At 45.0% G+C, this 1153433-nt stretch overlaps 8 protein-coding genes, 2 non-coding genes and 5 pseudogenes across 64 annotated transcripts; 5 read left to right on the forward strand and 10 right to left on the reverse strand.

Annotated features, from left to right (window-relative positions):
* The first annotated feature begins 174271 nt into the window (after positions 1-174271).
* PDHA1 (pyruvate dehydrogenase E1 subunit alpha 1) lies at positions 174272-190430 on the forward strand. Its single transcript, XM_002719941.5, has 11 exons — positions 174272-174464; positions 181828-181887; positions 182440-182613; positions 183149-183275; positions 184223-184314; positions 184988-185080; positions 185597-185752; positions 185921-185992; positions 187073-187140; positions 187896-188004; positions 188286-190430. Exons 1-11 carry the CDS (start codon positions 174408-174410, stop codon positions 188448-188450), a joined length of 1173 nt encoding a protein of 390 aa, XP_002719987.1. The 5' UTR covers positions 174272-174407; the 3' UTR covers positions 188451-190430.
* MAP3K15 (mitogen-activated protein kinase kinase kinase 15) lies at positions 189073-308405 on the reverse strand. 2 transcript variants are annotated; one of them, XM_051826988.2, is made up of 29 exons: positions 307841-308404; positions 282704-282843; positions 280072-280095; positions 260487-260680; positions 256611-256779; positions 254555-254661; positions 237618-237788; positions 232699-232811; positions 232320-232479; positions 229421-229571; positions 227752-227859; positions 224647-224696; positions 222670-222765; positions 214121-214208; positions 210986-211119; positions 208422-208549; positions 207093-207223; positions 206781-206886; positions 198866-199023; positions 196252-196426; positions 195699-195867; positions 195312-195465; positions 194338-194523; positions 194041-194146; positions 193225-193438; positions 190953-191065; positions 190245-190339; positions 190091-190167; positions 189073-189219 (listed from the first exon to the last, which is right to left on the reverse strand). In XM_051826988.2, the coding sequence occupies exons 1-29, from the start codon at positions 308184-308186 to the stop codon at positions 189138-189140; spliced, it is 3945 nt and encodes a 1314-aa protein (XP_051682948.1). In that variant the 5' UTR covers positions 308187-308404; the 3' UTR covers positions 189073-189137. The 2 variants fall into 2 exon arrangements, with proteins under 2 accessions (XP_051682948.1, XP_069922502.1); XM_070066401.1 differs by lacking the exon at positions 189073-189219 and having other exon boundaries at positions 189937-191065; positions 198779-199023; positions 307841-308405.
* Positions 219752-220101, reverse strand: LOC108178675 (transcription factor BTF3 homolog 4 pseudogene; annotated as a pseudogene).
* A 14685-nt stretch (positions 308406-323090) lies between the features above and the next one.
* On the reverse strand, positions 323091-705242 carry SH3KBP1 (SH3 domain containing kinase binding protein 1). 14 transcript variants are annotated; one of them, XM_070067160.1, is made up of 20 exons: positions 704914-705188; positions 654845-655002; positions 561954-562077; positions 509456-509559; positions 496387-496516; positions 495814-495870; positions 487999-488073; positions 484192-484397; positions 438991-439066; positions 424379-424473; positions 400810-400917; positions 392504-392555; positions 388697-388777; positions 385013-385172; positions 365230-365315; positions 336554-336663; positions 332541-332669; positions 328667-328935; positions 325085-325148; positions 323091-324129 (listed from the first exon to the last, which is right to left on the reverse strand). In XM_070067160.1, exons 1-20 carry the CDS (start codon positions 704915-704917, stop codon positions 324088-324090), a joined length of 2130 nt encoding a protein of 709 aa, XP_069923261.1. In that variant the 5' UTR covers positions 704918-705188; the 3' UTR covers positions 323091-324087. The 14 variants fall into 14 exon arrangements, with proteins under 14 accessions (XP_069923261.1, XP_069923263.1, XP_069923262.1 ...); XM_070067162.1 differs by having other exon boundaries at positions 654871-655002; positions 704914-705053; XM_070067161.1 differs by lacking the exon at positions 495814-495870.
* Positions 705243-712944: 7702 nt separating this feature from the next.
* Positions 712945-715376, forward strand: LOC100358124 (SNW domain-containing protein 1-like; annotated as a pseudogene).
* A 13472-nt stretch (positions 715377-728848) lies between these two features.
* Positions 728849-730943, reverse strand: LOC103351814 (beta-1,3-galactosyltransferase 6). The gene is given in 6 exon segments (XM_051827697.1): positions 728849-729030; positions 729033-729239; positions 729242-729265; positions 729268-729350; positions 729352-729681; positions 730924-730943. Coding segments are annotated over 6 exon segments (846 nt in total).
* Positions 730944-731529: 586 nt separating this feature from the next.
* On the reverse strand, positions 731530-823730 carry BCLAF3 (BCLAF1 and THRAP3 family member 3). 18 transcript variants are annotated; one of them, XM_070067178.1, is made up of 14 exons: positions 823572-823730; positions 820004-820176; positions 803210-803276; positions 795952-796524; positions 795326-795619; positions 786372-786487; positions 784733-784847; positions 782767-782830; positions 781220-781335; positions 771946-772060; positions 769978-770070; positions 745962-746116; positions 733298-733325; positions 731530-732571 (listed from the first exon to the last, which is right to left on the reverse strand). In XM_070067178.1, the coding sequence occupies exons 3-13, from the start codon at positions 803248-803250 to the stop codon at positions 733304-733306; spliced, it is 1704 nt and encodes a 567-aa protein (XP_069923279.1). In that variant the 5' UTR covers positions 803251-803276; positions 820004-820176; positions 823572-823730; the 3' UTR covers positions 731530-732571; positions 733298-733303. The 18 variants fall into 18 exon arrangements, with proteins under 18 accessions (XP_069923279.1, XP_069923277.1, XP_008270649.1 ...); XM_070067176.1 differs by having other exon boundaries at positions 786372-786547; XM_008272427.4 differs by lacking the exon at positions 733298-733325 and adding an exon at positions 794960-795013.
* Positions 823731-832920: 9190 nt separating this feature from the next.
* Positions 832921-968969, reverse strand: MAP7D2 (MAP7 domain containing 2). Of its 10 annotated transcripts, none has more exons than XM_008272429.4 (18): positions 968723-968968; positions 897024-897101; positions 895438-895601; positions 881739-881850; positions 880843-880941; positions 878769-878879; positions 876832-876954; positions 874187-874338; positions 871604-871731; positions 852337-852704; positions 851569-851701; positions 844628-844847; positions 843595-843699; positions 842156-842212; positions 841313-841391; positions 840626-840812; positions 837532-837807; positions 832921-834453 (listed from the first exon to the last, which is right to left on the reverse strand). In XM_008272429.4, the coding sequence occupies exons 1-17, from the start codon at positions 968847-968849 to the stop codon at positions 837558-837560; spliced, it is 2493 nt and encodes an 830-aa protein (XP_008270651.1). In that variant the 5' UTR covers positions 968850-968968; the 3' UTR covers positions 832921-834453; positions 837532-837557. The 10 variants fall into 10 exon arrangements, with proteins under 10 accessions (XP_008270651.1, XP_069923280.1, XP_069923281.1 ...); XM_070067179.1 differs by lacking the exon at positions 968723-968968 and adding an exon at positions 961438-961685; XM_070067180.1 differs by lacking the exon at positions 837532-837807 and having other exon boundaries at positions 968723-968969.
* On the forward strand, positions 926666-926769 carry LOC127485006 (U6 spliceosomal RNA). The gene has a single exon (XR_007912215.1). It is a non-coding gene; the product is annotated as a U6 spliceosomal RNA (small nuclear RNA).
* Positions 968970-976798: 7829 nt separating the features above from the next.
* On the reverse strand, positions 976799-999226 carry EIF1AX (eukaryotic translation initiation factor 1A X-linked). Of its 6 annotated transcripts, XR_011385630.1 has the most exons (9): positions 998915-999226; positions 994673-994756; positions 991191-991294; positions 990005-990055; positions 986946-987027; positions 982995-983086; positions 980159-980434; positions 978536-978602; positions 976799-977534 (listed from the first exon to the last, which is right to left on the reverse strand). XR_011385630.1 is itself a non-coding variant. In XM_070067186.1 (7 exons), exons 1-7 carry the CDS (start codon positions 998928-998930, stop codon positions 980429-980431), a joined length of 435 nt encoding a protein of 144 aa, XP_069923287.1. In that variant the 5' UTR covers positions 998931-999226; the 3' UTR covers positions 976799-980428. The 6 variants fall into 6 exon arrangements, 2 of the variants coding, with proteins under 2 accessions (XP_069923287.1, XP_069923288.1); XR_011385631.1 differs by lacking the exon at positions 978536-978602; XR_011385629.1 differs by having other exon boundaries at positions 976799-978602.
* Positions 999227-1005472: 6246 nt separating this feature from the next.
* On the forward strand, positions 1005473-1005570 carry LOC127485021 (U6 spliceosomal RNA; annotated as a pseudogene).
* Positions 1005571-1009553: 3983 nt separating this feature from the next.
* RPS6KA3 (ribosomal protein S6 kinase A3) lies at positions 1009554-1121645 on the reverse strand. Of its 10 annotated transcripts, none has more exons than XM_070067183.1 (24): positions 1121535-1121645; positions 1095828-1095921; positions 1094863-1094963; positions 1088673-1088729; positions 1062409-1062525; positions 1053262-1053343; positions 1043200-1043280; positions 1042342-1042421; positions 1041643-1041749; positions 1038723-1038760; positions 1038390-1038532; positions 1037719-1037789; positions 1032138-1032226; positions 1031896-1031960; positions 1031719-1031821; positions 1031193-1031317; positions 1028216-1028341; positions 1024501-1024590; positions 1021884-1022042; positions 1021052-1021213; positions 1019488-1019564; positions 1018411-1018528; positions 1015620-1015760; positions 1009554-1015106 (listed from the first exon to the last, which is right to left on the reverse strand). In XM_070067183.1, the coding sequence occupies exons 4-24, from the start codon at positions 1088712-1088714 to the stop codon at positions 1014984-1014986; spliced, it is 2139 nt and encodes a 712-aa protein (XP_069923284.1). In that variant the 5' UTR covers positions 1088715-1088729; positions 1094863-1094963; positions 1095828-1095921; positions 1121535-1121645; the 3' UTR covers positions 1009554-1014983. The 10 variants fall into 10 exon arrangements, with proteins under 10 accessions (XP_069923284.1, XP_069923283.1, XP_008270658.1 ...); XM_070067182.1 differs by having other exon boundaries at positions 1094863-1094899; positions 1121535-1121586; XM_008272436.4 differs by lacking the exon at positions 1121535-1121645 and adding an exon at positions 1121101-1121516.
* Positions 1046033-1046139, reverse strand: LOC127485107 (U6 spliceosomal RNA). Its single transcript, XR_007912281.2, has one exon. It is a non-coding gene; the product is annotated as a U6 spliceosomal RNA (small nuclear RNA).
* LOC138847681 (protein lin-28 homolog A pseudogene) lies at positions 1057254-1057846 on the forward strand (annotated as a pseudogene).
* Positions 1121646-1141273: 19628 nt separating the features above from the next.
* On the reverse strand, positions 1141274-1141696 carry LOC100338435 (large ribosomal subunit protein uL29-like; annotated as a pseudogene).
* Between the last annotated feature and the right edge of the window lie 11737 nt (positions 1141697-1153433).

The following is a 1153433-nucleotide window of genomic DNA, read 5'->3' on the forward strand; positions in this document are numbered from 1 at the left end:
CATGTGGGTGCAGGGGCCCAAGGACTTGCGCCATCTTCCACTGCCTTCCCAGGTGCATCAGCAGGGAGCTGGATTGGGAGTAGGGCAGCCAGGACTTGAACCATGTGGGACGCCGGTGCTGCAGGTACCCACTTAACTCTACACCACCAGCCCCACATAAGGAATATTAAAACTAAGTGGCAAAGGAAAGACAATCCTAACTTAGGTGGTTATGTTACTGTCATTGTAGACAGTTCATGCACTTAAAGCACCATGAAAAGACAATTGAACATCTGTTCAGAAAAAAGTTACATTTAATACATGAAGAAAACCTTACCTATTCCTAATAATTGTGCCTCAAGTTCCTTTTCTTTCATCCAACAATGTTTATATAAGTTGTATAGGCCATTAGTATTTGAGAAAATCATTATTTTAATATCAAAGAAGAGGTCTTAGTAAAAAGTATGATTCTGTTAAAGACTGATTTATTCACTTATTTGAAAGGCAGAGTGACTGACACTCCAATATGTCATGACAGTGTCACAGGTGGTGGCTTAACCTGCCGCAATACAATGCCAGCCCGAAATATGGTTCCTAATGTTTACATAGCTTTTTTAAAAAGCAAAAATATCTTGTTATAATAGTACCTTGTCTAAAAGTACTAACCTGATCCTTAAAAATTTAGTAATAAAAATCATGGGGAAAATCCCTTGGCTTTGTTTATCTGTGGGAGTGATTAACCTACATTAAAAAAATAAAGATTTATTTATTTATTTGAAATTCAGAGTTATACAGAAAGAAGGAGAGTCAGAGAGAGAGAGAGAGAGGTCTTTCATCCACTGGTTCACTCCCCAATTGGCTGCAATGGCCAGAACTGAGCTGATCCAAAGCCAGGAGCCAGGAGCTTCCTCCAGGTCTTCCCCACATGAGTGCAGGGGCCCAAGGACTTGGGCCATCCTCCACTGCTTTCCCAAGCCACAGCAGAGAGCTGGATTGGAAGTGGAGCAGCTGAGACTTGAACCAGTACCTATATGGGATGCCGGCGCTGCAGGCAGCAGCTTTACCCACTATGCCACAGCACCGGCCCCAAACCTCACATTTTTATAACCAGTACTTGGAATCAAAGGTATTCAGGACCTCTGTATACACTTGATTTTGTAGACAAATCTTGGTGTGTATAAAAAAAATAAAGATTCTTAGGTTTGGCCGGCACCGTGGCTCCTTTGGCTAATCTTCTGCCTGTGGCGCCGGCACCCCAGGTTCTAGTCCCAGTCGGGGCACCAGGTACTAGTCCCAGTTGCTCCTCTTTCATTCCAGCTCTCTGCTGTGGCCCGGGAGGGCAGTGGAGGATGGCCCAAGTGCTTGGGCCCTGCACCCATGGGAGACCAGGAGGAAGCACCTGGCTCCTGCCTTCGGATCAGTGTAGCTCAGGCCGTAGCTGCCATTAGGGGAGTGAACCAACGGAAGGAAGACTTTTCTCTCTGTCTGTCTCTCTCTGTCTATAACTCTACCTGTCAAAAAAAAAAAGATTCTTAGGTCTTGAACCCAGAAGTTCTGATTCAGTAAGGCTGAGGTTTGTCTGGCTATCTGCATTTTGACCAACAGCTCTAGGTTTTTGAGGTCTGTGGCAATGCCACCCAGCCACTGCCCAACCCCTGCACTCACAATGCTGTTAATCTCCTTCAATGAAGACCTTTGGGGGTGTGAACAGGAAGACGATTTGATATGTTGAAACATATTCAGAATTATTGTCAATTATGATAGTTTTTTATTGTTAAGTGCCTTTGATCTTTTCACTAGAATCCTCTTGCAACTGGGGAATATATAATTCTCCTAACCACTTGACATGACAGCTTCACTGGTGTCTTAACTGCCAGGCTAAACACCTGTCCCCAAATTTACCTTTTAATTTCATGTTTCCGCCCACATTCTGAAGACCCTCCTATGGTGATCATTCCATGAATTTCTCTTACCTTCCTGCACTTTCTATCACAGGTAATAGCAACATTAAAAAACCAATCTCACTCCTTTATGAAGGGCTTTACAGTTCAAAGCACTTTTATGTAAATTCCTTCATCAATAGGAAAATGTCCAATTACTAATTGCGCACTGAGTCCTGTTCAGATCTGAGATTGAATCATAGCCCATGAGATTTGAAGTGGTAATTCTCTGCCTTGGAAAGTATTGTGCTTTAGAAACCACAGGAAGACTGAAAATAGACTGGAATATTCTGAGGTTATAGGTGTGAGAGAAACTGCTCCAGGTCAAAACCAGTTGGGCCAGTGTTTGGAGATTTTCTTGACCAAAGCAGACAGATGCCATAGAAACTAGTCAGGACCCCACCCTGCTCCCCGCACTGGAAGAAACAACCACTCAGAAGGGCTGCCGCTATTGTCACGCAGAGGACAGAGTGGTTTTCAGCTCTGGCTGTGCTTTAGAATCACTTCTGGAGATTAAGAGAAAGAAACTTCTGGGCCCTCCGGCCAAGCACACTGAATCAGAATGGCTAGGTGTGTGGCCGAGGAGTTGGGGCAATTTTGAAATCTCCCCAGGAGGATTCCAATACACAGTCAGGGCTGAGTCCCATGAAACTTGGAGACACAGGCAGTGTGGCAGGCACTGCAACATGTCCATGCAAAGTGGAATTAAAAGATAGGACTGTTTGGGTGCAGTACAGTTTTGAAATCCACACACAGCTTTGTCATAATACCATGAAAATACCAGGTGTATGCATTTCCCCATGAACTTTTTAATGAACGAAACTACATGGATTTCAAACTTTTCTTGCACCAAAATAAACATTTTAATTCCATTTCCCATCAATTTTTTAAGTCCCCTCAAGTTGGCTGACATTTAACGTTCAAGACCAATTGCCCTTGATGACCCACACCTGGAAATGGCATGTGGTTCGGCTTGGTGTCTTTGAACTTCTGCCCTGTGCCTCTCCTGCCGCCATTCCTTCTCTACTGCTTCCCTTTCTTCCATTGGCTGTTTCCTCACTGCCACCCATGTGGGAGACCCAGCTGGAGTTCCCGGCTCCCGGCTCCCGGCTCCAGTCTGGCCCAGCCCTGGCTGTCGGTGACATTCCGGGAGTGAATCAGCAGATGAGAGTTCTGTCTGAAATCCATACAGATGTCAATTCCTACAGCAGTGTTTGCCAAGAGCTAGACTGTGAATCAGGTTTGTAAGGAGTTCAATAGAACGGAAGTCCTACAGTAGGCTGACACGTCACTGGCTTCACTAGCTAAAGAAAGACCGTCTTTCACAGTGTTTCTGCACATGGTTCACACCTCCCTATTAATGCCATGGAGTACTGATTGGATTTTTAATTTCTGCTTTAATTTGCACATGCACATCTCCAAGAATTAGCTGTGATTTACAGAGCCAGGGAGCCTGCTCGCAGACTTGCCCCTGAGCTGCAGAGACCCCTGGTGGCACTTACCTGATCACCTTCTCTGGTTGTATGGGGAACGTTCCATTTCTTTTATGGCAAGCTACACAACTTCCTTACCAGAAAAGCAGCACTTAATTTAAAACCACCTGAAGAAAAATAACATCTAACATCTATGGAATACTTCCTAGGTGCCAGGCACTGTTCTCAGTGTTCTGTGTGCACTTACTGACAGAGGGAGATGGTTATTATCCCCACTTTACAGGTGAAAAAACTGAGGCACAGAGAAGTTAAGGTGCCCCAGGTCACATGCTTATTAAAAGATAAAGCTGGAAGCAGAACTCAGTGTAGTTCCAGAATCTAGACTTTTAGCCAAAAGAATACACCACACCCCTGTGTAGGTAGGGCCCTCGTTGAGGTACATTTTACGAGAGGATGTGGAGTAACTGGAACTCTTATCCTTGCTGATAGAGGTGTGAACTGATACAGCTACAGATTGTTAGCAATCCCTTCTCACGCTGAACAGAAGCCTGCTCTATGGTGTAGTCATTCCTAGCTATTTCCCCACCAAAAACATACACTCGTGTTGACGAAGAGACATGAGCTTGAATGTTTTGACAGCACTATTCCTACGAGCACCTAACTGGAAATTACCCACGTGTTCACCCACAGTAAAACGAGTGAAGACATTCAGGTCTATTTCTGCTACTCTGTAGCAACAAGAATGAGCAAGGTGAGGCAGCCCAGAGCCAAACACAAAGCTAGCTGCGAGAAGGCAGGAAATGAAGAGCCCGTGCAGTATGTTTCTGACTTACACAGGGGGGATTCAAAACGTTCGTGACATAAAGGAATTGAAAATACGGGGGGGGGGGGGGGGAGATGTTTGGCTCAGCGGTTAAGAGGCCACGGGGGACAGTCACATCCCATAGCAGAGTGCCTGGGTTTGCTTCCCAGCTCTGTCTCTGGCACCAGCTCCCTGCTAATGTGCACCTTGGGGGCCAGTCGGTGATGGCTCCAGCAGTTGGGCCCTGCCATCCATGTGGGAGACCCAGCTGGAGTTCCCGGCTCCCAGCTTCAGTCTGGGCCAGCCTGGGCCATAGGTGACATTCCGGGAGTGAACCAGCCACATGGGAGTTCTGTGTGTCTGTCTGTCTGCCTTTCAAATAAGTAAGTACATTTTTAAAGATACACTGTGAATTTTCCGTGATCCTTTTTCAGTACAAAGACGGGCAAAAAGCAGTCTCTGTGAGGGGCCTGGCTACTGGCTACCCCTGGGAGTTGTGACTCAAAGGAGCACTGGGGGCAGGGACTTCTGGGTGTGGCTAAAGTCCTGTCTCTTTGGGTACTAGCCACACCGTGCTTAGGTTTTTTTGTTTTTGTTTGTTTTTGACAGGCAGAGTGGACAGTGAGAGAGAGACAGAGAGAAAGGTCTTCCTTTTCCATTGGTCCACCCCCCCAAATGGTTGCTATGGCTGGTGTGCCGCGCCATTCCAAAGCCAGGAGCCAGGTGCTTCTCCTGGTCTCCCAAGCACTTGGGCCATCCTCCACTGCACTCCCGGGCCACAGCAGAGAGCTGGACTGGAAGAGGAGCAACCGGGACAGAATCTGGCGCCTCAACTGGGACTAGAACCCGGGGTGCTGGTGCCGCAGGTGCAGGATTAGCCTAGTGAGCCATGGCGCCAGCCCCTGCTTAGTTTTTGAAAACTGAGTGAGTCTGTGTGTTTCGGTCAGACGCACTTTCTGAGTGTCTACTGCACATCAGTGGAAAGTTGGAAAGGTTACTGTCTGTGATCAAATATTACCCAGATGAGAAGATCCTGGTCAATACCTTCAGATACACTCTGCCTCTTTGAGGGAAACCGCCATTGCAGGCAACACAAGTGTCTTCGCTGATTTCCCACGTGGCACAATCGCCAAGCTGGTGGGTTCCTAGCAAGCACAAAGGAGCAGCTTGGCCAGGTGCACCCGGGCGCCCCGGGCGGGGTGACTCATGCGAGGGGTGTGACAGTGCCATCGTGGGAGGCTTCAGAACACAGCATCCTGGCCCCGGGGCTTTCGCCTCTTCTGGGCCGCCCACGGGCAAGGGTGTGGAGAACAGGGAAGAGCAGGAGATGGGTTTCTTTTGTACAAATCTTCAAGGGTGACTGCGCATGGCAACCCGCTGCAGGGCGGCCCCTGTCAGGAAGGAGTCCATGGAGGTGGGGGTAGCGGATTCCCGGACAGTTCCCACCACTCCCGCACCTGCGCAATCAACCAATCGCCTGCCCGCTGCTTCCGGAGGGGCACAGCCCAAGGCACAAGGCCCCACTTGAGAGAGAGGCCTTCCTCAATGGTCACCAAGCAATGCTTTGCTAAGAAGCACGCCTCAAACACTTTGTTTACCCTGGATGCCTTCAGCCCAGGCCTCTCAAGTAAGCCCCATGGATAGGGAAGAGCTCTTGAATACAGATAAAAACAACTAGAATCCAACAGCACAACATTCACCTCCGTATTCGGGAAACAATGGCTCCCTTCCTTGCCCCGGCCGGTGAACCAGCAGTTGCTTTCAGATACACGAAGACCATGTCGTCAAAACCTCGGTCTGCTCTCTCTTCCTCTGTGCACAGCACAGAACTGTGGTGATTAAATATAACTTTGGCAAGTACTTTTCTTAGAATTCTCCTGATTATTCTCAAAGGGCAAATCGCATTAAAAGCACCTAGGATGACTTAACTACTGGATTCACTCGTTACTCCTTTTTTTTAAGATTGATTTATTTATTTGAAAGTCAGAGTTACAGAGAGAGAGAAGGAGAGGCAGAGAGAAAGGTCTTCCTTCCGTTGGTTCACTCCCCAGATGGCCGCAGTGGCCGGAGCTGTGCTGCTCCGAAGCCAAGAGCCAGGAGCTTCTTCCTGGTCTCCCATGCAGGTGCAGGGGCCCAAGGACTTGAGCCATTCTCCACTGCTTTCCCAGGCCACAACAGAGAGCTGGATCGGAAGAGGAGTAGCTGGGACTAGAACCCAGCGCCCATATGGGATGCCAGCGCCGCAGGCGGAGGATTAACCTACTGCAACATGGCACCGGCCCCTAATCTGGAACTTTGATAGTGAGACTCTCTGTCCCAGTACCCTGTGCCGCAGGCTCAATCTCATACCTCAGGGCTAAAGCTGAAGGATCTGCTCCCTCTCATGGAGGTTGGGAGGCTGCTTTTACACAAGAAGATTCTAGAAAGGAGCATGTGCTCAGCCTGCTTGGCCCCCGAAGCCTGTTTCTGTGAAGCAGTCATTAAATATGGTAGAGCAAGGCGCGCTGAGCAACTTGACATGGCATGTTCTGTCTCAGCGCAGAGCAGGGTGGAGGATCAGAAGCAGTCTTTGCGGCAGCGGGGTTGGGGGTGTGGCAAAGAAACAGCAGTTCTGGGACCAGCTATGTCCTACAGTGCAGCAACGGAGGCAGCAGCTGTGCCCCCTCCTTGGAGGATTTCGACCCTGAAGAAATGCCAACAGAACGTCCACTGCCCCTGCCAACGTCTTCATGGCTCCCGGGACTCCGAGGAGCCTGGCATGAGCTAGCGAAGGGAGCGAGCGAGTATGGAAACAGCTGCTCGTATGAGGGTTCCTACACAGTCTGACCATCACTCCCAGGCTCAAACACCCTTGGGTCCTGAAAACAGCTTTCAGGCTTGCTTGCCCTCGAAGCCCACAGCTGCAAATGCTGCTACCTGGTGTTTCAGGGATGCGTCCGTGGTGGGTGGATTTTCCCTGCCGCCATAGACTGTCCCAGCCTCCGTGGTCTACTGGCCCCCTTGCCGCAGCTGTCCTGTGGATACCCACTCGTGAGGTTCCGCTGCCTGCAGTGTCTCCGCCGCCCCCGCTCCCCCCGCCCCGCCTTTCTACACTTGGGCGAATCCCCCCACCGAGCTTGCGATCTGGCTTCCCCGGGGACTGCGTCAGCGGACACAAGGGGTCTGTTCACTTGTGCTGTCACCAGATGATCAGCCTCAAGCAGGAGCTACTCAGAAGAAAGCTTTATTTGCTTGTGACAGCGAAAGGGCACCGTGGAAGGCAGAGTTCCCTACAGAAACTGCCTCCCTGAGAAGCACTTTGGCAGGGCTGTTACAGCCAGGGTTAGGGGAGTGGGAGGGTCCTTCCTGCTCAGGCGACGTGCGTCCGCCTACACCGTACGTTCAACAACCTGCCTCGCGGCCGGTGCTGAAGGGCCTCATCTTCTACTGAAGCTTGCCTCTTCTCCAGCCTCTCTAGCGGCTGGCTTTCAGCCACCTCCCACCTCCCACCAAGGTGCGGGCCGTGAAGCCTTGCCTCGGGCTCCTGTAGACTAGTGAAGAGGCTTTCTTAGCCCTCCTTTGCTATTCCTGCAACCTGCAAAGTGCTCTCCCAGCCTCTGCACACGTTTCTCTATCTGGAACATTCTTCCCTCAGGCATACGTGTAGCTGACTCCCTCACCCACTTTGGGTCATTGTTCAAATATTGTGTTCTCATTGAGCCCTTCCTTGCTTTCCTGTTTAAAATTGCGCGGCACATACACACACACACACACACACACACTCATACTCCCATGTGTTTTTCTCTGTATCCCCATATTTAATCTTCATTTATCACTTTCTAAGTGATACATAGCTAGTTAATTGATAAGCTGCACGAGGGCAGGGCCATTTAATGAGTATTTGTGAGACAGGTGGACAAATGCATGGATGGATAGACAGACAGATGGATGAGTGGAAGGATGAAGCAGAGGGTGAAAAGCTGACCCTCCTCATGGCTAAGGACCCCGGTAAACATGGTTCAGAGAGGGGGGCTCCCAGTGTGATAGAAACAGCGTATGACCTTGGGCAAGGAGGATCATTTACATTTGACCTAGGCTTTAAAGCTCACTGCTAACTCATCCTTTCTCCTTAGATCCTGAAAATCATTCTGTGGGGTGGGGGAGTCTTAGCTTTGTTTCCTAGAAGGAACCGAGGCAGCATCTGGGCAAACACACAATGACAGTGCAGCATCAGAGGCTTCTCCAGGAACTCTGGGACTGTAAGTGCAGGTGGACACCCCATACCAGGAAAGTGTTCTAGGGAAACCATTTCCACAGTAGTTTTGCAAAAATAGTATCAGGCATCACAGTATCATGGTGACATTAATTAAATCAATGTCAAGGAAATAAGTGGAAGATTGATAAACTCGAGAGCGTTGTTTACAAGGCAGGAAATGAATGTATTCTGTCTGAACAGTAGTTCAAATGCATTCTATGTGATGCAATGCTGTATTTCACAGACGGGTTCTCTGTCAAGTTCATGGCCTTTGAAAGTGGAGCAATCGAGTACCAAGTGCAGAGAAGAGTCAGCCAGTTGGTAAACAACATTGGGCTTATTTTATTCAACAATTGACTTATCACAGATTTGATCAATGCTTTTAAGATGTCTTTGATGGTGACAAAGAAGATGGTGGTGTGTGAGAACCTGCTAGGGGTTGTGGATATATTCACATGGGTAGCCCGAAGGAAAAGCAGCAACCACCAGGGTCCTGGTGTCACCCTTCGCCCAGAATACTGGACTTGGAAACTGGCGGATATGCCTGAGCCTTTGTGTTGTCAAATCTTTCAACAAAAGGCCTGTAGGAAGGGTTACTTGGGGTCTAGAATATTCTGGACAAAGAGCACTCAAGACATTTCTTCCCTTGACTCATGCCAGGTTCATGAGGAATGAGTTTAAAACCAAAAGCAAGAATTTGGGATGTGCAGACTTAACATTTTGCTGTGAACGATACAGACCTTACCTGTTTATACTCCATTAGGCAGGCAGAGAGAGCTGTATGCAGAAGCTGAGGATCAAGAAAATGGAGCTGTCTTTGAACTTTACTTCTGGCTGCTAGCTGAGGAGCCAGGGGCTTTAAGAAAATCTGGTTCGTGTCCTCCCGGGAGGCTTCTTTCGGGAACGGGTAGCGTCATGGGTGTCTGACCAGTGCAGTGACACAAGGCCCTGCACTTGAAGAGGCCCTGTCTGGGTCAAGGCTCTATTATTGCTATATGGAAACTCTTAATAACTGTCTCTTGAATTTGTGTTTTTTAAGTGACATTCACATGAGACAACGGAGCCTGGAGGGGTTGGAGTCTGGCCCATCTTGGCTCCATCTCCCCCAGTGGAATCTAGGCTACCCCTTCTCCCCCACCACTGGAGCCCTAGCACTGCCCAACCACCTCCTCTCTGGCTTCTAGTCACTGCCACCACTTACCAGGGGCAGTGTCCAGGTAGCATTGAGGGGAGAGGGTCGCGTGGTGTGGAGCAGGTGGAATGGGGAACTGGTGGGGGCAATAGGGAAAACCCACCTTCTACCTGGCATAGGTGCCAGGAATGCCAGGGTGGGTGATCAAGGTTGGGCATGTGCCCCACAGAATCTCCAGTGGGGCACAGCCACAACCATCCCTGCCCTGGGCTGGTAGCACCATAGTGGACTCTGGGGGCTACTTGGTAGGTATGAGCCTCTGGTCCAGCTCTAAGTCTGGAGTGGAAACTGCTGTCCTTTGGGAGTTGGCCATTGGTTGAGGCAGTGGGCCACAGGAAGTGGGGACTGACTCCTCCTCTGCAGCTGGAGCACTGCACATGGCCCCAGTGGCTGCCGGGAGAGAGAACTAGTGGGTGGCAGACCACGTGTGCCACATCACCAAACGGGGCCCTCCGGTGCCTGTGAGGGTTTAGCGTAATGCTACGTAGGAATCTGAAAACACCAAGACAGAGAGGGAGAGCAACGGAGAGGGAGCATTTGCTATTTCAGTACGTTTAGCAGCACTTTTTTCCCTGACGTTTGAACAAAGGACCCTCCATTTTCGTTTTGCACTAGGCTCCGCAAGTTACGTAGCCAGCCGGGGCTGGAGAAGCTCTTTTCCATACTGACAATTAAAGCAAAGGGAGCTATGTCCACCATCTGCCAACAGGCTGGCCCAGAGAGTGAGGCAGCTCCCACCCATCTGGATCTAAACCCACGAGCCTACAGTGATCTCTCTCATCCCATCCCTCTTGTATATTTTCCTCCTGTGTCCTGTTGGCTGTGAACCTGCGTGTTGTTGCCTGGGAGCGAGGATTTGGATTTGGACTTGCTGCTGGCCCTGACCTAAGAACTTGAAATTCGAAATCTCTCCTTGTCATGTTTCAACCATCTGAGGCCTTCTCCAGCTCCCTTTGGCCCTCCCGCCCCCAGTGTGTGCACGCCTCGCCTCGCCTCGCTTGCCTGCCTGCCTTCCAGTGAGACAGGAACACGCTCACTGAGCTGCGTGCATAGCCAGCACTTTCTCATTTCAGATGCTTTAGGCCCACAGGTGGCTGCCTGCCTGCAGGACAGAGACGTTCCTGAGACTCCCCCGAATAGCTACGCTTGGAGTAGCATTTGATGGGGGCCCAAGGGCAGGGCAGTATGTTTCTAAGGTCAATTACTGCCTTTCTTTTTCCTTCAAGTGTTAAAATAAAAGCCTAGTAATTCATCTAATAACTAATCAAAATACACATTTCAATGAACAAGCGTGATGAGCTCACGCAATGGGAGAAAACGCGAGTTGTCTGCTTTGAGACACAGAAGCGTTTCCCGTTCTGAATTTAAAAAAAAAAAAAAAAAAAAAAAACAACAATAAACTCCAAGTGAACTCCAGTTTCAGCATTCATGAGCAGCTCAGCAAAGAACCGTTGGTTATCTCAGCTGTGCTGAACATTTTCTTCGGCTACTCCCAGCCACGGCTGAGCTCATCAGTTTTGGAAGGCATCCTAGTATGTCTCATTAGGCTGTTTGAAGCTGTTGATGTCAGAACACATCACTCTGACTTTTTCGTCGATAAGTAATGGATTAGAAGTCCACTCTAACAGCGTTAGAATCTACAGCCCAGGAAGAAGTTGGTCTTGGCCGCTTGCCTAGTCGCATCTGATGCCATCCAATGCTGCCAACGTCTGGCCATCAGCACACATTATGAGGGAGACAACAAAAACCCACTGAAAATACAACTGGAGTGCTTGCTAAGCCTAGGGGCATCCATTAGTGGACTCTCATTTTTAGCGAAATGGAAGTTTGTTATTTAGAATTTTTGTTTTGAATTATTAATTTATGTAGAAATAGGAAATGCTTGTTTTTAAGCCCGATCAGCTTTTGTCCACAAAGGTCACTCTGCCTATTTTACAATAAGGGAAGGCTAGTTGTCCAGAAGAGAATTGACTAGCTCTTTAGTACCTTGTAAGGTTGCAAATCGTGGGCCATGTCAAGTGAGTTTGGTTTAGTTAAGTGTGCATTTAAACTCTTTCTATGCTCCTCCCATAAGGTTGTGAAAAGGTCATAAACCCCGGAGCCGGGCGCCATTGGACATTCATGGCCCTTAGCACAGATCTTTATTTCTCTAACAGTAGTCGCTTCCCTGTCCTTACTGCTTCCTATGAGCTAGGAATCACGTTCAATGCTTTCTATAAGTCATTTTCATCTTTACAGTTATCTTGTGAGCTAAATATCACTGACCCCATTTTACAGATTGGCATACTGTCTTTTTTTTTTGACAGGCAGAGTTAGACAGTGAGAGAGAGAGAGAGACAGAGAGCAAGGTCTTCCTTTCCGTTGGTTCACCCCCTTAATGGCCGCTATGGCCGGCGCACTGCGCCTGGCGCATCGCGCTGATCTGAAGCCAGGAGCCAGGTGCTTCTCCTGGTCTCCCATGGGGTGCAGGGCCCAAGCACTTGGGCCATCCTCCACTGCACTCCCGGGCCATAGCAGAGAGCTGGACTGGAAGAGGGGCAACCGGGACAGAATTCGGCACCCCAACCGAGACTAGAACGCTGTGTGCCGGCGCCGCAAGTCGGAGGATTAGCCAAGTGAGCCACAGTGCTGGCTGGCATACTGTCTTTTAATGGGGTTATATGACCTACTCAGAGTCTCATAGCCCTTAAGGAACAGAGAGAAGGCTTTACTACATCTGCAGACTCCTAAATCCAGGCTCTGGGGTTTGAAGAGAAAAGAAAAGGGCCATAAAAAATGATTGCACCATCTCTCTCAAATGATAAAACTTAGACAAGTCCTCCATAGGACTTAAGCCTTCTGCAGTATTTCTAAGCCCTGCAGAATCTACTTCATTTATTAGAATTCACACAAATACATACACAGATACACTTTATACACACACACACACACACACACACACACACCAGACATTGGCCATTCACACCAGGGCAGCCCACAGACACCCTTATTCTAGGGGTACTTTGTGGGCAGAGTTGGATTAAAAGGTAGGCCAACTGGATACATGCTCTGAGCACATAAGGGCAGTAACATCTCCAATGGAAGTCAGGAATATGGTACAATTTAACTCAAATATCCATATGTGACTACTTATATAACCATCAAAACCCAAATTGGTCCCACTCCACTCAAGCAGATAGCAATGAAAAGCATTACGTGGTGCCAACTCTGCTCCCCACTAAGTAACTGCTACGTTCATGTTGACAGCTATTATCTGAAGCACATCGAATGATTAGTCCGGTTGAGCACCAACATGGCCACACCCTTTTGTGCTCTGGGACCCTGCCTTGGCAGTAGACTCCAGAGAACCACAGTCTCAAGACTATGCCTCGTCTTCCACTTCAAGCACACTGCTCTCACATGTGGTCCAATGCATGAAGTCTGGTGTTTGGCTCTGCGGGTAGACTTGCCCTCTGATGCGGTGTGCAATTGGGGAGCAGATCTTGATTGCTTTATTCAGTATCTGTCATCTCTTCCAGATGTGAACTCCTTGTCCTTCACTATCTCGACACCCAACATGGTGCCCAACATGTAGAAGGTGGAAAATAGCTATTTGTTGAATAAATGAATGCAGCTACCTGGCACCTAATAGGTGCCCAGAAGTGTTCATAGGCTTTTATGCATATAAAACTCATGCAACTTAGTTTTCAAAATTTGCCTCCCCTCTTTCCCCCCGTTATCTTTCTCTTGTCTGTTGCACAATGTCTGATAATACTCAAATGCATGCTGATTGCATAAGACACCAATTCTTTTCATTGTTGGTCACATTTCTGACTCTCCATCTTTGTATTAGAAGCAATGTGAGGAGCCACGTGCGTTCACTAGCGCAGAGTATAGGGCCTATATTAAAAAATTCTGACATCTCAAATGAACTACATCATGACCAAATCATTTCAATTTGATTTTTTCCTTGAAAATCTCTGCTTCTGCTAAGTTTTATGTTCCTTTATTTTTCCTTTTATTGAACTCTATTTTGACAATGTCCTTTGTTTTAGGTCAGGCTTACTTTGAAAAATAAGGAGCATTTTCAAACGCACTTCAAAAGCCAATTGTACAGACCATGGGACTCCAGTAGATGCTGTGTTTGCTTCCATTTTCTTTTCATGGTCATTATATTCAACTTCTAGGCTCCATTTATCTGAAAAAAAATATATTGTTAGAGAAATTTGTCTGTTGGCAACACACACTCTGCTTTATCACGGGTAAGGTATATTCAAAATGTGTCACAAATGTAGCACTCTAGGTGGGTGACTCAATGAAAAGCCAATTTGCTTCTCTTGCCACATGTTTTGCTAGAATACTCAAACACTTTTATTCAGCTGAAGGCAGGTGCTCCATTATCACCCCCAAAGTCTGATTTATGACAGAATATGAAGTTGTTGAGTTATTTTATAGTCACTATCTTGAGACATTGGAAGGAAGGTAAAAATTTGAAGTCAAAGGGGGCTGGTGTTGTAGTGTAGCTGGTAAAGCCACCTCCTGCAGCGCCGCCAGCATCCCATATGGATGCCAGTTCCAACCTAGCTCCCTGCTAATGCGCTTGGGAAAACAGCAGATGGTGGCCCAAGTCCTTGGGCCCCTGCACCCGTATGGGAGACCTGGAAGAAGATCCTGGCTCTTGGCTTTGGCCTGGCCCAGCCCTGGCTGTTGCAGGAGTGAACCAGGAGATGAAAGATTTTTTTCTCTTTCTCTTTCTCTTTCTCTTTCTCTTTCTCTTTCTCTTTCTCTTTCTCTTTCTCTTTCTCTTTCTCTTTCTCTTTCTCTTTCTCTTTCTTTCTCTCTCTCTCTCTCTCTCTCTTTCTCTCTTTCTCTCTCTCTTTCTTTCTCTCTCTCTCTCTCTCTCTCTCTCTTTCTTTCTCTGTTTTTCAAATAAATACAATCTGAAGTCAAGGGCTTTGTTTTTGCAAGATTTGCTGGGACCTACCTTTGCTCTTTGTCTGTAGGAAGAACATGTTGAAAGGGTAGTAACACCTTTTCAGGCCAGGAGCCATTTAGTTTTTGGAAAGACCAGAGTATACTAAAAACAGCAACAACAAAACAAAGCCAAAAAAACCCATGATGAATATTCCAGCTATCTATTGCTGCATACCAAACTACCCTCAAATGTACGAGTTTAACACAATCGTTTTATTTTCTTCATCAATTTGTGATGTGTTTAGTGCAGGCTCGGCTGAAGAGTTCTCACTGGGGTCTGTCATGACTGCAATGAAATGTGCTCTATGCCTATAGGTAACAGACTCTCGGCTGGGCTGGACGTCCACAGCGGCTCACTCGCATGTCTGGCAGTTGATGCTGGCTGTCAGCTTTTTACCTACAGAGCAGGTGGGGCTGTCCACCTCCACCTGGCCTCTCTAAGGGGTTTCGGCTTCTCACAGCCCAGTGGCTGGATTCCAAGAGGGAAGCACCCAGACAGCAAGTGTTCAAAGAGAACTCAGCAGAAGCTGCCAAGTGTTTTCTGACAAGGCCTTGCAAGTCGCACAGCATCACTTCCACCATATTTTCTCCCTGGGAGACAGCAAGTGATGGCCCAAGTGATTGGGTCCATGCCACCCATGTGGGAGACCTGAATTGTCTTCCCAGCTCTCTACTTTGGCCTGGCTCATCTCTGGCAATTGTAGGCATTTAGGGAGTGATTCAGCAGTTGGAAACTGTTTGTGTCTCTCTGCCCCTCAAACAAATAAACGTTTAAAAATCCACTGAATATTTAGTACATGTTACAAAAGCAAAGCTACCTTGAACTAATACAGCCTAGGTTAACTCTTCCTCTCCACCACTCACAAAGACAACCTATCCCCACTGGTAATGACTCTGGTTATACACGGTCACTCTCTAGGGCTGGGAAGAGATATGGAGAGAAGAGGTGCAGAAGAACCCTTAGGGAAGATAGGTGTATGGTTCTAAAGCCCCCCACAGTCCAGCTCCCACACCCTCTCATCACGGCCTCCTTCCCAGATAACATGTTCCCTACTCACTGTGGAGGGACAAGCCACTGCATTTAGGGGGTCAGAGCAGGACCACCCCATGATCAGAGGTGTGCGACTAGCAGAGCGAGTCTGGCAGTGGGACTCACTGTGCATATGTTGATGGCACAGGAGCAGGCCCGTGGAGTGGTGGGTGGAAGCAGGGCAGCAGGGTAGGCGTATCTGGTGGCACTGCCAGTGACAGGGATGTGGGCAGAGCTACAACGCCAGGTCTCAGGGCTCAGGTGCAGTGAAGATCAGGAGGACACGGGTGGACTGACTGCACGGGGGGGTTGAGGAGAGAGGGGAGCTTCAGGGACTGGGAAAGACCTAGTAAAATAAACCCAACCACGGGAGTCCGTCTTGTTCAGTGTGTTGGTTATATCGTATACAGAAAGGATTTCAAACAGATTTTACAAGTCATTTGTCTGGAAGGAAGGCAACAGCCTCTCCAACAGCTGAAGGAGTCTATTCAGTCTTTTCCACTACAAAGCTGACCCTCCATCACAATCCCTCCAGGGGGTCTCCATGAATAGGACCCAAGGTCAGCCACAGGGCTCTCATCTGATCCCTGAGGGGCACTCCCACACTCCATGAAGTTTCAAGCCTACCCAACACTGGAGGCCCTTCCTTACCCAGCCCCCAGAGCAACTGACCAGCCCTTCTGTCGTGTTCTAAATGCTCAGTGCATCGCTTGGGCCATCTAGGTATGAGTGAGGCACCATTTCTCTGAACCTCCGCGGGAAACACCTCCCACAGCTCCCAGGTGGCCCTCCAGAGGGCTCCCTCACAAGGTCAAAAGTGAAGGTCATGGTCCTTGCATCCGGAAGCATGCTGGACTGCTCTTGATGACCTGATTGCGGTTGAGGGCCCCAGAGTCCCAGGAAGAGAACTGGAACTCTTCTCCTGCACCTTCTGTCTATGGCATTTCCTTCTGCTCGCTCTGGTGTCTGGTGTCTATGGTATTGACACTTCTGCTGAAAGTGAAGGAGGAAAAGTTCCATTCCAACCAACTGCTAGATCTATTACCCTGACATATTAAAATTAGGGAAAAAGTAATGCTTACCGGTGGGTGTTTGGCCCAGCAGTTAAAACACTACTTAGGATGCCCACATCCCGTCCTGGAGTGCCTGGGTTTGAGCTTCAGCTCCACTCTTGATTTCAGCTTCCCACTAATGTGTGACCGGGGAGGCAGTAGGTGATGGCTCAAATGGTGAAGTCCCTGCCACCCACGTGGGAGACATGGATGGAGTTTCCAGCTCCTGGCTTTTGCATGACCTAGGGGCGTTGACATTTGGGAGGAATGAACCAGCAGATGGGAATTCTGCCTGTCTCTAAGATGAATTTTAAAAGAATTTATTTTTTTAACGAAAACATATTTCTTGTATTAAAAAAAAAAAAACCACCTCAGCCTCTGGTCCATCCAGTCCAGTGGTATTTAAGATTCTTGCTTCTGCAACTCAATCCCATCAATCTGCTGACAGTGCGATTTTCCTCCAGTCTTCAGCCATGTTTCAGCTGGAGGTTGCTTTCCATCATGCAACGGATACACTCATTTCCAAACCATCCCTGGGATTGGTAGAGCAAAGCGCAGTGACTTAGATTGTTTAACTTCTTGCTCCAGCCAAGTTAATCTCAATGGAAGAGGGATTCATGGGGAGCCAAGTTCTGAGGGACAAAAGTGGTTTTGAGGTAGCCTGCACAAATCCCCTCTGGGGCCAGGACTGCCTTGTGCAGATTCATCGACCAGAGGAGTGTTTAATATGAACTGTGCTGTGTCCATGACGCTCACGCTTAATGAGGCATTTCCATGACCACGGGAAGACTGCTCATCTCCAACTATTTCTTTATCAGTGGTTTTAAAACATTGCGCTTTTCACAAGAGAACATGTATTCCTTTGATAATCAGAACACATTCACTGCATATGTGTATGTTTACATGCAACACACATGGAACAGAAGATTCAAGTGGTCTTTATAGTGCTATACATAAAGATGATGCTAAATTACATGCGTCATTTAAATTTTTCTATCAGTGCATTTAAAAAGTGAAAAGAAACAGATAAACTTAATTTAATAATGCATTTTATTTAACCAGATATATCCCAAATATCTTTAACATGTAACCAGTATAAAAGTGATGAGTGAAATAGTTGACAATGTTTTTTCCATAATAAATCTTTGAAATCTTGCGGTAACTTTACATTTACAGCACACCTAGGTTCACATTAGCCATCTCAAGTGCTTCGGAGCCTCAACAATGATCCATAATGAATAATAATAGATGAATATTTGAGATCTTATTACGCCTTATTTATTGAACATGGATTTGTTCTTTTGTGTTTCATCAAAATCCTGGGAAAATGCAAAACTTTGCAGAAAAAAAGGATTTGTCATCCTATGAAAGTTGTGTTTATACGTGAAACCTCTCATTCCAGTTGACGATTTGTTAAATCCCAAAGCTCTGTCGAGAAGACAAGAAGCGGCATCTCAAAGGCACGCGCAGCCCTCACGGGAGAAGGGATGAGTTCCCACGTCGTCGGCAGTATGGAGGCCGCTCTCTCCACTGTTTATTGGCACTTAGCTCGTGAGGCAGCACCTTCAAATCAATAGCGCCTTTCTATTTTTAATGTGCTTCTGCCATTAACATGATCTTAGGTCCATTCTTCTTGCTCAGCTGTGTGCAGGGAGGGACCTGAGTGTGTGTTTGAGAGTTTTCCCCCCACAGGAGCAGATGGTACTTCATTTGGAATGTGTTATGTCACACTGAGATGTAAAGGTTGGCAGCAGAACTCGTTTTTAGACCCAAGGGAGGTAGTTGTTGGGCCCGCTGAATGAAAAGTTAAGCTTGAGTCGTGTGTATGTGTGTGATTAAAAAAAAAAAAAACCTTAACGTTAAAGTTCTCATCTTAGCCATATTTCAGCATCCAGTTCAGTAATGTTACACATAGTCCCATCGTTGTGCAAACTTACGTGATGTGTGCTTTTTAACACGTTTTAGAGAAACAGGGAACCTCTTGCCCTGTGCAGACAGGTGCAAAGCCCCAAAATTGTTGGCTCTGGAGCTTAGAATCAGGTCATGGGCCAGTGAAGAACCAGGGAGGCATTAACTGCACCTGACAGCCTGGGGAATGGAGGCACAGGCTCATCATCCTGAAGTCACAGGATGAATTGTTTGGTTTCCAAGTTACTGCTTAAGTTCCAGGACACTCTATGCAAGGGTCAGGGTGGTCACCTGGGCCCCTACTCGTTCTCATGTGACACCAGCAGCTTGCACCCTCTCGCTTTTAGCCATCAGTAGATGTAAGACCCCTTGATGGTGAGGAAGCCAGACTACACATATCTAGTTTCAAAACCTCAGATCAGGGGCCAGCCCTGTGGTGTAGCGGGTGGGGCCGCCACCTGCAGTGCCGGCATCCCATATAGGCACTGGTTCTAGTTCCAGCTGCTTCACTTCCAATCTAGCTCTCTGCTAATGTGCCTGGGAAAGCAGTAGAGGATGGCCCAAGTCCTTGGGCCCCTGCACCCACGTGGGAGACCCGGAAGAAGCTCCTGGCTCCTGGCTTCAGATCAGTGCAGCTCCAGCCATTGTGGCCATCTGGGGAGTGAAACATCAGATGAAAGACTTCTCTCTCTGCCTCTCTGTAACTCTGCTTTTCAAATAAATAAATAAATAAATATTAAAAAAAACCCTCAGATCTTTCAGTTACATCAAATGTTAATGCTACCAGTTAAATAATGTCAGATTGTAACTTCTGAAAAGTGATTTTTATTGCTAGAAAACTTTACTTGGCCAGCAAAGCCATTGCTGTTGCTCTTTTTGACATTCTAATGATCAAAGGGTGCACATTAAACTGTATGCATTTTAGACCTCAGCTGGTCACCTCAATTTAGAATCTCATGACGTTGTTCCTTAGCTTTCTAGAGATATTTTTTTTTAACTTTTATTTAATGAATATAAATTTCCAAAGTACGGCTTATGGATTACAATGCCTTCCCCCCCATAACGTCCCTCCCACCCGCAAACCTCCCCTTTCCCACTCCCTCTCTCCTTCCATTCACATCAAGATTCATTTTCGATTCTCTTTATATACAGAAGATCAGTTTAGCATACATTAAGAAAAGATTTCAACAGTTTGCTCCCACACAGAAACATAAAGTGAAAAATAATACATGATTTTTTAAATGATGATGCAATTAGATCAGACCTATTGTCATGTTTAATCCCAGTGAGAGTCAAGTTGGGAATTGATAATTTCTTTTTTTTTTTCTTTTTAAAAAACTTTTATTTAATAAATATAAATTTCCAAAGTACAGCTTACGGATTACAATTGCTTTTACCTCCCATAACTTCCCTCCCACCTGCAACCCTCCCATCTCCCACTCCCTCTCCCATTTCACTTGCATCAAGATTCATTTTCAATTATCTTTAACACCATAAGGTCTTTTTTTTTCTGTTATTATTTTTTTTAAACTTTTATTTAATGCATATAATTTTCCAAAGTACGACTTATGGATTACAATGGCTTCCCCCCCATACCGTCCCTCCCACCCACAACCCTCCCCTTTCCCACTCCCTCTCCCCTTCCATTCACATCATGATTCATTTTCGATTCTCTTTATATACAGAAGATCAGCTTAGTATACATTAAGTATGGATTTCAACAGTTTGCTCCCACACAGAAACATAAAGTGAAAAATAATACATGATTTTTTTTTAAAATGATGATGAAATCAGAGCAGACCTATTGTCATGTTTAATCCCAGTGAGAGTCAAGTTGGGAATTGATAATTTCTTTTTTTTTTTTTTTTTTTTTTACAGAGGATCAGTTTAGTATGCATTAAGTAAGGATTTCAACAGTTTGCACCCCCATAGAAACACAAAGTGAAATATATTGTTTGAGTACTCGTTATAGCATTAAATCTCAATGTACAGCACATTAAGGATAGAGATCCTACATGAGGAGTAAGTGCACAGTGACTCCTGTTGTTGACTTTACCAATTGACACTCCTGTCTATGGCATCAGTAATCTCCCTATGCTCCAGTCATGAGTTTCCAAGGCTATGGAAGCCCTCTGAGTTCTCCGACTCTTATCTTGTTTAGACAAGGTCATAGTCAAAGTGGAGGTTCTCTCCTCCCTTCAGAGAAAGGTACCTCCTTCTTTGATGACCTGTTCTTTCCACTGAGATCTCACTCACAGAGATCTTTTGCCAGAGTGTCTTGGCTTTCCATGCCTGAAATACTCTCATGAGCTTTTCAGCCAGCTCCGAATGCCTTTAGGGCTGATTCTGAGGCCAGAGTGCTATTTAGGACATCTGCCATTCTATTAGTCTGCTGAGTATCTCACTTCCCATGTTGGATCACTCTCCCCTTTATTTATTCTATCGGTTAGCGTTAGCAGGTACTAGACTTGTCTATGTGTTCCCTTTGACTCCCAGTCCCTTCACCATGACCAACTGTGAACTGAAACTGATCACCTGGAACAGTGAGATGGCATTGGTACATGCCACCTCGATGGGATTGAATTGGAATCCCCTGGTATGCTTCCAACTCCACCACTTGGGGCAAGTCAGCCTGAGCATGTCCCAAATTATACATCTCTTCCCTCTCCCATTCCCACCACCATGTTCAACAGGGATCACATTTCAGTTAATTTTCAACACTTAAGAATAACTGTGCATCAATTACAGATCTAAACCAGTCATATTAAGTAGAACAGATAAAAAAAAACTACTAAGAGGGATAATGTATTAAGTTGTTCATTAACAGTCAGGGCTATGCTGATCAAGCCACCATTTCCCATAGTGTCCACCTCACTCCAACAGGTTTCCCTCTTGGTGTTCAGTCAGTCGTCACCGATCAGGGAGAACATATGGTATTTGTCCCTTTGGGACTGGCTTATTTCACTCAGCATGATGTGTTCCAGATTCCTCCATTTTGTTGCAAATGACTGGATTTCGTTGTTTCTTACTGCGGTATAGTATTCTAAAGAGTACATATCCCATAATTTCTTTATCCAGTCTATCGTTGATGGGCATTTAGGTTGGTTCCAGGTCTTAGCTATTGTGAATTGAGCTGCAATAAACATTAGGGTGCAGACCGCTTTTTTGTTTGCCAATTTAAATTCCTTTGGGTAAATTCCAAGGAGTGGGATGGCTGGGTCGAACGGTAGGGTTATCTTCAGGTTTCTGAGGAATCTCCAGACTGACTTCCATAGTGGCTTGACCAGCTTGCATTCCCACCAACAGTGGGTTAGTGTCCCTTTTTCCCCACATCCTCGCCAGCATCTGTTGTTGGTAGATTTCTGCATGTGAGCCATTCTAACCGGGGTGAGGTGAAACCTCATTGTGGTTTTGATTTGCATTTCCCTGATTGCTAATGACCTTGAACATTTTTTCATGTGCCTGTTGGCCATTTGGATTTCCTCTTTTGAAAAATGTCTATTGAGGTCCTTGGCCCATCTCTTAAGTGGGTTGTTGGTTTTGTTTTTGTGGAGTTTCTTGATCTCTTTGTAGATTCTGGTTATTAACCCTTTATCTGTTGCATAGTTTGCAAATATTTTTTCCCATTCTGTCGGTTGTCTCTTCACTCTCCTGACTGTTTCTTTTGCAGCACAGAAACTTCTCAATTTGATGCAATCCCAATAGTTGATTTTGGCTTTGACTGCCTGTGCCTCCCGGGTCTTTTCCAGAAATTCTTTGCCTGTGCCAATATCTTGAAGGGTTTCTCCAATGTTCTCTAGTAACTTGATGGTGTCAGGTCGTAGATTTAGGTCTTTAATCCATGTTGAGTGGATTTTTGTGTAAGGTGTAAGGTAGGGGTCTTGCTTCATGCTTCTGCACGTGGAAATCCAGTTTTCCCAGCACCATTTATTGAATAGACTGTCCTTGCTCCAGGAATTAGTTTTAGATCCTTGATCAAATATAAGTTGGCTGTAGATGTTTGGGTTGATTTCTGGTGTTTCAATTCTGTTCCATTGGTCTATCCATCTGTTTCTGTACCAGTACCATGCTGTTTTAATTACAACTGCCCTGTAGTATGTCCTGAAATCTGGTATTGTGATGCCTCCGGCTTTGTTTTTGTTGTACAAGATTGCTTTAGCTATTCGAGGTCTCTTGTGCCTCCATATAAATTTCAGCACCATTTTTTCCAGATCTGAGAAGAAGGTCTTCGGTATCTTGATTGGTATTGCATTGAATCTGTAAATTGCTTTTGGGAGAATGGACATTTTGATGATATTGATTCTTCCAATCCATGAGCATGGAAGATTTTTCCATTTCTTGGTATCCTCTTCTATTTCTTTCTTTAAGGTTTTGTAATTTTCATCGTAGAGATCTTTAACGTCTTTGGTTAAGTTTATTCCAAGGTATTTGATTGTTTTTGTAGCTATTGTGAATGGGATTGATCTTAGAAGTTCTTCCTCAGCCATGGCATTGTCTGTGTATACAAAGGCTGTTGATTTTTGTGCATTGATTTTATACCCTGCTACTTTTCCAAACTCTTCTATGAGTTCCAATAGTCTCTTAGTAGAGTTCTTTGGGTCCCCTAAATACAGAATCATGTCATCTGCAAAGAGGGATAGTTTGAGTTCTTCCTTCCCAATTTGTATCCCTTTAATTACTTTTTCTTGCCTAATAGCTCTGGCTAGAACTTCCAGAACTATATTGAATAGCAGTGGTGAGAGTGGGCATCCCTGTCTGGTTCCAGATTTCAGTGGAAATGCTTCCAACTTTTCCCCATTCAATAGGATGTTGGCTGTGGGTTTTTCATAGATTGCTTTGATTGTATTGAGGAATGTTCCTTCCAAACCCAGTTTGCTTAGAGTTTTCATCATGAACGGGTGTTGTATTTTATCAAATGCTTTCTCGGCATCTATTGAGATAATCATATGGTTTTTCTTCTGCAGTCTGTTAATGTGGTGTATCACATTGATTGTCTTGCGCACATTAAACCATCCCTGCATACCAGGGATAAATCCCACTTGGTCTGGGTGGATGATCTTTCTGATGTGTTGTTGCATTCTATTGGCGAGAATTTTATTGAGGATTTTTGCATCTATGTTCATCAGGGATATTGGTCTGTAATTCTCTTTCAATGCTGCATCTTTCTCTGGCTTAGGAATGAAGGTGATGCTGGCTTCATAGAAAGAATTTGGGAGGATTCCCTCTTCTTCGATTGTTCTGAATAGTTTGAGAAGAATTGGAGTTAGTTCTTCTTTAAACGTCTGGTAGAATTCAGCAGTGAATCCATCTGGTCCTGGGCTTTTCTTTGTTGGGAGGGCCTTTATTACTGTTTCAATTTCTGTCTCAGTTATGGGTCTGTTTAGGTTTTCGATGTCTTCCTGGTTCAATTTAGGCAGGTTGCATGTGTCCAGGAATCTATCCATTTCTGATAGGTTTCCCTGTTTGCTGGCATACAAGTCCTTGTAGTAATTTCTGATGATTCTTTTTATTTCTGTGGTGTCTGTTGTTACATTTCCTTTTTCATCTCTGATTTTATTGATTTGGGTCTTTTCTCTTCTTTTTTTAGTTAGTTGGGCCAATGGGGTGTCAATTTTGTTTATTTTTTCAAAAAACCAGCTCTTCGTTTGGCTGATTTTTTGTAATGTTTTTCTTGATTCAATCCTGTTGATTTCTTCTCTGATTTTAATGATTTCTCTTCTCCTACTAGATTTGGGTCTGATTTGCTGTAGGTTTTCTAGATCCTTGAGGTGAATTGAAAGCTCATCTATTTGGTGTCTTTCCAATTTCTTGATGTAGGCACCTATTGATATAAACTTTCCTCTTAACACTGCTTTTGCTGTGTCCCATAAGTTTTGGTATGTTGTGCTGTTATCCTCATTTACTTCCAGAAAGTTTTTGATTTCTCTTTTGATTTCTTCTATGACCCATTGTTCATTCAGGAGCATGTTGTTCAATCTCCATGTGTTTGCGTATGCTCTAGGGATTCCTGAGTTACTAATTTCCAACTTCACTCCTTTATGGTCTGAGAAGCTGCATGGTATGATTCTAATTCTTTTGAATTTGCTCAGACTTGCTTTATGGCCTAGTATGTGGTCAATCCTAGAGAAGCTTCCATGTACTGCTGAGAAGAATGTAAAATCTTTAGCTGTAGGATTGAAAGTTCTGTATATATCTGTTAGATCCATTTGGGCTATAGTGTCGTTTAAATCTACTGTATCCTTGTTGATCTTCTGACCGGATGATCTGTCTATTTCTGAGAGTGGAGTATTGAAGTCCCCCAGTACTACTGTATTGGGGTCTAAGTCTCCCTTTAAGTCCGTTAATAAATCTTTTAGATAAACTGGTGCCCTGTAGTTAGGTGCATATACATTGATAATTGTTATATCTTCCTGTTGAATTGATCCCTTAATCATGATATAGTGTCCCTCTTTGTCTCTCTTAACAGTTTTTGTGGTAAAGTTTATGTTGTCCGATATTAAGATGGCTACGCCCGCTCTTTTTTCATTTCTGTTGGCATGGTATATCTTTTTCCAGCCTTTCACTTTCAGTCTGTATGGATCTTTGTTGGAAAGATGTGTTTCTTGTAAGCAGCATATAGATGGGTTTTGTTCCTTAACCCAATCAGCCAATCGGTGTCTTTTAACTGGACAGTTCAGGCCATTCACATTCAAAGTGACTAATGATAAGTGGTAACTTTGCCCTGCCATTTGCCAAAGATAAGTTCTAATATATGCTTTGAATTCCCTGTGATCTTTTGCTGTGAGGTTTCCTTCCTTTACCTTCTTTCATATTGATGACCGTGTTTCTGTGTTTCTGTGTGTAACACATCTTTAAGCATCTTTTGCAGGGCTGGACGAGTGGCAACAAATTCTTTCAATTTCTGTTTGCAATGAAAAGTCTTTATTTCACCTTCATTCACAAATGATAGCTTTGCAAGATATAATATTCTGGGCTGGCAGTTGTTCTCTCTTAGTACCTGGGCTATATCTCGCCATTCCCTCCTAGCTTTTAGAGTTTCTGATGAGAAGTCAGCTGTGAGTCTGATTGGAGATCCTCTGAGAGTAATCTGACGTTTCTCTCTTGCACATTTTAGGATCTTTTCTTTATGTTTCACTGTGGAGAGTTTAATTACAACGTGTCGTGGTGAGGATCTCTTTTGGTCGTGTTTATTAGGGGTTCTGTGGGCTTCCTGTACTAGGATTTCTCTGTCCTTCTCCAAACCTGGGAAATTTTCTGCTAATATCTCACTAAAAAGGCCTTCTAATCCTTTCTCCCTCTCCATGCCTTCAGGAACTCCTAGAACCCGAATGTTGGGTTTTTTAATAGTATCCTGAAGATTCCCGACAATATGTTTCAGATTTCTAATTTCCTCTTCTTTTCTTTGGTCTGACTGTATCCTTTCCTGTTCTCTGTCTTCTAAGTCCGATATTCTCTCTTCTGCTTCACCCATTCTGTCTGTAAGGCTCTCTATTGTGTTTTTCATTTGATCTATTGAATTCTTCACTTCAGTCACTATCACAGTTTCCTGTTGTACTAGTTGTTTCGTTTCATTTTGATTCCTCCTTAATATTTCATTTTCATGAGAGAGATTTTCTATCTTGTCCATTAAGGATTTGTGTAGTTCCAGAATTTGTTTTTGAGAACTTCTTAATGTTCTTATCAATTTTTTGAGATCTGCTTCTTGCATTTCTTCTATCTCATCATCTTCATAATCTTGAATTGGGGTGTCTTTTTCATTTGAGGGCGTAGAGATATTTTAATCACCTGTTTATTTGAAAAAGATTAAACCTAAGAGGAAAGTTGCTGGAGTAGCAGGAGGAGCTCCTGAATGACCCGTACCTAGAGCTCCTAAATTGTTGACATTTGCTCACCTTTGCTTTCTCTCTCCCTCTGCCTCTCTCTCTCTCTCTCTCTTTCTCTCCCTAGAGATGTGTTTTTAAAAATTGAAACAAAAGCCAGTTATTATCAAATAAGCCATTTTCAAGAGAGCAATTTAGTGGCATTTAGTACATTCACAACAGTGCGGAATTACCACTCCATCTAGCTCCAACACATTTTCATTCTCCCAAAATAAAACCTTGTATCAATTAAGCCATCATTTCCCATTTGGTGTCCTCCCAGTCCCTGGCGACCAGCCATCTACTTGCTGTGTCCATGGGTTTGCCGATTCTAGACATTTCATACAGATGGGATCATTCGGTATGCGACCTTTTGTCTGTGGCTTCTTAGCATAATGTTCACGAGGGTCACTCACACGGTGGCATGTATCAGTGCTTTACCCAGAGATGATCTGAATCGTGGCTGTAAACGAAGTACGCGAGGGCATTCCATCCCCTTGGCTCCTCTGCTCCCACTTCACCTCACAAACAGGCTGGGAAGCAGCGCAGAGGCTCTGAACTTCCCCTCTGGGGAAAGGGTGGGTATTTATTCATGTGTATGTGTGTTCACATGCCTTAAGCTCGTTTTTTTTTATCCTCTTTTTTTTAATTTTTTATCTTTTATTTAATGAATATAAATTTCCAAAGTACGACTCATGGGTTACAATGGCTTCCCCCCCCATACCGTCCCTCCCACCCACAACCCTCCCCTTTCCCACTCACTCTCCCCTTCCATTCACATCAAGATTCATTTTCGATTATCTTAATATACAGAAGATCAGCTTAGTATACCTTAAGTAAGGATTTCAACAGTTTGCTCCCACACAGAAACATAAAGTGAAAAATAATAGATGATTTTTTTTAAATGATGATGAAATCAGATCAGACCTATTGTCATGTTTAATCCCAGTGAGAGTCAAGTTGGGAATTGATAATTTATTTTTTTTTTTTCGTTTAATATTTTAAATGGGCATAAAGAAGAAAACACCCAAGGATAACGTACTAAATAGCTGCATTACCCTGGATGCATCTCTTCATCTCCCTCACCCTCCACTTTCTCATCTGCAGAATGATCACACTAGATCCAACCCCCCAAACCTCTCGTCGTGAAAATTGTCTGGGTTGATTCCCCAGATGATCCAGCTTCCACTTTTCTGAAATCTATTATTCCAAAGAGCTACTTTCCCTGTGTGGTTTATTAGAGCAAAATTGATATCGATGAACCCCTGGGTGTGTGACCCTGGAGATTACAAATTGTAGCTTGGATGAGTTTATGACTCAATTGGAGTTGAGATAGATGAGCATGTGACAACATAGCCAGAGCACAAATCTTATTAGGAGAGATGAAATAGTCAACAATGAGCCAGGCATCGACCCTGTTGGGAACCTGATAAAAATGCCAACAAGAAATCTCAGCCTGTCCCCATTCGTCCTGCCTCAATGCCCTCTTTGACTTGACCTGTCTCTGGGGGTCAAATGGCCACAGCATGCTTCTGGAGAGCAAGTGGCACTTTCAGATGAAAGGATAATCTGCACACGAGGCAGGGCATTCTCTCCTGAATTTACTTTCAGTGCCGTATTTATTTTTATCTGTTCCTAGTTTGTGCTGTGAAACTTTAAACACTCGGAAAAATTGAGAGCATGTTTTGTTGAACACCCCTGTACCTACTTCCTAGATTCTACCATCAAGTTGTTTTCTTATACTTGCTCTATCACACATAAGGGTACTTCAGAAAGTTTATGGAAATGAAATTAAAAGATAAGTATATTTCTGGTGGCAAAGAAAGGGAAATAACATGCATAACTTTGTTCATAATAAATATTTTATATGAACTTTTTGAAGATGCCCTCTTATGATAAAGGAAAGTTGCAAGCCTAGTTCTTTCACAAATATATAGGTGCAAAAATCCTTAACAAAGTCTAGCAATAGATAAGCATAACAAAAATGACCAAGTTGAGCTTCCCTTAGAATTCAGGGTTTCATTGATTAGAAAACCAATGACAGCAATTCTCAGAGTACCAACGTAAATGAGAAGTAGTGTATACGGTAACCTCTTATTGAAGCAGGAAAACATTTGTGAAAGACATTATCCTTTAATCATAAAAATTCTTAGCAAGATAAGAATAGAAGGATATTTCCTTCACTTAATATAGAGTATCTACAAGAAATACCCAGCAAATATCATAATTAATAGTGAAGCACTGAAAATACTCCCTTTTCAGATCCAAAACAGAGTGTCTGCTTTCAGCATGTCTTTTCAACACCACACTGCATGTCCTAACCAATATAGTAAGGAAAGAGAAAGGAACCAAAGAGACTTTCTGTTCATAGACAATGTCAGGACCTTCACAGAACAAATACAACAAATTGAACTGAGCAGTTTTGCTGTATAAAAATCACCAACATGCACAAAGAAATTCCATTTTGACACAATAGTAATTGGCAGAAAATATAAAAGACAACGATTATAGTTCTCACACATACCATATTATGAGCACAGCACATATGTCAGACTTTTATGAGAAAGTTAAACATTTTGCATTGTAAATAAGATTGGGAAATTAGATAATTGAGGAGAAACAGCATGTTTATGGAGAAGCAAATTCAATCTTGTAAACACATTGATCTATAGGTCAATGCAATTCCAACAAAAATCCCAACCAAAAGGTGTTTTTTAGAAACTTGAAAAGCTGACAAAAATATTTGTTGATAATTAGAGAAGAATAGCCAAGGCACCCTAATGAAAAAAACTAAAAGGAGGAATTGGTTTTATCATTCTCAGGAACTATTCGGAGTAGTAATTAAGACAGTGGAGAAAAAGAAATGAGTCTAGAAAGCAAATCTCTGTGCAGGAAGAACTACTCCAAGGACCTCTGTGTCTGCCCAGTACTGTCACATGGGCAAGAGATAGCATTTGGGGGCCATTTAATACTTTTGGATATATTTTTAAAAGCAGTTAGCATATTTGAATACAACTTGTATTCCTTTAATTGGGTGCCCTGGGAAATTTTGATAAGCCAAGAATAACATCACTATTTCAGTTAAGACCTTTATGTCCCTGTTGGAAACCAGCCAGCTTTGGAGTACTTTGGCTCTAATCACCAATTGCCTGACTTATGTACGACAGGTTGAATAATGCTTATTCAAATTGCTTGGGATGAGAATTGTTTAGTGTCATGGAGTTTGGCAGGATTTTGGAATATTTGCACAGAGACAATGAGATCTTGGTGGGGGGACCCCAAGTCTAAACACAAAATTCATTTCTGCTTTCATATATACCTTAGACACACAACTGGAAGATAATGTTACACAATTAATAATTTTGTGCATGACTGCAGCAGGTGTTATGGTGTAGCAGGTTAAGCTGCTGCTTGGGATGTCCACATCCTATATCGGTTGCCAGTTTGAGTCCAGGCTCCTCTACTTACAATCCAGCTTCCTTCTGATACATCTTGGGGTCCAGCATTGTGGTGCAGCAGGTAAATCCACCACCTGTGATGTCGGCATCCTATCCCATTTGGGTACTTGTTCATGTCCTGGCTGCTCCACTTTTGATCTAGCTCCCTACTAATGGCCTGGGAAAAGCAATAGAAAGTGGCCCAAGTACTTGGACCCCTGCCACTCATTTGGGAGACCCTGATGAAGCGGCTGGCTCCTGGTCTGGCCTGGCCCAGCCCCAGCCACTGCAGCCATCTAGGGAGTGAACCAGCAGATGGAAGATTTGTCTGTCTCTTCCTCTCCAACTCATACTTTTATAACTGACTTTCAATTAAATAAATAATCTTCTCTTTTACAAGTAGATCTTTGGAGGCAGCAGATGATGATTTAAGTGCTTGAGCCCCTGCCACCCATGTGGGAGACCTGGGTGGAGTTCTGGGCTTCTGGCTTCAGCCTGACTCAGTGTGGATGATTGTAGACATGTAGGGGTTGAACCAGCACATGTACAATCTCTAGCTTTCTCTCTCTCTCTCTCTCTCTCTCTCTCTCTCTCTCTTTGTGTGTGTGTGTTTGTGTGTGTGTGTATGAGTGTGTGAATCTCTTTCTGTTGCTCTACCTTTCAAGTAGATGAAAATAAATCCACATGTTGCAGCATTTTTGATTTCTGAGTTTTGGATGAGGGATGCTCAACCTGTGTTGCTATTGGATATTATGGTTTTATTTTCTTAAACCAGTAAGAGATTATTGCCTTTGTACTCAATAACGCTTTATATTACCTATAGATTTACTACTTTATTTGTTCATTTTCTCTTCTACATCTCTGATCATCCATTGGGGATTTTTTTATTCAAAGTACATTCTGTACAAGGTCTCTTTTTTAAAGATTTACTTTTATTTGAAGGGCAGAGTTACAGAGATAGAGGTCTTCCATCTGCTGGGTCATTCCCCCAGATGGCTGCAATGGGCTGGGACAGGTCGGAGCCAGGAGCCAGGAGCTTCTTCCAGGTCTCCCATGTGGGTGCAGGGGCCCCAGTACTTGGGCCATCCTCTGGATGCTTTCTCCAGGCACATTAGCAGGGAGTGACATCAGAAGTGGAACAACTGGTACCCATATGGGATGCCGGCAGCGCAGGCTGGGGCTTTAACCCATTGTGCCAGACCCTATACGAGGTCTTTTATGGAGAACTCTGTTGGTGTCAAATTCCCAACAGTTGGAAATTATTTTTTTTAACTTTTATTTAATGAATATAAATTTCCAAAGTACAGAATATGGATTACAATGGCTTCCCCCCCATAACGTCCCTCCAACCCGCAACCCTCCCCTTATCCACTCCCTCTCCCCTTCCATTCACATCAAGATTCATTTTCAATTCTCTTTATATACAGAAGATCAGTTTAGCGTACATTAAGTAAAGATTTGAACAGTTTGCTCCCACACAGAAACATAAAGTGAAAAATACTGTTTGAGTACTAGTTATAGCATTAAATCTCAGTGTACAGCACACTAAGGACAAAGATCCTACATGAGGAGTAAGTGCACAGTGACTCCTGTTGTTGACTTAACAAATTGACACTCTTGTTTATGGCATCAGTAATCACCCTAGGCTCTTGTCATGAGCTGCCAAGGCTATGGAAGCCCCCTGAGTTCACTGACTCTGATCATTTTTAGACAAGGCCATGGTCAAAGTGGAAGTTCTCTCCTCCCTTCAGAGAAAGGTACCTCCTTTGATGACCCATTCTTTCCACTGGGATCTCACTCACGGAGATCTATCATTTAGGTTTTTTTTTCCCCCAGAGTGTCTTGGCTTTCCATGCCTGAAATACTCTCATGGGCATTTCAGCCGGATCCGCATGCCTTAAGGGCTGACTATGAGGCCAGAGTGCTGTTAGGACATTTGCCATTCTATGGGTCTGCTGTGTATCTCACTTCCCATGTTGGATCATTCTCTCCCTTTTTTATTCTATCAGCTAGTATTTGCAGACACTATTCTTGTTTATGTGATCCCTTTGGTTCTTAGTCCTATCATTACGATCAATTGTGAAATTATTTTGCCTGCACTCTTTTTACTGGGACGGGGATAAGGGGAGGTGGTAGTTCTATTAGCCACAGTTTTAAAAATTCATGGGAATTCAGATGCAACAAAGTGAGGAATACGTATGATTCTGATGACTACATCCTCCAGGAACAAAGTTCCAGTAAGCAGAGCGAGTCCCTCCGGGCCGAGAGCCCCTTTCTTCTCCCTCAGCACACGCACGCATCAGGTGGGGAGGAGAAGCCACATTACTCCTCTGGTCCCGCCGCAACAAGCCAGAGGGCTCCGGTAGTGAGAACACGATGGCGCCATGCAGACTTGGGCCACCAGGTCAGCCAGGATCAGGAAGACCCTGGACATCAGCTGGTAGGAAGTAGAAAGGGAGTTTGCTATAGAGCCTTGCTGGCCTTCAGCATGGCGGGACTTTGTCTCTCTCATTCACCTGCTAAGGGGCCCTGAGCCAGTGCTGACAAGAGCTACCAGGGGAAGCCTAGAGAGGGGAGACGCCATTTTCCTAATCCCCCAGGGCTGGCCACTTCGTTTGGCAATTTATGCTGCTGCTACTGCTGTTGCTGCTGCCACCTAGCTTCACCCAGCTATCAACGTCCCCTTGGCTGGAAGAAAGCTGCTTCCTGCAGAGGCAGTAGGTCGGCCGTGACCATGGGAAGTAAGCAGCTGCCTCTTTCTAGTCTCTTCTCTCCGACTGACCTCAATTCTCAAGAATCAACCTACAGTCATGTCCAAGCCCAGACCAGGTCGGTAGCAGAGTTTTGCAAAGTAAAGTGGAGAAAAGGGAGGCCTACCCAGAGTGAGCCTATACCAGTGTGTCTGTTCTTGTTTGGTCAGTGGGCTCTTACTGAGAGCTGTGAGTCTGCCTAAAGCTGCAAGATTTGTTTGGCTTCACTAAAAGATTTCCAAGTGGAGATGAACCCCAATATTGTCTGGGGCGAGTGTTAAACTGAGAGATTGTGGGACCGGTGCTGCGGCGTAGGGGGTAAAGCTGCCGCCTGCAGTGCCAGCATCACATATTGACACCGGTTCAAGGCCTGGCTGCTCCACTTCTAATCCAGCTCCCTGCTATGGCCTGGGAAAGCAATGGAAGGCAGCCCAAGTGCTTGGGCCTCTGCAACCACATGGGGGATCTGGAAGAAGCTCCTGGCTCCTGGCTTTGGATTGGCTCAGCTCCAGCTATTGCGGCCATTTGGGGAATGAACCAGCAGATAAAAACTTTCTCTTCCTCTCTCTCCCTCTCTCTGTAACTGTTTCAAATAAATAAAATAAAGTTTTGTTTAAAAAAAGGATTGTGCCAACTTTAATACATACTGAATTCTTACCCTGGGGTAGTGTTAGCCAACCAAAATTCATGCCAGCCACACATGTGATCTTAAAGTTTCTAGTTAGCACTTTAAGAAAAAAGAGAAACAGGTGAAACTAATTTTAATGGTGTATTTTACAGTATTTTAAATAACATTTGGATCAGAGCTTTTATGTAAACAGACTTGACAATTAATTCTGGCAATCTACTTATTAGGGCCTGCTTCCTGGGCCACAGTTCTTTCCAGCTGGTAGTCCACGTCAACAATGCAGTGTGCTTCTATGTCTGCCCAGGCAAGGGATGGCCATTCTGAGACTCTCCAAGGGGTCAGCAAACTCTTCCTCCTGCTTGGGAACATTTCTCTGCCACACTCCCCTGCTGTGAACGTGGCCTTTTGATCCTCCCAGCCATCAGCACGGATGGAAATGCCGCCATGTCCTTTGCCTCTGCCCTTAGCCACAAGGCCACCCATCACTCTGGCAGCAGGATTCCTGGGCGCTCGGTGCAAAGCGCAGCTGGGCAAGATTGTCCACACACAAATCGGCCTCTACTTGGACTTGGAAAGCACGTCAGCTGGAGAAACGCGGCGAGGCCGCCGTGCCTTTGAGTTTGGTCTGGCAAACATGGAGGAGACCTTTCAAGTGTTTGCGGTTGGTATTATTTCATGAGTTTTGAACCGAGCGAGTATTTTCAGGAAAAGGCGATTGTCATGTTCTGATTCGCCTACACGGAGCTGAGGGAAATGTGGGTATTGTCCTGGGCAGGGCGGAGCAGGTGGTTGGTGAAAGTCGAAAATCGCCAGTAGCGTGTTCAGAAGGAAGCAACGTCCCTCTGCAGAGCGAGGGGCTTAGAGCAAACGCAACTTTCTCCTCTCCCCTCAGACAGCGGTGCTTCTTGGCTCAGTAAAATGGGGGTCCGGCCTGCGTTAAGTGGTCATTGAAGACAGCCTCTAGAGAGACTGGAAGTCAAGAACAGCACACGCAGGCGGGGAGAGCGGAGTGGGGCAGCCCCGAGCCTGTGCCTTGGGCATTGGGTGATTGTGGGGAGCAACTCGGACTAGACTAAGTTACTGGAATTAAGACTTATTCTATGCATCTGCTCTCCCACAATATGGCGCTGGGAGAGGAGTAAACAGCTTCTACACAGCTGCCTCCAGTTCGACCAGTAACCTGCAGGAGCTGATCCTGCTCCTGATTGGAGGAGAGCAGCGTACTCGGCGTGTGGGTAGCAGAGTTGGGATTGGTGGAAGAGGACTATAAAGGAGGAGAGAGACAACATGCATGAGGAACATCTATCTGAAGGAACACCTGTGCAGCCCCTGAGAGAGCCGGCCGGCGGTGTGCCGCTCCCCCGCGGAAGTGGGGAATGTGGCAGGGGGAACCGCCCTTCCACGGAGGTGGAAGGGACGGTAGCCAACCCGGGAAGAACCAGCAGCAAACCCGGGGAGGGCCGAGCAGACAAAAGAACAGCGCAGGGTCCTGTGTCGTTCCTCCACGAAGAGGGGGAGCGACATAATGGTGCCGTGACTCGGATATGAAGCTTAGGCAGGGTTTAGTGTCGTTCCTCCGCGAAGAAGAGGAGCGACAGGTGATAAACAGCAGGGACGCCCTGCGGAGCTTGTTAGACCGTGCGAATTCTGGGGCCAGACCCCACACCTGGGGAACGAGACCTGCGGGGTGGGGGTGTGGCCACCGTGGTTTCGCCAGCCCTCAGGTGGTTCCGAGCAGTAAGGTATGGCCCTGTAGCTTTTTGACAGTTCTCAACCAATGGTACACGAGGCTTGGAAGTTTTCCCACAAGTGTGGCATTACCGCTGGGGAGGGCTTTGCCTTGCTACTCACAGCGTGGTCTGCGCACATCACCCAGAGCCCACCAGAGGCCCCACCATAGACCCACGGATCCACATCTGCATTTTGTCAGGCTCCTCGGGTGAGTCACATAAGCATTGAGGTCTCGGAAGTGCTCCTAGAGCAGAAGCTAAGAGACATAGATCGGGGTCTCTTATGGATGGGACCGTGTCTCCCCAGAATTTGTGTGCTGAAACCCTAGCCCCCAAATCCCTCAGAACGTGACAGTACAAGGGTATTGAAGAAGTTCGTGAAAAACGGAATGAAAGATAGTTTATTTTGGAACTGGAGTTGTGAAACCCATGCAGAAGCTTTGTTTCATAACACGCATTTTCCATGAACTTTGAGAAGCCCATTTGGAGCGGGAGATGGGGTCTTTAAAGAGGTAACTAAGGTTGGATGAGGTCACATGGGTGGCCCTGCGCTGACGTGGCTGAGCGCCTTATAAAACGCCAAAGGCAGCCCGGGAACGCAGAGCGAGGGCTCCCACTGCACCAAGCCTGTCCGCACCTCCATCTCAAGTTTCCGGCCTCCAGAACTATAAGAAAAATCGCTTTCTGTTGTTGAAGCCCCCTCGCCACTACAGTTTTGCCGTCGTAGCCCTAGCAGACTAATACAGAAGCTCTGCTAGAAGCTAAGCACCAGGAGGTTTTGTATAATGAACCCAGGGGCATGTTCCCAGAAGACCTCTTGGGAGGGAGTGATCACGGGGAGGACACCTTTTTAAAGATCAACACGGAGTGCCAAGGCATAGCCTTTTTGGCAATAAGGCCTCTAAGAACGCTGGCTGAAATTTCCGGCACTTTCTTGCCCCTCCGTTAGCCCTCGCAGCACACCTTGCTGTGTAACTAGTGTTCTTTGCAATGCCAGAGAAGATTCTGCATTCTCAGAAAGTGTTTTCACATTGCGGGGTCAAGGCCTCACAACCTTCTCACCAAGTGCTAGGTTATCGGCAATGACATGGAGGTAGAAAGCGCACACGGGACACAGAAGCAGAGATGATTAAGTCACAACGGAAGCCCACCAAGTTTAAATGTGCCCTTGATAGAAAGCTGCGAAAAGGGCCCCTAACTACAGGTGTAGCAAACCTGTGAAATGCTAGCCCATTACTGCAATGGAATACTATGCAGCTGTGACAAAGAATGAGGCTAGTCTGTCTTAGATGGAATAACCTACTAGGCAAAAGAGAGAGGAAAGTGTGCTTTTTGTGAAAAAAGGGAGAATATGTGAACTTGCAAATCCTTGTATAGGAATAGGATATTTCTGGAAAGATAAACAAGAGTTTACATGGTCTAAGACAGCAGGGAGAATTACTTTTCATTGTATACCCTGTGATCTCTTTGTGTGTTCATCTATGTACATACTGTTTTTAATGTAAAATTGACGTGTGTTAAAATAAGAACTTGGTGGGTTAGTCGAGAGCTTGTAGGACAACTCAGTGCTTAGGGCAGGCATTTGGCACAGTGGTTGAGACACCACTTGGGATGCCCACACCCCATATCAGAGCGCCTGTATTCCGGTGTCCTGTTGATGTGCACCCTGGGAGACAGTGGTGATGGCTCAAGTAATTGGGCCCCTGCCACCCACATGGGAGACTCAGAAGGAGTTATTGGCTCCTGTTTTTGGCCTGGCCTAACTCTGGCTGTTGTAAACATTTAGGGAGTGAACCATGAGATGGGAGATGTGTCTGTGCATTTCAAAAAAGCAAATAAAGTTTCTTAAAAGAAATTCGTATTTTGGGGGAAAAAAAGTGCTCAAGTCCTCTCTGGAACAAAATGAAAGACATTTTTCTGTCCCCCAGCTTATTCTCTAGGGTACCTTGTCTGCTTTGTAACCTCCTGCCCCAAAAACCATAATTGGTGACATCTGACTACTATACCTTGTTAGCAATTGTCTCATAGTCTTCCGTTGAGTCGGTCATTATCAATATTCATAAAATGTCTGCAGAAACTGGCGGCTCTGTGACTGGAATCTTTGGAAAGAAATGTAAAAAGAATGCTTCACCTGCCCACCAGCCCAGCACCCCCCACCCGCACCCCCAGCCTGAGAAAGGATCCTGTTCCTGTTTTCCCTCTCCGTGAAATTGACAGAGACGAGCATTTCTCTATTGGATGAGAAGCAGCAAATGTCCATGAGAGTTCAAACTGCGCATTCTTGGCAGCCACAACCCTCAGGAACACAGGGCCCTAGGGTTGGAAGTAAGCAGCAATGACAAACACCTCTGAGCACCTGAAGGAGCTGCAAGGACAGCGTCCCCAAGCCCTGTGCTCATGCCCTGGACTTTGTCTCTCAAACCAGTAGTCCTTAAACTTGAGCTCACATCCGAATCGCCTGGAGAGCTTCGGACACCGCAGGTCGCTGTGCCCCAGTCTGAGTTTCCAACCTGGTAGGTATGGGGCGGAGGCCCAAGACTGTTCCTTGCTACCAAGTTCCCAGGTGAGGCTGCTGGTCCTGGCCCAGGCACCACACTTAGAATCCAGGGGCTCAAAGAAATAAGCCTGAAGCACTTGGCTCCACTTAGAACTTGATTCTTTACAATGTATCTCTTCTGAAAATCTTTACCATAGAAATTGCACCTGCTCATTAGAGGAAATTTGGCTTAAAAATGAAAAGTAGAAGGAAAAAAATCGGCCATAATGCCAACATCTAGCCTCAACCACGCCTGAGATTTTATTGGTTCTCTAATTCCCAGTAAGTCTAGTCATCCAAGTCCCCAGGCCTCTGCAGTTTGGAGACTGCCACCTAGGTTGTCAGTAGAGTTAGAAGGGCAGGTTAAAATGTGCTTGCAAATCAGGGAAATGCAAATCAAAACCACAATGAGGTTTCACCTCACCCCGGTTAGAATGGCTCACATGCAGAAATCTACCAACAACAGATGCTGGCGAGGATATGGGGAAAAAGGGACACTAACCCACTGTTGGTGGGAATGCAAACTGGTCAAGCCACTATGGAAGTCAGTCTGGAGATTCCTCAGAAACCTGAATATAACCCTACCATTCGACCCAGCCATCCCACTCCTTGGGATTTACCCAAAGGAGTTTAAATTGGCAAACAAAAAAAGCGGTCTGCACCCTAATGTTTATCGCAGCACAATTCACAATAGCGAAGACCTGGAACCAACCTACATGCCCATCAACGGTAGACTGGATAAAGAAATTATAGGATATGTATTCTTTAGAATACTATACCGCAGTAAGAAACAACGAAATCCAGTCATTTGCAACAAAATGGAGGAATCTGGAACACATCATGCTGAGTGAAGTAAGCCAGTCACGAAGGGACAAATACCATATGTTCTCCCTGATCGGTGACAACTGACTGAACACCAAAAAGGAAACCTCCTGAAGTGAAATGGACACTATGAGAAACGGTGACTTGATCAGCATAGCCCTGACTGTTAATGAACAACTTAATACATTATCCCTCTTAGTATTTTTTTTGTCTGTTCTACTTAATATGACCGGTTTAATTCTGTAATTATCACACAGTTATTCTTAAGTGTTGAAAATTAACTGAAATGTGATCCCTGTTAAACATAAGAGTGGGAATAAAAGAGGGAAGAGATGTATAATTTGGGACATGCTCAAGCTGACTTGCCCCAAATGGTAGAGTTAGAAACATACCAGGGGATTCCAATTCAATCCCATCAAGGTGGCATGTACCAATGCCATCTCACTAGTCCAAGTGATCAATTTCAGTTCACAATTGATCATAATGAAAGGACTAAGAGTCAAGGGGAGCACATAAACAAGTCTAGTACCTGCTAACACTAACCGATAGAATAAATAAAGGGGAGAGTGATCCAACATGGGAAGCGAGATACTCAGCAGACTCATAGAATGGCGGATGTCCTAAACAGCACTCTGGCCTCAGAATCAGCCCTTAAGGCATTCCCATCTGGCTGAAAAGCCCATGAGAGTATTTCAGGCATGGAAAGCCAAGACACTCTGGCAAAAAGATCTCTGTGAGATCCCAGTGAAAAGAACAGGTCTTCAAAGAAGGAGGTACCTTTCTCTGAAGGGAGGAGAGAACCTCCACTTTGACTATGACCTTGTCTAAACAAGATAAGAGTCGGAGAACTCAGAGGGCTTCCATAGCCTTGGAAACTCATGACTGGAGCATAGGGAGATTACTGATGCCATAGACAGGAGTGTCAATTTGTAAAGTCAACAACAGGAGTCACTGTGCACTTACTCCTCATGTAGGATCTCTGTCCTTAATGTGCTCTACATTGAGACTTAATGCTATAACGAGTACTCAAACAATATATTTCACTTTGTGTTTCTATGGGGGTGCAAACTGTTGAAATCTTTTTTTTTAAACTTTTATTTAATGAATATAAATTTCCAAAGTACAGCTTATGGATTACAATGGCTTCCCCCCTATAATGTCCCTCCCACCCGCAACCCTCCCCTCTCCCACTCCCTCTCCCCTTCCATTCACATCAAGATTCATTTTTGATTCTCTTTATATACAGAAGATCAGTTTAGCATACATTAAGTAAAGATTTCAACAGTTTGCTCCCACACAGAAACATAAAGTGAAAAATAATAGATGATTTTTTAAATGATGATGAAATCAGATCAGACCTATTGTCATGTTTAATCCCAGTGAGAGTCAAGTTGGGAATTGATGATTTCTTCTTTTTTTTTTTAACAGAAGATCAGTTTAGTATACATTAAGTAAAGATTTCAACAGTTTGCACCCCCATAGAAACACAAAGTGAAATATATTGTTTGAGTACTCGTTATAGCATTAAATCTCAATGTACAGCACATTAAGGATAGAGATCCTACATGAGGAGTAAGTGCACAGTGACTCCTGTTGTTGACTTTACAAATTGACACTCCTGTCTATGGCATCAGTAATCTCCCTATGCTCCAGTCATGAGTTTCCAAGGCTATGGAAGCCCTCTGAGTTCTCCGACTCTTATCTTGTTTAGACAAGGTCATAGTCAAAGTGGAGGTTCTCTCCTCCCTTCAGAGAAAGGTACCTCTTTCTTTGAAGACCTGTTCTTTCCACTGGGATCTCACTCACAGAGATCTTTCATTTAATTTAGGTGTTTTGTTTTTGTTTTTGTTTTTGTTTTAGTTTTTTTTTGCCAGAGTGTCTTGGCTTTCCATGCCTGAAATACTCTCATGGGCTTTTCAGCCAGATCCGAATGCCTTTAGGGCTGATTCTGAGGCCAGAGTGCTGTTTAGGACATCCGCCATTCTATGAGTCTGCTGAGTATCTCGCTTCCCATGTTGGATCACTCTCCCCTTTATTTATTCTATCGGTTAGTGTTAGCAGGTACTAGACTTGTTTATGTGCTCCCCTTGACTCTTAGTCCTTTCATTATGATCAATTGTGAACTGAAATTGATCACTTGGACTAGTGAGATGGCATTGGTACATGCCACCTTGATGGGATTGAATTGGAATCCCCTGGTATGTTTCTAACTCTACCATTTGGGGCAAGTCAGCTTGAGCATGTCCCAAATTATACATCTCTTCCCTCTTTTATTCCCACTCTTATGTTTAACAGGGATCACATTTCAGTTAATTTTCAACACTTAAGAATAACTGTGTGATAATTACAGAATTAAACCGGTCATATTAAGTAGAACAGACAAAAAAAATACTAAGAGGGATAATGTATTAAGTTGTTCATTAACAGTCAGGGCTATGCTGATCAAGTCACCGTTTCTCATAGTGTCCATTTCACTTCAGGAGGTTTCCTTTTTGGTGTTCAGTCAGTTGTCACCGATCAGGGAGAACATATGGTATTTGTCCCTTCGTGACTGGCTTACTTCACTCAGCATGATGTGTTCCAGATTCCTCCATTTTGTTGCAAATGACTGGATTTCGTTGTTTCTTACTGCGGTATAGTATTCTAAAGAATACATATCCTATAATTTCTTTATCCAGTCTACCATTGATGGGCATGTAGGTTGGTTCCAGGTCTTCGCTATTGTGAATTGTGCTGCAATAAACATTAGGGTGCAGACCGCTTTTTTATTTGCCAATTTAAATTCCTTTGGGTAAATCCCAAGGAGTGGGATGGCTGGGTCGAATGGTAGGGTTATATTCAGGTTTCTGAGGAATCTCCAGACTGACTTCCATAGTGGCTTGACCAGTTTGCATTCCCACCAACAGTGGGTTAGTGTCCCTTTTTCCCCATATCCTCGCCAGCATCTGTTCTTGGTAGATTTCTGCATGTGAGCCATTCTAACCGGGGTGAGGTGCACCTCATTGTGGTTTTGATTTGCATTTCCCTGATTGCTAGTGACCTTGAACATTTTTTCATGTGCCTGTTGGCCATTTGGATTTCCTCTTTTGAAAAATGTCTATTGAGGTCCTTGGCCCATCTCTTAAGTGGGTTGTTTGTTTTGTTTTTGTGGAGTTTCTTGATCTCTTTGTAGATTCTGGTTATTAACCCTTTATCTGTTGCATAGTTTGCAAATATTTTTCCCATTCTGTCAGTTGTCTCTTCACTCTCCTGACTGTTTCTTTTGCAGTACAGAAACTTCTCAATTTGATGCAATCCCAATAGTTGATTTTGGCTTTGACTGCCTGTGCCTCCCGGGTCTTTTCCAGAAATTCTTTGCCTGTGCCAATATCTTGAAGGGTTTCTCCAATATTCTCTAATAACTTGATGGTGTCAGGTCGTAGATTTAGGTCTTTAACCCATGTTGAGTGGATTTTTGTGTAAGTTGTAAGGTAGGGGTCTTGCTTCATGCTTCTGCACGTGGAAATCCAGTTTTCCCAGCACCATTTATTGAATAGACTGTCCTTGCTCCAGGGATTGGTTTTGGATCCTTGATCAAATATAAGTTGGCTGTAGATGTTTGGGTTGATTTCTGGTGTTTCAATTCTGTTCCATTGGTCTATCCATCTGTTTCTGTACCAGTACCATGCTGTTTTGATTACAACTGCCCTGTAGTATGTCCTGAAATCTGGTATTGTTATGTTCCAGCTTTGTTTTTGTTGTACAAGATTGCTTTAGCTATTCGAGGTCTCTTGTGCCTCCATATAAATTTCAGCACCATTTTTTCCAGATCTGAGAAGAAGGTCTTTGGTATCTTGATTGGTATTGCATTGAATCTATAAATTGCTTTTGGGAGAATGGACATTTTGATGATATTGATTCTTCCAATCCATGAGCATGGAAGATTTTTCCATTTTTTGGTATCCTCTTCTATTTCTTTCTTTAAGATTTTGTAATTTTCATCGTAGAGATCTTTAACGTCCTTGGTTAAGTTTATTCCAAGGTATTTGATTGTTTTTGTAGCTATTGTGAATGGGATTGATCTTAGAAGTTCTTCCTCAGCCATGGCATTGTCTGTGTATACAAAGGCTGTTGATTTTTGTGCATTGATTTTATACCCTGCTACTTTTCCAAACTCTTCTATGAGTTCCAATAGTCTCTTAGTAGAGTTCTTTGGGTCCCCTAAATAAAGAATCATATCATCTGCAAAGAGGGATAGTTTGAGTTCTTCCTTCCCAATTTGTATCCCTTTAATTTCTTTTTCTTGCCTAATAGCTCTGGCTAGAACTTCCAGAACTATATTGAATAGCAGTGGTGAGAGTGGGCATCCCTGCCTGGTGCCAGATCTCAGTGGAAATGCTTCCAACTTTTCCCCATTCAATAGGATGTTGGCTGTGGGTTTTTCATAGATTGCTTTGATTGTATTGAGGAATGTTCCTTCCAAACCCAGTTTGCTTAGAGTTTTCATCATGAAAGGGTGTTGTATTTTATCAAATGCTTTCTCGGCATCTATTGAGATAATCATATGGTTTTTCTTCTGCAGTCTGTTAATGTGGTGTATCACATTGATTGTTTTGCACACATTAAACCATCCCTGCATACCAGGGATAAATCCCACTTGGTCTGGGTGGATGATCTTTCTGATGTGTTGTTGCATTCTATTGGAGAGAATTTTATTGAGGATTTTTGCATCTATGTTCATCAGGGATATTGGTCTGTAATTCTCTTTCAATGCTGCATCTTTTTCCGGCTTAGGAATTAAGGTGATGCTAGCTTCATAAAAAGAATTTGGGAGGATTCCCTCTTTTTCGATTGTTCTGAATAGTTTGAGAAGAATTGGAGTCAGTTCTTCTTTAAATGTCTGGTAGAATTCAGCAGTGAATCCATCTGGTCCTGGGCTTTTCTTTGTTGGGAGGGCCTTTATTACTGTTTCAATTTCTGTCTCAGTTATGGGTCTGTTTAGGTGTTCGATGTCTTCCTGGTTCAATTTAGGTAGGTTGCATGTGTCCAGGAATCTATCCATTTCTGATAGGTTTCCCTGTTTGCTGGCATACAAGTCCTTGTAGTAATTTCTGATGATTCTTTTTATTTCTGTGGTGTCTGTTGTTACGTTTCCTTTTTCATCTCTGATTTTATTGATTTGGGTCTTTTCTTTTTTTAGTTAGTTGGGCCAATGGGGTGTCAATTTTGTTTATTTTTTCAAAAAACCAGCTCCTCGTTTGGCTGATTTTTTGTAATGTTTTTTTGGATTCAATCCTGTTGATTTCTTCTCTGTTTTTAATTATTTCTCTTCTCCTACTAGATTTGGGTCTGGTTTGCTGTAGGTTTTCTAGATCCTTGAGGTGAATTGAAAGCTCATCTATTTGGTACCTTTCCAATTTCTTGATGTAGGCACCTATTGATATAAACTTTCCTCTTAACACTGCTTTTGCTGCGTCCCATAAGTTTTGGTATGTTGTGCTGTTATCCTCATTTACTTCCAGAAAATTTTTGATTTCTCTTTTAATTTCTTCTATGACCCATTGTTCATTCAGGAGCATGTTGTTCAATCTCCATGTGTTTGTGTATGCTCTAGGGATTCCTGAGTTGCTGATTTCCAACTTCATTCCTTTATGGTCTGAGAAGCTGCATGGTATGATTCTAATTCTTTTGAATTTGCTGAGACTTGCTTTATGGCCTAGTATGTGGTCAATCCTAGAGAAGGTTCCATGTACTGCTGAGAAGAATGTAAAATCTTTAGCTGTAGGATTGAAAGTTCTGTATATATCTGTTAGATCCATTTGGGCTATAGTGTCGTTTAAATCTACTGTATCCTTGTTGATCTTCTGTCCTGTTGATCTGTCTATTTCTGAGAGTGGAGTGTTGAAGTCCCCCAGTACTATTGTATTGGGGTCTAAGTCTCCCTTTAAGTCCGTTAACAAATCTTTTAGATAAACCGGTGCCCTGTAGTTAGGTGCATATACATTGATAATTGTTATATCTTCTTGTTGTATTGATCCCTTAATCATTATATAGTGTCCTTCTTTGTCACTCTTAACAGTTTTTGTTGTAAAGTTTATGTTGTCCAATATTAAGATGGCTACACCCGCTCTTTTTTCATTTCTGTTGGCATGGTATATCTTTTTCCAGCCTTTCACTTTCAGTCTGTATGGATCTTTGTTGGAAAGATGTGTTTCTTGTAAGCAGCAAATATATGGGTTTTGTTCCTTAACCCAATCAGCCAATCGGTGTCTTTTAACTGGACAGTTCAGGCCATTCACGTTCAATGTGACTAATGATAAGTGGTAACTTTGCCCTGCCATTTGCCAAAGATAAGTTCTAATATATGCTTTGAATTTTCTGTGATCTTTTGCTGTGAGGTTTCCTTCCTTTACCTTCTTTCATATTGATGACCGTGTTTCTGTGTTTCTGTGTGTAACACATCTTTAAGCATCTGTTGCAGGGCTGGACGAGTGGCAACAAATTCTTTCAATTTCTGTTTGCTATGAAAAGTCTTTATTTCACCTTCATTCACAAATGATAGCTTTGCAGGATATAATATTCTGGGCTGGCAGTTGTTCTCTCTTAGTACCTGGGCTATATCTCGCCATTCCCTCCTAGCTTGTATGGTTTCTGATGAGAAGTCAGCTGTGAGTCTGATTGGAGATCCTCTGAGAGTAATTTGACATTTCTCTCTTGCACATTTTAGGATCTTTTCTTTATGTTTCACTGTGGAGAGTTTAATTACAACGTGTCGTGGTGAGGATCTCTTTTGGTCGTGTTTATTAGGGGTTCTGTGAGCTTCCTGTACTAGGATTTCTCTGTCCTCCAAACCTGGGAAATTTTCTGCTAATATCTCACTAAAAAGGCCTTCTAATCCTTTCTCCCTCTCCATGCCTTCAGGAACTCCTAGAACCCGAATGTTGGGTTTTTTAATAGTATCCTGAAGATTCCTGACAATATGTTTTAGATTTCTAATTTCCTTTTCTTTTCTTTGGTCTGACTGTATCCTTTCCTGTTCTCTGTCTTCTAAGTCCGATATTCTCTCTTCTGCTTCACCCATTCTGTCTGTAAGGCTCTCTATTGTGTTTTTCATTTGATCTATTAAATTCTTCACTTCATTATGATTTCTCGTCACTATCACAGTTTCCTGTTGTACTAGTTGTTTTGTTTCATTTTGATTCCTCCTTAATATTTCATTTTCACGAGAGAGATTTTCTATCTTGTCCATTAAGGATTTCTGTAGTTCAAGAATTTGTTTTTGAGAACTTCTTAATGTTCTTATCAATTTTTTGAGATCTGCTTCTTGCATTTCTTCTATCTCATCATCTTCATAATCTTGAATTGGGGTGTCTTTTTCATTTGGGGGTGTCATGGTGACTTCCTTGTTTCTATTATCTCGGTTTTTGTGTTTGTTATTTGGCATATTGGAGATATTTGGTTTCTTCACTGTGGTGCTTTTTCTTGTTATACTATGACTCTAGATTAAGTGGACTGTCTGTTTTTTATGGAGCCTTAGAGGCTTGAGATGGGTGTGGCCTGAGAGCTCTGTTTGGTGTACCAAAGGTGACACTCCCAGGTTAGGCGTGGTAGATCTCTCTCTCTCTCTTTCTTTTTTTGATTCAAAAGGGAAGTAATTCCACACAGCTGAAGGAAGTCGGAGGTAGTTAGCAGGCAAATGATATACCCACAGGAGCCAGAGATCAGAAGCTCTTTCCCAAGGACCACACAGGGAATCTGTTCGGCCCTCAGAGTGGGCTCAGATTCTCCTTCAGTCTCCCACTGGGTTGCCAAAGTTACGGAGTTGTAGCGTCTCTGGAGAGTACTCACGTGAATTCCGTGAGTTCTCTCCCCCACCGTCTCTGTTTTCACAGTCTCAGTTCAGTAGCACCACAAATTTACTAGGTCCTAATCTCCTGTTAATTCGCCCTGCCCAGAGTCAGGTTTTTCTGCTAGGCTCAGGGCCGGTGCAGACCTGAGGTCGCTCTGCTTATGACGTATGTCCAAGATGGCGCCTGCTCTTTGTCTTGCTCGCCCTTGAGAGGTGAGCGGAGAGAGAAAAACCCGTGTCCGTACCAGTCACCTTTTTCTCTCTCTCTCTCTCTCTCTTCCAGTTAGCCTGGTGAACTTTCCCCCCCGGGGGTCGTTCCCTCTAGTCTCCTCTCTCCGCTTGCCTGCCAGTGTCTCGGGCTATTGAGGTTCGGCTCACCTCACGTTCCAGCGCTGGTGTGTTGAGTCTGCCGCTGGTGTCCCGAACTGTGGGCTCCCACGCGCTCCACGCAGGTCCACTGTGAATCACGCGTTCCAGAAGAGTTTATTCTGCTGTTTCCTCCCCTACTCTTCCTTGAACCTGCAGTATCTCCACTTTTATTAAACTGTCTCTCTCCGGACTATCAGTGTGCTCCCTTCCTATTCCGCCATCTTGCGCTGTCTCAAAATCTTTACTTAATGCATACTAAACTGATCTTCTGTAAAAAAAAAAAATTATCAATTCCCAACTTGACTCTCACTGGGATTAAACATGACAATAGGTCTGATCTGATTTCATCATCATTTTAAAAATCATTTATTATTTTTCACTTTATGTTTCTGTGTGGGAGCAAACTGTTGAAATCCTTACTTAATGTATACTAAGCTGATCTTCTGTATATTAAGATAATTGAAAATGAATCTTGATGTGAATGGAAGGGGAGAGGGAGTGGGAAAGGGGAGGGTTGTGGGTGGGAGGGATGGTATGGGGGGGAAGCCATTGTAATCCATGAGTCGTACTTTGGAAATTTATATTCATTAAATAAAAGTTAAAAAAAATGTGCTTGCAAATGGTCTTACTAAGTGGCAGCTGAGGGTGAAAGCAGGAAGGAGAAAATGTGGGTGAACACGGCATGAGTTCACCATGGGACAAGACCAAGCCTCTTCTGCACCTTGACCCCATCATTTGCACAGTGCATTGTGGGAGCTCTGTAGAGGGGCAGCCATCTCATCTAATAAGTATGGCGGGGAAGAATGAGACCCTTCGCAAAGAAGGGACCTGAGTCCCAGATGCATCAGGCGAAGGAAGAGGGAAGGGTATCCCGAGTCCGGGGCAGCAGGAGCAAAGGCCTGGAGACTTCCTGGAGCCTCTGCAGAGCTGGACTTTATCAGCGCATCCGCAGTGGGGTAGGGAAGATGGGAGGGGTAGTTAGCGTTGGCAGCCATGTGGTACAGGGCATCTTCTGATTTCTGCCCACGCTTGGACTTCATCCTGCCAACAATGGGAAGCCACCAGATGATTTGCAGGCAGCAATGACGTGAGGTCAGTTTGAAGTAGATCATTGGTGAGTGTGAGGGGGGCTGAAGTGGCTTTTCTGGTGCTCCAGGCCTCCAGAAGTGGCAGCGGGGATGGGGACAAACAGGAGGGAGGGGCGATCAGGAACTGTCCAGCTGGCAAAATCGGCGGGGGTGGGGGCTGCTGGCTGGCTGGCTTCCCGGGGGAGCTGGGGCTTGAGGGCTGCGTGGCTGGCTGTGCCTCTGTGCCTGGAGCAGGAATGGGAGCCAAGGCTGCAGCTGGGCAAGACGACACACCCAAGCTCGTTCATGGCGAGTTGGAGGTTACAGGCAACACCTTACGGGATGAAATCCTTTTCCATATTCTCCACTGAAGATAACCAGTGTATGTCACACTTGAGAATGATGTTCATTTTATCATTTTTTTAAAAATGCAGATTTGGTCACATGAAGGAACTAGTTTCTATTCTCCAGAAAATGATGGCCTGTGATTTTGTTCCCTCCCCAAGTGGGATCAGTGAAGAATGGCTGGGATGTCAAATTGCCCCCATGTGATGGGCGTGACATCAGGCAGGCTGCTTGTCCACGGAGCATTTGCAAGTCCTTAAGGCTTTGTCTCTGTTTTCGGCATCTGATTTGCCGCGACACTGTTTTGGTGCCCCTCTGGCCTCAGCTCAGCTTTTCAGAGACTTGCCCGGGGCAGAGATGAATGCGGTCATCTTCCTAGAACACAAGTACGTTTCCTAGAAAAAGAGCAGCGGGGAACACCATGACCAGGATTGCCTCATGCTCTCGGGACCGTGTACTCACCGCTCCGGTCACTTGAGACACGAAACCAAAACCCGGATCCAGAAAGCAAAGAGAGCCAGAGGAATGTCACTGCTCAGGGCTGCCTTGAAGCTTACCACAAAGACGGTGGTGAAAAAAAAATGGGGCTCACAAATGCAGTTGTAGAAAGTCCAAGTGAGCTTGTTAGCAGCCTCACTGGTGCTTCTCCCAGCGATCATCTCTGGTGAGGCGCAGAATCCATCTACCTGTTAAAGGCTTCCCTTCAAGTGGGCCTCGCTCCTGGAGGCATCCTGGAATCACTCGGGGAGCTTTAAGAACAGTGCTGGGACTCGCCTGTGGCAGTCTGGTGCTGTGGGGTATAGCCTGCGCAGCGGGATACATAGATACATATTTTTGTCTCCCCTGATGATGTTCATGTGTGGCCAGAGTGAGCAATGCATTTGAGCCACACTACTGAGGCTTCTCCCAGTAGAAAGTTTAAATGTCTACTTGGCGAAAAGTCCAAAACTGAATTCACAAGATCTGCAAATACTCGAGTTAGGGCAAAAGGAAGAAAAAGATGCTTCCATGCTCTTACCAGATTCATGGCTCTGTTGAGCCCACTAAGCAGCCAGTTGGCCCACTGGCAGTCCCGCGAAGCCCAGTGTGGACGTTCGGAGATGTGCACCGACCTGGTGTAAATTCGCCCATGAGCTGAGCCGAAATGGAACTTTCACAGGTCAGATGCCGTATTGGCACTCGGTACCTGTTTCAGTGTGTATTGACAACTTGCTGGTGCTTAGCACCATTCTCGATGCTTTACGTTGGCAATTTTGTTACTCCCCCACACAATCCCAGCTCACAGAGCGGCGCTTGCAGGCAAAGAGGGGGTCATTAAGTTAGCCAAGTAGAACTGGGATTTGAACCCAGAGCCCTGGAGCCTACACTTTTAACCCCTACACTACCTAGCCTCTCCCTTCGCTGCCAAGACCCTAAGGAGAGGAGGAGAGGTGGTAACTTTAATGCCTCCATCCTGGGGGTTCCAGCAGACACTGTGGGCATGCCAGGGAGATGTGGAGGAGCTGGACTCCCCAGGACCCCACAGGCATGTAAGGAAAGGTAAAGCAAGGACACACGGAATGCCACCAAGAAGCAGAGCAGGAGAAGTGTCACGAGACGCACAAGTGAGCATGGGTGAGGGCTCGAAGCAGGAGGCCTTTCTTGGTCAGGCAAAGCTCCTTGGAAAAGGCAGCCTTAGAGAATTCCTTGGAACCTAGCATGGGGGAGAGGTGTGATGGCAGCCAAAGGACCGGAGGACGAAGGCTGGGCTGTTGCTGCCCTTGCCCCACCCTACCTGTGCCCCTTCTGACAGCCCTATTGACAGCTGCAGCTAAGCATGGAGAAAGTCTTTTTCTTTCTTGTTTTAAAGATTTATTTGTCTGAAAGAGCGACAAAGAGCTTCCATACACTAGTTCTCTTCCCCCAGAGGCCTACAACAGCCAGGGTTGGGCCAGAACAAAGGCAGGAAGCACAGACTCCACCCAGGCCTCCCACGTGGGTGCAGGGGCCCAAGTACTTGGCCGTCCTCTGCTGCTTTCCCAGGCCATTAGCAGGGAGCTGGATCAGAAGTGGAGCAGCCAGGACTTGAACAGGCGCCCATATGGGATGCAGGTGTCAAGAATGGTAGCTTAACCCCCTGTGCCACAATGGCAGCCCCTGAGAGGCCTCTTGTTACCTGTTGTTGGAAGATTGGGGCATGTTATTCCTTTGGAGAATTTTGAATCTTAAGGAAGAATAAAGGGAAAATAGGAGGGACTTCAAAAAGTTGGTGGGAAATGGAATTAAAATTAAAAAGTAAGCTTATGATGCCCCAAAATCTCTGCATAGTATCTTCATAATGTGCATTTCTCTAAACTTTTTGAGGATCCCTCTTAAGTTTGAATCATATTATGAGTATGACAATAGTCACATTTCCAAGTACCAGGTTGCTCACCCCATATCCCAATAGAAGGAACTGGGTGGGCCACAGTTCTCTTGATCCTTATAACCCACTCTAAACCAAAGGACTAGATGGGCCATCTCTAACTTCTTTCCTTTCCTTGGGGCTCACTGTTTGAGTTGCCACAACAGTTGCCTATTAACTAACTGCCATCCTTCCTCTAGCTACCCACCCACCCATCAATTCCACATATATGTGACAACCACTGTGCTAAAAACTGTCCATGTCTGTCTGTGCCCCTCAGCAGAACAAGTCTAGTTCTATCCCGATGTGTTGGGTCAGATGATTATTCCCAATTCTTCACTTTTTTCTTTCTGTGACTTTATAGTACCTCTCAGTAGAATAGAAAAAGTATATTTCCGTCCCCATTGACTTTTTTTGATCAATGAAGTGCTAGCGTATGTGACACAAGTAAAGGGTTTCAGAGTTCTAAATGCTTTGCTTGCGCCCTTGAGCTGCTGCCACCTGTTAGGAGATGAACATACCCTGAATAGCTGCTGCTCCCCGGATGAAGAGGTAATGGGAATAGATGTGCCCCAGGCTGCCATCCAGATGCAAAATCATAGCCAACCCACAGACCCCTGACCAAGAAAAATAGCTGAAAAAGGAATGGACTCTAGGGAATTGGGAGGTTCTTGTTATACAGCATTTTTTAGTAATAGCTGACTGATATACCCAAATAAGGACTAGACCAACCAAGCAGAAGGGGCCCTCCACATACCTCCCCATACCATTTTTGTAAACTATGAAAATTCTAAACTTTTTGGTGCACACGTCCCAGCCCCAGGGTGGTCTGCTCTGCTCTGCTTTTCACTTTGAGAGCTGCAGCCAACTGGAAAAGCTGTGGCGAGCAACATCGCCACTGGATGGCCAACTCCTTTTGGACATCAGCTACTTGCTGACTGCCAGGAGCATCTCTTCGTCGTGTAGGGAGGAAATGGCCTTACCAAAGTTCAGTTAACACACACACAGACACACGAAGAAAGACAAAGTTCATTTAACACAAAGACCAAAGGACAATAGAATAATTAGAAGTCTTATTGAATGGTACTATTGCTGATGCAGAATCAAAGTTTTCTAACTTCATAAAATCAGGGAACCTTTGAAGGGCTTTGAGTAGAACACTGATATGACGGAACAGTGGCGTGTGGCTGAGACACTCAGCAAAGGGGCTAAAGAAAGTGGGCTTCGCAGTCAGACCCAATCACCTGCCCGGTATTTACCATTTACCGGCTGGGTGATTTGGGAAATGCTACAAAATGCTCCTGAGTTCCAGTTTCATCTACAGACCAGGAATAACATGCAAGGGTTAAATAAGCAGTGTGCATAAACACCTAATAGTGTCTGGCACACTGATAATAATTATTATCAGTGAGAGGGAGGCAGAATTCATTCTGTGTCTCATTTTTGCGAGTCAGGAGGAGGTAAACGGGTTCTAAGTTCTGAGAAAGTACGTCTCGTCCCGACAAGACCCCAGGAAGTGTTTGAGAAGCTTGAGGCGTCTTCACGGTTGGCAGAGAATTGATCCATCTATAAGAAGACACGTGGGCTTCCATTCGGCCTTTTTCTCTAATCCCTCCATAGAAGGGAGTCCACGTCAGAAGGGCCTCTGTGTCCAAGTCTCAAGTAAACAAAAATGATCAATAAAAGAAGTCTTCAAAAAGTTAATGAAAAATGTGTATTATACATGGAGCTGAACTTTTTTTGCACCAAACACTTACTGCATTTCCATTTTCTCGTGAGCTCTTTCAAGTACCCTTGTTTGTATATCCGATTCTGGTATCGAAGGCCTGCCTGAAAGACAATCACAGCTCTCCATCCCTTCAATAGACTGGTTCCCTTGCAACCCCCTCCTCCCGCCCCTCTGCCAATACCCAGTAACAGCTCCTCTTCCTTTGGTGAGTTCAATAAACCGCCCTTATGATGGATTCAAGTTTATTTACTTTGGACTGACACTGTGGCATAGTGGGCTAAGCCTCTGCCTGTGGCACTGACATCCCATATGGGCACTGGTTCATGTCCAGGCTTCTGTACTTCTGATCCAGCTCTCTGCTGTGGCCTGGGAAAGCAGCAAAAGATGTCCCAAGTGCTTGGACCCCTGCACCCGTGTGGGAGACCTGGAAGAAGCTCCTGGCTTCAGATTGGTCCAGCTCCAGGCATTGAGGCCATTTGGGGAGTGAACTAGTGGATGGAAGACCTCTCTCCCTCTCTGTCTGTAACTCCACCTCTCACATAAAAATCTTTTCTTTAAAAAAGTTTACTTGCTTTAAGGCTGTAATTTATTGTATGTAGAAGCAGGTTTCCATTGTTCAGCTGACACACTTTGTTATCTGCAGGAGTTGTTGCAGTACCAGGGGTTGGGATGGCCTAAGTGATGACTCTTGCCATTGAAATGGGAACATTTATTTTACTTAATAACTTCTCACTTAACAGCAGGGCACTTGGGGAAAACGTGAAGTGGGGTGTATTTCAGTTGTGGTGTTGGAATTCAACACGTGTTCCGAGAGTGAATGGTGGAGGAAAGGCCCAGGAGGAAGGCGTTTCAAGATGGAGAAAGAAGGCTACTCCCTAAGGAGGGGCACACATAGACTGTTCCTTCTTCTCTTCCCGCTTCTGCAGTTCAGCCTCTCAGAGGCTGCCCAGAAGGCATCCGCTCATTTGGTCCTTTTAAATCCCAGGGTATGGGATCTAGAAATCGGCAGTCTTTGATTTCCGTAGTTGCTTTAAAAACATTAAAACGATTAATCCACCTGTAAGCCACACCATGCTACTTTCCCTCATGGACCAGACCAGTCCTCAAGAACTGGATTATGTGGTTGGAGGCCTATGTGAAAATGTGGGTGTTTCTTGGGAAAGATCCCTTCCAATGGGTTCCTTTTGCATTATCATTTTGGCACTAATTAGTTCCCTGAGTGGTGGGCTCTCCTCTGACCCACTGTCTGGAGGGTGAAGCTTAGCCTGGAAAAGTGTGTGAGGGTGAAAAGGTAGAAGAGACCATTTATAGGTACTGGATTCTTGGGCCTGCGGAAGGAGTCCATGGGCGGCCACCACAAGAGAAAAAGGTGCCAAAAATGAATGATCTCATTAGTTTCACTGGAGTTGGCCTTTATTGTTGCATTGAATGTTGTTTAGAATGTGTTATCCCTTGGCTGGAGATTAAACACAGGATTATAAAGAATTTTTCATTGCAGTAATGTTTGTCGTGATGTAATTTGAATTCTTTTTTAATAAGCAAGCACGGCCCTTATAAATTCGAAGTCCAATGCTGGCTCTTGCCTGTGGCAGACCCTGTTGGCTGTCGACTCAGCAGCCATGTCATCTCCTTTGTCTGGCATGAATAGAACCCTGCTTTTTGCTCAGATATTGTATACTGGGTATTTCAAGACACTCACCAGTCCCACAGGATGAATCTTGAGTAATTAAAGGCAATCAGATTAATTCTTCTTGCTGATGATTTGGGAAAGAATGATTTGACAGAGTTCTGGCCAATGGACATAAAGGAAAATCTTCCAGAAAATGGTTTTCTTTACTCAGAGAGGCATAGGGAAAAGCTAGTTTTTGTGCCCTTGTCTATGGCTGGGTGAAGGAATGATAGTGGGACCTGCTGCAGCCATTTCACAACCTTGGGGGTACAAGCATGTGGACCAATGCCACATGCTGACGATGGCAGAGCAGAAAGAAACGGGGTTCTTAATGATGCCATTGGACTTTGTATTGAACTTACCCTAGAACTCCCTTCCTCTGAACTTTTTACATGAGGGGATAAAGGGTCTTGCTGCTTAAGTCTACAATATGATTTCCTACAGCATGGGCATGCCTGGGAGCTAGTAAGAAATGCAGAATCTCAGCCTGCCCTAGGGCTATGAAGTCAGAATCTGAATTTTATCAAGAGTGTAGAAAGCACTGCTTAAAGCTGTTTCTGATTTAGATGGTGTTGGCAGCTAGAAAGCAAACTGATAGCCTGTCTTACAAATTGATGGCAAAGATCCTGTTTTCGTATCACTACCAAGAAAAGGATGCAAGGAAAAACAATAGTGTCTCTATTTATGCAATTCTTCAGAAAAGTTCTCTCTCTAAACTGTTCTATTTCCAAATCGAGAGGAAACAACTCAGAATCACTTAATACAGGCTCTTTTCTCCTACTCTTCAGAGTGTAGTAAAATGGTTCTTAAGCTCACTGAAAATGCAGGCTACACATCTACCTCTTGAGTCGACAAGCCTAGCTAAACAAAGACACAAGGGGCAAGAAATGGAAAGAGAAAAAAGGCACCAATAAAACAAGACCTCAAAAGTGTTGACTTGGTTTAGATGAATGAGACATCTCAAATTTCCTCATAAATGAGCTACTCAAGAGTAATTATGATGCCTGTCCAGATTGCAAACATGTTAATAACACAAAATGAAAATAATTCTGCACCATAAGAAAAAACAAGATACTCTCACGGTATTGCTATTCCTGAAAAAACTGCTCGAGTTTCTTTTTTTATATATAGAAAGCTTTTATTTAATAAATATAAGTCTCAAAAATACAACTTTTGGATTATAGCTTCCCCCCATAACCACCCTCCCACTTGCAAAACATCCCGTCTCCTACTCCCTCTCCCATCCCATTCTTCATTGAGATTCATTTTTAATTATCTTTATATACAGAAGATCAACTCTATACTAAGTACAGATTTCAACAGTTTGCACCCACACAAACACACAAAGTGCAAAGTACTATTTGAAGACTAGTTTTACTGTTAATTCTCATATTACAACACATTAAGGACAGAGGTCCTACATGGGGAGCAAGTGCACAGTAACTCCTGTTGATTTAACAATTGACACTCTTATTTATGATGTCAGTAATCACCCAAGGCTCTTGTCATGAGATGCCAAGGCTATGGAAGCCTCTTGAGTCCACAAACTCCGACCTTATTTAGACAAGGCCATAATCAAAGTGGAAGTTCTCTCCTCCCTTCAGAGAAAGGTACCTCCTTCTTTGATGGCCTCTTCTTTCTGCCAGGATCTCACTCACAGAGATCTTTCATTTAGGTCATTTTTTGACACAGTGTCTTGGCTTTCCATGCCCGAGATACTCTCATGGGCTCTTCAGCCAGATCCAAATGCCTTAAGGGCTGATTCTGAGGCCAGGGTGCTGTATAGGGCATTTGTCATTCTATGAGTCTGCTGTGTATCCCGCTTCCTGTGTTGCATTGTTCTCTCCTTTTTAATTCTATCAAGTATTATTAGCAGACAATTGTCTTATTTATGTGATCCCTTTGACACTTAATCCTGTCTTTATGATCAGTTATGAACTTAAACTGATCACTTTAACTAGTAAGATGGCATTGGTACCTGCCAACTTAATGGGATTTGGAGTCCCTTGGCAAGTTTCTAGCTTTATCCTTAGGGATAAGTCCGAGAGAGCATGGGCCAAACTGTACATCTCCTCTCTCTCTTATTTCCACTCTTATTTTTAATAGGGATCGATTTTCAATTGGATTTAAATACCTAAGAATAATTCTGTGTTAATTAAAGAGTTCAACCATGGGGTCTGGCGCTGTGGCCTAGTGGGTAAAGCTGCTATCTGCAGTGCCAGCATCCCTTATGGGTGCCAGTTCGAGTCCTGGCTGCTCCACTTCTGATCCATCTCTCTGCTATGGCCTGGGAAAGCAGTAGAATATGGCCCAAGTCCTTGGGCCCTGCATCCACATGGGAGACCCAGAAGAAACTCCTGGCTCCTGGCTTTGGATTGGCACAGCTCCAGCCACTGTGGTCATCTGGAGAGTGAACCAGCAGATGGAAGACCTCTCTCTCTCTCTCTCTCTCTCTCTGCCTCTGCCTCTGCCTCTCTGTAATTCTGCCTTTCAAATAAATAAATAAATCTTTTAAAAAAGAGTTCAACCAATGTTATTCAGTAGAAAAAGAAAATACTAAAAAGAATAAATCTGTTCCTTGACAGGACAAGGGCTGATCAAGTCATTGCTTCTCATAGTGTCAGTTTCACTTCTACAGGTTTCCTTTTAGGTGCTCAGTTGTCACCAATCAGGGAGAACATATGATATTTGTCCCTTTGAGACTGGCTTACTTCATTCAGCATGATGTTTTCCAGATTCCTCCATTTTGTTGCTGTGTAGTATTCCACAGAGTACATATCCCATAATTTTTTTATCTAGTCTTCTGTTGAAGGGCATTTAGGGTGATTCCAGGTTTTAGCTATTGTGAATTGAGCTGCAATTAGCATGGAGGTACAGATAACTCTTTTATTTGCCAATTTAATTTCCCTTGGGTAAATTCCAAGGAGTGGGATGGCTGGGTCGTGTGGTAGGGCTATATTCAGATTTTTGAGGTATCTCCAAACTGTCTTCCATAGTGGCTTTACCAGTTTGCATTCCCACCAACAGTGGATTAGTGTGCCTTTTCCACCACACCCTGGCCAGCATCTGTTGTTTGTTGATTTCTGTATGAAAGCCATTCTAACCAGGGTGAGGTGAAACCTCACTGTGGTTTTGATTTGCATTTCCCTGATCGCTAGTGATCCTGAACATTTTTTCGTGTGTCTGTTGGCCGTTTGGATTTCCTCTTTTGAAAAATGTCTGTTTAGGTCCTTGGACCATCTCTTAAGTGGGTTGTTTGTTTCGTTGTGGAGTTTCTTGATCTCTTTGTAGATTCTGGTTATTAATCCTTTATCAGTTGTATAACTTGCAAATATTTTCTCCCATTCTGTTGGTTGCCTCTTCACTTTCCTGTTTCTTTTGCAGTACAGAAACTTCTCAATTTGATGTAATCCCATTTGTTAATTTTGGCTTTGGCTGTCTGTGCCTCTGGGGTCTGTTCCAAGAAGTCTTTGCCTGTGCCTATATCTTGCAGAGTTTTTCCAATGTTCTCTAATAATTTGATGGTGTCAGTTCATAGATTTAGATATTTAATCCATGTGGAGTGGTTTTTTGTGTAAGGTGTAAGGTAGGGGTCTTGCTTCATACTTCTGCATGTGGAAATCAAGTTTTCTCAGACCATTTGTTGAATAGACCGTCCTTGCTCCAGGAATTGGTTTTTGCTCTTTGATCAAACATAAGTTGGTTGTAGATGTTTGGATTGATTTCTGGTGTTTCTATTCTGTTCCACTGGTCTATCCATCTGTTTCTGTACCAGTACCATGCTGTTTTGATTATAAATGCCCTGTAGTATATCTTGAAATCTGGTATTGTGATGCCTCTGGCTCTGTTTTTGTTGTATAAGACTGCTTTAGCTATTCAAGGTCTCCTGTACCTCCATATGAATTTCAGCAGCATTTTTTCCAGATCTGAGAAGAATGTCTTTGGTATTTTGATTGGTATCTGTAAATTGCTTTTGGAAGAATGGACATTTTGATACTATTGATTCTTCCAACTCATGAACATGGAAGATTTTTCCATTTTTCTGTATCTTCTATTTCTTTCTTTAAAGTTTTGCAGTTCTCATCATACAGATCTTTGATATCCTTGGTTAAGTTTATTCCAGGTGATTGATTTTTTTGTAGCTATTGAGAATGGGATTGATCTTAGAAGTTCTCTCTCAGCCGTGGCATTGCCTGTGTATACAAAGGCTGTTGATTTTTGTGCATTGATTTTATATCCTGCTACTTTACCAACTCTTCTATGAGTTCCAATAGTCTCTTAGTGGAGTTCTTTGGATCCCCTAAATAAAGAATCATATCATTTGCAAACAGGGATAGTTTGACTTCTTCCTTCCCAATTTGTATCCCATTGATTTCTTTTTCTTGCCTGATGGCTCTGGCTAAAACTTCCAGTACTATATTGAATAGCAATGGTGAGAATGGGCATCCCTGACTAGTACTATATCTCAATGGGAATGCTTCCAACTTTTCCCCATTCAATAGGATGCTGGCCATGGGTTTGTCCTAAATTGCCTTGATTGTGTTGAGGAATGTTCCTTCTATACCCAATTTGCCTGGAGTTTTCATCATGAAAGGGTGTTGTATTTTATCAAATGCTTTCTCTGCATCTATTGAGATAATCATATGGGTTTTCTTCTGCAGTTTGTTAATGTGGTGTATCACATTAATTGATTTGTGAATGTTGAACCATCCCTGCATACCAGAGATAAACCCCACTTGGTCTGGGTAGATGATCTTTCTGATGTGTTGTTGGATTCTATTGGCCAGAATTTTATTTGAGGATTTTTGTGTCTATGTTCACCGGGGAAACTGGTCTGTAATTCTCTTTCTCTGCTGCATCGTTTTCAGGTTTAGGAATTAAGGTGATGCTGGCTTCATAGAAAGAATTTGGTAGGATTCCCTCTCTTTAAATTGTTTTTGAATAGCTTGAGTAAATTGGAGTTAGTTCTTCTTTAAATGCCTGGTAGAATTCAGCAGTGAATCCATCTGGTCCTGGGCTTTTCTTTGTTGGGAGGGCCTTTATTACTGATTCAATTTCTGACTTGGTTATGGGTCTGTTTAGGTTTTCTATGTATTCATGGTTCAATTTAGGTAGGTTGTATGTGTCCAGGAATCTATTCATTTCTGATAGATTTCCCAGTCTGTTGGCATACAACTCTTTGTAGTAATTTCTGATGACTCTTTTTCTGTGAAGTCTATTGTTACAATCCTCTTTTAATCTCTAATTTTATTCATTTGGGTATTTCTCTCCCTCTCTCTCTCTTTTTTTTTTTTTTGGTAAGTTGTTCTAATGTTGTGTCAATTTTGTTTATATTTTCAAAAAACCAGCTGTTCATTTTACTGATCTTTTTTTATTGTGTTTTTGGTTTCAATTTTGTTGATTTCTTCTCTAATTTTAATTATTTCTTTTCTCCTACTAGTTTTGGGTTGGTTTGCTGTAGTTTTTCTATATCCTTGAGTTGCATTGATAGCTCATTTATTTGGTGCCTTTCCAATTTCTTGATGTAGGCACCTGTTGCTATAAACTTTCCTCTTAACACTGCTTTTGCTGTATCCCATAAATTTTGATATGTTGTATTGCCATCTTCATTTGCTTCCAGAAAGTTTTTGATTTCTCTTTTGATTTCTTCTATGAACCACTGTTTATTCAGGAGCTTGTTGTTCAGTCTCCATGTGTTTGCATATGCTCTAGGGATTCCTGAGTTGCTAATTTCCAACTTCATTCTATTGTGGTCCAAGAAAATGCATGGTATGATTTTGATTTTTTCAATTTTCTGAGACTTTCTTTATGGCCTAGTATGTGAGAATGATGTGTATTCTGCAACTATAGGATGAAATGTTCTGTAGATATCTGTTAAGTCTATTTGGTATATAGCATTGATTAAATTTGCTGTTTCCTTGTTGATTTTCTGTCTGGTTGACCTGTCCTGTTGCTGAAAGTAGAGTATTGAAGTCCCCCAGTACTATTGTGTTGGAGTCTAAGTCTCTCTTTAAATCCCTTGACATATCTCTTAAATAGCCTGATGCCCTGTAATTACGTGCATATATGTTTATAATAGTTACATCTTCCTGTTGAATTGATCCCTTAATCATTATATAGTGCCCCCTTTGTCTCTCTTAGCAGTTTTTGTGTTAGTCTATTTTGTCTGATATTAAGATGGCTTCGCCAGCTCTTTTTTGGTTTCTGTTGGCATGGAATATCTTTTTCCAACCTTTCACGTTCAGTCTGCATGCACCTTTGTTGGAAAAATGTGTTTTTTGTAAGCAGCAAATAGATGGGTTTTGTTTTTTAATCCATTCAGCCTGTCTGTGTCTTTTAACTGGAAATTTGAAGCCATTTACATTCTTCTATTGATAAGTCGTTACTTTGCCCTGCCATATTTCCAAAGATATTTCTAATATATAGTTTGAACTTCCTGTGATATTTTACTGAGAGATTTTCTTCCTTTACCTTCTTTCATATTGATGACTGTGTTTCTGTGTGTAACACATCTTTAAGCATCTTTTGCAGGGCTGGACGAGTGGTGACAAGTTCTTTGTTATGAAAGGTCTTTATTTTGCCTTCATTCACAAATGAGAGCTTTGCAGGGTATACTATTCTGGGATGACAGTTTTTTTCTCTTAGGACTTGAGCTATATCTCGCCATTCTCTCATAACCTGCAGGGTTTCTTACAAGAAGTCTGCTGTGAGTCTAAATGGAGATTCTCCAAAAGAAATCTGGTGTTTCTCTCTTGCACATTTTAGAATCTTTTTTTTTATATCTGACTGTGGTGAGTTTGATTACAATGTGTCATGGTGAGGATCTTTTCTGGTCATGTCTTTTGGGAGTTCTGTGTGCTTCCTTTACTTGGATGTCTCCTCCTTTCTCCAAACCCAGGAAATTTTCTGCTAGTATCTCACTAAAAAGGCCTTCTAATTCTTTCTCTCTCTCCATGCCTTCAGGAACTCCTAGAACCTGAATATTGGGTTTTTTAAATAGTATCCTGTAGATTCCCAGCAATGTTTTTTAGATTTCTAATTTTTTCTTCTTGTCTTTAGTTTGACTGTATACTTTCCTGTGTTCTGTCTTTTAAGTCCAATATTCTCTCTTCTGTGCCACTGATTCTGTTTTTAAGGCTTTCCACTGTATTTTTATTTGTTCTATTAAATTCTTTATTTCATTTTGAGTTCTCTTCAATATCTCAATTTCATGTTCTATTGAATTCTTCATTTCATTTTGATTCCTCCTTAAGATTTCAATTTCACATTAGAGATTTTCTTTCATGTCCTGCATGGATTTCAGTAGTTCATGTGTTTGCTTTTGATTACTTCTATGCAATCTTACCAATTTTTTGAGTTCCATTTCTTGCATTTCTTCTATCTGATCATCTTCATAATCTTGTATTGAAGTTTTGTGTTCTTTTGGAAGCATCATGTTCCTTATTCTTCTTTCTTGGATTGGTGTGTTTGTTGCTTGGCATTTTTGGAGATACTCATTGGTTTCTTTTTTTCCCCACTGTGGTGATTTTTTTCATTGTACTATGACTCTGTAGATAAGTGGACTGTCCACTTTCAGTGAATCTCTAGAGGCTTGCAGTGGGTGTGGCCAGTGAGCTCTGTTCAGTTCTTCAGGGTTAAGGGAGTACCTAAGGTGACACACCCAGGTTTGGTGTGGTAAGTTTCCCTTTTTATCTGAAGGGAAGTGATTCTGCTCAGCTGAGCTCTTCTCCTCAATGGAGACCAGTGCCTGAGCGCTAGCCCCAGTGGGTATGATATTCATCTGCTCTGTCCCAAGGACCATGCAAAGGATCTATGCAGTCCTCAGCGTAAGCTCAGATTCCCCTGCAATGTCTCTCACCGGGTAGCCAAGGCCACGGAGCTTGTGGCATCTCCCACCGAGACTACTCACATCTCAGCCACACCGTGAGTTCTCCCACACACCCTCAGGTTTTTTTTCTTCCACAGTCCCAGTTCAGAAGCTTCACACAGTCACAAGCTCCTAGCCCCCTGTTAGTTCTCCCCACCAGAGTTAGGAGTCTCAGCTCTGCTGATTGCCCAGTGCAGACACGAGCTGGTGCAACTGTTACGTATGTCCAAAATGGCACCTGCTCTGTTGGCTTGTACACCTTTATAACGTGAGTGGAGAGAGAAAATCGTGTCTGCCATCTCTTTTATTTTTTCCCTTTTCTCTCCTCTAGTTAGGCTGGTGCACTTTCCCCTACGGGGTTCAAGCCTCATTCCCTCTAGGCTCTTCCTGCCGCTTTTTCGCCAGTGTCTCAGGCTGCTGCAGTCTCGTCTCACCTCACTTTCCAGTGCTGGTGTGGTGGCTCTCAGCTGCTGGAATCCCGAGCCGTGGGTGCACATGCACTCCATGTTGGTCCACCATGTCCCTCTAATTTCAGTAGAGTTTCCTCTGCTGTTTTTTTTCCTAACTCTTCCCTGAGACTACACTATGTCCATGTTTTTTAAAACTATCTTCTCCTAGGCTAGAGCAATAAGCCCCCTCCCTATTCCACCACCTTGGAACTGCCTCAAGTTTCTTGACTTTGCCCAAATGAGGTGATGTCCCAAGTCGTTCTGGGTTTATCATGAGTTGAAGCAACTGTTTCAATAAAAGAGGCTGCTACGTGTGATTACTTAATAGCCCATCAGTGGACTTTTGACAAAACCTAATTTCAACAAGCAAAAAATTCTGCAGCATTTTTCACTGTTTTCATTGTCTTTTAACAACAAGCTGTTGAGAAATCATTTAGGTTGGTGCTTATGAAAACAGGATTATTTTATCACCCCAGCCTCTATTTCTGAAATTGTATTCATTATATTTAGGAAGTAAACAGCTTAGGGAAAATTATGCTGTGGGTTTAAAGGCTAAATCAATGTATCATTTAGTGATAATCTTTTTCATTTAATAAACATTGAGTCCCCAGGTTCATAAGTCCAATGGGCATTTTAGCCTATAGAATCACTATATCTGCACTATAGAATCCTGGAAGAAGAGTAGAGCTACATTAATCTACAGTATTCCTAAAAGCAATCACAAAGGGGCCAGTGCTGTGGCGTAGCAGGTAAAGCTGCCACCTGCAGTGCCAGCATCCCATATGGGTGCCGGTTCGAGTCCTGGTTGCTCCACTTACCACCAGCTCTCTGCTATGGCCTGGGAATGCAATGGAAGATGGCCCAATTCTTTGGACCGCTGCACCCACGTGGGAGACCCAGAAGAAGCTCCTGGCTTCAGATCAGTGCAGCTCTGGCTGTTGCAGCCATCTGGGGAGTGATGGAAGACCAGTGGATGGAAGCCCTCTCTCTCTGCCTCTGCCTCTGCCTCTCTGTAATCCTGCCTTTCAAATAAAATAAATCTTTAAAAAAATCACATGGCAAGATATAAACTGAGACAGGTTCCAGAAGAGAAAATGTGTCACTTCAAAACCTTGTTTGGGTCAGTTTGTGTGTCTATGGAAAAAAATAGCCCAAGTGGATGAGAAATGACTCCCAAATAGGTGTACATTTCCCATTGACGAACTAAAGACAATCTGTCCCCTACAAGTCACTTGGAAATTCATGGCTTTATTTGTCCTTTTGTCTCCATGATGTCTTCATTCCAGCTGCCTGCTTTGCTTTCTTCATTAGCATCACCAACAGATGGCAATGTGCCAAGAGAAGGAAAAAGTGGGGCCGCATCTTGGCGCAGCCTTAAGGGTTGACTGAAAGAATGGCCTCGGGCGAGGAGGTGACACTTGCGCACTGCACGTGGAGCTTGCGATCTGTTTCCTTTCAGACTCCATTCTCATGGGAAAACAGCTCCATTCCTCCTGCCACTGGCAGCTTTAATCCTTAGAAGCCAGACGAAGAGGAGGCTGGAAAGTTTCACACGGGCTTGTCAGATACTTGTGTCCACTGCATACCTGCTGTGAGACCCCTGAGGCGCTGTGGGGGATGCAGGTGTTCTGGGCTTGGTTCCTTACCTTTAACAAAACCTTGGGCTCTACGTGGGGAATGAGAATGGTACTGCACTTTTTTTCCCTCCCTCCTCAGATTTTACAGTTTGGAGGAAGCTTTTGGGTCATCACATTTACTTGTGCCCCTTCTACAGTTCAACTCTTTGGGTCTGAGCTTTATTAAGCGGCTTGCTCGAGGTCCCCCAACCGATTGGTGATGGAAATAATATCCTGGGCCTTTTGTTTCTAAGAGCAGTGCTCCCTCCCTGTTCCTCAGTGCCCCTCCTTGAAATACATTGTGCAAAAAGCAAACTCTTGGCTGCCTACCAAGAGTTGCCTCACTGACGGCTCTCGGTCACCTCTGCTGGTCCTCTTTCAGTGCTCCGTACTGCGAGTGTCGGCAGACGCCAGGCCTCTACCCCAGACCCCGTCTCCATCTCCTGCAGTGCACGGCTCGCACTCTCGTCTGTGTCCAATGCACCTCCCTCTTCACTCCCACTCTACAGCTCCCTCTGTCTGCCCAGCATCTCCATTCGCGTGCCTAAGAAGCACCTCAAACTTAACATGCCCCGAGCTAACTTTGCTCATCCCTCTCCAAGCTACTCTTCACAGAACCTGCCCCCACTCAGTAAATGGCCACTCCGTTCTTCTAATTTTTCCCTCACAGAGTCTTGGGCTGGAAGAACAGAGACGTGACCATCTAGGCTAGTGTGGCGAGGATCTGGTACAGTCACTCAGAGAGCTGCAGTCCTTGTGTTGCTGACGCTTTGTAGGACGCTTTGCAGTCTAGACAGCTGACAGAAAAGGGGCAGAGGATGTGGAGGGGGCACGAGCAGTGTCTGAAAGGCTGGTCTGGGAAGAAGCACAGGGCACTGCCACTCACATCTCGGTAATGAGACCTTAGCTACTTGACCGCGCCTAAGGGAGGTTGGGAAACATGGTCTAGCTAAGCATCTATTTTTCCATGGAAAAGGGGGGAAATGGATTTTTTTAATGGACAACTATCAGCCTTTACTACTTTTAGTCCTTCTCCCTTTTAGAATTGGAGCTCCACGAGGAGCGGGGTTTTTGTTGCTCTTTCTCATTTTTGTATTCTGAGCACCCACGACAGTGCCTGGCACGTTAGAAGTGATGAATATATATTTGTTGAATAATGAAAGCATGGTGGCTCTGCAGGCTCTCCTCCTGGGGTTAACGGCGGCAAACCTCTCTCCCTCAGACAACTTTGCACTGACTCATCTCGCTACGTCACCCAAGAGCTTACTAGAATACTCCACTTGGAAAGAAGGCTTAGTCTTCTCGTTTATTGCCTCTCAATAAAAAAAAACAGTTGAAAGTTCTGTATCATTTAGTCCCTTCAACCTTGAAGGAAGAACATCCTCTTGGCATGGGGTGCTGTGGCCCCCGGGGGGGGGTGTCCTAGAATTCTGTCCCGTAGTGATTCAGGATGGCAGGGGTCAGGTTGGTTGGGTTTTTGTTGTTGTTGTTGTTTATCAACAAAGGGCTCTTGGTTGAAATCCTTTTCTGTTCCGTGCTTCCTAAGAAGCTTGTTTTAGAACTAAAGCTCCCTGCCCCTAAATACGGGGGATATTTGCTCTGCTAACTCATGAGAATTGGAAGGATCCAAAGAGGCCAGACAGTGGCTCTAGAAAGCCTCTGACTGTGTTGGAACTGGAGTTCTTGTCTCTCACCTGGCAGACAGAGGCATTCCTCAGTTCTGTCCTCTCTCAGGTAGTGCACACTTCAAAATACAGCTTTGCAAGACTTACAGAGTGGGCTGGTGCCATGGCTCAATAGGCTAATCCTCCGCCTGCGGCGCCGGCACACCGGGTTCTAGTCCCGGTCAGGGCGCCGGATTCTGTCCCAGTTGCTCCTCTTCCAGGCCAGCTCTCTGCTGTGGCCCGGGGAGGCAGTGGAGGATGGCCCAAGTGCTTGGGCCCTGCACCCCATGGGAGACAAGGAGAAGCACCTGGCTCCTGCCATCGGATCAGCGCAGTGCGCCGGCCGCGGCAGCCATTGGAGGGTGAACCGATGGCAAAGGAAGACCTTCCTCTCTGTCTCTCTCACTATCCACTCTGCCTGTCAAAAAAAAAAAAAATACTTACGGAGTGACCTGAAGCTCCTTGTAACTAGCATATAGGACCATTCATATTTCACCAGAAGCTTCCTAGTGCAAATAGATGCCTGTGATGTCAGGGTTAGCTGTGCCCGTCTCCAGCGGGGAAGAGTGCAAATAACAAGGAGGCTTGGGAACAGGAAAAAAATGTTTCCTTCCTCAGGAGAAAAGAAAAAGCCCAATACCATTTTCAGCTTACTCTAAGCAGTGGAATGAGATGTGAGGCTGTGAATTGTATTAATATTCTTAATGGGTGTTGGTGATTAATTCAAAACCCAAAAAATTAAGCTCCAACACTGGCTAAAGTCATTTGAAATAAATAATAGTGAGGTGTTCAAGATCTTTATTTTTTTTTTTTTTTTGCTCTTCACACCTCAAAGTGCAAAGATTAAAACTCCAAGCTAAGTAATTTTTATAAATATAGCCAAAATTGTGGCATTATCCAACTTACTGTTCAGAGAACATGTTGCTAAGTCACAATATGTTAATAATCTGGGGTGTAGGATCCATTTTGGGAAGAAGACCAATTGCTGCGAACCCACGTTTGCTTTCAGTAATTATCCTGAGATCCTTATCTAAGGTTCTGAAGCCTTTTTGGGAAGAGGGGGTGGTTAGATCATTTAGCACATAATAAATGCCTCAAAACTCTGGAAGATACATTTTAAGCTTGCCAAGTGGAATTGTGGTGGAGGTACTAAACAAAAATACTTTAGAGGAAAGCAGCAGTGCATACATGGAAAGACATTGACAGCAAGGTGTTGAAAAGATGGGGGAAATTGCACACACCCTCAGTAGACTTGTCATCTGTGCTTCATGTTGCGTTCTATCCATTTCCAGATGATTATCTGTTGGCCTGTTTTACTTTATATGGGATCACCTAATATCACCTATTATTTTAACTCATCTATTTATTTATTTGAAAGGCAGAGTTAGAGGGAGAGATTGAGAGCTCTTCCATCCACTGGTTCACTCCCCCAAATGGCTACAATTGGCCTGGGCTGAGCAGGCCAAAGCCAGGAGCTTCATCCGGGTCTCCCACATGGGTGCGGGGGCCCAAGCACTTGGGCCATCTTCTTCTCCTTTCTCAGGTGCATTAGCAGAGCGCTGAATCAGAAGTGGAGCCGCTGGGACTCGAACCAGGGGCTACACAGGATGCTGGTGCTACAGATGGTGGCTTAAGCTGTACCACGATGCCGGCCCCCATTTTAACTCATTTTTCAGATTTTTACGTTGTTTTCTTTTTTTTTCCAGGCAGAGTTAGACAGTGAGAGAGAGAAAGGTCTTCCTTCCATTGGTTCACCCCCCAAGTGGCCACTACGGCTGGCACGCTGCGCCAATCCGAAGCCAGGAGCCAGGCGCCCGGCGTCCCCTCCTGGTCTCCCATGCGGGTGCAGGGCCCAAACACTTGGGCCATCCTCCACTGCCTTCCTGGGCCACAGCAGAGAGCTGGACTGGAAGAGGAGCAACCGGGACAGACTCTGGTGCCCCAACTGGGACTAGAACCCGAGGTACCGGTGCCACAGGTGGAGGATTAGCCTAGTGAGCCGCGGCGCCGGCCAACATTGGTTTCTTGTCTAGTTAGGAATTTAAGATTAGAAGAAAAGCTTCTATATTATTTCTCCCTTATTTTCTGCTCTGAAAGCCCAGTTATCATTTCTGAGTTTGCTTTGCACACTGGAGGTTAGGTTTTGGGTGGTGAGTGCTGTATGTTAGCCATCTGTGGAAAATCAAAGTTCCCAATTTCCAAGGGACACCTGAGAGTTGGACCCTGGAGGAAAAAGCATTACGAAGCGTCCCGTAGGTTAATGGTTGCTGCGAGTGAGGGATGATGGGTGGGGAGGCGGTGGTTACTCAAGGGTGCCAGGTTTCTTTTGGAGGGATGAAAATGTTCTAAGATTAAATTGTGGCGATTGCACAACTGTGACTCTATGAAAAACCACTGTGCACTCCAAACGGGTGAATGGTAAGGTACATGAAGTATCTCAGGAGAACTTGTCACGAAAGGCGCGAAAATGGCTTAAAGCTTTGAGTGGCACGCACCCCCCAGTCCCCCTAATTATTCCCCCAACTCACAGGCAGGTGGCTTTCCTGGCTCTCTGACCACCTCCAGCCTGGCCCCTAAAAGCCAGACGATGGTCAGCATCCTCTAGGCTGACCAGGATGGAAGGAACGCGCTCTCTTCAGCAAGAGACTTAAAATCAAAAAGAAAATTCTGAGCGTTACTGCTCCCATTCGTGACGAGTTTGCTGAAATGGCCACACACAGTTTTCAAACGCTGAAGGCAAACTGTCAGTCTCCTCAGAAACAGGAGTGCCGAAGTCTCACCTTACACACTGTTCATGTCTGCTTGAGCAAGTGACCATGTGTCGTGTTTCTTTAGGGATGGACTGGTCAAAACGTTGAAAATGCTTTACAAGAGAAGCTAGTATATGAGGGGTGAGCAATTCCATGAAGGTTCCATAAGACATTCTGGAAATGAAGAAAGTCAAGGAGGAAACAAAAGGGCCCCTCACTGTGATCTGCATGAAGCTTAGAGGAGGGTGCGATTGTCTCCTCCCCGACACACACCTGCTTTGCCCTTGGGGATCCTAAATCCAATAATAAGCCTGGTTAGCTTGGGGGTGGCATGCGTTTGGGGTGGTGTGAATACATATTGGCTCCACATTTATCACTTGCATTGTAGCCTGCCTCAGGGAGAGAATAAAAATCATAAACCACTCAAAATGTTTGAGGGCAAGATAACTTTTTGAAACTATTTTCTTGAACACTCACTGGACATTTGATGAAGAATTAGTGTGAAATGTTTTTAGGAAGTGAAACAAGTATGATATTTTTTGAAAGCGTCCTTATCTTTTTGACAGATGTACTGGAATATTTTGGGGTGAAACAATGTGGTACTTGGGATTTGCTTCAAAAATGTTTAGGTGAGGAGGAAGTAGGTGGGTGTAGAGAATGAAACTAGACTGGCCACGGGTAGTTAATTGTTGAATCAAGTGAACTACATCATTATGTACTATTCTGTCTATAAATACTTTTAGTTTCCCATAGTAGAAAAGTTTAAACATTTTAAGAACACAGATTTTTAAAAACACTCAGAACAAAAGTCTGGGCCCATGACCAAAGATACTAAAAAGGGCCATAGTATAGATGGAATTGTCTCAAACAATATTCTACAATGTTCTCAATGTTGGCAGTGTCTCAAGCCATATTCTATTAGTTCCAATAAAAGACCTATTGCCACAGCTAAACGCAAAGGTTACTCTGTAATCAAGTTCCAGTGGAATCACAGTCACCCATTTCCAAAGGGAATTGACCCAAACTGGAAATGGCCCCCTGAGGCTAACTGGGAGAAGCTGACTGACAGAATAGGGCAGAGCTGGCCTGGCTTCCTCTTAGTACATACTGCCAATCCCAGGGGTTCCCCAGTTGAGAGCAGGAAGGGGGAAGTAAAGAAAAGAATGGAAAAGCAATCTTTTTATAAAGCTGGAAGTTACTGTGAATTTGTGTTTTTTTGCGGGGGAGGAATAAAAATTAAAACTAAATTCTTCCTTATGTGAATACCGTAAGTTTTTATTGCTGAACTTCACACTCGGGCAACTTGGCCTTCTGTGGTATGATACACGTTGGAATTCCAACTAGCATGCAACACACTGGGGCCTTCTGTTAACCAGAATTTTGCTACCTCTCTGTTCAAGAGAAAATTTAGGCTAAGAACCAAAAAAAGACTGACTTTTCTCAAAGCAATGGTGTCCATTGTTACAGTGAATTTGATCGATAGTTACAGCTTTGACTGTATTTATAACTAGAACATGGATCAGAGGTCAGCGTGCTGTTTATGTAAAGGCCCAGGCAGTTGGTGTTTCCAGTAGTCTCAGCTGCAGCTCCTCGATTCTGCGATTATGACAGGCAGCAATGGACAGCATATGAACAACATGTTCATATGTGGATAGCTACGGACAACATATGAACAACATACGATCATATGTAGACAGCTATGGACAACATATGAACAAATGGTCATGGCTACATCCCAAACACAGGTGACAGGCCAGATTTGCAGGCCATTGTCTGCTGATATGAGATGATGACCTTTATCAATAATATTCCTCTCCCATCCCTTTTGTAACAAATTACCACAAATTTAGTGGCTTGACACAATGACCTTGGAAGTCAGAAATCTGAACGGGGTATTTCTGGGTTAAAATTGAGGTGTCGGGAGGACTGTTTTTTCCAGGGGTTCCAGGGTAGAATGCTTGTCCTTGCCTCTTCCAGTTTCTCTGGGTTGCCAGCTTTCCTCAGCTCATAGCCCCTTCCTCCATCTTCAAAGCTGGCAGTGGCTGTCTGGGTCCCTCTCACATCATCTCTCTGATCTCTTCTGACCTTCTCTCTTCTACTTTTAAGGGCCTTTGGGATGATGGGAACACCTGCATGACCCAGGACGTTCTCCCCATCTTAAAGTGAACTGATTGGCACCCTTAAGCCTGCCATGCCATGGAACTTAGAATATTCACAGCTGCCAGGGATTACAAGGAACAGAACATAGACATCTTTGAGAGAGGCATTATGCTGGCTCCCATGGGGCCTAATAGAAAATAACCCATTCCCTCAAACTCTGACTAGTTTTTGCTTATTCTTGGCAGTTGGCTCATGTCATTGGCATTGATGAGGGCACATTAGCGGCCGAAGAATAGCGTTTCCGGTTGGCAAAGCATGATGGTTCACCTACTGTGATCTAGTGACTACTAATCAGTGTATGTCATGCATGACACATGGGAGACACAGCAGGGAGCACAGTGGAGAATGTGAGTCACATCTTGCTCCTTCACTTAGCAGATTTGGAATCAATTTTGTCAAGTACAATTTATTTACTTATTTGAAAGGTGAAGTGGCAGAGGAAAAGATGGAGATCTCCCCCAACCTCTGGTTCACTCCCCAAATACAGCTGGGCCAGGCTGAAGCCAAGAACGTGGAACTCCATCCAGGTTTCCTAGATGAATGGCAGGAGTCAGGTACCTGAGCCCCCTTCCGCTGCCTTCCCAGGTGCATAAGCAGGGAGCTGGATCAGAAACAGAGCAGCAGGGACTTGAACTGGCACTCCAATTTGGGATGCCAGTGTCACAAGCTGCTACTTAATCTGCTGCACCACAACTCCAGCCCCAGATTAAATTATTTTCATTTTTTTAAGATTTATTTATTTATTTGAAAGGCAGAGTTGGTGGGGGAGAGGTCTTCCACCCACTGGTTCACTCCCCAAATGGCTGCAATGGCCAGAGCTGGGCTGATCCTAAGCCTAGAGCCAGGAGCTTCTCCCAGGTCTCCCACACAAATGCAGGGGCCCAAGGACATGGACCATCTTCCACTGCATTCCCAGGCCACAGCAGACAGCTGGATCAGAAGTGGAGCAGCTGGGTCTCGAACTGGTGCCCATATGGGATGCAGGCACTGCGGGTGGTGGCTTTATCTGCTATGCCATAGTGCTGGCCCCAGAATTGATTATTTTCTTTGTGGTATAAGTCTCCTTTGTGTATCAAATGGGAATAACAGCACCTGCCTTGCAGGGTGTTAACATATCAAATGAGATAACAAATGTGAAGCAACTAACCTTATGCCAAGCCTGTCACAAATGCTCCTTCTGCAGAACTGTGGGATTCTTAGAGTTCGTTCATGTCCCTTTCAACGCAACCACATGGAGAAAGCATGTGATGGCCTAATTTCCCTTCAAGGACAATTTTGGGTCTACTCCTACTATCACATTATACTTGGATTCTAATTTTGAAATCCAGCACCATGTTTTGATGACTCTAAAATAGCCCTGTATGTAAGCACGTTCTGGGGATGATAATATCTCACAATATTTACTCTCAAATTATTCTGGCAGACTATTCACTGGGGACACTGCTGAGGGCTTGCCAAGGACAGCACTTATCATGTTAAAAATAGATGTCAGAAAGCCAGTCAATAAATGCAATTGATTTTGTAGTCTTAAGATATAGTATTAAATTGCTTTCACCAGGGTATGCAATAAAGCTTGTTCAAATATAAAAGCAGAAGTTTTTTTTTGTTTTGCAATCCAATCATCAGATGTTTTTAATAAGCAAATTTTCAAATATTTGGTGCATCATACATGTCCTTCTGGCAGTAAAGTATTCTTAAATATCTTCCTGTCAGTTCTTAATTATTTGTTTTAGTCTTTCACAGAACTTGATAGAAGGGCAAAAACCAGTTGCCTCAGGGCACCAAAGAAAAGCCAGTGGCAAACTAGAGATAGCAATTCTAAGTCCAATTTTGGTGCTCCAACCACTAACCTATAATGGTACTTGAAAATGAGTGCAGAGAAATGGAGTTAAGAGATGTTTGTTTTGATGCAAAAAAAATTTTTTTTTTGAAATTGATGCATTGAGTTTTCATAATACACATCTTCTTACCAAAGACGCTTCCAACTCAGAGCATTAAGCGAAAATAACCAGTTCCCTCTAGAGCACTTCCATGCTCTGCGGAGGAGCATCGCCATCTGACGTGTGAGTCATTTTGCTGTGCTCCATCTGAATATCTCATTGCGAAGCCCTCCCCTCTCCCGCAGGTGCACACCCACGCTGTGTGAACAGAGGTGAGAATGGCCTTCTCAACTACACACTGATTTGCACATTCAGATGGTTTTCCATGGCAGTTCATATAGAAAGGAATTGTTTTCTTTGAAGAAAATTATTCCAACTAGTAATAGCTTTCTCTTCCCCCATCCCTAGGGCTTCCCATGTTTTTTGAATTCTCGACTTCAGAGTAAATCCTTAAAGTGAGGCTGACTCATGTGCCCCATGATTAACAGTAACTTCTTTTCCTTTCTTCCCTCAGACCCTTTCCACGATGTGAATATTTCCTGCAGTGGCCAGCCAAGAATTCCTCCGCCAGGCAAACCAAGTGCAAGATGACCACTTTTTTTAGTAAGTGAAAGGTCTTTTAAAGCAGCTTCCATGTCTCCAGTGAACTTGGAGTTAGATGTGTTGACTACTTCTTCAAACTATATTTAGGTTGGCATCATTATTAGATTTGGTGATTTGCTTACCAAACGGGCTTACAAAATTTAAGAGAAGGTATGTCCACGAAATGGATCTAATTTTTCCAGTTTCCAAATTTAAGCCCTTGGAAAAACTGGCCACAGGCCTAAAAGATGCAATTTCAATACTATGAATGTTGAAAAATTTGTTCCTTTTCCATACTAACCTCTGTTGTTTCATAACAATCTTGTGGTTTCTTTTGTTGACACGTGTTTGGAAATATGTAACTCTTAAAAATCACCCATGTTTTAAAAATGGCAATACCCACTGGTAGTAAGAACAAAAAATGACCTTTCTGGTAGGAAGCAAGATAATAGCCTTTCTGTTATTTGGCAATAGTCTTTCAAAAGCCTTAAAGATATGGATCATGTGTAATATAGAAATACCATTTCTTGAAACTTATTCTAATAAAACCACCAGCAAGGCCAGGAAAATGTATACTTTTGTACAAAGAGATTTATCAAAGCATTGTTTAGTGTCAAAAAACTAAAAGCAACCCAACTAAAAATACAGAATTGAGTTAATACATTACAACATACATCCATATTATGGAGTGTAGCTAGCCATTAAAAATTATATTTTAGTGGGTGGACCTAGAGATTATAATGGTGAGTGAAATAAGCAGGCACAGAAAGAAATACCCCATGATCTCACCCATATGTGGAGTCTAAGAAAGCTGAGCTTGTGGGACCTGAGGGTGGAGTGGTGGTTATCAGAGGCAAGCGAGGGGCTATGGGAGAGGCTGGTTAGCAGGTACAGAGACAGCTAGGTAGGGGGAGTAAGTGCTGGTATACTGTCACCTGGAAGGGTGACTGTAGGTAACAACACTGTAACAGATAAACGAAAACAACTAGAAGACAGGCTTTTGAGTGTTCTCGTCACATAAATGATAACTGTTGAAGATGATGGAGAACCTAAATATCCCGAGTTGATGATTATACAACCTAAACTTCTGGCAAGACCTCACATGGTAGGTCATAACTGTGTACAATTATTAGCTGCCAGTTTAAAAATAAATTTAAAATTGTGTTTTGAAAGAATTTGGCAAAAAAAAGATTTCAGATATAGTATTGAGTTAAATTACAGCATGCCCAGTGTGACTCCAATATGTATGTAACTTAACAGGTAATGTGTGGGTATAGAAGGGCAAGGGAAAGGAAGTAGAACATATCCCCAGTATACCAAACACAGTGATAGGGATTTGCTCTGGCAGTTTCTATACTGTCTCCGCCCTGCCATGAAGACGGATAACTTTTCAAGATCCTGAAACACATTGGTGTTTTTGTTTCAGAAATGGGCTTCCAGAAGAAACAATCTTTGTTTCCGATCTTGTTTCTTTTGTGGGCTATTTATCGTCCTAAGTATGAGGGTACCTAAAAAAAGTCTGTGGAAAAATAGAATTAAAAGATATGTTTATTTTGGTACAAGATTTTTTTGAAATCCATGCATATTTTTTTCATATTCATAATATATATTTCCATGAACTTTAAAAAATATGCTTTTAAAAATTATTTTTCATCTTATCGGAAAGGTAGTGACAAAGGACACTCAGATGGGGGAGAGATTCTTCATGTGCTGGTTCATTCCCCAAATGTCTACCATAGCCAGCTCTGGGCCAGGCTGACCCCAGGAGCTCGGAGCCCAGTGCCGGTCTCCCCTGTGGCTGGCAGGGCCCCAAGCGCCTGAGTCCTCATTTGTGCCTCCCAGGACACACGTTAGTAGGAAGTTGGGTCAGAAGCACAGTAGCTGGGACCTGAATGAGGCATTCTGCTGGGGGCTTCCCTGCTGCACCAAATGCCTGCTGCTCCATGAGCTTCGTGAACACTTGGTGTATTTACCGAGCGTCTCTTGCCAGGTGCCAGGTGTTGCAGCTGCTTTGGAGATGGGGGGCGGTGGCAGCCAAGGTTTAGGGGAGAGGACTGAAGGGACAGGGCTGAGGACGGCCCGTGATGTGGAGGTGGATGCTGATCTGCAGGACAGGAAGAACAGGGCCGGATTGTCAGCCCAGATCGGCGGTTGTGTTGTGACAGCTACTGCCAGGGACGGCTTTCTGGCACGTGGTCAGCCGCTTTGGTGTGGGGTAATGGAGGCATCAGGGTGGTGGGAGGAGAGCCCACTCACCAGGCTGGAGCTGGCCATTGGCCCAGAGGTGGGCTCCTATCATGGGATGATAGGTGAAGATATGGAGGATCCAGCCCCTTGGTCTTGGGCGCAGGCAGAAGCCCAGGTACCAGAACCAGGATATAACATTGAGGCTAAAGGAGCAGCAGTTGGTGACTTAAGGCTGTGTCCCAGAGACCTAAGCTATACTTGACCTCCCCTGCCAGGACAATGGACCCTAGTTGTGAGAAAACCTAGCAGGACAAAGCGTGTGAGCCCCGGAGTGGAGCCAGGGAATTCTGTTAGAGCGGTGCCTGCTGCAGTTTGTCATCAACCAGGCAAGTTAAAGGACGTCCTCTGTGTGACCAAAACAGAAGGCCCTTGGCAATGCGATAGTAACCATGCCTAACCAAGTCCCCTTCCGGTGTCCTTCCTAAAGTGTCCGCACACATCACTGCGTCTTCACGATGTCAACAATTGGCTGAAAGTAAAAGGTCAGTTCTTCTATAAGCATTTTATCTTTGTCTTGCCAAATAAAGGAGAAATCTGTATAGTTTGTAAATTCTAGTATTGCTACGCCAAGGACTCTCATTAAAAAAAAACTCTTAAGCAGAATTGTAACTCATGAGTTTCAGTGACAATGCTATACTATACAAAAGATTCTAGATACCCTGTTAATAATAGAGAATCTTTGGTATTTAAATATTTTGCTGGAATAAAAGGTTGACTTTTATGGTATTTCTTTGCTTCAGATCTAAAACCCCATGATGATAGCTCACATTTGAATTGGTTTCCCCCCCTCCCAATGTACAATTTCTACTCCACGAGGCCTTGTTTCCATGGCTTGTAGCTAGAGCAGTAATTGTCAGCCTTGGCATCCCAGCAGGTTCGCTTGGGAGCGTTTGAGTCCCGAGCCCATGCAGCTGATACGTGAATCAAAATCTCTGGACTGGGACCCGGCATCAGGTGATTTAAATGTGTGCTCAAGGTTGAAACCACTGAGCTAAAGTAGTTAATTTCTGTGCAAAGCAGGAAATGCTTCGGAGTGAAAGGTGACACTATTACTGACTTCTCTGGGGGCCACAGAGTAAGCCAGTTAAGTCCCAGCTGTGCTAGGACCTTTGGTCACTCCAATTTTGGCTGTCAACTAATGTCACTCTATCCCTTAACATTAACAAAGCCTCATGGGAAAGCTCCACACTCCTTGAAAGAGCTCGGTGTTTCTCAAGCCCTTGGGAAACTTTAATTTCTAACTTCACTTGAATTATTCTCTTCTCAATCTCTTGGGGCTTTTTTCCACATCTCCACTCTGAGTGATCCAAGCAGGAGACTCAGGCCTTTCTCCTGGTTCTCCACCACACCCCCCACAATGAATTCCCTGAGATACCTGGGTGTAGCCAGATCTAGCCACAGGAGATCATTTAAAATGCAATACTACATTTTCTTGGCCCTGAACAGTCCCTCGGTGGCCATTTCTGCTGCCAGGGACTCAAGTCTCTATCGTATTTCCTGATTCTTTGTCTTTTCTCCCCTCTGTGTTCTCCCTATACTCCAGAATTAAAAAAAAAAGATTTATTTATTTATTTGAAAGCGTTAGGGAGTGAGAGAGAGAGGTCTTCCAACCACTAGTTCACTCCCCAATTGGCTGCAACAGCTGGACCTGTGCCGATCCGAAGCCAGGAGCTTCTTCCAGGTCTCCCACATGGGTGCAGAGGCCCAAGGACTTGGGCCATCTTCTACTACTTTCCCAGGCCACAGCAGAGAGCTGGATTGTAAGTGGAGCAGCCGGGACTTGAACCGGCGCCCATATGGGATGCCGGCACTGCAGGAGGCGGCTTTACCTGCTACACCGCTGTGCTAGCCCCTCCAGAATTCTTGTTCCTTCCTCATGTAGGGCAGTCATCATTAGCGCTACCTCCAAACCTATGGCCTCAAGGCATCCCTGTCCTGCCAAAGCAGCTTATCATAAAGTCTTTCTCAAACACAGACCATTCCTTCTTTTAGAGAAACTCGAACAACCTAGAAAGCTTGATTATTTTTTGCCCACCCCACCGCACATAGCAAATTTTGACAAAAGGATATCAAGTCTAAGAATCCACTAGCATGGCTAAAATTCAAACAATTGATAATGCTAAGTGTTGACAAGACTATAGAATAGTTGGAACTCACATTGATGCTCAGTGGGAGTATAGAAAAACACAACCATTTTTGGAAAACTGTTCTACAGTTTCAATAAAGTTTAACACACATTGAAAGGAACGGCCGAGAGCCAAGAGCTGCCATAAGAATGGCCTTAATAAAACAGTCCTGGGAAATGGGGAGTAAACTAAGTTCACAGAGAAGGCAGATAGCTACTACCCAGAGATAAGGGCTACTACCCAGAGATAAGGGCGACAGAACATCCTGGTATGCACCTAAGCCCCGTCCCCTGTGCTTGTTCAAGCTTAACAAAGAAACCGCGAGGCACGTAGGGCATGTAGCCACCCCTTTCTGCTCTTCAAGGACCCCCTCCCCATATCCAAGCTTAGACACGTAGGGCACGTAGCCCCGGTTTCTGTTCTCTCCTCCTCCTCGACGACCTCCTCCCCTTGTAGTTGCCCAATAAACTTACGCCACCCTATGGTATGTTAATTTTGTGGTTTTGCCCTTTAAAAACTGTGTAAAATGATTGTTCGGGGCTCCTCTCTGCCTCCGCTGCTTGCAGCAGCAAGAAGAGGGCCCATTTGCGCAAATGAAATAAAACTGCCTCCTGCCTTTTGCATCGTCTGGTCTGGAGTCTGTGTTTCTGGGGTCGTCACAAAAGGACACCGCTTTTGGGGTCCTACAACATTATCTTGTGACTACTAGATATTTACTCAAGAGAAACAAAAACATCTCCACAGAAAGACTTGTACAAGAATGATCACAGCAGCCTTATTCATACTATCCCCAAACCAGAAAAAGTCACACAGATACCAACAAGAGAATGGATTAAAAAGAAATTCACCTTGCGGCGCCGGCACACTGGGTTCTAGTCCCGGTTGGGGCGCCGGATTCTGTCCCGGTTGCCCCTCTTCCAGGCCAGCTCTCTGCTATGGCCAGGGAGTGCAGTGGAGGATGGCCCAGGTGCTTGGGCCCTGCACCCCATGGGAGACCAGGAAAAGCACCTGGATCCTGGCTCCTGCCATCGGATCAGCGCGGTGCGCCGGCTGCAGCAGCGGCCATTGGAGGGTGAACCAATGGCAAAGGAAGACCTTTCTCTCTCTGTCTCTCTCTCTCACTGTCCACTCTGCCTGTCAAAAAAAAAAAAAGAAATTGACATATATCCGTACAATGAAATAATGCTAACATCTGTAACATACATGAATCTTATATTCTGCTGATTGAAAAAAATGTACACAAGTAATATAATATTAGTTACATGAAATCCTAGAGTAGACAAAACTAATCTATGGTGATGTGAGAAAGTGAGTTGAGAGAAATACTAGGTGGTGGTTGCTGGGGTGAATACAGTTGAAAACACTCATCTAACTGCAGAAGCAGTTAGATGTATTTTATTATATGTAAATTACAGTAGCAGAAGCAATGCATTTTATTATATGTAAATTACAGTAGTCTTCCCCCTTCTCTGCAGTTTCACCTTCTGCATTTTCAGTTACCTATGCTCCACTATGGGCCAAAAATGAGTGGAAATTTCCAGAAATAAACAATTCCCAAATTTTAAGTTGCCATTCTGAGTAATGTGATGAAATCTCACTCTTCTGTTCTGTCTTACCTGGGATGTGAATTGCCCCTTTGTCCAGCTTATCCACTCTGCACCATGGCGGTGGAGAGAAAGAGACCACATTCACCTAAGTTTTATTACAGTATATTGTTATAATGTTCCATTTTATTATGTTATTGCTGTTTGTCTCTTACTGTACCTAATTTATAAATTAAACTTTAGCACATGTATGTATAGGGAAGAATTGTAGTATGTATAGGGTTTGGTATCATCTATGACTTCAACTCCTGGGGGTCTTAGAATATAACATCTGCATGTAAGGGAGGACTTCTATATATTTCATATTTTAATCATAAAAAAGTCACCCAAATATAACCTGCTAGGACACATTTAGTTTAGACCTTAAGTGAGTCCTTTATATCCATAGGGAGAAAAGTAAAAGTGAGTATTTGAGTCTGCCACGTATCAGACTGTGTGTGAGACACTTAACATAGAAGAATCAGACTTCCCCATGAAATACCAGGTACTCTGAAGAGCCAAAAGCAATTCTGTAACATTTCTTATCAGGCCCTTGCAAGGGCAAGTATTTCAGGCATTTTAATGGCAGATGGAACTTTTAAGGAATTTTCATTTCTAGGTGGACTAATGGTTTTGCCAATGGTTACCTTGAAAATTATGGTAATACCCATCCAATTTAATGCTACAATAAAGAAAGTATTTCCACATAAATGCATGATGAATTTGTGTCAACAAGATTCTATTTGCCAGTTGAATGGCTTAAATTGGGATTGAAATGCTCAATTTACATATGACAATGATAAGTGTTCCACCAACTCAAAAGCATACCAAGCAAAATAATAAATTATCCTTTGAACAACAGAAAGTCTTTTAATAGAATTTTATTTCAAGAATAAAACAATCCAGGAAAATTCCAGATGTTCATTTTATGAAGCCAAAATGAAGAAGAGAACAAGGATAATCTACAAAACAGAAGTTGCTATTTGAAGGGGAAAAATGAAGTGGTCAGGAAGGAAAAAAAATGGACTTGGGTTTTCTTCTGAGATAAACAGAGGATGAAAGGCTCACGAGGAGTGGAATCTGTTATCTCTGCACTCCTTGGCTGTGCAGACATGACCCTTGGCACTTTCATTTCGGTCAACAAGATACTCGGGATTTCAAGGAGTTCACTTTTACGGTCTTTCCATATTTATATGAAATCTTTTGGAAAGAAATGAGTTCTTTACTTTCAATTGCCAATACTTCTCCTTTATCCATAAAATAAAGTCTAAACTTGTTCATTTGCACTCTCCACTTGGCTGCTTAGGAGCCATGTGGTCTACTCATTAGCTTCATGTGCTTGGCAGGTCTCTCAGTATTCCTTAACATCAAGTTTCCTATCTATAAAATGAGAATACTAGTACCTACCGCTACTTTACTGTTTTAGTACTCTGAGTATTAAATGAGGTGGCTAATGGGCCTGCACATCATATATGATAACTATTAGTTCCCTACCAGGTTGCAGGCTCACTTCTTCCTTGAATTTTCCTTAATCTTCTCCTTCCTTCAGATCCCAACTCAACTTCTACATCTTAAACTCTTGTCAAACCACCCCTTGACCACTCGATTGGCCTTTAATACCGTACTGCTAACTTTTTACTAGAATATCTTGTCTTCTCAGTCGTTTTGTAAATTTCACAGAGGAAAGAAATGTATTTGTATTTATTGCACATCAGCCACAGTGTAGGTCCATAGTTTCAATTCTACCAAGACTAGTATTCATAGGAAGGAGGAATTCCCAACATTGCTCAGTGCCAGAGCCAGTTACATAGGTGTGCAACCTGTGCAGTCACACAGGTTCCCATGTTTAGAAGGGCCTCAAGCTGGGTCTGATGCTTGGCTGTCACTGCCTTGGAATTCTTTTAGACATTTTTTTAAAGATTTATTTATTTATTTGAAAGTCAGGGTTACACAGAGAAGGAGAGGCAGAGAGAGAGAGGTCTTCCATCCACTGGTTCACTCCCCAATTGGCTGCAACAGACAGAGCTGTGCCCATCCGAAGCCAGGAGCCAGGAGCTTCTTCTGGGTCTCCCACGCAGGTGCAGGGACCCAAGGACTTGGGCCATCTTCTACTGCTTTCGCAGGTCATAGCAGAGAGCTGGATCGGAAGTGGAGCAGCCAGGACTTGAACCCATATGGTGCCCATATGGGATGCCGGCACTGCAAGCAGTGGCTTTACCCGCTATGCCACAGTGCTGGCCCCAGAATTCTTAATAATTTATAAACTGAAGCCTAGCATCTTACTTTGCACTGGATCCTGTAATTATGTAGCCAGAGCTGTCTGGCCGACTCCATGGTTTGAGGAGACCAAGTTCAAAGTGCAGGGTAACCAAGGGAGATAGAATGGAGTCCCAAAAAAGAGAAAGCTACATGGGTAGCGGATTCTCTTCAAATCCTAAGTGTTTCTTCTATGTGCCTATGTGTAAAGAAACTGCCCACGACCAAAGACAAGACTGTCAGAAGGGAAAAGCAGAAGCAGCTCCAGAGTCACTGTATTAATATTAGACGAAAGTGGTTTCAAAGTAAAGAATTCTGGACTGAATGGAGATGAAAACATACCAAGGTTTGTGGAATGCAGATAAGGAAGTTCTTGAAGAGAAATTTATGGTGCTAAATGCTTATTAGAAAATAATTTTCTTGAAAATTAAGATTGTACCTTGAGAACTATCATGAAGAGCAGAAACTAATGAACAGAAAAAGGGACAGTGAATGAAACTAAAAGTTATTTTTAAAAACATCAGTAGCTAGATTGATCAGGAAAAATGGATATACAAATGGTTAGAACCAGGAATAATAGAGGGGAAATCCCTACAGAACATTCAATAGTTATGAAGTGAATAATTTTCCCCCAGAAACCTTATATTTAAGGAATACAAACTTCATGTATTTCACAAATACAACTTTAAGAATACAGTGATTCTTCACACTGTACCTGCCCTCCCACCCACACTCCTACCCCTCTTCCTCCTCCCTCTCCTAGTCCCATTCTTAGTTTTTACTAAGGTCTATTTTCAATTAACTTTACACACGTGTGATTAACTATACTAAGTAAGGAGTTCAACAAATTGTATGAAAAAAAAACTGTTCAACAGTCGAGACAAGGGCTGTTCAAATTCATTGCATCTCGAGGAAGTGAGTATTAAAACCAACTTTATGACAATAAGTTGGACAAGTAAAGGTGTAATCAGAACATTCCTTAAAAGACTAAACTACTGGGGCTGGTGCTGGCATCCCACATGGGCACCATGCCCCAGGTCCTCCACTTCTGATCCAGCTCCCTGCTAGCAGCCTGGGAAAACAGCAGAAGATGGCCCAAGTACTCAGTCCCCTGCCACCCACATAGGAGACCTGGATGAAGCTCCTTCCTGACCCAGCGCCCGCCATTGCAGCCATCTGGGGAGAGAACCAGTGGATGGAAGATTGACCATTCTCTTTCTTCTCTCCTCCTCTCTGTAACTCTGATTTTCAAATAAATAAATAAATCTTTAAAAAACTACCAAAGCTCACTTAAGAAGGAGACAGCTTGAGTTTCCCTATGTCTATTAAAGAAATTAAATTTGTAATTAAAACTCTTCTCTAAAGAAAGCTCCAGATACAGATGGCATTAATCAAAGGAGAATTATATACAAGAGACTTCAGAAAATGGAGAGGGGACGTTTTCTAACTTATTCTTTAAGGCCAGCATTTCCCTGATAGCCAACTCAGACAAAATCATTACAAAACAGAAAATAATAGACTGATATTCCATATAAATGTAGACATCAAACTGACAGTTTGACCAAGTTGGAGCCAACAGTGTGTCAAAAAGATAATTCAGCATGACTGAGCGAGATTTGTACTGAGAAAGCAATGCTGGTCTAACATTTGAAACGCAATCATGCTGGTGCCACAGCTCACTAGGCTAATCCTCCGCCTGCGGTGCCGGCACCCTGGGTTCTAGTCCCGGTCGGGGTGCCGGATTCTGTCCCGGTTGCCCCTCTTCCAGTCCAGCTCTCTGCTGTGGCCCGGGAGTGCAGTGGAGGATGGCCCAAGTCCTTCGGCCCTGCACCCACATGGGAGACCAGGAGAAGCACCTGGGTCCTGGCTTTGGATCAGCATGGCTCGCCGGCCGCAGCGGCCATTGGGGGGTGAACCAATGGTAAAGGAAGACCTTTCTCTCTCTCTCTCTCTCTCTCTCACTGTCCACTCTGCCTGTCAAAAAAAGGCAATCATTTTTGATTCACCATATTAACCATCTCACATGCAAAAGGAGAAAAAGCTTTTCACAAAATTCATCATGCATTCATGATAAATAGCTTTTTCATAACATGTAGATTTCATGAGGCCAGTGCCGCAGCTCAATAGGCTAATCCTCCACCTAGCGGCGCCGGCACACCAGGTTCTGTCCCGGTTGCCCCTCTTCCAGGCCAGCTCTCTGCTGTGGCCAGGGAGTGCAGTGGAGGATGGCCCAAGTGCTTGGGCCCTGCACCCACATGGGAGACCAGGAGAAGCTCCTGGCTTCGGATCAGCGTGGTGCGCCGGCCGCAGCGCGCCAGCCATGGCGGCCATTGGAGGGTGAACCAACGGCAAAGGAAGACCGTTCTCTCTGTCTCTCTCTCTCACTGTCCACTCTGCCTGTCAAAAAAAAAATGTAGATTTCATGAACTTTTTGAAGACCCTTCATATATTTTTAGAAAAATGGAACACATAGAGTCCAGAAATGGAGTCATTTTACACCATCAATGGAGTTTCCCAAAAGGCACCAAAGCAACTAAATCAGGAAGGCATGATCTTTTCACAAATAGCACAGAAACAATAGCCATACGCACCAAAAAAATCTCTTGACTTTTACCTCATACCATATCCAAAATTTTTTAAAAAGCTAAAGTTATGTTCTCTAAGAGAAAACATAGGATAATCTTAAGCAAACACTTGCTTTGAAGATTTATTTATTTATTTGAAAGAGTTACAGAGTGGTAGAGGCATATATATATATAAAGAGAGAGACAGAGAGGTCTTGCATCCGCTGGTTCACTCCTCAGATGGCTACAATGGCCGGAGCTGTGCTGATCCAAAGCCAGGAGCCAGGAGTTTCTTCTGAGTTTCCCATGTGGGTGCAGGGATCCAAGGACTTGGGCCATCTTCTACTACTTTCCCAGGCCACAGCAGAGAGCTGGATGGAAGTGGAGCAGCCGGGACTCAAACTGACATCCGGCACTGCAGGCAGCAGCTTTACCCACTATGCCACAGCACCGGGCCCAGACAAACACTTCTTAATAGGCCAATGAAAACACAACATTTATTGAGTAATTGTGCTTAAGCAAAATGAAAAGCTGCACTTTCAGAGACACAGCCACCAACACGAAAAGGCAAGCCACAGAACAGGACACAATACATGTGAAACATATCTGACAAATACCATGGACATGTGTGTTTCAGAAGATTTGTGGGAAAATGGAATTAAGCTTATTTTGGTGCAACAGAAGACTTTTCTTCACATTGTCTTTTTCTTTTTTTTTTTTAACCTATCTCAAAAATGGGCAAAATGGGCTGGCAGTGTGGCATAGCCAGTAAAGTCGCCATCTGCATTTCTGGCATCCTATATGGGCACTGGTTTGAGTCCTGGCTGCTCCACTTCCAATCCAGCTCTCTGCTATGGCCTGGGAAAGCAGTAAAAGATGGCCCAAGTGCTTGGGCCCTATGTGGGAGACCCAGAAGAAGCTCCTGGCTCCAGGCTTAGGATCAGCCCAGCTCTGGTTGTTGAGGCCATTTGGGGAGTGAACCAGAAGATGGAGGACCCCCCCGCCAACTCTGCCTTTCAAATAAATAAATAAATCTTTTAAAAAAAATGAACAAAAGAGCTGAACAGGCACTTCCCAAGAGAAAATACAAATACCCAGTAAAGACACAAAAGAGTGCTCAATTTCATTGATCATCAGAGAAACCCAAATGACACCCAAAAGGAAATAGTATACACCCATAATACTGGCAATGTCCCCTTCACAAAGACAGAGTAAGATGAACCTTGTAACTTCTGGTAGGCGTGTAAAATGCCACAACCATTTTGAAAACAGTTTGGCAGTTTCTCATAGAGTTGACAATTTACATCTCTTGCAGGTTGTAAGCAAACCATTCAGAGACTCGCCCACATGTGCGTTAAAACAAGTACTAGAACAGCCGCATACTTACAATAGTTCCAGTCTGGAAAACAAGCCCAACTTCCATCACCAACAAAATAACGCGTCAATGTATCAGTACTGTGCAGTGATGGAGGCAAAGTAACCAGAGCAGCACACGCCGACACAATCACTCACACACGGCAGGATCTTGTGTTCTTACGGAATACATGTGCTCTTTCCTTTTCATGAAGGTTGCATGTAATAGAGGGTCTTGAAGAGATCATAGCAATGCACATTAAGGAAATACTGTGTGGGGCCATTCTAGTCCCGGCTGCTCCACTTCTGATCCAGCTCTCTGCTATGGCCTGGTAAAGTAGTAGAAGATGGCCCAAGTCCTTGGGCCCCTGCACCCATGTGGGAGATCCAGAAGAGCATCCTGGCTCCTGGCTTCGGATCGGCACAGTGCTGGCCATTGTAGCCATCTGGGGAGTGAATCAGTGGATGGAAGACCTCTCTCTCTCTTTCCTCTCTGTAACTCTGTCTTTCAAATAAATAAATAAATCTTTAAAATAAAAGAGTGTTGGCTGGCGCTGCGGCTCACTTGGCTAATCCTCCACCTGCGGCACCGGGACCCCGGGTTCTAGTCCCGGTTGGGGCACTGGATTCTGTCCTGGTTGCTCCTCTTCCAGTCCAGCTCTCTCCTGTGGCCCGGGGGTGCAGTGGAGGATGGCCCAAGTGCTTGGGCTCCTGCACCCGCATGGGAGACCAGGATGAAGCACCTGGCTCCTGGCTTCAGATCGGCGCAGTGCGCCAGCTGCAGCGGCCATTTCGGGGGTGAACCAATGGAAAAAGGAAGACCTTTCTCTCTCTCTCTCTCTCTCCCCCTCACTGTCTAACTCTGCCTGTCAATAAAAATAAAAAAATAAATAAGAGTGCCACACTAATTTTAAAAAAGAAAATACTGTATAGGGATTGCAGAATTTTGGAACCAAATAGAAATTATGTTTTAATTCCATTTTTTCCAGAAACTCTTTGAAGTGCCCTCATAGATGATAACACTGAGAAAGTGATTGTGATAAAAGTGTGTGGTGGAGAAAAGAAATGGATTGATGAGATGCTTTGTTTTGTTTCTAACTTGAGTGATGTTTAGACAGGTGTGCTGTGTAATAATTCATTATTCTTCCTAATTCCATGTTATACACATTTTTGCAAAAGCTATTTCACAATCTCAAAGGAAAAAACCCCACTACAGTAACAACAGAATGTACTAAGTATGGCCAGCGCCACGGCTCACTAGGCTAATCCTCCGCCTTGCGGCACCGGCACACCAGGTTCTAGTCCCAGTCGGGGTGCCGGATTCTGTCCCGGTTGCCCCTCTTCCAGGCCAGCTCTCTGCTATGGCCAGAGAGTGCAGTGGAGGATGGCCCAAGTGCTTGGGCCCTGCACCCCACGGGAGACCAGGAGAAGTACCTGGCTCCTGCCATCGGATCAGCGCAGTGCACCGGCCGTGGTGGCCATTGGAGGGTGAACCAACGGCAAAAGGAAGACATTTCTCTCTGTCTCTCTCTCTCTCTCTCACTGTCCACTCTGCCTGTCAAAAATAATAATAATAAAAAAATTATACTGGGCTGCCACTTTTTGCCTATCAGATTGGGAGAAATCCACTTTGCACCCTGTTCATGAGGCTATGGGAAGCAAATATCCTCATTCATTACAGATAAGTATTTAATCTGTATCACTCCCCTGGAGGGCAATTTGATAACATTGATAAAATCCCAAGTGCATACTACCACTTGACCTAGCACTTTCATTTTGGGGAGCACTTCACCTGCAGTATACCTGTCCGTGTGTAAAATGAGGTATGCACTGCATTATCCCTGGTTCGCAAGAGCAAGTAAGTAGAAAGCACCTAAGTGCCTGTCAGTTGGGGCCTGATACATCATTTGCAATACAGCTGTGCGAGGGGACCCAGGCAGCTAGGGAGGCTCTGTATGCACTGATCCTGAAACATCGTTTGCATGCATGTAGCCGCTGTGGGGGTGGGGGTACAAAATAGATGCGAGATGAGAGTGGGAAGGGACACTGCCACTGTGCAGCCTTTATGTATATTTATTTAAAATATCAGAGGCAACTAGATGTAATGCCTATTCACAAAGTTGAATTTTAATAAGAAAAACATGTCTATATGAAAAAGCTGACCGGGAGAAATAGCGGGCCTCTCCCACACAATTCCATACTGCGCTCTCAGTCAGTCTGAGGCTTGATTCTACGCCTTCTTCACATTTGGAGCGGCACATTGCTCAGACTCACCCTTGGTCTCACGCCATCCTGGGCACCTGCTGTTCTTCATGCCTGCGCTCCTGACCCCAGGCACGTCCAGTGCTCAGGGATTAGTAATAGCCTTTGGGACAGCATAGTGAATGTCCTGATTGAGGTCTTTTCTAGTCCTAGAGTTGTTAAACCGCAGAGGGCCCACTGTTCTGAATAAAGTTGCAAACTCTCCAGGGTGAAGTCAAGGACACCCCTCGCTCCTCAGGGGTGAGAGAAGCCAAGCGCTTTGCACCTTCTTTAGCATGAAGCTGTATCCAGGCACTGGGCATGGGACGAGCATGAAGCTGAGCCCTATGCTTTTGAGACAGGAGAGGAGATGCAGGTTCTTCCTAAAGCCAAGGAAGTGAGTGAGGGAAACCAGAGAATGGGAGGTCAAGGTTAAATATCTGCAAAAAGGAGACACTGACATGGCATAGTTTCTCGTTTGGTGTCATTTTTCCTAGCAGGTTTGGAAACCCCACTTGGCCCCACTGAAATAGGAGGAGGACTGGGGAGGTGTGGCCCAGCACGATGGCCAGGCAGGAGGAGGGAGGGCCGGCCCTCTGGTCCCTGAGAAGTGCAGAAGACAGGTCCCACACATGTGCACAGGCCCCAGAGTCAGGAACGTAGGAGGGAGATGAGAACAAGGCGTGTTGGTTGCTAGGAACTGTGAGTCATGGAGGTCAAGGGGTGCCTCCAGGCAAGCAGTGGCGAGGAGTCAGGGCAAGGTAGCTGAGGACATGGGCGTGCCTTGGGGACCTCCACCCTACACCAGAGGGCAAGAAAGAGGAAGGACAGGTGTTGAGAGAGCAGAGCATGCCTTCACACGCACGTACACTCGCACTCCAGATCCTGCCCAGAACCGCAAGTCTGCTGGGGGTTCGCACTATAGGGAAGACAAGCACCCTTTCACTCTTAAATGAACAGCACCAAGTCTGACTAAATAAAATGGGTACCAATTAAAGTCACTGAAAAGTTCCAGAACCCAACTGAGGTAGCTCTCAGAGCCCCCGATACTCTGTGGCAAGCAGGAAATCAACAGTCCGAGGAAGGAGTTACTTGGAAACCAATTTCATTTTTATATCCCATTAAAGTTGAGACTACTCTCTAAAGTTTTGCAATTCTGAGACATATCAAGGGATATTAGAGATGTGTCTGCATTTCCTAGTTAGTAAAACTGGAAGTTTCGTTATTCTTTAATTGAATGATACATCGCCAACGGTTAAAGGACTTCCCTGAGCAGTCAGTGGGAAGTTTATTTACTGATAAATCTTAGTGCCTGAGTATTATGATTCATGAATCAATTCCACTGACATTTCCTAGCTTGGAAAATTCTATGAACTGCTCTAAGAGATTTCGCAATCGCCATCTCTTTTAATTCTATTGTATGCCACACATCAGGCAACTTTCTTGTGTGTAGTTTTCATTTCAAGATCACATCCAAATGTCATCTTTTAAAAAATATTTTCAGTGACAATCAGAATCAAAGTTAAGTTAAAATTCAACCATGTGAGATATTATAAAGGCAAATGCCAATCAAAGTTATATTTAAATGGACCAATAATTTTTATAGATGACATTGGCAATGTCAATCACATTGCAGCTTGCTTCTCTGTCTAAAGACTGACAAATTTTCTTTAATGTGTATTGAAATTTGAGAATTGTGGCTGGCGCGGAGGCTCATAGGCTAATCCTCTGCCTGTGGCGCCGGCACACTAGGTTCTAGTCCTGGTCGGGGCGCTGGATTCTGTCCCGGTTGCCCCTCTTCCAGGCCAGCTCTCTGCTGTGGCCCGGGAGGGCAGTGGAGGATGGCCCAAGTGCTTGGGCCCTGCACCCACATAGGGAGACCAGGAGAAGCACCTGGCTCCTGGCTTCAGATCAGTGTGGTGTGCCAGCTGCAGCGCTGGCCGCAGCGGCCATTGGGGGGTGAACCAATGGAAAAGGAAGACCTTTCTCTCTGTCTCTCTGTCTCTCTCACTGTCCACTCTGCCTGTCAAAAAAAAGAAATTAGAGAATTGTTAAAATATTTTCAGGGGCTGCCATTTTGGTGCAGCAGGTTAAGCTGCACTTGGGATGACTGCGTTCCATATCAGAGTGCCTGTTCAAGTCCCAGCTACTCCACTTGCAATCTGGATCCTTGCTAATGCACCTGATAAGCAGTGGGTGCTGGCTCAGTGCTTGAGTTCTGCCACCAGGTGGAGACTGAGATGGCGTTCTAAGCTCCTGGCTTTAGCCTAGTTCTGGCTGTTGAAGCCATAGGGGGAATGAACCAGCAGATGGAAGATTCTCTCTCTCTCTCCCTCTCTCTCTCTCTCTTTCTCTCTCTCTGTGTGTGTGTGTGTGTGTGTGTTTCAAATAAGTAAATCTTTAAAAAAATATATCTGTTATGAAGAAAATAAGTTCAAAACATATTAAAGCAAATTTCTATAAATTTAATCAATACCTCTGTGATATAGCTTAGGGGATAGGTAGTAAATTTCATTTGTGGGTGAATTGACTAAATAATATCAGGATTGTGTTTAACTGCACATAACGTGATTATAGTGATTTATCCAAATAGGCTTATATTACTCATCTGAATCATCCAGAGGTTGATGGTATGACCTGCAGCTAGCATCCTGGGCTGCTTCCACTTTGAACCCCACCACTTTATGGTGCGGTTTTCCATGTTCCATTACCCAGTGAATGCATGTTCGCTACTCTCCCACCTTAGGGCTCCATTCAGCCAGAAAGCATCAGCAGGACAGGCAAGTAGGAGTTGCATCCATGTCAGAGTTAGTTCCTATGTCGTCATTTTTAAAAAGATTATATAATCCAGAATTCTGGTGTAACCCCTGTGATTTTTCTGGATCACTGTGAATTAGACTCAGCTCCATAGGGGTATTTTTTTCCAATCAAGTTATCTTCTCATATCTACCACAGAAATGGATGACAAGACAAATCTCATTGTTTACTGTCTTAGAAGAATCTTTCCCTAAAGGTTTCTGCTGGAGCTAATTAATAATCGTCCGTGGCAGAGAGTCTTAGCTGGACACCATTGTCATTATGTCTACCTCATTAGAGGGTCAAGGGCACAGGACTGTGTCCTGCAGTTCTTCAAGTAAAGGTGTCAGACTTTAGCATGGTGTGTATCACATCAACCTAGTTCAGCTTTTTGAACCCCTCAAGGTCATCATTCAAGAAAATGCTCTCATATCTGACTTACAATGGCTGGACCAAGATGGCTGGTTGAACCCAATTGCCAGCCTCCCCCTTCCACCTTCAGAGCTGTTAAAATGCCAGAAAAGATATACAAAGGGACTTCAGCCTATAGAAAATGGAATTAGAAAGTAAGTTTATTTTGGTGCAAAAAAAAAACCTGAAATCTATGCGTAGTTTTTATTATAACACATATATTCCATGAATTTTTTTGCAGATCCCACATATACATGAATTTCAAAACTTTTTATTTTAATTACATTTCCCAGGAACTTCTTGAAGTACCCTGTATACCCACAATTTGAAAATAATTAATGCATGTCAGTGCTAGAAATTAGGAATATTTGAAAGACTTAGGGGGAAAGGGATTGGACAGTAGAGAACAAGAATGAATTAGATATTTTAGAGACAAAGCTGATCATTGATATTTTAGTTATTCATAAGAAGTTTGGATAGAGGAAATAAAGCATTCCAAGCACTATGTTCTGCGCAGTAAGTGCATTCCAAGCGAGTAGTTTCAAAACCATAGAAGACAGCTCTTGAGAGAGAAAATAAATCGTACAGTCGCTACCCAAGAGTCAGATGTGGAAGGACTTTGGCAGTTCTGAAAGAATGAGACAAGTGTGACCGATGTACTAGCCCAGCGTAAAGAAGCCTGCCACTTATATATGACCTGAGTGACTTCGTCGCAGGGAAAAACACCAGGAGAGTCTGTGCAATGCAAACAAGGCTCAGGTGCTGACAAATGCCGAAGCTGTATTGGAAGCCTGGACAGAGCCGCTCAACTTTCTCATCCAGTGGCCAGCCCCTAGGCTTTGCAAGTCCTAGCTAGAAATATGAGAAACAGAATTTCTCCTGGTGTTTTGAAGTTTGTCTGCCAAAATCACTTTGTGATTTTGTACTTAAAAAAAAAAGTTTGAATCTTATTTTGAAAAACAAATTAATATGCAAGAAAATGATTTACAATAATTTAGTACATTGACTATCTGCCCATAATATTAGACATGATTATAATAAAACTCCATTAAAGTATAGAATCTAGAAGAGAAATGTGGAATGGTCAGGATTCAAAGTGATCTGGTTTCTTAGTAAAGAACAATAAGGCATTTAGGTAAGAAACAACAGTTCCTTTGAGTTACAAATTAACTCAATATTAGCTTGTGCTTTTATTGTATTTAATATTTCATCACAGTGGGAAGTCTACTAGGCTTGGGACAAGACATTGGGTGTCCCTTCTAGATCTGTGTGGCTTTGGACAAGTCACTTAACGTTTCTCTGCGTCCATTTCCTCATCTGTACTGGAGGGGGTGCTAGACTATCATAGTCTTGAAGGTTTCTTCTCTAAAATATCCTGGCTTCCTTTCTTCCTCTCCACCCAACAGAGGCCTCCTTTTGATTTCCATACCTCCTTCCTCTCTCCCAGACTTGTGGGCCACTCTTTCTGCCTCAACTTCCCCCACTGTCCAGGGGTATTCCCTGTGAGATCTGCCCACCTAAGGCAACAATGCCTGTTCCTTAGGGACGCCAGTGAAATCTTCCTGCCATGTGTCGTGTTTCCTCAGAGCCATTCTACTTGAGGACACTCCTCCCTTAACAACAGTCCTTTGACTGATAGAACGATGCCAAAGACTTGAGCTCCTGTGACCCAGCCAGGTTAGGGGCAAGATCAAGTTCTCCTGCCTTTGCCATGCTGCTGGAGGCAGCGCTGTGAGGACTGGGGCTTGTGCACTTGCTTCTAAGGCGGGCCCGTTTGCAAGGGCGGGTACTGGTGAGTTGAGAGACTTGAGCAAGCATTGCTCACATTGCTTTGAATAGAAGCAAAGGGGGAACCTTTTCCCAATAGGCCTAAAAAGCAGTCTATCCAGCCATTTCACATGTTACTTTACATTTTTAGAAACTAGGTAGAGTATATGTAATTGCACATGTATACTTAATTACCTGTTATGTATACACAAAATGTATACATCTGTACTTATCCCCAAAGTAACTAAGCACAAAAGAAGTTTCTTCTTGATTTTTGCCTATGGGAGTCACACCCCAAACCCTTGTGTGTGTGTGTTGGATTCCCTGCCCCAGCTTCCTTCTCCCCACTGTGGCTGTGAAGGGAGTTTGGTGGGCAGTGGGGGCACCAAGACAGTAAAAGTTACTTCCTAATCCCAGGTATCAGCCCGCTTCCCAGTTCTCCTGAGTCAGGGGCTGTGTTAATCCTTGAACCTTGCATGCCCCAGTACTCCTCCCTGCATAAGACCTGGACAGAGTCACAAAGTGCATGCGTGACCGTCCCAAGCTCTCCTGAAGCCAAAAGCTTCTCCCTCCAAAAACCAGGTTACCCGGAGCATCTCTCTGTTGACTGGATTGATGTGACTGTAGCTCTCCAAAACCCAAAATTAGTGTGTATTTATACACACACACACACGTGTGTGTGTGTGTGTGTGTGTGTGTTTATTCCTGCAGGCTAAGTGATTCCATCTTTTCTTTTTATACATATTGCAATGAGAAATGTTTCCAGCAGATAGCCTAACCCTTGATGTTTCATTTTAACCAAAACATTATCTCTCACCTTCCAGTATCTTGGCCCACAGAAACACTGAGTCTGAAAGAAACCAAAGGCAAGGAAATTCTGCGTCGTCTCCCTTGGTGCTCCGCCTCCCCACCCCCACCCTCATGTCTAGACATTGCGGCAGGCTTCACAGTTACCACCCTTTTTTTCCACATTTCATTAATAATTGTACAAGTCAAACAATAGCTAATCTGGCAATTATGTGCAAGTTAAAACACTGGAACATGTTCCCCTGCCTTGCCTGCCAAATCACACTAAAATTTGGATCAATGAGAGTGCTGAAAGATTTCTCAGAAGTTTGTCCTGCCTTTGTCCTGCGTTTTGGGCAGACTTCTCCAAGGGACCAGAGTTGTTGGAAAAGCAAATCTGCGACAACAGCATGGAGTCTGCCTCCTTGCGTTGCTGCTTCTCACAGTTAGCTGAAATCCAGCGTTTGGGGGTGGGGAGAGGGAGAGGGAGAGGGGAGTGAGATGGAGTGTACCCACACCCTGAGATAATTGCATCAGGGTGGAAGAATGAGCACCACACCCCAGGCGGTCAGATTTCTGGGCTCACTTAATCATGCTCTGTACACCTGTGCTCTGAGGCCAGTGCAGCTGCAGAGACAAATGCTGTTAGGACTACGTGGCCAATATGCCTGCTCCCCCTTAGACTGAGCTGCTTCCAAAGGTCCAAGCTTAGCTTGCAAGATTTTTAAAAAGTGAAGTAAAGCAAAGCAAAAGCAAATGGGTCTGTAGTGTGCTCTTCCAGAGTCAGTCCCAGAGCCCAAACTTCTCTTCCAATGCTGCTTCCAGCCTCCCACTGCCCACAGGACACCCCAGTTCTCCGTGGCTTTGGTGTACTTCAGAGTTCCCAAGTACAGATGAGCCATATCAATAAGTTTCCAGTAGTCTTCAAAAGCAACTTCAGAATTCACATTCACTCCCTAAAAATAGTGCCAGCTCTGCCCACACCTCTTCTTCTGGGGTCCCTTGCTTCTGGTATTCCCAGTAGATGTTATTTTTTTTTTATTTGACAAGTATAGTTATAGAAAGTGAGAGAGAGAGAGAGAGAAAGGTCTTCCTTCCATTGGTTCACTCCCCAAATGGCCACCATGGCTGGCGCTGCACCGATCCAAAGCCAGGAGCCAGGTGCCTCCTCCTGGTCTCCCATGGGGTGCAGGGCCCAAGCACTTGGACCATCCTCCACTGCACTCCCGGGCCACAGCAGAGAGCTGGACTGGAAGAGGGGCAACCAGAACGAGAACCGGCGCCCATATGGGGTGCTGGCACCGCAGGTGGAGGGTTAACCAAGTGAGCCATGGCGCCAGCCCCCCAGTAGACATTATTAAGAGGTGAGCACGTCGATCATGCCTTCAACACAGATTTCCATGGAAATCCAGAAGAAACAGGAAGGAAGCTGACTGAAGGTCTACTTTAGGTCTGTTGTCTGATTTTTTGTAAAAATTTGATCAAAAGATTATACTAGATTGTCTCTAAAGCTAATTCAGTCCTGAAATGCTTCAATTCCTTGCTTACATATTTGTATGGGATGTGGATCTGGACTGGGAGCAGGATGTAATATACCAATGCTGTACTAGGTTCCAATTGCAGGAGACAAACCTGGCTGCTGAACTCTTTGGGTTCAAAAGACGTGGATGGTTTCTGGGTCCCTCCAGAGATTTCATCTATCTCCTGGCTACAGGCAGAGATCCCGCGATTGAGTCTGAGATTGCCACTGATTGTGGGGAGCAACTGAGACTAGACTAAGTTACTGGAATTAAGACTTATTCTATGCACCTGCTCTCCCACAATATGGTGCTGAGAGAGAGAGAGCAAACAACCTCTACACAGCTGCCTCGTCAGTTTGACAAGCTGCAGGAGCTGATCCTGCTCCTGATTGGAGGAGAGCAGCGTGCTCGGCGTGTGGGTAGCAGAGTTGGGATTGGTGGAAGAGGACTATAAAGGAGGAGAAAGACAACATGCACCAGGAACATCTGAAGGAACACCTGAGCAGCCCCCGAGAGAGCTGGCCGGCGGTGTGCCGCTCCTCCGCAGAAGCGGGGAAAGTGGCAGGGGGTGCCGCCCCTTCACGGAGGTGGAAGGGTCGGCAGCCAACCTGGGAAGGACCAGCAGCAAACCCGGGAAGGGCCGAGCAGACAAAAGAACAGTGCAGGGTCCAGTGTCGTTCCTCCGTGAATGGGGGAGCAACACTGATGAGCCCAGCCCTACCTTGGAAATCTCCAGAAGGGCCCAAATATCCATTCTCTCTAGGGTGCTTAAATAAAGAACATGGGGTTAACCTGGGGCCTCTGGAAGCAGTTAGCAGCAGACTCTCCTTCGCTCATGGGAATCCACCTCACTCTACATTCATCTAGCTGATAATGAAGTAGGTTTGCCTTCATGAGCCTGTATCCCCTTTTGAAGCCCATCCCCTCCATCTTCTTTCCCTTCCTTCCTTTTAGGTGCTGAATATGCTCATGTGACCCCCAAGGGGTCCAGCTAGATGAATTCTGATGCCTCCCAGCTACCACCACCTCTCACTTGTATCCTGAAGCAACCTATGTTCTTGAACTCCTACAATCCACTTTCTACTCAAAAATGAAAATCTCATCAAGTTGTAGTCTTGCCTGATACCCTCCTATGCTTAGGTTTCCATTATCACTGCATTGAACATCGCATGTCTCCCCATCGTGTGCACGTGATTGAAGATGTCGCCAGCTTTGTCTCCTGCTGCTTCCTCGTGTACGTGTCAATACTCTTCATAGAATTTTTTTTTCACTTCCTTAATCGCACCATGCCTTCCAGTCGGCAAACCTGCTATTCACTCTCCTGGAATACTCTTTTCTTCCCTTTTGGTCCAGACCATCTTTGGCAAGGTGGCAACCCTCATCTTTCTAGTCCCCAAAACCTATCCAATCATGCTAGAATGATTTATTTTCTCTTAGAGCCACTTGTGCTTTCTCAGTCCCACCTCCTTGTCACTGCTTGGTTGGTTGCCTATCTCCCCCTCTACAGAGAAAGTTCCCTGGATGTAGGAACTGTGTTTCAGTGGCTACCACTCTAAACACCTGGATACTTTTTACTGTCATGCTTAGTAGATTTAACGGAAACTCATCCTTGCCCTTGGTTTGGTGTATCTTGAAAAGTGATGATAATAGCTAGTATTTACACTTTAGGATTGACAACAATACCTCCTTTGGCATATCATCTTGAGAGGTGGGCAGGGGAACTCTGCCTCAACATACCAAGATCCCAAGGCTCAGGGCAAAAGTGCCTAGCATTGTTGTTCTCTTCACAGCTATTTCTTCCTATCACACAATAGGAAAGGCCCCGTGTTAGTTGCTAATGATAGGAAGATGAAGAACACATGATCTGTTTTCTTTGATTTCATGATCTTTGTACTTGAAGATCTCAAAGTCTAGAAAGGAACAGCTCTCAAGTGTGAGAAGTCTATGATGAAGGCAGGAAAAAATCTTGTGGAAGCAAAGAAGAAAAGCTCCTGACTCAATGTGGGGAAGCTGGAGAGGGCATCATTGCAAGTCCTCTTGTCTTCCTGCAAGCTCCTGCTTTGAGAACTTCCCTGCTATCTCACTGTCTTCATTTCTCTCTCCTTTTCTGCAGTCCCGTCACCCCTACATGGACACTTATTTTTTAATATCAAATTCCTTGGACCTGAGAAAATCTCTGAAACTCAAGCAAAGTGGAAGTCAGGCCCACCATTTGTCTGACAAATATAGGCTATGGCACCTCCTGAGAGAGAACTTCATCCCAGATGCAAAAAGCTTGACCCAATGGGAGACCTTAGTCATCAGTCAAGAGGAGCAATTCTGAGTATGGCATGCTGTGTGTCATCCAGGTCTTCTCTCTACATCCCCAATGGAAAGTTGCAGTGTGTGAGCTATAGGGCTATAAATGGAAACCAGAAGAATCATTTAACTAAGAACCTTTCAGGGATTCAGAGATAGGCTACATGCCTTGGAAGCCCTCTAGCAGAGAGAAACACAAAGGCAGAGTACACAGCTCTGGTACTCTGGGGGTCCCTTGGAAGTGGCACCCAGCAAAGTCTTCAGTGCCACAGCATAAAGACATGCACCCAGTGGGACAGGATGGCTCTCTGGAGTAGTGCTTGCCAAATTGTGGGGCGTGATGCATTAGTGGGTCATCAAATTAATTCAATGGCTCATGACCAGCAGTTTTTTAATAGACTAGAAAAGGCTAAGAAAAATCAGAGCCCCTTATAAATACTAAGTTTTATATAATCAAATATATAATGGGCCTCAAAAAATTCATAGAAAAATGAAACTAAAAGATAATGTATATTTTCCATGGAATCTTGGAAGCTCCATATATATATATATATATATATAGCTAACTATGTGCATGAGTATACATCCATATATACTGGATAATTATGTAAAATATATCCCTTCAGACCAGTGTTGAGGCATAGCAAGTAATGCCACTGTCTGCAATGCCAGCATCCCATATGGGCACTGGTTCATGTCCCAGCTGCTCTACTTCCGATCCAGCTCCCTGTTAATTGCCTGGGGAAAGCAGCAGAAGATGACCCAAGTGCTTGGGCCCCTGCACCCATGTGGGAGACCCAGAAGAAGCTTCTGGCTCCTGGTTTTGGCCTGGCTCAGGCAGGCCATTGCAGCCATCTTAAGAGTGAACCAGTAGATGTAGCCATCCCCCTCCCCATCAGCAAGTGTGCTTTGGATGTAAGTAACACTAGCATGGGCTTCAGGCTCAGTACATAGGGCTCCAACCTTACTTCCCTGCAATTTGTCCAAAATAGTGCCGACTTCTTCCTCAAGCTGGAGGGGGAAATGGCTACAGAGTTCTTAAAGCAATCATTCATGGTCAAGGGAGAGAGAACCACCATGACTGGTGTAAGCTAACTATACATGGGTTTGAATGAATGTTGGCGTGTCCATTGCCGTAACCACAGCAGAAGAGATGGATGTCAGAGAAGCCAGGAGAAAGTCAAGTGGCTAGCAAAGTCAGACACTGCATTGAGGTGAGTGACAGTGCATACCTTACACATCGTAGCATAAGTCTTTGTAATAAAACATATGGTGTATAACCATGATGAATTAGCCTTCTACCACTGGAACAAAAGTATATATCAGCTCAAAATTGTAGTAGGTCACTGAAAGAGATCAAGAAGCAAAGAGAATCATAGTGGAAAGAGGAAGAGGAAAAAAGAAGGGAAGGTCAAGAGTAAGAAGAAACAAAAAGACTTTTCCCCAAACCCAGGAGCCAAGAGCTTTTTCGGGCTCTCCTGTGAGGGTGCAGGAGCCCAAGGACTTGATCCATCTTCTGCTGCTTTCCCAGGCACGTTATCAGGGAGCTGGATGGGAAATGGAGCAGCCAGGACTCAAACCGGTGCCCTGAGAGGATGCAGGCATTGCAGGCAGCAGGTTTACCCCACCACCACCACCACCACCACCACAGTGCCAGCCCTTCAAGTTGCCTTTAACATCACAGAAGACATCCCATCACCATAGAATATAAAGTTACAACAAACCAACCGGAGAAGACATCCCATCACCGAGAAAATACAGTTATAATAAATCAAAATACAGTTACAATAAATCAACTAGAGAAGCCGTATTTCAGTGATTCAGGTTTAAGAGCAACTATAACTTGTGATTTATGGTAAATTTAAAGAACTTCAGTGTCTTGTTTTACTTGGTGTTGTCAAGGCAGCCCAATAGCCTTGAAAATTTTGGCAAAGCAATTCTTGGCCAATGGAGAAGCCATCTCAGAGGCCTCCGTTGGCCACTACATGCTACACAGATCAGATCCTTGATGCTATTCTCAGAACTGATTTTCCAACAGATGCTAAGTCAATGAAAACACATTGAGAATTGTAAGATAATTTCTTTTCCATCTGTTTTCACCTGTACTCAACTGAGAATACCAGATCATAGCCCAGTCAATATATGACAGAGGCCAAGGGCTACTCCACCCATATTGTATAAGTGCCTATGGTGCCAATTTCAGCATTGTAGCTGTAAATAACAAGACCCCAGAGTCATGGGGAGTGAGCTCATTCTCCACCATACATCTCAAGCCTAAAGTCTAGTGCAGTGTTATGCATGTTGCTGAGCTTACCAAAGCTCGTGTGGCCCAGCTTCATTTCCTAAGGCTCTTCTGTCCATTCTCCCCTCCCTTCTCCATCTGGGAATTGTATAAACTCTTTCCCAGGAACAAAAATCTAAGAACCATGGATGAGAAGGTTTGGTATGAAGTGGGGGAACCACATCATCTCTCTTGGCATGGTCTGGAAGTTTCATTTTTGTGTTACTCAGTGGGAAATTTAACAGCAAAACATACTGGAGATGTCAGTTGAAAATGCTCCTTCAATCTGTCAACAGCTTCCCATAGCCTTTGAAATAAATATCAAATTCCTAGCATGGCTTTGAGACCTATTAGGGTCTGCCAGGCCCTCAGTCCTCTCCCATACCGCCTCGTTCCCTCTGCCTGGAGTCCTCTTCACCATACACCCTGTCTTCACCTAGTAATCCTCAAGAGCTCAACTCAAATGCCACTTCCTCAACCTTCCTGCCCTTCCTGGATGAGGTTAGACTCTGCTCTTAGCCTTCCTATATCTCCGCTAGCTCCTGGAGGCATTGACTCAATTACACAGTTAGTTCTTTCGAAGTACCATGGGTGAGACACCCACGCCTATCTTGTTCACTCTCCCCCACACCCAGCCCAGTGCCTGACACTGAGTAGCTCGGTGAGGATCTTGCCAAAGCAATGACTGCATGAGCAAATGGCCATTCCTTATCTCCATCTCAGCTAAAGCAAGGTAACTCTAAATTCTGATCTGTTAAATACTGAAATAGTACAAAAGAGTTTTTTTCTGATGCTAAACTCCATGCTATTTCCTCCCCTTTTGTTCACTTTTAAGTAACCATTTTACCCATTTAAAGTGTATAATTTCGTGATTGTTAGTATATCGACAGTTGTGCAACCACCCCCACGATCAAATTTAGAACATTTTCATCACCCCAAAATGAAACCACATTTTCCGTTCATAGTCACTCCCCATTTTCTTCCAACTCTAGGCAACTATTAATCTTCCTTTTTCTTGGTTTGCCTACTTTTGATATTTAATATAAATAGAATATAATATATGGCCTTTTGTGACTATCCTATTCTCTTACTATAATGTTTCAAGATTATAGTATGTATCAGTACCTTTTTTTTTTAATATTCTACTCCATGGGTATACTTTGCTTTATCAGTTGATAGATATTTGAGTCATTGGTTAATAGCTATTATGAATAATGCAGCTCTTATTCCTACATTGACATACAAGATTCTGGGTGGACTTACAGTTCTATTTCTCATGGTATACACATAGGAATGGAATTTTAAGGTTGTTTGGTAACTCTATGAGGGAACTTCAACAAGTTCATGGAAAATGGAATTGAAAGATAAACTTCTTTTGGTGCAAAAATTTTGAAATCTGCAGAGGTTTCTCCGTAAAACACATTTTCTATGAATTTTTTGAAAACCCTTTGTGGCCAGCGCTGCGGCTCACTAGGCTAATCCTCCGCCTGCGGCGCCGGCACACTGGGTTCCAGTCCTGGTCAGGGCGCCGGATTCTGTCCCGGTTGCTCCTCTTCCAGTCCAACTCTCTGCTGTGGCCCGGGAGTGCAGTGGAGGATGGCCCAAGTGCTTGGGCCCTTGCACCCGCATGGGAGACCAGGAGAAGCACCTGGCTCCTGGCTTCGGATTGTCGTGGTGCGCTGGCTGCAGCGGCCATTGGGGGGGTGAACCAATGGTAAAGGAAGACCTTTCTCTCTCTCTCTCTCTCTCTCTCTCACTGTCCACTCTGCCTGTCAAAAAAAAAAAAAAACCCTTTGTAATGTGTAACTTTTTGAGGTACTGTCAAACTGGTTTCCAAAGCAGATAGACAGCTTTTACAGTTTTACCAGAATTGTAGGAGGGATGTGACTTGTCACCTCCTCACCAACACTTGTTATTATCTGACTTCTTTTTTTTTTTAAACTTTTATTTAATGAATATAAATTTCCAAAGTACAACTTATGGATTACAATGGCTTCCCCCCCATAACGTCCCTCCCACCCACAACCCTCCCCTTTCCCACTCCCTCTCCCCTTCCATTCACATCAAGATTCACTTTCGATTATCTTAATATACAGAAGATCAGCTTAGTATACATTAAGTATGGATTTCAACAGTTTGCTCCCACACAGAAACATAAAGTGAAAAATAATAGATGATTTTTTTTAAATGATGATGAAATCAGAGCAGACCTATTGTCATGTTTAATCCCAGTGAGAGTCAAGTTGGGAATTGATAATTTCTTTTTTTTTTTAACAGAAGATCAGTTTAGTATGCATTAAGTAAGGATTTCAACAGTTTGCACCCCCATAGAAACACAAAGTGAAATATATTGTTTGAGTACTCGTTATAGCATTAAATCACAATGTACAGCACATTAAGGATAGAGATCCTACATGAGGAGTAAGTGTACAGTGACTCCTGTTGTTGACTTTACAAATTGACACTCCTGTCTATGGCATCAGTAATCTCCCTATGCTCCAGTCATGAGTTTCCAAGGCTATGGAAGCCCTCTGAGTTCTCCGACTCTTATCTTGTTTAGACAAGGTCATAGTCAAAGTGGAGGTTCTCTCCTCCCTTCAGAGAAAGGTACCTCCTTCTTTGAAGACCTGTTCTTTCCACTGGGATCTCACTCACAGAGATCTTTTGCCTATTATCTGACTTCTTTATTACTGCCACCCTAGTGAGTATAGAGCAGGAGTTCCTTGTGATTTGCATTTGCATGCCCAAAGTTAATGGTGTGGAAGAGCTTTTCATGTGTTTATTGGCCATTGTACATCTTCTTTGGACAAATGTCTATTCAGATTATTTGCTCATTTTCTAATTCAGCTGAGTTTTTTATACATTCTAGATATAAATCTCTTATCAGATATATTACTTTCAAAAATTTCTTTCATTCTGTGAGTGTCCTTGCATTACCTTTATGTCACTTTGAAGCACGAGTCTTTCATTTTGATGGAATCAGATGTACTTACTTTGTCTTTTGTTGTCTGTACTTTGGTGTCATAGCTAAGAAAACATTGCCTAATCCAAGAATGTAAATATTTGTTTTTGCCTTTCTTATAAGAGTTTTACATTTTTGTCCTTGATCAGTTTTGAGTTACTTTACATATATGGTGTGAGCAAGAGTTCCACCTTCCTTCTTTTGCAAGTGAGGATCTAGTTGTCTATTACTATTTGCTGAAAAAATTCTTCCTCATTAAATTTTTATCATCCTTGTCCAAAATCATTTATTTGCAAATATGAATGATTTATGATTTATTTCTGTATTCTCAACTTTATTCCATCTGTCTGTATGTCTATCCATAAACCAGTACCACACTATCTTGAATGCTGCAACTTTGAAGTAAGTTTTGAAAGTAGGATATGTGACCCCTCCAAATTTGTTCTTTTCTGTTCCAGCTCTTCTGGGTCACTTGAATTTCCATGCGTATTTTAGGGTCACCTTCTCTATTTTTGCTGGAATTTTGACAGATTATAGCAAATCTGTAGATCAGTTTGGGAACTGTTGCCATCTTAACACTATCAATTCTTCTGGCTCATGAACGTGGAATGTCTTTTCACTTATTTAAGCCTTTTATTTCAACAATGTTTGATGGTTTTCAGAGTGTATGTTTTGCACTCCTTTTGTTAAATTTATTCCTAAGTGGTTTTTTTTATACTATTATAAATGGAACTGTTTTCTTAATTTCATTCTTGGATTATTCATTACAAGTGTATAGGAATAAAATTGAGGTTCTTCCTTTAAAATTTATTTTATTTGTTTGAAAGAGTTACAGAGAGAGGTAGAGACAGAGAGAGAGGTCTTCCATCTGCTGGTTCACTCCCCAGATGGCCACAATGGCTGGAGCTGAGCCAATCCAATGCCAGGAGCCAGGACTTCTTCCAGATCTCCCATGTGGGTACAAGGGCCCAAATACTTGGGCTGTCTTCTGATGCCTTCCAAGGCACATTAGCAAGTAGCTGGATCAGGAGTGGAGCAGCCGGGACTTGAACTGGTGCCCGTATGGGGATGCCAGCACTGCAGGCTAGGGCTTTAACCTGCTGCACCACAGCATCGACCCCTAAAACTGAGTTTTGTATCTTGATTTTGTACCCTCCCACCTTGCTCTTCAAACAATTTAAAAGTATCACAATTTGGAACCTGAAATATCAGTTCTGTTTATAAAGAGGAAAATCCAATTAATCGTATCTGGTTGAAATCTCACTGTTGTTCAATGTTCCTCTTTATTTAGAGAGGCCTTGTTTTAGAGGAATTTAATAAATTACTGTATTTAAAGTACAACTTGGATGAATATAAAGTATATAGGCCACATGGTATTTTGCTAGGAACTCTGAAGATATTGCTCCATTCCCCTCTGGGCTAGATAATGGCCATAAAGAAGGAGTAAACAACAGGAGTCACTGTGCACTTACTCCTCATGTAGGATCTCTGTCCTTAATGTGCTGTACATTGAGATTTAATGCTATAACGAGTACTCAAACAGTATATTTCACTTTGTGTTTCTATGGGGGTGCAAACTGTTGAAAGCTTTACTTAATGTATACTAAACTGATCTTCTGTTAAAAAAAAAAAAAAAAAAGAAGAGGGCCGGCGCCGTGGCTCAATAGGCTAATCCTCCACCTTGCGGCGCCGGCACACCGGGTTCTAGTCCCGGTCGGGGCGCCGGATTCTGTCCCGGTTGCCCCTCTTCCAGGCCAGCTCTCTGCTGTGGCCAGGGAGTGCAGTGGAGGATGGCCCAAGTGCTTGGGCCCTGCACCCTATGGGAGACCAGGAAAAGCACCTGGATCCTGGCTCCTGCCATCGGATCAGCGCGGTGCGCCGGCTGCAGCGGCAGCCATTGGAGGGTGAACCAACGGCAAAGGAAGACCTTTCTCTCTCTGTCTCTCTCTCTCACGGTCCACTCTGCCTGTCAAAAAATAAAAATAAAAAAATAAAAAAAAAGAAGAAATTATCAATTCCCAACTTGACTCTCACTGGGATTAAACATGACAATAGGTCTGATCTGATTTCATCATCATTTAAAAAATCATCTATTATTTTTCACTTTATGTTTCTGTGTGGGAGCAAACTGTTGAAATCTTTACTTAATATATGCTAAACTGATCTTCTGTATATAAAGAAAATTGAAAATGAATCCTCATGTGAATGGAAGGGGAGAGGGAGTGGGAAAGGGGAGGGTTGTGGGTGGGAGGGACGTTATGGGGGGGAAGCCATTGTAATCCATAAGCCGTACTTTGGAAATTTATATTCATTAAATAAAAGTTAAAAAAAAAAAGAAAGTAAAGAATTCAGTATATGATGGTATTTCATTTTTGTATGCATAGCAAAATGTATGTTTATCATAATGTACATCTTTATTATTTCATCCTTCTGATTTTATGTCTTAAGAGATTTTTAAATTAATATATTTGCTTGATACACTTGATTTACACTTTACAGAGCAAATAAAGTTAAAAATCAAGTAAAAAAATAAAAGAAAAGAAGGAGTAAACCAGCCTGCTTTGCGTTTTTTGTTGTCTTGTTTCTTTCTGTCTAGATGCTTGATTAAAATTCAATGGCTTAATAATTGTCTTTTTCCTAGAAGAGAATGATGTCCTTTATATTCAATCTCTGGAAATGTAATATTGACAGTACTCTACCATGCATATTTCAGGCTCGTCAATTCACTCAATAATGTTCATTATACAAGTTTTCCCTGTAATGAGGGACCTTCTCTAAGCTCACATAGCACATTAACTTGTCATGTTCTTAATGCCCTTTATTATGAATCAGTTCCCCAGCATTTATCTCTTATGATATTGACGTTTTAAAAGAACACAGAGCTTTTGTATTGGTCTTTAATAAAATGTACCTTAGGTTCCAGTTTTACATTCCCAGCCAGAATACTAGAGAACTGTTGTGTCTTTCTGAGGGTTTCATGTTCATCTGATGTCCATTTGCCCCTCATTTATGATATGAAGTCTGATCGCCTAGTGGAGCTGTTAGCCAGTGCTGTTTAGCTACTCACATTCTAAAACTTTAACGCTGTCCTCATTCCTCTATTCTAACTGTGCAGCCTCCAGCTTTTTCTCAGTAATTTGATATTCCACTCTGCACCCATTTTCTTGCTGTATCTAATTAATTTATTTAACCTCTCATAGGATTTTTCTGGTCCTCAATTTGTTTCCTTAACTCTGACACCCCCCTTTTTGGCTCCATTTGTAATTTTTGTTATTTTAGCATTCCATGTTTTTCTTGTCTTACTTTTATTTTCTCATTCTTACTGTTGGCAGCTGCCTGGAATTTGTTTCTCCTGACATGGTGTGGATGCATTCTTGACCCTCTCCTAAACTCCCTAAAACTTATTTATGTTTATTCTAGATCTCCCATTTGAGTCTAAATGAGGTGTTCTATATGGTTTTCTCTACCCTGATGATATGGTGGGGTAGAGGCAGTGAATTCAACTGGAGTTGCGTGTCCCCCTTTGTGAGGGACATGGACTCTCATTCCAGAATTTCATCCATGCCCTGTATTAGGAGTTCAGACCTCATATTTAGGGACATAGCCTGTTCCCTAACGAGTTTTTAGTTTTGGAAATTATGCTTCCAATTTTATTTATTTGAAAGGCCAAGACTGACAGAGATCTCTGTCTTCCATCCACTGGATCACTCTCCAAATGTCTGCTACAGCTGGGGTTGGACCATTCCAGAGCTAGGAGCTCAGAACTCAACCCCAGTCTCCCATAGGGGTGGCAAGATCCCAACCGTTGGAGCTATAACTTACTGCCATCCAGGCTACACGTGAGCAGGAAGCTGGACTCAGCAGTGGAGCCAAGACTCAAACCCTGGTATTCTGATATGAGATGCAGACTCCATAAGCTTTGTCTTGGCTATTGTGCCAAACACCTTCCTTGTGCCCCCAGTTTTATATGAATCATAGTAAGTGGCACACTCTGGAGGTTTTATTTTTCTACCTCTGATAAGATGCTCTGGATCTTCTTTGAGTTTTCCAAGGTTTTCTTACTTTCCTTATCCATTCTCTTCTCTTTAAATTGAATCACTGGTGGCCGGCGCCATGGCTCACTAGGCTAATCCTCCACCTGCAGTGTCGGCACACCGGGTTCTAGTCCTGGTCGGGGCGCCGGATTCTGTCCCGGTTGCCCCTCTTCCAGGCCAGCTCTCTGCTGTGGCCCGGGAGTGCAGTGGAGGATGGCCCAAGTGCTTGGGCCCTGCACCCGCATGGGAGACCTGGAGAAGCACCTGGCTCCTGGCTTCGGATTGTCGTGGTGCGCTGCCTGCAGCGGCCACTGGGGGGTGAACCAACGGCAAAAGGAAGACCTTTCTCTCTGTCTCTCTCTCTCACTGTCCACTCTGCCTGTCAAAAAAAAAAATTGAGTCACTGGTGACAATATGAATCTTGGTCAGCTCACTCTTTTTCTCCCCCAACATGACTTCGGGTGACTGTATATGGAGGTGGGGTGAGGTTAAGAGCAGTGATATGGTGGGAGATGGTGAAGAAATAAAACTCCAGAATGTATAGTGTATACCAAAGCCCATAGAATAACTACTCCTCCCATAGCCGGTTTCAGGCTGCCAACATGGCCTTACTAAATGTGGACCTACAACACACATCATGATATAGTGTTTCCACCCAAGAGGTCATGCCTATTTTCTTCCAGGGTTTCTGTTGGTAAATTTCCAGTTTCTTGTAATTCCTTTTGGTTTGTATTAAGGGAAAGAAATTGTGTGGTTGTTTTCTTCCTGCCATCTTTAGCCCAAGATCCCACTCCTTATCTCAAGGTATTTTTTTAATTCTTTTTAGACTCACGTACTATTTAGAATTGAGAATAAGGTAATGTCACCTAAGAAAGTATTCGTAAGTCACTTTCTTTCTTTTTTTTTTTTTTAAAAGACCTATTTATTTATTTGAGAGGCAGAGTTATGGAAAGAAGGAGAGATAGAGAAGTCTTCCATCTTCTGGTTCACTCCCCAGATGGCCGCAATGGCCAGAGCTGGGTGGATGCGAAGCCAGGAGCCAGGAGCTTCTTCTGGGTCTCCCATATGGGTGCAAGGGCCCAAGCAATTAAGCCATCTTCTACTGCCTTCCTAGGCCATAAGAAGAGAGCTGGATTGGAAGAGGAGAAGCCAGGATACAAACCAGCACCCATATGGGATGCTGGTGCCACAGGCAAAGGCTTAACCTACTACACCACAGTGTCAGTCCCTTGTGAGTCATTTTCTAAGTAGTACAAATACTAACCTGAATTGGAAAAATAGTGAAACATTCTACTTGAGGAAAGTTAACACAGAAACTATTGCAGAACTAAGTAATGATTTCAAATAGACAATAGTCAAGGATAATGATGGAGACAATTTACCTTGAGGAAAGACCGAATGATGTTCCAACACATAGCAGATAGCCAGACTCTCATACTTTACTTTGAAAAGAAACGTTGAAGGGTCAGGCTTAGTAATGTTATCAATCCCAGATTCTTGGGCTCACTTGCAAATAGAAATTGACAAAAGGCCACTGTGTAACCCAGACAGGTTGGGGCTCATGCTCAAACCCAAGGGAGACAGCAGAGCAGAACCTGTATGGGTTGGGCAGGTGCGGCCATTCCCCATGAGCACTTGGCACCTCACTCTGTTCCTGGCCTGGAGTTCCGGCTGGTCCCCCTCAACACAGGACACTTCAGTTTGCACCAGGCTCTGTATTCTGTGCAAGCACTGTCAGGCTTTGTACACACATGTCCAAAAAGGCAGTGATGCTCACTAGTGCCACCCCAACAAGGCCACATTTTATCAGTCACATTGGGCTAGTCTGCGCATGCATGCAGGTTGAGGCCATCCCTAACAGGACAGTCTTTTGTGGCTGGAGTCTGGATGCTCCTGGCTCCTGAGTGATGTGGAGCTGGAGAGGGATTCATGGTCAGGTCAGGTGGTGGATACAGGGCAGGGCAGGAGGCGCTTGATTTAGTGAGTCCTGTTTCCATCCTGTCTCAGTGAGAAGTGTCTCCGTGTACCCAAGAGCGTGTGAGCTGCTCAAATATGTGTATAATTTATTTCATGTATGTTACATATAGAGAATTTTCTGAAAAAAAATCTTTTGGAAACTAAGAATTTTTTAAAATATTTATTTATTTATTTATTTGAAAGACAGAGTTACAGAGAGGCAGAGGCAGAGAGAGAGAGAGAGAGGTCTTCCATCCACTGGCTCACTCCCCAGTTGGCCACAACAGCCAGAACTGGGTGGATCCGAAGCCAGAAGCTTCTTCCAGGTCTCCCACGTGGGTGCAGGGGTCCAAAGACTTAGGCCATCCTCCATTGCTTTCCCAGGCCATAGCAGAGAGCTAGATCAGAAGTGGAGCAGCTGGGACTCGAACCAGTGCCCATATGGGATGCCGGCACTGCAGGTGGTGGCTTTACCTGCTATGCCACAGCGCCAGCCCCAAGAATGTTGTTAAAGGATTGCTTACTAAATGATTCCTTATGGAGTCCAATTGTAGATTCCAATCAACATTTCCAATAATGCAATTGTTCTCCGCCCTGGCTGGATGTTAAAATCACCTGGGAGCTTTTAAAAGCACAGCAGTGCCAGGACCCTGCTCCAAAAAATGCTGATTGAACTGGCCCAGGATTGGGGCTTTGCCATTAGTATTTTTGAAAGCTCCCTAGGTGATTCTAATGTGCAGCCAGGGATGCAAACCCCTGTTACATTACAACATTTAGCATTTGATTAATCCTCCAGAGAGTCTCCTGAAGTAAATATATTAGTCCCTTAAGGTGGGAATGAATAGGCAAATCTGTGAAGTTCCTAGAGAAATATAAAGCAAAACAAGATAATATCTTTTTTGACTGGGCCTCCAAATGTTAGGATTTTTTTAAGGGGGCTGGCACTGTGGCGTAGTGGGCTAAGCCTCCATCTGTGGTGCTAGCATCCCATATGGGTGCTGGTTTGTGTCCCGGCTGCTCCTCTTCTGATCCAGCTCTCTGCTAATGGCCTGGGAAGCCAGTGGAAGATGGCCCAAGTGCTTGGGCCCCTGCACTTATATGGGAGACCCGGAGGAAACTCCTGGCTCCTGGCTTTGGATCAGCCGAGCTCTGGCCATCGCGGCCATCTGAGCAGATGGAAGATCTCTCTGTCTCTCTCTCTCTCTCTCTCTGTAACACTGTCTCTCAAATAAATAAATAAATCTTTAAAAAAAATTTTTTAAGAAACCTATGCCATGATTTATGGAGCAAAAGCTTCCTAAATGTAATCATAGCTTGAAACTGCATACTACAACGGTGAGCTTTCAGTGTTTCTTTCGGAAGTTCAGGATTGCCCAAGGTCTGGACATCAGCATGTCTGGTTATTCAGCAGGTCAAATGGGACCCTGTGAGCATGCACCTTCTACAGTAAAATCCTATGGATGTGTTCTAGTTAAGATGAGAGTCAAAATGTACCCTTTCTGAGAAAGCATAGATTAAAATCATCAGCAAGATCGTAAGGGGAGATCTCTGAAATATTTAAACAAGGGAACTTCTCCCAAGGGCTCAATTACAAAGGAATTAAGGGGCTTATGGATGTTGTAATCGTCTACTCCCTGAAACAGGATCCCTCAAGATCGCTTCTACTTTCCAAATGTGATTTAATTATTAAATATATTCAAAAGAATACTGATGTATTTCTATATCAATCCACACTCTTTTGGCTGCAAATAACATATCTAATTGTACTACGGTTAAGGAGAAGGCAATTTATTTGAGTGAGATGACTGAAAAGTCCAGAGACAGACTTCAGGCAAAGGAGGATCTAGGCATTCAAACGACGTCATCAGAAAATGAGCTTGTTCTTTCCAGCTCTCTTCTAGTTTTCCTGTAAGTAGACGCATCCCCAGGCAGACTTGTCGCCTCATGCAGCAAGGTGGCTGCCGGGAACTCCAGCTTTTCATACCCTTATGCAGCAACTACAGCAGAATATGCCTCCATCTCAAGAGCTCCAACAAAACCTGTGGAGTTGAGTCTTACCGGCTCAGACTGGCCCATATCCAGTGGGGTGCAGTACTCTGATTGGCCACGCTGGTGTCACATGCCCACCCCTGCAACTAGGATAGAGTCAGGTGCACCAGAATTATGTGATGGAGGGAGGGGGAGAGTGTGGTTACCCAAAAACAGGTTGCTATCAGAAGATCTGAGAAGATGCTAAGCCAAGAAAAGCAGCTTCACCACAACTTAAGAATGTAATTAATTAATTAAATTTAAATTAACCCCCTCCCCCCCCGCCTATCTTTCCTCCAATTTCCCATTTAGCCATAAGCAGTGAGGCCTTATGATATCTTAGCAATTATTTTGTTTCTCAGACTTCTTACATATAGCCCTACATCCCTTTGGGATTGTGAATAAGCATCTTCTAATAAGAGTTAGGTACTTAATAATAATACATGCTCAAGAAGTTAAGCTATATCAGACTGTTACTGTTCATCTGCCCCCAAGCAGTACTAAAATGGATTTGGTGTAAGAAACACAAGTTATTAAATAATAGAGTAACATAGCTCAAGACACTGCCCTCCAAACACTCTTTAGCCATAAGACAAAATGCCTTAGGTCCAAGTTTCCCTTGAACCCAAAGCAGATGTCTTGAGATTATTTTCAAACTAGGAGCAGGGACCCTGTGACTGCATGAGAATGTACAACCTCCGAAGCACCATCAGCGTCCACAGTTCCAAAGGGGACGGTTGAAGCAAGTTAGCAGCCAGTATTGAAAGAGTTCCCCGTTTGTATTTTGTTAGTCCTGGTTGTCATGGTAACCAACAGGCGCTCCATAAAGCCTGAAGCCAGCAGACATGTAATGGAATACATTCCTCCGAGTGAGTCAAAGCCTTGTTGAAAAAGGAAGCAATCACACTGTTATGGAAATAAATTATAAACTCCTATGAACTGCTTGGGCTTGAAATAAGCAACTTGTTGGGAGTCACATTTCTCCCTCCTCCCACATATTTTTGATGAGAAGTAACTTGACCACACTTTGTTTCTAACTAGGCTGTCCATCAGAGCTTCGAGAAGGGGCAGGGTGATGGGTGGCCCGCTTGCCCACCTCCCGAGGTTTCAGTAAGGACCAGATGAGAAAGTATGTGTGAGGGAGCTGTGAAAACCACACTGAGCGACACGAATGGCAAGTGCTGTTGATTCTGAGCCCTTAACATTCAGCAATGGAAGTTCCAGATCTGACTTGAACCCGCCCCTGAGCCTTGAGAGACTACTTCCTATGACACACATACTAATATTTTGTTCAGCCTAAAAATCCAAGTGAGGAAACTTCTGCTGGTCTCCTGGGGCATCCTACTCCACTGCACAGCCAGGCAGTTTATGCTAGTAGAATACACAGTATTTCATTGCTTGGACATGGGAGTCAAACAGATGTGGGTTCAAATCCTAGCTCTGCCGCTTTGTAGTCATGGAAACTTGGGGATGTTGCTTAAAAGTCTTTGCATTTCAGATCCTCACTTACAACGTAGAGATGAAGGTCTCTACTTCACAGAGTTGTGAGGAAAATTGCATACAGTCATGTTAAGAAAAGCACTCGGGGCCGGCATTGTGGCATAGCAGATTAAGCCGACGGCCTACAACACCGGCATCCCATATAGGTGCTGGTTCAAGTCCGACTGTTCCAGCTCCCTGCTTAATGCATCTGGAAAAGCAGTGGAAGATGGCCCAAGTGTTTGGGCCCTTGCACCCACATGGAAGACTGAATGAAGCTCCTGGCTCCTGGCTTCAGCCTGGCCTATAATGGTTGTTACAGCCATTTGAGGAGTAAACCACCAGATGAAAGATCTTTCTCTCTCTCTCTCTCTCTCTCTTTTTCTCTCTCTCTCTCTCTCTTTCTCTCTCTCTCTCTCTCTCTCTCCTTCTCGCACTGTAAGTCTTTCAAATAAATAAAATCTTTTAAGAAAAGGAAAAGAAGGCCGGCGCTGCAGCTCACTAGGCTAATCCTCCGCCTTGCGGCACCGGCACACCAGGTTCTAGTCCCGGTCGGGGCGCCGGATTCTGTCCCGGTTGCCCCTCTTCCAGTCCAGCTCTCTGCTGTGGCCTGGGAGTGCAGTGGAGGATGGCCCAAGTGCTTGGGCCCTGCACCCGCATGGGAGACCAGGAGGAGGCACCTGGCTTCTGGCTTCAGATTGGTGCAGTGCACTGGCCGTAGCGGCCATTTGGGGAGTGAACCAACAGAGGGAAAACCTTTCTCTCTGTCTTTCTCTCTCACTGTCTAACTCTGCCTGTCAAAAAAAGAAGAAGAAGAAGAAGAAGAAGAAGAAGAAGAAGAAGAAGAAGAAGAAGAAAAGGAAAAGAAGAAGAGCACCTAGCAGTCTCTGGCACACAGTAACGAACAACTATTAGGTAGCATTTTCATTAGCTTTATTTTCTTTCAAGCATGGCCGTCTTTCCTTTCTTGCTAATCCTTGTTGGAATTGTTTCTACCATATTGGATTTCTTTCTCATCTTGTTTTGCTCTTGTGCTTTTGAATACTTCTACGGGGTGTCAGGATGGCCAAGCGGCCTAAGGCGCCAGACTCTAATACTACCAGAATCCCCTCTAGGTGTCGCCATCTCACTGATAAGGATAAACCATTGATTGGTTTACCCTAAAAACATAGATTCCATGACAAAGTCGGCATTTTCAGTTACTTGTCATCCAGTATTATTACCGCCACTGTGTTCCCAGGGAAGCTTATAGGCTCAGAAATGATACCAATCATAAAATGCCCACAGGAGAGCCCACATCTGGTGGGTTAGAGAGTAGTGGGGGTAGGCTGTGACAGCCACAGACTCCCAAAACCCCCCACCTGCCAGGGACCAGGACTAGGCTGGGGTGAGCCGCCAAAGCCGAGTTGCACAATGTTGGCAGCAAGCTTCCTCCACTACTGATTCATTGCTTGGAGAACCTGGTCAAGTTCATGCAGCTTGGGCCGATCTGAGCTCTTCATCATTTTAGCATTATCTGAGCAGACCGGCTTCTGCTTCTAGGAGCATTCCTTTAGAGGGGGGATTTCTTTCAACACACTCTCCTGGCCTCCCTCACACCCTTGATTTGGTGAGGCCCTTGAATCACTGGACCCGTGTTGGGAGCTGCAGATACGCCTAGGGTCAGTTTTTCCAAGAACTGGAGCTCTCCCCTTGGATAATTAATTTGGAAAGTCTGGCATTTCCTTCTACCTGGCTGCACTGGTTTTCCCGATCTTCTTGGAGGCTGACATTAACGCAGGTTCTCTATCTCCATCCTTCCCGCAGTTTCCTGTATTCTTTTCCAGCATCTTCGTGAATTTGAATCCCAGGCTGATTCTTCTTCGCCATAAAAAGTTTTCAAATCCCTCACTAGCTCTCTGATGGCCCCCGAGCCTGCGTGTCCATGCCACGTCAGTGACAGCCGTGCTAAGTCATACTCTCTTGGCCTCCCTCACTAGCAAACCTCTGTAGCTGCTGGGGGTGGGAGGTACGGTAGTCAGTTCCCAGAGCAGATTTTTTCCTCCTTACTCAAGGACACCTTGAGGATCCACCGTTCAAGCCAGAACTGTTGGGGGCAGACATTGGATGCCTTTATGTCTGGTGAAAGCCTTCGCAAACAACTCTCATCTCTCTCACGGTTGCTAATAGTTGAGTTGCTAATTAGCCCTCTCTTGCTTTGGTCCGCATTCTGAACCTAAGACCACTTCTTACTTCTTTGGGGTTGGGCATCTCTTTCGTTAGAACCGCAATCTGAAGGGAAAAAGCTTTTGATTAGAGAGGCAATTTTGAAAAAGACTTCATGTGCTCTCCCAAACTATTTCATTCCATCCGACCAACTAGCCTGGTTTCTATTTTGAAAAACATCGATTGCACACTGCAATAAACTTGCCATTTTCAAAGTGCCACAGATTCCAAGGCAATAATATTTAGTGAGTGATTTATAGTGACATCAGTAAACCAGGGGTACCTAATGGTTGGAGTGTGGTTTTTCACTTGTGGAGTTCCGAACATTATTTAACACCCGTTTCTTCACTAATGGAGCTGTAACCTCACACAGGGAAGGCTTTCTCAACTCTGCACTGCTGACATCTGGACCAGAGACTTCTTTGTTGGGGGCTGGGTGGGGGCAGTCTGTGAATTGCAGGATGGGTAGCTGCGTCCCAGTCCTCACCCACTAGGTGCCAGGAGAGTTTTCTCAGTCCAGCTGTGACAGCCAGAAATGTCTCCAGCCCTTGCCAAGGGCCTCCTGGGGGACCCGGCTGCCCCTGCTTGGGACGCACTGATTTACAGGACCTGGTGAAACGATCTTTCCCTTGCTTGTTTTTCTGGGCTATGAAAATTTCAGAGGCCAATGAAAAATAGGAACACATGACATCCCAGAAGGCACTATTTTGACTCTATTATTATAAAATATGTCACTTTCCTTACTTGAAGTTTGGAGAAAAACAATTAAATTTCCAAATATAGCTCCGATATATAAACATTGGTCCCTGGCACTTGTCACCTCTCTGTTGATGGCTCAACGAGAACAGGGCTTTTCATGAGGGTTTCCAAGAGTCTGCCGGGGCCCTCGCTGGCCTAATTCGCCGAGGGCCAGGCTAAAACTACGCAGCAGCAAAGTGACTAACGCACAGGCCTATTAGCTGAAACAGTCAGCGAGGGGAAAAGCAGTGTCACATTGCCTGTGTACTGCTTTCTCTTTTAAAGCATCCTATGCAGTCGTCTAATGAGTGGCCGCATCCAAGTTGGTTTGACAGCCGGCCGGCCTGGTCTCCGCTGTCCAGCGCTCGCGACCCGGCTCATCAGGATTTCCAGAGACCCTGAAGTAGAACAGTGGCATCCCAGGTGTTCTCTGTGCTCCTAACTGCTCCTCTACCCCGCTCTCTCCTTTTTCTTCTCCTTCCTGCCTTAGGCTTTCTTGCTATTCTGAAAGGGGGGCTGAGAAGAGATTCTGGGTGCAGTCGCCTGGAGAGCTTCTTACTCCATCCCGGCCAGCCAACCAGGACACTCCCTCACCCCAACAACCCCCCCCCCCCCAGAGGCCCGGCTGGAAACAAATGGCATATTCAACTAGGACTGCCGGAGGGGAGTTCAGTGAAGGGCTGATGTCGGGAGGTGTTGTCGGAGTTGAGGGAAATCCCAGAGGAGACCGTGGTTGTGCAGAAGGAAAGGCCGGGGGTCTGGTGTCATCACTAAGCAGAGTGGTCATCAGGACCCAGAAGGGTAGCTGTGGGGGCTGCCATCTTGTAGGAGCTGGTCCTTGTGCCACACAAGCCAGCAAGCTGGGTTAACACAGCACGGAGGGCACTGAGGAGACAGTCCGTGCCCTCACTGCCCCCTCTCCTCCCATCCTGTGCCCTCCCCTCCAGCTTCCAGCCCGACCAGAGGAGAGAGGGCAGGAGAGCGCGGTGAGCCAGCCCATGTGGGGCGGCCTTCTTGGCTACAGCGCACCGTAAGGGAGGATGGAGGATGGATCTGGGGTGCCGACAGGAGCTATGCAGCCCACACTGCAATTCCAAGGAGTGTCAGAGGCCCTCGGCGTGGGCGAGAACGAATCCCGTGAGAACTCTCCCCTGGCAGTCGCTCCACGCTCCCTGCCGTTGAGACCAGCTGTCTTAAAGCACGACGGACTTTATCAAAGCTCTCTGATGCCCTGAGGAGGGTTCCGCCCCTGAACCACTCAGAAGCAGAGCCTCCTCCTGCGACCGCCACTGCATTCTGTGCCTTTGCCGCTAACCCACCGTTCTTCCGATTTCCCGGGGAAGCCATTTGGCAGTCTGGTCTCTCCAGACTTTGGTGTTCATGGCTAGCTCAACTCGTGTAACCGTACTGTACAGAGTGCACTCGGGGCAGAATACGGGTGCCCTAGGCCCATGAGACCCCAGCCCAGTGACTTTCACTGACTCTTGGAAGTGCTCCAAAGTGCTCACATTCGAGTCACAATTTATGTGTCCCATGACAGTCAATCTTCATGTATCATTATGTGACGATCATACGCTGGCTTGGCTAGAAGGGTCTGCTTGTAAACGGGGACGAGCTTCTCATAGACTAAAGATTGCTGTTAGCGTTTTACAGCATGATTGGTTACAGACAGCTTCAGAGGCATGGCAGACTATAAAGAAGGCTACTGAGGAAGATTATTCCTCGGACTAACTAAGGAAGGTATGGATAAAGAACAAAAGATTGCTCAAGGATGTTCCCGATGGCGAAGATAAAAACATACTTTACGTTGACATCATCTGGGTCCAAATGGCCTGCTGGATGTGATGAATAGCTCTGTCTGGATACTTCTGAGACAGGTCTCAGAAGGTGTTTCTCTTAAATGCTTTGCAGGCTTTTTAAGGGAAATCTGTTCTCAAAACCAAGCCCTTTTTTTTCCAGTTTTATTGAAGTATAATTGACAAATGACAAGCATTTCACTTCATACATGATGTCAACACTATGAAGCAGGATACTCCACAAAGTTCATGGGGAAATGGAATTAAAAGATAAGCTTACTTTGGTGCAAAATATCTTGAAGCTCTTGGATTTTTTTTTATAATACACACTTCCCATGAACATTTTGCAGACTCCTTCATTTTCCTAGGGTATTTCTAGAACAGTCCTCAGGGCAAGGTAGGCTGGGCAATACTCAGAGTTGGAGCTGGGTGGAAGTCAAGCAAGGATTCGCTTGTTTCACTGTCCCAACCTGCTTCTTAGAAAAGTGTGGGCATCATTCACACTTGAACAAACCTGGTGTAGGCTTCTGGGGTTTCTTGTTGGTTGGGTTGTTGGTTTGGGGGTGTGGTGTTACTTGGCTTTTTTCTGACAAACACATAAAGTCACGCTGCCTTCTAGAAAAGCTACCGTCTAGAATTCGTACCACTACAAAAATGTGAAACCCTGGAGAACAGAAAAATTCCATTTTGTCTACCCGCCAAACTTGGGATAGTGTCTCTCAAAGCTATTTAAAATAGCAAGGACGATGTGGTTTCTGGTCAACAAGTAGGAATTTTCCAGGATCTGGTTAATAAGCTCATTTAAATATAATAATCTTGAATAAGAAAATAAGTAAACCTTCCAAAGAGAAAGGATGTGGGAAACTACTGTTTATATAATCAGAGCACAATAGAGAATACCACTTGGGAGGAGGTTGTATGAATTACTCTCCAGTTTATGTTTAAATTAACAAAGGTACTTATTTTGTGATGGATACACTTAGATAAGTCCTTAGGGTCCATTGATAAGCAAAGCATCTATTTCATAAGCACATTTGGACTCTGCAACTATTATATATGTAGAGCAAGAAGCCAAGTTTAGCCAATTTCAGTGACTTGAAAGAATTCAAATGAACAAATAGTTAGCTTTTATTACTGAAGGGCAAACAGAAATAATTCCTGAATATTGTAATCGTCTCTATCCTTACTGTTAAACCTGTAACTATTGCATTTGTATTTATGTACATGTTTGATATACACAGACACATATAAAATGGCAAAGCTCTTGTTTTGGTTTGAGACAATGAAAAACGTGCCCTGAAAAAGACTGGAATTCCCTGTCACACCTGATGTTGACCCAGGGCAGAATCTGCTGGGAATTCCTCATTTGTTGCAGGCCTGGTGGCCAGGGCTGAGAGAACAAAGCCATTCACGTATGTGTGAGACCAATTTTCTATGTAGGTGGAGCAGACGTTTATTATTTCCACAAACGTTCAGTGAGCTTCCATCACATGCTGAGTCCTGTACTAGACGGCAGGAAGGCATTGTCAGCACACCTGGCAATGTCCCCATTCCAAGAAATAAATAAATGGGCAGTGCCATTCTGGAGGATGAGTGCCATGACAAGAAAACACAGCAAGATAGAAGCGTAGGAAATAGCTAGTGGGTGACTGTTTTAACAGAATGGTCAAGGAAGGCTTCTCTGAGGAGGTAGTGTTTGGAGAAATATAGAATCAGTGGGAGAGCAAGTCCACAGAGGATCTGGAGAGTATTCCCAGCAGAGGGAATGGCAAGTTCAAAGGCCCTGAGGTAAGAATAACCTTGATGTAGTCAAAAGAAGACCAATGTAGCTGATCTGGAGTGAGCAAAATGTGAGATCTGAGACAGAGTCTGGATCATGCCAGGTTTCATAGACATGAGAAGGCATTGGGGTTTTGTTCTAAGTGAGATAAAATACTATTTGAGGATTTTAGGTAAAGGAAGGATATGATTCAACATGAACAGATCATTCTGGTCACTGTATGGAGAACAGATGATGAGGGGACAAGGACTAAGGCAGAGACAATACAAACAGTCTAGACAAGAAATGATGATGGCAGAATACAAGGTGAAATTTGAAGCAGATTGAGAAGACCCTCTTGTCCTAAAATATCTGCCCCACAACCTGCCAATCAATCTAGAAATTTCACCATTACAGATGAATTTCCTTAGGTTAAATGTGCTATTTTTTAAAAAGATTTGTTTATTTATTATTTGAAAGGCAGAGTTACAGAGAGGCAGAGGCTTCCATCTGCTGGTTCACTCCCCAGATGGCTGCAACAGCTGGAGCTACACCAATCCAAAGCCAGGAGCTTCCTCTGGGTCTCCCATGTGCATGTGGGGGCCCAAGGACTTGGGCCATCTTGCACTGCTTTCCCAGGCCGTAGCAGAAAGCTGGATTGGAAATGGAGCAGCCAGGACTCGAACTGGTGCCCATATGGGATGCCAGCACTGCAGGAGGTGGCTTTACCCGCTATGCCACAATGCCGGCCCCTAAATGTGCTATTTTTCAGGCATTCCTAGAAGTTGTAGACACATAACATCAATTCACCAGCTGCATAGTACCAACAAGATTGCCAGGTCATTTTCCCCTGGAGAAGACTACAGTGGGCAGTGTGGTAGGCATTACCAGCCTCGGCAGAAAGGACAAAAATGGAAGAAATGTAGTCAGTAGAAAGCGCTGATAGTAGTATGCACCGGAGAAGTATCTGTGGGGATGGAGAACCTTTCCCCTTGTCATTGTCTTACCCAGAGCTGACCCTGTGTGTTCAGTGGGCCCCCAGGTGGTCCACAGCCATGAACACTGAGGACCAAAATGAAAACCTGGTAAACACACGTGCGGGCCACTGGGCCAGGGAGGCAGATGATCAGCCAGCAGGACTCCCTGTGGCCATGTGAGTCCTACAGAACTGAAAGTGATAAGGTCTCTGCCTTCCAGAAGGGCTCTGAGGTCAAGGGACACAGGTATTCATGGGAGGGCATCTGAGCCTGTGACCATGACCATCTTAAGGTCACGTTGCTGTCTGCCACCCATAACTCTGGAAGACAGGCCTGCAGGAGGGGTGAGGGAGCTTGTAGACATGGACTCGGGGCTGGGATAGCCCAGTTCTGAGGGATCTGGTGGAGAAGAAGAGCAACACCCCCGGTCATTCGTATTCACTGCACACACAGAAGGACTCTGACTGTCTCACGGTTAGTACTGATTTTGTCCTGCCCATGCAGGAGTAGGGTTTGGGGCCAGGCCTTCCCCACCAATGGACCCTGGCAGTAAATGCCAGCTGCCTTGGGTTGAGTAGACGCCCCCTCCGCAGCTCCAAGTCAGGAATATGGTTTGCAAAGTCTTGTGTGAATGCTCCTAAGAGGGTAGGAAGTTAATCCAACACGGTGTTTAGAGGCGGGGCCTGGTGGGAGGCCCTGGGGTCATTGTGGATGTGCCCAGAAGGTAGTTTTCCCCAAAGGGTTGTTACCAGTCTGTTTTCTGGCTCACCATGCGATCCCACCTTCCTCGTATACACTCTGCCATTACCATCACCCAGTACCAGCCAGTGGTACTGCCCGATCTTGGACTTAAACCACAAAACTGCAAGCTAAGTAAATCTTTTCTACTTATAGTTAGTTGCCTCTGGAAGCTTGTTGTAGTAATGAAAACCTGACTCACACGCCTGCCCTATCCTGCTGTGAGCATTCAGATGGACTCACTCACTGATCCCTAGTACAGTGGCAGAGGAGGCATCAGTGGTCCTGTTTGCCAAGGAAGTCCCAGATGGCAAACTTGCCCAAGGTCCCACACCTACAGCCCAAACTCAGGCTTCCTCATGCCAAATACGGGCCTTCGTTATCATCTCAGCTCACAGTATAAAGGCTAGAAAAGAGCGAATAGTGCATTAACTTGAGAAGAGGAAATTACGTCATCCCCTTAGACAGGACAGTCAGTCGAAGGAAGCACTTGCGCACTGAGCTCGGTTCCTGAAAATGTCGGCTGCTGAAGATGGAATTATTTCCTGTCTGGAACATCGTAGACATCCAATCAGATGATCAGGATGAGTTTTGGGGAATTTTAATTCCCCATCCACCCTTTGCTCTCCCCACATCCCACCATTCTCTGGTCATACGTGCACGTGTGTGCACAGGTTGCTGTGTAATTACACACCAATCAGGGGCCGATCATGAACACATATTTAGTTTTCTTAAAAAGCTAAAAGTTTGCTGAACCCCTCTTGTGTAGACAGAAGGGGCCTGAGGGCTGTGGGGAACCGATGTTTCCTGGAACCTCATAGAGGTTGGGGCACAGTGTAAGACAGTATAATTACTGAACTTTGTGAGAGATTAATCTTGCCTGAGAAATGGACATAATAGTGCCTCCCTCATAAGAGTGGTGTGGGGATTACAGGAGAATGTACCTTTTATACTGGTGCATAATATGTACTCCAAAATATATGGGAGCCAGCACTGTGGCATAGCGGGTAAAGCGGGTAAAAACGCCACCTGCGACACCAGCATCCCGTATGGGCACCAGTTCAAGTCCTGGCTACTCCTCTTCTGATCCAGCTTCCTGCTTATGGCCTGGAAAATCAGTCTAGGATGGCCCAAGTGCTTGGGCCCCTGCACCCACTTGGGAGACCCAGAAGAAGATCCTGGCTTCACAACAGTCATTGCCACGATTTGAGAAGTGAACTAGGGGATGGAAGATTCTCCTTCCATCTCCATCTCTCTCTGTAACTCTGCCTTTCAAATAAAATTATATATATATATATATATATATACACACACACACACACACACATATATCTGCATTCCTAGAAGAGTAAAATAATAAGTACCTTTCTGAATAACCATATCCAGCAAATGGCATTAGAGGTATACAAAGTATGGGCTGATTGAAATTCTCACTAAGGTGTGAAGGGTTGGCATTGGAGCACACCCCTAGAAGGTGTGGAAAGGAATAGTGGAAGGCTAAGGTTCTGAGGCAGGGATGCTACTGAGGAGGGGGAGGGCATAAAATGGGAGGCTGGGTGCCCTAAAGGGCTCAACCCAGCTCACGACTGGAGTGCTTGGTTCAGTCTTGTGCCTGCCTTCTGCCCCCAAATCACCAGACTTGAAATGGAGGCCCTAAGCTTGTCAGAGTTTTCCTTGTTTTGCACCTGCTGTCCCAACTGGCCCAGACAAGCTCTGCTGTGGACTGTAGTAGTTCGTCTCCCGTCCTCATTTCCATGGGTTACTTTGCTCTCTCGAGGATCCTGCAAGCTAACCTCAGTACAGGTCATGTATCTCTTATCCAAAATACTCAGGGCCCGTGTGCTCTCGATTGCAGAGTCTTTGAGAGTTTGGAATATTTGCAAAGGCCTTACTGGTTGAGCTCCCAGGCGAGGCCAAGGCTGCTGGCACACACACCACACCTTGCTTAGTGAGGACTTTGAAGACTCAGAACTGGACAGTGCCAGGCGTACTAATCCCAAAATTTGAGCTCTGAAACACTGCAAATCTGCAACTTTTTGAACACCATGTCAGCACTGGTGTTGAATTTCAGATTTGGAGGTTGGGGATTAGGGTTGCTCAACCTATGTGAGAATAATTCCCAACGTTTGTGGAAAATGGAATAAAAAGAGGATTTTTGGTGCAAAACCAATTTGCAATCCCTGCCTAGCTTTTTTCATAATAAGCATTTTCCATGAGCTCCTTGAAGAGTGCTCATTTACATGCCAATGTCTGCATGGCCTTGCATCTTTTGAACGCGATGGGACGTAGAGAGGCTGTTCTGAACACAGAGCACTGGCTCGCTCTTCAGTAGGCACTGCTTCTATCATCTGGTCCTGTGCCCTGGAGACCCCAGCTTCTGTGGCTGCAAGGGGGACCCTGAAATTCACCCTGCAAATACTCCTGAACCTGAAATTGCTGCCTGTCATGCTTTCACAGGCACATGGTTCTGCCACTGCAGGTCTGGGCCCAAGCATCTACCCCACACTGTGCGCAGCCAGGACCTAGAGGACGTGGAACCACCCCTGCGTGGACCTGCTGTTAGGACACCTGGGGCCAGGTCTAGATGATGACAGTGGCCAGCTGTGTGACCTTGGGTAAGGCACGTAGGCTACTTCTTCATCTCCAACATTACACGTGTTAGACGGGACTTCTTCCGTGCCCTGGTGAGGACTCAGAATAAAGTAATAAAACTATTTTATTGATGCAATACATCATGGGTGAAAAAAATGCGAGGTTAGACCACAGTGTGTATGTACCAAAGAGTCTACCTGAATATAGATACAGAGAAATGTCTGGAAATACAGTCTCCAAGAGTTTACAAGTGGTCTACGATATGGGATTTGGGAAAGTTTTGTGTTTGTATTTCTTCAAGTTTTTCCATTTTTTTCCAATGAACAAATATGAATGTTGTGGCTGGCGGTGGGGGGGGAGCTATATATATTGGTTAAATTCAAATAATCCCACTGGTTGAAGTATGGATATCATTCTTTTGGCTGGGTCACATGGTAGTGTTCACGAAATGAAGCATGGACCTGGTTGCTGTTGTCAGAACCAAAGGGAATGGCATCCAAGAGGTCAGTGGGGCCATCTACGAAATTCCATTTCTGTGGTTCCTCTGAGGAGACCCTGAGGCCAAAGTCCCAGCTGGGCCTAGGGTGTCACTGGCTTGCTCTCATTGGCCTTGCCAAGTTTTGAATCACTTGCTAACATTCTCTAGTCGTGAGCTTTGCTATTCAAATCTAGGTTTCCAGGAACTGGGAGCTGAGCAGTCCTTGCCCCTCCCCCCTTTGGGTGGGACAAGCAAGTTGCAGTGAGTCCCAGTGACTACCAGAAGGTGTCAATGGTGGTGGTCTTCATAACAGCCGCAAACTGGAAACAGCACAAGTGTCCATCAGCAGTAAAATGAGCAAGTAAATATTTTGAAATAAGCACACCAAAACACTATACAGCAATCAAGAAAATAACAAACTGTCCCCATACGCAATAATATGGATCTCACCAAGAGTGTTGAGAAAAGCAAGACAGAAACAAAAAGTACAGCCTGTTTGCACTTGCATGAAGTTCAAGAACAGGCGAACGAGTGTAGGCCAGTCTGTCAGAGTAGCAGCTCCTCTGAGGGGGAGGGTGGGCGTGACTGAGCAGGCGCATGATGCAAACATTCTGGATTCTGATTTGGGTGGAAGTGTCATCGGTGTAGACCCATGACATGCAAGCTGGGCCCTTAAGAGCTGCATGTTTTACTCTTTTCACACTTTACAAAAATAGAATCACACATTCTTACAGCTGTCAGAGACCTTTGCAATTGCACAAAATAATCGTCTTCGGTCTGAGGAGTGTGAAGGCACCTGGCGCTCTGAGGCGACTTTTGTGAGGGTGTCGGTCACGCTGTGATGTCGACCAGGGTTAGCTGCCTGCGCCTCCTCCCTTCCCATCTCTCCGGGGAAGCAGCGTTTTGCAGTGAAGCCTTCGGAAACCAGCTGAGCTGGAGGAGGGGAGGGGGAGACACTGCTGCACCTGCGCACAGTGTTTGCTCTTCACAAAGGACGAAATGACTCCTGTGATGCCTGCAAGGGCCTTGGGAGATGGGCAGGGACATGCGTTGGTCTCCATCGCCGGGGTAAGGGAGGGGTCTGGAGCTCTGAGAGGTTGAGAGGTCATTTAAACTGTGCACTTGCAACTCCTGACCTAGTGCTTTCCTGGTAGTGTCCGTGAGTGCAGATTTCAACACAATTCAAGGCAGCAATGTGTCCTCGATTGCACCCTGGCAGGAAAAAGATGGCCACAGGTGGTATTATTGAAATGATTGGCAGAATTGCAATTCAGGCTCTCTGTAGAGAACAAAGTTGTATCTGCCGCTGATGAATTTGTTTATTTTGTTTATTTTTTTAAAGATTCATTTATTTATTTGAAAATCAAAGTTGCACAGAGAGAAGGAGAGGCAGAGAGAAAGACAGAGAAAGAGGTCTTTCACCCACTGGTTCACTCCCCAATTGGCCACAAGGGCCATCGCTGTGCCCATCCGAAGCCAGGAACCAGGAGCTTCTTCTGGGTCTCCCACGTGGGTATAGGGGCCCAAAGACTTGGGCCGTCTTCTACCACTTTCCCAGCCCATAGCAGAGAGCTGGATCAGAAGTGGAGCAGCCAGGACTCGAACTGGTGTCCATATGGGATGCTGGCACTGCAGGCAGCGGCTTTACCCACTACCCCATAGCACTGGCCCCATGGTAAATTTATTTTTTAAAAATATATTTATTTGAAAGGGTACTAGAGAGACAGATTGTCCATCTACTAGTTTGCTCCCCCAAATGCCCACAACTTCCAGGACTGGGCCAGGCCAAAGCCAGCAGCCCAGAACCGGATCCAAGTCTCCCATGTGGGTGTCGGGGACCCAATTACTTGAGCCATCGCGTGTTGCTCCCAGGATGCACATTTGCAGGAAGCTGGAATCAGGAGCAGAGCTGGGACTCAAACCCAGGCACTCCAGTCTGGGATGCAGGCATCCAAGCAGTATCTTATCCATTGCCGCAAATATCTGCCACTGCCACTGCCGCTGCCACTGGTGAATTTCTTGACCTTGATAATTATGTTGTGATTTCATATGGCAGTGCCCTTGTTCGTAAGAAATGCTTAATGCAATATTCAGAGTGAAACACGTCCTGTCTACAGCTTTTCCTCAAATGGTTCATTTATAGGTAGGTACAGAGAGGGAGGGAGGGAGAGAGAAAACGTGACAAAATGTTAACAATACATGAATCCAGGTGAATGCCATACAAGTCGTTGTTGTATTATTGTTGCAACCTTCCTGTGGACATTAAATTTTTCTAAACAAGTCTAAAAACTAGAAGAAAAAAAGATGAGCCCACTGTTGTGGTGCAGCAGGTTAAGCTGCCAGTTGCAACATTCGCATCCTGGGGCCGGCATTGGGGCACAGCTGGCAAAGCCACTACCTGTGACACCAGCATTCCATATGGGCACCAGTTCAACTCCTGGCTGCTCTCCTTCTAATCCAGCTCTCTGCTAATGCACCTGGAAAAGCAGTAGAAGATAGCACAAGTGCATGAGTCCCAACACCCACATGGGAGACCCAGAAGAAGCCCCTGGCTTAGGTTTGGCCCAGTGCCAGCCATTACAGCCATTTGGGGAGTGAACCACCAGATAAAGACCTCTCTCTCTATCTGTCCCTCGCCCCCCCACCCCATAATTCTGCCTTTCTTTTTTTAAAAAAATATTCCATTTATTTATTTGACAGGTAGAGTTATAGACAGAGAGAAAGGTCTTCCTTCTGTTGGTTCACTCCCCAAATGGCTGCAACAGCCGGAGCTGCACCAATCCGAAGCCAGGAGCTTCTTCCTAGTCTCCCATGTGGGTGCAGGGAACCAAGCACTTGGGCCATCCTCCACTGCCCTCCTGGGCCACAGCAGAGCTGGATCGGAAGAGGAGCAACCGGGACTAGAACCGGCACCCAACTCTGCCTCTCAAATAAATTAAATAAAATAAATTTTTTAAAAATCCACATCGCATATCAGAGTGTTGGTTCTTGAGTCTGGGCTACTCTGCTTCTGACCCAACTCCTTGCTAATACATCTGGGGTAGCAGTGGATGGCCAAGTGCTTGGGCCACAGTCACCCACGTGGGAGACCAGGATGGAGTTTGTGGCTCCTGGCTTTGAGCTGGCCCAGAACTTGGCTGTTGTGGCCATTAGGGGGTAAACCAGTAGACCTTCTTTGATTTTGTTAAGATAGTCTAGGGAATTTAATTTAGGAGGGCTTACTCTGCTGGGAGCAGTTGTAATTCTGATGGTATACAACAGAATGGTCTATCATGGGCCCTAAGGGAAGGGAAGAATTTGCAGCCTCATGTTCACTGCTGCCCTGTCAATGCCCCCAGGAAGGTGGCAAACTGGAGGGCATAGCCGTATGGTTCACTAAGGGACGCTAGGTCGCAGTGACAGGGCCTCCAGCATTGCCAGAGGCCCATAACCCAAAGGTATCTTGAAAGCACCAGAACTGCTGGGCTTGAAAGGGAGCAAGGGCCCTGCCCAGTATCGGCAAGTAGTTGATGACCAAACAACAATCAAACTATGGGGTGAAGATTCAGTGGTTTCCAGTTCCCTTCCGCTAATGCAACATAGGTGCCCATGGCTGACTTGACACTGAATCATAAAACTTGGTTTTATGTACAAATGTGTGGGCTGAGTCATTCCCATTACATTGAGCAGCTTGTTTTATAAGAATGTTAAGTTAAGCACTCGATACTGATTATCTCATGTTGTCCTCAAAACAACCCTATGACTTAGGTAAAATAATCAGTCCCCTTGCTACAAATGGAGAAGTGGGGAACTGGAAGCCTAGAACTTGAAATCCCACAGCTAGTAGCTGCTGGAGCCAAGATTTGAACCATGGCTCCATAGTCTAGGCGTCCCGCCCCTCTACCAGGCTTGTGGGTGGCTGCTCACCTGTCCCCAAGGCCAGCCCCCCTGCCCGCTCTCACTTCGAGCTCTAAGCCTGCAGAACAAGGCTTGTGACTTAGAAAAGGAAGGTGCCACTCCCTGGTTTCACAGAAACGTAAGCAGCCTGTCCTCGCCGAGCAGAGTGCAGGAACCTCATCTCTTTCAATAGACAGCCAACCTTTCCACACTGCAGATGACTAAAGATGAGCTGATTGTGCCCAGGAGGGAGTGACTGCACCACCACATGTCCTGGCTGGGGATGCTCTGCTCTCCTGCAGAGGGCAAGCTGCTTCCAAACGACACTGGTGTTCTCTGTTCCCCCGGAGACATGTGACTGAGTCGGCTGAGCCTGCCAGACTCACACACTGCACCCCATCCAGGGACTGGAGAGAGCTGCTCCTGCACTCAGGGCAATTTGTGAGGCATAATTCGTTGCAGATTCCTTCTGGAGCTACTTACGCTCCTTGACGTCTCAGATGCATGGCCAGCCTGGAGCTGTCCTTGCCAGGGAGGAGCCTTCCATCTCCAGCAGGAGAGGAGGTTCAGGGGACAGAAACCAGGGCATCATTCAGAGGGAGCGTGGCTTTCCCAAGACTTGGTGGGGCAGGCTCACAAGCATGAATGGGGCTTTGGGGAGCCTACCCTTTTAGCAGATCCAAACCACACAGATCACTGAGACCCGTGGAAAATAATGTCTCGCTTGGCAGCTGACTAAATGTTAGCATTAGTCTCCGTTTTGGCTGCACAGTTGGGAAATGATGAGAAGAGTCTTTTCTCTTGGAAGAGGGGGCCATGTGGGCAGCAAAGATCATACCCCTAACCCAAAAGGAAGAGTCTCCCAAGATGGCACCCTGCTGCCCAGCACAATAACCTTTCTGAGAAGTATCGCAGGCTGCAGTTCTGCTACTGTAGTGTTTCCAGCTATGTTTATCGTCTCTTATCATCAACTCACAAGATGACTATGGATACAGCTACTTATAAATTTGATTCCTCCCCAAATCCTAGGATAGCAGAATCCTATAGTAAATCTATTGTTTGTGGGGCTGGCGCCGTGGCGCACTAGGTTAATCCTCTGCCTGTGGCGCTGGCATCCCATATGGGCGCCGGTTCTAATCCCAGTTGCTCCTCTTCCAGTCCAGCTCTCTGCTGTGGCCTGGGAAAACAGTGGGAGATGGTCCAAGTGCTTGGGCCCTGCACCCGCATGGGAGACCAGGAAGAAGCACCAGGCTCCTGGCTTTGGATTGGCGCAGTGCCGGCCGTAGCGGCCATTTGGGGGGTGAACCAACAGAAGGAAGACCTTTCTCTCTCTTTCTCTCTTTCTCTCTCTCTCTCTCTCTCTCACTCTCTCACTGTCTGTAACTCTACCTGTCAAATAAATAAATAAAATCCTTTAAGAAATCTATTATTTGTTAAAATATAACCCACTTTACAGACAATTGACCAAGGTAATATAGACCCAAATGATTTTCATTTTAACCAAGTTCAAATCCAAGTTAAAAGCAGAGGACTTAAACAACATGGATGAATCACATAGATATTACAGGGAATGAAAGGAGCCAAATAAGAAAGAGCATACACTGCAAATAGATTCTTCCATTTATATGAAGTTCAGGAACAGGCAGAACTAATCTGTGGCAAACGAAATTGGAGCAATGTTTATTTCTGGGAGGGTGGTACTCAATGGAAAAGGTGTGAGGGAGTCTTTGGGGATGTTGGAAAGTTCTATTTCTTGATTTTGGTGCTGGTTCCTTGGGTGTAGATGTAGGTAAACATTTATTGAGCAGTACTCTTAGGATTTGTTTAAATCACCTCCTGAAGAAGAGACACAATTTTAACAGAAATATTTTTAAAAAATTTAAGCAGTATTGGGAATGTAAAGCACCAAACCGAGTCTTTATTTAGATAGGTGTGAGCAAACACCTTTATAACAGCTGCCATAATTCTGTTTACCTACACTTATTCTGCACACGGCCATCATAGTGTTGCCCTTAAAAAGAAAACAGTGACAAAAATCCGAAGAAGGTTCCTGAAACCATAAAAAGTTTGCTTTAATAGTTCCAAGGTCTACAGACTGGCAACACTTGGTACAGGATGTTATGTTGGCTTGAATGTAGTCTCTGATTGTTTTGATAGATTAATTTTATTCAACCCACCTTTAATTACCTGCATGGCGATGACTTTGGTCTAATTCTAAATAATTCAGATGATCCATGGAACACCATACATTGCTGGGAATTAAAAGCCGAGTTAAAGGCATTTCTCCTTGAAAAGATATTTAGATGGAAAATAACCATGACAAAATAGATGAACTTGAAACACAATAGGGAACCTTGAAGCTGAGAGGTGAGATAACTAAGCCAGGGCTGCCATGTGTGAGCAAACGACTGGGAGCTTAGGCCTCCTGCTTCCCCATTGTTCCACAATTTCTGCAACCTCTCAAATCCTATTTTAAAATTAAAATGGATATGTGCATTAAAAATGGATATGTGCATTAAAAAGGTCTGCTCTGGTGTAATAGAATTAAACATTAACAAGAAAAGGATGCACCGCCCCTCCAAAAATGTTTCTTATCTGGAAGTAAAAACACATTTCTCACTTATTCCTGGGTTAAAGTAGAACTCAGAGTGGAAAGAGAAGAGAAATTTGACATGGCAAACTCTGGGATGTGCCCAAGGTGATGACAGACTAAACTGTAATACCAAAAACAACAACAGCAACAACAACAAAAACACATAAAGAAACTCCAAGCAAGAAAATGAAACTAAGCCTGAAGAAAAGCACAAGGAAGGAGAGAAGGATCCGTTTGGACATAATAAAGGAAGAAACAAACTGAAAATCAGTAAAGCCCCAAATGGGGTCTTTGGACATCCGATATATCTAATCCAGAAAAGAGGATAAGCAATATTGACGTAAAACAGAGACAATTACAGTCAATTTAAAAACAAGTAAAATGGATACTTTCTCAGGAAAATGGAGTCACCAAAATTAGCTCCTAAGGGGTAGAAAATCTGAGGAAACACAGCTATATACCAGTCAGCTCCTTAGTGCCTGCACCTCGGCTGCCTGTGGCCCTGGCAACCCCTTGCTTTACCACTGCAGAGCTATGGACAAGAATTAAAAGATAGTAAATGAGTTATTCCTCAAAGAGGACTAAATGGCTTCACAGACAACTTTAATCAAGTTTTGAAGAAAGAAGTAAATCCAATGTTACATCAACTGTTCTAGAACACAGAAAGCTAAACTTTAGCGAAAACCCGTTGTCCAAACTAGACCAATACAGGGAAAGAAAAAGAATACTATGAACCAGCCACTTGTGGACATAAATACAAAATTGTAAAATATCAGAAGCCAAAACCCAAGAGTAAGAATACTCAAATAAATAAGTAGAGTGTATCCAAGGAACGCAACGATGCTTAAAAATAAGAAAATATGTTAATGTGATTCACAATATATTAGTAGGAATAAATGCATCTTTGTAGTTGCCTAAAATAGTTGATAAAATTTAACCCCCAAACATGACATTTCTAAAAACTTAGAAAATCATGAATAGAATAAAATGGCCTTAAGTGGGTTAGGAAAACATAACCTTCAGCCAGCACCAACCTCAGTGGAGAAACATTACTAGTATTCTCATTTTATCTTTTATGACACTTTGGGTTGCATATAAGGCAATTAATTAATCCATCAGGTTTGTGTGTTTGGGTTCTCCAGAAAACCAGAACTAATTGGATATGTGTGTGTGTGCATGTAGATATATATGAGAGAAAATAGATTTTTTAAAAATTTATTTATTTGAAAGTCAGAGTTACACAGAGAAAGGAAAGGCAGAGAGAGAGAGAGAGAGAGAGAGAGAGAGAGAGAGGAGGTCTTCCATCCGCTGATTCACTCCCCAAATGGCTGCAAAGGCCAGAGCTGCGCCAATCCGATGCCAGGAGCCAGGAGCTTCTTCTGGGTCTCCCACATGGGTGCAGGGGCCCAAGGACTTGGGCCGTCTTCTACTGCTTTCCTAGGCCACAGCAGAGAGCTGGATCAGAAAAGGAGCAGCCAGGACTAGAACCAGCACCCATATGGGATGCCGGCGCTTCAGGCCAGGGCATTAACCCACTGAGCCACAGTGCCGGCACCAAAATAGAGAGATTTTAAGATTTATTAAAATCACTGGGGACGCTGGCAAGTCCAATACCTGTAGGGCAGGCCAGCAGCCAGGAGACCCAGGCAAGAGCTGCTGTTCTACTCCAAGTCCAAAGGTGTCTGCTCTTACTCAGGGCGGGAAGCAGGGGTTAGGGTTTTGCTCTCTTCAGGCCTTCCACTGACCGTAGGAGACCCACCCATACTATGGAAGGCCAGCTGCTTTACTCAGAACCTGCTGATTGAAATGTAAATTTCATCGTAAAACACCCTCACAGAAACATCTGGAATGCACTTTGAGTTAATACCTAAGCAGAGGTCCAGACAAGTTTACACATAAAATTAACCATCACAAGTCCATCCCTGGTGAACTTGGCACCCATACACTTCTCCTGAAATCTTTTTTATTTATTTATTATTTATTTTTTCCCAAAGAAACCATTTATTTAGTGAGTACAAATTTCATAAGTACAACTTTAGAAATATAATGATTCTTCCCATCATACCCGCCTTCCCACTACCACTCCCACCCCACATCCTCCTCCCTCTCCCATTCCCAGTCTCATTTTTAATGCAAAAAAAAAACTGTTCCTCAACTGTCAACACAAGGGCTATTCAAGTCATTGCTTCTCAAAGTGTCAATTTCACTTCTACAGATTTCCTTTTAGGCGCTCAGTTAGTTGGCACAGATCATAGAGAACATATGGTATTTGTCCCTTTGGGACTGGCTTATTTCACTCAGTATGATGTTTTCCAGATTCATCCATTTTTTTTTTTTTGCAAATGACTAGATTTTTTTTACTGCTGTGTAGTATTCCATAGAGTACATATTCCATAATTTCTTTATCCAGTCTTCAGTTGACAGGCATTTAGTTTGATTGCATGTCATAGCTATTGCAAATTGAACAGCAATTAACATGGCCATGCAGGTAACTCTTTTTATTTGCTGATTTCATTCCCCTTGGGTAAATTCCCAGGAGTAGGATGGCTGGATCATATGGTAGGTCTATATTCAGATTTCTGAGGCATCTCCAAACTGATTTCCATAGTGGTTTTACCTGTTTACATTCCCACCAGCAGTGGATTAGGGTACCTTTTTCCCCACATCCTCATCAGAATTCGTTGTTTGTTAATTTCTATATGAAAGCCTTTCTAACTGGAGTGAGGTGAAACTTCATTGTGGTTTTGATTTGTATTTCCCTGATGGTTAGTGATCTTGAGAATTTTTTCATGTGTCTTGGCCATTTGGATTTCCTCTTTTGAAAAATGTCTGTTTAAGTCCTTAGCCCATTTCTTAACTGGATTGTTTGTTTTGTTGTGGAGTTTCTTGATCTCTTCATATATTCTGGTTATTAATCCTTTATCAGTTGCATTGTTTACAAATAGTTTCTTACATTCTGTTGGTTGCCTCTTCAGTTTCCTATTTCTTTTACTGTACAGAAGCTTCTCAACTTGATGTAATTCCATTTGTTGATTTTGGCTTTGACTGCCTGTGCCTCTGGGGTCTTTTCCAAGAACTCTTTCCCTATGCCAATATCTTGCATTTCCCATTGTTTTTGTATCTTTTTCTATTTCATTAATGTTTTGTGATTCTCATTGTAGAGATCTTTGATACCCTTGGTTAAATTTATTCCAAGGTATTTGATTTTTTTTGTAGCTATTGTGAATGGGATTGATCTTAGAAGTTCTTTTTTGGGCCAGCGCCGTGGCTCACTAGGCTAATCCTCCACCTTGTGGCGCCGGCACACCAGATTCTAGTCCCAGTCGGGGCGCCGGATTCTGTCCCGGTTGCCCCTCTTCCAGGCCAGCTCTCTGCTATGGCCCGGGAGTGCAGTGGAGGATGGCCCAAGTGCTTGGGCCCTGCACCCGCATGGGAGGCCAGGAGAAGCACCTGGCTCCTGCCATCAGATCAGCACGGTGCGCTGGCCACAGTGCACCAGCTGCGGCGGCCATTGGAGGGTGAACCAACGGCAAAAGGAAGACCTTTCTCTGTCTCTCTCTCCCTCTCACTGTCCACTCTGCCTGTAATAAATAAAAAAAATTAAAAAAAGTTCTTTTTCAGCTGCAGTATTGTCTGTATATACAAAGGCTGTTGATTTTTGTGTATTGATTTTATATCCTGCTACTTTACCAAACTCTTCTATGAGTTCCAGTAGTCTTTGGTGGAGTCTTTTGGATCCCCTATATATAGAATCATGCCATCTGCAAATAGGAATAGTTTGACTTCCTCTTTCCCAATTTGAATCCCTTTGATTTCTTTTTCTTGCCTAATGGCTCTGGCTAAAACTTCCAGTACTATACTGAATAGCAGTGGTGAGAGTGGGCATCCCTGTCTGGTACCAGATCTCAGTGTGAATGCTTCCAACTTTTCCCCATTCAATAGGATGCTGGCTGTAGGTTTGTCATAAATAGCCTTGATTGTGTTGATGAATGTTCCTTCTATACCCAGTTTGCTTAGAGTTTTCATCATGAACGGGTATTGTATTTTATCAAATGCTTTCTCTGCATCTGTTGAGATAATAAGATGGTTTTTGTTCTTCAATTTGTTAATGTGGTGTACCACATTGATTTTGTGAATGTTGAACCATCCCTGCATACAAGGGATAAATTGCACTTGGTCTGAGCGTATGATCTTTCTGATGTGTTGTTGGATTCGATAGGCCAGAATTTTGTTGAGGGTTTTTTGCATCTATGTTCATCAGGGAAATTGGTCTGTAGTTCTCTTTCTATGTTGTATCTTTTTCAGGTTTAGGAGTTAAGGTGAGACTGGCTTCATAGAAAGAATTTGGGAGGATTCCCTCCCTTTCAATTACTTTGAATAACTTGAGAAGAAGTGGAGTTAGTTCTTCTTTAAATGTCTGGTAGGATTCAGCAGTGAATCTATCTGGTCCTGGGCTTTTCTTTGTTGGAAATGCCTTTATTACCGATTCAGCTTCCATCTTGGTAATGAGTCTCTTTAGGTTTTCTATGTATTCATGGCTCAATTTAGGTAGGTTGCATGTGTCCAGGAATCTATCCATTTCTTCTAGGTGTCCCAGTTTGTAGGCATACAGATCTCAGTAGTAATTTCTGATGATTTTTTTTATTTCTGTGATGTAGGTTATTACATTTCCTTTTTCATCTCTAATTTTATTGATTTGGGTCTTCTCTCTCCTTTTTTTTTTTTTTTTGGTTATTTGTGCCAATGGTGTGTCAATTCTATTTATATTTTCAAAAAACCAGCTCTTCATTTTGCTGATCTTTTGCATTTTTTTGTTTCAGTTTTGCTGATTTCTTCTCTAATTTTAATTATTTCTTTTCTCCTAGTTTTGGGTTTGTTTTGCTGTAGTTTTTCTAGATCCTTGAGATGCATTGATAGCTCATTTGGTGCCTTTCCAATTTCTTGATGTAAGCACCATTTGCTATAAACTTTCCTCTTAACATTGATTTTGCTGTATTCCATTAAGTTTTGATATGTTGTATTGTCATCTTCATTTGTTTCCAGAAATTTTTGATTTCTCTTTTGATTTCTTTTATGACCCATTGTTCATTCAGGAGCATATTGTTCAGTCTCCGTGTGTTTGCATATGCTCTAGGGAGTCCTGAGTTGCTGATTTCCAGCTTCATTTTGTTGTGGTCTGAGAAGATGCATGGTATGATTTCAATTTTTTTGAATTTGCTAAGATTTGTTTTATGGCCTAGTATGTGTTCAATCCTAGAGAAGGTTCCATGCACAGGTGAGAATGATGTATATTCTGCAACTGTAGGATTAAAAGCTCTGTAGATATCTGTTAGGTCCATTTGGTCTATAGTGTCAATTAACTCTGTTGTTTCCTTGCTGATTTTCTGTCTGGTTGACCTGTCCATTGCTGAAAATGGGGTACTGAAATCCCCCATTACTATTGTATTCAAGTCTATGTCTCCCTTTAGATCCCTTAACATTCCTTTTAAATAGCCAGGTGTGCTGTAATTAGGTGCATACATGTTTATAATAGTGACATCTTCCTATTGAATTGATCTGTTAATCATTACATAGTGTCTTCTTTGTCTCTTTTAACAGTTTTTGTGGTTTTTTTTTTTTTTTTTTTTTTGGACAGGCAGAGCGGACAGTGAGAGAGAGACAGAGAGAAAGGTCTTCCTTTTGCCGTTGGTTCACCCTCCAATGGCCGCCACGGCTGGCGTGCTGTGGCCAGCGCACCACGCTGATCCGATGGCAGGAGCCAGGTGCTTCTCCTGGTCTCCCATGGGGTGCAGGGCCCAAGCACTTGGGCCATCCTCCACTGCACTCCCGGGCCATAGCAGAGAGCTGGCCTGGAAGAGGGGCAACCGGGAAAGAATCCGGCACCCCGACTGGGACTAGAACCTGGTGTGCCGGTGCCGCAAGGTGGAGGATTAGCCTAGTGAGCCGCGGCGCTGGCCAGTTTTTGTGTTAAAGTCTATCTTGTCTGATGTTAGGATGGCTACACCAGTTCTTTTTTGATATCTATTAGCATGGAATATATATTTTTCATCCTTTCACCTTTGGTCTGTGTGTGTCTTTGTTGGTGAGATGTGTTTGTTGTAGGCAGCAAAAAGATGGGCTTTGTTTTTTAATCCATTTAGATATCTGTGTCTTTTAACTGGAGAGTTAAGGCCATTTACATTCAAGGTGACTCTTGATAAGTAATGACTTTGCCCTGCAATTTTTCCATAAATATTCCTATTTTTTTACTTTGGATTTCCTTTGTACTTTTACTGGGAGCTATCCTTCCTTTACTTTCTTCCATAGTGATGACCATGTTTCTGTGTTTTTGCATGCAGCACATCCTTATGCATCTTCTGCAGTGCTGGACGAGTGGTGACAAATTCTTTGAGTTTCTGTTTGTCATGGAGGTCTTTATTTTACCTTTGTTCATAAATGAAAGCTTTGCAGTGTATAATACTCGGGGTTGACATTTTTTTTTCTCTTAAGGCTTGGGCTATATCTTGCCATTCTCTCCTAGCCTATAGAGTTTCTGATGAGAAGTCCACTGTGAGTCTTATTGGAGAGACTCTGAAAGTAATCTGGCATTTTCTCATGCACATTTTAGAATCTTTTTATGTTTTACTGTGGAGAATTTGATTACAATGTGTCATGGTGAAAATCTTTTCTGGTCAGTCTATTAGGAGTTCTATGTGCTTTCTGTACTTGGATGCCTCTTTCTTTCTCCAAATTGGGCAAACTTTCTATAATTATTTCACTAAAAAGGCTTTCTAATCCGTTCTCTCTTTCCATGCCTTCAGGAACTCCTATAACCAATATGTTGGGTCGTTTGATAGTATCCTGTAGATTCCCAACAGTGTTTTTAATTTTCTAATTTCTTCTTGTTGTGTTTGGTCTGACTATATAATTTCCTGTGCTTTGTCTTCTAAATTAGATATTCTTTATTCTGCTCACCGATTCTGTTAAGGCTTTTCACTGTATTTTTCATTTGTTCTATTGAATTCTTCATTTCCAAGATTTCATTTTGCTTTATCTTTAAGATCTCAATTTCATGGGAGAAATTTTCTTTCATGCCATGTATGAATTTTATTAGTTTGTGCATTTGCTTCTGATTACTTCTAAGCAGTCTTACGATCAATTTTTTGAACTCCATTTCAGGCATTTCTTCAATTTTACCATCTTCATAATCTAGTATTGAGGTGTTGTGTTCTTTTAGGAGCGTCATGTTGTTTTCTTTGTTATTGTTTCTTGGATTGGTACATTGGTTATTCGGCATTTGTGTGGATACTCTTTGGTTTCTTTGATTTTTCGCTGTGGCAGCTTTTATCTGTGGACTATGATTGGATTAGTAGAGTGTCTGCCTTCAGGGGATACCTAGAGGCATGTGGTAGGTGTGGCCAGGGATCTCTGTTCAGTGCTCCAGGGTGAAGGGCATGTCTGAGGTGGCACACCCAGATTTGGCTTGGTAAATCTTTTTTTTTTTTTTATCAGAGGGGAGGTTTCTTTTCTATTGGCACAGACTGAGCTGAGCTCCTCTCCTCAAGGGAGACCAGTGCCTGGGCACTAGCCCCAGTGAGTATATTATTCGTCTGCCATCCCACAAGGACCACACAATGGATCTGTGCAGTCCTTAGTATAAGCTCAGATTCCCCAGAAATGTCACCTACCAGGTAACCAGGGAGCTCTGATGGCGTGGACCTTCCACCATGACTGCCCAAAGTCCCAGCCACACCGTGAGTCCTCCTGCACAGCCTCAGTGGTTTCACAAAATTCCCATAGTCAGGAGCACCCAGCCCCCTGTCTATTCTCCCCATCAGACTCAGGAGTCTGCTTGGCTGGTTGCTGGGCGCAGACACAAGCTGGTGCAGCTGTTACACATGTCCAAAATGGTGCCTGCTCTCTGTCAGCTTGTTACAGGATGTTTTTGCAGGATGATTGGGGAGAGAGAAAACGTGCTCCCCCTTTGTTTTTTTTCTCCTCTAGTTTGGCAGGTACGCTATCCCCCACGGGGCTCCAAGCCAGATTCCCTCTAGGCTCTTCCTGCAGCTTTTTTGCCAGTGGCTTAGGCTGCTGCAATCTGGTCTCACCTTGCTCTCCAACACTGGTGTAGAGGCTCTCAGCTGCTGGGGTCTTAGGTTGTACACGTCTCTGCCCTCCACGTAGGTCTACTGTGTTACTCCAACTTACGTAGAGTTTCCTCTGCTGTTTTCTCCAGAACTCTTCCCTGAGACTGCACTCTTTCCACTTTTTTTAAACTACCTTCTAGACTCGAGCAGCAAGCTCCCTCCCTACCCCACCATCTTAATCCCAAATCATATTTAATCTCCAAATAACAAGGAGATACAATCAACCTGTGTACAACTGAAAACCAATTCATTCTTTCCTCAGAATAAGAGGTAAAGTCTGACATTTATTTACTTTTTCCATAATATTCTATAACTTAAATACTATGATATAAAGTTAGTAATATGTATGTACCATGGTATAAAATCAATATATCTTATGTTATAGGATAAGGAGATAAGAGAAGGAATAAAGCAAAGATATTTTATATATGTACACTCTTCTGAATGAAATTATTTGAAGGTTTTTTTCCTCCTTCTTCCCATTCACTGCCAGCAGCCCAGACAGAAGGTACAAGTAGGGATCCACCTGCTTGGGTTCCTTTGGAACGTCCTTGCCATCACAAGCCAGGCTGTATGTGAGATTTCACTGACACAACCATAATGTGAAAGTTGATGAGTTTTTAGGACTTACAAATCCTCAAGCTAGGGGCAGACAGAAGTAAGGTCTTCTGGGGTGGGCTGTCCTCTTGTGGGTTACTCTGTATTGAGTATTTCAAACAGCTCCAACAGCAAGGACATTTGAGCAGTTTGGCATGAAGTTGAGGTTGAAACAGGGCTCTGCAGAAGGGCTTCTTACCCATCTTGGTCAGTCTAGGCCAGGCCTAGACAGCAATCATTGATTTCTCCTTCATTCCCAAGATACACTCATACACACACACACACACACACACACATTCTCCCTCTCTCTCTCTCTCTCTCTCTCTCAACAAAATAAGGAAGAAAAACTCATGACAATGACAGGTCTGGTTTCTTTACCTGTTCACGTAGTTTGTAACTAAGGTCCTACTACCTACTTCATGTCCCCTTCACTTTAAGAATTCTTTGTACAACAGTGCCTGTATTAGTCAGATCTTAATTACTGCAACCAAATACCTGAGAAAGGGTAACTTTATGCAGAGACAGAGTTTATTTAGCTCACTGTTTTAGAAGTTCAATTCCAAGATTGGGTGGCTCCATTGCTTTAGTGCCTGGTAAGGATGGGAGATGGCAATGGCAGAGCCCATGTGGAGAAAGGATCACATGGTGAGCCAGGAAGAACTAAGAACCCTTTCATGAGAGCTGCCTTCTGAGGAGACCTGCAGAACTTCTGCTGGGCTCCACTTTCTAAAGGTTCTGCTACTTCCCAATAACACCATGCAAGGAATCAAGCCTATAGCTAAACCTGGGCCTTTGGTGTCCAAAGGTTAGAATTGGAAAAAAAGAGAGATGTCTTCCTCCCATCTTCTCTTAAATGTCAGGATACATTTCCTAGAAGTCCCTAGAGAGTTCCCTCACATCTCATTAGACAAAACCACACCATATGACCACTGCTAAATCAGTCAGTGGGAAGAAGAATGGAATTATCATGATTGGCTGAAATTAATATCCTTCTTGGAATACAAACAAAGAAGAAATACAAAACGGCTGAAGCAAGAGGCAACCAATAGTATTTGTCATACACAGTCAATAACTGTCCACCAATAACCAATTATCTCAGATAAGGTATTAGAAAAACATAAGCCAAGAAAAAGAAAAGAAATAAAAATGGAAGTGCAAAGAGCATGCAGGAGGTCTTCAAAAAAGTTCACTGAGAATGCGTGATAGGAAAACCCTTTGCATGTGTTTCAAATTTTTTTGCCATAAGCTTCTTTTTTAAATGTTTATTCATTTTTAAATTTATTTGAAAAGCAGAACAACAGGTAGAAAGACCTTCCCTGTGCTGGTTCATTCCCCAAATGCTCAAAATAGCTGGGACTGAGCCAGCTGAAGCCAGGAGCCAAGTACTCCATGTGAATCTCCTCCATAGGTGGCAGGGACCCAAGAACTTGAGCCATCAACTGATGCCTCCCAGGTGCTTTAGCAGGAAGCTGGATTGGAAGTGGAGGCACTCTGATAGAGGATGCAGGGATCCCACGCAGTAGTTTCACTCACTGTACTTCTTGAAGTACCCATGTACAACCCAAGAAGTTGGCCCAGGGGCCCATGTTTGAAACCATTGTGTTAAACCAGCTCCTGAAACAAAAATATACAGGAGTAACCATGAAAATCTTCTAAAGAACAATGAAGGAATATCTTCCCCTACCAGAGACAAGAACTTGCTGTATAGCAGTTGAAAAATCCAGTGTATGAGAACTGGCTGCCAGAAAGAGAAGATGCTATGAGATAGAAGATTTATTGTGGGGATTTATCCACAGAAGTGTGGCCTTGAGCAGCTGTAAGACAATGGATCTCCACACCCCCAGTCACTATTAAGGGGTTTATGATTTTTTTTAAAGATGTATTTATTTATTTGAAATTCAGTTAGAGAGAGAGACAGAAAGATTGATCTTCCATCTGCTGATTCAGTCCCCAGATGGCTGCAACAACCAGGGCTGGCCAGGCATAAGTCAGGAGCCAAGAGTTTCTTCCGGGTCTTCCACATGGGTGACCCGGGCCCAGACACTTGGACCATCTTCTGCTGCTTTCCCAGGCGCATCAGCAGGGAACTGAATGGGAAGTGGAGCAGCTGGGACTCAAACCAGTGTTCATATGGCATATACGCATTGTAGATGGTGCTTAACCTGCTGCTATACACTGGCCCCAAGGGGTTTACATGTTAAGCTAGACAAAGGCAACCCAGGGTAGATTATGTGCACCTGGCCTTTCTCAAGAAACATTAACATTCTAGGCCTTAGATAAGGGACATTCTAGAGTCCGGCCCAGCAAAACAAGCCCCGCTGATGATCTTATGACTTTGTTTACCCTAGGTTGGTGCTTGGGATGACTATCAGGGTTACCTAGCTGGCAAGGTGGTGGTTACATCCAAACTGGTTTCTGTCATGTCAAGCTGAGTCCCTACAATAGCTATGATAATTAGAAATAGTACAGTGTTGACATCAAAAATGATAGAATAGAAAAGAATACAAACCCCCTAATAAATAGACCCAAGTATATTTAGAGATTAAGTAGATAAAATCAGTGGTAGTTCAAATCAGAGGGGAAAGCATAGCTTTCAATGAATAGTGATAAGATAACTGGCTATCCATTTGGGGAGCTTTCAATGAATAGCGCTAAGATAACTGGCTATCCATTTGGGGAGAGCAGTTAAGAGAAATTTCTGCACCATTCCATTCGAGCAAACACATGTGGGGTCCAGCATTGTAGTGCAGCCAGTTAAGCTGCTGCTTGCAACACTGGAATTCTGTATTAGAGTGCTGTGTTGAGTCCTGACTGCTCTGCTCCCACACCCGCTTCCTGCTAATGTATCTGGGAAAGCAGTGGAGGGTGACCCATACTTGGGCTGTGCCACCTGCAGTGGACACCCACATGGAGTTCCTGGCTCCTGGTTTTAGATTGGCCTAGCCTTGGATGTTTTGGGAATTTTGGGAGTGAACCAGTGGATGAAAGATTTCTCTCATTCTCCTGCTCTCTCTCTCTTTGCCCCTCCCTCCATCCCTATCAGTCACTCTGTCTTTCAAATAAATAAATATTTTTTAACTTTTATTTAATGAATATAAATTTCCAAAGTACGGCTTATGGATTACAATGGCTTCCCCCCCATAATGTCCCTCCCACCCGCAACCCTCCCCTCTCCCACTCCCTCTCCCCTTCCATTCACATCAAGATTCATTTTTGATTCTCTTTATATACAGAAGATCAGTTTAGCATACATTAAGTAAAGATTTCAACAGTTTGCTCCCACACAGAAACATAAAGTGAAAAATAATAGATGATTTTTTAAATGGTGAAGAAATCAGATCAGACCTATTGTCATGTTTAATCCCAGTGAAAGTCAAGTTGGGAATTGATAATTTCTTCTTCTTCTTTTTTTTTTTTTTTACAGAAGATCAGTTTAGTATACATTAAGTAAAGCTTTCAACAGTTTGCACCCCCATAGAAACACAAAGTGAAATATACTGTTTGAGTACTCATTATAGCATTAAGTCTCAATGTACAGCACATTAAGGACAGAGATCCTACATGAGAGTAAGTGCACAGTGACTCCTGTTGTTAACTTTACAAATTGACACTCTTGTTTATGGCCTCAGTAATCTCCCCATGTTCCAGTCATGGGTTTCCAAGGCTATGGAAGCCCTCTGAGTTCTCCGACTCTTATCTTGTTTAGACAAGGTCATAGTCAAAGTGGAGGTTCTCTCCTCCCTTCAGAGAAAGGTACCTCCTTCTTTGAAGACCTGTTCTTTCCACTGGGATCTCACTCACAGAGATCTTTCATTTAGGTTTTTGTTTTTTGTTTTGTTGTTGTGTTTGTGGGTTTTGTTTTTGTTTTTGTTTTTGTTTTTTTGCCAGAGTGTCTTGGCTTTCCATGCCTGAAATACTCTCATGGGCTTTTCAGCCAGATCAGAATGCCTTTAGGGCTGATTCTGAGGCCAGAGTGCTGTTTAGGACATCCACCATTCTATGAGTCTGCTGAGTATCTCGCTTCCCATGTTGGATCACTCTCCCCTTTATTTATTCTATCGGTTAGTATTAGCAGGTACTAGACTTGTTTATGTGCTCCCTTTGACTCTTAGTCCTTTCATTATGATCAATTGTGAACTGAAATTGATCTCTTGGACTGGTGAGATGGCATTGGTACATGTCACCTTGATGGGATTGAATTGGAGTCCCCTGGTATGTTTCTAACTCTACCATTTGGGGCAAGTCAGCTTGAGCATGTCCCAAATTGTACATCTCTTCCCTCTCTTATTCCCACTCTTATGTTTAACAGGGATCACATTTCAGTTAAATTTCAACACTTAAGAATAACTGTGTATTAATTACAGAATTAAACCAGTCATATTAAGTAGAACAGACCAAAAAAACTACTAAGAGAGATAATGTATTAAGTTGTTCATTAACAGGGCTATGCTAATCAAGTCACCATTTCTCATAGTGTCCATTTCACTTCAAGAGGTTTCCTTTTTGGTGTTCAGTCAGTTGTCACCAATCAGGGAGAACATATGGTATTTGTCCCTTTGGGACTGGCTTACTTCCCTCAGCATGATGTGTTCCAGATTCCTCCATTGTGTTGCAAATGACTGGATTTCGTTGTTTCTTACTGCGGTATAGTATTCTAAAGAATACATATCCCATAATTTCTTTATCCAGTCTACCGTTGATGGGCATTTAGGTTGGTTCCAGGTCTTGGCTATTGTGAATTGTGCTGCAATAAACATTAGGGTGCAGACCGCTTTTTTGTTTGCCAATTTAAATTCCTTTGGGTAAATCCCAAGGAGTGGGATGGCTGGGTCGAACGGTAGGGTTATATTCAGGTTTCTGAGGAATCTCCAGACTGACTTCCATAGTGGCTTGACCAGTTTGCATTCCCACCAACAGTGGGTTAGTGTTCCTTTTTCCCCACATCCTCGCCAGCATCTGTTGTTGGTAGATTTCTGTATGTGAGCCATTCTAACCGGGGTGAGGTGAAACCTCATTGTGGTTTTGATTTGCATTTCCTGATTGCTAGTGACCTTGAACATTTTTTCATGTGCCTGTTGTCCATTTGGATTTCCTCTTTTGAAAAATGTCTATTGAGGTCCTTGGCCCATCTCTTAAGTGGGTTGTTGGTTTTGTTTTTGTGGAGTTTCTTGATCTCTTTGTAGATTCTGGTTATTAACCCTTTATCTGTTGCATAGTTTGCAAATATTTTTTCCCATTCTGTCGGTTGTCTCTTCACTCTCCTGACTGTTTCTTTTGCAGTACAGAAACTTCTCAATTTGATGCAATCCCAATAGTTGATTTTGGCTTCGACTGCCTGTGCCTCCCAGGTCTTTTCCAGAAATTCTTTACCTGTGCCAATATCTTGAAGGGTTTCTCCAATGTTCTCTAATAACTTGATGGTGTCAGGTCGTAGATTTATGTCTTTAATCCACGTAGAGTGGATTTTTGTGTAAGGTTTAAGGTAGGGGTCTTGCTTCATGCTTCTGCATGTGGAAATCCAGTTTTCTCAGCACCATTTATTGAATAGACTGTCCTTGCTCCAGGAATTGGTTTTAGATCCTTGATCAAATATAAGTTGGCTGTAGATGTTTGGGTTGATTTCTGGTGTTTCAATTCTGTTCCATTGGTCTATCCATCTGTTTCTGTACCAGTACCATGCTGTTTTGATTACAACTGCCCTGTAGTATGTCCTGAAATCTGGTATTGTGATGCCTCCGGCTTTGTTTTTGTTGTACAAGATTGCTTTAGCTATTCGAGGTCTCTTGTGCCTCCATATGAATTTCAGCATCATTTTTTCTAGATCTGAGAAGAATGTCTTTGGTATCTTGATTGGGATTGCATTGAATCTATAAATTGCTTTTGGGAGAATGGACATTTTGATGATGTTGATTCTTCCAATCCATGAGCATGGAAGATTTTTCCATTTTTTGGTATCCTCTTCTATTTCTTTCTTTAAGATTTTGTAATTCTCATCGTAGAGATCTTTAACGTCCTTGGTTAAGTTTCTTCCAAGGTATTTGATTGTTTTTGTAGCTATCGTGAATGGAATTGATCTTAGCAGTTCTTTCTCAGCCATGGCATTGCTTGTGTATACAAAGGCTGTTGATTTTTGTGCACTGATTTTATATCCTGCCACTTTGCCAAACTCCTCTATGAGTTCCAATAGTCTCTTAGTAGAGTTCTTTGGATCCCCTAAGTAAAGAATCATATCGTCTGCAAAGAGGGATAGTTTGACTTCTTCCTTCTCAATTTGTATTCCTTTAATTTCTTTTTCTTGTCTGATGGCTCTGGCTAAAACTTCCAGAACTATGTTAAATAGCAGTGGTGAGAGTGGGCATCCCTGCCTGGTGCCAGATCTCAGTGGAAATGCTTCCAACTTTTCCCCATTCAATAGGATGCTGGCTGTGGGCTTTTCATAAATTGCTTTGATTATATTGAGGAATGTTCCTTCTATACCCAATTTGCTTAGAGTTTTCATCATGAAATGGTGTTGAATCTTATCGAATGCTTTCTCTGCATCTATTGAGATAATCATATGGTTTTTCTTCTGCAGTCTGTTAATGTGGTGAATCACATTGATTGATTTGCGAATGTTGAACCATCCCTGCATACCAGGGATAAATCCCACTTGGTCTGGGTGGATGATTTTCCTGATGTGTTGTTGTATTCTATTGGCGAGAATTTTATTGAGGATTTTTGCGTCTATGTTCATCAGGGATATTGGTCTATAATTTTCTTTCAGTGCTGCATCTTTCTCTGGCTTAGGGATTAAGGTGATGCTGGCTTCATAGAAAGAATTTGGGAGGATTCCATCTTTTTCGATTGTTCTGAATAGTTTGAGAAGAAATGGAATCAGTTCTTCTTTAAATGTCTGGTAGAATTCAGCAGTGAATCCATCTGGTCCTGGGCTTTTCTTTGTTGGGAGGGCCTTTATTACAGTTTCAATTTCTGCTTCAGTTATGGGTCTATTTAGGTTTTCTATGTCTTCATGGTTCAATTTAGGTAGATTGCATGTGTCCAGGAATCTATCCATTTCTGATAGGTTTCCCTGTTTGCTGGCATACAAGTCCTTGTAGTAATTTCTGATGATTCTTTTTATTTCTGTGGTGTCTGTTGTTATGTTTCCTTTTTCATCTCTGATTTTATTGATTTGGGTCTTTTCTCTTCTTTTTTTAGTTAGTTGGGCCAATGGGGTGTCAATTTTGTTTATTTTTTCAAAAAACCAGCTCTTCGCTTGGCTGATTTTTTGTAATGTTTTTTTTGGATGCAATCCTGTTAATGTCTTCTCTGATTTTAATTATTTCTCTTCTCCTACTAGATTTGGGTCTGGTTTGCTGCAAATTTTCTAGGTCCTTGAGATGCGCTGAAAGCTCATTTATTTGGTGCCTTTCCAATTTCTTGATATAGGCCCCTATTGCTATAAACTTGCCTCTCAATACTGCTTTTGCCATATCCCATAAGTTTTGATATGTTGTGTTGTTATCCTCATTTACTTCCAGAAAGTTTTTGATTTCTCTTTTGATTTCTTGAATGACCCAATGTTCATTCAGGAGCATGTTGTTCAGTCTCCATGTGTTTGCATACTTTCTGGGGTTTCCTGAGTTGCTAATTTCCAGCTTCATTCCGCTGTGGTCTGAGAAGCTGCATGGTATGATTCTAATTCTTTTAAATTTGCTGAGACTTGCTTTATGACCTAGTATGTGATCAATCCTAGAGAAGGTTCCATGCACTGCTGAGAAGAATGTAAAGTCTTTAGATGTAGGATTGAAAGTTCTGTAGATATCTGTTAGATCCATTTGGGCAATAGTGTCGATTAAATCTGCTGTTTCCTTGTTGATCTTCTGTCTGGATGATCTATCTATTTCTGAGAGTGGAGTATTGAAGTCCCCCAGTACTATTGTATTGGAATCTAAATCTCCCTTTAAGTCCCTTAACATATCTTTTAAATAGACCGGTGCCCTGTAATTAGGTGCATATACATTTATAATAGTTACATCTTCCTGTTGAATTGATCCCTTAATCATTATATAGTGCCCCTCTTTGTCTCTCTTAACAGTTTTTGTATTAAAGTTTATTTTTTCTGATATTAATATGGCTACACCTGCTTTTTTTTGGTTTCTGTTGGCATGGAATATCTTTTTCCAACCTTTCACTTTCAGTCTGCATGCATCTTTGTTAGAGAGATGTGTTTCTTGTAGGCAACAAATAGTTGGGTGTTGTTCCTTAAGCCAGTCAGGCAGTCTGTGTCTTTTACCTGGACAGTTCAGGCCATTCACGTTTAATGTGACTATTGATACATAGTGACTTTGCCCTGCCATTTTCCCGGAGATATTTTCTAGTATATGCTTTGAGCTTCCCATGCTCTTTTACTGGTAGGTGTTCTTCCTTTCCCTTCTTTCATATTGATGGCCGTGTTGCTGTGTTTCTGAGTGTAGCACATCTTTAAGTATCTTTTGCAGGGCCGCACGAGTGGCCACAAAGTCTTTCAATTTTTGTTTACTATGAAAGGTCTTTATTTCACCTTCATTCACAAATGAGAGCTTGGCAGGATATAATATTCTGGGCTGGCAATTTTTCTCTCTTAGCACCTGTGCTATGTCTCGCCATTCCCTCCTAGCCTGTAGTGTTTCTGATGAGAAGTCTGCGGTGAGTCTGATTGGAGATCCTCTGAGAGTAATCTGACGTTTCTCTCTTGCACATTTTAGGATCTTTTCTTTATGTTTCACTGTGGTGAGTTTAATTACAACGTGTCTTGGTGAGGATCTCTTTTGGTCATGTTTACTGGGGGTTCTATGAGCTTCCTGTACTAGGATGTCTCTGTCCTTCTCCAGACCCGGAAAGTTCTCTGCTAATATCTCACTAAAAAGGCCTTCTAATCCTTTCTCTCTCTCCATGCCTTCAGGAACTCCTAGAACCCGAATGTTGGTTTTTTTAATAGTATCCTGTAGATTCCCGACAATATTTTTTAGATTTCTAATTTCCTCTTCTTTTCTTTGGTTTGACTGTATCCTTTCCTGTTCTCTGTCTTCTAAGTCCGATATTCTCTCTTCTGCTTCATCCATTCTGTTTTTAAGGCTCTCTAATGTGTTTGTCATTTGATCTATTGAGCTCTTCATTTCATTTTGATTTCTCTTCACTATCACACTTTCCTGTTCTACTAGTTTCTGCGTTTCATTTTGATTCTTCCTTAAAATTTCATTTTCACGAGAGAGATTTTCTATCTTGTCCATTAAGGATTTCTGTAGTTCAAGGATTTGCTTTTGAAAACTTCTAAATGTTCTTATCATAAATTTTTTGAAATCTGTATCTTGCATTTCTTCTATCTCATCATCTTCATAATCTTGGCTTGGGGTGTTTTGTTTATTTGGAGGTGTCATAGTGTCATCGTTGATCTTGTTCCCTCGATTTCTGTGTTTCAAATAAATAAATATTTTTTAAACTACAAACATATGGGACAGCATTGTGGCCTAGCAGATAAAGTGCTGCCTGCAGTGCCGGCATCCCTTATGGGCACCAGGTCAAGTCCTGGCTGCTCCACTTCTGATCCAGCTCCCTGCTAATGGCCTGGGAAAGCAGTGGAAGATGGCTCAAGTGCTTGGGCCCCTGTGCCCATGTGGGAGACCCAGAAGCAGCTCTTGGCTCCTAGCTTTGGATTGGCCCAGCTCTAGCCATTGTGGCAATTTGGGGAGTGAATCAGCAGATGGAAAATCTCTCTCTGTCTACCTCTCTCCCACAGTGGAGAGGCCATTAGGAACTGCTAGAGTTTGAATGTGTCAATAGTGAGACCTTTGGGAAGTGATTAGATTGGATTAAGTGGCTGTGGTAGAGCCTGCATGATAGGATCATGATAGCTTTCTAAAGAGAGAACACGTAGACATAGACAAGTGTTTTTTCTGTCTCTTCTGCTTTCTGACTTGCTATGTGATCTTCCTCTGCCTTTGTCAGATGCCACCAGGGCTGCTCAATCTTGGACTGTGCACCTGCAAAACCATGAGCTGAAATGACCCATCTTCCTTCATAACTGGCTGGTGCCAGGTATCTAGTTACAATCATGAAGAGCTGACTCGCGTAGGAATACCTGGGAGTACCCAAGCTTATCAGGGTGTGGAAATCCTGTCCACTCCCCCTGCCCTGTGATGTCGTGGGAGGAAAGCATGTATATTTCTTAAAGTGGAGCATAATAAGCCAAGTCCACTCTTATTTTTCTAATGCTAACCATGTCCTGTAGCACAATTTGCATGAGCTGCAATACCAGGTTTCATCAAAAACTGCTGTTCTTGGGGATGGAAGACAGGAACGAGAGAGGAAGGCTGGAGGGAAAGAAGTCCTATCCTTTTATACAAGACCCTTTCCTGGTAGCTAACACCCTTGGAGAAAAACAGGCTCTCACCCAAAGGCCATCGCTAGGTTTTTCAAAGTAAGGGCTCCTGATGTTTCACAACTGCAGTTCCCCCACATGATTAGCAAGCAGTCTCCCACGCCCACTGCTCTGGCATCCAGGCGCTGCATTCGGCACATCAGTTGGAGTGGAGTTGTCTTAGAGATCACAAGGATGAGGAGGTGGAGAAAACCCAACCTTCAAGAAGGGAAAAGGGGAGCAAGACAGAAGTCTTTGCCTAATGTCATTTCAAGTTTTTGAAAATAGATGCCAAGTTGAATACGTGAGTCTTAAATGTGTGACATAATTGTATCAGTCATGGTCCTGGCTGGAAATAGATGGAACATGCAAACTGGGTGAGTTGAGACAAGTTGAACAAAGGGCTGTTCTGTGACAGATTGCACAAGTATTTCAGGATTCCACAGAGAGGAGCAGGGGGATGACACTGACCCCGCTGGGCTCCCTTCTCTTGCTGGTGTCACCCACTGGCTGGACCCAGCAATTAGCTAGAGAACAAGGAGGGTGGTTGATGTGGCCCATGCAGATCAGCCCTCTGAGCCTCAGAAGACGATGGGGACAGTGGGCAGTGGGCTTTAGGGAGTGGAAGCAGACGGTTCTCAGGTCTGCAGCCCAAATGAAGCCAACCTCTGCAACCTGCCCTTGCTTCATTTGCTACCCATTTCCTGACATTTGACAGCCCTATTTTAGCATCCGTACACATGGCCATCCGGTCCGGTCTTTCATGTGGATGGATGGTGTCTGTCTACACCTAAGTTATCTGCTTAATTAACCATAAGCCAGTGTAGCCTCCAAGCAAAAGTGACATTGGAGCCACGGTATGAACAATGATGGGGGGAGACATCTCTATGCAGAAGGAAACAGCAAGTTCAAAGCTTAGAACCCACAGGCTTTGGGAATGTTTGAGTAACCATGGCAGCCAAGGCGCAGAGGTGCAAGGTTCACTACTTGTCAGCAGGCAGATGATGCAGTCCATGAGCCCTCAGGGAAGCACGAGGAGTCCTTGGGTTCCCTGGACCGCTTCCTCATTTGCAAAGTGGGAAGCGTGGCTTGGGTGAAGCCTCAGCTCCCCTTCCTGCTCTAAAGAGGCACAACTCTTCCACCTAGAGGGGGAAAAGCTGCAAGGACCGTGAGCTCATCTGAAACACACCGAGTGGGCATCTTCTGTGTGCTCACTACAGGGCCCATGTGGCCCACATTGCATACCCACAGGAACACCCCTGAACTCACCATGCCCATGACTGTGGCCGGCTTCTTCTGGCAGGCCCCTGACTTAACCCAGTCAAGGGACTTTGTCCCGCAGCCAGTTAGGAAGGTCAATAGCAGGCAGTTACCCGAGGAGCAGGGACGAATGGAGGGTCAAGGCCAGCTCCCTCTCCCCTCAGGTGGGATGACTCCGCCTCTGTGCTCTACACACTTCCCATTTTGCCCCAGAGGGGTGGAGCCCCCATTGGCCACTGAGGTAACCTGCTCCTCCTGCTCCTCCTGCTCCTCATGGTATCTGGGCTCCATCCCCTTTCCTCTCTCACTTGCCTGTTCCCTGACTGGTGCTTCTCCCAAATAATTTGCCCTCAAATCTTACTCTCCTGCTGCAGGAGCCCTAGGACAGCAACTGCAGCATCCCATGAGGTTAGCTGGGTTAGCTGTTCTTTCTTTTTTAAGATTTATTTATTTATTTGAAAGGTTGAGTTACAGAGAGGGAGAGGCAGAGAGAAAGAGTGACAGAGATCTTCTATCCTCTGGTTCACTCCCCAAATAGCTACAACAGCCAGGGCTGGGTCAGATTGAAGCCAGGAGCTTTATCCGGGTCTCCCACATGGGTGCAGGGGCCCAAGCACTTGGGCCATCTTCTGCTGCTTTTCCAAGTGCATTAGCAGAGAAGTGGATGGGAAGTGGAGCAGCAGGAACTCAACCCGGCGCCCACATGGGATGTTAGCACTGCAGGTGGCGGCTTTAGCCACTAGGCCACAGCACCGGCCCCACAGTTAGCTGTTTCTGCAAAGAGACGTTAAAGCCTTGACAGATAACTTTTGGCACAGGAGTTTGACTTCTAGGATAATGAGGACACTTCAAAAATTCATGGAAAAATGCAATTAAAAGATAAGTTTATTTTAGTACAAAGAATTTCAATCCATGCACATTTTCTTCATAATGTACATTTTCCTTGAACTTTTGGGAGATCCCTTATATGGATGGATTTAAAAGCTTTTTCAACAAATAAACTTATCTTTTAATCCTACTTTCCACAAACTCTTTGAAAATATTCATAGTTGTACCAAAACTTAGTGCAAATTGTTCATGTTTCGTCAAAGCATTAAGAATAATGGAATTAGGAAAATATCAATATCCTCTGAAAGGGAAATGATTATACGAATAATGGTATGTCCATACACCAAAATATCATGTAGCTATGAAAGATTACGTTTTACGAGAATATTTAAGGGCATGGACATAGTTCAGGGTCACAACTAAGTAAGAATTACAAAGCAGTATTTCCAGTACATATCATTTTGTTATTAATAACATATTTGTGTTTTTTAAAAAATTGCAAAACTAAAACACCCAAAGACTAACAATTGCATACAGTTTTTCTTCTCTGAGTTTATCTGTTCCTTTTATTTTCTTTCTTTTTTTTAAAGATTATTTATTTGAAAGGCAAAGTTACAGAGAAGCAGAGGCAAAAAAAAAGAGAGGTCTTTCATCCACTGGTTCACTCCTCAGATGGCCGCAACAATCAGCTGGGTGGATCAGGAGCCAGGAGCTTCTTCCAGGCTCCCACGCGGGTGCAGGGGCCCAAGCACTTGGGACATCCTCTACTGCTTTCCCAGGCCACAGCAGAGAGCTGGATCGGAAGTGGAGCAGACGGATCTTGAACCAGCATCCATATGGGATGCCGGCGCTTCAGGTGGCAACTTTAGCTGCTATGCCACAGTGCTGGCCCCTGTGCCTTTTATTTTCTAAAAAGAGCGCATCTTATTTTTAAGGTGATGCAGTCTTTGTTTTCATAGCATGAGGTCATGTTTCTCAACCTTAGCACTATTGCCATCTTGGCCTGTGTCAGTCTCCGTCCTGTATGCCCCCAGCCTACTCACTGGATGCCGGTACTCATAGCATCCTACACACTGCTGCACACCTCACAGGAATCAGAATTCCTCGCAGTTAGGAACTGTGGGTCTCAGAGAACCTGAAATCATAAAATGTATCAGTTAATGACCACTAAGTAAAGTATGAGTGAACAAAATTTGCTTCAGATTATGTGTGGTTTTTTTTATCTTGAAGAAACCTATGTGATGTCAACATTTTTTTTATTTCTAAAAAAATATATTTGAGAGAGAGACAGAGAGAGGCGTGATACCTCTCATCTGCCAGTTCACTCCCCAAAGACCCACAACAGCCAGGGCTGAGCTGAAGCTGGCAGCTAGGAACTCAATCCTACCTTCCATATAAGTAGCAGGAAGTGAAGTACTTGAGCCATGACCTCTGCCTCCCAGGTTCTCTATTAGCAGGGAGCTGGGGTCCAGAGCAAGAACTGGAACTTGACCCCAGATACTCAGACGTGGGATGTGGACATCCCAAGTGGTAGCTCAACCATTATGCCAAATGCCTGCCCCTCATGGCGACATTTACGCCGAAGCAATATTTATTCTAGAAGATCAGGCCGCTTCCTCCCTGTGTGAAAGAACAGCGGATAAGAGGTTCCAAGATGCAAAGGCAACATTTCCCCTTTCAAAATCATCTACGACGTTTCTAAGGGTTTAGGGCTTCAAAAGCTGCCAGCAGGCCGGTTTCTTGGGACATTCGTTTTGCATGTGTCCTCACAGCGGATGATGGAACAGGAGATAACCACAACTCCTGGAATGTTTGATATCAACGATGTGCTAAGCACTGTAACTTCTAGTGATTAATCTGTAAGTAGATGCGACAGACACAAGGTTCTCTGAGAACTTTGACATACAAGGTTAGCCTGAGTGGAGAACATTGCATCAGTACCTACTTATTGAACACCTGCTGTGCATTTAGCATGGTCTTAGACTTTAGGAATATGCAGATGAACAACACACTTAAGATATCTACTCTTGGGACCAGTGTTGGGCTGCAGTAGGTCAAGCTGCCACTTGCAATGCCCACATCCTGTATGGGAGCACTGGTTCAAGTCCCAGCTGCTCCACTTCTGATCCACCTCCCTGCTAATGCACCTGGGATAGCAGCAGAAGATGGCCCAGGTAGTTGGGCCCCTTGCACCCATGTAGGAGACCAATAAGAAGCTCCTGGCTTTGGACCAGCCCAGCTGGAGCTGTTGTAGTATTTGAGGAGTGAGCCAACAAATCAAAGATCTCTCACTCTCGCTCTCGCTCTCTCTCTTCCTCTTCTCCCCCTCCCTCATCTCTCTGTTTTACAAATAAATTTAAAAATTTTTAATGTCTACTAGCCATTGTAGTGAGGGGCGCCTGACAAACACAGACACATATGTGTATGTAGGGTAATTCCATGGGGCAGCTAAGTAGGGTCATGTGGAAGGGAGTTGCTAGTGGCCAGGAGAGGCTGCCTTTAGCTGTTGAGAATACAGAGAAAGGGGCATCTCTGGCAAGAGCTGGCTGGACTGGAGCAAACAGAAGACAAGCGAAGAGGGGGCAGTGAGGGCTCCATCAGCTCTTACCTTAATAGACCTTGGTAAGACATTTGGGTTTTACTCTGTGAAAGCGCCGGAAGGTGTTGGGCAGGGGAGGATCTGTTTTTTGCTGTTGGGAGACCCTTGACTGCCGTGTGGGGACTGGATCAGAGTAGAACAAGAGTGGAGCGGGCAGACAGGCTCCTTGACCTTGGCAGAAGTGCAGGTGCCAGAGGAGCAGTGGTGGCTCCACTAGGCAGGGGAGGTGGGGCTGCTAACAGGAACGGTCCCATTTGCAAGAAGATTGTACAACCCGGTGCGAAGCATGCATGGGCCTTGCAGTGTGGGTCACATGAGCCAGCTGTGGGTGAGGAGAGGCGAGAGTGGTGAGCACTTGGACTTGGCAGAGCTCTAGAGGCTGCCTCAAGTGAAAACTCCAGGGAGAAGCAGTGACTAATGACAGAGACTAAGAATGCCGGGGACACTAGGGACGTCCAATTTTCTTTTTAAATAGGCTAACAGTCAGGAAGTAGGGCATTTTATAGCTTCGGGGGGCATCAAAGCCAAATGACCCTAGGACTTCCCACTGTGTAGACAGTGCAGCCCGCAGGCTGGGGAGTTACCCAGATGCTTTCTTTAAGAATCCCTAAGTAGCTGATGACTGAAACCCATTGGAAATTTCTTTGTCAGTTCCGATTTGAGTGCAGGATGGATTCCCTTTCCCAAAGCAAAACATGAGGCGAGTGCTGGACCCTGGGCCTGAAGCTGATATGTAACCCTGAACTTCAGGGTAGTCAAGGGGAGAGGCTGGTTGAATAGACTTTCTGATTTAGAGACAGCTCTGTGCCTGTGGGGCACAGATTTTGATGGGGGAGGGCACAGGATTCTGGTTCCAGGGAATTTTTTTAAGATTTTTTTTTTTTTAATTTAAGAGTTATAGAGAGAGGTAGAGAGAGACAGAAGTCTTCCATCTGCTGGCTCACTCCCCAGATGGCCAGAATGGGGCTGATCTGAAGCCAGGAGCTTCTTTGGGGTCATCCAAGTGGGTGCAGGAACCCAAGCACTTGGGCCATCTTCCACTGCTTTCCCAGGTGCATTAGCAGAGAGCTGGAATGAAAGAGGAACAATTGGAACTCAAACCAGCAGCCATATGGGATGCTGCAGGCCAGGCCTTTAATCCGCTGCCCCCAGGGTGTCTTAAGAAGGAGAAGGCAGCTGAGTAGGATCAGAAAGAGAGCCTGGGTTGGGGCTGGGGTGGTGGGGTGGGCGGTGGGGGGAGGGAGTGGAAAAGAAAGCAAGCTTGGCTTCTTCCGTGTTTCCTAAGTGAACTCTGGACTGCAAATCACAAGGCCTTGATTCCCTTCCTCCATGGCTGCTGGCTCCACCCAGCCCTGGGCAGAGCTAGGAGCTCACTGCTGGGATGAATCCTCAGGGGATCCTAAGGACAGCTTGCGGGGGGGGGGGGGGGGGGCCTAGGTGATCAATCCATTTAATTCAAACAAGTTCCAAAACAACGAAGTTGCTGAAATACTGGCTGTTGAAACAATCAAACCTAGTTTTCTTCCTGAATTCCTTCTTTTTAAATGAACTTTGCTGTTTTTCTTGTCTTTCAATTCACTAACATCTTTAATTCCATCTCAATCACATTCCCCTATACATTTCGCCCTGTCTATCCAACTGCAGGAAGAGGAAACCTTGGCATTCGAATTCAAAGCCCCCAGGTTTTTATTCTGTTCTTATTTTCTTCCCTTCATTCATCTGATATTCAGTGACCTCACAGATTTTAATTCATTCATTTTAAAAATTTATTTAACAAATATTAATTGAATTCCTATATATTTAGCTACTGTAGTAGAAGCTGGGGAGGTTGAAAAATCCCAAGATCTGCTAGTGGTTAGAAGAATATACAAAAAATTCATTAAATGCAAATAAGCACTATAATTACAGCATCAAAGCATTGGAAAGACACTAAATTTTAATTTACACTTTAGCTTGTTAACTAAATACATTCTGTAATGTTACCACCATATATTTTTTTGACAGGCACCACCATATATTTTTTAATAATATTGTTTTGGGAACAGTGCTATGGCGTAGCTGGTAAAACTACCGCTCCCAGTGCCAGCATCCCATATGGGTGCCGGTTTGAGTCCCGGCTGCTCCTCTTCCAATCCAGCTCTCTGCTATGGTCTGGGAAAGCAGTGGAAGATGGCCCGAGTCCTTGGGCCCCTGCACCTGCATGGGAGACCCAGAAGTTCCTGGCTCCTGGCTTTGGACCACCCCAGGTCTGGGTGTTGTGGCCATCTGGGGAGTGAACCAGCAGATGGAACACTGATCTCTCTCTCTGCCTCTGTGTAACTTTGCTTTTCAAATAAATTAATCTTATTTTTATTTTTATTTTTTTGACAGGCAGAGTAGACAGTGAGAGAGAGAGAGACAGAGAAAGGTCTTCCTTTTTCCATTGGTTCACCCCCCAATGGCTGCTGTGGCCAGCACACTGCGGCCAGCGCACCGCACTGATCCGAAGCCAGGAGCCAGGTGCTTCTCCTGGTCTCCCATGGGGTGCAGGGCCCAAGGACTTGGACCATCCTCCACTGCACTCCCGGGCCACAGCAGAGAGCTGGCCTAGAAGAGGAGTGACCGGGACAGAATCCGGCGCCCCGACCGGGACTAGAACCCCGTATGCCGGTGCCGCAGGTGGAGGATTAGCCTATTGAGCTACGGCGCTGGCCCAAATAAATTAATCTTAAATAATATAGTTTCTACTTAAATTCCATAGAAATATGGTAAATTTTTTCATTTCTTATATTAGAGTGCCATCCTTTGGAAGTTTTTTATAACCGCCTCAATGACTTTTTCTATCGTTTGTGTTGGTCTGTCATCCTGTGGATGCTTTCTGTAATCGCAGCCACAATGTTTCTATTTTTTGTGTCAGACTTTTCACACCTGATGTTTTTTGAGCAAGGACCACTTTTATTTGCTTGTGTTATACTGCCATCATGAGGAATTTTATGTAATTATACATCTGGGTTCTTGTCTATTTCTCGTATTGGGCTGAATTCTGTGATTTCTCATGTAATTTCAGAATAGGTTTTTTTTTTAAGTTATGCTGCAGATGTTTTCCCTATCAAACATGTTAAAGTATAGTTTTTGTGTACAAATACACATTTTACTTAGAGCTGTAGTTACAATGACACCCAATGGAATTTGTCTGCAATTGCGTATCAGATAAATTTTTCCTATTACTCAGGTTAGAGTACCACCCAGAATGACGTTCATATAATTGCAGTCAATGTTTTTCCTAGAACTCAGACAAGAATGCCACCCAGTGGGCTTTACCTGTAATTACATATCACATATGATTTTCCCACTGCTCAGACTAGAACGCCACTGGGTGGAGTTATGTAATTATAAGGCAAATATGTTTTTCCTACTGCAGATGCTCCTCAACACACAATGGATAATATTCTGATAAACCCATTATAGTTGAAAGCATCCTAAATTGAAAGTGTTTAAATCTTAAAAAAAAAAAAAAAAACAAAGGGGGGGTGGGGGGGTGCCAGTGCTGTGGCAAAGCAGGTAAAGCCACCGCCTGTGGTGCTGGCATCCCATATGGGGAGCCTGTCCTAGTTCTGGCTCCACTTCCCATCCGGGTCTCTACTATGGCCTGGAAAGCAGTGGAAGATGGCCCAAGTCCGTGGGCCCCTGCACCTGCGTGCGAGACCCAGAAAAGGCTTCTGGCTCCTGGCTTCAGATCGGTGCAGCTCTGGCCATTGCAGTCATCTGGGGAGTGAACCAGCGGATGGAAGACTTCTCTCTCTCTCTCTCTCTCTCTCTCTCTTTCTTTCTCTCTGCCTCTCTGCCTCTCCTTCTATCTCTGTGTAATTCTGACTTTCAAATAAATAGATAAATCTTTAAAAAAGAAAGAAAGAAAAGTGAGGGGCTAGCACTGTGGTGTAGTGGGTAAAGCCTTTGCCTGCAGTGCCAGCATCCCATATGGGCACTGGTTCAAGTCCCAGCTGCTCTACTTAAAATAAAAATAAAGTGCATTTAATAAACATAACCTATTGAACAACATAGCTTAACAATACAGTATACTGTGGAGTATTCCTTGGCTTACCCTTGTGATTGTGTAGTTGGCTGGGGCCAAGACTTGCTGACACTGCCCAGCATCAGAAGAAAGTAACCTATTACATAGTGCTAGGCTAGGAAAAGATCAAATATTTTAAATTGACACGTGGCTTCTACTAGATGCCTGTTGCCTTTGCACCATCAAGTCAGTGACCACCTGTACTCATGTTAGAATGCCACATGGTGGAATTTTTGTGCAATTGTAGAATAGTTTTTTTAAAAGATTTATTTATTTACTTGAAAGGCGGAGTTACGCAGAGGCAGAGAGAGAGAGAGAAAGGTCTTCCATCCGCTAGTTTACTCCCTAGATGGCCGCAACAGCTGGAGCTGAGTTGATCCAAAACCAGGAGCCAGGAGCTTCCTCTGGGTCTCCCATGCGGGTGCAGGGGCCCAAGGACTTGGGCCATCTTCCACTGCTTTCCCAGGCCATAGCAGAGAGCTGGATCAGAAGTGGAGCAGCTGGAACTCAAACCAGTGTCCATATGGGATGCCGGCACTGCAGACAGTGGCTTTACCCTCTATGCCACAGCGCTGGCCCCAGAACAGATATTTTTAAAAAGTTCTCATGTTAGAGTACCACCTGCTGGGATTATCCATCAGCTGCAAAAAAAAAAAAAAAAGTGTTTTTCTATTATTAGGATGTCAGCTGGTGGACTTGTCCTTTTTTATTAAGTATACCAATGGCCCTCAAACTTGGTATCCAAATTGCTGGGAGATGAATTTTTTCAGATTTATTTTTATTTTTCTTTTTATTTTATTTTATTTTTATTAGAGAGAGAGAGAGAGGTCTTCCATCTGCTGATTTATTCCCAAAATGGCCACAATTGCCAGGGCTGGGCCAGACCGAAGCCAGAAGCTTCTTCTGGGTCTCCCACATGAGTACAGGGACTCAAGTACTTGGGCCATCCTCTGCTGATTTCTAAGCACATTAGCAGGAAGCTGAATTGGAAGTGGAGCAGCTGGGACTGGAACCACCATCCACACGGGCAGAGGCTTTACCCACTATACCACAGCGCTGACACCAGGGGGAGTTTTTTTTTAAAAAAAGTAAAATTGCATGTTGTCATTCCCAGACTTTCTCATTTAGGAAGTCTGGGCTGGGGTCTGGGAATTTGCTTTTCATCAAGTGTTCCAATTTATGTAGATGCTTCTTGTCTAAGACAGGATTTTGAGAACCAGTATGTGCTCCTTAAGTTTTAGTTTGACGCAGAACTGAGTACTGTTCCTGTATAGTTTCTACAGCTGTTTGATTTTTGAAGCACTGAAAAGATTCTTGAAACCTTTGCGTCCTAGAGTCTTTCCATAGAATTTAAGATACCGATTGATTGAATCAATCTGTAGCTTTTTGGCACCAGTTTTTGCAAAATGATCCAAGTCTCTACAAGGTATTGTTTAGTCTTTGTTTTTCCCCCTCCAAATCCTAAGACAGGTACTCCCAAAATGTCTGGTGGAAGAATGGATGAATTTGGCCCTTCAATATTATCAGTTTGGGGGAGGGGTACAAGTGACACTGACAAACTGCATTTTAATACGACCTGCAGGTGGCGCTCAAGTTGAATTTTCCTGGGTTTGAGAAAGGCGCAGGTAGACCGGGGTGTGACATGACCCATTATCTTTATTTTGTTTTCTCAGTATGAACAGATATATTCATCTGGCATTCTCTCCCTTAGCTCCCTGCTTTGCTTCCACCTCCCCTGCTTGGCACCCATACAGCAAGAGACTAGACCTGGTCAAAGGCATCTCCACACACAGAAATGACCACAGTTCCCTTTCAGGGATAGCACCTGGGTGGCCTTGGTGGAATCCAGGTGGCAACAGATGGGAAAGATGGTCAAGGGCAACTTAAGGAGTTTTGTGCTCTGAGCCTTCGTTAAAAAGGTCATTTCCTTACCCAATGTTGGAGCCAACAAACTGAAAGGGAGCCTTAGTTGCCTGAATGAAAGCTCAAGTGCACCAGCAGAGGTCACTAGTGAGCTGAAAGAACCCTGCACAGTCCTCCCCACACGCCCCCTTCTATACAATCCTGAAGTGAAACCTGCAGATAATGTAAGCTACCTACACACTTCACTTTTAGATTTTTTAAAAGCTGTAACTTAAAAGTAATTTGTTATAAACTAATATGTGCATTTGAATATGACTACACTAGAGCTACAAATGAAGTAATGGGTGGCTTGTGCCTAAACATAGAATCACCGTGACTGGAACAGCTGCGAGTGTAGACTGGGTTGAGTTGTGAAATCAGTGAGTCAGAGCCCACCAGCAGCAGTGCTGTTGGCAATAGGGTTTTCATGTGATGCTGAACAGCTCTTGAAAAAGCCTGGAACAAGGCAAATTACTGACGTCGCCTCTCCCCCCATTTGCTTAGTAAGTACCTTTATAATCCTGGTGAATGCACGGGGTCTGGGCTCTGATAGTGACGTACAGGTTTGAGATGCAGGTGTCTCACATCCTTGAATATCCAAGGGAATATCTTTTAGTCTTGTGAGAAATAGGAATGGTGGCAACAAGAATGAGAACCCTAAAATGCTTGCGTAGTGTTGGACCCAGCCATTGTACCTCTAGGAATGAATCACTCCTCAAGCATGGTTTATCACTGCAAAAATGGAAAACCACCTTTTTTGTTTGTTTCTTTTTTAAATAATTATTTGTTTATTTGAAAGGCAGAGTTACAGAGAGAACAAAGAAGAGGCAGAGAGAGAGAGAAGTCTTCCATCTGCTGGTTCACTCCCCAGATGGCTGCAACGATTATGGCTGGGCCAGACTGAAGCCAGGAGCCTGGCACTTCATTTGGGTCTCCCACATGAGTGCAGGGTCCCAAGCACTTGGGTCATCCTCTACTGCTTTCCCAGGCCATAGCAGAGAGCTGGATCGGAAGTAGAGCAGGTGGGACTCGAACCAGTGCTCATATGGGATGATGGCATCGTATGTAGTAGCTTTACCTGCTATACCACAATGCCAACCCCTGGAAAACTATCTTATCATCCAGTACCACAGGATTGGTAGAATGAATTAGAACTACAATGAAAAATTAGAACTTAAAAAAATCCAGTTGTTAAAAATATTTAGTCACCTATTTTGCAACATAGGTACATTTTGATCGCAATTCTATTTTTAAAAATACATAAATGGATAGGAAAGGGCTGGAAGGCATTCTTTTGACTCATTTTTTTAAGATTTATTTTATTTTATTTGAAAGACAGAGGGGGGGATCTTCCATCCGCTGGTTCACTCCCCAGATGGCCACAACAGTCGGAGCTGCGCTGATCCAAAGCCAGGAGCCAGGAGCTTCTTCTGGGTCTCCCATGGGGGTACAGGGGCCCAAGGACTTGGGCCATCTTCCACTGCTTTCCCAGGCCATAGCAGAGAGCTGGATCAGAAGAGGAGCAGCTGGGACTCGAACCAGCACCCATATGGGATGCTGACGCTTCAGGCCAGGGCTTTAACCCACTGCGCCACAGCACCGGCCCTTGACTCATTATTAATGAAGGACTATGTGTGCTGTAGGACTATAAAATATTTTTTGTTTTCAGGGCCAGCAGTGCCGGCATCCCATATGGGCACTGGTTCGAGTCCCGGCTGCTCCACTTCTGATCCAGCTCTCTGCTATGGCCTGGAAAAGCAATAGAAGATGGCCCAAGTCTTTGGGCCCCTACACCTGCGTGGGAGACACAGAAGCTCCTGGCTCGTGGCTCTGGATCAGCGCAGCTCCAGCCATTGTGGTCATCTGGGGAGTGAACCAGTGGATGGAAGACCTCTCTCTCTCCCTGCCTCTCCTTCTCTCTCTATGTAACTCTTTCAAGTAAATACATAAATCTTTTAAAAATAATTTTTATTTTCTAATATTGGTTTACCTTTCATTTCAGATTTTCCATAATGAACGTGTTTCTTTTATAATGAGATGATGACAAAATTTTTTTAAAACTTTTCATTTGACAGATAGAGTTAGACAGTGAGAGAGAGAGACAGAGAGAAAGGTCTTCTTTTTTCTGTTGGTTCACCCCTCAAATGGCCACTACGGCCGGCGCTATGCCGATCCAAAGCCAGGATCCAGGTGCTTCTCCTGGTCTCCCATGGGGTGCAAGGCCCAAGCACTTGGGCCATCCTCCACTGCCCTCCCAGGCCACAGCAGAGAGCTGGACTGGAAGAGGAGTGGAAGAGGAGCAACCAGGACTAGATCCCAGCGCCCATATGGGATGCTGGTGCTGCAGGTGGGAGATTAGCCAAGTGAGCCATGGCGCCGGCCCCCAGACAAAATATTTTATAAAGAGATTCTAATCCCAGCTTTTTGGTGAAATCAGTATTTTGTCCCTATCTTATATTTGGTAAATCTTGATTTTTGTCTCTTTACTATCGGCAAGGTTTAGTGATGGCTGAACCAGGAAGGCAGACAGTGGACAAGGCCTAGTGAATTTCATGAGCAGAGAACTTGGCTTAAAAGGAAGATTGAAGCCGTAGCAATGATTGCAAAGGCCACTGAGCATGCCCACGCGTCCGCATCTGTCCTTGACATAGTCTGCCTGTGGTCAGCGCGCACTTCAACCAACAGGGCCGTGTGCTTCCGTTTATCGGAGAGTAGTTACCCCTCCGATCTGCCGCCTGCCCAGCTGATTCCTTCTCGAAGCACACCCACAAAAGAGATGTTTCTCAACTTTGCGTTACTAGCGAGAGCCCCAAGGTACCAAGAAGTTCAGCAATCTGCATGTTTATATGTGTCACAGAATTCTCCTGTAGCGCTCATGGAGGGCTGGGCACCGTTCTAAGTGCTTGGCAAACAGTAACCCACACGAGCGGCACCACGGCCCCCGGGAACTCAAAGTGGTCAGCAGGCTCAGCGGAGAGATGAGCAAAACAAAGCACAGGGAGATCGGGCAGCTCGCCCAGGGTCACACAGCCAGCCATGACTGAGCTGGGATCAGAGACCAGGCCATCGGGCCCCGGAGTGCATACGCTGTGCTGCCTCTCACAGGCCACTTCTCTGGTTTCCGAAGGCTGCTTCTGCCTGGGGATGAGCCACAGAAAATGATCGATGGTCACTCAAGGCCAGGGCGGTCCACTATGGCCTGCGTGATGGGAGTTCAGGGCCAGCCCCAAAAGGATGTATGTTGTGATGCCATCGTGGTCTGTGTGAAAGCCAGCCCAGTAGTGCGGCCCACAGGGGTCTGTCCCTGCCCTTGGCAGGGCCCGCACATGCCATGACAGGCAGCCCAGGGCTGATCAGGAGTAGCAGTAACTGCCCAAAGCAAAACCGTGGGGGGGGGGGGGTAGATTAAGTGGTGGGACCTTTGGAGGCGATTGTCATGAGCAGAATTCCTGACCTTATAAAAGAGGTTGAAGGTGAGGATGCAGCACCTTGATCTTGGGCTCCTCAGAATGGTACGAAAGATATGCCAGCTCTTTATAAATTCCCCAGGCTTCCAGGTATTTGGGACAGATCCTTAGCTTTCCTGACCACCTGTAGCACTTAGTTACAATAGCAATGCGTTACTTACATGCACACATGTCATATGCATAATTTCCCTGTGTAATGCCTGGGCTCACCTCCCTCTACACACCAAGGGACCAGCTGCACAGCCACCACACACTGAAACCTGCAGCCCCAGAGCCTGCTTCCTGAGGCAATTCCATACGGGCTCATGCTGTCCAATGAATGAACGAGTGAATGATAATCCTTGTTTGCAGTAGCCTCACGTAAACCAGTCTTTCTGTAGCCAGTAGGTATTCATAAAGATGAGAGCTCTTAAAAAGGCAAACAAAAAAAACTATGATTGATCAATATACTTTTAATGCTTGTTTCTTTTCATTTTTTAAAGATTTATTTATTTTGAAAGGCAAAGCCATGGCGGGGGTGGGTGGGTGGGTAGGTTATCTTCCACCTGCGGGTTCACTCCCGGGGCTGGGCCAGACTGAAGTCAGGAGCCTAGAACTCCATCTGGGCCTTCCACATGGGTGACAGGGGCCCAGGTCCTTGGACCATCTTTTGCTGCTTTCTCATGTGCATTAGTGGGGAGCTAGATCAGAAGTAGACCAACCAGGGCTCAAACTGGCACCCACATGGAATGCTGGCCTCGCAATGCCTGCTCCCTAACACTTGTTTCGTTTGAGTCAGGATCCAATCAAGATACCCTTGTTCCATGTGGTTGCGACATCTCTTCAGTCTCTTTTAATGTACAACAGTTCCCCCTTCTTCTTCTTTTCAAATCTTGCCATCTGTTTACTAAAAATAGATTCTACATCATCTACCCAGGAATACTTCCCCCGTGTTTGATTGCAAAGATCGCCTCCTTGCAAGCTGGTAGGAAGCAGAGATGTTTGATTAGATTCTGGTTTGCTTTAGGGGCGAGAACATCTGGTGGGAGGTGAAGCTGCCATGTGACAAGGCACAAAGCCCCTGCGTAAGTCAGGTGTCCTCAGTGTGACCCTACATTACAAAGTCCCCCAACGGCGGGGCCCATGATCTCCTTGGGCCTTGCAAGAGAGGAATATTAAAAGTCCATGATTCCTTTGTTACTTGCTACTCGGAACTGCTGAATAAAGAATGACCCTTATCAACTATTTGTTTACCTTGGAATTCTGTACACAAAAGCAGAATAAATCTTCTCCCTTCTCTTTATCAGCTACTGTTAGGCTGGTTTTTTTCTTCCAGGTCTTTCCAGTGGAATTAGGATATATACTATGCTTTGAATAAGATACAGCTCCAGAATGCATGCATTTAATCCTCAAAGTCCTAAATTAATGAAACTGATGAGGTGGAGTCCCCACAATCAACTCACGGTGGCTTTATAAGGAGAGACACGAACAGACACTCCCTCTTGCTCTGAGATGCTCTGTATCACCTCCGGAATGTCAGCAAGGATACCTAGCCAATGAGGATGCTCCATCTTATACTGTAAACCTCCAGAACCATGAGCCAAAATACACCTGCTTCCTTCATAGGTAGTTTCTGTCACATATTTTGTTTTAGAGATGAAAAGCTGACTGATACAGCATATATATACATGATTATATATGTGTGTGTATAGATATATATGTATAAATAATATTCTTATGCATATAATGTATCTAGATGTATATGTATATATGTATATATATGAGTTTATACTGATATTTCTAATTCAAATTCAGAACCACTAGACACTGACTTCTTAGATTTATATTTGTGTCTATATTTTAGTGAAAATCTTGAATCCTAATGACATTAACATAATTACACATTTATTGTGTGTGTGTGTGTGTGTGTGTGGTCTCAATAATAACACTAGCAACTGAAAACAATTTAAGATTCTTTTTTGCGCTCTTTTTGTCCTTAGGATAAATAGTCACATTTCGCATTCCTGTGGTGTTAACAAGAGGCCCTCCTCTGTAGCATCCTTGCCAACAGCTCGATGTACAGTTAAATTGGTTTGTTTCATTTCATTTCCACTTTCATTTCATTGTGTTTGATGCTTATGTAAATCATTTACATGGTTCCAAAGTCAAAGTGGCCCCTAGCCATAATCCCTCCCCAAGTGTGGGCCTCAGACATCAAGGACATTCACAAATGTTTGTTGACTTCCACCACTTTTGTCTGTGATTGCTCAAGTCTAATTCATCCCAGAATGGGTGGTTCCCACCAGGAAACCAAAGGCACGTTAAGGACCATGATCTGCCTTGAAGTTCAGCTTGACTGTGTACTTTCAGGGTATTCATTGACTGTGTACTCAAGGTATTCATTGAGGTATAACAAAGAAAAGGTCAAAAGGCCTATTTCAGGAACTCACTCTAACCCCCTTGTTTCTCTGAGAAGCTGATCAGGACCTGGAGTTAGGGTGGGGCAGGAGAGGGAGAAGGAAGAACCTTTTGTCTCCGATTTCACCCAAGATGAAGGAACAGAGTTACAGAGAGGCAGAGAGAGAGAGAGAGAGAGAGAGAGAGAAAGAGAAAAAGAGAAAGAGAGAAAGAAAAGAAAGAGAGAAAGAGAAATCTTCCATCCACTGCTTCACTCCCCAAATAGCCGCAACTGCTGGAGTTGCACCGATCCAAAGCCAGGACCCAGGAGGATCTTCTAGGTCTCCCACGTGGGTGCAGGGGCCCAAGGACTTGGTCCAACTTCTACTGCTTTCCCAGGCCACAGCAGAGAGCTGGATCGGAAGAGGAGTAGCAGGGTCTCAAACTCTGGGATGCCAGCACTGCAGACCGTAGCTTTACCTGCCATGCCACAGTGCCAGTCCCAGAGTCCTCCTTTTTTTTTTTTTTTTTTTTTTTTTTTTGACAGGTGGAGTTAGAGGCAGAGAGAAAGGTCTTCCTTCCGTTGGTTTACCCCCCAAATGGCTGCTACGGCCGGCATGCTGTGCCGATCCGAAGCCAGGAGCCAGGTGCTTCCTCCTGGTCTCCCGTGGGGTGCAGGGCCCAAGCACTTGGGCCATCCTCCACTGCCTTCCCAGGCCACAGCAGAGAGCTGGACTGGAATAGGAACAACCGGGGCAGAATCTGGCGTCCCAACCAGGACTAGAACCCCGGGGTGCCGGCGCCGCAGGCAGAGGATTAGCCTAGTGAGCCATGGCGCCGGCCTGTGAGTCCTCCTTTCTTAAAGACTCTCTTTTTCTCAGGTCTCAGCCTTTGGCAATCCTTCATCCATGTCCCTGACCTCCCTTCTGGAAGCAAGAGTCCTTCATGAATGTTCTAGTACACACATTACCATAGCGCATAGTTAATGGCTATTAATTACAACCCTAACCTGCCACCACCTGATACAACATCCTGAAGCATCCTTTGCCTTTAACATTGCTTTGAAGTTTCCTATGAAAAAAGTGCAAACAAATTATCAAGAGGTGGATTAGGTAGTTTCTCCACTGCAAAGTTGCTATTTTAACCTCTGGAATGAGTAAGAATCTCTTCAGGAAACTGTGAAAAGATGCAAAGGTCCTGTTCTACAACCTACCTACCCACTCATTTAAACCTTTTTTTTTTTTTTAAGATTAACTTATTTATTTGAAAGGCAGAGTTACAGAGAGGCAGAGAGAGAGAGGTCTTCCATCCATTGGTTCACTCTCCAGATGGCTTCAACGGTCAGAGCTGTGCCGATCTGAAGCCAGGAGCCAGGAGCTTCTTCCAGGTCTCCCACATGGGTGCAGGGGCCCAAGGACTTGGACCATCTTCTACTGCTTTCCCAGGCCATAGCAGAGAGCTGGACTGAAGTGGAGCAGCTGAGTCTCAAATGGGCGCCCATATGGGATGCCGGCACTGCAGGCAGCAGCTTTACCCACTATGCCATAGTGCCGGTCCCCATTTGAGCCTCTTGATAACTCTTGCCTGCAGCAGTGACTGTGGTCTCTGCCAAATGGTGATTTTCTTTTTCTGTTCCCATCATTCTTGCTACATTAATTCATTGCCATTCAGCTGCAAGGAAAAGTTGTTCCTTCTTCCCCATTTTCTTACTCAAGTATATAATTAAATCCATGTGGGTCTGTGACTTTAAATTCTATGGGTTCTAATCCACTGCCATCATTATTTATCGTTCAGATATCAGGGGAAGTAGATCAGGTGTTTGGTGTAGCACTTAAGATGCTGCTTGAGACAAACACATCCTATATCAGAATGTCTGGGTTCAAGTTCTGGGTCCACTTCTGATTCCAGCTTCTTTTTTATTTTTTTTAAATTTTTTTGACAGGCAGAGTTAGTGAGAGAGAGAGAGAGAAAGAGCGAAAGGTCTTCCTTTTTCCGTTGGTTCACCCACCCAAGCGGCCGCCACGGCCAGCGCATTGTGGCCGGCGTGCTGCGCCGATCCGAAGCCAGGAGCCAGGTGCTTCTCCTGGTCTCCCATGCAGGTGCAGGGCCCAAGGACTTGGGCCATCCTCCACTGCCCTCCCGGGCCACAGCAGAGAGCTGGACTGGAAGAGGAGCAACTGGGACAGAACCGGCACCCCAACTGGTACCAGAACCTGGAGTGCCGGCACCACAGGCAGAGGATTAGCCTAGTGAGCCGCAGTGCCAGCCCAGCTTCTTGTTAATATGCACCATAGGAGGAAGCAGGTCGTCATGGCTCAAGTTTTTGGGTCCCCACCACTGATGTGAGATAGCTGGATTGAGTTTCAGGCTCCTGGCTTTGGCCTGGCCCAACCCCAGCTGTTGTGGGCATTTAGGAAACAAACTCATGGATGGGAGACCCCCCCCCCAATTTCAAATAAAGAAATAACAAGGGGCTGGCTCTGTGGCATAGTAGGTAAAGCTGCTGCCTTCAAGGCTGGCATCCCATATGGGCACCAGGTCGAGTCCCAGCTGCTCCACTTCTGATCCAGCTCTCTGCTATGGCCTAGGAGATCAGTGGAAGATGGCCCAAGTCTTTGGGCCCCTGCTCCCCTGTAGGACACTCGGAAGAAGCTCCTGGCTTCAGATCAGCCCAGTTTTGGCCATTGTGGCCATTTAGGGAGTGAACTTGAGGATGGAAGACCTCTCTCTCTCTCTCTGCCTCTGCCTCTCTGTAACTCTGCCTTTCAAATAAATAAATAGATCTTTAAAATCCAAAAGAAATAGCAACTGTAGCAACAGGGATTGGAGGAGTGAGAGAGAAGGGGCACACAGAAGGCTAAGGGAGACAGGAATATCAGCCTCAGAAGCAGGCAGCACCCCAGGGCTGGGCCAGAGTGCTCCAAGCTCTCCAGGGCTAAGAGGTCCATCTTGCAGATGGTGTGGCATGCTGGATGACACAGTGAGTCTCTGAGCTGCCATATCTAGGTTAACTATTCACTAGGGAAAGGGGACAAGTCAGCCAAAGTATACAAGAGCAACAGTCAGACCTTTCTGCCCTCTCTCCTCCCTGTCACTTTGACCATGTAGGCCACGTACTGAGACATGATGGCATCCAAAAAGACAAAAGCCACGTGTTTTCTCTGATCTGTGGTAGTTAATAGAGAGTACAAAAAGTTGGCTGTATGTAAGTGAAATTGCCACCTTTTGATTTGAGTAGTGTTTATAGCTCTTGTCTGTATTCCTGTTGAATGGTGGTCTTGTTTACTTTTTTTTAACTTTTATTTAATGAATATAAATTTCCAAAGTACAGCTTATGCATTACAATGGCTTCCCTCCCATAACATCCCTCCCACCCGCAACCCTCCCCTTTCCCTCTCCCTCTCCCCTTCCATTCACATCAAGATTCATTTTTTAATGAAAAAATACTTTTTATTTATTGAACTCTTTATTTAGTGGAGCAGTAAGCCTTTAACGATAAAGTAAATTTTTTTTTTGTTTTTTGTTTTTTTTTGACAGGCAGAGTGGACAGTGAGAGAGAGAGACAGAGAGAAAGGTCTTCCTTTGCCGTTGGTTCACCCTCCAATGGCCGCCGCGGCCAGCGCGCTGCGGCCGGCGCACCGCGCTGATCCGATGGCAGGAGCCAGGAGCCAGGTGCTTCTCCTGGTCTCCCATGGGGTGCAGGGCCCAAGCACCTGGGCCATCCTCCACTGCACTCCCTGGCCACAGCAGAGGGCTGGCCTGGAAGAGGGGCAACCGGGACAGAATCCGGCGCCCCGACCGGGACTAGAACCCGGTGTCCCGGCGCCGCTAGGCGGAGGATTAGCCTAGTGAGCCGCGGCGCCGGCTACGATAAAGTAAATTTAAGATATGTTATCTCAAAAAGATATGCTATCTCTTTTTAGAGGGAGAGAGGGAGGAAGGTAGATATCATTATATTCTTAGAATTGAATCTATGAACTACATTATATCTGTTCTTTTTATATTAATAAAATGTAAATTTAAAAGTTTAAAAATTGAACGTATTTTTTAAAAAAGGAAATATGATAGCATCCTTCATCCTGAGTTACCAAGTGACCTTATGGAAAGAGTCTCTGGCCCATCCCTGCTGGACACAAAACATGAGCGGAAAAGCAAACTCTGTCATGTGAATCCTCTGTTCATTTGAGGTTAATGTGTTTCTACAACACAAGCCAGTCATTCATTCTACTATAAAGCTCCAAAAAATTATCTACATATTTCCCTTCATTGTTCTTATAAAGTCATAAGTCTTTATAGTGGTGACACAGAAATGTGGGATTCTGCTTCAAGTAGGCACCAAAAGATGGTGGCAGAGGCTAACAACACCCTGGACAATCTGGTATCTGAAGCCACAAAGGTTTATTATAATCAACACCAGGTGATAGATAAGAAAAAGGAGAAGAGACATTATGAGATGACGGCAGCTCCATGATGCATCCTTGTAAGAAGCCAAAGAGAGGAAGGAGAAAAACTGGTATGTTTGCACTGTTAGGAACCAGGGTACTTCAAAAAAGAATGTCCCCAGAGGAGACACTAACCTCCAGGACCCTGCCCCATATGTAAAGGGGATCACTGGAAAAAAGAAGTTGTCCCTAGGCCCCAGGGGGACTGGGGCCAACGACTATGACCAGTGAAGATCCCCAGGGCATAGTCTATGGGCTCCCATCATTCCAGTATAACTTGAGGAGCCCCAGGTGACACTTACAGCAGGGGGCCAACCGGTAAACTTCCTGATCGATACAGAAGTCCATTTTTCTGCCATTCCCTTCTCCCCTGGACCTAGGTCTTATAATAAGGTGGCCATCTAGGGAGGTTCTGGGCAACCCATAGAGATTTCTCTCAACCTGCTGCTTGTTTTTGGGAAGACCTGATCCACTATTAGGCCAAGACATCCTTTCCGAGACTCATGTACAGCTCCTATTACCACCAGGAGTCACAGGGTGTTTTCCCCTCCTCCAGCTAATGGTAGGCTCTCAGGTGTGGGCAAATGGGAAAGCTATGGGACAGGCAAAAGCAGCAACTCCTGTAAAAGTCAAACTTAAAGATCCTGCCCAATATTCTCTCCAAAAGAGGCTTAGAGCCTATCATTAGGAGCCTCCTTGAACGGGGAATACTTAAGGAATGTGTCAGCCCCTACAATTCACCCATCATGGGCATCAAAAAGGAGACAGATAAATGGAGAATGATAGAATACCTGATGATCATTAATGAGGCAGTGGTCCCATTCCATCCAGTAGTTCCCAATCCTTATACCCTCCCAACTCAGAGACTGAAACTTCCATCTTCAATTCTGTACTGGACCCTAAAGACGCCTTCCTATACATACCGCTAGACCCAAAGAGCCAGCCTCTTTTTGCTTTTGAAAATCTATAGACAGTTCACCCCCAAGGGCTCAGGGCTAGCCCTCACCTTTTTTGGCCTGACCCTCCCCAAATATTTCATGGACTGGAATGATATTCGAATCTCCTTACTACAATATGTAGATGACCAGACAATTTGCAAGCCCACCCAAGACATAGTCTGTGAAGGGACTGAATCATTATTGGATTTTCTAGGCTGAAGAGGATATAAAGTAACTAGAGAAAAGACCCAGATTTGTCAATCCCAGGTCAAGTATCTGGGCTTGATAATTTCAAAAGGACAAAGAGCTGTAAGCAGAGAACAAATACAACCCATTCAGCACTTTCCTCGACCCCAGACTTTAGAACAACTAAATGCCTTCCTAAGATTGACTGGGTTTTACAGAATTTGGATCCCAGGATACAAGGAAAAGGCAAGGCCTGTATACTGGCTCCTTAGGGAAACCAAATAGGCAGGAACCCGCCTTCCTCTCAAGGGAACCTGAGGGCAATATTGCATTTGCATCCTTAAAACAGACACTACTAGATGCCCCAACTTTGGGACTCCCCACCCAGGCGAGGTATACTCTCTTTCTCACTGAGCATAATGGAATAGTCCTGGATGTCCTCACTCAGTCTTTGGGACCATCCCCCCAAACCATTGCATATTTAAGCAAGGAATTGGACACAATGGCCAGAGGATGGCCAGCTTGCCTACAGTAGTGGCAGCTTTGGGGATTCTGGTGCCCGGGGCCATTTAAATAACACAAAGAATGCCTTTAATGATCAAATCCCTATTGGTAAACTCACAAGTATATCGTGAGTTTCAGATGTCTGCATTACTAAATATCAGGCTGTTTTACTCAAAGGGCCTGATATCATCAAAAGACTTGTCAGGGGCTAAACCCAGCCACTTGCCTGCCCGAGAAAACAAATAAAAATACACACGATTGTACAGAATTTCTGCTCCAAGGATGTCAGTTGAGAGAGGGCCCCTTCATTCCTGTCGTAACTTCTCCACTCCTCCTGTATGCTTCTTGCCCCTGCTTGTTTAATTGACTGGTACAACTTGTCTCCAACAGGACAGGTGCTCTTAAGAGGCAGCTGGTCGTTCAGCTGGAAACACAGATGTCCTGAGGACTTCTACCGAGGCCCACTTGGTCAGCAGACCCAAGGGGACCAGCCAACTTCCCTCTTTCACCCCTGGACAGCACGAAGCGGCTAGAGCAGCCATCGACCCTTATAAGCAGTGGCAGCTGGGTGGTCCTCTCAGAGCGGGCAGATGTATGGAAAGAGGGCAGCTGAGGCAGGGTTAGAAGAAAAAGAGCAGACCTTGGGCAAATTGTGGGAAATTCCATCCCTCCAGGGAATCGGATTAGAGACCCCCTGCTGTGCTCTTGGACAAAGGCAGGGGAGCCCATCCAAACAGGACTCCTATTGCATGCACTAGGTGAAGGGCCCCTATGTCAGATAAGGAGAGAGGGAGAAGGAAATAACATAAAAGAGACCATCCCCCAGCTCTGGGGGCCCTCATCCAAGTGGGGTGCTTTTGTTGCTTATCACTGATACACTCGCTTCCACTTTTGCTCTCTCTTTCAGACTTTTTATTTCTGTACTGAGTAACCAGTCCAAGACAGGTGAAGCCGTTCCCCAACCAGGACACGGACAAGACATGGTAACAGGGGCCCTTCTAACGTCACTCCTGTTATTCCCTTATCTTGTTTAATTTTTGTCATACCATTTATTGCCTGCATTATATGCCCCTGTAATATATACTTATGTGCACTTATTAACCCCCTACTAGACTGTAAGCTCTGTGGGACTGGGGACTCTATTCCTTGCTCTTTCCCCCCTCCCTGTGCCTACTCCAATGCCTGACTCAGAATTGGTGTCTAACAAATAGGTGTTGAAGGAATGCAAGAATGAATGCATGTGTATGCATAGAGCCGACAGGGCTCCTGGACGCACACAACCAATGTCAGCTCTATGCAGATGACTCCCAAATTTATATTTCTAGCTTGTGTCCTAGACTTACAACTGCCACTTGCTGGGGGACAACTTCGGGGAGCTGTCCCACCACTGCCTGCAGGCCAGCAGGTCCACAAACGGTCAGGCCGGCTTCTCTAAACTGGCCATCTGGCCTCGCACTCTTCTCATTCTCCTTTCTCCAGCTTCCACATTCTGGCAGCAGCAGCATCTGCGGAGGCCACGCTGGGCAGCCTGCTTCACTGCCATCCCGTCCCTCTCAGCCTTTAGGGAGCGCTCATCGCGTGGCAACCTGGTCATGGAAGTACAAGTGTGAAGACGTACCAAGTCCTCTACACTGTTGCTGTCCACCCAATTTTCTGGTCTCCCTCCTGCACATTAGAGGAAGTGATATGTGTTACTTCTGGCAGAAGCTTTTTTTTTAAAAACAAACAAACAAACAAACAAATATGTCTTACGGGTTAGATCATTCTTTTTTTTTTTTTTTAAGAAAGATTTGAAAGGTGTGAGTGACAGAGGAGGAGGGGAGGCCTTCTATCTGCTGGTTAGTAAATGGCTGCAACAGCCAGGGCTGGGCCAGGCTGAAGGCAGGAGCCCAACACATCATCCTGGTACTCGGGCCATCCTCTGCTCCTCTGCTGCTTTCCTAGGTGCATTACCAGGGAGTTGGATTGGAAGCAGAGCAGTTGGGACTTCAGCTGGTGGTTATATGGGATGCTGGCATCGCAGGCATTGGCTTAGCCCACTCCACCACTACGCTGATCTCAGGCAGAAGCTCTGAGAGCCATTCGAAGTGACAGCTTTTCCCTTCACCGTGAGACAAGCTAAGTTCCAGACAGAGGTTGCTCCATCACTCAAGGTTCCAGAGAAATGACATGGAGTGCAGTCCCAGCCAAGCTGTGGAAGTTGTGGTATGAACAAGCTAAGTCACTTCATGTTTTTTTTTTTTTTTTTTTTTTTTTGACATGCAGAGTGGACAGTGAGAGAGAGAGACAGAGAGAAAGGTCTTCCTTTTACTGTTGGTTCACCCTCCAATGGCCGCCGCGGCCGGTGCACTGCGCTGATCCGAAGGCAGGAGCCAGGTGCTTCTCCTGGTCTCCCATGAGGTGCAGGGCCCAAGCACTTGGGCCATCCTCCACTGCACTCCCTGGCCACAGCAGAGAGCTGGCCTGGAAGAGGGGCAACCGGGACAGAATCCGGCGCTCCGACCGGGACTAGAACCGGGTGTGCCGGCACCGCAAGGCGGAGGATTAGCCTAGTGAGGCGCAGCGCTGGCCAGTCACTTGATGTTCTTAAAGAGACTAAAATTTGGGGTTGAGTGTTACAGCAACATAACCTAGCTCACTCTAAATCAGTCCAGTTTCTTCCTAACTCCTTGAGTCATTCCTCGCAAGTCACAGTCTAAGCCCCTCATCATTGTGACCGCCATCCTCTGGATGCCACTCATTTTTGTCATTATCCTTCTTTAAATGGAGCCAATTCAGAACCCAGAACCTTAGGTGCAATTCCAGCAGGGCCCAGCAGGATGGGTTTCTGAGCCCTGACTCCTCTCTACAGAGCCCAGTTGCTTTGGAGTCTGTTTCTCTGTGTCCTTTTATCTTTGGCTGTGTCCTGCTGTTAACTCTCTTTGAGCTTCTGAATCAGTAAGTAGAGCCAAAAGGTTTTTCCCACTGACTCCTCAGTATTTAGTTGGGGAATCAGCAGCATTTTACAACTGTTATGTGATCCTTTACCTATTTGTTTTTCTTTGAAAAGCAGAGCGCACCCTGCTAGGCAGCAGGTGACGGCTCCGCTCTAGTAGTTGGATCCCTGCCAACCACGTGGGAGACCAGATTGTATTACGTGATCTTTTAAAGCCAAGTTAGTGGCAGAATCACTTACAAAGACTGTACCGTCTATCTTTCGGCCCCGGCTAGGCTGCTAATCTTCATCATCTCGTGTGCAGAGCCAAGGCTGCAGTTACAGCACCAGCAGGACCAGCCACACGTCAGGACCAGCCTGAAGGCTACCACCGTCGTCTGCGCAGAATCCAACCAGAAGGCTGGAGGCGGGGACCCACTCTCCCACGCAGGCGCCTTCAGATAGTCGACCCCTCCCTCTCCCGCCGCATGGTGACGCGAGGAAGCCGCAACTCCGCCCCCCATGGCGCCGACACACAATGGGTGGTCGCAGGCCTTTCAAGTGGGCGGAACACAGCCTGGGAGCCGTCCTGGTTGGCCCGCGGCCCGGCGCGGCGCATGACGTCATTCCGACGCCACGTCGCGTTGCGTTTAAGGCGTGGCTTCTGCTGGGGCGCCTGAAGGAGACTTGGGGTCGGCTTAGCAGTTCCCCTTGGGCAGTTTGGGAGTCGCCGTTGTTGCAGCTTCTTTGCGCTCCATGAGGAAGATGCTGGCCGCTGTCTCCCGCGTGTTGTCTGGCGCTGCCCAGAAGCCGGTGAGGCGGCCCGAGCCAGCGGCCTGGACGGATCGGGATGGAGCGCGAACGGGACCGAGGCGGTGCCGGAGGAGGCCGAAGGGCGGGCCGGGCCTCGGGGCTCGCAGTTAGACGCGCTGCTTGGATTGGGCGCTGAGTAAAAGATGCGGCGGGGAGCCGGGGGAGCTGCGGGCTTTTGCTTTTGCCTCCACGCCGTGCATTCTGCGTCTAGTCTCGGGGGGGAACGGCGCTGGGCGGCCGACTGGGGAGGGGGGGCAACCCCTGCCGGGTCCGCGTGGAGATCGGTCACGACTCTCCGGCTCTCCCCGAGCCCAGCTCCGCGCGGAGCGATTAGGTGTGCTCGAAAAGTGCCCGTTGGTTGCAGGGTATGGAGGGGGTGCCTTAAGCTTGTAAGAGTCTTCACTTGACCCCACTCATTTCAGTTCTCCCTAACTTAATGTTTGTCTTGGCTGAGAGGTCCTTTAGTGGGTGTTAGTAAAGAGCGTGGAATCCGGAAACGAACTGGCTGGAATTCAAACAGCAGTCCTGTGAGCTTGGGCAAGTTTTGAACGCCCCCCCCCCACCTTCCACCCCGCCCAGTGTCCTTATCTCTAAAATGTATATGAGGGTACCTACCTCGTGGGGTTGTCTGAGGATTCTACGAGTGACGCGTGCGTAAACGTTTCCGACTAGCACCTGGCACATAGTGGGTACTCTGTGTTGACCGCCCAGTTTGGTGTACGTTTGTGGGTGTCTGAGGGTTTAGACGTGGTCACGCTCCCCAGGAACCCACTTCCTCTCCGGCTTAACTTTTCTTGGCAGTGGAAAGCGGTCCAGCGGAACCCACAGGAAACTGCTCTCCCCCCTTAAGTGCGGGGGGGGGGGGACGTACACACATCCCCTTAGGGTAAAGGTGGCTAAAGGAAATCGCACTTAAGCTATTTGCAGCCCCAGTTTTCAGATGCGCCTTTCACCTGAGCTGCTAGCATTTTGACCTCTGGGCACAGTGAGATGGGGTTACTTGGTATAACTGCAGAGCCAAGCTTTGACTTGTAATTCCGGTTCTAGTAATTCTCCCAGGACTCGATGCAGCTGTGCCTAGTCTGGGCAGAGGTTGTCAAAAGGTAGCGGCTGAACCCCTCTAGGAATCCCATTTACTAAGATTTACAGGAGAATTTGATTGATCAGAACTGTATTGACCTTGGAATTGTACTGGGATTGACCTGATGGCGAAGCACAAGGGGCATTCCTTTTTTCTGCCCACACGCAGGCTCCAGCCACCATTTCTTGAGCTCGCAGTATGTGCTAGGCACTAGTAGATACCTCCCAGCTTTATCTCGTTGAATCCCCTAGCATTGGTTTTTAGTGGAAAAACAGCAGTAGAAACGTGTTTGCAGCATTGTGCAGTGCTTTAGTTATCTGCAGAAGTTAAGTGGCCTTTCCTTTCTGCTGTGAGATTGGATAGACTAGAAGTGCAAAAGCAGTAGAAACTTTGTTATTGAAGCTTCGCACTTAGTGGAAAGAAACAGTTTCCCAGGAACTTCAAAGTTAAACTTGGGAGGTGTCAAGAATTTGAATTGCGATTGGAAACTAATAGATAAAAAGTTTCCACTGTCAAACCTTGCTAGCAGAGTTTCTGCCTTTTCTCTAAGTCATCCCTTTTGGTGATACCGGTTTGTAGATGTACCAGTACTTAGGGGCTCAGAAACACCCTTAAATCGTTATTATTAGGCACTCAGGTTTATTCTTTTCCCCTACCTTCCAGTAGGAAAAAAAATTGAGTTCCAGCAGTCAGGTCACCCTAAAGTACCCAGGCAGCTTCCCACTTGGTGCAAACTCTACAGATAGTTTTCTGTGTGACTATACGTGTCACGTGCTAGTCAACTAGGAGGCATTTCTGAAACTTCTGAAGATGGTAAGGACCAGATGTTTCACCTTTATCTTTTTAAAGGATGGAGTAATAAACCAATGTGTCAGGGTTTACACATTTTATTTGAAAGGCAGAGATGGACTGAGAGAGATCTTCTGTTTGCTCATTCAATATCTGCAATGGCTGGAGCTGAGCCAGCGGGAGCGGGAGCCAGAATCTTAGTGTAGGTCTCCCATGTGGTTGGCAGGAACCCAACTATTTGAGCCATGACTGCTGCTTCCCAGAGTACATGTAGCAGGAAGCTGGACTTGGGAGTGGAGCTGGGTCTTGAACCCGGGTACAGTGGGATTCAGGTGTCCCAACCAGCATCCTAACTGCTATGCTAAATGGCCAACCCCTGAGAATAACTATATTTTGTGATTTTTTTCATACTTATGGATGTCTTTTTATTTAAATATAAAAAACAAAATAATCAAGGTTTTTACTTTCATATATATGTAAAAATATTTTTTGCAAATAAGCCTTTCAAAAATCCTGATAATAATCAACTGCGACTAACCTAAATTAGGCAAATTGGGTACTAGAGTTGCACCATCTGTGTGATACTCAGAGAGGGAGGGGATGGAGAAAGGTCAAGTGGTTCGTTTGATTGATGGTTGTGACACTTTATCCACATTGTGCCCTATCTTGCCTTCCAGAACTCTGTTTTTTCCCCTTTTCATTTTTTTTTTCTTTTCTCCTCTTAAAACCAGGGATGTATGGTGATTTATCTCAGGCTTGTCGATTATCATTGTATCATGACATGTTTGGCAGGAAACTTTGAATGAATTACAAGCTTGTGATTTATTTTTGAATTAAATTGATAGTTTTAAAAATTCTTATAGAAGACTGAATTGCATTTAAAATCATAATCTTTGTCTTAGTGTTTTTATTTGTTGCGACTTCTTTTTTTTAAAGAGGTTTATTTGAAAGGCAGAGAGAGAGAGAGAGAAAGAGAAAGAACTGCTAGTCATTGAGTCTCTCCTCAAATGGCCACAACAGCCAGGGCTGGGCTGAGCTGAAACCAGAGCTGGGAACTCCATCCAGGTCTCCCATGTGGGTAGCAGGTTTCCTGAGCACTTGGGCCATCTTCCGTTGCCTTCCCAGGTTTATTAGCAGGGTGCTGGATCAGCCAGGACTCAAACTGGCATTCTGAAACAAGTGTCAGCCTGACACTGCCACAGCACTGGCCTCAATGACGTGAGATACTTTTTTTTTTTTTTTTTAAGATTTATTTATTAATTTGAAAGAGTTGAGGAGAGAGAATCTTCTATCTGCTGGTTCACTCCCCAGATGGCTTCAACGGCTGGGGCTGGACCAGGCTGAAGCCAGGAGCCAGGACCTTCTTCCAGGTCTCCCACTTGGGTTGTGGGGCCCAGGCACTTAGGCCATCTTCCACTGCTTTCCCCAGGTCATTAGCAGGGAGCTGGATCAAAAGTGAAGCAGCCGGCACATGAACTGGTGCCCATATGGGATGCCAGCATCATAGTGGCGGCTTAGCCCACTACACAACAAGACTGGCACCCTTGGAGATCTTTACTCCTAGTATTCTTTTGGCTTTTTAAATAATAGGTAAGATTTCTATTTGCCATTGGTGGAATCTGGAATTTTTGAAATGTTTTTCCCCTTGTTTTTCACTTGAATGCTTCTAATGTATTTAGGAACTCAAGTTTTTATTTGGGGGCCGGCACTGTGGCGTAGTGGGTAAAACCACCGCCTGCAGTGCCGGCATCCCATATGGGCGCTGCTTCAAGTCCCAGCTGCTCCACTTCCAATCCAGCTCTCTGCTGTGGCCTGGGAAAGCAGTGGAAGATGGCCCGAGTCCTTGGGCCCCTGCACCCGTGAGGGAGACCCAGAAGCTGCTCCTGGCTTCAGATGGACTCAGCTCTGGCCATTGTGGCCATTTGAGGAGTGAACCAACTGATGTACGATCTCTCGCTCTCTTTCTCTGCCTCTATGTAACTGCTTTTCAAATAAATAAATTTTTAAAAAGTTTTTATATGCCGAAATATGAATGGCTCATGGTCTCAAAGTTTGACAGCTCTCCAGAGAAAATCAATGGTAACCTTTTCAGCAATCTCAGTTAAAAGTTACAGTACTTGTGCTTCTGATAGGACTTTTAGCTTTCTTAACTTTGCTCCTTCTTCCCGCTGTATCAGTGGTTCTTAGTTTTTTGAGGTTCATAATAATGCAACAAGCAGAGAAAGGAAGTAGCTGTCAATCAGAACCTTGGCCCTTCCTGCACTCCGGTATAAGCACTTCATTCTTCATTCTTCATTGTTTTTACTTTAGAATTGAGAAGTTGTTTAGCTTTTTCTTTGTTATTATTTCCTGCCTGGTTTGGTCCCTACATTTAAATGCTTCCAAAGACTGCAGTTTCTGCAGTTGTATCTAGAAACTTATTTCACAGTATTTCTGGTCCCTCAAATAATTTGTTAGCCGCCAAAAATAACATCATTTCATGATTGCCAAACATAACCTTTTGTTTGCTACCTCACCCCGTCACCTTTACTTATTCTGAGACACATTAATGGACTTCCTCTAACTTAATTGAAGCATTGATTCCTGGTACTTTTCCCCTTTGGCTGTGTCATTGCCTGTTGGTTCTATCAGATAATGGTACAGTAGTCCTCTCTTATTTATGATTTCTCTTTCCTTGGTTTGAATTGCCAATGGTTCAAAAGTGATGGAAAATTCCAGAAATAATAAATTGTATGCCATTCTGAGTCGCATGGCGAAATTTTGTGCTGTCCAGATTGAGGTATGAGTGGCATATCCACACTCTATGTGTGACCTGCCTGTTAGTCATTTACTTGCTGTCTCAATCATCAGATGGAGGGTCTCAACATTCCAGGGCTTGGACCAGTATATAGGGTTGGGTTCTATTCTGTGGTTTCAGTTGTCCACTGAGGGTAAGGGGACATGACTTTATGCGTGTGTTGATGGGTGAAGAAATGAGTAGGTGTTGGCTTTCTGCCTATTGGCTTGGACACTTAACAAGTCAATGTTAATTAACTCTTCTCACCAAAATAAAGTCTAGTGCTAAAAGCAGGCTGGTAAGGCAATACACTGGTTCACATAGAACCTGTTTTTATGGGATCTGATGAATGCACGTCAAGTATCTATGAAGAGAAATCACGCTGGTTTACATAGTAGTTTGTGAACACGTAGCAGAAAGTGGATGGAATGCTACTACAGTAATGCTAATGGGTTAAGTTTTTGTGGTCTAACCTGAGCCTTAGCCACTATCACATAGAATGCTTTTGCTGTGCGTGGGTGTATTCAGTTGTAAGAGTGAAAGGGAGGGGCCTGCACTGTGGTGCAGCGGGTAAACCCACCACCTGCAGCGCCAGCATCCCATATGGGCACCAGATGGAGTCTCAGCTGCTCCACTTCCGATCCAGCTCTCTGCTATGGCCTGAGAAAGCCATAGAAGATGGCCCAAGTCCTTGGGCCCCTGCACCCAAGTGGGAGACCTGGAGGAAGCTCCTGGCTTAAGATCAGCCCAGCTCTGGCTGTTGCAGCCATCTGGGGAGTGAACCAGCAGGCCTGCCGCTCTCCCTCTTTGTCTTTCCCTCTCTCTCTCTGTAACTCTGCCCTCAAATACATACATTAAAAAAATGTGTCGTAAAAATTAAAAGAAAAATAAGGAAGGAAGAGGGAGAGTGGGACTGAAGATAGGGTGGGAAGTATCAATATGCTCTTAAAACTATATATATGTGTGTATGTGTGTGTATGTGTGTATGTATGAGGGCCCCGCGCTGTGGCGTAGCAGGTAAAGCCTCCACCTGCAGAGTGCCAGCATCCATATGGGCACCGGTTTGAGTCCTGTCTACTCTATTTCCCATCCAGCTCTCTGCTCTGACCTGGGAAAGCAGTGGAAGATGGCCCAGGTCCTTGGGTGCCTGTACCCATGTGGGAGACCCGGAAGAAGCTCCTGGCTTTGGATAGGCACAGCTCCGGCCATCTGGGGAGTGAACCAGCAGGCCTGTCCCCCACCCCCCACCTCTCTATAACTCTGCCTTTCAAATAAATCTTAAAACAAAAAAAGTAAAAGGGAATCATTTCCCTGAGCTTTTATCAATTAGTTTAAAACATTTTTGCTTACAGATCTATGTCATAGAAAAGTAAACTTTGCTCAGAGTGGGAATAAGACAGAGTGAACCCCTACCCACTGGTTCTCTCGACACATGCCTACGGCAGCTGGAACTAGGCCAGGCCAGGCCAGGAGTCGGGAACTCAGTTGAGGTCTCTGGTATGGGTGGGAAGAATCCCAGCCACAGGAGCTGTCACCCGCTGCTTGCTCCCAGGGGTATGTTAGGAAGCTGGAATCGAAAGCAGACCTGGGAATGGAACCCTGGCACCTGGATGTGTGATGCAGGCTCCCAAGCAGCAGCTTAACCCACTAGGCTCTGCAATAGGGATTAAATCATAGTTTAAGTTGAAGTATGATAGAGTAAACTCTTAGCTTGTTCAAATGAACAGTATCCAGTTATGATTTAAGAATAGCATAAATCAGCCGGCGCCGCGGCTCAATAGGCTAATCCTCCGCCTAGCGGCACTGGCACCCCGGGTTCTAGTCCCAGGCGGGTTCTAGTCCCAGTCGGGGCGCCGGATTCTGTCCCGGTTGCCCCTCTTCCAGGCCAGCTCTCTGCTGTGGCCAGGGAGTGCAGTGGAGGATGGCCCAGGTGCTTGGGCCCTGCACCCCCAGGATAAGTACCTGGCTCCTGCCATTGGATCAGCACGGTGCGCCGGCCACAGCACGCTGGCCGTGGCGGCCATTGGAGGGTGAATCAACGGCAAAGGAAGACCTTTCTCTCTCACTGTCCACTCTGCCTGTCCCCCCCCCAAAAAAAAAGCATACATCTCAGATTATCTAGGCTCTTCAGTATAGCCATTAATTTCATTATGTTCTCATAATTTCTTTTTAAAACACACATATTTATTTGAATCTTCCATTTGCTGGTTCACTCCCCCAGATGCCCATAACAGCCGGGACTGGACCAGGAACTCCATCCAGTGGTTGGCAGGGGCCAAGTACTTGGGCCATCTTCTGCTTTCCCAGGCACATTACGGGGAAGCTGGATTGGAAACAGAGTAGCTGGGACTCACACCACATTCCTATGTGGGATGCCAGTGTTGCAAGCAGACACTTAATCTCATGTGCCACAACACCAGCCTGTCTCATGAATTCTTGGAAAACAAAGTGGTAAAGTGAACAGGTTTGGTTTTTGCCACCTTTCTTTCTGCCTTCAGATAGCGGTGGGATTGTGCTTTATTGGCCAGAGTGTGGCTTCATTTTGGAAGGTGAGGAAGATGACCAACATCGTGAACAGAATGGAAGAGAGAGAAGCCCATGAATATGCTGGGGTTTATTAAAGTTCCATGAGTACATCATCACTGAGTAGTAATTCTGACTATCCAAGATGGCTGACAAAACATAATGATGTGTTTGTGTGTTTTCTTTCTTTCAAGGCAAGCAGAGTGCTGGTGGCATCCCGTAATTTTGCAAATGATGCTACCTTCGAAATTAAGGTGAGAGGTGCTTTTACGTTGTGTTCAGAATTTTTCAAAAGGTACACACTGATGTCCAGTTTTTATAACTTTTATATTTAGAATAGACCTTTTGATACTCTTCATTTTCTACCAGATGTTTCATAAGTTAGAGTTGTTTACCAAAAGTTAAGAGTTTGTTATTCTTGGCATGTTGCTGATATGGGTGAGGCCGGGGGGGGGGGGGTTAAAAGGAAGAAAAACTTACTCCAAAGTTTAGAGTGAAACACTTGAACATGAACATTCCTAAATGTTCCTTTGAAAGCTTCACCCCATAGCTCAGTTGACTTCTAGGGGTTTTCAGTGAAAGTCTACTAAGAACAACTTCCCTCCCCCTGAAGCCCTATCCATCCCCTTGCACAGAGAGGCGTACAGAGCGAAGGAATCAGGAGCAGTAAGGAAGCATTTCTGATGCGCTCCTTGGCGGTCTCCCGCGTTTGATAGCACTAGCGATGGAGTGAGGTCTCAGAATGAGTCAGCAGCGTTAGCTACGTGGTAACCCGAGGATGACTGCCTGCCTTAACTCTGTTTCAGAAATGTGACCTTCACCGGCTGGAAGAGGGCCCTCCTGTCACGACAGTGCTCACCAGGGAGGATGGGCTCAAGTATTACAGGATGATGCAGACTGTGCGCCGAATGGAGTTAAAGGCAGATCAGCTGTATAAGCAGAAGATTATTCGTGGTTTCTGTCACTTGTGTGATGGTCAGGTGAGTGTAGGTTTGTACTAAAACTGTCTCATTTAGGTAGGTAAGTATGATTCTCGTTTGTTGATGTTACCTTGTCGTATGTGTTAAGTACCTGAGGTTCATATTTTTAGAATAAAATTAGAATGCCAACACCTTTTATTCATTTATAACATTGCTAATTTCCTGTACCTGTTCTTAGAATTTTACTGTTTTAAAATTTTCGGACATTTCAATTCCTGTATTGTACTCACTTTTGAAAGGGTTATTTGGTTTTGTTTTGGTAGGTTTAGGCCAAGGGTTACAAAATCAGGTGCATGTCGACATCACTTCCAGGTTGTTGTTTTTTTTTTAAATCGCTGTGCAGGCTAAAGGAAATTGCACGTCTGGCTGCCAGTTTACAGCTGCTTGTTGAGCCTTCCATGCCACTGTGGTGTTGGATGAAAAATAGCCACTTTGTGGTATCAATGCCAAGTTCTAGCATACATGTTTCATATCAGTCTGGGAAACCTCTTTATCCAGAATCAGAGCCTCACGTTCTTTTCCTCCTTTAACGCAGGAAGCTTGCTGTGTGGGCCTGGAGGCCGGCATAAATCCCACGGACCACCTCATCACAGCCTATCGGGCTCACGGCTTTACCTTCACTCGGGGCCTTTCTGTCCGCGAGATTCTCGCAGAGCTCACAGGTTTGCTCTCGATTCACAGAAAGGGGACGGGAGCGGGTTCAGTGTTCAAACGTCTGCCCTTAAGATGCTAGCTGTTAGGAGCGAGTTTAGAAACACTCCTTTCTCAGGTGCTACTCTGGTACCTCTGTTGTGCCTTGGAGTGCACTGACCGTTCTGGGAAGTCCTTCAGCTTCTCGGGGAAAAGTTCCAGAGGTTAGTGCTGTGACGGCAGAACACGTGTAGTCACTCAAGCATGCCAGCAGATATCTAGCAACAATGGGCTTGAACCCAGCGTGATGTGCAGTGTAGTCTCGGCATCTTCCCAACACTCCCTCTTTGTCCCTCACAACTCTTGAATTGTTAAGTTTACCAGTGCAGAAGTCAGTAGATGCTTGTCACCCTGAAAAAAAGTCCAGGACACCAGACTAGCATGGAAAGGTGGTTAAGTGATTAGAGATCAGGAAAGATGGAGAGCTTCCTTCTAATGGATATGGAGAGGGGCCGGCGCTGTGGCGTAGCAGGTAAAGCCGCCACCGCCTGCAGTGCCGGCATCCCGTATGGGCGCTGGTTTGAGTCCCGGCTGCTCCACTTCCGATCCAGCTCTCTGCTGTGGCCCGGGAAAGCAATAGAACATGGCCCAAGTCCTTGGGCCCCTGCACCCATGTAGGAGACATGGAAGAAGCTCCTGGCTTTGGACTGGCGCAGCTCCAGCTGTTGCAGCCAGTTGGGAAGTGAACCAGCGGATGGAAGACCTCTCTCTCTCTACCTCTCCTTCTAACTCTTTCAAATAAACAAATCTTTAAAAAAAAGATTTTAAAAATAAAGGCTATGGAGACAAGGGGGAACACATTTGCCAAGAGAGACAGGTACCCAGATAGCTGAATTGGTGTCTGAGTTCTAACGATTGGGACTCGGAGTGAGAACTTGGGGTGTGGCTTGCTTCATGCAGGTGCGTACTGTGATTGCAGGGCGAAGAGGAGGTTGTGCGAAGGGGAAAGGAGGATCGATGCACATGTATGCCAAGAACTTCTACGGGGGCAATGGCATCGTCGGCGCTCAGGTAGAGGAACAATTCCCTTGAGGCTTTCTGTACTTTGGGGGTTGGTTTGCTTTTAAATATTCGTTGCTTCATACCCTACTGTTGGAGCAATTAATCAGTAGATTTGGAAGGTAGTTTAAATAATTTCCTTTTGGAATTTAGGTTTAATAAGAAAGCAAGAAGCCCCAGCAGTGGATATTTATGTCTCAGTACATCGCTTCATAGCATCAACTTTGCCCTACCTCTCCCTGCTGCTAGGCAGTGCTCACATTTGTGTCAAAGTAGAAGAGGCAGGTGGTCAGGAGCCCAGAGGCCTGGTGGTAACCCAAGGCCAGCACCTGTCTTCGGAGAGTCTAGTTAGTCATCAGTGAATGAGGAAGAACTAGCAACAATAAGATTATATCTAGATTGTTTGCTTTACTTTGAAATACATTGCTATTAGAAAGTGATTTAAAAAAAAAAAAAAACCTAGGTTTGTGGTTTTTTTTGACTCCCTAGGAATTAGTCATATCTTTGGAGACTGTAGTATTTATTCACTCACTTAATGGGCTTGTTGGAAGAATTGGGAGTGAGGAGAGCTGGTAGTGGTGGGGTAATTTCTGTCTCAGAATCTGGGCAGGAGTTAAAATTCCGAGCATTCGCATCTCCCCTCATGGATTTCTGTGGTCCCTTTCTTGGTTGTCCTTGACGTTAGGTGCCCCTGGGAGCCGGGATTGCCCTGGCCTGTAAGTATAACGGAAAAGATGAGGTCTGTTTGACTTTGTATGGTGATGGCGCTGCTAATCAGGTGAGTTACCTACGAAGTGTCAGATATTCATAGTTGAGTTGATATATCAAGTAGTAGTGTGTGCTTATTATTTAAAACAGCAAATTGTTGTTGTTTTAAACATTTCTAATTCATTGCAAACCAATACTGTACTAGTCAGGCTCTTTCTCTGGGAGACCGGGCCTGAGCACACATGTATAGTTTCTGGCTTCTGCCCCCGTCCAAGAATTTGCCATTTCATGGCTCTAGATGCTGTGTCTCAGACACTGGGTCTGACCTGATTGACGATAACTCTGTGCCCTCGGGGCGGGGGGGGAGGGGGCTGCTCATGGTGGCCAGGGTATGATGTCTGCTGCCTCTCTCCCGACACACATGCCCCTGTCCCTCACTGCTCAAAGTTTGCCTGTGGCAGATGAGGCTTTGCATGTTATGAAAGTTTTCTAGAAATGTCAAATCGGCAGCTGTTACAGAATGGATAATGAAGTCTAGAGAAATAAGCAAAATGAAACCGTCTCAACTTGTTGTAAATATTTCCAGGGTCAGATATTCGAAGCTTACAATATGGCAGCTTTGTGGAAATTACCTTGCATTTTCATCTGTGAGAATAACCGCTACGGAATGGGAACATCGGTTGAGAGAGCCGCAGCCAGCACCGATTACTACAAGAGAGGCGACTTTATTCCTGGACTGAGGGTAGGGGCATGTACTGCCAGGGCCATACCCTCTCGGCTAGATGCCTGGGCGTGCGCTTGGCAATCTTAAGAAAATGAAACTCTTCAGTTTTCCTGTGTGTGAACAGGTCGTGTCAAAACAAACTCGTTCTGTCCAGTTGTGTTCATGCTGTGCCCTTTTGCTGAACAGGTAGATGGAATGGATATCCTGTGTGTCCGAGAGGCAACAAGGTTTGCAGCTGCCTACTGTAGATCCGGGAAGGTAAGATTCTCTTCTTAGGGCCCGGGACTAATGCATTCTGATGACATTCTCATTCATGAAAGAAGGCTTCACGTTTGTCCAGTGTTGCTAACTGGGGGTAGCTGCTATTGAGGTGCAGAGAGAAGCAGAGTCCGTTTGGGTGACAGGGCCCCTCTAGGAGTATCCCGGTCTTCCTCAGCATTCGTGATGTGCCTCTTGCCCACCTCCAGGTGAGCAGGCTGGAGAGCTCCACACTGCCCAGCACAGAACTTGGGTGATACACAGGGACGTAATAGCATGGTTCCGTACAAACTGAATGGTACGGTTCAGGTACAGAAGCCTAGTCTTCCGTTTCACCAGTGAGACTGGCCTGCAGAGAGCTTTCGCTGCCAGCGCTGGTCAGTCATCATTCGCCCTACATTGGGGTTCCATGGCACAGAATGCATGCCTGAGGTTCTCTCTCATGCGAATCGAGTAATGTCAGCCACGAGATGAGAAAGGGAACAAGCAGGACGCCAGGTTGGCTGTGACGGGCCGTGTGTCCACAGCAGGAGCCTAAGGCTGAGAAGCAGGCCCTATGTGCTGGGCCTTGCTGCCACCTCCCAATTGCTGTAAAGAATGTGTGGGTTGAAACGCGGTTGGTGGCTTACCGTAGGTGTTGACTTTCCCAACACAACCAAGGCCTGATCGTGGAAGTAGGGAAGGGTCTGGAAACCCCCTGAGCACCAGCCCAACCCCACCATTGTTTCAAAATGGCTACAGGAAGACACTGAGGCGCAGGACTACTGTATTAAGAGCCAGGATTAAACCTAAGCACTTGGACTCAGAGCCCATTCCTCCGCCCCTTGGAGTTTAGAGCTTTTGGGATGTGGACTAGCACAGCATGAGCAGGCCCCCTCCCCACAGCACATCATGGGCCTAGGTAGTCCTGGTGGCAGAGTACTTGACGTTTCTACTGAACGTGAGCATACAGGCACTAGAAATGGGAAGAGGGCAAAAATCAGTCTCCTGGCAACTCGCAACTCAGATGCTGGAAAGACCTCTGCGTGGGACCCGGGACTGTTGGCAAGCTGTTCTAACTGCCTCTGGGTTCTGTTGTAGGGCCCCATCCTGATGGAGCTGCAGACTTACCGTTACCATGGACACAGTATGAGCGATCCCGGAGTCAGGTATGCTCATGGGAATCGGAGTGGGCTTTGCTGCTACTCCATGAAAAAGTGAACTCTATCAGCATTTGCTTTTAAAGCCAACCAACAGTTTGCTTCGTTCATCACGGAGGTCTGTTGGCAGCCAGTACAGTCTGAAAGCAGTGCTGCCTACGAAACTACTCCCAACATCATGTTCTGGATGCTCCTGGGATAGGGTGATGCAAGGCGAGCGAGCACAGGGGTGTTCCTGTGTTGACATAGGTCAAGAACCTAGGTGACACTGGGAAGGTCTGAGTTACACTTGTCACCTGGATTCTGCTACAGTTGAAGAAAGGGCCTTACTTTCGAGTGTGTCAGTGAAGTGGAGGAGGGCTCTACGACCACATCTCCAAGTGCGAAGTATGCTGGCCCTGCGCCTTAGCAGTGGAAAAGCGGGCCTGTGACTGTCAGCACTCACGGCCCCTATCGGCTTGTGTATAGCCTTCCATGCAGCTCAGATGCTAGCATGCTGGAGAAGCCGTGGGAGTTGCAGTGTAGGGTTTCCTGTAAGAGATACAAGCAGCTCTTAAAGAAGGTCAGGCGCTGCGCCTGCATCCTGAAAGTAAAATGCTGCCATCCCCTTGGTGACAGTTCACAGAGGTGTGCAAGTAAGTCCCTCTCCATGAACTGTTGGAAGTCTGCTCGTAGGTCCTGAGGTGCCCTTCGTTCAGAGTTACTCTGTATGTCACTTCTCCGCCAGACCGAGTCTCACCTGCCACTGCGTTTCCTTTCCCCAGTTACCGCACCCGAGAAGAGATTCAAGAAGTGAGAAGTAAGAGTGACCCCATCATGCTTCTCAAGGATAGGATGGTGAACAGCAACCTTGCCAGTGTTGAAGAATTAAAGGTACAGTCACTGCCTTATTTAAAAGGTGGGCTCGCCATTCCTCCCTTTCCCCTCAGACAAACTCCCACCTGACCGTGGCAACTCTAAGTCCAAAGTGTGACGTTATGGGACATAGCTTTTCCTGGGTAGGGAGTGCTCACCGGTCACAAGGTGGCCTCCCTAAGAGCAGAGGGTTTCTATGTTTCCTAAAACTGTAGTATGCGTATAATGGTGACGTCGGGACTCCACTTGGCCCCTAAGCTGCTGTGCAAACCCCTCTTGTACTGCAATCTCACCTTTAGGAAATCGACGTGGAAGTGAGGAAGGAGATTGAGGACGCTGCCCAGTTTGCCACGGCGGACCCGGAGCCACCGCTGGAGGAACTCGGCCACCACATCTACAGCAGCAACCCTCCTTTTGAAGTTCGCGGTGCCAATCAGTGGATCAAGTTTAAGTCAGTCAGTTAACGAGAGACCAAGCAACCGCACAGAACCCCGTTCCCAGTGAGACTAAAGGGCATGTAGGTGAAAGGAAAGGGAGAGTACTTGCATGCAGTTTATACATTGATGTGAAGATAGGGCAGTATAGAGATTAACCTTTCCCTAAATTTTAGCTTTGTACTTGGAACAGCACCTCCTTGTACGCTACCATTTGAAGGGTAAGAGCTCCTTGCCTGCCCTGAGGGGCCGGTGCTGCGTTCCCCACGTGACCCAGCCTCTTCACCATGACTCTCCCTAAGGAGAGTATTACAGCTGGCAGGAAGACAATTCTTTATAATTATTTCAAAAGCCAAGTGATGAATTTTATTAATAGTTATGGACGTATTACCCTCGTTACTACATAAAATCCAGAGCAGCCCTTCTCCCAGCCTCTTGTGTCCTTGGCAACAAGTGCTGTAGTGTGGAGGGAGCCCTCTCCCACCCCTGGAGGCCAGTTTGTATTTCTCTCTCTGAAAGCTGTCAAAACTAAGGTGCATCGTTCTCCTAATCTTAAAAACAGGTTTATGCAACAACATTTGAGGACAGTTTTTACACAGCCAGGGTTAATTGAACAAGAGCATTTATGTGTAAACGGAACAAAATTGTGGGGACATTCACAGTCACTTTAACGACAACGATGCATGGAGGGGATTTGCTCACTCTGTCGCCGTCAGCCTACTTGCTGGCCGCCGAGGACTGCTGGGGCTGTCTTCTGTACTGGGAGACGGCATTCCAGAGCCTGCAGAGCAGCCCGCCCCTAGGAAGGCAATGGGAGAGGCAGGCAGTGAGAGGCGGAAGTGTCTTCAAACAGTTTGTGGAAAAACAATGTGGGTCGGGCTCATGCAGATGCCGGCTTAGAGGCTTGCAGTTCCTGCAGATGCCGGCTTAGAGGCTTGCAGTTCCTGGCTGCCCAGCCCCAGCTGTTGTGGGCATCTGACAAGCCAATTACTGCCTTTCAAGGTTTTAAGTGCTAAAGGAAAAGTTGCAAGAGCTACACCTCATTCATACCATGTATTTTCCATACATGTGGCTTTCAAGTTTTTTGTATTTTTTTTTTTTTAAGATGGCAGAGCACGGCTCACTCTCCAAGTGCCTGCAGTAGCTGGGGCAGGGCTGGTCGGGGCAGGGGCAGGGGCCCAAGCACGTAAGTTGGCATCTGCTGCGTCATCAGGAAGCTGACTTGCACTCCCCTGTGGATGTCCACATCACCAAGAAGTAGCTTAACCTGCTGCGGGCCAGGGCTGGCCCTTATACCATTAATTCCGTTTTCCACAAACTCTTTGACAAATATTCTCTGCATGTTTGCAGGTGGCCCCCGGCGGCAGGAGGAAGTGGTGCAGAGGGAGATAGCATGCTGGCACCTCAGCAAGGGGGTGGGTGGCAGGAGGCTGAACTGTGTACCTTCCTGCTTCAGACTTTGCCCCTCAGGTTCAGCCACAGCTTGACAAGCCTGGCAAAATGCCTGACTCGGGGGGGGGGGGGGGGGGAGGTGGAGAAGCTCGTCTTCGGACCAAGCTACAGCAAAGGGAATTAATGTAGACAGTTATCAGCACGCTTTCTGCTACGCCCAGGTATGTTCACACGGAGAAGGTAACGGGTTCTCGCACAGAGCGCTCTGAGGCTCTTACCGTAGGCGCAGATAGCTGAGATCCTCGTTGGTGACATCCTGCGGCACGGCGGAAAGTGTGTAGCCCTCTTCCACAATCTGAAACAGAGGCGTGGGCGGTAAGGCAGAGGTGCGCGGCGGCCCCGCAGCAGCAGGCGCTTGCGAGCCGAACGTACCTTGGCGATGGCATCTGCATCCTGCAGGTGCAGCCAGCCCAGGAGCTCCTGATCTGCTCTCTGCCCAGGGGAGGGCCCGGGGCGCTCGGTATTACCTGTAAGGATTCGGAATGCGTTGCACATGAATGTCTCGTCACAAAACTCCCAAAGCAGCAAGCCAGATGTAATAAACTCTGCCAGACTGCAGACGTGGTGTCAGAAGATGCTTCGCCGCTCGGGGCCACCGGCCCCATCTCATGCTTACTCCCTGGTTTTAAAATGCCCTTTCTCTGGATTCTTAGGTTTGAGCGTGAAGATTTTCTGTCTCCTATCAGACCTTAGGCATTCCACAGTCCAAGGAAGTAGCTACAACTTAAGTGGCGGGAAAGGCCATATTTGCGGAGGTATAAGTGATTTCAGATAAACAGTCATGTAACCTCCAGAGGTATGAGAACAGATTTCTATCACCCTCTTACCCTCAAATGTTCTCACGTGTCCTGTCCAATCAGTCCCCTCCCCTAGCCGCGCTGATTGGGTTTTTGTCCCTGTAGCTTTTGCCTTTCCCAGATTACTGTAAAACTGGAATCACAGGATCCAGCCTGTTGAATTTGCCTCTGACTGCACATGCAGTGTTGGGTAGTGTTCCGGAATATAATGTAAAGCTCTAGTTTAACAGAAATACGCCATCCCAAACAGCAGCTACATTTATAACTGTGGGAAGTGACTCACCCGTAGACTTGAATTGTAACTGAAGGTGATACAGCTCTTGAGTTTTCTGTTGAAGAGTCTGCCGTAGAAAATTCTGGTACTCTCTCTCTTTCTGAACCAAGTGTTCCAAAAGTCTGGTTTAAGAAAAAAAAAAAAAAAAAAAGCCATGGCCCAGAGAGCCTAACATTTCCCTGAAGTCCAGTTTTGTTGAAAATTAAATTTGAACAACACCCGGGAAGCCATTGTGTTTCCTCAGGGTTCTGTGACCAAGTGCCACGCTGGCCACAAAGCCTCCCTTCGTGTCTCTTCCCAGGGCCCAAAACCTAGCTTTACAGTGGACTTGCATTTCTGTGTCCCTCCCCAGCACACTCTCGGGCTGCAATCCTCACAGGCATGGTGAGCTGGGGGCGGGGAGTGAGATCCGTTGCCTTGGAGAGCTGCTCAGCGAGGAGCTGGCCTGGAGGCAGGGGCCAGACACCCAAAGTGCCAGCACCTCGGCCTCCAGGCTCCAGGAGGGGACACACGTTCCTGCGCCTTGCTCGCCATGCCATCGCCGGCATTTTGTTACTGGCAGCCTGGGTGGATTAAGACAGCTTTGTCTCGGGCTTGTGAGGCAGAAGCTACCTGGACAGTCGCGAGGCGAGGCGAGGCGAGTCTGTGGAGTCCTCCCCCTATGCCACAGCTGCTGAAAGCAGACAGGCTAAGACTCAGAGCTAGACCGAGGGCAGCGCTGCCGCGCAGGGGCCGAGCCCTCTTGCGCAAGACCCCGCGCTGTGCTGAGCACTTGGCCTTAAGTCCTTCAGGCTTCACAGCACTCCAGGAAAGCAGCGCCAGGCACAGGGTAGTTAGACGTGTGCCCAGAGCCACCCTGAGAGCAGGACCGCCTTGTGACACCCACTCTTGCCCATTGTCTCCTGGCGACGAGAGGGGCAGAACTTCCCTCCCTGCCCCCCAAGCCACCTCCAGGCAGGCATGGGGTGGGGCAGGCTGGAGCCCTGGCTAGCCTTCTTGGCTCGTGTGCTACAGACACAGGGTTTGCCTCTAAGTACACGCTCCCGTTCTCTGATGTAGAACCCCAGAAGTAAGCTTGAAATGATGGACGGGCCCTGAGAAGTCACTGACATTATGTAAAAGGAGAAAAGCCAGCTGCTGCTGGGGAGGGGGAGGTGACCGCGTGCCTGCGCCTTCCTCAAGCAGGCCTCTTCACACCAGTGGAGACCATGCAAGCTCATACCTGCGCCTGCCTGGTAGACAGGGCCCCCAGCACTGTCACCGGGACAGACCAGTTACCTCCAGGCCCGTCACTGCCCAGCGGCCACGCAGCCGCTGCTTAGCCACTCCCTAACCTGGGACTGGAAGAGAGCAGTGCAGCTAGGAACTGCAGAGAAAGGACCTCTGAACCCATGTATGCCGTCGTATGAATCTTACCGGGGAAACAATTTTAAAGAAATGCTAACTACTGCTATCAATTTGTCACATTTGACAAATTCAAGATTTTGCTACCCCCAGCATTAAGACTACAGCGCTTTTAAAACAGAAATGAATGGATCTGCTGAAGATGACACTTCAGGATTCATGGGGGCACATACAGCTTCTCAGCTACAGTGTGTGGCCCCGACACCTCATCTCCCCCGCTAAACGTCAGTCGGCGAGTATCACCCATGACCATACGGCAGCGAAGAGGCACTGCAGCCAAGTCCCAACTGGCGTGCTCCAGCTGTGGCTTGCACTGCTTAAGAAGCCACTAGCCAGAATCCTATTGTGTTAGGCATGTGCTGAGTGCCCGCCACGTCCCAGGAGGTAAGACACAAGCGAGCACCAGGGTCCCCCTGGTGGGGAAGGCAGCCCCACTGACTGCTGCCTGCATGCTCGAGGATGAAGGCCAACTCCCTCGGGGTCAGGCTGCTGGGTACACAGCTGCCATCTACATCTGTGCTACCTGGCCCCTGAACCCTGTTCCTTCTGTGGGGGCAGAGGACAGCCAGCCACTGCTGAGCCTGCTGGGCCATACGCCGGGCCAGGGGCCCTGTCTTGGCGAAGGGATGGAAAGAAAGGGCAATACTTCTGCCCTTTAGTAGGCCTTTGTGGCCTGGGGCAGGCACCTTAGCACACTGAGCCCTCAGTCATGGGGCACCCACTCTTCGAGGCTGGCAGTGGAAGCTGCAAATGCGCCCTGGCCCCGGTCACTGATGGGCCAGTTGGCTTCCGGCGGGGAGTGGGGCGCAGCCCTGAAAAGCCACGTGGCCTCAGTTCCGATCTCCGGCCTACCCACGTTCCAGACAGAAACCCTCACCTGTTGGTCTCCTGCCTGAGCGTGTCCAGCTGGAGGTTCAGGCGCTGGTGGACCTGGTTCTCCTGGGTCTCCTGGGCAGGTGCCGAGCCGTGTCTGCCCCCTCCAGCTGCACCGTTCACATCAGGACGTGCCAGGGGGCAGGCGCCTTCCATCCCATCCATGTCCTTGTCTAGCCCTTCTGTCTCGGAGGCTGGCTCAAAGTGGGCTCGGAGCTCTGGGAAGTCACAGAAGTAACTGGTCATCACAGTAACACTGCAAGACGGGGCTCGGGCCCGCCAACTCAGCTGCTGCGAGGTGGGCCTGGCCCACGCAACACCAGCAGGAGGCCGCAGAGGCCAGAGGAGTTAACGGTTCTCTGCAGAAGAAAGATGATCGCCCCCATTTACAGATGAAGGAAGTTAGCCAAGGATAGCTTCATAAAGGCACAACCAGGCCCCACCCAAGGCCATGAGCAGGAGAGCACTGAGGGCCTGGGCAGCCGACAGCGTGCCTTCAGAAGCATGGAGGCAACCAGCCTGGGTCTCAGAGTGTGGGAGCCAAGGGGAGCGGGAGGCCTGCAGGGTCCCTGCCCGTGGCCCCCGTGCACTCTGGCTTAGACCACGAGTTTAGGTGGTGGGCACTCGCCTGCCTTATGCGCCAAGGCCACGTTCTTACCACGTCATCTGAGCCCCAGCAGGGGTCTCAGCCAGCATGCCCTTAATTGCAGAGCAGTGTAAAGCCGTAATGAGGAAGACAGAGCGACAGCCTGGGACGCAGAGGGGCCTTGGGCTCTGCTCCACAGCCCGCAGCAGACTCTGCCCTGAGCACAACTCTTACCCGGGATGAGAATGGTGACTGCGGCCTGCACGGCCCGGCGAACGATGTTGTCCATTGCAAACATCCAGTGGGGCCGAATTAAGTGGTTCCTCAAAATTTTATTTACCTGAAAAATCACAGAAATCCAGATGTCCACTCTGTTGCACATGAGCAATACCGAGCTCTTACTGCTTTTACTCTGCTGCCCTGACAGGACCCGCAAGGCAGGCTGGGAGCGCTAGGCCTCAGCAGGCCTCTTGGCACTGAAGAAATGCCTCACGCTCTCTAGGGTCATGGTGGGGGGAGGGGGGCACTTACTGCGTCCTGGAATCCGAACAGCACCAGGTGAATCTGACTGATGGATGAGCTGTCGAAGTCCAGGTCCACCTTCAGCTTGGAAATCGTGGACGCCATCACCCTGTGTTCAGGCGACTGGATGAAGTCCCTCAGGATCGCGATGATTTGCTTGATGTGGCCGACGGAGAGGTGCAGCTGTTCTGAACTCTGGATGGGTGGGGACACACACACACACAATTTTCGTGGAGTCAGAGAAAGGCCCAGGAAAGTTGAGGCCTACTGTGGGGAGCTGGAGTGCTCCTTTGCTAAGGGGCTCTGCAGTCTCCAGGCGAGAAAGGGCCTCTGGCCCCGCAGTGTCCCACCCCAGCTTCCCCGTGAGGGGCTTCAGCGCTCGCCACTAAGCCCTCTGGCAGCGGCTCCACCTCCCTGCTTCACTGTCCCACCAGGCCTTGTCAGATGGCCTGGCTCACAGTGGCCCGCCAGCCTCTCCCCCTCCAAGACCTTGTCCGTGCCAAGGAAGGATGGGTGGCTCAGGGTGCCAGGCCTGTGTCCTAGTTCAACTCCACCGTTTCCATGCACAACCATCCTCTCAGCTTCCGAGGGCACCTCTAGTGTGTCCTGGAGCTGGGCTCAAAACCCATGGAAATGTGGGAGACGCCCCCCCCACCCCCACCCCGGGAGCCCCACTGGCATCCTGGGCTTTCTGCTGTTCAGCTTTCTGTCCACCAGGGGGCAGCATCACCCCCCCATGCCAGAAAAAGCACCGCAGTGTTCTGCAAATTCACGTTTCAGCAGAGTTGTTTACCCCCGCCCCTTTGCATTTCCTTTTGTTTTGCTGGGGAAGGGAGGGACACTGGGAAACCCTTAGGGTGCTTGTTGTACCTATGCCAATGTTCTGCAGCGGCAGGAGCCCTAGTTCCCATTTGGACCTCTTCGGTGACCTGCACAGGGGCAGAGTGGGTGACACCAGCAGGTGCCATCCCCTGGGTCTGTACCTGGGCCACGCACTCCTGCAGGTTGGAAGCCACCTGGTTCTGCTCCTCCCAAAGAATTTTGTACAGAATGGCCCGGCGCTCGCTGTCCTCACGCAGCAGGAAGCAGCCTGGGTCCCTGTCCTCAGGGGACGAGGCGGCACTCTCATCTGGAACACTGCGACAGACACATGTGACAAACCCGCTGTACCCCATTAGGCGGCCGTGGGGGAGGGGCTGAGAGGGCAATGCCACGCTGCAGACGGTGCTCAAGACCGTGAACGTGCAGGAGGGAGGCCGCTGAGCAGAGAGCACCTCCCGCCACGCAAGGAAGCCAAGGCTCTTGGTAGCTGAGGAAGGCCAGCTCCCCCACGGGCCCACAGTACAGGGACACGGGGCAGCGGGCCGTACCTGAGCAGGCGGCCCAGCTGCTGCTTGGGCACCTTAGACTTCTCAAAGAACGCGTTGGACTGGGCATTGGAGTCAGGCGACGCGGAGCTGCGCTCGCTGCTGCTGCTGCTGTTGCCCACCGGCTCGCCGGGGCAGGGCAGGGCCAGGACGGAGGCGCCCCAGGAGGGGTCTGTGTGGGAGGAGCCGCAAGAGGGGAGGCTCAGACAGTGGCGGGCAGGCTGGCCCCTCCCCCCACACAACTGCTTCTGACCCCAAGAAGAGACATCAGGGGAAAAGGGACCAGCGGCTTCCTTCGCGGAGGCCACTCCTGTCGCTGGGCTGCAGGTGACACTCCCAGCACACCCTTTAGTCGAGGTCCCTGGCAGCCCAAGCTGATGACGCCAGGCACGTGGGGAAGACACAGCCCCCAGCCCAGCGCCTCCCGCCCCCTCCCTGTCAGCCTGACAGCGCCCACTGAGAGGCTCTCCGGTGGTCAGACTTCGAGCAGAACCCTCCGTGCACTGCCCACCACGTCCCCAGGCACGGGTCCGGGCGCCCGCAGCCGGGGCCTCACCTGAGGCCCTGCAGGCCCTGCGGCTCCTCTTGCCCTGATGCAGGAAGCCCTCCCGGAGCAGGTCAGCGGCTGTGACCCGCTTGCGGGGGTTGGGCTCAAAACAGGACAAGATGAAGCTCCTGGCTTCTATCGAGAGCCCTTCTGGGATCTCGGGGTGGATCTTAAACATCCCCACCTGGAAGGGAAGAGGCGAGGACTGTGTGAGCGAGGCTGCAGCAGCTCCTACAGCGCCCCTCCTAGGAGGCGCTGGCTGGCGATGCGGTCCCAGCAGCCCCCTGGGACACCGGCTCCGTGCTCATGTCCCTTCGTCATGGCAGGTTCCCGCTCCTCCCAGCCCCAGGTGCGGCTGAGCCCCACCGCAGGCCCCTCTGACTCCGACTGCAGCCGCAAGCGAGGCCTTGAAAGGAGCTGCTCCTGCTACACCTCTTGGAGCCCTGGGGCACCCCTCCCCCCTCCCGGGAGGCAGCCCAAAAGCAATGACCACGGAGAGGCCACAGCTGGGTGCCACCATGTGCGCGGGGCCCAGGCGAGAGCAGCAGAACTGTGAGAAATAATAGGGCATTGCTTTATGCCCCTCAAGTTTGGGGGTGCTTTGCTCCCCAGCAGGAGATGGGACCTGGGCCGCAGCTTGGGGCAGGAGATCCTCTAGGGTTCAGGTCCCCAGGAGATGGCCCTCTGCGCATTCACAGCCCAGGCCCTCCAGCTTCGGTTCCGAACCTCGGACAAAGCCTCAAAGCTAGAACTCAGACAGGGAGCGCGGCCTCCCCAGCCAGACCCGTGCACCCTGCCCTGTGGGGTGCGGCTGGCTGACAACTTCCGCTCCAGCTCCAGCCCTGGGGCCTGCAGGGGACACCTCCCATGACACGGGAGTATGCTTCCATGCCAACTCTCGCATAACCCTGCAGCCGAACTCTTCCCTTTGAGGTGTCCCTCCAGTCTGCCTAGAAGCTGTCTCCTTCAAGTCCTCAGCCTCGCCACGCTTTCCAAGGGGCCGCTGCTGTGGTGCAACAGGTTAAACCCTGGCCTGCAATGGCAGCATCCCATATGGGCACCGGTTCGAGTCCCGGCTGCTCCACTTCCGATCCAGCTCTCTGCTCTGGCCTGGGAAAGCAGCGGAAGATGGCCCAAGTCCTTGGGCCCCTGCATCCATGTGGAAGACCCGGAAGAAGCTCCTGGCTCCTGGCTTCAGCCTGGCCCAGCCCTGGCTATTGAGGCTATTTGGAGAGTGAACCAGATGATGGAATATGTCTGTCTGCCACTCTGCCTTGCAAATAAATAAATGAATCTCTTTAAAAAGTCAATGCTGGTCTTTAGTCCAGGGCCGGTGGTGGGTGCCTAGAGTAAAATCTTCCAGCCTGGAGCTTTGGGCTCCTGTGGGGATCCCCTCTGTCAAGACCCTCGCGGACTTGAGGTCTTGCCATGGAGCTGCCTGAGCAGAAGCGTTTCAAAGGGGCTGCACTCACCCCAGCAGGCCAAGAGGGCACCCCCACCCGTGAGCTCTTCCTGCCCCAGAGGCAGGAAAGCCCAGCCACGCTGCAGGCTATGCGGCTGCGGGGCGCGGGAATTCGCCTTCTCTCCGGCTGCGGCCCTGCTGGGACCCTCACTGTGCACCAGCAGTGGCCACTGGCCTTTTGTGACCCCACTCTCTCAGGACAAACCAAAATGCTCTAGAGTAGCTGCGTTTAGGAACGGGCTCAGGGCTAGACCCCTTTGAAAGGAAGTCACACTTGACCTTGGACCCACAGGGCTGTGGTGGCGGCAGCTTTCCTGTGGGGGCACAAGCCAAGCAGGCTCCTTCCCAAGGTCTCAGCTGCCCAGTGGTAGAGCCCCAGCCCCGCACCGCACTGCCTGTTCGCTCTGGGAGGGTTGTTCAAAGGGTAAAGGGTAAAGGGTAAAGGGTCCGTGCTTCACCTGATACTCAAAGTCCTACGTGTCCCTTGAAGTCCCAGACTTTGCACTAGTGTCACTCACTCACTAGTGTCACTCAGTGTCAGGACAAACACAAAGGAAAACTAGCACCCTTAATTCGCGCTGCTGAACACAGAGGACGTAGAGCCCCGACTTTCGAGAACTCGCCATTGTACACTCCCTGACTTCTGAGACATAAATCTTTGTACCAGCTGAGGGCGCTCACAAGGACCTGGGAACTCTTCCTTTGATACGTGACCAACAAGCAACACGGCGCCCCCATCTCCCACTTCTACCGGTGGGTGCCTCACGCCTAACTTCCTCCTGCCCTGAGAGAGGTGAAAGGCTTATTTTCCCCTTTGGATAAAGCCAATGAGCGACTACAAACGCCCACCCAAATTCCCAGGCTACCTCGGGACGGATGGTGCTGCTGTGTCCCGTACCTTGAGGGCTAGTTACTGCTTATCTGGGTTAGTGTGCGTGTGTGTCGTAGCAGCCTGGCCTTACTAAAGGGGGAGCTTCCCTTCCGTCTCCGCGCTCCTAGCAGACGGCCCGTGAGGTGCCTCCCGTCCAGCTTGAATGGTCACACAACAACAAAACCGCATCCCTTCTCTCCTACCTCAAGAGCTTCCGGCATTGACAGCAGACGTTGCTTTTGATTACACTTCCCCAGTGCCAGCAACCTCAGGGACCCAACGTGGCTTACTTTGAACATTGCTGCCTGCGGCTCGCCGAGCTCATGGAACGGAGGCCGGCTGGTGGCCATCTCAATGATGGTGCAGCCCAGGGACCAGATATCAGCTGGGGCGCCATACCCACGAAGCCCCTGGTCAATAATCTCGGGCGCCATGTACTGCAGAGTGCCTGTTGGGAAAAGAAGGCAGGCTGTGACGTCAGCACCGCACCACTTGCAAACCATGCACGCACAGCACTGGCAAATAATACTGCTGTCTCCTTTTAAATCATTAACGGGGGAGAGGGAGAGAGTGGGAGAGAGAGAGGTCTTTAATCCACTGTTTCCCCTCCCAAATGCCTGCAACAGCAAGAGCCAGGCTGAGGCCAGGGGCCCAGAATTCAGCTGGGCCTCCATGTGGGTGACAGGGACCCAAGTGCTAGACCAACCGTCTGCCGCCTTCCCAGGATGCACGTTAGCGGGAAGGTGGATCGGAAGTGGAGAAGCCAAGACCCGAACCAGGCCCTGACACAGGATGTGGGCATCCCAAAGCAGCAACTGAACCGCCACACTTAAGGCCTGCCCCACACCACTCCTGGCCCCGAGACATGCAACATGCCTCGCCTGAACACCAGTCGCATTGAGAGAGGACGGCTTAGCCCCTCGCAGCACGTGTGGGCTTCATTCAATGTGACGAGCACAGGCAGGTTGAGTACTGCTTAGCCAATCGGCTTGGGTTATAGGTTTGAGAGTTTTCCAGACCTGGGAATACTCGCATGGCGTGTGCTGGTGCAGCATCCCTCATCTCAAAATGAGCGATGCCCCACAGTCATCAACTTTTTGATCACCTTCACGATGCTCACAAAGTTTCAGATTCTGGAGTATCTCGGATTTCCGTTTTCCCCCATGAGGGACGCTCAGTTACCACTGCACACCAGATACAGGGAAACTGGCACGTGGGAAGCTCCGAGTGCCACCCGGAGCTGCCTCGTAGAGGAGACGGGTAGAAGGGCGGTGGTGAGAGCCGCAGTGATGGTAACGTGTGGTACATCTGTGCCACAGGCAGACAGGGAGGGCTGCAAGAACACAGCTGGACAAGGCACTAGACCCTGGCTGCTCTGAGTCAGGGAGCCCCATGGCTGAGTCAGTTTGGATCTCTGAGAAGCAGATGCCAAAACCAGATCAGGTGTCTAAGAGGTTTATGGAGAAGAAGGCCAATGAAGGATGACGGGGCAGGGCGAGCTCCCAGGGTGCGATGCTCAGCTAACCCCTGCGGCGGGGGAGGCGAGACTTGGGTACGAAGGATCTCAGATGGCAGAGCAGCTCTGAGACAGCTTAGGCCAAGCCACTAGGGATTCTCTGGCCATTGGCTCTAATACCTCTGCCAAGCTCAGTCATGGGCAGTGAGAAAGGAATTGTAAAACCAGGTAAGACAGAGGCTCACTAAAAGTCATCAGCCTGGTGAAACCTGAGATATGAGCCCCTAGCCACCTAAGTTGCCCAGTCGCTAGGTGTTGGTTAATCCCTGCCAACTAGCTGATACCATTTGAATGGTAAACAACTCAAGCAAAACATAGGTTTCTGCTTCTCATGTTTTCTCCTGGAACGTATGACACGAAGCAGTAGCCAAAGAGCAGCCTGTGCTACTCCTATTAACCAACGTAATCGTAACAAGCGATTTGTGGACACCCCCCGTTATTTTTTTGTGGTTTACATATCTGAATGACTTGGACGCCATCTTGGCGCACCTATTCCGGGCAATGACAACGTGTCTGCCCAGGTGGCCATCCTTACTTTGGCTCAAATAAACTGCTTTCGTTCACACATTCAGTGGACCTCATTCGCTCTTTAGGTGGACAGCAGGGAGCAACATGGGAAAGAGAGGACTTTGCCATGACCATGATCCAAAGGGGTGGCAGCCAGAGCTGTCAGTGAGTTCAAGGTCAAAGAAGTTGACCAAGGGATGAAAGGACGTCCAAGCAAGGACAAGAGCTTGAGCAAAGGCACATGAGTGTGAAATACAGTGGGAGTTCAGGGAACAGCAAGTGCTGTCTGATACAGGGCAGGGCGCAGGAAGAATTAAGGAGTCAGTGGCAGAGGTACAGCTTGAACGGTGAGCTGTGTGCTCAGAAGGCTCTGATTCTTCGACTTGCTCCTGTGTGACATGAGCTACTAGAAGCTACCACAGGGAAGGTGAGGACCAGCAGGAAGTTTTAGTCAATGCAAAGGGCTCAAAGGGTGACAAAATAAAAACAAACAAAACCAAGTTTGAAAAAGCTACCTACTATATCTTCCTCTTTAAGTTCAATGTCTTATGAGCTTTTCTCCTTCCCATGAGTGTTTTAAAGAGTTTAGGACAGCTGTGAGCAGTAGTATGTTGGGCAAAGATGAAAATGCTTTACTCTGAGTCTGATACAGTAGCCACCCGCCACACACACCTGTCGGGCCCTTGACATGTGGCTAGTGAGACTGAGGGAATGAATTTCCAGTTATTTTACTTTTCAATTTTACTTAATCCCAACTAAATCATATAAACCGAGATGTGTCCCGGGCGCATCCATGGGCACAGCAGAGCCACAGGTCAGAAATGCAGACCTGAGGTTGGCTGCAGAGTTGGACAAGGAGGAGGAAGCTCACCGCAGCTGAGGAACTGTTAGGAAACCCCCGAGCCCTGGCACAGGAACTTCCGGCGACACCGTAGCCCCTCCAGGCTCCCGCCACTGTGAATGGCAGAGGGGGAGGCCTTGGCCAGGAATGTGCCTTAACCCAATCCAGAGCGCGTGAAGAAAGAAAGCTGGGACGCTGTCCTCTTCCTCAAGCTACCGTCCCCCAACCCTGCTCCGCCATGCTGAGTCTGGGACTCTGCACACATTTCTGCTTTGCCTGCAGCTAGGAGGCGCTCGAGAGGGATCTTGGAAGGACGCGAGAGGAGGGGCGTATGTCCCTCTCCGTGGGCTCCCCGCTCCTATGAGCGAGCTTGTCTGTGGATCTGCAGTCGGTCCCTGACTGCAGCTTCTGTCGCCCCATGCTCCCACAACCAGTCTCATCTCGCCTTTCAGAGGCCCTTGCTTCGGCCCGCTGACACTCCCTCTTCAAAATTCTGGCCTCCCGTTTGCAACCCCACGGCCAAGGAGTGGAGGATTCTTGCCAATTCCTCCGGGCCTCCTCTCTACCTCTTGGGTTTTCACTCCCCAGTAAACACTTGTTTCTATTAAATTCTCACTGTGGAAGTAACTGGAGCGACTTCAGTTTTTCCTGCTTGCATCCCAAGTAACACAATCACTACACAGTAGAAAACAGCACTAACACCAAACAGCAGCAGCTAGTTGATCTGGGTCAAATAACTGTCCGCCTCAGTACAGCTGTTTTGTAAGTAGAATCCATTCAGTCTGCTTAATTCTAAGTCTGCAAGTTTCCTTTATATGGAGCCACAGTGAACAGTGTTGTTTCTAAAGCCAAAGATTTGGCAACGACAGCCATGTCGGAGATGTCCTGCTATCTGAGAAATTACCTCCTAAACTGGCAGCTTCACACACCAGCCAGGATCTCATGGGTTCTAAGGGCCATGACCTGGGCTGGCTCCCGCACAGTGTCTCCAGTACGGCTGAGGTCAAGACGTCAGCTGGGGATGCAGCCGTCTGCAAGCCCGTCGGCGGCTGCAGGATCGGTTCCCAGGCTTGCTCCCCCGCCCCTGGCTGGGGTCCGGATGAGGCTTACGGTTTTCCACCACGTGGAATCCTCCACAGAGTTGCTCAAGACACAGCTTCACCCAGAACAAGTGATCACACGCTGTCACTTCCACTTCATTCCACTGATGGGAAGCGAGTCACCAAGTCCTGCCCACATTCAGTGAGGGTATGACTAGCAGGAGAGAGGGATCACTGGGGACCACCTGGGAGACTGCCAGCCAGAGCACGTGACTTCCGGTCACCACCTGATGACTTCCAAGGTGTCCAGCTGCAGCGCCGGCCATCTCACTCTCACGGCTCCGCTGTGCACTCACTCTCAGTTTACACAGGAGAAAAGCGAGCTTCAGAGACGCTCAAGGCCTTGCCTTAGCTCACGTTCAGGTGCAGAACTGCACACCACGACATCACTCAGCTCTGTTATGCAGTAACTGGAGCAGAAATCTGCTGAAGACAAAGCCGCCTCAGTACGAGCAGCTCGTGCAAGGATCTCTAGTGTAGTTTCCTTTTTTTTTTTTAATATAATTTATATGACAGAGTTAGACAGTGAGAGAGACAGAGAGAAAGGTCTTCCTTCCATTGGTTCACCCCCCAAATGGCCACTACGGCCGGCACTGTGCCCATCCGAAGCCAGGAGCCAGGTGCTTCTCCTGGTCTCCCATGTGGGTGCAGGGCCCAAGGACTTGGGCCATCCTCCACTGCACTCCTGGGCCACAGCAGAGAGCTGGCCTGGAAGAGGGGCAACTGGAACTAGAAGCCCGTGCCCATATGGGATGCCGGCGCCGCAGGCGGAGGATTAACCAAGTGAGCCACAGCGCCGGCCCCTATTGTAGTTTCTTTCTGGGTAACTGGAAGGCATCCAGCAGCAATGGAAAGCTGGGTGCTCCATTTTCCTCACAGGTAAGCATCCACTCACAGCAAACGGTCAACAGAGGCATACGAACCCACTCAACTACTGCAACTCATCAAGGGGACGGCGCCAGGCAGTGTGCGTGAGGTACCGCACATCAGCTCTACAGCAGAACACACTCTAAGGAGAGAAGCAAGGCGGCAGGCACTGTGCGACGTCTGGAGCGCGCAGCAATCCCGCAAAGCTGGCTTGCCTTCCGTCTGGCTCTGCTAGGGCCCTCACACCCTCCCTAAACGCCACTTCCGCCAAGGTGCGCTCCACCACCAGTCACCAGCCAGCCAGAGCCGTGCTGCAGAGTCCACAACAAGGTGACCGAGAGACTCACCCAGCACCAACCTGGCTTCCTGGGGACGCAAAAACTCCACCGGGGCCTGCTAGACAATTTCCCGAGCAGGACTTGCAAATTACCAGCCAAGAAAACACACGCCATGGAGCCATACTTTCTGACTGGGGCTCCAAGCTATGATCTGGATACTGGGCCAAGGCGGGGGGGGGGGGGGGGGCGGGGTCGGGGGGACAGGCACCACACAGTAACCATTTTCAGTGGGTGTCTCAGAGAGCTGGTACAGCCCGCAGGCCCCGTGGCCGGGACTCCTGCTCAAAGACCAGATTCCCTCAGCAGCAAGGGCTGGAGGGTGGATATAACGTGAGGGTGGTACGCCACCTGGCATGCCATGAAGCAGCCAAGCGCGGTGAGCAGAGGCCAACAGATGCGCTACCTGCTCTTGGACCCTCAGTCTCCAAAACTGTGAGCCCCATCAACCTCTTTCGTTTTTAAAGTAACCAGATGCAGGCATTCTCTTAGAGTAATGGAAAATCAACTAAGACAAGCTTTTACGATGATCTGAGTCCAGCAGACTCACTCAAAGGCTCCTTCCAGCTCCAACGGCCTGTGACATCTGAGTGCAACTTGGTAGTTATTTTAGTTAATTAGTTCACAACCAGCCAGGTACCAGTCAGACACTTCATTGATGCTAGCTAACTGATCCTCATAAAAACCCTATTAGGCAGATGCTATGAGCATTTCTATTTGGTTTGTGAAGAAACTGAGGCACTCCAGGTCCAGAAGCACGCCCAAGGACACACAGTTAGCAAGCAGCAGAGGCAGAATGTGAATCAAGGATCCTGCTAGCCCTAGGCCAGGACGGAGTTACTGTTCTGAGCTGTACTCCCGGGTATCCGCCCAAGAGGGATCAAAACGCAAGTCCATGCAAAGAGGTGTGCGCGAATGTTCACATCATTCGCAGTAGTGCCAAAGTGGAACCAATGCAAATGCCCCTTGTCTGGGGAGTGGGTAAACAAACCGCCCATCCTTACAAGGGAATACTACTCGGCCATAAGAGGAACCAAGCACTCCTAAATGCCACAGCGGGGAGAAGGCTTGGGGGAAGCAGCTAGCTGCAGAGACAAGCACCTGTGTGAAATCCCCAGCCAGGCAGACCCGCGCACAGACAGCAGACCAGCGGCCGCCTGGGGCTGGGGAGGAACAGAGACTGGCTCCGAAGAGGCACAAGGGTCTCTCGGGGGTGATACACACATCCCAATGTTGGGATTGTGGCAACAGCTGCACAACTCATTTTCCAAACGTCACAGAACTGTACACTTCAAACGGGTGTTTTTAGGAGATATAAATGACACAATACAGTTGTTAACAACAAGGAGGAAGCTGCCCCGGCTCTTAGGGCTGTGCTCCTGTTGCAGTCGGTTACACCCATGGTAAAACCACTGCGGAGGCATGCAAGAAGAGAGGGGTCCCCGCTGAGGCGCTGCCTGCAGCCTCTGGTGCTCCTCCCAGGCCCAGGTGGCCTCTTCCCGGCGGGGTGGGGCACACTTACAGGGAGAGCCTCGTCATATACACCCAACCCAGAGCCCTGCACCGTCCAGCTCAGATTTCTCTACAGAACTGCTCTATTTTGTAAAGAGTAATTACATGCACGAGAATTTCCAAACCAAAATGAGACCCCTTCTTTATCATCCCCCAAACACCCCTGCATTATTTTGCAATGCAAAATTCATGCCTCCTCAAGCCAATTACTCGGGAAGTGTGATCTGCAATAATGAATTATACATGTGTTTTGTGTGTTTTTTTTCCCCTCCTCAGGGATGCTAATTTCTGAGATAAATTGTTGGGGGTTTCATGTCTTGAAATAACTTTGTCAAATCGGAGCCCCTCTTGCTACTAATGTGTTGCCAAGCTAATTGGTGGCTTCCAAAGAGGAGGATCTAAGTATTCTTCAATTAGGACAGTACAATGCTAAAATAAGAAAGAAGTACCAATTCGGCATGCATATTCACATGCATATATCTATCTACATAGGCCAGAAACAATGAGAGACAATTCAATACTCATTCTTTAGGATCTTCCAAGAGAGCTCCTGGTGTAATGACTTCCACTTGGAGACGCAGGCACCTCCCCTTGTATTACCAACTGAGAAGTCAGTCTTGAAGGGGAATGTGTGTCCACTGGGGTGCCCGGTGGCTGACACACCACACCGCTCTTGCTGAAGAGAAGTCTTTCAAAGTTGAGACATTAGCCACCAAAAAGGAGGTCCCGGCTGTGTAGGCTGGTGCCCCGTGACTGGGGCTGCAAAGGCATCGGTCTCTCACAGCCTAACGCAGCGCTATCATCTTGTAAGCGCTGTTTCACAATTCCATCCAGCAAGGCCTCGGTGATCTTTACGTGCCTCCCCAGGGGCCCACAAACCCCTTCTTGTTCAAGATCAGCACTTCTGGGCAAGGATCAAAGGTTTTGCCACCGTCGCTTTGCAGTAGGAATTTCAAAAAGTGACAGGCAGCTCCTGAGCATCCTCCTACCTATTACTGGCCTTGTACATGTAAGGCCAGCTGGTGATGAAGACTGCTCTGTGACTCGCCTCCCTCTCAACACTTGAAGCGTTCCATCACGGACCCGTGGCACAGCGCCACATCGCAGCGCTAAGTGCCACAATCCGCTACGGTAGCAGCTATTTTTATGTCAGACCAGTAAAACGTCCTAATCCATAGTCTGGGGACCACTGCTGTTCAGAATCAGCCCTTATGTGCACCACGTGCTATTGACTGTAGGGAGAAGCGGCCGTCTGGCTGATGGGCTGGCCACCCTCAGGAAGTCTCGGCAGAGCACTGTAGCTGCCTCCAACCTTGAGATACAAAAGCATAAGGCAAGCTTGCTGCCACGAAAGGCTGGCGCAGCGCATCCCTATGGCAAAGGAGGGGGTACCATGCTGTCCGCTTCGAGCGTGAGCTGGCCACTCTGTGCTGAAAAGGCGCCAGGAAGTAACTGCTGAGCGACCACAGCGTGTGCAGAAAGCCTCACTGCACACGGTGGCCCCATGCCAAACTCTGTCCCACTTACCTGCAAACGTCTCTGTGCACGGATTCACTCCTGCAAGACGTTTCGAGGTTCCAAAATCAGTTATCTTCACCACTCCACTGTATGTGTTCACCAGAACGTTATCGCCCTTTAGGAAAACACACCAAATGCAGAGAGACAGATTTAGACAAGCCAAGTAGGACCTCTGGAAACTGTCACGCGACTCTGGGGATACTAGACCTTGGGGACCGTCACACTCAATCATGCCCCTCTGGAAGTCACTAACACCATGCTCACAGCGCCCAGGATCTGTTAGGAACAAAAGGAAACCTCCTTGGCTTAGAGAGTGGGTACCTTTATGTCTCTGTGCACTATCTGGTTTTCGTGCAGATACTTCAGGCCTTCCAGGATCTGCTTGGTGTAAAACTTGATAGTGGGCTCCTTCATTGGCCCCCATTTAGATCTCAGGAGAGCAGAAAGGCTTCCTGGAAACAGACACACCAGAGAGCTCATGAGGAGGACAAAGGTTCACGGGTCAGGGCTTAGAGAACTACAGCGGGCTGACGTTTCCAACCTAACGGAAGCATGTACACGGACATCATTCTCTCTGGCTACGTGCAATGTGTTTCCTCCGATGCTGTAGCCACAGGCAGTGAATGCAGCGCCGTGAGTCAACACGTGCGCCCAACCAGAGGCGCGAGGCGAGAAGCAGCCCTCTGATCGCTTTGGGTTTAGCTCTGTGCAGCCACCCGAGTCAGAAGAAGAGGTGCACCATTGCTGTGTGACACTTGGGTCCCACAACACCCGCTGGCTGTGCAACCAGCTTAGCCATTATGCTTGGGTCAAGGTCATGTTTTGTGTCCAGAGAGAGGGGCCCTGGAAAGGGGCAGAGACTAGGACTGGAGGAGGCTGGGCTTCTGTCAGATTGCTAATGGGTGTTTTCACAGTCATATTCAAATATTATTGAAAACATTTTATGAATTTTATTATGATTTCAAGTGAGCACTTCCTGAGCTCTTATTCTGTACCAGGCCTTGGTCATACATTATCTCATTTAAGCCAGCCAACATCCCACTGAGATTGGGCTATTATTCCCATACTTATAACTCCAAATATTACAGTAATTCTCACTAATCCAATCCTACAATTCATCTGTCAGCCAGAAAACCGGGGGCATAGTGAATGAAACTAGGCTGCCCAAGGCCTCACAGTTTGTAGACAGAGAGGTTCCAGTTCAAACCAGACCACCTGGCGCCACAAGTGAGAAACTGTTACCTCCTCTATTTGGGGATCTTGCGCCTACGGCACGGGTGTCTTATTTCATTATCAATACGTTATTTTGTGAGGTCATTTTGAAGACCTGCAAGCCTCTCTAAGCCAGCTTTCAGCTCCAAGACCATGAAAGGCCCCAAGGCCCGAGTCTCCAGTTTATTCCTCTCCTGGTCTCCGACACTCAGCACACCAGACCGCGGTGGACACCCAATGATTACCCACCAGCTGAATAAGCAAGCCAAAGGCTGTGCGTGTGACATCCGCAAAGTTTGCCTCCAACTCTTCTAAGAAACAAACGCTCCCTCATGTCTGAAAGGTCTGTTGTTTTTTCACGTGGCAAGACGATTCACGTCCACATGAGGTTCTCATGGGAGATTTTCAGAATGGGAGACCAGAAGAGGGACTACTCACCTCCAGGCACCTGCTCCATAAATATCTTAATGTAGCCGCCTTCCGACACAGATCCCAGGTACTGCACGATATTGCGATGCTTGAGGTATCTGTGCAGGGCGATCTCCTCGTGCAGAGGCTGCGAGTACCTGGTGGGGAAAACGGGGCTGGTTCACCTGCCGCATGCCAGGTGCCTGACACCTGCACTACCCCTTGCTAGTAACTGCCCTGCTGCTGGCCACCCCCTCTTTCTGGAAACATTTTTTTTCCTTTTGCTTTCATGCTTTCAGTACAATAGGAGCTGCTGGGGGCCAGAGTTTCTCAGGCACCCCGTACAGTGCCTTCTGGGCAGCACACAGTCACACTTTGTGCGAGATGTATCAGTGAAAGATTTCACTGTTGAGCGACCATCACAGGGTGTACTTGCCCAGACTCGGGTGGCTGCGACATCACTGGGTGATACAATCTGTCAGGCTCACTGTCTTCTGCGCAGCCCATCTCCAACACACGACTTACTCAATGACCACTACTCTTGCCATAAACACTGCTGCGGCCTAAACCCTCCCGTCAATTTTCACTCCTGTCAACACTCCCTCGCACGCAGGGTGGGGTTCCGGAACATGCTGTCCTCAGCTGCCTTCTATCTTTATTAGATTCATCATAGATCATGACGGGAGCACCTAGGAGGCCACTCAGCCCCAGCGTCTGGCCTTTTCAATCTACTTCCCCACCCCGGGCCACTGTATCACCTCTTTTTAAAATACACACTTCACTACATCACTTCCTCACACAGACGCACATACAGACCAGATGGTTTACCACGGCACACAAGGACTCTCAAGGCCACATTGGACTACACCTGGCCTTGTTTTGGCCTCATCTCAAGAGCCCTCCACTAGCCACACAGCGCCTACGAGTCACGTCACATGATCCGGTGCTCTGAACATCCTTTGTGCTCTAAGAGCGCTGGGCTTCCACAAGCATTGGCCTCCTTTTCCGTGAAATGAACTCCTATTCACCCCTCAAAGACCTCATCAAAGAGGGTTTCTTTTTGCAAACTCAGCACAGCTCACCCAGGGAAAGTCATTCATCTCTCGGGTGCATTCCACTCATACTCTGTGTGCCCATCTGGCATGGCACTTGTCACTTTGATTCACAGGCAATGGATCTGCCCCCTGGGATACGGACTGTGGTCCAGTTACTCTGCAGTTCCCAGTGTGAGTCCAGAATCCGGGGAGAGGATGCCCAGGCATTACAAGCTCAGCCTGTAAACGCTGACAATTGGACAAAACGGTCCGGAAGGTCCTTCACCTCTAACATCGTGGGAACTACTATGGACAATGAACAGCTGGGACAGCTTCTGCTACCGAATGAAGCAGCAGCTCCCCGACCCCTGAAACCCACGTAACTGCCACACCTGAGCCATCCTGAGGATAAGAGACAGAGTACAGGATGAGGAACTCCAGTGCTCGGAGTGCTGGCCTCGCTCCTACGTGTCCTTGGGAAAATCAGTGAATATTCCTGGGCCTTGGCGTTTCTTATTCGTGAAATGCAGAAAGAGGACTAGCTCCTATCAGGCCTCACCTCATCATTCACATATCATAACACGCTCCGCTGAAGATCAACAGATCAATGAACAAAGAACCTCACAGACTGCAGAAACCCCCTGTAACCCACCCCTAACTCCCGAGTGAGCACCAAGATGGAGGGCCACGTGCACATTTCCATCAGCACCCAGCACTCGAGGCCACAGCATAGCCTTATTTCTGACACCATGGCCATGACCGCGTACGTGTTTCTCTACAGAAACACTCGGCAGTCAAGAGTGCAATGCTCTTGTCTCGAAACGGGTGGGGAGGCGGCTAGCATTGTGGCGTGGTGGGTCAGGCATGCTGGCATCCCACGTTGGAGCACTGGTTCGAGCCCCAGCTGCTCCACTTCTGATCCAGGTATTGCAGCCCTTTGGTGGAGTGAACCTCTTTCTCTGTCTCTCCCTCCCTTGTTACTCTGTCAAATAAGTACAAAGCTTAAAAAAAAGAGCTGGGCAGTACATTCATAAAGAAGTAAATATTTCATAAGACTAGGAAATACTAAAGGATTTGATTAGCTGTACTGACAGTAGAAAAATAGCCCAAAAGGCATGGGTGAGGTTGAAGGGCAAATTACAAAAAAAGGCTGTATATTGCAAAAATTTCAAGTTTTCACCTAAAAAAAAGTGATTTTTTCCTGTAATGATGCATCCAAATAAATCAAATCCATTTTAAACAGTCAAATTTAAGTTATTGCAAATACCTATTTTCAAACAAATGTAAAAACTTCACAGCTAGTGCAGGCAGAAATACAACCGCAGCTTTCTTTTAAAATTTGGCCCTCAGCAAGGTGCATGACTCCGTGGGAAGCTGCTCTGCTTCCTCAATGTATTTGAAAGGCACAGGAAAGCAAGCAGAGGAGGGACGCGTGTGGCGTGTGGCAATGCCACAGAGCTGTCAGCTGGAAAACCTCTGCACTCCAGCAGTGGCGATGGCACGGGCGGCCCCGAGTTGGCATCTGCAGAGCGTGCGAGGCAGAAGGCCCGCCCTACTTGCCTGCAGTCTCTCTCCGGGATCTCCTTGATGGCTATTCCTACTTGATTGCTCAGATCTCGGCCGGCGTACACAATCCCGTACGTGCCTTTCCCCAGGACGACTTTCTCACCGTTGGCATCAAGCTCATACTCGTACTAAAGGAGGAGAAACAACAAGACAACAAGTACACAATGCAGGGTGCAGGAGCCCCCTAGAAGGCCCAACGTCACCAAGCAATCTTAAGGAATTCAAAGTAACAGCCGAGGGCTAGACGAGTCACGGTTCTCCAGTGCCATCCTTTTCATTCAATTACAGAGTATGGCTCACCTGTAACTTAGCTGGCTCAACTCTTCCCTTCCACTTTAATGCTGCAGTGGAAATCTGCTTCTAAGCACATTAAGCACTCCGAATACACGTGGTCCTGCATGACCCCTTAACAACGTGTCAGAAACAAACCTTTTCCAATAGTCCCGAGAAGAACTGTAGCTAAGGGGCAGGCTTTAGGCCTCGTGGTACCCCACTGAGAATGCTTGGGTTTAACTCCTGCCGCTGGCTCCTGACTCCAGATCCCTGGTAAGGAACACAGGGGAGGTAGCAGCGATGGCTCTGCCACCCACACAGGAGACTCAGATGGACTTCCCAGCTCCTGGCTGCAGCCTGGCCCAGCCCTGTGTTACCGTGAACCAGTGGGTGGAAGATCATGATCGATCTTCATCTCTCGCTCTCTGTCACTCTGCCATTCAAATAAAGAAATCAAGCAATCTCAAAAAAAAAAATGTCACACACAGCTGCATTCAAGTTGATTCTTACTGATGACTAAAACAAACATGGCTCTGGTCAGACCAACACTGAGAGCAGAAAACCAGCAATGATTTATTTCTGGCATTCTGCGTGCTTCACCAGGGTCTACTTACAGAAGTGCAGCTTATACACAGAACAGTTGGAGAGAGACAGAGACGCAGAGGAAGACGGGGGGGGGGGGGGTGTGCACGCATGCGCACACACATCTGTTCGCATCTACTTGTATGGATACTGACAACATTTAAGATTACCAAAAGCTCTCCTTCACTGACATCACTGGAAATCAGCCTGCTGCATAAAAGACGTCTATCTCCCACCTTTCTCTGTCTCCCTCATCTGTTGCCTTCATTTCTACCATTAACTTGGGTTCTAAGCTAAGGATTCTGGTACCTAATTCACTTATTAAAACGAATCTTTGAGATATATATGTATATATATATATATATATATATATTGACAGGCAGAGTGGACAGTGAGAGAGACAGAGAAAGGTCTTCCTTTTCCATTGTTTCACCCCCCCCCCCCAATGGCTGCTGTGGCCAGCGCACCACGCTGATCCGAAGGCAGAAGCCAGGTGCTTCTCCTGGTCTCCCATGGGGTGCAGGGCCCAAGCACTTGGGCCATCCTCCACTGCACTCCCTGGCCACAGCAGAGAGCTGGCCTGGAAGAGGAGCAACCGGGACAGAACCGGCGCCCTGACCGGGACTAGAACCTGGGGTGCCGGCGCCGCAGGTGGAGGATTAGCCTATTGAGCCGTGGCGCCAGCCTGATATTTTTTCTAAAAGAAACCTCCAGCAACTCCTTTGCATCTAACTTGAAACTATGGCAACATCTTATTAAATTGTAATCACTGGGAAAACCTGAATTGGTGGCAAATTACAATGTAAGATCCAAGCATGTGTACAAGGGTGCAGGACCTATGGACAGCAATTGTGCTGTCCAAAAGAGATTATGATGATCCTGTTTTCTTAAACATGATTTCAAGACTGTTAAATGTAATACACTTTATGCAGGAGTGGGTGTTTGGTGCAGTGATTAAGACGTCCCTTGGGATGCCTGTACCCCATAACAGAGTGCCTGGGTTCAGGTCCCGGCTACACTTCCAATGCCAGCTTCCTGTTAACACACACCCTGGGAGGCAGAAGATGGCATGAGTCCTTGGGTCTCTGTCACCCACATGTGGAACTCAGATGGACTTCCTGGCTCCTGGCTTTGGATTGGCCCAGCCCTGGAAATTCAAGATATTTTGGAAATGAACCAGGCAAGGGGAGATCTACACTTGTCTTTGTCTCTCTCTGCCTTTCAAATAAATAAGTCACTTAAAAAAAATACTTTCTCCTGGGGATTAGTGCTGTGCCAGAGTGGGTAAAGCCACTGCCTGCAGTGCTGGCATCCCATATGAGAGTTGGTTCGAGTCCTGGTTGCTTCACTTCCCATCTAGATCTGGGAAAGTAGTAGAAGATGGCTCAAGTTCTTGGGCTCCCGTACCCACGTGGGAGACCCGGAAGAAGATCCTGGCTTTGGATAGTCCTAACTCCAACCCTCATGCCATTTGGGGAGTGAAGCAGCAGATGGAAGACTTTCTCTCTTTTTCTCTCTCTCTGCCTCTGTCTCCTTCTAACTCTGCCTTTCAAATAAATAAATAAATCTTTAAAAATACTATATCCAAATAAATATAATGAAAGTAATCTTGGGCATAAATGAAAAAGGTTGCTTCTAGGTGGCAAACTATTTCTTACAGCCTCAAATATTATTAGCTTAAAAAGAACTTTTTCAGAGGTTGTCCACAAAAGGAAATTTTAGTCTAGTCCATGTCCCAATTTTCTTAAATGTTCTGAGTGGATCCCAGAGGTTTTTCTATGGAGACATATTAAATGTAATCTCTGAGAACAATCAATAGTGATGGTTGGCCGATTCACAAATGAATATTTTAATATATACTCAATTGAGGATTTTTCTGGGGAAGGTGGGACCTTTTCTTTATTCACTAAAGACATAATAAAGGAGCTAGTGTCGTGGTACAGCAGGTTAAGCCACTGGCTACGATGCTGGGATCCCATATGGGCACTGCTTCGAGTCCCAGCTGCTTCACATCTGATCCAGCTCCCTATTAATGTCCTGGGAAGGCACTGGAAGACGGCCCAACAGCTTGGGTCTGTGCCACCCACGGAGTTCCATGTTTTGGTCTGGCTCAGCCCTGGCTACTATGGCCATTTGAGGAGTGAACCAGCAGATGGAAGATCTCTGTTTCTCCCCCTCTCTGCAATTCTGCTGTTCAGAAAAAAAAAAAAATACACCTTTTAAAGAAAGACACAGTAAAAACTTCTTTCATGTCGTAGGTCTTGCATGACTCACCTCTAAGGTATCTCCATCAACTCCTCTCTCCAGCTCCACTGTGCTGCCTAGTGCACTGGTTAGCATCTCTTTGACCAAAGAGCAGAACCTGCAACAGCAAATATCACAAAGACAACGTGCATTAGGGTCCTTCTTGTTATGTACCTTTACTGTATGCTTATGACATTAAACCGTGATTTAGTAAAGCCAAACTCTTCTAAGCCATGGCCAAACAATGCACTCCTTGATGGGACCTGGTCCTTTAATGGTTCCCCAATCTAGTCCAAATATGCAGGATGCTTGAATCCACCCCCACCTGCTGGAGCACCTGAAGCAACAAAGAACTCAGCACCACCCAAAGGCAGCAATTCTTTAGAGAACACAATGAAAAATGTTTCCTTTTTTCTTCAATTAAAGACTGCTTCTCCATCCACACGTTGCTTAGAATGAACTTGTCTACATATCAGCTATTAGAAATGCACACAGTTTTATCCCATCCCTGTAAGCATCTTCACTTCTTGTTTCTTGTTTTCCTGGACCTCATTTGTGAATTACTCTACTAACAGGTGATTCTTCAAATATGTCCCCAGATTACACTTCAAGTCTGGCCCTGAGACCAGTGTTCCAGGGTTGATAATATTAGTGCTAAGGATAGTGGGACCATCACCTCTTAAGCTGGACACAGTTTAGTTCTTACTGAGATTTAGGCTCTTGTATATGTGGGGCGAGAGAGGAAGGTGGAGGTGACAGGGAAATAAGTAAGGTGGCCACATCTTTCTCACACAGATCAAGCTTAATATCACCTATTACCCATAAATCTTTGTGACCCATAAATCTGCTAAGCTACACAGGCCACTTTCTAGAATTGTGTAGTCATTTATTTGCATCTAAGTGATCAAGACTCACTAGAAAACTTGTATTCAGAATTCTCTTTTAAGACAGCAGGAAGGGGGCTGGCGTTGTGGCATAGCAGGTAAAGCTGCTGCCCATAGTACCGGCATCCCATATGGACACCAGTTCAAGTCCCTGCTGCTCCACTTCCGATCCAGCTCTCTGCTATGGCCTGGGAAAGCAGTAGAAGATGGCCCAAGTCCTTGGGACCCTGCACCCACGTGGGAGACCTGGAAGAAGCTCCTGGCTTTGGACCAGAACAGCTCCAGCTGTTGCAGCCAATTGTGAACCAGTGGATGGAAGATGTCTGTCTCTCTCTCTACCTCTACCTCTACCTCTCCTTCTCTCTCTCTCTGCAACTCCGACTTTCAAATAAATAAATCTAAAAACCAAGACAGCAGGAAGGAATACTGTACTCTTCAGGATAATTTTCACAAACCATTAAAATGCTTTCTCTAACTCCTATCACCTTTGCTTCTTCTCATCTTTGAAAGCTACCAAGCCCAAATGGTTAGGCTTCTTAGGAAATACATGATATATGCTCTCCAGAGTAACTAAAATATAAAAAATGATATAAATCATTGGTAAGAACACAGAGCAACTAGTGGGAGTGGAAATTGACATGATCACTTCGGAAAACTATTGGCAGTACCAACTAAAGCTGAATAGAAATCCACCCTATCTTCAGCAATCCACTTAGACACTCAACAGAAATCAATATATATGTTCAAAAAAAGACATGCCTGAGATTGTTCAGAGCAGTTTTATCTATCATAGCCCCAAACTGGAAACAATGCAAATGCTAATGATTCAGACAAAAAGTTGTATTACATTCACTCAATGGAACACTACATGGAAATAAAAAGGATGAACTGATATGTACCTCATGCCTTCATCTCATGGATATTATTTTAAAGGAAAGAGAAGAGAAGCAAAGGAGCACAAGCCATACGATTCTATTTACTTTAAGGTCAACGACAGAAATCACAAGAGTTATCTGGCAGGAGTCCCAAAGGACCACTTTCGGGGTCACAAACACAGGTGATCATATGCGTACATATTTATCTAGCTGTATATTAAGTGCACAGGTATGCTATACCTCAATCTACATATTAAAACAGATCCCCAAAAAGGCACTGTGTACTGAATGAAGGTCCTAAAGAAAATCTTTGTAGTAAGAGGATGTTTTGCCCAAAAGTTGGCAGCATTTTTCTGACTCTAAGTTGAAGAATGTTAAAGAGTTCCCTCATCTGACACCGAGTCTGAGCTCCAGATACAAGGGTACATTAAAAAGTTCATGGAAGATAGATTTAAAAGTTAATTTTGGAAGCAAAAATTTCTGAAAGCCAAGGATTTGAGAGGTTTTCAAAAAGTTCATGGAAATGTGCATTATGAAAAAACTAGGCATGAATTTCAAAACATTTACACCAAAATAAACTTAGCTTTTAATTCCATTTTCCATGTACTTTTGGAAGTACCCTCAAATGTTGTGATGACTGAAATACACGGAATTAAATTTCTGTGAATTGCATGATACACTCAAAAGTAGGAATAAAATGAACACCTGTAACTCAAAAAATAATTTATGAAAAACCTACTGCTGACATCACATTTAATGATAACAGACTGGCTGCTTTCCTCTTAAGATTAGGAATGAAATAAGGCTGTTGACTCTCACCTTTTATATTCCAGATTATACTAGCCAGGATAATTAGGCGAGGAAAAGAAATAAAGGCATCTAGGTTGAGCAGTAAGAACTCAAACTTTATCTACAATGACAAAATCTTATGTACAGAAAATCTGAATGAATTCTTAACTGTTGGAATTAATAAATGAGTTCAGCGAGGTTGCAGCCTACAAAATCAATATACAAAAAGAGATGTATTTCTACAGTTTAGCAATGAATAATCCAAAAGGGAAATTAAGAAAACAATTCCATTTACAATAGACTTAAGAGAATAAACTGGGTATAGATTTAACAAAAGAAGCGCATGACTCATACTGAAAATACATAACACTTCAAAGACGTTAAAAAGGCAACCTAAGGGGCTGGCGCGGTGGTGATGCAGGTAAAGCCACCACCTATGCCACCAGCATCCCACGTGAGCACCAGTTTGTGTCCTGGCTGCTTCACTTCCAATCCAGCTCCCTACTAATGCGCCTGGGAAAAGCACTGGAAGCCCAGGTGCCTGGGCCTCTGCCACCCACATGGGAGACCCAGATGAAGCTCTTGGCTTCAGCCTGTGGCCACTTGGGGAGTGAATGAATGGACAGAAGATCTTTCATCTCTCTGTGTAATTCTTTCAAATAACTAGCTAACTAGCTAGCTAAGACAGACAGACAAAGACATAAAGAAACAACGAAAGAGAAAACCTAAAGGCACACTGTGTTCATGGACTGGAGATAACATGGTTAACATGGCTATGCTTTCCAAATTAATCTACATACCCAGTATACCTCGGACCAAAATCCTACTTGCCTTCATCTGAAGAAATTAACAGGCTGATACTGACTTTTTAAACAAAGTTTTTTTAAATTTATTTGCAAGCCAGAATGACAGATGGAGTGGAAGAGACAGAAGGATATCTTCCATGCACTGGACTGGTCTCCCACACGGATGGTAAGGGCCTGGATCCTCACTGCCTTCCCGCGTACATTAGGATCAGAGGAGAGCAGCTGAACTCGAATCAGAGTTCCAACGTGGGATGCTGGCATCACAGGCAGCAGCTTAACCTGCTGCACCAAAACACCAGCCCTGCTGATACTGAAATTCACGCAGAGATGTGAGCATCCACGATAAGCAAAACAATCTTGAAAAACAAGACCAGGAACAGTCTGGCCTAGCTTGTGTCCCACGTCAGAGTGCTTGGGTTTGACTGCCACCTCGGGCTCTTGACTTCAGCTTCCGGCCAACGCAGACCCTGGGAGGCAGTGGTGATGGCAGCATTACCTATATCGCATGTTCAGCTTCTGGCACCAGGAGGACCCACACTGCCCGATACTACAACTAATTATAAAGCTACAGTAATTGCCAAAGTCTTGTATGTGCATGGCAGACAAACAGATCAATGGAATAGAACTGACAGTCCAGAAATGAACTCTTCATCGTTAACTGATTCTCTAAAAGAGTGCTGAGACTGGCCAATGGGGAAAGAATAGTCTTTTTTTTTTTAAGAGACACATAAGAGGAAACATTCTCCTCTTTTGTACTGTCATTTCATTAGTATTATTTTGTTTCGTTAAGTCTATATATCATATAAAAGGTGTTTGGATGAAAAAACCCAAGCACTTGGCCTTCATGTCTATAGACCTCTCAGTAAGTTACTAATCTTGCACTTCAGATATCACGTTAAGATATCTAGCTTGAAACAAAAGTTGGCATGCTAAAAGGTTATGCTGTAGTTTGTTGGTGGGCCAGACAATGACAGATTTTCTAAATCTTACCCTTAAATACTGGTGTTAACAAATGCAGATATAGTAAAATGCAACCTTTTATCAGATAGCTAGAGGAAACTTGAGCGAGTGAATGCAACTTACCTCTAAGTCCTTTGCAAGGAGGTGAAAAAATAAATGCTGTGTTCTATCAGTGCTCCCCACACAGCATTATTCTAAGCATGCAGGCTGGTGTTGTGAGCAGCTACAATAGTAAGATCCAACTCAGAGGCAGGTTGAAGGCCAAGAGCAGGGGAGTGGTTAAGAATTTCTCCAGGGACCAGTACCACTTCATAGGAGTGCCCATTTGGTGCTGGGGGATGAGTCTATGGCCTATTTTCTCCTGACTTAAAAGGACAGTCCCAATTTCAACCTTGCTGAAAAAGCGGCATTTTTACACCTGCTCTTAGGAACAGCCAGGACACGAGATAAGGCTGGCATAACATTACTTAGCAAGCACATGCTAGTGATTCCAGTTTGAAAACTACCAAACTGTAAAATCCAAGAGAAATGAAAGCTGAAGATGGAGCCGTTGTTTCTCAAGTTGAGGGAACAAAATCTTACAGAAGGTCTTAGGCACTCACTTAACTCTATATGGAGAGCACCCTTAAGCTAGGTGAAAGATGAGCAAGACACTACCATAGAGTTAACCAGGCCATTTGAAGATTAAAAGGAGAGGAAAAAAGACATTAAGGAAGAAAGCTAGTACAAGAAATTTTTCTGACTAGGTAAGTGAATCTAAGGCAACCATACCAAAGATATGCTACCTGTTACGCTAGCATGAAGCTGGTAGCGAAATATCTCAAGACATTTTAAACCCAAAGATGTATATAAAAATATGACAGTTACACAAACAAGTTAAAACCAAACCTCCCAAATCTCTTCAGATCTGAAATCCAAGATACTTTCATTAATTCTGTGCATTCATTATTGGGGGGAAATGGGGGGGGCAAATGTAAAGATTCGTTTTATTTCTACTAGGGGAAGAAGGTAGATAAATAGAACTATTTTCCAAACTGCTCTCTACTATACACAAACATGGCCACATGCATACATACACCAAAAACATCCCAACAACAACAAAATCAAACCCAAAACACCCTTAAACTCCACCAGTACTTCATATTTTGACCAAAAGAAAATATCCTGGGAGGAAATGCAAAATGCAAAATCCAATGACCGAACAATGCTGAACATTATTGATATACAAAATATTTATATTACTGACCTACTAACAGGTGACATTCTCTGTGTCTGTAAAACTTTGGAACCATATAGCTGATCTGTTAAACCTAGTCTATGCTAGCTTTCAAAAACCAAAAAATGAATTTAGTTAGCTTCATTCTTTGATGCTTCATCAAAATTAGCTACAAGATCTGGAACATCATCATCTTCCTCATCCCTGTCTTCTGGTTTCGGTGCTTTGCCATCCAACACTTGCCGCGGGAACTGTTCAGCTGACTTCCTAAGGCTTGTTAAGCTGTCAGCACCAAGCTGACTTAAAATTCCGGGAAGCATTTCTGTGACCGGCTTGGCTTCTGCATGACCAGTAATTGTAAAGGTGTTAGCTGAGAGGGAAGCTTGGACTTTGGGATTGTTGAAATGAGTAACTGTCCCATCATCTTTAATCATGGCCACCTCTTCAACCCCAGGTACAGTATTCACAGCCAGTGTTTTGAGAGCACTCTGATCTCTGAAGCTTTTTGTCATCAGCTGTAGCTGTTCTATGCACTACCTTCTTCTTTCTGTGAGCTGTACCCTGAAGCAAGGAGAGTGCTTGAACACCAGCACATGGCAAGAGCCAACAATAGTTTTTTTAACAAATGGTGCCAGGACAACCATGAAACCACATGGAAAAGAATGAAACTAGACCCCGTACATCACACCACCTGAAAAATTAGTTCCCAGTGGATCAGAGGTCTAAATATAAGTGTTAAAACTATAAAGGCCACTAAAGACAACAGAAAAAACCACAGAGCATCTTGTGTTAGGTAAAGCCTACTTAGTGCTACAGTTTAAACATAACTTGACTCCCCAACTCATGCAGGCAGTTCCAGTCCAAAGTCACGGACTGATGGTACTAACAGGGTGGAGGCTTGATCCAATTATGGTATACGGGAGGTGGCCCTAGCAGGAAGTCCTCAGGTCCTTAGTGGGGAATCTCACTAGAGGGCTGGTTATTTAAGCCTGGGCCAGGCCCAGCTGTTCTCTCTCTGCTTCCTGGCCTGCCACGTGGTCCTCCCCCTTTTCATGTGCTCCAACACTGTCATCGTCCAGCTTTATCAGATGGTTGAACTGATAGAGTCCACCTGATCCTGGACTGCAAACCTCCAAAACCATAAGCTGAAAGCAACCTCTCTTTCCTTTGAAAGTAGCATGTCTTCAGTATTTAGTCATACTAACAAAAAGCTAATAGAGATATCAACCAAAAGTACAAATAAAATAAAAAAAAACATAAAATGAACTTCATGAAAATTAAGAACTTTTGTACCGCAGGTGGTACCATCAGCAGAATAAAGACAGCCCACAACATGGGAGAAGGTCTTCGCAAATCACCTCTGATAAGAGACTTCATAAAGAACTCTTAAAGCTCAATAATAAACAGACAGATGACCCAATTGAAAACAGGCAAATTTTGCACAGAGCTGACAAACGCCACTCTCACCCAGTGACCCAAGTTAACATCACCAGCAATGACACAATGGTGTTGTGTGTCCCTGGATATGAGGCATGGGAAAGGACACAATATCACTTCTGTGGCATGCCTGCCCCAAATACCTAGCACGAGTGTAATCATGAGGAAACAGCAAACAAACCTCAACTGAAGGGCTGCACAACCTGTACTGTTCAAAACTATTAAGTCGAGAAAGACTGAAGGTGAACCCATCCAGACTTCAGCAGACTACACAGACACCACAACTAACTGCAGCATGAAATTCTGGACTGGATCACGGACCAGAGGAAACAAAATCTTTTGTTTTGCTATAAAGGGCACTGGTTAGACAATAAGTGACATTTGGATAAGGTTTCTGGGTTATAGTATCATATCAACTTTAATTTGCTGAATAGATTACAATAATTGCATAAGTAAAGGTCCCTGTTTTTAAGCAATATGCTGAAGTATTTAGAGGTGACGGAGCATTATACCTATAGCTGACTCTTAAACAGTTCAGAAAAATAACCACATGCATATGGAGAGAACGTAACATAAATGCAGCAGAGTTAATGCTGGGGAATTCTGGGTGAAACACATCGATATTTTAGTGCTGTTTTTGAAGCTTCCCTGTAGCTCAGGATATTTTGCAAAATAAAAAGTTTAACATTTTAACTAGGCAAAGGATTTCAATAGATATTGCTCTCAAGAAAATACATAAATGGGCAACAAGCATATGAAAAGAAGCTCAGTATCATTAGCAACTAGGGAAATCTAAGTCCAGGCCACAGTGAGATTCTGTCTCTCAGCTAGTAGATAATAGTAATGTCAGCAAGGACGTGGGGAAATTGGAATCCTTATGCACTGCCAACAGAAACCTAAGATGAGAAAACAGTATGGAAGTTCATCAAAAGGTTAGACGGTTATCATAAGACCCAATAATTTGTCTTCAGGAGAAATGAAAACATGTGACCTCACAAAAACTTGCACATCAATGTTTATAGAAACAAAATTCATAATAGCTAAAAAGCAGAAAAAAACCCAATGCTGATCAACTGATGAACACATAAGTAAAATGTGGTTTATCCATACTCAGCCATAAAAAGGAATGAAGTACTGATATATGCTACAACACAGATGAACCTTGACAATACCACATTATGTAGAAGTCAGATACTACAGACCACGTGCTATACGATTCCATTTACATGAAATGCTCAGAATAGGCAAATTCAGAAAGACAGAAAGTAGATTCTAGTCACTAGGGCTAGATTTCACTGGGGGGTAAAGACAGAGGGAAACGGTGAGTGACCGCTAATGGATACTGGTTCTACGTGGTGGGGGTTGATGAAAATATTCCAAGATCAGAGTGGTGATGGCTGCAAGACCCGGTGGATATACCACAAATCACTGACGTGTACACCGTAACTCCTTGAATTGCAGGGCAAGTGAACTATATAGTTCAAGAAAGCCATGGAAATCATTTTCCATAGGTTAGCATTTCCAGACAGTAAATACATACTTTTCACAACAAAGGCCCTTTAAAAGTGATTCACCACAATCAGACTGCAAATACCTGAACCAGCTGACTCACCTGCCACACTGCTCTTCAGTGGAGAAGTAGATTTGGAAGTCATCAGAATTGTCATAGACGTAAAGAAAACAACAGCGTTCATCAAACTTGGATAGGCTGCAAAGTCACAAAACAGAAGAATGCTTACATGTAAGTGATGCTGCCAATTTTAAACTCCTGAGAAAACCTCCTGATATATTCTCTTCAATTTTACAAACTTCAGAAAGATTCACTATAATGTTTTAAGAAATACCCATAAACCTTGCCTTTCATTTATCAATGAAATTTCAGTGCCAGGGACATTTATCTTGCTTCTGTTTGAGTTTGTATTTTTCAACTGACTTCAATATGCATCCAGAACTTACCATACATATCCAATGCTATGGAAAACACACGGGCGACAGAAGAGAGAATAAAATATGCTCTCTGCCTTCAAGGAGTTTTTAGGATCTCACCAAAAAGGCAAATAGATATTTGTAAAATAATTTGTTATGGCAGCAGAGGAACTTCCAGACTTGGAAAATACCAGGGCACTGTATTTGTGCCCATACAAGGGAAACAGGAATGAGTACTGTATTTTTGGCTCAAAATGCTATCTGGTGCACCTCCACCCAATATCTGGACCTGACTCTGGAACTCGTCCAATGAGCAATATTTAGCTTGCTTGGCCCTATCCAGCGACAGAAAATCACCACACTCCATCTGCTGACAGGTTGCACTATGACAAAGTTTTTGACCGATGCTGGGCTAAAGCCTCAGCAATGGCCCTCATCCCACTGGGTGAAGAATTCTCTGGAGAATCAGGCACAACCAGCCCTGTGAATAGATGAAGGCCCCTTTCCTGGCCCCTCCTAAGCCACCTCTTGCTGAGACAAAAACCTTCTGAGATCATTCTTCACGTTATGGATTACATGACCAATGCGGAGTTGACACAGCAATAGTGCAGCATGAGTCAAAAGAATCCCAGCTAGGTTAGACACAGGAAGTCTCAAGAATCAATCTGTAAAGGAACTGTCAGTTAGCTGGAGAGCCCCAGGAATGTTTAAAGATGCTCTTCTGGTCACTTAAGTCCCAGGGTCTGAGTCAAACGGGCCCTTTATAAATCTTCGTGAATGGTTCAAATCCTTTGAACTAGCTTGCATTTTCTGGTCAATACTATCTAAATGAACTACTCGGCACTTAAATTGTTTCCCTCCCTTTAAAGTGATATAAACATTATTCTAACTTAAACACTGTGTCCAGGACAGGTTCACACTCTGGGAGGTGAATGGGGATTTATTCATTCAGTAGCCTTGATTTGATGAAAACAGGGAAGAATCTGAGACCCAGAGAAGCTAAGTGAATTTTCCAGTGTCACAGAGCAAAGAAGGATTAGAACTCACATTCTGCCCCACAGCCTTGCACCCATCCTTGGATGTGCCGGCAGGGTGATGAGAGTGGCTGAGGCGAGTGAGTCCAGCTATGGGAAGCAACATGGCCTGGGCCAAAATGCACACCAGCCCTGATCCAAAGACAGCAAATGCCACCCCTCCCCTGGGAGTACACACCTCCCTCCCTACTTCCCTAATAACAGCCTGGCTCCATCACTCTGCCCAGAAGACTCCACCCACGTGTCATTACCAAATAACTCCTGCTTTCGGCAATCAGGGTCCCTGAGCACTTGAACATCTTTGGCTCACAGAAGAGAATGCTTTCTCTTTCTGCAGATGCAGCCTAGTTTGTTTAAAGTTTAAGACCAGAGAGTTGTTTGTTTGTTTGTTTTTGCCTGCTGGATACAAGAAAAGCTACTGCTGTTATATAACAAGCTGAGACGCTCTTACTAGCTGCGCATGATGAACCAGCTCAGGTAGGACAACGAAGGAGAAAACAACCCAGTTTGGATTCCATGCAAAGTAAGCGCAGTGCATATTCTGAGCAGACGGGAACATTCACACGCATACAACATTGTCATCATTATTTATATCAAAACAATCATTACGGTTTCTTTTATGTTCTTACCTTATTCCCTTAATGGAAGAGGCTGTAAAATGCCATTCATGGATTTGTTTCTGCAAGTATCAAAGACAGAGGTAAGGAGCTTGATTTTTCCCAAGCAGAGGAACACTTTCAATTTCATTCCATGGTCAACTGTTTCTGCTATTTTTCTTTCAGCACTGATTTGGAGATCAGAGAGATCTACTTGGCGTAACTTGCAACACCAGAAATATTTTCTAATGTATTGTAAACATTCGGCTGTGTTTTTTTAAAGACTTATTTGAAAGGCAGAGTTACAGAGAGGCAGAAGCGGGGGGGGGGGGTCTTCCATCTGCTGGTTCACTCCCCAAATGGCCATAATGGCTGTAGCTGGGCCAATTCAAAGCCAGGAGCCAGGAGCTTCTTCTGGGTCTCCCACGTGGGTACAGGGGCCCAAGCACTTGGGCCATCTTTCACTGCTTTCGTAGGCCATAGCAGAGAGCTGGATCAGAAGAGGAGCAGCCAGGACTTGAACCTGTGCCCATATGGGATGCCAACACTCCAGGCAGTGGCTTTACTGGCTACACCACAGTGCTGGCCCCATTCCTTTGTATTTCTAAACTAGTTAAGAACAGATTATCTAAATTTGCGACACCAGCATCCCATATGGGTACCAATTCAAGTCTTGGCTGCTCCACTTCTGATCCAGCTCCCTGCTGGTGGCCTAGGTGAGTAGTGGAAGATGGCTGAAGTCCTTGGCCCCCTGCACCCACATGGGAGACCTGGAAGAAGCTCCTGGCTCCTGGCTTTGGTGTGGCCCAGACCTGGCCATTGTGGCTATTTGGGGAGTGAACCAGTGGATAGAAGATCTGTCTCTCCTCATCTCTCTAAAACTCTGCCTTTCAAATAATTAAATAAATAAAAATAAATATATATATATAAATATATAAATGAATGAATGAATGAATGAATGAATATAAATAAATAAATAAATCTTAAAGAAAGAAAATCCACAGGTAAATCCATTTGGTTGGCCTGAGGAACGTCAGGAACAACGCAGGCAAGAGAAAGGTGAGACGCGAGTGATTTCTCAAAACAAACCCTTCCTACAGCCAGCATCCGCATCACGAGACCGAGGCCTCCTGCTCCGCGCAGCCTCCTGCAATTGGATCGGCGTGCCAGACACAGCCTGCGCCGGCTCGGCAACGCTGAGTTTGCTCCTTTCTTCCTAATTCCTTTTTTGGTGACCTGATATAGGTTGCTTGAAACTGGCCTTGTGGAATAGTCACAGCATTAAGATAAGCAAACACTACAAATCTGTCAACAGGGATTAGCCCACACTACACATGAGCCTCCCCTTTACCCAAGAAGTGCTCAGCATGTGCCAGCATTCCCCCTGCTCTTTACTTCTACAACGGTTCTCAATCACTGGCTAACAAACCGGAACTCAATCTTACTATATGGTGACATCACAGGAAGTATGTATGTGAACCTGTCTGTTCTCTTCCCACACTCCACCCGCAGCCCACCAGGAAAGAATGCAGCACTATGCAGAAAAACGTCATGCCATTCTAGGCCGATGTGCTTGCTTCCCAAATCTGCCCAATTTCAAAATTGTCGATGAAGGCAAATACAAAGAAATCTTCTCAAAGCAAAAGGTAATGTAGATTTTTTGCAGATGTCTCCTCTGAAAGCTACCAGCCCTTGTGCAGAAACATTTCATCGGTCAAGGGAAGTGCACTTGCTGCGTGCACAGCTCCTTTCCATTTCTTATTATAGACTGTACACAAAGGAAAACATTTCCACCTGGTGAGATACGTGGTTACTCCAAAAAGTTCGTGAAAAATGGAATGGGAAGGTATCTTCATTTAGGTACAAAAATTTTTGAAAGGCATGCAGTATTTTCATAATATGCATCTGCCACAGATTTTCTGAGGAGCCCTTGTAGGCATGGATTTCAAAACCTGTCTGCACCAACATCACCTTATCATTTAATTCCATTTTCCACGAACTTCTGAAGTGCCTTTATGTACCACTCCACTGGCAATTTCCATCAAGGGCCAGCAAGCACTTTAGAATTCAGAGGAGGCAGGCAGTTTGTAGAATTCCATGAGATCAAAACCATTTTGCATTAACAGTATAAAGAGTCACTTTGATATTATTTTTTTTTTGCAACTACTTGTCAACATAAGATATTGTGTACCTACATCGATACAATAGCAGAACCACAGATCAAGGTTTTGCGAATCTTCTTATATCACAGTGGCAGCCATGACACAAATAAGCAAGGTTAGGGTCTACCACAACAACAGGGCAATTCACAGAACTGACACCTGACTGTGGCTCAAAGGTGACATCCAGCAAAGTCTGCCAATGTTGTTTCTCGTCCTGCCCTTTGCTATCCTTCTGCATTCGCTATTTATATACTTCAGGGATAGGGTCACAAACCAAATAAGCAAATTAAAGAAAAGATGTGTGCATTTTTCAAAGATAGATCTGTATGCATTCCATGCATGTACTTGGCAATAGCCTGACTTTTTCTCTTCTGCACTCAAATATTTAATGTACACAGTGCAAGTAGAACAAAACCGCAAGCCCATCCCAGCACTAACCGCTGTTGACTCAATTGTCAATGGTAAGACGGTTGCCCTAATGTTAAATATTGGACAAGGTCACTATTCAACACTTAAGATATCGTGACTGTGTCTTTTTTTTTTATTTTTGACAGGCAGAGTGGACAGTGAGAGAGACAGACAGAGAGAAAGGTCTTCCTTTGCCGTTGGTTCACCCTCCAATGACCGTCGCGGCTGGTGCATCATGCTGATCTGAAGCCAGGAGCCAGGTGCTTCTCCTGGTCTCCCATGGGGTGCAGGGCCCAAGCACCTGGGCCATCCTCCACTGCACTCCCTGGCCACAGTAGAGAGCTGGCCTGGAAGAGGGGCAACCGGGACAGAATCCGGTGCCCCGACCGGGACTAGAACCTGGGGTGCCGGCGCCACAGGCGGAGGATTAGCCTAGTGAGCTGCGGTGCCGGCCTGTCACTGCACTTTCTCATATACCCCATCATTCAGAACTTAAGTGAGAATGTTGGCCTGTTTTTGTTTTCTTTTAAATTCAATCAAATCGTTGATGAAGCCACTCTTCCCTTACCATCTCCGTGGGTGACACGTGCCACAGAGAAACCGTCCTCTCCTCAGCTTCACTGTTGATGGAAACATACGAGGGCTGGTAGATTTTGGTTGGCTCAATCACCAGAACCTAAAATGAGAACAGATTCCTGTGTGACGCACTGGAATCTGAAACACAGATGGACCCTGCATGGGGAGGAAGCGGGAAGTGTTTGCAGTCAACACTCACTCGCTGAGGCCTCCAAAAAGTCCCTCAAGATGGAATGACAAGGGAAGTTGACTTTGACACAAGCATTTTGAAATCTATGCATACATCTTTCATAGTACACATTTGCATGAGCGTTCAAACCCTCCACATGCATGAATTTCAAAACTTCTTCCATCAAAACACACTTATCTTTTCATTTCATTTTCCAGCAGCTTCTAGAAGTCCCCTGGTGTGTGCCAAGGGCTGCGCCAGGAGCCAGGTCCAGCAGCACACACAGCTCCCTGCTGGCTGCACAGGGCAGACAGAGCAACACGCACGGCTGTGCGACCTAACGTCACACAGTGCTCTGGAGTAAATAAGGCACAAGTGGGCTGCGAGAGCAGGATGGGGCACTTCTCCGGACAGGGTGGCCCACAAAGGCCTGTGTGAGGAGGCGACAGAGAAGAAAGGGAGAGGTCACAGTTATTGAGATCAATGAGCGAGTAGACCAGAGGGTTGGCAGGTACAAGTCTATAAAGACACAAGGAAGAGATGAAAAGCGAGCAACATTTCATCAATAAAGTGTCATTTCGTTGAGAGAGGAGGGGGAGGCAGGGGAGGAGGGGGAGGCAGGGGAGGCTGGGGAGGCAGGGGAGGCTGGGGAAGGGGGGAGGTGCAGAGGTAAAGAGGGGGGATGAACCTCCACCACAAGTAAAGCAGCACGGTTACCATGGCTACACCTGGCTGGAGATTATGCTTGTGTCCATTCCCTTATTTGTGTGTACCTTGCAGTAGGCTTCAAATATTTAATAAGTGAAAGAACACTTTAAAATGTATTACCCAGGAACAAAACAGTAATCGCATTCACCGCAAACCAAGTCAACCTTCTGTTAGATGTGTAATGAAATTCTTGAGAACTGCACGTTCACACAATCTCACTGCATGAATATCAACCACAATCAGTCGAAGCCCAATTTCCAGGACACTGAGGTATGTCTCTTAGGACTCTTTATCAAATGGGCATACAACTGAAACAGAAACCTCTGCACTTTAGCTTTTTCAATGAAGTTTGACATATTAGTTAGCAGCACTGGAGGCAGCCAAACCTTCACAGGAAATAGCTCTGCACTCTAAGTGTTCACGGTGAGGACTACCTTTATCCCACAGCAGGGTTCTCTCCTGCGGCACTAGGGCGTGGAGGACATGTAGGGGCTGTCCTGTGCACTCCAAGTGGCTGAGCAGCATCTCTGGTCAGTGCTGACTAGATGCCAGTCTTGCCCCCAAATGCCTCCAGACACTGCTCAGCGTCCCTTGAGGACGCAGTCACAGGGGTATGGCCAACACCTTTCAGTCAGTCCATCTATCACTTCCCAATTCCACACGGGACTGACGGCTACTCTTGTATTTTAAGTCATATTGCAGCTTTCTTCCTTTCAAGGTACTTGATGATCAGATACCATCAACACCTTTGGGATCATAAAGTAGTGAAATTAGCATATCTTACTGGAAATCTGAGTCCAACAGAAACGTCGTTTGTTGCCTGAAAAATGATCTCTAACCAGAAGTTAAGCCGCTCAGATCGGGGTGAATGTTGAAAAATGGGTTTCCTGAAGCGCTGAATGAGGAACAAGTTCTGAACCAATGATCGTAGGTACCTGGCAAAGTCACAAACACCGAGAAATTAGACTCCCAAACAAACTGAATGCAATCCTACTTGCTATAAAAAACTTCCTAATTCTGTCACAAGTGCTTCACAAACCTAATTCCACAGTCACATAACCAATTAATAGAATCCACATAGTAAGCAAAAGAACTCAGTCAAACAAAATCGTACAGCACAGCTTTTTACGCACATTGGGCTGAAAGAAGAGACTGGAAAGCATCTAACAAGAGGAAGTAGCTTGACATTCCAAGCAATTAAAAACCATAAAATTTATAACTCATCTTTAAAATTAAACTTTGAGGTAATTTTATATTTATGTTGAATTATCAGAAATAACATACATAGAATCCATCTATGTTCTCCATCCTGTTTCCCCCCAAGGTAACATCTTGCAAAACTGGAGTACAACATCACAACAAGGTTGTTGACATACACACAGTCAAGACAGAGAACATTTCCATCACCACAAGGACCCCATATGGCACCCTGCTAGTCACACCTACTTCTCTCCAGTTTCCACTTCCCCTTTAGCCATGGCAATCACTAATCGGAAACTCATTTTCATTTTTTAAAAATCTCAGAACATGGCCAGGTAGATTTTGATGAACTCTTCACTCTAAGTGCATCTTTGCTGTCTGCAGGTAAATTGAACTCTTTGAAACATAGACACCAGGCAGTAGTGGTCATGTCCTCCCTGGTACCGAATGAGGATGGGTCCTCTGAAAGCATTATAGTATTTGCTTTGAGTCTGGGAAGCACTGCCGTGCTTGGGTACTCAAGCCTGGGCTGTCCAACTCTACACATTCAAAGAAAGGTCTGGCCGGGGCCTGCCTAATGGGAGATCACCTCTAAGCCCTTGGGATACCCGGCCTACTAAGAGTGCCTTTGTTTACCTCGGGCCTTGGGCTACGTATCCTTTATTAGACATGATGGGGGCTTTGGGTGATGCTGTGTCACTTTGACTTCTGAAGAGGCTGGAAACTGAGGCACTAAGACCAGCTATATGAGCACTCCAGGCCTACAAGATCCACTCCCAGTTAAAATCCTGAACAGCAAGGCTCAGTAACCTTCCCTGGCTGCCAATACCTCGTGCATGTTGTCCTACATCATTGCTGGGAGAGCTACACATTGTCCATATGACTCCACTGTGAGAGACCAACTGGAGGCTCGGGGATTCCCCGGACTCCGCCCTATGCGCCTCTTGCTTTTGTTGGTTTTAATCTCTATGCTTTCATTGTAATAAACCATAACAACAGATATAATAGCTTTTATGAACTCTGAGTTCTTCAAGCAAGTCATGAACTCAAGAGTGGTCTTAGGGACCCTCCACAACAGATTACACATCCCAAGTCAGCCTGGTTGCTGATACAATGCGAATACATCCGACCTTGAGGTCTCCTCTCCCTGGCTCAGATGCACCAGTGACACTTTAAGATGAGCACTCCACTAACAGTCACTCCACGAGACCTGGAGGCCCAACCTGGCTCAGGGTTCTCTCGGCTTCAGAGAACTTTCAAAAGAATGATATGGGTTGGGGGCCAAATTTAAACTCCATCACACTAGGAAGAAATGAGGTCAAACTAGGTATAGGTGAAGAGATTCCTACTCCTGGGAATCCAGACTGGCCCACTGAACTGGGGCAGATGAGCACAGATCATTAAAAGTAACTTTCAAAAAATCATACAAGTAATCCATGTGCATTTGTGAAAAATAAAAAAGAGATAAGGAAAAACACAGAATAAAAACTTCTTATAAAACTATCTTCCTGAGATAACCATTATCAATATTTTGGAGACAATTCCTCATTCATTATTGATTCATTATACAAATATCTATCTACAAGTATCTATTATGAGACTATAGCCATCACAATTCTAATGGAGCTTCATTTCATGTCTATGGGGAAGTCAGACCCTGTCCACCCCTCCCAGACGGTTCCCTGTGAGTTACATACTAAACATTCTTAGTTAAAATGAGATCATATAGACTACTGGTTCTCAAAGTGTGGCACAGCAGCTGCAGTTACTCATTTGTAAATGCCAATTCTCAGGTTCTCCTCCAAACTCAGGGAGCCGGAATTGCTAAGGGCAGGCTCTGCAATCTGCATTGCAATCAACACAGCTGACTCCGATGCATGATAAAGCCTCAGAACCACTGATACAGAAAAGCAGATCCTGTAATTGGCTTTTCTTAGTCCACAAACCAGGGACACACTTCCATGTCTTCAAATAATTCCTGTTCTTTGCACACTGAAATGGTTGTATAATGAGCTAACCTAGGGCTGCAGCTATCCCACCATTTCATTGCCATGTTGTATTATTGGTTTTTAGTTACAGTTTTCATTTGTGAGAAGTGCACCTTTCCTGGTGTGTGTGTGTGTGTGTGTGTCTGTCTGTCTGTCTGTCAGCTCTACTGTATGTTTTCTCACAAATGTATAATGTGTTCTGGTACCAAGGACTGTTTTGCTCTTGATGACCTAGACAACCTGAAGAAACAGGATTACAAATCTAATGTCAGGGATATAGCAAGCAGAGGTGTATTCTGTGTGTGCAAGTATCTGTCCTTCCCTTCAATTAAAACCAAGTGAGCCCTCAGAGCTCTTACGTCTGCCTTAACTTGGCCTTAATGAAGAAATCAGAGAAATTATTGTCATTTGCATTTCTGACTTTTCTTCTGGGGGAGGCATTTCAGAGCAAGGTCAGATGAGATGAGTGATGACAAACACACACATCCAACTCACCAGACTGGAGGCTTCATTCGGAACAACCGCTCAGCTGCCTGGATGGCCTTGTTGACATCAGTGGCCAACATGCTGACAGTGAAGAACTGACCCACATCCCAGTAATTGCTCATTTTCTCCAAACTCCCTTTTCTTCCCAACAAACTGTTCAGCCTGACACCTAAAGAAGTTGAATTTTAGATAAAGTCATGAAAAATCTTCCTACTTTGTCATATCATGCAAACCTTTAGAGAGGACAAGCAGGCATTTATTTCAGCTGCTATCTCAGAAACTATCTGATTATTCCTTTTGAAATACAATCTTAGTTATTTGAGTATAATCTTTACTGCTAACCTTGTATAACCAAAGCATCACCATCTACAAGAATAAATAGGGTTACCTATTTTCCGTAGTTCCATGGAAGTTTCAAATTTTTGGCCAGCAACCAACAGCAACACTGCAAGGTTAATTCCAGAATAAAGAGATGACTGGAGTTCAAATCCTTTGCGATACCTGTAATTACAGAACCATCAAATTACTATTATATCACCTTATATTAGAATAAAAAATGTGGGGGCCGGCGTTGAAGCTTAGCAGTGCCAGCACCCCAAGTGGGCACCGGTTCAAGTCCCGGCTGCTCCACTCCCAATCCAGCTCTCTGCTGCGGCACGGGAATGCAGTGGAGGATAGCCCAAGTCCTTGGGCCCCTGCACCCGCATGGGAGACCTGGAAGAAGCTCCTGGCTCCTGGCTTCAGATCAACACAGCTCTGGCCGTTGTGGCCATTTGGGGAGTGAACCAGTGGATGGAAGACCTCTCTCTCTCTCTCTCTCAACCAAATAAATCTTCAAAAAATAATAAAAATAGGCCGGCGCCACGGCTCACTAGGCTAATCCTCTGCCTGCGGCACCAGCACCCCAGGTTCTAGTCCCGGTTGGGGCGCTGGATTCTGTCCTGGTTGCTCCTCTTCCAGTCCAGCTCTCTGCTGTGGCCCAGGAGTACAGTGGAGGATGGCCCAAGTCCTTGGGCCCTGCACCCGCATGGGAGACCAGGAGAAACACCTGGCTCCTGGCTTCAGATCAGCGTGATGCGCCGGCCGCGGCGGCCATTGGAGGGTGAACCAACGGAAGGAAGACCTTTCTCTCTGTCTCTAACTCTGCCTGTTAAACAAAAAAAAAAAATACAAAATATGCACATAGTGTCACAAACCAATCTACTCATGAAAACCCTTACTACTCTATTTTCCAGGATTCTTCCCCTCATCTTGAAAATCTTTCTTAAAATTTCATAATAGCAACAGAGTAATTTTCACTAAGTGAGTTCTAAGTTTTCTTCATAAAGTTTATATTTTTCTTAGGAAAGCCAAAATGATCTCATAAAATAGGGAAATATATTCAAGCATAGAAAAGAAACTTAAAATATCTAATCCTATCCCCTAAAGGCAATCATAATTTGATGTTCAAACTTCATTCTAAAAAGTTAGACAAGTTTTATAGTGTTTTCTATTACATAGAAGTGGCATTAACCATAGGCTATTTCTCTACAAGTCATTTGTTTGCTGACATCACAACTCAGAATCATTTTCTCACAGCTGAAGTAGTAATGCTAGAACCCGGCATCCCAAACAGCTGCAAGAACAGTGAGGAAGAGGCAGGGAACTGCTCCAGCAGGATAAGGAGGAAGATACAAAACGGGAACACTGCTTTTACACCAAGAGGCTGACAGTGCCATTTTCACTCCCCACTTTTTTCTTTTTTATACATTTTCTTTCCAAAAATAATTACATTTCTTTCTCTTCCTTAAGGAGGACTATGAGGAGGACCACACTTCCCTCAACAAAACGCCCCACCTCTGCACTTGAAGGGCTTGGGTCAGATGACCTCCAAAGTTTTACCCGGAGCCAACACACCCTTCTCAGAAGACTAAGAAATGTGATCCGTGTGTCACGAGAGCAGTGATCTGGAATGGGGACCCTGCCACAGAAGATGGCAGGAGCAGACGGGATCTGCGGAGTGGCTAAGCAACTTCAGTTTAGTTGGACACACACCAGGTAGTGAGAAAAGGGACTAGAGGTGGGTGGTTCTGAGAAAACTTTTCAAGCACCGAGAACGGCGATCTCAGAGTGTAAAGTTATATTTACGTGGAACAGGGAGTTGTGGTGGGCTTCTGAGCTTTAGGGGAGGATGCGCTGAAGAGATACCAAGCAGGGAGCCCACCTGGCCAAAAAAATTAAACTTGGCAATGACTGGGGGTGCTGGTGATGGGAAAGGATTGTCAAGGAGTGAGGGATGAAACGGGAACTGATCGTCTGGGGAGGAGAGAGAGTGATGGGAAGCGAACATTAACTAAAAGTGTAAACCTTTTGTTAAAAAAAAGTGATAGTCAGATGGCAGTATCGGAAGCTACACCCTGTGAAGAAGAAACATGTTGAGTCTTAAATGTCATCTCCATCCTGAGGTGGAACTGATGGGCAAAGAGGGGGCGATGTGGACCCAGCTGAGGCTAATGTTGGGGTGGCAATCTCCAGCTAAGGGTCCCAAGGTTTGGTGGCTGGGAGGATTGTCAGAGACGTGTATGTGGGAATGGAGAGAAGGCAAAGACAGAGCCTTCCGCACGCACGGAAAGAGAAGAGGGTGTAAGGAAGCAGCTGGAATGAAATGAGCGCAGAGCAGCAATGCCGAGGTTCTTACGATGGAAATGGGTGATGTGAGCTGTTGGTTCCCCCTTCAAAATAAATCCAGACTACAACCATTCATCATTTTCATCACCACCACCCTGGTTCAAGCCATCATCAGCTCCCCCTGAAATATACTGGCCTTCTACGCCCACAGGTTCCACATCTTCAGATTCAACCAAGCATGGATGGAAAATATATTTTTTTGACAAGCAGAGAGACAAAGAGTGAGTTCCTATATGCTGGTTCACTCCCCCAGTGCCTACAAAGGCTGGGAGTGGGTCAGGCTAAAGACTGGAGCCAGCAGCTCAATCGAGGCCTCTTACGTGGGTGGCAGGAACTCAATTACTTGAGCCAATACCAGTGCCTCCCAGTGTGTGCATTAGCAGGAAGCTAGAGTCAGGAATCGAATCCAGGCACTCCAAGGTGAGATACAGGCACACGAAACTTGTATTTTGACCACTAGACCAAACACTGGCCCCGCGGGTTGAAAATATTTTTAAAGATAATTGCGTTTGTACTGAACACATACAGATATTTTCTTATCATTATTTCCTAAAGAATACAGTATAACACGTATTTATATAGAATTTACATTGTATTAGGTATTTTAAATAATCTAAAGGTGATTTAAAGTAAATGGGAGAGCACTGTGGCATAGCGGCTAAAGCTGCTGCCTGCAGTTCCAGGATCCCATATGGGTGCTGGTTTGAGTCCCAGCTGCTCCACTTCCAATCTGGCTCTCTGCTATGGCCTGGGAAAGCAGTAGAAGATGGCCCAAGTGCTTGGGCCCCTGCACCCACGTGGGAGACCCAGAGGAGGCTCCTCTTTCTCTGCCTCTCCTTCTCTAACTCTTTCAAGTAAAATAAGTAAATCTTAAAAAAAAAAAGTTAATGGGAAGACTGCATACATTATATGTAAATGCTGTGTCATTTTATACAAGGGATTTGAGCATCCATGGATTTTGGTGTTCACAGTGAGTCCTGGAATCGATCCCCTATGAATATCAAGGGATAACTCTTGTACTGCAAATGGCCAACTGTTCCCCGCTACTGCCCTTGCCCCTCAGGTGGATTGTTTCATGACCATGAATTCCATCCATCCCAATACGAAAGCCTATGGGCAGTGCACTTTGCCATTACTCCCACCTCTGCATATGGCAGAAGTAACCTCGTGGGAGTTTATGAGCCTAAGCCTAAGCATTCACTTAGAATGGAGCTTACCAATCAGAGAGCTGGTCTACCAGGATTAGAACATGGTGGAAAACTGAGGGGTGCCCCAACAGCCAAACCAGCTGCCATACGTGTGGGAGACCATTGTAGATTTTCCATCCCTGCCTGATCCTCGCCTGCTTTAAGAGTGAGCCCAAGAGGGACCGGCACTGTGGTGTAGTGGGTAAAGCTGCTGCCTGCAGTGCCGGAATCCCCTATTGACACTGGTTCGAGTTCCGGCTGCTCCACTTCTGATCTGGCTTCCTGCGAATGTGCCTGGGAAAGCAGCGAAAGATGGCCTAAGTGCTTGGGTCCCTGCCACCACGTGGAAGACCTAGAATAAGCTCCTGGCTTTGGATCAACCCAGCTCCATTTGTGGAGCCCATTTGGGGAGTGAACCAGCAATGGAAGACCTCTCTCTCACACTCTCTCTCTGCCTCTGCATAACTCTGCCTTTCAAATAAATAAATAAATCTTTTTTCTTTTACAAAAAGAGTGAGCCCAGGTAAAGCAACAGAGGGATAGCCTGGCAAACCCACAGAAGCATGCACAATCCTCTCTCGCTGTGTGAAGGCACTACCTTTTGGCATTGTTATGCAGCAAGCGATAGCTGGTATACCTACTCTTCTTCGCACAGCAGTGAGCGTATTCCTCTCATATCCCGTCACTCCTCTGCTCAGACCCTTCCAGGGCTACTCCTTTGCACTCAGAGTAGAAGGGTCTTTTCCCCTTCTCTGGCTTCATGGTGCTTGCCCCTCTACTTACTCTTCTCCACCAGCACATCCAGCCTTTCTCTTCCACAGGGCCCTTGCTCTTACCATCCCTCTGCCTGAACTCATTCTCAGTAGTGAGCTGCAAGGCTCACTCCCTCAATGACCTGCACGTCATAAGTGACCTTCACCGTCCACCTGTTCAAAGTTGGAGACTGCCCTCCCCACCTTCCTTTTTCCCCTCCCTGCTTAACATCTGCCCTAGCCCTCACCAGCTGCTGCCATCCCATCTCCCTTACTTTAGTGGTCTGGCTTCCCTTGCCGGCAATGCTAGATACCTGAGGGCAGGGATTCAGGCCTGTCATATCTATGCCACCACAGGAAGCCCTCAGTACACACGTGTGGAATCAAAGAATAAATGAACATCATGCACGGCTGGCAGTCAAGCAGAGTCTGGAAGGGTGGCTGACAAGGAGCATGCTGAGCCTCCTCCTTGCTCCATAAACAAGTGAACTCAATGGGAAGAGTGTGATCCGAAGGAGCAGGCTTTTCTACTGATTTTCTCCCAGAAAAGGGAATCCAGAAGCTCCCAGAACACGCTTACTGCCTATGTGCTTTGCACTGCCAGTAGACAGGCACCCACATACACACAAGGAAAAGATCTGGGTCCTTGTAATTCTGGCCTTTAGCAGGAGGTGTGCGCTCTGGACAGACTAAAGGTTTACCACTCAATGGCGCAGTCTCGGCTGCTTAAATCCCTGCAGTCCGAATCCAGGAAGATGTCCTTGTAGATCCTCCCACACAAGCAGAACATGTCGGGTGCTGGGCAGTCACAGCTCTGTAGAACCTGCAGCATCACCTGAAGAGCCCTCGCGCGGTCACCTGGGTCATTTCTCCTGCGAAAGACACATCGGGACAGCGTGAACGTCGGAGCCTACATAGAGGAGTGCGTGCACGTTCGTTCTGCTGACTGACCGAGTCCAGTGTTGCTGGCCTTCAGCAGAAAAACTATTCTCGATATTTCATTTTCCAGGTTCCAATGTAACAGCTGCTGAAGCTGCACACCAGTCTCATACAACTACACTCACTCTCTAAACGACCCCACCTTTGACAAATAAATCATAAGGAAAAAAATCAGACAAGAGCAAAAAAATAATAAGCTTTAAGAGTCATATCAGCCAAGGCGTGGCATTGTGGCACAGCAGGTTAAGCCTCCACCTGCGATGCTGGCATCCTATGAGTGCTGGTTCTGGTCCTGGCTGCTCCACTTCCCATCCAGCTCGCTGCTAATGTGCCTGGAAAAGCAGGAAAGCAGTGGAGAACAGCCCAAGTGATTGGGCCCCTGCCAACCCATGTGGGAAAACTGGATAGAGTTCCAGGTTCCCGGCTTCAATCTGGCACAGTGCCAGCTGTTGCAGCCATTTTGGGAGTGAACCAGTGGATGGACGATATCTCTCTCTCTGTCTCTCTCTCTGTAACTCTGCCTTTCAAAAAATAAACATTTTCTTTAAAAAGTCATGTCACCCAAATGCAAATGTATATACTTTGTCTGGATTATGACTCAAGCAAACCCCCTGGAAACAATTTCAAACAACGGCAAAGATTTGAGCATTATGTACATAGACAAAAGCCTGAGAGGACAAATATTAAAGCATCCAGAAAATCAACACTGGGATTTACACAAGGAGTCTTCAAAAAGTTCATGGAAAATTCACGTTATGAAAAAATTATGCGTGGACTTAAAAAATTTTCTGCACCAAAATAAACATTTTTAATTACATTTCCACAAGCTTTTTGAAGCACTCTTGTACAAGGTAGTCACGTGTATATTTTATTGATAACTACTCTAATAAATACATAAAGAGATTATTCTTAATTTCTGAATCATTTTTACAAGGTGCCCTTTTACACTTTCTTTCCTGGGGACACATTCATGTATCTCAAAAGAAAGATTAGTACTGGGGTCAGTGCTGTGGTGCAGTGGGTTAAAGCCCTGGCTTGAAGCACCGGCATCTCATATGGGCATCGGTTCTAGTCCCGGCTGCTCTTCTTCCAATATAGCTCTCTGCTATGACCTGGGAAAGCAGTAGAGGATGACCCAAGTGCATGAGCCCCTTTACCCACGTGGGAGACCCCGAAGAAGCTCCTGGCTCCTGGCTTCAGATTGGCGCAGCTCTGGCCATTGTGGCCATCTGGGGAGTGAACCAGCAGATTGAAGACCTCTGTCTCTACCTCTCTCTGTAACTGTCTTTCAAATAAACAAAATAAATCTTAAAAAAAAAAAAAAGACTGATTAGTACTTGAAACAGCCTTTTTTTTTTTTTAAAAAAAAAGATGTATTTATTCATTTGAAAGTCCGAGTTACAGAGAAAAAGGGAGAGACAGAGAGAGAGGAGATTTTCCATCTGCTGGTTCACTCCCCAAACGGCCACAATGGCCAGGGCAGGGCCAGACCAAAACCAAGAGCTTCTTGTGGGTCCCCCACATGGGTGCAGGGGCCCAAGGACTTGAGCCATCTTCCACTGCTTTCCCAGGCCATAGCAGAGAGCTGGATCAGAAAAGGAGCAGCCGGGACTCAAACTGGTACCCATATGGGATGCCAGCACTGCAGGTGGAGGCTTAACCCGCTGCATCACAGTGCCAGCCCTGCTAAAACAGCCTTTCTTGACTGGAGTTCTACGATGGAATTAAGCCTGCCAGAACATTATTTGATTATTTCAGTGAGGACTTTCTCAATTCTCCCAAGGATGGTCCACGGATAACCCCATTCTAGAGGGATGACAGGGATTCATTCATTCATACAGTGGATACTGTGAGGCATTCGGCTCACTCTGTTAAGGAACTCAGCCTGGGCTGAGAAGAGATCACCTAGATGCTTAGCGATCTTCTGCAAGCCTGCAAAAAGCAAGCCTCTAATTTGACTCGGAGTTTTTTCCATTTTCTACTTTTGTCCTATTCCAGTATTTTTGATCTTTCCTCCTCCATACAGAATCCAATTTAGCCAGTTTACAAACTGGATTTTTTTTTTATACCTCAACCCACCCAGGACACCTTTTAATCTTTAAAAGCCAACAGACACCAATATAACTCAAATTTACTAAAGCATTTAAATAATTCCTAATGTCTACAGAGAGAAGTAAAAAAGACTAAGACTTTAATGAAGTACAAAATTTATATACCCATTATTAGCCAACCTCTGAGGTGTGAAATATTCAAGAGTCTGAAAAGAATGTACTTAAATGCTGAATTACTGGTGTGATTTCAAATTGGCTTCTCTGTGGGTCATTTTTTGGGGACCAGTCACATTAAGATTTCTCTTAAAATTGCTTCATTAACTTTAAACTTACCCTCTTTTCTCAAAACAAAAGGCCTTTTGAGTATAACCGAACAAAAATCAAGCATTTGAAAAAAATGAAAAAGCAAAGAGATTTTCAGCTTAACAGCCTCTTAAAGACAGGTGTTACATCGCTAATCCCTTTAGTGGTTACTAATCAGCTTTCTGATCTGCTTATCATTTTCAGATCCCAAGGCATCCAACCACAGGCCTACAGATAAAAGCTTCCATGTTTAATCAGCCAGTAACATCTGTTTCTGGCAATAAGACTATTTCATAATAAAGAGGAGGAAAACTGTGACAGTGGGTCTCAACACTGGCTGTATGTTAGAATCATCTGGGAGCTTTAAAACCCTGGGGTCTAGGCTGCACAGCAGACCAGTTAAATGCCGATCTCTGCAGGTAAGACCACGACCTCCGTGCTGCTTATCCCGCGCATTCCAATTCAGTGGGTCTGCATCACTTGCTAAATCCATGATGCATTCTCAGCCCTAGTCCTATACACATGCATTTGACCTGTGTGTGCACTCCCTCCTCCTGGGACTATCTTCCTCAGTTGATCTGCAGGACATCATGCTTGCCTGATTTTCCTACCTGTCTTTCTGGTTCCTAGCCATCTCTCTGACCTCTTAGCACCAGAGTGTCCTTCAGCACAACCCTCGGTCTTTTTCCTCGAGACTAGTAACTATGCTAGATCCTTTGGTGATATCATCCAACGCCATCATTTTTCAAATCATCTATATTCTCATGACACCCACATCTTTATCTTCAGTACAGGCCTCCCTAGCTGTCTACTTCGCATCTAATTTAACATAGCAAAAAAAAAATCAAAAACAAATTCCTGATCTTCCCATTAAATCTGTTCTTAGCAGATAGCCTTCCCCTCTTGCTTCATAACCAATCCTGTTATTTAGACCAAAATCTTGGAAATCACACTTGATTCTTCTAACACCCCTTATTCAATCTGCAGATGCTGGTGGATTTCAAACCATTTCCAAAGCTGGCCTGTTCCTCATGACTCCTACTGTTACCCTGCTGATCCAAACCAGCACCATTTGTTGCTTCTACCCTTAATGCCCCCTAGAAACTATTCGCCACTCAGAAGTCAGAGTGATGCTGTTACAAAGGAACTCAGATCATGGCATTCTTCTACTCAAAACTCTCCAGTGGCTCCCATCTTTGAACACACACTGATCATTTCAATGGTCCACAAGGCTCTACAAGATCTGGCTTCTAGTTCTCTAACCATTCACCACACCGCCAACCCATTATCTCCTCTGCTCAAGCTATACAAACCTCTTAGCTATTTTAAAAAACATTTATTTATTTGAAAGAGAGCGAGAGAATCTTCCATCTGCTGGTTCACTCCCCGAATGGCTACAACAACCAGGGTGGGGCTGAGCTTCTTCTGGATCTCCCATGCGGGTACAAGGGCCCAAGCATCTGGGCTGCTCTCCGCTGCTTTCCCAGGCACAGTAGCAGGGAGCTAGATCATAAGTATAGTAGTCAGGACTTGAACCGGTGCCCATATGGGATGCCGGCACTGTAGATAATGGCTTAACCTGCTACACCACAGCAATGGTGCCTCTTTGCCGTTCCGCATGCTGATCTCCCGGTCTGGATTGTTGTCCCATCCACTGACACAGCTCCTTTGCCTCTTTCCAGTACTTTCCCCACATCACTGTCAAGTGAAGTCTTCTCTGAGCACCAAACTTAAAATGACAACCTTCCCATCCCACTGGTCCTATTACCATAACCTAGTCTAATCACTTTGCTTATTTCATGTTGTCTCCCTTCCATTTCAGAATGTAAGCTCCAACAGGGCAGAGTTTTTCTTGCCAAGTCTATTTACTGCGGTGTTCCACGGCACAGGACTGGATCTGGCACGTGGCGGGTGCTCTATGGCTGTGTGGTGAATGAATGCCCAACTGAGCAGGACCACAGGGCAGACACCAAACTGACCTGACAAGTCATTTTTGGAATATAAGTGCTATCAGAGAATACAGTTCAGAGGCACAATTGTTTTAAATGTCTCCATTTTTTTTCAAGCAAAAAAGTAAACATTATTTACACAACCAAATGCACAGAATAAAAATAAAACACAGGGGCCGGCACTGTGGCATAGTTGGTAAAGCCACTGCCTGCAGTGCTGGCATCCCAAATGGGTGCCAGTTTGAGTCTTGACTGCTCCACTTCCAGTCCAGCTCTCTGCTGTGGCCTGGGAAAGCAGTAGAAGATGGGCCAGGTCCTTGGGCCCCTGAACCCGCATGGGAGACCTGGGAGAAGCTCCTGGCTCCTGGCTTCGGATCAGCTCAGCTCCAGCCACTGTGGTCAATTGGAGACTGAATCAGCAAATGGAAGACTCTCTCTCTGCCTCACCTTCTCTTTCTGTAATTCTACCTTTCAAATAAATAAATAAATAAATCTTTTAAAAAAAATACAACACTGGACTGAGAATCATACCAAGCTAGGTTCTGGTTATTGTCACACTACTCCTCTCAATCCTGGGCTAGTCACTTAGGCCTTTGTCACTTGGGCCCTGGCAGTCAAAATGTGGAAAGCACCCAAGTTTCCATCAACTGATGGATCGGTAAAAGTGCAGTCTATCCATACAGTGGCGTGTCATTCAGCAGTAACAGGGGATGAAGTACTGATGCACGCTATAACATGGATAAATGTTTACAACACTACATCAAGTGAAAAAAGCCATATGCAAGAGAACACACATCACAGGAGCTCCTGATATAGAATGTCCCAAATGGGCACCACCACAGAAACAAAAAAAGACTCGTGGCTTCCTAGGGCTAGAGAGTGAGGTGAGGGAAAAGGGAGGAACTACTAACGTATGGTCAAAACATACTAGTAGTTGGTTACTGATGGAGAGGGGACTACAAACTGGGAAGGAGGTGGTTGGTAAGGTACATTTTTTGGGGAGAAGAGGCAATGAAAATGTTCTAAATTTATTGTATTCATGATCATGAATACACTAAGAACCATGGAATTGTACATTTTTAAAAACTTTTATTTATTTGAAAGTCAGAATTACAGAGAGAGGAGAGACAGAGATCTCCCACCCACTGGTTTACTCCCCAAATGGCAGCAACAGCCAGGGCTGGGCCAAGCCAAAGCCAGGAGCTTCTTCTGGGTCTCCCACATGGGTAGCAGGAGCCCAAGCACTTGGGCCATCTTCTGCTGCTTTCCCAAGCAATTAGCAGGAAGCTGGATCGGAAGTGAAATGGCCAAGACTCGAACCACGGTCTATATGGGCTGCTGGCATCACAGATGGCAGTTTTACCTACCACGCCAAAGTGCTGGCCTGACTTGTACACTTTTGAGTCGACTGTATGGTACAGGAATTAGATCTCGATAAAGCTGTGACAAAGCACACAAACCTCCCATTGAATCTCACCATGCTCTCCCTTTTCAGATCGTGGATCTGAGGATTCGAGAGAGGGCACAGACCCAAGACAGAAACAGTCTGGGTCACCAAGCAAACACCTGAGGAAGAGACTGCCCAAGCAGGAGACACTCACATTGGGCTGTTGCCCGAGTGTGAAGAAACTTCCGTGGAGGGAAGCTGACACTGTGGGGGCTGTTACAGCATCACCCACCATGACTCATGCGCAAGTCAACGACACTAAGAGGAATGCCTTTCCTCGGTTGGGGAGACCCCCTCCGCCGACCCTGTGTCGCATCCCGTGCTCTGTGCACCTTCAGGATCCCACACGAGGAAGACTGCCATCACCACTGACCCTGATCTAGTCTCAGCAGCCCTCCATTGTTAGCAACTCCCCACTGGGGCCATGGCGTGCTCCAGCCATCACGTTTGCATACCACACTTAGATTTTCCTTTCTACATACAATGAGTATGTATGCCTGAGATACTGCTAGGCATAGGCTTACCTATCAATAGGAAAATACAATAGATTCTCCTTCTACTGCCAAGCCCTTAACTGGCAGCACCCAGACACTCATGATATGGATCTCTTCCACCTCTAGACTGAGGCCCCTCTGCAACCAGAAGCATTCCTGACAGTAGATTATCCAGTCATTTGTGAACCCATTCAGTAAGTACTTACTGAGCAACCGCCATGTAGGTGGCCTAGTGTTCTAAGCCTATGGTATGTAACAGCCTATAAACATCACAGCGCCTGCCTCCGAGACTTGAGGCTTACAGTCTAGTGAGAGGGACGCTGGGTATTAGGCAAGTCAACACAGAAACGTGAGCTCTGAAGGAAAACAGCAGGTGGAAGAAGAAGGAGTACCAGGGCTACAGTTCCTCGACTCGGTCTTCTGGGCGACACCCACCTCTCTCGGAACGGTCCATGCCAAGCAGACCTGGGAGCATCAGAGTCAGTCGGGTAAGGAAGGAGATGAGAACAGCCTGCTGCTCCAGACTGAGGGCAAGTAAGGGCAGCTAGAGAACACTGCCCCGGGAGGGGCAGGACAGCAGGGGAGTGCTGGCTACCCGACCCGACTCCCAGGCACCTTTCTTCCCAAGCGCAGGTCTCAGAGTAGGCGCTTCCCATTGCTTACGTAAGAGCCGCGGTGCACATTTAGTCACACACACACTCAAACACGGCTATTCTGAAGTTGAAGGGAAACACCAGCAAAGTACTCTGGATAATGCGAAGAGCCTACTTTGATTTGGTGGCCCTGGTGTGTCTTCAGGAATTTTTCCAGGGAAACGGGAAAAGCTTTCTCCCTGTTTCTCCTGCTCCATGTCCCCATCTCAAGGGCAACGGTGACAAGAATGAACACATGTAAAGTTTCTCAATATACAGTCTAAGGCACAAGAGACCAAATCTACAAGAAACTCTCAAGGAATGTTTCCTAAATGGAACTGTGGCTTGCTCTCATTTTTTTCAACATCTTCAGGCAGAGGGTGAGAAGAAAACTCTTCCAGGTTTTGTGTCTCCTGGACTACCAGTTTGGTCTTCTACATTCAATATGGCAAATGGGACTTCAGAATTCATGTAACGGAATGTCTACATGCTATTTATTCAGAGTGCCAAGTGGAGGCCTTGATAGCAACCCACACTAATCAGGACTCTCTACAGGAATGGATAATAACTAATAGTTTACTCTGTGTGACAAAAGGTGTTACAAGTGAATTCTTGGCCCTTTTGTCTTCAACTGATACACTGGATCTCAACTTTATGTTGAGAAATAACTTAAACCACCACAAAGCATTTTTTTCCAAAAAAAGGAATATGTATGATAAAAACAAACTATTCTTAAATCTCACTGATGGAAATTTTTTTAAAAAATTGTATTTTATTTGAAAGGCAGAGTTATGGGGAGAGGAAGGCAAAGATCTTGCATACACTGGTTCACTCCCAAAATGGCTGCAACAGCCAGATCCGGGCCAATCCGAAGCCAGTAGCTTCTTCCAGGCCTCCTACGCAGCTGCAGGGGCCCAAGCACTTGGGCCATCCTCTGCTGCTTTCCCAGGCACATTAGCAGGGAGCTGGATCAGAAGTGGAGCAGCTGGGACTGAAAACAGCACCCATATGGGATGCCAGCACTACAGGCAGAAGCTTTACCCACTATGCCACGGGGCTGGCCCCTTTGATGGTAAATTTGATGTCAGGTAGGGAAACAATTCTCCTCAAAACTCCTTTCATAATTATATTTAAGTTTTATTACTGTCAACTCCTTCAGTATTCTGTTTTCTTAAGCTGACAGAAAAGTTGGCCATAGCATAGTTTCTGGTTCATTATCATTAAAGTAACTGGGATTCTTTTTTTGGAGGAGGTGGGAGGAAGGGCCCTTAATACTTATTAAGCATTTTATACATGCCAGGCATTATGCAATTTTTTTTTTACTTATGATATTCTTATTTAATCCTTAAAACCACTCATTAATTCTCACTACCCTTATTTGTTTCATAGCATTCTGGTCCATTTTTTTTTTATATAAAACAGCAGAGTGGTTTTGAAACATTTCTCAAACCATTGCAAAGTTAAACACTTCCTGGAAAATTCATGGTCAGTTATGAGCTATGGGTAACTTCTGGATTAAATTACAAGTGGTTTCTCTTGCCTACTTTGAACAACCACAATTCCTGCAGATTCTAATTAAGGAGTGTAAACGGGGATTAAATGGCGAAGGGACCCATCCTTTATGAACTGCCTTCTAGTATCCAGGGCTGTGCAGTCCCATCTGCAAATGGCTGCCCTATTTAATCCTCACCATCCCTGTTTACAGATGGGAAACCTCAGGGTGAAGTTTAATTATCATGTCAACATTGGATTGCTTATCCGATAAGTGAATCAAATGTCAAAAATATGTGCTGTTTCCACATCTCATAATGCTTCCCTATAAAGCAATGGTCTCAATCGACAGACCAGTTCATGTTAGGAGTATGCCTAGTAATACAGATTGAGCATCCCTAATCCAAAAATCTGAAATCTGAAATGTTTCCAAATCCCAAATTTTTAGAGCATCACATCTGTGCTCAATAGGTTTTAGATTCTGGAACATTTTAGATTTCAGATTAGGAATGTTCAATTGGAAGTCTATACAAATATTCCAAAATCCAAAAACTCTGGATTCTGAAACTCTGGCCCCAAGCATTTTGGAGAAGGCATACTCAATCTGTACTCACTACATGGTAGATGTTCGCATCCCATTTTATAAATGAGAAAGCTAATGCTTTGGGAGGTTAAATGGCTTGACTAAAACCATAACACTTAAATTCAAGTGCTGGAATTCAAACTCCAATCTGTCTTCAAAACCCACAGGAATAATATTAGATTTCCTATGAGCCTTATAAGCTGGCTCCTAAGGCAATTCCAAAGGAAATTCCCCACTGACACAGTAATATTCTGCATAATGACAGCACTATCAAAATAACTGCAGTGCCTTGCAGTGTAATGAGTCTGAAGAAAGTTCACTTATCTAAGTTCAAGTGTGTGTAACACATACACACGTGTGATTATAGTTTAATTACCCATTAACTTCATTTACCCCTCATGAGCTCTCTCCTTTCTGCACGGCCCTTCCATCCACACATAAATAAGCCAGTGAGCAAGAGGAGGAGGACAAGCAGGAGGGGACTGAGGACAGAAGGCGACAGGAAAGGAAGACAATGTATGGAGCGAAGAGGACAGAAACAAGTGGTCAGACCTTCTGGTAAGTATTTTTTCCAAAAGGTAACAGGTACTATTGGCAAAACCACTGCTCAGAAGCTAAGGATATGGTTCATTTCTCAGAAAAAAAATGCAACTGGAGTTGGTATAAAAATACACATCATGGCAATGATGTCATAGATATGACTTTGAAAGGACAGGCAACAAAGCAAAACCAGACAAATAGGACTACATCAAACTCAGACATTTCTGTGCATCAAAGGACATAATCATGGTGAAAAGACAACCTATGGAATAGGAGAAAATATTTATAAATCATGAATCTTATCAGGGGCTAATACCTAAAATATATAAAGAATTTTTTAAACTCAATGACAAAAAGAGAAAATCAAATAATGGTATTTTAAAATGGGCAGAGGGGGCCAGCACTCTGGTATAGCAAGTAAAGCCGCCACTATCCATAAGACATCAATTCGAGTCCCGGCTGCTCCACTTCCAATCCAGCTCCCTGCTAACGTGCCTGGGAAAGCAGTAGAAGATGGCCCAAGTGCTTGGGCACCTGCACCCACCTGGAAGACCTGGAGGAAGCTCTTGACTCCTGGCTTTGGATCGGCACAGCTCCGGCCATTGTGGTAATTTGTGGCGTGAATCAGTGGATGGAAAAATCTAACTCTGCCTTTCAAATAAATAAACAAACCTTTTTTTCAAAATGGCAGAGGACTGACATGAATCTTTCTCCAAGGATGATACACAAATAGCCAATAAGCAAATGAAAAGATGTTCAACATCACTAATCATCAGGAAAATGGAAACTACAATGAGATGCGAACTCATGCTCACTAGGCTGGCTGTAACAAAAATAAAAATAAAATAAAGGAAGAAAGGAAGTGTAGGTGAGGATTTAAGACATCATACACTACTGGTAAGAATGTAAAATGGTGGGGTCGGTGCTGCGGCATAGCAAGTAAAGCCGCAGTGCTGGTATCCCCTATGGGTGCTGGTTCAAGACCTGGCTGCTCCACTTCTGATCCAGCTCTCTGCTACAGCCTCAGAAAGCAGTAGAAGATGGCCCAAGTCCTTGGGCCCCTGCATCCACGTGGGAGACCCAGAAGCAGCTCCTGGCTCCAGATTGGCTCAGCTCTGGCCGTTGCGGCCATTAGGGTCATCTTTCTCTGCCTCTGCCTCTTGGTAACTCTACCTTTGAAATGAATAAATCAATCTTTAAAAAAAAAATGTAAAACGGTGCTGCCACTATGGAAAATACAGAACATTTTTTTTTGTTTATTTGATTTGACAGAGTTAGACATGAGAGACAGAGAGAAAGGTCTTCCTTCCGTTGGTTCAACCCCTAAATGTCCACCACGGCCGAAGCTGCGCCGATCCAAATCCAGGAGCCAGGTGCTTCCTCCTGGTCTCCCATGGGGTGCAGGGCCCAAGCACTTGGGCCATCCTCCACTGCCTTCCTGGGCCACAGCAGAGAGCTGGACTGGAAGAGCAACTGAGACAGAATCCGGCGCCCCAGTCGGTACTAGAACCCGGTGTGCTGGTGCCACAGGCAGAGGATTAGCCTAGTGAGCCACAGCGCCAAACCCAGAAAATTCCTGAAAGACTAAAACTAGAACTACCATATGACCTATTGATTATACTTCTGGGTATATACTCAAAAGATTTCTAAGTAGGACCTTGAAGTAATACTTGCACACCCATGTTCACAGCAGCACTATTCACCATAGCCAAGAGCGGGAAGCAACATGTCCATCCAAGGATGAATAAATAAAGTGCAGCATACACACACACAGGAATATTATTCAGCCTTGAAAAGGAAGAAAATCATGATACTACATGGATGGACTTTAAAGACAAAACAAGGCAGTCACAAAAACACAACTGCTGTATAATTCCACTTAAATGGGACAGCTAAAGTAGTCAAACTCACAGAGGCAGGAAGTAGAAGGGTGGTTGCTAGGGGCTAGAACGGGCGACAGAGGGTTGGTTATTGGGTACAAGGAAAGCACATATTATCAAAGTAACCTCAATATTCAGCAACCATCCAACACCCTCTTCACATATGGCAAATCAGGACAGATAAAGGGATGGCCCAACAATTTCAAGTGAAGCCCCATGGCTTGTTTTGGTTGTTCCTCAGGCAAACAAAATGTAAGCTAAAGCTTGCTAGGTCGACTTTACTTGATTATTCCATGGTATTATTAACTTCAGCTTTATGTCTCACCCTGTAGCAAAATGTGGGCATTGAGGTCCAAGCCTCTTGCTGACCTGCTGCTGTATTTTACACTCTCGCCTTCCTTTCTTCACCACCTCTAAACTGAAGCGTCTGCACTGTAGGATTCCTTCTGAGCGGGCGGATCTGGCTTCTCTTCACTACTGGGAAAACCACAACAAATATTTACCCTTCTTCGTGCAACAAACTTTTAAAAAGGTACCTGGAGACAGCATGCTATCAGAGCGGAAAGATGTCAGTATTTTTCTAATTCTGACAAGCAGGTAATAAGGAATGGATATTAGGTTTGCATAGTAATGAAGACAGCAAAATTCAACTGTGGACACAAACGGAAGAGCCAAAAGGAGGCTGCAGGCTACGATGACGGGGGAGCCCACAGCACCCTCCTGGGGACATGTGGCCCTCCCTCGACTTGAGCACTGACCTGGCTCAAGTGACTGCTTTGGGTCCTGGAACCAGCTTCCATCCCCACCGGCATGAGCTGGGTTTGGTCACACCCATCTAATATCCCCATACACATTCCTAAGGTCCAAGTATCTTCTCTCTATTGCTCCCCTTATTTATGGAACGACAACACCAGACATTCCAACAAATGTGGCACGTGTCCAGTTTCCCCTTCACCTGCTGAGGAATCCAATAAAGTCAATTTTGCTGGGCATGGGTCCTGACCCAAAGACACAGGAAGCAGAAGATGAGTGCCTTGTCTTTTTATTTTGTGACAGGACACGTTCAGGTTCTCACCTGGGCCTTCGATTCCGACAGTTTTCGTCTGAACCAGATTTCTCCTCACTAGCTAGATGCCTGGTGAAAATATCCTGACTGCATCAGGGTATGTAGAAAAAAGTCCTGCTGTAAAAGCAGCAGCAAATAAAAATCTTTCATAAAGCAGTCCAGAGCCACCGAGAGGCAAGCACTTCAACTACTCAGCGGAAACCAAGTAGCTTTGAATGGGTTCCCAAATGCAGCGAAGTGGAAGATCATCAGGAGAAGCCCCACTGGTTGAACCAAACTTTTGTACAAACAGGGAGCCCTGCCATTGAAGGTCAAATATCATTCATCATCGCCAACCTTTAATAATAAATTTAGGTCATAATTTGCTCCACTTCCTAACAGCGAAACATCAACTGTAATGCACGAAAAAGTCATTGTTTGTCCATCACTGATTTTCCCTTTATAGGTACAAGGTAACCCCATGAACTTCCTCAACGTTACACATCATGACAAATCCCATGAGGGCGCTTTTTAAAAGGTCATGGAGGGGCCAGTGCTGTGATGTAGCAAGTTAAGCACCTCTTGCGATGCCGGCATCCCATACACCGGGTGCTGGCTCGAGCCCCAGCTGCTCCACTTCCAATCCAGCCGCCTGCTGATGTGCTTGGGAAAGCAGTGGAGGATGGCCTAAGTGCTTGGGCCCCTGCATTCACATGGGAGACCCGCAAGAAGCTCCTGGCTTCAGCCTGGCCCAGACCTGGCTGCTGTGGCCATTTGGGGAATGAACTACCAGATGGAAGATCTCCCTCCCTCCCTCCCTGTGTCCCTATATCTACTTTTCAAATAAATAAAACAAACCTTTAAAAAAAAAAAAAGGTCATGGAAAACAGAATTAAAGCTTCATTTGGGTGCAAAAAATTTTGAAATCCATGAACACAAAGGGTCTTCTAACAGTTTATGGAAAATGGTTATTATGAAAAAATTAAACATGGCTTTCAAAATTTTTGTACCAAAATAAACTGATATCTTAATTCCATTTTCATGAAACTTTCTGAAGTCCCCCTGAACCGTAATGATGCTGACAGCTGGCTAAGATGAACCTAAAGCAAAAATAAGAAACTATATCAGATTGTGGACACAAACAAAGCAAAGACTGCAATCCTATGTGTTGCAGACGAGGTTTTTGGCACTGAGGACCCTGTCCGGCCTGTGATGCAGAGCCACTGTCTTGCAGGAGACACTCAGATTTGGAGGCAAAGAGCTAGTAAGAGACGCACAATCTCAGCCCTTCAGCTTCCAACTGGATCACCTCATCCTGCCATGCCCACTGCTCTTCGATACCAAATTTCCATACCAACCCTGTGTGACTCTGTCATTCCTTTGAGAAAGGCTGTAACCCACTGTTTCCTTCTCTGACCACAACCACCTCTACCCAGAAAAAAAGTCGTGGTGATGTGTGACTAACATAGCCCTCTGATTTAGCAAACCATTTTTTTATAGCACTTACAGTGTTGGTGGGCATTCTCCCAAGAACCTTATAGTGGTGATGTGCTCAATCTTCACAAATCAAGCATCAATCAAGTATAGGTCAAATTTACTAAAAACAGAGCCCACCATGCTAGTGGATCAAAGTTCCAAGACTTTTTTTCAGGCTTAGCGAAGACTGCCCTACACCCATGAACATGCTCTCCACCTGGGGATGGTCAGTTTCAAGGGCACCGGGGAGACAGTAGCAGATTTTTCTAGAGACCCTAAAGCCTCCTCCCAGAAGGAATCAAAATCTCATTATTTACTAGTGTCTACCACATGCATAGGACATATATCCTAAAGAAATGTGCCCATATATGTGTACAAAAACACGCACGAAAATGCTTGTAGCATCACTGTCCCTACTATTTCCAAACTAGAAGTAATGTAAAGGTCCATCATCAGTTAAATAAATAAAGTGTGGCATCCCCACGCGATGGAATGATCTAGAGCAGTGAGAATGAACGATCTACTGACACATACAACAGCCGAGATGAATATGATGAACACCACGCTGAAGGAAAGAAGCCAGACGCAAAACTAACCTGCAGAGGAAGAAGTTGCACCAGTGGTTGCCTACGGAAGGGTAAAGACTGCCTGCACAGGGACACAAGGGGACTACTGGGGTGACGGAAAGGTTCTCTCTGGATGGAGGTGTTATTTGCAGATGTACATTTCTTTATCCAATGGTTCATTTCACCAACTACAAATCTGACCTCAATTTAGAAGAGAGTCTGTAATATGAGACCCCAAAGCCACGGGCTCCTGTTTTGCTGCTTTTCTGCAGATGCTGCTGGTGGCTGCTCAACCCTCTGTGGCCTAACACACCTGCTAAAGCAAAGCAGAGCCTCTGAAGCTGGGAAATGAGACTTCGGAGTCCTCTAACTCAGCACACCCTCCACCTTCGCTTTATTCATTCCCTGAGGAAGACGCTGGCCACAGAAGCTTGACAAGCAGGTGCCAGAACTCTCTGGCTCTCGGGCCATTTGAATATGCTTCCAGAGTGGCCTGCTGGATGAGTCAACATGACAAATGCCTGCATCAGGCAGTCGCCAGACCCCACAGGGAGTGTCTCCGGACCTGGTTCTCATGAATCTCACCCCATGTAGCTCCTCTTCCTACACGTTATCAATGGACAAAAGGAGACAGCAGCACTAAAACAGTGAGGCAACTGGGATTTGCTAAGGTTTAATGTGGCAAACTCCTAGTTATCCTCCATTTCCATAGTAGCCAAGCTTGAATGGGCACATGGCTACCCAGCTACGGACTGTATGGACTGCATGTCCCAGATCCCCTTGTCAGGTAACTGAGTTCTCACCAGCGGAATGTGAGTTGAGGAAGCATGTGTAGTGGTTGGCATTGTGGTGCAGCAGGTGAAGCCAGCATCCCCAATGCTGACATTCCATATGGGCACCGGTTCGTGTCCTGGCTGCTCTACTCGGAATCCAGCTCCCTGCTAAAGGCTTTATAAAAGCAGCGAAGATGGTCCAAGTGTTTGGGCCCCTGCAACCCTCGCAGGAGACCCAGAAGAAGCTCCTGGCTTCGGCCTGACCCATCCCTGGCCATTGCAGCCATCAGGGGAGTTGAACCAGCAGATCCAAGATCGATCTGTCTTGACCTTGATCTCTTTCACTCTCAATCTTTCAAATAAATAAATAAATAGATCTTTTAATGAAGCATGTGTAAATTCTACTTGCTTTAAAAGAAAACACTTGTCTTGGTCTTCCTCTGTTCTTTCTCTTTTCCACATAGCTTCAGCTATGCAGATGAAGACAACACTCTAGAGCTACAAAACGGCTGCTTCCTAAGCCCCTGCACAACTAACTCCTGGAGACAACACTCTAGAGCTACAAAACGGCTGCTTCCTAAGCCCCTGCACAACTAACTCCTGGAGTAGTGCTGTACCACTAGGTTGGTCCACTCACCTCTAGACTGTTATGTGAAAGACAAGTTCTAATCTTATATAAATCATCGCATTTGGGGTCTCTTTGTTTTAGCATCTTAGCCATAATATCTCTAGCACTTAAGCTCTGATACCTGTGGTCTCCAGACAGCACTTTCCAAGTTTCAGACATTCCGTCCAGCCCAGAAATTTCAAACTGCAAATTCGTATGATACTAGTACATAAAGACAACACCCTCATTCCCAATCACACAATGCTAATCCTGTTGCTTAACACTAGTGCCCCACCATCTACGAGATGCTACCAAGTCCTTATTCCATATACCAGGGTCCTTTTGATACATGGTCCCATCCGCCACGCTTCGCCTCATCACCTGCATCTGCTTCATCACGTTTCGTGTTCTAGCGGAACTGGACGTTCCTTGAATGCACCTTACATGTGCACAACTCTATACTCAGACCCCGGTGTGGCCAAAGGCAATGCTTTTTTTTTTACCATTCTCCACTCTCTCTTGCACATGAGGTAATTTTTCACTAATTTTTACAACGTAACAGACAAGATCCCAGAGAAGCTTCTGCAAAACCCTCTGAAAGAAATTATTCCCTCTCTTTACTATACTTTCATAGCACTTTGGACAAATCTTCATTAAGCAATTTATCGTATTTGGATTTACTTAAGCATCTGATTTCACAGCTAGAATACACATCCCATAGACAAGTGAGGACAAAAACCATGTTTTGCTCTTCTTCACCATTGACCACAAGAGCTGATGCATACTTGACTGTTTAACAGAAGGATCCAGAATTCAACAGGCGGCATGTTTCAAAACCCTATACATCCATGATCATTCTTACCTATTCAGTGCAAATGCATAGTGGAATTTAATATTATGCTGATCAGCTAGATCACATGTAGGCAGCATCTCCAGTGTTTCTACCAGCTTCACCATTGCATCATAGTCCTGTTGGCAAGAGGTTCCAAGGTGAGAAGGAGAGGCAGCACAGCTCTTCGCAAAGTTTTCAGGGCAGTTATGAGCACGCCAGCCTCAGCATGTAAAGACAGAGGCCTTTCTTCACACAGGGCACTTAGTGAAGTGACTTGTGGCCTTCAAAAGAACAGAGCAAAGAGCAGAAAACAAGATGGACGAGAGCGAGGACAGAGAAAGAATCAAAGGGCACAAGAAACATCCCAGCCCTTATTTTGCCAGAATCAATCAAATTAACCTCAACTAGGATTTCTCAACCCTGACTCTGACATTTTTAAAAAATTTATTTAGTTGAAAGGCAGACGCCTCCCAAAGGCCCCCAGTAAATGCCCCCAATATCCAGGGCAGAGCCCGAGTGAAACCAGAAGGCAGGAATTACATCTGGGTCTCCTCCACAGGTGGCAGGGACTCAAGTCCTTGAGTGACCATGTCCTGCCTTCAGGCACATTAGCAGGAAGCTGGGGCTTCAATCAGGCACTGAGATGGGGTACAGCTGTCCCAAGCAGCAGACTAACCTGCAGCACCACAACACATTTGTGAGCCAAATAATTCTTTGTTGTGCAGTTGTCCCATGCAGTGCAGGAGAGTTAGCAGCATTCCTGGCCTTGATCCACTGAAAGCCAGTTAGTACCCTTCCCCCTCACTCAATTTTGACAACCAGTTTGCCAACTGGGACATTGTCAAATGTCCCTGGATTGAGAACCACCACTCTAAACTTTGCATAATTACCCCGGGAATAACTGCTACTGTGCTTGTCTTAGCTGGGTAGCCTCTTAACAGCACTTCCCATGATCATTTCAGCAAGCTTAGAATAATTCGTACTGGCCAACTTGCTGCCAGGCAGCCACCATCAACAGAGGAGGGCTTCCTGCTCAAAGCCTGTGACTGTCTTGTGGCTCTGCCCCTCGCTGCTGCTGCCCCAGCCAAGGGGAAGCCGCATATTCCAGAAATCTCCTGGCTCACCTTTGAACCTAAGAGTCCCACCGATGGAAGGTTATGAAAAGAAGGAATGCAAGAAGGCAAAGACAGAGGGAAGCCAGCAGCTCAAGGGAAGAAAGACTTCAAGAAAGGCCATTTCTGTCCTCTTGTTCCAGAGACATGACTTAACCATTGTCATCTCAAACAACATCTGCTACTAAAGTCAGTTAGATACATACATTTGTCACTAGTGGCCTGAGTTCCTGAGTGGCCGACTCTGCTCTTGGTCCAGGTCACAAATGGATGCCTCCATCATTCAGATTTAAAGACCTATAGCCAACAACCTTCAACATGACTTTGTAGAATTTTACAAGTAAGGTACATCATCCTGTGTTCCTCCAAAGGGAAGGGAGGAAAGGCATTCTTAGCAATGGTGCAACAGCATTAAACTGCAGGGAGGAAATGCTGGATTTCCTTATTGGAACCACATCCCACAAGGACTCTTGTCCAAGAACTCTCCAGTAGCTTCTGCTATGTGTGTCATAAACATCTGCATTGCTCGGGTCGTCGGTGTGCCTCTGATACTCCTGGTCACTAATGAGTGAACTTGGGCAAGTTACTCAACTAGTGTGTGCCTCAGTTTCCTCATTAGTAAAAAAGGAGATAATCAAAGTATACATATCCCCTAGAACTGTTGAGAGGAGTAAGTGAGTCAGGATCAGCAAAGAGCTTAGAACAAGCCTAGCATAAAACACATATAAACCAAATTTTCAGATCCTTATTCCAAAGAGGCCTGCAGATCAGATCTCTTAGAGGGGTCATGCGAGCCCTGATAGGAAAAAATCTTCTCCAAGATTTCCATTGCAATAGATAAGGCAGATGACCTACAAGCTGGCCAATTTGTCTATAACACAGCCACCTCACCCTACACCTGGTGTAAGAGTGCTTCCTACGAGGAGTTCCCTGTGCCAAGGAAGAGCTCAGCCCATGCGAGGCGTGCTTCATACCTGGATGTCACGGTAGGACAGGAGGAGATTCATGATGATGTCTGAGGTCAGCACCTCGGCGTTATCCATGCGGAGCTTGATACGAGTCAGCTCCTTCGCCAGCTCCTCACCCTGATACTTCTTTCTGGCTTTCCGGATGTCATTTAACAAGGCCTCTTTATAATATGTACTAGAGAGGGAAACACAAAAACTTCCAGTCACATCTCCGTACATCTAGGACTCTTCTTCACATGCTCAAACACGGCCCTCACGGACATGACGTAGGCAAGCACACGACATAGGCAAGACCCAGACCTAAGCCTTCTTGCACCACTAAGCACCTTCAACTTGTTATCCACAGTTCGCAGAAACTAACTGGAAAACAAATGAAACTCAGTTCATTACCACCTTGAAAATATTCTCAAAGTTGACCACACTTATATTCAGGGAACTCACAGGACTTGCCACCCAACCTAATCCCACTTACTCCAGGATTTCCAAACATATAGAGGGCAAAAAGGTACAGTAATTGCATATTCATTTTTTTCTACTAAGAGCAGATGATCACAAAGACAAACAGAACTCTAGAAGCCATGAAACATAGATGAGAACATCTTTAAAATGAATGTCTCTATCAGGTGTCCCCAGTGAGCAGTCACGAAGCTTTCCACCGTTGAGGGGAGAGCTGGAAAGCAGTGCCTTGGAGCCATCCAGGAAGGGACAGAGAGGCCAAGCCTGGAAAGCTTACAACCACCTCACCTTTCACCCCTTTGCTCTCTTTGTCCTATTCCACTGCCAGGATATTTTTCCTAACATAAAACTTCCTTCATGTGGGCATCGAGAAAACAACAAGGATGTATTAAAAACACTTCACGCAGTTTAAATGCACACTGGAATGTCACCATAGCCTCTCAAAGAGCCAGTGCTACTATCTGGTAATTGGTTTAAAATCTTGAAAAATGATCTAATTTGGAGCATAAAAGCCAACTTAGAATGGTTTCCAAATACATTTTTAATAGAAATGGCGCACTGCCAAGTAGTAATACTGTCAACTCATTAGAACTCAAGTCTTTAACTGTAGGAATAAAATTAGGCTATTCATTTAAAAAGAGTGTAAGCAAAATTAAGTGATAGTCTCCAGAGAATGAAAAAAAAAAACACATGGGATAGAATAACAAATGGCACTTAATTTCAATAATAATACTATGCCAAATTAATGTACATCCAGTAGACAACATTCATAATATGACATTCATGAATTTGACCTTCATGGTCCAACACTCATAATACGAACTCAATTAACATTTAAAGAATGAAATGATGTCCCAAAGAAAATGTTCTGATATAAAAATAGCTGCATATTTCTTTAATTTTTTTGGTTTCCTTAGTTGTCAACTGCTATCATCATCAATGATGCACGAATTAGTACATTCTGTCTCTGGGGGCCGGTGCTGTGGTGTGGTGGGTAAAGCCATGGCCTGCAGTGCCAGCAACCCATATGGGCGCCAGTTTGCGTCCTGGCTGCTCCACTTTTGACTGAGCTCTCTGCTATGGTATGGGAAAGCAGAATAAGATGGCTCAAGTCCTTGGGCCCCTGACCCCACGTGGGAGACCCAGAAGAAGCTCCTGGCATCTGATTGGCCTAGCTCCACCTGTTGCGGCCATTTGGGGAGTGAACCAACAGATGGTTTGTTCACTGCCTCTGCCTCTCTTTAACTCTTCCTTTCAAATAAATAAATTCTTTAAAAAAATTCTGTCTTAATTGAATTAGTTATTAGGTGACAGCCACTGCCTCTTTGGTAGAATATAAAGGCATCAGAGCTATTACAGTGTTATTAGTTTATCCTGACAAGTTCAAAAGTTATACTTTAGTCTCATTTTCAAGAGTAATTCTGGGTTCTAGCACTGTGGCACAGCAGGTTAATGCCCTGGCCTGAAGCGCCGGCATCCGATATGGGTACCAGTTCGAGTCCTGGCTGCTCCAATTGCATTCCAGGATTCTTTTATAGCCTAGGATAGCAGTAGAAGATGGCCCAGGTCCTTGGGCCCCTGTACCCACATGGGAGAATCTGGAACAAACTCCTGATTCCTGGCTTTGGATCACCTCAGCTCTGTCTGGCCATTGTGGTCATTTGGGGAATGAAACAGTGGATGGAAGACCTCTCTCTCTCTCTCTCTCTGGCTTTACCTCACTCTGTAACTGTCTTTCGAATAAAATAAATCTTTTTTTTAAAAAAAGAGTAATTCTGAAAAATAGCTTTAATAAACTAAGAAACCTACTAAGAATAGTGGTTTTACAATAAATAAAACATTGACTTGAGTATGGCTTGGGGACATCAGATGTGTAATAAACACACAGCCTCTGATAACCAGGGTAGATGTTGTTAATCAGTGTGAACTTGGAAATGGTTTCAGCACAGCACTCAAAATAGACTTTATAAACCTATCCGAGTTTGCACTTGAGCTAAGCAGCTTACCAGCCTTCCCTGTTAGAGATAACTTAAACCAAAAGCACCATTTACCCTGTCACTAACCAATGCCAGCCACCTGCCAAGTTCATGGGGTAGAATCACCCAATATATCTTTCAAGCTCTCTGAAATTAAACCAAAACAAAAAAGATGCTTTCCAACTGATACATACATACAGGCGCTAAGTGAGAAAGAAACCAGAATCCATTTCTTGCAAAGACCTGGTTCATCTGGCAGAATCGAGCTACCTGACCTCCTCGCCACACCTGGAATTAGGCATTGGGAGAGCTCTCTGCCTAAATTTCACTAGAACATTTGTTTTACACTAAGACAATAGTTAAGAGGCTTTCCAGGAATGCGCCACCAATATCCCCCATTTGCTTTCCATGTTGCCATGTGGTCATGTGTGCAGCTGCCTTTGCCCACTACAGTCTGGAGAAGAAAGTCTGCATCCAGAGTGTAGGTGATGGGATAAACAAGGAGAACAGATTACTAGCAAGTGTGCGCCTCATAACCAATGCCGCACTGGTAACCCCCACAGTTCAGGGCGCTGTGAGCTGAGCCACAGTGTGACGTGAGGTCCCTTACGTTGCATTACAGTCAGTTTTGCCAGTGCTTTGGATTTTCATTTGTTTTGGAAGGCCACGTTGTTCTCCTTGTGACACAACTGACAGGAATAAACCCTTTCAATTGGCTGCAAGCAGAGAAACAGGATCCTTTGGTTAAAAATAGCTTTTTACTTTTAACTTCCAGAATAAGGCCATCTGAAGGTACGGTCTCTTGAGAATGAAGGCTGAGGGGTGAGCCCACGTGGTCAAGGCCAGAGAGCTAGGAATCACCTAAGCCAGGATTCAACTGCAAACCTCTGGGTGAGAACTGCACAGCATCTCTGATGTCCATCTAAAGGGAGCATGTCACAGGACATCCTAAGGTCAGGAGGGCAGTGGCTTGCCTCAGCACATACAGGCTCTTAAAGCGTAAGAACTTAAAGTCAGAATGACCTCACTGCGGCATTAGAAAAACCCACACAACTGGGGGAGTGCAAAGTCATGTTCACAAATGGTCCTGAAATACAGAATCTCAGAGGTGAAAGAGAGCATTAGAAATAAATCACTGGCTTGACCGCCTTATTTTCTAGATGAGAAAACAGCCACAGAGAGTCACGCGTCAAGTTCACGCAGTGGGTAAAGGACAGCCCGCCCCAACCCTGAACTCCTAACTCCAGTTCTACTCTGTTGGCTTCATCTCAGCGGCCCTTCTTACCAGGGCATTCAGGGCCAATAATGGATTGCAAGATGATTTTCAAATGATTGGCTGCAGTGCCCCATTCTCTGAGCACTCTGGTCATGTCAAAGGATACCACCTCCTTGAAACTGAAGGGACATTTTGGCAAGGCTCTTAGGGTTGTTGGTGGCTGATGAGAATTACCATGAGGTCACATGGATGTCTCTGAGGAGGCCAATGAACTTGTCCACCAGGGGCACGCACAGTGGGCCCAGGATGGCGTCCCAGTTCGGAGCCATGAACTCTGAAGCTCGCCGCTGGGCGTCACTCTCACAGCAATAGTAATCAGCGCATGGTGTAATGATGTACGGGATGAAGTAGTAATTTCCACTGGATGCCTAGAAAAAAGAAACAAAACCATTTCAGAAGGTAATTGATGCGGAAGCCCAGCCGTGGCTCTGGGCAGGTGGCACAGGCAAGGAGAAAAATGGCTGAACATGAACAACTTCTGAAATAAGACTACAGATCTATTAGGCCCCAAACAAGAAACCACTCAATTTTAAAACTACACCACCCAGATATATGACAAAAACTGGTTTCAAATGCTGAACTGATCTGAATGTGTCTCCAAATTCCATTGGCAGAAAAATTAGAGTTTCAAGTCTCAGAAATTGTATTACTGTACTACATACACCTCGAACCAGAAGGAACTGGCATTCACCGATGACCAAGGATTGCAACGTGGCACATCCTTTTTCTTTCAGCAAAATTGAAGAGGGCATATTATTTGATAATTTAACTATAGGTAAACTACTGTAAACTTTGTTGGATAAAAATTCTGTTTCAAGAAACATTAATAAATACAACTAGCCTCAAATCTTCAGAAAAATAATTGGTTGAAATTTTTTGTATCATCAAATAATTCTTATGTAGGAGTTTTTTCTTCTATGGAATAACTACAGCCTGAATTACGACCCTTGTAAAACAAACATTTCCTTTTGAGAACATTATATCAGTGCTTAATTTTCAGCACATTTGGAGTATTAAAGTTTGTTTAAAAAATATTCTTACATTGACATTCCTGTATCACAGAAAATCTTTTGTCTAAACTGTCACAAAAATAACTGGCTTAAAAATTCATACTTCTAAATTCCTATCTCTGCATTAAGTTTTAAAGGACTTATACAATGCCAAAAAAATTTATCTGACTTCTTCCATTCAATGAACAAATGCAGTTATCTACGTATTCTGACATAACACAGATACAGCCTTGAAAAGCACATTTTCGGCCGGCACCGCAGCTCACTAGGCTAATCCTCCAACTGCGGTGCTGGCACCCCGGGTTCTAGTTCTGGATGGGGCGCCGGATTCTGTCCTGGTTGCCCCTCTTCCAGGCCAGCTCTCTGCTGTGGCCCGGGAGGGCAGTGGAGGATGGCCCAAGTGCTTGGGCCCTGCACCCCATGGGAGACCAGGAAAAGCACCTGGCTCCTGGCTCCTGCCATCGGATCAGCGCGGTGCACCGGCCGCAGCAGCCGTTGGAGGGTGAACCAACAGCAAAGGAAGACCTTTGTCTGTCTCTCTCACTGCCCACTCTGTCAAAAAAAAAAAAAAAGAAGAAAAGAAGCACATTTTCTCCAACAGTGAGATGTCAAACAAGGTGATAAGGTTTCTTCTAAACCAACAAGAAATGAATTAACTAGAGAGAAAACTGTCAGAATATCACAATCTCAGATCAGAAAGGTGGCCTGAGAAAACTTACATGGTAGAACTAGTTTCAAATACACCTATGAACATATAATCCATTTTTTAAAGAAATTTTCCTATTGACAAAGATTTTTCCTATACAAAAACAGGTGGCATTCTAATTTCTATCTTAAAATATAAATAACTGCCTCAAACTGATTTGCATCTACAGGGATGTATGTCCCTGACAGGGATGATGTCCCTGTCAGGACAAGTCTTGGAGCCTGCAATATTTTGATAAGGCCATCTCGTAAAACATATTTTACACCAGATCAGCAAACCTGGTCCATAAAGGGCCAGATGGTCAATAATCTCAGCTTTGCAGGTCACATGGTCTCTGTTGCAGTACTCCACGCTGCTGTTGTAGCAGGAAAGCAGCCATAGACAACATGTAAACACATGAGCACGACTGTAGACCAATAAAACTTTACTTATACGCACGAATTTGAATTTCCTATTTTCATGGTATTCTTAAGTCATCTTCTTTTGATATTTTCCAATCATTTAATAATGTAAAAAGCATTCTTAGCCCATAGCCTACACAAGAACAAGTCTTGTCTTAGACTAAGCTTCCTGATACTTTCTCATCCCTAAAACTGAGGTTTTCTGCAAAGACTTAGCCTGCTGTAAAAGCTGGAGAGTATACTCGTGGGCACCAGCTATTGGCATTAAACCCCTTAAAACACAAGTATCAGGGTTACAAAAAGAAGGGCAAAAATTGAGGTAGTTGGGAAGTAGGGAAAATGACTCCGATCTGCTTCTTCAAAATCACTAGGAATTGCCTATACTCCCGAAGACTCTCTCTACCCTGTAATCAAACTCTCCAAAGAGGATGGACAGGTGCAGCAGTTAGGACGTTGCTTGAGACATCTACCTTCCATATCAGGGTGCCTGGGTTTGAGTCCTGACTCTGGCCTTAACCCCAGCTTCCTATAACACATATCCTGAGAGGCACTAGGTGGTAGCCCCGGTGGTTGAGTTACTGCCGCCCATGTGGGGGACCCAGAATGAGTTCCTGGCCCTGGCTGTTGCAGCCATTTGGGGGGACAAACAATGGATGGAAGATCTCTGTCACTACCTTTTTGCCTTTCTACTAAAAAATTTTTTTCAACCAATTACATAGAAAACTAAGGCTTGGTAAGTTAAAGACAATTTGTTTCTGGTTTATGCCAAGAAAGTCATGCTGCTAAAGCAAATTAAATGCCATTTACACATTCAGACATTAAATTGCTTTTTCTTTAATCTGCAATTGGTTATCCTCCATGGCAAAAGTCTTCCAATGTCAGCCTGAGGAGAAAACAGCTATATCGTTCAGTGAGGTTTAGAAGATAAAACATCCTTGAAGAAGGGTAGTTTATTAGTTTCTGAGAGTTATAGCAGGACTAGAGGTGTAAAGAGCTCCTAAGATCCTGCCCCTGGTAAAACAACCATAACGAGTGGAAGTTATTTTTAAAAATCCATTTGAAGTTTCTATAAATTACCCTAAGGGCATACAACAAATGGATAAAATCTACTTAATCTTGGTAAGAACAGTACGATCTCATAGCATTTAAGCCATGTCATGCTCCTCACTCACCACCAGCCTGGAGTGACGGAAGTTCTCTGCTGGGTGACTGTGGCCAAGAAGACAGGCTCTCTCTTGCCCTAAGTCTGGGGGGCAGTTTCTCCCTAACACAAAGCCAGCAGCATTCTCATCCAGCCCAACCCAGTGTTGTAGAAAATACTCCAGGTTGGCCAGCGCTGTGGCATGGTGGGTAAAAGCCACTGCCTGCACTGCCAGCATCCCATATGGGTGCAGGTTCAAGTCCCGGCTGCTCCTCTTCCAATCCAGCTTTTTGCTATGGCCTGGGAAAGCAGTAGAAGATGGCCCAAGTCCTTGGGCCCCTGCACCCATGTGGGAGACCCGGAAGAAGCTCCAGGCTCCTGGCTTCAGATTGGCACAGCTCCAGCCATTGTGGCCATCTGGGGAGTGAACCAGCAGATGGAAGACCTCTCTCTCTCTGCCTCTAACTCTGCCTTTCAAATAAATAAATAAATCTTTAAAAATATACTCCAGGCAAATGTGGTCAACAGAAGCAAGGTTCCTTTCTCCACTTACAGGGCAGAAGCTAAGCCAAGAATATAGGGTCCTGACTGTCCTCGCCCCTACTCACTCATAGGGTGAAGGTTCCCCGCCCAGAGAGGTAAGCTGAGAAGAGCAGGGGCCGTCTCTTCTCTCCAGCACCTGACTCATGGAGCTGGATGTCACGTCCAGAGAAGCGGGCTGCTGTCTCCAGCACCAGCTCCACAGCAGTGGAGCAGAGCTTGGCTCAGGGGAGCGGCAGGCTATAAGAACAGAGCACTCCACAGCTCTCTGTAAGGGGACTGACGACACGTGGAACACAGCAGAGCCAAGGTCAAGCCTGTGGATGTCATTAAAAAAAAAAACCCACGGAGATTCTGGTGGCAGGCAACTAAGGGAAGGCTCATAGCTCCATGATAGCAGTAAAGTGAAAGGTAGGCCAGCCTGAAGGTTAACAAAGAGACATTGAAGAGCAGCCTTTCTGGGGTCAGAGGCAGCCTCAATGACTAGACCTAAAAATTATTCGTGCAAAGCGCCCAACTTTAGTTATACCAAATTGTGGAACAATTTATACCTCGAGGCATCATAAAAAAATAGAGCAATCAGGTAACAAGTGAACCTAACGTATAAGTGGAATGCCAAAACAGGAAGATCAGTCAGAAGCTTAATGTGGAGCTCAGGTAAGAGATAGACAATGAGAGCCTAGCTGTAGCCAATGAAATTTGGATGAAGATAGAGGGATCAAAATAGCTATGCACGTGTCCAGTGTAATACCGTCTGAAGAGTGGAATCATAGGTAGCACTACAGAGAAATAGGCTCCACTGAACTATTCCAGCCAAATCATGGAATAAATCAGTAAATGACAAAAACAATATGCCCCAGAGGCAGAAGGAGATTAATATCCAGAGTTGTACAATATATTATCTAAAATGCCCAATTTTAACAACAACAACAACAAACACAGGACAGAGAAATCCATGTTAAAAAAAACCCAGCAGGTAACAGTAATTTCCTTTGAAGGGACCCAGATATGGAAGCTGCCAGCTATTAAAATATATTAAGAGGATAGATGGAAAGCATACTTAAATAAGACAACAGACAACATCACTGAAGAGAATTTTTTTTTCCAAAAAAGAAATCAAATGGGAGGACTGGTATTGAAAAGTGCAATAACCAAAAGGAAAAATCCACTGAAGGTGCTGAATAGGAGATTGGAGTGTCCAAAGAAAGAATCAGCAGACTTGAAGACAGATTAAAAGAGATTATGTACTCTCTAGAAAAAAAAAAAAAGAAACATTAGTAGGGTCATAAAGAAGCATGGGACACTATCAAGTATGTCAACATATACAACATCTAACAGGGATCCCAGGAGAAAAGATAAAGGAGTAGAAAAATCCTCCAAGAAATACTTGCTGAAAACTTCCCAAATTAATGACAAACATTAAATCTACATAATCAAGGAGCTAATGAACTTCATGTAAGCAAGAGGCAAACAGCTCTACAGCCAGACACATCTTACTCAAAATATTGACAGAAAAGAAAATCTTGGAAGTGGCAAAAGAAAATGTCTTGTCCTGTCTAAGAGAACTACAGTCAGGGTAACAGCAGACTCTTCATCAGAAACGATGAAAGCCGTGCGGAATGGTATAGTCAAAGTGCTCAAAGAAAAAAAAATCAACCAAGAATCTAATATCCACCCAAACTATCTTACAAAAATGGTGAAATGGACATTTTCAGATAAACAAAAAATGAGATAAAGTGGTGCTTGCAGATTCATCTTAACAAAAATACTAAAGATTTCTTCAGGTTGAAAGTAACACCAGACAAGAACTCTAATGTACATAATGAAAACAATAATCAAGTTGGCTATGTAGGCAATTATAAATAATCACAAATTTCTTCTCCTGACTTAAAAAAAGCAACTGTAGGCCGGCGCCGCGGCTCACTAGGCTAATCCTCCGCCTAGCGGCGCCGGCACACCGGGTTCTAGTCCCAGTTGGGGCGCCGGATTCTGTCCCGGTTGCCCCTCTTCCAGGCCAGCCCTCTGCTGTGGCCAGGGAGTGCAGTGGAGGATGGCCCAGGTGCTTGGGCCCTGCACCCCATGGGAGACCAGGAAAAGCACCTGGCTCCTGGCTCCTGCCATCGGATCAGCACGGTGCGCCGGCTGCAGCGCGCCGGCCGCGGCGGCCATTGGAGGGTGAACCAACGGCAAAGGAAGACCTTTCTCTCTGTCTCTCTCTCACTGTCCACTCTGCCTGTCAAAAAAAAAAAAAAAAGCAACTGTAGAAAATGATGCATATAACCATATTTGGGGCTTGTAACAGAGGCGTAATATATTAGACAATTTAAGAATGATCCAAGTTGAGAGTGGGCTTTTGGCCTAATGATTAAGATGCCCACATATTGTATCAGAGTACCTGGGTTAGATATGCACACTTTTGTATGCAGCTGCAATGCCTCAAGCGATTGGGACACTTGGACTCAGTTCCCAGTTGCTGGCTTTGGCCACGCTGATGTGGGCATTTGGGGCGTGAACCAGTGGATGGGGGAGTGCTTGCGCTCTTGCTCAGTCATTCATTCTCATTCTCTTTCTCTCTCTCCTTCTCAAAACAATTGTTAAGACATGATACAGGGGCCGGCGCTGTGGCTCACTGGGTTAATGCCCTGGCCTGAAGTGCCGGCATCCCATATGGGCACTGTCTCTAGTCCTGGCTGCTCCTCTTCCGATCCAGCTCTCTGCTATGGCCTGGGAAAGCAGTAGAAGATGGCCCAAGTCCTTGGGCTCCTGCACCCACGTGGGAGACCCAGAAGAACCTCCTGGCTCCTGGCTTCAGATTGGCGCAGCTCCGGCTGTTGCAGCCATCTGGGGAGTGAACCAGTGGATGGAAGACCTCTCTCTCTCTACCTCTCTCTGTAACTCTGTCAAATAAATAAATCTTTAAAAAAATTAAAAAAAAAGACACGATACAGGAGGGAACAAAGCTGTGTTGTAATAAGGAAATGACACCACATGGTAACTGGAATCAACAGGCACAAAAAGGTTAATATAACTGTATATATATTTATAGTTATTCACACACTAACATGCACGCACTCTTCTCAATTTCTTCAAAAATCACTTCTAACAAAAATGTTTCAAACCTCACAAGTAAATAATCCTGAGGTTCTCTAAAACATAAATCAGAAGCACACAAATGTATTTGTGCAGCATTGCTTTATGTCTGAGAATTGGTTCCCAAAAAAGGTCTTTTCAAATCTTGTTTACAAGACTTAGCAAATCTGATCTTCCCAAATAACAACAGTTCCCTAGGAGCAATCTTTGCCCCAGTCCTGCTCAAACCCGAAACAATGAGGTAAAAATGGGGTTGTGACAAGCATACGATACATGCTGTCACGAGCGCTGGGTCAAGAAGGCAGAGCTGGAGCAGCAGAGGAGTGAAGGCTTCCCTACAGCCGGAAGAGCCGCTCTGCAGAGCCAGTGTTCGGCTACTGTAGGAGGGAAACGAGGAGAGAGAGAGAACACGCACAGGCTCTCGTACCGGCCGAGCAAGTTTAATGAACAGCCCTGAGCACACAGCAGGAATCAGGGGACTTGGGAAGGTAAGAACACTTTCTTTGAGCAAACCTTTCAGAAAGTGGATCAAAGTTTAAGAAATCTGACAGAAAGAAATTGGGACTAATGACTACATTTTAGACAGCAATTCGTAAACTTTTAAATGAAAGCAGAGGCTCTTGAGCGCAGCACTTTTGTCCTTACAAAGAGGTAGAATAGGCCCAAACATCTTCAAATGATGGAACACATTCAGAGTTCCATTGGTGGAGAGACCAGAAATTAACAACAACAAACAGTGATTAGCATAACACATGTTCAATAGTGAACTAAGATCAGCTATTTCTAAGTGCAACATTTATAAATGGAAACACATCAGAAATCCAGCTCATTAAAACAAATTGAACAAAAACAGCTTAGTTTCCTACATAAAGAGGCATCTGAAGCAGTATGCTGGCCACATTTATATGTAAACCCTTAAGCACTCTCAAAATATTTCCAAAAAGGTGATTCTGAGATACTAAGCGAGGTCAAGGAGCAGAGAAAAAGCCACAAGTCTCCGACATGGTAGAGGCAGGATGTGAAGGTCACAGGTCTTCCAGTTTCTAGTTCCTAAACTAACAATCCAAGTTTACCGGAACTACTACCATCTACACAGGGCACCACTTGCTGCATATCATCACTAGGTAAGAACAGGTGTTCTTACAAGGACTCCTTACGGAAGTTTAATCACACAGTCTTAAATGCCATAATTTTAAATGCTTCCTAATGTACCACTTGGTAAATATATACTATACTTAACTATTCTCTTAATGACTTTGTTTGGAAGTTCTTTCATATGGCAAGCACTAGCGAGATGAACATCTTCACACTGGCACCTCTGCTCTGTGATTTTTCCCTAAGGACAGCGTCCCAGGAGTGAAATGACTAAAGCAAGCTTAAGGTTCTTGTTATGTTTTTCCAAACTGCTGTTTCCTAAAAGGATAGAACAACTTCAGTGTCCCCAGCAGTCAGGGAGGGCACGCGAGTTCCACCATCCAGTCAGTGGAAATGGACAGTGTTTTCTTTTCCACATTTGTGAAGTGCAGGTGAAGAAGAAAATACCTCATGAGTATTGAAACACCAAGCTGGCATCACCCCAACTCAAGTGTAGCAATGTGGCAAAGAACTCAGAGGGCCGAGCACTGATCCTAGTCCCACCCCACCCTAGATGGATGACCCTGGTCAATGTATTTATCTATCCAAACATCAGTTTTCTCATATTCAAAATGGAGACAATTACTAGTGCCAATCTCATCAAATGACAGAGGCTTAAATATGGCCGTTTTTGTAAAGGGCTTTGCACACATGGAAATCCAATAAATACCAGCTATGTGCAGTAGTTCTCAACTAGAGTAGGGACTTCCGAACCTGGAGTCCATTCATTCTTGTGGGTCTGTGAACCTGAATGAGGAAAAAATTGCATCTTTGTCATCATTTATCTTCAACTGAAACTAAACACTTCCTTCGGTTAGGAATGTAGGTAACACACCCTAGCAATATTAGCCAGATTTGAGACTCAGTCACTAGAAGTCACGGCATTTTTCATATCACAATACAAGTCCCTGAAGATACTTCAAAATAACTTTTATGCCCATCACTACTCTAGAGTTGTGACAGTTTTTGGACCTGCTGTTTAATCCTACTTCAGATGCTGGTAAAGAAGCACAAAGGTTACTATACATAACTTATAAAAGCATTTTTGATAACTGTATTTTAATACAATTAGCCTTCTTTGTGATCCTGTATTTCAGAATTTTAAAATATTTGGAGCAGACTGACAAAGGGATCCTGCGCTCTCCGTAAAAGGCTCGGGACCCTTCACAGATGTGTCACACCGCCCACCTTAGCTGCAGCCCTAAAATGTCAGCATAACCGCCGCAGGCTGCGCACTACAGGGTACTTCCAAAGGTTTAGAAAATGTAATTAAAAATATTTTAGCACAAAAAGATTTCAAAACCCACAGTACATTTTTTAAAATCATACTCACTTTCCACAACCTTTCTGAAGACTGACTTAGCGTAGTTTTCCATGTGTGACACTAACAGGCGCCTGGACACTCCAGGACAGCAGAGTGGACTGGGACCTCAACTCGATTGCCCACCAGTTTCTTTTTATTTATTTATTTATTTTTTAACTTTTAATGAATATAAATTTCCAAAGTACAGCTTATGGATTACAATGGCTTCCCCCCCCATAACTTCCCTCCCACCCGCAACCCTCCCCTTTCCAGCTTCCTCTCCCATTCCATTCACATCAAGAATCATTTTCAATTATCTTTATATACAGAAGATCAGTTTGGCATATATTAAGTAAAGATTTCAACAGTTTGCACCCACACAGAAACACAAAGTGAACAATACTGTCTGAGTATTAAATCGCATTAAATCACAATGTACAGCACATTAAGGACAGAGATCCTACATGAGGAGTAAGTGCACAGTGACTCCCGTTGTTGACTTAACAAATTGACACTCTTGTTTATGGCATCAGTAATAACCCTAGGCTCTTGTCATGAGTTGCCAAGGCTATGGAAGCCTTTTGAGTTCACTGACTCTGATCATACTTAGACAAGGTCGTAGTCAGAGTGGAAGTTCTCTCCTCCCTTCAGAGAAAGGTACCTCCTTCTTTGATGACCTGTTCTTTCCACTGGGATCTCACTCACAGAGATCTTTCATTTAGGTCATTTTTTTTTCCCTCAGAGTGTCTTGGCTTTCCATGCCTGAAATACTCTCATGGGCTTTTCAGCCAGATCCGCATGCCTTAAGGGCTGATTCTGAGGCCAGAGTGCTGTTTAGGACATCTGCCATTCTAGATTGCCCACCAGTTTCAATCATGGCTACTAACCAAGGACACCTAGGATTTGCTCCTTAGCTTGCTCCTCCTCCAGTACCCCATGCCAAATGGCCAAAGGTCCAATGTGACCAGGACAGAAACTCAAGGCAAGGGCCCTCATGGCACCAGCACTCTTTTGATTAGCAGGTGGCAAAGCTGGTCAATCACAGCACCAGTAAATAAATTCTTTGCAGCAGGTATAGCATGTACGAGTTCATCCCAGCCGACTTCAGAATAAGAGTTTCAGCTTGACCTTCTTCCAGAGAACATTTCATTTTTAATGATACAAACATTTAATCAGTCAATAAATGGCCAAGTCAGAAGGAGAAAGGCATCAAAAGCAGATGGAAGGCAGTTTAATCCCACCCAAAATGAACTGATTACTGAGCATTCACAGAAGAATGCACATTGTGACTGCTGGCAGAATGTGGTACTTTTGGAGCTTGTGTCTTATAATGCCAATGGGTTATGTATTCTTAATAAAACAGAACCTGAAAAAGCACAAATTCTTCCCCAGCAAATTTAGCGAGCAAATAAACATGGAGCAATAATTTTAAAAAATTATTTAATTGGGCACATGCTCAATCCGAGAGTTAGAAATGTGCCAGGGGATTCCAATTCAATCCCATCAAGGTGGCATGTACCAATGCCATCTCACTAGTCCAAATGATCAATTTCAGTTCACAACTGACCATAATGATAGGATTAAGAGTCAAAGGGATCACATAAACAAGACTAGTATCTGATAATACTGACAGAATTAAAAAGGAGAGAACAATCCAACATGGGAAGCAAGATACACAGCTGACTCATAGAATGGCAGATGTCCTAAACAGCACTCTGGCCTCAGAATCAGCCCTTAAGGCGTTCGTATCCAGCTAAAAAGCCCATGAGAATATTTCAGGCACAGAAAGCCAAGACATAGTGGGGAAAAAAATGACCTAAATGAAAGATCTCTGTGAGTGAGATCCCAGTGGAAAGAACAGGGCATCAAAGGAGGAGATACCTTTCTCTGAAGGGAGGAGAGAACTTCCACTTTGACTATGGCCTTGTCTAAATATGATCCAAGTTGGCTAACTCAAGAGGCTTCCATAGCCTTGGCAGCTCATGACAAGAGCCTCGGGTGATTACTGACATCATAAATAAGAGTCAATTGTTAAATCAACAACGGGAGTCACTGTGCACTTACTCCCCATGTTGGATCTCTGTCCTTAATGTGTTGTACTATGTGAATTAACGGCATAACTAGTACTCAAATAGTACTTTATACTTTGTGTTTCTGTGTGGGTGCAAACTGTTGAAATCTTTACTTAGTATATACTAAATTGACCTTCTTCTGTGTATAAAGGTAATTGAAAATGAATCTTGATGTGAATGGGATGGGAGAGGGAGTGGGAGATGGGATGGTTGTGGGTGGGTGAGAAGTTATGGGGGTAAAAAGCCGCTATAATTCAGAAGTTGTACTTTGGAAATTTAAATTTATTAAATAAAAGTTAAAAATTATTTAATTGGACATGACAAAGTCAATTTATTAAGGAAGAAAAATCAAGCTGACTTAAGTAAAAAAAATGATTGCTGGGCTGATGTTTCATCGATGTAATCTTTTTTGTAGACAGAATTTTTTAAATCAGCACACAAGCCATGTCCAGGAATACGCAGGTGGTTAGATCAATGCAAATAGCACTCTACATTGCTATGTTTCTATATTTACCTTGTCACAAGAGGAACAAATAGAAGCTGTACAATGATCTCAACAGGATAATCAGGCAAATGTGCCACTGAAAGGTAAACAAAAATACTCCTGCTGGAAACATGCCACGTAGTTAAAATAGCGGACTAAGCTATGGTGAGAGTTGATCTACTTTGTTTAAACAACTGAATGGCCATCACAAAGTCACAGAAGCATTTCAGAGCTGGCATGGGTCTCAGAAGTCACCTCATTAATCATCTCATTTTCTAGAAGAGGAAACTGAGAACCAGCAGGGCTTACCAACTGACTCACAGGTGACCAGAGAGCCCAACAAATTTCAAGCCTTTCCTAGAGTTCTTGCCACTGAGTCATTTCAGCTTAATTCTGAAATATCCTTAAATAAAAAAATGAGGGCAAAAGATCCAATACAAACATATGGCTGAACGGTGAATTTCATGATGGGTAAATTGTGTCTGAATTTAGAGAAAATAGTAGATTGTCATAAATACAAAAAGACGTTATCAAATGGCAGGCAGAATTCAACATGGATCATTTGGTTTTGACACTGATCCTGAAACATATGGCATCACTCCTATGACAGTCAAGAGACACAACAAAAAGTTTAGTGCTTTACACCTCTAGAGTACTGCAGTTTATGGAGAAAATACAGAAGCAAGACCACAGGCATGTAGGGAAAAAAGACAAGTTCAAATCTGAGGTAGAAATAATAGAAAACCAAATACTTGAAGGGCGCAGATTTCCACGATCCATAGTTTGTATGTAAAATCAAACTCTCCTCTCCATCTACTATAGCCTTCTTGTTTGAAATTGAGACTTGGCTAATGAAGGTGGTGGAAATTTGGAGTTTGAATTCAGAAAACCAGAGGATATGGAAAAGAGAAAGGAAACCTAATTGTCCTTTAACCTAAAGATTCCCTAAACAGTCGACATCATGTCTGACAATTTTAGATCCTAAGCCTAGCAAACTAAAGACACGAGGAAGGCAAGCGGCAGGGAAAAATTCTGTTATCTTGAACTCAAGGCCTAAACATGCTCAGAAGCCGGGGAGAAGACTTCTAGTACTGCAAACAACGCCCCCAAAATTGCCAGTATCTGTTTCTCAAAGGATTTCCAAATTATTTGGGTTATAATCATTTTAATGGAAACGAGTTTCACTGACTTTAAAGAAAAAAACTATAGTTTAGAGGTCAAGAAGCTAAGATTGACTTTTTTTTAATAAACTACTTTTAAGGGTATATTTATTTTCAAGTCAGAGTTAGAGGAGAGGCAGAGACAGACAGGGGGGTCTTCCATCTGATGGTTCACTCCCTAAATGGCCACAATGGCTGGAACTGTGCTGATCCGAAGCCAGGAGCCAGGAGCTTCTTCCAGGTCTCCCATGAGGGTGCAGGGCCCAAGGACTTGGGCCATCTTCTACTGCTTTCCCAGGCCACAGCAGAGAGCTGGATCAGAAGAGGAGTAGCCAGGGCTAGAACCGGTGCCCAAATGGGATGCCGGCGCTTCAGGCCAGGGCATTAACCCATTGCGCCACAGCGCTGGCCCCTAAAATTAACTTTTTATTAACCTTTTTAGTAAGCTTTTTTTTTTTAAGTGCCCCTAGCTTAGAAGTTTAACTCTTTCTTTTATTGTAAGGAGTGAAGTGTGATTTCAGGGCACAACTAATGAAAATAAGCACTGGTATACGAGTAACGATTCCTCTGCAAGTTCTGCGTGGAACACCTCATTTCCTTCCAGTAATTCTCCTGGGTGACGGAGAACGTACTTATCTCCCTGTGTCCTCTGACAAGCCTACACACAGCTTCCAAGTGATCAGCCACAAATTCAACAGGAAAAGGTTATTTTTGTGCTTATCAGCCTTGCAGATTATATATATATATATATATAATATATATATATATATATATAATCTCCGAACTGAAAAGTATTTCTGAAATCAAACTGTCATAATGCGGAAGACACTCAGGTATGCTACCCCCTTCAAAGAAGGATGTGCTTGCTGCCTTGCTGGGACCTCTCTAGCCAGCAGTTGCAGAGACCACATCCAAGAGACCCCTTCCAACGATCTGTGGATCCAGGAGTACCAAAGCCTGGCCAGCTCATCTCAACTCAGAAAGGCCATGCCAGCTTCAAACCTCCCCACTGCATAAGCCAAGGCTGCCCCCAACTCCTTTTCCCCCTTTTCCCAATCCTGCTTCATCTCATCCCTTTCCCCCGGTGTTGATCCCAAGGTTATTCCTTAATGAACCTCCTGTAGCCTAACCTCATGGTCTACTTCCAAGGGAAATCAGCCTGTAAGATAGGCCCTAAGTTTGACAGTATGATTAATCTTGCAAAGGAAAATTAAATTAAGTCACAGAAGACCTATGGACTAAATACAGTAGTGACAAACCATCAGGAAGTTCCAAGTTTTAATATGTAGATAAAGTAGCCTTCAGGTTGGTTTTATTTTCACCCTTCTTGCTTTCAAAAAGATTCAGCCTTGTTTGTCATCATATAAGCATGGTTTCTCAAGTTATAGAATGCTGGTTATCTTTATCATCTCTAAAGCAGCAGGAAATAGCATAAGAAGTAAAACACATGGGGCCTGGCACTGTGACACAGTACATAAAGTTGCTGCCTACAACGCAGCCATTCCATACGGGTGCTAGTTCAGCTGCTCCACTTCTGATCCAACTCCATGCAAATGGCCAGGGAAAAGCAGAAGATGGCCCAGGTGTTTGGGCTCCTGCCACCCATGTTGGGAGACCCAGATGAAGCTCTTGGCTTCAGCCTGGCCCAGCCCTGATGACCATTTGGGGAGAGAACCAGCAGATGAAGGATCTCTGTCTTTGTCTCTTTCAAAAAAATAAAGGCTAAAAAAAGAAATAAAATGGATGCAAATAAGTTATTTTTATGAAACTTTGATAAAAACAATTATACTTTTACCTCAAATATTAAAGTATGAAATAAAATATAATTGTTTAGAGATTTTGTGAAAGGTATTTAAAAAAATCAATTCTGAAAAGGAAATTTTAAAAATCTATTTATAAATTATCCAAAAGAATCAGATACCTTGGGATAAATTTCACCAACAGGCGAAAGATTTATCCACTGAAAACTACAAAACATTGCTAAGAAATACTTAAAGATGAACATTAATAAGCCAAAAGACATCCCACTTTCATGGATTGGAAGGTTTAGTATTATTAAAATGTCAACAGCACTAATGTCATCTACAGACTCTTCCATAATCTCTATCAATAGTCCAATGGACTTTTTGGCAGAAATGGTAAAAGTGATCCTCAAAGTCACATGGACTTTAAGGGGCTCCAAATGGCCACAACAATGTTGAAAAAGAACAAAAAACGCAAAATTTGGAGTCAACCAAGGTACCCATCATCAGACTAATGGATAAAGAAAATGTGGTATATATACACAATTGAATATTATTCAGCTATAAAAAATAAAATGGTACCCACATGTGAGAATGTGGAAAAAGCTCTTGGCTTCAGCCTGGCCCAGTCCTGGCCATTGTGCCCATCTGTGGAATGAACCAATGCATGCAAAATCTCTGTAACTCTGCCTTTCAAATAAATATTAAAAAAAAAAAACCAGATATCTCACTTCATACTCACTAGAATGGTTATGATGAAAAGACAACACCAAACATTGGTGAGGACATAAAATGGTATAGCCATACTTGCAGCAAAATGGATTTAACTGGAGGACATCGTGTCGAGTGAAATAAGCTAAACCCAGAAAGACATACCACATATTCTCCCTTGTATGTGAGAGCTAAAACTTAAAAAAATAGAAAAAAAGAAATGTCTGTGTATATCAGTATTGCTGCAAATAGTTTTATGAAATTTTTATACATTTGTGAAACCAACAGTTAAGAATGTTAAACTACTATAGATTTAATGATCTGTGATTACTTTAAAACTTAATGTGTACGAGTGAAATGGTCTTTTCCATCCAATTATTGTTTATAGCTATTGTCTATATTCCCACTAAACTAGTGCTGACTTTTTTTAAAAGATTTTATATATTTGAAAGTTAGGGCCGCTGCCGTGGCTCACTAGGCTAATCCTCCGCCTGCGGCACCGGTACCCCAGGTTCTAGTCCCGGTTGGGGCACCGGATTCTGTGCCAGTTGCTCCTCTTCCAGTCCAGCTCTCTGCTATGGCCTGGGAAGGCAGTGGAAGACAGCCCAAGTGCTTGGGCCCCTGCACCCATGTGGGAGACCTGGAAGAAACTCCTGGCTTCAGGATTCAGATTGGTATAGCTCCGGCCATTGCGGTTATCTGGGAACTGAATCAGCAAATGGAGGACCTCTCTGCCTCTCTAACCCTGCTTTTCAAGCCAAAAAAAAAAAAAACTCTTAAAAAAAACAACACTATGTTACTAGCATAAGTGTTGATGTATAGACCAATGGAAGATAACAGAGAATTCAGGAATAAACAGTTGATTTTGACAAGGGTGACAAGATCATTCAATGGGGGAAAAGACAGTCTGCAAGAAATGGCACTAGGACAACTGGATACCTACACACAAAAGAATAAAGTTTAAACTCCTACCTCACACCACACACACAATTAAGTTAAAAATGGATCATGGTGGCCGGCACCACAGCTCACTAGGCTAATCCTCTGCCTGCGGTGCCAACACCCCAGGTTCTAGTCCAAGTTGGGGCACCAGATTCTGTCCCGGTTGCTCCTCTTCCAGTCCAGCTCTCTGCTGTGGCCTGGGAAGGCAGTGGAGGATGACTCAAGTCCTTGGGCCCTGCACCCGCATGGGAGACCAGGAGGATGCACCTGGCTCCTGGCCTCGGATCCGCACAGTACGCTGGCCGTGGCAGCCATTTTGGGGGGTGAACCAACGGAAGGAAGACCTTTCTCTCTCTGTTTCTCTCTAACTGCCTGCCAAAAAAAAAAACAAATGGGCCATGGACCTAAATGTAAGAGCTCAAAGTATAAAACTTTTAAAAGGGCTAATATTTTATAATCTTAGGTTAGGCTAAGAGTTCTTGGTTACATTACCAAAAACATGACTGATTAAAGAAACAGTTGATAAGGGCCTTACTTTCAGAACACACAATGAAAGCACAACCCAATTTAAAATGGGCAAAATATTTATACTGACATTTCACCAAAGATTAAAACATGAAAAGACATTCAAAATCCTGAGCCACTAGGAAAGTACAAATTAAGGGGCTGGCATTGTGGCATAGTGGGTAAAGCCACCGCCTGCAGTGCCGGCAATCCCATATGGCCACCAGTTTGAGTCCTGGCTGCTCCTCTTCTGATCCAGCTCCCTGCTATGCCCTGGGAAAGCAGTAGAAGATGGCCCAAGTCCTTGGGTCCCTGCACCTGCATGGGAGACCCGCAAGAAGCTCCTGGCTTCAGACTGGCACAGCTCCGGCCGTTGCGGCCATTTGAGCAGTGAAACAGCAGATGGAAGCTCTCTGTCTCTCCCCATCTCTCTCTTTGTAACTCTTTCAAATAAATAAATAAATCTTTAAAAAAAAATCTAAAGGCATCTTGGTATTCACCAATTAATTCAAATAATCTGGTTCTATGTTCCGTGTGTGCGACGTAATGTGTGCCCCTGACTCACAGGACTTCAGGATTTATTGACCGGAGACTGCATTTTGTGTGTTTTTGAAATATCTTTCTAAAACGATCACAAACCCACAATTCCATCAGGTTTGCCCTCTGGGGGTCATACAGTCCAGGCCTGATTCCAATATTACCCCATCCACTTAGAGGAGACAATTGAGCAAATTCTCCTGAAAAGTCACCCAATGCACTCTGACATTCCATTTTAATGTTTAATCACCATTAGTTCCAATATGTCCATTCTGCTGATCCAAGCCATTTTTCTATTTGCCCTACTTCCATCCCATCTGGAGCGGAAAATCTGTCTCCCTACCTTCAGAAAGAGGGCAACATTTGAAGATGACCACTAACCATCAAAGCTTAGTTTGCTTCAGTCTTTCCACTTCGGTGTTATTTTCTACCGTTCAAGTTGCTCTGGGTCCGTTTATTCTTCTGAATGCTCTAGATTTTCACACCTTGCTAGGCTTGACAACCAATACTGGGCTTAAAATTCCAACGTAATGTGAAAAACAGCAGAGACACTAACCCTTGAGAATAAATGTATTCCTTAGGAAAAATGAACAACAAAGAAACAAAGCTCCAAGGTATGCCTAGAATTACTAAGAATGTTAAGGAATTGTTGGATGGTTAGGAGGAGGAAGAATGTACCAGAAGGGAGCATCTACAGAATTGTAACAGAATGACACTGAGTCTCCTGGAAGATAAGAACATTTCCAAATGCCAATCCACCCAACAGACAGGAAACAAAATGACTTGTCTCCCCGTTCCTTGCCCTAACCTAACTCCTATTATTGTAAAGAATAGCATATGCTACATTTAATCCAAGTTATCTCTTTTTGCTTACACAACAAATATGGACTCACAGATGCTGAGTGCTAAAGGTATATAAACCTAACAACGGAGGGCAACGTTTCCCATTTTGCTGACGCGACCAGAATGCTGTGGCCTGTACAGGGAACAACTGCGTGGCGTTACTCGGAGACGGAGCTGCACCCACGACCTGTGCCTGCTGGGCCTCAGGCCCAGTCTTCTTCCATCGCTACCTCGTTTCTCCAGGAGAGAGGGCATCAAAAAACACTTAGAAACCACAGCGAAGACTTCCGTGGTGGACAGCATCAGCACATAAGTGGGAAGAAACACAGTCATGTTGTCCCATTTCTTTTCTGAGAGGAAACCCAAATTACCCGCATGCCTTATTTTACAGATCAGCTGGTAAAACCCATACCCTAAAGATAATCACATACGCCACATCCCTTGCTTTGTTTCCAGGACTGTATCTGCTGGCTGAGGCAAGAGGGTAAGCCTTCTGCCTCCACTGGGAAGGGAGCTCTGTGGGGATCCCAGCAAAGCCTGGGCTGGCAGCTCTGGGGTGGGGCTTTCTTGTAAAGGGGTAAAATCATGCAAAACCCCTGCCCCCTACAGAGAGTGCCCTGGGGTGAGCATCCCTTTTAGGCCCCTTTCTCCCTCTCCCACTACAAACTCCAGCTGGAATAGGAAGAGAGGCCGGAGGCCCTTTCTTTCCAGAAGAGTCAGCAGGAACAGGACTGAGGTCCAAAGAAAGGGCCTGTTCTGAGTTTAGGTTGTAGTTTATTTTTTTCCTTTCTTTTTCATTAGGTACTGGTTTCTCAAACCAGAATGCCATAGATCTAGGATGATGGGCAGCTTGGGGGTGCGTTCAAAGGTACAGGTGAACCTCAGCACAATTTCGGAGGACATGATCTTACCCGAATGTTTTCACGGTGGTAATTTTATTATACCATTCAAAACAACATGGCGATAAAACTTTGTAACCACAGGAACTTTCAGGCCAAATCAAGAGACTTCAGCACATAAACCCGACAGAAGGAAGTGGAATTCTGTCTCACGTCCTTGCAGCTTGTAACAGCAACTTCATATCAGACACCTCTATTATTTGGAGTGCAAGTTCCCATGTCTGCATTGCTGGGAAAACTGGAGGGGAAGTATGGGAGATATTGGCTCCAGCAAAAAGATCCAAACTCAAGGACACCCAGATGGCTCTGGGTTCAGTGGCCTCGTGAATACTGAAGAACATCCATTTGGCAGACCTGGCTTTCTGTCCCACACATCCTGCCTGGCTGAGAAGGGCCTGTGCTAGCTGGCAAGGTGAGGCAGGGGGTTTCCAGCTCCTCCTCCTTTGGAACACAAATCACCTTGCCACCTGTGTGACTGTCAGGCAAGCATCTCACAAATTTACATAGACAAGGCTAAAAGTTTGAAAATGTAATACTTACTGTGTTTTTTTGAGCTACCATGTCCTGAAAAAAAAAAAAGAGGAATATAGCCTTTTTCCAAACAGTAAATTTCCATAAACATTAGCCAGAATTCTCCTGTGCCACCCAGTACTCACCTTAGGTCAAGAATTCATCCTATGAAGCCTCCCCAACCCCTCAAAAAAGTTTCCAATAGAATGAACCTGAGAATCGTCAAATTTATATTTCAAGGAAAATTTCTTATCATTCAATAGCTTTGGAACTATTGGGGACATTTCTGCTTATAAGGATTTTCCCATAGCTATGACAACGCTTTTTGCAGAAATACATTCTGAGCTTCAAGTCAGGGGGTGTGGAATGCCCCGTTTTTCACCTTCACAGAGAAGAATGTCAGACAGCAAGGAACTGCCTGGGAATCACTGTGCTATCCTTATCTAAAACCATTCCCTGAATTCATCGATGCAAAGGCTGAGGGCCACACCACTGTCAGCCTTCCTACAGAAAGCGTGTTGCTGGCAGGTTTCCTGAAACCCCGTTATAACTATGTAGGAAAGTTCAAGTTCCAAGACAATTTTTAGGAGGCTGTCATTTATTGTTAAAGTCAGAGTCAATGACAATTCTAACCAGTTAACTTAGCAGGATGGTTTTGCTGCCCTTGACTGTGTCATTTCTGCATGGAAAACCAACACCTCTGGAGAAAAGAAAACAGTCAAACATTCTCCTCCACAAAACATGTTTTATACAGAGAGGCTTCAAAAAGTTTGTGGAAAACAGGATTAAAAGATAATCTGGTACAAAAAAGTCTGAAATCCATACATAGTTTTTTCATAATACACATTCTGCACAAACTGTTTGAAGAGCCCTCATACATTCCGAGATTTCTATTTTCTGATAACAGGGGCAGACTGCTTCTTCTGGTGTTAGATATAATTATCTATTTCCATTTTAGGAAATATTTTCCCATATTGTTAGAAATTCAAACTTATCTAGGTTGGTAGGCCTTTCCAGAGGACTTCTCCAAGGCAGAGTTGGGGGATGGGAGGAAAGGTACTGGACTGGAAAATCCATTCATTGGAGAAAAAAGTACTGAATTAGGAAAATACATTCAATTGGAAAAAGGTACATTCACTTGGAAAAACACTGGGAAAATTTCATAGTCTCCTCAAAATATAGGCTAAAAATCTATAATTTCATGTTTTCTAAATTCTAAATCTCTCTAAACATAACTATGAGGCAAAAATCTGTCAGAGAAAAAAATTGATATAAAATATCTGAAGCAATTTATAGTGGCTTACAACCTTTAATTATATATATAATAGAAATTATTCTAGCAAGTATACAAAACAGTTCCTTCTTTCATTGCTATATGAATGACTTCTTAAAATACAGTATTTTACTATAATCACAGAGTACACATTTATGGAAAGTGCATGTGATGTTCAGGCTACACATCTGAGGCAGGTATTATTTCTATCAGGAAATAATCTCAAACCATTACACAACTCAGAAAAATCTGATTAATATTAAACTTGAAAAGCAAGCAAAAAATGTCCAACTTTGGCATAAAATTGTCCTTTTATATACTAGTGGTTTTTAAAACTGAGGATGTCGGACATTTAGATGTGATGTCTGTGAAGGCCAACTCTCCCAGTCACTGCCTCTTACCCCTTGTTGCACATTTGGGAAATTAATAAAATTCCATGTCTAGGCCTTAACCCTAGAGATTGTGGCCTACTTGGCCTGGTACTGCGAGATGCACAGTCAAGTTTGAGAAGCACAGTTGTAAACTAATCTCTTATTCCTAAAATCATCTAACATAGGCTAGGATCTTCTGAGCAACACTAAGATCTCCAACAATATTAAGAAAGCTGAGCTGAGGCACCCGCGTGGTGGCCTGGTGGGTAAAGCTGCCACCTGGAGTGCTGGCATCCCATACAGGGATTGGTTCATGTCCGGGCTGTTCTACTTCCAAACCAGCTCCCTGCTAATGGCCTGGGGAAAGTAGCGGAGGATGGCCCAAGTGTTGCGGCCTCTGTCACTCACGTCGGAGACCCTGATGAAGCTCCTGGCTTGGGCCTGGCCCAGACTTGGCAGCCATCTGGGGAGCAAACAGCAGACCAAAGATTTCTCTTTCTGTAACTCTTCGAAAGTAAGTAAATAAATAAATCTTAAAAAAAAAAGATTAATTGAATTTTACAATAACTCCCATTGGACATTAACACTTTACAAATAAAAGCATTTTAAAGTAGTATGGTATGCAAAATTGCTTATACCAACTATCAAGAATACATTTCAGAAATTCTCAGTAATTACTGAGTTACATAGGAAACGCAAGCTTTCGGTTTGGCTTTGCCTTCAGGCTGAGGGAAAACAACACGTTAAAAGCTGATTTTGTTGATATTAAAGTTTCCTGCCCATTTTGGTAACTGTTACTCAGGACACTGTTCACTGTAAACCGCTCAACAGTCTTCCTCCTATGGAGTCCACGTTGAGAACTGATCTTTCTAATGTGTGGGTTTGGATTCAATTGTCCACAAAGGGACTCAGAGTGGTAGGTTTGCCTCTCCAACTTCCCATGATAGTCACATTCAGCTCCTCCTAGAACTGTGCTTTCCCCAAGTGAAGCATTCAGAAGGTGAACAATCCTCTTTACCTTCAGCGACAGGGCAGTATCGGCGTCAATGTCATGGTACAGGATCACGTTATTGGCCATGTCAAAGCTTTCGCGGACTCCAAGGTGGTAGAAGAGGGAAGGCTGTCTGGTGACATCACTCATGTCCACGAAGGCTACATCTGCAATGAACAAGGAGAGGAGTGGGTGCTGGAGATCATCTGTCTACTTAATCGACTTCCTCACAAATCAGCGGGGAGCCACAGCAATTTCTATCTCTACCACAAGCCTTTTACGTTGAGTAGGAAAGAGAAATGATTTGATTAAAATTAGCCCATGAACGGTAGAAGAAAAGCAGTTAGAATTTAAAAAACAATTTTAAAAAATCCCTATTTTTTTAAAGTACTAGGAATATAACCTCACTTAGAACTTGCTGATGGGATGGGGCCAGCCTGAAGCACCGGCATCCCATATGGGCACCAGTCTGAGACCCAGCTGCTCCACTTCTGATCCAGCTCTCTGCTATGGCCTGGGAAAGCAGTAGAAGATGGCTCAAGTCCTTGGGCCCCTGCACCTACGTGGGAGACCCGGAGGAAGTTCCTGGCTCCTGGCTTTGGATCAGCGCAACTCCAGCTGCCAAAGCAGCCCCAAGTCCCGCTGGCTCTGTGAGACCTGAGGCCAAGCGTTACCAAACCCTGGGGTGGGCCTTTTACCCTCCTATGCATGGATTGCCTGTTATATGCTAGGCATCTTTCTGGGTACCAGGAAATAAGTATCAGTGGTTTAAACATCGCTTACCTCAAAAAAAAAAAAAAAAACACACACACACACACAACATGTTGCAGATAACTGGAAATTTTTTTTTTTCTGGACAGGCAGAGTGGATAGTGAGAGAGAGAGACAGAGAGAAAGGTCTTCCTTTGCCGTTGGTTCACCCTCCAATGGCCGCTGCGGCCGGCGCACCGCGCTGATCCGATGGCAGGAGTCAGGTACTTATCCTGGTCTCCCATGGGGTACAGGGCCCAAGTACCTGGGCCATCCTCCACTGCACTCCCTGGCCACAGCAGAGAGCTGGCCTGGAAGAGGGGCAACCGGGACAGAATCCGGTGCCCCGACCGGGACTAGAACCCGGTGTGCCAGCGCCGCAAGGTGGAGGATTAGCCTAGTGAGCCACGGCGCCGGCAGATAACTGGAAATTTTAAAGTGTTAGAATTACTGTGAGGAGGGCTCAGGTGAAGGAAACACAGCAGCTGGGGCATGCTTCTAGAGAGGACCTAACCACACTCAGGCAGAGGCCTGGGGGAATCAATGTTTGCTGTGACCAGAGCATCTTTAAGAATTAGGCAGGCACATCAAGGGCAAAGCAGTGAGCCAGGAGGAGAGGAAAGAGTGCCCTAAGCAAGGGATGTTAGGCCACTGTAAACAATTTCAGAAGGGCCAGAAAGTTCCAGGAGATGAATCTAGAGGGTTAGTAGGTGTAGATGGTAAAGGTGTTTCAAGGCCAATGAGAAATCTATGGTAGATTCTTAAACTTTTTATTATAGAAACCTATAAATGTACATAAAAGCAGACAGAATAGTCTAACAAAACCTTCCTCCTCCCTCAACTCAATCATCAACTCATGGCTTGCCTTGTCTCATCTTTACTGCCACCTATGCTACCTGTTTCAGATTACTTTGAAGTAAATCCCAGATACCATATCATTTTATCCCCAAATAATTCAGGATGTATCTCTCAAAAGTAAAAACTCCAAGGGAAAAATAACCACATTATCAAGGTCTTATCTAAAAGTCTTCTTAAAGAATCAGGAGAGGTTTAAACGGAAGACTATCGTATTCACATTCACCCTAGAGAACTGCTGCTAATGAGAGGACAAATACATATGCCCAAGACACCCTTCACAGCACAGCCTGGTCACCTGATCTCGAAGGGACAAGTACTGCTGAGGAGATTTGGCACTGCCTACATGGTTGCTCTCTGGACTCTGACTTACTCAAAGATTATGATCTCAAAAAATAATATTGTTGGAAAAAAAACCAGGCCGGCGCCACGGCTCACTAGGCTAATCCTCCGCCTAGCGGCGCCGGCACACCGGGTTCTAGTCCCGGTCAGGGCGCCGGATTCTGTCCCGGTTGCCCCTCTTCCAGGCCAGCCCTCTGCTGTGGTCAGGGAGTGCAGTGGAGGATGGCCCAGGTGCTTGGGCCCTGCACCCCATGGGAGACCAGGAAAAGCACCTGGCTCCTGGCTCCTGCCATTGGATCAGCGTGGTGCGCCGGCCGCGGCGGCCATTGGAGGGTGAACCAACGGCAAAGGAAGACCTTTCTCTCTGTCTCTCTCTCTCACTGTCCACTCTGCCTGTCAAAAAAAAAAAAAAAAAAAAAAAGAAAAGGAAAAGGAAAAAAAACCACTTTCAAAAATTAAATGCTTTGGGAGCAGCACTGTGGCATAGCAGGTAAAGCCACAGCCTGCAGTGCTGGCATCTCATATGGGTGCCAGTTTGAGGCTTAGGTACTCCACTTCCAATCCAGTTCTCTGCTAATGCACCTGGGCAAGCAGAGGATGACCCAAGTACTTGGGCCCCTGCACCCACAAAGGATACCCAGAAAAACTCCTAGCTTCAGCCTGACCCAGCTCTAGCCATTACAGACACCGATGGAAGTTCTCTCTCATTCTACAACTCTGCCTTTCAAACAAATAAATCTTTTTTTTTTAAAGTAAATGCTTCATAAGGACACTACTGGAAAGTGACAACAGAAATACTAACTCCAAGGCAATGACAGACAACAGCCCCCAATCAGTCAGACCCCTTTTTTAAGGATTTATTTATCTGAAAGTCAGCAACACAGAGGGGGGGGGAAGAGAAGAGACAGAGCGAGCGAGTGAGCTATCTTCCATCTGCTGGTTCACTCTAGATGACTACAACAGCCAGGTTATGCCAGGCCAAAGCCAAGGAGCCAGGAGCTTCTTCCACGTCCCCCACATGGGTGCAGGGACTCAAGCACTTGGGCCACTTTCATTGTTTTCCCAGGTGCATTGGCAGGGAGGGAACTGGATTGGAAGTGGAGCAGCCAGGACAGGAAGCAGTGCCTGTATGGGATGTCAGCATTGCAGGGAGCAGCTTTACGTGCAATGGCAAAGCTGAAAATGGTCAGACCATTTTCATCAGCAGCCTGGGATCTGGTCAAGTAGCTTGTTACCAAATAGATTAACTTTCAACCTGGAGACACGAGTGCCTTCCTTCCTAGGCCTCCTCTACATTGTGTGCTGGGTTCTGCACAGCGGCCTCACACCTCTGCAACAAGCCTTGCTGTGGCACCACTGAGGACTGGAATAGAGACACTTCCATGTCAATTACAACAGGACAGATTAAAACTGCTACTCAAAAAAAAAAAAATTATTCTGGGGGCCAGCGCTACGGTGCAGCGGGTTAACGCCCTGGCCTGAAGTGCCGGCATCCCATATGGGCACCGGTTCTAGTCCCGGCTGCTCCTCTTCCGATCCAGCTCTCTGCTATGGCCTGGGAAAGCAGTAGAAGATGGCCCAAGTCCTTGGGCCCCTGTGCCCATGTGGGGGACCCGGGAGAAGCTCCTGGCTCCTGGCTTTGGATCGGTACAACTCCGGCCATTGCGGCCATCTGGGGAGTGAACCAGCGGATGGAAGATCTCTTTCTGTCTCTACCTCTCTCTGTAACTCTTTCAAATAAATAAAAAAATAAATCTTAAAAAAATTTGAGTAAGCCATGTTCAATAGTTGAAATTTTTGCCTAACATTCATCGCTCAGGCCAGTGGATTAGGTTCACCTTGTGAATTTATACCAAAACAATATTCAACTGGTTCACTTTTTTAGAACCTCTGAGACACTTAGTATCAGATTTATAGATAAATATTGTGATATAACCTCAGACTAGAATTTTTATTATATATGAAGATCAAGTCTTTTTCTCTCCTGAAGAGACCACCAAGTCCCTAAAGGCTTTGATCATCACATGCTCTGCCATGTACACAATACCTCCCCAGACCTCTCAGTTGAATTTCAGATCCATCCAGGGAGGCAGGCAGGGCAACTACTGGCTTCCCCTGGCAGGTGAGGAAATGAAGCCCCAAGATGGTAACAGAGTCATCCAAGGTCACGGTTTGAACTCAGCTTTGGTGACCCCCAAGTCCTGCATTCTCCAGTGCCCAGATGAGGATTACTGCATTCATAACTCACTTTCTGAAACTCAGCCCTTTGGGAGCAAAACAATTTATGTATCAGCCTGCATCTCAGATAACAAGAGATAAAATTCAGATTTTCACTCCCAGTTGCACCCTGTGCTCCTAACAACCATGACCTTCTCGTTCCTTCTGATGCAAAGCAGCCTCAGGGGAAAAGCCTCTGTACAGTGTCAATCGTCTTGCCTGATCACGAGGCAAGCACACCTCCGCGCCACCCATCTCATTTTAACAAGCCACTGCTCCAGTTAAAATCGACACTTGGCAACAAAATGTCCCAACACCCCTCAAACAAAAATCAACCACAGGGACCTCAAACCATGCTAAGTTGAAATAAAGCAGATGAATAATATACAGGAGTTCAAAACATTAAAAACTTTTGAGGGGCAGGCACTTGGCCTAGTGGTCAACAGGCTACTTGGGATACCTGCATCCCATATCAGAGTGCCTGGGGTCAAGTCCCAGCTCTGAGAAAAGAATCAAAAATAAACAAAAGAGCACACACACAAAATAAAATAAATAAGATCCGGCTCCACTCCCGATTCGAGCTTCCTGCTAATGCAGACCCCAGGAGGCAGCAGGTACTGGCTCAAGTACTTGGGTCCCTGCTACCCACGTGGAAAACCCCAATTAACTTGAATCTAGCCCAGCCTGGGATGTTGCAGGCATTTAAGGAGTGAACTAGCAGATGAGAGATATCTGTTTCTCCTTTGCTGTCTCTGAATTTCCACCTTCCAAATAAATAAAATAAATGAAAATTAAATCTTTTGAACAATATCTTAAACATTATTTTTGTTAAATACTTTATAGGTAATAAGTAAAACTGTGGTTTAAAATAAGCATCTGATTTTTTAAGCAAAGCATTAGTCAATCAAATTATTTGATGGTGAATGATTTATCATACAGTAATTCTGTGATCATAGCAGCTCATGCCAGTCTTTCAATATATTAAAGGTTATTTGTAAGCCCACCTTCTTTGCAGCATGAAAAATAAGGTTGTTTTTGGATTAGGAGTTTGGCACAGAAGAACTGTCATTGCTTGGGATGTCCACAGCCCATATCACTGTGCTTGGTTCAAGTCCCAGTTCCTCCACTTCCAATCCAGCTTCCTGCTAATGGGCATCCTGAGAGGCAGTAAATGACAGCTCCACTACCTGGGCTCCTGCCACCATGAGGGACTTGGATGGGCGTGCCCAATCCTGGCTGTGGCTGGAGAATGAACCAGTAGATGGAACATCTCTTTGTCTCTCTGACTTTCAAATAAAAAGTAAAATTTTTAAAGTTTTAAAAAGGAATGAACAAGGCTGGTTTTGTCTAAATGAAGAATTGGATTTTAGAACACATTTCCTGCCAATGACAGTTCTTAAAAATTCAGTTGGATTTACAACACTGGCCATCTGAAAGCTACCAGGAAAAAGCCAACAACCCAGATTTACTGCAGAGAAAGCACATCTATTAACTCCTACCATAACTTAGATCTTGCTTCTTCCATTGCTGCTCATTCCCAACCCAACTCAGCTCAGGTCAGTGGGAACAACATAGTGAAGCATCATTTAAATCCTATTTTCCTATCTAGTCAAACAAGGAGCCAACCTCCCAATTCAGTGCCACCAACTAGCAAGCTGGATGGCAGCAAGTTACTTGGGTATCAAGTTTTAACTAGGAGGAAGGAAAAGAAAGGGTAGAGACACTGGGAAAGTATCTGCTCTCCTATCCTTTGCTAACCAGTACCTTTTTAAAGGATGATCAAAATTAAATTGTTTTTATAACTATAGAAGAATGATTGCGATGTGTCTACCTCCAGTTTTTTCTAAAACAAACATGCATATAAAAAATATAAAAGCAAATGGTATTTACCCACTGAGGCGAATGGATTCACTTGGCTTAATTTTAGGCTACCCACAGTGAAATGTTTATAATACCCAGTATAGCATGACTGCAGCCACTTTATCTTCTGTAAACACACGTTGCTCTTCCTGCTAACAACGCAGAAAAAGATGTGCAGAGCTACACTGAAAGCCAGGCTGCAGGCATCAGTATCGGTGTCATCACCCATGCTGCTCCAAGGCACAGGTCCCACCTGGGCTCCTTGGCAGCCTCTGAACATACCACTCCCATCTTTTCACTCCCATCACCTGAAGATTCCTCTTCAGTGTCCTCTGACTGTCTTACAAGAACCACTATAACGTGATTCTCTCCAGGAAGGTTTTTCGAGACATGTCTTCGAAGCCTTTTCTGATCAAAACATTTAGTAGGATACGTTGGAGGCTAGTGAAGCACCTTTACATTATCAATGATATCTATTTCCTTTCGTTCCATTTATGCCACCTCTGTCTTCCACCTCGACAGTCACATAGGGCATCTTTATTGCTAGAACTGTCTGGTACAATATGGCTCACATTCAAGATATTCTGGTCACTACTGCTACATGACAGACACCTCACAACTTCATGGCATAAGTTTGGGCTTTGGTTCCAAGTAAAACGGAGCACTTTACCTTGTCTCTCCCTCAATGCAGCCACACAACCCAGACAGAATGGAAGGCACAGCTATTGCAGGGATGTAAGAAGTAGGAATGATAGCAAACAGATGGGGAAAGAAGATCGGATTTCAAAATACAGGTTGAGGAGCCCTTTTAGAAAATGCTTGGGACTAGAATGGTCTCAGACTTCAAATTATTTTGGATTCTGGAATATTTGCATATGCATAATGAGGCATCTTAGGGCTGAGACCCAAGTCTAAACATGCAAATTACTCATGTTTCATATATACCTTATATACATAGTCAGAAGTACTGTTATATAATGATTTTAATAATTTTGTGCACGAAACACAGCTTTATAGCATGAAATTTTCCATCTGTTGTATCATGTTGGTGCTCAAAAAGTTTCGGATTTGGGAGAATTTCAGATTTTGAATTTTCAGATTAGGGATGGTGAGCCTGAGCCACTAAGCCAGCACTGAGTCTCCCATTTTTTCTCCAGTGTCTCCCAGCCTGAACTAAAAGCAGCGTAAGCGCTGGGTATGGATACAGAGCACAGGAGAAGCCCTCTACTTTAAGTAGAGTGGGGGCAAGTCTCCTGATGGCTTTTCTGTTCTTATTCCCCAGGGCCTCTGCAATCCCACAGTGATGACCACAGATACAGTCAGTGACAGCACAGACCACAGGTGTCCAGAGGACTCAGAGAAGGGAACCCCCTTCTCCAACTGGAGGAGCCGGGAGGATGGCGCAACCCTCCATTGCTTTCCTTTCTCTTAACTCTTGGCTTCGGCCATGGGCACAGTTGTTTTATTTCACTTTGCTTCACGTGTCCCACAAGTCCCAGACCAAATATGAGCACCCCAGGGAACCAGAAAAGTACAAAGGAGATTGTAGAGGGAAGAACTTGTGAAATCCATGCCCCCAAATTGTTTATGAACTCCTGAGCTCCCCTAGCCCTACCTGAAGCTGTGAAACCATGGATCTGATACAATACAGCAGACCAGAGACTTTGAGGACAGAAACTGCAGCCCAGGGCCCACACTGGCCACTGGTAAGACATTCACAGGACTGTTCTCAATACCACCAAAAGGCTTTGAAAGAACCACCACTAACACAACTGCAAGAGAACTCAGCAGTAGCAAAGCAAAAACAGACAGCCGGTATCCACACAACGAAGCACCAACCAACCAGGAAAAAAAAAAAATGTCGAAGAGTCTCATATACTGAGTAGGAAAGACATCAAGGCCAAACTGTAAATGGGAAAGGCCAGGTACAGAACAGTGTATCTGATCTGGAATCTTTTAAGATAGAGAGACTAAAAATGTATATTCATACATGCCCATATTTAAATAAAGCAAGAACAGGTACACTTTTCTGTAAAAGGCCAGATAATAAATATCTCCACCTTTGCAGGCCACACAATTTCTGGCAATGTAGCCTGAAAGTAGCCATATATTAACAAGTATGGGTGGGTTCTCTTAATTTTTATTAGTAGAAAAAGAATAGATTTCGAATGTTTCATAAGGTACAATTCTTTTTTAAATTTTTACTAATTTAAAGAGAACAGATTTCAGGTATTTCATAGCCAAAAGATAACCATACTTCCCTCCTTCCATCTCCCTTTCTTTCTTTTTCACTTTTTACATTTTTGCAAAACCAATTTCAATCCACTTTATATCACAGGCTTAATGCAACACTAACCATAATATTCAACAAGTAAAAAGTAGAAAGACAACAGTTCCACAGGACAATTGACAAGAGCTAAAAACAATAATCAAATCACAAGATGTCCATTTCAATCCTATACTTCTTTTGGTAGTCTATATTAATTACCACATATCACAGAAAACATTCATCTTTTGGGGACTGGCTTATTTCACTAAGAATAATGATTTCTAATTGCATTCATTTTGTTGCAAAAGATAGGATTTCATTCTTTTTTATGGCTGAGTACTCTTCCATAGTATATATACACCATGTTGTCTTTATTCAGTCATCAACTGATGGACATCTGGATTGATTCCACATCTTAGCTACTGTGAATTGGATTTGTTCTAATAGAACTTCATTTATAAAACTTTATTTATAAAATACAGGCAGCTGGGCTACAGACTGTAGCTTGCTGGCCCCCGGCATAAAGAAACGTCATAAGGATAAGAAATTAAGAAGGCACAGGCATTTGGCTCAGTAGCCAAGACACTGCTTGGGACACCCATATCCCAAATCAGAGTGCCTGGGGTTCAAGTACTGGCTTTGCTCCCAGTTCAGCTTCTTGCCAACACACACCCTGTGAGGCAGCAAGTGACGGCTCAAGTGGTTCAGGCCTGCCACCCACGTGGCAGACCTGGATTGTATTCTAGGCTCCTGGCTTTGCCCTGCTCATCTCAGGCAGCTGAGGAGTGATTCCTTAAAATCTGTCATTCAAAATAAGAAAATTTTAGGAGCCAGCACCATGACATAGTGGTAAAGCTGCTGCCTGCAACCCGTACAGGTGCAGGTTCAAGTTCCAGATGCTCCATTTTTGATCCACTGATATGGTAAAGCCTAGACAGATAATTTTCAGTTGATGAGCTGGAAGCCGCACCTCCTTCACTGCTTTGTCCTGTTCATCTACCTGTCAATCAGGGGACCCCTCCCCAGGAAGGACTTCCCCTTACCTGGGACATGGGGACGGTACCATGTAAACACTTCCATTTTTTCCAAGCGCATAAAAAGGTAGGAACAACGGAAGCATGTTCTTCCCTCCACGTGGACTCAGGACAAGCAGAGCACGGTATGATAATTCCCTTTCTTTGGCCCCATTCTCCTTAAATAAAGCCCAATGGGCTTGTGTATTTTTCTCACTTTGCAAATAAAGTTTAGCATGCTATTTGGGTCTGTATTTAGAATTCTTCTCTACGTAAAAGGCAAGAACCTGGAAAATGAATTGAGGTCCTAAACCTAGCCCGTAACATAGCTCGCTGCTGATGCGTCTCAGAAAGCAGCAGTAGATGGCCAAGTCCTTGGGCCCCTGCAACCACGTGGAAGACCTGCAAGAAGCTCCTGGCTTTGGATCGGTGCAGCCCTGGTCATTGCGACCATTTGGGGAGTAAACCAGCGGATAGAAGACCTCTCTCTCTCTCTCTCTGTGTGTGTCTCCCTCTTTCAAATAAAATAAACAAATCTTAAAAATTTAAAAAGATTTTTTAAAAGAAACTAAGAAAAACGTAAAGAAAACAGTATGGATGGAATAAAAGAAAAATATAAACTGAACTTTGTCAAAATTAAACTTTTGTGCTGGGGTCAGCACTGTGGCGTAGTAGGTTGAGCCTTTGCCTGCAACACAGGCATCCCACATGGACACCAGTTAACTTGCTGGCTGCTCCACTTCTGATCCAGCTCTCTGCTGTGGCCTGGCAAAGCAGTGCAAGATGGCCCAAGTCCTTGGGCCCCTGCACCTGTGTGGGAGACCAGAAAAAGCTCCTGACTTTAGACTGACCCAGCTCCGTGGGCCACTGCAGCCAACTGGGGAGTGAACCAGCAGATGGAAGACCTCTCTCTTTCTGACTCTGCCTCTCAAATAAATAAAATCTTTTTAAAAATTTCAGAAAGTCTTTTGTGTTTTGAAGGACAGCATCAACAAAGTGAAAAGATAACCCACACACTGCAAATATCTGCAAACCACAGTCTGACAAGTTCTAATAAGACAATAACCCAGTGTACAAAACTGTCCAGGGATATTAAGTGTTTCTCCAAAGATGTACAAATGTCCAATAATCACATGACAAGATCAACACCCTTAGTCACCAGGGAAACGGAAATGAAAGCCACTATGGATGGCTATAATAAAACAAAGATGAACAAGCGCAACTATTGACAAGGATATGGAGAGATTTGAATTTTCACACACTCCTGGGTAGGCACATAAAATGGGGCAGCTGCTTTCAAAGACAGTTTGGAAAACCTCAAGAAGGTTAACAGAAGATGGAAACAACCCAAGTGCCTGTCCAGAGCTGAATGGCTAGTCCAGATGGAGCACATACACACAGTGGAGTGTCACTCAGCCTTAAAAGGGAAATTCTGACACATGCTAGAACATGGATGAACCTTAAAGACATGCCAGATGAAAAACCAAGTCACAGAAGGCAAATAGTGTATGATTGCACTTGTACCTAGCATGGTCCAATCCGTAGAGACAGAAAGTGGCAATGGTGGTTGCCATGGATCTGGAAGAGGAGGAAATGGCAAGTTTTTGTTTAATGGTCACAGAGATTTGGTATTGAAAGGTTCGAAGACTTCTGGAGGGGCTGGCGCTGGGGTGCAGCGGGTTAAAGCCCTGGCATGAGGCGCCAGCATCCCATATGGGCACCGGTTCTAGTCCCGGTTGCTCCTCTTCCAATCCAGCTCTCTGCTATGGCCTGGGAAGGCAGTGGAGGATGGCCCAAGTGCTTGGGCCCTGCACCCACATGGGAGACCATGAGAAGCACCTGGCTCCTGGCTTCGGGTTGGTGCAGCTACAGCCATCACGGTCATTGGGGAAATGGGCCAGTGGATGGAAGACCTCTCTGTCTACCTCTCTTCTATAACTGTCTTTCAAATAAATAAAATAAATCTTAAAAAATTAAAAAAAGATTTCTGGAGAACAGAATTAAGTGTATTCACATTCACAACAATGTCAATATACTTAAGACTGCTGAACTATACACTTAGAAATGGTTAAGATGGTAAATTTAATGTTGCACTATTTTTTTAAAAGATTGATTTTATTTATTTGAAAGACAGAGTTACAGAGAGGTAGAGACAGAGAAGTCTTCCATCTGCTGGTTTACTCCCCAGATGGCCACAACATCCGGAGCTATGTTGATCCAAAGCCAGGATCCGGGAGCCTCCTCCTGGCCTCCCACATGGGTACAGGGGCCCAAGGACTTGGGCCATGTTCTACTGCTTTCCCAGGTCACAGCAGAGAGCTGGATCAGAAGAGGAGCAGCCGGGACTAGAACCAGAGCCCATATGGGATGCCGGCGCTTCAGGCCAGGGCCTTAACCCACTGTGCCACAGCACCAGCCCCTGTTGCACTATTTTTTAAAAGATTGATTTATTTGAAAGTCAGAGTTAGAAAGAGGCAGACGGAGGTGGAGGAGAGAGAAAGTCTTTCAGCCGCTAGTTCACTCCCCAGATGGCCTCAACAGCCAGAGCTAGGCCAGGCCGAAGCCAAGAGCTTCCTCCAGGTCTGCCACACAAGTCAGGGGCCTGACCCCTTGAGCCATCTTCCACTGCTTTCCCAGGTCCATTAGCGGGGAGCCAGATTGGAAATGGAACGAATGGGACCCAAACCAGCACCCCTATCAGATGCCAGCATTGCAGGTGGTGGCTTTTTTACCTCCTATGCCACGATGTTGTACTGTTTTTACAATAAAAAATATTTTAATAAGGGTTAAACATAGGGTTGCCACATGACCCAGAAATTCCACTTCAAGGTACATACTCAGGAGAAACACATTCACACAGAAACCTGAAGCATTATTCACCATAGTCTAAAAATGAAGACAACCCAAGAGGTGAATGGTTAAGTAAAACTGTGGTCTGTCCACACAGTGGAATATTATCTAGTAATAAACAAGGAATGAAGTACAGATTCACGCTATAATATGGATAAACCTTAAGATAGAGTAAGTGAAAGAAGCCAGACCCCAAAGGCCACCACCCACACGAAAAAGTCAATCTAGGTTGCCTGGGCAGGTGGCTGGAGTGCGGAATGAATGCTAATAGGTACAAGGGTCTTTTAGGGGTCTAATAAAAAGGACCTGAAATTAGCTAATGGTGACAGCTACACAACTCTGTATATACTGGAAACCATGAACTGTACATTTTAAATGAGCGAACTATCTCAATATAGCTGTTAAAGAAGAAAAACAAGTATTACAATATTCACAGCAGAAGCAGTATTCATGATGGTCTCAGACTAGAAGTGGCTCAAATGTTCATTAATAGAACACAAACTGTGGTATATTCTTACAGTGAAATACCATATAGAAATGACCACGTATTATAGTCACATCATAGAGGAATCTCAAACACAATGGTGAGAAGGAGCCAGACACAAGGTGCAGACCGTATTATTGCACTTATAAAAGTACACAAATAGGCAAAACGAGCCCATGAGAAACGCGCAGTTCTTACTCTAAGCCATGGGTGGAATTAGAAAATGTGGGTGATCACGCACTGGGAGGCTGAGGTTATCCGTGGGGGCAAAAGGGAAAGGTACAGGGAAACTGACATTTCTTGAGCACCTATTAAGTTCAAGGCTCCAAGTCCTAATCTCTACGAGTTTAATTTTAATTTTTAATTAGTTTTTAATAGATCCAATGTGCTTTGTAGATACAATTCTTTTTTTTTTTTTTTTGACAGGCAGAGTGGACAGTGAGAGAGAGAGACAGAGAGAGAAAGGTCTTCCTTTGCCGTTGGATCACCCTCCAATGGCCGCCGCTGCAGCCGGCGCACCGCGCTGATCCGATGGCAGGAGCCAGGATCCAGGTGCTTTTCCTAGTCTCCCACGGGGTGCAGGGCCCAAGCACCTGGGCCATCCTCCACTGCACTCCCTGGCCATAGCAGAGAGCTGGCCTGGAAGAGGGCCAACCGGGACAGAATCCGGCGCCCCAACCGGGACTAGAACCCGGTGTGCCGGCGCTGCAAGGTGGAGGATTAGCCTGTTGAGCCACGGCGCCGGCTTGTAGATACAATTCTAAGAACATAATGATACCCCTTCCTTTCTCCCTTCATCCCTCCCCCTCAAATTTTTCTTAATGAGGCGCAAAGATATTAAGTTATCCAGGGTCACAGAACCAGTAAATACAGTGGTATCAATTCAAATTCGGATCCTGAAAGCCGGGTCCCTTTCTCCTGTACCACTTGTAGGAGTATTGCCAGGGCCGGGACACAGTGAGAGGACGCCTGTCGGGAGGGCTGCGTCACAGGTTTGTGTCGGAAGTTTCTGCTCTTCACCTCAAGGGCAACCATGCTTCCTGCACTTTGCTGGTCGAGGAGGTGCGAAGGAGGCAGCTGTGGTCCTGCCGTCCAGACTCCACGGCTGGAATGTTCAACCTTGGCGGGGACTGTCAGCCTATACGTTCGCCGCAAACAATTTCTGTTTACCAAGAGCCACCTCTGTCAAACTCAATTTGCCATGCATCACACATATAAACATAAAGTTAAAATCATAAAGCTTTTAGAATGGGGTAGGGAACCTTTCCTCTGCCAAGGGTCATTCTGGGTATTTACAGCATCATTTGTAGCCCATACACAATTAGCAACTCAACAATTAGCCTGCTGTACATTTATCCAATTTTGAGTCCCACCTACAGTTGCTTTGGCAGGGCCAGACCAAATGATTCTGTGGGCCTTATTTAGCCCAGGGCCAGGTGTTGCCCAGCCCTGTTTTAGAAGAACACATAGGTAAGTACCTGCACGGTTGCAACCTAGGTTCCTTAAGGAAGATACAACAGGCAACCAAGGAAGAGTAATATGCTAAATGAGACTTCAACAAAATCAAATAAAACAAAGTTGTGCTCATCAAAAGGCACCACTAAGTAGATCACCAGGAAAGGCACAGTCTGGGAGCAAATGTTCACAAAAAATACTTCTGACAAAGCACTTAAATCCAGAAGATGTAAAGAACCCTCAAAATTCAATAACCAGATGGCAAACAACACAATTAGATGGGTAAACAGCTTGAACACCTCACAAAGGAAGATACACGCATGTCTAAAATTACATGGAAAGGTGCTCAGCATCATTAACACGTACAAGAGGCCAGAATTGAAAAGACAGATAATGTAAAGTGTTGGAGAGGATGTGACGCCACTAAAACTTCCACGTACTGGTGTTGTGGATATAAAATGGTACAACCACTTTTAGAAAAAGGGTTCAAAGTTTCTTACATAAACGATATCCATGTGTGTGTGTATACATACATACACACACACACACACACACACACACACACAGCTCCTTGATCGAGCCATTCCACTCCTAGCTATTTATCCAAGAGAAATAAAGACACTGGGCTACAAAGACTTAGAAGCAAATGTTCATAGAAGTCTAATCTGTCATAGCCACAAACTGGAAACAACCCAAATATCCATCAACAGGAGAGTGGCTAATCCAACTGTGGTATAGTCTTCCACTGCAATAGTAGTGGGCATTAAAAAATGCACTACTGAGGCATGCAACAGTATGGACGAATCTCAAACCTTCATGCTGAGCAAATGAAGCCAGACATTAAACAGTACACACTACATGAGTTCATATATACAAAACACTAGAAAAGGCAGATCAATCTACAGCATGGTGACAGCCTACCAGCCACTGCGCACGATCAAGAATCGGGGTGAAGGGTAGAATGAATAGGAGGGGGCATACGGCGCCGCGGCTCACTAGGCTAATCCTCCGCCTAGCGGCGCTGGCACACCGGGTTCTAGTCCCGGTCGGGGCGCCGGATTCTGTCCCGGTTGCCCCTCTTCCAGGCCAGCCCTCTGCTGTGGCCAGGGAGTGCAGTGGAGGATGGCCCAGGTGCTTGGGCCCTGCACCCCATGGGAGACCAGGAAAAGCACCTGGCTCCTGGCTCCTGCCATCGGATCAGCGCGGTGCGCCGGCCGCAGCGCGCCGGCCGCGGCGGCCATTGGAGGGTGAACCAACGGCAAAGGAAGACCTTTCTCTCTGTCTCTCTCTCTCACTGTCCACTCTGCCTGTCAAAAAAAAAAAAAAAAAAAAAAAAAAGAGGGGGCATAAAGCAATTTTCCGGGAAGAGGGCAACTTTCTACACTGAAGCAGTCCTTCCGGTTGCACACATGTAGGCATTTTTCAAAGCAGTACAGCTGAGATCTGTGCACTTCAATGCATACCCATTTTACACAAAAACATTTCAAAAGCCTAACAACACTAATAGTAAAGTACGGGGTAGGGAATCCGTAATGGTAAAGAGGAGATAAGAATGGTAGAATGTTAATAATTGCTGGAGCTGGGTAACATACATGCTTGAAATTTTCCATAATAAAAAAACTTAAGAGGCAAAAAAAGTCATCTACTTGGAATGCTCCTCCTCCTTTCTACCTGTTCTTTCCCTCCCTTCCCACTCTGTGTGCAGTTCTGCAGACCCTAACTCCTGAATGTGTTCTACCTCTGGCCAAGGCCCACCACTCACCCTCACTCTGTTCTGCAAGCACCACCGCCCCCAAGCCCCAATAACCAATAGGCTTTTCTGTCCAAGCCCTAGCCCACCCAATAGCTCAAAACCTACGCAAGGCATTGGGAAACATGGATTTCCCAGTTAAGTGTGAAGTCAGAAGACAAGCTTATTTTAATGCCAAAAATTTTTAAATCCATGCATATAAGAGGTCTTCAAGAAGTTCATGAGAAATGCACATTATGAAAAAACTACGCATGTATTTCAAAATTTTTTGCACCAAAATAGACTTACCTTTAAATTTTACTTGCACAACTTTTACGTTCCTTCATGGAAGATTTTTTCTTTAAAGTTTATTGCTCATGTTTCAAAATTATGTTTTTAAGTTGATGTCTGGAAAACGAACATTTTGCCTTACAGACAAGAAATACACAGCCAGGAAGGTAGAACAGCCCATAATATCTACCTTATCTAAAACTCACTCAAGGCAAACAGCAACACCTCAGTTGAATGCTACAGGTGCAATGCTCCTTTTTATCAAAGCTAAACCACATGACTAAGAATTGAGGAAAGTTTCAGGCTCACTGCTGAGCGAGTGGCAGTAGCAGCAGCATCGAAAGTAGTAGGCACAAGAAAGGGCACCCCCACAGGCAAACCAGCAGCCAGGTGCAGGTCCAGCTGAAGTCTGGCCAGGGGCTCACATGGTCCGGTTCCTGGGAATGAGCTCATTGAAGCCTGGGCTTGGACACTAGGCCATGCTTCCTGGCAGGCAGGGAGATAAGGAGATGGCTTCTGAGTTATGACCCCATTTTGTTTACAATAAAATCATATAGTAGTCCCCACTTGTCCAAGTTCAGTTACCTGCAGCCAACCAGCGCCTGAAAATCTGACATAGAAAATTCTAGAAATAAGCAATTCATATGTTTTAAATCACTTTCATTACTGTACAATGTTCTAATTGTGCTGTTTTACTATTGCTGTTAATATCTCACTGTACCTAATTTATAAATTAAAGGGCCAGTGCTGTAGCGCAGGTTAATCCTCCACCTGCGGCACCAGCATCCCATATGTGTGCCAGTTCTAGTCCTGGCTTCTGTACTTCTGATCCAGCTCTCTGCTATGGCCTGGGAAAGCAGTAGATTATGGCCCAAGTCCTTGGGCCTCTGCATGCACGTGGGAGACCCGGAAGAAGATCCTGGCTCCTGGCTTCAGATCAGCTCAGCTCCAGCAGTTGCAGCCATTTGGGGAGTGAACCAGGGGATGGAAGACCCCCCCTCCTGCAAACTCTACCTCTCAAAAAAATAAAATCTTAAAAAGAAAATTAAAAAATAAATTAAGCTTTATAATAAATATGTAGGTACAGTACAGGGAAAGACGGTGTATATATAGGGCTTGGCATTACCTGCGGTTTCAGGTATCCCAGAACATCCTGGAACGTATTTCTGCAGAAAAGGGAGACTACTCTATTAATATTACAGAAAATGTGCATTACAGAAAACTTGGACAAAAACAACATTCCTAGTGCACAACTGAAATCACTGTTTCCATTCCAGCATGTCCAGCACGAGTACTTCTAGTTTCTTCCATCAGATACGCACCACAGAGGAGAGAGGGTCACACCCACAAATATGTCATGAAGTACCTGGCTTGTGTCTTTTTTTGAAGATTGATTTATTATTTGAAAGGCAGAGTCACAGAGAGGCAGAGGCAGAGAGAGAGAGAGAGAGAGAGAGAGAGAGAGAGAGGTCTTCTACCCACTGTTTTACTCCCCAGATGGCTGCAGCTGGGCCAATCTGAAGCGAGGAGCTTCTTCCGGGTCTCCCACATGGATACAGGGGCCCAAGGACTTGGGCCTTCTTCTACTGCTTTCCCAGGCCATAGCAGAGAACCGGATTGGAAGTGGAGCATCTGGGACTCAAACTAGAACCCATATGGGATGCCGGCACTGCAGGCAGTGGCTTTACCCGCTACGCCACAGCGCCGGCCCCCTGGCTTGTGCCTTAAGAAGCGTCTTCGGCCTGGCCACCATTTCTAATATGGCGACCTCAGGAAATGACATCCTGGATTTCTCTCAAAGGCACAACAGGGCAAGCCAGGTGTCATGTGTGCCCAGTGACAGTTTTGAAGAGGCGCTGCGTAGACAGTCTTTGCAATGACACGGCAGCATAGAAAACAGTCTCTGGCTCCCTGCTATTGAAGAGCTTGCTGTTTGGCAGAGAATCAATTGTCACATCAATAATTACTTAATTGCCATGGTGCTACCTGCTAGAAAGAAAACCTCAGCATGCAAAAGCCAGCAGGGAAGAGGACAAGAACATGGGAAGGCTCCTTGAAGAACTCAGATGTGAAGGCTGAATAGGTTGAATCTTAACTACTATGGCACACACCGGTGACCCCACATATCCTAGTTTTGCAATAAGCCCAATATTACTGTTGGATGAAAACTAACAGAATCAACAGAGTATCACTCAATACAAAATGAAAATGCTGGGGGTGGCACTATGGCACAGCATCCCATATGGGTGCCAGTTCAAGTCCTGACCACTCCTCTTCCCATCCAGCTCTCTGCTGTAGCCTGGGAAAGCAGTGGAAGATGGCCCAAGTGCTTGGGCCCCTGCACCCATGTGGGAGACCCGGGAGAAGATCCTGGCTCCGCATTGGCCCAGCTCTGGCCACTGTGGCCATTTGGAGAGTAAAGCAGCTGATGGAAGATCTCTCTCTCTAACTATGCCTCTCAAGTAAATAAATAAATCTTTAAAAAAAATGAAAACATTGGGGCTGGCATTGTGGTACAGCAGGTTAAGCCATCACCTGCAATGCCAGCACCCTATATGGGCCCCAGTTTGAGTCCCAGCTGCTCCACTTCTGATCCAGCTCCCTGCTAATGCACCTGGGAAAATAGCAGAGGATGGCCCAAAGACTTGGGCACATGCCATCCATGTGGGAGACCCAGAGAAAGCTCCCGACTCCTAGCTTTGGCCTGGCCTTTGTGGCCATTTGGGAAATAAACCAGCAGATGGAAGATCTCTTTCTAATTCTTTCAAATAAATAAATAAATCTTAAGAAAAAAAGAAAATATTACCCAGCCTCCAAAACCAGTCAATCATGAAAGAAGAGAAAATGTCCCCTTGTTCCATTGCTGGTATTAGCCCAAAGGCCCACGTATCTCCTTTCTATCTTCTTAGCCAACAGCAGCACAGTGTGGGGCATGTGACGAACAATGATGACCCACATGAACCATGCATGCCCTCTCCCTTGGTTTGGCATGCCTTAGCAAATATTCTAGAAGTCAGAATAAATTTTCATAAAATAAGTTATAATTTCTTCTCAACGTAACAAGCAACCCCCAAATCTCAGTAATACAATATAAGCTTCTTCCTTCCTCAGGCAACATTCAAACTGATGTTCCTGCTCCAAGAGCTATCCTCCAAGGACGACCTGAGCATTCAGACACCTTCCATCTTGTGCCCCCACCGCTGTCTACACGGAACCCTCACGGTCATCCTGGAGGCCATCGAAAGAGATGAGAGAATACGAGGAAGCCTATCAGACATGCCAACACCTGGGCCCAGAAAGTGACAGACACCACTTCTACTCACATCACGTTGGCCAGTAGTTGTCCATGTCACCTCGGCGCAAAGGGTGCTGGAAAATGTAGTCCCTGCTTCCCAGCAACAAGAGCAGAAGTCTTGGCTCATCGCTCAGCTAACTCTGCCCCATTTTGTTTAATTTGTTTTTAGTTTTACTAAATGAATTTATTAATACATTGGATTCTCAGAGTCGCAGCAAATGCATTATAATCACTACCACACAATCTTTTCTCCTGCACTTGGGGGATATGCGAGCCAACCGGAGAAGAGCTGTCCATCAGGCTAGAGCAAAGCCAAATGAGCACTATGGGCACAGAAGTTCTATTCTCAGTCTTTGCGTCAGTGTTCAGGAAATGACAGGATTTTCTGGGGTAAGAGGCACTGGAAATATAACTGAAGAAAAAGATTAAATGCAGGGCTCCTGGGCCCAGAAAAGTAACATATAAAGTGAAGCTCAGAGGAGAGCGGTCAGACAAAGCCAGACCTAACAGGTACGGGAAGATCACTTGGGCCTCCGGCATTTATGGACAGGGCTTGATCAAAAGGGCTGTTCTTGACATTAGAGCAGTTAATAGCTAACTAAAGAAGGCTGCAATTTAGCATCGAGGTGGAGGCACTCGCTCAGATTGGTGATTAACTAACCACCAAACTAACTGGCGAGTAAACCTGCATCCATAATGCAGTATACTTCCAGGAGATAAATGCACTGTATTCTACCAGTCCAGAGCTCCCCGGGAAGTTTGCTGCTATAGTAAGTGTATTCAGTTATAACATCCTGGGAAAATCAAGCTCAAGTTGAAAGGTTTTTTGAAAGCACGAGATGAAGTCACACAGGTCTCCTTGCTGCAGGATGTCTCATTTTGAATGTGTTTTCAGAACCAGAACCTGAGGACCTCCGGGAGAGAGACACAGCACCCAGCTGAGAAGAGCAGAGAAGGCTGCTCAGGTAAATGCAGCGCGCACACACAGCCCACCAGCTGAAGTCCGGAGTGGGAATTCTGTGGACAGAGACAGGCAAGGAACCAAAGGAGCAGAGGCTCATCCACCCGGCAGATTTTCTGGTACGTTTCTGCTCTCCAACGACAAGGGTACTTCAAGAAGCCCACAGCAGACACAATTAAAAGTTTATTTGGGTGCAAACTTCTTTGAAATTCACGCATTCTAATTTCCTAGTACACACCTGTCAAGCACGCTGAGGATGCCTCATAGTGGAAGGTAACTGGGTGACTGAGCCGTACTTGCTGAGCTGCTAACCCTGGGGACTTCTTGCCTCCAGGTTTTGCAGACAGGTGACAGATGCTTAAAACCAAAAACCCAATCTGGTCTTGCTATGGATTAAGGGCACACAAACGCAGCCACTGGCCCCTGCCAGAAACAACTGCGATCCTTCTCCGAAAATTCAACACAATAATCAATGACCCAGCAATTCTACCTTTAGGCACACACCCAAAACAAGCGCTCATACACACATGAATGGACAAACAAAATGTGCTATATACACGTGCGGTAGAATAGTACTTAGCCCTAAAAAGTGGCTAAGTTTGACACAGGCTACAACACAGCAGAAACACGAAGCTAAGTGAAGTAAGCTAGACACAAAACGACAAACGCTGGGGGCCAGCACTGTAGCATAGTGGGTAAAGCCACCACCTGCAGTGCTGGCATCTCAAATGGCTACTGGTTTGAGACCTGGCTGTGCCACTTCTGATCCAGCTCTCTTCTATGGCCTGGGAAAGCAGTCCAAGATGGCCCAAGTGCTTGGGCCCCTGCACCCACGTGGGGACCCAGAAGAAGCTCCTGGCTTTGGATCAGCATAGCTCTGGCCATTGCGGCCATCTGAGGACTGAATCAGCTTCTGCCTCTCTGTAACTTTCAAATTAATAAAAATAAATCTTTCAAAAAATTAACATTAAAATCAAAATAAGACAAACACCACATGATTCCACTTAAATAAAATATCTATAATAGGGGCTGGTGTCGTGGCATAGTAGGCTAAGCCGCTGCCTACGATACCGGCATCCCATATGGGCACTGGTTGGTGTCCTGGCTGCTCCACTTCTGTTCCAGCTCCCCGCTAATGGCCTGAGAAAGCAGAGAGTGCTTGGGCCCCTGCAACCCACTTGGTAGACCTAAAAGAAGCTGCTGGCTTCAGTCTGGCCCAGCCCTGGCCGTTGTGGCCAGCTGGGGAGTGAACCAGCAGATGCAAGACCTAACTCTGACTTTCATATAAATAAATAAATCGTAGGTGTGTTTGTGTGTCCACACACACACACACACATGAATGACAAGCACATTCATATATAAGGTGGAATGGTAGTAATGACCTAAGGCTGCATTAAAAAGAAAATGAGGTTATCGATTAATGGGTACAGAGTTTGAGATGACAAAACCCAAATGCATGAAGAGGTCAGGCCCAGAGAATTGTTAAGTCCGTGGAAACACTGTGCATAATACCACAGTGGTGGGTACCAGTCACTACGCATTTGTCCGAATACCAACATACAACAGCAAGGGTGAACCCTACTGTGAACTCAGAGCTTCAGGCAAGTGTGACACGTCGGTGTGTGCAAGGCCATCAAGTGTAAGAACCTGCCACTCCCGTGGGGAATGTGGGTAGCACCAGAGGATGCAGGTGGAGGCAGGGAGCCTGTGCAAAATCTCTACTTTCCTGCAAAGCTAAAACTGCTCTAAATTTTTTTAAAAGATTTTTTTATTAGGCAGAATTAGAGGGAGGCGGAGGCGGAGGCAGAGACGTCCACTCCCCAGATGGCTGTAACAGCCAGAGCTGCGCTGATACGAAGCCAGGAGCTTCGTCCGGGTCTCCCACACAGGTGCAAGTTCTACCTTCTGCCACTTTCCCAGGCCACGGCAGAGCGCTGGATCAGAAGTGGAGCAGCCAGGACAGGAACTAGCATCCATAAGGGATGCCGGCACTGCAGGCGGCGGCTCTACCCGCTATGCCACAGCACTGGCCCCTAAAATATTTTTTAAGTTCTAGAAATAGATAAGGGTGATGGCTGCCTAACAGTGTGAATGTATTTAACATCATGAAATGCACACTTTAGAATGGTCAAAATGGTATAATTTGTTTTGTATATTACAATTTTTTTAAAATCAATAGTATGTGTCATACTCGCATGACCTACTGGTGACACAGACTCTCAGATTCAGGGCAAAGATACGGAGCTTTTTCCTTGCTGGAGGAGCTCCGTATCTTTGCTGTCTCAGACAGGAGTCACTGTGCCTACTGAGCACTGCAACTGTGGCTAGCACAGCTAAGAACTGTTGTATTTTATTGCATTTAAACTAATTTAAATGTCAACAGCCCCATGTGCCTAGTGGCTCCCAAACTGGACGCCATGGCTTCCGAACGTAGACAAACAAGTTCAACAGACAGATTTGGATCTTTTCGGGGGAGACGCCATAAGCTGTGAGTCGCAGAGACCAGGAACGGGAGTGCACAGCTGTGTACCCATAGACCCAGTTACTGGAGGTACAGGTATTCTTTTCAAACCTAGCAGAAACATGTAATTTTTAAAGAATTATTTGAAAGGCAGAGTTAGAGAGAGGCAGAAACAGACAAAGAGAGGTCTTCCATCCACTGGTTCACTCCCTAGTTGGCCTCAACAGTTGGAGCTGCACTGATCTGAAGCCAGGAGCCAGGAGCTTCTTCCAGGTCTCCCATGTGGGTGCAGGGGCCCAAGGACTTGGGCCATCTCGGACTGCTTTCCCAGGCCATAGCAGGGAGCTGGATTGGAAGTAGAACAGCTGAGACTCGAACCGGCACCCATATTGGACATCAGCACTGCAGGCAGCAGATTTACCCATGATGCCACAGTGGCAGCTCCAGAAACGTAATTATAATGATGTATGAAGAAATGACTTATTGGGGCCGGCGCTGTGGCACAGCAGGTTAAAGTCTGTCCTGCAGTGCCAGCATCCTATATGAGCACTGGTTCTAGTCCCGGCTGCTCCTCTCCTGATCCAGCTCTCTGCTATGACCTGGGAAGGCAGTGGAGGATGGCCCAAGACCTTGGGCCCCTGCATGCATGGGAGACCCGGAAGAAGCTCCTGGCTTTGGATTGGCACAGCCCTGGTCGTTGCGGCCATTTGGGGAGTGAACCAGCGGCTCAAAGACCTTTCTAACTCTGCCTTTCAAATAAATAAAAAAATCTTAGAAAAGAAAGAAATGACTTATTCAAAACCAGGCCAAGGTTAACCAGAGAGGTGCACAATGCAGCTGACCTTTCAAGGCAGTCAGAACCCAGAGCAAGCAAAGGCGACGGGCAGTTTGTGTAGCTCTGGAAGCGAGAGCCCGAGATTTGACAACTGAGGCAGACTCACTCCACCCATGTGCAGCCGCACACACACCTGGAAAAGCAAAGCCGCTTTTTCCAGAGTTGGCACTGGCTGGCAGGAGGACCAAGCTGTGCCTAACAGCAAAAGGGACACTTCACTGCTCAGGGAAGAGTGTGTTCCGAGCCCAGCGCAGGCGCAAAATGAATGCAAGCCGAGAAAGCAGAGTGGTTCTAGCAACTTCTCTAGCGGGGTGTAGTGCCCAGGAGTATATTCAGCATGGTGAGAAATGTCCAGTGTTCGCAGCGGGTCCAGCTGCCAGTTGTTTAAACAAGCCTGTTAACCCCTCCTCCTCCAGCTGGGGAGGACTGGCTTTGGGGAAAAAAAATCCCGACCCACGCTGCCCAGGGAACAAACCTCATGGGCTGACTTTGAAATTAACTTCCCGCTTCCCTTCCCACGTGCTGTTAGGGTGCAGGTAGGCACTGCTGCTTCCCCAAGGACCCCCCAGGCTAACATTTAGCGCTTATAAATGTCACCCTAGCACCAAACTCTCGTCGTCAGCAGCGGCACGGCCATGCAAACAGTCAAGCACCCATGAATCCCACACCTAGAGAAAACGTGGCAAGCCCGAGCAGCGGTGGGAACGCCGGGCTCTGCAGGTACCCTTGCTATGGGGAGCTGGGAGAGCCAGGCCCCCCGCAGCAAGGCAGCCATTAGCCCTGAGCGCGTGGGAAGGGGGGCTCACGTGCATCTGCCAGGTGGCGGGAGGCCACCCTACCCGCAGTGTGTGCGGGGGGTAGGAATTCTAGTATGCACAAAAGAACGCCAGGGCTTTCCTAAGCGCCAACAAGTCCGCCCACTCCTAAGATGGGCCCTCCCACCTCGTGCTGTCGAGGAGTCACCCGCGAAGCAGCCACCCCGCAGCCTCGGATGCTGGGGGTCCTGGGGCTGGAGGCCGCCGGGCTGCGCTCAGTTGTTCGCCGCCTGTTTATTTCCATAGGTTTCAGAGGCAAAGAATCCCGCTCATTCGCTCCGTGCGCACCCCCCCCCCCCCCGCTCCGCGACCGCTAACAGGGCTGGGGGCCAGTCTGCGCGCTCAGTTTTAAAAGCTGCCGCAGCCTGCCTTGGGACCCAGGAGACAGAAAGTTGGAGAACTTGGGGGTTGGGGGGGAGAGCGGGGCTAGGTGGCGTCTAGGCTAGCGGATATTTCTTGGATTCCCCGAAAACCTCTAGGAGAAAAACAAACGGGGTCTAAAAGCCAGCGACCTCTATTATCTGTAAAAGGTTACAATGCTCTACCTGCCCCCAAATGCAGGGGGTATGAGGGTGGGGAGGGGGCTACAGGAGAGACGCGGGAAGAGACGAGGGGGAGGTGCTGGTGGCACGCGCGCGAAGCGGGGGCGGGAGTGGAGGGGCAAGGGAACGCTTGCTCTTACCTGCGTCGTAGAAGGCGTCCAGCAAGGCGGTCTCCCCAAAGTCCAGTCCTCCGAAGGGCACGAAGGTGAGGCGCGCGCCCTCAGCCTCGCAGGCTCGCAGCAGGCACTGGTACGCCCCAACTTCGGGGCTGGCGGCCGCGCCGCCCTGGGCGCCCTCACTGCGCACGTATACTGCCCGCAGAGCCCGCCGCAGCCCGCCCTCGCCGCCGCTACCCGCCGCAGCACCGTCCACCGCCCCGTCGGGCGCCGCCAGCCCCACAGCACCCTCGCCCCAAGCCGCCGGCACGCACTGTAGGGTCTCACCCGCCGCACCGACGGGGGCAACGCCGCCGCCGCCGATCTCCATGTTACCGCCCGGCGTACCCTGCCTTAGGCGCACCTGGGCGCCAGCGGCTGGCAGCTGCAAAGCTGGGGCGCCGCGCAACCCCGACGCCTGTTTTCAGGACGCGGGAACGGAGTTTGGTGGCCCCGAAGCGTGCAGGGAACGAGCCGAACCCCTCGGCTGCCGACGGAAGCTCAGCCGCCGCTCCCTCGAGCGCCCTTTCAAGGCCCACGAGAAGGAGGCGGGGACGTCAGGGCGGGGACGGAGAGCGCCGCGGGGGCGGGCGGCGGGGCAGGAGCGCGGACGGCGCCCCCTGCCGCCTCCCCGGGCAGCTCCCACACCTCCGGGGCCGCCGCTTCGAATTTCGGGTAGTTGTTTTTCACTGGTTTGTTTCTTTGTCGCCTCTGCAGCCTAACCGTCATTACGCGCCCCCCACCTTTTTTTTTTTCCTTAAAAATATTTGAAGCTTTCCAGCAGGATAAAAACCGTTTCAAAGCCCGGATTGAATGTAAATATGCAATTCCAAGCTAAATGCATAACTTGAACTCAGCGTGGGGATGCGCGCCCTTCATTTTGTGCTGCCAAGCGCATTGCCCCCTGGAGCCCCGTCCGTCCGGGAGGCCTGCTTTTCTTGACTTTCACCGTGACCTTGACAAAGCACCCAGTTGCACCCGCAGCAAACCTTGTTTACTCGGCAAGAAATACCGCGTGGCCAAAGGGTTCATGGCGCTGGCTCTAATGCACCTCGCCATTTTGGCTCTTCTAGGCAACAGTCATTGTATTCAGGGGCAAGGGTTTAGCGTAGCAGTTAAGATGCCCTCGGCCCACACTTGACCACGCTTGTCTCATACCTGCCTCTGCCTCTGCCTCTGCCTCTGCCTCCGACTCCAGCTTCCTGCTACTGCAGACCTCGAGAGGCAGCACTGATGGCTCAAGTCATTGCGTTCTTGCCTCTCGTGTGGGAGGCCTGGGCTGTGGGTTCTTAGCTCCTGACTTCTGCCTGATCCAGCTGCAGGCATTTTGGGGATTTAGGGAGTGAACCAACAGATAGGAGCACGCTCTCCCTCCCTCCCAGGGTGGGCCATATCGCGGAGCTGGAAGCAGGAGCAAAGCTGGAATTCAGGGGCCTGTGCTGTGGCGTAGTACTTTAAGCCTCCATCGAGCACACCACCATCCCATTTGGATGCTGGTTCGAGTCCCAGCTGCTCCTCTTCCGAGCCAGCTCCCTGCTATGGCCTGGGAAAGCAGTGTATAGCCTAATTGCTTGGGTCCCTGCACCCATGTGGGAGACCCGGAAGAAGCTCCTGGCTTTCGATCAGCTCAGCCCCCCTTGTAGATGGAAGGCCTTTCCCTTTCTCTCTCTCTCTCTGTAACTCTACCTCTCAAATAAATAAAATATTTAAAAGAAGCAAAGCTCAGACTCAAACCCAGGCACTCAGATATGCTATGCCGGCATCCCAGGTGGCATCTGAACTGCTAGGCCAAATGTCCACTTGAAAAGAGAATGAATTGGACCCGTGGCAGGTTTGGGGGATTTTCCTTCACTGGTAACAATTTTATGGAGCTACGATCCACATAACCCACCTATCTAGAGTGTATAGCTTTAGCATAGTCACAGACTTGTGCAGCCATCACTACAACCAATTTTAAAATATTTTCATGATCCCCCCCAAAAAGAAAACCAGTACCCCATTATAAATCACTCTCCCCATACATCTCCAGCCCCAGACATTTGCCTGTTCTGGATAGTTCATATACATGGAAACATACAATACGTGTGCACCACTTTTCATTTGCCTCAGGAATATAGCCGGGAGCAGGAGTTCTGGGTCACATGGCACCTCCGTGCTTAAGCTTTGGAGAACCCGTCACTGTTTTCCAACGGGGCTGCCACGTTGTACATCCCCCCAGCAGTGTATGAGGCTTCCAGCTGCTTCACGTTCTGGGCAGCACTCGCCATGGTTTGCCTTTTTGATGACGGCCATCCCAGTGGGTACGAAGCAATGGCTCACCGTGCTTTTGACTTGCCTTCCCCAGTGGCTACTGATGTTGAGCATCTTGCCACGTGTTCAACTTCTCTGGAGCCAGATCCGCTTGGATCGTTTGGCTACTTGGAACTGGGCATTTGTCTTTTTCTTCTTGAGCTGTGGGCGTTCTCTGGAGTTTGTGGCTCCTAGTCCCTTGTCAGGGATGTGATTTGTTAATGTTTCCTCCCACGCGGGACGGTGCCCTTCCCCCTTCCCGATGCTGTCCCGTGCAGCACAGCACGAACCATTCGGTCACGGGCAACTTCTCTTCACACCTCAGCAATGACACAGCCTGCCCGTTCACCCCCCTAAAAGAACAAACTGCCTGGATCAGCCCTGGGAAGAAACCAAGAACTTTGCAAGGGCATCAGTGTGAGAATGGGCTCAGAGGAGAGCTGTGAGAACACCCAGGCCAGAGTTGGAGAAGAGGAAAGCTTGGGAAAACTCAGCACCTCTGGTCTAAGACATTTTTATTTTTTTTCCCCGTATAGTGCTCTAAAAGGACATGTGTCCTTGGTAACCTTGCAATGCATCATAATAGTCGTTTTCCTAATGCGCCTGCTCATCTGTAACTATTCCAGTGACTGGTGCAGCCTTCAGAAGGGCAGAAATGCCCACTGGAAAATGTCTCGCCAGTGTCTTGCTGTTGTCCCGAATTCCTCTCAGCTCCCAATGGAGCCCTGCTGATGGAGCGAGACAGCCAGGAGTTGTTCCTTCCGGCTGGGACCATGTTTTCCCCTGAACACGAGCCGTGCTGAGTAGACTCCAGCATTCACCTGACTACTGGGCCAAAGCTGGCACACAGAGTTCACCTTCTCATTGTTCCCAGCAATTAGCACACCCGAAGCCTGTCCCAACACCGTCCCGCAGTGGCCTTGCTACTCCCCTAGCTGCGCTGAGGAGAAAATAGCAAAATGCTAGATTAGTCTTCTCAGTTCAGTGGAACAACTGTTCCGCTCTGACCCTTGCTTAAGCACGTGTCCTGCAAAGCCCTCTGCCCTCAAGCACAGGTGGCATAGAACGTCCTGCCATAGGCTGTTGACCCACTCGCTATCCGTGGCTTCCACATCTGTGGGCTTCACCGTAGCTGGAAACTATTTTGGGGCAAAAAATTTGTCTCTATTAAACACGTAGACATTTTTCCTTGTCATTATTCCCTAAAAATTATGGCATAACAACTACATAGATAGCATTTACATTACAATTAGGTATTGTGAATGATGGCGAGATGATTAACGTATACTGGAGGAAGTGGGTAGGTTACGTAGGTACAAATAGTATGCCGCCTGCGTGATGAGGGGCAGGGTACTGAGCAGTGACTGTGTTCAAGAGAAAGCTTATCTGTGTGTTTCCACCTATGGCTCCTGGTTGAATTCCTCTTCCACACCGTGGCTTCACTTGCCCTGTGAGGCCACGCCTCTCTTTTCCCCGTGACCTAACTTCCAGCCTAATCTCCACGCTGATGAGTGTCTTTTCCAGGAGCCCCTGGTTGTTGCTGCTTTAGAGTTGACTGTTTGGTTTTGAGATGGCTGTGGTTTGGAGAAATCATACGGAGAGATCTAGCGTACCCCTGGCCCAGTTCCCGCTGGGGTAACATCTGGCTGATCTCAGCACACCATCACCGCCAGGCCGTGGACACTGACACAGCCTTGATACTGCCCATCGCCACACCCGCCTCTCCCCTCGTCCGCCATGGCTAACTGCTGCCAACCGCCAGCCTGTTCTATAATTTTGTCATTTCAAGAATGTTATATAAATGCCATCATACGGTATGCAGCTTTGGGGGATTCCTTACTCACTCAGCACAATCCCCCAGCCATAGCCTGTGTCAGGAGGTGCATTCCATGTATGACTGAGTACCATTCGATGATCTGGGTGTACCACGGTCCCTTTAGCCATTTGCCATTTGCAGACCATCTGGATTGTTTGCAGTTTGAGGCAGTTCTGAATCAAGCTGCTGTTGACTTTCATGCGCATGTTCATGTGTAAATATGAGTTTTCATTTCTCTGGGAGAAATGTCCAGCAGGAGGAAGTCTGGGTCATATGATACTTACATATTTCATGTGTAAAGAAACTGCTGAGTTGTTTTCCGAAATGGCTATGCCATTGTACACCCTTGGCTGCAGTATTGGCATGATCCAGTTTTCACACACCATCACCAGCATTTGGTGTTGTCACCTTTTTTCTTTTAGCCATTCTAATAGATGAGTTATGATATTTCATGATAGTTTTGATTTGCATTTTCCCAGTGGCTAATGATGTTGAACGCCTTTTTCACGTGCTGATTTGCATTCTGTATATCTTCTTTGGTAAATGTCTGTTCATATCTTGTGCCCTTTTCCTAATTGAGTTCTTTTCACTGTCGAGTTTTGAGTGTTCTTTATATTCTAGACACTAGTCCTTTGATGGGGGTGTAGTTTACAAACCTTTAAAAAAAGAGAGATTTATTTGTTTACTTGAAAGACAGAGAGAGAGAGAGAGAGAGAGAGAGAGAGAGAGAGAGAGAGAGAATGAATTTTCCATCTGCTGGTTCACTGCCCAAATGGCCACAACAGCCCGGGCTAGGCTGGGCTGGGCTGGGCTGGGCCAGGCTAAAGCCAAGAGCTTGGAACTCCACCTGGGTCTCCTACATGCATGAGTGGCAGGGGCCCAAGCACTTGGGCCATCTTCCACTGCTTTTCCCAGGCACATTAGCAGGGAGCTGGCCTGGAAGTGGAGCAGCTGGGACATGAACCCGTGCCCATATGGGATGCCGGTGTCACAGGTGGCAGCTTAATCATCTGTTAACTGGGGCTGCAATGGCAGCCCCAGTTTACATTTTTTATCAAAGTCTGTAGCTTGTCTTTTCGTCCTCTTAACAAAGCATACAGAACCAAATGTTTTTATCTAGATGAGGTACAGTTTATAAATTTTTCCATTGCTGGTTTGTACTTTTGGTTCCAAATGAAAGAACTCTACTTCACCTGAATATTTTCTTTCTCTTTTTCCTAAAAAGTTTTGTAGTTTCACATTTTACATCGAAATGCATGATGCATTTTGAGTTAATTTTTGTATAAGATGTGAGGTTAACTTGGAGGTTCATTCTGTTCTCTATCTATAGATGTTCAATTGCTCCAGCACGGTTTGATGACAAGGCTAGTCTTTGTTGAACTGCTTCTGTCCCTTTGTCAAAAATCAGTTGTGCACATGTACGGGTCTATTTCTAGGTTCTGTATCCCATTACACTGAGCTCTGTCTGTCCCTCTGCCAAACCAATTGTCTTCATTACTGAAGCTATACAGTAGCCCTTACTATCAGGTAGAATAATTCCTCGTTTCTCTTTTCTGAGATTGCTTTAGGAGCCTGGTGTCCTGGTGCAGCAGGTTAAGCTGCCTGGGATGCAAGTTCAAGTCCTGGCTGCACCACTTCCAATCCAGCTCCCTGCTAATGCACCTGGGAAATCAGCAGAAGATGGCCCTTGGGCACCTGCCACCCAACGTGGGAGAGCAGGATGGAGCTCCTAAGCTCCTGGCTTCAGCCTGGCCAAGCCCCCACTTTTGTGGCCATTGGGGAGTGAACCAGCAGATGGAAACTCTGTCTCTCCCTCTCTCTGTAACAATGCCTTTCAAATAACTAATAAAACTTTTTAAAAAATATTGCTTTAGCTGTGTTAGGATCTGTGATTCTACATATACATTTTGGAGTAGGCTTGTGTATGTCTATAAAAAAAAAACCACTAAGATTTTGATAGGAATTATATAAAACCTGTAGATCAATTTGTGGAATATTGTATTGAAACTTCCAAACTATGTGCATATGCCTCTCCATTTACTATTATTTGATTTCTTTCATTAGAATATTCTCTTTTTTAGCATCTACATCCTGTACATGTTTTGTTTATTGTGGGGAGCAACTGGGAGCAACTCGGACTAGACTAAGTTACTGGAATTAAGACTTATTCTATGCATCTGCTTTCCCACAATATGGCGCTGAGAAGGGAGTAGCAACTTCTGTGCAGCTGCCTCTCGCTAGCTTGGGTGATGACCTGCAGGAGCTGGACCTGCTCCTGATTGGAGGAGAGCAGCGTACTCAGCGTGTGGGTAGCAGAGTTGGGATTGGTGGAAGAGGACTATAAAGGAGGAGAGAGACAACATGCACCAGGAACATCTAAGGGAACACCTGTGCAGCCCCCGAGAGCTGGCCGGCGGTGTGCCGCTCCCCCGCGGAAGTGGGGAATGTGGCAGGGGGAACCGCCCTTCCACGGAGGTGGAAGGGTCGGTAGCCAACCCGGGAAGAACCAGCAGCAAACCCGGGGAGGGCCGAGCAGACGAAAGAACAACGCAGGGTCCTGTGTCGTTCCTCCACGAAGACGGGGAGCGACAGTTTATACCAGATTATTTAGTTTTCTTTAAGGTGACTGTAAATGGTATGGTGTTTTAATGTCAGCCTCCACATGTTTAGTGTCAGTACACAGAAATATGACTTCTTGTGTGTTGAATTTGTAAAAGGCAACCTTGCTGAGCTCACTTATTTTTTTTTTAAATCTATTTATTTATTTGAAAGGCAGAGTTACAGAGAGGCAGAGGCAGAGAGAGAGAGAGGTCTTCCATCTGCCGGTTCACTCCCCAGATGGCCACAACGGCTGGAGCCGGGAGCTTCTTCCAGGTCTCCCACCCAGTGCAGCGGCTCAAGCAGTTAGGCCATCTTCCACCACTTTCCGAGGCCATAGCAGAGAGCTGGATGGGAAGTGGAGCAGTCAGGACTCAAACCAGCACCCATATGGGATGCCAGCACTGCAAACAGTGGCCTTACCCACTATGCCACAGTGCCAGCCCCTGAACTCACTTATTAGTTCAGGATGTTTGCTTTTGTTTTCTTGGGATTTTCTATGTAGAAAGATCATGGGATCTGCAAATAGGGTCGGGACAGCTTTATTTCTTCTTGATAATGTTTACACCTTTTTTTTTTTTTTAATTTTTGACAGGCAGAGTAGACAGTGAGAGAGAGAGACAGAGAGAGAAAGGTCTTCCTTCGCCGTTGGTTCACCCTCCAATGGCCGCCGCTGCAGCCGGCGCACCGCGCTGATCCGATGGCAGGAGCCAGGATCCAGGTGCTTTTCCTGGTCTCCCATGGGGTGCAGGGCCCAAGCACCTGGGCCATCCTCCACTGCACTCCCTGGCCACAGCAGAGAGCTGGCCTGGAAGAGGGGCAACCGGGACAGAATCCGGCGCCCCGACCGGGACTAGAACCCGGTGTGCCGGCGCCGCAAGGTGGAGGATTAGCCTATTGAGCCACGGCGCCGGCTGTTTACACCTTTTGAACTAGAACTTGCAGTACAATGTTGAAAAAGAGCAGAGAGAGTGGCCATTCTTGCCGTAGTCCCAATCTTGGGAAGCATTTAGCTCTTCTGCCGTAAGCATGAAGTTGGCTTCCTGTACGTGTTACTGATCAATTTAACGAAGTTTTCCTCTATTCCTAGTGTGCTGAGAGTTTTTACTGTACATGGATGTTGGACTTTTTTTCAAATGCTTCTGATTTATCAGTTGATATGATTGACGTGGTGGATTACACTGATTCTCAAATGTTGAACCAGCTTTACATACTTGGAGTAAGTCCCACTGAGTTGTGGTGTGTAATCCTTTCTATGCACCACTGAATTTAATCTGCTACTAGTTTACTGAGGATTTCTGCATCTCGGTTCGTGAGGACTATTGATCTGTAGTTTTGTTTTCGTTGTTACACTGTGCTTGCCGTGCTAGGATATCAGAGTAATGCCACACTCAGAAAATGGCCTGCAAGTACGCTCTCCTCTTCTGTTTTCTAGAAGAGATCATGTTACTTCTTAAGTGTTTGGTAGAACTCTCCACTGAACTTGGAAATTTCTATTTCTGGTCCTTTTAATGACAAATTCAATTCTTTCAAATGGTAATAGGACTCTCCAGATTGTCTATTTTATCCTGGTTGAGAGTGTGGATAGTTTATGGTCTTTAAGAAATTGGTCCATTTCTTCAAAGATGTTGAATTTGTGATCATAAAGTCATTCATATTTATTAACCTTTCAATGGTTGCAAGAACAGCAGTAATATCCTGTTTCATTCTTGATTTGGTGATTTGTACCTTCTTTTTGTCATTTTTTTTTGACAGGTAGAGTTATAGACAGTGAGAGAGAGAGAGACAGAGACAGAGACAGAGAGAGAAAGGTCTTCCTTCCGTTGGCTCACCCCCGAAACGGCCGCCACAGCCAGCGCACTGCACCGATCCAAAGCCAGGAGCCAGGTGCTTCCTCCCGGTCTCCCATGTGGGTACAGGGGCCCAAGCACTTGGGCCATCTTCTACTGCTTTCCCAGGCCACAGCAGAGAGCTGGACTGGAAGAGGAGCAACCGGGACTAGAACCTGGCCCCCATATGGGATGCTGGCACTGCAGATGGGGGATTAACCAAGTGAGCCACAGCGCCGGCCCCCTGTCAGTTTTTCTATTTATCCAAGATAATAGAAATATTCAAGTATACTGATATTCACTTCTTTTACTTTTATTCTAACCATTTCTCAGAGTTTCCATCTCTGCCGAAATTACCCATCTGATATTGTATAATATCTTTTTCTGAAAGAGCCTGTAACATAATAATAATTATTTTGAGTTCCCTCCTGGAGAGGGGCAGGCCTTTAACCTATGGAAAGTCACTGGTTAAGATGCCCACATTCCACATCAGAGTTTCTGGCTTCAATACCTAGCTCTGACTCCTGACTCTAGCTTCCTGCTCATGTGCACCCTGGGAGACAGCAGGTGATGGCTCTAGAAACTAGGTTCCTGCCACCACCTGGGAGACTGAGTTCCCAGCTCCTGGCTTCAGCCCTGGCCCAGCTCTACCTGCTGCAGGCATTTGGAGAGTGAACCAGCAGATAGGAATTTTCTCTCTCTCTCCTTAACTAATGTAAAAAAAAATTCCCACCGAATACTTCCATAGCTGTGCCATATCTAAATCGGATTCTGATCATTGCTTTATCTTTTTTAGACTGCTTTTTCTTGCCTTTGGCATGTCGTATATTTTTTTGTTGCAAGCTGGATATTTTACATAGGGTAGCAGATACTGAGATAAATAAGCCCTTACTGTGAGACTTTTTATGTTAATCCAGCCAAGAGCTAGGCTGTGCTAAGGTTTCTTTTCCCATGCACACCAGAAACTTCAAATTCCTCTAGTGATCAATTCTTGTTTCTGCCCCTTGCCCTCTGGCTTTGGAGTGTCCGTTTGTGCTGCTTTCCAGAGAGAGTGTGTCTTTTGAAGTTTCCGGAAGTTTGCTGTCATGTTGATGGGGGCAGGAGTGGTGGGTGGGTGGATGAGGCTTCTTCAGTATTCTAAGCTTGTCTTTGGAGTGCAGTGGGCTTGTGTCTTAGGGGTGTAGCCTTCACGGGTGTCTCTCCTCCAAGGATAGAGCTCCCCTCACCCCATTTCCTTCAGACTTCAAACTCTCCTCCCTGGAGACTCATCTTTTTCTTGAAGGTATGAAGGGGGACTAGCACTAAGTGTACTTCACTTCACCCTGTTGCTATTTTACCACTTCCCTCAGACCATGACCTTCTACACATTAACTCTTAAAAAAGATTTATTTGAAAGGCAGAGGCAGAGAGAGAGAAGAAGGAGGTCGGTCGGTTTTCCATCCGCTGGTTCACTCTCACCAGCTATGGAAATGGCCATTTGCTCTGTTAGCTTGGTGGCAGACCATGTGAACTTGCTCCTCAGGGCTATGGTGACACAAGCAGCACTCTGCTTGGGGGCCAGGTGTTGGCTGAGACTTAAGTACGTGCCAAGCCCCTCCAAAGGCTTTTAAGTTTCCTTTGCCACGGATCTTCCCTAACACTGTAGTTTTGTGCTTGAGTTTGACTAAAGATAAAACCAGACCGCTCAAATTTACAGAATAGATTCCACTTGGCATCAGTGACAGCTGTGAATACATCTATGCAATCAGAGGTCTCAAATGATGACTATATATCTGTCAATATTTTGATTTTGGGGGGAAAATCACTAGCCTCATAGTGGTTTCATTCTAAGGAGGAGAGACAGAAACCAGACAGATAAGCATGAGAGAGAGAGAGAGAGAGAGAGAGAGAATGAGAATGAATGGAGCAGGGTGTTGATACAGGGTGTCTGGTGGAGGATTAGGATGAAGGTTACTCTTTTATTTAGGTGATTCGGGAAGGCCTCTCTGGCGAGGTGACATCTGCACAGTGACCAGACAGGACGAAGAGATGCAGCCCTGATCTCCTGAGGTTTCGGTGCTACAACTTTAAGGAAAGATGGGTGGTCACCTTTTGTGTGCTAGTGTTCATTCAACTCTGCTTATAACTGTTTTCACTAAAAATCTCATGTAATTTATACTCATGTTCCACTTCTAGGAATTATCTTAAGGACAAATCAGGACTATGCACAGGTTTATGGCTGAAGTTATTTTAATTTTACTTATTAATTTGAAAGGCAGAGTTAGAGGCAGAGGCAGAGGCAGAGGCAGAGCAGATAGAGGTCTTCCATCCGCTGGTTCACTCCCCAGATGGCCAAAATGGCCGGAGCTGAGCTGATCTGAAGCCAGGAGCCTGGAGCTTCTTCTGGGCCTCCCACATGCATGCAGGGGCCCAAGGACTTAGGCCATCTTCCACTGCTTTCCCAGGCCATAGCAGAGAGCTGGATTGGAAGTGGAGCAGCTGGGACTCAAACCAGCGCACATAAGGGATGCTGGCACTGCAGGCGTCGGCTTTACCCACTATGCCACAGTGCCAGCCCTTATGGCCAAAGATATTAATGACAACATTATGTATAGCAGACAAACATGGTAAGTAGTAGAAAATACCCTTCCTTCTTAACCTTCAAGGCCGCATTGGGCAACTCTGCTGTGTAACTGCTAAGCCCTGTGGATTTCTCAGATGGAGGAAGGCCTGTTTACTTGTCTACTTCCCTGCACTTGACTCTGAGCTCCCTGAGGGCAGGGCCTACGTGGCACTCACCTATCAGGACATCTGGCACTTTAGCAGCACTAAAGATGTGTCTGATCAAAGACTGGTTGCATGCTTTTTGGCGTATCTATGGATGGAATGTTATGCAGCCAGTACAAATCATGGCTTTAAAAAAATTAACAGAGAAATGATAATATTAAGTATAAACAACAGACTACAAAACTATACACAGCAGAGCTGGTGCTGTGGTGCAGAGGATTAAAGCTGCGGCCTGCAGTGCTGGCATCCCATATGGGTGCTGGTTCTGGTCCCGGCTGTTCCACTTCTGATCCAGCTCTCTGCTATGGCCTGGGAAAGCAGTAGAAGTTGGTCCAAGTGCTTGGGCCCAAGTGCTGCACCCACATGGGAAACCTGGAAGCAGCTCCTGGCTCCTGCTTTGGATCAGTGCAGCTCCAGTTGTTGTGGCCAACTGGGGAATGAACAGTGGATGGGAAACCTCTCTGTCTCTACCTCTCTCTGTAACTCTTTCAAATAGACAAAAAAAATCTATCTATCTATTACACACACATATACATAAAACCACCACTATGGGAGACCAAAGGAAAGGACAGTTTCTGAATGAGATTAGGATCATTTCTTCCTTCTCCTTCTCTTCATAAGTTTTATTTTCTACTTTGGGCATGATTGGCTTCATAATCAGTAAAAGTGAGTTATTTAAAAATACTCAAAGGGACTCGTTCCATATTGGAGCACAGAGTTACCACTCTGATCCTGGCAACCTCTTGAGAAGATGCAAGATTCAGACGTGTCCTCAGGTGTGGGTTTTCGATCGCCGTGGAAGCTGTCACCCTCAGCACCTCCCGCAAGATTCTCCGCACTAGATGTGTTGCTGTAAAAGTAGGTGGCTTCTACCCCCAAGCCCGGAGCTCCCTCTGAGACTTCTTCCTCTGTCCATCGACTTCCTCCAAGGAGACTACCACGACTGAGAATAAACATTTCCCTAGCGCCTCCTGGGAACCCAGGCAGGAAATGGGTGAGCATTTCATGCATGTGGCTGATCCCTAAGCATTCGATGGCACAGGCTTCGGTCTCAGATTCTTCAGTCTCTTGCATTGACTCTAAGAAATACTGGCTGGAAAAGAAATCCACCCCATTTTTCGTAAGCTACCTGTTTTTCTTGGGGGAACCACCTTAGAAATATTATTCATTCCTTCACGGTTCTTTTTTGGTTTCAGGATGGCTTTCTCAGCTGGGCTCACTTAAAAATTGGTATATAAACCATTTAAAAAATTGTGGTAAAAACTATAATGAATTTTTGCATTTCCAGGGAGCTTCCCCATCAAAGAGCTCAAAGCTTGCCAATAAACCTTAGATTTCTCAAGAACCAGTGCTACTGCACAAGGAAGGGTGGGCACGGGGAAGCATTCCGAACTCACATGACATTGTTCTATCTACCCAAGTTCATTTACCATGTTTTAAGACAACGGCCTCACAAAGCTAATTCACCAGGAGTCCAGCTGTTCCTGCATTCAGTGTTTTTCTCCTTTTCTTCAGAAAATTCTAGCTACAACTTACCAGATCATCCTTTTCTATTGTTTGGTTGAATTAGCTAATCACCTATTGCTCCAACAAGAAAAAAGGAGTAGTCCATTTTACTGTGAAGTCCAAGTTTACAAGCCTGAGCCCACGCTGCCTTTTGCAGGAAGCGGCTGCCCCCACAGCCACTTCAATCTGGGATGAAGTCAGAAGGCAGGGAGTGAAATCCCTTCCTGGGGACCTGCACCTTCTTCACGGGTTCTCCTGGACTTCGGGGGTCACCTCGGTCCCACATGTTGGGAACCAAGCATCAGTGACCCCAGGAATGTCAGGAAAGGTGCATCCCCCAAAGGGTCCTGACCTGCCTTGTCAGTCCACCACACAGACATGGCTAGTTTGGAGAACAGCATCTTCTTCCCTGGCCTTTGGTCCCAAGTGCTCGGCCTTCCTTCTGTCAGACACAGTCAGCCGTGCTGAACACCCATCACCCACGCGTGCGGTGCCTTGTTGCGTTTCTCATTTGTACACATCCAAAAGCAAAAGCTTTCCCCTAAGCCCTCTTGGTACGCAAACATCTTGACATTAATTTGTGCTAAAATGACTCGAGGACTAAAATCTAATCTAAGTCCAGAAAGGGGACTGTGATGACCTCAGCTAATAAAATACAAAAGCCTCTGGGGGGCCTGGGATTATTGTTAGTATTGTATATGGACCATCGCAACTATGCGCAAAACAGACACCCTACAGTTTTCCTACCAAGGAGCTGCTTATGAAAGGAAATAAAAGAAAAACCCAATTAGCACAGGCGCACAGGTGATGCTAGACACAGGCTGTTCCTCGTGCTGCCTCGAGGAAGAACAACCGTGCTGTACACAATTATTCGGATAATGATAATTTAATGAGTTTTTCCACTAAAAAAAGAATTTATACCTGACTAGAATTCTCTGCTTAGATATGAATGTAAAATTGAACAATTAAAAAATGGAATTCACAGGCACAGACTTTAATGGATTGTCTTCTACAGACATTTCTATAAGAGTGCAAAATTGTATAAAATGGAAAAAATGGTTTATATTCCAAGAAATCATTCCTCGTGGACCATGACAACTTTGAACAAAAATATTTTCACAAAATTTCAATTTAATCATCTTCTTTACAAGCACAACACTTAAGACTTTTCTCAATACAATTTTAGAAAGTGAAGCAAAAAAATAATCTCCATAGATGCCTGGTCGAGTCCATGCTGAATGCAAAAGGATTTTATTTTTTTCAAAAGTGATACTTCCAAGCTTTTCAATATTCTTCATGGGTCCATTTTGTAAAGAGTAAAGATGGCGGCCGTTTGGGCAATGGCTCATCCAATTCCATGATGCAGAATCCTCTTGCTGGTTAGCCCAAGGCGCAGTAATGAAGCTGGGCATGCCAACTTCTTCTAGAACTGCTCCTCCCTCTCTCCTTGTACTGAGGAAGCCGGCGGCTCTAAGAGGGGAAGACCTCAGCCCTCAACATTCCACGTTGCCAGTGCCCCATGAGGGTAGTCCAGCCTGTCACTTTAATTAACAACCTACTCTGTATACACATTATATAAAACTATATCCTTAGGGATTTTCATGGTGAATAAATAAGAAATCCAAGCACTGATGTATCTCATCCTCGTTTTCATATTAGGCGGCAGGAAATCTGTGAAATCACAGAAATGCTTCCAACACTCAGGGGGTACAGAATGTCTGACGCTGCCCTGGGGAACTTGACACTCACGGCCCTTAGCTCACTGAGACCAGGGCAAGATGTGCAGACACAGGAGTGAAGGGTGTGAGGTTTCTTTCTTCCCTTAACACTGTGCCCAGCCAGGAAGACTCGGGCCCGAGGGCTCTGTAAATACTCGAAGGGCAGCCATGAGTATGTAGGCAAAAGGAAGGCATGGGAAGGAGACGGGAGAAGAAAGACATGCATTTGTAAAACTTCCAATGATCAGTAACATGTGAGGGACTATTTTTTTTTTTGCATCACTCCTTCAGTGTTATTAACTGGCATTCTTTGAGGTTGCGCAAACCTATTCATGTTTAGTAGTTCCACTATAAAAACTCACATCTTCAGGGGCCACTAAGGGACCGCCCAGTCCACCCCATTCCCTGAGCAATCCTGCAAGGGTGGGAAACCAGTTCCACAGTCTAAGGCTGAAATGTTCCTGTGCAGCGGAGATAAAGCAGACAAGCAAACATCGGTTTCCTGGGGAAGGAAAAAGCAATTCCATAAAAGCAAGAGAGCGCCGATGCCTATGCTTTCAACAAGACCCTCCTCCGATTCTCCTGGCCTTGAGGAAGGGGATACAAGTGAGCAAGGCAAATGAGTTCTGTGAGTACGGTTTAAACAGTCACACACACATGCGCACACACGCGGATAACCCCGTGCAGGAAATAATACAACTTTCCCCCCCTTGTTTTCATTTGCATTTTGCTTTTATTTATTTTTGCTTTAATAATGCATATTCTGTTCACACAAAAGGTGCAAAGGACAGGAAGCAAGGGTCCAACTTGGCTGATGAAAAAAAAAATCAAGCAGAGAGGACATTTCTAGTTTCATGAGCAACCTAAAACTAGGAGAAACTGCAAAGTCACGGCCGGCTCCACAGAGCATTCCCAGCCTCACAGCTGTCTCTTCGCACCTTTGGCCAGAGCGAGAGAAGCTCTGAAGACAGCGGCCTCTAGTGGACTTGGGTGAGTGGCCATTTTTATTTACTTATTTCTTTTTTTTCTTTTTTTTTTTTTTCTTTTTAAATCATGGTAGCTGCATCACAAAAGCTCCAATCAAGAGGGTGGTAGAAAGAAGGCACAGATCATTGCAAATACCAGATTTTCTCTTTCTCTGTCAATATCACATCGTCTAGAAGCTCCCATTTCTCTTAGGGTGGTGGGGTTTGCTGGCAGGGGGAGGGGGACAGCTGGGGTCTACAATTGCATATGTAATAGAATGCTAAAAGGGCACACAAAGCGAGGCCGCTCGCTCCTGCCTGTGTGTGGTACACACACTAAGGGGGTCTGTGACAAAACACAATTTTAAAAAATCATAAAATTATAAAGCTTGTAAACGAATAATCTGAAATTACATTTTATTAATGGAAAATATCATCAAAATAGTACCACTATGGACTAAACTGCCTGAGTTTTCGTGTCACATGAGATCTCCAAGTAGAAAAGCCTGTAGCACAACTTGTTCTGCTTAAGTCACAACCAGTGCCAGAGCCAGGACTACGCCAGCGAAGATTCTCCTCTTGGGTGGGATTTGTGTTGTGCTGTCAGGATTTCTGTGCTCATCTTTCGAACAGGGACATGTTGAGGCAAACCTTTGATCTTTTGGCACAAGATTATTTTGGCTGGGGCAGAAAATTTGAGTCTTCGACTCAGGATGAATAATGTGACATCTCACTTATCAAGTATTCATTTTGATTGAAGAGCTTTCTTTATGTCATTCACTTCCATCTGTAAAGGGGAAGAAAGAACCGAACAATTCTTCATGAATTGGCTGGTTTCACAGAAGCTTGAGAGGTAATCAAGCTGGTTGACTGAAAGAAAGTAATCAACCTGACGATCTGAAACGTGAAATGAGCGAAATGATGTCTGAATGCAGAGTCCACGACAATGCTAGAAATGGCATGAACCCGGACAACAGATGCACCACCACGGCGCACCAGGGAACGGCGCACGCTTCAATTCCCGGGCTGCCCAGATGGGAAGTTTGTCAGAAGCAGCAGTAACTGCAGTTCCCTAGCCAGAGGGCGGCGTGGGCGCGCCTGCCATGCTGGACTGTTTGCTAGTTCTGGAGGGCAGGCAGGGCGGCCTGAGGGCGCATCTGTGCGTACCCTGCAGTGGTGCCAGACACTCAGCCGCCCTTTCAGGAAGCAGCAAGGTGGCCACCGGCTGGAGCAGGGCGGCAGGTCAACCTCTGCCCGTGTGCAACACCCCTATGCGCCCTGCTACCTGGCCATGGCAGACTTGGGTCAGAGACGCCAGAGGCAGACAGAGCTCAGATGCCCTGGCAGCACGCGCACAGCCGGCAGGGAGAAATAAAGACACGAAGAGCAAGTGCCGAGGGTGCACAGCCGTGGTCCCTGGATGGAGCCCGCACCATAGTGCCACGCCCTCCGGCAGCTCCCACTCATGAGCCCTCCTGGAAACTGCGGAGGCGTTTGAGATAACATGCCGCAGGGAAACTCAACGAGGGGAGCGCTGAGTGCTGTTCCCTTCCCCAAGACCTCCTGGAGCCCAGGGAAGGACGTGTGGTGAAGCCCACACACTAGTGAGCAAGGAGCCACCGGAAGTCTCCCTGGACCTGCACAGAAGCAACCGTCCTCTGCTTTGCACACTGAAGCCTGACTCTGCCCCTGCCCTCAACTGAGCCCCGGCCTCACGGGCAGCAGCGCCCCGAAGGACCCACCTCCAACCGAAGCCGGATTTTCTTCTCTTCGTCCAGCTCCGACAATAACTGCTTAATCTCTCGTCTGAAACACAAACAGGAAGGAAAGTCAGCAAAAGCCCGGGCTTCTCCGATGAGACATCAAAGACTTCTCAGTGCTACAAAATCCATCGGACCCTTTGACAAAGAAAGTGTGGACAAGACATTGTATTCGGTTTGCATCCTTGAACACTTCACACTTGTTTCCGACAGGCAGGCCTGCCACTACTTGGAACCCCCCGTCCCCCGCCATGTGAAGCCATCACACGGTAGGTCTGGAAATGACCTCTGAGATCCTTCGGTCCAAACCTCTCCATCAAGGAGAAGATGGGGGGACTACGGCCCAAGGAGTGCATTCCAGGTAACCAGGCAAACAGTCTGTCACCTGCCCTCTATTCCTTTATGACAAAATCACTGGTCTGTAAGGCTACTTCGAATAGTTTTTACTGCAGACATTTTTATCATGCCCTCTGTACTTCCTTTGTTTTCAACAGACTTTTAAAAATAGTTATTTATTTGACAAGAGAGAGAAGAGAGAGAGAATATGAGAACAAATGAATGAGTATCTTCCATTTACTGGCTCACTCCACAAATGCCTCCAACAGCTGGGACGGGGCCGGGCCAAAGCCAGAAGCCAGAAACTCTATCCAGGTCTCCCACGTGGGTGGCAGGAGCCCAAGTACTTGAGCCAACACCTGCTACCTCCCAGGATGCACATCAGTAGGAAGCTGGAATCAGAAGCAGAGCTAGGACTTGAACCCAGGCACTTCAATATGCGATAGAGGATGCCGTATCCCAAGTGTACCAAACTCCTGTCCCTCAACAGAATTGCAAATTAATAAATGATTATTGGAGGTTTTTTTTTTTTTTGGCCAGTTCTCACAAAGCCCTATGAATAGTAAGACCTGAAAACTTGGAGGTACAGTAACTGAACTAACCATATGGCAATCATGTCTTAGAGGGAGCAGACATGAGTTAGAATCCACAGCCTCATGCCTCTTCCAACATCCAATAATGAAGTAGAACAAAACTCATCATCTCTCAGAGCCAGGGCTTGACAGGGCACCACAACCATCCAAATACTGGGCAGAGAGCTGTATTCCAACACTCCATTTTACCTTTCCATTTGCAAACTGGGGTGCAAATTGCTTTTAAAAGACTGTGGAAATTGCATAGTGACTGCGGTAGAAGCAATACTGCATTTGCTCACTTCGTACGAGCACCATGAATATCCCTATGCTTGGGACACTGTCCCAGCACTGCTGTCAGCACATTGGGTTATCTGGCATTAACCAGTGTTTGATTCATTACTGTATTTATCCCAGCATACATGATGCAGGCGTATCTCAGTGCACTTAGGGTTTAGAAAAGAAGTAGACGGTGAGATCTCGGAGCCAGTGCTGTGGCGTAGCAGGTAAGGCCACTGCCTGCAGTGCCGGCATCCCATATGGGCGCCGGTTCGAGTCTCGGCCGCTCCAATCCAGCTCTCTGTTATGTCCTGGGAAAGCAGTAGAAGATGGCCCAAGTCCTTGGGACTCTGCACCCACATGAGAGACCCAGAAGAAGCTCGAGGCTCCTGGCTTTGGGTCTGCTCAGCTCCTGCCGTTGCAGCCATCTGGGGAGTGAACCAGTGGATGGAAGACCTCTCCCTCTCCCCTCTCCTCTCTCATAGAAACTATGACTTTCAAATGAATAAACAAATCTTTAAAAAAAAAATGAAGGTAAGATCTCAAGCCAGTGGCACAACCCCAGGGAGACTACGGCAGGTAAAGCCTCGAGCAGTCCAGGCAGGGACAGGTAGCTGGGGAAGGATGGCCAAAGAAAGTCTGTAAAAATGAGTGTAAGACTGCGAGAAGGAAGGGTGATGGGGAAAAGCCAGGGCAGAAGCAGCGAAGTGGCAATCAGCCACTTGGAAGTGAGGAGAGTTGTCAGAGACTTGACTTGAAGGCTGAAAGGAAAGTGCCACCAAGAGTAGACGTAGGACACTGGCAGGGGAGGTCACTGACTCTGGGCATGAGGGCCAGGCTGAGGAAGGAAGAGGGGCCACCATGCAATGTTGATTCAGGATGTGAGATGGGGAAGGACAACCGCGGACAACCGCTGACAGCTGGCGGAGAAACACAGGGTGCAGCAACCCCCAAGCCCAGGTGGCTCTGTGCTCAGAGGCAGGCTCAGGCCATCCTGGAAGTGTAGGCAGGCTCCAGACCCCTCCCAGAAGCTTCAAAGGCTCAAAGCCCTGGACCTAGGCCAGTCTGATTCAGCAATGTTTATGGAGATGATTCAGCAAAGTTTATGTAGATGGCTGAGCACCAGCGATCTGAGATCTCCTGGGGCGATGGGGTCACTGCCTAGGCAAGGACACATGTGGACATGGTTGGATCTTTGGGTACCCAGACATGTGTCCTACAGAATCAGATGGGACAGGGCAGCCTAAGGAGGTGGGGCAGGCTGATTGGATCCAGGAGCCCCTGTAAAGTATCTTCCTGTCAGTTCTGTACATTTAGCTGATGAGTCTCTTCCAGGCAGGTGTAAGTCTAAGAGGCCCCAATTTCATCTGACACACCACCCAGCCCAAGTGGAACAGAACGTGCTTGGAGCCACGTTGCTCAAAGTGAGTACCATGGAACATGTGTCCTGGGAGGCTCTAGCAAGAGCTTGTTCTATGATAGAGCATGTTTGGGAAACACCACATATGCTAGCTTCTCCATCCCTCAATGTACAGTGAGGGTTCTGAGAAGTTCTTCAGGGAAGAAATTAGCTTAACCCAATTATCCCCAAGAGTGTGTGACCACAGAACACTTTGGGGTCCTCCAGTCCTGAACGGGGAGGCAGGTGACAGGGCTCCTGCCAGCCCCAGACGCCCTCCTGAGGGTACAACCGTAGGGCTCCCGCTACATCTCCCACCACTGCGCTGGATACCTCCTGATCCAAGATGGCCAGCTGCCCGGGGTACACTCACCTCCATGCACCCATGAATCCGCCCGTGGTCAGGCCACTCTTGGGAAACCCCAATCATCTTTCCACATCCTACTCAAGCAATCTTTTCTTGAGATGCCTCCCCTGTTTCCCAACTGACCCCTAAACTCAGAGCCTGTTTCCTTGGGGAAGTGCCTCTTACTTCTGCCAGCTCTGTCACTGCCACCAGCATCCCTGGTGATGCTGAGCGCCAAATGAAGAACTTAGGGTTGCTGATGTCAGAGGCAAAGCTGGCTGTTGGCCTTGTTTACAAAGTAGCCCACACACATACTGTTTTTAACGGGGGGATTTTAAGAATCTTCCTTTCCAGCAGCCCGCTGAGAGTGGCAGTCCTTGCAAGTGACTCATCCCTGCACGTCCCGTGGCCAACCTGTGACCTTCCTGCACATGGTAGGCCCACAGTAACGCGCAGCATAATTCAAGTACACATGCAGCCCCCTGGGGTCCACAAGCCCTCCCAGCACCGCTGCCTCCAGCAGCAGGGCGGCCGGTTCGCGTCCTGGGGCAGGCTGGCCAGGCTTTGAGAAGCAGGCCTTGCCGGTGGGAGAGCCACAGTGGAGGGAGCTCCCGGGGTCCCTGGGTACTCACTTCTGCTGGTCCTTCATGGTCTCAATGATGCTCCTCAGCTCGCGGACCTGTGTCCTCAGCTCCTCCACGGCGGCCTGGCCGCTGCCCGCGGGCTCCATCTTTGGTTTTCCTTCCATGCCGAACAGAGATGGGGAGTTGGCTCTGTGTCCAGCTGTTCCCAAAGAGGACGACAGGGCAGAGGGTGCCGCCGAGGACAGAGGGGCTGGCCCTCCACCTCCTGCTGCCATGGTCCCTGGCTTGGGCGGCAGGGACGCTTTGCTGTCGGACACCTGTGATGATGGAAGGTGGGGAGGACTCAGGGCCGGGGCTGGGGAGCTGTGCCTCTGGTCCTGGGCAGTTCAGCCGTCTGCCAGCAGCCCCGGCCCCTCAGCCCACACAGTCCACTTGCTCGGTCCTTCATCCACAGGTCACCAAGGGCTTACTTGGTGTAGCCTTCTCCAGGCTTTAAATCTGACCTTGCTTTGAGACAGATTCTAACTGGCTCCACAGATACCTTGAGATGTCCACTGCTGGCCAGTTGTCAGACTGTGAAGCGAGCAAGACATTGGCCTGGCCCTCAGTGGGCCACAGACAGACAGACAGACAGACAAAGCAGCACACTGCAGCTGAGGGGAAGGTTGCCCAAGAAGGAGGGCAGCACAGAGCAGGCCGGAAGTACATCAGAGGGGCCAACCATGCCAGAGAGAAGGCAGCGGGAAGGAGGAGCCCACAGCCCCACCCTGGAGGAAGAAGCCGTAGGACGCAGGACAAGGGGTAGCTATTCAGCTTGACGACAAGGTCAGAGAGGACAGGAGCAAGCTAGGGAGGGAGAGGATGGCTGGGGCGGTGGGAGGCTGAGAAAGACCACTCGCCGGCCGTGGAAGGGCCTGAGGGCTGGCAGGTCTGGCTTGGCAAAGAACTCCCTGGAGAGTCTCACGCAATGGAAGCTAGGAATGGGGAGGGCTTGACCTGGGTGACATGCCAGAGGCAGGTGCATCCAACAAAGAGTCCGGGACAGGGTTTGTTCCCGGCTCCGGGGTGGGGAGTGGGCATAGCAGATGGAGTCCCTGCCCTGGGGGAGCAGACATTCCCCAGACCAGAGGGATGTCTGTGTTCCCAGGCAGGCTGGGGGGGGGGTCTAGTTCAAGGGCTGCGGGTGGGGCTGGAGGAACAAGGGGTGGAGGTTGCCCATTCTGTGGGAGTGAGAGCAGGTGCAAGGCCCAGATGATTTCAGTTTTAGATGCGCTGAACTTGAGGAGCCCAAAGGATGGCAGAGGGGGCATGCTCAGTGGACAGAGCCGGCGACTGAAAGAGGAAGTAGAAGCCGTGAGGTGGACAAGACAGAAGGAAAAGAGGCCCAAAGTCGGGACCTGCAGGGGAGAAGGAAGGGAGAGCCTTTGGTGACTGGAAGACACTGACGAGAGAGGGGACAGGGCCTTGGATCAGGAAAGTCCCAGACGGACAAAAATGGCTGGGCAAGGAGGCCAGCGGTGCTGCCAAGAAAGCTGGGGGAAGCCCATTCGGTGGCCCACGGGAGACAGGAAGCTGACTGTGGTAGGTCAGTGCCCACACAGGAGGGGGTGGCGCGACCTGCAAGCTGAGGATGCGCTCAGCAGAAACCGAGGAAGGAAAATCGTGGCGAGCTCGTGCAGAAGCCTCAGGGGGAGACAGCACGAAAGAAGGGGTTGGGACGCTTCCAGTGATGGGTGACACCTGCAGTTGCACAGTATCTGGAGCGGATGAGCTGCTGGAGGGCCAGGTGGAAGACAGAGGGGACAGCCGGGGGCGGCCTGATGGGGAGAAGCATCCTATGAAGGGCACCCATTCGGCCAGGAGAGGGCGCACCAGCAAGGGAAGGTGAGTCGGTGGGCAGGTGGGCAGGTGAGGAGGAAGCAATGCACGATAGCATAGGATGTCAGGAGGTGAGGGCTCAGTGACAGGGCAGCAGTTGAGGCTGGTGATGAAGCTTGGCAACGCAGCCACGGGACTCCCTCCAGCAGCAGGCGCCCAGCCGGCCACCCCAGGGCAGGCGCCAAGAAGGGGCTTGGCTGGCACCACGAGGAGGTAGACTCTGGATTCAGGCTGCGCTAGAGCCTGGGCAGAGTGAGCCAGAAGCAGATGGGCCCTCATTCCCTGCCTCCCTGCTCGCCTTTTCTCTGCCAAGTTGCCATTGAGGAAAAGTGCTCTCTGCTGCCAGGGAGAGCCATCCGCCAGCCCGTGCTTTCTTGTCAGCAGGAGTTCTAGTAAGAGGCAAGAGGAACTGACATTCCTGGAGCACGGATCGCACGCTGGAGGTCGGCGAGACAGTTCAAGCCGAGATGGGCTGGCAGGAGCAGTTTGAGAGTGAGGCTTCCGGAGGCGGCCGAGTAACCCCCCGCGTCTCACAGCCCATCCCTGGGGAGCTGGACTGCGCCCTCACTACCGACAGGTGCCCTCATGCCTGAGCACCGCGGCTCGGCAGCCAGAGTGTGAAGATCTGCGCTCTCCTCTGCTTCTTTTCTTGGCTCCTTACCTACTCCCGGGCTCACACCTCTTCCTGCTTCCCTTCCTGCAGCCTTTCACACCTCCTGTGACCCACCAAGCCCTTACAATGACTCACTGCCAGACGCTCTTGTGTTAAAGCTTCTCCCGGCCCGTCTCAGCTAACAAGTACTTTTGGAGCCCTTAGAGAGCACAGGCCACCACACTCCTGATCAAATTAGTTCAAGTGTAATTTCTAGAAGCAGAGAACACAACATAACAGCTCCCGAGAACCGCAGTCAGCTAATGCGATGGAACTGTGCAAATCAGAAATGCGAAACGCCACTGTCCACCAGTAGATGTCACTGTGGAGACACCCTAGGGAGGTGAGCAAGCAGCAAACTGCAGATACCTATGATCACCAGAAAAAACTGGTCTAAATCCAATTCCGCAAACGAAATCTTTTGGCAAATGAAGAATACTTAAGTTTTATGGATAATTGGAATTCGTCTGTTTTATAGGATCAGGCTATGCTTATTTTGTCAGATTTTGAAGAAATTCTACACATGTAGATGTTTAAGTCTGCAAAGAGGAAAGTCCCCCCGTATCCCTTGATTTCTTTGGGCTACTTCCTGCTTCAAGTGATGATACGTTTCTGCATTTGGAAGAAAACCAGTTGCTCGTGTTCTGAGACCAGAACTGCACCTGACTGAGATTTCTCAGTGTGAGAAGATAGGATTTCCAAGTCTTCGTTCATAGGCATTGAAAGAACAGAACCTGTACAGGGTACTCTTTCAAAGTTACATGTAGTAGCTTCATGGTGTTTTATATTCCACAAAATCAATGACTTCAAATAGCTATCCTGTCGCCTGGGCATGTGGTGAAAGTGAAATATTTTTAGACTATAAATTAATTCTAAAACAGGAACTCAAGTCAGCTTTTCTTTCAGGGACCACATTCGTTATTTATATTTGTAATGGTCCAATGCTACTCTGTGACCAGCTCTGAATGTAAAAGACAAGATCTGTGGGCAGAGGGCACGGCATGTAATGCTTTTGCCCTCGGACACCTTGAGGCTTTTGAACTGGTTTTGACCATGGTGGTGTTTGTGTGTGGGGACATCTGTGCCACTGTGTGTGTGTGTGTGTGTGTGTGTGAGAGAGAGAGAGAGAGAGAGAGAGAGAGAGAGAGAGAGAATGAAGAGGAGATCTGTCCACAAGAGAAAATATGGAAAGACCCGACTGAACATGCGCCTCTGGGGTTCTGCCCCACTCTGTACTCTGCGAAGCCTCAGGGGTTCTGAGGGCCACAGGAATCACTACCACTAAGGAATGGTACACACCCGTGCTGTCTGCGCGTCCCTGTGTGATGTATCACCCCTCGTTAGTGCAAGCACGGAAGGGCAGGGACCCCCTTGCCCTGGCTGGTCACTCACTTGGGATATGGCAACAGTCTTGGAAGTTTTCTTTGACGCATCCACTCCTCTGTGTGCAAGTGAAATGTGTTCCTCTTTATCTTCTTCGGGACTTGGGGAGTCGAAGATATCAGGGCTTGAAAGGGAGGACTGGATAAAGCCAAAAGAAAATGACGTCGTCAGAATTACACCTCAGCTGACACCGCGTTCGTTAACATGGCGCCGTATGCTTTTAAAAGGCCTGAGCGCTTCTGCGTTGTTGCCTTGATATAACCCCGTGCGGCAGGGCAGCAAGCGTGCTAGTAGCGGTGCGCGCGAGGGAAAGGCCCACAGCTCGTCCGCGGCAGCACTCGGATGAGAAGCAAGGCTTCCCAAACCAGGCATCTCTCCACTGGCACCAAACCACTCTATGCACATAAGCGTCCACCATCCACCCTTTCCTGCTCGCTCCCTCCTCTACCGTGTGCGCAGGCTTAATGGTGACGTGCCACACACGGTCCCTCGTCCTCGCGGGGCTGACGGCGAATGGGAAGAACACACAGGTCAACAGGAGGCTGCCTTTCCTCCATTCCCTGCTCTTCCTTGGCTCTCTCCCACAATCACTGACTCTGCTGCACGCTGCTGCGCCCTGAAGGATGTGTTGGCGAGGCAACCATTTCCAGGGGCAAGGGACCCCCAGGCATTTCCGCAGCCTGGGGGCACAGCCCTGCCCGCTGGCACAACAGTTCTTACCTACTTGGGTTACTACTGCTCAATCTCTGCCCTCAACACTGCTGACAGTCAACGCTCATTCTGGAGTCTGTATCTGCTGAAGCATGCTTGCAGAATGGGGAATCTTTGGGGTGCATTATGGGTACAAGACGTCTGGCCTTTCTTCCTTACTATGACGGTCACAAAGCTGGCTGGCTGGGACCAATGCACTGGAATTCATTTGGTCATAAATGATTACTGCATTGGATGGAATCTCCATATTTTAGAACAATGTTAATGAAAATAAGCAAGGAATCTTTTTAAATGAAAGAATGTTCCAGAGAAATCTTGGGGTGAGCTCAGGCATCCTCATCTCAATGCCTTTTACCCCGGTGGTAGAAAATAGTCCTACTGAGAATCACCACCTGGTATCATTAGAGAAAAATCAGGCATAATATGACTTACTTCAGTTTAGCTACTAAGATAGAAGCCTATTACATTCCAGAGAATTTTTAAGCAAAATTTCCAATGTAGGAGGAGTTATTTGTTAATCTTTATTTAATCTGAAAATCCAATTACCTGGAATAACTGTCCCCCACTCCCACCCGCAAGTGTTCTTATTGATCTAGGCATTAACTGCTTAACCACCATGGAACGCCCGGATCCTTTCATCATTCTGAGATTGTATTCGAAAAGCCAGTTTCTTCCTTACAACCCATGGTTCTGAGCTGCCAGTCACAGCTTGCTCTTTGAAACTTGTAAGCATAAATAGCTTCAACTGGGGTGAGAGGTCCCCAGTTGGGAGATCATGGCTGGTGCCATTTCCTTCATCATCACCCCCCCCCCCCCCCCGGCCTTTGAGGAGTATGGCCATATCCACTAATCCCAGCTTGCTATGAAAAAGCCAAGGTGCTAACTAGAAGAAGAGGAAATCGGAATTCACTGCTCACGTCTAGATGGGGAGGGGTGGGCACGAAGGGAAAGAGTACAGGGATGATCCTTCTTGAAGACAAATGGGTCCTGTTGTTTTCCGCCTGCAGATAAAACTGCTTTCTGCAAAATGCCAAGCTGCGAGTCACGGTGCCAGCAGCTTCCTGTGGGCAGTGACTGCTAAGAGTGACTTCTTTTTCCCAGCCGTAGCCTTCAGATCTGGCTCAGCGCTGAGCCCATGGGAGACAGATGTCTATAAATGTGACGGTACTTCACAAAGTTCGTGGAATACAAAATTCAAAGAAATTTACCTTGATGCAAAACATTCCTGAGAACTTTGCATAGTTTTTTCATGATATGTGTTTTCCATGAACCTTTTGAAGTCCTCTTGTATTTGCTGAACAAATGAATGACAATGTAGTCTACAAGCCGAGTGAAGATGATACGCCTTTACCTGGTCCCCAAAATACAAACCAAGTCCCAGACAGGGGATGAATGGACCAAAGGTGGGGTGGAGACTGTCATCTGACTCTCTCTGTATTTAATTCTGGAACCACAAGGGAAGAATTTGGAAGGAAAACAAATGAAGGATTTATAGAGATGAAGTAAGACTGAAAATTGAAATAAACAGGTAAGAAGAAGCAATTAGATAGGTTGTATGTACATGAGGCATATTGGGGTGGATGTGGAGAGGTATGAGGCGAAAGAAAAAAGAGGGCATTGACACAGAACTCTATTTAAGAGTGAAAAAGTTAAGTCACTTCTTAAACTCTTTGTCCCAAAAAGGTGCCAATACAGAGATGGGTTTATTTCATACAAATGAGACATATAGGATGACTCCAATCATATTTCCAGAATCGGTAGCTACAAAAGAGGAGGTTGAAATGGAATTCCATTCTCTTCCTTGTAAATGATGATAACCTAGGTGGGATCAGCAATGAGGGGAAAATAGAAAGTATCCTGGGAAACCTAGAAAGATGAATTCCTTGGTGTATCTAGGTGGGGATTATAAGGCCTCAGAGGAGAAGGACAAAGCAATGCAATACACAGAGATAGATAAATATACAGATACCTCAAAAAGTTCATAGAAAATCAAGTTTGACTTATTTTGGTGCAAAAATGTTGGAAATTCCTGCATAATTTTCCATAATGCAAATTTTCCACTAACTTTTGAAGACCCCTTGTATGAATGGATTTCAAATTGTTTTTAGACCAAAATTAATTTCTTCTAATTGCATTTGTCTATGAACTTTCTGAAGTACCCTCACAGACATACAGATTCTCTCACATGTGAATGCATGTATGTGCTTGCGTGTGTGTGAGCATACACACACACACACACATTCCTGGTGGAAGACAAACTTGACCTCTGTAGAGGGGAAGTTTACAACCTGTGACGAAAGCATCCATCGCTTTTTGACCCACTTTCAGAAACTTTCCACCTAAGTGAATAATTTTGGAGCAGTCCCAAGATTTTTCTACAGTGACACTCACTTGAGTGCTGATTATGATGAAGAACTGGGAACAACATAAATACCTCAAAACGGTCCACTGGCTGGATAAACTCCCATCCTCTGGGGTTAAGACCAGTAGGTGGCCATTAAATACAGCATTAAGGAAGAGCTGCTAATGACTAGAGAAAGGAGCATAGTATGGGGGAGCAGGGGTGGGGAGAGCAATTTGCAAAACAATGTATTCTATAGGTGAGCTCAATTTTTGAAGAAATTATTTTATGAATACAAAAATGTTTTTAAAGTTAAAGATGCATAGCAAGAGGTCAAGAATTCTTTGCTTTGGAGAGGAACAGTATAGGCCAGTGTGTTTTGTTGTGCAAATCTGGTACGATCAATGTGTAACAGGTTTGCAATAAGAAGTGATCCAAAAGGATCCACACAAGAAACTTCTGTGGCCTATGACAGGTGTTCTGCTTGGTCTGTCCTATATAGACCTCCCAGAAGGTCTGCGTGGGGTTCTGCGGGGCGGAGGTGTGGACAATGGAGCTTGGGGAGGTGAAGACTCAGCCACTGCCTGGTGCTGTACTGGTGGCAGGTCTTTAGTCAAGGGTTGTTTTGCTTAGAAACCAACCAGCCTCGTTCTCCTTTCCCCACCATGACACATGCTCCCCTCCCCCCAACCAGCTTCATTTCAGGTTGAAGCAAGAATCATTCTGGAAGGGGAGCAAAAGAAGAGGGGAATAGGGAGTAGCCACCCTGGTGGCAGAAACACACTGAGTAAACAGACATAAACACGCTTGGTTCAAGCAGGTTCGCAGATCACTAGTGCCTGGCACGTAGTGCACGGCCTCCCCTCGTGGGGAGCCCTCCGGTCAGCTACTTGCGGAAGCATCCTCAGCCAGCCCGAGTCCTCCGTCTTCTTTCCTGCTTGTCATCTGCAGAGAAGGAGGAGCCACTTACAGATGTGAGAGACTGGGACGGAGGCCGCCTCCCCGTCGCTTTTGGTCTGCTTGTGGTTGGGTGGCTGAGTTTCTCAGTCGATGACACCACGGAGTCAAAACCTTCTAGGTCTAAAACGAAAGTAAAACAGAGACTTTTAAGGGCAAAAACAAGAGTGAGCAAAGGTTCTCAGAGTACGGCACAAGGCCCCCCATTTCCTTAGTAATTGTCCTTCCCACGTGGCTCGCGCCTCACCTTTCACAAAGGCTGTTTGCATTCAGAGGTCACTCAATAAACGTATTTGATCTGAATGAGTAGCCATTTCCTCCTCAGTTTAAGGCGCTAGCATGGAAGAGAAACATGACTTTTCTTTTTCCCTTCAATAGCTATATCCATAAATCTTTAAAAAGCTACAGAAAGAGGATTAAAGGAAGACTCCTCTTTCTTCCACAAACCCAAGGCCATTCTAGTAGATAAAACATCCTTGTGGTCTCCACAGCAAACCCTGTGATCACCAGGTCCAAGAGCCTCGGGCAAGTGCATGCTGCGCCTTGATTTCCGAAGACAGGAGGGAGGGCAGGCGCTCCCCCGGCTGGGCCACGACAGTCTGGCCATCAGCTTTCACCCTGACGGCAGACAGTGAACTCCCCCAGGAGGAGACAAAGCCTGCACTTCTGCAGAGAACTCGTGGAGCCCGCCCCACTCTGCCTTCAGAGGCGTTACTCGGTGGAGACATTGGCCTCTGCAGCTGTCAGTCTGTTCATCCATTCCCTGCACTGCTACTGCCTATGTGGTGCCACGCAGGGTGCGGTCCTGAGGCTACACCAGCAAGCACAGCAGACGTGGGCCCTGCCCTCAGAGCGCTTACATCCCAGTGCAACACGGACTCAGACCAACACAGACTCATTCAGCCACTTCGTCACTGCACCTGCCGTGTGTGGGGAGGAAGGCCTCTGCAGTTACCTTGCCACCTTCTTCAACGATCAGGCTGGTGGCCAGCCGGTTCTCCGAGATCGGAGGACTGACAAACCAAGTGTGCGTGTGAGAGACGTGCTGAAGGGAATGGCTAGCACGAAGGGGCTGGTCCTGCTCGTGGCTGGGGCAATGCCATTTATCCCAACAGCACAGCAGCCACTGCCTTCCCAAACCATTCCCCGCTCTTTCTTCTAACGGGGGCCCGGTTTTGTTTCAGGATAAAGTGCTCAGTCCCTAACCTGAACTATGTTTGCCTGGGACTGGTCTAAAGGTGGCTGTGGAACCCAGTTTGAGTTTCTGACAAATAAAGGGAAGTCTACTGAGAGCCTCTGGGAAAGAGACTGCGTCTCTGGCTGGAGAGAGGCGGGGAGAGGAGAAGGTATTTCGTGTCACTGTCTCTCTCGTTTCCTGCCTGGGGTGCTACTGTGTGAGGATAGGATACCGGGAGCTGTGGCAGCCAAGTTAGGGCCAGGAGGGGAGGCCTGGCCAACGTTTTGGAGACCCTGAGACTAGCAGAGAAGAAAAATTAAAAGTGCCTCAGTGCCCGGCGACTGTGCTGAGGCACCTGCCCAAACCTCTGATGACCTAGCGCTCAGGCGGTGCGCCACAGGAAATTAACAAACTCCTCTTATTTGAGCATGTTTTAGTCAGATACTCATTATTTGTAGATGAAAATATCCTAACAGCCATAATTGCAAATCTGCTGGCTCAGGCCAGAGAAGTTAACACGGAAATGATGTGAGGTTTCCTCCCCTCACTTTGGGCGAGAACGCCTTTGCTGATGGTTCTAAGTGGGCTGGTGGTGTGAACGCTTTATTCTGTGAATGCACAGACGAGCAAACTATGTCCTTTAGTGGAAAATGCAAAACCAAGCACAAATCACTGGTCGGGGAAGCCAGTAACTTACACCTGGGATTCTATTAAGTGACATTATTCTAGCCCTTGGTGAATGAATAATTACTCAATTAGCTCCTCTTATCAGGGCAAAGCAGGTGTAATCAAAGGTTAACCATCTGCAGAGATGGCTGGGAAAAATATCAGTGGTGCTGTTCGGCCAACAAGAAGCTGATCAGCGTCCAGCACCTCCGTGAGGCTCCTAAGGGCCCCCCTCTCCAGGCACCTCAGCAGGGTGCTGAGAAGGCCCTGGGCGAGGCAGCCCAGAGATGTCCTCTGCCGGGTCACACTTCTCCAGAGCTGGCTCACTGGACTGACCCCTCTCAGAATCTTTGCTAACTCCCCATGACACATTTGGGCTGAGACAAAATGCTATCATCTAGCATCCTCCCCTCCCCCGTTAACTCTACATGTTCAATGCATGTTTTTTTAAAAGTCCATGAAACTGGGGCCGCCATGTGTGGTGTGATGGGTACAGCCACCGCCTGCTACTTCAACATCCAATATGGGCACTGGTTTGAGTCCCAGCTAATCCACTTTTTTTTGACAGGCAGAGTGGACAGTGAGAGAGAGAGAGACAGAGAGAAAGGTCTTCCTTTGCCGTTGGTTCACCCTCCAGTAGCCGCTGCGGCTGGTGCACCGCGCTGATCTGAAGCCAGGAGCCAGGTGCTTCTCCTGGTCTCCCATGGGGTACAGGGCCCAAGCATTTGGGCCATCCTCTCCACTGCACTCCCGGGCCACAGCAGAGAGCTGGCCTGGAAGAGGGGTAACCGGGACAGAATCCGGTGCCCTGACCAGGACTAGAACCTGGTGTGCCGGCGCCACAGGCGGAGGATTAGCCTATTGAGCCCAGGCGCCGGCCCCAGCTAGTCCACTTCTGATCCAGCTCCCTGCTACCGGCCTGGGAAAGCAGTAGATGGCGGCCCAACTACTTGGGCCCCTGCACCCATGTGGGAGACCTGGAAGAAGCTCCTGGCTCCTGGCTTCGGACCAGCCAAGCTCCGGATGTTGCAGTCATTTGGGGAGTGAACCAGTGGATGGCAGACCTCTCTCTCTTTCTGTAACACTGACTTCCAAATTAATAGATAAATCCTTTAAAAAATAAAAGTCCATGAAATTGTAACAACAAAAGAAACCCAACTGTAAATTGTCATCTTCCCACATCCGGACAACCACCATTGGTATTTTAGTATATTTTCCTGTAGGCTTTTTTTCTATCAATAGACAGCATAACTCATGTTATATGCAATAGTGCACTTTGCTTATTTCACTTAATTTTAGATGCCATGTCTCTGAAAACTCTTCACAAATCTTGATTGTTGGAGAATCCTCTATGACCATGTAGCCCGTGACTTATTTAATCAGCCCCCTAGTGTTGGAGAATTCATTTCCAAATCGTTCCCCCTCCTATGTTTTGCTCTTGTACTCCTTGTGCACACCCCTCTAGACAATGAGTTTAGCAGGTTACCCACACAGACCCCCGGCCCCTCTGGGAGAAGGGAATGAGGGTGAGGGCAGGAAGGCCTCCTGGAGGGGGTGGGGATGGCTAGGGACAGAAGACATGAAACTGAGGAGCCGAATCTGAGCAGGAAGCCAGGAAACGAGATAGAAGAGCAGCCGTTCAAAGTTCCAAGCAACAGGTCACTGCCAAGTGCCTTGGCGGGGAGCTACCAGGGACTAAGCGGGGCAATCTATGTCATGGCTGTGTCCAGGAAATGGAAACAAGCTCTGGAGGCAAAAGCTGAGCAGGACGAAGTCATTAAAGAACAACTACAGGCTAATGACCTCTGCCTTTCTTCTTTGGCTGCATGGTGCACTCAGCTGGACAATTAAAACACAAAGCCAAAATTGCAGCCCTGGACCCCAGCCCAGGGACTGGCTTGCTTGGCCTGGGGTGCGTGGGTAGGAGCCAGTCTCCCCAGGTGATACGAATGTGGCAGCAAAGTCTGGGAAGCATGTTCCAATAGAGGTCAGGGAGAGGGATAACCAGGGATGTGGCCAAGTGGAGGAGCGGCCACCAGGTGAATGGCAGGGTGTTCCCAGTGCTGGGGGACAACCCAGGTTTGGAGCATTTGATGAAACTGGTGGCCAAAGGCTCCGATGATCAATGGTGGGTCAGACACTGCCGCTGCAGCGAGGAAGGTGGCCCGAGAAGTGACCTGGTGCATACAGTGGACTGGGGAATGTGGCATGGCAGGGGCGTGAGGGGAGCAAGGGCAGCGGTGACACAGCTTCACACGCCCACTTGGCATGGACTAAATGCACTGGTGTGCAGGGATGGCCAACTCCACGTAAGGAAACTGCTGCCAGGCTGTGGGGAGGACTCCACCTTCACTCCACCCTGCTGGGACCAGTGACACAGTTAATTAAGTGCACCTGGGAGACCCGGGGTGGCCAGGCATGAGGCAGCGGTCCGCGATGTACTCCACTGTCAGGTGGCCTCACCTAGGTTGTGAGTCCCAGGAGGCCAGGAGCTCATCTGGGCATTGTCTGTCTTTCTTTTTTTGGATTTTTTAAAAAAAGATATATTCTTATTTGAAAGGCAGAGTTGAGAGAGAGAGATGGAGATGGAGAAGGAGAGACAGAGACAGACAGAGAGGTATCTTCCTTCCATCTGCTGGTTCACTCCCCAGATGGCCACAACAGCCAGAGCTGGGCCGATCCACCAAAGCCAGGAGCTTCTTCTGGGTCTCCCACGTGGATGCAGGGGCCCAAGGACTTGGGCCATCTTCTACTGCTTTCCCAGGCCACAGCAGAGAGCTGGATTGGAAGTGGAGCAGCGGAGACTTGAACTGGCACCCGTATGGGATGCCGGCACTGCAGGCTAGGGCTTTAACCCACTGCACCACAGTGCTGTGGGCATTTTCAAAGCCTAGCACATGCCCAGGAAAAACACGCTCCATAGTCTATCAGTGAAGAGACAAGCAAACAATGAACACACAATCTCAAGGTAAAAAAGCCTCTTCTTCCAGGAGCACAGCTTAGAGACGTGGCTCTTCACATGACTGTGGGGTGTGGGGTGTGGGGTGTGGGGTGTGGGGTGAGGAGAGGCTGGTGGGAGACAGCTTTGGTGCAGAAGGCAGCGTTGTCCACAGTGGCTGCATCAATCGCCTGGCTGACCCACTTTGTTGTATGGGCTGAGGCTTACGCTGAAACAAACTACGCACGCTGAAGCACGTGGCAAATGTTTGTGTCACTTAAGGCTAACAGCAGGGGCGGAGTGCCTCACGGGGAGCCACTCTTCCCCCGTTCCTGCCCGTGTCAGCGGACTTTCTGTAGTTGTCGCTTGCGAAGTGCACTTTCACTGAAAACGGCAGCCAAACCAAACTGCCATAAAGAAACAGATGGACGAGGCGTGAGGTCCCTGCGCCCAACGGCAAACTGCAACACGCTTCTGCTCTCTGACCGGGGAGGGAAGGCACATGGCGGCGCTGTCATATCACTTCTCCATGGCACAGAGCGTGCTCCTCACGACTGTGGCCATGGTGGCCATGATGAACGCAGAATTGCCGTGACTAACCCGGTGTGGTGCGAAGAAAATGTCCCAATTTTCATGGTGGTTTTGAAATGAATCAAGCTGAAACTTGATATGCGCTTTCTCAGCCTGGCTGGGATTTTTTCCTCTTAATAGAAAAAAGGTTTTGCTGCCCACAAGCCAGTCCGAAAATCACTGGGCTGGCAAATGCTGGAGTATTCTTAAAAAGTTAGTTTCCTAAGGATGAGAGGCGCTTGGCTGTGGTGACATCTGCAAGACAAAGCCTCTATGGACACACGGGGAGAATTCCCATCCAACCAGCAGGATGGAGCTGGCTTGGAAGGGGCCTTGGACTCTTCGTGGCACATGGCATCTCCCATTTTCCATGCACTTCAGTCACACCCTATTTATTTCAACTAGAAAATGTAGCCTCATTTTCCACGGATGAGAGGAATGGTACCAGTGACCATGGGCAACCTAAAACACATGCACTGAAAACGGGAGAAACAGTCAACCGCCTGGGACGGGCCAGCTGTCACCAACGGAACCGGCGGGGAGCTCTACGATGGCCCTGCTTATTCATGGGCGCTTCCTACCGCAGACCCCAGACAGAACCCTCGGATGGAAGTCTGTGACAGGCGAAGGCCGGCAACCACCCCTCCTTCTCCACGCAGGGGAGATCAGGTCGTGGCAGCTTGCCTAGAACCACTGTGCTAGGTTTCTCAAATCAACCCCTCCTCCCCATGCTGCCACCAGAGATGTGCAAAGTGCTGACCTCAGTAAGTCACTTCAGGGTCAGGGCTGTCTCTCCCCACACCCCCCACTAACTCCTTTGAAGCCATGGAGGCTTGGTACACACCTGGACCCCTTCCAAGAACTGCGCTGCACCCTAAAGCCTGGGTTGGGTGCCACTCCACTCAGCCATCACTCTGATCTCAGAATTCAGCACCCTGTGCTGACACCACTTGTTGACTTAGCTGTTCCATCCACCAGCCGTGGAAGGTCTATGGCTTTTCTCAGGCCTAACATCAGTCCTGCCTTGCAGTGAGTGTTCAATAAATGATTATCAAACAAAAGAACAATCTTTCTGGGTTTCACTTTTTCCACCAGGAGAGAGGGGGGGAGGGGGGGAGAGGGGGAGAGGGGGAGAGGGGGAGAGGGGGAGGGGGGGAAGGGAGGAGGGGGGAGAGGGGGAGGGAAATATTATTTGAGCCAAGAGCTTCCAAGGGTTATCGTGTATGAAAACCCTATCAAATCGCGCAAGTCAGAAGTTTGTTTTCAGATGCTGTTAATGGAGTTGTGGGACTTGGGAACAGGGATCTAAAGGCAAAGCTAGGCACCCCCTCTCTTTAAGGTTTAAGATGCGAGCAGCTGAACTCCTTGGGCTGCAGCACCTTCTCTGTAGATGGAGAAGCACCGCAAGTCCAGGTAGACAGAGGGGCACATCGGACCCTCACAGCAGTCATTTGTCTGGCATGGAAAATGTGTGCAGATCACACTGACGGGCCCATTAGCAGGGGTCAAATGAACGCCCGTGCTAGCCGAGTCACCAAGCGACAAGCAAGCAAGGGAAGTAAGCAGTCACAATGCGGAAGGCCGGCGCAGACTGGGGCTGGGTTTGCAGTTAGAACGCAGGGGTGCAGCTGCCGAGGGTAAGCAAGTTTTAAATTACTGTTTTCAGCTCTGGGGGCCAGCTACCCCACTACTGCCCCCCCCACATGCACGCATACACGTATTTCATCCTCACTGATGTTCATGTTGAGAGAACACTACACTATTCCACAAAGGGAGAGTGTGTGTGGGGGGGGTAGGGGTTAAGAAAGCTGCTCAAGGCCACTACTAAAAAATTACAGGGCCCACATAACAACTCCCATCCGTGGCGTTCCTGCCCCTGCAGAACAGCAGACAGAAAGGAGGGATACTTGCCTCACGTCTCATTCACCGGATTGTGACAAGGGAATTCCCAAAACTGTTTCCACAGCAAGAACAAGATACCAGGGACTGTAATTTTCTTTTGTGAAGGAACCGCTCTGTAGCAAGTTTTTTTCCCCCCCTACTTTATTCAAATGTGCTGGAAGTCTCCAGCAAGAAATGCAAGGTGTTATGCAATTAAGAAAGAATGTTTGGTTATTCAGTATAAAGTAAATTCTGCAAAAAAAAAAGAGGGAAATATACTTTATGCACTCATTTAGTGAATCATACAATTATTGAGTATCTACTGCATACCAGGTCTAGCCATAATTTTGAGAAGGAAAATACAATCACTCTATATCAGTGCTGTCCAATAGAACTGGCTGTGATGATGGAAGTCTTAGCTTCATGTGACTACTGAGCACATGAAATAAGGGTAAGTGCAACTATTTAAATTACATTTAAATAGTCACACATGGCTAATAACAATGATGCTCTAGGAGGGAACTTCGGACTAGGGTTGTGCCACAGCAGGTTAAACCACCACCTGCAACGCTGGCATCCCATAGGAGCTCTGGTTTGAGTCCTGGCTGCTCCACTTCCAATCCAGATCTCTGCTAATGCTTCTGGGAAAGTAGCAGATGATGGCCCAATTATTTGGGACTGTGCTACCCACATGGGAGACCTGGATGGAGTTCCAGGCTCCTAGCTTTGGCCTGACCCAACACTGGCCATTGCAGCCATTTGGGGCATGAACTTGCAAGGAGAAGATCTCTATCTCTCATATTCATCCATTCATTCATTCACTCTCTCTCTCTCTCTCTATGCTTTTCAAATAAATAAATAATCTTTAAAAATAGTCCATGGAAAAATGGAATTGAAAGACATATTTATTTTGGTGCAAAAGAACTTTGAGATCTAGGACAGGCATTCAGGCGAGCAACAAAGGTGCTTCATCCCATGTCAGAGTGCCTGAGTTTGACAGACAGCCCTGACTCCTGATTTCTGCTTCCTGCTAGTGTAGACCATGGAAGACCGCACTGATGGCCCAAGTGACTGGAGACCCAGATTCAGTTCCTAGCTCCCAGCTTCCACTGGGCCCAGCTCTGGCCATTGACAGCATTTGGAGAATGAACCAGCAAATGGGAGCAACTTCTCATTCTTTTGTTCTAGCTCTTTCCTCTCTTCCAAATAAATTAAAATTTAATGAGAAAAAGACTGTCAAAACTCATGCCTGGGGCTGGCGCCGTGGCTCACTTGGTTAATCCTCCACCTGCGGCGCCAGCATCCCATATGGGCGCCGGGTTCTAGTCCTGGCTGCTCCTCTTCCAGTCTAGCTCTCTGCTGTGGCCCGGGAGGGCTGTGGAGGATGGCCCAAGTGCTTGGGCCCCTGCACTTGCATGGGAGACCAGGAGGAAGCACCTGGCTCCTGGCTTCAGATCAGCGCAGTGCCAGCTGTGGTGGCCATTTGGGGGGTGAACCAATGGAAGGAAGATCTTTGTCTCTCTCACTGTCTAGCTCTATCTGTCAAAAAAAAAAAAAAAAAAACTCATGCCTATGAGAAGTCTTCAAAAGGTTCACAGAAAATGCATATTATGAACTATGCATGCATGGATTTCAAATCTTTTGCACCACAGTAAATTTGTCTCAATTCCATTTTTCTAGTAACTTTTTGATGTAGTCGCATACGTCATGACCCTGCATCTTCTCATTTCCTCTCGGACCATTCCTTCTGTGCACAGGTACTGAGCATGCAGTATGAGTCATGTCCTGTGCTCAACACAGGGGCAACAGGAGTGAAAAAACAGCCAGGGTCCCCGCTCACGCAGGGTTCAGAAGCCACTGAGAGAGACACACTTTTCTGTGCATAATTACAGAGTCTGTAAGTTACTGTGGAAGAAAGGTAAAAGATGAAATAGCAATGACAGCATAGGGCCTCATTTAGATCTAAGCAGTCAGGGAAGAGGGCAGTTCTCACTGAAGTCTAGCCTTGAGGAGAGGGGAGGGGGCACAAGTAATGTTAAGTGTGGGAAAGTGGCTTTCCACATTTGCATTCCTTTAAAATTTGTTCACTTCAAGTCCAAATTTGCTATGCAAGATGATGCAATAACTAATGCATTTCTCCATCAATAGTAGTTACCCTATTGTTCACAGTAATGTAAACGCACACATCCTTTTTTTAATGGCACTGATCACTATCACAAAATGTAAATGTGTAATGTATCAATGCCCTTTGTATAAATTAATCTAATTAACGAGAATTAATACCATTCCTAGAACAGAAATATTCACCTAAGTGTAAAATGATCAATCTCTGAGCCTAGTGATCTTCAGATTGTTTTGCCAGAGTACTTCCTAAAATAGTTTTGGAAACCCACATATATCCTCTCAGATAACATCTAAAATTCTTCAGATAACATCTAAAATTTTATGTAACATTTAGTCACAAAGGACGTATTTTCTGCTGGATTCTTAATACTGATACTGTAAAATATACATTATTTTCATAAATATATTTATATACACACACTCTATATATAGGTGGATATCACAGCAATTTAACAATCATCATTCATTGAAAAATATTGTAAGATCTTTTTTTTTTTTTTTTTACAGGCAGAGTTAGGCAGTGAGAGAGAGAGAGAGAAAGGTCTTCCTTCCGTTGGTTCACCTCCCAAATGGCCGCCATGGCTGGCTGCGCTGATCTGAAGCCAGGAGCCAGGTGCTTCCTCCTGGTCTCCCATGTAGATGCAGGGCCCAAGCACTTGGGCCATCCTCCACTGCCCTCCCGGGCCACAGCAGAGAGCTGGACTGGAAGAGGAGCAACCAAGACAGAACTGGCACCCCAACTGGGATTAGAACCTGGGGTGACGGCGCCGCAGGCGGAGGATTAGCCTAGTGAGCCACAGCACTGGCCTGTAAGATCTTAACCATTGGAAATTTGATAACATTGCTTTTCCTCCATGAGTTCGTATTTTCATCATTCACTCCTGAACTTTAGCCTAATATCATATTTCAAGTCTTTTGTTAATTCTTTATCATTTCCTGATACAAAAATATGCATAGTAATTTAAATTTATGATTATTTTTATAAAATAATAAGGCTCTAAGTGTAAAAATCATTTTTTTCTGATTGGCTAACATGAAAATTATTACTAGCATACAGATGATTAAAACATGTACACATACACATCACATATTTCGATGAATAATTTCAAGCAGGAAAGAGTAGAATTTTTTTTTTGACAGGCAGAGTTAGACAGTGAGAGAGAGAGAGACAGAGAGAAAGGTCTTCCTTCCGTTGGTTCACCTCCCAAATGGCTGCTATGGCTGGCGCGCTGTGCCAATCCAAAGCCAGGAGCCAGGTGCCTCCTCCTGGTCTCCCATGTGGGTGCAGGGCCCAAGCACTTGGGCCATCCTCCACTGCCTTCCTGGGTCACAGCAGAGAGCTGGACTGGAAGAGGAGCAGCCGGGACAGAACCGGCACCCCAACTGGGACTAGAACCCGGGGTGCCGGCGCCGCAGGTGAGGATTAGCCAAGTGAGCCGCAGCACCAGCCAAGAGTAGAATTTTATTAGGTATTTTGCCCAAATACTTCATGTGGGTGTGGATGATAATTATTTAATTCAGAATGAGATGGTTCATAATGCCATTTAGTAATATCTACTGCAAAATGTAAAAGCGTGATATATTAACATTCTAGAGAAATTTAACTAGTTAATTAATTAGAATACCATTCCTAGAATAGAAATGTTTGGTACTGACTCTATTCCCAGTTTTCATTTTAGAGATATAAATGCCAAGAAACTCTGTTCACATAAATATTATTAGATGAGAATGGAAAGAATTTTTTTTTTTATCACAATGCCACTCTATGCTCTGAACTCTTTGCAAATTATAAACCAGAAATCAGACTGGTTGGGCATCATCAAGAACTACTTTCAACAATCTATCAACAACTTAGTAGATACCTCTTTGAATTTTGTTGGAAGCAAAGAATTAGAAACAAACAGATTTATAAATAGAATTTGCAACCTGGTACTTGGAGAGCAAAGATTCAAATCCAAGTGTACCATGATTTCTCTAACACACCCCACTCCTTCCTGGGGAATGCTGGAGAACTACCTTGTCACTACATGATTTGCTCTAGAAACTCAAAATAGGATGGCAAATATCCTGTGCACTAACATTTCTCTTTAAGAATTTAGGCTTTGAATATATCAAAAATTTCAAGATGAATCTCAAAATACATTTTGTATATGAATGAAGCTGTTGTTTTTAACCAGGCAGTACTGCATGCTTTTAAGTTATGTGCAATTAACATAACTGATTCTGTTTTAATTGTAATTTGTTAACTCCTGTACATATCATTAAAATAAATTTGAAATTGAAAAAAATTTTTAAAAAATAAAAAAGAATTTGGGCTTTGAATAACATAACTTTTTAAAAGGTAAATGAGGGATTCCAAAATGGCAGAATAGGGAGGGAGCTTAGTGCTCTAGTCTAGAGGAAGATACTTTAAAAAAGTGGAGAGAGTACAATCTCAGAGAAGAGTTAGGGAGAAAACTGCAGGGGGCTGGGCGCTCATGACTGTAGGAGCCTTGTGTCCTGGGATGGACTGTGAAAACACTGTGGCTCCGAGGGAGGGCACGGGGTGTGGGCCTCTGAGCAGTCACTGTGGACGGATCTACATGCTCAGGTCTCCCTGATTTCTTGGTAAGAGTCATTGCTGTACAATCCATGCTTACAATGAGCACTACACAGATCTTTTGTGTGGTTCTTACGGCAGCAGGAATGAATACTGCACCCACTGGGGCTAGTACCCGAGCACTGGTCTCCTTGGAGGAGAGGAGGTGAGCATGAGATTACACCACCAGGGCTGATCAAACCTCCGCTGGAAAAAAAGACTTACCACACCCATCTTGGGTGTCATTTTGGACACTCCCATCACCCTGGAGCACTGAACAGAGCTCCCAGGCCACACCCAGCATACACTTATGGGTATTCACCCAAAGACTAGACACTCAACTAAGTCACAGAGGTATAATCCAAAGATAAAAGCCATCACAGGAGAAAAAAAAAGTACCTCTATAAACGCCAAAAAGTAAATGCAGAAATTGAAAAAACAAGAGGGGCCGCTGCTGTGGTTCAGCAGGTTAAAGCCCTGTCCTGAAGCGCCGACACCCCATATGGGTGCTGGTTTGAGTCTCAGCTGCTGCTCTTCCAATCCAGCTCTCTGCTGTGGCCTGGAAAAGCAGTGGAAGATGGCCCAAGTCCTTGGGCCCCTGTACCCATGTGGGAGACCCAGAAGAAGCTCCTGGCTCCTGGCTTCAGATTGACACAGCTCTTGCCATTGCGACCATCTGGGGAGTGAACCAGCAGATGGAAGACCTCTTTCTCTGTCTCTACCTCTTTCTGTAACTCTTTCAAATAAATAAAATATAAAAACAAAAAAACACACAAAAAACAAGAATAAGAAAGATAACATGATGTCCCCAAAGGAACACAACACTTCAATACTAGAATGAGAAGATGAAGAGATTGAAGAAGTGCTGGAAATAGAATTCAAAAAATTGATCATAGGATTACTTAGAAGCAATCAGAAGCAAATTCACAAAATAAATCCACACATCACATGAAAATATTTTCCCACTAAGCTGAAATTTTAAAGAAAATCAAAATAAAATATTGTAAATGAAGAATTCAATAGATCAAATAAAAAGTGTGGTGGAAGGCCTTAACAACAGACTCAGTGAGTCAGAAAGAAGAATATCTGAGTTAGAAGACAAATCTCTGGAAATTTTACAGTCAGACCAAAGGAAAAAAAAGAAGAAATTAGAAAACTGAAAAACAGTGTTGGCAATTTATGGGATACTATCAAGCGACCCAACATATGGGTCTTAGCAGTTTCTGAAAGTGTGGAAAGAGAGAATGGAATAGAAGGCAATTTTACTGACATAATTAGAGAAAACTTCCCCAATTTGGAGAAAGAAAGGGATGTCCAAGTACAGGAAGCACATAGAATTTCTATTCCTAACAGACATGACCAGAAAAGATCTTCATCAGGAAACATTGTAGTCACTCTTCACAGTAAAATATAAAGAAAAGATTCTAAAATGTGCATAAGAGAAATGCCAGATTATTTTCAGAGTATTTCCAATTAGACTCATAGCTGACTTTTAAGATTTATTTATTTATTTGAAAGCCAGAATTAGAGAGAGGTGGGGGGAGGGGGAGGGAGGGAGGGAGGGAGGGAGGGAGGGGTAGAGAGGTAGAGAGGTAGAGAGAGGTAGAGAGGTACATTTACTCCCCAAGTGTCCACAACAGCTGGAGCTGGGCCAATCCAAAGCTAGGAGCCTGGAGTCTGGAGCCTCCTCTGGGTCTCCCATGGGGGTACAGGGGCCTAAGGAGTTGTGCCATCTTTGACTGATTTCCCAGGCTATAGCAGAGAGCTGGATCGGAAGTGGAGCAGCTGGGACTTGAGCCAGCGACCATATGGGATGCCAACACTGCAGGCGGTGGCTTTACCTGCTATGCCACAGCACCAGACCCCACAGCAGGTTTCTCATCAGAATCCCTACAGGCTAGGAGGGAATGGCAAGATATATTCCAAGTCTTAGGAGGACAAAACTGTCAACCTAGAATACTGCACCCTGCAAATCTCTCATTTATGAATGAAAGTGAAATAAACACCTTCCAAAACAAAGATAGATTGAAAGAACTTGTCACCACTTGTCCAGCCTTACAAAAGATGCTTAAGGATGTGCTACACAGAAACATGGTCAGCACTATGAAAGAACATGAAGATGGAAAACCTCCCAGTAAAAGTACAAAGGAAATCCAAAGTAAACAATAAGACTATTTATGGAAAAATGCAGGGCCAGGTCATTACTTATCAATAATCACTTTGAATGTAAATGGCCTCAACTCTCCAGTTAGATACAGATTGGCTGAATGGATTCAAAAGCAAAACCCATCTATTTGCCGCCTACAAGAAATATATTTCACCAACAAAGATAAACACAGATTCAAAGTGGAAGGATGGAAAAGAAATTCTATGCTAACAGAAACCAAGAGAGCTGCTGTAGCCATCCTAATATCAGACAAAATAGAGTTCAACACAAAAGCTGTTAAAAGAGACAAAGAAGGGCACTATGTAATGATTAAGGGATCAATTCAACAGGAAGATGTGACTATAGTAATCATATATGCACCTAATTACAGAAAACCTGGCTATTTAAAAGAAATGTTAATGGACCTAAAGGGAGTCATAGACTCCCATACAATAGTACTGGGGGACTCCAATAACCCACTTTTCAACAGTGGACAGATCAGACAGAAAATCAGCAAGGAAACAGAGTTAACTGACAGTACAGACCAAATGGACTTAAGAGATATCTACAGAACTTTTCATCCTACAGATGCAGAATATAAATTACCACCAATACATGAAACTTTCTCTAGGATAGGCCACATGGTAGACCATAATGCAAGTCAAAGAAAATTCAAAAAAATGAAATCATACCATGCATCATTTCTGACCACAATGGAATGAAGCTGGAAATCAACAACTCAATCTCTAGAACATATGCAAATCCATGGAGAATGAACAACATGCTCCTGAAAGAACAGTGGCTCACAGGAGAAATCAAAACATTTTTGGAAACAAATGAAGATGACAATACAACATATCAAAATTTATAGGATACAGCAAAAGCAATGTTCAGAGGAAAGTTTATAGCAATTGGCACCTACATCAAGAAACTGGAAAGGCACCAAGTAAATAATTTATCAATGAATCTCAAGGACATAGAAAAACAATAGCAAACCAAACCGAAATTAGTAGGAGAAAATAAATAATTAAATTTAGAGAAGAAATAAAATTGAAACCAAAAAACAACAAAAGATCAGCAAAACGAAGAGCTGGTTTTCTGAAAAAAATAAGCTACATTGACACACTATTGGCCCAACTAACCAAAAAACAAGAGAAAACCCCCCAATCAATAAAATTAAAAAGAAAATATAATAATAGCTACCACAGAAATAAAAAGAATCATCAGAAATTACTACAAAGAGTTGTATGCCAACAAATTGGGAAATCTATCAGAAATGGATAGATTCCTGGACACATGCAACCTACCTAAATTGAACCACGAAGACACAGAAAACCGAAACAGACCCATAATCAAGACAGAAATGGAATCAGTAATAAAGGCCTTCCCAACAAAGAAAAGCCCAGGACCAGACAGCTTCACTGCTGAATCCTACCAGACATTTAAAGAAGAACTAACTCCAATTCTTTTCAAGCTATTCAAAATAATTGAAAGGGAGGGAATCCTCCCAAACTCCTTCTATCACTTTAATCCCTAAACCTGAAAAAGACAACACAGAAAGGGAACTACAGACCAATTTCCCTGATAAACATAGACACAAAAATTCTCAATACTAGCCAATCGAATCCAACAACCTATTAGAAAGATCATCTACCCAGACCAAATGGGATTTATCCCTGGTTTGCAGGGATGGTTCAACATTTGTAAATCAATCGATGTAATACATCACATTAACAAATTGATAAAAAAATATGATTACCTCAACAGATGCATAGAAAGCATTTGATAAAGTACAACATCCTTTCATGATGAACATGTTAAGCAAACTGGGTATAGAAGGAACATTCCTCAACACAATCAAGGCAATTTATGACACACCCATGGCCAGCATCCTATTGAATGAGGAAAAGTTGGAAGCATGCCCACTGAGATCTGGAAACACAAAGATGCCCATTTTCACCATTGCTATTCAATAGAGTCCTAAAAATTTTAGCCAGCGCCATTAGGCAAGAAAAAGAAATCAAAGGAATACAGACTGGGAAGGAGGAAGTCAGACTATCCCTATTTGCAGATGACATGATTCTATATATAGGGCATCCAAAAGATTCCTCTAAGAGACTACTGGAACTCATTAAAGAGTTTGGTAAAATGGCAGGATATAAAATCAACACACAAAAATCAGTAACGTTTGTGTACACAGACAATGCCATGGCTAAGAAAGAAATTCTAAGATCAATCCCATTCACAATAGCTCCAAAAAAAATCAAATACTTTGGAACAGATTTAACCAATATTATCAAAGATCTCTACAATGAGAATTACAAAACATTAAATAAATAAATTTAAGAAGTGGAAAAATCTTCCATGTTCATGCATTGGAAGAATCAATATCATCAACATGTCCATACTACCAAAAGCAATTTACATATTAAACGTGATCCCAATTAAAATACCAAGGACCTTCTTCTCAGGCATAGAAAAACAATGCTGAAATTCATATGGAACACAGGAGACCCCGAATGGCTAAAGTAATTTTACACAACAAATACAAAACTGGAGGCATCACAATCCAGATTTCAAGACATACTACAGGGCAGTTATAACCAAATAAGCCTGGTACTAGTACAAAAACAGATGGATAGACCAATGGAACAGAATAGAAACACCAGAAATCAATCCATGCATCTACAACCAACTTATCTTTGAAAACGGAGCTAAAATCAATCCCTGGAGCAAGGACAGTCTCTTCAACAAATGGTTCTGGGACAACTGGATCTCCACATGCAGAAGTATGAAGCAAGACCCCTACCCCTACCTTACACCTTATACAAAAATCAACTTAAAATGGATCAAAGACCTAAATCTATGACCTGACACCAGCAAATTATTAGAAAACACTGCAGAGAAACCCTGCAATTACATTGGCATAGGAAAGAGTTTTTGGAATAAACCCCAGAGGCACAGGCAATCAAAGCCAAAATTGAGAAGCTGGTGCTATGGCGTGGCGGGTAGGGCTGCCTGCGGTGCTGGCATCCCATGTGGGCACTGGTTCGCGTCCTGGCTGCTCCACTTCCAATCCAGCTCTCTGCTATGACCTGGGAAGGTAGCAGAAGATGGCCCAAGTCCTTGGGCCCGTGCACCCACATGGAAGACCCGGAGGAAGCTCCAGGCTCCTGGTTTCTATGGGCCCAGTTCCAGCCATTGCAGACATTTGGGGAGTGAACCAATGGATGGAAGATCTCTCTCTCTCTCTTTCTTTCTCTCTGTAACTCTTTCAAATATATAAATAAATCATATATATATATATATATATATATAAACATGATTTTTAAAAGAAGCCAAAATTGACAAATGGGATCCCATCAAATTGATAAGCTTATGTTTTGCAAAAAAAAAAAAAAAAAAAAAAAACACACACACACACTCAGGAAAGTGAAGAGGCAACTGACACAACAGGAGAAATTATTTGCAAACTATGAAACTTATAAAGGATTAATATCCAGAATATATAAAGAGCTCAAGAAACTAAACAACAGCAAAAACAAACAATGGGCATTTTTCAAAAAAGGAAATCTAAATGGGCAACAGACTCATGAAAAAATGCTCAGGATCACTAGCCATCAGGGAAATGCAAATCAAAACCACAATGAGGTTTCAGCTCACTCCAGTTATAGTAGTTTTCATACAGAAATCAACAAACAACAAATGCTGGTCAGGATGTAGGGAAAAAGGTACCCCAATCCACTGTTGGTGGGAATGTAAACTAGTGCAGCCACTGTGGAAGATACTATGGAGATACCTCAAAAATCTGAATAAAGACCTACCATATGACCCAGCCATCCCACTCCTGAGAATTTACCCAAGGAAAATGAAATCAGCAAATAAAAGAGTTATTTGCACCCCCATATTTATTGAAGCTCAATTCACAATAGCTAAGATATGGAATCAACCCAAATGTCCATCAACTGAAGACTGGATAAAGAAATTATGGGATATGTACACCGTGGAATACTACACAGCAGTAAAAAAAATCCGAATTCTTGTCATTTTCAACAAAATGGATGCAACTGGAAAACATTATACTTAGTGAAATTAACCAGTCCCAATAGGACAAATACCATATGTTCTCCCTGATCTGTGGTAACTAATAGAGCGCCTAAACAGTAATCTATAGAAGTGAAATTGATACTTTGGGATCCGATGATTTTGTACAGCCCTCGTCTCTACTATTGAGGAACAGGTTTTTCTTTTTCCCCATACTATTTGTTGAACTCTTCTCTTAGTGTAGAGTTAATCTTACATGTATAAAGTTAATTGAAAATAGGTCTTAGTAAAAAATAGGAATGGAGATAGGAGAGGGAGGAGGAATAAGGATGTTTAGTACGGGTAGGGTGGGAAGAATTACTATGCTCCTAAAGTTGTGTTTATGAAAGACATGGTTTCTGGGAATAAAAAAAATAGAAAAGGTAAACAAACAATTTTTAAAACTGTATAAAAATTATGTTCACAACCCTTTAACAATAAGTAAAACTTTGATATGGCCAGCAAGTCTTTTATAAGCAGAAAGTAAGGAGGAGAGAAGTCAAAGAAATCCTTGATTATGCCTTAGAAAGAGCCAAATTTTCCAGTCCAGGTGAAAGGAACAGAAGTAAGAAAACTGAGGTAAAGAGACAAATAAAAGGATAAGCTACTTAATTTCAAGAGGATTCAGAGATTAGGAGGAACAGGAGGGCCCCAAAATGCTAGAAGGTGCTGGCAGGCTCCCATCTACCAAAGTGAACGTTAGCAGGAAGCTGGAACTGGAAAGTGGAGCTGGGACTTGAACACAGCTGGGACTTGAACTCTGATATGAGATGGGAGCATCCCAAGCAGGGTCTTAACCACTGTGCCCAACACCTGCACCTGTTTTATTAAAAATTCTTTTATTTTTATTTATTTGAGAGGCAGAGAGAGAGAAAGAGAAAGAGAGAGAGAGATCTTCCATCCTTTGGTTCACTCCCCAAATGCCCACAACAGCTGGAGCAGGGCCAGGCCAGAGCCAGGAGCCCAGAGCTCAGTCTGGGACTCCCACATAGTTGGCAGTGACCCAGATACTTGAGCCATCACGGCTGCTTCTCAGGGTATCCATTAGCAGGAAGCTGGAATTGGAAATAGAATCAAGATAGTATCTCAGTCATGCCAATAAGAGATATGGATGTTCTAGCTGGTGTCTTAACCATTATGCCAAATGCCTACCCCAACTTCTTTTTAAAAGAATTAGAAGCAGAGCCGGCGCTGTGGCATAGCTGCTGCCTACGATGTCTGTATCCTATATGGGTGCCCGTTTGACACCTGGCTGCTCTACTTCTGATCCAACTCTCTGCTAATGCACCTGGGAAAGCAGCAGAGATGACCCAAGTCCTTAGGTTCCTGCAACCATGTGGGAGACCTGGAAGATGCTCCTGGCTCCTGGCTCCTGGCTCCAGTCTGGCCCAACCCCAGACATTGCAGCCATTTGGTGAGTGAACCAGCAGATGGAAGATCTCTCTGTCTCTACCTCTGTGTGTGTGTGTGTGTGTGTGTGTATGCCTGTTTGTCCTCTCTCTGTAACTCTGCCTTTCAAATAAATAAAATTTTTTAAAAAATTAGTCTGCCGTTCCCAGGAGTACTCATATGAACTTGAGGGAGAGATGATACAGACCTGGAGAGGTGCAGGGAATGTCACTATAGGTTACTGCCAAGATCAGTAAAGAGGCTTCTTGTGGCTCTAAATCAGGACATGCTGTTAACCTCCACTGCCTTATCCTTAGCTTGTCACCACCAGATCCAGTTACCTTTAATGGGGTCCACTACCCTCACTCCCCAACTGCTAAGTACTTTTCTCATTTCATGAACCAAAGTTAGCAGGCTGCTAACCTTGGCCAAGGTTTCCAGGCCATGCCTCCACAAGAGTCCATGGCTGGAGAGGGATTTTGATAATCCACTTAATAAAGTGATAAAAATAAAACAGTGCACAATATAAGAAAGCACCATTTGTGCATCAGGCTTTCAACAAGACAAGGGGTTGTGTGAGCATGATTCTCCGGCAGATGGTAGGCATATCCCTCTGGATATTCCCAAGTAAAACAGAAGTTAGTATTAGGCTCTGCCAGTCTGTGAGGCCACAGCCAGCGGGCAGAGGGAGCAGGACATCCCAAGCCAATTAAACACCACGTGCATTCTCAGAGTTGAAGGTCTCCTGCTTCCTTCTTGCCCCTACATTCACTTGCAGCTGTTGAGTACACTGCATGCAGCAAAGGTAACTATATCGGTCTCCCTTTTTCAAAATTCTTTTTATTTGAGAGATGGAGAGAACAAGCAGGAGACACACAGAGCTCCCATCTGCTGCTTCACTCCCCAAATCCCTGTAACAGCCAAGGCTGAACCAGGCTGAAGCTGGGAGCCAGGAATTCGTTCCAGGTCTTCTCATGGGTGGCAGGGACCCAACGACTTGAGTCATCACCTGTTGCTTCCCAGGATACACGTTAGGAGGAAGCAGGAATTGGGAGCAGAGCCAGGACTCAAACCCAAGTATGCTAATGTGGGATGCAGACACCTTAATCAGAGTCTTAACCACCAGGCCACGTGTCCAACCCAGTACCAAACAGGTCTCTGCTGAACACAGACTACTTTGAATCCAGTGGGTACACCTCCAGATTCGTATTCTCAAGGCTGAAAATATGCTTGGCCGGTAGTAAAACTAGAGGCACTGAAGCCACTGGGCTGAATGAAGAACGGGTACTGTCCATAGAGAGGCAGGTGACTAAAACACCAAGGGAGGATACTGCAGCTCGGCACACAGGCGAGTATTTGCGGCTGACTGCAGGTCCCCATGGCTGCCAGCACTGTGACCTTCTCCAGGCCAAGAGCCACCCGAACCAATGCTCTCCACACTCCAAGTGTCCAGGCAGCCCTCCCCAGTCATTTTCCTTGTTACAGGCTAATGAGCATAGGTGGCTTGGGTAGGATGACACCGATCCACCCAGCACTATTTGCTCTCTCTTTTGGAATAGCACATACCACCAACTACATCACTGCAGTGAAGTGACGCAACATCTGTCACTACCTCCCCCCATGTCTCTATAATCTTCATGAGGCTCTTCAAACCAGCCTTTCCCCGTTTATCGTGGACAGGATGGAGTAAGGCCATCACGGAATCCCTCAGCACTAAGCAGAAACTCAGCCACCGCACTGGGCCGCCCAGGTCAGGATTGCCCTGCAGAGGGCGCACAGACAGAGGGTCCCGGGAGGAGCACTGTCTCTCAGGTGAGGTGTGCAAGTGGAGAGGCTTGGTCTACATTCAGGATGAGACGTCCCCTGTGGGGCTGGGAGGTGCCTGTGGAATTGAGCGCAGGCAGCCAGCCTGACCTGGCTGTCTCGGCAGCGCACCTATCCCGTGAGCCCTGAGAGACCGGGAACCAGGTGAGGTCTAAGGTGCTGCAGGGAGAGGGCCAGGCAGAGCAGCTCTTCTGTGTTAACAGTCTCCAAAACTGTGAGGAGGAAACCGAAACTGCCCCCAAGTTCACAACGAATCAACCAGAAGTGCCACTCGCTTCTGTCCCCTTGTATAAAGCGTTGGACCCTCTTCCCTTCCGGCTTCACGCGGGAAAATACTCCAGAGAGAAACTGAAGTCCGACCACGAGCAGAGTCCCTGAATAGGGGCCAGAGCCACAGCCACCCCGACACGCGCACCCCACGCTGTCATACACGGACTGACACTGACACCTCGGCAATGGCAGCCACGTTCCTGATCCCAAAGGCCCTGTCTGAAGGTCATGGGTAAGGAGAGTGTGTCTGTGAGAGCGAGCAGTGGCTCTCGGATGAAGGTTGTCAAGTCCGAGCAACTAACCCCGAGGGGGCTGGGAGGTGTTCAGCCAGCGGCCTATCTGGAACACTCCAAATGTCACTCAGGCAGTTCCTTACAGCAGGCGGACACACTATCTGTTGTCATATTAAACCTGAGAAATTGCTTAACGACCTGAAAGTTGCAAACACCAATAACTGACTTTCTCACGCCAAAAGAGGATGTTTACAAAAATTATATATATTGTTGACCATGATTATACATAGAGGGCAGAAAAAGCAAGAGCCCAAGGACTGAAGTCTTCCTCCAAAATCTGTCCAAGAAACCCCTAGAAATGATTTCTGATAGTTCAAGATAAAAGTTACAAAACAAGAATTTAGTCACTTATCTATAGAGATTTGATGTCATAGTAACAAAAATTTTGTGTCAATGGCAGTATTGCTTCATACGTGTCCTGTAGAGAGAACACAGATTCGGCATTGATCAAATTTTGTGTTTGCTGTCTTTTTATTTAACTCAATTAAACACCAGGTTTTAATTCTCTAATCCCCAGTACAACACTTTTCTTTTGTGAAAAATCAGACAGATTGTATTGTTTTTTCTCTAGGGCAAGTAACTTACTATGAAGCCTGAGGACAATCTCTATTCTCAAAGGTCATGGCCGTGTTCTTGGTTGATGTTTCAAATTAATTGCTTTGAATTTATTTGCTATACGTACGAAGCTACTGGTTTCCCAAAGCTCTGAAATGATTCTCCAGTTCAGCTTTGCAGATTCGCGGGAAGTTAGGCCGCTGCAGGGACACAAGGCTGTGCTTGGAGGGGATGCCCATCCTCAGCCCAGCTGCTCCCAATTGACTTCCCACTGGCATCTCGACACACACCAGCTTTCTGGACCCTCAGTGCTGCTGACATTTGGGGCTGAGTCACTCTGTTGTCTGTGAGGGCTGTGCTTGGCCTTGCAGGGTGGTTAGTGGTATCGCTGGCCTCCACCCCCACACCCACAATGTAACAGCCAAAAATACCTCGAGACAGCACCAAACGTCACTAGGGAGAGCGGCTGAGTGCCAATGATGTAGAGCAACCTCATGCACTGACAAGTCTGGGCTCCAGGGTCGGAGAGACCTGGAGGCAATGCCACCTGAGGTTCTTACCAGCCAGTTGACCTCGCCCGAGTTACCCAGCTTGCTTTATTCCCTGTTCCTCTGTTACAAACATGAGCCATTCCACCTTCCTCACAGGGCTGTTGATGAGTAGGCACCCAGTGAACATTAGTTCCTTCTTTCCTTCTTCTTGTTCCTATAGCTATTATTTTGACACTAGAGCCTCGGAAGCTGGGAGAAGGGAGATTAAGAGTTCTCCACTGTATTAGAGGAACGACTCAAATACTAGGATATTACACAGGCAGTTACATTCCTCCGAAGTAACTACCTGCAAATTGTACCTTAAGGAGGAATCAAAATTATAAAGGCATGTTTCAAACCCAAATACGCTTAGAAGACCTTCAAGCCTTTCAAATACTTTGGGATTATTCTATTACCACTGCTGTAACCAGCTAAGCATCAATGTCCAAGCAGGCCTCCATTTAAGAAAACAGCATCAAACAGTCCACATATTTCAAACGCTAAGGGTTACTTATTTGCATTATAAAATGATTCCCCTTTCAGAGAGCTTGAACACATTGAAAACGTGATTCTATTTGTAAGGAACTGGTTTACACACAACTGAAGATCACTAATACAGTGGTTATTATTCTAAACCCAAGCAACTGTTTTACAAAGTGGGGCCAAGGGGCACTTCTCACCTGACACACAGAGGATAGTGCATGCTTATCGTTTTTAACACTGGCACTCAGAGTGAACGTTAGGAAAATTTCAATTAGCACATTTCCTCATTTTTAACAGCAACACTGATGTGTAAATTCTACATCAGAAACTTCACTGATGTTTCAGTGCACAACTTGGCCATTTTGATAAACACGCAGAGTTGTGCAACCATCACCACAGTCTAGTCTCAGAACTTCTGCAGAACTCCTAATGGACTGGCCATTGACAGCATTCTGAGGCCATAGGCATCTCCCGGTCCAAAGGAGCCACAGGCCCCGAGTACCCATAAGACATTGAGGATGGGTAGAAGTCAGTCTTCCAAACCCTCCTGGGTCCCAAGCCTGATGACCTGGCCCTCAAATTGACTCCAGTGGAAGGTGTGCTTTGTCAAGTTTTGAGCTTGTGTGGGTCAAGTTCAAAGGACACTCTGCCAAGTGAGGAGAGGGGCCGTGTCTGCATACAGATACACAGACAGGAAGTCCAAGGAGATCTGGTGAGAACGGAATAAACATCAGCTCAAACACAGATGCCAAGCAACTGAGGAGGAATGACATGGGCTCTCTCTGAATCACTTAGGTGAAGCCAGGTGCTTGGTTCACAGGTGTCTTCCTAGCTAGGGGCTGGTTGCTCAGTGAGAAAGGCATTGACAATCTCTCGGCAGTATGAAGTGGAACAATAAATCCTGCCACACGATGGGAACTACAATATATGGCATCATAAAAGTAAATGTTATAGCACTTGACTTTGCGGCCTATAATCTCCCATTCAATCGGAACAGAGATTCTTCCGTCACCAAGAGCAAACTGGACGATTTAATTTTCATTTCTATTCATGCACAGGCCTGTGTTGGAGCTCTTCCATATTTTCTATTATGTTACTTGAAATATGGTCGCATAGTTTGATACAAACAATATCTCAAACTGACATCAACAATTTGGGTTTGGACCAATTGATTTTATTCTAAATTATCTCTGGCTGACAGATGCTGGTAGCTGCCCACACGAGATCTGAAAAAGCCATGTTCTCTAATTTAATATTATAATAATTTTAAATTATAGCTTTATTAAGAGGAAACACAGATTTATTTATAGCGGACACGGATGGCTTCTAATGGCTTGCAGGGCTGCGTTCCGCTTCCCACTGCAGCCCACGTTCGGATAGCTTCAATTGTTTGACTCACTAACAAAACGTTCTGGTACAAAAAAAAGTCCTCCTCCTTCATTCAGAGCCATGAAGAAATGGTACAGAAGCAGCCCTCAAGAGACAACCCCCTATGCAGTGTCCTTTTCTTCTTGTCCAATCCACCTCCAAAGGGCATTCCTGCCTGCCTTTGAAACTAAAGACGTTCCACTTCAAATCCCTTCTCTCTTGGCTCCTGGGATGCGACAAGATCCTGCTGCTTGGCCCTTAAATGTGGACTTGGTGGCGGTTTGGTCTTCAGCCCTGGGCTCTTTCCCTTTCCTCATGGAAGGACTTGATCTTCTGGGCCCAACCACCGCATCTAACCAAGCAGCATTACTCATATGTATGTATGTATATACGTACGTATGTATGTATGTATGTATGTATGTATTTTTGGCATCCCACTAAATACTTTGACATACTTCTGGAAGACAAAGGGAGAATGTTGACAGAGATGGTAGCACTCTTGACAGATAAGGAAGCTGCAGCTCAGAGTGTCCGTGTCAAATTCGGAAGGCCACCCAGCCAGGAAGCAGCACAGTTAGCACCCAAACCCAGGGCTGCAGACGCCAGGCCTGCCTTCTCTCTCCCGTGGCCGGGAAGCTCCTCGTCTCTGCCGCCAACCCCTGCTGTCTCTCTCCTCAGCCTCCACCCACGACTCACTCGGCGACGTCCGGCCAAGCCTCAAAGTCAACATGCTCAGCTAAATTTGACACCTTTTCCCCCAAACCAGCTCTTGCTTCTGACGTGTTCATTTCTACCCACGTCATTCCCCCCACCAAGTCACCTGAGCCTAAAACCTCAGGACTAACGGACCGTTCTCCTCCTCGCTGCTCCCAAATCCAATCTGTCCCTAAGGCCCAGCGAACAGTCTCCTGCAGGGCTGCCGCCGCAGCCAGCCCCTCCTACCCACTCCTTTGGTGAGCAGCTCAAATACTCCTGGACACTCAGCTTTCCTTCACCTGATCGCTCCCATAGAATGTCACCAGTTATCCGCATTCTGAGACACGATCACGTGACTTCAGTGTCCCCCACCAATGGCTCCCACGGCTTACAGAATTCAGTTTACAAATCCATCCCTCTCAAGCAATCTGCTCTCTGGGTCGCTTTCCAGGTTGCCCTCACCCTTTCCAGCACACCCTTTACTGCAGCCAGGATGCTCCTCACACAGTTCCCAACACTCCCCAGGAGATCTCCCTGCCCACTGCCACCCCCCACCTCAGCCAACTTCCAGCGACACATGTGAGAGGGCTTCAAAAAGTCCACGGAAAAACATGGATTATGAAAAAAACTGCATGGATGTACAAAAGTTTTGGACTCAGACTTATCTGTTAATTCTACTTTTTCTTGAACTTTCGGAAGTACCCCTGTGAGTCTGTCCCTCTTCATGGAGCCTGTCCCAACACCCTGGGCCCCAGGGAACACCCTCACCTCTGATCCGCGTGACAGCACTTTCTGCCACTCAGCTGCCACTGATCCAGACCTTCAGCGATATCTCACTTTCCATGTGCTGGCTCAGGGCCCCAAGCAGATCCAAAGCCTCTGCAAGGCAGGGCCTGTGTGCGAGAGCTTAGGTATCCATGCAGCCTGGCACTTGAGTAGTAGCTCTTCAAGTGCCTACTAAGTTGAGTATATGACCACCAATCACTATTTCTTGCAATGCAAATGATATATACATTAAAATATTAACTGGAGGAGTTACAGCCTCCTGGGAAGAATGTCTTCTTAGCAAAATGAGAGTGCACCAAGCCTCAGCATCATCTTTCTAGGCCTTCAAATACAAACAAACTGGTGTTGCGTTTCCACACTATGAAAAGCTTCTATACACTAACCCCTCCTCACCCACAAACAACCCAACATTTCCAAATTAGCTTGTCAGGGTGTGAACCATATATTTTGGTGATAGCCAATTTGCACATCTTTAAACTCAAAGAGAGCAAGGTCAAAGGCCAGTGCTCACATACGTTCTGGAGGTGGGAGAACACTTCCCTTCTTGTGTCAGTCCTCCCACCATGGCCTTCACTAATATTGTGTCATCCAATTACCTTGGCTTGAAAAAAAGAGAGAGCGAGCGAGCGCGCTCAACTTCTAAGCCAGGGCTGCAGAACGACAACTTCATCAGGCTCATTCTCATGATCCCTTTTCATTCGCAGCTGATCACTGCTCTGCTCTTCCCTGCCCTTGAACCAGATCAAAAGCTACAGCAGGCTAGAGTTTCTGTTAGCATCGCATCAGCCCAAGCCATCAGGCTGTGCTTCCTGACTGGGCTGCTCAAAGGCTGGATGAGGATGTGAACCAGCTTCCTGGAAACAGCGCAAGTCCTTTTGGCATTTATAGCCTCAATGGCACATCCTATCCCCTAGCCTCATTGAGATGAGACCAGATACTGCAGCTCAGCAGTTGCAGACATGCGAATCTATTAGTGGGTTTGGGAAAAAAAATAGCACCCAAACGGCCAAATAATGCCAGGAGGGGAAAATGCTCATGTCAGGTGCTCTAGTGCTCTTATAAGGCTTGCCAACTGTCAGACATCTGCTTCTAAATTGAGTGGCCAACACAGATGATGCTGGAAATCTATCTGCCATGTCAAATCAATCCCTGGTAGCAGTTGCCAGAGGTTAGGGAAAGGGGTGAGCAGGAGGGAGGTGGATATGGTTATAAAAGAGCAACACAAGGGATCCTGTTGGTGAAGGCAGTGTTCTGCATCCGGACTGTAGTGGTAGAGACACAAATCTAAACGTGAGATACAATTTCAGAATTAAACAGACATGTGCACAAGTATGAACAAAACTGGAGAAATCTGAGTAAGACTGGTGAATCTCAATGTCAGTATCCTGGCTGTGACACTATACCAGAGTCCTGTGTGATGTTACCACTGAGGGGGAAGGGGGAAAGGGTACACAGACCACTCTGCATTATTTCTTACAACTTACGTGAATCTACAAAGACCTCAAAATAACACGCTTAATTACAACCAGGCCAGTGCAAATGGAGCCTTCTACAATATACAGAATATGAGAGAACACTAGCTTATAACCCCAATAGGTACAAAGGAAAGACATAAACCTTCAACAAGAAGATTTAGTCCCTGAACGTGAACTTCCAAGAGGGGCCATCACCCAGGTCTGACTGCCATGGCCTCACCCTCACCCACGCACACCCTCAAAAGGACCTCTGACTTCTACTTACCCAGGGAGATTTTAGCCCCTCTCCCAGTTAACACATGGTGGTATCTTGACCTTGGAAAATCTCACTTATGTTGTGAACACCTACCATACCAAGTCTGTCTGTCTGCCTCTCTCACTCAGTAAATCTTTCAAATAAATAAATAAATAAATCTTAAAAAAAAAAAAAAACAAAAACCTCCAAGTCAAAACAGTCAGTGCTGCATCTCCAATGAACCCTGCCATTCCACATTTGTACCCATTCACCTTTTTACACTAACTACATTAAATCACCGGAGGAAAAAGAAAGAACCTAAGTGCGAAGGCCCTCCTTTCACAAAAGGCTTATGTACTCATCATTTCTTTTCACTACACCGTGCAAGGAATTTCTTCTGAGATCAGGGAAGGGAGAAAATCCCCAACATCCTGTTGCAACGTGGGCGCCACCATCACCTCCCCTCTTTACAAAAGCGCAACACCTGCAGCAGAGCAGGGGCCAACAGCCTGCACTGTACGGCTTGCACGAGCTCTCGCCGTGCTCCCTGAAGGGGCGAAGCAGGGCTCTGCAGTCCTCCTCTAGCCCTGCCAAGAGAAGCCCAAACGCCACCCTTACTCACCAATATCATTGCTGCGGTCTGAGAGCTCCTTGTCCAGGATGCCGGAGAGCGCACTGCCCACCAGATCAATCTTTGCACCGTCACCCCTACATGAAAACACAAATCCAAACATTTAAGAATCGGTGTGTGTCCTTGTCATCCTGTCAGCCTTCTGGCTGCACACACGTTAAGGAGCGTGCTGGAAGTGGTGGGGGTGGCACTGTCGCCTGTGTAGGAGCCAGAGGGAATCAGGAACTGTCCAGCCACACAGGCCGTGGTATAAACTGGCCAGGAGACCGGAGGGGCCCTTTCTCCCAGACACATTTTCAAAGATGGCTATTTTAATAACAACTGTTCACCAATGCACCTCTAGCCACAAAGCCTCTCGCTGGGTACACAGGGTGCGACGTAGGGCTTGCTCCCGCCCCATGGCCAAATAAGCACTGGCAGACTGGGAGCTTCCCTTTTAAGGCACAAGGAATTTAGCCAATGCTGCCTGTCAAAGGTCAGCTACTTTTAACCTTGAGAAAAAGGTTTTCTGGCCTGGAGCTGGGGCATCAGCCAGGCTGTTGACAGGCACAAGGTGTCAAGTTGAGATCTGGCAGCCTGAAAGCTGGCACGGGGGCACAGACCTGTAAAATTAGACAGCTCCTGGGTGGGTGCCCCCGTGCCCATCAGGACACGAGTGACTTCCCTCAGAATCCGGGCTAGGAGCAGCCCTCTGAGATGGGAACAGGGCTCGTGCCTCCTGTGCACGAACAACTGTTTCCTCCCAACTACTCCAAAGGCTGCGATGGCAGCAAATGGGAAAGGATCCTTGCCCATAAAATGGGAGGGAGAAGCTGAGCAGTTGTTCCCAGCAAAGCAACAGAAATAGTCCATCTCCCAGCTCCTGAAGGTCACCGTGGCTTCAAGCTGATCTACATGAGTGACAGATTCACTCAACAAGCACTTGTCAAATAAGCACTGTGCTGGGGGTACTGAGAGGGCCAAGCGAGGGGGCAGCGACTCTGGGCTAAACAAGACAGACAGACAACCACAAGTCCACATGGCACAGGCTATGTAAGACATACTGTATCAGAGGCCTGTGGGAAGAAAGACAGGGTCAGTGCAGGCGATCTGCATGATGGAGGGAGGGGACACACAGAGGAGGTGACCATAGAGGCAGGTCTTGGAGGAAAAGGGAGAGAGGACACATCTGTAAGGGCATGACAGAACAAGGACTCAAGTGTAGATGAGGGTGCCTGTGTGGCAAAGGGTCTAACGACCCCACTGAGAGACAGGAGGAGAAAGGCTGGCAAGGTTGATGTGGGTTAGACCATGCTGGGCCAGGCTCAGGGCTCAGTTTGTCCTGGATGCAATGAGGGTGGCGGTGATGGTGTAGGGAAGTTACAGCAGGAGACCAACAAACCTAGAGGTCAGGATGGGGTGTGAGTGACAATGAATGAGAAGTGTATGGGTTATATGCAAATACTGCACCATTTAATATAAGGGACTCTGTCCAGCATGTTTGGATTTTGGCAAGTGTAATCTCTTGAATGGAATATTCTAGAAATTCTGAATTAGTAGGAAAGCATTTTCATTTTTAATAAAAGTCTTCCTTTCCTCAGAGGTAAAGGAGTCGATTCTTGAAGACCTTTGTGGATTGCCATTTGGTAGCCTCAGAGCCTGAAAGTTTTGGTGCTGTCATTCTCCAGACTAATAGACTGGACTCAAGTCAGCCTCACCACCAGACAGTCCTGTCGTTTTGGGGACACACCAAAGACCAGAAGTTACAAGAACATGTGTCCTCTCCTGGGAGGGAGGCCACGGAAGCAGTGAGCTACACTCTGTGAGCCTTTGGTTTTTTCATTTTTGGTCGGGGTAAGATGGTTTGAGCCAACACCCCGGTATGCAGCTGGGGAGTCAATCCGAAGGGCTGTTGGTGGGGGAGGGGTTTTGCTCACGAGCTAATCGTGCATAAGTCAGAACCAGCTGGCTGAACACGTGGTTTAGCTGTGCATTTCACTAACTGCCAACCTCATGGTTCTTGTTTCCCTCTTTGATTTGACAGCTGGAAGCTTCCAGTCAAACACGAGCCTGCATGGGGGCCCTACAGAGGACTCTGTCGTGTGTTACTGTGATCATCTACCCTTGGCTTCTACTACTTTTCTACCCTTATTTTCCATTTTGTCACACTCAACTACTTTATATTCTTTTATATATACTTTATTTTCTTTTTTCAATTTTTAAAGTTATTTGATTTCTAATTGACAAATAATTGCATAGATCTGTGGGTTACTATGTGGTGTTTTGAGACATGTACACATCGGGAAATAACTAAACCAGGCTCATTGGCCTGTCAGCTCAAATGATTTTTCACTTCTTTGTGGTAAGAATACTTCTGAGATCTTCTCTGCTTTTTTAAAAGGCATGCTGCTATTAACTGTAGCCACCTGCCGTGCAACACAGGACCAGAACCCATTCTGTGCACCTGACACTTCGGGCCCTTTGCCCATGCAGCCCCATCCCAGATCCCAGCCTCTGGGAAGCACCAGTCTTCTCTCTACTTCTAGGACTTGAGTCATTCCAACTGCACACGTGACACCGTGCAGCACTTGCCCTCCTGACGGCTTTATTTCACTTAGCATGATGCGGATTTTTGAAAGTTACAACAACTGCTTTGTGGGACGCGCTGGTCAAATGAAGAACTGTCAAAGAACAGGGTATACAAGCATGTCAACTGCATTTACACTGTTCGTCTGCTGTGACCAGTCCTAGGAGTCTGTGTTAGAAACAGGCTGCAATGCCCATCAGGGTTGTGTGCCCTGATGCCCTTATCAGTGCTATTTGTAGTATTAGTAATGAAGAGAAGCTAAAAACAACTGCAATCTCTTGTGAACATGGGATAAAATGACGACTATCTGATGGACTTTTATATCACCATGAAAATGTTGTTGATAAATGGTCTGTTCTAACAAGAATGAGTGCTTGTGTTACACAGTTAAGCGAAAAAGGCAGGTTAAAACAACACCTGCAGCAATGCCATAGATCCATGTGACCTCCTGATGTAACAGGCACAGTTTTTTTTTTTTTTTTAAAGACTGGAAGGATTTGTATTTCCAGTGGTAATTCCCGGGTGGTCTGACACGTGACTCCGACCACTCAGCTCAGCACACAGTATACGGCAGGGCTTCAAAACACACCTGTGGAATTCATGAACATTTGCCACATTCTCTGCATAGAGCTATGCGAGCTTCAGTACGTTCACACCTTGTAAAACTGACATAAACCGAACCATAGTGTACACAGGAAAAAAGAGAAGAAGGAACAGGCCCAAAATGCTAATAGTGGTTGTCTCCGGGACAACACGACAGACTACAGATGCAGTTTTCCTGCCTTTTAAAGTTGACTTTTAAGCCAGTCTCAAAATGACAAATATGTTTTCTCTGCTTGGTGGTAACTAATATAGAGTACTTAAAAAAAAAAAAGTAACATATCTGCGTGAAATTGACACCTGAAATATGATTGTTGTTTGCAGCCCTTGTCTATACTCCGGAGGAACAGTGGTCATTCTACTAACTACTGGTTGAATTCTTTATTTAGTGGAGGATTAAGCCTGTGATCATAAAACAAATTCAAAATATGTCATCAGAAAAACTAAAAAGAAAAATAAGAAAGGAAGGAGAAGGGAGGGTGGGAGCGAGAAAGGGAGGGAGGGAGGGAGGGAAGTATCATTATGTTCTTATGACTATAAATATGAGGGGCTGGTGTTGTGGGGTAGCAGCTAAAGCTGCTGCCTACAAGGCCGGTATCCCACAGTGGGTGCCAGTTTGTGTCCTGGCTGCTCCCCTTCCAATTCAGCTCCCTGCTGATGGCCTGGGAAAGCAGCGGAAGATGGCCAAGTACTTGGGCCCCGTACCCATGTGGGAGAGCCAGATGAAGCTCCTGGCTCCTGGCTCAGACCCTGCTGTTGTGGCCATCTAGGGAGTGAACCAGCAGATGGCAGATCTCTCTCTCTTTCTATCTCTTCCGTTCTATAACTCTGACTTTCAGATAAACAATAGATCTTTTAAAAACTGCATATAGGAAATACATAAACTGTTTCCTTTATATAACTAAATTTTAAAAATTAAAAAAATGATTAGAGACACAATTCAGGCAGCTCACGCTCACACTTTCTCTCCAGGAGTATCATGGTCTGTCATGGAGGTACATGGCGATTGCCCAGCCCCTGTCCCACAAACTCTCCCCCGAGAATCACCCTGACCACGGGTATCTCGTGCAATCATTTCACTTGGAAGTCCGCTTGGGTGGGGGAGTCAGGCATCCTAGACTTTGACGTCCCAGTGAGGTGTACTCTATCTAAGCCGGCTGCTCCCCACCTGTGTGACCTTGGCCAAGTCACTTCACCTCTGTGGAACTGGAGTGCTTCATCAACAAGATGCTGGGTAGGCTAGCTTGACTAGGAGCACCTCTTAGGGGGCCTTGCACAGCTTTCATTCTGTGACTTCAACAGCTGACAAATGGTGGAGCCCAGGATGGCATTGGGGTACAGCGGGCCCAGTGAGATGTGGGCAAATTCTAGGATGTTCCTTTGCTTCCCAATTTTCCTGACTGGTAAAATCTGAAATGCCATTCCTTCCCACTCTAATTCAGCCAATGTGGCTCCCCCTTGAGCACTCAGAGAGCCACCTGTCTTCTCGGTGCCTGTGGCCAATGCTCATCACAGCATTTCACACTCACATGGACCTAGTGATCTTCTCCACTCTCTCTTCAGGGGAGCTTTGTCATGTTTTCCCTTCCAGTGCAATGCCTGACACATGTAGAATTACCAAAGAAAAAGTTTTCCTTCAACTCAGTGGGTCAGCAAACACTGAGACTTTTCTGGGTCTTACACACCTTAGGAAACAGCCACTTGGTACAGTCTGTTCTCAATCCCATGTCTAAGCTCTTGTTTTAGTCCATCTGGGCTGCCTTAACAAAATCCCACAAACCGAGTGGTTCATAAACAAGAGTCTTGGAGGCCGGAAGTGCAAGCTCAAGGCACTGGCAGGGTCAGTGTGGGGTGAAGGTCTGTTTTGTGGTCCACAGATGAACCTTCTCATTGCCTTTCCCCATGATGGAAGGGCTGGTCTCTTTTATAAGGGCACTCATCATTATGAAAGGGCACCACTCACCTCCCAAAGGCCCTGCCTCTTAATCCATCACCTTGGGAGTGAGGACTACAACATGAGGGGTCTTTAAAACATTCGTGGAAAATGTGTGCTACAAAAAAAAAACACTATGCAGGGATTTCAAAATGTTCATTTTCCATGAATTTGTAAGTCTCTCATCTGAATGTGGGCGTGACCTAAACATTCATTCTCACGGCATCTTCATTCTTAAAGCACTTCTTACACTTCAGTAATGGGTCAACAATTTTGAAATGAAAACCGAATTCTTACCGATCCTCAAGTACACATATGTCTGTTATGGACTGAATTGGGTCATCTCGCCCAGAATTTTTACGTTGAAACCCTAGTGCCCCCAGTACTCTAGAATGCGACTATACTTGATGAGGCCATTGGGTGGACCGTAATCCAATCTGGTATCCTTCTAAGAAGAAATTTGGATAGTCAGAAACACCAGGGATGTGAACACACAGAGGGAAGAGCGTGTGAGGGAGAGTGTGTGGGCCAGGGGCCGGGCAATCGCCATGTACCTCCTCTCCAGATTCTAAAGCACCGGCCACATTTTGGCGGGAAGGAGCCCTGATCCCTCAGGCCAAGAGCCAGATATAGGCTTCAGCTGAAATGATCTATCCAAGGCCAGAAGCCAGTCTATTTTGAAAACAAGGTAGGTGTAGTTTAAAAAAGGTTCCGATCCTTCCAAGGAGGGAAGCTGCAGCTGGTGTTTTGACAGTGCTCAGACTGTGGGTGTGCAGGCATTTTACAATGTCTATTTGTAAGTGCCTTTCACTGTATTTATAGTCTCTTCCAACAATGCTAATGAATTTCAGTTCTGAACAATCCCCGAGTTTCTGCAGTTCTCCAAAGCACGTGTCTGAAGTCGCTGATGACCAATGAGGATGCAGTCGCCCATGCTTCCCATTCTCCCCGACACGAGAGTTTGATTTCAGCGGAAAAGATGCTATTGATCCCCAAGAAAGAGATAAAGGCCCATACTTTTGTAATTTACCAGCTCTTGTGAGTGTTTTTGTCTGCTGAGTCTCTCTGCTCTCAGCTGTTCCATAAAAGAACACAGGGGTAGGCAGGCAACACACAATACCATATACCCAAAGACATCAGAGCAACGTTGCCCTGGCTCATTTCCGACTTTTAAATCAAAATCATGCCATTCTCGTGTGTTTTTCTGAACAGTTTTCATTATGGACCCCACGTGTGATTTGCATAGGCAACCCCTTGCTTTCCTGGACAGGGGGTCTAAATCACAGAAAGGGGACCAAGCCAAGCAGAAGCAGAACTTACACTCCGATAGCAGCAACAGCAGTCGCTAACTGCTACGGAACAGCTAGGGCTCAGGCACTGGAATACACACCTCTCATCAGTGAGTCTTCTATCCTCACAACCACTCCGTCAAGGTATATGCTGTGCCGGAGCACCCTTCAGGGAGGGTCTGTCGCCCCTGGCGCTCGGAGTGCTGTTAGCAAGCAGCCTCTGGTCTCAGCCACAGACCCCCTCCTCGGCTAGGACACACCCTTTCCAGGGTGCCCCCACATGCCATGGTATAAAGGTTCCAGCCATCTCAGCCCACATGGACAACTCGGATGGGCCATCTTGGTTCCAAAGGTCCCCAGGAATCTCGTCAAGGTTTCTTGAGCCTGTATCACAACCTGACGTCTCCCTCCATACAGTTCAGCTTCCTCCTCCCTTCCATGGGTATCGAACCCTAAAACAGGTCTTCATACTACACGCAGGCTCAGAGTGCTTCCTGGAGAATCCCACCTATGACAGATTTCTTCTGATTGTACAGATGAGGAAATTGGGGCTTGGTGTGATTAAGTCACTTGCCAATAAAAGGCAGCAAGAGTAGTAAAGTAGTAGGGTCCAGATTGGAGCCTACTAATTCCAGAACCCAAGTTCTCGACTACTTCTCAAAGCTGCTTATTCAGCCTTATGGTCGTGCAGGCTGGGGATCTGGCCATGGGGACAGCAAGTCATACAGGATGCCAGGTAGCCAGTGTCACCCTGCCAGATCTGGCTCCATGCCAGATGGGCAAATTGCCTTTGCTCCCTAAGCCAAAAAGCATTACTAATAAACAATAATCACAAAACCATCCTATCTGGAGGGGCTTGCTTGGATCTGACATGAGATGGGGCTCGTGCACAGTTGAGGACATGGAATAGGCACCATGTGCATACCTTGAGAACATGAGCCTGGCCAATGCCATGGCCCCATTTAGCCCAAGTTGGGACAGTTAAGCCAAGGCGTGGCATGGAAAAGGTGTGGAAGTACAGAGGAAGCCAAGGCAAGTGAGCAAACAAGCACATAAATAAGCAGCACTAGTGGCAGGAACGGAAAAGTCGCCACAAAGCACACACAGATCTCGGACGTGAGCGGACGCGAAGAGGAGGGAAAGCCCTGGATTCCTACTGGACCAGAGACTCCGAGCTGTGTGGTGACTTTGTGGCTGTGCCCCCTCTTCTCTCAAATACTGCAGATGCTTGGGCTTCAACTGCCTGGAAACTGTTACAGAGGCAAAGGAAAAACGAGGGAATGAAAGGGAAGGCGAAGAAACAGAAAAGCTCCACGGTTGGCGTGTGGGAAACCCCCCAGGCACATGCTCTGCATCCCATTTTTCACCTTTCAGTCCACTTGGGAGCTGTCAGCTCATAAGGAGGACGGCAGGTGTCGAGTGTGCAGACCACACAGAAGCCACCTGAACTGCCCTGGCTTCTTCCTGTCTCCAACCCCGCAACTCTGCCACCCCCTGCAGAACCCTAGGTCTCCTTGCTCGCCTGCACAGACCCTGCGCACTCTCATCCTGGAGGAGGCGGGGGCTAACACAAGCGAGCACTCCCCCCTGCTCTGCTGAGCTCATCTCTGACTAGTCAAGCCGGGCAGAGACTGCACAGTTGAAGCTTTTGTTCTATTACAGACAAGGGGCCCTGTGCTCCAAAGGTGAAAGTGATGTGCCCAAGAGCATGCAGCAGATTGGTGGCAGAGCTGGAACCAGATGGGAGGTTCCTGCTGTCCCGTGCAGCCTCTTCCCACCACGCTGGGTGGGTGGGGTAGGGGGGCGGCGCAATACTCACAGTGAGCGGCCACATGCACTCCTTTCCAATCAACTACCACCCGAGGACTCAGCCTGTCTGTGAAGACAGCAGATGTCCAACTAGTTAGTGGCTGCCCCAGGATGCCTGTCACTGCCCTTGCAGCTGGGATCCTTCCAGCAGGAAAGGACAAAGTGGGAGCAGCAGTAACCCACAGCCTCCTTCGCCCCTCAGATGGAGGGCAGGAGGAGCCTCTCTCCCTTTTCCCAGAAAACTACCCAAAGGCCTCACTGCTATCTGTGGAGTCCCCAGCTACCCACCTGGTGGCCAGAACCGTCCCAGGCATCACAGGCACTTTTGGAGCGCAAGAGTGGTCCTGTTTACATGCAACACAACCCAAGCGAGGCCAGGGGCACAACAGGCAGGATGAGAGCGGTTTCCTGGCAGCTCTCCTCCCGTGTCGCGCGGCCTCGTCCAGATGAACACAAACAAGCTTCACTATTTATAGATGGTGAAGACACGCTGGAAGGTGATAGGACAGTGCTTACTGACTTCCCCTCCAAATTTCTCTTCTTTGTGCAGACCAGCAAATGCACCTGCAAGCACGCTCTCTCCAGAGCCCGTCCAGGGCATGACAAGTGCCGCAAACCCCTAAGGCAAAAGGGCGAGGACTTCCGCAGACCTCAGCTGCAAGGCCCCAGCTTGGTATCTCAAAGAGGCGCAAGGGGCTTTAAAGATGCTGAGCCCAACACCTGGACGGTAGGAGGGAGGAGGGAGAACTTGCCATCATGAGACTCTGTGACAAGTCTGTGCAGAGCCACTTGGAGAAAGAGGTATTCAAATAGCCCATGGAAAGAGCAGGATCAAAACCGATTAGTACTCTGCCTGTGCGAGGCATTAATCCTTCCTGGGGTTGCCCTGCCCAATTCTGGCCATCAGCAGCAGGAAAAATCAATGTGACTCAGTCTGGGCTAAGGCTACATCCCATCACTACTGTTGGTTCTTGCCACCACAAACAAAACTCATTCTTCCATAGGTGGGAAGAAACAGAGACAGAAAACTATACCTGTAAATGCAATGAGGGCAGTGAGCACAGACAAGGTGCTTCCCCTGTATGTCCTGGGATTGCTCCTTAATCTACTGCCCTCCCTCTCTTTCCCGCCCTCCGTGCTCCTGACTCTGTGGCTGCTTCAGGGGGCTGCTCATGCTGTCACCCCTAGAGGCCGCTCCACGTGCCATCTGAGGATGTCCACAGGTCCACTCCCTCAGTGATCCCGATCACACTGGGGTCGCTCACTGGACATTTTCTAGGGAGGCGAAAAGGCACACACAGATGTGCCAAGTGCCTCTAAAGTGCTTTCTGCAGAGGAGAAAAGTGAGACTAGAGAGATGAGCGCCTTGCCCAGGGCCACGGACTGCATAAGGGGAGGGGTGGCGTGTCCAGTCTGGTGAGCCCAGCTCCACAGCCCAGGCAAGGAGTGAGCAGGCCTGGGATCTCCAGCAAAGGAATCATGCATGCGCACATGCACGCACACAGCAAGAAAGAGGTGGGAAGGGAGAACCTTTCTCCTAACTGAATCGTATCTCGTATCCATTTCCCATCTTTTGCCTCACCTAGGGCAAAAGACGCTTGGCTATCTGCTCGTTCTCTCTTCAACTCACCCCAAATCTGTCTCCTGCCTCTAATGATTCCACAAAAACTATTAAACCGGGATATCAAGGGCCAACTAGTGACCAGAGCCTGGGCCCCCGATCACCAGCAGGAAGAGCAGCAGCACTGGGAGCCTGTGAGAAATGGCAACTCTCAGCCTTAAGCTGGACCTAGTGAATGAGAAACTCGGGGGAGCAGCATTTGGCTTTTACCAGGCCCCTCAAGTGAGTGGGATGCACACCCAGGTGTGAGACTCGCCGACCAGAACGCCCTTCTTCTAACTTCCACACCGTCACACTCCTCCCACCCTAGTGCTTTCTGCACCTCTAAACCGCAATTTCCCCACACTTGTCTCTACCACCTCCTCGCTTCTAACTTACAGGAGGGACTATAGCCATCCTCTGCTTGTAACTACCATCCATGAGCCTACCTCCGGCATTTCTATTCAAGCCCTCTTGTAGCAATTCTCCAAAGACATGTCTTTACCCTGACTTGCAGAAACCAAGGGCAATGTTCAAAAATCACACACACCACCACTAGGAATCCTGAAAAGAACTTGAGACCATCTGAGTAACCTCAACTCAAAATGGTGGCCCAATCACACAAGTGCCGTTTTACCTGGCGACTCAGGGAACACTTGGGTGCACCCACTAGCTTTCTCTTCCTCCGTTTTGATCAACTGACTAAGCAGTTTATACCTAGTAAGAAGAAAGAGGTCTCTTTAAATGCTTTCTTTTAGCGGATTTGGGTGCTGGATATGTCAGACTGATGAGTAGCTGGAAGCTTCTTTCACGCTAAGTTATAACCCCAGGGGCTTAAAGCAGCCAAGATGTCTTGGTCAATCTAAAGAGAAAATTAACTGCAGATGGTATGCTGTTTTCCAGAGAGGTGTCTGTCCCTCCCCAAGCACTTAGCTGGCAGTTGGCATGAGATGTTCACATTACCTTTGCCTCCGGCTAGAAAGCCTCAGAGCTCCCCACGCACCTACTTCCAGGTGTGGGTCTGAAGTCCAGTTTCAGCATCACCACACACGAGAGAAAAGGCCACTGCCACACACACTCCTGCTCACCCCACGTTCCGCTTCTCTCTGTGCTGCCCCCAGTGCTAACCCTAACCCTAACCCCACGTTCTGCTTCTCTCTGCACTGTCCCCAGTGCTCCACCGTGTGTTTGACATTTAAAACAAGGGGTCGTCCTCCAGAGGCACAGGTCTGGGAAGTCACTATGTGTCCCCCATCCTGGTGGCTACCACCCAACTGTCCATCTTCTAGGATCACTCCTCCAACATGTTTCCACATCCAAAGCCAACTGAAAGTGCTCTCTGGGAAATCTGGGACACAGTCCCCAACTCCCTCATATCTGGAACCTCCTCATGCAATGGCCCTCACACTGTCAGCCACACACAGCCAGCCAAACTGAAGGCTGCTAATTCTGCTCTGCCCAACACAAGATGGAGTCAGCAGGTTCTGTCTGGAGTCTGACCATTGCAACGTCAAGGTCATGTCTCCCACTAACTTTAAAAAGCTCCCTTCTCCTTTGAGGCTCATACCTCCTGCTACCACACTGCTGAGCCCTTCTTAGCATGCTGTCATCAACTCTCAGAACACATGGGTTGCATCTGGGAAAACAGTGGCTCATAGAACCCATCTTCCCCACCCTAGCTCTGGCCATCTTCCCAAGCCTATGACAACCACATAGGTGATTCACTCACAGCACACCTTCAGCCTGATCCTTTCAACCCTTATGATCTTCATTCATTCATCAGTCACCTGCCCACCTGAATAGGCTCATATTCAGAACAGCCCGTCTCTACGGTGGTAGGCACCAGCCTCCACTTCTAATCGCCATCCCCTGGACTTCCATCCGGCTGCCAACTTCTCCCACTCTGTCCCGGCTCACCCCACTTCCTCCTGTGCTTTCCTTCCCCTCCACCCCAGATCATCTGTCTGTCACACTCGGCCCTGGACATCAGCCCCTCCTGTCCCCTGCTCTGCTAGTCACCTGCCCCTCCAACTAGGAGCTTCTGAGCTAGAACAGACACTGTGAAAGCAAAGGTCCTGCTCCGGCTTCCTTGTTTGTTGGGGAAGAGAAAGAAAAGCAACTATGCCTTAGGGCATGGGAGTTGGGGAAGAGTAGCAGCCTGTGCAGGTCTAGCCAGCTGGCTTCCACTGCTCTCCCTGTTGGATTTCTTTTCTTCTGAGGGCACACACCTGCTCTGCCCCTCAGGTTTCTGGCTTACTGCCGCCCACTGCATGAAATCACCAGAGTTGAGGGCAGCCTGTTTCTCTCCAGAATTTCCTGGGATTTTTTTCCCCCTTTTGTCCCCTTCTCCCAAGTCAGTCATAGGACCTCTTGTCATAGAGGTATCTGAACTCACTTTTAGCAAATTGATAATGCAATTATTAAACATACAACAGCATTTAATCTTGTGTCTGTGGATGTCTATATACAAACATACCAAAGGGTTTATGTATAGGCAATCATTTGAAATATGAGGGGACTTTCAGAAGTTCATGGAAAATGCATATTATAAAAGAACCATGAATGGGATTCAAGTTTTATTCTACACCAAAATAAACTTTTTTTTTTCCCACAGGCAGAGTTGACAGTCAGAGAGAGAGACAGAGAGAAAGGTCTTCCTTTGCCGTTGGTTCACCCTCCAATGGCCTCCACGGCTGGTGCACTGCGCTGATCCAAAGCCAGGAGCCAGGTGCTTCTCCTGGTCTCGATGTGGGTGCAGGGCCCAAGCACTTGGGCCATCCTCCACTGCACTCCCGGGCCACAGCAGAGAGCTGGCCTGGGAGAGGGGCAACCAGGACAGAATCTGGCGCCCCGACCGGGACTAGAACCCGGTGTGCCCGTGCCACAGGCAGAGGATTAGCCTACTGAGCCACGGCGCCGGCCCCAAAATACTTATTTTTAAACTCCATTTTCCATGAACTTTTAGAAGTACCCTCATATTTTCATGTGAAAATATCAAGACAAGTGAGTACGTGTTATACTTTTGAGCCTCTATCTGCTCAAGTGTAAAAATCAGAGTGGACAGAATGTTCTCTGCACCAAAAATCCCTTAGTTACGTGGTAAACTGTACAAGGTGAGCAGATCCTGTCTTTGTACACCATGAAACAATAACCAAGGCACCTCCAAAGCACAGACCGAACCAGAGGCGACACTTGTGGCCTAGGTAAATCTCCTTTCATCACTCAAGTTTATTTTCCAATTTGTAAAATAGCTAATGCTATTTATAAAATTTTAAAATTTATTTGAAAGGCAGGCACGCACACATACAGACACACAAAAACACAGAGAGAAAGATAAAGAGAAAAGAGAGAGAGAGAAGAGAGAGATACAGACACAGAGAGACTGTGCATCTACTGGTTCACTCCCCAAATGCCTGCAACAGCCAGGGCTGATCCAGGTTGAGGCCAGGAGCCCAGAACTCAGAATGGGTCTCCTACGTGGGCAGGAGGGAAACAAGTACTTGAGCCAACTCACTTGTTGCCCTCCAAGGGTGCACATTAGCAGGAAGCTGGAACTGGAAGTGGAGCTGGGACTTGAACCAGGCACTCCAATATGGGATCCAAGCATCCCAAATGGTGTCTTGATCACTATACCAAACACCTACCCCTCATCACTGAATTTTTAAATTTTAAATCAATTCTGGTATTCAAATTTTTTAAGTATTTTTCCCTGTTAAAACTCCATAGTAACTTTTTAGAAATTGGAAGAGCATTTTTCTCAATACTTGAGTATGTGTGTTCACGTCTGAGGAGGGGAGCAATCAGTGTAAGGTGCTTACTGTATGCTTCCACTCCCTCTGATGGAACACAGACTACTTGCTGGTGTCATTCTGGTTTTCCTATATATACTTCCTGAAAACCACATCAAATAAAAATTATAGAAGCCATTGTTTTAGACTACTGGGCCCCAAGAGACTCGATGAAAAAATCAAAATGGAGTCACCCAAGCTAAAGTTCCATGTCATCAAACTCAAACTCAGTTATTACCTGATCTTGCAGAAATCATGAGAGTTAACAGCCTGGCAAGTTTCAATCAGCAGGATAATGGAATCCAAACTGCTTTAATCCTTAGACAGTAAAAATAACCTGATAGTAACCAGTTATTTTCCAATCGTTCTGTATCCCTGTCTCCAACTTAAAACAAAAATAACTTTGAAGTGACTAATCTGCTTCTTGTTCTTTGCTTCTGTTTTTTTCAGCCCTTCAGGGCCTATAAAACCAACCTCTTCTGTTCAGCCCATCAAAGCACTCATTACATTTTATAGAATGAAATATTGTCTTTTTCTAGAATTGAAAATAAAGTCAGGGGCTGGCACCGTGGCACAGTAGGTTAAGCCTCTGCCTGTGGTGCTGGCATGCCAAATGGGCACAGGTTCAAGCCTTGGCTCCTCTACTTCCAATCCAGCTCCCTGCTGATGGCCCAGGAAAGCAGCAGAGGATGGCCCAAGTCCTTGGGCCCCTGCTTCCTTGTGGGAGACCCAGGGGAAGCTCCTGGCTCAGCCCAGCTCCTGCCGTTGTGGCCACCTGGGGAGTGAACCAGTGGATAGACTGTCTCAGTCTCTGTCTCTCCTTCTGTCTCTGTAACTCTACCTTTCACACTTGATTTTAGCCAAAAGGTGGAGAAGCAATTGAAACTCTACCTTTCAAATAAAAGAAATAAATCTTTAAAAAAGAAGAAGAAAATAAAGCCAAACAAAATAATTAAACTAGGGGCAGGCATTTAAGCTAGCAGTTAAGATGCCTAGAGCCTACGTCAGAGTACCTGGATGGGCTCCCTGCCTGGCTCATGAGTCCAGCTTCCTGATAACACACACCCTGAAGGGCAGCAGGGATGACGCCAGGGCTTGGTCCCTGTAACCCATGTGGGAGACTCAGGCTGCCAGTTCCCAGGTTCAGCTCAGCCAAGGCCTGGCCACTTTGAACATTCAAGGAGAAAACCAGTAGATGGGAGTATGCCATATGTATGTGTGTGTGTGTGTGTGTGTGTGTGTGTGTGTTCAAATAAATGAATTTTAAATTTTAAAAAGATCATTAACATAAATGGCTGTAGTTTTGTCCCTGGACAACTGTGGACTGAACACCTGAGCCCCACCAGTACTAAGATCCAGAATAGTACTTTGCACACAGTAGTCCATCAATATATTTTCATTACGTGAATCTATCTAAAAAAGACATCTTTATACTAAATGTTATATACATGCTTGCTTTCTTTTTTAAAGATTTACTTATTTATGGGGCCAGCACTGTGGCATAGCCGGTAAAGCCGCCGCCTGCAGTGCCGGCAGCCCTTATGGGTGCCGGTTTGAGTCCCAGCTGCTCCACTTCCGATCCAGCTCTCTACTATGACTTGGGAAAGCAGCAAAGAATAGTGCAAGTGCTTGGGCCCCTGCACCCACGTGGGAGACCCAGAAGAAGCTCCTGGCTTTGGATCGGTGCAGCTCCGGCCATTGTGGCCATCTGGAGAGTGGGGAGTGAACCAGCGGATGGAAGATCTCTCTTTCTCTCTCTGCGTCTCCTCTCTCTCTGTAACTCTGACTTTCAAATAAATAAAGTAAATCTTTAAAAAGAGATTCAATTTATTTGAAAGGTAGAGTTACAGAGGGGAGAAAGAGCGAGAGACCTTTTATTTACTGGTTCACTCCCCAAATGGCTTCAACAGCCAGGGTTGTGCCAGGCAGAACCCAGAAGCCAGGAGCTTCTCTTGGGTCTCCCCTGTGGGTGCAGGGACCCAAGCACTCGCGCTATCCTTTGCTGCTTTCCCAGGTTCATTAGCACAGAACTGATCGGAAGTGGAGCAGCTGGGACTCAAACTGGCGCACATATGGGATGCACACACTGCAGGCTATGTCCTAATCTGCTGAGCCAGAGCAATGCCAGTCCTCTTTCAAGACAAAGAAAGCAGTCTCTTCTGAAAGGCATGTTTGGCAGCACGCGGTCTGGCCGGGGAGAGGCAGTGCGAGCCTGGCCACTGCAGCTGGAACTCCAGTGCTTAGTTCCCAGCAAGAGCTGCAAATAATGACCATGGGTCCACTTTTTCAACCATCCGTCCATCTGTCCATCCATCTAGTCAGGTAAACACAGGTGAAGATTTGGGTTCACACAGCACACAGAACCGTCTCTCCTGAGGATCACTGACACAAAGCTGTGGCATTCAGGTTGACATCCTTACCTCAACCAGTCTGCTGGAAGAAAATTAGTTCATAGGCCAATACACAGGTGGGCAGCACACCGTCACTGCCTGGCAGAAATACATAAAGCGCATTATGTATTGGGTACCAATAAGCCTTTCTTGGACTTCTAGGAGGGGCTGCACGTGGAAACATGGCACACTAGGTGACAGAATGTAAGACACACATGCTAGCGAGCTTGTACAGAGGCTGGGAGGGATGACGGGAGAGGCAAAATTGAACAAAATGTGAGCACTGGCACCTCCCCCCCTTGTAAGGAACCACGGCATCCAACAAGTGTTTGTTAAATGAGCCACTACCATATGCTCAACACTGCAAGGCATGTGGAGATGACAAAACACATTCCTGATCTGCTTTAAATCTGGTAAAGGAGTCCGGGGGTGTGCGCATCCCAAGTGGCACAGCATGGGGCCCAGCACTAGGCTAAACAGGGGGTGTCAGGCACTGGGGGAGAGAGCAGCCTGAGCGACGAGGGAAGGCTTCCAAGGGAGGCCAGGCTGACGGGGCTCGCAAGGAGGGGACATGGAAAGGCTCCAGGGAAGCAGGGCTGGGCCTCATGAGCACCTTGGGAGAATCTGGAGCAGTGGGTCTCATGACGTCAACACCAGCAGAGCGACGGCACCTTGGAGCGCGTGAGAAATGCCGATTCCTAGGCCTACCCAGACCCACTGCGCCAGCAACTGTGCACGCGAGCCCAGTGATTTCTTTTACAGATTTTTAAAAAGCTTTATTTGAAAGGCAGAGTGACAGACAGAAAGGGAGACATACACTTTCACAAAAAGAGAGAGACAGAGAGAGAGAGAATATGAATCTTCTATTCTCCGCAAATGGCTGTGGCTGGGCCAGGCTGAAATCAGGAGCCAGGAACTCCATCCAGGTCTCCCACATGGGTGGCAGGGGCCCAAATACTTGGGCATCATCCGCTGCTTGCCCAGGCACATCAGAAGGCAGCTGGATTGCTTAGCAGCCGGGACTTGAACCAGTGCTCCCAGTTGGGATACCAGTATTGCAAGGGTCAGGTGAACCCACTGTGCCACTGCACCAGGCCTGCTAGTGATGTCTGGAATGAGGTCTGCAGATGACTGGGGGAAATCAAGCTGGAGAAGCACTGAGGTAGACGCAGGCACAGCCTTCCCTTAAACTGAACAGCCATCCTGGGGCTCTCCCCCTCCTTTCTGCAAACCAGTGCCTTAGGGGCTGGCTCCCCTCTCCACGCTGCTCAGACGATCCTCACACAATTAGGAAGTTACATTTCCCACTGGGTTCTGCACAGAGCCCTCCTGTGCACCTTCCTTGGTGCCTGACCTTCTCACTGACATTTGGATATTGACAGAACTACAGGCAGACAAGAGGCAAGCGGAGGCAGGAGGCAAACAGGACCTCTGTGAGTTTAAAGTTCCACCGTGATGACATGTTTCTCCCAGGCTGGCAAAAGGGCACCTATCCCATCACCAGAGGGCTGAGAGCCACTAGAGAAGGCGAGGAGCGTTCAGAATTCCACCTGTCTTCCTAGGAGATCTCAAGAAAGAGCAGGAATATTTTGGAAACTGTTGCTGAGTTTGTGAAGATGCTGGCAGCCCCTAGAACACTAAGCGAGTCTGGCAGTGTGGCTTCGGCTCTTTCTGCAGCACAAAGCATGGTGCAACCTTTGCTGCTTCCCGTCTTCTCCGTGTCCGGATAACGCAGTCTGGGCGGAAGCACTTGGGTTTACATATCGTTTCCCTTCTGATGTGCTAGCTTCTCAGCTGACCGCGCCAAGAGAGGCGCTCTCACTCTGGTCCTCAGGGCTGTCAAGGGTCCCCATCATGCATGCGTGCTAAGAGTCTTCTACAAGCAGTCACTAAAGAGTGTGTGACATGTAAGAGCCTGAGCAACCCAACAGGGAGTCATTCATTCCCCCAGTGCCTCTGTATGGAGGCAACTGTCAGATTGGACCTTGGCAGGTACCTGTAGAAAGACATGAGTCAACTAGCTGCTACTCAAATGGGCTTACACACACCGAGATGCCCACAACTGAGTCCTTCTGGGCAGCTGGCCTCCCATATATGGGCACGTGTGCAGCCACCACTGCCTGCCGAGATCCTGATCGCCCTCAACCACGCACATCATGACTCGCTTCTGTATTCTATGGGGGGGGGGGGTTGTTGTTGACAAGAAAAGGCAAAGAGCCACATTAGGCTACAGGTGAACATTGAGAACACCATGCTAAACCAATCAAAAAGGACAAACCCTACATGATTCCACTTATACGTGTCTGAGGTGTGTAGTGAAGTCCAGTTCACGGAGCTGGAAATCAGAAGGGTGGCCGCCAGGGGCTGTGGGGGCGGGAGGAGGGAATGGGGAGGTGTTTAATGGGTATGGAGCTGCAGCTTTACAAGATGAACAGAGTGCTAGCAATGTTTGCACAACAGCGTGAGGGTATGCTTAATGCCATCAAACAAAGGCACTTACAATGGTTAAGATGACAAATACTGTGTGGCATGTATCCTAACACAAGGAAAAAAATTGTTCTGAAGTGAATGACTGCCTATCTTACTCCAGCGTAGCTAGTTCAATAGGCAACAATGAGAGAGATAATGAAAATAACATGGATTTCTAGGATGGGGCTTCATCTTCGGGAACACTTAGGTACTGTCCACTACAGTCCTCAATTTACAAATGGTGAAAGGGAGGTGACAGGGATGAGGACTTGCCAAGGCTTGCCCTCCTCCTATGAGGTGGGCTGAGAATGGAACTCACAGGTCACTCTGACTCCATTCAAGAGCCTGGAAGCCCCACGCGACTCTCAGCGTGGAAACTCAGCTTACAGCAACAAAGCAAGTGACCGTGCGGACAGGGACATGTCTGGACATCTCCAGGTCACTGACTTGCCGCAACATATTATACCAACACGTACAGCACGTATATGTAATGGCAGAAAGTTCTGGCAACGAATTTGTGGAGAAAACTCCATGCTTCCCCGCTCTGCACACTATAAGGATACTTCAAAAAATTCATGGAAATGAGACTAAAACAAGTTTCTTTATTGCAAAAAATATTATCATCAATACATATGAGGGTCTTCAAAGATTTCATGGGAAATGCATATTATGAAAAAACTACCCAAAAGTTTTGTTATTTGTACTATGTATCTTTTGTATTTCATTGCCCCACAAACTTTCTGAAGTACCCTCATATGTGCAGCGAGCTAGCCAGAGAATAAATTTTTGCTTTGCCAGGCACACCCCCAAACATGCGCCTACTGAAAGCTTGTCCCTAGCAGCTTTGAGGGTCTGTGAGCTCAGAGAAAACCTCTGCCACGTGGGCTCCTGGGCTCCACCTTGGACTGTACCGTGAAAAGCAAGGAGCTTGGGGTACGGAAGGAGAACTCAGAGAGCAGCAGTAGGCTCTGGGAATGTAACTGCAAGTGAGATGCCCACCCCGAGGCCAGCGGGAGATCCAGGGAGTGAAGGTGGATGTGCTACCTGCATTTCCAGTCTGCAGAGTAGCCAGCCTCGCGCTAAAGCAGCCCAGAGAAAAGCCCTGTGCGTGAGCAGGGCCTAGATGCTGCAACTCTGACCCTCACCTGCCGATCTGTACCCCCAACCTTGTTCTCACTTCTGCCCTGGACAGAAGTGGCTGGTACCTCTAGACAGCTTTGCTGGAGGACAATTCCCTCCCCACCCTCCTCCTGAGGTCTGGGCACTGGATCCTGTCCCGTGTCCCCTGACCACAGCATTCCCGCCCCCGGTCCCAAGAGCCGGGCAGTACCTGGTGTGTGTCAGTGGGCCCACTGGTCGCTCGGGCCTTCTCGGGGGCAGTGCGCCAGGTCTGCTCAGAGAATTGGTCTTAGGTGGCCGAGGCTTTTTTGGTGGGATGGCAGGAACGGAGGGCTTCTGTAAGTCCAGTTTTTGCTCCCTCTCTGGTCTGTCTTTAAATCATTGTTGAACAACGCATAAAGAAAACAGACAGATCTAGTGTAAGTGACCATGCTTAGATACGGATCGCTTATTTCTTGCTTGAAAAAAACATGATGTCACTCCTGAAGGTGAAATAGAAGGTAAAGAGTATTACTTACTCTTCGTCAAGTTAGAAAGAGCCCTATGGAGCCGTGGCTCACTGTTTCCTTCTTTCCACACCTTTCCTCCCTTTGTTCCTCTGCAAACTCCTATTCATCCATCAAAGCCTGGCAGAGACATGGCACCATGGCGTTCTCTTCTCAAGAGCTGGACCAAGCTCAAAGGCAAACAGGCTCCAAGCCTGGTCATGTCCCTCTGATCCTGTGTGGTACTGGTGCACAAAAGTGCTCAGTAGATGGCTGATAGGTTTAGTAAATGGCCCAGAGGACCCACTGGGTATGGGGAGGAAAAGGGGCTGACACCTCTGAATGGTCTCTGAAAAGGGCCATGAGCCAATAAAAGGAGGAGTGTCTCAGGGAGCAATTAGTTCTGAAATCTTGTGCAGTCTGAACTGCGAAGGCAACCTGGGAATTCACAGGTGCAGTCCTCTCTTGGCAGCTTCAGGGGACTGGTTCCAGGACTCCCTGAGGACACCCACATCCATGGGCAGCCGAGTCCCTTGTATAAAAATGGCACAGTATTTACATCTAACCTACACATATGCTCCCTTATCTCTAGACGGCTTCTAATATCTAACACAGCTTAAATACTATGCCGGCAGGAGTTATGCTCTATTGTTTAGAGAATAATGACAAAAAGAAGTCTATCCATGTTCAGTACAAGTGCAATTTTTTCCCCAAGTATTTTCAATTTGTACTTGGCTCAACCCATGGATGTGGAACCCGCATGGGAAATTCCCATTATCTTTTCATCTCATTTTCCACAAGCCATTTGAAGCCCCTCATTTTAGGTTTCAAGGCTTTTTTGGAGTCAGAGCTCTCAGAATGAAACTGAAGCCAGGCCTCTTGGTCAAACTGTGCAGTGCTCAGCGACAGCTTCAAGTTCTGTTCCCAAATGGCCTTGTCCCACGCATACTATGGAAAGTTCACATCCACATTCTTCTTCGTAAAGACAGAACTTCAGAGAGCTGCCCACTGAAGTGCAAGCAGGTTCTCTTTGCTTACTTGCAAGATGGGACTCAGAACATCTTTTACTTGCAAGCACAAACTCATGTTGTTTGGATGCTCAGGCTGATTGGCACAAGCTTCAAAAACCCATTAGAGGGGCAGATGGTTGACAGAGTGGTTAAGACATGACTTGGAACACCCCCATCCCATCGGAGTGCCTGGGTGTGAGTTCTGGCTCTGCTTCCAATTCCAGCTTCCTGCTAATGCACGCCCCATGGGGCAGCAGGCGACAGCTCAAGTGCCTGGGTCTCTGCCACTCACACAGGAGACCTGGACTGAGTTCTGTGCTCCTGGCTTCAGTCTGCCTCAGCTCTGGTTGCTGCAGGCATTTCGGGAGTGAACCAGCAGATGAATGATCCATCTATCTCTCTCTCTCTCTCGGTATCTCTCTCTCCCCCACCCCTACCCCGAGTCTATTTCTCGGTCTTTCAGATGCATAAAAATAAATACTATTTAAATAATTAAATACTTTCAAAAAGATCCATCAGGTGTTGGGCAAGTATCACTGCATGCAACACCACAATGCTTCTGTGGGAGAAGCACACCCCAGCCAGGAATGCTGGGAATTCACTTTCTGGCACCCAGGGCCCAGAGGAGGAAGGGCTGAGCTAAAATACAAAGAAGAGATTTGTCATGCTGGCAGCAAGACATGGATAAACACTCCATCCTGGAGCCTGCAGAATGAATGTGTATGCGTGTGTGTGTGTGTGTGTGTGCGTGCACGTGCACTGCATGCACACTGACCTAAGAGGGAGGCAAAGTCTCAGGGCCAGGCTGGTTCCCTGGCTGACCATGGCAAAGCACAACAGCTCATGGAGAGGGAAGAACCAAAGGGGTGTGGCTACTTCCTAGCACAAGCCAAGTGCATGTTAGTCAGTATGGAAGCGTTTTCCTCACACAGCTCGCTGTCACCCAGAAACCAGCTACATGTCCTCCATGAGGACAGGGGATGATGCATGGCTACTTCACAACACACTTCCATCCAGGAGTTATTCACACGGTGTACATGCAATGGCTACTTTGTTCACTGAGCTGTGGCGCAGACCTGGCCTTCACAATGAAGTCCTGTAACTCAAGTTCCAACTGCTCACTAAGAATAAAAGAAGCACAATTTAAGAGCTCACAATCGGGGCCGGTGCTGTGGCGTAGCAGGTAAAGCTGCCACCTGCAGCGCCGGCATCCCACATGGGTGCCGGTTCGAGTCCTGGCTGCTGCACTTCCCATCCAGCTCTGTGCTGTGGCCTGGGAAAACAGTGGAAGATGGCCCAGGTTCTTGGGCCCCTGAACCCACGTTTGGGGCCCAGAGGAAGCTCCTGGCTCCTGGCTCCTGGCTCCATATTCACATAGCTCTGGCTGTTGCAGCCATCTGGGGAGTGAACCAGCAGATGGAATCTTTCTCTTTCTTTCTCTCTCTCTCTCTGTCTCTCTCTGTCTCTCTCTGCCTCTGTGTAACTCTGCCTTTCAAATAAATAAATAAATCTAAAAAAAAAAAAAAAGAGAGTTCACAATGTTGGCAAAAAGTCTGGCTGGCTGATAAAAAATTAAATTTCACAATACGACCTCATGAGGCCGCCAAGGAGCAGCTCCAAATAATTACGTTCATTAATTCAGCATCTCTCTTGTGACTTCAAAATAACTGCTTTTTAAAATGGAATTGCCTCAGTCTCCTGTTCATAATAATAGTAGAGCACTTTCCCCACAGAAATGTCTCACCAATCAACTCTTAGACGCCTCCCCAGCAAGCAGATTTCTTCTGGAGAGACACTCAGAAGGGCAGGAGTCACACACGTCTGCAAACCTGGCTGCCTGAGACCTCTTAAGCTACTTTCCTGCTGACCTGAGATGTGATCACCTTCAGGGGATTCTGGGCACTGAGTTGTTTCCCCCGTGTTTGCCCTGCCGACCCTCACCTCCCATGCCTCGCTAACACTCCTAAGCAAGGACATGTATCTCTAACATCGCTATCCAGAGGCGCAGGTCATGCAGTGACCCAGGGAGAGAACTGATCATGGGGATGGGAATGTCACTAAGCCACCTCCGTCCACCAAGAGTGAAGGGGCAGCCTGGGGTGCTGGGCCTCAGGCAACACACAGTTGACATCCGCAACTTCAGGGAGCATGGATGGTGGAAAGCCCCAATGCGGTGAGTGGGCTGGCCACCTTTCATTTAATGAGAAATTCCAGCCCTAGAGAGTGCCACGGAACCCTCTCCGATTTCCTTGGAAAGGAGCTATTCAGAAACAGTCAAAACAAAACCAGAATCACCATGTTCCACAGAAAAGGCAAATTCTACGGGTTATCAGGATTAGGCCTGTGACACACAGCTTCGTCTCTTGTCCCAAAAGTGCCAATGAAGAATTGATTTCATACCTTTTTCTTCTGTTCTGTTTGGAAGTGTTTCTGGTCTTTCAGGAGGTATCTTTTTAATTTCATGTTTTCTCTCGGTGGTACCTAGAAGGAGAAGGACAACAGTATCAAAAAATGTTTTCTCTATTCATTTATTAGACACACCAGCATTTAAGTATTTATCAGGTATAGAAAAGTCAACAGTTTGTTTGTTCATGAGTTACTTGGCAAACATGACTGAACAGAGAGGAGTTTCTGGCCTATGTCACTATGTTTGCCTGCCTGTAATCCTAATTTATCAGACTATTAATAACTTCTGGTTTTAAACTTGACTTGCTTTGGCATCAAAATAGTCACAAGGTATCACTGGGTGGGGATGGAGAATGTGCATAAATAAATAAGTCAATTCTCAAAACATATAAATAGGGGGTCACTAGATATCATGCTCTACAAATAAAGATGACTTGGTGACTTGGATCCCATCTTGTAGCAGTTTTAAAACATGGTCTGGAATGGCTTAACATCCTCCTATTAAGAGATGAGGTCAAGATTCCCCCATCTGGAAGGTGGGCAGGCCTTGGGCTGCTTTGACCAGTGGCCAGTGTGATGCCATGGCATTTCTGAGGTAAGTCATAAAAGGCTTGCATAGCTTAGACTTTATTTGCTGGAACACTCAAGTTCCATTTAAGAAGTCAACCAGCTTGGAGAGGCCACATGTAGATAGTCTAGTATACAGCCCCAGCTGAGCCCAGCCTCCCAGCCACCCTTGCCAAGGAAAGCCAGGCATGTGGATCAAACAGCTATCTTGGAAATGGAGCCTGCAGCCTATCCAGTGTTCCCAGCCAAAGTCCCAGACATGATGGAACAGAGACAAGCCATCCTGGACGTGTTCTGCTCATATCCTTGAACCACAGAATCTGTGAGCATAAGAAGACTGTTTTTTTTTTTTTTTTTTTTTGACAGGCAGAGTGGATAGTGAGAGAGCGAGACAGAGAGAAAGGTCTTCCTTTGCCGTTGGTTCACCCTCCAATGGCCTCCACGGCTGGTGCACTGCGCTGATCCGAAAGCAGGAGCCAGGTGCTTCTGGTCTCCCATGCGGTGCAGGGCCCAAGCACTTGGGCCATCCTCCACTGAACTCCCTGGCCACAGCAGAGAGCTGGACTGGAAGAGGGGCAACCGGGACTAGAACCTGGCGTGCTGGCGCCACAAGGCGGAGGATTAGCCTATTGAGCCGCAGCGCCAGCCAGACTGTTTTATGCCACGAAATCTGGGGTGGTTTGCTAATGAGTACTGGAGCATGACCTTCAGCTGACGGATGTGCAGAGAAGGTAGACGGGTTCTCCCTAAATCCTTTCTGTTGACATCTGAATCCCTTCAGAATGACATCTTTTCAAGGGTTCCGCTTAGCATTTCCTCTTTACCCACCTGGTCTGCAGCAGCTGCCTCCCCTGGAGTCCTCATCACTGCCAATGTCCTCAGGCATGTAAGAGCGCTTGGAAAATATTAAAGCACAAGCCAAGCCAAAGTGTTCCTCTTACGGGTGGACCTGGTTGAGTGCTTGACAAACTTCACATGGCCAGCCCCCAAGGTGGGTGCCTGCTACCAAAATCCCAACTACACAAGCTCAGAGGCTACAATAACTTAAAAAAATCTACTGAACACAAAATTTACTTTAATCTCCTTAACAACTGACTACTAACCAAACGCTGTGTCTGATAGCTACCAAGTCCATATTTGATTTTCTGGTCAAATAATCAAGCACAAGGAAAGCTGATGATGGGGAAAATATCAAAGCCTACCTTCCTATCACAAAGCCACTCCCAAGATCGTTCTTCAGGGTAAATGAGCAGTAGCAGTAATCTATGAAGATGAAATGTCACCTTGTTTTGCCCCACAGGGATCCACAATCTCAGTAAAATTGTTTGAGAATAAAAGTGTGCCTAACATGCTACAATGTGGTCTCCTAATGAGAATGAACAAGTTCAGTATCATTTCTAGAGACACAGCAAGAACTGATAATCCTACTCAAGAATCTGAGACTGCGTATGTTCTAGGCTGCCCAAGCCTTGGACTAATCTGTTACCAGGGCCTGTAGGGCAAACGGTCTTCAGAGAAGAGGAAATGAACAGCTTGCTTTAATTCCAGCACAATGAAATATTTATAGGACCAGAACCACTAGGTGGCAAAGTGAAACTGCTCAAGGCAAGCAAGGCTGGGGGCGGAGCGGGAGATGTAATTAACATCCCATTTCAGGGCTCAATCTCTGCCTTTCTCAAGTATGCTAAACGGAATGGGAAAGGAATTGGGGGCCAATTGATTTTTCCCTCAACTTGGCAGGCCAAAAGAACTTTAACTTGCTTTTTTAAAAAAAAGATTTATCCATTCATTTTCAAAGTGAGAGAGAGAGAGAGAGAGAGAGAGAGGGAGGGAGGGTGGGTGGGTGCTGGTTCACTTCCCACATGGTAGCAATGGCCAGCACTGGGCCAGGCTGAAGCCAAGAGCTTCATCTGGGTCTCCCACGTGGGTGCAGGGGCCCAGACACTTGGGCCATTTTCTGCTGCTTTTCCCAGGCAATTAGCAGGGAGCTGGATTGGAAGTGCAGCAGCCGGGACAGGAACCAGTGCCCACATGAGGTGGCGGCGTCAGCAGCTACCCACAATGCCAACCTCAGAACTTTAAATTTCTTAATAAATCTATGAACAAAGCAATCTGGAAATTTATCCACATTTCAAATCTACAGAAATATCACTGTGAATGTGTAGAACTAAAAATATACGTACTCTGTTTTAATTTTTTTAAATGCCACTTAACCAGCTATTCACAGAGGAATTTCACCCCCCTACACATAATTCATTTTAACAATTAGAAAGAGGAATGCAGCCGGTGCCATGGCTCACTTGGCTAATCTTCTGCCTGCGGCACCAGCACACCGGGTTCTAGTCCCAGTTGGGGTGCCGGATTCTGTCCCAGTTGCCCCTCTTCCAGGCCAGCTCTCTGCTGTGGCCCGGGAGTGCAGTGGAGGATGGCCCAAGTGCTTGGGCCCTGCACCCGCATGGGAGACCAGGAGGAAGCACCTGGCTCCGGATCGGGGAGGGAGGGAAGGAGGGAGGGAGGGAGGGAGGGAGGAAAGGAAAGGAAGGAAAGGAAAAGAAAGGAAAAGAAAGAGGAATGCTGCTGGAAATGTGAGTTGTCAGCTTTCAGTATGAGAAGCCAGTGTGCAACGAGTTACCACGTGTCTAACAACACCCATTTTTTCCTATGTTATTCAACTTTAATACCTGAACTGCATAGAGCAAGTAACCTGGACTCTTTCCAGACATAAAAAGGCATCCTGAAGAGGAGTATTTATCACTAGAAAAACAGCTTTCTGTTGGGGTTAACTGAAGCAGGCACCAATTTTGGTTAACCACATGGGAGAGACATGGAAAATTGAGCAACGCTGTACACACACTGCGACACGACACTCCGTGGGAAGCCATCCTGCCCAGGCAGACCCTCGACCAGGCACAGGCGGAGCAGGACAGGCAGAGCCTTCTAGCCTCAAAAGCACTTCATTGAAACAAAACCCAACTGCTTGACTGGAAAGTTCTTTCTGACCATTCTCTTTGGGGGCCTAGATTTTTGCTCCAGATCGGAGACAGACTGGAATGACAGGTTTATTTCTTCAGGAAAAACAGCTGGATATTGAAAAGGTGCCTACTGAGACCAAATTCCCAATTTGGCAATGTGTGGCGTTTGAATCTAGGAATGTTGAACTCTCCCAAGGACAGTTTGAATGCGAGTGAAAAGAAAGATGCACGTTTGACTTGATGGAACAGAAAGGTACCTTACCTGCCCCTGCTTTGATGACAGGAGCGGATGGAGGCGGTGGCTTCTTGGGTCTCTGAAAAATTAATCAAAATTATACCACATGAGATTGTTGGCAAGCCTGGCCTCTTACAAAAGGACCAAAGACACCATTTCTATGTGCACTCTGGACAATTTAGAGATGCCCCCCCCCCTCCAAACTGAGCAATTCTCTCTCTCCAGGGATGTCAGTCTTTGGTACCTTCAGACAAACCTAAAATAAATTCAGTCAGCAAAACAAAATTCGGATCGACAAATGCAACGCCATTTCCCCCTTTCTAAATTTGCAACAGCCTTCTGGAAAAGTGTGGCTCAGCAAAAATGGCCTGAAACCAGCCAGCACAATGGTCCACCCACGCTGAAACCGCATTTGCAATTAAGATTTAATCTGCTCAATAACCAAGGGATTCGAAGAGAGTCGCTGTGAAGATTCAAAATCAGATCTGCTCTGCAGGAGGGGCCTCCAACAAAAGGCAGGCAGAGGGCACGCTCCGGCCAGGTCCAGGTCGGGTGTCAAGTCTTCTGCCCCTTTCTAAGGCTGAGGCGGCCGGGTCATAGGCAAGCCCCCTCCCCCCCCCCCCCCATGTTGTACTCTGTCAACTGGAAGGGAGGTTTTTCTGCACATCAGCTGCTATTTTTCTCTCTCACACTGTCACTCTGTAGGTGACAGAAGCAGCAATGCGATCAATGGCATTCATCCTGGGACTGGTTCCAGGGACGTCACCTAGGATGGACTGCAGGAGGGAGATGGTCAGGCTGGACTTGGCGAATGATTCAGTGGCCAGGGAATGCAGCCAGGACTCCGTTCTTAGACAGCCATGCTAAGGGCACGGGGTGGGGGTGGGGGAGCAAAGGCAAGGGGTGAACTCTCTCAATGTCAAGACTGTTAAGAAAGGGTGGCAATGGAGTGGGTTACAGCCTATGAGTTATGTTGGCCATCACAGTCTTGTGATTTTCAAAAGTCCCACAGGGTTTCTTCTGTTCTTTGGAAACCTACTGTTACCTACTTGTTAGCGAAAACCTGTTTTTTACCACAAGGACCAATAAAAAAAAGTGCCCGTCATGGGTTAACCTGCCAATGCCTGATATAGCACTGGGGGCCTGGGGAGAAATGGTTTTAAGTAAAAACCTAGAGACTACGAGACCCATAAAGGAACTTTCTCAGAGAGCATCAGAGCACGCAGGCTCCAGATTCAATGATATTTTAGTCCCGCTCTTCATGAGCTGCATGACTCAAGTTGCTGTGAGTTAGCAGCACAGCACGGTAGGCAGGAGGGGAGCGTCTGGAATCTGACTGTCTCTACTAATGCTGGCGCTTTCCAACACTAGCCATGGACGCTTGGCAGGCAGCCTCGCCCAGCTGGACCTCCTCATCTCCAAGCGCTCATTAGTAGCCCCTCCCTCCTAGGAGGAGGTGGTGCACAAGCAAGAGTCAGAAAGCACTGACTTGTTTACCCCTTGTGACAAAACTATGAGGTAGTGATACTAGTAAGCCCATTTTACAGACGAAATAATTGAGACTTCAGAAGATGAAGTCATTTCCCAACATCTCCAGGCTATTATGTGAGACAGAAGCGTGGGCTAGGAGCCAAGCTCAGGGCTGTCTGACCCACATACATGCTCTCAACCACCATAAAGGGTCCATTCTGCCAAACAATTTCACAAGACAAACCATCATATGGCCATTAAATTAAAACACACGCAATGAGCTTGCAGAAGCACAGAGAACTGAATTATGTTAGGTACAGGCCCTCCACTGGGTGGATCTGCTTCCGGCTTATGTTCTTACGCTGTGCCTTCCCTTTCTGCCAGCCCCTTTGACTATTTTCCTTTTTGGTCCTCTCTTCTCTTTGTGTAAATTAGACTGGGGACAGATGTATGTTTACCTAATGAAGTTACCATTGAAACTCTGCCAATTAACCTTCCTCTAAGCTCAGGAGCACAAAACTGCCAACACCCTGTGGCCCAATTCTTCTTAGCCAAGCCCCAACAATACCTACCCCTGGACAGCTTCCTCACTCTCTTATTGCTCTGAAAATTTCTGTAACCAATTTCACATGAGGCCATTACCCCCAGCGACCTTGCCTCAAACCAAATTGGAAAAAGACAAGTAAAAGTAGTCATATTTTCCAAGATGACTGGGCAAAGAAAGATAATCTAAGTGTTGTGTCACATTTGGCATGTAGCAGACACATGACATGTGACAGGGCAGAGCGGTGGGGTGGGGCGGAGGGGAGGAGGGGAAATGTTGCGCTCACAGACAGTGTATGAGAAGTGTGGTCACGGCAAGTGTGTGTGTGAAGGTGGCAACGCAGCAGGCAGAGGTGTGAGTCTGTGTTGAGGCCTCGCTTTGAAAGGAAGGAACAGTTTGAGAGCTTCCGTCTTGCATCTAACCAGGCTTGACCAGCGCTGGCCAGGTGCCTCCTTTGCTTGTTAGCAGAGTAGGCTTACAGGCTCATTGTTTCTCTCTGGTTCCATCAGACCTCGCCCTCCCGCCTCCTTGGACGAGGAGAGATGCCACATCTCCAAACAGGATATCTTTTAAGGTAGCTGAAAACAAAAATTATGGTCAAAGTTCCAGGCCGTTCTAGACTGCCCCCTAAAGGATCACTAGGGCACTGCACAGGGGCCCTAAAACACATGAGCGCATTCTGTCGCTTGTCTTTGAGATGCCCAGTTGTGGCTGGCTAACGGAGATGGCACTGGGCATCTGCCAGTTTAAGCAGTAGCTCAAGGTTTCCTGTGGGGTTTAACAGCAATGAGACACTAACCAGCTCCTATACCGGCACAGGTAGAAACATTCTTTCAATTCAGGCAAGTATTTTGAATTTTGAATTTTGAATTTTTAGAGGCACTTGCTCGATTCATTCTGTTTAGCCCTACCTTCCTGGTGAAAGTAAAACACTCTAAACTCAGGTGACTTCAGCCTGCTCCATTTTCGGTAAACGCTAAAAAAAAAATTGGTGCATGTTAAAGCTATAAGTGATGAGTCACAGGGCTCCCCCTTTACACCTGTGCAAACCGAGGCCCACGGGGGCTGTGTCAACAGCTAGCTGGCAGCAAGAGGGGGCTTAGACCTCACGTCTCTTGATGTCCAGACTGCAGGAATTCATTCTGAAAGTGCCGACATGACAATGTCAATGGCAGAATCAGTGATCCAATGTTTCCTGATCTCTGGGAGAGTCGAATGCCTTCTGTGGCCATCAAGTGTACAGGGCACACAGGCCTTAATGCACCCAGATCCATCTGCCTGTTTGTTGACTTGCTGGCTCAGACCGAGATGAAAACCCATGCTTCAAAGGACAGATTGGCGAGATTGGATTTTTAGCATTATGCTACCAGAAAGCAAAGAGATCTGAGGGCTCCAGAGGAGACAGCTGGAAGGTAAGCTTTGTACCTGCTGAAGGATTTCCGAACTCGCTCAGCTCCTTCGTTTGGCAGGACTGGCCCGTCCCAAGCCAAAGAGCTCATCAGCTGGCCTACGTGTTGCCCCTGGCAGGAATCGTGACGTGCCATTTTGCCTCTTAAGCCAGTCTGTGCTTTCTGAGTTCTGGCCCCAGAGATGTGAGCTGCTGCAAATAGCCAGAGGAGTGTACCCTGAGGGCTCAGCACCCTTCAGGGGCTGTCTTGGTCCATTTTCTGTTGCTATAACGGACATGCGAGATGGGGAAATTTATAAAGAAAAAGGTTTCTTCTTCCTTCTTTTGGAAACCCAAGAGAGTGGGCTACTATCTTCCTGGCTTCTGGCGAAGGCCCCTTGCTGCCTCAACTCATGGTGGGAAGTGGAAAGACAACCGGGTACACGCAAAAGGAACCAGTGTGTGAGAGACTGAGGGGAGGGGCCAGGAAGGAATCCACTCCTGTGGCACAATCCCAAGACAACTCACCCAGTGTGTCCAGTAATCCGCTCTGGAGGGCAGAGCCCCCATGACCCTGAATCCCTCTTACAGTCATACCACCTCTCAACACTGCTCGGCTAGGGATGCAGCTACAAGATGGGTTTTGGTGGGGACAGACCATATTCAAACCATGGCAGGGGGCCTTTGTTGGACAAGGATGGTTAAGATCTTAGAAACAAACTGCAGCTGGATTTTGACTGACTTTGGATCTTGGGAAGCTCCGCAAGTATCAGAAGTGTCCGCGTGTGAAGCTGAAGAGGGGACGTAAGTACACACTTCCTGACCAGGACACCCCCTCAACAGATCTAGAAACACATCAGGAGGCCAATGCTCTGACTTTCCCATAAGTGCCTGGAGGAGCAGCCATCTCTGTGCAGGGTGTAGCCGGCGCTATGCTCTGGGTGATAACCACGTCTGTAACTGCACCTCGGAGCCCTCCAGAGTGCCCACGACTGCCTGCCCTGCCACGCGCACAGAGATCCCAGGGAGCCACTGTGCAACTTGCCCCTTGGGGGGACTCTCTCGAGTTTCCTCCACTAGCCTCCAGCCAGTGGCCTACATGCATGGGCCCCCCTCTTGGCTGGGCCCATCCAGAATGATGGCGTACTGGGTGGTCAGCCAGGTTTTGGCATTCGGCTCCTCGGCTCACTCCTTCACTCCATCAACCCTACCCTGGAAATGATGACTTAATTGTATGTCCAACCCAAAGTCCAGATGGAAGGACCTAGGCCCCCGTTGTCTGGAAAGGGGGCCCTGACAAGATCCCAGCTTCCCCCTCCACCCTGCATTCTTCTTCCTCTTTCACACCAGTATAAGAGACAGCAGCAAACAGGAGAGGAAGAGAAGGAAGGAAGGAAAACAGACTTTATCAACCAGGTTGCTATGTGAGTTAAGGTAAGGGACGTCCTAAGAACTTGGTCAAGAGAAAATAGAGTTATAGCAGCAAAATTCACACACGGTGGGCCAGCCACTGTGGGAATGAAGCAAGTGACTTCCTCTTCTGTGCAAGTTTCGAACCTGGAAAGCTTCTGCTTTCAAGGGGCAGGTTGGCACACAACTCTAATCGAGAATGTAGGAAACTGCACAGATACTATCCCCATGTGTCTGGAGATGGACGTGAACAGGAAGGGTCTGGTCAGTCAGGAAAATGGAGAAGAAAGACCAAGCTGAGGCCAACAGAGATGCTCTCGCAAGCAGTGTGTGGGCTTCACTGAATTCAGCATATGGCGCTCTTGGCAAAGCTTTCTCTCCGGTGTGTGACGTGGCCTCCAGCAATACCTGCCAGATCTTTGGTCAGGACAACAGATTCCTCTCATTTAGATTCCTTGCCTTCCCAGATAAACGGAGCTTCTGGTGGAATCTGGCTTCTAGGGACTCGGGCCCACAGGGGCAAAGGCCCAGGGAAGGCACGTGCTGCCTTCCAGTCTGGCTGACACCTCAGTTCTTGTTGCGATTCTAAGCTGGCAGCCTCTTACCCACACAAATTTGCAAGTTGGCAAAGGCGAGCCTGCAACCCAGTCACAGGGCCACTTTGGCGGGCAGGTTTCGGAGTCTCTCCAGCCATGAAGGGACCTTCCACTGTGGAGCACGGCCGGGGAAAGTGCTAGGGGAGCCCTGGCAACACCCTCATCCTTGACAAGGCAAGGAGCCCTCCAGTCCACACACGCCAGAGCAGGGGCACCACTGCGGTCATCTGGACTCTCTCCTAAAAGAACCAGAGCCTGAGACTTTCCTAAACTACGATTTTTCAGAAGAACCACTCTCCATGGTTTCCTTTTGAAACGAGAAGTTGCAGGCCGGCGCTGCGGCTCACTATGCTAATCTTCCGCCTTGCGGCACCGGCACACCGGGTTCTAGTCCCGGTGCCGGATTCTGTCCCGGTTGCCCCTCTTCCAGGCCAGCTCTCTGCTGTGGCCAGGGAGTGCAGTGGAGGATGGCCCAAGTCCTTGGGCCTGCACCCCATGGGAGACCAGGAGAAGCACCTGGCTCCTGCCATCGGATCAGCGTGGTGCGCCGGCTGCAGCACGCCAGCCGCAGCGGCCATTGGAGGGTGAACCAACGGCAAAGGAAGACCTTTCTCTGTCTCTCTCTCTCACTGTCCACTCTACGTGTCAAAAAGAAAAAAAAAAAGAAATGAGAAGCTACAGGTGCTGCTCTTGGGAGTCCAAGCTTCCTGCTGTGCTGTGGTGACAACCACAGAGTCCACACACTGTTGCATTCGAGCCCTCTGAATATTTCTACTTCATTCTGCTATTCCGTTTTACTGTCAGGGCTCAAAATAAGCAGCCAGCCCTGGAATCGAGGCTCTCCCTTTCACCGCTTACACAACTTCTCTAAAAGATGCACCAAGGATCCAGGAGCGCTCTCCTGCAATACCCTGGGGTGAAGCTCCAAGGCATTTGTCACCTGGGTGACGCTCTGGGAAAGAAAGACCACCAGGAATTCCAAAAGGCCTAGTGGTGAGCAGCCGGATCCACACGCCAGCAGAAAACACGGCAGCCTCATCAGAATGCTCCCGTGCTGCCTACAGAGTCAGAGGCCTTGCCGTTGAAACCCGCTGCTTGCCGCTGTCTCCCCTAATCGGCGCAGGCCGCCCTCTTCTCTGGGTGAGCGATGTAGCCCCTGTCGCTGGCAAGACAAGAAGACATCTGCTGAAACTGGTGGCACAATGCTTCAGACTCTGCCATTCACCAAGTGCCTCCGTGTTAATGATTCTAATCAGCCTTACAATGTCAACTCAGCAAATGGCAGCCCCAAGCCCAGTCACGTTGTCACCAGCTCTCCAGCACCCTGGTGCAGCAGAACCAGGGCCAAGCGGGCCGGCTGGGACTCTAGGCCACGGGGATGCAAAGGGATCTTATACTTTGAATTTGCTCAAAGCTGAATGTCACATTACACAATCATTCCGCAGCTCTAGGTATTACCTTGTCTGACAGGTACACTATTGTTTCCCTCAAAACTGGGTTTTCTGCTCCCTGGGGACAGAGCCAAAAGACCCATCAGACATGGGGGCTGCCTGCCTGGGGCTGAAGGGATGTCCATGGGGCCCCAAGGAGTGTGCGTGCCCCAACAGCAACCCAGGCCGAGTCTGCTTATCACAGACAACCTCGCTCTAGCAGTGGAAGTGCTTCCCTGAATACCTTACGTAACACGGAGTTTCTAGAAGGGCATCCATGGAGTCTCTTTTGCCTGAGTGCCTTTACTGCCCCACTAAAATCTGCCCAGGGAACTAGCAGGCAAGATGCCACAAGGGGGCAAGCGCAGGCTTCACCCACAGCTTAAATGCATGATCCCGATTTTACTTTAGCCTTCAAAACCATACTGCCTATGACCACAAAAATACTTAACTACGTGAGGCAATGCAGATGTTAATTAGCTAGATTTAGTCATACCGTATACATAATGTACACATGCAAACAGATCACCGGAGAATCTTGTGAAAACGCAGACTCAGATGCACCAAGTCTGGGATGGGGTCTAACAAACCCCTGGCCGATGTTAATGCTACATCAAGGATCTAGAAAACATTTAGAAGCAAAATCCAGATTCTTTACAATCCAAACTCAGATTCTAAGAGAGAATCCTTCAATTGAACAACACAAAAAAGAAAGCTATTAAGAAGCCTAAAAAGTGTGTTCTTGGGCTTCAAACCAATCTAAAAGTCTACAGGGCACAACCTCAGCAAGTGCCAGAATCATCAAGCTTCTTAAAGAACCATTTACCTAAATAGTGCACACTCCATTAAATGCTAGGTTAGCATCCTTGGCAAGCCATCCACTAGCAGTGTAGCTATCCATCCCACACATCCTTGGTTATGTGGCAAGGCCGGGCTCAGCGTGGTCCAGTAATGGAGCCCCCAAGGGCATAAAGAGGGCCCAGGCATGGAAAGGTAGGCAGAAGTCATGCACAGGGCTGAATCAAGAGCCCTGAGGTGGATAACAGGATGGGTGAGACCAAATCACTACCCCCTCATACCATAAAGTTCTTGCACATTCCTGGCTATGTCACCACCCCCAAGGACCGGGCTATGCGGGACACAGGCAGTTCGCTTACCAGATGGAGCACTTCGGGGTCTCACAGTTTATCTGAGCTCTCAAAGCTGCCACATACTAAACAGAGTACCTCACACACATCACCTGGTTCATACACACAACAATCCTAGAGTAAGGATCACTGTTGCCAACTGACAGATGAGTCCTACAATGAACTTGTGTAGGGCACAGGGCAGCCAGGGGCTCAGAACTGGGCCCACAGAAAATACAAGTGCCAACGTCCTAAGCATGACCCCAGATTTCCCCTATCCCGCATCCCAAGTCCCATCATGGGAGCGTGACTATGACAGCGTGAGTGGGGTGGGGGTGGGGCATGGAGATGAAAGCCCTAGAGACTTACATTCCCTTCCTTGTCAAAGTCCGGTGGAAGCAGTTTCACAAAGTTATCAGGGAACACTCCGCGTCTGCCGTTGAGCTCTCCTTCCCACCAGCCTACGTCGATGCAGTCCTAGGAACCAGAGAGCAGAGAGTGAGAAATGGGGGCAAGCAACCTCCAGCGGGGTCTGCCATCACCCTTCCAGGCAACGGAGGCCCCTCCCTCAAAGCTGATGTCAGTGTGACTATGGTTACTCAGTGAGCACAGACCCCGAAGTCAGAGAGACCAAAAGTGCTAGAGCTGCCAATAGGGACTCAAAACCTAACGCTGCGAGGCCGGCACTGTGGTGTAGCGGATTAAAGCCCCAGCCTGAAGTGCCGGCATCCCATATGAGTGCCGGTTCGAGTCCCAGCTGCTCCTCTTCCCACCCTCTCTGCTGTGGCCTGGGAAAGCAGTGGAAGATGGCCCAGGTGCTTGGGCCCCTGCACCCACGTGGGAGACCCAGAGGTAGCTCCTGGCTCCTGGCTTCAGATCAGCACAGCTCTGGCCACTGCAATCATTTGGGGAGTGAACCAGAGGATGGAAGACCTCTCTCTCTGTCTCTACCTCTCTCTGTAACTCTGTCTTTCAAATAAATAAAATAAATCTTAAAAAAAAAAAAAAACGGTGCTTTCAGAGGCCCTGATGCAATCAGGTCATCACCCCCCCCCCCCTTTAAGGATGAGACACTACCTATTTTATTCATTTTTATTTTACTGAAATAATATCATTTCATTAATTGTAACGGTGGCTGAGAAAATATCACATGCACAAATAGCTTCTTTGATCGTCTGCCACAAAGCTTGTGAAAATGAAAAAGGCTTCACGACAGGCAGCCAAGCGGAAGAGGAAGCCCACGTCACAGCAGCAAGCTCGTCAGCACGCCCTTCTCCTTCCCCCTCCCCCCTCCCCCCTCCCACGTTGAGGGCCAAGCTATCCCCATGAAAAGCCCTTCCTCCACCTGCCAGAGCGCCACATTGGCTTATTCACTGAATAAACCCATTCATTCTTCCAGATGCAACCTGCTTCCCTCTGAATAATTTCTACTCTGTCCATTCATTCGTCAATCCTGTCCAGGGAGAGGGAACAAGCAGGAGCCTGGCCTTCTCCAAGCTTCCATCCTGAGCCTACATGGCCCCATGTTCTAGTGGACACTCAACCTCCAGCCAAAAAACCACTTCTAATTTTTCCCATTTTCAGTTGACTGGAAGTCCAACTCCTTCCAACAGATCTCACATCTCTTCTCTAGGTCCAATGCTACTTCCACCCCTGATCCAGGACTTTCCCGGCCTGCTGGAAACCTCCCCATTTGAGTATCACTTCCCTGCCCAATGCATGTACAGTATACCTACTGGTGTCAAATATGGGATGTTGAGGAAAAGCCCCATCTTCAGATTTGTAGTCAACAACTTCCAGCTGACACCCACTTTTCAGATCACAGCTGAAGCAAGGAGGTGGTCAAGCAAGAGAGGAGGTGACACTGAGGGCCCATGGAGAGATCTCAGGGTCCTCAACAATACTTGATGGGGTTGGTGAAATGTTCAGGACAGCTCAAGCATTACGTGTGAGCTGGCCTAGGGCTCGCATATGGCTCCTCAAGGGCCATGAAGTGTGGCTCACTGGACCTTGCCACACCAGACTTTCTAGCGAGGTGAGGAGCACAGACTTGCTTGCTGCTAGACTTCCAGCCCTTTGCACAGTGCGCCACATGATACTCCCATGACGACTCTTGAACCCTGAGTTCTGTCATCTCCTGCAGCCCAATACTTAGATTACTACGGGGCAAGATGGCTTCTCTCTAGCTGAACTTCTGGGGATTTTAAATAAGTCAGCATAGGGGCCACCTCAGGTGGGAAATAAATGATCACCACCTTCTACTCCTCCAGGTGTATCTGTTACAAGGATACAATGACCCCTTAGAAGCGAATGCAGTTTTTAGACTTTGTTCCTTAGTGGTAGATTATAAATTCTAGTGTCAACCAAAACCAAACAAAGAAACTTAGAGAATCAAGTTCAGATTTATGCAGGAAAAAAAGATCTCCAACATGAGAAAGCTTATTTTTCTGGGAAAATGCCAATGAGAAGTTCAGGTCAATAGTCTGGTCCTGCCTGTGTCTCAGCATCCCCTAGACAACCTAGCATTAGTCCCCAAAGAAGGGAATTTCAAACACGGAAGGTAATGGCAGGATTTATTGGCTTCTGAGGTTCTTGTGACCCCAAGGTGTTATAAATTCCATCAATAACACCAGAAGAACTTCATATGAAGGCAGGAGATAGAATTTTTTCACCTCTTCCATCTTTAAAAATTTAAAGAAAAGTCTTTCCATCCAGAAGGTTCTGCTTCCAAAGAGAGTTCTAGCACCTTTAAAAAATTTTTTAATTTTTATTGTTAAAGATTTATTCTATTTATTTGAAAGACAAAATGACAGAGAGAGAGGGAGAGGGAAAGAGAGAGAACAGAACGGTCTTCCATCTACTGGTTCACTTCCCAAATGGCCACAATGGCCAGAACTGAGTGGATCCAAAGCCAGGAACTTCTTCTGGGTCTCCCACGTGGGTGCAGGGACCCCAGGACTTGGGCCATCCTCTGCTACTTTCCCAGGTGCATTAGCAGGAAGCTGGATCAGAAGTAGAGCAGCTGAGACTCGAACCAGTGCCCATATGGGATGGCGGCACTGCAGGCTGGGGCTTTAACCCACTGCACCACAGCGCCAGCCCCTCGGACACCTTTTTGTCTCTTCTTGTTTGATATATCTTTCTCATCTTCAAAACCTAACTTCAAACTCACCTTTAGGAAAGGTGACTCTAATGAATGCTTTATGTTTTCTCTAACACGCGATACTGTGCTAATTGGCACTTTAATATATTCAATCCAACAAAAGTCTATTAAATGCAGAATATATGTTAAGTTCTATAAGCATTAAACACGTGGAGAACATGGTCCCTACCTCCAGGGAGCTTAGAAATGCACATGAAAGACACAATATTATACTAAGTCCTTCTGGATAACAGGTATCAAATAAGTGCTCAAGGAGAAGTGATGCACTAACAGCTTTTCAGATAATCATAAATCTTTTCATGTATGCAGGGTTTGCTTATGTGAGGACTGGGCTTCCCTCCACCTGCACTTCAGTTCATGGGGCACAAAACTATAGCTCTAAAAGACACTCAACTATGTATAGTGCTGTGTTTCTTTCTAAATGGTGCAAATCCACGCTCCTCCTTAATCTCACCTACACACACACACACACACACACCCCCAACTCAAGAACCTTTCTGCTTCATATGTGAGAAAAACAATAAAGAAAATTTTAATAAGCAAAAACCTATCCAAAATAACTTGAGAACTTATGCACGCCTACAGAGGAAAACAGTGCATAATAACATTAAATCTATCATATCTCCCATTGGTGATGGCTTGGATGGCTCATCTACCCTCTGCTCCTAAGGAAAACACCAACAGCGCTAATCATTGTGTAATTCGAAGCAAGTGAGGGAAAGCACAAAGGGAGAACACAACGTATCTAATTGTTCTCATCAGTGAAAGAATACACACAATGCCCATGGACGAGATCCACACTGTCAAAAACGAAAACTGCCAGTGTGATGAGACTAATGAGATAGGCTAAAAAGGAGCCTGCTGCAGGACCAAACATGGGCACAGGGTCAGGACGCCTGCAGTGGGAGAGAGATTTACAGAGAACCAAGGCATTTTTTCCCCCAGCAACAGAAGCTAATTTAAGGGAAACTGGAATAATTTTGACAGCAAAATGTGAAGTGAAAATAAGTCCTCTTCAACAAAGCAGACAAAAGAGCTAGGCTTCTGATGGCAGTGATGAGAGAACATTATTTGTAGAAGGGCTCTGCTTGCAAAAGTGTAAAATAATAGCAAATTCAATTTATTTATTGAGGACCTAAAATGCACAGGATAGGAGAGCAATCCAGGGGGAAAAAGAAAAACATCATGCCCTCATGGGGCTCTCAAGCTCAGAGCCCAGTGGGAGAGGCAGAGGCAGTGAATCAAGATGGCAAAGGAACACAGGGAGGCGGGCGAGGCTGGACTGAAAACAAATGGGACCAAGAGGAGCAGGACAGCCTGGAAGGGGAGAATCAGAGCATGAACCCAGGCAAAGAGAAAGGTCAAGGGCTGGAGCGCAGAGTGTGAAGGGAGAGAAGAAGGGGAGCAGGAAGCTATAAAAAGAACATTCAGGACAGTGCCGCGGCTCACTAGGCTAATCCTCCGCCTATGGCGCCGGCACACCGGGTTCTAGTCCTGGTCGGGACACCGGATTCTGTCCTGGTTGCCCCTCTTCCAGACCAGCTCTCTGCTGTGGCCCAGGAGTGCAGTGGAGGATGGCCCAAGTACTTGGGCCCTGCACCCCATGGGAGACCAGGAGAAGCACCTGGCTCCTGCCTTTGGATCAGCGCGGTGCGCCGGCCGCAGTGTGCTGGCTGCGGCGGCCACTGGAGGGTGAACCAACGGCAAAGGAAGACCTTTCTCTCTGTCTCTCTCTCACTGTCCACTCTGCCTGTAAAAAAAAAAAAAAAAAAAAAAAAAAGAGAACATTCAAGAACTGGAGCTTGGGGGTAGGCATTTGGCTTAATGGTTAAGATGCTGCTTGGGATGCCCACATCCCATATCAGAGTATCTGGATTCAAGTCGTGCTAATGTGTACTGGGGGAGAAAGCAGGTGACAGCTCAAGTTCTTTGTCCCTGCCCCTCAACCTAGACTGAGTTTCCCAGCTCCTGGCTTTGGCCTGGCCCAGCCCCAGCTGCTGTGGGCATCTGGGGAGTGAACCAGAAGATAGGAGATTTCCTTCACTCTTTCTCCTTCTCTTTCCCTCTCACATAAACATCAATGTTAAAAAGAAGAATCGGAGCTTAGAACAAAGGCCTTCAAGCAATGTCTATCCAACAATGTTGTGAAGCATGAAGGCAAGATGGCACCTGTACATGACAGGGCAGAACGGAGGGGCAAGTGATCAGTGATTGGCGAGGCCAGAATGTCATCAGAGAGAAAGCACATGTCCCCAAGGAGGACAGAACGAGCTGAGTGAAGGCAGGACTATGAGGTAATCACTGACTGATGCTGAAAAACATAATTTTGCACAAAATACTATAATTTATTTCAAAGTTGGACAGTATTAATAATTACACTACTATAGGCATGACATGAGACACCAGTCACTCTAGTGGATTTTCAGATTCCAATAAGCATGAGAAAGGGCAGGTGAAGGGAGGACCTCTGAATGCAATGGGAGGTGGCAACACATTAAAGAGACTCTGTAGATGGAAGCTTCTGGAAAAACGATGCTTAGCAATAAGCTCTATTGGCATGAGAGCAGGGGATAAGTGACCTGGACCCTTATCAAGGGCACAGAAAGGTATTTTACTTCTGACACAGACCGACCACTCCTCCATCATCAACTCCTTAAAATGCCCCAAGTGGTTTCCCTGTCTCATCACCAGGCAGGTATTACAGTGAAATAGGCTACTTCTCCTTATCAAATGCAAAGGCTACCAGTAATAATGGAGAACCTTCTGGGTCACAGGGTAGCCTCAGCTTATTTGGTTGGCCATGCTTCAGAGGAGCGTAGGGAGAGAAAGCAGAGTGCCAGTGGGTGCTAGACGGAGTTCAGATTCCTGAAACACGTAAAAACCTCTGCAAGATATAGAATGGCACACCATCACTTGTGACTGTCAGCACTCGGATAATACGGACTAGCCACAGGGTCCTTGAAGGGTAATATGGGCAGGAATGCATCTTAATAGGCTCCCACACATTTGTCACGTGGCCCAGCTCCATTTCCGGGTGCAGATGAGCCACTCCCAGTCCCTGCTGCCTTAGGAGAAATCGTCTGGCAGTGGCTCTCATGCCTGGAGGGGGCCCAGAGGAGGGAGGCCAAGGCCCTGGGTGTGTCGGAGCAGGAGGTCTTGCCCAGATGTCAACATCAGCCTTCAATCTTGCCAGCATGGCCCCGGGTAACCTGGCCCAAGCGCTCAGGCCCTCCGCACAGCTATCACGCCAGGCACTAGCTGAGGGCAACTCCCCGACAGACGGCCTGTGGGCACAGAGAGTGCCACGTGAGCCAGGAGTCAGCAGGGAGACCTAGCGTGTCTACCTCTAGTCTGGACACTTCTGCTCCTTAGAGACCAGCTTGCCACCTGGCATGTTCATTGGTTAAAAGGAGGAGCCACAATCTCCCCTCGGGTTGTTCTGTCAGTAGTGGGAAGCAGTATGTCAGACGAGTGGCCCTCACTCCCAGCAGCATCTTGAGCATTCCCTGGACAGTTTTTAGAAATTCTGATGCCTGGACCAGCCCCCACACCAACAAAATCACAATGTTGGTGGGTACATATAGGAAGTGCTTTTAAAAAGTCCCCAGGTCACTCCAAGGTGCAGGCTGATAAATAAGTGATTTAGATCAGTGCTTCTTGGAAAAAAAAAAACTTTATACATATACATATATCTAATTTTAATGTGCATTCTTCTCACACAGGAATCTTGTAAAGGTGCCATTTCTTACTCAATAGGTCTGGGACAGATCTGAAATTCAGCATTTCTGCTTCCCATGTGGTGCCAATGCCGCTACTCTGTGTGAGGCCCACACTTTGGAGTAGCAAGGGTCTTGGAAATAGTAAACTCCTGGAAAAGGGGGAGCTTGCCTTCAGACCTGTGTAGCCATGCAACACCTAGTACAGTCCCTGACACACATCAGTTCTGAAATGATGGCTGAATGGATGAATGGCTCAATCTTCCCACAGGCTGTTATTCTACTTCTCTCAATTTTCAAGTATCGCAAATGTGCTCAAGAGGCAGACATTTGGCACAGAAGTTAAGATACCACTTGGGATGCCCACATCCCATATTCGAGTGTCTGGTTTGAGTCCCAGCCCTGCATCTAATTCTAGCTTCCTGATAGCATGCATGCTGGGAAGCAGGTGACGGCTCAAGAACTTGGGTCCCTGTCACCCACGTGGGAGACCTGGATGGAGTTCTTGGCTCCTGGCTTTGGCTTGGCCCAGCCCTCACTATTGCAGGCATTTGGGGAGTCAACCAGTAGATGGCAGATCTCTCTTTCTCTGTCTCTCTGCCTTTCAAACACAATGAAAATAAATTTTTTAAAGAAGTGAGGTCCAGTTGAACAAGGAGATGGCAGGTCTAGATGAGCTATACAAAGCGAGCTTCATCTACATGATCAGGCTTACCTGATGACCTGGAATGAACTTATTATTTGCCAGTAATTATGATAAAAACTTTTGAAGTATTCCCAAAATGTAGGCCATGTTCTCCCAGATTTACAAATGTCCTCTCCAAGTTCAAACACGAATATGTAGCTTAGAAATGGTATTTCAAACCAAAAAAATTAAAAGATAAACCTGAGTCCACCACTGGGTCCAAATGAAATAGAAGCGCATTCTGTTCAGTCACATCTCCTGGTAGTCAGCTGTTCCCGTGCGCCCTGGTACCAATTCCCGAGAAGTTATCCAGCGTGGCTGCTTTCATAAACACCTCTGACGACTGAGATATCACTTAGGGAGAAAGTGAGTGTTGTGCAATTTCTTTGTGGCTGTCAAGTGAGCCTCAAAGTGCCCCCAAGGGGGCCTCACACCCTCAGCATCTACCAGCAGTATGGAAAGCTCCGTTTAACATCTCTTAATGAATGCCTTCTGCATGGAACCTCAGGAGGGTGTGGGGGTGCTGCGCAAAGGCTCCACAGAAGCCAACCCCAGGAGCACCAAGCTCTGGCTCGGTTTGTTAACACCTCCCCAAGAGATGCAATTATTCTGGGATTTCTGCTCAGAATTTCCAACGTCTCCCTAAGTCAGTTACTAAGCAGGCTCATCTACATCACAGCTGATGAGGTAAGAGAAGAAAAAGAGAACTCCACTCAGTGTATGAAGAAAGGCCTGGCAAGACCACAGTTAACGTGGGAAGCCCAAGGGAAAAGTCCTGGAGACAAGACTATGCAAGAAGATGTCATATTCCAAACACCAACATCCCAGGGGCTTAAGCAAGTCACTCACTCTTCTGTGATACTAGGTAAGTCATGACTTAGAGTTCACTTCCTTGTAAAAAAACAATTCTGGCTTCTTATTGGCCAACAACATACAGCCTAATTAAGAAGCTTTCCTGCCCATATTACCCCTGAAGGACCCTGTGACTAGTCCATATTATCAGAGTTCTGATCTCTTTCATTCATATATTGTATGACCAGTATAAAAAATGCCATGGTAACATGCAAAATACAAACAAACAATTCAATGAGCACACAGTCCCTCTCGGTCACACCCATGTGAACTGAAGCACGTGTTGATGCCCGACAATCAGACTCAGGGAAGCTCCTCCATCTTTTATAAGCTACCCACACTACACCTCACATTTTCTTCCTTCTTAATCATCTGTGATTATGTGCTCTCAACAACTGTGACTGCTATGTTGTTGACACTAGACTTTGCCATCTTCCTTAGAAGATTGCTGAATTTTGTTATGGTGGGCCATCACTTGCAGATCAGCTTGACCTGTCAAGGTTTGTTAAAGTTTTAGACTTTGTTGAGGGTGAGTGCAAAGTAGCACTACTATGGCTGGCGTTTCTTGGTTCTCAATTGGACGTCGGGGTGTTCAGCACTCCTGGTTTGTCTATTCTGCTTAGCCAGCACTCCAATATATCCCATCACTGGTGTTCTCTGGGATATCCACTCAGCTCACAGTCCCCATCCCAAGTCCTTTTTTTTTTGTTTTTTTTTGACAGGCAGAGTGGACAGTGACAGAGAGAGAGACAAAGGTCTTCCTTTTGCCGTTGGTTCACCCTCCAATGGCCACTGCGGCCGGCGCACCGCGCTGACCTGATGGCAGGAGCCAGGTGCTTCTCCTGGTCTCCCATGGGGTGCAGGGCCCAAGCACTTGGGCCATCCTCCACTGCCTTCCCTGGCCACAGCAGAGAGCTGGCCTGGAAGAGGGGCAACCGGGACAGAATCCGGCGCCCCGACCGGGACTAGAACCCGGTGTGCCGGCGCCGCAAGGCGGAGGATTAGCCTAGTGAGCCATGGTGCTGGCCACCAAGTCCTTATTTTCTGCCAGACCCAGTGGAGTACTGCCTTGGGAAGTTCAGTTTAGTATTTGGCCAAAGACTCAATGGATTCCTGTACAGATGACTGGAACTCCTTGCTCATGCAGCTCACTCCTCTGCAGTTCCCTGCCCTGAAAACTGTGCCACATTAGCAGCCCTGGATGACGATTTCTGCTTCCTCCATCCACTGAGTCCACTGCTCTTTGTCTGGGCTCAATTGCTCTGTGCTGCAATTTAGAAAGCACCCCCCAGGCCAGGCAGGGTTGATGTGACACCCACTTTAGTGCTGCCTTTCTCTCCAGGATCCCACCCTGCTTCAGGTATTATCTAGCTTTAAAGCAGCTGCTTCAGGGGGTTAGCATTGTGGCTTAGGAGCTGAAGCCGCTGCCTGCAGTGCCGGCATCCCATATGGGCGCCGGTTCAAGACCTGGCTGCTTCACTTCCGATCCAGCTCTCTGCTATGGCCTGGGAAAGCAATAGAAGATGGCCCAAGTCCTTGGGCCCCTGCACCTGCACGGGAGAATTGGACGAAGCTCCTGGCTTTGGATCGGCACAGCTCGGGCCTCTGCGGCCATCTGGGGAGTGAACCATCGGGTGGAAGACCTCTCTCTCTCTCTCTCTCTCTCTCTACCTCTGTGTCTAACTCGGCTTTTCAAATAAACAAATTTTTAAAAGCAGCTGCTTCATATATTTTGTCCAATTTTTACAGTTGGCTAGGGCAGGAGGGTAAGTGTAGTACCATTTACTCCATTACAGCTGCAACCAGAAGTTACACATGCCCTTTAAAAAAGACTGTTTCTTTAAATACAACCAATTTATTTTCTTCTAGGTATCACAGAACTGGAAGGTCTATCTTTAAAAGTCTGAGCTATTTCAAGGTCTAATTCCCAAATGAATTCCTAGACAAAGAGTGTCTGAAATGAAGATACATACAAGGGTTTTTAATTATCCTGGAGTTTTCTTTGCTAGTCATATGTACCTTTCTCTAATAAGGAAGGTGAAATATTCCCCAGGGTAAAGGAGAGCCGCTGTGAAACAGCTTTATATAGGAAGGTAAATAATGCATTCACTGTCATCCAATTTTTATTTCACATAATGGCACACGTAGAAAATGACAATATTTCCATGACAGCCTGCTGGGGGCCAAAGGTTACTGGAGGTCATGAGCCCAGAAGGGGCTTTCAACAGACGGAAGCCCTTTCCATGCTCCCAAGAGAGTGGAGGGGGAAATCGCTCTCCTGTCCCTGAAGCCCACTCGCAGCACAGGGGTTAGGAAACACTACGGAAGCAACCTTTGAGTCCAGATGTCACTGAGAAATGAGGGGAAAAAACTTAAACCAATTCCCAGTCCTCAGAAACTGGGCAGAGCTTCCACAAGCAGTAGGAGTCACGCAGGCAGGCATCGGGGGGCTCCATGAGATTTTCATGGAAGACAACCAAGGGCAGAAGCTCTAAGGGCCCTGTGCTCGCGGCCTGTTTCTCTCTTTTAAAAAGCTGCTCCTCTCTGGAGCCTCTTCAGAGCAGAGGAGCCAGCAGATGCTGCCACGCTGGCCCACCTCCAGGGTCACTCACCATTTTTATATTGGTGACTGGGGGATGTGGCTGCACGCTTTGTACACAACACACGCACCAGATTTGCTTACGGCTTCCAGCATTGCACTTGCAGCATACGCAATCTTTAGCTTTTTTCAGAAAATACGTACGTTTTAGCCTGTTTTCTAAGAGCGGAGTGAAAGACTTTCTACTTGCACAAATGCACTTCAAATATCAGTAATCATGTGAAAACAAGATGCTTAGATAGCGAGGGCCCTTCGCCTGTCCTTGTAATCCGGCTCTAAACGTGACAAAAGACATTCAGTGCATTTGCGAACACATGAGCAAGTTACACACAAAATACAAATCATTTTTTCTGCCCATTTGAATTATCAAGTGTGCGAATTTATAAAACATGTTTGCACAGAAATTCCTCCTTTGTATTTGTTCAGTCATTTACATTAAGATAACTACTTAATGTTAAATATTTTTAATCGATGTTTTAAATTGACTCATGAAAATTGCGCATATTTATGAGTACCATGTGATGTTTCCATACATGTATAGACTGTGCAATGCTCAAATCAGGGTATGCATATCTCTCTCCTCTGTGGTGAAGGCTGTGTGGAGATCTATTCAAGAGGCAGAGTGAAGAAGGGAGAGGCGAGTGGCGGGAAGGAGGAGAGACAGAAAACAAGAGAGAGAATGAGTGCGAGTTCGTTAGTTACTCAGTTCCCAACTACTGACTCATTCTCCACATCCTTCTAAGGGACAGGACTGGGCCAGGCCTAAGCTAGGAACTCAACCGAGGTCTTCCACAGGGGTGGCACGAACCCAACTACCTGAGCCATCACTGCCCCCTCCCGCCATCAGTAGGAAGCTCGAGTCAGGAGGCAGTGCCACAAATGGAACCCAGGCACTGCACTGTGGCTAGGCCAGAGGTCCACCCAACGGTAAACCGTAAAAGCTGCTTCTAATGGCAGCTTCAGCTCATCCAGAGGACATGGCTAAAGAGATAGCTCACTTTTCAAGGACATGGATCCTACCGCCAAGGTTTGATTTTCATTTATGTTTACAGCACTATATTGACTCTGTATCCACAAACAGGCTTTTTCTTCCATTAGGATAGTAGACATGATAGAAAACCATTTTTCTTCATTGATAAAGACAGTGGCATTTAAAGAGCATCTTTCGTTATGTTGAAAGACTTTGTTAGCCCTTCCACCACCTCCAAGAGATACAAAGGCGGCCAAAAAGGGGTAGGAGGTGGTTGTCTTCATTTCACAGATAAGGACTGGTAAGAACAAGAGGCGAACAGCACTGCCACGACCATTCTGAAGGTCAACATCCATGCCAGCTGTGGCAGCTACTAGTAAATTCCTCCAGTCTTAGCTTCCACCTCCATTCTTCACCAGACAAATACACATTTCCTTTAAGATGTTTTTCCACTAAAACACTTATTTCTTAGCACAAAAATTTCTGGAGCTTGTTTTTTTTAATTTCTACTCAATCAATTTAGCTTGTAGTCCTGTGCAATTCGTAAAAAGAAGAAAAAAACCATTCTGCTATCAAATCCAGGATTTCGGGCTGCTCAGCTGAGCCCAGGTCAGACGGCTACATGCTTCTGCACCTTGGGGGAAAGGGGCATCGGGGCTGAGAGTATCCAACAGAGGAGATCCATGGCCTTACATTACGAAGATATTTCTGGGAAGACTCAGAACAGAACTCAAGTCCTTGAAACTGATGATGTATCAGACAACTACTATTGGAACACTGGGGCTCAGACGGCCTGATGGGAACAACCCATGAGCCAACAGTGGTCTCTTCACAGTGTCCTTGTAGAACAACCCATGAACCAACAGCGGTCTCTTCACAGTGTCCTTGTAGAACAAGAGGTCTCAATTTGGCTACAGTCCAATTTAGCATTTTTATGAAATGCACTTTTGGCACATGTCTAACAACTCTTATTTTCATAAATAACTTTTTCATGTTTTATATTGTACATGTAGAGTTTTAGTCCATTTTGAGTTAACTCTTGCATAACATGTTAGGTTTAATTTGGGGTTTGTTTTTTTCTTTTGCTCATGGATGTCCAATGATGCTAATAGTATTTCTAGAAAAAATAATCCTTGCCCTCTTAAATTGTCTTGGTACCTTGGTTGAAAATTACTTGGTGGGGGTGGGGGGCAGCAGTGTGCACTAAGCAGGTAAAGCCACTGCCTGCAGTGCCCACATCCCATATGGATGCCAGCTGGAGTCCCGGCTGCTCCACTTCCAGTCCAGCTCTCTGCTGTGGCCTGGGAAAGCAGTGGAAGATGCCCAAGTCTTTGGGACCCTACACCCATGTGGGAGACCTGGAGGAAGTTCTAGGCTCCTGGCTTTGGATCAGCACAGCTCTGGCCATTGTGGCCATCTGGGGAGTGAACCAGCAGATGGAAGATTTCTCTCTCTCTCTCTCTGCCTCTCTTCCTCTCTGTAACCCTGCCTTTCCAATAAATAAATAAATCTTTTAAAGAAGAAAACTGGTTGGGGCCGGCTCTGTGGCATAGCAGGTAAAGCTACTGCCTGCAGTGCCAGCATCCAATAGGGGTGCCAATTTGAGTCCTGCTGCTCCACTTTTGATTCAGCTCTCTACTGTGCCCTGGGAAAGCAGTAGAAGATGGCCCAAGTGCTTGGACCCTGCACCCATGTGGGAGACCTGGAAGAAGCTCCTGACTCCTGGCTTTGGAGGAGCACAAACAGCACAGCTCCGGCCATTGCAGCCGTTTGGGGAGTGAACCAGTGGATGGAAGACCTCTCTTTCTCTCTCTGCCTCTGCCTCTCTGTAACTCTGCCTTTCAAATAAATAAATAAATATATCTTTAAAAAAAGAAAAGAAAACTAATTGGTTGGATATTTATGAGTTTATCTCCCCATCTTCTATTTTCGGGGGCCAGCAAACTGCAGCCCACAGGCCTAATCTCATCTGCTACCTATTTCTCGACAGCCCACAGGCTCCAAATACTTTTTACAAAAAATCAAAAGAATATTTCAAGGAATGTGGAGACGACTCACACATATTTAAGCCTAAGAGTCCATCAACAAAGGTTGACTGGCCCTCAGCCACACCTACTCATGGATATCTGTAGCCACCTGGCCTCTACAATGGCAGAGGTGAGTCGCTATAACGGAGAACTGCATGGCCCCCGAAGCCAAACATGTATCCTCCAGGCCTTTCCAGAAGCAGGTTTCTGAGCCCTGATCTAGGATCTGAGAAGCCTTACATGCATCCATGCAGAACCTCAGGGCCTCTCTGAATGCCACTAAAAAAATACAGGAAGGACAGAGCTTTAAATAGAACCTCTGAACTGAAAGCCCTGAGGAAGGCAGCAAAGGAATGCATTTAATAGCCGCCTCCCCTTTCCCACCAGCACTAAAATATGGAAGTCTTTAGTAAAAACCATTCTAAAAAGGATCAATTTTATCACAGCACACCAGCTCAGTAGAAAACGAAGAACTTCTAAGTCGAAAAGGTATTTATTTTAATGACTTCTCTCTTAAATGCCTCCATGAGTCATAAACTAAGAAAAAAATATCGTAACTTGAAAGATGACAGGTTAATGTCATGAATATAAGGCACATTTTTCAAAATCAATTGGGAAATGATGTTATAAAATGTTCAACTTTGGTAATCTTGTTTTCAAAATGCATTATTAGCAGAGATTAAATCCTAGCAGCAGAGACTGAAAAGAATGGGGATCTCCAGCGAGGGCAAGGATAGGGAAATACATTCTCATACATCTCTGTGGGGAGACCAGACTGGTACAATCTTCCCCGACACCAGGTACACACCCTCACAGGGCCCTGCTGCAGCATTACAGCTGGTCAATATCATCAGGAAATAGTAACAACGTTAGCACTTACATAGCACTTACTGGGAGTCAGGCTTTCTAACTGCCTTAGCCACTGTCTTAGTCTGTTTTGTGCTGCTGCAACAGAATGCCTGCGAGTTGGTAATTCAAATGGAACAGAGGTTTGTTCCTTACAGCTCTGGGGGCAGGGAAGCTCATGGATGATGGACTTGCATCTACTGAGGGTCTTACTGCTGTGTCATTCATTCCACGAGGAAAGCAGAAGGGCAAGCAGCATGAGAGGGGAAGGTGGCCAAACTCACCCCTTTATCAGGAACCTACTCCCACAGTAACAGTCTCACTGATGACACTGATCCATTCATGGGAGCAGAGTCCTCAGGACCTAATCGCCCCTTACAGGCCCAGCCTCTCACCACTGTTGCACTGGGGAATGTGCTTCTAATGTATGAACTTAGAGGGAAACATTCAAACCACAGCACCTACTTTAACTGATGGAATCTTCACAACACCAAGAGGCAGCTACTTTTATCACCCATTTCACAGATGTACATCTGCCCAAGGTTATGGAGGTACTAAAAAGTAGCAGAGATAATCACATACATAAGAATGTAGGAAGAAAATGAAGACTCCAAAGGGTCTTCAAAAAGTTCCTGTGGGAGCAGGCAGCCTAGCGGTGAGCATGCCTGTGGCCCCACATCAGCGTGGCTGGGCTCCACTCCCTGCTCTGGCTCCCAACTTGTTTCCTGCCAGTGCATATCCTGGGAGGCGGCAGTGATGTCTGAAATAACCGGGATCTTGCCTCCCATGTGGGAAACCTTCACTGTGTTCCTGACTCCTAGCTTGGGCCTTGACCAACAGCCCCGGCTGTTCCGAGCATTTGAGGGAGTAAACAAGCAGATGGGAGCTGCTTTCTCTGTCTTCTCTTCTCTCCGTCTCTTTCTCTGCCGCTAAAATAAGGAAATAATGGAAAATGCGAATTATGAAAAACTATGCATGCATGACACAAATTTTTGGACAAAAATAAATTTATCTTTTAGTTACATTTTTCCATGAACTTTTTAAAGTCCCCTCAATATATGCAGCATGGCCTAGAAATAGAGAAAAACTGGAAACAAGCTAAATATAAAGGGGATTGCGGTATTCCCTCTACATATTGGGATGCTAAGGATCATTGAACTATGTTGTCAAAGATAAATATATTTTGGACAAATGTTACAAAATAGTGTGCATGATTCTACTTTAAAAAAAAAAAAGGGGGTACGGGGCCGGCGCTGTGGCATAGCGGGTAAAGCTGCCACCTGCATCGCCGGCATCCCATATGGGCGCCGGTTCAAGTCCCGGCTGCTCCACTTCTGATTCAGCTCTCTGCTGTGGCCTGGGAAAGCAGTGGAAGATGGCCCAAGTCCTTGGGGCCCTGCACCCACATGGGAGACCCGAAAGAAGCTCCTGGCTCCGAATCAGCACAGCTTGGGCCATTGCAGCCATCTGGGGAGGGCACCAGTGGATGGAAGACCTCTCTCTGTCTCTCTCTCTCTCTGCCTCTCCTTCTCTCTCTGTGTAACTCTGACTTTCAAATCAATAAATAAATCTTTTTTAAAAAAGGGTAATTATGTGCATGTATGGGGAAAGTACAGGAGAATAATTGCTACAATAATAAGAGAGGTATGTGAAGGCAGTGACACCATGGGTAATTTTTACTTTTCTTTGTATTTACCTGATTTGTTCTCATTTTCTTTACTCTATGAATATTACTTACAACTGCAATAAATCACCTTCATCCTAAGACACATTAACATAAGTAATGAAGAGGAATTTCCGGGAAAGTACTGACCTTAAATACAGAATAGGTCAATGTACCAAAACGAACACTCAGCTACCAGGCACTGGTTTTTTTTCTTCCCCCAGCACTACCACAGTACCATAATTTAACTGTTATGCTTCCAAAGCACTTTCAGCCACAGCATCTCACTTACTCCTCACACCACCGCTCTCAGAATCATACCGACCGAAAGGTTGGAAACAGAAAATTAAAAAGGAGGTTTCTCTAATTCCTCGACACGTTTACAGATTTTTCTGTGTGTTGCAGAAAAACAGCTTCCCAAGAGGGCGTTGCAAGGATTACTGATATCCTGCCGCGTAAGCACAGCACTCTGGAGGGATACAAACACAGGGTCCATTTAGCATTTAGGCAGTCTGCCATAATTTGTGGAGGCACATGAACCTGCGAATTCGTATGCAAAGTCATCTGTCCAGGATGCAAAAAAGAAATCCTTAATGATGACCATTAAGATTCAGAGGTGGATTTGTTTTGACTATCTACTGGTAAACTACAAAAAAAATTCTGCCATCCCATGCTCAATGTTGACTGTTCTACTTTTTTTATATAAGATTTATTTTATTCATTTGAAAGAAAGAGTTACACATAGAGAGGTAGAGCCAGAGAGAGAGAGAGAGAGAGAGGTCTTGCATCCGCTGGTTCACTCCCCAGATGGCCACATTGGCCAGGTCTGGGCAGGCCTAAGCCAGGAGCTTCTTCCGGGTCCCCCATGCAGGTGCAGGGGCCCAAAGAGTTGGACCATCTTCTACAGCTTTCCCAGGCCATAGCAGAGAGCTGGATCGGAAATGGAGCAGCCGGGACTCAAACTAGCGCCCATGTGGGATGCCAGTGCTGCAGGTCGGGGCTTTGCCCCACAGCGCCAGTCCCACCATTCTAACTTAAAGCTGTGTGTGTGACAGTAACCAGATCGGGGAGGAAGAGTTTCGATCAAGTGCACTTAGGGTGTCATGATTCATCTCATCCGTCTCAATGTTCTTGCTGCTTTTAAGAGGAAGACAAACAGCAGCATACCATATTCTTTGGGGTTTCTAATGCGTGAGAAGGCGATCTATCATGACTTCTGTCTTGAATAAAGACTCATGCAATCCAAGAAGACAGGCCGCACTGCAAGAAATACATTCTAAGGCATAAATGACTCATTTGCTGAACACTGACATTTTTCAAATGTGTGTAAACCCAGATGATCCCAGACCTATACTTAACTTCTTCATTCACTCATAAAACATGTCCTTCTAATGGGACTGTCAGCATGTCATCATCTTCAGGGTGACACCTGCTAATTTGCTCCTCACCCCTGGAACCATGTTTAGTCCCAGCATTTTAGCTCTGCTAAAAGCTTCAGCGGTTCAAAGAGAAGGGTCAAGGCCAGCCGTCTATTTAGCTGATTGGCTTTCTTACACCAAGCAAGGATCTTTCTCTTGAGATTTCTAAAGCCATTTCTCTCTGCAAAGGCAACCTTACTTCCTGAGGGGTGGGAAGCAAGGAAGCCTGAAGACATTTTTTCTCATGAATAAATGTTTCAACAAATTAATGAATTAATGGCAGGGAGGCAGGAAGGGGAAATAAACATTAGGACAAACAAAGGAACATACAATCATCGAATGACTCAGGGAGGAGCTCATGACTCCTGGCCTTTTTTTTCTAGTTAACAGTGAGCCGAATGCCAAGTGGCACCAAGGCCCAGAAGACAAGAGGAAAGCAAAACACACCGGGCTCGGGAAGAGAGCGGACGGTAGCGGCAGCAGGAGAGGGCACGGGGTACAAAAAAGCACTCGTGCCAGCCCTGAGCTGAGCGCAGTATTTCCTCTGCTATCATTTCATTTCTGTAGAGGTGCTAACGGAATGTGCACGTCACGGATGCTGTAGAAACCACAGCAGTGACGCCCTAACTCTAACGGATCTGAAACATGGACTCCATACTGCATCAAAAACAAATGGATGGGGCGCTGTTCTTCTGTCAAGTAACAATGATCACGTCACTGACTTGGAAAGGGAGCTGCACGGGCACCTGCCCTAGGTACGCAGAAAAGACAGGTGACTCTCGACAATTTGACGACAGTCACTTCTAGGGGTGATGGAGCCCTGCCGGCCCCAAGTCTGACAGACCCGTGGGAAACACAGGCTCCGCCCGCAGTCAGTACCCTGCCCAGCCTTCAAGTCCTGAGAGCATTCAACAAGGAGTCGAGAGATGCCTCTGCCATGGCTCTGCTGCTCACTCGCTAGGACTCCCCTGGGAAGCCGTGTCAGCCTCTTGGCCTCTGTTCCTCCTCTGTGATCTGCAGAGGACACTCACAGTCCCAGGAAAACTCCCAGAGCTCCCGTGAGCACGAGGCAAGATGCTGAGCTCCGCAGAGACCCATGAGGAAAAAGCAAAGGTGCCTGGGGCACTGCACTCTGGCTGCTAGCAAGCCGGGACCCTGCAGTGGCGAGCCATGGTCCTGCAGGGACACTGAGCTACTAAGTAGGCTGAACGTTCAAGTCCTGTGGGAAAGGGGGCAAGACAACATGTTGAGACAGAGAGGAAAAGAAGCTGGGGAAGTTCATGTTCAGTCCTAACTCCACCCCCGCAGCAGGTCTAGCTCCCAATACCCAGGCTCCCTAGGAAAAGGCTCAATTCCTGGTCCGTCTGTTTGACTGGGGTGTTGAGTTTTGGTCCGTTTCTAATTCATCGTGGTATCTCCAGCACCTAGCATAGTTCCTGGCACATCATAAGTATTTGTCAACGAATGAACACTGAGAGGGGGAGAGCACAGGGTACAAACTACAACTGCGGCCGATCACGTCGTGATGATCCTCAGTCCGAGGAGTGTCTACACGACTGCAGCCGAGGGCGCCGCAAACAGCCTTCTCTGAGGCTCTGGGTGCCCTCCTTCTCAGGTGCTCCACTGGCTTCCTGGCACGAACGTCAATGGCATCTTGTATCCTCGTCAGCCCCCGCCTCCACCTCTACACTCCATTTCAGCCAATAATATCACCTACCTAGGTGTTTATCTTAATGTTGTAACAATGAAGAAATGGGGGTTTTGCTCGCTTTGCAGGTCAAAGACACAGCTACGCAGGGAAGTCCCTTAATAGGAAACATCCGAATATTCTTGTTTATAAGAAGGCCACGTAAGAAAGCTTTCAGGTTAGAGGGGCTGTGAGAAAAGGGCTGCTGCCCTGAGGCAGGAGGCTGCTGGCCAAGAGCAGGCACAGGGCCTTTCTCCCCAGCTGGGCCCCTTCTGCCCCAAGTGGCAACAGCCACAGCCAGCTCCACCCTCTCATGGCGGCTACCCTCACAGCTGGGCCGTGCCCTGGATCCCACCAAGCTGCCCTCTGTTCTTCTCCAGGGAGCTGCCCCACTTGGAAACCAGACCCAGAGGCTTCGGCAGCTTCTCAAACACGCTCTGAGCACAAATCAGGAAGGTAGGGCTGGGGGCGGCAGGAACACAGACGCAGGAGCTATTTTGGAGGGACTGGAAATAAAAGCTAAACACAGGTGTGTTCTGCACCAAGTGGAAATGTTCCAAAATCTGCAAGAATTCTTTATAAATAAACGAAAAACAAACCACTCGGGTTGCCACATCTCATCCTAGTTTCCAGGGACACACGCATAAATAGTTCAGGTCTTGGCACATTATTTCAGTATCTGCAGAGGGCTTATAGACACCCACTAAAGGTGTCTGACTCATTTTCTAGAAAGCCACACGAGCTGACAATCTCGAGCTAAAAATGAGGGCAACGCCTGCCCTGTAACTCCTGCCACAGCACAGAAGGGCAGGGCAGAGGGAAACCACCCGAACTGACTGAGTAGGCGGAACTCGGGGTCTATGAGAATCTCCCAGCAAATGCAATTGAACTCAGTCACTAGCATTTCCGGTCTCTCACCCTAACTCGTACATCCAGTAACCAAAATGCACATTATTCAAATCATGGCGGAAATACTTGTTTTATAATAGCAATAGCACACGGTCATCTAAAGGAACTTCTAGCTGATTCCTTAACTTAGAGAAAGAGGCAGGAATTGTCTATAATACCAACCCTAACCCTAACCCTGCTCTGACTTCACTTCTCCCCCTTTCAGCAGGGAAATCACACATGGCATGCTTTCTTGCCAAGTTCTTGCTAAAATCTCACCCGCTGTGAATCTGTAACCAAGTCAGGGACATTTTTCACCATTTTTACCTACTTAAGGACATGGCGCGGCAGCCATAGCAGAAAACTGGGCCCAGACACAAGAGCCCTCCCATTCCCATTTGTGAGGTCCACAGAAGAGCAGCCGAACTGAGGTGACAGCTCCTAGGACTGCAGGTTTCACTGGCAGACCCCTCCTCGCAAGAGATGTTACAACAACCATGGAGTCTTAGTAAATCCTCACCAAGCAGAAACAGCTGGTTTTTTTGGCTGAGGAAACTGAAGCACAGAGGGGTTGAGACACATGTCCAAAGACACACAGCCAAGAGCAATGGAGATGGGACTCAAACCCTGGTTTCCCCAAGCTGGTAGCCTGCATGGCACTTGTCATCTCAATATGTTGCTTCCAACAAACTGGAATGCTAGGCAGGGTTGACAGGTATTTTATGGGAACAAAAGTAACACTGTGTACAGGTACAGGACAGCAAAAGGCCTGATTTCCCAGCAGATCATATAAAATAATAAAAGGCAGGCAACAGAGCACAGGAGATTGTTTTAATCAACAAGCTCAAAATGGGCCCAGACAGCATGGGCTAAAGCTGGCTGTCTTATCAGTTCTCAGAAACAATCAAGAGGGGATGCTGGGCAGTAGGAACACAGTCAGGACCAGATCAGTGAGGACGCACAAGGAGGAAGGGGACACACAGGAGGTTCCTGTAGAACAGCCACAAAGACCAAGGTCACGGGCAGAGGCCAGACCGCTTGGGTGTACCAGGAGTACCAGGAGCCTCTATCTGGATTTCACAGAAAGGAAAGGCAAGATGCTAAAGGCTTTGGCTGGCACAAGGGGGTTACTGGACGACAGTGTTATTATGGATGACAGAAAGAAGGGGCTGGGGTGCTGGGGATGAGGCCAGTACTGGGGTGGGAGGCAGACTGGAGCAGAGGAAAGCGACCCCTCCGCCTTCACCAGTCTAGGACTCTCCTCTAGACCGGACGCCGTGATGGATGGTGGAGAAAAGATGATGGCGAGGGCCTGGCCCTGCTCATCTACCCGGGCAGGTACAGGAGGACTCAAACCTGGGTTCTACTCGTGTAGACAGGAAGTGACAGGAACACCAAAGGACAGAATCCTAAGGCTAAGGGTGGGGGCAGTGTGAAAACGCTGCAAGAATTCAAGGTCCAGGGGGCAGGGTGAGTGTGCGAGCCAGATCAAGGGATCAAGTGCCCAGGGAAGATGATGACGTCACATTCTGCAAATGTAAATGTTGGTAAGCTGCTTCCCAGTTTGCAAACTGCTTCTAAAGACATTAATCCGTGAAGCCAGGGAAATGGGATGCAGCCCTCCAGGCCACTCATAAAAGTGGGTGGGTTCCTGCCTCATCCGCCTGTTCATTTCCCTCTACTGTGAGGATGAGACCAGGAGCTACTCCTTTCGGAAGCTCTTTAGACAAATTAGGGTTTGTTATCAGATTGGACAAGTCAGGCTGGGTTAGGCACCAGGTCCTCAGATGAAGGTGTTCCCGTCTCAATACGCACTCGAAGGGCAAGGACTGCGGTATTGCTTATTGACAGAGACAGATGTGTTCATATAAGAGACCATCCACGGCTTCCTTTCTTTTCTCAAACCTTGTTAAATGTTATCCACACGTCAGGTTTTCAACTGAAAAATCCTGTCCCTCCTCCAAAACCGAACCAGAACAAAAGCAGGACAGGAAGTCCCCCCGCTAGGAAGCGTGGAAGCTATTTCATTCTCTGGCTGCTCCGGCATGACAGGGAAAATGTTACTAAAATCTAGTGGCTTACTCATCACTAACGCATTTGTATTGTGCTTCACACCCATGTAACAACTTCCTATTGTGTGAGTTTGGTTACAGGTCTGATTAAAAGTAGGAAAAGCACTGTCATACGAAAGCCGTCCACAGAAAGCCCAGAGGAGAGGTGGTGCGAGAGGGCGGAACTGCTCGGCCTCGCCACCTGCAGAACGCAAGGCCACAGGCAGCAGCATCGTCCCCCACCCCCACATGCCCTCCTGCTACATTCCACACCTGCAGAGCTACACTGATGGACGTGACAGGAGGGGACTTTACAGGTACAAGACGGACAAGTTCTCGGGTGATTTGCAGAATGGCATAATTAGCACCACTTTCATATACAGAGCGCACAAGAGGATCAGCTCTTTCCCATAAAAAACCTGACCTCTGGCAAGCTACTTGACCTCTGGGTCACTGGTTCTCTGGCATCTTTGGATTGGGCTCTTAAAATGCACACTCTCTAAAGTCACTTCTTAGCAGTAACCACCTCAGTTATAAAGGTCAATCCTCCTGATCACTCTGTAGACCAACCTGGGAGTGGAGTTAGGGAAAGGCAACAACAAGGTTCCCCCTCTCGGTCATGGCCAAACGCAGTGGCAGCCTGGCTCTATCCCTGATCCGAAAACCACACTCTCTTTCTCCCTTTCCCGAATCTTCCACACTGCCAAGGCTTTCCAGCTGTGCAAGAGCTCAGGCAGCCATGAGGGTCTCCCAAGTCACACCCGTGCCCTGCCACACACCTAGATGCAAGAATAAAACCACCTTCCACATCCTAGAGACTGTCCAGCTTCTTATGCTACTCCAACAGCATAAAAATCCCATACTTCAGCAAAAAGGCCATAAATCCTAGGAATCTTTCTACTCCTCACTTGGTGAGTACCAGCGCATGAAAGCAGAAACAGTATGTGGTCAAAACCCTGTGAGACTGCATCACTTCCCACTGATTTTAGAGCTTGTGAGGTGTTCATAGGGCTCTGGCTATGAGGATAATAAAGTCATCATCATCCAACCTTTTGGCCCTTCCTTGAGTCCCACATGACACAGCTTTACAGCCCCAGTGCTGTGGAGGGCAGGAAGTCCAGCCAACCAGGCTGCTGTCTGGGTTATTCCTTCCCGAACAGACTTTACTGCAGAGCCATGCAGATCTATAGCTGGCTCCATGGCAAAAAGAAATCCATTAGGTTTCACCCGCACACGTGGGGCTTGGTGTGCAAAAAGGAAAGTCAAGATTCTTCCTCACTAGTTCAGAACCATGAAAACCACACATGTCAAGGACTAAAGCAAAAGCTGGTAGCAGTGCAGAGTTTAGAAGGCAGGAGAGAACCTTTGATTACCTTGTTGATGAGCGTGACTATATCCCCTTCTTTGATTGTCAATTCATCATCATTCTGCGCCTCATATGGAAATATTACTTTGCAGTAATCCTTGGCTGTAAGAAGAAAACAAAATACAACCTTGAAAACACTTTATCTAATGAGATGACCCAGGAGAAGATGTTCTCTATTGCATTAACTTCAGGGAACAGCATGCTTAAGAGGCAGGATATTATTACTGAATAAATACAGGGTCATCTTCACATTGCTCATTTTTCAATGTGTGTTGATTCTCTTAAATTTTTTTCCCATCTTATTTGAAAGGCAGAAAGACAGAGACAGAGAAACAGACTGAGAGATCTTCCATCCATTGATTCATTCCCCCAACTGCCCACAACATCCAAGGCTGGGCCAGGCAAGAGCCAAGAGCTGGAATACAATCCAGGTCTCCCACGTGGGTGGCAGGGACCCAAGTCCTTGAACCAACACCTGCTACCTCTCGGAATGTGAATTAGCAGGAAGCTGGATCAGAAGCAGAGGAACCAGGACTTGAACCAAGCACTCTTAATATGGGATGCGAGTGTCCCAAGCAGCAACTCGGCCACTGCACCAAACATCTACCTCTCTGCATTTTTCCCTCTCACAAACCATGTGACATCATGAAATGCCTTAGCTGCCTTTCGCTTTTAAAACAAAAAGTTTTCCTTGGTCTCAGGAAAAATAGATATGTATGATTTTATATACACTTCAGGTACATGCATAAACAGACATAATCTACACAGAGTAAAAAGCTTAAATTTTTAAAAAATATTCATTTATTTGAAAGGCAGAGTTGGAGAGAGGCATAGGCAGAGTGGGGGGGGGAGGGGAGAGTGGAGAGGGGAAGGAGAGAGGGGAGAGGGGTGTGCTGGTTCATCTGCTAGTTCAGTCCCCAAATGGTCACAAAGGCCAGAGTTGCGCCAATCAGAATCCAGGAGCCAGAAGCCAGGGACCTCCTCTGGGTGTTCCACATGGGTGCAGGGGCCCAAGGACATGGGCCATCTTCCACTACTTTCTCAGGCCATAGCAGAGAGCTGGACTGGAAGAGGAGCAGCCAGGACTCGAACCAGTGCCCATATGGGATGCTGACACTGCATGGCCCCAAAAAGCTTAAATTTTATACCTCTGCCTTGTTCCACATGTTACTAAATTAGAAACAGGATATTCATACATGTTACAAAGTGAAAATGGCACATAAAACAATGAAAAGTTATGCTATTAGTCTATCTGAAGAGACAGATCGCAATGTATTTCTATGCAAACATATGTCGGCCAAATAGCCAAGCAGCACCGACTGAATGTTCTTCACACACATGTATGTGAGGGGTTGACTTGTGCAATTATGTCCCATGGCCTCTCTAGGGGAACCTGCCTAATCAGAGATGGACCCATTTACCAGCAAGGAGATACACCAGCCCTCACCAAAAAGAAAAATATGCAAGCCACTGAAAATCAATTTAAGGATGTCCTGAATTAGATGCTTTTGAAAGTCTGGTGTTTAATTAATTCTGTTAAACCAAGAGCACCAGTTAAGAAGACAGTGGAAACATTTGTCAGATGTTTGGGAAGTGACGACTTAGAAAACTGGGCTTTGGTGACTCAGGATAGAAGGTGGTAAGAAAAATTCAAGAAAATTAGCATGCACTGGGACAGGCATTTATTATTCTGCATCAAAGTTGACAAACCTAATGGCTTTAAATGGCCTTAGATATTTCCCAAGGATTAGGCCAGTTCCAACAGACAGATCATAGCCTAGAGTTATATACACAAGTATCAATTATATTGTCCCTAGAAGACTTCTTGTCACTGAAATGTGTTTACTTTGGTGAAAAGCACATCAATCAAAGGGAGTGATATATAAAACAAAGGCAATTAAAAATTCCTAATACAGATAAAGTGTGGTCTCGGGGCGAGATAAGAGGAGGAGAGGGTGATTCACTTGCCTCTGTGCAAATGCTCTGCTCTTGTGTCCCATGGCTTGAAGGTATCAGTCACAACCCCCAAACTAGTGTGTGAAATCCTTCATCTCAGGTTGCCCTGGGCCTCTGATGGCTTCTGCTCATTAACTTCTGTGGGGTACTAGTTCTAAATCCCATCAATATCATATTCCTAAACTCACAGTTATCAGCATTTCATCTCTCTTTTTTAAAAAAAAAGATTTATTTTATTTATTTGAAAGAGTTACAGAGAGAGGTAGAGACAGAGAGAGAGGTCTTCCATCCTCTGGTTCACTCCCCAGATGGCTGCAACACCTGGAGCTGTGCCGATCCGAAGCCAGGAACCAGGAGATTCTTATGGGTCTCCCACGTGGGTGCAGGGGCCATCTTCTACTGCTTTCCCAGGCCATAGCAGAGAGTTGGATCGGAGGAGGAGCAGCCGGGACTAGAACCGGTGCCCATATGGGATGCCGGCGCTTCAGGCCAAGGTGGTAACCTGCTATGCCACAGCATCGGCTCCCATCTCTTTTCAATTAATAGCAGCACACCTCCCCAGATCTGGTCAAATGTTCTAAAGGGATGGGGGCGGGGGGGGTGCTAAGCATCTTTTGATTGGATAATGACAATTCCTGGCTAATTTTCCTACTGAGTGTGCTAGTGAAATATGGCTATTCAAACTCAAAACTTAAACCAATACAGTGTCACGGAAGAATTATCCTGCAGAAACAACCCATGTTTTTTTTTTTCTTTTTTTTTATTTAATAAATATGAATTTACAAAGTGCAACTTTTGTATTGTTGTGGCTTCCCCCCCCCCCCAACCTCCCTCCCTCCCGCGGCCCTTCCCCTCCCACTCCCTCTCCCATCCCGCCCTTCATCGAGTTTCATTTTCAATTACCTTCATATACTGAAGATCAACTTAGTATACACTAAGCAAGGATTTCAACAGGCTGCCCTCACACAACCGCACAAGGTATAGGATATTGTTCGACTAGTAGTGTTGTTTTTAAGTTTCATAGTAGAACACATTAAGGACAGAGATCTTACATGGGGAGCATGTACCCAGTGACTCCCGTTGTTGATTTAACAATTGGCACTCTTATTTATGATGTCAGCAATCACCCAAGGATCTTGCCATGAGCTGTCTAGGCTATGGAAGCCCCTTGAGTTCACCGACTCTGACCTTGTTTAGTCAAGGCCGTATCACAGTGGAGGTTCCTTCCTCCCTTCGGAGAAAGGCACCTCCCTCCTTGATGGTCTGTTCCTTCTGCTGGGGTCTTGTTCACCAGGATCTTTCATTTAGGTTGTTTTTCCTACCATGTCATGGCTTTCCATGCCTGTGAGACTCTCATGGGCCTTTTAGCCAGAACCAAATGCCCCAAGGACAACCCAAGCTTTAAAAACTAATTATATGGATGGAAATCATGGAGGTATCAGATGGTCACGGACAACAAAAAGAAGTTTCTCAACACTACTAGTCGAACAATACCCTATTACCTTGTGTGGTTGTGTGAGTGCAGCCTGTTGAAATCCTTGCTTAGTATATACTAAGTTGATCTTCAGTATATGAAGGTACTTGAAAATGAAACTCGATGAAGGGCGGGATGGGAGAGGGAGTGGGAGAGGGGAGGGCCACGGGAGGGAGGGAGGTTTGGGGGGGGCACAACAATACACAAGTTGCACTTTGTAAATTCACATTTATTAAATAAAAAAAACTATATAACAAAACAAACAAAAAGAACTTAATACTTTACCCTTTTAGTATTTTTTATGTGCTACTTAAAACTATTGGTTGAACTCTGTAATTAATACACAATTACTCTCAGGTGTTTAATTAATGCTATAACTAGTACTCAAATAGTATTTTACCCTTTGTGTTTCTGTGTGGGTGCAAACTGTTGAAATCTTTACTTAATATATGCTAAATTGATCTTCTGTATATAAAGATAATTGAAAATTAACCTTGATGTGAATGGAAGGGGAGAGGGAGTGAGAGAGGGGAGTGTTGTGGGTGGGAGGGAAGTTATGGGGGGGGGAGCTATTGTAATCCATAAGCTGTACTTTGGAAATTTATGTTCATTAAATAAAATAAAATATAAAGAAAAAAAAGTTTCTGTCCGAACACGTTAATAAGGCATGGTAAACTGTGTTCGGCTGATTTCTCAGCAGCCACTCCCTCCCTGTCCACTTCCTACTTCACAGAATCCCAAGTTGTTCAGGAACAGCAGATCCTCACACAGCCCTGTGGATGAGTGCAACAAATCCAGGCCAGTAATATCAATCTCACTCTCCACTCTTGGTGACTGGTTTGGGAATAAGGATGTGACCTATTATCAGCCAAAGAGATGTGACAAAAAATCTGCTTGTGCGGGAACTGTTCTAGTAGGTTCCCTGGTTTAACAAGAGAGACACAGGGCCAGCGCTGTGGTGTAGTGGGCTAAGCATGCACCTGCGGTGCCAGAATCCCAAATCGGCACTGGTTTGAGTCCCAGCTACTCCACTTCCGATCCAGCTCTCTGCTAAGACCTGGGAAAGTGGCAGAAGATGGCTCAAGTGTTTGGGTCCCTGCACCCACAAAGGAGACCCAGAGGAAGCTCCTGGCTCCAGATCAGCCCAGCTTGGGCTGTTGAGACCAGCTGGGGAGTGAACCAGCAGATCGAAGACTTCTCTGCCTGTTTCTCTCTGTAACTTTACCTCTCAAAAAAATGAATAAAATCTTTAAAAAAAAAAAAAAAACTGAGAGAGACAGACAGACAGACTTGACAAAAACACCTGACCTGGCTTTTCTGCTCTTACCATTGTTTCATCTTTGTTGGAAGAAAATCACAGAGAATTTGACCCTGAGCCGAGACACTGCTGAGATGTGTGTCAAACGACCCAGCTTCTGGGGGCTTCTCTCTGACTCTCTTACCATACGACTTAATAAACTGTGGACCACCACTTGGCGGTCAAGCAGGCATCCGTTACTCAAAGCAGAAGGCATCCCGACAGGTAGGGATCCGGGAGAAGAGAAAGGTAATGTCCAGTTCCCTCTGAGGGGAAACTTGCTGCAACATGCCCTCCACCTTAGAAAAGGCTCTTCCTATGTCACTTGTCATTCCCTTTCCCCCAAATTCTTCCCTCGCTCCTTCAGGGCCTGGCTCACAGTAAGAGGGTCAGTAAATGACTATGGGATGCAATGTAACTTGCAACCAACACAGTGAGAAAACACCACCAAGAAAGTCCGGTATGCCTTCCAAATATTCCATGGGCTTATGTTGCTTTATGCTTATAGTTTCCTGTAAGCTAAGGAGCGCAGGTGTCTCTTGCCTTCTTAAAGCAGTGTTAATGAGTATAATTTATATACCATAAAATGCATGACTGATGAGTTTTAATAAATTTATACAGCTGTGTGACTACTGTCATAATCTGGTTTTAAATTCTACCATGCGGGGCTGGTGCTGTGGCTTAGTTGGTCAAGCCACTGCCTGCAGTGCCAGCATCACATATGGGCACTGATTAAGGTCCTGGCTTCCCCACTTCTGATCCAGCTCTCTGCTATGGCCTGAGAAAGCAGTAGAAGATGGCCCAAGTCCTTGGGCCCCTGCATCCTTGTGGGAGACCCAGAAGAAGCTCCTGGCTCCTGACTTCAGTTTGGCCCAGCTCCAGCCGTTGTGGCCATTTAGGGAGTGAAGCAACAGATGGAAGACTTCTTCCTCTCTCTGCCTCTGCCTCTCTGTAACTCTGCCTTTCAAGTAAATAAATAAATCTTAAAAAAAAAAAAAGATTCTACCATGCAGCTACACTGTGTGCATGTGAGGTATCAGACACAGCACTACATGGAAAGCAGCACTTTCAGGTAAAAGGAGGAGGAGCCAGCGCCGGGATCTACTGTCTCTGAGCACTGGGCGCTGCGACAGTGCATCTCGCCCTCTCTGCAGCTCCACGACCTGGCACACAGACTCCTGGAAAGTGCAGGCACATGTCTGGGACCACAGGAGGAGGAGGGGATTCTGAGATGCAAGTCAGGACACTAGACACTGTCTTTGGCCCCAGCTGGGCTTTTCCAAGCCCAGGACCTGGGCAATCACATTGCGGCTCTGGACAACCTCAGTGCCCTCAGGTGTAAAAGCTGCATTAACTGGGCACCAGGCTTGTGGCTCGGCGGGTAAAGCTGCCCATTGTGACATCAGCATCCCATACGGGAAACAGTTTGTGTCCCAGCTGCTCCACTTCCAATCCAGCTCTCTGCTAATGTGCCTGGGAAAACAACAGAAGACGGTCCAGGTGTTTGTGCCACTGCTACCCACATGGGAGACCCAGATGAAACTCCTGGCTTCAGCCTGACTCAGCCCTGGCCATTGTGGCCATCTGGGGAATGAACCAGTGGATGGAAGATCTCGAACTCTCTGTTTCTCCCTCTGTAATTCTTTTAAAAAGTAAGTAAATCTTTTTAAAAATATTTTTTGAACCACTATCATGAAAAAGATATTGTCAGCTCTTGTGCTTGTGATATGCCAAGAAGGCCAACCACCCCTCCCTACCTTGCAGGGACAAGCTAATGCCTGGATAAAGTAAAGGCAAGAAGAACGGCAAGAAAAAGACATGCACACTCATAAGCAGAGCTGACTGCAACCAAATGTTGGGTTGTTGGAAAGAAAGGCAAGATTACATTCAGGAGAGACTTCACAGAAGAGGAACCATTTTATATGTCTTAAAAGGGTGTAATTCCAAAACCTTTTTTGGGTGTGGGAAGATTATAATTTTTAAATGCGTAGCTGACAGACATGGAGAGGAGGGGAATGAAATTAATGTTTGAGGGAAGGCGTTTTTCATCTAGTCATCAGATTTAATTAGTCTGAGATAAAAAAGGAATGAATATATGCACAAACATAAATAAAGGCACAATTTATTCAGTGACTAAGTTAATTGTGATTCTATTTTTTCTTTAAAAAGATCAAAAAATACAAATGAATTAGCATAAAACTAAAATCCTAAATCTTGAGAGTTTTTTTAATCTTGTCTTTTAAGAATCTGAGAAAGACCAGTAACTCTTTCTAGAAAACAAAACACACACACACACACACACACACACATTCAACAGTGCAGAGAAAATATGCACAACATCAGCAGGTTCTAGGAGACTGAAGCCATTCCCTAGTTCCACAATCAGAAGCCCCTGTGCTAATTACTTATTGCTTTTTGCATTTTAAGAAACATACTCTCCTAAAATCACCAAGTAGCTCAGTTATGATTCAAACTCCTAAAAACCATTATTTTCATCTCTAAACGTTGAGAAATTCACATGATATTAAAAGCAGACTGTTAAAGAATTGAACTCACATGCCTACATCACATGACTCCCTTCAGCTGGTTTTATAATCTATTCAACAAAAAACAAAACAATTTAAACAAGCAAAAAAAAAATCTTCAGCTTAAAAAATAATAGCAGAACAAAAAGAATAAACCTATCGGCAAGCTGAGTACATACATGCAAGGAAAAAACATTCAACACAGGAGCTCAACAGTGTGGCAGGAAGCCTTCCCGAGTTGTCAGCAGTCCTGAAAAGTGTCAAATCACACCTAGACCGAGAATGCTCTCTTTTCTAAAAAATTACTTATTTACTTAGGGCCGGCACCATGGCACACGGGTCCAGCTGCCTTCTGCACTGCTAGCCTTCCACATGGATGCCGGTTCGAGTCCCGGTTGCTCAACTTCTGATCCAGCTCCCTAGTAAGGTGTCTGGGAAAGCAGTAGAAGATGGCCCAAGTGTTTGGGCCCTTGTACCTGTGTGGGAGACCCAGAAGAGGCTCCTGGCTTTAGATCAGCCCAGCCCTGCCCCAGCCGTTGTAGCCATTTGGGCAATGATGATGGAAGATCTCTCTTTGTCTATTTCTCCTTCTCTCTCTCTTTGACTCTGCCTTTCAAATAAATAAATAATTAAAAAAATTATTCCTCTGGGTCTCCCATGTGTGAGGGCACAAACCTGCACCTGTATGGGATCCCAGTATCGCAGGAGGCGGTTTAGCCCACTGTGCCACAATGCTGGCCCCTAGAATTTTCTTTTCCTTTGAGACACTATAACAGAAGTTTCAAGCTCAGATATACTTACTTTCACCAACATCCCAAACAGAAATTCTTTGATTCCAGTAAAAAGTGACATCCGAGACTCTAGTGGTTTATAATCCCTTACTCAGGACCTCTGGGGGATTTTTTCAGGTTTGAGAAAGAAAATATACTACACATACCATACAATATGCAACATCCCCAGCTGAGGTCTGGGGCTGCACTCAACCACTAAAACTCTGCAGCAAATGGATGACTAGTCACCCCAAGAAGGATAAGGACTACAAACAGGCACATGTTAGTTCAGAGGGAGTTTTAGCACTCAGGGAGTAATAAAAACCTTTTAGTTTTCAGAGTGTTTTGGATTGTGGAATTGCATATGAGGGTGTGGACTTCTATCACACTCTAGGTAGACGAATAAGGTAAATACGACCAGTATTTTTTAAAAAAGATTTATTTTATTTATTTGAAAGACAGAGTTACAGAGAGAGGTAGAGACAGAGAGGTCTTCTTCCATCCACTGGTTCATTCCCCAGTTGGCTGCAATGGCTGGAGCTGCGCTGATCCAAAGCCAGGAGCCAGGAGCTTCTTCTGGGTCTCCCATGTGGATGCAGGGACCCAAGGACTTGAGCCATCTTCTACTGCTTTCCCAGGCCATAGCAGAGAGCTGGATCAGAAGTACAGAAGCCGGGACTAGAACTGGTGCCCATATGGAATACCAGCGCTTCAGGCCAAGGCTTTAACCCGCTGTGCCACAGCGCCAGCCCCAAGACCAGTATTTGATTCTAAAGGAGCTTAGAATCAACTAGAGGAAATAAATCATGCATATGCAGTTTTTTACCAGCAACAGCAAGAACAGGAGGAGGCCGATGCATTCAGTTTAAAGCACAAGAGTATTAGAAATGGGGGAGGGGCCGGCGCTGTGGCCTAGTGGGTAAAGCCATAGCCTGCAGCGCCCGCATCCCATATGGGCACCGATTCCAGTCTTGGCTGCTCCACTTCCAATCCAGCTCTCTGCTATGGCCTGGGAAAGCAGTGGAAGATGGCCCAAATCCTTGGACCCCTGCACCTGTGTGGGAGACCCTGAAGAAGCTCCTGGCTCCTGACTTCAGATGGGCACAGCCCCGGCCGTTGAGGTCAGTTGGGAAGTGAACCAGCGGATGGAAGACCTCTCTCTCTCTCTCTCCCCCTCTCCTCCTCTCTCTGTGTCACTCTTTCAAGTAAATAAATAAATCTTAAAAAAAAAAAAAAAAAAAAAGAAATGGGGGAATAACTTCCCCAACAGGAGACTCGAGATCCTGTCTTTTTTTTTTCCCTCAAACCTTTTATTTAAGGAATACAAACTTCATACATTTCGTAAGTACAACTTTAGGAACATGGTGATTCTTCCCACCATACCAGCCCTCCCACCCACTCTCCCACCCCTCTTCCTCCCTCTCCTATTCCCATTCTTATTTTTTTACTAAGATCTATTTTCAACTGACTTTATACACATATGGTTAACTGTATGTTAAGTAAGGAGTTCAACAAACAGTATGAAAACTGTCCTTAGAGGATGACAACTTCGTACATTGTTCAAGGACACTGCTCTGAGGTGTAGGACTGGGGTGTAGTCCCAAATCACTCCTGATGACAGGAATTATGTGGGGCACCTGTTCCTTGTGTATCTTCAGAGACCCCTTCCCTGTGGATTTGAACTTCCAGTCTGAGGTGGGACCCAGAGTCCTACCTACTGATTCACACCATCAAGGACACTACAAAGCCTCAGTCTAGGTCAGTGGGTCTCATGGTTGAGTGGGTTATCAGCCCCAGGTGGAGGGTATGCAAAAACACACGGGTGGGCCCAGCTCCAGGGTTTTGTAGGGGAGGGGTTGGCCTGGGGATTTGCATTTCTAACAAGTTCCCAGGTGTACCCACTGTAGTTGTTTCTGGAAACACTGTGAACACACCAGTCTAGTGATGGGATTGTGAAAGGTTTAGTGCTAGGAAGAGCAGAGCCACATGGCAGTGATGCCAGGACGGGTATGCCACAGGCTAGCGTTAGATGAGACCTCCAGTTCTGGCTGAGATGTGAGGAGCTAGGGCAAGTGGGGATGGTGAAATACATACTAAGCTCATCATTTATTCAGTAAGTAGTCATTGCATATCCACTGAGCACCAGGCAGGTGGGATGCAGCCATGCCCTTGTGCAGCTTACCACAGGCTACACCAGCTGTCTGAAACTGGGCCTCCATGGTTTGAATGTGTTCCCCCAAGGTTGGGTGTTGAAACTTAATCCTCAATAAAACAGTGTGGGAGGTGGTGCCTAATGAGAGGCATTTGGGTCATGAGAACCTCACCCCTCATGAATGGCCTGGCCCAGCTCCAGTTGTTGTGGGCATATGAGGAGTGAAACAGCAGATAGAAGATATCTCTCTCTCTCTCCCCCCCCCTCCCTCTTCCCCTTCCCTCCCCTCCCCTCCCTAATTCTGCCTTTCAAATAAAATAAATAAAATTCTTAAAAAAGACAGGGACAGAGAGATATAAAAGTTCTCCCGAGCACACACTGCAGCTATGAAGTGCCATGGCAACCTCTTTGATTATTGCTTTTTCTTTATAAAAAAAAGATTTACTCATTTAATTTGAAAGGCAGAACAACACACAGAGAGGAGCAGAGAGAGAGAGAGAGAGAGAGAGAGATCGATCTTCCATCTGCTGGTTCACCCCCTAGATGACTTCAACAGTAGGTCTGAGCAAAGCTGAATCCAGGAACTCCATCCTGGTCTCTCACATTGGTGGCAAGGGCCCAAATACTGGGCCGTCCTCTACTGCCTTCCCAGGTACGTTGGCAGGGAGCTGGATCCAAAGTAGAGCAGCTGGGACTTGAATCAGCACTCAGATATGGGCCGCTGGTGTCACAAACAGTGACTTCATCCCCTGCACCACAACACTGGTCCCAGATTGCCTTTTCATCCCCTGAGAAAATCTGTCTTCTAAAACCACAGGCAATCTGAAACTCTGCTCTTAGAAAATTATGTCAGTAAAAATGAACTGTTCCAGCCTCGCTCAAAGAAACTCCATCACTGTGAACCATGGCAGTAGCCTTGATTCCCAGCCCAAACCTCACACAAGGGGTTTCCAGACTGCAGCATCGTACATCTTTCTTAACTTGGTAGCCACCAAAGAAATAGGAACTGTTATCTTGCAGCCCAGATCGAACACCGAGCCCTTGCCACAGAGCCCTGCTTTGGGCCTATCAAAACACCACATCATTTACATTTTGCTAAATTCTACCCCTCATCAAAATCTGTTAACTATCTTGTTTTTCTTCTGTTTCCTGTAACATCCACAGCTCACTTGGTGTGCTGTCTCCCTTACTGCAAGAAGCCAATTAACTTGACTTTGTCAGCCTACAAATTTGTCCCTGGTGGTCTTAGGCTGCCTGGCCTACAGTAGTGACTCCAGAGAATAAAGTGTTCAACTGCACGAAACATTGACAAACACTGCTGGCCTCTCAGAAACCTGAAGACCCCGAAATGGGGTATTAGGTGAACGAATGCATCCTCTTCTTCCTGCTGGCTGACTGCTTAGGAGCGAGGGATCCAAGGCTGTGAGCTTTTAAAAGACGGACCAAGGCTGGCACCGTGGCTCACTAGACTAATCCTCCGCCTGTGGCGCCGGCACCCCAGGTTCTAGTCCCGGTCAGGGCACTGGATTCTGTCCCGGTTGCTCCTCTTCCAGTCCAGCTCTCTGCTATGGCCCGGGAGTGCACTGGAGGATGGCCCAAGTGCTTGGGCCCTGCACCTGCATGGGAGACCAGGAGGAAGCACCTGGCTCCTGGCTTTGGATCGGCGCAGTGCACCAGCTGTAGCAGCCATTTGGGGGGCTGAACCAATGGAAGGAAGACCTTTCTCTCTCTCTCTCTACCTCTGCGTGTCCAAAAAAAAAAAAAAAAAGAAAAAAAAAGATGGACCAAGCTAAAGCCCAGTACATCAAAAGTCATTTCCAGCTTTCTGCTTGCTGCACTATCATTTATCATGAGTCTAGGGCACTTTTCTAGGCTGTGTGGTGGGGATTTCAAATAGAAGACAGAGCCTAGCCCCAGAGGATCCAACAACCCAATGACAGCAACGAGGCTCCATGTGCGACCGTCACAGAGCACAGTGTGATGGAGAAGGTGGCACGAGGGCCTTATTGTGAAAGCAGGTGCAGCTCAGTGAGGAAAACACAGCCTTTGGGCTGCGGTCAGAATGTACTCGGAAGCCTCATCTGCCCCTGTGCAAACTCTATCAAGGTGTTTTCTTTCCCAAATCTGCCTGTTCAGCAGACTTTCTGAATCTATAAGACTAAGCCATCTCCTCAGAAAGATGTTAAACGGCGCTTTCTTCTGGCTATTTTTCTATCCCAAGCAAGCTACAAATCTGCATCAATTGTAGTAAGAAAGAGGGAAACTCCAGATGTGGTAAGCTGGAGCACCTCAGGGCACTTCATTAGGAATATTTAGACAGTTTTCCCCTTGTTATGAAAATTATGGCAATCTGTTCCCCCGCGTGAGTTTCCAATGAAATTCAGTACATGAAAGCGGTCTTTTTGGAGGGGCTGGAGAATGTGGTTGTTTTAATAAATCCTGATCAGCTGAGCTTCACTTTCACTCAGGAAAACCAATGCCCACCCCCCACCCCCCACGCCTTCCAATCATCCTGACTTACTCCTGATGTGGCCGGGTGTTATAGCCAAGGGGATGCTCATGCAGAAGGAGCCGCCCTCTACTGTTGGGCCATTTGCCTCATGGCTTTGTCTTCTGGCCAGCTCTCTGTGCCCTCCACCCGAACACAGGGAGTGCATCCCAGTCCAGGAGCAGGGCTGTGGTGGATGGAGATGTCACTACATGGAAATCGGGGGTGAACAATTACCCCCGACTCTGCTCCTGATGATGGCAGCCAGAAAATGTGTGAGGTGAGAGTGAACAATAGAAATCGGTGCCCTGGAGTCTATGAAAAATGCCTGTTGGTAAACAGCCCTCAAGGCTTCCCTGACAGTAATTCCCCTTCTCGCCTGGCCACCTAGTTACAGGCAAATTCACATCTACACCAACGCCAGCTTCTCATGTTCCCACAGAGTTGTCCGCACCCTTCCTTTTGTCTCCCTAGCCTGCTTCCCTGTAGTTTGCAAAGTTCCTATACAAGGAGTCCTAAAGCTCTTAGAACTGAATCCGACAACGAAGCTGCTGAGAGGAACCCCAGGGCTTTCTCTAGTACAATCTCTTGACTTGCAGACAATGAGGGAGACCAGAGAAACCAAAATGTCTGCCCAAGGTCACAGGGCTAACTAATAACAGAACTGGTCCTCATGACTTGCAACTAAATGCTCCGCCCAACCCTGGTCAAATCACTTTTCGTCAGGAACCCATCCCCTCACCATGATGCTTATAGGACTGAACGAGGTATGGGTTAGAGCCAGACTTTGCTTAGAGCTGTGCCCTTTCTTGGCCCCAGGAAGCCCATCTTAGCCCCCAGAATTATGCAAAAACCATGTTGTCCAATGAAGTCACCACCAGGCACACGTGGCTATGGAGCACTGGAAATGTGGCTACTCTGCATTGCGTATGACATATGTATAAATATACACAGGAGTGTGAAGACTTTTCATGAGGACACAAGCAAGTATCTCATTTAATAATCTTATATAGATTACATGTTGAATCATAATATCTGGATATAATGAGCTAAAATACATTAAAATGAAGTTCAACTCTTTCTTTTTTAAATGTGGTTTCTAGAAAACGGAACACTACTCAAGTTGCTCAAATGACATTTCTGTTGGCAAGCACTGTTCTGAAACCCTGATAGCCATCTCCATCCACTCAATCCTTCCTAAAGGACTTGAGTCTCCTGCATGCACACATTATAGAGGTTCAAGCACAGATGTGTTGAGGAGGCCAGTGAGAAGTCAAGGGTGGCTAGTGCTGGCTGAGTGCTTAGGTATCTCTGACTTGAAGGTCCATGGATCCCTAAAGAACTTAGATTCTCTAGAATCTTTCTGCTACCCAAACTACCCCAAGTTACTCTCTAAATATGGATAAGGCCTAGCTCTGTATCAAATGGGCAGGATATATGGTATGTGTGTGTATACATATATACACACATATACATATATATATGTATATATACAATGTGTGTGTGTGTGTGTGTGTGTGTGTGTGTAAATATATATATAGGCTCAGTTACTAGGACACGTTGGCTTCTATCTGCCTATCCACCTGCCCATCTTTCTATCCTTCTGACACTCCAACTTTTTATCCCTTCTATCTATCTATCTATACACACATATATATATACAAATATGTGTATATATACATATATATAAACACACATATATGTGTATATATGTATATGTATGTGTGTGTGTATACACGCAAATAGGAAGAAATAATTGGAAAGAACCATTCTACATAAAAAAATTGAGAATTCTATATCTAAGTTGGCCCATCCTAATGGTAAGGATATAATGAAATATTTGTGTGCATTTTTATGATATGTTTGAAAAAGCTGTCAAGATTATAGAAAAGCATTTCAGTGACTGGAAAACCCTTAACTGTTTTCCTCTGTAAAATGGATCAATCAGGAAACTCACTCTTTGTCCTGCTGTCCATTTCAGTTTTCGAGGAGTCTGGAGTTGCTGCAGTTGGAGGTAACTTCTTCCCGATAGTCTGGTGAGGAGAAAAGATAATTTTACTTATCAGGATGATTCTCTCCATGAAGCAAAGGACTAAAATCAAGATCGTAACAATGAAAATGCTCAAAATTGGTTCTAAAAGCCACCTACTGCTCTGGGTATTGGATGCTGCCCTTTAATGGATGTGGCCTTTAATGACAAACGAGGGGACACTCAATAACAAGAGCTTTTTCCTTATAGGCACTCAGTACCTTTCATTCTCATTCCTCCTTGATGCTCATTCAAAGGCTATTCTTAGATGAGAAAACCATTTTATTTCCTTCAATTTATGAGAAGCTGATGAAGTCTATGGAGGTACAACACCTGGCTCAACGGAGCCACTTAAAAGTAACTGCAGAGTGGAAGATGGAAGTGAGAGGGAAGGGTCAAGGGCAGGAAGGGACGAAAGGTTGGAGTGTCAGAAGGATGGGCAGGTGGACAGGCAGATAGAAGCCAAGGTGTCCATGGTAACTGGGCCTGTGATCCCCTCCTCCCTGAACCACCAAATCTAAGATTCCACCTCACGGGGTGTGAGCAAATGCCCTCATATCCCCAAGGACAGGTCTGCCTGCCCCTGTGAAATGAACACAGTTCTCTTTCCACAAGTCTCTTAAACAATCCTCCAGGGCTTTGAAAAAGTCCAATGCTCAAGACGCGACGTGCCTATTAACTAGTTGAAAATAGATTATGAATTTTTTAACTTGAAGTGAATTTTTTAACTTGAAGTGAATTTTATCTTCCATCATTTATGGACTGTCCACAAAGAAGACTGGATATTGTCTCTGCCTCAAGGTACTCCTGAAAACAAAGGCAACTCAGCAGCTCTAAAGCAAAATAAACAAACACATGAGCCAGCCCAATGGTTCCAAAGGTTCCATCTGCCCCCACTGTTCTCTTCTGTCACCACACACGTGGGACTGTGATAGACGCTGGAGGAAAATGTCTAATGACACCAAGCCAAGATCCATCACAACCAAGTAGCCAGGTAAATTAACTTCCTCGACAAGCAAGGGTTTTTAGCCACTGGGAAAGCAAGCATCTCTGCCTCTTGAGCACACGAAGAGGAACAAACTGCGTGATTCCAACACCAGCATGGCAGGGGGTGGTGCTTGGCCTAGCAGTTAAGCTGTCCATGTCCCACATCAGAATGCCTGGGTTTGAGTCTCAGCTGCACTCCCAACTCCAGCTTACGGCGCAGGCAGCAGTGATGACCCAAATGGCTGGGCCCCTGACAGCCATGTGGGAGACGTGCATTGAATTGCCTGCTCCCAGCTTTGGCCTGGCCCTGGTCCAGAACCAGCGTTTACGGACATCTGAGGAATGAACCAGCAGATGGGAGAACTCTTCCTTGGTTAGTTTGTGTGTGTGTGTCTCTCTCTGCCTCTCAGATTAAAAAAAAAAGTCAAAGTGTTAGTTTTGTTTAAATAAAATGGATTGTCCACAGTTTTTAATTTGAGAAAATTCTTCATGGTTCAAACGTTGAAACTAACATTAAATAGGAATAAATCACAGAAAGAGGATCAGATAAATCAAATCTTCAGCCTGTCATGAATCTTTAAAAACATTTGTGACAGAAAGCCTTTACATTTTACACAGTGACATTTTTATTTAGTGCTGTAGGGCTTTCTATATTGGATAAAAAATGAAACCCCAATTAATATGCCACCCCTCAGCTGCTGCTACAAGTACTCAAACTAATAATATTTTATGATCCCAGGGAAACATCAGAGGGAAAAAGCTCGCTGTCGTTCTGCCATAAGGTCAAACGATGAACAACTCATCTTAGGAGAATCTTGAAAAACGAGGCCTCGACAGTAAAAATGGAAGCTCTCGAAACATCGCTCCGCGCATGTGTCTGCTCACACTTCCAGCAGCACCCCCGACAAGCTCTTTCTCTTTCCCTTTTGGGGACCAGAGTAAGGTATCACCAGTGAGAACACAGTAGCAAGAAGAAAACAACCAACCAGGAGCTGGGCTATCCCTGACAGTGGAAGGAGCAAATCAGGAAATGCAATAGGAAATACTATTCCCAGTCCTGACTTGGCTTGCTTTCCTGGAGGAGGAAAAAACAACAACAACAACAAAAAACCAAAAAACCACGAGCCCTAGAGTGGTTTACAGAGACCTTTACAGAGACCTTTGCAGGCCGTGTCTTCTTACAACTTCCCCTTCTTTGGGGAAGTACTGCTCTTCCCCTCTGAGGTCCTGGGCTACCAGAACACCCAAGCAAACAGACATCAAGAAAGACAAGCAGTTCAGTACACTTATTTCAGTATACAAAGACATGAAAACACAAAGCTTACTCTGCTTTTTTCTCCTCACTACTTCTGAAAACACAGCACACTGGCGTCTTTGAAGGTCCCAGCGACAGGAGTGATGCTGAAGCTGATCTTTTGCTGGGATTACTGGACTTTAAAACCTCCCCTCTCCTTCGCAGGCCATCATTCAAACTCTAGAGCAGGGCAGGTCCTTCCCCTTTCAGAGTGGTCTCGCAGGTGTTCTAAGGATGGGAACTGTCCTCTCTCTATATATAGGACCTAGGCCCAGAGAAGTGTGGGCCTAGACCAGGGGCACCTGAGAACCTGTTAGTAAAACAGATTCCCAGGCCCCACCCCAGACTGTCTCAATCAGAAACTCTGGGGATGGTGCCCAGCAGTCTCGGTGGGGACACACCCTCCATGGAATTCTGATGCATGCTCAAGTTTAGAAACCACCAACTTAGATGTAGGAGAGATTCCATTAGTATTAGTCAAATGGCTTTTCCTAGGTTCAAAACTCAGGGGTGTATTCTCACATCTACACAAATTATAAAATACTATGTCCACTCTTCTTCCTCTCTTCTCTCTCCTTTTCCACCAAATGCCTCCTATTGTCTCTACTCTCACTGGCATAAGAACTTGACATTGCTACTAATCAAGCCATTTAAGAGAGGATCTTAAGTTTAGTAGAGCAGACAATGGGACAAAATCACTGAGAATAAAACAGGAGAGTACAGTTGGTGAGCCCCTTTAGCAAAGGAGACTTGCAGGAGGGCGGGGGTGGACAGACTGAAGAAGGGGGGAGAGGGAAGGGAGGAAGGAGGGTGCGAGGCTTGTAGTGGCTACGGAAGAGCATACAGGCTCTCTACGTGTGGTTTCCTCAGCACAACACTGACTTTCTCGCCCTCCTAGGTGCCGTGAGGAAGGTGGCTTATCCAGGACAAGCACGAGCCCGGCATTCGGGCTGAGTGGACACTGCTCAGGAGCCGGCCCATCTGCCCCGAGAGACCTGCAAGCAAGCCCCTTGCACCACATGCCTAGAGAAGGCAGTCTCAGGTTCTGCTCCCTGGCTCGGCTCCGTGTTTCCTCCTCCCTCCTTGCGGTAGCTGGACGTGTCACAGTCTACGTGTATGCTAGTCTTGTCTGCTTGACCGGAACTCAGAAACGGTCTGAGAGTGGATGTGCACACGGCGGGGCGTCTGGAGCGGAAAGCTATGCCGCAGGACTACTGCTGGGGCTCTTCCCCAGCACGCCCTAATCACCGGGCTGGGGCCGACTTCTGTCTTTCTTACATCCCGCCCTCTAACTTAAAATCTAGCTTTTCAGGCTGGCGCCGCGGCTCACTAGCCTAATCCTCCACCCTGCGGCGCCGGCACACCGGGTTCTAGTTCCAGTCAGGGCGCCGGATTCTGTCCTGGTTGCCCCTCTTCCAGGCCAGCTCTCTGCTGTGGCCAGGGAGTGCAGTGGAGGATGGCCCAAGTGCTTGGGCCCTGCACCCCATGGGAGACCAGAAGAAGTACCTGGCTCCTGCCATCGAATCAGCACGGTGCCCCGGCCGCAGCGCGCTGGCCGCACCGGCCATTGGAGGGTGAACCAACGGCAAAGGAAGACCTTTCTCTCTGTTTCTCTCTCTCACTGTCCACTCTGCCTGTCAAAAAATAAAATAAAAAAAAAACTACCTTTTCAAAATAACTGATCCAAAAATCCCATTTCTTTGAACATGTAATGACAAGTCACTCTCCCTTTACCTTCCTGTCGAAAGTACTAAATAAACTTTCGGAGGAAGGGGTTTGTACAGTGAGAGTACTGCTGATACTGCTAGTTCTACAATATCCAGCAATACAGCCCAGGACAGATAAACACCATACGATTTTAGTGAGATCAGGAGCAAGTAACTTTTTCCCTTTTTTGTGCCCAAATGAAGGAACTAATGCCTGCACTCACTGGATTCAAGGCCAGGGGAATCCAGTTTCTGAATGACTGTTTCCTAATATATCTGTTTCTCTTTGTGACTACAGAATGTGAGACCAGGATCCTGCACAAATTAATTGCATAAAAGCATTCCTCCGACCTTATTCTACTGGAGATGCAAACTCTTTAGAGTGGAAAAAGAAAAAAAAAAAGCAGTTCCTAATTATGGGACAACGTTAAGGAGAAGGAAGCTTAAGGCCCATCTCTGAAAGTCTCCTCTCCCAGAATACCACACAGAACTCTCGCATCACAATGGCAACCAGGGCCAGTGGGTAGCAGGAGAAGGGAGAGAGAACCCTGCACTCTATCAGCAGGCAAAGCCCCCTGTCTGTGGACCAGGCTTTCTAGCAGCTCTTCTATGACAGAATGATGGGCTGAAAAGCTACACATAAGCTATTACTCAAGTGCTCATACGATGCCAAACACAAGAGATGACTTCAAACAGCTGGCAAAAGCCAAGAACAAGGCTGGCTTTTTGATGGTATGCCTTTTACAATCCTCATATCTGACAGTCCTCCTTCCCTGTCAGTTCACCACAGATTTCTTAAGTGCCCATTCAACATGACGTAGGAAACCAGATAAAAAGACAGGAGGAAGCTGAACATCACTGTGAACACTGAAACAGCAATTTGTGGCAATGGTTCCCAAGAGCGTTGTGTTGATGGGTGTCCCACCTCTGCTCATAGGACACAGAGACGCACCTACAAGATACAGAGATGAGAGGAGGGATGCAGCATGACCTACATATGGCCAGATCTGAAACTGCCATTTTCATTTCCTACCCTAAGGTAGAAACACCCCCCACACCTCCCCCCAAAAAATGGCTTGTAAGACTCAGTAGAAACATTTTATATTTGGGAGCCAGAGTTGTGGCATAAAGGGTTAAGTTGCTGCTTGCGACATGGGCATCACATATCAAAGTGCCAGTCAGACAACTGGCTGCTCTGCTCCCAGTCTAGCTTCCTGCTAATTCACCTTAGAAGGCAATGGAAGATGGCCTAAGGACATGGGCCCTTGCCATCCATGTTGGAGACCAGGATGGAGTTCTGGCTCCCAGCTTTAGTCTGGGCCAACCAGTTACAGCCTTTTGGGAAATGGAAGAGCTCTCTGTCAGCCTGCCTCTCCCTCCCTTGCTCCCTCCCTCTCTCTCATTGCTCTGCATTTCAAATAAACAAACCTTTAAAGTCATTTATTGCTGCATGCCCCCTTCATGAATCCCTATGACTGATCGCAATGTAAAAAGTCTTCTTGGTTCTCAGCAGGGAGTGGCAGGAGCAGAGCAAAAGGCCTGCGGGCCAGCTCATAGCAGAGTCAGCACAGAACGAGGACAAAGACGTGTCCTTACAATGAAGCGCCTTGTATGCAAGCACTGGAAGGCTTTTCTATTCACGGGGACATTTACATTAGCAACTATCAATTTGCCTGCATTTGGTGGGCCCAGCTCAAACTCTCTGAGAACAACACAAGGTGTGCCAGAGTAAGACAACCCTAAATTCTAAAAACAAAACATATGGCACAATAAAATAAACTACTTGATGTGTAGCTCCATTCCAGGAGCAGAGTCGACTTTCACAACACCTCCCAGGTCACCATGGCAGTTCCCACTTCTCCAAAGGGACATGCCTCATAGCCCAACTTTAAAATTTTTTTAAGTTTTCATTCTTAATTTATACATAATAATGTATATATTTATAGGCTGGCGCCGCGGCTCACTAGGCTAATCCTCCGCCTTGCGGTGCTGGCACGCCAGGTTCTAGTCCCGGTCGGGGCGCCGGATTCTGTCCCGGTTGCCCCTCTTCCGGGCCAGCTCTCTGCTGTGGCCTGGGAGTGCAGTGGAGGATGGCCCAGGTGCTTGGGCCCTGCACCCCATGGGAGACCAGGAAAAGCACCTGGCTCCTGCCTTCGGATCAGCGCGGTGTGCCGGCCATGGTGGCCATTGGAGGAGGGTGAACCAACAGCAAAGGAAGACCTTTCTCTCTGTCTCTCTCACTCACTGTCCACTCTGCCTGTCAAAAAAATAAATAAATTGCATATATTTATGGTGTACAGCATGATCTTTTTTTTTTTTTTTTGACAGGCAGAGTGGACAGTGAGAGAGAGAGAGACAGAGAGAAAGGTCTTCCTTTGCCGTTGGTTCACCCTCCAATGGCTGCTGTGGCCAGTGTGCTGAGGTCTGCGCACCACGCTGATCCGATGGCAGGAGCCAGGTGCTTCTCCTGGTCTTCAATGCGGGTGCAGAGCCCAAGCACTTAGGCCATCCTCCACCGCACTCCCGGGCCACAGCAGAGAGCTGGCCTGCAAGAGGGCAACCGGGACAGAATCCGGCGCCCCGACAGGGACTAGAACCTGGTGTGCCAGCACCGTAGGCAGAGGATTAGCCTAGTGAGCCGCGGCGCCAGCCAACGTGATGTTTCAATACATGTAATACACTGCACAGTGTTCAAGTTGGGATAACCAGCATATTCATCACCTCACACAGATGTCATTTCTTTGTGATAACATTACAGATCCTCTTCTAGCTACTTTGCAATACACATTATTTTGTATAGTCACTCTACTGCAGAACAGATCAGAATTTGGTCTTCCTCTCCAAGTGTAACTTCATACCCATTGACCAAACTCTCCTTGCTCCTCTCCCTGTATTCCCTCCCCAGCCTCTGGTACCCATTGTTCTACTATCTTATCTAAAAAAGTCAATCTCATAGGAATTTCACATATGACTGAGAACATGCAGTATTTCTCTTTCTGTGTCTGGCCTACTTTATAATGTTCTCTGGTTTAGCATGTTGTTGTAAATGACACGATTTCATTTTTTCATGGCTGCATAGTATTTCACTGGGTATATATACTACATTTTCTTTATCTATGCATCCATCAATGGACTCTAAGGTTGATTCTACATCTTAGCTATTGTGAACAGTTCTGTAACTAAACAGACATGCAGGTATTTCTTAGACATACTGAGTGTCTTTCTTTTGGATATACACCAGTAGTGGGATTTCTGGATCGTATGATAATTTTAGTTTTAATTTTTTCAGGAATTAGGTTATTTCCCATAATGGCTGCACTAATTTACATATGTACAAATGGTATACAAAAATTCCCCTTTCTCCACATCCTTGCCAATATTTATTGTTTTTTTTTTTTGTTCTTTTTAATAATAGTTACTCTAACTAGGGTGAGGTGACATCTCAATATCATTTCCATTTGCATTTCCAAATAAACATGCGAATTTAAGATCTCAAAACCATGAACCTACCAGCAGAAAATCTAAGAGAAACCTTTAATGACATTCGACCAGGCAAGACTTTTTTTGGATAAGACCTCAAAGGCACAGAAACAAAAGCAAAAATAGAAAAACGGGATTATATCAAACTCAGAAGGTTCTGCACGGCAAAGGGAATAAAGAATGAAGAGACAACCTACAGAATGTGAGAAATTGTTTGCAAACTACACACCTGAGAAGGAGCTTACATATCTTGAAAATATAAAGAGCTCAGAAAACTCAAAAGGAAAAAAACAAAACCAAAAAACCTTGATTAAAAATGGGCAGAAGGCCAGAATAAATACTTCTCAAAGGAAGACATACATATGGCTAAAAATTATTTGGAAAAATGTTCATCACTAGTCACTAGAGAAATGCAAATCAAATTCACAGCCCATTTTTAATCTTGGCTACAAGGAAAAATAACATTCAAAAAGTAATTTTCTAGGGGCTAGTGTAATGGCATAGCAGCTAAAGCCACTGCCTGCAACACTGGCATCCCATATGGGTGCGCCAGTTCATGTCTTCGCTGTTCCACTTCTGAGCCAGCTTCTTGCTAAGTGCTTGGGACCCTGCTATCCGTGTAGGAGACTTGGAAGAAGTTCCTGGCTCATGTCTTTCTTCAGCTTGGCCCAGCCCTGGCTGTTGTGGCCAACTAGGGAGTGAATCAGTGAAAACATCTCTGTCTCTCCCTCTTGCTCTGCAACTCTTTCAAATAAATACAAGAATCCTTAAAAGATTAATTTTCTAATTATGAAATTTGGTATAAGTCTTAAGAGTTAGTCACATGATACTCACATTTCCTTCGTTGTGCTGAAAAGTCCGAGAGAATTTACACTGTATTAACCCCCTTTCCTTTTCACAGTTCAAGACCTTGCCAGATTCACAGCTGCTTTGAAGCGTCTGTCACGTCTATCACACTTGGCGGTTTAGCTACCATTCTCACTGCTTCTCTTCAGAAATAGAGCCCTCCTTGAGAACAAAACCCAGATGTTCATTATTCTCTTACCTGCACAAAGAGGTCGGCAAGCGGCTGTTGAATGGAGCAGGGAGTCTGGGGACTCCATCCATTCGCCCTTAGTCCCAGTATTAGCATCTACCTCACGGTCAAAGGAGAGGAGATGTCCTCCATGTCTCCTGCAGCCCTAGCCTCTCAGTCACTCTCACATATCAGCTCTTTCCAGCCTGCTCACTGGTAACAGGGCACTGTCCAGGATGTCTTCCAAGCTACTGCGGTCCTCGTCTCTTCTCCTCTTGTTCTCACACACAGCCCCCGGGCCCGTATTCATCAGAAAGAAGAATCTAATCCTAGCAGGTTTCTGCCAGAAACCTCTTTGTCTATGACCTCCAAATATTCTTATCAGCTTACTCCCTCACAGTCTCTCAAGTTCCTGTGTATTATGATCAAAAGATCCTCACTTAGATAGGTCATTATCACCTAGATGTGTGTGTGTGTGTATATATATATATATATATATACACACACACACTCTCTCTCTCTCTGTCATGAAATCAATTTCCAAAGTACGCACTTCTACAATGTTTTACCTACTAACCAACCAATCACCAAAACATCTAATTCCATAATTTGGTAAATTTGAGAAACGATGACTACTTGGTCTAATCAATGCACTGTGGCTCTGAGAAGTCCTGTAATTAGTTTCACTTTTTCCAGAACTTAATCTCAATGTATTCCAAGCTTAGGTGACCAGAGAATTTCTACTTCTTGTGACACCCATTAACACATCACAAGAATGAGTAGTCAGTGAAACAGCTGGGTGCTCATCACCACCCTCCCTTCCTCTCCATCTCACCACTTGGAACTCACCGCTGGTCACCCTCTGTATCTTCCCATCTAAGCCATCATCAAGGCCCTGCTTTCAGACTCATCTCTTTCTCTTTGACCTCACTCTGGAGCCTCATTACCTTCACAGGGATTATTTCAGTAGTTTTCTATCCTCAGATTCCACCTACCTCATTTGATCTCCCCTAAATCTCAACTTTTAATTACTCTCCATCAACACCCAATATCGTACCCATGCCAAAGCACCCAGAATATACTGCTTCTTGTTCATGTAAATCCCCAAAGTCCGGAAGAAATCTGAAGGTTCACTTCTAATTGCTTTCTGTATCTCCAACTACCCACATCTTCCACTTGAGCTCCTCAGACTAATTAGCAAACTTTCTCTGAATACAAAATACATGATTCATCTAATATTCTTCCATCAAGTCCTTCCACGGTTTACTCTTTCAGTCTGTACATCTCTCATTTCACTTACCATATAATACGGAGTCTGTTTTATGTCTGGGTCACACACACACACACACACACACACACACACACACACACACGAACACTTGGGTGTATTGGTAGCATTTGAGCCAAATTCCATCATTTACTGTGCACTTTAACTTCTGCCAAGATCTGATCATTTGGTTCATTTGTTGGCTTTGTGAACACAAGAGATCATGTCCTAAAAAACTGGAGAGAACCATGCCGCACAGTCACAGGAGGGATAAGATTGGCTCTTTGTTAAAGCAAAAGAAAAATTTTCAATGTTAAGTGGGAGCTTCCGTTTGTGCCAGGGCAATTCAGTGTTGACGACAGAATCAAAATCTACTTAAGTGCTCAAGGCGTGGACAGTATACATGCAGATGATATTAAAACTCACAGATAGCCAGCCAGTGCCGCAGCTCACTAGGCTAATCCTCCACCTGCGGCGCCTGCACCCTGGGTTCTAGTCCCGGTTGGGGCACCGGTTCTGCCCCAGTTGCTCCTCTTCCAGTCCAGCTCTCTGCTGTGGCCCGGGAGGGCAGTGGAGGATGGCCCAAGTGCTTGGGCTCCTGCACCCGCATGGGAGACCGGGAGGAAGCACTCGGCTCCTGGCTTCGGATCGGCTCAGCGCCGGCCTTGGCGGCCATTAGGGGAGTAAACCAAAGGAAGGAAGACCTTTTTCTCTGTCCCTCTCTCTGTCTAACTCTGCCTGTCAAAAAAAAAAAAAAAAAAAACTCATAGATGGGAGTCTTTCAAACGCCGGAGAGTACATAAACATACTGTATATATTCTACCCCATTTCTGAGAGAAGAGACTACATGCAGTTTTGCTGTAGGATCGATCATCTTATTCCTAGAGGATAAACACGCCACAGTAAATTTTCACGTCATATATTACTTGGGCAAAACACAACTTGCCATTATATTTTGAGACCATTTTTCACTGTTGTGACAGATGATAAAAGGAAAGCACAAACATTCCTTCTACCAGAGGATTCCTTTCTTATGCTCTGATTAACAATGCCCTTCTTTTTAGATGCATTTGAAGCATTTACAAAGAGTTACGGAAGGGAGAGAAAAAGATGGTACAGCAGCACTGAGTACTGTGAAGCTGGTTGGGGTTTGGTCATCGGCTGCTTCAGCAACGGAGCCTGCCGTACACACACGGCCCAAGTCCTAATTTTCCTAGGAGGGAGTTCTATGAACGCAATAAACATACAAAGATCCTTCCCAGATCTAAAAAATATTTTTATTTACTCAATCATGACACAATAAAGGTTACTCCCCTTACCTGGGGATGGCACCTCCTCCACAAATATTTTTGAGTCCCATCTCAGCTTTAAGATGCAACAGCAGTCCAGCTGGCTAAAGATGGCACCTTGCAGTGGTGTTTTTAATTGACAAGCATCCCACACTTTTCATATTGTACAGGTACTTGCTTTCTGTGTACCCCTACAATGAAGGTTTGCTCACTCATTCATTCGGCAATCTTTTCTGGAACCAGCATGAACCTCAATCGAGGCTGGATGCTGCACGTACAAAGATGAACTAGGCAGAGTCCTGGATCGTTAGTGAGCTCAAAACGTAGCAGCAAAGGCAAGCTCATTAACAAAACATCACAGGGCAAAGGAACAAACACTACAATAAAGGTGTGCACAGAAGAGGGAAAAAAGGAGCCCTGAGCACCCGGCATGAAGAAACAAACCTCACGGCAGCCATGAGGCTTGAATCAGTCGGAAGGATGAGTAGCCATCTGCCAAGCAGAGAATGGTAGAAAGGGACTTCCAGCCGAAGAAAAGCGGGAAGCAAGGCAAGATGTGTGCGGGGAATGGGAAGGGCACCCTCCCAGCACAGGATGGGGACTCACAGACAGCAAAGGGTTTGCAGTGGCTGGGTGGCAGATGGGGGTGGGGAAGGAAGCCAGTAAAGTAAGTTAAGGGCAATGTTATAGTTTGTGTTTTACCTTAAAGGCACATGGCTGCCATGCAATGTAAACATAGGTGCGGCATGATCAAACTTGTGACTTTAAGACCAAGGACCTGGTGGTATCAGGAGGAATGAAGAAGAAAGGACAGGAGAGTGCTATCGTTTGAATAGGGCTTGGCCCCTCTAAGTCTCTTGCTGAAATCTGACAGCCACTGTGACCGTGTTGTGTGGTGACACCTTTAGGGGGTGGGTAGGTAGTTAAGAGAGATTAATGCCATTCTCAGGGGACTGGGTCAGTTCTCACAGGAGAGAGTGCTCACTCTTGCAGGACTGAATTAATTTTGGTGAGAATGGGTTGTTATAAGGCAAGTCCAAGTCCACTCTCCTTTGCATGGGCTTGCTTGTGCCATGTTATGTCATAGGATGAGACTCTCATCAAAAGCCAAACAGTTGCTGGCACCATACTCACAGATTCCCCAGCCTCCAGAATCATGAGCCAAAATAAGTTTCTATTCTTTATAAATCACCTGGTCTTGAGTATTCTGTTACAGTAACAGAAAACAGAGTGAGAAGAAGGTTGACACAATAATCTAATCTGAAACTAAGGATGAAGAAAGAAGTTTGAGGAAATATTTAACTGCCTATGCACCCAAAGTTCATAATCACCACAAGGATAGATTGGTGATTGTCAAGTGCTTTGAATACGATTGCAAAATTCCCACTCTGTTATGCCTGCCACATAATTACTGAGTGTCAAGCAAGTGGCAACAACAATAATAAGTTCAGACTCTGATTAGAAAATCAAAGATACAGGGACTCAAGGAAATACTATGGAGACTCTAACTTAATGGAAAGAGTCAGAGTGAACAAGTGTCTCAGCACCCTGGTGCTGGTGTGGAAACATTTAGCGGAAGATTCACAGACCTGTGATCATTTTAAATGGTTAGCTTCCTGTTAACACACCAACCAAACTATGATGTGAAAAGCACAATGTGTTTTCAAAACAGACACAAGAGAAGCTCCTGACACATGAGAGAAAGCATCTTTCTAACCTGACAAATGTAAAGTGAACACTTCAGTTGCATGTGTCTCCAAACACTGTGTGAACTAAAGACAAAAATGAGAAGAAATGGCCAGGGACACTTTTCTGTCCTCAGAGTAGGGAAGGGAAATCAAAGCGTCTCAATCAGGAAACAGGTAATACTCACTAAGAACAATGCTTCTTTTTCAAATAAAACTGCTACTTACAAGGCTACTTACATAGGACACAATGAAATATTATTCAGCCTTAAAAGGAAAAATTCTGACACAGGCTACCACATGGCTGAACCTGGAAGACATTATGGTGAGTGACACAAGCCAGTCACAGAAAGACAAATACTAAAAGACTTCATTTACATGCAGTACCTAGAGTAGCCACATTCACATAAACAGATGAGAGAAGCACAGTCATCAGGGGTTGGGGGCTAGGAAGGAACTGGAAGTCAGTGTTTAGTGGGTCCAGAGTTTCAGATTTACAAATATGAAGAGTTCTAGAAGTGTGTGGTGGTGATGGCTGCATAACAATGTGAATAGATTTAACGCCACTCAACTGTGCACTCAAGAATGGGTATGATGGTAGATTTAATGCTACGTTAGAGCATGTTACTCCTTCTCTACGTCCCTCTTTCTGACTAGGAATGTTGACTAGCATGGAAAAAACCTGCTCATGAAGTTCTGATATCCCAATACTTGACATTCAACCACAGAATCATCAGAGAGGTGGAGAATATCTAACGAGGTGAGTCAAAGAAACCCACCTTTCCCCAGAAGCTTCCCATCTCGGAGCTACCTGCTGGGTCTACACAGGTATTGTTTGAAACACTCCTTCTAATGCCACAAAAGATCATCTATTGGGGTTGGTGCTGCGGTGTAGTGCGTAAAGCCACCGCCTGCAATGCCGGCATCCCGTATGGGTGCTGGTTTGTAGCCCTGCTGCTCCATTTCAAATCCAGTTCCCTGTTAACGTGTCTGGGAAAGCAGCAGAAGATGACCCAAGTTTTAGGCCCCCTGCTACTCCCACGGGAGGCCTGGAAGAAGCTCCTGGCTTCAGATTGATGTAGCTCTAGCCATTGCAGCCGTTTGGAAAGAGAACCATCAGATGAAAGATCTCTGTCTCTCCCCTCTCTCTGTAAACTCTGCCTCTCAAATAAATACCTTTTTTTAGGGGAAAAAAAAAGCTAGTTTATTCCATAAAGATGATCTCTATATCTGGCTGACACAAAATAGGTTTGGCTTTAATACTGCAGAACTCATTTTCTACTTTCATCATCTGCTCCACAGATTCACAAAAAATGACAGTTATCCTTTTTCGAATCATCTGGACAGCCTTAATTTATGGGAAAAGGGCGGGGAAAATTGTATCACAAGTTACTTAGGAAGGCTCAATGATATTATTTTTATAACCTGCTTTTATTAGAAAGAATGAGTTCAGGCCACATACTGATTCTAAAAGAGGAGTTTCTGAAATACAGCTGGAGGCCAGGGAGACATTTGGTACACCTTCTAGACATACAGCAGAATTCTTAGATGACCCAAAGGTATTTCAAGAATAGAGATCCCCAATGAGAGATGAGATTAAGCACAGGACACTCCACTTACTAGATAGTAAGACACACTTATAAGAGGTAAAATCATAATGTGTGCCTTCCATGAAAATATCCTCGATGCCAACGGCTAGAATTCTCTCTCATCACCCTTATGTTCCTACCGAACTTGCTTTGGATTTTTAGAACAGCACCCACTGCTCTCTACCTTGGATTTCTGGCTACTGACCTGTGTGTCCGTTATATCTACTAGAATGGAAGCACTGGAGGCAATGGCTGTGCTTGGTTATCTTTGTATCCTTCCAAGTCCTGAAATACTGGAAGTGCTAAATATGTGGAATTCACTTCAGTCAAAAATAAACTCAACAGCCATTCAAAAATATTGAGATTTATGGAGGAAGTACTACAGACAATGCACAGTCTAGGTGCTGGGATGTGACAATGGAACAAATAAACCCATCCAGCCTTTTAGCATGTAACAGTAAGGGTGAGTTAATATTAAAGAGGAATCTTCGGGGCCAGTACTGTAGCATAGAGGGTAAAGCTGCTGCCTGCAGTATCAACCTCCCATGTGGGTGCCATTTCTAGTCCCGGCTGCTCCTCTTCCAATCCAGCTCTCTGCTATGGCCTGGGAAAGCAGTGGAAGATGGCCCAGGTCCTTGGGCACCTGCACCCACATGGGAGACCCTGAAGAAGCTCCTGGCTCCTGGCTTCGGATCAGCACAGCTCTAGCCATTGCAGCCAATTGGGGAGTGAACCAGTGGATGGAAGACCTCTCTCTCTCTCTCTCCCTCTCTCCCTCTCTCTCTCCTTCTCTATCAAAAAAATAAATCTTTAAAAAAATAAACAGGAACTTTCTTTAAGAATACAGACTTGCCAGCTGTATGATCCTGGACAAGTTATGTAACCTACCTATACCTTAGTTTACTCTTTTGAAATGGGGATGATAATATGTACTTCATAAATTTTCTAGGATGAAATGGAAAAAAAAGTATATATAAAGTGCTTAGCTATTGTTATTGAATTTTACTGAACAACAGATTGATCATCATAATGTTTCTTTATGAAATCTAGTTAAAAGAATGAGTGTTTCAACCACAGCCACTTCCTGAAACAGCAGGTTAACTGTTTCACCCCCCTGCCTGGGGACTGCAGAGCACCAAGCAACTTACAAGACAGTCACACCGGGCCTGGAGGAGAAATGAGAAGCGAAGAAAAAGCACCAGCCTCCAGCATACAGTCGCCACCAGGGAGGAAAAGCAGACAGAACAATGACGACAGGAGAAATGAGGAAGGCAGGAGCCAACACCCACAGAGCTTCCAGGTCAACAGAGCTTTGGTGAAGGTGGCGCCAACAGTGAGTGGCTAGAAGACCATCCCAGGAGCCCCTCAAGCAAAGGCCTATGCCAACTGCTTCTGGCTGCATCCAAACTGTTATCTACTGTTAACGATGGAAAAACAACAAGGCATGTGTCCGGAGAAAACAGCCTGTTGTCAGAGAACAGAAAGTCTTTTATAGAGAATTTTGATACTCAGGAGCAAACACACCACCATAGAAAATTACCCCAAGCCATCTTTTACAAAGCTTGGCATCCATTCAACAATGGATGAAGAAACCCTAAACATCGAGGCCAAACAGATACTCCTCCCAAGGCAATTTTAGAAACAGGGGCCAAATGAGACCATCAACTCCTGTGATACAGATTTCTCAAGCCACTAGTGGAATTCACTGACAGATACTGCGACGTGAAAAGCTGAATTCACAGTCCTCTACCTGAAAGTGTCCAGGCCTCCTGCCAAAGGCTGCTCTTAAAGGCTTCATTCAAGATCAGCGAGCAAGGGAGGACTGGAATCCTGTTTAGCTCCTATACTGAGTACATTAAATTCAAAAAGCCTTGTGGAATGCCTACCACTGAAGCAGCCCACAGGCCAAAAATGCTTTTCTACATTATTTTTATTTTCGTGTTGTCAAGAAAGTGTTGTGTTCTCAGCTATGAAATGGAAGCTTTAAACATAATGTTGATGGAAACCAATGCAACCACCAAATTCCAGTTCTCCCCAAGCTTCTCTGTTTCTAGAGCCTTAAAACTGAACATTGCACAGTCTTTGAAAGACATGTTTACAGAAAGGTTGTAATGGCATGGGAAATTTTATATAATGTTAAGTCAAAAAGATACAGAATTATGCATGTGGAAAAATAATTATATGTGCAGTATGATCTCAACCAGTTAAAAATGTATGGCAAAAGGACTGAAAGTAAACATTAAAAACAAAATGTTAACAGTGGTTGCTCCAGGGTGATTCAATTATTGATGCTTTTTTTTAAACCTTCCACTGTTTCAGCAAACCAGCTATTTTTATAATCAGAAAAAATTAAGTTTTAAGAAAATAAGGCGCATTGATGTAGCCAAAAATGACAGCCTACCTCTTCACATTACTGATGTCTTTCTAGAAGGTCCGATTTGATTTGCAACACCTGCTAACTAGAAATCACATGTAGCTTTCATCTATGTGTCATTATATTTCTTTTTCCAAGTCATCAGTAAGAATATTAAGAACATCAGATGTAAAATGAATCATGTGGGTAATTGGCAAGACATCGTCCATATAGAACGTTCTCTGCCATTTGTCACCACCTTCTACTTATACTCATCATCAGTTCATACTGCCAATGACTAAGCAGATGATGTAAAGTCATTTCCAATAAACACTGCTGCAAGAAAGTATTAAGGCATTTTGTCAAATGTTTCCAAAGTCAAAAACATATTCACTGCTCTTCTAATTAAGTGCATGAATTCCTCATTCATACATCTGAGAGAGACAAAAAAAAATGACAACTTCACTTTGTAGTTCTTCATGTATGATCAGTATATACAGGTTTCTCGTTTCCAGTTCCAGTATTTCAAAAAATATTAATTTAAAGGTGAGATTCATTTGCATAGAGTCCTTACTTTATTTTTTTTTTTTAAGATTTTATTTGAGAGGTAGAGTTACAGACAGTGACAGGGAGAGACAGAGAGAAAGGTCTTCCTTCCATCGGTTCACTCCCCAAATGGCCGCAAAGGCCAGAGCTGCACTGATCCAAAGCCAGGAGCCAGGAGCTTCTTCCGATTCTCCCACGTGGGTGCAGGGGCCCAAGGACTTGGGCCATCTTCCACTGCTTTCCCAGGCCATAGCAGAGAGCTGGATTGGAAGTGGAGCAGCTGGGACTAGAACTGGTGCTCACATGGGATGCCAGCGCCACAGGAGGAGGATTAACCTACTGCACCACAGAGCCGGCCCCAAGTCCTTACTTTAACTGTTCCCAGTTTTCCAAAAGTTCTTGAGTTCTTCACAAGCAAAAACTCAGATTGAACTATTACCCTTTCTCAAATGGGAATAAAAACACGTGTGATGAAAACCAAGCTCCCCAAATTTCAGGTTCCATTTTTTTCCCTGCTACTCAGAATTATTTACTGAAGTGAATCATAATTTTTAAATTATCCAGATTTCACAAATATTTTCAGTTCACAGATATTTGGTAAGCATCGCCTCTTGGTGTGAACATACTTTGATTTTGCTAACTTTTAAAAAAATCAAGACTGACTTCTTAAAAAGTGATTCAAGGTCGAATTGAGGACAGGTTGAGTATATGTACTCCCCCTCAACCCGAGTATATACACTTTTGAAGAGGAACCTTTTTGTAGAATAATTTCCGGTCTGTGCTCAGTTGTCATTCATATTCACTCATTCTTTCATTCATTTTAACTTCAGTTTAATAGCAAGTCTCCAGAGGAAGAAAGCCCTCTTAAGGCTGTGTAGTGTCTTTACAATGCCTGTATCTTAGGCATCTCAGATCCTTACCATATGATCAAATGGCAAGTCTTTCATTACTCATTTCGCATGCTCTAATTTTCCTGTACTAAAATATTTTCCCATTCTCCTCTCCTTTCTCTGTAACATATACAAAGACATCAAACCACACAAAATACAGAGTATAAAAACCCTCATTTTAAAAACAAAACATGAAATCACCTGTGTTAATCATGTGCATTCTTAAACGCCACTGTTTATGGTTATATGTTAGCTTTTGAAAGGTACAGTTTGGTGTTTTAGACCGAGTAGGGAAGACAGTGTGCACAGTTGTTTTTTTTTTTTAAATCTCCAATTGATACATTTTCAGTCCTGAGAAATTCCTTGTCTGTTCCTATCACAATAGAGAACGTTCATTTCAATGCTCTCCACTTGTAAATGCCCGAAGAGAGTAGCAATTCTTCTTTGTGCTTCCCACAAAGACTTGCTACAGGCTCTGCATTGGGAGAACAATACAGAATCACAGAAGATGGTGACAGGGGAAGACAAAGACCAGGAATGGTACTTCTGAAATTGATAACCCATTCTCTGCTCTTGAGTTATTATAGTTCATCTGTTGCAGACAGATGGGTTTTGGATGGTTATCTACTCAAGTTTACAGGAAAGATTTCCACATCCTCTCACCCACAGGTCAAAGAATCAATCAGCCCTTGGTACTGACTACTTTTCCTTTATTCCCAATCTTACAACCACATCTCAAGTTAAACAGGCCTCCCTTTCTTCAACTGTCAGTGGGGCCAGAGAAAAGTCAATGGTTAAACCTCCCATAATTCTTCACTTCCTCATGGACTGTCCAGCTGTCTCTGTGTACTGCGATGACCATCATTTTTACACAACTCCTGATTTCTAGTATCTTGACCATCATCATTCATATGCCTCTTAGGATATTCCCGTCTCTTTCTAGCCATTCAATTTCTTTTTTTTTTTAACTTTTATTTAATGAATATAGATTTCCAAAGTACAGCTTATGGATTACATTGGCTTCCTCCCCCCCCCCAATGACTTCCCTCCCACCCGCAACCCTCCCCTTTCCTGCTCTCTCTCCCCTTCCATTCTTATCAAGATTCATTTTCAATTTTCTTTATATACAGAAGATCAGTTTAATATACATTAAGTAAAGATTTCAACAGTTTGCACGCACATAGAAACACAAAGTGAAATATATTGTTTGAGTACTCGTTATAGCATTAAATCTCAATGTACAGCACATTAAGGACAGAGATCCTACATGAGGAGTAAGTGCACAGTGACTCCTGTTGTTGACTTTACCAATTGACACTCCTGTCTATGGCATCAGTAATCTCCCTATGCACCAGTCATGAGTTTCCAAGGCCTAGCCATTCAATTTCATGACAAGATGTACAACTCACAACAGAATACACATTTCCTCTAGAGTGGGACTACACACAAACACTGCTCTGTGGCCCACAGAGCGAGTTCTATTACTTGGAAATTCAGAGGTCCCTCCCTGACCCACCCATACCTCTTCTGGCCTTTCATTCATTTTCTGAAGGCCAATCTTCATCTCTGATCCGAGACCACTTCTCCCCTTTCCTGCCTAGTCATCTATGACTGAAGGCCAGATAGATCTGGAGATGTTTGAACTCCTGGGCACTAACCACAAACGTTATACCGAAACATCAGCAGTCTCATAAAGCTTCACGGGAAGACATGGTAAGATTGCCCACTAACTGCGTTCTGCTCCTCTCGTTGTTGCACAAGGGGAATAGGATATGTACTGCTTAGGCAGATGACTTCCATGTGTGGGCATGGACTTTGCAGGTGCCCATTCTTTCAGCCTCTTCTGAACCCAAACCAACAATATTTGTATTCCTATTGCTTGAGAAAAAATCCTAAATCACGAATCAGTCTACTGTCTCTGTTTCTTACAATGTCTGAATGTGAAGGGGACTTTGGGACTGGAAGCAAAAGCAATCAAATAGACAATCAGACATACAGGACCCAGGCGTCTATCCCTCCCCCATTCAGTACTAGACAGAGTACCGAGAGGACAGATGGGCATTGCTCACATGACCACTTCACTTCTTATCAGCTTTGTTAATAGTCTAGGGCAGGTACCCAAGAAGTTTCAGAGAAGCTGCTTCTGGTGGAGAGAGAAAATGAGCGACCCAACTAAGAAGTCACAATAAAAAGAACACACTGAGCAGATGCGACCCAAACAAATGGACAAACATATTAAAATCACTGGTGGGTAAAAATGCTTAGCAATGAAAGAAAAAGGAAAATGAGGCCGTAAATTCATCTTTACCACTTTTAGCTTCCTCATCTTAAAAGAGTAACACAGAAATACAACTTCTAAGAGCTACAGACCTTGGGCCTGGCACTGTGGCATAGTAGATAAAGCTGCCGCCTGCAGTGCTGGCATCCCATATGGGCACCAGTTTGAGTCCCAGCTGCTCCACTTCCGATCCAGCTCTCTGCAATGGCCTGGGAAAGCAGTGGAAGATGGCCCTAGTCCTTGGGCCCCTGCACCTCCGTGGCAGATCCAGAAGAAGCTCCTGGCTCCTGGCTTCAGATTGGTGCAGCTCCGGCCGTTGCGGCCAACTGGGGAGTGAACCAGCAGATGGAAGACCTCTCTCTCTCTGCCTCTCCTTTTCTCTCTGTGTAACTCTTTCAAATAAATAAATAAATCTTTAAAAAAGAGAGAGAATGATACAGACCTCAATTTTCTGCCTTCACTTTTCCAAACCCTGCCTATCTGATTCCTAAGAGTTCAAGGATAGGTTTAATTGAGGGGCCATTTGCAAGTGATAAGCTATATGTGAATTTGTGATGGCCTTTTGATGAAAAAGTTCCTTTCAAGGTAATTCCAGCAAACTTTTAATTTGTGAACTGTTCATTTTACAGCTCCAGATAAGAGAGAAAAATCCCTATTAGAAGCATAAGTGGAGCTTATTGTATTTCTGCTTTCACTTGTTTCTAGATCATTTATAGTATAGATATTGTTGGCCTCCAACATTACGGGTCTGAGTTGGGAGTAAGATTGCCCCTGAGCACTCTTTTTTTTTTTTTTAAAGATTCATTTATTTATTTGAAAGGCAGAGTTACAGCGAGGCAGAGGCAGAGGCAGAGGCAGAGAGAGAGAGAGAGAGAGAGAGAGAGGTCTTCCATCTGATGGTTCACTCCCCAATTGGCCACAATGGCTGGAGCTGCATCGATCTGAAGCCAGGAGCTTCTTCTGGGTCTCCCACATGGGTGCAGGACTTGGGCCATCATCCACTGCTTTCCCAGGCCATAGCAGAGAGCTGGATTGGAAGTGGAGCAGCTAGGATTCGAACCGGCGCCCATATGGGATGCTGGCACAGCAAGCAGCGGCTTTACCTGCTACACCACAGTGTCGGCCCCTCAAGTACTCTGAACTGGCCTCCAATGTCACAGATCAGTACAAACCAAATTGCTGACTGATCTCTGTGATCTATACTTTAAGTGTAAGAAAAGACAGCACCATGCTGGGAAGCTGGATAGTTTATTTTAAAGTTGCCACTTTTCATACAACGTTAAAACTCATTCCACTCCACTGAAACTCAATGGGCTAGAATATTATTTTATAACTAGTAATAAGATCAGAGAAAAAAAAAACAAGTACAAAAGCATGGTAATTTTAGTGGTCACTCAGAAAACTTCAAAACATTAAATTTCATGAACCAAGTGCATCTAAAAACTCCAGGATACAAGATTATGCAAAAATTATTAATATCAGTAAAGAAGAAAAGATGGCCATAATACTTAGACACACTTCAGTCTGCCCCACTGAAGAATAGCAAGTAAATCCAATAGATGACTCAGCAAAGAATTTATCAAGGGAAGGACTTCATTTCCTACCCTCAAGGAATTCTAGAATAGAAGACAGGAGAGAAAATCAATCATAAAACTAGCTTCCCCCACTATGTAAGACAAATGAAGTGCTATCACTTAGAATTCATAATAGCCCAAAGCAGAAATTCATCTTTTCTCAAGAGAACCCCTTTGAGTCCACCCTTCATAAAACCTCTGACTGCAGATTTAAATCACTGGGTGGGGCTATGTGAGAAGCAGCAGTCATTCTCACCGTGAAACGTCCGAAGTCAACCAACCACCTGGAGCCTCTACTCATTTCCTATCTAGGGCCATGGGAACAGCGGGATTGAGCTCCTCCTAGCAAATCACAATCACTTGGGATTGTGCAATTGATCCGCTAGTTAATGGGGATGCCCAGACAAAGACCCTTCCCACAGTTTTAAGATGAGAAGAAGAATATCCCTCCCTCAAGTGATAAGCAACATGAACGCACTAATTCCAACCTCAGTGAGTTACCACATAACACACATCAGGATAGCTATTACCCAAAAAAACAGAAAACAGCAAGTGTTGGTGAGGATGCATCAAAATTGGAGCCCTTGTGCACTGCGGCTGGGCATACAAAATGGCTCAGACCTGGTAGAAACCAGTATAGTGTTGAAAAAAAAGGAGAATTAGAATTACCCATAGGCTCTAGCAACCCCACTTCTGGGGATACACACACAGTCATGAAAAGCAAGGGCTCAATCAGGTGTTGCTGTCAGTGTTCACTGCAGCATTATTCACAAGAGCTAGAAGGTGGAAACAGCAAGCATCTATCAACAGGTGAATAAACTAAATGTGGCACATAGGCAGGAATGCTATTCAGCTTCAGAAAGAGAGGAAAGTAAGACCCATGCTACAACATGAAAGAACCTTGACGACATTATGCTAAGCACGATAAGCCACTCACAAGAGGCCAAATAGTATAAGGTTCCTCATATATGAAGTACCTCGTCAAACTCAGAGGTAGAATAGAGAATGGCAGTAGCCAGGGCCTTGGGGAAGGATTATAAGGGGAGTCACTATTTGATGGGTTTGGAGCTTCAGTTTTGCGTGATCAAAACGTTCCAGATATGGACAGTGATGATGGTTACACAATTATGTGACTGTACTTAATGCTAACGAACTGTACATTTAAAAATCGCTAAGATGGTAAATTTGATGCTATGGATATTTTACTACAATTAGAAAAAAAAAACAAGGCTACGTTTCTACAAGAGTACATAGATGGTATTTCTGGGGGATTTCCACTAGGAAGTAAAGCCAAGTATATAGGATTAACAAAGTCTTTTGTTCTGTTGGAATTTTTTCTTTTACCATATACTTGGATTATTTTCATTCAAAACAAAACCAGTCAGAATTAAGTCAGCCTTTAGCCTGAAAATTCCTCTTTTAAAAATTCAGCCTAAGAATCTAATCAGAAAAGACACAATGATACACATACAAGAACACTGTTTTTAATATTAAAAATGTGGACACACCCTAAGTACTTATCAGGTAGCAACTGGTGTTGCATCTCTATGATAGCTGGAGACTAAAGATACCACGTGGCTATGAGACAGAAAAAGGGGCCCATAACATGCTACGATTTAAAAACAGGCACCATTTAACAGGATTCCATTACTGTACGAACAGGGTGTGCTACATGCATTTTCAGGCTCAGAAAAAAAAATCTGGAAGAATTCGTAGAAAATATTATTGTGACTGTTCCTGGATAATGAGATCGGGACAATTTCCATTTCTCTCTTCATATTCTTTATGAGTTTTTATTGCTAATAATTATTGCACACTTTTTTTTTCTTTTTGGCATGAGAGAAGTAACAGTGCTATTTCCCTGATGACAAAACAAACGCAGGATTCAGGAGCACTCACCAGTGTAACAAAAGGCCCCCCAGTGGCTACCTCCCTCCCCCATGTCTAGGCCCCCACCTGAGAGGGCCCAGAAGCTGCCGGGACTGTACTGCACATACTTTCACTCACTTTCCCAGGGAAGAGTCAGCATCTTGATTTTGCATGCAAATACCTAATTTTGATTTCTGCTCATTAGAACTCCAAATGGTGACATCCAATAAGAACTGCGTATTTCAGATGTGGTTCCCTAGGAAAATCCTCTCAAGCCACTACAGATCAACATATTTCTGTTCTAGCCTATGTGTGTCTGTACTCCTCTCCTGGCAGAGGTCTTCAAAATGTTTATGAAAAAAATGAAAAGAGCTTATTCTGTTACACAATTTTTTTGAAATCCATGTAGATTTTTTTTCCCATAATAGGCGTTTTACGTGAACTTCAGTGTACATGGATTCCAATTATTTTTTTGGACCAAAATTTAGTTATCTTTTAATCCCATTTTCCATAAATGTTTTAAAGTCCCTTCATACATCTGCCTCGGTCATCCTTCTAGACAAGTAAGAAATGCTGTTTAAAAACCTTTCAAGTAATTCTCGTATTTGTAAAAGAAGTAAAATGCTACATTTCCTTTCTATAATTTTGAAAATATTATAGGTTAAAGCCAACTGAAAATGACATAAAGGGATATATTTTACAAATCTCATCAACTCTTCCCTTCAAAGTTGTTTTCCACAACAGAGAAGGGTATGGAAAACACATGACACATTGTAAGCCATACTTATCCTGTGCTTCATTGAGGGAATTTTCTTTTGTGTTTGGAAAATGACAGACTTCTGCTTTTAAATAGACAAGTAGGAACAACTCACAGAGAGAAACAAGACCACCTACTACTAGCAAACTTCCAGAAAATCAAATCATTTCATGTCTTTATTTTATTCTATATATGAAAATATCAATATAAATGTTCAGTATTACAAAATCAGCCAAATATCTTTACCTCTATAACCAAAAAAGTTCACCGGCTCAGCAGTCAGCAGTCAGCCCTCACAGCTTTTCCATTCCCAAGGAGAACTCCGGATGTCTGTGTCCCCTAGGAGGGAAATGTCCCACAGCTGGCTTGTTCTGCCTGGACACAGTCCTCTCTCCTAAACTAACCTGAAAAGCAAGCTGGATTTGTTTATGGCACAAACATCTGTAATTGCTAAACAGCTCCATGACACGGTGTCACAGTTACTGCTTGTGCACACTGCCCATCTAAATTACTCTCTGCACTACGAACACATGAAAACCTAGGACACAGAGAAATTGGAAACATCTGTAAAGATTAATGGCCAACTTGACCAAAGCCGGGGGTGGGGGATTCCAACAGCCCAATAGCTGCAGTGCAACATTTCACTTTAGAAAATCATCCTTACACTTGATGGGTTCCTCCTTCACATAGCCAGAGCTCCCCTCTACGTGTGACCCTTAGCTGGCACACACGTCATCTTAACCCACCCATGCAAACCCAGTACAAGTCCCTACTAGCAAATGGCACAGAGAAGACACAAGTGAAGCGGACTGATTAAATCTTGAAAAGCAAGAAAAGAAGTACCTCTTCTCCCATCATGCAGTCTCCTCTCTTCAGTTTGAAAAGGTCCCAAAACTCCCCGGGAATCCTCCCACTTCCTTCAACAGCCAAAGGCACGGAGCCTGAGGACCCAGCCTAACCCTGAGTCATACTTGGGACCAAATGAGGAACGGAGAGAACAAAGCTCACATTTGTTTATGGCTCAGGAAGCCGAGGCCGGTTCATGCCTTGGGTGGCTTCGCGAGAAGTCCTCCCTCGCCTACGTGGTTGTGGCTGCCGGAATCCAGGCGGCCCCCTAGGCACACAGGTGTGACCATTCGGACAAGCAGCACACTGAGGAAATGGTTAGCTGGCAGCGCCCAGTGAGCACTTCTGTTCCAAAACACCAGAGAGCAAAGAAAAAGCCCACTATCTTTCGACAGATCATATGACTGGGGAGTGAGGGCTACTCAGAATACGGTCTGTATATGAAATAGCAATTGTGAAAACGCCTGCATTTTAAATAAAATTAGCTGTACGGCACAAAAATTACTCATAAAACACACACACACACACAAATAAGGAAAAACAGCCGTGGCTTCATGGGAACGCTTCCCCTAGGAAAATTACAGCAAGACTGTAGCCCCGGCATCACTGCTGTCCTCACAGACGGCAGTGAAGTGCTTACTTAAGAATTTTGCTTTTTCCCCCCAAATGAGATATCACTTTAATTATTACTTCAATGAATTCAGAGCCCAGTGCTTAAGAGTTCAAAATGCTAAAGCCAGAGGATCTGAGATCAGTATCCTAGTTGGGCCATTTCCAGCTGTGGGATCTAGAGCAACTTATTTAACCTTTGTCCACCTCAGTTTCTTAATCAGAAGAAAAAAAAATGAGGATAATGGCACCAACCCACACTGCTGCAGAGAAGATTAAATAACATCTGTGACGTGGGTATCATATTAGCCACTCTTACACTATTAAAAGTCAGGACTTGTGGCCAGTGTCATGGCGTAAAGGGTAAAGCCACAGCCTGCGGGGCTGGCACCCCATATGGGCACTGGTTCGATTCCCAGCTGCTCCACTTCCGATCCAGCTCTCTGCTGTGGCCTGGGAAAGCAGTGGAAGATGGGCCAAGTCCTTGGCCCCTGCACCCACACAGGAGACCCGGATGAAGCTCCTGGCTCCTGACCGGTTCAGCTCTGGCCGTTGTGGCCATTTGGGCAGTGAACCAGTGCATCAAAGACTTCTCTCTCTTTCTGCCTCTGCCTCTTACTGCAACTCTTTTAAATAAAATAAATCTTAAAAAAAGGTCAGGATTTGAAAATCAGGATGCCAGGGGAACAATATCCTATCTTACCACATTTCTCATATACTGAGACTGTGATAACCTGTTTCAGTTAATTACTACGGTTAATATTTAAATTTTTTAATTAAGGTAACTTAAAAATCACTTATTCAGCACGGGGTCCAACTCTGGAGGGAGCTTTGAAGATGTTGTCTCAGTCTTCAAGATATTTACAATCTGCTAGGGTAAATAAAATACATCTGTTGATATGATCACACACAAAAAACAAATGTGGAAGCTGTCACAAGATGGTGAAGAAAAACGTGTCATCAATGCTATAGAATTAGTATTCTGAATTCAGACAATGCTTTTTCAAAACCACCTTGTAAAAACATAATTAGGTTTTGGGAAAATATACAAACCTATGCAGAGGGATGCCAAATGATTTATTTGGCTACTACTTCCTCAAGGTCAAATGTAACTTCCTACTCCATAAGGGTGGAGTGCATAGAATGACCTCTTTCCAGAGTCAAGAGAAAACACACACCAGCTGTGCAGTGAAGAAACCTCAGGCTATCTCAGCCAGGGGGACACCAACAATGACAGGCCTTCTTCACAGTATTTACCTCGACATGTGATGAGAACACATCTGGTTTTCTTGCTAAAAACTTAGCACTTAAGTCTAATCATGAGAATGACTTCAGACAAATGCCTGTTTATGGGCATTCTACAAAACTCAAAATGGCCAAGGCCATCAAAAACAAGTCAAGTTGGGGTGGGCATTTGGCACAGCACTTAAGACACCACTTGGGATGGCCACATCCCATTTGAAGAGCCTGGGTTCCAGGCCCAGCACTACCTCTGATTCCAGCTTCCTGCTAATGCACACCCAGGGAGGCAGCAGATGATGGCCCAAGTACTTGGGACCCTGCCACCCAACTAGGAGACCCAGATGGAGTTCAAAGTTCTTGGATCTGGCTTGGCATTGCCCTGGTTGTTCCAGGTATCTCTCTCTCTCTCTCTTCCACTCCCTCCCTCCATGTGTGTGTGTGTGTGTGTGTGTCTGTCTGTCTTAGCTGCTCTGGGTCCCAAATAAAGCAAACATAAATAAAATTTAAAAGAAAAGTCTGAGATCCAAGAAGGACAAAAGGAGGCAGGAAACTAAACGCTGTGAAGGATCTTAGATGGGATCCTGGAACAGAAAAAGGACACTGGCAAAAACTAAGGAAATGTGAGTAAAGTGTGGATGTTATTTAATGACAATATGGTGATATTGGTTCATTAATTTTGATGACTGTACCATATTAATATACGATGTCAACAATAGAGCAAACCAGGCATGAGGTATGTAGAAATTCTATCATCGTTACAACTTTTCTATAAATCTAGAACTACCCTAAAACAAAAATTTAATTACAAACTAGAAAGATAAAAACTGCAGAATGTATATGTAAACAAATAAATGTGAATGTGTGATTTATAGGTATATGTGATTATGTCCAAGTTTGTCTGTATGCAAATGCATCTAACAGTACCCTCTCAAATTAATTTTTAAGAACTGTCTTGGGGGGCCAGTGCTGTGGTGCAGCAGGTTAAAGCCCTGGCCTGAAGCACCAGCATCCCATATGGGCACCAGTTCAAGTCCTGGCTGCTCCACTTCCAATCCAGCTCTCTGCTATGGCCTGGGAAAGCAGTAGAAGATGGCCCAAGTGCTTGGGCCCCTACACCCATGTGGGAGACCGAGAGGAAGCACCTGGCTCCTGGCTTCAGCGCAGCAACGGCCGTTGCGGCCATCTGGGGAGTGGGGAGTGAACCAGTGGATAGAAGACCTCTCTCTATCTCTGCCTCTCCTTCACTCTCTGTGTAACTCTGGCTTTCAAATAAATAAAATAAATCTTAAAAAAAAAAAATTGTCTCGGAAGCTGGCGCTGTAGCATAGTAGGCTAAGTCTCCACCTGCAATGCTGGCATCCCATATGGATGACAGTTCGAGTCCTGGCTGCTCCTCTTCTGACCCAGCTCTCTGCTATGGCCTGGGAAAGCAGTGGAAGATGGCCCAAGTCCTTGGGCCCCTGCACCCATGTGGGAGACCCAGAAGAAGCTCCTGGCTCCTGGCTTTGGATCAGCACAGCTCTGGCCATTGTGGCCATCTGGGGAGTGAACCAGTGGATGGAAGACCTCTGTCTCTCCCTCCATCTGTTACTTAATCTCTCAAATACGTAAAATCTTAAAAAGAAAAGGAACTGTCTGTATATCTTTGGACTATCTAACAACAAAGATAATAGAATGCTGACTCCTAGGTTTTTCATTCCCCAAACACACAAATTTTCTTGGAAAGGAAACTTGGCTCTTCTTTCATTTCTGCTGCCAACAAAGGCAACAGCGGAGGCCCAGCTTAAAGAGTATGCATGAGGTGGGCCCATCTGCCCCTTTCCAAGAGCTACTAGAAGTTCCTGGTGCCTCGCCAATTAGTCATCAAGCACGAAGCCCTGGGGCTGGCATCTCTCCCAGCCACTTCCTCTCCTATCTCCATTCCATGTTCCTTGGAATCGCCTTAGTCACCTCCCTCAAGTGCAAATCTGCTTCTTCAGCAGTTCACTAGCCCACCAAGAAGTTCCGCTTGTAAGTAGTCCGCTGAGTCCTGCCCACCTTCACCACTGCCAACACACTCTCCCCCGCTTCCACAGAGATATGCTCTCTCCTTGTCCATACACAACACTACCCGGACCAGGAAGCCCCACTGTCCATTAATATTGCCCCAATAAAGCTTTTCTTGAAAAGATCTCCAGGATACCCCAGCCTTGCCTTCTCAACCTCCAGAAAGATCAGTAGCTCCCTCTCTATACACACTGCTGCTTTGTCATTACTGTCTCTTGGTTATAATGACTTTTCTACATGCCCATTTCTCTCTGCTGTAGAAACAATCCAAAGCATTAAAGGAGAGGCAGGCCTGTATAGGACAGCTGCTGCAAGGTATGAGTTGGGGGAGATGTTAACTCTTCCAATTAACTACACCAGACCCAGCCTATCCCAAATAAATTTCCAGGTAAAAATTTGTTTTCATTATACAAATACAGTATGCAGACATGCCATCTCGTCAATCCCTTTCCAAATAGATAATCACCTTTATGTCATTTATACAGAAATCCTAGAGCTATCACTGCTCATCTATGACATTCAATAAAGCCTCAGTGAATGAATGAATGAATGAATGAGCTAATTAAGGAACAAATGGAAGAGTGAATCTGTAGACCACAAACACATCCCAAACCGATGATTCTTCCTTTACAATTCTACTGAGATCAGGACAAAACACTATCTTCATTCATCCAGTTCACAAATATTTATTGAAGGCCAACTACAGCTTAACAACTATTATAAATACAATGGTGACTAACACAGACAAGATCTCAAATTATGGCACTTCTTTCTAGTGGCTGACATTTAAGACTCAGTAATGGGAAACAAACAGCTACTACAGCAATAGCAAAATTCAATTGTACTCTCAGAATGTGAAATTCTCCATAATGAAACATTGAACTGAATCTGGAAATGGAAGTGCCATATTTAGGTCCTCTTTCTGTTCCAACAACAAGGACAGCAATAAAAACAACTACCTGCTTTGGTGTGAACACGTGTCCCTGGAAGTCAGGGGTTTGGCCTCCAAGTCTTAGTTAATGGTTCTAAAAGGGGGTTCAGAAGTAGGGCCTTTGAGAAGTGATGGGATGGGATTAAGACATTAGGGTGGAGGCCCCATGATTAAACCCAATGGCTGTATAAGAGAAAAGCATCCCTGCCTTTGCCTATGGGAAGCTCTGCACCACCTTGGGACAATACTAGCAGTAACTCCACCACTAGAAACCAAAGCAATGGGGACACAGAATCTTGGACTGTGAACCTTCAGAACTGCGAGCTGAAATAAAACTTTCTCCTTATAAAGGTCAGTGCATCAGCTATTTCATTCAAGTAATTAAAAACTGCCAGATACACTAGCATTAACCAAGTGATTATCATATGCCAGGCACTTTTCTATCTCTTACATGTTATTTTATCCTCATAATAACTCAGTGTGGCAGACTTTATTATTATTCTAATTTTATCGATTAGGAATTTAAAACATAGTCAAGTAACTTATCCCACCTAGAGGTAGCACTGGGATTTGAACCTGGGCTGTCTGGCCTGCATTTCTTGATAACCCCTATACTAGTAAAAACACAATTTTAACAACTTCCAGTAACATGATTTTTGGCAGCAATCTAGTTGCAATTAAGTATTCCTTAGAAAATATACTGGGTTATTTTACATACATTTAAAGATCTATATATAGGTTGGTGTAATGGTACATGAGGTTTTCAGCCACAGTTTGCAAAACAGCATAGGCATTGCACACTGGAGTGATAATTCGAATCCTGGCTGCTCTGCTTCCAATCTAGCTCCTTGCCAGTGTGTTTAGTAAGGCAGAAGATGGCCCATGTGCGAGACTAAGATGGAGCTTCTGGTTCCTATAGCCATCTGGGGACTGAGCCAGAGGATGGAACATCTTCCTTCCTCCTCCCCTCACCTTGTCTTGGGCAACAGGGAGGGAGACACAGTGAGAGATTTTCCATCTACTGGTTCACTCCACAAAGGACCACAACAACCAGGTCTGGGCCAGGCTGAAGCTAGGAGCCACAGAGTCTATACTGGTCCCCGCATGGGTGGCAGGGGTCCAAGTACTTGGGACAGCTTCTGCTGCCTAAATTTGCACATTAGCAGGGAGCCAGATAGGAAGTGGAGCAGCCAGGAATCACAGGCAGCAGCTAAACTCACTATACCACAATGCTGACCCCAAGGCTATTATATATTTTATGGGGAACCAGAGGTAGATAGGAGGTTGAAGCTTCCAAATATGAAATAAGAAGATGGGGGTCAATGCTGTGGCATAGTGGGTAAAGCCGTGGCCTGAAGTGCCAGCATCCCATAACAACATCAGTTTGAGTCCTTGGTGCTCCACTTCCAATACAGCTCTCTGCTATGGCCTGGGAAAGTAGTGGAAGACGGTCCAAGTCCTTGGCCCCTGCACCCGTGTGGGAGACCTGGAGGAGACTCCTGGCTTCTGATCGGCGCAGCTCTGGCCATTGCAGCCAACTGGGGAGTGAACCAGCGGATAGAAGACCTCTCTCTCTCTGCCTCTCCTCCTCTCTAAGTCTGACTTCCAAATAAATAAATAAATCTTTTTAAAAAAGAAGGTGGAAATGTTAATCACTGTGATTGCTACAAAGTGTATAAATATCTTGAAAGACCACAGTGTACCCCATAAATATGCATAACTACTGCCTGGTAATACAAGAAGTATGGGAACTTCTTGTGGAATCTTATAAACATGAACTAAAAGGACTGACAACAAGAAAATACACTAGGGTGAGCATTTTAGAAAGTATGAGGATACTTCAAAATCTTTGTGGGAGCAGGTATTTGGCCTAGGGGTTAAGACCTCACTTGGGATACCTGTATCCCATATTGGAATACCTGGGTTCTGTTCCTGAGACTAGCTTTCTGCTCATATGCTACCATAGGAAGTAGCAGGTGATGTCTCCAGTGGTTGGGTCCCTGCTACTCACGTGGAAGACCCAGACTGAGTTCCCTGCTCCCGGCTTCAGCTCTGCACACCCTGGCCAATGCAGACATTTGGGGAGTAGACCACCAAATGGGAGCTTGCACTCTCTCTCCATCTTTCCCCTGACTCACCCTTTCTACACTACAAATAATTAAGTTTACAGAAATATAATTTTAAGTTCATTTCAGTGGAAAAGTTTTTGAAATTTATGCATTGTATTTTTCCTAATACATGTTTTCCATGAACTTTTCGAAGAGCCTCTGGTATGCATGGATTTCAAAAGTTTTGCATAATAAACTTACCTTTTAATCGCATTTTCTAAGAATTTTGAAGTACCTTTGTATGTATTAAACACATAGAAAATACATATAGAATAGTAAACAGCACCCATTGTGTCAATGAGCAATCCTATAATACTGTCACTATTTGTGTTTACCTTTCCTAACAACCTCTGACTTTCACTAGAATGTTCTCTGGAGTGAAACAAATGAAAATCTGGGGGCTGGTGCTCTGCCGTACCGGGTTGGGCTGATGACTGCCATGCCAGCATCCCATTTGGGTGCAGGCTCGACTCCCAGCTGCTCTACTTCCCATCCAGCTCTCTGCTGTGGCCTGGGAAAGCAGAAGATGGCCCAAGTTGTTGGACCCCTGCATCCGTGTAGAAGACCTGGAGGAAGCTCCTGGCTCCTGGCTTTGATTGTCTAGCTCTGGCCATTGTGGCCACTTGGAGAGTGAAGCAGGGCATTGAAGTTCGTTCGTTCTCTCTCTCTCTCTCTCTCTCTCTCGGCTTCTCTGTAACTCTGACTTGCAAATAAATAAATAAATCTAAAAATAAAGAAGAAAACTCCAAACATTTCATTCAGCACAGGCAACCAGTGGGCATCTTTTGTTTTTAAATATTTATTTGAACGAGTTACACAGAGAAGAGAAGGAGAGGCGCAGAGAGAGAGAGAGAGAGAGAGAGAGAGAGAGGTCTTCCATCCACTGGTTCACTCCCCAGTTGGCCAAAATGGCCAGAGCTGGGCCAATCCGAAGCCGGAAGCCAGGAGCTTCTTCCTGTCTCCCATGCGGGTGCAGGGGCCTAAGGACTTGGGCCATCTTCCACTGCTTTCCCAGGCCATAGCAGACAGCTGGATCAGAAGTGAAGCAGCCAGGACTTGAACTGATGCCCATATGGGATACCGGTACTGCAGGTTGTCCTTTACCCGCTATGCCACAGCACCAGCCCACAGTGAGCATCTTTCACTATCTGCTCATGAAAAAGAACAGATTTACCAACAGCTCAAAAGGTGCACAAAGTTCTACCTTTTACCCAAAGTGAGGTACATCCATTATTGTAAGGGAGTCAGATAATCACAATAAGGTTTTGACCCAGTGTGCGTCACTGGCCCAAGTATATATGATTCGCTTCTGGAAATCCCCAGAGTTTATTTCCACTCTTCAAAGAATGGGTAACATAGCTGTCTGCGTTTTAAGGAACAAAGAAATTTTTGTACATTTATTGATTTATTGATTCTCAGACTTTTGGCTAAGACTAAGTGTAGATGTCCACGTTTTAATGTAACATAATTATATAGCCTAATGATTTTTCACTAGAACGAATAAGACTACCTGAGATATGTATCAAAGTATTAACATTCTCTTACTGAAATTTGGCTTAAAAATGATTACTATCTCATTTATATACAATTTTAATTCTAATACTCTAAGAAATAAAAGCTACACTACTGTTACCATAATATAGGCATTAAGTTGGGTGACTGTCATTCTACAAATAGATTCCAGATGATGAGAGTTGGAAGAGATCTTTCAAGCAAAAGAGAAAAAGTCACTAACGGAAATCAGCCAAGACAAGACCATGGCAAAGGAGCTTCTTGAAGTATTTCTTTTTAGGAAATCCAGTAAGCAACAAACTTGGCAAACCATGAAGTTTCAAGATATCCTTTCTGATCAGGCAAAGAAGACTGCTTTTCCCAAGAGTTAACGGAATCAAGACCATTAGTGCCTAGAGAGCCTGGGTCTGGAATAGGCTGGCACCGAAAAGCTAGCATTATTCTGTATAATGTCGAGTCAGGTTAGGGCTCAGAACTGAACTGAGTATTGTAATTTACCTACCTGTGTGTAACATCTGACACGCCTTTCCCTAAATTAGTGGTTCAGCGTCACCATCTGAGTGACTCATAAGAAGGGAAGGAGCCTGGAAATAAGAAGGCCAGGCTGGAGTCTCTGAAAAGTGGCCTGATAAGGAAATTTCCCCTCAGTTCCAGGTGAGAGACACGGGTACCAGTTGTATTCATGAGAATATGCCCCATCCTGAGCTGCTTTGTTGCTTATCTATCTTCAGACTCCAGACTAATGACTCCCAACACTAATGCTACTAATGCTCTCTTCCTATCACTAGACTTCTTTATCCACCTGTCTGTTGATACCTCCACTTGATATTACTTTTTTAATATTTTTTTTATTTGAGAGAATCACAGACAGTGAGAGGGACAGAGAGAAAGGTCCTTCCTCCGTTGGTTCACTCCCCAAATGGCTGCAACGGCAGGAACCATATTGATCCGAAGCCAGGAGCCAGGTGATTCTTTTAGTCTCCCACATGGGTGTAGGAGCCCAAGGACTTGGGCCATCCTTCACTGCTTTCCCAGGCCACAACAGAGAGCTGGAATGGAAGAGGAGCAGCCAGGACTAGAACAGGTGCCCATATGGGATGCTGGTGCCACAAGCAGTGGATCAACCCACTGCGCCATGGCGCTGGCCCCTCCACTTGATATTCCTACTAGTACCCCAAAATCCAGGTAGTCTAACCAATGACCTTCCTCCCTAAGTATCTTCCTCCTCCCATGTTTTCTCTTTTTAAACTTTATGTAAAGTATAAAAGTACTTCCCATTCCTTCTCCTCCTTTAGTATTTTCCTTATAATTTTTTTTTTGACAGGCAGAGTGGACAGTGAGAGAGAGAGACAGAGAGAAAGGTCTTCCTTTGCCGTTGGTTCACCCTCCAATGGCCGCTGTGGCTGGCACGCTGCAGCCGGCGCACCACGCTGATCCGATGGCAGGAGCCAGGTGCTTCTCCTGGTCTCCCATGTGGGTGCAGGGCCCAAGCACTTGGGCCATCCTCCACTGCACTCCCGGGCCATAGCAGAGAGCTGGCCTGGAAGAGGGGCAACCGGGACAGAATCCGGCGCCCCGACCGGGACTAGAACCCGGTGTTCCGGCGCCGCAAGGCAGAGGATTAGCCTAGTGAGCCGCGGAGTGGGCCAATATTTTCCTTATAATTTTAATGACGACATATTTCTCAATTTCTTTATAAACACAAGCTTAACCTTCCACCAAATAAAGATTTCAGCAAGTAGTAAGTAGAAAAACCACTGTTCTGTAAGAGTATAGACAAGGGCTATGAACAACTGTGAAACTTTAAAATGTCAATTTTGCTCATATACATTACATTTTTTTGCACTTTGTATATTAGTTACCACAATCAAGGACAAAATAGGATATTTGTCTTCTTGTGACTGGCTAATTTGACTAAGCATACTGGTCTCCAGTTGCATCCATTCTGTGGCAAAAGAAAGGATTCCGTTCTTTTTATGGCCGAGTAGTAGTCCATCCATGGTCTATATACATAATTTCTTTATCCAAGTATCAGCTGACACATGTCTGGGTACTCCATATCTTAGCTATTGTGAGTTGAGCTGTTATAAACATGAGGGAACAGGTAACACTTTCATATGCTGATTTCATTTCTTTTGGGTAAATTCCCTTGAATAGAATGGCAGAGTCATATGGTAGATCTATTTTGAGATTTCTGAGGACTCTCCATACCACCTTCCATAACAATTGCACTAGTTTACATTCCCACCACCAGTGTATTAAGATATCTTTTCCTCCCACATTCTCACCAGCATTTGTTATTTTTTGATTCTTGGATGATAGCCATTCAACCTGGGGTGAGATAAAACCCCACTGTGGCTTTTATTTGCATTTCCCTGACGGCCAGTGATCCTGAGGATCTTTTCATGTCTCTGAAGCCAGACATAGTGATTGCCCAAAGACTCGGCTATACCCCATGCCCTGTCTCACAGCCATAGAATTCCCACAGTCATAATGTGCAGGGCTCCTACAGTCCCAGGGAGCAGGGGATCCGCTCTCGGCACTGTGAGCCCCCCACATCCACAGAGAGCGCCATAGCATTTCCAGAGCCAGCTGCCTGCCTGATACAAGTTGGTTGGTCCTCCACCTTAACAAGTCAAGTCTGGATACCTCGATAGAGTGAAGGGAGCTGAGAGCTTCACAGGTCTAAGTGGGCACCCTGCCCCCGATCAATCCACCAGGACAAACTCAAAGTCAGTGGGGACTGCAGATTTATCTCTCCAATAAAACCCCTGATCCACCTGAGGGCTGCAGCAGCCTCTACTCACCTTATGAAGATGGCACTTCCGGCCAGCACCACGGCTCACTTGGCTAATCCTCCACCTGCGGCGCTGGCACACTGGGTTCTAGTCCCGGTTTGGGGGGCTGGATTCTGTCCTGGTTGCCCCTCTTCCAGGCCAGCTCTCTGCTGTGGCCCGGGAAGGCAGTGGAGGATGGCCCAAGTGCTTGGGCCCTGCACTCCATGGGAGACCAGGAGGAAGCCCCTGGGCTCCTGGCTTCGGATGGGCGCAGCGCTGGCCACAGCACGCCAGTCGTGGCAGCCATTTGGGGGGTGAACCAACGGAAGGAAGACCTTTCTCTCTGTCTCTTTCTCTCTCACTGTCTAACTCTGCCTGTAAAAAAAAAAAAAAAGATGGCACTTCCTCCCTGCTCTTTGCTGGGCACTCTGGTGGGGGTTGCAGAGGAAAGCAATGTACTCTCCCTTCATGGGGTTAGGTGGGCACCCTGCCCCCGTTAGCATCCAGGCAGCCAGACTCGAAGTCAGTGGGGTTCATGGGGTCCTCCCTCAGGTAACATCACCAGTGTCATGAGCTGCCGCAGGTTCTCACCGTGCTCCAAGAAGACGGCATCCCCTCCAACCACCGGCTGAGGAGCAGGGACAGTTGCCCCTCCTCCAGCTGCTCAAGTCAGTTGCCCAAGGCACCATCTTGAAATCTCCTTTATCCTCCACATACTATCAAACTTCCTGATCCCACCTTCAAAACATTTCGTCAAGTCCATTCCTTTCTCTCTGTGATAATTCAGTCCTTGAGACAGAGCATCTCTTACCGTAATGCTTCCTTCCGTGTAAAGGCAGTTCAATTGTTCACCCTCCAAACTCAACTGGACACTCTTGGCACTCTCTGCCCTTTCTTCACTCTCCCCTTGGATGGTGAAATGACTTATCTGATTGGTGAACTTGGGGCTTGCTCCACTCAGGCCTTTTTCCCTTTCTTGCAGCTGCCTTCCTTGCTGTTCCTCAAGGGAACCTGGGCCTAAGCTAGTCCAATGTTGCTGAGACTAGGTAGATAAATCTAAGTTTGGGGGTCAGCTGATGGGCCCATCTGGCTTTCACACTCATCTATAGCCTCCAACTTTGCCTTCTTCAGTAATAACACTGCAACATAATATGATGCACAATTGATGACTTTTCACAAAGTGAAATAAGAGCTACATAAGTAGAGGTGTGTAACACGTTCATGGGAAAGGATCAATTCTTACCAAATCCATATAGTCAATGCAGTCGCAAACAAAATCCCAAGAGATTTTTGCTTTTGTAATTTGCTTTGTTGTTTTATTCCAGTGTTCTTGAAGAGAAGTAAAGATCAAGGCAATACAGAATGGGCACAAGGACAAAAAGATCATCAGAACTGGAGTCCAGAAAGAGATCCACACACACAGGGCCTCGTAAGTTATGAAAAAGGTGATACGGCCGGGAGTTGGCGCTGTAGCGTAGCAGGTGCAAAACGACAGCCTGCGGTGCTGGCATCCCATATTGGTGCCGGTTCAAGTAACAGCTGCTCCACTTCTCATCCAGCTCTCTATTATAGCCTGGGAGGCAGTGGAGGATGACCCAAGTCCTTGGGCCCCTGCAACCACGTGGGAGACCCGGAAGAAGCTCCTGGCTCCTGGCTTCAGATTGGCACAGCTCCGGCTGTTGCAGCCATTTGGGGAGTGAACTGGTGGATGAAGGTCTTTCTCTCTTTCTGCCTCTCCTCTCTGTAACTCTACCTTTCAATTAAGTAAATAAATATTTAAAAAAACAAAGGTGATAGGGCTGTGCAGTGCAGCAAGGATCACCCTTTGAATAACAGTGCTGGGCTGAGTAACTATACTGAAAAACATTAGCAAAAATAATATTCTGGGGGCCAGCACTGTGGCATAGCAGGTAAAGCCACAGCCTGCAGTGCCGGCATCCCATATGGGGGCTAGTTTCGAGACCCGGCTGCTCCACTTCTGATCCGGCTCTCTGCTGTGGCCTGGGAAAACAGTAGAGGATGGCCCAAGTCTTTGGGTCTCTGCACCTGCATGGGGGACCCGGAGGAGGCTCCTGGCTTCAGATCAGCGCAGCTCTGGCCATTGCAGCCAAGTTGGGGAGTGAACCAGCAGATGGAAGACTTCTCTTCCTGTTTCTCCTTCTCTCTTTCAAATAAATAAATAAATCTTATATAAAAATAATATCCTGATTTTCCATTCACAAACTCTTCTTATTAATAAGCTGATTTAGAACCTAGGTTTTGGAATGGGGAGTTATTTATCAGAAGTAATCCATGTCATTGTCACTTCTCTTCTGAATTTTATTCTACTATTTTCTGTAATACACTCCTCACACTGCCCTTAAAATGCTTTTTCTAAACAACCTATCTGATCATGTCACTCTCTGGCTTAAAACCCTGTGCTTCTTCCCCACTGCCCTCAGGATCAAGTCTGGACTGCTTAACAAGTCTCGAATGATCTGGTTCCTGCTTCTTTCCCCATCCTCATCTTTCCCCACTTCCAGCAGGAGCCTCTAAACACCATCAGGGCTTCTTCCCGACTTCGGGGCACTGGCCCATGTTGCTTTTCCCACTTTGGTGACTGTGTTCCTGTGCTTGACAAACGCTTCCTGGACCCCTGATTCAGAGCCTGAACACCACACACGAACCTACACATTCCCGCTTCCCTAACAATTCATCATTTCCTGGTATATCTGAGGGCTCCTTCAGCATGGCACTGTCATTCCCGAGTGGTCACGTCACTTCCCATTTACTTTTCTGCAGCTCTCTGAGGGCAGGCATCTGATCTTTCTTACCATTGTATCCCCACAGCCAAGCGTAGAGTGAGCTCTCGAGAAGCACTGGCTGAGCTGAGTCACATTCAGTTTCTCAGGCATTCTCAGTGACCCATGAGGTAAGAAAGGGAAAGAAGACTCACGTAGCAGATGGCCCGACTCAGGCCAACTCTGCCCAGGTCTCTCAGCCAGGACAGTGGTACCACACCCCTTCAATATTCTGATCTCTAACTTGGTTCATCTTCAGTCACAGAGAGGAATGCATTCCAAAATGTTCATGGAGAAATGGAATTAAAAGGTAAGTTTATTTTAGCATGAAACTTTTTTTGAAGTTCATGCAGTTATTTTTTATAATATGTATTTTCCAAGAGCTTTTTAAAAATCCCTCATATTTTCCAATATTTTGAAGTAACATATACTTACATCCGAACTTAGCTTAAATGATATATTCTTCTCTAAGTTTCCTTTTTCTTTAATGATTTAGCAAGGGAAATTTGCAACATATGCAAAAATGGGAGTATAATGAACCTGCACACATACATCACTCAGTTTCATTTTTATAAAGATGTATTTATTTATTTGAAAGGAGAGTTAGAGAGAGAAGAGAGACAAAGAGAGAGATCTTCTATCTGCTGGTTCACTCCTGAAATGGCCACACTGGCCAAAGCTAAGCCAGGAGCCAGGATCTTCTTCCGGGTCTCCCCCATGGGTGCTTTCCCAGGAGCATTAGCAGAGAGCTGGATCAGAGCAGAGCAGCTGGGACTCCAACTGGTGCCCATATGGGATGCTGGCACTGCAGAGAGCAACTTAACATGCTGCACCGCAGCGCCAGCTCCATACATCACTCCATTTCAACAGCTGTCAACCCCTGACCAATCCTGTCTCCCTAATGTCCCACCCACTTTTTTTACCTTCAGGGCTACTTGAAGCAAATTCGAGACAATATATCATGTCCTCCATAAATATGTCAATTAAATGCTACTTACATAAGTCATTCAGAGGAGTACCTATTTGGTAGTACTTTTTTTTTAAAGATCTATTTTTCTTAGCTGATAGGCAGAGTTACTACTGTCCCAGGCAATCAGCAGGGAGCTGGATCAGAAGTAGAGCAGCCAGGACTCAAACTGGTGTCCATATGGGATGCCAGCACCACGGGTGGAGGTTTAAGCTACTATACCACAATGCCAGCACCCTCCCCCCTTTCTTAAAGATTTATTTATTTATTTGAAAGGGAGAGTTACAGACAGAAAGAGGTAGAGACAGAGAGAAAGGTCTTCCATCTGCTGGTTTACTCCCAAATGGCCGCAATAGCAGGAGCTGGGCCAATTCGAAGACAGGAGCTTCTCCTGGGTCTCCCATGTGGATGCAGTGGCCCAAGCACTTGGGCCATCTTCCACTGCTTTCTCAGGCCATCAGCTGAGAGCCGGATCAGAAGAGGGGCGGCCAGGACACGAAATGGCATCCATACGGGATGCCAGCACTGAGGGCGGAGGCTTAGCCTACTATGCCACAGCACTGGCCATTTGGTAGTGTTACAAAGATTTAAAAGTGGGGTCCTTCCTTATAGCTCAGGAAGAGAAGCAAGAATGCTTATCTCTATTTCTTTATGCACAGTGGTAGAGGAATGTTACATACTTTCCCTTCTGGTATCTAATCTATTCGTAGTCTCTGGATAGGGGGATATGGACTGAAACAGGTAAGATTAGCACAGAATTTTCTACTGACTGAGAAAAAGGAATCTCAACACCTCACAACCTTGAACAGAGACCCTAATATGATGCATGTGGCTGCTAATGATTGTCAGATTCCTTCTTTCCTCTTATCAATGTTATTAAGCCAGCCATGTCAGGCAGCCAACTGTCCCCGCCTGAGCAGGAGGCCAGCTGGGGCCTCAACTGCCAGATGCTGCCACATAAGATCCAATTGGTGTTTCTGCAAAACCAAAACAGCAAGCTCCACTCTCAAAGGAAACTTTCTTCCTTACAAATAAATCTTGGGCACAAAACTGTCTCAAAAAGTGATGAGAACCAGGTTGTACACTAACAAAATAATATCACACTCATCAGCTCTTGTTGCCAGGTTGCACAATACTATAATGGATCCATAAATCTATGCAGCTATCCATGGCGCCAACAACAGGGGACGGGGTAGTTCCAAATCGTCTGAGACGTTGTAAAAATTGTCTGCGGACAATAAAGCAGGCTGGCAAGTTTATGCTGTCCCTAGAGGCTTCCCAGTGAAAAGTGGGTTAAGGCAGCTCCCAGCACATGGTTTTATTCTGCAAACAAACCAGGAATCAGGACGCACATGCACTTATGCATGCGTCATGTACTTGATGAAGTTAACATTTCGTGACACTGAGGCCTGTGTGATAAACCTTCTGTTTTACAAAGGCATGCTGAGTACAAGATGGCCCAAGTCCTTGGGCCCCTGCACCCACGTGGGAGACCTGGAAGAAGCTCCTGGCTCCTGGCTTCGGATCAGCACAGCTCCAGCCATTGCGGCCATGTGGGGAGTGAATCAGCAGATGGAAGCCCTCGCTCGCTCTCTGCCTCTCCTCTCTGTAACTCTGCCTTTCAAATAAATAATCTTTTTCAAAAAAATAAAATAGGGCCAGCGCCGTGGCTCACTAGGCTAATCCTCTGCCTGTGGCACCAGCACACCAGGTTCTAGTCCCAGTTGGGGCACTGGATTCTATCCTCGTTGCTCCTCTGCCAGTCCAGTTCTCTGCTGTGGCCCGGGAGTGCAGTAGAGGATGGTCTAGGTCCTTGGGCCCTGCACCCGCATGGGAGACCAGGAGGAAGCACCTGGCTCCTGGCTTCGGATCGGCACAGTGCGCCAGCTCTAGCAGCCATTTGGGGGGTGAACCAACGGAAAAGGAAGACCTTTCTCTCTGTCTCTCTCTCTCTCTCTCTCACTGTCCAAAAAATAAAATAAAATAAAAATATAAACAGACGTGCTGAACTCTATTTCCAACTACACATGGTCACATGAGCCAACCTAGCCTCCTCATTCTACAGATGTGTGCAATCTCTAAAAGGCTGTGTTAATATGGGTTTCAAAAGTCATGCGACAAATATTTTCTGAGCCATACTTTGCTCTAAGCACATAGTATACATCAGTGAACAAAATACATGTTAAAATAAGAGTGTCAATTGTTAAATCAACAGCAGGAGTCACTGTGCACTTGCTCCTCATGTAGGACCTCTGTCCTTAATGTGTTGTACTATGCGAGTTAACAGTAAAACTAATCTTCAAACTAAAAAAAGAAAAAAAAGAAAAAAAGAAATCAATACTAGATTAGAATGCAGGACATGCTACGGGAAACAAAATACATAGTGCCCGGAAGTAGAACAGAGTGAGGTTGGAGCCAATGCCGGAGCGGGCGAGGGGGTCAGCCAAGTGGGCAGGTAGAAGCAGAGTGGCCCTGACAAGGGAACCCTTGTGGCAAACATCTCCAGTGGTCATATGGGTGGCATGTTTGAGGAAAAGCACCAAGGGAGGGAGTCCCAGAGTAATGGGGGCCGGGTCACCTGGGCAGCAACAGGACTTTCACTGTCGTCCTTAGGGGAGCCTTGGCAGAGTGGCATGATCAGTTTTCAGAGGCTCGCCCTGGCTTTGCTGAGACTAGAGTGTAGGGAGAAGCAAAGAGGCAGGAAGCTCTATCAGGAATCAATGGAGCTGATGAGAGGCAGGTGGATGCTAGACATACTTGGGAGGCAGCACTCAAGGGGTTTCCCAGGGGCTCTGTCCTGAGCAAAGGGAAAAGGGTAGCACCACCTTCAACTGAGATGGGGAAAGCTAGGGGGACGGAGGGGGACGACGATGGTTCGGGGTTTGGACAAAGTGATTTGCATTTAAGATCTCCAAGAAGAGATACTGAAGTAGGCAGCTGGAGACTTGCCTCTGGGATTCAAGGAAGAAGTGTGCTCAGACAGAAACCTGGCAGTATAATATTTGATGCTGACATTCCTATTAATAATAACTCAATTGCTGGGGCTGGCATTGTGGCACAGTGGGTGAAGTCGCTGCCCACTACACTGGCATCCCACACCAGAGCACCAGTTACACTGCAAGCTGCTCTGCTCCTGATCCAGCTCCCTGCTAACGCACCTGGGGAGGCAGCAGGAGATGGCCCAGGTGCTTGGGCCCCGCACCCGTGTGGGAGACCTGGATGGAGTTTCCTGGCTCCTGCTTCAGCCTGACCCAGACCAAGGTGTTGCAGCCTTTGGGGACGGAAGCAGATGGAAGATCAGTGTCTGTGTCTGCGTCTGTCTCTCTCCCTTTTCAAATAAATCTTTACAAACTGAATTATTATTCGCAGCTAAAACAAATGAACACAGAAAGTGTTCATCTACACAAAGAGGAAAAAGATGAAGAATCAGAAAACAAAGAAAGAAAGAAATTATTTGCTTATTGAGTCAACAGTCATGTTCATTGCAACCGCTGGAATAAAATGAAGGAAAACCATATCCACAGTCCCTTCCCAAACTGGGGCTGATCTCTAAACATTTCCAGGAATCTGAATGTAGCCACGTGAAATAGAAGTGAGCTCACAAGCTAGTCCAGTAACCAGATAATCTTCCAATCCTGAGAAATAGCATACATTGATTACTGAAAGCAACAATGCTGGCTCAGAGAAGTTTCAACAAAAGCAGTGTTTAAGTGACTCAGTGTTTAATTTCTAGTTCTCTGCCCTTTTCTGCCTTATTCATCTCTACGGGGATTAAGCATTCAAAAAGCTGCCCTTTCAGGATTTGTTTCTGCTGTGTGCTAACACTGGGCAACGCTGCTGGGGTGGGGGTGGAAGGTCTGCAGCGGCAGAAGATGATGCCAGCTCTAGAATTTCATCTCACCCAACAATGCAAGCACATAAAAGCCACTGATCACCTACATCAGAGATGTTGCCAATATGCCATCCCCCAAACCTGCTGGCACAGAAGTCCAAGCAAAAATGGCACCAGCAAATCCAATTAATGAACATTCCTTAAGCACAGCACGAGTGTTACCTTACTGTAATTTGGAAAATTCCACAGTACTTATCAACTCCTAAGCAAGGCTATGATATTAGAAGTGTACCACAGTAGACGTCACTGGCAGCCACAGGTACCAGGGCCCTGAGTGTGTTGCCGTGGCAACCGCGTACTCAGCAGCAACAAGCTGGCTGCCTCTTGCCAGAGGCAGAAGGAAACAGCCAGCCTCCTGATGGGAGCAACCCAGGGAGCCACAACACAGGCCTCTCCATCAGTCACACAGGCGGGAGACTGCCTTGCAGCAGGCTGGGATTGTCTCCACCCCAGCCTTAGAGGGAAAACTCTGCTGCAGCAGCCAAGTCAACGCACCCGAGCATGAAGCACGAGAGAAACGTACAAGGAGGAGAGAGAGACTGGCGACTGTCTGAAGGGTGCCAGGGTCACGTGTTTAGCTGGCTCCAAAGGATGGAGAAGCACTGGCCATTTGAAAAGCCATCAGAGAAACAGTCCCTGGGGAAGAGAGCAGGACATCAGGGACCAGGCGACCATTCCCACGCAGAGGGAAGGCCTCAAAAGGGGGGAGAGGACCAGCAGCTGGCACATGAGGACACCAAAACCCTCAAGAGGCATCACCGGCTTCTCACACCGACACCCACCATGTACTTTCAGATATTCCACATTAGGGTGAAATAAAACAGGAACTGTCAAACATACCTTTTCCACTGGCAGGAAGTCGTTTTCTACTTCAATTGACCTTGGTCTTAGTTTGATTGGCTTGTCTTTGAAAATATCTCCAAAGCCCACTCCCTTAACTTTCTTGGGTTGGATGGCTGCAGTTGCTACCGTCCCATTGGCACCTTCCGATTTGGTACTGCTCGAGTCACCCCCATCACTCTCGGAGCCTGTCGTTTCCCTTAAACCTGTCAAGAGGGGGGAGGGGGGAGAAAGAGCTCAGAAATCAGCCAGAGCCCTAAACGACTCCATTAGCAGTCAGCGGTCACCTGTAAAAGTGTCACCGCACACAGGATAACTCGTACTGGACGTGTGTATTCGTCGTCTTGAGTATGCTGAGGATGGCTTGTCCTGAGATTTTTGTTGTTTTTTTTTTTTTCCAATCCCCCTACCCTCAGCCTTTAATTTTCAGTAGAGAATCAAACACAACTTTCCAGATACTTAATTCCAAAGCAGACCTCTTCCTACATGTGAAATTTCAGCCCTCTTCAGCCGGGCCTGCTCGCGATCCAAACTTGTTTTGTTGTAGCCTGGGCAACAGCCACCCTAGCACCCATCCCCGCCTCCCCACCCCGGAGGTACCGCACACTGTACCTCCAATCTCTCTGACTCATGTCAATTAGCAATTAGCAATGAAAGGAGCATTTCCTAAAGGGAAACTGTAAAGCTAAAAGCCATTTAAACAAATTAGCAATTAAAGAAACCACACAAAATTTTGACTGCCAAGGAATTAAATCTCTTTGGATGGCTTCACAAGAAATAACTGCATGCAGACACGTGTTTCTAGGAAAGCATTAAACCACACTTGACATGAAGCCGATTTCACCAGCAAGGTGATGGCGTTTGTTAGAGGGAAAGGCAGCCGCCCTCCCAGAGGCCAGAACGCCCCATGCTCTTTGTCTCTCCTTTAACACTATGGCCTTCCCCAAGCTGAATCCCATTCCTCAGAATGCTGGAGACATGACACTCTTCCTCTGACTGCTTGTGACATATGTGGGAAGGCACAAAACAGTTATCAGCAAGACAACAGGGACACATCACCTCCCCAGATTCTTTTCTCGCCCAGGCTCTGCCCACAATCAGGATCCTGAAAGGAAGAGCCTATTAGTACCAAGTTAATGCCTGGGGATACACGCACCCTTTGGTGGTCAGTGTATTAATTAGGCCATCAAAGGTTAGGATTCAAAGGAGAGCTTATGGAATATCAAACTGTGTCCCTAAACCTGTCGCTAAAAGCCTCTAGATGATAGGATAGCTCCTGTATGATGTCTCCTGATCATACAGATGCCCTTGGGATGAACATGTGCCATCAAATTCTGTTCTCTATTAGGCAATCAGGTATTATCTTCCCACAGGTGAGGTGGCCTCCTACTCTCAAAGAATGATATACCAAACACATTACAAAATGTTGGAGTCAAACAAATAGGAAGTCTCAGTGCAGGAAGAGACTGTTCAATGAAAACACAAAATACAGACAAGGTCATTATAAATTGCTAACAAATTTCAAAGTCAAATCCTGAAAAACAATGGTTTTGCTTGTTGTTGTTGCTGTTTTTCATAAAATGGTATTTTTGAGCCAAAACAGTGGGGGAGGAGGAAGACCCTTGGTACACATTTTCATTAACTAACGAGCAGCATTCGTGAGCAAGAACAGAGGACAGCACAATGAGGAACAGCCCACAACAAGGGGGTTGGCTGCAATTCACAAGTCAGGATTTGAGTGTGCAAACACGGAGAGCTCCCCCAGGAATAGCTAGCCATCCGTGGGTTTATCTGTTCATTGTTTCTGGTGATATCGTTGCTGAAGATAGCATTTTGGAGTCTAAATATTGTGTCATTTCTCCTTTAACAAGTTCATTTTGCTGTGTGGATTCTTTCTACGTAATAAATGGCCTGTATATTCTTTTTCTGGTTTGGGAAGAGTCATTTGAGGGCGAAAGAAAGAAAAGGTTAGTGGAAAGAAACCATCAGCTCTCCCTCCCCCATCCCCACCCCACCAGCAGCAGCACCACCACCAGACAGCAGCAGGGCAAATGGATTAGCTCTCCAAGGGCGGAATCTGCGGGGTTCTTCTATCATTAACATTAGCCAGAACCACAGGGTTTTCCACCACTGCCATCCTCATTTCCCGGAGCTCTGGTTCTAGGGATTTGCTGCCTTCTGGACTTATCTTAATAATGTGTTAATCACGTGAGGGAAGTACCCCACATTAGGCAGGGAGAGGCTGCATAGTCATCCAACCATACAAGCATGACCTGGGAAGAAAACACACAGCAGCTTTTTCTTCCAGAAATTCTGTAGTCTGGTTCTAGCACTTGTAAGTATGTAAGTTAAATATTTAAATTACCTGCATTGGTGAAATGGCTCAAAATGTAGTTTTTATATTATAACTCAAAATATAGTTCCTGTTTTTTGGAGGGAAAGAAAGGGGCCTTCATTTTCTTGTCTCTGTGGTGTCGTATATTTTAGTTATCGGTACCCATTATGCACATTATGCTATAAAACATACCCACATCCTGTTCACAATGCCAGGTGACACTCTCAGGCAGTGCAACCCAGCCTGCGAACTGCGGCCTGGGGCCAGTTCACCGAGGGCTGATTACCAGTGTGCAGTGAGCCAAGTGCAAAAAGTGCGCAGATTTGGAAACACCTTTAGCATTTTAGCAGCGTGCACTGGCCTGACCTCTGGACGTGTGACCAGGGGACCTGCCTAGGTTAACAGGGTACAAGAGCCATCCAGGAGCTGGCAAACTCCCGCAGTGAGGCGTGGGCAGCCAGAACACCACATGCGAAGTCATGTCCTATGCAGGAGGACCATGCATCTGTCTAAGGCAGACTAGAAAGAAAATAAAGGTGAACAGGGACCGTAGGAGAAGCACAGCTCTGCTGTTCGTGTCAGAAGCCTCTGTTTCATCACATCCACTGCACTACATATGTGCACGTGCAGACGTGTATATGCACTCTAAGGTGGATGCTTTCCTTCTAGCTGAGCAAAACACAGCCTCCTTGAATTTGTTTCCACCACTCCCATAACTGTCCGTTTTCGTGTAATTTACCCTACTCTGCTTCAATGGATCTCTTCAGATCCATGAGGCGTCTTTTTCTGTCTATAATTTCATATACACATATAGAATGTACCATGTGGCCAGAACTGTTCTAAGGCCATTATGAGATCAATGCATTCATCTCATTCATTTCCTTCCCCTCAACTTTTGGCAGCCTAATTTCACAAACACAATAGGCTGGCTACACACTGGTCCTGTCCAGAGAAGTCTGTTGTGTGGTGATTAGCTGCACAAGCAAAGCAAAACTCCATTTCTGGCATGGACTTTCATGCCAAAATCTTATTTTGTTGGATCGCACAATGACAAAATGGTTTACTGATTTCCAATGACCACTCCAAAAAAGCAATAACCATGAGAGGTTGATGTTTCTATGGGAAGCCATCTCATACCACCCCAGAAGCCCAGAGATACTGGCACAAATACATATGCCATAACAAATGCCACTGCTCCCTTCTCTGCACGCATGGTCATGCACGCATGTCACACATGATAGAGGCACAAAGCAAACAAGAAAGCACAAGGGGCCAACGCTGGGAAGGCTCCTGTAGCACACACCAAGGAGATGGCTCTTATCTTGGGCAAAATAAGTCCATGTCCTTGGATCAGAAATTCACAAAGACACTTGGCATAAGCGCGAGCAGCTCAGGATAGGACAGCTGCATCAAAAAACACAAGTCCCCAGATCTTATCTTTACAATTGCCTCCTGCTGTTAAGGTCACTCACTGTAATAGCGTCTGTGGCCCTCCGTCTTTCCCGGCGCAGCTCGGTACAGAATTGTCCCTTCAAAGGTAGTCTTTCCTGACAGTGAATGAGAGAAGAGAAGGGGAGAGAAAAACAGAAGGGGAAGGGGAGCAAATGATGGCAAAAGAAGGAAGAGGAAGAGTCTTTAACTGAACTTGCCTTCAGTGAGCCCACTGCAAGAGCTTCACCCACAAAATTCATCAGACACCATTAGGCAGGATTTAAGACCGTCACAGAATGAGCCCGAAGTCCCCATGCAGACAAGATGGCACTGAGCACCCAGAAGAGGGGCGGCCTCTGCAACTGGGCATGTAGGTTATGCCCAGTTCAAACCTGGAAAGCATTTCAATGTTGTAACTCAAGAAAATGAAAACCTCAATTAACTAAGGGGAATCCAATATGCTGGATTCCTTAATTAACTCAACTCTACAAGACAGTCTTCTCTTTGGAGGATCTGACCTGAGCATGATACAGATTCAGGCCCATTGTCCTTTATCTTCTATCCCTAGTGCTCTATATGATAAAAATTGATATTCACGCCTTCAAGATTCTAAATAAGACACAGAATTCTCTGCCACAAATTGATCAGCCTCAGCATATTTATGCAAGTAAATGTACTGGTATATTATAGGGGAAGTTTTACCAATCAGGTTTGCAACCAACAGTGGCATCCCCATCAATGGAAAGGGTTTTCGGCTTAGTACTAAGGGCACCAGAAAACCCTGTTTACTAAAACATCTTAATTGAGGTTGTGCCTTATCAGTCAGGAGACTGCTTCTGAGCATGAGGACATAGGACTCACCCCAGTAGGAAATGTCAAATTATCTTTTTTATTCTTTTTACAAGTAGAGGTTATCAATAACAGGAGACTGAACACACGGCTAAAGCCCAAATGTCTCTTAAGTACACAGAATACACACATATTGCCCAGTTTCAGTGTGCTCACACCCACCCACCCACCCACCAGTAGACACTCACACACATACATACAAAGGCTGTACAGAGAGTATCAACAGTGGGTGAAATGATCTGTTAAAGGCAAACTCAATTAATACATGCATACTTGAAATTATCTAAGAAATCAGTTCAATTATGGCTTGTGAATTCAATACTCAAACTGAAGACCAGTAATAGAGCTTCATAATAGGGCTGAGAGATGAAAACAGGTGGTCTCTATTTATAGAGAAGCAGAGAGGGAAAGTGAGGGGAGAGAGCAACTTGTCTCACTTTTTAGAAACACTCCACGTGAAAATGGGAAACTCAAAAGGAACCATAATGATAGCTTCTGGGCCTTATCACTCCTAATAGATGAAGGAAATGGGGAATGATCAGACCAAAAACTGGAGCAGCATCAGCTATTTCCAATTTCTGTAACATGATGGTGGTATACCCTTATTTTAAAATCTGGCCTCTTCAACAGGTATGCTCCATCCAATTAAAGCAAAACCTGAGGCACTCAAATCACTGGCTAGCTATGTCAGAACAACCCAGAGAAGTATCAAAGTATATCAAATGTTCTTGTTAAATTTGCAGCTTTTGAGGACTTTGATATCAAAAGCAGAGCAAGTACCAGCAACCAGTTTTTATTTGAACAAATTTTTACTCTGCTTCATCTTAATCATTAAGTAAATATCACTCCTGAGGTACACAGCCATTTTGTGAGTGAGAATAACAGTATTCATGTGAGTGTTAGAAAAAAATAAGGGGGCCGGGAAAAACATAATTCTTTCAATAATGTTCCTCCAAATACAACAGAACTTTCATGTGTTCTTCCCTAGAGTCCAGTGTAAGAATCACTGAGGTAGACCGTGATCCTGAAGCCTGGGAATGGTCAGGCCTTCTGTAAAGTGTCCCCATCCGCTGGTTGCATGGCAATCTGAGATGCAGCGTGTTCTGGGGCACATGAGGACCCCCAGGCACTCTAACTGAAGAGCCCAAGAGATGAGCCACTGGAAAGGTCACAAGTATGACTGACGTTGAGCTGACAGGAAGAGGGAGCCTACTGTCACCGTTAGCAGTGTTGGAAGGCAGCAAACATTCTTCAAAGAAGAACTTTTAAATTTGAACACAAAATCACATATTTATGAAAGCATCTCGATTTGTCTGAAAGTCTGTTTCATCAATTTGCTAACTGCTCTTGGCTGCTAATAGAACATCAAGCACAAACATCATCGACTCTCACAAAGGAAAAGGTCGGGTGAGGCCACAGAGCAGAATTAGTCAGCCTGGTTTCTTTTTACGTGTGACGAGCACTGAGTCACGTGATGCTTACAGTTCATGAAACACTATTTCTGCACCATATGACGGCTTTGTCATGTGTTTTCAAAAGCCACCTTCTTCTTTGTCTAAGCTTCACAAGTCACTGAAAGTATCAGAACCTAAACTTTTAAAATAAGGAATTGGGAAAATAAGAAATTCAATTCAAACTGAAAACCCAGAGTTACAGAAAGATAATGCAAACTTTTTCCTTCTGAAGACCGAGGAAATAGCTGAAAATGTTTCTAGAGCTACAGGATTTTTTGTAAGAAAGAATATTTCTATTTTTACAGCAATTATTAAAGCTGAATATCAGAAGCATGTTAAAAATATAAAAGATACATTTCTGTCTTCAACGTGTGGCAAAATATTATGAAACTGAACAATAGTCATATCTGGATTTCTTCGCCACTAAGTGCAAACAAATTTCATGGAGTCAGGACATTCTGTTATTATAATATTTGATAACTGTACTCATTCACATTAGTCAATAGTAGCATTGCAAAATTGTATCTGAAAAAGTAATTAATTAATCATGATCATGACCTGTGATAACGAGAAATAAGCTCAAGTGGACTCAGATTGGAAGTTTGTCAGCAGCTCTACGAAAAGGTGACTTGTTTGCATAACTGAGGCTAACAACAGAGTGTGCCAGGAAGGACTATATGTCATCCTGACCTTAGCACGCTTGAGCCAGGTCACACCTGGGACTTCATTGCACTGGGATGTAGTCTTCTCATCTGATACCAGGCTAAATGATCACTAAATTCCTTTCCATTCCCAACAGCTGAGATTCTGACTACACTATTAACATAACCACTCGGACATTTTGTTTTTTAAAAAGCTAATTTACTAAACACATTTTGTTTTGCCTATTTTTTTTTTTTACTTTTGATCTGCTACACAAGAATTAATTTCATTCTTTGAAAAAAATTTCTGGTTGGCACCACTTTACATATCCTAATGAGTGATTAGATCTGGGTGATCATCAATGGCTGTTAACACTCAAAATGAAAGATGGCCAGACAGACGAGCCTCCAGATGGAGCAGCCGTCACCACCCAGGAAGCACGTCTGCAAAAAGGGCACAGACATGGCCACGCTGAACCTAATCAAGTTCCTACATGACAGGGCAGAGATGCAATCAGCCAAAGCCAGACTGTGGGATACTAACGGACAAAGGAGCTCAGCTTCTTCAGCAAAACACTGCCAATACAAAAAGGAAATATGAAGAAGACACCTAAAGGGACTTGAGACGTATCAACCAATCAGAATGTCTGGACCTTATTTGGATCCATATTCAAATTAACAAATTACATAAAAAAAGATCACTATTGGGGAAAGTGAACGCTGACCATATGCTTAATTATTTTAAGGAATTATTTAATTTTTGTGTGCATATGAGTTAATGACATTTTTAGGTCATTCTTTTATGGATAGATAATATTTATGGGTGAAATTATATAAATCTAGGGTTTGCTTCAATACATCAGAAGGGCATATGGGGCTATAATTTTAATCAAACTGGCCATAGATTGATAATTGCTGAAACTGGGTGATGAGTGTATGGGGGTTCATTATATCAGTGTGACTTTTGTATGTGTTAAAAATGTTCTTTAACAGAATGTTCATAAAAATGTTTTAAAAAACTATAAAGTTTCATAAGTTCTATAAATAGTAAACACGCTTTAAAATTCCAATATGTTGCTAAATGCTTCTGCTACCTCATAACTATGAATTTTCTTCTCTGCAATAAAACGTTTAAATAAAAATATCAGCCAATACAATTGTTGTAACTCTTTCCTTGATAGACTAGATTGCTCTGAACAAATACCTAAGGTTTAGAGATTTTCATAAGCAAACATCATATGTAGAAACATATCAGATTATGAAGAAAGCAAGTCCAAGCAATTTTCACCTGTCATTCAAAGATAAAAATGCTTCCTTGGAGTAATAGAGAACTCATCAAGCATTTATTAAAATCCTCCCATTTGCCAAGCAGTCATGGCACACTTCTTTATAAATATAAAGCCAATGGTATTTCTATCACGGCTGTCCATTGGTACAGAAAACTCAGTAACTACCTTACATACTTTCTAAAAGTAGAAATGTGAAGAGCACAACATCAAATAAACATGTACACATACAGAGAGATGTGTGTGTGTCTATCAGAAGCAAAGACATATCAAAGACTCATGGTACAAAAGGCTCTCCTCATACGTACCAGGATAGAGATTTTATCAGTACTGAAAAAAAAACTAACCATAACATCTGATAGCATTTATGAAGACTTTTATGTGATACCATTATTGTCTCTAAAAGTTTAAAATATTGCATAACATTAGAAATTTATCTTAATCCCAGAGTCATATATTAATTAAGCAACTTTTGTGGAAAAATGTAATTTATGAAGAGTATTAAGTGGGCAAGAAGACCTTGACAAAGTATATTTGAGCTCATAACAGTAACAAACTAGATGTCTTTTTGTGTACTGATTTTTTGTCAGTTTGATGAAAAAAGTAAACATGTATTTACTGTAAATTGCACACAATATTATCACTGGAGGAAACTGAAGGAAGGGAACACAGGATCTCCCTCTACAGTTCTGACTGTTTACTTTTGCAATTTCCTGTGAATCTGTAATTATTTCAAAACAAAACTTTTTTTAAGTAAAGCGCATTGAAATTGCTAACAGCACTCTGTAGGGGTAGAGAATAAGCTCATTCATGCTAAAACCAAAGATTTTACAGTGACAAATCCTACCAATCTACATGATTTCTACGTGCGACCTGATCTGCTTAAACAAATTCTAACACAGCCACATGCACGCAGAGGCAAATCCGGAATGTAAATGGTGAGCTTCCTGGTGCTAGGGGCCCTGTCTGATTTGTCTCTGTGCATCTTCAGTGCCTTGGACAGTGTCCTAGGAACAGCAGGGCTCGACAGCTACGGAATCACTGGTGACTAGGAGGAGGGAAGAAAGAAGGGTGGGTGCACATAGACAGAGAAGTGCCCACTTTTCCTTAGCTGTACACACATCCTTGTTAGGAGACCATGCCTCTCTGGGGACCTCAAAACCCCTGCAATAATGGAAAAATCCCCGGTACAGTGCTGTTATCCTAGTTACCAGGTACAATACTATTCCAATGTACAGAAGCAGACACCAGGGCAGCTACAATTCTAATGAGGATTTGGGGAGCAACAGTAACTTCTGCCATGCTGGGATCAAGGATATCTTTTTCCCCTAGTTGCTAGGGACACTACTGCGCTCTCCTGGTCCTGAAATGGAAGGTTTTTTAAGCGAATGGGTGCTGAGCAGTGGGGTGTCTCTAGAAGAGAAATTTGCGTGCAGGGGAAGGAAGGCTAATGGTTGGGAAGATTGTTCCACTGAGCCTCCCAACCTTCCTGCACTAGCAATTCCAGCACCATACGCTCTGAGCTGATGGGTCAGGCAGGAGCAACTGGCCCTACTACCAGCCAGAGGACACAGTTCATTTCAGCAGGTCCAAAAACAAAAGAGCTATGACTTCTCTGACCGTCCAGCTCTGGGAGCATAGCTAAGATGGAAGGACATCAAGAAGTCAAGGCTCTCCCAAAGAGATGGCCCAATACCTCCCCAGATCGCACTGTGTACATCAGCAGATTCCAAAGTCATTTCCAAGGGCAGAAGTGACACTTCCTTGAACACATTTTTATTATTTTTTTTGACAGGCAGAGTTAGACAGTGAGAAAGAGAGAGAGACAGAGAGAAAGGTCTTCCCTCCGTTGGTTCACCCCCCAAATGGCTGCTACTGCCGGCGCGTTTCGCCGATCCGAAGCCAGGAGCCAGGTGCTTCCTCCTGGTCTCCCATGCGGATACAGGGCCCAAGCGCTTGGGCCATCCTCTACTGCACTCCCAGGCCACAGCAGAGAGCTGGACTGGAAGAGGAGCAACCGGGACAGAATCCAGCGCCCCGACCGGGACTAGAACCCGGGGTACCAGCACCACAGGTGGAGGATTAGCCTAGTGAGCCATGGTGCTGGCCCCTTGAACACATTATTAACCACTGAGAAAACAGCCTCAAAGCAACTGATACTATTTATGTCCCCATAGTTTTATCTTGATTAAGGAGAGTTATCGGGATAGGCATTTGTGGCATAGTGGGTAAAGTCACCACCAGCAATGCTGGCATCCCATATGGGCACCAATTTGAGTTCTGGCAGCACTACTTCTGACCCAGCTCCCTGCTAATGGCCCAGAAAAGCAGCGGAGAATGGCCTGAGTACTTGGGCCCCTGCACCCGTGTGGGAGACCTGAATGAAGCTCCTGGCCAGCCTTGATTGTTGCAGCCATCTGGGGAGTGAACCAGAAGACAGACAGCACTCTCTGTAACTCTGACTTCCAAAATAAATAATCTTTTTTGTTTAAGGGAAAAAAAGGAGAACTATCATTTATCCAGGGCCTTCTATGGGCAAAGCAGTTTATATACCTTATTGCTATTAGAACTTTGTAATGCATTTCCTCATGGAAATAAAGTTGTAATGGCCCAATTTGGCCCTCCTTCCAAATAAGCCTATTTAATCCATAGCATCCCTGAGGTACAGTGTTGTTACCACAGGAGCTAGTTACCAGACACAATACTATTCTAATGTACAGAGAAGACACCAGAACAGTGCAATTCTAATACGGATTTGGGGATAGTAACTCCTGCCATTCCGGGATCAACAATACCTTCTCACCTCCAGGTCACACTCATTAGCTGGTCTTTGTCACCAGAGAATCCCCAGGCTTCAGGCCAAGGAAAGTAGCAAGAGCTCAATTGCTCCAAAATACCCTCTAGTCCTGCCTACCATACACCTTAGGATAGAATGGGGTTCAAGGGTAGGAGAGTCTCAGGCTTTGGCAGCGAAAGGAAGGGGTACTGCTGAAGCCACTGAGCCAATCAACCAGCGCTACTATTTTTACAGCAGGTCATAATGACCCCGGGCTGCTGAGACCATCACGTGAAAGCAGGTGCCTGCGCACTTCCCTGGAAATGGCTTTACCTACCAATCAGGTATTTGACGATAGCTACAAGTTAAATACAAAGGGACATGAAAAAGTCTCTGGCGAAGCTGAATTAAAAGTTAGGTTTATTTGGTGCAAAAAGTATTGTGAAATCCATGCATACCTTTTTCCATGAGCTTTTGAAAGACCCCTCACATGCATGGATTATATTTTTCTCCACCAAATAAGTGTACCTTTTCATTCAATTCTGCCAAGAACTTTTCAAAGTACTCTCAGAAGAGAGACACAAGCTAACATGAGACCATTACCAGAGTCAAATTTTTCCAAATGGAACAGGAAGACGTTTAAGAATGATTTTTGCCAGGACAAAGCTGTCTTCCCCTCTTTAGAAAGGAAAGTCTGCAAGCCCAGGCAATGCTGCACCATTGAGACACAGTCGAGCCTCTTGTAACATTCACGCCCATGACCCTGGCTCAAGACGGCACAAGAGATACACAGACGCCCACGTGGGAAGTTGGGTTAGTGACTGGGAGAACAAAGCTTCCCGGTCCTGACCTTTTGCTCCGTGAGCTGGAAAGGGCAGCAGAGAAGCTGGAGGGAGACCTTCAGGCCCTGGAGAAAGAAAGACCTGAAGTTCGTTCTCACCATTGCAGAAGGATACTCATGCTCACCCAAGGTGGGGCCTGGCTCTCAGCTGTCTTGTCATACTTGTCAGGAAATTGGCATGCACTTATCTTCATAGCACCTCTTGCCACCAAATTTCTTTTTTGGTCATTTTTCTCCAAGTTCCTCAGGGAATGCTGACAATCTGATTTGGTTCATTTTAAAAATTAATTATGAACTTCGAGGAGGCAACACTTTAGAAGTATATGGAGATACAGCAATGTGGGCCACCCATGAGACAGTATCAGCATAGCATGGAGGCTGGCAGTCACCTATCCAGTCACATACAGAGAGTACACACAACTTACTAAACTGCAGTGGAGTAAGGTAGTATCACCAAGAAAACACTCGCAAGTTTTGGTCACCACCTCTGTCTCAGCATGGGATACAGAGCAGAAAGGAAGCTGCTGCAGAGCCCGCCCAAGCCCCGGTTCCTTCCCTGCTCAGTGGGATGGACTTCCTTACTTGACTTGGACAGTTGCTCATCCTGGGAGATGCCAAGCTCATCCGACTCGCCCGACAGCTCCTTGATGAAGTTGGAAGGAAACATTCCAGTCTTCCCATTGAGAACACCTTCCCACCATCCTTCTTCCACCTGCACAGAGGTAAAGAGAGTAACAGAGAGGCAGGTTCAGGTTAGACAACAGACTGGTTTGTCTCCCTTAGCTTTGGTACAGTGTGCAGAGTCCCCAGAGGGAGAGCAGACAGACCTAAAGCTTAAAAGTTAACAAGGATGGGAGGGTGAGGGTGGGCATTTGCCCTAATGGTTAAGACACTAGGTTATGATGTCTATGGATAACACTGGAGTGCCTGCGTTTGAAACCTGATCCCAGCTTCCCACTGCTGCATATCATGGGAGGTAGCAGGTGATGGCTCAAGTAACTGGGTTCCTGTCACCCATGTGGGAGACCTGGATTGAGGTCACTGCTCCTGGATTTGGGCCAGCACCGTTATCTGCAGACATTTGGAGGAATGTATCAGAAGACGAGAGTATGTTCTCTCTCAGGTAAATACACACACACACACTCTTTAAAAAGTCAACATGGAAAGACAAAAGAGCTCACACAGTCTCAAGATTCAGAATGTGGAGTGAAGGAAGGAGGCTAATGTGGGGTGCATAAATACAAATGAGAAAAAAATTAACACTTTATTTTTATTACAAACTCAAGTGAAATTTGGCATTTTCTTTGCTTATGAATGTAGATAACACACCAATGCTAGAAAGACCTGTGATTCATCATTGAACAAATCACGGATATTGTTATTTCATAGCATAAACAATATGGGTAACTCAAACTATCATTTGTACTTGTCACTTCTTTGAAATGGTGATAGTTACTATACCTACTGGGAGACCTTTGTTATTTAATGTATTAATAAGCGAATGCAAAGGTTAGTAAGAAAAATTTGCTTTTGAAATAGTTTGATAGCTACTTCAAATACAAATGGTTCTCTTTGTAATCCTGGTTTGTTTTCTTTTAGGTATTTGAAACCTATATTTAAAAACTGAAAACAGTTTCCTCAGACTATCGAAATGAACCAGACAGTCTAACACAAATAGTTAAGAATCCCTGGGGGCCGGCGCCGCGGCTCACTAGGCTAATCCTCCGCCTTGCGGCGCCAGCACACCGGGTTCTAGTCCCGGTCAGGGCGCCGGATTCTGTCCCGGTTGCCCCTCTTCCAGGCCAGCTCTCTGCTGTGGCCAGGGAGTGCAGTGGAGGATGGCCCAAGTGCTTGGGCCCTGCACTTGCATGGGAGACCAGGAGGAAGCACCTGGCTCCTGGCTTCGGGTTGGCGCAGCATGCCGGCCGCAATGCGCCGGCTGTAGTGGCCACTTGGGGGGGGGGGGTGAACCAACAGAAGGAAGACCTTTCTCTCTGTCTCTTTCTAACTCTGCCTGTCAAAAAAAAAAAAAAAAAAAAAAAAAAAGGATTCCCTGGGCTCAGAACTCAATCAGGAGGAAGGACAGCTTGCAGGTTTCTAGATTACCCTAGGATGATCCGGAAAGGAGTGGATGCATTAGGGAAGGCAATGAGACTGTAGTCATCTGAGCAGAGAGTGAAGGCTAGATCCAGGTGGACAGTGAGCATGGACAAGGCAGCTTCCGATTGGAGGCCCTGTGACGTATGAGCTGGCCTTGAGTGAGCAATTAGATTTTGTGATAGAATCATTGCAAAACAGCTCAAGTCACAACAGTCAGCTGGCATCTTTGAGGAAAATAAGAGCATTTTGAGAATGACCAAGTATGAAGTTACCAGAACACTGTGGTAAGCTACAAAGAGACCTGGAACCTATGCAACTTTTGGCCATATGCATGTAGTACCAATCCAAATCAATAAACACAACTTGATTCAAAGAAAACAGAAAACTAATCAAGGATCCAGTTGAAATCTTATCCTGAGACTTGGCAGTTGTGTGACCTTACTCAAATCCTCCCCACACACACTCACAAGATAAACTATGCTTTATAAGGAGCATAGTTAACACACTTCACAGCTGTCATGAGTTTAGGCAGGCCCTTAATCCATGTTAGAAGTCTAAACACTATGGTTCCACACTGTGGCCTGGGGATACAGAAGTGCACAGGATATGTGAGACTTACACATCCCTCAAGAAGGTGACATTCCATCAAGGCAGGAAGGAATGACTCAAAACTAGCAATGGCAGGTAAATAGATGAGAAAATGCCTCAGCTTAGCACACATCAAGCCTCTTACACAAAATCCAGTCAGTATCTTGGATGCTAGAGGAAGGCTTTGAGAGGAAAAAAAAATCAAAATTTAGGGTAGATCTTTAAAATTAGAAATGACAGCTATAATTAGAAGAGAGACATCCCAGAATGGGGACCCCCAGAATGATGCTCCCAGCCTTTGTAAGGGAAGTCATGAGATAGAGACTTGCAGAGTGACGACATTTGCGTGGTCACAAAATCTTCAGGAAAGAATTCAGACAACAGCATCCGTGCATGACTGTCCGAACAGGCATCCAATCCCAACTCCTGGCATTTAACAGCATTTCCGTTGAAATCATTCCATGTTTCTATGCCAACTCAACTGATAGGCATTACCCTTTGCAGGGGCTTTTTATAGTATTAAGATGGTTAGGAAGATTGTGCCATGAGCCTGAATATCAACAGTCACAGACTTTGTAGCGTCGGGTCTTTTGTGCTAGCTCTGAATAAGGACGCATTAAATGACCCTCTTCCTCCCAGGAATCCCAGGGCAGGAGCGGAAATCCAAGGGCTTAAACCACAAATGAGCAATCTCTGGCATAAGCCCGACAGCGCGGGGCAGCTGGGCCAACTCCATTGCATTCAGCTGGAAGACCTCTGAGCTGTTCCCGGGCTCGGTGATAAGTGGCTCCAGCCCAAGATTCCTGAGGGATGCGCTCCTGATGTGTAGGATGCGTAGGCTGCCTGCTGGGAAAACTGGACTATCTTTGCCACACCACACCCGCGGCTGCCTGGATTTCTGTCACAGCACAGTGTGCGAGGCGCGGCCTATGGGAAAAGAGCAGAGGTCTGTCATTAGCCGTGTGGGCGGTGCCGAGACATACAGGCGAGCCACCGCTCAGTGCCTGGGGGTCCCATTTCCCACACAGGGCACCGCGGGCATCAGGCTCTTTCCTCTGAGAGCAGGAGCCCTTTGTGGGGCGAGGGGTCAGCCCTCAGCTCCAGGACTGCTGAGAGCTGTGCAGTACTACCTCTTCCTACAGCCTGCCGCTGTGGTCTCATGGCCCAGGCTGGAGATACAAGAAAAATAACCCTCTCTCTCTCCAACAATTTCTAGATCAGCTTCCTGCCTAAAGAGGAGGACACTAAAGCCCTGGGTCATGACATTGACTCATTCAAGAGTCAAATCCAGTGCCTCACACACTGAATGAATGGGGCAATCACCGGGGCAAAGCCTCACAAAAGGACTTTTTTTCTGTGAGAAACAAAATGGGACCAAGAGATGCTGCCAATGTTGGCCGCCATTCTTAATCTGGTTTTTCCACACCCAGGCCTGTGCATTCCTCCAATTCCACCAATACTGAGTGAGCGCCTACCCTGTACCAAGCCAGGACCTCAGGTCACGTTCCCTGGTGAGCAAAACACACAGAGATCCCACCCTCAAGCCGCTTCCACCACACGAGAGGAACACACGGAGCCTGCGCAGCCCCTGCTTGGAAACCACGCTTGCTGGTGCGTCTGTGCTTAGACAAGGAAACGTGGCCCTCTGTACTAAAGTAGGGATTAAGGTTAACACCAAGGGTTTATCATTTCTGCTCCAAGTACAGCTATTTTTTTTTAATTTATTTGACAGATAGAATTAGACAGTGACAGACAGAGAGAGAGGTCTTTCTTCCTCTGGTTCACCCCCCAAATGGCCACCACAGCCGGTGCTATGCCGATACAAAGCCAGGAGCCAGGTGCTTCTCCTGGTCTCCCATGCGGGTGCAGGGCCCAAGGACTTGGGCCATCCTCCACTGCCTTCCCGGGCCACAGCAGAGAGCTGGCCTGGAAGAGGGGCAGCTGGGACTAGAACCCGGTGCCCATATGGGATGCCAGCGCTGCAGGCAGAGGATTAACCAAGTGAGCCACAGCACCGGCCCCTCGAAGTAAGGGGGCATCTGCTCACCTTCTCCCAGCTCCCCTCATCACCTGCACACGCATGTGTGCACACACACACACACACACACACACTCTAACAGTCTCTGCAGGCTTTGGCTCTAGGTTGAGACCAAATTCTGCCTGTGTCCCATCATAACCAACCCAGCCAGTTCTGGAACCCACTGCTGTGCTCCAAAGCCACCTGTGACCCAGAGCCAGAGGTGGGCACTTATACTTGAAAGTGTCTGAGAAAGAGTAAAACCATTTAAACAGTTTGTCTCCGAGTGCCCTGCAATTTTCATGTCTTTACAATCAACAGCATCGAAGTGGGGTCAGAATCCAAGTAGGCAGCTTCTAAATTTTAGCCCTGTGGGTGGTCAGAGAGAACAGGTGACTCAACACTCCCACTCCTACTCCCACTCCCACCCCCACAGAATTTTGCAAACATTACCTGCATTTGTAAAGCATGAAGGCAAATGGCAGGAATGAAAAGAACATCCCCCTGAAGGGTGGCAGAGAGGGACCACACCCGCTACAGCCTTCTCATCCAGTGAACCTTTTGTTAGCCAAACCCCAGTTAACAGCACACTGGAGGGCAGGGTGTGAAGGAAGTAAGTGGGAAGGAGAGGTACACGGGCACACAGAGCCAACATCCATTTCAAGAGCAGTGGTACCGCTCTTCGCATCGAAGAAAATCAACATGTAAGGAGGAAAGGCCTACACCTGACCATCCCAAAATTTTCTTCTTTTCTTTATTCCCCAGAAACAAATAAGAATTTCAATACTGAGAAACATACCTTTCCTATGTGTGAAAGGTAGGGAAAGAGATTTTGAAATTTAAAACTCTAGAAAAATACTGAGTTTGTAAAAAGTGCTTTATAAACTGAGGTATAATTCACATAAATGCACAGATCAATTTTAACAAATGCCCATCGTGACCCACACATCTGTCTGCACACAGAGTATTTCCATCACTCTAGAAAGTTCCTTTGTGCCCCTTTCCATTCAACCCCACCCCAAGCACCTTCAATCACTTTTGCCTTTTCTAGAACATCATATAAATATGCTAAGACATGGTTTAACTTTTTGACTACTGCTGTAAAAATATACATTGTTTCTGGCAAATATCTTTTTCTGTCAGTAGAGTTAGTGGAAAAAAATGTATTTTAAGGCGGCCACTTCCTGAAGGCACAAACACTTATATTATTTTCCATCCTGGCTGTTTTAAATAACTATTTCTGTTGACTAAAGGATATGGAAAGCTGGCTATGCCAAACATCAAGAAGCATTATTTAAATCCTAAACGCCTGAGCCAATAGTTTCTCCCAATTCTGGTGTAATTAACTGTATAATTACCTCTTTCTGGCTGGGCCAGAATACTCCATACACACTGGGAAGCTGATTTTTATTCCCTCCCCTTCAGTATGCTGAGAACAATACCGTTGTGTATGAGAGGGGACTTTCATAAGAAATGTAGAGTGACTGAAAGGATAATGACTTAAGAAAGCATATACAATCTGTGTTCAGGACTTGGGGAAGCTCTGCCCGCGGATATAGTGCAACCCTCATGACTTCCGTCAAGGCTGACAGGGTTTGTGGTAGGGCTTCTAGAGACATCCTTCAGCACTGCTTCAGAGTCCTGTCCATCAGAACAGCCACAAGCTAGCCTACAGGTCCCCATTTGCTTAAAGGACTCTATGCTAAGCCCTTACTACCATTCCAACTTGAAAACACAAAGTGGGGGCCAGCGCTGTGGCGCAGTGGGTTACCGCCCTGGCCTGAAGCACAGGCATCCCATATGGGCGCCGGTTCTAATACCAGCTGCTCCACTTCCCATCTAGCTCTCTGCTATGGCCTGGGAGAGCAGTAAGAAAATGGCCCAAGTCCTTGGGCCCCTGCACCCACGTGGGAGACCTGGAAGAAGCTTCTGGCTCCTGCCTTTGGATTAGCGCAGCTCCAGCTGTTGTGGCCATCTGGGGAGTGAACCAGCGGATGGAAGACCTCTCTCTCTGTCTCTCTGCCTCTGCCTCTCTGTAATTCTGCCTTTCAAATAAATAAATCAATCTTAAGTGGGGTGGGGCACTAGTGGGAGATGAGAGCTTGTCCCAAAAGGGATTAAGGTCTTTCTCATGGGACCATGGAGAGTTCACACAAGATGAATAGCATAAAACCTGAACCCGGCCCCACCCGGCCTCTCTCTGCCTCTGTCTTGCCATGGGATCACTTCTTCCCATGTGTGTTCCTGCCACCACTATTCACCATGAGATGTAGCCAGAGGGAAGCAGGGCTCCTTCAAGAGCCTGTACCATGCTGTTTGAACTTTCAGCCTCCAAAACTACGAGCCCAAGAAATCTCTGTGGTAAAGGAGCCCGTCTCAAGCATGCTGTTACAGCAACGGGGGCGGCCCTTTACAAGCTCAGTGTGGGCAGCAGTGCAGCTTATATTTCAACTTCATTTCATTGGCTCCGCTAGTTCTGCCTCTGGTACTCCATACCTGTCCCAGTGCTCACAGGTTGCGCCCTGCTTCAGAGCAAGGCTGTTCCAACACTCTGTCCTGCTCCCTCCAGGCTAGCCCAGTCCCTTAGATCACACACACTGTGCTTGCTGAAACATTAGTCCAAATACTGCTCACCTTCCATGTGTCCAACTCAAGCTTCCCGTTCTCCAGGAGGCAGCTTCTTCACCTTCCGTGAGCACGACTGTTTCTGAATTCCTCCCTCACACGCCATTCTGGGAACATCTTAGCTACCTTCTGTAGCTGCGCCCATCTCACCTTCCTAACTAGGCTGCGTACGTCTCGGGGCAGGGAGCCTGTTCGTTCAGTCCATCTCCAAATCTCCATAAACACTTTCCTTCAACACTGAAATACTGCCCACACAAGTACCACATGGATTGTGAACACATGTAAACCTCCAAGTATGTTACTTTTATATGGCTGCACCCTGTTTTGTATACTGATGATGGAAATCTAATCACTTTCTCTTCTACACATGGCTTCTGTCTACTTAGTATGAATGCCTGACCACCTCTGGGCATTAGGAAATCAGAGGGGTCTGCTCCAAAGTTATTTGGAGAAATAATTATGCAACAGTTTAAGCTCTCTGGATTATCAAATCCCAAGAAAGAGTTTTTAAATTAATGCTATCTTTTCTTGAAAAGAGATATAAAACCATCTAAAACAAGGTGGTATCTTAAGAAGCAAGAATTTAGGTATGCTTTGGACCTATTAACCAAACACTTTTAAATGAACTTCATGGGCAAACATGAAATATGGATGAACTGCCCATCCACCCCAAAAAGGTTGCCTGATTGAGTGAAGGCTTTGAAGAATTTCAAGGACATATTTAAAACTAGCTGAGTGAATCAAATGTCCTTCTGGGAGCACACGAAGGAAGATGAGGGGTTTTGAAAGCACAAGCTATCATCTTTGTAAATCACAAAGCCAAGTTTGGCTTTAGGTGAGCCCCTGTAGGCCTTGGTCTCTAGCCTGACCAGGGACCACTGAGAAATAATGCAAAACCTAACCATAAAGAACACAGAAAAGCAGGCAGCTCTGCACAGCCCTGGGGTTACTCAGAAAGGCTGGTTAAGACCAAGCTCATCCACCACAAAAGGAAAAGAGGCTTCTTTGCCAGGCTCTAGACATTACAGACCGAAAACCAAAATGATTTCAATGCACTTTTTCAAAAATAGGCCAAAAAGTCATTTTTGCAACTCCAAAGGCCTTTGAATGCTGCTTCTCAAGGTACCTTTGTGCCTAGACCTTTTCTGTTCTTGCTGTGATTAGAACTCTGCATTTCTCTGTCCTCTCCACACTGGACAAAAATGACCGAACCGTGTATTTGCCATATTTCTTTAAAAAGAATCCATCTAGGAATGCACAGCCTTTGGGTTGGCAGCGATGGCAATACCACCACTCTCCAGCCAGAAGGCAGAAGCAGTGGCTCGTGCCTTCCTGAACAGCCTTCACTTCGCCCACTCTTGGACTGCCCTATGCTTGCTCTCCCGCTCTAAGCTGCGCTCCACAGGCTCAGGCTCAGGCCCAGGGCTCCTGACTCCGGCCAGAGCAGCAAGCTGATCTCTGTGCTAGGGCCACAGTTGTTTCTACCCAAACCTACCAAAGCCCGTTATTCCTACTGGTGGCACACACTTGGTTAAACAGTGCAAAAATATACAGTTGGGAAAGAAACATAGTGGTAAGAGATAAACAGTAAAGATTTGAAGTTAAGAACACCTGCTATCAAATTAGGTGTGGACAAGTCAACTACCAAAGCTGGGGCAGTGACTATAGAATTTTAGGGTTATGTACTCCAGCTGTTTCACTTATATTCCGATAAATACACTTTGAAGAAAGCAATGGGAATCATTGAGGATGCACTACAGATGGAACTCAAAGCAGCACACCTATATTTAACGAAAAGGTCTTGGCCCTCTGTCACCAGGCTGAGTTGACAAATGACAACTGAATACAAAAATCAGATATAAATGTAGATGGACTCTTTTTTAAGATTCCATACCTGATTCTACAGTTTCAAGAAAGTAAGAAGATCTCCCTCTGTCTCTCCTCTCCAACACTGCCTTTCAAATAAATCAATAAATCTCGAAAATATATGTATGGGGACAGTGCTGTGGCACAGTAGGTAAAGCTGCCAACTGCAGTGCCAGCATCCTATATGGGCGCTGGTTTGAGTCCCGGCTGCTCTACTTCCCAGCCAGCTCTCTGCTGCGGCCTGGGAAAGCAGTAGAAGATGGCCTAAGTCCTTGGGACCTTGCATCCATGTGGGAGACCCAAAGGAAGTTCCTGGCTCCTGGCTTCAGATCAGCGCAGCTCTGGCAGTTGCGGCCATCTGGGGAGTGAACCAGAGGATGGAAGACGTCTCTCTGCGTCTCCTTCTCTCTGTAACTCTGACTTTCAAATAAAAATAAAATAAAAATCTTTTTAAAAAGAAAAAAATATATATGTATGGAAAGAAAAAGAAGCCCTTTCCAGTGACTTTAAAAAAAAGGAAAAATGAAAAGAATACTGATGATGTAGGTGGTAGCTAAGGCTACCTGTCCTGTCACCGAGGTGAGGACAGGCACATGCTGCCATCACTGTCCTCCTTTACTAAGCTATGATGGTGTCTCTGCAGCCCACAGGCAGGTGAAAGTGAACAATCTCTCTTGGAGATGTATCGACCATCTTCCTTTTATTGACTTGTATTTCTTCTTAAAGCATTAGTATATGGAAAACGCATCTTCTACAATAGAATCATTTCCAATTCTTGTTCCCTCTTCATTCTTTTATGACATGCATATAAATATATTTTACATGATTGTACCCTAGTGTGTGCAATTTTGTGTTCTGATCTGTTCATTTATTTTGCAAAGCACTGTGTTCATATTTCCCTTTGTTCATTTACTTATTCAGCAAACATTTATAAAATGCTCACATTGGGTTTCAGGCACTATTCCAGGTGGAGTGAATATAAAGATAGATAAAAACGAGGTCCCAGCCATTGAAAAGCTCTCAGCTTACTGGAATATAACAGATAATTACAATGCGAGGTATCATAATAAATCCATATTTAAAGACCCCTGTATTTACCATCTTAATAGCTTCATAATCGTCTAGCTGGGTAACATCTGAACAATTTAATACCCTTCCTTGATTATTTTTCATTATAATAAACACTGCTACAACTGATATGTTCAACAGTTTTTCTTTTGTTAATCATTTTCTGTGGATAGATTCTTTAGGAATGAGGTCACTGCATCAGTATTGTTCAGATCTTTAGAGCTCTTGATAAACCTGCTTAAATAGCTTCATGTAAGGGTCATACGCATATATAATTTCATCAGCACTTCCAAGCTTTGTGAACAGTCTTACCACTAAGTAGTTTCTCAGGTTTTTTCATAAGTCTTGATTTTTATGTCTTTAATTAATGCAGGATGGAACATTTTCTCATTGTTAAGATATCTTTCATCTTGTGGGATTTGTGTTTATCATTATTATAGCAGCTTCTTAATATTTTTACGTTACATATTTTTTTGTCATAATTGATTACAAATTTCCCTAGTTGTCAATCTCTTTCTTTAGCTAGAGAGTTAAATTACTGAAAGTTTCAATTTTTTTTTAAATTAGTCACATCTTTTTATATTTTTCCTCTGGAATTTCTCCCATAGTTACGACCTTTTTTTGTTTGTTTTTATAAATTTATTTATTTATTTGAAAGACAGAGTTACAGAGAGGAAGAGGCAGGGAGAGAGAGAGGGAATCTGCTGGTTCACTCCCCAATTGGTCACAATGGCCGGAACTAGGCTGATCTGAAGCCAGGAGCCAGGAGCTTCTTCCGGGTCTCCCACATGGGTGCAGGGGCCCAAGGACTTGGGCCACCTTCTACTGCTTTCCCAGGTTGGGAAAGAAACATAGTGGTAAGAGATAGCAGAGAGGTAGCAGAGAGCTGGATGGGAAGTGGAGCAGCTGGGACTCAAACAGGGACCCATATGGGAAGGGCCTTAACCTGCTGCACTATAGCACTGGCCCCCCATAGTTAGAATCTTAAGAAACCACTCTGCCAGCCATGCATTTAACATTCATTCAGCCTTCAATTTATGTCTCCTTTGCACCTTGCTTCACAGCAGGGATAAAAAAGTATGACTGACATATTAATACAAATTATCCCAAACTTGGAAATAGGTTAGGCATATCCTCCCAGCACCACACTGGGAAGCCCATTAACTGCTTCCCCAGGGACAGGTGCCTTTGTTTGGCACACTACTACTTTTAAGGCAAGTTAACATCTCCATTAGTGAGGATGTTAACCGGTAGAAAATACAAAGCAATGCAAATGACTGTCAGCTGGCAATGAAAAATACATTTCAACCTGCAGAGATGCAAATGATTCGCCACCTAGAAAAGATAACTCAAGGGTTACCATTCTATTGTCCTGCGGCCACTACAGAGTTTAGCATCTAACTTAGCAACCTGGATCAGGTGTATTTTCTTTTGGTCAAAAATACTTGGCTCTTTCACAGCTCTCTGAGTTGGCCTGACCATTTTCCAGATTCCCTCATTAATGAGTTAAACAAAACTCTGACACATGCTCCTGGTAGGTTTGTGTAAGAGCCAGGAAATTCAGCTTCTAGCAGCAGCCCTGCCAATTCCACCCCAACAATAGCTCACTTAAAGTCCTCCTCAGCTTCTAGGTTTGTTTCCTGCAAATCCTGCCGTTCTGTAAGGTCAAATGGTATTCAGGAAACGAACGCACTCAGGAAACTGCATTTCTGTGTGCCGACACAAGCTGAGCATCCCTATTCGTAAACCCTTTGAGCACTGACGTCATACCCTGAAAGTTTTGGACTTTGGAGCATTTTTTCAGATTTCAGATTAGGGAGATTCAACCAGTGAAGTCTCGGGAAACATTTCAAAATCTGACCAACTCTGAAATCTGTAACGCTTCTGGTCCCAAGCATTTCAGATAAGGGACATTCAACCTGTCCAAGTGCTGTATCAGAACAAATGAGGAGGAACTGGTGTTGGGCCACAGCAGGTTAAGCCGCTGCCTCTGATGCCAGCATTACATAGCAGTGCCAGTTCAAGTCCCGGCTGCTCCACTTCTGATTCAGCTCCCTGCTAACACGCCTGGGAAAGCAAGGGAAGATGGCCTGACTGCTTGGGCCTCTGCACCCACGTGTAAGATCCGGATGGAGTCCCAGGCTCCTGGTTCAGCCTGGCCCAGCCTCAGCTATTGCAGCCATTTGTGGAATGCACCAGTGGATAGAAGGTCTGCCTCTCCGTCTCTGTCTCTCCCTCTATCTCTCCGTCACTCTGCCTTTCAAGTAAATAAATAAATTATTTTTTTTAAATGAGTGAATGATGAGGTTCTTAAATCTAAGGTCTGGGATCCCCCAGGCCTTTTAGGGAGTGGAACCTGAAAAGCTCACCCCAGTATCTGAAGGGGCATTTCTCTAGCAGGTCTGGCTCTGCACAGCCAGGACCAAAGAGGGCGAGGCAGTGTGGTGCAGAGGAAAGAGTGGGGATCCCAATGAGATGTGCCTCTCTTTACCCCCTCAGCCTGCCTCTGTTACGGTCTTTAATATTTTCTCTTTTTTTAAGATGTATTATTTATTTACTTGAGAGGCAGTTACAGATATAGGGAGGGAGAGACAGAGAAAGGTTTTCCATCTGCTGGTTCACTCCCCAAATGGCCACAAATGCCGGAGCTGGGCCTATCCAGAGTCAGGAGCCAGGAGCTTTTTCTTGGTCTCCCATGTGGGTGCAGGGGCCCAAGCACTTGGGCCATCCTCTACTGCTTTCCTAGGCCATTAACAGAGAGCTGGATCGGAAGTGGAGCAGCCGGGACACAAACTGGTACCCATATGGGATGCCGGCACTGCAGGCGGATGCTTAACCTACTACACTACAGTGCCAGCCCTTGCTAGGGTCTCGAGCCTCTCTCCTCATCGCCACGACTAGGTGCTGAAGACGAGTCAGTGGGCTAATGTGTAAAGACCTTGTCACGTCTGCCACATACTTAGACTTGCTCTTTTAATACATGTCACTTCTTTTCCTTCCATCTATATCCACAGTGTCCCCCACAATAAACACGGAATCCATACTCGAGAGATGGATCCGGATCAGCCTGGACACCCAGAGTCTTCCAGTCATTAAAGAAGAGACAGTTGGCGGCACTCGGCTGGAATGCCAGAGCTACTCAGCAGGCCGTGTTAGAAAGACAAGGGTTCCAAATGACGGCCTCACATCTGACCCCAACCGGCTTGGAGACATTCCTCTGTGGGAACTCATTTCCTCAGAAAGGAGATTCAACTAGATGATCCATAAGGTCTCCTGGAGTTCAAACAGCCTGCGCATGTGCAGAGAGGGCTCCTGGGCGGTGGAGGTGGGTGGGGGGCTCTGCCAGCCCACAGGAGGCCACGGTGTAGCAGCCAGCAGCACGCTTACCTCTCCTACCACCTCTATGATGTCTCCGACTTTCAGCTCAAGCTCATCATCATTCTGCGGCAGGTAGCTGAACGCCACCTGACACCGGCGTCTCCGTCGCTCGCCTGGATGGGGAAAGCAAAAATATTTAGATACAGCTCTTCTCCCAAAATTAGATTTTATAAGAGAGGCTTCCTAGGCATGCAGGCAAATTAAGCTGACTGGTCTCAAAGATGCTCTCTGGGACATGGCTAGAGGCACGGCAGCCCTGGTCTCTTAGAAAAGGCAGTAGAAAGCAGAGCAATGCTTCTTGGTCTTTTAAAAGCTGCTGGGTCAGAAAGGCATGGACATGAGAAACCGATCCACTGGCGCAGAAGGCAGAAACCCCACCCTGAAGCACTGGAGCACAGTGTTGCCTTAAACGGTTTTCCATGGATGGGGCTTTAGATTTGCTGCTGCTGATTTTTTAATGAAAGCTGATGTGATGTGGTAGAGAAAAAAGAATGGTCTGCTTCTAATGCTAGCAAGGCACTGGGGAATTCTTCCCAAATGTGCAAAGGAAAAGATAAAGTATCCTGGCCTTTTTCTTACTAATCATCACCCTTTCAACGTGCTCAAACTCTGGCCTGATAAGCAAAGGCCAATTCAATTTCAGCCTGCTCTTGATAACATTTCAAATGCACCCAAGGGGGTTGACAAATCTACTTCTGTCCTCTTCCTTGTCTGCAGGGGATCCATGAATAGGATCCCTGGCTGCTTACACACAACCAAGCCAGGCAAATCAACATGGCAGCCAGGATCACACTTCACTCGACCAGAGGACACTCAAAAGCTACAGCATCTCACTCACCCAGTGTGGGCCACATGGAACCCCCTGGCTGACAGCTGATTCAAGTTCAGATGCAACTGTCCACGGAACATTCACACCACAATTGTGCATTGTGGGGAGGATAAGCATTCTGCGGGATGGAGACCGCAGAAGGTATGTATATCAGGGAGACAGAGACCTGCAGCGACGCTGGCCCAAGCCGAGAAGAGGAGGATAGGATCCAGGAAGTAAAACCGTACTGCTCAGAAGTCTGCTGCCCACGGCTGACTGTCTCACACCACTCCTTCATGTCACCACATAGCCCAGAAACCAAAGGCATGGAGGACTTCAAAGAAACCCATTTGCAAATGTTAGATTTATTTCTGGATCCTGCCTATGGGGATCCTTTCTCTTTTCTAATCTTTTCCCTGAGAAAGAAGTGCCTGCGGCGCAGGTGACATCGCACAAAGGGGAAGGTCTCCACGCTGCATCTGATGTACCCCCTGATCGATATATTTCAAAGCCAATGGCCTGGTTCCCCCTGTTCTGTTTTGCTTTGCCTCTGTCTCACTAAGGAAGAACACAGGTAAACACAGGGAAGAGGGCAGTTCAGAATCAATATGCCTTCTCATCACACCTTTGGCGACACACACACTCTCCACTCCTGTGTGCAAAGTCACAAGCCACCAGCTCTTGACAAGAACAACTGCAGAGCTCTCAGGCCACCGCCAAGTGAGCACCAAGGCACTGACAGCAGGCTCAGTAGTATGATCCGACCCCCAACCCCTCTCCCGCCTGCCCCAGGAGAGCCTGGCTCTCCCTGGAAAGAGGGCCCACTGCGACTTGCTTCCAGAAGGCAGCGGTCAGGAGGAGAGAGAATTCCAGAGTGAAGAACACCATCACGTTCCATGGCTTCTGACATGACAGAAAGCAAACCACGTACCCGGTGCCGTAAAGGATACAGATTTCTCCTTCTAGCAAACAAAGTCTAGGTGACAAGGTGATCTTAGCACCTGTCTTCTCTCCCCTGTGATTCCGCTGACCCTATATATACCCCGTAAGCAGGGCTGTGGAACGTCGGGCCCACAGGCCACGTAAGGCCTGCAAATCATTCCGCCAGGCACTGCCAGGCAACCACAGACGAGACTCCAAATTCAATAAATCTACAGCAAGCTAGTTTTTAAGTTCACCATTTTGTATGGCCCACAAATGATGTTATAAATATCCATACAGTCCTTGGCAGAAAAGAAGGTTCCCCACCCCTGCTGTGATGAAGTTCTATAAATCTTGAGGAGCTTTCATTTTCTAGGTGTTAGGCTAAAAGTAAGCTCTGCAGACACAAATGTGAACATGAAACAAGTAAAATGACAGATGTCTGAAGACCGAGACCAACAACCAACCAAGTCACCCAAGTCCTGACCAAGCTAACTTAAACCACACATCTGAAGGTTTGGTGTTAACTGGCGCCGTAAGACTTAGTTATATGTAGGTTCATATCTTCAAAAAGGAGTAGGGAACCCGACACTGTGCAAGTGATATTCTTAGATAAGATAAACCCAATAGATTGGGGACCTGGAACAGAATAATCGCTCCTCTCTAACCAAATCTCTGCCCTGGTCTTCCATAAAGGCCTTCCTGGTGTCAGAAAGAACAATCCATCCACTGCTATCTCTGCCAGGCTAGGGAGTACTTTTTAAATGCCTCTAAGATGATTTCTCAAGGGGCAAGCATTGTGGCGCAATGCGTTCAGACGCCAGGTGGGATGCTCTCATTCCAGGGGTGCCTGGGTTCAAGTTTCCGTTCTGCTTCCGATTCCAGCTTCCTGCTAAAGCTCCTGGAAGGCGGCAGATGATAGCCCAAGTAGTTGGAGTCATGCCACCCGCGCGGGAGACCCAAATAGAGTTCCTGGCTCCCGGCTTCAGCCTGGCCCAGGCTTGGCTGCTGTAGCAAGTTGTGGAGTAAACCCATAGATGGAAGACCTCTCCTTCTCCCTCTTTAGCACTGACTTCAAATAAATAAAACTTCAGCCAGAAGAGCCAGAACAAGCAAGCATTTCGCCAATGAGGAAACCCAAGCTCTGTGACTAGTAAGTGGCAGTATTTCCCTGGTCTCAGTATTTCCTTGGGCTCACTCTCCAGTGTGGGATGAAACAAGTCAGTTTGCCTCTTGTTCCCAATTCTTCTCAATGTGTACTTAACTAGTTCGTGCAACACCACGTACCATCAAGTTAGGTCTGTGCCATGGCTCTCTCATTACGAACAGCTCCCAGCCTCTGGCATTGTAGCTTCTCTAGGCCTCACCTCTGGCTTATCACTGACTTGAACTTGTTTGCCTCTTCTACCCGATGTACCACCCAGTTCAAGGGGGATGCTGGGGCCGGTGCCGCAGCTCACTAGGCTAATCCTCTGCCTGCGGCGCCCGCACCCCGGGTTCTAGCCCTGGTTGGGGCGCTGGTTCTAGTCCCAGTTGCTCCTCTTCCAGTCCAGCTCTCTGCTGTGGCCCGGGAGGGCAGTGGAGGATGGCCCAAGTGCTTGGGCCCTGCACCCCATGGGAGACTAGGAGGAAGCACCTGGCTCCTGGCTTCGGATCGGTGCAGTGTGCCAGCCATAGCGGCCATTTGGGCGGGTGAACCAACAGAAGGAAGACCTTTCTCTGTCTCTAATTCTGCCTGTCAAAAAAAAAAAAAAGGTTGGGGGGATGCTGGAAGCTAGGAGAAACTGCTTTTCAGTTACATACATCCATCTTAAACTGAAAGAAGTTTAAAGATGGCATTTGTGATATTTTTCCTCTCTTGGCATTTTACTGATGTTTACTAGTGAGCTTTGCAGCTTCCTCAAAGAGGCAGGTGGATGACAATTCCATCTCCTTTCAATAGCAGGCATAAACTGGAAGGAAAAAAATAGGAATTGCCTACACCTGGGGTTTAGAATTCCTTGGAGCTACTACCTTTATATGCCCAGATGAACTGGGCATGGAGCTCTTGATGTGAACTCCAGTTTTAATGCATTTTGTTGGGATTCTTTTTATATGGAATAAATTGAATCTTGAAAATTTTTCTTTACAAAATTAAATACATTTGCTGATATATAAGTCTATGCTAGAACTTAGAAACAGGAGAGATACATGTTTTTCCTCATTTATGACAATGCGAATGCCCCTGTCTTGTGTCACTGTGTGTGTTTTCCAGGCAGGATCACTTAACTCCTAACACAAAACTGAAAAAAGTATGAGGCACAAGTTTTATCCACATAAAAATGTGTATGTACACATTGTTTACCGAAAAATTAGGACTAAAGTAGACTTCTCAAGGCATGCTTGATGTGTCTCTACTGTATAGCTACATGGTATGCTGCCATGAACTACACATGCTTAAGCACATGTTCATTGTGGATACATAGGCACTCACATAAAGCAAGGCAGCTACACCCTCAACTCTCACAGCCACCTCCCACTTATGACCCGCTCTGCCTAATGAAGTAGCAGCTAACATTTATTGAGTACTTACTATGTACCCAAAACTACTCCGCACTTCACATGTATCACCCCCATTTAATGCTCACCTTGAACATCCAGGGAAAATCAACGATCCCCTTTTTTATAGACAAGCAGATGAAGGGGGCACACAGAATCAAGGGTTTTGCCAGAGATCGGATAACTAGTAAGCCCAGGCCCAAGATTTTAATACAGCACTAGAGATGCTGCCTCCCCATCTGGTTCTTCCTAGGAAGAATTCTCAGGCTGAGGTCTTCTGTAGAAAGGACTCAATGGGCTAACATAGTACATGGTTCAAAGGTGAAACCAGGAAACGAGAACCACAGATCAAGCCTGTTTTAAGCCTCAGTTTCAAGGAAAGAAAGCTGGCTAGATTGGGGAGGCAATGTGACACATGTACCTCCTCTGAAAAGGAAACAGCAGAAACTGAAAGGGATGCCATGAACCAGTCCTAGCAACAAGACACATCGATATTTCAGAGCCTTCAACCTTGGCTCTTACAGCATGAGAAACCTGAACTGGCCAATTTCTTCAATCACCACAAAAAATACAACAGGTAGTATAGGGGATGGAAAAAGTCTTTGGGTCAACTGAAAACCTGAAACACTCACAGTCTGTTCACTTTTCTTTATACTCCACATCCTCTATGAGAATTTAAAACTATAAGGGTTTAAATCTTGTGATCTTTTCAAGGAACAAATTAATCAAATGAATCCTTACCACATCCCTAGGGAACATGGCATTATCCCGAAATCATACTGCATACAACATCCTTTCATGATAAACATGTTAAGCAAATTGGGTTATAGAAGGAATATTCCTCAACACAATCAAGGCAATTTAGGACAGACTCATGGCCAGCATCCTATTGAATGGGGAGAAGTTGGAAGCATTCCCACTGAGATCTGGTACCAGACAAGGATGCCCACTCATACCCTTGCTATTCAATACAGTCCTGAAAGTTTTAGCCAGAGCCATTAGGCAAGAAAAAGAAATCAAAGGGATACAAATTGGGAAGGAAGAACTCAAACTATCCCTGTTTTCAGATGACATAATTCTATATATAGGGCATCCAAAAGACTCTACTAAGAGACTACTGGAACTCATAGAAGAGTTTGGTAAAGTAGCAGGATATAAAATCAACACACAAAAATCAGCAGCCTTTGTATACACAGACACTGCCATGGCTGAGAAAGAACTTCTAAGATCAATCCCATTCACAATAGCTACCAAAAAAAAATACCTTGGAATAAATTTAACCAAGGATGTGAAAGATCTCTATGATGAAAATTATAAAACATTAAAGAAAGAAATAGAAGATACAAAAAAGGAAAAAAATCTTCATATCCCCAATATCATCAAAATGTCCATACTACTGAAAGCAATTTTCAGATTCACTGTGATAGCTATCAAAATAACAAGGATATTCTTCTCAGATATAGAAAATATGATGCTGAAATTCATATGGAAACACAGGAGACCCCGAATAGCTAAAGCAATCTTATACAACAGAAACAAAGCCAGAGGCATTACAATACCGGATTTCAAGATATACTACAAGGCAGCTATAATCAAAACAGCTTGGTACTGGTATGAAAATAGATGGGCAGACCAATGGAACAGAATAGAAACGCCAGAAATCAATCCAAGCAACTACAAGAAACTTCTCTTTGACAAAGGAGCTAAAACCAATCCCTGGAGCAAGGACAGTCTCTTCAACAACTGGTGCTGGGAAAATTGGATTTCCACATGTAGAAGTATGAAGCAGGACCCCTACCTTGCACCTTACGCAAAAATCCACTCAACATATATTAAAGAGCAAAATCTACAACCTGATACATCAAATTATTAAAGAATATTGGGGAAACCCTGCAAGACACTTGCATAGGTAAAGAGTTCTTGGGAAAGCCCCCAGAGGCATAGGCAATCAAAACCAAAATTGACAAATGAGGTTACATCATACATTTTCCACATTACAAAACAAACACTCAGCAAAGTGAAGAGGCAACTGACAGAATGGAAGAAATTATTTACAAACTATGTAACTGATAAAGGATGAATAACCAGAATATATAAAGAGCTCAAGAAACTTGACAAAAACAAAACAAACAACCCAGTAAAGAAAAGGGCAAAGGACTTAAACAGCCATTTTTCAAAAGAAGAAATCCAAATGGCCAACACACTCATGAAAAAATGCTCAGGATCAGGGGCTGGCACTGTGGCGCAGTGAGTTAATGCTCTAGCCTGAAGCGCTGGCATCCCCTATGGGTGCCGGTTCAAGACCCAGCTGCTCCACTTCTGATCCAGCTCTCTGCTATGGCCTGGGAAAGCAGAAGATGGCCCAAGTCCTTGATCCCCTGCACCCACGTGGGAGACCTGGAAGAAGCTCCTGGCTTCGGATTGGCACAGCTCCGACCATTGCAGCCAATTGGGGAGTGAACCAATGGATGGAAGACCTCTCTCTCTCTCTGCCTCTCCTCTGTGTAACCCTGACTTTCAAATAAATAAATATTTTAAAAAATGCTCAGGATCACTAGCTGTCAGGGAAATGCAAATCAAAAACCACAATGAGGTTTCACCTCACTCCCGTTAGAATGCCTTTCATAGAGAAATCAACTAACAACAGACGCTAGAGAGGATGTGAGGGAAAGGGTACCCTAATCCACTGTTGGCAGGAATGTAAACTGGTGCAGCCACTGTGAAAGTATGTGGACAGCATGGAGATACCTCAGAAATCTGAATATAGACCTACCATATGACCCAGCCATCCACTCCTGAGAATTTATCCAAGGGAAATGAAATCAGCAAATAAAAGAATTATCTGCACCTCCATGTTTACTGCAGCTCAATTCACAATAGCTAAGATGTGGAATCAACTCCAATGTCCATCAACTGAAGACTGGATAAAGATATTATGGGATATGTACACCATGGACTACTACACAATGGTTTAAAAAAATGAAATCCATTCATTTGCAACAAAATAGATGAAACTGGAAAATATCATACTTAGTGAAATAAGCCAGTCCCAAAAGGACAAATACCATATGTCCTTGCCGATCTGTGATCACTAATAGAGCAACTAAAAGGAAATCTGTAGAAGTGAAATTGACAATTTGAGAAGCAATGACTGAACAGCTCTCAGCCCTTGTCTCGACTATTGAGGAACATAGTTCTCTTTTTTTTTTTTTTTAAGTAAACTGTTAGTTGAACTCTACTTAACATAGAGTTAATCATATGTGTATGAAATTAATTGAAAATAGATCTCAGTAAAAAAAAAATAAGAATGGGAATAGGAGAGGGAGGAGGAAGAGGAATGAGAGTGGGTGGGAGGGCGGGTAGGGTGAGAAGAATCACTGTGTTCCTACAGTTATAATTATGAAATGTACGAAGTTTGTATTCCTTAAATAAAAGGTTTCTGGGGGAAGAAAAACATAATAAAACAGCATCCCCATTCCAAAAAAAAAAAAAAAAAACTAATGGCATTATCCCAAAATCATATTTCAAGAGAAAAGCCACTGATAAAAGCCAAAGAGGAAAATCAGAATTCCCAGTGTCCAGTGTTACTTCTGGTATTTTCTCCTGGGATAACCTGGAGAGCAACTATGCCAGAATACTGAAGTACTGGCCCAATGCTCTGAACGCGCTCTCTGGGGCTGAGTGGGGGCGGGGACCCTACACTGAAACCTGTCTCCCCGCAGGGCAATGTTCATGAAAAGTCTTCACCTCAGGAACGGATCAGCACCACCAACTCCAGGTGATAGAAGAACGCCTTGTGGGAGTGAGAGGTCTCCTCTTGGAGAGAGCAGGTCGCATTCCTGGCAGCAGAATGAAGTCTCCTGGGGAACGTTTATAAAACAACTGATGCCTTCTGCAATGGCAGTCCCCAAGGAACTCAGTCCGCATAGAAAAATGGCTCCTTCCAGGGCTGGGGCAAATAAGGTGAGAGTAAAATACCTTGTGCCAAAATTCATTAAGTACACTAACCCTTCACAGGGTAATGTCAAAAGGACACAAGAACCAGTTTGACAGGGCTGCCACTGGCCAAATTTGGGACACTAATAGCACACACTATATTATAATGTATATTCATTCCAAAAAAAATTCATGATTCCTTCCTGATATGTTCAAGAAGGAAATAGATGGATGAAATTAGATAGACAGTTAAGCGATGAGAAGTGAATGCTTTCTTTTACAAAAGAATTGTAAGGAATAAATACAGAAATGATGGAAATACACAATTACCATTTTAGAACCATCACAGGGATAGCTGATTCCAGCAAAGATCAATTGTTGCTAAAATTACAAGGTGAAAGCTTAATGGGGACTAGGGTACTTGCAGAATCTCAATGCACCTTCCCACAGATGATGATTAATTACAGGACATACTACAGGGCAGTTGTTATCAAAAGAGCATGGTACTGGTACAGGAACAGATGGATAGACCAATGGAACAGAACAGAAATAACAGAAATCAATCCAAACATATACAGCCAACTTATATTTGATCAAGAGTCTAAAACCAATTCCTGGAGTAAGGACAGTCTATTCAACACATTGTGCTGGGAAAACTGGATTTCCATGTGCAGAAGCATGAAACAAGACCCCTACCTTACACGTTACACAAAAATTCACTCAACATGGATTAAGGATCTAAATCTATGACCCGACACCATCAAATTATTAGAGAACATTGGAGAAACCCTGCAAGATATAGGCACAGGCAAAGACTTCTTGGAAAAGACCCCAGAAGCACAGGCAGTCAAAGCCAATATTAACAATCGGGATTACATCAAATTGAGAAGTTTCTGTACCGCAAAAGAAACAGTCAGGAGTAGGCCGGCGCCGCGGCTCACTAGGCTAATCCTCCGCCTAGCGGCGCCGGCACCCCGGGTTCTAGTCCCGGTTGGGGTGCCAGATTCTGTCCCGGTTGCCCCTCTTCCAGGCCAGCTCTCTGCTGTGGCCCGGGAGTGCAGTGGAGGATGGCCCAAGTGCTTGGGCCCTGCACCCCATGGGAGACCAGGATAAGCACCTGGCTCCTGGCTCCTGGTTCCTGCCATCGGATCAGCGCGGTGCGCCAGCCGCAGCGCGCCGGCCGCAGCGCGCCGGCCGCAGTGGCCATTGGAGGGTGAACCAACGGCAAAGGAAGACCTTTCTCTCTGTCTCTCTCTCTCACTGTCCACTCTGCCTGTAAAAAAAAAAAAAGTCAGGAGAGTGAAGAGGCAACCGACAGAATGGGAAAAAATATTTGCAAAGTATGCAACAGATAAAGGGTTGATAACCAGAATCTACAAAGAGATCAAGAAACTCCACAACATCAAAACAAGCAACCCACTTAACAGATGGGCCAAGGACCTCAATAGACATTTTTCAAAAGAGGAAATCCAAATGGCCAACAGGCACAATAAAAAATGTTCAGGATCACTAGCCATCAGGGAAATGCAAATCAAAACCACAACAAGATTTCACCTCACCCCAGTTAGAATGGCTCACATTCAGAATTCTACCAACAATAGATGCTGGCGAGGATGTGGGGGAAAAGGGACACTAACTCACTGTTGGTGGGAATGCAAACTGGTAAAGCCACTATGGAAGTCAGTCTGGAGATTCCTCAGAAACCTGAATATAGCCCTACCATACAACCCAGCCATCTTACTCCCTGGAATTTACCCAAAGGAAATTAAATTGGCAAATAAAAGAGCTGTCTGCACCTTAATGTTTATTGCAGCTCACTTCACAATACTAAGACATGGAATCAACCTAAATGCCCATCAACAGAAGACTGGATAAAGAAACTATGGGATATGTACTCTATAGAATACTATACAGCAGTAAAAAAAAAATGAAATCCGGTCATTTGAAACCAAATGGAGGAACCTGGAAAACATCATGCTGAGTGAAATGAGCCAGTCCCAAAAGGACAAATATCATATGTTCTCCCTGATCAGTGACAACTGAGTACCTAAAAGGAAACCTGTTGAAGTGAAATGGACACTATGAGAAACAATGTCTTGATCAGCCCGTGTCCTGACTATAGAGGAACAACTTACTTTTTATTCCTTTTAGTCTGTCCTTAATGTGTTGTACTATGCAAATTAATGGTTAAAGTACTACCCAAACAACACTCTATACTTTCTGTGTCTTTGTGGGTGCAGTCTCTTGAAATCTTTACTTAGTATATACTAAGTTGATCTTCTGTATATAAAGATAATTGAAAATGAATCGTGATGAAGAATGGGATGGGAGAGGGAGTGGGAGACGGGATGGTTGTGGGTGGGAGGGAGGTTTTTTTGGGAAAAGCCACTATAATTCAAAATTTGGAAATTTATACTTATTAAATAAAAGTTTTTATAAAAAATGGAAAATGGTTCCCTTAGAATGGACAAAACTGGCAGACCACAGCTTTACCCAAGTGATCAGAGTTCATTCTGTCAGTCATGGGACAGAAAAGGACTGAACATCACCTCCAGAATGCAAGAGGTCTCCAGAAAATTCATGCAAAATGACTATTAGGAAAACTACACAGGGATTCTCAATTTTTTCACAGCAAAGTAAACATGTTTTAATTCCATTTTCCACGAATGTTTTGATCCCTTTACACCTGCCACAACCATTTACCTAAATCTAAGCATGAGGAAACAATCATGCAAATCCAAAATGAGGGACTTAACCTGTTTTTTCTTTTTTTTTTTTTTGTCAATATCAGAAAAAATTTTAAAGACATTTATTTGAAAGGCAGAGTTCCAGAGAGAGAGGGAGAGACAGAAGGAGAGAAAGAGAGAGAGGTCTTCCATCTGTTGGTTCACTCCCCAAATGATCACAACAGCTGGGGCTGGGCCAGGTAGAAGCCAGGAGTCAGGAGCTTCATCCTGGTCTCCCATATGGGTACAGGGGCCCAAGGACCTGAGCCCCCTTCCGCTGCTTTCCCAGGCATACCAGCAGGGAGCTGGATCAGAAGCAGAGCAGCTGAGACTCGAACCAGCACCCACATGGGATGCTAGCACTGCAGACTGCAGCTTAACCTAGTACACCACAATGCCGGCCCCACAAAAATTTTTTTAAAAAAAGCTAGAGAACTGTTGTAGAATTTAAGAGTAAGATATATGACAATCAAATCCAATACATAATCTTTAATTGGACTCTGGAATTTTTAAAGGCTCTAAAGGACATCATTGGGAAATATAAATATGGGCTAATACTAACTAACAACATTATATTAATGTTACATTTCCTGAGTATGTTAACTCTATTGCAGTTACGCAGCACAATGTCCTCCTTATTAGGAGCCACAATTGAAGTATGTAGAGATGATGTGTCCTGACATTTGTAACCTACTGTCAACTTAAAAAAAAGACTGTGTGCAGAGACAAAAAGCAAATGTGGCAAAATGCTACACTTAGTGTTCATTGCAGTAGCAGTATAATTTTTCTGCACATTTGAAAATTTTCTGAAAAAAAAATGTAAGGGGATGAAGGAGGAACTATCAATGCCTGGGCCCCACCACTAGAGATTCTGATATCACTGATCGAGGGTGCAGCGTGGGCATCTGGATTTGAAAAGCTCCTCGAGTGATCCCAACAAGCAGTGAAGGTCAAGAGACATCTAGACAGATCTGTTTTCCCAAGAACAGCATGGGGCCAAAAATAAATGGGTCTGTTCCAAGACCATATAATTTTAGGTCCTACATTTAGTACCTTTTCCCACAAGGGAGAGAAGTGAGACGTCTAAATAGTTGACAATTATGATCGTAATATATAAGCCAGGTGACTGCTGCTGTGCTGGGGTTTTATTTCGCAGCCCTGGGAACAGCTGCACCAAGCAGTTCTGAGCTCTGATAATGTGTTCCTGGGGGTGGGCAAGAGAGTGGAGAAGACAGAAGTCTGCTATGATTCACAAGCAAATGCCGCTGGGGAGGAGGGGGTGCAGCAACTTCCCGTGTTGCTGAGCTGGTTCAAGTTGTTATTCTTGAGCTAGAAACATCAGTGTATGCAAGAGGCCAGGCTTCCTATCTCAGGATGGAAATACCATACAAACTGAACTTACCAATGGAGAAAAGCAGCACATTTTACCTGGGACTACCCAGCCGACTCTAGGTGTAAGGGAAGAGAAGGTGTGACCTTGTATTGTACCCTTCCCTGGAAATGTTTCTCTCAACATCTTGTTTCAAACCAATGCAACTTTAAGGAAGAGGAAAAAACTTCAGAAGCCAATGGTATTTAAAAACAAACAAACAAAACTAACAAATAACACCAGGCCAGACCACTTGGGTTTTTCCTTCCAAATCCCTGTTGACAGTTGCTCGACTGTTGAGGTGGAAATGCACAGTATTTAACAGCGCGGTGTGGTCCCTGGAGATGAGCTTCCTTGATTCTCACAGGGACGTGCATAATCAACAACTTTGCATGGCAGAAAGAAGACAGGAAATCCATTTGCCTGCTACTTCAAAGGCAGAGTTCATCTGAAAAGCTGTTACACTCATAGCTATATCAGGGCTCATTTTCTCCCAAGTCTCACCAGAATACAGTGGAATAATGTAGAATCAGGAAGGAACCATTTATTGGGCCTTCTGAGCCATGAGGGATCGTCAAGGAGAGAAGTAAACTCAAAAGTCACATAAGGGAAATCAACTTTGTCTTGTTGAGGATGCGGGAAAGGAATATCAAGGGCATGACACATGCCAGGACCTGCGCTTGGCTCGTTCTGGGCCTTCGCTCAAGACCTCATGTCAACCCTGTGGGTTTTAGAGCACTGGCCCCACCTTCATGGATGAGCACAGAATGCTCGGGAAACCTGTCCAAGGCACATGGATTAAACAAGTTGTGATCTTCAGTCTGCTTCTTCTACTGACATAAGACAGTACCAGAAAGGCAGACTGGGAATGAGTATCCAGGGGACTCAAGATGCAAACAAAGCATGAGGACTTTATTTAATGGGCAGAGAGAAACCAGAGGTTTCTGAATAGGCAAATATGGAACCAGATATGAAGATGACCTAGGGAAAAATACCAGGTGTCAGGGTACACAGAATGATGTGGTAGGAGGTGCCTGGAAGCTCCTTCTGCCCAAGACAGATAACAAAAGACAGCAAAAGCCTGAAAAACACAGCAGGAAGAATCACATAGTCAGTGAAAGAGAGACCAATACACAGACAGGAACCCAGACACACTCAGTACCATGTTCAGTGGATGTGCCTGTTGCCTCTTTTGGAGCCAATGGCTCCTCTTCATTGTCCTTGATCCTCTATCTAGCTCAGTGTCTGTTCAAGTAGACACTCAATGCATTTTTGACAAATGTATGGATGAGAACTAATGAATACCTATCACACATCCAGTCTGTAGGTCATGGTTTTAGGAATATAAACTCCCATCAGAAGGGCACTGGAAAAGGAAAGGAAGGGTGGAGGGAAATCAGAGGTAATGCCTCAACCTGGTGTTAACAGTGTTCCTACTGATTAAAAGTCAATGCCATACTGAATTGTTGATGCTATAGGGATGGAAAGACAGTGAACCCTGTAGGGTTGTCCATGTGATGAAGGTGTCTCATTTTCCATCTGTAATATATGCTGAGATATCTGTAACTTTAAACCACACTGATACATTCCTAACTGCTTTCCTCTTGCAAACTTAGTTCACTGGCAATTACACATACTAAATGGTAGAGCAGGCCTATATATGACCAAAACATTATGTGCATTGTATATATATTGTATATATATATATGTATATTGTATATATTTTTTGACAGGCAGAGTTAGACAGTGAGAGAGAGGGAGAGAGTTATAGACAGTGAGAGAGAGACAGAGAGAAAGATCTTCCTTCCGTTGGTTCACTCCCCTAATGGCCACTACGGCCAGCACTGCACTGATCCGAAGCCAGGAGCCAGGTACTTCCTCCCGGTCTCCCATGGGGGTGCAGGGGCCCAAGCACTTGGGCCATCCTCCACTGCCCTTCCGGGCCACAGCAGAGAGCTGGACTGGAAGAGGAGCAACCGGGACTAGTACCCAGGGTGCCAGCGCCGCAGGCAGAGGATTAGTGTACATTGGATTCTATGTTTGGTCTTCTTAAAAGACAGAAAAGCTTTGTTTTCAATAGGCAAACATATGTAGAATAAGGTTCAGGGAGTGGGCTGGCACTGTGGTGTAGCAGGTAAAGCTACCACCTGCAGTGCTGGAATCCCATATGGGCACAAGTTCACGTCCTGGCTGCTCCACTTCCAATCCAGCTCCCTGCACCTGAGAAAGCAGTGGAAGATGGTCCAAGTGCTTGGGCCCCTGCACCCAGGCCAGAGACCTGCAAGAAGCTCCTGTCTCCTGCCTTCAGATCAGCCCAGCTCTGGTCATTGTGGCCATTTGGGGAGTGAACCTGCGGATGGAAGATATCGATATCGATATTGATCTCTCTCTCTCCCTCCCTCCCTCCCTTTCAAATAAATAAATCTTTTAAAAATAAGAAGGTTCAGGGAAGCATTGCTTCTGATAGAAAATGCATATATGCACAGAAATCTATATATGAAACACGCTGAATGCTCACTAAGAAGGGAAGGGGTACATGAATGGCGTTACATCCAAGTAGCCATTAAATACATCAAGCAGCTCCAGCTATAGTAATGTGAAAAGATGTCCATAACACATTAAAAGATCAAATCACCTAATATGGGTAACATGATCCCAATTTTATATATGCACACACATTCCCTAACTGGAAATACCATTGACTATTTTACTATTTTACTTGGTGATTAGGAAATTTATTCCTAATCACCAAGAACTGAGCGCAGAGTATGCACTCAACAAATGTTTATTAATAAATGAACCCATTCAATATTCAACTAATATGAGAGCCTAACACAATTAAATGAACCAGAGAAAGAATGAGTGTGCACACAAACACACTGTGTAAGCACGGAGAACGGAGGGCGGAGCCAAGATGGCAGAATAGTGAGGGCGCGCACCCATAGTCCGGGAAAAGATAGTTTAATAAAAGTGGAGTTATTGTAGCCTCAGGAAAAGGCTCAGGGAAAAATTGCAGAGGAAACTCTTCCGGATCTAGTGGATGTGACATGGAGGACCTACGGGGAGAGCAAGGTCGCCCACCGCGTGGAAGCCCAGCCGCAGAGTCTGTGCGCCAGCACTGGAAGGGGAGGCGAGACAAAAACCTCAGTAACCCGAGACATTGGTGGGGAAAGGCAGAAAGAGCCTGCAGAGAACGAGGCCTGAAACCCCACTGGGGAAAGTTCACCAGGCTGGCTGGAGGAGAGAAAAAAATCGAATAAATAAGGGGAACTGGCACGGACATTAGCCTCTCTCTCCACTCACCTTACAAAGCTGAGCAAGACAAAGAGCAGGCGCCATTTTACATATGTAAAGCGGCGCCTGCCATTAGCCAAGCAGAAAAACCTGACTCTGGTGGGGAGAAATAACAGGAGGTTAGGACCTAGTGAAAGTGTGGAGCTAATGAATTGAGACTGTGAAAATGGGGGGGGGGGAGAACTCACAGAGTACACAAACTCGGTAACCTTGGCAACCCGGTGAGAGACTGCTGAGAAATTTAAGACCACACTGAGGGCTGCATAAACTCTTTGTGTGGCCCCAGGGGTAGAGCAGAAGAATACTCACAGGGGCCAGATTTCATACATCAACTACCCTCAATTCCACTCAGCTGTGTGGAATTACTTCCCAACTGAATCAGAGAGAGAGAGAGAGAGAGAGAACGAACAATCTGGGTGAGTCACCTTTGGCACACCCTTAACCCTGAAGAACCAAACAGAGCTCTCTGGCCACACCCATCACAGCCTCTAAGGATCCATCAAAAGCAGAGTCCACTTGATCTAGAGTTATAGTATAATGAGAAAAAGCACCACAGTGAAGAAACCAAAGAATATCTCCACAATGTCAAAGAAATGCAGAAACCGAGGTAACAACAAGGAAGACACTATGATGCCCCCAAATGAAAAAGACACCCCAATTCAAGATTATGAAGATGATAAGATAGAAGAAATGCAAGAAGCAGAACTCAAAAAATTGATAAGAACATTAAGAAGTTCTCAAAAACAAATTCTTGAACTACAGAAATCCTTAATGGACAAGATAGAAAATCTCTCTCGCGAAAATGAAATATTGAGGAATCAAAATGAAATGCAACAACTAGTAGAACATGAAACTGTGATAGTGATGAGAAATCATAATGAAATGAAGAATTCAATAGATCAAATGACAAACACATTAGAGAGCCTTAAAAACAGAAGGGGTGAAGCAGAAGAGAGAATATCGGACTTAGAAGACAGAGAACAGGTGTGGGGAGCAACTGAGACTAGACTAAGTTACTGGAATTAAGACTTATTCTATGCATCTGATCTCCCACAATATGGCACTTAGAGAGACCAAACAACTTCTACGTAGCTGCCTCATCAGTTTGATAAGCTGCAGGAGCTGATCCTGCTCCTGATTGGAGGAGAGCAGCGTGCTCGGTGTGTGGGCAGCAGAGTTGGGATTGGTGGAAGAGGACTATAAAGGAGGAGAGAGACAACATGCACCAGGAACATCTGAGGGAAAACATCTGAGGAACATCTGAGCAACCCCTGAGAGAGCCGGCTGGCGGGGTGCCGCTCCTCCGCGGAAGCGGGGAAAGTGGTGGGGGAGTGGGGGAATGGGGGGGTGGGGGGGTGCCGCCCCTCCGCAGAGGCGGGGGGCCGTCAGCTAACCCGGGATGGCGTCGTTCCTCCGCGAGTGAGGGAATGAACGGCAGCTAACCCGGGAAGGGCCGAGCAGAAAGAACAGCGCAGGTTCCGGTATTGTTCCTCCGCAAATGGGGGAGCGACAAACAGAAAAGGATACAGTCAAATCAAAGAAAAGAAGAGGAAATTAGAAATCTAAAAAATATCGTTAGGAAACTATTAAAAAAACCAACATTCGGGTTCTAAGAATTCCTGAAGGCATGCAGAGGGAGAAAGGATTAGAAGGCCTTTTTAGTGAGATACTAGCAGAAAATTTCTCAGGTTTGGAGAAGGACAGAGACATCCTAGTACAGGAAGCTCATAAAACCCCTAATAAACATGACCAAAAGAGATCCTCACCACGACACATTGTAATTAAACTCACCACAGTGAAACATAAAGAAAAGATTCTAAAATGTGCAAGAGAGAAACGTCAGATTACTCTGAGGATCTCCAATTAGACTCACAGCTGACTTCTCATCAGAAACCCTACAAGCTAGGAGAGAATGGTGAGATACAGCCCAGGTACTAAGAGAAAAAAAACTGTCAGCCCAGAATATTATATCCTGCAAAGCTCTCATTTGTGAATGAAGGTGAAATAAAGACCTTTCACAGCAAACAGAAATTTAAAGAATTTGTTGCCACTCGTCCAGCCCTGCAAAAGATGCTTGAAGATGTGTTACACACAGAAACACGGTCATCAATATGAAAGAAGGTAAAGGAAGGAAACCTCACAGCAAAAGATCACAGGGAATTCAAAGCATATATTAGAAAATATCTTTGGCAAATGGCAGGGCAAAGTTACCACTTATCAAAGTCACATTGAACATTAATGGCCTGAACTGTCCAGTTAAAAGACACTGATTGGCTGACTGGCTTAAGGAACAAAACCCATCTATTTGCTGCTTACAAGAAACACATCTTTCCAGCAAAGATGCATACAGACTGAAAGTGAAAGGCTGGAAAAAGATATACCATGCCAACAGAAATGAAAAAAGAGCGGGCGTAGCCATCTTAATATCGGACAACATAAACTTTACCACAAAAACCGTTAAGAGAGACAAAGAGGGGCACTACATAATGATTAAGGGATCAATTCAACAGGAAGATATAACAATTATCAATGTATATGCACCTAACTACAGGGCACCTGTTTATTTAAAAGATTTGTTAAGGGACTTAAAGGGAGACTTAGACCACAACACAATACTACTGGGGAACTTCAATACTCCACTCCCAGAAATAGACAGATCAACAGGACAGAAGATCAACAAGGAGACAGTAGATTTAAACGACACTATAGCCCAAATGGATCTAACAGATATCTACAGAACTTTTCATCCTACACAGAAAGCATTTACATTCTTCTCAGCAGTACATGGAACCTTCTCTAGGATTGACCACATACTAGGCCATAAAGCAAGTCTCAGCAAATTCAAAAGAATTAGAATCATACCATGCAGCTTCTCAGACCATAAAGGAATGAAGTTGGAAATTAGCAAATCAGGGATCCCTAGAGCATATGCAAACACATGAAGATTGAACAACATGCGCCTGAATGAACAATGGGTCATAGAAGAAATCAAAAGAGAAATCAAAAATTTTCTGGAAGTAAATGAGGATAACAGCACAACATGCCAAAACTTATGGGATACAGCAAAAGCAGTGTTAAGAGGAAAGTTTATATCAATAGGTGCCTACATCAAGAAATTGGAAAGGCACCAAATAGATGAGCTTTCAATTCACCTCAAAAGGATCTAGAAAATCTGCAGCAAACCAGACCCAAATCTAGTAGGAGAAGAGAAATAATTAAAATGAGAGAAGAAATCAACAAGATTGAATCCAAAAAAGCATTACAAAAAATCAGCCAAACAAGGAGCTGGTTTTTTGAAAAAATAAACAAAATTGACACACCATTGGCCCAACTAACTAAAAAAAGAAAAGACCCAAATCAATGAAATCAGAGATGAAAAAGGAAATGTAACAACAGACACCACAGAAATAAAAAGAATCATCAGAAATTACTACAAGGACTTGTATGCCAGCAAGCAGGGAAACCTATCAGAAATGGATAGATTCCTGGACACATGCAATCTACCTAAATTGAACCAGGAAGACATAGAAAACCTAAACAGACCCATAACTGAGACAGAAATTGAAACAGTAATAAAGGCCCTCCAAACAAAGAAAAGTCCAGGACCAGATGGATTCACTGCTGAATTCTACCAGACATTTAAAGAAGAACTAACTCCAATTCTTCTCCAACTATTCAGAACAATTGAAAAAGAGGGAATCCTCCCAAATTCTTTCTATGAAGCCAGCATCACCTTAATTCCTAAGCCGGAAAAAGATGCAGCGTTGAAAGAGAATTACAGACCAATATCCCTGATGAACATAGATGCAAAAATCCTCAATAAAATTCTGGCCAATAGAATGCAACACCACATCAGAAAGATCATCCACCCAGACCAAGTGGGATTTATCCCTGGCATGCAGGGATGGTTCAATGTTCGCAAAACAATCAATGTGATACACCACATCAACAGACTGCAGAAGAAAAACCATATGATTATCTCAATAGACGCAGAGAAAGCATTTGATAAAATACAACACCCGTTCATGATGAAAACTCTAAGCAAACTGGATATGGAAGGAATATTCCTCAATACAATCAAAGCAATTTATGAAAAACCCACGGCCAACATCCTATTGAAAGGGGAAAAGTTGGAAGCATTTCCACTGAGATCTGGTACCAGACAGGGATGCCCACTCTCACCACTGCTATTCAATATAGTTCTCGAAGTTTTAGCCAGAGCTATTAGGCAAGAAAAAGAAATTAAAGGGATACAAATTGGGAAGGAAGAACTCAAACTATCCCTCTTTGCAGATGATATGATTCTTTATTTAGGGGACCCAAAGAACTCTACTAAGAGACTATTGGAACTCATAGAAGAGTTTGGCAAAGTAGCAGGATAGAAAATCAATACACAAAAATCAACAGCCTTTGTATACATAGGCAATGCCATGGCTGAGGAAGAACTTCTAAGATCAATCCCATTCACAATAGCCATAAAAACAATCAAATACCTTGGAATAAACTTAACCAAGGACGTTAAAGATCTCTACGATGAAAATTACAAAACCTTAAAGAAAGAAATAGAAGAGGATACCAAAAAATGGAAAAATCTTCCATGCTCATGGATTGGAAGAATCAATATCATCAAAATGTCCATTCTCCCAAAAGCAATTTATACATTCAATGCAATACCAATCAAGATACCGAAGACCTTCTTCTCAGATCTGGAAAAAATTATGCAGAAATTCATATGCAGGCACAGGAGACCTCGAATAGCTAAAGCAATCTTGTACAACAAAAACAAAGCCGGAGGCATCACAATACCAGATTTCAGGACATACTACAGGGCAGTTGTTATCAAAACAGCATGGTACTGGTACAGAAACAGATGGATAGACCAATGGAACAGAACAGAAATAACAGAAATCAATCCAAACATATACAGCCAACTTATATTTGATCAAGGATCCAAAACCAATCCCTGGAGTAAGGACAGTCTATTCAATAAATGGTGCTGGGAAAACTGGATTTTCACGTGCAGAATCATGAAGCAAGACCCCTACCTTTCACCTTACACAAAAATTCACTCAACATGGATTAAGGATCTCAATCTATGACCTGACACCATCAAATTATTAGAGAACATTGGAGAAACCCTGCAAGATATAGGCACAGGCAAAGACTTCTTGGAAAAGACCCCAGAAGCACAGGCAGTCAAAGCCAATATTAACAATCGGGATTACATCAAATTGAGAAGTTTCTGTACTGCAAAAGAAACAGGAGAGTGAAGAGGCAACCGACAGAATGGGAAAAAATATTTGCAAAGTATGCAACAGATAAAGGGTTAATAACCAGAATCTACAAAGAAATCAAGAAACTCCACAACATCAAAACAAGCAACCCACTTAACAGATGGGCCAAGGACCTCAATAGACATTTTTCAAAAGAGGAAATCCAAATGGCCAACAGACACATGAAAAAATGTTCAGGATCACTAGCCATCAGGGAAATGCAAATCAAAACCACAACAAGATTTCACCTCACCCCAGTTAGAATGGCTCACATTCAGAATTCTACCAACAATAGATGCTGGCAAGGATGTGGGGAAAAGGGGACACTAACTCACTGTTGGTGGGAATGCAAACTGGTAAAGCCACTATGGAAGTCAGTCTGGAGATTCCTCAGAAACCTGAATATAGCCCTACCATTCAACCCAGCCATACCACTCCTTGGAATTTACCAAAAGGAAATTAAATTGGCAAATAAAAGAGCTGTCTGCACCTTAATGTTTATTGCAGCTCACTTCACAATACTAAGACCTGGAACCAACCCAAATGCCCATCAACAGTAGACTGGATAAAGAAATTATAGGACATGTACTCTATAGAATACTATACATCAATAGAAAACAATGAAACCTGGTCATTTGCAACAAGATGGAGGAATCTGGAAAACATTATGCTGAGTGAATTAAGCCAGTCCCAAAGGGACAAATATCATATGCTCTCTCTGGTCAGCGACAACTAATTGAGCACCAAAGGGGAAACCTGTTGAAGTGAAATGGACACTATGAGAAACAGTGACTTGATCAGCTCTTGTCCTGACTGTTGATGTACAGTGTAATACTTTATCCATTTTAGTGGTTTTTTTTTTTTTGTTCTAGCACTATTGGTTGAACTCTGTAATTAACACATAATTATTCTTAGGTGTTTAAATTGTAACTGAAAAATGATCCCTGTTAAATTTAAGAGTGGGAATAAGAGCGGGAGGAGATGTACAATTTGGGACATGCTCAATCGGACTTGCCCCAAGTGGTGGAGTTAGAAACGTGCCAGGGGATTCCAATACAATCCCATCAAGGTGGCATGCACCAGTGTCATCCCACTAGTCCAAGTGATCAATTTCAGTTCACAATTGATCACACTGATAGGTCTAAGAGTCAAAGGGATCACACAAACAAGACTAGTGTCTGCTAATACTAACTGATAGAATCAAAAAGGGAGAGAACGATCCAACATGGGAAGCGGGATACACAGCAGACTCATAGAATGGCAGATATCCTAAACAGCACTCTGGCCTCAGAATCAGCCCTTAAGGCATTCGGATCTGACTGAAGAGCCCATGAGAGTATTTTAGGCATGGAAAGCCAAGACACTCTGGGGGGGAAAAAAAAAAAACACCACCTAAATGAAAGATCTCTGGGAGTGAGATCCCAGTGGAAAGAACAGGGCCATCAAAGAAGGAGGTACCTTTCTCTGAAGGGAGGAGAGACCTTCCACTTTGACTATGACCCTGTTGGAATAAGATCGAAGTTGGCGAACCCAAAAGGCTTCCATAGCCTTGGCACCTCATGACTAGAGCCTAGGGAGATTACTGACGCCATAAACAAGAGTGTCAAATTGTTAAGTCAACAACAGGAGTCACTGTGTATTTACTTCTCATGTGGGTTCTGTCCTTAATGTGTTGTCCAATGTGAAGTAATGCTATCACTAGTACTGAAACAGTATTTTTACACTTTGTGTTTCTGTGTGGGTGCAAACTGATGAAATCTTTACTTTATATTGAATCGATCTTCTGTATATAAAGATAATTGAAAATGAATTTTGATGTGAATGGAATGGGAGAGGTAGTGGGAGATGGGAGGGGTACGAGTGGGAGGGAAATTATGGGGGGGGAGCCAATGTAATCCATAAACTGTACTTTGGAAATTTATATTTACTAAATAAAAAAAAAAGCATGGAGAATGGTACAGACACCTACATTCCAAAGTCACCATGGTGCTTATGGGGAGGTGGACTGGGGGAAGCACAAAGAGACTCATTTAAATGCTTCTGCACATCAATTTGTTTTCACAAAGAGCACATAACACACTGTAATAGTTTTTTTTTAAAACTTCACAGCTGCCTATTAAACTAATTATCTTGCATTATGAAACAAGTCCTCATGATTATGCCTGGATGATAGTAATGGTAAAGCTAATTCTATTCCACAAGTAATACCAGTTCCATCAGCCAGGAAGGTGCTTTTCACAGGCTGAATGCCACGGGGGCTCTGACCTCCTAATGACAAGTGGCTGGGGTTAGTCCATGTCAACAGCAGAAATCTGAGCCCAGAGAAAGGGCTCCATACCTGTGGCCCACGATAGTCATTTTCCTGATCAGACACTGTTCCAGAACCCCGAGGAAGCCACAACATCTCACAAGGCAGCAATCTGAGTTTATTCTCCCCGGCCTGACTTCCTGAGCCCACACAGCCCAGGTGGGCATCTTTTTTCAGAGGGAGCAGCCCCATGTCTGTCTGTTCAGCTTGCTTGCTCACTTGCTTACTCACTCTTAGGAGTATACCCACACAGTCACACACACACAGAGCCACGGGGGCCCCTTGTCTAGCACTTCTCTTGCCCCACTGTATCTCCATTATTTCCGGATGCCCACTTGTGTTCATCTCTGCACCTTCAAACCTGGCACCTATCAGTTGTTCCATGCACAACTTTTGCAACAAACCCAGCTCATTTACCAACACCCACACGGGACTCAGCACAGTTATGATGAAGCCATTACTTTATAAGCACACACTCAATCAACAGGTGGGGCCAAGTGCTACAAATCTACAAAAAGACGCAAGTCCCTGAGCCCATTCCTCCTCAGACCTAGAAACTTCTAGATCTAATTCTTGCTGTTTAAAGAAGCCACTGGAAACAGTCTGCAAGTTGGTCAATTAACATGTAACCAAAACACCAAGTTCCTACTGCCAGCACAGTACGGAAAGGGGTCGTCCTTTCTCATTTAGTATGCCAAATTGCTCTAAAGAGCAGCAGCATGTGGATATTTTTAACATTAACACTGTCGTCTGCTATTTGTGTACAAGCCACATCTGTAACTTTGGTGCCATATGCATGAAGAGCTCAATATCCTACACCCTGACCACCTTACAAAAATGGCACGTGAATTAGCCATCTGAAGGGACGCATGAGCCCTGATTTCACTAATCGTGGATACTTGCTCCACACTGAAAGCATTAAAACACATTAAGGGAACCTTAATCTCAACACTGAAGAGACACAGCACCCAGTGGGCCTGGCAGCACAACCACTGTGGAGTGCTTTGCCTTGGTTTCCCCAGGGATAAAATCAGAATACTTGGGACAGGCCTACTTTACAGGAGACTCACTTCCACTGGACTTCCTCCCTTTCTTCCAGTTGGCTTCATGTTCCTGATTCTGTTAAAAAGCAGCACTGTTAATTATTTATACTAGCTCACCCAATTTTCTTTTTGCCGGGCCTTCCCTGCTCAGAGTGAGATAAAAGAATCACACTGGAAAACACCATCAGTGACGCTGCCACGCATCCTCTGCTCTTCCCTTTGCTTGGGTTGGTCCCAGCCATTGGTTTGGGCCTGCGGCAAGCCCCTAGATCCAAACGATCTAACCCACAGCAGGTGATAGAGGTGACAAGTTGCCAAGGTGTCCCTGGCCTGACTTCCCCAGGCCAGGTAGCTAGCTCTCTAGGGGACAGAGTCTGGGTTTTCCAAGGAGAAAATCCAATACATAAAGCACATTGCTCTTCCCTGCTTTAGCAAGGCTGAGTGGCGAAATGCCCAAAAGAACACAACATATTTATAGAGTTTTGTTTGATCTACTTTTATATGCTCCATGCAGAGTCATTCAAGTGAAATGAGAATACAGAATTTCAAAGGAAAAATTGAAGATTCTAAATATAAGTTATTTGTTGAGCATAAACAAGATTTCTCCCTTCTAGCCAACATACTCCCTCTAACACAGCTATTTTTAAAGGCATCCTCAAACTTCGCTGCTGACAAATGGATATATCAGACCCCTAACTTTAAGAGTTAAGGGGGAAGTGAGAAGGGAGGGAACAGGATGAGGAGGTGAGGAAAATGAGAGGAGAGAATGAGAGGGAGTAGGGAAAGCAGGTGCGGAGGGAAGGAGGAAGGAGAGAGGGTGAGGAAAGGAACACAGACATTTTAGGGACTGTTACAGGGACCTAGAAAACCCTAAAGACCATCATTTGGAGTCCCTCTCTCTTGCCTACTCTTAAAGAACTCTTGGGAAAATATACCGACCATAAAGAAATCTAGAGTTTCCCAGTTTTTAACATCAGTTCCAAAAAATGGCCACTGCACTAGGAGATTCACAGAATGACCGAAAATTCCACATTTCTTCTTTTGGGGGAAAGAGAAATCTCAGTTACAGTCACTCAAAATAGTTTTTAATTTTGACTCATTTCTAACATGGTTTCCCTTTTTATCTGCATCAGAATAGATAGGGGGGAAGCATAGGTATTTATAAACTTTCCTGATAGAAATGGGAATTTATATCCCCAGAATCCATTCTTCAAGATCTAAAAGGTTAAACCTCTTAAGCACAGGTCCTTAACTGTGGTCTGTGTATAGAATTTAAGAAATGTTTTCAAATGAGCTGGGAAGAAAAATACATCATTATTTTTACAATCCTCTATCTAAAGGCCTTTATTTCCACTATGAATATAGGCAGCAAACCACACTGGCAGCACATTAGCTGCACCTGTGAATTTTATTTATTGCTCATTATATGGCTAGATATTTTCATTTCACAGTTGCAGCTATCTTGAAATATTATTTACCATACTTACTTCAAAATGCTGATCCCTTCCAGACCCAACTATTTAATGCATAAAGAATACGTGCGATTTGTGTTTTTGCAACACTTTGATAACTGTATTTCAGTGTAATTGGTCTCCTTTGTAATCCAGTGAATTCTATTTTATTCACTTATGAACATGACTCTGAAAAAGGGTCTGCAGGCTTCACCAGACTGGGAAACAGGTTCCACAGCAATTTAAAAACAGTTAAGAACCCCTATTCTCTGCTTTTAAGACTACGGTTTCCAAGGAAACCCAAAGGTGCCAGAGGAAACCACACACACACACACACACACACACACACACTTTGGAAAGTTTGTGGAAAAATGGAATTAGGTACATTTGTTTGGGTGCAAAACCAGTGGAAATCGATGATAAAAGGGTCTTCAAAAAGTTTACTACTATGTTCCTAAATCTGTATACATGAAATATACGAAACTTGTGTAACTTAGATAAAATTTCTTTAAAAGTTCACAACTATGCATATGAGAAAAACTATGAATGGATTTTAATTGTCTTTGCACAAAAATAAACTGAGCTTTTAATTCCATTTGTCATAAACTTTGTGAAGCCCCTGGTAAAGAATAAAACAGTGAAAGAACATTCGCATTCTGTTCACTGGAGCCTTTCCTGGACGGCAGAGCCGCCCACCCCAACAAGAGAGCCACGCTGGGCAACTCACAGGCCCGGACGGCCGCGTGGCACAGTGTTCAGGAGGCTGCTCGCCAGGTGCCCTCTTATTATTCGGGTCAGTGGCTGGCGAAAGCCTGGCTCTGGCAGCTGCAGCCTTGGCTCAGCTGTGCTCAAGCTCAGCTCGTGCTCACGCTCCCTCCCCTTCCAGGCAGGCCAGCACAGCTCATCTGCACGCTGACACCTGACAGGGACTCATCACCACCTCTTCCAACTTAACTCTACCTTTCTCTTCCTTTTCTAGCTACTGAGATTCTCGAAAACACTGCAAGTTTCCACTACTCCCTGCCCTGGAATACAGAGGTCAGCAGGGCATTCATGTACTCCCAAGGCTCCATACACACCACTTGCTCCCCCCTCTGCTCATGGGCACTGTCACTTGTGTTTGTAGTCCCAGTACCCTGTTCCACCAAGAGACAGAAGTTTCCGCCAGTGGTTCGAACTGTGCCAGATATGCCTGGTGAGTCTGTCTGGCTTCAGCTGAGGTCCCATCTTTGTAGTACCACTACAGGAGGAAAGACCCTAATGTCAGCCCGCTGAGACCAGAGGCATCTGACCAATTACTAATGAGGGAGCCTGGGTCTAGAAGCAGGCCAAACGGGCTCCATCCTATAGCTCCCTCCCAGCACGCACACACTAAACAAATCTGGATGGAAGGCCCTTGTAAGAAATATTTATCAACGATGACAAGATCTAGGTTTCCAGGACAAGATCTAGGTCTCAACAAAAAGAAGCCAGAAAAGGCTCCATTAAGACTGTCCCCAGCATTCACAGTAACCAATGTATAAATACCACCTTTGTACCTTGGAGATAACATGATAAAGACATACAAATACCCCTAGACTGCAAGACCTCCTTGGGTTGGTATCTCTGGCTCTGTCTCCGTCTCTCTCTCTATCTCTACCAGCCCCTGCAATCATACTGCTCAGCTTCTCTTTTTCTTACATAATTAAAACTGCACTTTGGGGCCGGCGCTGTGGCGCAGCAGGTTAAAGCCCTGGCCTGAAGTGCCAGCATCCCATATGGGCGCCGGTTCTGGTCCCTGCTGCTCCTCTTCCAACCCAGCTCTCTGCTATGGCTGGGAAAGCAGTAGAGGATGGCCCAAGTCCTTGGGCACCTGCACCCGTGTGGGAGACCCGGGGGAAGCTCCTGGCTTCGGATCGGCACAGCTCAGGCTGTTGCAGCCATCTGGGGAGTGAACCAGCGGATGGAAGACCTCTCTCTCTGGCTCTACCTCTCTCTGTAACTCTTTCAAATAAATAAAATAAATCTTAAAAAAAAAACTGCCTTCTTCCACTCTCAGCGCTGTGTCCAGTCTCGTAAACTGTCATCGACACCAGGACACGAACTCAGACTCATCTCACTAGGTTTCCGTAACACCACAACCCTCCCCAGTAAAAATCTAAAAACCAGCCGGCGCCGCGGCTCACTAGGCTAATCCTCCACCTTGCGGCGCCGGCACACCGGGTTCTAGTCCCGGTCGGGGCGCCGGATTCTGTCCCGGTTGCCCCTCTTCCAGGCCAGCTCTCTGCTGTGGCCAGGGAGTGCAGTGGAGGATGGCCCAAGTGCTTGGACCCTGCACCCCATGGGAGACCAGGAGAAGCACCTGGCTCCTGCCATCGGATCAGCGCAGTGCGCCAGCCGCGGCGGCCATTGGAGGGTGAACCAACGGCAAAGAAGACCTTTCTCTCTGTCTCTCTCTCTCTCTGACTGTCCACTCTGCCTGTCAAAAAAAAAAGAAAAAAAAAATCTAAAAACCAAGAAAACAGCAATCCCACTTTCAGGAAGTCAGACTCCAGAAAACTCACATGAAACATACAAAGAGAAACACATGCACCATCCTCACTGCTGCAGTATCCAGAATATGAAAAAGCTAAGTGTCCTTCAACTGCGGGACTGGCCAGTGAAGCCAGCGATACGCAGAGACGTACATGTACATACAAGGTACTAAAGACTAGTGTAACTCGGAGGAAACTGAGACAGCAATATTTCCAAAAGTCTCTTCAATCTCCTTAAAAAATTGCAAAATAGCATAAACAGAACGATCCCATCTGTTTCTAAAATACCCATATGCATGTATCACTATGTGCTTGGATTAGGTCGTACATGTGAAAATGGCACTTTAGGAGTGGAATATCTACAACTGTTTATATCTACAACTCCTAAAATACACACACACACACACACACACACACAAACAATAACCAAGAACTGAGGGCTGTCTGAAGCATCTGCCTGGGGGGAGGAATTTGATGATGCTCTTTATACTGTAACTTTCCTTTATCAATTTTTTTTTACACTAAACACATATAATGAGTCTAACTAAGAAAAACGTAGGTTGAGTTTAAAAGAAAACGTACAAATCAAAGAGTAAGAGCCATGAGGTCTAACTACAATAGCAAAGAGCTGCCTTACTGAGCAGGTGATTCTGCAGTAATCAGAACAACAAAACCAACTAGAACCGTGGGCTTCCCAGAGAGACTGCAAACGGTTTTGTTGCCAAGGTCCCTCTGGAGGAGAGTCTCCGAGCTCAGGACAGGTTTCCAAGCAAATAAGCTGTGCAGATAAAAGAACCGGGTTATCTGCAAGTGAAGGTCTTCAAGCAGACTTTTTTTTTTTTTTACAAGCAGATTAAGAAGGTACATATTATCTATTTGTCTCAAGCAAATACTTTTCTCATTTATCTAAACAAATCCTACTTTCCTTTTAAGTACTAGAAAGGTGCAAAAGTACATTAAAAAATTAAATGGGGGGGGCGGGGTTAAGCAGCTGCTTGGGATGCCCAAATGCCTTATCTGAGTGCCTGGGAGCAAGTCCTGCCTCGGCTTCCAGTACAGCTTCCTGCTACTGAGCACCACTGGAGCCAGCAGATGATGGCTCACGTACTCGGTTCTGTGCCACCCTCACAGGAGACCCAGATGGAGTTCCTGATTCCCAGCTTCGGCCTGGCTCAGCCCTGGTTGTAGAAGGCACCTTGTGGAGTCAGTCAGCGGATGGAAGACCAATCTCTCTCTGCATTTCAAATAAATAAACTTTGGAAAGCAACCCAATGAGGACAGGGGTTCGACACAGTGGTTAAGTCAGCACTTGGGACACACGCTCCACTTTGGATCCAACTTCCATTACTGTGCACCCTGTGAGGCAGCAGTGATGGCCCAAATAGTTGAGTTCATACTACCCACATGGGGGACTCGGATTGAGAGCCCAGCTCCAGCTTCAGCCTGACCCAGCACTGGCTACAGTGAGCACGTACTGGAGACTGAACCAGTGGATGGAAATCTCTCCATTCATCTTTCTGTCTTTCCAATAAAATGAAAAAAAAAATGGTATCTCATTATTCATCTTCCCCACTGATTGGTGCCTTTAGTCCTCCCCTCAGAGAGATAGAACTAATTGTCATGAGAAGTGCAAATTTAGAAATTACACATCTAGAAGACTTGAGGGAAAAAATGAATGTAGATTCATCTGTGGAATAGGGAAAAGAGCAGAGAGAAATAGAGAAAGTAGAAAAAAGTAAATGCACACTAACTTCCCCAACAATACTAATTTTCGCCAGCACTTAAATAATTTTTTCAGCACTTAAATGTCTTTACCTTGATGGGCTTGATTATAAAGTTGTATCTATATTACACATGCATCAATCTCCTTGCACAAGCTGAACCTTCCTGGAGGGCAGAAATTGAGTTTTTCTACTGGTCTACAGCAGGGGTCAGCAAACTGTTTCTGTAAAGGACCGGAGACTAAATATCTGAGGCTCTGAAGACCATTTGGTCTCTGTGGCAGCCCTCAACACTGCTGCTATAGTGCCAAAGCAGCCGCCGTCAACACAAAAACAAGCGGGTATGGCTGTGTGCCCATGAACGCTTCTTTACAAAAGCAGGCGATGGGCCATGGTTTGTAGATCTCTAAAGGAAGTACTAATGGTCCAAATCAGAGATCAGGGTAATTTTTTAAATCTGCTTTAATTTCAGAGGCAGAGAGAGTGAGAGAACAAGCATGCGCTCCCCTCTACCTACTGGTTTACTCCCCCAAAATGCCCACAACAGCCACAATCATAATCAGGAGCCGAGAACTCCATCCAGGTCTCCCACGTGGCTGGCAGAAACCCATGTACTTGAGCCATCACTCCTGCCTGTCTTGGCAGGAGAGTGGGATCAGGGGTGGAGCCAGGAATTGAACCCAGGCACGCTGAAGTGGGACATGGGCATCTCCACCTGTATCTTAAATGCTAAGACAAACACCTGCCATGACAACTGTTTTAAACAAGAAAGAACAGGAGATGTTGCTAAGGTTGAATCATCAGTTTGGAAGCAACCTTCTCTCAGATGCTTTCGAGGCACAATTAGGTACTTGTAGCACCACCACTACTGTGAGATGGCACGGCACCCAGTGAATAACATTTTCACCCTGCCCACACTGTCCAGGAACATTCTCAAATCCTAGACTCTTTAGAGCAGAAACTCAGCTGGCCCCCTTGTAGATTACAACAGCCTAGGTCAAAGGCCAGCCCAAAGCTGGCTTTATTTTTAAGATTTATTTATTTGAGGCCAGCACCATGGCTCACTTGGCTAATCCTCTGCTTGCAGCGCTGGCATCCCGGGTTCTAGTCCCGGTTGGGGCGCAGGTACTAGTCCTGGTTGCTCCTCTTCCAGTCCAGCTCTCTGCTGTGGCCCGAGAAGGCAGCGGAGGATGGCCAAGGTGCTTGGGTCCCTGCACTCGCATGGGAGACCGGGAGGAGGCACCCGGCTCCTGGCTTCAGATCGGCACAGTGCCAGCTGTGGTGGCCACTGGGGGAGTGAACCAATGGAAGGAAGACCTTTCTCTTTGTCTCTGTCTATAACGCACTCTCTGTCTCTCTCTCTCTCTCTCAGAGACTCAGTCTAACTCTGCTTGTCAAAAAAAAGATTTATTTATTTGAAAGGCAGAGTAACAAAGAGACAAGAAGAGAGAGAGAAAGAGAGGGCGAAGGTGAGAGGGCGAAGGTGAGAGGGCGAAGGTGAGAGGGCAAGGGGACAGAGAGGGCGAAGGTGAGAGGGGAAGGGCGAGGAGGGCGAGAGAGGGAGGGAGAGAACCCACCCACTGGTTCACTCCACAAATGGCCAAGGCTAGGCCATGGCAAAGTCCAGAGCCTAGAACTCCATCCTACTCTCCTACATGGGTGCAGGGGCCCAAGCACTTGGACCATCTTCTGCTGCTTTACTAGGTGCATTAGCAGGGAGCTGGATTGGAAGTGGAGGTGGAATCCCATCCCAGGCATTCCGATATGCGTTGTAGGCATTCCAAGTGGCAGTTGAAGCCACTATGCTGCAAGGCCTGCTCCAAAGGGAGGCATCCGAAAGTCCTGTGCCAAAGGATATGGAGATGGTGAGAGGTAAAGGTTTATGGCCTCCTGCAGCCAGTACACTAGTACGCCTCAGCTCTTCAACAGAGTGCAGCAGCAAAGACAGCTATGCAGTCCTCTAAGCAACCCTGAGAACTGGGTAGCAGCCTCACTCTGCAGCTGGAACCACGGGGGTTCAGAGAGGTGATGTATTAGTGGGTGGTGTAGTTGAGATTTGAACCCGGGTCTGTCAGGCCCCTTCCTTCATATTGCCTCTGCCTGACCCCTCGCAGCACTTTGGGTTACTGCCTCTTTCTGGAAACATTCTGATTTCCTTTTTGTGCCTCTCACTATCTTTGCCCCCACCAACTCTGCTCTACCACTCTGTTGTATTTTGTTGACTCCTCTTCTCCAGCTATTGCTATTGTCCACTTGATCCTGGGCTCAGTCAATGTCATGAGGTCCCCACACCCACACCCAGTCTCTAGGCTGGCCACCGCCTATGCTTCCCTCACCCCTCACTTCCACACCCAGACACTCTGTGCCTGGTTACTGGTCTCTCAGCTGCAAGGCTCAGACACCCGGTTCAGCCTGGCTTTAGTCGTGAGGAAATACCTATCTGATACAACAAGAAGTGCAGACAGGGCAGGCTCCTTGGGCCCCAGATTTCTTCTTTTTAAAGATGTATTTACTTGGCCGGCGCCGCGGCTCAATAGGCTAATCCTCCGCCTTGTGGCGCCGGCACACCGGGTTCTAGTCCCGGTCGGAGCGCCAGATTCTGTCCCGGTTGCCCCTCTTCCAGGCCAGCTCTCTGCTATGGCCAGGGAGTGCAGTGGAGGATGGCCCAAGTGCTTGGGCCCTGCACCCCATGGGAGACCAGGAGAAGCACCTGGCTCCTGCCATCGGATCAGCGCGATGCGCCGGCCACAGCGCACCAGCCACGACGGCCATTGGAGGGTGAACCAACGGCAAAGGAAGACCTTTCTCTCTGTCTCTCTCTCTCTCACTGTCCACTCTGCCTGTCAAAAAAAAAAAAAGATGTATTTACTTGGAGAAGACAGAGACAGGTTGATTGATTGATTGATCTTCCATCTGCTTGTTCACTCCCCAAAGGGCCGCAACAGCTATGGCTGGGCCAGGCCAAGGGCAGGAATCAGAACTCCATCAGCCATGTGGTAGCAGAGGCTCAAGTGCTTGGACCATCTTCCGTTGATTTCACAGGCAAGCGGATCACCAGTGCAGCAGCCAGCACTTGAACCAGCACCCCCATGTTGTAAGCTGGGGTCACGAGTCGGGTTTATCCTGCTGCACCGCACACCATCCCCTCCCCGCCTCCGCTGGTTTCTTCTCCTATCCTGCCTCACCCTGCATGCCATGGCCAGCAGGTGCAGTAACAATGGCCTGCCCAGTTTATGGCCTGTGGGAAATGGTAGGAAGTTCTCTTGATTTTGATACCACCATTGGCCCTCACTGTTCCACCCTGGCTTAGAACTGCTGCCCATTCCTGAGTCAGCTCCTGGTGGGACTTGTCATAGGTCTAGTGGTCTGTGGTAGAGTGTCGCTCCCCCATTCACGGAGGAACGACACTGGACCCTGCGCTGTTCTTTTGTCTGCTCGGCCCTTCCCGGGTTTGCTGCTGGTTCTTCCCGGGTTGGCTGGCAACCCCTCCACCTCCGTGGAGGGGCGGTTCCCCCTGCCACTTTCCCCACTTCCGCGGGGGAGCGGCACACCGCTGGCCGGCTCTCTCGGGGGCTGCTCAGATGTTATCCGGATGTTCCCAGTGCATGCTGACTCTCTCCTCCTTTATAGTCCTCTTCCACCAATCCCAACTCTGCTACCCACACGCCGAGCACGCTGCTCTCCTCCAATCAGGAGCAGGATTAGCTCCTGCAGCTTGTCAAACTGATGAGGCAGCTGCGTAGAGGTTGTTTGGTCTCTTTCTCTCAGCGCCATATTGTGGGAGAGCAGATGCATAGAATAAGTCTTAATTCCAGTAACTTAGTCTAGTCCGAGTTGCTCCCCACAGTAGAGCAGCTGATGGGAGGCATGTCCCAGCAGCCATCTGGAGAGTGAACCAATGGATGGAAGACTTCTCTCTCTCTGCCTCTCTGTAACTCTGCCTTTCAAATAAAATAAATCTTTAAAAAAATTATAAAATTTCTTAGCAGTAGATAGAAGGGTGTTTGGTAATTGTCATATTATTCTTGATCTTTTTTGTGGTACAATGCATAAAACAAACAATCTACCATTTTAATGAAATTTGAATGTACAATTCATGGGCAGTACAGTCATTCACATTACTGTTTAACCATCACTATTGTCCACCTCCACAAGCTGCTTCATCTTCCCAAACAGAAATTCTGTACTCATTAAGCAATAATTTCCCCTTAAGGTGGGAATCACCATTCCACTTTCTATCTCCACGGATTTGGCTATCTGGTACCTCATGTGTAAGTGAAATCACACAGTGTTTGTTCTTTTTGTGACTGGCTTGTTTCACTTAGCCTACCGTCCACAAGATTCACCCATGATATAGCATGTGTCAGAATTTCCTTCTTTTTTAAGACTGAATAATATTCTACTCTGTGTAAAAGAAGACTTCAAAAAGTTTATGTAAAATTAACCAAAAGTATTTTGGTGCCAAAACAATCTGAATCTTACACAGTTTTTTTTCCTCCAATATACATTTTCTATGAACTTGTTGAAAATCCCTCATATATATCTCATTTTGTTTAGCCATTCACTTTTTTTTTTGACAGGCAGAGTGGACAGTGAGAGAGACAGAGACAGAGAGAAAGGTTTCCTTTTGCTGTTGGTTCACTCTCCAATGGCTGCCACAGCTGGCGCGCTGCGGCCGGCGCACCACGCTGATCTCATGGCAGGAGCCAGGTGCTTCTCCTGGTCTCCCATGGGGTGCAGGGCCCAAGCACTTGGGCCATCCTCCACTGCACTCCCTGGCCACAGCAGAGAGCTGGCCTGGAAGAGGGGCAACCGGGACAGAATCCGGCGCCCCAACCGCGACTAGAACCTGGTGTGCCGGCACCACGAGGTGGAGGATTAGCCTAGTGAGCCACGGCACCGGCCTCACTCTTGATGGCTACCTGAGTTGCTTCCATCTTTTGGCTCATACCGCTCTAAACATGGGTATCCAAGCATCTGTTCAAGTCCCTTCGTGATCCTTTCTTGTGTGCTTTTAATAAAGAACTCGCTTTGAAATATTAAACATACTCAAAGAAACACAGCACTTAGCTAGCCATCTTCCGCCATCATTCTAACAAGGGTAGGGGAAAGGGACTGGTACCTAGAGTTTGTAATTCAACCCAACTCGCCATGACTGATGGTATCCCATACCCACTGAAGTAAACATGGAGATGGTAAGGGGAAAGCCTTTGGAGGAGGTAGTATTCTGAGGCACGTGGTGCTGAATGCAAAAGGAACACACATCTCATCGCCCGCCCAACCCCTGCAACCGGCGGAGGAAAGACTGCCAGAAACCACTGCAGCTGTGGAGTGGGCGAGAGTGGGCGGCTTACCGAAGACAGAAACACTGTTTTCACCTCGTTATTCAACAAAATCACCCTGGGGCTTTCTCAGCAAAGAACCAGAATCCTCTAAAGCTCTCCAGAAGCCTCTGCCAGGGCATGTGGGAACCCGGTTCGCTCAACAAATGTCTGTCAGCTGTTGGAGTCAGCATGGACTGCAGACAGCACGCAGAGGGGACCTCAATATTCCTTCCTGGGCAGCATGGGAAGGATTTTCAGAGAGGACATCCTTATGCTTTCCAAGATCTTGAAAAGCTTAAGTTCCAAAATGAGGGTACACAGGTTAAAGTGCTTGGACAACGACAGATAAACAGTACCCTGATCCGAAGAACGAGTTATAGTCGAACGAAGCCAGGAACAAAATCTTTCGAAATGGGGCCACACGTTAAAAGATACCGGAAACTTCTCAACCAACCTTTCAACTTGCAGATGAAGAAACAAATGCTTAAAAAGGTTAAACGACCCTCCCAAGATCGCCAACAGCTGAGAGAGCTGAGAATCAGATGATGTCTCACATGTCCTCAAATGGTCTCCGAATCATTCTGGACAGAAGTATGAGGGAGAAAAAGGAACGCAACCAGGGCTACAGCCTAGTCAAGGCTCGCTGGCCACCCCTAGGCCTACTTGCCTGCAGCCACGCAATCATAGGGCTGGATTACATCTATGTGGTTTTCCTTGTTTGGTTTGGTTTCAGTACAAATCTGACACTCATCGGCTCTAATAAATGATCATTTTCCATTTGCCACTTCAACCTGGGCTTTTGGTAGAATGAGTTCATACATCAATGTGAATAATCAATACAGTTCATAATTTATGAAGATGTGGAGGGACCAAGAGATTGATCCTACGGAACCTACCCAACTGCCTCTCTTCCTTCTTGCCACCTAGGCTTGGTCATTTTTAAATTAACACCTCCACTGGAAAGGATCAGCAGGGAGTGGGAAGAGTGAAACAGCATGCTACACAAGCCTTTCTCAGAGAAGGCTTATAGCGAAAGTACACAAGTGTTTCTGTGGATTTCAGTGGTCCTTGTTAGTCCCACCAAGTCTGGCAAATGTAAATAAGAGCTTGTGACACACACTTACACACTGGTACATAGACACACACCCCAGGGACTCACTCCAGGATGCATGGAGCTCAGAAGGTAGGGTTTAAGGGAGAGAGGGATGGAGAGGGAGCCAGAGGAAGAGAGAAGGAACAGAAAGAATAGGGAGGGAGAAGAGGGAGAGGGGAGGGAGGTAGAAAGGGGTCTCAAACATTAATGTGAATCACACATGGTTCTGTAAAAAAAAAAAAAAAAGGCAGAACAACAGGGCCAGAGCTCAGGAGGGAGAGAATGAGGTTGTTTGAAGTCCAAGTGTATGTATGGGACAGATACAGAATTTCCATTCCTAGCTTAGCTTGGTTTTCCTATCCCTGTCCACACAGGGTCAGAAACATTAGTAACTGGGTCGTGGTCTTTTTTTCTTTGTACATAACTTCAAGCATCTTATCTTGTAATGCTTTCATCAAAAGTAAATTACAAAGGAAGCTAATTTCTTCAAAAGAAACTCAAACTACTCCTAGTGATATTATCAAAGAGTTGCTTTAAAGCCTTTTACAAGTCAAACATAAAACAACTGGTATCCTTTTTTTCCTAAAGAACAGTTTTTTAAAATAACTAATAACAGCATGCTGTGCTCATTTGTTTGCTTTAATCTGTCAAATAATGCGGCCCAGAAAAGAGGTACAAGAATGAAGGGGAAAACTTAATGGCTTAACGTTCTGGAAATCTGATTGTCCTCTGTAAGGAATGCTGGCTTATGGGGGCCCTAGGGAGGAAGGAAAGGGCCAGAGAAGGAAAAGCAGCAAGAAGAGACTAAGTGGGGAGGGGCAAACAGAGACTTGGGGCCATCCCCACAGGGCTTGTCACCTCCCAGAATCTTCTACAAGCCAACTGCATATGGCTATGCAGCTGGGTTTGCCTTACACTGAAATCTTAAATCAATACTAATCGCTGCTAATTCATGATACTGGGTTCCTGACAGACAAAACTGACACACATCCCGTAATCCAACTGTCCTGTTTGATGACTATTTTAGTTTGCCCTCTCCAGCCCTGGAGAAGGCATGATAAGCAACCAAGTACCAGACAGGCTAGAGCAGATGTTTGGCAGAACAGCTAATTGCTGCTTAGGATGCCTACATCCCATATCTGAGTGCCTGGTTCAAGACCCAACTCCTCCACTTCTGATCCAGCTTCCTGCTAATGTGCACCTTGGGAGGCAACAAATAATGTCTCAAGTACTTGCGTCCTTGCCACCCATGTGGGAGACCCAGATGGAGTTCCTGGCTCCTGGCTTCAGACTGGCCCAGCCCTGGCTGTTGCAGCCATTTGGGGAGTGAACCAGCAGATGGAAGATTTTTCTTTCTGTCTGTCTCCCCAACTCCCCATCACTCTGCTTTTCAAATAAAATGAAAATCAATAAATAAAAGTGATATATACATATACATAATAAATAAATAAATAAAACTGAATATATAAATCAGAGAGGCAGACACCCAAAAAGGAAGAAAAAGCTAAGCCTGGCTCACAGACTCCAACAAAAAGGGAAGAGTACACACACTGTTGTATATAAAATAAACTGAACTCTATACACTTTCATTAGGCAACCCCAGGGAAGAGTTATAAAATCAAATACAGATTAAAATTATCTCATTAAATAGAAGCATTCCCTGCCCTGGACACATTCTCTTACTTTGATCTCATGCTACACAACTTAAAAAAAAAAAAAAAAAGTAGTGGCCTCCTCTTCCAGCCAGTTACCCTTCTAACTGAACTTCACCTCCCATTTCACTACTCAAGACCAAGATCAAGTTTCTTCCTTTGGAACTGCAATTTACCTTCTTTCTCCCTACTAAATGCCCATTTGCAGGCCCAGAGCTAGATTCAGTACTTATTCTCATGTTCCACCTTCAAAACCAAACACTGACTAGGCCTCTTGTCTCCCTCAGCACTCAGCAACCAAAGACAACTCCTCTACATCACAGAATTCCAACAGCTTCTCTTTAAACATCTGATTTAACAAGCTTCTCCTCCCCTTGGTAGTTTTCCTTTTGGTAACTGTTTGTCAAATGAGTTCCGACGTGTGAGTACAAGCACATATTGCCATTCAACAATGAAAGTTGGCTCCAAGACAGTTAAGATGTGGCTTCTTCCTTTAAAGAGCTTATACCCCAGTAAAGAAAATCAAAATCCAGGGCTGGCACTGTGGCGTAGTGGGTAAAGCTGCCATCTACAGCACTGCCATTCCACATGGGTGCTGGTTTGAGTCCTGGCTGCTCCACTTCTGACCCAGCTCCCTGCTAATGCGCCTGGGAAAGCAGAGGAAAGTGGCCAAAGTCCTCGGGCTCGTGCCCCCATGCAGAAGACCTGGAGGAAGCTCCTGGCTCTGACCTGGCCCAGCCCCAGCTGTTGCGGCCATTTGGGGAGTGAACCAGGGGATGGAAGATGTCTCTCCCTGTCTCCCCTTTCTCTCGCTCTAACTCTCCCTTTCAAAAGTATAAGTCTTTTTAAAAAATAAAAATAAAATGTCATTTGTTCAAATATAGCATTTTATAATTTCCACTCATCTTCTTTCTAAAAGCTAACAGATAAGTACTAATAATTTTCTTAATATCAAAGGGGAACTTTTTTTAATTAACAAGAGTATTCCACAAAAGGCTATTAAAAGAGGAAGTATTTAAAAGTTTAAGTTTTCTATGTATCAACAACAGCAACATCCCATAACCCACAATAGCCAGGGCTGGACAATGCCAAAGCCAGGAGCCTGGAGTTCAATCCAGGTCTCCTTGCAGGTAGCAGGGACCCAAGTACATGAGGCATCATCTGCTGTCTCCCAGGAAGCTGGACTGGAAGGAGAGTAGCCAAAACCTGAAGCAGGCACTCCGACATGCAATGTGAGTGTCCCAAGCAGTGACTCAAGCACACGGCCACCTTGCCAAAACACTTAGTAAAATCAAGAATAACAGGAAAGACGAAAGCCCTACCTATGTAATAACATGCATTATAAAGCCAGTCAGTTAACTATACTGATGCAAGAATGGTGAGGTAAGTTAAGGGTGCAAAGTTCAAAGTCCAGAAAAGAGTGTCTCTCGCCCTCTCTTCATATGTATATGTATGTGTATGTGTATGTGTGTGTGTGTGTGTGTGTGTGTGTGTGTGTGTGGGTATACTGACTTATTCAATAAATGGCTCTGGAAAAGTAACTACTTCAAAATAAACATGAATGGGGCTGGCGCTGTGGCACAGCAGGTTAAAGCCCTGGCCTGAAGCGCCAGTATCCCATATGGGCACTGGTTCTAGTTCCTCTTCCGATCCAGCTCTCTGCTATGGCCTGGGATAGCAGTAGAAGATGGCCCAAGTCCTTGGGCCCCTGAACCCACGTGGGAGACCTGGAAGAGGCTCCTGGCTTCAGATCGGTGCAGCTCATGCTGTTGCAGCCATCTGGGGAGTGAACCAACAGATGGAAGACTTCTCTGTCTCTACCTCTCTGTAGCTGTCTTTCAAATAAATAAAATAAAAAAACAAAATGAACATGAATTTGCATACTAACCTCATCCTACACATCAAAATTCCACATAGACTAGAGTTTTGAGGCAAAAAAAAGAAATCACTATAAAAGCAAATAAAATTAAGTGAGAATTTATTTAGACAAATTATAAAATGCATCAATATACTAATCAACATGAAAAGGCACTATTTCTGTTCATTAAAACCAATCAGAAACAAAATGAAAACCGATCAAACTGGCAAGTAAAATTTGCCATGAACAAAGGAATAATACCCTAATCAGTAAAAAAAAATAAATCTCAATATAAAAAGCAAAGATAAAGACAAAAATGTTCAAGCACTCTATTAATCAGAGAAATTCGAGCTTCAAACACTAAGAAGCACTCTTCCCCTATCTGTTGGTAGTGTGAAATGGTGCAAGCTTTCAGAAAATCAATTTGATAATGATGAATCAAAGTCCCATAAAATACATACATGTTTTTGCCCAGTAATTCCCCATCTAAGAATCTTTCCTACAGAAATCATCAGAGCTGCAGATAAAGGTTTATGAGCAAAAATAGCCAAAGCAGAGCTACTGACAATGGCAAGAAAAATTGGAAACATAAATGGATTCTTTCCTCCCCACAGAGGCTCTCTCTATGAAGCACAGAATTTAGAATGCAAGAGGCTGGGCTTTTGATTGACAGGAAATCGCATTTTTTCCCTCAAGAAATGAACAATAGGATGCCACAGTCAGTTCTCTACCCTTCTCAAATCGATTATCTAATATTTAGGTCAGCCCTAGCAAAGTAGTGTCATTTTGATCCCTCCAACTCACTATCTCCTAGGCAACTGATTGAATAAAGTAAAATATAAAGCTTCACTGAGAAATATATAATTTTGAAGACTTCAATAAATGGAATGGCACATCTTGTCCCTCAGCTATGGGGGGGGGGGTTAGCAGCAGGGGACATCAACAAGAAAGCCTAAGACAGACACAGCCAGGAATACATTTTAATACCAATTTTTGTGGCATTCTTTTTTTTCACATGACTTTGAGATATAATTTGCATACCATAAAATTAATTCATTTTAAGTGTATAACTAAACAGTTTTTATATATTCACAGAATTGTACAACCATCACAACAACCTAATTTGGGAACATTTCCATCACCCCAAAATGAAACCTCATGCCCATTAGCAGTGACTCCCCATTCCCGGCCCCAGCTCTAGGCAGACACTAAACTACTTTCTCTCTCTCTCTAGGGATCTGCTTATTCTGGACATTCACCTGAATGGAATTATATCATCTGTGGTCTTTTGTGTTTGGCTTCTTCCACTTAGGGTAATTTTTTCAAGATTCACACGAGTTGTAGGACGTACTTCTTTCCTCTTTACGGCCCAATAATACTCCAACGTGTGCACAGACTATGTTCTGCCCACCCATTCACCAGCTGATGACATTTGGGTTGTTTCTACTTCCGGCTATTGTAAATAATGCTCTTGTGAACATTCGTGTATAATTCATGCGTGGCCGTATGTTCTCATTTCTCTTAGGTGCACAATGCTGGGTCACATGGAGAGTGTATACTTTAAACATCTGAGAAACTGCCAGCCTGTTTTCCAAAGTGGCTGCACCATTTTACATTCCCATCAGCAGCAGATGAGTTGTTCATAGTGTTCCCTTATAAGCCTTTAATTTAAGATCAACAGTGATGTCCCCTTCATTAATTCCTCACACAGGAATTGCAATTGTCTCTTTTTCTTGATCACTGTAGCTAAAGTTCATCAATGCTGTTGATCATCTCAAAGAATCAACATACGGTTTCGTTGGTTTTCTAAAAAAATTTTATTATTCCTGAAGCAGAGAGGCAGAAACAAAGAGAATTCACATCTGCCAGTTCACTCCCCAGATGCCCACAGTAGCCAGAGCTGGGCCAGGCTGAAGCCAGGAGCTGCCTCACATGGGTGGCAAGAACTTAACTATTTGAGCCAGCAGCGCTGCCTCCTAGGGCATGCATTAACAGGAAGCCAGAATCAGGAGCAGGATACCAAACCCAGGCACCCTCTAACAGGATGTGGGTGTCTTAACCAGCATCCTCATCGCCAGGCCAAACACCCACCATTGATTTTGTGCATTTCTTTCTACTATTGGTTTCATGTATTTCCACTTTTTTCTTTCTGCATGGAGTTTAGTTTGCTCTTTTCTACTTTAAGGTAGAAAATGGGGTTATTATTTTGAGATTTCTCTACTTTTGAATATAGGCATTTGCAGCTGTAATTTCATTCTAAGCACTGCTTTAGCTGCCTGCAGTACATTTTTGTATGTCATGTTTCCATTTTCATTCATTTCCAAGTATTTCATAATTTCCTCTGTGAATTTTTCTTTGATCCATTGGCCATTTATACAGGGGTCGGGAATCTTTATTCTGCCAAGGACCAATTGGATACTGCTAACATCATTCATGGGTCATACAAAATGATCAACTTAAAAATTAGCCTGCTGTAGATTTACTGAAATTCGAGTCCTGCCTGAGGTTGCCTTGGCAGGGCCAGACCACGCGATGTTGTGGGCCGGCCATTCCCCACCCCAGATCTAAGAGGATGTCATTTAATTTCCATATTTGTGAATCCCTCCCCCCATTTCCTTTTGTTGTGAATTTCTCATTTAATTCTGCTGTAGTTGGAGAGGACCTTTGCAGGATTTTAATCCTTTCAGGTTTACGGAGGACTTCGATGGCCTAGCATATGAGCCACCCCGGAAAATGCCCCGTGTGCATCTGGTCACTGGTTGCTTCACAGAAATAACATTTCATTATTTTGCATAAACCTCTCATTTCTTCCTCCAGTTCCGGCTCTTCACTAGCAGCTTGCCACTTTTAAAACCGACTACCACGCTAGCCGGGGAGGGACTTCTCTATTTCCCTCCATTGCCACTCCCTTCCCCACAGACCACTCTGCTCAATTTTGTCCCCCAAGTGCCCTGAGGGAATTAACAAGAGTAGTCTCCTTGTCTCATGGACAGACGGAGGGACAGGCAAATTGGAAAGCAGAGGGACGATGCAAACTGTGTAAAGCCCACAGAAACTGTGACCGTCCAGCAAGAGTGCCGTCTGCAGCCTCCCCAGTACCCAGCCCCCACCAAACAGGCTGCCACTGAGCGTACTCCGTCTCCAGAGCAACACCAAGGGAACAGGCAGTCTAGTCCTCCTTCCACAGGCACAGGCAGAGCCAGGGCAAGCTCCTGGCGGGAATAATGAGGGCCGCGCACCTGGCACTGCAGCTGGGCCTACTGCTGGCCTGACCTGGGAGTTAGGCGGGTGGGCCATGAAACATCCTGTTTGCCAACTCTAGTCCCAAGGCTCCAAAATCACAAAATGCCAAGAGTCCAAAGACTAAGCTGAGGCTGCACGTGGCATCAGGGGGACCAGGCTATGATGAGAGCGCAACAGATAAAACTGGAAGAACACGGTCTCTTTTGCAGAGCTTACTGCAAGCGACTACAGCTGCTGCGCCCGTACAATGCACCACACGCAACTGGCACTTCATCAGCAACTACCTCGAATGAATTGGCTTTCATTCATCTGCCAGTTCCCTACGAAAAGGGCATTCCTCCAGATTCCAGGAATGTCATTTGGGGTCCTGCTATGCTTGGAGTATGATTTGTCCCCCTGAACTCATGTAGGGATTTAGTCCTCAAAGTTGCACATTACCGGTATTAAGAGGTGGAAACTTAATCGGACTAAGCTTTTTCGAAGCAGGGCTCCCCGTGACAAGTGATTAGATGAAGGCATTAAGGTGGAGACCCCGTGACTGAATCTGGGTAGCTTTATAAGGAAGGGAAATCAACCCCATAGACAGAGGCACACACGCACTCCCAATCTATCCAAGGTAGCCAAGGGGCTCTCGTCAAAGCCTTCAGTGTCAGCCAAAAGAAATTTCTTTTCTTTATAAAGTAGCCCATCTCAGGTATTTCATTATAGTTGTGAAAAACTGACTCAGCCAGGTGCCCTGGGGAAAAGGCTGCAAGTCCTCCTGACTGGTCTGTCGGCGAGCTGGTCCCTGCCTCATGGACTCTTAGCTGTGGCGAGAATTCTCCCAAGAGGCAGGCTGTGCAGTTTGTGCTCACGGTCCCACACGTGGATGCATTACCTGAACTCCAAATGGCAGCCTCTCTCAACAGTAAAGGAAGAGACTAAACAGCATCAAGGAGGCAATGGGGCACCCACCACTGCAATCATAAGTTCAATCCTGATCCAAGTCCAAGGTAGACCAGAACAATCTGGCCTCACCAGTCACTTTATCAGGCCCCTCAGCCCACATTTTTATGCCAAAGCCTGGTCCAGGGAGACACTCTTAGATACAAGGGCCCAAGAAATGACCAAGGGAGGAAGTTCTCTCTTAGCCAGGCACTTGAAAAACTACTGGGTGGGGGAGGCAGCATTGCGATACAGTGAATTAAGCTGCTGCTTATGATGCTGGTTCCCTCATGGAAGTGCAAGTTCAAGTCCTGGCTGCTCTGCTCCCTATCCAGTTCCCTGGTAATGTGCCTGAGAAGGAAGCAAAAGCACAAGTGCTTGGGCCCCTGCCACCCATGTGGGCAACCTACATGGAATTCCAGGTTCCTGGCTTTCAGCCTGGCCCAGCCTTGGCTGCTGTAGTCATTTGGGGAGTGAACCAGCTTATGAAAGGAGCTTGCGGCTGGCGCCGCGGCTCACTAGGCTAATCCTCCGCCTAGCGGCGCCGGCACCCCGGGTTCTAGTCCCGGTCGGGGCGCCGGATTCTGTCCCGGTTGCCCCTCTTCCAGGCCAGCTCTCTGCTGTGGCCCGGGAGTGCAGTGGAGGATGGCCCAAGTGCTTGGGCCCTGCACCCCATGGGAGACCAGGAAAAGCACCTGGATCCTGGCTCCTGCCATCGGATCAGCGCGGTGCGCCGGCTGCAGCGGCGGCCATTGGAGGGTGAACCAACGGCAAAGGAAGACCTTTCTCTCTCTGTCTCTCTCTCTCACTGTCCACTCTGCCTGTCAAAAAAAAAAAAAGGAGCTTGCTCACTCTCTCTGTCAGGCTCTGCCTTTCAAATAAATGATTTTTTTTTTGAAAAACAAACAAAAAACTACCAAAAAGACCAAATTTCAAGTTTCAGGTTCAGGCACTGATCTCTTAGCACTCACAAGAAGTGCTATCATTTTTCTTAGTGCCTACACCACCATCTCCACTCACTCAGCTCAAGATTCCCCACACGAGATAGAATCTCAAGATTATCTGAAAGTTGCTTTGAGCTCCCTGTTCTGCAACTGACAGCCCAGCATGTCCCAAAGCGGAGTCCAAGCAAGCAGTCCATAAAATGGGGCTCCACGATCAAAGAGAACCAGGTCACCTTCCACGGCACTGAGAGCATGCAAGATGCCAACATGTGCCTGTCCATCTCCACGAGGCTGGAATTCTACCAGAGATGCAACTGCTCTCCTCCTCTGTCTCCCTCTCTTGTGCCAAACACTTGACAGGGCTATAATTCCACACAGTGCGCATCCGGCAATGTTGGCCCGGTTTCTATGAGGACAGGCCTCATTTGTTGTGAAGTCTCCTCTCTAATAGATGGAAGTAGACACTAGCACTCCCTTGTATAACATACCTTATACAGACAAAGCCGGGCACACTGCGGTCAAACTCAGGCCTTGTGAAACTAAGCACTGCATATAATGGTGCCACACACGTGGGCCCAGAGCTATCCTCAGAGCCTGGCGTAGCATGGAGTACGCAACTCCAGCAGCCTGCACCATGTGCACTGTCAGCCCCTCTGCAACAGAAGCAGACTTCGGTCTACCCCGATCACACAGCCTCTTACAGCTTCATCCAGCTACACAGAAAACAAAATAGGCCTTCAAACCCACAAGTGCCATGCCTCTCTGCACAGCATCTACAACTTCAAGTATTTTCTTGGAAATAAAGTTATAAATGGTGACTAAGTCTCCAGATTAAGGCACAGAATAGCTAATATAAGGTGTATGTGCAATCTCATCAACTAACAAAAATGCTGAGATTTAAGACAAGACACATTTATTTATCAAAAACACGTATGTTCAAGTGAGGACAGCCCAGACCCAGGCAAGAAGGGGCTGCCTGCCTCGGAGAGTTTGCAAACAATAATAAAGCCAACAAAGTTGGCTGGCTTTGTCCTTTCCCCACCTGCTGGCAACTGAAGACAACATCACTAATAAAATAGTGCTCCACTGAAGAAACACACGTTCAATAAGAAGTGAAGAACATACTAAGGGTACTTGAAGCTATCACGGAGGACACTTTGGCTTACGTACAAGGATTTCAGTGTAAATCTGTTCTGTGTCCAAATTCATATCTATACCTACAGTCATGGCTACAGAAGCTCTTCTCTTTAAATGCTTATCAACAATAATCCTGCTCTGTGTAGTATCAAGATACAACAAGGATCTATGAATTCAATAAGCAAATCTTAGACCAGAAAGGAAAGAGGCTAAGGACAATAGGTGTGTGGTGTGACAAACTGTGCATCTGAGATGGCATCGCATGAATTGTGCAGTCAGAGGAACCAAAGGCATCTTGGAATACGATTCTCCCAAGGACAAAGGAGGTAGGCAGAAGGAGGAGTTTCCTATGAGAGCCACTAGGTGGAGCCACCACCACAAACCCACTCCGTTGATGGTCCTCTGGGTAGACTTGGATTGACAACCAGCAGCAGGGAGGCGGGAGCCTAAATCCATGACTCCAGTGTTGATGTCCTGGAACCAGGACAGAGAGACTAAAAAGGTGATGAATGTAACAAAAGAAAAATTCTAAAAAGCCATTTTGCCATTGACGCACAAAAAAGAAAGGATGAAGAATGTACGATAGCAACGTCGTTCCACAGAGCTTCTTTCTACCCATTTCACCACAGCCACTCCTAGGCTCAACAGGAAGTACTAGTCAAATCAGAACAAGAGCAAGGGCAACACCTACTCTAACGCCTATCACTGGTTCTAACACAGGCTTCCAGGTGCACTCACTAAAGCTGCAGCCAGGGATCAGCTAGCTTAAAAGAAGATCTCTTCAATGGCTCTTTACGATCAAGCTTTTGAGAATGAAGGCCCACCTACTGGGCAAAAAAACTCCAGATGCATGTTCAGATACACTCACACACATATTTCTGCTATTACTGAACGACTATAGATCACATCCATCCCCTTTCACTTTATTTTTACTTTCCCTGGGAGAGATCAGCTCAGATGAGAGCCAAGAGCTTCCACACGGCATCCATGCCTTCTGTTAGCTCACACCCTTCCACCAGTCCAAACAGTCAGTTCCTTAGGTCACATCGACAGGTGGTTTGGAAACCCAAAGAAAAGTCTGACCCAACATGCCACATTTCCAGGTTTGAGGTGGGGGAAGGCAAGAGTCACATTTGCTACTCCAATAGGCAATCTTAAAGAAAAAAAAGCCCATTTCAAACAAATCCCCAGATCTCACATCCCCCTTCAATGCCAACCCACTGGAAAACTGAAGCAGTTTGCATATTCTGTATTAATGACACTTTTCTCCCATCCTTTGTTGTCAGTTTCATTTCCAACAAAGAGCCCACAGACTCTCCAGATCCATGCCACTCAGATCCATGGCCTTGGAAGCATGATGGGCATTTCATGCCAACAGGTGCATATTTCACACCCATATTTGCACGTGCAAGTACACACTCACACCCTCATGAACCAGTCTAACAGATACCTTGGGAATACTACTCCAGGTTGCCACATAAAAGCTAAAAAAAAAAATGAAAGCTGGGCAAAAATGATTCCCTTTCCAGGAAAGGGGGCAAGTGAGGGAGGGCACTCGGTCACAGGTGTTTGGAGACTGAAGTGAGAAGTGATCAAACAGGATAAAGATCAACAATCAGTAAACTTCTGACAGCTACAGGCAGCAGACCAAAATGGAGAGCCCTTCCGTGTGGCAAACATGAGGCCCAGATTAATGGGAAGGGCATGGGTGTCTCCCCCATCTGTATACCAATGAATTCCGAAGAACTTCTATGCTATCTTTTAAAGCAACAGTGTGTCACCAGGGGCAGAGCAGCCGTTGGTCCCTCTGTTAAGGAAACATTTTGAATCAAACCAGCCGGAAGGACCAAACACACCAGAAACGAACCCACAGAGCAAAGTTCACAAAGTCATACCCACATACCAATTCAGAGGGCAGCCCCCCTCCCCAGCTCCACTGGACTCTCATGTTAGACAGAAGATCTCACCTCATAGCATCAGAGCTAGCCCTGTTACAAATAACATCGTTTGAAACATAGGATCTTTCCACATTAATCTCTGGAAAGGGCAGTAAAATGCAAATGCATAACAAACCTTAAATTATGATGGTAAAAGCAGTTTATCTGTCAGGAGGCAGATGCCAAAGTAGCAGAGCGACTTAAAAAGATGATTATAAAACACATTTTATATCAGGAGAGCATAATAATAATAATAATAGCAAAGAATAAGTGTGCAAAATACAAGAGACTTACCAAACACTGAATTCATGATAAACTGGAAATAGAAACAAGGACATATAAAGCCAACCAGAAACCCACGGAGTGGCTTCACATTCAGAATGACAGAAGTAAATAAGAGACATACCCCAATTTTGCCATCAAAAAGAAATGTACAGCACTTTTTCAACAGTCCCCATGTGATACAACAGACGGAACGGCTTGTAGGCAGGACTGGCTGGTGTTTTCCTAGTCTTTCCATCTTTCCCAGCATCAACAGAACCAGGCATGCAGCAGGCATGCAGTAAACAGGTGCTACTGAATGTTCGTTTGTTTCCACCACCAAGTGAAGTAGGAGCAACATCCTAAATTACAGGCATCAGGAGGGGTTCAGAGAGAGGCAGAGCCGCATCTTCCCCAAGTGTTCTGCTAACCATGCAAACTAGAGCCCTGAAATAGAACCCAGTCCTCAGGCAGGCCCGTAAGGGACCGATTACAGCCTGGATACTTAACCAATCCCATGGATAAAGTTAGTTGGGAAATCTTCCTAAAGACTAAATCAAGTAATTTTTTATTCTAACTCAAATAGAAAATAATATTTCTTTTCATTGTTTGCTTTTTTCTTTTTTTAAAAAAAAGTTTATTTCTTTATTTGAAAGTCAGAGTTACAGAGAAGGAGAGGCAGAGACAGAGAGAGAGGTCATCTATCTGCTGGCTCGTGCCCCAAATGGCTGCAATAGCCAGAGCTGCAGCCAGGAGCCAGGAGCTTCTTTCAGATCTCCCATGTGGGTGCAGGGCCCAAGTACTTGGGCCATCCTCTACGGCTTTCCCAGGCACATTAGCAGGGAGCTGGACCAGAAAGTGGAGCAGCTGTGATTCAAATTGGTGCCCATATGGGATGCTGGCCCCTATAAACTACACCACAGCACCAGCCCAGAAAATATTATTAAATGATATTAATTTAATTTAAATATTAAAATGGGCAAAATCCACTCCTCACTTTCAAATATATATTATGGTCTTTCCTATTAACTATTTAAAATTCTATTTTATTCAATTTCGCTTCCAAGTGCAGAGTTTGAATACTTTTCCAAAAAATTCCTGAATATATCAACATTCCAATTCAGGCATGTCTATCATTCTCCTATATGGTTTTAATGAGAGAAGACACAAAAGAATAAATCATTCACAGAATAAAACAGCTAATTCTTTTCTGTCCAGTTCATGAGAATGACATTTCCAAGGAAAGTTTTCACATTTTCGGATGGCAATTCATCAATATTTTGGAGTCTTGGATAACTTTAGGATATCTAACATCCATGCTACAAATTCAAATGAAAAATGATTTCTCATCCCTCAGGAAAGGTTTGTTTCAAACAGGAAGCTCCTTCACTGTGACCAGAGTTAAAACCCTAAAGTTCCAATGGCTGGAAAACGCAGCTGATGGCTACCAGGCCAGCTGGGAGGATAGGATCTGGATCTGGATCTGCGCTCTCTCTCTCTCTCTCTCTGTCACATACTTTTCTCAAATGAAAAGCCCATGAAGTCATGCCACTATTCCTAAATCAATTCTGTAGTCATTTGCAAAGGTTAAGGCTGAAAACTCAAACTAATCAGTCCTCAAACTAATGTTTCCGCAGTTCCAGCCTTCCGTTTAGTCTATAAACAGCTTGTTTCAAATCTGAGGTATCTTCTGACTTCATGCAGGTGCCTGAGAAGGGTGAGGTTATCCCACACTGGGAGGGACTACAATCTTTTTGCCTAGCTGCAAAGTGAGGTATGTCACAAAATGAAAAAAAAAAAAAAAAAACAGCTGGACACAACTGGATAAACTTCTTCAGCTAGGTCTATCTCAAGTTCAGGACCCAGTGAAGTGGTTCGATTTCAGACTCAGAAATAGACTTCAATGTTTCTTTATTAAACCAATTCCAAGCCTGTATCACATTATAAGGCCCGAATACAGAAAATAGGCATCTCATCTTTGATCAAGTTGAAGGAAACCAACAGAGGTTAATTCTATTAAATTCTCCCAGGGCCCAAGGCTGTACCACAAGGTGGACTCATATACTCTAAGGAAGATCCCACGTTAGCAAATTAAAACAGGCTCTTAATAAATCCTGAAAGCAACTGTCCTCCCCAGCAGCCATAACAACACTAAAAGCCAAAACATCCGGAAGGTTTCTAGGGATAAAGCTGCACGCAAACAAACGCGAGTGGGAGACTCGGGTCGTTCATCATAACCCATGAGACTAAAACTGAGTTGGACGGAAGTGTTTACAAGTAAGCAGAATCATCCCACAGATTTAGCCTCTGATCCTTGTTTCAGAGGGAAAACACTGTTTTTTCATTGATTTTGGGTGGGAAAAAAATGTAGCTTTTGAGCTCAGTACAATGAACTATTTATCTGGCCTGACAAGGCCAATCAATCTGTCCCCACCCGCTGTTTATTGTAAGGCATAGCAGAATACCGTTAGTCTCAGCGGGCGGGGGAGGGCCCAAGGCAGCCCCTGGTCCTGGTATACAATGCTCCCCTTGAGCTGGAAGCTTCTGTTTGGCCCAGGTGACGCAGGAGGTCAGTGTGAAGCCTGGGACAGAATGAAGATGGCTTGTCGCGTGCTTCCTATTTACCGACCGCCTCCACGCACTCAGCCCTCACAAGTACTGGTACATTCGGAATACCAGACGCCTAGCCTTAAATGGTGGGTAGAGATCAGGTGGATGGGCCAAGGGGAAAGGCTTAAAAAAGGAATGCGAGGCAGTAAGCCATCCCTTTTCACTCCATTTCTTTGGTGAACGAGCAAATCCATGGGGGCACTCAAAAGGCCAAGTGTTCAGTGGTAAAGCCACAATGACCTGAGAAGCCCTCTTCCTTTGCTGATTCAAAGTCCTCAGGGAATTGTCCTGAACTCATCCCCATAATTACCTTCACTCCTTACCTTAATTAATTCCTTCTCTCCTTCAATTAATGAATTATCTGAAATCTCTTCCTGACTTTCCAAAAAGGGGGCTGGCAGGAGAGGTCACCACGTGCGTCGCTGCCAGACCCCGGCGAGCTGCAGAGGACCGGGAGGGCTCCAAGCACCCATGGCTGGGAAACACAGAAAGCTCCCACGTCCAATGCCTGCGGGCCTCCCGAGTCCGCGAATTCATTTGCACGAATGCAGGAGGCACTTTTGGGGGAAAGTGTAGCTTTACAGCCAAGTATGCTGAATTCTTAAAATGGGAAGTCCCGTGCTTTGGTGGGATGGAAAGAAAATCCGATCGCTGCTAACCAATACGGGCCTCCAGCCAATAATGCATCTGAGTAATTCGAAAAAGGAAATGCAAGCCGGGACAGCTGGAGGGGGAAAGGGCGAGACAGGAAGGCAGACAGACACAAAGCTAATGCTTCCAGTGATGATCAATGGGCAGTTTATTGGACAAATTCTTACACTGTCTAAATTTTATGAGAGATAAGCTGTTCTTCCCCATGGTTATGCAAATTGCCTCCTCTCCTCCTGTTAACAGAACCCTTTGCTACTACACTTCCTGCTCCTGCTTTCCACAGGCCCGGATTTCTCTTTAAGGAAGACATAAGCCTCTGAAAAGCCAACAGCAGTGGGACACTAACAGAGGCTGGCACGATGCAATCCCAGGGCAGGAAAAGCCGAGCGAGGGTCTCTCTGCAGTCTCGCCAACTCTGACACATCACTTCAACCCACAGTAATCACCCAAGGGAGGGCTGGGGGGAAAACAAACTCCCCCAACCTGACAACCTAAAAATTTGCCTTGAGGTCTCCGCAGAGGGAAAACAAGGCCATTAAAGGTCTCCTGGCTAGCCAGATGTGTCCACACGCTCTGCCTAGTAAACCACTGAGGGCGGGGCTGTGCTAAGGACAAAGACTCTGATCAAATTCCCTTCAATTAAAAATAGAGTGCGCGCAGGCGCGCACAGCTCAGGCCTGCTTTGTAGCACTCTAAATTCACCTCTCATCCATCAAAAGAAAGCAAACGCTAAAGTCCTAGAGAAACCATCATTTAGAAATTTAGTACACTTTCCTGGCATCAAAAAAAGTTTTATTATAGTTACTAGACCCATACAGTCACTTGCTCTGTGTGTGTCCAAAATGTATACCAAAAACCGAAAGTGCAAACCGTATTCAATTTTTCAGCAATGCAAAATTCAACAGAGTGCACCTAGAAGTTTCCAGGTTTCGTTTGCGTCTGAAAAAGGGATCCCTTCCTCGTTTTCCGTACCTCTCTTATTAGTTCTTAAAATGGTTTCAGAAGACAGCAAAGAGTTTCCACTGGACACTTCCTGCATGGGCTTTTCCGGAGCTTTGCTGGAGAGAGGGTCTTTCTTCATGTCTTTCTTTATTTCCTGTGAGGACAGATAAAAGGAAAACTGATTGTAGTTTGAAATTTCAGGATGCTTCCTTGACTGTCTTAAGTTTCAGTTTTCTAGAAATGAACCATAATGTTAACTTATTAGAACAGGAGGTCTTAAAAGCACCATTTCCTATATTTCTGTAGGATTTTTTCCTTACATTTATTAAAGAAGCACTTGATACTAGTTAAAAGAATGATGTTCAGGATGGTGAGACCACCTTATCTGACTTATGGCCATCACACGTGACCATAAAGTCAATTAGTGACACAGAAAAGCCACCATGCAGCTCTAAGGCACAGCCTGTCACACTATTTTTTTCTTTATTTTTAATTTATTTATTTATATATTTGAAAGCCACAGATAGAGAAGGAGAGAGAGGTCTTCCATCTACCGGTTCACTCCCCAAATGGCTGCAACGGTTGAGGGTGGTCCAGGCCAAAGCCAGGAGCTTCTTCCGGGCCTCCCACATGGGTGGCAGGGGCCCAGGGACTTGGGCCATCTTCTGCCGCTTTCCCAGGTACATTAGCAGGGAGCTGCATCGAAAGTGGAGCAGCCCGTATGGGAGGCTGGCACTGCAGGTAGCAGCTGCATCTACACCACAGCGCCAGCCCCCGTCCTACTTTCCTAACAATGATAAGCTTTGGTCAAGCAGATTCGCCTCTTAAAAAAGCCTTCTGATTTCTATTCTTCAACAGGGATCTAGGAAAGTATATTCCTCAATCCCCAAACTCACCATTACACTAAATGCAAAAGAAGAGGATTTAAATTCAGTTAGTCATCAAGTTCCTCTGGTTTTTGAACTCTTTGACAGGCTAAAAGACTCTCATTCTAGGTTAGGGCTCAGTAAACTATAGCCCACACTCGTTTTCGTAAATAAATTTCCATTAGAACCCCGTGACTGTGTGTTAAGGTATTTTAGGCAGCTGCTCTGATATTACAGGGGCAGGGCTGAGCCGCTGCGATGGAGACCAAAGCCTAAAATATCTGGCCCTTCAGAGAAAGTTCGCTGAGCTCTGCTCTAGGTGGACTCTTACCAAAGTTTAAGATTTGGCTTTTTAAAGCCTGATGGCTGGTATAATGTCTTCAGATTACCTTAGTAATTTTCATAGTGCTTTTCCCAAGCATTTACAGCCAAAAAGTGATAGTTAACTCACAAAGTACAGACCTATCCACAGGAAATCTTTCTAAAGCAGCAAGGTGGTTTCTCACTTGTCTGAACCCATGATCAACACCCACTCAGGGAAAAGTGAAAGCTTAGGCACCAGACCTGAAGCATGGCTGGACGGCAGGGAGGACCCGGGAATGAGGGATGTGTTCTATAGAAAGAATGAAGGGTGAGAAATGAGAACGGGCTCTCTGTGGAATACACGTGAAGGTGGCAAGTTTGATAGGGAGCCATGATTAGGCTTGGGCAGAGCGCGCAAGGAAACAGCAGAAGCTTCCACTGCCACTCCCCCACAGCTTGACACCAAGGGTGGGCTGGTTTGCCAGCACAGGTTCCCCAACTGCTAGCTCTGCTCGCTTCAGCAGCCTCACCCACTCCTCCTCCTCCCCCCTCACCAGGGCCCCACCGGAAACCAGAAACTGGAGCTTTGCTGTGTGAAGAGTTTCAGCTGGCATCTCAGAAGGCTAACCAGGCAAAGCTCAGCCCCAAGCCAACAGTGGTACCTCCGCACGCCACACAATGCCATGTGCGTGTGTGAACACGGACACCCGGACCAGCAGCCCCAGCAACCGCTGCAACAGCAGGCGCCGGGGGTTCCTGTAACTTCACAGGCAGACGGCATCAGGGGACAATCTGCAAACACCACCCGCCTGAGCCACACGACAGGGTGCTTTCTTGGTGATGGCTGTCAGCCTGCTATGGTTCTACAAGTAAAGACAACACGCCACCAAGCACACTCATTTCCCCAACGGCTGCTCCTTTGGGGGAAAAACCACTGCCAAAACCTCATTTTCCGTTGCAGTGCACATGTGACTGTGCACACATACAACCTCCAAGTCTGCCACGGAAGGATTCAGAGAATGCAGTGGGCTAGGAGTGACACGGCCAGCATTTGCTTAGCACTAACCGCTAATGGCACAGGCTGGGACAGGGTGAGGGAGGTGGGGCAAACGTTCTAAGGCTGGGGTGGCCACTGGCAAAGGCCTCTGAAGGCACCTTTCTCAAGAGCAGTCTTCCCCTTCCCCCACCCCCCGGAGGCTTCAGAGCAGCAAAGCACCGCGGCTGGCTGGGAAGGACGCGTCCAATCAGGAGCAGGTGCTGAAGGGCTGAGAATCCAGCACCAGAAAAAGGCTGCTCCATAGACCCCATATTCCGTGGTTCCCCCAATGACTGCTATCATTTTAAGATTTGTTTATTTATTTGAAAGAATGATAGAATCTTCTATCTACTGGTTCACTCCCCAAATGGCCCCAATGGTTTGGGATGGACTAGGCTGAAACCAGTAGCCTGGAACTCGATTTGGGCCCTCTGCATGGGTGGCAAGGGCCCATGTACTTGGGTCATCTTCAGCTGCCTTCCCAAGCCCATTAGCAGGAAGTTGGACCAGAAGCAGAGCAGCCACGACTCGAACCAGCGTTCTGATACGGGATACTGGCTTTGCAAGTGGTGGCATCACAAGTGGCAGCTTAATTCTCTGCCACAACACAGACCTCACATCCAAAAACTGTTTACATTTGCCAGTTACAGAAGTAGAATAAAAAGCCATTTTCTTAAGTTGTTTCCAAGGTGGAAGCAAGGAGGAGACACAACTTAAAACATGTCCTGTATTCTTTTTTCAGAGACACGAATCAGACACATGGACATGGCAATGAATTCTGCAGGCTCCCTAGCTGGGCAACTCCCAGGCTGAATGCAGTTCCACCCAAAAGCAACACCTTTCCACCCACCTGTACCTTCTCCCAGGGGAGGGGCCATCTTGTTTGACACCCTGTCATTCACCCACTTACCCACACTGGAAAATTCAGCATCAACCCCCCTACAAATGAGTCACCGAGTCTCGCTATATCTACTTCCTCAATCTCTGTTTTTTCTCTATTTCTCCTATATAGGCTTGAAAACGAACACCAAGCAACGGACGTAAATACACGTTTCTCCAAAGAAAATATACAAATGGTCAAGATGATGCTCAGCATCACTAACCATGAAGGAAATGCAAATCAAAACTACAATGATATATCCCTCACATCCACTAGGTGTCCAGAGTAAAAAGATGGAAAACAACAAGTGCTGGGGCTGGCGTGCTGGTGTAGCTGGTACAGCCACCACCTGCAGTGCCGGCATCCCATATGGGTGCCAGTTCAAGTCCTGGCTGCTCTACTTCTGATCCAGCTCTCTGCTATGGCCTGGGAAAGCAGTAGAAGATAGCCCAAGTCCTTGGGCCTCTGCACCCATGTGGGAGACCCAGAAGAAGCTCCTGGCTCCTGGCTTTGGTTCAGTCCAGCTCTAGCAGTTGCAGCCATGTGGGGAGTGAACCAGTGGATGGAAGACCTCTCTCTCTGCCTCTGCCTCTCTGTAACTCTGCCTTTCAAATAAAATCAATCTTCAAAAAAAGAAAACAACAAGTATAGACAAAGATGTGGAGAAACTGGAACCCTTATATATTGTTCATGGAAGTGTAAACTGGTACTATGACTACGGAAACCAGTCTAGAAGTTTCTCAAAATATTAAATGTAGAATTACCATATAAACCAGAAATTTCACTCCTAGGGACAAACTCAAAAGAGCTGAAAGCAAGGACACAAATAGGTATGTGGTTTACTGCAGCATTACTCACAATAACCCAAAGTTGGAAGCAGCCCAAGTGTCTATCAACCGATAAACGGATAAACAAGACGTGGTATACCCGCACAATGGAATATTATTCAACCTTAAGAAGAAAGTTCCAATCCATGCTAAAATATGGTTGAACAAAGAAAAATATTATACTAAGTGAAATAAGCCCAACAAAAAAGGAAAATATATGGTTTCAATTATATGAATTGTCTGATATAGGCAAATTCATAGATACAGAAAGTGGACTAGAGGTTACCTGTGAGCAGAGAAAGAAGGAATAGAGAGCTACTGTTTAACGATTCCAAGGTTTTTGTTTGGGGTGATGAAAGAGTTTTGGAAATATACTGGTGACAGTTATACAATACTGTGAACAGTTAAAATGACGAATTTTGGGGGGTGTCGCTGTGGCACAGCAGGTTAAACCACCACCTGAAGCACCACACAGGATGCCTGTTCGAGTCCCGGCTGCTCCACCTCTGATCCAGCTCCCTGCTAATTAATGGCCTGGGAAAGCAGAAGATGGCCCAAGTCCTTGGGCCCCTGCATCCACGTGGGAGACCTGGAAGAAGCTCCTGGCTCCTGGCTTCCGATCAGCGCAGCTCTGGGCGTTGCAGCCAACTGGGGAGTGAACCAGCGGATGGAAGACCTCTCTCACTGTCTCTCCCTCTCTGTCTGTAACGCTGCCTCTCAGATAAGTAAGTCTTTTTTTTTAAAATGATAAATTTTATGTGATATATTTTCACCACAACAAAAAGGGGAGGAATTACATGAATAGCGGCTAATATCTGAGTACTTACCACAGGCCACACTCTGCTCTAAGAGTGCAACTTCTAACCTGCACAACAGTCCTGTTCACAGGTACACAAGCCAAGACACAGAGAGAGAAGGAAATAACCAGGAACTAGAGCTGAAACCCAACCTATGCTCACAGCTCACTCATCTCTTAACCACTCTTCCCGAGTCATGCCTGCATTATACTAATGTCTCCCTGGCCTTCGGTGTCTCTGATTCCAGTTCAACCTCCACATTGTCACAAGAGACACTCCTAAAGCAAATGTCTGCTCTTGCACTCCCCTACTGAAATCTCCAATTGCTTCCAAAAGACCACAGGCCAACCTCTTTCATTCAAAAACTTTTCAAGTTGCACATCATGCCACAGATCCCTGGTACTTGCTTCTAGCTAAACATATCTGACCCCATGTTGCCAATTATCATGCAAATATAAGCTGTTGAGGATACACTTCTTGGACAACAGAGAATTCTGATGTCATGGACTCTTATCAGTAAGCTCTAAAGATAGGTGATGATGCTAACAATGATACAAGCTTCCACTATCAGTGGCTTATATAAATTAGTATGCTTCAGTAGATAGTCTTTCACTAGGTCCTTACAATAATACTGTCAGAAAAAAAATGATCATGCCAGACATAGTTCTACACATAGTTAGAATAGACAGAGAGAGGACACAAGACCAGACAGAGGCCACAAAGCTGGTAAGAGGCAGAGTTGGCCCAGAGAAGAAATTCTGGACCTTCTAGATAGCATTCTCTGATACCTCACCTCCCAAGAACCAGTGTCATGGTTATAGATGGGAGGAAGATGCAGACCCATTCTGTCTGTACCTCCAGTGGGAACCTTAGCCTAAAGAATGCAATGTGCTTTACCCATAAGCCCAAGAGTACTGAAGCCCAGATCTGTGAAGTCCACACAAAAGAGCTCCTTCCACACAGGAAGGTGCTGCACACGGCACCAGAGCCTCTCCTACCTGTCTACAGCTGCCTGCAAACACGCACCTGGAGCTCTCCGCAGTTCTGATACAGGTCTTGAGACTCTGGATATCCAGGGGTTGGGTATTCTAGGCCCCATCCTCAATCTCAGCTTCCCGAGCACCTGGCCCAGGTTTTTAACCACATACTAAGAACCTGGGCCCTGCTATCCGCAGTGGTAGATGGGACATTGTGGACCATGGAAATGCACATGGATGCCCCCATGTACACGTATCAATCAGGAATGATTTTAGTTGCCTGACAGGACACGCTCGACAAGCTATCAGCAAACCTCTCTAGAAGACAAAGGAAATTTAGCTTCTCATTATATCAAATCTGATGCCTTAACAATGGAAACTCGGCATGTACAAGCAACCTGAGGCCATCAATAAGAATCGATGCTTCAATGACTTGAGCCATGTCACAAGGACTTCCTCAGAAGAGAACTTCTCACACCATTGCTCATTCTAAAAGGTACTACACTGAGCAAAGCCCAAGATGGCTCACCCACATCCAGAAACTCAAAAGCCTCAATAATGCCAGTCTAGCAAACTCCTCCATGATACACTTAGTGGCCTGCAAACAGCAGCATTTCTGGGCAATCACTCGATGTACACGCAGCTGGGAACTAACCCAACAGAGTTTGCTCTCTGACAGCTGAACTGTCTGGATGCAGCCGGCTGCTGACCCAAGTCACCCAAGTCTTTTCTGCTCTCACTCTCCATCCATTATATACTACACATACAGGTGCTGGTGTTGGGTTGACTCTGAACTTCCACAAATCACCTGGTCCATCTCAAACCAAACTACCATACAGTAAAACACCAACTAAAGTCCACTTGAAGGTGGAGGGGCATCCTCCACCTTTTCATCCTTTATGTCTTCTACCAACCATAATGGTAGAAGGCACGGGCTTTGCAATAAATGGAGAGAAAGATGCTATGAGTCAGCTTAAAAAAAAGACGTAGTCCTGACATTACTATTAGGTGTACGCTCTTTGGGTAATACATAAAGTCTCTAACAGTCCTCTTCTCGACTGTAAAAGATGCCTAATGCCAAATGTGCCATCACAGAGGTGTCTTCATGATCAAACAGCAAACTGGAGAGCAACTGACTATTTACTGTCATTATTAAAGAGCATATGCCACACAAAGAGAACCACACATAACGACATAGATGAACCTCACCATCATAATGTTAGGTGAAAGAAGCCAGACACAAAAGATTACTTACTGTGCGATTTCCTTTGTGTGAAGTTCAACAACAGGCAGAGCTAATCTCTGATGAGAGACCTCAGAATAACAGTTACCCTTGGGCAAGTACTGATGGAGAGTGATAAGAGAGAGCCTGCTGCGAGGATCACAATATTCTGTAACTTGGTTTGGGTGTTGGTTACACAGGTGTACACCTACCAAAAACTTCCATGAACTGTACTTCTAAGAACTCTGCACTTTACTGTATACTAATTTAACAGAAATGAACAACACATGTACTTAAGCCAGAAGACTGATACTTTTCAGTAACAATGTGTTATATTTTGTCCTAGAAGGTCAAAAGCATGAAAAACCAGTACTTGAGTATGTTAATGTTCATCTCAGGTAGTGAAAACCTCCCTGGGATGAACATGTAGGGGATGGGCAGTCACAACGTGCAGGATGCAGGCTATGAACTTGGTGAGCCAAGGGGCACCTCATCTCATTTATACAAGCTAAATGGACCACCTCCTGCCTCGGCATCCTTGCTCTTCCCCTCCACTGCTCTCCTCCTGTTCTTTCCTCTTGCCACCAGGAATACAGGACAAAGGGCAGACTAGTGCCACAGACACCAGGGGGAGCTCAGTGCCACCTTGATCAGCCAGGAATATTGGTCCTGGCACATCCCTCTGCATTAAGGGCATTGAATGAGGCTGCCCAGGGTCCCCTCGGCACAGGGTAGAAGCAGGCAGGCCAAGCAGACATCCTTCATAAGCCTCCCCTAAACCCTGGTCTAAATGTTTCTGAGGGAAGGCTTCCTTTTGAGTCACACATGGCTTTGGGGTCCCAGTTGTGTCTTCTTGGAAAACCATTTTTGCAAAATGACCACTGGCAGGAAAAAGGAAATCACTAAAAACAAACCCCTATACCAAATCTCCTGATCAAGAGTCACAAATGGATACAGAATCGTAGAAGGAGCACATGGCTCTCCGACCCACATGATACCTCCTTACGTCCACCCCAACAGGCAAAAAGCAAGCCTGAGGAGCAGTCTCTGGGGGCAGAGACTGTTCTTTCCCAACATTTGGCTCCCTTCACAAAAGGCCAGTCTGTCTCAGAACAGCTGAGGGGACATAAAGTATTCTGAGGGCCATGGCAAAGTACAAGGGCAACTTCAGCTGCATCTGGAAGGTTCTGATATATATTTCAGAAATATATATATATATATGTCTGAAAGAAAATATTCATGCTGTCAAACCACAAAACACACCAACTTCATGAACAAGAACTGTAAAAGGGGATTTTTTATGTACACACACACAGTAAAGATGGCAAAATATAAGGGGAGTTGATAAAGCAGGTTGGTGGGACCACAGAATTTGTTATATGCTTGAAATATCTACAAGTTCCCCTAAAAATTACATTGTTAAACCATGTTGGTGTCTGACACCACACAGGCTTTCTTACATTTTACAAAACACGCTGCCACATAGAAAAGTACTCTGAAGTATAATCATAAAGATACCGATAACATTTTCAGCCCAGTGCTAATAAGGACATTTTAATAACAGGACACCTGTTGCGATGCTTCTGTGTTGATCATCCAGTACATATTGGAAATATCACTTATTTGCAGGAGTATCTCCCAAGAATCTCTGATAACATGAGCAGGAAAATAACAAGAGCAGGAAAACAAGAGCAAGGAGCTCTCGATCTACAGGATGGCAATGAACACTGCCAAGAGTACAGCCAATGCTAGATACTGGACAGAGATGGGAACAGCTGGCCATGCACCTGTAAGAGATAAGCTTGCCTGCTTGACATACGCCATTACCTGTGGGATAGTCTGTGTCCTTATGTTTGTCCACGCCCCATACACATCTAGGTGATTACCATTGGATCAGAGAGGGTCAATCACAACCAGTTGTTTGGGCATGCCTTTAGTGGGCCCTTGATAAATATTTATCAAGTGAGTGACCAATTTAATAGAGGCAAGGCGACTAGCTACAGATGGGGGAGGAGTATTTTCAATTCAGTCCAAAACAGCGACAACATGGAGATTTGTGTCATTCCTGCAAGGATACAGTGAGGAGTCACTGGGTCCTCAGCTGTCAGAAGTCACAACAAAATGGTAACCAGGGCTGCCTCGGAGAAGGGAGCCACGGGGCTGACGGGCAGGGGCAGCATATGTTTTGTCCCTTTTAACTGACGTCATAATGAAAATGTTCACTATTTCACAATCATCAACTACTGACTACACACTGCCCCCAAAATAAGAGTTTGCCTGGGTCTTGTCCACTGCTTGTTCAGTGTAGTAGTGCTCACGCTGACCAGGGACATACACGGAGTTCTACAGAAAGCACTCCTTCCAGTCTATACACTTCATCTAGCAGGGAAGACAGGAAAGCAAGCGTTCGCAGCAGACAGTCAGCAATTGTCTTTTCTAATTCTATGATCTACAACTCAGATTCTTGAGATGTAAATATAACTAATGGCATGATATCAAGAAAAATAAAACGCATACAAACACGTAGTTTTAAATGTTATTTACAGTTGTGTTGTAGGTAAAACCCAGTTTTCTTTGATGCCCAGAGTGAAAGTAGTAATAACAGCTAAGTAGGTTGGATTTGGTTAATTATGCTCTCAAAGATGAATTACACAATGGCAAATTGAGTTCCCTAAGGGAAGGGTACTTTCCCCACTTTCCCCAGCCTCTTCCGGACAAACTGTAAAGTACTTCTGCTAACATCATACCTACTCCACAAAGCCGTGCCTCCCAAACACAGGAACTGCTGGATTGCATGTGAAGTAAAGCTTGTTCTTGGGGGACATATTTTTTAGAGGAGGAAGTGACAGCCAAGGTCCAACAGCCACTTGTGCTGTCTTTGTAACGGCTTTGCTGGTGCTTCGGAGCATGCACCTGTGGCCCTTTCTGGGAATCCCTGTCACAGCACCCTCACTGAGCTACACTGGGAGTGTGACCGCAGGCACTCAGCGAGGCTCTCCAGGTAGGCAGGAAGTCTCCTTCATCCTTCATCCTTCATCCCCAGGCCCTCAATGAACGGGAGCCATTACCACTGGTGCAAGCATTCTCTTAACAGATACCTGGGTACCTACTGCATGGCAGACATAAGCAAAAGCACCGTGCACATCTAACTCAGTGTCTGCCTCCGGTCACATTTGCTTCTAAGACTAAGAATCTAATGAGAAAAAAAAGTTAAATGCACTAGGATCTTCCAAACCAGAATAAACTGGATATGATCTCCATTCCCCTAAGTCTTCTAACAAATATAGGCTCCAACTGTAACTATGAAGAGTGTACCAGGAGCATGGTCCTGCTGTAATGGTTCACATGGAATAACACACTGAGTGCTCACAGCCACACTAAGACGGGGCCGTCACTGTCTCTCTTTGACAGATGGGGAAAGTGGGCCTTAAGAGGGGACAAGCACACAGGCAAGAAGTGGCTGGCTAAGGGCTGGCCCAGGCAGTGCTGCACAGAATCCCCATTCCTAGCAGCTGCCCTACATGGTCCATGCAACCAGTGTGCTCCCTAAGGCTGCTCCGCTCTTGCTCCACAAACTTTTATTGCAAAGAGGGACGACAAGGAAAACAATTCTAGCATCAACTTTCAGTAGTGACCAATGTGAGAGCCAATGATTTGAAAGCCACTCCCCAGTAAAGAAATTCTTGAAATTTTACCAACAAGAAAGCACCTGTTTACTGGCTGCGGAAAGAATGTTTGCATTCATTTCTATCCCAGATAACGCCATTGTCACAAAGAAACTGTTCCAAGCCCACGACGAAACAATGTCATTGCATGCTCATTTCCTGATTAAAGCTTTTAGACAGCTGGGCATTTTCATTTCTCAGAGCTGTAGGGAGCAATGCAAATTTCCACACAGCGACTCCAAGATCATTAATCTAAGAAAATCATGTGCCAACAGAATCCTGGGTTTTATATTGTTTCAGTAGAGCAGAGGAGGGGCAGGTTAATCTAATTACCCTGTGTGGAGTCACCTGACTGCAGTTAACAAAAAAGATCAAACACTAAACTGTACAATCAGCAGCAAACTCATTCTGTAATGAGGCATTTCACATCACAAAATGAGTGGGAAGGGGGAATTCGTACATTGCTTGAAACCAAATACTGTAGCAATAAAAATAATCATACTGAGCTTAAGGAATGATAGGCAGAGCATTGTAACAATCACAAGGAGCTCAGAGCAGAACTGTAAATCTGTCTCTCCCTCTCCTTACACACACACACACACACACACACACACACAGACATCTGCGTGCACACACGGATGTGCTCAGTCCAGAAGATGGGAAGACACTTCTAGCAAAAGATGGCTAACTAGAACTGAAGGTGTCACAGCCAGCACTACGGAGTAGTACACTAAGCCTTGGCCTGCGGTGCCAGCATGCCATATGGGCGCCAGTTCTAGTCCCAGCTGCTCCTCTTCCAATCCAGCTCTCTGCTGTGGGCTGGGAAAGCAGTGGAAGATGGTCCAAGTGCTTGGGCCCCTGTACCAGCGTGGGAGACCCAGAAGCAGCTCCTGGCTCCAGGCTTCAGATCAGCTCAGCTCCAGCCATTGCAGCCATTTGGGGAGTGAACCAGCAGAATGAAGACCTTTCTGTCTGTCAGCCATGACCACGCACTTGGCAGTTACCACTCTGCACCTGCTACTGTTATTTCTCATTCCAGTAACACACAGCCAGGTTTGCAAAGGCAACAGCCTGGCCCAAGCGGCTGCTGCTTCAGTTCACTTTCTGGCTCTGATACTGCTGAGGGAGTAACTCTTGGTATCTCAGTTTTGTTAGCTGTAAAATGGGATACTTAAGATATTTGGAAGATCCAATGAGATCTTGTGACTGAAGGCACAGCATCTGAGTCCCAGAATTCTCAGGCTCCACTGGCGCAAGGGAAACTTCACCTGGCAGCAGCCATGGGCCAGGAGCTGAGAGGTGGCTGAGCGTCAAAACAAACACTTCTCAGTACACAACTCCTCGTGCGTTCTTGCAGAAGTTTCCCAAGAAATTTACTTCCAAGCACTCTCTGAGAATACTACTGCAGGGTGTATTCCCCCCAAAGAAGGGAACAAAGCAAGAAAGAGAAGGATATGGGATCCAGGACCCAGGGTAATGAGTATGAGACAGGTGATGGGAGAGTAAGCAGTTCAGAATAGAGCAGGAGGTCACTAGGCTCTGGAACACTTAAGGGGAGTTGGGGGGAAGATGGGAGAAGAGGGAGGGTGAAGGGAGGGGGAGAGAATATTAAGAGGTATTTCACAGCATTGCTTAGTGCACAGTATGAGAAGATTTGGATGTCCTAGAATAACTCAACACATGAGAGAGAACTGCCAGTATTACCTCTAGTGAAAACAAAAACTCACAGGAGGAAATTAATTTAGTATATTCTTCCCTTAGTAGCAGATATCAATACTGCTATACTAATGAAAATATCAAGTATAGACAAAACCAAAACTTGAGATATGAGCCTACTGACAAGATGAGTATGGGGGTAAGTAAGCTAAACATAATTCCCGTCACACTAACAGATAATGTCTAGAAATGGCAAAGCAAGAGAGAAGCGGCTGAGTACTCTGATAAGTACAGCAGCAAATACTACAAAGCAACAGCTAGAAAAGAGCGAGTCCTTCCAGCAGACAGACAAGGGCTCGGGGAAGTAGACAAGGGACTGCTGAGTGTACATCATCTTAGCACTGATTAACTGTCAAAATCATGCATGTGTGCACTACAGATATCAGATTAGTCAACAAATTAACGATTTTAAAGGTATACACGCTCATTCAAAAAAACTCATAGTGAAAGAGGGTATACAGCAAAAGGGAAAGGTGAAACTCCATTCCTGCTCCCGTGGCAGCCATTGGTGAAGTGTGTGCATCCCCGCTTGTTTCTAACACAAATGGATCCATAGAGTGTGTGGCGCTGTCCATCCTGCTTCCTTCCCTTTGGAGATGGACCGTGGACATCTTCTCCAGTGCTCAGAGCTCCGTCCTCCTTGCTCACTGCTGCACAGACTCTCACCGGAAGACGGACCGGGGTCAGCACAGACGTCGGCTGTACAGGAAAGCGGGCTTCAGAGCATGGACGTCTGACCAATCAGAACCACCAAATTCAAGGGTGCTAAGCCAAACCGAGGGCGAGGGAACATGTGGAAAGGGGAAAATGGAAAATCAGAGCACAAATACCCGCCGCAGCAACGCATGGCCACTGTCTCTGCCCTCCACTCCCCCAGATGAAGATGTGGTCTTATCGAAGGGCAGTCTGGTTTAGGATGGGGGGGCTTGCAAACTATATCATAGAGGGAAACATGGCATTGTTGTTGCCAGCTCTTCAGAAACGCTGATGGGAGAAGACGTGTGGCTGTCAAAATCTCTGCCCCCTAGGCATGAGGACTGGTTTATGAGCTACACCTCACACTCCCCCCCCCCCATCTACTGCGGCCCTGAAGCCTTCCGCTTTCCGAGTGTCCGTGCCCTTGACTGGTTCAATGGATAACTTACTTCAGTCTTGTGATGGACGCAGTTCTCGGCCCACCAAACCACAACCTAAGTGAAACGAGCCAGTTGTCTCAGGTCTTGTGTAATCACAAGCACTATTCCTAGTCTCTCTGTGTCTGTAACTTCACACGTTTCCACAGTGTAATTGAGAGACAAATTTCTGAAAGCAAAATTTCTGGATGAACCACTTGATGTGCCCTTACTTTTAACAGAGAATGAAAATCTGGCCTCCAAAAAAACGTCCCAGTCACACGCTCACCAACAGCATGAAAGAGTGCTGATTTCTCTGTATTGGTTATCTTTAAGCATTTTCACTTCTGCTGATTGGATAACAGAAAATGTTACTGACATTTTTTCAAACTGGCAAAAATAGGGCCAGTCGCTTTTTCCCACGCCTGCCACCACCCACGTCTTTCCTTATCTCCTACAGAACATGCCACCTTTCTCCCTTTCATTTCCTAAGAGCTCTCTGTATAGAAAACAATTATCCCTTAGTCTGTCTTCTATGTCACAAACTCCTTTCCTGTTTGTCATCTATTTTGTCTATCAATTATATTTTTCCACACAGAAGTTTCTAATCTTTACATAGTGAAATCCACTGGGCTTTCACCTTAGGTCTTCTTAGATTAGGGCTTCTCCACTCAAAGCTAATTTGAACAGAACGAAATATCCTCTTTCCCCTACGAATTGTATGGCAAATGTCCTAAAGGTTAGTGGAAGGCCTCTGACTCTGTGACCGCCCCTGCACCTTCCCCAGAGAAGAAAGAAACATGTAGAAGCCCAATTCAGAATAATTCATTATGTGAATTACGAAGCCTTCATTTTAGGCGCCTGGTTTCCACAGCTTAGGTTTGGCAATGAGGAACTATTTCAGAGTGGGAAATTGCCCAGTGACAACAGCCAAAACAGCAATGTCTTCATTTGTGCTTAGAAATATATACCTTTATTTAGCTTAACCAATTAAATAGAAACAATGGAATAAACAGGTTAATAGGTCACCACTGACTTTGGTCATTTCTTCTCAAAATAGACTGCCTGCCTTCTACTACAAACAGGACTCACATGTGCCCCCACGCTGAGGCCTGGCTGAGTTCCATAAGCACACCTGCCCTCACCTTCTCGCGGGACTTAGCAACCAAGAGCCAAAGGCCTCCTATGTGACACTGACACCTCAAAGACGCTCTCTTGCCGCAGCCCCGCAGGGGCTCACCAACCAGCAAAGTTGAATGGGCAAAGGGGAGCGGGCACACGGGCCAGCTCCTAGCAGCAGCTCTGATCACCTGGTGACCTCCCAGAAGGTACTACCCTCTCCGAAATGAGTAGTCCTGGAAGTAGTTCCCTAGCACTGCTGTCATCAACTTCCAAACCCCGGGTGACGTAAAATATCACAAAGGTAGTATGTCACAGCTTTGGAGGTCCAAAGTCCTAAACTTGCCTCAATGAGCTGACATGGAAGTGTTAGGGGCTTCAGGGAAGAAGGCCTGCTTGCTGTTTCCCGCCTCGGAGGAATCACCTGCCCCTTGCTGCATCTTCAAGCCAGCATCACAGCGTCCGCAAAGTTCGCTCTCTCAGGCTCACTTTCTCGGACATCTGCGCCCATCGTCATGAACTGTGATCTCCCCAAATGTTTATTTCTCACAAACACACATAGCTCACCATGTACCATCTTGATCATGTTTAAGAGTACGCGTCAGTGGAATTAAGTACATTCACACTGCCCTGCAGCTGCTCTCCGTAACTTCAACTCACAAACCCAAACTGTGCCCATTACACAACTCCCCACTTGCCCCTCCACCCAGTCCAGGGAAATCACCATTCTACTTTCTGTTGCTGTGAATTTGACTGCTCTAGGTACCTCATGTAAGTGAAATCATACACTATTTACCCTTTTGTGATGGGCTTATTTCACTTTTCATGAAGTCTTTTTTTACGATTTATTTAATTATTTGAAAGGTAGAGTTATTGAGGCAGAGGCAGAGGGAGAGAGAGAGGTCTTCCATACACTGGCTCACTCCCCAGATGGCCACCACAGCCAGAGCTGGGCCGATCCGAAGCCAGGAGCCAGGAGCTTCTTCCAGGTCTCCTACACAGGTGCAGGGGCCCAAGGACTTGGGCCATCCTCTACTGCTTTCCTGGGCCATAGCAGAGTGCTGGATGGGAAGTGGAGCAGCCAAGGCTTGAACCAGCACCCATATGGGATGCTGACATTGCAGGCGGTGGCTTTACCCGCTACACCACAGCACCAGCCCCTGCATAACATCTTAAAGGTCCATGCACATCACAGATTTCAGAATTTCCTTCTTTTTTAAGGCATAGTAATTTGAGTTGCTGCCACGTTTGGGCCATCATGAATAACACTGCCATACCTGTGAGTGCATAATTTGGTTTTGAGACCCTGCTTTCAATTCTCTTGGATGTATACCCAGAAGTGCTACTGTTGGATCACATGACAATATTATTAATTTTTTGATGAAGCGCCATACTGTTTTCTGTGGTGGCTGCACCCCACCAATAGCACACAACAGTTTCAATCTTTCCCCATCCACACCAACACTTACTTTCCTTTTTTTTAAACTAGTATCCATCTTAATGGGTGTGGATACATATCTCACCATGGTTTTGATTGGCTTTTCCCTAGTGGTTAGTACTGTTGAGCATCTTTCCATATCTTGTTGTCCATCTGTATATCTTTTGTACAAGAAATGGCTATTCAAGTCTTTTGCCCATTTGTAATCAGGTTTCTTTTTGCTGCTGCTGAGTTGTGCCAGTTCTTATGTATGTTAATTTTAACTCCCTTCACACATCTGATCTTCTCCCATTTCACAGGCTGCCTTATCGATTGTGTCCCTTGATGTACAGAAGTTTTTACCTTTGATGTAGTTCAATCTACCTGTTTTTACTTTTATTGCATGTGTGCCTCCCTCTTATAAGGACCCTTGTACTTATAACCTCCCTATCTTAAGATCTTTAACTTGGGGCAGGCGCTGTGGTGTAGTGGGTAAAGCTGCCGCCTGCAGTGCCAGCATCCCATATGGGCGCTGGTTCAAGTTCCAGCTGCTCCACTTCTGATCTAGCTGCTATGGCCTGGGAAAGCAGTAGAAGATGGCCCAGGTCCTTGGGCCCCTGCACTCGCGTGGGAGACCTGGAAAAAGCTCCTGGCTCCCGGTTTCAGATCAGTGAAGCTCTGGCCATTGCGGTCATCTGAGTAGTGAACCAGCAGATTAAAGACCTGCCCCCCCATCTGTCTGTCTCTCTCTCTGCCTCTAACTCTGCCTTTCAAATTAATAAATAAATCTTTTAAAAAAAAGATCCTTTGAAATGTGATCCCTGTTGAACATGGTGGTGGGAATGGGAGAGGGAAGAGATATATAATTTGGGACATGCTCAGGCTGACTTGCCCCAAGTGGTGGAGTTGGAAGCATACCAGGGGATTCCAATTCAATCCCATCGTGGTGGAATGTACCAATGCCATCTCACTGTTCCAGGTGATCAGTTTCAGTTCACAGTTGGTCATGGTGGAGGGACTGGGAGTCAAAGGGAGCACATAGACAAGTCTAGTACCTGCTAACGCTAACCGATGGAGTAAATAAAGGGGAGAGTGATCCAACATGGGAAGTGAGATACTCAGCAGACTCATAGAATGGCAGATGTCCTAAATAGCACTCTGGCCTCAGAATCAGCCCTAAAGGCATTCGGAGCTGGCTGAAAAGCTCATGAGAGTATTTCAGGCATGGAAAGCCAAGACACTCTGGCAAAAGATCTCTGCGAGTGAGATCCCAGTGGAAAGAACAGGTCATCAAAGAAGGAGGTACCTTTCTCTGAAGGGAGGAGAGAACCTCCACTTTGACTATGACCTTGTCTAAACAAGATAAGAATCGGAGAACTCAGAGGGCTTCCATAGCCTTGGAAACTCATGACTGGAGCATAGGGAGATTACTGATGCCATAGACAGGAGTGTCAATTGGTAAAGTCAACAACAGGAGTCACTGTGCACTTACTCCTCATGTAGGATCTCTATCCTTAATGTGCTGTACATTGAGATTTAATGCTATAACGAGTACTCAAACAATATATTTCACTTTGTGTTTCTATGGGGGTGCAAACTGTTGAAATCCTTACTTAATGCATACTAAACTGATCCTCTGTAAAAAAAAGAAAAAAAAAAAGAAATTATCAATTCCCAACTTGACTCTCACTGGGATTAAACATGACAATAGGTCTGCTCTGATTTCATCATCATTTTAAAAAAAATCATCTATTATTTTTCACTTTATGTTTCTGTGTGGGAGCAAACTGTTGAAATCCATACTTGATGTATACTAAGCTGATCTTCTGTATATTAAGATAATCAAAAATGAATCTTGATGTGAATGGAAGGGGAGAGGGAGTGGGAAAGGGGAGGGTTGTGGGTGGGAGGGACGGTATGGGGGGGAAGCCATTGTAATCCATAAGTCGTACTTTGGAAATTTATATGCATTAAATAAAAGTTTAAAAAAAAAAAGATCCTTAACCACATGTGCAAATTTGCTTTTGCCCTATATGTAACATTCACAAACGTACTAGGGATTTGGACATGGACATCTTCAGGAGACTGTCCTTCAGCCTACCAGTCTTCACATTGAAAATGAAAAGAATGGTAGTATCTAACTCAAGGAGGCATGACAACAAAATAATATAGAAATTAAGCTTAAACTACTACCTGCAATAAATGTTAGCAATTATCATAACGTAACACGGAGTTTACAAGGAAGGTTCAAGTGTGACTAAAGAACAGAAGCTGGGGCCATTCATTTTGCCTTGGGTAAATTACAAATGTCTTCCCAAAATGGACAGCAGAGCAACTTGCTCATAAGAAATGAGTAGAGGGTTGGCACTGTTGTGTAGCAAATTAAGCCACTGCCTGCACCATAGGCATCCCCTATCAGCACAGGTTACAGTCCCAGCTGTTCCACTTCTGATCCAGCTCCCTGCTAGTGGAAGATGGTCCAAGTACTTGAGCCCCTGCCACCCACGTGGGAGACCCGGATGGAGTCCCAGGCTCTGGCTGCTGCAGCCATTTGGGGAATGAATCAGTGGATGGCAGATATTCTCTCTCTCTGCCTTTCAAATAGAGAGTCTTTTTAGAAAATGAGGAAGATTTGGAGAGCCTGAGAAGAAGGCCAGAAGCGAAATTCCCATTTTTTCCACATTCCGACACTGGCATGAACATCTCAGAAATTTCATTTCTTTCCCCAAGAAGCCACATCTGCTTTCAGACAGGAGCTGCGGGGTGATTTTTTTATTTATAAGGAAACATGCTCAGCTGCGTTTCTGAGTATCCCTTTAATAAACAATTCACAAACTTTCCCACAAACTATTTTTAGAGTAGAAAGAGATTTTTAAAAGAGAAGAAGCAACAGTTCATATTTATAAAATTTTTCCTCAAAGCTTAAATATAGATCTAAAAGTTTACTGCCAGCCCTGCCTCGCCCTCATCACTCAGCACCAGACAGAAAGACACAGCACGCTTCTAGGACTCTGGGCGTTTTAAAGCTAGCCTCTGCTGATCTCTCCTCCCTGTAATGTTCACAGTAAATAGCAGCAAAAGGAAATACACACTATCAATGCTATTCTCATTTCTACTTCCAGACATGCTGGGAAGCTGCAATAATTAACTGCCTGAGATACAGAGCAATTTCTCCACTTGCCCTTGTCCTCTAATGATCAGCCTTCTCCCTGTCCCCACAGCAGCAGAACTATGGTGGGTTTTGGGTTTTGTATGTTTTTTGTTTGCTTGTTTGTTCCGTTTTTGACTTGGAAGTTAATTTGCTCTGAATCCAGAACCAACTATGGAGCCTGACATGCTCCACGCAGAGTGGTTTTAGGTCACACAGAGGAGACGTGCCAATGATAATGTATCCTATCGGTATCAATCTTCCCATCGGCTGCAATTGAACACACAACACACACCGGCTGCAATTTGTGAGGGATTTGCCCAGCCAAAACCACACATGAACAGCATCACAGGATTTATTACCCTCCTCAGCTGTCTGCTTGTTCCATGTCCATTTAGGCCAATCAACTATAACCACCCTGGCTGAGCGGTAAGAGGCCTCCTTCAAAAGGTTAAACACAGAAAAAGCATGCGGGTGACAGTCTGAAGGCTCCGTGCCATGTTGAAGGGAGGAAAGCACACCGCAACATCTGGGCTTCAACCAAAATTGACAGCATCATTGCATAAGCACATCTCACCTTGTAAATGAAACAGTTGAATTCAGTACATGTTGGTACATGCTGTCCACAACTTCAATATCCACTTAGGATGAGCTAAAATCCACCTAACATAACTGACTCAGCCTGACAATGGTACGTACCATAGGCATTCCTGGAATCACCAAACAATCTCAGCTGGCATTTATCTTCTTTTGCTTTTAAAGAGTGATTTATTTGAAAGGCAGAGCCCCAGAGAGGTGGGGAAGGGGTCTTCCATCCATTGGTTCATTCCCCAGACATCCATAACATCCAGAGCTGTGCTGATCCGAAGCCAGGAGCTCCTGCTGGGTCTCCCATGGGGTGCAGGGCCCAAGCACTTGGGCCATCCTCCACTGCTTTCCCGGGCCACAGCAGAGAGCTGGGTCGGAAGTGGAATATCCGGGACTAGAACCAGTGCCCATATGGGATGCCGGCACTGCAAGTGGTGGTTTTACCCACTATGCCTCAGTGCCAGCCCCCCTGGCATTTATCTTGATGGTCAAACAATAAGGGCAAAGAACTGTGTTTTCCTTGACAGAAAATACCTAGATATGAACTACTCATCTGTGGTGGGGCAGCCAATTTGGCACAGTGGCTTAAGTTGCTGCCTGAGATGCCCACATCCCAATTCAGGGTGCTTGGCTCAAGGCTCAGCTACTCTACTTCTGACCAAGCTCCCTGCTAACATGCCTCCTGGGAGGCAGCAGGTGATAGCTCAAGTACTTGGCTCCCTGACACCCACATGGGAGACCTAGATAGAGTTCCAGGCTGTTGACTATGGCCTGGCCCAGCCCCTGGCATTTGGAAAGTGAACCAGCAAATACAAAAGTTCTCCTTTGCTCTCTTTACCTTTCAAATAAAATGAAAAAATATTAAGTATTTAATTGTGGTGTCTAGGTTGAGAAGAAACAGAATATGCTGAGTTTAACATGAAGTAGGTGTTCCCAATAGGAAGATTAAAATGAAGTACATTTTTTTATGAGAATGACCCCCCAAATCTGCATTTTTGTATCAGAAATTCCATGTTCTAATTTATGGGTCGACATATGATTTAGTTATTTATTACATCTACAAAAGTCTAGATGTGGCTATTGGAGACATTCAGGTTGAAAAGACACAGAACTTCACATTTTAAAACTTGTTTTCCTGTCTCCCCAGGTTCAGCATGTGTGTAAGAGGGTACTTTAAAAAGTTCTCGGAGGGGCCAACACTGTGGTACACAGAGTTTAAGCTGCTGCTTGCGAAGCAAGCATCCCATATCAGAGCACTCGTTCAAGTCCTGGCTATGCCACTTCTGACCCAGCTTCCTGCTAACATTCCTAGGAAGGCTTCCCAAGAAGGCGCAAGTACTTGGGCCCTGCCACCCATGTGGGAGACCACGATGGAGACCTGATTTCTGGTTTCTGCCTGCCCTGGACCTGCCTATTGCAGTCATTTGGGGAGTGAACTGAAGATAGAAGATCTCTGTCTCTGTCTCTCCCTCCTCCTCTGTCACTCCACCTTTCAAATAAACAAACATTTTTAAAGGAAATTCACGAAATTAAAAGGGGTTTTGAGGTTGGCTTTTTTTTTTTTTTTGAAGATTTATATATTGGGGCTGGCACTGTGGCATAGTTGGCTGTGGGGAGCAACCCGGACTGGACTGAGTTACTGGAATTAAGACTTATTCTATGCATCTGCTCTCCCACAATATGGCGCTGGGAGAGGAGAAAACAGCTTCTACGCAGCTGCCTCTTGCCAACTTGAGTGATGACCTCCAGGAGCTGATCCTGCTCCTGACTGGAGGAGAGCAGCGTACTCGGCGTGTGGGCAGCCGAGTTGGGATTGGTGGAAGAGGACTATAAAGGAGGAGAGAGACAACATGCACGAGGAACATCTAAGGGGAACATCTATCTGAAGGAACACCTGTGCAGCCCCCGAGAGAGCCGGCCGGCGGTGTGCCGCTCCCCTGCGGAAGTGGGGAAGGTGGCCAGGGGGAACCGCCCTTCCACGGAGGTGGAGGGATGGCAGCCAACCCAAGAAGAACCAGCAGCAAACCCGGGGAGGGCCGAGCAGACGAAAGAACAACGCAGAATCCTGTGTCGTTCCTCCACGAAGACGGGGAGCGACAGTTGGCTAAGCCTCCACCTGCAGTGCCAGCATCCCATATGGATGCTAGTTCTAGTCCCAGCTGCTCCTCTTCCGATCCAGCTCTCTGCTATCGCCTGGGAAAGCAGTAGAAGATGGCCCAAGTCCTTGGGCCCCTGCACCCATGTCAGAGACAGGGAAGAAGCTCCAGGCTCCTGGCTTCAGTCTGGCCCAGCTCTGGCTGCCGTAGCCATTTGGGGAGTGAACCAGAGATGGAAGATCTCACTCTCTCTCTCGCTCTCTCTCTCTAACTGCCTTTGAAAGAAATACAATATAAATATTTTTTAAAAGTTTAATTTGGTGCAAAAATTTTTAAATTCATGCCTACCTTTTTTGATAATGCTCATTTTATAAGCACAGATACCCCAAAGTTACAGTGCTCCATGTAAAGCTGACTTTATGTGTCACATAAAATGCCCCAAGTGCACATGGAGTATTTCATGTGTTTCTCTAGTAGGTGATGCTTAATATGCTATGTGATTGTAATAAGCCACAAAATTGAACTCACACATGCTAGTTTGAGTACTAGGGTAATCAAGATAAATAAAATCTTTAGAAAGTTCTCCAACATAAATGCAGCCACTGATTTTAACAATGGTTTTTTTCTCTAATCAATATTATGGAGTACCTCCGAATGGCAGACAAGCCACCCAATATCACATAATCATAAAATCTGGGTCAAAGTCCAAATTTTATTCTTTCCAGGTTTTTATGTTGAACTCTGACTATGAGAATCCTCCTCTCCCTGTGTGTCATCAGCACATTCTTTAAAGCATCATCTAAAAGGTATACTCACAGTATAGACCAAGCACGGTATAGACCATGCTGGGAGTCGTGGGCCAATATCTAAATCTAAACATGGGCAAAGGTTATGAACAGATAATTCATCAAAGAAGAACTCCATACACGGCCAATGGATGAAAATAAACTCACTTGTACCCAGGGATGTGAATATCAAACAAGGAGGTACACTGCAGGACATACTGAATATGTAAGCTTGATTCTACCAAGAGAATGGGGGATTGAACCTTCTCCTGTGTTACTGTAAGAGTTTGAGCCAGCACATTTTGGGAAAGACCAACTGCCAATATGGATTTTAAGTTAAAAACAAGAAACATCACTCATACTCTGAAAAACACAGTGACTCCACTTCCAGGCACCCAGCTAGGAAAGTACTACAGCTGTGGTGAAAGGAGGCCTTAAAGGATGGCCACAATTTGGTCTTTCCAAGACAAGGCGAGCAATCTAAGATATTAGCAACTGGGCCTGGGGCACAGACTCGGCCCAGTGGTTAAGCTACCAGTTAGGATGCCTATGTCCCATGACTGGAGTGCCACAATGGTCAGGCGCCCCCGAGGATACAGAGCCGCTGGCCTCGGTCTGTGCCATTGCCAAGGCTCTCCACTCCTCCCTCAATGGTGCAGCTCAGCTTGTAGCTCTTTTACAATGAGGAAAGGTGGCTGCAGCTTTCAAAAGCCTGAAGATTACCAATGTGGTAGAAAATTAGGCCACATTGTGTTAAGCTTAAAAATGGGTTACAATTTTATCTGTGTATTTAACTCCAATTAAAACTATACAAATATTTGCCTGTAAAACACCACCTGGAGTATGCTCCGATTTTTTGTAAAACAACAATCCTATATCCATCCTTAAGATAAATGGCTGGCTAGAAAGTACATTCTCAACCATGGTCACCTCTAGGAGCCGTAGGTTGACAGATTATTTTCAGTTTTAGTTCCTGTCTTCATTTTACACTTTTTAAATATGTACATGATTTAATAAATAAAAATTTAAGGAAATTCACAACTTTGGTTAAATTGGAACAGGGAAAATTGGAAAAATATCTTAGGAAAGTCATTTAAATGACTGTTGATGACAGGGTCCTTTTTTAAAAAGTTATTGCTGGGGCTGACATTATGGTATATAGAGAGGGTAAAGCTACCACCTGTGATGCCAGCATCCCATACAGGCACCAGTTCGAGCCCCAGCTACTCCATTTCCAGCCAAGCTCCCTGCTAATGGCCTGGGAAAGTAGCAGATGATGGGCCTCTGTCACCCACATGGGAGACCTGGAAGAAGCTCCTGGCTTCTGGCTTCGGCCTGGCCCAGCCCTGGCCATTGCAGCCATCTGGGGAGTGACCCAGTGGATGGAAGATCTCACCTACTCTAACTATGCCTTTCAAATAAATAAATAAGTCTTTACAAAAGTAAAATAACAGTTATTGCTGGCAGTAAGAGTCCCCTTCAGCTTCCGGGACTCCTGTTGGGAGAAACCCATTGTGAGCAGGGAGTGTGAACAGCAGAAAAAGGAGTTAACAGTCTCCTGAAACAGCTTTGGGAAGCGTTGCAACCCTCACAGTAGAACCAAGGTAAAAAAGAAAAGGACTGAGATCAGAGGAAAGTTAGCAATCACGAAATAACGGCCCAACAGCCCAGGGCTAGTTTTGAAAAATTCAAGGGGAAAATCTAGACCTAAGACGACTGTTTCCCCAGCTTCCTGAGTCACCACCCATGCTCCCGTTTCCTCCCTTGTACAACTCTGAACGTGAACATGAGAATGGGAGCTGAGATACTATCTCCCAGCGGGGCCAGGACGGGGCAGGGTTCTGCACAAGAGAATGTCCAAGGAAACATTCAGAATTCTGGGACTATCCCATGGAAATGGCGGGAGAGGGAAGCCTTGCAAAATGAGAAGCACGCGGGTCATGGATCGGGGAAAAGGGTGGGGTGGAGGATGTAAGCCCCAAATGAAACTCTGTTCCAAAAACTGCCAGCCATCTCCTCCTCCACATCTTCCCCACCCTCATGGCAGGTGGCTTATGAGGAAGCCTGTTCTGTGTGGGGGCTTTGAGGAACACCTGTTCTTGGCTGGTGTACCTTTTTACAGCTCATCAGAAAACAGATGTGGCATCAGCCCAGCCCAGCCCAGCCCAGCCCACTCTGCCTGCCTGCCAGACACTCCAGAGGCAGCCTGTTCAGAGACAGCCGCAGCCTCACACAGACAGACACGCGGACAGAAATACAGGTGGGCGCAGACACGTGGACAGCAGAGACACACCTAAGCAGGGAGCCTCGAGTTGCCAAGGCCCCCAGAGGCGCAGGCAGCCGTAACAGCTGTGTTTCAGGGCTCTTCCTCCCTCCAGCTCTGCAGGCCATCACTCATCTAGTGGCTCCTTTGTCCTAGATCACAACCTGCTCTTAGGAATTGTACCTCATTTCAAATTATTCAAACTGAGCAGAAAGGTATTTTTTTTTTATTTTCTATGACTGCAAAGCCAAAGGCCTCATGTGCATATCCCAGTCATCTGCATTTGCTTGTCTTTTACCTGCTGCTTTCACAATGTCAGGTCTATATTTGAACTCAAATGCAAATTTTATCAAGCAATTCAGTCTCAGTCTCTAGCTCTCCTGTAAAAATGATAAAGCTCATTTTCTGGATAACTGTGAGCAGCCAGGACCTGGACTGGCATGTCCTCGCCAGGTCCGGGATGATGGCCCCTCCGTGTGTAGGGCATGTGGCTCTGGGGAACCATCCTGCCACACAGCGCTACCCTTCCACAGAAACGGGAAGTCACAGCTGCTCAGCAGCCTCCACCCGTGTTTCAGGACTTGACAAAGAGCTCACCAAAGTCAGTCCGGTCCCGCCAGCTCCAAAACCCTCCTCATCATCCCACCAGGGTCTTGACGCTGGTTTTACCTTCATAAAAAAAATTTCTAGTCCAAATGAAAGTTTGTGATGTCCTACTCTGTAGTATGTGTTTCTTACTTTTTATAAACAATCATCTGAGCAGAGTAAAAATCAATCTTTGCATATACACATTCAGTAATCTTCAGCAATGCTAACTTGCTTCTCCTTTAAGAACCTTGAGGCCGGCGCCACGGCTCACTAGGCTAATCCTCTGCCTGTGGCGCCGGCACACCGGGTTCTAGTCCCGGTCGGGGCGCCGGATTCTGTCCCAGTTGCCCTGCTGTGGCCAGGGAGTGCAGTGGAGGATGGCCCAGGTGCTTGGGCCCTGCACCCCATGGGAGACCAGGAGAAGCACCTGGCTCCTGCCATCGGATCAGCGCGGTGCGCCGGCCGCAGCACGCCAGCCACAGTGGTGAACCAACGGCAAAGGAAGACCTTTCTCTCTGTCTCTCTCTCTTACTGTCCACTCTGCCTGTCCAAAAAAAAAAAAAAAAGAAGAGAGAGAGAGAGAAAAATGAACCCTCACCTTTCGCATTTTAAAGACTAAGTTCTCAAATGATAGAGAAGTCCAAAAAGGTTTAACCAGAAAAGGAAGCAATAATCGCAGCAGCCACCCTACTTCACCAGTAGCTGCCCCCCAAAACCAGGCCAGACCTGCTACAAGATCACGCGCACGGACGCAAGGCTCCTGAGGGGGACACATGGGGAGAAAACAAGCTGCGGCCCAACAGCAGCTCCCCCTTCGCTCTCGCCAAAAGCCTCCGAGAGGCTCCCAGTGTCACACAGAATTTTCACAAAGAATCTGTCACCGGCGCCCGGCGCACAGGCTGTGGAAATTCCATCTGTGGTCTGACACTAGGGGATTTCATCAGACTCAAGGGCAGAGGCTGCTCAACCTGACGTGAGGCAAATGTCTCCACGGTCTTCACGAACACGCCGCAAAAATTCTGAAATCACACTCAACACCACCACCCGCTCCCTTCCTGTCAGCCTCACGCTCTAAAACACACCAACAAAGCTGAGGACATCACACAACTAGAGAAGTGTTCCTTTTCTCTCACCATTACTTAGCTTCGAAACAAATCTAAATATCGGATGAGCTTGATTTTCTTCCAATTAACTGCTCTGATGTAGCCTATCAGCTTTTTCTGGCAAGTTTTACCTCATGTTCTCATCTATTGATTTACACATCATGCCTCGTTCAATGTTCCTCATGAAATATTAGCACTACATCTTAAAGCAACATGCTTGCTTACCCTAAATCATTCATTACCGAAGACCAACATTATCTTTAAACGGAAGAATTAGCCATATTAGTCCAGTGTCAACTCTAGTCCATTAATAAACCACACAAATTAGTCCTTGGTCTATTCAGAACACCTGGGCCCTGGATGGCGCCATTCAGTATCAGAGACACCACGCTTTCTCTGCTGCATGTCTACTCATCTTTCTCAGAGACTCGCCCCCACTCACGCCTCTCAACGACCCAAAGGCCCTGAAGAGCTGGCTCGAATGGCCTTGAAGAAAGCCACCTCCTCAGCGATGGCCAGGGAAGCACCTCGGCAGCTGTGCTTCCACTCTAACAGCCATAACATCCAGAGATTTGCAGCTACCTCGCTAGGCTCTATCACTGGCCCTCAGGGATATGTCCTAAGTCCACTTGCAGTTGCTGCTGCCTAATTTACCCTCTGCAAGCTGGCAAGCATGAGACCGTGTCCTCATGCCACGCTGTCGACAGGGCACACGAACGCTATCTAGCACAAACGTGACTAGCCCACAAGATGATACAAGGTGCCGAGAATCCATTCCCCCCAAAAAAGAGTTCATGTGCTTCTGTTAGCTTACAGGAAATGAAGACCTCAGAGGAAACTTTCCTCAAAATGATCGAAGGCCAGAACTCCAAACAGAACCTACACTTAGAGGCGTCCATGCACTGAGCCATCACCACGCAGCGCCGTCTGACGGCAGTCTGCCACAGAAATGGTTTATGGTCCGGGACTATGATTCTTGCTCAAGCAGCCCAGTAGAGCCTATGAGAAGATGCTTGGGGGAGGGGGAGATAAAAGTGGGAGGAAAACACTGCATCATGGATGCAACTCCATGTAGCAAACTCTTCCAAAGAGCTAGGATGGCTGATGAGGGCTCCACGAGACAGGGGTGGCCCTGGGCTGGCAGACAGAAGTGAGTCTGAATCAAGCTCGACAGCTTGGCTCTGTAAGCCACTTCCTCTCTCAGTATTCACAGGCATCCTTGTCAGCCTGAATGTGCTAATGTCCCTCTGATTTGCACCAAACCATCAACTGCCTGACACCAAATCTGGACTGAAACCGCACATGGCCACCACCAAGACTAGAAAGAGCCACTGAGAGATGAGTGAACGGGAAGAAGTGGAATCAAGATTCCCTTGACCTCCCCTAACTCCCTCCAGCTACCACCAGTTGTCCTAAAGCCTTGGGGGATAAAAGAAAAAGCTAAGCCGTTGAGCATCCAGAAGACAATACAACTTCAAGAAACACGGCCCACTCTCCATTTCACTACGGATGGACTGCAGCTTCCGCCAGCAACTGTGCAGCCAGGCAGGTCAGGCAGGGGCAGAGCCGGGGGCCACTGGGGCCCTTCCAGGAAAAGCTGTCCTGTCCCATAGAGAAGAGGCAGTCAATAGAAAGACAAGCGGCTGGAAGGTTATAATAACATTCGGTGCAGCCATGTGCACACAGCAGGCCAAGGCCCCAGAGTGTGTACGCCTGCTGGTTTTCTGGATGCCTTCTCATAAGCCCGAAGGACCTGGGGCTCAGTTCTTACTCCTCGAGTTCCCTATTTCCTTAATGTTCTTTATATGAAGGGTCTTCCAACAGTCCATCAAACGTGCTTATTATGGGGAGAAAAACCAAACAAACTGTGCATGGTGGGAGACCCAGAAGAAGCTCCTGGCTCCTGGCTTTGGATCAGCTCAGCTCCGGCCATTATGGCCATTGGGGAATGAACCATCTGATGGAAGACCTCTCTCTCTGCTTCTCCCTCTCACTGTCTGTAACTCTACTTCTCAAATAAAATCTTTTTTAAAAAAGCCCTGTGTGTGGATTTCAAACATGGATTTGTGTACCAAAATTAATCTTTTAATCTCATTTTCCCCCAAACTTTCTGAAGTGCTCTCATACCCTGAAGGGCCTATTTGAAGCCTCCTCCATTAGTTCAGCCAGCAATGACACAGCAAGCACACGCCACAGTCAGGCGCTGCACCTACAGCTCTACCCAACACTCTTGGCTCCAAGAGTCTCAAACACACCAGGCATTTGGCGCCGTGCCTCGCTCACATGACCTCGAGCAGAATGGTGACTACAGAGGCCTAAGTCGGTGGGAACATTGTCCCTGCTGCGAAGATGGCCCGCAGCTGTTCTCAGCTAACATAGCCTTTCAATAAACTAAGTGTGACCAAGAAAACGTATACTTTACAAAGGAGTGAGCTTTAAGTCTTGGGGCAGTGGTTGCCTCTCCCTGCATCTAGATAACATTCTGTATGGAATGTAACCTACACCCCCTCCCCTTTAATCAACAATCAAATCTGTAAGTTATCACCAGGTTTTCTTCTATTTCCACTGTTTAAACTTTTTTTTATTTTATTTATTTGAAAGGTAAAGTTACAGAGAGAGAGGTGCAAGAGGAGAGAAATAGAGAGATCTTCCATCCACTGGCTCACTCCCCAAATGGCTGTAACACCCAGGGCTGGGCCAGGCTGAAGCCCGGAGCCAGGAGCTTCTTTTGGTTCTCCAACATGAGTGGCAGGGACCCAAGGACGTGGGTCATCTATCGCTGCTTTCCCAGGCACATTAGCAAGGAGCTTCATCAGAAGTGGACCAGCCAGGATGCCAACAAGAGTCCATATGGGATGCTGGTACTGTAGGAGACACCACGGTGCCAGCCTCCAACTGTTCACACCTGAGACAAGTTAAATACTGACCCTATGAGAAATGTATAAAACCTGCAGCCAAACTCCGGCTTGCAGGTCAGCAAACTTAGGCAAATGACCAGTTGTTTCCAGGTTTAAATCTTCAGTCTGACTAGATGAATAACCTTCAACTTGGATTTTCCAACCAGACTCTGATTATCTCAGTTGACACCTACTTGCAAGTGACTGCAGGACAAGGGCATTGAGGGACGCCACAGCAGAGTTTCCAAGGTGAGCTTCCAAACCGACAGCAGCGTCACTGAGGAACCTGTCAGAAATGAAGAGGCTCTGACCCCAACCGGGAGGCTGTGCAGTGGGGCCCAGCAGTGCGCACTGTGAAGAGCCCTCCCACAGGCTGTAATGCCCCCTCTGGTGCCGTCGCTGTGCACGGGAAGGAGGAAGGCTGCACGCCCAGTGGCTTCCAGGAGGTCCCGATACACCCCCAAGCAGCTGGCTGCATCTGAACCCAGGCCGCCCTGGATGAGTCGGTAAGCAGAGCCAGCAATTGTCTCAGAACCTGCTTCTCCCTCCCCTACTCCTCCCCAGGAACAAAGATTCTTTTCTGGAAATACTGCTGCCGTGCAAAGCTCAGGGAACAGAGCAGTGTACAGAGTGGACCAGGAAAATCCAGGCTTGTCCTCTGGGACACACTCAGTTTCTCCCTTGCCAGTCTCATGAGTCCAGCAATGGGGCAGATTCAAGGAGGACAGGCAAGTCCCAGTCACCTCATGTCCTTCCCAAGGCCCTAGGAACTGAAGAGGCCAGTCAATACCCAGAGACTACAGTCTTGGGGCCGGCGCTGTGGTGTAGCCGGTAAAGCTGCAGCCTGCAATGCCAGCATCCCTATGGGTGCTGGTTCGAGTCCTGGCTGCTCCACTTCTGATCCAGCTCTCTGCTATGGCCTGGGAAAACAGTAGAAGATGGCCCAAGTCCTTGGGCCCCTGCACCCACGTGGGAGACCAGGAGGAAACTCCTGGCTTCAAATCGGTGTTGCAGCCATTTGGGGAGCGAATCAGTGGATGGAGGACCTTGCTCTTCTCTGCCTCTCTAACTCTTTCAAGTAAAATAAAATAAATCTTATAAAAAATAGCTGAGAGACAGACAGACTACAGTCTTTGGGGAAAGTGGGAAAACGGAATGAGAAGCCTAGTTAGGGTGGTCTGAGGACTGCGCCCTACTTCCACAACTGCGAACTCCCACCTCTGAGAAAGAGTGAGCTACAGACTGTGTAAGCAGCAGGGGCACCCCGGAGTGGCATGCCGGGCTGCTTGCAAGGACAGAACTGACTAGCGAGTGGAGCCTGGAGTTTAGCGAGGACAGGATTACAACAGATGGCTAAGGCCCCTTTGTACCCCACTGCCGGTTAGTACAACTCATAATGCACTTTGGGGCACCATTTTCATCCATTCATGTGTTCATTCATGTAGCTCAAAATGAAACCAGTGCTCAAGAAGACAGAGGTGAACGGTAGCAAGACGCTCTAACATCACAGATTGGGGCCAGGATTTCCCATTATCTGCTCGGCTATGCATCTACTTCCTAGGAAACTAATGCTCTAAGTGACTACTACACTGATCACTATTCATATGCCCTTTTGAAAATTTAACAGTATATCTACAATTATTGCCTTAGACTACATTCCTAGAAATGGAATGTTACTGGCACAGTGGATATAAAACTATGCACATCTATGTGCACAGCTATGTGATGATCACAGTTTTATTTTCAAGGGTAAAAAAGATGGGAAACCCAATGCCTGCCATGAAGTGACTGGTTAATAGATTGTGGTATATTCTTGCAATGGGATTTAAAATGCTCTCAGAAGAGATTTAATGATTTTTGGGAAATGCTCATAATATATTAAGTGGACAAAGGGTCAATACAGCAGATATAATGTACCAGTGTATCTATAAGTCTACTATGCTTAAGAATCCACTGGGAATCTTGTTAGAATGCAGATTCTGACTTATGAGACAGAGGGCAGGCCCTGAGAGTCCGCATTTCTAGCAAGTCCCAGGAGATGGAATTATATTTGTCTGTATTCTACAATTAGAAATGTATGTTTAAGCTCTAAATAAAGCTTTATATGAAACATCCAGAAAAGGCAGATTTAGAGAGACAGACAGTAGGCAGTGGGGCTGTGAGTGGGAATGAGAACTAACTATAAATGGGCAGAAAGGATCTTATTGGGAGATAAAAATGTTCTGAAGCATCTTACGGTGATGGTTACGTAACTGGGTGATTTTATTAAAAGTCATTGAGTAATATATTCGAAATGAGTGATCTTCCATCCACTGGTTCACTCCCCCAGATGGCTGTAATGGCAGGGCTGGGCCAAGCAGAAGGCAGGAGCTTCACCTGGGTCTCCCACATGGGTGGCAGGGCGCCAAACACTTGGCCCATGTTCTGCTTCTTTTCCCAGGCCATTAGCAGGGGGCTGAATTGGAAGAGGAGCAGCCAGGACACGAATCAGCACTCATATGGGATGCCAGCATCACAGGCGGTGGCTTTACCCACTGTGCCACAATGCCAGCCCTGGAAGTTAGTATTTAATTAATACTTAGATTCAATATGGGTAAAAGAAAAAGCTTTGGAGAAAGATGGTGATGAAGGTAGCATAACAATATGAATATATTAGTAACAGAATTGTAGACTTTTATTACTTGTTTTCACCTTCTGTATATTTCACCACAAAAAATGCTAAGAATTAAATAATAAAATATAAACATTTGGTGTTTTAAAGTATTAGTAATGAGGGGATTTCATTCCTGCTGCTTCCTTTTCAAGGCCCCACCCCAGTTTGGCACTCCCACTGTAGTGTGGGTTGAATGGAGACCCCAAAAAGATACGTTAACATCCTAACTCCCAAAATCTGTGAATGTGATCTTAATTGGAAAAGAGATCTTTGTAGATATAACCACGAATTTTGAAATGGGCCAGCCTTGTGCTGCAGCAGTTAAGCCACCACCTGTGACATTGGCATCCCACATGAGCATCATTTGGAGTCCCAGCTGCTCCACTTCCAATACTGCTTCCTGTAAATGCACCAGAGAGAGCAGCAGAGGACAGCCCAAGCGCTTAGGCCCTGGATGGAGTTCAAGGCTCCTGGCTTTGGCCTGGCCCAGTCCCAGCCATTGCAGCCACTTGGGGAGTAAACCAGTATATGGAACATCCATTTCTCTTTCTCTCACTCTCATTCTGCCTTTCAAATAAATAAATACATCTTTTAAAAAGACACATTTTGAGATGAAGAGATCATTCTAGATTATCTGGGTGGTCCCTAAATCCAAGGACATACAGAGGAGTAGGAGAAGCCAATGTGAAGGCAGAGGCAGGGACTACAGTGATGTGGCCAGAAGTCAAGGAAGCCAAGAGAAGCCAGGAGTTTCCCGAAGCCCGGGGCAGCAAGTTTAATGATTCCCACAGGAATCACCAAAGGACACCTTGGTTTCAGACTTCCATCTCCAGAACTTTGAGAATAATTTATGTCATCTTTAGCCACTCCGTATGTCGTGCTTTGCCACAGTAGCCCCAAGAAACGAATGTGTTTACCAGGGAGGTCTCCGGGGATGAACCCAACAGGAGCTCCACTCAAATCCCCGGCCACCACACAGGACAAACTGACAGGTGAGCCAGCATGCTGGCAGCGAAGGAGAGGAACAGAAGCCTCTTACACGCATACATGGAAAAGAGAGAGCACGCAGCATGTTTGCCAAGACTGGATCCTTCTGGAAACACCTCACAATATCCCAAGGAATATCAACCAATCGAAAGAACCTCTGGAAGAATGCCTTTCCCAGAACAGCTGCTGTCTGCCATTATCTTGTCACCACTCTGACAGCTCCCGATGTCGAGGGAGCCTCCACCACTACCTGAGGCTCTTTTCAGACAGCTCTTGACTCCCTTTGTAATCACTTTCAGCAACACAACGTGCAGCTTACTAACACCCTCCAACAGCTGCCGGCACATTTCTGCAGTTCAAACGACCACTAAGGCCCACTCAGCCTTTTTCTCATTGAAGATTCCACTTTTTTAAAAGGATTCTTTTTTTTTCTTCAAAAGGCATTTAGTAAGACTGCAGAGTGGAAGAGCCCAGAGATTAGAACAACTCTCTCAAAATGGAGGATGAAACCAGATCAACATATTTCAAATGTCTATTCTTGTTCATTAAATTCAAGCCTCAGGGGGAAAAAAAGCCACATCAAAAAAAATTCACCTAATTTCACAGATTTTAACCACTTCTAAGGCTGGACATATGTAACTGAAATAAGCTGCATCCCAATCCAGAACTCTCTGTTCCAAGTACATCATGCAATCCATTCACTGCTTCCAATTTTCCAGGGGTTACTTCCAAGACATCAGGGAATGCAAGTTTCCAAAAGAAAACAAAAATCCTTGTTGGCATTCAAAGACCAATAGAATTACTAAATCCTTCTACTGGAAAATCCAGGCCAGTATGTTCCCCAAACAGGCTTACAAAGAACCCATATCAATTATTTGATGGCCATCTGGTTGCTAACAAGAGACTTTGGAAACCAGGCTTAAAATAAAAATGTGCAAACTCGCACAAAGTTCAAAAAAATCAACAAGATACACTACTCAGATCACATTTCCTCCATACTTTCTTTCCAGCACTTTTGTGTGTGTGAATTCTAGAATCTTCACCTTCCTCCGTTGTTTACTGCTTTCATTCCTTTGCATGGTAAGATGATCACGAAGACTTCATCTGTGATTCTTTGTAAAGATGATGATGTCAAGAGATTTATTTTCTATCCATGTCTATATAGGAAATACGGGATACAATTACACTGAACTTAAAATAACTTTTTAGATGGTGGCTTTTTTGTTATTCAAAGAATGCTACTGCTTCACAAAGAAGAAGTCTCAAATCCAAAATTTTATTTTTAACAAACACTATATCCTGAGATGTTTCGCTATGGAGGTGACCGCCTCTGTGGTATCATTTGACAGGCACTGAAAACAGCTATCCAAAAAGCTCTGCATCACTCCCCAGTCTTCCAGGAAGTCTGACATTTTCAACATGAGATTGAATAACGGACCCAAACAATGTCAACCAAAATGAACTTTAGAATCCACCTGGTTCAGCTTCCTAATTACACAGATAGTTATATGCCTTGCACAAAGTCAAACTCCTTCAACAAACACTACCAAGTCCTCACCCAGCACCAAGCATGGGGACAGGGACTACTGAGCAAAGGAAGAAAGCACTCAGCCCCCGGTCCTTAGTGCTGTCAATTCATAATCTAGTATGGTGAGAAGCAAAATTTAATGTGGGAGCTTCGTGAGGAAAAAAAATGAGGGCTGGCGCTGTGGTGTAGTGGGTAAAACCACTGCCTGCAGTGCCAGCATCCCATATGGGCACCGGTTCGAGACCCGACTGTTCCCCACTTCCGATCCAGTTCTCTGCTATGGCCTGGGAAGGCAGTAGAAGATGGCCCAAGTCCTTGGGCCCTTGCACCCACGTGGGAGATCCGGAAGAAGCTCCTAGCTCCTGGCTTCAGATCAACGCAGCTCCAGACTTTGTGGCCAACTGGAGAGTGAACCAGTGGATGGAAGACCTCTCTCTCTCTGCCTCTCCTTCTCTCTCTGTGTAACTCTGACTTTCAAGTAAAGTAAATACATCTTTTAAAAAAAACTCCTTGGTCATGAGAACAAAAAGGAAGGTTTGCTGATCTTTGCAAATCAGTGTATTCATTATCAAAATTCTCAGGTGGCTCTTAGAATTATTCTCTTAACCAGAGGATCAAAGTGTACTGGTGCTTTCTGATATACTATGGCATGAAATTACTATGAGTCACCAAGTCGGGGGGTGGGGGGGGGGCAAAAAATAAAACTAGGTCAAGTGTCCACTGACAGTAGAATGGATAAACAAAATGCGTATATCCTTACAGTAGAATACAGTAGAATAGAAGGTAATCTGTCCCATGCTACAATACAGATGAACCTTGGGGATTATGCTATGTGAAATGAGCCATGCACAAAAAGACAATACTGGCTCATTTCACTTACATGAGACACCTAAAGTAGTCATTCATAGAGACAGGAAGTCCGAGGGTGGTTGCCAGGAGCTGGTGATGGGGTTTAATTGGCTACAGAGTTTCCGTTTTGCAAGATGACAAAGTTCCACAGATGGATGGTAGGACACTGTGAACTACTCAATGCTACTGAACTGCACACACAACAGTGCTTAAGACGGTAAACTTTGTTAGGTGTATTTTACCACAGGTTTTACAATTTTAAATAAAGTCAAACGAGTTTAATGAAATGAGCCAAAGTCCTTTAAAGAAAGCTTTTCCTGCCTCGAGCACCCAGCTTACTCTGCATGTGCGAGACCACGGTGGGGTCCAGGAGGTCGCAGTAACAATTCTAAGTAACAAGCACAAAGGCACTGCCTTCAGAATAACCAGGCGCAGGGGGACAGCAAGGAGCGGGGAGAACCCATGAGACCAGCTGGGCAGCAGATGACAATGGGTACACAAAGCGGGTCCTTAGACCACTCCCTCCAGTTAGCATATGCTTCAGACGTTTCTGTTAGTGACAAAGCCGCTCAAGCGAATTGGAGACATCCAGAGAAGCTGATGGGATCTTCCTTCATCATGCCTAGCAAGGCAAGTCGATTTAAGGGCAGCAGCAGTGTGGCCAAATACCACCGTCACTACACCTTTCCTTTTAAAGGTTTCAATAGGATGCATTTATATCATTCAAATCTCACTCATATTCATTCATTCATTCATTCATTCATATTCTTTCTCTCTCTCTCATTCCCTCAGTTTACCATTCCCAAGTAATTATCACTACCACCCCTGGGTTACTAGTGTCTTGGACATCTTCTAATTTCTTTAAGCACACTGTTCCTGCACCTGGCTTTTCTCACTTAACAATATGTTTGGGAAGTCTTGTCATTCTTTTTTCTGGCTATAGAGTTTTTCATTGTATGGAAGTACTAAAACTTAGGTATCTCAAGGTGATGGATATTTGCGATGTTTCCAATACTATCCTACTGCAGATCATATCATACGTACCTTATTACCAAATTCAACTTTATTAAAATAAGATTGCTCAATATATACCGGGACTATTACACAACTTAACAACATTATGTTCTGGAGGGCAGTATTGTGGTTCGGTGGGTCACGTCACTGTTTACAAAGTTGGCATTATATATAAGAGTGTGAGTTTATGTCCCGGCTACGCTGCTTCCATTCCAGCTCCTGTCTTCAACCTGGCCAGTCCTGGCTGCTGCAGCCATCTGGGGAATGAGCCACTAGATGGAAGATCCTCTCTGTCTCTCCCTGTTTTCTTTGTTGCTCTACCTTTCAAATCAATAAAGAAATGCTTTTTAAGAAACTATTAAGTTCATATTATCTTGAGCTGGTATTTTCCCTCCTCTTCCAGGAGCTCTTAACTCACAGCACAGCCCAATCTAAACTAAGCTCTTCCACAGAGTTCGTCTTGGTCATTACGGCCCACTTGTTAATGATGGCACTTGTTAATTTCTATGCTATCCATAGCTTCACATGTATTGCTGCATAGCTTTCAACTGTTTGATGTAAATTATCTGGTCCTGGAGGCAACAACTACGGTAGCGCCCCTGTATTCTGCACAGCACCTTGCAGTTTCCGCCAGGAGACTGTGCTTAATAAACACCAACCCATCAACGAGCAATGGCAGATGCTCCCTTCCTCGGGACTCCTGGGTTTTCAGTGGCTAAGAGGTCTCTCAGAGAAGGGCTTGAGCCAGTTTCGCTCTGTGAATTACCATAAAATCACCATCAAATTGTGATTCACTGCAAAGAAAAATCTAAATCCAACAAACTGAATCCTCCTGGCACGCTCCACACACAGAACGGGAAACATCGTGGCATTCGGAAGGTGCCCGACATCGCAATTCACAGGCACAAGATGATATTTAAATAGCATCTGTGGCGGGGACACAGCCAACACCGAAAAGAAAGTTCCAAAGAACACTGCTGAGACACGGAGAGGCGCTGTCACACTCCTAAGGCGAAATTACGCTCTGCATAATTCTCAATCACATTTTAATTTTACTCCGCAATCTACTTCATTCATTCAGTCAATCTACATTGAAGGTGGCCAGGGAAGGCCTCTTGGGGAAGTGACTTCTGAGCTGAAACCTGCCCGACAAGCAGCAACAGCAGACCAAGCGGGGAACTTCTCCTGGGGAGCTGCTGGCCACAGGCAGGGGCGTGCAGACGGGCGTGCAGAAGTCTCACTGCAACTGCTGCTAGGGGTTGAACTGTACCCTTCCAAGAGATCTGCAGGCCCCAGTCCCAAGCACTGGTGACTGTGACCTTTTAGGAAAAGTAAGGCCTTTGCAGATGATCGAGTTAAAATGAGGTTGTTTGAGGCGGCCCTATATCCAGCATGACTGGCGAGGAAATCTGGACACACACACACGTGGAGAATGCCACGTGAAGACAAAGAGATGGGGGAATAAGTATCCACAAGGCAAAGGACGCCAGAGAAATATAGAAGCTAGAAGAAGCATGGAACAGAGACAATAAATTTATAGCACTTTAGCGGTCCAGTCTATGGTACTCCTGTTGCAGCACCTCAAGCAAACGAATGCAATGGGTATCAGGTAGGGAAGAAATCCTACCACAAAAGAGCCACCAGCAATTCATGTTAGCAGCAGAATCCTTGTCCTAAATAAAATGGTACCCAGAACCCCAGTATGTTAATAGATTAAAAGAATAAAAAAGGCTTCTCAAAAGAAAATATTTCACTTTCTTGCTAAACCTGTAAATGTTGTGCAAGTCTATCTGAAAAGGACTTACAAAGGGGAGAGGGGAGAGCCAGCTGAGTCTCCACCTGCAGTGCCAGCATCCATATGGGCGCCGGTTCGTGTCCCAGCTGCTCTTCTTCTGATCCAGCTCTCTGCTGTGGCCTGGGAAAGCAGCGGAACAAGGCCGGAGTCCTTGGGTCCCTGCACCCATGTGGGAGACCCGGAAGAAGCTCCTGACTCCTGGCTTCGGATCAGCACAGCTCCAGCGGTTGTGGCCATTTGGGGAGTGAACCATTGGATGGAAGACTTCTCTCTGCCTCTCCAGTAAATAAATTTTAGAAAAATGGGAGCGAGGGGGGAGACTCACATCAAGCTGGGGCCAGAAAACCTGCTTGAAGGAGGGGAGCAGTGTTTTCTATCACTACACTAGTCAGTGATCTTGGCGACTACCACCACTACCTGCAACAAGCCAGGTAGTACGTCCACTCTCCACTTCAACAATGAGAGGCACATGTTTAGTCCTCTTTAGGGAAGCAAAATCAGAGGGATCGCATGGCTAACAGCCCCTGTATCAGTCAGGCTGTCCTGAGCGACTCGAACAGAAAGTCATGACCTCACAGTTCTGGAGGACAGAAGGCCAAGGTCAAGGTGTTGGCAGACTTGCTTGCTTTCGAGGCCTCTCACCTTTCGAGGCCTCTCACCCCAGACAGTGGTGTCAGCAGGGTTCAGATGTGAGGGGACAGGAGTTCAGCCTGTGGCCAAACCTAGACACACTCCAGCTTCCACCCTGCAAGGCGGGCTCCCCAGTGCATCTGATAGAACCATCTAGAACACTGGAAAAGGCGCTGCCCCAAGAGTGAGCGTATGGCTCACTGACACACGAGAGATGCCCTGAGATCTTTCCTCTCTGTATCTCAGCCTCAGGGGCTCACCCTGGGGCAGCTCAAAAAAAATCCTGGCCACAAATACCGCAGACATTTCTAGTGGCCATCAGAAAGCCCCCTGGGTTCTCAGCAAACACAGGCCTCTCACACTGCTACCCAGGTTCTGACAGCTGCTGCACACCCCCGGGGTTCACGGACCCATCTTCAAACACCTGCCATCGCCACACCTTCAAATGCCAAATCATTCAAAGACGCACCTGGCCGTGTCCTTCCCCAGGGAGCACAGCAGCATTCTGAAGAGTGAAGCACCAGACTTGCCTGCACAGCGGCCAACCAACGGGCAATGCCCAGGGTTAGCCACTTGTTACCAAACACACGGACTCTGAAAAATATGGTGAATCTGGAAGCGAGAAGCCAATCCAAACACTTTATGTGCCCAACAGCATTCCAGGATGATAAGGACTAGAAACGGAGTGTTCGTTAAAATTTGATCAGGAAGACAAACCTGACCAAAAATAAAACAATTTAAAAAATCTCGAGGGGCCAGCACTGTGGCGCAGTGGGTTAACGCCCTGGCCTGAAGCGCTGGCATCCCATATGGGCACTGGTTCAAGACCCAGCTGCTCCACTTCCAATCCAGCTCTCTGCTGTGGCCTGGGAAAGCAGTAGAGGACGGCCCAAGTCCTTGGGCCCCTGCACCTGTGTGGGAGACCCAGAAGAAGCTCCTGGCTCCTGATCGGCACAGCTCTGGCCATTGTGGCCAACTAGGGAGTGAACCATCGGATGGAAGACCTCCCTCTCTCTCTCTGCCTCTCCTCTCTCTGTGTAACTCTGACTTTCAAATAAACAAATAAATCTTTTTTAAAAAATCTCAAATTCATTACCAATTATAACTATTTTCTTAGGGGCAGTGTAGGTAGGGGCCACTGTTGTAGCACAGCAGGTTATACGCATCCCTTACTGGAGCGCTCCAGCTTCCTGCAAATGAGCCTGGGAAAACAGTGCATGATGGCCCAAGTACTTGGGCTCCTGGCATCCATGTGGGGAGACCCGGATGCAGTTCCTGACTTTCACCTTTGGGCCTGACCCTGCCCTGGCTGTTGCAGCATTTGGGGAGTGAATGACTGATGGAATATCTCTTCCTCTCTCTCCCTGACACTCTGCCTTTAATTTAAATACATACATACATACACACACACACATACACACACACAAGTAACAGTGTAAAAATGTGAACATGGGGTGGAAAAAGATGGGTAATGAAAAAACATCAAAAAAGATTTTATGGAAGAGGAGGAAATGGTTACAGCATGATTATCACATTATATTTAATATATTACATTTACATCCTACATTCGGTACATTGTACCAAATACCAAACGGCACACTCTTCTAATTCAGAGACCCAGTGAAGGTAAATACTGCAAGTCCTTCAGTAATCAGGGCCCATGTCTAACCACCTCAATTCTAATGGAGAGAGATCATCAAATACTACCAGAAAGTCAGGGCAGGCATTTAGCCTAGCTGTTAAGTCGCTGGTTAAGATTCCTGTGCCCACATCACAGTATCTGGTTTTAATGCTTGGCTCCACTACTTGCATCAGCTTCCTACTAATGCACACCCTGGGAGCCAAAAGGTTATAGCTCAAGTGATTGAGCTCCTGCCACCCACGTGAAGACCTGGTCTGAGTTTCCTTCTCCCTCCTGACCTCATCTTCAACCAGGGGTCATTACAGGCATTTGCTCTCTCTCTTGCTCTCACACTGTCCACCTCTCAAAAATAGTTCCAAAATGTAAAACTTAAAAATAATCTATGACCTAATGTCTGAGTACTGTCCCAACTTCATATACGTACTTCTTACTCCATGGTTAAACAAAGTAAAAGTCAGTTTCAGGCCAATCCGAGAAGAAAACCAATAAATAGATATGCCCTGAGCACCCCCAAGGCCAACAACCATTTGCTAGAATCGAAAAAGTAAGGAGAACACAGTCTCTTGCTAATCGGTTATGGTGGATGAGGTTCTATCTTTGTGTTGCTAATTGATTACTTAACAGTTTATGTCAGGCAGGAAATAAAAATGCCTAATGGAAACAAGCCAAGCTGTATATTGTTGGTGGAGGACAATTTAGCACTATCTATCAAAATTATAAGGGCACAGACTTTTAACTCAACAACTTCACTGGCAGACATGTATTTTATGGGCAGATTCACGTAAAAGAGGGTGATTGGTTACAGAAGAAAATGCTTATAACACCCCTAAATAGGGCACCATTAAACAGAATAAGGTGCAGATACAGAAAGTCAGGGCGCAGGGGACTCCAAAAAGTCCATGGAAAATGGAATTTAAAGATAAGCTCATTTGGTTGCAAAATTTTTTGAAATCCATGCCTTCTTTTTCCATAATACACATTTCCATGACTTTTTTTTTTTTTTTTTGACAGACTGGACAGTGAGAGAGAGAGAGAGAAAGAGAAAGAGAGAGAAAGAGAAAGAGAGAGAAAGAGAAAGAGAAAGAGAAAGAGAAAAAGAGAAAGAGAGAGAGAAAGAGAGAGAGAAAGAGAGAGAGAGAGAGAGAAAGATAGATCTTCCTTTGCCTTTGGTTCACCCTCCAATGGCCGCCGCGCTGCGGCCGGCGCATTGTGCTGATCTGAAGCCAGGAGCCAGGTGCTTCTCCTGGTCTCCCATGGGGTGCAGGGCCCAAGCACTTGGGCCATCCTCCACTGCACTCCCGGGCCACAGCAGAGAGCTGGCCTGGAAGAGGGGCAACCGGGACAGAATCCGGCGCCCCAACCGGGACTAGAACCCGGGGTGCCGGCGCCGCTAGGCGGAGGATTAGCCTGTTGAGCCGCAGCGCCGGCCTCCATGACCTTTTTAAGACCCCTTGAACAACACATGAAGAAAGTTAACTGGCTCACACCTTGCATATTGTTGCTCAGTTTGTGAGTTTAATTTTAAATTTTAATACCTGTGTATGCATTTAAAAGTTTTACAGAAGGAAAGAAAAAAGCGGGAGGTAGAGTTTTAGGCTCTTCTGTGCCATCTGAATCTTTCTTTTCATCGGTTTGTAATTTTATCATTTGAAACATGTCTGAAAAAAATCCATGAGCAAAGAGGATTCATGAGAACACAGCCTTAAATTTCTCCCAGTAGCACACAAAATCTTCAAGGAAGTTTGCAGTCCTCACAAGGCTGACCCCTCCTCAGGAAATAGCCTGCTTCGGCTGAGAGAGGGATTCACAAACAAGGCACGAAACCTACATGGTTTCTTGTTAGTCATCATTTAATCAGAAAACCAAAGAACTTTCCACACTCCATTCTGCAAGCCTTGTGCGTAATCAAATTTATATCAATGCATTTTCCATAATTTTAAGGGGCAAAGGTACGTTAACATAATCAAAATACAATCCAAGACATTATGAATTAGATATCTGCTCGGTGCATGCTAAAATTATACTGATTATAATTTCCATCAGGGAAAAAAAAGCTGTGAAGGGCTTAGATACACACACTCATAATTTTATATGTAATAGCAAGAACAGAATTGGAAATACGCAAACTACACATACACAAACAGGAGACTAAGTTACCCAGCAATCATATAATGAAGTAACATGTAGCCATTAAAATCTTTGAAGTTCAGGCCAGTATTGTGGCATAGAGGGTAAAGCTGCAGCCTGAGACAGTGGCATCCCATGAGCCCCAGTTCGTGTCCCAGCTGCTCCACTTCTGATCCAGTTCCCTGCTAATGCACCTGGGAAAGCAGCAGAAGAGGGTCCAAGTGCCTGGGCAGCTGCTGCCCGTATGGGAGACCTGGATGAAGCTCCTGGCTCCTGGCTCAGCACTGGCCACTGTGGCCACCTGGGGAGCAGATGCAAGGTATCGCTTGCTCTCTCTGCACCTATTTCTTTTTGTTAAGATTTATTTATTTGAAAGTTAGAGTTACACAGAAAGAGAAGGAGAGGTGGGGGGAGGGGATGGTCTTCCATCCGCTGATTCACTCCCCAGATGGTCACAACGGCCGGAGCCACACTGATCTGAAGCCAGAAGCTGGGAGTTTCTTACAGGTCTCCCACATGGGTGCAGGGGCCCAAGGACTTGAGCCATCCTTCACTGTCTCCCCAGGCCATAGCAGAGAGCTGGATAGGAAGTGGGGCAGCTGGGATTGGAACCGGCGCCCACATGGGATGCCAGCACTGCAGACGGTAGTTTTACCTACTATGCCACAACGCTGGCCCCAGCACCTATGACTTTCAAAACAAATAAACTGGGGCCAGTGCTGTGTCGCAGCGGGTTAACACCCTGGCCTGAAGCACAGGCATCCCATATGGGTGCCAGTTCGAGACCCAGTTGTTCCACTTCCAATCCAGCTCTTTGCTATGGCCTGGGAAAGCGGTAGAACATGGCCCAAGTCCTTGGGCCCCTGCACCCACGTGGGAGACCCAGAAGAAGCTCCTGGCTCCTGGCTTCAGATCAGTGCAGCTCCAACCATTGTGGCCAACTAGGGAGAGAACCATCGGATGGAGGACCTCTCTCTATCTCTCTCTCTCTCTCTCTCTCTCTCTCTCTCTGCCTCTCCTCTGTGTAACTCTTTCAAATAAATAAATAAATCTTTAAAAAACAGTATTTTAAAAAAATTTTAAAGAAATCTTTGTAGTTCTATATCATGGATATGGAAAGGTATCTGCAGCACATTTAAACTTAAAACAGTGAATTATGGTGTGCACATTTGACACAGCAGTGGAAACACTGCTTGGGAAGCCTGCATCCCAAACCATAGGGCCTGGGTTTGAGTCCTGGCTCTGCTTCCAATGCAGCTTCCTGCTAATGCACACTCTGGGAGGCAGAAGATACTTGCTCAAGTACTTGGCTCCCTGTTACCCATAAGGGAGACCCCGATGGAGTTTCAGGCTCCTGGCTTCAGCCTGGCTGTTGCAGACATTTGAAGAGTGAGCCAGCAGGTGGAAGATCTCTATCTGTCTCTTGTCTCTCCACCTTTCAATTAAATAAACATAATTTTTAGAAAGCAAGTTATAATAGCTTTTTGGCATGGACCTACTTGGAAAATTATATAAATAAGTATATACTTATACATGAGTGTTGGAAAAGGTTAGAAGGAGATAAAGTAAAATGCAAAATCTCTGGGTAATAGCATTACAGGAAATTCTGTGTGCGTGTGTGTATTTTAGCTGATCTATATTTTAACTTTTCCATAAAAACATTTTTAATTGTGTGATTTTTAACTTAAAGTGCTGGCTGCCTTCTCTTTGCTTGGCAGATCCAATGCTCTCCCACAGAAGAGAATTCAACATGAAACATGTTGCTTGCTCTCTGTCTCTCTCTTCTGCCCTTTTGCTGGTCTTTTAATGGTTTTCCTGATACTTTGGATGCTAGAGGGCGGGAAGGTGACATGTCTAACATTGTCGAGATTGACTTTCCTGTTTTTAAATGTGGCGATTATGTGAAACCAATGGCTCCGAACATCGGGCAAATATGCCCTCAGAGGACATCTGGCAATGTCTGGAGACACTGTTCATCATCAGAACTTGTGTTGCTGGCATCTAGCGGGTAAAGACCAGGGATGCCACAAACTGTTCCACCAGGTACAGGACAGCCCCACAATAGACATAACTGGCTGACGGTGCCAAGGCTGAAAGGCTCTGTGTCGGACTAATGAGTCTCCATGTGGCTCGCTAATCCTCCATGAAGAGCGCCCTCTCATGGCCATTTAAGAACACTCATCCCAGAGGCACTTCAGGCAGAGGCAGAAAGGGAACAAGCAGAGTGTGAGTCTAGCCGGGATCTACCCCTCTTCTAGCTGTGTGACCTCAGGCAGGTGACTGCTCATCCTCCTCCACAAACTGGAAATCCCAGGGCCCACCTCCCAAGGTGTACAGAGAGCTTCAAGACAATCATGCAGTTTGTCAGCTATCAATCATCATGCATATGTAATTGGTCTCACCATTCTAAAATACTAATTGGCCAGCTTTACCAATGGAAACACATTTAGAGTTTCAACAGGTCTGTGCTTAGCACATTCCCACTGCCCTGAGTCACACGCTACCTACTTCAGATGCCAACTTGGCAGTGAATTTTTTTACTAAATACTGAAACTGAAAAAACAGAAAAGCACTTCTTTTATAGATCTCCCTTGGCCTACACTGTGAGGCAGCAGAACTCGGTGATCAAATGACAAGACCTGGAACCAACACTCATAGGAAAGAATCCCAGCTCTGCCACTTACTAGCTGGCTGATGGTGGAAAGTGACATGGCCTCTCTGTGTCTCGGTTTCTCCATCTGTCTATCCCAACCAGAAGGTTTCAGAGTGAAATATTTTTTTTCAATGTTTGAGATACAGAGATCTCATATCCACTAGTTCACTCCCCAAATGCCCACCACAGCCAGGGCTGGGCCAGGACAAAGTCAGGAGTCAGGAACTCAATCCACATCTCTCACATGGGGAGCAGGGACCCCAATACTTGAGTCATCACCTGCTGTCTCCCAAGGTGTGCATTAGCAGGAAGCTGGAATTGGGAAGAGCCAGGACTTGAACCTAAAACTTTGGACATGGGATTCACACATTCCAAGCAGCATGTGAAGCACTGCACCGAACACCTGCCCCAGCGCTGTCAGGACGGATGGTAGAACAGGCATACGCAGAATTGTGGCCAGGCAAACAGGACCTAGATCACGCTCAAGAATGGCGACACCCATCTTCACAGGCCTCTTGTCACTACTCAATCAGATAAATGAGGCAAAGCACACAGTACAGACTCATTAGATGGCACCTGTATTTTTGTCTTTTCTCCTTCCGTTCACCCAGCAGGTCCTTAGCACTCAGGCATGCCGCTGGTGCTGAGAGAGTAAGAGTAATTCAGGGACAGCTCCCCCCCCCCACCCCCCGCAGCCCTGTTCCGCCTCTTGCTCCACACAGTGTGTCTGCTCGGTTCCCAAGACTTTTCTCACACCTACGCAGTCATGACACATGCAGGATTACACACAAACCCCCAATCAGGATCACAGGTCAGGAGTGCTCAGGAAACTCACACCAAAGTCTCCTTTACAAAAATGAACAATGAATACAAGCTTATCTAATCAGCAAACACAAAGGGATTTATTTTCCCAAAGTCCCGGATTCACGATAGCTAGTGCAGCCTGACTAAATGCTACTTACAAAGGAATCTCAAGTGGCCGGTGCTGAGGCCCAGCTGGTAAAGCCTCTGCCTGCAGCGCCAGCATCCCATGTGAGCACCAGTTTGTGTCCTGGCTGCTCCACCTCTGATCCAGCTCCCTGCTAATGCACCTGGGAAAGTAGTGGAGGATGGCCCAAGTGCTTGCGCTCCTGCCACCCACATGGGAGACTCAGAAGAAGCTCCTAGATCCTGGCTTCGACCTGTCCCAGCCCTGGCTGTTGAGGCCATTTGGGGAGTGAACCAGATGATGGAAGATCTCACTCTGTTTCTCCCCACCTCCCTGTAACTTTGCCTTTCAAATACATAAAATCTTAAAAAAGAAAAAAAAAAGAATTTCAAGAGGGCACTAATAAAACATAACAGCACTCTGTGATAAGCACATTACAGTATTAGCTCCTCCTCATTTCTACACACATCTCATTACAACAAATTATATGCACTGTGTCCCTTGAGATAGACTTACAGAACCTATACACTATGAAATGCAAGACAACCCAGCTTGCTCTTCTACTAAGATGCAATGTATCTTTGCCAAGAAGAAGGCAGTTTAATTCAGCATGCTTAAACAATTTTCTCTAAGAATCAATACTCACCATGAGAGGTAGATGCTCCTTATTTTACATAGATGTTCATTAACCTCTAGGAGCTTGGGACTCTACCACAAATTCCTCTCCCCCCCCCCCAATTCTCCCTCCCTCTCATTCCAGGAATGTTGGCCTCAATGACTATGATCATAAATCCTCACACCCAGACGTTTCCATAGCAAACTGGTGGGGCCTTGCCCTTTCTGCCTCCTCCTCGTTCACACTGTACCAGGCACATCCTCAGTCAGGCCTCTGTGCCAATTTCTGACAACCATGAGGGAGGCTGCATTCCACTCCTTCAGCAGTTGTTCTGCCTAAAACTCCAGCCAGGCGCCAATGCCGCAAACGCAAAAGACGGACCTGCAAAACCAGAGAGCCTACCCAGCAAGATGAACGTGCAGCACTGAGCGCACACAGGCAGACTCCCAGCTTCTGCTGTAATCCACGCCACTGTCTGGACTCACACAAGCAGGGGTCAACAGCACGAGGTTGAGCTGGAGCTGGTTACGTGCACATGGTCAGTTTGCAAAAATCCAAGAAGCTGTACTCTTACTACATTTTTTTAGGAAAAAATATTTTAGGGTCACTTACACCACGTTAACATCTATAGAAAGTAAGCGTGATGTACACATTACCTATACTAGTGTTGTTGAAATTGTTTTAGATTGGGTTGCCACCACTCAGCGGGCCACATAATCCATCTAGAAGGTCCTGACCAGCATTATTAGAGGGCGTCGCAAAAACGTAAAGACAACTACCATTTCAGGAAACTTATTTTAGTCAAATGTATGTGTATATGTGTGTGCATGTGGACCAGGCTGCCAGATCTGTTTTTTAGACGACAGAGTATGGGTTTTTTGTTTTGTTTTGTTTTTGTTTTTTTTTTTTAAAGTCTCAGGGGCGGCACCGCGGCTTACTAGGCTAATCCTCCGCCTGTGGCGCCGGCACCCCGGGTTCTAGTCCAAGTCAGGGTGCCGGATTCTGTCCCGGTTGCTCCTCTTCCAGTCCAGCTCTCTGCTGTGGCCCGGGAGGGCAGTGAAGGATGGCCCAAGTGCTTGGGCCCTGCACCCGCATGGGAGACCAGGAGGAAGCACCTGGGTCCTGGCTTCGGATCGGTGCAGCGTGCCGGCTGTAGCGGCCATTCGGGGGGTGAACGAACGAACGGAAAAGGAAGACCTTTCTCTCTCTCCCTCTAACTCTGCCTGTCAAAAAAAAGAAAGTCTCAGAAACACTTCACACCAGGAAGTAATTTGAGAGTCAGACAGATGTGGATTCTGATCTTTGCAGGTTACAACCCATGAGCTTATGAACAAGTCCCCTATCTTCCGCGAGCCTTCATTTTGCAATCCGTAAAATGGGAGTCATATCTATCATCCTCTCCCCAGAACCGGGGGAGTCGGTGAGCTGGAGAGCAGTCCTGCACGGAGTGCCATTTAAACACTGTCTGCAGCCCCGCTGCCACTGACAAGGCACCCTGGCCTAGCTTCTTTACCTGCAGGAAGGGACTTCCAAAGAAAGGCACGGAGAAGGGCAGTGCTGGGGGAGCGGCCGCATGCGCCTGCTGAGGTGCCAGGACACACCTCTAAGGCTTGAGAGCTGCCAGCAGGGCAGGGAAAGCTGCTACCCCAGCACACTTGGTGATAAATCATCCAGCTTTGGATTCCGACCAGAGGGAAAACCACTTTCCAAGATAATAGGGTTTTTCCCATTATTCTTGGCAGGCTGTGGAGAAAGGCAGAGGGGGAAGCAGGCCTCGGTAGAGAAATAAAGCATTTGTTTTAAAGGGATCACTTGGAAGACAGGTGGTTTTCATTTTGAGAACAAAAATGATGCTTCAAACAGTTAGATGGTGACTCCGGATTGCAGCCAGGGCTTGCCAAGACAGAGAAACAGAACCCTGGGGTGTGGAGCGCTCCCAGAGTGACCGAGCACGGACACACGCAGATGGGGCAGAGGGGCTGGCCCAGAGGAGACGCAGCTGTCCTTATCAGCTTGTGGTCCCAAGCTACTTCAAAGCTGTTTGCTGTATCCATTATCCAAAGTGACTGTTTAGTCCAGAAATATTTGTTGAGCAACTATTACACATCCAGGACTGGGTCAGGGGCTGGGGATACAGTGAGATTCAGACAACACCGCTGCCCTCCCAGAGCTGAAATCCTAATGGGGAAGCCAGTAAGTGGCAAGTCAGTCTACGAGGCAACAAAACCGTCACAGGCTGTGATGGAAGTCCTCTGCAAGAAAGAAATAGGATACGGTGATGGGAAGGCACAAAGGCAACTTAAGAGGAGGAGTGTCCTAAAGTAACATGGCCTAGGACAGTGGCCAGAGTAGCACCTGAAAGATGGCAAAGATCCAGCCAAGTAAGGAGAAAAGGAAAGGCCGTTCCTGACAGCGACAACTTCAAGTGCCTGGTCCGGAGGCAGGAAAGCACTTGGCAGAGAGCAGGCGGGGGGAGCAGTCTGGAGTGTCAGAGTATGAGCTTAGTGAGAAGGTGACCCTGACGAGGCTGACAAAAGAGGGAAAAGCCAGACCTTAGAAGGCCCAGCCAGCCATGGGAAAAAAAGTGGATTTCAATGAAGACTAACAGAGAACTTCTGAAGGTTGGTTCACTGTACACTGCAATGCGTTACTTTCATCTTGGTTAAGATAAAAGGTACACTTAGACCATCATCTGCCAAAGCGATCCGATTATATGACGTCTCTGGAACCAAGGACTAAAGCTAACATTGTGTAAGAGCCTGCCAATACACAATTATCAAGGAGTTTTGCTAGCTAAAGGCAAATGATGTTAGCCTAAATATGAGATGAAATACAAGGAATTCAGCGGGGGAAATGAGTGGTACAAGTTGTGACTGGCAAGGGAACACTATCATTAGCAATTAACTCACAGCCAGCAAACATAAAGCAGAGAGTAAAGTTAATTAACAAGGCAGGCGCTAAACACGCAACACACACACACACACACACACACTGATAGTGTGCCTCCACTCATGAATGGGTTAATGAGAGCGCCCACTTCCACAACTGCTTCTGAGTCAGAAATCTGCTGAGCTGGAGAGCAGTTTTCATCAAGCTTGGTCTTTTCTTCTCCCTCTCGCTCACACCACCTGAGTGCAGCACTTCCTAACTCAGAAGTTCAAGGTTGAACCAGAGACGGCTCTTCTGAATTTGCACTCTCGCTTAAGAACCCACAACACGGCCCTTGACTCAGGTCCCTGGGCCCCACCATCTTCAACTTTGAAAGACATCAACTTGAGCCACTCACACCCTCTCTCCAGGACCTTATGGTTTTTTTTTTTTAGGGGGGTGGTCACCTGGCCAGGACTCAGAGGGGTACTGTGTGTACGGACTTCAGCAAGGCTAGCAGGTTGACCTCAAAATCAAAGTTAGGTCACCAACAAGCCCTGAAACAAGCCGGGACAGCAACAAAGGAAACGTCTCAGAGAGCCCAGCACCCTGCCCGCATTTGCAGCAGAGTGTACCATGGGAGAAGGAGGTAGGGAGAGTGACCAAACGCCAAGCGCTTTCACAGTCACTACTTCAAACAAGCCAGCAGTGCTAGTGCTATGCAGGGCTAGGATCGAGACTGTTGAGATGGGGAAAACAGACGTGCCGAGATGGTTCTCTCCAGTGGCCCAACAGTCCAGTTAGCCAAGTGGGGAGTGGGGACTGGGGCCTCCCCCGACACTGGCATTGGCACCTAGCGACAGGACAGACAGATCCCAAACTGCCTCCCGGCTCCTTCTCATCTCCCCCTCCCTTCCTTTCTTCCGCGCACAGCAAAGCTGGATCCCACACCTGGCTTCAGCCCAGCCTGCCAAAGATGCCAGCGGCCTCAGAAGCATCCATTACCTGTCCTCAACCCACGGGGATCTCTCCCGGCTGCACGGGGCTGTCCCTGAGCAACATCCCCTGGAGAAAACTCACAGCTGACTCAGGCAGTTTGAGAAGGAAACAGACCAAACCAGAGGACGGCGGGCTGTTCCAACTCCGCATAGACACCACGGCAAAAGGAACTCAGCCCAAAAAAGCCACTTCTGTTGCAGAGGAGGACTTGGGGAAGGCCATTTCCTGCTGCCACCAACAAGAAAACTGAGACCCAGGTCCAAGGGGGAACTGGTGCTGGCGACCGGCTGGGAAGAATGGAGCTGGAAACAAACTCTCCATCACGTCTCCCTCCTGGCCTATGAAGTAGGCAGGCGACAGGCCACCAACGGTGCAGACAGAGAAACAACCCAAACACACGTAGGGCCTACTTACGATCTCAGACACTTCTACGGCACTCGGGGCTTGGGCTGCTGGAAGTTCCATTCTGCCGAGTATGAAATGGTGATTTCTGGCCGTGTCCGAGCTCTGGGCAGAAGTGAGCTCTGTGCTCGCCGAGAACTGCAAGCCTCTCTGATTCACTTGGCAGCAGAATTATTCTAAGCATCCTGTCCCATACCCAAGCCGCCTGCCCCTCCCACTACACATTCACACTGCTGGGGTGGTTTCTTACTCCGAATTCTTTGCACTTCTTTCTGTCACCAATCAACCGAAACTCATTTTTCAAAATTAATCCAACCTCTAGCACTTCAGAGTGTGGAACCTCTATGACCAAAGAGGAGGAAGAGCCACCTAATTAGGAAAGAGTTATAATTAACATCCGAGAGAGGAGAGTTGGAGAACCACAGTTGCAGCAACAGCAAAATGGAGATTATTTGAGACAGCTGAAACACTCCACCCAGCCTCCCGAAGGGGACCCGCACGGGAAACAAAGGGCATATGGTGTTTGCCTGCTTCGACATCCGTCCTCTCACCATGAAGGGCTGCCCCAGCAAAGGCTCATTACTGACATGTGGCCAAACTGCGCCCTGAAATAGCCTCTCACACGCAGCTCGGAATCTAGCAGATTCCTTTGCAAAACAGAGAACTACCTTGATTTTTTTATTACATATAACGCAGGATTTAGTCAAGTCCAAACAACTGGCACAGTGCCTATTTGGCTTAGGTAAAGCGTGAATTATATTTGAAACAGTCGATTTCTGGTCATTTCAAGTTCATACAGTAACCTGAATACTGACATTAAGAGGATTTTACTCTGTCCCAAACAGAGATTCCAGGGGCTACCTTAATATCTAGATAAGAATGATTTTCTACTTGCTACTAGTCCATATATTTAAACATTTTTATCCTAATGCAAACAGGTTTTTATTTTTATTTGAAAGGCCGACAGAGAATCTTCCAGATGGCCGCCATGGTTGGGGCTGGGCCAGGCAGGGGCCTGGAACTCCTTGAGGGTCTTGTGGGTGGCAGCTGCTGCTTTCCCAAATACATTAGCAGGGAGCTGGATCAGAAGCGGAGCAGCTGGGACTCGAATTGGTACTGCGATACGCGATACCAGCATCCCAGGCAGTGGCTTAACCCACTGCACCACAACACCAACCCCCAGGTTTTTCTAATGTGACTTAAGTAATTTGTTGTCCACCCATGTTAGCATTACCACCATCGCCAATACTGCCCCCAGTTTTAACCTTTCCAAAGATAAACTTTGAAGTACTCCTGACGCAACTATGAGAAACTCCTAATGTGGCAAGATCTGAATCGATAACACTTCTCAAAGACAGAAATCTACAGTCAGCTTCAAAAGTCGCTCCCCAGCCTGGTGAGACCGCTGATCACATCCATTACCACTCAGCCAGCTGGAGCTGGGATTGGGCAACTGGTTCAAAGGCAGTGGATCACTCTGCCTGTGTTTTTTTTTTTTTTTTTTTTTTTTTTTTTTTTTTTGACAGGTAGAGTGGACAGTGAGAGAGAGACAGAGAGAAAGGTCTTCCTTTTGCCGTTGGTTCACCCTCCAATGGCCGCCACGGCCGGCGCGCTGCGGCCGGCACACCGCGCTGATCCGATGGCAGGAGCCAGGAGCCAGGTGCTTTTCCTGGTCTCCCATGGGGTGCAGGGCCCAAGCACCTGGGCCATCCTCCACTGCACTCCCTGGCCACAGCAGAGAGCTGGCCTGGAAGAGGGGCAACCGGGACAGAATCCGGCGCCCCAACCGGGACTAGAACCCGGTGTGCCGGCGCCGCTAGGCGGAGGATTAGCCTAGTGAGCCGCGGCGCCGGCCTCTGCCTGTGTTTAACACAGGAAAGGCTCACAAGCGAAAGGCGAGGCTGGTTAACATCCTACGGGAAGCACTGGTGGTTGCCTCCAACAGGAGAACACGAGTTTCTGAGGTCACATCAGGCAGCTGATGACACTGGCCCTGGGGTCCACCCTGCCTCTAGCCTCCCACTTATGTGAGATAACAAACACCTGTGTCTGAGACGGTCCCAGACAGGTAAAGCCTGCCGACGGGGAGGGGCCGAGCAGAGACTGAGGAGCCAAGAGCAAGACTTTGTAATTTGGCAAAGAGACTCCTTAAAGTAAATAATACACTCACAGAAAACCCCTTACTGTTACAGAGAAAGGAGGAATTACAAAGATGTGTGGTTGCCTGGAGCTAGCTGCCAAAGTGGGCACGAGGTTTCTCTGGGAGTGAGGGAAATGTTTGCGAATCAGATCGTGGTGATGGCTACACCATTCTGGAAATATATGAAAAACCAGTGAGGGGGGCCCTTGACAAGTTTTAAAACTGTCTTCAAAGCTGCGTGGGAGCGGGCGCTCATCCGGGCAAGTCTCAGTTGAAGAAACTGTCATTGAGGTGGGAAGTGTGAGAGCCAAGGGCAAGTTCCAAGTGCCCTCGCTCACCCACACCCACTTTCCCAGTGACTTCAGATGCACTGAGGGACACAGCCTGCTCCAGGGGCGCCCACGACATGCAAGTGGCACCTGCAAGAAATCCGTCATCCGGAACATGCTTCGTGCTGCGCTGGGCTCTGCTCGAACCCTCCCTGATGTGGAAGCTCCCGAGGCCAATACACAATGTGTTTCTCACTGGCTAGGCTCAGAAAAGGAGAGGGAGTGTTCCAACTTTTGGTTTTCGAGGGGTTTCCCTAATTTTTCAACCTCTGACAAGGTGTGGGGGGGTGACAGGAAGAGCCACAGAGGCAACACCAGGCAACACATGATTCTGAAGAGAGACTGCAAACTGACAGAGGAGAAGAGGGCTGCCACGATCAGTGTCCCCCAGCTAGGGGACCCCCTTGCTGGGGGAGTTTGTGACCGAAAAAGAAAGTCCTACTGTGGAAGGAGAGGCAGCAGCCGCCCCATCTGTACTTCCTCCCAACAAGATCATCACCGACCCCCGTTCTGCCAGCTTCTCCTGCCTCTCCCCCCGCCCCCAAACCTGGGAGCTGAGGGGAGGGCTGAAGTTACACTTGCAATACTCAGGACAGTAATTTCAACTCCTACCTCATAATCATGACTTCTCTTTTCCATATTTGGGGCCCGGCTTCCCCGGACGCACTCGGCCGAGCCTTCACAGACATGATCTAATGCCAGGCAGGTCAGCAAGCTAATCATTAAGCACTTCTTCCTCCACGCTCTTGGAGTTAAGCTGGTCTGCATGCACTCTTAAGAAACCGGTCGATCCCCTCCCAAGGAGGGGTGGCTCTTAACACTGCTCCTTTAGTTTGGGCCGAGGAAGCAGCTCTGAGCATGTCAGAAAGCCTGGCTTTCTTTAAACACTCGGTCTGATTCTTCCAGTGAAGTTTTCAAAGCTGTCCTTACTCCCCCTCACCCCCACCTCCACCTCCGAATAAACAAAGCTGGCCAGAGTTACCACTAAATCATTCGGTAGCTTTTTTTTTTTTTTTTAATCTTTCTCACATACCTGCCGGCCTCACCCCCAGAGACTCCAATTCAATAAGCCTGGTGTGTCCCTGGGAATCTGTGTTGCTTAAACTCCCCCAGCTGGTTTCAGGGATCCACACAGCCTCAAGACATGGCTAGGTCTGAAGGTGAGAGAGCCATGCTACTCAAAGCACAGTCACCTGGGAGCTTCTAGAACTGCTGAACCTCAGCTGCCCCAGACCCACCTGCGCCAAGCCAGCCCCGCCCCAAGCAGAACCTGCGTTTCAACAGGAGAAGCCTGGGCTACACCCTCAGCTGCTTCAGAATCTTCCAGGTTTCCTGTTCCTTTGCTTATCTCCCCTTCACAAATGGGAGGAGGAGGGCTGAAAAAGTTAGCACCGAAGTTCACATTCCAAAATCGTTTCGGGGATCTTTGATGAACAACAGGCTTAAATCCTGCTCTCTCCCTCACCACGCTCCCAGAAAATATGACTCTTCAGAGAAAACGTAAAGGGAGTCAAAAACTAGACACAGCCTGTTTTTTAAATTAAAGCAATACATTTTTCCATTTGTGCTGGCAGCATCAACACGTGCATTACTGCGCATGTTTAAAGCTACCAGTCACATGCAGCTCCTCACTGGTCAAGGCGGCAGAACCTGCACAATCTTTTAGTACTGCCAGGATAAATAATTCTTGGAACTAATGAGAACTACTAATTGCATCCATTCGTAAAAATCAATATACTTGAAGAAACGTTTTAAAAATTCATATGCTGATTTCCCTTCTTCAAATAACATCACAAGGCATTCACAGGAAGTTGTGGTTTCAATTGAGACGTGGCTGCATATTAAAAAAAAAAAAAGAAAAGAAAAGAAACTCACAGCACCAGACCAGATCACAGAGTTCAGCCACGATTCCCAACAGGTGCTCAAGACCTGACAGATTGGGATACCCCCTCATGCCCATCACTACCTGGCTTGGGGGTTTTAACACAGCCAAGGCCACCCAGACAGTGCTGTCCCACAGTACAAACAGGGGACAAAGGGACACAGACTGTGGAGTTAAGCCACAGCTCTAGTCTAGATCTGGCGTGTACAGTCTGTGCTCCCTGGAGCAAGTTACTCCTCTGGGCTATGGGAAGCAGTGTGTGAAAGCTGGTTGTTTTACTCACCTAGTGCACAGTTCCACAAATGGTACAGAGAACACAACTTTGCACATAGCAGGTGTGGGGAGCAACTCGGACTAGACTAAGTTACTGGAGTTAAGACTTATTCTATGCATCTGCTCTCCCACAATATGGCGCTGAGAAGGGAGAAACAGCTTCTACACAGCTGCCTCCAGTTCAACCAATAAACTGTAGGACCTACTCCTGATTGGAGGAGAGCAGCGTACTCAGCGTGTGGGCAGCAGAGTTGGGATTGGTGGAAGAGGACTATAAAGGAGGAGAGAGACAACATGCACCAGGAACATCTAAGGGAACACCTGTGCAGCCCCTGAGAGAGCCGGCTGGCGGTGTGCCGCTCCCCCGCGGAAGTGGGGAAAGTGGCAGGGGGAACCGCCCTTCCACGGAGGTGGAAGGGACGGCAGCCAACCCGGGAAGAACCAGCAGCAAACCCGGGGAGGGCCGAGCAGACAAAAGAACAGCGCAGGGTCCTGTGTCGTTCCTCCATGAAGAGGGGGAGCGACAGTAGGTGTTCAATTTGTATTTCTGTTGAAGAACACTCTGCCCAGATTGTACACGGGTATTTCAAAAAGTTCATGAAAATCGAATTAAAAGATGTTTGTTTTGATAGTTTTTCTTTTTTTTTTTTTTTTTTTTTTAACTTTTATTTAATGAATATAAATTTCCAAAGTACAGCTTATGGATTACAATGGCTTGCCCCCCATAACGTCCCTCCCACCCGCAACCCTCCCCTTTCCCCTTCCGTTCACATCAAGATTCATTTTCGATTCTCTTTATATACAGAAGATCAGTTTAGCATACATTAAGTAAAGATTTCAACAGTTTGCTCCCACACAGAAACATAAAGTGAAAAATACTATTTGAGTACTAGTTATAGCATTAAATCTCAATGTACAGCCCACTAAGGACAAAGATCCTACATGAGGAGTAAGTACACAGTGACTCCTGTTGTTGACTTAACAAATTGACACTCTTGTTTATGGCATCAGTAATCACCCTAGGCTCTTGTCATGAGTTTCCAAGGCTATGGAAGCCCCCTGAGTTCACTGACTCTGATAATATTTAGACAAGGCCATGGTCAAAGTGGAAGTTCTCTCCTCCCTTCAGAGAAAGGTACCTCCTTCTTTGATGACCCGTTCTTTCCACTGGGATCTCACTCGTGGAGATCTTTCATTTTTTTTTTCCCCAGAGTGTCTTGGCTTTCCATGCCTGAAATACTCTCATGGGCTTTTCAGCTGGATCCGCATGCCTTAAGGGCTGATTCTGAGGCCAGAGTGCTGTTTAGGACATCTGCCATTCTATGGGTCTGCTGTGTATCTCACTTCCCATGTTGGATCATTCTCTCCCTTTTTGATTCTATCAGCTAGTATTTGCAGACACTATTCTTGTTTATGTGATCCCTTTGGTTCTTAGTCCTATCATTATGATCAATTGTGCACATAAATTGATCACTGGGACTAGTGAGATGGCATTGGTACATGCCACCTTGATGGGATTGAATTGGAATCCCCTGGTATGTTTCTAACTCTACCGTTTGAGGTAAGTCAGCTTGAGCATGTCCCGAATTGCACATCTCTTCTAATGAAGAACTGGATTAAGGATTCCTCTGGGTTGCCTTTAGAAATCTCTCTTTTTTTTAAATAATAGGTAAAATCCAACAATTTTATGTAGTACAAGCAAGTGGTATTTATCCCACGTAAGCAAGGCTGTCAGCATTTTAAAAAATCAATAAATTGGACATACTACACAAACTGCAAATATGTTAAATGGTTACATCAACTTTTGTAAAAGATATTTGGCATAAAAAAACTGAGCAAACAAGAAACAGAAGAGAAATTCCTCATCTAGATAAAGAATATCTACCAAAACCAACTTTAATAGTGAAATTGGACAGTTTTCCCTTAAGTTGGGGAAAGGGGGAAGTGTCTTTTTCTCACCACTACTTTTCAATATTATGGTGGAATTACTAGACAGTGCAGTAACACAAAGAAAGGATACAAAATGCATACATATTGGGAAGGAAGACATAAAACTGCTAGCAAATGTCATTATTGCATGTATAGAAAATTCAAAAGTACATCATAAGTACCCCTGGAACAATGTTAGTGTAGCAAAGTGGCGAATTACATGTACAATTTAATTGTTGTTCCATGTATGGGTAAGAGCTAGGATTTGAAATTTAAAAACAAAATTAAGCATCATTTAAAATTGCATCAGGTTAAAAAGCAAATCCCAATCGGTGTCTTTTAACTGGACAGTTCAGGCCATTAACGTTCAATGTGACTAATGAAAAGTGGTAACTTTGCCCTGCCATTTGCCAAAGATAAGTTCTAATATATGCTTTGAATTCCCTGTGATCTTTTGCTGTGAGGTTTCCTTCCTTTATCTTCTTTCATACTGATGACCGTGTTTCTGTGTTTCTGTGTGTAACACATCTTTAAGCATCTGTTGCAGGGCTGGACGAGTGGCGACAAATTCTTTCAATTTCTGTTTGTTATGAAACGTCTTTATTTCACCTTCATTCACAAATGAGAGCTTTGCAGGATATAATATTCTGGGCTGGCAGTTTTTCTCTCTTAGTACCTGGGCTATATCTCGCCATTCCCTTCTAGCTTGTAGAGTTTCTGATGAGAAGTCAGCAGTGAGTCTGATTGGCGATCCTCTGAAAGTAATCTGACGTTTCTCTCTTGCACATTTTAGGATCTTTTCTTTATGTTTCACTGTGGAGAGTTTAATTACAACGTGTCGTGGTGAGGATCTCTTTTGGTCGTGTTTATTAGGGGTTCTGTGAGCTTCCTGTACTAGGATTTCTCTGTCCTTCTCCAAACCTGGGAAATTTTCTGCTAATATCTCACTAAAAAGGCCTTCTAATCCTTTCTCCCTCTCCATGCCTTCAGGAACTCCTAGAACCCGAATGTTGGTTTTTTTAATAGTATCCTGAAGATTCCTGACAATATGTTTTAGATTTCTAATTTCCTCTTCTTTTCTTTGATCTGACTGTATCCTTTCCTGTTCTCTCTCTTCTAAGTCCGATATTCTCTCTTCTGCTTCACCCATTCTGTTTGTAAGGCTCTCTATTGTGTTTTTCATTTGATCTATTGAATTCTTCACTTCAGTCACTATCACAGTTTCCTGTTGTACTAATTGTTTCATTTCATTTTGATTCCTCCTTAATATTTCATTTTCACGAGAGAGATTTTCTATCTTGTCCATTAAGGCTTTATGTAGTTCAAGAATTTGTTTTTGAGAACTTCTTAATGTTCTTATCAATTTTTTGAGATCTGCTTCTTGCATTTCTTCTATGTCATCATCTTCATAATCTTGAATTGGGGTGTCTTTTTCATTTGAGGGCGTCATGGTGACTTCATTGTTTTTATTACCTCGGTTTTTGCATTTGTTATTTGGCATATTGGAGATATTTGGTTTCTTCACTGTGGTGCTTTTTCTTGTTATACTATGACTCTAGATTAAGTGGACTATCTGTTTTTGATGGAGCCTTAGGGCTTGAGATGGGTGTGGCCTGGGAGCTCTGTTTGGTGTCCCAAAGGTGACACTCCCAGGTTAGGAGTGGTAAATCTCTCTTTCTCTCTCTTTCTTTTTTTGATTCAAAAGGGAAGTAATTCCGCACAGCTGAACGAAGTTGGAGGTAGTTAGCAGGCAAATGATATACCCACAGGAGCCAGAGATTGGAAGCTCTTTCCCAAGGACCACACAGGGAATCTGTTTGGCCCTCAGAGTGGGTTCAAATTCTCCTTCAGTCTCCCACTGGGTTGCCAAAGTTACGGAATTGTAGCGTCTCTGGAGAGTACTCAGGTGAATTCCGTGAGTTCTCTCCCCCACCGTCTCTTTTTTCACAGTCTCAGTTCAGTAGCACCACAAATTTACTAAGTCCTAATCTCCTGTTAATTCGCCCCGCCCAGAGTCAGGGTTTTCTGCTAGGCTCAGGGCCGGTGCAGACCTGAGGTCGCTCTGCTTATGACGTATGTCCAAGATGGTGCCTGCTCTTTGTCTTGCTCGCCCTTGAGAGGTGAGCAGAGAGAGAGAAACCCGTGTCCGTACCAGTCACCTTTTTTTTTTTTCTCTCTCTCTCTCTCTCTTCCAGTTAGCCTGGTGAACTTTTCCCCCCCGGGGGTCGTTCCCTCTAGTCTCCTCTCTCTGCTTGCCTGCTGGTGTCTCGGGCTATTGAGGTTCGGCTCACCTTGCGTTCCAGCGCTGGTGTGTTGAGTCTGCCGCTGGTGTCCCGAACTGTGGGCTCCCACGCTCTCCACACAGGTCCGCTGTGAATCACGCGTTCTGGAAGAGTTTCTTCTGCTGTTTCCTCCCCTACTCTTCCTTGAACCTGCAGTATCTCCACTTTTATTAAACTATCTCTCCCCGGACTATCAGTGTGCTCCCTTCCTATTCCGCCATCTTGCCTCTCCCCTTGATAGTTTTTCATAACACACACTTTTCATAAGGTTGTTGATCCCTCATAACATGGATTTTTGTACCAAAATAAAATCATTTTTTAATTCCATTTTCCACAAACTCTTTGAAGTACTCTCATATTTCCTTTAACAAATATATCATTACCAAATACCAGCAACCTTTTGGTGTGGCAAGAAAGGTGCCCGCATGAAAAGTTTTTTCTTTCCCAGTGGGAAAAGCAAAAATCAGTGGAAATATTGTCCTCCTCATCCAGTGTAATGTTTGCCCTTTCCAGTTGTGTACTTTATGTGGTCTGTTTATATTATGCCTCATTTGTTGTCAAAGAATAAGCATTATTATAGGCAAAGTATGAAAAACATTTAAGTAGGTGAAGAAATTAATTCTGCTAAACAATAGACTGGTGCCAGTTACTCAACAGTTACTGAGATCGCAAAAACTGGTTTCCAGAAGGTTCTGAGTAGGGAAGTGCCAGACAACATTGCCATCACAGTATTAATACTATATAGTATGGGGCCGGCGTTGTGGCACAGCAGGTTAACGCCCTGGCCTGAAGCGCCGGCATCCCATATGGGCGCCAGTTCAAGACCCGGCTGCTCCACTTCCGATCCAGCTCTCTGCTGTGACCTAGGAAAGGGGAGACCCAGAAGAAGCTCCTGGCTCCTGGCTTCAGATCGGCCCAACTCCGGCCATTGTGGCCAACTGGGGAGTGAACCAGCGGATTGGAGGACCCCTCTCTCTCTCTCTCTCTCTCTTTGCCTCTCCTCTCTCTGTGTAACTCTGACTTTCAAATAAATAAATAAATCTTTAAAAAAAAAACAGAACTATTTCAAGAAAATCATGGAATGTCCTTGGTATTCTTAAAAAAAAAATACAGTAACATTTCTAATAAGACAGCAGAGGGAATTTTAAACTACCCATTTTCATCTGTTTTTAAACACCCATGACAAATGAACAAGTGAAAGATTGTTCAACTTTATTTATTAACTCCATTTCCCTAGGCAGTTTTACCAGCTAATGATTCAACATAAACAATTACCATAAGAATTCAATAATGGGTCAGCGTTGTGGCATACCAGGTAAAGCTGCCACCTGTGACACCAGCATCCCATATGGGCACCAGTTCATGTCCCGGCCACTCGACTTCCAGTGCAGCTTCCTGCTAATGGCCTGGGAAGGCAGGGAAAGATGGCCCAAATACCTAGGCCTCTGCCACCCATGGGGAGACCCAGAAGAAGCTCCTGGCTTTAGCCTGGCCCAGCCCTAGCCCTTGTGGCCATGTGGGAGTGAAAATCTCTCTCTCTCTCTCTCTCTCTCTCTCTTTTTTTTCTCTCTCTCTCTCATTCTCTCTATGTCTTTAGCTCTCTGTAACTTTCAAATTAATAAATAAATCTTTTTACAAAATAATTCAATAACTATATTTGGTTTACAGGGTTTTTTTTTTCTATCAGAGGCTCCTACTTAAGAATCTCCATCTTTGGGGCAGGTACTTGATACAGCAGTTAAGATGCTGCTTAGGATGCCTGCATTCCATATTGTGGAATGCTCAGTTCAACTACCGACTCCTCCACTTTTGATTCCAGCTTTTTGGTAATGCACACCCTTGGAAACAGCAGGTGGTGGCTCAATTACTTGGGTCCTGCCACTGGTGTGGGAGACCCAGATGGAGTTCCTGGCTCCTGGCTTCGTCCAGGCCCAGCCCTGGCTGTTGTGGGTATTTGGGGAGTGAACCAGTGGATGCAAGATCTCTCTCTCTCTCTCTCTCTCTCTCTGTGTGTATTTCTGCCTTTCACATACATTAAATAAATGAATAAATATTTTAAAAATAATAATACCCATCCTTCCAGTTAGTGTTTACAGCATGATCATGGGAAGTGAGGCTATTAGAGTTCAAGTATCAGGTTGACTCTTTTTAAAAACAATGTTTGATCATTTATTTTTCATCTACTTGAAAGGCAGAGCTAGAGAGAGGTCTTCCATCCACTGGTTCACTCCCCAAATGTCCAAAACAGCCAGGGCTGGGCCAGGCCAAAGCCAGGAGTCAGGAGCTCCTTCTGAATCTCCCACATGGGTGCAGGGGCCCAAGCACATGAGCCATCATCCGCTGCTTCCTAGGATACTTTCGCAGAAAGGTAGACTGGAAACAGAGTAGTCAGGAGATGAACAGGCAATCTGACATGGCAGGTGGTGTCCCAAGCTGCAGCTTAACCCCCTGTGCCACAATGCCTGGCCCCAGGTTGAGCCTTAAGAGATCCGTGGTCTCCACCAAGGAAGCCAACATCGCAGGGCTTCAGTTTCCCCATGTCTAATGTAGGAATAATCAGTACTTGGGGCAGGGGGGTGGGGGTACAGATAGCTGAGTCAGCGTTCGTCGTCGCTGACAGTCATGAAGAGGACCAACACAGATGGCCTGTTTATGGCTGTAAGGTCCCGACGTGGCTACAAAGAAGGTATAATAGACTCCATTTGCCCCCAAGATGGGGGGTGAGAGGAATAATTCCTACATGTGTTTAAAGGGGGAGAATTATGTAAGTAGGAGAAAACCCACCCACCACATCCTCCCTAGGTTAGCCACAACAGTGACACAGCTGCGAAAAGTTGCTCTTGTCAGCAATGTGCCATTGGCGCTTTCACCTTCCAAAGCACTAATAAACTGAGAGGATGCAATCTTGTTCGCCCATCAGGGCCTTTGCAATCGCTGTTCTCGGTTTCGCTGGCCCTTAGTAATGGCAGGAGCCTCTTCATCACTCACATATGAGCCCCAACTTCACCTCCACTGAGAGGTCTTCCTGGATGTCTCCAGCTGAGACAGCCCACACACTCCACCAGTCACGCTATCCTTTTCCTCTTGAGCATGTCTTCATTGTATGTTTCTCTATCTATAATTAACTTTTTGCTTGTCTGTAGTTATGTTCTCAGTCCTCTGTTAGAATGGAAGCTCTGCAAGAGCTCAGATCTTGTTAAGCCCATTCCAAAAATGGCACCTAAAATGGCAGCTTGCACATAAAGGGCACTCAGCAGACAGAGCTCTGTAATATATGCATGTGTGGTTTGATAGCCCCAACAGCTACACCATGGCTGGGTCTTGTTCCGATGACTACTTTGTCTCTTCAGATTGTTTTATTAAGTACTCATCTTCTGGCATGCCTGGTAATTTTTGGTTGAAAGGCAGACATTTTGTATAGGTTAGGTAAGTGAGCCCTAGTGTAGAGATTTATATCACTCTAGTCAGGAATTGCACTATGTTGAGGTTTGTTGTTCCTATGCACCTCAGAAACTTCAAGTTCTGTAGTGACCTTTTTTGGTCCCCTCTTTGGGCTTTGACACTTTGCTCTGCTGGTCCCCAAAGGTGCAGTCCACTGCTGTTATTCCTGGAGGCTTGTCGGCACACTGGGGTTAGGGAGGACGGCGCTCTAATATTCTAAGCCTCAGTCTCTGCAGTGCACAGTGGGCTCCTCTCAGGGGTACAGCTTTCACAGGTATTTCTGCCCCTCCTCCAGTGCTAGTGCTCCCCGCACCCCTTCCCCAGCGGCAGTGGGCATGACTAGTGTTCTTAGTCTACAGACTTGAAGCTCTGCTCCCTGAAGATGAGGATTTTTTTTAGGTGAGCTGAGAGGCTGGAGCTGGAAGGAGTTCCCTTCACCTTGCTGCACTACTACCTCACCTATGCCCTTAGACTATGGCCTTCCCCTGCAGAATAAGCCTTGTGCTCCTTAAACAAGGATCTGAGTCGGTTTCTCAGTGGCTCCTGAGGCAGCACTATGAGTTTTCTCTGAATTATTCGGGATCCTCCCTGTGAGAGCCAGGTGGAGCTCTGGGCATAAAAGCCTGCAAAAGGGTAGGACTGGTCCCCCAGTGCCAACATGCACAGGTGCAACCCCAGAAGAGCATCACACTCTTATGCCAGTCAACACTCCAGCAATGGGTCAGATTTTCAAACCTAATCTGCCTACCTAGTTTTATGGTGCCTAGTGGCTTCTGCACCTGTAAGCAAATGCTCCAGTCTTGTCCTGTGTCTGAGAAGTTGCCTATTTTTTTCCCAGATTTTAAAATGGCCACTTGTTCTTCATATTTGGTTCTTTGTTAATTTCCAGTCTGTCCAGATTTTTTCTTGTGTGTGTGGGAGGCACAGCGTTGCAGCTCTCTACATCTCTGAGCAGAATCCAGAAGTCTACTGAATTCTTTCTGAAGGATCAGAAGTAAGTATGACTAAAAGGTAACATTTGAAAAACTAGGTGGTGGGTAGCTAGATGGTGGTTTTATTCTCTCGTTCTTCTCTACTTTAATAGTTCAGTGACATTTCAAATCATTAAACCAAGGCGGAGGTGGCCATAGTGGAAAACAGTACTATAATATAAATAGACTGAAGTATGTATACAGCACTTAGTTCTTGTTCAAGAATTTACAGACATCACCTGAATTTTAAAAACAACCAGAATTTTTGGCAATACTTCCAAAACTGTTTGGAAAAAAATATAAACCATTGAATTTCAATGTCAAAGAGAAGGAAGAAACTGAAAGAGAAAGATGAACGTCCTAAGAGAGAACATCCTAAAAAGAGAATGTCCTAAACGTTTATTTTCACATGTACATGTTATAAACCAAAGCATATGAAAATATTACACACAAATTGCTCACTGTCCTTCAAACTACTTCAAACAAAATTGCTCACTATCCTTCATCATGGATAGCCATGGAAATGGAAAGCTACTAATGTGCATGCCTGCATAGCACAGGTCGGCCAGCAAGCACCAGACTGTGGACCATCCGCACACCTAACCTGTCACTCTTCCTCTTCCCCACATGCACGACTCAAGAGAATGGGTAATCGTATATAAATGAAGGCAGCACCAGCTTGGGAAAAACCACGTCCTGTAAAGAGCTTTCCCTTTTTGACTTAAATAATTCAGTATCTTAGATAATAGCAAATAGATTATATGCTTTTCCAAAATGAACCTCTTAATAACTCCAATTTCAGCTTAGTAAATTCAGTTAAACCAGATAAATATTTAACATGCTCCTTCTTTGTCCATAAGACCATTCCCCAGCCATGGTGGGAAGAGATGGATGGACATGAATCACCTTCCCAACCCCTGCCGTCAGACACAGCGACAGGTTACAGGACTGGGAGAAACCTAAGTAACATGCAGTCCAGGAAGCACAAACACGTACCACCTTTGCAAGAATTTTCACTAGCAAAGAGAGTAACTTTTAATTATTTTTATACTTTAATATTCACTTTCACATTCCAAATAAAAGGGAAAAAGCATCAAGTGTTTTGCTAAAGTGAATCCTCCCTTGGCCTTCATTATAATGAGTGAAGACAGGCCTAAATTTGTCTCTAATGAGACTAAAATAGGCTGAATCCATCAATGATGAATCTGTGGCTTTAATTATTGTGCGTGTCCCTGTGAGATGCACCCCAGGTAGAATTACAATTGGGCTGACCACAAAGCTGCTGGCGGAGGCGCTTCGCCCGCCTGCGCACCATGCTTGTCAACTGCGCTGCAACATTACAAGAGCTGTTTACAAAGCAGCCACCTCTCTGCATTGCCACAGGCCTGAAATGAGGTTTCCGATCCAGCTTGAAGGCTGTGGTTTGTGTGCTGCTTAAAGTTGGCAACATTCTCGACTTGATTGTCACTTTAAAATATCTGTTAATGGAATGCATTCAAATTCAAGCTTTAAAATAAAAGGATGAGTTCAGTTGAATAAAAAAAATGAGAGGCTAAAAGGAGTAAGGTATATGGATTGTTAACCAGCACTGACAGCAGAAGCTCACACTCTAATTGCATGGATTATTTGCACCAAATAGATGAGCTGTCGTGTGATACTTTCAACCAAATAACAGAGCAGTCCCTGGAAAAATATCAATAAGCACAAAGTGATTTCTCAGTGTTTCAAATCACACATACGTGATGTGCTCCATATTCATTGTGTCAAAGTTCATATTCCATGCCACCAAAGCCTGATGTCATAATCACACAGTTAACACAGCCTAGTCTGCTTTTTTATAGAACGTCGGCAATTATTCCACTTTCAAGACTGGGGGAGGAAAATGCCAGAGAGAGAGGTTCACAAGTCTGTAGCAGAGAACAAACCGCTAAAGATGGACTTGCGACTATACACCAGGCTGTAAAGCCGCAATCACAGAGGCACAGCAACAAACCTGATCCTCCTCCAACTGGTGCCCATGAAAGTCCCACTGTTAGCATGTGACTCCAGGCTTAGCAGTTGTAACTTGATGACGTTGACAGTTTTAAACAGCTGTAATGTATCCTTGGCTCATGATCTGTCAGTCTATTGATTTGGGATGTTGTTTCTTTACTGTGAATCGTACCTGGTCAGAAAGCACAGCCTCTGTGGACTTAGCCTCCAGCAGCTGGCAAGACACGGCAGACAAGGAGACCCTGGCCAAACCTGCACAGCCTTACTAAGGACATGATTACCTTGGAACACCTCATCCATTCCAACAGTATTCAGGAAAATCAGGACTAGGAGGTACATCCAATGAATATTTTAAATGCAATTTTAATTTACATTTTCTTCCATGATATGCCAAAACAGTCCCGCTTTGGTTTTTCTGGTACTAGCAACCTGAACTCGCCATTTCAGATCTTGACCATGGCCTCAGCTGCGGGCCACACAGCTGAACTGTAGGATAGGCACAACGGGAACTAGAAGGAACTTCGCAGCCTTTGTTAGTAACCAATGAGTTATGCAGCCTCCTTAAAAGTAAAAGCAGTGGTAAGAGGGCGAGTTCACAAGGCCGCCCCACCCACTCCGCTGCTCCCCCCTCGCCTCCATCTGGGACCACCTGCCTCTAGAAACCCAGGGCAGGATGTGGTTGCATTTGGAAAACTTCCTGGCTTACAAACTTCTTTGTTATTCACCCAGACGCCCAGACACATGATATCATCTTTGTTGCTCTTCGTGAGAAAAACCTGGTGGTCCCAGAGGAAGTATGGCAATAAGTGAACCACTCATTCCTTTGTGACAAGCAAAGCAGGCAGCTAAGAGCAAACGCAGGACTTCCTGCACCTCATTCTCACAAAATGTGTGTGTGTGTGTGTGTTGCATATGTAGCGCCTATTATGACTATATATCAAAAAGACATTCAAAGGCGACAGTGTTCCGTGCAGTGGGTGAGGCCACCATTTGCCAGGCTGGCATCCATATCAGACAGCTGGTTCAAGTGCCAGCTGCTCTGCTCCCAATACAGCTGGGAAAGCGATGGAAGATGGCCCAGGTACTTGGGCTGCTGTACCCACATGGGAGGCCCGGAAGAGGATCCTGGCTCCTGGCTTTGGATCAGCGCAGCTCTGGCCATTGAGCCACCTGGGGAGTGAACCAGCAGATGGAAGACCTCCCTCTCTCTCCCTCTCTGTCTCTCTCTCTCTCTCTGCCTCTCCTTCTCTCTCTCTCTCTCTGTAACTCCGCCTTTCAAATAAATAAATAAATCTTTAAAGGAAGGAAGGAAGGAAGGAAGGAAGGAAGGAAGGAAGGAAGGAAGGAAGGAAGGGAGGAAATGCGCTGTCACTACTCTGCGCACCATGTTGTGCATGAGGTCTGCAGTCTGCACCCTCTGACCACCATCTCCCCTCTGCTTCCACGGAGCCCCCTCTGTGCAGGAGCTCCTTGGCGGGTGGGCGAGCTGGCACTGACCGCCGCACAGCCTGAGGCGCTGCCTGCCCTGCTGCCCTGGCCTTGCATCTTCCATGGTGTCATCTCCCCAGTTACAAACAAGCCTCCTGTACTCCTCACCCTCCCACAGCGTCCACATCCCAGAGCACCCTACTGACAAACACCACCTACCATCTACATGCTCACATTTTCCAGTAGCTCTGAGGGATTTAATGCCAATATTTATTTAAAGATTTATTTACTTGAAAGGCAGAGTTATGGAGAGAGAGAAAAAGAGAGAGAGAATCTTCCATCTGCTCTTTCACTCCCCAAATGGCCAATGGCCAGGGCTGGGCCAGGTTTGAAGCCAGAAGCCAGGAGCCAGAAGGTTCTTCCAGGTTTCCCATGTGGGTGCAGGGATCCAAGTATTTGGGCCATCTTCTACTGCTTTCCCAGGCCATTAGCACGGAGCTGGATCGGGAGTGGAGCAGCAGGGAGTTGAACAGGCACTTATATGGGATGCCCGTGCTACAGGTGACAGCTTTACTTGCTACACTACAACACCGGCCACTCAACGTCAATGTTAACAGCTAGTATGTGTTGACTGATTAATGTGTGCCAAACACTAAGATGCTCTACACACATCATCTCACACGCAGGGTAACAGCAGCTATCCCAGCACCGGCTGTAAACTGCTGTGTCAGAGATGGTTCTGGGTGGTCTTGGTCCCAGCTCACTACTGACGGGCGTGTGATGCAGCAAGTAACGTGCAAATGCCTGTCTCCAGCCTGGACCCAGCCCCCAAACTCCAGACCAACACCCTGAACACTCTTTCCAGCACTCAGCACAAAAGACCCTTACTGCCATGACCCCTGCACCCCCTCCACACACACACACCCCAAATCAGCAGCAAGTTCCGTTGGCTCTACTTACAGAAATACCATCAATCTGAGCGCTTCTCCCCACTCCCATGCCATCTCTGGTCTCCCTTGCATTCCTACAATGACCTCCATACTGCTCTCAGCACTTCCACCTGTGCCCCAGCGGTCTGTTCCCAACAGGGCCACCTGAGGGAACCTATTAACACACCTCTGATCACTTCACTCCTTGGCAGGAACTCCCCCAATCCAGTGACTTCCCATCTGGCTCAGAGTCACAAGTCCTCACAGTGGCCCTCCCTTACCTGGAGCTCCATGACCTCTCACCCCATCCCCTGCTGCTCTCCCTGTGGGTCTCTCCCCTCCAGTGACCCACCTGTCTTTTTGCTATTTCTCCAATGCACCATGGACTTTCCCTCCTCAGGGCCTTTGCACAGCTGTTCCCTCTGCCCACAAGGCTCTCTCTGCACCCTATTTGCCCTTTAGTTAACATATGTGTCCATTTACCACCCCCTTCTCTCCTCCACTCTTCCTTTCACCTCTGCTTCTATCATTGACCTCGTGAAGTCTCCAAGCCAACCACAGGCCAAATGGCAATGCCTCCTGGGGCCTACTCAGCAGCACGTGGAGCTCCCCTAAGTCCCAGCAGCGACCATCACAACACAATGATAGGATCTGACTGCCCTTAAGAGATGACTGCAACACCCATGACCCACGACACGCTGGAGAACCGTAATGGATGGGAAACTGAGGTTTTCAATTTAATGGAAAAGAACAAGAGTCAGGAATTCTAAAACATACTAATGCTGAAACTCACGACCAGACGTACATATGAGTCTGGGAGGCAGCCTGGGCACAGGGAGTTTAGGGAGTTCTCTGGAGGGTGGGTCTTGTGATGCAGCAGCTTAAGCCACCACTTGGGACGCCCACATCCCACATCAGAGTGCTGGGATTCTATTCCTGCCTCTGCTTCCAATCCCAGCTTCCCGCTAACACACACGATGCTAACGCACATGCTCAAGTCCTTGGGCCCCTGCCTCCCATGTGAGACCAAGATGCAGCTGCTGGCTTTGGGCTGGCCCAGCCCTGGCTGTTGTGGCCATCTGGGAAGTGAAACAACAGATGGAACATCTCTTTCTCTCTCTGCATTTCACATAAATGGAAAAAGAAAATTTGAAGTTCCTTGTACGATACTCATGTGCAACCAATGTGGAGACCCACTAGCATTCCTTTTCTTAAAAATTTTATTTTTCAGGCCGGCACTGCAGCTCACTAGGCTAACCCTCCACCTGCAGCGCCTGCACCCCGGGTTCTAGTCCCGGTCGGGGCGCCAGATTCTGTCCCGGTTGCCCCTCTTCCAGGCCAGCTCTCTGCTATGGCCCGGGAGTGCAGTGGAGGATGGCCCAAGTGCTTGGGCCCTGCACCCCATGGGAGACCAGGAGAAGCACCTGGCTCCTGCCTTCAGATCAGCGCGGTTTGCTGGCCACAGCGCGACAACCACGGCGGCCATTGGAGGGTGAACCAACGGGCAAAGGAAGACCTTTCTCTCTGTCTCTCTCTCTCACACTGTCCACTCTGCCTGTCAAAAAAAAAAAAATAGTGCACAAGGTCTCATGAACTCTTCAACTAGCTTCCCCCAGTGATGGCATCTTATATGACCGCATCCTAATATCAAAAACAAAGAAGTTGAAATGGGTATAATAGTGTTAATTAGAATACAGACACTTCCAATTTTCCATGCACTGATTTCTCTCTGTGTGTGCGTGCGTGTGTGTGTGTGTGTGTGTGTGTGTGACTATGTAATTCCATCCAATGTACGGCTATCTGTAACGACCATGATAATCGCTACACAGAACTGTCCTACCCAGGAAGGAACTCCCTCACGCTAACTCTAGTGTGGGGGTATGTATATAAAGGGGTAGCATGAGGAGTTCCATCACAGAGACGGGACAGTTCTGTATATTGATTATCACGGTGGTTGCACAATTCTATACCACCCTCCCCCGACCCGCTCACTGCCCCTCGGCACCAGTAATCTGTTATCCAGTGCTACAGCTTTGTCATTTTGAAAATGTCATATAAATGGAATCACAGAGTATGTAACATTTGAGACTGGCTGTATTCACAAAGCATGGTGGCCTTGCGATCCACCCAAGTTGTTGCACACATCAACAGTTCATTCCTTTTAGTGCTAAGGAGTATTATATAGGCTGGATGGGCAAGACTTTGTTCAACCATTCACCTGTGGAAGGATATTCAGTTATCGTCCTGGCCTTGGTCCTGATTCTTGAGGTGGGAGCTTAGTGTACCGATTTGAGACCTCTTCGGCGTTATGATGCAAACATTCAGCGCTGTAAATCTACCCCTGCAGCACTACTTCAGCAGTGTCGCACCAATTTTAACACGTTTAATTCTCGTTTTCACTTACTTCAATTTATTTTAATATTTCCTTAGAGACTTCCTCTTTGACCCATAGATTATTTAGAAGTATGTTGATTTCTACGTGTTTGGAATTTTCCTGTTATCTTTTTGTTACTGAATTCTAGCTTGGTTACATTATGATCAGAGACCATGCTCTGTATGATTTTAATTCCTTTAAACACACCAAGTTAGTTTTATGACTCAGGATATGGTCTAAGTTGGTGAATGTTTCATGGGTACTTTAAAAGAATGTGTCTTGTGATGTTTTGGAGTGAATTGCTCTATAAACACCAGTTAGAACCTCTTGATTGATGTTCTTCAGTCCTTCCATAGCATTGTCGGTCTTTGCTTAGTACTTCTGCCAGATGCTGAGAAAGTATAACTGTGGGTCTGTCTATCTTTCAGGTCTAGCATTTGTGTTCATGTACAGATGTCCTTCAAATTATAATGAGGTTATGTCCTGATGAAACTCATCGTAAGTTGAAAATATCATAAGTAAAAAATGCACCTAATCTAACAAACATCATAGCTTAGCAACACAGTCTACTGTATGGTATTTTTTTTAATTTTACTTTTTAAATATCTGCATCTCTTATCTGCATTTTTTAGAAGATTTATTTATTTGAAACTCGGGGTGGGGGTTGGAGAGACAGAGTGAAATCTTCCATGCACTGGTTCACTTCCCAAATGGCCACAACAGCCAGAGCTTGGCTGGTTCGAAGCCAGGAGCTTCTTGTGGTTGGTGGGTACAGGGACTCAAGGACTTGGGCCATCTTCTGCTGTTTTCCCAGGTATATTAGCAGGGAGCTGGATTGGAAGTGTAGCAGCTGGGACTCAAACTGGTACCCAAATGGGATGCAGAGCTGCAGGCAGTGGCTTCACCTACTATGTCACAGCACTGGCCTCAGGGTACTGGTTTTCTACCCTGGTGATCATGAGGCTGACCGGAGCTGCAGCTTGCTGCCATCACCTGCCATCACAAGAGAATACTATACCATGTACTGCCAGCCCAGGAAAAGATCAAAATTCAAAACTTGAAATATAGTTGCTCCTGAATGCCCACTGCTTTTCCTCCATGATAAAATTTTTTAAAAAATCCTAAATTGAAACATCTTAAGTATGGGACCTTCTAGGTTTTGATGCTCTGTTGTTGGATGCACACAAATTTGAGAATGCTTTGTCTTCTTGGTGGAATAACATTTTAATTACTGCATAATCTCCTTCTTTGTCCTTGGTCATTTTCTTTGCTCTGTTGTCTCCTCTGTTATTATATACAGCTATTCCTGTTTTTCTAAAGTTAATGCTTGCAGGGTACAGCTTTTTCAACCCTTTTATTTTTCAATGTATCTATATGAACATATTTGAAGTGAGTTTCCTATGGACGACAGAGTTAGTCACAATTTTAATTTATTCCGTTTTCTTAATTGGTGTGTTTAGGCCACTGAAAGTAATTCCTGGCATGTTAAGACTTAAGCTCGCCATGGTGGTGTTTTCTGTTCATTCACTGTTATTCCTGTTTGTTCTTCCTGTCTTCTGGAGGGCTACTTGTACATTTTTAGAATTCCATGTTGACTTATCTATAGTCTTTTTAGTACATCTCTTTGTATAGGGTTGTAGTGGGTTTAGTTTTTTGGTTATTTACAGTATACATATTTAAGTTATTACAGACTACCGGTATCATGATTTTTCCCATTTCAAATGAAATGTGGAAGTGTTACTTCCATTTAGTTTCCTTTATAACCCCCCATACTGCTTAAATATAATTTTCATGTATATTATCTCTACATATATTGAACACTATACTAAATAAATAAGTTTTGCTTCAGCCATCAAACAGGGTTTTAAAAACTAATGAGCTGGGCCAGCGCCATGGCTCATTTGGTTGGTCCTCTGCCTGCAGTGCCGTCATCCCATGTGGGTGCCAGGTTCTGGTCCCGGTTGCTCCTCTTCCAGTCTGGCTCTCTACTGTGGCCCAGGAAGGCAGTGGAGGATGGCCCAAGTGCTTGGGCCCTGCACCCGCATGGGAGACCGGGAGGGGGAGCCTGGCTCCTGGCTTCGGATCGGCGCAGCGCCAGTCTTGGCAGCCATTTGGGGGGTGGACCAACGGAGGTAAGACCTTTCTCTCCGTCCTTCTCTCTAACTCTACCTGTCAAATAAAAAAAAAAAAAAAAACTAATGAGGAAGGGGCCAGCGCTGTGGACTCAGCTCCCTGCTGATGCACTTGGGACAGAAAGATAGCAGCAGAAGATGGACCAAGTACCTGGACCTCTGCCACCCATGTGGGAGACCTGAATGGAGTTTCTGGCTCCTGCCTTTGGCCTGCCTAGCCCCTGCTGTTGCAGACATTTGGGGAGTGAACCAGTGGATGGAAAATATCTCTCTTGCACTCTCTCTCTCTCTCTCTGCATTTCAAATAAATACACAATTTTTCAAAAACAAAAATAATTAAACTAATAGAGGTCGTTCTGTGTCGTAGCACGTAAGACCACTGCCTGTGATGCTGGCTTCCCATATGGGTACCAGTTCAAGTGCTGGCTGCTTCACTTCCGATCCAGCTCCCTGCTAAAGGCAGATCCATGTCTTCGGGCTCCTGCACCCTTGTGGGAAACCCAGAAGAAGCTCCTGGCTCCTGGCTTCAGCCTGGCCCAGCCCCAGTCATTGTGACCATTTGGGGAAAGAACCAGTGGATGGAAGGCCTGTCTCTCTCTTTCTACCTCTGCCTTTCAAATAAATAAAATGGATCTTAAAAAAAAAATGAAGAGAAAGAGAGCCTGTGAAACATAGCCCTATTTTTCTCCTGTGGCTGGCTGACATAGAGTCCTACACACTTGTCCAGCACCACTCATTGGAAGAAGCTGCTGTGGATGCCAGCTACGGTTTTTCTCCCTTCCTCAACAGTGTAAACGCTACTCCCGTCCTTTTTTATCCCATCCACTGTTCTTTCTTTTCTGATGTTCCAAATCTCCTGTTACCATTTTCTTGATATCCAGAGAACTTTGTTTAGCCATTACTTAAGGGTAGGTTTACTGCTAATAAATTCTCTCCATTTTACTTCACTTGAGAATGCTTTCATTTTCTCTTCATTCCTGAAGGATACTTTTACCAGAGGCAGAATCTGGAGCTGACTGTCTGGACTCCAGGATTTCATATGAGAACTCTACTGTCATTCAAATCATTCTGCCCCTATAGCTAATGTGTCATTTCTCTCTTGCTGTGTTTTCTTTGTCTTCAGTTTTTAGAAGTGTGTATGATATGTCTTGATACAGATTTCTTTAAATTCATCCAGTTGGGTTTTACTCAGGTTCTTGATTCTAAAGCATTATGCCTTTTACCAAATTGGGGAAGGGGGGCAGCCCTTATTTTTATGAATACTTTTTATTCCCACACTCTTCTCTTGTCCTTCTGGAATCCAATAACACAAAGGTTAGATCTTACGTTACTGTCCCATAGGTCTCTGAGGATCTATGCACTTTATCTCCCAGACGACTTTCTACCTGTTGTTCAGATGGCATAAATTTTATCAATCCATTTTCAACTTCACTGATTCTTTCCCTTGTCACCTCCAATATATTACTGAGCTCATCCAGTGAGCTTTTTGATTTGGTCACTACAGTAACAAAATTTTTCTTCAGTTGCACAACTTCCAGTTATTAATATCTTCTATTTATTTACTGAAATTTTCTAATTCTTCTTTTGTTTCAAGAGTATCTGTAATTGCTTAATAAAGCATTTGTATGATGGATATTTTTAAAATCAGATTAATTCTAACATCTGAGTTTTGTCAGTGTTGGTATCTGTTGATTGCTTTTCCTCATTCAAGTTGTGATAGGTTCTTCTTATGATAACTGGTTTTTTGTTTTGTTTTGTTTTCTGTACCCCGGGTATTTGTGCTACCGTGTTACAAGATTCTGGATTCCACTTAAATTGTAGTAGGGCAGTCACCTTATTCCTAGGAAACATGCTGGTTCTGATGATCCCAATGACAGTTCAGTTTCCAGAGCCCTTACAGTGCTATTCTGGTCTGCTTCACTTGTGTTACTCAGAGATCACTCTGAAAACCTGGGTAGTATTCCGCAGGGAAGTTTCCATTCTTAAACCTTTTAGCATGTTCATTCTAGTCAGATTCATGTGTGGGTGAGTCCAGAGTTTGACCAGCACTTCTAGGCAGTTTAATGAATCCCTTTCTCTGGCTCCCTGCTCCCCAAGGTCTCCCCCAGTCTAATGAGGAGGGTGAGAGGGACCGGCCTACCACTGCCAAGCAGGGACAGAGTGGGGAACACCAGAGTCCCCATTCAGTCTCCACTGACAACACAGCAGCAGATGCGAGGACAACTGCCTGGGGCAGCTGGGCACCACTGAGTGGGCTACAGAAGTCCAATTGCCCCCCGCAGTCTCCACGGAGAGCCTGCCGGCGGGGAAGGAGCCCCACCACAAGCCATTTGCCATCTCTATTTTGAGCCCTACACTTAATGATTGAAACAACACCCATTTAGTATTTCACAGTTTTCTAAGTCAGAAGTCCTAGTAGGCTCAACTGGGTTCTTTGCTTACTCGGGTCCTCACAAGGCCAATACAGAGATCTCAACCAGGCTGGACTTTGATGTGGAGGTCAGGGACAATAATCCACTTCCAAGCTCACTAGGGTTATTGCGAGAATCCAGGTCCTTGTGGCTGTAAGTCTGCACTCTCCATTTCTTGCCTGTCTACCAGCAAGGCCAGCTCTCTGCTTCCATAGACGCTTCATAGTCCTTCTCACGTACCCCTCCGTCTTCAAAGCAGCAAGTTCCTTGCAAGCTTTGGATCTCTCTGACTTCCTCTTTTGAAAGAGAAAGTCCTCTGCTCATAATGGCTCCGGCAGTAAAGCAGGGCTGCCAGGTTAACCTCCACGTTTTAATGTCAACCGTAACACAATCACTGGAGTGATGGCCCATCACATGCACAGCTTGTGGGGATTTGGGAACAGAATTTTGAAGACTGTGCCTAGAAATTCTGCACATCTCATTACCACTGGTATGGGGCAAGGTGGAGTTAATTATTTAGTTCAGAGGTTCTGCAATTAGAATGTATTAATTCTTATGGACTCAAATTGAGCACTGTTTACATACTACTATGTTCTTTCTGTACTTGTAGTAACCATTTTTTTTAATAATTTTCGGCATGAATATTCTTCCTTACACAAAGTGACTTTAAAAAGTTCACAGAAGGGGCTGGTGCTGTGGCGTAGCAGATAAAGCCACCGCCTGCAGCACGAGCATCCCATATGGGCGCTGGTTCAAGACCTGGCTGCTCCACTTCCCATCTAGCTCTCTGCTATGGCCTGGGAAAGCAGTAGAAGGTGGCCCAAGTGTTCAGGCCCCTGCACCCACCCAAGAGACCTAGAGGAAGCTCCTGGCTCCTGGTTTCAGACTGGCACAGCTCAGGCCATTGCAGCCATCTGGGCAGTGAACCAGCATTTGGAAGACCTTTCTCTCTCTGCCTCTCCTTCTCTCTCTGTGTAACTCTGACTTTCAAATAAATAAATAAATATTAAAAAACAGTTCATGGAAAACAGAATTAAGAGATACATTTATTTTTAAGAAAAATTATTTATTTTAGAGGCAAGAGTTACAGACAGAGAGAGGGAGAGACAGAGCAAGGGGTCTCCCATCCATTGGTTCACTCTTCAAATGGCCACAATGGCCAGAGTTGGGCCGATCCGAAGCCAGAGGCCAGGAGCCAGGAGCTTCTTCCAGGTCTCCCACATGGGTGCAGGGGCCCAATCACTTGAGCCAGCTTCCACTGCTTTCCCAGGCCAACAGCAGGAAGCTGGATCAGAAGTGGAGCAGCTGGGACTTGAACAGGTGCCCATATGGGATGCTAGCACCGCAGGTGGAAGCTTAACCTACTATACCACAGCACCGGCCCCAAGAGATACATTTATCGTGGTGCCAGAAAATTGAGATTCATGCATAGTTTTTTTCATAATATGCATTTTCCACAAACATTTGATAGACTCCTGGTATAATTTACTTATATAGCTACTTTATTTATAAAACGACTTTAGAAATAACATCTTCAAATCTAGGTCACAGACTAGCAATCCATGTTCTTGAGAAAAGTATTAGATGTAAATGATGATGCTGCCCTGCCAGTGCCATTGTACAAAACGGATACCCAAACTGTATCGGGCAGCAGCATTGCCTGAACTTCAAAAAATGTTCTGTGGCTCTTAGCCCAACTCTTGCCCCCACCCCTAAATTCTGCAAGGCACCTGGAGCAGAGGCAGGCTGGAGAACCACTGGCTTGAAGTTCCCCTGGGGAAGCCCCACACTTTACAAGTTTAAATATCGAGAAACATCGTAGGTGGCTTAGATTTTTGATCTACCAGAAAGCCCGGAGTTAAAACATATAACCACAAAGCCCCTTTCTAAACAGGAGTCATTAAGAAAATAAGATCCCATTATGCATAATCACCACAATCAACTCAGTCAGGGGTCAAAACGCACTAAAGTCACAACTCCCCGAGTCCCAACCCTCACCCACCCCACCCCCACCCCCACGTCCTGCACTGCAACAGTTACAAAGCCTGAGGAATCTGCAAAATGATGTGAACTCCTACTGGTAACGCACTTGTCCTTAACTACTCCAGACCCTGCAAGGAGTGCTGTTTCTCACAACAGTGTCCAACAGGCTTCAGTTGTTAATTTTAGGATTTTTATTTTCCTGAAAGAAAAAATCCCACGGATGGGGAACAATTGGATTGTCTCCCATCTGGATTATCTACCACCAACAGGAAAGTCAGGCTGAATGAACACCACACAATGACAAGCTGGCTTACAAATTAGCAGAAATGAAGTATTTCCCCTCATTGTCTGTCTTCAGATAACATAGGAAAAACAGCACAGTCCAGGCAAAGGTTCTTCTTTTGACTTGAAATAACTGACTTCTGCAGATGATTCTTGAAAATTCAGAAAATACGTTATCCTGATGGCAGAGTCAGGGAAGGCCCAGCTTGGCAGGCAGTGATGGCGAGGGGCCACATCCCGCCAGGATCATTCAGACAAGCACAAGTGCTGCTGGCCTGAGCTCACGCTCCAGAGCCAGCAGCCTGCGCTCCGTGCTCTCTCTGCTCCTCTCTAGCCTGTGTGCCTTTTAACGTGACCCCTTCTGAAAAACCGATCTGCTAAGAACAGTGCAGAAGCCATTGAGTGCCATGAGGACCGAATGCGATAAAACACGCAACAGGACTGCTGCCTTCCTGCCTGGCATACAGTGACTGCTCAACAAATTTTGGTCATTTTTAATTTTTTTGCTTTAATTATGTATGTATGTATGTATGTATTTTATTTGAGAGAGAGAGCGAGAAAGAAAGACAGAAGTCTTTCATCTACTAGTTCACTCCCCAAATGCCTGCAAATACTAAGGGTCAGCCAGATCAAAGCCAGGAGCTAGGCATTCAATCCAGGTTTTGCACGTGGATAGAAGGAATCCCAGTACGTGAGCCATCACCACCACCTCCCAGGGAGGGCACCAACAGGAAGCTACAATGGAAGCAAATCACGGACCTGTAACCAGGTATTCTGCTATGGGATATGGGTGTCCCAAGTGGTTACTTAAGCACTGTACCAAATTCCTGCCTCCAAGTTCGCTCATTGTATACAGACAGACACAGGCGGATCATACACACATGCCAGGCAGCAGGCAAGCATTACATAGAATACGGCATTATTCCATCAAGCAACCAAGCAATCGGGGCTCAAAAGCCAACTGCAGGTTCAGTTGGCACAATCTTTTTTATCTTAATTAATATTATAAAAACAAGGGCCAGCGCAGTGGGTTAAACCACTGTCTGCAGTGCGGGCAACTCATATGGGTCCTGGTTCGAGTCCCAGCTGCTCCACTTCCAATCTGGCTCCTTGCTGATACACCTGGGAAAGCAGTACAGGATAACCCAGTGCTTAGATCCCTGCACCCACACGGGAGATCCAGAAGAAGCTCCTCGCTCTTGGTTTTGGCTGGCTCAGCCCCAGCACTGTGGCCACTTGGAGAGTGAACCAGCAGATGGAAGATCTGTCACTCCTCTATCCCTCTGTAACTCTTTCAAATAAATAAATAAGTACAAAAAAGTGCAGATTTCATAGATACAATTCTAAGATAACCATACTTCCCTCTTTCTCCATCTCACTCTCTCAAGTCCCCTCCTTCCTTCCTTCCTTTCTTTTTTTTAGTTTTTGCAAAAAAAAATTTCAATTTACTTTATAATCACAGGCTTAATGAAACATTAACAATAATGTTCATCAAGTAAAAAGTAGAAAGACCACTGTTCCACAGGAGTATAAACAAGGGCTAAAGACAATATTGAAATCATAATATATCCATTTCATTCTTATACATTTTTGTATTCTATTTTAGCTACCACATATCAGAGAAAACATGATATTTGTCTTTTTGGGACTGGCTTATTTCACATTCTTTTTTTTTTTTTTTTTTTTTTTGACAGGCAGAGTTAGACAGTGAGAGAGAGACAGAGAGAAAGGTCTTCCTTTTTCCGTTGGTTCACCCCCCAAGTGGCCTCTACGGCCAGTATGTTGTGGCCAGTGCGCTGTGCCAATCTGAAGCCAGGAGCCAGGTGCTTCCTCCTGGTCTCCCATGCGGGTGCAGGGCCCAAGGACCTGGGCCATCCTCCACTGCACTCCCTGGCCACAGCAGAGAGCTGGACTGGAAGAGGAACAACCGGCACAGAATCCAGCACCCCAACCAGGACTAGAATCCAGGGTGCCGGTGCCACAGGCAGAGGATTAGCCTAGTGAGCCGTGGCGCCAGCCATTTCACATTCTTTTTTAGGGCTAAGTAGTATTTTATAGTGTATATGTATCACATTTTCTTTCTCCAATCATCAGTTGATGGACATCTGGATTGATTCCATATTTTAGCTATTGTGAATTGAGCTGCTATAAACATAGAGGCACAGATAAGCCTTTTATATAGTAATTTCATTTCATTTGAGTATATTCCAAGGTCTGGAATGGCTGGGTTCTATGAAAGGTCTATTTTAGATTTCTGAGGAATCTCCATATTGTCTTCTATAATGGTTCTAAGTTTACATTCCCACCAACAGTGGATTTTCTCCACATAATTCACACATCTACAGCCAACTAATCTTTGAAAAATGAGCTAAAATCAATCCCTGGAGGAAGGACAGTCTCTTCAACAAATGGTGCTGGGAAAATGGGATCTCCACATGCATGAAACAAGTATGAAACAAGACCCCTACCTTACACCTTATACAAAAATCAATTCACAATAGATAAAGGATCTGCATCTATGACCTGGTATCATCAAGAAAACATCAGGGAAACTCTGTAAGACATTGGCATTGGCAAAGACTTCTTAGAAAAGACCCTAGAAGCACAGGCAATGAAAGCAAAAATACGCAAATGGGATTACATCAAGCTAACAAGCTTCTACACTTCAAAGGAAACACTCAACAAAGTGAGAAGGCAACTGACAGAATAGGGGAAAATATCTGCAAACTATACAACTGATAAGGCATTAATATACAGGATCTACAAAGAGCTCAACAAACTCAACAACAACTAAACAAACAATCCAGTTAAGAAATGGGCAAAGGACATGAACAGGCATTTTTCAAAGGCTGAAATACAAAATGGCCAACAGATACGTGAAAAAATGCTCAGGATCGCTAGGCATCAGAGAAATGCAAATAAAAAACACAATGAGGTTTCACCTCACCCCGGTTAAAATGGCTATCATTCAGCTAGTATCCCTGCAGAACCTTCTCACATGGCATTTTAATCAGGAACATCTTTGTAGAACATCTTGGCAGAACAAGGTCTAACACATGTTCTCCAGAGACAGATTGACCCAAGGCCAGGTCACAAGAGCTAAAACTGTCATCCTGTGGGATAAGTCACATTTGTGACCACAAAATGTTCCATTATATGTCTCTCATTTATGCTTACATCCTCTGAGGCCTGGCACATAGCACACACAACAATAGATGTCTACTCCCTAAGTACAATAGATCTTCACAAACTCAAGATATCACAACTAAGTGTTGTGAGCAAGGAGCAGCTCTGCATATTATAAAACACATCTGGAGAGGCAGGTTTTTGACACTGTGGTTAAGATGCTACAAAGGGGGCCAGAACTGTGGCATAGTGGGTAAAGCCGCCATCTGCAGTGCTGACATCCCATATGGGAGCTGGTTCAAGTCCCAGCTGCTCCACTTCCGATCTGGCTCTCTGCCATGACCTGGGAAAGCAGAAGATGGCCCAAGTCCTTGGGCCCCTGCACCCACATGAGAGACTTGGAAGAAGCTCCTGGCTCCTGATCAGTGCAGCTCTGGCCATTGTGGCCAGTTGGGCAGTAAACCAGCGGATGGAAGACCTCTCTTTCTCTGTCTCCCTCCCTCCCTCCCTCCCTCCCTCCCTCCCTCCCTCTCCTTCTCTCTCTGTGTAACTGTGACTTTCAAATAAATAAATAAATGGTTTTTTTTAAAAAGAAAGATGCTATTTAGGACACTGGCATCCCATGTAAGAGTACCTGGGTTTTAGACCTGGCTTGACTCCTGAGTCCACCTTCTTACTAATGAGCACCCTGGGAGGCAGCAGGTGATGGCGCAAGTAGTTGGATCCCTGCCACTCACATGGGACACTTGAATTGAGTTTGGGAATGAACTAGCAATGGGAGATTTGTCTCTGTCTCTCTGCTTCTCAAATACACTTAAAAAAAAAAAAAGACCTGGAAAAATTCCTGCTACCCTTTAAGAGAGACAAGTATCTCAAAAACAATTATCCATATAATTGACAACATTAATGACCCTTGAATGAAAGTTGAAACAAGAGATCCATGTCAGGGTCTTTGAATAAAGAACAACAAACTGGAATTCTCCATGTTATGTCCCTGGTTCAGATAGATCGCTGATTCCATCATAAATCACGAAAAGCAAAACACTGGCCTTCTGCCTCACTGATTAAAACAAAACAAACAAACATTTAAAAAGGCACTCCGCAGCCACTTTACATAGATACAAAACAAGGCTCTGACTAGGCCAGAGAGATGGAAAACTGCTAGCAAATGGAAGCTGAGGCACAGGGAAGAAAGCAAGCTGAAAGTTGTTCCACTCAGCATACGTGTGGCACACAAGCTACAAGTAAACACGCTCAGCCTTCCACAGTGGGACCTGCAGTAAAAGTGTGCAAAGTGTGTTTCTACCAAACACATACAAAAACAGGCAGAGAAAACAGCTCACTTCCTCAACACAGCATCAGATAAATTTCCAAGATCAACAGCGTATTCTTTTAACCCCTACCGCAGCTTCCTGCTCTCTACGTGTCTCTTTGCGAGCTACGAAACGTCCTGGGCTCTGCTGCACCTTATCTGACATCCTCTCCCAAAGCAGACTGGCACAGGCACACCGGCCCAAGTGCCAGCCTCAAGGCTTTTTCTTTTTAAAATGCATTTGGCTGGCCATGAGAAAATTATGTATGTGCGCATTCCTGGCAGGAGAACCTAGAAAAAGGCTGCTTATCAGTCTTGTGCGTCACTAAAGCACACTGGGAACTCGATCTGAAGGTAAGGTTTTAAAAGGAAGACAGTGATAATTACATCCAAAAGATTAAATAAAATCCTATGAGAAAGTCTGCATCTCCCTGTTACAGTTTATGTGGCATTCTGAGATCCCAGAGGGCAGCCATTTTTAGATTTATTTATTTCTTTATTTGAAAGAGTGAAAGAGAGGGAGCGACAGAGAAAGATACAGACCTTCCATCCACTGATTCACTCCCCAGATGCCCACAACAGCTGGGACTGCGCCAGGCCAAAGCCAAGAGCCAAGAACTCTATCTGGGTCTCCCATGTGGGCACAGGGAGTCCACTACTTGGACCACCATCGTTGCCTTCCCAGAGGCATTAGCAGGAAGCTGGATCAGAAGCAGAGCAGTGAGGATTTGAACCAGGTGCTCCAATATGGGATGTAAGCATCTCGAGTGGCAACTTAGCCCACTGTGCCACAATGCCCACCCCAATTTTTTTTAATAAGTGACTAGGAATATTCATCCTGTTTCATATTACTGTACCCCCACATCATGATTTATGAAGATCTGTCCTGAAAAAACATCCAAAACTTGGAAATCAGGCAAAAAAAGACGGTCAGGTGACTGACCTAACATTAAAAAAAGTGATCTGCCTCTCTGGAAATGTGACTTGATTTTACTAACACTTGATTAGGACATTTCACAACCCTGTACAGTTGAGGGTAACATATGGGAAAATGGTAGGGAGTGCTGCTTTCCTTTTTTCTTTTCTGGTAGAGATGCTAAACCCAAAGAGTAAGATTTTATTGTCTACTAAGACATGAACCAGTTTTGGCTGTAGCTTAGCAATCCTATTTGAACATTCCCCTTTTCACTGACTTTTTCATCAATTTATCATAACCTCACCAAATCAGTTTTGTTATTCTGCTAGTTCTCCCATTAAATGAGTTCAACAAAACTTAGACCCATGTTCTCTACATGTTTTGAACAATGTGAGAACTAGCCTTGGCTCATTTCTGTATTCCCAAGTGGAATCCCCACTGGGATACTAAGCTCTGTTTCAGGATTCTTTACCAGTGGGACTTAACACGGCAGCTACACTAAGACAAACTGTATGAGATTAGCTCGCTCAGCCAAAGTGGCACAAAGGAGGATCCAGGCACAAGTGGGATACCTCCCCTCTTCCAACAGAGGCCCAGGCTTTCAACAGAGAACAACCTACTCACTGAATGTGAAGAAGGGTGCAATTCCACCCTTCTGGTACATATGCAACATTCATGGAAAACAGAATGAAAATGAATTTATTTTCAGGTGAAAATTCTGAAATGCATGCATAGTTTCTCCAGAAAACACAATTTCCACGAACTTCTGAAGACCTCTCATATATACAAGAGAAATGAGTGCTTGTGTTTATAAGAAGACACACAAGAAGGCTCAGAGCCTTTAGTCACAAAAATCCCCAAACTGTGAACAACCCAAATGTCCATCCAGAATGAGTAATAAATTATACTCAATTACAATGGGATACTGTACAGCAAAAACAAAGTTCTGATACACGAACAGCGCTCCTGCTGTGCAGAACAGCCATATATAGGGGCTGGTGGTGTAGCACAGCAGGTTAAGCAGCCACCTGCAATGCTGGCATCCCATAGCAGAGTGCCAGTTCAGTTCCCAGTTGCTCTGCTTCTAATCCAGCTCTCTGCTAACACACTTGGCAGAGCATCAGATGATGGTCCAAGTACTAGAGCCCATGCCACCAACATGGGAGACGTGGGTGGAATTCTTGGCTCCAGGCCTGACCATTGGGGAGTCAACCAGCAGATGCAAGATCTCATTCTCTCTCTTTCTCCCTCCCTCTATAACGCTGCCTTTCAAATTAAAAAAAAAAAAAAACTTAACAACAACAACAAAAAAGAGGAGCCTGCTGTGGAGCAGCAGTTAAGTCACCCCTGCTGTGCCAGTGTCCCATATGGGTGCCAGTTCAAGTCCTAGCTGCTCCACTTCTGATCCAGCTCCTTGCTAATGGCCTGGGAAAGCAGCACTTCAAAGATGGCCCAAGTGCTTGGACCCCTGTATCCACATAGGAAACCTGGAAGAAGCTCCTGGTTCCTGGCTTCAAGCCTAGCCCAGCTCTGGCCATTGTGGCCATTTGGGGAGTGAATCAGTAGATGGAAGACCGTTCTCTTGTTCCCTCCCCCATAACCTTGCCTTTCAAATAAATAAATAAATTTTTTTTGACAGGCAGAGTGGACAGTGAGAGAGAGAGAAAGGCCTTCCTTTGCAGTTGGTTCACCCTCCAATGGCCGCCGCGGCCGGTGCGCTGTGGCCGGCGCACTGCACTGATCCAAAGCCAGGAGCCAGGTGCTTCTCCTGGTCTCCCATGTGAGTGCAGGGCCCAAGTACTTGCGCCATCCTCCACTGCACTCCCGGGCCACAGCAGAGAGCTGGCCTGGAAGAGGGGCAACCGGGACAGAATCCGGCGCCCCAACCGGGACTAGAACCTGGTGTGCCAGCGCCGCAGGCAGAGGATTAGCCTAGTGAGCCGCGGCACCGGCCTAAATAAATCTTCTTTAAAAATAAATAGAAGAAGAAGAAGCCATATGGGGCCAGCACTGTGGCATAGTGGGTTAAGCCTCTGCCTGTGGCACTGGCATCCCATATGGGCACAGGTTCATGTCCCCACAGCTCCTCTTCCAATCCAGCTCCCTGCAAATGTGCCTAGGAAAGCAGCAAAAGATGTCCCGAGTGTTTGGGCCCCTGCATGTGTGGGAGACCCAGAAGAAGCTCCTGGCTCCTGGCTTTGGATCGGCGCAGCTCCAGCCATTGCGGCAAACTGGGGAGTGAACTAGCAGATGGAGGACCTCTCTCTCTCTTTCTCTCTGCCTCTCTCCTCTCCTCTCTCTCCCCCAAGGCTGGCAAGGCACAGGTTTCTGCTTCCCAATGGCATGGCCTGGCGTGCAGACTCAGGGGGACAGCCAGGAATTTTCTCTTGAGGCACCGAGAAGGTACAGAGCTGAAGGTGGATACCAAATCCCAACACTTTGGGTGAACACACTCAAACCAGACACTGAGCAAGGATCTGATAAACAAATCAAGAAAACGCTTAAGGGGACAGGTGTTCGGTCCAGTGGTTGACACAGTTAGGATACCTGCATCCCTCATCAGAGTGCCTGAATCTGATACATGCGTCTGGCTCCTGATTTCAGCTTTCTGCTAACATAGACCCTGGCAGGTGGCAGGTGATGGACCAGACAGCTGAGTCCCCAGCACCCATGTGAGAGATCTGCCCTGAGTTCCTGGCTCCCAGCTTCAGCCCCGCACACTTCGTCACTGTAGTCATTTGGGGAACGAACCAACAGATGCACGCACATTCCCCCTCACACTCTGTCTCTAAGTAATTTTTTTAAAGGCTTAAAGTATTGTGGTAGGTATTAAGGTAGGTATTGTGGCACAGCAGATTAAGCCACCCCTTGGGACGTTCACATTCCAAATCAGGGTGCCTGTTCAAGTCCCAGCACCTCAGTTTGCAATCCAGTCTCCTGCTAATGCGTCCTGGGTGGCAACAGATGATGGCTCAAGTGCTTGGGCACCTGCTACCTGTATGGGAGACCTGGATGGAGTTCTAAGCTCTTGGCTTCAGCCTGGCCCAGCTCTGGCTACTCCAGGCTTTTAGAGAGTGAACCAGTGGGCAGAAGACATGTTTCTCGCTCTCTCTCCCTCTGTCATGCTTCCTTTCAAGTAGACGAAAATAAATATTTTTAATTGCTTAAGGTAGGCTCTCTGACAGTGGTAATATCGACATAGAGGCACACAAATAAATATGGGATTCCACAAGGTTACCCAATTCATTCTGGGGACAAATTATTCTTAAGCTAAATAGAACATATGTGAAAAGCCATTTCAAAACTGCAAACCTATGCAATAATTATTATTATTACCTAAAGACACATTTTCAGCTTTTAGAATTCTCTACATGAGTTTTGGTTATTGTTAAATTTCACTGGATCCACCTACCACTGAACGTTCCATAATAGGCCTACAACATTTCCAGTAAGGGAAGACCTGAAAATAGAGTGGGCCATCTGACAGAACTGAAATTTCTCTTTCTGCCAAATGTGCCAGCCACAAGCAGTGCAGCCCCAAGCACACCTGCCCTCGGTGGAACAGGCACCTCCCAAGAGCACGACTCCCTCCTCAACCTGGTAATATGGCAACCGATTAAGAGCAAATAAGTGGGGCCCAGGGGAGAGGCCGGATTCCCTCACCAGTAACAAGGACGGTGGCACCCGCACCAGGTGGCCGGCCACTGTGCTAAATGACTGCCAGCGCCAGCGCCGTCTCATTCAATTCTCAAGGCAGCCTGATGAGGAAGTCCAGGCTTCTCAAAAGGAAGCAGACGACCCCGCTGAATGAGGGGCATCCGAGACAGGATCCAGAGAGAATTCCAAAAGGTGGCCGAGGGATACAGAAAGCTCGAGGCAGTTTCTAGTCCAGGACTGAAAACCAGAGAACCCCCAGACCTGACTGGCGGAGGGGAGGGAAGGGGAGGGGAAGGGAGGGGAGGGGAGGGGAGGGGAGGGGGAAGGACTGGATAGAAACAGCCATTGTCTGCCAAGGCACACAGGCAGACCCAGGCAACCCCCTAGCCCTGGATCCAGCTCACTCTAGCCCATCTCTTGCCAGGGCTCCCTTCGAATCAAAGCAAAGGAAAGGCACCAGGCAGTAGCCCACGCTGTGGCCAGCAATGGCCTAGCCCTAGGCTGGGCAGTCCTCCTGGTGTTCTGCACCACATCACTCAGGTCACAGGAGAGGGGTCCTTTGTGGCTCTGAGTGAGAGGGAGGGTCAGCTTCGGCAGCCCTGGGGAAGATTCCTACCTGGGTTTCTGTACCCTGATTCACTCCTGCCCTCCACGAATGCATGCAGCACCCCAGCCAGTCTTAAGCCCCGGAACCAAGTCCATAGGTTTTCTAAGTACCTTCCACAGCGATACTCTGATCCCATGCATTTGTGGTTTGTAATAAGAGGGCACTAGGCCCACAGGACACAGTAAAGACTTTCAAAATAGGCTTACACGCAAAGCTGGAGCCAATGCTGCCCTCCCTTCTGACTCCTCCCCACAGTCCTCCTCTCCTTCCCGTAGTCCTCTCCTCAAGATTCTCCTCTTCCCTTGGCCCTTCCCTCCCCAACTTCCCACAATTCTCCTCTTCCCACAGTCCTTTCCTACTTATGATTCTCCTTTCCCATGATCCTCCTCTCTTTCCTACATGCCTTTTCAGCCTCCCACAATCCTTATCTTTTTCCTACAGTCCTCGTCTACTTCCCACCATTCTCTTTTCTAAGGTACTTCTCTCATTCATACAGCCCTCCTCTCTGTCCCACAGTCCTCTCTGCCCACAGTCCTTCTCAACTTCCCACAGTCATCCTCTTCTCCCCAAGCTCCTTATATCCTTCCCACAGTTGTCTTCTCCTTCCCATGATCCTTCTCTCCTTCCTTTAGTCCTTCCCAACCTCCCACAATCCTTCTCTCCTTACCCAGGTCTTTCTATCCTTCCCACAGTACTCCTTTCCTTCCCACTATCCTCCTCTCCTTGGTCCTCACTCACCTTCCCACCATTCTCCTCTCCTTCCCACAATCCCCTTCTCCTTACCAAAATCTTTCTCTCCTTCCCATAATCCTCCACTTCTCCTTCCCTTAGTACTTCTTTCCCTCCTATAGTCCTTCTCAATTTCCTACAATCCACCTCTCTGGTCCTCCTCTCCTTCCCACTATCCTCTTCTCTTCAAGGTCCTTCTATCTGTGCCACATCTTCTTCCACTATTCCTTCTCTCCTTCTTACAGTCCTCAGCTTCCCACAATCCCCCACACCTCAGTCCTCTTCTCCTTCCCACCATTCTCCTCTCCTTACCAAGATCCTTCTAGCCTTCCTACAATCCCCCCTTCCCACCTCCTCCTCAACTTCCCACAATCCTCATCTCCTTGGTCCTCCCCTCCTTCCCACAATACTCCTCTCCTTCCCACAACCCTCCTGTCTTTACCAAGGTCCTCCTAATATTCCCACATTCCTTCTCTCCTTCCTACAGTCAGTCTCAGATTCCCGCAATTCATGTCTCCTTGGTCCTCCTCTCCTTCCACTATGACCAACTTCCCACAATTCTCTCCCAAAGGTCCTATCATTCCCAGAGTCCTCTTTTTCTTCCCATTGTCCTGTTCCTTTCCTCCTTGCTATACTCCTTCTTAAGTTCCCATAATCCTCCTCTCAGTACTTCTCTCCATCCCAGCATTCTCTTCTCCCTCCTACAATCCCCTTCCCCTTACCAATGTCTTTCTCTCCTTCCCATAATTCTCCTCTCCTCCCCAAGGACCTCCTAAACTTCCAAAAATCCTCTTCTCCTTCCCACAGTCCTCTCTTCTTCCTAAAACCCATTTCAACTTCCCACAATGCTCCTCTTATTGTTCTTCTCCTCTTTCCCTAATCCTCTTCTCCTCCCCATGGTGCTCCTAACCTTCTCACAGCTCTCTTCTCCTTTCCACTGCCCTTTGTTCCTTCCTACTATCCTTCTCAACTTCCCACAATCCACCTCTCCTTGGTCCTCTTCTCCTTCCCAAAATCCTCCTCTCCTCACCAAGGTCTTTGTTTTTTTGTTTTGAAAAATAAATATTATTTGTTTATTTGAAAGGCAGAGTTACAGAGATAAAGGTGAGTCAGAGAGAGAAATATTCCATCCACTGGCTCATTCTCCAAATGGCTGCAATGGCTGGAGTGGTTCCAGGCTAAAGCTATGAGCCTGGAACTCCATCAAAGTCTCCCAGGTGGGTTGTAGAGGCCCAAGCACCTAGGCCATTATTCACTGTTTTCCAAGCACATTATTAGCAGGAATCTGGATCTGAAGTAGAGCAGTCGAGACTTGAACCAGTGCCCAAGTATGATACAGGTATCACAGATGGTAGCTTAACCCATGCCACCACACCAGCCCCTACCAATGTTTTTCTATCCTTTCCACAATCCTCTCTTTCCTACCACACTTCTCAACTTCCCACAATCCTCCTTTCCTTGGTCTGCCTCTCCTTCCCATCATTCTCCTCTCTGTCCCACAGTCCTCCTCTCCTTACCAATCTTTCCTTCCCCATGATTCTCTTCTCCTCCTAAAGCTCCTCCTATCTTTCCCATAGTCCTCTTTTCCTTCCCATGATCCTCACCTCCCTCCTACATTCCTTCTCAACTTCCCACAACCTGTCCTTGGTTTTCCTCTCCTTTCCACAGTCTTCCTATCTTTATAAAGCTCTTTCTATCCTTCCCACAATCCTCCTCTCCTTCCTGTTATCCTTCCCAGCTACCCACAATTCTGCTCCCTTCCCACAGTCTTTTTCAAAGCCCTCCTCCATTTCCCACCATTCTCCTATCCTCCCCCATAGTCCTATTTTATTAAACAAAGTCCTTCTATCATTCCCACAATTCTCTCTTGCCCAAGGCCCTATCCTTCCCACAGTTCACTTCTCCTTCCCATGGTCCTTCTCTCCTTCCTACAGTTCTTAACCACGTCCCACAATCCTCCTCTCTTTGTTCCTCCTTTTCATTCCACCATTTTCTTCTTCCCACAATCCTCCTTTCCTTACCCTTCCCACAGTACTCATCTCCTTTCACCATCTGTCTCAGCTTCCCACAGTCCTTCTCTCCTTGGTCCTCTTCTCCTTCCTACAATCCTCTTCTCTTCCTTGAGGTCTATCCTTCCCACAGTCCTCTTCTCCTCCCCATGGTCCTTCTCTCCTAACTACAGTCTATTTCAACTTCCCACAACCCTCCCCTCCTTCCCACCATTCCCCACTCCTCTCCCAAATCCTCCTCTGCTTCCCAAGGTCCTTCTTTCTTTCCTGTAGTCTTTCTCAGCTTTGGCCAATCCTCCCCTCTTTCCTAGAGTCCTTCTTTCCTTCCCATGATTCTACTCTCCTCACAGTTCTCTTCATCCTTCTTTCCCTCCCAGTCTCTCAACTTCCCTCAGTCCTCCTCTTTTCCACAATCCTTCTCAAATTGCACAATCCTCCTCTTCTTCCCATAGTCCTACACTCCTACCCACAGTTCTCCTCTTCTCCCCATGGTCCTCCACACCTTCCCCCAGTCCTTTTCAACTTCCCACAATTCTCTCCATTCCACAAACCTCCTCTCCTTCCCAGCCCAAATCCTCCTCTGCTTTCCAAGGTCCTTCTCTCATTCTCACAGTCCTTCTCAAGTCCCCACAATCCTCCTCTCCTTACCCCAGCCCTTCTGAACTTCCCACAACCCTCCTCTCCTTCCCACAATCCTTTTCAACTTTGCACAATCCACTGCTTCGCACAGTACTTCCCACCTTCCCATGATTCTCCTCTTCTCCCCAGTTCCCTCCTCCCCATTGTCCTTGTCTCTTTCCTATAGTCCTCCTCTCCTTCCCCTACTCATCCTCCTTTCCTTCCCAGCATTCTCTACTCCTCCCCAAAATCCTCCTCTGCTTCCTAAGGTTCTTCTTCCCTTCCCACACTCCTTCTCAAATCCCCACAATCCTCCTCTCCCTACACCAGTCTTTCTGAACTTCCCAAAGCCTCTGCTCCTTCCCACAATCCTTTTCAACCTTGCACAACCCACTGACTCCCACAGTACTTCTCACCTCCTCATGTTTCTCCCCTTCTCCCTGTTGTCCTTGTCTCTTTCTCACAGTCCTCTTCTCCTTCCCTCATTCTCTCCTTCCCAGGTCCTTCTATCTTCCCACATCCTTCTCTCCTTCTCACGATTCTTCTCTCCTCTCCACAGTTCTCTGTTCTTCCCCCATGGTCCTTTGCTTTCCTTGCCGCAATTCTCTTCTTTCCACAGTGCTCAATTTCCCCCGATCCTCCTCTCCTTCCCGTGACCCTCCTCTCCCTCCCACAATCCTCCCTGCTTTCTAGAGTCCTCCTTCTCTCTTTCTCATACTCTTCCTTCATCCCTACTCCAACCACTGCCCCTTGAATCTCAAAAAACCTCCTTCCACACTAGAATTTGGTTCAACTTTATGGACGGTCCTTTCCCAGAACTGGGGGCTTTGTTTGGAAAGGCAAAAGAACTAACTCCTGCTTACACATCAACAGAGGCAATCTGTGGGGGTCCCAATGTAATGCTTTCCTACTCTTAAAATGGGTCACAGCTGCTGGACTCAAGTGCAGTGGGGGCGGGGTGTTTATCTAAATACAGAAAGCAATGTTTATCAGCACATTACCAATAAAACTGTCCCCAGTTTCCAGTACATTAAAGAGAAAAGGAAAGAGGAAATGTTAGCAGAATCGCCCTGAGGCAAAATCCTGAGGAAACATTCAACCAGGTTCCTCGGAAGGAAGTAGACAGCCCAGAGGCTGAACGCGCACAGCACTTCCCATGTTTTTCACCAATGATACCTTGTCAACAAACCCTCACACCCAGGTCTTGGGGCTTCTTTGGGGAGACCACCTTCTTTGGGGAGGCTACAGCTCCCCATACTATCTACCCCTGTAGCCAAAGCATACTCCTCTGTGTAGGATCTGGTATCAGAGCGACTACAGCGGACGGCCTGCAGCCTTCTCCACACAGTTCTTCCTAACCAGAAAACCTGGCCTCTGCTGGGGCATGTCTACGGTACAGACTTTTAAACCTAGTTAGCATTTCTCATGAGGAACGGCCACCAGGTGATCTCTTCTTTCCCCAACGATTCAAACTATTACTTACAACCATGGGAGGTAGCATTCACTAACACGACTGAGAAACTTTTTCTGTAATCAACCTCTAGATGACTTCTGCAAAGGGTATAATTTTCCAAGTCCTACTGAAGGCTCACATTGAGTGTTTCATGGGCATCGGAAGGCCAAAGGAAAATAACACTGCTCCCAACAGAAAGACACATGAATACGAAAGTGGTTAAAAGTATAATTTCCATTCTGCCTGGAGTTTGACTGCCACGTCACATAAGTGATCAAAACTGAGTTCCACCTCCATTTCCTATGGCATGGGAAAAGGTAAAATTTTTTTGAACTCAAAACAAGTAAACCAGTATATAAATCAAACAATTTTACCAGTTGTAGATTTTTCCAGCGATACAGTTTGTACAGAGATCACTCTGGGCTTTAAAAAAACCATTTCAGAACAGCAACCCCAGACAGCAAGGGCAAAGCTACACATGCTCTTGAAATCACACGGAGGATCAAGCCTTCAATGCATCCCTTAGGAGAGTGCCAGGGATTCATCCTGCAGCACCCCCACAGCCTTTGCTCAGCAGAGCCCACACAGGAGACAGGAAAAGGGTTTAGCTTTGTACTCACTCTTACAAAGTTGTCAGGGAACAAACCTCTCCTGCCGTTGATCTGTCCTTCCCACCAGCCTCCATCCTCCTTCCTGATGTTGGTGATGACCTCACCCACGCTGATCGTCAGCTCATCGTCGTGCTGGGCCTGGTAGTCAAACTCCACTATGGCCTCCACTGAAAGGGACAGGGAAGAAAGAACTTAGCTCAGGCGTTAGAGACGTCTGGGGCCCAGCACCCCTGGAAAGACAATAAAATCATATTAAAGGGACTTCCCTTCTATGAATATTCAAAGTAACAGGGCCACATAGAGCAATCTGATTTTGGTTAACCTGAAGCCCAGAGCACAGGAACCACGAAGTGCTGGTCTGTGGTCAGAAAATAGGTAGGGTGGCCAACCCGTGTCAGGACCAGCAGGGGCTTCAGAGGGGAAGCTGCACAACGACAGCCAGCTAAGAACACTGGCTCCACCCAAAGGGAGCCCAGCATCATGCCACCGCAGTCGGAGACTGCAGACAACACACGTGAGTTTGGCTTTTGGGTTTCCTCCTCGCGCACCAGTACTAACTGTGCTGCTAACCTCTCTGGGTCTCAGCTGTGCAAAACATGGGCGGTAATAGCCACCCTACTCTCAACAGTAGCACGTGGAAAGATGGCTGCTATGGAGGGCCTAGCTGGTCAAACAGGGTCTCTGGCCACGTTCGTCAGAGCCCGCAGTGCGCCGTCCTCGGAGGAGTCCCAGGCGGCGGCGATGTGAAGGTAAATGGCTTTCCTGATCGATGGTGATCTCTCATACTAGGTAATAAAAGGAGGCCACAGGGGAGGAAGACAGGTCTTTTTGTTGACAAAGTGCCAATGCAAATTAGCCGCGCTAACCCATCCAGCAATTAGTTAACTAATCCATTAATCGACCGTGCAATTCATTTAGACTTTGGGCTCCTCCCCATACCCACCTCAATACGAACCAATTTCATGACCTTTTTCCTTTTCCACTTGCAGCTCCACACGAATAATGAATGAGTGACAAATGAATACAAGAATAGCAAAAATTAAATGAAACCCCAAGTGGTAAATTAGCAACTTAGAAATTACAGTAACATAATGGAAGAGGAAAAGTTAAATGATCTCCATAAAGAATTCACTTATTAAAATTAACTCAAATGGATTACAGATCCAAATATAAGAGCTAAAACTGTCAAACTTTTATAAGAAAGCATAGGAGGAAAATCTCAGTGACCTTGGCTTTAGCAAAGATTTCTTGGATAGCAGACAACGTAGCTCTAACACGCTCTATAGCAAAGTATGGTAACCACAGTCTATGATTATGAATTACGCATTCAAAATAACTAGAGGGGCGGGTGTTGTGGCGCCGGAGACGAAGCCACCATTTGGGACACCGACATCCCACATCAGAGTGCCAGTTCAAGTCCTGGCTACTTAGCATTTCCTGCTCCTGGGAGGCAACAGGTAACAGCTTAAGTGCTTGGGCCCCCTGCCACCCACATGTGAGATCTGCATGGAGTTCCTGGCCCCAGGCTTTGCTTCTGCATCTAGGGAGTGGCCCAGCAGATGGAAGACCGCTGTGACTCTTCCCTTCAAATAAAATAAATAAATCTTTTTAAAAAAAATAAGTAGAAGAGAAGGTTCCTAACACATACAAATGATAATATTTGAGGAAACAGGAATGCTAATTACTCTAATTTGATCATTACACATTATATGCATGTATTGAATTATAATATTATATCCCATAAATAAGTACAAATATTATGTCAACTCATTTTTTAATTAAATTAAAATTAGAGTGTATGAAATTGAATTTCACAGCTCTAATAATTTTGTGTACATCTACAAAAAAGTGAGGCTAACAGGGTAAGCAAGTCCCACCACATGGGCTTTGCATATCCATTAGGGACAAAGCCTCAAGATACTTCCGGTTCAGAAGAGCTGTCTGTGCGCACTGGGACACTCGTCCTGTGCACTCACAACGCCAGCTGCCCCAGATGCTGCACCAGCAACTCCAAGCGGAGCTTCCTTCCTGAGACCCTTCTGTTCATTCTGAAATCAGTCAACTGCCGCACTGTCCCAGGTCTGCCCAGAGTGCAGAGGGAGGCGGGAGAGCACAAACGAGGCCAGCTCTCCTCTCTCCCCCTGGTTCCTGGAAGCACGCAGCACAAACCCTCGCCCTCTTCAGCGCTGCTCTGTCTCCTAACAGCAAAGGTGGGGCGAACCAGGCTGCTGGAAGAAATGCTTTCCTCGCGCCACCTAGATTTCCACCTGTTGCTGCTTTGCAAGAGGAACGGAGGGCACTGTAACCACTGCTCCGGCACCAGACACTTTTCCCTACAGCATCTCATTTAATCCTCACGCTAGAGGATGCCCATGTCCCCACTGACAGAACCCAAAACTCAGCAAGGGCATTCTGCTGCTTTTTTGCACTTGTGTGGTCCACCACGGGATGCAGCCACTTCAGGAATCTGAAGATGAAACGAGAATGCACATTCGATTTATATTAATTTTAAAAAGAGAAAATCCAACTTCCCTACTATCTCATGTATAGGATGACATTGGCTCCTTCATTTAGACTGAGGTGCAGGGAGCAGCCTGAGGGCCAGTGGGACCTGAGAGTACTGGATGAGGAGCCCCAGGGCAATAAGCAGCAGCTCTCACCAGCATGGGGCGCCCTGCAGTGGTGTGTCACCTCTGGGCAAGGCCTCTGTATGAATACAAAACCTTTTAACTAAAATCACCCTCATTAAATGGATTAGAGGTTTGAAAAGACTGGTGTAAACAAAGTTAGGGGTTATAAACAACACAGCACCAAGGCCCTGTTAAAAAAAGAAATGGCAGAGCTGCCACCTCAGCTCCCTGCGAGTTCTTTGCTAGCCACGTGGGGAGGGGAACACAAGATAAACCAACCAGATCTTGGGGGGCAGAGGGGGGCCCACAACCCTCAATTCCCAAGACAATTTGTAATCTGGATTTACTTCTACCCTTGACATGAGTGTCCGATTTCAGAAGCACAGAAGCCAACAGATTAGCAAGGTAACCTAACTATGTGCCTGGATCAAGAAGGGAATGTCTTTGTCCTCCATCAGTGTCTAGAGCTATACGCACGCTGCCTTGTATTTTCCAAAAGTTCTCTACGCCTGACAATTAGTGTTTAGGAGCTTCTTGTGGATTTTCTCAATTTCAAATTAGAATAGCCACACACACACACACACACACACACTGAACATCCCTAATTGAGAAATCACAAATTCAAAATGCTCCAAAACCCAAAACTTTCTGCTTTCTAGGCACCAACATGATGCACAAGTGGGAAATTTCATACATGAAACTCTGCTTCACGCAGTTATATAAATGACATAAATCACCTTGAGGCTATTGCTCAAGCCGATTATGATACATAAATGAGTTTCATGTTTAGACTTGGGTCCCCATCCCCAAGAGACATCATTATACATATGCAAATATTCCCAAATCTGAAAGAATGTGAAACCCAAAACACTTCTGATCTCACATACTGCAGATAAGGGATAATTCAACCTTTACACACGTATGTATATATGTGTATGTATACACATAACAAATTTTTAAAAATACAGAGACATTTATAGTAAATTATGTTTTAATGATAGCGATCCTGTCTTAAGAAAAGGCTTAGGCTCCTAAGGCCAATGCCATTAGCACCTGCGATGAAAGCTCACAGCCATCCTGCAGGAGACCATCCAAGGGTGCTGGGTGGAGCTGTGGGAGGCAGCAGAGCCCAGCACTGCCATCAGGGGAGTGCTAGGTTTCTAAGGAGGGGTGCAGTCAAGGCACGCATCTCACTGCTGAACTTAAACCCTGTGTATTTCAGGGACTCAGAAGCTGGCCAACTCGTGGAACACAGCCTTCTTCCTTCTTTCCCAGAAAGCACGGTGCATTTTCTGTGTCTCTACTTGAATTTCCCTAGGTATACCTGGAAGAGGACAAAAGGAATTCACTTCAAAGGCAGGGTTACGGAGAAGTAAACTGCCTGCAATGTGCCGGCATTCAGGCATTCCGCTTCCCCTCTGATACCTCACGAGGAACCCCAGGACCTGCCTTAACTGATACCTGCTCCCGAGAGAGGCTGGGACGAGCGATTGGGGACGCAAACAGGAGTAAACCATAACGGCATAAGCTTTGAGTCTTCTTCCCAATATCCTATCTGGTTGGTCTTTCTTGATATACCGTTTCTTTAAACTCCAAGTTTAGAGAAAAATTCAACCCCTTCTCCAACCTCAAGCAACCTCAGTGCGCCAGTGAGGAGTCAGACAAGTCAACAGCAGTCAGGGTGGTCCCAGTAGAAATCAGGGTAAAGTGCCTGCCCTGCCTCCTTAGGAATCTCCAATCTTCCCCTGAGAATAGCAAGGGAGTGGGGACTCCACCCTTCTGAGCTCCCAGTCTATAGTAAAACAAACTAGGTGTCCCACTCTTCCGATGGCTCAGACAGGGTAAAAAGACTGCAAATCAGCTCTTTTAATGGGTTTTGTCCTTGCTTTGTAACTAAATGTCAACCTGATTGTCAAGGTTTTTTCTCTAAAATTGTGTTTAAAAACCCCACTACCACCAGCCCCTTCGGATTCTGCCTCTCTTGGAGCCCCCTCCAGGCCACTCTAACTGGAGGTCTCTGACTCGAATAAGTCTTGTGTAGATGCTTTTAAATGCTTTCTCTCTGCCTTACCCCGTCAGAAATTCTCCTTCCATGTGAGACAACGACCCGAGGTAATGACATGTTCTCTGTCACTGTTTCACCCGTAACACGCCCTCCCAGCTTTCTGGACCCTGAAAGCCTGCTTCTCAGCTCCTCCAGGCCCTAGGCCTCGCTGGTCCTGCCCGCGAAGGCCATCCCACATAGTGGTGGCTGCATGTTTCCTCCCAGAAGGCCTTGTGGTGAGGTGAGTGGCGGTGAGGTCTGGATCACCGTTAGTTCAGTGGTGAGCATCCATGAGGCACGGCCAGTACCCAACAGCTCATCCTGCATTTTATAATGGCAGACAGCACTCTGCCCAACAAAGGTGCTACCAAAATGCCACGTGTCAATCACATTTCTGCAAATTGAGTCATATTCTTCAGTGCACTAAGGGAGCTTGCTATTTAAAATACCCTGTGGTTCATTCTTTTGTAACATGAATAGTCACTTCCTGATTTACCTTTCCTGTCAAGATGAATTTTTTACATATCAGGTTTCTCTAAGAGGAAGAAGCCTGCCTATGGCTTTGTCAAGGGTTCATAAAGCATGAGCACACGTCTCCTCCACCTCCTCTAAGGGCCCTTTCCTGCGTCCTCCCGAAGCCTCTGAAACGTTCCAGACTCCGCTGTCCCAAACAGTGTCACTAGCCAGGCCTGAATACTGCGTACTGCGCTTGAAGTGTGGCTGGCTGAATGGAGAGGAGCTGTACAACATACACCAAGATGCAAAGACTCATTCAGGAAAAGGGAATGTCAGTTGCCCCATCAATAATTTTCAAGCTGACTGCATGCTAAAATGATACTTTGCATGTCTTGGGTTAAAATAAATGTATTATTCGCATTAGTTTCACCTGTTTCACTATTTACTACTGTGGCTACTAGAACATGTAAAATCACATACACGTTGTGGGTTATATTTCCATTAGGCAGCAATGGTTTAGGAGGATTCTTGGCCAAGAGGCGACGAAGACTTCAGAGTGCACAAACCAGCCAAAACAGTCACAAGAGCCCCGGAGGAAGGCTGCGGCTCCTGCAGCCATTTCCCTGCCTTTGGGACGTTTCAGGTAGCTGCAATGAGGACAGAACCTAACCTAAGACTTCTGGAAGATGGTACCCTTTGGAAAGCTACCTCTGGGCATGAACACAAAATGAAAACATTAAGCTAAGTAAAAGATATCAGAGGTGTAACAGGACAACAGTAAACAAAATCTCATACATAAAGGCCCCATAAGTTACAAAACTCAATACTGTCTCCCAACCCGAAAAAGAGCACCCGCCAGCCGTGTGCTCTGCCTCCACAAGTCGGCCTCATCTACAGTGCTGCTGGTTAACCCCGCTTACAAAGATACAGCCGGGAGAGACAAGAGATGTGCTGAGAGTTGCAAAACATTTCAACCTCCCCTAACTCACCTTCAAACTTGCAGAAGTGTCTCCTTCCAGAAGAAAAGGGGAGACGCGTGCTTTGTGAGCTTTGTGGCTGTCACGTGGCTAAGCCATCAGCCAAACAGCTTTCTCAAGGCTAACGGGGGCGGGGGAGGCATTTCCAAGGTGGCCTCTGGGATTCAGCCTACTCCCCCCCCCCCGCCCCTTGGAGCGCTGTCCTTCCTCTGCCAGGCGCTACCCAGTTTCATCTTGGCTTACGCCAACTGGGCCCCAAGTTCCAAGTGGGAAAAGCCTTTGTCTGCCGCAGCACTCTCCCCCTCCCTCGCCTAGTATCTTCTTTGGCTCAATAAATACTGGAATAAAGCAGAAAGCATGAAGGAGACAGAAAGCTCGCCTTTCTTCACTGTAGACACATACACATGGCGTCGCCACGATCCCAGTGCAGTCTTCAGTGTAATCATGGGGAGTTCGAGACGGCCTGTGCTTCTCACTTACACACTTATTTTGTTGCGTGAATTCTGAAAAGTGGATTTTTTTATTTTAATCTTATACTTCAGTCCACTGATTGAAGACGGCACAGAAAATCATAAGCAATTTTTCACTAGAAAAACTTGCACCAAAAAGGATCGTGATTGCTGATCGTCAGTGATGGAAGGAGCAGCAGAGATCTTCTAAAGTTTGCACGTGAGGAACTAGGGCCTGGAAGCTTCCACAACTGAGGCTTAGAGACGCTGAGAGCTAAACACGGGCAGCATCAACACTCTAGAGTCCACTCTCCCAAACAACAGACCACAAGAGAGAAAGGAAGTTCTAAAGCAAAAACCACAGAAAACAGACCAGCGACATACAGACTTTCATGCCACTGGTGGAGGTGTCTTTTCCTCTTCTTCCACATATAGCCTTGTTTGTAGAATACCCAGAGAAAGTCACACCAACTGGACTGTGTAAGAAATCTAGGTTCAGAGAGTAGGCATTTAGCCTAACAGCTAAGATACCCCCACCCCATATCAGCATACCTGGGTTCGAGTCGGCTCCCTTCTGATTCCAGCTTCTTGCTAATGCAGACCCCAGCATGGCTCAACCGGCTGGGTCCCTGACACCCATCTGGGAGATCTGGATGGTACACCAGCTCCCAGCTTCAGTCCTGGCCCAGTATGGGCCTTTGTGGGCATTTGGGGGAATGAACCAGAAGATAGGAGTGTGTTCTCTATCTCCTTCTCCTTCTTCTTCTCCCTCTCCCTCTCTCTCTCCCTCCCTCCTTCCCTCTTTGCCTTCTCAAATAAATGAAAAGAAATTTTAAAAGAACCTATGTTCAAATATAAAGAGGCAGAAAATAGATCAATGGTTACCTGGGGAAAATGGGTACGAGGGATCTTTTTAGGGATGATGGAAATTTACTTTTAAAGGATTAAATTTAGGGCAGACATTTGGCTCAGCAGTTAAGTTGTCACTTGGGACACCGATATCCCCTATCAGAGTACCTGCGTTTGAGTCCTGCCTCTGCTTCCAATCCAGCTTCCTGCTAATGTGCACCCTGGGAGGCAGCAGGTGATGGGTCCCTGCAACCTACACAGGAGACCCGGCTTGGATTCCAGGCTCTAGGCTTCAGAATGGCCAAGCCCTGCAACTGGGGCTTTTGGGAAGCAGACCAGCAGACGGGAGCTATCTGTCTCTCTCTGCCTTTCAAATGAAATGAAAATAAATAAAAATGGGACTTGAGCCATGGCGTGGCAGGCTAAGCCTCCGCCTGTAGCACCAGCACCCCATATGGGCACCGGTTTGTGTCCCGGCTGCTCCTCTTCCAATCCAGCTCTCTGCTAATGTACCTGGGAAAGCAGCAGAAGATGGCCCAAGTGTTTGGGCCCCTCACCCATGTGGGAGACCCAGAAGAAGCTCCTGGCTTTGGATCCACCCGGCTCCAGCTGTTGCAGCCACTGGGGGGAGGGGGTAGTGAACCAGCAGATGAAGACCTTTAGACCTTTTTCTCTGTTTCTGTCTCTCTGTCTTTCTCTCTCTCTCTCTCCATAACTCTGCCTCTGAAATAATAAATCTTTTTTAAAAATAAGAAAATAAATAAGAATTTTTAAAAGATTTTATTTATTTATTTGAGAGGCAGAGTTACAGACAGAGAGAGACAGAGACAGAGAGAAAGGTGCTCTATCCACTGGTTCACTCCCCAAATGGCCCCAATGGCCAGGGCTGGGCCCATCTGAAGCCAGGAGCCAGGAGCTTCTTCCAGGTTTCCTACACAGGTGCAGGGGCCCAAGCACTTGGGCCATCTTCTACTGCTTTCCCAGGTGCATTAGCAGAGAGCTGGATGGGAAGAGGAGCAGCCAGGACACGAACGGGCACCCATATGGGGTGCCAGTGCCGCAGGCAGAGGCTTAGCCTACCACACCACAGCATCGACCCCAATAAAAAGTATTAAAAAGCATTAAATTATACACTGAAAATAGGTGAAATTTTATCCCTCAATATAGCTTTTTAAAAATAAAAATTAACTCTGCTTGATGTATATTTAGGAATTTATGATTGTAGATATATTCACTCATCCAAGTGGCTGGCTGACTGTGCTTGTGCCCCAGGGAGAGAGTACTTGCCCAGTTAAGGACGAAGTACTTGGAGGAACCTCCCCTCCCTCATGAAGCACAGTTTAATGACAGTATCTGTCAACGCGCCAGCCAAGGGATGGGCACAGGACTCACCCGTGACTCAGAGCAATGGGACAATGGCTGGAGATGACTGGAGCACATCTCCCAGCGGGGCCCTCAGCAGAGAAGAGATGCCTGGGGCTGCCCGCTTGCCATCTTTCTCAGGTTAGATCCTCCAGGCTCTCCTTCTGCCCCATAAACCATCCCAAGGCCTTCCAAGAAATCCTTTTCCTACCTTAGCTAAAAGAGAGTTTAATTCTGTTAGGGGTACTCCAATACACTCACACATCAATGTTTTTGAAATACATAGTCTTCCCCATGTGAGTCCAAGTTCTAACCAGCCAGCGCTTTCTCATTAGCATCAGGGTTGAGGGTCTTGGGCCTGAACTTCCCAAGTCAAGGCCACAGGTGCCGTAGGAATCTGTCAGCACAGTGCAGCTGACCCACATACCAGCTTTGCTTGCCTTCACAAACACACCGCTGAGAGGCACCAAACCAACGAGCATGCCATTCCCAGGGCCCGGGTCTCTTAGACACTGAACATCATGAGTGTCCCCAACGAAGACACGCTGGGAACTCAGACCCTAACAACAAACAGCCACTGGGCCTGACACCCCCCCCAAGCAACAGGCACCACCATGGCTGGTGCATGAGTTCCTACAGGGTTCAGCAATGTCTGCAGCCGGCCCAGGAGCACCCCAAAACCCTGGCCGTCAGCAGGGAAAAGGGGGGGAAGATCAATCAAGACAGAAGAGGAAAACAACCAGGCAAGCGTGTGGGAGGAACAAGAGGCCCATCATGGCTGCCTCAACAGCACCAAGAGCCCTCTCATCACTCAGTGCTTTGAGGGACAGCGCAAGGAGCCCTGGCCTCCCAGACTAACCCTCTTTCTTGTCACCTTTATCTAAACATCTTTACAGAAGACTAGAGGCCCAGGGCAGCTACACGATGGTTGCAACTGGTGTGTCACAAGGATGAAGCCGCTCTGTGAATGACAGTCACTCATCTTCAGGCAGCAAGGGCTCCCCTACTCATGCCCCCCATCCGCCCTCTGCAATGTGAGCCCTTCAAGGGCATAGCTGAGTATCCCTTCCTCTTCATTTGGTGTCTGTCACAGAGCAGGCACTCAGTAAGTGCTGGCGGGGGCCGGCGCTGTGGCGTAGTGGGCTAAGCCTCAACCTGCAGTGCCGGCATCTCATATGGGTGCTGGTTTGAGTTCCAGCTGCTCCACTTCCAATGCAGCTCTCTGCTAATGCACCTGGGGAAGCAGTAGAAGATGGCCCAGGTCCTTGGACTCCTGTATCCATGTGGGAGACCCGGAGGAAGCTCCAAGCCCCTGGCTTCGGATCAGCACAGCTCCAGCAGTTGGCCAATTGGGGGAGTGAACCAGAGGATGGAAGATCTCTCTCTCTCTCTCTCTCTCTTTCTCTGCCTCGCCTTCTCTTTGTGTATAACTCTTTCAAATAAATAATTAAATCTTTAAAAAAAATAAGTGCTGGTGATCAGGTGCCAGACGACACCAGGAATGCCCCCAAGAAAGTGCTGACCCCAAACCATCCCTTCTCATTCAGCACAAAGAACTGCAGGTCCAAGTACAAGCCTCCTTGTTTGACCTGAAGGCTCAAGAAAAGCCAACGGTCAATATGAGCAGCTGACCCCAGTTTGGCTCATGTTTGGCTCAAGTTTGGCCCAGTGATCCAAGCATCTCAGGTACTACTGTGGTCAGCTTTGAGTCCATGCCCAACTCTGCAGGGACCACTGCCCTGGAAAAAGGAAGAAGGACATTTGATCAATCAAAATCACAACACAGTACAGGCCGGGCCAGGCAAACAGTCACGAAGCCTAGGGGCCTGGGGTCTCTCCCAGCCTGCACTCGGAAGCCTCAGCCTCACCAGGGCCTGGCCTGTAGTAAACGCCCAGGAGCACAGGAACAATGGCTCAGGAAACATTTCCTGACTCACATTAACCCTTGCGGACCTAGCACATGGCTCTGTTAAAAACTGGTGTTAGGTAGGATAGGAATAACTTGGCCAGAAAGACCACCCCAGCCAGAGAGAAAGGGGCTTTTAAGTGAGAAAGCCCAGAAAGTACAGAGATGAAGTTTCAGGTTATAAAAGAACTAATGAAGACTAGCGACAACTGGTGAGCATGAGGTGATGGCTCCACGCAGCCAGCATGGAGGAGAAAATAAACAACATCCTAGAGAACCAACCAACACAAAGTCACTTTAGTCAGAACAGTTTTGGCACTTCAAGAAAACATAAGTTCTTTTTACTCCAGCAGAAGAGAGAATGCACATGAACGCTGCTTTCTGCAAGTATCAGACAGTTTCAAGGAACCCAACGGCTCCGGAATGAAAGATCTTCCTGCCTTTATGATGCTGGCCTGGTTCCCAGACACAAAGGAGACCGAGTGCTGATTAGAAAGTGACCCCTCCCCCATCTTCTTGGTGAGAATATCCCAAAGGTTTTGGTACAACCTGAATACATAAACTTTATTATTTTTTGGAAGTTTTCTTTTTCTTTTTTTTTCTTTTTTTTTAACTTTTATTTAATGAATATAAATTTCCAAAGTACAGCTTATGGATTACAATGGCTTCCCCCCCATAACGTCCCTCCCACCCACAACCCTCCCCTCTCCCACTCCCTCTCCCCTTCCATTCACATCAAGATTCATTTTTGATTCTCTTTATATACAGAAGATCAGATAAACTTTATTTTAAAAAGCAGAAACCGGGGCTAGCACTGTGGTGTAATGGCCTGCAATGCCAGTATCGCATATGGGTGGTGGACTCAAGTCCTGGCTGTTCCACTTCTGATCCAGCTCCCACAGCAGAGAATAGCCCGCATCCTTGGGCCCCTGCACCCACATGGGAAACTCACATAAATCTCCTGGCTCCTGGCTTCAGCCTGGCCCAGCCCCAGCCCCTGTGGCCATTTGGGGAGTGAACCAGCAGATGGCAAATCTCTCTCTCTCTCTCTTTCAAATAAATAAATAAAACTTTTTTTAAAAAAAGCATAAATCATCAAGTATCTACTTACATATTCATTGAATTATGTGCAAAATCAAATCAAACCATTGCTTTCGAAATCAAAATCCAACCATTGCTTTCCCCTTCTAACACCTCCTCGTTTCATGGAAGTTTATTTAACAACCTGCATGGATACGGTATCTAAAGGGTCTGCTTAAACTATTTGATTCAAAGTAATCCATAGAGCCTTATAGCACAGGAAACGTTGTAAGGACTGCAACGGAATACAGCTCTTTTCTTGAGTACAGTGTGGAAGGAATGAGGAACTGGCTTCATATGTGGACATGCACACTCCAGTGTCGAAAAGCCGAATCAGCTGGAAGGGGCAGGTCAGAAGGACACCACGGTGACACTCAGAGCCATCCCACAGAAAACTGTGGTCAGGTCAGCACGGTAGGGGGTAGGGGCAAGCCTGAGTCACTGCACAGCCTTTGTGTCAACAAGAAAGGTGTTGTCTGGTGAGAACATAGACCTGAGATGAGACAAAAGCACAGTGAACCTTCACTGCCTTCCCTGGACAGAGTTAACAATGTTCTTCAGCCCCGCCCCACCGCCACCTTGCACCCCAGCACAGGGACCCTGCTACTACCAGCCCCTGGAAGGCAGAAGAGAAGTGTAAAACTGAAACTTGTGGGCCTCCCAAAAAAGGTCACATTGCTCAATGCATCTTCCTCCCTCAAGTGCTTAGCTGAGTGTTTGGCTCCATCAGGTACTCACGAAAGGCTTCTGCTAAGTGGGGGGGAAATTCAAGGATGAATTTGCCCAGAAGACAAGATCTCAGACAAATTGGGCTATGAGCAGAAGATAACAGCAAAGCAAGGGCTCTTCAAAGCAGTGCAGAATTGCAAACTGTGATAAGCTCTAACTACTTTGAGCTCCCTGCATCTAATCTGGAGCTAAAATCTAGCATATTTGCAACACCATAACTGCAGGTTATCTTCCGGAAGGGTGCAAGGGATGGCTTCATTGTTAAGTTTCACCAGTCCCGTTACACAGTGAGTCTATCAATACAGTAAGAACCAACCCTTGATAAGCCAAAGTGGTCAGCATTTTTTTTAAATATTTGGACAATTTTAACTAAATATTGTTAGTCAAATATCTACTTCAACAGTGTTTTTTTTTTAATGTATTTATTTATTTGAAAAGCAGAGTTACAGAAAGGTAGAGGCAGAGGCAGAGAGAGAAACGTCTTCCATCTGTTGGTCCACTCCCCAAATGGCCACAATGGCCGGAGCTGAGCCAATCCAAAGCCAGGAGCCGGGAGCTTCTTCCAGGTCTCCCGCATGGGTACAGGGGCCCAAGGACTTGGGTCATCTTCTACTGCTTTCCCAGGCCATAGCAGAGAGCTGGATCAGAAGAGGAGCAGCCAAGACTCGAACAGGCACCCATACGGGATGCCGGCACTGCAGGCGGCAGCTTTACCCACTAAGCCACAGCACCGGCCCCAAGAGTGCTTTCTTTATCAACTACAATTATTAATACTTTATTACTGTATCAGGAAATCACTTAGCACAAATCCACATAGAGTAGCACAAAACAGAAATGAAGTTAAACTCCAACATTTGCCCCTCCCTTTGAAGGTTACAATTTAGACAAGTTAAAGTGAGACAAACAGTAAGACCTAAATAAACTGGATTGAGGTTTAAATTTTTTGAAATGTTTACCAAAATCGAAACACAAGTAAATAAAAATAAGTGAATGAATAAAACTAAAAGGATCAACAGTCCTACACCAAAAGACTTCTACTCTAGAAGCCTGAGCCAAGATGAGCAATGTGTAGCTTTTTTTTTTCATAAATAATTATATTTAGCACCCAAATACCTTTCCTCACTAAAAAGAAGCCAGGTAGCCTGGGAGAAATGGCTGTTTCCAGGTCAGGAACATGAAAGGTAACAAGCCTGGAAGATCTTGTCATAGCAAGGAAGCTATCAGAGACCAGGGGACTGTCAAAAGAACTCAGACTGAGAGGCAGACGTTGCACTACAGTAGGTTAAGCTGCCACTTGGAACACTACATTCCACATCAGAACACCTGGGTTTGAGTCCCAATTCTGCTCCTGGTTCAGGCTTCCTCCTAAAGCACAAACCAGGGAAGGCAGCAACTGAAGGCTCAAACACTTGGGTCCCTAGGACCCACGTGGGAGACCCACACTGAGCTCCCAGCTCCTGGCTTCTCCTCGGGCCAGGCCTGCATGTTGTGAGCATTTGGGGGGTGAACCAGTGAATGGAAGAGAGATCTTCCCGCCCCTGCTAACCACCTTTCAATAAATAAATCTTTAAAAAAATAAAACTGAGAAGGGAACTTAAAGAGGCTCCCACTGCCCCCAAATGGGACCATATGAGTAGAAGCGATAATAAATGCAAAGAGGGCTGGTATCTCATATGTTATGTGATATCTGTCTCAGAGTGATGTTTTTAAAAAATCATCAGTCAGGGGCCAGCGCTGTGGTACAGCGGGTTCATCCTCCGCCTGTGGTGCTGGCATCCCATATGGCTGCCGGTTCGAGTCCTGGCAGCTCCTCTTCCTATCCAGCTCCCTGCTGTGGCCTGGGAAAGCAGCAGAAGATGGCCCAAGTGCTTTGGCCCCTGCAACCCACATGGGAGACCTGGAAGAAGTTCCTGGCTCCTGGCTTCGGATCAGCACAGCTCCAGCCGTTGTGGCCATCTGGGAAGTGAACCAGCAGATGGAAGACCTCTCTCTCTGTTTCGACCTCTCTCTGTAACTCTGTCTTTCATATAAACAAAATAAATCTTTAAAAAAAATCATCAGTCAGCTTTGGAAGATGCTACGGAGCCAAGTCACTGTTTTGAAAACTGGCAAATAAAAATAAAGAATCAAACATTTGTCCAATCTTTCCTATACGAATTCAAGACAAAGAGTTTAAAAGAGAAATCTCCCTTTGCAGGAGTAATCAGCTAATAAATGAAGGAGGCATGAAAAAATTAGACAACCAACATTTTGCAAGCTCTAATGTAGTCAAGAATCTGGGCGACTGTCACCAATGGCTGCGGACATTACAAAGAGAGGCAGGGTGGGCTTCTGGCACAGTAGTGGTTTGGGTCCTGGCTCTACTCCCAATTCCAGCTTCCTGCTAACACGCACCCTAAGAGGCAACAGCTGATGGCTCTAGTATCTGGGTCCCTGCCACCAAAAGGGGAGACCCAGATGGAGCCCCCAGCTCCAGGCTTTGGCTGCACCCAGTCCTGGCTATTGTGGGCATTTGGGGAGTGGTCCAGCAGATGAGAGATGTCTCTCTTCCTGTCATTCTCTGTATCTATGTTTCTCTGCATTGCTTTTTATTTTTTAAAGATTTATTTATTTATTTATTTATTTATTTATTTATTTGAAAGGCAGCAGTACAGAGAGAGAAGGAGACGGAGAGAGCGAGAGTGATTCCATCCGATGGTTCACTCCCCAAATGGCTGCAACGGCCAGGGCTGGGCCAAGGCTGAAGCCAGGAGCCAGGAGCTTCTTCTGGGTCTTGCACATGGGTGCAGGGGCCCAAGCACTTGGGCCATCTTCCGCTGCTTCCTAGATGCATTAGCAGGGAGCTGGATCACAAATGGAACAGCCGGGACATGAACCAGAGCCCATATGGGATGACGGCATCACACACTATGCCACAACTCCAGCTCCTCTGCCTTTCAAGTAAATAAAATAAAATGAGAGAGCCAACTGGGGCCGGCGCTGTGGCACAAAGGGTTAAAGCTCAGGCCTGCAGCACTGGCATCCCATAGGGGCTCCAGTTCAAATCCCGGTTGCTCCACTTCCAATCCAGCTCCCTCCTAATGCACCTGGGAAGGCAGCAGGAGACAGCCCAAATGCTTGGGCCCTGTACCCACCTGGCTTTGTATCAGCTCAGCTCCGGCCATTGAGACCATTTGGGGAGTGAACCAGCAAATGGAAGACCTCTCTCCTCTCTCTCTGTCTCTCTCTGTCTTTCAAATAAATAAAATAAATCTTAAAAAAAAAAGAGAGAGAGAGAGGCAACCAGGCATCGTGAGCCTCAGTCATTAATATGTATCACCACCAGTGAAACAGTCCTGCCAACAAAAGGACATGGTGGGAAGCTAGATTTTAAAAAAACTCAAAGATAATCAACCAGTTAAGAAGTATAAACCTTCCAAAGCCGCAAACTCTTTCTTAAATATTTTAACTAAACATAAAAATTGGAGATTTGAAGTAGGTGTCTAACGATAAGGAAACACTGGTAGTTGTTATGGCTGTAAAAAATGCAGAGTCCTTATCTTTATAGAAGGCAGCATGCCTTCCAGCACTTCCGGAGTGCTGGACCGCTCTAAAGGTGCAAGTAGGAGGGTCATGTTCTACACCAACCGAAAAGATAAAGAGAAAAGTCTTAATGCTGGCGTAACCCTAGCTGGTGCAACAGCTATTTCGCAAGTGCTTCAGCTACCCATGTTGTGCTCGGAGGTGTGCTTGAAAAGGAAGTTGGTGTTTTTGGAAGGCAATGAGATATTTAAAGTGTACGTGCGTTTCAATACCTGACTTATTATTATGGGCACTACATACCTATAAGTACTTTAAAATAAAGAACTGACCAAAAAGAATCTTCCTTTTCAGTGCTATAATATATTCTCTGTAATTATAAAATATAAAATAACATCCAGTAACCAAAATTGTGACTATCTCCCAAGCAAGAGATGCATTATAGGAAACAGCCTGAGCAACTTCTCACTAGGTCTTAAACTAGGTTTACGGTGGAGGTTACACAATGCTTAAGCCCAATTCCGTTTTAAGAATCTACTTTAAGGGGTGGGTATTTGGTGCAGTGGTTGAGCCATCACTTGGGACACCCACATTCCATGTCAGAGTGCATGGGTTCAAAGTGCTGGCTCTTCCAATCCAGCTTCCTGCTAATGAGTGCACTGGGAAGCAGAAAGGTGGTACCTCAAGCACTTGGGTCCCTGCCACCCAAATGGGGGACTCCGATTAAGTTGCAGCCCCCTGGCTTTAGCTCGGCCCAGTCCTAGAGCTGCAAGCATTTGGGGAGTAAACCAGTGGGTGGAAGATTTTTCTGTCTATCTCTGTCTCTCTGCCTTTCAAATAAAAATGAAAATGATCACTCTTAGCTGCTTAAAAAATAGAATGAGCACCCAGAACAATCAAGTGTGTTCTGTCCCACAGGTCTATGAGGTGGACCCTGCTCCAGACCACTTCTTGTACACAATCTGAATCTGGGTTTCTTGAGATGTATCTTGTACACAGTACGCTGTGCCTTTGGTTGTTTGGGTGTAAAAGTGAGATCATGATCATGGTTCGTAACGGAGTCCTGCAGAAGGCATGCTGAAACATGGCTGTGATGGGAGAGAACGCCTGGCTGGCCCTCAGCACTCCCTCTGAAAACTGGCCCCCTCCTTTGGCTGTGGCAGGTATCAGCAGGCAACCTGCCTGATACTCCCTGCACCCTCAACACTCAGCAGCACCCCTGACCTCCCCTCACCCCCACTGACTGATGGGAAGCCGCACTGTACTCACCCGTACGGAGTAATTTGAGAAGCGCCAGTATATCCAACCTAGAATCACGGCAGGACCTCCTCCTGTCTCCCACTCCCACCCCATGGTGCACAGGAGAATGGGGCGAGCCTGAAGATGGTCCCCCAGGTGCCCTGATGCACCTCTAGCACTCTCCTCACCACCTTTTCAGAAAGAAGAACACAAGTCTGCTTCTGAACAAAAGGGGGTGGGGAACTGCAGACCATTTCAGAGGCACCTTCCGAAGCTATCAGCCTCCAGTGTGCGACAGGACCACCAATGGTGCTGTGACGTAGTGGGTAAAGCCACCACCTGCAGTGCCAGCATTCCACAGGGGCACCAGTTCGAGTCCCGGCTGCTCCACTTCCAATCCAGCTCTCTGCTGTGGCCTGGGAAAGCACTGGAGGATGGCCCAAGTCCTTGGGCCCCTGCACTCATGTGGGAGACCAGGAAGAAGCTCCTGGCTTCGGATCAGCACAGCTCCAGCCGTTATGGCCATCTGGGGAGTGAACCAGTGGTGGAAGACCTCTCTCTGCCTCTGCCTCTATGTAACTCTGCCTTTCAGGTAAATAAATAAATAAGTCTTTAAAGAAAAGAAGATACATCCTCATATCTAGGTGCCTTTATCCTCATGGTATTGTTTAACTGTGATACTCACTCTGTGGCTGACTCTGCTTTCCAAGATGGCTATGACCTCTCCCGTTACTTGTGCTCCGAAAGAAAGCGACCCCGCCATCACCAGGAGAAATCAATCTCGCTCCACAGGCCTCTGACCCTAGGTAGGCGTGTGACCATTTTGGCCAATCAAGTGCAGAACGATGATGCTGTGTGACTTCTGAGGCTCTAGAGCAGTTTCCAACTCCGCTTCCGGAGTACCCCAAGACGGCCATGCCATGGAGCAGCCAAGTCATCTAAGTGGCTATGAGGACTGGCACCTCGAGCTCCCAAGCCATCCCAGCCTGGTCCACTGCACGGGTGACTGAGCCTTGAGATGACCCCAGCCCCCAGCCATCAAGCCGCCCTCATCTTCCCGCCTCTCCAGCTGGGCTCCCGGACACTGTGTAGTTGAGACAAGTTGCCCGCACCATGCCTGGACCCACAAATCTGTGAGCCTAATAAAAAGGCTCTTTGAAGTTGTAGATTTTGGAGTCATTTGCCATACAGCAACAGTAAATGAAACACACCCTGAGAGGTACCTACTACTGTTCCCAGATTTACTAACCCAGGCACTGACAAAACCACATCTAGTCATCATATACTAACTTGTAAAAACTTTTATTGTTGTAGGCTATGAGTTAGTAAAGTTTTTCTCAAAGATACAGCTGGCACATGTCTTGGGCTTTGTAGGCCATGTGTTCTACTCCAACTACTCAAGCCTGCTGCTATAATGATACAGCAGCCATGGTCAATAAACTTTACAAATGAGCATGGCTATGTTCCAATAAAATTTTATTTACAAAAATAACCAGGTGGCCAGAATTAGCCTATGGGCCATGGTTTGTCAACTCTTGTCTTAGACTGTCATTTTGTCTCCTTTATTATGTCTTACATTCTATGTCTTGTCACCTCGAAACAGATTTTAATCCCTTAAAAGAAGGCATCAGAGATGGGCACTTGGTACAGTGGTTAAGATACCACTTGGAACACCCATATCCCGTAACAGAGGGCCTGGGTTCCAGTCCCAGCTCCACTTCCACTTCCAGCTTCCTGCTAATGTGTACACTGGGAAGCAGCATGTGATGGATCAGTACCTGCAGCCCTGACTCCCACGAGGAGACGTGGATTGAGTTTTTTTTAATTTATTTTTATTTTTTGACAGGCAGAGTGGACAGTGAAAGAGAGACAGAGAGAAAGGTCTTCCTTTGCCATTGGTTCACCCTCCAATGGCTGCCGCGGCCGGCACACCACGCTGATCCGAAGGCAGGAGCCAGGTGCTTCTCCTGGTCTCCCATGGGGTGCAGGGCCCAAGCACTTGGGCCATCCTCCACTGCACTCCCTGGCCACAGCAGAGAGCTGGCCTGGAAGAGGCAACCGGGACAGAATCCGGCACCCCGACCAGGACTAGAACCCGGTGTGCCGGCACCACAAGGCAGAGGATTAGCCTAGTGAGCCACGGCACCGGCCTGGATTGAGTTTTGAGATCCTGGCTCCGGCCTGGCACAGCCCCAAATGGGCTATGAAGCAGCAGACAGAAATTCTGTCTCTGTCTTTCTGCATTTCAGATAAGTTTTTTAAATAAATAAACAAAAGCTGAGAAGGGACCAGGTATTACGTATTTTCATTCACTCTTAACCTGTGACAGTGTTATGCATACAAGAAATACATGCACTTTCTGAATACCCATTTGCCTATACTTGAATGCTGTGCTACATGTCACACTGAGTTCCTTGGCATGTAAGTGGGCACACTGATGGCTATAAACATTAACTAGCACGAACTTGATTGAAACGTGTCATAAAGCTTTTTAAATTTTTAAGATTTACTTACTTATTTGAAAAATGGAGTGACTGAGAGACATAGAAGGAGAGGGAGAGATGGGGGAAGGAGAGACCTTCCATCCACTGGTTCACTTCCCAAATGGTGGCAACAGCCAGGTCTGGGCCAGGCCAAAGCCAGGAGCTAGGAACTCCATTTGGGTCTCCCACATGGGTGGCAGGGACCCAGGTACTCGAGCCCCCTTCTCTTGTCTTCCCAGATGTGTTTGGAGGGAGCTAAATGGAAGCAGAGCAGCTGGGACCCAAATCGGTACCCCCAATATATGATGTTGGCACTACCGGCAGTGGCTTAACCTGCTGTGCCCACTGGCAGCCCCTTTTAATTTTTCTAGTCTGCTCTTTGGCTAGATTATTTTTCTTCTAATAGAGTCCACAGATGGCCTAACACGTTCATTCCACCAGCTACTTAACAGCCCAGCACATTCCACAAGCTGCTCTCAGCAGTGGAAGGGACGCAGGCTTGCTGCCTGCAGAAGCGCCTGCTGGGGCGGCAGGGACAGAGAGGTTTGCACAGGTAAGAGGGGAGCTTTGGGGGGAAAGCAGAGGAAATCTACCAGTGCTCTTCCCCACACAGGCAGACGTGCCGCAATTACCTGTAACCAGAATAAAATTAACTTCCAAGTGGGTTAGTGCCAGTTCCTGTCATATGCTTCTAGCTCGCTTCTAAATCAACAACTACAACAGAGGGAAGCATTTTCTGAAGAGTTGTGAAAATACAACAAACTACACTGTCTCCTGCCCCACAAAATACCCTGCTTTTGACATGTTATTAGAGTAGATCTCGGAGAAGGAGCCAAGCCATAACGCCGGGTTCCTTCCGAGTTAGAGGCTAAACTTTCTTCTAGTCAGTAGCGAACTTGACTGCCAAGGAAGTCCCCACCTAACTTCTGTCACCTCAAATGAAGGCGAGAGCAGCTCAGCGCGGGTCCACGTTCCGAGTCATCCTTGCACCTGCTTAAACCTTCCGATGGCTGAAAAGGCACACTGTTCCCCCTGCCCTGCCAGCGTCCCCTCCCCAGAGGCGAGGGCTCCTAACTCTGCACCTGCTCGCAGGCATCGGACCTTCTCCCTCTCGGGGATTCTTCCCTGCTTTCTCTGCAAGGCACTGACTCTCCTCGCCTCCCCAACCCCTGCGCACGCACACACGCACACGGACCACCCTCCCCCACTCCTAGTATGCTTGTATCATACTTTTGGTTGGATCAGTGTTGAATGTTGTTACGGATGGAATGGTCTCCCCCCACATTCATATGTCCTAACCCCCAGTACCTTGGGATGTCACCTTATCTGGAAATAGATCATTACAGATGCAATTAGTTAGGATGAGATCTTGGCTGGGGGAGGGGGTTTGGGGGTGGTAATCCAATATGACTGATGTCCTTTCTATGAAGGAAAAACTGTATGAAAAGACAAAGGGGAAAGACGGCCATGTCCAAGCAGAGGAGACAGGCCTGATACAGAACCTTTCTCGCAGCTCTCAGCAGAAAACAAGCCGGGCAACACCTTGGTCTCAGACTTCGAGCCTCCAGCACGGGGAGACAGTATTCTCTGTCGTTTAAGCTTCTTGTCGGGCAGCCCCAGCAAAGGAATGCAAGGGCTTCCAGCTTAGGACTACACAAACACTACTGAAAGCCTTGCCACAGGGTACAGGAAGATGATGCTCCCCTTCTCTTGCAAATTTCTTTGCCCCTGGAGCTAATACTACTCTCTTTGCTGTCATGCCTTTGATTACCAAAAAGTTCATTTAAAACTAGATGCAACTCCAAACCCATATTCCTTTATCCAAATGGCCTCTCAAGAGGTCTACAAGCGGAAGCTGGTGCTGTGGCATAACAGGTAAAAGCGCTGCCAGCAACACTGGCATCCCACATGGGTGCCAGTTTGAGCCCCAGCCACTCCACTTCCAATCCAGCTCCCTGCTAAAGTGCCTAAGAAAGCAGCTGGTAGCTGGGGCCAGTGCTGTGGTCGCCATATGGTCACTGGTTCTAGTCCCAGCTGCTCCTCTTCTGGTCCAGCTCTCTGCTATGGCCTGGGAAAGCAGCAGAAGATGGCCCAAGTCCTTGGGCCCCTGCACCCACTTGGGAGACCTAGAGGAAGCCCCTGGCTCCTGGTTTCAGATCAGCCTAGTTCCTGCCATTGTGGCCATTTGGGGAGTGAACGACCAGGGCTGGGCTGGAGGGGGAGCCAAAAGGTTCTTCCAGGTCTCCCATGTGGGTGCAGGTGCCCAAGGACTTGGGCCATTCTCCACTGCTTTCCCAGGAGCATTAACAGGGGGCTGAATGAGAAGTGTGGAGCACCCAGGACTCAAACAGGTGCCCATATGGGACACTGGCACTGTAGGCCTTTGGATTAACCCACTGCTCCACAGCACCAGCCCATCAATAATTTCTTATACAGTTCATCATCACATTCTACACAGATTTGTGGCAGCTCCCAATAATTCATACAGCAAAAAAAAAAAAAAAAAAAACCTGTATAAATAATTAGGATGAAGAGGAAAAATACAGCTAGAAGATGAAGAACTAGGGAAAGGCAAGGCTTCAGTACATACAGTAAATATGCCTACCACTTCCTAATCAAGCCAACTTGGTTTTGAGTCTGCTGTCTAGCAAAACAAAAAGCAAAATATGATCAACTGCATGGCTTACGTTCTCCTTCTCCCTAGAAGGAGCCAACACTTGAATAGAGAACTCACACTGGCAGAAAGAAGTCTGCGTATGTAACTTTGTGTAGGCCACTACACAAGGAGTGTTTTCAAGCCAAGAGCAACTCAGGTCACAAGATGCATTTATTTTCTTTTACTTGAGAGGCAGAGAGAGAGACAGACAAAGCAAGTTCCCCTCAACTGCTTCATTCCCTAAACGCCCGCAATAGCCAGAGCATGGGCCTGAGGCCTGAGCTACAAGTCAAGAACTCAATCCCAGTCTCCCACATGGGTGCTAGGAACCAAATCGTTACTGCTTCCTAGGGTCTTCATTAGCAGAAAGCTGGAATCAGGAGCTGGAGCCAAGACTGAAACCCAGGCACTCTGCCATAAGACATGAATGTCTTAACCGCTAGGCCAAACACCTGCTCTGTGGATAGACGACATTTCCAGAAGATGAGACCTCCCTCACTCTATCTCTCAAATACATTTTTTAAAACTGTGAGGGATAATAAACATGTTTAAAAGTGTGATCTATTCATACAACAGAATATGATTCAGCCTTAAAAAGAAATAAAGTATTGATACAAACTGTAATGTAGATGAACCTCGAAAACTATGTCAAAGAAGCCAAATACACAAGAAATATCATCCAGTTGGTTCTACTTCCTTGAGGTACCTAGAACAGGTAAAATAGAGATAGAAAGTATTTGGGGGTGACCGGGAGCCGGCGGTCTCCCCAGTGACTAGGGAGGGACAGTGAATATTTAATGGGCACAGAATTTTTGTTTGAGGTGATAAAAAATTCTGGAAATAGAGTAGTGGCACAGCCTTGTGAATGTACTTGATGCCACTGATTGTACACTTAAAAGGGTTAAAGCAGTGCATTTTATAATACAAATATTTTACCACAATTTTAAAAAGCATAACTTCAGGCCAACGATCAGAAAAGCCTTTCTGAGATACATTTAGCAAAACAACTGATCAATAACTACTCTTCAGAAGAGTCAAGGTCATAAAGACAAAGAAAGATTGGGGAACCGGTACCGATGGCAGGAGGTCAGGACAAAAAGGTAAACGCAATGCGGGATGCAGGACAGGATCCTGGAACAAAAAGCAAGGACCTGAGTGGGAAAGCCAATAAAATTAACTAGGACCTTGAGTATATTAATAGTGCCATGCCAACATCGATTTTCTACGTGGAGAAATAGCACTACATTACCTAAGACGGGAAGCTGGGCAATGGATATAAGGAAACTCTCCATACCATTTCTCTTCTTTTCCATAAATATAAAATTTGTTTCAAAATAAGAAGGTTAAACTTTTTTAAAAGATTTATTTTATTTATTTGAAAGGCAGAGTTAGAGACAGAGGTATTGAGAGAGAGAGAGAGAGAGAGAGAGAGAGTTCTTCCATCCACTGGTTCACTCCCCAGATGGCCGCAACAGCCAGAGCTGCACCGATCCAAAGCCAGGAGCCAGGAGCCTCTTCTGGGTCTCCCACGTGGGTGCAGGGGCCCAAGGACTTGGGGCATCTTCTGCTGCTTTCCCAGGCCATAGCAGAGAGCTGGATGGGAAGAGGAGCAGCCGGGACTAGAAACGGCACCCATATGGGATGCTGGCACTTAAGGCCAGAGCTTTAACTCACTAAGTCACAGCGCCGGCCACGGAAGTTTAAACTTTTTAAAAACATGCTAAAGGAGGGGCAGGCAACGTAACATATAAATATTTTTTTAAGATCTATTTATTCATTTTAAAGGCAGAATTACAGAGAGGCAGAGGCAGAGAGAGAGAGAGAGAGGTCTTCCATCCGCTGGTTCACTCCCCAATTGGCTGCAATGGTCAGAGCTGTGATGATCCAAAGCTAGGAGCTTCTTCTGGGTCTCCCACGTGGGTGCAGGGGTCCAAGCACTTGGGCCATCTTCTACTGCTTTCCCAGGCCATAGCAGAGAGCTCAATCAGAAGAGGAGCAGCTGGGACTCAAACCAGTGCCCATATGGGATGCCGGCACTGCAGGTGGCAGCTTTACTGGCTATACCACAGTGCCAATCCCATTGTAATATATAGGTATATATTAGTTACCTTTCATCCTTAACCTAAATGTGGAGGGTTCACCATGGAAATACTCAAATCAGAAATACACAGTCCAGGAGTGGGAGGTCAGCATTTGAAAGACTAATCAGAGTCCATCGCCAGTGGAGTTGGTTAATTAGCATCATGGAACCGAACAATGGCTCCCTGCTCTAAAGATGGGGTGCAGTGTGTTGCCATCTCAACTGTCCCAAGAACCACATCAAAGAATCCAGAAACACCACGGTGTCCCTTCAGCGAGGGGACCTAGGACGCTGTCAAGGCCCACAGATGACTGCGAAAGGAGGCTCTTGTCCCCTTGCTGGGCTAGCTGAATCCTGCAACTAAAATGCCACCGCACGTGCCTTGAATGCCTGCGTCTCCTAGGGACGTGGCCAGAGAGCGTGAGCTGTGCCCCCGGCTTACCGGACAGACCACAGGGCGCTCCCCCCCGCCCCCCGCTTGCTGACAAGGCTCTGAACGAGCGGCTGCAATGGGGCTGCGACTTGCTCCTGGCCTCGGGACTGTGCAAAAGGACCACAAGGCTCCCGCCCACTATTTCTCAAAATAACTCGACAATTGTTCAAAGCCCAAACTGGTCAGTTCACAACACATTCTCCCTCAGGGTTCCTCAGACTCTATCTATGGCTTGGGAGCGGTGGCCGGACCAGGCTGCATTCCCCAGAGCTGAGCCCTCAAGGGACAAGGTCGCCAGCTGGGCTGCTGCTCTCTCCAGAGAACGTCATTGGGGCAGTGACGAGCCCCCTGGGACAGCAAGAGGCCAGAGCGAACCTCTCAGACCTATGGTGAGAGTGAGCGGACTGTCTAAAAGGACAGCAAACAATTTCATTCAGCTGTGCCTTTAAATCGACTGAACGGTGGACTCCATCACAGAACACATACACGAAAAGCTCCCGCTTCGCTTTTCTTCGGGGCCAGATGTAATCAACCTCATCTGCTATTTTCTTTCTCCCGAGGGGCAGACCCGTCTGTCACTTCCTGCCCTCATCCCCCTGCTTCCTCATTCCTCGCTCACTGGCTGGCCCAGCTGCGACCAGTCATCCTGACCGTCCTCGGCATGTCAAGGCCACCGTCGGTCCAGCAGCCTGGGCGTAGCCTCGGTAAGACTCCCAGCTGGGGTCCTCAGACTCCAGGCAGCCCCGCAGGGAAACAAGGGATCTCACGAACTCCACGGTCCACTGGCTTGAGAGACACTTCCTTCTGCACGGCTCGGACTCGGCAAAGAGGGAAGCCGTCTGCGACGCAGAGCCATTGCCCAGGCCCAGCCGACATGGAGGTCTAGAAAAACAAACTCCCCGGCAGGGCAGACACACCAGTGCCCCCCTCAAAGATGCCCACATTCCAATCCCAGAAACCGGACCCCACTAGTCAGCTGACCTGAGAAGAGAAAGAGGAGCCTGGATTACCAGGGCGGGGGGAGAGGGGGCAGTGGAGCCAGCCGCTGGAGTGTTGCCAAGTGCCAAGAGCCGGGAGCAGGAGGGAAGGTCAGAGGTAGGAGATGTGTGAAGGACTTGACCTGCACTGGAGATGGAGGAAGGGGAGGAAGGGGCCCTGAGCCAAAGGATGTGGGCGGCCTCCAGCAGCTGAAGCAGGCAAGGCAGCGAGCTTCTCCCCACGAAGGCCCGCAGCCCTGCTGACACCCTGATTTTAGCCCCGTGAGACGGGACCCACAGAACTGTAAGGCAATAAACTTGTGTTACCACGAACTTTGTGGGGATTTGTTAGGGCAGCAGCGTAAACCTATACACCTGGTCATCAAGCACCATAATAGCTTGCTCTGCGCCTAATGAATAAGCAATTCCTAGTTAAGTAAACCCATCTATGCAAAGTGCACCGCACTTTCAAGTTGCCTCCCCTGCAGGCCGAGTTCCATGCCACTCACGGCTACTGGACCCCATTCCCTTAGCGCCTCCGTCCATAGAAACCTGTGCCCAAGGACAGACAGCACATGTGGTTTTATGTCACAGGGCAAGTTCTAAATAGAACACTTTGCCTGTGCCATTTTTATGAGGTATCTGCTTGACACAGATCTTTAAAAAGAAAACCCACTCAGAGTTATTTCTGTAACTGAAGGTGGGCAAGAATGGGGATAGTAAAATGAGATTATTACTTATGAAATGAGCAATGGAAGATGAGCCTGTTCTCACTTATCACTGACTGTATCAACCTGCAGCTAAATATGGTGACGGTGGTTTCCATTCCAGACCACCCAAAGCCCACAGTGGGTCTGAGCCTCACTGCTCTTATTCAATGATCCCAAAGGCTTTTTATTCCAGTCTGTTCTTCTGGGTACTTCTCTGGCCAGGGCCGTAAATTCTCAAGAGAACCAGAAGCCACTCCTTTCTTGTGTTTTTCATAAAGCCACACAGAGAATCCTCTTCAATAGATGGGCTGGCAGTAGAGAAAGGGAACCACTTTGAGATCAGCATCCATATTCAACAGCTTCGGCTTCTGCTTCCAACCAGCTGGGGGTGAAGGTGGAAACCCTAACAGGGTCCAGCTCGCACAGGTCTCGGCAGTGATTCCTATTGCCTGGGCAAGGAAGCAGTTAGGGCTAACCAAAGTCAACCTAAAACACAAGGCAATGATTCCCAATGTCAGAACAGCAGGGCCGTTTAAGCTCTGTTTTTTAGCAAATCTCGGTTGCCTGTGGAGGAGCATACAGTTCCTACAATTCTCGAAGCACGAGAGCATTAAAATATTGAACTGTCTGTGCTAAGTGCACTGGATACCAAACGAGCGTACGCACATGGACCAAAGCAGACAGCCAACACCCCGGTCGGCCCAGTGGCTTCCAAAGGGTGGAACCCACCACAGTGCTGCAATCTCTTTGCCGATACTAAGCCAGGTGATGCCGATTCATAATACCGTAGACTTTCTGGTTTTCACAAGAGGGCATTTTCTAGAGGACTGCTCCCTAGGGAGAAAGGAAAGCGCCCTGGAGCAAAACACTGAGGACTGGCTGAGGCTGAAGTGGAGAGTACAACACGAGGGAAAAAGAAGAGAAACACCCAACATGGCAGGGGGAGGGGGGAGGGGGGAATACTTCCCTCTGGGTCCTGCATCGAGCATCTGCTCTGCACCACGCAGGGTGCTCGGATGCTCGGACGTGCTTCGTTACGTACTCAGGAGGAAGTGTGGCAAGCCTGAAAGCTGACCACAACTCAGAAAGAGACAGTTGAAGACTTCTTCCGTGCTGGAGCCGTGGCAGGGACACTTCGGAGGAGACGCTGGCACAAGCTCACCGGCCAGCTGCCCTGGCCACAGAGCCACAGAGCACTCGTTCACACGGGGCCTATCGGGTCTTCTCTTGGCACACTCAACACAAAAGAAATTCCTGTTAATGACCACTCAAGGGCCACAGGAAGATTCTCTCACGTACAGAAGAGCCCACGCACTAACGCTGTCACGCCGCCCAAAGTTTCCTATGGACAGCATCGCTAATCATTTTACCCATTTCTTTAGCTCTTTTTTTTTTTTAGATTTAATTAATTTATTTGGGAGGCAGAGTCACAGACAGAGGGAGGGAAAGACAGAGAGAGAGGTCTTCCACCCGGTGGTTCACTCACTAGATGGCTGCAATGGCCGGAGCCGTGCCAATCCAAAGCCAGGAGCCAGGAGCTTCCTCCGGGTCTTCCATGTGGGTGCAGAGGCCCAAGGACTTGAGCCATCTTCCACTGCTCTCCCAGGCCATAGCAGAGAGCTGGATGGGAAGAGCAGCAGCTGGGACCAGAAGGGGTGCCACATGCAATGCCAGCAACGCAGGCAGAGTTTCAGCCCACTACGCCACAGCGCAGGCCCCCCTTTAGATCTTTCAAGAGAGAAATATGTCCAGGGGCTGACGTGGTGGCACAGTGGGTTAATCCTCCACCTGTAGCGCCAGCATCCCATACGGGTGCCGGTTCTAGTACCAGCTGTTCCACGTCCAACTCAGCTCTCTGCTGTGGCCTGGGAAAGCAGTAGAGGATGGCCCAAGTCCTTGGACCCCTGCACTCATGTGGAAGACCGGGAAGAAGCTCCTGGCTCCTGGCTTCAGATTGGCCCAGCTCCAGCCATTGTGGCCATTTGGGGAGTGAACAAATGAAAGGAAGACCTTTCTCTCTATCTCTCCCTCTGTCTATAACTCTACCTCTCAAATAAATAAATAAAATCTTAAAAAAGAGAGAGAGAGAAGTACATCCAAAACATGACAGGGCCAATGGCAGGGAAGACTTCAGGCAGGTTTCTCACATGGTCCGGACCATAGCCAACGTGCACTGGAACAAGACAAGTGAGTGAGGGATACCAGCAGGGCCCGCTTGGCCTGAGCGTGGGGGAACTCACGTTCATGGAGTGTGATCTGTGGGCCCTTGCGGTCCCTGCTGGGGCTTTCAGAATCCACACAGACCTCCTCCTCAAGCAGTGACCCTCCCCTGTGCTTCATCGGGCATGGGGGTGAGGGATTGGAAGGGAGGGTGCAAAGGGAAGAAGGAATGATGTCTGGATGGATGCAACAAATGGGATTGCCTTGTATTTTCCAGCAGAGCAAGTAGAGCAAAGCAAACTAAGATGTCTTGCAATCCCCCTTCAAAAATAACTAACTCATCCCCGATTGGTGGTTTCCTCCTGTTTATAAGCCCCAGGAAAGTGAAATGGAAACTGCTGCATGCATGAATTATTTTAGTCAAGAGTGCTGTTCTCTTCCACCTCCTAAGCAAGAATTCATCAGTTCCAGGCTGAGAGCCAAGATTTCAAGACAGGGCTAGGACAATGCAGAGGGAAGAGACTAGGTAGGGACTTGACTGAGCCCACGGAGGCCATGGGAAGGTGCCCAGGAGAGGGTTGGCAATGAACTGATGAGTTCTGCTGCTGCTGCCCCTATGGACTCCTAGGTCATCACCAAAGAAAGTGTTTCCCACTTCACATGCCAAAGTCAGCACACAGAAATTTGACAAAGTATCACAAGGAAGCAACCGATAGTAGAAAAAAGTCATATTTCTAAATCCAGCTGTCTAAAGGAGTCCAACCTGTAATTACCACAAGGGCCCAGCGCCAATAACACCACCCTGAGCACTGCGGCCTCAACATCTGAATCAATGGGGGGAGTGATGCAGACATTCAGTCCATAGCACTCACACCTCAAAACCTCTCCCGCCACCCCCGACACAAAACAGAAGGCCAAAAGGGCTTCGGAAAGGCGAGTCCGCTTAGTTCACCTACTGTGTGCACGAAACCCAAGATATGGGTGTATCGCACAAGGGGTTCTGGCCGCAGCATGACAGTGTGGGCTTTTGCTATTCTTGTGTATCTGTGCACTATGTGCCCCTACTACATGACAGGATCTGAATGTAGACCATGTCATTTAATCCCAGCAATGCTAGCGGCTCCAGGAGCTCCCATGAGGAAACTTCGAGCAAAACAGGTTGGACACTCCCTTCACCAAAAGAATGGTTATGAACTCATCACTCCCGAAAGAGGATGTGGACTCAGAAATATAGTTTGTTTTTGCGTGTATTAAGGCATTTGAACCATGAGATTCACAAAGTACCAGAAAACAAAGTCCTGTCTTCAGCAAGTTCGCTAGCTCTGACAACCCAATATTCTTAAAACACACCCACAACCATGAGGCTGGCAAAAATGCAGTCATATGATACAGAAGAAACTGATAGTTATCTCCAGTAGCGTTATCTCCTTCCTCTTTTTAGAAATAGAACCCTTCCTTCCTCAGCAGCCCCCCCAGTGACAGACTAATGCCCCCGCCAAACATGACCAAGGCCCAATTCTCGGAACCTTGTGAAGATTCTGCCTGCCACGGCAAAAGGGGCTACAGATGGGATTAAGGCAAGAATGCGGAGATGGGGGAAAGCCCTGGGTGAGCCAGGTGGGCCCAGTGTAATCAAGGGTTCTTTAAATACTGGAAGAGGGAAGCAGACGAGCCAGAAAAGGCAACGTGATAGAGGAAGCAGAGGACAGTGACGCAATGAAGGGGCCATGGGCCAAGGCAGGCAGGCGGCCTCTAGAAGCTGAAAAGGCACTCAGCGCCGCCAAGCCACTGTGCACGTCTATAAACTAATGGATGTGTGTTCCAAGCCATGAAGCCTGTAGTAACTTGCCACGGCAAGAATAGGAAACCACGCCCCAGGTCTTGTTGAACACGTGACTGCCTAGCTGCAGAAGACATTTCCCCAGCCTTGCCTGCAGTGAAGGGCGAGTCTGTAGCTGAGTTCTTGCCATGGGTGTGGGTGGAAGTGACGTAAGCAGTTTCCAGGTCACATCCTTAACAAGGGGAAGCTGCTTGGCCTCCACTTCCTCCCATGAAACTAGAAGGTGGACTTGGGGCTGTGAACCAGCTGCAACCATGCCAACGAGAGGGACCCTGATGCCTGACAACCTTACAGAACAAAGCAACTGGCCCACCGTGAACAGTCCAGTGGTGAGCAGGCAGGAGCCTGGGAGGCAGAGACAGGTGTGCCCCTCGGGGTCTCTGTGACAGGAGTTCAGCCTCTGCCCCAGTGCATCTGGGATATCAAACATGGGCGGGAACAGGGAGCAACAGAAATGTTTACACTCTGGGAACACACATCTGGAAAATTCATTAGGCAGGCACTTCTCACGCTGAATATTCAGACACTCTCTCCTTACACCAAAGTGTTAGCATCTTCATTCATGAATTTGTTCGTTCATTCACTTGCTGGGAACATATGCTGGTATAACCACTTCGGAAATTCAGCAACTTAAAACCCTGCAAAACCACTCTTTGCTATACATATTTACTAGAATGGAAATAGGAGGCCATTTATAATAACAAAAAACTGGGAGCACCAGAAAAGTCCATCAGCAGGAGAAAGGACAAAGACACGGTGCCATATTCGGATGATGGAATACCACCAGGTTGGGACAGTAAGTAAACTGCCAAATTTGAGACGACAAGGAAGTCACGAGTCTCTGTTTAGCTTCAATCCCAATTTTTAAAACTGAAAACAAGCAAGATCAGACAATATGTTTTTAAGAGGCAGATACAGAAACGATAACATTTTTTCTTTAAAAATAATAAATATTGAAGCCAGCGTTATGGCAATAGCAGGTTAAGCCACTGCCTGAGACGCCAGCATCCCATATGGGTGCCAGTTCATGCCCCGGCTGCTCCACTTCCAATCCAGCTTCCTGCTGACAGCCTGGGAAAAGCAGCCGAAGATGGCCCAAGTGTCTGAGCCCTACCACCCATGTGGGAGACCTGGAAGAAGCTCCCAGCTTTGGCTTAGCCCAGCCCTGGCCACTGTGGCCATCTGAGAAGTGAACCAGAGGATGGAAGATTCTCTCTCTCTCTCTCTCTCTCTCCCTTCTCCCCCTTTCAAATAAATAAATCTTTATAAAAAATAAGAGAAAGATGATTTTTAAAAGACTTATGGATTCCTCTAGGAGAGGGAGACAGGGGATACAGATGGGGTGCACCATGTTTGAGGTCTTATAGCAAGGGCTGGAGTCACAGCTGTACATTTGGTAAGGATGCCCGATGCTGTGCACATGACAGCAAATATCATATCAGCTTTGAGAACTCTCTTAACACCCAGCACCACATAAAAAGGCCCCCGACAAAACTATGTGAGGCAAGGTTCACAGAGTGGTGGGCTGAAGAAAGAAAAGAGATGGAAGAACCAAGTGATCACAAAAGACTATACCTCAAAGCAAGTGTTGGCCCAGGGGCTGAAGTAGGCGCTTGAGACGCCCACATCCCATATCAGAGTGCCTGGTTTGAGTCCTGGCTCCTCCGCTTTCCTTTTTTGTTTTTTAAGATTTATTTATGAAAGAGTTACACAGAGAGAGGAGAGGCGCGCGATGGGGGGGGGGGGGGGGGGAGGTGTTCTATTTGCTGGTTCACTGCCCAACTGGCCGCAATGGCCAGAGCTATGCCGATCTGAAGTCAGGAGCATGGCGCTTCCTCCAGGTTCCCCACATGGGTGCAGGGGCCCAAGCACTTGGGCCATCCTCCACTGCTTTCCCAGGCCACAGCAGAGAGCTGGATCGGAAGTGGAGCAGCCAGGACTGAACCGGCACCGGCTTTACCCGCTATTCCACAGTGCCGGCCCCTCCTCTGCTTTCTGATTGAGCATTCCCGCTCAGGTGTATTTTGGGAGGCAGCAGATGATGGCTCAAGTACTTGGGCCCCTGCCATCCACGGGGGAGACCTGAACAGAGTTCCTGGCTCCTGGCTTTAGCCTGGCCCAGCCCTGGTTGTTGTGGGCATCTAGGAAGTGAACCAGCGGATGGAAGATTTTTCTCTGTCCTCTTCTTCATCTCTGCCTCTCTGCCCTTCAGATACAAAATGAAAAGAACTAAATAAAAACTGTAAAAAAAAAAAGACTACAGAACAACAAGCAGTGTGTGCCCTGCAGCATAACCCGATGGTGACTGCATCTGCAAAGCACATCATACTGTCTCCTATTAGTGTTGATCTGAACCTTAATGAGTCAATTTATACTTAATTTGTGAATTCATTTCAGGTTTGTACTTGCAAATCCGCTAAAAGCAAAAGTACCTCATATCTAGTTAAATGCCTGTATTTTCCAAGTAGCATTATTACTTAAAAGTTTGAGGCAATTAAAAAAGAATGACACGCTGACACATGCTGCAATATGAATGAGCTTTGATGACAGTATGCTCAAAGAAATAAGCCAGTCACAAAAGGAGAAACAGTGCATGATTTCACCTATGGAAGGCACCCAGAGTCGTCAGATTCTCCGAGGCAGAAACAGAATGGTGGTTGCCAGGACTCGGCAGGGAGCGCAGCACGGGAGGAGGAAAAGGACCTGTAGCTGGACGGCGGTGCCGGTGCACACCAACGGTAATGCCGCTGCAACGCGCACTGAAAAGCGGCCACAGGGGGTGGCTGTTTGGCGCAGCAGTTAAGAAGCTGCTTGGAATGCCCATATCCCGCATAATGGTCTCTGGGTGTGGCTTCCAGCTCCACTGGCAACTACAGCTTCCTACTACTGGGGATCCTGGGAGGCACACACGATGGCTCAGCACTTGGGGCCCCTGCAACTTGAATTTCAGGCTCTTGGCTTCAGCCTGGCCCAGCCCTAACTACTGCAGGCATATGAAAAGTCAATCAGTGGATGGATGATTCATTCCTCCTCTCTCTCCCTCTCTCTAATATAAAAAATTAAATTAAAAATTGTAAATGCTTAAAATGGTAAATTTCATATTACATATATTTTAATCACAATAAAAATAAATTAAGTTAGTAGACATCAAAAAGTGTCAGGCAGAACAGTTTCTTGGGCAATGTCTCCCTTGCAAGGGGAACTTCAGCATTACTCACTGGAAACCTGTGCTCTATTTTGTCTCTCCCTAAACCGCCAGCGAGGAGCTTCAGAGCCAGCCCAGACACGGGTATAGCGCAGCAAGCGAGCTTCCAACACGTGATGCGTGTTCCTAAAATGAGTGCCTTTCTTTCCGCCTCAATAGAACTTGTTCACACACACACCCCTGGGTTTCTCCGCATATTCCACTGTGTGCTTCATGAAATGACCACATCACTGCCTGCTCTCAGTTAGGGAAACCAAAGTCAAGTAAAATGCTTCACTGAGTAAAACTTGAGACATCTGTGAATTACTCTGGTTATCAGATCTTACACTTAGCAGGCACTCAATAGACACTTGCAGAATTGAACTGAATTGGATCCCAATCAGCAGGATTGAATCAACTGTTTTGTTTGCCCTACAAATTTGATTCAGGTTATGTCCATAGTATGAACATGTAACAATGGGAGAAAGTCCATGATACACATAAGGGGTCTTCAAAAGATTCATGAAAAATGCAAATGAGAAAAAACTATGCCTGGTTTCAAATTTTGATTTGTATCAAAGTAAACTTCATTTTAAATTCTATTTTCATGAATTTTTTGAAGTCCCTTTGTATTAACTACCACTGCCTTCTATAGGGCATCATAAACATTCAACTAGGCTTTTTTGCCGAGTACGTGAGCTGACAGTAGGCAAGCCCCTGGTGGCTGAAGAGTAAACACACACAGTGTCCACTGAGGAAAGTGCTACTCCCTAAAGGCAAGGCTTCAAGACGCTTCGTTCAGCCTGCATCCTGGGGGTTTTGCCACCGGTACCTACTAATGCCTTTGAAACGATGAGGGGACTTCCAAAAGCTCATGAAAAAAAAATGGGGGACCAGTGCTGTGGCGCAGCGGGTTAAAGCCCTGTCCTGAAGCACCAGCATCCCATATGGGCACTGGTTCTAGTCCCAGCTGCTCCTCTTCCAATCCAGCTCTCTGCTATGGCCTGAGAAAGCAGTAGAAGATGGCCCAAGTCCTTGGGCCCCTGCACCCACGTGGGAAACCTGGAAGAAGCTCCTGGCTCCTGGCTTCGGATCGGCTCAGCTCCAGCCGTTGTGGCCATCCGGGGAGTGAACCAGCGGATGGAAGATCTCTCTCTCTTTACCTCTCTCTGTAACTCTATCTTTCAAATAAATAGAATAAATCTTAAAAAAAAAATGGAATGAAAAGGTAAGTTTATTTTGATGCAAAAAAAACTTGAAACACATGCATAGTTTCTTCATAACATGCATTTTTCTGTGAGCTTTCTGAAGGTGCTTTGTATAAACATATTGTTTAGGGAGTGTATGTGGACACAAAACCACAAGATTACTATGGCCATGACCTTTCCCTTGTCAGTACAGGACTTGGCCCCATATCTCAGCCAAATAGGAAGTCACTTCAGGACACACAGTTGTCCTTATGGTTCCGGGAAAGCAAATTCCTTTAAATGGCAGCCAGGTGGTGAGAGAAGGGGACATGAAGGAAGGAGGAAACAAGCAAACTCCCAAGGGCTTCACCTTCGCTGTGCGCCCCTCCCTCACACCAGAACTTGAGACCAGCGACTGTCAGCCAAAATGGTGCAATGGAATAGGGCCACACTGGCTGCTCAACACAAAAGGCCCCCATACAGTTCGCTTTAGAGGTGTGCAATGGGTTCGCTCTCTCTCTCTCTTTCTGTTACACCCCCCCCTCTCTTACACACACACACGCACGTGCACATGCAAAGCACATACAGAGGGAACGAGAAGCCACATGAACTAAACTTGAACTAAAACTGAAAGCACCACTCAGCTCTTTACTGAGACGCCCGCCTGGTCTGTCAGGTGAACTCTCTTCATTATTTCTCTTCAATAAACTCTGCTAGCATGCTTACCAGTTAAAACAAACAAACAAAAACAAAAACCCAGAAAGCAAGTACAAGGGGGCAAGCCCCTGCCAGTGTACACTAGACTTCTGTCCTCCTCTCTCATCACCCTGGGCCATTCCAGTCATCTGGGATCTGTGGAAACAATGAATGGATCTAAAACACCACACCCTACCTACAACTTGATTTCCTTACGGGACAGAGAAGAAATACTCGTATGTCTACCACACCCTTACTTTTTTTTTTTTTAAGATTTATTTATTTATTTGAAAGTCAGAGTTACACAGAGAGAGAAGGAGACAGACACACACACACACACACACACACACAAAGAGAGAGAGAGAGGCCTTCCATCCACTGGTTCACTCCCCAATTGGCCACAATGGCCAGAGATGTGCCAATCCAAAGCCAGGAGCCAGGAGCTTCTTCCAGGTTTCCCACGTGGGTGCAGGGGCCCAAGGACTTGGACCATCTTCCACTGCTTTCCCAGGCCACGGCAGAGAGCGCGATCAGAAGTGGAGCAGCCGCAACTTGAACTCGCACCCATATGGGATGCTGACACTGCAGGCGGTGGCTTTACCCACTATGCCACAGCGCTGGAGCCCACCTTTACTTTTAAGATTATGGAAGCAGCCTAACCACACACATGGCAGAAATGGTTCCATAAAGCCAGAGGTGTGAACTCAAATATTCCCCTACAAAAATCTACCGGCTTTAGAGATAACCATGAAGTTGGAGGAGGGGGTGAGGGAAGCACATACAATTACACATGTTTGTTTACCTACATCCACAAGTTTACTATGGAAAGCCTACAAAGAAACATACTCAAACATACTGAGAGTGGTTGTATGAAGGTACTGTACGGCTGCTCAATTTCATTCTCTTGTTCCTGAAGGGACCGGGGCCTGCTGTGGGCTGGGGAGGGTCCCCTGGTGCCACTGCCCTCTGTCCCAGCCTCTTCCCGCCCTCTGGGACAGAGGAGCCCTGTCAACAGGGGCACAGGGTACAGATCCCTGCCCAGCAGCCTCCTCTTCCCCGGCGGCACCTCACAGGCCCTCGCGGTGTCCTCGCGCGGCCCTCGCGCGGCCATCTTGGCCTTCAGCGGGCTGTGCACTGAGCAAAGCAGCAGGGAGGGGATGACAGCGGAAAATGTGAGACAGGGGCGGCGCTCCGTGAGAGGGGCTTAAAGGAAGAAATGGGGGGTGTGTGTGAGCTGAGGGAGGAGGGGCTGAGGACCAATGAGGGGTTCAGAGGGAGCAGCTGGGGCAGGGGAAGCAAAGAGGAGAGAGAGACAAAAAGGGAGGGAGGACTGGGGTGACAAGATACAGAAGAGGAACTAGAGGTGGAGGGGGATGGGGGATGGGGGCTGGGGGCGGGGAACAGAAGAGACTGGGGTAGTGCAGGGGGAGGTGTGGGGGGAAGAGGGGAAGAGGGAGAAGTGTGGAAGAGGAGGAGGTGGAGGAAGGGTGTGGGTCAATGAGAGAGGAGGGGTGGACAGCATGGCTTTGAGATGAGGGAGGGGCTGCTAGGGAGGGAAAACTTAGGGAGGGGGGAAGAGAAGTTGTGGGGAAGGGGTGGGAGGGAAGAGAGGGCGCAGGGCATGGGGGTGTAAGTGTGAGGGACAGAGGAGGGGAGAGGGTAAGAGGGAAGGATGGTGGGGGGAGTGTGGGACTGAGGATGGGGAAGGAGGTTGTGGGAGTGGGGGGTGGGGGGGCGGGGCAAGGGCAGGAAGGGGAGAAAAGGAAGGGGGAGAGAGGCAGACAGCCCGGCAACATTAGAGGGGGAGCCCCGGGCCTTCCCAGAGCCAGCGTCCCAGCCGCCAGGCCGGGCTGTTTGTCACAACGCCTTCATCTCTTCCTCTACTTCAAAAGCCACAGGTTCCCTAAAAGAGCTAGACACATCAAGCTGTACCCTTCCCTCACGGCATGCTGTCATCACAGAGCCCGAGGACCCTGAAGGTGGCACTTGACAGGCCACTGCCTCAGTGACCCAACTGAGGGTCTCCAAGGGCAAAAGTGACCCCTGTCTCGGAAGCAGAGAAGGAACCCCGGGGTGGCAGCAGCTCATAGCACTGCCCTCCACGAGGGACACCTCGGGGTCATTCCTGCTGGCAGCTTCCAAGCACCCCTAAACACGTGTACACAAAGGCTGCAACTGAGCACCGCCCTGCCCCTGGGTGTGGGCCCGGAGCCACCACCTGGGTATGGGGTCATGGGCCTGGAATCTCACGAAGGGGAAGTTGGGATGTGCCAACTGCGTGGCGTGTGCAGGCAAACAGCTGCATAGGAAGAAGACGGGGATAGGGCAAGGAGGCACGCTAGGCTCTGGCCCATCCCTGCCTCCAATCCCTCCCGTGGGCGCCCTTCGGTTGCCCTGGTGGACCCAAGATAAACAGCCCCTTTCCAGCTCGTGGGCACTGCTTGGCTTCCTTCTCCTGCAGACGAGAGTGTGAGAAGCCAGTTCCTAACGCAGCTAAGAACTGAGGCTTACACGGACAAAGTTTCTATCAGCCAAGGGCCCAGATCACGGAGACTCAGGATACACTGGAAGTCTCCCAGAGATCCCTTCCAGAACCACCTGTCCCTCCAGCACGGGGGGGGGGGGGGGGGGTGTCCCAGGCAGAGAGTTCCAGTACACGTCAGCAGGCACAGTCCAGCAGACAGAAGCTCCCCCATCGTCAACCAACGCCGGCGTGGAGAAGGGGAGAAGGGGAACGACAACTAGCTGCAGGCCTCCATACGAAATCTCTCCGAACAAAAACTGGACAAGCACCTGTGGGGAAGGGCCCTGCATGGCCAGGGCAGTGGGGGCCAGGAGGCTTTCTGAACTCTCTGTCACTGCTGAACTTAGAGTCACATGGACAGATAACCTAGTCCCAAAATTCAACTTTCAAAACAAATTGAAAAATTCCTCAGGCTGGCAGCTATAGTTGCCTTGCCAAGCCAACAGCTTCCTGCTTTCAAATCCTGTCTTTAATTGGTGACACCCGCCCACCCCCCCCCGTTCCCCCTCCTACCCACCCCAAAGCCAATTATTTTCCTTTCATTTGTTTTCTGACAGTCAAAGGTAACAATTAAGCCAAAAATCACCAGCAATTAACAGACACTTTGCCCAAGCTGCCTTAGGTAGCACCAATGAGCTCATGGACAGACTAATCTTTGGGTTGACACCTCTGTTCTCCCTCTTAACAGTTCACTGAGAACAGAGGGGCAGAGAGAAATCACTGGATATGTGGTTAAAAGCTGTCCCACTTAGCTCAGGTTGTGCGGGAGGTTTTGGGTTGCTGGTCTGTTCTAATGATCAAAATAGGAGAAAGGCAAAGCCCACTTACCAAGCGCTCCATGTCAAAGGAATTTCATGCAGAAGCTAGCACGTAAAACCATCAAGGAGCGGCAGCTTCCAGAGCAGTCCAGTGAGGAAAACAAGAGAGCCAAGGAGAAGCTGGCTAAGGGGAGGGGAGAACAAAGTAAGGGAGGCCTCTCCAGTCTTCATTCCAATCAAGGGTCGAGCCCCTCCACCTAGCTCCAGGCATGAAAATAAGAACCAGTTGGAATAATTAGACAGGATGCTAAGCTAATTAAAGACTTTTCACACAGGGAGGTGGCATGTGATGGCTAAAACTGGTGCAGCCCCAGAGGAACAGACCTAGAACTTGGCCCCAAGTCTCCCAAGTCTAGAACAGTCCAGAAAAAAAACCACAAGAGCTGGTGTTTGCATACCAACTAGTAAGAAGGTGAAGTTTAAGGAGATAGCAATTTAAACTGTCTATACATACTGTACTTTGGCGCTTAGGGACTTGAATTTGTTATGCAAAATAAGTAATTAATGAGCTTTGAGCTATTTATGGTACTTAATCCAAGCCAGGAAGAAACAGAGATAGGAACTAGATCGCACTTTTTACCTCGTCATTCTGTCCCTCGCTTTGGGATAGACCCCCCCCTATGGTGCCCCCACCCCTTCTCTGGCCACTAGAAGGGAGTAAGTGAGCCTTTTCGGGGCTTTTCTTGCCAACTGAATGCAGTTCAGCTATGACAACTATCACAGGATTTTTCTTCTCAGTGCTTTTTCTTTATAAGGTTAAATACAAACAAGTTTATCGCTGAGCTAAGATCCACAAGCTGCAATTTTCTTTAAGTATCTTCTAATGAAAATTACAGAATGGACCATAAGATATCTCCCTATAAAATAACAACCAAGTTGAAAACCAAGTGCTCATAATCAATCAGGTTGCCAGTGTACCTTTGCCAGCAGAGCAACGTAAGGGACAAACATGAACCGCCATCAATCCTGTGTGTGAATTCAAGAAATCTGTTTGGCATTGCAGTATTGTCTCCCACGATTCAGTCTTTTTAAAATGAAATTTAGTTGAAAGGCAGAGTTACACAGAGTGGGGGAGAGACAGAGAGAGAAAGAGATCTTCTTTCCATTGGTTCACTCCCTAAAAGACCTCAACAGCAGCAGCAGCTGGGCCAGGCTGAAGCCAGGAGCCACGAACTCCATCCTGGTCTCCCAGGTGGCTAAGCAGAGGCCCAAATACTTGAGTCAGCATCTGCTGCCTACCCAAGCGCATTAGCAGGGAGCTGGATTGGAAGCAGAGCTGCCCCACAACACGGGCCTCTCAAACATTCTTAATGAGTTTCAGTCATTGCCAAGGAAGTCACCCAAGCAACTAACTCTGGGATGTTCTGGGATGTAAGAGGAAATGCAAAATTCCCCCACAGGGCAGAAGGTGTTTGAAGAGGGAAAGCAAAAACGAAGGGGCTCCCAAAGGAAACACGGACGAAAAACATCTTTGAAAAACAGCAAAGCCACTCTCCCTCCTTTCCTATAGCCCTTTGTACACTCTATTGGGACTCCTGTGCTTCCCCAGTGTTGTCCAAATAACCTGGCATGTCCAAGACCCCCCAGGAGACAGGGACCCTTATCTTCAGGTTAGAGACTTACCAGGGAGGGGTGATAAGAATAGTCTGAGGGGCCGGCGCCGTGGCGCAATGCGTTAATCCTCTGCCTGCGTTGTTGGCATCCCATGTGGGTGCCAGTTCTAGTCCCCGCTGCTCCACTTCTGATCCAGCTTTCTGTTGTGGCCTGGGAGGGCAGTGGAAGATGGCCCAAGTCCTTGGGCCCCTGCACCCACGTGGGAGACCGGGAGGGGGCGCCTGGCTCCTGGCTTCGGATCGGCCCAGCTCGGGCCCTTGCGGCCATTTGGAGAGTGAGTCAGCAGAGGGAAGATCTTTCTCTCCCTCTCACTGTCTGTAACTCCAACTCTCAAATAAAGTTAAAAAAAAAAAAAAAAAGAATGGTTTGGACCTAGAAAGTGCTGATGGCTGCAAACCATTATGAATATACTCAGTATCACTGACTTGTACACTTAAAAATGGCTAAAATGGAAAATTATATATATACTTAATGTATAAATGGCTAAAATGGAAAATTTTACATATGTATATACTTCATACATAATTTTTAAAAGTATTAATGTAATCTATCAAAGTCATTGACTTGCACACTTTAAATGGGCGTACTGTATGGTATGTAAATTGTAGCTCAAATCAGTTGCTAAAAAATCTTCCTAGGAAAAGAGCCTGTGGCACCAGCCTCACGGGGGAGCGGGAACTTGGCTCCCAAGCACCTTCACAGGTTGGGCAGGGCTGGTTTTCCACACAAAAAGGCGGTCACTCTGCCTCTCAGAGTCTGTGTCACCTCTGAGGGCATGGGCCATGGCTGCCAAAGACCCTTCCCTCACTCGATTCCAGAGACCGACATGTGAGTGGCAGAAGGATCCAGACAGAAATACATCCCCCTAGAAGGCAAAACATTAGGGGAGACGAGCAATGCGAGAAGCAAGTTTGAACAAGGTTAGGCCTCAAAGGCCTCACCTTTCCCCAGGTGAACGACTCGGGTCCTGGCACAAAGAGAAGGGACAGTTGTGTAAAGACACTTTAGATGCAACCGAACAGTGAAAGAGTCCTGCTCTCCAGTGACTGCTACGTTCATTCATAAAATGAAGACTGTGGCTACAGAAGGAAACCTCGTGCTCCAGATAAAGTCAGACAGTGCAGGAAGGAGACGGGGCTTCAGCCAAGTGAGCTAACTCACAAGCCCCCGAGGAGCCCTCGGAGCAGGCCTCTCAGCCCCCGCGGGGCTGACATTCGGGGCCAGGTTACTGCTGTGGGCGCGGTCCTGTGTACTGCCGGGTATTTAGCAGTGTCCCCAGCCTCTGCCCACTACGTGCCAACAGACTGAGCCACCGGGACAAGCCCAAAAGGCCTTCAGACATCATCAAAGGCCTTCCTGGGAGAAGAACTGCCCCTGACTGAGACCAGCGCGGGGGAGAATTTTCTGTCTTGAAGCTTGCAGTTGTCTGTGGAGCCCCTGGGACTAAGGGCCACCACGAGCTGCTGGCAAACAGAGCTGCTAAGCACACTCTGCCCAGGCCAGGGGGCCTTAGGAAACCGCACACACACTCCGGGCAGCCCATGGCCTCACAGAATCACAAGTAGTAAGTGCACTTGGGTGAAAGGGTCAGTGAGTAAACTCATTTGTTTACATGCACCACCCCGACTTAGCTTCGAGACTTCTTTCTCCCCTAATTAAAGCCCTCCCTTTCCTGCGCATTTCTCTCACTGAATAAAACACTTAAAAATTAAAAAAAAAAAAAAACCATATGGCACCCACTGTTCGCCAGGAAAAAGGTCAGGCCAATGGAGTCGAGGCGATCCGGTCAGAGGTGCACATACTTCATACGAGACGAACTGGTGCTGGGACAGCAACCTTTGGAGCAGGCTTCAAAAGATGACATCTCTATCCTAATCCAGGAACCTATGACGACGTCCCCTTATGTAGCAAAAGGGACTTGGCAGGTGTGATCAAGCTTAGGCTCCGCAGGAGAGGAGGGTTGTCCAGGTTCTCCAGGTGGGACCAATACAACACAACAGGCACCAGCGTCAGGGTTAGCCAGAAGGAAATGTGAGGACAGATGCAGAGGCCGCAGCGATGCGGTCGTGAGCCAAGGAAGCCCAAGCAGATTCTAGAAGCAGGACAAGGAGAGGAGGTGGATGCCTCTAGAAGGGACACGGCCCTGCTGACATCTTGACACCAATGCAGTAAAGCCCACTTTGAACTTGTGACCTCCACAACTGGACAAAGACACATCTATGTTGTTTGCAGCCCTTGGCTTTGCAGGGAGCTCCTACAGCCGCAATGCAGACAGAAGACGATGGCACCTGTCCCCCTTAGAGAGAGGCGGGGGTCGCAGGCTCAGAGGCCTGCACAAGCGAAGGTTTTGCTAAGGCATTCAGACTGTGCAGCATTTGCAGAAAGCCACACAGTGGTAATTCCAGAAATATCTGGGGCTTGACTGCAGGTTGAAAGGGGCTGAGAGAGGGGGAAAAGCAGCAGCAAGGCAAACGGCAGAGCAACCACGGAAGCAGCAGCCAAGATGGTGACACCCTCAGCAAACTTGGCCGTCAGAGAAGCAGGACAGCCTTCGTGCAGGAGGACCCTGCGCTGAGTGTGCCACACACCCCGTTCGAGGTGTCTGAGGCATGTGCAGGGGAAGTGAGTCGGGAGGTTACGAAGGAAAATCAGCTCAACCAATGGCAATTTCAGGCTTTGCATGTGCTGGGCACAGGGACACAACAATCACACGACTGAAGTCCCCTCTCTCGCTGCATGGATAGGGCCTCAGCTCAAGACAGAGACCAAGACTGCGGCCAGATCCTCAGAGGGGCCACGGGAGTCAGCCAAGTGGTAGAGATCACTCAGGGCACACTTTAAACATCAACAGGCCCAGGAATACCAGTGTCCCAGAGGCAGATAGAGGGAGAACTAGCAACGGAGAGAGGAGCAGTAGCAGAAATTGGAAGTAAATAGGGTGGCCGAGAAGCCAAGAAAAGCCCACAGTCTGCACAGTCTCAAAGCCACAGCTACGTCAAAGACGCCTGTCTGAGATGGGTGACCGCAGCAGGAACAGTGCCAGAGGCCAGCAGTCCCAGCAAGTGTAAGTGGAGAGGAAAGAGAAGAGGATAAATAAGGGCAAGGTCTAACTTCCAGGTAGTATCCCAGTCCTCTTTCTGTTGCAATAACAAAATACCTGAGACACGGTAATTCCTAAAGAATACAAGTTTAGGGCCGGTGCTATGGCGCAGCAGGTTAATGCCTTGGCCTGAGGCGCGGCATCCCATATGGGCGCCGGTTCTGGTCCTGGCTGCTCCTCTTCTGATCCAGCTCTGTGCTGTGGCCTGGGATAGCCATGGAGGATGGCCCAAGTCCTTGGGCCCCTGCACCCACGTGGGAGACCCAGAAGAAGCTCCTGGCTCCTGGCTCCTGGCTTCGGATTGGCGCAGCTCCTTCTGTTGTGGCCAGTTGGGGAGTGAACCAGCAGATGGAAGACCTCTCTCTCTCTGCTGCTCCTCTCACTGTGTGTAATTCTGATTTTCAAATAAATAAATCTTAAAAAAAAATACAAGTTTACTTGGCTCATGGTTCTGGGGTCTGGAGAGTCCAAGAACATAGTGCTGGCATCCAGTGAGGGCTTCTTATTGCATCGCAACAGGCTGGAAGGCACTGCATGGGGAGCCAGCAAGCATGCAAGCCTGGCTCTCTCTTGCTCTTCTCAGAAAGCCACTGACTAATGTCATTGTGGGGCCCCCTGCTCACGACCTCATATTATACTAATAAGCTCCCAAAGACCTGGGGTTAAGTTTCCCACACATGAGCTTTGGGGAGGACTCATTCAAACCACAGCAGGTGCCTTTATTAAGAAACTTCTAAAATCTAAATTTAAAACCAAAAATGCAATCTTTCCAAGGAGACACTTGGTTACCCAGAAGAAACTAGGGAAAGACCTGTCCACTACGGGGCAGTGTATAGACACAATGATGAATCCCTCCCACCAGATGGCCACACCCTAATGCCTAGAACCTGCTGACATGTAGGTTCCCTGGCAAAGGGGCACTGATTGCAAATGGGCTAACCTCGAGACGCAGAGCTTATCCTGATCCCCGGCGACCCAATATCATCACAAGAGTCCTTCTATGCAGAAGGGTGGGGCGGAGAAGTCAGCGTCAGGGTGCTGTGATGCGACAGAGACCTCGCCAGCCATTGCTGGCCTTCAAGGCTGAGGAAGAGGCCACAGCAATGCGAGCAGCCTTGGGAGCCAGGCGAGCCGAGGAAAGGGATTCTCTCCTGGAGCCCCCAGGAGGAATGCAGCCGTGTCAATACCTTCATTTTTAGCCCAGTGACAGATAATACACATGCACCAAGTTTGTGATAGTCTGTTAGAGCAGCAATCAGAAATGAATATGAGTACCAGGTCAAAAATCATGAAAATATCAGAAATCCTAGAAACGCTAACAACATATTTTCAAAGTCCTTTCTTTTTAGGGGCCGCACTGTGGTGCAGCAGATTAAGATTGAGTCCTGGCTGCTCCACTTCCAATCCAGCTCCCTGCTAATGCACCTGGGCAAGCAGCACAAGATGGCCCAAGTCCTTGGGCCTCTGCACCCACGTGGGAGACCAGGAAGAAGCTCCTGGCTCCTGGCTTCAGCCTGGCCCACCCTGGCCATTGTGGCCATTTGCAGAGTGAACCAGTGGTTGGAAGATTTTTCTATATATCTCTCCTTCTCTGCAACTTTACCTTTCAAATAAGTAAATAAATCTTTTTCGTTAAAGTCCTTTCTAAAGAAGATGGAGAGAAAAGGATGGTGACAAGGGCTGCAGTTAGGTAAAGGTCCAGGTTACTAACACGGAGCCGGGCTGATTCATGTCATCAAGGCCCAGGTGTTGGAGGTGTGGCTTGAAATAGATTCAAGAAAGAAGCAACACTGGAGCGTCTGAACTCCATGGGGGGTTTGTTTAGAACTAGGCAGGTACTTTGCTCCTCCTCTAAGGTCCTGTGTCACTTCTGACAGCATCCTGGTTCGTGCTCTGAATGCCTCGTGCACATGTGCACCCCCGGTTTTCACCTGTAAAGGAAGGACCTTACAGCAGAACCACACCACGGAGGGCTCATTAATATGCAGATTGCTGCCCCCCTCCCACACAGCTCCTGACTGAGGAGCTCTGCTGGGAGGGGCTGGAGAACGCGTATCCCTAAAGGACCACGTTGTGCATCACTGTATCAGAGGCAGGCTCTCCTTCTCTAACTCCGTAAGGGTTCAAGGACTGACTACCTTCTGCCTGACTTCTTGGTTCTCAGCAGCTTGCTCCGTGGTACTCTGTACCTCACCTCCTGGTGGAGCATTTTAGTTGTCGTTTTGTGTATTGTTGAACAACAGTCAGAAACTAGGACTGACTCACATTAAGGAAGTTGCCCCAGAATATACCTAGAAAGCCATTCTCGTCTCCACCACCTTCTGCTCCCTGCCCCCTCTCATCACTTAATTCAGAGAAAGAGAAAAGCAGCCCCGCCCCCCAGGAGCTGGCCGGGCACTCACAGCTGGGCCTGGGTGCCCCGTTGAACAGAAACAACTGCCCAGGGTGTCCACATCAGGAGCGGCCAGCCTGTGCCCAGGATGGCACAACACACAAACAAGACCTCTCCGTAATCCTGGCTGATCGTGGGCAAAGCATGAACCATGTCTAAACCACTTATGTGGCCACACCTGCCCCAGTCCTGGCTGGCGCGAGTGACAGTTGCTTCTTTACCAGCCGCGGCTTCAGCCTGGCTGTGATTGCCTGCCTGGAGAGGGCATCTGTCAACACCCCCAAGCGCAGAATCATCCCCGGCCTCCCATCACGAGCATCGCCCAGTTTCCATAAACGCTCCCCAGCACTCCCCACCTAGGGGCAAAGCCTCCAGGTCAGCCTCCAGGTCAGCCTCACTCCCACGGTATCGCTGAGAGGCCCCTCGGTTACCAAGGTGTGCATTCTGCCTGACGCAAGGAGAAGCAAAGCGGGCTCGTTCTATCTGGGTGTGCTCCTGGGGGTGGGTGGCTGGAGGGCAGTGCTGGCTCACACTCAACCCTCAGATCTGTGCAAGCACAACCTCCTCAAAGGCGCCGTCCTTCCCACACCAGCCTAAGTCAGATTTCCTTCGCTACTCTTAAAAAAAAAAAAACAGACTTATTTTACTTATTTGAAAGGCAGAGTTACAGAGAAAGACAGGGAGAGAGCTTCCATCTGCTGGGTCACTCCCCAAATGGTCACAACTGCCAGGGCAGGGCCAGGCCAAAGCCAGGAGCTTCATCCAGGTCTCCCACTTGGGTGGCAGGGGTCCAAGCACTTGGGCCATCTTCTGCTACTTTCCCAGGCGCATTAGCAGGGAGCTGGATGGGAAGCGGAGCAGCCAGGACTCAAACCAGTGCCCATATGGGATGCTGGCATTGCAGGCGATAGCTTAACCTGCTGTGCCACAGCACTGGCCCCCTTCTCTACTCTTCTTTCACAAGCTCCATCCAGGCCTTCAGTTACATGCCAGTGTGCCAGGAGCACTACATTCAGGTGGCCCTCCACCAGCCCGGGAAGCCCACGCTGGCAGGCCTATGTGTGCTGGGCACCTGTTCCTATTACAGTGCCTGGCAGAAAGCAGAGGGTCAATAAACACTGGGTGAATGGGTAAATGGACAAATGCTGACCACTGTATGGGACACACTTTAAAACAATGACAAACACAAGAGTCGATGAGAGAATGTCAGTAATGCAAAAAGAACTGAAGGGGTAAGAGAAGCAACCACCAGGATCTGGGCAGCCAGGACAACAGGGGAGTTTTGCTCATGCCAAGATGGACATGAGGGGTAAAGGTCACGCACAGTGAAATGGGAGCCTTTTCTTCCTTTACCAACTCAAGACTTGTTTGTGGAAGCCAACAGGTTACATTCATTTTACCTCTGGTCGGGCACAAAGCATTCTACCACCCATCCATTTCGTTGCTAAAAACCATCCCAACTTTGGTGTTACTCAGGAATTCTTTAAGCAGACGTCATTTGCTAGGCTTGCAAATCCCTCACTACTCAGATTCGGGTCATCTGTGCACTTGTAATTATAAGAGGCTTTCCCCGTGTCTGGTACCGTAGGCATCTCCCAGCAAGTTCACAGGACGCGTTCTGGTGGGCTTTCCTAAAATGCCACTTAAACCAGCCCACTTCAGTTCAGGGTTAGAGATTTGATACTTTTCAGTTTTTGTTCAAATCAAAGATTATATGACACAGTTTTATTGTGTTATTCCGTCAGCAGAAAAACCATTACCAGGCCAGGTAAGAATATAAATGTATCAAATTGATACACTGGATAAACCTGAAAACAGAGCAGAGAGAAAGGAGGCATGCCTCTATGTGTGCACATAGAACCCTGGTGCTGTCGGGAGACACAGAAGCACCTGTTAAATACCTGTACTATTCACAAAGAATGCTAAAGATGCCCACAGAAAGAGCAGCTGATATTCGGCCACAAACACCCTCAATCTCACCCTGAACAACACAGTGAAGCAGACATTCATTTTAATCTTATCACCTCTAGGTATTAACTCCTGAAATTCACAAAAATCAGTTTCTGCCTCCCCACCCCCCCCCCACTACCACTGGTTACAATAAAAATGATTAAGCCCCAAAGACAATGAACCATAGACGTACTCTCTAATTTTCTTAGGTGACTCTGAAAATGCAAATAGTTCAGGCCTGTATGATAAACAGGTCTGTTTCTCATCCAGCAGGGACTCAATGCCCCCCTCGCACTGAGCTATATAAAGCAGAATTCAGCACGCACCCTTCTTCCCACCTTCTGGCCATGGGAGAAGACATTTGCATCAAACCTCCTCTCTGTGTCCCACCCTCTCAGTGACCCACCCAACATAAGAGGTGAGTAAACAGCAATCTTGGTCACCCCCGGGGAAATCAATCCATGCCAAAAATGACCTGCGTGCTTTCAAAAAGTACCTTTGTCAAGGAACTGTACCACTTCACCAGGGGCCAAAGCAACACAAGGGCTGGCGAACTTGCTTTGTCTTCCACCAAGTAGGAGGTGTTGGTGGCCCTCACTCATTCAGTAAGTATTTGTCTGGGGCCTGCTCAGTGCCAGGCACCAAAGAAAACAGTGCCGAGCAAAACGGTGCAGCGCAGCACTGTCCCTGTGGTCAGTGAGTGTACAGGCGGGGGAGGAAAATGTTAACCATGTTAGACTGCTAGGGAAAAAGGAGAAGCTGCCAGATGAGACAGGGCAGAGGAACGAACTTAGACTGCGGGTGGCACGGAGATGAGAGGAGGGCACAGTGGAAAAAGTGACATTGAAGGCGAGAGGCCATCAGATCACCAGCACTCCGGAAAACCATTTTGACAAATGACCACCAACGAGACTTCAACTTTGCCTGTCAACAGCTGACGGGGTTAAGCCTCCCCTTTTGCAGGCTTCTGTCTTCCTGAGCATCCTATGACCACTCGCCTACCACTGACTTTCCATGCACACAAATCCTACTACTGTAACTGAACCCACAAAGGTCTCACTTTATTGGGATCTGTTATAATCTGCAGCCTTCCTATGCTTGGCCTAGAAACACCCGAAAATAATCTGCAGGGGGCATGACAAACGGTACACCAAACATGTAACAGCCCAGCTGATCACAAGTCCTCCACCCAATAGAGTGTTGGATCCTCTGGTCAGATGGGTGCTGGTTCCAGTACTCCGGAGTCCACAGCAAGTGGGCACCCAGGGGGGCCTACGTTTAGCTGCCTACTTGGAAGTGATGTTTCCCCAGGGAATCAAGGACTGGCCCACCATTTCCAGTTCCCGGATCCTGCAGACTTAGAGGAGGGGGCGGGAAGTGGCCTTTGAGCATCCCGGAGCTGAGAGCTGGCCAGGCTGAAGGAAAGCAGGCAGAGACGGGGTCAGGGCAGGAGGAAAGGGGTCCCCAAAGGAGCAGCGCCAGGCGGGATACTGGGGCGTTTCCCGCCCCACCCCCCCTCCGATCCCCGTCAGCCCCCAGCAAAAGAGACCCAGCCGCCACCCCCACCCCGCGACACCGGAGCCCCAGAGGTTCCGGCTCCCCACCCCACCCCCTGCAGGGCCAGGCGGGCACCGGGAGCCCCGCGCAGGGCCGGAGCCCACTAGGTCTGGGTACCTGCGTCCGCAACGCAGAGGAGGACGCGCTTGGGTGAGAAAATGGCCAAGACAAAACTCTCCCCGCCCACCCGAAAAGCCAACCACACCCCCTGCATCCCTAAGCCCGAGCCGCCCGGGAGCTGCCCCCGCGATCCTCCGCCCAGGGCCCCGCGGGCTCCTGTCGGCGCGCGCACGGGCTCGTCAGGGACACGGGCGCAAGTGGGAGAGAGTGGGAGTGCGCTAGTCAGGCGAGGGCACCCACCGCGGCGTCACCCGCCCGGGCCCTGTCCCCGGGGCGCCCTCCCTGGCTCCACGGTCCCGGGATGGGCGCGCCGCCCCCGATCGAGGTGGGCGCCCGGCGCAGGCAGCCCCTACTCACCCATTGGCGTCGAACCGGGCCGGGCCGCCGAGGCAGCGTGAAAGTTGGCGGAGGCGAGCGTGGGGATCGGGGCGCCGGGGTCGGGGCGCAGAGATCGGAGCGCGAGGGTCGGGACGCGGCGGCGGCTGGGCCGGCTTCTTCCTCGGTGGCGGCAGTGGCGGCGGTGGCGGCGGCGGTGGCGGCGGCTCAGCGCCGCCCGCTGCTGCCTCTGCTGCTGTTGCCGCTGCTGCCCCGGGGCGACTCCTGCTGCTGCTGCTGCTGCATCGCGGCCCGCTGCGCCCGGCTGCGCCGGGTTTCCTGCTCCCCGCGAGTGGAAATTGCGAAAAAAAAAAAAAGCGCCGCCCAGCCCAGCGCCCGGCAGCCGCGGCCGCGCCGCCCGCTCTCCCCTCCTCCTCTCGTCACCGCTGCCGCGATGCTCTCCTGCGGCTCCGCCTGCCCAGGACGCGCGGCCGGGGGCGGGGCGGGGCCGCAGTGGGGCGGGGCCGCAGTGGGGCGGGGCGCGAGCCGCGCCGGGGCTGGCGCCGGGGGCGTCCCTGCGGCTGAGGCTCCGGAGGGACCCGGCTCCGCGCGGTCGCCCCCTTACCCGCGGCGGTTCGGCTCACGCCCCGGGAAATGCCGCGAGACTCCTCGAGACCGAAGGAGACTGGGGGTCCGTGGGGGAGGGGGCGTCGGAGTTGAGGGGCACGTGGAAAAGCCGTAGGGGCCGGCCCGGGAGGGGCTGCGAGAGCTCGAGGACGGGCTGGGGGAGGGGAACCTTGGACCCGTGAGGGGCGGAACACCTGCTGAGAGCGTTCGCAGGTTCCTGGCAATCCCGGCTAAGGCCTCACAGTGAGAGGGATGGAGAAAGGGCCCCTTGGTGCAGCGTGGGAACCGCGGCCGGCCGGGTGCGAGTTCCGCACGTAGGAGGCGGAGGCCGCACGCGGGGCAAGACTAGAGGAGGACGCGGCGGGACCCTCGCAAAGACCTTCCTGACCCCGCACCTGGGCCAGGTGGCCTTCGTTGGCTTAATAATGTTACCAGCCCTGACACAAGGGCTGCCGCCCACCAACTCCCCCCGCCCCCCCCCCCCATGCACACACAGGCGTCCGTGTGCCATGCTGACGCCCAGGCCTGGACAGCTGGCCCTCGAGCGGGCGCTAAAATGAAAACGGAATGCGTGGGAATACCTGGGCAACTCAGAAGCTCCAGTCCCCACCACATCTTGCGCCATCGATCCACTGCCTGGCTGCCGCCACATTCATAGACTGGCCACTGTTTCCTTTTCGCTTTCCACCATCTGGTGGTGGGAAGAGATAGTGAAATAGACGGGAGGCTCCCAGTCAAAGACAATCGAGAAAGAGCAATGGCCCCTAAAAATGGAGGAGGCTGAGGGTTAGTGAACCCAAATGTGACGAATAAAAGCTGACCCTACCAGATAAGGGGCTGTCCCCGCACCTCACCTATGATGATCATAGGCAGCTCTTGTAAACTGGCCACATTCTTGGATTTCTGTAGAAAGATGTTTTGAAAACTTTCATTAGATTTTTTTTTTAAGATTTTTATTTATTTGAGAGGCAGAGTTACAGAGAGAGGTAGAGAGAGAGAGAGAGAGAGGTCTTCCATCCGCTGGTTCACTCCTCAGATGGCCGTAAGACCAGGACTGTGCCAGGCCAAAGAGGAGCTAGGAGCTTCTTCCGGGTCTCCCAGGTGTGTACAGAAGCCCAAGCACTTGGGCCATCTTCCACTGCTTTCCCAGGCCGTAGCAGAGAGCTGGATCAGAAGTGGAGCAGCCGGAACTCCAATTGGTGCCCGTATGGGATGCCAGTGCCACAGGCAGAGGCTTAACCTACTATGCCACAGCACCGGCCCCTTTCGTTAGCTTTGGGGAAAAAAAAAAAACTCGGCCGGCGCCGCGGCTCACTAGGCTAATCCTCCGCCTAGCGGCGCCGGCACCCCGGGTTCTAGTCCCGGTCGGGGCGCCGGATTCTGTCCCGGTTGCCCCTCTTCCAGGCCAGCCCTCTGCTGTGGCCAGGGAGTGCAGTGGAGGATGGCCCAGGTGCTTGGGCCCTGCACCCCATGGGAGACCAGGAAAAGCACCTGGCTCCTGGCTCCTGCCATCGGATCAGCGCGGTGCGCCGGCCGCAGCGCGCCGGCCGCGGCGGCCATTGGAGGGTGAACCAACGGCAAAGGAAGACCTTTCTCTCTGTCTCTCTCTCTCACTGTCCACTCTGCCTGTCAAAAAAAAAAAAAAAAAAAAAGAAAAAAAAAACTCAAAGTTAAGATCTTACCAACAAAAGATCATCATCTTTATTTTTTTTTAACTTTTATTTAATGAATATAAATTTCCAAAGTACGATTTATGGATTACAATGGCTTCCCCCCCATACCGTCCCTCCCACCCGCAACCCTCCCCTTTCCCACTCCCTCTCCCCTTCCATTCACATCAAGATTCATTTTCAATTATCTTAATATACAGAATATCAGCTTAGTATACATTAAGTAAGGATTTCAACAGTTTGCTCCCACACAGAAACATAAAGTGAAAAATAATAGATGATTTTTTTTAAATGATGATGAAATCAGATCAGACCTATTGTCATGTTTAATCCCAGTGAGAGTCAAGTTGGGAGTTGATAATTTCTTTTTTCTTTTTTTCTTTTTTTTTACAGAGGATCAGTTTAGTATACATTAAGTAAAGATTTCAACAGTTTGCACCCCCATAGAAACACAAAGTGAAATATATTGTTTGAGTACTCGTTATAGCATTAAATCTCAATGCACAGCACATTAAGGACAGAGATCCTACATGAGGAGTAAGTGCACAGTGACTCCTGTTGTTGACTTTACCAATTGACACTCCTGTCTATGGCATCAGTAATCTCCCTATGCTCCAGTCATGAGTTTCCAAGGCTATGGAAGCCCTCTGAGTTCTCCGATTCTTATCTTGTTTAGACAAGGTCATAGTCAAAGTGGAGGTTCTCTCCTCCCTTCAGAGAAAGGTACCTCCTTCTTTGAAGACCTGTTCTTTCCACAGGGATCTCACTCACAGAGATCTTTTGCCAGAGTGTCTTGGCTTTCCATGCCTGAAATACTCTCATGGGCTTTTCAGCCAGATCCAAATGCCTTTAGGGCTGATTCTGAGGCCAGAGTGCTATTTAGGACATCTGCCATTCTATGAGTCTGCTGAGTATCTCACTTCCCATGTTGGATCACTCTCCCCTTTATTTATTCTATCGGTTAGTGTTAGCAGGTACTAGACTTGTTTATGTGCTCTCTTTGACTCTTAGTCCTTTCATTATGATCAATTGTGAACTGAAATTGAAGATCATCATCTTTAAATACCGTTCATGTGTGTCGGAGCAATCTAAACAAGAGGCTAATAGAGAGACAGGAGGCCTATCCACACAGCTGCGGGAATAGGGTAACATCAAAATCAGGCTCAGGAAGGGCCTAAAGAACATGGAGATTAAGAATCTGAACTGCTGGGGTCCGTGCTGTGGTGCAGAGGGCTAAGTCGTGGCCTGCAGCACCGGCATGAGCGCTCCGCTTCCCATCCAGCGGCCTGCTGAGGCTCCTGGGAAAGCAGGGGAGGATGGCCCAAGCTCTGACCCAGCTCCCCGCTAATGCACGCCCTGGGAAGCGGCTGTGACGGCTCAGGTACCTGGGCCCCTGCCACCACCTTGGAGGCATGCAGTGAACCCCACTCCCAGGTTCAGCCGCTAACCCCTGCGGGCATGTGAACAGTGAGCCAGTGGATGAGAGCTCACTATTTGCCTCACTCTTGGTCTCTTTGCCTCTCAAATAAATACATATATATTTCGAAAAAGAATCCAAGTGTTGAAGGCAGGGATGAATAGTGAATTACGCCTGCAGCAGGCACGCAGGCGCCTCACTTGTTACACGTCTTAGCAGAGCCTGGTCTCTCCAGGGCAAGGAAGCCCTATGCTATATTCTAAGAGTTGACAGACACTGAAACTCACAGAGCCTGGCTACACCCAGAACTGGCCTGGGCCCATGCAATTCCGGATGTGATACTCTGCTCCAGCTGGCTTCACTAGGTCATCCTGACCCTCTTACAAAGAGACCCAGACCCCAGAAAGGGACTGAGTGCGCCTTGGGGTGCTGAGGAGTCTTGGCCAGCTGCCGCATGCATCCTGAGAAGGATGAGTTGAATGTCGTTGATAACACCCACTGTGGCTGGGGTTACCTGGACACCACGGAGCCCTAGACACCTAAACCAGCAGTCTAGTGGCTGAACGCTGTAGGGCTACAGAAACTGAACAAAACCCAGCCACGTGTGTCTTAGCCATCTCGCTGTCCTACATGGGGAAGACAGTCTTCTCCACACATCGTTTTTCCAGCTTCACAGGGCTGTATTCAGATCGCTTGAAGCTTAAAGTCTCATTTTGAGCCTGGTCTGTTTCAGGGCGTACGTTTTTCTTGTTGAACTGGAGTGCTGTGTCCCTCCTCCCTGCATGTTGGAATTTGCCATTTTGCCACAAAAGACAGACTGATGGCAAGAGTGGACATTTTGGAAAATTCCTCAGCTCTGTGCTCATTGTAATGCCTTAGCTAAATGAAGTCATGTCGATTGTATTCAAAACACTATAGATCTTTATCATTTTCAGTTTCCCTGAGTTATGAATGAACAGCACAGTTTTTCACTTGGTGTTTAGTTCTTCTGAATTGTTTCTATTGTCCTTTCATTTTTCCTTTGAGAAACTTTTGCTGACCAGCACAAGGGAAGTTAATATCAAGACGGCAGTCCACCTGCTGACAAGAATAGATGAGTAAGTCCTCATCCCGCCTCCCTCTTACATGTATATTTTTAACAGAAGAGTTAATGCAGTAGTTCAAATTACGTCAATTTATTTCATGACTATTTCTAAAGAAATACAATGGTTTAAGGGCAGTTCAAGAAGTGTGCGGGAAACAGTTTTTAGTTCCATCTTTCCATGAACTTTTTGAAGTCCCCTCATGTTCAGCTCCACATTTTTGTCCCATTCTTATCAGGAAGATCCTGCATTGGAGGAGTGGGCAGGAACTGAGCTGTCACACTCAGAAAGATTTCACAGGACTGAAAGACACCACTGTATTCCTCAGTGGGAGAGGCATTTTGAAAAAACTTGATGGCGGCTAAGCCTCTGCCTCTCTGGCATTTAAGGCTGTCACACCTGCTCTCTCTGAGAACTCGGACTTGACATCTATAATTTGCATGTAATGAATGATACTTGGCTTTGATAACCTTTGATATCATCTTTACATTAATATAAATTACACGCTGAGTGCTTTGCCAAAGATAGTCATTATATGGTGCTTCTGATGAGCTTTCCCAGAGAAATGTAAAAATCTCACAGTGATAGACAGACACACTCAACACACACAATTGGCACAGTAACAGGGCACAGGGGCCAACCTGAATGGGCTCCTGAAGACCAAAACTGGAATAGACCAAGCAACAGAGTAAATGACCAGGTGTGTGTGAGGGGGAGAAATAAATAAATAGGGGCCAGTGCTGTGGTGCAGCGGGTTAAAGCCCCAGTGTGCAGTGCCAGCATCCCATATGGGCGCCGGTTTGAGTCCCAGCTGCTCCACTTCTGATCCAGCTCTCTGCTGTGGCCTGGGAAAGCAGAAGATGGCCCGAGTCCTGGGGCCCCTGCACTGGTGTGGAAGACCCAGAAGAAACTCCTGGTTCCTGGCTTCAGATGGGCACAGCTCCAGCCATTGCAGCCAATCCGGAGTAAACCAGTGGATGGAAGACCTCTCTCTCTCTCTCTCTCTCTCTCTCTGCCTCTCCTCTCTCTGTGTGACTCTGACTTTCAAATAAATAAATAAAGCTTTAAACATAAATAAATAAATAACAGTATGGATTACAACCCAAAGAATAAAATTAGTATGTTTGAGGCCACATGGATATAACTAAATAAGGAAATAACTTGAGCGAGTGGACAAATCTTCCTCCCAGAGGAATTCTAATTACTACCTGTAGAAGAAATGAGGAAAAGTCCCACAGGAAGAGCTGATGTGGGCGCAATCCAACTACAATTCCCAAATCAACACGTGGAAGTTTAGGGAGAATCCGGATTTTGCCGGGTTTCTGGGTATTTCTCACAAAATAAATACGCCTTCATATTTAAAGTGAGGAAAAAGAGTAACTTCACAGTGGAGAACCCTGGCAGCCGGCATTTCTAGCAAGGTCAAGGCCGCGTGTGGATGGTTTTGAGGCGGGCTTTTCCATTTCTCCTTTGTATGGGGGACGCTGCTTTCAGGGTCACTTATTCCTGCATGGAAGTCACAGAAATCACACCTTGTGCTGCTCTACTGGCCTGACTTGACAAGCTCCTTTGGAACGCCTCCCCCCGCCCCCTTGTCCTTTCCAATAAATCCAAGAGACCTGGACTTACTTGCTCTACAGAGGTGCAGAAGCTTACCAGATCACCGAAGTCGATCACGTCTAGAACAGCTATAAAGCCACGGTCTTCTTTAGAAGGGCTGTAGGAAAGGCTTGCTTTGTAAAGCAAAACCAAAGGCACAACTAGAAGGTGAGATGTGATCTTCTGGTGTGGCTGAAAAGCTAGAATAGGCTGTTCTTGTTTAAAATGCCAAAGAATGCCTGAGTCAGCTTCGAAGCTGACTTGTATCTAAAACGCACAGAAAGAGCCCGCCGCGGTACACAGTCAGCTGAGCCCACTGCTGCAACCCTTCCCACCACACTAAGAAAAGAGTAAAGTAGGAGAGCAGTCTCAGGAGATCAACAAGAAATACGGTTTCTCCTGGTTTCTCCCCACCCTGCTGGCCCCTCCCCCCCGCCAGACTGCAAAAAGTCATGTGTATGGAAGGGCATTTTTCACAACTGAAAAAGCTAACTAAACGATGATTTTAAAATGTTCCCAAAGCACTAGACATTAAGATCACATGTGTGAAATAAGCATCATGATAAATGTCAACATTAGGTGGAAGAACTGGTGTGTACCATAGGAATACTCCAAGAACAGGGCAGTTTTGTCAAACGGGAGCTGGCTAACAGCAGATCCCGGGCTCAGGGGCCCCATCGCAGTGTGAGTTGCACTGGAGTGGGGTCTCCAGGCTTTGCAGGCATTTGCCAGCATTGCAGACGGTGGAAGGAAGCGCAAGGGCAAATCAGAGTCTGGGGAACAGAGCGTGTTTTCAGGGCAGCCTGTGTGGAAGGGGCAGCAGGGCGGCCAGGTATCCCGTCCTGGGAGGTCTCCGCAGTGGCCAAGTGTGAACGGGAGCTGCGGGCACTGGGCAGGAGCACAGGCTGCAGAGAGAGCGAGCGCCTGAGGGAAGACAGCTGTTCAGCTGTGTTCTGAGGAAGCAGGACTAGAGAGGAGAGCGCTCGCAGTTGCAGGTCAAGGATGGCTTGGGATATTAAAGGCAGGAAACAGGATGGCCATGGCAGTGACAAAGAAAAGAGGTTGTATTCTGGAGCCATTTTTGAAGTACATTTGCTGGGATCTGGTGAGGCCGTGGATATGGGGAGGGTAAGGAGCAGAGATGGGAAATTCGAAAGAACTGTGTGGAACAGATCCTGGAAGGCTGGGTGGACAGAGACAGCAACCAAGTGGGGCAGGACTTTTTCTTAAGGATAGGAGTGTGGATTTCAAATCTGAATCTTGTTAAGAGTGACCACAAAAGACAATGCAGTACTAATTTAGGCTACAGCACAGAAGACTCTCGCAAATGCGGTGCCAAACGGTGGATGAAAAGGTTCTGAAGATGGATCGTGTTAATGGTTGCACACGCTGTGACTGTACTTTAAAAAAGAGACTGATTTATTTGGAAGGCAGAGTGACAGAGAGACAGAGAGCAAGTTTTCCTGTTCACAATGGCTGGGGCTGGGCCAGGCCAAAGCCAGGAGCCAGGAACTCTGTCCAAGTGTCCCAAGGCCATCCTCTGCTGCCTCCCGAGCATGGTAGCCAAAAGCTGCACCGAAGTGCAGAGTAGCCAAGGTTTAGATGGGCACTCCGACACGCGATGCCGGCATTGCAAGCACTGGTTAACCTCGCACCGTAACGCCTGCGCTGTGGACGCATGGATGCACTCGGGGCCACTGGGCAGCACGAGTCCACTGCAATGGCGAAGCAGAAGAACGCAGTGCTCAGCAGCTTTTTACCTGCACCTGCTCAGCTCGCTCAGGCCCAGCTTGAGGCTGAAGAAAAGGCAGGGTCCCACAGACAGCGGCAGACCTTCGTGGCCTCATCTCGAAGAGAACCTTCCTCACACAGACCCCAGAAAGCCTGGGTACCTCGGCTGCAAGAGGATTCTGGAGATGGAGGTGCCTTTCCAGAGGTCCACGTGGCTCAGTACATACGGGACGCAAGAAAAAATATGTCAAATGCACTGGCCGTTCCGGTAGCTCCCGAGGGAAAAATTAAATATGATGTAATTGCTGGACAAGAACAGTCAAGACAAGGACATTTATAGCAAATATTATGACCTGGTTCCAAAGGAGCAGATGATCCAGACCTGCAAAGACCTGATGAAGACGCTATTAAAGAGATAACAGAGGGGCCAGTGCTGTGGCACAGTGGTGCAGCAGGTTAACGCCCTGGTCTGAAGGGCCAGCATCCCATATGGGCACCGGTTCAAGACCCGGCTGCTCCACTTCCAATCCAGCTCTCTGCTATGGCTTGGGAAAGTAGTAGAAGATGGCCCAAGTCCTTGGTTCCCTGCACCCGTGTGGGAGACCCAGAAGAAGCTCCTGGCTCCTGGCTCCTGGCTTTGGATCGGTGCAGTTCCAGCCATTGTGGCCGATTGGGGAGTGAACCAGTGGTTGGAAGATCCCCCTTTCTCTCTCTGCCTCTCCTCTCTCTGCGTAACTCTGACTTTCAAATAAATAAAATAAATATTTTAAAAAAAAGAGAGAGATAACAGAAAAGCCAAGAGTGGCCTTGGACAATCTGTGTCGCAGAAGGTTGCTGCAGCTATGCCAGTTTGAGCGGTTGGTAAACTGGGCCCTGCTCAGTACACACTGATACACACCATCTCAACGAGCTGTGGCTTTCAACTCTGGAGCTACACAGAGGGTGACTCGGATGGTAGAAATGCACAAAGATCCAATGCAGCCTCCAAAGTTCAAGATTAGTAAGAAGGGGCCGGCGCTGTGGCATAGCAGCTAAAGCCGCTGCCTGCAGTGCTGGCATTCCATAAGGGCGCTGGTTTGAGACCCGGCTGCTCCACTTCCAATCCAGCTCCCTGATGATGGCCTGGGAAAGCAGTAGAGGATGGCTTAAATGCTTGGGTCCCTGCACCCGTGTGGGAGACCCAGAGGAAGCTCCAGGCTCCTGGCTTCGAATCAGCCCAGCTCCGGGCATCATGGCCATTTGGGGAGTAAACCAGTGGATGGAAGACCTCTCTCTCTGCCTTTGCCTCTCAAATAAATAAATAAAGCTTTTTTAAAAAACATTAACAAAAAGAGTCCCTGGGAACCACCTTCTCCTGCTCCTGTCAGTGCAGCCTCCCAGCCACAAGATGACTGGAAAGGACCGAGAAGACCGGAAGGTTCCTCTTTGTATTTCCAACTGGAAAATCGCAAAGGGCTGTACAAGTGCATGAGACAAACGGCTGATGGGAGAGGGTTGCAGACAGCACAGCTGAGGCCCTGATTGCTGCTCGCAAGGCTTCTGAAGCCGTGAGGACGCACACCCGGGAGACAGCAAGATGCCTCAAGCAGAAAAGGAGACACATGAGATAAAACGGAGATGGCCCAAAAGGCTGGAGAGGAGAGCTGGGGTCACAACCCATGTGGAAAAAGAGGAGCGGGAGGCACGTGAGGGGGCGAAATCCAGCACGCCAGGCGAAAGGAGAGGCAGCAGGAGCGGAATCCTTCCAGGGCAGCTCCTGAGAAGAGGCCCAAGCTACAGAGGCATCAGTGAAGTCGCTGCTCTCGCCGGGCCCAGTCCTCGGACTTCGTGAAGTTCGGTACTGCCAAAGGCTCTCCGAGCAGTCCAAGGGTGCGGACAGTGGCTCTGCAGGTGGAGAGACGAAATGTACAGCGTTCATGATCAAGCAGGAGAAGCGGTAAAGATGTGGCCCAGAGTATTTAGAGGCCCAGGAAAACTCTGGACAAGGACATGTATGGTGCTGACCAGGAAGCCAGAACAACGACCAACAGACTTGTTCTCCAACAAGGAGGTTTCTGGTCCAGCCCACAGGCCGAGAGCCCAGAAAGGAACAGTTCAGTTCGAGGAAGATCTTTTTGGTTTAGACAAGTTTTTGGAAGAAGCCAAACAGCAAGGTGACTCCAGAAGACCTTCAGATAGCAGCCGCCCAAGGAGCAGGAACACGAAGGCAAGGAGAGGAGACAGGCGAACATCATCCGTAACCCTGATGACACAAGTCCTGGGGGGCACTTGGTAAATGGTCAGCATAAAACCCAACTGGCGGGCCAGACCCCAGGGCTACTTTTTACTACAAGAGATAAAGCGGGGATTGAAAATTCTACTTCGAATTGGATTTTTTAAAGAGTGGGTTCTGTTTGTGCATCTCCCACCTGTTGGCACTTACAGAACATACTGGCCTACACACAAGACTCAAGCCACTTCCTTTTGTGTGATGGGAGTGGATTGGGGTTAGTATTTGTATAGGAACAACCGCTTGGGAATAAAATTACCCCAACCACAGTGAGCTCACATGCTGGAACTGTCCTGCAAATGCATGTTGCCCCTATTGTGTTCTTTTATCTTAGAGCGGGCAAAGTAAGATCTTGCTTAGTGCAACCATTCGTTTCAAATAGAAGCGTTTCAACAAGAAACAAAGGCAAAACGCTAAGTTTCATGTTATGCATATTTCTCCGCACAGGAAGAGTGAGTGCATTTGTGATTGGTGGGTTCTACGGGGCTGGGTGTGGGTGATCTCTGTTTGGCCTCCTCCAATTATAACCCCACACTGCTCCACAAACAGGAAGTCAGCATTGCAATAACCACTACCCCATCCCCCTCCATGTCACCACCTCAGGGTTCAGAGAAACCAGGACCCGTGGCCTGAGCTGAGGGTGAGAAGCCACAGCCCTCCCCAGGTCGCAAAGCCCCCAACACAGCCCAGCAGCCCCAGACAGGTTCTCAAGCGCCAGGGGCCATGGGACTTCATTGGGAAGTCTCCGAGCCAGGCGCTCACTTAATAAGATCTGGCACAACCCTGTTCTAGTGCGACTTCTTATTAAATAGAGTCGGTCAAATCAAGTTCCTCTCCTCCAAATAATTACAGGCCAGCCAGAGGCGAAAGTGGCAAGGCGGGGAGGCTCATCCTCCCTGTTTGGCCTGCCAGTCCCTGCCTCGTGAGGTCTCCATTCCCTGCTGGTTTTCGCTCCTCTACCGCACAGGCTCACCCAGCGTGCACACGGGGACTGTTGCGTGCACGCACAGGGTCCGCCCCAGCCCCAGCCCTTCCCGATGAGGAGCTCTGTGTTGTCCCCAGGCCTCCCGGTGAGCGTGATCCGGCTGGAGCTCAGAGCCAACGTGACCGCCCGGGCCATCTGAGGAACTGGTTGGTTCTTGGCGATGAAAATGGGCTCAAAGGCGCTACCAGTGACACACATCCTGAGCCGCTCAAACTGACTTGACGTGTTGTGAAACATATGTGTGTCATTCTCATAAGGGACGCAATTACCTGGTCGGTATTTTTTTTTTCAAAAACCGAAACATGAACAATTATGTGCAGAAGATGAAAATCTTCCGTGATCTCACCATGACTGACCATTGCAGACAGAACTGATGATGGCGGCGAACGCCTGATGCGTTATCCCTCCAGGGGTTTAAAGACGGCCGGGCAATACTCACATATACGATGAGCCTCGGGCTCGCGCCTCCTTCAGTGCGTGCTGGAGGACGCTGTGAACCTCAGGGAGGGGCGCTCTGCTCTTTGGAGGACTCTCAAGACACCTGTCCCTCGCCTCACACATCTGCTTGTGAAATACTGACCCTGCCTGAAAGGGAACCTTCTCAGAGGCTGTGTTTCGTAACCTTCTGGGAAGCACTGACAATTCCCCGTGGAAGGGCTTGAGCAAGTCCCTGGTAGTCTTTAATGAGCCTGAGAAGCCTGCAGGGAGAGCAGCGCCCTCCCCGCCCTCCGGCCTGGCCTGCGGTCAGAAGTCCCGTACTGCTTACCCACACACTGTCTGCCTCGCCTTCAGTCTGACCAGGGTCCTCCGGCCATTCCCTTCCCAGAGAACGTCCCAACCAAGAGGGGACACTTCGCTACGGTTCGTAATTACGCGTCCTGAAGAGTGTATCATACATGCTTCAGTCTCTCGGCAGTGGAAACAAGCCGAGTAGCCAATCAGTCTTTGCTCCGCACCTAAATAAAGGCTTAAAGGGTCAACCTGACAGAAAATTGTGAGACCTTTAAGAGGGTTGTGGGAAAAATTAAAAAAGATGAGCTGGTGTGGATGCAAAGAGATCTGAAACCCATGCGCACAACCCTTTGCAGGACGTTCATGGAAACGCACAATACGAGAAACTATAGGTGGCTTTCTGAAGTCCTTGCACCAAAATCAACTGACCTTTTAATTCCATTCTCCAGGAAGTTCCGTAGTGCTCTTGTATAGGGTGGTGTGGGTCTCCCAGGCAGCGAGGATAATCCTGAAATAACAACCGCTGCCACGTACGGAGGGTCGGGGGCTCTGACACCCTTTCACCCTCTCGTAAATCCCCGCCGCGGTCCGAGGATGCGCCACAGTTACTCGCCCCACTCCGCAGGTGAGGAGACTCGCGTTCAGAGACGCCGAATGCCATGCCCTGTCAGCCCCTCACCCGGGGACAGCAGACCCAGTCAGCCGCGCCAGACTCCATAAAACACGAGACGACAGTCCGAAACTGAACAAGGCATTCTCTTTTTTTCATGATTTAGAATTCCTATTCAGAGGTCTTTCCATAACATTTCAGTGGATACCTAACTGATGTTCTACTTTGTATGAAATCTAGATACATATAAAATGCTCAGGGCGCAAGACTACGCGATAAAACACAGACTACACACGTAAACAACCCCTACACTGACAGTTGCAGATTAACTGAGAAAGGACACTGACACTTTGCAAGCAAATACTCCAAAAGGTCATCTCGGAGCCATGTGGAAATAGCTGACTTTTTCCCTGCTGTGTTCCAAGCCAGCAGAGTCTTGGGGCGTAGGCAGTAGCCTGAGCATGATCAATCTAGGCTTTCCCTGGTACTGGCTGGCCTGTAGCCGTGGGTGATTTCATAACCCGTCTGGCCTCAGCTCCCTTATCTGTAAAACGGGAGAATAGCACCTACCTCATAGGGTTGTCATGTGGCCGGAAGGGGCTTAATGGGCTGACGCCTGCAAAATGCTGAGGATAATGTCTGGCCCTGATTCAGATTTTCTTTAATGAGCACAATTTTAATAATGGGAAAAGCTGCTTTTAGAGAGTGTTATACCTTTACTATTTTATATTTTTCCTATTTGAATATCTTAGAATAAGCAAAGACTATAATTGAACAAATAAACATTTAAAAGTCTTTGCATGACTTTAAAGCAAGCATTAAATTTAACAATTTGAGCAAAGTTCTAAAAAGCCCACACCTCCAGGCAATTACCTAGCACGCTTACAACTTGTCTTTATCATCTCGGCCTTCCGAATCCTGGTGAAAGATAGCACAGGCACAGAAAAGCAATCCTCCTGCAAGAACAAGGAGAACGGGAAAGCAGACATCAACAGACTTGGCACTTCAGGGCTCTGCTGGGGTGCAGACAGCAGCCAGGCAGGGATGACAGGCTTGGCAGGAAGCTATCCCATTGGGGTGTGCAGCAGCTCCAGGAAGGGCGCCCCTTAGCGGAGCACAATCCAGGCGAGGCGCAAAGCTGAGATCAGGACAGCGCCACCACCTGTGCGCGGAGCGGCTGCCGCTCGAGTCCTTTTCCTGATGCCACTCCGCCACGGTGACTCTCCAGGGAGGAAACAGGAACCTCGTCCTCTGCAGGCATTAAACCCGAGGGCATCCAGTTCCTGGCACCCTCGACACCAAGCCTGGCCCACCTGCCCCTGCCTACCTGCCCTGCCACAAGCGTGGGATGAGAGCCACTTTCTCCAGAAAACTGCAAAGGGGCTTAGAGGAAAGACTGCCAGATGTGGGTATGGGAGAAACTCAACCAAACTCTGGCTCGCTGGAGGCGGTAGAAACCAGGCACGTGGGCAGATGAGACTGGCACTGGCTTCCAAGTAAGCTTTTGGAATAGCCCACTTCACCACTGAAAACTGGGAAAATCCGTAGGAGCTTCTCAGAGACTCGGGAATTGCTACAGCTTCCATGCCAACACTGGAGCCTCAGGCCAAGGTCGTCAGAGTCAAACTCTCTGACCTTTTTGGCAGTGGCCTGACCTCCAGCCTTACCACCTCCTCCAACTCTTTCAATCCCCATGTCAAGCCCTAAATCTGTATTTAGCCTTTTAGACCTGACATGCCCAGAGTGCCTTCTGATTTCCTGACTGAACCTAAATGGATACAGCTTGTGCTGTTGGCTTCTGTTCCCATCCTTGGTCATCCTCCAGCCTCCTCTGGAGACAGTGGAAGTATGGATGGCTTTGTGTCAAGTTCATTTGCGCATGGTGGGCAGAGAGAGAAGCCATGGCATGCTCCCTGCACTCACTCCCTGCTGAGTCACAGATCGGCTGTGTCCTACTGAAGACCATGGCTCCTGTCAACATTCCACATGCGGACTCTTACCGAGTTCCCTACACTACTCCCTCAGGCCTTGCTTGTAGGTGCCTCCATATTCATTATCAACAAAGATCCCCAGACAGCTGAGGAATACGTCCAACGTAAAGGAAAAAACAAACAGAAAATAAACTAAGAAAAAAAAGTATATAGGGGACAAAAGGAGTTCAACATCAAAAACCAAAATACTGGAAGATTTACTGAGTGCTAAGAGAAGTGACTGCACCCGAGAAACAAAGACAGGATCTGAATGAGGATGAAAGGAAGAGAGAAAGAGAGGAAGGCGAGGGGGGAAGAGGCGGAGACGTTGTTATAATCACAGGATGGGAAAGAGATCTTGGAAACTGGAACACTGAAAAAAAGGGATGTCATATAAAATCAAGGACATCTCTCAGGAAATAGAATAAAAAGACAATGAGACGGAAAACAAGAGAGAAAGGATAGGAAACAGAGACAGTCCCAGAAGGTCCACCCAATTTAGGGTCAGTCCAAGAAAAAAAAAAAAGTAAAGAAAGAAATGGAAGGATTGCAATTTTCAAATAAATAATGTAAGAATATGCCACTTAGTGAAGGAAACTGTCTCTACATGGAAAGGGCCCACCAAGAGTCCAGGACTACGAATGAAAAAAGGCACACGGCAAGACACAGGATCATGGAACTCAGAACACCAGCGTAAATCCCAACACCTTCCACAGAGGAAAAGCAAGCTGCAGGATGGCACAGCCGGTTAAAGCCACCACTTAGGAGGCTTCCTTACCATACTAGAGTGCCTGGGATCGAGTGTCGCTTCTGCTTCCCATCCAGCTTCCTGCCCACGTGCCTGGGAGGCAACAGAGGGTTCAAGTGCGTGGATTCCTGCCATCCATGTGGGAGACCCAGATGGAATTCTGGGCTCCTGGCTCTGGCCTGGCCCAGCCCCAGCTGTTGTGGGTATTTGGGGAGTGAACAGTGAATGGAAGATCTCTATCTCCCTGTGACTCTGTCACTCTGCCTTTCAAATAAATACTTTTTTTTAAGATTTGAAAGGTAGAGTGACAGAGAGACAGACAGACAGAGAGGTCTTCCATCCACTGGTTCACTCCCCAAATGGCTGCAATAGCCACGGCTGGGCTAGGCTGAAGCCAGGAGACTGAACTCCATCTGGGTCTCCAAGTGGGTACAGGGGCCCAAGGACTTAGGCCATCTTCCGCTGCTATTCCAGGCCCGTTACCAAGGAGCTGGACTGAAGTGAGGAGGCAGGGACTTGAGCCACGGCTCATATGGGATGCCAGTGTTATAGGCAACCGCTTAACTCACTGTACCACAACGCTGGCCCCAATATATACATCTTTTAAAAAAAAATGATGTGCATGTACTAACTCATGGAACATGTGATTATATTAGGTCACACACAGAAAAAGGGAATTAAGATTGCATATGGAATTAAGGTTGCTAATTAGCTAACCTTGGGATGGGGGAGATTATCGTGGATTATCCAAGAGGCCCAGTGAAATCACAAAGGCCCTTGAATATGGAACAGGGAAGAGGAGAACATCAGGGAGATGATTCAGCACAAGCAAGACTTGACCTGTCACTGCTGGTTTCGTGATGGAAGGTGGCCACCAGCCAGATTGAGGGAAACCTCTTGACTCTGGAAAAGGCAAGGGAATAGGTTCTCTCCTAGAGCTTCCAGAAAGAATGCAGCCCTGCCAACACCTTGATTTTAGCCCAATGAGACCCCTCTGGACCTCTGGCCTTGCTGTAGCAGCAACAGGAAACTAATATAGAGGAGCTGAATGAGTGCCTTTACAACCAGGCAAACAGGAAAAGTCAAGGCACTTATTAATATTCGGAAAAACGGTAAAAGAAAATCTACCTGTAATTCATGTGGTTCAGTAAATAAAACAAAATACAATACTGTATGTATGTGTTGGTATAATGTAAAACAGTTCATATTGATCAAACAAATGAAGAAAATAAATTGGGAGACTTGGGGGTTGGGAGCTGAGAGGAATAATAGAAGGTAGCAAAGTCTTTTTCTAGTACAAGAGGAACTCACAGATAGTGCCAAGGCTTCACAAGCCAAGACGTAGCAGCGCAGGCATATCACTTGGATACAGGGTGGTCGGTCTAGGAGTTGAAAGTGCTCCTCCTGGCGAGCGGAGCTAGTGCAGGGGACTGCTTTGCAGGCCGGTGAGTCTTCCCTAGGACAGCTGTTTAATCTCTGTTGTCTATCAGTTTCCTCTTGCTGCCATAATAAATTAGCACACACCGAGTGGCTTAAAATGACATAAACATATTCTCTTGTAATTGTGGAAGGCAGAAGTCCAAACGGGGTCTCCCTGAGCTGAAACGAAGGTGCTGGCTCTAGGGGAGAATGCTTTGTAACCCTTCCCAGCTTCTAGAAACCAGCGGCGGTGTGCACTGCGGCTTGTGGCCTCTTCCAGCAGCGACTGCATCACTGGATGCGCTGCTTCCGTCACCGCCTCTCTCCTGTGACTCTCTAGTGTCCTCAATCCCTTCACTAGGACTCCCATGAGGACGCTGAACCCCCCCCCCCACCAGGTATTCCAGGGCAATCTCCCCATGGCGAGCTCTTAATCACACCTGGAAAATCCCTGTTGCCATCTAAGATTCCAGGGATTAGGATGTGGGTATCTGTGGGGGAGGGGGCAGGGGTGAGCAGTAGTCTGCTTACTCCAATGTGTTTATGTTACTTAAAAAAATATTTTTAAAAAACACTACTCTTTGACCTATAAGCTCTAGCTCTAGGAATTAATTCTAATAGAAGTCATGTGAACAAAAATCTATGTTCTTAGAAACTGTTTGTGAAGCTGAAAAATATTAAGCATTATATGTTTATGATTTTTTAAAAAGTTGAAGGGATACTCACAAAAAGACTACTGTGTAGCAATTAAATATTCTGCTTTAGAGCTTTTAGATGAAGAGAAAAATAGATATTTACTTTGTTAAGTGACAAAAGCAAATTACAAGAGGGTCAGCTACGTATTCCATTTTTGTTAAACAAGTATAGAACATGGAGAAAAATAAGCAGTTCTCATACGTATGTGTACATTATATACGTCACGTGCACGTGTACAGACAAGAGGTCTTCAATAAAGCTCATGAAAAACGCGTATTGTGAAAAGGCTCTGCTCAGATTTCAAAAGCTTCTGCATGAAAATATGCTAATCTTTTAATTCTGTTTTGCGCAAACTTTTTGAAGTGCCCACATATATATTGTACATATAGGCAGACAGCAACAGGCACAAAGCGGAAGACTGTGTGTGAGAGAGTGCGTGTGCAGGTGTGCGTGTATCTCAGTGCCAGAGCCCACACGGATTGACACCAAACTGTTACGTGCGGTTACCACAGAGCAGGAGCACAGGTAATTTGAATGTTTGAAGGTTTTTCTTTATTCTTTCCCAAACTTGACTTTTTTTTTTTTTGACAGGCAGAATTAGACAGTGAGAGAGAGAGAGAGACAGAGAGAAAGGTCTTCCTTCCCTTGGTTCACCCCTCAAATGGCCGCCATGGCCAGCACTGCGCCAATCCGAAGCCAGGAGCCAGGTGCTTCTCCTGGTCTCCCATGGGGTGCAGGGCCCAAGCACTTGGGCCATCCTCCACTGCACTTCCGGGCCACAGCAGAGAGCTGGCCTGGAAGAGGGGCAACCGGGACAAAATCGGGCGCCCTGACCAGGACTAGAACCCGGGGTGCCAGCGCCATAGGCAGAGGACTAGCCTAGTGAGCTGCGGCGCCGGCCTCTTTCCTAAGCTTTCTAGGATTTTTCCCCATCAAGCAAGTATTACTCTTACTATCAGGAAAAAAAGTGACTTCTGTTTTGCAGAAATAAATAACTTTCAAACACGGGCATCTGAAACCCTAGAGCGTGAGTGCACCAGCAGCTGTCAGCAAAGATCACACATGGAGCAATTGGCACAGCTAAGCCAAGGCGTCGGCTCCCTTTATTAACGCTCTCTAAAACAGGCTTTAGCTAGGCATGGTCTACAAGTGGCCTGAAGTCCATACTATGAGCCTGCGTACCTTGTAAGTTCTCTTTAGGTTCCTGTTTTGTCCTAAGGTCTATGAGGCAGGACATCTCGGGCGCCGCCTGTCATCCGGTTTCTGGGCAGCATTTGAAAGGCAGCTCAGTTCCCTTCATTGCCCATTAGGTGGGGCAAGAAAGCTTTGGAAGAGTCCCTACCGGCTAAACCTGAGGAGGAAGGGACCAAATCCCAGGTAAAGCGGTTAGACTGGCTCCGAAGGCATCCTGATCCACTCAGGTGGGGTGTGTGCTAACATTCTTCTGCCGTGAAAACTCTTTCCAGAGAATTTTCTAGAGAATACCCAGTTGAGAGTGTATAAAATGTGTTTCAATACCTGACAATCACACTTCTAATTAGGCTCTTTTTTCTAACATTTTAAAGTTAAATCTGGTTGAAATGCAAATTGAAACTAGACAGAGAACGTTTCATGGCTCGGACTGGCAAAATTCCAAAGCTTGTCAACACGTCCTGCGGGACAGGCCGTGGGCTAATTAGCACACTCAGACACTGCCGGTAGAAATGCAAACCGGTACAAGTCCCGGGGAACAGAATCAGCGAGAACAAGCCATACCCCAGGGAACGGCGGGCCGTTTGGCCTAGCAGTGAATGTGGCCGCACGCATACCAGCTCCAGTTCCCGAGTCCAGCTTGCCTACTAGAGCACACCCCCGGGGCGGCAGTGATGGGGCCAGTAGGTGGGTTCCAGGCACCACGTCGGAGACCGGCAGAGCGTTTGGGCTGGCCCCATGGTCACTGCAGCTGTCTGGGGGAGTGAGCCAGTGGGTGGAGGGAATCTCTCTCTCTGCCTCTCAAACAACAGAAAACCAGTATAAGTACACGTGTGAGTCAAAGTCGAATTGAAACAGGGATTTCACCCTTCAGCTCAGCAATTTCATGTCCTGGAATTTAAAGGTTCTCCTCCAGCAGTATGAAAAGAAATATGCACAGATGATTGACTGCGGTATTGCTTTGTTTTTTTTTTTTTTTTTTTTTTTTTTTTTTTTTTTTTGACAGGCAGAGTGGACAGTGAGAGAGAGAGAGACAGAGAGAAAGGTCTTCCTTTGCCGTTGGTTCACCCTCCAATGGCCGCCGCGGCCGGCGCACCGCGCTGATCCGATGGCAGGAGCCAGGAGCCAGGTGCTTTTCCTGGTCTCCCATGGGGTGCAGGGCCCAAGAACCTGGGCCATCCTCCACTGCACTCCCTGGCCACAGCAGAGGGCTGGCCTGGAAGAGGGGCAACCGGGACAGAATCCGGCGCCCCGACCGGGACTAGAACCCGGTGTGCCGGCGCCGCTAGGCGGAGGATTAGCCTAGTGAGCCGCGGCGCCGGCCCTGCGGTATTGCTTTGTAATCACAAAATTTCAGAAATACCTAAGCGTCCAAAGGAAGAGCACGGGTGAAGAGGCCAGGACGCAGCTACACGGTGGAGGACGGGGCGGCAGTGAAGACGACGAGGTCGGCTTCACAACCCACGTGGAGCAGCTTCCAGAGTTCAAGTGAAAGCAGCAAAGTACAGAAGGGGATGCTGAGGACACTTCCTTCGGTGTGAGGAAAGGGCTAAAGGAGAGCCGTCCATGTCGTTACGAGGGAAACAGGGAGGACAAGCAGCGGCGTCTTCCCTACCAGCAGCGGGAAGGAATCATGTTCAAGTGATACACTTAGAGAGTATACTTCTCTAAGTATAGCCTTCTGCGTCGCTGTGATTTGTGAAAGTATACTAATGTCCCACACACCCAAAAGTCAATCAACAAGGATGGGGGCGGAGCTAAAACGGAAAGCAAAATTTAAAAATCTCAACGATTGGCAATGAACAGCGTAATCACATGGCAAGCAGGCCACAATGTGGGAGACTGATTTAAACATTTTATTTATTTTATTTATTTTTTTACAGGCAGAGTTAGACAGTGAGAGAGAGACAGAGAGAAAGGTCTTCCTTTTTCCATTGGTTCACTCCCCAAATGGCCGCTACGGCCGGCGCTTTGCACTGATCCGAAGCCAGGAGCCAGGTGCTTCCTCCTGGTCTCCTATGCAGGTGCAGGGCCTAAGCACTTGGGCCATCCTCCACTGCCTTCCTGGGCCACAGCAGAGAGCTGGACTGGAAAGAGGGGCAGCCAGGACTAGAACCTGGCACCCATATGGGATGCCGGCGCCTCAGGCGGAGATTAACCAAGTGAGCCACGGCACCGGCCCCTAAACAATTTATTTTTTAAAAAAGGATTTATTTATTTGAAAAGCAGAGTTACAGAGATGGAGAGACAGAAACACAGAGACAGAGAGAGGTCTTCCATCTGCTGGTTCACTCCCCAAATGGCCACAACAACCGGGGCTTCTTGTGTTTCTTCTGGTAAAGACAGATGGGTAGGGGCGGCGCCATGGTGTAGCAGTTAAAGCTGCTGCCTGCGGTGCCAGCATCCCATACGGGCACTGGCTTGAGTCCCAGCTGCTCCACTTCCAGTCCAGCTCCCTGCTAATGCTCCTGGGAAAGCAGTGCGAGATGGCCCATGTCTTTGGGCCCATGCACCTACATTGGAGACCCAGAGGCAGCTCCTGGCTCCTAGCTTCGGATTGGCCCAGCTCCAGCCATCAGGGCCATTTTGGGGATGAACCAGCAGATGGAAGATTTCTCTGGCACTCCCTCTCTCTCTCTGTAACTCTGCCTTTCAAGTAAATAAATAAACCTTAAAAAAGGGGGGGGGGCAGATATAACAGACACCAGAACAGCTAGGGGATACGGAAGGAACCAAAATGAGCACAAAATAGTGAAGGGCTGAGAATAAAGAAGTCAGAGCGCAGACAGCCGGGTACTGCCTGGGAAGAGGTCTGGAGAGGTATGCACAGAGCTTCAGGACAGAGATCTGATGGAAGGGAGGAAGAAAATGATTCAACAATGGAGGGCTACTGGGAGCTCAGTACCAGGAATAAAAGACCGATGACTGGACCCATCATTGATACCTCTCAGAATTATCTGAGAAGAAGAAAAACCCTAAATCTTTCAGGGCTTAAAAGACAGTTCACATCTGTATACATGAATGTGAACAAAGGCGATGAAGAAATGCTTTAAATGAGCAGTTGTTTCCGAGCTCTTCTAGATGGTTCATGTAAGTAGAATCACACAATATGTGTCCATTTGTGTCTGAGTTATTTCACTTAGCATAACGTCACGATTCAGAACATCGTTCCTTTTTTGTTTGTTGTGTTGCAAAGATTTGTTTATTTGGAAGGCAGTATTACGGGAGGTGGGGTGGGGTGGGGGGAGATCTTCCATCTGCTGCTTCACTCTCTACATGGCCACATCAGCCAGGCTGAGGCTGGAGGTCAGGAATGCCATTCCAGTCTTCCACGTGGGTGGCAGGGACCCAAGTTCTTGTGCCATCATCCACTGCCTTCCCAAGCGCACTAGCAGGGTGCTGGAACGGCAACAGCACAGCCAGGACTCAAACCACTGCTCTGATACGGGAGCCGGCATCGCAAGTGGCAGCTTAACCTGCAGCACCACGACGCTGGCCCCCATGTCCTGTTTTCTTGGTCAGTGCTTTAGGATCCTCGACACAAAGTGTCCACTCTCCTAGGTCTACACAGGTTGCACATGGGCAATTCTTGCGTGTTTCAGCCGAACCCTAAAGCTTCATGAAGGTTAACGCCATCAGGCCAGGGCCAGGCCCCAGGGATCTTCCTTTATAAACTGGAAGTTAAAATTTTCTCCCTTGAATAATCAGTGAATGCATGGACTTCACAACACTTCCACCTGCGGGCTCTCGGGCCATGTTTTCCAAAGCAGAGACCCAGCAGTGCAAACCCTGGTTCTAATCCGGGCTCTGCCCTGGGTCCTTGGCAAATGTCAGCCTTCCCCTCACCTGAAAGGGGAGGCACACACACCAACCCCGCCCCACACCCCGAGTCTGGGACCTGCCGCCGCCATGGGGGTCACCTCAGGGATCTTGTCCCTGGCTGCAAGGTGGCCCATCAGAAATCTCACTGATGTCCTCGCTGGAACTGTCCCACCTCAAGCCACCCATCCCATCCCTACCTCCTGAAGGCAGGAGAAACCCTCTTCCGGTCCAAGACTTTGAGTTCTGGATGTTCCTTTAAACAAAAATAGTCCAAACCTGCTCCTAAGCCCGCAGCCTGAGCACTCAAAAGAATGGCCACGAAAAGGCAGACCAGAGCTCGGACCCCCTTCCCATTGCTGGTGGCCCCGATACAAAGCGTTTCCCAGGCAGGGCGCCTGCAGACCCCAGGGGAGAAGCTGCAGGCAGAGATGGGCCCGTGGCCATGCACTGGGCCTGCAGGCGCCCTGCTCTGCTTTTGCAGTGGCCAGTGTTGAGTCTTCACATAAAATGGAGGCAAACAGGAAAACCTCCAGCTCATGAGGACGTTAGATTTGCGCGTGCTGAGTGGTGCCGGCTGCAAGCCTATTTCCTCAAGACAGAATCTGGTCAACACTTGCCAGGGTTCAGATTCCTGGAACGTGGACCCAGAGTCTACAGAGCAGGGAAGCACTGCCCAGGCACAGAGACCGTGGCCACACCTGCAAACCCACAGGGGAACCAGTTTAAAAATTCCTCCACATTTAAACACAAACACTCGCTCAGCTGCGGCAGTGATGATCAAGTTGCGCAAACCAACCCACACATTCCAAGTTCTGGTATTAAAAGGCTTTTCTTAGATAATCTGAAAAATACTGAAACCTACACGCTCCATCCTAAGGTCTCAGCTACACCAACTCACATTTATAAATAAGTCACAGGGAAACACTGAATTGTGTTTACCAGGAATTCAGACCACAAAAGCTCACTAACGTGAAGTTCCATCTTAGGCAAACGACGCTGACCAGATCCACTCAACATGGCAACCTCTCCGAATAAAGCCACGTGATCTCGGGCAGCATCGGGTCTGACAGGCCTGTCTGCCCGCGATGCCCGCTCTCCCGCCGGTGTCGACCTGGGTGTCTGGGGGTGGGGGTGGCGGGCATGAGCCACCAATGGGGCACTTCCGTTCCGCCCTCAAGCCCAAGGCCAGGCTAGGCTGGCGCTGGCTGAGATGCGGGGGTATGGTGCATTGCACCGGCACTCCCTCTCATCCCCCAAACCCAGGCAAGAGGTTCTTAAGTGACAGCAAAGGTTCGAGCCGCACACTGCGTTGTCCCTAAAGCGCAGCCGGTCGGTCACTGGAGAAGCCAGATCCCCTACCCCTACCCCACCCCCGAAGGGCTGGGCTCAACCGGGGCGCCACCCCCCGGCTAGGGAATCTCCTCCCTGCACAGGGAGCACTGCAAGGGTGGCGCAGACCCATAGTAGACGTGGGAGAGGCGCAGCCGCACCTCCTAGTGGCGCCGGCGGCCCCCGCGCGCCAGCGTTTGGTGCTTCTCCAGCCTGTTGGCCACGCTTTGCCTGTGCGTCACTAGGTAGCGCGACTTGTACTCGGATCGTGTTCGCGTGGTACGTCCACGGGCGCCAGCCACGCGCCCTGAGACCAATCATCGCTGTGCCGGGCGATTAGCTACATGCAGCGGAGGCGCAGGTAGCGCACCAGGTCGGCCGAGAGCACGTAACCACCTCTCAGCGCGTAGGGCACGAAGCAGTCGCAGAGCCTCCAGAGGCCCCCGGGTTTGACGCGGCCATGGCCGGAGTAAAGCCCCAGTAAAGGCGGCGGCGGTGCGCAGCTCGGCCAGGCGCGCAGAGCCGTCACTCGCCTCGAGCACGAATTCGTCTAGGCAGGGCAGCATGGCAGCACCTTGGCGGCGCGGGCAGCAACGACACGTCCCCGTGCTCCGCCTGCTGCCACTCCAGCGCGCGCAGCTCTTCGGCGCCCAGTCGGCGTGCGTCCACGGCGAAGTCCTTGCTCACGCTCACGCCGACGCCCAGCGCCGCGCGACGCCGCCGAGCGCGCCGAGGCGGCTTCCTGGAGCACTGCCCATCATTTTCTTTTAAAGGCTGAGTTATATTCCATTGTGTGGGTATACCATGTTTTGTCGATCCGTCCTCTGTTGATGGACATTGAGTTATTTTCACCCTTTGGGTATCGTAAACAGTGCTGCAATGAACATTGCCAAACAAGTGGCTGAGTCCCTGTCTTCAGTTCTTTTGGGTAGAAACCCAGCGGACTTGACCATTTTCTGTTCATTTTTGTGCTTTCCATATCCCCTAGATATTCTGGTATTCAGTTACATCTTTTCTCTCTTCCCTTGGTGCTCTCTCATCACCTTATCCCCCACTGAGGGCTTCTCTAAATACCTATGGGGTGGTCCACAGAGACCCAATATACATAAATTCAACTATCAAAAAAAGAGCTCAGAAACAAAACTAATGAAAAATACAAAAATATTAATATACACTACAAATTTATGAGCAGTGGGATACTGGATGAATTTTTATCCCTTTTACATAGTATTCTATGTACTTTCTTAAAGAACAAAATTTTAACAAATTGAATTCCAAAGATTAGCAATTCATGAACCAGGCAACGTCTAATCTACAAAATAGAAAAGAGCTCCAATGAAATAAACAGAGTGGGCAGAAAAAGCAAACAGAGAAAGCAGGAAAAAAGAATAAATAGTGGATTGGTCATTTCAAGGTTACTTTATAGTGATGTCAGCAAAATCTCATAATAAAATAAATACATATTTAAAAACAACAACAAACAACAGGAAAGAAATGGGACAAGAGAATAATGTTAAACCAGGAAGAACAACTTTTCTCCCAACCTGAGCACTCTCTGTCACAATTCTTTGTTCTTGTGAATGTCTTCTCCCTAACAGTTTATAGGGTTCCTCCAAGCAGGGACTATGTCTAACTATCACTGTCTTCCCAGTGCCACTGAAGGCCTAGCACTCAGGGGAGGAAAGGCAGGAGGCAAGCGACTTAGCAAAAAACTTCTTAATTCTTATGTATTCGCTTCCAGAATTCAAATTCTTCCAATCAGTATCAAATGCTGTGAATAGCCTTTTGTTCAAGTTCCTTATGAAAATTAGACACCTCATTCCTAGTAAACATATTCACTACTAATTCATTCATTTTCCAACTAGTATTTAATGAGTTCCTACTAAATGTTAAGAAGGACGCTGGGTTCTAGGGCTACTACAGTGAACAAGACAGACATGGTCCTTGTCATTATTTTGTATTCCAAACTATAAAGCGAGTCTTTAGATCTTATACATGCAATGTTTTCCAAATAAGTTTTGTGGTTAACATGCTCTGCATTTTGAGACAATGCCAGAAGTGTATCCAAAATATGCCTAAATAGGGCATCAGGTGTGGAATGAATAATATTAAATCAACCAAAGATTTGTAGAATCAATGCCAATTACCAAATTACATTGTAGGCTTAATGTCCATTTTCCCTATTACTGTTAGTCCCATAAAGTCAGGGTCTATGTATTTTGTCCTGTTGTTCACTGCTGTAATTTTAGAAAAATGGTGTGCCGTATACAGTTGTCAAAAGAATGTTTAAGTATTCAAGGTTCACAATTGCCCCCTAGAATATGGGAATGAATGAAATTATTTTATAATTCAAGGCAGATTTTACAAGTACTTAACACAATATAAAGTTACCACACTATCCTGCACATGCATTTCTTTCTCACCATAAGTGTGATATTATGTTGGGAAAACCTAACCCATAGAGACAGTATATAGCACAAGACAGGCCATCTGCCTGAACTTATTACCTAATTAGCAATGGAACAAGTACTCTTGCCCTACCTTCCACTTAAGGAAGAAGTTGCCCAATTTTTAAAGATGTGTAAAAAAAATTAAATATAAGATTTTTCATAATCCAGTTAGGAAAAGGTAAGTTCTCACTGACCTCCATATTTCTATTTAGAACGTTCCATTGGAATAGTGTTTAAACATCTAAAAGTTTACCCAAGGCCATAAGTCTGGCACAAAATTAAAATAGTGTTTTCACAAACTGCCAAGTAACTTGAAGCAGAAAGAGTAAGAATATTTTATTTTATTACAAATAAACATTTCACAAAGATTAATTGGAAATGTGTACATGCTATTAAGCAGAACAGAGAACAATGAACAAATAAGGTACCGGGATCTACAAAGTTCCTTTAAAATCCCATCCATTTTCTCTTACACATAGGAATGCAACACATATCAGCTGAACTGGAAGCACTATCAGAAGTGCTTGCCAAACGTGTGTAATGCTGTAGTAGTAAAGTACAGTTTTCCAATATGAGATTGTGTCTGTCAGATTTTTAAAAAGCCTTTAAAAATATGATATGCACAAGCTTGCCCTGAGGGAAAAACAAGAGGGAATACAGATTACAAAAGCTTTGTATGTTTCCCACAATACCAATTTGAAATTGGAAAAGAGTAAATAGTTGTGGAAAAAACTGAATGAGCGTAATACTAAAAACTCAGTGCACTCACAATGACCTGATGGAAAATTTGAAGCACCTTTTCTCTAGCCTTCTTATATCATAATATGAACTATATGAATTATATAGGCCTTGATATTCAGAAATTTAAGAAAAGTTCAAGTTTTAAGTCAAACTGTCATCAGAAAAAGAAAAATCCAGTATAAAATTTGCTACTATAAGGCCACTGTTTATAGTTCTTTCATGTACAGCGCTATACATTTCAGATACTTTTGTTTTTGTTTTTATTACATAAGTAAAACTTTTAACATACAAATGTCAGGATATAACTTGGTTAAGTTCTCAGTGAAACCATGCTTAGAGAAAAATGCATCAACAAACTGCCCTTGGAGTGACTTTTTTTGAGGCTTTTTGCAAAAGAAACTGTAGTTAATAAAAATTTTAAATTGACTCCTGTAATTTAACAGCAAACGTTAGGTTGTAAAAAAGTTGCAGCATTCCACTACCAAAAATAAAGTTATTTTCTCCAGAAAGTTACAGTATTAGTGCTGTACTGCCAATTTTAACTCCTCCTGTAGTATCGTTTCCATTTGTAACAATTCCAGGCTAGACTTCTGTAGCAACATCTGCATGTCTCTATGGAGAGAAAACAAGAGAAACACAGACTTCAAAGGAGGGGTCAATTATAACAGCGAGTTACAGTTTTGTTCACACTGCAACTTCCAAAATAGTTTAATTTATTTAGTACTATTTGCAATTCCAGATCCCCACAAAGGTATGTGGAAACCCCAAAACACACAGTAAGAACGGACATATCAAAGCAGAAACCAAATGATAAGTCAGTAGGACAAAGAAAACATGTGGCACTGAATAACACTGGTATTAGTAAATTCATGACAATTTGGGTGTTTCAGAGGGGCATCCTCATCATAAAATCAAGACTTAAACCTTAGCCTCTCAAGTACAGAGCCTGATGCAGTGTAGCACACGCACAAGTTCAAGTGAGTACTTCATCTTCTCCATCAATGGTATCTCTAATTCTAAAGTGATATGAACCTTCCAATTAGACTGATAACTGCAGAGAGAGTTATTAGGGGTAGAGGAAGTTTTGTAGATTTTGGAGAGTTACCTACAACATAAAGGTGTAACCCTTCAATAAACCCAAGAAAAGGAATTAACAACAGGACTATGATTAAAGGGTAAGGAATGTGGATTCTATATTGTGATACTATGCAAAATAGCAAATTATCAACCACAAACTGGACATAAGAGCATGCAACTAAGAAAAGGGCAAAAATGGTAGGATGTCATGTTTTTCAAGGACATTACAAAATAGACATTTATTAATATACATATGCTTACCTTTTACTAGGATCTTACATTGTTAAAACTGAAAGAAATGTAAAAGTTGATTTATTTTTCAGTATTTATATTTGTATGGATACCTTTAATTCCAAGCAAAAATAGTGCTAATAGAAAATTCTTATTTTCTTTCATTTTTGGCTAATAAAGTGGTCAAAATACATGCATGTGTATTTTTGTCAACATCACTTTTTAAATACAAGGTACTTCAAAGAGTTCATGAAATGGAATTAAAAGGGGTCTACTGGGAATGGCACTGTGGCATAGCGGGTAAAGCCACCACCTGCAGTGCTGGCACCCCATATGAACTCTGGTTCAAGTCCCGGCTGCTCCTCTTCCAATCCAGCTCTCTGCTGTGGCCTGGGAAAGCAGTAGAAGATGGCCCAAGTGCTTGGGCCCCTGCACCTGTGTGGGAGACCTGGAAGAAGCTCCTGGCTCCTGGCTTCAGATAGGCTCATCTCCGGCTGTTGCTGCCAATTGGGGAGTGAACCAGCGGATGGAGGACCTCTCTCTCTCACTCTCTCTGACTTTCCTTCTCTCTGTGTGTAACTCTTTCAAGTAAATAAATAAATATTTTTTTAAAAAGGGGATTTACTTTGGTGTAAGAATTTTTGAAATGCATACATTTTTTGTAATATGCATTCTCTATGAACTTTGTGAGGACCCCACACAGAGGCAGATTTCATTGCACCTTATTTCTTTACTCATTATACAATATAAAAACCGTAAACCTACCTTCAAATAAAATATGTTACTTACTAACAACTGTGGGGAGCAACTCGGACTAGACTGTTACTGGAATTAAGACTTATTCTATGCATCTGCTCTCCCACAATATGGCGCTGGGAGAGGAGGAAACAGCTTCTACACAGCTGCCTCTCGCCAACTTGAGTGGTGACCTGCGGGAGCTGATCCTGCTCCTGATTGGAGGAGAGCAGCATACTCGGCGTGTGGGTAGCAGAGTTGGGATTGGTGGAAGAGGACTATAAAGGAGGAGAGAGACAACATGCACCAGGAACATCTATCCGAATAACACCTGAGCAGCCCCCGAGAGAGCCGGCCGGCGGTGTGCTGCTCCCCCGTGGAAGTGGGGAAAGTGGCAGGGGGAACCGCCCTTCCACGGAGGTGGAAGGGTCGGTAGCCAACCCGGGAAGAACCAGCAGCAAACCCGGGGAGGGCCGAGCAGACAAAAGAACAGCGCAGGGTCCTGTGTCGTTCCTCCACGAAGACAGGGAGCGACATAATGGTGCCGTGACTCAGATATGAAGCCTAGGCAGGGTCTAGTGTCGTTCCTCCGCGAAGAGGGGGAGCGACAAACAACTTTAAAAGAAACTTCTTAAAATAACCCTAAAAAGTTTTCAACTGAAATGCTTACAAAAATGATCACTTATTTGAGTTACATTTACCTTTGACATAGCCTCTTCCATACCCTCTCTCACACTGATGGCCCCACCCTTCCTATCTGAAAGCCTATTTGAAGCAGAATGGTTAACTAGATTAGATATCTGAGCACTCCTATTGTCTAGGTTTTCATAACTTCACATCTGGGTCACTGCAAATGTCCCCTCATTGGTCTTCCTGTCTCTCATCTGTCTTCCCCAGAATCCTGCCTGCCCAATGATAATCAAGTGACCATTCCAAAGCACCACTCTTTGCTTCTCAGTCTAGGAAGATGTCTTATTGCTACCACATCAAATCCTAAATACTCAGATTTCAAGGCCCTAATTTTCACACCTCGGGTACCCCCAACCCTATAGCCTACTAGCAAACATGGATCTTAGGCTTTAGTCCTTTCTTTCTACATCTTGTTCTCTATGCCTCAGCTTACAAACTACAAACACTGTGAAGAAAGTTTCAATAAAAATACTTAACAGGGGCTGGTGCTGTGGCACTGCGGGTTAAGCCGCTGCCTGTGACACACAGGCATTCCATATTAGTGCTGGTTCCAGTCCTGTCTGACTCATTTCTGATCCAGCTCCCTGCTAATGTACCTGGGAAAGCAGCAGAAGATGGCCTAAATACTTGGGCCCCGGCTACCCACGTGGGATATCTAAATGGAGGTACAGCCTCCTGGCCTAGCCCCGGCCACTGCAGCCATGTAAGAAATGAACCAGAGGATGGAAGATCGCTCTGTCATTCCCTCTCTTTCTGTAACTCCTCCTTTCAAATAAATAAAACAATTTTTTTTTCTAAAAAGCACTTGGCATACATCCCCTGACCATTCCTACCATATTTATCTTCTGCTCCACTTCTCCTATCACCTCTGAAACCAAGAGTATATGGTTGTGCAGGAGAGGGTTAACACAGCATGTCTGACTGCTGTACTTGAGGATCCTGCTTACAAGGTTGGCCCTAGGCTGCTATCTGGGAACTTACACTTCAGGAGGGTTCTCACCATTAAGTGACGAGTGCTTAAACTGCTGTGTAAGTAACATGGTTTATGCTGAATACCTGATTTCCTTCTGGAAGTCTAGAATTTGGATATGTGCTTGGCAGGGAGTGACTACATGACCAGCTCCCAGTGAAAGCTCTGGACACTGAGTCTCTAGTAAGCTTCCCAGGCTGGCAACATTTCTCATGTGTTGTCACAACTCCATACTGGAGGAATGAAGCACATTCTATGTGACTGCATTGGGAAAATACACTTAAAAAAATGTCTACCTAGTTTTCTCGGGGCTTTGCCCCATGTGTTTTCACCTTTTAATGATCGTGACTATGCTGAGTCCTCCTTGTGAACCGTCAACCTGGGGATGCCTACCACCATGATTTTTGTTCATTAAGCTTTTGGATTATATGCACTGATGGATGTGTGTGTGTACGAGGAGAGAGGGAGAGAGGGAGAGGGGGAGAGGGGGAGAGGGGGAGAGGGGGAGAGAGGGAGAGAGAGAGAGAGAGAGAGAGAGGGAGAGAGAGAAACAGATTATATTCAATTCCATCCAATAAGTATTTTCTAAAGACTACATGACTAAGAAGGCATCCTGTACCCTAAAGAAGTTGATAATCTATTTGCGGAAACAGGAAGGTAAACAGTAATATTCAGAGAGCAAATGAAACAAGATATAAAGGAGGGGCTTTGGTAAGGCTTTACAGTGGATGTTACAAATAAAGTAGAACAGAATGAGATGGTTATTTGTCTTAGAAGTTAAGACACTGTTTGGAATGCCCACATCTTGTATCAGACTGCCTGGGATTGAGTCCTAGTTCAGCTCTCGATTCTATCTTCCTGCTAATGTGCACCCTAAGAGGCAGCAGGTGGTGACTCAAGTAGTTGGGTCCCTGCCACCGATGCAGGAGATCTGGATTGAATTTCCAGCTCCTGGCTTTAATGCAGCCCTGCCGGGGCTGCAGGCATTTGCAGAGTGAACCAACAGATAAGAGCCTTCTCTCTGTCTCTCAAATGAATAAAAAAACTTTAAAAGAATGAGGATCAGACAGCAGGAACAATGGTATAAATGGGTGAAAACATTTGTTATGCTCCAAAAAGCAGAAGATCCACAGAGAAATGTCTCTGGAAAAGTAGCTGAGGGCTACTTCCAGCCAGCAAGTTTGGTCTCTTTTTTTGGTAGGCAATAGAACAGGCGAAAAGTGTCTGTGAAAGAGCAGTGGGAAACAATCTGTGTTTCAGGAAAATGAACTATGCTAGTGGTGAAGAGACCGAAGAAGCAAATCACAGGAGGGAAGCAGGGCAGCTCCAATGCTTCCAAAACCAGACCAGGAATACTTAAGGAGAATATAATAAAGGTGCCATTTTGAATCAGCAGGGAAAGGACAAATTCTTTAATAAACAATGTTAGAGAAACTGACCATCCATTGGGAAAAAATTGGATCCTCACCACATAGTATAATATAAAAACCAATTCTAAATGGATTAAATATTTGTGTTAAAAATTAATCATAAAACCGGCCGGCGCCGCGGCTCACTAGGCTAATCCTCCGCCTAGCGGCACCAGCACACCGGGTTCTAGTCCCGGTTGGGGAGTTGGATTCTGTCCCGGTTGCCCCTCTTTCAGGCCAGCTCTCTGCTGTGCCCAGGGAGTGCAGTGGAGGATGGCCCAGGTACTTGGGCCCTGCACCTGCATGGGAGACCAGGATAAGTACCTGGCTCCTGCCATCGGATCAGCGCGGTGCGCCGGCCGCAGTGCGCTGGCCGTGATGGCCATTGGAGGATGAACCAACGGCAAAGGAAGACCTTTCTCTGTCTCTCTCTCTCTCACTTTCCACTCTGCCTGTCAAAAAAATTTAAAAAAAAAATTAATCATAAAACCATTTAAGGGAAATACAGCAAAGAATTTTTAGAAGCATAAGCATGATATGAAATCTAGAAGCCATATGGGATAAACTTCACAGATTCATGAACATCTGACAGTTCCATTATAAAAAAAAGCCAGCATAAACAGTTGATAACATAAAACAAGCACCAGGAAAATGCACAGCAGGTTAATACTCTCAGAAGATTAAGACCTCTTATAAATCAGTAAGAAAAAGTGCTCTATCCCACCAGAAACACTGGCAGAGTATGGAAATAAGGAAATTGAGGGAGAAATACAAATGGCCACTGGACACAGAAAAAAGAAGCTTATGCCACTAATAATCAAAGAAAGACAGATGAGAGCTACTTTCTGCTGTAAGATTGACAACTGATAACAACTGTAGTGTAGTATTGACTGTGGTGGAGGCAAACAACCTCTTTCACGTACTGCTGGTCAGAGTATAAATGAGTAAAAGAGGCAGTTATGAGGTACCAAAATATCAATGTGATAAATGAAAACCTTAAGCTATCTTGAAGTTATCAACAAAGGCTTGGTTAAGTAAGTCAGCAATCATTTGGGTACACATAACCTTAGCAGCATAAGAACACTTTCAAGGAATATGTGAGTACAGGTAGTTTTAGGGAATTAATTTTCAGGTCTGCAAATTCACAATGTTCACTTTCCGAAACTGTCCTGCCTGCACAATTGGTTAAGGCTGGTTCCCCATCTCCTACCTTACACAAGAAAGACACTCCTTTTCATCCTAAATCTTACTATTTTGTATCAAAGGAGCTATTTGTCAAGAAAGTGATCCAACCCTAACAAATAATACATAGCACACTTCCGCAAGTCAGATAGTTTGTATTTCTTTGCCAGTGTTTAATAAAACTGAGGGTGGGAAAAAATGAGCTGCCTGTATCAAAATACTTCTTGATGACAGACCATTAAGTCATTTTTTGAGTCTATAATTCAGAGGGTACAGTATTGAATGGCATTGCTATAACAGAAGTCTTTTGATTACCATCTATGTAATCATATAAAGTTTCTTTGCATTTACATATTCAAAAAGAAAAAATAGAATAGAAACTTGAACACTGTATTATACTACTAGCAACGAATCATATTTACACATGAAAACATGAAAAGAAGGAAGGCGGGGCTGGTGCTGAGGAGCAGCAGGTGAAGATGCTACTTGTGACACTTGGCTCTCATATTAGAATGCCAGTTGTTACCTTGGTTACTCTGCTTCTGATCCAGCTCCCTGTTATGTGCCTGGGAAGGCAGTGGAAGATGGCTTAAGTACTTGGGCTCCTGTCACTCATGTGGATGACCAGGATGGAGTTCCTGGCTCCTGGCTTCAGCCTGGCCCAACCTTGGCTGTTGTGGCCATATGGGGAGTGTATGTGAGAAAAAATATACGAAGAGCACTGACATAAGTAAGAGAGCCATAGAACTGAATAACATGCAGCCATTAAAATGAATTCAATGAAGTACTGAATGAGTGACACATGTAAGACTTGGAATGGTTGAAGTTGAAAGGATAACTGGAAGGATTCATATGACAAGTTTCTAGCTTCGTTTGGCTAGCTGTGAGAGCTGAGGACCATGAAGGGAAACAAATGATCTGGGGAAGAGAGCATATGTGATATGATTTTTAATAGCCTTACTGAGCTATAATCCATATAGCATATACTTAACTCACTTAAAGTATACAATTCAGTCACTTCTTAGTGTATTCACAGAGTTGTGTTAACATCAATCACATTAGAACATTTTTTTCACCCTCAAAAGAAAACCCATCTCATTAGCAATAACCCCACAAGCTCCCTCCTGATTTTCCTCCAACCCCTTATTCCTGGTGATCACTAATCTACTTTTCATTTCTATTGTTTTGCTTATTCCGTGCATTTTGTGTAAATGGAATCATATGATGGTGGTCTTTTGTGTCTGGCTCTGTCACTTAGTATATCGTCTTAAGGGTCATCCATGCTGCAGCACGTTCCAGTACAAGTTTGATTTTAAACATGCTGAACTTGAGGTGCATTAAGGGTATCCATATGAGGGTGTTTAGGAGACAGCTGAAAATCTGCAGGTATAGAGGGTAGTTAGCACTAAAGATATCAACAGAGCTGATGGCTGAAATCCTGGAAAGAAGTGAGGACAATAACACAAGTGGGAGGAATAAGAGAATAATGAATATCAAATTAGGAAATGCTTACTTTTAAAGAATGCATGGGGGCCGGCACTGTGGTATAGCAGGTAAAGCTGCCACCTGCAGTGCCAGCATCCCATATGGGTGCCAATTCAAGTCCTGGTTGCTCCATTTCCGATCTAGCTCTCTGCTATGGCCTGGCAAAGCAGTAGAGGATGGGCCCCTGCACTCATGTGGGAGATCCGGAAGAAGCTCCTGGCTCCTGGCTTTGGATCAGTGCAGCTCCAGCTATTGTGGCCATTTAGGGAGTGAACCACCAGATGGAAGACCTCTCTCTCTCTCTCTACCTCTGCCTCTCTCTCTATCTCTGCCTTTCAAATAAATAAATAAATATATTTTTTTAAAGATCCTATAAGAACGCATGAAGAAAGAGAAATCACCAAATAAGAGTGGGAAGTCAGAGACTGGAGGTAAAACTGAAGGTTTCGGATCACAAATGCTCGATGGCCATAAGGCCCTCAGGCAACACATCTTTTGGACAGAAGGTGGATTATAGATTTGTGTTGACTCATCTGATTTTTGTTCCTGTTCTACCTTTGTGCTTCATAACTGTCAAGGTTTCTTTCAACTGCCAAAGCACCAAGTCCCAGCCTGACTTCCTTCTTGCATTTTCTTTCTGTCCTGGGCTTTCTTCCCTTCCTATCCCTAGGAAGAGCTCTTGTATATACCTAGCTTACAGGCACCTGAGAACTGCTAGGGAATCTATGGTGCTAAGGAAGTCTGCCTTCCTGACCAAATATGCAATTGTGACAGTTTTTCAGATGGCTTCACAAATTCTTACTGGGTGTTTTGTCCCACTGTGGCATATAATCAGACTCAAGATTTTCTGAAAACTTTCTGGGATGAGCAGAAGATATTTAACAGGGGCTACTTCAGAATGCTAGTGAATAAAAGATGAGCCTTATCCCAAGGGGTAAAAGACTTCCCACTCTCTCATCATCCAACTCACGGAATCTAAGAGAAAGGAAACCCAATAAAAGGGATGTGGGGTGCCAAAACTGGATTACTTCAAGCATGTGATGAATGAGGAAGAATTTCAGTTCTACAGTCTGATACTACTGCTTAAGACTCTCACTCTTTTGTAGGCAACTGGGGAGCCAATGCAGTTCCAGATGGTGGCACAGATGAAGACCCCGAGACCTCCAAGCCATGAATGATCAGCTCAGGGATTTCAATGTGACAGGGGAGTAAGCAGTCCAGACATGAGCAATCTAATCTTCCCGGTGGACTTTAAGGCATATGGGAATCAGTAGGTTCATATAAAATTTCAGCTTCAAGAAGGGTGCAGGGCACCAAAATTCATTAACTAATCATGATCCTTAATTAATCTAGGTGGTAGGCTAATAATTGCCAAAAGAATGAATGCCCTAGCAGGGTTTAAGCCAAAGCAGTGCGAAGATGTTACCCAGACTGAGGTATCTCTCCAAGGCAGGATCTTCAAAGTTACCCCTCATGCTGAAGCTTGGAATGAAAAGTGATATAAATGGTGCTTCATATGCAGTAACCCTATTTAAGCAAAAATATCCCTCATTAAGGGAAAGCAGAAGCAATGTTGGAAGAAACCAAAGATTTTAAGGCCTTCACTCTTTAGAGTACGAAGGCTGAGATAAAATGGACAAATATGTCCAAGCCATTGACTTATACATACGGAATGGAGTTTCCAATTAACACAATACTACAGGGACAGCTTAAAAGCCAAGTTAGCCTTAAGTACTGCAGTTCAGACCTTGGCAGAAACAAAGAAGCTACAATGCCTCATTCCTTTCCCTAAGGTTAGGAGAGTGGAGCCCGGCTGTTAAGAAGGTGCTAACACTAGGGTATATGATTTATGCCATACTCATAGGGTTGGGCTTTGTTCAAACACAAATCTATACTTGTTTGTTTGTTTGTTTGTTTTTGTGTGTGTGTGTGTGTGTGTTTGACAGGCAGAGTGGACAGTGAGAGAGACAGAGAGAAAGGTCTTCCTTTTGCCGTGGTTCACCCTCCAATGGCCGCCACGGCCAGTACACTGCGGCTGGCGTACCGCGCTGATCTGATGGCAGGAGCCAGGTGCTTATCCTGGTCTCCCATGGGGTGCAGGGCCCAAGCACTTGGGCCATCCTCCACTGCACACCCGGGCTACAGCAGAGAGCTGGCCTGGAAGAGGGGCAACCGGGACAGAATCTGGCGCCCTGACCGGGACTAGAACCCGGTGTGCCGGTGCCGCAAGGCGGAGGATTAGCCTAGTGAGCCGCAGCGCTGGCCTCAAACACAAATCTATACTTGTAAAAAGCTTGCCTATGGTTCATTTGCAGGCACAAACAGTAGCCAGGCTAGAAAAGCTCAGGTTAAAGGAGCTATAGTGCAGATACAGGAAGTAGCATCCAGAAGGGTAGCCTAAGAAAGTACCAGGCAGTGGGAGAGTAGCAGACACTGCCTTTTTTTTAACCCAGTGCATAGAGATCACTTCTAATGCATTCAGATGGCAGTGACAGGCAACAGGAAGGTGGTGCTGTGACCTGCTCTGTATTCTAACCATAATGGCTGCATTTTAGATGATAGACACAGCCTCAGCCTAAAGCCTGGAGACCCACAGCAGGTTAATTTAGGACACACTTCCTATGTCCTTTGATGAAGATCTGATGTCTGATATCTGTGTGCTACGAAATAGGGCTGCTGGGCTATGTAAGAATGGGGTGGCCAGGCAGAAATTGTGCAAAATGGGGCAAAGACAAGAATAATGAAATGGAGCAAGTTCACTGAGCATAGAGAAGCTGCAGGCTGATGCAGACACTCAGGTAAGTACTCAGAGGCCTCAAAGCATCTAAAAGATAGAAGGAAAATGGACAGAAATGAAGCTGAAATGCACAATTTAACACAGAGCTAACAGAAGAGAAACAGATACCATTACCAGAACCTCAAATCCTCGCTTACTCAGAGAAGGACTGCCTCAGCTTTTCTCCTGAAGTGGAAATCAACGCCTCACTTCCCTGAGAACAGCTGGGCTGTCCTCCTATGACTGCAAACAAGTGGTGAGATCTACTGCCAAGAAACTGGCCAAACCTTGACATTCCTGGACAGCAGGGAGGTGTACATGAGGGGAAAATGACTCCAACTCACTCATGTTTTCAAAAGAGAGATGGCTTTTCTAAAACCATGAGTGCCATGCACAGTGAAATTAGAATTTCTTCTAAGGTACTCAGTTAAAACTAGTGGCTGAGAGAGGTTACATAGATTTTATATTTAACTCCCTAAAATCTAAAAAACAATCAGTTGTCAATATCATTGTACTAATTCATCTTTTGAAAAATGTTAAGTTTACTAAAACAACTAAGTGAGTTCAGTGCAAAGGCTTCACAAGCATGAGCATTTAAAGAAATATTTATATATACATTTATATATACAATCATAGTTGGGCTATTTGATAGCAACACTATATATATATATATACACACATACATATGTGTATATATATATACATATATATGTCTGAAGAAAATAGCCTAAAATTATGAAAAAAGAGTTCAGAAATCGCAAACATGTATCATCTGATATAATGCCACTTTTCTCATCTAACAAAGAATTATTGTGTAGAATTTCATTTTACGTCATTTTTTTTTTTGACAGGCAGAGTAGACAGTGAGAGAGAGAGAGACAGAGAGAAAGGTCTTCCTTCGCCGTTGGTTCACCCTCCAATTGACGCCACAGCCGGAGCGCTGTGGCCAGCGCACCGCGCTGATCCAATGACAGGAGCCAGGTGCTTCTCCTGGTCTCCCATGGGGTGCAGGGCCCAAGCACTTGGGCCATCCTCCACTACACTCCCTGGCCACAGCACAGAGCTGGCCTGGAAGAGGGGCAACTGGGACAGAATCCGACTCCCCGACCGGGACTAGAACCCGGTGTGCCGGTGCCGCAAGGCGGAGGATTAGCCTAGTGAGCTGCGGCACTGGCAATTTTACGTCATTTTTAAAAATATTTATTTATCTGAAAGGCAGTTACAGAGAGGCAGAGGCAGAGAGAGAGGGAGAGACATCTTCCATCCGCTGGTTCACTCCCCAGATGGCCACAACAGCCAGAGCTGGGCCAATCTGAAACCAGGAGCCAAGAGCTTTTTCTAGGTCTCCCACTGGGCACAGGAGCCCATGGACTTGGACCATCTTCCATTGCTTTCCCAGGCCATAGCAGAGAGCTGGATTGGAAGAGAAGCATCTGCGACTTAAACTGGTGCCCATATGGGATGTTGGCACTGTAGGCAGCAGCTTTACCCACTATACCACAGTGCCAGCCCCTTAAGTTATTCTTATGTTGCATTTTCAAACACTAATATGATTCATTTAAATAAATCAACTCATAACTAAGAGTATGCAATGCAAACTATCACGCAAAGAGATTTTTGTTAACATGAAGAGTTAGCATAATGGAATAAACCTCAGTGTCCATCAGGAAATGAATGGCTGGGGTCGTCATTGCGGCATAGTAGGTAAAGCTGCTGCCTGCAATGCTGGCATCCCATATGGGCACCAGTTCGAGTCCTGGTTGCTCCACTTGCAATCCAGCTCCCTGCTAATGTACCTGGGAAAATAGCAGAAGATGGCCCAAGAACTTGGGCCCCTGCCACATACGTGGGAGACCTGTAAGAAGCTTCAGGCTCCTGGCTTTGGCATGGCCCAGCCTGGGCCATTGTGGCCACTTGGGGAGTGAACCAGCAGATGGAAGATTTTTTTTTCCCTCTCTCTCCTTCTCTCTGTAAACTCTGACTTTCAAATACATTAACAAATCTTTTTTAAAAAATAAATGGATGGCTAAAGAAAATATACAATGGAATACTGTTCAAGACTTAGAAAGGAAAGAAATCCTGTCATTTATAATAACATGGATGAACTTGGAGAACATTATGTCAAGTGAAATAAGCTAGGCTTATTCTAGCCTTCTAAAAAGACAAATATCACATGATATCACCTGTATGTGGAATCCTAAAAAGTAAAGCTGACAGAAGCACAGTGTAAAATGGTGGTTACCACAGGCTTGTAAGGATTAGGGAGATGTTGGTCAAAGGATACAAAATTCCATTTAGACAGGAAGTAGTTCAAGAAATCTATTGTACATCATGGTGACTATGATTAATAACCACATATTTGAAAATTGCTAACATATTATTTAAGAATTTATTTATTTGAAAGGCATTATGACGGGGAGGGGGAGAGACAGACGGACAGAGAGAGAGAGAGAGAGAGAGAGAGAACATGAGATCTTTCATACAATGGTTTACTTCCAAGATTTATGTGGCAGCCAGGGCTGGGCCAGGCTGCAGCCAAGAACCAGGAAGTCTGTCCAGGTCTCCCATGTGAGAGAGCCTTCATCTGCTGCTTCCAAGGCACATTAGCAGGGAGCTGGATTGGAAAAGGAGTAATTGAGACTTGAATACTCCGACATGGGATGTGGATGTCACAAATGGCAGCTGAACATGCTGTGAAATAATGCACACAACTGCTAAGAGAGTTTAAGTATTCTTACCACACACACACAAAATGAGAAGCATGTGAGGTAATGCATGCTAAATAGCTTGATTTAGCCATCCTCTAATGTATACATATGTCAAAACATCATGTTGAAACCACAAATATATATAATTTTTACTTGTCAATTAAAAAGATCAGTTTTAAAAAAGATTTAATGTATAGTGGTGAAAACTACTACAGTTTTGTGAATGGAATTAAATCCACTGAACTATACATTTTTAAATGGTTAAAATGGCAAATTTTATGTTACACATACTTCATCACAATAAAAATATATTAATGGGGGGCAGTGCTGTGGTATAGTAGGCTAGGCCTCCGCCTGTGGTGCTGGCATCTCATATGGGCACCAGTTCAAGTCCTGGCTGCTCTACTTCCAATTCAGCTCTCTGCTTATGGCTTGGGAAAGCAGTGCTTGAGCCCCTGTACCCATGTGGAAGATTCAGAAGAAGCTCCTGGCTCCTGGCTCCTGGCTCGTGGCTTTTGATCAGCATAGCTCTGGCTGTTGTGGCCATCTGAGTGAACCAGCATATGGAAGACCTTTTTCTCTCTCTCTCCCTCTCCCTATCTGTAATTCTGCCTCTCATATAAATAAATAAATCTTTTAAAAATCAAAATTAAATGAAAAACAATTTACCTAACAAACACAGATAATTTAGGAGTTCAAAAGTCATTGAACACTTTTAAATGATCATAATCCAACTAACCTTTTTTTTGCCAGGAATCTTTCTCTGAATTTATTAGTGATAAATCCCCTTGGACCAGTAAAGCGTAAACGCTGATATTTAGCCTGAATGCACAAGCTCTTCTGTACCAGGCCTGATGTATTCTGGGGCTGCAATCTGCCACGCCAAAAGCTGCGCTGTAAAGGAAAAAAGAATTAAGGAATACTCCAGTTTCCAAGTCTCCTTTATTAGTATAGTACATGGAGAAATGTTTGGTTCTCAGAGCTACCCTTGATTACAAATATTAAAAGGGAACAGATTAATGATGGTAATAATGTATGTTCCCCTTAGACTAGTTTTCTAGTTTACTATATAGGCTAATACATGTATATTTAAAAAAATTTATTTTACATAAAGCCAATTTTAAAAAACTGTCAAGTTAAAAGAATTTGAAATTGGGGCTGGTGCTGTTGCATAGATCTCTCTCTGACTCTCCCTCTCTGTAACTCTGGCTTTTTTTTTTTTAAGATTTATTTATTTGCTCGAAAGAGTTACACAGAGAGAGAAGGAGAGGCAGAGAGAGAGAGGGAGAGAGATGGAGAGAGAGGGAGAGAGAGAGAGAGAGAGAGGGAGAGAGAGAGAGAGAGAGGTCTTCCATCCGCTGGTTTACTCCCCAAATGGCCATAAAGGCCAGGGCTTGGCCAGGCTGAAGCCAGGAGCCAGGAATTTCCTCTGGGTCTCCCACATGGGTGCAGGGGCCCAAGGACTTGGGCCATCTTCCACTGCTCTCCCAGGCCATAGCAGAGAGCCGGATCGGAAGTGGAGCAGCTGGGTCTCAAACCAGCGCCCATATGGGATGCCAGCAGTGCAGGCGGCAGCTTTACCCGCTATGCCACAGAGCCGGCCCCATGCTTTTCAAATAAATAAATGAATCATTTAAAAAAATAAAAAATAGAATAATCTAAAACAGAAAGGAGACGTGGTCCAAAGATCATAGATGGAGTCCATCTCTGGCTTACTAAGTCTTACAACCTGGGCTATATGCTAACTCACTGGAAAAGGCTGCATCAAGCTCCTGACCACAACATGGATTTCTCCCTAAAATCATTCCACTAAAGTCTCCTGCAGAAAACAAGCAGGAAGGCATACAACGACTCTAGACAAAAGCAAACTTTCAACAAGGAAAAGTTCAGCATAAACTGAATATTGGGATATCTAATTCCAACAAGTCATGAAACAATATGGTAAACAAGGAAAGACTTTTGTGACCCAACACACACTCTCAGGCATAGTTAACTGTAAAACTGTTCATTTAACAAAATCCATGCCTAATCCCACATCCAAGGTAAAGACGAAACAGACCCAGCCTTCTTCCTTCAGGGGATGACAATTTAGAAGAGATGCCAGTCCGAGCACAAAACTGATATTTAACAGGGATAACTCCATCTGTTAATTTGTTTTCATCTTCCTAATTTCTCAAGCAAATGTTCTGACTAAAAAGAAAAATATAGGGGCTGGCTGTGTGACACAGCAGGTTAGGCCGCCGCCACCTGTGACACTGGCATCCTATATGGGCTTCGGTTCCAGTCCTGGCTGCCCAAACCAGCTCCCTGCTAATGCGTCTGGGAAGGCAGTGGAAGATGGCTTAAGTGTTTGGATCTCTGCCACCTGTGGGAGACCTGGATGAAGTTCCTGGCTCCTGGCTTTGGCCTGGCCCAGCCCCGGCCATTGTGGCAATTTGGGAGTGAAACAGCAGATGGAAGATCCCCCACCTTCACCTTTGTAACTGTGCCTTTCAAATAAACAAACAAATCTCCATAAAATAAAAAGAAAAATGAAACCTGGTTATACATAAAAATTTGATCACAGAGTTGCAAGAAGGGAACAAGTATTTAGCCTAGCAGTTAAGATGCCCTCATCCCACACTGGAGTACCTGGGTTCAATTCCCCTCTCTGGCTCCTGACTCCAGCTTTCTGCCAATGCAGACGCTGGGAGGCAGTGGTGATGCCTCCAGTAATTGGTTTCTGTCACCCACATGGGAGACCTGGATTGAGGTCCTGGCTACCAATTTCTACCCAAGCCCAGCCCCAGTCATTGAAGACATCTGAGGAGTCAATCAGTGAATAGGAGCTAGTCTGTGTGCCCTTGCACACACAGGCATTTTCTCCCTCCCTCCCTCCCTCCCTCCCTCCCTCCCTCTCCAAAAAGAAAAAAATTAATAAAAACAAAATTAGAAACAAAGCAAAGTTGCAAAGAGAAAACTAGTCCTTTAAATCAAATTCTTTCTTGGTTCTGAATAAAAGTCCCTGATTTACATTACGACCACTACATGACCAATCAAATGGGGTGAACTTAACAGTGGCCCCATTGAAAACATTTCAGGGGAACAGTTACTATTTGCAAAGTATTTAGATTTAAAATGAAGCTAAAATTATACAAATAAAGCCACATTTACTTTCTAGAAAGTAAGGATCTGAAAGATGCCAGAGAGGAAACTTCCCTCAACATGAAGAGTAGGACATCCAAAATGGCTGAAAAGGGAAAAGAGATGCTATTCTGACTGCAGGAAGATAACAGAAGAAAAGGGGAGGAACTGCATTCCCAGGGAACAGCTGGAGAGAAGTCTGCAGTAAACATTCTACAGAAAGAAGACATGGTAGGGCAGCAAGGACAGTACAATCACACAGCAGCAAGCAGGGCACCACAAGCAACTCCCACAGCCAGTGGCTGAAAAGGATGACATCTTCTTGGTTCAAAGTCCCTGGCCACCAGCGGGGAGGACATGCCACCTTAATAAGGTGAGTAGAGGCTGTTGTGGCCCAAGCACAACTGGAGGATTTTAATGGAAGGATACACCCACAGTTCCCACTTTGAGTCTGGCCTGCAGGGTTGGCAGGGGGCAGGGCACCCACTCTGGCCCATGAGGCATTCCCCTCCCCTCACTCTATGAAGGTGTCAGGACTCTAGAGCACTGACCAATCTCTACTGCTTAGGCAGCTGGCTCCGGGGATGCCATGGATCTCTGTGAGGACGGGGGAGGCTTGTGCGGCTGAGATCGGATCCCCTGCTCCCTATGACTATGGGGATTCTGTGAGTGTGTGATACGGTGTGTGACAGGCTCTTTGGGCAATCACTGCGTCTGGCTCCACAGGCTTGGGGTTCCATGATCACAATGAGGGGCACACAGATCTTTTGTGCAGTTCATGGAGATGGAGATGGAGAGGAGGAGGAAGAGAAGATAGAGAAATTAGAAAAACCAATAATAGTATTCCGGATTTTTGGGATACTATCAAATGACAAAACACACATGTCAAAACAAAACAAAACACACATGTCTCAGGAGTTCCTGAAGGTGTGGAAAGACAGAATGGATTAGATGACATATTCAGTGAAATAAGCAGAAAATGTCCCTAACTTGGAGAAAGATAGGAACATCTAAGTACAGAAAGCACACAGAACTCCTAATAGACGTGACCAGAAAAGATCTTCACAATTACACATTATAATCAAACTTTTGGAAAAAAAAAAACATAAAGAAAAGATTCTCAAAGGCTTTCCAATTAGACTCTCACAGCTGATTTCTCATTAGAAACCCTACAGGCTAGGAGAGAATGGAAAGATACAGTGCATATCCTAAAAAAAAAGAAAACTGTCAACCCAAAATACTATCCCCAGCAAAGCTCCCATTTATAAATGAAGGTGAAATAAAAACCTTCCAAAGAAACAGAAATTGAAAGAATTTGTCTCCACTTGTCCATCCTTATGAATGATTCTTAAAGATATGTTATATAGAGAAACAGAGATAGTCATCAACATGAAAGAATGTGAAGGTAGAAAATCTACTAGTAAAAGTACAAAGGAAATCGAAAACAAACAATAGGAATATTTATGGAAAAATGGCAGGACCAAGTAGTTACTTATCAATAATAACCTTGAATCTAAATGGTCTAAATTCTCCAGTTAATATATGCAGACTGACTGAATGGATTAAAAAACGAGATTATTTATTTGCTGCCAACAAGAAACACATCTCACAAACTTACACACAGAATGAAAGCGAAAGATGAAAAAAGATATTCTAAGATAAAGAAAAGTAAAATCAAGCAAAAATAGCCTTTTTTTTGTCTTTGGATTTCTAACTCCTTTTTTTTAACTTTTATTTAATGAATATAAATTTCCAAAGTACGACTTATGGATTACAATGGCTTCCCCCACATACCGTCCCTCCTACCCACTACCCTCCCCTTTCCCACTCCCTCTCCCCTTCCATTCACATCAAGATTCATTTTCGATTATCTTAATATACAGAAGATCAGCTTAGTATACATTAAGTAAAGATTTCAACCGTTTGCTCCCACACAGAAACATAAAGTGAAAAATGATAGATGATTTTTTAAATGATGATGAAATCAGATCAGACCTATTGTCATGTTTAATCCCAGTGAGAGTCAAGTTGGGAATTGATAATTTCTTTTTTCTTTTCTTTTTTTTTTAACAGAAGATCAGTTTAGTATGCATTAAGTAAAGATTTCAACAGTTTGCACCCCCATAGAAACACAAAGTGAAATATATTGTTTGAGTGTGGGGAGCAACTCGGACTATACTGTTACTGGAATTAAGACTTATTCTATGCATCTGCTCTCCCACAATATGGCGCTGGGAGAGGAGAAAACAGCTTCTACGCAGCTGCCTCCAGTTCAACCAATAAACTGTAGGACCTACTCCTGATTGGAGGAGAGCAGCGTACTCGGCGTGTGGGCAGCCGAGTTAGGATTGGCGGAGGAGGACTACAAAGGAGGAGAGAGACGGCATGCACCAGGAACATCTAAGGGGAACACCTATTTGAAGGAACACCTGTGCAGGGTCCTGTGTTGCTCCTCCACGAAGAGGGGGAGCGACATAATGGTGCCGTGACTCGGATAGGAAACGTGACTCGGATAGGAAACCTAGGACGGATAGGAAACTTAGGAGGGAAGAAACGGGAAGAAGCAGGAAAATACCGGAGAGAGAGACTAGCAAAGAGCCTAGGTGCTGGAAGAAGCTATTGAAAGCCTAGGCATAGACTCGGATATGGACTGTGGGAAAGAAGTTAGGATTGAAAGCGAAAGTGAAAGCTTTCATAGACTCGGATGTGGACTATGGCGGGGAAGCTAGGAGATTGAAAGCGAAAGTGAAACCTGGAGGAGGCTTGGACTCGGATACGGACTGTGGGAAAGAAGTTAGGATTTAAAGTGAAAGCAAGAAGAAACTTAGACTCAGATACGGACTGCAGGTTGAAAGTGAAAGTGAAACCTATAAGAAACTTAGACTTGGACGCGGACTGTGGGGAGAGGCCAGGAGAAATGAGGGAGGAATATTGTTGGAGGAAAGCTTGGGGAAACATACCGGGTAGAGAAAAATGTTAGGGAAATTGAAGCCGTGGGGGGCAGGCCAAGGCGGACACGAAAGCCACTTTGGGGTTCTCAAGTTAGCCCGGGAATAGGGGGCGAAAAGTTGAAACCAGAAGCTGAAACGTGAGCCAGATTGGGGTCCGTCTGATTAGCCCGGGGAGCATAGGACGGGAAGCCAAACCGTGGGGCGGAGACGTATGCTGGGTTGAATTCGCCAGGCTAGCCCGGGGAACTTAGATTGAATGCTAGTGGCGGACACGTAAGCTACGCTGTGTTACTCGCGGAAGCCGCCGCGTGCAGAGAGAGCACGGGGCGTGAATAGATAGGGAACGGGGCTGGCGCGAGGCCGTGGTGCAGACGCGAAGGGCGTGGAGACCGCGGAGCGCGCGAAGCCAAGCCGCGCAAAGCCGGGAAACTGCGCAGATGAGAGAGGCGCGGGCTGAAGCGGCTCAGCCGGGAAGCCGCCGAGAAGTAGCCTCGGGGCGGGCGCCGGGAAGCTGCGGGGATAAGAGAAACAGAAGTTTTAGAAGCAAAGTGAGAGAAATAGGAATGCTGGAAGATAGAAGTAAAATGGGAGAAATAGGAATGCCCGGAGATAGAGAAATAGAGAAATAGAAAGGCCTCCCTACAACACTGCAATGTGAGAGCTTGGATTCGGTCTGCCTGATTAAGTGAGGCGATGAGCACGATGAGCACCTGCAGCGGCTAGCAGCTTATGCGCCGCAGGTCACCGAAGACAGGCACGAATTAACATCAGTAAGGCCTCCCCACAAAAAGGCAATGAGAAGGCTTGGATTCGGTTTGCCTGATAGGGCTTGTAAGCCCCTGCAGGCTCGACCAGAGCATGCGCTGCAGGGCACCGAACACAGGCACGCATCAGCGCCTAAAAACCTCCTCACAACATGGCGAAGAGAGGACCTGGATTCGGTTTGCCTGATTGATAGGACTTGTAAGAACCTGTGGCAACTCTAGCAAGCAGAGCAGAGTGTGTGCTGCGGGACACCGAAGACAGGCGCGTATCAACGCCAAAAAATAAAAAGAAAGGGGGATCTGTGGGGAGCAACTCGGACTATACTGTTACTGGAATTAAGACTTATTCTATGCATCTGCTCTCCCACAATATGGCGCTGGGAGAGGAGAAAACAGCTTCTACACAGCTGCCTCCAGTTCAACCAATAAACTGTAGGACCTACTCCTGATTGGAGGAGAGCAGCGTACTCGGCGTGTGGGCAGCCGAGTTAGGATTGGCGGAGGAGGACTACAAAGGAGGAGAGAGACGGCATGCACCAGGAACATCTAAGGGGAACACCTATTTGAAGGAACACCTGTGCAGGGTCCTGTGTTGCTCCTCCACGAAGAGGGGGAGCGACATTTGAGTACTCGTTATAGCATTAAATCTCAATGTACAGCACACTAAGGACAGAGATCCTACATGAGGAGTAAGTGCACAGTGACTCCTGTTGTTGACTTTACAAATTGACACTCCTGTCTATGGCATCAGTAATCTCCCTATGCTCCAGTCATGAGTTTCCAAGGCTATGGAAGCCCTCTGAGTTCTCCGACTCTTATCTTGTTTAGACAAGGTCATAGTCAAAGTGGAGGTTCTGTCCTCCCTTCAGAGAAAGGTACCTCCTTCTTTGAAGACCTGTTCTTTCCACTGGGATCTCACTCACAGAGATCTTTTTGCCAGAGTGTCTTGGCTTTCCATGCCTGAAATACTCTCATGGGCTTTTCAGCCAGATCCGAATGGCTTTAGGGCTGATTCTGAGGCCAGAGTGCTGTTTAGGACATCTGCCATTCTATGGGGCTGCTGTGTATCCCACTTCCCATGTTGGATCACTCTCCCCTTTAAAAATAGCCATTTTAATATCAAACTAAATACTTTGACACAAAAACTGTTAAAAGAAACAAAGGGTATTATGTAACAATTAAGGAATAAATTCCACAGGAAGATGTGACGATAGTGAATATATATGCACCCAATGCCAGGGCACCTGGCTATTTAAAAGAAATGTTAATGGATCGAAAGGGAGACATAGACTCCCATACAATAGTAATGGGGGACTTCAATACCCCACTTTCAGCAATGGACTGATCAACCAGACAGAAAATCAGCAAGGAAACAGAGTTAACTGACACTATAGACCAAATGGACTTAAGGATATCTACAGAACTTTTCATCCTACGGATGCAGAATACACATTCTTCTCACCAGTGCATGGAACTTTCTCTAGGATAGACCACACACTAGGCCATGAAGCAAGTCTCAGCAAATTAAAAAAAAAATCGAAGTCATACCAGGTATCTTCTCTGACCACAATGGAATGAAGCTGGAAGTCAACAATTTAAGAATCTCTAGAATATATGCAAACACATGAAGACTGAACAATGTGCTCCTGAATGAACTGTGGATCACTGAAGAAATCAAAAGAGAAATCAAAACATTTCTGGAAACAAAAGAAGATGACAATACAACATATCAAAACTTATGGGATATAGCAAAAACAGTGTTAAGAGGAGAGTTAATAGCAATTGTTACCTACATCAACAAATTGGAAAGGCACCAAATAAATGAGCTATCAATGCATCTCAAGGATCTAGAAAAACAACAGCAAACCAAACCCAAAAATAGTAGGAGAAAAGAAATAATTAAAATTAGAGAAGAAATCAACAAAACCAAAACTAAAAAAAATACAAAAGATCAGTGAAACAAAGAGCTGCTTTTTTGATAAAAATTAGCAAAATTGACACACCATTGGCCCAACTAACCGAAAAAGGGGGGTGGGGAGAAAACCCAAATCAACAAAAATAGAGATGAAAAAGGAAATGTAACAATGGATACCAAAGAAATAAAATGAATCATCAGAAATTATTACAGTGGCCAGCGCTGTGGCACAGTAGGTTAATCCTCTGCCTGCAGTGCCAGCATCCTATATGGGCACTGGTTCTAGTTCAAGCTGCTCCACTTCTGATCCAGCTCTCTGCTATGGCCTGGGAAAGCAGTAGAAGATGGACCAAGTACTTGCGCCCATGCACCTTTGTGGGAGACCTGGAACAACCTCCTGGATCCTGGCTTTGGATTGGCCTAGCTCCAGCCATTGTGGCCACTTTGGGAGTGAATCAGCAGATGGAAGACCTTTCTCTCTGTCTCTCCCTCTCACTGTAACTCTACCTCTCAAATAAATAAATAAAATCTTTAAAAAAATAAATTACTACAAAGAGATGCATCTCAACAAATTGGGGAATCTCAAAAACATGGATAGATTCCTAGACATATACAACCTACCTAACCTGAGCCATGAAGAGAAAGAAAACCTAAACAGACCAATAACCAAGATGGAAATTGAATCAGTAATAAATATCTTCCCAGCAAAGAAAAATCCATGATCAGATGGCTTCACTGCTGAATTTGATCAGACATTTAAAGAAGAACTAACAACAATTCTTAAGCTATTCAAAACAATTGAAAGGAAGGGAATCCTCCCAAATTCCTTCTATGAAGCCAACATCACCTTAATCCCTAAACCTGAAAAAGTTAAAACAGAGAACTACAGACTAATTTCCCTGATGAACATAGATGCAAAAATCCTCAACAAAATACTAGCCAATTGAACCCAACAACACATCAAAAAGATCATTCACCTGGACCAAGTGGGATTTATCCCCGGTATGCAGGGATGATTCACCATTAGCAAATCACGTGATACATCACATTAAAAAACTGAAGAACAGGCCAGCGCTGTGGCTCATTAGGCTAATCCTCTGCCTTCGGCACCAGCACTCCGTGTTCTAGTCCTGGTTGGGGTACTGGTTCTGTCCCGGTTGCTCCTCTTCCAGTCCAGCTCTCTGCTGTGGCCCAAGAAGGCAGTGGAGGATGGCCCAAGTGCTTGGGCCCTGCACCTGCATGGGAGACCAGGAGGAAGCACCTGGCTCCTGGCTTCGGATCGGTGCAGCACGCCGGCCATAGCAGCTATTTGGGGGGTGAACCAACGGAAAGAAAACCTTTCTCTCTGTCTCTCTCACTGACTAACTATGCCTGTCCAAAAAAAAAAAAAAAACCTGAAGAACAAAAACCATATGATTAACTTAATAAATGCAGAGAAAGCATTTGATAATATACAACACCCTTTCATGATGAAAACTCTAAGCAAATTGGGTATAGAAGCAAGATTCCTCAACACAATCAAGGCAATTTATGACAAACCCACAGCCATTGAATGGGGAAAAGTTAGGGTTGCCTCCTTAGCACAGTAGGCAGCATGTCAGTCTCATAATCTGAATGAGGAAAAGTTGGAAGTATTCCCACTAAGATTCAGAACTAGAGAAGGATGGCCACACTCACCATCACTATTCAATATAGTTCTGGAAGTTTTAGCCAGAGCCATTAGACAAGAAAAAGAAATCAGAGATATACAAATTGGGAAGGAGGAAGTCAAACTATTCCCATTTGAAGATGACATGATTCTATATATAGGGGTCCAAAAGAATCCACTAAGAGACTATTGGAACTCATAGAACAGTGTGGTAATGTGGCAGGATATAAAATCAGCACACAAAAATCAATAGCCTTAGTATATACAGACAATGCCATGGCTGAGAAAGAATTTCCTTTTTTTAAAGATTTATTTACTCATTTGAAAGTCAGAGTTACATAGAGAGAGGAAGGGCAGAGAGAGAGAGAGGTCTTCCATCTGATGGTTCACTCCCCAACTGCCTTCAATGGCTGAAGCTGTGCCAATCCAAACCAGGAGCTAGGAGCCTCTTCTGGATCTCCCACGTGGGTGCTGGGGACCAAGCACCTGGGACATCTTCCACCGTTTTCCCAGGCCATACCAGAGAGCTGGATTGGAAGTGGAGCAGCCGGGTCTCAAACTGGCACCCATATGGGATGCTGGCGCTGCAGGCCAGGGCTTTAACCTGCTGTGCCACAGCGCTGGCCCCAGAGAAAGAACTTTTAAGACCAATCCCATTCACAATAGCTACCTTGAATAAATTTAGCCAAGGATGTTAAAGACCTATATGTTGAAAAATTTAAAACATTAAGGAAAGAAATAGAAGACACCAAAACATAGAAAAATCTTCCATGTTCATGGACTGGAACAATCAATATCATCAAAATGTCCAAACTACCAAAAGCAATTTACAGATTCAATGTGGTATCTATCAAAATGCCAAGGACATTCTTCTCAGATATAGAAAAATGCTGTTCTCAGATATAGAAAAATGCTGCTGAAATTCATATGGAAGGGTTGGCACTGTGAAATAGTGTGTAAAGCCGCCACCTGCAGTGTTGGCATCCCATATGGGCACTGGTTCAAATCCTGATTGCTCCACTTCTGATCCAGCTCTCTGCTATGGCCTGGGAAAGCAGTAGAGGTTGGCCCAAGTCCTTGGGCCCCTGCACCTGCATGGGAGACCCGGAAGAAGCTCCTGGCTTCAGATCGGTGCAGCTCTGGCCATGGAGGCCAACTGGAGAGTGAACCAGAGGATGAATGACCTCTATTTCTCTCTTTCTCTCTCTCTGTCTGCCTTAGTCTCTCCATAACTCTGCCTTTCAAATAAAATATTTTTTTTTAAAGGGAATAGTCTTAAAAAAATTCAGATGGAAACAAAGGAGACCCCAAATAGCTAAAACAATGTTACACAACAAAAACAAAGCCAGAGGTGTCACAATAGCAGATTTCAAGATATACCACAGGGGCCAGCACTATGGCATAGCAGGTAAAGCTGCTGCCTGCAGTGCCAGCATCCCATATGGGCACCGGTTCAAGTCCCACATGTTCCACTTCTGATCCAGATCTCTGCTATAGCCTGGGAAAGAATTACAAGATGGCCCAGGTCCTTGGACCCCTGCACCCACATGAGGGACCTGGAAGAAGCTCCTGGCTCCTGGCTTTAGATCAGCATAGCTCCAGCCACTGCAGCTATTTGGGGAGTGAACCTGCGGATCGAAGACCGACCTACCTATCTCTCTCTCTCTCTCTCTCTCTCTCTCTCTCTCTCCTCTCTCCTCTCTCCTCTCTCTCTGCTTCTGCCTCTCTGTAACTCTGCCTTTCAAGTAATACAATACATAAATCTTTAAAAAAATATATACCACAAGGCAGTTATAATCAAAACAGCCTGGTACTGGTATGAAAACAGATGGACAGACCAATGGAATAGAATAGAAATGCCAGAAATCAATCCACACATCTACAACCAACTTATCTTTGACAAAGGAGCTAAGATGAATCCCTGGAGGAAGTACAGTCTCTTCAGAAATGGTGCTGAGAAAACTGGATTTCCATGTGCAGAAGTAGGAAGCAAGACCCCTACCTTTCACCTTACACAAAAATTCACTCAAAATGGATTATAGAGCTAAATCTACAACCTGATACATCAAATTATTAGAGAATATTAGGGAAACCCTGCAGGACATTGGCATAGGCAAAGAGTTCTTGGAAAAGACCCCAGAGACACAGGCAATCAAAGACAAATTTGACAAATGGGATTACATCAAATTGAGAAGCTTCTGCAATGCAAAAGAAACACTCAGCAAAGTGAAGAGGCAACTGACAGGATGGGAGAAATTATTTGTAAACTATGTAACTGCCGGAGCCACGGCTCAATAGGCTAATCCTCTGCCTTGCACAGCTAGCACACCGGGTTCTAGTCCCAGTCGGGGCTCTGGATTCTGTCCTGGTTGCCCCTCTTCCAGTCCAGCTCTCTGCTGTGGCCCAGGAGTGCAGTGGAGGATGGCCCAAGTGCTTGGGCCCTGCACCCGCATCGGAGACCAGGAGAGGCACCTGGCTTCCGGATTCGGATCAGCGCGGTGCGCCGGCCGCAGCGCACTGGGTGCAGCAGCCATTGGACGGTGAACCAACCGAAAAGGAAGACCTTTCTCTCTGTCTCTCTCTCTCTCACTGTTCCACTCTGCCTGTCAAAAATTAAAAAAAATGAATAAATAAACTATGTAACTGATAAAGAATAACCAGAATATACATAAAGATCAAGAAACTCAAAAACAACAAAACAAACAACCCAGTCAAGAAATGGGCAAGGAACTAAAATAGGCATTTGTCAAAGGTGGAAATCCAAATGGCCAAAAGACACATGAAAAAATGCTCAGGATCACTAGCTGTCAGGGAAATGCAAATCAAAACCACAATGAGGTTTCACCTTACCCTGTTAGAATGGCTTTTATACAGAAATCAACAAACAACAAATGCTGGCAAGGAAGTGGTAAAAAAGGTAATCTAATCACTGTTGGTAGGAATGTAAACTGGTACAGCCATTTTGGAAGAAAATGTGGAGATACCTCATAAATCTGAATATAGATCTAGCAAATGACACAGCCATCCTACTCCTGGGAATTTACCCAAGGGAAATGAAATCAGCACATGAAAGAGTTAATCTGCACTCTACTGTTTACTGCAGCTCAATTCACAATAGCTAAGATATGAAATCAATCCAGATCTTTGTCAACTGAAGACTGGATAAAAAAGTATGGGATATGTACACCATGTAATACTACACAGCAGTTTTAAAAAATGGAATCCTGTTGTTTGCAACAAAATGGATGAAACTTGAAAACATCATACTTAGTGAAATAAGCCAGTCCCAAAGGGACAAATATCATGTTTCCCCTATCTAGGATAATTAATAGAGCCCCTAAAAGGTAATCTATAGAAATGAAATTGACACTTTGAGATGCAATGACTTTGATCAGCCCTTGTCTCATATGTTGAGGAACAGTATTTTTCATACTACTTGTTGAATTCTTTACATAGCATAGAGTTAATCATATGTGTATAAAGTTAATTGAAAATAGAACTTAGTAAAAAATAAGAATGGGAATAGGAGAGGGAGGAGTAGGGAGGTGGGAGGGTGGGTACAGTTGGAAGAATCACTATGTTTCTAAAGTTTTAGTTATGAAATACAATAAATTTGTATTCCTTAAATAAAAGGTTTCTGGGAAAAAGAAAAAAAAAGACTATTGGAACTCATTAGAAAGTTTGGTAAAGTTGCAAGATATAAAATCAACACACAAAAATCAACTTGCTTGTAAACACAAACAATACCATGGCTGAGAAAGAACTTGTAAGATTAGTCCCATTCACAATAGCCACAAAAAAAAAAAAAATAAATACTCTGGAATACATTTAATCAAGTATCTGAAAGATCTGTATAATGAAAATTATAAAACACTAAGAAAGAAATAGAAGACACAAAAACCAGAAAAATCTATACTCATGGTTCAGCAGAATTAATACCCCTGGGGTCGGCACTGTGGTGCAGTAGGTTAATCCTCCGCCTGCTGTGCCGGCATTCCATATGGGTGCCGGTTCTAGTCCTGGCTGCTCTACTTCCAATCCAGCTCTCTGCTGTGGCCTGGGAGAGCAGTGGAGGATGGCCCACGTCCCTGGGCCCCTGCACCCACGTGGGAGACCAGGAGAAGCATCTGGCTCCTAGCTTCGGATTGGCACAGCTCCGGCCATTGCAGCCATTTGGAGAGTGAACCAACGGATGAAAGACCTTTCTCTCGGTCTCTCCCTCTCACTGCCTGTAACTCTACCTCTCAAATAAATAAAATCTTTAAAAAATAGAATTAATATGATCAAAATGTCCATATTGGGGCCAGCACTGTGGTATAGTAGTCTGTCTCTGCCTGCTGTGCCAGCATTCTGTATGAGTGTCAGTTCATGTCCTGGCTGCTCCTCTTCTGATTCATCTCTCTGCTTAAGGCCTGGGAAAGCAGTGAAAGATGACTCAAGTGTTCAGGCCCTGCAGCCACCTGCAAGACCCAGAAGCAGCTCCTGGCTTTTGGCTCCTGGCTTTGGATCCGACCAGCTCCAGCCATTGTGTTAGGTAGGAAGTCATAAATTTAGCCTATGTGTGTGTGAGAAAGGCCTGAAGACCAGCACCTACTGCGGAAACTCCAGAAGCCTAACATCTTGTACTTCAAAATCCTGCTCAGACTCTGAAAACCTCCCAGGTGGTCTCAGCCCTTCCCCCAAGGAAAGCTCCCAGGAGAATTTTCTCCTCAGGACCAAATGGGTTACCTGACCTGATAACACAGGGCAATAAAACCTAAACAGATGCTCTAAGGGAACCCCTCTGCTCTGCCTGGTGCCAGCAAATCTGGGGAGGAATTTGCTAATTTTTACCAAACAAACCCTTTCTCTAGGACTCCCCACCCTTTGTCCTAGAGGAGAGGGAGAGGTGGGTGAACAGACTCCTTTAAAAACCTAGGGAGTCCAAACAGACTGCTGCTTAGCTCTCTGCCTCTCAGCTGAGCCACCTGCCTTGTCTGCCCAGGTGTATTCTCTCCATTCAACCACATAACCTCGCTCTCCCCCAGTCTGAGCGAGAGACTGGGCACTCTCTCTGTCCCTTCCAGTCTGATGGATGCCCTATCCCCAATAAAGCCTTATCATTCTACTCGCTGTCTCACCTTGAATTCTTTCTTGTATGAAGACAAGAACCCCACGGCTTCCAAGGCCTTTCCTTCGGTGACAATTGCGGTCATTTGGGGAGTGAACCAGCGGATGGAATACTTTTCTCTCTGTTTCTCCCTATCTCTGTCTGTAACTCTATATCTCAAATAAATAAAATCTTTTTTTAAAAAAAGTCTGACTACCCGAGGCAATTACAGATTCAATGCAATTGCAATCAAAATACCAAGGATGTTCTTCTCAGATCTAGAAAAAACAATGCTAAAATTCATAAGGAAACACAAGAGACCCCCAAATAACTAAAGAAAACTTAAACAACAAAAACAAAGCCAGGGGCATCATACTAACAGATTTCAAGACATACTACAGTGCAGTTCCAATCAAAGCAGCCTGGTACTGGCACAAAAATAGATATGTAGATGAACGGAACAGAATAGAATCCCCAGAAAGCAATCCACACATCTACAACCAACTCAAACCCTAGAGATAGGACAGTCTCTTCAACAGATGGTGTTGTGAAAATTGGATCTCCACATGCAGGAGTATGAAACAAGACCTCTACCTTACACCTTATACAAAAAACAAGACACAGCTGGTGCCGTGGCTCACTTGGCCAATCCTCTGCCTATGGTGCCAGCACCCTGGGTTCTAGTCCCGGTTGGGGCGCTGGGTACTAGTCCCAGTTGCTTCTCTTCCAGTCCAGCTCTCTGCTGTGGCCCGGGAGGACAGTGGAGGATGGTCCAAGTGCTTGGGTCCCTGTACCCACATGGGAGACCGGGGCACAGTGCCACCCGTAGCGGCCATTAGGGGAGTGAACCAACAGAAGGAAGACCTTTCTCTCTTTCTCACTTTCTATAACTATCTCTTTGTCTCTCTCTCACTCTCTAACTCTGCCTGTCAAAAAAAAAGTCAATACACAATGGATCCAGGATCTACATCCATGACCTGATACCATCAAGTTACTAGAGGAAAACATCGAGGAAACTCTATAAGATATCGGTATAGATTTCTTGGAAAAGACCCCAGAAGCATAGGCAATTAAAGCAAAAACAGACAAATAGGATTACATCAAGATAAGAAGCTTCTACATTGCAAAGGAAACACTCAACAAAGTGAAGAGGCAGCTGACGGAATAGGAGAAAATATTTGCAAACTATGCAACTGATAAAGGGTTAACATCCAGAATCTAAAAAGAGCTCAACAAATTCAACAACAACACAATCCAGTCAAGAAATGGGCACACAACAGGCACATGAAAAAATGTTCAAGATCACTAGCCATCATGGAAATGCAAATCAAAACCACAATGAGGTTTCACCTCACCCCTGTTAGAATGGCTCACATACAGAAATCTACCAACAACAGATGCTGGCGAGGATGTGGGGAAAGGGGGACACTAACCCACTGTTGGTGGGAATGCAAACTGGTTAAGCCACTATGGAAGTCAGTCTGGAGATTCCTCAGAAACCTGAATATAACCCTAGTATACAACCCAGCCATCCCACTCCTTGGAATTTACCCAAAGGAAATGAAGTTCGCAAACAAAAAAGCGGTCTGCACCTTAATGTTTATTGCAGTTCAATTCACAATAGCTAAGACCTGGAATCAACATAAATGCCCATCAACAGTAGACTGGATAAAGAAATTATGGGACATGTACTCTATAGAATACTATACAGCAGTAAAAAAAAAATGAAATCTGGTCATCTGCAACAAAATGGAGGAATCTGGAACACATCATGCTGAGTGAAATAAGCCAGTCCAAAAGGGACAAATATCATATGTTCTCCCTGATCAGTGACAACTAACCGAGCACCAAAAAGGAAACCTGTTGAAGTGAAATGGACACTTTGAGAAACAGTGACTTGATCAGCCCTTGCCCTGACTGTTGATGAACAACTTAATACTTTATTGTTTTTAGTATTTTTTTTCGGTTGTTCTACTTAATACTATTGGTTGAATTCTGTAATTAATACACAGTTATTCTTAAGTGTTGAAACTTAACTGAAAAGTGATCCCTGTTAAATATAAGAGTGGGAATAAGAGAGGGAAGAGATGTACAATTTGGGACATGCTCAAGCTGACTTGCCCCAAATGGTAGACTTAGAAACACACCAGGGGATTCCAATTTAATCCCATCAAGGTGGCATGTACCAATGCCATCTCACTAGTCCCAGTGATCAATTTCTGTTCACAATTGATCATAATGAAAGGACTAAGAGTCAACGGGATCACATACACAAGACTACTGTCTGAAAATACTAACCAATAGAATGAAAAAAAGGGAGAGAATGATCCAACATGGGAAGCGGGATACACAGCAGACTCATAGAATGGCGGATGTCCTAAACAGCACTCTGGCCTCAGAATCAGCCCTTAAGGCATTCGGATCCAGCTGAAAAGCCCATGAGAGTATTTCAGGTATGGAAGCCAAGACACTCTGGCAAAAAAAAAAAAAAAAAAAAAAAAAAAAAAAAAAGACCTAAATGAAAGATCTCTGTGAGTGAGATCCCATTGGAAAAAATGGGCCATCAAAGAAGGAGTTACCTTTCTCTGAAGGGAGGAGAGAACTTCCACTTTGACTATGGCCTTGTCTAAATATGATTAGAGTCGGCAAACTCAAAAGGCTTCCATAGCCTTGGCAGCTCATGACAAGAGCCTAGAGTGATTACTGATGCCATAAACAGGAGTGTCAATTTGTTAAGTCAACAACAGAAGTCACTGTGCACTTACTCCTCATGTAGGATCTCTGTCCTTAATGTGCTGTACATTGTGATTTAATGCTATAACTAGTACTTAAACAGTATTTTTCACTTTGTGTTTCTGTGTGGGTACAAACTGTTGAAATCTTTACTTAATATATACTAAATTGATCTTCTGTATATAAAGAGAATTGAAAATGAATCTTGATGTGAATGGAAGGGGAAAGGGAGCAGGAGATGGGAGGGTTGCGGGTGGGAGGGAAGTTATGGGGGTGGGGGGGAAGCCATTGTAATCCATAAGTTGTACTTTGGAAATTTATATTCATTAAATAAAAGTTAAAAAAAAAGAAATGGGCACAGGACATGAAAAGGCATTTTTCAAAGGAAGAAATTCAAATGGCCAATAGACACTTGAAAAAGTCCTCAGGATCACTAGGCATCAGGGAAATGCAAATAAAAACCACAATGAAGTTTCACCTCACCGTAGCTAGAATGGCTATCCAAAAATAAAATAAAAAAAATGCTGGTGAGGATATTGGGGAAAACTACCTAATACACTGATGGTGGGAATGTGAACTAGTATAGCCATTATGGAAGATGGTATGGGGATTCCTCAGGAATCGGAAAATAGATCTATCATATGACTCAGCCATCCCACTCCTTGAAATTTACACAAATGAAATGAAAACAACATATGAAGGAGTTATTTGTACCCCCATGTTTACTGCAGCTGAATTCACAATAGCTAAGATATGGAATCAACCCAGATGTCCACTGGCTGATGTCTGGATAAAGAAAATGTGGCATGTATACACTATGGAGTAATACTCAGCCATGAAAAAGAATGAAATACTGTCTCTCACAACAAAATGGATGGAACTAGAAACCATTATGTTTAGTGAAATAAGTAAGCCCCCAAAAGACAAATATCATATATTTTCTCTGATGTGTGGTAGTGTAGAAAACAAAAAAGTATAGGAACGAAGTAGACATTTTTTGATTTGATTTTAAAAGATTTATTTATTTGAAATGCAGAGTTACATCGAGAGGGAGTGTTACAGAGAGCGGTTTTCCATCTGCTGGTTCCCTCTCCAAATGGCTGCAACAGTTGGGGCTGGGCCAGGCCAAAACCAGGAGCCAGGAGCTTCTTTTGGATCTCCCATGTGGGTACAGGGTCCCAAACACTTGAGCCATCCTCTGCTGTTTTTCCAGATTAGCAGGGAGTTGGATCAGAAGTAGAGCATCCAGGACAAAAACCGGCACCAACATGGGATGCTGTCACTGCAGGCAGCAGCTTAACCAGTTATAGCACAATGCCCCTAATTGTTGTTTTTAGCCCTTGCTAATATTCATGTGGAACTATGGTCTTTCTACTTTTTACTTGCTGAATATTATGGCTACTGGTGCATTAATCCTGTGAGTATACAGTGGATTGAAATTATGTTTTTGTAAAAATTAAAGAAAGAAAAGGAAGAAAGAGCGGGAATGGGGGAGGGAGAGAAGGAGTGAGGGAAGTATGTTTATCTTCTTAGAATCATACCTATGAAATACATGAAATCTGTTCTCTTTATATTAATAAAAAATGTTAAAAAGCAAACAGAAAAGGAAAACCATGAAGAGCTAAACAATTTCAATGCCTAAGTAAGTTATCATAACATTGAAAGTACTATTAGTCCCTAGGGGGTCAATAAAATTGTTCACAAACACTGCAATCACTGCATTAAATGAAAGTTCTCCTCCAACACCACTTGTTTTTCCTCTGATAACAAAATTCAAATTAAGCAGCAACCAAGGCAATGCCAGAAGGAAAAGCAATTGGTGCTTGGTCAGGTTACTTGATGCTGCTGGAGCTGCTCTGCTTTTTCAAAAGGAACAGTTGTGAGGTAGTCAAATATGAGAACTGGGTACAAGATCCACAACATTACAAACATGAGGGTACATCAAAAAATTGTAGAAAATGGAATTAAAGTAGGTTTATTTTGGTGTAAGTAAGTTTATTTATACCAGGTCTATTTTACAGTTATTTTCATAAAGCTACTGAAAATTTCAGGTGAGACAGAATTATAATGAGACACTATAACTTTAAGACTAAAAATCTTGATGTATCATAGTTAACTGAGACTGACATGGTCATTTTTACATATCTAATACAGTGATTACTGCCTGGCTTTGAATTAGTCTAACTCACATAAAAAGTAAATTTTAACAAGATGTTTCCACTTCTTAGGAAGGATTATCTCTTCCCACAATGGTATTTAAAAAAAAAAAGTGACCAGGGCCGGCGCTGTGGCATAGTGGGCAAAGCTGCCACCTGCAGCACCGGCATCCCGTATGGGCGCCAGTTCGAGTCCCGGCCGCTCCACTTCTTATCCAGCTCTCTGCTATGGCCTGGGAAATCAGTAGAAAATAGCTCAAGTCCTTGGCCCCCTGCACCCATGTGGGAAGACCTGGAGGAAGCTCCTGGCTCCTAGCCTCGGATTGGCGCAGCTCCAGCTGTTGTGGCAAGTTGGGGAGTGAACCGGTGGATGAAATACCTCTCTATCACTCTGCTTCTCCTTGTCTCTCTGTGTAACTCTGACTTTCAAATAAGTAAAAAAAGAAAGAAAAATACTACTATCAACTATATCTAAGCAAAGAGAGGAGTAACACATAGGAAGCACTTAGTCTGAGAGCCTATCTGTACTGTCTGTGACACCAACCTTGCATTTTCACTTGATTTGATGCTTCCTTACTCAAGAGAACAAAATACAGTATATGTTTATATATTCTATGGCCATAGCTATTTTTAAAAACCCAATGTCACACAAACCACTAGCTAAAATGTAATCCACATATTACCTATAAATTATGTTACTGCCAGGTTAAAAAAAAAAAAAAGAAGAAACCTTCCAACATCTAAAAATTTTGATACTGGAGAAGGCAAGTCACTTAACTACCATTCTAGTCTAATATTTTAGGATAGTTCTACTACCTTTCTGCTCATACTAACTTCCTATTTATGAGCTAACTACTCTCTCAAGCCTGCCTGCTACTTTCACAAAAACGTTTAAACTGGGGGGTGAGGGGGAGATTAACAAGGGAAACAGATAACATAGAGTGAAAAATATGAATAAAGGGGCCAGCGCTGTGGCATAACAGGTAAAGCCATCCTATATGGGTGGTGGATCGAGTCCTGGCTGCTCCATTTCTGATCCAGTTCTCTGCTATTGCCTGGAAAAGCAGTGGAAGATGGCCCAAGTCCGTGGGCCTCTGCACCCAACGGGGAGACCCGGAAAAAACTCCTGGCTCCTGGCTTCGGATTGGCGAAGCTCTGGCTCTTGTGGCCAACTGGGGAGTGAACCAGCGGATGGAAGATCTCTCTCTTTTTCTCTGCCTCTCCTTCTCTCTGTGTAACTCTTTCCAATAAGTAAATAAATCTTTTTAAAAAGAAAAATATGAATACAGCACTTATCATAAGGACAAAAGGCAATCAAAACGGATTTAAAAAACACTTCAACTTCTGACAGCAAGGAGACAAGACATATAATATTTTGTGCTATAATTCTTATTCAATTTGTTTGAGGGTTGAGGTATTCCAGATGATCAAGCCTGTTGGTTGATTGAAAACTATCATTTATATAAAATACAGATGTATACATAATTAGAATGTATCACTCCAGTTGTATCTGTTTTATCTATCATTCATTTATTTTTAAAGATATATTTATTTGAAAGGCAGAGTTACAGAAAGAGAGGGAGAGAGGGAGAGAAGGAGAGAGGGAGAGAGACAGACAGACAGACAGATCTTCCATCCACTGGTTCACTCCCCAAATGGCTGCAATGGCTGAGGCTGGGGTAGGCCGAAGCCAGGAGCCAGGAGCTTCTTCTGAGTCTCCCATGCAGGTGCTGGGGCCCTAGGACTTGGGTCATGTTCTGCTGCTTTTCCAGGCACATTAGCATGGAGCGAGATTGAAAGAAGAGCATCTGGGACTCGCCCATAATGGGATGTCTGCATTGCAGGTGGTGGCTTAACCTGCAATGCCACAGCATCAGCTCCTGTTTTATCTATTTCTCTCTCTCTCTCTCTCTTTTTATAGATTTATTTATTTGAAAGTCAGAGTTACACAGCGGAAGGAGAGAGAGGTCTTTCATCTTCTGGTGTACTCCCCAATTGACCGCAATGGCCAGAGCTGTGCTGATCTTAAGCCAGGAGCCAGGAGCTTTTTCTGGGTCTCCCATTTGGGTGTAGAGGCCTAAGGACTTGGGCCATCCTCTACTACTTTCTCGGGCCATAGCAGAGACCTGGATAGGAAGTGGGGCAGCCGGGACTCAAACCAGCACCCATGTGGGATGCTGGCGCTTCAGGCCAGGGCATTAACCCACTGAGCCACAACATCAGCCCCATCTATTTATCTTAGTGTGATATTTGAAAATTGATTCCACTGGTAAAAACATATTTGAAAATCAAGTCCTGAGAGAATAGGCCATCACTAAACTATTTATAAGTAAATACAGGGGCCAGTGCTGTGGCACAGTGGGTTAAAGCCCCAGCTTGCATCGCTGGCATCCCATATGGGTGCCGGTTTGAGTCCCGGCTATCCTCTTCCAATCCAGCTCTCTGCTATGGCCTGGAAAAGCAGTAGAAAATGGCCCAACTCCTTGGGCCCCTGCACCTGCATGGGAGACCTGGAAGAAGCTCTGGGCTCCTTGCTTCGGACAGGCGCAGCTCCAGCCGTTGCGGCCAATGGGGAGTAAACCAAAGGATGGAAGACCTCTCCTTCTCTGTCTGTCTGTCTCTCTCTCTGTGTTTAACTCTTTCAAATAAATCAGTGAATCTTTAAAAAAAATCTTTAAAAAAAAACTATAAATGTCCAGAAATCATAGTTTATACCTACTATTTGAAAAATACCATACAGCAGTTAAAAACAACGAAACCCAGTCATTTGCAACAAGATGGAGGAATTTGGAAAACATCATGCTGAGTGAATTAAGCCAGTCCCAAAGGGACAAATATCATATGTTCTCCCTGATCGGTGACAACTAACTGAGCACCAAAGGGGAAACTTGTTGAAGTGAAATGGACACTATGAGAAACAGTGACTTGATCAGCTCTTGTCCTGACGGTTGATGTACAATGTAATACTTTATCCATTTTAGTATTTTTTTTTGTTCTAGTACCATTGGTTGAACTCTGTAATTAACACACAATTATTCTTAGGTGTTTAAATTTAACTGAAAAGTGATCCCTGTTAGGAATTTGGAAAACATTATGCTGAGTGAAATAAGCCAATCCCAAAGGGACAAATACCACATGTTCTCCCTGATAGGTGACAACTAACTGAGCACCAAAAAGGAAACCTGTTAAAGTGAAACGAACACTATGAGAAACGGTGACTTGATCAGCCCTTGCCCTGACTGTTGATGAACAACTTAGTATGTTATCCCTCTTAGTATTTTTTTGTTTGTTTGTTCTACTTAATACTTTGGGTTGAATACTGTAATCAATACACAATTATTCTTAAGTGCTGAAACTTAACTGAAAAGTGATCGCTGTTAAATATAAGAGTGGGAATAAGAGAGGGAAGAGATGTGCAATTCGGGACATGCTCAAGCTGACTTACCTCAAACGGTAGAGTTAGAAACATATCAGGGGATTCCAATTCAATCCCATCAAGGTGGCATGTACCAATGCCATCTCACTAGTCCCAGTGATCAATTTCTGTTCACAATTGATCATAATGATAGGACTAAGAACCAAAGGGATCACATAAACAAGAATAGTGTCTGCAAATACTAGCTGATAGAATAAAAAAAGGGAGAGAAGGATCCAACATGGGAAGTGAGATACACAGCAGACCCATAGAATGGCAGATGTCCTAAACAGCACTCTGGCCTCAGAATCAGCCCTTAAGGCATGCGGATCTGGCTGAAAAGCCCATGAGAGCATTTCAGGCATGGAAAGCCAAGACACTCTGGCAAAAAAAAAAAAAAAAAAAAAAAAAAAACACAAAAAACCAAACCCAACCAACCTAAATGAAAGATCTCTGTGAGTGAGATCCCAGTGGAAAGAACAGGTCATCAAAGAAGGAGGTACCTTTCTCTGAAGGGAGGAGAGAACTTCCACTTTGACCATTGCCTTGTCTAAATATGATCAGAGTCGGTGAACTCAGGGGGCTTCTATAACCTTGGCAGCTCATGACAAGAGCCTAGGGTGATTACTGAGGCCATAAACAAGAGTGTCAATTTGTTAAGTCAACAACAGGAGTCACTGTGCACTTACTCCTCATGTAGGATCTCTGTCCTTAGTGTGCTGTACATTGAGATTTAATGCTATAACTAGTACTCAAACAGTATTTTTCACTTTGTGTTTCTGTGTGGGAGCAAACTGTTGAAATCTTTACTTAATGTATGCTAAACTGATCTTCTGTATATAAAGAGAATCAAAAATGAAAAAAAAGAAAAAATGCCAAAAAGACATTAATTTGCTAACACTTAAAACATTCCGCCCAAAGCATAAACCCAAAACCAGAAATAAGCAGAAACACTCAATACCTTAGGTCTTTTATTGCCTCTTTTGTTTTGACGTTTTCCCTCAGCTCCAGATGGCTTCTGAGTGGTGACATCTGTACTCTGCACAATATAATTCTGCATGAAACAAGTATTAGTTTGGGTTACTGTACTTTAAAGTTTACTTTAAAAGTTCATTAAATTCATTTTCCCATGTAAAAAACCACATGTAAAATGCAGAGAATCAGACTACAGAGCAGGGAGCTTAGCTAGAGGAACGCACATACATCTCCTTCCTTTGCATGAACCATGGCAGTTTGTGAAGGGCAGGTAAAAAGTAACTTTAAAAAAACTTTTATGTAATACAAGAGAACTCAAGGGGCTTCCATAGCCTTGGAAACTCATGACTGGAGCATAGGGAGATTACTGATGCCATAGACAGGAGTGTCAATTGGTAAAGTCAACAACAGGAGTCACTGTGCACTTACTCCTCATGTAGGATCTCTGTCCTTAATGTGCTGTGCATTGAGATTTAATGCTATAATGAGTACTCAAATAATATATTTCACTTTGTGTTTCTATGGGGGTGCAAACTGTTGAAATCTTTACTTAATGCATACTAAACTGATCCTCTGTAAAAAAAAAAAAAAAAAAAAAAAGAAAAGAAAAGAAAAGAAACTATCAACTCCCAACTTGACTCTCACTGGGATTAAACATGACAATAGGTCTGATCTGATTTCATCATCATTAAAAAAAAATCATCTATTATTTTTCACTTTATGTTTCTGTGTGGGAGCAAACTGTTGAAATCCTTACTTAATGTATACTAAGCTGATCTTCTGTATATTAAGATAATCGAAAATGAATCTTGATGTGAATGGAAGGGGAGAGGGAGTGGGAAAGGGGAGGGTTGTGGGTGGGACGGTATGGGGGGGAAGCCATAGTAATCCATTATTCGTACTTTGGAAACGTATATTCATTAAATAAAAGTTAAAAAAAAATACAAAAAAAAATACAAAAAAAAAAAAAAAGAAAATTAACTGTAAATCTCATATTTCTTCAGGCATTCACAAAAGAAAGCCACCACTATGAGGAATTGCTCAATTATTTCTGCTAAGAACACAAATCCTCTATAATGCAGGAGGCAGGTTTTGCTGACTTAGATAACTGATTTGAGGAGAAGCTTCTGCCATGCTTAGAAAGTATTAGAAATAAGAGAAAGAACTACATTAGTAACTCTGTACCTACAAAGAATTTGAATCCTCTGGAGGGAAAAGAAAAGGTAGATAGGGCTGATTCTCAAGACGGTTGCCATTTTCTAAAATCAACAGTCTTAGAACCTTCTGTTTACTGCATTTTCTGTGGAGTCTGGCCAGAGGGAGGACTGCACTAGGTGCCTATTGCTATGGCTTCCAGCAATCCCCACCAACTATTCTTTCCTTTGAGTGTGGGCAGGGCCCAGTAACTTGCTTCTTGCAGAAAGAAAGCAGTAAAATAATGGATGTTACGGCTAACAGTAGGTTCCACACAGACTCTGGATTCCATCTTAAGCTACCTCTTATGGAAGCCAGCAGTCATTTTGTGAGCTGTATATAAAAAGGCAAATCTTTAAAACAGAAAGTATATTAATGGTTGGCTGGGGGTGGAAACAGGGAATATCTAATAGGCTGTTAGATATTCTCTTAGATAGCACAAGGACTCTTACTGGGTAATAAAAATATTTTAAAAACCAGATTATGGTGATGGTTACACATCTTAGCAAATTTACTGAGAATTATTAAATTACATACCTAAAATGGGTGGATTTTATAGTATGCAAATTATAATAAAACTATTCCCAAAAAATCTTAAGAAAACTGTACTATAAAAAATCCAATGAGAGAATCTTGTGGCATGTATTTAATGAACAGTTACACTCATTATCACAATTATGAAACATATTGGAAATCCCTGTACATACAGATATTTGAGGAGAATGCACAAAAAATGAAAATTTTGGACCTATGATCTTACCATGTAAGGTTCCTGAATAAACTTTGTAACATTTGGTTTTATATGCTGTGTAGGCTTTCGAAATTCCTCAGCAAGAATATTCTTCACCTTTGGAAAAGTGGAATGCAGATAACTCCTAATAAGATGAAAGAGAAAATAAGAATCTTTTACTAGTTAGTCCTTTTCCAACAAATAAACAAATATCAAAAGAAGCCCCTTCAGAGTAAGTAGTACATCATTTATCACTTAGTAATGACTATCAATTTAGTAATGACAGTACTAAACTCTCATTTAGTAATGACAGTTGGCAGGGCTAAAACCCTCATTTTTAAACACATACTATCTAGGTAAGTTGGAAGCCAGCCACAGGGAAAATGAGATTCCCGACCTGGGGTCCAGGACAGGCTTCCTGGGTGGTGTAAGCCTTGAATTCTGTGTGGAAGGTGCGCTTTCTGAGAGACACTCACTGCTCTAGAGCCTCGGTGGCCCCCTCCGCAGAGACTCTTGGTGCAAGCAGCCGCAGCTCAGTGGGGTTTCCTCCTGGTCCTCACTGGCAGAGCTGAAGCCTCTGGTGCTGACGAGCCCCAGCAGCAAGGCACAGGCTCCCTTTGCCTGTCATCATGAGGTCCTGAGGCCACAGGAACTCTTCCCATGCAGCCCGATCTGGGAGGGAGGTTTTTCCTCAAGCTTTGCCTGATCCTGGGAGCCTCATTCCTATGCCCTTGGGGATTCCTCTCCGATGCCATCCCACACCTCCCCCACAATGCTGCTCAGATCCTTCCAGTGTCCTCTGCAGATCCTGTTCTGTGGTGAAACAAATGCTTGCTCTTGTTGCCCTTCTTCAGTCCCTCCCTTGGATTCCTCGCTGCCATCAGGACAAATCCACACTCCTCATCATGAGCCCCATTACTGCCTCACTCCAATCTCCCCAACGTGCACATTGAATTTCAGCAACATTTAATGATGTTCCTGGCACACACACAACCTCTGCTGCTTGCACACCTTTGCGCATGCAGTGCCTTCCACGGAGACTAACTTCAAGATTTAAATCGCTCCATTTGTACCTCTTCCATGAGTGCTTTCCTTAAGCCTTATAGGGCAGACTAGGTCCTGTCCCCTATGTGCACATACAGCATATGTGTGTTCATAACATCACTCCATGTTTGTAATGACTGATGTATCTGTCTGTGAATCAAACAAGCCAAGATTCCTTCAGAGAAGGCACTGTGGACGGCTCATTTTGTGACCTCAGCTCTGACCCTAGAACCTGACATGAAACAGATACTCAGGGTTTCTTAAAATGTTAAAAACAAAACAAAACAAAATCTTGTTACATCAAAATGCTCATGATATGATAGTAAGCCCAAATAGGGTGGGGGCTGGCATTGTGGTGCAGTGGCTTAACCTGCCACCTGTGACACCAGCTTACAACATGGGTGCGGAGGGAGTCCCAGCGGCTCCACTTCCGATCCAGCTCCCTGCCTGGGAAAGCAGTGGATGATGGCCAAGTGCTTGGGCCCCTGCACCCACGTGGGAGACCCGGAGGAAACTCCTGGCTCCTGGCTTTGGATCGGCCCAGCTCTGGCCATTGCAGCCATTTGGAGAGTGAACCAGCAGATGGAAGCTCACTCTCTTTCCCTTCTTCCCTCTTTCTCTCTCCATAACTCTTTCAAATAAATAAATAAATAAATAAATAAATAAATAACAGCAAAAGACAATAGGGTACAAAGCTATATATCCAGGATAATTTCAATTATTTAAAGTATACACATAGATGCCCAGAAAAACTAGATGATGATAAATGTACTAAATTTTAACAGTGGTCATCTAAGAATGGTGAAATTAAGAATGCTCTATATTTCACTTTTTATATTTTATCCTATGTTTCCAAATAATTACCATTAGCATGCATGATTACATCTGTAAACAAAACAAAGGACTTTTAAAAATCTTCTTTGTAAAACATACATATGATAAAGTAGTATCCAGAATAAATAAAGAACTCTTATACCTTGACAATAACTTGACTTAAAAATGGGCAGGCTGGTGCTATGGCGCAGTAGGTTAATCCTCCCCCTATGGCACCACATCCCATATAGGAGCTGGATCTACTCCTGGCTGCTCCTCTTCCAACCCAGCTCTCTGCTGTGGCCTGGGAAGGCAGCAGAAGATAGCCCAAGTCCTTGGGCCCCTGCATCCATGTGGGAAACCTGGAAGAGGCTCCTGGCTCCTGGCTTTGGATCGGCTCAGCTCTGGCTGTTGCCGCCATTTGGGGAGTGAACTAGTGGATGGAAGACCTTACTCTGTTTCTCCCTCTCACTGTCTATAACTCTACCTGTCAAATAAATAAATAAGATCTTTAAAAAAATGGATGAAGAATTTGAATCAAAACTTATCAAAAAGACACACAAATGTCCAATAAGCACATAAAAAGATGATATTACTAATCAGGAAAATGCAAATCAAAACTACTTTATACACACTAGGACAGGAACTCAATGTTCATAACACCACTATTTCCAAAAGGTAGAACCAATACAAATGTCCAACAGAAAAACAAACACAATGTATCATACTCATGCACTGAAATATTACTCAGCCTTTAAAAGGAATGAAATTCTGGCATATGATACAACAGAATTGCACCTTAAACACATGCTAAATGAAAGAATTCAGACACAAAAGAAATACTGCATGGTACTACCATATGGGATACTTAAAATACAGAAATTCAGAGAATCACAAAGAATTGAAGCCATCAGGGGTTTGGGAAGGGGAGGAATGGGGAGTTACTGTCTAATAAGATGAAAAAGTTCTGGAACTGGATAGTGTGGATGATTGTACAACACTGTGAATATACTTAATGCTAGTGAACTGTACACCTAAAAATGGCTACAATGGTAAATTCTATCATGTGTATATTTTATTATGATAAACTATGTTTTAAAGATTATTTGAAAGGTAGAGTAAGAGAGATAGGGAGGGAGGGAGGGAGGGAAAATCTTCTATCCACTGGTTCACTCCCCAAATAGCCAAAATGGCCAGGGCTGGGCCAGGATGGAACCAGCATTCCGGTAAGGGATGCTACAGAGCTACAGAGAAAGGTCTTCCATCTGCTGGCTCACTTCCCAGATGGTCACAATGGCGGGGGCTGGGCCAGGCTGAAGTCAGGAGCTTCTTTCAGGTCTCCCATGTGTGTGGGAATGGCCCAAGCACTTGAGTCATCTTCCGCTGCTTTTCCCAGGCCATTAGCAGGGAGATGGATGGAAAGTGGAGCACCTGGGACTTGAGCCAATAATTATATGGGACGCCAGCATTACAGGTAATGACTTTACCAGCAATTCCAACACACTGGCCACACAGTCTTAATCCATTGCACCACTGGCGCCAGTGCTGTGGCATAGCAGGTAAAGCTGCTGCCTGCAGTGCCGGCATCCCATATGGGTGCTGGTTCGAGCCCTAGCTGCTCCACTTTCCATCCGGCTCCTTGCTATGGCCTGGGAAAGCAGAAGATGGCCCAAGTTCTTGGGCCCCTGCACCCGTGTGGGGACCTGAAAGAAGCTCTTGGCTCCTGGCTCCGGATCAGTGCAGCTCTGCCAGTTGTGGCCATCTGGGGAGTGAACCAGTGATGGAAGATCTCTCTCTGCCTAATTCTGACTTTCAAATAAATAAATATTAAAAAATAATCCACTGCATCACAATCTCAGTCCCTAAACAATTTTAAAAAATCCTTTGCTATTTCATTTTTGATGAGGCAAATGAATGCCCAGTCTGAAGAACATATTTCCCAGTCTCCCCGCAGTTAGGTATGGCTATAGAACTACATTTTGGATGAAGTGTTAAAGCACCATATATAAATTTCAAGAAATCTTTAAAGGAAAGGCTATAAGGAGGACACAATGCCTAGAACATAAAAATGTGTCTTGGACCATTAGGTGGAAATTATGCACAGGAGGATATGGGAGGGGTAAGATCTAAGGAGCCTTGTTCCCTCATGGTGCCACTCTACTATGCAGACTTCCTGCCTCTAATCTTTTCTAAGTCTGAAAGAGACTGACAGAGAGATCTTCCATCTGTTGGTTCACTCCCCAAATGCCCACAACAGCCAAGGCTAGGCAGGCTGAAGCCAGGAGCCCAAAATCCCATCTGGAATTTGCCATGTGGGTGGCAGGTGTCTAAGCACTTGTGCCATCAACTGCTGGCTTCTCAGTTGCATTAGCAGGAAGCTGGATTGGAACAAAGTGGCACTCCAAAATGGGCTTCAGGTGTCCCAAGCAGCAGTCTAACGCACTGCACCACAATTCTTGCCCCATCTATTTTCTTACATGAGAAAGAAATAGTTTTTTTCTAGTTCTTATAGTCCATTTCCCACTGAGCAACTACAGTGATTCTTTTTTTAAATTTTAACTCTGTCTCTTCTCTGGTTAGAATCCAAAATGTTTTCTGGTCTTAGAGTAAAATACAAAGTCTTTTTAAAATTTTTATTTTTTATTAAAGAAAACAGATTTCAAGTATTTCATAGATACAATTCTAAGAAGATAACCAAACTTTCCTCCCTCTATCCCCCCTTCCTTCTTTTTGTTCCTTTAATTTTTGTAATAACATACTTTCAATTTCTTTTATAATCACAGGCTTAATGAACCACTAACCATAATGTTCAACAAGTAAAAAGTAACAGGAATATAGACAAGGGTTATAAACAATAACTGAATCATAAGATGTCAGTTTCATTCTTAATATACATTCTTTTTTGTATTCTATACTAACTATCACATACCAGAGAGAATATATGATTTGTCTTTTGGGGACTGGCTTATTTGACTAAGCATCTTGGTCTCCAGTTATATCCATATTGTTGCAAAAGATAGCATTTCATTCTTTTTCATGGCTAAGTAGTATTCCATAGTGTATATATACCACATTTCCTTTTCCAGTCATCAGCCAATGGGCATCTGGGTTGATTCTATATCTTAGCTACTGTGAATTGAACTTCTATACACATGGGGGCACAGATAACTCTGTCATATGCTGATTTTTTTTTTTTCCATTTGGGTAAATTCCCAGGAGTGAGATGGCTGGGTGCTATGGTAGATCTATTTTCAGATTTCTGAGGAATCTCCACATTGTGTTCCATAACGGTTGTAATAGTTTACATTCCCATGAACAGTGAAATACAAAGTCTTCATGTCCTTCAAAGCAATTCATGATTTCATCTTATTCACTAACTCTCTCCCTGTTCCATCACATTGCAACCCCACTAGAGATCACTTTCTATTTCTTAAACAAAAGCAAGCATACTCCTACCTCAGGGTCTTTGTATTTACTGTTCCTCTCTTTAAATATTACCCCTTCAAATAACCCTAATTTAATTTATATTCCTGCTACATTTCTTAAAATGTCATAAGTACACCACATGAATACCTTAAGTAAAATACCACACATATCATTCTTTTGTATTACACTGCTTCTTCTGCTTTAATTTTCACCTATCACTTCACTGACATAATATTTATTTTATTTGTTTTCTTTCTCCTACCATTAAATCTTAAGTGCCATGAAGACAGGGGTTTGTGTAGTTTTTCACTGTATCACCAGTACTTAGAATAGTAACTAGAACAAAGACATTAATAAATAAATATTTGTTGAATATATGAGTAAGATATCTTTATACAGTTCATTCTAGTTCAATACAGATTACAGATTATTACAATATCAAGAATAAGAACAGATGTGGTCCCACAAACTGCCTGGCTAAAAGAGGAAGTCCTGCAGTTTATTGTATTCTCAAAGTTCACTGATACTATTTTTAAGCTACTTCATCACATACATCGCATACCTATATAACATAACATGTTCATAACACTGTAGGGAACTTGATAACACTAGTTAGGAAGCAGAGAAACAGTCAGGAGAAGACACAGAGACATCAGGCTAAGAGACTGGTCTCAAGTGGGAGCACACAGAGAACAGCAGGATCCTGGAGACTAGACAGAACCCCCAAGTGTTAGGCCTGATTGTGAAGGATCCCAGTGCATCAGGGAATAGTAATCCAGACTGAAATGGATTATAATTTGATTCCTCAGTTTCATCTGTTCCTTTTGAAAGTCTTCATTCATTCAACAAATACAAACTGAGCTCAAGGCAGTGGGATACATGGCAAGCAAACACAGACACATAACCTGCCTTCAACTTTTTAAGGGACAACCTTGCAGGTGGGAAATCACTATATCTTGTGATTGTAATTTCATTGTGCTTCAATTTTTCTAAATTTCTAAGGAAAGTATACTTTACTCAATTAAAAAGATTTCTGTAAAGATATAATGAGGTCAACTTCGATAAACTGAATTTCTTTGTTCTCAATGATTTATTTATTTATTTGAAAGACAGAGTTACAGAGATCTTCCATCGTTGGTTCACTTCCCAAATGGCCGCATCATCCTGGAGCCGGGCCAGGCTGAAGCCAGGAGACAGGAGCTTCATCTGTGTCTCCCACATGGGTGCAGGGATCCAAGGACTTGGGCCATCTTCTGCTGCTTTCTCAGGTGCATTAGCAGAGAGTTGGATCAGAGGTGGAGCAGCAGGGACTCAAATCGGTGCCCATATAGGATGCTGGTGCTGCAGGTAATGGTTTAACCTGCTGCGCCGTAGTGCCAGCCTCAATAAACTAAATTTCTAAGATGATAGGCTAAAATTAAATGTTTTTCTTATTTTAATAAGGAAACTGAATTAGGATAAAGTGAGATAAAATTAGGATAAAAGTTATATATCAATAAAAAAGAGAAACAATTTTAGGTGCTGGCAAGGATGTGGAGAAATTGGACCCCTCACACATCGCTGATGGGAATATAAAATGGTACAGCCACTTTGGAAAGTAGTAGTTCCTTAAAAAGTTAAATACAGAGTTATCACCCAATGAAAACATGTCTACACACACAAAAAAAAACTTACACAAAAATGTTCATAGCATCATTATTTACAATAGCCACAAAGTAGAAACAATTCAAACATCCAACTGGTGAGCAAATAAAATATGACATGTCCATACAATGGAATATTATTCAGCCATAAAATGAATCTTTATGCTACAACATGGGTGAACACTGAAAATATTAGGCTACATGAAAGAATCAATCACAAAAAGCATGTATTATATGACTGCATTTATATGAAATGTCAAGAATAGACCAATCTGCAGGGACAGTAAATAAAATACTAGTTGCTAGGGGCTGGAGGGAAGGAGAAATGGAAGACTGATAGCTAATGGGTACAGGGTTTCCTTTTGTTTTAGACCTGGATACTAGAGATAATTGCACAACTCTGTGAATATGTTATAAAACTTCTAAATCATTTACTTTCAAAGAGTGAATTCTATGGTAATATCTCAACTTTTCAAAATCCTCATGACTCCAATATGTGGTACCAACTGTCCAATACAAATTTAATAATCCTACCAACCCAGTAAAAGACACCATGGAAGAAGACATTTGTGCATGCTTCAACAGTGTCCTGAAAGGTAACATTAATAATATTTAACACTGACCAGCTACTCTACCTTACACTCATCACTTTCTTAAATCTTAACCACCACTCTGAGGTAATTCTAATTCCTATTCCTGTTTTACAGATAAGGAAACAGAGACTAGGTAATTTGTCCAAGTCGGTCACATAGTTAGGCGTCTAAGAGGTAGGCAATGAACTCAGATCTAACTCCAAGCTCTCAATCACCTCAAAGGGTAAAGACATATCCTGGGGCATTAGATGGTCTTTATAATATACTGATCATCTTAAATCTGATTTTAAAATCTTGTTTTCTTGGTACACTGGGTTTCTTAAACTTGCTGACTCAAGAAAAGCATGACAGTAAGCTTATGTCATAAAAGAGTACAGTCAGGGCAGGCATTTGGACATTTGGTTCAAGTCCTGGCTCTGCTCTCAGTTCTAGCTTCCTGCTAGTGTATGCTCTGGGAGGTAGCAGGTGCTACTTCTAGTAACTGGCTCTACCACGCACATGGGAGACTTGGACTGAGTCCTGGCTCCTGGTTTCAGCCTGGCTTGGGCTAGGCTGTTGAGGGCATTCAGGGAGCTCTTTCTGTCTGTCTCTCTTTCTCTCTCTGCTTCTCAAAAAGGGAGGGGGGGGGCGGTCAAGCAATACATTATTCCTATCATATTAGGAAATTACAGACTTTCACCCAGCAAGGGACAAGATTTTACTACTACATTGTCAATTATTTTGTATGCCAAAATACATAGTTTCGCTTTTAGTTAGCCCTAAACTTATATCAGAATCAATTTTTAAACAAGCTCTAAGTATTTTGACCAAGGCCTAGTTAGCTAAGGATCTGAGTTAAAAGTCTAGTCAAATATTGTAATAATTTGATACTAAGGATTATGGGAAAACAATTATCACAGACCTGTTCTATTCATACATTCCCACTTTTTGGGAGATCCAATCAATGTGAGGACCCTTGTGCAAAGCAGAAATTTTGTCCCATTCAATTATACCTTGAAATCATATGTAGTCCCAAAGTTGCAATGAGTTTCACATATTAGAATTAGAATTCCATAATTAGAGATAAACTGACTGGGACCAATCTAGGCTATTGTGAGCCCTTAAAAAGAGGTATGGGATTGGAAAAGTAAAATGAGGATCTACTGATGATGTATTTGCTAAGTATGGTATTAGCACTTCACATTTGCCAGCTCATTTAATATGTACAACTGCTTCACATCACATATCAGTTTTATCATCATTTAAAGGTGGAGAATCTCCAGAGACTAAGCAAATTTGCCCAAGATCAAACAGTTTATAAATTGGCAGAAATGAGATTCAAATTTAGATATCCTCTGCATTTTCTACCATACCTGACTCTTTCATGGACAGACATCTGTGAAGAGTCCCAAAAAAGACCTGTAATGACTTTGAGAAATTTAATACTAAAGACTACTTCAAAATCTAAAGGGCAGAATGTATCAGAGTTTCAATCAACTTGAGCCAATAGTCCATAAGCTTGCTGGTCCTGACTCCTGCAAATATTCAAAAAGTTGTTAAACTCCCCTCCTGAATTATGAAGACCTCAAACATCCCACCTACCCCATAACTTTTGTTGTTTAAATCAAACCACATACAGTGATCACTGAGTAACTCTGAAACATTTTAATAGAGTTCACTTAAACATATAAAACAGAGTTGAAGGGTCAAATCCCTCAATTGAATGAAAATTATCACACAAAAATTGAAAAAGATGCTGGAACCAAAAGCTTCCTGATAACAACATGTTTTTCATCTACTGATTACCTCTCTGCAGCACTAGCTATGTGAAAAACGTGCTCATCTTCATTCTGTAACCGTTCTTTTCTCCTCCTTTCAATGTCATGCCGTAGGTCATTTGGATCTATTATTTTGACCACAGTCTGAAGAATTTTGACAAAACACAAACACCATTCACATTACTGTTAGTTGCACAAAGACCATATATAATAAAAATCTTACTTAAAAGGCCTAAATAAATTATCTTGGACTCATCATCCTGCTAAAAATATTTTAGAACACAACTGACAATACAGTCAGGAAAGTTCTTAACATAGAATTAGGAATCCCTTCTGGGACAGTATTCCTAAGAAAAAACTATATACCTAAATATGAGCCTATTCAAAATATTATATTTAAGAAAAAAACCAGAAAAGCCTAAATGTAAAAAAAAAAACACAGAGGAAGGAAAAATGATTAAATAAATGATGGTAAACTTAACTCAAAAGAATAATGTTCAACCACTCAAATTATGGTAACAAATAGTATATGGAAGTCAATGTAGAAAAACATTTACTGAAAAAAGTTCATTAAAACTTTTAAAAATCCTCAATTATAAAATCAGATTTTACATAAAAAGAATATCATTATTGATTCAGAAAAAAAGGATATAAAAACAAAAAACATTAAAATGCAAGATGTAAGATTGAAGATTGTAAGAAAAAATGCTCAAACAATATTTTTAGTGGTTGAATTATAGGTGAGTTAAAAAAATTCCTCAAATTTCCTGTAAATTGATTATAGTATTTTGACGATTAGGAATTTTCTGAAAATATCATTTATTCAATAACTATCTCTCAAAGCTCAGTAACAATTATAAGCAATTCAAAAGTAAAAAAAAATACTTATATATTCTATCAGAAAAATATTTCGTCTCTCCTCTACAAAAACCCTGTACTTTCAATGAATAAATTAGCAGTTCTTTTACAACTTGGTATACTTCCTCTAAAACAAAAGCTAGTTTTCTCCCCAATTCCCAGTCAAGACTGTCTTCTAAATAGTAAAGAAAACAGAAGAGGTGTTGGGTAGGAACCACACACAACCTGTGGCCAGAAAGAAATTATGTATTATTTCCATTATTTTGCTAGTTCACACCCTAGACAATCTTTCCTACATTCTACAGTTAAAGGGGCCATATCAAATGAAACTTAGTTCCTCTGCATTCACTTTATATGAATACATTTCAAAATATATTCCACATGACTATTTCAGAAAAATAGGTATTGACTATACTTTCCACAAGCTTTACAGTGTGGAGTTTTGGACTGAATCTTAAATGCTATAATTTTCTATCAATTTTAAAAGCTGTTATCTCTACAGGTTGTCCTTCTTTGTAAATATTTTCATTTTTTCTCAGTATTCGCACTCCAATCTAATAATCAGAATCATCTGAAGAGCTTTTTAAATTTCAGATTTCTAGATCTCAATCCTTCTCATGTGCTTCCACCTCCTTTTTCAGTCCCAATCATCAATCCCCTTTCCCATTAGTATGGCAACAATAAGATAATCTTTTGTCAAAAATTGTATTCACTTACCTGTTCTGAGTCATATGCTGTAGTTTGTTTATTCTGAAGCTCAGCCAAAGATATATCAATTCTCCTAGAATAATAAAGTCATATATTATAAATAATTATATTACACACTGATACCCTGTTTTTACTACTCTAGAATGCAACTTCAAATACGCCTTATAGGTCCTGGAGAAAGGACCTATACTAGGTGGTTTTTCATCTATATATAAATGTCTAGGACATACATAAACTTTGAACATTACAGGGCAGTTTTTGTAGTTCCTAAATCACTAGTCTGTGTGGCCTCAAACTTTGCTCTGGTGATCCTAACACTGATCAGTCCAGCTCACGAGTCAGGATGCAGCACCTGCTTGGACAAATGCCTGCAGAAGATGACACATGTTTTCATCCAGCTACCCCCAGAACAGCCATTTGAGACCACATGAAGCAACCCATGATTTCAATAGCATGACAATTATATTTCATTCTTTGAATGATAATTTCTGTAGACAATTATTATAGACACAGCAGAATCAAAATTAGTCAAGTATGTATTTTCAAAGTTCTATACATATAAACAACACTTTTTCCCCCAGCTTTCTCCCAATTCATGTTTTTTTTTAGAAACCTTTTATTTAATGCATATAAATTTTATGAGTGCATCTTTAGAAATAGTGATTATTCCCACAATACCGGCCCTCCCACCCCCACTCCCTCCCCATTTCCTCCTCCCTCTCCCATTCCCAGTCCCATTCTCCATTAAGATTCATTTTTAACACACTCTATACTAAATAAATATTTCAACTATTTGCACACAAGCACACACTAAATATAAAAACTGTTTGAGAACAAGTTTTACAGTTGAATCTCATAGTACAATTCATTTAGGACAGAGGTCCTGCATGGGGAGTAAGTGCACAGTGACTCCTGCTGTTAATTTAACAATTAACACTATTATGTATGACATCAGTGATCACCTGACGCTCTTGTCATGAGCTGCCCGGGCTATGGAAGCCTTTTGAGATTGCAGTCTCTGTCAGTATTCAGGCAAAGCCAAAGGCAAAGTGGAAGTTCTCTCCTCCCTTCAGAGAGAAGTACATCCTTGTTTGATGGCCCCTTCTTTCCACTGGGGTCTCACTCACGGAGATCCTTCATGTAGGACATTTTTTTTTTTTTTTGCCACAGTGTCTTGGCTTTCCATGCCTGAAATGCTCTCACTGGCTTTTCAGCCAGATCAGAATGCCTTAAGACCTGATTCCGAGGTCAGAGTGCTATTTAAAGCAATTGTCATTCTTTGAGTCTGCTGTGTGGACTGCTTCCCATGTTGGAGCATTCTCTCCTTTTTATTTCTATCTATTCTTATTAGTGAACACTAGATCATATTTATATAATGCATTTAACACTTAGTTCGATCTATATGCTCACTTTAACACTTAATTTGGTCACTGTAACACTTGAGATGGCATTTTTACTACTCAGCTTAATGGGATTTGGGGTCCCATGCAAAGTTTTTAAACTGTACACTTAGAAGTAAGTCCATTGACATGTATGCAGAACTATAAAGCTTTACAGTTATAGACTTCCTCCTCCCTCTCTTATTCCCACCCTTATTTTTCCCCCCAAGATCTATTTTTCAATTGACTTTACATATATGATTAATTCTATGTTAGGTAAAGACTTAAACCAATGGTATTCAGAAAGAAAGAAAAAAGAAAAGAAAAATAGAACTGTTCCTCAACAATCACGACAAGGGCTGTTCAGGTCATTGCTTTTTAAAGTTACACAACACTTTTCAATAGTGTAAATGCAACCTATTCCATTAATGTGCACTGGCCCAGTACCTGCTTGGGTTAGTCCTGTTTTCATGTTATAAATATACTTAGAGTATACAGTAAGCCCAGCCGAGCAAGCTCAGAAAGCAACTCTATCCCATACCTGCTGCTAGGTTTATTCTCATGAGTTAAATGAGAATACAATAATCAATCATTACCTGTGAATTTCTGGATCCGAACTCAATTTAAGTTCATTTATATCTGCATCCTGTGTCTTTTGCAGTTTTGAGAAACGCTCATGCAGAGTAGTTTCAGATGATGGAAAATAATTTGCTAAAAAGGGAAACAAATAGTTTTATCTCAATGCAAAACTGATTCAACTTAAAAGATTATAAGCACAGGAAGAAGGGACTACGTTTTTCAAAATCCAATCTGTTTTCTCTTGAAAATATGTGGTACCTCAACTTATTTTTCAGACTAATTTACAGTGCTCAAGTGCTTTCTCAAGTTCAAGCAAAAGTAAAAAACACCTGATTAGGGAATCTAAGTATTTTCTTCCTATCTGACATGTCTGCTTATTTGTCCAAGGGAAAAGACAGTGGCTCTCTCAAAGTAAGAACCTTTCTTCTCCAAGATAAGAACTTACTGTATCTGGGAATTAAAGATGGCACAGAGCTTTACAGTTCAGTGACAATAAAAATTAACCCCAAAACCAACCCTGAAACATCAAAATAATCCTGAACAAATGCTAAATATTACATTTACATATTACAGAAGGCCCCTACTTCACTTTACATCACCTGAAGTTCATGAACACATTTTGAAATCAGCCACACAATAGGCTTTTAACAGGACAGAGAGAAAGAGAATACACAAGATCTATGAGGAGTCTACTTAGGCAATTCTTTTCCCTAATTCACTGCTCCTGTTTTGGAACAATCTCCTGGATTTTTCTATAATACCAGCTCTCTTTCTGTCAAGAATCACACTTCCTTTGGGTGAGAGGGCCTGGAGTTGAGAGAGTGAACTCTTTCAGACAAACTGCATGCTTTAAAGAAAATATATGCCTCAGTTTGAGGGATGCAGAGAAAATAATTCAGTTTCAAAGTATGTTTTATGATGGTAGAAAAGATTAGTGCCAATATCTTAGTAGGAAGTACAAAATAAAAATTTTGAAAATTTTTAAGGCCTCCAGCTTATGATACCCATAACTGCCTTATGTATGCAGCATCACTGGGGAAAGCTGTCTGCATCATTGAATTTTCTAATTAATGGAAACTTGCCAGAGCAAAAACAAAACATTCACAATTTAATGAAAATCTTTCAAGTATTTATTATGTAACTCTGATGTCATAAAGTCTGTCAAGGCAAATTGGAATCTCTCATTGATCACTTAGCAACATCCTTACAGCCCAAAGTTGCAGGAATGCCCTCAGGGGCTTTAAGAATATCACAAAATGACCTAGATTTCTGGATTTCTTGAGTTAACATCTGTTTTCTCTCTTTTCCCTATAAGGCTATTAGTTATTGTTTCTCACTGCTCTTGGAATGCCTGTCTTCTGCAGCAGCCAGTCTTTTTCTAAATTTGTAATTCCTAATCTACTAACAGTTGAAGTACTAGGTTATTGAAACTACACATAAAGAACAATAAGTTTTAATCAATGAATCAATGCCTGATACACTCTCCAAAAGATTTCCTAATTCACAATCTAACTTATACTAAAATACTATTGAACTATATTCATTATAGTTTACTATTTTACTATTAAACTGTATCTCAGGTATTTACCTATATCTTGCGAAAAGTCAGAACATTATTTTTGTGTTATCCCTAATGTATGTGCAAAATATACCAACCTTTAACTTGATGAATTATTGTTATGATTTCCTGAGCAAATTCTCCTGTAGGTTTGTTCTGAGTATTCTGAGTTGAGTCAAGATGTTCAAACACTGGATGAAAGTTCTCACTTTTCCTGCCAACGGCAACCAAATCATGTGACATCTGTCTCTCTGTGGAATAGCTAGAAGCAACCCTAGAATAATTTGCAAATGTTTAACTAAATTGGAAACTCTTTTGCTGAGGAAATAACTTATTAAAGTTAAGATAGCTATAAAACTATGTTTATCTTTTATTATAATTAAGACGCTAAATTATATGCTATAAAGCATGTACAATAACAAGGAAGAGAAAATAGCTATAGATATACACTTCTGAGTTCTTTTCAAATCAGAGGTTATTAAATATTTGCTACTCAAACAAAAAATCCTCAAAATTCTAAGTGAAACAATTTTTACTTCAAATACAAGGCATTAAAGACACTTAATATGCAAAATAATCTGAGATCATTTCCTACTCCTGAATGGCCGAAACATTGTAATCCAGCAAGATTACATCTTGAAATACCACTACACTTTAAAAGCTGCTATCAAACACAAGAATCTCTGACTTCATAAAAATCCTTATACTTCAGTATCAGCAATGAAAAGCTTAGAACAGCATCCTGAAAGCAAATTCTGTTAACAGATTAACCATGAAGTCTCACTAAACTCTCAGAAAAGTCTTAGTTATCAGCAAAGTTACTGCCATTAACACCAATTACAGTGTTCACCTTAAATGTATCCTTAAAGAAATGCTACCATTTATTATACAGCCCCAGCTATCTTACTATTTAAATGCCTTCTGAATCTTCATGATTTCTGTTAAGAGCGCTCCTCACCTCTAGGTACTATTATAAAGTGATGATTATGACATTTAGCTAACAATTATTGAGAGATTACCATATGCCAAACATGGTAGCTTAGACTTTAGCAACATTATCTCATTTAATTTTTATACTAGCCCTATGGGAATGAGACCATGACAGTAAGACAATGATATATATATTGGGTGTTTTATTTTACAGTGAAGAGGTTGAACACTCAATTGAACATCAGTCTTCATGTATCATAATGAAAAATAGTACCTTATTCCAAGATGCTACTCTTGCTTAAAACTACCCTTATATTCTCCATTTGGAGGCAATTTAAGTGTCACAGGAGAAAATGCCTTATTTTATATTTATATCTTATTTTTACCCAAAGGGCAGTAATCAGCTTGCACCTATCTTATTCTTCTGGACTTAATTCTAAATGCTCATCCCCAAAATCAAGTTCATTGTCCAAAAAACTGAGATTACAATGCTGGGGTTCTTTATGAGCATGCTACAGGCTCTGAAGATAAATTCAGAAGAGAACTTTTAAGTATTTTTAAATACTAGCAGAACCAATGGAATAAATAATATCTTGATCATATAACATTACTAATCAGATAGATATGTTTGGGGATGTGGGTACAAGTGTACACATATTTATTTATTTTACTTAGCTAAATATCTGAAATTGTTCTAGAGTTATAAGGGGCTTATAGATATTCTTTATCTGAAATGTTCAATGCTTCTAAATACTGGTCTTAATAACTTATCAGAGGAAAGGATTTCATCTGATTTTTCATGCTACCTGCTCTCAGACGAGCAGCATTGGAGAAAATTTCCTGCTGAGACACCAAGACAGGAAAGTGATATGTAGCAGGTTGATGTCACTGCTACAGTTTCCTTGATTCATTAAAAGGTACATTTCCCTTTTCCTCCTAATTTTCTCTAAGCGTCCTACTGTATATGATGACTAGCTAAGAGACATTCACTGCCAAACTCTAGAACAGCCCATACCAATCTCCACTAACAAGGAATCACAAATGCTCTCTGCTTAAAGGGACTTAATGTTACAAAAGCCCGCTCCATGCTCCAAAAATGTATAGCTTAAAACAATTTTTATAGGAGAAAGATAAGCTATTTAAATAGAACTATAAAAGTGGGCCAACCACAAGGGGACATCAGTTATTAGGCTATTTTTTACAGCCTCAGTTTTTTCCAAAGAGGAAACCAGTTGATAAAGTTTTCAGTTTTTCCACTGGGTAATGGATAGAATTCTAATTTATGGGGCCAGTGCCGTGGCACACTGGGTTAATCCTCCGCCTGCAGTGCTGGCACAACATATGGGTTCCAGGTTCTAGTCCCGGTTGCTCATCTTCCAGTCCAGCTCCTCTTGTGGCCCAGGAAGGCAGTGGAGGATGGCCCAAGTGCTTGGGCGCCTGCACCCGCGTGGCAGACCACGAAGAAGCACCTGGCTCCTGGCTTTGGTAGCTCCAGCTGTAGCAGCCATTTAGCGGGTGAACCAACGGAAGAAAGACTTTTCTCTCTGCCTCTCTCTCACTGTCTAACTCTAGCTGTCAAATAAATTAAAAAAAAAGAACTGTAATTTATTACAAATGAATTACTGGCACAGCTCCTATCTCCACTCCAGGTGCAAACCTCAATCCACAGGAGTACTGTGGTATACTATAAAGCTATATTTAATGCCTGAAAATTTAGCATTTAAATGTATCAGTTAAAATTTATCCTAAAATTCCCCCAGTATAAATTTTTATTAAAATGTGTTAAAGTTACAATTTTTAGAAACTGCACATTAAAATAGTGTAAATGGAAATTTTAATTTTAAATACTATGATACGTTTGCTACAAGAAAACCCTTCTTTAGAGCTGAAAATGCAAAAAGTACTAAGTATTTGCATTTTAAAATTTAATCATTTCTTGGTTTACATTTTCCATCTCAATATTTCCTATGCCATGTATTAACAAGTTAATAATTTCACATCAAAAGCAAGCAGTTAGGCTGAAAAGACCAAATATCATTTGAAACACATTTTTGACAGTTTTTAAAACTGAAATTCAGCCAAAAACTTATATTCTAACAATACATTAGGTACTGGTCTCACTAAATCTTCTAAGTTCTGTTGTTCCTTCTCCTTATTGTCCCTGTTTTTCTCTGTTTAAAAATACTTTTGCTGATGTTCTTCCTTGTGTGTCATAAAAATAACTTACAAAAATAAAAAGCTACATTAAACCTTAATTTCCTATTGTGTACATTAGTACTCATTAAAAAAAAACTGCATGGCAAAACAATAACCACAACCAAAATCAACAGGGTACTTTTCCTTCTGGAAGCCTGTAATATATAACCAAATCTAAATGGCACATACAGAGTTTCCTTTCTGTTTTTTTCCATTTTGCACAGCATCCTACAATTTATAAAGCACTTTCCCAATAATATTACTTGCTCCGGTCTTCCTAAGAATACATTTAGAACTTTTGGAGTGAATGAATGAGATTCAGCATCTCATTACTTTTTTTCACAGAAGTTCCCTGACAGACTTGCCAGCCCCAACACCCACACAGTCCCACTCAAAAAGACAAACCTCTGGCTAGAATGAGCTGCCTGCCCTCTCCTAGCCACCAATTCACATCCATTTCAGGCTGGCAGGCACAGCATTCTTACTCTCCCAGTCTCAATTCCCTCTATTCCTTTTCCCTGACTGCTCAGAACCAAACAGCTCAAAGTTCCTCGCTATATCTTTGTGCCATTAACCTGTAGAGATGAAACATCTTCCACCTCACCTTCACGTGTCTAAAAACACCAGCCTTCATGGCCTAGCTCACATGAAGTCTTCCCTCAATCTCCCAAGTTGGTGTCTCCCATCCTGCTGCGTCACACATCATCTCTGCATCACTCACTACACCATGGTATTACCAATGTCACCCTATTTGTCTATAAAACCAGTGGGGAAGATACCTGCTCTTACACAGCTCTACAGCTCTAGGATAGCCTAACAGGCTTTCTTACATGAGGTAGGCCTTTAAAAAATACTCACTAAATGAATAAATGATGAACGGAAAATTACTTGATCAATTTGGAATGAGTACTTCAGCTAAGTACTTGCATTTGTAAATTTAATCATTTCTTGGTTTACATTTACCATCCAATATTTCCTATGTCATGTATTAATAAGTTGTTAATTTCAGGAAATACCCAAAAGCAAGCAGTTAGGCTGAAAAGACCAAGTGTCATCTGAAACGCATTTTTCACAATTTTAAAAACTGAAATTCCCAATTACAGATGATAGCCTTCAATGTTTTAATTGAAGCTAATTTAATTTTATTTTCTTAGCTTTCTTTTTTTTGAAAAGATTGACTTATTTATTTGAAAGAGTTACAGAGAAGGACAGACAGAGAAGATCTTCCATCTGCTGGTTCACTCCCAAGACTGTCTCAATGGAGAGGACTGGGCCAGGTCAAAGCCAGGAGCCAATAGTTTCATCCAGGTCTCCCATTGGGGTGGCAGGGGCCCAAGCACTTGGGCCATCTTCCACTGCTTTTCCCAGACCATTAGCAGAGAGCTGGCTTGGAAGTGGAACAGCTGAGACATGAATTGGTGCCCATACAGAATGCTGCTGTCACAGGTGGTGGTTTAACTGGCTGTACCATAATGCTGACCTCAGTATTTTCCGCTTTCTTGGCTTAATTTATATTCAAAATTTTTTACTTAAGACCAATTTGAGTTTAAAATATCTAATTTTTAGTAATACAAAATCAGTCGGCACTGCGGCTCACTTGGCTAATCCTCCACCTGTGGCTCCAGTACCCCTCGTTCTAGTCCTGGTTGGGGCGCTGGGTTCTAGTCCCGGTTGCTCCTCTTCCAGGCCAGCTCTCTGCTGTGGTCCAAGAAGGCAGTGCAGGATGGCCCAAGTGTTTGGGCCCTGCACCCGCATGGGAGACCAGGTGGAAGCACCTGGCTCCTGGCTTCGGATAGGCGCAGTGTGCTGGCCGTAGCGGCCATTTGAGGAGCGAACCAACGGAAGGAAGACCTTTCTCTCTGTCTCTCTCTCTCACTGTCTAACTCTGCCTGTCAAAAAAAAAAATGATAGACAAAATGACCACTAATATCAATAAAGTACTGGTTTTTTTAAAAAAAAATACAAAATCTCAAATATAAACAAAAGTCAAAGAATCAATCATATGATGACTCTCCATGTGCCTGTCAACTAGTTTCAACAGATATAAACACATGGTCAAAGGAAACAGACGCTTAAAGCAGGTTAGTTCAAGCCCATAGTGAGTCACTAGAATAGTCTTTATTAAAAATAGAAGTATTAACCATGCAGTGAACATTCACGTGTCTGTATACTGCTGTTCTAAATACAAACTAGAATCTAGAGAAATAACTGGGTGATAATCTTATGTTTTCAATTATACTGATAAAGAATACCAATATCTGACCAAACCTAAAAAAGTGAATACATAAAAGAAACCATCTTAGTCTTTTCAAAAAAAGTAGATAAACTTTACATTTTAATCAGCAAATAAACCTCTATCTGCACTGCATGATTATTTTAACATTTTCTAGCAGAAAAACTCCAATTTCTGTTAATGATTGAAAACAAAGTTCTATTGAGATCATTAACCACCTTTGTTTTATGGTTACTTCATTAGCACACACATAATTAGACCCAATCCACAGAACTCTTCCACAACTCAATCATCAAGAAATAATTATAATCAGAGAGGAAGACTTTGTTGACTATCATGTCTTATCGTACTGAAAAGACATATCTATTTGGTCAGTTATTTATTCCTCAGGTCTTGGAAGAGAGGGGATTTGCAGTGAAGGCTCTTTATAAGCTAGCCTGCAGGTCCCGATCTGTATGCTACCAAGTGTTGCCAGGCCCCACCAACAGTTCATCAAAGTTCACAAAATCAGAAATTCAAAACAATAGATGCAACGGCTTCAACTTTGATAAAGCTCAAGCTTCCACTTCTCATATCACATTATAACATCAACTCTACAGTATCCCTAATGAAGTCTACTCAAAATGAATTCCTCAAAATTGCTACTTCAGCATTCTTTCCAAGTACTACAGGCAATTCATTAATTCTCTTTTAAGTATAAAACACTGCTGCATTATTAAGGACAAGAGATAATTACTTTTATTAAAAAGTTTTAAGATTTTTCTGCATTTGATTGAATGTAATTTTACCTCAAAAGAAAAAGGAGAGGGACTGGCACTGTGGTGTAGAAGGTTAAGCCTCCACCTGCAGCACCAGCATCCCATATGGGCAACGGTTTGAGGCCTGGCTTCTCTGCTTCCAATCCAGCTCTCTGCTGTGGCCTGGGAAGGCAACAGAGGATGGCCCAAGTGCTTGGGCCCCTACACTCATGTGGGAGACCTGGAGGAGGCTCTCAGCTCCCGGCTTTAGATCAGCCCGGCTCTGACCGTTGTGACCATTTGGGGAGTGAACCAGCAGATGCAAGATCTCTCTCTCTCTCTCTGCATCTCTATAACTGTGCCTTTCAAATAAACAAATCCTTAAAAAAAAAAAAAGGAAAACTGCAAACAAAAACTTAAGGGGAACATGCTATTTCCAACTTACTTGGATATGTATCAAAAAAAATAAGATAGAACAATATATGAAGAGATGGAGAGATATGTGACTATGAAAGAGGACTGTTAACTGCAGACTCAAGGTAGTAGTTACATAGTTGTTGACTGCACAATTTTTTTCTTTTTTCTGTATTTTTAAAAAAGATTTATTTATTTATTTGAAATAAGAGAGAAGGAGAGGCAGAGAGAGAGAGAGAGAGAGAGAGGTCTTCCATCTGCTGGTTCACTCCCCAAATGGCCACAACAGCTAGAGCTGAACTGATCTGAAGCCAGGGGCCAGGAGCCTCCTGCAGTCTCCCACACGAGTGCAAGGGCCCAAGAACTTGGGCCATCTTCTACTGCTTTCCCAGGCCATACTAGAGAGCTGGATCTGCAGTGAAGCAGCCAGGATTCGGACCGGCGCCTATATGGGATGCCGGCACTGCAGGCGGTGGCTTTATCTGTTACGCCATAGCGCTGGCCCCCATTTCTGTATGCTTGAACATTTTCACAACACAAGGTTAGAAAAAAGCTTTAAGGTAACATTCTTAAAACTTGATGCTTACTGTAATCTTTGAGATCTTAAATTAAGAACTAGGAGATATAATATTACCAAATTATTTAGACACACATCAAAAAGATATAAAATTATCAATGTGATATTATGACAGCCACACATAAATACATACATACTTAGAAGGGGCTGGCATTGTGGCATAGCAGGTTAAGCCACCACTTGCAATGCCGGCATCCCATATGGGCTCCATGTCCTGCCTGCTCCACTTCTGATCCAGCTCCCTGTTCATGTACCTGAAAAAGTACTTGGGCCACTGCCACCCATGTGGGAGAACCAGAAGAATCTCCTGGCTCCTGGCTTCAGCATGGCCCAGCCTCAGCCATTGCAGCCATTTGGGGAGTGAACCAGTAGATGAAAGATCTCTCCCTCTCTCTGTGAATTTATATATACATATAAAAATAAAAAAAGCAACTGTAATGAAAAGCAAAAGCCTAATAAAATTGCCTTAGTGTCGCAGGATTTGGGGTGATTTCTCTCCCTGTATTTGTCTTTTTGTAATATAATCATACTTATAAATGTTTTCTGTGTGCATATAAATATACCATGTATATTTAAAACTATTTTCTGTAAGTGCAATGAATGTGAGGAAAATATGAGAGAGGGGGACTGTTATGCCTAACTTTTAAGAAAAGGAACAAAAAATATTTTGTTTAACAACAACAACAAAAAAAAAGGACCCTGGGTTTACCCCCCTCTCCCCTTCCCCTTCTACACTTTGGATTTTGTTTTCTCTTGTTTTTGATTCAAATACAAGGAAGAGTCAATTATGAATGTAAATGCATCAAATCAACATGGTCCACCACTTTTTCATTCACATTCTAGTAGCATACTAAGGTAGTGAACAGATTTAGCTGACAAAGCCAACTGTAATGTCTTATTTTCAGAATCCATAATTGGAGGTAATATTCATAATGGAACAAAGCATGCATGCTTGCTTTAGGAGAATGTAACCTATTACAAAGTATTCTGTTTTTTAAAGAATCATTAAGAGCTAAAGCAAATGTCTTATTACAGGCATTTTCCTAGATTGTAGCTTAATTTCCTCTACATGGGAGAATCCAGTTGATAAAGTCATAGTTATTTTGAGCTGGCAGCAGGAACCATATTAAAGTCACTCCCTTGTTCAGTGGATTGCAGCAATTCTGACTTGGACAATTCACCTCATCTCTCAGGGCCTCACTTTCCATCTCTATAAAATCAGAGCCTGCTAAGGTCCCTTTCAGCTCAAAAATTTTCTTGAATTTCAGGTAACAAGGAATAAAAGCTCTGAGAAACTAATCAAGGAATAAGTCTCCTTGAACTCCATCTAGCCAATCCACAGATAAGGAAAATCTGGCAGTATAAAAGCACATGAGTTTAGGAAGAACAACTGCATGGAATGCTTTGCATCCAAGAAGCATCTGGAGACAGGATGTAGAAACATACAGAATTTACCCTCATTATCATAGGGCCTTTTGAGAAAAATCCAGGTGATTCCCCACCCCTGTGGACTCTAACACACCAAAAATTCCATTTTTGTAACTGCAAATTAAGGTGGAAGAAACATTAAATATCATATAGAAAAAACAAAGATAATACCTGAATTTATCTACTGTTTTCTTCACAGCTACTTTAACTGTAAGTGAATTCTTCCTAAGATTGACAAATAAAGGTTTCACATCAGCAAGTTTCTGACTTTTATCAGGCTGGTTACTGGAAAAGTTGCTCTCTCTTCTGCAATCCCCTTCTGTCTTTCTTTTTCCCTTCCATTTATCATTACAGGGCCTCAAACCAACCTCATTTTTATTTGAGCGAGAACAGGCGATGCAGTCTTCCTTAGCTGGTTTAAAAGGTTCTCTGCCTTGCCCACCTTCAGTCTCTCTCCCTCTTCCAGCACTAAAACAATCTGATTCTCTATTTACAGTGCCTTTTTGAAAACTATGTTTTCTATCTTCCCTCAAGTACCTCTGAGTTCTCCCATCAGTAAAATTCTGGTCTCCACCTGACGGCTTCTGATGTTTGTGGCGATAGTCATAGGACACTTTGGCTGCTGAACTAGTCCCTGGGTATTCCCTTTCAGTGTATCGATGAGTTTGGGCACCGATGTCCCACTGATCTTTCTCTTCTTGGTAAGGTGAAAGAGGATGTTCGGGCTTCCACTTTGGGTTCCTGGCAGGTGCTCTGTTTTCATACCACTCCACATCTTTAAGTCTTTTGAACATGTGTCCATAGCTGTTGAAATCATGATCTTCAGGATACCTGTGATAACACAAAGCAGTTTATACCTGCACTAAAGAGAAGAAAGTAAGAAGCTATATGTATAGAATTTTGGGCAGCATGTTAATTAATAATCCCTCAAGCCAATTCATAGAGGTAAAGGGTAGTTAAAAAGGAAAATATCTTTTAAAAAATTTCTAGTCATTAGCATGATTAAATATAAAATGAAATATTTCACTAGTAGAGCACAACTAAATTATAATGCTTTTCTATCTATTTAGACAAAAGCTTTTCAAGGTGATCATCTTCAACCTTAAAGAGACTTTTACTGGAGGCTTTACACCAAATTACCCAGGTTTAATGTTTTCTTATACCTCTTCTGAAAAGAGCTCCTTGTGTCAAAGTCTTCAAAGCCTCTTCGAGGTGACTGGGAATAGTTTTCTTCTTGTATTCTCTGATACCTCAACTCATCTTCATGCCACTTTCCTTCAAATCTAAAAGAATCTGCCATTGACCTCTGGGGTGGTTTCCCTACTCTCTCAATTCCTCTAACTCTGTAGTCATCAGGCATATACCTTCCTTGCACTTCCTGCGGATAAAAATTCCTTTCATACTCGTTGTAGGGTACACACTCTGAATACGGGGGCGTGTACTGAGATCTTCTGTCATTGCTCCCTCTTCCAGGTGAATACACTCGGTGAGGCTTTTGTGTGTAACAATTCTCTAAAAAGTTTCTTCTTATGTTTGGGGAAGGTGACCTATGTTCGTAAAATCTGTAATGTATATTTCCACGAGGGGAAATTCTTGGTTTACATTGCTCATGTTTCTCACTGTCCATTCTCCATTCGGTGAGTCTTTTTGGATCCTTCCTATATTCACAGCCATAATGCCCATGAGAATACTTCTGCTTGTATTGTTCAGAATCTCTGGGTATTGGTGATAAAGACCTATGTAAATGAACACAGAAAAGTTCATTTAAAGACAATAAACTGAGTTTGTCTTACTATTACCTACTCAAAACATTTGCTTTTCCTAAAATTCCACTGCATTTCCTACTCAAACTGAATTCATCAATTTGCTGTGTCTACATTGTGAATTCACACTTAGAGATCTGAGTACAGTACTGCCTAATTCAACAAGCAAATTCTTTCCATTTGAACTAGTGTATTCCAAGTGTGTATCTTGCCCCTCCTACTGAGGCAAGACCAGCTTAGGTAAACAGCAGTATCTATTTTGGAAGACTGATGACAGCAAAGTCCTGGCAAGAGGAGATAATGCATTAACTTCAAAGGGCCAGTCAGCAAAACCTTATATTGGGTTCAACAATGAGGTAAGAAATAAGCAGAATGGGTAGATTCACACAAATAAATGTGTAGGGAAATATCTAAAAAACTGAATATGCCCTCTGAAATAAATTATATTTTGACTTACTGATGCTACAACCCAAACTCAGACTCAAGACTGATCCCATACTGTTTCCAACTGATTATCTAGTCTCTCTGTGAAGGCTACATTAAGAAGTCAAAAACAGGGGCCCACGCTGTTGTCTAGCAGGTGAGGCCACCACCTGCAGTGCCGGGATTCCATATGGGCACTGGTTTGAGGTCCAGCTGCTCCACTTCCGATCCAGCAGCTCTCTACTACGGCCTGGGAAAACAGTAAAAGATGGTCCCAAGTCCTTGGGCCCCTGCACCCATGTGGGAGACCTGGAGGAAGCTCCTGGCTCCTGGCTTCAGATCAGCTCTGCTCCAGCTGTTGTGGCCATTTGGGGAGTGAGTCAATGGATGGAAGATCTCTCTCTCTCTCTCTCTCTGCCTCTGCCTCTCTGTAACTCTGCCTTTCAAATAAATAAATAGATCTTTAAAAACAAACAAACAAACAAAAGGATTTCAAAAATACACACGTCCATTTAACAGGGAAAAGGAAAGGAGAGAAGAGGCTCTTAAGATCTGAATCGCATGATTAGTTCTTCCATGAATATTTCTTTTTTTATTTATTTGACAGGTAGAGTTTATAGACAGTGAGAGAAAGAGAGAGAAAGGTCTTCCTTCCGTTGGCTCACTCTCCAAATGGCCGCAACAGCCAGAGCTATGCCAATCCGAAGCCAGGAGCCAGGAGCCAGGAGTTTCTTCCTGGTCTCCCATGCAGGTGCAAGGGCCCAAGCAGCTGGGCCATCCTCCACTGCTATCCCAGGCCACAGCAGAGAGCTGGACTGGAAGAGGAGCAGCCGGGACTAGAACCAGGAGCCCATATGGGATGTCGGCGCTGCAGGTGGAGGATTAACCTAGTGTGCCACAGCACCGGCCCCCATAAATACTTCTGTTAGGTAGGAAGTCAGATATGAGCTTATGTGTGTGTGACAAAGGCCTAAAGAGTAGACATTTAGGTCCAGCATCTGCATCTCAAAGTCATCCTGATAACGTTTCAGGGGCAGCCCAGTATTTGCATCCTGCCCTGCTCCTTCTACCCAATAACCTGCCAGGTGGGGGTCCTTGCGCCTTCTGCCTGATATCTGCATTTCAAATATCCTGCTCCAGATCCTGATCCTCCAGGGGGTCTTGCTCACCCTTCCTCTAACCCAGGGCAGGGCCAGCCAGGCTTCCTCCTGTCTGATAACTTCAGGGGGAAAACTCAGATAGTTTTTAGTATTTACATCCAAGAAGTCCTTTGTTCCAAGAGGAGCAGATGTGGGAAGGCAAGACACATCCCCTTAAAAACCACCGGCCCCAACCAGACTACACGCTCAGCTCAGTCTTCTGCCTTTATGCTGAGCCGCCCGCATGGCCTGGCCAGGTGTACTCTCCATGTAACCCCACGCTCCCCCAGCCTGAGCGACTGGGCACTCTCTCTCAGGTTCTGTCTGGAGAGGCGCCCATCCGTTCTTACAGATGTCTCTTCCCTAGTAAACCTTGCTATTTTACTTTCTACTACTCTCTGTCTCACGCCTGATTTCTTTCTTGCGCAAAGACAAGAACCCTAGCATTCACTGGTAACACTTCTAATGCAGGTAAGTTGCTTTTCTTTCCCAGGCCTGTTCCCTTGAATATAGATGGGAAGCTATGTTGTTAAAACATAACTTTCAGCAGGTGCTGCGGTTCATTTGGCTAATCCTCCGCCTGCAGCGCCAGCACCCCAGGTTCTAGTCCCAGTTGCTCCTCTTCCAGTCCAGCTCTCTGCTCTGGCCCAAGAAGGCAGTGAAGGATGGCCCAAGTGCTTGGGCCCTGTACCCACATGGGAGACCAGGAGGAAGCACCTGGTTCCTGGCTTCAGATCGGCGCAGCACGCCGGCCGTATCAGCCATTTGGGGGGTGAACCAATGGAAAGAAGACCTTTCTCTCTGTCTCTCTCTCTCACTGTCTAACTCTGCCTGTCAAAAAACAAACAAAACAAAACAAAACAAAACTTTCAACTTTGATAAAGATGTGCTTTAATGCAGCTGTAATACTCTTCAGGGGCAGTACATCCCTCTGCAACTACCTTCTCCAATACTTCAGCAGTGACAACATTAAACCTTCTACTCCAACTGAGAAGAGAGGCTCCTGTATCCAGGGCAACCAGTTTGGACTGCCCAGACTTAAAATTAAGGATAAGAAGCACCAGTACCTGGAACATAACAAAGTTCAATTTTGCACCTGAGGACCTTTTGTTAGGTAGAAAGTGAGAAATTTAGCCTATGTGTGTGTGAGAAAGGCCTGTAGCTTCCGCATCTACTGCAGAAGCTCCTGAAGCCTAACATTTTGCACTTCAAAGTCCTGTTCAGACCCTGATGACTCCCAGGTGGTCCCAGCCCTTCTCCCAAGGAATGCTCCCAGGACAATTCTCTCTCCTCAGGACCAAATGGGTTACCTGACCTGATAACATGAGGCAATAAAGCCTTTACAGATGCCCTAAGGGAAGCCCCTCTACTCTGCCTGGTACAGCAACTCTGGGGAAGAATTTGCTAAATTTCACCCAACAAACTCCCCATCCTTTGTCCTGGAGGAGAGGGGGAGGTGGGTAAACAGGCTCCATTAAAAACCTAGGGAGAGGAGCCAGTGCTGTGACACAGTGGGTTAAAGCCCTGGCCTGAAGTGCCAGCACCCCATATGGGTGCCGGTTCTAGTCCCAGCTGCTCTTCTTCCAATCCATCTCTCTGCTATGGCCTGGGATAGCAGTAGAAGATGGCCCAAGTGTGTGGCCGGCGCCGTGGCTCAATAGGCTAATCCTCCACCTTGCGGCGCCGGCACACCGGGTTCTAGTCCCGGTCGGGGCGCCGGATTCTGTCCCGGTTGCCCCTCTTCCAGGCCAGCTCTCTGCTATGGCCAGGAAGTGCAGTGGAGGATGGCCCAGGTGCTTGGGCCCTGCACCCCATGGGAGACCAGGAAAAAGCACCTGGCTCCTGGCTCCTGCCAGGATCAGCGCGGTGCGCCGCCTGCAGCGGCGGCCATTGGAGGGTGAACCAACGGCAAAAGGAAGACCTTTCTCTCTCTGTCTCTCTCTCTGTCCACTCTGCCTGTCAAAAAAAAAAAAAAAAAAAGAAGATGGCCCAAGTCCTTGGGCCCCTGTACCCACGTTGGAGAACTGGAAGAAGCTCCTGGCTCCTGGTTTTGGATCGGCACAGCTCCAGCTGTTGCAGCCAACTGGGGAGTGAACCAGCGGATGGAAGACCTCTGTTTCTACCACTCTCTGTAGCTCAGTCTTTCAAATAAATAAAATAAAATCTTTTAAAAGCTTAAAAACCTAGGGAGTCCAAACAGATTATGTGCCCAGCTCTCTACCTCTGCCCTGGCCCCTGCCTCTCAGCTGAGCTGCCCGCATTCAACCATGTAACCTCTGTCTCCCCCAGTCCCAGTGGCTGGGCACTCTCTGTCCCTTCCATTCTAATGGATGCCCTATCCCCAATAATACCTTATCACTTCGATCTTGGTCTCATGCCTTCATTCTTTCTTGTCTGAAGACAAGAACCCTATGGATTCCTCGGCTTTTCTCTAGTGACACTTTCACCTATCTGACCTCCTTCCTGAGGGCTGAATGTCTTGTAATCTGTGAGGAAGGTGTCCTTGCTGCTTTTGTTACTGCCCCATCTCAGAAGCTGCCAGGTTGTTGAGGCAACCTCGGGTAAATTCCTTTCCTTTCGATGACAAGTTGGTGTCTGTCCCACAAAGATGGAGGCAGATCTATCTTCCTCGTGTACCTACTAAGATAGATAGATAGCTAGATAGAGAATTTGGCAATATTGCCCCCTGGAGTTACCACATCAGACATACTGGCAAGCATTATTTAGCTGAAGCAGAACCCCTGCCACACAGCTAGCTACACTTTATCAATGGAGCCTCTGAGCTGGAAGAATTCCTGGAAGAATTTCATCTCTTTCACTGCAGGAGAAAAGCTGGCAGGCAGAGGTCTCCTAGACTGGCTGAAATACTCAATAACTTACTTTAATCCTTACTGCATATTAAAAACTGCTTTTGCTATTATATTTCATAACATATGTTTTACTGTATAGTGCCCCTTTCTTCTGATGAAGGTTGCTGGGAATGTTTTCTATTATTTTCAGTTCTACAGACAAAAGAGATCCAAGGGGTCTGTTGGGAGGTAAGTTCACAGGCCTTGTGAGACAACACATTGACAGCTTTTGTTCCAAGGTAAACAGCATTGGAATACAGAGATAGTCTCCCTCAGGGAAGAAGGCCAAAGTCTAGGATAATAAAGGATATTGTGTCCTCCAAGGTAAAGGTTAGGCCAGTTTTCTGATAGGGGACTGAAGTTCCTCAACTATGTCATAAGTCCCTGCATGTGTCATAAGCTCACTGCTTTGCAAGACCCACCCACCAGCCACCTGCACAACCTGCCCTCAGAGGAGACATGAAGGATAAAGGCAACTACAGGAACATGAAGCTCAGCTGTCTGCTGCACGATGAGTAGAAAGGCCTTTATCTCTGACCCAGGAGTACCCTGTGGCAGGTAGGTATGTTAGCTTGAAAATTACAGTAAATCATGGTTCCTGACAAAGAAACCTGAGGAAGAATCCAGAAACCAAGGACTAAGCTTGGCAGGATGGCTAGTGCCCCTCATCAGAAGCTAACACAAAAGGACAAAACAAAACATCCTCTATGATAGCTTCAACATTAAAATCATTTGCTTCATCCACTTTTCTTTCTGAAGCTCCTCCCCATTCCAATTTGGTGTTGTGAATTACAAAATAAAAACTGCTGAATAAATGACTGATTAGTCATTGTATAACCAAAATGAACAAATATGATGGCTAAGTTTACATGCATTAACAGGAAATTTGTGTTATGCTTTGTGTGCAATTATGGTCCTTTTTAAAAAAGATTTATTTAATTATTTGAAAGGCAGAGTTAGAGTTAGAGAGAGAAGGAAAGACAGAGAGTGAAAGAGTGAGCTTCCATTCGCTGGTTCACTCCTCAAATAGCCACAATGGCCGGGACTGGGCCAGGCTGAAGCCAGGAGCCTGGAACTCCATTCAGCTCTCCCCCTTGGGTGCAGGGGCTGAAGTACTTGGGCCATCTGACACTGGTTTCTCAGGGATATTAGCAGGGAGCTGGATCGGAAGTGGAGCAGCCAGGACTTGAACTGGTACTCATATGGTATGCAGGCCTCATAGATGGCAGTTCAACCTGCTGCACCACAATGCCAGCCCCAGTTATGGTCCTTTAAAGTCCTAGAACATGCTGGTCATATTTCAGCCCTGTGCCTTTGCTCCTTTTCACTGTTAACTAGAATACTTTCTTCACCCATTCTGTGTTTAAAAATTCAATCCAACCTTATATGCTCATCTATATTTTAAAAATCTCTTCTTTGAAGACTTTCTTAGTATCTCCCTATTCCCCCACAAAGGCACAATTATTCCCTCCCTGCAGATCCAGAATATTTTGTCCTAATCCATAGCCCAGCCCATTTGCCACTGTATCACAGTTGGCTACAGGGTCAGTCTCCCAAGCCAGGCTGCATGCTTGTTGAGGCTACAGAAGATAACACATTTGCCTTTGTAGCCCTAGAACCTGCCTGTTCTGACTGGTAAACAAAATGAAAAGTGTTGAAAAAATGAGTGACTACTCATTATATAACCAAAATGAATACAACGGCTAAGTTTTATGTGAATTAACATGAAAAGTAGCAGATATACAATAAAGGCTGATCGAACTATTCCAATCTAATTATATATACTATTGATAACTACCAAACAGGAAAAAGTAGAGTTGAATTAAAATTGAGCTATTCAAAACTATTATTTTGACATGAAGAAGAAAGAGGAAACATTCTATTTTTTAATTTCAAACTTTTCCAAACATATTGATTATAAAATATACAATGAAGTATACACTGAACAGCTCTAAATCACTAATTTGTAAAACATAACACCCTCAAAGATGTTTCTCATTTTCTCTTGCTGTGGCCATTTCATTTTTTAAAATTACAGATTAGTTCTAGCTCCCAGGCGCAATTAAAGCTGTCAGTTACTAGAATCTAGAAATAGGACCTCCAGCATGATAAGACACCTGCTATGAATAATCAGGCCCTGCAAGCTTATTAAAATGGGTTTTCTTTTTATCAGTACCGGAAAATTTCAAAGTTGCTCCACATCCCATGGGGTCCAAGGCTCACTCAGCTAAACTAAGAACTACTCACCTGTTGTTCCACCTGGGGGATCGAGATCGTGACCGCACCATCCTTTGACATATAAACCACAATCCACCTTTCACAATGCAAAGAAACATAGCATTAGCATGTTTATAGAAAGAGGCTGCAGCCTGTTCTAAAACACAGTGAATGTCTCCAAGAAAAAACTACCTAATCCCTCTCTGCTTCGATTTCCTTTTCTGTAATATTGAGAAGAAAAAACTACCACAAATCTTATTGGAATGTTATTGGGATAAAATGAGTTAAAACTAGGATTAGCAAATGTTTTCTGTAAAGGCCCAGATAGTAACTATTTTAGGCTTTGTAGGGATATATAAGGTCTCTGCCACACTTGTCTCTTGAAAAAAATTCCTTAAAAATGTAAAAATGTGAATTCACCACAATGAGATGTACTCTAAGACATAGATTAGATTCCAAACAGCAAAAAAGCAAAATAATTTATTAAAATATTTTAATATTTATTACATGTTGAAATGATATTTTGGATACTGGGGATAAATAGATGTTGTTAAAATTAATTTTCAAAAGATTTATTTATTTCAAAGTCAGAGTTACACAAAGAAAGAAGGAGAGGCAGAGAGAGAGAGGTCTTCCATCCATTGGTTCACTCCCCAGTTGGCCGTAACGGCCGGAGCTGCGCCAATCTGAAGCCAGAAGCCAGGATCCTCTTCTGGGTCTCCCATGTGGGTACAGGAGCCCAAGGATTTGGGCCATCTTCTACTGCTTTCCCAGGCCATAGCAGAGAGCTGGATCAGAAGTGGAGCAGCAAGCTGACTTGCCCCAAATGGTAGAGTTAGAAACATACCAGGGGATTCCAATTCAATCCCATCAAGTGGCATGTACCAATGCCATCTCACTAGTCCAAGTGATCAATTTCTGTTCACAATCGATCATAATGAAAGGACTAAGAGTCAAAGGGATCACATAAACAAGTCTAGTGCCTGCTAATACTAACCGATAGAATAAATAAAGGGGGGAACGATCCAACATGGGAAGCGAGATACACAGCAGACCCATAGAATGGCAGATGTCCTAAACAGCACTCTGGCCTCAGAATCAGCCCTTAAGGCATTCGGATCCAGCTGAAAAGCCCATGAGAGTATTTCAGGCATGGAAAGCCAAGACACTCTGGCAAAAAAAAAAAAAAAAAAAAAAAAACAAACAAACAAACACCTAAATGAAAGATCTCTGTGAGTGAGATCCCAGTGGAAAGAACGGGTCATCAAAGAAGGAGGTACCTTTCTCTAAAGGGAGGAGAGAACTTCCACTTTGACTATGACCTTGTCTAAATATGATTAGAGTCGGCAAACTCAAAAGGCTTCCATAGCCTTGGCAACTCATGACAAGAGCCTAGAGTGATTACTGATGCCATAAACAGGAGTGTCAATTTGTAAAGTCAACAACAGGAGTCACTGTGCACTTACTCCTCATGTAGGATCTCTGTCCTTAATGTGCTGTACACTGAGATTTAATGCTATAACGAGTATTCAAACAGTATTTTTCACTTTGTGTTTCTATGTGGGTGCAAACTGTTGAAATCTTTACTTAATGTATACTAAACTGATCTTCTGTATATAAAGAAAATTGAAAATGAATCTTGATAAGAATGGAAGGGGAGAGAGAGCAGGAAAGGGGAGGGTTGCGGGTGGGAGGGAAGTCATTGGGGCGGGGGGGAGCCAATGTAATCCATAAGCTGTACTCTGGAAATCTATATTCATTAAATAAAAGTTAAAAAAAAAAAAGAAGTGGAGCAGCCAGGTCTTGAACTGGTACCCATATGGGATGCTGGCACTGCAGGTGGCAGCTTAACCTACTACACCACAGCACCGGCCCCTAAAATTAATTTTTGAAAATAAGAAAGTAGAAACCATTTTTAGCTCAAAGGCCACACAAAATTAGACCCAGTAGGCCAAATGCATAGTAGTTTGATGATCTCTGAGTAAAATCATGAAAAGAGCCTGGCATATACCAACTGCTAAATAAGTGTTTTTTAAAAAGATTAATTTATCTATTTGAAAGGTAGAGTTACACAGAGAGAGGAGAGGCAGAGAGAGAGAGAGATCGATCGATCTTCCATCTGCTGGTTCACTCCCTAATTGGCCACAACGGCTGCAGAGCTGCGCAGATCCGAAGCCAGGAACCAGGAGCTTCTTCCAGGTCTCCCACGTGAGTGCAGGGGCCCAAGGACTTGGGCCATCTTCTACTGCTTTCTCAGGCCATAGCAGAAAGCTGGATTGGAAGTGGAGCAGCCAGGCTTCGAACCGGTGCCCCTATGGGATGCTGGCACCGCAGGCAGCTGCCTTACCCACTATGCCATAGCGCCAGCCCCTAAATAAATATTTTAAAATGAGGAAGAAATTACCCAGAATTCCCCTACTTGAGCACAGTAGTACCACTTCCCAACTCTCACCATGTACACATGTACACTTCACAGAACCATTGTCAAAATGATTTGGAATAGGAATTGGCATTTGGCACAGTGGTTAAGTTGCTGCTTAGGATGCATACATCCTGTTTCAGAGTGCCTGATTCAAGACCTGGCTTTTCCACTTCAGATCCAGCTTCCTGCTAATGTGCACCATTGGGAAGCAGCAGATGATGGCTCAAGACCTTCGGTCCCTGTCACCCTTGGGAATTCTGGGTTTATTCTGAAATTATTTCAATACACTGAACACTTATTTACATAATTATAGTTAGTTCAGAAGGCAAAAGACTCCAAATAGTGCATCACAGAACACAAAACTCACATGACTTATGAGTATATGAGATATTCAACCTTATTAGTACTAGGGAAAACACAAATTAAAGTCACAGCCATTTCCAAACTCTCCAGATTAACCAAAAGAAAAAAAAGTAAGTTGCAAATTCCATAGTGTTGGTAAAGATATGGACAAATAACAAGTCTCATATATTGCTGGTGAATATTAATGAGTCTAACCGGTTTGGAAGCTGTATGGTAATACCCAAAAAAGTTGAACACACCCAAATCCCACAGCCCAGCAAGTCCATGCAGGAATATACCTTAGAATAGTGGTTCTTAAACTTCAATGTGCATTAAAATAACCTGGAAGGCTCACTGAACCACAGCTTGGTGGGCCCTATTCCTGGAGTGAGCCCCACTTCTATCAAGTTCCCAGGCGATGTGGATGCTGCTGGTGCAGGGACTACAGAATCACTGATTTTTAAAAATTGTTTTATTTTTGATTTATTTGAAAGTCAGAGTTACACAGAGAGAGAAGAGAGGAGAGAGAGAGAGAGGTCTTCCATTCCACCTGTTCAACCCCCAAATGACTGCAACGACCAGAGCTGAGCTGATCCGAAGCCAGGAGCCAGGAGCTTTCTCCAGGTCTCCCACACAGGTGCAGGGGCCCAAGGGAGTTGGGCCATCTTGTAGCACTTTCTCAGGCCACAGCAGAGAGCTGGATCTGAAGAGAAGCAGCCAGGACTTGAACCAGTGCCCATATGGGATGCTGTTGCTGCAGGCTGGGGCTCTAACCTGCTGCGCCACAGCACCAGCCCCAGAATCAGTGATTTAAGGGAAAATTTAAGGGAAATCACTTGGGAAAACATGTTTACGAGTGAGATTTATTCCATGAGATAGAAGTCTTACTAAGAATATTTTCCTTTAGCTACTATTAAAGTTAGCTCTATTAAAATTCAAACTATTGGAGCTAGTGTTGTGGTGTAGTAGGCTAAGCCTCTGCCTGTGGTGCTGGCATCCCATATGGGCACCAGTTCATGTTCCAGCTGCTCCTTTTCCAATCCAGCTCTCTGCTAATGGCCTGGGAAAGCAGTGGAAGATGTCCGAAGTACTTGGGCCCCTGAGCCCACAAGGGAGACCCACAAGAAGCTCCTATCTCCTGGCTTCAGGTCAGCCCAGCTCCAGCCGTTGCAGCCATTTAGGAAGTGAATCAGTGGACAGAAGACCTTCCTGTCAGTCTCTTCCTCTCTAATAAATAAATAAATAAATAAAATTTTAAAACAAATTCAAACTATTCACTCAAAAATAGGTGAATTTTAGTGCACATAAATTATATATCAAAACCATAAAAAACTAGCTTTAGGGTGATTAAAAATGTTCTAAAATGTGACCAGATATTCCAGAGATTGTTGCACAAATCTGCAAATATATCACTGAATAATTGCATATTTTAAAAAACCTTATTTTCATCTACTTGAAAAGCGGAGCGAGAGAGAGAGAGAGAGAGAACAAGAGCATGCACTTCATCCACAGGTTTACTCCCCAGATGACTGCAACAGGCAACAGCCGGGGCTTGTCCAGGCTGAAGCCCAGAGCCTGGCACTCCATCAGTCTCCCATGTGGGTGGCAGGGGCTCAAGCGCTTGAGCCATCATCTGATGTATCCCAGGCCAAATTTGCAGAAAGCTGGATTGAAACAGAGTATCCAAGACTCAAACTGGCACCTGGATGTCATCTCAAGTGGTGGCTTAACCCACTGCACCCCAATGCCTGCCCCAAATTGCATACTTTAAACCAGTAAATCATATTTCAATAAAGCTTCTTTTTAAAAAGTTAAGATTGCAAGACTGGTGCTGTGGCACAGCAGGTTAAAGCCCCAGCCCACAGTGCTGGCATCCCATATGGGTGCCAGTTCAAGTCCCAGCTACTCCACTTCGGATCCAGCTCCCTGCTAATGCACCTGGGAAAGCATGGAGGATGGTCCAAGTCCTTGGGACCCTGCACACACATGGAGACTGGGAAGAAGCTCCTGGCTCCTAGCTTCGGATCAGCTCAGCTCTGGCTATTGCAGCCATTTGGGGGGTGAATCAACAGATGGAAGACCTCTTTGTCTCTACTCTCTATAACTGTCTTTTAAATAAATTAAATCTTTTTGGCCAGCGCCACGGCTCACTTGGCTAATCCTCCGCGTGCGGCACCGACACCCTGGGTTCTAGTCCCAGTTGGGGCGCTGGGTACTAGTCCCGGTTGCTCCTCTTCCAGTCCAGCTCTCTGCTGTGGCCCGGGAGGGCAGTGGAGGATGGCCCAAGTACTTGGGCACCCTTCACCCGCAAGGGAGACCGGGAGGAAGTACCCGGCTTCGGATGGGCACAGCACCAGCCGTACCGGCCATTAGGGGAGTGAACCAATGGAAGGAAGACCGTTTTCTCTCTTTCTCTCTGTCTAACTCTGGCTGGCAATAAATAAATAAATAAATAAATAAATCTTTTAAAAAATTTTTTTTAAAAAGTTAAGTTTGCTTGCAACAGCTCAGTGCATATCAGCTGGTAAGGAGAAGTACTGGTTCAGGGCTTAATAGGCAAAAGGTAAGATTAGTTTAAATGTATAGCCTGAGTTAAGAATGGCTTTTAAATTTTTAAAGGGCTATAAGAAAAGGAAGAATATGTGGCAAAGACTGCACGTGGCACACAAAGCCTAAAATATTCACTGTCTGGCCCTTTACAGAGAAAGTTTGCTGAACACTGACCTAAACTTTCTTGCAATTAACTAAGTTAATCAAAGGGACCAGAGCATTAGGAAAGATAAAGACTGAAATACCAGCAGGGTTTGCAATGGGAAGATGTCATTAACAGAAGATGGATTCCTTTGTATTGCTACTTCAGAGTGTACTGTGAACAGCTGGGTGCAGTGCACAAACCTCTCCAACTTCTGTATGCAGGATGGACAGCAGATCATCCACTCCAGGAGGATGCTGGTGCTAAAAGAGGCCACTGGGACAGCACTGGACATAACTCCTCAACCAGCTGAAGGGCCTAGTTATAGCAATTATCTTTCCCCTATGACCTTGCTTTTCCCTTTCTATTCTATCCTTCCATCACCACACAACTTTGTATATTTCTCCCATCTCTTAGCAATCACATTCTCCTCGAGCTACTACTCTAGCTGCTTGTATGCCACAGATATTACTTATTTGTCTCCTCCCGTTCTTGCTTAACCGCTCATCAACCTGGATTTCCACCCCACTACTGCACCGAGCTGCCATAGCCAAGATCATGAATGAGATTAAAGTTGCTAAACTCTATGCTCAATTCTCCTCCTCCTGCCTTCTCCTTGACCTACCAGTGGCGTTTGACACACCTAAAAACACTTTCTTCACTTGGATTCCAGGACACATACCTTCTTGGTTTTCCTCCTACCTCTGTAACCATTCTGTTTCCTTTGCTGGTTTCTCATCATTCTCCCTTACCATTCTGACCTTAATAGTGAACCCAGTCTTTCTCTAAACAGTGACCTCAGTCTTTGGACTTCTCACTGTCAACATTTTCTCCCTAGTCCAGATCCTCATTCAGTCTCCATGCTATTAATACTCTCTGTAAACTAACCACCCTTGAATTTTTATCTCCAGCCATTACCTATCCTCTATAATTCAGTCCTACATAACCAACAGCTCAATAAAGGCAATAAATATGTCCAACAGCAAAATCCTGACCTCCCTCCAAATCTGCTCCTCCTACTGTCTGTCTTCATCTTAATAAATAGCAGCTCCATCTTTTAATTTTCAAAGAAGCAACACAAACATCCAACAAGCATTATGAAAACATATTTGACTCTACTATGAAAAGGGGAAATAAAATAATGAGATACCATTTCATACACATAAGATTAACAAAAATTTTAAATTTGATGGTACCCACATGCTGACAACAAAGTAGAAAAAGCGAGTTTCTCACCTGAGAAAAATTCCTCCCCAAAAACTATGAAGCAGAAGAAAACCATAAGACTGTACACCAAATAGTATTAAATGTATTTAAAAGCATTTAAGGATTAAAACAAAAACCTACCTTGAACCATATACTCAAAAACTAAAAACAGGAAACAGACTAACAACTAAAAGAAAAAAAAACAGGGAGAAATGAAAGGGAAAATGTAAAGTGAACTCAGGGGAAATAGAAAAATACTGAATTATTTCAAAAGTGAAAAATAAATTACAAGGCCCAAGGGACAATAAACTCAAGTGAAAGTTTATTGCAGGACATCAAAGAAAAGCAGGAAAACAATGAAGCAATAAAAATGACATGAGAGGTGAGAGAGAGAGAAGGAAATGGAAGGGGAGGGAGGGAGATAAAAGTTCAGAGAGAAAGTAATAGTAATAGAAGACAGGCAAAGAAACAGTATTATATATATTAGTCTGGTCCCTGAAGAAGAAAAACCAAACAATGGAAATGAGTTGATATTTAAAACTATAATAATTCAAGAAAATCTTCCAGAAATGCAAAATATCTCAAATACTTGAATCTATACATTTAACTTATCGGGGGGTCGGTGCTGTGGCACAGTGGGTTAATGCCCTGGCCTGAAGCGCCAGTATCCCATATGGGCACCAGTTCAAGTCCCGGCTGCTCCACTTCCGATCCAGTTCCCTGTTATGGCTGGGAAAGCAGTAGAAGATAGCCCAAGTCCTTGGGCCCCTGTATCCATGCGGGAGACACGAAAGAAGCTCCTGGCTCCTGGCTTCGGATTGGCACAGCTCCAGCCATTATGGCCATTGGGGAGTGAACCAGTGGATGGAAGACCTCTCTCTCTCTCTCTGTCTCTGTCTCTACCGCTCTGTAACTCTGACTTTCAAATAAATTAATTAATTAAAAAAAATTATCAGGTACCTATGAAAATTAACCTAGGACAATCAACTTTAAAACAAAGCCCAGTAAAACTGACTTGATTTCAAAGATAAAATAATCAAGCCTTCTAGGAAAAAAGAATAAATACTGTAGCTTTAAAATCCAAGAGTTAGACTAGCATATTATATTTTTCAAAACCAAAATATAAAGCAAGGTAAAAGAGCAGTACTTTAAAAAATGACAGTAATTGTCAACCAAAAATGTTTTCTTTTTTTTTTTTTTTGATAGATAGAGTTAGACAGTGAAAGAGAGAGACAGAGAGAAAGGTCTTTCTTCCGTTGGTTCACCCCCCAAATGGCTGCCATGGCCGGAGCTATGCCAATCTGAAGCCAGGAGCCAGGTGCTTCTTCTTGGTCTCCCATGCGGGTGGTGCAGGGGCCCAAGCACTTGGGTCATCCTCCACTGCCCTCCCGGGCCACAGCAGAGAGCTGGACTGGAAGAAGAGCAACCGGGATTAGAACCCGGTGCCCATATGGGATGTCGGTGCCGCAGGCAGAGGATCAACCAAGTGAGCCACGGCGCCGGCCCCCCATAAATTTTCTATCAGCCAAGATATCCCCCAAAACTCAAGGGAACAGATAAACAGTTTTCTCTCTCTTAAAATTTATTTATTTACTTATGATTTATTTGAAAGGCAGAGTGACAGAGAGAGAAGGGGAGAAATAGAGATAGAGAGATCTTCTATCCAGTGGCTCATTCCCAAAATGCCTGCAAAGCCAGGGCTGGGCAGGCTGAAACTAGGAGTCAGAACTCCATCCTGGTCTCCCATGAGGGTGGCAGGGACTCAAATATTTAAGCCATCATCTGCTACTTCCCAGGCACATTAGCAGGGAGCTAAATCCGAAGCAGAGGTGCTTGCCCTCTCATAAGGGATACTGGCATCCCAAGAGGTGGCTTAACCCACTGTGCCACAACACCTGCCCCACAGTTTTGACATATAAGAATGTAGGAAACTCTACATTTAATAGCTCTCAATGCAGAATCTACTAGAGAATGAGCCTTACCTAACCAAATGATGACTGGGGAAATATCACCAAAAGCACTGATGGTGAGCAGGGGAAATATGTATATGTACATCTAAGACACTAACATATAAGGATGAGAGTGAAGATTAATATATAAATTATTAGTTATTGTTAAATAGTTTTAAAAAAAGGCAACAAGAACTGGGAGAAAAAAGGGGAAATGAGAAGAGGGGAAAAGAGAAAGAGCTCCACTACTGTGTAGGCCAACAGGTGGATTTAAAGGATACTGGAGAGGGGAGGAATGATACACCGGTATTAAGAAGCTAAAAGAATCAACATATGATGCTGAGACAACTGGATATCCATAAGCAAAAGAATAAGGTTTGGGGCCGGTGCTGTGGCTCAGTGGGTTAACGCCCTGGCCTGAAGCACTGGCATCCCAAATGGGCACCGGTTCTAGTCCCAGCTGCTCCTCTTCCGATCCAGCTCTCTGCTATGGCCTGGGAAAGCAGCAGAAGATGGCCCAAGTCCTTGGGCCTCTGTACACACGTGGGAGACCAGGAAGAAGCTCCTGGCTCCTGGCTTCGGATTGGCAGTTCCAGCCATTGCAGCCAATTGGGGAATGAACCATCGGATGGAAGATCTCTCTCTCTCTCTCTGCCTTTCCTTTCTCTGTGTAACTCTGACTTTCAAATAAATAAATAAATCTTAAAAAAAAAAAAGAATAAGGTTTGACTCTAACTCACATCACATACAAAAATTAACTCAAAATGGACAAAAGACCTAAATGTAAGAACCAAATTTACAAAACTCAGAAAAAAAAACATAAGGATACATAATCTTTGTGACACTGGATCAGGCAATCATTTCTAAGATATGAAAACAAAAACACAAGTAACAAAAGTAAAAACAGATTGGTCATCATCAAAATTAAAATGTTGGGGCCAGTGATGCAGCACAGAGGGTTAAGTCACCACCTATGACAATGGCATCCAATATGGGCTCTGGTTTGAGAACCGGTCACTCCACTTCTGATCCAGCTCCCTGCTAATGTGCCTGGGAAAGCAGTGGAAAATAGCTCAAAGTACTTTGGCCCCTGCCACCCATGTGGAAGACCTGGGTGAAGCTCCTGGCTTCAGCCTGGCCTGGCTCAGCCCCTGCCAGTGTGGCCATTTAGGGAGTTAACCAGCAGATGAAGAGATAATCTCTCTCTACCTCTCTCTTAACTCTGCCTTTCAAATAAATACTTTTTAAAATTAAAAATGTTTATGCTATAAAGAATGCCATGAAGAAATTGAACAGATGATCTAGAGAATGGGAAAAAACATTTTGCAAATCAATTATCTTGTAAAAGATTATATAAGGGGCAGCGCTGTGGTGCAGCAGGTTAAAGCCCTGGCTTGCAGTGCCGGCATCCAATATGGGTGCCGATTTGAGTCCCGGCTGCTCCACTCTGACCCAGCTCTCTGCTAATGCGCCTGGGGAAGCAGTGGAAGATGGCCCAGCTCCTTGGCCCCTGTACAGACTTGGAAACTGAATAAAGGTCCTGACTCCTGGCTTCGGATCAGCTCAGCTCCAGCTTTTGCGGCCATTTGAGGAGTGAACAAGTGGATGGAAGACCCCTCTCTCTCTCTACCTCTCTCTGTAACTATCAAATAAATAAAACAAATCTTTAAAAAAAGATTATATATAGAAAATATAAAAGCTCTTAAAACTCAATAATGAAAGGATAAGTAACTACATTTTTAAAAGATTTATTTATTTATTTGAAAGGCAAAGTTACAGAGAGAGAGAGGTGGCTCATTCACTGGTCCACTCCCAAATAGCTGTAATGTCTGGAGCTGGGCTTATCTGGAGTTAGGAGCCTTCTCTGGGTCTCCCATGAGGGTGCGGGAGCCCAAGCACTTGGGCCATCTTCTGCTCTTTGCCAGGTACATTAGCAAGGAGTTGGATTTGGAAGTGGAGCAGCTGGGACTTGAACCATTGCCCACATGGATTACCAGTACTGTAGGTGGCGGCTTTACCCAATAAGACATAGCACCAGCCCCAATAACTAAATTAATTAATTAATTAATTAATTTTCCCCCAAAAGAAACCATTTACTTAAGGAATACAGACTTCATGCATTTCATAAATACAACTTTAGGAATACAGTGATTCTTCTCACCATATCCGCCCTCACACCCACTCTCCCACATCTCCTCCTCCTCCCTCTCCCTCTCCCATTCCCATTCTCCACAAAGATCCATTTTTGATTAACTTTATACACAGAAAACCAACTCTATACTAAGTAAAGAGTTCAACAATTTGCACAGTAAAAAAAAAAAAATACAAAACAAAACAAAATTGTTCCTCAACAGACGAGATAGGGCTGTTCAAAGTCATTGCATCTTGAAGCTAATTTCAGGTAGTTTTTTTTTTTAAGAAACTTAACTAACTTTAATGAAGCACCCAAGAATGATACTTCTTTTGAGAGCACTTAGACATAGCTATAATACAACTCTTTGGGGCTGGCGCTGTGGCGCAGCAGGTTAAAGCCCTGGCCAGTTCTAGTCCCGGCTGCTCCACTTCCCATCCAGCTCTCTGCTATGGCTGGGAAAGCAGTAGAAGATGGCCCAAGTCCATGGGTCCCTGCACCCGCTTGGGAAACCTGGAAGAAGCACCTGACTCCTGGCTTCGGATCGGCACAACTCCGGCTGTTGCGGCCAACTGGGGAGCGAACCAGCCGATGGAAGACCTTTCTCTCTTCGCCTCTCCTCTCTCTGTGTAATTCTGACTTTCAAATAAATAAATAAATAATCTTAAAAAAAAATACAACTCTTTGAGGACAGAGGTCCTGCACAGGAAGTTAGTGCACAGTAACTCTTTCTATTTAACAATTAACACTCTTATGTATGATGTCAGTGATCACCCAAGGCTCTTGACATGAGCTGCCTAGGCTATGGAAGCCTTCTGAATCCACAAACTCCGTCAGTATTTAGGCCGGCGCCGCGGCTCACTAGGCTAATCCTCCGCCTAGCGGCGCCGGCACACCGGGTTCTAGTCCCGGTCGGGGCGCCGGATTCTGTCCCGGTTGCCCCTCTTCCAGGCCAGCCCTCTGCTGTGGCCCGGGAGTGCAGTGGAGGATGGCCCAGGTGCTTGGGCCCTGCACCCCATGGGAGACCAGGAAAAGCACCTGGCTCCTGGCTCCTGCCATCGGATCAGCGCGGTGCGCCGGCCGCAGCGCGCCAGCCGCGGCGGCCATTGGAGGGTGAACCAACGGCAAAGGAAGACCTTTCTCTCTGTCTCTCTCTCTCACTGTCCACTCTGTCTGTCAAAAAAAAAAAAAAAAAATCTTTAAAAACAAAAAGTAGAGCCTAGCAATACTGGCATCAAGCAAAGCAGAACTCAAGTCCCAAAGACAGAAAATATTTTATAATTCTAAAAGTCACATTCCAGGGGGCTGGCGCTGTGGCGTAGTGGGTGAGGCCGCCGCCTGCAGTGCTGGTATCCCATTTGGGTGCCGGTTTGTGTCCCGGCTGCTCCACTTCTGATCAAGCTCTCTGCTATGGCCTGGGAAAGCAGTACAAGATGGCCCAAGTTCTTGGGCTCCTGCACCCGCATGGGAGACCGGGAAGAAGTTCCTGGCTCCTGGGTTCAGATGGGCACAGCTCTGGCTGTTGCAGCCATCTGTGGAGTGAACCAGCAGATGCAAGACCTCTCTCTCTCTCTCTCTCTCTCTGTGCCTCTTCTCTCTGTGTGTAACTCTTGAGTTTCAAATAATTAAATTTTTAAAATTGTCTTTTATTTTTATTTTATTATTTATTTGAAAGGCAGAAGTACAGAGAGAGAGAGGATGAGAGTGTGGTCTTCCATCTGCTGGTTCACTTCCCAAGTGGCTACAATGGCCGGGGCTAGGCCAGGCTGAAGCAAGGAGCCACGAGCTTCTTCCAGGTCTCCCACATGGGTGCAGGGACCCAAGCTCTTAGGCTATCTTCTGCTGATTTCCCAGGTGCATTAGCCCCTGAAGTGGAGCAACCAGGACTTAAACTGGCACCCAAATAGGATGCCAGTGTCACAAGCAGCTTTACCTGCTATGCCACAACACTGGCACCTAAAATGTCTAAAAAGATTATCTGAGAGGCAAAGGAAGAGAAAGAGTGTTACTGTCTGCTGGTTTATTCCCCAAATGTACATGAAGGCTGCAACTGGGCCAGGCCAAGGCCTGGATCCATGAATTCAACCCAAGTCTCCTATAAAGATGGCAGAGACCAAATGACCTAAGACTTCACCACTGCTTCCCAGGTTGTGCACCAGTAGGAAGCTGGGATCAGGAGTTTGGAACTCAGCGCAGGCACTCACATGTAAGACACGGGCATCTAACAGAGTGCCTTAACCACTAGACCAAATGCCCACTCCACCTAACTGAGGGTAGTATGTCCTCTATTATTAGCATGTGTCTACATATGTCTTCTTTTGTTTCTTGTTTTATTTCATAGAGATGCTCGTTATGTTTATATGAATATGACTGTATATATTTGTATGTGTTATACTTTTATTGTGGAATGTGACTTTTTTAAAAAAGATATTTATTTATTTGAGAGTAGAGGTACAGAGAGAGAAGGAGGGGTAGAGAGAGAGAGAGAGAGAGGTCTTCCATCCACTGGTTCACTCCTCAATTGGCCTCAATGGCCGGAGCTGTGTGATCCAAAGCCAGGAGCTTCTTCCCAATCTCCCATGCGAGTGCAGGGGCCCAAGGACTTAGGCCACCTTCTATTGCTTTTCCAGGCCATAGCAGAGAGCAGGATTTGAAGCGGAGCAGCCAGGACTCAAATTGGTGCCTATATGGGATGCAGGCACTGCAGGTGGCAGTTTTACTCGCTATGCCACAGTTCCAGCCCCAAAAGACATTTTAAGTGAAGCAAAAATGAGGAGAAAGAAGATCTAAACAACATAAGTAGAGTAAATCTTACAGATAGTTATCAAATCCTACTCCCTGATACTACAGTATATACTTTATTTGCAAGTATCCATGCCACATTCACTAAAAATAACCACATATTAGGTAAAAAGGAAAAATCAGTAACTTCTACAAAGTGCAAATATTACAATTATCTGACTACAATGTAATAAAACTAAAATCTAAAATAACAAAGGCCCTTCTACCTAGAAATTTAAAAGCCTTCTATTAAATAACTCCTGAGTATTCTATAACTGAATTATATATTTTAAAAGAAATAATGACAGTAACAATACTACATATATAATCTTATGGAATATATTTAAAGAAATGATCAGAAGAAAATGCATTGCATGAAATATTTATTGGTAAAAATTAAAGATCAAAACAAACTTTAAAATAGGGAAGCAAATAAAGAGAAAGCACATGAAGACTGGTGTGTGGTGCAGAAGGTTAAGCCACAGCATGCAATTACTGCCAACCCATATTGGAGTGCGTGTTTGACACAAGAGTGCTACTCCACTTATGATCCAGATTCCACTAATGAGCCTGGGAAGGCAGTGGATGATGGCCCAAGTACTTTTTCCTTAAAAAATCTTTCTTGAGGCCGGCACCGCAGCTCAATAGGATAATTCTCCTCCTGTGGCACCAGCACACCAGGTTCTAGTCCCAGTCGGGGCGCCGGATTCTGTCCCGGTTGCTCCTCTTCCAGTCCAGCTCTCTGCTGTGGCCAGGGAGTGCAGTGGAGGATGGCCCAGGTGCTTGGGCCCTGCACCCCATGGGAGACCAGGAAAAGCACCTGGCTCCTGCCTTCGGATCAGCGCGGTGCCCCAGCCGCAGCGCACCGGCCGAGGCGGCCACTGGAGGGTGAACCAACGGCAAAGGAAGACCTTTCTCTCTGTCTCTCTCTCTCACTGTCCACTCTGCTTGTCAAAAAAAAAATCTTTCTTGAAAAAAGCACATGGAAGGAAATAATAAGAAGTATAAGAGAATTAAGAGGCTGGTGCTATGGCGTAGTAGGTTAAGCCTCTGCCTCTGGCACTGGCATCCCATATGGGCACCGGTTCAACTGCTAGCTGCTCCACATCTGATCCAGCTCCCTGTCAATGTGCCTGGGAAAGCAGGAGAAAACAGCCCAAGTGCTTTGGTCCCTGCACCCATGTGGGAGACCTGGAAGAAGCTCCTGGCTCCTGGCTTTGGATCAGCTCAGCTCTAGCCATTGTGGCCATTTGGGGAGTGAACCAGCAGATGGAAGACCTCTCTCTCTCTCTCTCTCTCTCTAACTCTGCCTCTCAAATAAATAAAACCAATCTTTAAAAAAAGAAGAAAATTAAGGAAAATAGAAAAACAGATCTAGTTAATAATTCAAAGCTGTATAGGTTCTGAAAAAAATTAACAAAATAGTTAAACCAATATATAACTTGATTAGTAAAAAAAAGAGAAAACAAAAATATACAAAATAAGAAACAGCATGGAGGGAGACTACTGAAATAGAAGAAAAATTTTAAAATCATAAATATTACTTCATAGGCTTCTATCAAACAAAATTTAAAAGCCCAGGTGAGAGAGATAATTTGCAAAAAAAAAAAGTCACCAAAATTTACTCCATTAAAGTTAGAAAGCTTAAACACACCAATTTCCATAAAGGAAACAGAAAACATTATCATGGAAATATCCCATGAAAAAACATATTTTACAGGGAATTCTACCAAACCTTCACGCACCAGATAACCTTTATAAATTATTCCAGAGGCAGTAAAGCACAAGATCAAGCCTGCAGGAACAGCTACCTTTGGAGGAAGATGAGCCAGCAAAGAGAACTGAGGAAGGAAGAAAGCCCAGAGCACAAAATCTCAGAAACTAAACGATCTTTTTAGAAAAGAGACTTTAATGGAGAATGCTGCAGAGATCAAATAAAAGAAATGAAAAGTGTTAACACATGGCATAAAGACTATACAGAAGATCAGGAGACTGAGAAAGCCAATTATTAACAACTCCTTCAAACATTTAGCTGGAAAGGAGAAGAGAGAAACTGAGTGTGGCAGGTTGTTTAGGGGTTTAAGGGAGGAAGTTTATTGTTAAGGAGGGACTATTTGGCATTAGAGATCTAAACTAGAATGACAGTCATGGTAGAGATGAGACTAGGTCCAATTTGTTCAATGTTTCCTTTGATTCTTTAATATTAACTATGAATAATGTAGACAACATTTCCAGTATTCCATACTTACAAATTATCTTCTTCCTTGGTCCAAACAGAATTTTTATCACTGGTTACATTCTATGTTAATTTATCAAACATTACTAAGTGCCAGTTAATGCTGGGACTAGGAATAAGAGTAGGAACAAACCCAGCTTTTTAAAAATTTTATTTACTTATTTTCATTTTATTTAAAGGCAGAGACAGAAAGAAAAGATCTTAGATCAGCTGATTCATTCCCCAAATACCCACAATACCTGGGGTTGCACCAGGCTAAAGCCAGAACCCTAGCACTCAAGCCAAGTCTCCCACACCATAGCAGGGACCCAAGTATTTGCACCATCATCTGCTGCCTCCCAAGGTGCCCATTAGCAGGAAAAAGAGGAGCCAGGACTCAAAAAGGCCCTCAGATATGGGATTACGAGTGTCCCAAGTGGCGAATGACTGCTGGGCCATCTGCACACCCAGAAACTGTTTCTTTCCTGCAGAAGTTAAGTCTTGGAGCCAGCATTATAGTGCAGCATGTTAAGCTTCTGCCTGTGATGCTGGGATTCCATATGTGTGCCAGTTTGAGACCCGGCTGTTCCACTTCTGATCCAGCTCCCTGCTAATGCGCCTGGAAAAGCAGTGGAAAATGGCCCAACTGCTTGGGCCCCTGCACCCATGTGGGAGACCTGGAAGAAGCTTCAGGCTCCTGGCTTTGGCCTGGCCCAGCCCTGGCCATTTGAGTAGTGAACCAATAGATGGAATAGTGATCTCTCTCTGTCTGTCTCCCCTCCTTTTCCTCTGTATCTCTGCTTTTCAAATAAATAAATCTTTTAAAAAGAAATAAAAATAAAAAGTCTCTAGTAGGTAAGAATGATTACATGAGGGCCAATAATTCCCTGGTTAACTAAATGTTGTGCAAATTCTCTCATATAATCCTGACAACAAACCTTGAAGAAGCTGGAATTATTTGTTTCACAGCTTAAAAAAAAGTCTCAGAAAGCTTAACTAACCTGTCCCAAGTAGAGGACCTGGAACCAGCTAGAATCCAGGTTCTTGAACTCCAACACTAAGACTTCCCCACCTTGCAACTCCTACCTTCAGGAGACTCTGTGAAGACAGCCCAGTCACTTGCTCAGAAGCCTGGTCAGCAGAATTGGACTTGCTTTAGCACATTCAAGAATAGTTGACATCCCGTATTACCTCTAAAATTGCCGTCTAAACTTGCAAAACAGCTCTTATACCCTCCAGGTGCCTGGACAGTGTGTAGCCTGTAGAGCACAAAGACTATATTTATCATGAGCCCAAAGATTGTGTAGCTTCATATATATCCCCTCAGCTTTATATAAGTATTTGTTTTTTTGTTTTGTTTTGTTTTTGTTTTTGTTTTTTGACAGGCAGAGTGGACAGTGAGAGAGAGAGACAGAGAGAAAGGTCTTCCTTTTGCCGTTGGTTCACCCTTCAATGGCTGCCGCGGCCAGCGCACTGCGGCCGGCGCACAGCGGCCGGCACACCGTGCTGATCCGATGGCAGGAGCCAGGTGCTTCTCCTGGTCTCCCATGGGGTGCAGGGCCCCAGTACTCGGGCCATCCTCCACTGAACTCCCTGGCCACAGCAGAGAGCTGGCCTGGAAGAGGGGCAACCGGGACAGAATCCGGCGCCCCGACCGGGACTAGAACCCGGTGTGCCGGTGCCACAAGGCAGAGGATTAGCCTAGTGAGCCGCGGCGCCGGCCAGTATTTGCTCTTTTGACATTAGGCCAGATTCATTCATTCACCTAAGTTTATAACTCTGAAGTCATTCTGATTATAACTGAGGCAGCAGTATAAAATTTCAGATTTAGGAAGTAAAAGAGTGTGGGGACAAAGAGTACCAAAGAATCACTTCTTGAATTCTGAAAATTATTCCAAAAAATTATGAATTTCAGGATGCTTTTGCATTCTGATATTTTTGTAAGCAGGCAATACAAGCAAAAACACGAAGTATGTTTAAGTGTACTTTCCATAAATGTCTCCTTTGACCCTAAAATCACCCTCTAAGAACAGTAAGAAAAACACATTATAATCCCTAATTCACAGTTTAAGAAATAGTATCTCGGAAAAGTGACGTGACTTATTCAAGGTAGTGAGATACACAAGATTTCAGGGAGGTCCTGACTTCAACTCTCTTGTTCTATTATGCCTCTGCATCAGAATCTCTTTACTAAACTGGTAAAGGTAGAATAAAAGACAAGAAACTAAATTGTTAGCAACAAATAAAAAAAATGTTTTCACTAGAGAAGAATACTTGGACTTGGAATTGGTTGGGGAGGAAAACATAAATGGCCCAAAATATTCCTACAGAAATCCTTTAAGTTTTGCCGTACTACGGTGTGGGTAAGGACACTCACGGATTATTAGTAGGACATACCCTTTCCAGAGGGAAATCAAGCAATTCATATTAAAAAGGAAAAATAAATCTTTATGTACACACTCTGCCCAACAACTCCATCATCTAGTAATTAAAGAAATTATCAGCAATATGCAGACTTCACATCCATCCAACAAAGTGTTTAAATAGTGAAAAACTGGGAATAAGCAACTAAGTAAGTTATTGCAGCCATATAAAGGCATGTCATATAGAAAAAAGTAATTACAAAAGAAATTCACTTTAGGGAAAATTCACAAAATCATCTCTGCATATAAAGTCTGGAAGTGTATAATCATATTCATGATGGCTATTCAGAATGGTGAAACCACATTCACAACAGTTACTTGGACTGCTAAAATGGTGTGGTTCCTTCATAATTTTGTAGATAAACTGCTTACTAAGGTGCTCCTATACAAATTTTCCTTTTTCTTTTCAAGAATTATTTATTTACTTGAAAGGCAGATTTATAGAGAGAGAGGGTGAGACAGAGAAAGAGAAAGAGAGAGAAAATATTCTATCTGTTGGTTCACTCCCTAAATGGCTGCACCAGTCAGAGCTGGGCCAATCAGAAAACAGGAGCTTCATCCTGGTCTGCAGCAGAGACTGCAGGGGACCAGAGACTTGGTCTACCCTCTGCTGCTTTCCCAGGTGCAGTAGCAGGGAGCTGGATAGGCAAGTGGGGCACCCGGGACTCCAATCAGTGCCCATCACAGGCAGTGGCTCAACCCACTACACCACAACGCAGGCACCCTATCCAAGTTTTTTTTTTTTTTTTAAGATTTATTTATGTGAAAGAGTTATACAGAGAGAGAAGGAGAGGCAAAGAGAGAGAGAGAGGTCTTCTATCCACTGGTTCACTCCCTCAATTGGCTGCAATGGCCGGAGCTGTGCCGATCCAAAGCCAGGAGCCAGGAGCTTCCTCCGGGTCTCCCACATGGGTGCAGGGGCCCAAGCACTTGGGCCATCTTCTACTGCTTTCCCAGGCAATAGCAGAGAGCTGGATCAGAAGAGGAGCATCCGGGACTAGAACCAGTGGCCATATGGGATGCTGACGCTTCAGGCCAGGGCGTTAATCCACTGCGCCACAGTGCCAGCCCCCCAAGTTTTTCTAATAAGATCTTTTAAAGCTTGTGTAACAGCAGAGATTTCAGAGGAAATTTTTAGTAGCTGTTTTTTAAAGTGCCATTAAAAATGAAACTTTACTATGAAAACACCACTGAAAAATAAAGCACTCATTAGGAATCTACAGCAAGAAAAAAGAGAAGAGAAGAGAAGAGAAGAGAAGAGAAGAGAAGAGAAGAGAAGAGAAGAGAAGAGAAGAGAAGAAGAAAGAAAGAAGGAAGGAAGGAAGGAAGGAAGGAAGGAAGGAAGGAAGGAAGGAAGGAAGGAAGGAAGGAAATTTTAAAAAATTTTCTTTCAAATTCCAGTCTTTCCTTGGGATCCGTTCCCATTTAAAAAATGCTAAAAAGGCTCCCTGGCCAGAAGCCCAAGAGATCTTTCCGATTTCTACCCGTGTTTTGTAGTTTGTTCCAGAAAAGAAAGGCAACCACCTAAGAGACAACCTGAAAACACCTCGGGAGGAGATATTTGGAGCAAGTTTCTCTGCCGTCTCTCCCACCGTCCCATCGACAGGGCAGAGCTGACTGGCCCACTTTCCTAATACACCCTAGAGAAGCGCAAAAGCTGCGCCAGCTTCCATCCGCGTTTCTAAAAGCGCCAGATTGACTTCGCGATACAAGAGAAAGAGCAGCCCTCGCTACTCGTTTCCCGACGTTATCAGGGGAAGATGCCGCGGCGCGCCAGGAGCGCCTCACGCCGAGGACAAAGCCGCGGCTCTAGGCTTTGGTCCCGCAGGCGACGCGTCAGGGGCTGCCTAGGGAACGGGGGCACCGTCCTCCGACGCAGCCTCCCCTCTTGCCCCCACGACAGGGCTCCGAAGCGCGGAGACGGTAGCCTGCCCAACGGCGGGGGAGGAGCGAGGTGGCGGCTGTAGGCGCCTGGGTCGCGGCACCCAGGAGGGATAGGTCGAGGGGCCCAAGCGATGCAAGGGAGCCCGAGTGAGGCTGCCACTGCTCAGGGAAGGCGCCGGCTGAACCCCCTGAGGGACGCAGAAAAGTCCTCTGGAACCCTTTTCGGACCGCCGTATCCTCTCAGCGGCCCCAGCCGCCACCCCAGAACCGCCCCTCGTGGGCAGCGGACACGCCCTCCCTGCGGATCCGAGCCTTCTTTGCCCCGCCCGCTCCCCAGGACCGCTCACCGGGCAGGGAAGTCACCACCGCCGCCTCAGCCACTGCCGCCGCCGGCCCCTCAGACCTCGCCCCTCACACGGCGGCCGCTTCATGCGGCCACGGCACCATGGTTACCTCAGCGAGGCCGCGAGACCCGGAACTACTTCCTTCCGGAACCGCCTCGCCCCGCCCCCTCCCTGGGCCCGCCCACTGTCTTCGGCCTCGCGCTGAGCCGGCTCCCTCGCGGACCACCGTCCTCTCCCTCCCCACGTGAAGGTGCCCCGTCCAGGGCGCCTGCGCCCTCTACTGGCCATTTCCACCTCGGCCTTCCTGTCCAGAGCGCCTGCGCCCTATGCCACCCGCCCTCCGAGAAAGAGGGAACGCCCTGAGCGTTGTAGATTGAGGGATTATGGGGCTTGAGGGGCGGGGGTTGGAGGTTGCCCCTCTTTCAAGGGCCGGAGCGTGGTCTCGTGGAGCTTCCAGCTTTGGGCAGGTGGGCGTACCAGGAGTCAGAGATGGCCACGGAGTACATGGGCCTCGGTCTTCAGCCCCTGACTGGGCCCTCGGAGCCTTTCCAGCACCTGCTCACCTGAATCACTCCTCTGTCGCGTCTGCCCCGCCTGCTCAGTCTCTGACCGTTCCCCTAACCGCTAGCCGTGGCCCATGGCCTCGAATGAAGCTTCTACCTGGAAAACAGAACTACCTTCTCACTGACATTTTTGCGATTTAAGAATGAATAATGCTGGCCAGCGCCGCGGCTCACTAGGCTAATCCTCCGCCTTGCGGCGCCGGCACACCGGGTTCTAGTCCCGGTCGGGGCGCCGGATTCTGTCCCGGTTGCCCCTCTTCCAGGCCAGCTCTCTGCTGTGGCCCGGGAGTGCAGTGGAGGATGGCCCAAGTGCTTGGGCCCTGCACCCCATGGGAGACCAGGAGAAGCACCTGGCTCCTGGCTTCGGATGGGCACAGCTCCGGCCGTAGCAGCCATTTGGGGGGTGAACCAATGGAAGGAAGACGTTTCTCTGTCTAACTCTGCCTGTCAAAAAAAAAAAAAAAAAAAAAAAAAAAAGAATAATGTTTCTCTGCCTGCGTATCTGCCCACATAAGCTTCAATCAGGAAGGTTCTCCAACATTGTACAATAAGTTTCTGCTCCATTTGTTCAGTTTCCTGTGGTAGTTCTCATTTTATCATCACCACACCTTTTTTAGCATTCCAATGGGCATTAGATTTGCTTTGTTGATACTGATATGGCTTCTCAAAGCTTTAGTTCCCGTGCTGGCGCTGCGGTGTAGGAGGTCAAGCATCTGCCCTCACCATGGGCACCACTGGTTTGAGTCCAGCCTGCTTCACTTCTGATCCAGCTCTTAGGATGCCTGCACCCCATATGGGAGTGTCTGGAAGCTTCCTGCTCATGTGCACCGTGGGGGGCAGCAGGTGGTGGCTCAAGTATTTGAGTCCCTGCGGCACACATGGGACACCTCAGTTGAGTTCCTGGCTCCCAGCCTCAGCCTGGTCTAGCCCCAGCTCTTGGGGACTCTGAGGAGTGAGCCAGCAGAAAGGAGATCTTTCTCTTTCTGCCTTTCAAGTGAAATTAGTTAATTTTGAAAAATTAAACTGCCGCCTGTGATAGTAGCATCCCATATGGGCGCTGGTTCAAGCCCCAGCTGCTCCACTTCCCATCCAGCTCCCTGCTAATGCACCTGGGAAAGCAGTAGAGGATGGCCCAAGTGCTTGGGCCCCTGCCATCCGTGTGGGAGATGCAGCTGAAAAATCTCTGTCTCCCTCTGTCTCAAATACATAAATAAAAATATTTTCAGGGGCCAGAGCTGTGGCAAAGCAGGTAAAACCACCGCCTGCAGTGCTGGCATCCCATATGGGTGCCAGTTCAAGTCCCGGCTGCTCCACTTCTGATCCAGCTCTCTGCTATGGTCTAGGAAAGCAGTAGAAGATGGCTCAAGTCCTTGAGCCCCTCTACTCACATAGGAGACCTGGAAGAAGCTCCAGGCTCCTGGCTTAGGATCGGAACAGCTCTGGCTGTTGAGGCCATTTGGGGATTAAACCTCTCTCTCTGCCTCTGCCTTTCTATAACTCTTTCAAATAAATAAATAAATAGATCTTTAAAAAAAACCTTTTTTAGAAAATTAGAGTAGGTTATGCTACAATAACAATTCTAAAATCTCGGTAGATTTTAACAACAAATGCATATTTGTTTTGGTTCTTCTTCCTGGGATGCAGACTGAAGGAACTGACCCTATCAGACACTACTGGGGTTTTTTTCAGGAGAAAAGGCGCAAGGACTGAACCGTGCAGTAGATCTTAAAGCTTCTGCTTATACCTACTGAATCAGAGGCTCTGGGAATGGGGCGCAGGCAAGTGTTTCAGCAAGTTATCAGGCGCTTCACATGCACACTTAGGTTGGAGAAATACTTCATTGCTGATGCAGTTGCAAGCCAGCAGGAGCACACAAAACGTATATGAAATTCAGGCTAACTTTTAAATCCATATATGAGGAACAAAAGTAACAATATTTTAAAAGAGGGATTCAGGCTTTGATCCAGAATTACCCCAAGTGCCCACTGTCATTGTCATGTTTTGGAGGCAGAAAGCCTCTGAGGAGACTGACCAAATCCTCTGCCCTTCTGTGTAGCTTTCTTTATAAAACACTGGTGTGAGAAAAAGAAAGTTATAAACAAGTAGAACAGGGGCCGGCGCTGTGGCGCAGTGGGTTAATGCCCTGGCCAGAAGAGTGGCATCCCATATCGGCTCCGGTTCTAGTCCCAGCTGCTCCTCTTCCAATCTAGCTCTTTACTATGGCCTGGGATAGCAGTGGAAGATGGCCCAAGTCCTTGGGCCCCTGCACCCGCATGGGAGACCTGGAAAAAGCTCCTGGCTCCTGGCTTTGGATGGGCGCAGCTCCGGCCGTTGCAGTCATCTGGGGAATGAACTAGTGGATGGAGTATCTCTCTCTCTCTGCCTCTCCTCTCTCTGTATAACTCTGACTTTCAAATAAATAAATAAATAAATCTTAAAAAAAAAAAGTAGGACAAATATTTTTATTTTTTGAAAACACTGTCAGCCCAGGTTTTTCTTAGGGTTTTCATCTGGATTATACTTTGGATTGTGTTAGTTCTGCCTTCAGCAACATTAGCACTTATGAGGGTACTTCAAAAAGTTTCTGGCAAAATGGAACTAAAAGATAAGTTTATGGGAGCAGGCACTTAGCCCAGTAAAGAAACCTGCATCCCAGATCAGAGTACCTGAGTTTGATTTCCGGCTTCCAGCTAATACATACAAACCCCGCAAGGCAGCAGTAGTGGCTCAAGTGGTTGGTTTCTTGCCACACAAGTGGGTGACCTGCATTGTACTGCCAGCGCCAGCTCCAGCTGTTTCAGGCATTTCCCGAGTAAACCAGCCAATGAGAGATCTCTCACTCTGTCTCTTTGTTTCTCTCATCCTCTCAAATAAAGAAATACAAATTTAAAATAGTAAGTTTATATTGGTAAAAGCTTTTTGAAATCTATACAGTTTTTTCATCATATGCATTTCCCATGAGCGTTCTGAAGACCCAGTACATAATCATGGACTGACACAATCAGGGGGTTTTTCTCTTCACTTGTTGGCTATGTGGTTTAATTCTGCTCATGAAATTTGATGCATAATGCTTAGCTGGCCCTATTCCCTCCTTTTCTTCCATCTCGTGATTTAGGTATCTTTTATGGACTCTGTCTTTTTTTGCCTTTTTTTTTTTAATGGCTCTGTCAACAGCAGAGTACAGACAAAAAAGATTTATACTGTTTGGAAAAAGACGTTTTCAGATAGGCTTACCCTGTAGGTTCCTCTTTGCTCATTCTAGTCACTGCCTTTATGTCTGTTTTCCTATGGAGAAAGAGGATGAATTCTTGAACAAAATTTGGTAGCTGTTAGTAACCCTCTGGTTCCTTAAATTATTTCTGGTGAACTCTTTTGTAATGTAATATGTGTATGGGCTTGGTCCTGCTTCAGGAAGTCATATAATATTTGTGATTTTAAAATAATGTCACAACTTAACAATTATCTTGAAAAACAGTTGATGTGGACTATCTACATTAATGCAAGGCAAAAAGGAACAATGAGATTAGCATTAAAACTGCATTTCACTGCGAAGTATTTTCTTTAAAGTTTGTTATTCCTCTTATTTAAACATTCTGCAAGCCTTCTCTCCAGAAGCTCTTCCCCCAAATCCTTGATAGATTCAGTTCATGTGTTTCTTCCTATCACAAACGCTATGTTTTGGTATCCTGGGACAATGCATAAACCAATTCAAAAGTCATTAATCTTTCAAAACTTTCATTTATCCAACAAATTTCCTTTGTTCAACCCTGTATTTGCTAGGTACCTGAGATGTCTTAATTTTTCATTCCAATTCCTACTCTCCCATAGGAGAGAATATAAGAGACTCCGTGGTCAATTTTATACTACTACAATCATTATATTTACCACCCCTCCCTTACCAGGTTCCCTACTAGAAAACTGAAATTTGTGACTTATATTCCTTTTGGACAGCGCTAGTCCAAGTAAATCATGGCATGGCAGAAAAAACTATTGGCCAAATTACATACCCTCCTTCCACAGCGTAGCAGCATCTCTGGTAAGAAGCAAACTAGCCAGGGAATATACTTCCCAGCATCCCTTGCACCTAAGTGGAGCCATGTGGCTAGTTCTTGCTGACAAATGTGAGCAGAAGTGGTGTGTGTCCCTTATAGGTCAAGGTGGTTGGGAGGCAGTCTGTCTCCACATACTTTTTATTTTGTCAGCTTAATGTAGAAAAACATGGTAAGGGGCTGATGTTGTGAGATAGCAGGTAAAGCTGTTGCCTATGATGCCAGCATCCCATATGGACACCAGTTTGGCTGTTCCACTTCTGATCCAGCTCCCTTATAATGGCCTGGGAAAAGCAGCCAAGAATGGCCCAACTACTCGGGTCCTTACCACTCACATGGGAGACCCGGATGAGGATTAAGGTTCTGGTTCCTAGCTTTGGCCTGACTCAGCCCCAACCATTACAGCCATCTGAGGAGTGAACCAGCAGATGGAAGATCTCTCCTTCTCCCTGTGTAACTCTTTCAAATAAATAAATAAATCTTTTCCCTGGAAAGAAGAAAAACACAAAATTAAATTGAAAGATAATGGCACTACAAGATGGAAAGAGCCAGGCTCCTGAATTACCACTCACTGCAGTTGTAATCAGGCACATATATTTTGGACTTCACATGGGGGGGTGGGTAAGAGCTTTTATTGTATTTGAGCCATTCTGCATGAGTTTTTTGTTATAGAAGCTAGGATTACCTCAACTTATACATGTGGTGATCTCACTCCCTTTGGCCAGTGATTAACTTAGGGATAGGTCTAAGATCTAATAAGAAGAAATGAGAAGTCTCCTGGGAGTGAGTTTCTTCCCTGGCAAAAGGAGGGAGCAGCACAAAGAGCAGTCTGCCACTGACTTCATCATGCCTTTGACCATGATGGTGTGAGCCCATAGTGGTGTGAACATAAAATGCTGGTGCTGCTGCAACCTTCTTCAGAGCCCACACACAGAAAGAAATGCTTCCCGAGTCCTGATGTCACTGGGTGGGCCTTTGGAGCTTGTTATTTATTATGTATGACAGACACCTTTAATATTGAAATCACTTTCTGGTGTGTTTAGCAGAATTATCCGGACTATACTTAACACTCAATTTTTTAAGATTAATCATTCAACCAACATTTATCATGTCTACCCTGTGACAGGTGCCATTCCAGGTGCTGGGGATTTAAAGGCAAAAATAAAAAGCAAGGTCCCTTCCTTGTGACAGAATGTGAGTCTGGCAGAAAGACATGTAGATAAGAGGCTATGAATGTTAATTCACGGATTTCCTCAGCAGCAACTGTGTTTATTCACTCACAAATGTTTACTGGGTATGTGTATTGGGTGAATAGATATATGGCAGTCCTGCTGTTACACAAGACTTATGGCGAGGGAAAGAAATAGACATTAATCAAAGAATCCCACAAATGTCTCACCAAGCTCTAACATGAAAATGTGTAAGAGGTCTGACATTCACACTCATCACACCTGTAAATAGTAACTTCTTAAATCATGTATCTACTGTCTCTCTTCCTGCTAGACTATAGCTCCAGGAGGGTGGGGACAATATTTAGTCTTGCTTCTTGTTCCATCCCCATGCCTAACAAAACATTTGGCAGAGTAGGTGTTCATTCATAGTTGTTTAGTAAATGAAGTTTTCTATGAAATGGGTTGCCTCCTAGATGAGGAAAAAAAGATGTCATGTAACTGTGCTCCCAGATGGAAAGTTACATATACTCTGCTGGGGTGAGCCATACGAAGATGGATTAAATGCCCTCAGAAGAGTCTCAAGGATTTGCAAAGTCAGCAACACTTCTGGTGAGGGAAGCTGCTGATTGGAGAGGTTTATGGGGAGACTTGCAATGTAGGTAGGAGCTGGGTAGACCACAAGAACCTCCAGGGGCTGGGTCAGCTTGATCTCCCCAAACAGGAGTTTTGAGCTGGAGTCAGCCAGGGCAACTTCGGTTGAGATCCCAGCTCTGAACTTCCTGGCTGTGTGTGACCCTGGATAAGCTACTTAGCCTGACTCTTCACCTCACCTTGAAGTGAGTCTTAAACAACTATGCTTATCTCAGAAGGTTGTTTTGGATGTTAGGAGACAAGGAATGCCTACAGGGCAGCATCTCCAGCAAACAGACTCTGAAACCAATCAGCACGAAGGATGTTTTCAGAGTGCACAGCAGGTGTGAGGGAGGCAGAAGGGAGGAGTTAGGCTGCAATGCAGTCACAGTGAAGGCCTCAGGTGACTGATGCTGCAACAGCCCCTTCTAAGTTGCCCAGCTTTTTGTACACTTGGGTTATCCAGTCATTAGATACAGGCTGCCCCTGGAGATTTAACCTCAAGGGCGCAGCCTCCTGCGGCCAAGGAACTCCACTGACGAGCTTCGCTGACTATTCCCCAGCATCTTGGAAGGAGACATCTGTAGGACGAATACCCCAGCATTAAAGGGGACGTCTGTTCAAGAGGAGCACCACACTGGTCGGGGCCAACATCAGTGCTATTAGCCTTCCTCACACGCACGTCTTTGCATTTAAATCTGTGTTAACAACCCTTGGTCAAGTTTCAGATATAGTTGGTTATTTCTAGGAAATGTATGGTTTTTGTTGGGATTTATTTCCTGTTTACTGCTATGTGTAAGAAAACTATCTTTCACAGCTGTCCTCCTCCCCTTATAAAATTATTCTAAGAGTTTTTCAGTTGTTTCTCCTGGGTTTTCCCCCAAAAAAAGAGTTTCTATGGAGAGATTCCGATTTCAGAGAGTTCTCACTGCCTTTTCTTATGTAACTATGCTTCCTGAACCGTGCTGAGGAGCAGGGATGGAGGCTGACCTGTGCTGCTTCACAGGGTAATGAGTATACCTCTCGAAACAAATGAATTCCTTGCCTTTGCTGCTTAAATTTAGCATACGAAAGTATTTGAGTAAGAGGAAATTTGTATTTATTAAGAAAAATTTACAATGTTCACAAACTAGAAATTTTCCTTCAGAATGACTTGCCACCAGTGGCTACAGATTATGACAACATTAGCTACTTCTAATCTCTGTCAGAGGCCTGCCTATGAAAACAGAATCCACTCCTGTGCCCTGACCAGAGGGTTCTGGGAGGGTTGGGCAGACTGGGCCCTCAGCTTCAGAGATGGCAGCCCAGAAGTTACCATGAGACTTCCTAATTCTGGTCCTGCCCACTTGGCCCCTGACCTGGGCTGGAACTGCCTCCCAGGCAGCAGATAAGTCAATGAGTTAGATACAAAAATAGCTGGTCTGGGTTTCAGCTTACTTGAAAATAAAGGTCAACATTTCCATTATAATTTTGTTTAAATGTCAAATTATGTGAAATGCTCTCACAGATTATACCAAAGTTAACTGTGTCTTAGCTATCTAGAAATCCCTCCATCAGTACAAGAATTTTGTGGTACTTAGAAGTTTGAGGGACAGGCCATCACTTAACAAGCTTATATCCAACTTGTCACTGGCAACAGATGAATTTTTAATAAATTTGACAGGGAGGCCAGCGCCACAGCTCACTTGGCTAATCCTCCACCTGCGACGCTGGCACCCCAGGTTCTAGTCCCAGTTGGGGCGCCGGTTCTCTCCCGGTTGCTCCTCTTCCAGGCCAGCTCTCTGCTGTGGCCCAAGAAGGCAGTGCAGGATGGCCCAAGTGTTTGGGCCCTGCACCCGCATGGGAGACCAAGTGGAAGCACCTGGCTCCTGGCTTTGGATTGGCGCAGCGCGCCAGCCGTGGTGACCATTTGGGGGGTGAACCAATGGAAAAAGGAAGACCTTTCTGTCTCTCTCTCACTGTCTAACTCTGCCTGTCAAAAAAAAAAAAATTGACAAGGAAAGGATACCCATGGCAGATCTGCAAGTGAGCCCCGCCCCACCCCCAATCCACTAATTCACTCCCTAAATGCAAGAGCTGAAGCTGAGAGCTGGGAACACAAACCATGCTGCCTGTGTAGGTGGCAGGAACCCAATTACTTGAGTCATAACCACTGCCTCCAAGGTTCTTCATTAGCCGGAAGCTGGATCCAGGAGGGGGAGTCAGGAATCAAACCCAGGTACTCCTTTTTTTTTTTTGGACAGGCAGAGTGGACAGTGAGAGAAAGAGACAGAGAGAAAGGTCTTCCTTTGCCATTGGTTCACCCTCCAATGGCCACCACAGCTGGCGCGCTGCGGCTGGCGCACCACGCTGATCCAAAGCCAGGAGCCAGATGCTTCTCCTGGTCTCCCATGGGGTGCAGGGCCCAAGCACTTGGGCCATCCTCCACTGCCTTCCTGGGTCACAGCAGAGAGTTGCCCTGGAAAAGGGGCAACCGGGAAAGAATCTGGCGCCCCTACCAGGACTAGAACCCGGTGTGCCGGTGCCGCTAGGTGGAGGATTAGCCTAGTGAGCTGCGGCGCCGGCCAAACCCAGGTACTCCTAAAGTGGGCTATGCATGTCTTAACCACTAGGCTAATGTCTGCTCCTCCACAAGTGTTTTAAAATGTCGGTTTGGGGGTGGGTATTGTGGCAAAGTGGGTTAAGTTGCTGCTTGCGATGCTGGCATCCCATATCAGAGTACAGGTCCAAATCCTTGCTGCTCCACTTCTGATCCAGCTCCCTCTAATGCACCTGGGAAAGCAGCAGAAAATGGCCCAAGTGCTTGAACCTCTGCTACTCACATGGTAGACCCGGGTGGAGCTCCGTGCTTTAATATTTAAAAACACCCACCTGGTTTGGTTTCAGTGTACTTCTTCATGGAGCTTACAGAAACAAACAAGACACTACTAGCAAGCCATTAGACTCTTCAATGAAAATGTATTTCACATTTAGACAGAATGTATACATCATGCAAATGAGGCATTACCACAGTGAAAATGGTACTATGAGGTACAACAGATCACAACAAATGGGACATTTAGCAAAATAAAGCTCTAAGAAAAATGGCAAGGCATATTTTGAAGATCAGACCATGCTATCTTTTCTGTGTGCTTGTCATAAAAGGGATTTTCCCCTTGATACTCATCCAGATCAGTGGCACTGCATTAAGGGAGGCACATGTATTTTTATTTAGTATATACACATACACAGACATACACAAGTTTCCATAACTGATATAATTTTAAACTATAGCTGGCTTTAAGAGCACATGAATAAGATTACTATTGAGACTTCTTCATATCTCCGGGTTGCAAACTTTCCTCAGAACTATAGATCTTTCCAAACTCTTTACTACAGAAGTCAAAAAAAAAAAAGCTTCAATTAAGAAAAGGTCATTTAAGCTGAGTCACATTTCACCAGAAACAAAATTTAGAAAACAGCATTATATGGCATAGAATTTGCAGAGTATACATTCTAGTATAATTTGTATCCCTATTCAATTTTTCTTCATGTTATAGTCTCTCAAAGTGATATACTGAGACAGATTGAGGTCGTCTTCTTCCAGAGCACTGTGATTTTCATTTGTGCCTGGTTTCATCATAGTTGAGCAAGCACAGGAGCAAACAAATAGTTAAAACCCCCAAGACCCAATAGATAAATAGCAAAAACAGGAAAACTAGCCACCTGCACATGAGACACATGATTTGCTCAGTTGGACAGCCACTTGATGGTGTGGGACTATAGCTTGCAGATTTTTAGGTGTGAAATGAAAGGCTTCTGGCTAGATTCAGTTGCCCATGTATATAAGAATACACCTAAGAGAACAGAAATTATTACATACTGCTTACTTCCTTACTCAACCAGACTTATTACTTTAACCCCCAAAAGAGTAATGTGAGGCAATGCATTTTGCAGGTGGCAAAGCTTAATAATAAAAAAGGCTTCTTGATGGCACCTTTCAACAGAGAAACCCCCATGCCAAGGCAGCTTAGGGGAGGGGAGAAAGCTCCTCAATTTCTCCTTCTAAACAAAGACAGGGAGATACACAGCCAAAGTTGAGCATATCTTTAACTAGAGTTTGGGCAAATGTCTAGAATATTTTATGGAAAAAGACATCTAAATGTTTATGTGCTCCAACTTTGGGAAGAAGCATGGCTATAAAGAGAATTTCTGAGCTTGAGTCACTCAGGTTATTCAGAGATCACTACCATAATAGAGAAGTACAGGAGGTGCCTTAGCAGCAGCAGAAGCTTGTAAATAGTACTGTAAAATGAAACTGCTAAAGCCCGACAAGGCAGAAGTCTCAGGGTTTCTACCAAGAGTGGCCAGTGTTTGACATACTACCTAGGAAGACAGTTACATTCCCATCTAATAACTGGGAATCCAGAGGTTAAGGATGATAGCAGCTTCTTCAGATGACACAAGGAGCTTCACAGCTTCCAAACACCACCTGTGTTAATTAAAAAACAAAACCAGGTTGAGTTAATGAAAACACTGAGTATTTTGCAGTTTGTAGCTTCTATTCTCTCTCACTGACACAAAGTATGGTACTTACTGTCTCTCTATTTTCACTGGCTCATACAGTATTTCTCAATAGAGAACAAACAATATTTGACATAGGATTATTCTTTTAGGTGGGTCAAATTTTCCTTGTTTGAGACTTTCCTAAAACCTGCAGATGTTAACGTTTTAAGCTTTGCCTTCAGAATGCCCCCAACCATTGTGACAACAAAACCACCAATACATTTCCATATGCCCCCTAATACACTTGAAAATGTGAGAACTAGATTAAATAAAAAATTAAAATATGTAAGTAGTGTGAATAAAATGATTTAGTCAAGATCTTTTTTCTTTTTGGACAAGCATTTTGCAATTCTTTTAGAGATGTAGGAAATAAATCTGAAGACCTATGGATACTCTCCTAAATTTTGAGGATTTTCTGGTTTTTATTGGATAGTGAAGTAAGTGAACGCAAGGGAAACTAATTAAATCAAGGTATATTAACCACAAAACAGACTTCTCCATAAGCCATGGAACTGTTGGAGAAAAATAATTCTGAGTTGAATCAATGTTTTCAGTATCCAAGAAGGCAGCTGCTTTTCCAAACCAGGGATACAGTTCACCCTAAATTCATTTGTCATGCTTTTCCCTCTCACATATCAAAAGACTGCAACCACCTTCCAGAGAACCAAGAAAAGTATATTCTAAAGTCTGTCAACAGGCAAGAGTTGAGGTCAGATACAAATAAGTACATGAAACACAGTGACCTTGGCAATGGGATCTCCCCAACCTATTTCCTCATCTGAGAATTCAAAAGGTTACATTAAATCATTTCAGGAGTCAAATTTTTCTTACTATAGGAGTAGAGCATCATAAAATATAAAGTGACAAAGAATGCTATGAATATAAAAATGTTTTTAAAAGTTTGACATGAGGGGCTGGTGCTGTGTTATAGCAGGTAAAGCCACTGCCTGCAATGCTAGCATCCCATCTGGGCACTGGTTTGAGACTGGTTGCTCCACTTCCAATCCAGCTTCCTGCTAATGTGCCTGGGATAGCAGAAGAGGATGGCCCAAGTATTTGGGCCCCTGCACCCATGTGGGAGTTCCAGAAGAAGCTCCTGACTCCTGGCTTCAGCCTGGCCTTTGCAGCCATTTCAGGAGTGAACCAGCAGATGGAAGATTCCCCACCCCTCTTTCAAATAAATAAATAAATATTTTTAAAAAGATTGTGACATGGGAAGACCACTTGGAATTAAGCTATAAAAGGATGTGGTGAGGAGCCAGTACTGTGGTGCAGTGGATCAAGCTGCTGTCTGTAGTGCTGGCATCCCATATGGGTGCTGCTTACAGTTCTGGCTGCTCCACTTCTGATCCAGATCCCTGCTAATGCACCTGGGAAGGCAGTGGAAGATAGCCTAAGTCCTTGGGCCCCTGCACCCACATGGGAGACCTGGAAGAAGCTCCTGGCCTTGGCCTGGCCCAGCCCTGGCAGTTGTGGTCATTTGGGGAGTAAACCAATGGATGGAAGATCTCTCCCTTCTCTCTCTCTGTCTCTTCCTCTCTGTTAATTCTGACTTTCAAATAAATAAATAAATAAATAAATAAATCTTTTTAAATTTGAAAGTCATAGTTACACAGAGAGAGGGGCAGACAGACAGATACACAGGGGATCTTCCATCCACTAGTTCACTCCTCAGATGGCCACAATGGCTGGGACTGGGCCAGGCTGAAGCCAGGGGAGCCAGGAGCTTCTTCCAAGTCTTCCACACTTGGGTAAGAGGGGCCCAAATGCTTGGGCCATCTTTCACTGCTTTTCCCAGGCCATTAGCAGGGAGCTGGATTGGAAGTGCAGCAGCTAGGATTTGAACTGGTGCCCATATGGGATGCTGGTGTTGCAGGTGGCAGGTTTAACCCTCTATGCCATGAACAGCCCCATAAATAAATTTTTTTAAAAAGGATGTGGTGATAGACTCCAATTATGTTTTCATCATTCATAATCAAATAAACCCCAAACTCAAATAAAACAAATGTTAAGTATGTTTAACAAAGTCTACATAACTGCAGAATATATGTAATCCACAGATAACTCTGATTCAAATAAGAATAGCTTCTAGAAGCATTTTGGCAGGAAAAAAGGCCAAAGGTGGTTGAAAACCTTCAGGGCATAAACTACAGTTCTCCTTTGCCTCCCTCAGGTATGACCAAAGAACTGATGTCTGCTTTGGAAGAATCAACAGAACAGTAAATCATATGGTTCAACATTCCTCAATGTTTATGAATGATTCTAGAAGAAATGTGGGATATCACTGAGGAAACTAAGGAGGGAAATGTATTTTGCTTGCAACACCATTAGAGCAATCTCTCCTTGGCTTTAAAAAAGGCGCTACTCGGGGCCAGCTGGCGCTGTGGCATAGCAGGTAAAGCCGCAGCCTGCAGTGTTCACATCCCACATGGGTGCTGGTTTAAGTCCCGGCTGCTCCACTTCTGGTCCAGCTCTCTGCTATGACCTGGGAAAGCAGTAGAAGATGGCCCAAGTCCTTGAGCCCTTGCACCCACGTGGGAGACCCAGAAGAAGCTCCTGGCTCCTGGCTTCAGATTGGCCCAGCTCCAGCCATTGTGGCCATTTGGGGAGTAAAGCAGCAGATGGAAGACTTCTCCCTCTCTCTGCCTCTGCCTCTCTGTAACTCTGCCTTTCAAATAAATAAGTAAATCTTTTTTTTAAAAAAAAAAGGTGCTACTCTAGTCAGGGAGTGGTTAAACCTTGAGCCTTGAGCCAGTGCTTCTCAGCCTCCCTGTCCACACACTCCAGAAGACAGGGGCAGGCAGCTCAGGCACAGTGTTGAAGACTCCCATACAAAATGACTACTTGAAAGCTATCTCAGTTCTTATATATGCCACAGTATATGCCACAATATATTTGTGTTTACAGTTTTCACATAAAATTGACCATCCAGAAGGCTCAGTGATACCAATCCTATCTTCACAAACCCCAGTTGGAGATTTAGAATAAGATCAAAAGACTGTACCTTTCATTAAAGGGATGCTGCATTAGTCAACAGAAGGTGTTCAGAGTAGTTTCTTGGCCAGGACTGTTAAATCCTTCAATAAGGTTTTTATTACAGTCATCCAGGCTGAGATTTTCACTGGATCGCTTGGGGAACATGGGGGGCCCAGTGAAATCTAAGAGATCTTGAAGTGCACGGGCATTACCAGTTCCATTTTGGTCTAGAGACACCCCAGGAATCATTTCATTCACTGGTGAAAACTCTGGTATGGATATAAGTTCTTCTTTTGAAACAGGACTAGTAAACAGGACAGAAACATAGACATATACGCCACACACACACACACACACACAGAGAGAGAGAGAGAGAGAGAGAGAGAGAGAAATATGAGAACTAAGTACAACATATTTATCCTATTATTCCATGTGTAATACTGTGTTAAAATACTCTTCTAGAACATATATTTTTTACAGTGTAATACACTGTAAAAAAAAAATCGGGTTCACATTTGAGAAGTTATACCTCCACGGATGAGAACAAGGGAAGCAGATTGAGCAGGGCTGTGAAAGCCAAAGGGTAAAAGGAAGAAACCCCAGGGGCACTAGCATTCTATACGGAGAAGCAAGGCATTTCCAGAACTTTCAAAACGGGACATTCAAACAGAGGGCAAATGCTAAAAGTTCAACAGAAAGTGAGGAAGGGAACAGTGAGGGGCAGGTGGGGTTCATGTGGTGCATTTCTGGCAGTGCCACCTTGGGGAAGCTGCTTTTCCTGGGCGCCCTCCTGGCTGTTTCCTACGTGTAAAATGGGAAGAGTCCTACCATCATTTATTCCTACCAGGGCTCCTGTGAGTATGAATGTGATCACGCTGGAAAGAGTTTATGTGGAACCACCCAAAGGAAGTACTCAGTTAAGGTAACATCCATCTAGTCACCTGCGGAGTGGATCTCACTGCTTCCTCTGTAAAACCAGGCTTTCAATGCACCCTGACTTATCCAGCTCCTGCTCAGCTCAGCCTGGTTTTCTCTGTCCCACCTCTATCCCTAGAGATGAAAGCAGGCATTTCATCCACTTTATCAGTTACAGGCCTACCAAGAGCTAATCCAGGCACAGAATGGTAGGCTGGGAATTGAGGGCCTATCCCTAGAAGTTTCTTAACAGTCAGAGTAAGGCTGCTGCCAGCTTCTTTTCCTCCTTGACAAGATCTTGGAGAAGAATCTAGAAAAACCAGCTGACCTGCAGAAGCTCAGCAGCTCTATCTCCCTGGCACCTACGTCTGGTTAAGGGGCAGAAGCTGACCTGACACCACTGGGCTATCCAGAGGCTGGGCGCACTGCCTCATTAGCAGAAACACCAGCTGCATCTTCCCCTTTCTCCACAATGAACAGTTGGTCAGAGCATGGGGAAGACAGCATGCCTCTAGGAGTTACCTCTCTCTAAATTAAGAGGTGGCAAAAGTGAGAACTTAGTTAACACAGAAAGCCCTTTCACTTTCTTGAATGCCAGGCCAGTGGTGCCATGTCTTACCCCTTTCCCTCCCCTAAAACATAAAATAGGCATGGTTGGCTTAATATGGGGCTGGGGATATGCTGTGTTAACCCTTAAGGTGCCAGAGTTATTTTCTACTGGGGGCAAAGTAGCACCAGTAAGGTAAGCCTGCTGTGATGTCACAATGCGGGGGAATGGCAGGTAGAAGATCCAGGTAAGAGCCGAATGTGCCTGCTCTCAGTCTGCACAGGACTTGCTCTACTGGTAATGGGACTGTTGGACCCTGGATTTTCACGTGTCTGGCTCAAATCCAGGGTAGATGAGGTGGGTACCTAGAAGCAGCATGCTACAGGAGGCAAGCACAGACCTACGCAGGTACAAAGCTGAGAACTCACAGCCAGGAAGAGAAGGTTAAGCTCTAGCAGGCTGGAACTCTGGCAGAGTTTTTACAAAATACTGTCATTCCCTCCTGACTGAGACAGCCAACCCGCACTCCAAATGCTTTGCCCAAAGCTGCTGTTCCAATGTCTCTGTCCCAGTCATTCCCAGGTCATGTCATCTACAAATATAATACAAGTTTAAGAATTCCTGAAGATGAGCCGGCGCCGTGGCTCACTAGGCTAATCCTCCACCTTGCGGCGCCGGCACACCGGGTTCTAGTCCCGGTTGGGGCGCCGGATTCTGTCCCGGTTGCCCCTCTTCCAGGCCAGCTCTCTGCTATGGCCAGGGAGTGCAGTGGAGGATGGCCCAGGTGCTTGGGCCCTGCACCCCATGGGAGACCAGGAAAAGCACCTGGCTCCTGGCTCCTGCCAGGATCAGCGCGGTGCGCCGGCTGCAGCGGCGGCCATTGGAGGGTGAACCAACGGCAAAGGAAGACCTTTCTCTCTGCGTCTCTCTCTCTCACTATCCACTCTGCCTGTTAAAAAAAAAAAAAAAAAAAAAAAAAAAAAAAAAAAAAAAAGAATTCCTGAAGATTGTAGGATCTGGAAGCCAATACTAAGCCTTTACTAAGCCTCCAATGACAAGTTTATTAAACACTAGACACAGGGCACAGTGGACCCTGTTGGTGTCTCACCCAGATGCCCTTTTACCTTTATGCATCCAATACCTACCCCCATTCCACTGCCCCACCTCAGAGAGAACTGACTGCTCAGGACCCAAAAGTGGTCACCTTTCCTCCAGACAACCACCTTTAGCTGATGGGGGACTCTGTGTCCACAAAGTTTGACCTGCATCTCCTACCCTGGGGTGGGGGGTGGGGGCACAGCAATGACAGACACAGTGGTGCAAAAGCCACCTCCCTTATTCTTAATCTGACAATACTTGGATGGAAAGTCATCTTCCAGAGCTCCATATAGGATGTTTGCTTGGTGACTTCCCTCCCTCTCCTTTCTCCTGAGGGTTCTCCTCCAATAAACCACGTGCCTAGAAACTCTATTCCAGGCTCTGCTTCTAGGAAATCTAACCCGAGACACTGGCTTTATACTGCTGATAACTTTCCTGTACTGTCAACCACAACCCGCTTTAGGTGACTTCATTGTGTGAGATGAAGAAACCAATTTAAAAGACAGTGGCAGTGTTTGGAGAAGAAGGAAAACTTAATGAAATATAAAACAAGTTGACATACCTCACATCCATAGACTGAACTTCTTCAGTTGAATCATCTAAACTGTTTGATTTTCCATCAAGGGCATCCAGAAGGACGAGTCCCCCAACTGGTTTAATCCCATTTGAGAAAATGTCTTGAGGAAACGTTTCTGGGGCAGTGTGCCCAATGCCATCAACTTCCTGGCAGGTGTTCAACCCACTGATTTCTGATTGAGAACACAAAGTTCTCATGTCAATCATAAAATATCCACAACAATGAAACAACAGGAAATACACGTCAAGACAGTTCATTTAATCCTTTGCATCACCGACAGTGCAACATCTTTTGTGTAAAGAACCACAAATAATGCACGTCATCACCTTCACACAGGGAAGAGAACCAGTTACATCATCAGCATGTGTGTGGAGGCCCTGGAGAAGAGCAGAGCCACGTCTCAATAAAACCTGAGCAACAGTCGGGCCCCTGAAAAGCACCCTAGGCCAGCAGAGAGCAGGCCTCTGACGCTGGGGTTGTTAGAGTAACTGAGGAACCCTGTGGTTCTCAAATGGAGCTGACAGCCCCTGTGCTAAGGAGATGTCCCAGAAGGGAAAACTGCACAGGCCCTGCTGACAGTCACTCTGGGGATTCAAAGATGCTTTTCCCTACTAGAAATCTTATGAACTCTCACCGCTGAAAGGAAGAACCCAAGCAGCATGCATCGCTCACCTATTTTGTTGGGGACAACTGGTTTTATCTTATTTTCCACATATACAGGAGGCTGAATCTCTACTTTGGGTTCTTCTTTCTGAAACCAAACAGATGGTGGATGACAAAAAGGAAGGCTGATGTTATACAGAATTTTTTGAAGTGCTTTTTTTTTTTAAGATTCATTTATTCACTTGAAAGTCAGAGTTACACAGCGAGAGTAGGAGAGACAGGCAGAAAGGTGTGTGTGTGTGTGTGGGGGGGGTCCTTCCATCTGCTGGTTCACTCCTCAATTGGCCACAATGGACGGAGCAGCAACGATCTGAAGCCAGGAGCCAGGAGCTTCTTCCAGGTCTCCCACATGGGTGCAGGGCCCAAGAACTTGGGCCATCTTCTACTGCTTTCTCAGGCCATAGCAGAGAACTGGATCGGAAGTGGAGCAGCCAGGTCTCCAACCAGTGCCCGTATAGGATGCCAGCGCTGCAGACTAGGGCTTCAACGCGCTGCACCACAGCACCGGTCCCAAAGTGCTTTTTAAAAGCATCAGAGTATATTTGGAGCCCTATTGGAGCATCATCCTGTTTTATGGTAATTTTCTTGCTATCATGTCTCTTTTTTATTCATGGGCCAAGGTGGCTCTTCCTGCCACCCTACCCTTATTTCTCTGAGCTCTTTCACATCAGTGAAACTGAAAAATTCCCTTTTAGGCACAAATATACTCCTTAACCTAGCCAGGAACAAAGTAGGTAGAGTCCATTTTTTTCTGGCTAATTCTGAGACCTACAATTTCATTCAGTGAATGAAATCCTGCTCTCCTTTTCTAGTCAGTGCATAAACTATTAAAATGGACAACTGAATTCCTACCTTTACTTCTACAGATACATCACTCTTCCTTGTTCTCTTCATGATTTCATCTATCCTCTGGAAAGCAAAAAGAATCAAGTAAGATGTCCATCAGACCAAAAACATATACAAATAGCTGGATCTATAGGCAATTCCACTTTTCTCAGAAAACTCATACAAGACAAATGTCAGCAGAACACAAAAAGTACAGAAAGGTTTTCCATTGGTTTTTGCAGATGTCCACCTCTGGCCCTACACACACTGTCACATGCTTGAGAAGTGAAGCAGTACATATCTGAGAATCAACATTTAACTCAGCCCATCTTTCTTAGGTTCACTATAAACTAACAAATCATCACCCACTGTTCAAGGGGAACAACCTCCAGAAAGCAAAGTCGGGGTACAGCTCAGGAGGGAAGGCCACAGGCTGGTCTCCCAGATCCTAGACCTACTGCAAAACAAACCCAAAGCAGGGCCCAGGACACATGAGAATGGACCTTTATAATCAGCCACTTCCTTAAACCCAACTTTATCTATACGTACATTAAATTTAAATGGAACAAAGATCCCAATCAAAAGAAAAATACTGTCAAATTAGATTAAAATAACAAATCCTGACAATATATACTGCTTACAGGAGATATACCAATAAAGAAACATAGTTTAAAACAAAAGGATGTAAAAATCTATTATGCAGATACTAATCATAGAAAGGTCGCAAAGGCAAATTTTTTTATTTTTTTATTTTTATTTATTTATTTGAGAGGTAGAGTTACAGACAGTGAAAGGGAGAGATAGAGAGAAAGGTCTTCCTTCCGTTGGTTTACTCCCCAAATGGCAGCAATGGCCGGAGCTGTGCCGATCCGAAGCCAGGAGACAGGTGCTTCTTCCCAGTGTCCCATGTGGGTGCAGGGGCCCAAGCACTAGTGCCATCTTCTACTGCTTTCCCAGACCATAGCAGAGAGCTGGATTGGAAGAGGAGCAGCCGGGACTAGAACCGGTGCCCATATGGGATGCCAGTGCTGCAGGCGGAGGATTAACCTACTGCGCCACAGTGCCGGCCCCGCAAAGGCAAATTTTAAGACAAGAAGTATTTCTAGAGATAAAGAAGGCCATTTCATGATAAAGGGGTCAACTGAACAGGAAAAATATAATAACCTGTAATGTATATTTACTCAACAATGGGGCTTCAAAGTATTTGTATACTTTGAAACAAAAAATGATAGAACTAAGAGGAGAAATAGATAAATCCATAATTACAATAGAGCTTTAAACACTAATCTCTCAGGAACTCAGACCCCAAGATGAGAAGAGCTAAGATACAGAAGATGTGACCACTCTCCACATCCTTGCCTTCATTCCCAATTCTAAGAGCACTCTCTCCGATTACTGCGGAACAGAACTGGATGCCCTTCCTGCTCCTGCTTCATCCCAAATCCTCCTGATCCCTCATCCCTTACCTTCTTTCTCTCCAGTCGCTCCTGCTCAATCTGCAGCATGATCTGTTCTCTTTCCAGACGCAACTGCTTAGCTGCCTCCTGGGCTTTTGCTTCTGCTGCTTCTTTCTGATAGAAACAAGGAAACCAAGGCACAGTAATTCCCTGGACTTTACCTTATCACCTGCTCTGATATTCAATGTGGATTTATACAATCTATTTTGTGACACAGAAGACATAGTTGGGCCTCATTCATGTACCCTTGGTCCACCATGCAAAAGTACCTGCAGACAGTTCCCACAGATGGCTGATATCTTTCAGTGTCTGTGGGCAGACTCTGGCCATAAAGTGTGCATGTGGGTAGAAGTTTCGGGGAGTTAATTCCTTAAGGAGCGACCTTCTTCAGTGAGGGATGGGAGCTACTAAGTAGTCTCATTTCTTCATCCTACAGAGGGACAATTCTAAGCCATGATCTACAGCCTTTTTTTAAAAAAAGGCTTATTTTTATTTATTTGAAGGCAGAATCAGAGAGAGAGAAGGAGAATGAGTGAGATCTTATATCTTGGGCCATCCTCCACTGCCTTCCCAGGCACATTAGCAAGGAGCAGGACTGGAAGTAGAGCAGCCAGGTCTCTAACTGGTGCCCATATGGGATGCACGCATTGCGGGCAGAAGCTTTACCTGTTACACCACAATGCCTGCTCCTATCTACAACCTCTTAAGAGGGTCTCAAAAGGTTTGAATTCCAGCTGCCTATAGTAATCTGCTCACCAGTGCACGGATACTGACTTTTCTTTCAGTCCTCTACCAGCTTCTTAGGACTCCCTCCCCCAGAAAAGTGCTGAACCCAAATTCTTATCCCAGAGTCTGCCTTTGGGGAAACCCAAACCAACAGATGACAAGCATTACCAACTTCCCTTTGACTGTCTCAGTAACTTATATTTAAGAACAAGCCCAGCAGTTTAAGAAAAAATGTCAAATATTGAGTCACTCAAATTTAACAAAATTTTCCTAGTAGTAACTAAAGCCCTTGAAAAACAAGGAAAAGCTGCAGTACCTGCTTTTCAATCATGGCTTTTTCTTGCTTTTCTTTTTCTTGTTCTTCCTGTTCTTGCTTTTCTTTCAACAGCAGCTCCTCCTCAGCCTTCCGCTTGGCTTCCTCTCCCGCCTTTCTTTTCTCTTCTTCCTGCTGCTTCTTTTCCTCTTCCAGCTTACGGGCTGCTGCTTCTAGGCGAAGCCTTTCTTCCTCTGCCTTTCTTTTCAGTTCTCTCTCCAGCCTTTTGAGAACATAATTGTTGTTAGAAGATGACACACTCAAAAGGCAAACTGCCAAAGAACTGTGTGCTGGCAGCAGAGTAATGCTGAATACATCAACAAATACACGCATTTGCAATTGTATCCACCTAATAAACTGATTCATCCTTCCCAGAAATCCATTTGTCTATACAGTTATCAAAAAATATTAATCAGGCTTGACTTTTAATTGTGTAACACAAAGACTTAAGGATGTATTGATCTGGAAAATATGCTGTAGTGAACACACACATATGCTCTCCAGTCAATCTAGAAATTACCACAATAGCCAAGAAGTCAAGCCCCATTATTCTTATTTTAATAATTCTTAAAGAAAAAAACTAAGCAAAATAAATATTTAACATCAAGTTAAGCTAGATAAAATAGGAAGTGTCACGATGGCCACAAATGTTCTAGTCAGCAATGTAAGAGCAGGGACTATAAAGCACAAAAAAATTCACTTTGGGTTCTAACTGGTATGACTTGTGCAGTAGAAAATGGGAGAAAACACTCAAAAGAAATTTGACATTTAATACAGAAATCAAAGCATGATTTCCAATTTGTTTCAGCAATCTTTAAAATCTATTTTGGCTTCTATTCTTGCTATCCAAAAAAATCAAATGATGTTTATACATTTTCATCTATAGATGAATGGTTCCTAAACCGCAGTGAGGGAAAATTCTGTAAAGTCTAAGCAAGGTTTATTTTTATATTTCTAATGTTCTTCCTGCTCACATATGAGTTACTTTCCTTGGGTGATCACTGGCAATATGATATATGGGTAAGACCTAAACTGCATTCCAACTGTGCCAATTCACTGTGTCATACTTAGAAAGTCACTCAACATTTCTGATGCCCATTTAAAAAAATGGGAATAGTTATACTACTATTCCATGGCATTACTGTGAAAGCTAAATGAAACAGTGAATGGGAATGCCTGGTTCTAAAAGATTCTCAAATGTTAGCTTATTTTATGATTTAAAACAAATCCTCCCTCCAACCTCCAAAGTCCTTAAGTACAATCTAAACATCTGTATGGTTTTTAGAAATTACCTTTATTTGAAAGCATGTGTCACTGACTTATTGGGGTGTCGTTTTATGGTTATAAACAGGTCAAGACTTAAAAAGAATATCCTTCCATCCTAATGGTCAGCTTCAGGAATCATGGAAGCTAATAGCCTATGCATCATCAGAGAAATAAAAGCCATCATGGTAAGTGGTAACATACCCTGTGTTAACAGAGATCACAGTGCCTACAAACACTGCGAAACAATTCAAAGTATTCATAGATATTCTGGAGAAGAACTTTATTGAACCTAATCAGAAAGAAACTCATCCAACACAGGCTTATAAAAAATAATTGTGTTGATAACAAGATTTATCCAAAAGTGAATCACAGCATTGTTTCACTTCTTATCCTTTTATAAAGGATCTGTGATTGTCTTAGAGAAATTAACACACAAACTACTTCACAAAGGATCTGTTATCTTCATCTCCCAGATCTGAGAATCCAGTTTTTTCCACTTTTACCTTCAGGACCTCAGAGGTGCCCAGACACATATACACACAGTATACCCTTATGGCCCCTAAATCTCTATCATTCTCATTATCACCCTAAACATAAATCCCTCCCCACAGGCCTTCAGCCCCTGCTTGTCTTTTCCATGGTACCTCTATGGAAATCCTGTCCTTTTGGAAACTTCTCTCCCTTAACCACACCTTGCTTCTCTCAAATTAAGCAAAAAATTGGCTTTCCCCATGTGAAACCAGGTCCCTCACAAACCTCTCCAAAGATGAACACTGTTTTTCTGCCTGCTTAAGAAACCAGAGAGAATATTATTTCACCATTTTCCCCACCAGCCCTCTGCCATAGGCCACAACCAGTCCACTGCCATTGCCATCATTACTAAGTTCCTTTCAGAGTTCACCAGACCTACATGCAATGCTGTTACCCTCTCCATCCTGACATTCCCCAAGCCCACCCCTGCTTTCTCACCGACTAAGTAAAAAGTACCATAAAACTGTGCATCAGTATCATCATTTGGTACTTAATGGATGTATTCCTTGTCCCTGTCACTGGTGATTAGTGGGGGTCTTTGTATAATGGCCCTCTCGTCTTCACTCCCTCTTCTGTCACACCCTGTGGTACCTTGCTCATATCACTGACACGTGTTCCACTTTGGCTTGTTCAATCTGGTAGATGAGTATGTGGGCTTCACTGGTCTCTTCTTTATTCCTATGTGCTTAAAAGTCAATTTTTAAAAAGGCATAACCATCAACATTAACCTTGTTTAATCTCATCTCACTACATTCTTCCATCTTTTTCTCCTTGACCTTCTCTGGTTAACACCATGAAGTTCACTTGTGTCTACTATGTTCTTTTCTCTCAGTGACCTCCAAGTTTCGGATCCCCTTCCCAGCATTTCTTAGGTGGCACCGAGATCACTCTGATGTTCAACTCGAGGCTTTGGTGGTCACAGGGACAACTCATGCTCTTCCTGAGCTGCCAAGCATTGGTTATAGAAAGGTGCAAACATTGATGCTATCACCAGACCACTTTGTAGAGAAGACAGAGGGGACTTGAGCTGAGTTTCTTAAACCTCTCTTCTCTGTAGGATTACTTTTCAGAAAATCTCCCTTTTCCCTTTGCTTAGATGCAAAGGATCACAAGCGCCACCATGTGTGCTATGAATGCCACATCCTCCTGCCACTCCATGTTCCTCCTCCTAGCCCCCTCTGCCAGCTTCACCTTTCTACTTGCACAATTCCATGGCCTACCGAAATACACAGATCTCAGGCATCCAAATGAACCATCTTCATCTTTTCTCACCTGCTTTCCCCTTATATTCAGGGCCTCCACACTCTTACCTCTCTTAAGCTGCTTTATGTCTCCTCTTCTCAACAATTTCCCTCCAAAATGTTTGTTCATCTCCTGAACTGCAAGACCAATAGCTTTTTTACAGCCTCGCCATGTCTCCTAGGTGCCAAGAGCACTGAACATCCCTCCCATATGGTCCTCTATAGCCCTGTGCAGTGGAATGCCATGTTACCCTGCCTCCCTCCTAATACAAATGGGACGGGCCCTTACCTGCTCTAGGTCACACCAAAACCACCTGTTACCTGGAAGCTCAGCCAGCGAGAAGGTCTGAGCAGCTCTGAGGACTTCTGCCTGCAGTTCCAGAGCTGGGGCTAGCTCTTGCTTCGATACTGAGCATCAGCCTGGCTACATGATGTTGCTCATAGGGGCTGCCTTACTTGAATATTCTCTGATGTGGGCCCCTAGCAGATATTTTGGCTTCTTCATGTCATTTAATGTGATCTTTGAATCCCAGTAAGATCTCTTGCTTGTTAATTTCTGCCACTGCCTTCCCCATGTAGACTTGGAATTTCAGGTTTGTTATCTCAGCTCTAAGAATTGTACTTTATATTTTGGGTCACCCTTAAGTCCAGGGGCTGACCTTGCTCTGTGTGCTTCTGAGAGAGCCCTGATGCCACTGTTAGTTGGGAATGGACTAGCTTTTAGGGCCTAGTTGTTCAGACTCTTGGTCAGTCCTTCTATTAAGGGGAGTGTCTCCTATCCCTGACTTGGATGGCACTTCTCTCACCAGCTGGTGATAATAATTGGGCTTTCCACAGTTTGGCTCAAGTATCTTTATTTTTCACTATATTCTCTCATCTGGCAATCACATTTCTGTGGCTTTAACTATTGCCTCTAAACATGCAACAGGTGTGAGGATGATCTTATTCCAAGAGGAATCCGCTGTGTTCCAGCCCCAGGTTGTCTGGTACTTGCTTTCTCACCTCCCAAGGCTTCATATTCTGGCAAGAGAGAGGAAAACTGATTTTGGGTCAAGTGTATTGCACTCATTTTTTTTACGTTTGTCCCAGGCTTCGATTCCATTTCCAATCACCTGGATATTCTGTAAGCACCTTAAATTTAGTTTATGGAAAATCAAACGGATATTCTGTATATTTGAAAATCAGTTCCTCCTGCCCTTCCTTCCTCTGTTATTGAGTATACCGTTCTCCTAAGTCCTTAGAATCAAACCTTAACATTAACTTAGAACCTGCCAACTTATTTTTTAAATATTTATTTACTTTGAAATTCAGAGTTATGGGGTGAGGTGGGAGGAGAGAGAGAGAGAAAGAGAGAGAATGAATATCAATCCCCAGGTGGCCAAAATGGCCAGGGCTGGGCCAGATTGAAGCCAGGAACTTTATCCAGGCCTCCCATGTGGGGTAGCAGGAGCCCAAACACTGGAGCTACCTTCTGTTGCCTTTTCCAGGCTATTAGCAGGGAGCTGAATCGAAAGTGGAGCAGCTGGGACATGAACCAGGGCCCATATGGGATGCCAGTGGCAGCTTTACCTGCTATGCCGCAATGCCAGTCCCCTGACCACTTTTTTTTTTTTTGAGCTATGGAAGTCAATATACTCCCCCTAATGCTATCCAATAGAACTTGCTATGATGATGAGAAAATTGTTCTATAGACTTGCACCATTCAATACAGTAGCTACCAGCCACATGTAGCTACTGTGCATTGAAATGCAGCTAGTATTCTGAAGGAAATGAATTTTACATAGTTTTCCTTAATTTAATTTTAGTAACCATATGTGCCTACAGGCTATAGTAGTGGACAGTACAGCTCTAGACAGAGCCCAGGCCATAGCCACAGAGTCAGGGAGACATCCATCAATATGCAAGTGTTATTTAGGACCCTCCTTTTCCTAGAAAGTATACAAGGTTTATAAAGTAAGCTGCAATTAGCTTCAGAAATAGATGATATACATGAAGCAAAGGGAAAATGAAGGTATGAAGGGAGATGGGAAGAGTTGGCATAGCACATCAAAGGATTAACAGTAAACTGTTGCATGAGAAGTGACCCTTAGATCTTTTGAAGCCAGAGGAAACTGGCAGCACTACAGAGACAGTGGCAGAGCAGGAGAGAGTATTGGGAGGGCTTGTCAGGCAAGAAGCTGGTCAAGGGCTGAGGGCCAGGAGCCCAGACAACATTTAAAGGGATGAAGAGTGAGGAGAGCAGGGACTGGCGCCATGGCTCACTTGGTTAATCCTCCGCCTGCGGCACCGGCATCCCATATGGGCACCAGGTTCTAGTCCCGGTTGCTCCTCTTTCAGTCCAGCTCTCTGCTGTGGCCTTGGAAGGCAGTGGAGGATGGCCCAAGTGCTTGGGCCCCTGCACCCGCATAGGAGACCAGGAGGAAGCACCTGGCTCCTGGCTTCGGATGGGCACAGCTCCGGCCGTAGCAGCCATTTGGGGGGTGAACCAATGGAAGGAAGACCTTTCTCTCTCTCACTAACTCTGTCTGTCAAATAGTTAAAGAAAGAGTGAGGAGAGGAGACTGAGAGGCTAGAGGAACAATGGCAAGCTTGACATGATCAAGGCCAATCAAGAAATCAATTAGGAGTTCAGTAGATGGAAGAATATCAGGTGTGAGAAACACTGAATTGAACTGAGGAAATAAGGAGAAGATGTACAATCAATTCAGGAGCTGGGTGTGAAGGAAATGTAGTAGCTGGAAGGCAAAGAACTTCACCTTCTTCAACACACAGCAACAATCAAGTTACTCACCTGCTTAGAGCCTGTATAATGTCTCCAAAGTCTGTGATTACCAAAGGCCTGTCACTGGAGGTCCAGTGATTCATCTTCATCTCTTGTGACCCCCCTTTTACACATCTATGGCCTACCCAAACCAGCTGAAATATACTACACAACAAAATAAAAATCTACCAATATTGACCAAAAGCCTGGAATTTGCAGAAGGGAGTTAGTTACCTCTCACTCTTTTAAAGAAATTCATCAACAAACCTGTACTCAGAGACCACAAAGACTTGCCTAGGCCACTAAAGGATTATTCAAAATTTAGTGCTGGCCTTGAAGTGCTACAGTATCACTTGCTATCATGCTGATTATCTAAATAGTACTGACTGTACGCTATGATTATCCTAAGAGCTTCCTTTACCAATTCAATGATAAAAATCTACCTTGTTCACTAGCATGTACTCCTCTCTGAATACAGACACCAGAAAAGGCAAGACTGGACGGTGACGAAGTGCCCTTGTATTAACACCGCAGTGCTTCCCAAGCACGGGCAAGCTCCTGAAATAGGACAGGGTTCAGGCCCATGTATTTTCACTGTGTTCCCTGGGACGATTCTGATACCTTCCAAGGTTTAGGGACCACTGCTATGTCTTTTAGCTTGCTCCAGGATGGCTCTTCTTGGCTCGCTGCTCATGGACTATGAGGTTGACACTGCCCCCCCCCCACACCATCCCCTGTCGCTCTGGAATGCAAAATAGGATAATTGGGGGAGAAAACAATTTGAGGAGCAGAATCAAGACCTCTATATACAGAACGTCCTATCTTTCCAGGGAAAATCTTAATGTGTAAACAAAGCTTAAATCCCCCTAAAAGCTTTTATGAGGACTTTGAGTCTCAAAGTCCAATATTTAGATCCAAGAGCTGTAAGTTTCCAGGTTCTCTGAAAACAGTAAAGTTCCCTTGCTGATCATTATATCTAAGATATGATACAGATTCCCAAGCACCTTCCAGGCAGAGCAGGATTTTAGGTTCCAGTATTTCTGCTCAGGTTTTAGCATTACCGAAACTGTAAAAAGAAACACAAGTTGTTCTTTCTAGCACAGCCTTTACACAAGACCAGGACAAAACTCTGCGCACTCGTGTACCTGTTTTGTTCTTCCTTCTCGAGTCGTTCTTGTTCCTCCTGTTCTTTCTGCAGCCGGGCCTGTCGCCGTTTTTCAGCCAGGATCTTTGCAGCCTCTCCTGCATCAGTGGTGCCTGCTGTGGGCTTCCCCAAGGCTGTGTCAGAGGAGAGGTATCAAGAGCAAACGATCAAGAAAAACAAACCTAATGATTCCACGTACACAGAATGTGCCAATGGGACATGAAAAACCCATCCCAGTGTGATGAAGGGAAACACTGCCAGGACCAGCACAATCAGTCATGGAGCAGGAGAAGCTGCAATAGCTTGGCTGTAGCCCTGGACAAATTTCACAGCAGAGGGTAGTGGAAAGGTGAGAAGAGACAAGGTCACTGGCATGTACCACAGCAGCCACTATCTGAGTCAACTTACTACATCATAGAGGCAAGTGTTAAGGACTAAAGAAGGTCATTATCTTCTTTAGTGTTTCTTTTTGCAGTTTTCATTATCAGGAAGTACAGATGATGGCTGAATGAGCCTGTCTTAACACTCTGTGAGCTTTTACAGCCAAGAGTAGAGTCAGCTCCTAGGTCTCCTCTGGGGGGTTCTCAGGAAACTGCGGAGGACTCAGAAACAACAGGCACGCCTGAGAAAGAAGAATGAGGTAATGAAGTTGTTCCGGGGGAAAATTCCTCTCTGTCCCCAAGTATGAGAGAATGGCCTGTGCATTGTGCCAGAGGGAGAACCATCTAGGATAAGTCTAGGGCCAGTGGTAGCGTCGACAAAAGTCTACCTGTACTAATCTCGGCCTTTCCTCCTGCATGCTTGTCTGCTATGTGCTTCTCACTGATGTGTTTCTCAGCCATGTGCTGCTCGCTGGCACGTTTATCAGCCACATGTTTCTCGCTGGTGCGCCTGTCGGCCACGTGCTTCTCACTGGAATGCTTATCTGCTATGTGTTTCTCTGGGGCTTCCTCCACGTGCAGGGCAGCCACCTGCTGACCCAAGGCATTTTCCCTTTCCTTGTTGCTCTTCTCTTTCTCTGCTTTCTTCTTGAGCACTTCTTGGCTGGGAAGGGCAGGAAAGCGGTATCTCACGGGAGACCCTAGGTATGGTGGCTTCATCGTTTTTGGAGATGGCGGATATGCTTTTGAAGTTGTCCTGGAAAACCAAAGACATGCTGTAAGATGATTACCAGGCCTCACCACAGAGCTCTATGTTCTTAAGACGCCTGGTTCCACAAAGGGGAATAACTTCATCCTTCTGGAGAAACAAATGTAAGGCTCAGCACATCCTCAAAAGTCTTTAAAGTCTTCTTACCCTCCCGGGACATACAGTATTTATAAGATAGCTGTGGTGGAAAGGGAAGTATTGTAGTAAGACTAGCTGGTGAGAACATGTCCTAATCTCACCTAGGTTCAACCATAACCTAAGGATGGGTACTGTGGTTTGGATATGGTTTGTTTCCTAAAGTTACATGTGCTAGAAGACTGGTCCCCAATACAACAATGCTGAGAGGTAGTCAAATCTTTAAGAGGTGGGGCCAACTGGAAGGCGATTAGGTCATTAGGATTAATATCTTCATGAATGGATGTCTTTCTTGAGAGATTCGGCTAATTCTTTGAGAGCTGATTAGGTCACTAAGGGAAGCACATTAGGTCTTGTAGGACTGAGTTAGTTATGAGAATGGGTTTAGGTTAGCCACCCTGGTCTCACACATGCTCTGCTCTTTGGCTTGTCTTGTGCCTACTTTCTTTCTGCTTTCTGCCATGAGATGACACAGCATGAGGCCCTTATCAGAAGCCTAACAGATGCTAGTACAGTGCTCTTAAATGTCCCTGCCTCCAAAACTGTGGGCCAAAATAAACCCTTTTTCTTTGTAAAGTACCCAGTCTCAAGTATTTTGTTATAGCAACAGAAAACCAACTAAGATAGATGGAGTGCCAGGCATTTTTCCACTACTTTTTTCTTTTCTTTTCAAAATTATTTATTTATTTTCACTTTATTTCAAAGGCAGGAGAGAGAGTGACAGTGTTTCCATTAGTTGGTTTACTCCTCAAAATAAATGCAATAGCCAGGGCTGAGCCAGGCCAAAGCTTCAAGCTCAGAATTCAGTCTGGGTGTTCCACATGGATGGCAGGGACACAACTACTTGAGTCAGAGTTTGCTGCCTCCCAGGGTGTGCATTAGCAGGAAGCTGGATCAGAAGCAGAGGGTCTGGAACTGGAACCAGGCACTCTGATACAGAATGTGGGCATCCCAAGTGGTGTCCTAACTGCTGCACCAATTACCTGCCCTTCTTGCAGTTGTCACAGAATAATACGTAATATGTTAACATTATCTTTAGTCACCTGACTACGCAATAGCACACCAGAACTTCTTATTCCTATCTAATTATAACTTAGTACCTATGAATCATCTTTTCTCAATTCTCTCCCATCTTCCCTCCTCAGCCACTGGTACCATTATACTCTTAACTTCTACGAGGCCACCTTTTCAAGACTCCACATATGAGTGAGAACATGTGCTACTTATGTTTCTGTGCTTTTCTTACTTCATTTAACATAACAATCGCCTGTTGCATCCATGTTGCAAATATCAAGATTTCATACTTTTTTTCCTCAGTAATATTCCACTGCATCCCATTTTCTTTATCCATTTGTCAGTGGATGGGCACTTCGGTTGTTTCCATTTCTTGGCTACTGTGAATAGTGATGCAATAAACATGGGAGTGCAGATGTCTCTTCAACAGGGTAATTCATTTCACTTAGAGAAATACCCAGTAGTGGGTTTGCCAATCTACTGGAATGAGGTGATATCTCATTTGATATGCATTTGCTTGATCATTAATGATGTTGAGCCTATTTTTTCATATACCTATTGGCTATCTGTACGTTTTTCTTTGAGATACGTCTGATGAGATCTACTGGCTTTTAAAAATGGGGTTGTTTCAGGCCGGCGCCGTGGCTCAATAGGCTAATCCTCCACCTTGCGGCGCCGGCACACCGGGTTCTTGTCCCGGTTGGGGCGCTGGATTCTGTCCCGGTTGCCCCTCTTCCAGGACAGCTCTCTGCTATGGCCAGGGAGTGCAGTGGAGGATGGCCCAGGTGCTTGGGCCCTGCACCCCATGGGAGACCAGGAAAAGCACCTGGCTCCTGGCTCCTGCCATCGGATCAGCGCGGTGCGCCGGCTGCAGCGGCGGCCATTGGAGGGTGAACCAACGGCAAAGGAAGACCTTTCTCTCTCTGTCTCTCTCTCTCACTGTCCACTCTGCCTGTCAAAAATAAAAAAATAAAAAAAAATGGGGTTGTTTCTTTTGCTATTGAATTGAGTTCTTTGTATATCTACCACCTCTTTCTATATGAACACAAGGGTTGGATCTGGCTTCCACATACAGCAATGGGTTAATGGGTTCCTTTTTTGAAAACTGTGATAAAATATATATAACTTTACTTACCGTTTTGACCATTTATAATGAATTAATTTATTTTGAAAGAGTTACAGAGACAGATGGAGATACAGAGGGAGAGACACACACACACACAGAGAGAGAGAGAGACAGATCTTCCATCCACTGATTCACTTCCCCAGATGGCTGCAATGGCCAGCACTGGGCAAATCCGAAGCCAGGGGCCAGGAGCTTCTTCCAGGAATCCCACATAGGTGGCAGGGGCCCAATTGGGCCATCTTCCACTGCTTTTCCCAGGCCATTAGATGCTAGAGTTTCAGGAGGTGGCCCAATCCACTATGCTACAATGCTGGACCCCCTTTTTAACCATTTTTAATTGGAAAGTTCAGTGGCATTAAGGACATACACAGTGCTATGCAACTATCACCACCATCCATCTCCATTAAATATAAACTCCTCATTCCCCCTACTTCCTGTCTCTATGAAATTGCCTATTCCAGGGGCCGGCGCTGTGGTGCAGCGGGTTAACGCCCTGGCCTGAAGTGCGCCAGCATCCCATATGGGTGCTGGTTTGAGACCCAGCTGTTCCACTTCCCATCCAGCTCTCTGCTATGGCCCAGGAAAACAGTAGAAGATGGCCCAAGTCCTTGGGTCCCTGCACCAGCGTGGAAAACCTAGAAGAAGCTTCTGGCTCCTGGCTGCAGATCCGCACAGCTCCGGCCATTGTGGCCTATTAGGGAGTGAACCAGCGGATGGAAGACCTCTCTCTCTCTGCCTCTTCTTCTCTATCTGTGTGACTCTTTCAAATAAATAATAAATAAATCTTAAAAAAAAAAAAGAAACTGCCTATTCCAGCTACCTCACATAAGTAGAATCATACAGTATTTGTCTTTTGGTGTCAGGGTTATTCCACTTAGCGTAATGTCTTCAAGGTTCCCAGTATGAACAGCTCAATAGCAGAAGGTAATGGACCATGATGAACTCACATCTTCAGTGTGGTGGGAGCCTGAAGGTTCTGTTAGATCCATTTAAGGATGAGAGTACTTCAGAAAGTTTGTGGTGAGATAGAATTAAAAGATAAGTTTATTTTGGTACAAAATACATTTTATACCCATGCACAGGTTTTTTATAATATGCATTTTCTATGAACTTTTTGAAGACGCCTATAGATAGAAATGTCAGGAGTATAATTCTAGGGAGAAAAGGTCAGATTGGCCTGAGTGGGGGAGGTTCTGACAGCCTCAAGTCACTATGTCCCTGAGCAGCTTTGCTTCGACTTGTTTTAACAGAACAGTCATGTGTAGGTTCAGTTCTAACATATTGCAAAGTTCTATTCTAAATAAAACTAGGCCAATTACTCATGAACACACATTTAAGAATAACTTCTCACTGAGAAGTAATGGTGGATTATTCAAGATAAAACTCATTAAGAAGTGTTTACATTCCCCTACCCATGAATAACAAAATAAATTCGAAAATACACAAAAAGGTATAGACACTCTTACATACAATACGAGGGGGTCTTCCATAAGCTCATGAAAAGGCATATAATGGAAAAATTACACATAGATTTAAAATTTTTGCACCAAACTAAACTTATCTTTTATTTTCATTTTCCACAAATTTAACGTTAAGTCCCCTTGAACAAATATGACCTTCAAATTAGAGAAGTGTGTACCAAGTCATAGATTTTTTTCTAACAGGGAGTAACTAAAAACAGAATAAAATCTTCAAAGTTCTACAGTTTAGCTACCTATCTGTAGTTTCCTGCTCCTCCTGCCTTGTCATTTGCTTACATGCACCCAGCACTGTGCAAGCTGCCTTGTAAGAGCTGTTAGGCACAGGCATCTTGAACAAGGCAATGTGGGTCTGGCAAGCCCCATGGCTCTCTAGCCAGCCCGGCTCATCCCATCGTGAGCAACTGAAGTCTGGCAAAGTAATTTTATTTTAATTTGCCAGAAATAAGTATCCTGGCTAATGAAAGAAATTAGACATAAATTAATCGGGGTAAATCACTGTGCTTTTTATAGATTTTTATTTTTAAGTACCTTCTTGTCTTTCTGATTGCCACAATAACCCAGTAAAGTAGGTAGGAAATTACTATTAACCGCATTTTTGATGAGAAAAACCAAGTCCTAAGTGCTTTAAATAACCTTTCCTAAGAGATGCAAATAGGCAAGAGTGTCAGAGCTGGCACCCAACCCATCTGTCCTTTGCCTTGGTTTTTTTGGCTTTTCCACTTTAATTCTTCCAGGTTCAATTAGAAATATAACAAAGGGGATTCATAAGGTTAGTTTGGGGTGGTAGAACTAGGCCTTCCAAGAGCATGAAGAAGGATTTTATATCCTTTTAAGTTCCATGAGCAGCAGAAAGTATGAACAAACACTTCTGTAAGCGGAGTGGCAAGACTCTCGGGAGAAGGCTATCATGCTTTTAAATGTGAGCAGACTAACGAGTGGAACCCAAAAAGCCTTTCTTCCTCCATATCCTAGAATCCAGTTCTGTGTTCTCCAAAGCAACATGCTTCCTTCCATGCTCGGTGAAAGACCACCCACTGACGGGAGGGTTCTGTGGCCTTACCAACACAGCTCAGCCAACGTTCTGAAAGTCTACTACTTCCCAGAGAGAAAAAGCAATTTCATAGCTGAGAAACCCTGGGTACCACCTTAATCCAGATCAAAGTTAGTATCACCAGTAATCAAACAAACTGACATCATGGCTTCCTGACATGAGGCCTTGAGAAGGACCCAACATCTGTAGTAGGGGATTCCTGCCTCAACTGCACAACCTGAATCTAATCATGACCAATCCAAATTGAAGGACAGTCCTCAAAATAACTATAGGTCTATGTGCTTTAAGAAGGTCAAAGTCAGGATAAGAGGAACTGTTCCAAGGTTAATGGAGACTAAGCAACCAGGACAACTAAATGCAATGTTGATCCCTGAGTTGGGTCCTGGACCAGAAAAAAAATATGCCAAAAAGGATCTTATTGGGACAACTGGCAAAGGTTGCTTATAGACCATAAATTAAGTAACAATATCATGTCAAAGCTAAATTTTCAGATTTTATAATTTACTATGGTTTAAAAAAAAAAAAAGTCTTTGTCCTTAGAGGTAAAGGGGCATGATGCCTGTAACTTACTCTCAAACAGTTCAAGGACAACTCTGTATAAGTATGTGTGTCCATCTATGGAGGGTGAATGTGATAGACTATGAATGAGTAATGGGAAGATGGGAATGATGACGCAAATGTGGCTAAATGTTCACATGGGATGGAAGGTGTACAGGAGTTCCAGGAGTTCCCTGGGGTCTAGTCTTGCACCTCTGTGAGACTGAAAGGTTCTAAATAAAAAGGCTCAGGGCTGGCATTGGGGAGCAACACTGGCATCCCATATGTGTGGTTTGGGTCCCAGCTGCTCCACTTCCAATGTAGTTCCCTGCTAATGTGCTTGGGAAGACAGTAGAAGATGACCCAAGTACTTGGGCCCCTGTGACCTACATAGAAGACCCAGATGGAATTTGAGACTCCTACCCCGGCCATTGCAGCCATTTGGAGAATGAACCAGCAGATGGAAGATGCCTCTCTCTAACCCTGCCATTCAAATAAATTAATAAATAAAATATTTAAAAATAAAATAAAGAGGCCCAAAAATTTATTTAAACTCAAATTATCTTCTGATAAAACTGGTGGGAAAAAACCAGCAAGTTGTCAGCACAGGAAGTCCTGAACCACTATAGATGCTCATCTCAGGGAAGCAATAACCATCCCATGTATATACTAGAGAAGCCTATGAGAAGGATACCCATTAATAAGTGATTAAATGTCCTGAGACACAAAGGGAAGAAGCTGGGTCTGGTAAACTTCTATGAGCCTGTGATTTAAAGCAAAGTAGGAGATGCTTATTTTGAGCCATCCAGACAACTTCATTCTAATTTTTCCCTTCAAATGGAGTATCTGTTTTGTCTCCAGCACATGATAAAATGAAATTAAACTTGGTTCCTGATACAAAATTGATGTCAGCTATGAACACTCTCCATAAATCATTGTCTTTGGCACACTGCATTTTTCCAAATATGTATCTCCCATCACAGGTAATCTTTTTGAGTTTATTTCTCCATCCCATTGCACCTGGGTTGGCCCAACTGCTTTGACCAATAATAATATAACAATATACAGCAGAGAAGTAATGCTGGCCTGGCAGTTTCTGCTTCTGTCCTGGGAGATACTTACCTTTGGAGTCACCACTTCCTTTTGGAATTTAGCCACTGGTGTGAGACACCTAAGCCATATAGAGACCATGCAGGCACTCTGGTTGACAGCCCCAGCTGAGCTTCCAGCCAAGAGCCAGTATCAACTGCCAGCCAGGTGAATGGGCCAGCATGGATCTCCAGCTCAGCTGCACCCCCAGCTGACACTGGATTGCAACAGCAAGGAAGACCCTGGGTGAGAACTACTAATGAGCCCAAGTCAACCCGCAGAACTATTGCTCCAAAGACCCCAGGAGGCCCTCTTTCTGTCAAGCCAAGTCATAGCACTGTGATAATTAACAATAAGCTATCATCCTAGAAGGATCAGGCCATCAAGGAGACAGGCACCTTTCTCTGAAGGGAGGAAGGAACCTCCACTGTGATACGGCCTTGACTAAACAAGTTCAGAGTCGGTGAACTCAAGGGGCTTCCATAGCCTGGACAGCTCATAGCAAGAGTCTCGGGTGATTGCTGACGTCATAAATAAGAGTGCCAATTGTTAAATCAACAATGGGAGTCACTGGGTTCATGCTCCCCACGCAGGATCTCTGTCCTTAATGTGTTTAACTATGAAACTCAAAAACAACACTACTAGTCGAACAATACCCTATACCTGGTTCGGTTGTGTGAGTGCAACCTGTTGAAATCCCTGCTTAGTATATACTAAGTTGATCTTCAGTATATGAAGGTAATTGAAAATGAAACGTGATAAAGGGCGGGATGGGAGAGGGAGTAGGTGAGGGGAGGGCCACGGGAGGGAGGGAGGTTGGGGGGGGAAGCCACAACAATACAAAAGTTGCATTCTATATTCTACTTAAAACTATTGGTTGAACTCTAATTAATACACAATTACTCTTAGGTGTTTAATTAATGCTATAACTAGTACTCAAATAGTATTTTACACTTTGTGTTTCTGTGTGGGAGCAAAATGTGGAAATCTTTACTTGATATATGCTAAATTGATCTTCTGTATATAAAGATAATTGAAAATTAATCTTGATGTGAAGGGGAAGGGGAGAGGGAGTGGGAGAGGGGAGCATTGTGGGTGGGAGGGAAGTTACGGGGGGGAGGAAGCTATTGTAATCCATAAGCTATACTTTGGAAATTTATGCTCATTAAATAAAAAAAAAAAAAACAATAAGCTATCATCCTAAGCCACTAAATTGGGGGAGGGGTAGCTTACCATCAATAGATAACTGAAACATTACTCATCAAAATGACCAAACTGACTTAGAATTTGTTTCTAAGAATATAAAACTATTAGATAGGGGCTAGCACTGTGGCGTAGCAGGTAAAACCACCACCTGCAGTGCCAGCATCCCATATGGGTGCTGGTTCTAGTCCCAGCTGCTCTACTTCTGATCCAGCTCTCTGCTATGGCCTGGGGAAGTGGAAGATGGCCCAAGTCCTTGGGCCCCCGCACCTGCGTGGGAGACCTGGAAGAAGCTCCTGGCTCCTGGCTTCGGATCAGCTCAGCTCTGGCTATTGTGGCCAATAGAGGAGTGAACCAGCGGATGCAAGATCTCTCTCCCTCTCTCTCTCTCTCCACCTCTCCTTCTCTCTCTGCGCAACTCTTTCAAATAAGTAAATAAATAAATCTCTAAAGAAAAACTATTAGAGAATAGTTCTCACTGAAGAACTAACGGGACAAGGCAGCAGCAACACTCAAAGGCAGAGGCAGGCTGGGTATATCTACTTGGCTACACTTGATTTCTTCTCTCTAGGTTACAGCAAGAAAGCTATGCTCCATCCATGTCTTTCAGAGTGTTGCTGTAGCTAGTTTTCTAAAACCCATACAAATACCTAACAATGCAAACAATGAAAATAAACTGCAATGCTTAAAAAAGCAATGCTATTAATATGCACAGCCACCCAACTGTGGCTTAACATATCTGAGATCAGGGAGAACAATGTACTGTCAGAGCCTAGGAGTTCACAGTAAAGGGATCATTAATCACATGATCCATCTAGGCTTCTGGATGAAAGTTTAAAGGGGCTATCTACACCCTCTTTGAAAGTCACATCATTTCTAGCGTGCTTTAAAAATCACACACTTTGTATGCAGAGAGGGAGCATCAAAAACGCCAGTTTGGGTGGGGTTTATTTTTTTGTGACACCATTTTAAAAATCAAGTGTATCTTTTTTATTGTCTTTCTTCAATATTGAGTATGCAAAAGAATAAAGAATGATATAACAAATGTCCATCCACCCCCTAGTCCAAAACAAAGACATTATCATTATTCCGGAATCTCTTTTGTGTCCCTCCTTTATTCAACCCCCTTCTCCACATTGGAGGCCATTAATGCCCTGAATTTCATTTGCCCCATTTCCTTTCTTTTTATAAAAAAAACTTAATCACATTTATATTTTTAAATACACATTATTTAGGTTTGCACATCTGAAAACTCAACATAAATGTAATGATTCTGCTGAATTTCTGAAACTTGCTTTTTCCACTCAACACTACTTTGCTGAGATCCACCCATGTAAGTTGTTGGCAATCCACTGTGTTTCACCACTATATAGTTGGAAATTTTTCAGAATTGACATTTGCTCTATTTAGATGCCATGTTTCTCAGAACTGGTCGATACTCAATGTGGTTCAACCACTAATTTTCACCCAGGGAGAAACTGTCTTTCTTTCTGAACATTTTAAAATCAAGAAGTATTTGCATCTCCTCTGACATCTCAACTCAGTAATACTAATTTAGAGGTCATATAGCAACTTCTATCCCCAGATTCTCGTGTTTTTCATGGTACACAAGGAAGCCAGCTCAATGACTATTTTGTCCTGCCTGTATCAGGAACTGCTGAGCAGGAGAATAAGCTGATGATGGCCCAGACGACAAGGAAGGCAAAGGGCCAGAGCCCAGGTTGGGCCCCACCATTTCCCCTATCTGGCAGCTGACCTCATTCCCACCCTCTAGGCTCTCCCTCTTTTCTTGCTTTCATCCTGCAGACACTGCCCTGATCTGAATGTCTGTGCCTCTTAAAATTCTTGTGTGAAACCCTAATGTCTACAGTGATGGTATTAGGAGGTGGCACACTCAGGAAATGACTTAATCATTGGGCAGAGCACTTATGAATGCAGTTTAGTACCCTCATAAAAGAGACTACACTGGGGCTGGTGCTGTGGCGTAGCGGGTAAAGCTGCTGCCTGTAGTGCCAGCATCCCATATGGGCACCGGTTCAAGTACTGACTGCTCCTCTTCCAATCCAGCTCTCTACTATGGCCTGGGAAAGCAGCAGAAAATGGTACAAGTCACTGGGCTCCTGCACCCGTGTGGGAGACCCAGAAGCTCCTGGCTCCTGGCTCTGGATTGGCGCAACTCCAGCTGTTGCAGCCATTTGGGGACTGACCCAGAGGATGGAAGACTTCTATGTTTCTCTCTCTCTCTCTGCAGCTCTGACTTTCAAGTAAAATACATAAATCTTTAAAAGAGAGAGAGAGAGACTCCAGAGAACTCATTTGGTCCTTTCTCCAAATAGGGTACATCAAGAAGACGGTCAATTATGCCCTAGGGCACAGGCCCTCTCAGGACACCAAATCTGCTGGATTTGGATTTCTTAGCCTCCAGAACTATGGGAATTCATTTCTGTTGTTTATAAGCCACCAGGTTATGGCATTTTGTTATAGTAGCCTGAATTTACTAAGACAGACACATACTGAGCACCTACTGTGCAAAGATAAATCAAGACAGTCCCGATCCTCAAGGCAGTCTAGCAGGACCACTAAGCGAATGTAAAATGCTAATGTCGGTATACTGCGATGAGGCACAGATCAGTGTAGCCTGCCCTGTGCTACATGCAGGACTCTGCTCCAACATCACCCATCCCCTCAGGGAAGTCTGCTGATCACAGCAGCTAGCTGCTCACTCCCCTCCACCACTGTGTCCTCTGCACCAGTTTAGTTTTTCTTCATAGCACTTATCGCCTGATATTATATTTGCTGTTCATTGCCACGTAAGCTCCACGAGGGTAGAAACTTGCCACCTTCACTGTTGCGTTGTCAGCCTTTAGAAGAGCACCAGACACAGGAAGGCACTCTACAGGTCAAGTGGATGAACGATAGAGTATGCACATGATGCTATGTGAACACAGAGCAGGGGTAAATTCAAATTTGGAAGTTTCAGAAAGTGTGAGTCCTGAGGGATTAGAAGTCGGGCAGCCTGTTTGTCATGTTGTTTTACTTTGCTGTGTATATAATGTATACATAAAGGGCAAAAAAGTCCTATTTACAACATCCAGCCTTCCTAGATGTTAAAAAGTTTGCTGGTGCATGACAAAAGTAAAGTTGGTAAATGAGTTAGTAACTTTACGTTAAAACTCATAGGAAACACTGTTCTTACAACCACTTATGGAAGTGAAATTGCTAAAATTCCCTGTAAGCATTACAGGTGCTTCTACCTGGGTTGTAGATTTGTCCACTGGGTTGGTAGAGATGGGAAGGGAAAGGTTTCTAGGCCAGAATGTTCTTGTTGAGAAGACATTCACTTAGAGCCTTTGTTACATGTGTGGGTTTTTTAGGGGCTATTGCGTGTTTAGTGGGAAACTGAAGTCCATACTGGAAACCCCTAGTCTCTAGGAGTTTAAACAACTGAGAAGAAGCCATAGCCTTCTTTCTTGACAGGCAGAGTGGACAGTGAGAGAGAGAGAGAGAGAGAGAAAGGTCTTCTTTTACCGTTGGTTCACCCTCCAATAGGCGCTGTGGCCGGCACACCGCGCTGATCCGAAGCCAGGAGCCAGGTGCTTCTCCTGGTCTCCCATGGGGTGCAGGGCCCAGGGACTCGGGCCATCCTCCACTGCACTCCCGGGCCACAGCAGAGAGCTGGCCTGGAAGAGGAGCAACCGGGACAGAATCTGGCGCCCCAACTGGGACTAGAACCTGGTGTGCCGGCACCGCAAGGTGGAGGATTAGCCTATCGAGCTGCGGCGCCGGCCAATTAAAGATCTAGGAGTTTAAAAGTAACACCTGTTTAAGTAGTTTGTTATCTCATAGCAGTGGTTGCATTTTTGGAATGGCATTAAACTCGACATCTTGGAGAGAATGCTGAAGTCACTGGGTGGTGGGCGGCAGCGGCGGGGGTAGGGAGGGTTGTAAGGAAGTATGCATAGAATGGTTACCTTCCTGTTAGATTGCTCCGATTGTCCATTGTCATATACATGCATTTTAGTTATTATTGCTGTGTATTAAAGATACATCAGTCAGGGCCGGCGCCGCAGCTCACTAGGCTAATCCTCCACCTTGCGGCGCCGGCACACCAGGTTCTAGTCCCAGTCGGGGCGCCGGATTCTGTCCCGGTTGCCCCTCTTCCAGGCCAGCTCTCTGTTGTGGCCAGGGAGTGCAGTGGAGGATGGCCCAAGTCCTTGGGCCCTGCACCCCATGGGAGACCAGGAGAAGTACCTGGCTCCTGCCATCGGATCAGTGCGGTGTGCCGGCCGCAGCACGCAGGCCATGGCGGCCATTGGAGGGTGAACCAACGGCAAAGGGAAGACCTTTCTCTCTGTCTATCTCTCTCACTGTCCACTCTGCCTGTCAAAAAACAAACAAACAAAAAGATACATAAGTCCTGGGTCCGGTGCTGTGGCCAGAGGGTTAATGCCCTGGCCTGAAGCGCCGGCATCCCATATGGGCTCTGGTTTGAGACCCGGCTGCTCCACTTCCTATCCAGCTCTCTGCTGTGGCCTGGAAGAGCAGTGGAGGATGGCCCAAGTTCTTGGGTCCCTACATCCATGTGGGAGACCTAGAAGAAGCTCCTGGCTCCTGGCTTCGGATCGGCGCAGCTCCAGCCATTGTGGCCAATTGGAGAGTGAACCAGTGAATGGAAGACCTCTCTCTCTGCCTCTCCTTCTCTCTCTGTGTAACTCTGACTTTCAAATAAAATAAATCTTAAAAAAAATGACAACAAGGCAATTTAAATTTAAAAAGATACATAAGTCCTAATGCCCAAGGGATGTTAAAGGAAGAGGTAATAAGATAATCCCTATATAAATGCCCCTTTTGGAAGTTTTTAGGAAGGACTATCTGCTGGGAGTGACCCTTGCTAGCCCTCCTCTGGGAGGGAGATGTCACAGTCCTGGGCTTGGTCACTGGAATGGTGGAAGGGGAGGGTGAAGGGAAGGGCTCATTACTACTAGTATCTCCATATCTAGAAGATGCTTTTAGATTAGGCCACTAGGTGTATATGTGCATTTTTTGGTAAATACCCATGTTTACTGTGGACAAAGTTCATTCTTTACAACAGCTATACCTTACAGATGTCTTGGGGTGGCAATGTATGATAAAAAGCAGAGCTTCCTGGAAGAAGTTCTTGGCTCCTGGCTTCGGATCGGTGCAGCTCCAGCCGTTGTGGCCATCTTGGGAGTGAACCAGCAGATGGAAGACCCCTCTCTCTCTCTCTCCCTCTCTCTCTGCCTCTCCTTCTCTCTCTGTAACTCTGACTTTCAAATAAATAAATAAATCTTTTCTTTAAAAAAAAAAGCAGAGATGGTGAATTAGGCAGTTTGCATCTTTTTGCTATAATTGATAGAAAAGATGCATCCTGGACCTGGAATCCTTAAACCACCTCTGAGCAGTCAGCATGTATCAGAACTTCCTCACTGGGCCGGCAGCAGAGGGGCAGAAGGAAGTACAAAGCGAGAGGTAGCCTATCTACATTTTGATGATAGCCACTGGTGGATGTGCATTTCTTTTGGCTGTGCTGTAGGAGTACATTAAGTAAGTGAATGCAAACATGCCTTGTTGCTAATATTCTGATAATACCAATGTGATCATGAATTCTCTTAGAAACAGAACACTCAGTACGCAGCGTTGCTGTGTGTATCAGTGTAGGGCAGTAAGGGAATGCAGTGTCTTAATTGTAACTCGGACAGAACTTGTATTTAGAGACCTGTTGCTATTTTTGTCTTTTACAAAATTTTTGTTTCCAAGAAAATCAATTACATTTTTCCTAACAGACTGAGTTGATGTAGTATATTTCTGGTTATCATAATACTCATACAGCTTTGAGATTTTGAATTGGTAAATATTCATGAAGTATGAAAAACCATGATCCATATATTCCATATCTCAGCCACATAAAAGCAGATGTTGTGTGTGCACACACGGGACCCAGAAGGACATGTTGAACTCAACTGCTTGTGATTGCAGATGACTTTGTTCTTTGCTTCTTGTGTTTTTAAGTTTCCTGTGGTGCACTTACTACACTTGAGAAAATAAAGGTTATTTTAACCGCCCTTCCCCCCAAAAAAAGAAGTTGGGAAGCCCTCTGGGCTAGGGCCTCCATTATATTCATTGTGTACATATCTCCCTCCTACCTCAGTCACGATTCTTTCAAATAGAAACAGTTCTCACTCATCTGGGGATTCTCAGTACTGGGCACAGTGACTTGCATTCATTAATTGCACACATATTTAAAGACCCTACTATGTGTTGATTACTATTACTAGATACAATGGAAATTTAAAAATTTTCCCTAAAGTAAACTGTGTACGAAAAATCTGGGATTTTATTGAAGCCTCTTTGGACAGGGAGAGCTTTGATAAAACTCAAATTGTGGGGGGGCAGTGCTGTGGTGTAGTGGGTAAAGCCACCGCCTGCAGTGCCAGCATCCTATATGGGCACCAGTTCATGTCCTGGCTACTCCACTTCGGATCCAGCTCTCTGTTATGGCCTGGGAAAGCAGTGGAAAATGGCCCAAGTGTTTGGTCCCCTGTACCTGCACGGGAGACCTGGAGGAAACTTCTGGCTCCTGGCTTCAGATCAGCCCAGCTCCAGCTGTTGTGGTCACTTGGGGGAGTGAACCAGCAGATGGAAGACCTTTCTCTGTCTGTCTCTCTGTCTATAACACTACCTTTCAAATGAATAAATCTTTAAAAAAAAAACTCAAATTGTCGGGCAGATAATCAGGCATGAGTGACTGGGGATGGGCCACACAACCCTCAACCAGGGGTGAAATCAAGGACCCTGTTCTCTGTAGGGATCTACCCAAGACTGCCCACTTGGTGGTTTACCTTGTGGTTAAGGTGTTCTGATAATACGAGAACTCAGACAAACCAGAGAAGTCTAGTATGGCACGTGTGCAGTGAGGCCCAGTTTGACACTGGGCATTGCGGTTATGCTCCAGGTACTCCCTACCCACCCACCTCCGTGAGCATCGCTGATGCATGCTGTGAAACACAGGCACAGAGAGCTGCAGAGCTCAAGGTATGTAATCCCCAGATGTAAATGAAAGACGCCAATTACGGGCATCAAAGCTGCATCACCAGTCACCACTCACACTTTAGGGATAAAGCCCCAAACCAGGGAAAAAAATTGCCATGTTTCTTCTCAACTGGTCCATTTGTCCCTTGGAATGTACTTTATTTATGTATGTATTTATTTAGTTAGTTAGTTAGTTTTCAAGATGTATTTTATTTGAAATGCAGAGTTACAGAGAGAGGGGAGAGGCAGAGAGACAGAGATTGTTCATCTGTTGGTTTACTCTCTAAATGGATGTAATGGCCAGGAATGGACCAGGACAAAACCAAGAGCCTAGAATTCAATCCAGGTCTCCCACATGGGCAGCATCTTCCACTGCTTTCCTAGGCACATTAGCAGGGAACTAGATTAGAAGCTGAGCAGCTAGGTCTCGAACCAGTGCTCAGACGAGATGCTGTTGTCTCAGGAAGTGCCTTAACCAGCTGTGCCACAGTGCTGGCCCCAGGAATATACTTGAATAAACTTTGCTTTACTATCTCTAGTTTCATCTCTCCAAACTGTAATTCATTATTCTGTTGGGGAAAAAGAACTGAGGTAAGCCACCTGTGGCTTAAAATACAAGATAGTTTTAGAAACACAATCTTCCTTAAGATTTTCAATTTCAAATTCTCATCTCTATTGAAGGCAATAACATCCATGGTTCAATTCAGTGAAATTTACAACAATGATGATGAAATTTGCAAGTTACTATCCACCCTGGGATCCTGAATCAATTTCCAGAAAAAGAGAAGGTGTAAAAAAGCCCCAGGATAAACTAGGTGTCGCTCCCCCTCTTCGTGGAGGAACGACACAGGACCCTGCGCTGTTCTTTCGTCTGCTCGGCCCTCCCCGGGTTTGCTGCTGGTTCTTCCCGGGTTGGCTACTATCCCTTCCACCTCCGTGGAAGGGCAGTTCCCCCTGGCCGCATTCCCCACTTCCGCAGGGGAGCGGCACACCGCCGGCCGGCTTTCTCGGGGGCTGCACGGGTTCCCTTAGATGTTCCCCATAGATGTTCCCTGGTGCATGCCGTCTCTCTCCTCCTTTATAGTCCTCCTCCGCCAATCCCAACTCGGCTGCCCACACGCCGAGTACGCTGCTCTCCTCCAATCAGTAGCAAGTCCTACAGTTTATTAGTTGAACTGGAGGCAGCTGTGCGGAAGCTGTTTACTTCTCTCCCAGCGCCATATTGTGGGAGAGCAGATGCATAGAATAAGTCTTAATTCCAGTAACTCAGTCTAGTCCGGTTGCTCCCCACAGATCCCCCTTTCTTTTTATTTTTTGGCGTTGATACGCGCCTGTCTTCGGTGTCCCGCGGCACACACTCTGCTCTGCTTGCTAGAGTTGCCACAGGTTCTTACAAGTCCTATCAAATCAGGCAAACCGAATCCGGGTCCTCTCTTCGCCATATTGTGAGGAGGTTTTTAGGCGCTGATGCGTGCCTGTGTTCGGTGACCTGCGGCGCATAAGCTGCTAGCCGCCGCAGGTGCTCATCGCCTCACTTAATCAGGCAGACCGAATCCAAGCTCTCTCACTGCCATGTTGAGGGGAGGCCTTTCTATTTCTCTATTTCTCTATCTTCGGGCATTCCTACTTCTCCCATTTTACTTCCATCTTCCAGCATTCCTATTTCTCTCACTTTACTTCTAAACTTCTGTTTCTCTTATCCCCGCAGCTTCCCGCTCTCATTCTTATCCCCGCGGCTTCCCGGCTGCGCCCGCCCCGAGGCTGCTTCTCGGCAGCTTTCCAGCTCTGAGCCGCTTCAGCCCGCGCCTCTTTCATCTGCGCAGCTTCCCGGCTTTGCGCGGCTTGGCTTCGCGCACTCCGCGGTCTCCACGCCTTCGCGTCTGCACCACGGCCTCGCGCCAGCCCCGTTCCCTATCTATTCACGCCCCGTGCTCTCTCTGCACGCGGCGGCTTCCGCGAGTAACACAGCGTAGCTTACGTGTCCGCCACTAGCATTCAATCTAAGTTCCCCGGGCTAGCCTGGCGAATTCAACCCAGCATACGTCTCCGCCCCACGGTTTGGCTTCCCGTCCTTTGCTCCCCGGGCTAATCAGACGGATCCCAATCTGGCTTACGTTTCAGCTTCTGGTTTCAACTTTTCGCCCCCCATTCCCGGGCTAACTTGAGAACCCCAAAGTGGCTTTCGTGTCCGCCTTGGCCTGCCCCCCACGGCTTCAATTTCCCTAACATTTTTCTCTACCCGGTATGTTTCCCCAAACTTTCCTCCAACGATATTCCTCCCTCATTTCTCCTGGCCTCTCCCCACAGTCCGCGTCCGAGTCTGTTTGTTCTAGCTTTCACTTTCGCTTTCGACCTTAGAGATTTCTCCCAGCTTCCCCCCGTAGTCCGTATCTGAGTCTATGCCTAGGCTTTCAATAGCTTCTTCCGGCACCTTTTTCGTCCGGCTTTTCCCTAGGCTGTTTGCTAGTCTCTCTCTCCGGTAATTTCCCTAGGCTGTTTGCTAGTTTCTCTCTCCGATATTTTCCCTAGTTCTTCCCGTTTCTTCCCTCCTAAGTTTTTTATCCGTCCTAGGTTTCCTATCCAAGCTAGGTTTCCTATCCGAGTCACGGCACCATTATGTCGCTCCCCCTCTTCGTGGAGGAACGACACTAAACCCTGCCTAGGCTTCATATCCGAGTCACGGCACCATTATGTCGCTCCCCCTCTTCGTGGAGGAACGACACAGGACCCTGCGCTGTTCTTTCGTCTGCTCGGCCCTCCCCGGGTTTGCTGCTGGTTCTTCCCGGGTTGGCTACTATCCCTTCCACCTCCGTGGAAGGGCAGTTCCCCCTGGCCACATTCCCCACTTCCGCAGGGGAGCGGCACACCGCCGGCCGGCTTTCTCGGGGGCTGCACGGGTTCCCTTAGATGTTCCCCATAGATGTTCCCTGGTGCATGCCGTCTCTCTCCTCCTTTATAGTCCTCCTCCGCCAATCCCAACTCGGCTGCCCACACGCCGAGTACGCTGCTCTCCTCCAATCAGTAGCAAGTCCTACAGTTTATTAGTTGAACTGGAGGCAGCTGTGCGGAAGCTGTTTACTTCTCTCCCAGCGCCATATTGTGGGAGAGCAGATGCATAGAATAAGTCTTAATTCCAGTAACTCAGTCTAGTCCGGTTGCTCCCCACACTAGGCTTTCCTTTCTGTTAATATAAAGGTCCCAGATTAACACCAGAATACGGCTAGAAGCTGAAAAGGCTCAGAAATAAGACAATGAAAAATAAAGATTGTTGAACCAACATTACAAACTTAAACAATATGCATGAGAGTGATACCATAAACAAAGACAGGCAATACTAGACCAGAAAAGACACAATGAACTACAAACAAACCAACCAACCATACTATTAATTCAGTGATGTGCAATGGAAGGATTTTCCTTTTGGGAGATGGACACACCAATAACAGGTATTTGTAGTGTATTTGTAGTTGAGCATTTGTTGATATCTGCAACCCACATTGGAGTGTCTAGATTCGAGTCCTGACTTTATTCCTGACTCCAGCTTCCTGATAATCTATACCCTGGAAGGCAGCGGGTGATTGCTTAAATGGTTGGGTCCCTGTCACCCATTTGGGAGATTGAGTTCCTGGTTCCCTACTTCTGCCTGGCCCAGCCCTGGTGGTTACAGGCATTTGGGAAGTGAACCAGTGGATGGAATATATCTCTCCTCCCTTCTCCTCTACTCACCTCCCCTCTCCTCCCTCTTCCCCTCCTCTCCCTCCCTCCCTTTCTCTGCCTTTCAAATAAATAAAAATGTGCAAATAAATGCAAATAAAAAACAAGCAAACAAAAACCATAGTGCTGTTCACGACTGACAAATTATTATTTTCTCTGTCTGCCTGAAAGACAGCCAAGGTGATGGGTAGTGCAGGCAGATGTCCACACACAGTGCAATCAATTAATTCCTCACAAACCTGAAGAGAAAATGCTGAGTACACCATCTCAGTAAGAGTCCTATATTTACCAGGCAATACACCCATTAGTAGCTTACCAGTTACCCAGAAGATACACAGTCAAAGGAGATGGCTCAAAGGCCAGCCTTTCTCCCGCTCACCGCCTCTGCCTGGCCATGCCTCATGAGGGAGCAGGAGCCGCAATACTGGAGGACACAAGCCCCACCATGATTCTTGGTCATCAGACTGGCAAAGGGAACTATGCTTACTTGGATATCACAGGAGAAGATGGCCTCTCGGAAATTCCTTTTGGAAAGTCACATCTTCTCAGAGGGGATCCATGGCCACTGGTGGGAACCGAAGTTGTCACTCGTTGCCCTCTCTTCACCTTGTCCACCTGTACGGGACAAAGAACAGGACAGTCATGTCCCATGACTGATAGTACTTTCAAAATTTTTAACAATACTCCCAATGAAAATGGTGCTTAGCTTTTTAAAAAAAGATTTATTTTTATTTATTTGAAAGTCAGAGTTACACAGATAGAGAAGAAGAGGCAGAGAGAGAGAGGGGGGTCTTTCATCTGCTGGTTCACTCCCCAACTGGCTGTAATGGCCAGAGCTGTGCTGATCTGAAGCCAGGAGCCAGGAGCTTCTTCCAAGTCTCCCACGTGGGTGCAGGGACCCAAGCACTTGGGCCATCTTGTACTGCTTTCCCAGGTCATAACAGAGAGCTGAATAGGAAGTGAAGCAGCCAGGACTTGAACTGGTACCCATAGGGGATGCTGGCACTGCAGGCGGCGGCTTCACCTGCTACACCACAGCGCTGGCCCACTTAGCTTCCTTTTATAGGTCTCCATATGAAGCTTCACATAATGGGGAACTTTGCAGGGAGGCACCATGGGGTCATCACATTATGTTATCCAGTTAAATTCTTTTGAGCCTCAAACTGAAAAGATTTCCTTCTCCTTGTTATACTGCAAAGAACTAACAAAAGAACCATATTGTGGTCCAAGAAATATAGGAACTAGAAAAAATACAAAGAGATACAATCCTTACCATGAAAATTACAGATGGGTGAAAGTGTGGTTATAACATGCAAGACAATGAGTGAGCTGTGCACCCTGATTAGCACACATGATATAATGAGGACTCTAAGTCCACCCATTCCTGTCTTTCCCGTTGCCTCCCTCAGCAGAAGGCAGAAGGTCATGGGCATCAGTGCCTGGCCTGAAAAGGCATTCCACATAGCTAGTCCCCTTCCCTCTCTACTGCAGCAGCTTAAGCTGCCACCTGTAGTGCCAGTATCCCATAAGGGCACCGGGTTGAATCCTGGCTGCTCCACTTCCAGTCCAGCTCCCTGCAAATGCAGCTGGGAAAGCAGAAGATGGCTCAAGTGCTTGAGCCCCTGCTGCCAACATGGGAGATCCTGATGAAGCTGCTAGCTTCAGCCCGGTCTAGCCCTGGCCATTGCAGCCATTTGGGAATAAACCAGAGGATGGAAGCTCCATTTCTTCCTTTCTTTCTCTGTAACTATGCCTTTCAAATAAATAAACAAATCTTAAAAAAAAAAAAAAACTTTAATTGATCCCACATCCACTTCCACAGCCCCTTTTGGCATCTTTCTATCCTACAATAAAATCTAAGAGTCAGAATATTCACTCCTCTTTGAAGAGCTGCAGGCCCACAATGGAAAAAAATGGTATTATAAAATGCTCAATAGTACAGTGATACACAGAAGTTTAAAAATAAGTCCACGTGTTATTTAATACTTCTCACTTCAAGAAGCAGAGTTTAATTCTTCTCCCCTTGAGTGTAGGCTGATCTTAGTGACTTGTTTTTAATAGCATGTGGCAGATGTGACAGGTTGGGCAAAAACAAAAACAAAAACAAAAGGCATTACTGCTTCTCCCACATATTCCTTTCTTGAATCGCTTGCTCTGGGGGAAGACAGTTGTCAAGTCACTTGGACACTCAAGAAGTTTTATGGAAGGCCCATCCAGGCACTAACTGAAGCTTCTTGCCAACAGCCATTTGAGTGAGCATCTCAGAGGAGGCCCAGTCAAGCTTCAGGTGCTGGATGCAGCCCTGGGTCAACATCTTGACCACACCCTCATGAAAGACCCTGTACCAGAAGTCTCCAGTTAGGTCACTCAATTTCTGAACCAAAGAGCCTATGAGAAAGTGTTTGTTGCTTAAATCTGCCAAGGTTTGGAGTAATCTGTTATGTAGCAACTGATAACAAAAGTAGTTATGGCACACAGAATTTCTAAGTATGCATACTTGTATACATAATTGGAGGTACTTGTTCAACATCTATTTTACCTGACAGTGTCAGCATTTCACCAAAACTTTTTTTTTTAATTTTAATTTTAATTTATTTTTTGACAGGCAGAGTGGACAGTGAGAGAGAGAGACAGAGAAAAAGGTCTTCCTTTGCCGTTGGTTCACCCTCCAATGGCCGTCGCGGCCAGCACACTGTGGCCGGCACACCGCGCTGATCCAATGGCAGGAGCCAGGTACTTATCCTGGTCTCCCATGGGGTGCAGGGCCCAAGGACTTGGGCCATCCTCCACTGCACTCCCTGGCCACAGCAGAGAGCTGGCCTGGAAGAGGGGCAACCGGGACAGAATCCGGCGCCCCGACCGGGACTAGAACCCGGTGTGCCAGCACCGCAAGGTGGAGGATTAGCCTAATGAGCCGCGGCACAGGCTTCCAAAACTTCTTTAAAAAGCTTATTTATTTGGAAGGCAGAGTGACATAAAGAAAGGGGGAGAGAAAGAGATTTTCCATCTGCTGGTTCACTCCCCATATAAACCACAATCCAGAAGGGTGAGTAGGTGATTTAAACCTTACCGGGAAGGCCTCTGCTCCCGCGGGGGCTCCTTTCTCAGCATCTCCAACGCCAGATGTATATACAGCCTTCTTCTCAATTGTTCGAGTGGGAGAATATTTGTAAGAAGATTTTAAAGGGCCAGCAGGAGCTAAACGAGGACAGGTAGGGAACACTAGAGAGTTACAGTAAAGCAGCCAGAAAGACAGGGAGTGCAGACGGAAAAAGTAGGGGTAGTTGGGAAGAACATCAGCACTTTATTAAAATGTGACATGAGCAATCCATATTCTCCAAATCCTGTACTTTTTCTATTGCATATGATAGAAATTAATCTTATCCTAAAAAGGCTCCCAATACTAAAGTCAAGTTCATTTCAAGGGTAAAAATCTTTTGCTTTGGAGCCAAACAGACCTAGCACTGTCACATCATAACTGGATCACTTTGAACAGGTTATTTAACTTCTCTAAATCTCAATTTCCTTGAGAAGGAAAACTTCACACAGCAGGCCTGAATATTCTCCTTGGCAAGGTCTGCTTACAAGGCTGGCCCTTGACTGGCATATAGGAACTTCCATTTTGGAAGGCTTCCACTATTAACTGGTAAGTGCCTAAACTGCTGGTGTAAATAAATGGTTTATGCTGAATACCTGCTTTCCTTCTGGGAGTCTGGAATTTAGATATGTGCCTAGCAGCAGGGCCCACATGGCCAGCTCTGAGTAAAACCCCTGGGCACTGAGTCTCTAATGAGCTTCCTCAGTTAGTGACTGTCCACACACATCACAGTTCGTTGCTGGAGAATTAAGCATGTCTTATGTGCCTTTTCTGGGAGAGGCTTCTGGGAAACTTGTACCTGATTTCCTCTGGACTTAGCTCCATGTGCCTTTTCCTTTTGCTGTATATCCTTCTGCTATAATTCATAGCCACGAGTGTGACTATGGTGAGTTGTCTGAGCACTCCTAGTGAACCATCAAACCCTGGGAAGAGGGGTCTTGAGGAATCACTTACACAAACGATGTCAGGAGAGTGAATCACTAGAAATGATCCTAGAGAATTATTTGGGAAAAGAAATGATAAAGGGGCAGAGAACAATGAACCTGTGGTGCATGGGTGCCTAGAGTCATCTATGGTATAAAATGGAAGCCTATTTACTGTCTGTTTTGAGAGGTAAAATTAGCTACGGAACTTGAGGGTATCTGATGAAACTCCAAGAGACTTGGTTCAAGGGATTCACTGGTTGATACTGGCAATGCTAGATAAAATGAGCAAAAAGTGCAGTCCACGTAATGCCCTTGGTTTTTGTTTTGTCCTCCAAGCGGGACACACCCTCTTGGCTTTTTGCCATCAGTGGGTGGGTTGGAAGTTAAACTCCCGAGTATTACAACCCAAAGTTTCCATAACTGATAATATTTTTTGATGACTCTGGCCTAATAGAACCTCTAGAAAAAGGAAGATATGAAAAGTCAGGCAATTTCCAGGCAGAGATATACTTTGAATTTTAAAAATCAACTAGGGACCACTGCAGATATAGAACACCTCTCCACAGGCCCGTAAACTGTGAAAACATCCTGGATGCTGCTGAACTGTCCAGGCCACATGTAAGTGTTCACAGGAAAGGGCTTGCCTTCTGATGGAATCATCAGAAATCAAGATGCTCACTGGTTCTGTATTTCTGATGCAGATCCTCATTATATTCCCAGCTTGCAATTCTTGGAACAGCTGCAAATTAGGCAAGGAACATCGCAGGCAATGCAATCCCTTTATGCACTCCTCACAGACTGAACTCCACCCTTTCTGAGGAGCATGTCCCTGCTGCTGACATCTTGTGTCTGACTTTTTTGAGTGGTTGCAGTTTATAACAACGGACTAAGAGTCCAGCTCTACTTTCTGTATCACTGGATCAGGTTGAAAGGAATGGAAAGTGATTAAAATCTATTTTGAAACGTTTTGAAACTTTGGGATTTTGTTCTAATATTTAAATATGGCATGTTTTGCCAGCGTTTGTTAATCTCAACATACTGATTTGATCCACTTTGGTAAAGGAAGGGCTTCGATGGTATGGTCCAGTGTTTCTCAGACTTCCGTGTGCAGGTCTGAAAGCAAGTCGTCCTAGCAAGCTAAGCTCTGAGAGGGTGCCACCACTGCTGTCTCACAGATCACTATGAGTAAGAAGGCTCTAGACCTTTGCTGAGCTCTTACTCTGGGCCAATCATTGTGTTATCTCATTTACATACATTAGATAATTTAATCTTCACAATAATTTAAAATAACTCTATTTTACAGATGAGCAAAAGACTTAGAGAAGTTAATTAACTTACTGAAACTGGTAAAAGCTTTGAATGGTTCAGTTGTCTATGGGACTTCAGAGACTGGTCTAAAGGCTACACAGCCAAATAATTTAAGAAAAATATACTAACTTCCACAGCTTATCAAGTGAATTTTTCCTCTAATATACATGCCCTCAAGTCACAAAAGAGTTTACTCACCTTTGAGACACTTAAAAGAAATGGTAACAGCAAAAATACTGCTGGGTAAAAAATGTTATTAATCACTGAAGACATTTCACAAAGCCAGAAAATGGGAAGCAAAAGAAAAAACTGAGGAATAAATCCCAGGCCCACCAACACCACTTTGGGGATTTTCCTTGGTGTCACCAGCTTAGCCTCTTTTACCTGAATCACTGGCCTGCTCAGAGAACATGAGTGTACTTCTGCTTCTGGCTAAAGAAGCCTGTGTGGGTGTCAACAGTCGCATAACAAGAAAGCTTTCCATGGAACTAAGGTGCATGCGATGAGCTAAGGGACGGAATCAAATGAAAATTTTAAAAAGCAAAATAAAAATAAAACAAAATGTTTAAATGATATAGTGCAAGATGCAAATTAAATTTGAGGTTGCAAAACAAGTGTGGAAAATAAAAATATCTTAATGAAGGATGGCTATGGAGTCTGACATAGTAAAAGAAGACAAATGATATGTTATTTAGAGTTTGGGAGAGTGCACTAATTCTCTTGGGATGCTAGAATCCATACAATACGCTATTAAAGTACAGTGACCTGTATCAATCAAAGAGAATTAGCCCACTTCCCAAGATGTAATCCAGACTCATGAAACCACTTACTCACCAACCAGATCTAACATTGAAAAAAAAAAAAAAGATTATACCTACAAAACCCTTATTTTAGGTCCTCTGTTAATAAATATTTATAACACAAAATTCTAAAATGAAATGTGTCATCTTATAATAGCATCAAAATACACTCTTTCATACTTTTCCCATGTAAATAAGGGCAAAAAATGAGACGCACAGAACTAGTAACAGCCAACTGATTATAAGCCTTAGTGGAAGATAGTAATATTCCTAATTTAAAATTCAATGACCAAAATATTTGGATGGCTTTGGAATGTATTATATGGCAACAGATTAACTTTTCCATTACTATGTTTTTTTTGAGTGCCTATTAACTAGCAAATAGTTGAGGATTAAGATTTTTCAATTTATCATCCACAAGTAGATAATTCAGTTTTCAATAATATTTAACAGCATCGTTTTTCCATAGTAATTAATGAAAAATGAATTTAATGTCAATCTTTAACCATGTGTTAATGAAAATATCTGGCATACACTCATTAATGGAATATAGAGTTAAGAGTATGTAGGTGCTTTCTCATCCAGCTTTTAATTACTTCAAGGTTCCCTGCATTTACTTATGAAGTGCATTTGAGATCAGCAGCATTGTGACATTCACAGAATATCTGACATACATGTCATGCCTCTGGCTGGGATGAAGGGGCAAGGGCAGTGCCAGTGAACAACCACCAGGAAGAAACGCAGGCCTCTTCCAAGTCACAAACATCCCCCTGTGTGCCCTTGGTGACAGCTTCATTTGCTAAGTTTTCCACTGGCACGTGATACTCCTTTGGTGATACTTTAAAAATATATTTAATGGTAGGAAAGCTTTCCGCCGTTCCTTAACCTACATACTCAGAAAGGGATAAATCCAGACTTTCAGTTACTTATCTGAGCCTCCACTGGAACACAAATCTATTCAAGGTTCTGAACTGGCACATGTCCTATTCTCATCATGTCCTTCCTCAAAACAGAGTGCCTAAAATGGCCACCTATCTTTGTCCTCCTCTAGAGGCCTTATATTAGTTTTGTGCTTGTGTTTTCATCTACAAAACAGCTACAAACCACAGGCAATATCCCCAATTTTTCACGTATCTTTATCTCCCATGTAACTGACTCATAAATTCTGCTCATTCTGGCTAATCAACTATATTTTGCCACTGACCAGCTACTTTATTAACAGTCACACCTCCCCACTGCTTAATGAATTCCTGGGCAGGATAACTCCTAAATGCACTGTGGAAAGTAGAACTGTCTCTTCAGACTGAGAGAGTATCACTATTTACTGTCCTTATTTAACAATGACCTGGATCTAAGGAGCGATGCCACTTTCCAAAGTTCTATTTGTGAGACCCTGGGCTCCCACATTCAAACCACAAGGGTGGTATCTGCAGAAAGCTCAAGAGAGGGCTCTCACAAAAGCCAACGTTAAGACGCTAATACCAAGCAAACTGGAGAGACCAGGTCTACACGTGCACTTGCCTCGGTCTGGGGAATAGGATATTGCCGCAGTGGATGAAGACAGGCGCTTACTCATGGGAGGCTCCGTCTGCTTTGGCAAATTCATAGTTGATGTTGAAAGTTTGTCACATGCTGCAGAGAAACGCATTGAAAACATTGATACTCGTAGCACTGTGGACTGAGAAACACACATCTCCAAGTGTCCTTCCTGTCCTCATCCAGACACTCTCTAACCACCATGGCACAGCACACTCTGCTTCCACCATATCTGTCCCCTGGTGTGCAGCAAGATCTCTAATTTCTCCACTGTGTAAATCTCTTCGATTTCAAATGTTCAACCTTGCTCAAGAGGTCAACTGAAGACATGCTAATCCCACCAGCAAATCATTCCCTTGTATCCAAGGATTTTTGAATATATTAACAATACACAAAAATGAAACTAACTTGGACCCAGAGATAAATAACGGAAAACATTCTATAGCCTGAGTCTGTGTGCTGAAACTGAACTTTTCCTGTAGGTTATCTATTTGTAGCTCAGGTTGGAGAGAGATGTAATTTGTAATGCAAGCAGCTGTATTTACAATAGAATGACCTTTAGCAGTTGGTTTTCCTTCTCTTATAAAAGATGGGGTTGGGGCCAGCGCTGTAGCATAGCAGGTAAAGCCACTGCCTACAGTGCTGACATCCCATGTGGGCACAGGTTTGAGTCCTGGCTGTTCCACATCCCATCCAGCTCCTTGCTAATGCACTTGGGAAAGCGGCAGAAGATGGCCCAAGTCCTTGGACCCCTGTACCCATGTGGAAGACCTGAAAGAAATTCCTGGCTCCTGGCTTTGAATTGGCACAGCTCCAGGTGGCCATTTGGAGGGAGTGAACAAGCGGATGGAAGACCTCTCCCCGCCCCTGCCTCTGCCTCTCTGTAACTCTGCTTTTCAAACAAATACATAAATCTTAAAAAAAATGATGTCATGAATTTAACATTCCTACTTTTCAATTTTCCAATATTTTTAACTACTTTGATGTTCTGGGGAAAAATTAATCATTAGAAATGACACAAAAATATGTATAAAGGAATGCACATTTTCCCTTTTGACTCAGGTTCTGATCTGCACAGGATTGGTCTGCTGAAATTCAGTACTTTGTTACTGGTTGTTTTGCATTAACTTTTTGAAAAATATCACACCAAATTTATTTGATCTGGATTACTGTACTTTTGCTGCCTCCTTAAGCACTCACCTCACCCTGTTCCAGCCAGCAATTCTACTCTACCTGCACTCCTCTGTAGGGGAAATCCAGGGCTGACACTATATTTAACTTGGCCATGCAGTAAAATCTGATCCTAAACAAATTATTCTTTGTCAAAGGAATGCCAGAAACTAAGGATATTTATTCTCACTGCCAATATGACCCACATTGCTGGTAAATACTGCATTCCTAATTTTACATGTTATTTTCTCATTGCCAGCTGAAGATGTGTTGCATTTCTAAAGTCATTATTAAATAGGAACAAAGTTTTGCCAGTTCTGTCCTTGATGTAGACCTTAAGAACTTCCCAGGTCTGTATCCAAAACAGATAGCCTATTAGAGAGATGAAATCAAATACAAAGCCAAATTATCTAATTATTGAATTCCCAGTGTTAGTAGTGATAGTCTCCCTATCACTCCCTCTCAAACACTTCTTCATTCATTACATTAACACCAAGCCCATGTATTCCATTCAGAACTCTGTGATGACAAGTTTTGGTAACCAGAAGTGATGGGAATGTCCTACTACTTAATGCTTAAGACAGATGATTAGTGAGATTATTAAAGAGCTAAATATATAAAAATCAAATACTGACAAGATTTTTCCAGGCAGAAATTATCGAGCTGAGGATGAAATGTCTCCAGGGCACTAAGATGTAAAGCATGCACAGCTCCATAATGACAGAAGAACAAAGAAATATGGGCATGTCATTGACATTTCTAGAAAAAAGTTTTAAGAGATCAGACCAAGAAACCAACTGTATAAGTGCTTTAGGCAGACACAGAGATGAAAGAGGGTGATCAGAACAGTTAGCACAAAACGCCGTGGCACGGTGATGCTGGGATATACCGTTGGCGGACTCGGCAGCGGTGGCAGTAGTCCCTGCATCCGGAGAGGCAGTGCTGGCTGCTAAGCCTAGAGGAGGGGGTGGGGTATTTTCTGATTCACCTACACAGCAAAAAATCAGAGCAAAGAGAGGTAAAAGAAAAATGTTCCAATTTGTTGTTGTATTTTAGTTTCTAATTAGCAAACTAGAAAAGTAACTGAAATGGATTGTTAACTTCTCAAAGAAGAAGAACTAAAGTCTTTTCACTGCCAAAAGGTTAAAAGCACAATTCAGCAAAGTAAAAGAACTGGACTCTAAACATTTGCTCTCAGAAAGAGCTAGTATATAACTCCTGCATAATACAATGCTGAGATCACTGAAATGTAGTCAAACACTGAAAAGAGGAAAAAGCCACACAGAAACTACTTACAGTAAATTAAACATTTGAAAATTTAAAGATGAGTATGAACTGGATAATGAATAAATAAGTCACCTTCAAAACAAAAATCAAAAGAGCAACAGAAATTCTTAATGAGAAAGGAAAAAGCCTATTCCCTGCTCTGCTGTTTCTGGTCATGGCTGGAGCGGTGACTGAGCCTCCTGCCATTTCCTTTCCCTGAAATCAGATCACCCCTGGGTTTGCCCACTGAGTAACCAGGTTCTGCATTCACTTTCTTTACATTTTTTTCTTTGTTTTGGCTCAACCTCAAAGCCCAGTAATTATATCAACCACTGTTTGCTAGCAAGAAGAAATGCATAGTTCCTCTTTATAGAAATGTATACACAGGAGGCTTGGCAGTTTTAAATATCACACCTGAAAATGATACTGTAGAACTGTATAAAAGCATCCCCCAGACCCGAGCTGTGCCCATGGTCTCCACACCAGGGTCCTGCAATGCAGGGATAGCCCTGAACTTACCATCACGTCCTCCAGGCCCTGCAGCCAGGGATGTTCCCCACGAGCACTTCTTCTTCAGCTCCAGCTGCTGTGTGCGCTCCAGGGACCGGCGCATCATCGCCTCCAGCCGCTCCTGCCCAGTTCACACCAAGCGTCAGTGTCAGCGAAGAACAAGCTCGATCACCCAGCCCCAGCACTGCACTGCTGCCTCTGCGCAGGATGAGTCACCACATGAAGCTTTCTGTGCTCAGCCTCCAAACCCAGGCACACGTGCTCCCTCTGCTACACCAGCGCCTTTTCTTAGTGGATGGAGAATAAACAATGCAGTTAGGCTAGCCACTGCTCCTCAATGTGAACACTGTGTCCTGGTCCTGTCCTTTCCCCGCTCTCTGTCCCCTCCCTCCCTAGGGAGAAGCTTCCGCTGAGCCAGGCCTTGATTTGTTTAAGAATAAAGCTGGACAAGCATTAACTCCTTGAGGCCTGTCTCAAGCCAGTTTTGCACCATTCAGCAGAACTGGCATTTTGCTCCAAAATGAACTGCATCCCTTCTAGGTGAAAGCCCAGAACATTCTTATCTGAGAAAATTTAAATTAAAATATAGTTTCAGTTTTTATAGCCTTAAACCTAACTTTTTTGGTGATACTAACTTTGAAATCTATTTTGCAAAGCCCTATTTTCATCTTAGAACTTCTTAAAGGGGAATCAATTGTTTTATATATTGTAACATTTTTCTGCCATAGTTTTCTGGGGATGACACTGCACATTTCAAAATTTAAAAGATACATGAGTACAGAACATTCTGGCCACAAAATAAAGCATTCATGCTTTCCAGAGTTGGGTAGGTTTGAGGACTGAAGGAAGAACCAAACAATCTTAATCAGAAGAGAAAAACAACAATCAAGCTTGCTTTTTAACAGGAATTATCGAAAGCACTCTTGTATTAGCCAAATCGTTACTTTCATAAAGTTGTCCTTGGCCCGGGAGTGAAGGTGCTCTAATTCTGCATTCCCACCCCCTAATGACACTGCAAATACCAGCTCCTCTCTGGGCCTCCACTAGAGAAGGCCTGAAGCAGGGCTAGCAGCTTCACTGACACCACTTAGTCTTCATAAAACCCAATCCTGGGGCCAGCGTTGTGATGCAGCAGGTTAAACCTTGACCTGCAATGCCAGGCAGCCCATGAGCACCAGTTTGAGTCCCAGATCTCTCCTCTCTCGCCTCTCTTCTCTCTTTCCCTTTTTCTTCATAACTCTGCCTTTCAAATAAAAAAAATCTTTAAAAAAAAATCCCGAGGTGCTACAGAACTGGGCTAATTCTGGCCTGACTCTGAAACAAAAAGCTACAACTTGCTCAAGGCTTCAAAAACTAACCAAGCCAAGTTAATTTAGGACAATATCAACTAGGTAACCATGACTTAAGGACAGGAAAAGGCTCTTTCATTTCAGTTACTAGAAACACATACAGGCCACTCATCAGGTATCTGCATTGTCTGGGTTTACCCCCCCCCCTTTTTTTTTTTTTTTTTGACAGGCAGAGTGGACAGTGAGAGAGAGAGAGAGACAGAGAGAAAGGTTTTCCTTTGCCGTTGGTTCACCCTCCAATGGCCGCCGCGGCCGCCGCGCTGCGGCCGGCGCACCGCGCTGATCCGATGGCAGGAGCCAGGAGCCAGGTGCTTTTCCTGGTCTCCCATGGGGTGCAGGGCCCAAGCACCTGGGCCATCCTCCACTGCACTCCTGGGCCACAGCAGAGAGCTGGCCTGGAAGAGGGGCAACCGGGACAGAATCCGGCGCCCCGACCGGGACTAGAACCTGGTGTGCCGGCGCCGCTAGGCGGAGGATTAGCCTAGTGAGCCACGGCGCCGGCCTGGGTTTACCCCTTTTATCTACACTAGAAGGATAAGATGAACATTTTTGCATAATTTTCCTCTGAACAGCACTTTGCTAAAAGACTTTTGCCAAGCGTTGCCCAGGAGCTTGTGAGCAGGAAGGGGAATTTTTCCCTCTTTGGTAAGTCTCAGATTTCTATTGGCTATTACCTGTGCTCTAGTTTTGGGCTGAAGAACCTACCATGAGTTTGCATTTCCTGGCAGGGTCCTCTCCTCAAGATCCTGGCCCATTAAATTCTGATGACCAACCCCGGTTGTCTACCAGACAAAAGTTATGATCTGGGGGCCTGTGTTGTGGCACAGTGGGTCAAGCTGTCTGTGGTACCAGAATCCCATGTAAGCACCAGTTACAGTTGTGGCTGCTCTACTTCCAATCTAGCTCCCGGATAATGGGCCTGCAAAAGTAGTGGAAGATGGCCCAAGTGCTTAGGCCTACACCCACGGGAGACACTTGGATAGAGTTCCAGGCTCCTGCTTTGGTCCAGCCTAGTTCTGGCCATTGTGGCAATTTGGGGAGTGAACCAACTGATCAAAGATATCCCTCTCTTTCCTTCCCCCTCTTCTCTCTGTAACTCTGCCTTTCAAACAAATAAATAAATTTTTTAAAAAAGTGAAAATAAGAAAAAGTTAGAGCTTAGAGTAAACAGAACTTCTCCACCATTTGATGCCTGAAGTAGGGTCACTCAAGACTGGAGCAGAATGGTACTTCATTATATGGATTTAACATAAAAGTATTTAATGAATGGCCTAATACAAATGTTGAAATCCTTCACCCTGGAATGGTTTTAGCATGGGGTAGTTTATGCTCAATTTCCTATGTGCCAGATGGACCTCACAAGATAGTCCTTCATCTATGAGGAAATCAATGAGAACAAAGACTGAAATTCATGAAGCCAGTCTTACCACTGAGTAGCTTCATATCTAAGGGGTTAAATACAATCATTTTGTATCACCTACTTCTGGACAGATGATGAAAAACAAGTGGTAACCAAGCTCTAAGAGAAGGGACTTAGGGAACCCAAAGAAGTCAGAATGGGGTGATTCAAACTCATCTAAAATAAACCTTCCCTACACTCCTATTAGAGGCCAGTTCACTATAGGTCAGTATTGCTTAATGTTTATACCTTTCTGTCTGTGCATGTGATGAAATGAAATATTTATAGATTTAGAGTCAGAAGATCAGATTCAAATTCTATCTCTGTCTGCCACTTTTTTGCCCATAACTTTGATGTAGTCATTTTACACTCTTCAGCTGCAGTTTTCCCACCTATAAAATGGGATGATACATAGATACTTCGAAAAGTGAATTTAGGGGCCGGCACTGTGGCATAGCAGGTAAAGCTGCTGCCTGCAGTGCCAGTATCCCATATGGGTGCCGGTTCATGTCCCGGTTGCTCCTCTTCTGATCCAGCTCTCTGCTATGGCCTGGGAAAGCAGTAGAAGATGGCCCAAGTCCTTGGGCCCTTGCACCCACGTGGGAGACCCGGAGGAAGCCCCTGGCTCCTGGCTTTGGATTGGCGTGGCTCCGGCCATTGCGGCCAATTGGGGAGTGAACAAGCAGATGGAAGACCTCTCTCTCCTGCCTCTCCTTCTCTCTCTGTGTAACTCTGACTTTCAAGTAAAATAAATAAATCTTTTTAAAAAAAAGTGAATTTAAAAGATACTGTGCATTTTCCATGAACTTTCTGAAGACCCCACATAGTACTTGCACCACCAGATCACTCTAAGGCTCTGCACAGTACCTGATGTGTTCAGGCCCTAAACCAATGCTAATTGAATCTGAAGAGAAGGATTAAGAAAGACAGTTTAGAGTAGTGGTTCTCAAACCTGAACATGCATATATCAGAATCCCATGGAGGGCTTGTTAAAACAAATTCTTGGCCGGCGCCGCGGCTCACTAGGCTAATCCTCCACCTAGCGGTGCCGGCACACCGGGTTCTAGTCCCGGTCGGGGCGCCAGATTCTGTCCCGGTTGCCCCTCTTCCAGGCCAGCTCTCTGCTGTGGCCAGGGAGTGCAGTGGAGGATGGCCCAGGTGCTTGGGCCCTGCACCCCATGGGAGACCAGGATAATAAATACCTGGCTCCTGCCTTCGGATCAGCGTAGTGCGCCCACCGGAGCGCGCTGGCCACGGCGGCCATTGGAGGGTGAACCAACGGCAAAGGAAGACCTTTCTCTCTGTCTCTCTCTCTCACTGTCCACTCTGCCTGTCAAAAAATTAAAAAAAAAAAAACAGATTCTTGGAACTGAAAGATCTCCGCAATGAAAATTATCAAACATTGATGGAAGAAATCATCAAGGACATACAAAAAAGATCTTCCTTGTTCATAAATTGGAAGAATCAATATAATTAAAATGTCTATACTACCTAATGCAATCTACAGATTCAATGTAATACCTATCAAAATACCAGTGACATTTTTTACAGAATTAGAAAACACAATCCTAAAATGCATATGGAATCACAAAAGATCCAGAATAGACAGGGTGATCCTGAGCAAGAAAAATCAAGCTGGAGGCATCACAACACCTGACTTCAAAGCATACTACAATGCTATAGCAAATAAAACAGCATGGTACTGGCATAAAAACAGACACATAGATCAATGGAACAGAACAGAGCACAAAAATTAATCCACTTTTGACAAAAGTGCCAGATCATGTATTAGATAAAGGATTATCTCTTCAAAAACTGGTACTGGCAAAACTGAATGTATCTATGTAGAAGAATGAAATTAGATTCACACCTCTCACCATATAAAAAAAGTCAACTCCAGATGGATCAATGACCTAAATTTATCACCTGAGACTATGAAGTTGCTGGAAGAAAATGTAAGGGAAACACTCCAAGACACTGGTGTAGGGGATGACTTCTTGGTCAAGACTCCCAAAGCACACACAAGCAACAAAAGCAGAAAAAAAAAACCAAATGAGACTATATCAAACTCAGAAGCTTATACACAGCAAAGGAAATGATCAATAGAGTGAAGAGACAGACAACAGAATGGGAAAAAATATTTGAACTATCAATCTGACAATATCTAGAATATCTCAGCAACTTTAAAAGCTTAACAACAACAAAAAACAACCAATCCAGATAAGAAATGGACAAAGAACCTCAATAGACAATTCTCAAAAGAAGAAATACAAATGACCAACAAATATATGAAAAAATACTCAATATCACTAGCCATTAGGGAAATGTAAATCAAAATTACAATTAGATATTAGCTTACCCCTGTCAGAATGGCTCAAATCCAAAAGACATGAGAGTAACAAATGCTGGCAAGGATGTGGACAAAAGGGAACATTTATACACTATTGGTGGGAATGTAAATTAGTGCAGTGTGGAGATTTCTTAGAAACTAGAAATAGAGGGGGTGGCGCTGTGGCCCCCTTTACTGCAGGTAAAGCCCCCGCCTGCAGTGCTGACATCCCACATGGGTGCTGGTTTGAGTCCCCATTGCTCCACTTCTGATCCAACTCCCTGCTAATGCACCTGGGAAAGCAGTGGGAGCCCTGGAAGAAGCTCCTGGCTCCTGGCTTCAGATCGGCGCAGCTCCAGCCATTGTGGCCAACTGGGGAGCAAACCAACGGATGGAAGAACTCTCTCTCTCTCTCTCTCTGACTCTCCTTCTCTCTCTATGTAACTCTGACTTTCGAATAAATAAATAAATCTTAAAAAAAAAATAAAAGAAGGGCCAGCGCTGTAGCATAGTGGGTAAAGCTGCTACCTGCTATGCCGGCATCCCATATGGGCACTGGTTCGAGACCCGGCTGCTCTACTTCCCATCCAGCTCTCTGCTATGGCCTGGGAAAGCAGTATAAGTTGGAACAAGTCCTTGGGCCCCTGCACCCGTGTGGGAGACCTGGAAGAAGCTCCTGGCTCCTGGCTTCGGATCGGTGCAGCTCCGGAGACTGCGGTCATCTGGGGAGTGAACCAGTGGATGGAAGACCTCTCTCTCTCTCTGTGCCTATCGTTCTCTCTCTGTGTAACTCTTTCAAATAAAATAAAAATAAATCTTTAAAAAAAAAAGAAAAAACTAGAAGTAGATTTGCCAGATGATCCAGCAATTCCATTACTGCCTACATTCCTAAAAGACATGAACATGTGGTATCAAGAGATACCTGCAGCACCATGTTTATAGCAGCACTGTTTACAATAGCCAAAATTTGGAATCAGCCAAGATGTCCATCATCAGATGAACAGATAAAGAACATGTGTGATATATGCAAAGTGGAATACTATTCAGCTATAAAAAAAAACAATAAAACTCTACCATTTGCATCAAAATGGATGCAAATGGAGAACATCATATTGGAAATAAGCCAAACACAGAAGGACAAATATTGCATGTTCTCCTTTATATGTAGGAGCTAAAATGAAAAAAAAAAAAAAGAGAGAGAGAGAAAGAAATGCCTATATGTATCAATACTGCTGCGAATATAATTTTGTAAAACTCTGTTTTTGAAAAAGAATTATTTATTTATTTGAAAGGCAGAGTTACAGAGAGGCAGAGGCAGGGGAGGGGGGAATCCATCGATCCTCCACCCATTGGTTCACTCCCCAAATGGCCACAATGACCAGAACGTGGCTGATCTGAAGCCAGGATCCAGGAGCTTCCTCCAGGTCTCCCACATAGGCGCAGGGGCCCAAGGATTTGGACCATTTTCCACTGCCTTTCCATGTGCACCAACAGGATCTAGATCGGAAGTGGAGCAGTCGGGACTCGAACCAGCGCCCACATGGGATGCCAGCACTGCAGTCGGTGGCTCTACCTGCTACGCCACAGTGCTGGCCCCAAAACTCTGTTTTAGACCTTTGTCAAATCAATGGTTAATAATGTTATACTACTACAGCTTCAGTGGTCTGTGATTACTTTAGAACTTACTGTATATGGGTGAAATGGTCATTTTTCCAATCAATTAATATTTACAGGCCTCACCTATGGTCCTACTAAACTAAGGTCTTTTTGCTTTTTAATTGTTAAACTTTTTTTAAAGATTTATTTTATTTATTTGAAAGACAGAGTTACAGAGAGAGGTAGAGACAGAGAGAGAGGTCTTCCATCTGCTGGTTCACTCCCCAGATGGCCGCCAACGGCCGGAGCTGCGCCAATACAAAGCCAGGAGCCAGGAGCTTCTTCCAGGGCTCCCACGTGGGTGCAGAGGCCCAAGGACTTGGGCCATCTTCTACTGCTTTCCCAGGCCATAGCAGAGAGCTGTGCCACTTTGATAAAATAACCAGTGTTTATAAAGCTAGCTGCTGTCTTGTTCTGTGTTGGCAACTTAGAGGAAAGAACACTGTATTGGCTGACGCCATGGCTCACTTGGCTAATCCTCCACCTGCAGCGCCGGCACCCCAGGTTCTAGTCCCAGCTGGGGCACCGGTTCTGTTCCAGTTGCTCCTCTTCCAGTCCAGCTCTCTGCTATGGCCCGGGAGTGCAGTGGAGGATGGCCCAAGTGCTTCTGCCCTACACCTGCATGGGAGACCAGGAAGAAGCACCTGGCTCCTGGCTCCGGATCGGTGCAGCGCGCCAGCCGTAGCGGCCATTTGGGGGGTGAGCCAACAGAAGGAAGACCTTTCTCTCTGTCTCCCTCTGTTACTGTCTAACTCTGCCTGTCCAAAGAAAGGATGAGGGAAGGGTAAGACAATTTTTAAAAATTTATTTATTTATTTGAAAGTCAGAGTTACATAGAGAGAGGAGAGGCAGAGAGAGAGAGGTCTTCCATCCAATGGTTCACTCCCCAATTGCCACATGGCCGGAGCTGCGCCAATTCAAAGCCAGGAGCCAGGAGCTTCCTCCAGGTCTCCCAGGCAGGTGCAGGGGCCCAAGGACTTGGGACATCTTCTACTGCTTTCTCAGGCCATGGCAGAGAGCTGGGTCAGAAGAGGAGCAGCCGGGACTAGAACTGGCACCCATATGTGATGCTGGTGCCTCAGGCCAGGGCATTAACCCACTGTGCCACAGTGCCAGCCCCTGACAAATTTTTGTTCCTAAAATTTCCTCCACTGGATGAGGCTTAGTGGAAAGAATGAGAGGGTCTCACTCTTTACCCTTTGAGCTCTGGATCTCCAACTTCCTGGATGAACTTGGAGAATCATAACCAAGGTGACCACTGAGGTGGTCAAGCAGTATAAAAGGCCTCCAACAGGGCACAGCCTTAGACACAGACAGAACTCCCTGGAAGGAGAGCACAGCAGAAGTGGCTGTGCCTTCTCCACTGCATTTACTACACGTGCTCTGGGATGACACTGCAGTGATAAGCCCTCAGGAGTCCTCCGGAGAGCTCCCTGAGGAGCCTTTCTCTCCACAGAGCTCTATGCCTGAGCACAAAGCCAATTATGAATTATTCAGTATGGTACTTCGCCAGCCAGTGTCCTCAGAGACAGTCAGCCTTAAGCTGAGTAATGTTTTTGTTGTCTTGGGTTCAGAAATTTCTCGTTTTACACCTATGAAGAACATGGAGTTGGCTTCTCCAAATTCCATTTCTAGGCCACCGGTTAGAAAGCAACATTTCGCTGAGTGGAGAACATGTAAGCACCGTGTTGTCAGCACTAATTCAGTTAGGTGACAGACAGGAGCTTGTTGTAGTACCTTGATACTGGAGAGCTCTGAGACATGTGAAAGTTGTAGGAATCTATCTTAAGGAGAAGAGAATTTCAGCAAAAGAATGAGTTCAAGGTCAGGTCTCAAGTGGATAGTGGACACCCTTTCCCTCGTATAGGCCTGACCAGCTTATGTTACTGCTACTTCTTGAGACCTCTGGGATCCATGCCATTGGTGATACCCACTTCTGCTGTGGTACAGACATAGGGGGTCACCAAGAGTGACATCATGGCAACCATAATGACATGAAGGCAGGACAGGGCTGGGTAGTGGTAGTAGTTAGCAGTGGTGGTAGTGGGGTCATTGCCCTCTTAGGGGCACCTAAATATCACATGCAAGAGAGGCAGGACTTACTGGGCAACACAAACAATAGCCAACAGGCTAGAGAAGAAAAATGACCCAAACAAGATGCACAATCTTCCTGCTGAAGCTTTTCTCTGCTTGACAGAGACACAGTGTGACAAAAAGAACTCAAATCTGGCACAGACATGATTGAAACACTCCGTAGCCACCAGCTGTTGAGCAGGCAGCAGCCCTCTCAGAGCTCTCCCAGAACCAGGGGGACAGCCTCAGCAAAGGACTTCCACAGTATACACCTAGCTCTCCTTCCTAAATATCACCTATGATAATGCCAAACAGGCCTCTACACTGACAAATACCCACGCCAATATAGTTAAACAGGCAAGCCTGTATGTATAAAATTCTTATGCTACTTCTGAGTCTCCCAAGGCCCTGAACGCAGGAGTAGGTGGCAGAGGAGGAGGATGCCTTGTTGAGTTGCTACACAACCACAGGAGGCCCCAGTTCTCAGTCTTGCCCTGCTGTGCCCAGCGAGAAGAAAGCAAGCTCAGCTTATGTTTGCGTTGATAAGAGTCAGGCAGCATCCACACCAATACCATCACCACATTAAGGGTGCAAGGAAGCCCAACACCAAAACAAAAATTATCTAGAAGCAAAAGCACTAAAGATCCAGCTGCATCGGGACCAATCATCTGCAAGAAGGGGGAGTCTGCCTGCTTAATTTAACATGCCTCAATTACTAATATTCTATAAAAGAAAATGAACAGATAGGAACGACCTAAAAAGGAGACCCCTAGGACACTGTAGGATGTGTGGGAGCACAGGAGGTGCCTAAATGACTTTACAGTGCCCCTTCCTGGAAGCAGAAGTGACAAACTTCCTCTTGAATCAGCAATTTCTATAGGATGTCAAGAATCAAAATGGAAACACAAGAGATGAAGAAGATAAGTGCTAAGTCATCAAGGAAGAAAAGCTGGGAAGAAAATGGGCAAGTCCAATGATTCATGACAAATACACAGACTGGGAAAGAGGTAATCTTTCCCAACGTACTGAAATCATCTGTCACACTATGACTTTTTTCTTACCAATTCTTAAAAATATTTTAAAAATTTATTTGAAATGCAAAGAGACACATACAGAGAGACAGAGATCTCCCATTCACTGGTTCACTCCTCAAATGTCCACAACAGCCAGGAAGGGACAGGCCTAAGCCAGGAGCTCAATCTCTACTGCTCACATGAGTGGTGGGAACCCATCCACTTGAGCCATCATCTGCTGCTTCCAAGGATGTGTATTAGGAGGAAGCTGGAATCAGTAACAGAGCCAGGACTCAAATCCAGGTAGTCACATATGGGATGTTGGCATCTCAAGCAGTACCTTAACCACATCAAATGTCCCTACCCTTCTCTATAGCTGTGCCATTATCTTTTCTAGGTAGCGCTCCTCTTTGTTAAAAAAAAAAGGGGGGGGGAGTGAACGAGAGACAGAGACAGAGGGATTGATTTTCCATCTGCTGATTCACTCCCCAGATGCCTGCAATAGCTGGAGCTTGGGCAGACCAATGCCAGGAGCCAAGAACTCCATACAGATCTCCCATGTGGGTGGCAGGAACCCAAGTACTTGAGTCATCACCTGCTGCCTCCTGGGGTCTGCATTTGCAGAAAGCTGGGTCTCAAGTGGGGGCAGTCAGATATGGGATGCATTTGTCCCAAGCAGCAGCTTAACCTGCTACACAACAATGCCAGCTCAGGTAGCTACCTCTTAATCCTGCCTCAATCAAGGTCAGCTGAAGTAACTCAAGGGACTCTAATATTTCTGTGTGATTACTCTGTGCTAGGTGCTTTACTGGATGCTTTCACAAAAGTCACCCTCTTCAATTCCTGTAACTAACTCTGGGGCAAAGGACAGTTAGAGGGGTTGTGTGATTTGCCCCACGCCACCATGTGCTTAGTGGTGGAGCTGGGATTTGAACTGAGAGATGAAGCCACAGCAATTAGACTGCAGCCAGTAGGTACAAATCACAGCTAAGACTCTTGTTTAGTCCTTTATTCACTAAGAGATACAAAAAAACTATCATAAATGGGTGGCTTCCTAGGAAAAGATGGGCCTAATTTTGTGTATCTACTTTTTAAATTAAGAAAGAGGAAGGAGTAAACATATATGAGAGTTCTTCAAAAAGGTCATGGAAATACATACTATAAAAAAGTATGTACTTCCCATGATGGATCGTTCTCTCCCTTTTTGATTCTATCAGCTAGTATTAGCAGACACTAGACTTGTTTGTGTGATCCCTTTGACTCTTAGACCTATCAGTGTGATCAATTGTGAACTGAAATTGATCACTTGGACTAGTGAGATGGCATTGGTACGTGCCACCTTGATCGGATTGTATTGGGATCCCCTGGCATGATTCTAACTCCACCATTTGGGGCAAGTCCGATTGAGCATGTCCCAAATTGTACATCTCCTCCCTCTCTTATTCCCACTCTTATATTTAACAGGGATCACTTTTCAGTTAAAATTTAAACACCTAAGGGAAGCGGGATACACAGTAGACTCATAGAATGGCAGATGTCCTAAATAGCACTCTGGCCTCAGAATCAGCCCTTAAGACATTCAGATATGGCTGAAGAGCCCATGAGAGTATTTTAGGCATGGAAAACCAAGACACCCTGAAAAAAAAAAGGAATACCTAAATGGAAGGTCTCTGCAAGTGAGATCCCAGTGGAAAGAACAGGGCCATCAAAGAAGGAGGTACCTTTCTCTGAAGGGAGGAGAGAACTTCCACTTTGACTAAGACCCTGTCTGAATAAGATCGAAGTTGGCAACTCATGACTAGAGCCTAGGGAGATTACTGACGCCATAAACAAGAGTGTCAAATTGTTAAGTCAACAACAGGAGTCACTGTGTACTTACTTCTCATGTGGGATCTGTCCTTAGTGTGCTGTCCAATGTGAAGTAATGCTATAACTAGTACTGAAACAGTATTTTACACTTTGTGTTTCTGTGTGGGTGCAAACTGATGAAATCTTTACTTAATATATACTGAATTGATCTTCTGTATATAAAGATAATTGAAAATGAATCTTGATGTGAATGGAATGGGAGAGGGAGTGGGAGATGGGAGGGGTGTGAGTGGGAGGGAAATTATGGGGGGGAAGCCATTGTAATCCATTAACTGTACTTTGAAAATTTATATTTACTAAATAAAAATAAATTTAAAAAAAGTATGTACTGATTTCAAATATTTTTGTACCAAAACAAATTATCATTTAATTCCATTTTCCATGAACTTTTTAAAGTACCCTTAAATAGTGATAAACAACTGCTTATAGATTTAAAAAATAGTAAATCTACATGAGCATGTTCATATTCTATGGTGCTGTAGATTACCCAACTGCTGTTGTTCATACTAAAAGATGAGTCATACCTATGAATAAAAAATGATCATTATCGGATACAAGATATGATCCTATCCTTAAAATGAACTTGTTAAGAAAATATATTATCTAAGAGTGTTAATTGTTAAAGGAACAACAGAAGTCACTGTGCACTTACTCCCCGTGTAGGACCTCTGTCCTTAATGAGTTATACTATCAGAATCGACTGCAAATCTTGTTCTCAAACTGTACTCTATATGTTGTGTTTGTGTGGGTGCAAACTGTTGAAATCTATGCTTAGCATGGAGTTGGTCCTCTGTATATAAAATCAAACTAAAAATGAACCATAATGAAGAAGGAGATGGGAGAGGGAGAGGGAGGTGGGATGGGAGTCAGGGTGGGAGGATGGATATGAGGGAAAGAACCACTATATTTCTAAAGTTTTATCTATGAAAAAATGCATTCATTAAATAAAAACTTAAAGTGATAAAAAAGAAAATGTATTATCTAAATATGTTTTCTAAATACAATTTTGAAAGTTTAGTAATAATAGGATTTTGTAGAGGTAACTGCATTCCATTTCCTGTTAGAAAGGTAACTAGAAAGAAAAGATGATTAAAGCAAGAAACTGCATTAAAATTTAAATACACCTGGGGCCGGCACTGTGGCGTAGCGGGTAAAGCCGCCGCCTGCGGTGCCTGCATCCCATATGGGCGCCGGTTCAAGTCCCAGCTGCTCCACTTCCCATCCAGCTCTCTGCTGTGGCCTGGGAAAGCAAGAGAAGATGGCCCAAGTCCTTGGGCCCCTGCACCCGCATGGGAGACCCAGAGGAAGCTCCTGGCTCCTGGCTTCAGATAAGCACAGTTCCAGCCACCGTGGCCAACTGGGAAGTAAACCAGTGGATGGAAAATCTCCCTCCCTCCCTCCCTCCCTCTCTCTCTCTCTCTCTCTCTCTCTCTTTGCCTCTGCTTCTCTGTAACTCTTTCAATAAATAAATAAATCTTTAAAAAAAAAATTTAAATACACCAGTACCTTTGTATCTGAAGATAGACTTATTTTCCAGTGGTGATTAACAGGATCATATTCTTCTCAACCTTCATAGCTCTTGTTCTGACCTTGTGTTTGCCCTGGAGGCACAGTCTGCTGGCCACCTCCAGGTCTACATCTACACCACCCAGTCCCTATTCATAATTCCCTATGAACCTTAATTTAGAGTAAAGGTTAGTCCCAAAAGGCTTTGGAGACCAACAAATGCAACCCCCTCACTTCAAAGACAAGCAAATCAAGGCCCAGAGAAGTCAATCAGTTTGCCCAAGGTTACAGGGCAAATTAGCACATGAGCTGAACACGTTAAGTCTCTGTTCCTATTACAGTGCTACTTCCAATTTACTGGATCATGCCGCTGAAAGAAGACATGGTAAGCCACTGGGGAGAAGGTGTGGGAGTCTTTCCCAAACCCCGGAGCCATGCAGGGTGCCCTGAGCACTAAACATGGTGTGAGCTGCGAGATGGCTAGAGTGGGGGTGAGGAGCGCCAGTGACCTCACCTCCTCCTCCCGGAGCTTCTGCTTCCTCTTCTCCTCCACAGCAGCCCTCTTCTGATCCTCCCGCTGGCGCTGCTCTTCCAATTTCCGCCATCGTTCCTCAATTTGTTTTTCATACTGGAGCTTGGCTCTTTTCTGTTTCTCCAGAATCTGTTGTTCCCGGGCAGCTGGAAAAGGAAAGCCAAAGAGATGTGTCACTATCAGAGCACCCCATGCTGTCTGGATTAAGATCAGAAACAAAGAACCAACAGTGGAGACCAAAAAGGAGCCTGGTAGGATCCTAGGATGCACTGATTAAGATAAAGGGCTCTGGCACCTCTGCTCCTAGCTGGGTAATCCTGGTCTTGTTAACTATATAATCCTTCTGTCTTGGTTTCCTACTCTACAAAGTTGAGACAGCCATGTCTGCTACATTACAGTGTTGTGAAGATTGAATAAGACAACACATGTAAAACACAGATTAAGTGCTCCCGTATATGGGAACCATGATGACTACTGCTATCATTAAGTCAAAACAATTGCTGGATTGAGGAATAATATTTGTAAGGGTATATCAATAACCGTGACTTCACCATGCACCAGACACTGATCCAGGCATGGTGGTAAAATCACTATTTTTCTCACAGTACCATGTGGTGAACACTCTACTTATCTGCCTATATCTTGCAGGAGGTAAGATAGGCTTTTTCAAACAGGGCGCCCTGCTCTCTTACAGAAATGGACATAAGTGTCAACTTTCTCAGTTCTCCAAAGGATGGCCTTTCTAGTGCCCAAGAGAGAGTCCAAGTGAGTGCACATGGTAGACTCCTGAGGGCACCACGATTTCCCTAGCTTAGGGTGTGGGGAGCAACTCGGACTAGACTAAGTTACTGGAATTAAGACTTATTCTATGCATCTGCTCTCCCACAATATGGCGCTGGGAGAGGAGAAAACAGCTTCTACGCAGCTGCCTCTTGCCAACTTGAGTGATGACCTCCAGGAGCTGATCCTGCTCCTGATTGGAGGAGAGCAGCGTACTCGGCGTGTGGGTAGCAGAGTTGGGATTGGCGGAAGAGGACTATAAAGGAGGAGAGAGACAACATGCACAAGGAACATCTAAGGGGAACACCTGTGCAGCCCCCGAGAGAGCCGGCCGGCGGTGTGCCGCTCCCCCGCGGAAGTGGGGAATGTGGCAGGGGGAACCGCCCTTCCACGGAGGTGGAAGGGACAGTAGCCAACCCGGGAAGAACCAGCAGCAAACCCGGGGAGGGCCGAGCAGACAAAAGAACAGCGCAGGGTCCTGTGTCGTTCCTCCACGAAGACGGGGAGCGACATTAGGGGAACCAACTGTGTCTTTTTCTTTGCCACCACATCCATGGTCACAAACATAGTGCCTAGAACACAGCAGAGGTTCAGAGCTTGCTAAGTGAGTGAAGAAACTGTTCTGAGAATTATGTGTTAAATATGGCATTTGCAGCATAGGACCACCTACTCTTCATATTCATCCAGCAATTATCCTAATTCTCTTCACATTCATTAATCTAAGGATCTTTAGAAAAGACACTGCCACATCTCAAATCTCTTGGACTTAAACAAAGCCCACAACTTACCCAGACATTTCTCTCTTTCTTCCCGTCTTTCTTTGGCTAATCTTTGTCTCTCATCTGATTTTAAAAATCCATCCATACCTACAAGAGAGAAAATATGATGATTTTTCTTTCTTTTCCCTACATGTTGAATGCAACAGGTAGCTGGGCAGGTACCCTAGGGCTGGCCGCAAGTACATGTCATCCATCATGAACACTTAATCTATAGGAAGTCCAGTCTAACACCTTCCATCACACATAGTCAGCAGCCAATAGCCCAGAGGCAGCAGCCAGGGCTCCATCCCTGCCAAGTTGTGCTGTAGTGGTTCCAAGACCAAACCCAGGGGACCAAGTGCTTTCTCTAATTCTCTGTCCCCTTTCCTAACCGTGCAAGGGTCAGAAAGCACAGAAAGGGATAGTGAAGTCTGACTATATAAAGATCCTCTCCAGGCTTCCCTCAGCTTGGTGCCCAGACCTGAGGCAGGACCACCTTGGGGAGCAGAGAGGCACACAAGTAGACAAAATTCTAAATATCAATTATACACAGATACAAAACATTTCACTTTCTGAAAGGAGGAAAATACAGATAGATACACAAAGGCTCTGAAGGTGAATACTGTGAAATTTAACACTGAAGTTTCCTCCAACATCAATCTTAGTATGCTAAAATCATGAAGAAGACAACCTTACTATGTGAAAATTGCAAAGAAGATAGCAATATAATATACTCCTGTTTATTATCAAATGTCTGCAACAAGTAAGATGGAACAGATGGCAACTTCCTCCGATGGCAACTTCCTCCAAAATATCCAGGAAATATCCTTGAAGTTCCACATCTCTACTGAACCACTGTGGGACTCTAAATGACCGTCAAAGATCAAATGGATTGGGCTGGTGCTATGGCCTAGTAGGCTGGGCCTCCATCTGCGGTGCCAGCATCCCATGTGGGTGCCCGTTCATGTCCAACTGCTCCTCTTCGGATCCAACTCTCTGCTAATGGCCTGGGAAAGCAATGGAAGATGGCCCAACTGCTTGGGCCCCTGCACTCATGTGGGAGAACTGGAGGAAGCTCCTGGCTCCTGGCTTTGGATAGGACCAGCTCCGACAGTTGCAGCCATTTTGGGGAGTGAACCAGCAGATGGAAGACCTCTCTCTGTCTCTCCCTCTCTCTGTCTGTAACTCTACCTGTCAAATAAATAAAATCTTTAAAAAAATCAAATGTATCTTTATGTAGTTTTTTTTAAAAAAAGATTCATTTATATATTTGAAAGGCAGAGTTTCACAGTGGCAGAGGTAGAGACAGAGAGAGAAAAGAGAGGTCTTCCATCTGCTGGTTCACTCCCCAAATGGCCACAACGGCCAGAGCTGCACCAATACGAAGCCAGGAGCCAGGAACTTCTCCCAGGTTTCTTTTTTTTTTTTTTTTTTTTTTTTGACAGGCAGAGTGGACAGTGAGAGAGAGAGAGACAGAGAGAAAGGTCTTCCTTTGCCGTTGGTTCACCCTCCAATGGCCGCCGCTGCAGCCGGCGCACCGCGCTGATCCGATGGCAGGAGCCAGGATCCAGGTGCTTTTCCTGGTCTCCCATGGGGTGCAGGGCCCAAGCACCTGGGCCATCCTCCACTGCACTCCCTGGCCATAGCAGAGAGCTGGCCTGGAAGAGGGGCAACCGGGACAGAATCCGGCGTCCCAACCGGGACTAGAACCCGGTGTGCCGGCGCCGCAAGGTGGAGGATTAGCCTATTGAGCCACGGCGCCGGCCCTCTCCCAGGTTTCTGATACCTGCACAGGGGCCCAAGGACTTGGGCCATCTTCTACTGCTTTCCCAGGCCACAGCAGAGAGCTGGATTAGAAGTGGAGCAGCCGGCGCCGCGGCTCACTAGGCTAATCCTCCGCCTTGCGGCACCGGCACACCGGGTTCTAGTCCCGGTTGGGGCACCGGATTCTGTCCCGGTTGCCCCTCTTCCAGGCCAGCTCTTTGCTGTGGCCAGGGAGTGCAGTGGAGGATGGCCCAAATACTTGGGCCCTGCACCCCATGGGAGACCAGGAGAAGCACCTGGCTCCTGCTTTCGGATCAGCGTAGTGTGCCCACCGGAGCGCGCTGGCCACGGCGGCCATTGGAGGGTGAACCAACGGCAAAGGAAGACCTTTCTCTCTGTCTCTCTCTCACTGTCCACTCTGCCTGTCCAAAAAAAAAAAAGTGGAGCAGCTGGGACTCAAACCAGCACCTACAAGTGATGCTGGCACCACAGGCAGCAGCTTTAACCACTGCGCCACAGGCCAGCCCCTCTTCATGTAGTTTTAGGATTAGAGATAATTTACTGTGCTCTGTTATAATTGGTCATTCAAGAGGATTATCTACATAATGTATAAGCAAACTTCTCTGGAGAAATCAATTTTAGTGTAACACAATCAGATTCACTTTCCCTGCACCTGGGTTTTCCTCTTTGGAAGCATCTTCTGCTGACTTCACAGTGTGCCTTGCTGTCATAGCAACCTGCACTCCCTCTCCAGGGAGATTCATGCCATGTCCAGGAGAGGGGCCCAGAAATCTGGCCTACACTGTAAATAGTAGGAATGTGGAAGGGGAATGACATGACAAACACCAGATTGTCACAATTTCCCAGATGTCTCTCATTTTACAGCCAGGATTACATATAATGGATATTAAACCTCAAGAGAAAAGTACAAGAAAATCAACCTTTGGTGCCATTCTTCATATTTGTTTTTAGTCAACCATTAATAATTATGATGCTACCAACAATATGAATGTCATCAAGAATTTAAAGACCCCTGGTGCTGGGTTTGTGGCACAGCAGGTAAAGGTGCTGCCTGTGATGCCAGCATCCCATGTGGGTACCAGTTTGAATCTTGGCTGCTCAACTTATAATCCAGCTCTCTTCTAATGGCCTGGAGAAAACAGCAGAAGATGGATCAACTACTATGGCCCCTGCCACCCAAGTGGGAGATCCAGAAGAAGCTCCTAGCTCCTGGCTTTGGCCTAGCCCAGCCTTGGATGTTGTAGAAATCTTGGGAGTAAACGAACACACAGAAGGATGATCTCTCTTTCTCTCCGATCTCCCCCTCCCCTGCCACTGTATAACTCTTTCAGATAAATAAATCTTAAAAAAAAAAAAGGCATGGGCATGTGTGGCAGCACTGTGGTGTAATAGGCTAAGCCTCTGCCTGTGGTGCTAGCATCCCTTATGGGCGCCAGTTCATGTCCTGGCTGCCCCTCTTCTGATCCAGTTCTCTGCTTACGGCCTGGGAAAGCAGTGGACGATGGCTCAACTGCACGGGCCCCTGCACCCACGAGAGACCAGGAGGAAGCTCCTGGTTCTTGGCTTAGGATAAGCTCAGCTCTAGCCATTGTGGCCATTTGGTAAGTGAACCAGCAGATGGAAGACCTCTGTCTCTCCTTTGCTCTGTCTGTAACTCTATCTTTCAAATAAATACAGAAAATCTTAAAAAAAAAAAAAAAAGAATTTAAAGACCCAAGAACTCAGCTCATTGTAGGTCACCCACAATCTGACTCTAAACCTTCTTTCCAACTTGACCACAGCACTGCCTTTTCTCCCACACACCTACTGGCTCATATCACTCCTTCCTAAACCCCACAATTCCCCCATACCCATTCTGCTTTCCAAAAGAGTTGCCACTCTGAAACTCTGCCTCCCCTAAGGGGATCTAGAATGTGTGGCTGACACATTTCTGTATCTGCCTGAGAGCTCCAGCCACTGGCCCTCACATGGTGGCCCCAAGGTACACACAATGCTCAAAGACAGGCACAAAGTCAGTGGAAGGGGAGCCTGGACTGAAGACTAGGTTTCTCTTTTCTAGTATCTACTAGTTTTAGTATCTACTTCAAGTCTGATTAGTAAGAATTATCTCTGTGTGAAAAGCTACAAAGAGGGGCTGATGCTATGGTGTAGTAGGTTAAAGCCTTCATCTGTGGCACCAGCATCCCATATGGACACCAGTTTGAGTCCCGGCTGCTTCACTTCCAATCCAGCTCTTTGCTGTGGCCTCGGAAAGCAGTAGAAGATGGCCCAAGTCCTTGGGTGCCTGCACTCACATGGGTGACCCGGAAGAAACAACTGGCTCCTGCTTTCGTATTGGCCCAGCTCCAGTCATTGTGGCCATTTGGGGAGTGAGCCAGTGCACAAAAGACCTCTATGTCTCTCCCTCCCTCTGTCTGAAACTCTGCCTCTTAAATAAATAAATCTTATAGAAAGAAAGAAAGAAAAGCCTAGGACATCTGGACGGATGCTGCCATCAACACCAAAATGAACTTGCCCATCCAAGTAGGACCTCAACTTGCTCTGTATTGCCCACGTACCCTCTAGACATTAATAGGCTCACTCCATAATGAAGGTAAGCTTGAGAACTGCTGAGAATGTTCTTCAAGCAGGAAAAAGAAAAGCAGAGAAAAAAATAGTCGAGCACAATTGAAACTGCCACAGCCGGCGCCACGGCTCAGTAGGCTAATCCTCCGCCTTGCAGTGCCAGCACACCGGGTTCTAGTCCCGGTCGGGGCACCAGATTCTGTCCCGGTTGCCCCTCTTCCAGGCCAGCTCTCTGCTGTGGCCAGGGAGTGCAGTGGAGGATGGCCCAGGTACTTGGGCCCTGCACCCCATGGGAGACCAGGAGAAGCACCTGGCTCCTGCCATCGGATCAGCGCGATGCACCGGCCGCAGCGGCCATTGGAGGGTAAACCAACGGCAAAGGAAGACCTTTCTCTCTCTCACTGTCCACTCTGCCTGTCAGAAAAAAAAAAGAGAGAGAGAGAAAGAAAAAATAAAAAAAGAAACTGCCACACTACCTTGATGTCTTTTTTTTTTTTTTTTAAGAGTTGGGGCTTGGCCAGGCTGAAGCCAAGAGCCAGGAGCTTCTTCCAGGTCTCTCACGTGGATAACAGGGGCCCAGGCACTTGGTCCATCTTCCACTGCTTTCCCAGGCCATCAGCATAGAGATGGATTGGAAGAGGAACAGCTGGGACATGAACCAGCGCCCATATGGGATGCCAGCATTTCAGGCAGCTTTACCTGCTAAGCTACAATGCTGGCTCCTACCTAATGGATTACAAGAGTAGGCTGCTTATTCCACAGATATGCATGATTTCAGGTTGCCCCCTTGTGGCAAATGGAAGAGTCACACCTTCAAATCATTTCCAGAAAATCCTTACCATCAGCGCTAGGGATGACACAGGCACTACCTGTAATGCCAGCATCCCATATGGACACCGGTTCTAGTCCTGGCTGCTCCACTTACAATCCAGCTCTCTGCTAATGGCCTGGGAAAAGCAGCAGCAGATGGCTCAAGTTCTAGAGCCCCTGCCACCGATGAGGGAGACCTGGATGAAGCTTCTGGCTCCTGGCTTCAGCTCAAACATGTCATCATCAGTAGCATAACAATAGGAGGTAACAATCAAGTAGTTATTATGGCTCAGCTCAACTACCCTATGATGACAGAGGTACTAATATGATCCTTATCTTAGATAAATAGTCACAGGAACACAGGCACAAAGAGATTAACTTGTCTTATGTTACTCTGTGAGAAAGTAGAAAAGCCAGATGCCAAGATAAGAACCTGAGTCTAGAACCTACATTCTTTAAAATATATATATATATATATATATATACACTCTTAACTGCTGCTTTCCTTTGGATATTCTCCATCAAAGCAAGAAATGTAACACTGTTTTATTTGTGTTATAACCCCATAGTACACACAGGGAACAAATTCCATCCTGGTCCTAAGAAGGAGACTGCAGGAGCAAGCATTTGGCACTGTGGTTGATATGCATGCATCAGAGGCCATCATTGTGACATAACAGGTTAAGCCACTGCTTGCAATGCTGGCATCCCATAGCAAAGAGATAGTTTGAGTCCTGGCTGCTCTTCTTCTCATCTGTCTTCCTGTTAATGTGCCTGGGAAGGCAATAGAAGATGGTCCAAGTACTTAGCCCCTGCCACTCACATAGGAAGTCAATATGTAGTTCTTGCCTCCTGGCTTCAGCCTGGTCTAGCCCTGGATGTTGCATGTATTTGGGGAGAGTGAACCAGTGGAAAGAAGATCTATCAAATAAATAAATAAATCTTAAACAAAAAGAAGCAGCAGCCTGCATCCCCTGTCAGAGTGCTTGGGTTTGAGTGCTAGCTCTGCTTCTAAGCCCAACTTCCTGTCAATGTACACCCTGAGAGGCAGAAGGTTATGGCTCAAGCGATTAGGTCCCTGCCACCCCCAAAGGAGACCCAGACTGAGTTCTGGACTTCAGGCTTTGGCCTGATTCAGCCCTAGATGTTGCAGGTATTTGAGGGAGTGAACCAGTAGAGAGAAGTTTTCTCTCTCCCTTTCAAATAAAATGAAAATAAACAAATAACTTTTTTAAAAAGGAGCCTGCAAACCTGGAAAGCAGAAGTACAAGTCTAACTCATGAGGTAAGCATCAAGTAAGCAGTACTGTGACCTAAGCACTGGCCCAGCTGGGCACAGACGCCAGGAACTTCCCAGGCAGGCTAACTATTGTTCTTCCTCAAACTGATGCTCAATGACTGTTTGAGAGAGGCTGATGTTCTGTCGTGAAGAACAGTGCCAGAGGACCCTGGGGAAAACTACAGGCCTCCTCTTGCTTATGCCAAGCAATTCAGCTTTGCCCCACTGAGAAGGGTCAAGAGACTTGAACAACCCAACATGAGTAACCACGAATCTCAGTGCTGTCCATTCGTCAGCCGTGAGCCACACAAGACTATGTAAAGTGATCAAGATTACATACAATTAGCAGTTGAGTTCCTCAGTCACGTAAGGTACATTTCAGGCCCTTAGCCACATGGGGCGGGTGGCTACCATACTGCACAATGTTGACTGAGAAGTTGGCAGCTCACTCACATGACTTTTTCCCTTCACATTTGGCTGCTCTGGGGAAGATGTGAACAAAGAAGATCACAGAGTTCAATCAGGATTAAGTTTTGCTGTGTGCCTAAAGCTGAGGTAGGGCTTCCTCCTTTATTCCTTATAGAAACTGCCTCTCATGCTGAACTGTCAAGCTAACATTCCAAGTATGCCCATTCCAAGAAGGGCCAAATACTTAAATCACATTTCCAGCTTTTACCTTCTGATTCTTGATGACCTCTGGAGGTTACAGAGAGGCTCCTGGCTCATTTGGAGGCACAGAAGGTTGGAGTTAAAAAAAGGACAGCCCCTATTTGTTAGGGGACATTAACTTGATTAGTTACTGCCAATTACCACAACATAGACTGACTTATACCAGAGGAAGTGAGGCAGACTATCACGAACACTAACACCAGGAGGCAACCTCTAAGATACAGTATACTCCAGCATTAATGCTGAATTTGGTTCCAAAGGAAGCCTTCTTTCTGTATAGCCTGAAATTCCAAAGAGTTTAGTTTTCCTACCCAATCATTTTTGTCTCATATGCTCTCTTTTTAAACCATGGACCCAATTTTGTCTTTGAACCTGGCAACCAGTGGAGAATAGATTCATGCTTGCAGGGGTCAAGGGGACAGGAGAGACAGAGAACAGATCTATTTTTTTTTTCAGATTTATATTACTTGTTTTCAATTGAAGCACAGACAGAAGGATAGAAAAAGAGAGCTATTCCATCTGCTGGTTCACTCCCCAAAGACCCACAATCGCTAGGGCTGGGCTGGGCCAAAGCTAAGAGCCAGGAACTCAACAGAGGTGTCGTACATGGGTGGCAGTGACCCAAGTAGTTGAACTACTCTATGCTGCCTTCCAAGGTAAGTATTAGCAGGAAACTGGAATCAACACAGAGCTGGGACTTGAATCGAAGTACTCCTGGGATAAGGGTGGCTGAGGGTATCCCAAGTAGCACCTTAACTGTACCAAAGGCTGCCCCCTCTCTAATATTTTTTTTTGGACAGGCAGAGTGGACAGTGAGAGAGAGACAGAGAGAAAGGTCTTTGTGGGGAGCAACTCGGACTAGACTAAGTTACTGGAATTAAGACTTATTCTATGCATCTGCTCTCCCACAATATGGTGCTGGGAGAGGAGTAAACAACTTTTACACAGCTGCCTCCAGTTCAACCAATAACCTGCAGGAGCTGATCTTGCTCCTGATTGGAGGAGAGCAGCGTACTCGGCGTGTGGGTAGCAGAGTTGGGATTGGTGGAAGAGGACTATAAAGGAGGAGAGAGACAACATGCACCAGGAACATCTAAAGGGAACATCCTGATAACATCTGAGCAACCCCCGAGAGAGCCGGCCGGCGGTGTGCCGCTCCCCCGCGGAAGTGGGGAAAGTGGCAGGGGGAACTGCCCTTCCACGGAGGTGGAAGGGATCGGTAGCCAACCCGGGAAGAACCAGCAGCAAACCCGGGGAGGGCCGAGCAGACAAAAGAACACGCAGGGTCCTGTGTCGTTCCTCCGTGAATGGGGGAGCAACAGGTCTTCCTTTTGCCATTGGTTCAACCTCCAATGGCTGCCACGGCCGACACACCGCGCCGATCCAAAGCCAGGAGCCAGGTGCCAGGTGCTTATTCTGGTCTCCCATGGGGTGCAGGGCCCAAGCACTTGGGCCATCCTCCACTGCACTCCCAGGCCACAGCAGAGAGCTGGCCTGGAAGAGGGGCAACCGGGACAGAATCCGGTGCCCCAACTGGGACTAGAACCCAGTGTGCCGGCGCTGCAGGCAGAGGATTAGCCTATTGAGCCGCGGTGCCAGCTCCCCTCTCTAATATTTCTTATAGGTACATGTGAATTGACAATGACTTCAAAATAGAAAATTATTAAAAACCCCTCCGGGGTAGATATTTGGCCTAGCAATTACAACACCCTTTGGGATGCGTGCATCCCTTATCCTAGTGCTAGGGTATTAATCTCAGTTCCAGTTCCCAATTCCAGCTTCCTGCTAACATGTATCATGGAGGCAGCTGGTGATAACTCAGACAACTGGGTTCCTGCCACCCACATGAGACACCAGGATTGAGTTGCTGGCTCCCTGCTTTAGCCTCAGGCTCAGACCCAGAGCCAGTCATCGCAGGCATCTGGGGAGTGAACGAATGGGTGGGAGCGCTCTGCTTGATATTCTCTTTCTTCCTCTCTCTCTCTCTCTCCCCCTTTCCCCACCCCCCCACCCCCAGCCTCCATCAACTTAAAAAACAAAAAAAGCCAGGATCAAGTGTGAAACCCTGGGAGCTCGCTTTCTCCCTTTCTCCCTCCCTCCCCCCCTCCATCAACTGAAAAAAAAAAAAAAGCCAGGATCAAGTGTGAAACCCTGGGAGGACCTGAAGACAAACAGCAGGGCACACTGTCACAAAAGTTCCCTACCCAGGAAAAGGACCTGGGAAGCCATGTCAGAGCCACACCTGTACCACAACTGGCACAATAATGCCTTCCAGGGAAAAAAATCAGATGAATGTTCACCTCTGAAGTAGAGGGTTTTTTTCCTGGGCAATTCATTTCTATAGGAAATTGAAAACAGGGATACTGAGAAGGCAAAAAACATTTTATGTTAACAGAATAGCATAATATCTCATACTTCTGCTGAGTTGCTCTTGTTGGAATTCCTGTTTATACTTGGGCTACATTTTTTAAATTAATTTTTAAATGAATTTTATTATACTGAAGCTTTCTCCTATTAGAATATTAATGAGCTGGGGCTGGTGCTGTGGAGTAGTAGGTAGAACTGCTGCCTAGAATGCCCATATCCCATATGGGCGCATATGCCCGCAGAGTCGAGAATGAAGAGCTCCACGCTGTCGCCCGTGTCGGGAACTGGCACCGTCTTCACCACCAAGTCCACCCCCGTCGTCAGGGTGTAGTTCTTCTGGAAGTGGGCCCCGCCACTGCGGAGGGTCTGGGCCAGCACGGTCTTGCCCACCGCGGGGTCTCCAGCCATAGTCTGGGCTCTGCACTCCCACTCTCAGCCCAGGGCCAGCTCCGTCCAGTGCCCCAGTCCAAGTCCAAAGCCTGCCAGGCTTTATCTGCCAGGCAAAGCCCGGTGTCCTGTCTGTCCGTCCCCGGGTGACCGAGGTGCGTCCTCCCTGGAGGCACCGTCACCGTCCCCCACGTCCCAAGAAGCAGCACGTCACAGCACCTCAGGGCGCAGACTCACGACCGATTCCGTCACTTGCTAGCTGTGTGACTGTGGGTCAGCCCCTTAGCCCCTCTGTGCCTCAGCGGCCACAGCCATCCAACGGGCCAGCAGTAACACCCGCTTCCTCAAATTGCTGGGAGGATTCCGTGAGTTAAAATGCACATTTTTTTGGGGGGGGGGGGTTCTCTGCTCCCTTTATTGAAAGCTGTTGGGATGCTCTGGCAGCGCAGGAGGCGAGTCCACCGTTCTCGTGCCTTCCACGGAGCAGAGCCCGCTGCGGGGTGCCCGGCAGCACTGCCCGGCCGGCTGCACCGTCCGCCCAGCCCTCACACCAACGCCCGGAAGGTCTCCACCTTCTCCCGGTACAGGCGGTGGAACTGCTGGGCCAGGCAGTGGAACGGGGCCTCGTAGTTCTCCTGCTCCTTCACGGAGGTCTCCAGACACTCCAGGCCTTGGCTCAGTGCCCACGCCTGGGCCTGGGCGGGGTCCACGGCTCGTCTGCTGGCCAGGTCTGTCTTATTCCCCACCAACACACCTGGGAGGGAGACGCCAGGGGCCAGGGAGCGTGCCTTCTCCAGCCACCGGCCGCAGCTGTTGAACCACTGCTCGCTGGTCACATCATACACCAGGCATAGGACGTCAGGACTCTCCCACAGCTTATCCAGCATGTCCGAGAACAGCTCCTTGCCCTTTTTTTTTTTTTTTTTAGCTCCAGTGATGTTTATCACTAAGCCTGAGCAGGAGTAACATCAGACAAAAACAGCAGCAGCCTCTGGCTTCACAGAGCCTTTGTACAAGTCTTCTTTGCTTTTCTGTCCACGCCAGGGCAACTGGTGCAGGCAGCCCTGGCCACCCCAAAGTTTTCAAGGGAAGCCAGCTGCATTTAACTTTAAAAGTTAAACGTTACTAATTTGAAAATAATCTTCCCAGTCACACTCACGTGTGTGCAACTGCAATGTCCAGAGAAAAGGCAGGAAACCAATGGTGAAGAGTTTCATCCAGTAGGAAGTGCAATGAGAGCCATGCACCTCATCTGGGGCGCCCTCCCCTGCTCCCACACTCAACCCCCAGGCTTTGAACACTGACTTTTTGTCATCCAGCAATGATGCCGTTTGTAACTATGATGATATTTCTAAGCATATGGAGATTACTATTTCTCAACTTTGGCTACATACGGGAAGATTTTCTTTAAAAGAATACAGATATCTGGGTCTTCCTTCAGATTCTGGTCTCTTCAGTCACAGGTATGGCCTAGGCCTTGGTGCTTTAAAAGTGCCCCATGGAATTCTAATGGATAGGCCTGAGAACTGTCCTGGAGCCAGCATTGTGATATAGAGGGTAAATCTACTACATGAAGTGCCAACATCCCATATTGGTGCCAGTTCGAATCCCCGCTGCTACACTTCCAATCCAGCACCCTGCTAATGTGCCTGGAAAGCAACGGAAGATGGCCCAAGTCCCTGGGCCCCTGCACCCACCTTGGAGACCCAAATAAAGCTCCTGACTTAGGCCTGGCCCAGTCCCTGCTATGGTAGCCATTTGGGAAGTGAACCAGCAGATGGTAGGTCTCTGTCTCTCCCTCTCTCTGCAACTTTTTCAAATAAAATATATAAATCTTTTTTAATAAAAAACTGTCCCAGTCCACTGCTCCACACACTTGAGTGTGCAATACAACTACAAAGAGGGCTTGTGAAAACAGACTTCTGAACATCACCCACAGTTTCTGACAGAATGAGTGTGGGACAAGACAGAAAATCTACCTTTTTTTTTTTTTTTTTTTTGACAGGCAGAGTGGACAGTGAGAGAGAGAGACAGAGAGAAGGGTCTTCCTTTGCCGCTGGTTCACCCTCCAATGGCCGCTGCGGCCGGCGCACTGCGGCCGGCGCACCACGCTGATCCGATGGCAGGAGCCAGGAGCCAGGTGCTTCTCCTGGTCTCCCATGGGGTGCAGGGCCCAAGCACCTGGGCCATCCTCCACTGCACTCCCTGGCCACAGCAGAGAGCTGGCCTGGAAGAGGGGCAACCGGGACAGAATCCGACGCCCCGACCGGGACTAGAACCCGGTGTGCCGGCGCCGCTAGGCAGAGGATTAGCCTAGTGAGCCACGGCGCCGGCCCTCTACCTTTCTTTTTTAAAAAAAATATTTATTGAGCCGGCGCCGTGGCTCAATAGGCTAATCCTCCACCTTGCGGCGCCGGCACACCGGGTTCGAGTCCCGGTTGGGGCGCCGGATTCTGTCCCAGTTGCCCCTCTTCCAGGCCAGCTCTCTGCTATGGCCAGGGAGTGCAGTGGAGGATGGCCCAGGTGCTTGGGCCCTGCACCCCATGGGAGACCAGGAAAAGCACCTGGCTCCTGGCTCCTGCCAGGATCAGCGCGGTGCGCCGGCTGCAGCGGCGGCCATTGGAGGGTGAACCAACGGCAAAAAAGGAAGACCTTTCTCTCTGTCTCTCTCTCTCACTGTCCACTCTGCCTGTCAAAAAAAAAAAAAAAAATTTATTTATTTATTTGAAAGTCAGAGTTACACAGAGAGAGGAGAGGCAGAGAGAGAGAGAGGTCTTCCATCCGCTGGTTCACTCCTCAATTGGCTACAATGGCTGGAGCTGCACAGATCCGAAGCCAGGAGCCAGGAGCTTCTTTCGTGTCTCCCATGTGGAGACCATGTGGAGGCCATAGAAGAGAGCTGGATTGGAAGTGGAGCAGCAGGGTCTCGAACCGGTGCCCATTATGGGGCCGGTGCCAAGGCTCACTTGGTTAATCCTCCACCTGCAGCACCGGCATCTCATATAGGTGCCGGGTTCTAGTCCCGGTTGCTCCTCTTCCAGTCCAACTCTCTGCTGTGGCCCAGGAAGGCAGTGGAGGATGGCCCAAGTGCTTGGGCCCCTGCACCCACATGGGAGACCAGGAAGAAGCACCTAGCTTCTGGCTTCAGATTGGCACAGTGCCAGCCGTAGCGGCCATTTGGGGAGTGAACCAACAGAAGGAAAACCTTTATCTCTGTCTCTCTCTCTCATTGTCTATAACTCTACCTGTCAATTAAAAAAAATAAAAAAGGAAGTGGAGCAGCCGGGTCTCAAACTGGCACCCACATGGGATGCCAGTGCTTCAGGCCAAGGCATTAACCTGCTGTGCAACAGTGCTGGCCCCTACCTTTCTTTTTTTAAAGATTCATTTATTTATTTGAAAGGCAGAGTTATAGGGATAGAGGCAGAAAGAGAGAAAGAGAGGTCTTTGATCTGCTGGTTCACTCCCGAAATGGCCACCAACAGCTGGATCTGGGGCAATCCAAAGTCAAGAGCCAGGAGTTTCTCTCAGGTCTCCCATGTGGGTATGGGGGCCCACAGACTTACATTATCCTCTTTTGTTTTCCCAGGCCATGGCAGAGAGCAGGACCAGAAGCAGAGCAGCCGGGACTCAAACCAGCACCCCTATGGGATGCTGACACTGCAGGCGGCGGCTTTACCCGCTCCTCCACAGGGCCACCCCGAAAATCTGCTTTTCTAACAAGCTAGCATGTGAGGCTGATGCTCTTGATCCAGGGCCTATACCTGGCTGACAAGTGTTTTAGCCCTCATTGATTCTAGAGAACAAGCCCCTTCTCCCACAGCTCCTCTCTGTATGTCAGAGCCTAACAGCGAGGGTCTCCAAACCTGTCTGCAGAAGGAATGATCAACCAACCTCCTGCCCATACTCAGTCACAGTGTTTCCTGCCCCACATGCTACAGTCAGGGTCTGTTCATTTGACCCTTGCCCTCTAAGCTCTTGCCTTATCTCTCAATCTCTAGCACAAATGAATTGCCCACTAAGTTCCATCAGCACTCTGTCACTCAGGCCTTCTTCCTCTTCATTTCACACTGAGGTCCTTTCTCTCTGGTTCGTGGTCTTCAAATACAGAGAATGCCATGCTCCATGAGCTCGCTCTGCTCACCCTCCTATAGAGCTCACTGATCAATCAGGACAAAAGCTTCTTAAGGGCAGGGCCTACGTCCCATTTCTTCTTGGAGTCCCTAAAAGTCCTGGCAATGTATTATATATACAGTAAGCACTCCACAAACGCCGAGTTCAAGAAGGAGTGACAGTAACACATATTGAGCATCTACTATGTACGAGGCCCAAAGTTAAGTATTCAGACACATTTCCTTATTTCCCACAATCCTGTGACAAGGACTATCACCCCACTGCATGTGTATAACCCCATCCCCTTATTTCAATCTTTGAAGCTTCAGTTTTCCATATTTAAAAGAAGGATAACAGTGCTGCTCTCAAACACTAGCTCTCGGGCCTACCCTCTGGAATGCCTCACTATGCTGTGAGAAGGCCTCATGCCACAGGTCCTGTGGGATTGCAGCTCTGGGAGAACAGCTTCCCTTAGCAGCCAAAGCTGAGTTCTGAGCCAACAGCTACCACCATGGTCCAACTCCCACTGCCACCTCAGGACAGACCCCAGTGAGACTTACCCCGCGAAGTGCAGGCAACACACAGAACCCTGAGAAAGAATGTGGTACTGCACACTGCTGAACCAGGGGTAGTCTGTTACACAGCAGCATGACCAGAAGGCCTGTCAACTGATGAACCTTTTCTTGTTTTAAAGATTTACTTATTTGAAAGGTAGAGTTAGAGAAATAGAGAGAGAAATATTCTATGTGCTGGTTCATCATAATAAAATCAGGGCTTCCTCATACCAATGTGCAATACACAAAAAAAGAAAACTCTAGGAAGTCAATCTAATATATTATTGATCCTTTGAAAATCCCGAATCTCAGAATTCCAGGAAGAGCACTCAGGAGCTCGTTCAGCCAGAGAGATGAGTTTGCTCCATCTCTCTCCCCATCAGAAAGAGAACTCCAGAGGCTAGCATTGTGGCATAGCCAGTAAAGCAGCCACTTGCAGTGCCAGTATCCCACGCAGGCACTGGTTTGTGTCTGTCCTGGCTGCTCCACTTCCAATTCAGCTTCCTGCAACTGGCCTGGGAAAAGCAGAACATGGCCCAGCTGCTTAGGCACCCACATAGGAGACCCAGAAGAAGCTCCGGCTCCTGGCTTTGGTTTGGCACAGCCCCAGCCACTGTGGCCATCTGGGGAGTGAACCAGCAGATGAAAGATCTCTCTCTGTGTCTCTCCCTCCCTCTATGTAACTCTTTCAAATAAATAAATAAATCTTTTTCAAGAAAAGGGAACTCCACCTTTATCTTCTTGGGTTCTTCCACTATGCCCATCTAGGAAGGGGAATCATTCTTGGGCTTTTACTATGCAAAAGGATAATGTGGATAGAAAGTTTCAGGACAGCAAGACGTGAATCAGCTTAAGCAATTGCTGCATGGGTGGAGGAGAGAAGGAAGTATCTATTTGGGATATTTATTTTAGAAACAAACACCAAGACAGAAACTAACCTTAGGAGACTCAGGGTTATAAAGAACTGCAAGTAGCCATGCAGTCCATTGTCTGTCTCTGAAAAGGGTAGAAACAGATGGCTTCCACTTGAAATTTGTAATTCAGACTTAAAAAAAAAAACTGTGTTTCAGAAGGTGTCATTTTTCTTTTACCATAGGTTAATAACTCTCCTGATAATTTTTTCTTGGGGTTAGATTCTTTTTTTTTTTTTTTTTTTTGACAGGCAGAGTGGACAGTGAGAGAGAGAGACAGAGAGAAAGGTCTTCCTTTGCCGTTGGTTCACCCTCCAATGGCCGCCGCGGCCGGCGCACCGCGCTGATCCAAAGCCAGGAGCCAGGTACTTATCCTGGTCTCCCATGGGGTACAGGGCCCAAGCACTTGGGCCATCCTCCACTGCACTCCTGGGCCACAGCAGAGAGCTGGCCTGGAAGAGGGGCAACCGGGACAGAATCTGGAGCCCCAACCGGGACTAGAACCCAGTGTGCCGGCGCCGCAGGTGGAGCATTAGCCTAGTGAGCCGCGGCGCCGGCCTCTTGGGGGTAGATTCTGAACCAGCTATTCTAAAGCTTAAACAAACATCAGAAACCCTTGGAGATCTTATTTAAAATAGATCCTGAGTGAAATAAGCCAGCCACAGAAAAACAAATATTGTCATGTTCTCCCTTTTATGTGGAAGCTAAAATTTAAACAGAAAAAAAGAATCAAAAACAAAAACAGAGAAATGCTTGTGTGTATCAGCATTGTTGCAAATTTAGGTATGTCAAACTCTGCTTTTTCTTTGTCAAGCCAATGTTTAAGAATGAGACATTACTACAGTTTTGGTGATATGTGACTATTTTGCAATTTAATATATATGAATGAAAGCCATATTTTCATTTGATTCCTATTTATAGCCTTTGCCTATATTCCCAATGAACTAAGGCCTTTCTACTTTTTACTTGTTGAACTCTCTATTTAGTGGAGCATGAAGCCTTTGACTATAATATAAATTAAAAATGTTACCTCAAAAAATTAAAAAAGAATGGAAGGAAGGAAGGAGAACAGAATGACAGACATCATTATATATATATATTTTTTTTTTGGACAGACAGAGTGGACAGTGAGAGAGAGAGACAGAGAGAAAGGTCTTCCTTTGCCGTTGGTTCACCTCCAATGGCTGCTACGGCCGGCGCGCTGCAATCAGCGCATCGCGCTGATCCGAAGCCAGGAGCCAGGTGCTTCTCCTGGTCTCCCATGCGGGTGCAGGGCCCAAGCACTTGGGCCATCCTCCACTGCACTCCCTGGCCACAGCAGAGAGCTGGCCTGGAAGAGGGGCAACCAGGACAGAATCCGGCGCCCCAACTGGGACTAGAACCCAGTGTGCTGGTGCCGCAGGACAAGGATTAGCCTAGTGAGCCGCAGCGCCAGCCTCATTATATTCTTTTATTTTTTATTTATTTATTTATTTTTTGGACATGCAGAGTTAGACATTGAGAGAGAGAGAGACAAAGATCTTCCTTCTGTTGGTTCACCCCCCAAATGGCTGCTACAGCCAGAGCTACGCCAATCTGAAGACAGGAGCCAGGTGCTTCCTCCTGGTCTCCCAAGCGGGTGCAGGGCCCAAGGACCTGGGCCATCCTCCACTGCCTTTCTGGGTCACAGTAGAGAGCTGGACTGGAAGAGGAGCAGCCGGGACAGAATCCGGTGCCCCAACTGGGACTAGAACCTGGTGTGCTGGCACCGCAGGCAGAGGATTAGCCTAGTAAGCTGCGGTGCTGGCCCAACTATTTCTCATTATAGGATAGGAAGACTTAATATTGTTTTTTATTTATTTATTTTTTAAAAAATTTTGACAGGCAGAGTTAGACAGTGAGAGAGAAACAGAGAGAGAGTTGAAGACAGTGAGAGAGAGACAGAGAGAAAGGTCTTCCTTCTGTTGGTTCACTCCCCAAATGGCAGCTACGGCCAGCGCTGCGCCAATCCGAAGCCAGGAGCCAGGTGCTTCTCCTGGTCTCCCATGTGGGTGTAGGGACCCAAGCACTTGGGCCATCCTCCGCTGCCCTCTCGGGCCACAGCAGAGAGCTGGACTGGAAGAGGAGCAACCAGGACAGAATCCGGCACCCTGACCGGGACTAGAACCCGGGGTGCCGGCGCCGGAGGTGGAGGATTAGCCTAGTGAGCCTATATTCTTATAACTGTATTTATGAAGTACATTGATTTTGTTCTCTTTGTATTAATGTTACATTAACGTGAGAATTTATGAGAATTATATTGTAGTAATCATTCATTTGCTGTGACCCAGGGACTCTAATGTATTAAAAAATTCCCTAAATAAATTTTTAAAAAGATGAAAACCAAAAAAGAGAGAAAAACAGACACCAGGGGGGCAGACATTTAGCCAAGAGGTTAAGGCTTTACTGGAGATGCCTGCATCCTATGTTGAAATGTTTGGGTTTGAGTCCCAGCTCCATTCCCAATTCTAGCCTCCTGCTAATGTGTACCCTGGGAAACAACGGGTGGTGAGTATTTAGGACCCTGCCACCCACGTGAAGACCCAGAATGAGTTCTGAGCTCCTGGCTTAGGCTTGGCCTAGCCAGGCTGTTGTGGGCATTTGGGGAATGAACCAGCTGCTTTAAGATCTTGGTCTGTTTGCCTGTGTCACAGTCTGTCTCTCAAATAAATAAAAAATAAAACAAAAGCCCAAAACCATATACTGGACTCTACCCCCAAGAGTTTCTGATTTAGCAGTTTTGAGGTGGGGCTTGAGACTTTTTATTTCTAAATATCGAGGTAATGCTGATACTGCTGATCTGGGGACCATACTTTGAGAACCATTAATCTATTTGTCACCTATTATATTTGCTTAAATTCTCTTTGATTTTGAGAAAAAGGCACTATCACCACTCAATTCATTACTTCCAACATACCTCTTTTCAGGAAAGATGTCATAATTTGTACTTTTGAATGAAGTAGGACTGGAATTTGCAGTTGAGTTCAGTAGTTACTGATTACTAAAACAAAGGTGTAGACTGAGGTATCAAAATGCATTTTTGTGAACATGAATACAGATGTCAAAAAGCCCTGGAAAACAAATAATTGGAGAAATAGGGAAGTACTTTAAGAAAATACATTTCAACAGGCATTTGGCACAGCAGTTAAGATGCCTCTTGAGATGCCCACATCCCATAATAGAGTGCCTGGTTTGAGTCCCAGCTCCTCCGCTTCTGATCCAGCTCCCCGCTAATGTACACTCTGGGAGGCAGCCGGTGATGGTTCAAGTATCTGGCCCCCTGCTACCAATGTGGAAGACTCAGATGGAGTTCTATGTTCCTGGCTTCTGCCTGGCTCAGCCCTGGTTGTTACAGGCACTTGGGGGGTAAACCAAAAGATGGGAGATTTCTGTTTGTCTGCCTTCCAAGTAAAATGGAAATAAATTTTTAATGATATAATATTAATTTTTAAAAATATATATATACAAATCAGAATAGGCATTTGGAGTAGCAGTTAAGATGCCACTTGGGGCTGGCGCCACAGCTCAATAGGCTAATCCTTAGCCTGCAACGCTGGCACACCGGGTTCTAGTCCCGGTCTGGGTGCCGGATTCTGTCCCAGTTGCCCTTCTTCCAGTCCAGCTCTCTGCTATGGCCCGGGAGTGCAGTGGAGGATGGCCCAAGTGCTTGGGCCCTGCACCTGCATGGGAGACCAGGAGAAGCACCTGGCTCCTGGCTTCGGATCAGCGCAATGTGCCGGCTGCAGCGTGCCGGCCGCGGCAGCCATTGGAAGGTGAACCAACGGCAAAAGGAAGACCTTTCTCTCTCTCTCTCTCTCTCACTGTCCACTCTGCCTGTCAAAAATAATAAAAAAAAATTTAAAAAAAAAGATGCCACTTGGGACATCCACAACTCATACAGGAGTGCCTTGGTTAAGAGTCCTCCTGGCTCCATTTACAATTCTAGCTTTAGGCTAATGCACACCCTGGTGGGCAATAGTGATAGCTCAAGTAGTCCAGACCCTGATACCCACACCACAGGAATCCCATATTGAATTCCAACCTCCTGGCTTCAGCCTGGCTCAGCCCCAGCCATGACAGGCATTTAGGGAGTGAATTAGCAAATGGCAGTTCTGTCTGTCCCTCTCTCTTTCTAATAAACAGAATATATTAATTTAAAATATACACAAATCTATAACATTATGTTTAATAAAATATGCTCACTAAATTCTTAGAGGTTTCCTTTGAAAACAGCTAACTAAATTATTTTCCAGAAAAACTCAGATGTGTTAAGAGTATTACTAATAATTCAAATGATTCTTAAATCTTTTCTTAAATCATAATTGTACAGTTAAGAAAAGGATGAGGTTTGCCTTTTCCTCCCAAATGTAAAAAGTGAGTCAAGTCAAAACAATACAAAGAGCACAGCACTTTGACATCAAGGTCAAATAACAACAAGAATGGACCACTCTGCCTGCCCCCAAATCTGGCATGCAATCATTGCCTATCTGCCACAAAGTTCTCTGTATAGGGTTATTAGAAAAACACATAACAGCAAAGTCCCCCAAGAACTGCTCTAAGCTTCCTCTTCAATAAATCAGAGATAAGAGTGTTTAGTGAGAATTAAATGAGATAGCTTAGGAACTGCTTAACTGTATCTAGCACACAGTAGGATCTCAACAAATGGAGCTCTTCCAGTGCACATACTCCTACTCATTACTCTCCATCTTCCACCAATAAGTTTTCTGCACACATGCCTGGAAACCAATCAGGCTACCTTTGTGTTTTTTTTTTTTTTAAGACCCCCATCTGAGGTCTTCTATCTGCTGGTTCAGCCCCAAGATGGCCATAGCGGCTGGAGCTGGGCTGATTTGAAGTCAGGAGCCAGGAGCTTCTTCTGGGTCTTGCACGCGGGTACAGGAGCTCAAGCACTTGGACCATCTTCTACTGCTTTCCCAGGCTTGGCAGAGAGCTGGATCGGAAGAGGAGTAGCTGGGGTATGAACTGGCACCCATATGGGATTCTCAGGCTGCAGGCAGAGGTTTAGCCCACTATGCCACTGTGCCGGCCCCTAGACTGTCTTTTTCTAATCCAACGGTATCACTCCTGTACATATATATCCTGCTAGGTACTAGCTCTACAAATGTTATATAATGCTCAGAATGATCCTAGGATGTAGGACATACCTTCATGATATAAATGAGGAAGCTGTGAATCAGAGAGGTTAAGAAATCTGTCCAAAGTCATATAGCCATTAAGATCAAAGCTTGGATTTGAGGCCAGTCTGGCTGATCAATACTGAGAAGGAAGGCTGACTAAAGGAAGGAGCACTGACCTAGGGATCTAGGTGTTTGGAGACTGGTAGCTATTCTTATAGGGATGCACAAAGGAAGATATGAAGAAAAATGAACGGGCCCTTCCCAGCTCAGCCAAATCCCTGCTCAACATGTATTAACAGTGTGACTCTTGGGAAAGGTACTAAGCCTCAATTTTCTCATCTGTTAAACAGGGGTAATAATAAAACCTACATCATAGAGTAATGTGAAGCTTGATGATGATAATCATCACTCAGATTGACTCCAGGACACTCTGTGGATACCAAAATCTGAAGATGCTTAAGTCTCTCATACAAAATGATACAGTATTTGCATATAATGTATGCACATCCTTCTGTATACTTTAAAATCATATACAGGTTATTTATAATATCTAATACAATATAAATGCTACATACATGTTGGTTTAAGATACTGTTTAGAGAATAATGACAAGAAAAATATGTACATGTTTATTACAGACACAGTAAAAATATTTTTGATTTAAAGTTGGTTGAATAAACAGAAGGAAGAACTCTCTCTCTCTCTCACTGTCTAACTCTGCCTGTCAAAAAGTAAATAAATAAAGTTGGTTGAATATGTGTTTGTAGAACCTGTGGATACAGAGGGCCAACTATATATGTAAAGCTCTTTGCACATATTAAATTCCAAATAAATGCTAATGCTATCATCATCATCATCATCACTACTGGTTCAGATATGGCTCTTTTTTTTTTTTTTTTTGACAGGCAGAGTGGACAGTGAGAGAGAGAGAGAGACAGAGAGAAAGGTCTTCCTTTTCCGTTGGTTCACCCCTAAATAGCCGCTGCGGCCGGCGCACCGCACTGATCCGAAGCCAGGAGTCAGGTGCTTCTCCTGGTCTCCCACGCGGGTGCAGGGCCCAAGCACTTGGGCCATCCTCCGCTGTACTCCCGGGCCACAGCAGAGAGCTGGACTGGAAGAGGAGCGACTGGGACAGAATCCGGCGCCCTGACCGGGACTAGAACCCAGGGTGCCAGCACCACAGGCAGAGAATTAGCCTACTGAGCCTCAGCGCCGGCCCACATATGGTTCTTAAATGACAACACATATGCCAAGTGCTTAGGACATATCAAGCACTCAGAAAGCAACACCATTAGCATTATCACACCACCATGTATACTACAGTGGAGAGCTAGCCTTTGACCTTCCCTGATATTTAAATCCTGCTTTCATTCAGCATTGTTTTCACTTACCCCAAGTCTCTAGTGAGAGGACTCATCGGGCATCTCAATTTCTGCTTCCTGCCTAGGGCCCTGGCAGGTTGGGCTCCCAACAGTTTGGGGACTAATGTGTTCATGAGGGCCTGGGCAAACGCAACAAATGTATCTGCTAAAACTGAACAGATGGTACACTTAAAATCTGTGCATGGTAGAGTATATAAATTATACCTATTTGTAAAGCTATTAACAACTACAACAGGGGCTGGTGCTGTGGCGAAGCAGGTGAGGCCACTGCCTGCAGTGTGAGCATCCCATATGGGCACTGGTTGGAGTCCCAGTTACTCCACTTCCAATCCAGCTCTCTGCTATGACTTGGGAAAGCAGCAGAAGATGGCCCAGGTGTTTGGGCCCCTGCACCTGCATGGGAGACTCAGAAGGGTCTCCTGGCTGCTGGCTGCAAATTGGCCCAGCTCTGGCCGTTGTGGCCATTTGGGGAGTGAAGCAGTGGATGGAAGACTTCTCTCTCTCTCTCTCTCTCTCTCCCTCTCTCTCTCTCTCTCTCTCTCTGCCTCTGCCTCTCTGTAACTCTGCCCTTCAAATAAATAAATAAATTTTTAAAAAAGGACAACTGCAACAAGTAGAAAAGGCAAAAATCAGGGCCGGCATTGTGGTGCAGTGGGTAAAGCTACCACCTGCAATGCCAGCATCTCGTATGGGAGCCAGGTCAAGTCCCGGCTGTTCTGCTTCCAATCCAGCTTCCTGCTGATGCACCTGGGAAAGCAGTGGAAGGTGGCCTAAGTGCTTGGGCCCCTGTACTCACATCGGACACCCAGAAGAAGCTCCTGGCTCTGGCCCAGCCCAGTCCTGGCTGTTATGGCCATTTGGGGAGTGAACCAGTGGATGGAAGATCTGTCTTTAACTCTGCCTTTCAAATACATAGAAGGAGAGATAGAGAGAGAGAGAGATAGAAAGCAACATTCAGGGCAGGTGATCTACTATCTGTTATTAGTGCCCAAAGCTACAAAGAATAATCCTGCATCTCTTGGGTAATCGTATCTTTATTGTGGATCTATGAAGAGGTAGGGGGATTCAGATTTGAAGAACAGACTGAGAAACAGGAGGTTTGCTCCTTACCAGGGTCAGCATGGGAACCAAATTCATCTACAAAGGCCAGGGATTGGTTGGAGCTATAGTGATTTATAAGATTTATTTTATTTATTTGAAAGGGAGAGTTACAGAGAGAGAGAGAGAGAGAGAGAGAGAGAGAATGAATCTTCCATCTGCTGGTTCACTCCCCAAGTGACTGTAATGGCTGGGGCTGGGCTAGGCTGCAGCCAGGAGCCTAGAACTCCATCCAAGCAGTTGGGCCATCATCTGTTCCTTTCCCAGGTGAATTAGCAGAAAGCTGGATCTAAAGTGGAGCAACCAGGACTTGAAACAGAGCTCTTATGGGATGCTAGTGCCAAAAACTGTGCCACAATGTTGGCCCTAGCTGCAGTGATCTTGAAGAGTATGGCAAAAAACCCTAACCTTGCTGGTAGAATCCAGGAGATAAGGAGGTCTTAGAAGCTGGTTTTGGGGCCACTGCTGTGGTGTAGTAGGTTAAGCCTCCACCTGCATTGTCAGCATCCCATATGGGCACTGGTTCGAGCACTGGCTACTCCACTTCTGATCCAGCTCTCTGCTAATGCCCTAGGAAAGCAGTGGAAGAGGGCCCAAGTATTTGGGCCCCTGCATCCATGTGGGAAACCTAGAAGAAGCTCCTGGCTCCTGGCTGTTGCAGCCATTTCGGGAGTGAACCAGAAGATGGAAGACTTTCTCTCTCTGTCTCTCCCTCTGTGTCTCAAATTAATTAATTAAAAAAGCTGGTTTCTTGGTTCTGAACCCTTCCTTCACAACCATTCTATTCCAGGGTCACTGTGAATCTGCCTTTCTCATGCCCATGACTATCCTCATACTACATTCCAGTTGCAAATGTCCAGTCTAGTTCTTGCTACAGCTTCCAATAAAACTGTTCCTGAATTGCCTCTCCATGAACCCATAAAGCTCAGCCCCCTTGACCCTGAGGGCCTCTTGTGAGCTCCAACTATATGGCCTATACCCAACTGTATTCCAGTCAAGGGACCTTGGGTAAGTCTTATAACATATCAGAGCTTTCCAGTTTCTCTTCCACAAAACAATAACATTACTATCTACTTTCCAGGATTGGGTGGGATACTGTAAAAATGCTTGGCATTGCAGGAGAATTCATAGTTGGTTCCCTTCCTCTGAAGATATTTGAGAACATCAAACAAGGTGTGGCACATGCTCACTGGGCCCTTGAGTCCCAGGCTACAGAGTCACTTCCATCTGCCCAAGAAGGCCACAAAATTCCCCCAGAAAGCCTCCCACAACTTTCTAAGAGGTTATAGTTTCTGTTCTAAGATTTGCTCTGCCAAGCTTATACCTAACTTAGAAGGTAAGATGAACAAATTCAATGGTAGCTGATGATGACAAAACCTAGAAAAATTGATTATCTACTGGGCACCATGATGCAAAACTTAACTCCTCATCTGGGAAGCAAGATTTACCTAGGTTACTGTGTGTCTACAATAAACAAAATACACATATGTATAATTTCAACAGGGGCCAAAATGCACAGCATACTCTATTTACAGCAAGATTTTCTAGCTAAATGAAATCTACAAAGCTAAGCACAGAGATCCTTAGGAAACTGCAGTAGTTCTAAGGTCATCTCTCTTCTACCTCCTGATTCCCTTGCTCTCTATGTTTATGGTCATCAAAGAATTATTTCCGCATGCCTGTTCTTCAGCTACAAGAATTTGGACTCTACCTATTCTGTTGGGGATGATCACAAAAAGCAGGCAAGCTGGGCTGCTATCAATTAAGGAGTGAATATGGACAGCAGAGCAAATACAGAGGTTTCGGCCATGGACAGAGCATACAGGGCCAAGCAGTCAAACGTGGCCTGAGGTCCTCTTGAGATGGGAATGCTCCAACACATGGGGCTTTGGTGTGAGCATCTGGAGCCTTACATGATGCAGGGCTCTAATCGTGCGGACAGCATGACCTGTGAAAAGCCCTCCCAGAAAGAAGTGGTCACCAAAGAAGGAGGCACTTTTTTCTGAAGGGAAGAGAGAACTTCCACTCTGCTTATGGCCTTGTCTAAATACTGAAGGAGTCTGTGGATTCAAAATGCTTCCATAGCCTAGGCAACTTATGTTAAGAGCCTTGGGTGATCACTGATGTCATACAAGAGTGTTGATTGTTAAATTAACAACAGGAGTCACTGCACACTAACTTCCCATACAGGACCTCTGTCCTCCAAGAGTTGTAATATAATAATGTCTAAGTGCTCACAAAAGATGTATCATTCTCGGGTACCTCTTTAAAGTTAATTAAGTTTCTGGGGCTGGCACTATAGCATAGCAGGTAAAGCCGCCACCTGCAGTGCTGGCATCCCATATGGGCACTAGTTCAAGACCCGACTGCTCCACTTCCATTCCAGCTTTCTGCTATGACCTGGGAAAGCAGCAGAAAATGGCCGAAGTCCTTGGGCCCCTGCACCCACGTGGGAGACCTGGAAGAAGCTCCTGGCTTCTTACCTTGGATCGACACATCTCTGGCCATTGCGGCCAGTTGGGGAGTGAACCAGCAGATGGAAGACCTCTCTCTCTCTGCCTCTCCTTCTCTCTCTGTGTAACTCTTTCAAATAAATAAATAAATCTTTAAAAATAAATTTAAGTAAGTTTCTAAAAAAAAGAAGTGAAATTAATTTCAAGATGCAGTGACTTTTTTTAAATTACAAAATCCCTTTTTTATTAACAAATTATACATTGCAGCTGAAAAAGGTGACATCAGAAATCACTACTACATCAAACACACTAAAACTTGAAGGAGTATTATAGAGCAATTAGCCCAGACCTTGTTTACAGATAAGCAGCTAAAACCAAAAGAAACAAGGAATTCATTCATGCTCTCTCTCAAGTAGTTAATGACACATACAAGTGTGCCGTTACAGTATCAAACTCTTTTATTTTCTTGATTCCCACATACTTCAATATTCTTCACTACAGTAACTGGCCCTATGACAGAACACCTAATCCAACTATAATCGAAATCTCTAGATGAGAGGTCAAGATGCTCAGGTCACACAGCAGAGTATGTGCTCTTCCTTGCAGCCCTGCACGCACTGCAGTTCTGTCTGCACCACCCAACCCCCCACCTTTCCATGCAATGGAAAAGTAAAATGCCCATGGTTCTGCCACTTGGAATCAGCTCCAGCATCCCTGCAGTGACCTTTAACTAACCAAAAGGTTACTATATGAAAATATCATGACTGACACATATTCTCCCATCATGCACTTGATGCCATGACACTTCCAAAGGGCAGGAAATTGGATAGTACTGCAGACATTCCCAAATGCTGCCAATGCAATGACTGAACAGCCCTTGTCTTGACTGTTGAGGAACAGTTTTTTTTCCCCATGCAAATTGTTGAACTCTTTACTTAGTATAGAGTTGGTCTTCTGTGTAGGAAGTTAATTGAAAATGGATCTTACTGGGAATGGGATAGGGAAGAGGAGGAGGGGTGGGACGGCGGGTATTGTGGGAAGAATCACTATATTCCTAAACTTGTACTTACGAAATGCATGAAGTCTGTATTCCTTAAATAAAAGGTTTCTTTGGTGGAAAAAAAAAGCCCTCCCAGGCCCCAGCAGGTAGAGAGAAGGCAGCTGAGTTCAGTGCCTGGGAGCAGACGCTCCGGAGCCAGACGGACTGAGCTCCAGTCTTACTGACTGGACTGGAAGGAGCACTAATGGGGTTTGGGGGGAGTGTGTGTGCACTGCTCATAACACAGTCTGCTACACAGTCACTGACCACCAAATGTTAGACATCATTATTGCTAACCCTAACCCACCCAGTATTTTCCTTCAGTGGTGAGGCAGAGGCTGCTTTCTAGGGAAAATAGTTGCTTACAGTGTGTCATGTGAAAAATACAAGCCTCTAAGTCACCATTCCAAGATGAAACTTAGAAAGGCCTTGGGCTTCTGGAAAAAGGTTCAGACACATGGAAAAGATAACTTTGATTATTTGCTTTTTTCAGCAACAACACACAGGAAACTTGGGAACATTGCTCTGAAACTGTGGACAGAATCTAGCAGGTAATAGCTGCTAAAGAGAAATTACTGTAGCATTCCCATTGTTAATAGTGTCATTTGATTTTTTTTCAGGCTTTTGTGTATGTTTAATGACCATGAAAGTAAAAGATATGCCGGCGCCGTGGCTCACTAGGCTAATCCTCCGCCTTGTGACGCCGGCACACCGGGTTCCAGTCCCGGTCGGGGCGCTGGATTCTGTCCCGGTTGCCCCTCTTCCAGGCCAGCTCTCTCCTGTGGCCAGGGAGTGCAGTGGAGGATGGCCCAAGTGCTTGGGCCTTGCACCACATGGGAGACCAGGAGAAGCACCTGGCTCCTGGCTTCGGATCAGCGCGATGGGCCGGCCGCGGCAGCCTTTGGAGGGTGAACCAACGGCAAAAGGAAGACATTTCTCTCTGTCTCTCTCTCTCACTGTCTACTCTGCCTGTCAAAAAAAAAAAAAAAAAAAGTAAAAGATATGTAAAGGGTCCCAAAGGGTCTAGCCAATCTCCATGCTACTCCCAACCCAGCTGGCTATAACATCCCTAGTTCCTATAATAAGTATGGCTGCACTCCCGAGTATGAGCAAGGCAACCGGAGAGGTTATTGTCTCAAATTCCTTATTTTGTTCTTGTTCCAAGTGCTTCTGAACACTTGACATGCTCATGTTAGCATGGGGTCCCGCCATCCTCATTGTTACAGGGTTGGAAAGTCTTCAAAACTCTTCCTTGAGGACAGTCCCTTATTGCCATGCTGACCACTCCTCCTTGCCATTTCTCTGGGGCCCAGATCTGAACTTAAACCACTGCTGAGCAACTCAAACCACTAACCCTCCTGGCCCTGCTGCTCCACTTCAGTTCAAGGCAATTCCAGCCTAGTATCAGAGATGGCCCCAGTTAAGAGTTGAGGGGCGGCTGTCCAGGCTACTGACACAGAATCCAAGTTAGTATGACAATCAGGCCTGTGCCTCCTACCACTGGCCTCAGTTCTAGGATTCCTTAGTTTTAAAACAAAATCCAAAGAAAGAAATAAAGAGGTTCTTTGTATTGTAATTTAGAGACATAGTAAGATTGATATTGAAAATTACAACCCCTGTTCTATTTCTCTCTGAAAAGTATACCCAGAAGAACTACACTTCACCTCAGGACTATGTAGACCTGTGTGTCTAGCATCCTCAGCTCAGCTACAATACAATTTTTTTAAGAAAAGGTTCATCCATTCATTTTCAAAGAGAGAGAGAGAGAGAGAGAGATTCCCCATCCATTGGTTCACTCTACAGACAGCTGCAATGGTCAGCACTGGGCCAGGAATGAAGCTGGGAGCCAGGAGCTTCTTCTGGGTCTCCCACGTGGGTGTCAGGTGCCCAGGGACCTGGACCATCCTCCACTGCATTCCCAGGCCATTATCAGGGAGCTAGATCAGAAGCAGAGCAACCAGGACATGAACTAGCGCCCACGTGGGATGCTGGTGTTGCAGGCTTTACCTGCTATGCCACAATGCCAGCTCCTACAATACATTCCTTAAATAAGAACAACCTTCAAGGACACACTGAGGCCTTGGAGCAAAAGCAGTTTCCTGGCACAGATTCTTTTTAAGCTACTCAACATCATTCATGGCAGTCAGCTAGGCTCTAAACAGTTTTTTAGATATCCCTAATCTTGCCAACTGAATTTAGCCCCACCCTTGCTAAAATCTTCCTTGGAAAAACAAAAGAAGGAATCAAAGTTCTACTTATTGCCACTAGTGGTCAAAAGCTTATTTTGAAAATATAACATTAAAGATTGATGCTGAAGACAAAAGACAAAATGAGGACATTTAATATTTGTTTCTGGTTAGCAGATACTAGACTTGTTTATGTGCTCCCTTTGACTCTTAGTCCTTTCATTATGATCAATTGTGAACTGAAATTGATCACTTGGAATAGTGAGATGGCATTGGCACATGCCACCTTGATGGGATTGAATTGGAATCCCCTAGTATGTTTCCAACTCTACCAATTGGGGCAAGTCAGCCCGAGCATGCCCCAAATTATACATCTCTTCCCTCTCTTATAACAATGGGGCCTTCAGGAGTGAAGTGCCAAGGTTTATGGACATATCTAGGCTTTCTTTTTGGCTATTTAACAGAAAAGGTCCCTGACATTCAAAAACAACACAGAAGAAAAGTACTTTTTGTGCACTATAGTTATGCCTGTGCAATGTGCCTTGACAACTGGCTGGCTGTCACTACTCCTTACCTTGTTTTCCATTGCCAGAAGAGAAAAACTGATGATATACACATTTTCAAATCCTGCATGTTGCCTTTCACCTTTAGAACTCATCATCAGAGGACAACAATATGCTACTGCTATTTAAGTATGCCAGTTTATCAGAGTAATCAGGTTTTGAATTCATCTCTTTATTTTAAATTAGCCAAACTATCACACTTAAATGTTACCACATAAATTTCTGTTACAGCTGACCAAAAACTAGTGCTTTAAATGACCGGTGCCTCTAAAAATTGCATGGTACACAATCCTTTTACGCTAATACATGGTTGTCAATCAGGAGTGATTGTGTAGACATTTTAAACTGTCACAACTGTGCTTGCATCAGCAGCACATATACTAAAATTGGAACGATATAGAGATTAGCATGGCCCCTGCACATGTATGACATGCAAATTTGTGAAGTATTCCATATTTTCAAAAATAAAAATAAAAAAACAAACTGTCACAACTGCTAGGGGGTAGTGTGACTGGCATCTAGTGGGTAGAGGCCAGAGATGCTCCTAAACATCCTATGATTCACAGGGCAGTCCTGCCTCCACTAACAAAGAATCATCCAGCCTGCAAAATCGGCAGTGCCAAAGGTGAGAAAGCCTGCTGTAGTAAGCCATACTGCATGTGACAAGTAGAAAATCTTCTTTATAGCAAACATATCTTATCACAGTGGTAAGCGGAAAGGCTAGAAAATGATAAACACTATTTCCATTAGTACAACTTTGCTAAAACAGTAGCAATTCATAGCAATATCCTCATGTTTTTAATTTCTTTATCAAAAGACAGAATTAATAAATTTCACATAAGTGTTTGATAACACCAATGGGCATAATTTGTTCCCCTAGGAAGGACTATGACTAAATGCTTTAACAGTAGTGGTAATTTTTTTAAACAATCATTATGGGGGCTGGCGCTGTGGCGTAGCAGGTAAAAACACCACCTGCAGCACTGACATCCCATATGGATGCCAGTTCAAGTCCTGGCTGCTCCACTTCTGATCCAGCTCTCTGCTATGGCCTGGGAAAGCAGTACAAGATGGCCCAAGTCCTTGGACCCCTGCACCCACATAGGAGACCCAGAAGAAGCTCCTGGCTTAGGATCAGCGCAGCTCCAGCTGTTGTGGCCAATTGGGGAGTGAACCAGCAGATGGAAGACCTCTCTGACTCTCCTCTCTGTAAACCTGCCTTTCAAATAAATAAATAAATCTTTAAAAAATCATCATGGAAGTAACTGCCCCAACTCCACTTTCCTAGATAGCAATACAGTAAAACTATGGTGGCAATCTGCAATGGAGGATATTAACACAGAATATATCCTTAGTCATAAACCCTATACATGGAAACAATTCACTTTGTGTGTTCTAACAAATACCTGTCCACTTATTTTGGGCACTGTAGAGAAGAAAGGGATGGAAACAGCTTTCATCCTTTAAAAACCCATAAGCATTTGAAAACTGGATTTACTTTATTTGATTATTATGAAAAGGAAGTCTTAAGTGATCAAAATTATTAAAAAGTATAGCATTTCCCCTATGGAATGTTTTTACCATAAAGAATAGGTAAAATGTAGGTTGCTTCACAACTGTAGTCACTGCCTCCCTTTTTATAGTAACAGGAAGGGCAAATATGTTCCCAAGGTAACCTGAGGTTTTGCTCATCAATAAAGCAAATACTTTCATTAAGCATAGTATCAGTCTTCTGACATTTCAAAACTGGGAGCTCTTTGCTAAGGAAAGGGCATGATGGTTCCATACACCATGTATACTGAGATGGTCACCAAATGTAAGGAAAAAAAGATAAAAACAGTTACTGGAGTAAAATACTTTCTTGAGTTTTTTCCAATTGGCCCAATTTACTCTAAAACCTTCATTCTAGGGGTTGGCACTGTGGCATAGAAGGTCAAGCCTCTGCCTGTAGTGCTGGCATACCATATGGGCACCGGTACAAGTTCCAGCTACTCCACGTCCAATCCAGCTCCATGCTAATGCACCTGGGAAAACAGCAGAAGATGGCCCAAGTGCTTGTGCTCCTGCACCCACATGGGAGATCTGGAAGAAGCTCCTGTCTTGGACCTGGTCCAGCCCTGGCCAGTGCAGCCATTGGAGGAGTGAACCAGTGGATAGAAGTTTCATTCTCATTACTCTCACCCCCCCCCCTTCTCCTTCTCTCTCTGTATCTCTGCCTTTCAAATAAATAAATACATAAATTAAAAAAAAAAAACCTTCACTCTATGCAGAGTGGAACCCATAGAGGAACATATAAAGGCTAAAGGCATTGCACATACAGAAAGGTTCTGACATATGACATGATCCTTCTCAGAGACCTCTCCCCACTGTCCTTTCCTTGTCCTGCCTCTCACACTACTGAGGTCTACCTTATACTCAATCCTGTCCTCCCATCTGCTCCTGTTGTAGGGCTGGGACCACAGAAACCTCACCCCCCCCTTTCAGCTACATTGCGAGAAAAGAGTTTATGAGATTCTGAGTGGAAAGGAAAGTACGAATTGTAGCATGGGGAAGTAGACAACAAACAAATAGGCAGCTGAATGGAGGTGGGCAGGACAGAGTCAAAGGAGATGTGAGGTTTTGTACCCGGATAGCTGGAATGCAGGGGTTGGCACCATCTGCAGAAATAGGAAAGTAGTCTCAGGAGACTTGGGGGCAAGATGATGAATTTAGTTGCTGAGGAATCTGGAGAGCTTAGAAAATGATAGATTTCACCAATAGCCAGTTCATATAACAATGATGAAAACAAAAATAATGATGATGATGACAACCCACATCAGTTGTGCCAGGTATAGTCCTTACTGCTTTACATGTCTAAAATTTAATTTTTAAATTTCCCCAACAAATCTGTGAGGTAAGTACTATTATTGTCCCCATTTTTGAGGTGAAGAAATTGAGTGGTTGACATATTCCTGGGGCTGGCATTGTGGCACAGTGAGCTAAACTGCTGCCTGCAATGCTGGCATCCCATACTGGAGCACTGGTTCAGGTTCCAGCTGCTTAGCTTTTTTTAAAAAAAAATTTATTAGATTATTTTTTATTGGCACACAATAATTGTACATATTTATGGGGCAATATGTAATATGTCCATGCGTGCATACATTTTAATGATCAAATTAGGATAATTAACATCCATCACTTCATATATTCAAGATTTCTTTGTAGTGTAAACATTCAAAAGTCTTTCTTCTAGCTATTTAGAAATATACAATGCCAGCGCCGTGGCTCATTAGGATAATCCTCCGCCTTGCAGCGCCGGCACACCGGGTTCTAGTCCCGGTTGGGGCGCCGGATTCTGTCCCGGTTGCCCCTCTTCCAGACCAGCTCTCTGCTGTGGCCAGGGAGTGCAGTGGAGGATGGCGCAAGTGCTTGGGCCCTGTACCCCATGGGAGACCAGGATAAGTACCTGGCTCCTGCCATCGGATCAGTGCGGTGCGCCGGCTGCAGCGTGCCGGCCGCGGCGGCCATTGGAGGGTGAACCAATGGCAAAGGAAGACCTTTCTCTCTGTCTCTCTCTCTCACTGTCACTCTGCCTGTCAAAAAAAAAAGGGGGGGGGGGGGCCCGGCGCCACGGCTCACTAGGCTAATCCTCCGCCTAGCGGCGCCAGCACACCGGGTTCTAGTCCCGGTCGGGGCGCCGGATTCTGTCCCGCTTGCCCCTCTTCCAGGCCAGCTCTCTGCTGTGGCCAGGGAGTGCAGTGGAGGATGGCCCAGGTGCTTGGGCCCTGCACCCCATGGGAGACCAGGAAAAGCACCTGGCTCCTGGCTCCTGCCATCGGATCAGCGTGGTGCGCCGGCCGCAGCGCGCCGGCCGCGGAGGCCATTGGAGGGTGAACCAACGGCAAAGGAAGACCTTTCTCTCTGTCTCTCTCTCTCACTGTCCACTCTGCCTGTCAAAAAATAAATAAATAAATAAATAAAAATAAAAAAGAAATATACAATGTTATTGGTTTTTTTTGTTTTTTTTTTTTAAAGATTTATTTATTATTTATTTGAAAGTCAGAAGAGAGGAGAGGCAGAGAGAGAGAGAGAGAGAGAGAGAGAGAGGGAGGGAGGTCTTCCATCCACTGGTTCACTCCTCAATTGGCTGCAACTGCTGGAGCTGTACCAATCTGAAGCCAGGAGACAGGAGCTTCTTCTGGGTCTCCCATGTGGGTGTGCAGGGGCCCAAGGGCTTGGGCCATCTTCTACTGCTTTTCCAGGCCATGGCAGAGAGCTGGATCGGAAGTGGAGCAGCCAGGACTAGAACCGGTGCCCATACGGGATGCCGGCGCTTCAGGCCAGGCCGTTAACCCGCTGCTCCACAGCACCAGCCCCTACAATGTTATTGTTAACTACTGTTATCCTACTGTGCAACAGAACACCAGAAGGATTATTTTTACAATAAGGAAAACATATTTTTAATTCAATGAAAGTAAATCTTTGAGGTTAATTTATATTTTTTAATTTTTTCATTTTTAAGCATTTTTTTGAGAAACTTAATTAACTCTGAAGAATAATCCACGAATGCTATATCTTTTGCAAGCACTTAGACATAACTATAGCTTATAGGACATAAGAATATCCTCTACTTAATATACTAAAATGAGGTAAATCTTTGAGAACAAGTTTTACTTCCTGCATGGGAAGTTTGTGCACAGTGACTCCTGTTGTTAATTTAACAATCAATACTCTTATCTATGACATCAGTGATCACCCAAGGCTCTTAACACAAGTTGCCAAGGCTATGGAAGCCTTCTGAATCCACAAACTCCTTCAGTATTTAGACAAGGCCATAAGCAAAGTGGATGTTCCCTTCAGAGAAAAGTACATCCTTTTTTGATTACCACTCTTTCCACTAGAGTCTCACCCACAGAGGTCCTAAATGTAGGATACTTTTTGCCACAGTGTTTTGGCCTTCCATGCCTGAAATGCTCTCATGGGCTTTTCACCCAGACCAGGATGCCTTTGAGGGCTGCTTCTGAGGTCAGAGTGCTACTTAAAGCAATTGTCATTCTGAGTCTGATGTGTAGACCACTTCCCATGTTGGAACACTCATTCCTTTTTAATTCTATTATTATTACCAAACACTTAATCCTATTTTATATGATCACTTTAACTTTTTTTTAAAGATTTATTTATTTATTTGAAAGTCAGAGCTACACAGAGAGAGGAGAGATAGAGAGAGAAGTCTTCCATCAGATGGTTCACTCCCCATTTGGCCGCAACAGCTGGAGCTGCACTGATCTGAAGCCAGGAGCCAGGAGCTTCTTCCAGGTCTCCACAAGGGTGCAGGGGCCCAAGGACTTGGGCGATCTTGTACTGCTTTCCCAGGCCATAGCAGAGAGCTGGATTGGAAGAGGAGCAGCCGGGACTAGAAATGGCACCCACATGGGATGCCTGCGCTTCAGGCCAGGGCGTTAACCCAGCCCCTTACTTTAACATTTAAAATGCTATTTTTATCACCCAGCTTAAAGGGGATTTGGGGTCCGATCACAAGTTTTTAAACTGTACCCTTAGAAGTAATTCCGTGGGAATGTATGTGGAATTATGCAGTTTTACATTTACAAACGTTATACATTTCACAATTACAACTTTAGGAACACGGTTGTTTAGCTTCTGATCCAGCTACCTTCCAGTGTGCCTGAGAAAGCAGCAAAGGATGGCTCAAGTACTTGGGCCCCTGCCACCCACATGGGAGACCCAGATGGAACTCCAGGCTCCTGGCTATGGCCTAGACCAGCCCAGTCATTGTAAACATTTGGGAAATGAATGAGAGAAAGGAAAACCTGTCTCTCTGTCTCTCCCTCTTCCCCTTCAAATTAACAGATGAGTATTAAAAAAAAAAATACTCTTTCCTGAGGTCACAGACCTAGTAAATGGCAGAAGTAGATGACAACTTAGGTAGTCTGATTTCAAAATATAACAAATTGGGGCATGTGTGTGTCTGTGTGTGTGTGTATGTGTGTGTCTATGAGGCAGCTGCTTAGAGATGAAAGGTAAGGCCTTGTCTTAAAGGCATAGGTTGCAGAGAAAACTATATTCCACATTCACAACAAAAACCTACAACAAAATACTAAATTGTGAGCCTCTAAGGAAAGGACTTTTAGGACCTGCCTTGGACATTAAACCTTCAAAAAATCTAGCCCTCTTGATTTCTGGAAATTATGGTATTTCAGACACACATGACTGCTGCTGAGTAAAATATTTACAATCATTGTGGAGTTATTAATGACCCAAAAAGTTAAGAAACCTACTTCAGAGGAATGATATCTAGGAAACTGCATTGAAAACTTGATGTGAATCACCTAGGAATACTGTTATACTGCAGATTCTCTGCAGTAGATCTGGGATGGGCCTGAGACTGCATTTTCAACAAGTTCCCAGGTGATGTTGACATTGATCTGTGAACCTCATTTTGAGTAGAAAGGATCAGAACACAAATTGAGGCTGATTTGTTGATATTAAACAGATTTAGGATGATCACTGTTGGAAGGGTCGTTAGCAAAATCCAGCATAGTGTTTCTCAAATGTATACGATTATGAGAACATTCTTGGGGTGCTTATTATAAATATAGCTTCCAATAATTGAGACAATGTGGTATTGGCATAAGGACAAAGATCAACAGAACAGAATGTACACCTCAACTCACAATAGCGAAGATATGGAATCAACTCAGATGCCCATCAATGAACGACTGGGTAAAGAAAATGTGGTATATATACACTACGGAATACTACTCAGCCATAAAAAGAATGAAATCCTGTCTTTCGCAACAAAATGGATGCAACTGGAAATCATTACACAGAGTGAATTAAGCCATTTCCCAAAAGATAAATACTAATATGTCTTCCCTGGTATGTAGTAATAAAAAATTTAATGTATATGAGTGAAATTGGCATTTTGAGAATTGATTATTGTTTACAGCCCTTGTCTTTACTGTTGAAGAACCATGTTTTTTTCCTTCCATCTGTTGAATTCTTTACTTAGTGGAGGGTTAATCTTATGATCATAAAATAAACTGAAAGTATGTCATTGTAAAAATTAAAAGAAAGAGTAAGAAAGAAAGGAGAAATGAGGGCAGGAGTGTGGGTGGAAGGGAGGGTAGGGTGGGAAGTATCATTATGCTCCTAAATCTGTATATATGAAATACGTGAAGTTTGTTCACCTTATATAAATAAAAGAATGAAGAGTCCAAAAATAGATCCACACATAGTATATAAGCAACTGAATATTTGACAAAGGCCTCAAAGGAAAACAATGGTCTTTTCAACGGTGTTGCAACAAGTAGACATCTGTAGGCAAAAAATAAGCCTTGATCCATAACTGTATCATATATAAAAATTAACTAAAAACTGAACTAAATGTAAAACAGAAAGCTATAAAATTTTTATGAGAAAACTCTTCATGATTTTGGGAAGGAAGTATTTCTTAGAACACAACAAGCTCAAATTAAAAAAGTAAAAGATTAATGAATCACATGTCAAAATTTACATCTTCTGCTTTTCAAAAGACAATATTAAAATAAAAAGGTTGGCCGGCGCCGTGGCTCACTAGGCTAATCCTCCGCCTCGCGGCGCCGGCACACCGGGTTCTATTCTCGGTCGGGGCGCCGGATTCTGTCCCAGTTGCCCCTCTTCCAGGCCAGCTCTCTGCTGTGGCCCGGGAGTGCAGTGGAGGATGGCCCAAGTCCTTGGGCCCTGCACCTGCATGGGAGACCAGGAGAAGCACCTGGCTCCTGGCTTCGGATCAGCGCAATGCGCCGGCCGTAGCGCACCGGCTGCTGCAGCCATTGGAGGGTGAACCAACGGCAAAGGAAGACCTTTGTCTCTCTCTCTCTCTCTCACTGTCTACTCTGCCTGTCAAAATAAATAAATAAATAAATAAAAAGGCATACAAAATGAGAAAATATTCACATTACAAATGTCAGAGAAAGAATTTATGTCCAGAATATATTTAAAAATTCTTCCAGAGGTGGACATTTGGTTTAGCAATTGAGACACCAACTGAAATGCTCTCATCCCATATCAGAGTGCCTAGGTTTGAGTCCTGGCTTCACTCTCCATTCCAGCTTCCTGCTAATGTGCACCCTGAAAGGTAGCAGATGATGGTTCAAGTACCTGGGTCCCTGCCTGCCACCCAGATTTAGTTTCAGGCTCTTGGCCTCAGCCTGGCCCAGCTCTAGCTGTTGTGGGCATTTGGGAAGAACCAGAAAGTGGAAGCTACCTTTCTGACTCTCAAATAAAAAAATTTAAAAATTCTTTCCCAAAACAGCACTTGAATCTCACATAAGGAAAACTACTGATCACATTTCTTCTGAGAAAAGGTATAAAAACTGAAATAAATATAAGCAAATAAAAACTATTCAAATAGCCCTTAAGGCATTCTGGTCTGGCTGAAAAGCCCATGAGAGCCTTTCAGGCATGGAAAGCCAAGACACTGTGGCGAGCCGGCGCCGTGGCTCAATAGGCTAATCCTCCACCTTGCGGCGCCGGTACACCGGGTTCTAGTCCCGGTTGGGGCGCCGGATTCTGTCCCGGTTGCCCCTCTTCCAGGCCAGCTCTCTGCTATGGCCAGGGAGTGCAGTGGAGGATGGCCCAGGTGCTTGGGCCCTGCACCCCATGGGAGACCAGGAAAAGCACCTGGCTCCTGGCTCCTGCCATCGGATCAGCGCGGTGCGCCGGCTGCAGCGGCGGCCATTGGAGGGTGAACCAACGGCAAAGGAAGACCTTTCTCTCTCTGTCTCTCTCTCTCACTGTCCACTCTGCCTGTCAAAAATAAAAAAAAAAAATAAAAAAAAAAAAGACACTGTGGCGAAAAATAGCCTACATGAAGGACCTTGGTGGATAAGACCCCAGGGGAAAGAAGTGGTCATCAAAGAAGGAAGTACTTTTCTCTGAAGGGAGGAGAGAACTTCCACTTTGCTTATGGTCTTGCCTAAATACTGATGGAGAGTGTAGACTCAAAAGGCTTCCATAGCCTTGGCAGCTCATGTCAAGAGCCTTGGGAGGCCGGCGCTGTGGCAGAGCGGGTAAAGCCGCCGCCTGCAGTGCTGGCATCCCATATAGGCACCGGGTTCTAGTCCCAGCTGCTCCACTTTCGATTCAGCTCTCTGCTATAGCCTGGGAAAGCAGTACAAGATGGCCCAAGTCCTTGGGCCCCTGCACCCACATGGGAGACCTGAAAGAAGCTCCTGGCTTCAGATTGGCACAGCTCCAGCCGTTGCGGCTAATTGGGGAGTGAACCAGTGGATGGAAGACCTCTCTCTCTGCCTCTCCTTCTGTGTGTAACTCTGACTTTCAAATAAATAAATAAATCTTTAAAAAAAAAAAAAAAGAGGCTGGCGCTGTGGCTCAATAGGCTAATCCTCCGCCTGCGGCACTGGCACACCAGGTTCTAGTCCCAGTTGGGGCGCCGGATTCTGTCCTGGTTACCCCTCTTCCAGGCCAGCTCTCTGCTGTGGCCAGGGAGTGCAGTGGAGGATGGCCCAGGTGCTTGGGCCCTGCACCCGCATGGGAGACCAGGAGAAGTACCTGGCTCCTGGCTTTGGATCAGCACGGTGCGCCAGCCGCAGCGCACCGGCCGCAGCAGCCACTGTGGGTGAACCAACGGAAAAATTAAGACCTTTCTCTCTGTCTCTCTCTCACTGTCCACTCTGCCTGTCAAAAAAAAAAAAAAAAAAAGAAAGAAAGAAAGAAACAAACAAACATTGAGTGAGGGGCTGAAGCAGTATCTAAAGATGCCTCTGGGAGGCAACTACTGCCCAGCCCTTGCTACTGGGGAATTTAGCACCCTACTCCTGTAGGCTCTCGGAGCCCAGAGGTCCTCCCAGGCTAAAAGAGACACATGACTTCTATCATCAGAATACTTAGCATTTCCTGTTTTAAGAAATAAAACAGGGCCAGCACTGTGGCTCAGCAGGATAAGCAGCAGTTTGCAGTGTTGCATCCCAATTGGGTGCTGGTTCAAGTCCCGGCTGTTCCACTTCTGATTCAGCTCCCTACTAATGTGCCTGGGGAAGCAGAAGATAGCCCATGTGCTTGGGTCCCTGCACTCATTTGGGAGACCTGGATGAACCTCCTGGCTCCTGGCTTCAGCCTGGTCTGGCCTTGGCTGTTGCGGCCATTTGGGGAGTGAACCAGTGGATGGAAGATCTCTCTGTCTCTCCCTCTCTCTCTGTAATTCTGACTTTCAAATAAATAAATCTTTAGAAAAAAAAGAAACAAAAGCACAAATTTCCTCCCTAAACAGCAGCTTATTCTTTTTCTACCAATCAAAATATAACCTGCAACACAAGGAAAGACAAGACAGATCGTGTATGAAGAGTACACTATGCTTCTCTCTCATTTGGCTCAGGAAGTTCCACAGCATGGGCCTTCTGGTACTTGTTCCAATCCCATCATAATGGAGAGGTAATGGAACGGGAGATATATATAGTATGCCCAAGAACAAACACTGCTGATGTCTTTTTAATACCAAAAGCAATTAGTAGTCTCATTAAGTAGGACGCTGACTACCCTTTTTGATCAAGGTTATTTGTTTTGAAAAAGACAGTTTGGGGGGGTGGGGCAGCGCTGTGGTGCAGTGAGTGAAGCCACTGCCTTCAGCGCTGGCATCCCATATGGGCGCTGGTTTGAGTCCCTGATGCTCCACTTCCGATCCAGCTCTCTGCTATGGCCTGGGAAAGCAGTGGAAGATGGCCCAAGTCCTTGGGCCCCTGCACCCATGTGGGAGACCCAAAAGAGGCTCCTGGCTCCTGGCTTTGGATCAGTGTAGCTCCAACCGTTGAGGTCATCTGGGGAGTGAACCAGTGGATGGAAGACCTCTGTCTCTCTGTCTCTTTCTGCCTCTCCTTCTCTCTCTCTGTAACTCTGACTTTCAAATAAATAATTAATCTTAAAAAAAAAAAAGAAAAAGATGGTTTGCTTCAATTAAAGTCACCAGTGGCAATAGTAAATGATAAAATGTTTTAATTTATGCACAAGAAATTACAATACTGGGGCAGGCATTTGACCCAGTAGTGGACATGTTAGGATGTCCTGTCGTATATCAGAATGCCTGGGTTCAATACTTGGTTCTGCTCCTGACTCTAGCTTCCTGCTAATGCAGACCCTGGAAGGCAGTCATGATGGCTCAAGTGACTGGGTTCTTGATGCTCACATGGGAAACCTGGATTGCATTGCTGGACTCTGGTTTCAGCTCTAGACAGGGAATGCTGCATTATTTAGGGGGTGAGTCAGTGGATAGGTTCTTTGTGTCCCTGTTTCCCAAATAAAAAAAAAATTAAATATATACTTAAAGAAGAAATTACTGGCCGGCGCCGCACCTCAATAAGACTAATCCTCTGCCTGCGGCGCCGGCACCCCAGGTTCTAGTCCCGGTTGGGGCGCTAGATTCTGTCCTGGTTGCTCCTCTTCCAGTCCAGCTCTCTGCTGTGGCCCGGCAGTGCAGTGGAGGATGGCCCAAGTGCTTGGGTCCTGCACCCACATGGGAGACCAGGAGAAGCACCTGGCTCCTGGCTTCGGATCAGTGTGGTGCGCTGGCCACAGTGCACCGGCCACAGCGGCCATTGTGGGGTGAACCAATGGAAAAAGGAAGACCTTTCTCTCTGTCTCTCTCTCACTGTCCACTCTGCCTGTCAAAAAAAAAAAAAGAAAAGAAATTACAGTATTTTCAATTCTAAGCAAGAACTTAATCTTAGCCAAATCTTTCTTATGTCAATGTCTACAATCACCAGTGTTTGTGAAAATTTGTTTGTGATTACTGTACAGAGAAAGCTCAAATTCCATTCAAGGGGCTTTAGTTTATTCACCAAAAACAAAACTGGTGCCTTGTATACAGCAGGCATACAATAAAATATGGCCTCTTAATAACAACTAACACTCAATGAGCTCTTGCTCTGTGCCAGATCCATGTAAAGTGTTCTCCACAACAACTTCATGAGGCCAGATTTATTATTCTCCTGTTCCACAGAGGAGGAGAGATGGCTTCCCGAGAGGTTAAGTGACTTGGCTCAAGGTCATATGATTAGTAAAAGTAGCAGAACCAGGATTCAAACCAACGGATTTGGCTACAAAAGCAAGCAAAAAGCTAAACTGAATCTATATTTTCTCACTACCAATAATAATGCTTCCCATGCCAAATACTGATATTTGTAGATGTTGAAAATACACTTTATTGAACATTGTTTCTGAGAATAATCATGTTGAATTTACACATTTAGAAGCCTTACATTTGGAAAGTGAGCATTTGACTTCTGTCCCAGAACTTGCTCACACCAGACACACACTGAAATAACAATTCATGCTTCCTAGATAATGACGTCAGTGGTCAGTCCCCAAGGTACTTCCATCCCACTCCCTCACACTGGCCTAGCTCTCAAAATCTTTACCGCCCATCCAGTGAAAAGAAAGCCAGCCAGCCTCATAATGACAGCATGAAGGCAGATGCATTAGAAGGCCATTCTAAAACTCAATTACACTATCTATTCACCTCTGCTTTTTTGGACAAATTCTTACAGCTGTGCCTTGTCCACCAATTCATCCAGTTTGGGAACTATTTAGGGAGGATTTACAGCTAACCTGCTAATATAAGAAGAGAGGAGAGAGGGAGGAAGAAGAAAAAGAGAAGAACAGAACAGGGAGGGAAGGAAAGGTTGGAGGTAATATTATAGAGGGGAGAAAAATCACTGTTAAACAAGAATGCAAAAAAGAAAAACAGACCAAAAAAATCTATAAAGACAGAGTAGCTTAGTGGTTGGGCTGCCTAGAGCTGGGGACTAGGAGAAATAGACAGTGACTGCTAATGAGTGTGTGCTTTCTTTTTGGGGTGATGAAAATATTCTGGAATTGATTAGGGTGACAGGTGTACAACTGCATGAATAACCTAAAAACCACTAAACTGTATTCTTTACATGTATAGTACATTTAAAAAAAAATAAAAATGGGCGGGGGGGGGGGCTCTGGCATAGTAGCTAAGATGCTGCTTGGGAAACCCACATCTCATATCAGAGTGTCTGGGTTTAAGTCCCAGATCCACTCTTGATCCCAACTTCCTGCTACTGTACACCCTGGGAGGCAGTGGGTGGTAGCTTGAGTATTTAAGTTCCTGCCACCCATGTGGGAGACCCAGATTGAGTTCCTGGCTCTGACCTGCCTGTTGTGGACCTTTGGAGAGTAAACTGACAGGTGAAAGATCTCTCCCCTTTCCCCTGTCTTTGTTTTTCAAATAAATATAAAAACTTTTTTTTTTTGACAGGCAGAGTGGACAGTGAGAGAGAGAGACAGAAAGGTCTTCCTTTGCCGTTGGTTCACCCTCCAATGGCTGCCGCGGCCGGCGCGCTGCGGCCGGCGCACTGCGCTGATCCGATGGCAGGAGCCAGGTGCTTCTCCTGGTCTCCCATGGGGTGCGGGGCCCAAGCACTTGGGCCATCCTCCACTGCCCTCCCTGGCCACAGCAGAGAGCTGGCCTGGAAGAGGGGCAACCGGGACAGAATCTGGCGCCCCGACCGGGACTAGAACTGTGGGGAGCAAACCGGACTAGACTGAGTTACTGGAATTAAGACTTATTCTGTGCATCTGCTCTCCCACAATGTGGCGTTGGGAGAGAAGTAAACAGCTTCCGCACAGCTGCCTCCAGTTCAACCAATTAACTGTAGGACTTGCTCCTGATTGGAGAGCAGCGTACTCGGCGTGTGGGCAGCCGAGTTGGGATTGGCGGAGGAGGACTATAAAGGAGGAGAGAGACGGCACGCACCAGGAACATCTATGGGGAACATCTAAGGGAACCTGTGCAGCCCCCGAGAAGAGCCGGCCGGCGGTGTGCCGCTCCCCTGCGGAAGTGGGGAATGCGGCCAGGGGGAACTGCCCTTCCACGGAGGTGGAGGGACGGTAGCCAACCCGGGAAGAACCAGCAGCAAACCCGGGAAGGGCCGAGCAGACGAAAGAACAGCGCAGGGTCCTGTGTCGTTCCTCCACGAAGAGGGGGAGCGACATAATGGTGCCGTGACTCGGATATGAAGCCTAGGCAGGGCTTAGTGTCGTTCCTCCATGAAGAGGGGGAGCGACAAGAACCTGGTGTGCCGGCGCCGCTAGGCGGAGGATTAGCCTAGTGAGCTGCGGCGCCGGCCTAAAAACTTATTTTTAAAAAGGGTAATAAAACTGGCCAAGTATCAGAAAAAAAATAACAATACAACCATGCCCAAAGCATAAAACATTAAAAGCACAACTACATGATGAGAAAAAATAGAAAGCAGTGCACCCTGGTATGTATGAATGGCACATAATAGCAGAAGTGGTTGGGTTTTATTCTTTGCTCCAAAGCATAGCAATATGAACCTGAAAATCAAATGTTTAAGGCATTTATTGTAAATGACTTTTTTTTTTTTAAATAATTTGTCTGAAAGGCAAAGTTACAGAGAGGGAGACACATTATCTTGCATGTGCTGGTTCACTCCTCAAATGGCTCTAACAGAGGCAATGGGCCAGGCCGAAGTCAGGAGCCCAGGACTCTGTCCAGGTCTCCCACATGGGTGGCAGGAGCGCAAAGCACTTGGGCCATCTTCTGCTGCTTTCCCAGGAGCATTAGCAGGGAGCTGGATCAGAAATGGAGCAGCTGGGACTCAAACCAGAGCTCGTGTGAAACGCCGGCATTGCAGGCAGCGCCTTAACCAGTTGTGCCAGAACACCAGCTCCTAAATGACTTGTTTTATGTTTGGAAATCCAAGTAGCCACAGATTTTGGGATCGGAACCAGAGAAAGAAAAACAACTCCAAGCCAGGGAAGGCCTTCTGACAAAATGAACGTGACATGAAAGCCTCTGTCTGCTCCTACAAGAGGCAACCTTCCAGAACATTGCTGGGCAATCTGACCCATTTGTGAGGTTTTTCAACATCAAGTTCCATAAAACAAAGCCTCATGAGTAGCTGAAAATATGTCAGACAGCAAGGGAGCCTTTCTGAACTTCAGGTCTTTGTAGTGGGTAGAATGTTCTTGGTAAAGGTTGTATGGCACTTCATGGATTCGGTACAAACAAAACTTTTCTTTTTTTTAAAAAAAAGAAACTCATACTAATACTGAAAGCGTCCTTCTTACTCCTAAGCCACTCTCCAGATTCTCTCTCCATCTCCCCCTATAAAAACTAGTGAATGTGTAGATGACTGTACAACCTAGTGAAAACAGTGGAAAAAAGCCACTGAACTGTATACTTTACAAGGGTGAAACTGACATTATGTGCATTATATCACCATAATTTTTGATGTCTTTTTAAAAAATGAAGGCCAAACACAGATTTACCATATAATCCAGCCATTCCACTTTTGGGTACATACTAAAAAGAACAGAAAGCATGGACTCAAAATATATATTTGCATATTCATGTTCATAGCAGCATTACCCACAGTAGTCCAAAGGGGGAAGCAATTCCCAATGTCCACTGACAAACAGATAAGCAAAACACAGTATATCCATACTAGAAAAAGGTATATCCATACAATGAAATGTTAGCCTTATTTTAAAAAGCAATTAAATTCTGATATGGGGGCCGGAGCTGTGGCATAGCAAGTTAACGCCTTGGCCTGAAGCGCTGGCATCCCATATGGGCGCCAGTTCGATACCTGGCTGCTCCACTTCCAGTCCAACTCTCTGCTATGGCCTGGGAAAGCAGTAGAGGACGGCCCAAGTTCTTGGGCCCCTGCATCCACGTGCGAGACACGAAAGAAGCTCCTGGCTCCTGGCTTCGGATCAGTGCAGCTCCAGCCGTTGCGGCCAGTTGGGGAGTAAACTAGCAGATGGAAGATCTCTCTCTGCCTCTCCTCTCTCTGTGTAACTCTGACTTTCAAATAAATAAATAAATCTTTAAGAAAAAAATTCTGATATGTACTACAGTACGAATGAATCCTGAAGATATTATGCTAAGTGAAATAAGTCACAAAAGTATAAATACTGTGTGTTTCCACTTACTTCAAGTGCCACAAATAGGCAAATGCACAGAGAGATTAAGTAGAATGGTAGTTACCAGGGGCTGGGCACTGTTTAACAAGTATGGAGTTTCTTTTGTTGATAATCAAAACATTCAGGAAACAGATAGTGGTAATGGTTACATCATGAATCTGCACTGTTCAATTCCGTAGCCACTAACCACGTGGGCTACTAAGCACTTGAAACATGGCTAGCACAACCATGAAACTGAGTTTTAAATCTAATTTTGTCATCGCTGAATTATACACTCAAAATGACAATTTGTTTATGTATATTTTTTTTTAGCGATTTATTTTATTTATTTTAAAGACAGATACAGAGAGAGGCAAAGACAGAGAGAGAGGTCTTCCATCTGCTGGTTCACTCACCAGACAGCCACAATGGCCAGAGCTGCACCAACCCGAAGCCAGGATCCAGGAGCTTCTTCCAGGTCTCCCACGCAGGTGCAAGGGCCCAAAGATTTGGGCCATCTTCTACTACTATCCTAGGCCATAGTAGAGAGCTGGATCGGAAGAGGAGCAGCTGGGACTCACGCCTAAGTGGGATGCCAGCGCTTCAGGCCAGAGCTTTATCCTGCTGCACCACAGCGCCAGCCCCGAGTTTTATGTATATTTCTACTACAAAAAAAAATTTAAAGAACAGGGTCCTCACATCTAAGAATCCACACTTGATACTTTGGAATTCTCCCAGAATGTGTGACCCCAAAGTCTATCTCTCTGGCATATTTCCAGAAACTGAAGGCAGAAACAGCTCTAAAAACTGGTAAGCAACAGTAGCAAATGGAGGTGTTTCTCTTCCATGTTCCACCTTACCTTCCTAAAAGGATCCAAGAAGGATTACCTGGGAATTTTTATATGCATAATAAGACAAACCTTTGTTCATCATGAATTCTTCTCCTCAACCTCTCAGAGCATGTCCTCACTTCTCCCCAGAAACCCCTGGCTTCTATTTTTTTCTTTCTGTAATACACAATGATAAAGGGGCTAGCTCTGTGGCATAGCAGGTAAAGCCACTGCCTGCAGTGCTGGCATCCCATATGGGTGCTGGTTTAGATCCCAGCTGCTCCATTTCCAATCCAGCTCTCTGCTATGGCCTGGGAAAGCAGCAGTAGATAGCCCAGCTCCTTGGGCCCCTGTACCTGCGTGGGAGACCTGGAAGAAGCTCCTGGCTCCTGGCTTTTATTGACACAACTCCAGCCATTGTGGCCAACTGGGGAGTGAACCAGCAGATGGAAGACCCCTCTTTCTCTCTCTGCCTCTCTGTAACTCTGCCTTTCAAATAAATAAATAAATAAATAAATAAATCTTTTTTAAAAAACACAGAATGATACATAAACTTCAGCAGTTCGGTCCTTTCTTTGAGTCTCATTTACTTTATCTGTGGTTTCTGTGCCTTCACATGAAATAAATTTCATGGATATTTTTCCTATTAATCTGCCCACTGTCAGTTCAGTTCATAGACCAAAATTATCGAACCTTCAGAGGAAAATGAGAAAATGTATAACTTGCCCATGATACCTGCTAAAAAAAGACTCCAGAGGGCAAGCATCTGACCTAGCAGTGAAGACCTCTGCATCCCACATCAAAGTCCCTGCATTCAGATACTCAGTTCCTACTCTGTCTCCTGACTCTATCTTCCTGCCAATAAATAATAGACTCTTAGAGGCACAAGTGATGGCTCAAGTAATTGGGGTAGTTGAGTTCCTGCCATCCACGTGGGAGACCTGGATGGAGCTCCAGGTTTTGCCCCCTGCTCCTAACCACCATCTGGGGAGTGAACCACTGGATGGAGCTTTTTCTTCCTGTCTAGTAAATAAATATTTTTTAAAGTTTGTGGGAAAATGGAATTAAAAATAACTTTATTTAAAAAAAGACCCCAGAGGCCAGCACTGTGGCACAGTGGGTCAAAGCCCCAGCCTGCAGTGCTGGCATCCCATATGGGCACTGGTTTGGGTCCCGGCTGCTCCACTTCCAATCCAGCTCCCTCCTAATGTGCCTGGGAAAGCAGTGGAGGATGGCCCAAGTCCTTGCACATGGTCCCTGCATGCATATAGAAGAACCAGAAGAAGCTCCTGGCTCCTGGCTCCTCGCTCCTGGCTTCGGACTGGCTCAGCTCTGGCCATTGCAGCCATTTGGGTAGTGAACCAGCAGATGGAAGACCTCTCTCTGTATCTCCACCTCTCTCTGTAACTCTTTAAAATAAATATTTGAAAAAACAATCAATGCAGCACAAATGAACTTCTATGTTTTCCTCTGCATTAAGTAGCCTACAATTGTAAGCCAACCCCCTAGACTATGCCTAGCCCATGCAACACTCTACAATGACAGAAATGTTCTGTATCTACATGGTCCCAGTATAGTAGCCACTAATGACATGGGCTACTGAACACTTGAAACATGGCTAGTACAACCACAAAACTACATTTTAAATTTAATTGTAATTAAATAACCATATAAGGCTAGCAATATGGTTACCATGTTAGGCAGACAGAATCTAAACTCTTCAACTTAAAAACTTAACAGCACACTATGCAACTCTCTTCTAAGAGCCAAAAGGAATGTGCCGTTTCCACAGTTCTAGAAAGTAAGCTGACTTTCTCTTGACCTCTGGGCCGATGTGAGGGGCAAAGCATCTACCAGTATGTGTGTGACAAAGAGGGATAGGGCAAAAAGTAAGTGTTCCTCCCTTCCCCACATCTGTGGAAATATACTAACTGTACAAAGTAGGAAGAGAAAGCTCAGTTAGAACAATGAGAACTAGGATCTAAGACAAGAGACTCTGACATATGAAACCTAACAATGGAGATGCATTCTGGGAAATGCACTGTTAGGTAATTTCACTGTGCAAACATAAGAAAATGTACTTATACAAATCTAGATGGTATAGCCTACTACACACCTAGGCTATGAGCTATACAGTAAATGGTATATACTGCTGGATCTGCAGTCTATTGCTATGTGGTGTGTGACTGTACATACAGGAAAAGGAAAAGGAAGGCCACTGGCCTAACAGTCTGCTGAAAAGGGCCCAACTGTATACTTTAAGAATTTCAACATATAAACTAAGCTCTGAATTATAGAAAAAAAAATCATTCCTATGCAGAAAATGGAGAGCTTGGCCCAAGACATCAGCCTCCAGTAATGATATGCTGAATACTTGGCAAGGCTGTCCCACTAACTACAAGGCACCCAAGTATACGTGGCTGTCTATCCCAAAGAAATCACTAGCCATGAAGACATATAAGCAAAAACTGACCCAACTCCTTAAGTCAGAATGAACTGTTTGCTGGTCAATGGCCTTATGATCCTTTTTTTTATAGTCATATATCACAAAATGACATTTCAGTCAATGAGGGACCATATATAATATGGTGGTCTCATAAGACTGTTATCACTAGTGACATTACACCCATCTTAGTTTGTGTAAGTATACTCCATAATATTTGCACAAAGACAAAAATTCCTAGCAATGCATTTCTCAGAACATTTCCCCCTTATTCAGCAGTGCATCACTGTATTTCCATTTATGGAACTCTTCGGTTCTACATTTGGATTATAGGATTATAGTAAATTAGAGACAGCCTATATCACTAGGTCATCAACTACTCAAAAGGCCAGGACTATATATAAACATATCAATATTGATATAAATGTGTACAAAAATATTTTTTAAAGATTTATTTATTTATTTGAGAGGCAGAGTTACAGAGAGATGGAGAGACAGAATGAGAGGTCTTTCATCCACCAGTTCACTCCCCAAATGGCCACAACAGCTGGGGCTGGACCAAAGCAAAGCCAGGAAACAGGAACTTCTTCTGGGTCTCCCAGATGGGTACAGGGGCCCGATCACTTGGGCTGTCTTCTACTGCTTTCCCAGGCCATTAGCAGAGAGCTGGATTGGAAGAGTAGCAGCCAGGACACAAACTGGTGACCATATGGCATGTTAAACATTTACCATGCATTAACTCATATCTTTCCATCAACCCTGGGAGGACTTTCAATTATTATCCCCATTTTACAAGTAAAGAAACAGACTAGAACTGGCCAGGACACTAACTTGCAGCCCCATAACTAGTTAGTGACAAATTAAGATTTTTTATTTTTATAAATATATTTATTTATTTATTTGAAAGGCAAAGTTACAGAGAGGCAGAGAGTGAGAGAAGTCTTCCATCTGCTGGTTCACTCCCCAAATGGCTGCAACAGCCGGAGCTGGGCCAATCCAAAGCCAGGAGCGAGGAACTTCTTTTGGGCCTCCTACACGGGTGCAGAAGCCCAAGGACTTGGGTCATTTTCTACTGCTTTCCCAGGCCATAGCAGAGAGCTGGATCAGAAGTGGAGCAGCCAGGACTCAAACCAGTGACCATATGGGATGCCAGAACTGTAGGTGGCAGCTTTACCCACTACACCACAGCGCAGGCACCACCAATTAAAATTTTTAGTGGTAAATGCTTAACCAAGAAAGAGGTGAAGGGGCTACGTTATGGGCAATTTGTGTACAGGTTAGAGAAGGGAAACACTAGTGTTGCAGGAATAAATGCCAAACAAAAAGCAACATCAGAAGGGTTTAAGGAACTTGGAGTAATAATAGTCCACAGAAGAGATTTTGGTCACCATGATATAGAGACTGGGAGGGTTTACAAAAAGGACACCAAGTGGTTGTCCTGCCTGTCCACAGAGTGCAGCGAGGGAAGAAATATTTGTATCAACATAAAGAACTTCCTGGGGAGTGTATTTGTTTAAGATATCACTTGGGACACCCCCATTCCATATACCAGTGCCTGTGTTGATGTTCTGGTTCTGCTCCTAATTCCAGCTTCCTGCTAATGTAAGTACTTGGGTGCCTGTTACCCATGTACAAGACCTGGATGGAGTTCCCAGCTTCTGGCTTCAACTCAGCTCAGCCCCAGCTGTTATGGGGATTTCAAAAAAATTTTTATCTATTTATTTGGACGGCAGAGTAAGAGACAGAGAGACAGAGAGACAGAGAGAAACAGAGAAAAGAAAGAGAGATATCTTCCATCCACTGGCTCACTAGGAGCCTACGACTCCATCCAGGTCTCCCACATGGGTGTCAGGGATCCAAGCACTTGGGTCATCTTCTGCTGCTTTCCCAGACACATTAGCAGCAGGGAGCTGAATTGGAAGTGGAGCAGCCTGGACTCCAACTAGAACCCATATGTGATTTGACATTGTAGGCGGCAGCTTAATCCACTGTGCCACAATGCTGGCCCCTGTTGTGGGGATTTAAGGAGTAAACTCATGGATGGGAAATTTCTCTCTGTGTATGTGTTTGATGTGTGCCTTTCAAATAAAACAAAAACTTCTTGACCCAGGAGGTGAGGAGCATCTCTCCAGCCTCAGAGACCATGGAACTGAGATCCAACATCTGTCCTGGGGAAAGTGAACACCTACGTATTTACAGGGGGCAGCTCATCCCACATTTTCTGAGGTGCCTTCCAGACCTGGAGTTCACAGAGGTGAGCTCCAAAAGGCCAATCCCTTGACCTCCTGGATTCAAGATGACATGGAGCAAAGAAGGAACTGCTCCAAATCCCGGAGGATCAGTTCTCTGCATGAATGCAGCCACCTGACCTTCACAAGTCAAACACAATACACTGAGAAGAATGAATGTCTAAGTCATAAGGATTCCACAAACATACAGCCACAGTCCAGCTCAGCCTGTCCCAACTCTTGCGGTATGTGTACCCGCTACACAGTACAAGGTCTAGCCATGCCTCCATTCTGGCATGTTTCGGAGCATTCTGTGTGTGAGTCATACATGTAAAATATTCAGATCATTAAAGCCATGACACTGTCAATGTCTTTAAACAGAGATCAATAACCCTGCACAATTCATTAAAAAGCTTTTGTATTGATGCATGCCATTTATTAGTGATTGTCTGCTTTGGTAATTTTGAGACCTAATATTGGTTGTTTGTGGGGAGCAACTCGGACTAGACTAAGTTACTGGAATTAAGACTTATTCTATGCATCTGCTCTCCCACAATATGGCGCTGGGAGAGGAGTAAACAGCTTCTACACAGCTGCCTCCAGTTCGACCAATAACCTGCAGGAGCTGATCCTGCTCCTGATTGGAGGAGAGCAGCGTACTCGGCGTGTGGGTAGCAGAGTTGGGATTGGTGGAAGAGGACTATAAAGGAGGAGAGAGACAACATGCACCGGGAACATCTAAGAGGAAAATCCGGATAACATCTGAACAGCCCCCGAGAGAGCCGGCCAGCGGTGTGCCGCTCCCCCGCGGAAGTGGGGAAAGTAGCAGGGGGAGCCGCCCTTCCACGGAGGTGGAAGGATCGGCAGCCAACCCGGGAAGGACCAGCAGCAAACCCGGGAAGGGCCGAGCAGACAAAAGAACAGCGCAGGGTCCTGTGTCGTTCCTCCGCGAAGAGGGGGAGCGACAGTTGTTTTGTTCATTTTGGCTTTTACAAATAAAAGTATTTAATTTTAAAAAATAATAACCCTGCATAGACCCATCATAGAATCTCCTAACCTGAAATATTTTTCTCCAAAGATTTATTCCCTTTTGTTTCAAATACCAACCAGCCAGGCTTGGTCTACCACACAGATTTCCTGTGAGGAAGGAAGGAAGTCCCCTGTCATACTGCAGTTTCTCTCTCCCCCTCTCTCCCCCTTTCTCCCTCCTTCCCTCTCTCTTTCTCTTTCTCTCTCTCTCACACTCTCACACACACACACAACCACACCCTGAAGGGTCAAAGTAATGCCAAGCCAGGGAACACTGCCAACCTCTGTGCCTGGAAAGATAAGACTAAAGTCCTGAAACCTTATAGTCCTCACGAAACCAGGTGTGTGCCCAGCAAAGTTGAACTAGGGAATGAAACAGACATGGAAAATGATTTCTAACATCAGATGTTCCCAAATGAAATCATGACCTTGTCTGCCTTTTGTCTAACACTAATCCTACCTCCCAGGTTTCTCTTTTGAACACCAAGACATCTGCACCCACCACTATTCAGGGACATCAGAAATTCACTTCTACTCTGGTATCACCTTTCGCAGCCATTCCAGCCCTAAGTTTCCCCAAGATGGGTTTAAATCTACACATATGAAACTCCCAGAATCAAAAGAGTACTACTTACCTTGCAGTCTTTTCTTCTGCGAGTGAAAAGCTGCAATGTGTGGCTACATGAGCAGAGCTCAGCAAAAAGGAAACTTTGAGTCCCTAAGAAAGGTCCAAGATCACGCTCCCAGAAGCCTGCCAGAACTGCATTTCCACTCATTTACATATACAGTGAAGTCATTTCCAACCAACGCCCTCGGGAATTGAGGCCCGAGTATCCTTCTAGGGCAGTACTCATCTATACATTAACTTATCTTGTGAAATATAACAAGTGTGCAAAACCTAGAAACCAGTTTCTTTTTTCTGGTCCTATTTTTATTTGGGAAAAACCTTGTCTACCTCAGACCCAGGTGACTGAAGCAGATGAGACTGTAAGCATGGGCTTTAATTTACATCTTTAGCTCTGCTAAAAACTGCCCTCAGTTAGAGCTTGGCATCCAAGAAATATTTACTAAATCAGCTACCATATACCCTGTCTCATGAAGCAGGTTCACCTTGACCAAGACAGAGTCACGTAAACAAATATCCGTAACAGAATGCTGATAACCGCCAATAACGCTATTATTGCAACAAAGGAAGATACACTGCCTGGGACTGTGGCCATGGATGTGCTGCCACGTGGGCACTAGAATGCCTATGATAAAAAGATGGATAAGGGGGGCAGCATTGTCACGTAGTGGGTAAAGTTGCTGCCTGTGATGCCAGCATCCCATATGAGCAAGGGTTCATGTCCCAGCTGCTCCACTTCTAATCCAGCATCAGGCTAATGGCCTGGTGTGGGGAGCAGGGTCCATCTCCCGCAACATGGCACGGCACCCGGGAGACAGGTAGGTGCTGAGGCTGTGGACTGAAACTAGCTCTATGCGTCTGATCTCCCGCCATGTGGCGCTGAGAGGGAGTAAACAAATCTGGCACAGCTGCTTCATCAATTGGCTGATTCCTGATCCAACCTCTGATTGGAGGAAGGCGGCGTGCTCAGCGCGCAGGCAGTGGAGCACGGATTGGTGGGAGAGGACTATAAAAGGGGGAGAGAGACAACGTGTGGCCGCCTCCCTGAGAGAGTCGGTCGGAGAGCTCGCTGGTGCGGCTCCTCCGCTGAGGCGGGGGAGCGGCAGCAAATCCGGGAAGGACCGGGGAAAGAAAACAGCGTCCGGTGTCATTCTCCCGCAAGCCCGCGCAGGAGCAACAGCCTGGGAAAAGTAGCATAAGAGGACCCAAGTATTTGAGCCCCTGCTACCCATGTGGGAGACCTGGAAGAAGCTTCTGGCTCCTGGCTTCAGCCAAGCCTGTCCCCAGCCATTACAGCCATCTGGGAAGTGAACCAGTGGATGGAAGATCTTTCTCTCCATCGCCCCTGCCCTCCCTGTCTAACTGTAACTTTGAAAATACATAAATAAATCTTTAAGAAACAGATTAACAAGGGGGCATCATTGTGGCACAGAGTTAAGCCGCCACTTGCAATGATAGAGCTCACATTGGAGTGCTAGTTTGAGTCTCAGTTCCTCTGCTTCCAATCCAGCTTCCTAATGTGACTGTGAAAGCAGTGGAAGATGGCCCGAATACTAGGGTCCCTGCCACTCACATGGGAGACCCAGATGGAGTCCCTAGCCCCTGGCTTCAGCCTGGCCCAGATCTAGCTGTTGAGGCCATTTGGGAAGTGAACCTGCAGACAGAAGATCTCTATGTGTCTCTCCTCTGTCACTTTGTCTTTCAAATAAAAAACGAATTCAAAGACTGACAATACCAAGTACTGACAAGGATGCAGAAGAACTGGAACTCCCAAGCAATGCTGGTAAGAATGCAAAATAATGGCTGCCCAGAGATGTCCACATGCTAGTACCTAGAACCTATGACTATGCTACTTCGTGACACAAGGGTCCTTTGCAGATGTGATTAAGTTAAGGCTCTTGAGATGGGGAGATTATCCAAGCTTTTCTAGGTGGGCTCAAGGTAATCACAAGGGAAGAAGGAGAGTTAAGCATGAAACATGTGACAACGGAAGCAGAGCTCAGAGACAGATTGGAAGATACAGTGCTGCTGGCCTTGAAAACAGAGGGAGAGGACCATGAGTCGAGGCACGCAGGTAACCTCCAGAAGCCGGAAAGGGCAAGAAAACAGATTCTCCACTACAGCCTCCAGAAAGGCTCTGCTAACACCTTGCTTTTAGGATTTCTGACCTCCAGAATTTTAAGATAATAAATTTGTTTAGCTTGAAGTCACTAAGTTAGTGGTAGTTTGTTAGAGCAGCAATAGGAAACTAATATAACCCTCTTTGGAAAAGTCTGGCAACATCTGCTAACATATGCCTATTCTATGACCCAGCAATTAACTCCTACATAAATATCCAACTGAAATGTGTTTCTATGGGGGTGGGAGTTTGGCCTAGCACTTAAGCTGCCTATGTTCCACCTCAGAGTGCCTGGGTTTGACACCTGCCTCTGGCTCCTGACTCCAGCTTTATCCTAATGCAGACCCTGGGACACGATGGTGAAGCTCAGTAATTGGTTCTTGCCTCCCACATCGGAAACCTGGATTGTATTCCCAGCTCCTGGCTTCAGCCTTGACCCAGCCCCGACCACCGCAGGGATTGGTGGAACGAACCAGAAGTTGGGGATTCACTCTCTGTTCTTCTGTCTCTCTTTCTGCCTCTTAAATAAAGTTTAAGAAAATGCATTTGTGAGGCCGGCGCTTTGGCGTAGTGGGTAAAGCTACCACCTACAGTGCTAGCATCCCATATTGGTTTGAGTCCTGGCTGTTCCACTTCCGATCTAGCTCTCTGCTATGGCCTGAGAAAGCAGTACAAGATGGCCCAAGTCCTTGGGCCCCTGCACCCGCGTGGGAGAACCAGAAAAAAGCTCCTGGCTCCTGGCTTCAGATCGGCGCACCTTTGGCCATTGCAGCCATTTGGGGAGTAAACCAGCAGAGGGACAAACCTCTCTCTCTCTCTCTCTCTCTCTCTCTGCTTCTCTGTAACTCTGCCTTTCAAATACATAAATCTTTTAAAAAATGCATTTTTATGGGCACCAGGATGTATACAAGCATCATGATCATAGCAGTTTTAGACAAAAGAATAAAAAACTTGAAATAACTCATCAGCAAGAGATTCAGTAAAACAAACTGTGCTACAGTCACATTATACTAATACTAGGAAATAAAAAGAAATGAACCACTGATACTTGTTACAACATGGGTGAATATTACAGACATAAAGCTGAGTGGAAAAAAAGGGGGAATGAGGAGCAGGTATTTGGTGGAGCAGGTATTTGGTAGAGCAGTTAAAGACACCACTGACTCCAGCTTCCTACTAATGTGCACCCTGGGAGACCACATGTGAGGGCTCAAGTACTTGGTTCCCCGCCACCCATGTGAGAGACCCAGATGCAGTTCCTTGGTCCTGGTTTTGGCCTGGCCCAGCCTCAGCAGGCATTTGGGGAGTGAACCAGCAGAAGGAAAATCTCTCTGTGCCTGTGTCTGTTTCTGTCTCTGCCTTTCAAATCAGTGAAAATAAATAAATAAAAATTAAACACACACATCAAAGCATATACTTGATGGAAAAGTTGTGGAGATATTATGTGGTAATAGTTGCACAACAATCTGAATGCACTTAATGCCACTGAACTGTACACTTAAAAATGGTCAATTTTATATTATACATATTCTATAATAAAAAAAGTATGGGGGCTGGCGGGGTGGTGCAGTGAGTTAAGCCACCATCTGCAGTGCTGGGATCCCATATGGGTGCTGGTTCAAGTCTTGGCTTCTCTACTTCCAATCCACCTCCCTGATGATGTGCCTGGGAAATCAGCGAAAGATGGCCCAAGTGCTTGGGCCCTTGCCACCCACATGGGAGATACAGATGAAGGTCCTGGCTCCTGGCTGTGGCCTGATCAAGCCCTGGCTGTTGCGGCCATCTGGGGAGTGAACTAGCAAATAGAAAGTATCTCTCTCTCTCTCTCCCTCTGTCTCTATAACTCTGACTTTCAAATAAATAACTAGACCTCAAAAAAGAAGAAAATGGCAATTAGAATTAGTAGTACAAAAGCAGTAACTAAAAGTGCTTAAATACTATTGATTATCTAGCTAAGGAAAATAATCACCATTACATTTTGTTCAAAATACCTATCTCCAACAATGGGAGTCACTGTACACTTGCTCCCCATGTAGGTTCTTTGACCTCAATATGTTGTACTATGCAAATTAATGGTAAAACTACTACTCAAACAGTACTTATACTTTGTGTATCTGTGTGGGTGCACACTGTTGAAATCTTTACTTAGTATATACTAAGTTGATCTTCTGTATATAAAGATAACTGAGAATGAATCTTGATGCTAGACAGTGCTAAGTAGTGTGATGGATGTAAACGAGGTTTTTAGGAAGTGTGGCAGAATGTTGGCTGTGACAGTAACACGGTGTAGTCAGCTGCCTCTGACGAGGCCTTCTCTGTCTGACTTGGTTTAAAGATGGAGTAGAAGGTGGATTTGAAAATGGTTTGGGATGCAATTAGGTTATGCTATTTGGACAATAAACTCACCTTGACCTAAAAAAAAAAAAAAAAAGAAAATGAATCTTGATGAAGAATGGGATGGGACAGGGAGTGGGAGATGGGATCGTTGCAGGTGGGAAGGAGGGTATGGGGAGAAAAGCTGCTATAATTCAAAAGTTGTACTTTCAAAATTTATATTTATTAAATAAAATTTAAAAAAATAAAAATAAATAAAAAATACCTATCTCCACTGGAGGAAAAATTACCCAAGTTCAAGGAAAGCAACCATTGAGATCTATTATGATATTTTACTACCAAATGTCATCTCTGACTGGTACTAAGAAAACTGAACAGTATGACCAATAGGTAGAAAAGAGCAAACCCCCTAAGAGATGATACTAATCCCATGTACAATGCTTCCCTGCTGGGGCCAGTGCTGTGGCACAACAGGTTAAGCCTCCACCAGCAACGCATATGAGTGCTGGTTCCAGTCTCAGCTACTCTACTTCCCATCGAGCTCCCTGCTACTGTACCTAGGAAAGCAATGGAAGATGGTTCAAGCACTTGGGCCCTGCCACCATGTGGGAGACACAGATGGAATTCTGGGCTCCTGGCTTCAGCCTGGCACATTGCAGCCATTTGGAGAATGGAGAAAGAGATGGAAGATCTCCCTCTTTCTCTCTGAGTGTGTGTGTGTGTGTGTGTGTGTGTGTATCTCCCTCTCTAACTCTGCCTTTCAAATAACGTAAATGCTAAAAAATAAAAATTAAAAATTATTTTTTTAAAAAATTAAAAAAATATAAATACTTCCCTCCTTAGTATGTGAAGTTCTGAAAATGCACACCTAGCTGTTGAAGGAAAAAAACATACAGGAATCACATTGGGAGACATGGTGGGGAACTTAAAAAAATAAACACAGCAGAATTCTATTTTGCCCAGTTTACAATTCAGATGGTTACTTCAAGTTAATGGCACATATTAAGGTGCAGTTTTGAAGCAGAGATACACAGAACTGCTTAATAAAGGGACTTGGGCATCCTAGTGACAGACTCCAGCTGCAAGAACACTTGTTGGTTTGTATTTATTAATTTCAGGTATTCATTTATGCTCACCCCCCTCCTTGCTTCAACAAGGGATTAATACTGCTGCATAAATAAAACAAATAAATATGCAAAGTGGGTAAGTAAGGGAAAAAAAGAGTAAGGCTGGAAAACCTGAGCTGAGAAGGAAATTAACTCAATGTATCTACCATAGTAATTGAGATATCACACTGGTTGACCTGCTTAACCAATAGCCAATTCTTTTTTTGTTTTTAAAGATTTATTTATTTATCTGAAAGAGTTACAGAGGCAAAGGCAAAGAGAGAGAGAGATCAATCGATTGATCGATCTTCCATTTGCTGGTTTGCTCCCCAAACGGCCACAACGGCCAGAGCTGGGCCTACCAGAAGCTAGAAGCTTCTTCCGGGTCTCCTACGTGGGTACAGGGGCCCAAGGACTGGGGCCATCTTCCACTACTTTCCCAGGCCATAGCAGAGAGCTGGATCAGAAGTGCAGCAGCCAGGAATTGAACCAGCATCCATATGGGATGCTGGCACTGCAGGCGGCGGCTTTATCTGCTATGCCACAGTGCCGACCCCGTCCCACAGTTTTTTATAAGAAGCTTTTTTTTTTTCTAAGAGTTATTTATTTAGGGGCCAGCGCTCTGGCATAGTGGGTAAAGCCGCAGCCTGCAGTGTCAGCATCCCATATGGGTGCCGGTTCGAGACCTGGCTGGCTCCACTTCCGATCCAGCTCGCTGCTGTGGCCTTGGAAAGCAGTGGAAGATGGCCCAAGTGCTTGGGACCCTGCACCCACATGGGAGACCCAGAGGAAGCTCCTGGTTCCTGGCTTCAGATCGGCCCAACTCCGGCCACTGCGGGAGTGAACCAGCAGATGGAAGACCCCTGTCTGTCTCTTTCTGCCTCTGCCTCTAACTCTTTCAAGTAATAAATAAATAAATCTTTTTTTTTTAAAGTGCCGGCCCCATAACATGCTTTTATCAAGGACAGCTGAGGGGTTGGCACTGTTGTGTAGCAGATTAAAGCCCTAGCCTGGGCCGGCGCCGCGGCTCACTAGGCGGATTAGCCTTGCGGCGCTGGCACACCAGGTTCTAGTCCCGGTCGGGGCGCCGGATTCAGTTGCCCCTCTTCCAGGCCAGCTCTCTGCTGTGGCCAGGGAGTGCAGTGGAGGATGGCCCAAGTGCTTGGGCCCTGCACCCCACGAAAGACCAGGATAAGTACCTGGCTCCTGCCATCGGATCAGCGTGGTGCACTGCCACAGTGCGCCGGCCGCGGCGGCAAAGGAAGACCTTTCTCTCTCTCTCTCTCACTGTCCACTCTGCCTGTCAAAAAAAAAAAAAAAAAGCCCTAGCCTGAAGCACCAGCATCCCATTGGGTGCCGGTTCGATTCCTGGCTGCTCTTCTTCTGATCCAGCTCTCTGCTATGGCCTGGGAAAGCAGTAGAAGATGGTCCAAGTCCTTGGGCCCCTGCACCCACATGGGAGACAGAGAAGAAGCTCCTGGCTCCTGGCTTCAGATGGGCACAGCTCCAGCCATTGCAGCCATCTGGGGAGTGAACCAGTGGATGGAAGACCTCTCTCTCTGTCTCTACCTCTCTCTGTAACTCTTTCAAATAAATAAAATAAATCCTTTTTTTTAAAGGACAGCTTAGCAAGTAACATGAAATCAAGCCCACCGACAGATCCCCAAGCCAACCATCTGTGTCAAGGATCCTACTAGTCAAAGCGCTAGTACATTCCACTTGCTCACACTGGGGAAACCAAAATCTGCTTCTCCTCTCAGGAGTCTACGGATCTAGGCCTGCATTGTCTCACTGCAGGGGAGTCCATTCTATTAAAGTAATTTTTCATTTCTACTAACTTCACTCATACAAAAGAGATCCAAGTTTGACTTGCTATAACAGCACATGCTATACTTCACACCATAGTCCACAGCACAGAAATCATACTTAAATGTCACAGTACACTAGTGCTCACGAGGCTGAATCTAGGTAACTCAACTCTTGGCCATGATGAAAACTTTCTAGATGAGTGCATACAAGACAGCAACCACTCTGGCCAGTGTTGTGTAGGAGGTTGCTTGCGACACCAACATCCCATATCCTGGGATACTGGTTCAAGTATATACCACTCCACTTCTGATCCAGCTCCCTGCTAATGAGGCTGAGAAGGCAGCAGGTAACAGCTCAGTACTTGTGTTCCTGACAGTGACGTGGAAGACCCAGATGGAGTTCCGTGCTCCTGGCTTCTGCCTGGCCCAGACCTGGCTGTTGAGGCTACTTGGGGAATGAACCAGCATACGGAGGATCTTTGTCTCTGTCTCTACAACCCCCCACCCCAACAATCACCTTTCAAATAAATAAATCAATAGTAAATATTAAAAGAAGAGAGAGAGAGTAGCCACAGCTGACTGCTGAGCAATGGAGACATGGCTAGTCCAAATGGAGACGTGCTGTAAGAGTAAACTATACACTGGGTGCAAAGACTTAGTGCACGAAACACCACCTAAGTTAGTTCATGATTCTTTATATTAATTACACGTTAAAATAATACTATTTTGGATATATTTGGTTAAATGCATTGTATTTATTAATTTTACCTGTTTCCTTTTTCTTTTTTAATGCGGTTACCAGAATATTTAAGATTTACATATGGTGCCAACATTCTATTTGTTTTTTAAGATTTATTTTATTTTATTTGAAAGTCAGAGTTACACAGAGAGAAGAGAGAGAAAGAGAGGGAGGGGTCTTCCATCTGCTGGTTCACTCCCCAACTGGCAGCAAAGGTCAAAGCTGCGCCAATTTGAAGCTAGGAGCCAGGAGCTTCTCCCAGGTCTCCCACATGGGTGCAGGGACCCAAGGACTTGGGCCATCTTCTACTGCTTTCCCCAGGCCATAGCAGAGAGCTGGACTGAAAGTGGAGCAGCCGGGTCTCAAACTGGCACCTGTATGGGATACCAGCACTGCAGGTGGCAGCTTTACCCACTATGCCACAGCGCCAGCCCCAGCATTCTATTTGGATTAGCCAGCAGCAACCTACAATATTATTTACTATTTTTAAAAAGGATTTATTTATTTGTTTGAAAGACAGAGTTACAGAGAGAAGGAGAGACAGAGATCTTCCATCCTCTGGTTCACTTCCCAGATGGTTGCCAACAGCCAGAGTTAGGCCAGGCCAAAGCCAGGACATTCACCAGGGTCTCCGATGTGGACAGCAGGGGCCCAAGCACTTGGGATATCTTCCACTGCTTTCCCAGGTGCATTAGCAGGAAGCTGGATCAGAAGTAGAGTAGCTGGGACTTGAACCCACACCCATATAGGATGCTAGCGCCACAGACAGTGGCTTAACCCACTGCAACAGGACACCAGCCCTATAGTGTTTTTCTTTGAATGAATTTTTTACTTTTTAGTCATTCTACAAATATTCATGACACTATAGTTTGACACATTTACCTGCTGCGGTAAATCATCTCCAAAAGGGCCACTATAAGTGCTCTTATACCATTAGGTGCATGCTACTCCTTACATCAAGAGGTGGGGTCTCTACAGCTTACAACAATTTGTTATATATTTTATAAAGAACTAGAAGAGGAGTTTAAAGGTTCCCAAAGAAAAGAGATGATAAATGTTTAAGGAGATGGAAATGTTAATTATACTGATTTGATCATTACACATTATATACATGCATCAATCACAGTGTACCTCATAAATATATACAATTGTCCTGTCAATTAAAATTTTTGAAAAATTAAAAACAAAAAGTAGACTCTATTTCACCTCCCATTGAATCCGGTTTGGCATGGTTACTTTTTTTTTTTTAAGATTTATTTATTTATTTGAAAGAGTTACAGAGAGAGAAGGACAGACAAAAAGAGAATGTCCATCCCCTGGTTCACTCCCCAGGTGGCCATACCAGGTCAAAGCCAGGAATCGGGAGCTTCTTCCGGATCTCCCAGATGAGTGGCAGGGGCCCCAGGACATGGGTTATCTTCCACTGCTTTCCCAGGCCACTAACAGGGAGCTGGATCGGAACTGGAGCAGTCGGGACACGAACTAGTGCCCATATGGGATGCTGGTATGGCAGGCATCAGCTTTGTTTGCTATGCCACAATGCCTGCCCCATGGTAACTTGTTCTGACCACTGAATACAGCAAAGGTAATATTCTGGGACTTCTATGCCCTGACCTTAAGACAAATGGCAAGTTCTGCTTCCTTAGCCTTGAAACAGGGCTACCACACTGTGTGGAAGTCCAGGACAGACCTCCTATGACTACACACCTGGATAATGAGATGTTATCTGGGACATTTCATGCCCAAATGAGCTCATAGCTGACTGCAGTAAGTACCATGAGTGACTCCAACTGACCTCAACTGAGCCCAGCCAACCCATAGAATTGGGAGAAATAAATTTTAGAGCGGTTTGTTACACAGTATAGGTAACTGAAGCTTCTCTAAAATGAGGATAGTGTGCAAAGTGTGGCTGTGAGAAAGAAAGTAAAATAAGGTATGACCAGTGCTTATAAAGGTGCTTGGCACACAATTGTTCAACAATTAGCAGCCATTAGTTCTTGGGGAGCTATAATTAACACATGGCAGCATATGACTGCATACTGCTGGGGAAAGTTACACTCAGGCTCGAAGTATTTTTGCAGGCCTTGAGGAGTAAGGATGCAAGCAGGTGAAAAGGCAAGGCTTTGGGATGAATTCAAGTCTCAGATCTCCAGGATAGGGTGTACAGAATGATGGTTTCTAAACCTATGATGCACGAAGAGCCACACACAGACTTCTAGGTCACTGCGATGTGTGTATGCAAGAAAGGCTGAAAACTGCTGTGACAGCAGCCTAGAGGTCTCTACATACAGAGTAGATCACTGGTTTTGCGGTGATGGGGAATGAGGAATGATGGCTAATGGGTATGGGTTTCTTTGTGGGATGATGAAAACATTCTAGAACTATGGCGATGTCTGTACAACTCTGATTATACTACAAACCACTGAACTATGCATTTTAAATGGGTGAAAATGTATGGAATATGAATTGTATCTCAATAAGGCTGTTACTAAAGAAAGAGGGGGGGGGCACAGACACAAAGAGGTTGAGATGACAAAGGAACACAAAGCATTCCAAAGGGTTATCTTGGGGTTATAAGGCCCCACCCTATTTGGCAGCAAGAGGAAAAGCAGGTATTTCCAGATGGTGAATGAACCCAGTGCTAGCAAGAAGCTATGAATCCTAGGAATAGATCCTGCCGCTCTAAATGATCTTGGGCATTTGGCATGGCTACTGTTTCCGCAAACCCTTGTGTACAGCTTACTCATGACTGTTTTCCTTTTGTTTAAATCACAAGGCTTGGGATCAGTGCTGTGGCATAGCAGGTAAAGCCACTGTCTGCAAAGCCAGCATCCCATGTGGGTGCCGGTTCAAGTCTTGTCTTGGCTGCTCCTTTTTTTTTTTTTTTTTTTTTTTGACAGGCAGAGTGGACAGTGAGAGAGAGAGAGAAACAGAGAGAAAGGTCTTCCTTTTGCCATTGGTTCAACCTCCAATGGCCGCCACAGCCGGCGCACGGCGCCGATCCAAAGCCAGGAGCCAGGTGCTTATTCTGGTCTCCCATGGGGTGCAGGGCCCAAGCACTTGGGCCATCCTCCACTGCACTCCTGGGCCACAGCAGAGAGCTGGCCTGGAAGAGGGGCAACCGGGACAGAATCCGGCGCCCTGACCAGGACTAGAACCCGGTGTGCCGGCGCCGCAGGCGGAGGATTAGCCTATTGAGCCATGGCACCGGCCAGCTGCTCCTCTTCTGATCCAGCTCCCTGCTAATGTGCCTGGAAGGCAACAGAAGATGGTCCAAGTATTGGCTCCTGGCTTAGGAATGGCCCATCCCTGGCTGTTGTAGCCAGTTAGGGAGTGAACCAGCAGATGGAAGACCTCTCTCTTGCTCGCTAGCTCATTCTGTAACTCTGCCTTTCAAATAAATAAATCTTTTTTTTATTTTTTGATTTTTTGACAGGCAGAGTGGACAGTGAGAAAAAGAGACAGAGAGAAAGGTCTTCCTTTGCTGTTGGTTCACCCTCTAATGGCCGCCGCGGCCAGCGTGCTGCAGCCGGCGCACCGCGCTGATCCGATGGCAGGAGCCAGGTACTTATCCTGGTCTCCCATGGGGTGCAGGGCCCAAGTACTTGGGCCATCCTCCACTGCACTCCCTGGCCACAGCAGAGAGCTGGCCTGGAAGGGGGGCAACCGGGACAGAATCCGGTGCCCCGACCGGGACTAGAACCCGGTGTGCCGGCACTGCAGGTGGAGGATTAGCCTAGTGAGCCGTGGCACCGGTCATAAATCTTTTTTTTAAAGATTTATTTTATTTATTTGAAAGAGTTACAGGGAGACGTAGCTTTTTTTTTTTTTTTTTTTAATGAGGCAAAATAGTCCTAGGCAAGAAGAAAACAATTATTTCCCGTTAGAAAAGTACATCAAGGCTTGCATTCACACTGACCTCAGAGGCAGCTGCAGAGGATCCAAACGTCTAGTCCACCCCAGATCATTAGATGAGACAGCAGTCTCCACAGACGAAGGCTGCCTCCTATGTGAGGTAGACAGCGTGCAAACCCTCTCCTAAGCCAGGAGATCCCAAGGGCAGCCACCTTCAACCACTATCTTCTTTCTTCTTCTGGTTTTAACTCCTTTCAAAAGAAGGCGGAGGGCAAGGCCTCAGGAAGTTCTGAAATCCCAGAACACACACATGGCCCCTAAAACCAGGCAATGCCACTGTATTAATATTAATATCAAATGAACCCAAATCCTGCCAACAAGGCCTAGTATCTAGGGAATATTTAACAACATCTCCTAGAAATGTCTATTTCTTTCTGCCCAAATTAAGCTGTGAATCCTTCCACTTAAGTCTCTCAGTATAACTATTACAGAAGATGAAGTATTCTTTTAAAAAACTAACCATTACAGAAGATGGGCCACCTGAAAGATAGGAAAACATCCTTTAATATTTGAGAGGAAGAAGGATTAGAAATAGAAATGGGCGAGGCCAGCACTGTGGCACCATGTGGGAGCTGGTTCTAATCTCAGCTGCTCCACTTCCTATCCAGCTCCCTGCTATGGCCTAGGAAAGCAGCAGAAAATGGCCCAAGTGCTTGGGCCCCTGCACCCACGTGGGAGACCCAGAAGCTCTTGGCTCCTGGCTTCAGCAAGGCATAGCCCTAGCTGTTGCAGCCATTTGGAGAGTGAACCAGCGGTTGGAAGGTCTCTCATCCTCTCTCTCTGTCTCTCCCTCTCTGTAACTGCCTTTCAAATAAATAAATCTTAAAAAAAGAATGAGTTTTTTTTTAAAAGATTTATTTATTTGAAAGTCAGAGTTACACAGAGAGAAGGAAAGGCAGAAAGAGAGAGGTCTTCCACCTGCTGGTTCACTCCCCAATTGGCCACACGGCCGGAGCTGTGCTGATCTGAAGCCAGGAGCTAGGAGCTTCCTCCAGGTCTCCCACGTGGGTGTAGGGGCCCAAGTACCTGGGCCATCTTTTTCTTCTTTTTAAATAAAGACTTATTTATTTATTTGAAAGTCAGAGTTACAGAGAAGAGAGGAAGAGAGAGAGAGAGGGGTCTTCCATCCACTGAATCACTCCCCAGTTTGCGGCAACAGCCGGAGCTGCGCCAATCCAAAGTCAGGAGCCAGAAGCTTCTTCCAGGTCTCCCAAGTGGGCGAAGGTACCCAAGGACTTGGGCCATCTTTTACTGCTTTCCCAGGCCATAGCAGAAAGCTGGATCAGAAGTGGAGTAGCTGGGACACAAATCAGCATTGGGCCATCTTGTACTGCTTCCGCAGGCCATAGTAGAGAGCTGGATCAGAAGTGGAGCAGCAGGGACTTGAACTGGCACCCATATGGGATGCCGGCACTGCAGGCAGCAGCTCTACCTGCTACGCTACAGTGCCAGCCCCAATAAAGAGTTTAAATACAACTTTGAAAAAGAACAAAGAACTCTGATTTCTTTTTTTAAAAAAGATTTATTTATTTTAATTGAAAGTCATAGTTACACACACAGAGAGAGGGAGAAGCAGAGAGAGAAAGAGAGAAAATCTTCCATCTGCTGGTTCAGTCCCCAAATGGCCGCAAAGGCCGGAGCTGCGCTGATCTGGAGCCAGGAGCCAGGAGCTTCTTCCAGGTCTCCCACGTGGGTGCAGGGTCTCCCATGTGGGTGCAGGGGCCCAAGGACCTGGGCCATCTCCACTGCTTTCCCAGGCCATAGCAGAGAGCTGGATGAGAAGTGGAGCAGCCGGGTCTCAAACTGGCGCCCATATGGGATGCCGGCACTGCAGGCATTAGCTTTACCCGCTACACCACAGTGCCGGCCCCAAGAACTCTGATTTCTTAGAGATCTAATTCTCAGCCTTTGCTGCTGGTCCCACCCTCCTTGGAACTCCTGGGGGAGATTTTTCTGAACTTCCAGTTTGTATTGCCTACATCCTGTGGCTCCAAGGCAGGGGATAAGAGACATGCTGGTGGAAGGAGAACTGGCAACCTCATCTTGCCTGAAAGCAATTCCCTCCTTTTTTAGCAAACAATGGGCAAATGAGTTTCCCTCAGTAAGAAAATATTATCCCCCCTCCACGCCCCTCTGACCGGAGGTTTTTGATTCTAATAAGTCCTTTTAAATCTCAAAAAAGAAACAAGAAAAGAAAAGAATTACCTGCAGAATGCACTGGAAAGCTCAACAGGCTTCAGAAAACATGCCTGCAGTTCTGTTATCTCAAACTTCTTGACTGACACCACTTCTTTAGTTCAACTCATGGGTATTTACTGAGTACTCAACCCAATGTAGCTGCTCCCAGCATAATGGAATCGGCAAACATCCCACCATGACATAATTATCAAACACTGCACACTTACTGTGTGCAGAAACTCTGAAGAGAGATAGGATGACGATCCAGTCACTCTCTGCACCAGGTGGCACTGAGGGAGACCCTTGTAACTTGGATCCATGCCTTGTCCTCAAACTAATGATCTGATAGAGAAGACGCACGCAGCTAATAATGGTTAACCAGCTTGGACACTTACTATGTGTCACACTATTTTACAGATAATAACTCCCTATCCTTAGGATAGTGCTCTATTTCCCAGTGTTGTTCTGAAGCTCATTTTAATGGTGAGAAAATTGAAGCACAGAGATGTCAAATAATTTCCCTGCAGGTGGCACTGGACAGTGAGGACCATCTGGTACCACGTCCTTGACTTCACTTCAGGAAGGAATTCAGGACTGAGTGGGAGAATAGTGAATAGCAAGCAACAAGCATTTTATCAAGAAAGAACATACTCATTCCACAGGGTGGAGCCTACTTGGAGAGAAGTGGCACTGTCTGCAAATTGTGTTTAATATTATATGGGTTTCTCAATAAAAGGGGATGTATATTCTAATAATGGAAGGTATATTCTAATGAGGGGGAGGAATATTTCCTGGATTCTAGCTCCCACCCCTTTTGGCTACTTACATGCTCTGACGTTTCCTGTCATGGCAGCTGGTAGGTGCATCATTTCACATGCTAACGTATTACAATGAACATATAATGAGCCCTAGGTCAGTCTAGAACAGTCTTGACCCCCTAAAGTGATGTAAGCCTGGTTTAGCCGGGATGGGGGAGGGGGGGAGGGGGTAGTGTCTGTTTATCTTCAGAGCAAGAATCAAATCCTTATCCTGTAGGTTGGGGAGGGGAATCTTTTGTCTGCCAAGGGTCATTTAGATATTTATAACATCATCCACGGGCCATATAAAATTATAAACTTAAAAATTAGCCTGCTATGGATTTACTGAATTTCAAGTTCCACAGGCAGTTGTCATGGCAGGGCTAGACCAAATGATTTCACAGGCCTTACATGGCCTGCAGGCCAGATGTTCTCCACCCTGCTGTAAGAGCTCGGATACCAGGAAGCGTTATCTCCAGGTGATTCACCTGCTTCCTCTGCCTCCCTGTCTGAAACAGTAGAAGGGGAAAGCTGACATTCACATCGCAGGCTGGACCTCAGTTTACTCAGCTTTAGTGACAGTGATAACCACCAGCACAGTCTGGCATACAGTAGGCACTCAATGAACACCCACCTAGCAGAACTCAAACATTACTGTAACACAGACAGAATAAAAAATATTTTGCTGGAGATACTACAAGCAAAGACAGGAGGAAGTTCATTCACTTCCAGGCTCACTAAGAGCCTAGAACAGGTGAACCCTTGAAGGGATAAGGGGAGAAAAAGGCATTTCAGGTTGAGGAGAGCTTAAGACCTGTGTAACAATGACGTAGTCTGATAGGACAGTTGCCATCTAGCAATCCTATTTGCTGGTTATAGATTTTTTTAAAAAAGATTTATTTTATTTATTTGAAAGAGTTACAGAGAGAGGTAGAGACAGAGAGGGGTCTTCCATCTGCTGGTTCACTTCCCCAGATGGCCGCATCTGAAGCCAGGAGGTTCTTCCAGGTCTCCCACATGGGTGCTTTTTTTCCACTGCTTTCCCAGGCACATTAGCAGGGAGTTGGATCAGAAGTGGAGCAGCCGAGACTCCAACCGGCACCTATATGGGATGCTGGCACTGCAGGTGGCAGCTTTACCTGCTATGCCACAGCACTGGCCCAGGTTACAGGTATTTAAACAGACCAAAACAGGCATTCATTCATTTGTTACACTGTGCATATAAAACAAGTACTAAAAAGAACAACACATTCAATAATTTCCATCCCATAGGTAACTAAAAGGAAATAATAGGCACCTCCCAGAGGTAATAGGGAACAAGCTGTATGCATATATGTATGTATGACAAGAACCTGATCTTAGAGGAAAAAAATCTTGTCCACAAAAGCACCCAGGAAAATCACTCACCCACTCACACGCCCAAACTGTACCAATATGTCATTCAGCCTAAACATCTCAGGCTTTTCTGTCTTTTGCAGCCCTTATGGCACTCAGCAAAGCCTGACAAACAATAGTTGATCTCTAGAAAGACAGGCTAATTCTCATTAGTAATGGATCCCAAATCTAAGACTCTGGGTGACCAAAAATTATCAGTATCCTGGGCAGATTATAGTAAAACTGAAAGAATCAAGATTTTTCTGAGGATTACATTTTTCTAAGTACCTGAGATTCACTAACCCTCAAAAGAACAAATTGTGGTACTTAAATGCAATGCTCCAATTTTGCCACACCAACCTTAATGTACAGAGAAGTTTAATGCTTTAAACCTTCACACCTTCTTCCATATTTCCAATTTCAAAGAAAGAAAACAGCTTCAAGCTAATCTTAGGATCAGCAGAGTATATTAAATGATTCTATAATAAAGTTTTCAAACCTAATTTAGTAAGAATTCCCCTTCAAATTCCTTTAAACAAATTTAAATTCCAGATAAATTAAAAGTCCAACCATAGAGCCCCCCTCCTCTCATTAGTTTGACAAAAATCTAAATAATCTACTATTTAAATTCTCAACCAAACAAAATTGTGGGGTCAGCACTGTGGCACAGCAGATAAAAGCTCCCACCTGCAGCACCAGCATCCCATATGGGCTCCAGTTCTGATCCAGCTCCCTGCTAATGCATCTGGGAAAGCAGCAGAAGGTGGCACAAGTGTTTGGGTCCCTGCACCCACGTGGGAAACCTGGATGAAGCTGCTGGCTGGCCCAGCCCTGGCCGTTGCAGCCATTTGGAGGAATGAACCAGTGGATGGAAGATCTCTTTCTCTCTGCCTCTGCCTCTCTGTAACTCTAACTTTCAAATACAATAAGTAAATCTTTAACAAAGAAAACTGCAGCCTCTCCTTCCTGATATTTTATTCTATAAGGTCCCTCTGCCAGAGAGGGCTAGCTCTGCTGGGTGGGTTCTGGGTTCTTCCCCAGCAAGATGAAGATCAAGTTTTTCAAGTAAAACAGATGAAAACAGAAGTACATATTTAATAAATAGCTATGTGTACCACTACTCTGTAGTATTTATGGAATTCTGCCATTGGAAAAAATGCAACGAAAAACACAAACTGTAAGTGATTTTAGTCATCCCTTCCTTCTACAAATGATGCAAGGACAGGTTAAATGACTAAAGAACACTTCCCTGGGGCCAGAGCTGTGGCAGAGCAGGTTAAGCTGCCATGCCTGTTCGAGTCCCGGCTGCTCTACTTCCAATCCAACTTCCTGCTAATGCACCTGGGAAGGCAGTTATGGTTACGATGGCCCAAGAGCTTGGGCCCCTGCCACTCGCAGGGGAGACCTAGATGGAGGTCCAGGCTCCTGGCTCCCCCTGGGCTGGGCTGTTGTGGACCTTTGGGGAGTAAAGCAGAGATGGAAGATCTGTCTCTCCCTCTCTCTAGAGTTCTGCCTTTCAAATAAGTAAAACAAATAAATCTTTACAAAATGTATTTTTAAAGATTCATTCATTTATTTGAGAGGTAGAGTTACAGAGAGAGGGAAAGACAGAAGTCTTCCATCTGCTGGTTCACTCTCCAAATGGTCTCAACACTGGGGCTGGACCAGAAAGAAGCCAGGAGCTTCTTCTGGGTCTTCGACGTGGGTGCAGGGGTCCAAGCACTTGGGCCATCTTCCACTGTTTTCCCAGGCGCATTAGCAGGGAGCTGGATCAGAAGTGGAGCAGCCGGCACACCAAATGGTGCCCATGTGGGATGCCCACCAGCCCTTACAAAATGTACTTTTTAAAAACATTTCCCTAGAATCCTTTCCATTCCTCCGTTCACTTTATAAAAAATACTCATATCTTCTCTATGTGATAATTCATCAATTTTCTAAGATTTTTGCAGGTTTTTTTTGACGGGGTGCATGTTAAGACTGAGGTAAAAACAATGTTTAAAAATAGTGCACATTAATTAAAAAAAAATGTTGCCAGGAAAAAAAAATAGCATGAAATTGGTTTCCCCCACACTACCTGCAATCACTTTACAGAGAACCAGAAGACTGGGAGACCTGCTTCTCAATTCTACCGAATTTGGTTTACATGTACTGAAATACTGCACTGTACCCCATAACACATCCAAGTACGACTTATTAATCAAAAATTTACAAAACAAATTCTATCGATTATGATCTCAATCTCACCCCGGCCTCGCAGGTTTCTGGGCAGCCAGTACGGGGACCAGCTAGCTCTACATGGCTGCAGCCTCAGCGGCTGGGAGACGCTTCCGCCGCGCTGCACGTGAGGGGGCCGCGGCCGGGCCAGACACCTGGGCATCACACCCGAGACCGAGGAGCGCGCCTCGGCGGGGGCAGGGGGACGCCAGCCCGGGGCACACGCTGCCCGTCCGCGCCGGTGGTGCCCCACCCCCACCCCGCTCCCCGGGACGCCACCTGCGCGGCGGGCGGCGGGCTGCGGCTGCCTCACGTTCGCATTTCCCAGGATGCAGAGAAGGCGCGCGCAGGCTGGGGCGACCCCCTGGAGCCCGCCAGGTCCATCCCAGCCCCCCACACGGCGGCTGCTCCTCGAGGACTGGGGCCAACCCTCCAAGCCTCAAACCTTTAAGGCACCAAGCGTGGGCCTCGACACCTCCATCCCACTCTTGCCCATCCATCCTAAGCCACCCTCAAGGGCACCCCCTCACTCAAGCCACCCCAGGCGGGGATCGCGCGACTCGCACAGCGACAAGAGGGGCCCCTCGGTCCCGCGCCCAGTCGACCCCAGTCAGGGAAAGGACGTTTACGCCCCGCCCCCGCTTCCAACCTTCGAGGACCCCCCCCCGCCCCGCCTCCCTGGGCGCCCGAAGCCCGCACGCGCTCAGGGAACTCTGCGGGCCCTACCAGGTGGCCGTTGGTTGGGAGGCGAGGTTCGCACCGCGCTGGGTTCGGCCAACCTTCCCAGGAGCAAGGTGCCCCGCGCAGCCACCTCAGCTCGGGCTCCTGACCCAACACCGCCACCGCGCTCCATCGGGCTGCGCCGGCCGCACAGGCGCACTGCCCGGCTCTCCGCGCCGCACCGGACCCGCGCGCGCCCGCATGCGCAAGCGCTCTCACACGGTGAGCGCCGTCCTTACACCAGCCCACCGCGGCGCACCGGACCCTCGCGCACCCGCATGCGCACAGCTTCCCACACAGAGCGCGCACAGGGCGTGCATGTGCGATGTGCGTACTGGGTTTTTATGCAGCGCACGCATAGCGTGCATATATTGTGGGCACAGCAGTCCTCACGCAGCGCGCACATGCATCCTTACACACTGCCGAACAAACACAGTGCATATACACACCGGTGCATCCTTCCAGGGTGCGCATCAGTAGGAAACTGGATTGGAAGCGGAGGAGCTGGGAATCAAACCAGGCACTCCAATATGGGATATGGGCATGCCAAGCCATGGCTTAACTGCTGTGCCAAACGCCTGCCCTTCAATTTCTTAAAAATGAAGCTGCAACTCTCAGGAACCAGCATTCGGACTCTCAGTAAAAAGCTTGGAAACAGTTCCTTTCTGGCACAAAAATGTTTCTGTGATTAATGTGTTCCTGACACACCCAGAGGTGTGCCTGAAATAGGGCGCTGTAGTGAGAAAGCCAGAAAGGGAGTTAAGATAGACACAAATTAGCAGGGAAACGGGCAAGTCAGGGCTCGTGCCTGGAGTTGTAATGTTCAGTTCAGTTTCTAACCCAGTAAGATAGAGTCAAGTCAATGTGACAATAGGTACTATCACTTTTCCCTTCCTTTTCTTAGGGATATTGGGTACTAAATTTAATTCTTTCAACTAAAGTTCATGACCTGCTGATATCTCAGTAAATACTACTTTTTTTTAAGATTTTATTTATTTATTTGAGAGGTAGAGTGAGAGGGAGAGAGAGAGAAAGGTCTTTCATCTGTTGCTTCACGCCCCAAACAGCCACAACGGAGCTATGCTGACCCGAAGCCAGGAACCAGGAGCTTCTTCCAGGTCCCCACGCAGGTGCAGAGGTCCAAGGACTCGGGCCATCCTCCACTGCTTTCCCAGGCCACAGCAGAGAGCTGGATCGGAAGAGGAGCAGCCGGGACTAGAACCGGCGCCCATATGGGGCGCCAGTATCGCAGGCGGAGGATTAACCTAGTGCGCCATGGCGCTGGCCCCAGTAAATACTTCTATACTTTTTAGGGAAATATCCCATCTGCTGATCCCATGTGATTCCTCACATGTCTACAACAGCCAAGCACTTGGGCCTTAACCTGCTGCCTGCCAAAGAACAGGAAGCAGGAATTGGGAACAGAGCTGGTACTCCAACCAAGGCACTCCAATATGGAATATGGGCATCTCAAACCAGCAGCTTACCCTTAGACCAACCACCCATCCTCTTCTCTAGCTTTACTTAAAAAAAAAAAATCTGCTTTTATTTTTACTCCCTCTCCCTAGTCATAAACACTTTTTCTCATATATGTGAGGCTCTAGTTTTGAAAGATAGTGTTGTGAAGATAGGCATCTGTTTTCTTTTTTAAAGATTTTATCTATTTATTTGAAAGGCAGAGATACCCAGAGAGAGGAGAGAAAGAGAATGCTTCCATCCTCTGCTTCACTCTCCAAATGGCCCCAATGGGGTAGGCCAGGCCAGGCTGAAGCCAGGAACCAGGAGTTTCTTCCAGGTCTCTGTCCTCCCCCACTTTAATTTTTGCAGTGACATTTTTAATTTACATTACAGTCAAGGGCTTAATATTCCACCAAGTAAAAAGTTTAACACTTTTTTCTTGTTGATTTCCAGGAGTTTCCTATATTCTAGGTACTTCCTGTGAGTCTAAGTGTTGCAGATCCTTCACCCTAATTAAGCTTTTATAAGATCAGCAACTTTCCCTAATTTTTTTATCCAAAATCATTTTAATATTTTAATTCCATCATTGGGTCTATTACCTTCCTACGTCTTTTTATCCTCAATCTTTGACAGTATGTTATATACAAATACTTCCAAGTGTTTTTCCTGAGATTAAAGACATTGTCTTACATGACCAACCACACTACTTACCAACTCCACTAAATTTTAAGAGCTAATTTTAGCTGGCGCTGCAGCTCACTAGGCTAATCCTTGTCCTGCGGCGCCGGCACACCGGGTTCTAGTCCCGGTCGGGGCATCAGATTCTATTCCAGTTGCCCCTCTTCCAGGCCAGCTCTCTGCTGTGGCCAGGGAGTGCAGTGGAGGATGGCCCAAGTGCTTGGGCCTTGCATCCCATGGGAGACCAGGAGAAGCACTTGGCTCCTGGCTTTGGATCAGCGCGGTGCGCCGGCCGCAGCACGCCAGCTGCTGCGGCCTTTGGAGGGTGAACCAACGGCAAAGGAAGACCTTTCTCTCTGTCTCTCTCTCACTGTCCACTCTGCCTGTCAAAAAAAAAAAAAAAAAAAAAAAAAAAAAAAAAAAAAAAGCTTCATCTCAAAGTGATGAGCATTTGGCAATGGTTAAGACACCACCTGGGTGGGAGACATGCATCCCGTATCAAAGCACCCAGGTTCTAGCCCTGTTCTCCCAAATCCAGCTTCTGCTAATGCACACCCTGGAAAGAAGCTGGTGATGGCTCCAATTCTTGGATTCCTGCCACCCCCATTCTACCCCCATCCTAGACTGAGTTCCCACTTCTCAGTGTTGGCCTTGCCTACTTCTGGCTGTTGAGGGCATGTGGGGAGTGAACCCCTTTCAAATAAATGAAATTTCTCTCGGGGCTGGTGTTGTGGTGCAGTGGGTGAAGTCAGCCTGTGACACTGGCATCCCCTATGAACACTGCTTTCAGTGCTGGCTGCTCCACTTTCCATCCAGCACCCTGCTAATGCGCCTAGGAAGGCAGCGAAAATGGCCCAACTACTTGGGCCCCTGCACCCACATGGGAGAACAGGATGGAGTTCCAGGCTCCTGGCTTCGGCCTGGCCCAGTCATGGCCATTGCATCCACTTGGGGAGTGAACCAGTGGATGGAAGACCTTTAACCTTCTCTCACTCTATCTTTCAAAAAAATAAAAAATAAAGCTTAAAAAATAAACTTTTCTCAAGTCTGAACATCCACTGTGGCTCTTGCTTGATCCAATCTTTCTCATGAAAATTATAAAAGGATAAAAACCCATCAAATCTTCACCTTATGGTCTGTGCTTCAACAGGTCTTGTTTAATACACACCCCTTAGCTCCAAGATCATCAATATTTTCCTCCATGTTTACAAATCTACCGGTTTTGTTTTTTTTTTAAATGACGGAGTAGACCTCCTGTCTATTATGGCTTACAAGAGAGCAACCTACTATCTGTTTCCTCTTTGCACTTTAAAAATTGTCTTAGACATTCATAATTCCCATATCCCAAATGTTTTCCTAACTCCCCACTCCCAGATCTGGCTGTAGTATTAATTTGAATTATATTGAAGTAAAAAATTAATTTGGGGAGAGCTGGCATTTTTATAATCAGACTACTCATGAATACGATATCTGAGCCTTTTTAAAAAAATGACATTAAGTAGTTTTCTATTTTTTTTCTATTATACTAACTTCCTAAAAACCGGTAGGTACAGTTAAATAGTGTCTTAGAACCTACTATATCATTTATAGTATAGTGTTAGGCTGCCACAGCAATCTCCAATTTTCTGGTCTCAAAACCACTTAACGGCAGGGATCAGCAACCTAAGGTCCATGGGCCCAACACTGTCCTCTGTTTCTGTCAATAAAGTTTTATCCAAAGTGGCCATGCTCATTTCTTTATGGCTGCTTTTGCACTACAATGACAGAATGGGGTAGTTGTAACACACACCACACATGGCCTGTGAAGCCTGAAATAATCACTACCTGGTCCTCCACCCCAAGTTTGGAAATTCCTATCTTATATTTAAACACTGAGAATCACAAAGAATTTTTTCTATCTGCTAATGGTACACAGAAATTAAAAACTCTAATTTATTTGATAAAGTACAAATATATCATTGGTAACATATGACAAAAATGTCATTTTCTTTGAAATGGTAAGCTCACCTGCGAGCTGTATCAACCTTGACTGTATTAGAAATTTCACAAACTGATTAGTACTTAATAACAAACCCAATACATTAACATCAGTAACACAAAATCATGCATTGCTTGACATGAGTCTATGTCCTGAGAAAAACAATGTTAGGCGACCTCATCCCTGTGCAAACATCATACTGTATTTACACAAACTAAGCTGGCCATGACATCAGCGTGAACTACGCAATACATGATTGTACTTTTAATGAAAACTAATAAAAAACTCAAAATTTGAAATGGCACGGTTTCATATTCTCACAAACATCTACTCTGGCTTAGAAGACAGTCTTAAATCTGCTTTTGGATTCAATTTGTTGTGACATGTTGCTTTGATGAAAACATGAAAAAACTTTGCCTCAGAGGTACCTATTTGGAAAACGGAGTATTTTAACCAAGTCCCAAGTTTTCAATTCTGTGACTATTTCCACGACAGAGTTACTTCAAAGTTATCTTAAGTGCTATATTTACTGCTGTTTAAGTCTTTATTGATGTCTTTGCTATAGGTGGATGGAACATATGGGTGAATAGTTACGTTCTTTGATGCTACAATCTTTTTCTAAGATTTATGTATTTGAGAGGTAGAGACAGAGAGGTCTTCCATCCACTGGTTGACTCCCCAATGGTCGCAATGGCCAGAAGCCAGGAGTTTGTTCTGGGTCTCCCACGTGGGTAGTGAATCGTTGCCCATACAGGACACCAGCAATGTAGGTGGTGGCTTTACCCACTACGCAACAATGCCAGCCCGATGCTACAATCTTGACAAGCGGAGTTTCCTAAATTTGTAGTACTTCCATTACACTTATGGAATCTAATGCTCAATCCATGAACTTTTCACACACTTATATTAAAATTCATTGATCTATGCTTGCTTTAGCAACATATGTACTAAAATTGGAACAAGACACTAGCACAGCCCCTAAGCAAGGATATGCAAATTTGTAAAAGGTTCTATTAAAAATTGCTCTATTTTGAACTTTGAGTGGAATTTCTAACATTGTGCATATTGAAAATTTGGAAAATACTGGTTGATAAGAGCTATCCAAATGTTGACACATTTCATTCTACAACATTAAAAAGCTGCATTCATTACTATCATCACTCATTTCTTCAGTCTGTAAGCTTCTGCAAAGCTGTCAAGCTAATGATAGCAGGTATTAGTTTTCTAAAACTCAAGTTCAAATTTTATCACCAGCAACAAATATCATACTGTGAATATTTTTTAGAGTGACAGTTTCCTTTAATTTTGGCAAAAATGTTAGCACAAATTCAAATTTAAATAACCAGTGTCGGCTGTCCTCCCAAATAAAAATGGTATTTCATGAAACGTCCACTACTGTTTGCAACGCAAATAATCACACGTTTTTCATTGAGACTACCGTATTTCAGCATGCAACAGAAGTACTTTATGTAGTACCTTTCACTATGTCGCACAAAGTATTAGAAAGATGTGAACCCAAAGTCTGGGAAGCACCCAACTATGAGACTAACCTAATCTCATTAATTAACCTTGTGATATTGCAAAATGCTCTTCATCCCCGTTTCCTGGCATACAACCCCTAATATCCTTGCAATCTTCAAAGTGATGTCTTTCTGTATGCTAGGGTGTAAGTAGGACGGCTGGCAGTCTCTAGGTGAATTGAAGGTGGGCACAAGTCACCACAAACACCAAGGCAAGATTAAAGGTTTGGGACTTCCTGCCACACCTTGCACCTGCAGAGGACAAAGGGCTGAAGATTCAGCTGATCAACGGTGGTCAATGACTTCTAGCCTGAGATAGGGCTCAGAGCTTCTGGACAGTCACCCACATAATGGCTCCTGGAGGATATTACACAGCAGAAGGCATGGAAGTGCCACCTCCTTTCCCCCGGATATCCCCCATCCTTTTCTTTACCTGGTGTCCATTTTTATCCTTTGTAATAACCTCTATTAGAAACGAAACCAAACCCAGCAGTGTTTCCGAGTTTCCAGCAAATTGATCAAACCTGAGGGGTCTGAGGTAACCACTTACTAACCCATCAAAACCCGCAGCTTGCACTGGCATGGGGGTGCAGAAGCAGTTGTGAAGACTGAACCCTCAACCTTTTATTTCCAGGTATATCAAAATCAAATTGAAGAGCCAGAGCTGCAGCATAGTGACTCGAGCCAGTCTGTGATGCCTATGGGAGTGCTGGTTCCAGTCCTAGCTGCTCCACTTCCAAAGGCAGCAGCTTGCCACCCATGTAGGAGACTAGGGTGGAGTTCTTGCCTCCTTTTATCCTGGCCTAGACCTGGCTGTTGTGGGCATTTGGGGTGTCAATCAGCAGATGGAAGATGTCTGCCTTTCAAATAAATAAAAAAAAATCTTAAGAAGAAAAATTGGAGGACCCCCTGACTGGTGTCTAGATACAAACGTATGCTTACAGATGTCTTCTGTGTTGATCATTGTGGGAAAGCACAGAAGTTTGATTTCTTCTTCATTAACAAACTTTATCAAATTAAGAAAACTTTCATTATACTGATTTTTTAAGATTTATTTGCAAGGCAGAATACAGAGAAGAGATTGATCAATCTTCCATCCACTGTTTCACTCCCCAGATAGCCACAGCTGGGCCAGACCAAAGCCAGGAGCTTCCTGTGGGTCCTCCACTTGGGTGCAGGGGCCCAAGTATTTGGGCCATCTTCCACCACTTTCCCATGTGCACTAGCAGGGAGTTGGATCAGAAGTAGAGCAGCTGGGACTCGAACCGGCACCCATGTGGTATGGCGGCACAGCAGATGGAGGTTTAACCTTCTATGCTACAGTGCCAGCCCCTATCCTAAGATTTTTATGAGTTGTTTAAAAATCGTAACTATGTACTGAACTTAAACCTGCAAAACCCTACTTCATGTCTGACAGTAGAGAGATTAGTAATGGGGTTTGACAGATTTTGGCCCCACTTTTGGCCTACCATTATCAAACTGTGAATGGAAAAAACACTGCAGGGCCAGCACTGTGGTATAGTGGGTACTGCTGCCTAGGGTGTAAGCATCCCCTATGAGCACAGGTTGGAGTCCTGGCTGCTCTATTTCCAATCCAGCCCCCTGCTAATGCACCTGGGAAGGCAGTAGAAGATGGCCCAAGTGCTTTATCCCCTGCCACATACACAGGAGATGCAAAAGAAGCGCCTGGCTTTGGATCAAGCCAGCCCTGGCCGTTGTGGATGGAAGATTCTGTCACTCTGCCTTTCAAGAAATAAATCATTAAAAAAAAAATTAGAATGAAGACTGGCCTTTTAAGAGTGAGTAAGTTGGCCAGGAGTATAAATATCTACTGCCTCTGGGGCTGGCACTGTGTCACGCCCTGGCCTGAAGCGCCAGCATCCCATACAGGGGCCAGTTTGAGACCTAGCTGCTCCACTTCCAATCCAGCTCTCTGCTATGGCCTGGGAAAGCAGTAGAAGGAGGCCCGAGCCCTTGGGCCCATGCAACTGTGTGGGAGACCTGGAGGAAGCTCTTGGCCCCTGGCTCTGGATCGGTGCAGATCTGGACGTTGCGGCCAATTGGGGAGTAAACCACTGGATGGAAGACCCTTCTCTCTGTAGCTCTTTCAAATAAATCAATCTTTTTTTAAAAAAATCTACTTCCTCTATAGGTATCCAGAGTATAAAAAAGTCTGTTTGAATGAGATTTTGGCAATTTCAGGTTATTCTGACGAACTGATCTACCACAGCAGAGGTCTGTAGCAAGTTTACTCACCAAGAAAATATAATCCTGTATTTGGAATATGACTAAATGGATTCATTCAGATCAAACAAGCAAAAGGAGACAAAAATAAAAACTATATTCAGCCTTTAAAATCTCAGATTTTCAAAAACAAAACACCAGGAACAAAATGTAAGAATTTAAAATGTTATAAACAGCTTGTAAAGAATCAAATTGTATACACTGTTGAAAGTCGTTTCATATTTTATTTTCTAATTGCACTAGTTTGCATGTGATTTCTTTACATCATTTCCAAATGATGGGAAAGGAAACTTGCAAATCAGTCAGCACTAATGAGCTGTCATTAATCTATATAGTAAAAGGACATAAAGGGATTCATTAAAGACTTGAAAATGTTATCAGAGCTATTAATATTAATAAACTTTAATGTACTATAGAGCAGCTGAAATTCTGGAAAATATCTTCAAGCAACTCAGGAACTTCCATCTGTTAGTCTCATGTTTAATTAAATGAGGCTGGTAGCAATTAAAGATCGTGTTGACATGAATGTACTATATTCCACATGTTCCTTCTTTCACAGGAATCAGACTGCAAATAAACAAATGGCAAAGAGAATATAGAAGACATGCATCTTCTATCACACACAATCGTGGATATCAAGTGAAGAGGCAGACACTGCTGTAGGTGTTACACATCCAAAAAAAATCTATAAATCATGAATCCTCCCCCATAATTCTGTGAGGCAGTAGTGTTCTTATCTCCATCTTACAGGGTTTGGGGTACAGGCTATCTGAGCCCAGGACCCACGTTCTTCTTTCCAGCACACTGCCTCAGAAATACCTGGCAGCTGGGAAGACAAGTCCAATACACTCTCCAAATTGTGGTACTCATTTGATACCTGAGAGCCTAGTATCTTTTCACACTTGCAGTAAGACTTGATTCAGATTTTGTTCTTTTTTGACTAGGAAGAAAAAAAAAGCAAGGATAAAAGGATGGTGGTTGAAAGTAAACCAAAAACAAAGTAGTGAGCAAAAGTTCATGTGCATCCCAAAAGTCTAAGTGAAACTTATCCTTACTAAGCAGGATAACAATAAACATCATACCAACACAAATCCTTTTAATTATGACAGTCAGGTAACACAAAGAACCTTTCATTTCTGATACTTTTAACTGTCAAGCCAGTCAATACTGGATGTTAAATCTGTACACAGTAGAAATCTAGCTAGGTATTTTATTCAAAACATGCTTTTATCTATTTGACTACTCAGAATTATTCTGAAGTCAATACTGACAGCAGCTTATACTTATATTAAAGATGTCAACATCATAACTTAATGTTTATGTAAGACAGATGAGATTAAGCTAAAGTACAAGTCACAAAGAGTTTTATAAGCAACTATTTAGTCATGATTCCAGAGATGTGATGAGTAAACCAATGGCCATTCCTCACTAAAAGAGAAGCAATTCCACCATGCATAGTTTACAGACTCTTGAGGATACTTTTTAACGATAAGAAGCCTCTTTAGAAGATGGATGTTCAAGAAAGATTCAACAAACAAATCAAAGTTAAACAATCAAATCTTGGCAAGTCTTTTTACACACAAATGCTTGGTTTGGTTATTTAGTCACTTTAGTAAAACATATTTATATTGTAACTGGAAGTGGGAACAATGCACAAAAAATCCAACCTTCTCAAATTCATGAGTAGTAACTGTTATACCCTCTTAGGAGTAAAACCATCATTCTTAAGATTTCTCAAATATTTTATTCTCTTTCTTAGCATTATAGTATATTATAGGAGCCAAAGAATATAGCTAAAAAAAAGTAAAAACAAATTCTTGAGGACCACTTCCATTCCTTACTTGAAGTACAATCTAATCAATAGAACTATAAAATTTCCACATCAAATATATGTTAGTAAAATAATTCCCCCAAGTAGTGTTGCATGAGCTACAACTTTACCTCAACTATTTTAATCATGATTTGAGATTTTCCAGGATGCAACAGCACTAGACTGGGTGGTTACTACCTAGACAAGAAAAATATATCACCAGCAAATACATGAATTGGGGTCATAGTCATAATTTTAAAAACTCTCCAGATAAACCATATCTATTACAGGACTGAAGTAGAGAAACTAATGTCCGACTTATATTATCCTGAATAGGAACTGTATCACATATGCAGAGATCAAATACTCTTGATAAAATAACTTGGAAGGATCTATAGATACCATAAAATTTTCAAAATACTTTTATGTACAGGAGCCTAAATATCTTGGCTTTAGGTTGCGGGTGAAGACAATCGCTAAATAAATCTTTCAAGGCTGGTTTTCCATGAATATTAAAAACCAGCCGTTGGCCTCAGATCCATTCCACCTAGGTAAGTGTTCAGACATTCCAAAGAAAAGCAAACAGGTGTTACAACTATACATTCTATTCAAATTGCCATTCTTTAACTTAATGCTTTACAGTACCTCAGATTTTGAATCCAGAGTCTGCACATTTAAGAAATCAGAACAAGAGTATGATTCAAGAAGATTTGCTTATTTTTTTGAAGGCATGTGAAGGTATTTTGAAGCCATGTATGTGTTTACTGCCTTGTGTATTATATTTCATTACTAAAAAGTTCTTTGGAAATCAAGAAGAAAAATTCCACAATCTATACAATGTAGGTCTTTTTTTCAAGTTGCACATGATTTCAGTGTGGCTGAATAATTAGTCCAACCTTAACTTCATTTTTTGAGTTGATATCTAAAAACTGAATAAGGAAGCGTAAACAGAAATTCCCAATACAAGGGAAAAACAAAAATCTGTCCAAGTAAAATGTATCCTTAGCACAAAGTAAGGGCATAATGTAGTCTGCAGCATAATATTTTATTGTATTTCTCTTCCATTCGGAAACTGGAGACCATTTTTTTATTATTTCCTTCTCTTTCCTTAGCTTAGGGATAGGTTGAAAAAGGTTTAATTTGTACACGTTGTCACAAAATTAAAATCTCATTTATATATACTTTAACTGTTTATAAAGCACTCAAAATTGTAGCTTACATGTATATGACGTCTGAAAAATAACACTTTTAACATAATTTTTTGTTCTGTAAAAATATTTTACATACATGCACATAATCAATTTTTTGGTTGGGAAATTTCCTATCCATAGTAAGTTAAAAAAAAAAGTCAACAATTATATCAATATTTCCAATGATAACTGTGTGCCACCTAGTGATCAATTTCTGTAACTACCAACCTTACAAATTCAAAATTGTTATTAAAACCCAGTTTCTTAAAAACTACATTTTAGAAATGCTTTTTATAGATATATTTATGGCAAAATAAGATCATGAAAAGAATGTGTATGATACCAAAATTAGTATAAAAATAGCCATATACTACTTAAATATGAAAACCAGACTTATCATTTTTTACTTCAAATGCAGATTTCTGTCTTCCTTACATTTTAGGAAACACCTACGTAACTAGAGTATACAGGAACACACTGTACAGACTAGTCAAAACTAGGGCTTATTCAGAATCCATAATGAGTACAAGACAAATGGCTTATTCAAAACATCTATTTACTTACTGGAAGTGGTCAAAGCAGGATAGGCAGTAATGTATTTTTAAATAGATGTGGTCTTCTACCCATAAGCTCCATTACATCAAAAGAACAAGGTAGCCTTAACATCTCACTTAAGATCATTCAACATTATCAGTTTTCAAAGAAATAAATCAGTCTGCCTTAACAAACTGCAATCATGCTAATGAAATTTCAATCTTCTTTAAGGGTCACGGCCAAAATCCAAACTGCAGGACAATCTTCGGAAAAACTGGAATGTAAAATGCTGAGTTCCACTTAGATCTGAAAGAGAAAGGAACATCATAGTAAAGGAAGAAAAATCCTCACATTCCAACGCTACTACCTATGAGGAAGACTTTCACCATCGTAGGCTATCTGGGAAACAAGTCCATGCGCCAGGTTTGTCTAAGTCCCAGCCTGCCATCAATAATCTGTATCATCTCCTTGCTCATGTTATTTCTGATCCGCCTCCCTGCTAATGGCCTGAGAAAAGCAGCAGTAGATTGCCTAAGTGCTTGGGCTCCTGCCATCCACGTGGGAGACTCAATGAAGCTCCTGGCTTCAGCCTGGCTCTGCCTTGGCCACTGCCAGGCATCCGCAGAGTGAACCAACAGATGGAAGATTGACCTTCACTCTCTATGTAATTCTAACTTTTGAATAAATAAATAAATAAATAAATCTTTAAAAAAAGGAAAAGAGGGGCCAGCGCTGTGGCGTGGTGGGTAAAGCTGCTGCCTGCAGTGCCGGCATCCCATATGGATATGAGTCCCGGGTGCTATACCTCCAATCCAGCTCTCTGCTATGGCCTGGTATGGCAGTGGAAGATGGCTCAAGTCTTTGGACCGCTGCACCCATGTGGGAGACCCGGAAGAAGCTTCTGGCTTCGGACTGGCATAGCTCCGGCCTTTGTGGCCATTTGAGAGGAAACCGGGGGATGGAAGACCTCTTTCTCTGCCTGTCTCTGTCAGTCTATCTTTCAAATAAATAAATAAATCTTAAAAAAAGAACAGGACAAATGTGATCTAATTCTTCCTAGGTCAATCTGGTTACAGCGATGACTAGGATGCCTATAAACCATCTGGAGAAATAGCTTAGGTTCTCAGGTCATAAGAGAACTCCCCAGATGGCCATAATGGCCTAGGCTGGTCCAGGCCAAAACCAGGAGCCTGAAACCCAGGTTTTCCATGTGGGTGGCAGGGGCTCAGGTATGAGTCACATTCTGCTTTTCCAAGAGCGTTAGCAGGGAGCTGGATTGGAAGTGCAGCAGCTGGGACTGGAACCAGGGATCCAACATGGGATGCCAGCACAAACTGCAGCTTAACTCGTTGTGTTACAATGCCAGCCTTGTAGTGTTTAAAACTTTAAAATGCATATGCACACTGGGGTGTATTTATGATTATTCTAAATGGTTTAGAGATGCATCAAAATACAAAACAGGATGGGGAGTGGGGATCACTGTGGTACAGTCAGTTAAGATGCTACTTGGGATGCCTGCATACCATATCTGAGTGCCAGGTTCAAGTCCTGGCTACTCTGTACTTTCAATCCAGCTTCCTGATGAAGCACTTGAGAGGCAGTGGGTAATGGTCCAAGTGTACACGTTCCTGCCATCCACATGGGAAACTCAGGTGGAATTCCTGGCTCTAGGCTTTAGTCTGGCCCAGCCCTGGCTGTTGTGGGCACTGCTTTCAAATAAATAAATCAGCCTCCCCACACCCTGCCATGTTCCTGAGTTCCACATCTGCAGACTCAACCAACTGGGAATTATACAGTATAACAACTATTTACAATGTGTTATGCATTATAAGCAATTCACAGATGCAATTTTATTTATGGCACTTGGACATTCTTGGATTCTGGTATCAACAGAGGATTCTAGAATCACTCTCCCTTGCAGACTACACAGCAAAATGTCAATTGCAGAATTTCGGTAGCTCTCACATGTGGTGACTACATCCTATTCCCCCAAGACCAGGTGTGCATTTTTTGAAATCTGGTAATTTTATTGTACAATGTTGGTCAGGAACAACTTCTTTAGGTACTGTAAAACTTCAACTTTGAGGCAAATGAAACATTATTGGAATATATAAGGAGGTGGCTTGTGAACTACATTTTACGTAGAGGGTTGAAACCAAGGACCCAATACAGATCTAAGAGTAACTTATGATATCATCGTAATAATCAAATATTTTATACCACCAGATGACCAAGTTACAATTTCATTCAAATATAAACTTCTGTGAAGCAGAAGTACAGTGAGACATTCACTCCTATGGGCACTATTGCTTTACTGTTAGGAAAAATACTTTCCTCAAAGTAAACACACTAACCAGAAATCAAGAGGTTGCCAACAGTGCATACTCATCAGATACACTAACTGGCAACAGGCCACCATTTTAACAAGGATTTCAGTGTATGTTCTAATTCAATGCTTCATATCAAGTTGAAACAAGATTTTTCTTTCAATATACTAACAATTCAATTGTGAAGGAATGCCCCTTTGATAAGATCTTGTATTTCTCAAGTGCCTACTAAATTTAACAGCTATCTCTTCAGATATTTTTAATTAAACAAGTTATGAATAAAGGGCTTGACATTCATACTGCCAAAGCAATAACTAAGATTTTTCATGAGAAACACTGAATAGGATTTTAAGAATTCTAAAAGTAACAGACTGATCAGCTGGCCTCTAAATACTTTGGAATATTTCAATTCTTTGATAAGACTCAAAATATAGCAGGAAGTCTTTAATTCTTAGAATTAAAGGAATTTAGGGAAAGAGCAGGTTTCTCTCTGGATTTCCACGAACAGAAAGCAGAAAACGTGAGGTATATCTACTTACATCATCAATGTCTTCATCATCATCTCCAATGTCATCAAACTGGATTTCATCATCATCTCCAGGGCCAAATGTATCAGTTTCATTGATTTTCGCTAAAGATACAAACACATGCACTCATATAATTAAGATGTTATTAAAACGAGCATCTGCCCACTTTAAGAAGTGGGTCTGATACTCAATGTCATAATCCTAAAAGGATGCTCTCATCAGCCAAACTTGTAACAGTTCACAGTTTCGTTATAAGGAAAGCCTTCCTGGGGCCGGTGCTGTGGTGCAGCAGGTAAAGCCGCTGCCTGCAATGCTGGCATCCCATATGGGTACCAGATCGTTTCCTGGCTGCTCCACTTCCAATCCATTTCCCTGCTAAAGGCCTGGGAAAAATGGCCGAAGAATGCCCAAGTGTTTGAGTCCTTGCCACCCACATGGGAGACCTGGATGAAGTTCCTGGTTCCTGGCTTCAGCCTCACCCAGAGCTCACCATAGTGGCCATCTGGGGAGTAAACCAGTATATGGAAAATCTCTGTCACTCTTTCAAATAAATCTTAAAAAAAAAAAAAAAAAAAAAAAAAAAAAAAAAAAAAAGTAAAGGAAGAAAGCCTTCCAACATCTACTCATCAACCCTACTATACATAGCAATACACTATACAACAAAATTTCCCGGAAGGTCACTGCTATGTCAAATGGACAGCACTTGTGCTATAATTTTCTTTTGTTCACAAAGACATTTTTGGTAGCTTCCAATTACACTAATTCTGAAGCTTTTACAACTTCCAGGTGGGCTTCAAAGTTTGAGCACATGCTAACATTTTCTCAAGAGAATAGCTAATTCATTAATCAGACTCATCAATCACAAAGATTTAAACAAGACATCTATATCCATAAGCAATGAAAATGAGTAAGGACATGCTAGTCCTATTGCCAATATACTAACTAGCATTTTCTAGAAGATATGCCAAGAAAATAATTTCATAGTTAGGTAAAACCGTGCTTTTCAATATATACAAGAAGGGGCAGGCTTTATGGCACAGTGAGTTAAGCTACTACCTGGGATACCTGTATTGTCTCCCTATCAGCGTGCTGGTTTGAGCCCTGGCTACTCTGCTTCCCATCTAGCATCCTGCTAGTGCAATTGGGAAGGTAACAGATGACCAGCAAGTACTTGAGTCCTTGTCATCCATACAGAGACATGAATGGAGTTCTGTGTTTCTGGCTTTGCCTGGCCCACCCTTGACTGCAGCGGGCAACTGGGGAGTGAAGAAGTGTATAGAAGATTTCTTTCTCTGGCTCTCCCCCTCTCTTATGGTCATTCGAACAAAATTTTTTTTTTTAAAGCATACAGAGTGGAGTCAAAAATATTTGCCAAGTGAAAAATTCAGGCTCACAATATAGTATAAAGTACATTTCCCCTTTAATGAGGTTATCAGAAGCATTTTTGTTTTATGTTTTCTGTATTAAAAATGTATTACTGGGGCCGGCATTGTGGTGAAGTAGGTAAAGCAGCCATCTGTAATGGCAGCATTCTATATGGGAGCAGATTTGTGTCCTGGCTGCTCTACGTCTGATCTAGCTCCCTGCTGATAGTCTGGTAATGCAGAAGAGGATGGCCCAAGTGTTTGGGCCCCTGTCACCCATGTGGAGACCTGGAAGAAGCTCCTGGCTTCGGATCGGTGCAGTTCCAGCCATTGCGGCCATTTGGGAAGTGAACCAATGTCTTTGTCTGTAACTCTACCTCTCAAATAAATAAAAATCTTAAAAAAAAAAAAAGTTTTATCCAAAGTAGCCATGCTTTTGCACTACAATGACAGAACGGGGTAGTTGCAACACACACCACATGGCCTGTGAAGACTGAAGTAATCACTGCCTGGTCCAAGTTTGCAAATTCCTATCTTATATCACAGACTTTTTTCTATCTGCTAATAATGGGACACAGAAATTACAAATTCTAGGGGCAGCACTATGGTGTAGCAGGTAAAGTCTCTGCCTGCAGCACTGTACTTCACTTGTTTTCCCCACTTGGCCACAACGGCTGGAGCTGCGCCAATCCAAAGCTAGGAACTTCCCACGCAGGAAAAGGGGCCCAAAGACCTGGGTCATCTTCTATTGCTTTCCCAGGCCATAGCAGAGAGCTGGATTCGGAAGTGGAGCAGGCGGGACTCAAACAGGCGCCCATATGGGATGCCAGCACCGCAGGCGGCAGTTTTACCACAGCACCGGCCCCTGTACTCCACTTCTGATCCAGGTCCCTGCTAATGTGTCTGGGAAAGCAGCAGATGATAGTCCAAATACCTGGGCCCCTGACATCAATGTGGGAAACCCAGATGGAGTTCTGTACTCCCAGCTTCGGCCCAGCCCAGCCAGGGCTGTCGGCAGCCATTTCAGGAGTGAATCTGCAGATGGAAGATTTCTTTCTCTGTCACTCTGCCTTCTAAATAAATCTTTTTTTTTTTTAATTAAAAAAAAAAATACTACATTAGTATTTGGAGGGAGAAAACAGAAGAAAACCCTATGAGGGGGGCACTGTGGCATGGCGGGTAAAGCCTGGGAAAGCAATAGAAGACAGCTCAAGTCCTTGGGCCCCTGAAGTCATGTGGGAGATCCAGAAGAGGCTCCTGGCTTCGGATTGACTCAGCTCCGGCCTTTGCGGCCATCTGGGGAGTGAACCAGTGGATGGAAGATCTCTCTCTCTCTCTGCCTCTCCTTCTCTCTATGTCTAACTCTGACTTTCAAATAAAAAAATAAATCTTTAAAACAAACAAAGAAAAAACCCTATGGAGTATGGGTATTTGGCACTACAGTTTATCTACTGGCTGACACTCCTGAATCCCTGGGTCTAAGTGCTGGCTATGTTCCTGATTCTAGCTTCTTTCTAGCGCACACCCTAGGAGACAGAAGGTGACAGCTAAAATATCTGTGTTCCTGCCACCCATATAGGAGACCTTGAGTTCTGGGCTCCTGGTTTCAATTGGATCTAGCCCTGGCTGATGCAGGCATTCAGGGAGTAAACCAGGGGAAGGAATGTGTCTCAGTCTGTCTCTTCCTTTGCCTTTCATATAAAATGAAAATAAATAAGTAAAATTTAAAAAAACAAAACCCTATGGGGGCCGGCACCGCGGCTCTCTAGGCTGATCGTCCGCCTTGCAGCGCCGGCACCCAGGTTCTAGTCCCGGTCAGGGCACCGGATTCTGTCCCGGTTGCCCCTCTTCCAGGCCAGCTCTCTGCTGTGGCCAGGGAGTGCAGTGGAGGATGGCCCAAGTGCTTGGGCCCTGCACCCCATGGGAGACCAGGAGAAGCACCTGGCTCCTGCCATCGGATCAGCGCGGTGCACCGGCCGTGGCGGCCATTGGAGGGTGAACCAACGGCAAAGGAAGACCCTTCTCTCTGTCTCTCTCTCTCTCTCACTGTCCACTATGCCTGTCAAAAAACAAAAACAAACAAACAAAAACCCTATGGGATACTGATACAAGGATATGATGGTTTGAAAACTATAAAAATCAACAATACATAACTGTTTTCCTTCATTTTTAACACAGATGAACACTGACAATCTCTTGAGGAATTTTAAAATAAGTACCACAAAAAATTATTTCTTTGGCACCACACCAAAGTCCAAGGCTTATAAAGTATAACTCCTCACCAGAAGTACATTTATTATGAACAGAATTCTAGCAGTGAGGTACTGTAAGAAAAAAGCTTAGTTTGCTGATCCTTGCCATAAAGGGCTTTTGAGACCAGAAAATTGGAGAACTACTGTGGTAGCCTAACACTATACTAGAAATGATATAGTAGGTTCTAAGACACTATTCAACTGTACCTATTGGTTTTAGGAAGATGGTGTAATAGGCAGTCTTGAAACTGATCATGTTTAGTACAAAAATAGACACGCAAAATCCACAACATTCTACCAATATTTTTTCACCTAACCACAACATGTTAGTATAACTCAGACATTACCATGCTCTGGAAGCTCGCCATACGCCTTCAGACTTCTAGCTTCATCCGCATTGTATTTTAAAATTACGTCAGCTTTGTTATCCTTAAAGAGAGACAAGTAACAAGTAAAACTGATCATGATAAAATGCTATATAAAATTATTTTCAGATTGACAAAGCCTTTTCCATATTTTAAAGTTTCTTCATAACCTCTGAAAAACATCCTTGGATTTAACCAAGAAAGAAGGTTACTATACATGATTGAAAGATGGAACAATAAGCTGAGGAAAGATATTTACAGATCTCACTTTAATAAGAACTATGCACACTCGATCGTTTTGATTATTAACTATTATCCTTTGATTATAAGTCTTTTGAAACATCAAAGTTTCCTGGGACTGTAATTTGCAGGGTGATCAAGCACTGCAATTAAAAAAACCTGAGACTACTATAATGCTCTAAGGAAATACACTTTTCCATGTCTCTGTGCTGCTTAGGGTATGTCAATCAGAATTTCCTGTGGAGCTTTTATATCTCCTGAAGACACATTAGTACATGTGAAGTAAAGACAAGAATCTGTGCTTTAAAAACTTCTTCGGGCTTCTTGACACAAATATTCCACTCAAAAATAATGCCTTAGAATACCCACACTTCCTTCACTTGAAAAGAAAAGAATCTAAGTTGGCCAGTGCCGCGGCTCACTAGGCTAATCCTTCGCCTGTGGCGCCGGCACCCGGGTTCTAGTCCCGGTCGGGGTGCCGGATTCTGTCCTGGTTACCCCTCTTCCAGGCCAGCTCTCTGCTGTGGCCTGGGAGTGCAGTGGAGAATGGCCCAAGTGCTTGGGCCCTGCACCCGAATGGGAGACCAGGAGAAGCACCTGGCACCTGGCTTTGGATAGGTGCAGTGCGCCGGCCATAGCGGCCATTTGGGGGGTGAGCCAATGGAAGGAAAGGAAGAACTTTTTCTCTCTCCCTCACTGTCTAACTCTGCCTGAAGAGAAGAGAAGAAAGAGGAGAAAAAAGAAAAGAATCTAAGTTAGCAGAAAAAAAAAAGATTACTTTAAATTCGAAGGCAGTGGGGCCAGCGCTGTGGCATAGTAGGCTAAACCGCCACCTGCAGCTCTGGCATCCCATATGGGTGTTGGTTTGAGTCCCGGCTGCTCCACTTCTGATCCAGCTCTCTGCTATAAGCCTGGGAAAGCATAAGATGGCCCAAGTGCTTGGGCCCCTGCACCCATGTGGGAGACCTGGAAGAAGCTCCTGGCTCCTGGCTTCAGATCAGCACAGCTCTGGCCTTTGTGGCCATTTGCGGGGTGAACTAGTGGATGGGAAGACCTCTTTCTCTGTCTGTCTTTAATTCTACCTCAAAAATAAAATAAAATCTGAAAAAAAAATTTTTTTTTCAAAGGCAGTGGAATTCAGATCAGTACTTCTTAAACTTGTAAAGTATATAGAATTCCATGAACATCTTGTTAAATGCATGTTCTAAATAAGGAGGCCAGGGGTGGGGTTCAATAATCTGCATTTCTGGGGCTGGAGCTGTGGCGTAGCAGGTAAAGCCACCAACTGCAGCGCCAGCATCCCATATGGGCACCGGTTTGAGACCTGGCTGCTCCACTTCCCATCTAGCTCTCTGCTGTGGCCTGGGAAAGCAGTAGAAGATGGCCAAAGTCCTTGGGCCCCTGTACCCGTGTGGGAGACCTGGAGGAAGCTCCTGGCTCCAGATTGGTGCAGCTCCAGCCATTGAAGCCAATTGGGGAGTAAACCAGCAGATGGAAGACCTCTCTCTGTGTAACTCTGCCTTTCAAAGAAATAAATACATCTTAAAAAAACAAAACAAAACAAAAAAAGAGGCCGGTGATGCAGCTCAATAGGCTAATCTTCCACCTGCGGCGCCGGCACACCGGGTTCTAGTCCCGGTCGGGGCATCAGATTCTATTCCAGTTGCCCCTCTTCCAGGCCAGCTCTCTGCTGTGGCCAGGGAGTGCAGTGGAGGATGGCCCAAGTGCTTGGGCCCTGCACCCCATGGGAGACCAGGAGAAGCACCTGGCTCCTGGCTTCGGATCAGTGCGGTGCACTGGCCACAGTGGCAATTGGAGGGTGAACCAATGGCAAAGGAAAACCTTTCTCTCTCTCTCTCCCACTGTCCACTCTGCCTGTTTAAAAAAAAAAAAAAAAACACACACACACCACAACCCTGCATTTCTAACAAGCTCCCAGGACACAGTGATGTTACTTATCACCAGACTACCCTTTAAATGGCAAAGACACAGAAGACCAATCATGGGAGATTACAAATCAAAAGACTTAGTGCTGGCTGTACTGTACAGTTGGAATGTTACTCCTTTCACAACACTGCCGCCCTTACTGTCAAACAACCGTTCTTACATTGTTGCAATCAAAAGAAGAAAATGAACATTAAAATGCTATGAATTTGAAGCAGGCCTTCTCAATGTTGGGACCACTGATTATTTTGAAGGTCAGAAAATTCTTTGTTGCAGGATGTGATACTATGCATTGTAAGATACTCAGCTTCATCCCTGGTCTCCATCCACTACATATGCTGGCAATGCTTCACCCCTCCCTCAGTTCTGATAATCAGAAATGTCTCTAGACACTGCTAATGTCCTCTGGAGGGCAAAATAACCCATAGTTGAGAATCAGTGATTTAAAGTGAAGCTTTTCATTCTTTATTCTGGAATATATATTTAAAAATCAAAGTAGAATCAAGACTCTAAAAAGAGATAATTACATGGGGATGAATTTTAGCAGGTGGAAATCAAATCGAGTTCAGACTCTCAATGAGTCAGGGTAGAAACCACGAAGGGCAACAACCCTTTTTTCCCTAAGTGCTCATCTAAACTCATAGCACATACTTACGCCAGAATGTACATGATATAATTACTTGTGCCCTTGTCTTATTTTCTCCAATACCAAGCTGTAAGACTAGGTAGAATGAGAGCTTTAAACACTCATCTGTATTGCCTCAAGTAATGGTTCCCAAATTTTGATTAAAGATAACCAAACTAGCTCTTAAGAAACGGCTCTAGTAAACAATGAAAAATTTAAATATAGTATTTACCTGATAGTCTCGAAGACCAACCAATATAATGTCTGAGGTATTTATCCAAACCTATAAAAGAAAAGCCACTGTATGTTATACTTAAAAACAAACATTGGAGCTGGTGTTGCGGCAAAGCAGGTTAAACCACCACCTGCAATGCCAGCATCCCATCTGGGCAACAGTTCAAGTCTTGTCTGCTCTACTTCCAACCCAGTTCTACGTTAATCTATTTAGAAAAGTAGGGGAAAATGTCCCAAGTCCTTGGGACCCTGAACCAGTAGACGTGGATGAAGCTCCTGGCTTCTGCCTGGTCCAGCCCAGCCTTTGAGGCCATTTAGGGAGAGAATCAGTGAATGGAAAATTTCTGTGTAGCTGACTTTCAAATAAATAAATAAATCTTTTTAAAATAAATAAATAAAAACAAAGAATCAAGAAATTTCAGAACAATGACTGGTTTATAAATTAAATTATTTGTGAAGTGGTTATTATCTATTTCATGAAAACAAAACATTATGTGTTTTTATCTTCCCTTTCTTCATACTCCCAACCCCTACAGCTTCCAAAATCTCTTTAGATTGGAAACAGAAGGATTCACATACTAAATTAATGTGTGTGTGTGTGTGTGTGTGTTGGGACTTTCAAACAACCTGATAAATAAATAACACCTACTGTGACAGTGAACTAATCATTACTTTACCAGGCAACCCATTCATGATCACATTCAGGAAATTTAACATTAATTCAACATTTACTTAACATAATTCATAGTCATATTTTCTTAATATCCTTTCCTGCTATCTCCCCAGTCTCCACACCAGAACTGAAACAATGGTCACATACTGTAAACCATCAAATTTTAAGTCTCCTTGAGGATGGAATAGCTCTCCAGATGTTTTTTCATGACATTTTATTAAAAGCTGGGCTATTTGTTTTATAGAATGTCTCATTATTTTGGATTTATTCCTTCTCCATGATTCAGATTCAGGTTAAACCTTTTAGGCAGGGATACAACACAGATAACGCAAATGATTTTCTAAACAACAGAATTAACACTAAAGACCTTGCTGTTTAACATTATAGGTAAGTCAAACATAGGTAAATCCTCCAGGAACTTACAAAAATGAGGCCCTTGTCCCATAAAACCTATAAAGCATTTTCACCATAACCAATTTTATACTAGAATAAAGCAAATCTCCACACATACCTTTTTTCTCAATTTCCCTCTGATGTGACACAACCTCTTTACACCATCAAAACACATTGCTTCTAATCGTCCATTTCCCAACATTTTGATTACTTGAGCATACTCTGGACAGAGGGCAGGAATAAAAGAGTATGGGATACTGTTCACTTCTGATAAAAGCAACTAAATAACCCAAACAAAACTGACAAGTAAGAACACATAGGTATACTGAATGGGAATAAATATATATAGTAGTAAAAGCATAAATAAATACAACAGAGTTATAAACACCAAGTTAGTTAATGTCAGAATTAAAACCAAGACTCCAGTAGTATTTCACATGTTTGAATTATCTACTTATTTTTAATGAGTAGACTGGTAGTTGTCTTCATGACTGTATTCTCTACCCAAGTCAAGGCGGCTAGTCCAAAAAATGTACACTATACCTCATCAGTCTGTCACATTCAAATCCCTGGCCAGGTACGGGACGGGTGTTTGGTGCAGCAGCTGAGACTGCTTGAATACCCACATCCCCTAGGTTCGATCCTGGCTGTTTCTGATTCCAACTTCCTGCTAAGGGAGGCAGCAGGTGATGGCGCAAGTACTTGGGTCCCTGCTACCCAGGCGGGAGATCGACAGAGTTCTGCACTTTTGGCTTCAGCCTGGCCCAACTCTGGCTGTTTTGGGCATTTGAGAGTCAACCAGTGGACAGAAAATCTCTGCCTCTGTCTCCCAAAAATTTGGGCGGGCGCCGTGGCTCACTTGGCTAATCCTCCGCCTGCAGTGCCGGCACCCCGGGTTCTAGTCCCAGTTGGGGCGCCGAATTCTGTCCCAGTTGCCCCTCTTCCAGTCCAGTTCTCTGCTGTGGCCCGGGAAGGCAGTGGAGGATGGCCCAAGTGCCTGGGCCCTGCTCCTGGCTTCGGATCAGCGCACTGCGCCGGCCATAGCAGCCATTTGGGGGGTGAACCAACAGAAGGAAGACCTCTCTCTCTGTCTCTAACTCTGCCTGTCAAAAAAAAAAAAAAAAAAAAGAAAGAAAGAAAATAAACAAAAATTTAAGAACTCTGCCCAACTGTGACTGGCCTTTTTCTCAGAACCTTTAGAAGAAATCTTACAAAATTTCAATACATTTGGCAAAAGAAAGGGGTGTAAACTTTTAACAACCAAAATCTTGCTAAAAGGGTACCCAGGAATCCAAAGGGTTGACATTTGGAAGTAAATGACTCAGAATACACTGAGCCTAGTACCCTCTCAAGTGCCTTAACATGGTTGGTGAGAGGGGCCAGTGCTGTGGCATGGCAGGTAAAGCCACGGCCTACAGTGCTGGCATCCCATATGGGCATCGGTTCAAGTCCCAGCTGCTCCACTTCCGATCTGGCTCTCTGCTATGGCCTGAGAAAGCAGAAGGCCCACGTCCTTGGGCCCTTGCACCCACATGGGAGACCCAGAAGAAGCTCCTGGCTCCAGATTGGCCCAGCTCCGGCCATCGCGGCCAACTGGGGAGTGCACCAGCGGATGGAAGACCTCTCTCCGTCTGCCTCTGTTAACTCTGCCTTTCAAATAAATAAATAAATCTTTAAAAAAAAAAAAAAGTTTGGTGAACTCAGAGGGGAAACTCTTGCAAAGTGGGGAAAAAATATCAACAATTATTAGCTGTCCCACTAAAGACAAATGCTAATAGAGGCAAGAATGACTAAGGCTAATCAAAGGTCTTTTAGCCTGAAAATTTGTTTCATTTTTAGTGGTTTATCTGTACAGCATGAATAAATTCACCAAAAATTCTGTAAAGGGAGTGGGCATGTTTCCTGACGGCTGACATCTATGTCCCCGTATCGGGGTAGCTGGATTTAACACTGGCCTCCAGTTTCTGTCTCGACATGGCTTCCTGCAAAATGCAGACGCTGGGAGGCACTGGTGATGGCTCCTCAAGTATTTGGGTTCCCAGCTCCCATCTCCAACCCCAGCAGTTAGTCATTTGGATATGAACCAGTGGACGGGAGCTCTCTCTACCTCCACTCCAATCCCCCCCTCAAAAAAATGAAAAATACAAAATCAGTAACAAGGTAATACAGTTCTTTGTTAAAGTGCTGAAAATTATTGGGACATCAGGAGAAACAGGGCTATGGGCTATACCATAGATGTAGCTTTAAATTGCCTAAGTATGGTACACAATACATTGAAGTCATGTGCTCTGAGGAGACCTATGATGAAAGAAGTAGCAGGTCTTCAACTAAACAGAACCACATACTGGCACTGGAGAAGGGGGAGGTTTTCAACAACCTCGAAGTCATCCTTCAAAAACCCATGGTCTAATGAACACACTGTGTAGCACCACTTACCAACAAAAAATCCCATCATTATTCCAAATAACAGAATTGTGAAGTACAGCTTTGCAGGCTTAATTCCCTCTGAACTATACAATTAATTCTTAGTTATAATTCAAGTGCCTATAGAAAACAAGGAAACTTGGCTGGCGCTGCGGCTCACTAGGCTAATCCTCTGCCTAAGGCGCCGGCACACCGGGTTCTAGTCCCAGTCAGGGTGCTGGATGCTGTCCCAGTTGCTCCTCTTCCAGTCCAGCTCTCTGCTGTGGCCCAGGAGTGCAGTGGAGGATGGCCCAAGTGCTTGGGCCCTGCACCCGCATGGGAGACCAGGAGAAGCACCTGGCTCCTGGCTTCAGATCAGTGCAGTGCGCCAGCTGCAGTGCGCCACCCGCAGTGGCCATTGGGGGGTGAACCAATGGAAAAGGAAGACCTTTCTCTCTGTCTCTCTCTCTCTCCTCTTTGCCTGTCAAAAAAAAAAAAAAAAAAAAAAAAAAAGAAGGAAGGAAGGAAGGAAACTTGCATGTTTCCAGAAATACCACCAATCCTCAGTACAGACTGAAAAGATCAGGAAATGACCAAGAAATAGAGAAGAGCAAAAGGGACATGAGATTTACTACTAGGATTATTTACAGATTGAAATTCCATACTTAAAAAAGATATTTCTAAAAAAAGTCTTAACAGGGCTGATAGAGTGGTGTAGCAGGTTAAGGTAACACCTGCAATATTGCCATCCCATATGAGCGATATAGTTCAAGTCCCAGCTGCTCCATTTCCAACCTAGTTCCCTGCAAATGCACCTGGGAAAGCAGCAGAAGATGGCCCAAACACTGAGCCCCCATCATGATGTGGAGACCTAGATGGAATTCCTGGCTCCTGGCTTTGTTCCTGCCCAGCCCCAGCTGCTGCAGTCACTTCAGGAGTAAATGAGCAGAAGGAAACACTCTCTTTCAAATATAGAAATCTTTAAAAAATTCCAGAAGGTGGCTCACGTTCTTGGGTCCCTGCCACCCACGAAGGAGACCTAGATGGAGTTCCCAGTTCCTGGCTTTGGCCTGGCCAAGTCCTGGCTGTTGAGGGCATTTTGGGGGTGAACTAGCAGATGTAAGATTTTGGTCTTTCTCTGCAACTTTGCCTCTCCAATAAATCAATCTAAGAGTCTTAACTTGTGAAAAAGCTTACCTTGTCCGTCCTCTTTGAATACCAGCTCTCTTTTTTCAGATTCGTTCTCGTTCTTACCTCTGCGCCTGTTTTTACCTCCTTTACCTAATGGTTTAAAAAAATTAAAGAGGAAGACATTAATTGTCTGCAAAACAGTATGAAAAGAAACTAAATTAAGGATTACAAAAACAAAAGTTCAACTAATTTGGTTTTTACCTAATTTGGTTATTTAATCATATTAAGATTACATTCACCAACCATATTAAACATTAATGTATTATCATCCTTCTACCCTCCTTGGAATTTCCTTTTGGGATGTTTCTGACATAAAATACAACAGCAAGTATTACATAAAGTTATATAGAAAAATATTCCACTTTAGCACCCTCCTTTCCAAAAAAAAAAAAAAAAAAAAAAGTACAACTCCATACATACTCTTCTAAGTTGAAGTCTTACTATGCCTTTTTAAGATTTTATTTATTTGAAAGGCCAAGTTACAGATAGGGGAGGAGGTGGAGAAAGAAACATTTCATGCACTGGTTCACTCCCCAAATGGCCACAAGGGCTAGGGCTGGGTCAGGCAGAAGCCACAATCCAAGAGCTTCACTCAGGTCTCCCACATGGGTGCAGGGGCCCAAATACTTGAGCCATCTTCTGCTGCTTTCCCAGGTGTACTGGCAAGGAGCTGGATGGGAAGTGGAGCAGCTGGGACTCAAAATGGTGCCCATATTGGACACTGGCACTGCAGGCTACAGCTTAACCTGCTGCCCCATTCCACCTCCACCTTTCACTCCCTCCACCTCCACCCCTTAGGTGTCTTCTGAAGCCAGGTCCTATACAAAGAACCTGATGCTTCCAAAATAAAGTGAAGGAGTGTCTAGACAAAGAATTCTGGTTTTCCAAACTTTCAGTAGCAGGGTACTATAAATATTGAAATCCCTACTCAAAACAATTTATGCATGAGTGTTTAGCACTTGGGACACTCATATCCCATATCACAGGGGTTCCATTTGAGTCCCAGCTCCACTTCAGATTCTAGCTTCTTGCTAATGTGCACACAGGGTGTTAGCAGGTGATGGTTCAAGTGTAGGGTCCCTCTGATCCATGTGGGAGACCAGACTGAGTCCCAGGTTGCTGGTTTTGGCCCAAGAACCAAACCAAGCATTCTGGGCATTTGGGAAGTGAACCAGCAGAAGGAAGATCTGTCTGCTTGTTTCCCTGCCTTTTAAATAAAAACAAAAAACTTCTTTTTAAGACAAATTTAGTCCTTAATATCTGTTTGTGTTACATGACCACACTGACAACACCCTTAAATACTATGCAATTACAACCTGTGTTTACTCAGTCGGCAAATCAGGGAATATCACTTATTCCTGCCTTACCAACTGAGTTCACTGAAGCTCCGAAGTTAAGTAACTCATCTAAGACTTGTCGATGAGCAGGGATGGCCAGATTCACTCCTAACCCCTTTCTGCTTTTAGCTCCCACCATGAGGGTATTTTGTTCCCATTCCAGAACCTAAGCCACATTGGTAGCCATTTCCAAAACGTGGGAGAAAGCCTCTAAGTGGGAGTGATACCAAGGGACTCATGTCAAGAGCTTGGAAACAGAAGAAATTCACAACTAGAAAGAATCAAGAATATGGAACTGGAAGTGGGTGTCTGGCCCAGGGGTTGATATGCATGTGCTACATGGGAGTCCAGGGGTTAGGTTCTGGGCTCTGGCTCGTAATTCCAGCTTCCTGCTAATGGAGATCCTGTGAGGCAGCAGTGATGACTTACGTGATTGGGTTTCTGCCACCCTTGTCAAAAACTTGCACTGAGTTCCCGGCCCCCAGGCTCTGTGGGTATTTGGAGAGTGAACTAGCAGATGGGAGCTCTGTCTCTTTAAATCAATTAGTTTTAAAAAAACCAATCCAGATACTACTCAAAAAAAAAAAATAAAATAAAATAAAATAAAAAGTTGGGCAGGAACTTGGTGTAGCAGTGGGGTGGCCTGCATCCCATCAGGGAGTGCCTAGATGGAGTCCCAGCTAAGCACTTCCAATCCACCTTTCTGCTAATGTGCACCCTGGGAGGCAGCAGATGGGAGCCCCAGTACTCGGGTTCTTGTTTCAGTCAGGCGTAGCCTTTGCTGTTGCAGGCATTAGGGAAGAGACCCAGCAGATGGAAGATCTCTCTCCCTCTTCCTTTCAAATATAAAATAAAAATTAACTGGTTACTACACAGACAACACCTTGAATCAAGTGCACCTACTCTCTCCTGGGCAAGTGTCACATTGCTCTATGCTTCTGACCAAGAAAATTAAGAGTCCACTATCTAAGGCATTCTTGGAGAGAGAAATGTATTTCAAGCCATTATTTTTATCAGATCTTCAGACTATAGAGTAGATGCTCCAAATAGGGGCAGGATTATTCATAACTGCTGTTTATTGATTATATATCCGAATTTAACAATTCTTCAAATGAACCACCTATGAGCAGCCCAAAGGATTGGTGATTTTAAAATTATATGTAGTGGGGGCCGGCACTATGGCATAGCTGGCTCAGCAGCCATCTGCAAGGCTGGCATCCCACATGGGCACCAGTTCTAGTCCTGGTTGCTCCTCGTATGACCCAGCTCTCTGCTATGGACTGGCAAAGCAGAAGATGGCCCAAATCTTTGGGCCCCTGCACCCGCGTGGGAGACCTGAAAGAAGCTCCTGGCTCCTGGCTTCAGATTGGCACAGCTCCAGCCGTTGTGGCTAATTGGGGAGTGAACCAGTGGATGGAAGACCTCTCTCTCTGTCTCTATCTGTAACTCTACCTCTCTAATAAATAAATAACATCTTAAAAAAAAAAAAAAAAGTCCTGTTCCCTTGGAACCAAAGGGGAACCTATTAATTACCTAAGGGTGGAGTCAAAAGAGGGGTGACTCGGTGCAACAAATATTTATTGAGCATCTCCCAGGTGTCAAGTCCTAGCAACTCAATGTGATTAAGACAAATACTATTCCTGCTCTTTAGAACTTATACTGGAAAACTCATCACCAGAAAGAAAGCGAGGATAAGATACCTACTGATGTTAGAAGAAATCAGGATTGCATGGATTAAAAGAAAATTATAAGGCTTTAAAAATACTGTTTATCATCTCATCTTTCCTAGAAATATTAGAAGTCCCTGTCACAAAAAAATCTGCAAGTCAGATTTGTGACGGCAGCAAGGTGGCAATGTCCTGTGGGAACCACACGTGCACAGATCTTCAAGTACCCTCAGGGACAGTGGGTAGCGACAGCTGCTTAAAGGAAATGTCAAGTAGGACAGAACCAAGGAGGCCTGGGGCAGGGGAAGAAGGTCCTAAGGATGAATAATCAAAGATGCCGTCCTGTGACTGTGCACTATGCCCCTCTCCCATGGGAAACACAATGGTTTTCCCACTTCGACGAGCACACTTGTCTTCAAGAAACTGTAAGTAGCATAAAATGACAACCACTACAACTACGGAAAGCATTTCTTTTAGGAGCGCTCTGCTTGTAAAGAGTGGCCCTTCCACTTTGGAAAACACAAACGTCCTGCAGTCTGACCATTCGTGAACGTTTCGCTTCAGAGTGCAGGGAACTTAAAGGTCTTTGTTCCCACGATATACACGTGATCGAAAGCAAAAGTGGAAAACTTGCCTTAAATATGGAGCAAGTCTTCTGGGGGGAAAAATAAAGTTAAACACTGGGAAGGGATGGAGGAGAGTAAATCTCCAAAGACGAAGCTTTTCAAAAACGCATCGAGGTTTCGCCCACTGCTGACAAGGGGCAGGGAGCAGCCTGAACAATACGGAACAAGTGCCTACAGCGAAGCCGATGGAGGAACATGGGATGGTCGCCAGAGCAAGCAACCCCCTTTTAAAGTTCAGAACTGCTCCCGGGGCTGGACTCTCAAGCCCCGTAAGGACACAGGGGCGGATCGGGAAAGCCCAGGCCGCCTCGGGAACATCCCGCCCCTGGTCCCCATCACGCCGCGGTCAGGCTGGCGCGAATCAGAAGCAAAACCCCACGTTCTCCCTCAGGAGGCCCTACAAAAATGGCGTCGGCTCCACCCCACTGTGAGCAAACTGGGAAATACGAGTAACTTTCCTGCTCCTCTCCCGAGCGGAGAGCAGCGTGCGGGGCACCCAGCCTCGGGCACGGAAGGCGAGAGGGAAGGTCACTGCGGCTTGGGCCACCCGGAGGCCGAGGGCAGGCCGGGGGAGGCTCGGCCGAGCGCAGCCGCGGTCCGGGGTCCGGGCGGCATTACCTTTATTCTTTGGCATGGCGGTGACGGTGGCCTCGCGGCGTTTCTACTTTCTTTCCGGATGGCTGTAGTGCGGCGGCGGCGGCGGCGGCGGCGGGGTCTTCTCCGGGGGGCGCGAGGGCCAGCGAGAGGGAGCGCGCGGAAGGAAGCAAGCGCTGGGGAGCGTGTCGCGTGCGCGGGTGTCTCGCGGCCGAGTTCTTCCCAGATCCACCGGCGCCCACGCTCGGCAGCAGCAAATGGCGTCGCCGCTGCTTGCGTAGCTTTTCCCCGCCCTCCCGCCGCCGGCGGAGACCGCTGCTTGCGTAGCTTTTCCCCGCCTCCCGCCGCCGGCGGAGCCCGCCTCCTGGCTCTATGGCGCAGGCGTGGCCGACTGACCTTTATTGTTAAGGCCGAGTAGACGCGTTCTGGGAGGGTTCGCAGAGGGCGGGAGAGAACGTGGGGGGGCGGGGCCGGGAGCCCAAAGGAGGAGCAGTCGCGGAGGAAGTGGGCGGGAGCTGCGTCATAGTAAAGGGCGATTTGAGCGGGCGCCCTCTGCTGGCTACCGCCGGCCTCCTGCCGCTTTGTAATAAAACGCGACTCCGGGGCTGACAAGTTGCTGATTCATTAACCTCAAAGTTAGTTGAGTTTTAACGTAGCTCCCAATCTGGGAATTTGACAGCAAGGGCAAGGCCTTTCCTGTCACCCATTACCAGAGCGTTATGCGTGACATTTGTTACTGCTTTTGAAGTTTCTGTCTTCCCTGCCTCACTGCACAGCATTCGAGGCGGAGACCACATCTATTGCTTATCACTGCTAGCACTTTGCAGAGCGTGTGGCACGTAGCAGGTGCTCAATACACACCGGAGGAAAGGAAGTGAGAGGGGAAAGAAGACTTAAACTCGGTGTTCTCGGCTGAATCCTGTCCGGCCCAAAATTCATATGTGGAAATGGTAAGGAATGTGACTGCGTTTGGAGATGGGGTCTTTAGAGAGGTGACTCAGTTGCAATGAGCTCATCAGGGTGGACCCTAATCCAGTCTGACTGGTGTGTCCTCCTAAGAAAACGCTGTTAGGACACAGGCAGGGAGGGGGAACATCACGTGACCAAGAAGGCAAGCCCAGAAGAGAGGCCTGAGAAGAAACCATCCTTGCGGACACCGTGATCCTATAGATTTCTAGACCTGGAACAGTGAGGAAAGAGATTATGTTGCTTAAGCCACTCACTCTTGTGATGCGTCTGTCACCTGTCACGGAGGGGAGGGCAGTTGCTGGAGCGAGTCTCATGGGTTCTTTTGCTCAGCTTAGCATAGAAAGAAAAAGCCTGGAAACAATTTGCAAAGAGACAGAAACTTTTATTCAATCGGCAAGTGACAGAGAAAGCGTCTGCTCCGAGAAGAGCCCAGGCGGAGTGCCCGAGCGGGACACTGGCTTCCAGGAAGTGTCCCGGGTTTTTAAGGCATTGCTGTCTGCCCATTGGGTCATCCTATCGGGGTGCCCATTGGACAGGGGGTTTCACATACATATGTTGATTGGCTTGGGGCTCACGGAGATGGGGGGGAGTCTCCTGGAGACTGTCTCCTTAATGACTCAGACCCCTCCTCTGCTAGCTCTGGGTGAAAGACTGCAGCCGCCCTGAAGGTGTGATTTAAGGCCACAAGGTCACACAAGATAGCCTGGATCTCCTGGAACCAGCCTGACTCTCCCCAGGGGCTCGGCCCCTTCCCCTGCCAGCTGTGGGTGAGACTGCACCCACCCTGAAGGTGTCATTTAAGGCCGCAAGGTCACACAGGCATCACAAGATGCTGTTAGTGGGGGAGATCCAGTTGGTCTGGAGACAGGCTTTGCAGCCACAGCTGGCAGCCTGCTTGTGAAGGACATTCGACCTGTGTGTGCAGGGGCCCACAGACTCCCAGCCCCCCTGGCTGGCCTCAACTTTGTTATGGGAGCCCTAGCAGACTAATACAGCTGATGATGCTGGGCAAATTGCTTCACTTCTAACAACATTTGCTTTATTAAAAATGTGTTCATTGGGGTTGGAGTTGTGGTACAGTAGGCTGCCTGAGATGTCGGTATCCCATATGAGTGCCAGTTTGTGTCCCAGCTGTTCCACTTCCGATCCAGCTCCCTGCTAATAGCTTGGGAAAGCAGCAGAAGATGGCCCAAGTGTTTGTGTCCCTGCCATCCATGTGGGAAATCCAGATGTAGCTCCTGGCTCCTGGCTTTGGCCTGGCCCAGCCCTAGCCATTGTGGCCATCTAGGGAATGAACCTGCAGATGGAAGATCTGTTTCTCACTCTCTTTCTGTAACTTTGATTTTCAAATAACCATGATGAATACATAGATAGATCTGCTATCCCTAAAGACCCACAACAGCCAAGGCTGGGTCAGGCTAAAGTCAGAAGCCGTGAACTCAATCTAGGTCCCTCACATGGGTGACAAAGATCCACTTTGGGGACCGGTGCTGTGGAGTAATAGGTTAAGCCTCCACCTGTGGCACCAGCATCCCATATGGGCACCAGTTGGTCTCCCTGCGGTTCTTGTGATCCAGCTCTCTGCTATGGCCTGGGAAAGCGGTGGAACATGGCTCAAGTACTTGGGCCCCTGCACCCATGTGGGAGACCTGAAGGAAGCTCCTGGCTTCCAGCTTCAAGACCGGCTGTTGTGGCCATTTGGGGAATGAACCAGCAGATGGAAGATTTCTCTCTCTCTAACTCTGCCTCTCAAATAAATACATAAATGTTAAAATAAAAAGAGAGAGAGAGAGCGCCACTTTAGACATCAAATGCTGCCTCCCCGGATACATATTAGCAGGAGCTGGGATCCAGACTCTCTGATAAGGCAGTGTAGGTGTCCCAAGTGGCAACTTGCCCATGGCAGCCAATGCCCACCTCATAAATTTATTTTATTTATCTTTTAATTTATTTTAAAGACACAGAAAGAGGTGGAGAGTGAGGGAAGGAGGGAGAGAGATCTTCCACATGCTGCTTCGCTCCCCAAAAGGCTGCAAAGGCCATGGCTGGTCCAGGATGAAGTCAGGAGCCCAGAACTCCATCCGGGTCTCCCATGGGGTGCAGGGCCCAAGCACTTGAGCCATCCTCCACTGCCTTCCCAGGCTCATCAGCAGGGAGCTGGATCGGAAGTGGAGCAGCTGGGACTGGAGAAGGCACTCTGTGAAATGGGATACCAGTGTCGCAGGTGGTGGTTTAATCCACTGTGCCACAATACAGGCCCTTGTTTTTTTTTTGTTTTTTTTTTTTGTTTTTTTTTTTTTTGACAGGCAGAGTGGACAGTGAGAGAGAGAGACAGAGAGAGAAAGGTCTTCCTTTGCCGCTGGTTCACCCTCCAATGGCCGCCGCTGCAGCCGGCGCACCGCGCTGATCCTGGCAGGAGCCAGGAGCCAGGTGCTTTTCCTGGTCTCCCATGGGGTGCAGGGCCCAAGCACCTGGGCCATCCTCCACTGCACTCCCTGGCCATAGCAGAGAGCTGGCCTGGAAGAGGGGCAACCGGGACAGAATCCGGCGCCCCAACCGGGACTAGAACCCGGTGTGCCGGCGCCGCAAGGTGGAGGATTAGCCTATTGAGCCACGGCGCCGGCTAGGCCCTTGTAAATCTATTTTAAATATGTCACCTTTCTACAAATATCATCAGGGTTTTAACATCATCTCTTTAGGGAAATGGACAGACTACATGACAGAGAAATAAAAATATAATATCTAACAGTGGTTCTCTACCAGAGACATTGTGCGGTGTCTGGAGACATTTCCGGTTGCCATAACTGGGAAAGGGTGACAGTGATGTTCCCATCTACTGGGCAGAGGTAAAGGATTCTCTACAATGCACAGGACATCCCCTGTCTCCCTACAAAGAATTACCCAACCCAAAACATCAATAGAGCTGAGGTTAAGAAACCGAATGACAGATGTACTTCTTTTAAAAAAAAAAAATTATTTATTTATTTATTTATTTATTTATTTATTTATTTATTTATCTGAAAGTCAGAGTTACAGAGAGAGAGCGAGGAGAGGCAGAGAGCTTCATTCCCCAACTGGCCGCAAGGGCCGGAGCTGTGCCAATCCAAAGCAAGGAGCCAGGAGCTTCTTCTGGGCCTTTGCACGTGGGTGCAGGGGCCCAAGGACCTGGGCCATCTTCTACTGCTTTCCAAGGCCACAGCAGGGAGCTGGACTCGAAGTGGAGCAGCCGGGACTTGAACCGATGCCAATATGGGATGCCGGTGCTGAAGGGTGGGCCACAGCGCAGGCCCCAGTAACAATGACTTTCAAGTGTCTTTTTAAAAAATCAATTTTGCTTCAAGGACAAATGCTTATGAAATAGGGATTTGGAACTAAAGAGCCCTGCGTTCAGATCCAGGCTCTACAGCAATGCATTACTCTGTGTTCTTGGCCAAGTTATTTAAGCTCTTTGCAGGCCTCAGTTCTCATCTACAGACTAGACGTAGGAATAGCACTTACCTCACTGGGCTCTTGCAAGAATTAAATTGATCTAGGCACTTGTGCTTAGTACATGAGTAATCAGACTCCATGATTAAGAGGCTTCTTAGGGACCCACATTCCACGCCCATGGAGTGCCTGGCTTTGGGTCGTAGCACAGCCTGGGAGGCAGCAGGTGACGATGGTTCAAGTAGTTGCATTCCTGTCACCCATGTGGGAGACCTGGATTCTGTTCCTGACTCCTGGCTTTCTCCTGGTCTAGCCCTGACAGTTGTGGACATTTGGGGAGTGAACCAGAAATGGAAGATCTGTTTGTCCCTGTTTCCTTTGCTTTTTAAATAAAGGGATAAAATGCAAACCCCTCAATACGATTGATGATGATTGATGCCGCCTTCGGTGACCTGGCCCCCGCCTGCCTCTTGAGCCTCTTGCCTTGCTTCTTTCCTTACATGTTAACCTCCAGTCATACCGAGCGTTTTCTCTTCTGAGTGCCTCCAACTCTGCATCTCTGTACATTCCGTTCTCTCCTGCCCCCTTTCCCTTTAATGTCTCCGTTTCATCATGCTCTCCTTAGCTCTGTCCCAATTCCTAGGCAACCCTGTTAACATATTTCTACGGTACCCTGAATTTGCTTTACCTAGCTTTTCCAGCGTGCGTCTGTTCTAGCAATGTCAGGTGGCCTCACACAGAGCTGCAGAAGCATAACCATGGCACATAGGACCCCTCTGTGTCAGCCTGGCTGAGGGTGATTCTGGCAGGCACACTGATGAGCCGCAAAGATGTCCCTATCAGAATCCTTGGAACCTGGCAAAAAGGAATCTAAGCAGCAGATGACTTTTTTTAAAATCTATTTATTTGAAAGTCAGAATCCTCTATCCACTGTTTCACTCCCCAGATGGCTACAATGGCCAGAGCTGAGCCAGAAACCAGGAGCTTCACCTGGGACGCCGACGGTGGCGGAGGCCCAAACACTTGGGCCATCTTTCACTGCTTTGCATTGGAAGTATAGCAGCCTGGACACAAACCAGCGCCCATATGGGATGTCTGTGTCAACGACGGTGGCTTTACCTGCTAAGCCACAACACCGGTCCCCTGCAGATGCAATCCATCACTGATCAGTTGACCTTGCCATGAGGAGATTATTTTCAGTTACGTAAGTGGGGCAGACCTGACACAGGGGAAGCGGCAGAAGGGCTGATTCAGAGAGATGCACACGATGAGGCCTCAACCCAAATTGCTGAATAGAAGGTGATGAAGGGGGTCACCCTTCGAGAGATGGAGGGGCCTTTAGAAACTGGAAAAGGCAAAGAAACCTCCTCTAGAGCCCCCAGAAGTATTGCAGTCTTGCCAACACTTTGATTTTAGGTCAGTGACCTCTGGACTTCTGACTTCCTGAACTGTAAGATAATAAATTGGTAGGGGTCAGTGTTGTGGCATAGTGGGCAAAGCGGCCCCTGCAACACCAGCATCCAATTTGGGCACCAGGTCCGGTTCCAGCCTCTCCATGATCCAGCTCCCTGCTTTGCCTGGGAAAGCAGCCCAAGATGGACCAAATGCTTAGGTCTTTGCCACCCACAAGTTCCAGGTTCCTGGCTTCTGCCTGGCCCAGCCCTGGCAGTGGTGGCCATTTGGGGGAGTGAACCAGCAGATGGAAGCTCTCTCTCTCCCTCTGCAACTCTTTCAAATAAATAAATAAATAAATACATCTTTAAAAAATTAATTGACATCGTTAAAACAATGTTAAATGCTAAATTTGTGCTTTTTTACAAAAGCGGGTCGAAAACAGAGTGCTCATTTTGGCAGCACATATACTAAAATTGGAATGAGGCCGGCGCCGCGGCTCACTAGGCTAATCCTCCGCCTAGCGGCGCCGGCACACCGGGTTCTAGTCCCCGTCGGGGCGCCGGATTCTGTCCCGGTTGCCCCTCTTCCAGGCCAGCTCTCTGCTGTGGCCCGGGAGTGCAGTGGAGGATGGCCCAAGTGCTTGGGCCCTGCACCCGCATGGGAGACCAGGAGAAGCACCTGGCTCCTGGCTTCAGGTCAGCGTGGTGCACCGGCCGCGGCGGCCATTGGAGGGTGAACCAACGGCAAAGGAAGACCTTTCTCTCTGTCTCTCTCTCACTGTCCACTCTGCCTGTCAAAAAAAATAAATAAATAAAAAATTGGAATGATACAGAGATTAGCACGGCCCCTGCGCAGATGACACGCAAATTCGTGAAGCATTCCATATTTGTTCCAAGGTTTGCTGTTGGCATTGTTATAGGAAGAAGCGGAGAGATGATCAAAAAATACAAAGTGATGCTGGTGTTCAAATTCAGTTTAAGCCTGATGACTGAGTAACACCTGATAGAACAGCACAAATAACAGGACCTCCGGATCGACGCCAACGTACTGCAGAGATTACTAGGGACCTGCTTCAAAGTGTTCAGGCTGGGAATCCTGGTGCACCTGGACCTGGTGGTCAAGGAGGAAGTAGAGGGCAAGGCAGCTGGAACATGGCACCACCTGGTGGACTACAGGAAGTTAATTTCATTGTGCCAACTGGGAAAACTGGAATAATAATAGGAAAAGGAGGTGAAACTTTTTTTTTTTTTTTTGACAGGCAGAGTGGACAGAGAGAGAGAGACAGAGAAAGGTCTTCCTCTTGCTGTTGGTTCACCCTCCAATGGCTGCCGTGGCTGGCGTGCTGCAGCCATCACATTGCGCTGATCCGAAGCCAGGAGCCAGGTACTTCTCCTGGTCTCCCATGGGGTGCAGGGCCCAAGCACTTGGGCCATCCTCCACTGCACTCCCGGGCCACAGCAGAGAGCTGGCCTGGAAAAGGGGCAACCGGGACAGAATCCGGTGCCCCGACCGGGACTAGAACCCGGTGTGCCTGCACCGCAAGGTGGAGGATTAGCCTAGTGAGCCGCGGTGCTGGCACAGGAGGTGAAACTTTAAAAGCTTAAGTCGGGGGCAAGAATAGAAGTTCAGAGAAACCCTCCACCTAATGCAGATCCCAATATGAAGTTATTTACAATTCATGGCACTCCACAGCAAATAGACTATGCTCAGCAACTCACAGAAGAAAAGATGGGTGACCCAATAAATCCTTTCAGGCTGCCTGTACCCCATGGGCCTTGAACCCCAATGGGACCTTATAAACCAGCTCTTCATAATCCAGGACCACCTGACCCAGCTCCTCATGGTCCTCCAGCTCCATATGCTCCCCAGGGGTGGGGAAATGCATATCCATGCTGCCAGCTAAGGCAGGAACGGATCCAAATTCAGCTTAGAATGCTTATGATGCTATTATCAACAACAAGCACAGCCACCACCTGCAGCTCCTGCAGGTGCACCAACTGCAACCCAAACGAATGGACAAGGAGATTAGCAGAATCCGGCTCTAGCTGGACAGGTTGATTATACAAAGGCTTGGGAAGAGTACTACAAGAAAATGGATCAACAAGGGCAGATGTAAGACTATTCAAAGGCTTGGGAGGAATATTACAAGAAGCAAGGTCAAGCGGTTCCTGCTCCTACTGGTGCTCCATTAGGTGGTCAGTCAGATTATAGTGCAGCCTGGTCTGAGTGCCATAGAGGACATCTTACTATGCTCAGACAAGTCCCCAGGGAATGCCACAGTATCCTCCAGCACCTTAGGACCAATATTAAGTGGACAGTACAGTATTTGCTTCATTGGGTGGGGCAAAAAAAAGTTTGTTAAATATACGGATGCAGGGGCCAGCGCTGTTGCGTAGTGGGTAAAGCCCTGCCTTCAATGCCGGCATCCCAAATGGGCGCCGGTTCAAGTCCCGGCTGCTCCACTTCGGATACAGCTCTCTAATATGGCCTGGGAAAACAGTACGAGATGGCACAGGTCCTTGGACCCCTGCGCCTGCGTGGGAGACCCGGAGGAAGCTCCTGGCTCCTGACTTAGAATCAGTGCAGCTCGGGCCATTGTGGCCATCTGAGGAGTGAACCAATGGATGGAAGACCTACCTCTCTTTCTCTCTCTCTGCCTATCCTCTCTGTGTGACTCTGACTTTCAAATAAATAAATCTTTTAAAAAAATGGATGCAGATGACTTCATGATCTTTTTTGTTTCTGGTTTAAAAGTTTTTTTTAAGTGTACAAAATATCACTACTGATAGGTGGTTAATATTTCTGTGTAGAAATGAAAACGGTGTTAGTATTTAGTATAGATGTACACGTTCCAGCAAATATCTTTGCAACTATTATGTGGTCAGTGCTTTGTGGTATAAATGTACTTTTTCAACGTATACTTTCACTTTTAAAATGCTTGTTTTGTGCTTTACAACAAATGCTGTGAAACCTCAAAAAAAAAAAAAAAAACCCAATAGAATCAACAGTCCTCCATTGCTTCAGTATAATGCCAAGTGGAGCCTGAAGCTTGCCATCCGATGCCTGCAATCCAAATTCACCCAAGTGGATACCCCTTAACCAGGTGTTCTGAACTGTGTCCTCCAATCCATATGCCAAACTCCCAACCCCCACACTCCAGAATGTATTTACATCTCTTAAAGAGGTGACTGAATTAAAATGAGGCAGGAAGTGGGCATTAGGCCTAGCTCTTAAGAAGCTGCCTGGGACATTTGCATGCCTTTGTCAGGGTGCTGGGCTTCAGCGGCCTACTGCTAACGTGCACTGGGGGGGGGGGGGGGGGGGCCTGTCACCTGGAGTGCCAGGCTCCTTTAGCACAGTCACAGCTGTTGCAGGCATTTGGGGAGTGAACTAGCACGTAAGAATTTAGTTTTTTTACTTTTTAGACGAGGATGTTAAGGCGAAGCCCTAATGCAACACGACTGGTGTCCTTATAGACACCCGAGGACTTGACATGTGAAGAGGCAACAAGACTGGCTAAAATGCAAGCCACGGAGGTCTCAGAACTCAGCTCTGCAGGCACTTCCATCTTGGACTTCCAGCCTCCAGAACAGTGAGGATATACGTCACTGCTTAAGGCACTTGGTGGTATTTCATAATACTAAAAGACATCAACTGGGCAAGAGCGAGCTAACTTCAGGCCTAGATAACCCATTCCCTCTCTACCAAGAATCAGTTTTCCTTTCAAATATTCACAATATATTTATTAGAGGAAAGAAAATGAAAAGCTGTTCTCTCTGAAGTGCTTTAAGTAAGAAGTACTTGGCCTTTATAGCTGGCTTACTATACAAGAATCTGGATTTTTTGCATGGCTGGCTAGAGACTAGGGGCTCATCACTTAAGTCATATAAACAACAAAGTATAAAAAGCCAATGTTTGGTTCTATTCATGGCTGCTCTGCTTCCAATTCAGCACCCACTACTATGCATGGGAAGGCAGCAGATGGTACAGTGCTTAGGATCCTGCATCCATGTGGGAGACCCAGATGGAGTTCCAGGTTCCTGGCTTAGCCTTGTCCTGGCCCTGGCTGTTGTGGCCATTTGGGAAATGAACCAGCAAACGGAAGAACTCTGTTTCAAACCGCTAGCTAACAAATAAATAAAAGGCAATGTTGCAAATGACTCCCTTTGTTTGATCAAGGTCTCCACATACAGTGCTCAGAAGGAACTTGCCTTTTAATTCTAAATAAAAAAAATACACTGTAAGAGGGAATTAAAACAAGGCCAGCACTATGGCATAGTGGGTAAAGCTGCTGCCTATGGCACTGGCATCCCATATGGATGCCTGTTCATGACTGGGCTGCTCCACTTCTAATCCAGCTCCTTGCTCACGCACCTGGGAAAGCAGTAGAGGATGGCCCAAGTGCTTGGACCCCTGCATCCATGTAGGAGACCTGAAGGAAACTCCTGGCTCCTGGCTTCAGATCAGCCCAGCTCCAGCCCTTGTGGCCATTTGGGAAGTAAACCAGCAGATGGAAGATTTCTCTGTCTCTGCCTTTCTTTCTCTGTAATTCTGCCTTCCTAATAAATCTTTTTTTTTAAAAAGGGCAGTTTTAGACAGCTCCAAGAAAAAGAAAATTTCATTTCTGCATGTGATTATCCTTTGAATCATTCATCAATTTGATATTAGGAAAGATCTATTATTTATGTGAGTCTCATTTGACAAACCCTTTGAGCAAACCAAGATTATGCACAGAAAAACTTTGCACGTCTTACCTTGGAAATTCCCTTTTTTAAATTTGATCAATCCAATTTCATAAATATACTTTGGACAGAATCTCTTATTATAGAGGGATAAGCATATAATGGAAATGATGTGATAAAAGTGACATACATGCATTTATTTCAAACTTTATTATATAAATTTTCATTTCTTTTAAAGATTACAAAACCTGTTCTATAACAGGAATACAAGCAATATTGTTCCAAGATTATTCATGGATACATCTGAGAAAGCTTAGAATACACATTAATAATATGATTTGCAAATTTCCCAGATTAGACTTTTAAGTAAAACAATTTAAACTATTCAGTGATATTTGATCCTTTACAAGCATTTCATAATTATGGCAGCAGTGCCAAGCATCTGATACGATTTAACCACCAATAAAAGGTACAATACATAAGAACTCATGATACGGTAACTTGGGCTTCTGGCATGCCTTACCTTGAGAGAAACTAGTATAAAGTAAGATCATATATAATAGTAGAAAAATATTTGTGATTTTTTTCTTTTTTAAAAACTGTAGACCCCGCCCATTCCCACCCATGGCCAAAACTGCAAAATAATTACATCCCTTAGGTATATGCCTTCCTTTTTGTTTAGGACAAGAGAAAATAAAGTATATGTCTATAATTTTAAGAGTAAAAAAAAAACCCACAATCATTAAGGATGCTAATGAATGGCAATACTTGAAGCCTTTTTTTTAAATTAAAAAAACAAAAGCTTTATATGGTAAACCACACTTACAGAAACACAAACCGAATTCTTTATCCTTATGCCCTTGCTTGTGTTTAGAAGTTCTATCTTAAATCCTTGTCTGAAAAACTCAGTATACAGTTCATTCAGTACAATAGTGATAATAGGAGTAAAGATGTTCACTTCCATTAGATATTGAACTAATCTACTTAGGACTTTTACAGCAACTCTCTTCTCATATACATTTACATATACTGTACTCACATCGTATGTGCTCTAAAGAGGTGTCCACCTCTGGAACTTAAATCTCTTAAATTTTCCTTTCCACTAATCTCTATTCAAAATGTCATAGGCTTTGCTAATTGCTCTGGGAGAAGTCATGAACATTTGAACAGCTTATCATGCATTTCAAGGTTATATGGCAAAATAATAAGGAAAGTGCCTTAGGAGGTAGGAAGTAGGCTCTCATCCCAACCTTTGCTATGCCCTGTTACAAACAGTTGAAAGACTGGAATCAAAGTGGTAAATGTGAGACTGACAGTAATACTAGGCTTAAGGAAATTGAGTTAGTTACTAGAATTCTTTGAGGACACTTAGTCACATTGGAACCACAGTCACTGGATCACAAAGAATACAGCAGTGTCAAAAATACATAAAGTACACTGTAGGTAAAAATTCGTCTTGGCCATCCACATTTGGGTATTATCGTTCTGTAGATTCTTCACTGAAAAAAGTGGTTAAATGTGGCTCTGTAGAATACCACAGTCCCAAGAAAGTGAATTCATTCCTTCATTACCTGGTCTCCACCAATGGTCACTTGGGGAAACCAGCAAAATGTAAGCAACCTGGGGTTGAAAAGAGGACTATTTTCATTAATTGAAGCAATAATTCCGAATGCAGTCAATTTATCTGTGAATTAAACAGGGCTCAAAGTGTATATCCAATTTAAAGTTAAGTCACAGGGAGCTGGGCCTTTCAGAGGGACAGAACTCTAGGACTAGACTGGAACCTCTAGCTTTAAGCACCAAGGTCAGCCATGGAATCCATAATGTTTGTTAATCACAGAAAACAGACCTTTTCTAACCCTTTATGCTCCTGAGCTATCTGTCCAACACAGCTTCATTAATTTCAAATGCTCAATACCGAAAGACAGAATTTTCTCTACTAAAAATACAGTAAATCTCGCTGACAATTTTAGGCCAATGATAAAGGCCAGGAAATAGAGAGGATCAAAGCCATGTTGAGATGTGTACTGCTGGCCTCCCTTGGTGATTGCGCACATGTGTACCAAGGCCACCAAATATTTCCAATTTTAGTATATGTGCTGCCAAAGTGAGCAAGGCCCCCAAATCTTGGAAGGCTTTTTTGCTTTCACTCCAGACTGGGCTTTCCTACCAAACACACTCTGCCTTCTTTTGAAGCCTTTACACCTACCAATCCTCTATTTAAATCTTTCCTGGGCTGAGGGCATAGGACATAGTTAATTGGACAGTCCCACCTCCCCAGGCCCTAGTAGCAGCCACTTCTTAAAAGTTGATGGGGACTGGGTTGACTCAAACTTGCTCTTTGGATCACACTGCATGTGAAATCTGGGAAATCTACCCTAAACACAGCAAACCCACTCTCCAGACACTCAAAAGTGACTCTTGCCATACATTACTCTCCTGGCATCTTAACTTCATGCTTTGTCAAATTCATTACGTTTCTGGACTTTCAGGGCTGCTTGTGAGTAAGTGCATTCATATCAAATTGGTTGAGGTCAAGGGCCTACAGTATTTAGAAGACATCTCTATAAACTAGAAGGAGCTGAAATGATTAAAAAAAAAAAAAGACAAAAAAAACTTACCTTAATTTAACATCATCACTCCAAAGGGAAAACAGAAAACACACAGTAGTGTAACTTGCACTTTTCCCAATATATGCCTGGCAAAGTTAAATGCAATCTATCATTTTGGATATTATTCTGGATTATAAACTAAGAGGATGTTTGTAAAAGAGACCTGATAGTTTAGTTCCTTCTTTCACAGTGAAGTATCTTTAGGACTGGACATCTCCTGGGAGAGGCTCCAGGAACTGGCAGCACTAACTGGTGACCGGCAAAAGCCATCAGGTGCCTCAATACCACAACCCAGTGCCACAGAGTTAGACTCTGAGAAATCAATGGAAAAGTTAACCTAACACAAGCACTACATTTCCAGCACAATGCTGGCCAGGTCAGTCCACTGCAAATCAAAAGCACGGAGAACATCAGAACCACAGATTAAAAAAAAAAATTACTCATAAACTTGCTTTCCAGGCGCAAAGTTTTCAGCTCTGTGAACCATTACTTTTCTCCAATAAAACTGGCAGCTTGACTAGACAAAGAAGGCATTTAATTCTGAAAGAAAGAAACTGGGCACTCTGTACCACCAGCGGACTGCCCCAAGAAATTCATAGTCCTTGAACCTCAGTTACTGGTCAGGCAAAGGTAGCACGGTTTTATGAGTTAAAAAAAAAAAAAAAAAAGCTAAATGAGAAGGATCTAGTCTTTAATTTGGGTCTCAGGCTCTTTACATGCAGTATGACCACGTTGGGCCAGATAACTTATTAAGATTTAGGGTATTGGGGCCAGTGTGGTGGAATGGCAGGTTAAGCTGCCGCCTGAAATGCCGGCATTCCATATGGGCTCTGGTTTGAGTCCCGGCTGCTCCACTTTCAATCCAGCTCCCTGCAAACGCACCTGGGAAAGCAGTGGAGAATGGCCCAAGTCTTTGGGCCCCTGAACCCATGTAGGAGACCTAGGAGAAACTCCTGGCTTCAGCCTGGCCCAGTCCTGGCCATTGCAGCCATTTGGGAAGTGAACCAGTAGATGGAAAATCTTCCTTTCTCTCTCTCTTCCTATAACTCTGCCTTATAAATAGAAAATATTTATGGTGTTGACTTCTAATCCTATTATGGACAACATACCTAAGCAATTATGGAATAGCTTCAGTGTCAACAACCTGAAACTAGGTATCTTTTTTTCTGCTCAGCATTACTTTAACATTTAAAGAGTGCCAAGAATTTGGGATGACCATGGTTTGAAACACTGAGTAGTAGAGGGGGAAAGAAAAGCTTCCACCTACATCTTCTGATTTCTCTCTTCTCATACATTTTTCATTTAGAAGGTAAGTTAGATTTTTATGCAATAATCATTTGTGTCACTTGGGTAAGAGGAATGTTATAGATGTCCCCCTTTCTGTTCAATTGCATTGGAGAAATTTAAGAATGACAACTTGCTTTCAAGACATTTAGATGAACCACTCTCCTTCAGCTTTGGGAAGATTTAAAGCTTCTGGCTGGAAAAAAAGACTTCTGATGTAAATGGTTTAGTACATGACTAAGAAAGATCTGTTCGGGCACGTTCTTGATTTGGTAAGTTAAATGACTCTTTCCTTGCTCATATATCTTTTACATTATGTATCGATGTATGCTAGGTAGATTGGCAAAGACACAGGTAATAATGGGCCCAAAAGTTTCTTTCTTTCATTAGATAAAACTGTGGAAACTACCAGATTAGATGAATGTAACAAATACTGCCATCTAAGCAGACCCAGTGGCCATTATGAAACGGAGGTTTTCTGAAATCAAAAAAAGTAATATATGGCTAGAAGTCATCAGGAGGAATCCAGAAAACGCTGAATGTTCACTCAGACTACCTTAGTCAGGAGTTCAGGTTCGAACAGATACTGTTTTGCTCAAGAAAGTTTTATTCCCTAGATTAAGAAAGTTTAAATCCAATTTCATAGAGAGGCCTGTGGCCTTTATTACAATCAAATTAGTGTTTAATATGGAATATCTATTTAAACATGAAATATCCATTAGGACTTCAATTACCTGTGGCTAAATTTTTCTTCACCAATCTCTTTACGATGACTATTAAAGGCTTTTTATGTATATTGGCAAAATCTCAAATAATATGCCAAATACTAAGTATGGATACAGGATTAAAAGTGCAAGGACTACTTCTTTAATTAAGGAAAAAAGAACCCAAAGGAGTTGCAAAGTATATGGGCTTACTTCATAGATGTACTCTTGATTCCATGCCACACATGTATGATAACTTTCTCTACCATAATAGCTCTCTAGGTTAGTCTGACAGAGCACCTGACTTTAAGAAACAAACAAACGAACAAACCAGTGAAACAGACACAGGGAAGATATGTACATTTTGAAAGTTTACATTCAACAGCTGTTTCACAATCTGGCCATTTTTTAGGGCTGTCCAACAATACTGCTAATCCAGGTGAACTATTTAACCAAATTTAATAGTCAATTGGTTAATAATAATAGATTCCAAGTTAAACAAGGCATGTATACATTAAAGAAAGCAGTACAGAAATGTACTGTGTATGAACTGTTTACAAAAACATACAAAATGTTGGATGGCACAAGGGATACAGTGCTAATATAAACGGATTGTTTAAGCTAAGTGCTTAACATAAACTGTCCATCCCTATAACTAACAAAGAATATTTAAGGGACATGAAATATCTCCTATAAAAATAATGCTATATGGTGTAGAGTACTTTATTCAGTGTATTTTAGGTGGTATTCATATGTTCATTGTTTTTCTCATTGATTCAGTGAATATATCTTCATCACGTTTCCACTTTCATTTCATCCGGAGCTCCAGGAAAATCTAACTTGCTAACGATCATTGAAAGCGAGAAGAGACGAAAGCAGGAGCAGCAGCAGGGGCAGCAGCATTATGGGTACCGGCTGGGACAGTGTGTGCTTGCAGGTGTCTCTCAGATATGTGCTACCTGTCGCCAGAACTTGTGCTATCAGCTTACACCATGGTACCAAATCTCTCACTGAGGTCACTTCACAGGGCTGTTGAGGTGATTTTTTTAATACCTCTCCGCTGAGCAAGAGTGGAGCGGCCTACCGGTTCCAAGACTGGTGACTGATTACGGTTTAAAGCAGAGTACGTAGCTGCCATGGCACCCTGAAAAAGGAAAGAAAGGCAACAACAAAAATGACATCGCATAACCATACCTACGAAAATGGGAAACGAAGGCAGTTTTCAGGTAATTTTTTCATATGCAAAATCATATTGGTCACACTCTTCGCTTTAACTGACACCGCCAATGTGGGAGGTTGAGATTCTTATCAGAGAGGACAGGAATGGACTCCTAACAAGCAGTTCTCACTTTTCTCAGGACACACACTTTTTTTTCTTCCTTGAAAAATTCTTTGACACGAGAGGCAGAAAGATATACTCTTTAAGTTGGGAAATCCATGAGTTATTCGTCCTGGCAGTCTCCTTTTATGGAGGCTGCCAGAAATTCAAAAGTCACTCTGGACCAAGTTTTATTGTTGACTTTTTGGCATACCTCGCCTTTCACACTGCAACTAGGAGGAGGCTGAAAGGGAAAGGCTGCTGGGGCACGGAGAGGGCTTTCTGGAGTTTCGGGTGGCCTGCCCCTCCCGGAGACGGCGACCGAACGGCGCCACGCACCTTTACTAGATGTGGCGCATCCTGTCTGTTCAGTTGGTATTGCGGCAGTTGGTCCCAGTGGACGATCCAAGGATGTCTGAGCACCAGAGCAGCAGTCAGTCTCTGATGAGGGTCTACGTGAAGCATCTTTGACACCAGGTCCTATTATGGGGAGAATAAGAACAAACGAAGTTTCAACCTTTTCTCCCCCCTCCTGTTTCTACAGTGCCTGATGCTAGTAAACACTCTTCCTTAGCCGGGATGACCCCATGTTTTCTTGAGGGCAGCCTCTTCAGCTCAAAACAATTTGATAAACATGACAACCTGGGGAGAGAAAACCACTCAGGTCTCTGTCTTTGGCTCTCTCAGTAGCAGTAATTTTTGTGCATGACGAAGGGCCATATTTTCTCTATCTTTATGTACTCTGGCTCTATTTCCCCTTGGATTTTCTTTTTTTCTTTCTAAAGATTTTATTTATTCGAAAGGCAGAGTGATAGAGAGAGAGAGAGAGAGGGAAAATATGAATATCTAATATCTTCTATCTCTGTCTGTTGCTGGCTCTCTCCAAATGGCCACAACAGCTGGGGCGGGGCCAGGCTGAAGCCAGCAGTCAAGAACTCCACCTGAGTCTCCCATGTGGTGGCACAAACTCAAGTACTTGAGCTATCGTCTGCTGGTTTTCAGGCACATTAGTAAGGAGCTGGATTGGAAGTGGAGTAGCCAAGACTCAAACTGTACACCACGGAAGAGAATTACTGCTTTATGGGGGTGATCTTTAAAAAGAAAAATCTGATAACTGCACTGCTACATAGTTTTAAAACAGTTCCACAATACTCAGAGAAAGCCTACAATCCTGAGCTCAAGCCACAAGGATTTCCACAATCTGGGTTCATCAAGTACCTTCTTCCACGCACTCTGCACTAGTCTTATCAAATGCCCCTCCTGGAGGCATTCTGCTATTCTCATACTATCGTCACCTATATGTATGTGCTACTTCTTCAGCTTGGGACAGACAATATCTTTCTCCTCCTCAAGTGTGCATGGCAAACTACTTCACTGCTTCTAGAAAGTTTTCCCTGAAATCCTTCTGACTGAGCATCATCTGTGAACTTCTTTAGTACAGAAACTGTTCTACTGTTAATTGTACATGGGAGCTGCTGGTGCTGTGGCGCAGTGGGTTAACACCCTGGCCTGCAGTGGCGGCATCCCATATGGGCACTGGTTCAAGTCCTGGCTGCTCCACTTCCAATCCAGCTCTCTGCTATGGCCTGGGAAAGCAGTGGAGGATGGCCCAGATCCTTGGGCACCTGCACCCGCGTGGGAGATCTGAAGAAGCTCCTGGCTCCTGGCTTCAGATCGGCGCAGCTCCAGCCATTGTGGCCATTTGGGGAGTGAATCATCGGATGGAAGACCTCTCTCTCTCTCTGCCTCTCTTCTCTCTGTATAACTCAGATTAATAAATAAATCTTAAAAAAAAAAAAAAGAATGGTGCTATGCTGTGCATATCCTTAAAAAAATAGTACATGGGATACTATACTGTGCAGTTTCTGGTTTTCTCCCACCTAGACTGTGAGCTCCCTGAGATCAGGAATTCTATCTTCATCACATACTTTATCTCTGGGGCCTTCATTTATTAAACATATTGTAGGTATTAAATAATGGCATTACCCAAAGAAACAAGTACCCAGAGAAATGATTATCTGGTTTACGGAATTTTATTGTGAGAAAAAGACAAAGCCAACATTTCACTTTAAATTTGGTTATAAAACCCAGTATTTACAGACATTAAATTTGTTAACTGAGTTTCCACACATGACGCCAAAAGAATCTATATAAATGTTTGCTGTCTTCCTTTTTCCTTCTAGAATCAGCTCAACTCAAGCTTCTGCCTCTAAAAAGTCAGCATTTTTACTAGCATGAGAGCATTTCAAAAATTTCATGGAAAATGTATTTAAAAGATACGTTTGCTTTGGTGTAAAAAGTTCTAAAAGGTATGCATAGGCTTTCGTAATAAGCATTTACATGAAGTTTTTGAAGACACCATGTATGCATGGATTTCAAAACTTTTTGTACCAAAGTAAATTTACCTCTTACTTCCACCTTTCCACAAACTTTTTGAAGCACCTCATAGGTTTCTTATCTCCTCTATGTGTTTCTTATTTTGAAGTGGAAAACTGTAGTCTTTTCAAACAAGAAATTTCTATAAATAAGGTGAAAATGGAGAACAGGAAAGCAAGTCAGGGCTGATTAGGAAATGGCAGATTTTTTTCTGTGAGAAGGACTTTTCAAATTGATTTCAGGTAAATGCTATAAACTCATGGCACTGTTTACTGTGAAAAAGACAAGACCTCTTACTTCATAATATGAATAAGAAATAGAAAATGATGTATTTATTTTGGGGAAGGAAGGTTTTGGAGTCAGATATGTAGTTTGAGACGCTCAACACATACCTGGCATGTAACCATGGACAAGTTTCCACTAAAATTCAGGGCCTTAGCTTCCTTCTGTGAAATGGGGATGCTACCATATCTTCTACAAGGTGGTTAGGAGGGTTACATGAGGTAATGCAGTTAAAGTGCAGAGTGAGGCACACAGTAGGCAGACAAATCATTATTATTCATCATGTTTGTGTCTGTAAGAAAGAGCTTTAGATGTGTAGATAATAAGGCAAAACTAATGTCTTCTGGGTAACCAAAGAACTGTTCCATTTTTGAGTTCAAATTATACATAAGTTTTGAGCTGATAGCATTTTTCCCACTATGGCTCATGAAAAGTTACTCTCTCAGAGACTTGTAATAGAAGTCATGCTTACCTTTGCTGTGTCTGAAACGGAATTCCAGTAACCACCACTGAGTGAGAATTTTCCGCTACCTATTCGTGCCAATATTTCCTCTGGTGTGTCATCAGGACCATTTGCAAATGGAGTGTAGCTAATTTATAATAAAACCAAAATGTTAATGAATAAAACTTCTTTTTTGGTTGCTGATCTTTATATTTATTTACAGTGTCCAATGTTCTCTGTACTCAGTCAATGTAATACTTTACTGAAATCTACCAAAGTGAAAAATATCTCATTAAAATAAAGATCCATAAAGCACCAGGTCAAGAGATAGGGTTATAAAATGTTAGACTTCAGGCTGGCGCCGTGGCTCACTAGGCTAATCCTCCGCCTAGCGGCGCCGGCACACCGGGTTTTAGTCCCGGTCGGGGCGCCGGATTCTGTCCCGGTTGCCCCTCTTCCAGGCCAGCCCTCTGCTGTGGCCCGGGAGTGCAGTGGAGGATGGCCCAGGTGCTTGGGCCCTGCACCCCATGGGAGACCAGGAAAAGCACCTGGCTCCTGGCATCGGATCAGCGCGGTGCGCCGGCCGCAGCGGCCATTGGAGGGTGAACCAACGGCAAAGGAAGACCTTTCTCTCTGTCTCTCTCTCTCTCTCTCACTGTCCACTCTGCCTGTCAAAAAAAAAAAAAAAAAAGAAAAAAAAAGAAAAAAAAAGAAAAAAAAATGTTAGACTTCATATATATATAATATAAATATTTTATGATATGAAACATTATAAAAGAAAATGCCCATATGGGATGCTGGCGTTTCAGACAGCAGCTTAACCCACCACAACACAGTACCAGTCCCATGTACACTTAAGACATAAAAAAAGTAAAAAAGAGGTATGGAAAAATCAATTTAAGACCTCAAGACATTAATATATTATATCATAAAAAATCAGTAATGATAAAGATATAAATGTAGTATTACTGCAGGAAAGTACACACTAATTAGCTTGAAAAAACATGGAAAGAAAGATATTAGAACATAAGGATTAAAAATAGCCATCTGGATCATTTAAGCAAAATATTGAAGAAGAAATGCTTTTAACACATGGCATATACTTACCCAGTAAGCATTGTATAGAGGAGGACACCAAGACTCCATATATCACAAGCAGCATCATAGCCTTGTCGCTTTAAAACCTAGAAGAAGCAAAAATGTAGTATTATGAAACCTCGTTGTTGTTTTTTAAGATGCCAGGTGAAAAGCTTGCATGCCAGGCTCCAGCTTTCTTCTGATGCAGACCCTGGAAGATGGAGGTGGCATGTGGGGATTGAACCTTTCTCAAACAAATAAAATTTTTAAAAAATCACACTAACGTAATACAGATGGCATAGTACAAAATATTATTTTTATAACAAAAGTGTGTCTGAAGTACTATAGGCATAAAGATGAGGAAGCCATTTAAAAATTATTATTTTTTTATTTATTTGAAAGGCATACAGAGAACTCCCATCTGATGTTTTACTCTCCAAATGTCCATAAAAGCTGGGGCTTGGTCAGGCTGAAGCCAGGAGCCTAGAACTCCACATGGGTCTCCAAGAGCCATCACCTGCTGCCCTCCAGGGTACATACTAGCAGGAAACTGGACTGGAAGCTGAGACTTGAACCCAAGGACTCTGATATGGGATACAGACATCTCAAGTGGTAACTTAACCACTGTACCAAATGCCTACCCCATATTTATTCTTTTAAAAAAGTTTTTAACTTGGCTGGTGCTGTGGCTCACTAGGCTAATCCTTCGCCTGCAGCACCGGCACCCTGGGTTCTAGTCCCGGTTGGGGTGCCGGATTCTGTCCCGGTTGCCCCTCTTCCAGGCCAGCTCTCTGCTGTGGCCCGGCAGTGCAGTGGAGGATGGCCCAAGTGCTTGGGCCCTGCACCCGCATGGGAGACCAGGAGAAGCACCTGGCTCCTGGCTTCGGATCAGCGCGGTGCGCCGGCCGCAGCGGCCACTGAGGGGTGAACCAACGGAAGGCCTTTCTCTCTCTCTCTCTCTCTCACTGTCCACTCTGCCTGTCAAAAAAATTTTTTTAACTTATTTACTTACTTAAAAGGTAGAGAAACAGGAAAAAGAGGCACAGAGAAAGAGAGACTGACACAGAGAGATCACCTAGCTTCCTTCATTAGCAGGAAGCTAGAATTGGAGTGGAGCCAGGATCTGAACCCAGGCACTCTGATATGAGATGCAAGCATCCAAAGTGGCATCTTCATCCATGTGCCAAATGCCCACTTTGAAAGGGAAGGCTAGAAGATAGCTAGTCTGCTTACATGGGACCTTTAAGTTAAGACTTCAGTAGCTAAAGGAAGGAGGTGTGGGAGAGTAGAGGACATTCAAAGGGCAGAGGAGGCAAGGAATGGTCAGAACTTCACCTAAGGAATACCAGAGAGATACAAGGGCCTTTATAATATATTGTCAAGGAATTTAGATATTTCTCCTGATTATTTGTTCAATAAGCCTTCAATTAAACAATTACTAACTGTTCTATATTAAACACAAACACGGTTTTTTTCTGTATCTTTTAGGATGCAGGTACCACAGGAGGCTTAGCCTTCTACACCACAGTGCCAGCCCCAACAAACAAGTTTTAAAAGATACTGAAATATTGTAAGAAAACTCTCACACGATTACCTCTGGTGCAACAAAATTTGCAGTATAACAGGGAGTCATGAGAAGACCATTTTCTGCTCTCAGCTGTTTTGCAAAGCCAAAATCACAAATTCGAATAGATTCTGGATTACCAGATTCATCCACATAAAGAATGTTGCTAGGTTTCAAGTCTCTGTGAACCACCTAATTGAAATACCAATGAAAGAACTGCATTAACAATGCATTTCTATTACTCAAAATTCTTTATTCACAAATTGTCCAGCAATTCATTTGAAATGATGACTGCTGAGCTTTAAATTATCCCAACATTACAAAATGCTGATAACATAAGCTAACTCTAATATATATCTGGGGAGAGGAGGAAAAGAATAATATTTACTTACATCCTCTTTGTCTGAGTAATCAAGTTAAGGAGAAATGCAAATGGTATTAATATCTATCTACAGGTTAGTTACCCATTTAGCAATATTTAGTCTATCATGTGCACAGTGTTATCCTTTTACATGAGAATATAAACCAGGATTCTCTGGTTCTGCTTCTAACCTCAAGTGGGCCTGGTTTTCAAGGGTAGAGAACAGCCTAGCAGAAACTGTGTTATGTTTTCTAGGTCAGAATATCTCATGCACTTTTTCTTGGAAAGCGTAAGAATTAAATTCTTATGTTACATAAATAAGCTAGGACTTCCAAGTAACATTTAAAGCTCATTGGGAGAAGTTTATGCAAAGGACAACCTGTAGATTGATTAAGCTAATCACGCACAAATAACTACATTTATAATTTTAGCTCAAGAAAAAGGTATGTGCATTTATATATGCAGACATACACACACACATAAGCTGTTAGGAAGACTTACCCCTTGTGCATGAAGATATTCGACAGTTTTGGTTATGGTAAACAGGACAGCACTGGCTTCTCGTTCAGAGAAAAATTTCTGTCTAAGAATTTTATCCAGTAATTCACCTCCTTTCATAAGTTCTGTTACTACATACACATATTTTCCATCATCATATACCTATAAAATTTGATATCACAATGTAATAAATTATTTGAAGCTTTATGTGTACCTAAAAGAAAGTTTAGCATATTAAGTGGAAATTAAAACATTCAGGAGAAATTTTACTTGCCACAATTAATGGATGATATAACATTTGTAAACAATTTTATACACCTAAGAATATTAAATGAGGAATTGATGGGATTGTCAGAAAAATAACCTGTAATTTCCTTCTGTGAAACCTAACTCATGGCAATCCAAGTAACAATGGGCACTATACATCAATGAAAGGGTCCTGAACTTTTGCTGTTAGGGTTTGTTCCCTTCTCGATCTCTTACTATCTACTGTTAATGACAGAGACAAGCGTAGAGGTAACACTCTTGTGATTTCCTGGAATTTCTGCAATGACAGAACTTCTGTATTGATATACATAGAACTAATCAGTTACTCTGGTTGTGATTAAACCAAGAATTAAGGACAATGTTAAGTAGTAAGAAGAATTCCATCCAAACATACAGAAGTGTATCAGTGAACCTCTAATGTAGAGACATAAAGCTAGGTAGCATTTTGGACTTGTACTCCAGGCAATGCTTAATTGAAATAACCTCTGTATTATTCAGTTCTGGGGCTAGTGTTGTGGCATAGTAGGTAAAGCCATGGCCTGGGAATCAGGCATCCCGTATGAGTGGGGAGCCAGTTCATGTCTGATCTAGCTCCCTGCTAATGGCCTGGGAAAAGCAGCATTAGATTGCTCCTCAAGTGTTTGGGTCCCTGCCATCCACATGGGAGACCTGGATGTAGTTCCAGGCTCTTGCCTTCAGACAGGCTCAGAACTGGCCAATGCAACAACTTGGAGGAATGAACCAGTGGATGGAAGATCTCTCCATGTCTTGCCCTCTCTCTCTTTATCTCTGATTTTCAATTAAATAAATAAGTGCCAATCACCATAGTGTTACTGGAAACCTTTATTTAGTTCCTTAAGAGGTGTCAGGTACTATATATGTGCTGGGGTCCCAAATATGGAGAAAACAAAGGATCTGTCCTCAAATTTTTAATTTTAGTAGAGAAAAACAGATATGTAATTAAAAGTAAAGTGTTGCAGATACTGTAATAAAAGTTTGAGGGTAACTTTTAGAGACCGGAATTTGAAATGAAGGAAGAAACTAAGATGGAAAAAAAATACAAAAATCAAAAGTGACAACCTATGCAGTTTTCAAAGTAAGGTTACAGTTCATTTTTAATTTTCTGTTGGATTCTTTGAGAGTATGTTAATTAAAGAGACACTTATGTTTGCTTCATAATTTAATGTGACTAAGTTACCATTCATCATCTAATAATGAACAGTGATAAATTAAACTGAGGAAACTGGAGTGTTGATAACAACTAGATATGGTCTTTGAGCCTATGTGAACTCTATCAATAAGAGAGGACTTGGGGCTGGCGCTGTGGCGCAGCAGGTTAAAGCCCTGGCTTGAAGCGCCGGCATCTCATATGGGCGCCGGTTCAAGTCTTGGCTGCTCTTCTTCCAATCCAGCTTTCTGCCTGGGACAACAGTAGATGATGGCCCAAGTCCTTGGGCCCCTGCACCCGCATGGGAGACCTGGAAAAAGCTCCTGCCTCCTGGCTTCAGATCGGCGAAGCTCTGGCCATTGTGGCCATCTGGGGAGTGAACCAGCGGATGGAAGACATCTCTCTCTCTGTCTCTATCTTTCTCTGTAACTCAGTCTTTCAAATAAATAAAATAAATCTTAAAAAAAAGTTTAAAAAAGAGAGGACTTAATACTATTTGGGGAGTTCATGTCCTTTGCCAAGACTCTGTTGTAATAATAAAAGCCACAGGAGACATAGGTAGTAGGATAACAAGACAGCCCAGGAAAAGGAAACCTCACTAGTCCTGGGGGTAGCAACAGGCAGGGCAGGCCTCTTGGAAGAAGTGGTAACTTAGCAAAGTCTTAGATGTGTGCTATTCAGCCAGGCAAGGAAGGGAAACGGTGTGTCCAATCACTAAGGGAACCATACCCTCAAAGAGAGCAGCATGAGAAAGTGAAGCATACTCAGAAAACTGTACACACGAGAGCATGGCTAGAGAACATGGTGTGTGAGGAAGTGTGAAAACCACCAAAGTAGCAAGGGGCTGAGGGCCAGGAGTATCATCTGCAGGCAGAGAGTGACCTGGGTAAATATGAGGGTTAGATCTTTCAGGAAGTAAAGTGAAGATAGCTTGGGGAACATGCGAAGAGTAAGACTATTTAGTACTGAATAGCAACAGTAATATTAATATTGAACGTTGGACTATATGTCTAAGTAAATGCTGATGCTAAAAGCAACATCAGAAATACTTTTTAAAGCAGAAGTAGAAAAATGATATATTTCCTTTATAAATGGTACTAAACTTACTACATTAAGTTCTACCAAATGGTATTTGGGAATATTCCAAATTTTGAGACAAAAGATCCCCATGAAAGATCTACTTACGTCCTTTAGGGTAATAATGTTTGGGTGCTGTCCATAACGGAGAAGAATTTCAATTTCCTCAGTTGGATCTCTCTTGCTTTTATCAATAATCTAAAAGGTAAATATTGGTTACAAAACACCATGAACTATATGGTTGTCAACCTTAAAACAGCTATGGACCTGAGGTATTACCTTATACAAATACTGAAAGTATGAGCCATTTATCAATCAGTTTTACTCAGCTACCTGGCCAGACTGTGTCATTAAAAAGTCAGTTGTGGGGGGCTGGTGCTATGGTGTAGTGGGTAAAGATGCCGCCTGCAGTGCCGGCATCCCATGTGGGCCCAGTTCGAGTTCTGGCTGCTCCACTTCTGATCCAGCTCTCTGCTATGGCCTGGGAGAGCAGTGGAAGATGGCCCAAGTCCTTGTGCCCTGAAATCACATGGGAGATCCGGAAGAAGCTCTGGGCTCTTGGCTTTGGATCAGCCCAGCGCCGGCCATTGTGGCCATCTGGGAAGTGGATCAGCAGATGAAAGACCTCTCTCTCTCTCTCTCTCTGCCTCTCCTTCTCTATGTAACTCTGCCTTTCAAATAAATAAATAAATGTTAAAAAAAATTAGTTGTGGGGGGCTGGTGTGGTACAGCGGGTTAAGCCACCACTTGGAATGCCAGCATCCCATGAACGAAGGTTCCAATTCTGGCTGCTTCACTTCTGATCCATTTCCCTGCTAATAATGTACCTAGGAAAATAGTGGAAGATGCCCAGAGTATTTGGGTCCAGCCACAGCCATCTGGGGAATGAACCACTGGATGGAAGATCTATCTCTCCTTCTCTCTAACACCACCTTTCAAATAAGTAAATAAATAAATACGTAGAAAGAAAGCAAGCCAGTCTTATAGATGGAAAGCTGTGAATTCTAACCTATGAGGTTATATTCCTACCAGGTCTCTACAGTGTAAGTTTGGAATAAGTTTAAAACTTGATTAAAGACTCAAAAGCTTCAAGAGAAGGTACCAGCAACACAGTTAACATATATTTTCCTCCATCCTTGAATGTCATAAACATCTGGGAATTTAGTCAACTTCTTTTTGCTATCAATACAGATAATTAAGAGCTTTCTGTTTATATAACACCATCACTAGCATCTGTTTATTGAATTAGCTTTGCTTCATATAAATGCTGTAATGGAATATCCCATTAGTTGTAAGCTATTTATAAAAATTAATAGCTAAGTAGAACTTATTTTTGAAGCTAGGCAGAAAACTAAGCAGAAAAACCACACCTAGAAATTTCCCTTGGCTAGAATTAAGTTTAATTATTGTAATAAAACCCTTTAAAACACTAGTGTAGCTTTTTAATCCCTTTATGTCAGCTGCTTCTTAAAAATATTGCTCGATGTTTTGTTCTGTTAAAGTAACATGACATTTTTAAAAAGACGAGTTTTACTTGCAATTCAAAGGGTCGTCTGAAACAAATTCTGTGACCTCTGCATACTCAATTTTAAAACAGCTTAAAAATTAATGTGTGAATTAAATACCCAAACACTCTAGCAACCTAGAAAAGAGCTTACAACACTCACTACGAACCCAATCATTTATCTGAAATGGATTTAGTTGTAAAACAGTTCTGTATTTGGAGAACAAGGAAGACAAACACAGGTGTCCACTGTAATCAACTGCAAATGACAGTGTGGAATTTGGCAAATGGATGATTATGAGTTGCATATGGAATAAGCTAATTCAAGAGAGATGATCTGGGACTAAGCTTTTGAAAACAAGAACACTCAGGGAGGTGCTATTTTTGGCAACATTTTCTGATCTGCTAATCTGAGGCTCAGAATACATTATCTTCATGACTTATGCTTGTGGGGTCCACATTTATAATAATTTCAATAGAATCCAGTTGTGTTGGGATTGGTTTTATGAATCTAATTTAAATCACAAGAATCTACAAATAGCTTGGAGGTATTCTGAAGGCTTTGGGAATACTGCTTCTGGTTTCTGTAATCCAAAGGGAGCCTAAGACGTTGCTGCTTTTTCAACGTGTTTATGGAAAAAGCACATAATAAAACTCGCCCACCAAGTATGTTATTCTTCTTCTCTCCTTTCATGTAAGCAATTTGGAAATTTCTATGTAATCTGGAGAAAAGAATAAGAGCACAGAAACTTAAATGTATTTCTATGATTCATCATTATATGTGGCAGAAAGCCTTATGGACAATGAAGACTTTCTAAAGTAATTACATCCAATTTTAGAGTAATAACAATGAATGTCACTCTCTCACTAACTAAACATGAGCTACCCATATTTATGAACTAGCCTTAAGGTTCCAGATAAGTTGAAATCTACAGAGAAGATTTGAATTGCTTGAGATGGGAAAGCAGAGGTTACTACCTTAAGAATTCAAAAGGCAGAGACTTGAATATACTATTTGTTCACTTATAGCTAATGGTCTAAATTCAAACTTTTTCACAGAGCTAGGTGTCTTGGTTTTTGGCTCTTTTAATTTCACCAGGTATCTCAAAACAGACATTCTGATGAGATACCTGATGAAATTGAAACAGCTAATAGTGATAAATTTTATGACAGTGGTTTTAATTCTTGTATTGGTTCACAGAGCCTTTTAGATATGAAGGTATGAGCTTTTTGTCAAAAAATATAAACATACACCAATTTGTTATACAGTTTTAGAAATTTTCTGACACCCTGACCAGAAAACGGGAACTTTCAAGTATAAAAGGGGTATTATTAAAAATCATGTGAAAAAGAATATCATGTCAGGGGATAAGTGCCTGAGTTCAAGTCCTGGCACTGCTCCCAATTTTGGCTTCTTTCTGATGCACACTGTGGGAGGCAATACATGATGGTTCCAGTGGTTGGGTCTCTGGCCCCCATTTGGGAGGCCTAGATTGAGTTCCTGGCTCTTGCCTTTGCCCTGGCTCATCTCCAGCAATGGTCAGCATTTGGGGAGTAAACCAGCAGCAGAGAACACTGTCTCTGTCTCTCTGACTGGTCAAATAAAAAGAAATTTTGGGGTTGGCGCTGTGGTATAGTGGGTAAAGCTTCCACCTGCAGTGCTGGCATCCTATATGGGCTCCAGTTCAAATTCAGGCTGCTCCTCTTCTGATCGTACTCTCTCCAACAGCCTAGGAAGGCAGTGGAGGATAGCTCAAGTGCTTGGGCCCCTGCACCTGCGTGGGAGACCTGGAGGAAGCTCCAGGCTCCTGGCTTTGGATCGACGCAGCCCTGACTGTTGTGGTCATTTAGGGAGTGAACCAGCAGATGGAAGATCTTTCTCTTTCTCTTTCTCTCTGCCTCTCTCTCTCTCTCTCTGCCTCTCTCTCTGCCTCTCTCTCTGCCTCTCTCTCTCTCTCTCTCTGCCTCTCTCTCTCTCTCTCTCTGCCTCTCTCTCTCTCTGCCTCTCTCTGACTTTCTCTCTCTGCCTCTCTCTCTCTGCCTCTCTGTAACTCTGCTTTTCAAATAAATAAATAAATCTTTACAAAAAAAAGAAATTATGTGAGGCATACTGGGTATATGGCTACTTCATTTTTAGGCTAGAAGGGGAATCCACGCTTCTAGATCTCTGAAGATCCCTAGTCAGATATTTAAATTTACATTGACTTTTTATAACAAAAGGTTTAACAACAATAACAAAAAAGAGTGTAGTTCTCAACTGGTACTTACATGCATGAGTAAGAACTGTGAGAGTTGTATTTTAAATGTAAAAACATTTACCTTCACTGCAAACTCCATGTTTGTGGCTTTATGTATACATCTCTTGCAAACAGAGTATGATCCAACTCCAATATCTTCTTTTACTTCATATCCATCAGTAAACTGGATACTGTTCCTGTGCAATTGCTGCAAATGAAATGATAAATTGATGAAGAGTTCCGTACTCTTTCTTTTTAGCATACTTGAAAATAGAGGAATATGTTACTGAGTATGCATTGCTGATATTAAGTTAAAATAGAAATGAGTATCAGTAAAAATAAATTATAGCACTAATTCTTTACAAGGGCACTTTTTAGTAAGTTTCTACAATAAAATATTCAGCAAAAAATATACATTTAAAACCACTTATTTTTTTTTTAAGATTTAGTTTTATTTGAAAGGCAGAGTTACAGAGAGGGGTGGGAGGGAGATCAATCTTCCATCTGCTGGGTCACTCCCCAAATGGATGAAAGGGCCAGGGCTGGGCCAGGCCAAAGCCAGGAGCCCAGAGTTCTTCCGGGTCTCCCACTTTGGTGCAGGGGCCCAAGCACTTGGGCCACATTCCTCTGCTTTCCCAGGTGCATTAGCAGGGAGCTGCAATTCGAAGTGGGGTAGCCAAGTCTCGAACAACTGCCCATATGGGATGGTAGCTACAGCTGGCAGCTTTATCCACTATGTCACAATGCCAGCCCCCAGAACGCTTATATTAAAAAGAAGAAACTGGCGGGGCTGGCACTGTGACGCCACGGGTTAATGCTCTGGCCTGAAGCGCTGGCATCCCATGTGGGTGATGGTTCAAGACCCAGCTGCTCCACTTCCAATCTGGCTCTCTTCTATGGCTTGGGAAAGCAGGAGAAGATGGCCCAAGTCCTTGGGCCCCTGCACCCATGTTGGAGACCCAGAAGAAGCTCCTGGCTTCGGATTGGCACAGCTCTGGCCACTGCAGCCAATTGGGGAGTGAACCAGCAGATGGAAGACACCTCTCCCTCCCCCCCCCTCTCTAACTCTGACTTTCGAATAAATAAATAAATCTTTAAAAGAAGAAGAAACTGCGGCTAGCATTGAGGCATAGTGGGTAAAGCTGATCCACTCTCAATCCAGCTCCCTGATAATGATCTGGTAAAAGCAGCAGAAGATGGCCCACCTCTTTGGGCCCCTGCCACCAACGAGGGAGATTCGCATGAAGTTCCTGGCTCCTGGCTTCAGCCTGGCCCAGCCCTAGCCATAACAGCCATCTGAGGAGTGAACCAGTGGACTGAAGATTTCCCTTTCTCTTTCAAATAGTAAATAAGTCTTTAAAAAAAATAAAGAAGAAATTGAATATGTACACCAGAAAAAGCAGAGTTACTTGATAAGGGGTCCATAGCTTTCTCTGTAATTTTGCCCAATTTGACTTCTGAAGCACCTTTGCAAATGAGAAGTCTAATGTCTCTGGTATAGAAGAAAAAGATTTAGGAGGATTCAGAATTAGAATATTTTCACTATTGTTTCAGACGTATCACTTACAGACTGTGTAACCTATTGAGGATTAAATACAAATGGTGTAACATCATTCTGGACTTTCTGTAGTCAGATTCCCTCTTTTCTTACCCTCAGATCACAGCTTTATGCAACTTCTGTTGAAGAAGCTATTCATGGGTTAGGGACAAACAGTAAAATTATTGGTTCCATAAGAGGCTGAGAAGAAAGTCATGCTGCCCTTAACTTTGCTGACATGAGACTCTCCAGACCTATGAGCTTTGTACAGGTTAAAACTTGAATTCTGGAGAATAGGTTTGTGGTTTCTATTTTAGGTATAGAAATTGTAATTTAAAAACTTTCCATATATTCATGTGCTTACTTGGTTAAAGGGACAGACTACTCATACTTCAACATGAGTTTTGCTTAACACTGAAGTTGGTTTTCTTGGATAGCAAAATGAATGTCTCACATACACAAAAAAAGATAAGAGCAAAAGCAACTTAATCATGAAAACACTAATGATATCTTAAAAACAATTCAATACTTCAAAAAATTGATGCCATTCCCTCTCTGATTAGAAAGATGAATTAAATTTATATTTCTATAGTATTGGAATGGGAAAAATCAATCTAGTAGACTGTAGTACTTGTGCTCCTATAGCATTATGTACCACTCCAGTCTCTTGTTATGCACTTACCCTTTCCCCACTGCCCATTCCCATCCATATACCTACAATCTGCCCCTATGGCCTATTACCTATTTTTTTTTTTTTTGCCAATTCTGATAAACAATAGGAAAACGAAACATGAGGTACTCAGCCACTTCTTCCTAATGACAGTGGGGGTTCCAAAGGAATGAAGATGCAAGACTATTATAAGGCATAAAGGAGCCAGGAGACCTTAATCCATCACAGCTGGACTAACAGAGTCAGAGGATAAAATAAACCAGGCCTGACAAACACTGAGGCACAGGAGGCAGAGAGGCAAGGCAGTGATGTTTATCTCTATTTTTGTAAAATTACACTTTCAAGTCACATAGATATCCAGGATTTTGGTTCATGTAACCTTATCAATGACATATGAAAGGAATTTCTAAGAGTAATATTAGGGGCCGGAGCTGTGGCATAGTGGATAAAACTGCCGCCTGCAGTCCCAACATCCCACATGGGTGTGCCGGTTTGAGTCCTGGCTGCTCCACTTCCGATCTAGCTCTCTGCAATGGCCTAGAAGAGGAGTGCAAAATGGCCCAAGTCCTTCGGCCCCTGCCCCTGCATGGGAGACCCGGAAGAAGCTCCTGGCTTTGGATTAGTGCAGCTCTGGCCATTGCGGCCATCTGGAGAGTGAACCAAAGGATGGAAGACCTTTCTCTCTCTTCCTCTTTGTAACTCTGACTTTCAAATAAATAAATAAATATTTTTTTAAAAAAGAGTAATATTGATACAAAGTGTATTTTAAGCTGTCCAGCTCATGAAATATATTTATACAATGAACTGTACCTCATAACATTTAAAATTTAAAATTATTAGACACGCACTCACCTGAACAATTGAATGTACACCAACTGTCTGCATTGCTTGGCTTTCATCGTCTGAGGTAATAGCAACAAAACTAAACCCCCGAAAGAGCTGGTGTGCATTAGCACTAGGTGGAATGCCAGGTGAATCTGAAAAGAGCAAAAAATTTTATGAAGATTCCTTTGAAAGGTAATTATATACCGACTGCAGTCCAGGATATCTCAGTACTGTATTGGATATGATCTGATCACTTATTGCCACAACAATTCTAACTTCGCTCCCTCAGGGACTAGAAAACAGCCAATTCATTTGAGGAATATAATAAATATTGTTACTGGGTTAATGGTATTCAAACATTAACCCTATCCCATCAAACTTCCTAGAATGAAGGAAATTGTCTTTATCTGTGCTGTCCAATATGGTAGCCACTATACACATGTCAATACTGAGCATTTCAAATATGCCTAGTGATCTTGGAAAACATTTTCTGATCAACAAGACAAACATGTATTCATTGTCTTATATTTGGGTTTTCATGTTTTCTCTTTACCTTTGGGAGTTTTTGCAGTAAATTCAGGATCAAAATAGAATGTATCTTCAGGCCTACCAGTTGCAGGTTTAAAAGGTGGATGAATTTCTCTCCTATATAGTTTCTGGAGAGAAAAGAGAGACTTAGACATGTGTTAATTATAAAAATATTTCAAGCAAAGTTCCATTCCATACTTACATTCCAGTCTATTGTTGAGAAAAATGAATGTCTCTTAATCTCTTCAACTCCATCTGGTCCTGCGCCTATCAAAAATTGATTGGGAATTTTTATTTCAAGGATAAATGTATGTGAAAACACTGCACAGAGTTTTACTACTTGTTTGAACATTTAACAATCTCATCACAAAAACAAATATCTATCACCCACCCCTCAACAAAAAAAATCAAAACATGAAAGAAAAAATTAATTAAAATTTTTACCTAATCTGTTGGCTGGATTTCGTTTGAAAAGCATTCGTAAAAGACTCTGGGCTTCAGGACTCAAAAACTGTGGCATCCCAAGTTTGGCTCTAAATAACAAATCCATATAACAAAGTTTCATTTTTTGGAGGTGTATGTATTTTTATTTTTAAATGCTTTGAATTAAATCTTCTGAGATACCTGTAGATAGCCCCAGTTGTATTTGCCATTTGCGTGTATGTATTTAGTTCTAAGCCATTTTTAAAAAAAAGATTTATTTATTTGAAGGCAGCTACAGAGAGAGGGAGAGATAGAGATTGATCCTCCATCACCCTTCATTACCCAAATGGCTGCAATGGCAGGCTGGGCCAAGCCAAAGCCAGGAGCCCAGAATTTCTCGTCTCCCACTTGGGTGGCAGGGGCCCAAGTATTTGGGCCATCTTCCATGGTCTTCCCAGGCACATTGGCAGGGAGCTGGATTGGAAGTGGAGCAGCCAGGACTCATCATATCTGTGCTCATATGGATTGCTGGTGTCACAGGTAGTGGCTCAGCTCATGGTATCACAATGCTGGCCCCAAGTTCTAAGCCATTTCATCACACACATACCGGCTCTTCTATGCAAGTATCACAGTTTATTCAGAAATCTGCCTATTGAAGGATATCTGGATTGTGTCTGGTTTTGGGCTATCATGAATAAAGCTGCTATGAATATTCCTGTACAGGCTTTTGTTTGAGCACACTATTTCAGTCCATAATCTAATGAACTTTTTCATTTTTCAGCTTTCTGCAAAGAGCACTACTGTGAAAGTAAGATCATCTGAGTCTTAGCTCTTAGTTCTATTATTAAGAACTTTGTGACCTTTGGAAAGTCAATCCTTTTTGGCCTGTAGCCACTGCTTCATAAGGGGACTGGATGCTATGCTAATGGCTCCCAAGCTGTAGCCTTGGAACCCCTTTCTAAAGGGAATTTAAGCAATCCAATATTTACAGCTCGTAAGAGAACATGTGCTTCATCTTCTCATTCCCCTTCCTATTTCCTTTCGTAGTTCCTGAGGGAAGGGCAACTGGTGGGAGAAGGGTTTGTGGGACATTTGAGACTCTGACACACAGTCTGAAAACCAGTGGCCTGGATGAGCTTGAAGGCCTCTTTTAGCTGCAATATATAATTTTACTCTTTTCCTAACCTACAAATTAAAGAAACCAAGGATCCTGTAAGTATGACAATAATAACAGAGCTGCTGAAGGTTCCTATTTCAGAAATGGATTCACTTATTATTCAGTGAGCTGTTTCTGTGCTCCTACACTACTTAGTGCTTAGGATGATTCCCGTGGTCAGGGGAAGGTGGATATAGATAGCTCTAGTACAATGAGAGACAAATTCAGAGAAAAATGCGGCAAAAGTGTCAGGGGGTGATAGGGGTTATCTAATTTAACATGAGAGATCATGACAGGATTTAAATATAATGCAAAAGTTGAAATTGAACATTTATTTACTTGGCCAGCACTTTCTAAAATTTTACTGAATAACATTAATCCTTCTAGATAAATATTTCATGAGCTTATCAATTTATAGACTGTTATCTATTCTAATCCTTGTTGTAGACAGGAAATAAAATATGCTGCATATAAAAGGCCAAAAAAAGCAGACCCCCCCCAAAAATGTATTTTCTAAACATGTGCTTGCAGTACCTCTTTTTTAGACAACACTTATTAACACTTCGTAGAATTTAGGGTTCTGCTGAACAAAACTGGGGAAACACTACTATATTAAGTAACAGGAATGTAGCAGAAGTCTTGAAACAGGGGACTAACATCACCAAACTGATTTTCAAGAAGGTAATTCCATGGTTGTTGAGAGCAATCTGGAAGGTTAGGTGGTTTGGGTAAGAGGTCACCATGGCCTGAGCAGTTAGCAGTACAATGAGGAAGAAGGGCTAGAACACTGAAACAGTTCTGGATAGGATTTGGAGAGTACCTGGATATACAAGAGTGAGGATGAAATCAAGAATGATGTCCAGATTTCTGGATTGGGATAGAGGGTATACAGAAATGCTGCTAATTGGTGGTTCAAAAAGAGGAAAAGAACATCAAAGTGAGATCAATTGAAAGATGTGAAGTCATGCATGCTGTGTGTTTTGGGACAGTTAGGCAGGCAGGTGGGTAATGGGAAGTGCAGGTCTGGTGCCTGTAGATGGAAGAAAGAATACATGTAACCTTGAAGACAGAACATTTAAAAGGTGAAAAGGAACAATTTGGGCATGAAAAATAATAAACACAAACATATTCACATTGATCACTAAATTCCATGAGTTCATCACAAAAAAAAAAAAAAGAAAAAAGGCAAAACTAAATTAAAAACCTAACTCACTGGACATTGCATTCAATGGGAATAACTAGGGCCCAAACGATCAGAATTAACTAAGAAAAGGTTAAAAAGTATTTGTTCTAATTTTCTTTTAACTTGAACTTTATTTCAAGTTAACTAAAAAGACCTGTTGATGAAGGCAAGTTCATTGTCTCAGAAAAATAACTGCTATTTTAATTAAAAACTATCATTTTTAATTCCTTATAAGTGTTTCAAATAATGATTATGAATGAATGAAACCTTAGTTATAAGGCTGACAGAGAACTTTACAATGGCAGGAATTGCCGTAACTACTGAATCCCACCACTTAGAGTCAGACGACTAGATACTGTAAGCCTCCTGATGGAATGCAACAGGGAGCACAGAACTGAAACTATAAAATAATCTTGCCAAAAAGTTTAACCAAAAACAGGATAGAGGAAAAAGTTAAAATCACAAGAATAAAAAAGTTTCCACACTCCTAGGAAAAGACTGTTATGTAACCATGGTAACAGGAAAACCACCAGCACTGGTTTTTAAACTTTTGATTTATTTAATTTGAAAGACAGAAAGAGACAGACAGACAGACACCTCCTATTCACTGGTTCCCTTCCCAGATGCCCGTGGAACTAGGAACACACTCCAGGTCTCCCACATGGGTGGCAGGGACCCAACTACTTGAGCCATCAACTGCTGACTCCCAGGTTGTACATGAGACAGAAGCTGGAATCAAGAACAAAGCTGAGACTCCAATCCAGGCACTGATATGGGGTGCCAATGTAACAAGCAGAGACCTATCTGCTCTGCAAATACCTTACCCCAAGAATTGATTTTAAATCCTTTCAGTTTTTTCTTATTTATTTATTTATTTTACAGGCAGAGTGGACAGCGAGAGAGAGAGACAGAGAGAAAGGTCTTCTTTCTTCACCCTCCAATGGCTGCCACGGCAGGCGCGCTGCGGCCGGCGCACCATGCTGATCCGATGGCAGGAGCCAGGTGCTTCTCCTGGTCTCCCATGGGGTGCAGGGCCCAAGCACTTGGGCCATCCTCCACTGCACTCCCGGGCCACAGCAGAGAGCTGGCCTGGAAGAGGGGCAACCGGGACAGAATCCGGCGCCCCGACCGGGACTAGAACCCGGTGTGCCGGCGCCGCAAGGCGGAGGATTAGCCTAGTGAGCTGCGGCGCCGGCCAGTTTTTTCTTTTTTAAGATTCATGCCAAGAGGCAGGAGCCAGGACCTTCTTGCAGGTCTCCCACTTGGGTAGCAAGGCCTCAAGCACTTGGGCCAGCTTCTGCTTCTTTCCCAGGTACATTATCAGGGAGTGCGACTAGAAGCGGTGCAGCCAGGACTCAAAGTGGCACCCAAATGGGACACTGGTGCTGCAGATCGTGGCTTAACTGTCTACAGTGCTGGTCTTTTCAATTGGTTAAGTACACTGAATTGGTCAATGATAATTTTTGCCTGGTAAACACTTTTGTAGGCCAACCAGTGATTGTTCTTTGTCTATGAAAATTAGCCAGATAGAAACGGACTCACTTGAGCACACCTGAGTGCCAACAATTCCATCCAAGTAATCACATTCTTACAGATCATGTCAAATCCCTTATGGACCTGAAAATCTGCCAATTTTTGAGCTCCATCCTTCATTAAAACCCTATATAAGCTTGGAGGTCTATACTGCTTTGAAAGACTACCAGAACAGCAGTGTCCTCCGTTAGCATTAGCATCAGCAGCAGTAAAATCAGCTTTCTTACACTGGTATACACAGTATCCTCTTGGAAAATTTCACTTTCTGTTGTGTATTAGCTTTTCGTTACTATACCTGAGGCAGGCTACTTAATTAAGAAAATAGGGCTATTCTGGCTCATGGTTCTGGAAATTCAAATTCTAAACAGCGTGACAGAGGCCTTAGTGAGGGTCCCTCTTGGCTGCATCATATCATGGCAGAAGCATACATGTCTGTCTCTGTTGGTCTCTTTCCCTTTCCCTATAAAACCACTAGGATTCACTCATTGGGGCTGAACCCTAATGAATAAATCCAATACAATCATTTTCCCACAGTCCCACCTATAAACCATGATTGGATTAAGTTTCCGGTGTCTTAGCGTCATTAACATAAGACTGGGGACAACACTCCTGCTTGAGAGGTGGGCAGCCAATCTTCAAATAGCATGTTGCTACTGTACAGACATGAAACAGATTTTTGTTTATTGACTTTGTAACAATGAATTTTACTGAACTCTTAACTAATTCCAAAAATTTAAATGCTGATTGGATTTCTATGCAGTCATCATATCTAAGTCATGACAATTTTTCTTTCGTTTTTAAGAAAGACTTAACACCTTTTTTTGTCCACCTTACCAATACTGGCTAGCACCCCACAGACAATGTGACAGAATTAGGAGCATGACTGTTGTATTCCAAATCTCAAAGGTAAAGCCTTTAATATTTCACCACTAACATAAAAATAATATATTGAGTACTCTGAGTCTATGCAGTGTCCTAGTGTTTAAACATGTAAAACCGACGAATTTCTTAATTATTTCTTTTATTACTGCTGATATTCTAACACCTAATTTTTCAGTCCAAAGCATTTATTTTTAAAAATATTATCTTTTGGGGGCTGGCGCTGTGGCACAGTGGGTTAAAGCCCCAGCTTGCAGTGCCAGCATCCCATATGGGTGCCGGTTTGAGTCCCGGCTGCTCCTCTTCTGATCAAGCTCTCTGCTGTGGTCTGGGAAAGCAGTAGAAGATGGCCCAAGTGCTTGGGCCCTAGCACCAGCGTGGGAGACCTGGAGGAAGCTCCTGGCTCCTGGCTTCAGATCAGCTCAGCTCTGGCCATTGTGGTCATTTGGGGAGTGAACCAGCGAAATGGAAGACAACTCTCTCTCTCTGGCTCTACCTCTCTCTCTCTGTAACTCTTTCAAAGAAATAAAGTAATTCTGAAAAAAAAATTACCTTTTGAGTCGGAGAGAACATAAGTACATGCTCCCATCCACTGGTTCACTCCCCAAATGCCTGCCAGGCTGAAGGGAACTCAATCTAGGTCCCCCACCTGGGTGACATAAATCCAAGCACTTAAGCCACTGCTAATGCCTCCCAGTTTGGCCGAAAGCCAGAATCAGGAGTTGGGCATTGAATCCAGGCATTCCAATGTGAGACATGACTGTACCAACTTGCACCTTATTTGCTAGGCCAAATACCTGCTGCTGGAGCATTTAAAATCACACCAAACATCTCCAATAGAGAGTACTTACTTAAGAATCATAGTCATTGTTTCTTTTCGATCTTTTCCTTGGAACGGTAATGTACCAGTGAGCATTTCAAACTACAGAAAGGCAAAATAATCAGAGTTATTTAGCCACCAAGAATAAAATCTCTAGGCTAATAGTTAAAAAAAAACTTAATTATAACCAAATCTTTTAAAATTGCTACATAGTAAAACAAGTGTTGTATATTTCCATCATATTCACTGCTCAATTTCTTGAGAATTCCTAAAAGATATTTGGGGTATATAGCTCTTCTTCAAAAATCAATTATGTTTTAAATGGCAATTACAGTGTATATAGGTGAATAATTTGAGAGATATGCCAACTTCATACAAACTTATTTTAAGGGTTACTTACTATAAATTTCTGGGGTACGTTCACCCAAACAGTAAACAACATTAATACTTTATATTGTTACTGTTAGTAAAAATTCTAGGTTAACATATTTTTGCCTTTTCCAATCAGGAAGAAGATAGAACCTATTAATAGGTTCCAGAGTCCTCCATGGTATGCAAGAATTTTTCTTGGTTATTTATTACATAAGCTATAAGATTTATAACATAAAACATCAGTTTCTCTCATAACATTCACTGCTGATTCTCATTTAAGAAACAAAACAATAACTCTCAAGCCCCCAAAACCAAAAACCTAAACCTTACCATTAACACACCAAATGACCACCAGTCAGCACTCTGAGTATGACCGCGACGATTAACTACTTCTGGAGCCATATATTCCACAGTTCCACAAAAAGAATATGCCTTCTTTTCATGGTCAATAGACTCTTTACTTAGGCCAAAATCTGTCAAAGTAAATATTTGATTCGTAAATATCCTATAGTAATTTACATGGGTAAATTTTCAACTTTGAGTTCTAACATTTATATTAATTACTAAAAGAACAACTTTTAAGATAATGTATTATTTAATATTTGTACCACAATCAGGAAACTATAGAGTAGGAGAAATATTTTAATAAAATGAGAATTCTACCTGTTAACTTGATGTGACCTTCTTCATCAAGAAGTATGCTGAAAAAAAAAGTGAGATCTTTTGAAACTATTAAATACATATTTTAGAAGCTAAAATTGAAGCCACTTTAGAATCATTCTAAAATAAATGACTTTAGACTCAAAAAAAAAAAAAAAAAAAAAAAAAAAAAAAGGCCAGGGTAAAACAGGGAAACATTTTAGGCACACATTTATAAAAAAAAAGCCAAAGGTAATGCTATAAACCTCTAGGAGCACTTAAAAACTAGTATGCTTGAGGCCAATCTGCAAAGGGCTTATAGGCTTCTTCCTTCAGAAAAGGTGTACAGAAATGGAGGGTAAAGACAATCAGATCTGCAACTTAAGAAAACACCACAGAGTAAATAAAGGGCATCTAGTTAGCTCTTTGGCTCATGGTAAAGATCAATGGGAGAATGATGTCCAGGTTTTTGGCTTGAGTAGATACTTGAGCGGAGAGTAATACCATTAAGTACTAAGCTGGGGGCCAGTGCCATGGCACAGTAGGTTAATCCTCTGTCTGTGGTGCTGGCATCCCATATGGGCACCAGTTCTAGTCCTGGCTGCTCCTCTTCCAATCCAGCTCTCTGCTGTGGCCTGGGGGGGGGGGGGGGGAGGGGAAGCAGAGGATGGCCCAAGTGCTTGGGTCCCTGCACCCACATGGGAGGCTGGGAAGAAGCTCCTGGCTTCTGGCTTAGGTGCAGCTCTGGCAGTTGCAGCCATTTGGGGAGTGAACCAACGGAAGGAAGACCTTTCTCTCTGTCTCTCCCTCTCAAATAAATAAATAAAATATTTTAAAAAGTTATTTGTATAAAACTACTGAAATTTGACTTAAAAAAAGTACTAAGCTGTAGGCCAGTAACTGTTTCTAAATAGGTATTTTACTGTAATGACTTGAAAGGTCAAGTAATAAACTGTTTCTCATGTATATATTTTAAAGATTTACTTATTTGAAAAGCAGAGTGACAAAGATAGAGTGACAGGCAGAGACAGAGTATGAGAAAGATCTTCCATCTAGTAGTTCTCCAAATTCCCATAGCAGCTGCGGCTGGACCAGACTGAAGCCAGGAGTCTGGAACTCCATCCATTGCCTCCCATGAGAGTGGCAGGTATCCAAGTATTTGGGTCATCATCTGCTGCTTTCCCAGGTATACTAGCAGGAAGCTGGATCAAAGCCAAGTAGCTGGGATTTAAATTGGCACTCTGATCTGGAATGTGAGTGCCCCAAAAGGTGGTTTAACCTGCTGCACCACAATGTGTGCCTGCCTCTGTTTGACTTACATTTAAAGCTATCCCATTATACAGTCATTTCCTTTTAATTCTAAATAAAAATTGTACAAGTAAAATGACTTAATACAATTTACTATGATAAAAAAATACCAACAACCTTTCTACTTTATCAATTCAAACATAACTACTAAAGTTTACCATTGAGGGTAATTCAGTAGGGGCATACTTTCAAATCTCTTTAAAACAAAGAACTTATTTTTGAAAAAAAAAAAAAAAAACAGAAACAACAATCTGGATGATGTTTGATTAAGATGCAGACCAACACATTTAGGGGAATATAAAGGGCATTATTGGGGCCAGCACTATGGCGTAGCAGGTAAACCTGCTGCCTGCAGTGCCAGCATCCCACACATAGGCCCTGGTTTGAGACCTGGCTGTCCCTGCTCCCTGCTAATGGCCTGGGAAGATGGCCCAAGTAGTTGGACCCTGCCACCCACGTGGGAAGACCTGGAAGAAGCTTCTGGGTCCTGGTTTCAGCCTGGGCCAGCCCTGGCTGCTGTGGCTATCTGGGGAGTGAACAAGTGGATGAAAGCCCTCTCTCCCTCTCCCTGTGACTCTGACATTCAAATAAATAATCGATTTTACAAAAAAATAAAAGTCGTGGGAAAAATCACAAAAGTAAAGATTAATACACCTGACAGAGGGGAAGAAAGTGAGTAGATTACAACATAAAGTTAAAAATAAAGAGTGGAAAAATATATTTTAAACACATGTCAAATGCCTGAAATCCTTAGTTTCTAAAGTTCTCTTATAAATCAATGAGAAAAGCAATATTCTAAAAAAAAAATGAGCAAAGCACATTTATGAACAGCAAACCTGCCCAAAAATACAAATTGCCATCTAGTCTACTTGTTAAGATGCCACTGTCTGCCGGCGCCACAGCTAGATAGGCTAATCTTCCTCCTGCGGTGCCGGCACACCAGGTTCTAGTCCCGGTTGGGGCACTGGATTCTGTCCCAGTTGCCCCTCTTCCAGGCCAGCTCTCTGCTGTGGCCCGGAAAGGCAGTGGAGGATGGCCCAAGTGCTTGGGCCCTGCACCCCATGGGAGACCAGGAGAAGCACCTGGCTCCTGCCTTCCGATCAGCGCAGTGCACCGGTTGCGGCGGCCATTGGAGGGTGACCAACAGCAAACGAAGACCTTTCTCTCTGTCTCTCTTTCTCACTGTCCACTCTGCCTGTCAAAAAAAAAAAAAAAAAAAAAAAAAAAGCCACTGTCCCAGATCAAAGTGCCTAGGTTCAAAGCTTGCCTCAAGTAATTGGGATCCTGCCACCCATGTGGCAGGCCTGAACTGAATTCCCAGTTCCTAGCCTTGGCCAGGGCCACTGTGGGCATTAGGGAGTGGATGGGAACAACTTCTCTCTCACTTTCTTTCTTTCAAATAAATTACCAATTTACATAGATTTCAACCTCATTAAAAATCAAAGAATATAAATGGGAACAAGATATTTTTTGATTAACTGAAATTTTAAAAGGCTGAGAATACATAGTATTAGTACAGATGTGAAACACAGGCCCTCTAGTGCAAAGCTGTGGGAAGTTCTATGAAGTTACTCTATTTTTTAAGACATCCAAAATAATATTACATTGTAGTCAGCTTAGTAGCATGATTCCTTACTTTTCTGGCTTTAAGTCTCTATAGATTATTCCCAGGCTATGTAGATGGTCTAAAGCAAGTGCAAGTTCAGCCAAGTAGAATTTGACATCTTCTTCTGTGAACATCACCTGAAATAAAATATTTTTTTTCTGAGTTTATTTTTTCTTTGTGTCTGTGATTTTTATTTAAAGCTTTAGAGTTTAAACATTCATTGAATTTATAAATATGCTAATTATTCACAGCTTTAGCCACAACTTACTTATGAACGGAATTTGCAAAAATTATTTACTCAGTCAACCACAACGATCTACTAAATACTAACTATGCACAATAAGGGGAAATAAGTTTACATATTAAGTAACAATCATATTCAGGTTGTGACACTGTTGGCCCACCACAGTAACATTTCAGAAATTAAAAGTGATGTTGAAAATACTGAATTTCTGTTACTAATTGTTTAAAGATACCTTATCGATATATTATGGCTTTTCAGACAACTATTACTAAAGCTGGGCTAAGACAATGATAGTTTGTCAATTTAAAGTCCTGCCTTCAGAAAAGGTTCATAAGGTAGGAAATGAACTCCTTCTGGGTCAGGTTCTTCAATGTAAGAATCTTGTGTCACTAGAGAACACAATGGCTGTAATACTGAAATACAACAAAACATGAGTTGAAACAGGATGAGTATAAACAGATTAAAAATAGAGATTAATTACATACCTCTTTGGATAATCGTGTAAACAAATCTCCTCCCCTGAGAAAATCCAAAATAAGATACAACTTTCCTTCAGTCTGAAAAGCTGAATGAAGAAATGAAAATTTCCATTTAATCCACCATAGTTTATTTTTCAAGGTTTACATTAGGTTAGTTCATAAATGAGTATTATTTTTAGAAAATTAATGATAATATTATAGATTTAAACTTATTTTTACTTAAAAGGAAACTAACCATTGATTTCCCCTAGTTTGTTCATGTGGAAACACTAAATTAAGTTTTTTTTTAATTTCAGATTTTCTATAGGCAAGAGTCTCTCAGGAATACAATAGCTTTGAACATCATCAGTAAGAAAAACTTGCAACAGAAAGACTTATTTAACTATACAACAAAATAAAAAAAAGAAAAGGCCACTAACCACAGGGGGGAAAAATGTGAGTTGGTTAGATTTAATCATACACACTAAGGCTCACTAGATCTTTATCCACTGAGAAAAAGCATAAGGCTTTCGGGAAAAGAAAAGTGATAGTTTCACAACTTCCAAATTAGAGATCTTTCTTGCCTTTAGGTTGGGCTAATATACGTGAACTATAATATGCTGGAATACTATTATGATGAAAAAGCAAAGATGATCATTACTTATTCCTACAACTATTATTCAGACACTTTACAATATTTAAAAGGAACACAGTAAGTTTTTATAGTTTGTTTAAAAAGTAATGGCTTAATCCCCATGAGTTGTGTATCCAATAAACACATCAAAATATATGCAAATATACATTGATACACATTAGTATATCTGAATGCACTTAGGAGTGGGGGATGAGATGAGAGGATTAGGCGAGAGGTGGCTCATAACTTACCATAATGTAACTTGACAATAAAAGGATGATTAACTTCTACCAAAATATCACGTTCCATTTTTGTCCGAACACGGTCTCGAACTATAAAAGATTGTACACATGCTATATTGCAGTATCTGTCAAAGACAATCTTTAAAACAAATTCTTTTTGCGCTTATTTTAAATAAAATTTTTCTTATGCTTATAGAAATGTGAACATTAGGCCGGCGCCGCGGCTCACTAGGCTAATCCTCCGCCTAGCGGCGCCGGCACACCGGGTTCTAGTCCCGGTCGGGGCGCCGGATTCTGTCCCGGTTGCCCCTCTTCCAGGCCAGCCCTCTGCTGTGGCCAGGGAGTGCAGTGGAGGATGGCCCAGGTGCTTGGGCCCTGCACCCCATGGGAGACCAGGAAAAGCACCTGGCTCCTGGCTCCTGCCATCGGATCAGCGCGGTGCGCCGGCCGCGGCAGCCATTGGAGGGTGAACCAACGGCAAAGGAAGACCTTTCTCTCTGTCTCTCTCTCTCACTGTCCACTCTGTCTGTCAAAAAAAAAAAAAAAAAAAAAAAAAAAAAAAGAAATGTGAACATTTTGTTTATTGCCATTGAATGTACAAAATAAATACATCTTTTACTACATTATATAATTAAAAGAAACTGTATACTTATAAAGTTATGGAGAGTGGGAAAAAGAAACACGCAATTAAAAAAATCTTAATGAAATATGAAAATACAAAAAGCTAGAGTAGGTTTCAATACTCCAGTAACCCAGTTCAACAAATATTCATTAAGCAACTATAAAATGTGGCAGACATGGTGAAGAATGGATACCCCTAAAATGTCTATTTTGCAGAGAAAGAAGGAAGGAGAAGGAAAGAGCTACCGCGGTACAGCTCAAAGAGCAAAGGTTTTATTGGAGTTAGAAAATGTTTGGGTTTAGATATGTGGGATCTTTAAGCAAGTCACTTATTCAAACTCTCTGACCTTTAGTTACCTCTCAGATATAAAAAGGGGGCAACACTACTGTACCTTTAAGGGATGTGTGACCATTTGAGATAGTTTGTATCTAAGTCTGATCTGTAAAGGATATTCAATTAAATGGTAGCTATCATTATTATATAATGTAGCAGTGTGAAAATGATTAAGAGATAAAGTAAATGGTCAATTTAACAATTTATTATCAGTAATGAACAGTACAAGGATTAGTCTTGTATAGAAGGCTAGAGAAAAGAGGTGGATTTAGGGGACAAGATTTAAGACGAAATTTAAGTGGAATTTTAGATGAGTGGGAGGGATAAGGCTGGAAAAGAGGAGTCCAGGTCTGAATTACCAACACAAGTAAAGACACCATGATGTGAATGGCCAAAAGGAAGGAGCCAAATGAGTGTGCAAACACAGGCTTTCCACAAGGGGCCAAGCTCCCTTTCAACAACCAAACACTTCCTGAGTGAAGTCTATGGTAAGCACTAGGGATACAAATACAAATAAGATAATCTTCAAGGAGGAGGTAGGTGTTTGGCATGGCTGTTAAGACAACTGCATTCTATATCAGAGTCCCAGCTCTGGATTCCTGCTTCCAGCTAATGGGCTCCCACCCACTGTGGATATCTGGAGAGTGAACTAGCTGATGGGCACCCCCAAGCCCACCTCTCAAATAAATGAAAATTAAAAAAAGATTTAATCTTTAACATGGTATAAGTAATCTAGCAGAAATGACAGGCAAATAAATGGTTAAAATACATTCTAAGTATTCCAAATAATTGTGTCAACAATTAAAATAGAAGGAATAGGAGTCTTTTGTGGGGTGAATTGGGGACAGCAGGACAGTTGTGTTGGTTTTATTTTCAATGCAAGGTGACCACAGATATTCAAAACACAGAATTAAGACCCCTGGGGAAAATAAACAAAAAACTAAAAAATATCCTATTTTCCCCCATTCTAGCAGTTTTCCACAACCAACTGGGAGGATTTTAGTACCAATTGCCCTTGATGTCCACAAAGCTCTATTTTTTAACTGACTTGCTTAGTTATCATTATCAAATTCAATATCATTCTGTGATTTCATTATATTTTCCTGTTGCTACAATTCTGGTATCTTCCTTATTATATCTTATAAACCCTATTTTTCATGAATAAAGTTAATTATTAAGGCTCCTGATAATTATCTTCTAATCCAGTCTAAATATGCCTTTTTTCCATTGTTATCCACACAATCTTGGGTTAGTTCCTATTACCTTAAAGCTGGATTCCAAATTTCTTCCTCTTTCTATAAATATGAAAAGTAAATCCTTTAAAAATCACTCCCTTGCTCAGTAAGCATTATAAATATATACCAACATATTTACTATATACATCCCTCTTTTTTTATTCTACCACAATGAAAGAACAAATTGTTTGGGATTCAAGAAGTATAGTTTAGTGGCTGTACTAATAACTATATGAGTTACCCTGGTCAAGTAATTTCATTAAAGACTTCCTGTTTCCTCCTTTATAAAATGAAAGGCTGGACCAAGATGATCTTTTGATTTTTATCAGCTCGTGAGACAGTTTTCAACATTTCCTTACATGTAACATTGATGAAACCTTGTTGAAAATAAACAGTGAGATCCACTCACTAAAGAATTCCTTGATTTTGCCTGAGGTAGGACTGCATAACAATCCTAATCTGGTTTCTTACTGCTTATGTAAAGACCTAATGGTATATACAAATTATCTCAATATCAACACTTTTGATTGGTATATACTAGCTCTTTTTTTTTTCCACAAAATTTGTATTTGTTTATTTTGAGTAAACTTATAATTTATACATTTATATTCTAGAGTGTATCTCTTTTGATAAGCAGAGTTTTTAAAAACATAAAAATATGGAACGCTTCATGAATTTGCGTGGCATCCTTGCGCAGGGGCCATGTTAATCTTCTCTGTATCGTTCCAATTTTAGTATATGTGCTGCCAAAGCGAGCACTGTACTAGCTCTTAAGAAGGCATGTTTTATATTGGTCAACTTCTAAGCCTTAAAACAGTTTGTTAATATTGACTCATGCTGGCAAGGCAACTAGATTCCTCTAAAATAATTTGTCTTATATAATAGTTATGGGATTTAATCCTTCCTTGACATGAACATGAGAGTGAACAAGAAGAAACGTTGTTTATGTTTCTAGAACTATGTATCAAAAGTTGTTTTACACAATGGTTTATAAAAACATTGTAGGCTGACAGACCACTTAAGATGGCCACAATATCCCACTAACTTGACCTTAATATCCCTGAGTTCCATTTAACTTGATTTACTGTATTAACAGGAACTCTAAAATATAAAGTATTCTGGTTAAACACAGATGTTTTATTTTTTACTTTCTTCCAAAACCCCAGTGAAATGACAGTAATCCAGTAGCTACCCTTTATCTACAAGCACTAAGTTCTAAGACCTATAGTGGATGTCTGAAACTACAGATGGCACCGAACCCTATATATACTGTGTTTTTTCCTATATATACATATCTATGAAATTGTTTGATGTATAAATTAGTACCAGTAAGAGATTAACTACAATACTAATAAAATAGAATAACTGTAACAATGGACTATAATAAAAGTGAGGTGAATATGGTCTCACTCTCAGAATTTCTTATTGTACTTTCACCTTTGCTAAAGGAAGCACTTTATGGCTTCTCTTTGGCATATCTGAATTGCCAGCGTTGTCTTTACTCCTGTGCTTTGGGACCATGCAGTACCATGACAGTCAATCTGATAACCCAAATGGCTACTAAGTGACTCACAGGCTGGTAGCATATAGAGCACAAACTGGACAAAGGGATGATTCATGTTCTGGGCAAGACAGCACATTTCATCACCCAAAATGGCATGGAATTTACAACTTATAAATTTTTAATTTCTGGAATTTTCCATCTAATATGTTCAGAATAAGGCTGACTGTGGGTTAACAGAAATTGTGGGTGGAGGTGGGGACTACTACAGGCATAAACCCACAAGTTCAAAGAGCAGGAGAGGGAGTAATAGAAGATGAGCAAGTTATAAATAACACAACAGGTCAGAAAAATCTAAAATCTAAGCCCAGGGAAGAAAGAGAAATGTGAAATCAGTAAATTCTTGCAATAGAATCCTTTCCAATTAGTTTTTAGTACCTCAGTCTTAAATGAAAAGACAACAAAGATTCCCAGGCATGTGAAGAAAGGCCCTAAATGTGAAAAGCATGAAAAATCAACAGAAAAAAATAAAAAGAAACAGGAAGAAACAAAACTCAACCTTCTAAATTTCAAAGGTTTATTTACTTATTTGACAGTCTGAGTGGGAGAGTGAGAAAGAGAGAGAGAGAGAGAAAGAAGAGGAGAGGAGAGGAGAGGGGAGGGGAGGGGAGAGGAGAGATAGAGATAGAGATAGAGATAGAGATAGAGATAGAGATAGAGAGATATCTTTCATCCACTGGTTCACTCCCCAAACAGCTGTAACAAGGCAGGGGCTGGATTGCGCAGAAGCCAGGAGCCTGGAATCCATCCGGATCTCCTGTGTGGGTAACAGGGACCCAAGAACTTTGGCCATTCTCTGCTGCTTTCTCAGGCACACTAGCAGGGAGCTGGATTGGAAGCAGAGCAGTCAGAACTTGAATTGGCTGCTCTGATATGGGATGCTGGCATTGTAAGCAACACTTAACCTGCTGTGCACAATGCTGGCCTCTATCCTTGTAATTTTAGTGACAGAACAAAAATGATATGGCACTCACGAAATAGGAAACTTTAAATGGAATGGGGTAGGGGGAAGGAACAAGTATTCTTGACAAGTAAACAAGGAAAAAAACAAGAAACAGAGATAGAGTGCACAGATAAAAAGACTTAAAGAGAGATGGCAACCAATTGTAAAGTATAACTTACATGTATGGATCCTGATCAAAACAAATTACATGAAGACAATTAGAAATTTGAATACTGACTCGGCATACATATGCTAATTTTACTGATATCATAGTAGAGCTGTATTATTTTAGGAGTCTATCTTGGAGAGATGTATACTAAAATATTCATGACAGAAATAGTACAGAGTCTGGGATTTGCTTCAATTACCAACAGGGGAAGGAGAATACAGATGAAAGAAGACTGACTATAAGTTGATAAATATTGAAGCAGAGAGGAGGGTATATGGAGCTAACTATATTCTTTAGTTTCTTCCTTAAATGTTTGACACTTCCTATAATGATAAATTTTAAAACATTTTTATTTATATAAGGTGAACAAATTTCATGTATTTCATATACACAGATTTAGGAGCCTAATGATACTTCTTCCCCTACCCTCCCTCCCACCCAAACTCCCACCTGAACTCCTCCTTCTTTTCTTATTCTTTTAAATGTTACAGTGACATACTTTCAGTTTATTTTATAATCATAAGCTTAACCCTCACTAAGTAAAAAATTCAGCAAATCGTAAGGAAAAAAACCTTTTCCTGAACAGTAGAGACAAGAGCTGTAAACAATAACCATATCTCAAAATGTCAATTTCACTCATATATATATATTTTTGTACTCTGTTAGTCACCAAAGATCAAGGAAAATGTATGACTGCTGTCTTTTTGGGACTGACTGATCTCATTAAGTAAATGGTTTCCAGTTGCACTAATTTTGTTGTGAAAGATAGGATTTCATAAAATTCTTAAAAACTGCATAATCAATTATAGAAAATTAAAAATGATGATATAAATAAAGGTTTCTAAAAGACCCAGAAGACAGTTGATTATATTTTCCAGAAGTAGAAAAAATAAAATACAGGAGAGAAAAATAAAGAGTAAATAATAATCTAGAGGGTCCAACATGTACAAAATCACAAAATTGAGAATGACAAAAAAACTTTCCGAAATGGAAGAAATGAGTTTCCACATTGAAACATATCACTCTGCTTCCAGAATGACAAATTAAAAAAAAAAAAAAAACTAAAGAATATACCAAATACGTTTCAGAACACCAGGAATTAAGAGTTATCCGAAGACTTTCAAAGAGGAAAGGTGACTTGACACAAAGGATCAGGAGTCAGAATGGCCATAAGCTTCACCATCACAACACAGGAAACTAGAATACAATGGAAGTAATCTTTTCAAATATCTGAGGGAAAATTACTACGCTCTGCCAAATTACAAATTCAGTGAGGGGAGCCAGCGTTGTGGCAGAGCCAGTTCCAGTCCTGGCTCTTCTACTTCCTACCCAGCTCCCTGCTAACGTGCCTAGGAAAGCAGCAGAAGATGGCCCAGGTGCTTGGGCCCCTGCCACAAACGTGGGAGCCCCAGATCAAGTTCTTTGCTCCTGGCTTTGGCCTAATCCAGCTCTGGCCATTGCAGCCATCTGGGGAGTGAACCAGCACATGGATGATCTCTCTCTCTCTCTCTGTGTAACTCTATGTATGTGTGTATTAATTTATGTACATATAGAAATTGAGGAGACAGAATACAACTAATTGTACATTCACCTTTTCTGAGGTAACTACAAGAAGATGTGTTCTACCCAACCTAGAAAGTAAACTGAGAAAAAGACACAGACTTTGGGGAATGCAACTGATCAGAGCAAAGATGTAAAGGAAATGTGATTCTGTATACCATCAGTTCTGCTAGGAACATTTATAAAGCTGTAATAATGAAAAGATTCCTGGGAAGATGCCAGAAGGGAAATTGTATGTACGTAGCAGTATGAGATAACTAAAATCTAATATTCTATGTTATAAAGTAAACAGATTATGTCTCCAAATGAAAAGTCAAATCAAGAATTGTATTAAAAGACTGTTGAACTGAGGTACACGGCAAAAGCAGCAGGTAAGGATGAAAGTCCTTGTCATTGGGGGGGGGGGGGGGTCAAGAACTAGCATGGCAGGAGGATGGCACTTGGAAAGGCAGAAGAAGATGGCCCAAGTACTTGGAATCCTGCCACCCACATGGGAGACCAGGATGGAGTTCCTGGATCCTGGCTTTAGCCTGGCCCAGATCTGGCTGTTGCGACCATTTGGGGCATGAACCAGCAGATGGAAGACATTTCTTCTCTCTCTGTCTCTGTATATCTGTCCCTATGCCTTTTCAATTAAACAAATAAAATCTTTTTTAAAAAAGAATTATCCAGTAGTCTGTAATTCCAAAAAATAAAATACTTTCACTATTCTATGATCCCTTCCACAGTTTGTATCTATATAATTCTACATACTTATAAAAGCCCAATCTCTTTTAATTTTTTACTGATACATTTTCATTAAGTTCACCTGTAATTTTATTTAAGACATAGTACTTCATTTTAGTACTATCCTTATATTAACTTTATTCTGAAATCCTTTAGGCAGAGGTTGTAATAGTATTTCCTTTTTCAAAATTTATTTATTTATCTGAAAGATCAACAGAAAAAGGAGGACAGAAAGAGACAGATTTTCCACCTGCTGGTTCACACCCCAAATGGCCACAATAGCCAGGTCTGGGCCAGACTGAAACCAGGAGCCAGGAAATCCATCCTGGTCTTCCACATTGATGGCAGGGATCCAGCTACTTGGGACATCATCTGCTGCATTAGCAGGAAGCTGGATTGGAAGTGGAGCAGCCAGGACTTGAACTGGCACTCTGATATGGGATGCTGGCAGGCATTTCAAACGCTGGGCCACAACACAGGCCCATGGTATTTCTTATTAACTCTTCATTCCTTCAGCCTTTTAAAAAATGTTTATTTATTCTTCATCTACTTGAAAGGCAGAGTGACAGAGACTGACAGAGACAGATCTGCTGGTTCACTCCTCAAATGTTTGCAACAGCTAGGGCAGGGCCAGACCTAAGCCAGCAGTCAGGATCTCTATCCAGTTCTCTCCCATGGGTGCAGGGGCACAAGCACTTGAGCCATCATCTGCTACCTCTCAGAATGCATCAGCCAGAAGTAGGATCAGAAGTGGAGGAGCCAGGACACAAACTGGCACACCATATGGGATGTGGGTATCACAAACAGTGGTATGATATTCTGTACAACACCTGCCCCTTTTTTTACATTTATTAGTTAGAATTCTACCGCAAGGAAGAGCTTTACCTTATTCCTCATTAACTAACATATCGTGTAACTAATGGATTCTTACTTTATTCAACGTGTTATAATCTATCACTTCCATATGGCAATGTTCAAATTGTCCCAAATTTGGTTAGTAGGAGTCTTTCTTTTATTTTTATTTTTATTTTTTGACAGGCAGAGTTAATGAGAGAGAGAGACAGAGAGAAAGGTCTTCCTTTTCTGTTGGTTCACCACCCAAATGGCTGCCACCGGCGTGCTGCGTTGATCCGATCCGAAGCCAGGAGCCAGGTGCTTCCTCCTGGTCTCCCATGCGGGTACAGGGCCCTAGCAATTGGGCCATCCTCCACTGCACTCCTGGGCCACAGCAGAGAGCTGGACTGGAAAAGGAGCAACTGGGACAGAATCCGTCACCTCAACCCGGACTAGAACCTGGGGTGCAGGCGGAGGATTAGCCTAGTGAGCCGCGGTGCAGGCCCAGGAGTCTTTCTTAGTCAACTTCTATATATTAATATTATATAATATTTGAGAAAGATATTTTCTTTTTTATACTATTTTTCATTGTATGAAAGGTTCAAATTTTCTGTATGTTCATCTACTTGCTTGCACTTTGCTTAATATTTCTTCACAAGTTTCCTAGAGGTGGTAAGTTACATAAAATTCGGTTTGGTTGAATTGGCTACAGTGTAGGCTTTAAGAAGACTCTGATTGTTCTCCTGATTGCTCAGGGGCATTGCAAACAAATTTATAAAATCATTACTTAGATTTTTCATTGCTCTGTATATACTTGCTTTGTCACATGGCACAGCAGGTATTCAATACCTGTATAATAAATACATTAAAGTTAATATATATGTTATACTCTTTTGTTGCACTGGTTTCTATGCCTATGTTATTCCCCACCCCCCAATAACACATTAGGTTACTATTGTTTTAAATAAATTTTCACACCTGGCTAAGCTTATTCACTTCTTATTTTTCTTTTCCAAAATACTCATTGATGTATACGTTTTTCAAATAAAAGTTTGACTCATTTTGTTATGTTTTAAGGAAAATGCAAGTGAAAAAATGATATTAAGCTAACTGGTTGGCTAGAGAAATGCTGACATTTTTAACAGCAGCGTTCTTTGGTAGGAACTGGGCAATTAGTTCTATGCCTGCTATCTTTTAGGTTTCTCAGAGTGCTCAGCTTCTTTTCCATATATTGTATACAACACAAATCCCATAAAAACAAACTACTTTTGTTACTTTTGTGAATGAATTCTGAGTTCCATCAATGCAGTTTTATAACATAAGATTCATGAGTGTAAAATCATAAAAGTGGTGATAGAAAGTTAGGGTATTAAAGATATAATTTAACTTCCTTGTCTTAGAAAGAATCAAGTGAGTGGTTAATGCCACTGGGGTAGAGATTGGATGGGAAAGGAAATACAATGAGAAAGGGAGAAAGAGATTAGAAACAAAAGATTGTGGAATTTCTGAGGATGGTAACATCCACAGTATATGACTAACTACTATTAACAGAAATAATAAATGATCATTGTAAATGTTCTTTATAAAATATTTTAAAAGCTTTATAAATTAGATATAAATTGAAAAGGAAAAAACTGACATTGGATTCAATATGTAATAGAATTGGAGGTTATTGGTAAAGTAAAATCGTACATTAGATTTTAAGATTATAGCTCAGAATAAAAACCTAGAAACCATAAATCAAGATGATAAAGTCCTTTATTCTATTATTCACCCAGTAAGTTTTTAAAAACATCATAATAATTATATTAACATGGAGATGAATCAAATCCAGTTTTAATCTTCTAAACTTCGACTTGCCTAAAGTCCAAGATAAATTTACAATTCTTCTCTAACAAGTCAACTCCTATTCCTACTTAGCTGTGCAACTCTCAGTGCAGCAAGAATAACTGACTGAAAGTCTGTCTAAATTTAAAGCAGGTAACAGGAACGCTTCAGAAGGTAACCAGACTTCCCGAGTCACATGAGTTCTGCGATCTTTTAGTTTGTTTCTAGGACACCAACATTACAAATGGCAGCAGCACTTACCTTTCAGTGTGGCCTTCTTCAATACCTTCATGGCATAAAGCTGTCTAGCATCAGAGCCTGAGATTTTTTTCACCAAGAAAACCTGTATTTAAATAAGAAAAATCAAATAGCCAAGTGTAACAAACTATATCTTTATTAAAATAAGATCCCTGCTGTAATATAGTTTATAATACAGATTCTGATGTAGATTATTTCCTTTAAAATGTATCAATTATAAATATGAAGTGGTTATACTTTTAACAGAGGTATCAACATAAGTGAATACATTTTTTAGTTTTGTTGTTTTGCCAATTCCCAAAGAGTATACAATACATTATGACAGAAAATTTAAACTATATACATAGCATTTAGAAGGCAAAGAGCCCAAAGTGTTTACAGTGTAGCACAGTTGGGGATGGTTGTGCTTTTAACAAAACAAAGTCTTCTGAGCCTCAAGACCATTACACAGGGATTCCTTTTGACCAGTTCTCTGTTGATAGAATTATTCACTGATGAAATGTCTTTTCTATGGATAGACAGATGAAAACTACAAGCACATACCACTGCTGGGCAGAAAAACAACACTTAGATTGAAGAATCCTAGTCACAAATACTTGATGTGACTTAAGCCAGAACCCACATCCCCACTTTTATACAATCAAATTATTATATAACCAGAGCATTTAACAAAGTTTATAGGAAAACAGAATTATTTGGTGGAAAAAATTCTGAAATCCATGCAGTTCATGATAAATGTTTTCCATGATCTTTTTAAAGACCCCACATATCCCTAAATATAAAGAGCATAATTCTCAGGTATGTATGTTATGCAGTTGTTGATTTTCTAAATACTTTTTATTACTTTCAAGATTGAGTGTGTGGGATTTATGCAAAATGAATAAATTCTGCTATAAATAATTAATGGTCATGCTATAACATGACTCCAAATACCCTTTGCTCATTTTGACCATTAAATTCATGATCCTTTCCATCAAACCTTTAAACAGACCTCCTCAGTGGGTCCAAATTTCAAGTTTCCCCCATAGCCATTCTTTTGTATCAGTGTTCTTGAGCTGCTATAGATGGCAAGGAGAGAAGCAATAACCTAGAATTAACTTTAGAGTCCATTCACAATGATCTGACTTAGCATGTTAGACTATTAGTATAAAATCTATAAAGGATCAATTCAACTGATTCTAGGGCAAGGTAAAGTTTCTCACTTTGAGAAACTGTGCCAAAGCAACGGGCAATGTCTCTAAATCCAGTGAGGAAAACCACAACATGCAGAAACCTTGATGTAGGGGGTGATGCTCTCCTCCAATCACTCCCTTCCCCCTTTACTAAGCCCCACTCTAGCTCCTCTCAGCCAATTAGCTGGGAGCCAATCTAAGGAAAGAAAAACATTCTTAGGGCAGTTCTAAGGTAGAATTATGTTCAAATGTTAAAGTCAGAGATGAGTAATATTTTTGAACAGGAACAGATTGCAATTAGGTGGAGATAATTAGGATTTATCTGATATTTATTCATCCTGAAGATTTCCTAATTGAGCTGCTTTGTTCCATTCTGTAAGAAAAATTTTCTAAACTGTCAACAGTTGTATGAAAGTACTCTCAACACTTTATAGAGTGTTTAGTTTACGAAGTACCTTCAAAAGCTTTGTAACAGAGTATCACAATTTTGGGAGGCAGACCTACTATGCAATGTCTAGTTTATAGTTGCCTAAACCAGGACTTAAAGAGGTTAAATAATTTGCCCTGTGTCACAGTGGAGGTACTAGGACAAGAGTTGGGTCAGCCACCCAGTACGGTGCTTCTGCTCAGGCTGTTCTTTTTCTATCTCCTTTGGCTGGTGATCAGCCAAACCCAGCAGGAGCAACAGCAGTCCCGGCTGCCATGGGACCTTCCCCCATCACAGCATTTCTGACCTTTCTTACTCCCGCATGAAGCTATTCTAGGCAGTGACAGGTTATCCATGCTTCCTTGGCTTACAATGTTTTTTTAGGATGAGTAAGAAAGGAGTTGCCCTATTTTTAATGTTTGCTATTTATAGTAAGGTATTTAAATTACTTTTAAAGGAATAAAGGGAAAAGCATGCTAATTCCTAGGAACTTAAATATTGTGTTCCCTGACTATGTATTATATAAAAATAAACCCAAATATTTGGCCTTATGAAGTACATGATAATACAATTTAATACCAGACCTTATGTACTTGACCTTATATCATTTAATTCTCACTACCACTCTGTAAGGTCACACAATAATTCTTTTCAGAATTACATGTTAGGAACTACACTACTGGTTTGATGCTGAGACAGTCAGTACAAAGCACGGCTCCTGCACTCAGAGATCAGACAGTCTACTGAAGGAGACAGTCAATAAACAAATAATTACACAAATGAAAAATTGAAATTACGCTAAGTGCCACGAAGATGACATACGTGGTGTTCTGATGGTGTAACACAGGAATAGGAGCTGGGCGGGATGGTAGGAAAGGCCACAGGTACCAGGAGCTGAGGGGAGCAGGGGCGGGCTCGTGTGTCAGGGGAAGAGCATGCGGAAAGGCTTTCCAGCGGGTTTGAGCCTGGCATGCTTTAAGGACTGGAAAAGAAGGCTGATGCGGCCAGAACACGGAAGGTGGAAAAGTCTATGAACTGGCACTGGAGTGGTAGCGGGGGTCTGACGGAGGGACTTCCAGCAATCTTAATTATTTTCCTTACATAAAAGTGAAGGGAGGCTACTACTGATGGGTTAAGGGGTGGGGGTGGGGCTGTGTATGAGATTAGCTCATGCTGGGTGTCATGTAAATACTGGATTGTACAAAGAATAAATTTAGGGTATAGACTTAGGAGATTCCTTTAACAGACAAAGAGAATGGTGCGGCATATTCTGGAAAGGGGCAGTAGTGGAGAAGACAGGCATGATTTCAGAAATCTTCCCCAGAAGATACAGGAAAGGGACAATGTACACCGAGTAGGAGATTAAAATTTTTGAGTGGACAAACTTTTAGTAACCAAAAATGACTAAATCATCCCAAAAGTCATTAAGGGATGGGAACAGAAAAGAGTAATGGGGAAAAACTGCTGAGCCCAAACTTGTTAAAATGTTTATGTGTGTGCTTGTGTGTGTCCATCCCATCCTTCTCCTCATACACCATGATTGTTTTGCCACACATTTGGAGATTACTCTTTATTACATTTTATTTATTGAATTCTATTAGCTTTCATTTTAAGCATCTGCATGTATTCATTTGGTAAGTTAAAATAAAGTACGGTTTGATGTTCCAAAAAAAAAAAAAATCTTTACTCAATCAACAGGACTTGGTGACAGATGAGATCAGCCAGGGTGGAGGAGGGGGAGTACTACAAAGATATGTCAAGTATGTCTCCCAAATTTCTGGATTGCTTAACTGCAGTCATAGTGACAGAGAAAAATGAAATAGGGGTACAGTAATATCATGAGTTTGGTCTTAGATATGCTGAATTTAAAGTGCCTTTGAGGCATGCAAATAGGATGAAAAATAAGCAGCTCTACATGAGAATTCAGAGCATGAAGGAGCAATCTAGATTGCAGATATAAATCTGTTACATCATGTGTATGTGAGTTACAAGGAAGATAGTGGGCACAGAGAGGAAATCAATTAGCAAAGACTGCAGAGGAGATGGAAGCCTAGAATGAAAACTCGCCAACTTCAATGTTTAATGACTGGCTTGAAAAGGAAAACAGGGCTTCAAGAGGTTAAGTAACTTGTTCAAGCACACACAGTGAATAAACAGAATAAAAACAAAAATAAACTGGATCCAAGTCTGGCTTAGGGTCCAAACTTGCAACCATCATGCTCTGCTGGCCGCTTAGTCTAGAGCTGGATTAAAAGCATTGCTTTGGGTTTGAAAGAGGTTAACAATGGTAACAAATTACCTATGTTAGCCAAGAACTGCGGAATAGGCCTCTGGACTTCTCTGGGGCCAGCAGCCAACCGACTAGGGCCCCAGGGCCACAGGCTCAGCTGATGACCATGAGCTCAGTGTCCAACCAGCAGTTTGCAGACGGCTACACCGAAGCAGCAGAGGACATGGCCTGGTTGGCAGATGAGCTGCAGGGACTTCAGAGGGCTGCCATCTGTAAGTGGTTCAATGTGTGTGCAGACTGGGTTTGGCTTCCTGTCTGTGACTGCCTGTGCTGGGGTCGTGCTCAAGTGTGCACACATAGTAAGCTGAACGTGGAAAGCTTCCGGAGCCTGAAGGAGGGTGAAGCAGTGCAGTTCACCTTCAAGAAGTTTGCCAAAGACCTGGACGCCATCCTTGTCACTGGGTCTGATGGGGTATTCTGTACTGGGACTGAGAGGTGGCCAGAGGGGAAGAACATGCAGAAGCGCAGGTCTAAAGGAGACAGGTGCTACAACTGTAGAGGTCTAGATCACCATGCCAAGGGATGCGAGCTGCCCCTGAAGCCCAAGAAATGCCACTTCCACCAGAACATCAGCATATGGTGGCCTTGTGCCCCTTGAGGGCCCAGAATGCCCCCAGCTGCCTGGGAAAGCCAGCCTACTTCCGGGACGATGAAGAAGAGATCCACAGCCCTGCCCTGCTCCCTGAGGCCCAGACTTGAGCCACAGTGGGTGGGGGCTCTTATTTTGCTATCAGGAAGTTTCAAGGAGCAGGCATCAACCACACAGTGGAGACAGGGGGGACAGGGTGTGCTGGGGGGTAGCTGGCACTGCCATGAATCTCAGGCTGGGGTTCATAGCATCATCCCCTTTTCCCCCTTACTGGGAGAAAGGGTGAGGCAAAGGAATTCCAAACCAAGATCTATCTAAATACAAGTAAGGGCCTTGAGGGGGACATCAACCTATAACCTGCATGCTTTACTGGAGGCCCCACATTCAACATCTAGAAAGCAGTAGCTTTAGAAAGTAGCCTGGATGGGAAAGTCATTTTCCTTTCAAGGAAGACATGGAATAATACTTCCCTCGCCATGATGAAAAGATTGGTTGATGGCCCAGATTACTGGACTCAACCCACAAGCTGCTGTATTCTGTAGGAGAGAATCTCTCAGGAGTAAGACAGGGTTTTCCACATCTCGTTTCCTCATAACACAATTCTGGGACAGTGTGTTGGGAACTGTCCCAGACAAAGGGATTGATGACTGGCAAAAAGGGTGGTTAGGGCAAATGCCATAGACCCGCTGCTGCTAAACCCTCTGCCACCCATTTTTGACCAATATGATTTATTTATTTGATCCCCTAGATAACTGTACCTAGGGTGTCACTTTCTCCAGGAAGCCAACTGCACTGTGTGCAAATGACATATCTTGTACATTTTAACTTTTTTTCTTAATATAAATATTCTGGTCTTGTATTTTTATATATTTTAACATAAGGCCCTCATTCCTGCACTGTGTCCTCAGGCACATGATAATTTCAGGGATAAGTCGGTAGCAGCTCCAGGTTGCACAGGAAATATTCCCCCCCCCCCATGGAGAGCAACAATTTGGAATGCACAGTGTGCCAATTCGAGCTGGCTTTTTTTTGGGGGGGGGGGCAATAGTGTCCTCTTGAAACTCCCACCACCTTGAAAATGTTTCATGGAAGATGAGGTGTGAATTGGGTTGCCCCATGACTTGATCTCCTCCTGGAAGACTGAAAATTAGTCTATGTTAAATCAATAACAGGAGTCACCGTGCACTTGCTCCCCATGCAGGACTTCTGTCCTTAATGTGTTGTATTGAGAACTAACGGTAAAACTAGTCTTCAAACAGTACTTTTATACTTTGTGTGCCTGTGTGGGTGCAGTCTGTTGAAATCTTTACTTAGTATAGAGTTGATCTTCTGTATATAAAGATAATTAAAAATGAATCTTAATGAAGAATGGGATGGGAGAAGAAGTAGGAGGTGAGACAGTTTGGGGGTGGGAGGACGTGTATGGGGGGGGAAACAGCTGTAATCCAAAAGTTATACCTATGAAATTTATATTTATTAAATAAAAGCTTTCATTTAAGAAAAAAGAAAATTAGCCTAAACAGGAAGAAGTGACACAGAGAAGTTAAGAGGCCGAGGCAGAGAGGAAACCATGGTTCGGGCTGCCTGATTCTAGTACACAGGTATTTTGCTTCACGTAACAGAAGCATCCTTCACCAGATTAGGCCAGGCCCACTACGCACAACAGGGTGTGTGTATGTGTGTGAAAAACGTGAGCTGGTAAGGATGAGTTTGAAGACTAAGACCTCTGTACGTACCCACATGAAGCAAGGATTAAAATCCTTAACCTATCAAAATTCTTGGCTTTCAGGCAGACCCATATGTGAAGGTCTCGCAGCGTAAGGAGCCAGTGTTTTGTCCTGTGACAGTAGTGATTACTGTGTCATGGTAACTAAAGGAGGAAAAGGGGGTTTGTTACATGCTGAGAGATCACCAGAAATCTACCTCACTGTGTTGAAATGGGACAGATGCAACAGAACACACTGGGTGGTGTGTGTCTAATCCTGGGTTCCTCCTTCCCCAAACGCTGCTCCCCTCTGGTTATTCTATTTGTCCGGGCTTTGTAAGACTTCACTGAATCTCTGAGTTGGTGATTACTAGGTGGCTTTGTTTGTGTAAATGTGTGTTGGTCTTTCTCCATGATCTTTTCGGGCTTCATTGTTTACAAACTTATTTTATATTGTGAGAAAAATAGCCAAGCATCTTGGTAAATTTTGTACAGGCAAAAGGATCTGAAACGTAAATTGGAGGGGGGGAGGTTCTTCTTGAAGTGGGGACCTTAAGTCATCTTTACTTTTGTGTTCCCCTTCCCCTCTCCTATTTTGGATTTACCCTTAAAACTTGACTCCTACCCTACCCTCTTCTCCATACCCCTTCCACAAAAGGAAACCTACACATCACACCCACACACATAAATGTTCAGTTCTTGAAATATCTCCACAACTCTAAAAGGATTTGTGCAAAATTACTGAATGGGAAACCTTCATCCCTTGTTCCCAATGTCCTGAGGCAAGACTATTTCTTGATGTGATTTATGCCAAAAACTTAAGATACTGATGTATTTGGATAGTTCAAATCTACTTAATTTGTATCCTAAAGAAGAGAAGCAAATGGGGACCTTCTGAGCAGAAAGTGGGGTTTGGAGACCAAGGGGACTATGAGTATACATCCAAGTCACTCAGGAACTCTTATGTAGGTGGAAAAACTTATGGTAAAGTGGCCACAAGGCTGTTTGATAGGAGACAAATTAACTCCATGTTTACTGCTAGAAACCAAAGCTTTGTATGAAATTTTCAAACATGGGGAGGGAGGAGGGTACGAAAGCTTGTGCCTGTTTCTTCAGACTCCTTCCCATCAGTCCTGAACTGCAAGAGACTAAGCCTCCTTGGCCCCATCACTGGGGTGTGTTTGTTTGATGGTTGATTTTTCTGTACTGGGTACTTCCTTTTCCATTTTTTAGTCACTCTGTAATACATCATGCTAACTCTCGCAATCCCTTTTTTTTGGGGGGGGGAGATAATACAATGAATAAATCAAGACTTCTTTGGTACTGAAAAAAAGTAATTGATAAAGAGGCCCACTAAAACACACATCAGAGTTAACTTGGTGCTGTTTTGAATCTGGCAAAGCCTATCTTCAAATGTTTTCTTACTGAGAAGTGATAAGGAATCACTGCACTGTGAAAGTTGAGTGCAATCTTATAATTTCCATCCAGCTGAGAAACGACTAGACAGATCAGGTAGCAGTGATTATAATGGTGTACTTTTCAAAATGAAATGTCCTGAATGTGTGTAGCAGGGCACAAGGACTGCTTAAAGAAAACTGACAAAGATGTTGCATCTTCTGGAGCAATGTTACTTATTTGGGAAAATATTTTTTACATGAAAACAAGAATGTTATTAAATAGAGTGCAAACTTTGCATTCATTTGGAAGACAAGCCATAAGCTGTGGGCATTTGATGAGCAGATTAAGTGCCACTTGGGACACCCATATCCCATATCAGAGTGTCTGATTCAAGTTTGACATACTCTGATTCTGATCCAGTTTTCTGTTAATGAACACTCTGAAAGGCAATAAATGATGGGTCAGGTAACGGACTACTCTCACCCACGTGGGACAATCATTTTGAGCTCCAGGCTCCTGGCTATTACGGACATTTGGGTAGCAAGCCAGTGGGTGAAATATCAAGCTCTCTCTCTTTCTCTCTGACTTTTGAATAAAATGAAAACTAATAAAAATTTTTAAAAAATTCTAGTTGCTGGCATTGTAGCATAGTGAGTAATGCTACCACCTGTAGTACTGACATTCCATATGGGCGCTGTTCGAGTCCTGGCTGCTCCACTTCCAATCCAGCTCTCTGTTACAGCCTGGGAAAGCAAGTCCTTGAACCCCTACACTCATGTGGGAGACCCAAAGGAAGCTCCTGGCTTCAGATGGGCCCAGCTCCAGCCGTTGTGTCCATTTGGGGAGTGAACCAGTGTATGGAAGACCCCTTTATCTGTCTCTCCATTTCTCTCTGTGACTCTGCCTTTCAAATAAACAAAAAATCTTAGATAAAATGAGTACGAAGTGAATACCACCAGTTCACTAAAATTTCAAACATACTTTTCTTTTTTTTAACTTTTATTCAATAAATATAAATTTCCAAAGTACAGCTTTTGGATTACAGTGGCTCCCCCCCTATAACTTCCCTCCCAACTGCAACCCTCCCATCTCTCATTCCCTCTCCCATTCCATTCACATCAAGATTCATTTTCAATTATCTTTATATACAGAAGATCAATTTAGTATATATTAAGTAAAGATTTAAACAGTTTGCATCCACACAGAAACACAAAGGGTAAAGTACAGTTTGAGTACTAGTTATAGCATTAATTCACATTGTATAACACATGAAGGACAGAGATCCTACATGCGGAGTAAGTGCACAGTGACTCCTGTTGTTGACTTAACAAAATGACACTCTTGTTTATGGTGTCAGTAATCACCCTAGGCTCTTGTCATGAGTCCAACATACTTTTCAATGAATTTCTTCATTATCCCACACTTACTCATAGTGAAAAATGTAAACAACATAGAAAATACCACCGGTAGGGAGAATAATAGCATTTAATAAAATATTTGCTCTCCCATTTGTACGAAACATACATAAACTACAAAAACAACTTTAAAAAGCATGCATACATGACTTACCTTTCCAAATGATCCCTGTCCTAATACTTTTAAAAGCTCAAACTGGGAAGGATCTGCCTTTTCATGACCTTCCTTTACATGATGTGTGATTGCAATTTCTTTGATACTGCCTTCTTCCTGCAGAGGCAAATAAACAGGGATAAAACAGACTTAAAGCTACTTTCTATTGCCAGAAATTAATTAATAATTTAGCATAGCATACTAGAAATCCTCAAACTGATATACAGAAGCCACCTTTTACTGACCCACCAGGCAAATAGAAAACATACACCAAGCAAATACACACACTCTTTAAAAAAAAAAAAAAAAGATTTATTTATTTATTTGAAAGTCAGTTACACAGAGAGAGGAGAGGCAGAGAGAGAGAGAGAGAGAGAGAGACAGAGGGGTCTTCCATCTGCTGCTTTACTCCCCAATTGAAGCAAAGGCTGGAGCTGCACTGATCCAAACCCAGGAGCCAGAAACTTCTTCCTGGTCTCCCACGTGGGTACAGGGGCCCAAGGACTTGGGCCATCCTCTGCTGCCTTCCCAGGCCATAGCAGAGAGCCTGATTGGAAGTGAAGCAGCTAGGACTCAAACCAACACCCATATGGGATGCCCAAACTGCAGGCAACGGCCCTACCCCCTATGCCACAGCGCCGGCCCACAAATACACTTTTAAGCAAAATGTCAGAGAAAGAATGATATCAGCTCACTATGCAGGCCAATTTAACATACACATGACACTAGCACTTCCAATTATTTCTTCATACTCCTTATTGGAGATCATTAAAATAAGGACAAGAAGTCTGAAAATAAAAGATCAATCTGTGGTGCTCTGTTGTGTGGTTGTATTAGGAAAAAACAATGCTATATTAAAGAAAAACTCTGATGTCCATCAACTGGTGATTGGATAAAAAAATTATTATATATGTGTATGTGTACACACACTATGGAATACTACTCAGCTGTAATAAAAAAATGAAACCCTGTCTTTTCCAACAAAACGGAAACTGGAAACCCACTATACTCAGTGAAATCAACCAGTCCCAAAAAAGACAGATACTGTATGTTTTCCCTGATCTTTGGTAACTAACAAAGTACCTAAAATGTATGTATTGGAGTGAAATTGTCATTTTGAGATTTGATGACCTTTCACAGCCCTTGTTGCCACTGTTGAGAAGGGTGTTTTTTTTGTCCTTCATATTATTTTTTTTAAAGATTTATTTTATTTATTTGAAAGACAGAGTTACAGAGAGAGGCAGAGACAGAGAGAGGTCTTCCAATTGCTGGTTAATTCCCCAGATGGCCGCAACGGCCGGAGCTGCACCGATCCAAAGCCAGGAGCCAGGAGCTTCTTCCGGGTCTCCCACGCAGTGCAGGGGCCCAAGGACTTGGGCCATCTTCCACTGCCTTCCCAGACCATAGCAGAGAGCTAGATCAGGAGAGGAGCAGCCGGGACTAGAACCGGTGCCCCCATAGGATGCCAGCATTTCAGGCCAGGGCTTTAACCTGCTGCGCCACAGCGCTGGCCCCTACTATTTGTTGAACTCTTTACTTAGAGTAGGGTTAATCTTAAGAGTATAAAGTAAACTGAAAATAGATCTTTGTAAAAATTAAGAATGGGAATGAGAGAGAGGAGGAAGAAGGGCAGGAGTGTGGGCAGGAGGGAGGGTAGGATGGGAACAATCAATATGTTTCTAAACTTGTATATGTGAAATACATGAAATTTTTATACCATAAATAAAATTTAAAAAATCTGAAGGCCAGTGTTGTGGCATAGCAGATAAAGCTGGTGCCAGTTCGAGTCCAGCCTACTCTACTTCTGATCCAGGTCTCTACTGATGGCCTGGGAAAAGCACCAGAAGATGGCCCAATTACTTGGGCCCCTGCCTCCCACATGTGAGACCTGAATGAAGCTCCTGGCTTCAGCCTAACACAACCCTGGCCAGTGTGTCTACCTGGGGAGTGAACCAGCAGATGGATCTCGGTCTCTCCTTCTCTCTAACTCTTCCAAATTAATAAGTAAATCTTAAAAACAAAACAAAACAAAACAAAACAAACCAACAACTTGTTCAATCAGGAGAGGGGCTGAAAAATACTCCAGGGTAAACTTGGAGACTTCTATGCTCAGTACAGCCATTTAATTAAGTACACTAAATCTTTATCTGCTTGGAATACTTTCTGTTACAGAATGACCTGGGATCTGCGAGGAGAGAAAGGAGTAACTCCAAAATACAAAATCAGAAAGATTTAACATTTGGATGGCACAGAAAAGAAAAAAAAAGACTGTTCAGTGTGGTTGAACAGTGAAGGTATCTGGGTTAAGAGGATTTTTGAGGGAGGGTGTTGGAACTCATAGAACAAAATACATATGTATATAGGATTTTACTTATTTTTGTTGAGATCAGAAAATTAAGTAGACCTTATTTACATGAGACACATACCACGTGATAGCCAAAAACTACAATAATGTGAAACCAGAAACATAAGCCTATTAAATAAAGATGATCAGCTCTATTTTTTGACTGTAATGTTATCCTTTTCTAGGTACATCAGTACTATTAGTAGTATCTAAACGTGTTATACAAACTATTCTGGCTACTATTATATTCCATCCAAACACTTGAGCTCAATTAACATTTTCTGAGCTACTCATAGAAAGTTGGTAATCTAAGGAATTAGCAAGAGTTTTCAAAAAGATGTAACAGGATATCTTACCATGGTAGCTTTAAAAAAAAAAAAAAGATTTATTTGAAAGTCACAGTATCAGAGAGAGAGGGGGCGACAAAGAGATCAATCTTCCATCTGCTGGTTCACTTCCCAAAAGGCTGTAATGGCCATGGTTGGGCTAGGCTGAAGCCAGGAACCATGAGCTTCATCCAGGTCTTCCACATGAGTACAGGGGCCCAAGGACTTGGGCCATCCTGCGCTACTTTCCCAGGTACATTAGCAGGGAGCTAGACTGGAAGTGGAGTAGCTGGGACTTGAACCAGTGCTCATATGGAATGCAGGTGCTGCAGAAAAGTGGTTTAACCCACTGTGCCACAGCACCAGCCCCCAACATGGTAGCTTTTGAACAAGAATAGCACAAGGGAGGAAAAAAGCTTCCAGAAGAGGAAAAGAATCCAAGGGTATCATTTTACTTTCTAAAAGGCTGGACATTTATAGATAATTTTACTATTTAACCTAGGCAGCTTATTCATTCTGAACTCTCTCAAAACTACGGCAACAATAATGAAATAATATTGGTTTAGCTCTTGGTTTTGTAATTTCCCATTATCACCTTTAATTTTCAATAATCCTGTACAGTACATATCAGGGTAGAAACAAGCACTAGCTGAATCTAAGATGTTACCTCTTCCTGGGTACTCCTCTCAAAAAGGGGAAAATGGAGGAGGAGAGGGAGGGAGGGAGGGATCTTCCAACTATTGGTTCACCCTCCAGATGGGCCAAAAAGGCCAGGGCTGGGTGAGGCTGAAGCCAAGAGTCAGGAGCTTGTTCTGGCTCTCGATGTGGGTACAAGAGCCCAGTCACTTGAGCCCTCTTCTGATGCTCTCCCTGGGCATTAGCAGGGACCTAGATTGGAAACAGAACAACCAGAACTCGAGCCTGTGCCTATATGGGATACTGGCATCGCAGGCAGCGGCTTTACTTGCTATACCATAGCACCACTCCCCACTTTTTTTTTTTTTAAGATTTGTTTTCTTTATTTGAAAGGCAGAGTGACAGAGAAGAAGGCAAAGACAGAAAAAGAGATCTTTCAATTGATGGTTCACTGTCCAAACGGCTGCAAGAGCCGGGGCTTGGCCAGGCTGAAGCTAAGAGCCCCTAATGCCATCTGGATCTTTCATTAAGTGGCAGGGGTGCAAGTACCTGGGCCATCTTCTACTGGTTTCCCAGGTGCGTTAGTAGGAAGCTGGATTGGAAATGGAGCAGCTGGGAGTGGCCCCTCTGTTTCAGCTCTCTGAAAATCTTATTTTAAAATAAATTTCAAAAAAGTATCCTTTTTCTTAGTGCTTTTTTTCTTTTTTTTCTTTTTTTTTTTTTTTTTATTTTTTGACAGGCAGAGTGGACAGTGAGAGAGAGAGACAGAGAGAAAGGTCTTCCTTTGCCGTTGGTTCACCCTCCAATGGCCACCGCGGCCAGCGCGCTGCGGCCGGCGCACCGCGCTGATCCGATGGCAGGAGCCAGGAGCCAGGTGCTTTTCCTGGTCTCCCATGGGGTGCAGGGCCCAAGCACCTGGGCCATCCTCCACTGCACTCCCTGGCCACAGCAGAGAGCTGGCCTGGAAGAGGGGCAACCGGGACAGAATCCGGCGCCCCGACCGGGACTAGAACCCGGTGTGCCGGCGCCGCTAGGCGGAGGATTAGCCTAGTGAGCCGCGGCGCCGGCCAGTGCTTTTTTTCTTTTAAAAATTTATTTATTTTATATGAAAAGCAGAGAGAGAGCAAGAGCAAGAGACTGATCTTTTTTTATTTTTATTTTTTTTTATTTTTTGACAGGCAGAGTGGACAGTGGCCGCTGTGGCCGGTGCACCGCGCTGATCCGAAGGCAGGAGCCAGGTACTTATCCTGGTCTCCCATGGGGTGCAGGGCCCAAGCACTTGGGCCATCCTCCTGCACTCCCTGGCCACAGCAGAGAGCTGGGCTGGAAGAGGGGCAACCGGAACAGAATCCGGTACCCTAACCGGGACTAGAACCCGGTGTGCCGGCGCCGCAAGGCGGAGGATTAGCCTAGTGAGCCGTGGCGCCAGCTAGAGACTGATCTTCTATTCACTGATTAATTTCCCAAAAGCCTGCAAACAGGATGAAGCTGGAGGTGGAAATGCAACCCAGCTGTCCCACATGGGTGGCAGGGACCCAGCTACCTGAGCCATCACTTGCTTCCTCACAGGGTCTACATTAGCAGGAAGCTAGAATCAGGAGCTGGGATTCAATCCCTGGCACTCTGATATCGGAGGCAAGTATCCTAACTGGCATCTCAATCCCTATGCCAAATGCCTGCACTCTCTTTTTCAAAGCATCTTCCTCTATTCCCTACCCTCACCCTCCAAAATTGTTCTGATCATGCCAAACATCTTTGAGGATATAAACCAGAATTAAAAAAAAATATTTTCTAAACTGAGGTTCAGGAGCACAGAAAATTTTCTTGGAGGTAGAGAGATTAATTCCTGTGGCAAGTTTGCCATCGGCCCAAGTTCCAAAAACTTGCCACTACTTTATCCTGAACCTATCTCAATGCCCAGACTATGCTTCATGTCATTAAGTCATTGCCTCATTAGGATTTTAGAAATGTATCTGAGGCCCAACTAGGACATACTATTCATGCCTGGGCAATCTTGGACAACAGGTGGGAAAACAGCAATGTGCTCTTCTAGCTCATACCAGGAATCCAATGAGATGGATGCAGAAAGAACTATCAAGTTTCTGAAGACACAGACCCAAGAACAGACTGACACATGCATGTGACACACATATCTTATGTCACCTGATCACTTGTTCCCAAAATAAATTTGCCACATGAAAACAAAAACTACAACTTGACAGTTTGGAACACTATCGTTTTATCTTTAGTACATAGTGAAGCAGCTACAATTTTACAGAAAAAGAATTTTGTCAAAGTGAAGCATAGATATGCCACATACATATTAATTACTCTGTGAGGCGCAGATGATTTTATATTCTCTGGTACAACTGTATTTTATTTTTTGAAAAGATATATTTACTTATTTGAAAGAGCGTTACAGAGAGACAGACAGATACACACACACACATATACACACAGAAATCTTCTGTCCACTGGCTCAACTCCCAGATAGTCACAACAGCCAGGAGCCAGGAGCTTCACCAAGTCTCCCATATGGGTGGCAGAGGACCAAACTAAGTAAGCCATCTTCTTCTGCTTTCCCCAGGCTAATAGCAGGGAGCTGAATCAGAAGTGGAGGAGCTGGGACATGAACAGGCACCCATATGGGTGTCACAGCTGGTGGCTTTACCTGCTACACCACAATGCTAGCCCCCAGTGCAACTATAATTTAAATAGTACTTTTTTGGGGGCCGGCACATCCCATATGGGCGCTGGTTCAAATCCCTGCTGTCCCACTTCATATCCAGCTCTCTGTTATGGCCTGGGAAAGCACTGGAGGACAGCCCAAGTCCTTGGGCCCCTGCAGCCCCGTGGGAAACCCGGAAGAAGCTCCTGGTTCCTGGCTTCTGATCGACACAGCTCCGGCCATTGCAGCCATCTGGGGAGTGAACCATCAGTTGGAAGATTGATCTCTCTCTCTCTCTCTCTCTCTCTCTCTCTCTCTGCCTCTCCTTCTCTCCTCCTCTGTGGCCAACTGGGGAGTGAACCAGCGGATAGAAGATCTCTCTCTCTCAGGCCGGCGCCGCAGCTCACTAGGCTAATCCTCCGCCTAGCGGCGCCGGCACACCGGGTTCTAGTCCCGGTTGGGGCGCCGGATTCTGTCCCGGTTGCCCCTCTTCCAGGCCAGCCCTCTGCTGTGGCCAGGGAGTGCAGTGGAGGATGGCCCAGGTGCTTGGGCCCTGCACCCACATAGGGAGACCAGGAGAAGCTCCTGGCTCCTGGCTCCTGCCATCGGATCAGCGCGGTGCGCCGGCCGCAGCGCGCCGGCCGCGGCGGCCATTGGAGGGTGAACCAACGGCAAAAGGAAGACCTTTCTCTCTGTCTCTCTCTCTCACTGTCCACTCTGCCTGTCAAAAAATAAAAAAAAATAAAAAAAAAAGATCTCTCTCTCTCTCCTCCTCTCTGTGTGTAACTTTGACTTTCAAATAAATAAACAAATCTTTTTAAAAAATGGTACTTTTTAAAATTTTTAATTTTTTTGTTTTTATTATTTTTCATTACAACTGCTTTTCACCACTTATTATACACTCCAGATTGTTATTTTTACAGAAATTGATAAAATCTAATTGTAGGCAAAATTTCTAAGCTGGCCATGTGTCGCTCCCCCTCTTCGTGGAGGAACGACACAGGACCCTGCGCTGTTCTTTTGTCTGCTTGGCCCTTCCCGGGTTTGCTGCTGGTTCTTCCCGGGTTGGCTACCGTCCCTTCCACCTCCGTGGAAGGGCGGTTCCCCCTGCCACTTTCCCCACTTCCGCGGGGGAGCGGCACACCACCGGCCGGCTCTCTCGGGGGCTGCACAGGTGTTCCTTCAGATAGATGTTCCTGGTACATGTTGTCTCTCTCCTCCTTTATAGTCCTCTTCCACCAATCCCAACTCTGCTACCCACACGCCGAGTATGCTGCTCTCCTCCAATCAGGAGCAGGTCCTGCTGTTTATTGGTTGAACTGGAGGCAGCTGTGTAGAAGCTGTTTCCTCCCTTCTCAGTGCCATATTGTGGGAGAGCAGATGCATAGAATAAGTCTTAATTCCAGTAACTTAGTCTAGTCCGAGTTGCTCCCCACAGCCATGGATCTACATTATGATTCTATACCAGGGTAGGCTTTATTAAGAAGGTGCTATATGAGCAAAGATCTGAAGGAGGTGAGGAAGTCAACCACCTGGGAGAAGCACATTCCAGACACAGGAACAAGTCAGGGCAAGGGCCAGAATGGGAACACATCTGGAGACCAGTGTTTGGATCAGAGTGTGAAAGAGGAGAAGAAAGAAGTTAGAGAAGGAACGAAAACTCAGGAAGCTCTCATGCTTTGCTTCCTCTTGATTGGCTGGTTCCAATGAAAATACTTCTAACCTATGACATATCATATTGATAGCATTCCTTTTTCTTAGACGGCAATTCAAATTACGAACAAGGTGCTCTACTAAATATTAGAGACACTAAGATAAAGAGTGTCTTGGGGCCGACGCCGTGGTGTAGCGGTTCAAGCCACTGCCTGCAGTGCCAGCATCCCATGTGGGTGCCAGTTCGTGTCCCGGTTGCTCCTCTTCTGATCCAGCTCTTTGCTATGGCCTGGGAAAACAGAAGATGGCCCAAGTGCTTGGGCTCCTGCATCCACATGAGAGACCTGGAGGAGGCTCTTGGCTCCTGGCTTTGGATTGGCTCAGCTCCAGCTTCTGCGGCCATTTGGGGGGTGACCCATCAGATGGAAAATCCCCCACCCCCACCTCTGCTTCTCTGTAGCTCTGCCTTTCAAATAAATCTATGGACCTTAAAAAAAAAATAGAGTATCTGCCTTCAGGGGCGGGCATTTGGCCTAGTGGTTAAGCTGCTGGTTAGGATGTCCATGTCCCATATCAGAGTGCATGGGTTCGATACCTACCTCTGGCTCCTGACTCCAACTTCCTGCTAATTCAGACCCTGAAAAGCAGTAGTGATAGCTCAAGTAGTTGGGTTCCTGCACCTATGTGAAAGAGCTGGATTGAGTCCTCAGTTGACAGCTTTGGCTCTAGCTCTTTGTGGACATCTGGGGAAGTAAAACAGTGGCTGGGAATGCTTACTAGCCCACTCTTGTGAGTGCTGTGTCTCACAAATAAATGATTTTTAAAAAGAATACCTACCTGGGGTTTCAAACATTATTATCTAAATATCTATGGAGATATGACCCCTGGTAGGTAAAACAAAGTCAGTTAAGGGAATATAATTTTAGGAATTCTTTTTAAAATGTCAGTTTAGACATTACAGAAAGAACAGAAGGAAATTCATGGACAGGTAGATCTATTAGTATTCTTCCAGTCACAGAGAGGCTACCCTGTGTGATTCCCAGGACAACAAAAATGTCCTTATGTTCATTCTTAAATGGACCTTAAAGCTAACCCTTTAATGAGGAAAAACTAATGCTTCTTTTTCAAGCTGTGAAGAAAAATACAATTTTTACCCTAATATGTGAAAAGGATTAGAGAAATGGAACTACAATTAATGCTGTCTGAGTTATAGGAAACTTAATATTGTAACATGCTAACTAACATTAAGAAAACAAACTGGGTGATATTAACTGATTTTAAAGAATGATTCAACATTTGGCATTATGCCCTGCCTTGTATACATAATTTCCTTTTTCCTCCCCTCCCTTGAGTCAGGAAGTGTGTTCTTGAGGCATTTGTATTTTCTAAATTGTTTTGAACGTCAGAAAATATTATTGAAACTTCATGTAAAATATTTAAATATTCTTTGGTAGAAGTCAGCAAATCAGTGTTTTTTATCCGTGGATGTATATTGTTTTTGGGGTTGTACAAATGAAAAATATATACTTTACCTCTTAAATATAATTCTAAATTAAATGTCTAAATTAAAATGTCACTCATTATACAAATATCTGCAATTCTGTAATACATAGTTTTTTATTTTAAAAAGATATTTTAACTTCCTCTTTTTAGATGGTTTAAGATATATAAAAATTACTTGGCTGAAACACAATTAAACTGGTTATTTGGGCCATGCCGCGAAAGCTCATTTTAATTTATCCCAGATTACGATTTGACCAAACGTACTTATTGCTAACGGAATGAAAATATGTACAGCACTTTTCATTTAACCAGAGTCTTTCAGGGCAGGCTATAAGTCAGCTTCTTAAATCTATGTTTGAAAGATAGCATTGCTGGGTCTCCAAACCATTAATTGCTGTGAAAACAGCACAGTTTTCTACCAGTCAGGAATCTCAATTAGCAACTTTAATTCTCCTTAAAGACTGTGAGATAGACCAATTCTCACAGCAAAATAACAGGTTTGATTTTGGCAGGATTTTAGATTAAATGTAATATGAATCATCATCCACTAATTCTATTTTAACGAAGTAATTATTTCAACACTGTGCCTACTCTAAGTCAGATAAAATTACTTCCTTAAGGTTACTTAAACACAGAACTGCTGAAAAACTTTCAAAGTTTTATAGAAACCAATTCCAACAAAAATCTAATTTTAACTTCTTGATGCTTAACACATTTTGCTACTTGCCAAAATATTACTTACATTATAGTAATCCCCTAAACATTAGTAGCTTTGCAATTTTTGTCATGGTTGGTTTAAATACGGAGAGTTAGTCATTTGTTTTGCTTTGTTACACAAAATTAAAAACATTAGCAAACTAAAAATTACTCCAGCATTAAAAATTCAATGTAAAAGTAAAGTGACAAAACAGAGATGAAATGTATATTTACATATAATTGGCTTATTTTTAGTAAACAGAAATATTATCCTTTAAAAGTTCTATTAACACTGGTTTTGAATTTTGAAAAGCTTCTCAAAAGAACATATAAATGGAATAACTAACATTATAGGTAGCTACAACTAAAACATTTCATTCCTTAAGAGAAGTTCAGCAAATCTTACCTGTATAGAGCGAACACGAAAAGACAAAAATTTAAACATGGCTACGAAACCATGACGGTGATAATTTCTAACGGTAAAACTTAAGTTAGAAAGGAAAGGCCAAGCCCCTGTAAAGTTTTCTCCTACCAGCTGTTCCGGCAATTAGAAAATTTCCTGTCAGGCGGGTCCTGAAAATGCTAGAAAAAGAGGTCGGACAGTTTTCCTGTGGTAAAAGAAAGGAGAAACCTGCCGGCAGGGTCACTAATATAGCTGATAGGTAGGGAGGCCAGAACAGGAAACAAAGATTTGTTGATAGCCAAATCCTGTGGAAATGTTCTTTTCTCCCAGTCCCCACCAACCCAGACAATTTTCACAACCAGCAACACGGATATTATGATCTTAAAATCCCGAGAAATACTAGTATTTCTCAACTATATGGGCCTTTAAAGAAACGGAAACTAGCCATCACTATTAAAATAATACAAGTTGCCCATGCACATGCAGAATTCTACCCTTTGTAATGTTTATACGCAGATTCAAGACATGGTCTCAAGATGGTTATTATACACAGACATGTCATGAGTATTCCCTGTTAATGAGGAAGCTGTATAACTGGGTAGAAAATGAGTATCACAAAAAACTTTCATTGTGATGGAAGGACACATTCTTCCTATCTTAAGTAGAAGTAAATTATATTCAAATTTTCATTGTTTACAAACATCAATTGTCAACCAGGTTAAAGCCTTTAAGGCTCATAGCTAAAACTCATTCAAATAAAATCTGAATTTTAACAAAGTCCAATCCCTGGGATACTAGTGAGCAAAAAGGAACATTTAGGAAGCCAATTTGGAAAAGAAGGGGGGAGGTCAAACTAACAAAGAATCTCTTACTCAGTTTCATCATCTAATACTACCTTACAGAAATTCTTTCAAGGTCTTTTTGTTTTGGAAACTATTTTTTTCAGGTATGTCAATATTCAGAACATGATCGCTGTAGCAGGAGCACTTAACGAAAGAACAGCACCTTCAAGAGCTAGGGAAAAATACTTAACATAGATTTAACCTGTGTGGAACCCACAAAAGCTCAAGGGTTAATCTACTTAGCTTTTAAGAATTTAATAAAACCACTGATTTTTCATAACCTGAAGAGACTCTAGAGAACACCGAGAAAACCAGATAACTTTATAGACGAAGAAACTACTGGAGCTGACACTGGTACAGTGGGTGAAGCCTCTACCTGCAGTGCCATCATCCCACGTGGATGCTGCTTCATGTCCTGGCTACCCATCTTCTGATCCAGCTCTCTGCTTATACTTGGGAAAGCACTGGAAGACGGCCCAAGTACTTGGGCCACTGTATCTGCATGGGAGACCCAGAGGAAGCTCCTGGCTCCTAGCTTTGGATTGGTCCAGCTCCAGCTGTTGCGGCCATTTGGGGAGTGAACCAGTGGATGGAAGACCTCTCTCTCTGTCTCTCCCTCTCTCTGTAACTCTGCCTCAAATAAATAAATACTTTTTTTTTTTTTTTAAGAAAAAGGAACTAAGGTCAAGGTAGAACATTCTTGGTGAGAGAATTATCCATAATGGAACCTCAGTTTAGTACTCATTTTTTGAGCCAATTATAGTGTCCATTATGTGCTATAAGTACTATATGAAAAGCCAAGGCTTTTGCTACTATACCAAAATTTTATGGCAAGGTTCTATATAAATAATCTAATGGAAATTGAATACCAAAAGCATTACTTAATTAAAAAAATTATCCTTGGCAGGCAATTTGGTGAGTAGTTAGAATACTGATGGGGGGGGGGGCAGCGAATATAAGCAAAAGCATGTTAAGAATATTTATCGGGGCCAGAGCTGTGATGTAGCAGGTAAAGCCGCTACCTGCAGTGCCGGCATCCCATATGGGTGGCTGTTCAAGTCCCGGCTGCTCCACTTCCGATCTAGTTCTCTGCTGTGGCCTGGGAAAGCAGTAGAAGATGGCCCAAGTGCTTGGACCCCTGCACCTGCATGGGAGACCCAGAAGAAGCTCCTGGCTCCTGGCTTCAGAGTGGCACAGCTCCGGCCATCGTTGCCGATTGGGGAGTGAACCAGCAGATGGAAGATATCTGCTTCTCTGTCTCTCTTTCTTTGTGTGTGTGTGTGTGTGTGTGTGTGTGTGTATAGTGGGAAAGGCATTCTGTTCAAGTACCTGGGCCCCCATCATCGATGTGGGAGACCCAAACTGAGTTACAGGTTCTTGGCAAAAGATCTAACCCAGTCCTGGCTACTGAAGGCATTAGGAGAGTGAACCAGCAGATGGAAGATGGATCTATGTGTGAGCATGCACATGAGCTATGTGCATGTGCTTCTCTGCCTTTCAAATAAGTAAAAATTCATAAATAAAAGATTTTTTCAAAATGCAAGCCTTACAGCCGGCGCCGCAGCTCACTAGGCTAATCCTCTGCCTGCGGCGCCGGTTTCTGTCCCGGTTGCTCCTCTTCCAGTCCAGCTCTCTGCTGTGGCCTGGGAAGGCAGTGGAGGATGGCCCAAGTGCTTGGGTCCTGCACCCACATGGGAGCCCAGGAGGAAGTACCTAGCTCCTGGCTTCGGATTGGCGGAGCATGCCGGCCGTAGCAGCCATTTGGGGTGTGAATCAACGGAAGGAAGACTTTTCTCTCTGTCTTTCTCTCTGTCTATAACTCTCTCACTAACTCTGGTTAAAAAAAAAAAAAAGGCAAGCCTTGGGGTAGGCATTTGGCATAGCAGTTAAGATGCTGTTTGAGACATCTGCATTCCATATCAGAATGTCTCAGTTCAAGTCTTGGCTCTGCTCCTGATTCTAGCTTCCTGCTGATTTAGACCCTGGAAGGCAGTGGGAATGGCACCAATAATTGGGTCACTGACTTCCATGTAGGAGAGGAATTGAGTTCTAGGCTCTAAACTTCAGTCTGGCTCAGCCCTGGCTGTTGCAGGCATTTGTCTCTCTCACTGCGTTCCAAATAAATAAAATAAATCATAAATTAAAAACTTTTTAAAATGCATGACTCAATTTTCCAGCAAGGAAAGCACTAAGAAAGTTTCCCATCAGAACTGAATTCTCCCATCCCCTCAAAGGAATTCTTTACAATGTTCCAAAAGGGCAGCAAGGTTAGCACAATCACGTATCCCCAACTGCAGTCTGCGCACGAGGCAGTTCTTCAGACTGTGATAGGCAGAAGTGAGGATCACGCTGAATGTGGGAAGGATTAAAGAGCACCTCTACAGAAAGCAGTCAACTTTATTCAAGCAATGCTTTTGAATGGAAATCATGAAATAACTTTCAAACCTAAAGGATTAGTTAAAATTGGCTTTAATTACTATTAGTGCTCAGGTTAGTAAATCAAATTTTTAGTGTATGCAATTGATAATTATAAAATTTAAAAAATTCTTTACATAAAAAAACACCATAAACAGAAAGACTAGCTCATGTCACTGGAATTCTTTGTAAGCATAACTCATCACAGAGTGGTTGCTTTATTTGGGTGCGACCATCTCCTAACCAAAATGTAAGCTGTTAAAGTCCCTTGATTCATCTCTTAAGGGCATTTATTATACACAATTACTAGTATATTCCACTGCCTGTATTCCACTGGGAACAGGAATTAAACTTACTGTAGTATTCCCATAGCAAATAGTACATAGGAAGAACTCAAATAGAGGCCACATATGTAAGTATAATATGCTGATATCTGATAGGGACGGTACTTGTTCAGTAGTATACATGAAACAGAGGTACTGTTACTCATACTTTTCCCCACCTTTGTAACTTTTAAAATTTCCTAACCTTACTAGTTTTTCAGCTAATTTTTGTTCATGTTCTATCTTATTAAATTTAACATTTATCATATTATCTACAAAGCAACTTTTTCAATAAAATGATACATGGCCATTATAGATAACTTAGATAATTAAAAAAGAAAAATGAAAGAAAAATATCACTATTTTGGTGAATTTCTTCCCAGTCTTTTTTCTATATACCAGACATACTTGGACCATAGTATGCAAATTTGATTATCATTTTTTCTGTAAAAGCCAAGATAATAAATTCTTTCAGCTTTGTAGGATAAATGGTTTCTGTCAAATTTGCCAGGACAGTGGGAAAATAAATAGGGACTGTGTTCCAGCAAAAATCTACCTATAAATATATGCAGCAAAATAAATTAATAAAACATGTGGGAGACCTGGATTGAGTTTCCAGCATCAGGCTTCAGCTGGGTCCAGCTCTGGGTGTGGTGGCACTGGGTAGTGAACCAGTGCAAGGAGAACTCAGTCTGACTGTCACTCTCTCTCAAATGGGACCATGGTATAGTTTGCTGACCCCTGTTCTTTATTACTAAAAAACCTTCAAAGTATTACTAATAACTAATGCAAATTCTACTAATATAAACCCCCTTTATGGGCATTTGATCTTCTATACCTCTGTGATATCCTAGCCTTTGTGCACAAGCACAATCATTTAGAAATCATTTCTAGATGTAAAATTGCACGGTAGGGGACTGGCACTGTGGTGCAGCGGGTAAAGCTGCCATCTGCAGTGCTGGAACCCCATATGGGTGCCACTTCTAGTCCCAGCTGCTCCACTTCCAATGCTGGTTAGTGTCCTGGCTGCTCCTCTTTTAATCCAGCTCTCTGCTATGGCCTGGGAAAGCAGCAGAAGATGGCCCAAATCCTTGGGCCCCTGCACCCGCATGGGAAGACCCGGAAGAAGCTCCTGGCTTCGGATCTGCATAGCTCCAGCCGTTGCGGCCAATTGGGGAGGGAACCAGCAGATGGAAGACCTCTCCCTCTCTCCCTCTCTCTGCCTCTCCTCTCTAACTCTTGACTTTCAAATAAATAAATAAATCTTTTTAAAAATTGCATGGTAAAGAGTATGCTGCATTAAGATTTTTGATCCTAAATTACTTGCCATGTTCTCTTCCAGGAATAACTTGAATAAAAAAGACATGAACCCATATCTCTTGGGCTGGGGCAAACAATGGCCAGACCTGGGCAGCCAAGGGCCAAATTTACATGTTACCTTTTGCTCTTTTTGCTCTATGATGGCTACCACAAGTAGTTGTAACAGAAACCAATGACACACAAAACCTAAGATACTTATAAATTATGTAGACATAATATGTCTGTATATTATAGACAAAGCTTGCTGGCCCATGATCTAAAGCCCTCAAACAGAACGAGCAGGAGATGTGAAAAGTCCTAAGATAGGATTTAGTTAGATGAATTCGACACAGAAAGTTTGGTTTCATATTAAGCAAGATCTGCTGATTTAGGCCATCAGATTCAGATTTTATAAAGCTGTACGTATAATCCAGATACGTATATTCAGAAAAGCTCTGAAATTGCAAACATTCCTGGTACAAAGCATTTCAGTATCAAGTTTAGGTTTGGGGCTGGCAATGTGGTATAGTGTGTAGAGCTGCTGCCTGCTGTGCCAGCATCCTGTGTGGGCACCAGTTCAGGTCCTGGCTGCTTTACTTCCCATCCAGCTCTCTGCTGATGCACTTGGGAGGGCAGCAGAGGACGTCTTGGGTGCTCGGAAGACCCAGTCAGGGGAGGGAGGTGCTCCTGGCTTCAGCCTGGCCCAGTCCCAGCTGTTGTGGCCATTTGAGAGTGGACCAGGGAATGGAGGATTTCTCTTTCTCTCTCTCTCTCTCTCTCTCTCTCTCTCTCTCTCTCTCGGTGTGGGTGGGTGGGTGCAACTGACTCTGTGTTTCAGATAAATTTTTAAAAAATTTTACTTCAAGTGTAATGGGAGTCAATCTTCCCCATTTTAGATAATAAAATTTGTAATATACCCCCCATATCTGCAAATTCTTTTTGGCTCTTTCCTTGCTTATAAAATTTCTTCCCCTTCAAACTTAACCCTTCAACAAATTCTAGTGATTTCATCTCTGATATAACCTTAAAACTATTTCACTCCCAATACAAATTGTCACCATCTATCACCATCAACTTGGTTTTTCTGCTTCCAAAATCTCCCTGCACATTCTTTTCTCTTCACAGCAGCCAGAATAATCTTAAAACAGAAGTCAGAAGAGGTTATAATTCCTCAATGACTTCCCATTACAGAACAAAATCCAACATTCTTATAGGCTATGGAGCTTAAAGAAAGCACCACTAAATGCTACCTTGACCCTGACTTGGGAATATACTCATTAAATCATTCAGATATGATGTGAATATTTGATTTCAGATATAGCATTTTTAAAAAATTTTAAAGGATTTATTTATTTGAAAGACAGAGAGGGGGGAGAGACAGAGAGGAATCTTCCATCTACTAGTTCACTCCCCAAGTGGCCACAATGGATGGGGCTGGGCCAGGTCAAAGCTAGGAGCCAAGAGCTTCATCTTGCTCGGAGGCCCAAGCACTTGGGCCATGATCTGCTGCTGTCCCAGGAGTATCAGCAAAGAGCTGGATCAGAAGAGGAGCAGCTGGGACTAGAATCGGCGCCCATGTGGGATGCCAGTGCTGCAGGCGGAGGATTAACCTACTGCGCCATGGTATCAGCCCCTCCAGTGGTTATATTTTCATCTGCTTCCTATCTGTAGTTATATCCTGTTTGGCTTTCCTAATGTTCTGCATTTGCTTTTTCTACCCAATTTTCTAATTCACTAATTTTGGAATTTATATTGAACTTCTTCCTCTTGATTTTTCTTTGAAGATTTATTTATTTGAGAGGCAGAGTTATGGCGGAGCGGGGAGGGGGGAGGAGACAAAGAGTGAGATCTGCTGGTTCACTCCCAAATGGTCACAATGGCTGGAGCTGAGTTGATCCGAAGCCAGGAGCCAGGAGCTTCTTTCGGATCTCCCACATGGGTACAGGGGACCAAGCACTTGCATAATCTTCCACGGCTTTCCCAGGGCACTAGCAGGAAGCTAGATCGGGAGTGGAGCAGCTGGGACTCAAACCAGCTGCCCATATGGGATAGCTGCACCACAGGTGGAGGCTTAACCTACTATGCCACAACACCAGCCCCATTCCTCTTTATTTTTATAGGTTTCCTTTGTACTTCTTTTCTAGCTTCTTTCGTTGAGTCTTTACTTGATGAATCTGAATTCTCTCACTTAAGTTTTCTTTCTCAGTTAATTCTCGCCACAGTGAGGTATGTACTATATTAGAGCTGAAGGGACTGAGGCTTAGAGAGACGTTAAATAGCCTGCTGCCCAAGTTCCTACAGTTTGGAAGCAGAAATGGTCATGAAACAGACTTAGTTCAAAAACCAGAGATGCTAAACTCTTTGACAGATTCTGAATTGAACGATTTGTGAATATCTCAATAAAAACTTTTTTTTAAAAAGATGCTTGTGTAACATAAACAAGGCACTGGTTAAAAAAAAAAAAAACCTGAAGAAAGAATGCTCAGTAGAGTCCATAGAAGAGTTTCTGAAAACTTTTCTATATCATACATCACACACATCTGGCAGAATCCCAAACAGAGTCAAATCCAATTACTAGCCACCGTCATGGCCCCATGATAAGCTGAATCCTGCTGGAAAATCATCCCATATGATAAAATCTAACACTGACATGTACTTAATTGATTCCTATGGATACGTTTTTGTATGGAACACTCAATTATTCAGATACTAAAGGGTTTCATATCTAACGATTTTCATCTAAATGCACACATACATCAACAGTTAAGTGTTAAGGGTCCAAAAGTTTTTAATTAGAAATGGGAGGGGTCGGCGCAGCGGCATAGCAGGTAAAGCCACTGTCTGCAGTGCTGGCATCCCATATGTGCGCTGGTTTGAGTCCCGGCTGCTCCACTTCCTATCGGCTCTCTGCTGTGGCCTGGGAAAGCAGTGGCAGATGGCCCAAGTGCTTAGGCCCCTGCACACACGTGGGATATCCAGAAGAAGCTCCTGGCTCCTGCCTTTCGATTAGCACAGCTCCAGCCGCTGTAGCCATCTGGGAGTGAACTAGCAGATGGAAGACCTCTCTCTCTGCCTCTGCCTCTCTGTAACTCTGCCTTTCAAATAAAAAAAATTTTTTAAGATGGGAAATACGCTTCAAGAAGATGGTGGTTTCCTCAAGCACTGAAAAGTGTTGCTGCTTTTTTTTTTTTTTTTTTTTGACAGGCAGAGTGGACAGTGAGAGAGAGAGAGACAGAGAGAAAGGTCTTCCTTTGCCATTGGTTCACCCCCCAATGGCTGCTGCGGCCGGCGTGTTGTGGTTGGCGCACCGCGCTGATCTGAAGCCAGGAACCAGGCACTTCTCCTGGTCTCCCATGGGGTGCAGGGCCCAAGCACTTGGGCCATCCTCCACTGCACTCCCGGACCACAGCAGAGAGCTGGACTGGAAGAGGAGCAACCAGGACAGAATCCAGCGCCCTGACCGGGACTAGAACCTGGTATGTCGGCACCGCAGGCGGAGGATTAGCCTACTGAGCCGCGGCGCCAGCCTAAATGTTACTTCTAAGGCCCTGTTGCTCACAGCACCTCCTGAGGTGAGGGGGCAGTGGCATCGTTACCAGGGGCCTGGATCTTTGCAATAAGCAAAGGGTACTCTAGGTGCCACTGCTCCACTCTGTCCACGCGTTTTTTTCCTGTTCAGCTTGAAGTGCTTTTTATTTAGTTATGTTCATCTAAAGCAGCTAAATTATAATATTCATTTGAGTAAAGAGACTGATTTTTGATACGCCAGTGTTTTGGGTTGACTCAACCAACCATTCATACTTGAATCTAACTTAAATCATGTTGCTTTCTCACCAAATATGGAGATCACTCAAACTGAAGGAATGGGTATTACGAGGAACAAACCAGAGCAAAGGCACCACATGAGGGAGGCGAGCCATGATAAAAAGGGGGATTATTCTTTTTAATGCTCTTAGGGATGGAGGAAAGGGGCACTAAGAAGTGAAAAAATATCTCTGAAATAGAGCTAAAAATGCAGCAAAAGTAAACTATACGTGATTAGAAATTTTCCCTGTGTACACATGATCTATTTAATACCACATGCAGTGCTAATTATAATGCTATTTATCTCAGAAATATTTTTCTAAATGGTACATTCTTAAATTTATTAGTTTTAAGCTCTGAGTGCAAAAACACAAATTTTTAAAAGCTTTTATTTAATGAGTGCATTTTTCATAGGTACAACTTTAGGAATATACTGGTTATTTCCAATATGCCCACCCTCCCACCCCAACTCCCATCCCATCTCCTGCTCCCTCTCCCATGCCCTTCTTCATTATGGTTCACTTTTAGTTTAATTTTATATACAGAGAACCAACTCCATGTTAAGTCAGATTTCAACAGTTTGCACCACCCCACACACAAAACATACAGTACAGTTTGAGAACAAGTTTTGCAGTTAATTCTCATAGTACAACTCATTAAGGACAGAGGTCCTACATGGGGGAGTAAGTGCATAGTGACTTCTGTTGTTCCTTTAACAATTAACACTTTTATTTATGATGTCAGTCATCACCCGAGGCTCTTGCCATGGGCTGCCAAGGCTATGGAAGCCTTTTGTGACCACAGACTCTGTCAGTATTTGGACACAGCCATAAGCAAAGTGGAAGTTCTCCCTCCCATCAGAGAAAAGTACATCCTTCTTGAAAACATAATCTCAGAGAGTTAGAATGACAGACAATAATCTATACAATAAGTCAATAAGTGGTATGAGCACTCTACTGTATTTTGCTCTGTGGAATAACTAATTCATGGCCTGTTGTATACTCTGCTGGGCTTTTGTAGTAGGAACCATGTTGCCTTCAAGAGATGTGCAAGTGGATGCTCGACTCATGGTTCTACGTTATCACTTTGGATGTTCAAATTTTAAGTTTTAAGGCAGTTCTAGGAAACTTTCAAGGAAATGGAGGATAAAATCAACAGGATAAATTCCACCAGTAACTTGTTAAGTTCCCTATGCATCACATACACCCTGCAGTCTTATGGTTTCTTTACGAATAGCAGCTGGAATAATGGTATGAGAGATGGAAAAACTACTACCAAAAGCTCAACTTCAGGGGATTGAAAAAGAACAAGGGGTGGATGTTTGGCCTAGCGGTTAAGATGCTGGTTAGGGGTCAGCACTGCAATACTGGCATCTTGTATGGATGCCAGTTTGAGTCCCAGCTGCTCTGCTTCACATCCAGCATCCTGTTAATGGTCTGGGACAGCAGCAGAAGATGGCCCAAGTCTGTGGGCTCCTGCCACCTGCTACTCATATAGGAGATCTAGAAGAGGCTCCCGGCTCCAGGCTCCAGGCTCCAGGCTTTGGACTGGCCCAGCTCCGGCCATTGCAGCCATCTGGGGAGTGAACTAGCAGATGGAAGATATTCTCTCATTCTCTCTCACTCTCTCTCTCTCCTTCCCTCCCTCCCTTTCCCTCTGTGTGTCTATCCCTTTCTCTTCCTGTAACTCTCCCTTTCAAATAAATAAATAAATCTTAAACAAAAAAGATGCCAGTTGGGATACTGGCATCCACATTAGAGTGCCAGGGTTCGTGTCACCTGGCTCCACTCTCAATTCCAATTTCCTGTTAATGTGTCTATGGGAGGCATGGGAGGCAGCCAGTGATGGCTAAAGTGGTTGGGTCCCTGCCATCCATGTGGAAACTCTATAAATGGCTCCGGCCATTTGTAGAGTGAATTGCCGAGAAGCTCTGTTGCTCTGTCACCCACATACATACATACATACAAACATGGTGGGCGGGGGAGAGGGAAAGGGAAAAGGGAGGGAGGGCAAGGGAGAGAAAGGAAAGAAAAGGACAGGGCACTGTTTATGTACTCCTGCCTATTTCCTTTATAGGGGTGCTGTTCTTTAACCTGACATTTTAGATAATCTATAACCTGTTTTTAAATCACTTTATCACCATTACTTTGAATAAGTTTTCTCCAATTCTTTTTTTTTTTTTTTTTGACAGGCAGAGTGGACAGTGAGAGAGAGAGAGAGACAGAGAGAAAGGTCTTCCTTTGCCATTGGTTCACCCCCCAATGGCTGCTGCAGCGGGTGCGCTGCGGCCAGTGCACTGCGCTAATCCGAAGCCAGGAGCCAGGTGCTTCTCCTGGTCTCCCATGCGGGTGCAGGGCCCAAAGGGCCCAAGCACTTGGGCCATCCTCCACTGCATTCCCAGGCCACAGCAGAGAGCTGGACTGGAAGAGGAACAACCGGGACAGAATCTGGCGCCCCGACCGGGACTAGAACCTGGTGTGCCGGCACCGCAGGCGGAGGAGTAGCCTATTGAGCCACGGTGCCTTAACAATCATGCACATGACTATGATATGTAAGAGTCATGAAGACTGAGTTGATAAATATAGTATTCTGGATTAAAGTAATATAAATTTACGAAGTTGATGTTATGAGCAATTAATGTTTCATGGTCATTTAGAAACAAATGATGAAGGGAACAGAAGGGTCAAAGGATCAAGTTAAGGAAAAGTTAACTCATTTCACAATTTAGCCTGGGGCCAGGCCTATTGTTAGGCACAAAATTACTGACTACCATCACCCTAGCTCCTCAGGGGGGTACTTTACCCCATGAATAGTCTGAGAAAGCAAGACTAGCCTATGGAAAGGAGGGGACAGGAAAATTAACACTTATTAGGCTCTTACATTGTGCTAGGTACTTATTTGCCTCCATTTTTCAATCCTCACAATGACCTTTGCCTGGTACTGCAAGAACTTTAAAAGAATTATATCCTCACTAAGGAAGAACTGCTTTAATAATTCTTTGATGACTAAGTAGACCTCAATAATCAAGACCCCCTCTTTCTCCATCATGGATCATGCAGAGCAAGGAGTCCTCCAGTCAGCTGAGAAAGGACAGAAAACTCTGGAGTCTAGAAAGCTATCTTGAGGTGCTATATGGGACATTCTACCTTCTGCTAGAGGCAGTCGCTCTCTCTCCCCAGCCCCATGGGGAATCAAGGGTAAAAAAATTCAGTCTCTCCAGTAGGGAACAGAGAACAAAAGATTCTGGCTACAATAAGTTACTAGTGTGAGAAATTCAACAAATTACACATAAGTGTAGAGTAATAAACATTCCTGGGAGGGAGATAAAGTAAGGTGATGAGTATGTGTCAATCTTCTGGTATGGATCAATTTAATTAGATACACTTTCTTATATTTTATGAGATACAATGAGGAAGTAAAATTTTTATATTTTGTGAGCAAAGACAGGAAAGTCAAGAGGGATAACAACATTGAAATTCCAGAAGAAGGAAGAGAAGTGGATCTAAGATACAAGAAAAAGGCAAATTGCGGGATAAAGAACAAAGGTAAGAAAGAGATGAGGCATGAAAAAAGGAAAAATCCAACCAGAACAAAATGGATGTACCATGAGTAAGACAACATAGGGGATATATTCAAGAGACTTCACATGACTAAGTCATATATCTAAAGGGTTTCCGTGTAGGCATTTTATGTTCAGGAGAAATTAGTTCTACTTTATGACTATCCTGGTTAGTTCAACCAATTTAGCTACCTCCAAAACAGCTCAAAACCTCCCACCCCTTTAGTTTTTGTTTATAGCACTTTCCCAGAGAAATGCCCTCCCCCAAATGTTGATATTTACTTCTCAGAATCCTGTACCAATTTTTCAAAACTCAGGTCAAGTTTCATGTCTTCTGTGAATTTTTTTTTTTTTTTTTGACAGGCAGAGTGGATAGTGAGAGAGAGAGACAGAGAGAAAGGTCTTCCTTTTGCCGTTGGTTCACCCTCCAATGGCTGCCGCGGCCGGCGCGCTGCGGCCAGCGCACCGCGCTGATCCGATGGCAGGAGCCAGGTACTTATCCTGGTCTCCCATGGGGTGCAGGGCCCAAGCACTTGGGCCATCCTCCACTGCACTCCCTGGCCACAGCAGAGAGCTGGCCTGGAAGAGGGGCAACCGGGACAGAATCCGGCGCCCCGACCGGGACTAGAACCCGGTGTGCCGGCGCCGCTAGGCGGAGGATTAGCCTAGTGAGCCGCGGCACCGGCTCTTCTGTGAATTTTTACCTGATCACACCAGTTACAACTACTTAAGTTTTGTATAAAATATAAGTAAATAATAAAGGATCAAAAAACCACAACGGTTACAATGAAAAAGTAGCAATGCCCTGTGCTTTTGCTATCCCTTTTCAGCTCTTTGCATTTCCATTGTTCCCTCTAGTGTTTACTTGTATATGATGAAGAATAACCTTATGCTACTTTCTTGTGGATAGCCCATTACAGACTTAGTTCTCATATCACAAATTTTGGTTAAGTCAATATTTAAGTCTTTACAACTATTCTGATTATGTTAAACATAATTCACTGCTGAAGTAAGGAATGTACTCTAGTTATATCCTTCAGGTACAACTTTTGTTTCTTAAGTTTACAGCTACTTTGTTTTTGAACTGGTTTATTGTTTGTACATATTTTAAATTCCTCCCATTCTGCAACTGCCTCTCAAGTGAATTTTTAATACTCAAACCTACAGGATAATTTGTAACTTCTATTTCCCATACCCCACTGTGCCTGGAGACAGTTTTTCTCGAATCATGATGCTTCAGTCTGGAGTGGGCATTCTGTGCGCCTGCTGAATAAGCTAATCTTCCGTAGCTTCCTTTATTCATTATAATGGAGAGGAACTTTTTCCATCATGCTTGCAGTGTTGTATCCTTTGCTTCCTGAATCTCATGTCTCTTTTTCTTACTTAACAACCCTCTAGAGTTCATGGAACCTATTTTCCAGCAACTGCCTAATATAGGTACGTGTTTGAAAATATCTTGATTGCAAATCATTTTCACTAAGAATTTTAAAGGTACCATTCCTTGTCTTCTAAACTTCAGGTTGAAGAATTGGATATTATATTTACATCTAATTCTTTATATACAATTCAAAAATTGTCTAAAATTATGAAAGAAAAAAAAAGTGGCTAGAACTGCGGCATAGTGGGTTAAGCTGCCGCCTTCAGTGCCGGTATCCCCATGGGCACCGGTTCTAGTCCCAGCTGCTCCACTTCTAATCCAGCTCCCTGGGACAGCAGTAGAAGATGGCCCAAGTTCTTGGGCCCCTGCACCCATGTGGGAGACCGGAAAGAAGCTCCTGGCTTAATATCAGCCTAGCTCCAGCAGTTGCAGCCGATTAGGGAGTGAACCTGCAGATGGAAGACCTGTCTCTCTCTCTGCCTCTCTGTAATTCTGCCTTTCAAATAAAATAAATACATTGTCTTAAAGTTTTAAAAATCTATTTGAGAGGTAGAATTACAGAGAGAGGGAGAGACAGAGAAAAAGGTCTTCCTTCCATTGTTTCACTCCTCAAATGGCTGCAATGACCAGAGCTGGGCTGGTCTGAAGCCAGGAGCCAGGAGATTCTTCTGGGCCTCCCACGTGGGTGCAGGGGCACAAGCACTAGGGCCATCTTCCACTGCTTTCCCAGTCCATAAGCAGAGAGCTGGGTTGGAAAAGGAGCAGCCGGGACACAAACCAGCGCCGATATGGGATACAGGCGCTGCAGGAAGAGGCTTAGCCTACTATGCCACAGTGCCAGCCCCTGTCTACAAGTTTTTTTTAAAAAAAGATTGACTGATTTGATTGATCGATTTATTTATTTATTTGAAAGAGTTGCAGAGAGAGGAAGAGAGAGAAGAGATCTTCCATCTGCTGGTTCATTCCCCAGATGGCTATAACAACCGGGGCTGGGCCAGGCTGAAGGCTGAAGCCAGGAGCCTCTTCAGGTCTCCCATGTGGGTGCAAAGTTCTAAGCACTTGGGCCATCTTCCACTGCTTTCCCAGGTACATTAGCAGGGAGCTAGATTGGCAGTGGAGCATCTTGGACAGGAACTGGTGCCCATTTGTGATGACTGTGTCACAGGTGGCAGTTTTGGCCACTATACCACAACGTTGGCCCCCTGTCAAAAAGCTTTTATGGCCTTCCCTATATTCTTGGTGTTTTGATAATGTCATAAAAGTGGGCCTTCTTGAGAGCATGGCTCTCTTTTACAGGCTTCTGGTGGGATGTTTTAATCCATAGATTCATTTTCTTCATTAGGGAGAATTTAATTTTGGGGTATTATAGTCTTTGACATAATCCTAACAGCATAATTATCACTATATAATTATGAAAGAAAAAATGCTGCCAAATAAAATGTGTCACACCATTAATTATAACAAGCATTCTGATTTCAGGGGTATTAAAATGTGGAAAAAGGTGCAGGTGTTTAGCCTAGCAATTAAGATATTTGCATCCCACTTTGGAGTACCAGGGTTCAATACCTGGTTCTGGCTCCTGTCTCCAGCTTTCTGCTAATTTGGACTCTGGGAGGCAATGATGATGGCTCAAGTAGTTGAATCTCTGCCACCCACGTAGGAGATCTAGATTGGGTTCCCAGCTTCTGGCTTTGGCTTGGTCCAGCCCTGGCTATTGCAGCATTTGAGAAATATACCAATGGATGGGAGCTGTCTGTATCTCTCTCAAATAAATAAAAAATAAATCATAGTAAAGTTAAAATTAAAAACTTAAAATACAGGATTTCCATAAAACAGAATACTGTATAACCATTTGAAAAAGAACTAGATGTATATGTACTGTCATAAAATTGTTCAAGATCTAGAAGGTAAACAGATTAAGGTGCAGAATATACATATTTCTTAAACATAATAACTGTCTTAAATACTCAATAACAAAAGGACTATAACTGAGCTATTGTATGCCAGGCACTAGTGTGACAGAATTCACGAGTGACCAAAAAAAAAAAAAAAGATAAAAAAATGGTAAATATTCACTTTCTATATTAAATATTTCTGTAAAGTAAGACCTTTAAATTTTGAGTTCAACAAATTTATGCTCAATTTAACCTTTCAAAATAAGCTTTAAGGCACTAATAAGAAACTTTCAACAATACAAAGCAATTCATTTTGTCATTCTCTTAAAATCAGTCTCACCAAAAAGTTTTTAGAAGCTCACTGACATATTAAAGGATGTATTTTGGTAAAATTAAAGTAGAAACATCAACAAGTTTCTAAGACTATAAAAAAAAACATTAATTTGTTCAGTTTAAAAACAAGAATAATTTTACAGTATCTGATTCCTCTATACCCCTTGTGATATAGTATTTCACTTACAGTTTGTAGATTAATCTCCTCCTCTCCCATAGGTTCATCCATAATTTGCTGTCCATTCTGTGAAAAGCACAGCAAGTAGCAAGTTACTAAAACAGATTTCATATCAAAGTTAAATGACGATAGATGAAAAAAAACTTGCTGAGGAATATTTTCACCCATGAAGGGCTCTAACGAAGTCGAACCACTATGCAAGTATGCAGTTTGAAATCTACAGCAGGTTGTGCTTCTAAAGTTAATCTGTAAGTTAATTATTTGAGACTATGAAAACATTTTTCCATGGAATTAATATAATAAATGATGATTACCTTTCTAGGTGAGCATGTGAGTTTAATAGTTAAATGCATTACAAATTATCTTATTTAAGCCTCACCAAACATCATTTACACTACTCCATATGCCAAACACATTCTAAATTCCAACTCCAATGATAATTAATCAGGGCAACTGATTAATTATTTCAGAGAAAATTTTTATCTCTACATGAAATTCAAGATCGATTAAACATTTAAATGTCAAAAACAAAGTATTAGAATATATGTGAGTAATACTCATAGGGTCAGAAGAGTAGAAATCATAAAGAGAAAAGTGACATTTAAATGCATAAAAGTTTAAGACTTCTTCTGCCAGACACAAAAAAAGATAAAAGACAAACTAACTACAAAAAAAGCAACATATGACAAATAGTTGTTATCCTCAATACATAAAGAGCTTTGTTTTACAAACCTGTAAGAAAAAACGATGAACCTCAACAGAAATGAGCAATAAGGGAAAAAAGAGTTCAGCCTTAGTACTAATCAAAGAAATGCATTTAACTCAAAGATTCCTTTTGTCATTCAAACTGGTAATGATTTACAAAAATAATTAAATAAATAATAACATCCAGTGCTAATAAGGGTATGAGGAAAAGAGTGCTCTGGGTATACTACTGGAGAAAGTGTAAATCAGCACATTTCAGGAAGGCAATCTGAATCTGTATTAAAAAACAAAATCACTACACATAAAATTGTGAAAAGTCCTATCAATTCAACTCCTTTTTAAAAAAACTTACAAGTGTACAAAGGTGTACATAGAAAAATGCTCACCATATTTTTTTCCCAGAAAGTACTCCAAATTGGAAACCTAAATTTCTAACAGAGATCTAGTTAAATATATTAAGGTACATCCATATAATGGAATACTATGTGGTCATTAAAAATGATGATAAAGATGTAAACTTATTGACATGGAAAGACAGTCACATGTAATAAGTGAAAAAGCAGTTTACAAAACAATATGGATTGTAACAATCCCATTTTAAATAAATATATACATATTTCAATGTATATATTTGTATGGGAAAACTCTGGAAGGATATACACCAAAATGTTAACAGTAGCTATCTCTAGATGACATAATTTTAGAAAATTTAAATGTTGTTTTTGCTTATTTGAATTTTCTAAGGTGTCTATAATGTCTTCAATGAGTATGTACTGCTTGTGTAATTAAAAAAACCAAACAAAAAAACAGAAGTCAAGAACACATAAGGTCTTCTTTTATTCTGTCATTGGAAAAAGGAGTAGCCTCCTGATTAGTTGTTAATTCAATAGGTACACAAAGATCTAAACTAACCACCTTTGGAGCATTATTAAGCAGGAAGTAAAAGGCAGTCCATCCATCAGTCCATATTCCACATGAGGCAGCTGCTCTGAATCTGAACTCTCTCTATCCTTCCTATCCCTACTCACTATCCATTCATTCCATTCTGTTCCATTCATTCTGTGTTCTAGGTACTAACCTGGAGATAAAAGGTAAGTAAAACATGGCCCCTATCCTAGAAAGTCCACTGAGCTGTATATACAAAGGGTATTTTCATTTTTCACCTATTCATGCAGCATGTGCCTGGTTAGAGAATGCCTATACAACACTACAGAGCACAGAAACGGTGCCAAAATGCAGGTAAAGGGGGGAGGCAAGTATAAAATCTTCATTTTCCTAAGACACGTTCAGAGACCAGAATATTGCCCACTCCTATGGTAAGGAGACCCAAATGTCTCTAGGATGCTTCTCTCTCCTAAAAGCTACAACCAAATGTTCAACTGACTACTGATTATTTTCATCCAAATGTACCAAACAAAACTTAAACTAGCTTTTAAGAACACTGGAATCACGCACATATATTCAAATTCCTGTTCTTATACTACTAGTTATGAAGCCTCAGACAGGTTAAACCATCTTAGCTTTAGTTTTTTTCATATGAAAACAGAGAATATTATAAAGGCTTATTATCAGAGGGTTTTTGAGAAGACTAAAATATAAAACCCTAATCATAATGTTTGGCACTTAATAAACCATCAATGTTTACTATTCTTATTGTTTAACATTCAATCACCTCATCTGTGGCCCACCAACCTGCTACCTCTCCTATATTTGTTATCTTACTTAATAGTACCATCATTCATCTAGTAGATCAAACTAGATTTTCTCATTAGTTATAAATAGTTATCTTTCAGTAACACAGATATGATCAATGATTCCCCTTTAGTGGGCTTATAGAACTCCTGGTCTAATTTCAGCTATCCTCATATTTTCCATAGGAATAAAATTTGAGAACCATCTGTTCCTTCTGATTTTCATGTATACAACTCAAGTATTTCAACTTGTAACTTACTTTTAAAGCAAATTGGTATAGCAGAAATAGCCCTGAAGAGTTAGCAAACCAGAGGTAGAGCCCTAGGTTTTCTACTTCTAAGCTTTATGATTTTGAGCAACTCAGATATTCTTAGCCTATCACTTTATTCAAAATGCAGATATTTGCTAAGTCTGTCCAAAAGGTATTAGGCTCAAAACAAGTAATTCATAAGAATGCACTTTGGGAAGTGTAAAGAGCTGTGCTAATGCAATTTTCCATTATTAGCTTCATGGGGACAAAATAAAATCCTTTTGATCTTAGAATTAAAAAACTTTAGGATTGATAAGGCTTTTTGAAAGTCTTCTCTTCCGGGGCTGGTGCTGTGGCGTATTGGGTAAAGCTGCTGCCTTCAACGATGCCAGAATCCCATATGGGTAGCTGCTCCATCTCCCAGCAGCTCCACTTCTGATCCAGCTCCCTTCGATGGCCTAGGAATGCAGCAGAGGATAGTTCAGGTGCTTAGGCTCCTGCACCAACGTGGGAGACCCAGAAGGAATTCCTGGCTTTGGATTGGCTCAGCTCCACCTGTTGCGGCATTTGAGGAGTCAATCAGCGGATGGAAGATCTTTCTGTCTGTCTCTCTCTAACTCTACCTCGCAAAAACAAACAAACAAACAAACAACTCTGTCTCTAATTCTGCCTCTCAAATAAATAAATCTTTAAAAAAGAGAGAGAGAAATACTAAAAAGTGATGACTATCATGCCTGTATTCTAGCTTCAAAGTCACTGGAAGTAAATCTACATCTATGACTATAAACCACTCCAAGTCTTATCTTTTCTAGATAACTAAAGCTTATTTAAATATTTCTCTAAGACAGATGAGATCCATCATCATTCTCTTTCCTGAGCATGCTATAATTAAACCTTAAAGGGCAGTAGATGGAATTGGATAAAAATTAACAGTCCAATCTTGGTAGGACCAATGCAGAGTAAAGAGCATATCACCCCCTCCTTGTCCTAGATAATAAATTTATATTAATGCAGTTCACATATGCATTGTTTTTGGGATGACCACAATACACTAATGACTCAGATACAAGTTTTCTATCTTCTTTGTCATTGTCATCTTTACTTATACTGCAACTAAGCTCTGCACCCTGTATCCTATACCTATTATCACTCCTGGTTCCATGAATAAAATCTTGCTTTAAAATTTTGCTTCAACTTTTCCAGTTCTGATCCACTGCCTAGTATCTACTAGACAGATTCTACAGTTGACCTTACCCAAAAGGCCAAGAAGTAATACAGATTGGATTCCAAATCTATCAGCTAGACTACTCATTCTGCTACTTAATAGTATAAGTATATACAAAGCAATCTGAGAAAATAAATTAAGTTAAACATGACCGAGATGGTGTTTTATGTTCTATTTTTTGCAAAAAAACATTGACGTCCTTCCTGAATTTAGAAAAGACTTAAAATTTGAACATATTAATTTTTTTAAAGGCTGTATCAAGTTTTCGGGCTCTGGTTGATGGCATTCTTTTTTTAAAAAGATTTATTTATTTGAAAGGCAGAGTTACAGAGAGGCAGAGGCAGAGGCAGAGGCAGAGGCAGAGAGAGAGAGAGAGAGAGAGAGAGAGAGAGAGAGAAAGGGGGGTGTTCTATTTGCTGGTTCACTTCCAAAATGGTTGCAATAGCAGAAGCTGGGCTCATCTGAAGCTAGGAGCCAGGGGCTTCTTCCATGTCTCCCACGCAGGTGCAGGGACCCAAGAACTTGGGCCATCCTCTACTGCCTTCCCAGACCATAGCAAAGAGTTGGATCGAAGTAGAAAAGCCAGGACTTGAACCAGCATCCATATAGGATGCTGGCACTAGAAGCTGAGGCTTTTCCAGCTACACCACAGCACCAGCCCCATATTTTAATTTTTAATGCAGGAAGATATAAAACCTAATGTTATCTTACATACCAGTGAAACTTCACAAAGCCTTTTCTACCAAAAAAGCACCCTTATTCAACAAACCTTTAGGAGAGTCTCATCAAAACAAGGATTAAAATGTAATTTATTAGAAATGAGCATAATATTACTTTTGCAGTTAAACTTCCCATTTGAAAAATGACTCCTGGTTTCATTGGAAATTATCAGTCTGACTCCATATTTGTACTTCGTATAGTTCCCAGAGTTCAAGGAGTAGTACCAGTAGACCAAAAAAAAATTTTTTTCTTCTACTTTCAAGAAACAAACAGATGCATGTGTTCCAAAACTGGCCAGTACCAGGCTTAAATCCCAACTATGTCACCTACTGGTGTAGTGCCCTGAACATGAGCAAGTTACTTAACTTTTTGAGCACTAGTTTCTTCATTTATAAGGTACACATAATATCTACCTCACAGGGCTGCTGTAATGAAGAGGATCCACCAAGGGACAATGGATACTCAGTTAATACTATTTCTCTTTTCCTCTTCTGCCTCAATTGATTGTTATTGTGTAATATTTGCATTTCTTCATATAAACTCTAAAGATGCAATGCAATGAAGTATAGGAGGATGTTGAGACATTTGTTCCACCATTTACAGCGTTACCTCCAGCCACGCAAGGTGGAAGAGATCATTCATAGCTGTATTATAATTTTATACAATGTAGCTAAAGAATGAGTATGGACAAAAAATAGCTTAGGAATGAGGCAAATGTATTTATCCTCTCTCATTCCACCATAATGCCTGCCAGCCAAAAAACTGTGGAGCTTGGCAGATTGTACATATGTAAATCTGATGTGAAATACTGGAAAAGGTTAGGAAATGCTAATCATGCTTTACTACGTTAGTCTGAAATGTGTAAAAAGTCACAAATAGGAATAACCTACAATATGGGTCTTATCCGAGCAAATCAGATAAAGGTGACTGCTTAAGTTTCAGCAGGAACTGTTCGCAAAATAACTTTCAATGTTACATACAATGATGAATTAAAAAATCATCTTCCAGGTTTAAACAGGAAGAATGATTCAATCAGTAATTCTGAGCCAATGTTTCAGGACCTCTAGAGTATTTCCAAGCATTTGAAGGGAAATTCTAACCTGTTAAAATAAGAATAGTGATTAAAAATTCCCATTTTAAGCAACCCTATTAAGCAGATTGTTTTGTTGTAACGACATGTTACAATAATGTATATTTCCAGGCTGCTGTCCAGTACCTCTTAAGAAAATATGAGAATTTCTAACAGAAAACAATAGCCTGAAATAACAAGGGGGAGACAAAAGGGTCCAGAGCCCTAGTATATTAATAAGCAGACCCAAATTGTAGGAATGAGCAAGGACCATACTTTAAAAAAAAAAAAAAAAACAAGCCTCAAGTTTCCGCAAGTAAATCTCTGTCTTCCAAATTCTCTGATATCAGTAGGTTTTCCTGCCCAAAGTAAGAGTTTCATCATGAAGGTGCTGAGTATGAGGCAATAGAAACCTCTCTCAAACTGATTAAGGTACCACCAAATTTTTCAGAATCCAAAGAATCTTCTATGCAATCACATTGAAACAATAAGAAACAAGCATTTTATATTCTTAATAAGGAATGTATATAATCCTTACCAATGTGACAGGATTAAGAATCAGCTCCTCATTTATCCTAAGGAAATATCAGAGATGTGCATAAAGACTTATGTACAGTGATAGTCATCATACTCATTATACTGAAAAATAGAAAACAATCTAAATGACCAACAGGGGACTGGTTAAATAAAATCAAAAGACATCTATTCAAATGTAGGAATACTATGCAATGGTTAAAATCAGGGCCTCAAAGAAAAAAAAGATGCAAAAAATGCTTGCAAGATAGTGAATTAGAAAAGATACAAAACCATAGAGTATGACCACAAGTTTGCACTCCCCTCCCAACACGGGTGCATGTAACTGGCAAAACATACAAAATCTTATCAGTAGTTACCTGTGCCTTAGATTTTTCTTCTTTGAATTGTATTTTCAAAATTGTATGCATTATAATGTATCATTTTCAGAAAAACAATAAAAGTAATTAAAAAATCAGTTCTTTCTACTTAAGGTACCCTTATGCCTGCTTTGCTATTCGTCTGGCTACAAAAGGCTCTTAATACAAAACTGTTCTATTTTCTAGACTAGTCTGTATCTACAGTTTTAAGAGGGCCCCTTCAGAAGCTTTTTTTTTCTGGTCCTGTGGTTGAGGCCTCAGAAGATAGGTAAGTTTCAGGCCTGACTCCACCTCATGATTTTTGAAGTGTACCCCTAAGCGGAATTCTGCTTATGAACAGGAGTATGTTGAGATAAGTATAAAGAAATTAAAACACAGTAGCTAAAATTAAATCTGTGTTGTGAATAGCAAATATTAGAACTGACACTACAGAAAACAGAATCCATGCCACAGAGGACAAACTTGAGTAATGAAAAAAAAAGTAAGATTAAAAAACTATGGAGGACAGACATGGAAATTATCTATGAATAACAGATGTTCCTAAGAAAAACATAGAGCAGTTTAGTCAATCAAAAGTATAAGAAAATTTTCCAGTTCTGAAAAAAAATACCTGAGACTGAAGACTGAGAAGGTTCAACAGAGATCATCAACACCAAGACATGTCCTGGCAAATGTTTTTAAATTTCAAGGATAAAGATATAATCCTATAAGCATACAAGCAGAAAAAAATAGGTTATTTCAAAGGAACTAAAATCGATTGACCTCAGATTTCTCTTCTGCAACAATAAAAGGCCAGAAGACAATGAAGTAATGACTTACAGAGAATTGAAAGGAAAAGTTAGGATCTAAGAATTTTATACCTCATCCTAGTTTTTCATGTACAAAGGTCACAAGAAATTATTCTTAGATCTGTAAAGTGTTATAAAATTTCACCATCCTGGTAGTATTTTTGTTTATATACAAATTGTTCAAAGGTATGTACTTCCATCAAAAGAAAATCAAAGAGCTCAGAAATAATGAGGTAGCAGGAAAGAACTGGTGAAGTATACTGATACCAACTAAATATCTAGAAATAATTGAATAATTAATTCCACTAAAGCAAAAACAGTTACCAATGAAGAATATATATATATACACATAAAAGTATATAAGCAATTAAAACAAAAAACATTTTAAGATATTAGGATTTGTAACTTCAAGCTAAATTAATGGGAACTCAAAATAAGAGGTAGTGGGAGTAGCAAAACTTCTAAATTCTGCCTTTCCTAAAAGGATATTTAAAAACCAGTATTTTCAATGATTATCCAAAATATAAATATGGGAATACTTTGAAAACTCATACAATGATGAAGAACAGATATTTATTACAGTCCAAATTGCTAAAGATAACTGGTGAAGATTAATAGTAATTTATGCAATCATTGCATTCAATCCTAAGAACACAAAGTAGGTCTAATTATCCCTATTTTACAGTTGAGGAAATCAAGGCTCAGTGAAATTAACTAGTGAATGGCAGAAGGATGCAAACTCATGTCTTTCCAGCTTCATAATTCCTTCTTCTACATTTCACAACCTCCTCAAACAAAACATTCCATGCAGCAAGGAAAAGAAAAAAACACAAGAATTTAAATGTGAAATGACAAAAATTCATTCCAAAAGTAGTAATGTAAATAATTCAAAAGTTTAAAATATATAATTAAAAGAAAGTGACTTACTGGATATCAGATGATATTATAGAATTATCGACATTTTATGAACAATGATGGTGTGGTGGTTATGGGCTTTTAAAAGTTGTCATCTTTTAAGAAATAAAATGCAAATAATTGTATCTCAATTGATATGTCTAGGATTAGCTTTAAAATAATCCATGGGGGTTCGGTGCTATGGCTAAGCGGGTAAAGCCACTGCCTGCAGTGCTGGCATCCCATATGGGCGCCGGTTAGAGTCTCAGCTGCTCCACTTCCTATCCAGCTCTCTGCTATGGCCTGGGAAAGCAGTAGATGGCCCAAGTCCTTAGGACCCTGCACCCGCGTGGGAGATCCAGAAGAAGCTCCTGGCTCCTGGCTTCGGATCGGCACAGCTCCGGTCATTGTGGCCATTTGGGGAGTGAACCAGTAGATGGAAGAGCCCCCCCTTCCTCTCCTTCTCTCTCTGTGTAACTCTTTCAAGTAAACAAATCTTTAAAAAAAAATAATCCATGGGAGCTGGGAGTAGGGAGTGAGTGTGAGTGCTGGGTGGGTGGGGGTGGGGTAGAGAAAGGGAGCAGAAATGAAAGAAGATTGTCCATGAGCTGACAGTTCCTGAGGTGTGTTATGAAAATATTGTTGTTCATTATACTACTCTATCTGGTTTGTGCCTGAAATGTTTGATAATAAAAAACTTTGGGTCATGTTACCATTTTCAGAAAGTAAACAATTATGGATTCAAAGAGAAACTCAAACAGGTAAGTAACATAAAGAAAGTGTTTATTCTTTTATGTCAAAAATCAGATGTAAGGCAAAAACATTAAGCTGATTAAAAAGATCATCTTATTGGACTAAAGATATAATTAGTGTTGAACATACATAATAATAATTACTACCATTTATTGATCTCTTGCTATACACCAGGCAAATGCTAAGCACCATTAATCATCTGTGATGCTTCCCACAACTCTGTGAGACATTATCGCCAATTTAATAAATGAGGAAATTAAGTCATGATGAGTATGTCAATCTTTTTAAGCAATTATCCCTAGCCCCTAGAGAATGCCTGGCACACAGTAGTTGCTCAATAAATATTTGCTGAATACATGAAAAAGTCCAATATCCTGCGTAAGGCTAATAAGGAGAGCCTAAATCAAACCCAAATCTAACCCTAAAATCCCTACTCTTAATCACATAGAAACCTTTCAATAACATTTCATAGTAAGAGTACAGATATTAATTTCCATCTATGTTTCTCTGATTTTCAGAAATTTCTACAAGTAGCATGCATGTTTTTAACAAGTCATTAAAATAGTAATAATTGTATTGTACAATTCAACCACAGACTAACTACAAAACACAAAAGCAGATGCTTTTGAGGCTGTACACATGGAATAAATGTAAATAAGGAAACTTTAGCACATTAATATTACCTAGCATAATGAACAAAATAAGAACAAAGCATTTGAAAAAATTTATATTAGAACAGACATTGAATTTTATTAGGTAAAAATATGGGTTCAAGCATCTATGAAAATTATAAAAACTGACCATGGTTTAGGCCATGAAGCAGACCTAAAATTCCTAAATACATAAATCATATAGATGACATGATTATGAATAATAAAATTAGTAAGGAATTAAAGCACTCACTCAGAAATTAATATTCTTTTAAATAACTACTGGGTCAAGGAAACTAAAAGTTATAATTTATTCACTTCCTATTTTGTTCAAACTGCAGTGCTATGTTATATATATTCTCTCATTTAATCTCAATCATTATTAAACAGTGAGGTATGTTACAATGTATACTGAAGAAGAAAAAGTTATGTTGAAAGCTAATACCTTGTCCAAGATTATAGTTAACTTTGCAGATAACTGGACTTTAGTCCAAATCCAAACCTCCTACTATTTGCACAGAAATGCTATTAAACCTATCACTGCTAGAATCTACATACAGGGATCCAGCTATAGTCATTTTTCCCTATTCATAAAATAAAAATTTTTAATAAGAGAAAACTTCCTTAATATGTTTCAAAAGTGTCCATCTGTTAAATATGCACTTCTAAGAAAGCTATGGCTGATTTTTCTAACATATTGATCAGATATATTTGAAAACACATTATCTCCTAAAAGGAATTCCTTTAAATATGTTCATATGAGCTCAATAGGACACTGAAAAAAGAAAACACGAAATTAGATAAACAGGGTGGGCATTTGGCACAGTGATTAAGACATCTGCATCCCGTATCACAGTGCCTAGGTTCAAGTACATACTCTACTTCCAATCCAGCTTCCTGCCAACGCACACCCTGGGAGTCAGCAAGTGATGGCTCAAGTACTTAGGGCCCTGCCACCCACTTGGGAGACGTGGATGGAGTTGTGGTAAACATGATTTATAAGGTAAATGATTTACTACTACATTTATTTCTAAAAACCAGTATGGCTTTAGAAAAGACACTTTTTTCCAGGCATTTATTTGCAACCCATAAGAATTTCATGGAACCCTGGCCAATATGGATTTGACTTTCTGCCACTAATTGTGGCCAGGCCCCTAAGCCTCTCGGAGTTGTGGTTTCTTTATCCATAAAATATGTGGCTATTTAAGAGCTCTCCCAGCTTGAAATTTTTATGATCCTGTGACTTTAGGGATTAAAGTTTTAAATTAAGGTTATTTAAGACTTTGTGGGAGTTTTTACACCTGAGGAAATTACTGAGTCTATGTATAAACCTATTTTTATGTTTTTTTTTCCTAATTCTCTCTCTTCTGCATTCAAAATAGCTTTATGTATACCCATTAGTGGTGCACTTGTTCCACAGTGTAAATAAAGATAATGCCAAAGAATTTATCGCACACATGCTGTCACCTAAAAGAAAAATAACAATAAAAGAAAAGTTTTTCCATGCAGATTAAGAAACCTAAATCAATTTTATGGTTTCCACAACTGAATCTTACTCTTCCTATTGTTACTAACAGAGAAGAGTAAATGGTCAATTCTTTCTAAGCTCCTCTGTCTACTCCTGATCCTACTCCTGTCTCCTCACCTCTTTAGTACACAATGGAGTTGGCAGTATTTCCCAAACTTGTCTGATGATTAGAATTACTTAAAATTCCTGTTAGAGGTATGTTACCTGGCTGTAACCCGGATTGAAACTGAATCAGAATTTCCAGAAATTCTATGGCTTGATATTTTATTTTTCAAACAGGCACCTCAAGGGTGGGCATTTTGTGCAATGGTTAAGAGATCACTTGGAAAACCCACATTCCAGTTCAGAGTGCCCAGGATTCAGGTCCTCGCTCTGTCAATTCTGGTTTCCTGCTAGGGCACCTGGGGAGGGGTGGTGGTGGTGGTGGCAATTCAAGTAATTGGGTCCCTGCCACCCATGTGGAGACTTGGATTGAGTTCCTAGCTGCTGGCTTCAACCTGGTCCAGCCCTGACTGTTGTGGGCCTTTTGAGAGTGAACCAACAGACAAGAGATCTCTGTTTCTGTCTCTCTACCTTTCAAATAAATAAAATAAAAACAAACAGACTCTTTAGATGACCCCTATGATTAGACAAGCCTGGGAAATCACAGGGTAGTGAAACAATCATAGGCTTTGGAGACTGACACATCAAGTTTCAAAACTTGGCTTTGCTTTTTACTATAAGTGTGACTTCGGGCAAGTGACTTAAATATGAGTCTTGGTTTCTAATCCACAACATTTAGATATTAGTTACGTCAGATGTTGTGGTATAGTTCAGGGTATCTAGCCATTTTGGCATTTAGTGTTAATTTCTCTTTACTCTTAGTCATCTTTCCAGGGAAAATGGCAAATTTTGAAGAGTCCCATGCTCTATGCAGGGGTGGGGAACATCTAGCCCGCGGGTTTTAAAAGGACTGTGAAATCATTTGGTCTGGCCCTGCCAAGGCAATCACAGGCAGGACACGAAATTCTATAAATCTATAGCAGACTAATTTTTGAGTTGATAATTTTCTATGGTCTGCAAATGATGTTATAAATATCCACATGGCTATTGGTAGTAAAAAGGTTCCCCACTCCTGCTAGTGGGTCCACTTGCATTTCTACAGCTACAAATATGAGTTCTAAGATAATCCATGCAATACTTGGGTTGGCTACTTCAAGAGTCTCAGAAACAAGCCCAACGATTTATTCTGGTTGGTTTCCAGAAGTTTTAATGAAGCCTTTCTATCCAAAACAGATATATTATTATGCTAGACTTTGAAATCCAGCTTTTATTTGCTGTTACTGTGGCAAAACCACTTGGACCTCTGTTTTTTCATCTTTAAAACAAGTGATGTATAATTGTCTACTAAAGTGAACTTAAATGGAATTAAAAAATAAGCTCTTTGGGTGCAAAACATTTTTTAAATCCATGCACGTTTCTGAGGTGTTTCCCATGAATGCCTAGAAATACTCCTGCACACAGTCTTATAAACACTCTTATGAACAAAAGACAGCATTAATTAATACAAGTAAAACAAGACAGTGAGATTTGCTCCAATGCATAGTAAACCAGTCTATTTAACAGCATTTGTTCATGTAGTATCAAATATATCTCAATACAAAGTATTTTAGCCAAGTTTTGATATGAATTTACTTAAGAAACAATGCTAATTACTTATTCTAATAGAAATATATACTTAAAAATCACCCTAGAGTGTGCCAGGATGGCCGCACAGTCTAAGGTGCCAGACTCACAATCACCCTAGGTATAAACATAATCTGGCAGTTATAACTCAAGACTTATTTCTAAAAAGATAATCATGTGTAGCTTTTTTTTTTTAAAGACTTATTTATTTGAAAGGCAGAGTAAGAGAGAGGCAGAGGCAGAGAGAGAGGTCTTCTATCAGGTAATTCAACTCCCTAAATGGCCACAATGGCTAGAGCTGAGTTGACCTGGAGCCAGGAGCTTCTTCCAGGTCTCCCACTTGGGTGAAGGAGCCCAAGGACTTGGGCCATTTTCTTACTGCTTTCCCAGGCCATAGAAGAGAGCTGGATCGGAAGTGGAGCAGCCAGGACTCAAACTGGTGCCCATATGGGATGCCAGCACTGCAGGCAGTGGCTTTACCCCCTAAGCCATAGCACCATCCCTGTATGCGTAGTTTCTCAATACAGCTCTGTGATTAATTTTAGCTATATATTTAAACACTAGTAATAGAGCATTTTACTAAAAGTTGTTAGTCTTAACTGTTCACTAAGCTATAAAATAATTTAGAAACTTACAGAAAAAAATTTTTTAAAAACAAAATTTCTAGCTGTATTAACTCAAGACAGAAGAAAAAGTTACCCTCAATAAATAAAATAAATCTTAAATCCCACCGAAAATAATTTAAGAATCATAGCTTTTCCCTCAAATTTTCAATTATTTTTTAAAGATTTTATTTATTAGAGAGGTTAACAGTGGAAGGGAGGGAGAGACAGAGACAAAGGTCTTCCATCCACTGGTTCACTCCCCAAATGGCTGCAATGGCCAGAGCTGCACCTATCTGAAACCAGGAGCCAGGAGCTTCTTCCAGGTCAAAGGCAATAGGCCACAGCAGGGAGCGGGGTAAGAAGAGGAACAGCCAGGACTTGAACCAGAATCCATACGGAATTCTGGCACAGCAGGCAGAGGCTTAGCCTATTACACCACAGCATTGGCCCCTCAAAATATTCTTTAACGTAATTCAGAAATTTTCTTCATTTAGGTCTTGTCCTTTGCTTGTTATTTTTATTTCCATACATTTAATAATTTTGTTGCTACTTTAAATGAGATTTTTCTATTCTAATTTCTAATTAACAATTGCTAAACAAGAAAACTCATTGACTTGTGAATATATTCTGTGTAATGCTGCCTTACTGGAGTTTTAACAAATCTTTTTAGATTTCCTTAGATTATCTAAGTAGACAATTGTATCATCCACGAATAATCTTTTATCCTTCTTTCAAATACTCTGATTTTCTTGTCTAATTGCATAAGCAAATTTCTCTAATATGTAAAACTGAGGTGAAAATAGCAGGCATAGCTTTAATGAGAGTGACTATAATATGTTCCCATAAAGTATGATACTGAATATTGGCTTTTTTTAAATATTAAGGGCATACCTTTTTATTCATATTAGTAAAACTGTTAGGACTAAGTTCTTAATTGAGAATGTACAATTGGGGGCTGGCACTGTGGCGCAGCAGGTTAAAGTCCTGGCCTGAAGCGCCAGCATCCCATATGGGTGCTGGTTCTAGTCCCAGCTGCTCCTCTTCTGATCCAGCTCTCTGCCATGGCCTGGGAAAGCAGCAGAAGATGGCCCAAGTCCTTTGGGTCCCTGCACCCACGTGGGAGACCTGGAGGAGGCTCCTGGCTCCTGGCTTTGGATCAGCGCAGCTCCGGCTGTTGCGGCCATCTGGGGAGTGAACCAGCAGATGGAAAACCCCTCTGTCTCTACCTCTCTCTGAAACTCTTTTAAATAAATAATTCTTTTAAAAAAAGAGAGAATGTACAATTAATTTTATGTAATGCTAAACTTTTTTTTCCTTGCCTCTTATTCAGAAATGATCACAGAGTTATGAGGACGTAAGTTTTCATTTCTCTTCAGTAAATGCCCAGGAATGCAACTGCTGGATCATACAGTATTTATTAATAAATGGCCAAACTATTTTCCAGAAGGGTTATCATTTTGAATCCTCACCAATGATATGAGGTCCAGTTTTTCTGCATCCTCATCAACCTATGATATCGTCACTAGTTTAACATCCACTTGATCACAATATGTAATTCTTATGTATCACTGGATTTGTTTTGCTAATATTTTGAGGATTCAGTGCCTATATTCTTTAAGGATATTAGTCTGTGGTTTTTTGTACCATCTTTGGGTTTTGGTATCAGGGTAACACTAGCCTCATAAAGTGAGCTGTGAAGTGCTCCCTTTCCAGTTTTTAGGAAGAAACTGTAGAGTTCATGTTATTTTTATTCTTTATTTCTGATGTCCCTAGCTTATTTTTCCTTTCAGTTTGAAGAACTATCTTTAACCATTATTTCAGGGTCTTCCATGAACAAATTTTCTTATGAGACTCTTGATTTCATCTTCTTTTCTGAGGATATTTTTCACTTGGCATAGAATTTTGCCCTTCCCCCGTCCTCCCGGAAGTTGAAAAATGGTATGCTATTTCCTTCTGGCTTCTATTGATTTGGATGGGAAACCTGCTCTCATGTAAATCATTCTCTACATATAAGAGCTTGCTTCTTTCTGGCTGCTTTAAAGATTTTGTCTTTGGGGCCAGCACTGTGGTGCAGCGGGTTAAAGCCCTGGCCTGAAGCGCCAGCATCCCATATGGGCGCCGGTTCAAGTCTCGGCTGCTCTTCTTCCGATCCAGCTCTCTGCTATGGTCTGGAAAAGCAGTAGAGGATGGCCCAGGTCCTTGGGCCCCTGCGCCCATGTGGGAGACCTGGAAAAGACTCCTGGCTCCTGGCTTTGGATTGGCGCAGCTCCGGCCGTTGGCGGCCATCTGGGGAGTGAACCAGTGGATGGAAGACTTCTCTCTCTGTCTCTACCTCTCTCTGTAACTCTGTCTTTCAAATAAATAAAATAAATATTTAAAAAATTGTGTTTAATTTTCAAAAGCATCATTTAAAAAATTAGAAAATATAAATAAAATCCACTGTCAATCATTTCAAGTGTACTTTGAAGCAACCACTACCCAAAACTTTTCAGTCTACAATACTGAAACTTTATACCCTAACTCTCTATTTCCAAAAGTTTGATTTATGTGAATAGATTACTTTGTGTTTATCTCATTTGGGGTTCAGTCAGCCTCTTGAATCTGTAGGATTGATTTCTGCCAAATTTGGAAAATTTTCAGCCATTGTTTCATTAGATCCACTATTTTCTTTCTGGGACTCTGATAACATTAATGGTAAGTCTTATGTGGGGCTGACACAGTGGCGTAGTAGGTAAAGCTGCTGCCTGCAGTGCCGTCATTCCATATGGACGCCGGTTCAAGTCCCAGCTGCTCCACTTCCAATCCAGCTCTCTGCTATGGCCCGGGAAAGCAGTAGAGGATGGCCCAAGTCCTTGGGCCCTGCAGCCACATGGGAGACATGGAAGAAGCTCCTGGCTCCTGTCTCTGGATTGGCACAGCTCTGGCTGTTGTGGGGAGTAAACCAGCGGATGACGGAAGACCTCTCTCTCTCTCTGCCTCTCCTTCTCTCTGTAACTCTTTCAAATAAATAAATAATCTTTTTTTAAAAAGTCTTGTGTTAATGTTTTCCAGGATCTTCGAAGCTCTGTTCTTTTTTTCCCAGTCTATTTATAATTATTTATAATTTCTATTGTGCTATCTTCAATACTATAGATTCTTTCCTGTCATTGCCATTCTTCTATTGAGCCTGTGTATTAAGCTTATTTCAATCATGGTTTTTCAGTCCTAAAATTTGATCTTATATCATTTCTAGTTCTTTTCTGATACGTTTTCATTTAATTGACTTCGTGATTGTTCTCTGAAGTACTTTTGATGACAGCTGCTTTGAAATCCTGATCTGGGATGATTATTTGATCTAGCAGTTATGATGCCCATTGGGTATCTGTACCCCACACTGGAGTATCTGGATCCCTTCCCTGGCTCTGGGACATCATTTCCTACTGGTCAAGTCCCTAGGAGGCAGTGCTGATGGCTCTTGTTGGATTCCTGCCACCCGTGTGGGAGACTTAGATTGAGTTCTCAGCTCCTGGTTCTGGCCTGGCCCAGTCCTCATCATTGTGGGTATTTTAGGGGCTATGCCTCTCAAAAAAAATTTTTTTTAATTATCCTCTTTTAAGAATATCTGTTGATGGGGCCAGCGGTTCGAGACATGGCTGCCCCACTTCCGATCCAGCTCTCTGCTATGGCCTGGGAAAGCAGAAGATGGCCCAAGTGCTTGGGCCCCTGCAATCACATGGGAGACCTGGAGGAGGCTCCTGGCTCCTGATCGTCATGGCTCCAGCCATTGCGGCCATCTGGGGAGTGAACCAGCGGATGAAAGACCTCTCTCTCTCATCTGGGAGTGAACCAGCTGTCCTCTGTGTAACTCTGACTTTCAAATAAAATAAATAAATCTTTAAAAAATTAATAATAATATCTGTTGACTATCTTTTCTCATTCATGTGAATTTTAGAGTTCTTGGTATAAGTGACTTTTCAATGTCTACTGGACATTTTTGAGATTATAAGACTCTGGACACTATTTAGTCTATTTTTAGTAAGCAGTCCCTCTGTTGAGGTGCAGTGTGAAGGCAAGGTGGGTGTATATTTGTATGCTGAACTTCCTCTGGAACCCACCAACACCACCCTACCAAAAGTAGAGCAATGACTCACACTATTTTGTTGCAGATGGGTGGGATGGAAGTTCAGCTCCACTCTTGGTCCCAGTGAAAGTGGGGCGACATTACTTTGTTGCTTCTGTGTAGGGGTGTAAGCTCAGCTCCCTACTGGTTCCCACTGATGACAGGAACGGAGAAAGTGCTAGACTGACTCATACTTCTTTTTTACTGCACGAGAGAGAGTTCAAAAGCTCAGCTCCTCTAATGGTCTGGCTAACAACAGGAAAGAGGAGAGGGGAAGTAGAATACCAGCCTTCTCTGTCACCCACCACTTTAAAGATAAGGCTCAGCTCTCTATGGGCCCCACTAATACCAGTGGTAGTGGGAAGCAGTGTTCAGTATCTCATCCATCTTGTTATGCTTGGTTGATACTGAGGGAAGGTAAAGGCTTAATGTCGAGTAGCCCTGCCTCAAACCGTTTTGTATCACTGCATCTTCCTTCCAGTGGAGGCTTAATTTGCTGTTAGACCCAGCTGACACTACTCTGGCAAGAACACAATCTCCTTTCTGGGGCGAGAGGATCGACTCCCTGTACCATATGCCAAAACCACCAGCAGGGGGAACCAAAGCACTGCCTGCGCTTTCTAGGCAGGGAATGGATAAGGTCCCTGATAACCCAGGCTAATACCATTGGGCTGAGGAGTAAGAGCATGCTTGATTGTTTTTTGGGGGTGAAGTAGGGTTTTTCTGTTAGTATTTGGCTAGGGTAGGGAGGGTATTGCCAAAAAGATTTAGTCTTGTTATGCCATCCTTTCCCTAGTTGTTTAAAGAGAATAGGCTTTTCTTTGAACTTTTTGTCTGTGCCTATTGGTTGCTTCTTGACTGGAGGCTTTCACAACATCATGTCCAGGATACACGGAAGGTAGTTAAGAAAATTCAAGGAACTCACTACTTGTGTTATTCCATGAGGCCCAAGATCCACAGGCAGTCTTTCTTTAATCACTTTCAGAGTACTATGTTATGTCTAAGGTGTTTTAGTTGTGAGGAAAAACCTAGGAGGATTTCTCCAACTTGGCAGAACCAGGAATTTGTGCCAAGTGATTAACTTTTACATTGAAAATAACATTTACTTTCTCATTTCCCACAACATGTTGAAAAATGCACTATGGAAAACTGCTATAATGTTAAAAATTACAATTTTCTCCTGAACATTCAATTATATCTGTTCATATTATCCCTAACTGTCGCAGTATTCAACTGCATGTCCACTCCTGTACTTTTAGACTACACTATCCCAAAGGAAAGAATTGTATTTAATTCATTATTACCTGAACTATTCTATAGATACTTGGAAGAGCCAGGGAGAAAAGATCACTTTAAAACTCATTTATGTGCTCTTATTAATTCAAGGCAAATCTTACTTTTAACTTACTATGACATTTCTCTATTTAAGTACCCTCCCCCTTACTGATATCAATATACATAGTGAGAGTTATTCCTTGTGAATTATACCAATAGCAGGAATCTGAGAGAAAGGAGGCAAATAGGGTTTTCTGTTGTCAGCATTTTTACTTCAAATAAAACACCTGTCTATCTATTCGAAACGTACTCTTGAAAAGAATTCATTTATGTGTATATTTACATTTAAGAGATTTTAGACCTTTTATTTCGATTGACCTTCAATTAATTCCTATACTTTTTGCTTTAAATAAGAAAATAGAGAGTGGGTCTGGCTTTGTAGAACAGCAGGTTAAGCTGCAGCCTGTGACACAGGCATCCCATATGGAAGTGCTGGTTCAAGTCCTGGCTGTTCCTTTTCCCACTACACCACTCCAGCTCCATGCTAATGGGACTAGGAAAACAACAGAAGGTGGTTCAAGTGCTTAGAACCCTGCCACCCATATGGGAGACGCAGATGGAGTTCCTGGCTCCTGGCTTCAGCTTGGCCCAACCCTGGCTGTTGCTACCATTTTAGAAGGGAACCAGCAAATGGAAATTGTTTCTGTATTTTCCTCTCTCTCTGTTACCCTGCCTTCCAAATAAAGAAAGAAATATTTTTTAAAAAAGAAAATATAGGGGCTGATGCTATGGCACAGTAGTTAGGCTAAACTTCCTCCAGCAGCACCAGCATCCCATATGGGCACCGGTTCATATCCTGGCTGTTCCTCTTCAGATCCAGCTCTCTGCTGTGGCCTGGGAAACAGTAGAAGATGGCCCAAGTCCTTGGTTCCCTGTACCCGCATTGGAGACCAGCAAGAAGCTCCTGGCTCCTCGCTTCAGAGCAGCCCAGCTCCAGCCATTGTGGCCATTTGAGGAGTGAACCAGCAGATGAATCTACACCTTTCTCTCGGTCTCTCCCTCTGAATGCAACTCTCTCTCAAATAAACACAACCTTTTTTTTTAAAAAAAAAAAAAGGAAAGAAAATATAGAGTAAGAAGACTGCAGACACTCTAAGGAAAAACATCATTGTCTTAATCTTTGTTCTCTTTCTCTAACTTTCTATAACCAATCTTTAACTCCTTCTTATGTTCCTCAAGGAACTCTTATCTAGTGGAGAGGAGGGGTGCCCCAGGAAATGAGGTATCCTAAGGCACTTTCATAGAACCTATGGCTCTATTGACAGATGGAAAACCACTATTTTAGGAAAAGCTTGTATTTATCATGTAAAAATGTAAAAAGTCTTTTAAAAGTACATGCCCAAACTAAGTTTTCTAAGAAATAAATATATAAAGTAAGGAATTTCTGTTATCAGCATTAGAGCAAAACTCTAAGTCACCGAATCATTAACAAAATAAGCACACAAATTATGAACACAAATGGACAATAAGCACAGAAAAAGATCCTTAATATTAGTAGCATCAGGGAAATGCAAGATAAAACAATGAGATGCCACTTCATACCCACGATGATGATTAGAGTAAACAAAGAAACACATTGGCGAGGATGTGAAGAAACAAATTCTCATACACGATGGCTAGTAATGTAGAAGGGTGCAGGTGAACTGGAAACCAGTTTGGCAGTTCCTCAAATGTTAAACATAGACTTACCATATAACTCAGCAATTTCACTCCTAGGTACATACACAAGAAAATTAATAACATATATTCACATAAAACATATAAATGTTCATAGCAGCATAATTTGTAATTGCCAAAAAGTAGAAACAACCCAAACATCTATCAACTGATGTATGAGTCAATAAAATGTGATATATTCATGTAATGGAATATCATTCAGCCACAAAAAAAGAATGAAACATTGATATATACCAAAACACAGATGAATCCTAGAAACATTAACACTAAATGAAAGAAGCCAGACACAAAGGCCATATATTGTAGGATTCCATTAATATGAAATGTCCAGAATAGGCAAACTGACAGAGATAGAAGGTAGATTAGTTGCCTTGGCTGAGGGAAAACAGAATGGGGAGTGACTGTTTATGAATATGGGCTTTCTTCTTGGAGTGATGAAAATGTTCTAAAATTAGAAGAAAGTGCTGATGGATGCACAATTTTGTGAATTGTTAACCCCCCTGAACTTTACAAGTGCCATTTTTATGGTATGTAAATTATATCTCAATTAAAATTTTATTTAGGGTTAGTTGACTTAAGAGTTTACAGTTTAAAAAAAAACCCTCAATTATTGTGTAACTTTTCTTTGCAATTTCTTTTTCTTATATTATAGAAACATAAGTGTTAACTTTTAAGGATTGAGCCACATTCTGTTTCCTGGTACTTTGAGGGAACATGATATAGATTTTTCTGAAAAGATGCAAATATAAACAGGCAGTGACTTAATAAACAGCAAGGAACAGATCTCATTTGCTCAAGCATACATCTAGGTACCTCTGTAAGGAGAGCTGCTGTTCCATTTGTTAAGACAGGTGTTTAGATATCTCAAAGCATTTTCCCATACAACGTCAAACACTCCATCTAAGGCCAGCTCACAAAAGCCTATACAACCCACACTGTATTGGGATAGTATTATCAACTCTACTAACGTTTCTAATAAACCATGTCAACCTTGTCTCTATTGTGAGCACCATTCCTAGTTCATGCCGGGATCACATCTTCTTCACGAGAGCTTCATGGTGCACATATACAAGAGAGCACTTACCTCTCTAGGTCATTATCCTCTATATTCCCACACAAATAGCTACTTAAGCAAACCACCTGGTTGCTTTCCCCCCTGCAGCAGATTTCATCTGGACAGTCACTTATCTAGATGTTGTTCTTAACTAAAGCAGGGCAGTCTAGTGGAAAGTCAATGGGAATTTGGAATTTGCAAAACCGCAAGACTAGGGTTTGAATGCGGGCTCCTCCATTTATTAGCTCTGCAACCATGAGCAGTTTACTTCATTTCCCCAGGCTCTAATTCCTCACCTGTAAATTGAGGACAATTATGTCTACCTCATTCAAGTTACTGTATACAAAGGCATTCAGTAAATGTTCAGTTCCTTTTCCTCCTCACCTGAGAAAGAGCGAGCAATGGTCTTGACATCCCCTGCTACTCACCACTTATTTGCAGGTAGGACTCTTCTCAAGTTGTTTTTGTAAACTAAGAACCAACTGTATTTTTCAGATTTATAAATCAAACCTAAGGCAAGGCTGTATATTACTTTATTTTGGATTTGGGCACTTTGATATAGCAAATGAGGAATTGAAAACAGAAAGAAAGCAGAGGAAATGTAATATTTGTGCTTTTAAGCACTGTGGCTCTTTCAGAATTTGTATTTAAGATATCTGATAAAATCATTTCAAAGTTTTATTAATATATTCTCAATGGCAAAATAAGTTTTAGTGAAATGAAATGTGTTGCACACCCTGGCTCTGACTTTGTCAACACATGACCTGGGGGTGGGTCTGCCTCAATAGGTTCAATTTTCAAATAGGACAAGGCTAAATTGTTCTTGGCTCTAAAATTCTATGCCTAATTTTAAAAAAAGTCTTTCACATTCCAAGATATATCACTCTACTTTTCCAGTTTTAATTAGCACATTATAGTGAAAAGAACATATTAAACTTACCATGCAATAATTTATTCATCCAATAACACAGAATATAATTATGTTTTTCTATCATAAAATTATCCTGTTTCATGCCTCTGTCTGCAAACTCAGCCCACCAGAGGAAACTTATTATTGCAACATTTTTCGATAGTTGAATTTCTGCCAATGCTTTGGAATTACGTGTCACTGTAAAACCAGTGAAGTTGTAGGAAGAGCAGAATGCTGATTTGAGGAGAACGTATCATAGAGCAAAGTTTACCAAAATCTCCAGGGAACGAAAGAAAGGAACAAGACAAACCTGACTACACATCATTTGAGAAAGCATATGAAAAATTAAAAAAAAAAAGATTTATTTATTAAAAGGCAGGGTGATGAGGGGGTGGTGGTGGAGCTGGTTCGCTTCCCAAATGACCACATCAGCCAGGAGCCTGGAACTCCATTCGGGTCTCCCATGTGGGTGACAGAAGCCCAAGTACTTGGCCACCTTTTATGCCTTTTCAGGCACCACTAGCAGGGAGCAGGATCAGAAGAAGAGCAGCTTGGACTGAAACCGGAGCTCATATAGGATGCCGGAGCCACAAGTGGCAGCCTAACCTGCCCACCCTTCAAATATTTTTGTTTAGAAAAAGCCTTGGCCTATTAATTTCAAAATACAAGTAATAAAATGTAGAGTTGCAAATACAATAGCATAGAAAAAGGGAGCTCAATTTGCTTAAATTCTGTAATTTAGAACATGGTAGCTAAGAGCCACTGGCAACTACTAAATTTAAATTTAAATTAAATAAAAAAGTCAGTTCCTCAGTCACACATCAGGTGTCCAGTAGCAACATTTGGCTAGTGGCTAAAGTATTAACAATGATGATAAAGAAGCTTTATTTTGTTTTCTGGTAGATGCCTCTGTCTTTAAATGTGAAGAACTGAAATAACATTCTAAGTAGCTAAGGTTTTTAACTATAGGTTTTACAAGATTTCTGGAGTTTAGATTTTTTGTAAACCACTGCACTTGAGATGTACTTCAATCTATTAATGTCAAAATGATCTTTTGCTTCAGGCTATCATTTGACATCTGCTTCTAACACATATCAAATGACTGAACCAAGATTCCTGTAACAAGCGTTGTGGACCAAAGGATTAGAGTTAAGCTCACAGAACTCTAGATGACCAGGTCAGATTTGAAGATGAGATCATCGTCATATGTGAGATTATAAAAATCAATTTATGTGGCAGACAAAACATAACTAATTTTTACAGTGTGTAAGAGACCACAGATCCATTAGTTGAGAAGAGGAAATTTCACTTATGCCATGGATTTAATTCTATTTATACTAATAGAGAATGACAAGACATCTAAAAGTGCTTTTGGATTTTCATTTGAGCATAGTGTACCTAATATTTAGGAAACTAGCACTATTTCATGAGAATAACAAAAAAGGACTCACAACATAGAGCTCTGACCCCGGCTGGGATAGTCAGCTAGCTTTCTACCTTACAGCTGCCTGTTCTTTAGTTCATTCACATCTTACTTTCTCGCTGACATCTTCAAGAGAGGAGGCAAATGTGCAGAACAGGTAATCCCACTACTTCTGCCATTTTGCTATGATACAACAACAACAAAAAAAGTCACTGTTTATTATTAGGTAATATGCCCAGCAAAATACCCTTGATGCCAGAGCTATGTGTACATGATGGGCAGAGACCAAAAAAGGGGTGATGATGCTATTTTATATGATTTGGAAAATTGCGGCTTTTTCTTAAAGATGAAGTCAAAATATTTCCAAGTTAAAAATGGTTGCACTGTGGCTGGCACTGCAGTGCAGCAGGTTAAGTTGCTACTTGGGACACTGACATCCCATGTTGGGAGTGCCGGTTTGAGTCCTGGCTACCCTGCTTTTAGTCCAGCAATCTGCTCATGTACCTGAGAAGACAGCAGAGGATGGCCCAAGTATTCGGGCCCCTGCCACCCATGTTGGAGAGACCAGGATGGAGTTCCTGGCTACTGACTGAGGCCTAGCCCAGAGCTTGCTGTTGAGGGCATTTGGGGAACCAGGGCATGGAAGATCTTTTGTTCTCTCTCTCTCCTCCTTTCCCTCCCTTCTCTCCCTATGCCTTTCTGTCACACTGCCTTTCAAATAAATCAATCTTTAAAAAAAAAAAAAAAAAAAAGTTGGGGCTGCTGCTGTGGTGTAGTGGGTAAAGCTGCCGCCTGCAGCGCCAGCATCCCATACGGGCACTGGTTCATGTCCTGGCTGCTCCACTTCCAATCCAACTCTCTGCTATGGCCTGGGAAAGCAGAAGGTGGCCCAAGTCCTTGAACCCTGCACTCGCATGGGGGCGGGGGGGTGTCGAAGAAGCTCCTGGCTCCTGGCTTCGGATCAGCACAGCTTGCCGCCAACTAGGGAGTGAAGCAGTGGATGGAAGATTCTCTCTCTCTCTTTGCCTCTCCTTTTCTCTCTGCTTAACTCTTTCAAATAAATAAACAAATCTTCAAAAAAAAGTTGCATCAAAATGTACTAATCCTAGCTATCTTCCTTCTAATAACGTCAAGTTAGAAGCAATTAGTTTAAAAAGGAGAATGGGAGAGGTAGGCATATTGATATCATATGATAAAAGAGAATTTTTAAACAGTATTACAGATAAGATACAGAACAAGTCAATATAAGGGACATTTAGTACGGGCAACCAGTATGACATTAAAGTAAAATATGACCATTAATGATCAGGTCAACCAAAAATGTTTAAATTTTTAATTTCAATTATTATATTTAAATTTTCAGATCACTATTAAGATAAAAAATTATTACATAATTAAACTTAGATTTCAACTCAAAATGAAACAAAAACTCATAAAAGTTAAAGAAAAAAGCCGCAATATAGTAAATCAAAGGTAACAGCCATTCACAAGCACTACTGGATCATGTTACTGTAGTTATGACTTTCCAAAACTGTGTTCTGCAAAAACACCTGTGTTTTGAGACCTCAATAGGTGGTTCATGAAAAAGAAGTTCTAACACTGAGTCTCAAGTGTTGTGTACTACATCTATACTCCAGATTTATTGTGTATAATATTGCCTTAAAGCTTCTAAGAAGTTATACAGTGAAGACACTAGTTAAATCTTGTTTCACTCCACATTTCCCAAACACTTGATTATAACATGCTCTCTTGTTTTTCTCAGAAGGGAAGATGGTTGTTGGAGGACACAGATACACTTTTAAATATCACATCTCCAGACACTTCTTGGTTTGAAAAATACGTACTATTTTGAATTCATTAAGTACCAACACTACCTAAGAAAGACAAACAGCACCACAAAGTCATAAGGATTACATTTTTAGACAGGAAAATCCAGATATTCAAGTCATATTCAAGTGTGTTTATTGCAAAGTAGAGAAAGGTATGTCGTATTAATTTCTGTCCCTAAAACTGAACAGAACTGATTGATTCCAAAATATAAAAAGATATGCACATTTTATTTTGGTATGTTTCAGAAAAAAGTTACAATCTTATCTATTGGAGTTATGTATTGACTTTAGCCATTTTAGAAGGACATATTACCTTTAAGAGGTTGACACACAGGATATACCATATTTTATCAATTGTAAGACACTCCCTACGAAGTTTAAGATAAACTACTATTCTATATACTGCTAAGAAAAAAACCCACCAATTAAACTATGATATGCCACGGACTGTTTAACCCCTTCCAATTTGAGTGGTGTTAAAATGTGGGCATATTTCCCTTTCCCCCTCCTTCTAAACATATTCTTCACAGCATTATTTATCTGTTTTTCCCCTTTAATGTTAATTTTGAAGGGAACAATACCAAAGCTCAAGATTTAAGAGATATCTCCTCATGTTAGCCTTACAATTGCATTCACAGATTACAGTGATTCTGTTTAAAGGAATCATATAAATCATTTTTAATTGTTTTGCTTGGGTCTAAAAAAAATTACCTCAGAGGAAAAACAAAGAACTTTCTCAGACAGTTCTGTAAGAGAGGATTGATTTTAACTATTATTTATTAAACACTTTAACCAGGTACCGAATCAAATGTTTTACATTTATTACAATCTCATTTAATCCTCACCATAACCAGAAGAGGTAAATATTATTTTCATCCCTAGTTTATAGATTAAGATGTTGAAGCAGAGACATTAACTAATTTGTATAAGGTTACAAAGTTATTAATTAGCTGAGCTAGAATTCAAACATCTTTATGGCTCCAAAGCTTATGTTAACAAGGTCCTTCTAAATTTTAAGGTGATAAGTAAAATTGAAATAATTATTAGTAACTAATGTATTTGCTAAATATAGGCCAAAATATACATAAATACATCATTTAAGGATAGATTTAATTATCTTTAATGATAGAATAACGTTTAATTATCTTTTAATGATAGATTTATAATCTGTACCAATTTATGACTAAAACAAAACACGAATTGACTATATAGGGGCTGGCACTGTGGTACAGCAGGTAAAGCTGCTGCCTGCAGTGCCAGCATCCCATTTGGACTCCGGTTCGAGTCCCAGCTGCTCCACTTTCAATCCAGTTCTCTACTATGGCATGGGAAAGCAGTGGAGGACAGCCCAAGTCCTTGGACCCCTAAACCCATGTGGGAAGACCCGGAGGAAGCTCCTGGCTCCTGGCTCCAGATCAGCTCAGCTCTTGCTGTTCAGGCCAATTGGGGAGTGAACCAGCGGATAGAAGACCTCTCTCTCTCTCTCTCTCTCTCTCTCTCTCTCTCTGCCTCTCCTCTCTGTGTAACTCTGACTTTCAAATAAATAAACAAGTAAATATTTTTTAAAAAGTAGACTATATACATTTTATAAAACAGGTACAGGACAAAATGCATCCATGTAATACATCTATATCAAATGTGTCATTTAATCATAAATAATTTAATGAAATTGTTTTATAAGATGTATATAGTCAATTTGTGTTTGTTTTGTTAAAATAACACATTTTACTCAAGAATTAGGATTTATGTCCTCTAAAAAAAAAAGATTTATGGGGTGGGCACTTGCCTTAGCAGTTAGGACAAGATGTTTACATCCTGCACCCTGTAACAGTGAAGTACAGGATTCATACCTGGCTCCAAACCCTGACTCTAGCTTCCTGCTAATGCAGACCCTGGGAGGCAGCAGTGATGGCTCAAGTGACTGGGTTCCTGCCACCATTGTGAAGGACCTGGGCTGAGTTCCTGGCTCCTAGCTTCAGCCCCAGGGCTGGTCCTTGGAGGCATTTTGGGAGTGATTCCACTGCCGGGAGCTCTCTGGGTGCCTCTCAAATAAATTCATTTAAAAAATTTATGGTTTTCTTGTATGCTTTTTCACATGAAATTGATAACCCAGAACATTTGAGATCTAATAACTATTTAAATTGATAGAGGTCACTATCTTAACTACAAAAAATACCATTGGGGGGGCATCTAATGTTAGGTATTAACATGCAGTTATTTTTCCTATGAAAACTGGAGAATGGGATGTGTAACATATATTGTACATATTGCATTCCAATGCTTTAAAACTCGTTCTCCATCAAAACATCTAAGTAACTGAGCACTAACACAATCATGCATTACCAGTGAGACCACCAAGATGTCACTGCTGTTCGTTATAACCTGAACTACTGGGTCTAAAGCACCCAGTGTGCACTGAGCGCACCGAAACACTTTCACCTCACCCCATCATTTACAGCCTGGCAGATCACATGTGTCTCAGCATGGAGCTATAGAGCAAGTCTTGTTAACTATCACAATGTCATGAATGTTTCAGTGGATAATTAAAAAAAAAACTTCAGAATAATTCTTTTGCAATTCAGACTTCTGGATAAGGGATCTAAATTTCTGATCATTTTATAATTTACCCAGTGTCAACTCCTTGGTCAGGAGTGCACATCTCAACTATGCAATCTTCTAACATAAATACAGGATGTAGTTATTGGGATTTTCAGAAAAGGCAAAGTTTACCTAAACTCATTTCTTTAATCTGATAAGTTTATTTATCTTAAAAATTTAAATGTACCCAGTCAGTTTTACAGTTTGGATCTAATCTGTAAGTACAGGGTCAAGCTGCCAAAATAAAGCAAATTTTCCTAGACTAAAATAAAAAAAATGATAATCACTGAAATCGATGCCCTGTTCAGGAATGTGTCACAGTTCCTTAGTAGGTGACATGTAACGAGCCCTATCCTCTCCCCACATTTTCATTTTGAGGAAATGAAAACAACCCTGAAAAGTGGTAAAAATGAAAAAGGTAAAGAAACTTAAGAAACTTTTTTCAAAATCAAGGATCATACTTTAATAGATTTTCGCTACAGATAAGAAACTTTAATACTGATGCTAGAAATACTATAGAATCTATGTACTATGTTATATATACACTATACTTGTACTACAGGATATTATACCATGCACATTCTCTAAAGAGGAGCTTTAACACAAGGGTCTCACTTTTTCATAATAAAAGATTTATAGTTAATATTTTTCAATGCATTGTGGGTACTAGTTATTTAGAGGAAGTCAAGGTGGCTATTTTTATACAACACATTGTATACAACACATTATTGTGACTATTTTTATACATTTCTATAGCGCAAAAATAACCCCCCTTAATTTTATTAGTTTGAAAATTGCTCATACTTAGATTACCATTTAATCTACATTATCGCTACTGAGAAAAAAAAAGAATCATCTGGTTCAAGCTTAGGATCTAGTAAATATTGTCTGACAGAACGGAAGAGTCACAATTCTTGATATCTGTCTCAAACAGTCAAATATCCAGAAAACAAAGGAGCATCTTTAAATATCTCATCAAATAGCTCTGAATTCACCTAGACCATTTAGGAAGCGATTGTTTTTTATCTTGCACCAACCCTCACTTTGCTTACATAGTACTTCCTTTATTATCCTAAATTTGCTTCTTTAAACATTCGGCCTAGTTTTAGCCTCTCATGTTATAACCCACGTTTGAGTTCAACCACAAGGGTTTTTTTGTTTTGAACACCATGAGACTCCTGTGAGGTCTCAAAGCAGGAAGGTCGGTGCAGAGGAATGAAGAAACGGCCTGTGTTTTTAGTGAGACACTCAGGTCTTTTAAAATTGTTCATATTTCAACATGAGATCAAAATGATAAGAAGGGAGATAAGATTCCTAAGTACCCTATTCCTGACCTTCATGATTCATTCAGCAGATATTTTGCGAGTCCATAATACGTATGTGCCAGGCATGGTGTTAAGTGCTGAGGATTCGGACAGAAAAGAAAGTATCTGCTTTCAAGTGTTCTTGAAAGTCTATTAGGATTGAGATCATAGATGTAAATGTCTATACAGACCAACCCGGAAATCTTTTAGCCTGGAGAGAAAAATTCTGATGTACTTACTCAAGTAAATGACTATTAAAAACAAAAACAAAACAAAACAAAAACAAAACCTCTGATGTTATTCTGGTACAGTGCAATTGTTCTCCGCCAGAAGCCTGTTGACGAGGAGACGGCATAATAGCGGGTATCAATATTAGAGCCTGGAGTGGAAATTCTCAATTCTTTCCTCACTGGTTCTATTTTTCCAAATGGTATCAGATCATGAACAACCAAAGGAAACAAAATATCGAAAGGAAATTAGTCAAAATCTAGTTTTAATAAATCTAGGCAACATTGGCTCTGTTTGACATACTTTATGACAGAATAACAAGAAAATGGCAAATTGTAGAATTCTATCTGCCAGGTTTGGGAAAACATGACAGTAACTGCAATAACAAGGCTTTAATAAATGAGACTTGTTTCTGAAAAATACAGGACCTCTGACTACTGCTTATGTACTTATAGCCCAAAGTTTTCCACAAAGGATTTGAAGTAGTTATCCTAATATAAAGCAAAGCACCTGAACTGTAGCCACCTGGCTTCAGATGATGGCTCTGCCATTTCCTATTTATAATCTCTGTGCCCTTAACTTCTGAGACTTGGTTCCCTAATTTCTAACAATGGAGACCATAACCTTGTCCTACCAGGTCATATGAAGGAAAAGATCAAACAGAATGTAGCATAGTACCTGGCATAGAGTAGGTGCTAAGTAAATTAATACTAGTGTTGTGCCTACCTCATCCAAATGCATGCTATACAGAAAAAGGATAAAGTAGAATTTGAAATAATCTTTTTTACATATTGAAACATGCCAAGCAGAAATGTGGATCTGAGTTGTAACTTTTAATGTCTATCTAAAAAAAAAAAATCAGTCTGAAGGCAAATTCAAGTTCTTTGCACAAGTTCAGTGCTTTGAGAACATTTATTAACCTTTGCCTATATTTAATGCAAAAACATTTTTGAAGTTAAAGGGAAAAACCAGCCCTCTGGCATACTGTTTTGCACACTATCCATTCAAACGATGATTACACATTCCAAATTTGGCTTGCTTATAAAAGATTTCTAGTATTAGGTGAGCTAACAATTTTAAATGAAATTCTTGTAAATCTGCCAGTCCTAAAAAATGATTTTCTTTTTCTTTCTTTTAGATAATAAGTATCATTGTGTTTCCAATGGAAGAGCAGCTTTTAGTTTAGGTTCTGAAGTACGATCCAAAACACAAAATACTAAGCACCGATCGGAAGCATTATTACAACTCTGCTCGCCTTAAGGAGAACAAGTTAACATTTTTATACAGCAGCGGAGGTGACTGGGGGAAAAAACTGAAAAGCAATTTGAACCGATCCCCCTCCCCCTCCATTATACCGGAGAATGCAAGTGTCCCGCATCTCAGATCAAACTGAGCCTGGCTTTTACTGACGTAACCAGTAACCCTATCCACCTCTCACACTGCAGGGCAGCGGCTGCCGCCAAGTACACCACTCAGAGCCTGCCCCATTCCACCCCCGCGTTTCAGTCATGCTTTCCAGAAATGGGGTCACTCACTAACTATTACACACACGCAGCCTATCATCCTGTAATCCTCCAAAGTCCGCTGCGGAGATAGTAGACAGCAAAAAGTCAAGAAGGAAGAATCACAGACGCGCCACCATCAGGAATTGATTTTCCACTCCGGAGGGGAGCGCGGATACCCAGAACAGCTCTGGTCTGGATTACTGTCGCAGACCCCGAGTTGGTTCTGGGACAGGGGCGGCTGCGCTGCGTCCGGGGAGATTCTGCTCTGCCCCCTCTTTGGGTGTACTGTATGGGTTCGTGGCACTTGGTTGAGTGTCTCGGGGACGGTCACCAGCTCCCGGGAGAGGAAACCAGAAAGCCCTTTACGGCAGCCGCTGATCTCCTTGAATATCACCCTCTCACCTCCATGCCTCCACGCACGGGGAACTCAAGTTAAACTCGCAGGGACCTCAGAAACAAGGGGGAAGGGGAGACAGAAGACCTTAGGCTTCCACTTTGTCCCCTGCCGCAGCAGAAAGCGCTGGAGCAGAGGAGGAGAGGCGAAACCCTTGGCTGTCCGGCACCCCTTGCCGAAACGCCCTAGGGTCGACACTCATGCCCCGGTGCGCCAGTCTGCCCGCAGCAACCCCCTCCCTCGGCCAGACTCCCTGCTCCCCGCTGAACCCAATCCATAGCCTACCCTCGGCCCCCCGGAAAGTGGCCAAGATCCAAGGAAGCCCCCGACCCGGCAGGGCCAAACTTCCCAACTCCTCGCCTGCCCCCCACTCCGCCTACCGCTTCCCCCCACGCAAAGTTGATGATAATTGGCTTCTTGCACACCCCACGCGCCGCCACACCGGCAGCCCCCCGAGCGAGGGAGGGAGGTGAGGGTGCGAGTGGGAGGAACAGACAGACGGGCAAACAGACCAACCCCAACAACCCGAACCGGAATCCTGGACCCGGGGGAGAGCGAGCGGGAGAAGGGGCCAAGTGGCCAGCTCCGGGAAGGGAAGCGAGACGGCGGGGGCGCGCCGACCCCGGCCGCCCCGCTGCACTCACCTCAGCGCTGTCGGACGGGCTCTCCACAGCCATCTTCTGCCACGGGTCTGCCAGCTGCGCCAGCGGCATCTTCCCCCCCGGCCCGCTGCCTTCACCGCCTCCTCCCTCCCCGCCCGCCCCGCTCCGTCGCCGCCCGAGCCCCACGGCAGCGGCAGCGGCGGCAACAGCAGCAGCAGCAGCGGCGGCCCCGCAGAGGGCTCGACGCCGACACCGATCGCCCGAATGCCTAGCGCCTGGCTGGAGACGCCCGCACGCCGAGCGAGAGCCTTGCGCCGCCGCCGGGCACTGGGTCTCGCCCCTTTCTTCCTCTCCTCCTTCCGCCGCTGGGACTACGGCTCCGCCCCCCGCCGCCGGTTCCCGCGCCCGCTCCCAGCAGAACAGCGACCGCCGCGCGCTTCCCCACTTCCGCTCACAACATGGCGCCTAAGCGATACCTGTCTCTCAGAGCAAGGCTGGGCCGCCGCCGCCACCGCCGCGCGCACCCAGGGGTGGGGCTAGCGGAGAACACGCCCCCGGGCAGCCACACTCCGCTCCTCCCCTTTCCCACCCTCCTCGGTCTTCGCCCCAGCCTCAGCTTCTGGGCCTCGCCTACTTTCAGGAAGGGCGAGCCCAAGAGATCTGGGGGCGTCGGCCGGAGGCGGAGGAAAGAAATGGAAAAGGCAGGAGGGGGCGAAAGGCTGGGAGCTATCATGGGTCCTAGCAGGTCGGAGGTGCCTTGGGAACGACAGAGAACAGTGGCCCTCGCCCAATTGGAAAGGGAGATAGGCAAGGCGCCTGCCAAGGACCCGGGATGCGGGCACGGAGTATCTTTTCATCCTGTCTCCTCCGAGGGTGCGTGCGGGCGCGCCTAGTCAATGGGCACATCCCATAATGACCCAAGACTCTCCCTCCCCAGGGTCACACGCTGGGCATTCACCTGCCCGCTCTCCCCAATGGGGATCTGGAAGGCTTAGTGCCTCGGAACGGCTCCCGGTTTGATACAAAGCTCTGCAAGTTGGTGCTGTTGTGTTAAATTCTTGAGCTTTAGAATTCATTTCTCCTACACAAGTCGTCCTCCACCCCTCCCGCCCCGTCTCCGGCCAACTCCCCTCCCCAAGTGCGCAGAGCGCTCAGGCTTCTGCCGGAACCCTCGAAGCGTCCTACTCCCTGCTACCTAAATCTTCAAGGAGAAAACAGGCAGGCTCCTTAAGGCTGCCCCTCTCGGCAGAGGTTGGGGACTTATTAAAGAATATCTTGTGGGCAAGAGCGCAGGATTCCTGCTCCTCTGTTGACTTTAAATAAAAGATTAGATTAAAATCGGGCTGGCGTGGGTGGAGGAGGAGGAGAGAGAGAGAGGGAGGGGAGGGGTTCTGACTCCTCCTCCTGTCCAAGATGGGGAAGCCCTGCGTTAAGGAAACCCAATCCTCAAACAGCGACAGAGCCTCAGAAGACCCAGAGAGCTTGGAGGGGCAGAGGCCCGGGCATCCAGAGTGGATCCCAGGGGGCTGCGACTCCGTGTTCACCTCGCCAGGTGCTGCGGGTCGCACGCCTGGGCAGAAATGTGTAAAAGTCACAGCGCAGAGTGGAAAGCTACTGCAGCCCCTGGCTAATCGCCCTGCAAGCGGAAGGAAAAAAGCGAAGGGAGATCTCCACGTCGGCCTGCCCCTTCAGTCCCTGAAGCTTCGGCCCAAGCATCATGGTCCTCCCACGCCTGGCGACCACAGCGCGTCCCTGTGCTGTGCTCTGGGGGCACGCCTCTTAACAGCTTCCTTTCATCCTCCCGGAACCCAGACACCTGGAGAGCCCTCGCCTTCCTCCCTAACGCAGGTGTGAGACAGAGATTAGAGCCCACACCCAGTCGACCAGCTCTAAGAGGGCGGTGCAAGGCTTCTCGCTGGGCCTGCGACCAGCAGGTGTTGGGCTCTTTCCGCTGCCTTCACCAGAGCGCCCCTTGGCACAGACTCCAACCCCAGGAGCCTCGTGGTTATCTGAGGAGGCTCCAACTGCTTAAGGGAGCCCCAGAAGGCAGCCGGAAATCCTTGTGGTGCGTCCACTCTCCCAGCCTGGACTCAGGGGGACAGCTCAGGTTGTGCAACATCTGGGCAGGCTCAGCGTGGTCTGGGGACAGATGAGGCCACTTAGCTCCTGCTTTTGCTTCCCGTGACATACTTGATTCAGGTGCTGCAAATCCAGTCTGGGCCCAAACTAATCTGGCTGCACTTTCCCTGTGTAATTCCCGTGCTTGCAGAAATTGGGAGATAAGGAGTTGTGTGTGATTTTGCTTTCTTGTGCAAATTGCCTAATCTTTCATTTACATTGCAGAGCCACATTGCCACGCCTTATAACGAAAGAACTTCACCAGTTTAGTGGGTTTCAGGTAAATTAGCTCCCCAGTGATCAATTGTTCCAGCTAGTATTCTTGCTTTAGTGAAAACATATGTAGTTGAGGAGAGACAGTTACGTGTCTGTCCAGCGCTAATTACTCCCCGCAAAGGATGAATGAACCTTTTAAAAATAAAGCAAACTGCATGTTTTCAGTATCAACTTGTATTCATTTCTGTTTGCCCTGAGAACCCAGAGGAATATGTTTTCGAGCAAAATTAACTGATCTGTAGAAGTAATATGGGCAGTGGTCACAGTGTGGGAATTATACATCAAATGAACTGTGAATAATGAGTTAAAGTGCCACTACCAAAGATATCTTGCACGGAGGATCAACTGGATAAGAATTTCTGAATTAATTTAGAAAAAAACTGTTCTCCTTCCTTGTGCCTCAAAAGAAAACCAAGGGGTGCTTTTTGTTAACAATAAACTTTTTCCCTTTTCTATTTCCTTTATTAAATCTGAGTGGTGCAATCACTCTTTGGTGGGGAGAATTTGGGAAAATCAAATGAGCCTGGAAGATTTTTCTCGCAGGTAGCAGCCAAAAGTTATTTAAACATAGAAGCTGATCTTCCTCTGAACAGCAATACATTTTTTTTCCTGTTTAACAAAGGAGGACTCTTCAAGGGTAGCTATTCAAAAAGCTACCACGGATCTCTAGACCTGGACAGGCTAATATGGTAGCTGCGAGCCGCAAGTGGCTACTGAGCACTTAAAATGGGGCTGGGTGGTTGAAACTGAGATGTGCTGTGTAAGTGGAGAGTTCATATCAGATTTCAAAGAGTTAGTTAAAACAAGAATGTAAAGTATCTCATGAATAATTTTTATATTGACTACATGTTGAAATGATATTTTGAATGAGTATTGCTTTAATAAAATATTTCATTAAAATTATTTTACTTCTTTGAAACACATGAAATCTGTTTTCTTCATATTAAGAAATATACACATTGAATGCCCAATATTATCTTACACATTTTCTCACAATAAAATGCTTGTTTTAAACCATTAAAATTATTTTCTCTTAAGAACTTTTTAAAGTGGAGCCGGCGCCGTGGCTCAATAGGCTAATCCTCCACCTTGCGGCGCCGGCACACCGGGTTCTAGTCCCGGTTGGGGCGCCGGATTCTGTCCCGGTTGCCCCTCTTCCAGGCCAGCTCTCTGCTATGGCCAGGGAGTGCAGTGGAGGATGGCCCAGGTGCTTGGGCCCTGCACCCCATGGGAGACCAGGAAAAGCACCTGGCTCCTGGCTCCTGCCAGGATCAGCGCGGTGCGCCGGCTGCAGCGGCGGCCATTGGAGGGTGAACCAGCGGCAAAGGAAGACCTTTCTCTCTCTGTCTCTCTCTCTCACTGTCCACTCTGCCTGTCAAAAATAAAATAAAAAAAAAAAAAAAAAAAAAAAAAAAAAAAAAAAAAAGAACTTTTTAAAGTGGCTACTGTAAGTGGACTCATACTCACATATGTGACTTGTCAAGGCTCTGTAGGACAAACTGTTCTACAACGTTCTTTTAACACTGAACTTTTTATGTCCTATAAGTCCTATAATGTTAAGTGATATCTTCAGATTCCATTGTCTTTTTGGCCTCCTCAGTGCAAAATCAGCAGAAAGGGCTGATAACAGTTCCCTGTTGTTCTGCTGTCCCAAATCTCTCAGTCAGAACCCAGATACTGGAAAGTTATAACTTGAAACTACAGCAGAGGGAAACAGCAAACCTCAGTAGAAAATCTGAACTAGTATTCCAAGAAATCATTCCTAATGTATGACAGGACAACTAGATTTAACTTCCTCTGTCCCCAACAATTTCCTGCTATAATTATAACCTTTGCATACAAGTTTAAATGGACATTTATTTAACAAAATAACATTTGTTTTAAAATGGAGTTACATCAGTCTGTAAAAGTGGCAAGATGACTAACTATGGCTCATGGGACGATCTCTACCTCATGGACATCTGAAACTCACAGCTCTATACACACAAAGGGGCTTCAAAGTTTCTATGAAATTTGTGTTATCTTTAAACTCATTTTTTCCACACTTTTTGAAATCCATTTGTGTAGGTTAGTTACTACTACAGGAAACCTGTACATCAGCTGGAATCATCATCACCTCCAGAAAAATACTTTCCTTTCACGTTATCTGAAGCATATTTATCTTTCGCAAAAAGAGTAATCACTAGACACTATTTAGCAATTTGTTTCCAGAGAGAAAGAAAGATAAGATTTAGGCTTAACTTTTATCTCATGTTTGACAACAGTTTAACAAAATGCATGATGACATACCTTCTGCACATTTAAATGTTATTTTTCCCTTTGAAATTCCTCAAATAAAAAGTATTAGGAGTATTTTCCTGACTGACACACATCTCAGGAAAGAGAAGTTTCTAAATATATTTGACCATTTTACCTGAGGAAATACAAATTTTGGAAAATATAAGGATTTTGGCTAGGTTTCCCTTCAGATACAAACGTCAATGATTTCAGAGTTGCATGTGATGAGAGACGCTAATAATATCTATAAGGAACTAAGGTAAAGGTATTCTCTGATACAAACGTGTATTTTCTTGAACATTCTTCCCAGTAAGGCAGGATGGGGTCATAGGAACAGAGACAAGCCTGTGTCCAAACTCTGGGCTCTTTATCTCTCAAGCTTCAGTTTTACCTAGTACAGGGACTATCATATAGTATTTGCTTCACAAATATTTGCAGGATAAGCTTTGTTTTCCTCATTTGGAAATAGTGATAACAATACCCAGTTTGTAGGATTGTTGGGAAGATTAAATGGAGATAATGTCTGTAAAGCATTAAACACAGTGTCTTCCACACAGGAAACACTGAGTAAACGGAGCTATTGTTAACGGGGAGTATTTCTGTGTGTGTAATGTAGTTCAGATACCCCACGTTTGAAAGTCATCTCTTTCCATTTGTTTCGTGAGCATTTTGTTGTAGTAATATCAATTTCTTTAGGACACTCTTATATCACAAAAAACACTGCTGTGAGTAACTTCCTGTGGAATTCAAATAAAAGAGCATGTTTTTCAAGCTACATATGAAATGCAAATGATTACAGGTCGGTGCCTCATAGACTATGATCAAAACCTTGTTTATATAATGCTCAAAAGAAACTAACAAACGTATGATTCAAAGTTAACATTACCTGACTCATACTTGTGTAGTGAGGATGGGAGGGACAAGGAAGTATGGAGCCTCTGTCAGACATGCTTTAATGGTTTCTTCTTTTATTGGTTTCCAAAATGTTTAATCCTTAGAGGTGTCATTTTGTTTTGGAGTCATTTGAAGCAAAAGAATTATGGGGCTTTGAGACTTGACAAGGAACTGAGAAGCTATCCTGGGAGCTTTAATAAGCTACTGTTTTCCTTCAGTTTTCATTTTACTAGAACAGAAAAGACCCTGTGAATGTTCTTGCTTATAAACACTAATTCATAAGAGGGAGATAATGCATTAAATTTTCATTTTAAAACTGATATTGAAAACGGCTGCTTTAACATTCAGCAAAAATCATAGCATAAAGTATTCCTTCAGAGGATAAACATTCCCATTTTATAACTATCAATTTACTTTGGTTGGTTAAAACAGTGGTTCTCAAATTTTTTCAGTCCACAAACCATTTTGAAGCAAAAACCAAGGACCACCAGTTCCTACTCAGCATCATAAAACAAAACAAAACAAAACAAAACAAAACTTTGTGGAACTGTAGCTTTAGAGCATGGCTGTTATTGTGGTTATATTTTTTTAAGTTTGTATTTGTACTTTTGAATGTAGGTCTTAGTCTGCAGCTAGAAAAAATACTTTAAAAATTCTGACTCTTTTTTAGTGACTTGTATTTGAGACCAACCATACCCAAACCTCAACTGGAAGTGACTTTGAGGCACTCTATGGAATTAAATGAAACTCTCTTTTGTGTCTACCAACTAAATCCCAAATCTCTATGCTTGGGAAATCTGAAGATTTAATCACAAAACTTTTGTTCATGCAGCAGGGTCAAATTAAGTCCATTGGTGGAAAAACTAGTTGTGGATTAATAATTCCATATTTGTAGATGAAGTACATTTTCATTACATAATACATTGACTATGATTTCAGCAGCTTATTTGCAGGCCATATTGCTGGTAACTAGTAAAAGAAAAATAAATATCTTAGGGAGGGGCTGGCACCGTGGCTCAGTAGGTTAATCCTTCGCCTGTGGCATTGGCATCCCATATGGGCGCTGGTTTGAGTCCCGGCTGCTCCACTTCTGATCCAGCTCTCTGCTGTGGCCTGGGAAAGCAGTGGAAGATGGTCCAAGTCCTTGGGCCCCTGCACCCACGTGGGAGACCCGGAAGAAGCTCCTGGCTCCCGGCTTTGGATCTGTGCAGCTCTGGCAATTGCAGCCATCTGGGGAGTGAACCAGTGGAAGAAAGACCTTTCTCTCTTTATCTCCCTCTCACTGTCTGTAACTCTTATCACTCAAATAAATAAATAAAATCTTTTTAAAAATATCGTAGGGAGCACAAACATTAAGGAATTCATTTTCTAAAGGGAATTTTTGAAAGTTTTTTTTTTTTTTTATCTATTTGAATGGCAAAGAGAGAGACTGACAAGCATCTGCTGTTTCACTGAGCCCCTCTCTGCTAAATACCTCAATAGCCAGGACTGGGCCTAGCCAAAGCCACAAGCCAGGAACTCCGTCTGGGTCTCCCATGTGAATAGCAGGGACCCAAATACTTGATCCATCATCTGCTGCTTCCTAGGGTGTGTGTGAACTGGAAGCTGGATCAGAAGGGGAGGTGGGACTCAATTCCAGGCACTTGGATATGAGATACAAGGGATGGCTTAACCTGGTGTTCCATAGGACCCACCCCAGCAATCTGAATTTAAATGATTTATACCTGCCTACTAGATAAGGGATGGATTCTATAGACTAAATCGCTTTTTTGAAATTTTAAGAAACTTCATCATCTAATAAAATTATATACAAATAGTGAGTTCATGTTTAAGTAAGAATAAGCCAATTAATCAAAAGTAGCATTGGCAATTTTGAACACTTTACCATCTTATTTTTAAAAGACTGATTGATTTACTTATTGATATAGAAAGGGGGTGGGGGAGAGATCCTTCATCTGCTGATTTACTCCCTAAATGGCTAAAACGGCCAGGTATGTGCCAGGCCAAAGCCAGAGTCAGGAACTCTATCCTGGTCTTCCACATGGGTGGCAGGGGCCCAAGGATTTGGGTTATCTTCTACTACTTTCCTGGGTGTGGGCAGCTGGATCTGAAGAACCAGAATCAGTACTCTGATATGGGATGCAGTATCACAAGTGGTGGCTTAACCCTTGCACTACAACAATGAGCCTCATTTCCCCATCTTGTATAATGATGTTTTTTAAAAAAGATTTATTGATTTATTTGAAAGGCACAGGCGTTACAGAGAGGCAGAGGCAGAGGCGGAGGCGGAGGCGGAGGCGGAGGCGGAGGCGGAGGCGGAGGCAGAGGCAGAGGCAGAGGCAGAGGCAGAGGCAGAGGCAGAGGCAGAGAGAGAGAGAGAGAGAGAGATCTTGCATCCACTGGTTTACTCCCCAAATGGTTGCAATGGCAAGAGCTGCGCCATCCAAAGCCAGGAGCCAGGAGCTTCTTCCAGGCCATCTTCTACTGCTTTCCCAGGCCATAGCAGAGAGCTGGATCAGAAGTGGACCTGCCAGGACTCGAACTGGCACCCATATGGGATGCTGGCACCGCAGGCTGTGGCTTTAACCCCTAGGCCACAGTGCTGGCCCCTTGTATAATGATTTTGATAATGATAGTTGACTCTACTTTCTAATCTGGGCTTTGTCAAAGTGTGTCCCACTCTACCACTCCCACCCAAAGTAGGACCTCACCATCTCTGGCCTGAATTAGGACAGCTCCTTTTGAAGCTTTCCTGACTTTCACCCATTCTCCACACTATGGCCAAAGGATATGTGCTAAAATGAGAATATCATCTTGTTCATCCCCTGCTTAAAACCCACAATGGCTTTCCATGGATTAGAATCAAACCCCAACACCTTTGCCGAGATGCAAGACTCTTGCATTTTTTGCTATCCTTCAATGGCAATTAAAAAGAAATAAGGAATATGTTGCCCTTTCTTGTATAAACTGCATTTCAGGCTTCCAGATAATATTAATTAGTGAGAGAACAATCTTTACAAAAGAATTCTGGCTTACAAATGTAGAAAGAATGATAGGCTTAGAAAAATATCATTTTGAAACCAGTAATAAAATAACTGATTCAGGCAACAATCGTAAATGAATAAAGCCATCAGATGAAAGGTGGATGGAGAATTTGAAATTTAAAGGATCCTACTGATCACTCTTAGCATCAATAAAGTGGGACCAGACATTATAAGCATTTTATATCATGTAATAAGTATATGAGAGGTCTTAAAAGTTCATGGAAAATGGAATTAAAAGATAAGTTTATTTTTGTGAAAAAAAAAAAGAAAATCCATGCATAGGGAGGTCTTTAAAAATTTTATGAAAATGCATATTATGAAAAAGCTTTGCATGAATTTAATTTTTTACACCAAAATAACTCTGTCTTTGAATTCTATTTTCCATGAACATTTTGAAGTACTCTCATGTAGTACTATCTGTGAATCATTCTTTGAAAAAAAAGTCTGAAGATGAATTCAATTAGGCCTCTAGAGTTGCACTGTCCAATAGGCTAGATTCTTTTCACGTATAGTTATTTAAATTCAAATGGCAGCATTCTATTGGACAGTAATGCTCTCTGTTAGGCCGTCACAAAACACACCAAACACTGGAGTAAGGGAAAGGGTTTATTGGGGAAAATCCAGCACAACAGAAGAAGAGGCAAAGAGGGAAAAAGGGAGAGAAGGAGAGTATGAGAGAGAGAGAGAGAGAGAGAGAGAGAGAGGAGAGGAGAGGAGAGGAGAGGAGAGGAGAGGAGAGGAGAGGAGAGGAGAGGAGAGGAGCTACCGAGGGGAGAAGAGAGACGAGAGAAGAGAGAGCGAGCAGGAGAGAGCAGAGAGCAGGAGAGAAGAGAGAGCCACATGTTCAGGAACAGGTCCTTTTAAAACTTTGCTGGAGGGTGGGCAGGGAAGTAGGAGCAGCGGATCCCATTAGGATGGGAGTGGAGCTTGACACGGGTGGTTGGGCCATGTGGCCACCTGACTTCCAGCAATGGCGGCGGGGGCTAGAGCTTAAGATGGTGTCAGGGGGTAGATCATGCCATAGATAAAACTGTGCCATTTTCCTAACACTCTCCAGCTAACATCCATGTTTTGGGAAATTGAGGGCCAGAGAAAGAAATGAAATGACACTAGAAGGTCATTTATACAAGTACAGAATGTGATGTATTCTCTAGGATTAGTTGACTTAGTTTCTGCAACAAATCAACAAATTAATTAAAAGAAGGGAGTAATTCTTTCAATGACAAGAGGCAACCAGATGTAATGTGTGACTCTGTTTGGATTCTGACGTAAGAAAACCAATTTTGTCTACCTTTTTAAGGCAACCATGAAAATCTTATTATGAACAGAATTTTGTTGGTTCTAAAATTTCTGGCAATTTGGTATCTCATCTGCATCTCAGATCTGCCCATTTCTCCAAGTTTAACATCTGTGGCAGCTTCAGGTGAGTTTTTTTTTTTTAACTTTTATTTAGTAAATATAAATTTCCAAAGTACAGTTTATGGATTACAATGGCTCCCCCCCCATAACTTCCCTCCCACTCGCACCCCTCCCATCTCCCGCTCCCTCTCCCATTCCATTCACATCAAGATTCATTTTCAATTATCTTTATATACAGAAGATCGATTCAGTATATATTAAGTAAAGATTTCATCAGTTTGCACCCACACAGAAACACAAAGTGTAAAATACTGTTTCAGTACTAGTTATAGCATTACTTCACATTGGACAACACATTAAGGACAGATCCCACATGAGGAATAAGTACACAGTGACTCCTGTTGTTGACTTAACAATTTGACACTCTTATTTATGCCATCAGTAATCTCCCTAGGCTCTTGTCATGAGTTGCCAAGGCTATGGAAGCTTGTTCAGTTCACTGACTTTGATCTTATTCAGACAGGGTCTTAGTCAAAGTGGAAGTTCTCTCCTCCCTTCAGAGAAAGGTATCAGGTGAGTTCTTCAGGTGTGACCACAAGACACCCTGAATATCATGAGCGAGCAAGCAGAGAGCAACTAGAACCAGTCAAATGTAAGCCTACAGAACGGCAGGAGGATTATGCCTTGCCTGGCAGCCAAAGGATAGCCCCATAGCAAACAAGTCCCTAAGTGTGGAATTGGTCACCAAAAAGACCGAGCATGATTAGAAACTTGGGAACTTTCAGCCACCCTCATCCTCCAGTGAGAAGAAAGGAATTGGAGACAGGGTTAGCAATTGATCATACCTACATGACAATGATTCCATTTAAAAACCCCTAAACTGTGGAATTTGGCAAGCTTCCAGGTTGGTGAAATAGCCATGTACCAAGAGGATGGTGCACCCCAATTCCAGAGACAGGAACTCCAGTGCTTGGAACCCAATGTATCTCCTCATCTGGCTATTCATCTGTATCCTTTGGATATCCTTTATAATAAATCAGATGCATGGACTACATTTCGTTTAACCATTCACCCATCAGTGGACATTTGGGTTGCTTCCAAATATTGCAAATATTTCTGCTATGAATATGGGTGTGCAAATCCAAAATTTTATTGTAGACTTTGTGATAGATTGCAAAATAGCCACAAATTAGTGGCCTTTCAGTATCCTTATCTCTTGGCAATGTGACTTTGCAGTTTCTCCCATCACAGTATGTAGTTCATTTTCCTACAATTTACATTTGGGACAGCCAGGTGACTAATTTCAGCCAATGGAATGTGATGGAAAGTAACATGGTACTGGTTCCGAGTCTGAGCCTCAAGCAGTCTTCCACACTTTTGCTTGCTGTCTAAGAATTTGAGTGAACAAGCCCTGGTAAGACTGTTAAAGGATGAGGGAGCGTACGGAGCAGGTGAGCCATCTCAGATGAGGCCTGAAAGATGTGAGTGCTCCACTGAAATCAGTGAAGCTGCCCTCCCAGCTGACTGCTGACATACTAATGGGTCCACAAAAAATCATTACAAACATCCAGTTGAACTGAACCCAAATTGCCAACCTGTGGAATTATGAACCAGATAAGGTTGTTGCCTGAAATGTTTGTGATTTGCTACATAGCAATAGATAACTAATACATATTATTTCTCTTTCAACTGCTAACACTCCTCTTTGGAAATCAATCTAATTTCATATAACTTCAATGGTCACTTCTATATTGAATGACCCAAATTACTCTTCTTAGCCTTGACTCTGACTTTTCACACAGCTCCATTTTGAAGCTGGAACTCCGTCTGGATCTCATCTTAATGAGGGGCAGGCACTGTGGTGCAGCAGGGTTAACATCCTGGCCTGAAGCACCAGCATCCCATATGGGCGCTGGTTCAGGACCCGGCAGCTCCTCTTCCAATCCAGCTCTCTGCTATGGCCTGGGAAAGCAGTAGAAGATGGCCCAAGCCCTTGGGCCCCTGCACCTACGTGGAGGACCTGGAGGAAGCTCCTGGCTCCTGGCTTCATATCGGTATAGCTCTGACTGTTGTGGCCAATTGGGGAGCGAACCAACAGATGGAAGACTTCTCTCTCTCTCTCTCTCTCTCTCTCTCTCTAACTCTGACTCTGACTCTCGAATAAATAAATAAATCTTTTAAAAAAAGTTTCAAACACAGTATATCCAAAGCTGACTCTGCCATCTTCTACCCAAAGCTATGTCTTTCACTGATATTTCTATTTCTGTTGGTGATATTACTATTCTTTCAGGAAACTCTACTTGAAACCTCAGTGCCATCTAATCTCTCTTCTCTCCGTGGTCAGATCATGTCTTTCAAAGTATCTTTTTGGCAACTTTCCTTTCTTTGTATCTATAGAGCCATTGACCAATCAATTATTCCTTACTGTCCTCCCACCTCTGGCCTCTATATTATCAAAGTAATTTTGTCCACTGATTTAAGATTCATGTTTTTAAGATTTATTTATTGCCAGTGCTGTAGTGCCGCAGGTTAAAACCATGGGCTGCAACACGTGCATCCCATATGAGCACCGGTTCAAGTCCCAGCTGCTCTGCTTCCATTCCAGCCCCTTGTTGATGTACCAGGGAAAGCAGTGAGGAATGGCTCATGTCCTTGGGCCCCTGCATCCACGTGAGAGACCCAGAAGAAGCTCCTTGTTCCTTGCTTATTCTGACATTTGGACCATCTCCTTTGATTTGCTTTGCTTTTGGGTCTGGGTCATGTTTTACCATTTCTTCATATGATTAATAATTTTGGATTATATACATCCTGGATGTTGTAAATGAGCTATTTTTAGGGATTCTGCCTTCTCTTCTGTTCCTTCTAAGGAGTATTGGTCTGTTTGTTTCTGCAGGCAATAAACTTGGCTGAGCAGAAATTTCAAACTCTATTTCCCCCATCATGGACAAAAGTTGAAATCTTAGTCCATTTTTTTTTTAATCCTTAGATGGGCTTCTTGGAGTTTGCCCTGTATATGTATCCTTCCAAGAGCAGCAGGCAACAGTTAGATACAGAACTTAGAAGTTCTGTGTGCCTCTTTCTGGCTCCTTCCTTTCAGATAGTTCTGCCTTCTCCCCAATCTCTGTCCGCTGGTTCTTCAAGGCAGTAAGACTGCCAGTTTTAACTACCCTGCTCTGTGAAGACTGGGACTCACCTTGAGGCAAAATGTTATAAAATAAATATGGGAAGCTCATAAATATTGACTCCCTCCAGTATCTGCCTACTTTTATTTGTTTCTCCAGTGCCTTCAGGTAGGGTTTTTTATTTCTTAAACTTGTCCAGTGCTTGAAATTGTTCTCCATAGAAAAATGGTCACATATAGTAGCTACTTAGACATTTGCAAAAAGAGAACCACTCTACACATTAAAAACCTTTCATAAATCTCCACTGGAGTCTATAATTCCAAATCTAGGACCTGATATCTATTATGGACTCTCCCCTAAATGGGTCTACCCATCCCTCCCTACTTACACTAAGCACTTTCCTACATCTGAACTGAAAAGAATTGTTATTTATTTGAAAGATAGGTTGAGATCTTTCATCTGCTGGTTCACTCCCTCAATGCTGGCAACGGCTAGGGCTGGGTCAGGCTGAAGCCAGGAGCCCAGAACTCAGTCTGGTTCTCCTGTGTGGGTGGCAGGAATCCAGTTCCTCAACTCATCATGTGCTGCCTTCTAGAATGTGCATTAACAAGGAGCTAGAATTGGAATCAGTGTGGAGACTTGAACCAATATGGGATGCCAGTGTCCCAGTGTCTCAATTGCTGCACCAAATGCCTGCCCTCTGTCTCTGAGTTTTTGATTATTCTGTCCCTTCCTATTAAATGCCCTTTCCATCTCTCCCTATCAAAGCATTATCCATCTTCAGGTGCCCCAGAACTTGGTCTTAGGTCTCTTTCCTACTCTATCAGCACTTTCTCCCTATTGCTCTTATTTGAATGCAGGACTTCAAGTACTATCTATATGCCAATGATTCACAAATCTCTATCTTTGGTCCTTATGCGTCCATCAAGCTCCAGGTTTGTATATGTAATGGTCAGCAGCTTGGTATCACCATTTGGATGTTCAAGAAGCATCTCAAACTTTATTAACATGATCAAATTAGAATTCTTGTTCATCTGTCCCTCAACTCCACACTCTCTGAGGCCTTCACAATTTCTGTAAATGTCACCTACATTTGTTACCGGGAAAGGGTGGTGAAAGTAAAGTAGGATTTATTTAGATTAGAAGCCTCCTGCCAGAGCGGCAGCAAAGAGGTGAGTTCCAAGAGAGGAAGACCTGCAGGGCTGATGGTAATGAGCTTTTTAAGTGCAATCTTGGGAACCAAACTGTCAATCAACGAGGTGGGAACAAACTCAACTAAACACCCGATTTACAATTCTCCACCCTGTCTGGCTTGCTTATGATAAAAACCATCCCTAAGGGAGGGGGAGGAATCATCACTTTCTTGCCAATCTCATGGTAAATTTGTAAATTTGGGCATTTCTAAGGGAGCAGGACACTTTGATCTGCTAAAAGATAACTGGGAGATTCCTAAGGAAGCAGAATACTTTGATCTGCTGAAGATGAACTTTTTTGTGGGGGAGGGCAAGGCACCTCGAAATCCCAAATTTCTACCTGGGGAACACCCTGACTGCCTACTGCCCATTTAATTCCTTACACATTCACAAGCCCAAAGCCTTCTTAATTCCTGCACTTCTGTTATATCTCACATGCACTCCAATAGGAAGTCCCTTTGGCTCTAACTTCACAATAGATCTCAAATCTATTCACTTTCTCTTGTTTCTTGGCTAGCACTGGGGTTTAGGTCACCACCATCTTTCACCTGGACCCTTTCAATAGCCTCCCACCCTTGGCTCTCCACCATTCGTTCTCTGACCATCAGCTGCGGTGTTCTTCTAAAAATGCAAACCAGGGCCAGCTCTGTGGCACAGCAGGTTAAAGCCCTGGCCTGAAGCGCCGGCATCCCATATGGGCACCGGTTCTAGTCCTGGCTGCTCCACTTCCGATCCAGCTCTCTGTTATGGTCTGGGAAAGCTGTAGAAGATGACCCAAGTCCTTAGGCCCTTGCACCCACGTCGGAGACCCAGAGGAAGCTCCTGGCTTCGGATCGGCACAGCTCTGGCCATTGTGGCCATCTGGGGAATGAACCAGCAGATGGAAGACCTTTCTCTCTGTCTCTACCTCTCTAACTCTGTCTTTTAAATAAATAAAATATATATATTTTTTGGCCGGCGCCGCGGCTCACTAGGCTAATCCTCCGCCTTGCGGCGCTGGCACACTGGGTTCAAGACCCGGTTGGGATGCTGGATTCTGTCCCAGTGGCCTCTCTTCCAGGACAGCTCTCTGCTGTGGACCGGAAGCGCAGTGGAGGATGGCCCAAGTCCTTGGGCCCTACACCCCATGGGAGACCAGGATAAGTACCTGGCTCCTGCCATTGGATCAGCGCAGTGTGCCAGCTGCGGCGGCCATTGGAGGGTGAACCAATGGCAAAGGAAGACCTCTCTCTCTCTCTCTCTCTCACTGTCCACTCTGTCAAAAAAAAAAAGTAAATATTTATTTTTTAAAAAATACAAACCAGATCATGTGACCCTCCCATTGGTGGTTTCCCAAAGCACTTAGAATACAATCCAAACTGTCTTCTATGACCCTCTAAGTCTTGTATGATCTGAATTATACTTATCCCTTTGCTTTCATCTGTTATTGCTCCTTTTTTCATTGCACTCTGCCCATATTGACTCTATTTCTGTTTCTTTTAAAAATATTAATTTTAATTAAAAATTCAAATTAAAATGTATTTGAGAGAGAGAGAGAATCTCATCTGCTGTTCCACTCCCCACATGCCTACAACAGCCAAAGCAAGGAGCCAGGAACTCAATCTGGGTCTCCGACATGGATGACAGGGACCCAGGTACTTTAGCCTTCACCTACTGCCTCCCAGGGTGTGCATTAAGAGGAAACTGGAATCTGGGAGTGAAGCTGGGACTCTGATCTGCACTCTGATGTAGATGCCCTAAGCAGCATTTTAACTGCTACGCCAAATGCTCACCCCGTTTAGGTTTCTTGATGTCACAAATCTCTTTCTCTTTCCCTGGAACACTCTACCCCCAAATTTTTATTTGTTCATTGTCTGTCTGCCCTGTTGGATTGCACTTTCTGCAGTGGCAAGAACATTTCTGGTAAATTTTTCTTGAAGGAATGAATTCAGCATCCATACGCTTTCTCCACAAAGCTTTTTCTTTACCTCTCTGGTGGAAATACACTATTACTCTCCTTGAACTTTATGCCCATGTCTCTTTTAGCATTCATCACTTCGTATCTCATGATATAGTCCTTGTGTATGTGCTTTATTGTCCCAAGTTAGAAATGACATGAAAATGGGCAGAGTCCCTGCCTGATTCATTAGAGTATTTCCCCCATAACCTACTACAGAGCTTCGCACAGAGCAGTGCTGATAAATGTTGAATGAATGAATAAATAACCAAGTAAATGTTTATTTCTATTGGAGGGAAGTATTAACATGAAAAACAGTGCTAACAATGCCCTTAGTCAGGCTATTGCTAAATTCTTTTTGAATTAATGAAATATAATTTGCTCACGTGAGTCTGTCTTATGAAATGTTTTCTAAGTGGTTCTTAATATTTAAGTGCTTAATTAGAAATGGTGGAAACTGCTGAAATATTCCAATTAAGGTACAGTTGAATAACACTGCCTGAAATGTTCTTGCAACCAGTATATCTAAATGTTATAAAAACACACCAATGAGTCATGACTAATTCAGCCAGCAGAATGCCATGGTTATATTCTGTATAATGGATAGGTAGCAATGATGGGCTCATACTCATAAAGTATGAATGGTGAGTTTTATCAAAATCCATTTAAACAAAATCCTAGTACCTGAAATGGAAAAGTTTTCACTTCAATTACACAAATCTCAGACATGAACCTTAAATAAACTGCTTTTTTATGACCTCATCTTCCTTCTTGGCTTCATTTTACTTTTTCTTTGTTGCTGGACGATGCTTTTTCCTGGGACCATTTCAAGTTTCTACTCAGCATCTAAACTCTTTCACCAAACCCACAATGTCACAACACTTTAACCTAAGAGAGAAATACTCTTTAACATACTTTCATCTAATAAAATTGTTCACAAGTTTGACTGCCAGAATTCTCTGGTCATTTTTGGCCCTTTGAAGTTTTAATTTTATTTGAAAGGTAGAAAGACAGAGTGAGATACAGAGAAATCTCCCATCTGCTGGTTTGCTCCCTAAATGCCTGCAACATCCAGGACTAGGCAAGGTCGAAGACAGAACCTGCAACTCCATCTAGGTCTCCCATGTGGGTGGCAGGGTCCAAAGCTCTTGAGCTATCACCTGCTGCCTCCAGGGTGTGCATTAGCAGGAAGCCAGATAGAAGTGTAGGATGTAGAGGATCTGGAACTCAGACACTCTGGTATAGGATGTGGGCATCCTAAGTGGTAATTTAACTGCTGCATCAAATGATCATCTACCTTTTAGTTCTTTTTACTTGTTTTATTAACGCTTTGTATAGAAAGATCAATGTTTTAGATTGTGGATTATTTATTTCACTTATTTTCACCTTTTCTACTTTTATATTTTACATGTATGGGGGGTCTTCAAAAATTCACGGATATTCCTTTCATGAAAAAGTCATGTAGGGGTTTCACTTTTTTTTTGCAACAGAATAAACTTATCTTTTAATTTCCCCATAAACTTTTAGAAGCTTTCTCATGTTCTGTTATATTTTGTACAGTTTCAACCCAGATTTCAATAAACTGAAAAGAGAAACTGGAGCACTGCTAATGTGGGAAAATGTCTGATTTAAAACTATGTGACCAAGGTAAATCAAATGCAATGTTAAGATGCTTCTAATCTTGACCTGCAAAAGACATCCCTCATAACTGACAGTATGGAACAAAGTATTAAATAATTCAAGACCGTTGATGTCATTGTTATCTGCACAAATACATTTGACTGAAGATGAGTAATCTTTCCTCTTTAAGTTATTTTGTAGAAAGGATTTTCTCCTAATACAAAATTTCGATTCTATTCATCTTTTAATCTCAGTGGTTAAGCTTTTATAGAAGTGCACAAAAGCTAATGTGAAATGAAGCTGAAGTATCACCCTTTTGTATTTATACAAGGGGAGCCTTCTCAATTAGGATGTTTTTGACTGTCAAGAACTGAATACCCAACTAAAACTAACTTAAAGAATAGGGCATTTATTTTCTTATATAACCAGAAGACTAGGGGTAGACTAACTGCAAGGTTAGTGAATTCAGTGACTTAGCAATGTCGCTGAGAGTTCAGGATCTTTCCACAGTTTTTTCTTGCCATTCTCAAAGGATTGGATTGGTCCTCTGGTTTGTTCCATCACGGTTGCAAGTTCTGTGCAACAGATCCATATGTCATATGCAGACAAAACAGTAGCTCAAGGAAGAGTAAGGGCATTTCCCCCCTTAGGCCTTTTTTCATGCAGGAAAAATTCCCTTTAGAAGTCTCACAATGTACATATTTCTCCTCAAGTCCCATTGGCAAAGATCAGACTACATGTCCGTGCATTAGTTACAAAGGAATTTGGCAAAGCAACTATCTGTTGTTTGCAGCGTCCATGGCCCTGGATAGTTCTCTGTAGCTTCATTTCCTACCCCTTTCTCCTTGCTCTCTCTGCTTCACACATACTTTCAACCTTGCTGTTCCTTCAACAGGCCATGCGTATATTAGGGCCTTTGTGCATACTATTCTCAGTATTTGGACAGTTCTTCCTCAAGATATCTGTATGACTGGCAAAGGGAAACAAATAGTTGCTGAAGCGAATTGAAACAGAAAAGGTCTGCTAAACTAAATGGGATTTCCTGGTGTCCTATGTGTTAAGTGTTAATTATTGTAGATCATACATGTGTCTGACATTTCAAGTATATCTAATAATCACCTTCCCCATCTGTAGCAGGGAACATGGCCACCTAAGATGAATAATACATTTCTCAGTTTCCCTTGCAGCTTACTGTAGCCCATGAGATAACTGGCAGAAATAATGCCTGGCAGTTTCCAGGAATCCTTCTTAAAAGATAGCTGGTGTTGGGGCTGGCGCTGTAGCATAGCGGGTAAAGCCACCACCTGCAGTGCCATCATCCCATATGGGCAGTGGCAGTTAGAGTCCTGGCTGCTCCACTTTTGATCCAGCTCTCTGCTATGGCCTGGGAAAGCAGTGGAAGATGGCCCAAGTTCTTGGACCCCTGCACCCACATGGGAGACCTGGAAGAAGCTCCTGGCTCCTGGCTTTGGATCGGCGCAGCTCTGGCTGTTGCGGCCATTTGGGGAGTGAACCAACAGATGGAAGACCTCTCTCTCTCTCTGCTTCTCCTTCTCACTCTGTGTAACTCTGACTTTCAAATAAATAAATCTTAAAAAAAAAATATCTGGTGTGTATCCTTTGCCTCTTGTTTCCTTTTCTTCATCTTGCTGCCCAAAGCATAGATGTGATGACTGGAATTCTAGCCACCATTTTAGACCATGAGGATGAGGATGAGGGCCATGTCCTAGAGATGTAAGGCGCTTCGGTTCTTGAGGACTTTGTGAAGCAGGGCTGCTATAAGAGCTCTGGATTGCTTACTTCTCAATTTTCATGGAAGAAAGAGAGAAAAACTTTGTCTTGCTTGCGCTACAGTTCTTTTGAGTCTTTGTTACTAGCTGGTAAATTGAATCCTAGTAGACAGAAGGAGCTTATGCAGTCAACTACTCACTTGACAGCTTGTGACCAGAGAAGCTCCATCACAAACCAAAGCCACCAAAGCAGAATGGGGGTAAAGCCCAGTCTAAAACCCAGTTCACCTCAGATCTGTGTTTCCTATCCTGTGTTTGACTATAAACTACTAAAGTGGTTTGTGACCTGATTTCTATTTTTCCAGTGACTTTACTACACTATTACAGGTATCACCAGTCACAAGTAAACCATCTTTTAGTGAGCTGACTTCAATATTTGCTGAAAAAGGAGATGTTTCTTCTGTCTGTTGATCCCTTAACTGCATGCTTTAAAATTCCAGAATTCTGCTGTTGTTTATGAGGACATTAAATTAGGCTAATACAGTGGATTGTAAGATAATGCTTCACTAACTGGTGGAGCTGTATACAATATGACCTACTCTAACTTGAATATATATATTTTTTGCGATGGCAGCCGTTTTGTTTATTGGCACCACGGGCTCAGGCCTTGACCGCGTACTTCCGCGGGGGGTACAGCCGCTCCTTCCGCTGCTGCTTCTTGGTCTTCAGGCTCTCCTCGTGCTTGTTGAGCCGGTGGCGCATGGCGCGGGTCTTCTTGGGCCGCAGGTCCAGGGGCTTGTACTTCTTGCCCTTGTAGAATTTCCTGAGGTTTTTTTTTTCTGGGTCTGGTTAATGACGGTGAGAACGCGGGCGATGGATTTGCGGACAACTCGGATCTTGGAGAGCTTGGACGCCGCGCCGCCTGTCACCTTGGCCACGTGCAGCTGGGACAGCTCCACCTTCAGGTCGTCCAGCTGTTTCAGCAGCTCCTCCTTCTTCTTGCCGCGAAGGTCCCAAGCCTTGATCTTGGCCATGGCTGCACAACCCCGCCGCCGCGCCGCTCGGAGGGAAAGAGCTTGAATATTCTTTAGGTATAAGTTTAGCCTGATGCCAAAAAAAGCTTCTTATTTTCTCTGTGCCAAGTTCATCAATAAAGTACGTTTTGATGGGCTGCCTAATAAAGGCTAAACAACAAAGTCATGAGAGTTGATGCAGTTTTACCTTACAGAGAAGCTCAGAAGAAGGTATTGGAAGAAATCCTAAACTCAAATATATCAACAATAATCAAGGACAGATACAGGCACTTCTCTACTGAGTTATGATTTTCAGTTTGAAATAGTTTATGCTCCACTTTTTACTGGCATAAATCTTGTACCATCATCGCCAAATGTTTATCAAAGATCACATAGACAATGGTGACTTTTTCCTAATCGAAGACATGATTGGTGCCTCCCACTACAGTAAACGGAACAGTAGTGTATAACTAGAAAAACAAATGTTGCTAAGAGATTGACTATGGAATCCATTTGGGATTATAAATTTGTTAGTTTGAATTGTGATTATTTAGGATTTCTGGGAATTTTACTTGTGTTTAACTTGTACAATTCTTATGTAACAATGTACTGTAGATATATTGAAGGGAATGTATGTTTATCTGACCTGGGACGGGAGAATGCGTCAGGACATAAGCTTTACTGCGGCTGCAGTTTAAGCATTTTGAGGTCAGGACCCTATGAGAACTGTTGAAATTTATGGATTTATCCCGAGCAAGCATGTATACCTAAAGCAGGCACATTTAGGATTGTCTGCTTAGAACCTTCCTTCTGGGAACTGCCTTTCCACCTGCTTGATTATCATAGGAGTCTCAATACTGCTACAATATGAACTCATCCCTGGACACATCTGATTGGTCAGCAGATGACCACCTGTCCCAAGTCAAGCCAATTAGAGTCTGAGCCTCAGACATTTCAGAACTGAAAAGGAGAAAGGAGGGCCAGTCTCTCCTGAGACACCTGAAAAAGTAAGACATAAAGCTCAGAAGCCATTGTTGGTAAGGGGGATGAAAAAAATCTGTTCCTCACCTATAGGTAAGTTCATGGCTTAGACCCACATAACAACAGAGATATTAATAAAAAAAACAAAAAAAATAAAAAACATGCACATTTAATGTAAGCTTTACATGTCATGAAAGGCTTCATAAAGAAATGAGAACTCAATGAAATAAACTCGTGTATTTCTAATGCCATGTTTTTTTGAAAAGTGGATAGTTGTGGAGCCATTCGTTGATAAAAATGTATGGCCTAAACTTAGCAAGGCCTGTTTGTTCTGATTCTTCTCTGTGTTTCTGTGTCCTCAGAATAAGACACATATACAATACGTTTCTTACAGTTACAAGGAAGGCAGCTCTTGCAGAAGGGTCTTATGACCTAGTTCCAGGAGAGGGCAGAGAGCTTGTCCCAGATTCCATGACCTGCTTAAGGGAAGGAGGGCAAGTAAAGGTCAGAAAGTGACCTTCCTGCTTGTGTGGTTTGCTCAAATGCTAATATGCCATATTTGGGAGTAGCATGCCTTGAGCCCCATCATTAGCTGTGTTTTCTGTCACATGGAGGAAGTCACTTTGCAGTAAGGAAGATGACTAAAGCCAATTAGTGAGAGAATTATCAGAGAACACGCCAAATGTGTCTTTTATTCTAGTAGTTTCTAAGGCATATCCAACCACAGATCTGATTTGAGATTTTGTGAGAAATCTTTATCCTAACTTCTGTTTTTCTGCCTGAGCAAGTTTGAGTATTTTTTTCACTTGCTATAGAAACACTACCTAGTATACACAGATACATGTGAACTTGTCCTTGCAATATTGAGGGATTCCCCAGGGGCCAAGAACTCCTCCATGTATTAATGTAACTACTGGTGATCAGATAGATCAGATGGATTTTGCTAATTAGACATGAACAATCTATTGACTGAAGTGAGTTCAACACATCTCATATTTACAACACATCTGTTAGCAGGTTAGGTTATTATATACATTTATGAAACTGTTTCATTTGCAATGTTCTACCACCTAGATGTTCCCTCATTTCAGACTTCTCTATCCACATTCATCAAGATTTTAAGGGCTGGCGCTGTGGCATAGCGGGTACAGCCACCACCTGCAGTGCCGGCATCCCATATAGGCGCTGGTTTGTGTCCTGGCTGCTCCACTTCCGATCCAGCTCTCTGCTATGGCCTGGGAAAGCAGTGGAAGGTGGCCCAAGTCCTTGGGCCCCTGCACCCATGTGGGAGACCTGGAAGAAGCTCCTGGCTCTTGACTTCGGATCAGCGCAGCTCTGGCCCATTGCTACCAACTGGGGAGTGAACCAGCGGATGGAAGACCTCTCTCTCTGCCTCTCCTTCTTTGTGTAACTCTGACTTTCAAATAAATAAATAAATCTTTTTAAAAAAGATTTTAAAACAGTTCCAAGTGCTTTTAACATCAGTGTATTGATTTTTGTTTTGAATATGAAATGAGAGAGAAAAGAAACAGCATACCAGTTTATTTCCTCCTGCTCTGGGAAGCAATCAGGTCTCTGCAAACCATAAAATCAAATTTATAGGTGTCCAGTTTGTGAAGCAGAATGAAAGTTTTATTCATTTAGAGAGGGGGTGTAGACTCTTCTAGGGACTTGAATCAAAGTCTTTTCTCCAAGCTACGTCCTTCCTGATATACCTAGAAACCATCTTATTTATCAGAAGGTCAAGCTGATGAGGATGGAATTACAGAGAGGAAATTGAATGATGATAAGCGATATGGTATCCAGGCTTTGCTAGATGCTAATGAATACTCTTTTCAAAAACAAAATTGTAGTCCCTGGGAAAGTTCTTGATATCCTTATTACTGCACTGAAATGTTTTTTCTTGACAGCTGTTCTGCTTGAGTGATCCTGAATATCATCTTGAATTTTATTAATTTTTATCAGAGACTTGACTTTGCCTTTGTGCAGACTTCTGTCTGATTCACTATTCACCTATTTCTTGGCTTCTGCCTTTACCTACTGTTCCTGTAGTTCTTTATCACTCCTCAGTCCAGAAAGTTTGATCAGAAGAAGGTCTACAGAAAGTTAAGTACTGAGAGCTACTGTATTTCTTATAATAAACTTAATAAAATCAAAAGAAGGTGGAACAATAACTTACTCAATTGTAGGATTGCAGCCTGAGCATAAGCTTGTAACCTAACCCTGAAAGGAGACACTGGGCTCTTGGAGGCTGGAGTCATTCTTCCCAGCCAAGTCTGCTCCCATTTCATTGACATGAGGCCTCCCCTTCTATTAATAGGTGGGTATAATAGCCTCTCCCCACTAAGGGGTATTACTTTTATTATGTTTACAATAGAACAGGCAGCACACAGTTTTTAATTGAAGAAATATACTCAAAATCTGAAGGCTCCTTGTATTTCCTGTTGGAAAGTGTTCATTTTTCCTTTCTTACGATCCTCTTGACCTCATGAATCCTATTGTGTTTCCAGAAGAGAGCACTTACGGCTTTACAAATGTACATGGGCTGTGACATTTGTAGCCAGGTTTCTGACATTTAGATGGGTTCAAACTGATGCCATAGACAGGAGTGTCAATTGGTAAAGTCAACAACAGGAGTCACTGTGCACTTACTCCTCATGTAGGATCTCTATCCTTAATGTGCTGTACATTGAGATTTAATGCTATAACGAGTACTCAAACAATATATTTCACTTTGTGTTTCTATGGGGGTGCAAACTGTTGAAATCCTTACTTAATGCATACTAAACTGATCCTCTGTAAAAAAAAAAAAAAAAAAAAGAAAAAAAAAAAAAAAGAAATTATCAATTCCCAACTTGACTCTCACTGGGATTAAACATGACAATAGGTCTGCTCTGATTTCATCATCATTTAAAAAAATCATCTATTATTTTTCACTTTATGTTTCTGTGTGGGAGCAAACTGTTGAAATCCATACTTAATATATACTAAGCTGATCTTCTGTATATTAAGATAATCGAAAATGAATCATGATGTGAATGGAAGGGGAGAGGGAGTGGGAAAGGGGAGGGTTGTGGGTGGGAGGGACGGTATGGGGGGGAAGCCATTGTAATCCATAAGTTGTACTTTGGAAAATTATATGCATTAAATAAAAGTTTAAAAAAAAAAAACAAAAAAACAAAACAAAACATGTCTTTCAAAATTAGCATAGAAGTCAAGGAAATATAGTCAGATAAGTAGCTTTGGAGTTTGACTTCAGGCATTAAAATAAGAATTGGCTTGGGATGTGTGAAATCACAATGTCCACAGCAGGATACTTTGGGGCATTCCAGTCTTACCAGTGGACCCTCCAGCCCCAGTCAAACCTTCAGATGCCTGAAGCTCTGGCTGACATCTTGACAGCAACCTCAAGAGAGACGAAGAGCCAGAATCTCCTAACTAAAAAAAATTCCTAATCCACAGAGACGGTGGGATACCAAATGCTTGTTGTTTCTTCAAGTTGCTAATTTTGCGACAATCTGTCCTGCAGCACTGAGTAACTGACAAAGCGTTAAGGTACTATGTAATCTTGCCCTAGGCTACTTTTCTTCCTGCATCTTCTACCACTGTTTCCATTGCCCACTGTCTCCAGCCATGGTGAGAGTCTTAATATCGCCAAACAAACAGAAACAAAAATACCCAACCAAACCATGAGAAATATAACAGAAAAATAATAAAAATGATTCAGGGCCAGCGCCATGGCTCAATAGGCTAATCCTCCACCTAGCGGCGCCGGCACCCCGGGTTCTAGTCCCGGTCGGGGCGCCGGATTCTGTCTTGGTTGCCCCTCTTTCAGGCCAGCTTTCTGCTATGGCCCGGGGGTGCAGCGGAGGATGGCCCAAGTACTTGGGCCCTGTGCCTGCATGGGAGACCAGGAGAAGCACCTGGCTCCTGGCTTCCGATCAGTGCAATGCGCTGGCCACAGCGCGCCGGCCGCGGCTGCCATTGGAGGGTGAACCAACAGCAAAAAGGAAGACCTTTCTCTCTCTCACTGTCCACTCTGCCTGTCCAAAAAAAAAAAAAAAAAAAAAAAAAAGAATAAATGGCAGCTTGGGGCTGGAGTCGTGGTGCAGTGGATTAAGCTACCGCCTTGAAGCCAACATCCTAATAAAAAAAAAAATGATTCAGAACTGCCATGAAAATGCTATAAATTCGAACTGAAGGTCACAAAACAAGATCTGGCCAAATGGAAAGAAATTTCAAATCTTGAGGAATAAGGCAATCAAAAACCCTTCATTCTCTCCAAATCAACATATTCATTAATTCAAGTCACATTTTAAAATGTCTTTTTTTTTAACAAAGAATAAAATACCCATTTTTATTGACTGAAAGAATTTCTAAGGAGAGTTAAAGGTTTTTAGAATATCAGAATAGGAGACACATGTTTTGCCAGATTAGTGAATATAAGGATCAATAAATGATAATTAAATAAGAATAGACATATAGCTTGATAGAAAAAAACTAGGGAGTCCAGAAAAAGATCTCAACATATATGAGAATTTAATATGTCACCAGTAATTCTGCAAGAGGCAGGGATTTGTGGAAAATACAGTGCATTATGGGAAAGAACACAGAATTGGAGGATAAATAAGATAGGCAATTTTGAGAAAGGAGAATTATGAGAGAGACAGGGAATTATGGGAGAGGAAAATTCCTTAAGAAAAAACTGTGGAATAGAACAGAGAATTATGGGAGACAGTGGGAACTGTGTGAACGAATTGCATAAGACAGGGAATTTTCTGAGAAATACACAGAATTGTGAAAGAAACATAGGATTGTGTGATAGACAAGGAGTTACGAGCAAGATCAGAAAATTGAAGGGAGCCAGGAATTGCAGGAGACACACAGAACTGGGGAAGAGACAATGAACTCTGGGAGATACAAGGAATTGTGGTTGAGAATGGACACTTGTGGGTAAGATAAAGCGTTGTGGGACAATTGGACAATTGTGGGAGATGTAAGGAAATGCATGAGTGACAAGGAATTGTATGAAGTACTGGGAGAGAGAAAGGAGACCTGTGGGAGATATAAAGAATTGTTGGAGAGAATGAGAATTATGGGAGAAACCAGAGAATGTGGGGGAGAATGGGGAATTGTGAGAAAGACAGGGAGTTGTGGTAAAGACAAAGGATTGTGGGTGACAATGTAGAATAGCGAGAGAAAATAAAGAATTGTGTGAGAAACAAGGAAAGGTGGGAGCAAATGGAGAATTGTGGCAATGACAGGAAGTTGTAAGAGACAGAATTGAGGGGCCGGTGCTGTGGTGTAGCGTGTAAAGCCACCACTTGCAATGCTGGCATCCCATATGGGCACCAGTTGGGAGTCCCAGCTGCTCTACTTCCGATCCAGCTCTCTGCTATGGCCTGGGAAAGCAGTAGAAGATGGCCCAATTGCTGGGGCCCCTGCACCCACGTGGGAGACCCGGAAGAAGCTCCTGGCTCCTGGCTTCGGATCAGTGCAGCTCTGGCCATTGTGGTCAACTGGGGAGTGAACCAGTGGATGGAAAACCCCTCTCTCTCTCTCTGCATCTCCTTCTCTCTCTGTGTAACTCAGACTTTCAAATAAATAAATAAATCTTTAAAAACAAAGACAGCATTGAGTGAGAGGCAGGAATTGTAACAGAGACTATAACATTGTAGGAGAGACAAAGAATAACAGAAGAAAATGGGGAATTGGGAGAATGTAAGGCATTCTAGGAGAAACTGGAGTGTTGTGGGAAAGAAAAGATTTTTGGGAGAGACAAAGAGCTGTGTAAGAGACCAGGATTGTGGGAGAGAGAAAATGGTGAAACGTGGAAGAGAGCGAATTACAGGAGAAAATACAGTTGTGGGAAACCCGAAGAGCAGCAGCAGGGATACGGGACTGCACGTGTGACGAGAAGCTGCAAGAGACTGGGGCTTGGGAGAGAGAATGGAGACTTGCAAGAGATGTAAGGAGTTGTGGCAGAGGAAAAATGGAGAATTGTGGGAGAGAAAACAGTGACTTGTGGGAGAAAATGCAAAACTCTGAGACAGGAAATGGAGAACTGTGGGAGCAAATGGAGAGTTGTGGAAGAGACAGAGAATTGTGAGATAAAATGGAGGAATTATAAAAGAGAAGGGAGAAGTGTAGGGGAAAGATGGACTATTAAATACACAGGGCAGGCACCAGTCGCCTGAGCATTGTGAAGGAAATAAAGTCGGACCTTATACATTGTAAATACATTTAAAGTGGGTTAAATGCTTAAATGTGAAAAACAGTCTGTTAGGAAATAAAAGAAACTGTATGTGGAGGTTGGAGTGGGTAAACCTTCTTAATCAGAACCCTGCTGAGGTATACTTGCCTTTACAAAAATGTAAAAATGGGAGTGGGCATAGTGGCACAGCTGGTGAAGCTACAGTTTGGGATGCCTGCATACCGTATTAGAGTGCCTGGATTCATGTGCTTCCTCCTCTTCTGATCCAGCTTCCTGTTAATGTGCACTTGCAGGCAGCAGAGTTTGGGCCAAGTGCTTTGGTTTTTTGCATCCATATATGAGACCTAGATAGAGTTCCTGATTCCTGGCTTCTGCCTGGCCCAGCCCTAGCTGTTGAAGCCATTTAGGGAGTGAACTAGTGGTGGAGGATTCTCTCTCTCTCCCTCCCCTCAGTATGCCTTTCAAATAAAATAAAAATAAACAAACATTAAAAAAAGAAAACTAGATGGGAGTGTTTCCACTTTAGAAATGTAAAAACAAAGTCCCACGAAGTTAATGGGCAAATGATATATTTGGTAAGACATTAGCAACATCAGACAAATATAATGATATTTTTAATAAAAGAATTTTTTTTAGGGCCGGCGCCGCGGCTCACTTAGCTAATCCTCTGCCTGCGGCGCCGGCACCCCGGGTTCTAGTCCCGGTTGGGGCACCGGATTCTGTCCCCGTTGCTCCTCTTCTTGTCCAGCTCTCTGTTGAGGCCCGGGAGTACAGTGGAGGATGTCCCAGGTCCTTGGGCCCTGCACCCCCATGGGAGACCAGGAGGAAGCATCTGGCTCCTGGCTTCGGATCGGCGCAGCACTGGCCGGAGCGGCCATTTGGGGGGTGAACCAACAGAAAGGAAGACCTTTCTCTTTGTCTCTCTCTCTCTCTCACTGTCTAACTCTGCCTGTCAAAAAAAAAAAAAAAAAAACACCTTTTTTTAAAAGATTTATTTATTTGAAAGTCAGAGTTACACAGAGAGAAGGAGAGACAGAGAAACAGAGAGGCAGAGAGGCAGAGAGAGAGAGAGAGAGAGAGGTCTTCCATCCAATGGTTCACTTCACTCCCCCATTGGCCGCAATGGCTGGAGCTGCGCCAATCCGAAGTCAGGAGCCAGGAGCTTCCTCTGGGTCTCCCATGCGGGTGCAGGGGCCCAAGGGCTTGGGCCATCTTCTACTGCTTTCCCAGGCCATAGCAGAGAGCTGGATTGGAAGTGGAGCAGCTGGGACTCAAACTGGTGCCCATACGGGATGCTGGTGCTTCAGGCCAGGGCATTAACCCACTGTGCCACAGCACCAGCCCCAATAAAAGAACTTTTGAACTCAGTATAAAAATGAGCAAAAGATCTAAAGAAGCAATTATTTAAAAATCACTCAAGAAAATAGTTTATTAACCTATGCTCCTACTGGACAACTGAAAAACATTCTTAATCTAGATCACCCTGTACTTTATATGTTTCAATTATGTTCTTTGTAGAATGGGCAATTTGAAGAAAACTATTCAAAAATTGCAATATGTATCCTAATCTTGCAACATTTCTATTTTATGCCTCTGATTTCTATGCAAACTGAAAAATGGGCCGAAAAGCAAACCCAGATGGTCAACAATACAGAAAAAGATGCTCTTAGCAAAGGGAAATATGAAGTAACAAAATATTGCCCTATGAACAGGTACAAAATTTAAAAGGCTCTATAACACTATTGCTGGTTGGATGCAGGGAGCAGGACACTCTTACTCACTGCTGGAGGAAATTTGCCCTGCTACAGCGTTCTTCAACACACCTTGGCAACGTCTACTAAACCAAAACTATCAATAACACTTGTCCCAGACATCATTTTCAGATTATTCAACTCCTAGAAATTAAGAAAAACCGTGAACACACACACACACACGCTTGCTTATAGTGATAGAAAATGGTTACCAAAGTAAATGCCCAATACTAGAAAATGGTTGAATAAACTATGGTATATCCATCCAAAGGAATATTGTTCAGTACACTAAAATATGAATGAGAGGTATACCAATGTACTTGAAGACTTACAGATGGTATTTTTGAATGAGGGAGGATGCAGAAAATATGTATAATATAATCCCATCCTTCTAAAACCACCACCAAAATAACTCCTTATATGCGTATGTGTATGTGCAGATACATTTATGTATTTGTATATATACAATTATATGAGCTTGGAGAAAATATATATGGCTAGAGATTACATTGCTATTATAGATTGTTTGGAAGGGAGGTTTATTTGGGAGAAGGAAGCAAGGGAAAGGAAGTGGGTAGCCAACCTGAACAGGAAAAGAAGAAAAAAAATCTGAATGTGTATTATATTATCACGTTTATGCATTTCTTCAAAACAGTATTTGTGGGTAGAAGTGTAAAATGGAAAACATTTTAAATGTGAATACCAGATATTTTAAAAAGGAAACTAAGTGCTCTGAGCTCAGGGCATAATTTGAAAATATTTTTATAAGGTGAATTCCTGCCATGAAATTCCTTTCATTTTTTTCTTGCCTTTTCCTCTTTTACTACAAGCCAAAGGCCAGAAAAAGTGCTCATGCAGAAGTTCTCACTGAGTTCTGGTTATCAGAAACTTTCCCTGAGGAAACAATTGCATTTACCAATATGCCCTGAGATGCCGTTTTGCAGAAAAGAATAAATTTATATTTTTCCAATATGTTCATTAGTATGTCCATGAAATGAGCTTATAAAAATAATCAATGAAATCATTTAATATCTAGTTAATTCTATTTTGGTTGCGATCTTGCCTGGAAACAGATGACACATTCAAACTGGGTAACTGAGGAGGGTTTGATAGAGGGACTACTAACAAAAACATCAGCAGGGATTGGGGAAACCAGGAAGGGATAATATACTATCTAGGGAGTAGGAATATTGAGGAGCAAAGTTTGGGGGGGAGGGAGCTATCAGGATCCAGTCATCTGGAGAGAGCGGTCTTTACCTTAACCCTGGCATTCCATAGAGGGTTGTAGCCAACCCATAGAGATCCTGAGGAGACAGAGTTGAGGGAATCAGTGTCCGAACCTCCTGTACCACCTGGCCTCTGACCTCCAGTTGGTGCCCCCTGTTTTTCAAACCCAGCAGGATGCAATCTGTACAGATCAGCCTCCAGGAGCCCAGAACTGGGTAGAGAGCAGATCTAAAAGGCAAGGATGTTCATCTCTCTCATCCCCAACCGCAGTCTTCAGAAAATTTGATGGTGAAGATGAATCACATTATTTAATCTATGGCTTAAATTAACCTATGGCATTTGGTCTTTACCTGATGGGAATCCTTATCTGAGAAGTTTCCCATGAAGCCACATGATATTACTATCATATAAGTTACTGAGAAGGTCCTCAGTTCAGGACCCAGGACAGGTAAACACTGATAGGGGATGGGAAGGAAAATAGGGAAAGAAAATCTTAAGTTTTTATGAGGAGGAAGGGCATAGGTAATAAAGTTTGGAAGATTAATATAATAATTCTGCCTAAAGTTAGTCTGCTCAGATTTATGTAGTCTTCATATAATCTAAAGATTGCTTGTCCAGGAGTGAGAATCTATCTGGCTTTGGATCCCTGTTACCCCTTCGATACGTGACCTTGGCAAATCTTTTTTTTTCCTCTGGGTGTGTTTCATCTTCTGTATAAGCAGAGGGTAGTACTAGTGATCTCCAAGCCTCCATTCAGTTTTCCACTCTCTGATGATTTTGTTTCACCCAATCAGAGTACCTGGGTTCGGTTCCCAGCTCTCAGCTCCTGACTTCAGTTTCCTGTCAATGTAACCCTGACCAGCAGCAGGTGATGACTCAGTTAATTGGGTCCCCACCATGTGGGAAACCAGGACTGCATTTCCAGCTCCTGGTTTCACCCAGGCCTGGCCAGGGCCTATCGCAGACATCTAGGGAGTGAACCAGTGGATGGGAGCATGTGTGTACTCTCTCTATGCCTTCCAAATAATAATTTTAAAAAATCCAGACTAAGAGTCTAATTAAAATTATGACTTCAAGTAACTCTAATTTTCCCGTTAGGGTACTCACCATAGAATTCAGCCCACTAAGAGACAAGAAACCTCTCTGTTCAAGGAATGCTAAGTTGAAAGTATAATATCCTCAGTTAAAACCATATCATAACATCGGATAATGACAATGAAGTGCTTTAGGAAGAGGCATTAAAAAGGAGGAGGTAATCTCCTTGTATTGTAGCTAAAAACCATTGACTAATCTACATCCTATGTCTTGTAGTATTACAGAGAAATCTCAGAAGAACAAAACTGGGAAGAGGCACAGTCAACCAAAGCCAAAATTAACAAATGCAGTTACATCAAATTGAGAAGCTTCTGTACTGCCCAAAACCCAGTAAATAAAAGAATTATCTGCACCCCCATGTTTATTGCAGCTCAATTCACAATAGCTAAGACATGGAATCACCCTAAATGCTTATCAATTGAAGACTGAATGAAGAAATTATGGGATATGTACACTATGGAATACTACACAGCGGTAAAAAAAAATGAAATCTGGTCATTTGCAACAAGATGGATGAATCTGGAA

The sequence above is a fragment of the Oryctolagus cuniculus genome, chromosome X (assembly GCF_964237555.1).
Source record: "Oryctolagus cuniculus chromosome X, mOryCun1.1, whole genome shotgun sequence".
Lineage (NCBI taxonomy): Eukaryota > Metazoa > Chordata > Mammalia > Lagomorpha > Leporidae > Oryctolagus > Oryctolagus cuniculus.

Excerpts from the sequence above, each read along its gene's own strand:
- EIF1AX (XM_070067186.1), bottom strand. Across the intron at positions 987,028-990,004 it reads TTGGTCTTCGAGACTATCAG|GATAACAAAGCTGACGTAAT; the intron begins GTAAATACTATA and ends TCTCTCTTTAAG. Across the intron at positions 983,087-986,945 it reads TGGCGAGCTTCCAGAGCATG|CGAAAATCAATGAAACTGAT; the intron begins GTAATGTCTGAG and ends TTGTATCTTTAG.
- MAP3K15 (XM_051826988.2), bottom strand. The coding sequence starts at position 308,186 with ATGGAGATCGGCGGCGGCGGCGTTGCCCCCGTCGGTGCGGCGGGTGAG. Across the intron at positions 224,697-227,751 it reads ACGTGTCACCCACGGAGATG|AAACAAATCCATGAATGGCA; the intron begins GTAAGGGAAGAG and ends TGATACTTGCAG. Across the intron at positions 190,168-190,244 it reads ATGCAGATGCCATCGCCAAG|ATTGTGGAAGAGGGCTACAC; the intron begins GTACGTTCGGCT and ends CCTCTGTTTCAG.
- PDHA1 (XM_002719941.5), top strand. The coding sequence starts at position 174,408 with ATGAGGAAGATGCTGGCCGCTGTCTCCCGCGTGTTGTCTGGCGCTGCC. Across the intron at positions 182,614-183,148 it reads GTCACTTGTGTGATGGTCAG|GAAGCTTGCTGTGTGGGCCT; the intron begins GTGAGTGTAGGT and ends CCTTTAACGCAG. Across the intron at positions 188,005-188,285 it reads CCAGTGTTGAAGAATTAAAG|GAAATCGACGTGGAAGTGAG; the intron begins GTACAGTCACTG and ends TCTCACCTTTAG.
- RPS6KA3 (XM_008272439.4), bottom strand. The coding sequence starts at position 1,121,169 with ATGCCGCTGGCGCAGCTGGCAGACCCGTGGCAGAAGATGGCTGTGGAG. Across the intron at positions 1,031,961-1,032,137 it reads AAATCCAGCCAACAGATTAG|GCGCAGGACCAGATGGAGTT; the intron begins GTAAAAATTTTA and ends AATTTTTGATAG. Across the intron at positions 1,019,565-1,021,051 it reads CAAATTTTGTTGCACCAGAG|GTTTTAAAGCGACAAGGCTA; the intron begins GTAATCGTGTGA and ends TGCTTCTTCTAG.
- MAP7D2 (XM_008272429.4), bottom strand. The coding sequence starts at position 968,849 with ATGGAGCGCGGTGGCGGTGTTGGGTCAGGAGCCCGAGCTGAGGTGGCT. Across the intron at positions 881,851-895,437 it reads AGAAGCTCCGGGAGGAGGAG|GAGCGGCTGGAGGCGATGAT; the intron begins GTGAGGTCACTG and ends TGAACTGGGCAG. Across the intron at positions 876,955-878,768 it reads ATCCTATTCCCCAGACCGAG|CTCATCGCATGCACCTTAGT; the intron begins GCAAGTGCACGT and ends TCCGTCCCTTAG.
- BCLAF3 (XM_008272419.4), bottom strand. The coding sequence starts at position 803,250 with ATGGTGCGGTCACGATCTCGATCCCCCAGGTGGAACAACAG. Across the intron at positions 784,848-786,371 it reads AATAATTCATCAAGTTAAAG|CAAATTATTTTCCATCATCT; the intron begins GTTGGTATATTT and ends TTCCCTTTTTAG. Across the intron at positions 782,831-784,732 it reads TCGGATCCAGAAATTCACAG|GAGAATTGATATATCTTTGG; the intron begins GTAATGATTGAT and ends TTATTATTCTAG.
- SH3KBP1 (XM_070067160.1), bottom strand. Across the intron at positions 385,173-388,696 it reads AAACAGAACAGAAGAAAAAG|ACAGACCAGAGAGGGAGCAA; the intron begins GTATGAAATCAA and ends AATGATTTAAAG. Across the intron at positions 365,316-385,012 it reads GGCCCACTGACACACACCAG|GGGTGACGGTGCAAAGATTG; the intron begins GTACTGCCCGGC and ends GTTTTCATGTAG.